Source organism: Polypterus senegalus, chromosome 7 (assembly GCF_016835505.1).
Source record: "Polypterus senegalus isolate Bchr_013 chromosome 7, ASM1683550v1, whole genome shotgun sequence".
Lineage (NCBI taxonomy): Eukaryota > Metazoa > Chordata > Cladistia > Polypteriformes > Polypteridae > Polypterus > Polypterus senegalus.
The window spans coordinates 143264230-144311340 of record NC_053160.1 but is presented as its reverse complement, the minus strand read 5'-3'; the positions used below and the strand labels follow the sequence as shown (position 1 = coordinate 144311340).

General features: G+C 38.3%; 3 protein-coding genes, 1 long non-coding RNA gene and 1 pseudogene across 11 annotated transcripts in view; 3 read left to right on the top strand and 2 right to left on the bottom strand.

Moving 5' to 3' along the window:
• ttc37 (tetratricopeptide repeat domain 37) overlaps positions 1-10563 on the top strand; it is a 197322-nt gene extending 186759 nt beyond the window's left edge. For both annotated transcript variants that reach the window (XM_039759363.1, XM_039759362.1), the window contains exons 40-41: positions 8761-8884; positions 9539-10563. In XM_039759363.1, the coding sequence (XP_039615297.1) occupies positions 8761-8884; positions 9539-9616 (202 nt within the window). In that variant the 3' untranslated portion in view covers positions 9617-10563. The remainder of the gene's footprint in view (positions 1-8760; positions 8885-9538) is intronic.
• Positions 10564-10991: 428 nt separating this feature from the next.
• fam81b (family with sequence similarity 81 member B) lies at positions 10992-56812 on the bottom strand. The gene is made up of 9 exons (XM_039759361.1): positions 56527-56812; positions 41413-41498; positions 37821-38064; positions 37388-37506; positions 28928-29057; positions 22133-22239; positions 19213-19348; positions 13582-13777; positions 10992-11591 (listed from the first exon to the last, which is right to left on the bottom strand). The coding sequence occupies exons 2-9, from the start codon at positions 41457-41459 to the stop codon at positions 11452-11454; spliced, it is 1119 nt and encodes a 372-aa protein (XP_039615295.1). The 5' UTR covers positions 41460-41498; positions 56527-56812; the 3' UTR covers positions 10992-11451.
• Positions 56813-97069: 40257 nt separating this feature from the next.
• mctp1a (multiple C2 domains, transmembrane 1a) lies at positions 97070-1031292 on the top strand. Of its 7 annotated transcripts, none has more exons than XM_039759355.1 (21): positions 97077-97915; positions 411688-411802; positions 504901-505043; positions 514449-514528; positions 532662-532773; positions 541288-541326; positions 577609-577779; positions 581707-581837; positions 593954-594140; positions 628382-628475; positions 685350-685452; positions 689089-689191; positions 689551-689652; positions 690081-690155; positions 692086-692205; positions 772855-772971; positions 861787-861843; positions 984890-984999; positions 990248-990357; positions 1001864-1001961; positions 1029566-1031292. In XM_039759355.1, exons 1-21 carry the CDS (start codon positions 97424-97426, stop codon positions 1029635-1029637), a joined length of 2631 nt encoding a protein of 876 aa, XP_039615289.1. In that variant the 5' UTR covers positions 97077-97423; the 3' UTR covers positions 1029638-1031292. The 7 variants fall into 7 exon arrangements, with proteins under 7 accessions (XP_039615291.1, XP_039615289.1, XP_039615288.1 ...); XM_039759354.1 differs by having other exon boundaries at positions 861784-861843; XM_039759358.1 differs by lacking the exon at positions 97077-97915 and adding an exon at positions 220962-221071 and having other exon boundaries at positions 861784-861843.
• Positions 416694-416938, top strand: LOC120532888 (annotated as a pseudogene).
• LOC120532889 lies at positions 662164-682298 on the bottom strand. The gene is made up of 2 exons (XR_005634402.1): positions 681793-682298; positions 662164-664834 (listed from the first exon to the last, which is right to left on the bottom strand). It is a non-coding gene; the product is annotated as an uncharacterized LOC120532889 (long non-coding RNA).
• Positions 1031293-1047111: the final 15819 nt, after the last annotated feature.

Here is a 1047111-nt window from a genome sequence, read left to right as displayed (position 1 = left end):
GAAGGCAAATGTCCCGTTACATCTGGCGTAAAAGGAACACAGCATTTCAGAAAAGAACATCATACCAACAGTAAAATATGGTGGTGGTAGTGTGATGGTCTGGGGTTGTTTTGCTGCTTCAGGACCTGGAAGGCTTGCTGTGATAGATGGAACCATGAATTCTACTGTCTACCAAAAAATCCTGAAGGAGAATGTCAGGCCATCTGTTCGTCAACTCAAGCTGAAGCGATCTGGGTGCTGCAACAGGACAATGACCCAAAACACACCAGCAAATCCACCTCTGAATGGCTGAAGAAAAACAAAATGAAGACTTTGGAGTGGCCTAGTCAAAGTCCTGACCTGAATCCAACTGAGATGCTATGGCATGACCTTAAAAAGGCGGTTCATGCTAGAAAACCCTCAAATAAAGCTGAATTACAACAATTCTGCAAAGATGAGTGGGCCAAAATTCCTCCAGAGTGCTGTAAAAGACTCATTGCAAGTTATCGCAAACGCTTGATTGCAGTTATTGCTGCTAAGGGTGGCCCAACCAGTTATTAGGTTCGGGGGGCAATTACATTTTCACACAGGGCCATGTAGGTTTGGATTTTTTTTTCTCCCTAAATAATAAAAAACATCATTTAAAAACTGCATTTTGTGTTTACTTGTGTTATATTTGACTAATGGTTAAATGTGTTTGATGATCAGCAACATTTTGTGTGACAAACATGCAAAAGAATAAGAAATCAGGAAGGGGGCAAATAGTTTTTCACACCACTGTACATATATATATATATATATATATATATATATATATATATATATATATACATATATGTGTATATATATATATATATACATATACACATATACTGTATATATATATATACCTATGTACATCATACATACACACACACAAATTATAGATATATTTATATAAATATATATATATATATATATATATATATATATATATATATATATATATATATACACATACATACAAACATACACACAGGTATATATATATGTGTATATACAGTATATGTGTGTGTATAGCTTTGGTCACTGAGTGCAAGGGAAAAATAATAAAATGTAGTCTCTAAGTTATTAAACAGTAAAATATTAACGTTTTTAAGAAGTAAAGCTACATTGAGCACTACTGGAGTGGTTTCGGGTAAACTACATTTTAAAGACAGTGTAACACAACAGGTAAGTAATACTAACAGCAGCTAAAACGTATATGGATCATCTGTCGGTAGTAGATCCCTTTTGAAAGGCGCTACACGATGGCTGTGGTATAGAAATTGCATTTTCTATGTGAACGTCCAAATTTCTGCCTCTTGTAATGTGCCTTACCGGCATTACCAGCAATTAAAGAAAATTAGTTTTGTGTCCTCTGCAGTGTTAAGAGAGAAAGATATTGGTTTGGGATAAAAGGAAAAAAAGGTGTAAAGAAAGGAAAGTTGCCTTTTTCTTTTATATAGTATAGAGATGTCTTCGCTGACGATATGAGCGCCTTTTGGGGACAGTCGCAGTGGGTCTTGTGTAGACTGGTGAGACGTCCTAGCCATTAATCGGCTGTGATGGCGCTGTCGGTCCTGCACTCCTGTGCGTGTCTTCATAATCCGAGCTGACGACCTCATAATCGTATACGTGCAAAAGAAATTGCGAAGCGTCTTAATATTATTTTGCCGTGGTGTAGAAAAGGGATGCCGTGTTTGCACTTGTCTGGGCTATAGCTCAGGGGGAGGATGAAAAAAATTTAAAATGCTCACTTTGACTTAAGGCAGAAGCGCAGTCAGCGTCTCAAAGGCCGGCACAGCTATGCGCGCGCGCCAGCTGCTCGAGTTTTGTAGGGCAGGAGACGCCACTTTATGCAGACACGTTCACGTGATCAAAAGTCTCAGCTCTCTTTGGAGGTCATTCATATATATATATATATATATATATATATATATATATATATATATATATATATATATATATGCTCAAAAGAATTAAAGGAACACTTTTAATCAGAGTATAGCATAAAGTCAATGAAACTTATGGGATATTAATCTGGTCAGTTAAGTAGCAGAGGGGTTGTTAATCAGTTTCAGCTGCTGTGGTGTTAATGAAATTAACAACAGATGCACTAGAGGGGCAACAATGAGATGACCCCCAAAACAGGAATGGTTTAACAGGTGGAGGCCACTGACATTTTCCCTCCTCATCTTTTCTGACTGTTTCTTCACTAGTTTTGCATTTGGCTACAGTCAGTGTCACTACTGGTAGCATGAGGCGATACCTGGACCCTACAGAGGTTGCACAGGTAGTCCAACTTCTCCAGGATGGCACATCAATACGTGTCATTGCCAGAAGGTTTGCTGTGTCTCCCTGCACAGTCTCAAGGGCATGGAGGAGATTCTAGGAGATAAGCAGTTACTCTAGGAGAGCTGGAGAGTGCCATAGAAGGTCCATAACCCATCAGCAGGACCAGTATCTGCTCCTTTGGGCAAGGAGGAACAGGATGAGCACTGCCAGAGCCCTACAAAATGACTTCCAGCAGGCCACTGGTGTGAATGTCTCTGACCAAACAACCAGAAAGACTTCATGAGGGGGACCCAAGGGCCCCATGTCTTCTAATGGGCCCTGAGCTCACTGCCCAGCAGCATGCAGCTCGATAGGCATTCGCCATAGAATACCAGAATTGGCAGATGCACTACTGGTGCCCTGTGCTTTTTACAGAGCAGGTTCACCCTGAGCACGTGACAGAAGTGAAAGGGTCTGGAGAAGCCATGGAGAACATTATGCTGCCTGTAACATCATTCAGCATGAGCAGTTTGGTAGTGGGTTAATGATTGTCTGGGGAGGCATATCCATGGAGGGTCACACAGACCGCTACAGGCTTGACAAAGGCACCTTGGCTGCCATTAGGTATCAGGATGAAATCCTTGGACCCATTGTCAGACCCTATGCTGGTACAGTGGCTCCTGGTGCACGACAATTCCTGGCCTCAAATGGTGAGAGTATGCAGGCAGTTCCTGGAGGATGAAGGAATTGATACCATTGACTGGCCACCACACTTTCCTGACCTAAATCCAATAGAACACTTCTGGGACATTATGTTTTGGTCCATCCAATGCTACCAGGTTGCACCTCAGACTGTCCAGGAGCTCAGTGATGCCCTGGTCCAGATCTGGGAGGAGATCCCCCACAACACCATCTGTCATCTCATTGGAAGCATGCCCGATGTTGTCAGGCATGTATACAAGAACACAGGGGCCATACAAAGTGCTGCATACAATTTTGAGTTGCTGCAATTAAATTTTGGCAAAATGGACTAGCCTGCCACATAATTTTTTCACTCTGATTTTTGGGGCGTCTTTGAATTCAGGGCTCTGTAGGTTGATCATTTTCATTTCCATCAAACAATGTGGCATCCTTTCGTTCCTAACACATTACCCAGTCTATATCAGTATATATATCCAGGAGGATTTCTTTTTCCCATTGAGATCTGATGTGTTTTCAAAGTGTTCCTTTAATTTTTTGAGCAGTATATATATATATATATATATATATAGCAAAATACCACCATGAGAGAAGTAGTGTGTTAAAGAAGTAATGAAAAAGCAAAGGAAACATTTTAATAATAACGTAACATGATTGTCATTGTCATGAGTGTTGCTGTCATATATATATATATATATATATATATATATATATATATATATATATATATATATATATATATATATATATATATATATAAACATATATATATATATACAGTATATATACATATACATCCACATATATATATATATATACAGTATATATACATATACATCCACATATATATACTTACAGTGAGATGCAAAAGTTTGGGCAACCTTGTTAATAGTCATTATTTTCCTGTATAAATCATTGGTTGTTTCGATAAAAAATGTCAGTTAAATATATCATATAGGAGACACACACAGTGATATTTGAGAAGTGAAATGAAGTTTATTGGATTTACAGAAAGTGTGCAATAATTGTTCAAACAAAATCAGGCAGGTGCATAAATTTGGGCACCGTTGTCATTTTATTGATTCCAAAACTTTTAGAACTAATTATTGGAACTCAAATTGGCTTGGTAAGCTCAGTGACCCCTGACCTACATACACAGGTGAATCCTATAATGAGAAAGAGTATTTAAGGGGGTCAATTGTAAGTTTCCCTCCTCCTTTAATTTTCTCTGAAGAGTAGCAACATGGGGGTCACAAAACAACTCTCAAATGACCTGAAGACAAAGATTGTTCACCATCATGGTTTAGGGAAGGATACAGAAAGCTGTCCCAGAGATTTAAGCTGTCTGTTTCCACAGTTAGGAACATATTGAGGAAATGGAAGACCACAGGCTCAGTTCAAGTTAAGGCTCAAGTGGCAGACCAAGAAAGATTTCGGATAGACAGAAGCGACGAATGGTGAGAACAGTCAGAGTCAACCCACAGACCAGCACCAAAGACCTACAACATCATCTTGCAGCAGATGGAGTCACTGTGCATCGTTCAACCATTCTGCGCACTTTACACAAGGAGATGCTGTATGCGAGAGTGATGCAGAGGAAGCCCACAGCACAAACAGAGCTGCTTGAGGTATGCTCAAGCACATTTGGACAAGCCAGCTTCATTTTGGAATAAGGTGCTGTGGACTGATGAAACTAAAATTGAGTTATTTGGGCATAACAAGGGGCATTATGCATGGAGGAAAAAGAACACAGCATTGCAAGAAAACACCTGCTACCTACAGTAAAATATGGTGGTGGTTCCATCATGCTGTGGGGCTGTGTGGCCAGTGCAGGGACTGGGAATCTTGTCAAAGTTGAGGGACGCATGGATTCCACTCAGTATCAGCAGATTCTGGAGACCAATGTCCAGGAATCAGTGACAAAGCTGAAGCTGCGCCGGGGCTGGATCTTTCAACAAGACAATGACCCGAAACACTGCTCAAAATCCACTAAGGCATTCATGCAGAGGAACAAGTACAACGTTCTGGAATGGCCATCTCAGTCCCCAGACCTGAATATAATTGAAAATCTGTGGTGTGAGTTAAAGAGAGCTGTCCATGCTTGGAAGCCATCAAACCTGAATGAACTAGAGATGTTTTGTAAAGAGGAATGGTCCAAAATACCTTCAACCACAATCCAGACTCTCATTGGAACCTACAGGAAGCGTTTAGAGGCTGTAATTTCTGCAAAAGGCGGATCTACTAAATATTGATTTAATTTCTTTTTTGTGGTGCCCAAATGTATGCACCTGCCTGATTTTGTTTGAACAATTATTGCACACTTTCTGTAAATCCAATAAACTTCATTTCACTTCTCAAATATCACTGTGTGTGTCTCCTATGTGATATATTTAACTGACATTTTTTATCATAACAACCAACGATTTATACAGGAAAATAATGACTATTAACAAGGTTGCCCAAACTTTTGCATCCCACTGTATATATATATGTGCACAAAACCATGCTTTTATCAAGGCTTCCGTCGGGTAGTCTTTTGAAATGAAATTTTCCTCCAATCAGTCGTAGCAACGCGCTTTCTTCCGACTGTTACCTTTTTGTAGCTCTGATGTGTACATCAATGTAATCGGTGTACCAGGAAATCATGCATTGCCAGAAGTTCCCCTTTTCTTGGAAAGAAAAGTGTGATTAAATGCGTTATTTTTTAACGCGTTATGGAGCACATGCATCAAAGCTTCTCAGCTGTGCTTGTGCTAAGAAAAGGAAACATTTTAAAAATAACGTAACACGATCGTCAATGTAACCTTTTGTAAGTAGTGCCTGGAGGATTTAGAGTGTGGAGAAACTGTAGAGACAGCGTGTGTATTAACTTGTGGATTTTTCTGTGAGTATTTGATGGCAGCGTCACAACGTTGGTTCCTGAAGACTGCGTTAGCTGCGGAGCTCAGCTCACAGCGAAATGAGGTGAATGAGAGGGGAGATGATGACGTGACTCTCCCACCCACTTCAACTGTCAATCCCCCCACAAAGACAGTCTCTCGAAATTTGCATAAGCACAGCCCATCACCAGTAATTTTAACTTAGTTACAAAGTGATCAAAACTCTCGTTTATATCCTACGTGCTCTCATTAAACTTGTATCCCGCATTAGCTGTGGGCATGACAAACGCCAGTGGCAGCCTGTCTATGAACTTAATTTAAGCTTTAGGTTTACAACGTGCTTTGTTTCCAAAGTAGCTGTACTCATGAATATTGTTATATGTGTGACTCGGTCGCTTCTTATTGTTTCGCTGCCTTCTCAATTGTATAATGCATGTTTTCTTCAGCGCTTTTTGGAGCTCTTCCTTGTTTTGTACGTATTGCGTTGAGTCAGTTCACGTGATTACGTGGGAGGCGTGATGATGTCACACAAAACTCCGCCCCCCACAACCATCGAGCTCAACTCCATTACATTATATGGAGAAAAGTAGGTTCCAGTTATGACCATTATGCGTAGAATTTCGAAATGAAACCTGCTCAACTTTTGTAAGTAAGCTGTAAGGAATGAGCCTGCCAAATTTCAGCCTTCTACCTACACGGGAAGTTGGAGAATTAGTGATGTCAGTCAGTCAGTCAGTGAGGGCTTTGCCTTTTATTAGTATAGATATAGATATACATATATATATATATATGTGTGTGTGTATATATGTATTTATGTATATATACAGTCCCCTCTACTATTTTTGGCACCCCTTGTAAGAATGGTTAGAAAAAAATCACTGTCTACTAAAGAACTGTCATTTTGCACTGAAAAAATGAAAAGCATCTGACTTTTAATTGAAACAAGGTCATTCAAATAAAAAAAGCCCTCATCAAGAAATAAATATTTTTAACAAAAACACACGTGCCACAAATGTTGGCACCCTTGGAAATGTATGTGAAACAATGTAACTGAAGCATGTTTCCCATTTAAATTGGACATTCTTAAGTTGATTGTAGTGTATACGAACTTTCCAGCTGAAATCAATGACTTCCTGATTAACTGGGATACAAATGTGAGGAGATACAGAACCAAATTTCCTTAGCCAACCATCATCTTGGCAAAGAAAAGAATACCCACAATCCATATGAGGGAGAAGTGGGTTACCCTTCATAATTCAGGGAATGGTTATAAAAAATAGCTACTCGCCTGAAACTACCTATTTCTACAGTTAGAGGAATAATAAGGAAGTGGTCATTAACTGGAATAGTGTCAGACGTGCTTGGACCCAAGTTTATTTCACCCACACGTACAGTAAGAAGGATGGTAAGAGAGGCAATAATATCACCAAGGATCACTGTTGGGAAGTTGCAAAAAAAAGTCTCCAAAACCACTATCAGCATCTCCATGCCAACAGATTATTTAGAAGGTATGCCAGAAAGAAGCCTTTTCTGTCATTTATCCACAAACACAAGTGCCTGGAGTTTGTAAAATGTTACTACATCTTTGACTGGAATCGTGTTCTATGGTCTGATGAAACATAAGTTGAACTTTTTGGCAATAAACCCACAGTGGTTTGGTGTAAAAAGAAGGATGGCTATAATGAAAAGAACCTTGTCCCAACTGTGAAATATGGTGGAGGTTCTATGATGTTGTAGGGCTGTTTTTCCTCCAAAGGCCCTGGAAACATTGTTAGGGTACATGACATCATGGATTCCATAAAATATAAGGAGATTTTAAATCAAAACCTGGCTGCAATCCGCCAGGAAACTAAAACTGGGTCGTCATTGGATCATCCAGCAGGATAATGATCTGAAACACATGTCCAAATCAGCCCTACAACAGTTAACTAACCACAAAATCAAAGTTCTGCCATGGCCATCTCAGTCCCCTAACCTGAAGCCTATTTAAAACCTTTGAAATGTGCTGAAGATGAGAGTACACAGGAGAGGGCCTAAGACCCTGGATGATCTGGAGATATTATGTAAAGAAGAATGGTCTCAGATGCCATGCTCTGTATTCTCCAACCTTATAAAAGGTTCAAAGAGAAGACTCTGTGCTGTTACATTGGCGAAGGGAGGTTATACAAAGTTATTAAATGCAGGGGTGGCAACAATTTTGACATGTATTTTTGTTAATATTTCTTGATGAGGTCTTTGTTTTTCTTTGAATGAACTTGTTTCAATTAAAAGTCAAATGTTTCTCATTTTTTAGTGGAATATGACGGTTCTTCACCACGCCAATTTTTTTCTAACCCTTCTAATTTGTACAACAGGTGCCAATAATAGTGGAGGGCACTTTATGTGTATTTGTATGTATATATATATATATATATATATATATATATATATATATATATAATATTTATTTATTTTTTATTTTTTTAAATCTTTTCATGGGACAACACTGCAGATATGACACTTTGATACAATGTAAAGTAGTCAGTGTACAGCTTGTATAACAGTGTAAATTTGCTGACCCCTCAAGATAACTCAACACACAGCCATTAATGTCTAAACCGCTCTCAACAAAGGTGAGTACACCCGTAAGTGAAAAATGTTCAAATTGTGCCCAAAAGTGTCAATATTTTTGTGAACACGTACTGCTAGTAGCAATATATTTATGAACACTTACTGCTAACAGCATTTGTGGAATTGTTTTTTTTTTTACTAATCAGTAAAGTGCTTGCTAAATATTTAAGGCTTTAGGAATCTTGTCATCTGAATGATTTGAAGAATAACTTAATATATGTGCTGTATATAATATTAAATACTTATTTTTATTTTTATGTTCAGTGAGAAATGCTTCTGACAAAGCTTCTGTTTTTAGGGAAACACGGCGACTTTTGGAAAGAGTGGTGTATCAGCCTGGGTGCCCCGATTCCATTGTTTCAGTTGCACGCTGGTATCTTCTTAGACATCTGCATGCTAAAAATGATGAGCAGCTCATTGATGTAAGAACCCCTTTGATTTCAAATGTAATTTTTATACTTGTGTCTCAATCATTTTTTTATGTTTTTGTTGTATATTGTACCTACATTTTTTAAGATCTTTAACTTGGCTGCCATATTGTGGGTGTGTTTAATAGCAAAATTATAATCACATTATGCAAAAAATATTTCCATTTGTCTATTTAAGCACCAAACCCGAATAAAGAATAAATATGTGACATCTTCTAGTGCAGTGGTTTTAATTGAAATTGCCAGTGCTCAGCTGACACTTGTTTATTAATTCAGTGAAGATCAAGCAATACACAATGCTACTAATTAGTTTACAAAATATAATGAATGCATACACTTGCCCTAAACAAAAATATGCTTGTTTGTATAGTATTCTTAGAGCAAATCTAGGTTAGAAATGTTTATGTACTTTGATAATAGTGCCAGCATTAAATAAAGCAAAAAGGAATTATTTGATTTTGACTGTTAGATTTGATAAAATATCTATGATAAATCATTTTTCATGTACAGTTAAAACATACAGTTAATTTAGTGTACAAGTAGAATTAAAGTCTTTTATTTAAGTTTGTGAAATAATATTTTGTTGCAAGCCCATTTTAAATGACCTCATTTTAGTAATAAAATAACTTTATTTCTACCCCATTTTAGACATTACTGGACCATGCAAGAGACCACAGTGACAGCCGATTGGATGCTTTCTATAAAAAACTTTGCTCTTCATCTTAGTCAGACTCCTTTGTATTGAGGAAATGAAATCACTCTTTCTTTAACTTAAATGTCATTGCTATATAGATTATCATATAGAAGATCTTCACAATTGCAATATGTGAGAAATGTGGTTGGGTGTTGTCCTATTACAACTGATTTACTCTCATAGCTGAAGAAGAGGATATTGACAAAAATTCTGACCTCATAATCTTCAAGTTTTAAAAAGAAGTTGAATTGTATCAGTACTGTAATAGAATATAATAATCTGAATACAGTATAGTGCAAGTCAAGGGAATGTTAATCTGTAACTTCCATTTTAAGAACTGTGTATACAATAATAATAATGATTTGCACTTTTCAGAGCTTTCTTTGCACAGCAATTAAGCTTTTTCATATTTACAAAGCACTTTTCAATCCAGAAACTGCCTACCTAAAATTGTACTGCTAATTGCATGTTCTGAAACCATTAATAGCAAGAATTATGTGTCAGATATAGAGCAAACAACTTATGTATCTGTATGCAAATTAAATATTGTCACACACATACAAGTGCAGAGAGTTTTAATAATGTCAAGGTGTGCAAATGTATTGAATATGACATGAAATCTATTTTGGACCTGGAAAAGATAAATATTGAAAATAGACAGATGCATTTTTTAGTAAGATATCTACCTGTGTACAATAAAAATGTTTTTTGTCTTGTGTATGTCTGTGTATATAGACTGGCTTTAATACCTCTGTAGAAAATTTAATGCAGTCTTTATGAAAAACAAGTTGTGTATACAAATTCTTTATTTTGGCACCTGAGATGTAAGAATACAAGAGATAATTACAGAAATGTTAAATTACAGGACTTATAATCACAAAGTTTTTATTATTATTTTATTATTTAAAACAGTGCATTTATTCCACACGTAACATTGCTGGGAGAATGTGATCATAAAACAGATTATTGATAAAGTGCATTTGAAGAGTGATTGTTTTAATTTCTTTGTATGTAAGAGATTGTTGTACAACATCACATATGTGTGTGGCCAAAGCAGAAATAGTGCATTTAAAACTGATTTAAAGATTAATCAGTAATCTTTTTTTACTTTATGTACAGGTAAAAGAATGGCAAAAAAACTGCTATACTCAGTGCATTAATACATTTTAATGAAAATTGTAATGTCCAAGAACAGAAGATTATTTATTTATTGCTGTGTTGTAAAGATTTTGAAAATTATATATAAATATTGTGGCACACATCAGACATCAAATTGTCAAGAGATTGAAGATACCAACTGTATTTCATTAAGAAAATTTCCTTGCCAATCTTGCCTTAGTTATGTACTGTATGTTTTCATATATGCCTTTAAATCTTGCATTGACAGAAAACAAATAGCAAATGTCATTTTTCTAGTTCTAGTTTCTAATTTGATATGTATCGTTTAACACTGTCACATTGTTTCAGTAGAGGAATTGATTGCACTGCTGCCATTCCTATACAAAGGCTTAGTAGAGTGCCTAATGAGCTATGTTTGAAAGTAGGGGGGGGATAAAACTTAGAAATGTAGCGAAAGTTCTTAACATTGACTAGAATAAAACACAGATATTTACATTGTATTATACATGCAAGATTGAAAAATGTTCTTTCATCCTAAGCCTTGCAACAAAATTACCAAATCTGAACAACTTTTTTGACTGGGGAATACAATATATTTTCCATCAAAACAGGAAGGTTTTGTAATCAAGATAAAAGAGTAAGCTATTTTTGATTATTGTAATTATTAATAATCACAGCTTCTGGCAACTTAACACTTAACAATGTTTTATTCAGATATCATATCTGAAATGTTAAAATTGCTTTTTGCCTAATCATTAGACAGTTTTAGGTCAGTGATCTTCCTTCTGATCTTCTTGATGTCTTTTTGAACTTTCTCCTTTTCCAGCTTGGCTGTGGTCACGTTTATTTGATGTAAAGAATCTATGGCATCATGGATTGATTGGAAACCTATAATCAAGTCAGAGAAATTAAGTTATTTTACTGCTTTTGTGAGATTTGCTGAAAATATGTTGACATAGCTATTTATTTAAATGAGATCACCCCTATAAAATTAGATTATAGGATTATACTTTATTCAATGTTTCCATATAACAAGTTAATAGATGAACTTTGTTTTTCACTAAATCACTTTAAAAAGAACATTTATAACTTGTTAACTTCTTTAATAGACTGACAACTATTTTTGATTTGTTTCATTAATAATTACTTTAGAAATCTGATTATGCAATTGAAAGCTGAAATTTAGGACACAAAAACTAGTCATTTAAAGCTGATATATTAAGGAGCAATTTTATTATATCCTAGTGTAAATGCATATTACGAAAAATCGTTATTAAGTTATGATTGCTCTGTCAGTATGTGGTATCTCCCCACACGTATCAATAGCTTTCTGAAATTTAGATAGGTGTAATGCTGATATATATTAATCATCATATCTCATAATTTGTTGCAATAAAAACATCAGGTGCATAGAATTTAATTTAGCAAGGATCATACACATCAACTGGTGGGACAGCGTGCATAAAGGTAATATTCTTTCTTATTAAACCACCAATAAGACTGTATAAAAAATAAATTCATAAAAATAGTGTCTTGCAAAAGCTTCAAAATTGAATATGCTGAGGTAATGTAAGACTGATTATGTTTAAAACAAGTCTGTCACTCCTGGTCTTGGTAAATATAAGCCATTCATTTGATGGAAAGAATGTGGACAGAGGAAAAGTGGAGTGTAACGAGATCTTTAAGGCACATGAACCCCGAGAAGGAGGAAGGCATCCTGTAATTTTGGAAAGGTGAGAATCACTGCCTCTGGTTTCCTGTTGTACTCATGTCAACAGAAATAATGTGATACCTTACAGTGATGTGGAAGGTTTTAAAACACTTTCAATAACAGACATGTAGAAAAGAGTTGCAGAGCAATATGAGTCAAGTCAAGTTGGGGAACATGCACTGGTACAGTGCGTTGTCGCACCCACTACACAATGAAACAACTTGTGATCCCGGTTTGCAACCCCCCAGGCAGACTCACGCTCCAGTCCCACCCTCAGGAAATGACCCTCTATCTGCCACAGCCACGTGTTATGTGGGCGACCCCTTGGCCTGGTCCAGCCACTCAGGTCCCCAACAATGAGGCTCTTACGAGCCAGATCACCCTCGGGGAAATGCGCCACATGGCCGTAGTGCCGTAACTGACAATCTCTCACAAAGGAAGTAATGTGCCTCATTCAGGACTCTATGAGCAACAACTCATTCGACATAAGGTCAAACCAATGGTATCCAAAGATTGTCCGGAGAGAGACCGTACCAAAGCAGTCCAGTCTTCATCTCAGGTCACTGGATAGCGCCATGGTGGCTTTAGGGACCACGGGAACAGAGCATAGAAGCTCAACCCTATAGGGGCCTGTGGTCACTGCCAGGGGATGCCTGAGGAGCATGTGGCGGGTGTGGTGGAAGTGCTGAGGGGAAGAAGACCAGGGACAACCGGAGTGCTTCTGGGTGCACAGCCGGTACTTCCTCCACACTGGGGAATGCCAGAGGAAGATTATCGGGATGCATCTGGAGCAAGTCCGGGTGGGGAAAAAAGGGGCCGCCTCTTCCCATACAATGGCTGGAGTCGGGTGGAAGAGGACAGAGCTCGGAGGAGAGGAGTGGAGGTGGGCCAGGTGAGAGAAAAGAGGCATCGTGTAAGGGCCTGGACTTGTGGGTGATTGGTGTTGTGGCACTGGGTTGTGTGTGTCACTTGTGTAAATAGCAGTTGCAAATAAACGTGTGTTGGGTCTGTTAACGATGTCTGCCTGTCTGTGTTCGGGCCACTTACCACACTTTCCATGTGTTGTGAAAAGTGATGAATAAAGGAAAATCTGAGGACATTCAATGTGTAGGGCTGGATTTTTAAACATTTACTCATGTTACCTTGCCCATTTGGTGTGGTTCTTACCAGACTTGTATTCAAGCCTCATGAATTCAAGTTCCTCCCACAGTTTCTTTTCCAGGCTGTTAATTCGTGCATTCAGTTTATCCTCAACATGTTTCACTCTGTTTGCTTTAATTTCCAGGTCCTGCTTCTCCTGTGCCTGGCTCAGCTTAGCAGTTAGTATATGTATGTGGTCCTGCATCCTCTTTTCTGTGTTTTCCTTGAAAGGTAGAAAAAAAAAAGTTCAATTTTTTGATATTTGTACCATATTTTTAAATTATCTGTAGACTCCAATACAAGCTATCAAACAAAAAAAATAGAATTCTATCTTACTTACTGTATAATAACTTTGATATTGAATAAAAGTACAAAATGCTAAACTGAAAACTGCTGAACTAAAGATGGAGCTTTAGAAGCAAGTGTTCTTAGATGTGAGCATGCAGATTTTTTTTAATATAAGGTGAATCTCTTTAATGTTAGAGCATGGGCTCACAACAGAAAAAGCACCCCTCACATCTGCATATTAAAATGCCAAGAGGTGTAAATTCAACTCCGAGTTTGCTTATTTAAATTCAGTCAGAGTTCAAGGTACTGTGGTTCTTGAAAACCTTAAAAAAAAAAACATGCAAAAAGTGTTAGAATTTGAATTTAAGTTGCATTAACGTTATTTGTTCAGTTGTTAAAATACAAATTCACTGCTAACTCTTGACACCAGTGCTCCTTCTACTGATGCCTATGAAAATTACAATACATATAACCAGCTTCTAACTGCCACAGCTTGTACCAAGTACTCTTCTGTATTGCATTTTGAGTTGCACAGAGTTCTCTGGTTGTATTTTTGTTGTTGGATGAAACTCGACCGCAGGTGTTGTGATACTGAAGAGGTGGTTGTGACAAAACAACTGAGATTTTGACTTAAGGACATCTGAAGAAAAACTGCTTTTGTATTAATTATTTTTTATAAAAAGTGGAAGATTGTACTAATCCTTTCCAATCCACCAGCATTCAAAATTGTTTAAAGGGTCTGAACACTTTTCTCAGGCTCAAGCTCAAATCCATTTACATCTTTCTAAACTCCAGAGTTGATTTGCTTCCTTTAATGAGCAAGTTCAGAAAAAGATGGATGAACTAGACTAGATAAGCTTTTCTAGATGAGCTATTTTGGCTTGTGAACACTTTCCACAAGAGTTACCCATAGTCATGTTCATGGGGTCTATTATAATAAAAAAAATCTTGGGTCGAGACGTGATCTTCTCAGAAGACACTTTAACGCCCCGCGAGACAAGTCAGTGAGACAAAAGGACAGCTGCTGTACAGGCTTTTAAATGACCATTGCGCAGCACCACAAGCAGAACACACAGCTCGGGAGCAGCAGCAGCAAGCCAGCAGTTGATCCAACCACATCTCCTTAGCATGCGTTCAGCCCCCTGCCTTCAGAACGCGAGTGGCAGGGTGCGAAATGTCTGGCGCTTTGTGCTCCTCGGGGAGGAAGGGGGAGGGCAAGCGAAGCAAGCAGGGGGCAAAGCCCCCTAGTCTTTACTAAATTTTCAACAAGGAAATATGGTTTAAATTGTAGCATTAAACATTTCAAATTTATACAGTTGTTCATATTGTTAATTTAGTAGATTTTCTTGAAAAATAGGCGTATGCAAAATCCACTTTCAGCTCTTAATATACTTTTGTATGTAAATACTGGAATTCAAAGAAAAACTACTAGTTTTGCACACAAGTATTATTTGTGTTAATCAATTAAAATTATTGCAGTTTTTAGGAATATCGCGGCCACAGTATACCTTACAGCCAGCGATCATGGATTTGAGCCCATTTGTTACTGCAAACACTAAGAGGCTCTCTCATCAGTCAGCTGTAGCATCACTGTTTTTGCATCTTCTCCAAATCCCTGCTGGCTTGATGGTCATAGTTTTTATAGGAACACTAAATGAGAAAGTTGTCATAGTAAAATGTATTAATTTACCAAATTATTTTTTTTAAATTACCAAATCTTGAATTTCCACTTCATATTTTTCCAGTATATTTTGTGAAATGACTTGTGCAAATTAAGGCTGATTTAAACAAGTATATAAAGCAATGACAATATGGCCTTTAATCCTCTCTGAACATTGAAAAAATGCTAAAGTGTTTCTTTATATTCAGATTCTTCATTGAAAACCTAGAGATCTACTGCTCGTTACTTAGCTCAGCCAGTCCACTGAGTAGGCTCTGCATACCATTTCCCAAATTACCAGGATTTGGCAAATACTTAGTATTTCTTTTGTTTATAAATAAGGGATACAGACAAAGAATAAATTCCTAAAGTATCACATGAAAAAATGAATGTACATCTTGATGACTCAATCAGTTTTTATTATTTTATAAAATAATTCAATAGAATATTTTATTGAACTGCTCACTGATTGTTTTTGTTTTTTTAAGCACTAAGATTTTTTTAACAAACATGGCATATTCGTTCTGAAATACAAAAAGCTCACAAAAAATTACTATGGAATAAAATACAAGCAATAAAGGATTGTTTTCACCAATACTTTCATCATAACTGGCAAAACAGGTATCTGACAAATACAATAAAACAAGTCTCATGACTTAACAGAATTTCTACATTTTCCGTTAGATGCTAAATGACAGGAAGACAAAAACATAGAATATCTGGAGGAAAATGATTCTAGACGGGCAAAACATCTTTCTTTCTGTATTTATTACAAATACAATTATTATTATTGTTATTTCTGTATTTATTACAAATTTAAATTTGTGCAAATCATTTATCTCATTGCAACTTATTAACATTTCCCTAACATGTAAAATAAGCTTTAATTTTTTTATGCCATTTTCTCACCTACATTTTTTTTTATTATTAAGACATGAGGCTGGTGCACCTTGTAGGCTTTAGTGCAAGTGAGGGGGGGAGATATGTGTCCTAGGATGGATTACAAATGAATACGGCGATGCATCAGTGTAATCACGGCCACAACTGATGCATTCCAACAGGGCACAAAAGTTTGTGGTTTAGGTCGCAGAGATGGGCAGCATTTTGTGTCATCACGAGACACACAGCATCAAGGAGTGGGCAGTCACATGACAGCCATGGGACAAATGCACTGATGGTGTCTCCCTATTACATTAGTAAAGTTGCTTGGTAATGTACAGCAAGGCTTCATGTCAAACCACTGCATTTTCACATGCATGTTGACCGTTCGGTAATCCAAGACCTTTGTAACAGTTAGGAATTAATTACAGATACTGTATTTGATTCAGTAGTGAAATTGACAGAAGAGCTGCACAGACAAAACCTCAGCATTTAACACATTAAGACTTGTGTGTAATCCTAGCTGTATTGACTGTGGCTACATCAGTGGACATGTTGCTGCACATGATACCGGCTTAACAGAGATGATAATTGAAAATCTTATCACAATTAAAACAAAGCAGTAAAATGATTTCTCATCCACATTTATTTAACACACCATAGTCTGCAAAAGAGTCTGTAGAAAATAAATTTATTTACTACTGGAAGTTAAGTGAACACAACTACTATTGAGATTATTCCATCCATTTGTAGTTAATTTTCTAGTACAGGGTTATATGGAATATTATTGTCATTTTCAACATTTACACAAGTGTCCATTGAAAATAAATAAGAGTTTGGCACAAATGGTGAAAAGCTAAAGTGTTCCATGTAGAAAATACTGTGCTGGATTGTATTGGTACAGGCTGACATTAGAAGGCCTACAGATGAGCAGCTGCACACAGGAACAGGCATAACTGAGGCCTTCACAGAGAACATAAGGGCGAGTCAAAAGAAAAGGGAAAATATTGAGAACCACAAACCCTTCATTTCTTTTACGAAACCACATCCACTTAAGTAAATTATGAAGTGGGACAGCCCCATCAGTGTGGCAGAAACGTCAGCTGTAAAAATGTGTAGACCACAATAAAATTAGCAGAATATGCTTGCAGAAGGATAAAGAAACTCAAATACATTTTATGTATTAATAGTAGACAATTCAGGATAACTGATAAAAGTCTGATTACTGTTTGATTTCCTATATTCAACTTGAAAATAGTTTCCTTTGCCTATGTTGTAAATCAGGCATAATTTAAAAAAAAAAAAAAAATACTTTTATCTCTTCTTTTTCTGAACCTACTTTTCCTCGGCACAGGATCATAAGGAGCTAGGTGTACATAAGAAGCACCAGGGGGAATGAAGCACACTACAGTTTTATATCCGATTTGAGTTTTTGTGTCAAGTGGTTGACATTGTAATGCAGTTTTTAGTTGCATTTTTGAGGAAATGGGCATGCGTAATGCGTTACTTCAAGGGTTGACTTGAAAGAAACTTGTTACCGTGATTTGAAATGTTTTCACAGAATCAAATATGGTACAGAAACAGTGATAAGGTGAACATAAAGTAGGTGTTTATTTTAAGTAAGACTTGTATTTCAATATTTCTTGTTTATCATTGCACTGGAGAGTTGAAACATGTTGCATGTTAGATAGACATACCAGAAAGAATTTCACTGTATGTGATAATACTACTATGACAAGTAATACTGTACAATACTTTCCTGAAATGAGCTGCTTTTCTTGAAGAGCTTCAAGCCAGACTACCACATAATGTTGTCGCTAAATTACAGACACAAGTACTTTAAAGAGTCTCAGCATGAGGAACACCGCTAGCCATAAGAAAAAGCCACAAGAGATGTGTGGCATCAGGCTGTACCAGCTGATTTAAAATTCTCATTATGATTCTGATGAGCTTGACTTCATTTCCCTTTCTTCTTTTGCTTATCACTGGTGTAAAACATAGTAATATTGCCAAGAGCATATTAAAATACTGGTGTAAATTTTTTGTGAGCTGGGCGCTATTGTAACTAGAACATTTTTAATGACAATATTCAGAGTCTTGCTTTTGTACAGCCCATCAGAAGAATGCAATGGCCACCGTTTCCATCTCACTTGGTATGTCTGCACTTCTGTCACATCAAATCTTCTTCTTAGTCTTCCTAAAGTATTGCACCTGTTTTACTTCTCTACCTACAATTAATTTGGTGAGTGTCTCTGAAAATAGCAACAAAGGAAATAATCTCTAACCCCCCACATTTGAATGAGCAGCTCATTTGCATTATTTCCCATACAAAGCAAACAAAGACCAAGAGTTTAAAGTAAACCCTTTCTCTTCACGTGGGATGTGTATGGCATTTGAGCTAATGATGTGTGCTTTGTAACAGCCTTCAATGTAAAAGATATTAATAAAAAGCGTTGTCATAGCAGCAAACATTTGCTTATGAGAAGAGCTCCAAACATTGTCTAGCTTGTGGAGATCATGCTGTAAAATAGATTTGTGTTCATGCTCATTTTTTGAAATCCAGTGATCTAATAGCTTATGTTCTGTTTTCAGTGCTGCCATGTCAGGCCTCAGTTATCACAGCACTGTACTGGATATGCAGATTTGTGAATGTTATGATAGTTGAGTCATTTTATGTAGTGACCAACCATGAAGTATCTTCCTTGAACAGTAATATCAGTAACTCCCAGTCTTGTAGTTTCATCAAGTGGAGCTTCCAGATTTCAAACTTTTTTTTTTTTTTCTGCTGCTTTGTTTTTCTGTGTTTTACCCTCTAACAGTAAGTGACTCACTATTTTCTCTTTAATCTGGCTGTGTAGCTGACTGCAGTTCTGTGTCTGGATTTGCTGAGTACGTGACAGCTGTCCCTCTGCCCACATTTTCTGGTTCTCGATCTGCTGACGCAAGTCCTCCAATACACTGCTGATCCTGCAAAATGAAGCATTTGGTGTAAACAAACATTCACAAAGAATAATAAACTCTCATTGGCTTAACTGAAAGAGTAACTATGCCCTCGATAAAGAAGAGAGGAAAGTTCTAAAGTTCAGGTAGTTGTTTGTGATGACATTTTGGGTTTTGTCTGTCCCATCTATTTTCTAACTTACTCTGCCATTTATGGTTATAGAGTGGTGCACTTGAACCTTTTAACAACTTTCGTTATTATATCATAATGATTACCATACTCTTAAACCTAGGTCACATTACATGACTTTTCTAGCAATTTCTAGTCATTGCCTTCAATTACATAGTCTTAGCAAGTTAAAGGCAGTTGATGGCGTGCTTCTGTGAAGCCAATCATCTGATGTGACATGGCCAGCGTCTCACTCCAAACAAATCAAACAAGTTTGATTTTGTCTTTAGTTGGAGGAGCTGGCTCTGTGTGCAGGAGAGCTAACAACCAATGAGTGCTCATCTGGAAGTACATTGCACTGAATGTAGCAACGGGGACTAGGGAACACGTGTTTTGAACCTCACAAATGGAAGAGAAGCTTGTCTGTCTGTTCTCTTGTGTTTTACATGCTAAAATAGAATAGAAAAAAGAAATAAAGGGCAGAGAGAGCTGAACTCGCCATAGCTATTAAGCCTTTGTACAGTGATGGCTCCATCAGATAGCATGTTATCGTGGTAATATAACCACACTGGAAGATTAGCACGCATATGGTAAATATGACATGGGCCACAATTTTCAGTCATGTTATGTGGCATTGTGCAGTGATGAGATACAAATCTGACATACCCTGTGGCAAACAGTTGTGTAATATGATGATGTTGGCATTAGTTATTTTATAATCCCTTTCATTAATATGCTATTAACAAAAATTTTATGCAATGCTTATTTACATGTTTGCACATAATTTATTCATTAGCTGTAGATGTTTTTGATCTGAAGGTAAAACTGTTCATCCATTGTAAGTATGTGTATGAGTGTACTAAAGAAAGTAAAGACCACTTTTGTGTTACTGGAGTTCCTATCCATTCTTGCTACAATGAGTACAAGGCCATCATCAGTCACACTTACACGGGCCATTTTAGTGTTACAATTACAACCTCAGCTCGGAAAAGTTGGGACAGTATGGAAAGTGCAAATGAAAACAGTGATTTAAAAATTCACTCTTGACTTGTGTTTCATCACAAACAGTATAAAGACACGGTTTTCAATATTTAGTCTGGTCAACTTCCATTTTTTTGGAAATATGCATCCATTCTTTGCCATTGAAGCCTGCAGCACATTCCACAAAAAAAAGTTTAGGGCCAATAATAACTTATAAGAAGAAATGAATGATGTGTGTAGAAACACAAGATGATCAACAGGAGATTGTAATCCTGCTTCATTATAAAACCTGCATTCTGTAAAGATCTAGTCTGTTAGGGGCAAAGATGGGAAGGGGAGCACCAACATTCTCATAACTGTGTGAGAAAAACATTCAAAAGTTTAAAAATAATGTTTCTCAAAAACAGATTGGAAGGAATTTGTGTATTTCACCCATAACAGTGCATAATATAATTAAAAGATTCAAGGAATCTAATGAAAATGTTGGTGTACCAAGTGCAAGGGTGCAAGCCTAAACTGCCTGTCCATGGTCTCCAATCCCTCAGACAGCACTGCATTAAGACCCTTCATTCATCAATTAGTGATATAACCACATAGGCTCAGGAGTACTTAGGCAAGTAACACAATACATACTGTACTTAAATCCAGAAATGCTGGTTTACTTCTGTACTGTGCAAAAAAGAAGCCATATGTTAAGTGTCTGAAAGCACCATTAACTTTTCTGGGCTCTAAGGCATCTGGGATGGGTCACACTGAAAATGTCTTCTGTGGACAAGTCAAACAGTATTTCAGGTCCTTTAATGGAAGAAATGCATCTTGTGTCCTCTGGACCACAGAAGACTGTTGCCAGCTACAAGTCCAGAAGCCAGTGTTGCTGATGGTATTGGGTTGTGTCAGTGCCGTGGTCAAGAGTAACTTGCACTGCTATGAAGGCACCATTAATTATGAAAATTACATGCAGATTTTGGAGCAACATGTAATGCATTTAAAATGATATCTCTTCCCCCTGCATATTTCATCAAGACAATGCGATACCCCATTGTGCGTGCATTACAAGGGCATAGCTGCACAGGAACAGGGTGCTTGACTGGCCTGCCTGTAGTCATGTCTGGTCAACAATTGAAAATGTGTGCCACATATCGAATCACAAATTGCACACCTTAAGATTTGTTTGCAGGAAAAATGGGACAAGATTACACCCAAGGCACTCCATAAATGAATGTCTTCAGTACTTAAATATTTATTAAGTGCTGTGAGAAGGAAAGGCAACTTTACAAAGTGGTTGATTCTTTACTGTCCAAGCTTTTTTTTAGAATATGTTACAAATATCCAAATCAAAATGTGTGTATTTTTGAGAAAAAAAATTAAAATTAATTGTATCAACAATGATTGTAAGAATTTTGTAAGGTCAAAGACCATTTCTCATCATTTCCTTATCACTGCTTTATATTTTTATTTTTCTGTTTTCTGAGTTGGGGTTGTAAATTAATCAAATGTACGGAAGGAAGAACCCACACAGATAAGGAGAGAATTTGAATCTGAGACAGGATCAGAAGGCACTCCATAGAGATATACCAATAATCATAAATGCAAAACCTCTGTAAATGTTTATTGGACAGCAGATATTCTTTATAAATCTTTAGCAAACAACAAATACTTACTTGACATCTAAAAGATTCAGTTCATGATGCTGCTCTCCGTGAGCCATTTTCAGGTTAGAGTTCTGCTCTGAGAGAGATGCCTCAAGCTTCACCAGCACCTGTGACATCTGCAGAAGAGTTCTGTTAGAAGGACTTCTATATTAATAATAAAAAGTGGTAAATATGCAGCCCACTGACATCATTTTATAGCAGTCTCCTTTCTCTATTAACTTCATGATGGTGCCGAAATTAATCCTGGCATCAATGGGTCAAAGGCAGGTGCCAGTTGGGTTAAGAGGGTGGTAACAAAACACATTTCCTTAAAGACACTAACAAACGCTATACTGTAATCCAATTTAGGTTTATGAGGGACTGGAGCCTGTCTTAGCAGCAGTGGATACAAGGCAGGAAACAGTCATGCACCAGTCTATCATACGCCCCCATACTCATAAGGCTAATTGAGAATCAAATATTATTGTAACCTGCAAATTTTTGGAGATTTGAGAGGAAAATTCTCACAGACATGGGGAGAATACTTGGTCATGAAATTTGAGGCCTGGACACTAAATCCATTAAGCAAAACTACTAACAAAACACTGTGCTGCTGTGTCAACCCAGGCAAACAAATTGACTTTTCATTTAATATAGGAGAAAGCCTTAAAAGTTACTTTCTGCCACACTTTTTAATGGTCGTCTGTACCTGACCAGAGAACCTGCATGGTTGGCATGTCTCCCATTCGCTGAGTTTCTGCCTCTCTGGACAGGCCAATATTGCACTATAAAACTCAACAAGGCTTCTGGTTGAAGAGTAGATCAAACGTAACAACTCCAACTTGTGGTTCTTGTTACCTCTATGGGTGTCACTGACTGGAAATTGCAGTTTCTTCACGACTTTTCATCAAATCTCATATTGTGCCGTTAATGCATGGTGAGTTTGGCTCATTTTGAATCAGTGTGACGTATATCAGAAAAAAAAGAGAACAAAAATGAATGATAGTAATCGAAGAATATGGAGAACAAGCAACCAATTGCCGCTTTCACTATAGCCTGTGCACGCCTGTTGTATGACAAACACACAACATCAAACCGAGATCTGTACTTACTCCAAAATTCAATGAACCATTGCTCCATCTGCACTGTCCAAAAACACTTGCTTTCCTTATTTCCTTACAGCTTCCATTGCTCTTCACTGTTTGTGGGTTATGTGCCTATCTTACTGTACATCCTGTCATGTACCCTTTAATCTGGTGGGTTTATAATAATAATCACCTCCAGGTCTTAATGAAGTCATTTCAATATTCTACTCACCATTCCCTGTAGATGTGCTCATGGTGTATTATGCCATCACTTGCCTACCACCTAATAGCGGAGAGTGTGTGTCAATGATGTGATGTGTGGTTGGAAACAATATTGTAGAAATCTAAAACATTGATTTTGATGTTTAGTACACTACTATTTCATTTTTGAAGCAAATCCAAACACAAGTTCTCACCCCTAGAACAACCTCCAGATGAAATCACCCACAGAGTTTCCCTTACTTCAAAATGGCAGAAGTTCTGGAGATTCTGTCTGTGGATCCCACTTATGCTTTGTGGTACCCTAGTTACCTTACTGACATAATGTAACCTAAAACAAAATTGGCAAAAAGAAAGTCAAATCCCAGTATCTGCACGTCCAACAATGAAAATGAACAATAATTATTTCACAAAAAAACAGAGAAAAAGCTTGTCTAATTTGCATACTGTGTCACCATTGGCTTTATGTCTCCATGCACAGCTCACATACATCCATATTAGGTAGCCATTTGAATGCCTTGGATTATCTTTAACAGAGTGAAGAATGGTAGCACAGTGCTTAGTGGGGTTACTTCCTGGATTTGATTTTCACATCCAGGCCTTGTTCTGCTGGATCAGAATCATTTTCCTTTCATCTTACCAATGTTTTGCAGATTTAGGCTTTTCCAAATTAGGGTTTTTGTATGTCATAGTGATTCTCTTTTCAAGGCTGTCCCTTATGCCCATTATAGCAGCACTACTTAAAATTGTCTACAACTTTCAGCGGCCCCAGCGACATTGCACCATTGGGTAGATTCGGAGAATATAGAGGTTGTTGGGAAGAAGGATGATTAAGCAGGCTGTTTTAAAGGTAGCTTAAGAAAACACCAAAAGGACCACGATCAACTGTCTGTAGTTGTTTCTACGCTTCACTCACACTACTGGATTACAACTAAAACCACCTAGCATTGCAGTTTCTTCTGGGTGTATGTATTGCCCTGTGCCTGCTTGTCTGAGTAATTTCATCTCGGTTGGATGTCTTCGTCAGAGGGGCACTCCCAATTACACTAAACCTTCATGCTATAGCTGGAACCTCATAGGAGAAAATTTTACATTTCACTCTGAGGGCTGTTCACAGGGTTTTACATTCCGCACATTGTCATCTGCACCGCACTGTGTTGGACTTTATTGTCAGCTAGTAGTGTCTGTTGTTTCATTCAGTTTCATGTATGTAATGTAAGTAACTATCTCCAGCGGGAGATTGCGGAGAGCTTTTGCATACATGTTTCTGTTTAATATTGTTTTTTCTCATCATTTGTTTGAATAATATATACTTTATTATTGATTGAGTCATTGAATCGCTTATTGATGTCTCTGTGTGTGAATGTAAGTGTGTGTGTGTGTGTGTGAGTGTGCTGAGTCAAGGCTTGGTGTGTTCCTGGGGTTCCTGTAATGAAATAAACAAATCACTATCTTTGTGCAGTGCAAATCTTAGCGTCCTCGTGACCACTGCACCAGGAACTGCCAGCATATGGTATGCACATCGTCCCTGGTGCACTTTTTGCCACCGATTCATTGTGGGCATGATATGCTAAGCCAGTGGTTCTCAAACTTCATCACCCCAAGGTCCCACCAGTGTACCAAGTGAATATGTGAGGGTCCACCTACATGATGATAGTTCCCCTCTTGTACTTTTGATGCAGCCTTGATAAAGGTGCTTGTTTTTGAACTTACATTTATATTATTTATATTATATTATTATACTGTGTATACAGATCATTTACCTACACCTGGGTTATATTTTGCTCTTTGTTTTCAGTATATTTTATGGTCTGTGTGCCTGCCTATGATCAATTATCTATCTATCTATCTATCTATCTATCTATCTATCTATCTATCTATCTATTATATAGTGCCTATCTATCTATCTATCTATCTATCTATCTATCTATCTATCTATCTATCTATTATATAGTGCCTTATCTATCTATCTATCTATCTATCTATCTATCTATCTATTATATAGTGCCTTATCTATCTATCTATCTATTTATCTATCTATTATATAGTGCCTTATCTATCTATCTATTATATAGTGCCTTATCTATCTATCTATCTATCTATTATATAGTGCCTTATCTATCTATCTATCTATCTATTTATCTATCTATCTATCTATCTATTATATAGTGCTCTATCTATCTATCTATCTATCTATCTATCTATCTATCTATCTATCTATCTATCTATCTATCTATTATATAGTGCCTTATCTATCTATCTATCTATCTATCTATCTATCTATCTATCTATCTATCTATCTATCTATCTATCTATCTATCACTACATAAATGTGATCATTAAAAACAAAATGGCTGTGACATATTTTAAACTTTTTTTCTCTTCTACTCTCTACTCCCTGATTTTTCATGTATTTTTAATGGATTTAGATAGTTATCTAAGAGAAATGTTTAAAGAAAAGAAATAGATAACATTTTCATTCATTCATTCATTCATATTATACAATTGTATTGTACTGATTTTATACCTCAAATAAACAATGACAAAGTAAACATTTATAATAGTGATAATAATAATCTCTCATTGCAGATGCACTTCTAACAGGGGTTTCTGAGCAATTCCTGGTCCTTTACAACAATTAACTCTTAAAAAAAAAAAAAACTTTGAAACATCCTGAAATCTGGAGCTGTGAGATATGTTTAATGCACTGATGCACAATTGGATTGGCTCCTGCAGGGCAGTCCTCAGATTGCCATCTAATTCTCTGTAAACGTTTCCAGGGAAAAATATATTGTGGCCTTAACTGATCTTTGAATTAGTGTGGCACATCCATCTTGTCACAGCCCCACTTTAGCTTTCCTATGAACTCAATGGTACCTTTACGACGGGCTTGTGATAATCAATATGGTTCAATTGTAGACAGCTTATTGGAAGCAGAAGATCATTCTGGCTTTTTAAGAACTGGCGGATTTATTTTTGTCATCATAGAAGATGGGGTGCAGGCCATGCTTAAAGAGTGGGATGGTGAGTTATGGTATGGTAAAGTGTGCTATTGGCTAAGATTTCTGGGTTAGGGTTCTGAATAACAAATGGATGCTGAGGCACTGAGGCATGAACAGCAAGTAAATGAAAACACAAGATATATGGAAGAATTAGGTCAATTCAATATGTAATTTGCTGCGTCATGTAGATCGCCTCAAGATTCAAGTCCCTTCCCTCTTCAGGCTGCTTAATTAAGCATCTTTGCCTCATACCCATATGTTCCAGTGCTGCATGTAAATATTGCCTTCTATCAAAAGAACCTGCCATGCAAAGTTTAGAAAATGAAGCTTAAAAAAGCCAGCTACACACAAAGGGAGGTTAACCCAGTTCTGGTGTTACTTAAAGCTTGTTCAGCCTCCATGCTGGCTTCCCTTATTTGCAATGTGAAGAAACTTGACATGAAATACTGTATTACGTGTAGAGTAGGAGGTAAGCAGTAACTATGTTGGATGTTGCAAGCTGAACTTGTGTAACGATGGTGCTGCCCCTCTAGATAACAACACTGCTAGCCAGGAAGGCAACATAAAGTTTTCTTAAGCTCAACTGGTTTATTTGTCGTGGTCAGCAATCTGTGGAGAGTGCAAGGGCCAGGGCTAACCTGATCTCAGTTACAAAACCTCAGCAGTGTGAGCTAAAACACTTTTAAGAAGGGCTCACATCTTTATCATTCAGTGTTTCCTAAAGAAATTTTGAAATATGCTGTAGGGGGGCAAGTGAGTGTGATTGACCTTGTGAGGGAAGAATGAACATTGAGCTTCTGGAATGTCCATAGCTATCAAGTATTGAGGACATAAATGTGAATATCGAAATTGGGGTAGACATCCCTTTCCAAATTTGCACCACTGAAATGACTTGGCCATTGACACAGTAACTTCACATATGTAGCGAAAATGATCAGTGACATGCTAATGAATGCATGTGGTGGAAACCCTGGGGTTTATTATTTGCTTTATAATTGTAAAGTATTATAACTAATTAATAGATTATTCAAGTTTCATGTTCATCTGTTGCAACACGCATGCGCATGGGTGACAGCTTAAGGGCTCATTTGACGGTAATCATCCTCCGGACCAGGGGTTGGCGCTGTTGTCTCTGCAGAACGGGATATTGTCAGCCACTCCACCTATGACATCACTTCAGTCAACCACCCTCCTGAACCCGCCCCTTCATGTCTGGCTGACTCAACCCCATCTTTGACAGTCCACAATACGACTCGCTCACATCCGAGAAGACGTGCTCATGTTTCTTTTTGTTATTTAAAAATTATCAGTTAATTCGGGGATCACTTCAGTGCATAAACTCTTAATGATCCTCTCTTGTCATTTGTTACACTGGAAATAGGCTAAAAAAATTGTGAGTAGTCTCCACTAAACTTTCTCCTATACTCAGATATGGGGATGGATATTTGAGGAGTAAACTGCAAGACAATGATTATATTTTATATGATGTACATTAAAGAACCATCAGCAACAAATCAAATCAAATTAATAATATATTGAACAATCATCATAACAAATAGAACGCTGCAGCTGCATGAATTAAAAAAGTACCACTTCCGGTTAGCGGAAATAGCTCAAAAGTTGATCAAAATCTACATTTTGTACCTAATACTAGTATGCAAAATGTGGTTGACCCAAGTGAAAGCGTACTCAAGTTGTCATGTTTATATACACAGACAGACACACAGACATAATTCCAAAAATGGTATTTCTAAAACGTCGAGATTCAATAAAATTTTGAACGATTACAATTCTTTCCCTGCGCCGCATATACGAGAGTAAAAAAAAGCAGAATTGCAGGAACACAGTAAACTCTAATCACTCAGCCTTCAATAAGAGTGTTTGCACTGCAGTTAACCATTTTTCACCCTTAGCCAGTGGATCAAATGCATCGTGTGGCCTAAGTTAACAGTTCAAGAGTCATGGACACACCAGTGAAGGCTTTAAAAGGAAGTCTGTGCTGCCAAACTGGTCACTGTCTGGGCTGAATTTTCACTTTTTAACCAGTTCATTTGGGATTTTCTCCAGTGATAGTGGTTTCCTCTCATATTCCAAAGATATGTAGTTTGGTAAATTATAAGCTGACCAAACTTTAAAGTAACATCTCATCAGGCTGGCTTTTGCTTTGCATCTAAAGGTGGCACCGCATTGTCCTGTAATTAATCAGGTTTAGGAAATTATTAATAGAGGAATGAGAATGCGACATCTGATCCAGAGCTGTTATTTCCAACATAAAGAAATGTTTGAAGAGTTTACAAAGTCAAACACGTAATGAATAGTTTTAGAAGGATAATGCAGTCTGTTATATTCAATGGGGTGTATTGAAAATGGCAGTCATTACAACTGACAACAGAGCGCAGTCATTACAACTGACAACAGAGCATGTTTTAGAATTAAAATGTATATTTGAAAAAACTGAAGTGTTGATGAATGTGACACTTAACTGAGTATGAGGGAGCAGTCAGTGGTCTGAACCTTACCTTCAGTTCCAGCTCCCTGATGTGTTTTTCCAGGGCTAACTGTACATCCTTAATTTCTTTCCCCAAATTCTGAACTTCCCGAGTGGCTGAGCTGATATCTCCAGAGAGTTTTGAAATACTGGCATCACACCTGGAACAGAAACATATTTCTTAATACTTAGTGGACATCCTGGGTGCAGTTATCCACTTTGAGCAGACATTTTGACTATGAGGAGTGCACCATCAGAGAGAGAGAAAGTAGGGAGCAGTGCAACTGAGACGCCATGCTCTCCTGACCCCAAGGAAAGGTAAGAGTCTGACGTGGGGAGTTTTGCCTCAGTAGAACTTCAATCAGCAGTCTCTCTGAGTAGGAAATGAAGCTAAGGGTTGAAGACATGAAGTTAAAGTTTGTCAGAATGGATAGCTTAAATGATTTAACACAATTTCAAACAATACTAGTTTTATGTTGACGTTTTTTTAATTTTTATTGTGTTTTTTGGCTTTTGCAATGTTCTGATATATTCACCCTTTCTGACATCGTGCACCACTGAGCTCCAAATCACAGACACAATGGCACCCAGCACAACTCCGATCTCAAACAAAGCACTTTATTTGTCACAAGCACCCTTCCAATTGAACACCAGCCAGATCAACACCAAAAATTCCTACAACTAATAATTCCTTCATCCAAGTGAGTTTTGCCCGCTGCCTCTCGACTTTGACTCCCTGAGGTTATGCGGAGGACCTCTTTTAAGCCGGACCTGAGAATGCTTTTGGTGTCACAGCAGTGGTCATCTTGAGCACTTGCAGGTCATACGGAAACCAGGGCAGTCCTCCCCTGGCAGCACCTTCTTGCGACGCCCGAAGACCCTTATAGGGCCACTCTTTTGCATTATTACTCCCAGGAGTCCTAACTGGGACCAGTTTGGATGGACACTGCCACCTATCATGTGAGGGAATGAACTGTCACTAGCATCCATGTTTGTACAGTTCATCCATTATCCTTCGTTCCATTCTGGGATGAAGATTGTAAGGCATTTTGGTCAGGTAACATCTCCACTCCTGCCATCCTTCCATTATGGCACCCTGGCCAGGCAAGAAATAACTCTCCGTCCTTTACAATACTTACAACATAAATTATTCCTTTAAGCGCTAAAAGCTTAATTGGATTTCACAAATGTCTAGACGTCAGTAATCTTTCATTTCCCAGACTCTTTTATCACTACACCAACAGAGTGAATCACACAAATGGTGAAGGTGAAGGACAGGATATGCACAAATATTCCTTTGAACTATTAGGCTCCAAATTCAATCTTCCAGTGACACAGTATTTCTTGTAAATGCATCATAGAAAGCTCTTCAAAAGCAGTGTACCCAGTTTCTCTCATCTTTCATCTATGTCCGTCCCTGAGGTGATACTGGCTAGTCTGGATGAGGAGGCAGATAGAACATATTTTTAGGAATATATCCACTTAGAGAATGATAGAGAAGGCATCTTTCAATTAAAACAAGTGGAGTTCAGCCCTTCATAAAACACATTCTAGTTCAATATGTCACAAGCATGCCATAATTCATCTAAAATTGTTTAGCATTCACATAAATCTCATCTAAGATTGACTGTGAGCCTGTGAGTGATGACAACAAGCACCTGCATCAGCATAGGTCTCGTGTTTTGAAAATGATCTACAGACAAATCATTATGGACAAAAAATGTACCGTAATATATTTCATGCACAGCATTACACCTAAAATCATTCCTAATACTTTAAAAGCAAATGGCTTATAGGGTCATTGCTGTCACATGCACAGAGTCCAGTGAAATTCTTACTTGCATATGCTAATCAACACGTCACAACCTTATGACCTGACACATTAAATAAGTACTACATATATGGAGTAATGCCAGCCTGGATAACATTGTGCTGTGAAACATGTGCTGATATTCCATGCTATATTGCTTGCATGTGGGCCTACTTTGCTCAGCTGAGAAAATCATAATCCACCTTCCATAACTCAGTGAGAAAGTAATTGTTCTGTTATGACAGATTGGAAAAAAAGATCAAATTCTCTCTGAGGGGATCTGTTCACAAATTTTTTTTAACCCTTCAAAAATTCATGAATGTAATTCTAAAGTAAGCAGGCCGGATTGCTGACCATCTTTATTTTATTAGTTGTTTTGTGTGACGAACCTCTTTGTGTGGGGGCTCTCTTGTTAAATGGCACTCTGAGTTTAGTGTTGATTCTTATGGTTTTTCTCTGAAATGTATTATTCTATTTGCTTTTTTATCGAATTGTATTTTCTTCTTTGAGACTGTTTTCAAACTACTTTAAGCTGATGATCTGTATTTGTTCTTTAGAGTAAGCACTCCTCAAGGATTCCTTCAGCAAGATTTGAGAAGTGTACAGTGATCCCTCGTTATATCGCGCTTCGACTTTCGCGGCTTCACTCCATCGCGGATTTTAAATGTAAGCATATCTAAATATATATCACATATTTTTCGCTGGTTCGCGGATTTCTGTGGACAATGGGTCTTTTAATTTATGGTACATGCTTCTTCAGTTTGTTTGCCCAGTTGATTTCATATAAGGGACGCTATTGGCGGATGGCTTAGAAGCTACCCAATCAGAGCATGTATTACGTATTAAATAAAACTCCTCAATGATATACGATATGTTTCCCGCGCGGTGCTTGATTGTCTGCTTTTCTCCGTCTCTCTCACTCTCTCTGACGTTCTCTGTAGTGATGGGAAGTTCGGATCATTTTACCGACTCAGACCTTTGAGTCTCGTTCAGCAAAATGAGCGAATCTTTTTTCGAGTCATTTCGTTCATTTCAGCAAAATATAATTAAAATGTTACCTGTTACATCCCTAACACATCTACTGCTTACACAAATGTTGATCACACTACAAACAAGACAAAACTATAATGCTATAAGAAACAGAAAATATGAATTCATTGTTTAACTGGGTATTTAGTCTCAGTATTTGACTGAGGTACTGAGTCGGTAAGTGGTCACGTGACAAAAGAATGAACAACTCGAAAGACTTGAGGAATGAACTAATCAATTCTGTTTCCGGCTCAGACTGCATAGGTTAAGCTTATGGGGCTGTCACGTGATGAACGAACGACTCAAACCCGAAGACTAAGAGATGAACTAATTAATTCTGTTTCCGGCTCAGACTGCATACTAGGTTAAGCTTATGGGGCTGTCACGTGATGAACGAACGACTTGAAAAACCCGAAGACTCGAAACAGGTGAATCAATAATTCCAATACAAAAACTATAGGGAGTTGTGCAAATACGCATGTGCGACTGAACGAATCACTCCCACGAGACGACTCATTCTTCCCGAGTCACATTAAAGATTCGTTCAAAATAAACAAATCGTTCAAGAATGACCCATCACTAGTTCTCTGCGCCTGACGGAGGGGGTGTGAGCAGAGGGGCTGTTTGCACAGAGGCGGTTTGCCTAGAGGATACGGACGCTCCTCTAAAAAATGCCGCTTTATCGCTGTGCTTCGGCATACTTAAAAGCCCAAAAGCACGTATTGATTTTTTGATTGTTTGCTTTTCTCTTGCTCTCTCTCTCTCTCTCTCTCTCTCTCTCTCTCTCTCTCTCTCTCTCTCTCTCTCTCTCTCTCTGACATTCTCTGCTCCTGACACGCATTCTTTGAAGAGGAAGATATGTTTGCATTCTTTTAATTGTGAGAAAAAACTTTTGACTAAAGGGTGTTATTTCATGTCTAGAGGGCACTAATAATGTTAACAGTGTGGGAGAGTTTATAAGGGCTTAAAATATATAAAAATAACCATACAAACATATGGTTTCTACTTCGCGGATTTTCACCTATCGCGGGGGGGTTCTGGAACGCAACCCCTGCGATCAAGGAGGGATTACTGTACTAATATAAGCATCAAGAAGCCACCAACACTGGTGACCTAAAAGCATAACATCACCATCATGACAGGAGACAGTGATGAGTCCTGAGACAGAAATTTTGATATCTACCAACTATGTGTGTGTGTGTGTGTCCCTTAAAAACTAATACAGTATTGTATTGCCTAAACTTTGAAATATGTACACTCAGTTAATTACAGAAATTGCTATACAGTCAGTGTATGAGTTCTAACACCAGGCTGATGACTTGTAGCAGACCTTTTTTACTGAATGCGAAATTATACCAGGGCTATTCAAAATGAAAGAGCAGATTTCCAAAAGTTATTTCAAACAAACAGTATAAGACAGAAACACATTCCATACATCACTTGATAAAGGAAAATTTAAAAGCCCACCTAAAAGTACCAGTGAATGCCACCAACTTCATTTTCATGCAAGATGGTACCCTGCCTCATTTCCACTTGGAGCTCCAGTGTTACCTGAACGACACCATTCCAGGATGATGGATTGGAAGAGGTGGACAACAAGATCTTGCTCATTGTCTATGGCCTCCCAGGTCTCCAAACCTTAGCCCCTGTGATTTTTATCTAATGGGGGTACATTAAAGAAAGAATGTTTGTTCCACATATGCCCACTAATCTTCAAGATTTGGGACATCGGATTGAGGAAGCTGTGAATTCAGTAACTAGGGACCAGTTGTCTCGTGTGGCAAGAAATGGCCTATCGTTTTGATGTATGTTGCACTACACATGGTGCTTATGTTGAGTGCGTGCAACCTCAAGGACCATAGGACCAAACTTTGAACTTTCCTCTATCCAGTGATGTGCAGAATGTGTTTCTGTCTTATACAGTTTGTTTGAAATGCATTTTTGAAATCTACTCTTTCATTTTGAATAGCCCTGTACTGTTGTGAATATGGCAATACACCTGGATATCCCTCAGTCTCATGGACGTAGACCACTTATTTGTCAGAAAATGATGAAAACTACCCAGACTTTTCAAGAGCAAATGGACAATTCATGGCACAAAACAAAGACAAATGGTTGACAACAACATCGAAGTTTCTGGTCAGAGCATACAGACCTATCAATAATCTTTGTTTTTTATAATGAAAAAAAATTCAGAGTCTGCCAATGACAACCAACCCAACACAGAGGCAAATGTTGTGATCCAGACTGACTGCTCTGATTATGGGACCCAACAAGCTTTTCCAGGATTGATGAAGTTTTCAGAGGAGAATATGTCACTTCAATTAAAATGAGGCGCGCCTCTGAAGGTAATCTCCAGGATTGAGCTGCTCCTCAGGCCAAAGCCATTCTGCCGTTGAATGAAATTGTTATTTTCTGTTGGAAAGAGGAATTCATTTACCTCCTCCTTTTCATCATTCTGTAATTATTTTGTGAACTTTTCACTGTATAAGGCATTGGGATGGTAAGTAATAGGTTGATTCTTCGATCTGATTCATGTTTGTTTGTTGGTGTATGCATTGTGATGCCAGTTTACATTATTTGTCTACTTTGTATAATACATTTTGATTCTTTGGTTGGTAGAGTCTTCTGTACTGTCTGTTGTGTATACAGTTAGTAATGTGGCCTCTGAGCTGCATAATCCTTTTCCGTTGCTCATGTCTTCTAAATTTATGGTCACATTTAATCATGCTGGTCTTGATTATATACACAGATGTCAGGGCCTGTGTGTATGGTGGTATATTCTAAGCGTTCACAGAGTACACAGTGCACAATAATAAAGCAGAATGACAATTGGAATATTCCTGTAACCCACGTAGCTACTGCCCCTCTTCAGTGTGAGCTGGTGATGCCATGACGCAACACAATGTGTCGAGTTCACTTCTTAAACATCTCAGACTGCCCTCATCTATCAATAGATTGTCATGCTATTAGTAAATAAGCCACTATTGACTTGCTAGCAGGACTTAAACCTTTGAATTTTGCACTGACCTGATCAGCCAAGCAGTGGAATAAAAGTGAAGATGCCAGCTGAGCAAGAGGGGCATTCTTGTAGCACTGGAGTTGACAAGTTCAGCCCTTCCTTCCTTATACATGCCGTACGTACACCATTAGACATCTTCAATCCAATGCTGTCACATTGCATTTGAACTCATGTCACCTTAAGAAGGAATGCATGATTGCAGAAGTTAAACTGTTTGTCACGCCTGAGCTATGAATGCTGCCAAGCACTCATAAACCACCTCGTTTTTTATGTCCCTTTTTATCTTTACTGTCAGAGTCTTTTTCCACTTATTTCCTCCATGCTTTTCTTTGGTTTTCATCTTTATATCTTCTGTAAATGCATTTTCATTTACCGCACTTCTGTTTTATCCGACGGTGTCTGTTGAGGACACAATTCTCATCGTTTGTGTTTGAGTAGTTTATTTTCTCACAGTTCTTACGTTTGTTTTAGCTCAATTAAGACGTGTTTATCTTTGTAACACTGAGATAAGATTATTTTCTTCAAACCATGTTAATCAACTTGTACAGTCTTCATTTAAAATCCAACACCCATTTTTTTTTTGTATTATTTTCCTTTTAGACCGTACTGTCCAAGATAGCAGGCAGCTGTAGCAGTCAGAATCTGCCGTGGTTCCATGGCTCACAATCACTCCATCTGGGCCAGTGTAGTGTCAACCTAACCCAGTGCTTTTCAAATAGTGGGGCGCGCCTCCCAGTGGCTCCGTCAAGGGGGGCTCATTTGACCTCGGGGAACATGCTTTTTTATTTTTCTTTTAAATTTTTTTTGAATTTAGAATGCACTTTAAATCTTTTCTGTTACATTTAATAAAGCTATTCTTTGTTGTAAATTGGTCCATATTTCTTTCTTTTTTTATTCTCTTATACGTTAATAAGGATACAGTGTTATGCAGAGGTGTACTTATAACAATTTTATAGACAAATGATACTATTTACTATTTTTGCCCAGAGTGGACTGGGCGGTCTCTTGGTCTGGAATCCCTACAGATTTTATTTTTTCTCCAGCCGTCTGGAGTTTTTTTGTTTTTTCTGTCCCCCCTGGCCATTGGACCTTACTCTTATTCGATGTTAATTAATGTTGATTTATTTTGTTTTATAATTGTGTCTTTCATTTTTCTATTCTTTAATATGTAAAGCACTTTGAGCTACTGTTTGTATGAAAATGTGCTATATAAATAAATGTTGTTGTTGTTGTTGTTGATGATGATGATTTATAGTTGCGCGAGATGTTTTCTTCTTCCTAGGGGGGGCATGACAGAAAATAATTGAGAAGCACTGACCTAACCTAACATGGATGTCTGTGCAATGTGCAAAGAAACCAAAGTACTTAAATAACTCTTACATGGAGAGAGAATGTGGCCAGTGCCTGGATTTATACATATTGCTCTGGAGCTCTTGGGCAGGAGAACTAACCACTGTGTCACTCCTCAAGAGCCAATGTCATCATATAAATGACTAAATTTAACTTCATTTGCTCTTCACATGTATCAACTTAAATGAAATAGGTGGGTAAAATTCTGGGAAAATGGTACAGCATCCTCTAGGTATTAAATCTGCCCAAGTTATCTGTGCTCATTGATCAGTACTCCGAGGCCTTTAGATTTACTAGTCTCTCTCACACACACACACACAGCTTGAGTGGCTCTCTTTCTCTCACTGACCTGTTTGATGTTTTGGAGGTCAATTGTGAGAGAAATGTGACAATAATAAAATATTGAAGTACGAGCAAGTCTAACTGTCCAGTGTGTGCAGTTTGCCAAAGCCGCTATTGTAAAGATGCAGCCTTGCCAGGTCTTGCATATTATGTCATATTTAATTTTTTTTTATTAAGATCTACTCCTAGATGCTGAATATCTTTAGTCACGTTGCCATTATGAGGTGACAGCTCAGTAATGACACCATTGTTTAGTAGCCATACCACTAACCACTTCCTCTTATGATGATTACATTTCTCAGACTTCTCCCTAACATTAAACTAAATGGGTTCATACCGTGATTTTCTACTTGTTTTGTCCAATTCCCTGTCTTGACGTTCTCTAATTGAAATGTGAATTTTCAAAACTCGCTCAGATCATGGAAGTGAACCAAGTGAAGGACTTTAAGCACTTTGGGGGTCTTGTTCACAGCTGTGGGTAGTGATGATCATGACATTGAGCAGCAGCAGTATTGAGGATTGTGGTGAAGAGGCAGGAACAACAGTGTTCGTGGTAACCTTTTGATTTACCAGTCTATCTACATCCCCATCTTTAACTGGTGACTACTAGTGTTCAAACTCTGGACCACCCTCTGATTTAAGTGGTGGTGTGGAATCTTTTTAGCAGTAGCTACTTAATCAATAAGTCAAAATTCATTTTACACAGCATTAACATCACCAGGTTCTTCGTACATTAAATAAGATTATACTGCCTTATCAGACACATAAAGTAAATGGTGCTATAAAATAATAAAACAACTAAAAGTAAAAATGAGAAATGCAGCCTAAACAGACACCAAGAGGAAGAACCTATGCCCAAAAATATTTAATAGCAAATACAATCACAGTATACATAAAGAAGAAAACACTGAGTCCACTATCAGAAGGTCACACTGTACCTGGCAACTCTACCCCGCAAATCTCCAATGCCAGCCAGGTGCTTTTGATCCAGGCTCTGGACAAAGAAGCTCGTCCCAGATGAAACATTATCTCTCTGGATAATCTGCTTTTCCAGAGTCTAAAAAGGTAAATTAAATCTATTACTTATTATAAACATTTAGAAATGCTTTCAGATCCTGATCTTGATTCATCCTGACTCATATAATATAAGCGGAAAGATCATGAAGTGGTAGCTTAGAACGAATTGGAGTAGAAATACACAACCCTAAACTTTTAAAATGTTCAACAAATTCACGTTTCCTAAAAGATTAGTATAAAGTCAGCTCAGACATTCTCTAGTAACTTAATTCATTATTGGCATTTGTCCTTGCAATTTCTATTCTGTATACATTATGAACAATTAACCCAAAGGGTGTTTGTCTCTGTCTTTACCTCTATGTCCTTACTGAGCTGCTTGACAATGTTGGTGATGGTCTGGATATGGTTCTCCAGAAGTTTGCGCGAGGTGTTCTCCACTTGAAATGTTCCCTGCTGTGTCCGTAGGTTTAAAATGATGTCCTCCTTGATCCTGAAGGCCTGCTCCAGTAACGTTCCAATGGTTTTCTCTTGGTGGGACAGTCGGTCCTCCACGACATTCACTCTGCTCCCGGAAATCATGGGGAGGAAGTGTTGCCCCCTGGGCAGTAAAATAAAAACATTACATTTAGCAGCTTAGTTTTGAACAAGTAATCAATGATATGACAAGCGACAGATATGAACAAGAGTTACACTTTTGGTGAGCTTCAGGGCTTTGTTTATTCCCACAAAGTTCCTAAACTGATGCTCCCATTTTTATGTCTTTAAATATCTGCAGTCCATTCATTTTTTCCAAAAAATGGGGCAGGTATATAGTTTTGGTTGTAGATAATATGAAATTGAACCTGAAATGTAATTTCAAAGGTTTAATCTTGCCATCTTTAAAATTCTGAACCAGAAACTAAACATGCTTTGTGGAGATTGGGAATTGTTTGAGTCTTTAAGTTTAAGCTAAGAAACATGAAAATGAACTTTCCGGCCTTTTTCCCCCAAGTGCCTGTGTCCCATATCTTCTTAAAATGTTGAGAAGAAAATAAGCACCATTGAAAGGGTTCACTATGCTTATCCTAATAATAATAACAGTAATAATTCTTTACATTTATATAGTGCATTAATCAGTACTCAAGGTGAGTGGCGAGGCACTTCAAGCACCTCTAATGTGTAACGTCCACCTGGAGTATGCAAAGGCAGCCATTTCTGTGCCAGTATGCTCACCAAACATTAGCTGAAAGAGATATCCAATTAGAGACTGGGGATGATTGCAGGACAAGAATGACTAGGCCATGGGTGGCAATTCAGCCTGGACATCACCCTACTCTTTACAAAGGATGCCCAAGGATCTTCTATGATCACAGAGAACCAGGACCCCAGTTTTATGTCTCATCCGAAAGTCAGCACTATATTTACTGCTTTGAGGCATTAGGATCAACATTCAGACCACAGGGCAAGCACCCCTCTGCTGCCCTCACCATCACCTCTTCCAGCAGCAACCCAAGCTTTCCCAAGATGGTCTCCCATCCAAGTATTGGCTGGGCCCAAACAATCTTAGCTTCAGATGGATGACCTCTTCTGAAGAACATGTGGTATGGCTGCTTATTACCTAAAAAATGTTCTTCTGAGGGTTTAACCATTGATTCTTGTTGTCCCTTCTACTAAGCAAGCATCCCAGCTGATTTTTGCATGTTTTGAGAGTGTCTTCTAGTATCTGCTTTTTGTTCTTCTATTACTAACTTTCTCTCTGCATAAGAACATAAGAAATGGGACAAATGTGAGGAGACCATTCAGTCTATGAGGCTTATTTATTTAGCCACTAGCTCAGCTGTCCCAGTAGCAAATCCAGATACTTTATAAAGGTTGCCAAGGTTTCTGCTTCAGCTACATACCTCAATAGTTTGTTCCAGTGTCCCACAACTCTTTGTGTAAAGTGCTTCTTGTCTCCAATCCTAAACGCACCATGTTCATACCTTATTGTTTTCAGCACCATTTGTGTGGAGATGGTATCTATCCCAACAGCATGATGTGTAGTATAGAAGCCAACCCTGGATGACTCCTAGTTTGATCCAGAGTCCCACAACTGTTTGTGTAAAGAAGTGTTTCCTGGTGTCACATGGGAGGCAGCTAAAGGGCCTGAATGAGAGTAATTCCATGCCAGACCAAGGGATGACGGAGTACACTAACTATTTCTCTCATCTCTCTGCAGACCAGTTATGGGAAATTCCATCTGGCCACTGATGACATCACTTCCGGCCTCAATGTTGCCACTTCCCAGTTCCACCCTATTGATGATGTCACTTCTGGACCTGGGCCCAGGCCCAATGATGACATCACTTCTTCCGTTCTCCTTTAAAGGTGCCATTCATTGTGTCAGCAAACCAGTTCTGTTGTGGACTCTAACCTGCACTACCATTATTCATCCAATTTTGCAGCTAGGAAAACAATACACGGATGGCTGCCCGAAACCTTTTTGTGTCTTTTTGTCAAGTTTATGACATTGGCTTCAGTCTTAAATATACTTCTGCTTAATTTCCGCTGGTGTCCTCAAGTATGTGATTCACCCCTAAAGTGAAAGAATTCTGCTAGATCTACCTTATCTACACCTGTGAGGATTTTGAAGACCTGGATTAGGCCCTGAGCTCGAGACTAAACAGGTTTAGCTCTCCGAGTCTGTTAGAGTAGGACACATCGTTAAGTCCTGAGATGGAGCTGGTTGCTCTCTTCTGCACAGTTTTAAGTGCTGTTATGTCTTTTTTGTAGCGTGGTGACCAGAAGTGCACACAGTACACACATGAGCATATTGTCACTTGATTTATATTTAACAGCTTTTATGATGTAACATTTTATTTGCCTTTGTGATAGCTTCTGTGTATTGCTTAGATGATGATCTACTCTACTATTTTTCACACTACCATTCTTTTCCCTCCCCATATTTTTCTCTTAGTGGACCTCTCTTCTCACTTTCTTGATCTGTCGTCCAGTAGGGATTGTTTTGTCCTGGTGCAACAGCTGTAAGAAGTGTTTCTAGTCTCTCATTGAAAACCTGATGTCTCTCTTCTTTAATATGTTGAGAAGCTTAATTGTTCAACATTATTCTTCTGGCACTTTCATGCTCTGGTGAAATGTCTGTGTGAGCTGGGTGGCCAGTGATGGCTGTCGTGCTCTCTGTCTCTCTCTATTTCCAATTTTTGTATTTATGGGTTGCATTTCCTTTTTTAATTTTGCTCAAACATTGCTTGTTTTTTTTTATTCACATTTATTCACACATTTTGTGTGTGGGGTGGGTTAGGACATTGGGGGAGATGGAGGGTTATTATTACTGATAATTACCATTGTTTCTTATTATTTATTTTTCATTTTATGGAAAATCTGTTGACTGCTGTGTTTTATACGTTGTTGTTATTAAGTCTTATAAACATGTGATAACAAAAGAAAAGCTATAAATTGGCATTTCCCTGTCTGGCCATACTGCACCAAGGAACTCATCCAGCCGTGCCAAGCCATAACAATCCAACTGCCTTTAGGGATGCTAGAGGGCTTGGAGAAAAACACACACACACAGTGAGCCATATTGAATTTAAAGCGAGGTACCTGGAACTGTGATCCAGCAGTGCTAAACCCTGGGCCGCCCTGTTAATTAACAAGTGAGGTTGAATTTATTTACCTTAACTCTATCATTTTTGTGGTGTCGTCTTTCTCCTGTAGAGTTTGTCCTTCTTCAATATTTTTACATCCTAGCTGAAACATTTCACATTGGAAAGAAAGCTATGGCCGCAGCACTTAAAAGGTTGGTTTTGAAATATTTTTCATATTTGGTTAAAAGACATTTTACAGTTTCCATACTTAATACACATACAGGATTTTGCCTTCTGTAGCATACTAAACTTTATTTTCTTGCCAGAGTTGTTTCCTATACCATGACACAGCCTGGTCAGACAGGTTCTCTCAGACTTACTTGTCTGGGCTTTGGTGGTACACCTGTAGCGACGTCTCCCTTGACATTCTTCTCCCAGTATGGTCAGGCTTCAGCCACTTCAATCACTACAAAAGAGAAAATTAGGGTTAGTCATATTCAAGGATGGTAGTTAGAGGAGGAGGAGGAGGAGGTTGGGCACATGTGCTGATTACAGCACGTTGCAGCACCCACCATACAGCAAACCACCCGGATTGAGATCCGAGTGCAGCCATGCAACGGGTGACACCTCACCAAACCTATTAATAAAGTATCTATCTATCTATCTATCTATCTATCTATCTATCTATCTATCTATCTATCTATCTATCTATCTATCTATCTATCTATCTATCTATCTATCTATCTATCTATCTATCTATCTATCTAAACACTGTGAGTTTTTTTTTATTTTACAGTGGCTGGAGCACCAATCCTGCCACCAACTCCTAAGTTGTCCCTGCAAGTCGGATGACCTGCTTGCAGAACTGCATGATGATTAAAGTCATACCCAGGATGGAGCAATTGCAGGTTAAGGGTCTTGCTCAGCGGCCCAACAGAGTAGAGTTACTTCCTGGCATTTATGGGATTCGAACCGGCACAGATCCCTAGCCTTAGAGCCACTCCATGGTAGTTAGTTTAACCCAAAAAGCAAAATATGCCAAAACCAAACGTAGAAGGGCAAAAATCAAAGTCCAAACAACAAGTAGGGGGGTCTTAGCCAACAGAAGGGGAAAAAATCAAACTAACAATCGAACTAAACATAAAATAACCACAAGAAAAATCCAAACTAATTAAGTTGGTTTGAATAACCAGCCACACTTACTGAATCAAGGTTTAAGCAACAAATACAAAAACACTCAAAATAACCAAATGTTGAATGGATAATGTCACATGTCTCAACTTTTGTTGGTAGCAACGGGGTACTGTCATTAACAATAATATGGCCAATACTCCATCTTCATAAACAATGCACAAGTGGTGGAACAATAAAGTTATAAAAATAAAAAATGTAAAATGAACACAAGTGCAATATATGTACAGAATTGGGTTTAAAAACCCCTCAATCAAAATGCCCATAGTGTAATTGCCTGCGTTAGGGCAACTCCATTGGTCTTTAATATTGATTTATGCCCCAAAGTGGTGGCACAAGCTTGTTTTTACAATCTCAAAGTCCCCAAACGGTTTCATGACTTTAACACATTGTAAAAAAACACCTCCTGCCATCCAGCTGTTCTACCACAACAGGGAAAATTTTAATTTAGGGTGTCAAACAAGCAAGCTTGGGACACGTCACGCGGGATTTACATCACCTTATCTTATGTGGTAGGATCTGAAGGTAACACAGCCAGTAACTCAATTTCTGTTTGCCCCTAAAGTGAAGGAATACAATCCGGAGAAACCGTGATGACGCTGCTGTCTGAGCTGACACCCCTTTCACTTCCACCTCACAAAAATAAGTGATTGTAATAAAACAATATGTGACAGGAGAATTTAAAGGTGAATGTTGTGATGAGTCGGCTAAAATGTATAGGATGCAGTGTCCAGGAAGCAAAATATTTTCTGTCCAGTGTTATGCACTTAAATAAGAGCTTGAAAACTCTCAAAGAGTACACTTGAGCCATAATTGTCCAACATATCATACACTAATTAGTGCCAAATAGAATATGCTTGAGGAAATTCCTTACAAGTGGCGCAGATTCAAGATTTACCTGGCCTGGTCTTTTTTGTTTTTCTGTTCTTCATTGTTAACTGGCCACATCTCAGTTATACAGGTATATTGTCATACTTTGGTAACGGCGCTTTTTAAAGAAACTACAAATCCCAGCAGAGCCGATAGTACTTCGCTTTGGTCAGCTTTGGGTGTTGCCACTGGGGTTGCTGGGGGAAAATAAGGCCTGCCATGGACTTTAAAGAAGGCAGAAGAAGCGCAATCGTCTGTCTTGTGTGTCTCCACACTTCACCCCAATATCAGATTACTACAGTTTACTGCAGGGTTACAGTCTCTGGATTTACGTTCGGGTCTCGTGCTTGATGCCCCTGTGGTCTGATCAGAGTTGGTAGAGGTCTTTGACTGTGGAGCGCAGCTCCCATCATAGCAAGACAAAACTTTACATATTAAACTGAAAGCTGTTCACTTGCCACTTCCGTTCATTCATCACCTCCAACCTGTACCTGCACCTTGGCTATGTTTGGACTTTGTATTGTGGTGTTTATCGTCGATCTTTTTGGACTTAATGCTATGTTCTTTGATTAATTAATTACTGCTGTTAGCACTATTGGGGAGCACTTTTGCATACAGATTAGTTGTTTATGAATTGTTTGTAATTAAAAGTGAACTTTTTCTGCTCACAACTTGCCTCACTGTAATTAAAACCTGGATGGAGAAGAACTCTTTAAAATTAAATTGCAACAAAACTGAACTCCTGCAAATTGGCACTAAAGCTCAACTTAAGAAAATGAGCTCCTTTTCGATGACTCTTGGTGATGATCGCATCAGACCTTCTTTTAATGTTAGGTATCTTGGTGTCATTTTTGATTCCTTCCTTTCTTATTCTGACCACGTAAAACACAATAAGAAACTTTCTTACTTCCACCTCCATAACATATCCCGTGTTCGCTCATTCCTCTCCTTTTCTAATGCCGAGAGACTTGTCCGTGCTATTATCACATCCCTACTGGCAGGTGCTCGCAGTTATTTCAAAACTCTGCTGCAAGAGTCCGCACACAGACCAGCAACAGCGAGCACATAACACACATCCTGCTTCGCCTTCACCTTCACCTACTCTCTGTGTCTTACAGGATCAAGTATAAAATTCGAAATGTGGAAGTCACTAGGCCTTGTGCTGTGGATTACAATGACACAAAGGGGTAATGGGGGGTGTCACTCCTGCAGATCAGACATTGACAATCAAACCTCTCGTGCTCAAGCAACAGATAAAATGGAAGCAAAGTGCACAAAGAAACACGCTTGTACTGTCCCAGTCGCAACATTGGTCTGCGCATTGGTGACTGTTTCAAAATATATCATATGAAGGACATGTACTAAATCTGCATTAGCACAGCAGTGGACACTAGGCATACTCTTCCTACTTTGTTTATGTAGACATTTTACTATTTACATGTTTGTTCTACATTGTTACATTATTTCCTGTTAAATAATTCAACATTTTTGGCTTGTTTTTCCATACTTAAACAAGACACTAAGGTGGCTACTCATACTGGTGCAACCTGCGTACCAACCATAAATGGAAAGATAACAATTATTCAAAGCCATTGTTTGTACTGCTTGGAGGATGGCCTTACATTTTCATAACTTTAAAGAGAGTAAAACTGAGGTCTTCATTTTTCAACGTAGTGGGACCAGTGTGACCGCCTATTTTAACCAAGGTACCTTGGAACCTTTTGTTAAGTCCTCCAAAAGGAATTTGGGTGTGATTACGGATGACGATGTTAAAATGGACAACCGAATTAGTTTGATGTTAAAGTCAAGCTTTTTCCAACTAATTATCCAAAGTCAAGCCCTTTTTATTATTTGATGGTTCTGAGAAAGTTATACATGCTTTTATCTTGTTGTGGCTCGATTACTGTAATGCCGTGTATTCTGGGGTTATTCGGGCTTCCCTCTGCCGCTTTCGGCAGGTACAAATTTGCTGCAGCACATCTCTTAACAGACACTAAGAAACGTGACCATGTCACCCCAATACTTGCATCCCTCCATTAGCTTCCAGTACAGTTTAGGATAAATTTTAAGGTTCTCATCTTTACTTTAAAACTAATTTAATGACCTGATTATTCCGTACATTCCAACAAGGTCTCTCAGGTCTGCTGATCAATCAATCAATCAACATTTATTTATATAGCACATATTCATACAAAAAAAATGTAGCTCAAAGTGCTTTACAAAATGAATAGAAAAATAGAAGACACAATAAAAAATAAACATAAGTCAACATTAATTAACATAGAATAAGAGTAAGGTCCGATGGCCAGGGTGGACAGAAAAAACAAAAAAAAAACTCCAAAGGCTGGAGAAAAAAATAAAATCTGTAGGGATTCCAGACCAAGAGACCGCCCAGTCCCCTCTGGGCAATCTACCTAACATAAATGAAACAGTCCTCTTTGTATTTAGGGTTTTCATCGAAGGACCTGATGATGATGGTCACGTAGACTTCTGGCTTTCAGTCCATCAATGTTGGTGCAACATGATGCTTTGAGTAAAAAGAAACAGAAGAGAGAGTAGGGGTCAGTAAGGATTTTAGCGCCACCATGAATAGTTATTGTGATGAACTGAACATATTGATACTGATCAGTTTTTGTTGACTGCTCAAAAGGCTAAGCTAACACAGGGAGGAGACTGGGCTTTCTCTGTCCTGGCTCTGAAACTGTGCAATGCTTTACCCCTGTATGGTAGGATGGCCCACTCACTGCCTGCTTATATATAGCGTCTTAAAACTTATTTTTATTCCCTCTTTTTTAAGTCAGTTTGAGAGTTGTTTGTTTACCCTTTGTCCTGATTTTAACTTTTTTTTTTAATTTTTGCTTTTTTGTGTTACCTGGTATATGGTTTGCACAGCACTTTGGGTTCACCTCCTGTTGTTTTAAAGTGCTTTTAAAATACATAGACAACGTCTTTGCATCCTATGAATAATTATACTCCAAATCTAACTTTCCAGCAACACATTTCTTTCACTACCTTCAAATTAGAAAGTTTGTCAAACAAAACCTGCCTAATTTTACTCACCTCCCACCTACCTCTATTCCAGAAAAAATATCAGACAGCATCTCCGTAATATATAAAACCATTTTAATGTCCCTCCCTTTCAAAGATCCCATATTTCAGAAAAGGAGTGGAAGGTAGCAATGCATAGTATTCACTCGTGCTTCTTATGTGCAAAGCATAGAATTACTCAACTTAACATTATCTATCGAGCGTATCTGTCTTGTTTAAAATTGTCCAAAATGTTTCCAGGGCAAGATCCAATCTGCGAATGTTGGAATAAGCAGTATATCAGAACATTCTAGTCTCACTGGGTCACATGTTTTGGGCCTGCACCAAATTAACATCATATTGGACCAAAATCTTTAAATGCCTTTCAGACAGCCTTGGTGTCACAGTCCCTCCTAATCCACTAACAGCTGTGTTTGGGGTACATCCAGGTGGGCTTAAAGTGGAGAAGGACAAACGAACTATAATGGCCTTTACTACACTATTGGCACACAGACTTATCTTAATCAACTGGAAGAATCCTAACTCACATCATTAAAATCATTGGGTAACTGATGTTACAGTGGTGTGAAAAACTATTTGCCCCCTTACTGATTTCTTATTCTTTTGCATGTTTGTCAGACAAAATGTTTCTGATCATCAAACACATTTAACCATTAGTCAAATATAACACAAGTAAACACAAAATGCAGTTTTTAAATGATGTTTTTTATTATTTAGGGAGAAAAAAAAATCCAAACCTACATGGCCCTGTGTGAAAAAGTAATTGCCCCCTTGTTAAAAATAACCTAACTGTGGTGTATCACACCTGAGTTCAATTTCCGTAGCCACCCCCAGGCCTGATTACTGCCACACCTGTTTCAATCAAGAAATCACTTAAATAGGAGCTGCCTGACACAGAAAAGTAGACCAAAAGCACCTCAAAAGCTAGACATCATGCCAAGATCCAAAGAAATTCAGGAACAAATGAGAACAGAAGTAATTGAGATCTATCAGTCTGGTAAAGGTTATAAAGCCATTTCTAAAGCTTTGGGACTCCAGCGAACCACAGTGAGAGCCATTATCCACAAATGGCAAAAACATGGAACAGTGGTGAACCTTCCCAGGAGTGGCCGGCCGACCGAAATTACCCCAAGAGCACAGAGACAACTCATCCGAGAGGTCACAAAAGACCCCAGGACAACGTCTAAAGAACTGCAGGCCTCACTTGCCTCAATTAAGGTCAGTGTTCACGACTCCACCATAAGAAAGAGACTGGGCAAAACGGCCTGCATGGCAGATTTCAAGGCGCAAACCACTGTTAAGCAAAAAGAACATCAGGGCTTGTCTCAATTTTACTAAGAAACATCTCAATGATTGCCAAGACTTTTGGGAAAATACCTTGTGGACTGATGAGACAAAAGTTGAACTTTTTGGAAGGCAAATGTCCCGTAAAAGGAACACAGCATTTCAGAAAAAGAATATCATACCAACAGTAAAATATGGTGGTGGTAGTGTGATGGTCTGGGGTTGTTTTGCTGCTTCAGGACCTGGAAGGCTTGTTGTGATAGATGGAACAATGAATTCTACTGTCTACCAAAAAATCCTGAAGGAGAATGTCCGGCCATCTGTTCGTCAACTCAAGCTGAAGCGATCTTGGGTGCTGCAACAGGACAATGACCCAAAACACACCAGCAAATCCACCTCTGAATGGCTGAAGAAAAACAAAATGAAGACTTTGGAGTGGCCTAGTCAAAGTCCTGACCTGAATCCAATTGAGATGCTATGGCATGACCTTAAAAAGGCGGTTCATGCTAGAAAACCCTCAAATAAAGCTGAATTACAACAATTCTGCGAATGGGCCAAAATTTCTCAAGAGCGCTGTAAAAGACTCATTGCAAGTTATCACAAACGTTTGATTTCAGTTATTGCTGCTAAGGGTGGCCCAACCAGTTATTAGGTTCAGGGGGATGTAGGTTTGGATTTTTTTTCTCCCTAAATAATAAAAACCATCATTTAAAAGCTGCATTTTGTGTTTACTTGTGTTATATTTGACTAATGGTTAAATGTGTTTGATGATCAGAAACATTTTGTGTGACAAACATGCAAAAGAATAAGAAATCAGGAAGGGGGCAAATAGTTTTTCACAGCACTGTATATATTGTTTAAATTGGAAAAAAACAAATTCTCACTTAGAGGATATGTACAAAACGTCTTCAAAACCTGGCAGGAACTAATTAATAACATTTTAGAATACTCATTTAAATTGAGGAAGTGGATTCTCTCCACTCTTTTTTATTCTATTTATTTTTATTCATTATTAATTTATCTATTTACTTATTTGTTCCTAGTTTAAAGTTTTATTCTGTTGGTCTAGTTCTCTTTCTCATGGGGTGGGGGTTTTCAAATGTAGTTTTGTTAAACTTGACTTGCTTCTATGGAATGATATTTGATTTCAATAAAATCAATAAAATGCTTACAAAGAAAAATAAACATGAAAATGAAATAAGAAAGATGTCCATAATCATGAAGAAAAACATACAAAATAATACCCAAATTAAGAACAGCACCCCCGAAATGATGATAGGAAGATATCAAGAACATAAAAGTTAAAATTAGGACAATAAGAAAAAAATAACACAACAGTAGAAGAAGAAATGTTAAGTGGCAGAAGTCACTAATTCATGACCGCCCAATTAAATGTCAGAAAGGGCTCCAAAATCTTTGTCTTGGTCAGTGCCCCAATAGCTGAAAAAGCAGTGTAGTCAACCCCACAGAAGATTACACGCCCCCTTTACTTAACTTGATGACCAATAGGAATGAATAACCAGACTAGCCGTACTGCGTAAGTGCACTTACCCTCCTTGAGGGTCTGCTTGATAAAGTTCATCATCCCTGGATTAGACAAAAGTGACTCATGTTCCTGCCTACTTCTTATGCCCTCAGCAATGTGAAATGATTCATTAAACACGTTGATTTCTATTTATTTCCCTGCAGTTTGATTTTGTCCCGAAATAGCGCAGTTGATCTGTTAGGTGCTAAGAAGAGCTAAGGTTAGGGCTGAGAAAATGAAGAGATTACAATAATCTGAAGGATTTCTTGAAAGACACAAATGACTCGCTGAGAGTGCTTAGGCCTCTGCACAGGCTGAATGAGAAAGACTCCTGTTAGTCAAGATGGATCAGTCACATGACACACAATGAATGATTTCTTAGTGCAACAGAAGAGCAGTGTGACAGAGTCCGTTTGTGGCACCATTAACTTGATTTGGAGAACAGGGCAGGCAAAGATTTATACATGTAATTAAAACAGTGTCAGGGATACCATCAGGTCACACAGCTCATTCTGTCATGAGACGGCCTCATTTGTTGCCCATATTTTGACTGACTGTTTATTTTGTAACTGCATACAGCAAGTCTGCAGAGTGATTTGAATGACCCAGCAGTACTTAAGATAATAGTCTGTGACTTGAATTCTTAATTGCACCATATTACAGCAATAACGGAAGGTCCTGCATCCACACTGAGGCCATCTGTGGTTTCCCCAAACAGGAAATCAGGAAGGATGAGGAGATCTGCTGGGCATAAATCCAAGTGGTCTGGCTCACCGCCCGGAGCATACACTGCTCTACAAATCAACAGAGCTTTATGAAGAATCATATGACATCACTTGCCCAAGTGTCTCAGTGACCTGCTTATGACTGTAAAGGTTTGGAGAACATTTCTAAGGACCTGGGGGGTGAGTGTCTGTTTGATATTAGGTTTCCAGCCATTTAAGTCTATTATATGAGCAGATTCAAATGTACACTTTTAACAGTGCTTCTCAACCCATATGTCCTGGACGCCCTAGATGGGTCTTCATCTTACGTTAAAAAACAACAGCAAAAGGAAATCAGATATCATTTTAATGCTTTGAAAGTCGAATGGATGCAGATTTCAGTTCTGCACCCATTTAAAGGCACGTTTTTCTACTGCAGACTGTGGAAATGAATTGACATAAGTAAATCCAGTTACAGTATAAGCAGATGGCAGCCTGTTATACACCACAAACTACATTAAGAGAGCAAAAGAACACAAACAACTTCCTCACATGCCACCTAACATCACCTACTCCAAACTCTTCACAAGATTCATTCCAAAAACCTGAGCCAAACCAAAATGATAAAAGAACAGATGTAGATTTACTCACATGCATGGCAAGCAACGGCATTATCTGTGGAGTGGTGCTACCAGGCAAAATCATTAAGCCTTCAGCTTTAAAGACATTTGAAGTCAGAGCACATGCTAAAGTAACTTGTTCAACTTTTTCAAATGAAAATCTTAACACTTCACAAATAACAATAATTTTTGTTGTGTTTATAGAACAAGCCAGTAGTCAGTCCGGGTATCATTTTGTTGCACATCACACACACGCCAAATATATGAAAGCTCACACTTTTGCAGCTCATCTTGTCTTGTGCAATAATTGTGCACACCAAAATTCCAGATGAGTCAGACGGCTTCAAGTTAAAACAGACTCCTCTCTGCACTCTTTTCATTTACCCCTGATTTCGACAAACTTGTGAAAGTAGGACAGTCCCAGGTCACCAATTAAAAAGACACTAAATGTGAAGAAATATGAAACACCCATGTGCTGGGTTATTTTTGAATGAATACTGTGTGTAGCTCACCTATTATGTGCACTGTTTTTAAATTCTCAGTATGTATTTACCATTATTTGGTAGTGTGTACCATTCAGAGGAAAATGTAGGCTAGATTACATTAAAATTATTGCTAGCAAATCGTCATCACCGAATACAAATAAACAAAATTGGCCCTTAAGGACAAATAACTTGAGAAGTACTGATATATAATACACAAAAGGTCTTCACAAAAGCTCATTTATAGTAACTTGTTCTATGGTGGGTTATAACAGCTTTAGTCATATCCAATGAAATAATGGATCTGTGTGTGTTAGTTCATATATGGACTGGCTGTCTGTGTCCACACCGATCTGAAGCATTTTATATCTTGTGTAACACTTTAGTTTATCTACTACAAAAATACATCCATTACACATTTACTAGTATGTGACAAGACCTTAACGTACACTACTTTGGGTCTTCATAATACAAAGCATCAGTAAAGGGTTACCATATCTTGTTTGCTACAGCACAGTACGCAGCATTACATTTTTACCATTTTCTCATTTCTGTAACATTTGAGAAAGACGTTTAGATGATCAAGTTTAATGTATCATCGTATTCTATCCATCTAATGTATATGTCTGTCTGACATTTTTACCATTTACTAATTAGTCTAACATTTGGGAAGGAAAGTTAGATGATCAACTTTGATTTATCTATCTATCTATCTATCTATCTATCTATCTATCTATCTATCTATCTATCTATCTATCTATCTATCTATCTATCTATCTATCTATCACTAACATTTGGCTGCGATGGCCTGGCGCCCTGTCCAAGGTTTATCTATCTAATATTGCTATGTTGCTGTTTCAGATTTTGATATTTTGCATGCCTTGAATTTTGTTTATGAAACTGAAGTGCGGGAATTGGTAACAAGTTACGTGAAACCCAGCATGAAAGTAATTTTTTCTGAAGCCATACAGAAGCTTATGCTGGTCTAAGTAGTCAATGTTAAAGAACTGTGAATTCTGTAATATACTTGCATAATATGAATATGAAAGATTGTCCAGAAAGAAGTTTAGATGGCCAAGTTTAATGTATCATCATATTCTATTAATCTATCTGTCTGTCTGACATTTTTACCATTTACTAATTATATTTGGAAAGTAAGTTTAGATGATCTATCTTTGATTTATCTATCTATCTATCTATCTATCTATCTATCTATCTATCTATCTATCTATCTATCTATCTATCTATCTATCTATCTATCTATCACTAATATTTGGCTGCAGTGGGCTGGCACCCTTCCCGGGGTTTATTCCTGCCTTGCACCCTGTGCTGGCTGGGATAGGCTCCAGCAGACTCCCATGACCCTTTTAGGATATAGCGGGTTGCAAAGTGACTGACTGACTGACTAACATTTGGGAAGGAAGTTTAGATGATCAAGTTTGATTTATCCTCATATTCTGTCTGTCTGTCTGTCTATAACAACAACAACAACATTTATTTATTTAGCACATTTTCATACAAAAAAATGTAGCTCAAAGTGCAAAATTTGCACTTCCAGGAAACTCGCAATGTAAAGAGCACTCTTCCTGTTTACTGCCAACAGCAATGGTTTGACAGATGGCTGAACAACAGATTTGTAAAGCTCATTCTATGCACCAAACTCATTTTTAAAACAAAGACTTGTTTGTTGAGTAAGTTTACTAAATTATCCTAAATTAAGCATGGCATTAAAATATGGACCAAAAGCCATTTGTTGTAAGACAAATGTTTTGTCTGTATTTTTTTTAACATAAGCATGCAGGTTAGGCATTTGCCAAAATAGCTGAGATATTATAGATTTATTAAGAGACTGGGATGGCAGAATGTCAGGCTAAGCCACCGATGCATTGACAGAAAAATGATTCCAAGGAATACGTCCACCCCAACCAGATAAAGCTGCAAAGCCATTTTGGCTATAAAATGTCAAGAGGAAATGTTTCTGTTAGATTGGCTAATACTTAAATTTAGTTTGAGTGTAGAAGGTCAACAGGGAACATCTGATAGGTTAGCAAGCAACTCACTGGAAAAATGACACTCGCGTTATAAGAAGTTAACATGGAACATCACAAGCAACCCTTATGAAAATTTTACTTGTTTTCATTGCAAAAATTCAAAAAGTGAATGTAAAGTAGCAGATAATGACTTTTAAAATGATGCTCAACTACACTGTAACAACTGTGAAAGGTATGCTCATCTACATGGTGAAATTGAAGGGGGAACACCTCTCCCACGTGTTTTGGAAATGACACTCATTTTCACTGTAACAAGTGACCAGTTATGAAAATTACGCTCATTTCTGGAAATTATATCATCACCTTAAAAAAAGCTGAGATTTTTTTTCTTTATTGTAAAAATACGTTTTTATCTACATATTACAAAATACCACTTTACCATATAACAAACACAGTTGTGTTCCATTTACGTCTCTTAACCAAAACCTTCATCCCTCTAAAACATTGGACCAAACATCCATACTATTCACACAAGTTTTTTTCCCATTAAAGCCTTATTCCTCATTTCCCACAATCCTTTTCATCTCCGTTTTGCAGCTGTAAACCCACTTCTCAATATCCCTCTTTATTTTTTTTTCAAGCTCCTTTTCCAAAATCGTTTTAGCCAGTGCACATCTCTGGCCACAGACCAGATACACCTGACCTCCCATATGTACTTCTTGGCTGGGCTAATAACAAGCCATAACTTAAAGGCCTCCCTTCAACCTCTGCCATTTCCAGCTAGACCTTCCCCTTTCCAAACGTAATCGGTTACAATTATCAAAAATCCTTTCACATTCTCCCACACTTCTTGTGTCCACCTGCACTTCCAAAACATGTCAGACTGTCTCCACCTAGCACAGTCTGCTTTTAGACATGTCCTTGTCTGGGTAAAACCTCACGTATGCATCCTCTCGCTCAAACATCCCCAGGCCATCATCCAGTTCAAGTCCTTTAAAGCATTGTCCAGCTGTTTCGGCTGTACCACTGTCCATATCCCCATTTCAGATTTTATTGTCAGACGCTCCCCCTACTCCATTGTATGCCTGACAGCCTTATATAAATCTTTCTGTTTTCAGCACAAAATAACATCTGCAAATTCCTTCTACTTTGTTTTCAATTTTGCTGCATATTCGTAGCCTCCTGGTCTCTGTTCTGCCTTTGGTGTCAAATTTGACCACACTGTCAGAGTCCTCATTGCTGATGTGAACCACAGAGCCACAAAATATTGAAATTTGTGTACAACGGCCAAATGCAAAGCCTTGCACAAAGATGGTAAAGAAACACAGTCAATCTTTAGTTGAATATCTGTGACATCCCTACCTCTAATTTTCTACACATCGTTCATTTTTCAAAACTTCTTATCCTCTGAGACCTGCATAGCCATACAAAAAGAAACACCACTGATTTAACTTTAAGCCCTAAATAACAGGGGAAAGGAATAAAATTCGAATGTGAGCATCGGTAGGCTTTGCACCCTAGGAACCAAGTTACTCAAACTATTCTATAACATTTCAGTAATTCAGTTTCAGATCATAATATATGTCATTACAATAGCAATTGATGAGAAGAATCCATAATTAATTGCAGAATTATGGTATTTGAGGGTTTCCCTAGATTGTCTCTTTCTCGTTCACGATTTGGCTCAAAAACTTTTCAGCACATCATCATCTCATAACAGATTTTAGTTTCGAGATTGGTATTTTTCCGTCCGCCGTATTAGCTCTAGACTTTCCTCAATAAACTGTGATACACACACACCCATCATTAAGATACATGTTTTCGGTATCAGGGGACCCTAAAACATCGATATCCATTGAAAACCGAAGATTGAAATGTTTGACAGACAATAGGTTATGGTGTGGGAGTACACAAAGGAAAAACCTTCCCAAATACACCCAGTACCTCCATTTTCACCACTAAGTCCTTACACTTTCCCCATATAAGGAAGCATTCAATGAACTGTAAAAATGATTTTCATTTTGACAAGCATAAGTTGAACAGGAACACGACTCCTATCTGGGAACGCAAATGTTGGATTGTGGAAAGTACACCGCTTTTGGCAGTCAAAAATCGACAAGGAGAGTCCATCAGATGGGACTGCAAGCAATCCGCTGTCAAAATTACCGTATATACTCGCGTTTAAGTTCTCCTGCGGATAAGTCAGGACTTGATTTTATCGTATAATTTCCGGTATTTTATAATGTCGGTCGTATAATATGAATGCAGAAAACACACACTATTGGTCCAAGAGATTATGATTTGCTAACGCCTGCCTGAGAGTAACCATGGAGCACACGGCCTTTTTTTATGTATTGTGCCTACGTGACCACACGGTAATACCCTGAACTATTCTCGAAGCGACGTTTGCACTGTTTTGTGTTTTTTTCATCTCAAACCCTCATACACCTTTATCGTAAGAGCATCCCTTATCTACAATGGAGAGTTCAATCAGAAGAAAACATGGAGCTGGTTTTAAATTAAAAGTCATTGAAGTGGCAAAAGAAATTGGTAACTGTGCTGCTGCAACAAAATTCGATTCGTCTGAGAAACTGGGGTGAGACTGGAGGAAGCAAGAAGATTTAAAAAAAAAAAAAAGTGTCACATATTTGAACATGTGTACAAGTCGGGGTCTGGTTTTATGATCGTTTTTTCAAGTTTCAAGACCTGACTTATACACGAGTATATATACGGTATGTTCATTTTGAGTTATGGGGCAGGTGGTGGCCACTTGTGAAAATAATACTCGTCACTACTGCAAGAAAACAGAACTCTGCCAATTTAACTTGTTTAATATTCAGAAGACGTTTGGATACGTCATGCATATTGTTCAGATCTCTAATTTTCTGACGTACATTCTGTAAATGAAAAAGTCCTAGACACACTGACCACGTGAAGCCTGATACAGCAGGGCACCTGAAGTCGATCCATTCAATTTTTGGTAAGTGAGCCTTCATCACAACAAGGTGATGAGGTTAAAGCAAACAAAAGATACGTTTCCAGCAGTGCATCACAAGAAACATTCCAACATTTAAAATTTCACCCAAAGTCACATCTGCTTTTCTCCAAAAATGCTCAAGGGGAGCCTGAAACAATATTGCGTTATACACATAATGAAAATTTGTGTTCAAAACATAATTAAATAAAGATTCCCCCATGTGCTCATATCAAGCTGTACCCCTGAGCTTCACTACCTACCTGTTTGCTGCAAAGGGAGTTTATCTTTAATTTATTTCAGCTTATACTTATTAATTACACTTGCACTTAAGCACACAGCTGAAAGACATGGAACACAAGTACAAAACACCTAAACAGAGAAACATCATATCATCTATGTAAAGAAGTGTTGTTTAAATCCAGGGGTAATTACGATTTTGCTACAAACTAGACACCGTTGAAGTAACATATTGATAAGTTAAAAGGTAGCTGGATATTGTTCTGGCTCAAGAAAAGAGCCACATTTAGACAGGATACCAGACTGTCAGTGAGCACAGCCATGGATACACCTGCCCTGCCTCATATTTTGGGCCAATGTAGTATCACTAATACATTCCTAACCTGCATGTTCTGGAGGGAGATAATAGAAGTACCTGAAAAAACACCCACATTCTCACATGGAGAACATGCAAACTTAACAAAGAAGGTGGCAGGACCAGGTGTCAAAGCTGGGCTGTATTACTAGCCACCAGGCCACTTTGTCGTCACATTTTACTTTCTTGCTTTCTTTCTCAAAAACTCACCAGGATGTTTGCTGTCAGCTGCTAAGTGGTACCAAATTCCCAGTCCTTCTATAGCTGTGACACCGGTGCTCCTCTATGTGCTCCAGCTGTCTCGCCGCCAGGCCATGCTAGAGTTAGTGGGGGGAGACCAGGTGGCCCTTCAGATCGCCTCCCTCTTAGTTTCACCACTAAATGCTCCCAGTGTAGATCCCCAGAGAGTTGCCCGCCGGCTTTAGGCCTCTGAATTGCTATTGTGTGCGTCGGTCTCCTGGTAACGCGTGTAACTCTTACCCCAGTAAGGTGTGGCCGTCTGACACCAGGAGCCGAGCAATAAGGAAGTGCTGCCAGCTTCTTTTGTCAGAGCTGTTTAGGGGTCGAGTGTCAGGTAAAAATAAATCCTGTAGGCTGCTTCCTTCTGGAGGCAGTTTTTTTTTTTTTTAAAAATCAAGAGAGTTTTATTATTAGAGATGATTTATTCTCCTTGAAGAAAGGAATGCATTAAGCCCTATAAGAGAAAGCAGCTCTGCTATTTGGAGGTGTTGCCACATTAAAGGTTTGAAAGCCCAAGGCACTATATCTTAAAAAAAAGAACAATCAGTCTGGAGAGGACTGACAAGCTCCGTGACAATATTAAAATGTGCAGTGCTTGTGTTTGAGTTAAGATTAAAATAAAAGCTGAACACATCTACACTGTAGGCCATAAAATATTTATAAAAGGAAAAACAAGTGCACTTATTCTGGAATTCACTCCCTCAAGTCTAACACGCCTTTTCTTTTGTCATACTTCATTTTTGTAAATGTTTAATTTAGAAAGTATGTTGTGTTAAAGGCTGGCATGATTGTATGAGCTGTGGACCTGAGTTCAAATCCTGGCTAGGATTTCAAACTATCCATAGTTGTGCAGATTATATCAATTGATAACTATCAATCCGCACAATAGGAATGTTTGTATGTTTCAATTCAATTTTATTGTTCCAAAAGGCCAGCTGGTATTACAGAGAACATTAAACTTGTCAACAAAATTATTACGAATAAATAGAATTGAGGTAAAACATTAGATCATACATATCTCTCTCTCTCTCTCTCTCTCTCTCTATATATATATATATATATATATATATATATATATATATATATATAAAATCCAACGTCTGTCTGTCCATTTTCCACGAGAAAACTATTTAACAGATTTAGATTGGGTTTTTTTCAATAATTTGCTTGAACATTCCAGTTGATTTTGCAACTTCTTTCATCACACTAAGAATCATAGTTCACTTGCGGTACTGACTTTTTCATGCAAATCTGAGGAGGGGGGCAGGACCTCAAGAGTAGGGAGCCAGACGGGTTCCTCCTCACTCACACGCCAGCCTCTGTTCAAGTCGCTCTACCTCTCACTGCGTGTTGGAGTACCTTGCCTCCACTTAGCTAGCGATACCTGTTTGTTCAGCAGACATTATCATCTAGAGATCACAGTTATGTGTGTTTTAGAGGGCTGCTGCTCATTGGCAGAGATATCACGGCCACAAATTCTTATCCCCACGCGATGGACACTCTCACATCAGAGCTAGACGTGATCACATACTGCGCCAACGTTTGACATTGGAGCGTACATACCTTCCGCTTGGCCAGAAATATCTTGCCAACTTTTACATTTCTGGTAAGAGATCACAGCTACATTCTCGCCCTGATAGCAAAACTAAAAATATTGTATATCAAGAGACCCTTGGATACGAAAGCCATCAATATAAAATTGTCTCAATACAAATTACATTTTTAAATTTTTTTTTTATTGATTTTTGAAGTTTGTCCAGTTTCACTACTAAGCAGGCTGAGCCGTGGGGGACAGCTAATTACACAATAAAAATTAAACCATCATTTAGACTTGACTCATGATTGGTGCAAATGTTAACTGTTCATCTCATGATTTAAGCCATGCCACATGCACTTCAGAAGAGGTCATCCACTTGAAGCTAAGCATTTTCAGCCCCCCGGTACTTGGATGGGAGACCATAGGAGAAGTTTGGGTCGTTGCTGGAAGAGGTGTTGGTGAAAAAAATTAAGTAATAAGTATTCAGATTCTCATTCAGGACTTGCTTGAAGCCCATATTGTCAGAAATCTCACCGTGAAGTCTCTTTGGGTATATTGTGACAAGTTCTACACACCTGGATTTGAGGATATTCTGCCGTTCTTCTCTGCAGACCCTCTCAAGCTCAGCCAGGAGTAGACAGCTATTTTCAGGTCTCTCTGGAGATGTTTGATTGGGGTCAAGTCTACATTTTCAGCTCAATGATATTCCCAGAGAAGACCCTAAGAAACTACTGTGTTGTCTTTTCTTTGTGCATAGGGTCATTGTCCTGTTAGAAGGTGAACCTTCTGCCCTTTTTGGTTGTCCAGAGCACCCTGGAGCAGGTTTTTATTTAGGATTTTTCTTTACTTTGCTGTGATCAACTTTCCCTCAGCCTTGACTAGTCTTCCAGTCCCTGCCACTGAAAAACAGCCCCACAGTATGATGCTCCCACCACCATGCCTCATCGTTGCAATGGTATTGCACAGATGAAGAGTGGTGCCTGTTGCTACCAGATGTCATTTGTAGACCTGAGGCTAAACAGTCTGGTTTTCATCTAACTGTAGAATCTTGTTTCTCATAGTCTGCAAGTCATTTAAGTGTCTTTTTGCAAACTTCTTTTAAGCTTTTTGTGTGTCGTCTGACCGCTCTGCCATAAAGCCCAGATAAGAGGAGCGTTGCAGAGGTGGTTGTCCTTCTAGAAGTTTTCCCCATTTCCAGTCAGGTTCTTTGTCACCTCTCTTACCAAGGCCATTATCCGTTGATTGCTCAGCTCTAGGAAGAGTCATTGTTGTTCCAAACTTATTCCATTGTAGAAGTATGGCTGCTGTGTTCTTGGGAACCTTCAATGCTGCAGATATTTTTCATAGCCTTCCCTAAACCTGTGTCTTGACACCATCCCGTCTCTAAGTTCTACAGGCAAGTCCTTTGATCTTATGGCTTGGTTTTTGCTCTGATACACATTGTCAACTGTGTACCTTGTGGTAGAAATTTAACATCTTATTAAAGAAAGAAACAAACTTCCACTAACAGGACAAATCAGTTATCAGGCAGGAGAAAAACTGTTCATTGTATCTTTTAATTGCTCTTCGGCAAAATGCCTTGGAGGGAGCATCCTTCAAAAAGCAGTCTGTTACAGCATGGTCAGAATAATCAGATAAACAAAGAATTAAGGTTCATTTTATAAACTATTGAATTTACATACAGTGTCAATCAATGTATACATTTTACTGTGGTTGGTTCATTAGTTTACAACCAAATGATTTATATAAAGTAAAAGTCTATTATAGTATATGCTGTTTCTTCTTATACCTTTCAGTTGTGCCACCACCCTTGAAATTTCTGTCCATATAACAACTATCCAGTCTCGTTTATAGGATATCTGCTGATTTATTAGTCATCCTTCAGTGTATTTTGTATATTACTTCAACCTTTCTTCTGGTACTTTATTTACTTGGCCATCTCAGTATTTTTCCTAAACCAATTCTTATATTTCAGTGTACATTTTGTTGTTCACCTGAACATGTTTCTGACATTTATTAACCCTTTATGCTATTTCTTTAAGATGAATACTATGTTGCCCTAAAAGTATTCTTCCACAACCTTTCCTAATAATGTTCAGTCAATTGAAATGGCCACAGATGGATTCCAAACATGATGTAGAAACATTTCAACGATGATCAAGATAATGGGATGCCCTTGAGCCAAATGGTAAGTGTCATAGCAAAGGGTCTGAATACATAAATTTAGGCAGATATTCCTGAAAATCCTTTTTTGCTTTGGCATACTGGGGTACTGAGTGTTGTTTGATGAGGAAAAAAAATAATTGAAATGATTTTAGCATAAGGCTGCAACATAACAAAATTAGATGCCAGCAAAACATATGTCCAGCAAGCTTTATCATTGCTATAAACAACATCACCATTACCATAAACGTCAAGTCCAAAAAGGCAGCATCTGTGATCAAAATAAGCACAAAGTGGCACTGCAATGATGCAATAAAAATAATTCTAATATTGATAATAAGAAGAAGTCAATACTAATAGTCAAAAAACAATACAAAATTAATCTTGAGGTTCCTGTGCGGATTCATATCAATGATGAGAAAATCAATTCTGGAAAATTCATAGATGGAGTTTTGTGTTAAATTAAGTAAGCAAAAATTGCTGTCTCTACTTATCCAATCATTTTGACTCTACTTATCTTAAATATCTTAAATGGGGTTGTAGGTCGAATGACTTCCAGTTGTTATGTGTTTTATAGCCATTCATTGAAGGCTCCATGAATCCACCTTGTTACGGACTTTGCTACTGCCCTAACCTGTATATAGAAGGGGGTGTGGACACTAGAGGGCACTGTTGCTTGTCAACCCCAACACAACAGACAAAGAGCACAAGTTGAAAGTACAAAGAGATTACTTATTTTTAGGAAACTCTTGCCAAAAGCATTTCCCACTGCCACAGCCACAAGTAAACAACAGCTTTGTCCATCTTCCACCGACTCTGGCTCGTCTCTGTGAGGTCGGTCAAGTCCTCTTATATTGGCCAACCCAGAAGTGCTTCTACTCTTCCAATAATGTGGTCTGCAAGGTGGAAACCTCATGCCACATGTCTCTTCCACTTTCACAGCACGCCCTGGCGGCACCCACAGTACCCAACAGGGCTGAGATATAGAAGTCCAAGTCCCATGGTGCCCTATGGGAATCTGGGGCACTGCTGCCATCTAGCATTTTGGGGGAGGCAGTGCGCTAAAGCAGCCACCTTCCCTCATCCTTCCATCTCTTGGGAGTCCCGGTCAGGTAGGTCTCCCAGCTATCTTTTACAGGGTATAAAGAAAAGTAGTCAAGCACAGGAAGATCTAACCAGCTGCCTGAAGAGACCACCCTCCTTAAAACACTAAAGGACAACAAATGATTCTTCAAGTTGGCTAAATTCAAGGTTGCCAACAAAGCCAAAGTTGTAACCAACAGAAGGTTTTAAACCATTAGTGTGATTGTTGGGAAGTCATTCAGTCAGTCAGTTTTGGGCCAAGTTTGGATTTGGTTTATGTAAGTGGCCAAATAATATAACATGGATATAATGATTCACTTGAGACAACCATCCCAATCAACTCACAAAATGGTGTTTCCCACAAAATCCTGAAGCACAAAAATAGTAGTGCCCATGAAACATTAATACATAAAATGCTTAGGAAATACCTTCATCTGAATAATTATGAAATATAAAGAATATAGAACAAAGCTAGAAAATTACTTATTCTAGCCCAAGTCTTGTAATAGCTATTTGATAAGCTTAGTTTGTATTAATAATTAATTGCGTCAATTACGTTTTACAGAAGATATGAGGCAACAGAATCTGTAATGAATCTGACAGATATAATGTGTCATATACAAAAAATAATATCACATTGAGCATCAGATGGTATAACAAGCGTCATGTTGTTCTAACTCAGCCAAGGTTCCTCCCTGGATGGGGTTCAAAGTCTTCTTTTCTGTCCTTTTTGGTCTTTGTTGAGCCATTCATTTGTGTTAATGTTAGTTTTATTCATTTTCTGCTGTATTTTCTTTGTTTGTGTTATTTTCCTCTAAATCCAGGTGGTCTCCCACAGTTCCTGGCAGTTCGTTGTGAATGCACTAGAGAGTCAGCGCGTTTACTTGTGTTTATTATTATTTAGTGATTTGTTTGATTTCTGGATACTTGACCTTCTGCTCTGTTTTTGACTTTTTACTTGCATTCTGTTTGGACTGTTTGTTTTGGATGCCCTTATTTTAGGCAACTCCTTTATGCCTTTTGGGATCTTTGAAACTTCACAGTATTTCTTGTGAAAAATAACATTTTTTATAAAGATTCTGTGTTTGCTTCTATATCTAGATGGGCATTTGTGGAAGTGCTTTTGGGATCTATGTGTTTTCATGATACGTCTCCAGTGCCTGGTTTCTTCATCCCCTGGAGGTCCTGACAGTTTGAAAGTTTAGAGTACTGTGGAGGAGTTGGCTATATTGCCATAGTTTATAGTCCATACATCTTTTCTCCAAACCCACTTTTTTCCCAGGCAGGGTTCCTGGAATTCGCAGATAAAACATGGAGCTGCTTTGGCTTTTATGTCCAGTTTCATTGTTTAAGGTTGGCTATTGCCTTGCACTCAATGCTTCTGGAATAGTCTGTGGCCTCTGTGAATCTGCTCCGGATTGCTGACGGCTGGATCGACGGGTTTATGGTTATCTAGCACCTCTCCCTTTGGCTGTACATATTTAAAGATGTAATAAAGCAAATCACCATCCAGTATATGCAGAATCATACATCCACCTGCTTGTGCACATTCCTGTAGTACCTGCTCACTTTTAGACCTTAATGGCCATCTATACATTTATTTTCTAAAATTCTCAATTGAGGGTCAGAAACCAAGCCTAGATGGAAAACAGCAGATCACTCATACACACGTCCAAGACACATTAAACCAAAACACCACAAAAAAAGTCTCAAGGATAATGTGAAGATTCCAAAAAGACAGTGAGTGATTAAGGATTTAATCCCAGGTTTCCGGTAAATGGTAATTTAATATAAAAGCCTTATCATAAAATTAGACCAGGAGGCAAAACAGAATCATTTAACTAAATGCCCATTAGCAGAGATCCTGCAATAAAATAAAATAAAATAAACCTCTGAATGCCTAGTGTGTGCTTGGTGTGTGCGTGTGCCCTCCGGTGGGCTAGTGCCCTGCCCAGGGTTTGTTTCCTGCCTTGCGCCCTGTGTTAGCTGGGATTGGCTCCAGCAGACCCCCGTGACCCAGTAGTTAGGATATAGCGGGTTGGATAGTGGATGGATGGATGGATGCCTATAGGTTTCGATAAATGGCAAAATAAATATTAAGGGTCCAAATCTTGATAGGGGATCTCAAACTCCAGTCCTGGAGGGCCGCAGTGGCTGCAGGGTTTCATTAAAACCCTTTTTTTAAATTAGTGACTTGTTTTTGCTGCTAATTAACTTCTTTTGAATTAATTGTAATTGACTTGTTTTGTAAGATTTGTTCCCCAGAATTTCTTCATCCTTCCTCTGAATTGCTTCATTTCTTTCCTTAAACAGAAATGAAATATGAAGTGAGTGAGCCAACGGAAGACCAACTAAGTCAGGGCCTCAAACACCAACCAATTTCACTCCAACCAGTTGCTTAATTAGGCTCTGATTCTTGTTGTTAATTAAACCTGTTTTTTAATCCAATGGCGTGTTGCTGCTCTCATTGTGCAATAGCAGACATTTCCAAAATTGTTGATTTTCTCTTTACTGTTGAAATGTTTTGGGGACCTGAGCAGACCAACATTCCTGAGACCTCCACCCTTTTTATTTTCAGGTATTGTATGATGGTCACGTCTTGGTTGATTTTGTATGTCATTATTATTTGGCTGCTAATTAAAGAAAAAGAAACAATTAAGAGGTCTGACTCTTCAAGAGCAAGTCAGGTAAAATTAATTCAAAAGACATTAATCAGCAGCAAAAACAGGTCACTAATTAAGAAAAGGGTTAGAATGAAAACCTGCAGCCACTGCGGCCCTCTAAGACTGGAGTTTGAGATCCCTGATCTAGATGGTCATCCAGATCTTCACCTGATATTCTAACAAACTTGAGAGAAGTTAGGAGGCAGTGTGGCGTCGTGGTTAAGGCTTTGGACTTCAAACGCTGAGGATGTGGGTTCAAATCCTACTCGCACTGAGTGTCCTGAGCAAGTCACTTGACCTGCCTGTGTTCCAATTGGAAAACCAAAAGAAATGTAAGCCGTTGTGTCATAAATGTTATTAGTCTCCTTCAATAAAAGTGTTAGCCAAATAACTAAGGATAAATTATTTTATGGTGGAAAGATACAATGAAATGATATCTTATACTCTCATTATGAGGCCATTTTAACAACTGAAAAACATGAGAAGAGTCAGCGGTGCTTTGAGAAAGGAAACACATGCCTATTGATAATTCAAACATAATTTTAAAAATGTTACCATTTTGTTAAATCAAAACATGATTTTGCATAGCTGAATGTAGACACAACATTGAATTAGGGCTAACCTCCCTCCATTGGGCCATTTTGTTCCCACTGCATGAGAAAGCTAAGCACTCGCATCTTCAGCAACAAAAAGGAACCAAATGTCAACAAGCATTCATTATTCTTACTGTACCCGTGAACTGTGGCTGGCAAATTTCGACATTAAGCCAACAAAGCAGAATTAGATTACCTCTCCAAATTGCACCCAAGGGCCAGCTCTGAAGAAATCAGTATTGACTTCTGGCTAGAAACCCTCCAGCCAGTTTTGATGACCCCTTTCCACAATTATCTTGAAGACTTTAACACCTACAGAGCTTTTATTATATTAACCTCTCAATGTGTGAGCTAAAAGCTCACTTCCAACATTCCTCTTCTATTCATCCTTAATGTTCATGTATTGCTGTTCAGATTGGTTTGTAAAATATGGATATACATTAAGATGTCCAACTGCCGAATATTCATAATCAAAAGTGCATCAAAAAGAGGCAGTAGGCATGTAACACATGCAGTACAGCAAATAAAGCAACATACAATCATATATAATAAAATGTGAAGGTATGTCCTTCTGTCAAATGATTACTCACAAACTGCTGGGGTCTATAATATTAATCTTGGTCTTAATCGAAAGTTAGGGACTTTATACAATCTTGAAATTCCAAAAGATTTTAGGTGTGGTAGTTTGGTCCTGTGTTTATTACAGCAAAATGAGCGTAAAACCAAGTGACATAGTGGAAAGGAAAAGAACAGCAGTGACAACTGCTAAGCGCCAAGCAAATAGCAAAGGCCATTTATCAACTTGTTCTCAATCCTATTTTTTGTAAAAATTGATCGATTTGTATGGAATGATTACAATATAAAATTAATAAAAAAGGCGATTTATGTGACTAACAACATCATAACAAGAAGAAAGAAAAGCGGCAACATCTGCTGAGCATCAAACACAACACAGAAAGTGATGAAGTGACACAGAATGAGAAAGAATAAGCAGACAAGACACTGAACTACACTGACACGTAAGAAGTAATCTGGAATAGATAAACAGATCTTTATTTGTTTCCTGACTCACTTCTGCTGAATAATTCATTAACTGAAAGTCCTCAGTGTTGGTGTGGCAGAGAGAGGATGTGCAGCATTGTTCATAATGACACTCCATTTTATTTTAATTTGCTCATTTTCTACGACCTCCAGGGGGTCCAGAATGCACCCTATAAATGAGCCCGCCCTTTTAATTAGCTTGTTGATTCAGTGGGCCTCTCTTGAAGTGATGTTACCAAACCAGCACACCACAGCATAGAAAAATCTCACTGGCAATCACAGAGCTGTAGAAGATGTGAAGGATGTCACTTCCCACATTAAAGGAACACAGCCTCCTAAGAAAAACAAGACAGTACAGTGCAATTCAGCAGCAGGCAGACGCAATGGCTCGTAGGCATGTTAAATAAAGTCCAGGATATGGAATGCAAGAACAGCGCAGAGACAGAACTGCATGGCGAAAATCGAGAAGATTGTCAAATAGTCGTAACTTCCAGCCATATGAAAGTACTTGCATCAATGTTTCTTTGAGGATAACTACTTAGCAAAATTACATTAGCAATCTGATCATCATCACGCTGTATATTTCATGTTGAAAACAAAAGTAAGTACCGGTATGTATTGTCAAAGTAGAAAAGTTTGATTCCCAAATACTCGAAGCTTCCAATCATATGCAAACATTGCTTTTTACTCCCTAAGATCAATGTTTGTTTGAAGAGCACATCTTAGGAAGTTTAGCAGCAAAGTTATCTGTGGTTGTGTTCATTATGGCAAATTAAGTGCAAAACCAAGTGACACGGCAGAAAGACAAAGAACAGCAGCAACATCTGCTGAGTGTCAAGCAAATCACAGAGACTGTTTACATGATGAAGATCACCATAATAGAAAGGAAGAAAGCATAAAGCAGTGACATCTGGTGACTGTCAAACCCATCACAGAAGGCAGTTAAGTGAATAGGTAGAGAAGACAACTAAACACATTGACATGCAAGAACTAATCGAGAAAATAGAGCAATTGGTCAGAAGACAAACACAATGGCTCATAAGCATACAAGACACAGAAATGCACGGCGTCAATAAAGAACATAGTAAGTACAAAACATAAGAAATAAAAAAACAGCTTCTGTTTCACTAGTAGGGAATAACAACATAATGTAACATTCTCAAACCTGCGTAATCCAACAGAGAATAACAATATAACACACATGAATGTTTAGGATAAGGAGCAAACTGTGTCATTGTGCAGTTATTTATTTTAATATTGATGTTTTGAGTTCAGAAAACCCAAAGGCACTAGTTGTATCTTTCAATACCATAATTCATTTGTCATCCTGAAAAAAATGTGGCCCACAGCTAAGCCAGGTGATGGAGGTCCTAGAGGAAGGTTTTAGAAGCTGATCAGTAGCAATTCATCCAACAAGCCTTGGTTAGCACCCACATCTTCGTCCTGAAGCCATCAGTAGAAATTTCACTTGCTTCTGCTAGATGTCTGTTAACAATGGAGACCAAAACAGTAGGAGGCCATTTCTTGTAATGTTGATCACAATGGGCCTCATTGATGGGGTTAAACAGGCTAGGCTTGACAGGTAAGGGTAAAATGATATTATTAGAATTTAATATACCAAATAATGCTGAGCTTACTTATATTTTTCTTTAGTTTTTTTTTCTTTTTTTATTGATATAACAACTCCAGATGCACAGAATGTGAACTGGTGAGTCATATACAAGTAAAACATTAATGGAAATACACAGCCTAAGAGCACAATGGAGTGGTGGTTAGCGCTACTCTCTCATAGTTCCAGCATCTAGGATCCCATTCCTGTTTTTCTCCTCTGGTACTCCATATTATCCTCCGACATCCCAAAGAAATTCAATTTCTGCTAACTTGTAGCTCTAAACTGTGACACCATGTGATTGTCTTTTATGTGAATCAGTGACAATTTCCAGGCTAGCCAGGTGCACCAGGGGTGTTACAACTGGACATCTTTTTGTTTTGCCCAGACGTAATGTCGGTGTGTAGCTGCACTCCTTGATTCTGAATCTTCCATTCAGGTCAGAATTTGTGCTTTCTCTTTCCATCATATTTTGCTTTGGTATCACTTTAGATTAGGTGTCCCTAATACACTGTGTTTACGATGTATTTGCCTGTATAATCACAGAGGAACTAGACATTATTAGCTAGTATTTACTGTGTAACACAATGTAATGCTGTGGTTAAGCACTCAGTTGTAACTGTTATACCACAATTTTCATAAGCATTCAATTGTAATGGTTATTCCACAATTTATATACAGTTAGGTCCATAAATATTTGGACAACTTTTTTCTAATTTTGGTTCTGTACAATACAACAATGAATTTTAAATGAAACAACTCAGATGCAGTTGAAGTGCAGACTTTCAGCTTTAATTCAGTGAGGTGAACAAAACGATTGAATAAAAATGTGAGGCAACTAAAGCATTTTTTTAACACAATCCCTTCATTTCAGGGGCTCAAAAGTAATTGGACAATTGACTCAAAGGCTATTTCATGGGCAGTTGTGGGCAAGTCCGTCGTTATGTCTTATCAATTAAGCAGATAAAAGGCCTGGAGTTGATTTGAGGTGTGGTGCTTGCATGTGGAAGATTTTGCTGTGAACAGACAACATGCGGTCAAAGGAGCTCTCCATGCAGGTGAAAGAAGCCATCCTTAAGCTGCGAAAACAGAAAAAACCCATCCAAGAAATTGCTACAATATTACGAGTGGCAAAATCTACAGGTTGGTACATCCTGAGAAAGAAAACAAGCACTGGTGAACTCAGCAACACAAAAAGACCTGGACGTCCACGGAAGACAACAGTGGTGGATGATCGCAGAATCATTTCTAAATGTTAATTCGGCTTGCCATATTTTTTGAGATATCCTAAAATAACTTCCCAATCATTTTAAGATATCTCAAATTTATTTTGAGATATCTGAAATGCATTTTCAGATATCTCAACATAACTTCCTGCACATTTTAAGATATCACAAATACATTTTCAGATATCTTAAAATAACTTCCAGTGTATTTTAAGATATCTCAAATTCATTTTGAGATATCTCGAAATAGACAGGAAGTCCCATTGAAAGAATAGGAAATGTTACAGGAAGTGATTTCGAGATATCTCAAAATGTATTTGCGATATCTCAAAATGCACAGGAACCTGTTTCAAGATATCTCAAATTGCATTTAAGATATCTTAAAACGCATTTCAGATATTTCAAAATGTACAGCATATCATTTCAAGATATCTTGACATCTATTTAAGATATTATAAAATGCTTTTTAGATATCTTAAAATAGATGCATTTTTAGATATCTGTAATTCAGTTTGAGATATCTAAAATGCATTTCCAGATATCTTAAAATCCATTTTGAGATATCTCTAAATGTTAATTCAGCTTGCTATACAAAAAATAATTAAGATATCTCAAAAAACATTTAAGATAACTTAAAATTCACTGTTGTTTGAGATATCTAAAATACATTTTTAAATATCTCAAATTAATTTCATGATATCTTAAAATGGGTCTCTGCTCCATTTCAGATATCTAACAATGTATTTCAAGATATCTCCAATTGTATTTCAAGATATCTAAAATGCATTTTAAGATATCTTTAAAAGGACACTCAATTATTTCAAGATATCTCAATACCATTTTCAGATATCTCAACATCACTTCCTGCTCATTTCAAGATATCTCAAATACATTTTAAGATATCTTGTAATAAACAAGAAGTCCCATTGAAATAATACGCAGTTTTACAGGAAATGATTTTAAGATATATTGAAATGCATTTCAGATATTTTAAAATGCATGAAAGGTCAATTTAAGATATCTGAAAATTCATTTTCATTTGAGATATCTTGAAATGCATCTGAGATATTTCAAAATGTATTGAAGATATCTTAAAATGTGTAGGAAATTATTTTAAGATATCTCAAAGCGAGTTTCAGATATCTTAACAAGTAAATTACATTTTAAGATAGCTCAAATTTATTTTGAGATATCTCTAAGTGTTAATTCGGCTTGCCATAACCTTCACAACAGCCAACCAAGTGAACAACACTCTCCAGGGCTTGGTAGGCATATTGATATCCAAGTCTACCATAAAGAGAAAACTGCATGAAAGTAAATACAGAGGGTGCACTGCAAGGTGCAAGCCACTCATAAGCCTCAAGAATAAAAAGGTTAGATTGGACTTTGCTAAAGAAAATCTAAAAAAGTCAGCACAGTTCTGGAAAAACATTCTCTGGACAGATGAAACCAAGATCAACCTCCACCAGAATGATGGCAAGAACAGCTGTTCACAGTGTGGAACAGCTCATTATCCAAAGCATACCACATCATCTGTAAAACACGGTGGAGGCAGTGTGATGGCTTGGGTGTGCATGGCTGCCAGTGGCACTGGGACACTAGTGTTTATTGATGATGTGACACAGGACAGAAGCAGCCGAATGAATTCTGAGGTGTTCAGAGACATACTGTCTAAGCTAAATGCAGTCAAATTGATTGGGCTGCGTTTCATGATACAGATGGACAATGACCCAAAACATACAGCCAAAGCAACACAGGAGTTTATTAAAGCAAAGAAGTGGAAAATTCTTGAATGGCCAAGTCAGTCACGTGATCTTAACCCAATTGAGCAGGCATTTCACTTGTTGAAGACTAAACTTCGGACAGCAAGGCCCACAAACAAACAGCAACTGAAAGCCGCTGCAGTAAAGGCCTGGCAGAGCATTAAAAAAAGAGGAAACCCAGCATCTGGTGATGTCCATGAGTTCAAGACTTCAGGCTGTCATTGCCAGCAAAGGGTTTTCAACCAAGTATTCGAAATGAAAAATTTTATTTCCAGTTATTTAATTTGTCCAATTACTTTTGAACCCCTGAAATAAAAGGATTGTGTTAAAAAATGCTATAGTTGCCTCACATTTTTATGCAATCTTTTTGTTCAACCCGCTAAAAGTCTGCACTCCAACTGTATCTGAGTTGTTTCATTTAAAATTCATTGTGGTAATGTACAGAACCAAAATTAGAAAAAAGTTGTCTCTGTCCAAATATTTATGGACCTAACTGTACATACTGTAAATACTTACTAAAATTGTGGTATAACAGTTACAATTGAATGCTTAATTGGAGCATTACGCTAAAACACCTAGTTCCTTGGTAATTATACTAGTAATTACATGGTAAGTACAGTGTATTAGGACACCTAATCTAAAGTGATACTGAAGCTTTCTCGTCATCGTGAATGGAAGCTGAGGCTTTTTGGGAACATCATCCTATTACACTGTCCATTACCTTGGAACTTATCTCTGAATATTGTATTGATCTGATCACTGGCACATCAGCTAGACTCTGTTCACTACTGACGCCATGTTCATTTTCCCAAAGCTTTGTAAGTACGGGGGATGGAGTAGGAGACACAATGATGGTTGGGTTCTTCGTCTGGATCATCAAATTCCCACCTTTAGAGTGAAGGCACAGACACACTTACGAGCTGCAGTGCAATTTCCAAATCCTTCTCCCTGTGTGCCTTTAAAATGGATCCCTGTAAGCTCTGTTGTATACTTGTGCATCTTAGACACATTCTTGCTTGCACACTCGAAGAGAGCTTTCCTGACATTACTAACTAGATCCATGCATCTTGTATGTGCTTTCTACTCCGGCACCTGCCATTAGGGTGTTCCTGTTGTCTGCTGCCTACTGAGGCACTTGACAAGGTGTTCTTGAATGTCTAGTGTTTCAATGGCAAGCTTTTTTAGTTATTAGGATCTCACACGAGTGCATAGGAGACAACGATAGGGCTCGTCTAATGGTAATCACACTCCAAGCAAGGGGTTGGCATAGTCACTTAGTTCCTTCCTCTGCAGAGTGTATGATTCACAGGCAGACCACCAACAATGTCACTTCCTTCTTCCCGCATCCTGAACCCACCTTGTCTTCCTAAAGGCCATCTCCACCGCCATCTTGAACTCAGTCTCAAAGTGACTCACGCCTGAACAAGACATTCTCTTATTTTCATTACTTTCATCTTTTTCAATTTTATGGGAATCACCTACAATAGGTGCCCCAACTTCTTATGATCTTTGTTGTCTCTGTATTCCACTGGATAACATAACCACAAGAGAATTCTCCTCCTTAAGTTACTGACTAATACAAATACTTTCCCAAGAGGATCACTTATGGGGAATTCATCAATTTGAAGTATCTGGGAGGCTGGACTCTGGAGTGTAGGGGAACATGGGGGGATATGGCCTGGCTTTTAGAAGCAGACAAATATGAATGGGTTTCATCTTTTCATGCCCAGTTTTGTAAGGATTGTTTGAAAATAGCAAATAAATTACCATTGATGGGCTGTGCTTAAGAAAAGCTACCATTTCAAGTTAAGTGCCATGAAGGACAAACAGGCATGACCGGTTGAATGAGAAAAGAACTTCTTGCCCAGCCTGAGGAAAATAAGGGATGGACCAGCAGAAGCCACAGTCCAGGAATAGTTTCATCCCCAATACAACATGTGGCAGTGGTCCTCTTGAGGAGTTGCAGTTTGGACACCTGCAGGGGAACATGGGAGTTGGAGTCTGGAAATGCAGCCCTTTTGGGGTCCCTGGGTGCCACTAGAGGGCACTGTTGAGGGGGGAGGACTTTCTTACCTGGAAGTGCTTCCAATAGGACACACTATGGTACTGGAAACATTCCTGGGTTCAGCTTAAAAGGAGCTGGTCGCCTCACCTCGGGGAGTCGGAGTCTCGAGGCAGCAGGCAGCACTCAACAGGAGAAGCTGGAGGAGAGAATGAAGATTCACTTGTTTTATAACTGTTGATTGTGCACATTTTATGAACTATTTTGGTGTAACAAAATCTTGAAATTGAACCTTCGACTGTGTTGCGTGACATCGTATCTGAGGTTTGGGGCTCAGTTTCGCCCACCTGTGGTTACACAAGTTATTGCCAGCAAGAACGGATACTCTGTGGAGTGGATGTGCCCCACAGGCGAGATCTGTAAAGCAGTCCCTAACTGTTAGGGTCCAGGAAATGTCACGGTTAAGTCTTAAGCCTTGTAGTTTGTATTGTTGTATTCTTAGGGAGTCAGGGCCAGGGCTGTCAAAGAAGGTACTCGTCATGTAATTTGGGGCTACAATTCATTGTTGTCATGGCTGATCTACAAACTCATAACGCCCCATGAAGAGTGCCCAAAGATCTTTCTGATGATTTCTTTCACATGATAGGCAATTTGGATGGATGCGATAGAATTAGTTGTTTATGAAGTGTTTGCATGGAGTTTGCATGTTCTCTCTGAGTCCATGTGGGCTTCCTCCATCATTCCAAAGATTTTCCCGATGTGTGTGTTCACCTTGTGATGGGCTGTCCAGGAATTTTTCTTGCCTTGTGCCCTGTGCTTGCTGGTATGGGCTCCTGTTTCCCTTCAACCCTGCTCAGGGTGAAGCGGGTTTGGATGATAGATAAATGGATGAAGTATGCTTTCATATTACCATAATCATTTTCATTTAACTTACAGGCTGTCGAGCAGACGTCTGGCTGTGTCAGACATTGTTTTTAAAACTTGTTAACTGCCCGTGGGTCTTCTTTAAGGAGACACCGATCACGAAATGGTGAGGGCCACTAACATGGCCTAACACATCCTGCACTGTCTAGAATCTAATAATAATTCCTTGTGAAATATTCTAATAAATGAATACCTAATTCTATTGCTGTGACACCGTCAATTCATTACAGAAAAAATGAATATATAAATGCATTACAGATTTTTAATAATCAAATTAACCCGGAGGCAAAGGCTCTAACTTTATTTACAAATGAGATTTGAAATGTACTTGCTAAACTATAGGGAAAGGGAAAACATTGCTTAACAGAGAATCCGTCGCCTCAGTGGGAGCCGAGCAGATTACCAAGGGGCAGGCAAAGAGTGGTGCCAAAAACTGGCTGATATAATGGATGTGTTCAGAGCAAACAGATTTTAATTATGCTTTGAAAAAAAATATTATTTTTTTCCCCTTTTCATATGTGCTACAGTGCATTTTTGTCTGGGCAATGTGCTAATGGCAAAAAAGATCAACAACTGTAACCCCCCCACCACCACCCCTCCAAAACTGTTCTAGTATGAAAATTTCACACAGACAAAAATGTGAGAACTTCAAATCCCAATTGCTCAGTTCCTCTATTTGTCAGTGCTGAGAGGCATTGCTGCCTACAGTGTCACACATGTGTGCATGGAGATCACGTTCCTGGTTCTGCTGAGGTGAGCAGTACCACGATGGCACCAAAGGGGGCATTCACATTAACGGCTTCTCCCTTTCCATCCACAGCTCTGAGAAACCACCACGAGAGGACAAGTGACCTGACTACGGCACCCAGAGCTGACTCCAATCTTCCAGGAAGACCTCAGAGAAAGTCTGTGCTCTTTAGACCTGAATTGAGCCTGAAGCAAACACCTGCAAGATCCCCAAACCTTCATTAGAAGATCATTTTACTGTTCGGCCGGCCAACATGCCATGATTTATGGTATTGATGCCATTGAACACAGTTTTGTTTACTATTTTATGTCTATTAAATGGAGACACCTGGTTAGTGCCCAACATCTTGAAGTGGCTCGAGCAATTCCGCCCACCCAGTCACAACACCAAGGACTTGACCTCACATTCCAGCTGTGTGCCCTTTGCATGGTCTTCTCGTATTCATGTACGTTTTCATAGGCTTCCTCTCACACCCAGTGTACCTAGTGACTAAAAACTGGTCCAACTGGAATGAGTCTAATTGTGTACCTGATTATAATGGACTCCAATATCATCCAAGGTTCTTTCCTACTTTGATGCAATCCAGACTGACTCTGGTCATCCATAACCCTACGTTACAATAAGCTCAGTGATATACTGGAACCACATCCAGGTTAGACACCTATCTGAAATCTAGTAGACTCCGAATCACATCAAAAAATTTTAAAAAATGGATGGAACAGCTATGAAAATGCTCATTAACTGATGCTGGTCTGCCACTAAAGTTATAGTTGGTTTGGGAAAACTTTAGAAGTTTTATTACTTTCCAAGGAATAATAGAATACATACTGAAAAAAGATCTACCAATGATAAATAAATACATTTAAAAAGTATAATGTAATGTTTGTGAATGACTAAGTCATGACATTATGTGTTACTAATATCTAAATATATACATAAAATGCTAAGGGCTGTCTGTCTGTCATGCAATTACTTGTAAACTAATGGAGCTAAAACTGTGATCTTCATATTAATCGAAAGCTTATGGCCTGATATGTCCTAGAAGTTCAAAAAATATGAGGTAGTAGCAACCTGAGTATGGTGACTTAGTTTTGTGTTTCTCACGGCAAAGTGATTGAGAAAAGTGACCTGGCAGAAAGAAAGAGAAGAGCAGCAAATCACAGAAGCTGATTACGTGATGAACGGCATAATAGAATGGAGAAGAATAAGAGCGACACTATGTGCTAAGCATCAAGCACATCACAGACCGTGACTAAGTGATAAAGACAAAAAAGGAAAGATACTGTGACACACAGAAAAGCAGGATGTAATGCTGAATATAGCCTGATATGTTCCGGAAATTCAAAAAAATTTAAGGTGCAACAACCTGGTAGCTATTTTATTATTGAACAATAATTAATTGTAATAAAGGTGTGGTTCCTGCAGGGCCATCCATTGATAAATCCCTAGGACACAGTTCATACATGTTGAGAATTCATAATCAAGTGTAAGTATTGTGCTTATTGATCATCAAACATGACAAAGAAATCTGTAATAGAAAGAAGAAAAAAGAAGATCTGCAACATGTTCTGAGCGTCAGGCACATCACAGAAGGTGCTTTAGAGAGAGTAGTTCAGCAGAAGGCAGACCCAAAGGCTCAAAGGCATGCAAGACAAATGCAGGATAGAGAAGACAAGAAGGAGAACAAGAGAGAAATGCAGACCAACAAGTGAGCACTTCTTAGGAAATTGTGATCACTGTCAAGCTTTAGTTTTTCATGGTGAAAACAAAAGAATTTCTTGACAAAATGGAAAAGCTTATTTTGCTGAACATGAACCTTCTTCTGCGATGGGTTGGCACCCTGCCCGGGATTGGTTCCTGCCTTGTGCCCTGTGTTGGCTGGGATTGGCTCCAGCAGACCCCCGTGACCCTGTGTTTGGATTCAGCGGGTTGGAAAATGGATGGATGGATGGATGGATGGATGAACCTTCTTTATTTTAGGACTTCATGTGTCACTAGTTATTTAGTAAAATCTGTAAGTATTTGAATATGCACAAACTAATAAGCATTAAGGGGTTGGCATAGTCACTTATTAAGCATTACATGTTTTTAAGACTTATTAAAGTTACTAGCTGTGCTGCACATCTAAGATGGGTTGCAATCATAAGTAATCACTGCAGACCTCAGCGTTAATGTTTGCAGTGCACCTTGCAATGGATATGTCTCTATTATATGCTATTTGGTATAGGATTTGTAAAAGCAGTGCTAATGTTTGTGATGTGCCATGTTTTGGAATGACACAGATATAGCAACTGGATGGACACACACGTATCCTCCTATTAAGGTTTCCTTTAGTATTTTGTGGAGTATCTTAAGTTAACAGTTAACAACTCATAAGAAATTCTTGTCACCATCTGTGATGTCCTGTGGTAGGGTTGATTCCATTCTTAAAGAATAAGTATTTTTGTTTTATGTCATCTTTGTTCATTTTTGATTCTTTTGTATGTTTTCATTTTATTTATGTCAATTTGCTATTGCTAGGTTTATGTTTCAATGCCCTGGTGATGTTCAATATATGTTGAAGTCAAGCCACCTGCCAAACACCGCCAGGAACTGCCCTCTGCCTATAAATTCGGAGGGTCTCCCACAGTTCCTGGAGGTCCATTGTGAATGCGCTCTGGAGTTGGTGAGTTTGTGTGTCTTTCACTGTGATTTTTCAACCTTCTGCTCCGTGTTTTGGCCTTGCTATTGGAATCTGTTTGGGGATTTGTTAGCTTTGGATTGCCTTTGTGTTACAGGCAATTCCATTTTGCCCTTTGTGCTCCACAGAGACTCTGGGTAGTTTGTGGAAATAAACATTTTATTTTATAAAGATTTTCCACAACTGTTTTGTATCTAGATTTTGATGGGATTTTCCCACTCTGGTGGGCATTTTGGAAGCGCCTTTGGGACTTACAGTAAGTGCTTTGGGACTCCTAGTTCATGACAACATATAAAATTGTGTCTTAAAGAGAAGCATTTTTTATATATTTTAAAATACAGATGGAAGTAAAGGGTACTGCGGTCCAAACATGAAAACAAAAGCCTTAAAACTTACCAGAATCATCCACTTTGAGGAAACAAAGGTTTCGATTTCTGTGTTTCTAAGGTATGCTTGTGACAACAAATTTAAACTGGAAACAAAACATTTTATCACAGATTCTTAGTACCATTTTCTTGAGATAAAGATATGTTTCCTATTTGCTTATCTGCTCAGAACAGGCATTATGGGGGAAGTTTTGACACCCCTAATGCTGGCATACTTACTACATCATACAGAAGCTCATTCCCAATACTCCAAAAATAATTTGCTTTATTTTGCAAGGATATTGCTTGCTTTTGACTTTACCATTGTGTATTCAAATACTTTGACAGTCTAGTGAGTTCATGAATAATGTGCAGTCCAGTGACAGCTTAACCAATGCCATGGACTACATTTAGTTTAAATCAGGTTCAAATTTAGTAGAGATGTTTTAGCATAAGCATCTAAATAAGCATAAGCGCAGAGCTGTCATTCCTGCCTCACAGCACCAGGCTTCGCATATACATTTCCCCGTGTATTTATGGTTCGCTTGGTATCAATCAGTGGGTTTCACTGTGCAAGATCACCATTTTTACACACATCCACCTTTTTCTGGTATATGGCCTGTTACTGTATGGCAGTATAAAAACTCTGAGTGATTGGTTGAAATTTTAACAGTTTAGTTAAAACAGGAATTCACACTTGTGTATGAACATTCAATATTGTCAATAACAGCACATGGACATGATTTTTCAAGGTGACAAGTATAGGCTGAAATGCTGCGACGGAGGAATATGAGCAGTAAAGTAAAGTGAACAGTCGGTGTCTACAAAATGGCTAAATCTCACAAAAATATTTCCCTTTTTTCCTTTCTAAAACAACATGGATACACCGTTTTGCAAAATGTGTTGTCACACACGTGCGCAAGGGAGGCAGCTAAAGGGCCTGAATGAGGGTAATTCCACACCAGACCAGGGGATGGCGGAGTGCACTGATCCTTCTTCACTTTCCACTGCAGACCAATTGTGTGAAATTCCACCTGGTCCTGATGATGTCAATTCTTTTCACACCCGATGACTTTACATCCTGTTTCTGCACCTGATGACCTCACGTCCGGTTTCTGCCCCTGATGACCTCACATCCGGTTTCTGCCCTTGATGACTTCACTTCTGGTTTCTGCCCCCGATGACCTCACTTCCTCTACTCTCCCTTAAAACCACCATCTTTGCCTCATCAAGTCAGTTCTGTTTTGGGACTCAAACCTGTACACAACTGTACACCATTTAACCATTTTGCAGCCAGGAAACATTATACGGGTGGCTGCCCTAAATCTTTGTCTTGGCTTTTTGTCTCGTCTTTGACAGTGTTCAATACTCAATAACACTTTTCTCCTGAAAAAGGGACATCTGGAAATTTTATGGCTTTTCTTTTCAATATCCGAACCCCAGCATCCTTCACTTCCATTTTAAAGTATAGATATTTTTTTAAATCTATAAAGAAAAATGCCTCATTTTTGGAACACAGTTACATGTGGCAGATTAATATATACCATGATTGTGAACAAATAACTTCAACTTGAAAATCACTGAACTTATCTCTTAATGCGAAGATGGACTCAAAGATCCTCATTTATAAATCTTGCATAAAAAAAGAGCCTCGAAATTTGCATATGCAGCTTAACTCGTAAATGATGGGATTTATAAAAGAAAACTTGACGGGGGAAAAGTGTATATTTATGGCCACTCTGATCCATCTGTAAAATCATTTTGGAGAAAGTGGCAAATGACAACACCCTTGATCAAGTTGGTTAATGCAGCCAAAACAGCTAAATGAAGACTCACATGTATTATAATTCATATAACCAAGCTGTTATTACTATTAATAAGTTTGCATTGCTGTGACAAACATATTACACCTCAAAAGTAATGAATATGATACACACACTGTATTTTAGTTCCGTTTTAAGAGGGCCAATGCTGCGTATTTGCACTGAAGAACTTTTTCGGTTTTTCATCAATTACTTGTGGTCACTTTTCTGGGAACTGGCCGGTAGGTCAGGGATATCTCAGCCAAGCTTCAGTCTGTCATGCCTGCTGTACTGGAAGCCATTATGTTGTGGGTGTATATACTGTGGCAGATGACCGGGGATCTTGCCCCAAAGGGACGCCTGGAGAAGGGGAGTACCAATAGAGAGGGGCAATATCTCCTCCAGGGCGCAAGAGGGCAGTCCCCTTGGACGATCTCAGAGCCCTGGATGGCAGTACTTCCACCACACCAGGAAGTTCATCAGAGTGCACTTGGAGCACATCCGGGTGCAACATAAAAGAGGCCACCTCACTCCATTCAGAGAGCCGGAATCAAGAGGCAGAGGACGGAGCTTGCGAGTGGAGGAATGAGGGCGGCATAAAAGAAGGAAAAGAAAAAAAAGAAAAGGACTGAGTTATTGTGGCTGTTTTGGTACAATGTGTTGTGAGTAGAAGAACAGAAATAAACGTGTGTGCTTTTGGACTTGGGTGTAACATATAACATTAATTCAGATTCAAGACTCATATTCCTTTTATTGTCATTGCACTTAGTACAATGAAATTGCAGCAGTCACATATAATGAATATAATTAAATTATAATACAGTACAATACAATAAATATTGCACTTAGGTATAATGCACATATGAATTGAGTGCAATAATAGAAATAGATAAATAATGTAACTGGCAAAGCATGTAAACATGTACTCATAGTGCAAGAGTGACTGTTGTCACATTGGTCATTGTCAGTCATTATAAGTGTTTAGTAATATTCCGTTCTTGTATGGCTCTGGGGTAGAAACTGTTCTTAAATCTGTTTGTCCGTGACTGAATGGACCTGAACGTCCTTCCAGAGGGCAGCAACTCAAACAAGTGATGTCCAGGGTGGGAAGGGTCTTTCATGTTGACTGCTCTGTTATGGCAGCGAGACCTGAAGAGTCCTCTTTTTCTGGGCAGAGTTTATGATCCTCTGAGCTGCTGGCATACCACGTAGAAATGCATTATGACAGCACTCTCTCAAAGGAGTAGCGGTAAAAGGACACCAGCAGCTTCTCCTTCAGGTTGTTTTTCTGAGGATCCTCAGGAAGGAGATTCACTGCTGTGCCTTCTTGACTTCCACTGGGGTGTTTGTGGACCAGGAGAGATCTTCTACAACGTGTATACCCAGAAACCCAAAGTAAGAATTCTTTCCACACATTCTCCATTGATGTATATTGGGTTGTGGTTTGTGTTATAAGTTATTTTGTTTTTGTAGAGTTCAGGGTAAGGTTGTTCTCAGAGCACCGTGCACTCAGTCTTTGGACCTCATCCCTATAGGCTGTCTCGTCTCTTCCTGAATTGAGGAGAATTGAAATTACCTGAAATTACCAAAATCAAAAGGCAATTGCACCAGTGTAGATTTTCCTAACGTAATCAGAGCACTTATATTGAAATAAGGGCACCTAAAGAGAATGAAGCTGCTTTTGTTACAGTCCATTAATGCATAATTCATCTGTGATGCCAAGATGAGACTGCCAATCGTCATGACTGCTCTGGCATAATGCCGCATTAAAATGCATCTCTAATTATAGATGAGCATGAATGAGGTTTTTTCCTCTTCCCGTTTTACACTCACTCTGCTGGTGACCATTGATCCTCTTCGTTCTCAGAGATCAAACCCTTTATTTTGTTTTATTTCAGTCATGGTGTGGCTGGACCTCACGGTATTCACAGCTGCAGTAACACGTTGCCATTCAGCATATTTGGGCTCGTAGCTGACAGACGTGCTTCGGCCACCAAATGAAGGTTCTTTGCATGCCTCTAATTCAGAGATGAGAACTTAAATCTCACTGCTACTAGATATGTCATGTAGGAAGCTGCTCTTCCAGCCAATGAAGGATTGCTGTATCTTGATTGCATATGTATGAGGTTGATTAGTGTTTGTGGTGTTAAATTTTGTATATAAGTTGCTAAATATATTGTACATCTTTATTTGTCACTTAGACAAAGCAATGTAATATTAGTGTTATATCATTGATGGGAACAGCAGTGGTTTGATATTTGACTAACCCTCCACCCCTTTTAGGACTGAGTCTTTGTAATTTTATGACAGGCACAGACAGTGCATAAACCAGTTTGGCAAGTGTTTCTCTACTGGACTCTCTCAATCAACCCCCACAGGAAAGCCAAATTACCTAGCTGGCAAGCATCAGCATCAACAAATGGTTTTGGGGGCAGGTGTGAAAGGTATTGTGTGCCCCCATTGGCTGTCTGGGATTGGTTTGAATTAGAGGCCGTTCTGTAGCACGACACCCTATTGGTGTAAGGATTTGGACGAAGAATGCTTTACCCCTCCCTATCTCTCTCACCTTCATGATGAAGGAGCATCTCACACACCATGAAATGAAATAAAGACAACACTGAGAAGCACAACTCAGCAGCCAAATTGAGAAAGCAATAAAATTATTACTACAGTAACAACAAGTCTGTGTGTCTCCTGAAACTACACATTGGCATTGTTCAAGTTGTATGGTTGCCAATATTCAAATGTACTTTGCTTATTATTATTTTATGAATATTATCGATAATACATTATTTAAGTTGTACAGTATTAAGTTGTAACTTAAATGCTTGCTTGAAGGTTGGGGAAAGCTATAAAGTACAATACCTTATAAACAGTGGTAAGTCTATGGGATTTGAAGCATTCTGACAAAGGCTATAGGTTAAAGAATACAAAAGGAGAAAGCAGAGTAATATGGAGCTCTAACGAGACAAAACAATTAGTAGGATTCATATATGGTTGTTTCAGCATGTAACTGGGCGATGTCACACATGTGCAAGTAGGAGGCAGCTAAAGGGTTTAGAGAAAAGTACTGACTCACCCGACCAGGGGGTGGTGGGATGCACTAAGTTTCTTTCTGAGTTCCCTGCAGACCTTTCCCGGGAAATCCAACCAGGTTCCAGTGCCTCAACTTTGAACAAGTCACTTCCTGTCCTTGCCCAGAGGACGACGTCACTTCCTGTCCTGGCCCCAAGGACGAAGTCACTTCCCCAAGACTCCCTATAAAACCTCACTCCTCTCTGCAGGAGGGCAGTTCTGTTTTGGACTCTGATCTGTGCACACCAGTGCTATCACTTGTTTTTTCAATTTTGCAGCCAGGATACACAATATACAGGTGGCTGCCCCAAACCTTGCTATGGCTCTTGTTCGAGTTTGTGACAACGGGTTTTGAGGAGCCTCCATGAATGCACATTTACAAGATGACTGTGACTTATAAAGGATAAATTGTATTGAAACGTTTGGCAGCGCTAGATGGTTGACACGCGATTGTTAAATGTGATTTTCAGTCGTCTATTTGACATGACCCAGCAGTGAGATCAGCAACAGCAGTCAGCAATACTGACACACCCTACGACAAGAAGTGGTCAGTCTCTTGTCCAAGAAGTCTTGTCTTGAACTGACACATTTACCTTGTGTCACCTCCACTGCTACCTGCACATATACTTCTGCCACTGTCTCTATTTATTCCAATCATGCTGGCTTTATTTATTTACTTATTTATATTCATTTATTTATTGTGTGTTTTTTGTCTATGTTCACTGTCTGCGGGGTCACATGCAAGCAAACATTTCATTATACATGGCACTTGTACACATGACAATAAAGAATTGAATTGAATTGAATTGACTGTGATAACTTTATTTAATCAAACTACAATATACTCCATTATCCATTAATAGTACATGCAAAATATATTACACACAAAGAATCAATGAAGACACTAAGTTGTGTGTATGTGTGCTTTCTTATTTATTTATCTTTTGTGGACAAATGTCTATCTATCTATCTGGCACATGGCACACTGCAGCACGCCTCACATCAGTCCTGGGCATGAGGTCTGGACGGCTCATACACCAATTTCTGTGCCAGTTGTAGCCTCTAGAGGCACTGTTGCCCCGTTGAACCCACCAGACAGATGTCCAAGACACACTTGTAAAAGCACAGGAAGATTCTTTAATAATAATTCTTCAAATAAAGTGCACAAAGCACCGCACTCTCCACAATTCTTCAATAAATACAATAACAATAATCAATAATAATAAACACAATCCTCCACTCCCAGCAGCTCCGTCCTCTACCACCCAACTCTGGCTCGATCTACTGGGGTTTCCCATAATCCTGTTAAAGTCTCTGACCCGGAAGTATTCCGTCTCCGGGTCAAACACCTTCTTCAGTTGTCCTGGAAGTACTGCGGGTTTCTGTCCTCCTGACTCCTAAGTACTTACAGGTTAACATCACCGTAATATCCCCCTGGTTCTTGGTGAGCTCCCCCTGGCGGCACCCACGGCACCCAACAGTGCTGAAGAACCGGACTCCATGTCCCATGCTTCCCTGTGGGAGTCCGGGGAACCATTTCCATCCAAAGAAGTTGCCATCTAGTGTCCTGGGGGATGTATTGTCCTGTAAAGGCTGCTGTCTTCATTTGAGGGACGTCCCGACCGGACTGAAATGCTGGCTGTCCATCACACAGTTTAAGGAGGCCTTAGTCACCTTAGGCGCAGGGTCACCATGTCAAAGCGTCTCTCCAGACAATCAGATTTTCAACTTGGATGTTAAGAAGCTTGTCATTCAAGTCAAGCCCAATGTCACAGACTTCACTGACCGGCCGGGCTCCATTCTGAGAATTGGCAGCTTAATAGATAAACAATTTGACATGGTGGGAAAAAATGAGCTCTACCAGGTATGTGTTAAAGTGACATTTTACAAATTTCTTAGAGACTTGTCAGACACACGGTGGAGACAAGAACTGTATGTTGGAGTGAATGAAACTCCAGTGTGGAGAACCTTTTACAAACAACCACTGCAAAAAAGAATTGCTGAATGCAATGGAGGATTCTTCATGCGGCTCTCGTCACCAGCTCCTTCTTATCGGCTATTTCACCGGGAACATCAGACTGTTGTCCTTTTTGTCAACAGCGAGAAACTCTTTCACCTTTATGTAAACTGCAAAAGACTTAAACTACTTTATATATTTCTCAAGACACTTTTTGATGGGACAGCACTGTCATGGTCAGCTGTTTGCTTTATTTTTGGGGTTAAGTATACTCTGAGACAGAGAAGCAAGTGTGTGCTTGGAAATGATCTTCTGGGCCAAGCAAAACTCTCAATCTTTAAAACCAGGAGGAAAAAAAAAAAAAACTCAAAGACCACCGATGTGCTCCTAATGTTTAAAATGCTGGTGAAGTGCCAATTGAAGCTGGAATTCACTTACCACCACCTTACTGGAGACATGCAGACCTTCTGCGATTTATGGGGGCTTGGGAGGGTTTCGTGTTCTGTTGAGAGGGGCAAGCTGGTGACTGGGTGGTGACTTCTTTAAATGTCATTCAAAATATTTAAATACAGGATGGTTGAAAGCGCTGCGGTGGGCTGGGTTTGTTTCCTCCCTTGCGCCCAGTGTTGACTGGGATTGGCTCCAGCAGACCCCTGTGACCCTGTAGTTAGGATATATAACGGGTTGGATAATGGATGGATGGATGGATGGCTGAAAGTGCAGAACAGGAGACGTCCTGGGGAATACAGTGCTGTGTGTATAATGGAGAGTGACGTACGGAGTATGAGACGAGTACAGGGGGAGTAGTGGAGAAGTAAACTGATTATGAAATGTGTATTTATTATGGACAATTATTTATATTTATGTGTGGATTAGGAGGCATGTACAGGGGAGTAGTGGTACAATTAACTAATTATAAATTACTTACTTATTATGGACAATTCTATAACTTATGTGCGGAGAAGGAGACGTGTACAGGACAATAGTAGTGGAGCAATGCAATCATTAGCTTTCTTGTGAAATTGTTACATATTTATTAACTGCATATTACTGCTTTGTTCATGTTTTTTATTATTATGCAAAATAAAGTTTATTTTAAAATTAATTATCTATTATATAGTGTATTTTCTATCTATCTATCTATCTATCTATCTATCTATCTAATATTACTATGTTGCTGTTTCAGTTTTTGATATTTTAAAAATTTTTTATGAAACTGAAGTGCAGGGATTGGTAATAAGTTACATGAAACCCAGCATGAAACTCTTTTTTTTCTGAAGTCAAAATAAAAGCTCATGCTGGTCTAAGTGGTCAATGTTGAAAAATGGCAAATTCTGTAATATATTTACATAATATGAATATGAAAGACTGCCATGTAAAATGAACAAAAATATAACACTTCAAAGCAAGAAAAGAGTGGCGACAAGTTACACTTAAGAACCGGAGCTACCCCTGTACATCTATTAGTCAGTTGACCTTTAGTTAAATTGACCTTTGTTAAAGTTTTACCACAACCAATCAAAGCTTTTAAAAAGCACTAAAGAACTTCACAGAGTGAGTCCATTAGCCTCTTACAACTGTGCGACCTCAACAAAGGCTTTGCTTCTGGTACAGTATGTAGTAATAAGTGACTAACAGATGCACTGTAGCAAGCCTTCTGTGGCTTATCTGAAGGCCAGAGGGGCGCAAGCCCACCAGATGTTGTGAAAGTTAAGTATAAGCTTCCCTCAGTAATTTAACTTATTTTAAAAATATTTATGACCACCCTGAAATTTTAAATCCTTTAAACATTTTTGAGTGTTAATAAGAATTACTTATGAATACTTTGCAATTACTTCCATTTTTTTGTCTTCTGGTGACTCTTGACTCACCACTCCTAGAAAACTCCCTGTATGGTACACCGTTACTCTCGTCTTGATGTTCAGTTATGCAAGACATTAGGTTTTTTGAGGATTTTCCCCATTTTTGGCCCTCTACACATAAAACACTGTCAATATTTTGTACAGGAAATTACACCCTTATTATAAAAAATAAGCCATTAAACGATCAGAAGGACTTGACAATTTGTCACTTTAGTTGAGCCACGTCAACTTAGCCCAGGGCTTCACCACCTTAGGGGATACGAGGAGTCGAAGTTACTCCTTTTCAAGAACTTTGAAGAAATGGGGATTAGTAATACAGGCATGTGCAGTGTCAGTTTATGCTACTTTAAGGTTGGTGATCACAAATATGGCAAATGTTTTGATATCTGATTATATTTGCTGGTGGTCCTAGCTCTCTAAGTGACACTCCATCCATCCATCCATCCATTTTCTAACCCACTGAATCCGAATAGGGTCACGGGGGTCTGCCGGAGCCAATCCCAGCCAACACAGGGCACAAGGCAGGAACCAGTCCTGGGCAGGGTGCCAACCCACCGCAGGACACACACAAACACACCCACACACCAAGCACACACTAGGGCCAATGTAGAATCGCCAATCCACCTAACCTGCATGTCTTTGGATTGTGGGAGGAAACCGGAGCGCCCGGAGGAAACCCATGCAGACATGGGGAGAACATGCAAACTCCACGCAGGGAGGACCTGGGAAGCGAACCCGGGTCTCCTAACTGCGAGGCAGCAGCGCTACCACTGCGCCACCGTGCCGCCCATAAGTGACACTCCTTAAGGTTAAAAATGACCTCTATCAGAGGGTGAAAAATTATAAATTTCTATTACAACTGAGAATATTTAAACATTTAAATATTTAAATGGAAGCATACATTTTAATATTTCAAATATTTGACACTGCAATTCTTGCTTGTTATGTACTTCTATCTCATGAAGTAAATCGTTACATTTCTTATGAGCACCCTAAATAAACTACAGTTATTAATAAACAGATCAATATCATGAATGCATGAAGCACACCATCTTACATTCAGCCCAGCAAAGGCCACCAGTCCTCTCACTTTAATTCCTTCAACGCTGAACAGTGTAGCGTGTAGCCGGGGACCGTGAGCAGAGGGAGCAAGCATGGCCAGAGCGTTACCTCCTCTGGGACGCTAGATGGCAACCCACCCTGGGTTGCAGCGGTGCCTCAGACTCCAGCAGGGCTTCATGGGAGTTGGAGTTTGGTGCAGCCCTGTTAGGATCTGCAGGCGCTGCGATGGGGTGCTGTAGCAGGAGCTGCTGAGCCCTTATGGACAGTGCATCTGCCACACCCAGATGTGCTGCTGGAAACGAGTAATCAAGCACCTGGAGCACCTCTGGGTGCCTTATAAAAGGAGCCAGCAGCCACTACTCAGGGAGCCAGAGTCAGAAGGAGGAAGACAAAGCTTGACCAGTAGAGGAAGAAAGAGGAAAAGAAGAAGAGGAAGAGAATTGTCTGTGCATTGCGCTTTGGACTGTGTTGTGCCTGTGGGAAATGGGAAAGGCATTTCCCACGAGGAAAAATAAAAAAAAATTAAAACGTGTCTTCCTTGGACTTGTGCCCCATGCCTGTCTGTGTCAGGTTAAGCTGGCAGTGCTAGCCTGGGTGGTCCACAACAGAATGGAGTGGGGGTGACATCTTGAACGACCCACTGCTGAGGAGGACCAGATGATGACGCTAAATTTAAGGGAGTCTTATGTGTGGTCCTTCTACTTTGTGCCAAAGAAGGCAGCAGTATGAGGCTCCTGTTTCAGGGAAGTGCAGAGTCCTGGTGCAGAAATATCAGGTACTGTATGTAGTAAATTGTGTGTTTGATTGTCAGCCTTGAGATCTCCAGCTAATACCTGGCCACATGGCGGTTAGCGCTGCTACAGAAAGCCTTGGAGTGTTGGGTTCAAGTCATTCAGTACAGTATGTGTAATGATTATATCTATTTCATATTATTATTGCTTGTCCATTTTCATGTGAAAGCCTTTTGAATCTAACCTTGAGTGTTGCTGTTTCATCATACTGCAAGTTATGAGCTTGAAAGTGGATTGCCACTTTAGGCACTTGACGCTTTTTTGTGTGGAGGAGTCTCTGCAGAATGTCAGCTCATCACTGATAAACACCTTCTGTTATCACCTCAAACTCAGAAAGGAAGCTGACCAAATGTTGGGAGCCCTTCAGTTTAGCCCTGTCATTGTATTGTTCACTGTGGAATGGAGGTTGCAGGGTTCATCTTTCTTTCTGCCTTCATGTAAACTCTTATAGCTAATATACTATGTTTTACTGGGCAGCAGGGTGATTGTGAGGCTCACTGTTTCCTTAACATTTACATTTTTATGGCTGTATTTTGTCAGATGATGACCGTGTCAAAGGACATCACGAAGATCTGATGACAAACAATACAGACCAGGCACCGATTGTTTGATTTTGTTGTGATGTGAGCCATGCATGGACTTGTACATCTCACTACTCATTAGAGGGCTAGATATCATCAATTACATACGTTATTGTTAATGTTAGCGAAGTCTGCACACATAAACAAAAATTCTATTATAGTCCAACCAGACTCTTCATGCCAAAAATGCCATTAGTATTGAACATTAGAACATCTGAACACTCTAGAGAAGAACAGGTCATTCAGTCCAACAAAGCTCGCCAGTCCTATCCACTTGTTTTCTCCAAGAAAACATCAAGTCGAGTTTTGAAAGTCCCTAACGTCTTACTGTCTACCACACTACTTGGTAGCTTATTCCAAGTGTCTATCGTTCTTTGTGTTAAGAAAAACTTCCTAATATTACCCTTAACAAGTTTCCAACTGTGTCACCGTGTTCTTGATGAACTCATTTTAAAATAATAGTCTCGATCCACTGTACTGATTCCCTTCATAATTTTAAACACTTTAATCATGTCACCTCTTAATCTTCTTTTGTTTAAACTCTATAGGCTCGGCTCTTTTAATCTCCTCATAATTCAACCCCTGTAGCCCCAGAATCAGCCTAGTCAGTCTTCTCTGGACCTTTTCTAGCTCTGCTATGTCCTTTTTGTAGCCTGGAGACCACAACTGCACACAGTACTCAAGATGAGGCCTCACCAGTGCATTATAAAGGTTGAGCATAACCTCCTTGGATTTGTGCTCCACACACCGTGCTATATAACCTAACATTCTGTTAGCCTTCTTAATGGCTTCTGAACACTTTCTGGAAGTCGATAGCTTAGTGTTCACTGTGACTCCTAAATCCTTCTCATAAGGTGTACTCTCAATTTTCCGACCGCCCATTGTGTATTCAAACCTAACATTTTTACTTCCTATGTGTAATACTTTACATTTACTGATATTAAATTTCATCTGCCCCAAATCTGTCCAAGCCTGTATGCTATCCAAGTCCTTCTGTAATGATATAACGGATTCCAAATTATCTGCTAATCCTCCTATCTTGGTATCATCTGCAAACTTTTTGGTGGTGGTTAGGCAGTGGCAGAAATGTTAAATGTTATCAAAAGCGTGTAGTGTGTCAGTCATAAGTAAGACGTGTAAAATCTGTGTGTCACAGAAAGAATGACGAGAAATGATGATTCTGGGATACTGGCCATAGCGTCAGAGTCTCAAAGAATGAGCCATACTTGAATCTGGCAAATAAAAAGAAAAGGTTACAGTGAGCAAAAGAACACAGATGTTGGACAGCAGATGACTGAAAAAGTGTTTTATGGTCAGGATCCTGGAGTCGGCTTTTCTATGTTGCAGTTGATACAGCTATTTGGTGGGTATTTAGTAAGAAAGTCAGCTGAGGACCTGTAAGGTATTTGTTTCTCACACTGCACACTTCAATGTCCTTATCCTCTTATGTACTGTAGTTGCGCATCTCGTCCTTCCCCTTGTTTTTCTATTTTAGTTAAATCCAGTTCACCCTCTTCTTGAACAGACAGCTTTATATAAAATCTTTACTTTCTTGGCAATCTGTGACATGAATCAATCCTCATCTGCAAAAAAAACAAACAAAAAGAAAACAATACACTGACATGTTTCTTCAGAAAGCTGTATCATTTTGGCCACTTTCAAACCCAGAGCTGAACTTTAGGAATGCCAGTACCTTGCAACCCAAGTAAACAAAACAGCAAGTTTCAGCGGTGCTATTACAGTTAGAAAGGTTCCCCTAATAACCCATTTGCACATAAACAGTAAAAGACCTTTTCCAGCTGGAGTTCGTCAACAGTAGAAAAGCACAAACGTGGTGCTTCAGCTCCTGTCTCCAGGTCAGAAAAACACAGTCCTTCTCATCAAGTGGGTTCAATGGCTCAGAAGCAGCAACTGGAGCAGACGCAGTCTGAGGGAGAGAGGACAGGAGAGTGAGCCGTTAGGTTGGCAGGGGTTCCATCTTTTAAATGTTCCAAACCTTGTGCAAGACGTACGTCGCGCAGAAAGCCTGCAAGCGTGCAGCTGATCCTGCAAAGGGGACAGGTAAGAGCCTGTTTAGGCTTCATGCTCAGAACGCATATGTGCACGCATCATGGCTGCCACGCGTTCCCAGCATTCATTTGATACTTCCTCTGAGCACATCCTCAGAACTTAACGCAACGCGTGCGAGAGTTGAAGTACCAGCAAAAACTCGGGGAGTGCAGTGTGATCAAGCTGGAATGTGACATCAGAGTCTCTGTTTAGTTTCCACATGTGACAGAAAGTCGCTTTGCAGATCCTACAGAATCGATGTGTGCGCTTAGATGTTTGATGAACGGTTCGATGTGGTGAAGCAAAATGCTGACATACAAGCGTCACATATTCCCCATCGTAATGACGCCATACATTTTAAAGGTCTCATATTCCATCTTCTGTGCTGTCTTTTTTTTGTACCTTCACAACAGCATCAGAATGTACGGTAGCGTATTTCAACTAAAGAGAAAAAAAAGTTAGGGATACAGTAAAAAGGTGTATTTTGTGATTGAAGTGGAAATTTCTGCTTAAGTCTCGAAATTTCCACTTTAATCTCATACTTCATTTTATCATTGAAGTAGACCATCATAAACGTGATCTTAAAAGCGACCCAATTCTTAATTGCTATGTGCTTCTGGGGCTTCCTCCTGCACTGACAGCAGCGGCAAGCAGCAATCGTTGCACAGAATACATTATGATATTCCGGCTCTCTGCACATTTACAATCCTTAGATTTATACTTGATTTTACTTTCATGATGAAATGCATTAAATCATGTATATTACATTTTACAGATAACTCATTAACTTCACTTAAATAATAAACACTGTTAATAATTACACATGTGGAGTGGCACGGTGGCAGAGCAGTAACGCTGCTGTCTCAAAGTAGGGAGTCACGTCCCTGGCGTTCCCTGGCTGAAGTTTGCATGTTTTCTTGGTAGGTTTCCACAGTGTGCTCCTGTTCCCTTGGTGATGCTAAAATGACACTAGTGTATGTGTGTGCTTGAATTCACCTTGCGATGAGCTGATGCCCCATCCAGGGATTGTTTCTGCCTCGCTCCCAATGCTAGCTGGAATGGACACATCCCTGGATTGATGAATGTAATCATTAAATATCCATCCACTTCAGAGATATTGTGGCAAGGTGTCCTGGGAATTTAATGGATGTTTCGGGCAATTCACAACACGGCAAAGCCGAACCTGTTCTCACCGTGATGATTTTTCACACAACCGCCTTGTGGAATCTTCCAGATTTACGTAAATACTCGTATTAACAGTACAATGCTTGCATAGCAGTAGCATCCACAGGCGCTTGCATCACGTCGTGTGAAGTATAAACTCGGCCTAAGAGTGTGTTTGTTTCCGACTGAAATACTGTTTAAGATGGAGTTTCTGAAGGGTAGCTGTGTTTCTTTGCCAAAGTTTTACTGTTAAGAGTGGCGACACCAGTCACAATATACAGACCTATATTGCTTGTTTTCATTTTTTCTGGACATGCTAGGCAACTTGTGAGAATCACTATGGAATTTTTAGTTAATGTATATAATATAAATTATTGCCCATGTATATATTTAAATGATGTTGTAGCAATGAATTACTAAAACATAAAGGACAAAAGGTAACTCAAGGGTTAATTAAATGTAGCCTAAAGCTTAGGTACGTGAGGTCTGCCTCACCTTACAGAAACCAGCAGCTTGATTTTCCAAGGTTAGAATGAGGTAAATGAGTAATGAACACTTCTCTAGAAAGCAAGGATAAACTAATGGGAAAGCCCAAAGACCCCTCCTATTAAGTGGTACTAAGACCAATAGTACATTCCTCAAATCACCCCTATTGCAAGCAAGCAACATTCAGGTAAATGGGAGAGTCGAAAGGAGTCAAAAAAATACTAGTGTCACCAGATGATTGGATGACATGATAAAGCTATGCATATTAAGAGTCAGATGATGTGATGTATTAAATGAGGTAATGGTAGTAAAAAAGCATAAAAGCAAGTGAATTGTATTAATGACTACTCAGACATTTGTGCATATCTGTGTGCAAATAAAGAATTGTTCTGCACTCTCGCCTGGTCACCGTGAATGACTACTTTGAAAACAGAGGAAAGTTTTTTCCACATCACATGCCATGTTAATGCTGGTTACTGAATGAGCAACAGTGTGCAGTACCATCCATTTTTTGAGCAACTCAGCTCATCTCACGTCTACCGTCCTTAGACATGGTAGCTACGTCTAATGCTTATTAGAGCTCAGGTTTTTCAGTTAGAAATTAGGTATTAATTATATGTAAGGGAGTCTGTTATAAAATTAAATAATTCAAACTCATTGGTAATTAGGTATCTCCGGTAACATGTGCCCATAATAATCAATAGGAAAACAGTCCTACCAGGCTCAAAACCCTGAGTGACACAAATTTAGTCCTACTCTTAGGAGTAAGTGTAATTGCATTTTACTAGTTTAGGAAACTACTCCAAACCTAACCAAGATTCAGGAGATCTCGTGAGCTGTCCTGACTCGCTAGCACCAGCCAGAAAATGGCATTCAAGCTGAGACTGGCACGCACATCCCGAGAAAGGCTTAAGGTTTTGGAAACGCTGGACAACAATGAACTCATAAAATTATCTCAATCTGACAGAGATGGAATGCTATTTGTAACAAATCTTGCAGATTCCATAATTGGTCTGTCTTCACATAGACGTCACGTGCTGTAAGCAAAAGTGGATGTTTTGACAATGTTGCACATTTTGGACACAGGGAAAAATGCAGCTTTATAATAACAAGGATTTGGGTATGTCACAACCATTTCTCTAATTTGGCAGTGAACTTTGCGTGCCCTTACAAAGCACAAGGTAGCATGCTGATTTGTTTTTTTCTCAAAGACTTCAGGTGAGGTAATGTTAATGCAAACTGCATTCTTGCAAATTGGTATGCCTATAAAGATGATTGCCCCAAAGGTGAATGAGCTTGCCTATGTGAATATCACAATACTGACACACAAGCGGCTGTGCATGCAAACTGTTTTGTAGCAAACATCACATTAAAGATAAACGGGTCAGATGGAACAGAGAAATGTCACACAGGTATGCTGAGCTCTGTATTCCACAAAACCCTGGAACATTCGCATTACACTTCACAAGCTCAGGAAGGTTCAAGAAGGCAGGAGGCGACTCCTGAGGTATTATAAAAATAGAACATCACAGAAGATAAGGAGGGATCATGGAGACAGACATGGCACACAACTCTGGAAGGCAATCAAGAACACAGGAAGAGTGAACGCCACTTCAGGAAGAGTACGGCTAATTTCAGCAACTGTGACTTTATGAGGTGTTTCTTGTGGCCATAACAGTGGGATGCTGATTCCTCTGGAAGTACATCTCAGCTGTGGATCAGTCATTGTTAAATAAACAAGCCTGTTATCAGGCTTAACTCTCATTCGGTGTGTGTGTGTCTCAGTCTTTCCATTTTGGTGCTCATTACAGTATTATTCATGAAGTTGTTGAGAAGTGCGTTGCAGCTTAGCGCAATATTCTACCTTATTATGTTTGCCTTCTTCTTCTCCTACTGTTAGATTGTTATTGCTATTATCTTTATGGTGAAGCCTTAGCATTTGTATCAGAAAACTACAAAGCATTATCATGAGTGCTATTTTGCAGCAAGGAGTACCATAAATGTGTGACATAATTTATTCTCAGATATGGCCTCCTACTCCAGGCTGGGACTTCGAGTAGGATGCTTTGTAACTACATCTCATGGCCTACTCAGAGGTAGGAGAAATTCTCATTCTAGTCAGACTTTCATTGCAATTCCTAGGAGATGCTTGATAAATATGGGCACTGATATGGATGAATTTACCATCAAACCCAATGTGAAATGTTGTTGAGATTGAAGAATACCTTTTTGCCTTCAGCTTTGATCTCCTGATGTATTATTATCTCACCACTGGTCAAATGGTGCATCTACCATCTTTTCTAGCTCCACTTATAAACTATACATTTTTCTTCATGCCATGTAGCCTCTTCAAAACTACACCCAACCTCTGCACCTAATTATATGTATTATTTCTGCATTTGTGTTGGCTTAATTTACTCAATAGACGTTTAGTTTTTAAGGAGAGATACCATACCATAATGAGACAGCTCACTTGATATTATTGTTATTAAGGACACTACTGTCTCCCTTTAGAAATCGGATGTTTTTAAACAAAACATACTGTTGTCCACCAGGGTGCTCGAGCCGGCCCAACCCCAACACAGACAGGCAGAGACACGAGTTCCAGCACAGCACACACTTTATTTCTATGGGGAAACGCTTTTGTCTCATCTCCCCAACAGCAACACAGTACGAAGACAGGACCAAAGCACAGTTCTCTACTTCCTCTTCTTACCCTCTCTCTCTCTCCACTCCTCCAGGTTTGCTTTGTCCACCTCATCCTGACTCTGGCTTCTGGAGTAATGGCTGCTGGCTCCTTTTATAGGGCACCTGGAAGTGCTCCAGGTGCTCAATGACTTTCTTACAGCAGCACTTCCGGATGTGGCGTAGGTGCTGCACCAAAGGGCTCAGAAATCATCCAGGTGCCCCCTGGCAGCGGCAACAAGCTCCAGTAGCATTGAGCTTCCATGCTCCAAACCCATGACCCCGCTGTAAGCCAGGGAGCTGCTCTCGCATTCTGGGGGAGGTAAAGCCTTAAATATACTCTCACCCCGGTCCTTGATTTGATTAGGTGGTGGTGGCACAGGTCTCCACCACAGAAAACCAGAAAAAGAACAGAAGAGAAAGTAGGGGATAATACGGATTACGGAGCCACCATGAGTAATAATGATAATTAAATGCATATACAGAATACCAGGATTACACTAAAATGAAGCTATGGGAGAGCAATGTTCAAATAATGGGTCTTTAGCAGTTTTTTTAAATTGCTCCACTGAATTAGCCTGGCAAACTTCTATCAGTAAATTATTCCAGATTTTAGGTGCATAACAGCAGAAGGCTGCGTTACAACTTCTTTTAAGTTTAGTTCTTGGAATTCTAAACAGACACTCAGTTGAAGATCTAAGGGTACGATTTGGAGTGTAAGGTGAGAGGCATTCTGAAATATAAGATGGAGTAAGATTATTTAAGGCTTTGTAAACCATAAGCAGTATTTTATAGTCAATTCTAAATGACACAGGTAATCAAAGTAGTGACATCAAAACTGGAGAGATGTGCTTGGATTTTTGTTTCCAAGTTAAGATTCTAGAAGCTGCATTCTGTACTGGTTGCAATCGATTGATGTCTTTTTTGGGTAGTCCGGGGAGTGGGTGGGGTAGGGGGTATCGTATGCAATACAGTAATCTAGTCGACTGAAAACAAAAGCGCGAACTAATCTCTCAGCATCTTGCAATGTCTAACTTTTGCTATATTTCTTAAGTGAAATATACTGTATATATATTATTATAAATAATTAATAGACTACATATAAAAGTGATAATTGCTACTTGAGGCACGTGTTTTTTTTTTTATTATTATTTTCTTGCCACTGTTAAGTCATATACCGAGTTGGCTGTTGACCTCGATCTTCTCACACTGAGAAAGCCTTGTGTACTGTTACTATTACGTCACGCACGCACGAACAGTGTCACGGGACGGTAGCGCAGTAATGAATGTCCTGTGTTATTTGGGGGTCCGTACTGCCCGGCGTGCTAAGGAGTGTGTGAAGGCACCTCAGTAAACTGTGATGCAAAGCAAGACAGTGGCCCGTAAAACCGAGGGACATTGTTTCGTGAGCGCGCACTACTATCCCGTGACACTTTTCGCGCGTGCGTGCAAGCCAGTGGACCTTATGTGCGTGATGCAGGTCCGGAAAACGCAACAGTACAGTACACTTACTATTCTAATTGCTCATGTACTGGTGGATGAATTAGTCTTTTAAAGAGGCAACAAGTACCCAGTTCACAGACCATGTGTTGCTAATTGAAATTATATATGCCTGTTTACCCATCCTACTTGTGGAAAATCGAGAAATCTTTAATGTACAAAGCAGACCACCTAGCAGAACACGAACAGATCAAGAAAGCCAGAACTTGTGAGTGTGTGCAGCGCGAATCCTTTTAAAATCAAGAAGCCACTGGGATTTCATGCATCTGTTATCATCCGTTCATGGCTATTTACGGAGCCTGTTACTGATCTATATAAATCAAGGTTCTGCCTGAAGCCTTCGTGTGGATGTTTTTTTGGGAATCTCAAACGGCACTTATGTGACCGCTTTGATGAACCACTCTGGCGCATTAAAAGTGCACCCTGAATCACTTTCAGGTCCGGGCCAAGGACATTATAATATGCATTTAATATCGCTATTTTTACTTGCTGTGTTTTGCGGTAGGTGAATTTATTCCGTGTGATTGAACAGAACAAGTAAAAAAAGGTGTGGCAACGACCATGAGCAGTGAAATCACACAGGCGCAGTGTGGATGTTCAAACTTCAGACAGACCACAGAGGGCGACTCAAGCCTCCGGGGTAGTCGGACAGCTGATCTGACCCTTCTACCCTCGAAAGAATTAACGTGTTCGTCGAACCATTTTAAACCCGCTCAGCTATTTATTTATTTTTTTTAAGGCCTTTATTAATGTAAGTGGAGTTTTTATAGAGATAATTGCTAAGTAATTAAAAATTAAGTTTGGGAAACTAATGTGAAGTTTCTTGAATGCGGGGCTCAAGAGAAACATGCGAATGACAGGCGGATATCAGACCTCAGGCCAGTTTTACTTCGAAGGGTGTCCGATCCTCATTTAGATACAAAAGTGAAATATTGACAAACATGAATTTATGAGGGCGTCCCACTGCCCACGCCCCTGTTAAGTAGTAACACTAATCAATAGTCCAGAGCCGCAGATGAAGCCCTGAATTTAGTCAATGGCACATCTGGACCGCTGCTCCTCCGCCTCTCCCCATCCTCTGTGCGCTCTGCCAATCGACGCGTGCCGTCTGCGCGAGCCAGCTGGTAAGGCGAGTCGTGTTAGGCACGTGCGTTCAAACTTTCCACTCCGCTGGTCGCTGGGTGAAATGGAGCGGCTCGAGCGTGTAAGCCACGCACGCTTCCTCTGAAATGTTGCCGCTTTACTGTACTTCAGTTTCGGTAAAGGTGGAAACCGGCAGGTGATCGCTCTCTGGTCGCTGCAGAGCACACGCCAACTTTATCAAGCCTGTAAAACCCCCGCTTTCCTTCCCCAGAGCAGCCATTGACAATTCAATCTGCCGCTCAGCTTGCAGAAACCGCGGGTCCCCTTGGTCCGAATAAGGCTGGCTGGCTGTTACTGCTCCTGCCTGCGAAGCATGGACGACAAGCCTCAGGATGACAACGCTGCCGGCACCGAGCAGGAGTCCCTGTCCTACCAGAAGAGAATCTGGAAAAACCTGCCTTTCTTGAGCCCAAAAATTAGCACCGATCGCCGCAGTGCGGAGCCCAAGAAAGAGGCAGGCAAATGGACCTTTAAGGTTAAAAGGAATAAAGTGCTCGATCGCGTCTTCTCGTCCTCTCAGCCCAATTTGTGCTGCTCGGTATCGGAGCCGCTGGACAACGAGCGCTTCTTCTGCAGTAAAGGAGAGGAGCCCGGGGCGCTCGTGCAAACCGAAAAGCTCTCCGGATCGCCGGGACTGGACGTCGGCAGCAAAGCTAAAATGCAGAAACACGGCAGTCCCAGCAAGCCCGTCGTGTCTCACTTAGTGCTGTCCCACCAGAAAAGCTCATCCTTGGGATCTGCTTCTTTCGAGAGGCTGGTGGAGCCCGCCGATCATGGTAGCCTGCGGAAGAACGCTAGCGATTCTGTAAGTCACACATCTCTTTTAATTAATAAACCTTAGTGTTGGAAGATGGGGTTTCTCTCGGGTCGATGAGAGATGCCTGTTCAGAGAACATACGGCATGTCTCGGTTTGAAAATAACAAAAACAATAATTAAAAACACACACGCACACTAGATTAATGCACGAATTCCTTCTGTATATGAAGCATGTTACAGAGAGGCCGAATCCGGGTTTGCTGCAGTGTCACGTCAGAGCTCAACATGCAGGGGGCTACAAGGTCAGGACACTGTCATCGCGACCCTCCGCTCCCACAAAGCCGTTTGTGTCGCTGTCTGAATCAACGATCCGCTAATCGCGCTGGACGAGCAAAGAAGCGGTTGCTCTTTCTGGGTTTTAAAGTGCAGCCAAAGTGTGAAATGCAATGCTAGCGAATGAAATATTTTTATTTTGGTGACTCGATCGGAGAAGTCTAACTCAGTCTTTAGCATGATTTTTTTTGTTTTAGTTTTTAGGTTTAAAAAGTTTGGCGTTTCCCAGTAATCCAAAGAACATTTTAGTAAGCCTTTCAAGGATTCTCAAAACGCAGGTTAGCCTTGCTGTGCAATTTGCATGTGGTCCGATTTGCGTATCCAGCAATATTCCATGACATAATATTTCCTGGCAGAAGCTTTAATTACGAAATGATAGTAAGACACCTGTGGAGTCATCACTTATCTCCATTTCAAGGCAGCAGAACTTCTGAAGTACTCTAATAATCCTGGTGGGCATGTATGTGGAAGAGAATTCTGGAGTAAAAAGCCCATGTGGAATTGTCAGTGTTGGAAGTGTTGTGGCCTAAACGTGCTTTCAAATAAGAACACAGTGCAGTGTTCCTAGAAATAATCAAAGTCATCTTTATTTCAATGCACAACTTTTTTTTTCAATTTACCTTCTTGAAAGTTAGCCCACAGGTATTTATTACCACAAGTCACATTTTTGACATGGAAGTATTGGGCATTCCAAGGGAGCGCGGGGTCAGAGCAAGTGGCAACAAATAGCGTTGTGTGACAGAGGAGCAGGACCAAGTGTGGTGCCATATTTAGCATTCTAAACTACCAAGCACGAATTTTGCCTTCAGTTTCCTTCCATTGGGTTTAACGTTTTCTTTAATTAAACATTTCTCTCAGGATTTTTGTCTTGGTCCCAAGCCATCGTAGATATTGTCTCTGAAGTTATTATTGCAATTTAGAGTTGCATGCATATTATCTCTTGCCTTTGAAATATGATCACAACCTGTCCTTATGTGTTATATCTGATGGGGCATAAGTCAGGTTCTTAACATGTGTCCTCATTGGGAAAAATTATTAGGGACACTTCTAATATAAAATGTGATCTCAACCATGGTATGATTGGTGGTGCCAGACAAGCAGGTTTAATTGATCTCCTGAGATTTTCACACACAAGTCTCTAGAGTGTTTTCAGAATGACACAAAAAATGAAAAATACATCCAGTGAGCTGCAGTCCAATGGGTAGAGGTCAGAGGAGAATGGCCAGAATGGTTTAAGCTGATAGAAAGGCTACATTAACTCAGATAACCTCTCAGTACAACTGCAGTGAGCACATGACATGTTGAACATTGAGGTGCATAGGCTACAACACCAGAAGACCACGATGAGTTCCAGTCCTCTCAGCCAAGAACAGAAAGCTAAGACTGTAGCGGGCACAGGCTCACCAAAACTGGACAGTTAAAAACGTAGCCTGATCTGATAAATCTCGATTTCTGCTGAAGCACACAGATGGCAGGGTCAGAACTTGGCACCAACAGCATGAATCCGTGCACCCGACCTGCCTTGTGTCAACAGACCTGGCTGGTGGTGGTGGTGCTGTAATGGTGTGGGGGATGCTTTCTTGGCCCACTTTGGTCCGGTTAATACAAATCAATCATTGCTTGAATGCCATGGAATATTTGGGTATTGTTGTTAAACATGTGCACTTCTACAGGGCCACAAATAGCCCATTTTGTAATGGCTGTGTGTTTTTAATACAGACAACCCCTGAAATTTGCAGGGGTTATGTTCCTAGAGCACCTTCGAATTGTGAAAAACCGCGAATTTTGGATGTGGTCAAAAAAATACCTATTAATGCCTATCGTTATAGTTTAAATCCTAAATATGCCCCCAAAATACTTTAATTTCATGTCAAACTCAACTTAATACATTATCCTTAAAAAAGAATGTAAAGTTAAACCCGTCTACTGTACAGTACTGTACTGCTTTGTCTCCCGCCGTGCTAGAATGTAAAATTCCAAATGTTACCCCTATATGTACTGTAATTCATGCAAGCGCGTTTTCGTTGGTATAAGTAGGGTAAGTACATAATAATTTAATTTAATAAAAATAAAGTAAAATGTATGGGTACTCACCAATAATGAATGATACTGATTGAAGAAGATGATGATGATGATGATGAATTAGCTGTACAGTACAATGAAGGTATGTAATGAAGATATTGACTGCACAGCAAAGCAGAGGATTTACAACTCCCCTGGTGGCTACTGTGGCCTAACTTTTTAGTTCCGGGAGTTCAACCTTCTCCTGCACTGTCTTAAATTTTTTTCTGGTGCTTTGGTTCATTGCCAGAAGTCTTAGAAGGTGCAGGGTGTTTGAGCGGCATCTTAGGGTTTTAAGAAGAACAAAACCAAAACCACGAGAACACTCAGCGATGCACTCGAGATAGCTACACGTGGTAAACTGTTATGATACGGGAATGCTGGGCTGAATCTGCCGGAGATATGTCACAGGGCAGCAGCCAATCAGCAGCAAGGAGAAATGAATAACGCTCTCGGATTGGCTACTTTCACCATCACAAGCCGCCTTTTCCTCCACGGTTGCTTTGTGTTCTATCTACAGTACATTATTACCACGAAAAAAGCCATAATAAAACTGAGGAAGATATTTGCGGTTTCCACAAACAATTATTAGTTAGGTTCTAAGGAAAAATCTGCAAATGACTGAGGCCGCGAACTCTGAACTGTGACTTCGATGGGGTTTTCTATATAGCCTTTTTTGTTTTTACGTGATGTCGTCTGTTCTATTTTTCGCCTTTTTAAATGTGATGTGACGTCTTGTTAAATAGCTCAGCAACAGATATAAGCTCACCAGTGCATGTGAATCACCCATCCATTTTCTGACCAGCGTATTCAGTTCAGAGTCACAGGTTGCCAGTGCTTATCCCAGCAGTACTAGGCACAGGGCGGTATGCCACCCATAATGGGACACCAAACATCACAGGGCACATTTGGACACAAACCCACCCTACGCATTACATTCACCTGCTAGCTTAACATGCATGTCTCTGGCATGCAGGCACAGGAAGACCATGCAGATTCTGCACAGACTTTGTCTTCAACTCATAATCCAAACCTAGGACTCTGAAGCTGTGTGGCATTCAGCAATTGCAAAAAAGATCATTTTTTGCAAATGAGAAATAAACCTACTAATTTTATTAACATCATGCTCTGAGCAATTGGATGTATTTTTCCATTTTCTGGTGTACTTACAGTTGCAGGATTGTCGGTGATCTGATGAGCAGGTTTCATAATAAACAGTATGGCTGTACTGAAAAATTGTACTCTTTGCCTATGTTTACAGTCACATTGGGCTGCTAGTCTTAAGAGCTGCAAGCATGTGAAAGATACTTTATATACAAAATAAACGGCAAGACTAGCGTGATCCTATTTGCTCATCTATGAATAATAAGTGTTTATAGGGCCTGTAAAAATATATGTGTATATATAAAAGCTGTGAATAGCACAGAAGCAAGCTGAGAATTTTTTCAGACAGTAAGTGGGAGCAAAACTTACAACATTTCTCCCATCCGCCTAATTTTATTCAGGATCACAACTGCCCTAATGTTGGACAGGGCCACCTTAACATATGGGCACTGGCCGTGGACCCCAGGAGCACAGGGTCTCACAATGTTTCTGATGCCTGTGAATGTTCCTGTTTTGCTATTAAAACTGGGGCCCCAGCACACTACTTTGCCTATGATGTTGTTAAGACTATGTTGGAGATAAGGCAGGGTCCGCACCCACATGGCCAGTTTAGAATCAACCTAAAGATAGGGCTGTGGGAGGAAACCTGATGTGTCTGTTGAAATTATCATGCAGATACAAAGAGATAGACAATGACTGGGCACAGGATTACAACAAAATCCGTGTAGCAGCAGTGCTTACTCCTGAGCAACCATGTTGTCCCATCATTGAAATAAAGGAATGGTTTCTAACCATAGCCATATTAAAAATGCACACATACACCAGCATTCAAAAGTTAAGGGTCATCCAGGAATTTATGTTTTTGATAGAAATTGATACTTTTATTATGAAGGTATTATTAAATTTATTTTAAAACTAGCCGTCTCTTATGGCTCCACCCGCATAGTAGTGAAACAGGACAAACTTAAAATTCAATAAACAAACAGGTATCACTAGCTAAGTGGAGGCAAGGTCCACTCCAAAACATGACCAGAGGTAGAGCAATTCGAACGGAGGCTGGCGTGTGAGTGAGGAGGGTCCTGCCCGGCTCCCCACTCCTAACATCACGCTGCCCCTCCCCTCGGCCCGCAGCCTTTCTCGCAGATTCACACAAATAAATCGCTGCCGTAAGTGAACTATGATATTAAGTGCGATCAGAGTAGTCGCAAAATCAACCGCAATCTTCAAGTAAATTATAGAAAAAGACCCGATCTAAATCTGTTAAGTAGCGGACAGACATACAGACAGACATTGGATTTTCTATATGTAGAGATATTACCAAGGTGTTAAGTGCCTTGAGCATGGGAAAGGCACTTGTGACGGTGTGGGTTTGCTCCACGCTACCTGTTCTTTCCAGGAGCCTGTTAGACCTTCAACCATCGATAACGTTACCAAGATGAGGAAATATACAACCAGGCAAGGGGTATGTGCAAAAAAGACAATGCTTTTATTTGAAAACCAAATAAGCAGCAAAAGTGTCCAACAGTACAGTGCATCCAAAATTCAATAAATAATCCATAAAACGGTGATAGTGGAGGTTAAAATCCTATGCAAAAATCCATAAAACACTGCAGGAATCTTCTCTAAAAATCTCAGTCCCCGATGCTTTTCTTTAAAACTGACGTCTCTCTTGCTTACCCTGCTCGGGTCTTACAGCACGGAGAGACGTCATCTAACAGGCGCAGACAATCTTCTGATCTGCTTATGTTTCCACCACCCGTCCCATGTCGATATACGGGGCACTGGCAAGCCATCACCCGTTCAACTCCCGTTGCCCTCGCCAGTCTTGCGGGGGAGTCTTCTGGAGTGTTGTTGTTGCTCTTGCTCCCATGTTCAACCCTCAACATGAGCAACGCTTAATTCCATGGAGCGCCAGCCACACACTCTTTTTCTAGGGCACCACTCCCATCCACCTGCTTCCTCTTGTTCACACCAGCTCTCGCTTGCTCCTGCCCTTCACTTCCATCGTTTAACCTCCAAAAGAACACAGGCAGATGATTGGAAAAGTGAATTATGGTCAGCATCCTGGAGGCGGCTTTCCCTGTTGCAGCTGACAGATTACTTACGGTAGTGTTATTAACCAACAAAAAGTAAGAAATTAAGCTCAAACACCTTCAGACCATCAAGATTAGTAAAATAACTGCAGTTAAAGTTTGCCCCACTTTAATTTGTAAATGTTACATATTTTCCTTACGCAATAACCTCCTTTAAAATTCACTTAAAATGGAAACATTCAGAGCATGCAAGTCTGCACAAGACTACAGATAGCAATGGAATTTCTTGTATGTGGGGTAACAGATGTGATAAATGAAAAGAGTTGAGCTTTGCTATAACATGTTTTTTAAAAACCCTAAAAAATGTTGTATAGATTTAATAAGGAATGTTTGTTTGGAATTGGGAAGTGAACTGGTATGAAGACTGATGTATAGAGAGGAGGAGATGTCAGAAAAGTAGAGAGCTTTAGCAGAGGTGTAAGAGAGGAATGATGTCAAACAATATCCCACAATGCATCATTATAGCATTGAAAATGAAATGCCACCTTGCATACTGTATGTTGTAGGCAGGTGCACAAGGAGGAAGAACAAGTCCAAAAAGAGTTAGGGTACCAACCGGGCAAACCTCCTTTTAATCTCAAACAAAGCAAGGATAGAACTTAACAGGCGCATGATGGTAAGAGGCAAACAGTACAGGCTGTGGCCTCTTATCTCCCTCTGGGGGTGTATTCGGCCAATTACGGTCTGGCTCTTGAGTCCAAATGAGATGCCACCTTTTGGGGGTGTCTCCGTTTTATATCGGCTGGACCAGAAATGGTGGGCCTCCATTGCCCCCAAGGGTTAGGGTTTCTCAGCACTGTGAGAGAAAATTGTTAGTGACAGTACCTCTCTCATTCTGGGGCGGTGCCACATTCCTTAGTTAAATCTGAAAGGCGAACCTCTGGCACGCATGCGTGACAATGTTTAATGACTCTGTGATCTGTAATAGCCCCTCATGTCAACCCACCTCACCCAGTATAAATGTCATGTAGGACTGTTTATTGGATCTAAGAGAAGGAATAAACATGGAAGGCCAACCATGAACCCTGTAAACAAAAGGAAAATAATAGCACTTCTCTCTCGCTGATCCTAACCCTACAGGTGTTGATCTACTGTAAAACCCACATCTTCCCACCTTAAAATAACAGTCAAGCGCTCTTCTCAAACTCTTGCTTACAGTCCTTCCCTCCATATATTCCTTACTCAACTCAACCCTTTTGTCTAAGCTCATAGGGCTAATGGGTTGAGTTGGCATTAAGCTCCCATTCTGGGTCCTCAAAGTGAGACCGCTCACATTTTCACAGTTCATTCAGGTATTTTCTAAGGTTGCCTCACCTATCGCTCCTTCCACTGTGGGATTTCGTACTGCCACTGAATTCAATGGAGGTTACAACTCTTAAAAGGGTATCATCGACCAGTTTGTTTTAACTTGGGGCCATGTGCTGCCCTCTATTGGGAAGGAGGTATTCTGCCATTCTATTGTACTATCTGTCTGTAGCCTGTCTTACATTATAGGCAGACAGACAGCAACCTGTTGGGTCTGAAAGTGCCTACGGTCCTGAGGGAACATTACCCATTCCTCTGTCTCGTAGTGCTACTGCTTCTCCTTATCCAGCACAAGCAGAGGGTTAACTGCACCCTGGCATTGCCCTGTTTGCCACACTGAAGTATTGGTTTGCACACAGGCTGGCAGTGTCGATATTCTTTTATTTCATGTAACCTTTGTGGCAGACAGCCAGAGCCATTAGCTAACTGCGACACCTTCTTAAAGGAAGGACTGGTGAGAGAACGTGCACAGGGCATTATCTCCCCCAGATTGCTAGGTGGCAACCCCCTTAAGTGGAGCATTACCACAGATTCCCGCAGGACATGTTGGGAGTCAGAGTTTGGTGGCTTATCCCAGTTGGGTTCCGAGGGTGACACCAGGGGGTGCTGCAGGGGTTTCAGAGCCCTATGTTGTTGGACTTCCACCTATGCTAACGGGCCAGCTGCCACTTCTCCAGGGCCAGAGTTTAGAGGAAAGTGACGAAACTTGCTAGAGCAGGAGTGAAGGCAGTTAGAGAGAAAGAGAGGAGAGACAGTCGGAGAAGAGAAAGGCATTGCTGTGAGCTGTATTGTGCTTTATATTGTGCTTGTGTGGGAAACGATTTAGAAGGAGTTTCCCACAGCCAAGTAAAAACTGTGTTGTGCTGGACTTGTGCCTTGTGTCTGTCTGTGTTGGGTTTGGGGCCACCTGCAGGCCAAACCTTGATGGGCCTCTGTCCCAGTGATGTGCCACCTTTGCTCACTGGGTAACCCATCACAATAGAAAATGGGAGTGCTAATGTTGGTCAGCAGAATCTAAATGAGTTCATTGCAGACTGTCTAAATGGGGCTTGTGTGGCCACCTGGCAAATGTTTGCATATTTCTAAAATCTAAAGCTGGGTATAAGGCAGTCTAGCACATAGAGAGGGAGGTCTGACGGAGCTGCACAACAGAGGAAACTTAGAGCAACTTCCTTTAATGGATGCCCAACGCTCAGTGGGGTTGTGACCCTTGGAGTAACAAGAAGGCCCTCTAGGCTGGTGTCCCTGGATTCAAAAGGAGAGTTCTGCAACAAGAGGGAGGCAGAAAGAAGGAGAGAGATCTAGGGAGTGAGGGACAAATGGGAGGTGAAGGCAACGTGAGTAAATGGGGAAGCTACCACACCTTGAAGACAAGGCGTCCAGTGCTGCCTTGTGATTTTTATTGATATATCTCTTTCCCTTTGTGATTTATTTACATAAAGGCCACTATTTTTGATATTTACAACAGGTTGATTTCATAAAACAAGGAAGGGAGAGTGAATTGTTTTAATCGTTTTAGCCTTGTTAGCAGCGACCCGTGTTGCTCAGGTTGGTGCAGGGGCATGCACATGCCAGCTTGTGTCTGTGTTAAATGATAATTGCCTGGCAGCAGCTGGTAGGAGACATCGGCTGAGCACCAAAGGGTGCATCAAAAGGGAGCAGGTTAGTGCAAAAAAATAAAAAGTAACTACGGATAGAAAGCGATTATTATTTTGGCAGTCTCAGGAGGACGAACTGAGCAGCACTGTACTACTGAAGAGTTTAAGGGGAGCTCTGAAGGGCGGTTGTGCTCTTGGCAGCTAACAAAGCTGAAAGGCGGAACAGGCAAGAGGGAGAGAGGGGGTCCATGGGAGCAGGAGGAAGAATAGGGTCCTAATGTGGTCTCATCTGAGAGAGGGCACGGTGCCATGGGAGCTGCTGTGACTGAAGGAGGTGACCTTTCTGATCTGGATTTTTATGTATTTATTGGATTTAGATTTTGAGCACCCCAGAAAACTTTATTTGTTCTTGATGCCACAATTTTATGGTTTTATTTATTTAATAACTTTTTTAACTGCACTGTTTGCACATTTATGAATGCATTTTAATTTGAATAAACTGTTACTGATTTTAACAAGTAAGTCTCACATTTGTTTACTGTCTTGCCTTGGCTCATTTTCACTTGCCTGGGAAGTAGGCAGTGCCAAAGCTGTGAGCATATAGTTGGTACCAGCCTTACAGTGCCGGGAAAAACTCAGGCCCCTCGATGACCATCACAGTATGTTCTTGTTTTTTTTACATACATATTGAAAGCTTTGCATTATTCTGGAATCAGAAGCCATCCTTCCATTTATAATGTGCACTTTCCCTGTCTTTCTTTGTATATATTTATGTGTATATTGCATAGTAATTGGGGTCTTTTGATAATCTGTTTGCATTTGAAAACCCATACAGTTCAGGAAGGCTGGCAAGTAGTGGGAATCGAGGCACAGAAGAACAGAGTTTCAGGGTGGCTGGGTTCAGATCCCAGCCTGGTCACCCATCTGTGCCAAGTTTGCATGTTCTCTTTGTGGATTCCCCCTTAGGTACTCTGCTTTTCCTTCCACCCCACATGAGATGTATGCATGTGTTAGATTAAGTCGTATTAAATTAGCTTACTTAATTAGCTAAATTAGCACTGAATTAGCTTGCTTTGAATGGGTGTCCCAAGTGTACTTGAGTGTTCCCTGTAATGGACTGGTGTCCCATCCTGTGCTGCTTTCTTCCTTGTGACTGATGCTACATGTGGAATAAGTGAGTTAGAACATGAATGGATGACTTTTATTGAATATTGATCCACTTTCTAATTCACTTAATGCACCCGAGATTCATACAGTATGTAGATGAATGAACTAAATATAAAGTGTTATAAAGGGAAGGACCCATGGACCCTTTGTAAGAAAATCTATGTTAAGAATTGACATGATATAAGAAAGACATCTTGTAGTGAAACAACATTAGAACTTTAATAAATATCTTGTCTATACCAGGTGCTACCATGGACAGGATGCAAATTCATTGTAATGCAGACTCAATCACTTTTTCATCCTCTTATCCTACCAGTTTCTGAGCCAGCTTAATCCATCGTAGGGTCATGGGAAGCGGACATCTTTAGCTACAATCCTGGATGGGGCACTTTACCAGCTCAGGGCCCACTCATACCTATACCCATAGTCAGTCTTACCAGGCCATTTTAAAGTCAGCTATTAATCTAGCATGTCCATGTTTGAGTAAATAAAAATGTGATATGAGGAGAACATGCAAACTCCAGACAGGCCAGGCTGAGAACCCAACCCACCTCTCTGGAGAGCTGAAAGAGAAGCATTAACCACTGTGCTGGCCGGCTGCCTACATTTCATAATATATAGTTGCATTTTTAATTTAAACATTTAACACTGTAAATTGTAGCAACACTATGGCACCTTCAACAATAGACTTTTACACTCCAGCCTGTTCACTGGCACCTGGCATTTTAAAGTGGCGACCACCACTTCCTGATTTTTTTCAAAAAAATTAATATTTTTTATCATAATTTCAAGTACACGGTCTTCTGGAACACCTAATTATAGCATCTCTGTTAAACTGAAGCACATTTTTTTCTTTGTTGGATTAAAAACATTTGAGAATGTTATGTTATATTCATGTATTGCAAAAAACATAAAAGAACTATTTAGAAAGGTCATCGTCTTTCTTCAAGCTGTGTTCATCAATATCGTCTGAGGTGTCAGCAAGTATGCGTTAAGTTATAGGAGAATTCTACAAAGAGGACTGTCATGTATTAACTGCACTGCTTTGTTGGCACTTATTTAGCCGTGGTTTATTTGCTTATATACTATTTGTAATGATCTTGCAGTCAATTTAGGAAGTCGAGCAGCAAAAAATGCATAACTAATAAAAAAAATACAATTTTAATAGACTGAGTAACCGGATGATTATAGCACTTGAACACAATCCATTGATGGAATCCCACTTCACAGAGGAAGACAGCTTCACATTATGGGCAGGGATATTGACCCATGAACAGAAGAGGCAGAATAAAGGAAATGAGAACACATGTGGATGAGCCTTCGTCTGTTTAAGTAGGTTGTGGTGCTAAACCCGTTGTACATAAGTGCTGGGATTTCAATTATGTGGTAAACTGAATTATCATTTAGAGAGATTTTTCATGTAATTTGAAAATATCTTTAATGCATTCCAGAGTAATTCAAAATTATACTCAAGTCATATTTGAGAAGTGCAATTTGAAATATTTCAAATGAAATAAATTCCTATCCATCCCGAGATATGTCAAATACGTTTCTTAAAATAATTGTGTGCATTTTAATATATCTGAAATGCAATTCAGTTTATCTTCTTATTCATTTTGAGGCACTGGATTCACAGCCAGGCTGCTGGATTTGTGAGGCTGTCATGGTTGATAATTGCTGTTTATATTTAAGGCTCTGTATTAAGACACAGGGATGCAGGATGAACTGGGGCTCATGGGGGAGCCACAAAACTTTAGAAAGATGTTCCAGACTTGGAAGCCATTCTGGAGAATACCAAACTCAAAAGCTACTCACTGAGCAGAGATTCCAAGCTTGAATTCAGGAGTGTAGCTTCATATAGGAAAAGGGGTTAGTCCTTGAGTTCTTAAGGCCTGTGTCACCCAACTTGTGGTGTCCTCTGTCACCTGTTCAGTCTGACCTTAAGGCTTCAGAAAGTGCCATTGTTCCTGTTCCAAAGAAGGAAGGCGCCTCTTCACCTAATGACTACAGACCAGGGACACTTACATCTTACATCATGAAGACGTTTGAGAGACTGGTGCTGGATTATACGAGTCCTCTTGTGGTAGACCATCTGGACCCATTTTCCTATTGTATAGAGACCAGAGTGGAGGATGCAATTATCTGTCTGCTCCACAAGGCTTATTCTCACCTGGACAAAACTGCCAGCACTGTGAGGATTATACAGCCATCCCTGTTAAGGAGTAAACTCAGAGATATGCAGGTGATTGAGCCTTTGGTGTCCTGGATAATGGACTATCGTTTGGGCAGACCGCAGTTTGTGTGACTGTTTCTGATGCGGATGTGAGCAACACTGGAACAGCACAAAGAATAGACCTGTATACTTTACGCTTCACTCACTACACCACATTAATGACAGGTTGGACTGGTCTTGTAACATTGAGGAACTTTATAAGAAAGAGCATAGCGGGCTCTTTTTCCTTAGGAGACCATGCTCCTTTAATGTGAGAAGTGACATCCTTTCACACTTCTACAATTCTGTGATGGCCAGTGCGATTTCCTATGCTGTGATGTGCTGGGTTGGTATCATAACTTCAAGAGAGGCCCACAGAATCAACAGGCTGATTGAAAGGACAAGCTCAGTTGTAGGACCCCCTGGAGGTCGAGGCGAAGGAGAGAATTAAAACAAAACTGAGTGCCATTATGAACAATGCTGCACATCCTCTCTGTGACACACTAACACTGAGGACTTCCATCCATTATCCAACCCGCTATATCCTAAATACAGGGTCACGAAACATTGCTGGTGCTCCTTTATACCAACAGCAATTCGCCTACATAATCTCCACTATGACTATGACTGCCAAATCAGAACTTTTCTGTTCTTTCGTTTTAATAAGTTCCTTCCTTTTTAGTCATCCTGGTGTGTGTTCAGACCATAGTATATGTGTGTATATTATCTATCTTGTTACGTATTTAAAGTGCTTTTGTAAAAAGCCAAATTTCCCCTGGGGACAAATAAAGTTCTATCTATCTACCTACCTACCTACCTACCTACCTAGCAGTCTGTTATGAATGTTTGGCCAATATATTTTAGATGCTGGCTTCATGGATCATCCTCATAACCATTGTAAAAGGCACTATATAGGCACCCAGACTGGACACGGAGACACATGTAAAATAAAACAACTTTCTATTTTTCTTCACCTGTGGGCGCACATCCTCCCCGTGTCCCACAGGCAGTACACAGTCCCAAGCACAGCACACACCAAAACACCAATAATTTAAAGTGTTGTCCTCCACTCCTCCTAGACAGCTTCGTCCTCCTCCTCTCGACTCCTTTTATTAGGCACCCAGAAGTGCTCCAGGTGCACACTTCCGTGTGTGGTGAAACTACTGCCCAGAAAGGCCCAGCAGCTCCCACTGCAGCACCCCCTGGCGGCACCTGCGCAACCCAACAGGGCTGTACCAAACTCCAACTCCCATGAAGCCCTGCAACCCAGGGAGGCTGCCATCTAGCATCCAGGGGGAGGTACTGGGTCTCCCATGTTTGCTCCCCTGGAACATATGATGCAGGGGCGTCCCGGCTGGGCATGGATCCAGGCCGTCTGCCACAACATATACTGTACTGTACATGTCATGATTCTCCATTATATTCATTGTATGTCTCTGTTAAGTATTTTTTGTTTTATGTTTAGTGTTGCACGGTGTCTTTTTGTATTCTTAAGAGTGCCACCATGGTATCTGCAGTTGCAGAGGTGGTTGTCTGTCATGTGACCCACAATGCCTGTCATCATTTCCTGTTGATATAAAAATGTTGCCAGGATAGACTCTGATTCCCTGTCACCCTTAATTGGGTTGGGTGGATTACTTTTACTTTACTTTGTAGTGCACTTAAAAGTGAAGTTCACAACATATTTCCGAGAAGCCATCCATTTGCACTTGTAATTGATGGCTGGTGCCATATTTTGCTGACTCCAGTGTAAATTTGTTTTTCTGCCTGAAAGGGTTCATTTCTCTCCAGCTGAGGCCCAAAGAGTCTTCTAAATAACACAGTGTGCTTTATTAATCAAGTTGTTGAAACCAAGAGCTGCACTGCTATGCTAGAATGCTCTGAGCACTAATTTGGCAGACAGCATTCACAACTAAAGAAAGTGCAGACATCTCTTTGACTTTGGGCATGCAACATGTAAAGAAGGTGTAAAGAACCAATCAGGAAAAGAACGTCCCATGACGTCTCTGCGTTGCTCATTTATATAGCGTGCTTGTTTGTGCAGATGTTGCTCGATGTCTCCAGCTGTTACAGTACTTCATTAAGGTTTACTAAACTTTGTGCTAATACATTTTACCTTCCTTTTTTCATACATGTGTTTAGTTTTTTATAACACATTTCATGGTACTCAGCATCCCAAAGGGGTTCCCACATTTTAAGAAGAACATTTAGCAGTCAGGAAGTCCTAAAACTGACCACCATGTGACTCTTGTATGGTTGCTATTGGCACTTCACCAGTAATGGTATAACATTTCTCTCTGTAGTGGTCAATATGCACTTACTGTAACATCTGAAGAATTTCAGTTGCTTATATACAGAAAAGCTAGCAAAACTGAATATTGGCTTATTGTTCGAACTAAATACAATGTCTTATAATATTCGGTTAAACTGTGCAATGTGCCACTCACACCTTCCTTTCAGCCTCAGTAAACAGTTTCTGGACATTTGTGAGTGAACAGACATGTAACACTAAAAATAGATAGAGCTTTTACATACAAAAAGGGCATCAAATGGCTATCGGTGCCAGAATGTATTAATTGTACCTTATCTAGTACCTTTATCCACTGGACCTAGGGACTTGTTCTGCATGTTCTTCTCTTGTGTACTGTGGGGGTTGTCTACATACTTCAGGTTCCTCCATCAGCTCAGAGATGGCCAGGTTATACTGTATGCGAGCAGAAATTAGTCTGATGTTTGGGTTTCTGTGCAGACCTGGTGACAGACTGGCATGCTGTCTAGGATTTGTTCTTGTCTTGCATGCAGCTGTCACACTCAAACTCATCTCAACCAAAAAAACAGGTCTGCCATCACCTTAAATGGAGAGCACAGGAGCACAGAAACACATGTATGGGATGAGGTTCTTGATTTGCTCAGACACTCATCACGAATCAGCAATACAGTTCACTGTTATCTGCCTGAACATAAAAAATTAAATATTACTGTACAATGAAGTGAATGTTATATATTAATGCATATCTCAACTATGCAACGATAAACACCCACTTACTTATATATTTACAATGTAGATTTATCCAAAGTTCAGTAAAACTCCATTAAAAAAAACATGCATTTGAATTTTATACCAAAAGTTCCTTGAAATCATCCATTCTATGATCAGGTTTGTTGCCACATATTCTGAAACAATAAAATTCCAATTCAATAGCTGATGCATTTTAGGACCCTTACAGTTAGGTCCATAGAACTTTGTTCTAATTTTGGTTCTGTACATTACCACAATGAATTTTAAATGAAACAACTCAGATGCAGTTGAAGTGCAGACTTTCAGCTTTAATTCAGTGGGTTGAGCAAAAAGATTGCATAAAAATGTGAGGCAATTGAAGCATTTTTTAACACAATTCCTTTATGAGTGGAAAAAACTACAGTTTGGTACATCCTGAGAAAGAAAGCAAGCACTGGTGAACTCAGCAACACAAAAAGACCTGGACGTCCACGAAAGACAACAGTGGTGGATGATCACAGAATCATTTCCATGGTGAAGAGAAACCCCTCCACAACAGCCAACCAAGTGAACAACACTCTCCAGGGTGTAGGCGTATCGATATCCAAGTCTACCATAAAGAGGAGACTGCATGAAAGTAAACACAGAGGGTGCACTGCAAGGTGCAAGCCACTCATAAGCCTCAAGAATAGAAAGGCTAGATTGGACTTTGCTAAAGAACATCTAAAAAAGTCAGCACAGTTCTGGAAAAACATTCTCTGGACGGATGAAACCAAGATCAACCTCTACCAGAATAATGGCAAGAAAAAGGTATGGAGAAGGCGTGGAACAGCTCATTATCCAAAGCATACCACATCACCTGTAAAACATGGTGGAGGCAGTGTGATGGCTGCCAGTGGCACTAGGACACTAGTGTTTACTGATGATGTGACACAGGACAGAAGCAGCCGAATGAATTCTGAGGTGTTCAGAGACATACTGTCTAAGCTAAATGCAGTCAAATTGATTGGGTGGCGTTTCATGATACAGATGGACAATGACCCAAAACATACAGCCAAAGCAACACAGGAGTTCATTAAAGCAAAGAATTGAAAAATTCTTGAATGGCCAAGTCAGTCACCTGATCGTAACCCAATTGAGCATGCATTTCACTTGTTGAAGACTAAACTTCGGACAGAAAGGCCCACAAACAAACACAACTGAAAGCCACTGCAGAAAAGGCCTGGCAGAGCATTAAAAAGGAGGAAACCTAGCATCTGGTGATGTCCATGAGTTCAAGACTTCAGGCTGTCATTGCCAGCAAAGGGTTTTCAACCAAGTATTAGAAATGAACATTTTTTTCCCAGTTATTTAATTTGTCCAATTACTTTTGAGCCCTTGAAAAAAGGGATTGTGTTAAAAAATGCTTTAGTTGCCTCACATTTTAATGAAATCTTTTTGCTTAACCCACTGAATTAAAGCTGAAAGTCTGCACTTCAACTGCATCTGAGCTGTTTCATTTAAAATTCATTGTGGTAATGTATAGAACCAAAATGAGAAAAAAGTTGTCTCTGTCCAAATATTTATGGACCTAACTGTAATTCCATTTCTTCGAGACCAGATTATGAGGACTATTACTATTACATGAAATGGTCTTCTTGAAAATCAATAAGCCAGTTTGTAACTTAGATACATACTGTTACATGATCCCACCACATTCAAGGCATGTTCCACTCAAAAAAAAATTGGCCATTAACGTCAGTAAGCTTTGCCTCATAAGAACCAAGTTACCCGAACTACTCAATAACATTTCAGTATTTATTTCTCTGATGCTGATTTTTCTGATCATAAAATAGGTCATAACAGTTAACATAAGAATTCATAATTAATTGCAGAATTACGATATTGGAGGGTTCCTATAAAGTGCCTCTTTATCTTGCAGGATTTGGCTCAAAAACTAATCAGCACATTGTCATATCATAACAGGTTTAAGTTTCAAGTTTGGTATTTTTCCATCTAGCTGTTTTAGCTCTAGTTCATTCTCAAGAAACCGTGACACACAGACACACATACAGACAAAAACATACCCATCATCGAGATATCGATGCTTTCAGTATCGGGTACCCTAAAACCCTGAGATCCATCGAAAACAAGAGATCAAAATTTTTGATGAATCTAAAGTTTTTGCTCCTCCCCTAAAGACGATAGGTTATGGTTTAGGGTGGGTGCAAAGCAAAAATATGTTTATATCTCTTATTTATCTCACCTAGTTTGTAATGATGCCTGAAAAACAATTTTAATCATATGTTTTTGTGCAAAACAACAATAAAAATAGTCATCCAGTCGCATGCTCAGAATGACTCAAACACATGTATTTTTACTAAAATAATGTTAAATAAATCACTTCCTGAAATCTCCCTTGTGAACTAAAATGAGAAAATGAACTATCACATTTAAACTGAAGCCCTGTTCCCATTCATTGGTCATATAACTAGCAAAGTAACAGCTTATTCATTGACTAGCATTGCTTGACAGGTGATATCAACAGGGCATAGTTCACTGAGAGTCATGTAAAACTAAAGAGAATAAAAGTTAAAGACATTCTCATTCTGAGATAATTCAATAAGCCTAATCCCAGTACACCAGAGCAGTACCCACAGCCTGCTGCTAAATAATCGCAAGGTAATCCAGTTGTGGCTATGAATGTAAATGTAGTTACGGTAGAAGGGACTACAATTCAAATGCTTGTTTGTTTCTGAGCACATTCGGCTTTATTTCATGAAAATGATTTCGGAAAGTGACTTAACTTTATATATAATACGCTAACTTGGCTGTCCGTTTGTCTGTCCAGGGTTTAAAATCACCTGTAGCTCGCAAACCGTTTGACCTATTGGCCTGAAATTTGGTACACATATATTACGTGAAGTGTACTATCCGCTTTTGGGGTGATGATTGACTTCCAAGGTTATTCCTCTTTTTATTTTTAGTTTATTTTATTGTAAAATCAACTCTCGGCAGCGGCCAGAGGGGCTGCCGTGAGGCACATGTGTACAGGCGCCACTGTCATCTCTACCACCTTCGCCATCACTTCTCCTACGTCTTCATATCTTAAATCATTCTTGAGGAAAATTGAAGACTTAAGTGCCAACTTATGTAAAAAAATTAAAGAAAACGTACTAAGTAATTGGAATACAAACATTGACTTAATCAGTTTTAACACGGAAAAATGCCGATGCAAGAAGAGAAGAAGCGGGCTGCTAGGGTGGAGAAAAGAAGAGCTGCTCAGGACAAGTGTGTCAACCTCTGAGCAAACGAATACTAAACGTACAGAGAAAGAGGATGAAAACTATGAATGCTAATGTCAAGTGTATGCACGGCACGTTATCGTCCAGTGCGCTGTTAGTGGTTTAGAAATATTTTGCTAAAAATAGTTGTGTTTGGGACATTGTGAACATACAACTGGGTGACTTCATGTGGATTATGCAGCACGAGTAACATGCATTTTTTTTCATAGAAATGTTAATGTTGTTTGCTGTAGCCCTTCGTTGGTCACCATAGACATATATTGTATCAAAAGCATTTTTTGTCTCAATTGTGAAGACATTTTTTTTTTCTTGCCCATCACTACATACTAGCTGTAAGTAACATATTAAACAATATCATTTTTCGGTTGAGTATTCCTTTAATACTCTGCTGACATCCCATTGATAGCAAGCTCTATTTAAAACCAACAATCTCAATTCATTCATTTTGCTAAAGTCACCAGGTGCCACTTATTTTCAATGTACAAATTCTAAAGGCTTCACAGTGCAGGAGGTGCTTGTTATAATCCACACTACAGAGTGAATGTCTGACAATTTATAATACTGAGTACTTAAATTGTTCCACAGTATGAGCCATCATTACAAGAGGAGTAGCTGCTGGATATTTAACAGAGGCCGCTTTAATGCTACTGTTAGGCTCATTAATTTGTGTGCATATTGTATGGGTCTTTTTCCCCACATTTGTTTTCCATTCCTGTACTCAATGTTTTAAACGTAGTCTCTGGCTCACTATGACCCTTTAATGAAAAAAAAATGATTATAAAGATCTCAATGCCGAGGTGCCTAACTGGTATTTGCTTTGTTACCTTCAATTGGAGCCCAGAGTGGTTTAGTGCCTTTGTGCCACAGTAAATCAATGGTGTGGTCTAATCCAGCACGCCTTCTGCTCTACTGTCCAATGTTATTTTGCCTCACTGTCTGTCCATATGAAAAAATCACATTTTTCCAAAAAAAAAAAAACAGTTTAAAGTCTTAAGCTTCCAAGCTGCTTTAATTGTGTCTGTTGTACTCATATTGTCTAGGTGAATAGCCTGACATAATTACAGAGTGCAAAATGTTTCTGTTAGGATGTGCTCAGCCATCTTTTAATATTTCTGAGCAATATTTTTCCTCCCTAGCTTTTTGAATGTGGAACTAGTCCAGTTTGACATGCCAGTCCATCACAGGGCAATCTCATGCATACAACCCTCCTTGACCATCTGCCTACAATTGTCAAGAAAACACATTAAACTCTTATGAATGAGGGGTCAACCAATAGACAGACTCCAAATAGGGAAACCGCCTTAAGATTCAAGTCCCTCAAACTATGAGGCAGCAGTATCCTCCTTGTCAAAATTTGATTAAAAAGAAAAAAAGAAACTGCCAGATTTGTGTAATTATGAAGTTTCCCCATTGTCCAGTTATTTAATTAGAAATGTTCATCTATCAGATATAACACATCATATGGATTGTTGTTATTAGTTGGTCATAGCAAAATCACCGTTCTTAAACTAAGTGTGAAAGCAACGTAAATTCAAGAGACACACAATTCCTGAGCAAATTTATCATTCCGTGGACACAATGGAAGTTGTTGTGAAAAAGATGGTGCTAGCAAAATTGGATGCCATCATGAAAGATCTTCAACATCCACTCCAGGAGGCGCTCTCTTGAAGCACTTTTAGCTGCAGGCTCATTCCACCATGGTGTTCTAAGGTCTGACCACTGCTATCAGGCAATTCAATGTTTCTTCCTGATGGCCAAACTAAATGCTGACACTCTTTAAATTAATTTAGCAATTTCTGCATGATACACATTTATTCATTATTACAGTATTTATTTATGTATTTGTCTATTGGTTGATTGTATTATTTGTCTTGTGAGTCTGTATCTTTGTTTTTTATGTGTCTTCTGTTGTATGCATCTAAATTTCCCCTTGGGTTTAATCTAATCTAATCTAATCTAATCTAATCTAATCTAAAGTAAACTGTAAAGGTATAAATATAAAAGGAGTTTCTATATACAGTATAGTGTTAATATACAGTGACATAAAAAAGTATGCAAACCCTTTGTAACTACCTGGTTTCCTGCATTAGTTGGTCATAAAATGTGATCTGGTCTTCATCTAGGTCACAAGTCAAACCCAATTTGCTTACACTGATAACATACAAGCAATTATAATGTTCATGTCTTTACTGAACGCATCCATCAAACACTCACAGTGTGCCGTGAAAAAGTTACCTTGGATTTAATATCTGATCATACCTCCTTTGACAGCAGTAACCTCTAAGACGTCCTTCCGGTAATTGAGGATCAGACCCACACAACGTTCACAATGAATTTTGGATCATTCTTCATTACAGAACTGCTACGGCTCAGTCATATTCTTAACATGTCTGATATGAACGGTTCTGTTGAGCTAGTTTCATAACATCTCTATTGGGTTAAAGCCTGGGCTCCTAGACTGCTCCAAAGGCAGGGTTATGTTTTATGAAGCCATTCTGTAGTAGATTTACTTTGTGTTTACAATAATGGTCGTGTTCCATCACCCAAATTCTGCTGAGCTTCTACCTGTGGACAGGCACCTTCACATTATACAGTATTGCAGGATACATAAACCCCTCAATGATGCAAATCTGTGCAGGCCCTTGAAGGCAGCAAAGCAGTCTAAAATCGTAATGTTCACTCCACTTTGCATCACCTTTGGGATAGTGTTTTCCATACTGGTATGTCGTGCTCCTGCGGTGGGCTGGCGCCCTTCCCAGGGTTTGTTTCCTGCCTTGTGCCCTGTGTTGGCTGGGATTTGCTCGAGCAGACCCCTGTGACCCTGTAGTTAGGATATAATGGGTTGGATAATGGATGGATGGATATGTGGTGCTCCTTTTGCACCATATGTATTGCTGCATATTTCTCCTGAACAATTCAACTTTAATTTCATCAGTTCACAAAACATTTTCCTAATGGCATTGTGGAGTGTCAAGATGGCAGATTTCAGGTGTGGAGTATTGTTTTGTTCCTCCTTGGTGTCCTGCCATGGACACTACAGTTGTGCTTGAAAGTTTGTGAACCCTTTAGAATTTTCTATATTTATGGATAACTATGACCTAAAACATCATCAGATTTTCACTCAAGTCCTAAAAGTAGATAAAGAGAAATCAGTTAAACAATGAGACAAAAATATTATACTTGGTCATTTATTTATTGAGGAAAATGATCGAATATTACATATTTCTGAGTGGCAAAAATATGTGAACCTCTAGGATTAGCAGTTAGTTTGAAGGTGAAATTAGAGTCGGGTGTTTTCAATCAATGGGGTGACAATCAGGTGTGTGGGAACCCTATGTTATTTAAAGATTTAAAGATCTATCAAAGTCTGCTCTTCACAACACATGTTTGTGGAAGTGTATCATGGCACTAACAAAGGAGATTTCTGAGGACCTCAGAAAAAGAGTTGTTGATGCTCATCATGCTGGAATAGGTTACAAAACCAAAAAGAGTTTGGACTCCACCAATCCACAGTCAGACAGATTGTGTACAAATGGAGGAAATTCAGGACCATTGTTACCCTCCCCAGGAGTGGTCGACCAACAAAGATCACTCCAAGAGCAAGGCGTGTAATAGTCGGCGAGGTCACAAAGGACCCCAGGGTAACTTCTAAGCAACTGAAGACCTCTCTCACATTGGCTAATGTTCATGTTCATGAGTCCACCATCAGGAGAACACTGAACAACTATGGTGTGCATGGCAGGGTTGCAAGGAGAAAGCCACTGCTCTCCAAAAAAACATTGCTGCTTGTCTGCAGTTTGCTAAAGATCACGTGGACAAACCAGAAGGTGATTGGAAGAACGTTTTGTGGACGGATGAGACCAAAATAGAACTTTTTGGTTTAAATGAAAAGGTTATGTTTGGAGAAAGGAAACACTGCATTCCAGCATAAGAACCTTATCCCATCTGTGAAACATGGTGGTGGTAGTATCATGGTTTGGGCCTGTTTTGCTGCATCTGGGCCAGGACTGCTTGCCTTCATTCATGGTACAATGAATTATGAATTATATCAGATAATTCTAAAGGCAAATGTCAAGACATCTGTCCATGAACTGAATCTCAAGAGATTGGAATGACCAAGTCCAAGTCCTGACCTTAATCCAATCGAAATGTTGTGGAAGGACCTGAAGCAAGCAGTTATGTGAGAAAACCCACCAACATCCCAGAGTTGAAGCTGTTCTGTACGGAGGAATTGGCTAAAATTCCTCCAAGCCGGTGTGCAGGAATGATGAAAAGTTACCGGAAACGTTTAGTTGCAGTTATTGCTGCAAAGGGGGGTCACACCAGATACTGAAAGCAAAGGTTCACATACTTTTGCCACTCACAAATATGTAATATTCGATCATTTTCCTTAATAAATAAATGACCAAGTATAATATTTTTGTCTCATTAGTTTAACTGGTTTCTCTTTATCTACTTTTAGGACTTGAGTGAAAATCTGATGATGTTTTAGGTCATATTTATGCAGAAATATAGAAAATTCTAAAGGGTTCACAAACTTTCAAGCACCACTGTATGCCTGCTCAAAGTTGTACATATGGTAGACTAATTAACAGAACCTGCTCCACTGATTCCCTCAGGCGTTTAGCTGTCACTCTTGCATTCTTTTTCTACCTTTGTGCCCACCTACAAAGAGAGTAACCACAGTACTAAATCATCTCCATCTATACACAGTGTGTCTAACTATGAAATGACAAATATCTCAACTCTTTGAAATTACATTGCAATCCGTTCTAGCTGTATGTAAATCGACAGCTTTTGACTGTTGATCTTCTGAGATCTGTTCTTTGTGAGGCATTCTTACATCAAATGAAGCTCCTTGTAAATAGCAAACTCAAAACAACTCTTTTTTATTGGTCAAATTAGCTCTAAGCCACACCTCCGATCTAATTTCATTGATTGGACTCCAGGTTGGCCAACTCCAGACTCCAGTTAGCTTTTGTTGAAGCCATCAGCTTAAGGGCCAGTATATACTTTATGCTCAGAATGCATCATGGCTGCCACACGTTCCCAGCACTATTTTGATGAGTCCTCTGAACACGTCATCACAAAATAAATGTGACATGTGTCCGAGTTGCAGTACCATTAAAAATTTGGGTGGCGTGTGTTTTCTGGTTTTTGTACATCAGCATTGTTGTTTACTATAAATATCTTCATAGTGACAATCATGCTTTTCAGAACAGCTGGCGTCAGATCACCAGCTTTGTGAAAGTGAATGTGGAAACATGCAAGATGAAATGGAAGCAAATCTGAGACAGATATGTCCGTGCAAAGTGGAAAGTTTCCGAGAAAAGAAGTAGGATTGGGTGATGACGGCAGCTCCAACAGGATGAATGTGTGTTCTTCGGTGTTTGATGAATGGTTCCATGTGGTGAAGCAAATCATCAACTTAAATACTGACATACGAAAGTATTCATGGTGCTTTTCTTCTGTGTTATATATGTACAAGAACAATACAAAAATGTGCGCATTGTTGTTTGAAACAAATTGAGTTTATTCACTACCATACCTTAGATGAAGAGCAGACATATTTTAAGGCAGATTTTTTACATAAACACGGTTGTTTCCAAAAGATGCACATGGTTTTTCTAACTATTGTATATAATCTTCATTGTTTAATGTTAATGCAACACTGGGGATTTTTCTATGCAGAAGATGAAGTCAAGTTTTTATTGAATGCACAATATTATCAAAGTAACTAAATGTCAACAGTTAAATAAAAATTGATTTGGCAGTTGTACAAACCTGAATAATTGAGTTGCCTGAATATTTTGTGCACCTGGACAGTTTGGGATTCTTGAGCCAATCCCAGCAGTAATGGATGCAAAGCAGAGGCCAGTGCAATCCAACTCTTCTTCTATTTATGAAGCAATTGCATTTAAAGAGGGATATTCTAAAAGGCCAGTGTAGTTTTAGGAGGGATTTTACATTTGACAGGTTCATTGTCTCTAAGTCATGTTTCTTTGCTATACTGAGCCCTAAAAAACAATTAATTACATTTTCAACAGATCCCTCTCAGAGCCCTTCATATATGAGCAGTGAAAAATGATACTAGAGGAGACATTTTAATTAACACTCTGTCTGCATCTTCTGAGTAGTTTAAGTGATAATTTAAAAATTTGGAATAGAAATGTTGTATAGTGAGGAAACAGCGTTCAGTCAGCTAACACATTGCTTATTACAATTAATTATGAGAAAGAAAACAGTATGAGTCTGAAACTTTAAATAAAAAGTCCTTGAAACTGGAGGGATTTACTAAATAAGGAAATTATTTGTGATTAGCCTGCAAGTATTAGATAAAGACTGGCAAAGCTGTGCAGTGGTTAGCACTGTTGCCTCATGGATCCATTGTCATGGGTTCATATAGTGGAACTAGGAGCTCCCTCCTTGTTGCACGTGTGTGACAATATATATATATATATATATATATATATATATATATATATATATATATATATATATATATATATATATATATATATATATAGATAGATAGATAGATACTTTATTCATCCCAAGGGGAAATTCACAAATGTATATATTCAAGGGGAGCAGCCCTGGACACTGCAATACCTCCCCCTGGATGCTAGATGGCCGCCCCCCTGGGTTGGAGCGGTGCCTCGGTTTCCCACAGGGCTCCATGGGAATTGGAGTTGGGTTCAGCCCTGTTGCGTCCTGCCGGCACCGCCAGGGGGTGCTGCGTTTGAGACTCCTGAGCCCAGCTGGACAGCATATACATCACACCCGGAAGTGCAGCCGGAACTCGTTGATCAAACACCTGGAGCACTTCCAGGAGGGTGGACTATAAGAGGAGCCAGCGACCATCACTCAGCGGCCAGAGTTGGGTGGAGGAGGACAAGGTTGCCTGGGAGGAGTGGTGGTGAAGAAAGAAGAAAGAGCTTGCTGTGATTTAGTGTGCTTGAGACTGTGTATTGCCTGTTGGACACAGGGAAGACGTGCGCCCACACATAGTTTATTTATTTTACATGTGCCTCCCGTGTCCAATCTGTGTCAGGTCAGGCGCTATGTAGCGTCATTCTTACTATATATATATATATATATATATATATATATATATATATATATATATATACAGTACAGGCCAAAAGTTTGGACGCACCTCCTCATTCAATGTGTTTTCTTTATTTTCATGACCATTTACAGCACTCCATCACTCTCCTTCTTGGTCAAATAGCCCTTACACAGCCTGGAGGTGTGTTTGGGGTCATTGTCCTGATGAAAAATAAATGATCGTCGAACTAACCTGACTTCTGCACAACACAACTGCTGGTCCCAACCCCATTGATGAAGCAAGAAATTCCACTAAATAACCCTGATAAGGCGCACCTGTGAAGTGAAAACCAGTTCAGGTGACTACCTGTTGAAGCTCATTGAGAGAATGCCAAGAGTGTGCAAAGCAGTAATGAGAGCAAAGGGTGACTATTTTGAAGAAACTAGAAAATAAAACATGTTTTCAGTTATTTCACCTTTTATTGTTAAGTACATAACTCCACATGTTTTCATTCATAGTTTTGATGCCTTCAGTGAGAATCTACCAATGTAAATGGTCATGGAAATAAAGAAAACACATTGAATGAGGAGGTGTCTTTTGGCCTGTACTGTATATATATATATATATCCTTCTATATTAAAGCAGTCAGGATTGTTCTTCCGTCCCATGGGTGCTACGCAGGCGCGGAGTTTCACACATGCCCCGTCCATTTTGCAATGCACGATGGGATTTGTAGTTTCGTTTTTCTAGGTAAAAGATGATTTTCTACTCCAGACTGTGCGATATCTTCTTCTTCTTTCTTACTATATAAAAGCATTCGGGATTGTCCTTCCGTCCCGTGAGTGGAAAGCGTAGCGGTATTCCGCTTATCACAGACTTACTGCTTGCAGCTTGCGGTACAAAGCGACATGATGTGAGCAGAGTTCTGGTGCTCTCATCGTTCTCTTGCTTTTGTGCGCAATGCGCTGGCAAAATAGACAAAATTATGTCTCTTGAAATAATTAATGTTGATGGAGTACAAATGCCTCACCGCGTAGTAAATATCAGGGGGGTTCAAAAGGGCAACCTCAATATAGAAAAAAAGTTTAAAGTTCATCACAAAAATAACAGAAACTATGAGTATTAAAGTAATACCGCTCAAATGCAATATAACCAAATTAATGAGTTTGTATAATATATCAAATTGATCTACATATTGAATTGCCTTAAGAAGTGGTCAACTTAAAAGTCGGTCGCCTGAAAAGGCGGTCAGCCTAGTATATATATATATATATATATATATATATATATATATTGTCATGGATGCCAGGGGCAACGACCTGGCGGGCCGTGAGGGACCGGAAGAGGGTCAAAGCCCACCCTGGATCACATGGGGGCCGCCTTCCTGGTTGTTCTGGGGGCCACGGGTTGAGGGGACTTGTGCCTTGGGGACCTGTTGCCCCAGCACTTCCGCCACACCAGGAAGTGCTGGGGGGAAGACTTTGGGAGACACCGGGAGCTGCGGGAGGACAGCCGGCACTTCCGCCACGCTGGGGCGTGGCCAAGGGAGGAATGCCGGGAACACCTGGTGCTCATCCGGGCACTGCATAAAAGGGGCCGTCTCCATTCATTCAGCGCTGGAGTCGGGTGGAAGCTGGACGAGGCAGAAGAGAGTGTGGAGGCGGCCCGAAGAAAGGCATTTTGTGGCCAGGACTGTGTGTGTTGGGGTTTGCGCACTATTTGGACTGTGTCTTAGTGACCTAATTATTGTAAATAAATACGTGTGGTGGTGATGAACAACATGTCCGCCTGTCTGTGTCCGGGTCGGCTCCACATCTGGCGTAGTCAGCAGGATGCTCAACCTGTTACAAGGCGGGGACCTGTAAACCAAAATTTTGTTGTGGACGGCCGGGCTCAGCAGGGGACCCCACCCACGTGCCACGGGTGCTGCGTGCACACAGCCCCGCGGGGTAAAGGAACCCCACGGACTGCCAGGGGTCCGCAGGAGAGCCGTCTTCCCCTGTCGCGGGCTGGTGGCGTGCATGGCATGACTGCAGCGGACTCCGACGAGCGTGCCGTTGTTGGAGGCGCCCGGGACGGCATTGCGTCCAGAGAGGCCACGCCGAGGACGTTTCCTCGGTTGGACGAGTCCGGGGAGGTGAGTGCCCTGCCTAACGGCAGCCGGCGCTTGGGGGCCGCGTGTGTTTTTGCTTTTCCAGGCAGGGACTTCCCGGATCCGTGTCAGTGGCGGGCACATGCCGGTCTGCGGGCTCCGGCAGCACGGCGGCAGCCACGAGGGCTGCGGAGAAGGAGACGCTGCAGCTTGAGGGGCGCCGGCAACAACAGGGCTGCCGGCAAGCATGTCGCCACCGCAGAAGCGGAGGCAAGATGGCCGCAGACCAGAGGTCCCTCCCCCGACAGGCACGCGATTGGACAGTGTATCTTGTGTACCCGCTGATGATGCAGAGAGGCGGGACCAAGGAATGTCCATCACGGGCAGGGGGGAGACCCGATTGGGCCGGAGGAGAAGGCCCACAGGAAGTGGCCTGCGTCGGAGGCTGACAGACAGGTAGGCTTCGCGTCGGTTAACTTCCTGTCTTTGCCGGCTGCTCTGGCGGAGCTGGAGGCGTGCCTTCAGCCCGCAGAGCAGCGTTTATTGCAGATGCTACGTGCCCTCCGGGCTGAAGTGCAGGTACTGGAGAGGAAGGCGCTTGTGGCGCTAAAGGCGTTTGCGACAACGAGACGGCGCGACGCTGGAATCTCCAGCCGGAGCGGTACGGCGGAGATGGTGAGTACAGCCGACTTCGTACAGCATGCAGGAGGGTCTGCTGAACATGGCTGTGATGCCAAAGATCAGCTTCAAGTAAGCAGCCCTCCGACAGGAGGTGCAGTGCCGCGGGCTGTATGCGCGGCGAGGGGGGTGTCTGTGAGGACGCTGAATGGACACGGGCTGCTAAGTGCCACGGGTCCTAGCGCCCTCCGCCCCGTGTCGGCTGCGGTCTCACACAGCACTGTAGGGACACAGACGGGAAAGAGGTGCTTTCTTTTTCATAAGGAGTCTCAAACCGTCATGGTGTCCCAGAGTGAAAGGAGGAATAAGATGCTGGGTGCCGATTCCTCCGATATATTAGGACGCGGTGCTGGGTGCACGCGTCCGGGTGCTGGCCGCCCTATGCGGGGGCAGAGGGAATCCCTGAGGCCGGTGGAGAGAGCACAGGCGGTACCGGCGGTTCCAACATCAAGAGGGACACAGAAGCCGCGGAGAGGGTGCCGAACAGGCAAGTGCCGGGGTGCCGAATGGAGGGGGGAACGCTGCCAGTGTGTGGCACAGGAAGGGTGCCTTGGCAGCGGTTCTGCCCCTGTGTTCTCTATTGCAGGGATGGACCGCGGGCGAGCAGTAGGACCCCCTTTGTTGGTGACCTGCCCTCAGATGTTGGACCGTCTGCTGAAGGATCTCTCTGCTGGTGTGCGGGTGCCACCACGGCTGGAGGAGGCTGCAGGGGCGCGGAGGCTTACCGGGTGCCGGTAAGAGGGGGGAGCACAACCTGTGCGAGGCGCAGGGGAGCACCAAGTGGTGGTGCTCAGGCCGCGTCTCTGCCCTTATCCCTGCTTGGAGAGCGGGACCGGACCCTGGCTGTCCTGGAGTAGGACCCGCTTCGGGGCTGTGCTGCCCTCGCAGGACGAGTTGCTCTTTCCCCCGAGTGGTCTTCGTTGGCTGTGGGGCACTGTCAGGGATGCCAGGGGCAATGACCCGGCCGGGACGCCGTGAGGGACCGGAAGAGGGTCAAAGCCCACCCTGGATCACGTGGGGGCTGCCTTGCTGGTTGTTCTGGGGGCCATGGGTTGAGGGCATGGAAGCCCTACCCTGTAGGGGCCCGTGGTCACCGCCAGGAGGCGCCCCAATGCCTGGTGTGGCGGAAGTGCTGGGGGGAAGACTTTGGGAGACACCCGGGGAGCTGCCGGAAGGACAGCCGGCACTTCCGCCACGCTGAGGCATGGCCAAGGGAGGAATGCCGGGAACACCTGGTGCTCATCCGGGCACTGCATAAAAGGGGCTGTCTCCATTCATTCAGCGCTGGAGTCAGGTGGAAGCTGGACGAGGCAGAAGAGAGTGTGGAGGCGGCCCAAAGAAAGGCATTTTGTGGCCAGGACTGTGTGTGTTGGGGTTTGTGCACTATTTGGACTGTATCTCAGTGACCTAATTATTGTAAATAATTGTAAATAAATACGTGTGGTGGTGATGAACAACATGTCCGCCTGTCTGTGTCCGGGTCGGCTCCACAATATATATATATGCTCAATTATTGTTTTTTTTTTTCATGTTATCAGATCACATAAGACATGCACTTAACACAAAAGGTACTAACTAACCACTTAGGTTCTTTTCTTAATGTATCCTCTTGCTTGTCTCTCTGTCCGTAGTGTACCCCGCATATTTAATCCCAGGGACCTCTGATGGCAGGCTGCTTGTGGACTGGGTCTGTCTTTACCTTCAAATTCTTACTGCAGTCCACTTTTACCATCAATAGAGGGCTTCATAAGAGCATAACCTTGTGTTCTTAAGTGGCTGCAGCAAGATAAGGAATGGACAATCTTGCTTCTCTGCTTGCTAGCATCAGTTGGACAGAGACATTGGTTGAAGCTTTTACTTAAAAATTACATTTATTTGCCTAAAAACCAATGGCAGCAAATATATCTAATACACAAAATTATACCACATGGTGGGTATAATCTTTTAAGTCTTATATAAGTATAATCTTATAAGTCTTTTATAAGTATATAAGTCTTCTTATCAACAAGACACTGGAGGTGGTCCAGTTCCTGAGTTACAAATTATATATCCTTAATTGAAAATGAAAAGAACATTTTTTTTTGCTTGAGGGACAACTTCATTAAAATGTCCGAAGGTAAAGTCGATGTACATTATATTTCCACCAGGGTCAAATCCGTGTTTTATGCCTTTTTTGGTTTTGCTTGAGCCATTAATTTATGTTAATGTTAGTTTTGTTAACTATCTGCTGTATTGTCTTTGCCTGTGTTATGTTCCATGTGTTTTGTGGGTGCCCTTTAAAACTGCACTGTCTCCCAAAGCTTCTGCCAGTTCATTTGAAAGCAGTAGGGTGTGCTGAGTTACTATGATTTTCTGTGTTTATTTTGTTTTTTCAGATTTTGACTTTGTTTTGGCTTTCCATATTGGAACTTGTTTGCATTGAATTCTCCTATTGTTTTGGCTTTGTGCTTCATTCTTATAGAAAAGTATTTTTGTGGAGAATAAATCTCTGATTTTTTGTGATGCATTTCTTTCTTTAGTAGGCATTTTTGGAAGTGTTTTTGTGACTTATGTGCTTTGGGACTCCTAGTCAAAACAGTATGTACAGTGTGTCACACTTGCTGACTGCAGTTGCAGATTTCGTCACTAGACCATGCCAGTGTAAATGTTTGCCTCAGTCTCTGGCCATTTTTTCTTTTTGCCATTCTGTCATTGTAGATAAAATACGAGACAGCAGAAAGAATAGTTTCTCTTCTGTTTGTGAAGTCCAAAATATCCACTTTTCTTTTCTCTCTTTGCTGTATTATACGTATTGTACTTCCAGATGATTGTTTGGAGAGGCGAGTCACAGACAAGTTGGAGAGAGTTGCTGAGTGTGTCAGACTAGATGAAAGGCCTTCATACTGTTGACTGCCTCAGACTTGCTAAGATTATGTAAATGAAAGCTATACTGTAAAATTCATCTGATGTGACATGGCCTTAAGTAGCAGAAGGTAGAAAACTCCATTTAATTTTCTGTTTCAACTGAGAGAAAGACTCCTCTGAAAACCTCCATTTTATTCTCCAAGGCAGTAACTGTACTGAGGTCTTTACAAAAGTGTCAGAAAAGTAGCAGCTGAGCTAAACTCTCCATTTTTTGCAAGGGGGCAACTGAACTAAACTCTTTATGAGAAAGTTTAATAAAAGGCGCTCAATCCCAGTGACATGCCTGACTTTCTTTCTGCTAGAGGGGCATCTGACATTTTTACAGTTTCTCAAAACTCAGAAATGTTACTAAATCATTATCACAAAGCTCAAGATCATTTTTTCCCGTGGGAGTCAAAAGCTACTTGAAGCTGCAAATAGATCGGGTACAAGAAACATTCTAAGGTCCTGCTTTATTTTGTAACTATGTTAAAAATTCTGGTTTGCTTTACCTTTAAGCTTTCCCAGAATACATTGCACTCCTGTATAGTTTCCTTTGAGGAACCCAAAAGTTTATTTTTGATTTTAAACAGCTTTGGTACAGAGGTTTTTAAATGTATGTTAGGAAGTCCAACACTGTTGTCATGAAAAGCTGAAAAATGTTCTTGCAGAAATCACTGCAAGGCTGTGACCTTGTACTGTATGCCAGTCCATCACAGGACAATTGTTCCCATGATAAACCGCTATTACCGACACTGTTTCTACTATGACTTTTTTCTAAATCAGGTCACTCCATTACTGAGTCACAAGGGGGGATAGTGTCTCCTTTCAACTTCAGGTACAACACATGAACCAAAACTAAATGGAATATCTGTCTGTTGGAGGTGCACACACTCACACACCCAGACGTGGTCAATGTTCTTGTTAACCTAACGTGCACATGTCTGGGACGTGTAAGAAAACTGCAGAAAGCATACATTTTAAAACCTGCAGACCGCATGTAAGTAGTGGTGAACCAGTAGCTCTAACTGTTGTGCCAGTATGCCACCCTTCGTTGGAAAAAGTGCATTTTTTCAAAGCAATTCTGTGTCTCCATTTCTTGTTCTTAAATGCCCACAAATATCATCTGCTTCTTTTATTTCTGAACCGAACTCAGTGCACATCCTACCTTCCAATTATCCAGATACTCCAGCCTTCAAGATGATATCCTACTTCCTGTCTTCTAGCATTACTCATTCATCATATACTTCTAGTGGGAGAATTTTTGTGTGTCCTTAGTATACATTTTGTTATGCTCAGTTTAAAAGCCTGTGTAGGTGGACATCTTTTTATAGGAGTTATTCTTAAAGCTGGAGGCTACAGTAAGACGAATCTTGCATTGCATTAAGATGTTGCACATGGAAACTAACTAGTATGTTTGCTCCAGATACTTTCCATGCAGAGCTTTGCAGATGCAATACTAAAATATCTGACAATATATCTTAAGGTGATTGAAGATGTCTAACAAAAATAAGTACTTTAAACATCAGAGGGGAGTTTAGATCCAAAACAATAGTGAATCAGGTTCTGGACCATTATAGGACTCACCCATATGTGCAGATAGTCAGTTTCAAAGCATCTGTACATTATGGGACCCACCTTGGCAGCACTGGGGACAGCCCTAGATTATTATTATTATTTACCTGATACCTTCACCCAGGCAGCTTCCAACATTTCAGATACAGTAGGTTGCAATTTTTGTTATTTTTTCAGATGGGGCTCATGCAGATGAAGTGACTTGCTCATTGTCACCCATTATCAGTAGAAGGATTTGAACCCACAACCTCACAATTTCGGGTTAGCTGCCTTAACCACTAGGCCATGCTTCTTGCCTGATGGGATGCCAGTCGTTATCTTCGAAAATCCTCACATTTGCACACTTACATTGGGCCATGACAGAGTCACCATTCTACCCAGTCTGTACACCTCTGAGATTTACTTATCTGCTTTCTAGGGTCATGTTGAGTCAGAGCCAATCTTGGTACTAGTGAGTACAAGGAAGGTACCAACCATGAGATATTAAAGGACACACTCATGTGCAAGCCCATTCAAACAGCCCAAACACAGAGTCAGTCAAGTTAGTCTGTTTTTATTTGGGGATGTGGGAAGAAAATGACACAAACCTGGGGAGAGGAGGGCGGCTGGAAGTTGAACCCAAGTACTTGAAGCTGTGAGGCAGCATCAATAAGTAATAAAATGGATCTGTCTAACAAACAAACACGTTTTTATGGTTCTGTTCATGATGAACGCCTCTCTAAAGCATCTTGCTAGAATACTTGGCATAGTATGGTTAAGTGAGTTGCTCAGGGTTACACAGGGAGTTAGCAGTGGGATTCAAACTGGGCTTTTGTTCTGCTGTACACTAACTCATTAGTCCCTCTGCCTCTTTAATCAGCTCTCATTTTTTATGTTCTGCTATGTAATGTATATTTTCTAAAGCCTATCTGCATGATTATATCATAAAATCTCCAGGGGATCCTGGCAAATCACAGTGTTTATGCTTCAACAATAAGACAACAAAATCAAGACATTTTACTGTTTAACTCAACTTTTCTAATGTATAATCCTAAGCATTTGATCAAAAGCTGAAGTTAATAATGTTTAGATTTTTTTTAAATTTACAGAGCTGTTTCTGGAGATTTCTGAGTTGAAATCCTGGCCTAGTCACTGCCCGTGTGAAGTTTTAATGGTATCACAGTGTCTACATGGTATTTTTTATAGGTGTTCTGGTTTTCCTCTAACATCTCAAAGACATGCATATTTAAGAACAAGTAATGGTGTGATATGCTTCAGCCCCCATGACACTGATGTGGATAAGGATTGGGATGTGTTAAGTTGTGGCCTAGTGGATAGGGCATTGGACTTAATATCACACTCATTCAGTGACCCTAAACTAATCAGTTATGCAGCCTGACGGTTTTGGCTCTGTGCGCAATGCCTGGCACCGTGGAGCTCAATTGGCATTTGCCATAGAATACCAGAATTGGCAGGTCCACCACTGGCGTCCAGTGCTTTTTTGACAGACGTGAAAGGGTCTGGAGAAGCCGTGGAGAATGTTATGCTGCCTGTAACATCATTCAGCATGATCAGTTTGGTGGTGGGTCAGCAATGATCTGGGGAGACATATCCATGGAGATACACACAGATCTCTACAGGCCAGACAACAGAACCCTGACTGCCATTTGGTATCAGGATGAAATCCTTGGACCCATTGTCAGATCCTATGCTGGTGCAGTGGGTCCTGGGTTCCTCCTGCTGCATGACAATGCCCGGCCTCATGTGGCGAGAGTATGCAGGCAGTACCTGGAGGATGAATAAATTGATACCATTGACTGGTCCTCCACGCTCACCTGACCTAAATCCAATAGAACACCTCTGGGACATTATGTTTCAGTCCATCCAACGCTGCCAGGTTGCACCTCAGACTGCTCAGGAGTTCAGTGATGCCCTGGTCCAGATCTGGGAGGAGATCTCTCAGGACACCATCTGTCGTCTCATTAGGAGCATACCCTGACATTGTCAGACATGCATACAAGCATATAGGGGCCATACAAACTACTGAGTATGATTCTTAGTTGCTGCAATGAAATTTTGTCAAAATGGACTACCCTGCCGCATCATTTTTTCGCTTTGATTTTCGGGATGTCTTTGAATTCAGCCATCTGTAGCTATAAAAGAGACCACCTCACTCCAATCCGGAAACCTGAAGTCGGGAGATGGTGGAAAGAGCTTGTGTGGAGGAGTGTAGGCAGTAAAGAAAAGAGAGAATAAAGAAAGAGAGAGAAAGAAGATAAAGTGACTGAGCAATACTGGTGATATGAGCACTGTGTTACAATGGAATAAGAAAGTAAAAGTGTGTTTTACACTTGTGTCTCTGTGCTGGTGTTGTGTGTCTGGGGCTGAACTTCCACACTGTATATACAGAGACAGAGAAAGAGTAACAACAAGGGGTGTCAAACCACTGACACAATGTCATCCAGCACAATGCCAGGTTCAAATTCACCCAACACTTTTCCAAATAAGCACCAACTTAAACTGACACGAGAATGTGACAATCAATTTATTCTTGCCATCCTTCCTCCAATCGAGTGTCGCCCGCTGCCTCACAGCTCTGAATATCCTTTTATCTCAGACACAGGAGTACTTCACATGCTAGCACATAGTCTGTTGGAAGCACTTCTGGGTCTGGTGGAAACCCCACAAAGCCAGGGTTGTAAACCCCCTGAAGCCCCCACTGCCGGTACCCACTTCTGATGATGATAAGTTCTAAATACAGTGTTGGTTCCTGTGTTGTCACCTTTTATAACACAAGCATTGACATGATGATGATGTTATTGTCAGGCACCCAAAAAACAAAATCGAGAGAATGGATGAGACTGAGATATTGGAGTGTGTAGTATAGGCACACTAAGAAATAAAAAGTGTCATGGCACAAGATTGTGAGTACAAAAGGCAATGTTTATCATATCATATATGGCAGGGGTTCTCAAAGTCGGTCCTGGGGGCCCACTGTGGCTGCAGGTTTTTGTTCCAACTAGCTTAAATTTTTAATTGGACTCCTGGGCTAATTAAGTGATGTGTTATTTGCCAGATTTTGTGTTTTGGGAAAAATGTAGAAATCAGAAAACTAAGGTTAAAAAAGCTATATATATAATATAAAAATGTACCAAGCAGATAAATGAGAATAATGTTTTTTTTTTTCTTTTTAACAATATTTTCATCTTGATCTTCATTCTGTTTTTTGCCGGGTGCTCTAATTGTTTAATTATTTCATTACTTTCTAATTGATGGGTCTAACGCTAAAGTAGTTGCAGCCTTTGATTATTCAGTGTTGTTTGCCTGCTGGTCTGCTCTGCTGGTTGTCATTATTTAGATACAACGAAGGGAGCAAACTTCCCAGAGAAAGGGCAAAATATAATGAAATCAACAAAAGGTAGTTAAGCATTTAAATAGAAATATTCCTAAATGTCTTATAAATATAAAAATCATGCTGTGGTGCTTTCCTAATGTAGAATAAGAGAAGAGGAAAAAGAAATACCGGGTAATTAATTGAGATCAGTGTTATCAGGTGTTGTCACTAATTATAAATCTGGTTGGAACAAAAACCTGAAGCCATCGTGGGCACCCAGGACCGACATTGAGAACCCTTAATATATAGCATTTCAATGAGTTCTTGCTGTTTTAACACTGACTGGTCATTTTATTCGATATACCTTGCTGGTACCGGTTTGGATGCCATTGTGCCTTCAGCAAGGTGCTGGAAACAATCCTCAGGGATTTTGGTCCATATTGACATGACAGCATCATACAATTGCTGCAGATTTGTCGGCTGTACATCCATGATGCGAATCTCCCACTCTGCCACATCCCAAAGGTGCTCTACTGGATTGAGATCTGGTGAATGTGGAGGCCATTTGAGTACAATGAACTCATTGTCATGCCCAAGAAAACAGTTTGAGATGATTTGAGCTTTCTGACGGTGTATTATCCTGCTGGAAGTAGCCATCAGAAGATGGATACACTACGGTCATCAAGGGTGGACATGGTCAGCAACAATGCTCTGGTAGGCTATGGTATTTAAACAATGCTCAGTTGGTACTAAGGGGCCCAAAGTGTGCCAAGAAAATATCTCCCCCACCATTTCACCACCATCACCAACCTGAACCATTGATACAAGGCAGGATGGATCCATGCTTTTATGTTGTTGACGCCAAATTCTGATCCTACCATCCGCATGTTGCAGTAGAAATAGAGACGCATCAGACCAGGCAACATTTTTTCAATCTTTTATTGTCCAATTGTAGCCTCAGTTGCCTGTTCTTAGCTGACAGGAATGGCACCTGGTGTGGTCTCCTGCTGCTGTAGCCCATCTGCTTTAAGGTTCAATGTTTTATGCATTCAGAGATGCTCTTCTGCATACCTCGGTTGTAATGAGTGGTTATTTGAGTTTCTGTTGCCTTTCTATCAGCTCAAACCAGTCTGGCCATTCTGCACTGACCTTTCACATCAACAAGGCATTTTTGCCCAGAGAACTGCTGCTCACTGGTTATTTTCCCTATTCCAGACCATTTCCTGTAAACCGTAGAGATAGTTGTACAAGAAATTCCTAGCAGATCAGCAGTTTCTGAAATAGTCAAACCAGTCCGTCTGGCACCAACAACCATGCCATGTTCAAAGTCACTTAACACTAGAATTACCAGAGCCTATGAGAAAACTCTTATATCCGGTCGACCTTAAATCCATTCGAACCTCTCCGCTAGCATCTTTTGTCCTGTAAATGTGCCGTTTAAGACAAGGAGCAAGCAGCCTGCTGTTCCATCTCCCACCGTTGCAGAGCGTTCACTAAGTTCTCCCAGTTCATGCCTTGCTTGATTATCTGGGAGTGAACTGCTGGAGTTTTAGAGTGGAAATAATAGGTCGTTATTTGGAACACATGCATTTCATGTGTGTTCCGTTTCTACAGTAATCTGTGTAAACACATTGTTAAAACAGAAACTTTTTTATATTTTAGTAACAAATGTTAGAAAATGTAGGCATAAACTATAGAATGTGTGAAGCCTGAAGTCCAAAGATCAAATAAACACTTTCACAAAAGGTTCAAGGACGATACAACAGCTTCCATGGCGTAGCAGTAAGATTTGCTTACTTGTAATCAAGGGGCTACCAGTTCGATCCCCACTGCCTCCTATATTTGCCGTTTTTGGTAAAGAGCTACTCTTATTGTTAATATTATACAGTACACACATACTTTTGGTTTGCGTCTGTAACAGACCGTGTACATGTATAGTACTGTACTTGTAAAAATTACCTTTTGCTTTCACTTTTATTCTGTCACTCACGATCACGATACATCGATACATACTACCGCCCTAGGGATCTGACGCTATTAGTTTTTATTTGAAACTGAGAATAACTGTAGATGTGAGTGGTGTTTTGAGGCAATGGAACTGAACATTCTCTGATCTGGAGGGATAAAAGCTGGCACACAAACACTGGTGAATCTGCCTTCTTCGTATCTCACCGTCACTTGAATTTTTTTATTCAGTTTTATTGAGTGTTCCTGCTCACACAGAATTAGTATGCACCTTATGGTGTATAATGTAAAAAAAAAAAACACAGAAGTAGGTATCTATGATATTTTGAAGAAACCATTTTATGACCTGAATAGCACCAATCAGAAAACATCATCGCACTAATGCAATATTATTTGAAAACGAACCGCGTCAGATTGGGTGTGAATGTACGCTGGCGCTGTTACTTAGAGTCAGATCAGGAGAGGTGGGAGTTACAGCGTGATCGTCATTGAGAGAATAGGAAAAAAGAAAGAGACAAATATATGGGACATTGGGTATAAATTTATGGTACTTGTAAAAGTTAGCTTTTTCAGTTTTATTCAGTTATATATATATATATATATATATATATATATATATATATATATATATATATATATATATATATATATATAATGTCGCAAAGATGAGACATACTCAAGATAAAGATTTGGGGCAGCCACCCGTATACTCTAGTATCCCGGCTGCAAAGTCGTTCTTTTATGAAAATACAGCACTGAAGTGCATACAAACAAGTCCAAGACAAGACTGAGGGAAAAAGGGCAGGCTTTTAAAGGAGAAGACAGGAAGTGAGGTCATAAGGATCGGGCACGTGTTCATCACTCATTGGGTCAAGCCCGGACGTGAATTCAGAGGGGCCGGAGCTGGTAAGGTCTGTTTCCATTGGTTCGGTCCTGGAAGTGATGTCAAGAGAGCCAGGTGGAAGCTCCCAGGAATGGTCTACAGGGAAGGGAGAAAAAAAGTCAGTGCACTCTGCCACATCCCGGCATCTCTCAGAACTGCCTTCACTCAAGCCCTTTAGCTGCCTCCCATGCGCACGTGTGTGACAATATATATATATATATATATATATATATATATATACACAGTGAATTTTGATATTATAAAGTGTTAAGTAACTGTATTCATATAGTTTTGTCATATTTTACTTGCATTATAAGTGTTGCTGTATTTGCTTTCTTGTGCTTGTATATCTTGTATGTTTCCATATCACTGTCTTCAAATCCATTATTTTTAGACTTTTAGGAAATGTATTTATTAGGAAATAAGTAAATTATTTTTATAACCACAAAGTTATAAACACATTTTTTGATGAATCCCATTTCTTGTGCAAATACTAAGATGTGATGAGAAATCGCTAAACATCTTATTTTAAGATGCAGGTTTTCCTCTGCCTCTTAAGTCCAGTGCTGAACTACCTTTCTTGGTGGTTCCTCCCACTTAAGTGTTTGCTTGTAAACAGGAGTACTGAGAAATGGTGTAACTGTCTGAACAGATAACAACGTAATAGGCACTAAGGTCTTTCATTAGATTTTTTTCACTGTCACATCCTAAAGATCAGGAGAATGAGGCATTAATTGATGATATGACCTTAATTCTACAGTCCGTAGTCCCCTCAATGTCTACAATTTCCTTGTCTTTAGTATTGCATAAGTGTGCTTCAACTATACTAAAACAGCACACACGTCTGTCAGAAAAGAAGTAATTAATATGCCAATAATTCTCCAGTATTTGTGTTTCACTCATTGTGTAAGACTTACTGTGCCAGGATATTATTTGAAATGATAATAATATGAAGAATGTAATTTTTGTTCTGTTTAGACTTTTCTATTAATTATGACTTTTCACTTAGCTGTCTGCTGAAGTAAGACATGAGAAACAGCATCAGGCAGGTTGCAATAGTGGAACATACTTGCCTCCCAAATGTTTGATCAGGGTCCCATAGCCTTTTTTCTAATCAAAGATATCCCAACCCACCCCCTCTACTCCCCCAGAGGACAGCATTGAGATGCCATTTCCTTATTTTTCAAGCTGAACTTTCCCAGAGTTATCTTCCATTTTTCATCAAAATATTTGTGACTGTTTTGAAATGAACCTGGAATAAAACACACAAAAATATAAACAGATCCCAACTTAGCATTACTCATAGTACACAGGTAGATTAAACATACAGTAAATAACAAATTAAAGTGTCATTTTTATTTCTAATTATTTTATACCCTTTTCACTCTAAGTGTGGTCCATTATTTGGCTTTAGTAAAGCAGAGTTGGTAAATGTTTGTTATCAAGCGGCTAGCATGACTGCCTCAAGTTAAACTGAGTTCAAATCTTATCCTCAGTTGCTAGTTCAGCTTTCCATGTTGTCCCGATGCCTGTGTGGTGGTTTTCTTCTGGTACTCTGATATCCACCACACATATTCCAAAAATCTGCCCATGAAGTTATTTGTCAGCTCTAAATTAAACACTTGTGACTGAATGTGTCTTCCAATGGTCTGGCATGCTGTTCTGGGTTAGTTGATATGTCTTGCACCTGATGCTTCTGGGATTGGCCATGATAAACCCTGAACTGAATGAGGTGGATGCAGAGAATCATGAAATGAATTAAAACGTGACAGACTGGCAGTCAAGCTTGGCTTTGCAAGGTGAGATATTTTCCATGACATTTGGATCCATCTGGCCTTTTCTCCTGGTAATAACTGACATTGCAACTGATAATATGAGGATATATTTTGGTTCCATATCACCCTGTTGCAAGTAGTGACGTCAGATAATGATTGAATGGAATTCTCATATGGACTGATGCTTGATACAGGATTTTTTCCTGCCTTGTTCCAAATGCAGTGGTGAACTGGATAAATCAGGATTGATAATAAATAACTGGAGGCATCTTCTTTCATAAAGGTGCTAATTAAAAAGTAACGGCACTGCAGTAGGCATGACAGAAGACATTGTTCAAGGCCATAAATGGCTGAGTAAACTTTCAGAACATTTACCAGGAGTCTGCTTCCTGTCTGGCGCCTGCTGCTGCTTCTACTTGACAGCAGGTAAGAAGATGGATGTCGACGGTGAAATGACTGCCACAGCACTGTGCACCAAGGAGGTGGGCTGATACAAAAATAAAAAAGGCAAAACTAAAAAAGTATCCAATCTCAATTTTGTTGCTCAACAAAAACATTACAGTTAAACTGATAGGTTTAAAGAGTACATTTTCTTTAATCTACTTGTTTAAATATATAGATCGATTAGCACCCCATGCTGTGCTTGCTCCGGTTTTGGTTGAAGAGCCGCTGACAGTAACACAATGGCAGTATTTTTAAAGCTTTTGGGTAGCAATTATGAAAGCCTGGAGTGCTTTTTGATGGTTTGTGATTCAAGCATTTTAATTTATTAAATAAATAGCAATCAAGCTTTGCCTTTTTTGTTGCACTTATAATTAGTTACAATGATGTAAAAAAAAAAAAGGCGAGGATAAATCCATCCATTTTCCATGTTCACTTTATCTCAGAAACCAGAAGCAAAATGCAGATGGCGCGGACTCCTACAGTGGTACCCATAAGAATAATCTTGATGATTCAGCAGGCAAGGATGACAGTTCAAGTGGAAATACAATAAGAGACCTCCTTTATTGGTTTACTAATGATAATGAGCAACAGAAAGGTTTGGGGCAACCACCCGTATATTGTTCCTGGCTGATAATGGATAAAAATGATGTACAGAACTGTACAGGTTGGAATCCAAAACAAAACTAATTTGATGAGGAAAAGATGGTGGTCTTAATAGGGAGTAGAGGAAATGACGTCAGCAGGGCCGGAAGTGACATCATCGGGGGGGCGGAACCTGAAAGTGATGTCATCAGGTGGAATTTCCCGTAACTAATCTGCAATGGAAAGTGAGAAAGGATCAGCACACTTTGCCACCCCCTGGTTTGGCATGGCATTGCCCCCATTCCGGCCCTTTAACTGCCTCTCATGCTCACGTGTGTGACACTATCCAAAATGTGCAGTGTCATGGTGGTATCGGCTAGAAGGCAGGATCTAAACCTGGATGTGATCTCTTGAGTTAAGATACATCATGGAGCTGGTGAAGTGCTGCATCATCGTGCAACCGCAAAAGAACAAAAAAGTTATTCCCTCACTGAAAAATGTAGAAAGGAAGGATGATGTTAGGATTTGACTTTATCAATGGCTTATTTGTTATTGATGTTAGTTGGTTGTTAATGATTTTCTTGTCGTTTAATGATGCCACTTGGTGTATGACTTATTATTCTTTACATTTTAAACAATGTGGAGTGGCAGGGACTCCTAATAATGTAAGTTATTCCTATTTAAGAAAATGTCCAATCCAATCTAATTGCTGGGACGTTAAGTTCTCTCCTTGACTGGAGCCCTTTAACTATGAAAATAAATCCTAAACAGGCATGTCTGTCAGAAATATAAAAAATGAATGGGTATTAACAGCTTGGCTTTGTGGGAATTTGCTTTCTTTGAAGGATTTGTTCTCTTTACTAAGTTATATTTTTGTAAGCTCTTAGCTGAAGCTCTCTAGGGTTTACTTTGGATTAAAGCTTTTTGGTGTAAACCTTTTGGGGTTTCTTCCTATTTATATTCCTAAATCTTGAAACTTTTACTCATCATTTCTTTAAATTGTGTGCCTTGCCAGTGTAATTTTTAAAAGCATTTTATATTATCATTTTTTCAGTTCATGTTTTTTTATATTAAGTATTTTGTTTATATGGTTTCAGGTTTATTTTGACTTGAATAGACAGTTTATTTTTATGCATGTCTTGTTTTTTTTATTCTTTTTCACAGTAGCGTCATGTGACTAATAAATATGGAGGTGTGCGTTTCTTTTGCTATCCCTCAATGAAAGCTCTTTACATATCTTGCAAAGAACTAAGTGATAGTTTCATTTCAAGTAGGCCTAAAATCTTCTTGACAAATCTGGTTTTCAGTCCCGTTATACCATAGAAGCTGCCTTGACTGGAGTAATTAGTGATCTACTATTCCGTGTTGACTCTGAATTAATGTCAGTGTTGTTGCTTCTTGATTTGAGTGCAGATTTTGACACCGTAGACTACGTCATATTTCTAAGCTGCTTCATATTGGCATTAAGTTGACAGAACTTTTTTGGTTTCACTTTTATTTACCAGATAGAACCCAATGTGTAAGTTACAACAATACAATTCCTGAATTTTCCAAAGTAAAGTTGGTGTATCCCAGGGATCAGTCCTTGGCCCTATTGCCTTTTTCCTATATTCCCATTGGTGACATCATTGGTAAATATGTTGTTAATTTTCAGTGTTATGCTCAGGATATGCAGCTTTATATACAGCTATTTGTACATCTATAAAGCCAAATGACCTTTCCCAATTCCTAAACAGGCATATCTGCCAGAAATGTAAAATATGAATGGGTATTAACAGCTTACTCTTAAATACAAATAAAACAGAGTTATTGGTTCTTAGACCAGCCAAATAGTGACACTTTTGTGAGAACTTGAGTGTTAATATTGATGGCTGTAGTATTTCTGTATGTTTCACACTCAAAAATCCTGGAATGATTTTTGATACTCATCTCACATTTCAGTCATATATCAAGACTGTTACAAAGACAGCATTTTTCTTCTTACTATTGCAAAAATTTGATCTATTCTGTCTTTGCATGATGCAGAAATGTTAATACATGCATTTGTTTCTTCTAGACTTGATTATTCTAATGTCCTTACTTATCTCTGGTCTTCCTAATTGTGCTACTAGAAGTCTTCAGCTTGTTCAGAATGCTGCAGCTAAAATTTTGACTTAAACAAAAAAATTGAGCACATAACACCCATTCTAGCTTCTCTTCACTGGTTACCAGTACAAGGTAGAGCTGATCTCTTCTTTTAGAATATAAGGCCTTGCAACTCCTTACTTAGGTAAGTCCGGTACGTCCTGTTCACTCTCTTAGTGCTGGTCTTTTGGTCATTCACACAGAGAAGAGCATTTGCCTCCCATGCATCTTATCTTAGGAATGGCCTTCTGTTATGTGTTAGAGAAGCACACTTGGTTGATATTTTTAAATCCATTCATCCATTTTCCAACCCGCTGAATCCGAACACAGGGTCACGGGGGTCTGCTGGAGCCAATCCCAGCCAACACAGGGCACAAGGCAGGAACCAATCCCAGACAGGGTGCCAACCCACCGTAGGACACACACCAAGCACACACTAGGGCCAATTTAGAATCACCAATCCACCTAACCTGCATGTCTTTGGACTGTGGGAGGAAACTGGAGTGCCCAGAGAAAACCCACGCAGACACAGGGAGAACATGCAAACTCCACGCAGGGAGGACCCGGGAAGCGAACCCGGGTCTCCTAACTGCAAGGCAGCAGCGCTACCCACTGCGCTGCCCTGATACTTTAAAATCAACACTAAAAACCTTCCTTTACTCCCTTCACTTCAACCTGCCCCAGAACACAGTCAGGTCTGTCATCTTTGAAAGATTACCTTAAATGCTTAAATTATTATTACTTTTACTTAAGTGTTGACTTACCTTAACTTGGTGCTTAAAATTTTATTTTTTTAATTTAATTTAATTATTAACTATTATTATTTAATTTAATAACTTTATTTCATTATTTATTATTCCATCAACATTGATGTTCTTTTAACTTAATATTATTTGATTACTTTATATCTTGTCCCATGTAGTCTTCATATTAGTACAGTGTATTGTAATTCTGCACTTTAAATAAAGTTGATTGATTAATTGTATTGTTATGTCTGTGAAATCCTTTTGGATCCTCGAGTTTGATTTTTGGTTTTGATATTTCTATCTCTTTGTCCTTACATTTCTGACCTCTGCTTGTTTTTGACCTAATTTCTGGTGCATATCTTGCACATTTGTCTTCACAACAATATTGAGATGGTTTCCTCATAATAGCTAGCAATTTTTCATTCCTGGGTATGTTTCCTGGAAGTTTCATAACGTTAAGAACTTTGTTATCTCGTACTTTGAATCAGTCGTTAATTAGTGAGTGTTTCCCGAAACGCTGTGTAACTAAAGTGGTATGGAATCTTGTTTATATGTTAACAAGTAAACCAACCCACCCATTATTTTCAATGCTGTTCTTTATTTGAACATTTGCCTATGATTCTGTCACAGAGAAACATACAATACGTCATCCCAAGTAGACCACATAACACACTGAAACTCTAATGAAATAATAATGATGATAATAACGATGATATTAATAGGTCAGTGTTACAATATAAGTATAAAACTATAATTTAGGCTATAGATTAGTACAAAAGGACTGTAATACATGTAGACAATTTGAGTACGTAATGAGTTAACCAATGAAACTCACTGTGTCACCAGTCACATCCTTTAAACTGGGAAGGCGAATCACACCTTAGTACCAGCAACAACAATATCTGCTATCTAGGGAGATCATAGATCATAGATTTTTTTTTCTTTCTTTCTGATAATATATGTATCATCCAAGTGATTTGAAATCTAAAATGGATGAGTAACTTTCAGTTCTTCAATTACTCTTCATTTTCCTTCTGAGTATGTAATTAAACCAAATAGTGAATGGTAATGGTAGAAATGAAGACAAGCTCAATGTAGAACTGCTGGTTCATTTGTCATTTGCATCTTATTGCTAAAAAGGAGCAGTTAAAACAATAATACAGCTGTTTAAGACTAAAATAAGCAATTAAGCATTCAAAATCTTAACAAGCGAGACAATTAAAATGAAGCAGAAAAATGTCACTTGAGCAATAAATGCTTCATCAGCAATGAATGATTTCTCATGAAGTAATTGGGGTTGGAACAAAAACCTGAAGCCACTACGTCCATCCAAGACTGATGTTGCTCTGCTCTGATTTAAGGGTTTCTGAGTCTGAAAAAAATTAAATGAAGTTAATTAGTAGCAAAAACTAGTCACTAATTAAGAAAATAGAATGAAAACCTGTAGCCACTGAGGCTCTCCAGGGTGGGAATTGCCGATAACAAAATCAGATGTCTTTTAAATGGCATTTTTCACTTCTGATAAAATGTTCTGTCCTCTGCAGATGCAGGTCTTAAAATGAATGAACATGTTTGGTTGTTAATGGACCCATATGGTAGTCTCCTGGAAGGGGCAGCATTTCCTGGAATGGAGAAAAAGTGAGGTCAGGCATCCCACTGAACCACAGATGCTAAAGGAGACTGCATTTGTGACAGCGCCCCTTCTCTGCTCGGGAAGGTATCACTTAGCCGGTCAGAGTCCTGAAGATGTCCTCTAAGCACAAGAGCTTAACATTGTGTATAGGCAATTGTGTGTTTTTTGTTCCGACTTCCACCTTTTCATGTAAAGCAAACTAATCCCAATGCAAATGATCCTTAAATAAAGTGTGTAGCGCTATCTACACTAGTAAAATGAAGTTATTAGATTATTTTCATGTTCTATATTGCATAACACACTTTTATTGAATTAATCTGTAGGTTGGTTGTGATTGGCTGCAGGAAATGATATTACTGGTGTGGTTGAGTTTTCTGCAGTCTTTTTATGTAGCAGTAAATAAATAAACGAATAAATACATTTTAAGTATCCTCAATTGTAAAACTGCTATTGGTGACTTAGAGCAGCAGCTATCTAACAGAAACACCTACAGTGTAGGTAGCTCCAATTCTCAAGTGTTACTGAGTAGTATGAAAGAGACAAGACCATTTATTAAAACAAACACCTTCCTTTGGAGTGTGGTTCTTTTAAGAGCTTTACTGTACGTACGCAAAGTGAATTTTGACCTTGAGACCGAGCAGAGGCTCACATGCTCCACAGGGATATCGCAGTAAACTTCAATTTGAGCCACGTGTTTTTTCAGTTACACATTTTGACTATTCTTCTTCGCTGTTTAGCTCATTATTAGCAAGGTGAGCACAGACTCATCTGTTTCTACAACACAACCTCCAGTTGAGACTGATTACTATTATCTTTCATCCTGTAATATTACAGAAGAAACCTAGTCATTTGCTTCTAATGATTTTCATTTAAGAGTCAGGGTTGCTCTGCTTAATGCACAAACAGCAGACATGATTAGGTAACCCAATTCACAGATTCAGCTGCATGTAAAGAAGTGCTCTCTGTCTCATTTCATGACCTTGACATCATGCAGAGATGCCAACTGCTTCATTTTCTATGTTTGTGTGAAAAACCCACAGGAAAATATTCATAATATACATTGAGGACTGCCAAGGCATTATCAAACGTTAGCTGGTGTGCGCTGAAGATTGTGAGGTTAGCTCTTTGAATTTCACGTTGGCCTGCGTGTATTATTAATGCAGACTTTTTAAAACTGTGTAATGTAGACTGAGGGGGATGTTCATGAGACAACTGCCAAACATTAAAAAAAAGCTGAAGAAGCAAAAGTAACTAAAAATAAGTCTTAGTAAAATACTTAACAAACATTAATAAGAAGTATATTGGGAATAAAACAAAAATTAATAACAAAACAGATTAAAAACAGCAACAAACCTAACCTCTGTGGACCTATCTATGAGTGTGTTTACATGTACACATAAAACCGGGAAAGGTTGAGTAACCCAGTTAAAGCAGAATTTACATGAGAAAGTCCACTTATGAAGTTCAAAATGCTCTGACATTCTTAAACTACACTAAAAAGAGTTAAACATCATTATTGGCCACTGTGAATCTAAAAACAAACATGATGCCTGTGTCTCCTGAGATAGTGCTGCTGAGCTTAGCAATGTATTTCCAGCTCATCATCATTGGAAATGTTTATGGCTATACAAGTCATGATTCAACTGGGTGAAGAGTAGAGGACTGAGGATGCAGCCCTGAGGAGCTCCAGTACTCAGCATGATAGAGCTAAGAGTGTTGAAGCCAATCCATCTGACTGGGGCCTCTCTCTCCAGAAATCCAAGAAACTAATTACAGAGTTAGATGTTCAGCCATAACCCACACAGTTTCACTTGGCTGTTCGGACCCTGAACTCTGATGCACCCTGCCTTCAAATCTCCTTATAGTAGCTCATTTACATGCAATATATTTGCTGCACTTTTTTACTATTATTTATTTTTTCATTACTGTCTATTTAAAGTTATTGCTGTGTATCTATTCACTTACCTATTATTTATTTATTAATTTATAGTATAGCATAGTTCTTTACCTGCCTTGCACTTGCCCTTTGTTTATGTATATGTTGCACCGCGGAACGTTATTTTCGTTCCACTGTATGCTGCAATATGGCATATATATGGTATGACAGTAAAGCAGCTAAACTTGACCTGATTCAACAATCATCTCCTAAAGAAAAAATTGTACTAAATGCTGAACTAAATTTTATGAACATAAGCATTTTGAAATCTCGTTTATCCAGATGTGTTATGGAGAGGTGGAATGCAGAAAATGTAGCATCCTTAGTAGACTTCTACTGCCAATATGCAAATTGCCAAGGATCTAAAGAACTATAAAGACTGGACTTTATATTTACCATGGCTATAGTTTCAAAGTACTTCATGATTAAAGAAGTAAGTGGGGTGGTAGTCATTCAGGCAAATCACTAATGGTTTCTTAGGTACTAGTCAGAGTGCCAGGGTTATATTCAAGCCAGTTCTTTAAAGTTAGCACCCTCGTGCTGACCATGAAAGATGATGGTACTGAGGATTCCTTCGACATATTTATTTGTAAAATAAACCATATTTACGATGATCCACCTTAATAAGAGGATAAATGTCTGTGTATGTGTCTGCATCCGTCCAGTTGCAATGTCTCTGTCATTCAAAAAGATTGTGTATCACAAACATTTTAGTAATAAACTGCATTGCATTTGGCATTCCAATAGATGGAGCATCACAAACATCAATTCCATGCTTTTATGAATCCTATAAAAGTAGGAAAAAGTGACATATGATAGAGACGTAGACATTGCATGATGCCCTGAAAACATTAATGCTGAGGTCTACGTTGATTACTTAGATTTGAAACCATCTTATACAGGTAGCATAGCTAGTAATGATATGACAGTATTTGCTATTAATATATAATAATATATTATATAGAGTGTAACAGTAGGGGTCGCTGTCGCTCCTCCAGACCCGCAGACAACACGTCCAGACACCAGGTAAAAGTCACAGAAATATTTTTAATTTCTTCTATAACGTGCACAAAGCACCTCCACCTCCACAATATACAACAATAAATCAATAATCAACAATCAATCAATCTACCTCTCCACCCAGCAGCTCCGTCACACTCCCTCCCAACTCCGGCTCAGTCTGCTGGGTTTCCCACAGTACTTTTTATAGTGCTCGACCCGGAAGTGTTTCTGTCCTTCAGTCCATGTGATTCCATAGCATTTCTGGGTCAGATGAAAACTCTTCTTTTTCTTCAGCCCAGAAGTACTTAATTTCTTCTGTCCCCGTGACTAGGGAGTATTTCTGGGCTATACGGAAAATATAAATCCCTGTGCCTTTCTGCAGCGTCCACTGGCGGCCCCCACGGTATCCAGCAGGACTGTGAAGCTGAACTCCATTGTCCATGATGCCCTGCGGGAATTCGGGGCACTTCCATGTTGCAGGGAGGACTCCATCTAGCGGCCTGGGGGTGTTGGCCGGAATAAACTGCCGGCCATTTCTCACAATAGATATTTGTATCTTGTTTTAAATGAAGATTGTGAACATTTATTTGCTTCCAAAATTACGTTACACTGGAGTTTTTGTTTACCTCACTAGATTTCTGCTAGAATCTATGCTTAATTCTGTACTTTACAATGAATAATTATTTTTTAACATCAAGTAGTTCATTGGAAGTATGTGTGTCTATGGGTCCGTCCCGGAAGTGCGAGACTACAGCATGAAGCTCAAAGAGCCTGTAAGACGGCCCCAAGTTAATGAGTTGCAGACAAACTCACATAGCCACTAATACACAAGCGAGCTGAGCACATCGGCAAAACGAAACCTCTGAGGAGAGAGAAACTCACTTAGCCACTGATAGATAAGGGGGGCGAGCATGTCCACAAATTGAAACCGCAGACTCTGTATTTAAATATTTTTTTGACAATTTCAATAGTTTCTAGGAGCCCGGGCTTACACAGATAATATAATATAATATAATATAATATAATATAATATAATATAATATAATATAATATAATATAATATACATACTTGTATCTTGTTTTAAATGAAGATTGTGAATATTTATTTGCTTCCAAAATTACGTTACACTGGAGTTTTTTGTTTACCTCTCTAGACTTTTACTTTGATCTATGCTTAGTTCTGTACTTTAAAATGAATAATTTTTGCCCTCTATTAGTTCATTGTATGCCTCTCTCGGCCACACTGGGAGAAGATCACAACTGATAGTGAAAGAGCTGCCAGTCTGTCACAGGAGATACTGATACACACACACACACATACCCACAAACACACTCTGGGCCAATTTAGAGACAACATTTTACTTAACCTGCTGTCTTTGGGGTGTGAATGTTAATTTAGGTTCTGTATTTGGAGAAAACCTCCGGAGACATAGGGAGTGTGCATAAACTTCATTCAGACACTGGTTGAACTGAAAATTGAACCCCGGCCCCTGGAGCCTGGAAGCTACAGCCAATGTAAACTCCTGCTTCCTTAATTTGTTGTCTTGATGCCAAGAATAATTATAAAAGATTAGCAGGCCAAATGGCATTGTGAGCTTTTTGTTTGTGAATGGCAGTAGGTCCTTCTTAGTTGTCAGTTTAGTCAATAACCATTGGAGCAAAACCACTTCTGAAAGGCTGATGATAACACGGCTGTGTGGGTGGGTGGTGGCACTTAAAGCGATTTTATGAGTGGGGAGCGGGGAGAGTCATTGTACAGGAGAAATTGACTATTGAGTGCTGTTGCCTGCTGTAATTATTAACCTAGAGTGAAACTATATAATTTGCCATGTTGCAGGTCTATGCCAAGTACTTTAACCAAAAATGCATGTTGTTTTAATGCTTTTGAAGCACAAAAATCAGCATTTCAAAGAGAGGTAAAGCATTCATAAACAGAAAAATATAACAGTAAAAAACAAGATTTATTATAATGGGTGATCTTTTAATCCTTGATGAGGCAGTCAATTTAGGCAGATAAAATTCACTTTGGCAAGTGTGGCCATAATTGACTGTTTGGTGAAATAGATGTTGTTCATAATTCATGAGCAAGATCATTATACTTGTGCTTAGCTAGACCTGGACACATGGAGGTGTTAGTGCTTAGCAGTGAACATTTGAATAGTAGTTTTATTTAATTAGAATACAATTGACAGATCAGGGTTATTTCTAATCATATTGGGTCCCTAATTGGTATATCTGTTTTGGGGCCCTCCACCTCTCTTCGCCCCTACACATTGTGTGGAACCAAGTCGGCTTATTACTGGAAATGTCCTTGTTAGAGGACACTAATGCCTCCTATGTAAAGGAAAGAAATGAGAGCTAGAGCTGTGTCATCAACTCAAAATGTTTTATGTTGTTCAAGTCAACATTTCAAATTGTGATCCTGTTAGGTTAAAGAATATCATACATTGTTCCCTAAACAAGGTTGGAAATGGAGTTTGGCAGACACAGCCTGTATCACTACAGCAGTTTAAATAATATAAGATAACGCTGTCAAACCCACATACTCCAGTTCTAGAAGGCCTTGGAGTGAGGTGGCAAAGCAAGAACACACTTTGGACAGGCTGCTAATACATTGCAAGACCAACAGCCAAACTCATACAGGGCTAATTTGGAATCATATATTAACCTAGCATGCACTTGTAGGTGTTGTGGTTGTAACCACTGTACTCTATATATATATATATATATGGCGCTCACGATCTCATGTGAAAGGTCTCAGTCATAGGAGCATGTACGATGACGTCAGGTGGCATACTGCTCATGTACATTAATTTCCAAGGTTGTCATCACTAACTCTGCTGAATACTAGTCTGTAGAAATGCAATCAAGAAGAGTCTTGCCATTCCTACTCATCTGTGGGTGAGTGACTATTTAGGCCTGTCGCTTCTTTTCTTGGGAGATCTCCATGTACAGTAGGTTTGTTTGGGAGGGTTCATCATCTGTATCATTTTTTTGACTGTTTAAAAATAATGTTGCAAATGATACAGGTCTAGTATGAATGTGTACAGATATCTATAATGAATGTGCCCTGCATGCACAAAATGAACAAAAACAGATTTGTCAGAAAGATGTGACCTAATAGACCACCATGAATGCCAACAGCATCCTGACTGCTGGTTTTCTTAATACTATTGTCTTTGTAGGATGTCTGGGAATTTTTTAGCTCATGATGGAACGCTAGGGCGGCACGGTGGCGCAGTGGTAGCGCTGCTGCCTCGCAGTTAGGAGACCTGGGTTCGCTTCCCGGGTCCTCCCTGCGTGGAGTTTGCATGTTCTCCCCGTGTCTGCGTGGGTTTCCTCCCACTATCCAAAGACGTGCAGGTTAGGTGGATTGGCGATTCCAAATTGGCCCTAGTGTGTGCTTGGTGTGTGGGTGGGTGTGTTTGTGTGTGTCCTGCGGTGGGTTGGCACCCTGCCCAGGATTGGTTCCTGCCCTGTGTTGGCTGGGATTGGCTCCAGCAGACCCCCGTGACCCTGTATTTGGATTCAGCGGGTTAATAAATGGATGGATGGATGGATGGATGGAAAGCTAGAGAGGTAAAAGGTAGCTGTTGCTTTGAGTGCTGTATCTGTATGTTGAAATGTGTGGATGCGAGTGGGAGAGTGAGATTTGGATGGTTTTGATAACTTAAAGTGGTTTAACAATTTGAGAATATGGGGAAGGAGTAGGGAAGGGGTGGTGGGGCTGGCATTTGATTGCTTATGTCAATGCCTGATTGCTTATGTCAATGCCTGAATGCAAGACTTTCTCACTGTGCTCACTAGAGATGTGCCATTTCCATCAGAAAACACATAGCAGTTTTTTATTAGGACTTTATTAGGTGCCATATTCTTATTAAAGTCCACTGCCTTCTTCTTTCCTTTGGCAAGCTGAATTGGTACACTCATCCATTTTGATTTTCAATGCAGAGATACCACAAAGGTCAAATAAACAGTGAAGTAAAATTAGTTGGCAAGTGTAAATGTCAGACCATTCCAATTCAAATTTTCAAATATAGGTCACTTTCAAGTTGTAATAACCTTTATTCGATTTAGTACCATGTATAAAACTGACCTAATTCCAATCGGAAAAATTCTGATTTCATATGTTGTTGTGATATTCACAATTGTCCAAAAAAGAAAACGTCAGAACTGAGCAAGTGAGTGAAGTCAGGGTGTTTCCAAGCCCATCTCACTCTCGTGTTCCTGCTGTTGCTGTGTCTTCTTTCCTCTGTAAATTATTTGTTAACAACACTGTATAGTTGAAAGATGAATTGGATATATTATATCTAGTAGAGTGTCTGATAAGAATATCTAGTCTTTGAATTTTACAGAAGCATTGTCGACTTAGACATTTATTGTCAGAGAGCTTGGTAGTAGTTGGGATTCAGAGAATTAATTTTCACTTGGCTGCAATAAAATAGAAGTGATGTACAAAGTACTTGTTACTAGGGTTGTGACCAGAAACACTACAAAAATTGATTACTAATGCCATCATGTTGGTTAATGGTTTGAGGAAAGACCACCAATGTAAACACTAAACATATTTAATTTTTTTTCAAAGGTTTATTGGGAGGAACGCAGATTTTGTTTCTTTCTTAGTAAACTCAGGAGCTATGCAGAGGTCACAAGATTGTAGTGTTGCACCTGTAAATTCATCGTATACATGACATTCAAGCAGCACTTTTAATGCTGTTTGGTAGTTTAGAATTCTGATAGATAGATAGATAGATAGATAGATAGATAGATAGATAGATAGATAGATAGATAGATAGATAGATAGATAGATAGTCCCCAGTGGAAAATTTGCCTTTTAACAAAAGCTCAATAAATAAATCTTATATTATGAAAAACAACAAACCTCCTCTCAAATACACACCAGAACGATAAGAAGAATGAAAATTAAAAGGAAGGAAAACTTCTGATTTGGCTAAAGAGAAAAAGAACAGTCACGGTGAAGCATTATGTAGGCATTTTGCTGTTGGTATAATGAAGCCCCAGTAGCGTTTCTTGACGCACTTCTTCTGAATAATTTATTGGCTGAAAGTCCTCAATGTTTGTGTGTCAGAGAGATGATGTGCAGCATTGTTCATAATGACACTCAGTTTTGTTTTAATTGTCTTCTCTGATACTACCTCCAGGGGTCCAGAGTGTATCCTATACCTGAGCTTGCCCTTTTAATTAGCTGGTTAATTTAGCGGGCATCTCTTGAAGTGATGTTACTGGCCCAGCACACCATCACAGAGTTGTAGAAGACGTGAAGAATTTTGCTACCCACATTAAAGAAGTGCAGTCTCTTAAGATAAAAAGAGTCTGTTGTCCTCTTATTTAATCCCTATAGTTATGTTTGTGAGGCTCAATGGCTGTGTATTTGATATGGATGTGAACAACACTGGAGAATCACAAGGAACAGTACTGTCTCCTTTTCTCTTCACTCTGTACACCTAAGACTATAAATACAGTATAACACCAGGCCATGTCATTTGCAGAAATTCTCAGATTATTCGGCACTTATGGGGTGTATTCATAGGGGGACAAAGTGTAGGAGTCAGGTGGAGAACTTTGCTTCTTGATACAAAGAGAATTATGTGCAACTTAACATCAGCTAAACCAAGGAAGTGGTTACTGACTTTATCTCCTTCTATGTCTAGTCACTATTCGGGGAGTGGATGAGGAGGTGGTGCACCACTTCAAATACTTGGTGGGTAGTTTAGAGCATTGATTCTCAACCAGTGGTATGTCAAGGCTTATGGGGTGGTACATGAGGGTGCAGCAAGCACAAGCGAAGGCAGAAAGAAGGAGGGCGGGAGAGAGAACCCACTGCACAGGAAAGATACACACGCTGTCACTGTTGTAATTAAACCTCAAGAAGTATAAAAGCCTGCTGCATTTTCAAGGCAAGAAAGGATTTCATTGTTAACACTTTTATCTGTTTATGGAATTGGTTCAGAAATGTAAAAATACCTGATTTGTACTTAGTTTGACAGTACGATGATGTGCACAATCAGCTGCAATCATTTTAACTTGTAGTGTTGAACATTTGAATGATGGGGTTGAAATGATGGCCATAATAATCACTTTTTAATACATTACCATTGTCCTGATACATTTGTATTCTTCCTTCTTATTGTAATGAACATTGCTTTAGTTGTGCATCCAGCCACCCATATTGGATACACGAGGTGCAAGGCAGGCACTGTTGGACACTTCAATCTGCAGTGGCGATGAAATGAATTGCTCCATATCTTCGTTTCAAGATAAATATGTATTGTTTAGTGTTTCAAAATGTCCACAATGCTCAGACATTAGTGTAGCTCAGCTCATAAAGCTTCAATGCACAAGGCAAATCTCTAAAGACACAACATGCAGTGCATTAATCCCATAATCTTGGAGACGTACAGTTAGCGAGGCTGCTAAAATAAGCTTAATTGAGGAAACTGAATCAGCAAATACTACTTTTGTGTCTTTCATTATGTTTTTGAAATCAAACTAATGTTCTTTAATGTAGCAAGTAAAATATGCCAAATGTGGTGAAAGTATAAATGACACACGTTTGGATAGTATGAGAGCAAATGGGACACAGCCTCCGGTTATGAGTAATTATTACTCTCCAATTCCGTGACCAATTTTGGATTAGTTCACAGTGTGTAACATGATTGCTTGAAGAGCATTTAAAATGATAAGAAATATGAGGAAAGAGAATGGTGTGACACCAGAGCTAACAGCCTTTCCTCTTCCGCCCTTAGAACGGAGAAAGAGACTCACAAGGAATCATCATGTCACTCAATGCTCACAGTCTCATCATTTTCCACTCCAGTTAAACCCAATAGTTTTCATTTACAAACCATCACCCGAATGTGTCATTTTAGAGCCCATAGAAGCGTTTTCTCAAGGCTGAAGAAGCCAGTGCCAAAACTTGAGGGTCTCATTTTTTTGTTGGTATTATAGAAGCTTGCCTATGGATCCCAGCCTTTTATATGCTCCTCTGGTTTCTATTTTCACAACAGGCTTACTGTATATAAAAGTCTGATCAGTTGTGTCATATTGCTTGAAAATAACAGAATAAAGTCTGATGTACTGGAATTCTGAAATAATCTTAAATCGACACGTTTGATTTAATAGTAGTAATACAATTCATTCACAAAGATAGCCTTAAAGTTGTGAAAATTGTAAAATAAGAACAGAAGGATCTGTAAAATGTAAGCATTTGAAATGTGAGGTAATTTGACTTGTCCATTAAATATAACACTTCTGTAAGTGTTATTAGCCACTGTCGCAAACCTGACAAAAAATTGATTTCCTGACAAAACCTGATTTGAAAAGTGTACAGTTTTAAAAGCAGAGATTGTCCAGATGAAAATATGCTGCTGTTTTGGCATTCACAAGTTCATATGACAATGAAATAATTACGTTTGAATTTTTAGGTATTGGCTATAAGCAGTATTTATTTTTCAGTTAATAGACATAAACTGTGAGTGAATACATTTAGTACTTGCACATAGTAAGATAAATGTTGTAGTCATATCATTGTCTAGAAACCCTGCACTGAAATCTACCAGGATTTACCCAGGATGGAAATCCCTGCCAAGTCACTCTGCATACTGTATTGCAATTGTATATTTTTTGTAAAATGAAAGTGTGAAGGTTTTAAGCTTTGTAATTTTTATTCTGCATCAAACCACACTATTGTTCATACATTAAAAATAGTTAATTAACAAAACATTAGATAGATAGATAGATAGATAGATAGATCTTTTTATGTCTCCCACTTTGTCTTTTTACAGAAACTAAATAAATAAATACATAAATAGATAAACTATGGTATGAATGCACACCAGAATGACTAAAAAGGAAGACTTTTAAAAAGAAAGGAAACATCTGACTTGTCAGTCCTAGTCACAGTGAGGCATCATGCAGATATTTTGCTGTTGACATAATGGAGCCCCAGTAGAGATTCTTGACACACTTCTGCTGAGTAATTCATTGGCTGAAACTCCTCAGTGTTAGTTTGTCCCAGAGAGAGGATGTGTGGCTTTGTTCATAATGGCACTCACTTTTGTTTTCATTCTCTTCTTTGCTACTACCTCCAGGGGGTCTAGAGTGTGTCCCAAAACTGAGCCCGGCCTTTAAATTTGCCTTATGATTCAGTGAGCCTCTCTTCAAGGGATATTACCAGCCCAGCATGCTGCCCATCATGAAGTTGTAGAATATGTGAAGGATGTCACTTCTCACATTAAAGGAACTCAGTCTCCTAAGTAAGAAGAGCCTGCTCTGCCCTTTCTCATATAGTTCCTTTGTGTTCTGAGACCAGTTCTACCTATCATCGATGTGGACCACCAAGTACTTGTAGTAGTGCACTATCTCTGCATCCATTTGTGATAAGTTGTCTGTGGTATCAGGCAACTTTAAATAAACAATTGTGTGCAGAGCTGCAATCTGGTGTACACGAGTGTGCTAATTGGGGTACTTGGCCGATCACACTGCATACACATGCAGAGGCGGGCAGATCAGTTGGGTGCCTTGGCGGTAGTGGCTTGTCACACCCGCACCCAATTAGAGAGGATAGTTTAAAAAAGCCTGCGTGAAAGGGGTGGGTACGAACGAAGTAAACAGACTGACCAAAGAAGGAAAAGAAAAAGATGAAGGGCGGAAGGATGAGAGGAGAAAAAGGAGGCTAAAAGGATAGAAGAAGAGAGAGAGATGGGGGAGAGAAAAAGAGAGAGAGAGTGTCCATGCTGCAAGGAGTGAGAGGCAGGAGATTGGGTGTGAGTCTCAGGGCTGCATAAACTGGAGGCTATGGAAGGGGCGCTCCTACTGAGTGCTTTCCTTGGTGTACTAGTGCCCTGAAAAGCTGTGTCACCCACAGACACCAAGGGACTGTGGGGGAATTTTGTGGCTCAGCATGAATGCAGAAGGCATGGAGATGGGGATCCGAGCCAGAAAATTGTGATTTACTGTACCTGTCGGCCTTCATCTCCTCCTTCTACGATGTCTGAATAGGATAAGGTGAGGAGATGTCTGATTTAGAGAGAAGCATTGTCTTTATGTCTTTATCATAGTCTATATGAATGGTCTCTGAATTTTAGTGGATTATTTATTGGAACTGTTCCAACCTTCACCCTCACTGTTGTTTGTATGGATTATGTATGTATTTATTGAAGATTGAAGCACTGCCCCATGAAATACTGGTTTTTGGAATTGTTTTTAATAAAAGCACTGAACGCTTTCACACCTACCTCTTGCTATAAGTGTGTGTCCTCATTTGCCTGGATCATCAGGGTCTATGAATATTGACGGTTGTGGGTTTAATAGGCCTCCTAATAGAATAGGGAGTGTGGAACCAACTCGGACTGTTACACCACTCTTTCACTGACTCTTTGATTCACCAAACATCAATAACCAGTTCCTTGGTTTTGCAGATGTTAAGATGCAGACATTTCTTTCTGCACCAAGAAACAAAGTTCTCCACCTGACTTCTATACTCTGTCTCATCCTCTTTATCAATACACTCCATAAGTGCAGAGTCATTTGAGAATTTCTTCAAGTGACATGACCTGCTGTTGTAATAATAGTCAGAGGTGTACAGAGTGAAGAGAAAAGCAGGCAGCACTGTTCCTAGTGGTGCTCCAGTGTTGCTCACATCCGTATCAGAAACAGTCCTTGAGTCTCACAAACTGTGGTGTACATCAGAAAAGAATACAACAGACAGACGCCTGGAAGAACTGTAATATCTTGTTAGTGCATAAGGAAATATTATTATCAATTTTACCTAATAAGAGTTCTGTACCTGACAATTTATGACTGAAAAAAATAGTGGTGGCTTCAAAACCTTTTCATTCCTGGGGTTGGTAAGAAGATGAAAAATTAAGAACCCCTGGTTTACTGCATTTTTCTCAGACATGTGGAGAATTCTTTGTTTTGTTGGGAATTGTATGTAAAAAACCCAATGAGATCTGTTTTAAAGTTAACTTCCTAATGGCTGTCACAGTGCCATGAAGTTTAACATTTCTGCCTTTTTGTCTTTATTTGCTTCTTCTGTCCATTTCAAAGTTTTCATTTTCATAGACTATTACCTTTTTGTCTTAATTTTTTTTAAACATGCATTATTGAAGAAGTGTTATAACATGACAAACATACATTTCAATGAATGAAATTAACAAAATGTAACATTTGTTCAATAAGAAATGTAATCAATCCCATATACCGCAGAAGCAATTAAGATTTTGAATCATAAGCCACACTAAAACCCCACCCTAGACCACAGGCTTTCTAATAACAGATGCCAGACTTCATCTGTTGCCGTACCTGAACAGCATTACCGCCACTTGGCTATCTGATCTCCTAATTGTTGATGCCAGAAAAGCTGCTGGAAGTGACATTTTGCTTTCTCCTTAAATCCCTTTGAATTCTGGCGTGTATCAATAATTGGGCTTCTATATCCAGTAAGCCAAGTGCCAATTACAGTAAGGAATGTCTGCAAGGAGCAGCATTTGAAACAAGAGATTTCTGTGGAGGCCCCTTGAGTGCTTCTTCATTTTGACTAAGATTGAGTTAATAATGAAAGTGGATAGTAGCTGTTGTGAGCATATGGAGCAATGCCAATAGAAAGTGGAACAGAGATTTGAGCAGTGATAGCCGACGGACAGTAAGAAGTGAAAAATTAAAGCATTTCATTTCTGAACTGCATGGCTACCTTTTATATAATAATGCATAAAATTTTGAAGCTTACAGTTTCATTTGATAATCAAATTTATGGCATTTCAGATAGCTTAAAAATACAGGAGGTAAGAGATTGCCAGGGTCAAGGACACCACCGTAAATGATTGTTTCCGATAGGGGGCGAAATAGCTTCCTAGTTGGAATAAGTTCTTTTATAATTGTGGCATTTGAAGTAACCGAAAACTATATAGATATGATATTAAAAGGTGATATCCCTCCCATAGTGATACAGCAGTAAAAATCACATAAGAGAAAATAACTTAGCTATCTTTAATGACAATTTACGCGGCATAACAGACGAGGAAGCCAAATAGCAAGACAATACTAAGGTGTGATCTTGATCTATACAGTCTGCCATTTTTCGTTGCTGCACTGAAAGGATTTTCAGGATGGATGATGATATCACCCATCCGTCCATCGGTTTCGAAGTATTTGGCTGCTGTCCAAGTCTTTATATACTCTTCTCCACGTGCAGGCCCTTACTTAGGTTCCAAACAAGGAAAGGAGAGGGTTTGATTTCAACTCTAACATACAGAAATAGTGCAATGCCCATTTTCGTAGTTGTACCTTCTCTCTTCAAATGCTTGCCTAGCAGTTCTAAATGCTGAGAGCCCCTGTGTGCTAACTTTGGCCTGACCTATACATGTGAGTGTATTTATAAAATATTTTTTGTACAGAGCACAGTGACATTAAACTTACATTCTTATTACAATGATACATTAGTGGGGGATATCTGTGGATGAGAACTCCTAAAGAGAGACAGACCTGTACTGGAAATGATGAAAGAGACTGGTACACCTTAAGACTTTTAGGGCTAAGAAAGAAAGAGAGGGAGGGCGTTGAGAGCTGGTAAGATGCCACAAGACAGCCTGGCCAGTAGGTGGCACTGAGGGATCACTAGCCAAAAAATGGAGGGACTTTGTTTCCAGCTTTGGGATGAAAGCATATCCTGGAGGTCTAAAAGGAGCCAAGAAGACCTTCTGTCCAATAGGTGACAGCACATGGCATCTCACCCGTGAAACTGGTACCATGTTGCCAATTAAACAAGTATGGGGTAGCTTTTTGAGAGAACCTTACTTTAGAGTTTTAAATTGGTTCTGGGGCCTACAGACCCCAGTAGTTTCTATTGGGAGTTCCCTGTAGCAAAAGCTGGATATCAGTGAAGTGACTATTTGGTGTGTGATGTGAAGATGAATTGGTGTTAGCTGAAAGGTAGAAAAGGTGGCAAGGAAGCACACCAGTCGATTGCAGAATTATAAAGTACATGGGAGGAACAATCAACTGGAGGGAGGAAGAGTGGCCAGGATCTGAAAAGTGTAGAATCATTGCAGGTGAAAACATGAAGACCTTGTCTGCAGTACTGTGGTGACCAAGTGGGAAAGCCACCTAGCTTTTGATAGACTGGAGCTTGAACCTGTTATATAAGGCTCAGAAGTAATGTGTTTATTTTTCTGTTCTTTTGTATGTTGTGTACCTCCTTTTGAGTCTACCTTGTTATCAGTCTGTGATCCTATTTTGTGTGCCCCACTCATAGCTTGTGAAATATCAGCCTTTGTGGTATCAGTGGTATAGTGGTTAAGGCTTTGGGCTTCACACCCTGAGGTTGTGGGTTCAAATCCCACTCCTGACAGTGTGTGACCATGAGCAAGGTCACTTGACCTGCCTGTGCTCCACTTGGATGAAATGTAACCAATTTCATCATAAATGTTGTAAATCGCCTTGGATATAGGCATCAGCCAAATAAGTAAATGGTATTAGTGCAAGTGTGGTATGATGACAGTTATACAAGCTGCTATAGATGACACTGTGGAAATTTGTATTTTGTTCTCGGATCCTTAATCTCTAAGAAGAAACTACTGCAGATACTCACAGATAAGCTCCCTAGGCAGACGAGCCAATCCTCAAATCTTTTAATAAAGTAACATGTAGAATGTGTCAGCTGCAGATAAGCCAAATGTGAAAATTTAAAACAAAACCAGTTCTTGGAAACAAAACATTCATTTTAAAGTAATAAGTAACTTAATGCAGTATGTATTTTATGGAAGTAAATTTCATATCTTATTAAGAAAAGAAAAAAAACAGATCTGTGTTACTCCATTAGAAGTATTGCATTTCTAAAAACTCTGTGCTGCTTTCATTATAACATGATGGACACGCATGTCCTCTGACTAGTTTGATGACAGCGCATGAGAAAGAAGTTAAGCATTTCCGTTGTGTGCAATCAAGTTAAAGGTACTGAATAAAAGTTATAGGTATGTATTTAATCCTGCATGTGCTAGTGGGTAAATTCAATCGGCCCAGTTTAGGGTCACAGGATGCAGTGATCATGGCAGCAGGACTGAGTGTAATGTGAGAAGCAAACGTGGTATGCCGGTTCTTTGCTGATTTCAGTTGCATCGCCAAGCAGAAAAGAGATTTAATTAAATTAAATTTAATTTAATTTAATTTAATTTAATTTTAATTAAATTAGTGGATTTAATTTATTTTTTTGTGCTGTATGCAATGCAGTAAAGCAAACCTATGAATAAAGTATCAGTGTAGTTTTAATCGAGCTATTTGATATTGACAGTGTGATCTGGTGGTGCAGTGGACAGTGTTCATACTGCAAATCTTTGGGTCAAAAAAGGTGATCGATTTTATTTACTTCATACTACAGGAAGGACTAAACATAATTATAAAAAACAAGAAAATCATCAAATGTGGCTGTGTTTCTGGTCAGTGTGATGAAGGTTTTCATATGGGCTTCTTATTCAGTAACAAATGCCGGCGATTGAAATGTGTAGTTTTTCATACGAAAGAAGAAAAATAATGCAAAAGTAACACATTGTTTGTAATACATTACATTTAAAATAAGTAACTATATCACCTATTTCATTACTTGTGTATAAATAATGAGAAATGTAACTAAGTTACTTTTAAAAGTAACATTTCCAACACTGTTGGCACATGACTGGTTTTAATGCTGCAGTAACGTGGCTATAACTACCATGCATGTGGTGGCACAACGCTGAGACAGGATAGGAAGGTGACAACACAAAGTGACTGTACAAATAAAGACCACCTGCAGGAGCGATGGACCAGGGTGTGAGCAGCCAGCATGAGCAGAGGGAGTAGGCCGCTTACAGAGGGAGGAGAGAGAAGGTTGTTGGTGTTGATCTTGAAGTAGGAGTGTGGTAGTACAGTCAAGTGTGGTTTTACCAAAAAGCTGATGAGAGAAACAGAAGGATAAGTGGTGTCTTCCTGAACAGAGAAAAGGCCAAGAGTGACATTGTGAGGGAGTTGGTTGGGCTTTGTCCATCGTGTAATAACAGTCCTTCTAACGGGAATCAGCCATATTATTTCAGTTTGTTTTGTTTTGTATTCTTCTTGTTTGATGTCCATTGCCGATGATGTGGCTGGCCAGCCTATGTTACTTCCTGTAGATATTTCTACATGTTGTGTGACATTTTAAAGTTTGGTAAAGCAGAGGTGTTAGCAAATCAAGGGAGCATCTGCTTTTGATCTTTGCCTGTTTAATGCCTTTTTTATTATTTGTTCCTTTTTTTACAATGCTCTTGCATTGTGCTCCTGATGACTTTCAATGTTATATCCCCCTTAAACTGCTACTAGTAAAATAAAAATAAAAACTTTACCTATATTTTATTCATTCATTTCTATAGAAAGAGTTAAATGGTTTTGAGTATGATTGGTCTGTAGCTTAAAATGATAAAGTAAAAAAATCTTTTTTCCCTTGTGGTATTTGGGAGATAAGCACTACAATGACCAATTGCTGAACACATGTCGTTTTTAGTCAAGAACGCAGCCTTCAGGAAAACATTTCCAGCACATGAACATGAAATTTATTATCTGTAAAATTATCTCCAATAGACTCTGCAGTTACTAGAAGTGTAATTTGTTTATGACTCCACGTTCTTTCTATTGTCTCCTGTCCTTCCCTTTTTTTCCTCTTTCTTCCACATTTTCTGTCTGTGCTCACTTTTACTCCCACTCATTGAATCTTTGTCTGCTTATCCAGGATTGCCAGATTTCCAAAATCACAGACTGGGACAGCCACCATTTCGAGCGACCAAAAAAAAAGATGTTAAGTATAAGGATGAAAAAGTTTTATATGTTAAAATATATATTTTTTTTTAAATCAAATTTTATATAAAAATGTACATATGAAATTAAAGAAATAATAATAAGCTATCAGTGTATCTTTGATCAATCAGTTTGTTTGGGCTGAGATGATGTGTTTTTTCTCAAGGAGCACATTGAGGAAACATAGTTTGAAACTGACAACCATCATTTCATTCTCATGTCTTTAGTTGTGTCTGTCTTCCACAGACTAAGGTGCACCATATTGCCAGACTGAATACTCCCAAATTACAGAGTGCCAACACACGGAAAAAGCTATGTAAGACAGTTCTGTTTCATGGATTTTAGAACCTATCCTGTATATACACATATGTATGTGTGTGTGTGTTTGTGTGTGTGTGAGAGAGAGAGACAGATTGAGAGAGGAATGAGTGAAATGTTTTCAGAAATTATTAAGCCAATTTGTATACAATAAAATTGTTTATTTTTGTCATTGAGTGTGTCATTTCACTGTTAAAAGAAAGACCAGAATGCCAGTTGCAGTCTTACTATTTTGACTTTCAGACATTGGTCAAGTTTACGTCACAATAATAATAATAATAATAATAGTAATAATACATTTTATTTAATAGGCACCTTTCTTAGCACTCAAGGTCACCTTACAATAAAATTAAACAACATTAGTAAAATTAAAACAAGAGAAAGATAAATCAAAAAGCAATAATTAGCAAACAAACAAAGATAACTGGCAGTAACAGTGCAAAATTCACAATTGGTATGCCAGTTTGAAAAGATAAGTTTTGAGGACAGTTTTAAAATGTGATATTGAATCAAGCTGACGAATATGAGAGGGAAGAGAATTCCAGAGTTGAGGCGCACTACGAGAGGACGCTCGAGCTCCCAGAGCACTGAGTCTGACTTGTGGTACAGAAAGTCGAGCTGCAGAGGAGGATCTAAATGAACGAGAGGGAGTGTAAGTCTGTAGGAGATCAGTGAGGTAGGGGGGAGCTTTGAATATTAAGAGCGGTATTTTGTATTGTATTCTGTAGGTAACAGGGAGCCAGTGAAGTTGAGAGAGAATAGGTGTAATATGTTCAGTGGATTTAAAACAGCAGGTTATTATCCTGGCAGCAGAATCTGGTTTGTACAATCCCAAGTAGCACATGCGTGAGGCATCTTTATCCATTACTTTACTCCACAGCAGTGCCACTCGCAATATGGCGGCGTTGACGTACGATACTGCTGGTCATGCGGCGTCTAGTAATTCTATGTCTATGAGTGGAATGGCTGTATTTGTAATGCGGGCCAATGGTTCATGGGGAAGGGAGTGCCTGGCTCGGTGGGCCAAATAAACTGTAAGGGGAGGGGCTGATCAGACTTAAAGCTGTGGCGGGAGAAACGCCAGACCAGAAGTAGAAGCCAGACGAAAAAGTCAGGCGAATCCAGGTTCATTTCAGTAAGAATCATTTTCCTTTTCTTCTGGATGTGGTGAAGTTATTCGGGAGAGGACCTGTCAGTGTAAGGGACTGTGTATGATTACGTTTGACATGACATATGGTGCATCCTTCAAAATAACCGATGGTATATGATCATGCATAACAATGGATATTTAAAGGATTCTGGTTTTCAGGAATTCTTTCTCACAGTTGTGTATTAGTGGTGTGTTTTGTTGAGTGTTTTGTTTTGTGGTTTATGTGGGAGTTGGAAGCGCTGCAGCGCGGTGCTATGTATACTGGGGGTTTGTTTGTTTTGTACACTTTCTTATTTACTGTATAATATCAATTCTTATTTATCTCAACATTTGCTTTCCCAGGTGTGCTTCTGTACTTGTGGTGGTCTAGTAGGGAAGTAGTGTTCATTTCTTTATTTTTTTCCTCTCTATTTGCTGCTGCTCTAGGACGGCTGTGTATATTATAATTGTGCAGGTTTGGGGAGCAGTAAAAAGCAATATTTAAATGAATACTGAACTAACATTAATATGAATATATGGTAAACATTTTGTGCAGTTTTGTATGTAACTTATTTCTTTTTCATTCAGAATTTAGGTATTTGGATATAACTTGTAACATGTTTTATGTTATACAACGCAATAATGTAACTACAAGCAGATATGCAGATACGACATACCAGTCAGTTGAAAAGTTTTTATCAGTATCACTTCGCTTTCAAAACGAAATACATACAAGCACGAGCAGCCATGATGTACACGAGACACGCATGACAACACGAGCACACGACATACATGAACACACATGATTCAAACACTCAAGATTCTAATTTTATTCATATAAGGTGGTACGCCAGGCTGTCTACAAAAAGTTAGCAAGCCTCTTTAGCTAGATATTCAATATACAAATTGAATTAAGATTTTTTTTTCTATTTACAATTTTTGTTCAATTGGGATTTTTAGAAGCAAAACCAAATGTAAGGCAAAAATGAAAGTAACAAAAGCAAAGATCAGAAACCGACGATGCTGTTAGAATTTATAAGATTCCTGCTTTTAGGGTTTATTCAACAATCTAGGATGATGCCGATATCTTGGCATCAACTTTTATACTGTTTTGCTAGTGACACAACCCTGAGCAACCTTAGAATCCATGGCCCTAACAAAGGACGACGGCATAGCTGCTGTGGAATGGTGGCACCTGTAGAAACCAAGATGCTGTCATGGTAAAACATAAATACTTTGTGACTTTTTAAAATAAGCTTCAGAGAAGGATTTTTAATGTGCTCCCTGAAACGACCTCCTACTACTACTACTGAATAATCCTCCTGGGTGCATTCATTATAGAGCTCCTGCCCCCAAGTAGTGCTTTATCCATCCATCCATTTTCTAACCCGCTGAATCCGAATATAGGGTCACGGGGGTCTGCTGGAGCCAATCCCAGCCAACACAGGGCACAAGGCAGGAACCAATCCTGGGCAGGGTGCCAACCCACCACAGGACACACACAAACACACCAAGCACACACTAGGGCCAATTTAGAATCGCCAATCCACCTAACCTGCATGTCTTTGGACTGTGGGAGGAAACCGGAGCGCCCGGAGGAAACCCACGCAGACACGGGGAGAACATGCAAACTCCACGCAGGGAGGACCCGGGAAGCGAACCCGGGTTTCCTAACTGCGAGGCAGCAGCGCTACCACTGCGCCACCGTGCCGCCAGTAGTGCTTTATCTCTGGCCTAAAACCACTTGAACTCTTCTTCCTCCTCCTAATCGGAAATCTGCTGTCTGAGTTCAGGTGGTACTTCTGGGATAGGTAGGCATATGACAATCATGATACTTGTCAGACTTCATTAAACCCTAGCTCTCTGAGTTTGTTTTCTAAATAATCCAAACATGTAAAGTAAGCTTTCTTTTACATAATTTTTGCACATAGTGATAACAATTTTTATACTTGTTCTGGAATGTAGAAAAAATGGATATGGGTAGGGCATGGGGTTAGTGTTTGCAGTGATTTGTGTTTGGGGACACAGCATGAGGCAGCACAAAACTATTTCTATATTTGAAATCCTCTTGGAATGAGAATGTGCCAGACAGCTGATTGAGCTGATTATTCATTAGAAATGTCTGTCTCTCTGGAAGATGCCTCAGTTTTGTTTTTTTTTTTTCTTTTTGCAGCAAAGTTCAGTGCTAAGCAGAGAACTGTGTGAGGAGCTGTCCATAGTGCTGAAGCAGTCTAGCTCTTGATCAGCATATTGTATCCAGGCGTGTCTATAATTTGGGATGTCTTGCATTGCGTATTGTTGGAGAGGCTGCAGTCTTCAACAGCCCTGAATTGGTTTAAGAAGCTTAGGGAATGTTATATGTTTCTAGAATTGGTTACCGAAAAAAGTTTGTATGATCACTTTGATAAAGTTCTCAGTAAGTGATTGCTGCTTGTTTGTGAGATGGATATTCACAATTGTAAGCTTAATAAATTAGATGGGAATTGAGAGTAATGTCAGGAAAGCTGTTTAGTTGGTGACATTCTGCTAAATTGCTAATACTTGTACCATTACTCAAGATTATCAGAAGGACATTAAAATGGTGACATGTGGAATTAATATTTTACATTTGCATTGAATGTTCATAATCAACACCAGAATGGGGAAAAATAAGATTGTTGGTGCCAGGCGGGCTGGTTTGAGTATTTCTGTAACTGCTGATGTCTTGTGATTTTCACACACAACAGTCTCTAGAGTTTACTCAGAATGGTGCGAAAAGCAAAAAACTTACAGCGAGTGGCAATTCTGTGGATTTAAATGCCCTCTTGTTTAGAGGTCAAAAGAGAATGGCGAGCCTGGGTTGAGATAAAAGAAAGGCAATGATAACTCAGATAACCACTCTGTACAACTATGGTGAGCAGAAAAGCATCTCAAAATGCCCCACATGTTCACTCTTGAGGTGGATAAGCAGCAACAGCAGAAGACCATGTTGGCTTCTACTCCGATTATCCAAGAACTGATAGCTTAGGCTGCAGTGTGCACAGGCTCACCAAAACTGGACAGTTGAAGACTGGATAAACATAGTCTGGTCTGGTAACTCTTGACTCTTGCTGAGACACAAAGTCAGTAGAGTCAGAACTTCGCACCGACAGCATGAATCCATGCCGCCAGTCTACCTGGTGTCAACAGTCCAGGCTGGTGGTGGTGGTGTAATGGTAGGGGGAAGGTTTTCTTGGCACACTTTTTGTCCATTAATACGAACAAATCATCACTTGAATGTCACAGCCTATTTGATTGGTATTGGTGACAATGTACATCCCTTCTTGACACAATTTACCTATCATTTAATGGCTACTTCTAGCATAATAATGCACCATGTCACAAAGCATTTCAATCTGGTCTTATGAACATGAAAATGAGTTCAGTAGCCTTCCCAGTCACGGGATCTCAATTCATGGTACACCTTTGGGATGTGGTGGAACAGGAGATATGTAGCATGATGGTGCAGATGACAAATCTGCAGAAATTGTGTGATGCACTCATGCCATGGGCCAGAATCTTAAAAGCAATTCCATGCCGCCAAGAACTGAGGCTGTCGTGAAAGCAAGTAGAGATCCGCACGTTGAATGGAAATGTAAAGATAGTCCTGCCCCTAGTTCCTGAAATGGTGAAGACGGGTGGACAGGTTCAGGAGTGCTCCTTTCTTTGTAGGATAGCCATGAATCCACTTACAGTCCAGGCAGTACACAGGCAGATGGCAGACAATCCAGATGCACAAAACGATTCTGGACAAAATGAATAAGTACAGATAACCCAACAGAAGGCAGACAGACAGGAACTTGTAACACAAATTACAAAAACTACTTTTTGCTTTTGGTCAAAGGCTGCGCTGACATCCTTTTACCCCAACAATCCCAGCAACCTCAGCAGAAGACCAATCAGAGCATTTGCAGGAACTGCTGGGACTTGCAGTTTCAAATTCTATTGGCTACTTTCACCATCCCAAGCCGCGTTTTCCTCTACAGTCGCTCCTGTTCGCTCTACAGTGCAGTATTGCCACAATTAAAGTCATAAAAATTGCAAAGGATATTTGTGGTTTCCACTAACAATTATTAGATAGGTTCTAAGGAAAAATCCGCGAATGAATGAGGCTGCGAACTCTAAACCGCAACTTCGTTGGGGTCTACTGTATTCACTTTTTCAAATAGGACACTTAATATACAAAGCAAAAAAAGGGGTCTAGAAATGCATACCTCAAAAACTCCCTCCCTAATTCATCATGTAATCTGCTAATACAGCCTTTTAAATTTAACTAGAGTTCTCATGGTCTCACAAGAATTTGATTATATGCATTTTGAACAAGTGCTGTAGGTAACTATTGTCCTTGGCTAGCATGTTTTCTTTTGAAAATGCATAAAGATTACACTTAATACTTTACCACTATGGTCTGTTAGTTTCTCCAACTTTAGTATTGTGACTGTAACACAATACTTTTACCCGCAGTGACGGGCACCCCACTGAATCCACAGTAGTGGAAATCTCAATTGCAGTGCAGCTCAGCAGATAGGCACAAAACTCATTTCACCATGAAAAATGGTTATTTTATCACTCTATATTAGTGAGGAATGCATGAAAACTGTAACAAGCAAGCTGAAAAAGTCACTTGCAACTACTATTAATGTCAAAATGTTGTACAAAATAACAAATATCATACAATATTTTATTGTAGATTTGTGAATAACTTAGTTTCCATTTGGGATAGTAAACAGTAGCCTGCTTTGCTTTAACAACTCATGTTGGTTAATCCTGCTTTTTTTCTTGTATCTCTACTAATAAAAGGCAAAGCCCTCACTGCCTGACTGACTGACAGACTGACTCACTCACTCACTCACTCACTCACTCACTCATCACTAATTCTCCAACTTCTCGTGTAGGTAGAAGGCTGAAATTTGGCAGGCTTATTCCTTACAGATCACTTACAAAAGTTAAGCAGGTTTCATTTCAAAATTCTACACATAATGGTCATAACGGTCAACAACGTCCGTCATGTTGAACTTTCTTATTCATGGCCCCATCCTCACGAAATTTGGTAGGGGGCTTACCTGTGCTAACTGAAACCAATTTACGTACTTATTTGACAGATGCCGAATGTCTCTTCAACACAAGTCCTACAAATACTGTCGTAATTGAAACAAACCATGAAACTCAAACCGATTATGACAGCAGCAATCCAAGCTGTGAGATTTGAAACAAGATTACTGTTCACATGGCCAACTGTACGTTGCATGCTCAAGAGTAATCTCAGCACACAGCACAGCTTGGTCATATTACAACTGGAAGGCCGAACTCACAATGTGGCATACAAAGAGATCCTTAACAAATAATTATTGGTATATTTTCCCTCAGTTTAAAAAGGTTTAATTTTCTTCTTAATAAAAATTTTAAGGCAGTACAGTAATCCCTCGCTATATCGCGCTTTGACTTTCGCGGTTTCGCTCTATCGCGGATTTTATATGAAAGCATAGCTAAATATATAGCGGATTTTTCGCTGCTTCGGGTTCTGCGGACAATGTGTCTTTTTACTTCCTGTACATGCTTCCTCAGTTGGTTTGCCCAGTTGATTTCATACAAGGGACGCTATTGGCGGATGACTGAGAAGCTAACCAATCAGAGCACGCAGTTAAGTTCCTGCCTGCTGAATTGCAGTGTTAACCAGGAAGTCTCGACTCGCTCATTCAGCATCAACGTGTTTCGCTGTGTAAAGAGTTGTGCTCTTTTGTGTTTATCTTTGTACATAGTCAAGCCCTTCATTATGGCTCCAAAACGATCTGCTCCTGCTACTGCTTCAGGGGCCGTGCCCAAGCGCAAACGGAAGATGTTAATGATTGCCGAAAAGGTAAACGTTTTGGATTTGTTGAAGGCTACGATTCTTTTTATTTAAAAAGTAGGAAAGGAATATAAGCTCTACGGCGTCCTTTTAACCAGGGTGCAAAACGAGTTGTAAGTGGATGTAATAAGGCAGTAGTCTGGATGGAATCTGCTTTAGGGATTTGCATTGAAGACTGCCAGAAGAAGAACAACGGCAGTGCTACACAATCGCCTGAAGTGGCTCCTTTAAGGGCTGTAACGCTCTCCTTTGTTGTGCAGTAAAATAAAACTCATTGTTATCGGACAAGTCATCGTGTCATTGTTGGTGAGTAACCATAATTAATTTTCTACTTACAGTACTTAGTACATGTACGTGCGTTTAGTGTCACTGTACACACATTTACTGTATACTATTTTTCTTGTATTGTACGTATTTATTGCTGGTGGCCTGTCTATCGTAATGGCTGTAACATATGTGCTATCGGAACCACTCAATATCTTTAAAATAATATTTAGGTTTTACTGTATATAAACAGTATGTTTATATACATAATTTCAATGAATCTTACCTAATATCTAAGAGAATACAAAGGGATTATACTGTATAACTCTGCGGGGAATATTTATAAACAGTGTGGGAGGGTTTATAAGGGCTTAAAATATATAAAAATAACCATAGAAACATATGGTTTCTACTTCGCGGATTTTCACCTATCGCGAAGGGTCTGGAATGCAACCCCCATGATCAGGGAGGGATTACTGTACTTCGCCGCTGCAAAGTGCGGGTATTTTGCTATATATATATATATATATATATATATATATATATATATATATATATATGCCAGCAACATTCATGACAATGACAAAACAGTTACATTGTCAATCATGTTACGTTATTATTTAAATGTTTCCTTTTCTTTTTCATTACTTCTTTAAGCGCGGGTATTTTGCTAGTCTTACAATAAGATGGTGGGCCCTTGTGCTTAGGTTGTTGTGGCAGAAACACGCTGCTCAAAGAAGGCACTTGGAGACCTCAGGTTGTGTGGGTAGAATCAAGCTTTATTGCATGATGTACACATGGTCTCAGTTCAAATTAAATTATCAATTAGCAACTCGGCTCCCTTTCATTTATTACGGTTCTTATCAAAAGTTTACCTTCCTCACTATCGGACTCCAACTTTCCATTGTCTTGGTCCTGCCTAAATAAATCCACCAATATTTCCCAGCCTAATGAGAATAGTACTCTTTCTTATCCATCATGGCCACCTGGCAGGCCCTCTCCCCACCTTGAACCCGTCCAATTCCTGCTACCATTATCTCTAGTCCTCAGCTCACCTTAACCACCTGGAGAGAAGGGTGGGTTCTGCCTGTCAGCCTCTCTCCAAATGCCTGACCTTTACTCATGAAATATCAGTGGTTTCCAGCTTGCTAAGAAAAAGAAAAATATCCAGGCACAGGCCTTTTTGTGATTTAACCCTTGCTATACTAACGTGCACTATGATATAATGCTTATTTTCGTATGTGCTCATGATTCTCTTTGAATATATGTAAATCATTAGCTTTAAGAATATACTTTTCTATAAGGTCACAATGGGAGAAAGTGACACTCGAGCCATTGTTGTCACTCCGTTGTGCATGTCCCCACTAACACCAGTGTGAAAGATTTCATTTGAATCCTGTTGTGGTCATCTTCTGTTTAGAGTTTATACATTACTCCATTGTCTGCAACAGGATAACAAAGTAGGCTGCCTATCACTATTTTAGAGTATGGTAACATTATTCTTCAAATACAGAGAAAGTATTGTATAATTTGACACCACTTTGGCCTTTTCTAATAAATCCTCATATAAGGCAGTCTGAGTCAGTCCTGTGCCATTACATTAATGCCTAATAGGGTGCTTGCTTGATCTCTTTTACATTGTCATATCATAATTAAGAAATGTATTGATTGATTTGGTTTGAACCTATTTTTGTTAAACTTGACTTGCTTGTATGAAATATTATTTGATTTTAATAAAATTAATAAAATATTTTAAAAAAATGTATTGATGTTGAAAGAATATGTAAACTTGTTTCTGTTGGCAAGTGGACTGTTACAGTAGCACAATTCTTTAAGTCAAACAGGAGAGGCAACAGGACAGACCCAGCCCTTGTCAATTATCATGACCTACATATTTGGGTTCTCTGATTTGTTTTGCATCATTTTTGGACGTTTTTTGATTTTTTTTTATTATTTATATTTATCTTTACGATGCTGTTGTTATCATGTTGCCATTCTGAAGATGCTACTGGCTTTTTATGACAATCCAGACATAAATTTGTAGCTTCCAGTTCCTAGGAATTGTGCTAGTGTGCAGAGATTTAAAAAAAAAATATGCATCAAGGGCTTATTTATGTACTCACTAGTCTTGCAGGGTCAGACGTGGGCCAGGCATACCCCTCGTAAAACACTTTTAAACCTGCTCATGTGTCCTCAACTGTCTCTACTTTAAAGCCTAATTTATCTTATTCAGACTTTGCTGCTTCTGCTCACAATGTGCCCTACTCAAATTAAACTTAACAGTTTTAAATTTTGATTTTGCACTCTGCTTAAAACACTGGGAAATGTATTATATTATGGTCACTAGGACCTAATGGCTCAATCACATCTACCCCTAAATCAGGGGTACTCAACTCTGGTCCTGGAGGTCCATAGAGGGTGCAAGTTTTCACTCCAACCAGTTTCATAATGAGAAGTTAGTGGATAATGAAACTTGGCATTTAATTGTACGGCTTCTTAGTGCTTTTATTCTTTCAAGACAAATATTTATCACTTTGTCGATTTTCTGTTTTCTGAGAACATTATCCATATGTTTTGTGGTCCAGATTATCCTCTTGGTGTTTGCATCCGCTCTTAATTTCTTCAAAACATCGTATTAGCACACATGCTTCATGATGCATTATACAGGTTTAAATGAAAGCATGTTAGCTAGAGAGCTGATGGTTCCTTTGTCATTTGCACCCCATCATTACCTGATGGATAGTTAAGAAAACAAGCAACAATTAAAATCTTAATGTAGCTGTTTTAAACAAAATTATTCAATTAAGGCACCTGAATTTTAACAAACAAGTTAACTAAAACTAAGCCCAAACAATAAATTGGTTTAGAATTAAATATAAGGGTTCTAATTACAAATTTGATTAAATCAAAAACCTGCAGCCACTATGAACCTCCAGGACTGGAGCTGAGTAACCCTGCCCTAAACCTTATCCTGATTATTGCAAAATACTAAATCTAAACAGTGTTTTCCCTTTCGTCAGTGCTTTAACGTACTTTGTTAAAAAATAGTTATTGTTTACATCTAAGAACTCCTGTTATTCTCCTGCATTATCTGTAAATATTCATACTTGGGCAATTAAAGTCCTCCATGATCCTAGTAAACCTTTCTAAATGTTACTTTTTAATGTTATTAAAAATGTCTGCATTTGGGGAGTCTATAACACAGTGCTCTACAATACTGATCTTCTGATGCTGGCCCGCTTGTAGACATATGCATCATATTTTGATTTTAAACCTCTTCATGTACTCACAGTAAAGTATAAAGAGAGATATAAATCATAATTATGACCTTTACTCCACCTCTGAATGTTGGTTTGGTTGTAATGCATCTGGACAATCTTTACAATCAGGAAAATATGCACATTCTTCACATATTGCTGTAAGCATACAGAAATTGGAGTTTCCACAACAGGAAATGCTCCAGGTTACACAGCTGTCATTTTTTGGCTTCATGTTCGTGTAGGCAAATGGCTACCTCATATGTGTTTTATTTAGTTTGGGCAGAGATACTTTTCATCAATTATGTGAAAATGCTAATGTGGAGAGAGATAATTTTCATTTAAAAACTCAGTAGTAATGTGGATGTAGCCAAAGAGTGTCCTAACTGCTGCAAATGCATTTACACTAAATTAGGGCTAGGGTTAGGGTTAAAAATTCCACACAGGGTTCCCTGGCAGAGCCTGATGTGGTGGTACACTGAATGATTACTTAATACAAGCTAAGCATAAAATTATTATTTGTGTTGTGATTGCCTTCCCATGGTATGCTCCCCAGAAGTGTACCTGTTCCATTCATGCTGCATTAGGACACTGAGACATATCCCAGCAGTACCAGAATCAAGCCAACTTACAGTTTATAGTTAACTATCAATTACAGCTCTCTAAGCCTGCACTTGGTGAAGAGTGCTATACAAAAGTTAATTGAATTGAATGCATTTGACTTTAATCTACTGCTACTGTTAGAAAACCGCATGCACCTAGGGTAGGAAATGATTATTTCTTTTTAAATGATTGAAATGCAGGAACATTTTAAAATTATCATTAGTAAATATAGAAAATTACATTTTTTACATCAGAAAAGATAATAATGACTTGTTTAGTGTGACCAATAGGTGAATAAAATAACAAATTAAACCGTGTGTATTTTCAATTACCTTTCTTTTCTAATAATATTTATTGATCCAATTAAAACATGTAAAGTGAAATGAGTGCATACTTCAATATGGGCAAGTCTGATGGAATTCTATACAAGAATAAGGAAAATATTACAAAATAGAAATACATGAGTAGAATACTGTAGTGGGCCTTTTAAAGACATTCCATAAGGACAAGTTCATCATTCAGTGTGTTTACATGTACACACATAATCACATAAGTGGGTTAGGGTGAATAACCTGGCTAAAGCTGAAAGCTGGTTTCTCAATAATCAGCGTTTACATGCACAAATAATCTTCTGCAATTCTCCTTTGTCTAAAAGCTCCAACGTCATTAAACTCCATAAAAAAGAGTGTGACGGGTGGCTTCGGCCATTACCCGGTTGAGACACCAGCTGGATTGAAGGACTGGAGGAGAGAGCATCTCCAAGGCACTACCTCCCCTGGGACACTATAGGGCAGCCCTCCTGAGCGGCTGTGGCACCATAGACTCCTGCAGAGCACGCTGGGACTTGGAGTTTGGCACAGCCCTGTTGAGTTCCATTGGGGCCTCCAGGGGGAGCTGCAGAGCCCTACAATGGACTTCCACCACACCTGGGAGTGATTCCAGGTAATACTGATGAGCCACTTGGAGCTTCCTCAGGAGCTGAATAAAAGGAGCCGCCTCACTCCATTCGAGGAGCCAGAGTTGGGAGGAGGTGGACGAAGCTTGCTGAGAGATGAGTGGAGGCGGAGAGAAGAGAAAAGGAAAAGACTGTACTGTTATTGTGGACATTATTTGTGTATTGCTGGGAATTGTCAGCTGAAAAATAAATGCAAGCTGTGTGACAATTTGTACCCTGCCTGCCTGTGTCGGTGTTAGGGTGGCTGTACGCTCCCTGGTGGTCCACAAGAGTTAAATGTCATCATTGGCAACCATGAATAAGAAAATAAGCATGACGCCTGTGACAATGTCCTTTCGTTTTATAAAATATATGCTTTATTTATAGACTCTTATAACCCAATTGCACTCTTTTGTGCTTGGATGTACAATTGAGCCCTGCAAAGGACCCACTAACTACGTGTGCTTCTTGTCTTACACACACTGTTGCTGGAATAATAATAGCACAGGTATTTTCACTTCAGTAAGGTAAGTATTACAATAGGTTTCTTGTTACTTTAAAAAGTAATTGGACTAGTTAACACATGCTACTTTTAATGTGATAACCTACTGCTCTTGAGATTGAGTTGCTGAGCATTGTACATTCAACTCATCAACACAAGTTTAGCAATTTATGAAATATTGACAGAGATTATTGCAGCCAGAAGGAGGAGTAATGTGAAAATTTGCCTAATTTGTGGACATTTCTACTTGTGGGTGCTGAAATCATGTAAGAAGCAAAGACATGTGCAGGCTGACAGACTGCAGGAACCAACAGCAGACAATAGTACCAGTAGTACTATTAGTGACATGGTGCATTATCCTGCTGGAAGTAGCCATCGGAGAATGGGTACATGGTGGTCATGAAGGGATGGACATGATCAGAAACAATGCTCAGGTAGCCCGTGGCATTTAAACGATGCCCAATTGGCACTAAGGTGCCTAAAGTGTGCCAAGAAAACATCCCCCACACCATTACACCACCACCACTACCAGCCTGCACAGTGGTAACAAGGCATGATGGATCCATGTTCTCATTCTGTTTATGCCAAATTCTGACTCTACCATTTGAATCTCAACAAAAATCAAGACTCATCAGACCAGGAAACATTTTTCCAGTCTTCAACTGTCCAGTTTTGGTGGGCTCGTGCAAATTGTAGCCTCTTTTTCCTATTTGTAGTGGAGATGAGTGGTACCCGGTGGGGTCTTCTGCTGTTGTAGCCCATCCGCCTCAAGGTTGTGCATGTTGTGGCTTCACAAATGCTTTGCTGCATACCTCGGTTGTAACGAGTGGTTATTTCAGTCAAAGTTGCTCTTCTATCAGCTTGAATCAGTCGGCCCATTCTCCTCTGACCTCTAGCATCAACAAGGCATTTTCGCTCACAGGACTGCCGCATACTGGATGTTTTTCCCTTTTCACTCCATTCTTTGTAAACCCTAGAAATGGTTGTGCGTGAAAATCCCAGTAACTGAGCAGATTGTGAAATACTCAGACCGGCCCGTCTGGCACCAACAACCATGCCACGCTCAAAATTGCTTAAATCACCTTTCTTTCCCATTCTGACACTCAGTTTGGAGTTCAGGAGATTGTCTTGACCAGGACCACACCCCTAAATGCATTGAAGCAACTGCCATGTGATTGGTTGATTAGATAATTGCATTAATGAGAAATTGAACAGGTGTTCCTAATAATCCTTTAGGTGAGTGTATGACATAGGTATTGCAGGCTGCTGTTAGACTCATCACAACAGTACCTGGTTATGGGTTTATCTGACCACATAATCAGATTTGTTGTGGAGAAACCTACTTCTGCTAATCAGGTTTCTCTGAGGCTTACATCCTGATATCTCTAATTGGAATGAGGGCATTTGAGAATCAGGTTCCTGTTAATAATGGGGTCATTGAAGCACATGTAAATACACTAAGTGTCAGCCATGCTGCTGTGATATTTTTGCTAACAGTTTGCCAGTCTGTTATCTAATTTAATTAACCCATTCATGAACTACCATCTCTCACTGTAGGGAGATGTGTAATGTTAGTTAATTGGCGTCACAAAGTAATGCATATTTTTATATTTTTATTACCCTTCACTGCGGTGGGTTGGCACCCTGCCCGGGATTGGTTCCTGCCTTGTGCCATGTGTTTTCTGGGATTGGCTCCAGCAGACCCCCGTGACCCTGTGTTCGGATTCAGCAGGTTGGGAAATGGATGGATGGATTACCCTTCACAAAGTCACTAACAGCATTGATGCATATGGCTGTTGTTCCAGCACTACTGGGAAGGACAGCCTGGCTAACTTTGCAACATAGTCAATGTACTTTATTACGCATTTCTATTTTGAGCCAATTTAACTTTAACTTCCCAAATTACTAAATAGTTAAGAGCTGTTGTGTTGGTGATGGCGTTGACTTTCATGTTTTGTGTTGCTGATATTACGTATGAGAGTATTTATACAATTTGTGTGGATCAAGAGACAGAAGCGGTAAAAAGCATAATAAAAAAACGCAATATTAGATGGAATCAAGAGCGTTTTAGTGCAGTAGTGAAAGTCATACTGTACATATGAAATTATTAGCAATAGGATGTGCAATTTTGGGAGCAATTTGTTGCCTCTTGTCCTTGTGTTTTAAAAAGGGAAAATTTTGCTCTTTACTCACAATTATTTCTGAGGCAATATGCTTGTTTATTGTACACTAACAGGGCAGGGACTTGAATCCGGTAAACTGGAACCAGCAGGGCTGAGAATTTAGTTTTAGCTTAAGTTTAATAAATATAATACAGTGAAATTTATTAGTCAACCTGAAATGTTTAGACTGTAACTTCAGTTACAAATATTCCTGTGAATGCGTTGCACAAAGAACAGCAGCTGAACACCTCAGTAATAAGAGAAATGTTTATTAAGCCTGGGAATTGTGTTTTGTTGTGAGGTGCAAAGAAACTCATGAGATGAATTGCCAGCGTAGTACTTACAATTATCCAGGGAGTATTCAGCCTAATGCAGCCCAGTAACTAGAAGCTGTTCAAGAAATAGTCAGAAGAGTTCTCCTTCATCCCTTAGTGGATATCAGTACTGGCGAGTATGTCTGTCTTAAGCTGAGTAGATCAACAGCAGTGTTTTAGCAGTATGGCTGAAACAGGATCAAGTTAATGGACTAATGACCTAAAAAAGCACTTGGTCAATAGCCTATAAGGTGCAGACACAGCTGTCGCGAAAATCTCAAATGCGTTTGTTGACACAGCAGGCTGTCTGCTCATTAACATTAATGTGGTATTTCTGCTCCTGTGCTCTTCTACTATTTCTCACTCTTCACAAACTCCTGTTTATTGCAAGGAGATAAAAATGAAAGAGGGATATATGAATAACTATTATATTTCTGATATTGGCACTCTTATTTTACAAATTTAGGTCACCTGGTGTTACAGAGAATAATACTGCTGTCTCATAGGTCCGGGTGGCCTGGTCAATTCACACTTTCGTGTACAGCAGTTTTCCTCCCCTATATTAACTGACCATTCTAATGTGGAGCTATATAAGTTAATATGGCATTTTCTTGAGATTTACTGAGGCCCTGGTATGCATAACTTGTCTCTAAACAGTAAAAATCTGGGGACTATAATCCATTTTTTGCATTACAAATATATGGCAAAGCTACCACAACACCAATTTAAACTGTGGGGTCCAAACTAAAGTCAGGGTGTTTTTAAATACAAGGTGAGACACAAAAATAACAGGATTGATAAAAAAAATATTTATTGATGAACTACAGCATTCTAAACATTGTCACCTTCTATAAACTGCCCCGCTCCATACGTATCTTCCATTGATTGAAACAGTGCTGGGAGCCTTCTTGCTTGAGGCTCTTCAACAGGCTTGCCGTTTTTGTCTTCACTTCATCCACTGAAGAAAAATGTGCTTCCTTCAGGTCACTTTTGATTTTCTGGGAACATGTAAAAAACACAGGGAGCTAAATCGGCAAATAGGGAAGATGATCGAGGACAGGAATGCTTTTGTCAGTCAAAAACTGCTTTACGGAAAAAGAGAAAATTGTGTGAGAAATCTGATGATAATTTGCTGTTCAATTTTTTTACCTGACATTATCATGGCAACTCATGTAGCGATAGTTGTGCAAATACTGACTGGGTTATTCACAGGATATACCTAGCCGGTCGGGGAGGACATGTAGGAGGGGATATAGTTCTATGATTCACGTCTGGCTGAAACTACAAACGGTTTTCCAGGAGAGCCCCAAGCCCAGTCTGGTTTTTTTGTGTGTGACCTCGCACCTTCCATTGTTTTAAAAGGTTTACTGCTTGGAAGCAGAAAAATAAATCTCTATTGAATGCATATGGTAGAGGACACCTTGCAGTGTTATTCAGTTGGGTCGTTATCCTGTAATATTTTGCTGATGCAATTTAATGTATTAGAGTATTTTTTATAATACAGTGGTACGTCGGTATGCATCCTTAATCCGTTCCAGATCCTTTGACTTATACCAGGGGTCCTCAATCCCAGTCCTGGAGAGCCGCAGTGGCTGCAGGTTTTTGTTCTGACCTGGTTGCTTAATTAAAAAGCAATTCTTGCCAATAAAGCACTAACAAGCTATGAAATTAAATTAACTCTGCTCTGTCAGGTCATTCTCATATCCTAGATTTTCTTTCCCTTTCTATCATGCAAATGATTTGAAGGCTAAAATGGACGAGTAATTCTCAGTCCTTCACTTTTTTCTCTTCATTTTTCTTCCAAGTATTTAATTAAACCCAATAGTGCAGATAAATACACACAGGTGTAAATGTAAATAAGCTAAATGGAGAAATGCTGCTCTCTCTTGTCATTTGCATGTTATTGATAATAAGGAGCAATTAAAATAGCTGTTTAAGACAAAATTAAGCAATAAGGGCTCAAAATCACTAAAGTGAAGCAGAAGTGTTACTTTAGCAATAAGTGCTTTTTATTAAGCAACTGGGTTGGAGCAAAAACCTGCAGCCACTGTGGCTCTCCAGGACCGTGATTGAGGATCCCTGACTTATACCAAACAGGACATATGCCAAACGAATTTTTCCCATAATAAATGAAGGAAAAATGATTAATCCGTTCCCATGAAAAAAAATCCTATTGTTATTGGCATATTATACATTGATGGGGTTGTATAAAATAATTTAAACACTGCTTAATACTAAAATACATGAATACAAAAGCAATTAGATGAAATAAGTGAAAATTTAACCTCACTTTACTTTTTAATAACAGCTTTGTTTTTCACAATCGTAGATACCGTCGTTCTTGGCATACGGTATGCAGCAGCCATGTTCCGGATACGCATGCCACCTTCATACTTTTCAACAATCAATTCAAATTTACATGAAAAAACACAAAATCACGTTCACAAATTCACAACTGAATGCTAACAACTGGTTACTGAGCGGGCAGTTGTGGCTTGTTAGAGAGGTAAACTGAATGCTAACAACTGGTGTACTGACGCTCATGGGCAGTCGTGGCTTTGTCTCAAGAGAGGTAAACAAGGGTATTGCGTGGTGTTCTAGCACGCGAGTCGTTGACCAAACAAAGGTTGTATACCAAGCAAAATTTTTCAGGACGTATACCAAGTTGGACTTATTCCAAAGCGGACATATACGAGGTACCACTGTATATACACTAGTGTGTGGCATTCATTTGTTCATATATTTTCCGTATCTGCTTATTTCATTCCAGTGTCATTTAGGAAGACCCCCTGTAAGGGGTACCAGTTGGTTGCTTTGATTGGGTTGCTGTTGCTCATGTGACTGTATCAAAGTTGTAATTTTAGGAGAGTCATTTCTCTTCAGCCAATCAGATGTAAAGTAAGACCCTGACATCATAAAGCAGAGATTGCATAAAGACAATCTGTTTAAAGAAAACATAAAAAAAAGAAAATGTATACATGATGTAACATCAAGGCATGTCAGGGGTTTAGTCTGAAATTGTTTTAGTTACTTTCTCAAAGAGTCAGTTAATCAAATTTTTTTTCACTAAATACTAGCACAGTGAAAAGCCCATTTAGTAAAATGGTCACAATAGCACAAAGGTAAGTCCATCTGTTTTGATCACTCTTTTCACCAGATATGCTAGTCTTATATTGCTCTTTCTTTGTGCGTTTTTGTTGCCTTTGTTCTTCAGACATGGTAGCCATCTTATAAACTCTGGATGACATTATGTCTTGGCATGGACAACGAATATTTTGTCATTTTTATATATATATATATATGCATTCTATAGATTTTTATAATAGTGCGTCTTACACCAAAATGACAGTGATAATAGAATGTCATTTCATGTACTGTATCATTTATCTACATTAAATAGATAGATAGATAGATAGATACTTTATTATATGCTTTTTAACAGTACTTTGCAATATCATGTAGTTAAAGCATGACCAAATAGGCTTGTAATGGCTCAACAGCTTTCATGGACAGCAATTCAGGGATGTAAAATCAATTGATGTGCTATGGTCAGTTGTTAGTTGTGGTCTATGACTATCTACAGTTCAAATTTCCAAAAGTTAATATACTTTAGAATCACCCAGTGGTGAGAAAAAATCACTCTTGAAGTCTCAAGGTAATTAATTGTTGGCTGCTTTGAACCACAATGGGGAGCAGGTCTGGAGGCTTGTTGATAAATTGTGATATCAGATAAATACTGAATCACTGGAATGTGCATATAATGCACCATTATGTTGTTTATAGTGGAATATAATTGCTGACTACATATTTGTTTCACTCTGTAGTTACAGAGCTTACATAATTCTTACATTCATCTCTTTTACCTTTTTATTTTATTGGTTAACTTGCCTGAAAGAGCTAGCATACAAGTTGTGTCCAGCAGAGAGGGCCTGTCCTGGGAACCTATTCAGTTAGTAATGCAGCTCACACTTGAACTTGTATATACAGTACTGTTGTATTAGTAAATACTAGAAAATATGCTACAAAAGAAAGGATATAATTAACTTGCTTTTAAATGTAGGTTTCGCTCCTAATATACATTGTAATATAATCATTTCTACATACAAATACAGCCAAAGAGAACTCATTGGAAGAGTAGAATTGTGGTTCAGGTCATCAATGGAAGTCACTGATGACTACAGTCCATTGGGTAGGATTGGAGACATGGTTCTCATCATAGGGTCATTGTTACACGTGTTGACAAGCTTCTAGCTTCAAGGTATCTTGAGAAGCTTTGTATAGGCCCACATTTCACTGACCATTACCATAAAGGGGGACTATCAAATAAGCACATTCATGCAGTGAGCTATCTGCATGTGCTGTGTATGGATTAGGCCTTCTAAGACCCCAATATAGCACATTTGTTCATTGTCTGTGAACAGTGCATCTGCTGTAATCCACTTAAGGTCAGAAAGAATTGTCCTTGTTTCAGCTAAAATGTAACGTACATGCTAAATATAATTAGGCTCACAAATCATTGTATCACAGTTCAATTCTGGCTACATAAGTGCACATTTGACTGACCTGTATTATTTATCGTTTTTGTCTTCAGAAACAGCTTTCAGATGTGTAAAAGAGGAGAATATACAAAATATATAAAAAATATGCAAAATATACAAGTTGAAACAACCTCATGTAAGGTAAATTTGAAAGTATAAACTAATCTATAATTGATGTTGCACAAAGTGTTTCTTTGTTTTAAGACTGACATGTTTGCAGATTTGTCAGTGCTTTTCAATGGGAGGTTTTCAATTCAGTTTAATTCGGTTTATTCTTGTATTGCAATCTTCAATGAGTGCAGGTGCAGAGGTCTGTGACAAATTCTTAGGTAAAATGGAAATACAAACTTTACAAATTAGTAATTACATAATAAGCATTAAGTACACATAAAGATGCAGATTTGTTTAAAAAGGAAAACAAATTGGTTCTAAATAACGTAATGGAGCCCAGCAATATTTTAATTAATTTTTTGTTGAACTGCAGCTTGTTGACAATGGAGTAGGTGCTTTTTGCATTATATGCAAATACACCTAAAAATGTTTCTTCCTTATTACTGAAAATGAACAAGCTTGGAAAGAAAAGATGTGATAGGATTTACATTTTTAGCCACTTTATGTTTGCCTCTGTAAAAATGAGGCAAAATTGTCGAGGTTTTTTTTTTTAACAAGTAAAAATGTTATTATGTAAAACAGAAAAATGTAAATTCTAAAAAGTCAACATAGGAAAGGTATGTTTAGTGTCCACTGCAGATTTAGTGCATGTTCTTCCTGTGATATATTTTTAAACATTCACCAATGAAGCAATCAGGGCAGTAAAGGCCTGTTCGTTTGTGCATTTTTTTTAATATTGTTTTTCTGTTGCTTACCCTTGAGAGGTTAGAATGACAATTCCTTATCCAGTATGATCGACACTGCCCCTTGATTTATTGTGTGGTTATCAAAGTGCTAGGCTTATAGACTTCCACATTTGTCTTGACACGAATATTAAAATTGCTGTATTGTAAATGGTGCTTAGTGGACTAACGTCTTTCTTGTCCTTGCACTTGATTGCAAACATTTTGCCTTTTTGCCACACAGACACTGCATTCCACAGCAGCTTTACGTGACATTAGTCACGCTGGTTCACCCGTACAGTGCCGTATGCATCACTTTCACTATCCATGTCAATGTTTGACCACATTGTCATCACTATTGCTTGGTTCAGCTAACAGTTCACTTTCAGTTTGTTCTAAAACTGACTTTATATGTTTTCATTTCACACCATTTTGTGTTTTGGTTGAAGATTCAGCCCCACTCTTGAATACTGATGAGTTAACATAGAGTGGCAAAATGTATGGTAAAATTCATGACCTTTTTACAGCATGATGTTACTTTATCCCCTAGATGGCAACAGAATACTGTCTTGTCATTACTCGGGTTTTAACACTTTATATCGCATCATAACAGCTTAACCCGAGAGATACTCAGGCTTAACCATTTTTATATAGAATTCCAAGGAGGTGAAGTAATCTTTTTATGCTATCATTAAAATAAGTGAAATTATATGTCAATGTGAATACAGTTCTCGCTATATAAAGTCAGAGGTTAAGTTTAAACCTAATTAGTTAAATGCAGATGACTGTCTTGAAAGTAGCTCCAGAAAAAACAAAAAAAACAAAAAGCCTTCAAAATAGTGAGTGTCTGTGTCAATCTATCAGTAGGTATATCGATTGAAATAGACACTCTCACTTATCAGTGCTAAATTTAAATCTAATAATCAACTTACTCTGCACAAATTTTGGGATGTGGGAGGAAACAATAACATACCAAAAATAACAAGTAGAATCAGTACAGACAGCTATGAAGCAGTAATATGACAAAGAGGGAGAAGGGGAAGATTCAGAGAAGGTGAGTAGAGTTAGACTATATACTGTATAAGCTTAGTGATAGACATTTTGGATAATTTTTGTATGGTGTCACGCACATGCGAGAAGGAGGATGTTGTATAGACCATGTGAAGGTAATTCCACGCCAGGTCAGGGGGTGGCAGGGTGCACTAAACCTTCTTCTGTTGTCTCTACGGACCAGATTTGGGAAAACCTGTCTGACTCGTCCCTGAAGATGTCACTTCCGGTTCTGGCAGCTGAAAGAATGTCACTTCCGGTTCTGGGGGCATAAGTCGATGTCACTTCCGGTTTCAGCGCCTAACACAACGTCACTTCCGGTTGTGACATCAGAAGAAGGTCACTTCCGGTTTCCACATGTCACTTCTGGTTGTGACACCAGAAGAAGGCCACTTCCGGTTCCCACATGTCACTTCCTGTCTTAGCATTTAAAGCCGCCATTTTTACAACACTTCTGTGCTGTTAGAAAACCCATTGCAGCCAGTGACAATACATGGGTGGCTGCCACAAACCTTTATGAGTGTGTCGAGTCTGTTTTCACAATGTATATTCTCATTTAGTGTTCGTAGAACAACTGAATACTTCTGGGAAAAAAATAAATTTATTGGGCATGTTTACCAAATTAAAAAAGCAGAGGGAGCAGTGATGTGCTAGGTAACAGTTCTCTCGTTGAAACTCCACTTTCTGTACAAGCATCTCTTTATGTGTGGTAGGTCTGTGCTACTGCATAAAAGTCCAGATCAGACTATGTAGCAACTTTAAAAAGTTTTCATTATCATCATCATCATCATTCATTTTCCTACCAAAGATCATGGTTTAACAAATCTGTTTTCAAATCCCTCCATTCTGGGAAAATCAAGGAATACTGTAAAAGAATGAATTATGTTTGACCTAAATCAGTAATTCTCATTTAATATTTTGTTGTTAGATGATATCCCTCTGATTGTATCAAAAACTGAAAAAAAAATCTTTTAGCAGAAGTTGTTAAGCCACAAAAGTTGTTTTTATTGCAAAGTTTGTTCCCTTGGTTCAGCAATGGTTGTGTGCCTGTTAGATGGCTGGTGGGTCTCTTCTGCTAGGTGGTGGATCTAGTGTGTTCTCCATAAATACTTACACAAGGTTGTAAATAGTGCTCTTTTAAAAATAAAACAGTGCCTTTATGATAACAGGTGGTAGCAGCTATATATTTGTTATCGAGACACAGTTAATCTTCTTTTGTGGAATGACAGTCAATAGTTTTTAAATCCCAGATGTAGAAAACCATGAAGAAATTTTTATTAAGTGAATGCCTAATTTGCCTTAATGATAGCACAGGGCCTGTATTTAATATATGGTGGCAGGATAGGACCACATTTTCAGCAAGCCTAACCTGGATAAATGGGTTAGAAAATGAATTGCTAAAGGGGTGGATAGATAATCTAGATGGCCATGGCAAAGTACTGAAGAGTGCAATTTGGTAAATGCTAAAACTGCAATAAGTTGTTCTCTTTTGTTGAATTCAGTTGAATTCTGTTGTATTCAGTTAGGCCTGTTAGGGCAAATGTCTGTAGATCATTTTCTTAAAAGTGCACTTTGCTTATTAAACTTTTTTTTTAAATCAGTTGATGCTCATGACCTTTTTGTCTAGTGGTTTTGAATATTTAAATTGTATGTGCTCAATGTAAATATTGCAGCTTGTGCAGGCTAATTTGATTTTCAATGTTATATACACCTGCGGTGGGTTGGCATCCTGCCCAGGATTGTTTCCTGCCTTGTGCCCTGTGTTGGCTGAGATTGGCTCCGGCAGAACCCCGTGACCCTGTATTCGGATTCAGCGGGTTAGAAAATGGATGGATGGATGGATGTTATATACACTCATTTGCATTCTGCCTAGAGATAGAAAAACTTGTGACTTTTCAATTGAATTTTCAAAGTACAGAGAAAAGAATTAGCAAAACGAAATAATAAAGAGGGCAATTTTTATGTTTTTTTAAATCTTGTAGTTATAAGCTGAACCAAGCATTGGAAAGTAATGTTTGTGATTACTAAGTTCATGATTGCCCATTATAAAAGGAAATTAAAAGAGATCAATGCTTTTCTTTCAATGCTTTAACTTCAAGAGCAAAGATTCTACCATATTTACATAAGAACATCTCTGACCGTTTTGTCCTAGTCAGTGTTTTCTCACGGATGGACTTGGCTTTTGTAACATGCATTTGTCTTTATAACACATTTTAGTGGAGGAAGAATCAGTATACAGTTAGGTCCATAATTATTTGGACAGAGTCAACTTTTTTCTAATTTTGGTTCTGTACATTACCACAATGAATTTTAAATGAAACAACTCAGATGCAGTTGAAGTGCAGACCTTCAGCTTTAATTCAGTGGGTTGAACAAAAAGATTGCATAAAAATGTGAGGCAACTAAAGCATTTTTTTAACACAATCCCTTCATTTCAGGGGCTCAAAAGTAATTGGACAGTTGACTCAAAGGCTATTTCATGGGCAGTTGAGGGCAAGTCCATCGTTATGTCATTATCAATTAAGCAGATAAAAGGCCTGGAGTTGATTTGAGGTGTGGTGCTTGCATGTGGAAGATTTTGCTGTGAACAGACAACATGCGGTCAAAGGAGCTCTCCATGCAGGTGAAAGAAGCCATCCTTAAGCTGAGAAAACAGAAAAAACCCATCTGAGAAATTGCTACAATATTAAGAGCGGCAAAATCTACAGTTTGGTACATCCTGAGAAAGAAAACAAGCACTGGTGAACTCAGCAACACAAAAAGACCTGGACGTCCATGGAAGACAACAGTGGTGGATAATTGCAAAATCATTTCCATGGTGAAGAGAAACCCCTTCACACCAGCCAACCAAGTGAACAACACTCTCCAGGGGGTATGCGTATCGATATCCAAGTCTACCATAAAGAGAAGACTGCATGAAAGTAAATACAGAGTGTGCACTGCAAGGTGCAAGGCACTCATAAGCCTCAATAATAGAAAGGCTAGATTGGACTTTGCTAAAGAACATCTAAAAAAGTCAGCACAGCTCTGGAAAAACATTCTTTGGACAGATGAAACCAAGATCAACCTCTACCAGAATAATGGCAAGAAAAAAGTATGGAGAAGGCGTGGAACAGCTCATACCACATCATCTGTAAAACACGGTGGAGGCAGTGTGATGGCTTGGGCGTGCTTGGCTGCCAGTGGCACTGGGACACTAGTGTTTATTGGTGATGTGACACAGGACAGAAACAGCCAAATGAATTCTGAGGTGTTCAGAGACATACTGTCTGCTCAAATCCAGCTAAATGCAGTCAAATTGATTGGGCGGCGTTTCATGATACAGATGGACAATGACTCAAAACATACAGAAAAAGCAACCCAGGAGTTTATTAAAGCAAAGAAGTGGAAAATTCTTGAATGGCCAAGTCAGTCACCTGATCTTAACCCTACTGAGCACACATTTCACGTGTTGAAGACTAAACTTCGGACAGAAAGGCCCACAAACAAACAGCAACTGAAAGCCGCTGCAGTAAAGGCCTGGCAGAGCATTAAAAAGGAGGAAACCCAGCATGTGGTGATGTCCATGAGTTCAGGCTGTCGTTGCCAGCAAAGGGTTTTCAACCAAGTATTAGAAATGAACATTTAATTTCCAGTTATTTAATTTGTCCAATTATTTTTGAGCCCCGGAAATAAAGGGATTATGTTAAAAAAATACTTTAGTTGCCTCACATTTTTATATAATCTTTTTGTTCAACCCACTGAATTAAAGCTGAAAGTCTGCACTTCAACTGCATCTGAGTTGTTTCATTTAAAATTCATTATGGTAATGTACAGAACCAAAATTAGAAAAAAGTTGTCTCTGTCCAAATAATTATGGACCTAACTGTATCTCATTCCCTTTTTGCATTTTCCAGACAGATTGACTAAAGTATCGCATATTTATAATACTCTGCAATAGCACAGTCCCACATGTGACAGTGCCTCTTGGAGGCATCATACAAATGTTCGCCATGTTTGTGACTCCAATTCCTGACAGGTGTCATAACATTCTGGTATTCCCAGTGCTTTAAAAAAAAAAACTAAACAGTGTTATACTGCTTACAGATCACTGCGCTTTGACCTACTTGGTGATGGAAAAGCATATTTTCTATTGAGGTACTATATTTGAATTTTGTATCTTCATAGAGTATCTTCATTACCTGCATCTGTTAGTTTTGATCCTCTAGTGGGCACACCTGTGATGACAAGGAGAATTCCCTATAGCAGGGGTCACCAGCTCCAGTCCTGGAGGACCACCGTGACTGCAGGTTTTCATTCTAACCCTTTTCTTAATGAGTGGCCTGTTTTTGATGCTAATTAACTTCTGTTAAACTAATTATATTTGACTTGCTCTTGAACACTCAGAGCCCTTGTTTCTTTTTCCTTAATTAGCAGCCAAACAATAATGAGATACAAAATGAACCAGAACAACTGGTGTCCATCATACAATATCTGAAAATAAAGAAAGATGAAGGTCTCAGGAATGTCGATCTACTCAGGTCCCCAAAACATTTTACCAGTGCTCTTGGAAAGAGAAAATCAACAGTTTGTCTGCTAATGCACCACGAGAGCAACAACAACATTAAAGAATTGGTTTAATTAACGACAAGAATTGGCACCTCATTAATGAGCTGGTTGGAGTGAACTTGTTTGGAGTTTGCGGCCCTCACTTAGTTGGTCTTCTGTTGGCTCCCTCACTTCACATTTCATTTCTGATTGGGTGCCATTTAAGGAAAGAAATGAAGCAATTCAGAGGAACAATGAAGAAATTCAGGGGAGCAAATCTTTTAAAAGCAATTCAATTAAAGTGAATTCACAAGAAGTTAATTAGCAGCACAAAAAGTGGACTAATTAAAAAAGGGTTAGAATGAAAACCTGCAGCCACAGTGGTCCTCCAGGACTGGACTTGGTGACCCCTGCCCGATAGCAGTTTTTCTTAAACTATTGGTCGCGAGCCATCTGTAATTGGATCTCACTGAGCCATGAACTACAATTGAATTAAATGAGAAAGTTTTGTGAATGGTTTGCATAAAGTCTTTTGATGGGTCGCCATCTACAAGGTGGAGGACAGTAAAGACACAATGATTGGTCACTGTTCTGCAGTGATTAAGGGTCGTGAAGACATTCAATAAGTTTAAGAACCACTGCAGTATAGGAAAACCCCACATGCATTCTTTTTCAGCTAATCACTTACTTTGTTAACACATTTAAATATTTTGTACTGAATTTGCTTTTTTTAATCTTATGAATCACATTACGATGAGTGAGACTCAGAATAAACAAGAATTCAAGCTATATCACTTTCCGTACATTTATGTTCCATACTGCAACAAATCAGTATCAGCATTCTTGCCCTTGTTATTGAAACAGATTTTCATTTGATTCTCAAATGGGATGTCTCCTGTTGAGGGCTTGAACATTGTCTTAATGTTTGTGCTTGTTTTCTCTTTGGAATACCCATGCTATATCTGTGAAGGTTGCATGTTTCTCTTTGTTGGGGAGTTCTGGTTTGTGACCATTTCAAAACATGCTGGCAGGCTGATTAATAACACTAAATGAGAGCCAGTATGAATGAGTATATGGATGTGTTCATTAGTTTACCTGTTTTCAAATGGTGTCTGTCTACTACGAGCAGGGGTCAAGTTGAAGGTAGAAAATGGAACGAAGCTTAACAAAACTGATAATATCATTTCTCAATGCAGTCTCCATCCTTCTCAATGCACTTGCACCACCTGCATGGAAGTACCTGGATTCTAGCAGAATTAAAGGTTTTTGTCTTGTCCTCGCAACCCCTCATGCACCACTTTCTTCACATCGTCACATATCTTGAATCAACAACCACTGAGATGTTTTTTTTAGTGGTACAAAAAGGTGGAAGTCACACAGTGCCAAATTTGGTCAATACGGAGGATGTGACAATACCTCAAACTTCAGTTTCTCCAGACAAGCCTTAGCAGTGTGTGGGCGGACGGGCATTGTCTTGCAGCAAAAGGACTCCTTGAGACAGCAGTCCCTGCAGCTTGGATCGAATAGCAGGCTTCACATTGGTCTCCAGCAAGTCACAGTAACTCGCACTAGTGACTGTAGTACCCCTCAAAACGTAGTGTTCGACAATAACTCGGGTGTACAATTGGTTGCGAGGACAAGACAAAACCCTTTATTCTGCTGGAATCTAGGCACTTGCAGGCAGGTGGCGCAAGTGCATTGAGAAGGGTGGAGACTACATTGAGAAATGACATTATCAGTTTTGTAAAGGTTCATTCCATTTTTTAATAAATCTAATTTTCTAACTTTAGCTTGACTCCCCGTCATACTTTATCATTTATGGAGAGGCCATGGCTCTGTGTGATCATGAACATAAGACTATTTACATAACAATCTTTAAAAAGTGTAACCATGAACTTCCTTAAATTAATTGGCTCTGTATTTAAATGGGAATTCTTATGTGCCTTATCTATGTATTCATTTTCAAGATGCATCTTATGCACAGCCAGTATCGTGGCCTAACCTATACAATGAAAGCAAAAACACACAGCATGCAACTCTGTGAAAAGGTTGCATGCAAGGTGATTGAAATGCTCAAGTCAGGGGATGGAGGCAAGAAAATATCCAAGTCACTAAATATAGTCCAGTTAAACCAATCATTAAGAAATGTAAAGATTATGGCACAGCTGTAAATCTGCCTATAGCAGGCCATCCAGAAAAAACTGAGTGATCATGTAAGAAGACAGCAAGTGAGGGAGACCACTAAGAGACCTCTGAAGGTGTAACACCCTCCGGTGGCTGAGACTGGAAAACTTGTACATACATTAATTATAGCCTAACTGCTGCACCAGTCACAGCTTTATGAGAGAGTGGCAAAGAGAAAGCCATTGTTGACATCTCACCTAGTGTTTGTCAGAAGGCACATGGGAGACTCTGAAGTGAGCTGGAAGAAGTTCCTAGTGGTCTGATGAGGCTAAAATTGAGCTTTTTAGTCATTAGGCTAAAAGTCACTTTTGACATAAGCTAAACACTGTACATTATCAAGAACATACAATCCCCACTGTGAAGCATGGTAGTGGGAGTATTGTGCTGTTAGGTTGGTTCTAAGGATGCAGTAGACCCTGAAGGGCTTGTGAGGTCTAAGGTTTAAAGTGAATACATCAAAATGCAGAGAAATCCTAGAACGATATCCAATGCTGTCTGAAACCTGTACCTTGGGAAAAGATTTGTTTACCTGGAAAACAACCCCAAACATTAAGCCCATCATAGGAATGTCTTAAAACAATGTCCTGGAGAGACAGAGTCAGGTTTCAGATCTTCAATCCAAATCAGAATTTGGGGCTGGAGAGGTTGTTCACTCATAATCCCTGTGCAACCTGACAAATCTTGAGCTGTTTAGCAAAGATAAATGGGAAAAACTGCAATGCTTATATGTGCAAAGATGATATACTCAGGGCTGTCATGGCTGGCAAAGGTGCATTTACTGAATACTGATATGAAGGGACTGAATACTTACTGTATGTGCTCAATTATTTGCGTTTTATATTTTTAATTAATTTAAATCACTGTTGATCAGTTTCAAAAAAGCCCAATTAAATGTATTATGATTCAATATTGTATAACAATTACATACTGTATGAAAGTTCCAAGGGGGTGAATACTTCTTATAGACACTGTGTAGTGGCTATGCATGAATATGGAATCAAATAAGGTCCGTGTCACCATAAAGGGACACCTTTGTGTTCTATTTCTTGGATTGTTGCATCATAAACAATGTACAACTCATGTTTCCTGCTGGAAAAGGTCACCTGCCTTTGTCCATTGCGTATTAAACATTGAAAATGACATGTAAGCCAGGCATTGCAGTGTATTTAAGGATTTTTCTGTATGTAATTCTAAGCACAAATCCAATTGTGCTCATGTCTCCATCTAAGCTAAAGTTTTAGTTCAAGGCAGTATGAGCAACAGTGCTGGCAGATTAACAGATTTTTTTCTTGAGTTGAAATGATGCCAAGTTCTAGAAGCAGAATGATAACACTTGGAGTGAGGAATCTGTGCTAATACTGCTATAATCTTACAGTCTGTGTGTCTTTTTTCAAAATGCCATTTCAAATTCTTTCCTGTTGTTCCGGCAATGCTCTTAATGAAAACTGTCATTTTGAAAAAACAATAAAAGCAAATAATAGCCTTCCTGTCATTGTTGACTGCTTTCTGAAAAGACCTAAGAGGACATGCACCATCATATTTTTGTGACCAACTATCTTATGACAAAAAGCAAAGGAAAAGCAAGGATTTAAATTAAAATTGCAGTACAACCATTATGTAAGTCAAACCATATAATGTCTGTATTTAGCTCATTCCATTAAATACAAACCGCAAAACCTTCAAGAGCCCAATACTTCCACAGCAGCCACAACTTCATGTAAGTTAAACTCAAGAACAAAATTAAAGAGTTGTTTAAAATGGGAGTATAGTGTATTTATAAACACTTAATGGGTACTTTATTATATGCATCTATCTTGTACCAGTAAAACCACCTGTTGCCTACAGCGCAGCTCGATTTCTTAGAGACATTGCTTCATCAAGGTCCTTAAACAATCTTTAGGGGTTTTGGTTCATGCTCAATAGCATCACCCAATTCATACAGATTTTTCACCCCCAAATTCATGCTACAAAACACTTGCTCCATGTCATTCCATAGATGCTTTATGAGTTTGGGTTGTGGGGACTCTGGAAGGCACTGTTGTGTTCATAGAACCAGCCTGAGATGATGCGTGCTTTGTAATTAGGTCCATTCTCCATTTAAAAAAGAGTGGATTGTTACTATAAAAGGGATGCACATGGTCAGCAACAACAATTAGGTACATTGTGGCAATCAAATGAGCTTGCTTGTTATTAAGTGGCTTAATATGTGCCAAGGAAACATTTGCGCATCATCACACTACCTGCATTTGCCTATAATGCTGACACGAGGCATGGAATATCTATGGGTTCATGCTGTTTATATCCAATTCTGGTCTAATTCTCTGGATGTCAGAATAGAAATCGAGATTCTTCAGACCAAGAGACATTTTTACAACTTTCAGTTTTCTAAGCTTTGTCATTATGTCTCCTCTGCAGCCTCATCTTCTTATTCTTATGTGACTCGAGAAGAACCCAGCAGGGTCTTATGAAGTAACCCATCAACTTCACGTTCATTGTTCATCCATTTATCAATTTTCTATACACCACTGTTGCCAGTTTTAAATTCAGGTTTTCAGGTCTTTCTGTTTAATTGAACAAGTGTGGCGCCTTTACACCCATAACTACTGATTGCTACATTTTCTTTTATCACACCAATCACTGCAAACTCTACAGGCTATAGTGCATGAAAATTCATTGAGGACAGCTGTTTAAGAGATGTTGGAAGCATCATGTCTGGCACCAACGATCATAACACGATTAAATTCACCAAACCCTCACATCTTGGCTATTCTTGTGTTTGGTCAGACATCAACTAAACCTCTTGACCGTGTCTGTATAATGGATTAAGATTTGTTTTTGCCACATGACTGGCAATATGGGTTAACAAGTAAACCTAATAAAGTGGTCAATGAATGTGCATGTGTGCATGTATACAGTGTATACAGCGTATATTTATATATATATTCTAGCAGTGTAAGCCTGCGATGTAAAAAGCCTGGGGTCCTAGAAATTATTGAAACTATTGAAATTGTCAGAAAAAAAATTGAAATGTTGAGATGTCAGGTAATTGAAAGGAACTAATCTGGGCATCTATCTCCTAGGAGGATTCGTTTTGTCGACATGCTCACCTCACTTGTGCATTAGCGACGGGAGGAAAAGTTAAAGGGATACTTTTTTGCCGATGTTTGCAGCTAAGCGACTTTGTGTTTCTTCTGAGGTTTCATTTTGCTGACTTGCTAGCCTTGCTTGTGTTATTAGCGGCTAAGCAAGTGTCTGTTTCCTCAGAGGTGGCCCTTACCCCGACTCCACCTCTCATTTCCGTGTCGGACAGAAAGGCACATTTCCACACATAGAAGTTTATATATATATATATATATATATATATATATATATATATATATATATATATATATATATATATATATATATATATATATACTGTATTTATTACAGATTTTTATATGTTTACTTCCATAAGGACCTTTCCTAATTTCACTGTTATGCACCCTCTTGGGTCAATAAATTGCAAGTTTCTTTTAGGATATTAATGGGACACTTTTACATTAACCTCCTTGATGTTAACCCCAAGCATGACTCAAGTTTGGAATTCTATGCAATTATGGCTAACTACGAGTCCCATTCAGAGTGATGTGTAATGATCTGTTTTACATTTTTAAGCTTGAATAACACTCAGGTCAGTATTTTGCTGCCATGGAATTGATGAAATAACATAATCCTGCAAAAAATAGTGAATCATTAATGTTTTACCACTCTAAGCTAACTCATCAATATTCATGAGTGGGCAGAGTCTCCAACTAAAAACACAATTGCAAACGATAAACCATAAAGGCAGTTTTAGAATGAACTGAAACAAAACCATTGCTTGAATTGAGTAACAGTGAGGATGATGTGAATTGGTCATCAGACATTGACATGGAAAGTGAAACTGACATGATGACCAAACCTCCATAATATGCCAAGTGAATTCGATTGTGTGAAGCTTCACCATGGTACAACAGTAGCTGAGTAACAAAAAGGAAAAATAATTGTGATCAAGTGCCACGACAAGCAAGATGTTAGCTCCCTAAGCAGTGTTCACAGTGAAGCAACTGTCAATGTTTGTGTCAGGAGAAATATGGAAGTCACTGAGTCTTGTGCTGTGGTAGCCAACAATAAGACAAGGAGCAACATTGATCGTACAGATGAAGCACTGACATTCTATCCTCTCTTGTGCAAACAAAAAAAATTGAAGAAGGGTTGAATTTTCTCTGATACTTCACCTTGGTGTTGTACTTTGTATTTAAAGTGGCTACACAGGGCAAATGCATGTTGGGGCTGAAGGTTGAGATAAAGGTTCACAAAAAGCAAAATCAATTAGCACAGGGCAGAGAGCCTAGAAATGGAATACATATGAGATATGCTTATTAATTTGGAGAATTAGAATGATGACCAGTGGGGAATCTATTCAATATCTATTTATTGAACTCATTGTTTCCATTAATGTGTGATGGATGGCCATAGTGGGAGCATCAGACGTAAGCAAGATCCAATCTTAAAGTTCATGCAGCCCTTCTCTGGGTACATACTGACTCAAAATGGGCTTCAAAATGTAAAAGACAGCTATAAGCCTCCTAATTGATCTTGTATTATTTTATTAAAATAAATAAATAAATGAAAGATTTCAGTCATGTGCTTTCTAAGAGTATGTTAACAAAGTAACTGTGCAAGGTCAGCACTCTTCCTCTTTCAAGAGGCATTTTAAGTAATCTCCAGAACGCTCACACTAATGTCATACCTAACTCTGTTCTTTCTTCAGACCTTACCAAGCCAGACTATTTTAGTCAACATCCAGAGCCACATTTCACCCCCCTTTACTTCCATCAGAATAGTTCACAAGTAAGCAAGTCCGCACTCTTTCACAGCAAGACACAGCAAATCCAGGGAGTGCTGTTTTCTTTCTATGTTAATTCTAGAGTAAGACTAATGCAAATTGCCTGATAGTAAATCCTGACAAATTAGGCTTGCTTGACACCTGCTCTAGTTTTGTAATGGGCCATGATGGCCAAAATCAGCAAACCCACATTTTATTGTGTTGAAATGCAAAACACCATTCACAGTCAAATCAATAGGTGCCTTTGTACACATTAAAACTAACAGGTGTTTTCATTCTGTTAATACAGGCCAAAGACTAAATTCAAACAAAATGTTTGTCTAATGATTGAACGGAAGCCTAGTAATCAAATGTTGAAGAGTTGAGTCATTCTGTTGTTTCGTGCTTAAAGGTTAGTTTTCCTATTTTAAAAAACACCTCTTCCTTTTTCTTTATTACTTTTACTTCTGCTAGACACTGCACTGCAGTTGTTAGGATTCAAAAGTAATCTGTATTTGTACATTTCCAGCCTCCCTCTTATTTCCCTCTTATTCTTCTTTTTCTTATTGTAAGAATACATTACCATGTCCAATTAATTAGCACCTCTCAATTATCCTGGCATGAGTGGGTGTGCACCGTAGTATGATCCACCACACTATCTTGGGCCTGATACTTTCTTACCACAGTTGCAATGCTTCAGTTTTCAACCTAGAGATGATCTAATAATTTTATGCCTAGTTTAATTTACCTTAATGTCCTATGACTTTATATTGTTTATCTGAAATACTGGCTAGTACAGTTCCTTTTAACAAATAAATAAGACAGGCCAGTGATTATTAACTTTTCAGTTTCCTCAGTATCTACGAGGATCTTCTTCATTTTGGATTCTTTGTTCAAGTAGCTCTCTAAATTAGGTAGGGAAGGTGTGTTGAGATCCATTTGATGTAAAACACACAATAAATATATGGGAAGAAGTTCTGATCATATCTTTAATCAAATTGCTCTCTGCTTTGGTTCAGCCAGGCCTATATCCCTGGCTTATGTTTTTTATGTTTTGGTCTTTTTGATTTAGAATGATGTTTACTTAATTACCTCTTTTGTAAGTTGCTTAGGATAAAAGAATTTGCTAGATGAATTAATGTATATGTTGTAATGGATGACAAGTGTGGGCTGGAATCCCGGCCAGGATGGTTTATGGTTCTTCACCCAGACTGGAGGTCACACCAGTGAAACAACAAGAAAAGATGCAGTGCATTCCCTGGCACAACCAGGTAGTTTGAAAATGGTGGCAACATTGCAGTGGATATGCTACCATCCCAGCCAAGAAGCCAATATCATGATAGGACGTTTGGGGGGACTTGGTTGGACTTACCAGATGGCAGCATTCCTGTCCAAAGCTACCAATGGGGCTTGCTGGGAGTTGTGGTCCTGTCGGACAGCGCTTTTGGGTTCCAGGTGTACCGCTGGAGGGTGATGCAGGGATTGACAGTCCCTCCTATTTTGGGGTTCATTCTGACCCAGAAGTCCTTTGGTCAGATCATGCTCTGACGTAAAAATGACACCTCACCTGTGTAAGTCGGGAGGCAGTGGGTGACACTCATCAAGAGGACAGAAGGAGCAGAAGGGTATTCTGATTGTAATTGTGTATTTATTGGCTGTGTTCACTTCAGCAGAATGGTGATGAAAAAAATAGTTCAGTGTTTTGGGTGACATTGTGGTCTGGGGCTTGGTGGAGCCCCCTTGTGGTTACAATGTAAATATAATAAGTGCATTGTGTTTTATGTTGGTGAATATTACTTGGTTTTATTTTTTTGTTTAATTTTTAATATATTGTCTTGAATATTAATCTTTATATACCTTTTGTTAATTCTGTAAGCTATTATATATGGGACATTTCTTGTCTTTTAAATGTTGAACCCAGACGGGTGGTGCCCCTTGACATTGTAGTGTGAGGACTACTCTTGGCCAGTATAAACTCTGAGGAGTCCTTTGTTCATTGCTTTCCTAATGTTCTTTTTTGGTTTTAGAATTTTGAACTAATTTAGATTTTGTAAGTGTTCTGACTAAAAGACAGTGGGACGAGAAAAACTGTTGAGTGAGGAACAGAGTCTAAAACCAAGCAAAGGTCACAATCATACTCCCTATAGCTGCATTCATCTAGTTTCCAAAAATTCTGCAGCTTCAAATTCTTTCTCATTGGGTGAAAAGAATCGAATCTTGGAAGACAAGAGATCTGGGGCCTCATGTATAAACGGTGCGTACGCACAGAAATGTTGCGTAAGAACTTTTCCACGTTCAAATTGCGATGTATAAAATCTACACTTGGCGTAAAGACATGCACTTTTCCACGGTACCTCATACCTTGTCGTACGCAAGTTCTCCGCTCGGTTTTGCAGATTGGCGGCACCCAGCGTCAAAGCACTGCTGTGTGGTTACTGTTTTATTTTCCTGGCGCAGCTTTATAAATACACTGAAATTAACCGCATATTGTTTATTAGTATAATGCATCTGATTGTAATTAACTTGTAACAATATAATGGTCCAGGGAATAGCCATAGTATTCCAAATACCATAACTGCTTTAGCGTTGTTACTCTCACTGCACCTTCTTCTTCTTTCAGCTGCTCCCGTTAGGAGTTGCCACAGCGGATCATCTTTTTCCATATTATTCTCACTGCACCACTCGGAGTATTTCTATCACTGTATCTGAGTGTGAATCACAGCAGCAGCTGATCGGAAAGAGAATTATCGGTATACAGCTTCAAGAACACACTGTCTCAGCCACGGCAAAACGTTTCAAAGCCTTTCCTGTACGGACCTCGAGGTTCAGAAACTTTAAACGCACTCAATCAAGAGTTCCTTGTAGAACTGTTTGTACTTATAAGTACAATTACCTCACTGTAAACTTGCACTACAGTTATAATATTACACAACCTGCGCCACTTTATAAAGCGCGTATTTAAATATGATGACGATATCATTTTGAAGATGAAATGCAGCAAAATATGTTTATTATATTATACAGATAAAACTTCAACTTCATTTAAATAATCTATATTCTTCACTGGGACTGGCGTGAAGGATAGAATAATTAAACATGTACTACGAAGATATTTCAATGTTCCTTAAACGTTTTGAAGAATCGGTGCTCTAAGCTTACAGATGGCTTAACGTTTATTACAGAGCTGATTGTGTGGCGATCCACCGTGCATAAGATAACATATTGACATTGAACTTTCTCTATTGGACATAGAGCCGCCCATGAGTACTGCTGCAATAAATAATTTCATCGAAGGTCGCACACAATCACTGCGCCGTGAAACCCATGTTTAATAACGTGCTTTAACTATCATCAGAAAATGATATCACGTATACATCTCAGTATTTTAGTTATTCAGAGAGCTGTAATATCACGAATGTAACGGATTCTGTGTCCAGTTGGAGGAAGAGAGCCGGTTTAAGATGCACGTAGTGATTCACACACATAGAGCACATAGAAGATCACATACAAAACAAAGCATTTAACATGCTATACTTTAATTACTATGTGATTTGAGAAACTGGTTAATTAAACAATTTTAAGATGAAGTTTATGATGTTCTACTTTAATGACAAAATAAACTGCGTGATTAAAGTGGAAATTTCGAGGCTGAAGTTGACATTTCGTGCTTTTTCCCCACGGTGTGCCTTTTTTTTCTCTGTACCCTAATAAGCTTTCATATGACGGTGGGCTACAACTCGTCTTTTCACGGCGACTTTGATATGTGACTTCTTTTTTATTTCCGGCACTGTGAGATTTTGTGAACGTGAGCTTTCAAATTTCTCCAACACGTTATGTCACTTGATCAATTTCCTTTTGTTGATTATACCACGGTTTAATTAAACAAATAGTATGTTTTTCCTTTGCCTCCACTTGGTATTCGCTGAAATTCTTATATTTCCCCCGTGCTTTTCCCATTGACTTTTCACAGAAGGCTGCGCTTAAGGGCGATTTATATTGATTTGCATATTCAAAGAGGCGTAATTCTGAGAGGAGTTGGGGCGTTACATAAAGAGCGTGTCATGAGCGTTACTTTTCACGCTGATTGGGATTTATGTAGCGGAAGAACGTGGAAGTTGGAGTACGCACAGATTCCTGCATCTGGATTTTTCTGTGCGTAGGCACATTTCAGCTTTTGTGCTTACGCCATGTTATAGTGCGAATTCAATGCACGCCGTTATACATGAGGCCCCAGGTGACTAAGCCGAAGTGAAAGGGAATCATGTAAATTGAAAAGAAAAAATTGCTCAAAGGTTTCTAAAGGTATCCACAAAGTCAGATAGTGAGAGTGTCACCTGGATGATATTTATAACATTGTGCAATTGTGACCTCTGTGTGGGTGTAACCCTGGCAACTGCCTAGTAACCAGGTACAATTCTAAAATTCTAACTACAGTATTAGACTTCTTGGGCATTTAAATCCCCAACACAACATCAAGATTAAAATTCAGTAAAACACAAAAAAATTAAAAAGAACTCCAGTCATAACAGTAAATACTTTTAAAAGTTTATTTTTGTTTGTTTTGAACTCTACATTGGACTCGGTGTTTTTTATCTTGCCCTTAAAGCAAACATTATGTACTCATTTTGTTATTTTTCTGCTCATTTTGAATATGTTTGTAATAAATACTTTAATATATAGTGTTTTAAGAACTCTGTTTTGTTTTAATGGTTCCCTTTTTCCTTTTTGCACCTGTAAGCTTGGCCTTGATTTAGTGTGCACAGGCTGCAGGCCTTCCTTGTTAGTTTCAGGGACAGATCTACGTTATGTTAAAAGATCTCAGAGTTTTGAGACCAGGTTTTTAACTGAAGACTTTTGTGAGTTTTGTGGAACTCCTATACATATGTATCCTTTATTGTAATGTGATTTAATAAGTTGTAAAATTAAAAAAAAAATAGTGAAATATTTATGTGTAAAAAAATAACAAATGCAAGTGAGTACAGATTTCAAACAATTATTCACCTAAATGACATCCTATTCATCATATACACATAACATTCTAAATTCAGTTCTTTACAATGGTTTGTAAAAACAGTGATAACAAGCAATGGAGTCAATAACTGTTCCTTTCCAAAACAAAATGTTATGTCTTACCAGTGCTTGTGACTCGAAACAAGATCCACTGCTTTTCTGTTTTGGATCTCCACCAGTGACAAAAGCTGAGAAAACCACCTCGTCAAAATACAACTTGTGTTCCCACATCAACACATTCCAAATCACAAGGATATTTTTTTTGCTGAAATTGGTTATTTTTTCCCATTTAGTGCCTCGTTTTCCCACTGACACCCCATTTCTACTGTCCTTTTCAATTACAGTAGACTTTTGAAATTCCTGCATTGTTTCCAGTATGACAGATCATCTATACATGCTTTGTTTGGACACAATTTTTGCAGGTCATCTTTTTTCCATCAAGGCGGCTTTCTTATTACATTTGATACAAAATGAATGTTAATTGGAAAGTAGTCACTTTAACATAATCAATTCACAAATACATTTTCTCTGGTTAAAACATACTGTATGTGGTTTATACAATATGCAAAATTGTAACAGTTAAGGCAGAAACAGTACTTTGAATCTCAACACTTGTTTTAAATTGTTTGCTGTGTCATTGCAATGTTTAAATGGTAAATATTTAACACTTCATTTAGCAATATGATTTGCATGTCATAGGAAATCATTGGTCTAGATTATTAGACAAAGACAAAGAGTTTTGGGGCACTTAAACACCATCAGTTCAAATATTGATAGCTGTTGGTATAAAGGAGCATTTCATGACACAATTTTGATGACTAATTTGTTGGCTGAAGGTAATCAGTATTAGTGTGTTAGAAAGAGAATGTGCGGAATTTTTCATAATGGTATTCAGTTTGATTTTAATTTTCTCCTTCACTACTACCTCCAGAGTGAATCCTGTAACTAAACCTGCCCATTTAATTAGCTTGTTGATTCAGTGAGCCCCTCTTGAAGTGATATTACCAGCCAAGCCCACCGCTGTGTAGAAAATTGCACTGGCAGTCACAGAGTGGTAGAAGATGTGAAATATGTCACTTCCCACATTAAAGAAATGCAGTCTCCTAAGAAAGAAGAGTCTGCTGTACCCTTTCTTATATAGTCATTAATGTGAACCCCCAAGTACAAGAGTCGACGACTTCTACATCCCTTCCCTGAATACTCACTGGACATAGAGGCTGTCTGGTGTGGCTAAAGTCAATATCCAGGTTCCTGGTGTTACTGATATTAAGATGCAGGCAATTCTCATTGCACCAAGAAACAAAGTTCTCCATCTGATTTCTGTCCCCCCATCATCAATACACCACATAAGTGCAGATTCATCTGAGAATTTCTGCAATTGGTGTTATATTTATAGTTGGAGTTGTACAGAGTGAAGAGAAAAGCAAACAGGACTGTTTATTATGGTGCTCCAGTGTTGCTGACATCTGTATCAGAAACACAGTCCTACAGTTTTACAAACTGTGGTCTGCCCCACAGATAGTCCATTATCCAGGACACCATAGGCTCATCCTCCTGCATAATTCTGAGTGTCCCTTTAACAGGGACACCATAGGCTCATCCTCCTGCATAATTCTGAGTGTCCCTTTAACAGGGATAGCTGTATGGTACTGAAGGCACTGGAGAAATCAAAAACTTAATCCTCATAGTGCTGTCAGCCTTGTCTTACCTCCCAGGTAAGAATGAGCCTTGTGGAGTAGATAAATAATTGCATCCTCCAGTTCAGTCTTTGCCCAATCGACAAACTGCAGTGGGTACAGGTAGTCTACCACAAGATGAATCATATAGTCTTGGACCAGTCTCATAAAGGTGTTCATGATGTGAGATGTAAGTGCCACTGGTGAACATTTGGTGAACAGGCACCTGCCTTCTTTGGAACAGGAACAACGCAAGATATTTTCCACAGCAGCAGCACTTTCTGAAGCCTTAGGAACAGACTGAACAGGTGGCAGAAGATACCACAAGTTGGTTGACATATCTCCTAAGAACTTGAGACTTTCTCAATACTGATGGTCAGAGATGAATTTATCACTGGCCATTTCAGGTGAAGTTGTAGGAGTTGTCAATGTCGTAGAGATACTGTGGGGGGACTGATCATTGGAAGAAGGTGGCAGTCGGATGAAAATCTATTAAACAATTGGTGCACTATGTTTGTTCATATTCCTTTCTTGCACATGGGTCCTGGATTGTCTGAGTCCAGTAATTCAACCTAGCCCACTCCAGACATCTCTCATGTTATTCTGAGTCAGTTTGTTTTCTATTTTAGTTTTATAAGCTTCCTTTCCTTTTCTCAGCTTTTTCTTTAGCACTCACTTTGCGTCTTTCAGAGCCTCTTTATTCCTGAATTTAAATGCTGTCTTTTTCTCATTCAGCAAACTTTTATTTCCTTAGTAATCCAGGGCTTGTTGTTTGGAATTAAACACACTATCTTCCTTCCTTCCAAAGTCACATGGCTGAAGTCGCTACGTATTATAACTGCAGGGTCAGGATGAGTCATCAATAAAGTGTTGGTGAGAAAATTATTTCTGTTGCTGAGTCCCCATTTACAGAGGGAGGAATAAAAACATTATTCAATATTATCTCCTTGGACAAATAATGTGGACAAATTCTGACCACCAGAATTGCAATTTCTGAATTACAAACTACAGTTTTAACTGTGATATGATCCATTTTACTCCATTCTGCACTCTCATAGGTAGTCTCTGTCTGCTTGAATAAGATTAAATCTGTCCAGCATTAAAAATGCTGCCAGGTATATCAGATTTAAGCCAGCTCTCAATAAAACAGAAAATGCCACTGTACCTGTATATGATATGACCCGTTATGAGAGCATAGAGTTCATCGTATTTGCACGTAATCAATCATTGCCTATTACAATGGAAGGCAGACCAGTTCTAAAACTTTTTTGCTTTGCATTTATTCTTGTCTCAGCACATCACCCTCTCCGTCCTCACATAGACAGCTTTTAGGTAAAGTGCAAATGAGCTGCTTAGGTGTTTCTGATCACAGAGAAATGAACAGATTAGATGAGTATTTAACACAACCGGCTTTTATTTTCTGTGTCTCTTGTGTTTCCAGGTGTTCACAGCCCATCCCAATTTTGCAGCCCATTTAAAGGACAGTTGAGACAAGGCAGCATCTGGGTTTAAGTTGAGTGCAAATTACTGGTAAATTTAAAATCTAATGAATCTGATTTCTTTCACTGACAAGCCACAAGCCAGATCAAATCTAATCTTAATCAAGACTAGTATCCAGTAGAACAAGTTCAGAAACAAAAGAAAAAAAAGGGGACAGGCTGCTCTTTGCACAGAAAGAAAAGTCTGCTCAGCATCTACCCAACTAGAAGCAAATGAAACGATTTCAATTGGTGGTCATCAGAACTGCATTTCACTCTATTGAAGACTCATTTTTGGCTGTGTGTGTAGTGAAAAGAGCAAAGTAACTGAACAGAACTGAATTGGGATGAGTATCCTTGAAGACATTTCAGCAGTTTTCTTGGCAACTTCTTTAGTTTAAATGAATGGTAAAGAAAATTCTAGAAAATGTTAAAGAATGATTGTATAACTATGCAAACTTCAGCATCACCTTTCAACTTTCCTAGAGTACGCTCTACTCTATTAAGATTGACCAAACTCAGGCTTAGCTTCCTATAGCAATAAAAAATCAAAAATGAAATCTCCTTAATTTTTTTTTTGGTTCTTCTAGATCAGAAAGAATTATTTTGTCTCATGCTTTACAGATTTCTGGAGGCAAAATACCCCAGTAGTCTCACCAGTGTCTCTTCTTGAGTTTCAGGAGAGATCTCCGTAAAGTCACAAAATGAGATTTTCCAAGTGGTGTGATGACATTTTTTTTTACAATTTGAAAGTTATTTGCATTGTGTATTTAGTAATATTAGGTGAAATGTATTGACAATTGTTTGTGGTAATAAAACACTTTGATTACAAAACTGTACTCCTTATGTCTGAATAATTTATATTGCAGTGCTCCAAATATAGCATGCTGATTCTAGAAGAAACAGCTTGCAGTGTGGTATGGTGGTTAAAATTTTAGACTTCAAACTCTGAGGCTGTGCATTTAAATCCCACTACTGACACCATGTGACTACGATTAAGTCACTTCTTCTGCCTGTGATCCAATGTGAAAAGGAAAAGAAATAGAAACAATCATATCTCAAATGCTGTTATGTCAACTTGGATACAGGCATCAGTTCAATAATAAAAGAAAAATATGAACTCTTGAAAGAAGTTAAAACAAATCTAGAGATCTCACAAAATATTGCACACATTTCAAACCAAATTCTCAATTTTGACTGCTTTTACCTCAGTTGAATCAAATGTCTCATTTTTGTCTAAAGCTATTTCTCCTAAGAAATTTTAGGAGAAACGTCTCTGACAAAGTTTATTCTTAAATGAAACATCCATGAGAATCTGTCTGATGAGCCATTAAAGGTCAATCTTTGAGTGGTACATTTGTCCTGTGGATTCTGTTAAAGTATCTTCTGTACGGGATCAATGTTTCAGTCTCCCTTTACACCTCATTTAAATTGGTCATCTTCTCAGTCCATGTGTATGTATTCCTAAGTAGATAGCTGTGCCTTGACCTTAAAATTTAGATCTCCTGAAATATGTTGGGTCAAGTATTTGTTTAGTGGTTGTTTAACTCCGCAATGTATAAATTGTTGCACACCTTACTTTATTTGACTGTGTATAAAATATTATTCTGCTTATGTTTGGGTGTTGAATCTTTTGGGTGTACCAGTTTCAGTTTAATTATGTTTATGATTCTTAAACGCACTGGGATGCAATGCAACTCCTTCTGAGTTTTTCAGATTCCCTAGCTACATATAGGATAACTATGGCAGTTCCTTTGCTGGTCACTTTGGTATTACTGCTGGATTTCCTTGCTGTTTTAGTAAAATCCCAGCCTCTGTAGTCACAAGCTTTCAAAGTTTCCGTGATGCATTTTGTTCCTTTTCTTTAGACTCATGTTAGCCTGGTAGTACAGAGTCTTAATAACCCCCAGCTTATATTGCAGTGTGTGGTGGGTGAATATCAAACAGCAGACATTAATCATTATGATAGAGTTTCCTGTACACTTCAACATCTAAAATTCTATTATCTTTCTGTATTAAAACAGTCCAGGATAGTTAGTTTGTTGTGCTGCAAATCTTTCTTGTGCAACCTTCATGTTTCTGTGCACTTAGTTCACATGCTCTGTGAACATTTGTACTGTTGTCTTTTGATTTTTACCCAGGTATCAACCACATACCTGAAACAAGTTGTCTCCTGGGATGTGTTCAGAGCTTCCCATACCTGAACCAAATCTGTCCCCTAGGACATGTTCAGAATGTCCGTTTTCGATTTCCTTTGCAACACCTCCAGTCATGTGATCAACTTAATACCAGTTTCCCACTACTGACACCATGTGGCCACGAGAAGGTTTTGATATCATGGTGATTGGATAATGGCAAATGGGTGGATTAACCAAATGCCAGAGAATTTTTACTGTTAACCAGAAGTAAAATGCAATTGAGGAATGCAGTAATCTTATTATAGTGTAGATGTCTAGATTGTTTAGTGTATATCTAGATTGCCAGAAATTTGGAGTAAGCATCAACTATGTAATTGCAGATGAACAAAGGTGCAGAGGAGATGTAGTTGTGGGTGCTGAGTACATTCCAGATCTTTTTTATGCTGATGACTTTGTCCTTGTCTGCTAAAGCGAGGTACTCAACCATTCTGAGAAAGACAAGCCTATCAATAAGTGTTGGTAAAACAAAATATCTAGTTACAAGTGAGAAAAACAACAACAACAATACTGGAGATAGAAATATCAAGTTGAAGTAAAACAGCAGCTCAAATGAGTGGTGAACGACTTAAAGAATACACAGTATGCTCTGTTTCTTTTGATCTATTAATAAATATGGCACAACTTTAATGACTGAAAGCCTTCACAGACAGACAGCCAATGATGTTCATTTTCATTATGTGAATTTAAAAAAATTAAATGATTAATTAGTTTGCACTAAAGCAAATACCATTAAACAAAATACCCTTACATGAAAACGACTCTCTGGTTGGAGCTGCTGCTTCCACGGCTGTGGGAAACTTGCACACTTTCCTCCACCCTGTCTTTGTTCTCTGCCTACTTCTGTATCCTTTCAGGGACATTTTGATTTGAAATCAGCCTGGTTTCTGTGGGTGTGGGTGTATGCATGAATGTGCTCTGTGATGGGCTGGTACCCTTTCCTAGGTGAGCTTCTGCTTTGCACGTAATGATGTTCAGATATGTTTCAGCTTTTCATGACAATGAAATAAAATAAGTTGGGTAATTTAACATTCAAAATAATTTTAAATAAGAACAAACTTGTTATTGAAATGCTCTGGTTGTTCTACTTCCTTCTTGAACCTTCTCTTTTCTTTTTCAAAACTTCGCCTTTTGTACTTTTTCTTATGCATTTAATTCTTACTTATATTCTTTACCTTTCATATGGTGTTGTTGTGCATATAAATCTGAACTCTAACCATTAGTGTCATTATAAGCAGAGTGATATAATTCATCCCTTGTCCTGCATGAATTCTAATGCAGTATTGTCAGTCTATGATTTTGCCCTCCATAAAATGTTCTGACAAATTAAATTACTTCATTAGTCTAACTGCCATAATATTACTGTATGTTAATATCCAAGTGACATCTACACTATAATAAGATTACTGCATCCCTCAATTGCCCTTCACTTCTGGTTATTATTCTACCCCACAACATCTCACTTTGTCTGACCGTCTCATACTTTGTTGATTTTTCGTGCATGATGATTAGAAACAGTATTTCAAATGTTGTTCAAGTCTGTTATACAATATAATTAGCTGTTTTACTTACTTTATTCACTACTGTTCTGAGTACAATAGAACATTAACTGAAGAAACATTATTAAAAGATCTGGATTTCCAGAAATTTGGATTAAGCATCAACCATGGCAGGTGTACAAATGCTCAGAGAAGATCTAGCTGAAGTTGTTGAGTACATTCTAGATCTTCTTTATGGTGCTGTCCTTGTCCCTCTCCTCCAGAGCATAGAGGCACTGAACAAGGAACTTAACGATTCTGAGAAAGGCAGGTCTATCAGTAAGTGTCAGAAAAACAAAATATCTAATCACTAGTGAGAAGAGTAATGACCAAACATTAACCGATGATAGAGATATCAAGATAAGGAGAAAATTTAAAGGTGGAAAGATGTTTTTGTCGGCAAACATGCCCATATTATAGCAAGAGCATACCGGGACAGTAGCTCAAGGCTCTGACCTGTAGGGGCCACCAGAAAGCCTTTGTTGCATTGGGTTTGACAGCAACATTTGCTTGCTGAATTATTTCTTGAAAATTCTCTATTCAACCAGCTTACACAAGCTTTCTTTTCTCCCAGTGTCCTATGATGCTTTGTGAGGCTAGCGTGACATGTGTCTGTGGTATAGCGGGTCCACGGCTCAGAAAAGCTGGCCACATTAATAAATAGATAATGAACTTGTTTGTGTTGAGGAGTGGAGCAGGTATGAGCGATCTGCTGTGAAGATTGTCAGCCGTCTGTGCGTTGCCTTGCCAGCACGTGCGGGCAGCCTTATCATTAGCCCGGGCAGCAATCAGGTGATCGCATCTGCAACAGCACCCCAGCATATTAAAGGGGAGTGCACGTTAAGAAAGAAAAAAGAAAGAAACAGAAGGGTCGAGTAGGAGGTTAAAGGACGGGTGAAGCAGGCAGGAGAGGGGGAAACAAGCTGGTGAACAGAATGGAAGTAAGTGGATGGGAGTGAGTGGTCATCGCTTAGGAGGGGGCCGTGTGTCACTCCTGTTGAGTGTCTTTGGGAGGGGGAGTGACCATTATGCTCTGGTGGTATTCTCGCTGGTAGGAGCCTTTGAGACGGCAGCCCTGGGTGGAGCCTGGAAGAACAACAGTTTGGGTGGAGCAAGGCTGAGTGGTTGCCCGCAGATGCCGTGGGATTGTCAATGGAGGACATGGGCCGGATGAGATGGGTGTCTGCACCTGCTAGTTGACGTCTCTCCGGGCTGCGAGGTCCAAATAAGATACGCTGGAGAGGTGTCAGTTTTAAAGGAAGGCACAAGGGCTTGTGGGATTTTTAATGAGTTCCCCACACTGTGTTGTTTTTAACCTCGTTTTTATCTGATTTTTCTATTTATTGATTTTAACCTCCACATGAACATTTTTTATAGATTATTTATTGATTTTTTTTGAGCACTGCACATTGGGACACTTGTTTTGTTGATTTTGTATAATAAAAGCACTTGCACTTTTCACCATCCCCTTGCTTGTTGTGTTTTGTCCTCATCTGCCCTGCTCATCCCAGTCATGACTATTGACAGTGTCTGGTTTAAAAGGCTCCCAAAAATGAAGAGGGAGCAAGGATCTGACCTGCACCTGGGTGGTTCTGCGATAGCTAAAATAATCAATCCAAACAACAAGCAAATATGGCTTTGTGGTACATTTTTTTCTACTTTTTCATTTCACTATATAATGACAAAATCATATTTTTAGATTCTTTGAAGTTCAAAATCTCTATTTGGATTCATATTTATTCAAAATCCATCCAGGAAAAGCTGCAAAAAATTAACAATGGGTACTAATCATAACAATGATGCTTATCCTTTGATTTACATAAAAGGAGACAGAGGGACTGTAGATTGGTATAAAGAAATCCAGAAAAATATAATTTTGCAAAGGAGGCATTTGTTCATTTGTTTTTGTTCGTGGGCATTTACAATAGGGTCTTATAGTTCAGTTTTCAAACTTTGGTTTGTGATGGTTACTTGTGATGGTTACTTTTCATCTATGCAATATATATATATATATATATATATATATATATATATTTATATATATATATATATATTTATATATATATATATATATACGTCCAGCAAGACACACTTTAATGTTACGTGAGACAAGGCAGTGAGACAGAAGGATAGCTGCTGTGTAGGCTTTTCAATGATAGACGTGCAGCACGACAAGCAGAACACACAGCTCGGCAGAAGCAGCACAAAGCCTGTAGCTGATCCGTCTGCTTCTCCTTAGTGTGTGTTCAGCTCCCCCCCTTCACAACGCGAGCGGGAGAGACGCGAAGTGGCAGGAGCGTAGCGTGTCTCCGGGGGTTTGAGCAAAGGCATCTCGGAGAGACACTTTGACGACACGCAAGACTAGACATTACAACCTTAGGAAGCAAAACCTGTGAGACGGGGACTTTTGCATGTCACACTGTACTTGCAAACAATTTAAAACAAGTTCACAGACATCTAACCTAGCAGTTGTTGGAATGCTGTGACAGCTCTTAAAACAACAACAAGCAGAACACGCAGCTCACCAGCAGCAGCTGCAGCAAGCCAGCATATGATCCTAGCACATCTCCTTAGCGTGTATTCAGCCCCCAGACCCCCCGTTCCACCCCGCCCTTCAGAACGCTAGCGGAGACGCGAAGTGGCAACAGGACAGCTGCTGTACAGTACAGTCTTAAATGATTGACACAATGCGCGACCAGCAGAACACACAGCTAGCCAGTAGCAAGACAGTAGCTGAGCCGACCGCATCTCTTTAGCGTGCGTTCAGCCCCCCATTTACAAAGGCCCGTGGCAGGAAATAAAGGATAAATATTGTTTTTGCAAAAGTTTAAAAGTAAAAGTTAAAATAATACATATGTATCAATTCCCATGAAAATAACAATCTCTTTAAATTGTTTATCCGAGGGGTCCCCAACTCCAGTCCTGGAGGCCCCCAGGACCGGAGTTGGGGACCCCTGGTTTATCCGGTATACCAAACCCGGAGGTGGGCAAGCGAATCACCAGTACAAGGTAACCCCCTCACTCTCCACATGATATACCATTCAGCTCATCTAGATGTCCAAGTTGATGAGCATCTTGGAGCTTCAGCCCTTATTTTTGGCCCTCTAGACCTGAAAACCCCTCATTTTTAGGCAATATTTACATCATATGTTGTGTAGGAAATGACACCCTTATGATAAAAAGTAAACCAATAGTTGTCTGGAGCAAAAATGATCAGAGGGACTTACCCCCTAATGGATTATGAGGGGTAAAATTTACTCCTTGTCACAAAACTTTAAAAAAAAAATTTGGATCGGTAGAGTAGGCATGCGGATTGTCATCTTATACTATTCTGAAGCTGCTGCTCATGAACATTATAATATATTTGATATTTGATTCTTTACTAGTGGTCCTAGCCCTCTTAAAGGCCTCTCCCAAATGGTTAAAAATGACAAATTGCTAACATAAGCAGGTTAGACTATTTCAAAGTCAGTGTTATGAGCGTGATGTTATTTTTGGTTTTATTACAATCTTGAATGTTTAGACTTTAAACAACTAAACTGAGGCACACATTTTTAGTATTTCAAACATTTGATTCAGCTATTTTTATTTGTTATGTACTTCTACCTCATGAAGTAAAGCACTGCCTTTCTTATGAACACCCAGAGTTTTTATTTTTATACATGTTGTATTCTTCGTGCATATTTGTGTATTTTTTTTTTGGTTTTATATCACTGACCCAATTGTGAAGAGACAATCAAGTAAGATGTTTCATTATATAACAATAATTAAACTTGGTATTTTTTTTACTACAGTTTTAGATACTTGCTTCATCGTAATGTGTTTTTATCCACTTGATTTAAGATAAGAGCATTTCCTATAAAAGTTTTGAGACAATTAAGTGTGTGGTAAATACAGTCTTTATTGAGGATGAATAGAAATATAATAATGATTAAATGATAAATTTAACAAGTGAACTGAGCCATTTTACCAAATTCTGGAAACATATCATTTCATGCATCCTCTTTTTATTCACATTAAATTTTTTATAGGTGCACTCATAGCATCCTCTCAACTAATACTGATGCACAGGAGTCTGAATTACCAAAAATCCTAGCAAGAATGGATGCAAAATACAGTACAAAATAACGAACATACATAATGGACACCTGGGCTTTCTGACATAAGCCTGGTGTTGTGGTAGTTCACTGACTTACCCTCATGTAAATGCCCCAAGCATATCCCTACCTCCTATTAACTCTTCTCTTAAAAAGTTTCTGACAGCTTCAAACACCTTTACAGAGTTACTTTCAGCCCCTGAATCTGATATGAGGTCAGGGTGGCTCTAATTTATTAAAGGGACAACAAGATAGAGCCTGGTGACACCAACCTGTCAGTATTCTGAATGCCTTAAAGATTTTAATGGCTACACCCATGCTGTCTGTTTTCTGAGAGGGACAGCAAGGTCCCATTATACTTCCTAGAAGGACCTTCTGTCAATCTGGAGGTTATTGTATCCCTGATGTTCCTTCCTTGACCTTACTATTCCTCTTAGATAAGTGTCATGCAACACCGACAGCGGCTAGTTTTGGGCATGGAAATGTTCTGGCATAAATGAGCTAAGCAACCTCAAGCAGCTACATGGCCAATGAAGTCCCCTCAACCCAGATAGGACAGTATTTCAGCACTATAGCCCCAACATAGCACCCACAAGTCAGCCTACTACATAAATACTGTGGTGTCAATCTTTTATGGTATACCACTTAGGATCCCAAAAGGAATAGGGAGGTCCTGCCGAGGAGGATTAACTGTTTCTATACAGGTAGCACTTCTCACCATATAAGGCTCTTGCTGCTGCATATCCCCCTTCTCTTAGCATCATAGATAAACAGATAGAACTTAATTTGTCCTCCAGGGGGATTTGTAACTTTTAGCAGAAGCTCAATAACAAATAAATATGAAATTTGAACAAACAAGGCATATTTCTGTAGGTATGAAGGAGCCCCAATAGTTTTTCTTGACACACATTTGCTGAATAAGTCATTGGCTGAAAGTACTCAGTTGTTAGTGCGTCAGAAGTGGATGTGCAGCATTGTTTATTATGGCACTCAGTTTTGTTTTTATTCTCTCCTTTGCGACGACCTCCAGGGGGTCCAGAGTGTGATTATAGAACCGACTCCCTTTTGAGTGCCACTTTGAGCAGGACAGAAGATTCTGATGCTTTAAACTACTCGTAACTTCTTCCATATGATTTAAAGAACATTATTACAAAACATAGGTAAATTGAAGAACATAATAAACTTATTATAGTTGGACTTACATATTTTCAAAGATGCTATTTCCTTTACTGTAATCATGTGTAATTATATACAACTAAAATGGTCAAAAAACTGTTGCTCCATGTTCTCAACAATCTGACTCAAACCACTTTACTGAATTGAAGCTAGAAGCAGGACAGACTAATGGAGCATCTACTTGCTGAACACAAAGGCATGGCTAATCAACTGATACAGTGCTTATACTTTAATACCGGCATTTACATATTATACAAATGGCCCATATCTGAGCCTGTCTTCTTATTTAGCTTGTTAATTCGGTGGGCCCCTCTTAAAGTGATATTACCAGCTAAGCATGCCAAAAGCATTGGCCACCACAAACTTTAACAACATGTAAAGGATGTCACTACCCACATTAAAGGATCATAGTTTCCTTAGAAAAAACAGACTGCTCTGACCTTTCTTTTGCATTTCTGTTGTGTTACTAGACCAGTCCAGTTTGTGTTTGATTTTGAACCTCAAAAGCACTTGTAGCAATGTATCCCTTCACATTCACTCCGTGAATAGTGACCAGACGTAGAAGCTGTTTAGTATGGCAAAAGTCAATTATCAGTTCCTTGGTTTTACTGATGTTAAGTTCTACACAGTTCGTTCTGGACCAAGAAACAAAGTTCTTTACCTGAGTCCCATACTGTGTCTCATTTCCCTTATCAATTCAGTTCATTAGTGCAGAATCATCTGTGAATTTCTGCAAGTGACTTAACCTGGTGTTATATTTATAATGTCAGCTGTACAGAATGAAGAGAAAAGCAGACGGGACTGTTCCTCGTGGTGCTCCAGTGTTGCTCACATCCATATCAGAAACACTGTCCTTGAGCTTTACAAACTGCAGTCTGCCCCTCAGATAGACCATCATTCAGGACACCATAGGCTCATCCACCTACATATCTCTGAGTTTGTCTCTTAACAGAGATGATTGGAAGATACTGAAGGCACTAGAGAAATCAAAGAACATAATCCTCTTACTGCTGCCAGCTTTGTCCAGATGTGAATAAGCCTTGTGGAGCGGACAGATAAGTGCATCTTCCAGTCCAATCTTTGTTCAATAGGCAACCTGCAGTGTGTCCAAGTGGTCTTTCACAAGAGGACTCATTAGTCCAGACGCAGTCTCTTAAAGGTTTTCATGATGTGGGATATAAGAGTGACTGGTCTGTAGTTGTTAAATGAAGAGGTTCCTGCCTTCTTTGGAAGGCAGAATGTTATCCATGGCAGTGACACTTTCATGCACACTTCACGCATACCAGCCAATGACAGCACCCAAACCATGGCATGTTCATGGAAATCTCAATTAGTATTACTACTGTATTTTTCTTCTATGTTCTTGAGACCTTTTGTGGCCCCATCCCATACCACTTTATATACTGCTTGCAGGCTTATTCCTCACTACATCAGTTTAACTTTTAAAATTTAGAGTTAACATGCACAAGAGACTTCCATCATTCTCTCAATCATCCTGTGTTACAGTCTGACATAATAGCTAAGGAACATAACTTTAAACCACAAAGCTGTTGTCTCTTGACCTGCCCCTGACTCCCTCTGTGACTCTGAACAAGTCATTTAACTGGCTTGTAGTAAATTCAAGTAAAGAGTTGTGTATCTTTCACTATACACAAGTACATCTTGCATCTGTGTATGAAGTGCCGCTCACAGAACACACAATCAAAAAGCACTTTTCAAAGCAAAGACGTAAAATTCAAAAGTAACCAAATAGAAGACCACTCAGTCTATGATCAAGTGCCAGAAAACAAATCCTGGAGAGACTTCATGAGAAAACATAAGTTGTAAATATGTGGAAGCAGATTGGCAAACTAGAATGACCATACAGCTGTTAAATTTGTATAATTTTTTAATGTTGTCATATAAACAAAACAAAAAATGTTTGATTTCAGGTGTATTACAATAATCTTGTGTTTTGAAGTAAATATCCAGGGTTCCAAGGTAAGCTATTTTTTTCAGTGCTTCTGGCATAAAAAAAGAAACATGCAGAAGAAGCTAAGAACAAGCATTCAATATACAGTAGTCTTTTTTTAAATTCTCACACACTTGGTATATATTCATTGAGCAAATCAAGTCCAAATTTACTGTTTTTAGCTGGAATCCTTTAAGAACAACCTCCATTTCTTAACATCTTTTGAGTAATCCACTTCTCTTGCATTTCTTTTAATGACCACAAGCTAAGTCTACTGTCTGAGAAAAAACTTCTGTCCTTTTTCTTGAGCCACAGACAGACGTAAGCAATCCCAAACTTTCATCTGAGTTGTCTCTATCACTGTCAACGAGAGCTGAAAGAGGAAGAGCTACTCGCAATTTTACTTTGACTTGTGTCTTCTGTCTGACCTATGATCTCGGGCAATGGGTTTCATTAACATATGCATATGTTGGTTTATATTTAAAGCAGTGATAAGTAAATGGCACTGTTCATCTGTTGGGTTACTGCAGCGTGTCCAGGTGGGCTTGGTTGGTTTTAGTCACAAACAAATCTCAGCAAATGTGCTTCGCTATGCTATCTCATTTTAAGTAGTGAGCACCCAGTTACAAAAGAGGGAAAATCTGTCATCTACTGAAAGTGAAGTGGTACATTTTCTTACATTTGTGTACTTTGTCTTTCCACTTACCTTATACTTGGATCCTGGAACCGGTGCCTGAAGGTCATAGGAGCTGTTATAAAATGAATTCAAATGAGTCTTAGAAACCAAATTATTGTTGTGTGTATTATGTAGTATTCACTACCTAGTAGCTAGCAACTAATATAATGAAGTTATTAGATTGTATTGGATGTCCTGTAAATACAAATATAGAATAATACACATTTATTTCAATGTGTTGGTTCTAGTTGGGGAGGCCCATGGCCTTTTGATTTGACCCTGTCTTAGCCCAACCTGCTGTGTCTCCCTCTAGTTGTTGTCTGGTTGTTTTGCTTTAATTCTTCTACGTGGAAACATTTTCAGAACATAAGTTTCTTTTTCGTAAATGAATTTTTATGTTCTGTATCCAATTCTTCAAGACACAAATATCTTTTAATGCTCATATTATGGATCTAACTACCTGTTTTGCCTGTGATATTAAGCTAAGCTTACGTTCATAAATCTAGCTGTAGGTTAACTTGTGACATGCAAGCATAGGTAACACTCTTCTTGCCTACCAACATGGACTCATTTGATTTTTTCGAAGTTACATTTTAATGTGTGTTTACACAGTTCTCACATGAGAGCAACTAGACCCAAATTTCTATTTTGCAATTTAAAAAATGAAAGAAGAAGCAAAGTCAAACATAATCTTTGGAACTGTGAGATTAATAAATTACCAATAATGATGTGGACAAAGGAAGAGGACCCCTCAACCCTAAACCTGTACTAGCTCTGTTTGACAATAGAATAGTTATTAGTGACTGAAAGAGAAAGGTAAAGAATCAGAACTGCAGATCCAAGCCTACTTCGATAGAAGAATAAAAAAGTGGATCAATGGCATGCATCAATTTGCCTTTTTTTTGTTTTAATGTAGCTTCCATAATCTTCAAAGCTTTTGCAATAAGAGGTACATCACATGTGTTTAGTATTTATTCTGTTCTTTACACATAATACCAAAAGCAAAACTAAGTGCAGTTTAGTATGTTTATTAACTTTTTATTTATACGATTTATAAACTTGCAACACTCTAGCATTAGGGTGATAATATGTGAGAAGCCTGGAAAGCAAGACTGCACACAACTATTTTTCTTCCACACGACAGACCATAGTTTTGATTTACCTTCCCTTTTTGCAGAGCAGGATGGAGTATAATTTTACCATGTGTCAGTTTGCTATACAAATAGCGGTGCAGCTTTTATGGTTTATTTCAAAATCTTCCTGAATAACATTAGTTGACATCTTTGTAACTATGCCATTTAAAAGTGTGAGTGACCACTTTATTAGGAGAAGCTTTCTAATAGCAAGCTGGTGTCCCATTTCTCCTCACAAGAGCCCAAATTCAGATGAATGCTAAAAGTTCACTCTGTGTTGACTCTAACATGTCATAAAACTTGTTCATTAGTGCATTGATCTGTTGTACATTTCCATCTCCTACAGAGGATCCACTGGATTGAATTGAGAGTTGGTATTTGAGGATGTCACTGCATTAAGATGAATTCACTGATATAAGCATGGTGGCATTAAGCATTGTACTGTTGAGCATTTTCCCACCATGAAGGAGTCACCAAACTGACAGTGATACTGAGATATCCTGCAGCTTTCAATCACTACTACTGCTCCACCTGTATTCATTGGCCCATTGTTAACAGCTTACTATAACACAACCACAATGATCTCACGTTATTGAGAATTGAAAAATCAAATCAAAGTTTTCCGTCCTGGTTAGACCTGTAGGAACTAGGATTCATAAGACCAAGTCATGTTTTTCCAGTCCTTCAGTATCCAGTACTGTGTACTGTAAGTCACAAAATAAGCAAACCACAAAACTGTGAATCTTTCTTATCTGTGGTTCCAGTGAAATGACTAAATAAAAAATCATTTAATATTCTGAACCAATGAAGATTCTCTCAAAGTTTTTAGGTTTTTTGGCCAATATTTGATAATCAGGAAGTGCATAACTTCTGACTTTTATACCATCTATACAGCAGACTCACAGACTGCAACCTTCATTTGTCTTATATAGCAATTAGGCAAACTACTGTACAAAAGCTAAGTTCAAAATGGCATTGTGATAAAGATGTTAAATGCTTTAAAATGTTAATGATTGGCTTTAGCACAAAATAAACATTTCAACATTTCAAAAAGATGAAAATAACATGAAATAAATGCTAAATAAATCCATAAAATATTAAACAGAAAACAGAATCATTTTTGCCATTTTTGGTTTATGATTTGCGGTCTTTTTGGCTTTTGACTCTTTGCTTGTTTTTGACTTCATTTATCTCTCATCTCGTGGGTTTTTTTTTTTTTCTTAATGAAGATTTTCCTATTTTCTGTCATGGCAGAGCAGTCACTCTACTGTGTACTGTGGAAGCAGACAATGCTAGAAATCATTGTGGATATGTGTGCATGATAGCCAGCATTTTCTCCCTGGCTTATCATTATTCATTGTTTCATTGTTATTTTTTTGTTATGTTTTTGTATTGTTTCTAAATATGTACTTTGTAAATATGTAATTTTATATATGCCTCCATAAACCTTTTTCTTTGTGGGTGGAGCCCCAGGAGGCGGGGTCACCTTGATGTCACTGCCCCTGGGTACTCCCTCTGGCTTGATAATTAGCCTGCAGGAAAAGACTCAGCAGAGGGCCATTGAACTGTAAACAAGTTTAGAGTAAGTCCTGATATTTTGACATCAAGCCATAAATATGCCATTGCACACTTTTCAAGGAATATTATTTTGCATAATCATTTTTTTAACAACTACTGTATGTATATATGTACTTGGATATTTATGCACATCCTTTGGACATTTTTGTTCCTCTGTGCTCTTTGTTCATTTACTGTCTGCTGTTCAGGAGTAACTTTTTCCTGAAGCTTTACATTAATGCAGTTAAAGTGGAATGAACACCTTTCCATTTGTATAAAATTGTTAAAATATTCTTCATTTGTGTGCTGTAGTATTTATACAGTAATGGTGGCATGGTTCTAAAGGAATTTTGAAATAATTACTTTTGATCCTCACATTAAACTGATCAACATCTTTGGAGATTTGTGTTTAAGCAATCTTTGTTTTGTAATAAGAGCTCTCCTCATAGGGAATAAGATGAATTATCACTATACATTATTTATAACTAGTGTAATAAACAAGCAGAAACAGTAAAAAGTGCTGGGGTACCTGTAGGCAAACCTCATGTACAGTAATTACAATCTCAAAAAGAAAAAAAAAAGGCAGATAAGAATGTTATGAGGTGTCTTTCCAGATGGGAGTCTGGTTTCGACTGCCAAAGACGGTGGTTCTTCTGGCTCTGAGGTTTTCTGGCAAGAAGAGATGGGTCCAGGGGGATGGACGCCAAAGGTGACTTCAGAGGTGGGAAAGCCATCAATCTTCTGGTCTTCAAAGGCTGGAAAAAAATGCCAACACCTGGAGTGGTGAAGTATTACTGTCACCAGAGCCCTTAAACTGTTCCCTATGCGCACATGCGTGACACTGGAAAGGTACAGTAGCTTGCAGTTGTATATTTTATATATGGATTGCTTCTATGTGTAGATTTAATACCTTTTTCTGATTATTATTGCTCTGTCTTTGTTTTTTTGAATACAGATATTTTGGAACTTATTTGCCTTGGATTGCCTTTAAAGGGCAAATCCTTCTTGCTATTTTGAACATTTTTGTTATTTCCTCTATTTTGGTGAATCTCAATTTATAAATAATATCATTTGGTATTTTCTTTACAAGCCAAAATTTTCACAGTTTACTTTCCCTTCTAAGGTATTTTTTTATATATTGGGATTCACAGTCTTTTTGACTTTAAGCCAGTTTCCTGTTTTGAGGCCTGCTCAGGCTGTAGCCTGCAGGTAGATTTCTGGGTGACCTGCCTTGTTTGGAAGTTTTTGAAGGTCCCTGCCATGTCTGGAACTCCACATCACAACAATATATCATAGCAGTGCTTCCTAGTAAGTTCAGAATATCCGTAACAATGAGCTCTACTAAACAAAAATTCAAAAACATGAATAAAAAATCAATCAACACTAGAATTACCAGAGCCACGAAAAAACTCATATATCCGTTCCACCTTAAATCGCTTCGCACCTCTCCATCAGCGTCTTTTGTCCTGTAAATGTGTCGATAAGCAGCAAGCAGCCAGCAGCCTACTATCACATCCCCCCACCGCCGCGCAGTTTTCTTAGCACAAGTCTGTTTACCTGCGTGTCAGTTGCTTAGAGTTGTATAGAGTGAGAAGTCAAGCAAAATGACACCTTTTATAAATACTATATCATTATTTGGAACACATGCATTTCATGTGTGTTCCGTGTCTACAACGATCTATGTAAATATATCGTTAAAACAGAAACGTTTTTCATGTTTTAGTAATAATTGATAAAATGTAGACATGAAGTGTGTAATGTGTGAAGCCTGAATTCCAAATATCAAATAAACACTTTCACAAAAGGTACAAATATAACAGAACAAATGCACTTCTTTTTAAGAATATAACTGCAGGAAAAGAACCCGCGTTAGGGTGCGACATTGACACGCATTTGCTACGACCATTTCGGTGGTGCAACTATATCAACTGTTGATTGATAATCAAAACTTCACAGGTTCGACCCTGGAAAAGTCCATTTTGAGAAGTGAGCTGCTCTTATTCCTACTATTTTAGAATAAAACCATACATTTGATTCCAGTCTGTAATAGCTGCAGTAAATTTATGATATGTGTAAAGGTAGTGTTTAGATCTATATAGCTTTGAAAAAATATATGTTAAAAATAGACAACTTTCTTTCCAACCGGCAATCATCTCATGACTCCTACCAGCTCTTTAAAAGGAAGAAGGGATGTGACCAGCTAGCCCTAAGAGTATGCAGCCATGCAGTGACTCCAGTGGTAAACCAAAAGAAAAGGAGCAATGTCTCTGATCAGTGGACATCCAGTCCACTAGGCCTTTCTTGAATGGATTCTGTTGTAGAACTAGCAGGTAAAATAGCACGGCCACTGAAGCATTTCAGATCACACTGCTGAGTAACATTCCTGCTGGCTTACCAGCCTGTCTGATTGTAATTCTGGCCTATCTGCTGCTCACTTTATGGTTTTAGGCTCACTGATTGATCAAGTACAGAGAGCAACCATATTTGTTTGTTCGGAACTGAATGCATATAAATGAAAGCTGGAAAGTCATAAAATATGAAAATATGTCAGTTGCTATGTGATTGTTCAGGGGGACATCAGGGGTCACATCACAGGTCAAAAGGTATAATGGTCAGCCCCTTGGACTTCCTGGTTTGTCCAAGTTTGTGGATATTTTAAATTATTTAATTCCTAGTTTCACTTAGCTTTAGATTCAAAGTAGGCCATAGGCCTCATTGGCTTTTATCTCACGTCTGTGTCTTGGCTTCATCTTTGCCTTTGCCTTTCATCTTCAGATTCCAATTAATAATCAGCTGCTGCTGTCCTGTGCACTCTGTGCAGTATCCTACCAGAACCATGTGGAAAACAGGATGTCATGTACTTCACAGGGCACTGTCAAGTGCACATTGGCTCAAATGTAATTAACAGAACAGTACGTCTAGCATGTGAAGGGAGAAGAGATTAACTGCAGAAAACACGTGAACACATGGAGAATGTCCCTTTCAGACCATTGCTAGCCTGGGTTTCAAAGCTGTTTTAATGGGGCTGTGAGGCATTATCAATTTAGGGCTTTTTACCTGTACCTGTCAGCTTAATGTACAGTATATCAGAAGATGCAAAGAAAACAAAGAGAGTAACAGGACTATAATTCAAATATGAATGCCTTAAGCTGTCAGGTAACACTGCTAACCACTGCACCACCATGCTACTACTGTTATATATTTATTTTTTCCCAGTTATATGTTATATATAACATAACATCATTTTCTAACTTCAGTAGGAATTCACTATTGAACCACTTAAATAGATTATATATATATATATATATATATATATATATATATATATATATATATATATATATTATGTTGTTCTTTAAACAAATCCTGAGTTTTAATGATGTGCTCTGTCCATCAATTTTTATTTTTTGCTAGTGTTTCTTGTCTAAGAGGATTATAAAAAAAGAAAGAGGCATCTACATCACTTATTGAAATTACAGGTTTATCAAGGCAACATTTGTCTTCTGGTGACGGTTGAGAAATTGGATGGGGGATGTGGGTAAGCGAAACTTCCTGTGGTTAATAGACAGCATGCATCGAAAACATTTCTGTTCAGTTAATGGGTTAGGAGCAGCCTTCATTCTTGTGCTATGGGAGGTGGTTTCATAAAATGTCTCATTTTAAATCTGTACGAAAATGTGCAAATTGGTCGATTGCATATGGAGAGTTGCTGTATCCTGTACATAAAAGGGTAAGAAAGTTGAATGTTATGTGACTTCGAACTTAAGGAAAAGAAAAGTAACTTTTTTTTGTAAAATATTGCTGTATAACTATAAGTAGTGTGCATCTGCAGGATTGTGGAAACATAAATTGCTAGCTCCTTAAAGCTTTGGTTTTACAGTTCTTATGATCATCAGAAAGAATTCTTTGGTGTATGCGTTGTGATTATACGAATGCTAATGATGTGTTATTTTTAAATGCTGGTCAGTACTCTTGGCTTTTACTTGAGGAGTTTTCTCTTTAATTTAAATCATTTCAAGACTGTAAGATAGTATCAACTATATAGTTTTATTTCTAAATAGGTTGAGCCTAGGAACTGTGCAAAGTTATTGTTGTGTATTTTGAAGTGTTATCACAATTTCAGAGCTGACTTGACACAATCCCGAAAACAACTTCAGCGTAAGAGGGAGAGAATAAAACGTCCATAAAACCCTTCGCGTTCTCTGTCTCATGTATACATCCATCTGAAAAATGTGATTGAAAGAAAAAATGTAAATTGAGCAATGAGAGCATTTTGATGGCATTTGCAAAGATTGGTCAAGATGGCTAAAGTCAAAACACTAAATCAAAGGTGCTTATCGTATTCTCCTATCTGCTAAAGCTTATCCTTTGTCCAGTTCTCTTAAGCCAGGGTCCACAGTGAATTGACATTCCGAAACTCAGTTTAAGCCATGTGGACTTACGCTGCAGTCACTTTTACATCAGACATGCTTCAATATACACAGACCAACCTACTGACATATATTTTGTTTATATATATATATATATATATATATATATATATATATATATATATATATATATATATAACAAAAAGTATGCATCAATACCTGGGATAATGATAAAAACTCACAAGTCTAAAAAATTATATGTTTGTAATTTAAAATAATAATGAGAGGACATAAAGTACAAAGGAAAACAAAAGATAAAACAAGACCTCACTTGGCAAAATGTTTAGCGAGTACGGTCTGCTGCACTTCTCTACTATGACCATAGCACTGTACCTTCTCACTTCTCACCTATATTTTTATCCTTTCTCTCCAAAATGTCCTAATATTATAAGTGAGCTTTATATCCAAACTGCTGATGTGGCATGTCATGGAGGTACATCTTGATTGTACTTTGTAGTTGGAGTTTCATCTTTGTGAAAATTGCATGTTGACTAGATGCCTGTGTTAGTGTCCTCTGGCCCTTTCGGCCTTCTCTTACTGTACAAATATGTGCTGTTAGGGTGACAGGGGACTCTCTATAGATGTGAATGTGTGCACCATGTGATGTTCTAGCATCCACTCTAGTTTTAGTTTAACGTTGTTGCTTGAATAGACCCTACATACTATTGACTTCTAGTTGACATTTCAGATAAATCGCTCTATCTATTGATTTTTGGTTAATATCCCTATCCCTGCAATCATAGGTGTATAAAGCAGGAACCAGCTCTGAATTGATGGACAGTCCTTCACAGGGCACACACACAGTCACAACACTTAAAATTTTTTGAGGGTGCGTATTTTACAGACACGCGTCCATAATAACTTACCTAAGCACAACTGAATAGCGCGTTGAATAGAGCCCAGTACAGAAGAACCGGAGATAATATTAACAGAAAGGTGTTGTCCTTCCAGGGAGTCAAGTTGGAAGGCTGTTTCAACTTTAAAGAAACAAAGCTTTTTTAAAAGTCAAGTAACAGTAAAACACAATTAATACATTTAGGCCGTGTGGTATATTTTAATGTTTTTATGTTAGAAACGGTGGGGTTGTTTGAGCTTCAGGTCACCCATGAAGGTGGCATCTACAGTATGGTCACACTTACACTGTTCATTCAGAATTGAATAAGTTACATGTGACAGATGTATTTTAATGGAGTGATGATTTAATCAGGCTGCTAGGAGAACAAAATGTAGAAGACTCAAACAAATAAAAAAAGGTACAGGGGTAGAGCACTTGTGTTGATAATCCCCCAAATAAGGGGCTTAGCCATAATGCGCAGCTCTGAGTTTTGACTCAAATTAATCATACTGTATACTGTATGTTTAGCTAGATTTCAGTGCAGTCTTTAAATCTTCATATTATCAGTTTACTGCTCTGTAAATCTATTTTTGATGTGTAGCATTTGAGGTTATAATTGCACAGGAGAATCGTAATGCTAGATATAGAAATGATATCTTCATATGCATGGTGTGAAGCAGTCCACTAATCTCTATTGTCATGAAAATGTGTCTTAATGCGTCACTCTTTTCAAAAGACATTTTAGATAATTAAAAAGGCAAATTATCAAGGTATGACTTTTACTTCACATCGTGTTTAAAAAAAGCAAGCTCTGGTGAGGTATTTTAATAGCTCTTTTATGTGAAAATTGTATTGCAGATCATTGAAGACTATTCAGCCAATTTTGAGCAATCAGCAAACCACAGACAATACTCGTAAAGAATGGGTACATTTTTAACACGTGTAACACTTCTGAATAAAAGAAAGCATCTTGTATAATTGAATTCAGTGATGGACACAATGCCTAAAGTTCAATCTTTTGTTATTTTTTTTGTGTGAAAAGATGCAACATTCCTTTCCATATCATTGTAGTTCCTCATTGTCAAGACAGAATTAAAATCAATTTGCCAAACAGCTTGTGTCTCACGGAATGGTTGAGTGAATAGTAACAGAACTGGACAAAATCAAGACATACTGGTTATTAGTAAAATATGTAACCTTTAATATGGAAGTAGCATTCCAACATTCACAAAGGAATGGATCCCCATTTCTTATTTATATCCTTTCCTGTTACTTTATACTGTTCAGTTACTTTCTTTGTCTGGCTGTCTGTGATAAAGCACAGCCATCTATTCAATTAGCGAAATAAATGGAAAAAAGTGGTGGGATAGGGAAATGAAATGGGGTTGACTGCTAATGTCCTGCTCTTTTGGGTGTGCAAGACTCCCTGCTGTATGTTTTTATTATTCATTAAAAGTAATTAATTCATGAATAAGTTATTTAAAACTTGCATGGCTATGACAAAATGTGATCTGTATATGCAAGCTATATAATTCTTAATTAAATAATTTTGTCATCCTTTTTGCCTGAGATTCATGTTTTGATTAAAGTAATGTCCTATATTTAGAGAGTAATCGATTTTTCAGATACACAAGCTTTTAAGTTAACAGACCTAATTTACAGTACATCACTTTGCCCGAGCAGTTAAGCAGAGTAATTAATATGAATGCTTAGCCAGATTTATTCCATTGCAACAATGATTTGTTTGTGATCGGTGCTCATCCCCTTCTAATGTAGTTCACTTGTCCTCAGGGGCCGGCTCCTGTGGATACTACAATGATCTGTTTACTTGTATAGATTGCACTTCAATTATCCGTGCGGCGAAGGTCAATAGACTGTGGCAGACCTCCGGCTTGTATTTCCATTGATGCCACACTGTTTAGTATCATTTTCTTTCCCCAGACATTTCTGAGGTCTTCAATAGCTAAGACCTGTTTAAATAATCATTTGAATCAAATATGTTTCTAGCCTGAAGAACCACCTTGCTGAAAGCTGAGGAAAGTAAACAGGCCACTTTCTTTATTGATTTTTTTTCTTCTACCATCATCCTCCACAAGCGCTGAGCTTTAGGCAGTAACTGTGGGACTACTTCATTGTGGCCAGCCCAGTCAGCCACATTTGAGTGATCAGCTGCCCAAATGTTAAGAATACATGTATGTTTTGGTGTATTGTTTAAGTAAGAGCAAAAAGTTACGTTAAGGTATGGAAACTTATATCCAATAGAAAGGCTATGGAGAACCAATCACAAAACCCTGACTTGAATGGAATGTCTTCTCAATCAATTTAGACTTGATAGTCAACCACATACTGTACATACTATACATAATATAATATAATATAACTAAGGGGGTGTGCCCCCGTGGCGACCTATAGCAGCCCAACCCCGCCTCGATAGCTCATTTAAGTCGCTTTTGGTCCACAGGTATATTCCAACATGGTCAAAACACTGGCCCTGAGATTTATTTATAGTTATAGCAAAACTATTGGAATTTGTCATCTATGTAAGATAAATAATAATCTACTTGCTGAAATATTGCCAGTATCTGACTTAATACATGGAAGGAGTATGATATCTCCTGCATGATCAGCAGTAATGATGTTGTTGGCAGTTGAATATTTATGCAGTTTTACAATTTGCGTGGCATTACATAGGCTTTATTTGTCAACTGCTAAAATCCATCTACTGCTGTTATTAGCAAAGTGGATGTATATAAAATATTTTGTTTGATGTATGTGTGCTAGATTGGTTGTATTGACATTGTTTTTTTTGTATTTTTATTGTATTCTGCTAATGAAGCTGAAAAAATTATATATAGATGTATACTATATGATGTACGGTTTTGCAAAAAATGTGCATTGCATGAAAACATCACATGGAAACATTGTACAATTTCACTAATCTTTTTATATACAGAAAGTACATTTATATACAGTATATATATATATATATCAAACAATACTCTATACTCAAACAATTGATTCAAAAAGTACAATTTTAAATTGATCAATTTTCCATTTTTGCCCATCAATATACATTTGATAACCCATAATTACAAAGTGAAAACATGTTTTCTGAAAAGTTTACAACTGAGCAGCGTTTGCCTGTGCCAGTTGAAAGTGCAATCATAATCACCTTATGTCTGTCAGTTGACTATATTAAAGGCCATGTGATAGAGAAAAATTAAATCTTGATCCCGGTTCTACTTCAGTATATACATTGTGGAGCCAACCCGGACACAGACAGGCGGACATGTTGTTTTTCACCACCACACGTTTTATTTACACAAACTATTTACAGATATGGTCACTCAGACCCAGTCCATTAGTGCACAAAACCCCAAACACTCTCAGTCCTGGCCACAAATGCCTTTCTTCGGGCCGCCTCCACACCTCTCCTGTGCTTCGTCCTTCTGCCTCCCGACTCCAGCGCTGAATGAATAGAGACGGCCCCTTTTATGCAGTCCCCGGATGAGCCCCAGGTGTTCCCGGCATTCCTCCCTTGACCACGCCACAGTGTGGCAGAAGTGCCGGCTGTCCTCCCGGCAGCTCTCCGGGTGCCGTCCTAAATCTTCCCCCCAGCACTTCCTGGTGTGGCGGAAGTGCTGAGGTAACAGGTCCCCAAGGCATTGGGGCGCCTCCTGGCGGTGACCACGGGCCCCTACAGGGTAGAGCTTCCATGCCCTGTACCCGTGGCCCCCAGAGCAACCAGGAAGGCGGCCCCCACGTGATCCAGAGTGGGCTTTGACCCTCTTCCGGTCCCTCACGGCGTCCCGGCCGGGTCGTTGCCCCTGGCATCCCTGACAATATATATATATAACAAAGACACCTCTGGAGCACACCATACAAGGTATGTCACCTGCATTGCAATAATGATTGTGCTGACAATCCTTTGTTAGACAAAGATTTTATAGAATATGAATATACAAGAGAATGTTTAGCATATAACTGATAACATGTTAGTCTGATATAAATAGGACCATGTATGTCATATTAGATCATCATGTATTAGGTTACATAGAGAGATACATGATACTTGACCTTGAGGGACTGCATGCTTGAATTAACTCATCCTACTTAAAGCAGTTAGACAAAAGGCAGTCAAGACTAAAATGTTATATAAAGGTTTTCCACATTAACCAACCTTTCTAGTGAATTCCACTCATGGTCTTCATTTACACAATCTTACTGAGTAGAAGGCAGTCTTGGCGCATTCCCATGAAGGTCAGTTATGTAGTGTGACAAACCCAGCAACTCAGTCCAATGAGTCCGCTACTTACCCTGACAAAATCCAACAGGGTGTCTTAAGTTGTAGCGTGGGGGCTCTGGAGGAATGAAAACTAACAGCCAATGACTACTCACCCTGATGTTCAATGGATATAATGTAGTAACAAAGAATAAGGAACACAGGTGTTTGGGACGTTACAAACAGTGGGCAGGCTTTATCTGTCTGATGTCTTGTGTTTTATGTACCACAATAGAATGGAAAAACCGACAAAAGGGACAAAATTGCAAGTGAACCATTTGCATGGAACCATCTCCATCCGACAGCATGATATTTGCTGTCAGCAAAAGAGGCAAGCTCATTATACTTTGAAAATGTGAAACTGTGCTGCAAAGTCATTACATATTCATCTAATCTGATGTACATTGTGGTATCTAGTCACGTAAATTGACAATGAAATCAGCAACAGCAGTTGTCAAGTTTGAAATCCCTTCCAACTAGAAGTTGTGTAATGTGACATTGGCCTACGAGTGATTAAAAAAACAGGGGCTCTATTGTAAAGCAGGAGGTAATGTTAGCATATCTTCTTTTGCGGGAGAACATGCTATCCAAGGAAGAGGCAGCGGAGAGCGGACAGTAACAGTAACAGGACATCTTCACAGGCACCGTCAGAGTAACATAAGATTTTTTTTTGCTTGATTTACTTCCACTCCAAGAGTCATCCTCACCCTTGTGTGAATAGTTTAATGGCTTTCACTTTTCTTGTTATGTCTATCATCATGGCACTCTAGAATGGCAGCGGGTAGTCCTGCGTCAAAAAGACACCCTCTTATTAGTCGAGAAAAAAATTAATGGGCTGTCTGTCTTGGATTGTCCTTATTTATAACCCTGGAAAAAGTGTCTATTTGTAAGGAAAATGAGCAGTTTTCTTGATTTTGAGAGAGTTTTTAATGTCAACTGACCTAACTTATTTTTAGCACCAAGCCTGTTTTATAAAATTGTTCTGCTCATTGCAGTGAGTGCAGTTATGATTTCTACTTTATTATAGAACATGTTCTGCAGTTACATTCTTCCTTATTTAGATATATTCAGGAAAGTTTAATCAAAAGTAAAATAAGGGACTTTCCTATTAGACTTTACAGTAAAACTTTATATGTGTAGATTACATAACTCTGTCAAGGAGGGGCCATTCTTTTTTTTTTTTTTTTCAGAAGTGAATAAGGAGAATAACCTGAGGTTTCTTTTCTTTACTTACATTTTTGTGCTTTATTTTATTAAAATAACAAGGCACAATAACAAAAGACAATGCAATCAAAAAAAAAACATAAATATAATAATATGTTTTAATGACAATACATAAAACTCGCCACTCATCCTCTACCCGTCAAGACAAGCCTCATTTAAAGTAGTTCTTCGTATACAATAAAACAGCAAATGAAATGAAAAGGCTGAGCACATGCCTGGCATGCTTACTTGTGCAATTACATTAAAGAATTCTTGCCAGATTCTGAAAAAAAATCTGAACAGGTTCTCATTAAGAAAATTTGATCTTTGTCCAATTTCAGATAACATAGAGCATCATTTTTCCACTGAGTCTTAGAAGATACATTAGGATATACAAAATGTTCTGCACTGAATGTGTCCCTTATTTAGATGTAATCGGGAGGTGTTAATCAGACTTTTCGATTAGAACTGAATGCAAGACTTTATATCTTTGTAGATTACATAACTCTTCCAAGCCAGCACAGATCTTCTTTCTTGAAAATCTAAACAGGAAAATTAATATGAGTTTTCTTAGCACCACTGTGACATGCTAAACAAAACAAGTTTTCACAGACTGGCAGAAATGAAATCAAATAAGTAGTATATTTTTGGATATCTACACATTACAAAGAGTGGCGCAGTGGTTAATACTGCTGCGTCTTACATCAGATTAAGTCTCTTGAGTTCAAATTGTCCACCTGATTGTGCTTTTTTTACTTAGTTTTTCCTGCCTTGTCCAAAAAGACATGCTGTTTAGGTTAATATGCTAATCTAAAAGAACTCAGTCTGGGAGAGTGTGTGTGTAAGAGACCTGCAGTGGACTGGCGTTCTATCGCGGGCTGTCTTTCCTGTATCATGCCCAGTGCTGCTGTGATAAACTGCAGCTTCTTGCAACCCTGAATTGGATTAAGCAGGTTGAGATTGTTAGGCTTTGAAATGTAAGTGCTTGATAAGGAACTCTGTAGTGTTTTTTGTCACATAGAACTCTTTATGTATTGCAGACTAAGATTATACTAACTATAGTAGTTACTATTGGTAGTTATTGTAGCATTGCATATACTCTGGATATGGTACATATTAAATTATTTACCGTATATACTCACGTATAAGTCAGGTCTTGAAACCCAAAAAAATCGATCATAGAATCAGACCCTGACTTATATGGCCATTCAAAACTGTGACACTTAATTTATTTTTTTAACATCTTCTTGCCTCCTCCAATCTCGCATTCGAATTTGGTTGCAGCAGCAGCGCAGTTACCAATTTCTTTTGCTACCTCAAAAACGTTTAATTTAAAACCAGCATCATATTTTCTTCTGATCGAACATCCATCGTAAATAAGCGATGCTCTTACGATAAAGGTGTATGAGGGTGTGAGATACAAAAAGCACAAATCAGTGCAAACGTCACTTCGGAATAGTTTGGGTATTACCGTGTGGTCACATAGGCACAATACATAGAAACAAAAAGGCAGTGTGCTCTGTGGTTACTCTGTCAGGTGGGCGTTAGCATATCATAATCTCTTGGACCAAAAGCATGTGTTTTCCGCATTCGACTTATATGACCGACATTATAAAATACCAGAAATTATACGGTAAAATCAAGTCCTGACTTTTCCGTGGTAGAACTTATCCGCGAGTATATAGGGTAACTTGTTAATTCATTTACTACATGAATATAAAAGGGTGCACAAAGAATGAATGACTGGGGTAGCAAATGTTAAACATCATATATAATCATTATCCATCCATCCATCCATTTTCCAACCCGCTGAATCTGAACAGAGTCACGGGGGTCTGCTGGAGCCAATCCCAGTCAACACAGGGCACGAACCAAATCCCAGGCAGGGTGCCAACCCACCGCAGGACACACACAAACACACACTAGGGCCAATTTAGAATCGCCAATCCACCTAACCAGCATGTCTTTGGACTGTGGGAGGAAACCGGAGCGCCCAGCGGAAACCCACGCAGACACGGGGAGAACATGCGGGAAGTGAACCCGGGTCTCCTAACTTTGAGGCAGCAGCGCCACCCTGCTGCCTATAATCATTATATATATCATATGTATAAATTTAAAAAGGTTTAAAAAAAAACAAGGTTGACAAAATAAGAGCCAGTGCTGTCTGGTGACATATTTTCAGACTTGAATCCAACTCATGACTGAGGAGTTATGCAGGTGACATCCTATTTAGAATTGCCCCCAGGGTGTTCAAAGTCACCGGAACTGGAAGTGACATCAGGAGTCCTCATGCCATTGACCTTCTGAAGTTAGGAGAAGAAGTGAGGCAGTAAGCAATAACTCTGGGTGTAAGCACCATTTGATAAGCCCTGAAGTTATCTCCTATTCCCGTGTGTGTGACAACTGGTATGTCCTGTAATGGACTGGCTCTCCATTTGCAGTTGATTCCTGTCTGATGCTGGCCATATAAGCTGGGGCCCCTGCAACTCTGAACTAGATTATGAGGGCTTGATAATGAATGACTGAATATCCTCTAGTAAATAGATAGATAGAAAATTTATTGAAAAACTCATAATAACTAAACCAACTTTGGGGAATAAAAAGTTAGCGAGTGGTAGAGTGGTGATCAAAAGTAGAGATGGAGAAAAAATTCAAAAGCTAGAAATGAAAAGTGAAGCTAAAGAGGGAGGGTGCAAAAGTGGCACTTAAAGGGTCTTTTGAAATGTGTGCTGTAGAAACAAGAAAAGAAAAAGAAGAAAAGGGACACAAGTGGTGGTGTCCCCAAAAGCATGCTAGTGAGACACCCGAAACCATAAGCAGTGTTAGTAACCATTGCATAGGCCAGTTCGCTAGCTATTTCATCGCCCTGCACCACTACATACAAGAATCCTAAAACATTCATTCCACAACAACTCTTAGAAATTACGGTCATTGCCTGGGGTGTGCTCACCCATTATGATGGCCACATGGATCAACAGCAACTTTAAAAGACCTGAGACACAGAACGAAGAGCCTGCTCTGCCCCTTTTTGTACAACATGTCTGTGTTATGCACTCAGTCCTCTTTACTTTCCAGATGAATCCCCATCTACATTTAAGCCTTTTCAATTTAACAAGATTAAAAAAAGTTAAAATCATGCACTGCAAGGTACTGGGCTTTAAATGCAATGGATGCCAGTTCAGTCTCTATCTCCGATATGCTGGGTTACCCAGAATTAACTTCTTAACAGATTTGTGCTACAGTTAGAAAAATGCAAACAATCATACTGTTGATCTTAACTTTTAACATCTTTTGAGGTAATATTCATGTTTAGAAAAACACCACCTTATTTCATCAGCCTCAGATTATAAGTTCTGCTACCGAAAATGGGCAAATGCACACATCTGTGGACTTTACTGAAAACAGTTTTTCAATACATGTAGTGAAGGATTACAGACACTCACCTCATCTGTGATCTAGATAAATGGCAGGGGCTGAACTTGCACATAGTCTCAGCTCACAGTGATGACACCTCTCTTATCTGCTCTGGCCATTTCATTATTGTGTCGGTTGTCTCGTCTGTTTTCTCCATCTCTCTTTTCCTGTTTTGTATGCATACCTGATGAAGGCCATTTTTTTAAATGTCATGCACTATGTGCCATGTAACTTTGGTTTTACACTGTAATATGTGATTAATCTAAAGCATAAAGTTTTATAACTTTTAGTTAAATATTCATGGGCCCATCCTTATTTCACTTATGTTCAACTTTATTGTCATGAGAACATTAAACATTTATGCGCTTACATCTTTAAGACAATGATAGTTACTACATTGACTGATTTGATGTATTAATAAAGCAGGTCAAATAGGTCTTGCAGAAATGAGGTAGTCTTTCTTTCTTTTTGTCAGTACATAGTTGGCATTGATACAGTAACCTCGAGGAATTGGCAGGCAAAACAGTAAGACAAAACAGGTCTGACAATATAACTGGAAAATCCATTCTCTCTGTAATAAGATGGAGGAGGATGGTCTTTGCTCTATTAGATAGATAGATAGATAGATAGATAGATAGATAGATAGATAGGACAACTATTGGACGACAGCAGACAAGTTTAACCATTTAATCTTTCTTTTTAAATTTTTAATCTCTCTCTGTCTTTCTAGAGGAATAGGGGAATTACTGATTTATGCACACTTTTGGCTTATGAATTTTGTGTTAAAATTTTCAATACTGTATTGAAGCAGCATATACTGTATATGAATCAAGCTCATTGTATCTATTTGCTTGGTAACTGACCTGTTTATCTTGAATAATAACAATTTGATCACTCAAAATAACTAGGTTGATGATGTACTAGGTAGGGTCAAAGACAAAAGTTGAAAAGCTAGTGATATCTGGCATCATAGCTTTCAAAATCCAAGATGAAAGAACATCATTATTAAAATGATAAAAAAAGTTAACACAAAACAAAAATTAAATTAAAGCAATAAAACATTTTACATTGTGAAAATTAGGATTTAGGATTAGATCTTCATTTTATCCTTTTTTATTTTTTTACTACTTTTTACATTTTCCCTCATTCACTTATTTGTTCTTCATTCACATTTTTATGTTACTTATAATTTTACCTTGGTCCCCGTCCTCAGCTCAGTGCAATTAGGGCCCTTGGGGACAACGTAAAGTGCCCCGTATATTCCTTTTGTCTTCCTCAGTTCTGCGCTGAGGCAGGAGCTCTCTTGCTTGTGTTGTTCTGCTGCTTTTCTTTGGAATTTGTAAGTTCTTTTTTAGATTGTTTGTTTTTTGAACTTTGTTTGAAATATTTGCTTTTTCATTTCTGATTTTTGATTTGGTTCTTATCTGAGTTATCTCTTTGATGCCACCTTTTATATTTTGCCTATTTTGAATCTTTTATTTGCAATTTAGGCAAGGGATTTTCACGGTTCACCTCTCCCTTTTTGAAAAATATAGTCATTTTAGGATCCAGGCTGAAAGCCTTATTTTAGTTGCAGGGCCAGGCCAACTTTAAAGCATTATTTGACTTTTGTAAGTGATACTTTATCCAAAAATAAAAAAACAAAAAAACTATAAAACAAAGATATAATCCTAAATTTTTTGTTTCTTTTTTTTTCAAGATTTTGAAAACACAGTGAGCCTTATGTAAAGCATAATTTATCAAAAATTAGCTTATTGAAATTAATCAGTTAATGAAGCAAAATGGAGTAATCAAGAATTAGAGGAGAGAAACATCAGTCTCTAAATAAAATACATTAATATTAATTAATATAGCGACAAAAACAGAGAAAATCGCCAAGTCAGGTCTCAGGTAAACAATATACCGTATATACTCGCTTATAAGTTCTCCTGTAGATAAGTTGGGACTTGATTTTACCGTATAATTTCTGGTATTTTATAATGTCGATCGTATAAGTCGAATGCGGAAAGCTGTCACTATTGGTCCAAGAGATTATGACATGCTAACGCCCACCTGAGAGAGTAACCACGGAGCACACTGCCTTTTTTTTCCATGTGGGTGCGGCAGTGCACTGTATAAGCGCGTGCTTCTAACCTCTCTCTCTCTCTCTCTCTCTCTATTGTGCCTACGTGACCACACGGTAATACCCAAACTATTCCAAAGCAACGTTTGCACTGATTTGTGTTTTTTGTATCTCACACCGTCATACACCTTTATCGTAAAAGCATCCCTTATCTACGATGGAGCATTCAATCAGAAGAAAATATGAAGCTGGTTTTAAATTAAACATCGTTGAAGTAGCGAAAGAAATTGATAACTGCACTGCTGCAACAAAATTCGATGCGTCTGAGAAACTGATGTGAGATTAGTGGAAGCAAGAAAGTGCAAAAAAAAAAGTTAAGTGTCACATTTTTGAACGGGCGTACAAGTCTGGGTTTGATTTTATGATCGTTTTTTCGAGTTTCAAGACCAGACTTATATGTGATTATATATGGTATTCAGCCTGAAGATAAAAGCCAATTCAAAAACAAGAAGAAAAAATTAAATCCAAAGATTCCTAAACAAGAAAAAACCCTAAATGAAGTGATTCAAATAAAAGAAAATCCTCCATAGTTTAAATGTAATTAAATAACAGAAAGCTTTTACCTTTAAATTTCTTTATAAATAGTTGAAAACCTTAGAGAATAGAGGCAAAGACAGACATTATGAAGCCCAATGCCCCAGCAGTGAGGCTGATGCCAAGTAAACCCTCATATAGGGCAGCCTCAGGTGACTGGCAGGTGGCACTGCTGCCCCATCACCTGGGGTGTACTCAAAGAAATACAAATAGAAAACAGTTAAACAAAATGAACTCATTAAACACTGGGGAAATACAATTGCAAAATAATTAACTAAAACAATAAAGTTAAAGAATAATAATTAAATGAACAAGAAGCAATAAACTCAACAGCAAACAGCATTAAACAGGTAGCAAAAGTACAAAGAAGCAATACTGAAAATAAAACAAGACACAAGAAGAACCCCAAAGTGGTGCTGGCACATTCACTCAATAAGCAACTATGCAGAATCTTTTTATTAATAATTTCACAATCTAATTTTTTTTAGAATCATGCAATATTTTGAAACTCTAGCTCATGTTTGACAATCACCTCCATCTGCTTAAATATCTTTGCTTTTGGGAAAGTAGTTAACTGTCTGCCTTTGTACACTCAACAGAGAAATGACCTCATCATTCTTCAGTGTCACAGCAGAGCTGGACTGACTCCATACTATAGGCTAGTGTTCGCGTTAAACATAAAACTTTTGTGGTGGATTTCTTACAAAAGGTCATTATAAGGTGATGTGATGCCCTCCCATTCTCATCTACTGTATGCTTTTTTTAGAAAATGTGGCCCTTGCTGTCACGTGCTATCCACCAAACATTGCTTTATTTACTTAAGCCCTTTCATAGTGCATTTCAGTCACCCATAACATGCATAATATGACAATATGGCAAAATCCTGCTTTTTACATTTGAGGCTTTAAGTGACTTAGAGCCTTTTTATTAAACAGAACTTAGTAAAACCTACAGAAACAAGATCATCTTATTGTATAACAGTTTTAGAGTTCAGCATGTGGCATATGAGAGTGTATTGGTGGTGGCCATCGGTCATTTTACCAAGGTCAGTTATTTTCAGACTTTTCCTATTTCCAAGAAGCATTTATCCCCTAGAGTTTAATTGTCTCCTTAAAAGCTGTTAACTGAAATTTTTGTTTTCAATTCCTCTTTAGTCAGTTGGTCATATCTTTTGTTACCACTATATCTGCTAACAGGACTTTGATATGCTTTTAAAGGTGAGTTTATACAACAAAACTGAGCAGATGCACTCAGCTGTGGATCCTGTCTAAGACAGAAGATGCATAGTCTATTCTTTGGTTTAGAAAATTAGAACCGCCTAGACAAGAACAGGCCATTCAGTCCAAAAAGGTCTCCAGTCTTATCCAGCTAAATCTCCCAAAATGACATCAAGTCTAGTTTTGAATGTCCCTTAAGTCCTACTGTCTCCTACACTACTTGGCAGCTTATTCCATGTGTCTTTGGTTCCCTGTGTAGGGGAAAACTTCCTAATATTTACCCATAACAAGTTTCCAGCTGTGTCACTGTGTTCTAGTTGAGCTCATTTTAAAATCACTGTCTTGATCCACTGTACTAATTGCTTTTATAATTTTAAACACTTCAATCATGTCTCCTCTTCATTGCCTTTTGCTTAAATGGAAAAGGTTTTAATCTTTCCTTATAACTCATCCCCTGTAGTCCTGGAATCAGACTAGTCGCTCTTCTCTGGACTTTTTCCAGCACTGCTATGTCTTTTTTGTAAAATGGAGACCAAACCTGCACAAAGAACTCAAGATGAGGCCTCACCAGTGTGTTATAACGCTTGAGCATAACCTCCTTGGACTTGTCCGCTACACATCATGCTATATAACCTAAAATTCTGTTAGCCTTCTTAATGGATTTTAATAGTACAATTGTGTGTGCAAGGCACTGCGCATAGCTGCTCTGTGAGTGTTTCCATGTTTTTGCTGTCTAGTGCATGCACAGTCACAATGTGCACGCATGTGACTGAGCGGACACAAATATCTGGAGGTACATGGTCATAGATGTGCGACATGACTGATGGCTACGCTGACGAGTATAAATTGACCCTACCCAAAGTATATTGACTTCAGTGTTACTGTGCTTACACATGTAAATAATGTATGTTTGTGTACCTTTTCTGTTGTCGTATTATATTTGCTAATCTATATACGCACGCCAAGCATGTCTTTATTAAAGAGAACTATATAAGAATGAACTGAATTGACTTGAGTTGAATCCAACTCTAATTAGGGGAAAATAAAACAGTATCAATAAATGAGATGGTTCTGAACGACTGAGTGCACAGTAAGAAACGTAAACCACTATTGATTCAGGCTGTTAGGATTTGGCAAGCTTCTTTCAAATCAACATGAAGCCATTAGAATTTTGAGAATATTTATAATAATTGAAGTAAGATAATTCACTTTTCAGAAGCGTCTTTATTTTGTAAGTATGCAATCAGCTTTGAAATTTTGTGTACCTGTTGAGTCTGTTTCTATTAACACAAAGGCAGTGACTCTTTTAGTTTAAACATTGGCCATCAATTCATATTTACTACAGGTGTACTACAGATGTAAATCTTTATGCTCATGTTTTTAAAATAGAATCATTATGCATATACATGTTGATTGAAGGTGCTTATGTACAATTCATTTATGTTTGTGGCTAAAAGACCATAGCAGAACAATCAGGAGATGCTCAGGCCTCCTTTACGCTTGGCATTAACACATAGTTTTATTGTCCTGATCACAATCAGATAGCACTGACCACTTTAAAAAGCAAGTGTAAACGTACTTGTGAATGGATGACCAATACCATAATTGGAGAAATGGATAGTGAATACAAGTGTAACTGCAGATGTGTTTTCTGCCATCACAGAATGCTTATGTAAGTGGAAGCAGAAGTAGATTTGAATTTTGTGTGGGAAGGTGACATTGTGTCTGGACATGAGATGGACGCTGAACACAAAATGTAATGCTAGATCAATTGCAGTATAGCCGTTTCCAATCCAGCTATAAAATACATACCAATGTTAGGTATTAAGGAGGCCTCAAACAGTAGAGCGATAGCATGGCCTACAAAAACAAAGAAGAAAATTTTGTCTGTTCATTCATTTATTCACTTTAGTGTTGCAAAGACATTACAAGTATAAGGAATTACACCATCCCGTCTAAGAAAACAGCAATGCATAAAGTAATATTCTCAAAATTACTTAATTCAAGTCAGAGTCTCAGCAGGAAACTGGAGCCTATCCCAGCATCATTAAGGGTAAGGCAGGACTTAAAGTCAGACACAGTAGTCCTTCGCAGGGCCCACTCATACACATACTTACATTCACACTCAGTGCCAGGTTAGAGCCATCAGTTATTCAAACATGCATTCTTTTGGGTAGAGCAAATATACCTTGTGGCAGACAACCGGGACGCCTGGAGAAGGGAAGGACCGGGAGAAGGGCAATATCTTCCCTGGGACACAAGAGGGCAGCCGCCCAGGATTGCATGGGGGACTCGGAGCTTGGAAGTTCATCCCTGTGGGGGACTGTGGCCGCCACCAGTGGGTGCCTGGATGGTTCCAGAGCCATTGACTGCAGCATTTCCACCACACCAGGAAGTGCTGCAGGAAGGCCATCAGTGAGCACCTGGAGCACATCTGGGTGCATTATAAAAGGTGCAGCCTCAATCCATTCGAGAAGCCGGAGTCAGGTGGAAGAGGATGGAGCTTGCGAGGAGTGGAGTGGAGGTGGCAATAGCGGGAGAAGAAGAGAAAGGACTGAGTTTATTCTGGTGGTTGATGCACTGTGCGTGTACAGAAGAAAGAAAATAAAAAGCATGAGTTTTATCAGAGTGCCTCTTATGTCTGTCTGTGTCAGGTTGAGTGGCTGCTACGCCCTCTATCATTGTCACAACCTTTATAGTATAACATATGTAGGTTTGCCAGACGTCTTTACTCAAGGTGATATGCAACATTGGCATGTATTATGATTGTTACTGTATTACCCAGCAAAAAATATGGTGACCTGAGTAGTCTGTGGAAGGAAACTGGATCCACCAGATGAATTCAGTACAAACAAATGCAAAACAAACTCTAGGCAGAAGATATCTATACAATAGAAAGCTCAGATTATTAGTAGTATTTTATTTTTAGAAGTCATCTCCACCCAGGGAAACATACGCAATCTGTTTACTGTACATTACAGTATAGTAGTTTACAAGTACACCATACTTGAGCAGAGGATCACACAACATGTTATAACGAATATGTGACCCCTTAGTTTAAGGTCTTAACCATTGGGCTACTCTACATACCAGTTAAGTGACATCTATCATCTGTAACAAGGCTGATTGTTTGTGCTTTTTTATAAATTTCTTTCACTCCTGGTTTTAGCTATTTTCTAATTTTTTACCCAGATGCTCATACAATTTTAGGGTGTACTAATTGTTAGAACTTTTGCAGCCTGGTTTGTTCTTGCTACCCTAAAATACAATTACGTGGCTCCATTAAATGGACAAACTGTTGCACATTGATTGAATTCATTCCGGCACATTATTTGCAGTAATCAGAAGCATGCTACCAAATTTTCAGTCATTATTGTCAGTTTTTGGAAATTAAGACCTTGTGTTGAAATACACAGATTTTTAAAATGTATGAAAGAGAAAGCAATATACATTTTAAAAGCATTTTCCAAGATTTATATTATACATTGCAATAATAAAAAAGGTTTTCTTCATGGGAGTTCATGTACTTTTAAGTAAAGTTGCTTCAGGGTGCATAAGCAGTTGCCTTAGTAACACATTTGGAGAAAGTTAGACACTTTCAGAAATAAATTTACATCCTTATTTTATTTTCTGAGGGCAGAGTGACCTGATTCCTAAATTACAAGTTCTTAGTGTTCAGTCTCCCATCATCCTCCTGTACACAATAAGCCCACCAAGACATTTATTACTGTAGAGTATAAGCCACATTTTTATGGAATTGGAACAAACAACAAGCGTGTCTTCATTTGGTGTTCTGTCACAGTCTAAGGACATTATTTGCACATCACTGACTGTACTGTGCAAGAACCAGTGACCAGCTATCTTAAGTCCTCCTGACCTGATTAAAATCTGAACTTTCCACAAGATCTCTGAAAATTAGTTTTATTCCAGAATTCTCACATTTTGCCACTGTCTGTTTTTTAGGTAGATAGAATGACTAAAAAAAGAAAGAAAACTTCTCCCTTGGCAGTCAGGGTCATGGTGAGGTATAATACAGACGTTTTGCTGTGATTACGAAGGAGGACCCCCAGCAGTGTTTCTTGACACACTTCTGCTGAGTAATTTGTTGGCTGAATGAACTCAGTGTCAGTGTGTCAGACAGAGGATGTGCAGCATTTTTCATAATGGCACACAGTTTTGGTTTCATTCTATCTTTCAATATTACATCTAGGGGGTCCAGAGTGTGTCCCATAACAGAACCTGCCCTTTTAATTAGACGTAGAAGCTCTTTGGTGTGGCAAAAGTCAATAACCAATACCACGGTTTTGTTGTTGTTATGTTGCGGATAATTGTTTCTGTACCAAGAAACAAAGTTTTCCACCTGACTCCTGTCTCACTCCCACGTTTCAATACAACCTATAAGTGCAGAGCCATTTCAGAATTTCTGCAAGTAACAGTTATGGGTTAGTGTGAGGTGAAGGGTAAATTGGTAATATTCCTATTTAGAGCCACTTTTCTGTAAGAGGGCATTCAAGTGTAGTGTCAGGAGGTGACCAATTACAAATAGTTGACTGCTGGGAGGATTAGAGGCCAGAGTGGTGGACACATACAGGCAGACCAGCAGACCTTTGTGTTGTACATTCCTTGCTGAGCAAGCTTAGTGCTGAGGCACCCAAACTAGCAGACAATGGTGGTAGTTTTACTATGTTTCTCGTGTATTTTTTACTTGATTGCACTTTGTTTACCCATTCCACTTCTTTTCTTTGTTTACAACAACAACAACAACATTTATTTATATAGCACATTTTCATACAAATAGTAGCTCAAAGTGCTTTACATAATGAAAAATAGAAAAGTAAAAGACACAGTACGAAAATACAATAAGTCAACATTAATTAACATAGAATAAGAGTATAAGAGAATAAGTCCAGATGAATGGAGAAAAAAATTAAATCTGCAGGGATTCCAGACCATGAGACCACCCAGTCCCCTCTGGGCAATCTACCTCACATAAATGAAACAGTCCTCTTTGTATTTAGGGTTCTCATGGAAGGACTTGCTAATGATGGTCATGTAGACTTCTGGCTTTTAGTCCATCAATGTTGGAGCATCATGATGCTTTGAGTAGGTGGTGGTGGTGCAGGCCACCACTACAAAGAAACCGGAAAAAGAAACAGAAAAGAGAGTAGGGGTCAGTACGGAATTTAGAGCCAACATGAATAGTTATTATAATGAATTGAATATACAGAGTATCAGGATTAAATTAAAATGAAGTTATGAGAAAGCCATGTTAAAGTAATGTGTTTTCAGCAGTGTTTTAAAGTGCTCTACTGTATAGGCCTGGCGAATTCCTATTGGCAGGCTATTCCAGATTTTAGGTGCATAACAGCAGAAGGCCGCCTCACCAATAAACACATTGGCCTAGATATATATGTATAGGGTGGTCCAGATCTAATTATGCAATTTTAATTACGCTATAACTTATTAAGTTTATTACATAGAGAATTCACAAAAAATTGGAGGACAAGTGGGACATTACATGGAAAATCAGTGAATTAATTCAATGTAAGTCCATTTTTGTTTGTTACAAGATATTTCAAACAATTCTTTTGTTTTGTATTCTTTTCCTGCATTACATTAAAAGTTGTATAATTAGATCTGGACCACCCTGTATATATATACTGTATGTATGTATATAGAGAGAGAGAGCATTATAAAGAAGGAGTTCAGCCAAACACGTACTAAGTGGATTCAGAAAGTGGAGGGATGAATAGAATATAGGCCTGGTGAGGTGACATTCTCAGTGTGACCCTACTATCTTGTGTTTTGAAATCTAACTCCTTATTCAATCTTACTACATTACTCACTAAGGTAGACTGTGAATATATTTTCAGTAGATAATCAATATGATTTTCAACAATGCTTATTTCTGTGTTTGAATGCTCTTTTTAGGGTTCAGATATTTTTTTTGTTTTATATTTGGACTTCCGTAGATATACAGTATATAGTTGAAGACTGCCCCAATGAATACATACTTCACCCATGAGGCCCCTAGGCTGTACTTTTATTATTCGTAAGCTCTGGAGACCTGCCAAATGCATTTAGTTAAAAATGATAACAGGGCATCTGCAAGCAGATCAATGCGGATACATTGTACAGGGCGTTTGGCAGCCGACTGAAGCATGGCCTGTTCTTAAGTAGTAATGTAACCACAAAAAGCATTTTATTATCTGCTATTCAGAAAACATCGATGCACATCAGTGTCATTTGCTAGAGACCTCATGGTAAATCAACCCCCTGGTAATGGCTGTGGGCAGTTATGAGGAACAGAACTGAAAAATGTAAAAAGGTTATCTTGTTAAATGTACTGTTTATATTTTTATACATTTACAGTGCCTTCATAAAGTGTTAAGACTCCATCATATTTTTTACATTTTGTTGCATTGCAGCCGTGCGCAGCAACCAATACCCCAGAATCACAAAGTGAAACAGGGTTTTAGAAATTTTTGCAAATTTATTGAAAATTAAAACCGGAAATCTCCTGTTGATGCAAGTACTTAGACCGTTTACTTTGTACTTCGTTGAAGCAATTTCAGTAGCCTCTACAGCCTGAAGTCTTCTTGGGTATGACGCAACAAGCTTTCCATATCTGAATGTGGGGATTTCTCTGCTGTTCTTCTCTGCAGATTCTCTTAAGATATGTCAGGTTGGACGGAGACTGTCATTGGACAACAATTTTCAGGTCTCTGCTGAAATGTTTGGTTGGGTTCAAGTTCGGGTTCATGTTGGGCCACTCAAGAACATACCTGGTGTTGTCCATAAGCCACTTTTGTGTTGTTTTTGCTTTCTGCTTAGGGCCATTATACTGTTGGAAGGTGAACCTGAGGTCCCAAGTGTTCTGGAGCAGGTTTTAATTAAGAGTATTTCTGTACTTTGGTCCATTCAGCTTTTTCTCCACACTGACTAGTCGCACAGTCTCTGACACTAAAAAACAACTCCCCAGCGTTATGCTGCCACCACCATGATAAATGCTGCCTGGTTTCCTCCAGACATGATGCTTCGAATTGAGGCAAAACAATTCATTCATGGTTTCATTAGACCAGATAATCTTTTTTCTCACAGTCTGAGAGTCCTTTAGGTGCTTTTCTTTTGCAAACGCCAAGTGGGCAGCAATGTGACTTTTACTGAAAAGGAGCTTGTGTCTGCTTCTTTGCGTTGCAGTGATCATTGTAACTATTTTGTTCTTATTCACCTCCCTTACCAAGGGCTTTTTCTCCCAAATTCTTCAGATTGTTTGTGAGGCCAGCTCCAGTAAAGGTTGTGGTTGTTCCAGACTACTTATATCTAAGAATTATTATATATAGGCCATGTTGCTGTAGGGAGCCTTTAATGCTGCAGAAAAGTTTTGTAGCCTTCCCCAAATCTGTGCCTCAACACAATCCTGTCTCTACATTTGGCAGGCTCTTCCTTCAACGTCATGGTTTGGATTTTGTTCTGATGCACATTGTCAGCTGTGAGACTTTATATAGACAGGAGTGTGCCTTTCTTTCTCATGTCTGATCAATTTAATCGATCACAGGTTCACTCCAAATATGATGTAGAAACATCTACGCGATGATTAGTAGAATGGGGGGCACATTTCAAGTGTCATAGAATAGGGTCCGAATATTCATGTCAATGTAATATTTCAGTATTTTACTTTTAATAAATTAGCAAAAATTTTAATATTCTGTTTAAAGTGTTTCTGGGTGAGGGAACAATTAATTTAAACAATGTTAGCAAAAGGTTGCAACATAAGAAAATGAAAAAAGTGAAGGGGTCAATGCACTGTATATTTATATACGAATATACTAGCTACATTACCTATTGAAGACGAGTAATAGAATAAATATTTAAAATATTTGATATCTTTTGCCTTTCGTGTAGCCTTAGTATTTGTCCTATGCCTTTTTTCAATATCATTGTATGGCTTAGCCTCTTGTGTCCAATGCTCCTTCTCCTTCTCTCGATCCCATTCCCAAAGAAGCCTGCTACTCAGACTCTGTCATTTTGAGCTGCGTTGCTCGCCTGCTGTGTGCTTTTGGATTACCACCAATGGGAGACAGTCTCCTATTACTCTCTGTGTAAAAATTGTGACTTCCACTTTTCCTCCAACACCTTTCCTTGGTATCCTCATTTGTGTCATACTCCATTTCTAGGTGCTTCCTTTCTCAGTCTTGTATGACTGACAGCCAAAGTGAAATTGATCGATAAGACCTAAAGCCAAACAGACCAATCAGATTGCCCAAGGATACCACACACACACAAGCACACACAGAGTAGCATTTTATTTTATTACAGATACTGCTTATTAAAAACATTCAAAAATAATCAGTTTTATTTTTTTACTGTGTAGTGTTTGGTTTATTAAATTCCCAAAAGTGTGATTACTGGTTTCCTGGAAAATGGGCAGCAGGAGGTGGACTGAACTATTGCTTCTAAAGCTAGGTTACATTTGCATGTATGGTGCTCCTGACACATTTTGCTCTCCATGAGAAAAGACTCAAACTTGAGACCTTCACTCTGCACTGATAGGAGAAAATGGCAGTCTTAAACAAGCCAACTAAAGGAGAATGTCAATGATTTATGTGTTTAATGAAGCTTTTGACAATGAGGCTGACTTTCTCAGCAACAGGCTCGCTAGCATTTAGTTCCACTATATTTACAAAGGGTTTATGTGTTAGTGCACCAGTAAAAACTAAAAATAAGAAAAAATGTTTTCTATTACAGTGTTGTATCTTAAGTTCAACAAGACTATATCGGAGCCAGGGAGATGCAGACTCTTGAAAAGGCTGGCAAAATGGAAATATATCACAAGTAAGCATGTGGAGCAGTGTTGCGAGAAAAGCTGAAATATGCTGTAGTTAATCCAGGGACAACTAATGCAAAAGTAATTTAAACATATCTCTGGTGTTTTCAAAATGTGTGTAACCTTTCATCGTAAGAATTTATTAGGATGAGTATGTAAAAGAGTAATTAAACCGACATCATCAGTGTGGAATCATTTCATAAATCCTTCATGCTAAAGCTTCAACCAGTACATTTAGAGGTGTTGAATTCACACATAAGTACAAGTTATTCTCTACATGCTGTAATTACATAATGTGAAGTTTTAATAATTGAATCTTATATTTTAAGTAACACATCATATATTACAGCAGACACATGTTATCTATACCAGGATCACCTTCTTTTTTCTGTCATCCCTTGTAAACAAGCCTTACTTAACATACAAAACTGAGTTCAGTCATAATGTGTCATTGTTGTATGGCTGTCTCCACAAGGGATGGCTTTTGTTTTAGTAAAGTATGAAATATACAGTAGATTCTGAATGCTCACAATAACCTCTGTGTATAACAGCTAGTAGGGTAAAATTTCATGCCTTTCATTGTCTTTTCAACCAAAAAATGATAGATAAGCAAAGAGTTTGAGTTGACTTGATTCACCTTATTCACCTTATTCCTTATACTTTGTATAATTCTAATGGGAGGTGGCCCTGAAGGAATCCTAATTTTATGTCAAGACCACCTCAACTGACTTTTCAATTGATCCAGAGATGCAGTGGTTGTATTATGAAGTCCTCAAATTATAATGAAGAGTGATCATAGCAGCCTTATGCAAGAATCTCATTTCAGTTGTTTGTAGTCATCATCTTATACATTTGGTAACAACCCAGAACTCATGATAATAGATAAGAATGGGAAATTAGACTGACTGATATATTGCAACATCATCACAAACCTACTGGTAGTACATTGGTTCATTGAACCACTACATGCCAGAGATCACAGTCTGATGAGGCCAAGATGATAACATAATTTATATGAACCTTTTGGTTTCCAAAGATAGTACTTGCCAGATTTCAACAGCACACAGAGTAGCCCTGAATGGCCTTGTTCTTGTAGAATGCTGCTTGAAAAGGTACTGGCAGTCTGTTTAATTCAAGAAGGTTAGGTGAAATGTAGTCTAAGCTGTTGTTAACAAGGGCGAGAAAATGCTGACCTACTCTTTGGATATTGTTTACATGTAGAAGGAGTATTTTAAGCAACTCCTAAACCTTGTGGATATGCCATTCTGGGTGAAGGAAATGGCAGAAGCACTGGTTGGAATTGGGCCTGTCTGCGATTGAGGTCACTGGGTTGATTAAAGACCCAGTAATGGTGTGGTTGAGATCCAACAGGATATACTGAAAGTGCTGGATATTGTACATTTCTTGTGGCACAACAACAACAACAACATTTATTTATATAGCCATTTTCATACAAAAAAATGTAGCTCAAAGTGCTTTACAAAATGAAGAATAGAAAAATAGAAGACATAATAAAAAGTAAAAATAAGTCAACATTAATAAACATAGAATAAGTAAGGTCCGATGGCCAGGGTGGACAGAAAAAACAAAAAAAAACTCCAGAGGCTGGAGAAAAAAAAATAAAATCTGTAGGGATTCCAGACCAAGAGAGACCGCCCAGTCCCCTCTGGGCAAAGGTCTTGAATACAAATGTCTTGAATACTAGTAATACACTAAAATGACATTTTTTTGTCAGAAGCTAAAGTAAAATTTTAGAAAACATTGTGCATTTATTTTTGTGCCATTGCATAAAGCCTTAATTAAATCAATTTCATTTTTGACGTATACTTTACAATGAAACTGAAGTGTAAAATTTCAAATTGATGAAAAGTTAGCTTGTTGGGGTACTTAGTTCACTAATTGGCTGACAGGTTGTGAAAATCCTTACAGATAAACTCAGCTTGTTTAAATAACATGTTTTTGCCTTCTGACTCCATTTGTCTTGTTATGATTCTTCTTCTCCCTTCCTTTAGTCCATTTCTTTAGATTTTGTAAAAACATCTGTAACCTGAATTTCTATGGAGTTTATGTCACAACAACTCTTTCGTTGCTGTAAACAAGCCAGTACAGTCTTCTGAAGATGTCGTCCATCCTCCATAATGCAATGTAGTGTATCACTAATAACTTATAAGGCAGGAAGTGCTGCTTTAAAGCATCATCCATAACTAGCACAGGAGAGTAGCAGAAACATCTTCACAAGTTCTGCAAAAAACATTAGCCATTTTTACTCTGTTGAAGTACCAAAATTACCATTTTTTAATTTTTGATCCAATAATTTCAATCGTCAAAATTCCAGGGTGTCCCTAGGGTTATTTATTCCCATTTAAAAAAAAAAAGGTGGGATGAGAGGGTGCTTTTCAGTTACACAGACATAATGTCTATTATGAATCCTTAACCCTAACTCTAAACCTCAGACATCTAGAAAAAGGTGTTTGTCTCAAGTACACTTTTTCTATTCATTTGTTGTGAATATTTTTAAAGCGTTGTTTTCGAAGAACATGACATATGTGTGTTTTGGATTGATTATTTATTTGAATAAGATAATATACCTAGTAGTGCATTACAGTGCCATTTTAGACTCTCAGCATTTTATTTGTGAGTTGCTAGGATACACTGCACCATTACTAAGAAACACATCCCAAAATCAAAGGCTAAAAGTCTAAAACTCAGTGCAACACTTTAGCTCTCTTTTCCAAGATTACGGATTTAAACATTGAACATTGTTAATCTTGAACTCATAGAGTTAGATTTTCTGGTTAACAAAGCTTTTCTTACCACATCTTAATTTAGTTCATAGTCTTAGCGTCTTGGTTCTGGTGATATAGTTTTGTTAGCAACTTTTAGAAATTATAGTTTTGTCTTTGCTTACAGTTTAATGCTATGGATTTTGTTCAAGCAATATGTCTGTAGTCTAAAAAACTTTTTTTAATTAATGTTTATCATGAACAAGCACATTTCCCTGCATGTCTTTAACAACATCTGGGTGACTGCTCACACACCACAGGTTCAGAAGATAATAAAAGAGGATGGATGGAATTAAAAAAGCAAACATAGCAAATTTGGACCATGGTCCAGCAAAAGCACTTTTGATATTCACATGCGCCATGACAACAACCCCTTCGCCTTTTTGGGTAAGCATGTGCCTAGGTACTGGAGCAGTAGGAACAATACAGATTCAGTCGTGACCTTAGAAAACCAAGTCAGGCCAAGTCTTTGTTGTTGCACAGATGCAGTATTTGAAGGTTAATGGGAGTTTCCTATTGGTGTCTCAGTGTGCTTTGGTGAGCTTGGAAAAGATATGCAGAAAAATGACCTTCCTTTTTGTTATTTTTATTTACAATTTTATTGTCATGAATATTTAAAGACATATAGTTGGTTTATATAGTATACTGTTAATTAGTATCTACTATAGAATAAAACACTTGAATCGGTCAGTTTGGCTTTGGTGATGCAATCAAAAGAGGTAGTGTGAGTTGGAGACACATTAAGAGGAGCAGAGCTGTAGGAGGCACGCTGAGAGTCACCTTCAAAGATTGGTAGTGTAAAAGCAGACAGAAGGTGAGCACAGCCCTTCAAAATAACAGAGTCAGAAGAAAGCTTTACAGGAATGTGACCAGCAGAGGGAGTGCAGGTCAGGAGAGGTTCAGACATGCGAGGATGTCACGGGAAAGTAGGGCAAGAGATATCAAATATTTTTAAATTTATTGCATTGCTTGTCTTCGATAGGTAACATGGCTAATATAGAATTATATTGTAACTGCTAGGGAGTATACCCACAATATTTAAGGGGTGTTATTGCTCAACTTACAAAGCAAACCAAAAAAACAGAGCTGCCATTACTTCCTAAACTCACCTTGTTCAGGCTTGGTTACCACCTTGTGCCCAGTGCTACCAGCTCCAAAAAAACCTTTGAGTTTGAAAAACAGGTTAGGACATTGATGAATGTATGAATAATCTCTTTTTGTTTCTCAAAATGAAGGGCATGGAAGGCAGAGGATTAGATAACAGATACATTTCATAAAACATTAAGCATATTTGCTTTGCACTAATTTGCATTACATACTTCATATATGTGTGCTGTACCCTGCATTTCTAGTCAATATGTCAATGAAAAGTAATGTTTAGTAGAAAATATCACTTTCTCTATAAAATGTGTAAAAATGCAGATGTTATTTATGGGCTGTCAGAATGCAGTTTTATTTCTTTTGCTTTTTTCGCCCACCTGTGAGCATTTTTTTCAAGAAAACCGTGACATTTAATAAAAATGAAAAAAATGCATAAATCCATACCACCCCTTCACGAAGCATATGCCTATTACCTGGATTTTGAATAATGGGATATCATCCATCCATTTTCTAACCCGCTGAATCCGAATAGGGTCACGGGGGTCTGCTGGAGCCTATCCCAGCCAACACAGAGCACAAGGCAGGAACCAATCCTGGGCAGGGTGCCAACCCACCGCAGATAATGGGATATCATTGCGGAAAAAACTGAAAAGCCTGTTCTTGAATAGCACACTCGGACAGACAAATGCAGAGGATGGATACTTGCAAGTTGTAGCCAGCTTTAATTGATTCTTGGCCACTGGTTGAATATTAAATAAAGTGGCATTACCAGTGGCACTACAACAATTTCTTGACTGAAATTAACAAGAAAAGTGTATTATCTGCTTTGTGTAATCTCATCACCATGGACATTACTATCATATGAAGCTTCTTACCATGCGCTGGGGCTGTCAGCAGTCGATCGCTATCATGGCCTCAGTTTTAACGGACTACATATGTCATGGGTGTTTCGTCTTACGCTTGTTCTCATCATTTCTTTTATTTATTTGACATTCTACTTAACTTTCAAATACCATGTTTTATTGCTTACTTCTGAGAATTTTGACTACCTTCTCAAGATTTGCCCTGAACCTGTGATTGATGTAATGCATATTAAACACACCTTTTCAAATTACAAAGCTGACTTCATTTGAAATAGCTTATTGTGGCAGTGCTCTCTCTTTAAAGAATGAACTGACTAAAAAAAAAAAAAATCTAGCTTCGGAATGCACATTATAAGCATGGAATATGTGAAGTGGACACTGCTTGTTTAATGTACAATATTTAAAAAAATGTTCACTCCATGTAACATTTGACTTTGTTGTTATACAACATTGAATCACAGTGAATTTAAATTTGCTTTTTTGACATTGATCAAAAGAAAAAGACTCTTTGATGTTAAAGTGAAAACAGTTCTGTGCTAAGGAGAAGCGGTCGGATCATTTGCTGGCTTCCTGCTGCTGCTGGCAAACTGTGTGTTCTGCTTGTCGTTGTTTTAAGAGCTGGGAGCACATGATGTCTGTCTGCCAAAAGCATTCCAACAACTGCTAGGTTAGATGTCCGTGAACTTGTTTTAAAAGTTGTATCACTGCCTTGTCTCATGTGGCGTTAAAGTGTTTCTCATGGGACGTCAGATTTTCTTCATAGAAGATCACATCTCGTTTCCTTAGTTTCCCTCCCAGGATTTTTTTTATAATAGAGAGAAAACAAGAATCATGTCAATGAATGAAACAATTCTGGCTTATACTTGAACGTCTTTTCGGAATTTTTAGAAAGCATTTTAAAAAGTTTTATGTACAAAGTTATACATCCATATGGTAATGAAAAGACAGGAAGGAGTGTAATTTGATTGTGTAGACAGAATTGCTGATAGCTGACAGCAAAAAGCTCATGGAAGTGTTGGCTGAGTGAACTTGTGTTCATTTGACACACACTATTCTAACAATTTTACTACTCTATAAAGGTAAACAAATATTTGAAAAAACATGGAAAACAGTCACACTTTTGTCTTCTTCCTTGCTACCCGCAATGTTTCACTCTGCAGAAGGCAGCATGTCAGTCTGTCCTCCTGACGATTTTACTCCATCTTTCAGACAGTCAATATGGATTTGGGTCCTGCAACTGGTTATTGTCCATGTGGAGTTTTTCTATTCTTATTGTATTTGTGAAGGTTTTCTTCCAGTTAATCTGGTTTTCCTCAGGCTTCCCCAAAAGACTAGCAGTTTAGGATAACTGATTTATTTAAATTGTATGTGACTGTAAATGTGGGTGTGTGCACAAGTTGGGCCTATGATGGACTTGCAGCCTATCCAGAGTGGTTTCCCACCTTCAGCCCCACAACCATTAGTTAGATGAAGTGAATTTGAGAATTTTATGTACAGTTTGTATGTACATTCAGTTCTGTAACGTTTTTGATTTGAGATGGCTTCCTTATCACGTAAGTGGAGCCTGTCTTAACAGGAATTGGCTGTGTTCAGCCCTGAATGGGACTTCAGCGCTTTTATAAATTGATAATTTAAAGCAAAAATTATAAACACTTCAGGGATTTACAATTTATTATTTTTTTTTGGATATGTTTTCTGGAGCAAGTACCTTTTTATTAACATCAAGTTTTGAATACCCCATGATGGCATTGTGTTTTCTACAAGCATTGTCATTTTGTTGCACCGTCTCCATAATGTGATGGACTGTTGCTTGGAGCAGGACTTACCGAAGTCACGCTCTATGCTTTATAGGCTGGTGCCTCGTGTTTGCAAACTCTAATAATGTGGATACTCATTCAAAGAATTATCCTCTTAATAATTAATGGCTTCTTGACCTCTGTCTACTTCACACTTGTGTCATGTTTTGGTATTTGTTTCTTTTGCTCACTTGAATGTTGCTTTTTAATATTTACCAACTAATCTGTTACTTCTACTGTTGTGACCTTCTGTCTGCTGACAGAACAAGTCTGTTGTAGGGCACATTGACTGACATGGCTCATTGACCAATGCAAGGGAATATTTCTTCCTATCACCCTGTATTGTAACACTGCAAATAAATGGCCATCCATTGAGGTAATCCACTGAAACACAGCATGGGACCTACACATATTTTACTGGAAAGACACCTCAATCTAGAGTCAAACTGGGTGACAACACTACTAGCTCTGCCTCCTTGTCAGCTTCCATAGTATCATATTTCTGTAGTATTTTTCTTGATATTTATATTTCTACTGTTCACATATATGTTCTTGATCTGGTTTGCTTTGAAAATTTCACTATATGCAGACGATATGGTACTATATACATCTGATATATTGGTCTTGGTGAAATTATGGCTTCATGCTCCTTGAGTTAAAGAATATGTGCGCAATGCCTAACTTGGCATTCTGGAAAGCTTTAACCATGGAGGAAATCCAATATGTGAGGTGACTTTCAGCCCTTGTTGGGTGCAGGCTGAGAACCTGTCCTGTGATTTTTAGTCATAGTGGTGAACTTTGAGGACCCATCTTTTCCAGTAAATGCTACTGAGATGTTAAAATGTTGTAAGCTATAGTTTGCATTACAAGTATTTTTTACATCCATCATTAGTCCTTCCCCTTGTCCTTTTACCATATTTTCTGTTGCTTAGTCGTCTTTTAGTATGCAGAAGGCGCATGATCAAGAGGCAAAGTGTTATGTTTGTGGAAAGGTAGGCCCAAACTCAGGGATCTCACAACTCTTGTCTTCCAGGTAAGTTATATGCAAGGGTGTTAGAGATAAGACTCCATTGGACGACTGAGCCAAACATACAGAATGAACAATGTGGATTACATCCTATTCCCAACCTGGCCATGTGGACTAGTATTTCTCCAAGGCTTAGTTGCTCGAGGGAATATGATAACCCAGTCTACATGTGCTTTGTAAAATTGGGAAAACTTATGACCATGTCTCTTGATGTGTCTTCTGGGAGGTACTGTAGGAATATGGGTTAACAGAACTACTCTTGCATGCTATTTGTTCCCTATATGAATGCAGTGAGAGTGGTGTCTGAATATTTGCCTTTAAGTTGAATTCATTCACTGTGGTTGTCAGGCTCCGTAAAGGCAATTTCTTGTCACAACTCCTGTTTGTGGTTTTCATGCATAGGGTGTCAAGGCACACCCAAGGATGTGAGGTTGTACAGTTAGGAAGGCTAGGGGTAGCATCTTTGCTTTATGCAGATGATGTTGTCCTCTTTGCCTCATCTGACTATGACCTTTGACATGCTCTTGAACGATTCAATGCCTAATGTGAAATGGGTGGGATGAGGATCAGCACCTCCAAGGTTCTCTCCCCATTTGAGGGGGAATAGCTGCCCTTAGTGAAAAAGTTCAAGTATCTCCGAATCTTGTGCATAAGTGATTGGAAAAAGAGAATTTGAAATTGAATAGCGTCAGCTTTTGTGAAGGCACTGTACTGCTCCATGGTTGTGAAGTAAAAGCTGAGCCTCAGTTTACTGGTTAATCTACATCGCTGTCCTCACTTACTTTCAGGAGCTGTGTGCAATGACCAACAGGGTGGCTCGGCTGACACTTCATAGTAGGGTGAAAAGTTTGGAGATTCAAGAGAGCCACATAAATGCTGCTCCTTCATATTAGGAGGAACCAGTTGAGGTGGTAAGGGCATTTCGTAAGACTGTCCCCTGAGTGGCTCCCCGGCAGCAGACACCCCATGGCAGATCCAAAATAGGCTGCAGGGATTATATCACTTGGATGGCTTGGAAACGCCTTGGATATTCTCAGGGAAGAGCGGGAATTTGTAGCTGGGAGCAGGGAAGTCTAGGCTAACCTGCTAGGCCTAATGCCATCATGACCCTCACCAGGAAAAGTGGTTTCTTAAAATGAGTTGAGATAAAGTTTAGTTGTTGGGGTTTTCAGAAAGAATGTTTTAAATTCAGGCAATGACTGTAGCACATAATCAGGACAATCTAAAACCAAAACCAAGATGTTAACTTATACTTGAACCAACTTTCAGAATACAGTTGATATCTGACTTAGTCCTTGTAATTTGTTTCTGATAATACATTAATATTTGACTATCTAGAGGGTTTCCTTTATTTTAATCCAAATTTCAGATTTCAATATGCTAGTTTTTATAATTCTGTATTGACGTAAAACATCCCGTTGCTGTCATCTCGTGTGACTAACAGTGAACATTGTTGCTATCAACAATATGGGGGCATTCATGTCAAACAACACATGGAAAGGAGATGGCAATTTAAAATCATTGCATTGCTGTTTTGATTAATGCTATCACAAAAATCATAAGATTTCAACAAAAATAAAAAACAAATAAGTGATACAGAAAAGTGAGATCCAGACACAAGAGACCTAAAAAGGGAGTCTCTCAGCATTTGCATTGTTCTTGAAATTGCCACTATACCGAGATACCTTTGATTTTATGATTTTCTTCCTAGTATTATAGTGTTTTTGACTTTTTGCCTTATTAAATTTTTTATTGCTTCTTGTTATTGTTGTAATTGGAATTCCTGTTTATTGACTTCTTGTAGGTTTTTGGATTCTGTTTCTGATTTTGCACTTTTTAGATTTGTTTACTGTATTTCTTTGCTTACTTTCTTGGAAATGATTCCTCAATTGTGGACCTTTTAGAATAAACATTCTTTGTGTTTATGAAATGGAGATTTCTCCAAAGAGTCATAAGGTGAAGAATCAAGAAAGCAGGCCAGTATCCTGTATGGTCTGCCTAGCAGAGGCTCACAAGATTTCTGCCAGGCCTTAAGACAACTTGCTGTCTCTAGCTGGAGCAGACCACAAAAAGGTAGAGCTGGCAAAACAACCGTACAAATTTCAAACATTATATCAAAAATCCCACAAAAGGAGGATATCCAAAACCTCGGCTGGTGCACAGAAGGGCAACAAAGAATTCTTACAATTGAAAGGGTTTATTTTCAAAAATACAAAGAAATGCTCACAAGAGATGAAAAGAGACACAAAGAAAATGCCTAAAGGCAATCCAAAGGCAAACAAGTCACAATATGCAAATCCAGTAATAGAATGCACTAAATGGAGACGGCCAAAAAAATCCAGGAGAAAATAACACAAAACATACTATGACTCCAACAAAGGACAATGGTTTTAGTAAATGGTTTATTTACTTAATATAAAGAGCCTGATGGAAGGTCCAGGCATTGTGTCATCTGCATGGTCCTACCTCTTAGGGGTCCATCCACAAAGAACAGGAACAACATCCATCCATTTAAAAGAACAGTAAACTATCACAAAAAATTACATGAAATCAGCATAAAAAACAAAGATGTGATACATAAATCACAATTAACAAACACCACAAACATCTAAACATATGTTAATACATAACAAGTTGTTATTTCCACTGTAAGAGTGGTGTGTTACACAGTGTCTCCCTCTGGTCTGGTCTCTCCTGCTGAAGAGCAGGCACTGGCAGGCTTCTGCCTCTGTGGGTGCTGCTACCTATTATAATCCTGGCACTGGTATATTTTACAAATTATCGATCTGCCTCTCCCTGCAACTGCTTGTCATTACATTGCCATTAATTAATTTGCCCATTAATTTATTTTCTTTTCCTTCTGACACAGTTTAGAATGAAAATTGGTAATTAAGAGCCATTGTACTGGTTTTAGAGCACACAAGGCATATAGTAGTATAGTAGTCCTCAGTCCTCAGTCTTGAAGCTATTATCAAATGTAGATGCATACTGTTTAAATACTAGTGTGTTTAAAACTTTAAAGAAGGTAATTAATAAAGTATAAAAAGTAAAGAAAACCAAACTTAAATGAAGAAATGGCCTTACATCTATTTACTGATGCTGCTTCTTATGTAGTCTATGAAGAAGAAGAACCTATCCAGGCATCCACAAATGCAATAAGGAAACTAACCATGTGGTATGCCTATCCTTCACTCATATGCAGTTCTGAAATGGTTCACATCAGGCAAATTTCCGTTTGCTAACTGGCTTTGTCTACAGGAAACTGTAGTAGTTTGCAGAAAACCTACATTGACACCACAAGGATAAAATAACTTCGCACCCACAGAAACAGGCCATGAACTGCACTCAAGTACCATACTTGGATCTGTGGGGCCACAGTCCAGCCAAATTGCCTGGGGCCACATATCCATGCTTCTATGCTTTTTTCTTTTTTAAATGATAATTTTTTTAAATGTATTACTTATCTTTTGCTATTCAGATGTAGAAAGTAACACTGTCTCTTCACTAGAACGTGTATTCTGCTTTTTACAGTTTATCACAGACTTTCTTCTCACAGTGATCAAAATGCTAGAAATCAAAATAGTTCTAAGTTTCATTATTAATTTACAGGGCAGCAGTTTTCTTTTAGATATGCACAATATATATCCATTTGTGAATGAGTAAAACTATTTTTTTCCCTTTGTGACTCATTTGCCAATTGATTATATGGAATTGGTGTTTTGAAAGTTCACACTAAACTCATTTATTTTTATGCATTACTGCATTATTGTTTTAAAATAATGTTGCAGGATTATACAGTATATCACAAATCATTCAGATTAAAAATCTGTATTTCGTTGCTCTGAGGGACTGAGATGTGCTGGCGTCATTCTTGCAAATGAAAGAGAAGTGGCCGAGAGTTTTTGTGTTTTCTGTGGTGTGAGAGTTAATTAAAAAATACATTTTGCTCGTAAAAACTTTGTGTTTTGGTTACCAGCACGGAGTCATACAGGAATTTTTAGTGCTTTTTTCCCCGTTTTGTTGGGTTTTGTAGCATTTGGAAAAGTTGCTTAAATGTGTACTCGTTCTTGGTAATGGTGGCGTTGGCGAGGCAGGGCAGTAAGCAGCAGTAGCTGATAACAACATCTCTGTAAGTAAAACTCTGGCATTGTAATGATGAAGAGTTATAAGTAACAGAAACAATGATTCCTTAGTGGTAAAAAAAGGCAGAAGCTGATTTAAAGTGATAAAAAGAAGGGCTTCACAATATGTAGGCAAGGGGCTAGCATTGAGCACAAGTGGCTGAAAGGGTACACAAGACAGTAAGAAATTAGCAGTGAAATTGGGTTTCGCCTGAACATTTGTGCATGGATCAAATTACTGTATACCAGCCCAGAAGCTTCAGTTTGTATTAACATTATTTCAGACTACCTCAAACTAGAGTGTGGTACTAGACATGGATCCCCCTTGTCACCACTACTTTTTGCAATCACCATTGAGCCACTGGCAGTTCACTGTCGAAATGCTTATGAGATAAAGGGGATTATCAGAGAAAGACTTCAACAGAAAATTTCACTATATGCAGACGATATGGTACTACTGTATATACATCTGATCCACAAAATACTGTGCCTGCAGTCCTAACCGCACTTGCAGAATTTCAAAAGATTTCTGGTCTCAGAATTGCTACAATTTGAATAAAAGTGTGCTCTTTTCAGTGAACTTTCAAGCACACAATATTAGATTGGACTCCTTCCCTTTTATCATTGGAGATCACTTTAAATATCATGAGGTAAACATCACAAGTAAACATAAAGCTCTTTATCAACAAAATGTTGCTCTCTGTATGGAAAAACTTAAGCAAGACTTGCATAGATGGTCTACCCTTCATCTCATTTTAGCTGGAAGAATTAACACTGTCAAGATGAATATCCTTCATGAGCTTCTTTTTCTATTTCAAAGTATTCCAATATACATCAGTAAATAATTTTTTAAGAAGTTGGATTCAATCATGACCTCATTTATTTGGAATTCAAAACATACTCGTATCCAAAGGGCAACCCTACAAAGACCAAAGGCAGAAGGTGGCATTGCTCTACCTAACTTTTGATTTTATTACTGGGCAGCAAACATACAAGCTACAAAAACCTGGACATGGACACAAATAGACGAACATACACAGGCATGGTCGGCAATAGAAATAAAATCCTGCAGAACTTCTTTATATTCCTTCCTGTGTACCCCAATAAATACAATGTATTGCCAATACCCTAAGAACCCAAATGTGCTTCATTCACTGAGAATATGGAACCAATGCAGGGAGTACTTTAAGATTGAGAAGCTTTTATCTTTGGCACATCTGCACTTACTCAATTTTTAATGTCTGGAAAACATTTGGGATTCAGTCACTTAAAGATCTGTACATAGACAATGTCTTTGCATCCTATGAACAATTACACTCTAAATTTAACTTTCCAGCAACACATCACTACCTCCAAAGTGGAAACTTAGCTAAACAAAATCTGCCCAATTTTCCTGACCTCCCACCAACCTCTATTCCAGAAAAAATATTGATTAGTCTAGAGGACTCGGACAGCATTTCTGTATTATATAAAAACATTGTAAAGTCTCTTCCTTTCAATGATCCCAGAGTACAGTGGGAAAAAGGATCTCTCACTCAACATTTCAGAAAAGGAATGGAAGGTAGCAATGCATAGAATTCACTCGAGCTCCATATGTGCAAAACATGCAATTATTCAACTTAGAATTATCTATTAAGCACATCTGTATCGTTTAAAATTGTCCCAAATTTTTCCAGGGCAAGATCCAACCTGTGATTGTTGCAATCAAGTTGCAGCCTCATTGGGTCACATGTTTTGGGCCTGCACCAAATTAACATCATTCTGGACCAAAATCTTTAAATGCCTTTCAGATAGCCTTGATGTCACAATCCCTCTTAACTCATTAACAGCTGTATTTGGGGTACTTCCAGATGTGCAGAAAGACAAGTGAACTGTAATTGCCTTTACTACACTATTGGCATGTAGACTTATCTTGCTTACCTCTTTTAAGCCAGTGGGTAACTGATGTTATACATTATTTAAATTGGAAAAAATCTAATTTTCACTTAGAGGATCTGTGCAAAACTTTTTCAAGACCTGGCAGGATTTAATCAATAACATTTTAGAATAAGCATTTAAATTGAGGAAGTGGTTTCTCTTACCTTTTTTTATTTTAATTATTTATTTTATTTATTTATTTACTTATTTTTCTTACTATTAAAGTTTTACTCTGTTGTCCTAGCTCTCTTTCGTATCTGTGGGGGTTGATTTGATTCTAACTAGTTTTGTAAAATTTGATTTGCTTGTATGGAATTTTTATTTGATTTTAATAAATCCAATAAAATGTTAAAAAAAAAAGAAATTAGTTAGCAGTGGCTATTCAGTAAGCGAGTTTTTCTAGATGGAACATTTCTTAGCGGACAAGAAAGAAAAGAAGTTAAGAGGGAACAGCAAAAACGTTTATTAACTCCTTCTGGGCTGATGTTGACTTTTGTCGAAATTCACGGGCAGAGTACGGCAATGGGCTGCAAACTGCGCCAAAATTCACACTTACTTTTTAATTCGACTCTTTTTGCTTGAAGGAAAGTTACATGGCTTTGTTGATTTGACCACGATTCCCTGCGTGTGCATGAGTAGTGAAGAGCAAACAGCCTCTAAAATGGCATCATCATCTGGAGAGACTAAAGCAAATGTGCAAAGCAAAATACCCCATGGACATTTTACGTATTATCGCTGAATCGGACTCTAACTTTGATGCAAGTAATCTGGAGATGGATATCGAAAATGAAAGTGAAGTACCAGCATCGGCCTATCGGTCAACTGCTGATCGTGATGCTGAACACGTTCATGTTGCTGATACGCTTACAGCAGCGATCGTCTAGGAGGACCACCACTTATGACAACATGAGGTGCAAACCATATTGCATCACACTGCCACCGTTGCCCACCTGCTGTACGAAGACGGAGAGGTAGTCGGCCCGCCGTGCATTCCTACTGGCCATCAAGCTGCCCCTGCGCAGCCACTGCTGCCAGACATGCCAAACAGGCGCTAACAGCAGCCACAGCACGCAGCAACAGACGATTTATGTTGATCTGTGTGACACCAGTGTATTGTGTGCTTTTCAGAAAACTGAGGTTTTTGGAAAAAATATTCAGCCCTGAAAGAGTTAATACGAAGGAATACAAACGATGCAAGCTGACAGCATTTAAGTAAGGAATAAAAGAAGAGCAAAATTACGAGGGTAGATAAAGGAAAGTAAAGTTAACCTTATAGAAGGACAAACAGCGGGCAATTGAGGGAGAACATATTATATGAGTTTAAGGGGGCAGGAGGTGTAGAATAATTGTAGCAATTCTTTAATTGTTTGGCTGACATTTTTTTAGTTTTACCATTTAAATAATTTAATGTTAATAAAAAAAGAACATTTGAGCAGTTTTAGTAATCCATAGTTATATTGCACTGGCCTCATTATTAAAATTTAAGTTCTGTTGGATGTTGGACTTTTTTAGAAGATGTCTTGCAGATACCAGTCTTCTATGAGGGCTACATCTGCAGGAGATGCCAGCTGATCCTGCACCTCGAGCTCAGGGTCACTGAACTGGAGAAGGAGTTGGCTGGCAGGTATTTTTAGTAGAGAACTGGCAGACTTGGCCAGGTGTCCATAACAGAGAATGTATGTACCACTAAGGTGACATGGAAAGAGATTCCAGACCAGAAAGGTAGAGAGAGGTTGGTCACAGTCACAAGGCTCTAGGTAAGGGGTACACACTGTCTGGGAGCATCAGCCATAGAAATGGAAGTGTCAAACTATTTTCAGGTCCTTGTGGAGCTGGACGGTGTCTATGAAGATACCACCTCAACAAGACACCTTGAAACTAGTTCCCATAAAGAGAGAGGTTGTGATAGTTGGGGACTCAATCATTAGGGGGATTGAAGCACAGGTTTCTTTAACAGATAAAGAGTCTCGCATGGTGTGTTGCCCTCTGGATACACAGGTGGGATACCTCCCAGGAAGGGTGGAATGGCTGTTGGCCATAGCGGGGTGGATCCAGTTGACATCACTCATGCTGGAACAAATGACATACATAAGGGTAGTCTGTCAGTTCTGCAATCCAAATTTAAAGAGTTAGACGCCAGGCTGAGGAGCAAAACTGAAAGGTAGTTCTGCCTGTGCCACACACCAGTCCAGGTAAGATTGAGATTAGGAGGCTTAACATATGGCACAAATCTTGGTTAGACATGTTCTGCAACATTGTGGTTACATCTGGACCAGAGGGGCACCAATGTGTTCAGGAGGCATATGAGTAAAGACTGTTTAAACTAAACATTTAAATTCAAAAGTTAAATGAGTAACACATTAAAAATAACTTAATACTAGAAGAATCAAAAATAAAACAAGTGAGTTGGAGTTGTATGTAGTGGAGTATAATTATGATAACACTATGGTAAATATCAAAGAATGTGATGAGTATAACAAAGAGGGATACATATTTTTATGAAGAATAGACAGAACAGAAAAGGAGGTGGGGTTGCTAGTTTATGTCAAACAGAATTTAAATGCAAATCCTCTCTTTGCTCAGAATAGTGATCAGGCACACTACTTTTTGTGTAAGAGTGTATTATGTACATTCATTTGTTAGATTAAATAAAGATCATTTAGATAGCAAAAAAAAAATCCAAAGATGCAAAAATTAAAGTTAAAAAAGTGTTAAATAAACTAAATAACAAACAAGAAAAAAATATATATCCAAAAGTAGGGAAAAAAAAGCTAATTCAAAAATAGAGAAAAGCCAAGTCAGTCAACCAAAAGCATAATCAAGAAAACCATAGGAAAAACAAAAGCATCCAAACAAAAATGGTCAAAAAGACCAACAAATATACACATCGATCAGGGAAGCACAAAAAAAGCCAAAAATCTGTTGTTAATAGCAGCTAATGCCTCAACACAGGACTGAGACAAAAAGATGAACTATATGGGGCTCCTCAGGTAACATCAAAAGACAATAAGTGCATTTAAGTAGGAAATGAAGCCAGGGCAAAACAATCAAAAGTTAAAAGAAACATACTGTAAACCGAGAACAAATAAGAAAGCAAGGGAAAACATACCAAGCACTAAAAAACAAAGACACAGTTATAAAGCGGAGTTCCTCCTATTTAAAAACATGTTTCTAATTAGTTTGTAACATCAGTCTTTTATTTTGACCTGGTATTAATGTTAATTTTTATCTGTTATTATTTCTATCATTGTGTATGTTCTTCCCATGTCCACTTGGCTTTCTTCCGGTTGGTCTGGTTTCTTCCCACAGTCCAAAGACTTGCAGCTTAGGAGGCTTGGCTTTGGAAAATTGGCCCCCAGTGTGTGTTTGTGTGGTTTTCTCCCTGCGATGGACTGGCACTCTGTCCTGAGATTATTCCTGCCTTGCGCCCCTTTGCTCACTGAAAAAAATGGCATGTCAAATTAAAATAAAAAAATATGTACATCGGTTGCACATAATAAAATTCTTTTTATCAAAAATAATTTAATATACTTAATGCACTTTAATGAATATATGCTGAAACAACAAATTTTCATATAAAATGAATTTAACTTTTTCATTCTTTGTTAAATTATGTTAAATGAACATGTCAATAGAGCATAATATTTTAACAATTGTTTTATAAACTTTTAAAAAAATGCACCTCACCGAGTTACTTAGCTATAACCTTTTTAGGTTGTCAATTATACTTGTTCCAGTTTACTTTATAGTTCATGTTCAAAGTTAATAATAAGAAATAAACAGGTTTGCTTATACCAAAACTAGTTTGATTTCGTAAAAACAATACAAACCAACAAAAATACAAATGATTAGTATTCAAAAGCTGAAAAGTACAGCAGTTGTACAAGAACAGTGCTTCTTTGGCTATGCCAGAATGCCATGACCAATGTATAACTAAATATAAACACGAAATGCACCTTGGGTAGAGTGTTATATTAAAAAACACATTTATTTACATTTATGTAAGTGTATATATTATAGAATAAATGTTAAATATTAGTAAAATATAAAATGCAAACATTTTTTCTTTTTTTTAATTTTTAATTTTTTTTATCTTCAAACGAGTAAATTTGGCAACTGCATTGTATTGTATTCGGGTGTATTATTGATTTGTCTGTATTAATAGTATTTATCTGGTTGAGCAATGTTATGATAATACTAATGAACAGCAATGCTGAAAGTAGTTAACCAGTAACGAAAATCAGAACTTTTTTTAAGTATGTAAAATGTACCTGTATTAAGCGAGTAAATCTAGACAACTTAGTAGTACATTTACTGACTTGTAATTAGTGGGTATAGTTTGATAAAACATTAAAAGAGAATACAAGGAAAAATGCAAAACGGAGTAACGTTAGACTGTGTGATTAAGTGTTTTAAATGAATATCTGAATATTTCTCGTGTGTGTGTTGTTTTTCTTCTTTTTTTAACTGTTACTTCAGTAACCTTTTGCTCTTAACCGGCGACAATAGCTCAAACCCACAAAATGTTGCTTCTTTGAAAGTCACTTGACTTTACCGCCAAGTTACCCAACCTCCACTGACAACGAATCTGCTTGGTGCATATTAAATTCCGGTGAGGACTAAATATAACTATTTTGATTTCTACCTAAGTGACTGAAATTAGTATATTGTACATCCCACAAGATTCAATAAATTAAACATGATCGAGTTATGTTCAAAAGTGGAACATAAACAGTACATGTAATATAAAGTCAATAATTTTTTGTAAATGTGACAACCTGCCATTTCCATTTTTTTCAGTTCTTGCTGTGGTCGGCTCCAGCTTCACCACAACTGTATTGCAGATAAATGGGCTTAAAAAATAAAGAGAGTGGTATGGGGGTGATTGGATAGATGTGTTCTTATTATTCTCCTGGTAAAGTAATTGTGGAACAATTTAGTGTATTTATTTTAGATGACTGCATTCATCAGATGTTTCTAGAGATAATGGTTGCCAGTATTTTTTGTGTCCAGTCATCATGATGCTTTGCAGTTGCTAGGCGCTTGATACCCATACTATAGTTTGTGACCTGTGACATGATGGTGACCATAATACATACTGTAAGTCAGTGTCTAAGCAGCATCCAAACTTAAATATATTAAAGGAATGGCTAGCAAAAATTTTGTGCTTGAATAAGTAAATTATTAAGGAAAGGATTTTTTTAAGTCTAGAGATTTTTCTTCCATTCAACTTTGTTTTGTACTTTCAGCTACCAAAATGGCTTTAGCTAATGTTGCAGACAATTCTTTACAAAATCCTTTAAAGGAAAGACCTTTTTCAATCTCTGATGCTTGCTTGAAACAAAATGTGTCCAATAGGATGTAATATTTGAACATTATACCTGGTTTTATTGTGCTATCAGATCACCTGTGACATGCACCCAACACTAAGGGTACTAACATTTAGGTTATTGTCTTAATGGAGGATTGGAAGAAATATCAAAACAAGTTATGTAACTGTTTTCTGTAACCTCTTACCTGTCTCACTGTCCTTTATTGTGCCCTGCGTATTCAACCCTAGGGATCTCCAGTGGAAGGCTGTTCGCTGACTGGAAAAGTCTTTTATTTACACTCCTTTATCTTAACCCAATTTACCATCAATAGAAGGCTTCACAAAATGCCCTTCTTCCCTTCAGGGACCACAGCTAAACGATGAATGTTCAATCTGGCACTCAGCAATGCTAGTAATCAATAATTGGACAGAGAAATTTAGTTTGGGCTTTTAATTAAAAATTATATTTATCTGCATAATAACCAATAGCAGAAGATATAAGCAGTATGATGAATTATACAAGATGGAGTCACGCAGTCTTCTTTCAGTCTCAGGTGACAGTTTCCAAATGGTCCAGTTCTTTAGTTACAGATTATATATCCTTAATTAAAAAGTGAAAAGAAATATTTCTTGCTGGAGAGAGAGGGCTCTTTGGAAAGTGTCCAACAGCTAAGCAGATTGCAAGCTCCATTTAAATGTCAATGGCTTCTCCCAGAGTGTGAGGGACAACAAAACACAAACTCAAGTCAAATTGTACTAAAAACTGAACTGAGCCTCTTTTTGAAGAAAGTTCTAATAAAAGGCAGCCAATTTGCGTGCCCCATTTCACATAAGTGAGCACGTAATGTTCTTATACTATAAGAGAAGGCAGATTATCAAAACACTAATGTTATTAAAACATTATCATGGGCAAGTTTGATTCCAGTGGAAACCAGAAGCTGTACTAAATTGCAAATGGACTGGCTATACTAAACCTTCTAAGGCCCTGCTTTGCCTTTCAACTTTCTCAGAATATACTTCACTCCTGTTCAGTTTGACAGTTCTTAAGGCCTTGACCATTTACCTGAAATCTGTCAACTGAAAAGCTTTACAATATCCCCCATACACACTTGTATTATGGGAAGGATTAGGCAAGAAAACTCTAAACATGCCATACCCTGTTTTAGACCTGTTCATGGGTTACAAATCTTACCAAGAGATGTTCAGTTTTTAAAAAGTAGCAATTCTTAATTAAGATTGTAAATTTAAAAATAAATGTCACAGCCAAAATTTGAAAACAAATAAATACACGCAGGCACGCACGCACACACCCACCCACAAACAAACATTCAATTTATATACTAAATTTTGGAATTGGTAATGAACACATATTACAAAAAAACTCATTTCCAGATAAATATCTTTTCATTTATAACTTTCCTCCTTGCTTTTGAAAAGATTACATCTTCAAATGTACTCAGGCAATATGGGATTGATCTGCTACTATTAATTCATTGAGATAATTAAAGTAAACAGAAACCCGTTGTATATGCTTCACGTCAGTCCTAACTATGATAAACTTTTATTTTAATCCAATTTTATTTTTGCTTGTTAGAGTCTAATTTTAGCTCCACATTGACACAGCAAATTGGCTGCAAACACTGCTAAGTTATGTGGTAAAATGTTGCTGGCAAATTTGGCTTCAGGAGCATTTTCAAATTGTTTTAAATTTTTGTGACTTTTCAGTGTTATTTGGCTTTTTTGTTTCTTTGCATATATTTCTGCTGGGGTGATATGCGTAACTGCAAAGTTTTGAGTAGCACAAGGGACCTATCCCATGAGGATTTTAACTGTTGTCACCATAATTTCTCCCAAATTGCCTTCTTCCAGATAATGTATTTTTTTACTTGTACAAGTACTTTTTGGTAATTTTGGAAGTAAAATAATGTGCATAAACCAAAAATGATCTGACATATAACTGAGAAAAAGTTTGAGTCATTTGTAAGGTGAGACTTGGGCACAAGGAAAACCAGGCAAATACAGATATTAATTATTTTAAGCTACTTATGGAATAATTGTTGCCAAACTAATCAGTATGTCTATTACTAAAAAGTTAGAAAATGTGTGGGAACTTGCCTAACTGTTTTGAAAGACGGAGTATTTTTAATTACTTTATCAAAGAGACAAATACAACATTCTTGTGTATTAAATATTTTTGTAGCAGTGAATCATATTCAAAATTAGGAGTAATAATAACATATAATTACACATATTACCAGACTACACAAGATGTATTGTTTTAAATAGCATTTTAGAAAACTGTATCATGTAATTAAAAACTGAAGCTTGTGTTGGATGAACTAGGTTTCCTGGAGACCAGATTTTAGTTCAAGTGATGTTAAAATTGCATTGGTTAACATATTTTAGTTATTTGGTTTTTGGTTTATTGTTGCTTTTATTTCTTAAATATTATATTATAAAAGAAATGCACAACTAAAAAAAATCTATGTTGACATTTCAAGCTAGATTTCTTGATTGCAACTGTTACGATTTATACATACCTTTGTATTGAAGAAGGTGCAGGGCTCCAAAAAAATCCACAAAAAAGGCCTATCCCTGGCAGCCTGACCCTAAAGTCCGCAGACTGCCTGTGGCTTTGCAGACTTAAAAGGGGCCTGACTTTCAAAGTTACAAATAGTTCTTTAATTTTCAAAAATATACCACCAAAATACAAAAAAAAAATGTCCTTCTGGGGAAAAGAATTGTAAGAACCTTTAGCTTGGAAGGACTAGGCCAATGAGATAGCTTTATAAATGCAAGAAGTTACTTAGAAATTCCAAAAAAAGGATGTAAAATGTAAAAAGGATTTACCTACAAAGGCAGTTTAAGTTCTTAGTACGTAACCCAAAGATCAAAACCCAAGAATATTAGCAAATAAATCCAATAAACCAAAAAATCCAATGCATAGAAATATTTACATACCACTGAAGGATCTGCTTTCAGCTTTGGAATATAAAAACTAAAGATGGTCACTCAGCAGTGTCATCAGGGTGGTCCCACCTCTTGGTAGGGATGGGCAATATGAAAAAAATTGTTTTCACAATACTTTTTTTCATATCAGTTGATATCGATATATATCACAATATAAATCAAATCACTATTTCTGTCAAGCTTAAAAGTTCCTTTTTACTCCTAAGTGAGATGTAAAGATATCCTAAGATTAATTTTGGTTTAAATACAATTTATTTTCTGTCATAAGTTGAAAATGACAAATGAACTGTAGAAGATTATACACCTGTATTTCAAAAAAAATAAAATTTGTATATATAATAAAATAAAATCTTAATTCTGACCAGGGAAAAGCTTCAAGTGTTAGAGGAGAACACAAACAAAATGCACAACTAAACGCTTTGGTCAATTCCAATGAAACAGAAAAGGTAATACAAAATAAAAAAGAAATCTCACCACTCAAAATCTTTACAGGAGAACACACTAAATTTGCTGGTCAACTCCAAATAAATAAGATAAAATCTTAATTCTAAAAATTCTAAAACCATAAATCTAAAAGTTAAATCTTAAAGCATTCAGGTTTTACAGGAGAACACAAAGTAAATTCTTTAGTCAATTCCAAATAAATAAAGTATGTATTAATACAAAATAAAATCTCAAAAAACTATCTCTTTACTCTATCCTTTTCTCTGTATAGATTCAGACTGTTTTAAATGGTTGGGAAACAAACTCACAAATAAATAGACAAAAAACATTCTGTATATATCCTCAGTACAGATTCAAGGAGCTTTGAAATGTAAATGAAGGAGAACATAAAAAAATTGACATTCACTCATTTGTGGTCAGCTTATGCTCCAAAGCAAAATAAGGCACAAGAAATCCCCATTAGTGTAGCACTAGCTTGGGTCTGGGACTGTAAAGTCTTGAATTGTGTCTGCTCTAAAGGATGGCATTGCTTCAGATGGTACAAAAGATTAGTGCTATTAACTGTCTTTGTGTGCACGCTACTCTGCTTCTTGTTGGACTTTAAATAGCCAAAATATCTCCACACTACCAAATTCTTCTGACACTTCTTTGCAACAATATCCTTGTCTTTTGAGCCACGGATTGTGTCTGTTGGGGAGTTTTCTTCAGTAAAACTGATTTTTTTTTTTGAGTTTTCATTAACATTTTCTGTCATCATTTTCTTTTTTATCCTACTCCTAATGTGTGCGTGGCTGCTGCAGCCCACACATTACCATGTGTGCTGTCGCCAGCTGCTACATACTATGTACTGTTAGCATGAATCTAACCTGACGTGGCTGGAACTCTATTCCAGCCACATGATTAGTTCGGTGCAGTGCTATTCTCATTATCATTGGCTTTTCATGTGGTCTGTCAAAACATGGATGGAATGAGTACTATCGACTTCTATGGACCATGTCTTACTTCTATCAAGGAAAATTTTTTTCACAATAATTACCTTTATCGTTTTATTGTCCAGCCCTACCTCTTGGGTTCTGCCCATAAAGTACAAGGTACTTAGTGGACCTGTATAAAATATGTGGAAACTAAATAATCAATACACTAGGCAATATTAACCAAAAATACATAATTACAAGAAACATAAACATACAAAAACTATAAAGCTTTAATGAAAAATAATACTTTAAAATAAACAGAAGTCAAAGAAAGGAAGATAAACAGAAGCTAGGGAACACACCTTGGATGAAACGTAACAGCAACAATGTTGACCATAATGGATGGGGGTTATTATGGTGCTTTTTGAACAACTTAACAGTGTCAGTTAAAAGCTGAATCATTATAATCTTCAGATAATAAGACTATGAGGTTGATTTTTAATGTAATGTAAATACTGAGTACTTGTTCAAACATTATATGCATAATAGCTTAGGAGCTTCTTTTCTCTTCCATTCATTTCTGTTTAAGCTAAGTGACTTGTTTGCATTTTTTACTTTTATGTCTACAAAGATCAGTTAGCTTAACTAGCATGACTTCAAGCAACAGGAGAAGTGAGTTTGTGTTGCCGAGGATTGTGCAGCCACTCATGAGATAGTGTATTATCACCCATGTATGTGACTTTCAATAATTTGTACTGGGGATCTGTTTTGGAGTCAGGGGTGGAAGATGAAGAAAAGATGAAAATATACAAGGCAAAATAAACCTCTCTAAAGGTAAGTTTTGAAAAAGTAAATGAATCAATAATTGAGGTTGCCCAGAATGTTTCTTTGTTTTGGGATAAACATTTTGCAAAATCAGATACTGCTTTTTAAACGGGGATTCTTCAAATTCCAAAATTGTGTACAGCAAAGTATCTCACAAAATAACTGAACCTTCCCAGTAAATTTCTTTAAAGAATAAGTGTACGAAATTTCAATGAAATGTGTCCATTAGGAGCCAAGATGTTTCACTTGGACAGAAAGAAAGAAGGACATAATTATGAAAAAAGGTGGAATTTTGGATTTTATATAAATGCACCTGAAAATAGCCTGTCAAATACGTTGATTCATTTTGTATGCAAACTTGTGTAACTTTCATAATTTTGATAGATCACTGTAAAATCTCTAAGCCATGGCCTATTGGAAGCTGTGTATATATGTATGTCAAAATTTAGCGTAATTTAATTTAACTTGGAAGTATAAGAAAATTGGTCCATGTTTATCTTTTGAAATATGAAGACTACAGTCACATTAATCATAAGTTCAGATTTCAGATTTTAATTTCTCCAGTTGGTCTGATGTATGTTCATAGTCTTTACACATCATGATTATTTAAGACATGATGTGTTTCAGTTCCTGGCTGCCAGGCATTGTACTGAAGTCCCAGAGCATCATGCATATAAAGTTTAATCTACAGTACAGGCATTTTCATACATTGTGTGATTCCAAAATTTGCACAGTCAAATCAGTTGTGCAATGGGTGCAGCATACTTTGTATAAAAGGCTCAACTTGTACTTGACAAATGCATTGTTAAAACTACAGTTTCATTATGTCTGTGTTATTGTTTGTTCCCTGGGGTTGCCCAGTGGTACAATGATTATAACCCTTAGTTCATCGATCCTGTGTTCAAGTCCCACTCCAGGTTGTTGTCAAAGTGGGGTCTTCATGTTTTCACTGTTTCTATGTAGGCTTTCCACTAAGTTTCTCTGTTTTAATCCCACTTCACCAAAGAATGTAGACTAGTTCAGCTGGTGATGCCAAACTGACCCCTGTCTCATTATAGGTGTGGATGAGTGGGCACAGTGATGGACTGGCTCCCTGTCAACTGCTATTTCCTGCCTTGTGCACAGAACTGGGTGTAAAGAGGCTTAGAAAAGCTCAACACCCTCCTACGACCCTGATTTGATTGTTTTGTAAGTTAATTAAGTTTAATACGGGAAAGTTTTCACATTTTTATGAGGAATTAGTTTGGTTTTTTGACACTAATTGACAGAAAAGGACTCTTTAATGTCAAAGGAGTAATGGAGCTCAGCAAAGTGCTCTAAATTAATTAAAATACAAAACACAAAATTAATTGAATAATTATTCACTCTCTTTAATATGACACACCTAAATTTTCAGTGGTGCAATAAATTGGTTTTACAAGTCATGTAATTAGTTCAGTGGAGACCACCTGTCATTAGTCAAGGGGCTTCACATGATAGGAACATGAGAGACTCGGACGACTGCTTGGAAGGTTCTGTTTTGTTGAGACCAAAATCAATCCGCTTTGGTCATGAGACTAAGCCCACTGGCAAAACAGATCTTCTCCCATGGTGCAAGTTTCTTGCAGACTGTAACAGGATTTCTTTCAGGATTTCCATCTGTTTTGTTGCATTCATTTTACCCTCTAACCTCACAAGCCTTCCAGGGAATGCTACGACAAGCTTCCCCACAGCACGATGCTGCTACTAGCAAGAAATGTCCAATCCAATTAACCAAAAAGCACACAAGGATAGATATCATTAAATGACGTTACCTTTGCATGACGTCAAGCAACAGAAGAAGTGAGTTTGTGTTGCAGAGGATTGTGCAGCCACTCATGAGATAGTTTATTATCACCATAATGGAAAGGGGGTTATTATGGTGCTTTTTGAACAACTTAACAGTGTCAGTTAAATACTGAATCATTATAATCTTCAGATAATAAGACTATGAGGTTGATTTTTAATGTAATGTAAATACTGAGTACTTGTTCAAACATTATATGCATAATAGCTTAGGAGCTTCTTTTCTCTTCCATTCATTTCTGTTTAAGCTAAGTGACTTGTTTGCATTTTTTACTTTGGCTACAAAGATCAGTTAGCTTAACTAGTATGACTTCAAGCAACAGGAAAAGTGAGTTTGTGTTGCCGAGGATTGTGCAGCCACTCATGAGATAGTGTATTATCACCCATGTATGTGACTTTCAATAATTTGTACTGGGGATCTGTTTTGGAGTCAGGAGTGTCAGATAAAGGAAAGATGAAAATATACAATGTAAAATAACCTCTCTAAAGGTAAATTTTTAAAGGAACAGGCAATACGGCAGAGGTTTAGTTATTGCCTTATGATTCATGAAACAATGTGTAAAGAATCACACTTCCTGGTTGCCATCTGTCTGTGTGGAGTGTTACCTATTGTCGTTCATTATCCTTCACTTATAAAATCTTCATAGGAATAGTTCTTGCAGAGACTGGATTATTATTTAATAATGTGGCCTTCCTGTGAGGACATGTGACTAACAATAATAGTGCTTAATAGTCAACTTTATGAATGATTTAATAACAGTACGTTTGGTAACTTCAGACCTCAATTCAATTCTATTTTGCAAAGTTAGGTGAATATGGATTTTTGAGCTTATCTATTTTCAAAATTCAAAATGATATTCTTAAGAGTGCAGTGTATCAGAACTTGTGTTCTGAAAGGTTTATTAAGTTTATATTAATTCATTTTTCTTTCTTTCTTTCTTTCTTTCTAAATATTCTAATACAGGAAGCTGGGTGTACATGTAAAAATTTAAAGAAGCTACACAAAAACACTTGGTTAAGTGTGTGATTATGGTATACTGCACAAGCTTTTCTTCTGGCGTCAAACTGAAACTGATCTATTCAACTAAACCTTTAGAATGTATTTTCCTGTGGAAAAAGTCAATAATTGATAGTAGGTGATAACTGTGGTTGGTCAAAGGCCCTGGTTTCTGTTTAAATGATTCATTCAGCTGCTCCCACTTTGTTGTCTATGAAGAGGCCCTCAATCTGTGAGAGAGCAATAAAGACAGGCCATCTAATAGGCAGTTTAGGGCCAGCTAGTAATTGGAATTTTTTTAAGAGAATCTGTGCCTACTCATTTTAAACAAACAAACAAAAAAAAACACGACTGTATGACTTGCTTAAAAGTTTCCATTCTTTCAGCTTTGAGGGGTTATTTTACTGAATGTAATTTTTGGCTGTATCATGCTTTTTAATTTATGCAGTCTTAATGAGTACACTATTCTTCTCATTAAATGCAGACTTTATTAAGCTATGCCTAGTAAGAGTTTAAGATGTTCATTATTGAAAAACCTCCTGATCACATCAGTATAAGTACGTCTTCACTTAATAGGTATTTTAATTAAAGTCTTGAAAAATGCTGAGATTTTACCATAAAGGAAAAGAAGTATTAATTGTCTTGTAAAGTACATGAATTTGTAATGGACATACAGTAAGTAATATTTGAACCTGGTCAGCTTAGAACTCCAAATGAGTTTCTGAGAAACTGAAAGGGTGGAACAGAGCAAGTATTGTTACTTAGCTTTGTCTGCTTGTTTTGCATTTCAATAATCAATAGTAAATGTATTTGTGATGTGTATCTTTTATATATAACTTTATTATGCCTTTTTGATGATATTTTAGTCACTCTATACAGTATATGGAATATGGGGTTTTGATATGCAAAGATTTTGAAAATTTGGTCAGAAATGATCTGCCTATTTTAGAAGCATTTTGTTTGTGATTTGCCTCAATGCCATTGTTTTTTCCTATGGATGCTGCTATTTTAGAGCCTTTTTTATCTGAAAATGCTTCCCAGAATACACTGCAGTGCACTTGCTTAAGACGTCAATAAAGCAAAGGTTTAAAGGTCATTCTTGCTAGTTCCAGGATTTCGAGTTTGAAGATAGACCCATGTTACACTGTGAATGTTCATTTTTGATGTCTTCGTTTCTGAATCTTTTTTTTTTTTTTACCATTTTTTTCATTTTTGGTTGTCATTTTGGTTTTGACACTCTGTTGTGTCTGACTCCCAGTTTTGACTTCTTCCCTGTTCACTAAGATTCTCTCAGTCATTTTTCAGATTTTCCTTTACTGTCTCTTGCATTTTAGTATGGTATTTCTGTCTAGTTGGTGTAGTAAATATGTAATCTGTTCTCTAGTGCTGTTTGTTTTATTCACAAAATGTTATTTTATTTATTGATCTAATTTTATTTTTATGTAGGATAAAGGAAAAATGAAACAAATAACACTACAACATTAACAGCCTGCCCCATTTCTGACTCTGCATGATCCAACCTTGGGTGATAAAACAAAAGCTGTCGGTAACAAGCAAGCAATTTCACAAGCTTACACCTTCTCAGGACCATTGGCACTTGTACTACTAGATTCAGGAAAAGTTTGTAATTCATATGCCATAGAGCTACTCAGCAGCTGTTTGTACTGGCAACTGTATGAATGGACCTCATGTTTGTTATCCTTTGATTAATGGAGTTTTAGCCATTGCCCGTTGTTCATATTATACAGTTGTCACTAGTCTGTGAAAGACATGCAAGTAAGAATTTTATCGTACTATGTACATGGTAATAAACCTAAATTTGAACTTATGGGCAAACATTTAACAGAATGTATTGGATTGTAAGAGGAAGTCATTCTGAATGCATTATGCATACTGCATACAGCATGTACTTTAGTAAGTGAATAAATCTTGGTTTCAAGTGCTACAAAGTATTCTGACATGTTGGCTATTCTTATCTAACTATTATAATAATATTTAAATCAAGATTAGCAAAGTAAAGATATTTACAGTATCTAAGTATATTGGTGGTGTGAGAATACTATACATGAGATTTATTAAATTCTGTCCCCCACTGGAGTGCATTTTCTCTGAATTCATCAAAATGATGTATTTCCTGAATAGCAATAAGGATTGCCTTTCCAGTGTTTACCCCATATTACTGTAGATTCTTCTTTGAAAAGCAGCTAATAAGTGGGGATTTAGCTCTCTGCAAAGTGATTCACCTGTTTTGGTGACTAATAGGATGTTTTATGTCCACATGGAGCTCTGTGTGGGCAGTCTGAATTTTTCATGTAGGCAGTTTTTCATTTAATATCAAAGGTTATTTGAGTAAAAAAAACCCTAGAGCTTATTATCAGACTTTGTGTTCAAACCATCCCTTGAGCATTTTTGAGCAACTTATTGAAAAATTAAATCCAACAGCTGAATCATACAACTTTTTTTTTATTGTACCATTAAATTTTCAAGCACCTTTATAAATGAATCTGTCATACTTCAATATTTGTAATGACTGAAGAAAAACATTAACATGATTATTTGAAAGTTGCTTTCAAGACTGGTAGATAGCGTTTTTAGAAAGTTGATAATGGATCATTTTCTAATGCGTGCAAAGTAGACAGAAGTGTACAACTGATCCTTGTTCCTTGTACTGTGTATAAAGAAATGATTTCTTCTGCTGTCAGCTATTTTAGGTCTGATAGGAAGGCACATTAGTATTCCTACTGGAAAAAAACGAATGTCAGTCTGTGTTTTCTGTACAGAACAGAAGTTGGTGTAACCCTTTTGTCATTTAATATAGACTTACTGGTAAGAAGGTGGAGATCTTCTGAAAAATTACCTTACTCATCTTAAGCATAAATTTGGCTTGAAGTCTGTTGAGCTATCGTTCAGCAAAAATACAGATGTGGTTAGCTTCTCTCATGGCAACAATATTTATCTCTCTCTTTCTCTCTCTCTCTCTCTCTCTCTCTCTCTCTATATATATATATATATATATATATATATATATATATATATATATATATATATATATATATATACTGTATATTGTGGCGAGTGGCTGGGGCTGCTACCCAGCCAGGACGCCCAGGAGAACCGGAGGAGGGCTTGCACGTCCTCCAGACCACGAGGGGGCGACCGCCCTGGTTGCTTTGGGGACCATGGGTAGAGAGCTTGAAAGCTCAACCCTGTAGGGGCCCGTGGTCGCCGCCAGGGGGCGCCCCAATGCCTAGAGAGCCCTGGACCTCAGCACTTCCACCACACCCAGAAGTGCTGGGGGGAAGAGGATCGGGGACACCAGGAGTGCTTCCGGGTACGCAGCCGGTGCTTCCGCCACACAGGGGTGTGTTGGCAGAATGTTACAGGAAGACACCTGAAGCACATCCGGGTGGTTATGAAAGGGCTCTCCCTTAATTCAAGGCTGGAGTCGGGTGAGGTGAAGGGCAAGTGCTTGAAGGAGAGGTAGCGGTCTGAAGAGTGAGGCAGAGTGTAAGAGGCCTGGATTTTGGGGAGTCTTGGGGGTTGGGTGGCACTTTATTGACTTGTAAATAGTTGTAAATAAACGTGTGGTTATGATTAAGAACATGTCTACCTGTCTATGTCTGGGGCTTAGTCCATAATATATATATATATAATTCAACATCTGTCTGTCTGACTGTCTGTTTGTCTGTCCGCTTTTCACGAGAGAACTACTTAACGGATTTAGATCTGGCTTTTTTGTATACAGTGAACCCTCATTTATCACGGTTAATCCTTTCCAGACTCTACCGTGATAAATGAATTTTCGCGAAGTAGGATTATTTATAAATTGAATATTTTCGCAGTTAGAGTATAGAAAACCTGTTTACGACCTTCTAAATATGTTTTTTAACATTATTAGAGCCCTCTAGACATGAAATAACACCCTTTAGTCACCATTACACTCGTATTACTCAATATATTAGACAAAATAAGAGAAAATAAGACATATTAGACGTTACAAATATCATATTACTAGGCGCACTCGCCTTTTAAGGCGACCGACTTTTATCCTCAATTTTTGTGCGCTCCATGTGTACATCAGGCATGTAACAGTAGGGGATGAAAACATCAAAGTGCCCATTCATAACATCTCCCGAAAACCGAGTTTTTTTTATCCCGTCAAGTGCCTGTCCAAAGTCGTACAATGTCAGCCCGAATCTGTACCGCTAAAGACGGAGTTTCATGCACTAAATAAGCTATAGATCAGAATAAGCAAGCACCATCTCCCCTGATATTTACTATGCGGTGAGGCATTTGTACTCCATCAACATTAATTATTTCCAGAGACATAATTTTGTCTATTTTTCCAGCGCATCGCGCACAAAAGCAAGAGAACGATGAGAGCACCAGAACTCTGCTCACATCGGCCGCTTACCTCAAGCCGCAAGTAGTAAGTCTGTAATAAGCGGAATACCGCTACGCTTTGCACTCACGGGACGGAAGGACAATCCCGAATGCTTTTATATAGTAGATTATTGTACTGTACATTTAATTACACACAACCACTAACCTATGAAGGCACGACCTCAGTAGGAGAGTCTTCAGAGGTGGTTCAGTATCTTCAGCAGGTGCATTGTTGTCTTCAGTGAAGAAGTACTAGGAGTAGGCAGTGGGTGTCTGGGTGCGCGGCTGAAGAACATCTTGATAGGCAGTTGCTGGCGCTCTCTTTTCATATGTGTGAGGAGGCTTTTGTAGGGTATTGCCATCTTTAATCATATCCAAGAGTTTCACCTTCTCCTGGATAGTGAGCATCTTCCTCCGGCGCTTAGTTTTATTGTCAGAAGGCTTAGAAAACGCAGCACGTTTAGGAGCCATCGTAGGGCTTAGATAAAAGTTCTCAGAAAGCGCATGCATAGTGACGTAAGCGTGTATGAGAAAAAAATTGCGATAGAGTGAAGCCGCGAAAGTCGAAACGTGATATAGCGAGGGATCACTGTAATTTGCTTGAACATTCCAGTTGATTTTGCAACATCTCTCATCGCGCTAAGTATTATAGTTCGCTTGTGGCACAAATTTATTTGTGCAAATCCAAGAGAAAGGCAGGCCAAGGGGCGGTTTAGGCAGGACCTCAGGAGTAGGGAACCAGGCTTGGCCATCCTCACTCACACACCATCCTCCGTTCAAGTCCTTCTACCTGTCGCCATGTGTTGGAGTGTTCCTTGCCTCTGCTCAGCTAACATTGCCTGTTTGTTAAGCAGACATTATCATCTAGAGATTGTTAAAGAGTAATGTTTGACTTTTTTGAGAGAGAGATCACAGCTATATGTGTTTTAGTGGTTACCTAGTCTTTGGCAGAGGTATTATAGCCACATGCTCTTCTCCCCACATGGGGGACACTCTCCTGTCAGAACTGAACATGATCAGATACAATGGCAACGTTTGACATTGAAGAGTACCTACCTTCCGCATGGCCAGAGATATCTTGCCAAATTTTTACATTTTTGGCAAAGAGATCAAAGCTACATTCTTGCCCCTGATAGCAAAACCAAAAATATTGTATATCAAGAGACTTTTGGATATGAAAACTTTCAATTTAAATTTTCCTCAATACAAATTATTACATTTTTTTAATTGATTTTTAAGGCTTGCCCTGTTTTTAGTAGTTGCATTGATGTGCACAGTTTGAGTTCTCAGTATGAACTGATTTCTTAAGACAAAATGGTGTCTTTATAGACCAGGTCCCAGAAGTGATGTCATCTTGGATGCTGGGATCGGAAGTGATGTTTCAAGATGGCCCTGAAACCGGAAGTGACATCTTTAGGGGCACCGGAACTGGAAGTGATGTCTTTCAGGGCTCTGGAACCGGATGTGACATCTTCCGGGGCGCTGGGACCGGAAGTGACATATTTGAAGGGAAATCAGGCAGATTTTCCTGTATTTGGTCTGTAGAGAAAACAGAGGAAGGCTTAGCGCACCCCCTGCCACACCTTGACCTGGCATGGAATACCTTCTTTCGGTCCACTCAGCTTCCTCTTATTCACTCATGTGTGACAATATATATTCAGTATCAGGAATATATAAGTGGAATATCTGAAGAGATCTAAATGTGTCTGCACCTTTGCTTTACTTTTAGCTTTGTTATACCTAGTAGTGTTGTTTACTGTGTGAGTGGGAGAGCAGGAACAAGAAGAACCACTATGCCCAGAAAGAGTGACAGAAATGTGCCTTACTTGATCCAGGAAAGAAAACTGTGATCAACATTCCACTTATTGGCCCTAAGAAAGTTTTCCTTCCTCCTCTTCATACCAAACTTGGACTATAAATAAACTTAAAAAATGGACCAACCAACTTGGCAAATGGTTTCATCAGGACACTTCCAACATGGAAAAGCATTACCAAAGCAAGTGGAGTAACAGTATGCTGGGTGACTGTTTGCTGGATTCTGAAGAGAGATGCTCTTGAAGTGAAGTACAGAAGAAAATCAACAATGGCATGACGTTCAGCATTCTAGTAAGCATGTAAATATACAATACTGTATTTTCATACTTAAGTTGCACATCATTCAGAAAACCTTGCCTAATAGAGAAATTCTAAAAACACTGGAATCAGCACACAAAATACTTTAAACACTCAGGTATTTTCATCCTTGGGACAAAACATTTTTTTTTTGCTGACCGGTGTTTTTAAGCCACAATAATCATGCAGCAGACACATAATGGTATATCAATGATCTAGCATTGTTCTGTGTTCACTTGTGTGAATGTCTCTTCTTTAGTGTAATGCTTTGTTTTATAGATAGTGTTCTGACTTATATAACTCTAGTCATGTTTTGAATTTTCTTATTAATATTTGTAATGCTCACTGTAGCTCATCTCTAAACTGGGATCAAAGATTGGTGGCTGTTTTCACGGCTCTGCTGTGAGTTGGGTTCCCAGCTGAAATAAAACAGAACTCCATTTGTATGAGCAGTTAGGTTCATTGTTATCTGTGGGCTTGGGGCTATCACGGCATCATAACAGGTTACACTTTACTCAAACTTTTTTTATAATTTAGTCTGTTGCTTTAGAAATGCCTTCAGGACATAAAATTGTCTTTTGCTCACAGTAAATGTGTTTTTCCCATATAATTAATTGACTCTTTTGAGAGAGCTCTTTTGGAATTATTTATTACACTGCTATGTGCTTATTGTTCACTTAATTTACTCTTAATTTAGCTGTATATTCAATTTTAGTTTTATGACCCCAATACCTTCAGGGATGCATTTGCTGTTTAACTAATGCACTTAATTCTGACCTTGCTACTTTTGCTGGCACTACTGGAAGACTTCATAGATCTAGCATTGCTTTTGATTTAGGTGTGTAAGCACTCGGTGTTGATGGCTACCTTGAACGGGTGGGGGGGTTTGGGACACTGAAATAAATAATAGATGATGATTGTAAAGCCCTGGGAGACAGAGATCGTACATGCAAGTTTCAGTCTGCATTGTCTTAACACAGATGGCTTTGCCAGCCATATTAAACGTGCTGAAAAGTCAAAGAGGAGCCCATCATTACTATTACCGATGATACCTTCTTCATATTTCAGTAAAGGAACAGCCTTGTGCTGCTTTTTATGCACTTATTTATTTAATTTTACAAACCAAGCCCAGGGAAGTAGCCAATTAATCTCCTTGCTGCTGAGTTAGCTGTGACAAAACACAGACACACTTAGGAACCTGTTACTGCAGCGGTGTGCTGTGCTGTTTTCTGATCACAACAAGCTGAAGAGCCTATTAAACTGCCTTTGTTTACTACTGCGCTTTTAGTATCCAGTTGGACTGAACACCACTGTGGTGTCAAACTACCTTTGGATTATTAAGAGTGCGATGCAGCAATGAAGAAGCAGCACTGGGCCTATCTTCTGTATGTCTCGTATCACATACACCCTTCAGTGAGGTATGTTCTTCACAACAGGTCAGGTTTCAGTTTGTTCTCATTTATTTGTTTGATGTAATGTTCCATCTAAAATCTTTCTGTGCTTGCATGATTTTTTTCTGCCTAACGTTAAATTTTTGCTGTGCGAAAGACAGCAAAGTATTTTATTTAAAAACTTAACATTAGCTGCTAATATGCAGCTAAATGTTGGGGGATGGGAGGAAGCTGCTTAAACTCTCCAATACAGAGGCAATTTTACGTAACCCATTAAGTAACCAGTATCAAGCGACTGGTGTAGAATATCCTATATGTATCCGAGGTTCAATCTGAATATTAATATGGAGTAGGTGGACAACTCTGACCTGATGTGCAAAGAGGGCCAGAGCAGGCTCTTCTTTTTGAGGAGGCACAACTTCTTCAATGTGTGTGACAAGCCACTAGGGATGTTCTTCCATTCTATAACTGTTAGTGGACTGAACTGCGCTGTGCTCTGCTGGGAGAGTAAGACCTGTTCATGAAGTGGCAAATGCATAAATATCCTGATCAGGAGTGGTATCTTCATTATAAGACTGACCCTTGATTCGCTAAAGGGGAGAAAAGAGGACAACTAATCTTGCTGAACAATGCCTTGATCTGAAGCACCTTTAGCCAATAGCTCTGTCCTCCATTGTGCACTATAAGGCACCACTGGGACTTCTTTATGTCTATAGCTATTAGACTGTATAATGACTTCTCGAATAATAACACATTTTAAATAGTTTGCTCGTTTTGACATAGCTCAGAATGATATATTTTTGCACAGAGACATGTACTCTAAATACTATCTCCTTTCTTACACCCCTCCATCTAGCACTTTGAAGGCAGAGGCTTCAGATTTTATAAAAAGCAGGCACTAGTAACCACATGTTTTCTGCTTAGTTTTCATATTGATCACTATTTTATGCTTGTAAAGTGGCTTGTGCACTGTGAAAAATAACAATTATTCAATCAGTTCATCCTCTAACAGCATTTAATCCAATTGGAGGGTCACAGGGAGCCTGTCTGGTTTTGGATCAGAGCCAAAGGCAGAAACCAGCCCTTTATGGAGTCCCAGTGCAATTCTCACTTGCACCTGTCCAAGAAAGAGTTTCCAATCAATCTAACAAGCATATTTTTTATTTAATTCATAAGATTTTTTGCGACAGGTGGTCAATAATGATGAGCTGACTCCATGGTGTTTGCTTCGTCTCATGTTTGGAGAAATCAAGTTTGGAGAGTCTTCAATGTGACTTCAGAAAGCAGAACAAGCCAGTGGCTTCAAACTTGACACGCCACTTTGAATATTCTGCCTTTAAAAGACCTACGTAGTTTTTCTGGCTTTTGATTACGATTTCGGCATTTCTGCTTTGTTTTGACGAATATATGATTAGGTGTCTCTGACTGTGTTCTTTCTGCTTTGATCTCACAGAGATGCGGTGGTGTAACAGTTGGCACTGCTGCCGCACAGCTCAGGTCACCATTTTGGCCAAACTAATCAGTCCAGATGTTTCCCTAGCCCTTTGGGACACTTTAGAGATGATTGCACCATTATAATCCAGTCAAATTTGGTTCATTTAGTCATTCCCCATTGACTTCACGATTTCTCTTGAGGTAAAACAAACACTGTGGATCACTACTTTGCTATTAATACTATTCTATACATGGCTGCCTTCCTCTAATTTTTTGAGATATTATGTGAAAGATACCCTGGGATCTTTGAAAGGAAGGGACTTTAAAATATTTTTTTATATATTACTGCGATGCTGTCTTCAATACTGATCAGTATTTCCTCTGGAATTCTAATCCTTTTAATTCTTCTTCTTTTGGCTGCTGCTGTCATTACGGATCAGCACAGCAGACCATTTGTTTCTATATCTTCCTTTCCTCTGCATCTTGCATTGTAACACCCACCACCTGCATGTCCACATCCATAAACCTCCTCTTAGGCCTTCCTCTTTTCCTCTTGCCTGGCAGCTCCATTGCTAGCATCCTTTTCTCAATATACCCTTCACATCCTCTGCATGTGTCCAAACCAACACAATCTTGCCTCTTTGGCTTTGTCTCCAAACCATCCAACCTGAGTTGACACTCTAATGTACTCATTCATAATCCAGTCTATCCTTATCACACACCCTTTCTTAATCAGTAACCAATTTTTGCTGTTAATTAACTTCTTTTTCCTTCATTTTGATGCTTAATTTTTCCTTAAATGGCACCTAAACAAGAATGAGTTGTGAAGTGAGCCAAGCTAACTTGGGACATCAAACTCCAATTTCACACCAACCAGTTTCTCAATTAGAAGTCGATTCTCGTTGGTAATTAAATCAGTTATTTAATTCCATGGCTTGTTAGTGCTCTCATTCTGCCATAGCAGACATTTCCAAAACTGTTCATTTTTTTTTTCTAACTGTACTATCAAAATATTTTGTGGACCCATGAAGATTTTCAAATATTGTGTGATGGCCACAAAATGCTGGCTCATTTTGTATCTGATTATTGTTTGGGTGCTAATTAAGAACAAAAAAAAGGGGTTTGGGTTTTAAATATTAAGTCAATTAGCAGCAAAAATTGGTCCGTAATTAAGAAAAGGTTTAGAATGAAAACCTGCAGCCACAGTAGTGCTCCAGGACCAGTTGGAGATGCCTGATTAATAAAGAATTTGAAAGCTCTAACAGATCACATTCAGTAAAAATTGTTAATGATGTCAAATACATTACACCAGGCCAGGAAAAATTTGCACAATTTGTACTACATAAAGAACATGCATGTTACAAGATAAAGCAGAGCAATTCTATCTATACTGTGATAAAAATTGTAATTGTGAGAAAGAACTGTCATCTCTGTCTTGTCATGGAGCACAGTTTAAACTTTTGACTAAAGGGTGTTCTTTCAAGTCTAGAGGGCTCTAATAATGGTAACAGTGTGGGAAAGTTTATAAGGGCTTAAAATATATAAAAATAACCATACAAACATATGGTTTCTACTTTGCGGATTTTCATCTATCGCGGGGGGTTCTGAAACGCAACCCCCACGATCGAGGAGGGATTACTGTATATATATATATATATTGTAAAAGAGATATGAGAAAGACACATAAAAGTTTGGGGTTTCCGGCCCCGTGTACTGTAAAATTATCCACAGTAGTCACAAAAAGAAGATCACGGTCAAAACAATACATGTACAGTATTTTCACTGACAACAACGATGGCGTCGAAGAGGTTTTTATGGAGGCGGGGCCGGAAGTGGAGGAATGCTGGGAAGGATGATGGGATTGCTGACGTCATGGGTGGCGGACAGAGGAAGGGCAGAAGTAGCGTCCTGCGGGAAGGAGGTAGGCTCATGACGGCGGTGCGTCTTTTTTTCTGTAAGAGAAGAGAGAAAGGTTAGTACCCCGCTACTCCCTCCTGGCGTATTGCTTCGCGATCGAATTAAGGCCCGTCCGCGGTCCCCTACTCGCACGTGCGTGACAATATATATATATACAGTGTATATATATATATATATATATATATATATATGTATTAGAGAATATGATTAAAAAAAAGGATAGTAAAAACTGACTGCTGGGAAAACTTTATTTTAATGCTGGTATTGTTTATAGGATCCTTTCTGAAATTTAATCTGAATACTTCTGTTATTATTTTATAATAAATTTAATGGTTTCATTCCAAAGAACTGATGCAATTTCACAAAATTCTAAATCAGTGTAAATTTAACGGTAGCTCCAATGGTTGATGATATATTTTTCAATAACAATCAACGCTTTTTATTTTAGGCATAAGGTACATTTTTAAAATAAAGCTGCGTAAATGAGCCTACCTCCTCCATAAAACAGATTGTATTCCTTTTGTGTGTGCCATGGTGCTCTGATGTGTTACTGGAGTCTTTTCAATGTACAACAGGGAGGAATAGTACATCTGCCAAGCAAAGGAATCCTATTTCCAGCAGCCTGTCAAATAAGTTAAGCTGTTGTGGGTGTAACCTTGATACGATTACATTTCCTGAGATTGAGTTCATGACACAAAGTTGCTTCATTTTAGAAAGATCACTGCAACTTTTTTAGTTGCACTAAACAGAAGTACTTGTACTAGTCAATACTACACAGATTTTCAAAAGTGAGTCTAGGTAATACAGAGCATGCACATATATTAAAATGTCAAAGAAAGAAAAGTGTGGCTAGAGTAACTCATCCAAGAAAGAAACAAAAGCAACTTTAATGTACTGCTAGAATGTCTCAAGAATTAAAATATAAAACAAACTACAAAGGTAAACTAGGAAATGGGATTAAAAAAACATAAATGGTTTATTATAATTATTTTGATGTATGTTGTAAGGGACGGCCGGCATTGTTACCTGGCTGGGACACCTCTTAAAGGAAGGACAGGCGGAGATGGCTTTTGCAGGGCGCTACCACTTCCAAACTGCTATTTGGCAGCCCCCCGGGTTCCATTGGTGCCTCAGATTCCCACAGGGCTGTGTGAGAATTACTATTTGTCCCTGTTGGGTTCTGTGGATACTGCTAGGGGGAGCTGTGGGTCATGCAAAGCCCTAATTTAGGCTTCTGCCACCCCTTAGTGTAATTCCAGACCTCCCTAACAAGACACATGGAATGCAACCAGATGTGGCGTAAAAAGGAGCTGACTGCCTCGCAAAGAGAGCCAGTGTCGGGAGGAAAGAGGATGAAGTTTGTCTGTGGAAACAGACAGACAGAAAAGTGCTATATTGTACAGTATATCGAGCTTCTTTACTGTGCTGCTGAGGGGAACGATTGGGGAAGCATTTCTCCGTCAAAATAAACGCGGGTGTTGCTGCACTTGTGTCTGTCATGTTGTGTGTTTCGGGAACTGTGCGCCCCCTGGTTGTTCACAATGTATACACTGATAAAGCAGGTCCTCCTGAAACACGTGACGGTTTCCCTTTCCAACTATGTCTTCTTCTGCTGCTATTAACCTGTCTGAAATGCTGCCATTCCAGTATTTGTCAGTATACCATTGACACTCAAGGGTGGTGGCTCTGAGGCTAAGGATCTGCGCTGGTATCCCAAAGGTTGCCGGTTCGAATCCCCATCACTGCCAAAAGAGATGCTACTCTGCTGAGCCCTTGAGCAAGGCCCTTAACCTTCATTTGCTCCAGGAATGCTGTACAATGGCTGACTCTGTGCTCTGACCTCAAAGGGTATGTGACAAACCAAGTAATTTCCTTCGGGATTAATAAAGTATAATAATAATAATTCCTCTAAGTCCCAATGTAGCCTTATAATTTTTCTCTGACTCGCGTCTTAGAGCTGGGGACACTGCATCAGGTTACTTGTCAGCCCACATTGTTCTGCACTTCTGTTTATACACTGTGAATGTATTTGATTTATTTGATCACTTTTTTGGTTTGGTGATTTCCTTTTTTCTTTAATAGATCTCTACCGATATGAATTTTTGAGGTTTGGTTTGTATTTTATGGAAAATAAACAATATACTGTATGCAGAAAACAAAAATATGATAGCTTTATGTATTATGAACAAGGAGAAAAGAAAAAATATGTAGTAAACTGCAATTTAATAAATAATAAATACAATGCAATGCAAAATACAGTAGCAGAAGCTATCATACAACAGATTCTGAAGTGTTGTAGCAATAGTTTATACCTGTGGAGAAAAAAAAAATAGGTGGAAAAGGGTTGTTTTAGAATGTGGTTTGTAGAGCTGTAATCCATATGAGCTCTCCAGTGTTCCCAACTGATTAAAAAGAAAAATGTGGCTGCATGGACTCCCAGTGGCTGCTTTGCTGACTTTCTCCACATGTATACGGGTTTCCTTTTAGATGACAAAATATGAACAATGCAATGTTATCAAGCAGTAGCAATTAAAATGTTAATGTAAAATATGAGCAGAGGTATAAACAATACACGTGTAACAAAGACTACAACACTAAAAAACCCACTGGTATCAAAGACACTACTTGGCTACTTGGATGAACCAATTAGGACCAATGAAGTTGTGCCAGCACTTTGAACACTTTCCAAAACTCCACAAGTCCGAATCATTGGATGATATTCTTCCGAATGATGATTGGGTATTTTCTGCCTCATTAAAAGTTTTGTAAGAGCTGCCTTGGGAAACATAATAAAAAGAAGTGACACTGAAGATAAATATTATTTCAAAGCTGTTCTACCAGGATTGGAAAAAACTGATAGGCCACAAAAGCTGATAAAAGGGGTAAAAGATGAACACATAGCTTTAAACTAGCAGAGATAAAAACCAGGAGGACAAATGATCACTTGTCCCTGTCCAATTGGTAATCCAAAAACAAGTCAGAAAAACCTAACCAAAAGATCTTCTTTAAATAGTCTAGTGCACTGTGATGCAAACTTAAATATTTTTGTGATTGTATCCACAAAGTTGGACTCCAGCAGACCTGTGCTGCTGACCTAAATTGTGTTGTGTTGTTGTGATGATGCCATGCATTGTGTGTGTAAGAACTACCGTATATACCCACGTATAAGTCAGGTCTTGAAACCCGAAAAATCGATCTTAAAATCAGACTCTGACTTTTATGTCCGTTCAAAAATGCTACACTTAAATTTTTTTTTTTTTTTACATCTTCCATCTTCTTGCCTCCTCCAATGTTACATCAGTTTCTCAGATGCATCGAATTTTGTGCCAGCAGCAGAGTTACAAATTTCATTCACCACTTCAACGATGTTTAATTTAAAACCAGCTTTATATTTTCTTCTGATTGAACGGTTCATCGTAGATAAGGGGTGCTCTTACGATAAAGGTGTATGAGGGTGTGAGATACAAAAAACACAAAACAGTGTAAACGCCGCTTCTGAATATTTCGGGTATTACCGTGTGATCACGTAAGCACAATGCATAGAAAAAAAAGCAGGTGTGCTCCATGGTTACTCTCTCATGTGGGCTTTATCATATCATAATCTCTTGGACCAATAGCGTGAGTTTTCCTCATTCGACTTATATGACCGACATTATAAAATACCAGAAATTATACGGTAAAATCAAGCCCTGTCTTATCCGCAGGAGAACTTATCTGCGAGTATATACGGTATGTGATAGCAATAGGAGCACAGTGATAGCAATGATGCAACAGTGACGATGAGGGCAATCTAAAATGTTCACTAAATCGAGCACAAAAGTGATGTTACTGTGACTTCACAGAAACAACATTAATAAACAATACCAATCAAAAATTAATATTAAAGTACCAAATAATAAAATGAATGAATGACATGACCTTAAACCTGCACAGTCATTGCAGAAGCTGTGCTAAATTTTTGCAGTTTGAACACTGGCTGGTTTCTAACCAGTTGATAAAGTAGACTCAGCACTGCTTTGACAAGGTAGTCATTAAATTCTTAAATATGAGAAATTAATAGGCACACATATAGGCTACCCTTATGTCATTTACACTGTTTTAATAAAAATGTGCACTTTTTGTTTCAATTTAAAATTGCACTGCTTTAACATGTTGACTTCCACAGTAAACAGGTAAAATTTGATCCTGACACTGTTATTTTAATATACTAATTAATTAATTAATATTATTAATAATAATAAAAAATAAAATTGAGTAACCTTGTAGTTGACCCATTTAATAGAAAATTTTTGCACATGCCAGGTGTGCAATAGCTTGGCCATGTCTAATATGTTAGATTTACACAATTCATTGCAATCATATATCTCAGTTTCCATATGAACCTTGTAGTGGTGAGAAGCTAATTGTTGAGAAATATTTAGATAGTTGTGGTTCTACATGGTATCCAAAATATGGCTAATGAGAAAAAAAACTAAATGAAACTGAAGTGTACTGAAAAGACCACACTCCTTTTTTTCATTCTTATTTCAGAAGCCCATTATTCTCAGTTTACAGCTGCTAATCACGAATATTCTTTTATTTGCTGCTATAACCCCAAAAACAGTTTACAAGATAATTCGTAGGTACAGTGGCGTTGCTAGGGGCTGGTGGAGGGGGCAGTCTGCCCCAGGCGGCACATTTTTGGGGGCGGCATTAATGGCCAAAAGGCTCAGTACAATTCATTTGTAAGTAAAAGGATTCGGAAAAATATCACTCATGAATGTAAATAGTAAACTTCTCTGATTTTTATTCACAAATGCTTCAAAAATAATTTTCAGACTGTCCTTCTGTGACAGCATCAGACACAGCAGTTGAATTTTATGAGGCAATAACAAAAATTAACATAAACATTACACTGATAATAATTTCTAGGAAGGTAACTAATTTATAATTTTGTTTCGTTATTAATCCCAATGCGTTCTTGCTCTACGCAGAAAACATCCCCACCTGTCACTTGTACACTACACTGGTTCTGGTTTTCGCAGTGTAATTATATTAAACTAATAATCAGGCCATTGATTATCAGTGCTTCTATACTATATTCTTGTCTAGTTGATACAATTGTATGTGAAAAATTATTGCTGTTTCTCTATATATGAATAAATCTATGCAAAATGTATCTCAATTTTTCTCTATACGTCATTTTCATTTTCTATTTAAATAGGTTAACATATTCTGATTATGTTGGAGGGCAGCAAATTGAAGCACCACCCTACCCTGCCACGCCCCGAACAGCACAGACTCTAGCTACGCCACTGCATAGGTGATGTCTCCCTTTAGGTCACCTGCTATGGCTTAACTTGTATATAGCAGTTAACATGTTTAAAATTGCATGTTAGATACTGTTTGTTTAAATTAAAAACAAAAAAAAATTGACCACAACAGTACCTTAAACAGAGAACACTGTTGGTTGTAGAAGAAACCCCCAGAGGAAGACAGTTCAATCAATTAGATTTTTATTGAGTCACAGATGAGTACATGGGTTCTATTTTGCAAAGCAGAAGAGCAAAGTTCCATTTTTCGATTGGCTTTTTCTAATCTGTCCTTCCTCCCTGTTTCCCTTATTTATCAAAAAAAAAAAACATTTTATTTTATTACGCTAATGGGCCATCTCTTCTTATTTTTTTTTTACTTGTCAGATAGACCCTAAAGAAGGAAAGGTTATCTTTTCTGTGTCAAATAGGCGCGTTCCTAAAGAAACTGGAAATTGTCCTCCGTCAGCTTACTGCACTCTGTCTTATGACAGATGCCTATTTGAATAACCTGCTGCTATAGCAAAATGGCTTTGTCAGCTAACCCTAAGTAGCTTCCATCCATCCATTATCCAACCCGCTATATCCTAACTACAGGGGTCCGCTGGAACTAATCCCAGCCAATCCACCTAACCTGAATGTCTTTGGACTATGGGAGGAAATCGGAGTACCCAGAGGAAACACACGCAGACCCGGGGAGAACATGGAAACTCCACGCATGGAGGACCTGGGAAGCGAACCCAGGTCTCCTAACTGCAGGGCAGCAGTGCTACCCACTGTGCCACCATGCTGCCCTCTAAGTAGCTTGCAAGTAGTTAATTTTTCTTTCACATGTTATAACTGTTTTTTTGCTAGTTATTTAAATAAGTTAAAGGGCATACTGGCACTCCCCTAGTTAACACTTCTAAATGATCCCACTGTGAGTGATTATGTCCTTTGGTTCACTGTCCTGGTTTGGTTCATGCTTTGCGCCTTATTTCCAGAATGGCTCCTCCATCACCACTTGCATTCTCACCAGTTTTAGACTAAAATTTGGCCTTTACCTTACACCTTCATTCACTCAGTTATTCGTCATCTTTCACTTCATCTGCCAAAACAATCTCACGTTGCCTCGATCTACTATATAACTAGTTGTGTTTAACCACATTTAACAAGCTACCCACTATATATATGATACAAAACGTCCATAAAACAGAAAACCATCTCTGATAATAAAGCTTACATTTTCTACATCAGCATCTGCCATCACTTTCACTTAGGTCAGCCAAAGGTCCTGTTCACCACCTGTATGTAAACAGCCCAGCACATTACTCCATGTTTTATGATCTCACTTTGCCTCTGCCAGCACCTTAACTATGCAGAACAAATGGTTGTGCATCCACTCATACTTCCACACTTGTGTCTTGACAGGCCACTTTCCTTTGGCTTTGCAATCCAGGTTTCCATTTTATAACTACAGTTAGGCACTATTATTATTTATTAGTACATCCATGTAAATATTTCAAAAGTAATGCACAGTCAGAAATGAATGTGTATGAAGTGCTAAATGCTTTAGTATAATAGAATCTGTGCTCTTTGCTTGTTAGGTTAATTGATAAGTGTTAATTTGTATTACTTGCTTACCGTTAATTGGCGCACTGCTAATTTGTGCTATTTGCTCGTTATGTTACGTGACGACTGTGAATTGACTCCACATGAGTGACTGTATGTGTGTGTGCGTGTGTGTCACAGTATATCCTGGCACCCAGACCAGGCTTGGTTATTGTCTTCAGGGCCTGCAAAAACCTTGAATGATGTGCATTCAGTAATTCATAGATGACTAAATAAATTCTAAAATAAAAGAAATGGATCAATGATAAATTAAGAAAATGTAGAACTAGGTTGTAGCATAAATTGATGCCACCATAGCTTCTATCTTGTATTAAATTAGTAAAGAGGTGTGCAATCTTTGGAGCAAACAAAAATGCACCTGTCGGTTGGTGATTCCAAGAATACTACAAATCCAGTCTTACTGTAAATCTCACTTCTTAATTCTGTAGAGAAAAAGGAATGATACATTTCTTAACTGGAGAAAAAAACAAGCTTAACAAAATGAAATCTTTATAGGATCCTAACTTTACTGAAGTGAGAAAACTAAATAAGGTGTTAGAGAAAACAAATTACAATGACATGTTTCATTGTTGGACTGTTTGTGCTCAGGAGATATGACTGGTGGTATTACATAGTGTGACTATGCTGAGAAAATGGCTTTCTGATTTTTGACATTGTAGAAGATGAGCACAGTGAAGATAATTAAATAAACAGCAGAGCTGTGTGAAAACAAATGTTAGGAGCAAATGGCTTACCATTGTGAAAATTGAATATATTAACTCCTTAAAGCATCCATTTTATTGCCTCTTTATGAGAGCTCTTTTTTCAGAAGTAGTAATGATTTAAATTAAAAGGATAGTGCCGAACATTTTTTGTAAAGCATTGCATTGAAAGCTACACATAACAACATATGCTATTTTTTTTAAAGTACCGTTATACCTAATAGAACTGAAAATTCCTCATAGTCAGTTTTGAGAGATAGTCATCAGCAACTCCAGAACTGTATGGAATAATCTCATTCGAAGAGTGGAGTACTGCGAGATTAAGTGACTATCGCAACATAAATCAGGCAAAGTGACAGTCTTGGTTGTGGTTCAGAAACTTTTTTTTTAATGCAGTACATATACCTCTAAACTGTGACTTATGGACTTGCTGATAAGATCCAAAAGATATATTTGAAGTATAACTTGAAAAAAACACTACTCCATGCATTATTCAGGATGCTAAGAAATGCAAAGTTAAACCACAATTTACAAACTGTGGGTGTTTATTTAACCATAAGAGACGCTCACAAATGAGGGAAAATGACGTGAATACAAAATAGTCAACACCTCTGCCATGCTTAGGCTTTATTATACAGAGGACATTTAACTTATAAGTTGATCAGATCTTTCTCAACCAATTAACCTCCTAAGTGTTCCCGTTTTCGTGTCTTTTCTATGTTATTGCCCTTTAACAGAACTCTTGCTTGCTCATTCCGGCCCTGTCTTCTGTGGCTATTGCCCATTATTGAATTGTGTAGGGATTTGGATGAGGCTCCACTCTAGCCCTTTGTTTTCCTTTGCCTGCAGTCACATCTTGGTAAAGTGGCGTTTCTCTTGTATTGATCACCATAATGCCTTTTCAAAAGCTGTCATTCAAACTTCTATAGCTCTTTAAGCGCATTGATTCTGTATTCCAGTTACATTTTGGTGTAGCTTTTTATTATTTTTGACAATTCAGTGTATGCATTTTGTCTGTCTTTGGGATCTGTCTATGTTTATATGTTTTTTAAGCACAATTTATTTGATTATTTTGCACAGTCTGTTTATGACCTTCTGAGAGATCACTAACTACATGGGATCTACCCTAACAGCAAGAAAAAAAAATAGAGGCTATCGTAATTAACAAAGATAATAGCAAAACTAATTTATAACAACAAAAGTAAATGTTAAAACAAAAAAATAATGAAAAACTCAGAATCTAGAGCTTAGGAAACCACCAAAACAAGTGTTCTACCGTCTACATTGAAGCAGAAAAACACATTTCTATTTATTTATGGATTTTTTGTATGGTGTTTCCTTCCTTGTGTTTTAACTTTGTTAGAAATTTCACCATTTTCATTCACAGCTTTTTTGGTTACAGTCCTTCTGATTCTTTCCTCTTGCTCACTTTATAGTTAACTGACTTTTTTTTTAATAATTATTGGATTACCTTTTGTTTTATTTCTTTCCATTTAGTATTTAAATATGGTATTTTTAATTATTTTACTATTTTATTTTGCTTTTTGGATTATTTTTCTTAATTATTTGGACTCTTGATTTTTTTTAGAATGTTTTTTAATAACTTTAAATATATTAGGATTTGCTTATTTGGGCCTGGGGATGTGGATGTTCCCTTCTCACTTTAAGAGATTTTGTAGGCTTTGGGACTTTAGAGAGTATAGGTCTCAGCTCTTTTTTGAATAATCCATGCATTTTTTTGGTAAAAGACAAGACAAAAAATATCCTCACAAATAGATTAAATAAGACTTTATTTTCTTTTTTTAAATTATGTTCAATAAATAAGTTATGTATGTCTACTGTCACAGGAGGCTGGGGGTCAGACCCAGCCGGGACGCCTGGAAGGACTGGGAGGTGGTCTATACGTCCCCCGAGCCACAAGGGGGCATCAACCCTGGATGTTGAGGGGACCACGGGGAAGGAGCAAGGAGGCTCAAGCCCAATGGGGCCTGTGGCCTCCACTAGGGGGTGCCCCAAGCGTCATGGAGCCCGGGAGATTGACACTTCCGCCACACCTGGATGGGTGGAGGAAGGACCTTCCAGGGACCCCCAGAGTGCTTCCAGGTGCAAGGGCTGCACTTCCGCCACACCAGGAAGTGCTGCCAGAAGAGTGTCAATCAGGTGAATAAAAGGGACCGCCTCACTCCAATCAGAGAGCTAGAGTCGGGAGTGGGAGCAGGATGAAGCTCCCATGAGAAGAGGAAAGGCGGCCCACGGACATTTGAGAGGAAAGCCCATGTTAAGGGTGATTGGTGCTGGGAGCACTGTGTGCTGTGTGGGACTTATTTGGTGAAAATAAATGTGTGTTCTGATAAAGTGCTGGTGTTAGTCTGATGGTGTTTGGACCCAAGTTCACACTACTTAGCTTTTTATTGCCTGCTAACTTTAAGCTTTGCTACTTTAACATGGAGTCCTGATAGAGTTGTATCCAGAAAATGAAAACCATGTTAAAGCTTTCTTTTGCTAAAACTAGTGTACAGTATTGGAAAGAGTCTCTGTGTTCAAACAGGCTTTTAGGGGTATTGTGTTGAACTGCCGTTTTCTCTGTCTCTGTTCTTTCTTCGTCAGTTAAGAATTCATTTTTCAGCATTGTTTAGTGTAAATGTTGATCAATCAACTCTGTGTTTATCTGCAGTGCAAAGTCTATATTATCCGAGCAATGAATAAAATTCTGCAAAGAAAACTCTCTACAAATTTCAGCATTAGTTAGGTACAAAGAATCTTAGTTAATAAAAGGACTTTTTCTTGGTTTTTGTTTAACTTCGACTTTTCTTTTGGGTGTTGAGCATTGATATTATTCTTTGCACTCTTATAGTTTACTGTCCTTAGCCTGATTATTTTCAGTGTCATTGCTTTTTCCACTTCACAATCTTATATGTAGCTTCTCAAAAGCTTAATTATCCCATCCCGATCCTTGTTTGGTATTTGTAACTGGGTCACAAATGCAACTACTTTTTAAAACACCTGCATTTAAATGTTAAGGGAGCTTTCCAACGAAGTCCAGCCAGAGCATATTTAATAACTGAGAGGGAGAAACTTTAGGCACATTAGTAAAGTCAGCCAGAGCCAAAGAATAGCTTGTTCGTCAAGATTTAAGAGAGTTCACAAAGTTCAAAGTCACTAACCACATGAAAGTCATAACCAGTGCATTCTGAACACAATGCGGCTTAAAATGTTTTTTTGCTAAGCCATGTTTTTACATTCTTTTCAGAGCCCAGCATTGTGAGCTCTTGAAGTGCAGATGCTTTTACTTAAAGCTAGGAGTTCCCAGGTTAATCTTTATCAGTGTTAACTGTTTCTTTTACCTACATTAAATGATGGAGGTGGCAAAGCAACATCAGAATTTGAATTTACAGTAGATGTTAGTTGGAATAATTGGTATTCTAAAAGTGATATATCTTTTGATTATTACTGTAGATAATTAAAAAAGGTAAAAGCTATTAGTGTTAAATGATATTCAGTAATGATAAATGAACTTGGTAAATCCTTGGAGGAAGATCTCAATTTACTAGACAGTCTACTTTCCCGTCCTGATATTTAGTCGTGAGATGTGAGTAGTGATAAAAAGAATGAGAATGCAAGTGCCTGATATGAGTAATGTCCATAACAATCCAGAAGGGCTTCATTTAATTCTGTTGTTGCTTCAGAGTGAGAAGAACCATTTGGAGTGGTTTGTGAATTCAGGGGGGTTGGTGTCCAGGTGCTTCAAAAGAGATTCAGCAGCTTAGAACCCATGGGATTACACCCTCAGCTTACCTTAGTGTTATAGGAAATACACATTCTAGCTGTACCTGCAGCCAGTTTGACCCATTCATGGACAAGCAGATAAGATGAGAATAATTATTTGGTGTAAACATCACCATTTGGACTTCTTTTCTCTGGATGACTGGTAAGGCATCAGTAATTTTGACTGGGGTATTCTTGATTTTTATATGCTTTATTAAAGAAGATTCTTTGGCACAGTAGTATTTTATAAACACAGTGCACATGAGTATATGAAATAGTGCACTCCACAAGGCACAGCAAACAAAACCAAGCCCACATAGTTTATAAATTATTTAGGACCTTTCATAGTGAGCATAACAATGAAGTTAAGAACAATAATACAAAATATATAACACCAAGTATCTAGAAACCAAAAACATCCACAGAATAACTTGAATAACAGAATAACTCAGCCAGCTTTAAACAGTGGCCACCCACACTGAGAAAACATGAATAACTGAAATGTGTAAAATACAGTATATGAGGTTTGTGAAAGTAGTTAGTATCTAATATATAAAGCAGAGTCGATGTATGCATGTTTGTGTGTATCTTTGTATGTTTGTTTGTCCGCAATAAAAATCTGCACCGGGCGTCCGATCGCCACCAACCTGGGGATGGGGCTCCTTTGTGACCAATAGGAGGTCATGGGGTATGTTTGGTTGGGAAAAATTTTCATAGTAAAGAGGAGGTCACCTTTTCACCGACACAACATTCGGCACATGTCCCCGTACTTATCATCGACAAGATGGCTGCACGTTGCAACAGACGTTTACGGCGGCGCCATCTAGCGGCACATTTGGTCCCTGTGCATCGCTCTTTACCCATGTTTCTTTAAATTGCCAAGAGATGGCGGAAGTGTCCAAGTATGAGAAGGCCGACTTCTTTCATCTGTTGAAGGGGAACTGCCGTATGGATGTAAAACGTGAACGACCCAGTGTGCGTGACCGGCTGACACACCTGTGTTTCCGCGGGTCACACTACCACACGCACTGATAGTGCTGTATTTCATTCGTCAATGTCCTTTATATTGCAGCACGTTTGAACAGAGACTCGCCTTAAATATAAAATAAGTAATCGTTTTTGCCATTTTCCCCACACGCAGCAGCAGTTGTATGTCACTTCTCTCTGTAGTTACCATCGCCAACGTCCGTTAGATGGCAGCACGGTTCAACACAGACGCTCCTTAGAAACAGAGCACTCCTCCCCACCATTTTTACCAGTACGGTTTCAGTGCCACTCTTTCTCACTGGCTTTCCGTATTTGTGGTGCTATTTGCTCGCTTTCACACTCACTGTACGATTTCAGTGTTGCTCTTTCTGACTGACTGCTGCTATTTGTTCGCTTTCCGACGTATTGTAAATAAGGTAAATTTATCTCACTGTGGTGCTTATTCTGTACATAATACCATGTAACACATTATAATCATCTTGCTTTTCACTAACATACCCATGCCACCAAAAAAAAAGACATAGAATTGGAAGGTCCACTTCAGATGCCAGAAGAAAGTCTATTTCAAGGGCGTCTGAAACGCCACAGCAGACACAATCCAGAGTGGAGGAACTTACAATAAAATGTGAATCAGAAAACTGTTTGTTCTATTTCTATGTTCTGTTTCTTTCATTTGGGAAATTCACCAGTTATAGACTGTACTCCTGCTAGTTAATAATAAAGCTGTAAAAGCTTGTTATGAGGGCAGCTACTGTTTGCTGTCATAAAATATCTCCTTAAATTCAAAAATTGATTTTGTCCATTTTTTGAATCCATTATTATATTATTTTGGATTATTTTTGCAACACTATTTTATTTATCACCCTTTTTACAAACCTTTTTTAGCACGGCTTTATCATGGCTTGTTTATACATGTTGAGTAAATGTAATCTGAAATTCTTGGTACCAAAAGTATTTTGAATACTTTTGGATTTTTCAATATTTACATAATGCAATATTATGGGGACACGCATATTGCAAAGAATAATTCATATCACTAAGTCATTGCTATAATGTGCATTGATGTGCAAAACATTTTAAGCCTCAAAAAGTGATGAATATGATGTACTGACACTTTTGTAGTTCCATTATAAGAAGGCCAATGCTGTGTATTTGCACTAAAGATCTTTAGTGGTTTTCCATCAGTTTATTTAGGTTGCCTGTTGTCACTTCTCAAGGAACTGGCCAACAGGTGAAGAATATCTCTACCAACCTTTATTGTGTCTGCAGTGCTGAAAGCCATTAACCAAATGACGAGGCACTACACTCAATCTTCTTACGGTGTGGGTGTACATACAGTACATAAAACGTAACATGTTTTTGCCAGCATAAAAAGGCAATTTGTAGCAGTGTCTGTTTTTTCTAATGTAATCACCTAGCGAGAATTAAGCTGCTTTTGTTAACTTTAAGTAGTGACATTCTATTAACACATAAGTGATCTGTGGTGACAATATGAATTTTGAGGATGGTTCATGTATGCACATTTATAAGATGATTGTGATTTATAAATGGTAAATTGCAAAGAAATGTGTATATGAAGTGAGAAAAGTGCTGTATAAGTGTAGAGAATTACTATTTTTACTACATGCCAAGTTTTATAAATGTAAAATAAATAATTGTTTTTGCCATTTGCACTTTCCATTTTTTGATGTACACACAATCTTTGTTTTACAAATGAGATTCCTGGTGCGAAATTTTCAACTTGCAAGGTACTTGTATATTTATTTTGCTGCACAGCATCTGTCTGGCTCTGTATAATGAGGAACTGATAGACGATTGAGTGAAGGAGCTTTATGGTACCCACTGCTTCACATAGGACCCTAATCATGGTTGTCAATCATGTGTCCAAGCCTTGTGTCAGAACAACAGTCTCCAACCTGGTTGATAATTGTGTGTTGTAGCTTCATGGCACTCAATTTACCTAAGCAGTAAAAATGTGGATTTTGGAGCATTTTGGATTTTGGAATTTAGGATTAGGGACTTAGTATGGCTGGTTGCTAGTCACATAATAACATTATTTTGCAGATAATATTTAAAATGGTGACACGCAACAAACATTCAAGTTTTGATTTTACAGTAAAAAAAAAAAAACAACCAGACAGGAGACTATGCCAAAAAATCACAGAAAAATTCTTGTTAATGGTGGTAAGGAAATGATGCTTTTGCTTTTTGGACCTCGACATTTGTCTCTTTTGTACTTTTAATTATTAGGATTCTCTTTGGCTTTGGTTAGCAGATTTGTGGTGGAATATATTGAAAATCCTTTCCAAGAATCCTTCTTAATCCCCCATTCTGTCTCTGTTATATCCCAAGTCTTTTAGGACACAGCATTTTTTCGTTTGGCCAGAATAGTTGAATAGCATCATTTGCTAATACAACATAATGAATGCAATTCCTTTGACTCTTAACAAATTTTAAGAGTCACAGGAAAAATTCAGCTTGATCTACTATTTTCAATCTTGAATGAAATTTCATACAAAGCCTTTATTTTGTAATAAGATCAACAAACAAACAGTGAAAGCATATGTTTCCTCCATCTTAAATGGCATTTAATGTGTCTGTTTAATGTGTGTGTCTGACAATACATAATTTTTACATGATCATGCATACAATGTACTAGAACACAGTAACACAAGCAATCTGACAGACAAGAGGAGACCATTCAGTCTGTCAGGCTTGTTTATCCAAAAATTAAGCTGTCCCATTGTCTCATTCAGATTCATCTTAAAGATGGTCACTGGTTCCTTTCTGCTTGTATACTTTTTATCATTAATTTTAGTTGTTTCTTCTGCTGTCTTTAAAACCAACTCCATCAAGGTGGCCTTCAAACATTTTAATGAATTTGAAGTGGTTGTTAGGTTCTCATAATTCAAGAATCCATTAATCTTACTTGCACAAATTTTTGCACTATATGAAGCATTCAGTGTGTAATTGCTTCTAGTCTGCATTAGCAAGACTTTCATTGGTAACTGTTAAAGTGAAGTAGTTGGGTGTTAGTACTTGTTACGAGGTGGGTGAAGTTCTGGCTGATGTAATTTACATGCCTTAAACTGCCTTTGTGCAGAAGTCAGCCCCTATACTAGTGCCTTAACTGTTGTCTTAAAGACAACTGGGGCCACTTTTTTGTAATTGTACCCATGAAGTTTAAACTTTTTTGACCTGTGATTTTCCTTATCAGATATTAAGTACACAACACTTTAGTCAAGGGTTGATTTGTAAGTGAGCTACATATAGAAGGGGACAATGCAGGCAATGAAAAAATGAAAAAGACAGGGAAACATCAAAAATGACTTTGGTCTCCAGATCGACTCCTACATTTGCCTAGTGGCAGTTGGTGTTCTTTCTGCATGTCTTCAGCTTTTTTAGAAGGTAGAAGGGTGCAATCCCCATTGTGGAATTAATGAAGACAATGACAAGGATGTGGCTGGTCTTGGAAGTAGGCATTGTGCACCTCTTTAATGTCATTGCATTCCTGGCTAGACGTGCTGCAGCGTTTTCACATTGACATCATCTCCCTGTTCCACATTACAATTGGTCTTGTAGCTGCGTTTTTCCAAAATTACCAAAGTTTAGCAGCTCTAATTCAAAAAATGGGATTCAACAAAAGCCTGACGAGCTGAAATGATTCCACAGACAAAATATCCGAATTTTTAAAAGTTTTAGTTTAAATAAAAAAAAAACAGTTCACACAAAAAAGGAAATTAAAATAGCAAAAAAAGGGAAAAATTCTTGTTAAGAAAGTTCTGTTCAAAGCTTAACTCTTGTTACATTTCAGATCGTTACTAATTACTTAACATTTCTGAACCATTTCAAAATGACGACGATGACGGTCAGAAAACTGTATGCCTATCCATCCCAGTTGAAAATGGGTCTTACAAGTCCCTGTTTACTGGGACCTGCTATAAACACAACTGACACAATTATCACACTGTATCTCAGTTATAGCAAGAAAGTTCTACCTCTAACTTATAGGGGGAAAAGACTATACCATTGTCTATGACTATGGAAGAAATTTCTATTCTATTCAAATTAGGAAAACATTAATATGAGTTCAACTCAAAACTTTAACTTTCTAAGATTGGCTCTTACAGGTCCTTTTAAGGTCCATGCATTGCTCGCATGTATGACAGAAAGTGATTTTTACTTTAGGACAATGTCTTCCCTCTGCTAGTCACTAAATAGCAGTGGCGTAGCGTAGTGGGGGCGGCACTTTTAGGGGGCAGCAAAGAATTACTCTATATTTTAGTCTTTTAAATTGAAATACCTAAATAATAGGGCGGCGAAATTTTCCTCCTGCCCGGGCGGCTGACACCCACGCTACACCACTGCTAAATAGACAGCAAGATAACACTTTATTCCTGTTATGAGGGAAATGTAGCTTTTTACAGATACTCAAGAATTATTATATAGTAGTAGACAAACCACAACAACCCCCCTTTAACACAAAAATAATGGTAGACCATTCACAGTGAGGCATTATAAAGGCGTATTTCCATAGGTTTGAAGGGAGTCCCAGTAGTATTTCTTGATAGACTTCTGATGAATTATTTGTTGGCTGAAAGTACTCAGTGTTAGTGTATCTGAGAGAGGATGTACGGCATTGTTCATAATGATCATCTGTTTTGTCTTCATTCTGTCCTACACAACTACCTCCAATGGGTTGAGAATCTATGCCATAACTAAGCCTGCCTTCTTAATCAGCTTCTTGATTTGGTTGGCTTCTCTTGAAGTGATGCTACCAGCCTAGCACATCGCAACACAGAAATTTGTTCTGGCCATCAAAGTGATAGAATATGTAAAGAATGTCACTACAGACATTAAAGGAGTGAGGTCTCCTGAGAAAAAAAAAGTCTGCTCTGCCCTTTCTTATATCCCTCCTCTGTGTTACAAAACCAGTCCAGTCTGTTATTGATATGGACAACCCATACAACCCCCCAGCCCACCATGCGTCTTGAATGCTTTGTTAGAAATGTCAGAGAGTTAAGATTCAAAGGAATCAACTCAGCCACTCTGAAGTTAAACGATTTTGGTTTGCCTAGTAATGCAAATGGTAACCTGCCAAACAACCTCCAAATATGTGTTTTGAGATCAGATGATAAAGTTTGCTGCGGTGGGTTGGCACCCTGCCCAGGATGGGTTCCTGCCTTGTGCCCTGTGTTGGCTGGGATTGGCTCCAGCAGACCCCCATGACCCTGTGTTCAGATTCAGTGGGTTGGAAAATGGATGGATGATAAAGTTTGCAAGATGTGTTTTTAAAATATGATATTAAATCACAGGTTGAATTAGAAAGCTGTGAAAATTATGCTTCCTTTGTCTGTGATATTTATATTGTTATCCTAAAATGATAATGCTATTTGATTTCTTGGCAGTTCAGATTTTTTTAAAACTTTTTGTTAGTAGTTTGAAATTATTAGTAAGAAAATAGCCAGTGTCCTCCATAAAGGAAAAACAAAATCTTATTATTTTTTCTGCCGTATCGGCTTTGGAATAATGGTTAGTACTGAAGCATCACATCCCCAAACTAAAGCACCACTATACTGTCCTTAATAAATCAGCAATGGTTACACGCTGATCAAGTGACTCACGTAGCAGTGTAATTCTCTAATTGCCTTACAGATGCGTCAGGCTTCAGTAAGAATTTAAATTCTTAGAACAAAGTACTCAGTAATGTGCAAAAGCATTTTTATGGAATGGAAATCTCAAAGCCAAATGAGTGTTGACATAGAATAATAGATCTAGATAGCCAGAGGGTTTAAAATCAGAGAAACTGCACTTACATGTGGTTTTATATCAGGTTAGTGGGGCTGTGATGATTATTGTGAAATGAACAGGCAGAATTTTTTCAGCTTCAGGTTAAAAGAAATGTGATTATATTTCATCAATACTTATTTCCCTGCCTTGGTCAAAAATTAAGTGTAGAGTATTGCTTCTGATTTATGAAGTTGTTTAAGGGTGATTTTGAACTTCTGAAAGCTCCTTAATCACTGGGGAAGTGTGAAGTGCATATCAAAGCTCTAGGTTTAGAACTAGTAGATGTAGCCCACCTGTGCTCACTTTTATTTAAAAGTTGAGTTTTATACAGTACTTGTTAAACTACAGTGCAGTTACATCGCATGCTCCTTTCATTTGCATTGTTCATGAAGACAATCCCAAAAAGAAGAAAACATAGTGTTGGGGTCAGGAATGGATGGCCACAGGTAAATAAAGTTTTTCAAATGCAGCACACACCAACTGAGCTAGCAAGTGAGCCTAAATGAAGTCTTCCCGGTGACTCTTGCTCAGATATCCATGTTCTTAGTTGTTTAAAGCTCCTCCAAACAGGAAAACTGGTGTAGGTCTTTATGAGACCTATCTGCATATTCATCATGGCTTGGGAAGCAGTTTCCATAACAATACTAATAAACATGCAAAGAACTATTGGTTTGAGCATGTATAGAAAACAAAAGTATGCATTCATTTTGAATGTCTGCATTGTGCTAATGTTTCAATTATTTATGCAAAAGTAAGTCTAAAGAACCAGCATGTTCCCGTCTTTGCTACATTTCTTAACTCCTTACTATTTTTTCCATGTAGCTTGGAGCAGGCAGGCTTATATAAAGTTAAAGCAGCCAGCATATTCCTCCCCTCCAAGAAGCCACACTCCTTGTCATTTTTTAAATTTTTCATTTATTTTTTTTAACTAGCTTGGTTCAGATCAGTTCCACGTAAAGTCTGAGCAACCAGTTACCTTTCAATTTCTTGTTTTTTCTTTTCTTTTCTTTTTATTTTAAAGTAACTTGAATCAGAATACTTCTGTTAATCTTAAATCAGGATTTTATGAGAATGAATGAGTCTAGGATGGACTTTCATGTTGCATTACTTTCTATTTTTAATTCAAGTAATTCCTATGTCTCCTTTGGGATCTCTACAGTTTCATGCTTGGACAAGTTGATCCTCCATTCTCTCTTGGTTCCTTCCTGTGAATGGAAAATGGAAAAGAACTGAACCAAACCAGGACGGAGATACTGTTATGCACACACCTACCCATACTCTCAACAGCCCCATTTGAAAATAAAATTCTGCTTTACTTTCATGGTTTTTCAAAAGACAGAGCAAGCAGGAATAGTCAGTATAAAGCAAACAAACATGGAGGGAACATGCAAACTTTAAAGAAATGGTGACATTGTCTGGGTTTAAACCCAGTTTCCTGAAACTGTTCTTTAAGAAACTCTTAACGCTGCCTTGTCATTCAGCTTGTGTATGTCATAAGAAGCGTGTTTCTCTTTGTATATCAGTTCTTTTATAATACTGTTTTACTACTTAAGTACAGTACTGTAGATAAAAATGTTTTCATAACTGTACTTTTGCCTATTGTTTTTATTTATTATGCTCTTCAAGAAAGTTGTGCATTTGAGGCTGTGAGGTGATCACTGTGCAAGGCCAAACTTTAGTCATCTTCAGAAGCCATGCTTTTACAATTTATACAATGTGCATGTTTTCTGATGTTCTAGAAGAAGGCTGCGCTGTCTGCATACACAACAGCAATGTTTAAATAGGCTGAAAATGTGCTGAGCAGCCATTCATATAACCTGAGGGCAATATTATATTTCTTTTTAGCAAAGCAACAGTAATTTGGAAAAGAGTAGTTTGTTGAAACCTTAGGCTCATATTTTGTATTGAATTATGCACATTGTAAACAACTTCTTACTAGAACAAAAATGTTATTTTCAGATCTTTATGCATTATTTATTATTTGAATGGTAAGTTTTGCAGACCTGGTTTACAAAAATTAAATGTTGTTTAACTACCAAAGTACCTTTCTGAATTTCTGTATTCTGGAGCATCGCCATTATAAGGTCATTGTAATTTAGGTATTAGTGTGATTTATGGTGAAAGACACAAAATAATATGCTACACAAAGACCAGGAAAACGTTAGAACAAATGTTCCAAAATAGTGAGACGTTCATGATACAAAACCACTCGTGCAGTAATAACAGACCTAAGCTTCCTTACCCTGGCGGCTTGCTGTACCAAGTGTGGAGGACCCCGGCTGGGACACTGCCACGTTGAAAGGACCGGGGGAGGGAGCATATCCAGAGCAGTACCTCCCCTAAAGCGCTAGGTGGCAGCCCCCATGGGTCGCAGTGGTGCCTCGGACTTCCGCAGGGATCCATGGGAATTGGAGTTGGATATAGCCCTGTTGGGACTACTGCTGAGCCCTGGAGTTCAGCTGTTCCGCCAAACTCGGAAGTGCTGCCAGAAATGCATCAACGCGCACTTGGAGCGTTATAAACGGAGCCAGCAGACACTACTCCAGGAGCCAGAGTCAGGAGGAGTGAGACGAAGCTTGCCAGGAGGAATGGAGGAGAAAAGAAAGAGAAAGAAGAGAAGTTCTGTTGTGCTGTGCTTTTGGGACTGTGTATGGCGTTATTTCAGTGCCACTATTCTGAGCGCACGTAAAAAAATATTGCAAGTGCAAGTGTTGCATTTTGAGGAGAAATTTATTTTGAGCGTACAAAAGCTGAATTTGAGTGAACAAAATTCATTGCTGCGTGCAAAAAATGTATTTCAGTGTTTGCACTTATCCATATACACACACACAATAGCACCCCCTCTCGCTCAGTTTTTTCATTTGCGCTTGCTCGCAATGTGTTGCTTGCGCTCACAACATTCTCTGCTGCAAGCGCTCAACTCTCTGTACACCGTTATAAGTGTGCCACAAAACCAACCAATCACAGACTTGGTTTCAAAAATTCTGATTGGCTCTTACGGTCTCCAATCAGCTCGCTAGCTGCTGCATTCATTGTGGCACATCTGCGAGATGCTTCTGGTGATTTTATACATTCTTGCCTATCAATTACCACTAATGTAAATCACAGTAAGAAGAACATGAAAACAAAGGCATTCTTTTTAAATTGTTGTATTTATTGGAAAAAACGCTTACACAAAATAACATTACTCCCAAAAGTACCTATTCTGGAATAATGACTATTATATATGTTTGTGGATTTGAAGGAGCTTCAGGATCCAGGCATTGACTGGGAGAGTACTACACCAACGATAGTCTTAACAAATAATATATTTTAAAATAAAATAATTAAAGATATTATCCGCAAATTGGGGTTTAATTGAGTTTAGCTGGATTTAGCTACATTTCGGACTGTTTCCGGAATGCAGCAGCTAGCGAGCTGATTGGAGACCGTAAGAGCCAATCAGAATTTTTGAAACCAAGTCTGTGATTGGTTGGTTTTGTGGCACACTTATAACGGTGTACAGAGAGTTGAGCGCTTGCAGCAGAGAATGTTGTGAGCGCAAGCAACACATTGCGAGCAAGCGCAAATGAAAAAACTGAGCGAGAGGGGGTGCTATTGTGTGTGTATATATGGATAAGTGCAAACACTGAAATACATTTTTTGCACGCAGCAATGAATTTTGTTCACTCAAATTCAGCTTTTGTACGCTCAAAATAAATTTCTCCTCAAAATGCAACACTTGCACTTGCAATATTTTTTTACATGTGCTCAGAATAGTGGCACTGAAATAACGCCATAACTGTGGGAAAAAGAAAAACTAAATGCGTGTGCTTGCACTTGTACCTCCTGTGTCTGTCTGTGTTCGATTGCAGCGGTGGTTACCCACCTTAGTGAGCCACACAAGCAATCTTTATTAAATTTGAATTTTTGATTTTGATATGGTATAAGTGTATGTTTTTTACCCAAAAACATCCTGAAATCTGCTATACTCGGTTTCCTTCACCTGATATTACTTAATGGAAGGGACATATTCATTAGTAGAGATATCTTCAGTTAATAAACTAAACAGCTGCAAATGGAAATATATACTTTTTTTTTTAATATCCATTTATCATTAGCTACGTTGCCGAGATGTGGTATAAATTGAATATCTCCAAAACTTTTATTTTTCATTTAGTACATAATTTTGTTAGGATTTAACAGATTCTTTGTATACAATATTCTTGTTTGTTTTTTCTGGTTCAAAGACAATATGGCCATAACCGGGTCAGATAAGGAGCCATGACAAAAAAAGTAAAACGCTTGATTAAATTAAAAAGGTAAAATGTACTAGGCAGGGTTTCTTGGTAGAAATTCAAGTGTACTAAGCATCACAATGTACATAATGTAATATTTATTTACTTTTTAATTTTGTCTGGTATGGGGTTTATAGATGAGTAGATTTTGTTTCTAACCTTAGTTTACATTTTTCTGTTTGTTTTAAGGGAATTTGTTGTTACTGTCTTTTTTTTTTTGTTTTTTTTACTTGATGCCATGTTGGCTGCACGTTGTCATGTTCCCAGTCTTGACACGATTAGTGATTTAACTGGAAATTCTAAAACAAATATGGCAGCATGCAGTAGCTTCAGTGTCTGTCAGTGGATTTTCCAAACAACTTAATCTTTTCTAATAGTAAGCTTTGGTTCTAAATAGGCCATTGCATTGCATTTCATTTTAGTCCACAGCTGACCATCTTCTTCCCTATCCTCCTGTCCTCTGCATCTTGCTTTTTGTCATCAGCTTTGCTTTGCTCTTTGGTCGTGTTTTCTTTGATCACTTGTCTCAATGTTTTTGACCTTTTTGCTCTTTTCTGACCACGTATTTGGGCTCCTGAATCATCTCCTGGTTATTTAAACTGCTCACAGCAATCCTTGGGCACAATTTTTAACATTAGAAGCACCATGGCCGAGTTCAATTGGCGTTGTTTTTTTTTTATCTGTAATTATTTTCTTGTTTTGTGTGTCCCACTCCTGTCCCTCCTTGAAATTGCCTAATTTGATACATTTCAAATACTCATGTTGTTTTAACTGTGAAATTCTTTTCAGAACACATGACTGATGATGTATTTCTTTGTTTTTTCTACGTGAAAGACCCCTATTACTGCCACAAGCGACACTATTGAACGTTGGCACCCAGGTGTAAATCACTGTCTTTCTCCTTTGGTTTGCACTTGACTGCATTTGCATGCATAACGCTGCCTTACAGCTAGAGGCTCCTTGAGGTTTAAAAGAAGGAGGTTAGTTGGGTCATGAACTCTACTGCTAGTAAGAATACAGGACAGGGTCAGGACAGAGGTAGCATCCTTCAGATAAACACCCTGAAGCTTTTGAGATATTTAATCAGGGCAAATGAGAGAATGCTATGAATCTATTTCCATATAATAAAACACACATGACCGTTTAAGAACAATGGTGTCATAAGTGTGTGAAACAAATGCTTTGGGGTAGGTAGCACATAAGACAGACTTGAAAAGATGATCTGTTGTTAAATTGTTATTTGATTACTACAGGAATGGGGCGTGTCTATCTCATAAAAAGAGTAAAAGGGAATTTGGTTTGTTATTTGGTGAGGAAAAGCATTTGAGCTACCTGTTGTAGAAGGTACCGTAGTTAAAAATCTCCATTATTGTGCTCACAGTGGGCTTCAGGTATTTAATACTGTTATTTTAGCCCAGAGATGTTTAGTATTGAGAGAGAGCAGAAAGTTATTTGGACATGTACTTTGATAATCTGCTCAACCAACATTAACTTGGAATGTTAAACCAAATAGGAGACAGACTGTAAAGATACAATTATTTTTAGTCTCTCTCTCTGTTCTTTGACTGTTTTACTTAATAAAAGCAGGCTTGTGCTGCCTCCAGCTTTCATTCTGGTCATTCAGTTAGATGCCATTTAGCTTTCAGCTACTGTAGATGCAGACAGGTTCCAGACAAAGTTACATCATTTTTATGTTATCTGTTCCTTAATTGCTTTATGGCTCTTAAATTAATTTGATTTATGTTCACATGTTGTTGGCATTTTTAATGACATCACCTTTTGTTATCAAAGTCACCTTTTTGTTAGGTATACTGCAGCAGTTATCCGGGCCATGCTGCCATCTTATAATAGAGCTGGAGGTGTATGTGACCTACTCTGAAATGAGAAAACTGTTGAAGTTTTTTTTTACTTCAATTTTAATGTTTTCAACTTTAGATCATCTTCACTATGAGCTGTTTTACCATGCTTAAGTTTGAAGACTGAAGCACATGTGCAATTATAGTAATATAGGATGTTCTCTGCTCTTACCATACCCTTATGAAAAAAAATTATTTTAGGAAAAAAACTGATGATGCATACACCATTATTTATGCCATTCACCCCACCTGTCACAACACAAATAAAATCAAAATAATTAAAACATACCATAAAGTATATATAAGGCAGTCCATGAAGTTTAGCCTTGGCACATTATTAATTACTAGCAGAATACCCGCGCTTCGCAGCGGAGAAGTAGTGTGTTAAAGAAGTTATGAAAAAAGAAAAGGAAACATTTTAAAAATAACGTAAGATGATTGTTAATGTAATTGTTTTGTCACTGATATGAGTGTTGCTGTCATATATATAGACACAGACACATACACAGACACACACACATACATATATACAGTATATATACATATACATATATATGCATATATATACATATACATATATATATACATATACACATATATACATATGCTTATATAGCAAAATACCCGCGCTTTGCAGCAGAGAAGTAGTGTGTTAAAGAAGTAATGAAAAAGAAAAGGAAACATTTTAATAATAATGTAACATGATTGACAATGTAATTGTTTTCTCATTGTCATGAGTGTTGCTGGCATATATATATATATATATATATATATATATATATACACAAGTCTACATATATACAGACACACATTTACATACACCTATATCTATCTATCTATATACGTTTTTTTTGCGTGGGTATTATGAACTATCGTATTTGTTCAAGTTCTATTTAAATTTTAAATATAAGTAATTTTTATTTGGTCGACAGAAATATCTTTGGTAGGAATGAAAGTTAAATTTAATCATCATTGCATAAATTTTTCTTCACCATAGAAATTTAAAGACTAAATCCAACTTCCATTCCTACCAAAGATATTTCTGGCGACTAAATAGAACCTACTGTAGTATATCCAAATTCGAGATATTGAGCTGTCGCCTGCCTGCCTGCATCACCCTCGCTTCGCTCTTACTTTTTTTCCGTTCATTTAATCTTGGCTAGTCGCGGAAATATTATAACATGGAAGGAGGATTACACCGACTATGGCTTTACCAAAACAATCATTGATGTCGAATAAAGTATCTATGATTCCTAAAGCTTAAATTGGTGATCTGGTTTTCTGCGTTAACCTCATATTTTATCATACTTCTTCCCAAACAGGGGTTGCGAGAGTAAAATGAATCATTAAGCGCTGATATATATATATTGAATATATTGAAATAGTTTTACTATCAAATAATGCAAACAGTACTTGCACGTGCTTCGCCTAATTCTGGGCTCATCAGGCAGTACACACGCACTGCACCCACTCTGAATCGAACCTAAGACGTCAGCGCTAAAGGTGAAGCCTCTCATGTTGCGCTATGGTGTGTGGGTCGTTTATTTGACAGTATTGTAGATCGGGTGTATATATATATATATATATATATATATATATATATATATATATATATATAACTTTTGAGAATGCAACGTATAGTTTTGTCCAGGAGGAAAGCAATGTTGCCTCAAATCAATGGCAACCTTTTGTAGGGTGTGTCCCTGAGACTTATTAATTGTCATCGCGAAGCAGAGCCTTACTGGAAATTTGAGGCATTTCAATTCAAATGGGAGATCAGAGGGTATAACGGTGATGCCAGCAATACATTCAGAGTGTGGCGCTCTGCTTTTTCTGTGTAGCTGCCTTCACACAGCCTCTCCGCTGCTTTATAAACGAACGCCATAGAAAGCCATCACCTTGTAAATTGTGTAATGCGTTTTTTGAACAGGTTTGATGCATGGAAGTGATCACTCGTACTGCGTTCAGTAAGTTCTCGTGAGCTGCTATCTTGTGTGATGTTGCGATGTCTACGGCTTAATTTAATGTTATCTAAGACCCGGTACTTAAAAGTTTCTGGCTGCACTCCGGTTGTAATATGACGAAGCTCGCGAGCTCACTTTTGAGAATCAAGTATAGTTGTCCAGGAGAAAAGCAATCTTGCCTGAAATCAATGGCATCGTTTTGTAGGGTCTGTCCTTGAGACTTATTACTTGTCATCGCGCAGCTGAGCCTTACAGGAAATTGGAGGTATCTGAATTGAAATGGGAGATTAGAGGGTATAAAGGGGCGAGGAATACATTGAGTGTGGAGAAACTCTAGAGACAGCGTGTGTATTAACTTGTGGATTTTTCTGTGAGTATTTGGTGGGAGTGTGATGAAGTTGCTTCGGAAGACGCCGTTATCCACGGAGCTCAGCTCAGAGCGAAATGAGGTAAATGAGAGGGATATGATGACGTGACTCCCCCAACCGCGTTAACTGTCAATCCCCCACAAACACAGTCTCTCGGAATTTGCATAAGCACACCCCTTCACCTGCAATTTTAACTTAGTTACAAAGTGATCAAAACTCTCGTTTATATCCTGCGTCTTCTCATTAAACTTGTATCCCGCATTACCCGTGGTCATGAGAAACACCAGCGGCACCCTGTCTATTAACTTAATTTAAAGTTTAGGTTTACACCTTTCTTTCCGAAGTAGCAGAACTCATGAATATGGTTGTATATGTCACTCGCTCGCTTCTTATTGTTTCGCTGCCTTCTCAATTATATAATGCATGTTTTTATAATGCATGTTTTCTTCAGCGCGTTTTGGAGCTCTTCCTGGTTTTCTACATAGTGTGTTGACAGTCAGTTCACATGATTACGTTGGAGGTGTGATGATGTCACACGAAACTCCGCCCCCCACGGAACTGGCTGAACTAAATGGAGAAAAATACCTTCCAGTTATGACCATTACGCGTAGAATTTCGAAATGAAACCTGCCCAACTTTTGTAAGGAAGCTGTAAGGAATGAGTCTGCCAAATTTCAGCCTTCCACCCACACGGGAAGTTGGAGAATTAGTGATGAGTCAGTCAGTAAGTCAGTCAGTCAGTGAGTGAGTCAGTGAGGGCTTTGCCTTTTATTAGTATAGATCAGTGTTCAATGTCCATGGAAAAATTGGAGCATTGGTCAAAAAGTGTTTTGTTTAGCAAAGTCATGTGTATATATGGTACAATAATATTAATGTTGTTTATCTAACATTTGCTATTTTCAATAATCCCTTTAAAGACTTTGAAACTTACTTCTGGGCAGTTGTTTCAAATTTAATAAAGAACTAGGTATAGAGTTATTATATTTAAAATGTGCTTTGGGCTAAAAAATATATGGGTCTAATATTCAGTCTTTTTACCTTGGTCTCATTTAAGCATTTAATACTTAGTGGCTGGGTGGTATTACACCCTTGCTTCACTCCCATTCTCCCACCATTTCTTAATTTTATAAATCTAGTCTGTTATAAAAACTTTTTCTGTTTCTATGCCCTCCTTACCTTTCATTTTAATCTTGCAAAAAAAAAAAAGGTCTTGCACCCACAGTGTTCTCCCTTCTCATTTTTAGGCCCCCTCACTTAATGAAAATATTGAGTATCACTCCATTACTCACAACCTATAACACTGGGTCCATATAAGGAACCAACATTAGAGCAGATGCCAACTTATCAATTCAATTCAGTTCCAGTGATACAATTAGGTTATTTTTTCATTGGCTTATATTTATTTTGTTTTTGTTAATTTTGGAATGATTATAAATAGTATTTTTTGATACTATTGGTTATTTATGTCTTTTTCCTTTAATTATGCTACCTTTCCCTGTTTTTTGTGGGTGGAGTCCCAGGAGGTGAGACTATTCTAACATCACTGTTGCTGGATCCTCCTTTTGGCTTTATGTTTTTAGTTAGAAGTGGGGCCCAGCAGTGGTGCATGGAGTTTGGAGCCTGTTTTGTAAGTATTGATGTTTGTTTAGATTTGCTATTTTTCTGACTCATTTTTGCTTACAGATTGCAGGATCTAGACTAGTTTGCCTTAGGACTGATTTTTATTTTGGCTCGTTTTTTGCTCTGTTGAGCATTTTGTTGTAATTTTTTCCTGTTTGGTAATAAATATTTTGATTTAATGAGATTCTTTGTTTAGATTTGTCTATACAAGCCAGAGTTTGAATGTTCTCTCCCTTGTGATGTATTTTTGATATTCCTTGTGACTCCTTTGCTATTTTGAACTTTTGAAGGCAGTTTCCCCATTTTGATGCTGCCAAGGCCAAAGTCTGGAGGTAGAAGTTAGGAGACTAGCTGGATTGGAGTGAGACTATTCTGGGTTGTCCAGTGATGGTTATAGCCTGCTTTTGTGATTATTAAACAATACCACTATGTAGATAAGCACAACAATTACAATAAATACACAGTAAAATAAAAGTAATCTAAATGATTAAAATACTAGTAAACAAATACCCTGTTGTCATTATAATTGGGATATGGCGAGTTGAAAATGGAGTAGAGGAAAACAAAAACTCCACTCAACAGGATACCTGGCGAAAATAAATTTTTATTGCAGCCAGAAACGTGTACACTTAACCTGTACTCGGGGTAGAGTGCTATATAGAAATAAATTAAATTGAATCCATTTATTCACTCCACTTTGGAATGAGTTTTATCCATTATTGTTTAGCAGAGTACCTTCTATTGTATTTCATCTAGAGTCCCTTCAAATGCAGTTTTTATGTCTTTAATTTTCATGATTGAATCTTTTGTTAATGTTGATGTCCTTAATTATGATAGAAATGTGATATTGATTATGTTTTTTTACTACTTTGGTGTATTGTTTGGTTTCTTTGTGTATGAGCTGCTTCTGTTATGTTCAGTGTATGTTGTGGATGGTTCCCCAAGAGTCAGGGCCCTCCATCCATTACTGCAGGGGCCTGCCCTATAAAGGCTAAGATAATCCCACAGTCTGTTGTGATTCATTTGAATGCGCTCATGGTGTGGTGAGCTGCATTTGTGATTTTTTGTGTGCTATTGTGATTTTATGGATTTTTCAACTCTGCACTCAGTATTATAACTTTTCTTTGGATTTGCGATTGGATTGCCTTTTCAGCATTACCTTTAGTGTCTTTTGTTCTCTTTGGAGCTTCACTGTTTAATAGAGCCATTTTTTTTAAATACATCTCTTATTTATAAAGATTCCAAGTTGCCCTCTGTGTTACTACGTGGGGTTTTGAGGATGTTTCCCTTGCTATTGGGCATTTTGATTTGGGGGATTTATAGGACTTAATGCTTTAGGACTTTCTAGGTCATAATATCATCAACCCTTTTTAACACCAAAAGGCTATTTTTATTTGTGACCAATGTGTTAAATGTGTTTTTTTTCCACATTAGTTGTGTCACATAATCCCCATGTTATGTCATCCAGTCATATGCTCACAATGGGACAAACACATGTACTGTATGCTAAAATGTTGTTAAATAAGTTCATAGTATATGTTATGCATCAAGCACTAGGGCTGAATTTATAAACTGTTACAGTGGAGATTGCACCTCCCTTAGGAATCAGTAAAGGGGAGGTGAAAACTTCATACTTCACAAATATAGGATGGGCAGCGTGCAGGAAAGAATATTATGTGTTGGTGTGTATCTGAGAGCAGTTTCTAATTTAACACTTTACTGATTTAATTTAGGCTGTATTACCATGTAAGCCATAAATCTAATAATGACTTACACATTTGCTATAACTCTGGTTTTAGCCAAAACAAACAATTTCATTTGTTCCATTTGGAGAAATTTTAAAAAACACAGCTAAGCTTTATGTTTGAGTCTGTGCCTTTGATATGATCATCAAAAGCCACAGCTGATGCAGAGTATAGTTTCAAGTACTGTATTTTTCTGGCCTTTACTGCTTGTCTTATCACAAACTCATAATGCATCTTTGTTATTTAGATGCTTACTTTATCAGTATGTGTGTATTATGCATGACTTAATGAGGTCTTTTGGAAATGAGCATCTAGAGACTTTGTTTCAGATATGAACTTACAGTATATAGGATTATATGAAAAAGCCCCCTATTTTGAATTCTCAACACCGACATATTACTTGATTGTCACCTCAAAACTATTTGTGGTACTCCTTTAATGCTAGGGTGAGTTTTAATGTGGGGTATCTTCTATTATCCAGATTAGGTTGCTTGGTGTTCTGAGAGTGCCAGAATTTAAAGTTTAGATATGCACAGAAATTAATGGGTGGGTGTTTCCTACCATACCTATATAACTTTAATTACTTGTCACAAAATAATGTAGGGATTGGTGTCCTGTCTAGGCTAGGTTCCTATTTTGTGTTCAGTGCTAAAGGAATGAGCTGTGGCTCTTGGCACTCTGAATTGGATTAGGAATGTTCAGAAATGAATGGATAGAAGATAGCAATTTGTCAGAAGCTACCCTATGGATTGAGATCACTGTCGAAAACTCGTAATAATGTATCACAAATTCACATTTCACATGTGTGAATTATGCTTGTGCTCCTCAAAATTCTACTTTCTTCTGAACATTACACTTGCATTCCTCAGAATTATGCACACTTCTGAAAATTCCGAGTACAATTCTCAACTGTTACGCTCCTTGGAGGGGCAGAGGTGGAGATCAGAAGGGTATGCACATAAATGGGGAGGGTTAGGATTTCAGACGTGCCTATGTAATGCCATCTGCATTTGCATAGTCAGAGTTTGTTGATCCATCCCATCCTGTTTTCCGCTGTGAGGAAATGCTGCCAGACCAGCTAAGTGACGATTCACATGTATATTAATTCATATCACTGAGCTGTTATTATCTTTTTTTCTTTTGGCTACTCCTGTTAGGGGCTACTACAGCGGATCATCTTCTTCCATTTCTTTCTGTCCTCTGCATTTTGCTCTGTTACACCCACCACCTGCTTGTCCTCTCTTACCAAAGCCATACACCTTCTGTTAGGCCTTCCTCTTTTCCTTTTTCCTGGCAGCTCTATCCTTAACATCCTTTTCCCGATATACCGAGTATCTCTCCTCTGCACATGTTCAAACCAACGCAATCTCACCTCTCTGACTTTGTCTCTCAACTGTCCAACTTCAGCTGTTATTATAATGTGACAAATATTACTGCTCAGAAGTGATGAAAATGATGTACAGACATAGCTGATGCTATGTATTTGCACTGAAATATTGTCACTTATCAGGGAACTGGTTGACAGGTCAAGAATATTTCCATTGAACCTCACTCCATCGTGCCTGCTGTGCTGGAAGCTATTAACCAGCTGGCGAGGCACTACATCCAGTTTTCATATAATATTAGTGTACATACATTAAACATGAAGGCAATTTGCTGGAGTGTCCAGTTTTCCTAGTCTAATTGGAGCAATTGAGTGCATTCATATTGCAATAAGGGCACCTAGCGAGAATGCAGCTGCATGTGTTAAACATAAGCTGTTACTTTCCATTAATGCACAATTCATCCAAGATGTGACTGGCAAACATTGTGTCTTGATTGCCTGGGCGAAATTGTGCTCTCTGTTGCGGAGCGTAACCAACTACTCTTGAATACGGGTGGCGGAATCTCAACATGTGAGGACAGAGAAGCTGCTCTACCAGATAGTGAAGCATTGTGAATGCATATGTATGAATCTGATTAGCATGATCCATATGTGGATGTTCGAGGGACATTCATTTGAGACATGCTCACGTATGCATATTTCCAAGTTGATTTTGATTTATAAAAAGTAAATTGGAGTGGTACACCAAGTTTTTGTTTTTGTCATATAAATTTTCATTCTGTAGTCCATGCAAAGTTTTATAAATGAGGCTCCAGGAATTCTTCTAAATGAAGCTTTTGCTTTCTTCTCCATTATTGTCAGGATGCCATATCTTCTTGGTTATTTTAATGGGAATTTATGTAGCATGATTATGATTACATTTAACCAACAATAGTGATTTGATTTGTGTTTTCCTGTTGCTTTATCTTAACATGTGTTTAAGTATGTGTAGAGTTTTTATTCTTTTGTTACAGTATTATTTTTTTTAAATCTGTGTAAGTGTTCTGAGGGTTTGCTCCATGAAGAAAGCTTCATTCAAGAAGAAAGGTCATTCTCCAACCTGTGTAATCCAATTTTTGGGTCACCGGTACTGGAGCCTACCCCTCAACAATGAGCACAAGACAAATTTCAACCCTAGATAGACCAGCAGTCCATTGGAGGACTCACGCAACCAGACAGAGAAAATATAGAATCACCAATAGCCCTAGAGGTATGAAAGCAGCTTCCCAGAACCTAACCCTAACTAAAAGCCTACAGGGCCAGGGAAGCCTGGACGATGAGGATCAAGCATCATGTCTGTTATGTATTGTATTAAACTACATGTTGCACAATGCCAATAGTAACCAGTAAGTGGCACCAAGCAATTGATAGGTGGTGCACACTAGAGAGTTTTTAATAATGCAATAAAGAAGTGAGTGGTCGGATACTCCACACCATTACGGAAAAAAATCAGTGTTGGTGTGACTTGGTGTGTGTTTGTGAAATTAAGTAGCATGCAACATAACAATGTGCCCATAGCCAAAGGCCACAAGGGAGGCAGGAGTACGACAGGACACAAGTGCACATCCTACCATCTCTAACCAGATATGGACCTCACAGCAATACCAAAAAACATCTGCTGGGATAAGGAGCAATGGCTCCAAGTTTGGATGGACATTGTCTTCTTCCTTCTCAACCACTCTCCTGTGAGAAAGAGAAAGGTTTGGAATCCAGGATCCAAAGGGACAGTCACAGTATAATATTTTATTTTTTTCTGTGTTCACCAACAGTTTGGCAGTTTGGTCTTGACAGTTTCTATGTGGTTATCAGGGGTGACGTTTATGTTTACAGATAGCGTGACGTCAATGGTCAAGGGGTAAAAAGGTGAGCCCCTTGAACTTCCTTGTTTTGACTCGCTAAAAAGTGCTGTGCTTGTTTGTTCATTTGAAAGGCTGTTTGATTTAGAAATTTTTTCTCTTCCTGACAATAATTTACTTCTCTCATCTTGGCCCAGTTATGCATATTCTGGCTCTTGATCTTGTCGCTGTAATGTTTCATCACAATTTTCACTGAAATTGCTCTGACAACGCGCTCCTGTTGTAGAATAGTAGTAGACTAATAGACAAGATAAATCTGTTTTGAATTGCAATAAAAAAAAAGAAAGAGAGAAAACCTAACATTTTTTAATAGGGCAGATGGCAGGGTAAACAAATCAGGTGATCCAATAATTTAAAATTTGTGCTCACAGTTGCCCCAGTTCCAGCTCTGGCACTACCACTTTACATCGATGTTTACATGATTCTGCCTTGTGATTGGCTGGTGTCCCATCCAGTGTTGAAGTCCCTATGTTTGTGTTTTATGCTTGTTCCTGCAAGAAATCACAATTAAGCCATTAGTGAAAATGAATGTATTTTAGCTAAGACTAATTTTCTACTTGTTCTTATTTTTGGCCCTTGTAAGGTACTGTATGTAAAGAATTTAAAAAGAAAAAAATCCAAGACATCTACCGTTATGTTTATAATGCTGATAATGATATTTCTCTCAGATTGCATCTGTGCTTAGCAAGTTGCCTGGCAAAGTCCTATACGGCTGCAGACAGGTACCATCTAGATAAAGGACTCGTAGGAGGCAAACTGTTGGTGTTTCTCATGGAACAGTGCCTTTTTGATTAAAGACAGGGATATTTAGGTTTGCCTACTGCTATGAATTCTTCCTACACTAATCCTGAGCTTGAGCTAAATGTTAGTCTTCTGCTGAATCGCATGGTTCACAGTGGCACTGATTTGCTGGCAGTTAAAACAACCCTTTAGTCTTTTGCCATGTGATGCGTAAATAAATGCGTGGTAATTCTATATCATTGGAAGCTGATGAGTATCTGAAAAGATTGAAAGCCTTTTGTGTTTTCTTGCCCATGGCGTTACAAAAATAACCTCTCATGCCTTTAAATATTGAGTCCTAATTCTAAAGCCTTTATTAGTTTAATGGTAGGTATTCTGTATGGATTTAATTGGAAATCAGATAATGATAGCTCTTCAAAGACACGCATTAGGTAGTGAGTTTATCCATTCATTATGAATTGATGATTTGTAACGGTATTACTGTTATTTCTCTAACAATTGCTACAATTTATATTTTTATTTTCACTGGCCTCACTTTTTCTTAGAGTTTCCTTCATATTAAAATTCTATTGTGGTTAGGGTGAAGTGTAATTTTACCTTCCATCAAACATCACACGGACATTTCAATAAGTTTGTTTGAAAAAACAGTTTCCTAGCACTACATTTTTTTCAAAACCCATCTATTTTCCGAATCAGCTTATTAAAAATTGGAGCCAAACCTGGCAACATCGAGTACATAGCCAAAATCTACACTAGATGAGGAACCAACATATTACAGGACTTAAACTCATGCACACACCCTTATCAGGCCAAATTCAGGTTATGAAACCGTTTAACCTGTGTGTGTTTGGGATGTGAGAGGAAAAGCGGAGTAATTAGAGAAAACTCACAGAGACATGGGAGAACATGCACATTCGGCACAATGACTCTGCCAAGTGTCAAAACCTGTTTCCTGAAGCTGACATTATTTTTTTCACAATGATAAATTTATATATTTTTTAAAATTTTTATTAAGGAGTATATACAGTATATCAAATTATTATTTTTTTTAGAATAATACATTTTTTGTTATTGAATGGCTCAGTCAAATTTTTTGAGCACATGCAATTCTGCACTGAAAGTTTAATTAATATTATAAATCACGGTGATGTAATATTTAATTTTGTGACAAAATTTATGTATAATTTTAAATTTTATTAAAATTGTTTCATAGATTAATCAAACTGCCTATGCTGAGGTAGGTCCCTAACACCTTATGCTTTTACAAACTAAAAATGGACCCAGAAAATGAATGGATGTTTAAGTTGCTTCATGTCCAGGTGACATATAGCTGTCTGTATGAACAATGCTGCAGCTATGGAATCTGCTGTGCCATGTTATGCAGTAGGATTATTGTTCCACACTAAGTCAGACATTTTCTTATAGCGAGTAAAGGCCATACAAAAACTATCCAGGATCAAGGTGCAGATTTAGACACTTCAGTAAACAGCTCCTCACAATACAATCAGGCATCGTAAGGTTTCCATATACTGTATAGCATAATTTATACTTTTTAAAGAAGTTTGCGTTGATAGCTGTTGTTGTGCATTATGTAGGTGAGAAGCTGAACCAGTGAGCAAATTGAGTTCACAGAATTCTCAGCCATATGTAAGAGATAAAGAGAGTCAATGATTATATGTTGCAGTGTACTCTAAATGGTGTGTTCGTTTTCAAAAGTATTACTGTATTACATGCAAAAAGAGCAGAAGTGGAAGTAAGCTTTGTCAGAATAATGTTGAAGTAGGGAAGATTATCCATGGAGAAGTGTCACTGAGTGAAACATTTTATTTAGTTATGATTTTGTCTGTTATCTTCTTATATAATACGCTACTGTGGCTGTTTGTTTGTCGGTCCAGGATTTTAAATCACCTGTAGCTCGCAAACCGTTTCACCTATTGACTTGAAATTTGGTACACATATACTACGTGACGTCTACTATCCGCTTTCAGGGTGATGATTTTTATTACTCTTTTTATTTTTATTTTATTTTATTGTAGAATCAACTCTCGGCAGTGCGCAGCAGGGCAGTCGTGCGCGCATGCGTATGGGCGCTGTTCTCACTCCCTACCACCTTCGCTAATCATTCCTGAGGCAGATTGAAGACTTAAGTGTCAGCTTAACACCAGAGCCTACAAAAAAACTCGTAGATCCGTCCCACCTTAAATCGCTTCTTAAAACCGTTCTCACCTCTCCGTCAGCGTCTTTTGTTAATCTAAATGTGCTGATAAAGAAAAGTTGCAAGTAGCCGGCTATTCCATCCCCCACCGACTTAGAACGTGCACAAACTTCTCCCAGCTCATGCCGTGATTGATTATCTGGGAGTGAAGTGGAGTTTTAGAGTGGAAATAATAGATCATTATTTGGAATACACGCATTTCACGTGTGTTCCGTTTCTACAGTAATCCGTGTAAACACATTTTTAAAACAGAAACTTTTTCATATTGTAGTAGTAAATGACAAAATGTAGGCATAAACTATATAATGCATGAAGCCTGAAATCCAAATATCAAATTAACAGCTTCACAAAAGGTACAAATATAACAGAACAAGTATGCTTTTATTCAAAAATATAATAAAGATAATCAATCAAGGCATGAGCTGAGAGATGTTTGTGCACGTTCTAAGTCGGTGGGGGATGGAATAGCCGGCTACTTGCAACTTTTCTTTATCAGCACATTTAGATTAACAAAAGACGCTGGCGGAGAGGTGAGAGCGGTTTTAAGAAGCGATTTAAGGTGGGACGGATCCACAAGTTTTTTCGTAGGCTCTGGTAATTCTAGTGTTAAGTGAAAAATTAAAGAACACGTACTAAGTAATTGCAACACAAAAACTAGCTTAATCAGTTTTCACGCGAAAAGATGCCGATGAAAGTAGAGAAGCAGCGGGCCGCTAGGGTGGAAAAAAGAAGAGCTGCTCAGGAAGCAGCAAGCGCATCAACCTCTGAGCAAATGAATGCTAAACAGAGACAGAGAAAGAGGATGAAAACTAAGAATGCTCAAGTGAAGTGTATTCACTGCACGTTATCGTGCAGTACGCTGTTACTGGTCACTAATAATTGTGCTGCTAGTTAAATAAGAACATTTTCAGGACTATGTATGAAGTGGATTTAGTGCTATCAGTCAGACATTTTCAAATATGGCAATGCCACGACTTATGGCTGCATTTGGCCATATGTCAAGTTTTCTGTATGTTGGACACAAAGTGTACAGGTCATTGCATTTGAGGCTATTTGGGTCTGGTATTAGTCAGTACAAAGTAACACAAATCAATCTGCCAGTCTTGGTAGACATGAGGATTAGCCATATGGATTAAAACAAAATGTAAAGTTCCCTCCAAAATTCAGAAAGTATATTTGCCCCAGTTGAATAATAATAATTCTAACAAAAAATGTATTGCTATTTACAAAGTGTTCCTATTTTCATGTTAAAAAAAAGAATGCCACAAACCATCTGCACAGTTTGGAAACAAAAAAGACGTGCTAGCTTTGTGAAGCGTAAATTCAAAAAACATGCTGTGTGGCATGGCCAATCAGTGCCCTGAAGATTGGAACTTTATGAGCACAATTTTGTTTTCTACTTATTACCGCTTTGTGACTATTTGTTGGCTACAGCATCAGTAGATGAAGAAACGCAGCCAAGAGCCTGCTACTTCTACAGCTCCAACACCTCCTCTCTCACTGCTTCTACGCACATTCTATGGCTGGCAGCTCTGCCACAAGTAGACTTAAGGCCTGTAGCAGCTGATTATTGGTAGTTTCTTGAACATTATTACCTTATTGTTTTCCTGTGGCCCTCAGCCATGAGTATAGATGGCCTCAATACTCAATATATTACTGTATATTCTGATAAGCACATTGAGCGTGGAATCACAAAAAGTAAATTCTGCTTGAGTTGGATCTACACACAAGACACAAAATGACTGGAAGTAATTCTGTATGTTCAAACTGGAGTGAGTTGAATGCTTATATAGTCATTTTCATTAAGTGAAAATAAATTGTAATAAACCTAATGGCTACATATAATATTGTGTTTGCCAGCTACATTTTGTTTTACATATAGCTTCGGAAACTTCGGGTTAAAGTTAATTTTACAAGCTCACTAATTTTTTTTTTTTTGGAGATTTTTAGACATTTGTTGTAGCATGTTCTCTGTAGGAAAACACAAGACACAGACCCCATGCTGTTACCTAGCTACTACTATTCCCTGTTTCTGAATTGCAGTAGATGAGGCCGAGGATATGCACACCTCAGGTGCCATGGGAATGTACCAAATATCTTTTCTGTCTCTAATGCATCTTTAGTATTGAAATAGCAAAGTCTGTTATCATAATTGGGAAAGCAGACATTTTACTACCAGAACAACCACAACACACATTTCACAGATTAGCAAATGTCTACACATCACAGGAGCTGAGCACATTAAACACTAGATGACATGTGGAATTAGGGCATCAAAATTCTCCACACTGGAACTAAATGCCTTTATTTCTGTGGTAATGTAAATTCAGTTGGTTGCAATACAACATATGTTTCCTGAAAGTTTTTGCAAAGTGGGGTTTACAGCAAATTAAAGTTTTGGTAAATCACTAGCCCAACATTAATGTTTACTGTAGTTTTTTATGTTTATCAGTGAGAACAAATCCCTATTAATCACATTTAAATTTTGTTTTGTGAAATAAAATATTTTAAAAAGTAAATAGGGTGAATACTTTTATAGGAACTGTTTTTCTGCTCTGGTAAATACTGTTTTAATCTTTTTATTAAATATTTTGCTACTAAATGTGTATTCTTGTTGAGCTTATTTCTCAGTAAAATAAACCTTTCTTCCTGTTGTGTTTACTTTTGAGAAAAAAATAGCTAAATAATATTGAAATATTGGAGATATGGATTAATGAAGTATAAAAACTAACTTGGTCATTTAAATATTAAACTACAGACAAACACTGTCATCACTCACACACTTCCACCCATCATGCAGAAACAGCTCATTAGATCAGGAAATCAATGTCACCCGTTGCCACTTCTCTGCTAAGTTTAGTATTGATACAGTATAATCTTGTGTAGCACAGTTCGGACTCCAAGGGTCCTGTTCATCTGTAACTAGGAAGGAGTTGAGAAATGAAGCTAATGACACACTTCTTTAATTGATAAGTGTATATAAGAAGTGTAACCAGCATCTTCATCCATCCATCCATCCATTTTCCAACCCGCTGAATCCGAATACAGGGTCACGGGGGTCTGCTGGAGCCAATCCCAGCCAACACAGGGCACAAGGCAGGAACCAATCCTGGGCAGGGTGCCAACCCACTGCAGGACACACACAAACACACCAAGCACACACTAGGGCCAATTGAGAATCACCAATCCACCTAACCTGCATGTCTTTGGATTGTGGAGCGCCCGGAGGAAACCCAGGCAGACACGGGGAGAACATGCAAACTCCACGCAGGGAGGACCTGGGAAGCAAACCCGGGTCTCCTAACTGCGAGGCAGCAGCGCTACCACTGCGCCACCGTGCCGACCTGTAACCAACATCTCTGAAAATTTATTGTTGTAACTAGGAAGCTCAATTCACCTGCTAAACTAAAATACAAGTTCAAAATGAAAATAAACTGGCCAGTAATCTAGTTAACCAAGTTACTATTACACAAACACTGAGTGTCGACAGAGTCAATGCTGTCATGCTTAGAAGGACCACTGGGGTTTTTGTGTATTTTATTTAAAGTTCAGAAGAAGCTGTGGAAAATCAAATAGAAGTGCTGAACCTAGCGATATGGCCTTTTTTGCATACCGATTTTTTTTTAAGTATTGAATTGAATTGAATGGTTAATACATTGCTCGGTTCTACTGGCAGATTAAAAAATTAAATTTTTTTATTGTTCTTCATAAAGTAAATTTAACTTTTTCCACTATTAAGATATTTTTTGCCCTTTAAGTTATCTTACATTGGTTTGGATTGTTCTAGCGGGGCAGAAGAAGCCAGTATGTGAGCTGTGTAGCATAGGCTACAGCAATAGGTTTTTCACTAAGCTGCAATGTCCTAGTAGGTATTATTTCACATTACAACAACAACAACATTTATTTATATAGCACATTTTCATACAAATAATGTAGCTCAAAGTGCTTTACATGATGAAGAAAAGAGAAATAAAAGACAAAGTAAGAATTAGAATAAGACAACACTAATTAACATAGAATAAGAGTAAGGTCCGATAGCCAGGGAGGACAGAAAAAACAAAAAAAAAAACAGGAGGAAAAAAAGAAAATCTGGAGGGGTTCCTGGCCACAAGACCGCCAAGACCCCTCTAGGCATTCTACCTAACATAAATGAAAGAGTCCTCTTTGTATTTAGGGTTCTCATGGAAGGACTTGATGATGATGGTCATGTAGACTTCTGGCTTTTACTCCATCAATGTAGGAACATCACGGTGCTTTGATTAGGTGGTGATGGCGCAGATCGCCAACACAGAAAACCAGGAAAAGAAACAGAAGAGAGAGTAGGGGTTACTACGGATTTTAGAGCCACCATGAATAGTTATTATAATGAATTGAATATACAGAGTATCAGGATTAGATTTGAAGATCTAAAGTTACGATTTAGAATATAGGGTGTCAGACATTCTGATATATAAGATGGGGTGAGATTATTTAAGGCTTTATAAACCATAAGCAGAATTTTAAAGTCAATTCTGAAAGACACAGGTAACCAGTGTAGTGACATCAAAACTGGAGAAATGTGCTCGGATTTTCTTTTCCTAGTTAGGATTCTAGCAGCTGCATTCTGCACTCGTTGCAAACGATTTATGTCTTTTTTGGGTAGTCGTAAGAGGAGTGAATTACAGTTATCTAGACGACAGAAAACAAAGTGTGAACATTATATAATTAGGGATTATGGTGATCCCAAGGCTGACTGAAAAATAATCAAACAGTCTAAGTAGCAGACGTTCCCAAAAAATTTGATCCAGCAAAGCAGGTGTCTGAAAACATTTCTCCAAGTTAGGCTTCTGACCAGGGTAGATTGTGGATGGTTGGAGTTGAGAGTAATGTACATCTTGCACAATTCTGAGCCGTTTGTCCAATTTGTGTGGATTATTTATGGACAGTCTGGTTCCTCTTACATTCCCAATGAACATGGTGAGTCTACATTTTCTTGGATCTGTGGTGAGAGGTAGGGCATGTGAATGTCCACTGCCAACAACTGTTTTCTTCATCAGGGCTGTTTTTTGCCCTTTGCTTAATCTCGCTAAATTCTGTTAAGAAAATGGATGAATGGAGAAATCTATATTGTGGCTTTTATATGGAATTATTATCTTAAACAAAAATATAATAATAAAAAAGTCGAGCAAAGTGACACCTTTTATTGGCTACCTGAACCAATTACAAATATGCAAGCTTTCAAGGCAACTGAGGCCCCTTCTTCAGGCAGGTTGTAAGCAATGTAATGCTTGACTTCTGATTGCATCCAGAAAGGCTAACACGGTACAACATCCCATTACTACAAGAATATAATAATAAATAATACATGCTGGATAGCATATTGGTTGCTTTTAAAGATCCTCATTGGCGTAGTTAGGCTTACTACTTCGGTCAATAGCCCATGCATTGACTGTGTGGAATCTGCTTGTTCTCCAGGGTCTTAATGAGTTTTACCCCCACCTACGAAAGATGTGCATTTCAAGTTACTTTGTTACTTTACACTGTCCAGTATGAGAGAATAGTTCTGTGATGGACTGAAACTCTTTACATTCCTGTTGCACGTTTTTAAGCGTCCTTGTTCTTCTTAGAATAAAGCAGTTCACAACCTTTTCATGGCTACTTTTTAACCAAAGACAATTTGATTATACTATTTAATATTGCTCTCAAAAGCTTTAACACTGAAAAAAAATCTATTTTAAATTCCCCTTTCACACTTTCAAGTATGTTGCTGTGTTACTCAATCTCTGCAACAGTAGTAAGTTGTATAACTAAACCAGAGGGAATGAATCAGATTCAGTAATGGGCTTCATAGCAGTGCATATGCTACAAAAAATTTAGACAAGCTGAATGTATATTAATTTACTTCAAATTGTAATGTAGCTGCTTACATTCTGAATTCTGGCATACCTTTATAACTGGATAACTAGACTGAATTGACAAGAAGTTTATTTTTATTATCCCTTTTCTTCGTGATTTTAAGAAGACTGATGTCAAAGTCTTTCAGTGGCAGCCTTCATAGATCTCGGAATGAATAAAAGTCAACTTGACTATTATTTGATGCATGGTGTAGATGGTGTCAGAATGATATCCCTTTCCACTGCAAATCATGGAGCTAAAAAAAAGCACACTGAAGGATTAATTAATCATGTGGACAGAGAACAGACTCAAAGCTACATGCAGGCGCAGGTTGGTGTTAACTTACTGATTATGATCTGACGGTATGAACTCCCAATCGCCAAGACCAGTGTTATTTTCCTCTGAGCTGGTCATTTGTAAAGAAGCTGATCCTTAATCTGCAAATTCTGTGGCGGTGTGTGTAGTCTTGTTTCTTCATAGTGGTGGGTTGATCTTGATCCTGTCAAGCCCCCACTCCCCTTGCATTGTTGCTGTGTGTCTCTTGCAGCACACAGGAAGGCAATCTGCCGAGCTGCACCTTGCTGGATGATCCTCCTCCAGTTTGTTCTATCAAAAGCCATTTCTTTACATTTTCTGGTGTTCCTACAGCATGTTGCTTGTGAACATATTCTAAATAAGGAGGGAAACCTCACTTTAATGGAAAAAGGAATTTGCTTTCTGTGTATACTGACTCTCAGAAAGACAAATGCTTATGCTTTTAATTCTGAAATAATCATTGTAGAAAAGTTTTGGAGGTGTTCCATGAAATTGCCAAAGAGGACAGATCAATGAAATAATACAAAAATGTGCCAAAGTGGTATAGGATTTAAGTTTGTTCATGATAGCGCATTGCAAATGCTCCTACCTGATAGGATCACATGCAAAATACAATAGAATGTGTCGAATAGAAACACCTGACAATAGAAGTGAGGTCAAGCAGAACATGAAAACTCATTCAAAGCACTGTAGGCTAAGAAGGATTAGTCTCCTTTACATCTGTATTAAGAAAGTGCATGGTGCTGTCCCTAAATACCATTGTGACAGTAATTACTTGTGCCACACGCTTCTGGTCGATTCTACCTAGCAACGCTGTGACAGCTATGTCTCAAAATGGTGCCACCCATGGAAAAGCAAACTGGCTACAAAAAGATCTAACAAATTTCCAACCCATTAAACATTTTTTCAAAACTAAAAATAATTGCCTAAAATGGATTCAGAATCAATAATTGCAAGTAGAAAATCTCAAATAAGACTTGAAATTTGTTTAAAAAATCAAAACAAAACAAATTCACAACATGAGGAACTACTTTTCTTGGGTCAGAAATAGCTTAGGAAACTCCAGGGCTCATTCTTCTCGAGCTCCCTGTAACTGCTGCAGGTGTCTCTGTCATCCTGGAACCCAGTCTCCCTTTAAAGGGCTAAGATTACCTGTCCAGTGTTATTGGCTGCAGAGAGCTATGTAAAGAATTAATAAAGCTCTTTGCTGCCTTCTTCGGACTATTACTTTACTGATTATTGACCCCTTAATTATAGTCCTCTTAATCTTTGTTGGTCTATACTTAAGTTATCATCCTGTTTTCAGTTGTATATACAGTTGTTTTTGAGTAAGGTCCGAACAACATACATATGTATGCAAATATAAACATATATCAAGTTAGCTTATTTACACAAGTGTAGGTGTATTTCATGGGTATGCTAGGGCTTTATTTCAAACATCTACATAAGTTTAAAGTGGGGAAAAGTATTGTGTTTAGACTAAATACAATAAGTGATCCCAAGTTCTCGATTTAGCTGTAGAATTTCCATGCTGCTTAGCAGCTTAAAATACAACAGAGAAACAGTGACGTGCAGGTTGCAGTAGTGGTGAAACGGTAAAGGATTACTCTTGTGACCCCGGTTTGAAGTGATACTACATTACTCCAGAGACAATATGACTACACCTAGAATAGGTTAGGGATAGGAAAAATATAATGGGGGAAATTCTTGATTAAGGAAAATGTAATGGGTGAGAACTGAACCCAGCTTCCAAATTTGAAAGTAAAACACAATTATGATCACATCACCCATGGTGCAGTTGATAGATTATGCTGTAGCAATGAACTTACCTGATGACTACTGCACTTCGCAAGTCTGATTAGTTTTTCTTTACTCTTTTCTTCATTATGTTTCTGAATTATATAAATGTAATGAATTATTAAATTCATGATTCCAAAAAGGCAGTCCACTACTTTGTGAAATTAACTTAGCAACTGTGGTAGCTAAACCAAAAATGTAGATCGGGGTGTTGAACTCTGGTCCTTGAGGGCCGCAGTGGCTGCAGGTTTTCATTCTAACCATCTCCTTAATTAGTGACCAATTTTTGCTGCTAATTAAATTATTTTGCCTTAGTTTTAATTAGCTTGGCTCAAACACAGTTGTTTCTTTTTCCTTAATTAGCAGCCAAACAATATAATGAGACACAAAACATGACCTGCTGACCTGTGCCCATCATGCAGTATCTTAAAATAAAGAAAGGTGATGGTCTCAGTAAGGCTGATCTCCTAGGTCACCAAAACGTTTTGATAATGTGTTCTCATAAAAAACAGAAAATCAACAGTTTTTCAAGTGTCTACTGTGGCAGAATGAGAGCAGCAACAAAGCATGAAATGAAATAACGGGTTTAATTAACGGCAAGAATCAACTTTTCATTAAGAAACTGGTTGGAGTTTGAAGCCCAAGTTTAGATGATCATCTGTCGGCTCGTTTCACGTCTCATTTCTGTTTGGCTGTCTTTAAATGAAGAAATTAATATATTCAAAGGACTGAATCCTTAAAAACAGGGCTATTAAAGAGAAGTGAAAATAAGTTAATTAGCAATGAAAACTGGTCACTGATTAGGAAAAGGGTTAGATTGGAAACCTGCAGCCACTGTGGCCCTCCAGGCCCAGAGTGCGACACCCCTTATGTAGATTATTGTATTTGGTAGAAAAATAAACAGCTACAGGTGGCATTACACAGTTTAACATCTTCAGATTATCAGAATGATTTTTTGAAAGATTTTCTGCTTGCTGTATTTCATAATCCTTGCTTTGGTGCCTTTTACTTTTTTCATAAACACAGACTTTCTGAAGGAGTCCCTAAACTGAACCTTTTGAATATCACATATTACTGTGTGAATTATGACTATAGTGTATAAGGCCAAAGGTTTTCCACCTATCTGCATCATAAATTAAGCCCTCTGCAGATTTGTTAGGTACACACAAGAACCTGAAATGAAATCAGAGCTAGGAAGTGTTTATTTGTGTAATATTCTCTAACCTGGTACATGGTTGAGTTTTAGCCACCAGTGTGTTTTCTTTGACTGTCCAATGAGTAGTACAGCCAGTGGCTACTTTATCAAGTACACCTGCTCATTAGCATAAATCACATCCTCCTCCAAACAGCTAATCATGTGGCTGTGACTCAATATATTGTATACAACACAATCCCAAATAGTTTAGTTGTTGTTCAACCAAATATTAGAATGGGCAAAATGTTCTAAGTGACTTTGACCCAGATTGTTGGTGTCAGGTATGGTGGTTCATCATCTGAGAAACAGCTATACTCCAGTATACAGTCACAACAGTCTCTAGAACTTACAGAGAATAGAGCGATAAACAAAAAACATTCAGTGAGTTCCAGTTCTGGTCTGTGTAAGAAGACCGTAATATGGGAGAGGTGAGGTGAGAATGCGAAGTTTTGTTGCAGCTAACAGAAAAGACACACATACTCAAATAACTGCTCTTTACAACTGTGGTGTGCAAAAGGGCACCTCAGAGTACATTGCACTTCGGTGTTATAAAGAGACATTTTTACTTTTGTTTTTTTCTTAAAATAAGTGTTTTTTCCCACCTTGTTGTGGCTTTTTGGAGGCTTTGAACATCAGGTGTTAATACATATTTGTCTTACATTAATAATTCTGCTGAAACTAAATATAATGTTATTATCTTTATTTTTTAGGACTGTCAAGTCACCATTTTTGGTTTTTCTTTTGTGAGGTCTGACCTTTAGTGGGCATATTGTCAGGACTTAACTACTAGAAGGTATGATGTGCTATGTCTCTGATGCTATGCTTTATTAATCAACACCACATTCAGTGCAGCATCCAATGTTACGGATTCAAACCTCAAACAACTACAGTCTGTGCTTCCATTAATAAGTGTCTTTTGGTTAGACTTCACCGTTTTCAAATTTGTTATCAGTTTATCATTTAGTTTTTGATAACCATGTATCTTTTGACTAATGACTTCTGGCAATTCTCCTTTTGGCAGCGTTCACAGTTTAGTGTTTTGGTCTCGGCAGCAGTTTTATTCCAATCTTGAAGGTGCTCACTAAAGTTTTCCAAGTAGTCTGATTACTCCTGTGGCTTACCACATTTCTCCTGACTGACAAAACAGTCAGATCTTGAAATGCATGATCTACAGCAGCAGAAAATCACAACAGGAAGGGTACGACAAAACAAAAATGATATGATTGAATACTGGAAAAATGTTGTCTGGTTTGAAGAGTCTTCATTTCTGATGGGATTAGAAAGTGGTGTAAATTGCATAGATTCATGTATCCATCCTGCTTCAACAACACTTTTGTAGTGGTGGTGGTTTAATGATGTTTGTAATACTTTCTTCACAAACATTAGATTGCTTAATAACAGGTTGAGCATCATCTGAAGTCTGCAATATCCCTAAACATTGTTGCTGAACTTATGCAACCATTTTTCAGATGAATGACATACGTAGGATAATGCATTGAGACACAAAGCATTCACCATTTTAAATTTGTTTCACAGACAGGACCATGTCTTTTCTCTCATGTCCAGCATAATTTCCCAGACCTCAATCCAACAAAGCACCTTTAGGATGAGGCAGTTTGCAGCACGAATTTGTCAAAGCAACAATGATTGATGATAGATAACTACTTTCTCTAGCTATTCCTTTTTATCCTTTTTTTACTTTTGTTTTGACATTTGCTTGTATTTGGCTGTAAATGTGATTTTGCACCATTGTTTTGGTTGGCAGTCTTTATGATTCACGTGTAGGTACTCTGCTCATTCCTGACTGCTCTTCCCCTACATCCTCGTTAAACTGCCACTTCATTCCAATATAAATATAGAAATAAAATCTGTCGACTTTTTCTAAATTTTAAATCAGTTACAACACATTGCCATCATACTGATTCCATGGTTATCAGATATATGGAAAAAAGGTACTTTTGTTATCTGCCCAGATATCTTTTACGGGTAACCCCCCAGCCATTCCATGTCAACAAAGGTATAAGGTACTCCTAAGACCATGCTACTAGAACTTCCCTTAGGAACTTCAGTTGCTCCTGCAATCCTGAATCCACTTAAAGGGTCAGGCACACCCAGAACCCTTGTCTATTATTGAAGGAAATAGAGAGTAACACTGGTAAAGTCACCCCCTGCCAGTTCACAATCTTCCCTCTCTTGTAGCCAAACTCCTGTGCTACTCTATAGAAAAGTTGTTGCAATTGCTGATCCTACCATGTTGTTCATCACATCGGTAAAGGAAAAGTTTAACTTCATGATTGCAGTATAATTTTGACGAGAAGGTATTCATTAATGTATGTTCTGCTGTAATGCTCCATTGTTTTGCCAACCCCTAAAATGAGCGGGCATCCCTTTGTGGTGGACAGCAGGGAACCTTGCCCAGCCGGGACGTCTCTTCTGTATATGGTCCAGGGGAACAGGCATGGACTGAACAGTACCTCCCCAGGGAAGCTAGATGGCAGCCCACCTGGGTGGCAGTGGTGCCTCGGATTCCCCCAGGCTCCATGGGAGGTGGAGTTCTCTACGACCCTGTTGAGATCCAGGGGTGCCACCAGGGGGCACTGCGCCCATGAGGGTGGTTCTCCCGCCACACCCAGAAGTGCAGCCAGAAATGGGTCATCAAACACCTGGAACACTTCCGGATGGGTTATAAAAGGAGCCAGCAGTCGGGAGGAGGGAGACAAAGCTTGCCGGAGAGGAGAGGCGGAGAAAGAATAAGAGAGAAGAAGAAAGTATTGTGTGGATTGCGCTTGCGTTAGGGTTAGGGTTAGGGACTGTGTTGTGCCTGTGGATACGGGGAAGGTGTTGTCCACGGGCAAAGAAAAGAAAAATAAAACATTTATTTGTTTTTATAAGTGTGCCTCCCGTGTTTGTCTGTGTTGGGTTGGGGGTCTGACATGCCCCCTAGTGGTTTTGTTACACTTGTTTGTTTGCACCAAGCAAACAGTGTTCTGACCTCCTGCTTGTTAAAGCAAGCTAGAAAATGTGATTCAGTTAAAAAGTTGCATGCTTTTTTGTGGGCATGCCTTTTTTGAATGTGAATTTAAAATTGTTTGTATGCCTTTTTATGGGTGCACTTTTATCAAAATTCAATAAAAAAATTACATGCCTTCCTTTTTTGTTATAAAGCTATATTTTATATTATCCATTGCTACTATACTGTTATTATTTTATTTATTGGTGACACTCTCCAATAGTTCTAGCCAATAATAATAAAAAGTAACTGCATTTAAATCGTGAATTACATATTAGATTATATTCAATAATTATTGTAATTATTGAATTAAACATAATTTCTGTTTATGCACTAAAGTGAAAACACAAAATGGAAGTATCATATAATACTTATTTATTTAAGTTCAGGGCAAGTACAATTTATTAGGTGGAGGATGTTTGTAAGCTTATACTATAACTATTATAGTATAGTAACTATTATAGTAAATATAACTAGCTGCACCCTCTTCTGCACTCTCCCCTACAACCTCTACAAAAAGTGTCACTGACACAATCTAATAATAAAATCTAAGAGAATATCTTGTGGGGAGACTGGCGTTCCAATGACTTACAGTCAGTCGTTATTTGCTTAATCCACCTTTGTCAATTTTGTCAATCGGTGTGTCTGCTGCCTGAATTAAATAGCTCATGCTGGTTCAGTAACACAGACACAGACTCCCATTGCTCAATCTGACATTGGTTTAAAGACAGCAAAGACCTCCTGAGAGGGTTAGAAATAGCGGATTTTTCTGGAAAAAGTCTACTGTAAATGAGCAAAGGTCAGTACTCGCCCACATTAATGGGTACCTTAAAGAATGTTTGAATCTTTAAAGATTAAAGCTAAAAATAAGGTTTAATGAAGTAGTGAAGGTAGGAGGACAATTTAATAAAATGATTCAGTAAGCACTACTGGTGATCCTGCTATCCATATTAGCTGTTGTGTCCCTTTTTGAGTTCTACAACCTTCATCCATCCATCCATTTTCTAACCCGCTGAATCCGAATACAGGGTCACGGGGGTCTGCTGGAGCCAATCCCAGCCAACACAGGGCACAAGGCAGGAACCAATCCTGGGCAGGGTGCCAACCCACGGCAGAATAATAATAATAATGCATTTTATTTAATAGGCGCCTTTCTTATCACTCAAGGTTACCTTACAATAGAGTTAAACAACAATTAATAAAATAAAAACAAGAAAATGATAAATCACAAAGCAATAATTAGTGAACAAACAAATATGACAGGCAGTAACAGTGTAGAATTCACAATTGATATGCCAGCTTGAAAAGAAAAGTTTTGAGGGTAGTTTTAAACTGTGCTATTGAATCAAGCTGATGAATATGAGAGGGAAGAGAATTCCAGAGTTGAGGAGCACTATGAGAGACGCTCAAGCTTCCATTGAACTGAGTTTGACGTGTGGTACAGAAAGTAGAGCTGCAGATGAAGATCTGAGTAAGTGAGAGGGAGTGTAATTCTGGAGGAGATCAGTGAGGTAGGGAGGAGCAAGACTGTGGAGAGCTTTAAATGTTAAGAGCGGTATTTTGTATTGTATTCTGTAGTTAACAGGGAGCCAGTGAAGTTGAGAGAGAATAGGTGTAATATGTTCAGTGGATTTAGAACAGCAGGTTATTATCCTGGCAACAGAATTTTGAATAAGCTGTAAGCGATGAATACGTTTTTGTGGAATGCCAGAAAGGATAGCGTTACAATAATCTAGACTAGGACATTAACCAATACTTCAGTATTGTTCTGGGTAAGAACAGGACGAAGTCTAGAAATGTTTCAGAGATGATAGAAGGCAGTCCGAGAAATGGTACTTATATGGGAAGAAAAAGAGAGAGTACTGTCAAGAATAATGCCCAGGCTCCTAACTTGGGAAGAAATATTTGTGTTAATATTGTTAATTAAAAGAGAAGAATGGTTAACCTTAGCAAGTGTAGATTTAGAGCCAATGAGGAGCACCTCAGTTTTATTGCTGTTTAGTTGGAGGAAATTGTGAGTCATCCATGTCTTTATGTTAACAAGTAAATAGACACCCAAGAATACCAGGTACATGCTGACACCTTGACTTTGAATCAATTATAGTGCTGGGAATTGGTCAGCTTATGATGGCAGGTGCTCATTGGTGCTTTGAGTGCAATAGTTTCTGCTGGACCTGTACATAAATGCTCTGGACATGAGGAGAGGAGCCACACTGCAAATCTGTCTCAGAAAAATACATTTCAGGAAACGTATAACAATTGGACAGTACTGGCATGCATTCTTTTTTTTCACATAAGGAGAAACAATGGCCTTTTGCAACAATATTAATAAGCTAATAAGAAGCAGCTGTGTTTTTTAGCCTATCAGCCTAACAGGTAGCTTACAGTGACGGTGACAGCTCAGTCATAGTGTTATCAAGAAATCCTTCATAAGCCATGCATATTTGATTTATTTTTTAATTTAGTAACTGTATTGGTCTGCTGAGTTTGTTTCACAGACCTAAATCTAAGTATAGGAGAACTTTTTTTTGGCATGCCAGGAGTGTGAATAGTATAATAAGAGTGATGTGAAGAGTATAATCTATGAGGGGTGATTCATGCCAAAATGAAGACTCACAAAGTGGGAATGCGCATTTGCTTGCAGAGTGTTAAGACTCATAATAATCAATCAAGTCATAGATGGTGGTGAACAATGGAGAACCATATTTGTGGAATTTTAAAGGCCTTAATGGAGATGCTTATACTTTGAATCAAATCAGCATTTAGCAATTGCATTTCAGTCCTGTTGCTGTCTTGATTATTTGATTTCATGTTCCTGCATTTGTTTCTCCTATGCTATACCAGTTTGAGGATCATAAAAAATAATTTTGTTGTTGCTTTTGTTGTTATTGTTTAATTATTCTATATTTCGTAGACTATAATTGTAGCAAGTTGGCATTCATGGGCCACATTCAGGCACATAACCTCTCTCAAGCAATTTAGTTTTTACAGTAAATGTAAGTGACATGTGTATCTGATCCAGGAGAAGCTACATGTGGATTGAGGAGGAATGAAAAACTTTCTGTGACAGGTACAAGAACCAATGCAGAGCCATGGAGAGAAAAGTAACATCTGAGCCATTCCATGGTTTACAAAAAAAAAGGTTTTATTGCTTTTGCCACGCCAGTCTGTTTTGGTGGGATCAACTCCTTCCGTATGATTTTTATTTAGATGTTCTGCTGAACCCTTCATCTCTACTACTTTAGAGAGACCCTGTGTGATGCTTCCTTACAATCTTTATAATATACAATGTACAGCCCTCTTCCTCTCTTAATAACTTAACTTGAACTCACTTGGGTGCTTCTGTTGTCCTGGTGAGGTCTGGAGTTGAGATAATATCTAGGAAGCGAAAAAGAAAGACACTGAGCGATTAGGAGTACCTTATCTGTTCCTCTGGGTTTCCCTGTGCACTTAGACCAAGCAACAAAATGAGGAGGAGCAGAACGTGACATTTTACAGTCAATGAATGAGTCATTAATCAGATTCATGACACCAATTAGTCTTTAAGGCTCATCTAGTCATCTGTATTTGTAGGGGCCAGGTGCCCAGAGCCTCTCTTAGTAACAGCAGAAACCATCCTTGAATAGGGTGCCAGTCTATTTAAGGCCACACTTATACAATTGACCACAATCTCTCAAACCAGCCCAATTTAGAGTCACCAATCCACATAAATTGTCTTTGGAATGCAGCAGGAAACCAAAGTGCCCAGAGAAAAACATTGTGAACGTGAACAATGGACAATTCAGCAGTCAAACCCAGATCTCTATGCCACTGTGCCCCCAAAAGACAGATGGAGTAAAAGAAAGCCAGCAAATGCTTACAGAGTAGAAAGCATTGAAGAAGCCAACAGACTAGGGAAGCACATCAACACTGATAAATCCTCAAGAGGCTAACCAGGATTATATCAACATGCTGCCCTGGAGGCTCTGACCTATATTGTTAAGAAGGTGGGAGCTGTAAGCGCAAAGTGAAACATAATAATGATTCTTTTTAAAAAATTAAAGAGTCCATAGTATAAAGCAAGGCTTTCTATAAATTTGTACTTCCATCATCATTATAACTTGATACTTTATATCCTTTTATAAAATATTAATAGCTACAACCATGATTTAAAGCTACCATTTAATAGAATTAGTCACATATTCAATTCCATTGTCCTTGTTACTGGAAACAAATCATTTTAGTCTAACATACAGTACTGGATGCTGTTTTGTTTTTTTCCAGTTGAGTTTCAGGCCCTTCTGATGTATTTGTCACTTCTGATGGTGTATCCCAGTTGTCAATGACCCCTCTATATGGTCCTGATTTCATCTATCCAGTGTACTCCTTATCTTCTGTATTACTTCATCCTGATTTTTTTTGCTCCTGGTGGTCACAGGCTAAGAGGGGTTATCCTAACCACTTTTACCCAAGTAATCATCTTGTGTGGAATTAAGAGGTGCTGCTTGCCTGTTCTGTGACATTCCCCCAGCAAGCCCTAGGTAATCCTTTGGATTACTCCTTTTTGGCTATGCCCAATGTAAATCTTATGTGAAGAGCTTATGTGGCATCCTTAATGGCTAAATCACCTGAACTGCAGCTCTATTTCATGGTCCTCCTAAATTATAATGTTTCTCATTCCATCATGGGAAGTAAGATCTGCAACCCTCCACATGAACCTTATTTGAACTATTTGTACCCACCATTGCATTATTTGAAACATGGCCCCATAGGCAGGGATGGGACACATAGGCTGACTGGACAAGAGCTTTGCATTTTGTTTGCTCACTTACTGAGTGGCAAGAAGCTGCAGCCTATCAAAGCAACAATGGGCACATACTCTAATCTAGTGTAGACAAGGTAACAGATCTTCACAAGGTGAAATTTCACACAACCATAGACTCTTGAAGTACAATAACAGGGGTATTGAAGAATGGTGATGTGGTGGATTCCTGCCACAATTCTACTGTACTCTGAACATGAACTTGAATTTGACAGCATGTTCGTGAGTGTGGAAAAAATCCAATAAGCATGAGGTGAGCAGTGAAACTCCATATGGTAAACTTATGGTTTGGATTCATATAAATATTAATGTTCTGGACATGCATTACAGAAACCACACTATAATCTGAAATTGAACATACCAAGAAATAGCACAGCAGAACAGTGAGGTGTATTAGTACTGCACAGTCCTAGGGTTCAGATCTTTAATCTTACACTAGTGATGTGGTGTTTGCATGCTTTCTCTGTGTCTGTGTGGAGTTTTCTTCAGTTTCCTTTCACATTCCAGTGATGTGCAGGTTAGAGTGGTGAGTGTCAGTGTATGTGTGAGTACATTTGTAGATGAACTGGCATCCCATCTAGGATTAGACAGATTTTGTTTTGAATTCTGCTTCTTTGCCTCCACGTTAGTTTGTTTCCATATTTTTTTTATATTTTGCCTTTATGGTTATTTCTGTTTCAAATTCTAAATTGATCTATTCTACGACTACAGCATTTAGTGGGTGAGTTAGGCCTACAGTATGTATTTATAGTACATGTTTACAATTCAGTTTCAGGCGATTTCCTTTTTCTGCAATGAAATAATGATAATTGTAATTCCATCATTATTTGTATAGTATGTGAAGGGTGAGAGATCTATATTTTAAGAAGTAGACCAAGGAAACAGTGTAAATATAGAAATACAGTACATATCTCCAAATACTGTTCTCCTCTTTTAGGGTTCTTTCCTCTATTTGTGTGGAATCCTGTGACCCTGGCCTTCAAGTTGCTATTTAAAATTGATAGATGAATGTATGGAAGAATGTAAAGATGGAATAAAGATAATACAAATTATTTATTGTAAATGCTCATGTACAGTATTTGTCAGGGGTGAGTGTTTAGGTGCTAGTAATCCATGAAACAGAGTCGCAAGTTAATTCTTAGCTCCATTTCTACCTATGCAGGGTTTGCATGTTTGCAATTAAGGGGCAGACACCACCGTACAATAAAGGAAATTAATAGAAAAATAACACAACAGAGTAAGGCTTTTAAAACTTTGGTAAAATGCAAATATTTTTAATTATTTTTAAGTAACTGTAAATTTGACACTATATCTGAATACAGAATAAGAAAAAAAGGCCACGTCTTTGAACAGTGAGATCAGGTATAAATGACTCACTAATTGTGAAATTGGTTGGAACAAAAACCTTCAGCCACTGGGACTCAAGACCGAACTTTGGAATGTTGGGTTAGTGATTCTCGGTGTTATGTGGAGAGCTTTGCATCAATATGTCACTGAAAAGCTGCCATCTTTCTACCTGTTTTCATTGTGGTAATGGTTGATGCTAAATAGGAGAACTGTGCAAACCATTATAATGCTTAATGAATTATTGATGAGCGTTTTAAAAGCAAATCTTAAATGGGAATGAAAATACATCTGGTTTTTTACTGCTTTCTAGCACACAGTGACTTTGGAAACAGGTGATGTCAGGCTTTTAGAGGATATACGTGAGGATTACAGAAGATTTGAGTATTCCCAAAGGAGAAAATTATAGCATGCAATCAGCGTTTTTTAAGGAAAAACAGGGACTGATTCTGCTTCTGACAAGAACCTAAAAACATGGCTCCTAAAACAATTATGTAAACATTTAATTAAATATTTAAACATAAATCAAATACCATTCTGTTTCCAAAGTGGCTACTTTTAAGAACACCAAGAGAAAGCAGATGCTCAGAGGGATTTTTTTATAAAGTAGAGGATACACTTGGAGATGGAAACCTCTGTGAGTGAGTGAAGCTAATTTGTAACTGGAAACAGGCTAGAGTACGTAAACTGGAAGGACAACAAGCCAGACCAAAACAAGAATGAGGTCATTGCTTTTACCTTGCATCCCAAAAACATTTTTCAAGGGGTGTATCAAAGGGCCCTTTATGATATTATCACTCTCTAAATGCCACGGGAGAGTTCCCTCATTTTTCAGAATGCCCTTCTGTTTCCTAGTTTTCTAATTCTCTTTCTTTGATACTCTCTACTGATGTTCCCTTCTCTCCCCTCTTTTCCGTCTTCTGTCTTGTCTGTCTCACTGTACCAGCGCTTCTTATATTGCACTGAACTCTTGCTGAAAGTCCAAAATCTCTTTCTGTTGATCTCTGAAAATTGTTATATTTCAGTCAGAAATCCTCTCTAGCAGAGGTCCAAATTTTTCTGTTATGTCTTTTTTTGTTCATACTTAATGTTTTTACTTGTAAAATTACTTTTATCAATCATGTGCATTATGTTCATTTTTGATTTTGACAATGTATGTAGGCTGCCTGTGTTAAGTTCCATGTCATTTGTTGGTAGTCCTCCAAGAGGCATCACCACCAGGAATTTTCCTCCACCCTATAAATCCAGAGGGTCTCACACGGTTCCTGGCAGTTAATTTCAAATGTGCTTATGAGTTTGGGGAGTGCATCTTTGCATAGTTCTGTGCTTTCGTGACTCTTTGGATTTTTGACCTTACTGCTCCATTTTTCACCATACTTTGAATATCTGGGTGTGGAGGCTGGCCCGGACACAGACAGGCAGACACGTTCAAGTCACCCACAAAACGTTTATTATACATTATTTACAGTGCACACAAACCTCAAAGTCCCCAAAGTCCTGGCCACAACTCAAATCCTTTTTCTTCAGGCTGCCTCTTTCTCTCCTCCAGAGCTCCATCCTACTCCACTCCCGACTCTTGCCATTGTCTGAAGGGAGGCGGCCCCTTTTATATTCCCGGCAATCTTCCACCGACACGCCCCAGTGTGGCAGAAGTGCCGGCTGTATCCCCGGAAGCACTCCAGGTGTCCCTGCTCCTCTCCCCCCCAGCACTTACGGGTGTGGTGGAAGTGCTGAGGTCCAGGGCTCTTTAGGCACAGGGGCGCCCCTTGGCGGTGACCATGGGTCCCTACAGGGTAGAGCTTCAAAGCTCTGTACCCGTGGACCCCAAAGGAACCAGGGTGGTTGCCCCCATGTGATCTGGGGAAGGCGCAAGCCCTCCTCCGGTCCTCCTGGGCGTCCTGGCTGGGTCGCCACCCCAGCCATCTCTGACAGGGACTTGTTTGCTTGAATTGCCTTTTGAGTTACAGGCAACTCTTTTTTTCCTTTTGTGCACCTACTGAGCTTCACCCTTTTGGAGAACCACTTGTTGTGAAGAATAAATCTTTTTGCTTTGTGCCGTCTCCAACCCAAAACCTATCGTCTATGGGGGTGGAGCGAAAGCTTTAGATTCATCAAAAATTTTGATCTCCAGCTTTTGACGGATCTCAAAAACATCGACATTTCAATGATATGTGTGTGTCTGTGTGTCACAGTTTCTTGAGGATGGTCGAGAGTTAAAATGACTGGACGAAAAAATACCAAACTTGAAACTTAAGCCTGTTATGAGATGACGATGTGCTGAATAGTTTTTGAGCCAAATCGTGCAAGATTATACTGTAATTCTGCAAATTATTATGTATTCTCCTTGTCAATTGTTATCGAAATGATCTATTTTATGATCAGAAAAATCAGCATCAGAGCTGCAAATTAATATAGATATGTTATAGAGTAGTTTGGGTAACTCGGTTCCTAGGGTGCAAAGCCTACTAATGCTCACGTCCAAATTTTTTATTTATAAAGACTCTGAGTTTGCACTTATTACTAGCCGGGGTTTGATTGTGATATTCTTCTTTAGTGGGCATTTTTTGGAAGTGTTTTTGGGATAATATATTTTGGGACTCCTAGCTCATAACAGAAATATTGATTTTACAATTTTTGTCATGATGTGGAAATTTTAAAAATGTATTTCTCTTCTGATAAGTTTCTCTGACAGTTTCAAAAGACATTTTTTGGGGTTTTTAAACATAGAGAATTAGGAAATATTGTTCTCCTTTTTTTAGAACGTGTTGGTAATAGACTTTCTTGTTTTCATCAAATATAGTTTTTTTCCACTGGAACATCATTTTGTTTTCTTCTGGACACTGCTGTTTTATGAAGCTTGTTATTGTTGGTTGTTGGGGATGTGTCCGGGGTAATTGCATGCTGATATGTTGTGCATGCGACAGTATTTAAAGAGGCATCACAAACATTACATTAACCCTAGTATTTGGACACTGAAAAATCTTTTTCAAAAGTAATGTTTCTGACCTCTTGGTTATTGAAATTTTGTTTAGTCTTAAACTTTACTGTTTGCTTAGTGGTTTTGTTTTGGTGCTAGTTCATTTGTCCTCCTGACTTTGACCTCAGGTTCCTGATTTGACCACATTTATCATCCTAGGGCCTCAAGCATAACGCTGTGCTTAGAATTCGAACTATAACATGACTTAAGCACAAAAGCCGAAATGTGCTTACGCACAGAAAAATCCAGATGCAGGAATCTGTGCGTTCGCCAACTTTCACGTTCTTCCACAACATAAATCCCGATCAGCATGAAAAGTAATGCACGTGCATGCGCCTGCTGTCCCGCCCCAACTCTTCCTAGAATTACTCCTCTTTGGATATGCAAATCAATATAAAGCTTAAGCTCAGCCTTCTGTGAAAAGACAATGGGAAAAACAAGAGGGAAAGTATAAGAATTTCAGCAAATACCAAGTGGGGGCAAGGAAAAACGTACTATTTGTTGGTTTAAATAGTGGTATAATCAACAAAAGGAAGTTGATCGAGTGACATAGCGTGTCTGAGAAACTCGAAAGTTCAAGTTCACAAAGTCGCACAATGCCAAAATAAAAAAGAAGTTGTCAGATATCAAAGTCGCCATGAAAAGGGAGTCGTAGCCCACCGTCTGAGCTTATTAGGGCACAGACAAAAAAAAAAATAGGCACACAGTGGGAAAAAAGCACGAAATGTCAACTTTAATCTTGAAATTTCCACTTCAGTCATGTAGTTTATTTTGTCGTTAAAGTAGAACATCATAAACTTCATCTTAAAATCATTTAATTTACTAGTTTCTCAAATCCCATCGTAACTAAAGTAGCAAGTTAAATGCTTTGTTTTGTACTTGATCTTCAATGTGCTCAATGTGTGTGAATCACTACGTGCTTCCATTCTTTCTCTTTCTCCGACAGGACACAGAATCAATTACATTCGTGATATTACAGCTCTCTGAATAATTAAAATACTGTGATGTATACTTTGTGAGACATGCCCGGACACCATCAGACAGACACCGCATCTTTATGAAAAGGTCTTTTATTTTCTCCTCCATAATTCACACAACTCAGTCCCGCCTTTCTCACTCTGTCTCTTGGACCACCTTTCCTCTGTCTCTCCGTGGGAGCCTTGTCCTGCTCCCACTCCCGACTCTAGCTCCCAGACTGTAGGAATGTGGCCCCTTTTATTTTCACCCGGATGTGCTCCAGGTGCTTCCTTTGACGTCACTTCCTGGTGTGGCAGAAGAGCACTTGGAAGCACTCCGGGCGTCCCTGGAGGGATTCTCCTCCATCTTCCCGGGTGTGGTGGAAGTAAATCAATTCCGGGCCCTCTGAGACTTGGGGCGCCCCCTGGCAGTGGCCACAGGTTCCAATAAGCATAAGCCTCCTTATTCCTCTCCTGTGGTCCTCCTCTGTTCCAGGGTGGTTGCCCCCTCGTGGCCCGGAGGACGTACATGCCACCTTCCAGTCCTTCCAGGCATCCTGGCCGGGTCGTAGCCCCAGCAACTCGCCACAACTTGATATCATTTTCATGATGATTGGAATGAAAGCATGTTATTAAACATGAGAACACGATGGCGCAGTGATTGTTCATGTCTCACACAAGATGCTGCTGTGACCTTCGATGAAATAATTTATTGTAGTATTGTCTCTTTCAAACATACTAACCTCAAATTCCTGTCCTTACTTTTCTTTCCCCAAATACCCAATCGCCACGCAATCAGCTCTGTAATAGATGTTAAACCATCTCTAAGCTTACAACGACGATTCTTCATAGTACGTGTTTAATTATTCTATCCTTCCAGTGTCGTGCCAGCCTCAGCAAATATACAGTGCAAGGCAGAAACAATGTGTGAACTTGCTAGCACTGCGGCACCGCATCCTCACATGTTTAATTATTAACAATACAGATTATTTAAATGAAGTTAAAGTTTTGTGCAATATTATAACTGTAGTGCAAGTTTACAGTGAGGTGATTGTACTTATAAGTACAAACAGTTCTACAAGGAGCAATTGATTGAGTACATTTAAAGTTCTTGGGATGAAACTGTTTCTGAACCGCGAGGTCCATACAGGAAAGGCTTTGAAACGTTTTGCCGTGGCTGAGGTAACGTGTGCTTGATGCTGTATACTGATAATTCTCTTTCCGATCAGCTGCTGCTGTGATTTCCCACTCAGATACAGTGATATAAATACTCCGAGTGGTGCAGTGAGAATTTTACGGAAAAAGATGATCCGATGTGGCAAACCCTAACGGGAGCAGCTAAAAGCGGAAAAAAAGGTGCAGTGAGAGTAACAACGCTAGTTATGGTATTTGGAATACTATGGCTATTCCTTGGACCATTATATTGTTACAGGTTAATTACAATCAGATGCATTACACTTATAAACAATATGTGGTTAGTTTCAGTGTATTTATAAAGCCGCGTAGTTTAATATTTTGTTTATTTTCTTTTTCTTTATTCTTTTTTTTTTTTACATTATGGTTGTAGGCTGCTCCCTAGCCTCTTTTGGTCAAGTTCCAAGATTCCAATTCTTTTCTATTTTGAAGTCTCACAAGGTTGGGTTTAGGGGAGTGGGTGTTGTTAAAATGGAATTGTCATTTTTTAGACTTTTTCTAGAAAGCTATTACAGTGTATATTATCGTAGTCTTTCCCTCTACTTACCCTTTACCTGTTTTCTCAAGCGTAAGTGTACTTGTCAAGTTTGTTATCGGGTTGGTCTACTGTTGCAGTTTAAGATGAACACACACATACATAGCTATACGCATACACACAGACCCTAACCACAACAGTGCCCCATGAATGACACACACACGCTGATTAACCTTTAGCACTTTAAACCACACAGGTGCTTTAGGAATAACACAGCCTGTCACTCTGCACTTCAAGAGACTTACTTATTATCGGCACGAACAACATACGATGTTTTAATGATATCTCAGACCTAAATATTACTTTTGGTCTACAACAATGCATTTAAACATACAAAGACTCAGCACTCTTGACTATAGGCCCTTTATCAGCCAAGAATACCTTCTTTACGTACTGTTCCCTACTATTGAGTGGAGCTCTAACTTGCAGCACAGAGGTAATAGCAAATCTTCGGCTGCACTAGATTTACAAGAAATCTAACTTATTATTTCAATCACACTATAGACATTAAGACAAAGCACAGAAAGTTTAAAGCAGCATGATATTTATTACAAGAATAATAATAATACCACTGGAACAAAGAATGATAGAAAATAGATACTGATAGTAAAGTCTAGATATATATAGTCTTTAGAAGAAGCTTACGCAAAAGTTACAGATGACAAGGATGAATGTCCCAGGGCGGCGTTTGATTTAGCAATCGATGTTCATGATGCTTTTCTGACGACCAGTGTCGTCTTCATCCATTCCTCTTCTTCTTCATCTTCTTCTGACGTTGCTTTCAAAATGAGGCATATTTATTATAAAGTTTCATGAGGTGGTTTCACAACACATGATAGTTGCATGCACCTGATTGGCTAGCTGTCAAATATCTTTTCCCAGTTAATAAAGTTTTTTGATATTGCCTCATGCCCTCCTTTCCCAGGCTGTAAACCAAATTGTTGTCCCAGATGTCCATCCATAAAGTAATCGATAGCCTGAGGCATGGCTCAGTCACCTTTCCCAGGCTGTAATATCAATTTAGCACTATGCTGTGAACAACTGTTATAAAAGTGAGGTGTAAGTAGGGAATCCATTGCCGGACGGGTTTATCCACTCCTGGGAATTCGGGAATCCCACATGTCATTCTTGGGAATCCCGGGCTCCCAGTGATGACACAGTGCACGGGCATGTCACATGTGAACGGTTTCAGAACGACCGACACTTATTTTTAATAAAACTACTGCAATATGTTGACACCAATAAAAGACTGACCTTATCTATAAGCAGTTCATGCTGTTATATAAGTACATGTATCTAGTTAGTTGCGGTAATAAGAGCGTAGAAAGCACAACGTGTCCAACGTATGGTCACCCAGGCGAGAGCGCACCTTCGTGCAGAGTACACCAGCTGCTGAGAAAGCACGCTCTGCCTCCACTGAAGTAAGCGACACAGTTATCAGATACTGATACACTTGTTCTAAACAACGCCTGCGCTTGCTGTTGCTCTGAAACACCACCTTTTCAGCTTTTACTGATGCATCCAGTTTCTTGTCATCATTCTGTGATGGCAAGTTTCTTGGCACAGATAATGCGGATGCAACAGACTGACGCATTGCAATTTCAAGTTTCTGTTCAAAACTGTTGTCTGATAGACATCAATGAAGTCTGCCCCATCCCGGCATTCTTGAGCTGCAGAGTGCAGACTTCTCCCAGTCCACTCTGCTCAGTCTTAGTGGGAGCCGCAAGACTGACTGCTGCTGGTCTGTTGTTGACTGAATTAATCGGCAACACACTACACCGTGGGCCAAAAAACTGTGCCACTTAATTATTTTCAAAAATAACTGTTATTTCTTGATCGATTTTTACACTTTTACACACTATATATGTGAGCTTGGCCGTTCCCGGTTTCCCAGGAATTACAGCAGTTTCATTCCCGCATTCCCGGGAATGAAAAATGTCCGGGATTCCCTAGGTGTAAGGGAAGAGGATATGCCTTTTTATTATAATGCCTCCTACATCTGAATTCATCTTGTTGGGATTGAGCAAAATATAATAATAAAAATATAGAGAATAATTTGTAGATTCTATACACCATAACACAGTGTGTTACTTTTTAATTTTTTGGTTGTGGTTTCTTTAATAAAAATCTGATCTCAAAAAAACAAACACGAATACCAGTCAAAAAAAAAAAAAAAAGCTGAGCAAAAGTTTGAAAATTCTATAACTGATTTAGTCTAACTTATCTAGTCTAGAGTTACTTACGCATCAAGAAACATGCCATTGCTATAAAACAACATGCTCATGGCTATCTGAAAATACAATAAAAGGGCAGCGTTTAAAGCAGAAAATCTTTCAAGATAGAGCTGAAGTGTCTCACTACCTCAGTGATAAAATGAGTTAGCAACTGCCAAAACTGTAAAATTTCCTAAACTTAATTCACAGCAACCAGACCTCAAAATTATTTCAGTTAAATTTTGAACCAGATAAAGATTAATAATTACGTAAAATAGCATTATCAAACTTGCTTAATCTTAAACATGGTAATGGGAGGCCAGAGCCTCCCATTAAAGCATTGGGGACATGGCATTAACCAACTCTGGACAATGTACCATCCCAGAACTGGGCTCGCTCACTCACACAGCAACAAGAATAATTTACAATCACCATTTAACTTCACGCATACATCTTTTGCATGTGGGAGAAAAATAGAAACAACCACACAGACTGAATGAATGTGTGGAGTCACCAGAGATAACTGTCTGTCATGGGAATCAAAGCAGGATGTGTTATCTGTAGGGTAGCAGCACTAGCCACAGCACCACAGTGCCATCCTAATGTATAATTATAAGCTGTAATTATGTAGTGAAAAGGTAATATTCATAAATCCGGTCAAATAATGCAAGATTAAAGCATCTCATTTTGTTATTTTTACAGCTGTGACTTACTTTTTCTTTCTGTCTCGTTTCACAGAAATGTATTACATTCTTCTAATTTGAAACTTTTACTGCTGAGTGGTTGTCGTGTTTGTTTTACATAATCATGTCATCCAGACTGCCGAAATTCATTATTTAAATGTTTAAAGGCAGTGGATTCTAAAACCAAGGTCTGCTGGAATGATGTTAAATGAGAATGATTAGTCAGAGAACAGCTGGTGACCTTTTATCAGTTTTTTTTTTATTTCAGATACTTTTCTGGGTTAGAATGGAATAAAATCACACAAATATTATAGGATAAGATACACAAATATAATGGTTACTTTATGTCATTATTTTTTTTTAAAGTTCAGAACTGAGTTACCATTAAAAAGCTTAGGGATATATAATCAGTACATTAAAAAATTGCATATTGTGACATACATTATACAGAATGCATTTCTCTTTTATATTACAGCATAGTATGTGCCCACTACCCATTTCAATCCTTTGCCATGTGTGCTGTTTGGTTTGAACATGAAATCTAGAAGAAATACGTTATCCTGTGGCTTCAAGCATCTATAAAGTAATATGGGACTCAAAAGCTTCTGTTAAAAAAAAAATAATGAGTAATCTAGCTTTTGTTGTATTCCAGTCAGCACACAGAGAAAGAAAGCGGAGTCTCTCTAGCATGATCACCTCCGGGGAAATCTTGCCTTGTGATTGTCTTGCTCATGTCTCCCTAGATTGTGTGTATTCACTGGGAGGTATAATTTCACTCACTCCTCCCACCTCTGTTTAATGTTGCAGTGGCGCACGGCTGGTGCTGCCAAACTTTGACTCATTGGAGTATTCCACTCTGCAGATTGTGTGAGAGAGTATGTGAGGGAGAGGAAAGGCTTTCCCTCTCACATCTATAAAACGTTCATGTCGAGCTTTGACTGCAGTGCCAGTGAACACAGATTCTCGGAGTCTGGCCAGGATTGCACCTGACAGTATGTATCATATTTCATGTTCAGTGTGAAATGCTAATAATAGTAATAATAATTATAAGAGTAATAATAATGATAATAATAATAAAAATTGATCTGATCACTGCTTTTGCCTGAATTGTGAATGGTATGGCTAACTGTAACATTACAAAACTATGTAGGACTACTTTGCTGATGGTTAACCTTATAAAACTTTATTTCTTGCAGCAAGCAGAAACAAAGATTACTAATGTATTTTTAAGGCAGTAAAAAGAAACGTGTTCTTTCATTTGTAAAATGAATTTTTGAGAGACTGAGTTTTAAAACTTAAAGAGAAACAACCTTACTGGTACTGATTTGGAAAACCAACGGTACCACTACTTGAAACGAACTTACTGTAATTTATCATTTTCAAGCAGACCATTATAACAAAGGGTGGCATTTAAATAACGCTGCAGATACATTATACTTTGGAGATCCCCACCAGCATTTGTCTGCCAAATGCACAAATGTAATTTCCTGGAAACAAAAGAAGTTGCTCTGTGGGAAAATTCCTGTGCATGTTTATAATATAAAACAATAGTCATACATTGAAATACTGTGTTATGCTGCTCTCAGGTGTTTAATCTTTCCTTTAGGTATGAATAAAAATAATTATGTCTAATTTGTTGAAATGCTGGCAGAAGTGCAGTTTCAGTGGGTATTCCACCTGTGGTCACTATCCAGAAACCCCTCGGAAGCTCGGTTTCTGATTCAATTGAGGTTTTGTCAGTTCAGATTCACATTTTTGTCAATCGCACAAAGATTCCACTGAAAATCTAAATGGGTGATAGCCAGGGTTTGAATCCTATGCCACTGAGTTTGACTGCCGGTGGTTACTCATGTTGTGTGTGGTGTTGGCTCTTTCTCCCCATGTCTTTGAATATTTCTTGGACAATTGTTTTCACCTCCCACATCTCAAAGATGTGTGTATTGGGTTGATTGTTAACTGTTTACTGGGTCTTTGTGTGGGTGAGTATGAGCTGGAGTGGGCACTGCACATCAAGGTTTGACTCCTGTCTTGCATTGATGTTTCTGTGATTGAGCTGAAGTCGACTCGGTGGTTTTCAGAATGCTTATTGTAAGTGGCACAGTGGTACGTCAGCTGCCTCATAACCTTAGATGGTTTAGTTGCCAGTCAGGTCAGTGTTTTGTTCTTGTTATCTTGTGGTTACTCTGATCTTCTCCCAAAGTCATTTTTACTAGATTATTTGACTATTCTGCGTTGATCTGGGTTGGTGGTGTGTGACCATACTCCTTTATGAATTGGCATCCCATTCAGGGTTGGTTCCCACTGAAAGAAGAAACTCTGTTCTCTGTGAAATCATTCATCTATTATCCAATCCGCTATATCCTAACTACAGGGTCATGGGGGTCTGCTGGAGCCAATCCTAGCCAACACAGGGCACAAGGCAGGAAACAAACTCGCCAGCTCACTGCAGGGCACACATACACACACACACACCAAGCACACACTAGGGACAATTTAGGAAATCCAATGCACCTAACCTGCATGTCTTTGGACTGTGGGAGGAAACTGGAGCACCCTGAGGAAACCCACGCAGACACGGGGAGAACATGCAAACTCCACGCAGGGAGTCTCCGCATTTGTTCAAAAAATAGATAGATGGGTGGATGAAAACTTTCCTTTTGTTTTACTCTTTCTCTGAATGCACATTGAGGCTGCATTAAGGTGGGTGTTTAATTGTGTGAAGAAGTGAAAAAATTGCAATCAATTTAATAATGCCTTTTAGTGTCCTTTTCATGTAGAAATGAATAGCAATACATAAAAAGAAAACCAGCAACATACTTTTATGAATGGAATTTTTTTTAGTTCCATTCTGTTCAAATAACTTTTTTAATTTGTTTTTTAATAGATTTTAGAGCAGCAGACACATGCCTCTTGTGGACAGCTTGAATTGTACAGTGTCCGTCTACTTTAAAATGAATGTAGGAATAAGTGAAACGTGTCACAAGCCATAGCTTATAATTGGAGAACTGTTGATAGCAAGCCGGGTTTATCCTCCTCTTGATTTTGTCTGTTTTTTGATGGCTGTAATTAGTAAATACAGATTTCATCAACGGATCAAAACATCCTTTCATAGGATATGTGCTGCACCCATTAGTGGAGTTTTCTGCATCTCACAGAGTGATGGATGGCCCAGGAGCAACTGAAGGTTTTGATTACATTTCTTCTGACTATTCCCAATGCTCTGATTATGACCGACACTACTCCTGTTTTAACATTCCACATCATGCTAATCTCAGTTTCCAGCCAGGTCCTTTTAGTTTCAGAGTTTCTCCATTTCACCATGCATACTATGTAAATAAATTAGGATGGCTATGTCTATCAGTGGTGACATGGTAGAGCAGTGGTAGCGCTGCTGTCTCGCAGTTAGGAGACCCGGGTTCGCTGTGGTCTGCGTGGGTTTCCTCCAGGTTCTCTGGTTTCCTCCCACAGTCCAAAGACATGCAGGTTAGGTGTATTGCCGATTCTAAATTGTCCCTGGTGTGTGTGTACCCTGTGGTGGGCTGGCCCTGCCCCGGGTTTGTTTCCTGCCTTGTGCACTGGGATTGGCTCCAGCAGACCCCTGTGACCCTGTAGTTAGGATATAGTGGGTTGGATAATGGATGGATGTCTATCAGTAGGCAGGTTTTTGCCTTTCATGTTAGGCCAAGGTGGTTTGTCTAAGATTGTCTTATCTGTGGCTATTGGCATGTTCCACAAAGTGTTGTTGATGTTGAAGTCATTTTCAGGCACAGTACATGTTCATAGTACTTGTAATGCACGTATACCCCTAGAGACTTGCACCTTATCCAGTACATGTGGTTCTGTAATTTATTGTGTCATTTGACAGAGTGAGATAGCAGTAGTGTTATACAGCCTCCAACAATATGGCTTATGTGTTCTGCCTTGTTGCACACCCTTTCTTTTGGGTGCTGACTGCCTTGTCCCTGGCTGCTAATATTAAGCCCTCTGTTTCTCCTTTAAGATAGGAGCTATGTGGACATTTCTTTATCAAACGATAGTCTGTCAATAGGAATTGTCTATGTAGTAGTTTTATGTCAAAGAGTTCTGATTTTTTTCTTCCCAAATGCTGGACTTGAGTTGATTATGTTCTGAACTGTTGTGAACTTTTCTTGCAAATGTATTTATTTTGGAGAGAGTATTTTGTTTTGTCGCTATCATGATCCTTCACTAGCCTGGTGACTTGTTGTTGTCTAGCTTGATATATTTGCTTAGACCATCAATGGCAGAGTTGTAAGCATACTGTATCTGAAGTTATCCATACTTACCATCTCATCTCCTGATATATAGTTGTTCGAGGCCTCATGTAATAAGAAACATTCTTGTCTTATGTCCTCTTCACATTCTGACCACTGGCGGTGTGCAATTTATGCATTCTCCCTGTGCTTGTGTGGATTTTTCTCCAGGTTTTCTTTTGTTCTTCACACAGCCAGTATGGTGTAGTGGTTAAGGGCATTGGGTTGCCAATTCAATTGCAGCCTCTATATGTGTGATTCAGAGGACGTCACTTGAGCTACTTGTGGAGCAGTTTATTTACGGATGGCAGATAAAGATAAAGACATCATCTAAATAAATAATAATACACATGTCATCATTGTCTTCTGCATTACATCCCATGTAGCACACAACTTGTCTTTGTTTTCTGTTATCACTCTCCCCCTCTGAAGCCTTATACCTCTTCTTTTTAGCTGTCTTTTCCACAGTCTTCCTCTACACAAACTTCCGCTACATTACAAATCTTCTACACAATCTTTCTCCAAACATCATTTGCCAATATCCTGCCCAACAAACTATTCCTCTTACATGAATTATTTCAGCGAATATTCCAGATTTTCCATTCAAATGCTCCAGTATCTCATTGGTTCTTATTTTCCTCACTATGTCTATATCCACAGCGTTTGCATTCTGGCTGTGAGAGTCCATGCTTCATGCCCATATGTCACAGTAGATCTTATTCCCATTTTTTAAATTCTAATGGTTGTTGTGCTCTGCTGTTAGATTTAAAATAAGTATGTGAGAGTTTAAGTGGTGATCCCATGTAAGAGTGTGTCTATGTGTCCTGTGATAGATGAACACCATCCAGGGTCGAGTCCAAAATAATGAAATAATGAGATAGACATTAGCTTCTACTCAGAACATGAACTAGGTAAGCAGATTTCAAAATCTATTATTATTATTATTATTATTATTATTATTATTATTATTATTATTATTATCACAGCAATGAGAAGTCAAGCAAAATTACATTTTTTATTGGCTAACTAAAAAGGTGTAATTTTGCTTGACTTCTCATTGCGTCCATAATGGCTAACAAGGTACAACACCGTAGTACTGTAATTTTTATATTAATGGTCATTCATGATGAACTCAGTTATAATCAGAAACTTTGCAACTGAGGTCTTGTTTTTCAAAAGAACATTATTGATACCTCGGTGGGCTGGCACCCTGCGCAGGGTTTGTTTCCTGCCTTGCGCCCTGTATTGGCTGGGATTGGCTCCAGCAGACCCCTATGACCCTTGTGTTAGGATATAGTGGGTTGAATAATGGATGGATGGATGGACATTATTGATAACTTAGTTACCTTTAAAAAAGTACTTAACATACCGGTAAAAAAGTGTGATTACACATATACAGTAATAGATCTCTTTATAAAACTAGAGCAAATATAATAGTCTCCTGGAAACAAGACCTTTTAGTAGAGTGAAGGAGGAACATCTGTTCAGAAGGTTGGGGTGTCCCATTTTGCTTTAGGCAAGTATGCTGAGATCTAATGAATAAGAAGGAACAGAGTGCTCAAAAGGCTATTGCAGTGACTTTCTAAAATCTGTAGTGATGTTTATTTAATATGTCACTTGTGTTAGTGTGTTACTGTTATGCTGGCAACAAATAAATGAAGTCCATGAAAGATAAAGGATAAACTCATATGAAGTCAACGTGTCATTTTGCTTTTTCAAGTTAAAATGTGAAAACAAATAGGGCTGTGATTACCTCTGGGAGGCATGTTCAGCTTAATCTGTTATTCAGGGCTTAAAAGCAGTACATTCTGGCTATAGTGTGTAATGGATGAAATCTGATTTAAAGGCAAGATTCTAGTTAGGCTTTCATATACAAGATGTAGGTACATTGTGACAGCAATACTTTGCAGTCTATTTCTTTATGTTGACTTTCTCAGCATGTATAACTTATCCTTATGTATAACTGACTTCATTAAATTATTTTACAATAGTCTCATAGTGCTTATTTAACAGTTTTCAAATAAAACACAGCTTCATTAATAATAAACCTCCTGCACCGGTCACTACACTTTCTGGATTGACCACCTTTCCATAATCAATTGAGCCGAATTAACTCAAGCAAACTCACAAAATAAAATACAGCTTTATGTTATATAGATGATGATTAAAGTATTTGTTTAAGGGCAGTTTGTTGAAATTTGACCCTGATGAGCATTTGACGAAGAAGAAAAAAAGAAGTCAAAGCCGATCATTATGAGTGAGGCTGGAATGCAAACAACCATTGAAGAGAAGAGGCTGATTTTCTGTATATTATGGTGCACTCAATTATTTTATCTCAACATTATAATAACTATAAATTGACCAAATCTGCGTTAGCTGTGGGAGGGAGACTAGAAATGAACAAGCACGATAGTCAAGATACAAGAACAAGGTAGTCCCATTCATTTAAGCAGTTTTAAATATGGATAAATGGATGACTGGTTGAATGGACAATTTACTGTTTGTAGTTATGCATTCATCTATCCATCTTTTTTGAGAAATGCGTTTATCTTGTTAATTGCTCCAGAGAGTTGATGATGCTCTGGCAGTAACAGGCTCAAGCCAAGAACTCGTCATACTTTCTCATTGTATAAGTGAGTCAATAGATCCATCATTTTTGAGCCTAGTTTTTGTAATTTCTATGTCACAGCAATATTTCAGAATCTTATTAAAAATTCAACTGAATATCTAATGATACTATTTGATCATTTTTTTTAGTTTGTTGTGAATGATGGGACTCAAACCTATAGAGACAGAGGTTTATGCCAGCCTTTTATAGAAAAATGTTTCAGTGTGATTCATTCTTGAAGAGTGCAGTTGAGAGTAATGTTCGTTTTCAAAATCTGACTGCTGCCAGGCAGCTATAACTTTTAGTAAACATTCATATTTAATGTTAGCTCCTATGAATGACTGCATAATGCACCTTTAAACCAATTGTTCATCCATTTTATGAATCCATTTTTTCCAATATACTGACATGGATGGGTTTGAACCTGTCATGGTAGGAAAAGTATAACCAACTAAGGGCACACAGAGTATATCTGCACATGAACACACACTCACTTTCATTCATACTGCAGTAATTTACAGTCACTAGTCTGCCTAATATGCATGGCTTTGGGGTACGTGGGGAAAATACCACAGAGACACAGGTAGGCCATTCAAACTGCAGCTAGAAGTTGAGCTGAAGCTACTGTGTCAGCACGACACCAACCTGTAAGTCATCAGTTTCTCGATATTATTCTTGCAAACTTCTTTAACTGTGAGAATCGCCTAGAAAATTTACCAGCACAAATCTTTTACCCTAATTAATTTAGAAATTTTTAAAACTCTCATAGGATTACAAGATGTATTTCCTACATTCCTTCATTTTTTCTTACTCTTGTTCACCTACAACCAACTTGCACCAGTGAAAATAAAGGTTTATATCCCTTCATATATCAGACTGAAAATCCTTCATTCTGAGCCACCCCTTCATTTCTACAATAACCTCGTCATCTTCTCATTGATGACATCGTTTTAGTCTTCAAAAAGGTGGAATAATTATGAAAAGCTGTGGAGCAGGCACCAAATTGATCGCCAGTATTCATGGTCTGTCCATGCCTATTTCTAGCTTATCTTTACCCCTCTTTCAAACCAAACATTAGGTATGCCACACAAAACTTAACCTTAAATAGAAGTTAATCTTAAATGTTTTATTCAGAGGAGAAGTTGGATGATTCCATTCCATTGATTGACTTTAGGGCTCCAGTTCAAAGTGAATAGTCTTGACAAACAACTTTCAGACCTCAGCAATCTTAAAGGGGAAGCAAATCTGATCACACCTCTTTCCGCACAGATTTGTTTTAGATGATTAGGTTTGATGTGACCCAATGTGCACACACTTTTCAATATGCAAAGGCATCAATGTAGTTCACACTTCTCATGGATCAGGGGAGAAACTGGGTCCTGGGGCCCCACTGTGCCTTCAGGTGTTTGTTTCAACCAGATTCACAATCAGTGACAACAACTGATAACACTGATCTCATTTAATTAGCTGGTATATTTTCTCTTCTCTTATTCTACATTCAGAAATGCACAGCAGCATGATTTTTACATTTATAAGGCATTCAGAAATATTTCTATGTTTGCTGTATATTTAAATGCTTAACTCTCTTTTACTGATTTCATTATACTTTGCCCTTTCTCTGTGCAGTTTGCTCCCTTCATTGTATCATAATAATGATAATTAAAAATGAGCAGAGCAGACAGCCAAGCAGACAACACTGATTTGTGAAAGGCTACAACTACTTTAGCATCAGACCAACTATTTAGTAAAAAACGGATCAATTAAACTATTAGAAAACCTGGAAAAGTAGAATGAAAGATGAAAACATTGTTAAAAAATGAACTATATTCTTATATAATACGCTACTGTGGCTGTCCGTGTGTCTGTCCAGGATTTTAAATCATCTGTAGCTCTCAAACCGTTATTGACCTGAAATTTGGTACACATACAGTATACTACGTGACATCTGCTATCTGCTTTTGGGGTGATGATTGACCTCCAAGGTTATTCCTCTTTTTATTTTTATTTTATTTTATTATAGAATCAACTCTAGGCAGCGGCCAGCAGGGTGGCACATGCTTACGGGTGCTGTTCTCATTCCTACCACCTTTGCCGTCACTTCCCCTACCTCTTCATATCTTAAATCATTCTTGAGGCAGATTGAAGACTTAAGTGCCAGCTTAACTGAAAAATGAAAGAAAACATACTAATTGCAACACAAACATTGACTTAATCAGTTTTAATACAAAAAGATGCCGACAAAAGAAAAAAAGAAGTGGGCTGCTAGGGTGGAGAAAAGAAGAGCTGCTCAGGAAGCAGCAAATGCATCAACTTCTGAGCAAAGAAATGCTAAACGTAGAGTGTACAAGAGTGTGAAAACTATGAATGCTCAAGTCAAGTGTATTCACTTATCGTGCAGTGTGCCGTTACTGGTTCATGTAAAATTGCTAAGTACATTTTAATAAAAAAATTTTATGACAAAATTTTGTTTTCTAATTTCTATATTGTTCCCAAAACACAGAATCTGGGAAATGACTGTTCACTTCAGCCCAGGAAAAATAGAAGCTGGTTGGAATAAAAACCTCTAGATACCATGAGGTTGCTGGAAAGGGGTGTGTGGCGCTCCTGATATCTATGCAAAAGGACGGAAGTCCAAGTCTTTAGAGTCCTGGTGCTTCCTGTCTTGCTATATGGTTGCAAGACATGGACGCTCCCCAGTGACCTGAGATGAAGACTGGACTCCTTTCGTACTGTGTCTCTCCGGAAAATTCTTGGGTACCGCTGGTTTGACTTTGTTTCAAATGAGCGGTTGCTCATGGAGTCCTGAACGAGTCACATTACCTGCATTGTGAGGAAGTGTCAGTTACGGCACTACGGCCATGTGGCGCGTTTCCCCGAGGGTGATCTGGCTAGTAAGATCCTCATTGTTGGGGACCTGAGTGGCTGGACCAGGCCAAGGGGTCACCCAGGTAACACCTGGCTGCGGCAGATAGAGGGTCATTTTCGGAGGGTGGGACTGGACTGCGTGTCTGCCTGGGAGGTTGCCAACTGGGATCCCGAGTTGTTTCATTGTGTAGTGGGTGCAGCAACTCACTGTACCAGTAAATACCATAAACCATAGATACTCACAGCTTAGTTGTAAGGAGTGACATGTGAAACAATATGTGCTAAACATAGAGTTTTGGTTTGCAAAAAAAAATTGCAGAACAAATTGTATTTTACCACAAGCAAAACTTTGTAGCACTTCTATTTTCATCTCATGTACAAACTTTTTTTCCCTGTTCAAAAGCATTGACATCATTTGTTCTGAAGCAGAAGATGGGAAGCATGGCATGGCTACAGAGTACTTACTTGCAAGCTCTTGTCTGCTGCTAAAATCCTCTCGCCTGGGTATGTGGCTACCAAAGAGCCTCTTGATTATATCGGCTTACAGAGTTGTGGAAAGTGAGCACAGACAAGAGTTATTTGATTCCAAATGAGTAGTGCGAGTTCCAAATGAGTTGTGTGAAACTGAATATGTGGGTAAGCAGTGCATGAAGCAGATAAGAACGTGTGAAGCCTCATGGAAGAAGTAATAGTAGATTTGGGTAGTGACAGAAACATCAGTTTCAGTTGTGGAATATCCTGAAGAGGGAAATATGTGCTGCATTCTACCCAAAAAACTGTTAAAACCCAATAATCTCACTTTAGTGAGTTGTGCTTTTTACAGATGTGATGAATTGGGCAAATTGGTGAAAATAGTCTGGTCATATGGGTCATCTTAAATTAGTTCATAGGCACTTCAAGGCAACACTGGAGTGACTTCTGTTGATGTCTGGCCAGAGTGAAGCATATCAATAAGCTTCAGTTAGCCTTTTTCAGAATCCACAGTTTGTTAAGCCGGGCATCTAACAAGGCTTTTATGAACAGCATTATCTCCATATTTATTTTTAACAGCCTGTTATTGTTTAGTACTGATTCCTTATCTCATGAAAGAAATTCAGTAATATTTAAAACACAAATTACTACATTACAACATTTTGAAGGCCAACTGTTCATACTGTAGGAAACAGATTGTTTCATAGCACTGTTGTAGCAGGAAGGATGTTTTCGATTTAAGGACAGAGTAATTTGCATATGTTTTCTGTAAATTTTTGCTAATGTACACAACATGTTGAATATTTTTGGACAAACCTCAGCTTTTTTTAAAATTTTACTTGCTTAATAAACATTTTTGAACTTATTGTCTCCTGGTATAAAAAACAAACTGCAATAACAAAAATAAGATTTTTCATCTCTGGAAATATATTTTTGATAAGACACTGCCAAAGACAGAAGCAGACATGCCTCCAGGACTTAAAAATGAGTTAATAAAATCTTTAAATAGAGAACTGAGGCCAGGCACATGAGAGGAGTCTCCTCTAAGAAAAGAAGTAAGCAGTTTTTTAAAAGTGCAATTACAGTAGAGCTGTGTTATTGTTATCTAGTATTATATTTCATATATAGGAGCTTTGGTTTATTACTACTTCTTTGGATTAGTTTGTAATGTTCTACTTGATTATATGCATGCTGCAGTGATCTGTAAAATAAAACATATCCATCTTTTGAGAATCCAGAGTACGTGTGTTACTTTTTGGAGTCTTTGGAATACGCCAAACGTTTTATATCCTGGAAGTTTCTACTGTGAACTCTGCTTTAAGACAGACAAAGGGTTTTTAAGTAATCAACAGAAATTGGGACACCTGTGCAAATTGTTTGCTTCAACTTGCAAAGCTTAATTTACTTTACTTGCTTCAGAACATCTGTAGGTTGTAACCTATTAGTTGTTCTCTGAAAAGGGTCCATTTTTAATATTCTGATATTTCTTTTTTTCAGTTTTTGCTAAACAAAATCTGTTCATTGCATTTCAACAGATTAAATTTGAAGAAAAACTGGAAAAGCGGGGGTTTTCTAAAACTTTTGACCGGTAGTGTATGTGTGAGTGTGTCCTGCTATGGACAATGTTTTATTGTGAAAAGGTGTTCATGAAAGGTATTTTAACCTCTATATTTGTGGATAAGTTAATACTGGAAATGCCTAAATTATGAACCTTGATTTACACATGCATCCTGAAATACTTAACTATTTAATATTCACTCATTTGTCATTCTCATCAAAGACACTGCCACGGTGCATGAAACCCAAAATCCACTGCACTATATGCTTGATGGTACATTATTCTCACTGACAGGTCGGCGACATATTAACAATGGCCTTGGCCAGCTACCTCAGGTTCAGTACCTTAGCTGGTGCCAGGAGCTGCTCCACTCATGAGTTGCACTCCTGCCAGGACACCTATGTCTTTCTGCTCACTAATTGTTACCTCTAAAAGGACTTTACTTTAGACTACCTTGGCAAAGACCAAGATCCCTTCAAAAGCTATGTGCCTGATGGGATTCACGAATGTGGTGCTCTGCTTCCAAAATGTTACCTGTAAAAGGACTGCACAAATACTCTAACAAAGGCCATAGGAACCTCCTAACAGGTTACATTTAGCCTTTTGCTCCAGGAATGCTACCTCTGAATGAACAGAACGGCCTGCTATGCTCTCAGATAATATCAATACATAGGGAAGCTTCAATGAGAATACTCAGACTTTCCTTCAATCGTTACTTATATTTATTTGCAGAGAAACCAAGCATCAAATACTAGAAGTCAGAGGTAGAAGAAAACATACAACCTGAACAATTCAAACCAATTGCAAAAGAGAGATGCCTGTGTACATTAAAAAGTACATTGTTCTTAATTCAACTAATTCATTTTTTAAACGTAGGAAATCTTTCTCCACTTCTCTGTTGAGGTGCATTTACATTTTGTAGGAGGCACTGTATTTGTGTCCTCTGACAGAATGATGTTTTGTTGTGTCTTTAAAACTGTCTATGTCCACTCTCTCATACCAACATTGCATTTCACTTCTCTCATATCAAAAGTCATATGTCATCTGCCTCTCTTAAAAGCTGCATAGTGTCTATATTAGCCAGTTAAGGTGTCTTCTCTTGTGCCATGGTTTGATGACTATTTTTGCTAAATAATAACAGCCAAAAATTGGACGACTGAGAATTTCCCCTGGTCTTGCTACCTGTCAACCTGAAGATATTTTAAAGCAATTATGTGATTAAAGTTAGCAACAAAGTTCACAAGTCACTGTTTCACGTCTTTTTAAAAGCATATACACATTGGTTACTTTATCTGAACCTAAACATATACAATGCATTTTAACAAAGAATAACACTTGTTTTAATTTGCTTACATTTTGTACATCTTTCACAGAATTCCCAGAAGTCTTTGTCATTTGTATAATGTCAACAAACATTGTTATTCCCATTAATTTGTTTAGCAGATGGTTCAAAAGCAGAACCTATCAAATGCCACCTTCCCCTCGACCAGTCTCAACTTTTGCCCACAATATCCTATAAAAAGTTGGCCTTTCTTGCCTGCTCTTGCCCCTTAGCCAATTCTCTATTTAATGTAGGTGTGGATGCTAGAGGCACTGTTGCCCCGTTGAACCCACCAGACAGGCACCCAAGACACACTTGTAAAAGCACAAAGAAGATTTTAATAATAATATTTTTCAATAAAGTGCTCCAAGCATCACACACTCCACAATTCTTCCAATAATTAATCAATACAATAATCATAAACAATAATCCACAATCCTCCACTCCCAGCATCTCAGTCACTCTACCACCCAACTCCGGATCAATCTGCTGGGGTTTCCCACAGTCCTTTTAAAGTCTATGACCTGGAAGTATTTCTTCTCTGGGTCAACACCACATCTTCCTTTATCAATTATCCCGGAAGTACTGTGGGCTTGCATCCTCACGACCCCGAAGTACTTCCGGGTTAACGTCCTCATAACATCCCCCTGGTTCTTGGTGATCTCCTCCTGGCGGCACCCACGGCTCCCAACAGGGCTGAGAATACGGACTTCATGTCTCATTCTGCCCTGCGGGAATACGAGGAACCATTTCCATCCAAGGGAGCTGCCATCTAGTGTTCCAGGGGATATAGTGCCCTGTGTTTTTCTTAGTCGAGGGACGTCCTGGCCACACTGAAACGCCGGCTTCCATCACATAGGAAATTAACCACTTCAGCTTCTCTCCCTGTCTTCTGACAGCATGATGTAATTGTCTGTCTGGACTTCCTGAAATGTGCCTACATTTTCTATTTCTCCAAACATTTTCTTTAAACTTCTGTTTAAATATGCACTATTAGGCAAGTAATGTTAGTTTTCCCTCTATGAGCTCTATAATATAGTTACAGGATAGTTCTGGTCACATAGTTTGTTCACTTAAAAACTACTTCTTATCTAAATGAACCTAAAATTAATACACACAAGTTAAATATTACAAGTCTTATTTTTCATCCTACTTATAGGGTTGCCTTCCCATGCAAAGTTTAGTTCCCACTTTGTGCCCAGTCAAATGGATTAGTGGGTTGACAATGAACGAATAGATAAATAGATGGATGAATTTAGCTAATATTAAAGCTGATTATTAGCACAGCTGCACTATATTCAGGGATTCCAGCAGAACTGATGTGAAATCCAGCATGGTCACCAATTTGGATGAGATTTTTCTCTGAATATTAATAATGACACATGTGTAAGTTGACGAGAGCTTCTGAATTGTCCCCATGTTAGTAAGTGTGAGAGTGTGCCCTGTGAAAGATGGGGATCACTCCCATAATTGGTTTCTGATTTCTGCCTGAAACTATAGTCTTAAGCTTGAGCTCTCCACTTCCCTACAATAAGCTCAGTAAATGAACATTACATAATTCATATTTCTTGATCATGAATTAACACCATTACTGATTGATTTATTCTGTGAATTTGTTAGATTAAACATATTAGGAACCACAGCTGTATACAGTGCAGGCCCTTTTGGAGCCTTCACATATGTAAATAATTCATGACATGCTGAACATAAAATTCACTTTCTTAAAACCAACAGAATATCATAATATACAGATGTGGTAGTAGCATTTTTATGATACTCATTCCTTAGTGTTATCCTGGATGATTAACAGAGTAGATGTGATGAGATGCATTGAGTAGCTTCATCTAAATTATTATTTTATGAGCTGTCTCTTATGATGAATATGTATTTCAACTATTCATCGATTATCATACATACCTAAATGTCAAAGCCTATCTCAGCAACATGGAAACCAATGTAGGAATCAGTCGTGGAAATGATGACAGTCCATTACACACTCCTTTTAGAGTTGTGAAAATGTAGCTTGTCTGAATAATAAGTTGAAAGTATCTGATTTCGAATACAATTTTGTTTTTATATTTTTAAACACATTGACAGATGCATTCAACATAGAGGTGGGACTACATCAGGGATCAGCTTTAAACCCATTCTTATTTGGAGTGGTGATGGACAGGTTGCCAGACGAGATTAGGCAGGAGTCCCTATGGACTATGATGTTTGCTGATGACATTGTGATCTGTAACAATAGTAGGGAGCAAGTTGAGGAGACTTTGAAGATGTGGAGATATGCTATGGAGTGAAGAGGAATGAAGGTCAGTAGGAACAAGACAGAATATGTGTGTAAATGAGAGGGAGGTCATTGGAATGGTGAGGATGCAGGGAGTAGAGTTGGTGAAGGGGAATGAGTTTAAATACTTGGGATCAACATTACAGAGTAATCGGGATTGTGGAAGAGAGGTGAAGAAGAGAGTGCAGGCAGGGTGGAATGGGTGGAGAAGAGTGTCAGGAGTAATTTGTGACAGACGGGTATCAGCAAGAGTGAAATGGAAGGTCTACAGGACAGTAGTGAGACCAGTTATGTTATATGGGTTGGAGACGGTGGCAATGACCAGAAGGCAGGAAACGGAGCTGGAGGTGGCAGAGTTAAAGATGCCAAGATTTGCATTGGGTGTGACAAGGGTGGACAGGATTAGGAATGAGTACATTAGAGGGTCAGCTCAGATTGGACGGTTGGCAAGCAAAGCCAGAGAGGCGAGATTGCGTTGGTTTGGACATGTGCAGAGGAGAGATGCTGAGTATATTGGGAGAAGGATGTTAAGGACAGAGCTGCCAGGGAAGAGAAAAAGAGGAAGACCTACGAAAAGGTTTATGGATCTGGTGAGAGAGGACATGCAGGTGATGGGGGTGACAGAGCAAAATGGAGAGGAGAGGAAGATACTGAAAAATATGATCCACTGTGGAAACCCCTAACAGGAGCAGCCAAAAGAAGAAAAAAAAAATGAATACACAGTATGCTAGATTTTTCCATTAACTGCATTAAAAGGAAATCTGACTTAGGGTCTGGCCAATGCTATGTTCATTTTTCTGTTTACTTAGATCCAAAGGCAATCTATGAATGTCATCTGCTTAAAAGACATCTTATAATTGAAACATATATACTGTAGTACTTAAGGGAGAATGCAGTTTTTATTTATTCATAAGATTTCAATTTTATCTTTCTGAGCCTATATGCAAGTGATTTAGACTACAACTGTGCAAGTCAATTGAAAAGTGAAAATTTAATGTTGAAGTCACCTTACAACAGCAATAAACCATGCTCACACAAACTAGACTGGTCCAGAGAATGACACATCTTAATAACGAATAAATTTTGTTATACTCACTGGAGAAGTACTGCAGAAACATGTTTCAAGGTAAAATAAGCTCTCCCTTTTAACACATTCATCATTACATTATGACACCAGTGATTTGGCTTATCCATTAATTTTAGTTCTACTCTATTCAGTGTAAAAATATTTTTGGTATGAATTTCTATGTAGCTTTTAGTTTTACCTATAACATATTTTCTGGTAAATGTATACATTTACTGTATAACTCTCCATTTATTTAATATGGAGTCCTTTCCTGGAAAGAAAACATCCAGCCATGGACCTTATCTGCTCATCCATGGCAGGATTGTAGGACTGCTGGAGCTTATATCAGCAAATATTGGGTGCAAGGCTGGAACAATCCTTGGACAGGACACTAGCCTATATTAGGGTGAACACACTCATACACCCTCTGGGGCCAATTTAGCCATGCCAGTTCACCCAACTTGCGTGTCTTTGGACTTAGGGCGAAATCCAGAGTATATCCAGTGTATATGGTAGAACGTGCAAACTGGACCTGAGGCCTCGAACCTCGATCTACTAGTTGTGAGGCAGCAGCACTATCACTGCACCATCATACCAACTCAAAATAATGTTTGTATATATATTTGGTTTATTGGTTCTTAAACAGTACAGTATATATAGGTTTACATACATTGGTGTAGATTTGTATCAATTGTCATAACGTTGACAAAAAGACACCAAAAAGGATTGGGGCAGCCACTCATATATTGTTTTCCTGGCTGCAAAATTGGTTAAATAGTGGTAGTATAGGTTGGAGTCCACAACAGAAATGATTTGTTGGCACAAAGATGCTGGCTTTAAAGGAGAGCGAAGGAAGTGATGTCATCACTGGGGCTGGAACCAGAAGTGGTGTCATTGGGCCCAGGACCAGAAGTGACACCATCAGTAGGGGCAGAACTGGAAGTGATGTTATTGGGCCCGGAACTGGAAGTGATATCATCAGGGCTCGGCAGAATTTCTTGTAACTGATCTGCAGAGAAGTGAGAGAAAGAATTAGTGCACTCCGCCACCCCCTGGTCTGGGATGGAATTACTCTCATTCAGCCCCTTTAGCTGCCTCCCATGCGCATGTGTGTGACACAGTGTATACAGTTAGGTCCGTAAATATTTGGACAGAGACAACTTTATTCTAATTTTGGTTCTGTACATTACCACAATGAATTTTAAATGAAACAACTCAGTGCAGACTTTCAGCTTTAATTCAGTGGGTTGAACAAAACAATTGCATAAAAATGTGAGTCAACTAAAGCATTTTTTTACACAATCCCTTCATTTCAGGGGCTCAAAAGTAATTGGACAATTGACTCAAAGGCTATTTCATGGGCAGTTGTGGGCAAGTCCGTCGTTATGTTATTATCAATTAAGCAGATAAAAGGCATGGAGTTGATTTGAGGTGTGGTGCTTGCATGTGGAAGATTTTGCTGTGAACAGACAACATGCGGTCAAAGGAGCTGTCCATGCAGGTGAAAGAAGCCATCCTTAAGCTGAGAAAACAGAAAAAACCCATCCGAGAAATTGCTACAATATTATGAGTAGTAAAATCTACAGTTTGGTACATCCTGAGAAAGAAAACAATCACTGGTGAACTCAGCAACACAAAAAGACCTGGACGTCCACGGAAGACAACAGTGGTGGATGATCGCAGAATCATTTCCATGGTGAAGAGAAACCCTTTCACACCAGCCAGCCAAGTGAACAACACTCTCCAGGGTGTAGGCGTATCGATATCCAAGTCTACCATAAAGAGAAGACTGCATGAAAGTAAATACAGAGGGTGCACTGCAAGGTGCAAGCCACTCATAAGCCTCAATAATAGAAAGGCTAGATTGGACTTTGCTAAAGAACATCTAAAAAAGCCAGCACAGTTCTGGAAAAACATTCTTTGGACAGATGAAACCAAGATCAACCTCTACCAGAATGACGGCAAGAAAAAAGTATGGAGAAGGCGTGGAACAGCTCATTATTCAAAGCATACGACATCATCTGTAAAACACGGTGGAGGCAGTGTGATGGCTTGGGCGTGCATGGCTGCCAGTGGCACTGGGACACTAGTGTTTATTGGTGATGTGACACAGAACAGAAGCAGCCGAATGAATTCTGAGGTGTTTAGAGACATACTGTCTGCTCAAATCCAGCTAAATGCAGTTAAATTGAATGGGCGGCGTTTCAGGATACAGATGGACAATGACCCAAAACATACAGCCAAAGCAACCCAGGAGTTTATTAAAGCAAAGAAGTGGAAATTCTTGTATAGCCAAGTCAGTCACCTGATCTTAACCCAATTGAGCATGCGTTTCAGTTGTTGAAGACTAAACTTCGGACAGAAAGGCCCACAAACAAACAGCAACTGAAAGCTGCTGCAGTAAAGGCCTGGCAGAGCATTAAAAAGGAGGAAACCCAGCATCTGGTGATGTCCATGAGTTCAGGCTGTCGTTGCCAGCAAAGGGTTTTCAACCAAGTATTAGAAATGAACATTTAATTTCCAGTTATTTAATTTGTCCAATTACTTTTGAGCCCCTGAAATAAAGGGATTGTGTTAAAAAACACTTTGGTTGCCTCACATTTTTATGCAATCTTTTTGTTCAACCCACTGAATTAAAGCTGAAAGTCTGCACTTCAACTGTATCTGAGTTGCTTTATTTAAAATTTATTCTGGTAATGTACAGAACCAAAATTAGAAAAAAGTTGCTTCTGTCCAAGTATTTATGGACCTAACTGTATATTTAGAAAATCAATGTATTTTAACCAAAATATATATATTCTAATATATTTGATCTCTAGGCCTGGATGAGCTTCACCTCTTTGCACTTGAATGCAAATACAGCTGAGAAATCTTAAAACTAATCATAATTCTGAATCTTTAACTTCAATCACAATCAGGACACACCAAGGAGATGATAACAGAATGCCATTAGAATTTACACTTGACAGCTTCTTTTGGTTTACATCTTCACTTTCAAAAATTGTTTGTAGTTTGCTGTATACATTTCACAAAATAGAATCACTGAATGCATATAAAGCTAGATCACTGTGGAAAAAAAAAAATAAAGTCAAAGAAATAAGCAGCTTTTGGTTGTTTTTACTTTAACCCAATGTAAAAGTTCACACAAGAGATTGTGCTTTGGCATATTGTTTTGTTAATTTAAGGTGACACAGTGAAATCCTTTTTGCACTTTTCCTCCGAGGTTGTTTTTTTACAACCAAGTGTCTATCAAGGCTGATCACATTCTTATTATATATATACTCAGCAAAAAAAGAAACGTCCTCTGACTTTCAACTGTTTTTACTTTCAGTAAACTTAATGTGTAAATATTTGTATGAACAGTAAAAGAGTCAACACCATAAGACAAACTAAAAATGTTTCACAATGTGTCCCTGAATGAAGGGAGGCTCAAAATCAAAAGTACCAGTCAGTATCTGGTGTGGCCACCAGCTGCTTGAAGTACTGCAGTGCATCTCCTCCTCATGAACTGGACCAGATTTGTCAGTTCTTGCTGTGAGATGTTACCCCACTCTTCCACCAAGGCACCTGCAAGTTCCTGGACATTTCTGGGGAATGGCTCTAGCCCTCACTCTGTGATCCAACAGGTCCCAGACGTGCTCAATGGGATTGAGATCCGGGCTCTTCCACTGCGAGGATGATCAGCTGTCCTTCCTGTCTCCCTGTAGCGCTGTCTTAGGCGTCTCACAGTGCGGACATGGCAATTTATTGCCTAGCCACATCAGCAGTCCTCATGCCTCCCTGCAGCATGCCTAATGCACGTTCACACAGATGAGCAGGGACCCTGGGCATCTTTCTTTGGGTGTTTTTCACAGTCGGTAGACAAGTCTCTTTAGTGTCCTGCGTTTTTAGAACTGTGACCTTAAATGCCTACTTTCTGTAAGCTGTTAAGGTCTTAACGACCATTCCACAGGTGCATGTTAATTAATTGATTATGGTTAATTGAACATGCATGGAAAACATTGTTTAAACCCTTTACAATGAAGATCTGTAAAGTTATTTGGATTTTAAAACATTATTGTTGAAATACACAGTCCTGGAAAAAGGAACGTTTCTTTTTTTGCTGAGTATATATATATATATATATATATATATATATATATATATATATATTCATTGTTTTTATTAATGAAATCCACATCGTGATTCCTGCTATTTCTTATTAGTGCTATTTCATATAAAGATGATTTTATAAACTGTCCACACAAACAAATCTTAGAGTGCTAAGAGTCTAGTCTTTGGTCAGCCCAAGAAAAAAGTAAACACTATTAATTTAGTATTGGAAGGTAAGAAAGCCATTTTTTGTATTTGAAGTTGGGACAAGTTTTAATCTGAAACAGGTTGCTGTGATTTCATTAAATTGAAATAAATGCTGTAAATTTACAAAGCATGTTATTGAGTGTAGTCTGATGGGCAAAAATGGTAAATTTCTCCATTTAAAGTAAAATGTACAGCACAGTGTGCAGAAATTAAAGTCGTCAGAATATTTTCTGAATTTACTGTAAATGTGTTTCACCAAGACAACAAGATAAAGAAGGTGATATGTCCTGGTAGGCTTGTTATCTTCTCTGCCAAAACCACTAAATAACTTAAGTGGCCGCCATACATTAAGAGTTAAGTAACCTTGAGCTCAATGCTTATGACGTCTTTCTCTGCTGGCTAACAAGAAATCAGAACATTGTATTCAATCATGGCATTCTTGAAATGCAATGAGTCAGGCATTTAAAAAATGAGCTAATAAACTGTCACGGTCAGGTTCAATTCTGTTAAATTCAATTTACTCTTTCAAATCACCCATACAATACAATACAATATAGTTTATTTTTGTATAGCCCAAAATCACACAGGAAGTACTGCAATGGGCTTTAACAGGCCCTGCCTCATGACAGCCCCCCAGTCTTGACTCTCTGAGAAGACAAGGAAAAACTCCCAAAAAAACCTCGTAGGGAAAAATGGAAGAAACCTTGGGAAAGGCAATTCAAAGAGAGACCCCTTTCCAGGTAGGTTGGGCGTGCAGTGGGTGTCAAAAAGAAGGGGGTCAATACAATACAATACACAGAATAGAACAAAATCTAAATATGGCATAAAAATAAAAATTTTAGAAGTACGGAGCAGAATTTAACAGTAGATGATATCACATAATAAGATTTGGATATTTTTAGAGTCCTGGAGACCTCACCCATCAAACTGCCTCCCCCATTTGGCCATTCCATGGCTGAAACAGTGCTGGGCCAGCCAATCTGATGAAAGGATCCCTCTTTCTCATGATTCCTGCGATCCTCCATCAGTGATGACTTTACCATAGGCAGGCAAACAACTTGGCAGGTGGGCCATGGCACCAAGTGCCACATTTGAGTATCGAGAAGAGAAACAGAATAGGTGAGGGTTAGAATTCAATTATTACTATCATGTTACTTATGTTTTAGTGCTAATGACTAACAACAGAGATGCAGTATGTACAGTTAATCAGCAGCTCTAGTCAGGATATGCTAAACTGAAGTAGTGAGTCTTCAGCCGGGATTTAAAGGCTGAGACCGAAGGGGCATCTCTTTTAGAAGCAGGAAGATCATTCCACAGTTTAGGGGCCCTGTAACTAAAAGCTCGACCTCCCACTGTTATTTTATTAATCCTTGGAATCATAAGCACACCGGCATCTTGAGATCTTAATGTGCACCCAGGTTTGTAAGTCATGATAAGTTCAGACAAGTATGCCAGACCTTGGCCATTTAATGCTTTATATGTTAAAAGGAGGATTTTGAAATCTGCCCTAAACTTAACCGGGAGCCAGTGTAATGATTTAAGAACTGGAGTTATGTGTTCATATTTTCCCATCTAAATGGAGTTTCTTAAAAATAATAATACAGTTACAGAAAACAAAATGAAAAATGAAAAGTGAATTTGTATACAAATGTAAACACAAACACTTATGCATTCAAGCTTTTCACAGTTTTGAGTGTTTTTACTTTGTGGGACTTCAGACTTGTATTGGTGGTTTTCTAAGGAAAGGTTACATTAAGATGAAATATGAGACGTTTGGCAAAGAGAAAAAGAAAACCAGGATTGAGTTTGTACTAATTCAGAAGAAAATAAAAACTCTGTCTATGTCAGACATATCTTAATAAAGACAAAATTCCTCTATCTAACTGTGACCCACTGACCACGCAGTCACTCACTAGGAATTCTGCACTTTACTACAGTTCAGACTTTTATTCATGTTAATAGAAAAATTATAAAATGTTCTATGGTGCAATACTTAGCTTTTATCTTTGAGTTTCCATTCCTAAGCCAATGAGATTACCATGACTAGACAGCAAGAAGAAACAAATTATGAAAACTACTTCCACTAATTTACCAGTCTCACAAATGTAAAATGAACAGCCATACGTATGGCTCTAACAAGTGTAAGCTATGCTAAATAACAGGTCAAAAGTCTTGATTTAAATACTAAGTACATCCATCCATCCATTATCCAACCCACTATATCCTAACTACAGGGTCACGGGGGTCTGCTGGAGCCAATCCCAGCCAACACAGGGCGCAAAGCAGGAAACAAACCCCGGGCAGGGCGCCAGCCCACTGCAGTTTGTGAGACATTTGCATTTATATTTTAAAATTAAACATGTTACAATATTTATTGTTATTTTAGTAATGTCATTACACTGACATTTTGTTGATCATTGTATTTTTTGACAATGTGGTTGTTAGTGTGACATGTGATGTCTTCATTCCACTGGTATTTAAGATTGTGATGTGGTATTGCTGGTATCTAAGTGTCTGCATTCTAAACAAAATTACTGCATATTGGCTAGTGTGGGTAAAACATATTTAGTGTGAGATGGAGCCTCGCACATTGAGAAAAGGACTAATGCCACCATAAAGGCCACCAATACCAGGCTAGCATCTTCATTGGCCAACCCAGAAGATGCTCATCCCCAGATCAGCTTATCTTCAACACCTACCTTCAGGCTTTAGCCTAACCAAACACCCAAAATGGGAAAACTAGAGGCCAAAATATGCTTTAAAGTCCCAAAATATCAAAAATGGCTCATTAGAGGGAGAAACTGTGAAAACTTCTGCTTAAAGAGACAATTGAAATTTTCCCTTAGAGGATCTAGGCAAAACATTTTTAAAACCTGGCAGGATCTAATTAACATTTTAGAATAAGCATTTATATTGAGGAAGCAGGTTCTCATCCCTTTTTTATCTATCTATCTATCTATCTATCTATCTATCTATCTATCTATCTATCTATCTATCTATTAAAGGTTTATTCTGTTTGCCTAGCTCTCTTTCACATCGATAGGGGTTGATTTGACTTTAACTTAGTTCTATAAAATTTGACTTGCTTGTATGGAATGTTATTTGCTTTTAGTAAATTCGATAAAATGGTAAAATGCTAAAAAAAAAAAGTAAAGAGAGAATTCAAAGCAAGGAATCTTTATCAAAGAATAATTTATTAATAAAAAACAAAGAATAACAAAAAGGGATCAAGAAGAGTAAAATGGCATTGCCTAAAATGCAGTCTAAGGTAACCAAGTCCCAATGCATAAACCAAGAGAATAATCCAATGACCAGATCAGGAAGTAGCTGGAAAAAATATTGAAAAATAAATGGTAATTTGAAAAGAAACCATAATACTCACAGAAAAATCATTGCAACTTCAGCTTCATTGCAGCAATCCTGACTTACTTTTTTCCTTGAATTAAAAAGCCAGAGGGAGGTCTCAGGAGTGGTGACAGGGTAGCCCCATCTCTTAGAGGGATGTATATGTACTTGCAGAAAAATTACCAAACCAACAGTAATCATAAAAGTAGAAAAACATAAAATATACATAAATTGTAGTTCATACATAGCAGTGGGCTTGAGGACTTTCTCACATGTTTTGCATTCATTTTGGCTTGACATTTTGATCCATTATGTTGATCTCCCATCGTCTTCTGTTCCTTTTTAAAATTGCATTCAAGTATGCCTTTTGTTCACAAAGACATAAGGATAGTGACTTGTAGATCTTGTCAGATTATTGGAGCACTGACACCTGCAGTAGTTTTACTTAAAATTATAAGAAGCCCTGCGTCTTGTGATTACAGTGACTGGTCTGGAGTTTACTGATTAATAAATTCTGTAATGTAAATGGGGAGGAGCTGTTCTCGACTTCGGCATACCTTTACATCATATAAGTGTATTGGCCATGCTTGAAAAGCAATATACGTTTATGGGTTTGTATAACATGTAGGTACAGAGTACAGTGAAATTCTTACTTGCATTTGATTTATTGCATGTGCTATTTAACGTGCTAGTCGTCACACTCTGACGCCATGATTAGTAAGTATAATTTGCCTTGCCTCCATAGTTTTGTCTTTCTTTCATGAAGAATCTCAAAAAATGTTTCTTATAAGAATATATATTTAGGGCTGTTATTACATTCCTTTGTCAGTGCCAATTAAATTAAGGTGGTTTCTTAATGATGTTTGATATTCTAATTATGCAGATTAGAGGATTAATTTTGATCTGCCAAATTGCTTTAGTACAATTTTGTTGTTCTGTTTACAAAAAAAAAAAAATCAATATTTGTTTCAGTACTGTTGGCCAACTTTGTCAATGCAGTATATTATATCTTGGAAATTTAAAAACTGTGCTGGTGTTAACACTGAAATAGTAGCACTGCTATAATCTTTAAATGTAGAACCAATTAAAAAATGTAATTGTAGATAATATGTTAACTAAAATATCTGATGGAACAAATAGATTTTAAAATATCAAAAAATGTGAATTTTAGCATTATAAGAATATTGAAGCAAATAGGTAATGCATGCTACATTGTCTGTGATGGACTGGCACCCTGCCCAGGTGTTATTTCTGCCTTGCTCCTTATTGTTAATGGCATTGGCTGTTGTTGCCCACAACCTTACCCAGGATAAGTTGGTTAGGAAGATGGATGGATGGCTATAACATTTCAGGGGAAATGATGTAAAAAGATATTTAGATCTGCTGCAAAACAGAAAGAAAAGGGTAATGAGAGTGCATGTAAAGTGGCTTCTGTAGTATAAACTTTTCTTAACTTAACTTTCCTTCTTAGGGTTTTCTAATATAAACAAGGTCTTGTCGACTGGCGTGTTTGAGTAAGCATTATGACTTGACATTTATGCCTTGAACTATTTATGACTCAAGTGGTGCTGAATAACTTTGATGGATAATAATAATAATAATTACATTTATATAGCTTTTCACATTTATATAGCTTTTTGTGGGTAGAGCCAAGGATCAAATGGTGGAATTTGAAAAAGGAAGACTGCAAGGTTGAGTTTAGGGAGAAGGCACTGGGTGGTAGTGAAGAATTACCAGACAGTTGAGAAACTACAGCAGATGTAGTAAGGATGACAGCAAGAAGAGTGCTTGGTGTGACATCTGGACAGAGGAAGGAGGAAAAGGAAACCTGGCGGTGGAATGAGGAAGTACAGGAGAGTATACAGAGGAAGAGGATGGCAAAGAAGAAATGGGATAGTCAGAGAGATGCAGAAAGTAGACAAGAGTACAAGAAGATAAGGCACAAGATGAAGAGAGAGGTGGCAAAGGCTAAAGAAAAGATGTATGGTGAGGTGTATGAGAGGCTGGACACTAAAGAGGGAGAAAAGGACCTGTACTGATTGGCTAGACAGAGGGACTGAGCTGGGAAAGATGTGCAGCAGGTTAGGGTAATAAAGGATAAAGATGGAAACGTACTCACAAGCGAGGAGAGTGTGTTGAGCAGATGGAAAGAGTACTTTGAGAGGCTGATGAATGAAGAGAACGAGAGAGAGAAGAGGTTGGATGATGTGGAGGTACTGAATCAGGAAGTGCAACAGATTAGCAAGGAGGAAGTAAGGACAGCTATGAAGAGAATGAAAAATGGAAGGCCGTTGGTCCAGATGACATACAGTACCTGTGGAAGCATGGAGACATTTAGGAGAGATGGCAGAGTTTTTAACCAGATTCTTCAATGGAAGCTTGGAAAGTGAGTTGATGCCTGAGGAGTGGAGAAGAAGTGAACTGGTTCCTATATTTAAGAATAAGGGGGATGTGCAGGACAGTAATAACTACAGGGGGATAAAATTGATAAGCCACAGCATGAAGTTATGGGAAAGAGTAGTGGAAGCTACTTTAAGACGTGAGGTGATGATTAGTGAGCCGGAAGTTTGGTTTCATGCCAAGAAAGAGCACCACAGATGCAATGTTTGCTCTGAGGATGTTGAAGGAGAAGTTTAGAGAAGGCCAGAAGGAGTTGCATTGCATCTTTGTGGGCCTGGAGAAAGCATATGATAGGGTGCCTCGAGAGGAGCTGTATTCTATAAGGAAGTCGGGAGTGGCAGAGAAGTACGTAAGAGTTGTACAGGATATGTACGAGGGAAGTGTGACAGTGGTGAGGTCTGCAGTAGGAGTGATGGATGCATTCAAGGTGGAGGTGGGATTTTATCTGCCCTTTCTTATTTGCAATGGTGATGGACAGGCTGACAGACGAGATTAGACAGGAGTCCCTGTGGACAGTGATGTTTGCTGATAACATTGTGATCTGTAGCGATAGTAGGGAGCAGGTTGAGGAGACCCTGCAGAGATGGAGATATGTTCTAGAGAGGAGAGTAATGAAGGTCAGTAGGAACAAAGCAGAATACATGTGTGTAAATGAGAGGGAGGTCAGTGGAATGATAAGGATGCAAGGTGTAGAATTGGCGAAGGTGGAGGAGTTTAAATACTTGGGATCAACATTACAGAGTAATGGGGATTGTGGAAGAGAGGTGAAAAAGATGCAGTCTTTGTGCAGGCAGAGTGGAATGGGTGGAGAAGAGTGAAAGGTGTAATTTGTGACAGACGGGGTATCAGCAAGAGTGAAAGGGAAGGTCTACAGGACAGTAGTGAGACCAGCTATGTTATATGGGTTGGAGACGGTGGCACTGACCAGAAAGCAGGAGACAGAGCTGGAGGTGGCAGAGTTAAAGATTCTAAGATTTGCACTGGGTGTGACAAGGATGGATAGGATTAGAAATGAGTACATTAGAGGGCCAACTCAAGTTGGACGTTTGGGAGACAAAATCAGAGAGGCGACATTGCGTTGGTTTGGACATGTGCAGAGGAGAGATGCTGAGTATTTTGGGAGAAGGATGCTAAGGATATAACTGCCAGGGAAGAGAAAAAGAGGAAGGCCTAAGAGAAGGTTTATAGATGTAGTGAGAGAGGACATGCAGGTGATGGGTGTAACAGAACAAGATGCAGAGGACAGGACAGAAAGATATGGAAGAAGATGATCTGCTGTGGCAACCCCTAATGGGAGCAGCTGAAAGAAGAAGAAGATATAGAGCTTCTCACTACTTCAAAGCACTTTACATCGAAAATGGGGAACCACTTTAACCACCATCAATGTGTAGCACCCATAGGGATGATGCAACAGTAGCCATTATTGTATCAGTACGCTCACCACATGTTAACTCTTAGGTGGTGAAGGGGTCAGAGAGATAGTTAGCCAGTAAGGGGCAAGGGATGATTAAGTGGCCCAAATGGATAAGATCGTGATGGCCAATTTAGCCAGGACATCAGGATACACCCTTCTCTTTCCAAAGGATGCCCAAGGATCTTTTATGACCACAGAGAGTAAGCACCTCAGTTTTATGTCACAATCGAAGGGCCGCATCATTTTTATAGAGCAGTGCCCTTGTTACTGCACTGGGATATTGGAAACCACACACAGACCACAGGATAAGCACCCCCTGCTGGCGTCACCAACACCTCTTCCAGTGGCAACCCAAACTTTTACTAGATAGTCTCCCATTCAAGTACTGGATGGGCCCACATATGTTTAGCTTCAGATGGAATGCACCTATTCTGAAGTGCATGCGGTATGATGTCAGAGGTTTATCATCCAAATGGCGCTGCATACTTTCCCAAACTCTGAACAGTTACTATAGCATGGGATAAATGTAAATTGTTATGGACCCCAGCGTTTGAATTTAAAAGTTCTAGTGTTTATATTTGAACAAAACAGAAAGGGTCGCTGAATGTAAAAGACAACAAAATGAAACCTGTGCAATGATGGGAAAAATAAAGTACACCCACTTTCAAATGTATGGTTTTGCCTACTTGGACATACTGTGACTAATGATCATCTAGCCTCTACCAAGTGATAAAATTCACTACACATAAATTAAGATGGTAGACACAAACCAGACTTTACACATTTTACAGTTTTTATTCAGCAATAAATAAACCAACATAAAGAACCTCTTTGTAAAAGAGTAAGTACACTCCATGCTTTAATATCTTATAGAAACACCTTTAGCAGCAGTGATTTGAAGGAGTCTTCTTCTGAATGGCTTTGTCAGTGTATTTCTTTTTTCACATCCCTGTGGCAATGGGAAACATTTACACACAAATATAAATTACACTGGATCTTTCTATACAGGACAATTTGGAAGTGTAGATCAAATGGCTCTTGGTCAACAAGAAGGGTAGTCAGAAGGGGGAGACTGGATTGAAAGAAAAGAAAAAAAGTAATGGAGGTGACAGCTGGAGGGAGTCTGCACCAGAACAAGCAGTGCAGCAACACTCTTCAACAGTTCTTTACAATAAGGAAATAAATATGACTGGATTTGTTCTGTGTGCTTGTTCTAGTCTTCCCATTGAGTGGCTGGTGCATTTTCAGACAAGTACTCATATTGGGTTATGGGTCAGACAGTATACACTATTAGTGATGAACTCTGTCCCTTCACCTTACATCTACTTCTTATCCTGTTGTTAGCTTTCATCTCATTCCTATTATTTATGACTGTCTACCCTTCCTTCCCTGCTGTAATTCGTTTAAAGGAACAGTAAGTGAATTAGAGGTTATTATAGCAGTTATTTTGACTTCTTGAACTCCATTATTCAAAAGAAAGATCTTACAGCGAATAAAGGTTGGTGAGCATATTCTTATGAATTATTTACGTGGGCATAGCTGCCCTCAACGTGACTGTTCTATGTCGCTAGAAGTTATGATTCAAATTGCTTTTCCCAGGTAATCTGTTCATTACTGTTTATGTATTCTTTTGAAAATGATGCATTATTTTGTATGTACTTATACCTGTGTATATATATATTGACATACTGCACAGCTGCTAGTGGGCTGCAAGAAGTTGAATGGAAATGGGCATGGCAGAGGGCAGAGCAATTATCTGAAGGAGCTAATCTGAAGAAAAGGCTCCAGTGGTAAATGAAGGGCCCCCACTGTGTGTCAGTGTGGTTAGACAGGTACTGCCAGGGTGCTAGCACATGGAAGTGAAGAAGGCACCCCTAAAGGATAACAAGTGAATGCAGCAAAGAGAGTATGAGAAAGACAAGTCAGTAAGGTCTGTCAAGAAGCCATTAAAATATATGCAGGTCAAAAGGCCTGTTACAAGGGCATATTGCCCAGATGCTGCTATTTGTATTTGTCCCAGTAGTAAAAGGATTGGGCTCAAGGGTGCAGTGCCTCTTGAGGCTAGCAAGTGTGCCTAGTGCCTGTGATAATTGCCCAGGCTGGGATTTAGAAAAGCTTGTCTGTGCTAAAGCTAGCTCTGAGTCTTAAGTCACAAGTTCGACTTAAGTAACTGGTGGTCTCCTAGCCAGGGGGTACAGACAGTATTTTTTCTTTTCTTTCATTATTTGATCATCCCTTCCTAGTTTTGGATGAACAAATACTTCATTTCTTCTTTGCTTAATTGGTATTTAGTTGAGGTTAAGATGGTACATGTAAGTGCACTTATTGTAATAGTTACAAAAAAGTATGTTTTATACAGTAGATGTATGTATAAATGGAGTTGCTAGCCATCCCAACTGCTCTTCAAGCTTTAGCAGAGCACAGCCATGCTGAAAATATGTGGCTTCAATTTGTTAAGTGGTTGAGTATATGTTTTTTAAAAGCTGCAGTTTTCAAATAATTTAAAATACGTGTCCTGTTTATTATTTAAGTACAATTTTGGATTTATTACAACAGGCCTTGAAAAGGAAATGAAGTGTGATGTTTTCAAAAATTGATTAATGTAACATCTGGCCTATCATATTCTCTTTTACATTCTGCATGCTTGTTGGCATCTTAAGTGTGACAAGTGAAGGACATTTTAAACAACTAAACTTTTTTTGAGGGAAAAACAAATATTCCTTCATTCATTTTCAGGGGGTTTGGGGTTGTCAGAGATTTTTCCCCAATAGCATTTGGTCCAAGGAAGTGTCCAAATCTGGGTATGTTCTCAAGCCACACTCTTAAAACATCTTGCATAGAGAGGAAAGTAAGTATCTGCCAAAAAGAAACGTGGACATGGGGTACAACAGACAAATACCATAAAGAACTGCCTAGCCTTGAAGTTGAACCCTTGACTTTGGAGCTATAAGGCAGCAATTCTGGCCACTGTGCTTTGAACATGAATGCATTATATGAAACAAATGTGCCACTGTATGAGCATGGCTGCTTAAACATAATACTTGTGAGTGCAAACTGTCAAAAACTCATTAGGTTGAGTATGCATCTACAGTATTTCCAAATTTCATGCTGTTTCATCTAAATGGTTAGAAGAAAAATGAGAGCCATTTAACAAGGGCTGTATCTTTTCATTAGGAAAGTGTAAGTGAAAAGAACACAACAGTGTTTCTTTCAAAAAATCCAGTAAAGGTTGCATATTTTTAATATTTTATTATGGTATTATGACTACTACTTGGTATATTACTCACTGTCATATTACATTGCTATGCATGGATCTTCATTTCGAATCTTTAATTACTTTCTGTGGTAGATCTTTTAATCAAAGGTAGTATTAATAAAGTTATTACTGTTTTTTAATATTTTTAATCCCCAAATCTCCAACTTTTTTCAAAAAGAAAAAGAGGAGCAGTTTCTGTCTTTAGAGTGTTGCCATCAGTTTTAAAGACATGAGGTGCAGTCGGCTGGCATTTAGCAAATGGTTTTGTGCAACTTTCTGTGCATGGAAATATGCTGTTATATCTTCTATAGTTGGAACGATCTACATACATGCCCTAATGTTGATGTATTTTATGATGTTGATATATTTTACTGAGGGTGGGTGCTTTTTGAATGCAAAATTCATAAATTGGCCTGCTGCACTTAACACATGATTTGTATGTGTAAGTCAAAGACTGCAGGGATGTGTTATTAAGAGAGGGCATATATCCATCCATCTATCCATCCATTTTCCAATTACTGCTTATGCATAGCAGGATCACAGGGAGGCTGAAGCCCATCCCAGCAAGCATCAGTCATAAGACACAAACAATCCATGGATAGGACGCCAGCCCCATCACAGGATGAACATACACACACACACACACACACACACACACACATCAGGGGTCAATTCACCATGACCAATCCTCCTAACATTCATGTCTTAGCACTTTGGGATAAAACCAGAGTACCCACAAGAAACCTACATGGACACAGGAAGAACATGCAAATTCCATGAAGGAAGCACTCAGGATGTGAACTCTAGTCTCCCTGTTATGACAGAGAAGTACTACCAATTTATCACGATGCAACCTGTCATATGTCCATTCCTAGAAAATGTAAGTATATTTAAATACACAGTATATAAATAACAATATATAAATATATTGTGACAGGCTCTTGAGCTGCCCATCAATGACTAGAGATAGAAGGGATAGGATATGAAGGGACAACAGAGGCAAGGTCAGTATTTTGTTTAAAGAAATCCCACGCTTAGAGTATTGTGGTTAAGAACACGCTTGATGGCCCTTGTAGGGTTATGGAGTAGCTGGATGTGATCACTTGAGAAACAAGAATGTTGTCAGAATGAGGAGAAGGCTTAGAGTTGCCCCAAACCAGTGGGTTGCATCAGAGAGCCCCTGCATGGAACAGGTGGAGTCCCTGCCACATGTTTTGAAAGACAGCTGGCACTTGTGCTACTGAGCATACTAGACTCTTAAGCAGTGTACTTTAGCTCTGGGATGCAGGAACACATGGAACTGCTGGAGGGTGCACTTGGAAGACAGCCTTGGGACTTTCAGAGGGCATTTGTGACTGCAGAAGTGGTCCCGACGAGTGACATGGCAGTAACACTAGGTTGGATTTTTAAAGGCTTTTATCTGCAAGTGGCTTATTAAACTTGAAGTTTGGAAGTGGTTTTGGGAAGTGTTTTGAGAGAGAAGGTGAACGTTTTGGGTGTGGTTGGGAGAGAAACATGGTGCTTATGGCACTTTATTCCACATAGTGGACAAGTATACAAGCCACTCCATGGGTAGGCAGGAAGTAATTAACTGTATCATAAGGCTCAGTAATGCTGTAAGGTTTTGTTTCCTGTCTGTTACATTGCATTGTCTGTTTGCATATTCCTTGTCTGTTTTCCTTTAATAAACACATTATTTGCATAAAGAACTTCTTTTGGCAATCTGTGGGCTCTTTTAGATGGCATATGTGTCCCAGTCACAATAATTTACTGTTTTGTTAATCAGATTCTTCACAATTAAGTACAAAACCAGTAAGAACGTATTTAACCAAGAAACAATATGAAATGCATTGCAACATAGGAGTAATTTTCTTTTTTATTCTGTTTTTTATGCTGCAGTTTATGCATCCTTTTAATAATAATATGTAAAAATCTTACTGGAGTTAGTCAAGGGCTATGTCAGCATGCTTCTGCAATGAAGAACAAAAACGTAAAGGTTATCCCTAGCTTGAAAAGAAATGAAGGTAGGAACTGCATAACAGCGTGTCTTCTTACTCATTTTTCTTTGTTGTGTGGGAATAACCTTTACCCTTTCTTTCTCTGTAAAACATTTTGTATTGCAATTAAAGAAAGGATCCAGATGTTCATCCTCAGTGAGATTTAATTTAATAATTGAAGCCCTTTTTATTGTCTTTTAGCACTTAACTTGAATTGTGTTCATAATGTCACTTTCAAGTCATTTTATTAAAATGAATAAATGGTTGGATAGAATTATGTGGGAAAGTATAACTGAAAGCACAATGGGTAGGCCTTTCCTAGGCTAGAATCCTATATCCAGATGTTGACTTTGTAGAGTTTGCTTGTTCATTGGCCATATCTTTGTGACATTCACACAGGATACTCAGATGTTCCTCCCACATCTCTAAAGAAGCGGCAGGTAGTTAGGTGAATTAATCCCTGTATGAGTGGGCCTGTCATGGTTTGGAGTTTATTTTTGATTTTTTACAGTTGTTCCTTGGCCTCTAAAAGTAACTAAAACTTCATTTTTGGAGTCTTAGAGATCAATGAATGATGGTTGTCATATTGTTTTTTTTTTTTTGCATCCTATACATTTTTATTGATATTTAAAAGTAAATACATTCTCGGGCAGTGCCAACCTCTTTTCATTATAGGCACCACTGTCTTGAACAGTCATAATTAGGGATATTTATACTGATCGCTGGATGACATCTTCTGAAGCAGTGCTGAATGACATCATGAGCATGACAGCTCATAAGCTGCAACATGGAGTGATGTTCATCCAAGTTTGTGGATACAACCTAATACCTCATGTTTTTTGCTTGAACATTTAAAATAATCTCTGGTTTTAAACTTGTTTTGGTCCCTTGACTTAGATTTATGTGTAATGCTTTGGTTTTGGTTGTATTCAATTGATTTGCTTTCTGACTTTCTCACTATGATTCTTTACCTTTTGTCTTATGCCGTAGCTGGGCGACTGAATCTTGTCTTACTGGTTTTGATCTTGACAATTATTTTTTTTCAATCCATCTAAGGATTTTATCTCTAGCCAAAAAGAGTTCTGCTCTGTGCAGTCAGTACAGGGCCCGGTGATAAACTGGTGCTCTGTCTACGGCTGTTTTCTTGCCTTGGGGCCCATGCTGCTAGGATAGGCTCCAATCCTCAGCGACCCTGAATTGAATTTGAGCAGGTCTGGGAATGAGATAAAATGAGATCATGTATTATTAAACAGTAAACTTTAGCTCTCTGCAATCCAGAAGTTGAATAAGTGAGTCCAGTAAATAGATGGATGGATATTAAGCAATGAGAAGCTTGTGCAGCACAGTGCATCTACAAGAAGAACTCGACAGATTTATATTTAGCAGGGCACTTGCAGCAGGAGCAACTGTCTTTAATTAATCAAACTTGTGGCTGCGTATGAGTTTATACCTTTTACTTTTCACAGATCAAATAAAATCCTGTTTATGTCTCCTATTTAAACAAACAGGTGACAATTATTCAAAACCAATTTGCTAAATATTTAAGCAGGATAAATGATTTTCAAGCACTGCAATGCTCTTATACTGTTTTAATGATTTTTTTTGTTTGTTGCCTGATGCATAGTAAATATACACTGAGCGATGTACCAGCATGTTGTCTGAAAATATCCATATACCATTGGTCTGTTTTGCAAAAGTACCCAAGGGCTGTCCATTTCTTATCCTGCACTTTGAAAAGGCTGTCAATAAGTGTTAAAAATACTGAGCTCAGGTACTTCACTCCTAACTTATTTCTATACTGAATAGCAAAGATGCAAGGACTGGTTTAAAAAAAGAGAAGGTGGAACAATGGTTTTTGGACCCTTTCTATAGACTGACTGATAGCTTTAGTTCTTCATCTTGTCCATGGCATTTTTTATTGCTGTATTGATTCTGTTTAATGATTGTGCTTTTATGAGTTTTTGAAAAATTGTCTGAGGAGCTGGAGCAGTTAGCAGTTATTGCAGCTATACAGTTTTGTAACAATTGCAATAAGAGAACTGAAGTAGAGATCTACAAAAATCATTTTGTAGGAATACCTACCAGTGATCAATACTTGAATTATCATGAAATGCAGGGCACCCTGAAGGGAGACCAAATTACACTTTCCTCACAGGAATACTTGAACAGGACAGCATGAACAAATTCCCTAGAATAACAATCACAGGGAATAACTAATAATTGAAGGATGTTGGGGAAACTGGACTAGAGATTACGCATTCCCTTTCTGTGTAGGTATGGTCAGGAGATGGCTGCCTATGGTATGGTCTGGCTGAACTTCCTAGCCTGTCTATTATAAATGAGACAAAAGTCTGGAAGAGATACAGTACTTGGAGCCACTAGGAGAAGCTCAGGGCAGATGACTCCACAAGTTTTATTTTGCTAGTTGTGGTCTGAAAGTGCTTTGCATGAGCCTGAAAATGGCTCTAGAAGTAAAAGAGATCACTTGTCAAAGCTCTGATGAGTTTGGAGTTAGTGGAGGAGTGAGAGGTAAGGCGTCCATCTGGTGGTGTCAAGAGAGAGGCAAGGAAGGTAAGAAGAAAGACGAGTGACATTCAAAAATTTTCTGCACTTTTTTTAAACAATTTATTAAGATTTTCAAAAAACAAATTACATCACTTTTCTACATAGTAACCTTCATTTGCGATGCAATTTTCCCAGAGTCGTACCAACTTTATAATGTCCAATTACTACTCCTCCCACCTTCACGTTTTTCAACAAAAATATAAAAGTGTGGAAACTTTTTGAACGTCCCTTGTATATTGTTTCATACTGAAAGAGAAGAAGCCATCTCAAGCTTTAGTCAGATAATGCATTAATGAAGCTTGAAAAGGTCTTAAGTTTTGTTATTTTGTTATTGCTGTAGGTCCTGACACCCCTGTGAGTGCACCTACCCTTGTGTATTTATTCCTCTTTATAGATTAATTTCCCTTAGGCTCGTTTGATGCCTCTCAGGGTTTAGACAGGTTCACGAGCACTCCAAAATATAATGTTTAAAGTGCTTATTTCTTCAAATGTTATTTCAGGGGGCTATATTCAGTGTGTTGTTTCATTCTATTGCCTTATAATTTCTGAAAATAATCTGGAATCCAAAAGAACATACAGTAAGTGTTGTCAAGTTCAAACTATTACCTTCATTGCTTATCTACGAGGTGTGGCAGAAAAGTAATGAAACTGATTTTTTATTTACCAAAGTTTTTATTTTTTTCAAACATCAATGTTATCCCCTTCAAAGTAGTTCCCTTGGGCAGCTACACACCGATGGAGACGTTGTTCCCACTGTTGGTAGTAGCGCTGCAAGTCTTCAACCAGTATGGTCTTCAGCATGTCCGTTACACTCTTTTGGATGTTTTCTAAAGTCCCAAAATGACGTCCTTTGAGGACATTTTTCAGTTTAGGAAAAAGGAAAAAGTCACACGGACTGAGGTCAGGTGAATAAGGGGGTTGGGGAACCACAGGAATGCGTTTTTTCGATTGTCCTTCTGCTCAATTGTGAGGTTTTTCGGCACCATTTTAGCACAGACCTTTCGCATGTGCAAATGTTCAGTCAAAATTTGATGAACGGTAAATCTGTTCAAATTTAATTGTTCACTCAACATTCTTAATGTTAAACGACAGTCTGATCTCACAAGAGTGTTCACACGTTCGATGTTTTCATTGGTTTTCGAAGTTGAAGGCCTCCCTGAACGATGTTCATCTTCAACGTGTTTTCTGCCTTCCAGAAATGATTTGTGCCAGCGAAAAACTTGAGCTTGGGATAAAGAATGTTCCCCATAGGCCTGTTTTAACTTTTCAAACGTCACACTTGCTGATTCTCCAAGCTTAACACAAAATTTAATGGCACAATGTTGCTCCAAATTCCGCTGTTCCATTTTGCGTGACGCACAACCAAAAACACAACTTCGCTAATAGCAGTCACAAAAATCACGTAGTTAACGGAAGGAGTTGAAACTCGCACTGAGCTATGGGAGGGTACTGATACACGTGCTCTATCAAGGACAACAGCGCAGCGTTGCCAGATCGCTTGCAGTGTTGCCAGTCTCATTACTTTTCTGCCACACCTCGTACATCTGCTGAACAGACACACTTTAAACTTTTTTCTTTAGAAATGGCTAGAGTGATGATCAAGGTTCCCAAGTTAAGTCCTGGTGGTCCCCAGTAGTTTTTCTTCCAGATCATTTTGGTAATTAGCTGTACTAAAATAATGTGATTATAAACATTTGCTACATACTGTACATGTGTAGGTAATCAGAATTATTTTTAAGCTACACCTTGCAGATTTAGTCAGTGTATAACAACATATCAGCCAGGGTGGACTCAGTTAGTCCACACCAACCCAAATACCGTACATTTAAAAATACGTCTTTTTTTACTCACTTTGGCCTTAAATTCACACTGAAATGGTGAAAACGATCACTAAAGTATTTTCTGAGTGCTGGATCTTGCATAGCAGTGTGGACAGGGAAAATGGAGCTTTTTGAAAACACTGACATGTTATTGTCATTTTTTTAGGTCCTGACATTTATTTTGTCATAATTGCTTTTTTCATCTCATCTTTACAGTGGCTTTGGCCCTCTCCTAACTTCTTAGTAGCATCTTGAAACACTGAAATATTTCACTGTATGAATTTTGTCAGGACTCCCAGTCCACACTGTCCATGCTTTGGCTACCTTTCAGTCATGGCCAAAGGTTTTGAGAATGAAACAAGTATTGGTTTTCACAAAGTTTGCTGCTTCTGTGTTTTTAGATCTTTTTGTCAGATGTTTCTATGGTATACTGAGATATAATTACAAGCATTTCATAAGTTTCAAAGGCTTTTATTGACAATTACATGAAGTTTATGCACAGAGTCAATATTTGCAGTGTTGGCCCTTCTTTTTCAAGACCTCTGCAATTCTCCCTGGCAGGCTGTCAGTCAACTTCTGGGCCAAATCCTGGCTGATGGCTTCCCATTCTTGCATAATCAATTCTTAGAGTTTGTCAGAATTTGTGGGTTTTTGTTTGTCCACCTACCTCTTGAGGATTGACCACAAGTTCTCAATGGGATTAAGGTCTGGGGAGTTTCCTGGCCATGGACCCAACATTTTGATGTTTTGCTCACCTAGCCACTTAGTTATCACTTTTGCCTTTCACAGTGCTTCATCATGCTGGAAAAAGCATTGTTCAAACTGTTCTTGGATGGTTGGGAGAAGTTGCTCTCGGAGGATGTTTTGGTAGTAGTTTGAAAGTATATTACCTGTCCAGACAAATGTCCAGTTTGATATTGGTTTTTTTTTTCAAAAAACTCTGCTATTTCTGTTACTTACTTGGTTATCTATCTTATCTATTTTACTTGGTTATCTATCTATGTAGCTTTTGAGCATACACTGACACAGCACTTTGGCACATGACAAACCACCTCAGGATCTCAAATTAGGACCCAAGCACAGCCATGCAACAGGTGATGCCTCAGCACCACTCTAGTTTGAATGAAATGGAACAGTGTGAGTTTTTTTTTACAGTGGCTGGAGTGTCAATCCTGCCAACAACCCCCGAGTTTTCCATGCAAGTTGGAGGACTTAAGTTTGCATTTATGTATTATTTATTTTGTACTAGCCATCCCTCACAGCTCTGCCCATGTAGAAGTAAAACAGGACAGCGAGGAGGGCCCTGCCTGGCTCCCTACTCCTGACGTCAAGCTTCCCCCACCACTCGGCCCGCAGCCTCTGTCTCGGATTAGCGCGAATATATCGCTCCTGTAAGCAAACTATGATTCTTAGCACGATGAGAGAAGTCACAAAATCAACTGGAATGTTCAAGCAAATTTTAGAAAAAAGGCCACTCTAAATCCGTTAAGTAGTTCTCTTGTTTCCTAGCTAAGTGGATGTAAGATATGCCCCGAGGCTGGCACGTGAGTGAGGAGAGCCCTGCCCCCTTGCCCTCCTCCCGCTGCGTCTGTCTGGGATTCACGCAAATACATTTTTACCGTAAGTGAACTATGATACTTAGTACGATGAGAGAGGTTGCAAAATCAACCAGAATGTTCAAACAAATTACAGAAAAAAACCCAATCTAAATACGTTAAGTAGTTCTCTCGTGAAAAGCGGACAAACATACAGACAGACAGACAGATGTTGGATTTTATATATTGTCACACACGTGCGACTAGGAGTGAGCTGAGTGGACCAAGTAGAGATGATTACCCGCCAGGCCAGGGGGAGGCAAGTGCTCTAAATCTTTCTCCCATCACGAAGGGGTTCAGTGGCTTACCCACACCTATCAGCGCCAGGTAGACACACGTTTATACATTCAGTGTAGCACACGTGCAGCACCGGACATCTAAGGCCATCACAGACCTGTTATTGCTCAATCTCACGTGGCTGACTAAGAAGTTGGACGCCGACTGCTCATGGGTCACATAACTATTTAGCAGGAGGGAGTCTCGTTCGTTATCAGAATTAACCAGACAAATCACTCCACCAACTAAGAATGGTCATGCACCACCACCCACAGAATCGAGAAAGAGCTATCAGTCTGTCAGTCCTCTCCGCTATCACACCTAGATCCAGCATTCGTTTGATCTCCAACTCCACTTCTGCCTTTTTTGCTTCGGGAATCCGATATGGGCGTTCTCTGACTATAACCCCTGGTTTTGTCACTGTGTCATGCGCAACAAGGTTTGGTTCGTCCAGGCTTTTTGCTCACTACCTCTGGGACAGACAGGATAACAACTTCGAGCTCCTGTTGCTGTAAATGAGTCAAATCATCACTGAAGTTAAGGTGCAATTTATGAGTGAAGAGTGAGCAGGGCTCTCCAGAGAAGGGATCGGGATTCCTTTCCTTCCACGGTTTCAGCAAATTGATGTGATAAATCTGCTCTCTAGGATGACGATTAGGTTGGATAACTAAATAATCAACCAGACCCTTCCTCTCCTTAGCTTCATATGGGCATTGCCAATGTGCCAACAATTTGGAGTGTGAGGTAGGAACCAATACCATGACTCGATCCCCCGGGACGTGCCACGGTTATAACAACAAGCCTGGGCTGTTTTCACCTTCTCCATGTGAGACTTTTGGATAGGTCTAATTTTTACAAATGTATCGTGTAATTGTGCGATATATTCAAGTATATTTACTGAGGAAAGGGCCTCCTCCTCCCAGCCTTCTTTTAAAATGTCCAATATACCTCAGGGTTGTCATCCATACAATAATTCAAAGGGTTTTATATGTTGTAGACCGGAAGTGATGTCAGTCTGGGCGCTGGAACAGGAAGTGATATCCGTCTGGGCACTGGAACAGGAAGTGATGTTAAACCAGGCAGGTTTTCCCATATTTGGTCTGCAAAGATAAGGTTTACAGCACCCCGCCATCCCATGGCCTGGCGGGTAATCATCTCTACTTGGTCCACTCAGCTCGCTCCTAGTCGCACGTGTGTGACAATATATAGAGATTGATTTCATTTATACTATGTAATTATAATCTTTTATAACTTTTTGTAAATCACTTGGAGCTAAATATCTTTTATAAAGACATGCTGTAGAAGTAAACACTGTTGGTGTTGTGTGTGGCGCTTCCGATATCTATGCAAAAGGATGAAGGTCCAATGCTTTAGAGTCGTGGTAGTGCCTGTCTTTCTATATGGTTGCAAGACATGGATGCTATCTAGTGATCTGAGATGTAGTCTGACTCCTTTGGTACTGTGTCTCTTTGGAGAATCCTTGGGTACCACTGATTTGACTTTGTGTATGATGAGTGGTTGCTCACAGAGTCCCGAATGAGGCAATTTATCTGCATTGTGAAGGAGTATCAGTTACGGCACTACAGCCATGTGGAGCGATTCCCCCAAGGGTGATCCACCTCGTAGGACCCACCTCATTGTTGTGGACCCTAGTGGTTGGTCAAGGCTAAGGGGACGCCCACATAACACCTGGCTATGACAGATAGATGGTCATTTCTGAAGGGTGGGACTGGACTGTATGCCTGCCTGGGGGGTTGCCAACCAGGATCCCAAGCTGTTTCGTCACGTGGTGTATGTGGCAACGTGCTGTACCAGTGCATGCTCCCCGACCTGACTTGATCTGACCTGGTGTTGTCTTAAGGTACTCATCTGTGCTAGTGTAGAATAAGCCTCAGATAGTAAGAAATATCAGCATCTATTGCAAACAGCAGGAGAAGTGGGCAAGCTCTCTTGTTGCTCTTTTGTGCCAATGTAAAGGCTTAGCATGTGATCTTATAAAACAAAAAGAGTGGTTCATGTTGTGTAAGATCATGCAGATGCTTCCTTTTGTAACTTCAGGGATGCACTCTTGTGCATACTGTCTAGTTCGTCATTCATAACTATCATAGGTCTAATGAGGGAATCATTTTCCAAGAAAAGTCCAGTTAACATGCAGTGATTGCATATTAAATATTTATCACAAGTCTGCACTCTTCTACAAAGAACTAGATGGAAAATTCAAACTATCATATTTTACAAAGTTTAGTGATTCAATAATGTAAGCAATCCTTCAATTTACACTTTAGATAATATGTAATGTCAGAAAGAGACATTTTATGCATAAAATATTGGCAGCAGAGTTTTTGTTCAGTTCCTTTACTCAGTGTTAATAAATCAACACATGACTGCCATAGGTAATTTCTGCCTGGAAGATGTATTAGGTGCTGCAGTGCGCAGCTCCATTAATGTTAAAATAATGGAACAATTAAATGCTGAGGAACTACAGTATTTTTGGCATACCATATAGACCAGCTAAGAAATGTAAAAACGCAAATAGTCTTATTTCTCGTACCTTTTAATTGTACACCAGAAAGCAGAGCACTCAAAAAAAAATTTAACTGAAGGATTATAATTCTCAAAATTATGTCAAAAAGGGAGAGGGAAAGCGTTAATACCTCTTGTCCAAAAACAAAGCAGAATGGTTTATTCAAACAGTATTCAAAATTGTAAACCAGAAGAGAATTCAAAAATGAAAAACTTCAAAATATAAAATGTTTTTTTTCAAAGAGACCATTCAAAAAGAAAAACAAATTCTAAATCTGAGAACCAGCATTCAAATCCATAAACAAGAGTAAAAGTCAGTAAACCTAAGCATCATAACATTTTACAAGACAATAATTCCTACACAGTTATCACCATTCGATAAGATATCTGAACCACAGAGGATTTAAGGAGGGCCAATCTTAATATATCACTCACAGAACAGAGCTGCAAAGTTAACTTGCAAACACAAGGTTGTGATCTGCTTATTTTTTTTAATTTCTACCATGCCACATGGAATTTAGCACAATATTTTTATTTTGTGAAAGTTAGTGTATTTTCTATCATTATTTTGCCAACAACATTTAGTTTTTTGCTTTGCTGTGGTTGTCGTCATTTTGTGTCACTCCTCATATAACTGTGGCCATGTTGTTTACTGTTGTAATGCTTATTGACAGTCACATGAAATGTTATATCTTCAAACATATCCTATATTAGATTGTGGATTGTGAATCTTGTTGCTAAACACAATTTTTGTCAGTGGTAACTAGGAGTAATTAACCCAATATATACAGTAGATTGGAGTTTTAGTGGTTTAGTGGACTCAGTGCATTTTGTTTTTATGATACTGTGGGATTCAAACAAGTAGTATTTCTGACCCATTGTTTGTTTTCAGACTTTTGACTGCTTACATTTTTTGTACTTTTGTATTATAACATCTTCTGTTATTTCTCTAATTTTTCAATTTTGCATTTGTGCATCTCTCCATGCTTCTCCATGCTCAAAACACATATCTTTGTGGAGCAGCCTAATCGAACAAATGAGTCACACACTGAGAACATTCCAAAGTAAAGGTTGCATTCACCGGGTCAAAGTAAGGATGGTCTCATACTTTTTATCACACAGGTTATAGCCATTTTCATTTGATCTGTAAGTATACACATTTTCTCTAGGTGCTATTTTCAATTACATCATTAGGCAGAATATATGGAACAAATTACAGAGCTATTTAATTGAAAGTGGGCCTTGGGGACCATCACCACTCCATTTGACAAGTTTTAGATAAATTAGACAAAAAGAATTGCTGAAATATGTTGGACTGACTGCCCTGTTCTCATCGTAACTTTAATCTGTTGATATTATTAAAGTATTTAATTATGAAATCAGCTATTTTGCTAACAGGTGAAAAATAAAAAATGCTAATAGTGTGAGAGAATTAGTGTAAAGATATGTCAGCAACCATGAGAAATTCCAGATTTTGGCAAAAAATATCTGTAAAGTTATTCTCAAATATATGGAGTATACTGTAGCATTATCATTACAGGAGTCCTTTATCTCAAAGTTTTCTGTCATGTCTCAGCCATTATGCCTGACCGCAACCTTACCACTTGCAAATGTTAAGACCACATGATGGTTCTACATTCTTCATTCAGTCTGCATCCAATGTGGATCTGTGGGTTACTTAGTTATATGTAAGCAACTTTCCTAAACCTGGCTGCAGGTGTAGATTTTGGTACCGCTGTTCTTAGTAATAAGCTCAGCAATATGGGAGAGTCTTAAAGCTTCATATTTATTGTGGGTATGTTATAAAGGTGTTCTCTGGTGTCATGATTTTGTTATGAATATACAGTCCCCTCCAAAAGTATTGGAACAGCAAGGCCAATTAATTTGTTTTAGCTGTGCAGATCAAAAAGATGAATATGAGAAGAGAGAGATCAGCTTTTATTCCCTGGAATTTAACCCTAACCCTAAGCCTAACCCTGGATGATCTAGATATGTTAAACAACATAGAAGATTTTATATCAGACCACCCAGTTTTTCAAGTGAGTAAAAATATGGTAAAAGAATGTTTTCAACTAAATTAAAGTCAATTATACTTAATATTTAGTTGTATATCCCTTACTCGCAATTAATTGCTGTTTAAATTCTTTTGGAGGGGACTCTACATTTTTGATTTTCTGTTTCTAATTTATTTTACATATTTCTTTTTTTTTTTTTTAACTGTTTATTTTATTATTGCAGTGACATCATTGTGTTGCCATTTTGTGTTGTGAGAACCGCTAGTTTACACGTGATTTTGACAACCACAGCCAATCTGGGTAAACTAATGGCATCTGTTATGTGCTGTTTTTATGCAATTGGCATTTAAGAGGGTGGCTAGGTAAGCCTGAAGTCATAGTTTATGGATATTTACATAACACTGTTATTTTTGTTGATAATTTATTTATGAAAAAGGTCTTTAAGTAGCTAGCACACCTTGGCTTCTTTTTTACCTAAGACTTTGCCTCTTGATTTTTGAACTGATGCTTGAGTTTTGATGCTTCTGGTATAGGCCCTATCCTTACATTTTGAGTAGCCTGACCTGTCCAATTTGTAATGTTGCAACATTACTCTCATTAGAATGAGAGAGTGAGTAATTTAAACAAGTTAGTTTGTGATGTGCTATTCTGTATACATAAAAGAAAAAGAGTCTTTTAATAAAATGTCATTATTTCATGAATATGCTAATAACTCTACTAGCTTGCTGATTACAGTATGTGTCAACATGTTTATAAAAATTATGCTGAAAATAGATAACACACTAATTAGACCACATCTTGAATAAAATGAACAGTTGGTGTATGTTTGATGAAAAGAATCTACATCAGGAAAGAAAAAATCCCGAAAAGACTTGCCAGACCAAATCTCAAACTTAGCAGTAGGGATTTTCTCAAGGTAAGGAGTTTTTATCAAAAGAAATTTGACTATATAAAATTATAAGGACAACAAATTAAAAGTTGAGTTAAATAAGATATTTAAATTTAATTTGCTGTTTATAAATAAAATCATCAGCAAAAGAAGACAAGCAGAAATTAACTTGGCTTAATGGTAGCTAAGTTCTGTCTCACCGGTTCAAAATACTGGGTACAAATCCACTGTTTTGTATGTCCTCCTTAGGTCTGTGTGTGTGTGTGTTTTCCTTGTAGTGCTCTGGTTTTCCCCCTAAAGCCATTAATCTTAGCGTATTTGGCAAGTCTAAATTGCCATAATGCCCTTGTATAAGAGAGGGTGTCGTCCTCAGCCAGGCTTCGTTCCTGCCTTGCATGTAATTCTGCTGGGTATCCTCCGGTTACTGTGATACCCGAGTACATTAAGTGGGTTTCATGAGGGAAGCCCCACCTGAAGCTTGGCTCTAGCAGTTGCAGACAGACTTACAGTTTAAGGAATGAGGGTTTTTTTTAGTTATGTTTGTGATTTTTATTGTTAGTTGAATCCTTATATATACAATATATGAAACAGGATAAAAGCCAGCATGTTTTAGAAAAACCCTATAAAAACATAAGCCACATTTAAGATCACTTCTAAATACTTTACTATTAGTGGTGCTGTATTTTAAGAAGGCATAACAGAGACTGTTGGAATAATTAGTGTGAGTCTTTGAAGCAGCACCCCTCCTTGACTTACTGAAGTTAAGCACTGTGCTTAATAATTATCTGTCATCAACTGAGAAGATTCTTTGCTCTTTTCCACGTTGCTCCTTGGCTCACGCTTACTAGATTGTCCACATTAAATCTAATAATTGTGCCTGCCTGTTTGGCAGCCTGCTAATGTTTCTTCACATTTTGATTAACCAGGCAGTAGAGATGAAGGTGATGACAGGACTGTGGTGCGCTAAAAGGAAAGTGTGGCTTTATGGCAGAGATGGAAGCAATGATTGCACTTAGGGGATGTAGTTTTAGTAAAGATATTTCAGTTAATAATCTGTGTATTTCCTGTTTATATTCATTAATATTACCACATCCTTGTCTAGTTTCCAAACTTCAAATAACATTTATTTTTCTTTTCGACATTCAGTGAATTGTGTTTTACATACCATTTCACTAAATTGTCCTTTTGTTTTATGATTTTCATCTCACAGATATCGCTATAGTGTCATCTACAAGTATGATAACTGAACAGTGATCGTTGCTCTTTCTCTCGTAATTGGTTTAGCAAAAGGTACAGACCACAATCTTGAGGAGGTCATGTGTTAGACCACCAAGAATGAAAGGAAGAGAATGTTAGAGTAATTAATGAATATTCATATCAATTTTTAATCTACATTTGAGGTTGGAGAGTATTAAAAGCTGACTAGGTGTGAAAGTTAGTGCTTGGACATATCTGATTGCTTAAAAAAAGAATAGCCATTTTACAAAAATATCTAGCCATGTCTCTTAAATGCTTCTGTTTTCACAGGAAGCAAACTGTTTGTTTTTTTAGAGAGGAGTTGGTGTGTCCTGGGTTCACTTCCCAGGTCCTCCCTGCATGGAGTTTGCATGTTCTCCCCGTGTCTGCGTGGGTTTCCTCTGGTTACTCTGGTTTCCTCCCACAGTCCAAAGACATGCAGGTTAGGTCAGTGTTTCTCAACCTTTAAGTATTTGCGACCCGAGTTTTCATAACAGTTTTAATCGCGCCCCCCCCTAGCATTATTTTGAAATGTAGATGCATGTTTTATTATACCTACTGTGGTCCCCGGCCGGGCTCCAGACAGCGAGGGGGCGTCCGCCCTGGTTATGTTGGGGGCCTCGGGTGAAGGGCTTGGAAGCCCAGCCCTGTAGGGACCCGTGGCCACCGCCAGGCGGGCGCCCCAGTGCCTGAATGTCCCGGGAACCCAGCACTTCCGCCACACCAGGAAGTGCTAGGGGGAAGACGACGGGGGACACCCGGACGGCCTCTGGGTGTGCAGCCGGCACTTCCGCCACACTGGGGTGTGGCTCCGGAGGAATGCCGGGAAGCAGCTGGAGCCCTTCCGGGTTCCCATTTAAGGGGCCGCCTCCCTCCAGTCATCGGCGGATGTCGGGTGGAAGAGGACGGAGCTAGAGTGAGGACGGGAGGCGGCCAAGAGAGAGGCACAGAGACTGAGAGGCCTGGACTTTGGGGAATCGGTGCAAGAGGCACTGGGGTTTGTGCATTGTAAATATTGACAAAAATAAACGTGTGTTGGGTGAACTTACGATGTCCGTCTGTGTGTGTCCGGGCCAGCGTCCACACTACTTAACTTTTATCAACATTTATCTAACTCTATATTTATTGTTCTAGTATCAGAATGTAGTTTAAGTTAATTTGTTTTGGTTTCAACAGATGTTTTTTTTCATATTTTTGATTCTTGTTTTCTTTTTTTCACATCTTCGCACCTCCCTTTTTGTTAGTTCGCACCCCCCAGGGGGGCCCGCCCACAGGTTGAGAACCACTGGGTTAGGTGCATTGCCTATTCTAAATTGTCCCTAGTGTGTGCTTGGTGTGTGTGTACGTCCTGCTTGGGCTGGCCTGGGGTTTGTTTCCTGCCTTGTGCCCTGTGTTGGCTGGGATTGGCTCCAGCAGACCCCCGTGAGATATAGCGGGTTGGATGATGGATGGATGGATGCAGATGGTGTGTGTCAATAATATTCAAAGTATTTCTTTGGAATGCACGTGAGTACCGCTGGCCTTTAGTCAGATGTTCAAGATAGCTACTATCGGAGATTTCAAGGATATGTACCAGGTGATTCAGCAGTTCCCCAGGTCAATAGTTTTCCTGTCCTAGATAAGGGAATGGTGCGTCTGAAAGGTGTGTATAAGACCAATGCCCACTGACTGCACAGTGAAATGTGTTAATAGTGCTGCGCTCATTTTAATTACTGTTATTTTGCATAATGAACCTGAATCACAAACATGCATTTAAAATATACATAGTACTATGGATGAGAAGCAGACATCCAAGAGAAATATGAAGCAGTAAGCCACTAAGAGTTCATGCTGATAAATATTTACTGTTCAGGTAAGGTGCATGGAGCTTATTTTTCACCAGCCTTATGGCACACTTATGCCGTTTTGAACCAGTAAAAAAGAAAGGGGAATTGTTGGATATTTGGTTAACCTGCAATTGCTTTGCCCTGGGTATGACGTTAATCTGCATCCAGCCCTGCAGGTAGGTCCTCTTACCAGCAGGGAAAAACCTGGGGGTTGGTGGCAGAATTGGCACTCCAGTCACCGTAAAAAAAAACCTCACACTGGTTCCATTCCATCTGAACTAGTGTGGTGCTGAGGTGTCACCCATTGCATGGCTGCACTCGGGTCCTAATCTGGGATCCTGAGTTGGTTTGTCATGTGGTGGGTGCGGCAATGCGCTGTATGTATCAGCGTGTGCTCCTAACCTCCTCTTCCTCCTCCATAGCTGTGAAGTGAATGGAACAAGCTTGCATCTAGTGGTAACTAGCGCAAATAATGTTTTCCTTCATTTGTATTAAGAGGACATTTAATGTTTTAAGTGTATATCTGGTTTCCAGATACATTTCAAATAACTAACTTTAGAAAATTAAAGTTAAAAAATGAAGTGAAATAATCAGGCTTTTATTGTTCTTCAACAGAGTTCCACTTATATGAATACCACCACCTCATACATTAAGATACATAAAATCATCCGCACTTTTCTCTGCAATTCCTCAGAACATGCTAGAGGTCTGTCTTATCCTGTTTGTTTAATTTTCCAAAGATTATTTTTTCTTTCTTTTTTGAAATTTTTTTTTGTTTTCTGTTTTTCATTGTGTGATGCCATTGCACACTTGTGTGGCACGGAATCTAATCATAATTGCCCTTTAAAAGAAGGTGGCACACACAGCAAATTGTCTATAATTTGAAATCTTCTTGTCAAGTAAGGTCAAGTCAAGTCAAACTGGAATGACCTAGAGTTGACTATTGTAGGCCAGTCTTTCTGGTACTGAATCTCATTTTGTTTTTTGGGTTTGTGTTCTAGTTGTCACAAAAAATCATTTGACTTGTAACAGACCCTGCTTATTCACTGGCGGTTCCTTTCTTTTTCCACTAAGAAAGATGTTAGCTGCTCTGTTCCGTACTGTAATAGAGTGATCCAATGTATACAATTTTATCTAAACAAATCGAACATATGACCAATTTTCTGGCAATTGTGTTTGACTTGGAGAGATGGAGTGATCCACACAGATAGAGTCTCAGATGCTTTAGTAAGCCTCCAGTGCTGACAAATGTCAGTTTTATAGTCGCAAACACACAAATGAGAGCACATCAGTATGCCAAATAAAAATGACCTTTGCTTCAGACTTCGCAAATATTGACAGCTGCACCAAGCTGGACTGCAACATGATTTAAGCTAAACAGCACAAGACATGCAAATAGTTATGGAGCCATCTTGAGTGACAGTGCAGCTAAAGGGTTTGCTAACAGTATTTTATACACACATTAGAGCTGATTTTTAATCTGATTCCCACAGCACCTCTGATTGCTCCCATCTAATGTACTAGTTTTTTAGTGTATTTGGTCCAATCCCCCTACATAAATACATAATAAAAGTTATTTAAAATGTGTTCACTGAGATTTTGTATTTTAATGAAAACAAATCTGCCATGACAATGAAGTAGTCAGCAAGCTGCACAAAGCCTTTACCTAACTACAGAATCACAGGCATGAATATCTTCACACTCAAGTCCTAAAATAATTTGCTATTTTTTTCTTGCTTAATGCTAGCAGGTAGTTGAGTTTGGCTTGGCTGCATATATGGTTTGGCCGCTTCACATTAAATGTACCTCTGCTGGTTCAGATCTGAATCTAACACCATTTTAATTACATAAACAGGACAGTTTTTATAATGTAATGCTTTTTGACCGGAGATGGTAAGAGTAACCATGCTGGCTGAGATGCCATTATATCCATGCCCTCCATTCCAATAGATATACATATGAACATACTGTACAGTATACTCTTTAAAAGTACTTAAAAAATATTGTTAAAATCTATGAGGTAAAATGCAATATATCCAACCTTTCTCTTAAGGGATAAAGCACTGGGAATCCATAGCTAATGGATCATACTTCCTGGAGGCATGTTATCAGCAATGGTATTACGATGACATGATAGAACTGGGGAGAAAAGGGGAAAGATAATTAGATAATGTCATTTAGTAAAAGAATTTAAATTAGCAGATGCTGTCAGTGACGTTTCATTTACTTTGGAGGCTTTGATGTTAGTCTCACAACCGTAAGTAATGTATGCATCATTGATCAAGCAATAAGTAATTTTATGTGGCCTTGAGGTTAGGGTGTCAGACTTAAGAGGAAGCTGGTTCATTTTTCACATCCAACTCATTATGTGATCTGCAGAATCTATTTGTATATATATTTGTAGTCAATTACAGGTTCATTATATAAAATTATTACATAACATAATACATTTTTGTTAGTACAGTGGTGCTTGAAATTTTGTGAACCCTTTAGAATTTTCTATATTTCTGCATAAATATGACCTAAAACATCATCAGATTTTCACTCAAGTCCTAAAAGTAGATAAAGAGAAACCAGTTAAACAAATGAGACAAAAATATTATACTTGGTCATTTATTTATTAAGGAAAATTATTGAATATAACATATTTATGAGTGTCAAAAGTATGTGAACCTTTGCTTTCAGTATCTGATGTGACCCTCCTTTGCTGCAATAACTGCAACTAAACGTTTCCGGTAACTTTTGATCATTCCTGCACACCGGCTTTGAGGAATTTTAGCCCATTCTTCCGTACAGAACAGCTTTAACTCTGGGATGTTGGTGGGTTTCCTCACATAACTGCTCGCTTCAGGTCCTTCCACAACATTTCGATTGGATTAAGGTCAGGACTTTGACTTGGCCATTCCAAAACATTAACTTTATTCTTCTTTAACCATTCTTTGGTAGAACGACTTGTGTGCTTAGGATCGTTGTCTTGCTGCATGACCCACCTTCTCTTGAGATTCAGTTCATGGACAGATGTCCTGACATTTTCATTTTGAATTCTCTTAAAATAATTCAGAATTCATTGTTCCATCAATGTAGGCAAGCCATCCTGGCCCAGATGCAGCAAAACAGGCCCAAACCATGATACTACCACCACCATGTTTCACAGATGGGATAAGGTTTTTATGCTGGAATGCAGTGTTTTCCTTTCTCCAAAAATAATGCTTTTCATTTAAACCAAAAAGTTCTATTTTGGTCTCATCTGTCCACAAAACATTCTTCCAACAGCCTTCTGGTTTGTCCTTGTGATCTTTAGAATACTGCAGACGAGCAGCAATTTTTTTGGAGAGCAGTGGCTTTCTCCTTGCAACCCTACCATGCACACCATTATTGTTCAGTGTTCTCCTGATGGTGGACTCATGAACATGAACATTAGCCAATGTGAGAGAGGCCTTCAGTTGCTTAGAGGTTACCCTGAGGTCCTTTGTGACCTCACCGACTATTACACGCCTTGCTCTTGGAGTGATCTTTGTTGGTCGACCACTCCTGGGGAGGGTAACAATGGTCTTGAATTTCCTCCATTTGTACACAATCTGTCTGACTGTGGATTGGTGGAGTCCAAACTCTTTAGAGATGGTTTTGTAACCTTTTCCAGCCTGATAAGCATCAACAACTCTTTTTCTGAGGTCCTCAGAAATCTCCTTTGTTTGTGCCATGATACACTTCCACAAACGTGTTGTGAAGAGCAGACTTTGATAGATCTTTAAATCTTTAAATAACACAGGGTTCCCACTCAGACCTGATTGTCATCCCATTGATTGAAAACACATGACTCTAATTTCACTTTCAAACTAACTGTTAATCCTAGAGGCTCACATACTTTTGCCTCTCACAAATATGTAATATTTGATCATTTTCCTTAATAAATAAATGACCAAGTATAATATTTTTGTCTCATTTGTTTAACTGGTTTCTCTTTATCTACTTTTAGGACTTGAGTGAAAATCTGATGATGTTTTAGGTCATATTTATGCAGAAATATAGAAAATTCTAAAGGGTTCACAAACTTTCAAGCACCACTGTATATAGCATTTTTATTTGCCATGGAAGTATTAAATTTATAGCATGTTTTTACTAACAGAAAATATCCTTTTTTGTATCTTAAAGTTTGTTTTGCTTATTTCAGATTTTGTTATTACCGGTTTATTTTAGATTATCTTTGTGTCTAACAGAGTATATTGACTTGCTGTAAGGATTATTTTGGGCCTTGAGTTTCATGATGCAAGTTTTTAAATATTAGTGAATAAGGAAGAAGTAAACTTGGATTATTATGGTTATGTACATTAGGTTTCAATTAAACTTGATTTATGTAAAATATGACATTACATTATTCACTTTGGAAAATATGTTTCTTTAATTGTATAGTGTTCATATGTCAACAGCAGCTGATGAGATATACTGTAAAAGAGCCTAGTGGGTACTTATACACATGTATTAAATTGCCACTGTTAGTAATGAACTCTTACATTCCTTTTTCATGCTTATTTAATAGAATAGAAGAAACATGACTAAGAAGAGGAGATCCTTTAGCGTCTTTAATCAGATCACAAGTCACTTTCCCAATGTTTCAACGAGCAATCCAGTTTCAGAACCCATGTATTTTCACATTAGAACTGTGGTTTTCTCTTGAATGTTATTTCAAATGATGATTTGCTGTCCGCTTCACTTAAAAGACTTGATAGTTTATACCTGAATCCCATGAACTGAAAATGAAGATAGTGCATCCTTTCAGTTTTTAATTTTTAAATATTTAACTATTTTTTCTGCTACCACCAGAAGTCAGAATCAGGCGAATATCCTTATTCTGGGTGTTTTAAATTATAGTATAAGGAACAGCACTAAAGCAGCGAGTACTTTGATTACATCAGACATAAGCGACAAGTATTTGTATACCTACTCTACCTAAGGATCATAAACTTGGACTGAAAATATGAAGAAAATGAACATGTAGCTTATTGTTCTTTGTATTTACATTTTTTTGTTTCAATCTTCATTTTGCATTCACCTATATATTTTCTCATTACAAGACATGGTTTTCAGATTACATTAAATACTATAATTATCACTAATGTCAAGAAGTTTTTGCCTTTCTTTTATGGGCCAGTGAGCTTGTGTCGTAATGTTGCACGAAACTAAAACCACCAACATTTGTGTCCAGAAGAATGATACTTTGATTACCATCTTGATGTCTGTATGAAAACACTGGCTGAAAACAATCCGCGACTGCAGTGTCATCATAGACGCATCAAAAGGCTGTAATGAGTTCCACACATTGCACCAAATTTCATATACTAAAATGGCCTTACCAGACTCTACTTCATTGTGGGCTGTAGTGGAGAAGCGGCAGTAATAAGCTCTAAAGTAAAGTATGCAACATAATTGTTGTCCTAAGATGCTATAAAAAGACAACGTATAAAGATGATGATTTGGGGCCCCACGGGTATCCCATATATTTCTCCAAGGATGCTGGGCAAAGATGGAAAGAAAAAAACGCAAGGTTTCGCAGTGACATCTGTAATGATGTTGGATTGGTTTAATTTCAGAGAGGTCCTCTCTTCATGAGTCCAAGGTCTGGTCTTACGGGGTTGGTAGGATCAGGTGACCTTATGTAGAGGCAGGAGTGAAGGGGGTATGCTCCTCCATTTTAGGGCAAATGGACATCAGGATAGTGCAGTGCTACATCTAAATCCTTTACTGTAAGGTAAGATGACCCAGGCCCCAAGTGATGCACCCCCAGCTTACGTGTTTGACACATTATTAGACACATTCAGAATTTGCATTGCTTTTGTGCTTAATATTATTAAGTATAAATAATATGAAAACGTTTTGTAATGTAATTATAGTTTTTCAGGGTTTATAGGGTTATTTCTGTTAAACATGTCTCAAAAAAATGAAGCTTGCCTTTTAAGGCTTGAGGGATAAACTGATTTATTTCTGTATTGATTATTTAATTACCCTTACTGAAATTATTGCAGATATTTGCAGAACCTAAAAAGGTCAACTATATTGTTCATTGGTCATGCTTTAGTTTTTTTTAATTAGACTGGAGAAAAATGGTGAATTACAGTTTAGGGAGTAAGAGTACTCTTTAAGGGAAAGCCTCTGGGAATCCTTGTCTAACACAGTGCCCTTCCTCCAGGCTACTAAGGAAGGCTGTCAGTCATTCTATTCCCAGAACATGGCAGAGGTGGATGAAATATAAGAAAAGGTATATATGAATAAATTTCAATTTAAGCTCCCTTCTAATAAATTAGAATTCAATTTTCCACATGCCTTTTGACAGCAATAATTTGACTACTTCTTTGGTTGGTTTTGTATGGTATATGAGTTGTACAGAACAAATAGTGCATCGGTTCTGTCTTTTAATGGTTGAGCCTCATTTCTTATATAGGGTTTATTTATTTATTTTCGTGTATATTTGTGTGTCTATTTTTGTTAGCTCCCATTTTTATCTGCATTTCAAAAACTTGCACCAAGGTCAAATGAATACCCTCATAATACTCCAATGTCTCCATTGTATATGTGTGTTACTGCTTCAGATCTTCTCAAGTTTTAATAAATTGAGACATTATTGGGTAGTGGCTTAAGTACCCAGTATCGCCCCCATATATTTGTATAATGGATTAACCAAATATGTGTGAGTTTTTTAAATTTTGAACTTTTTGCTATTTCTGGGTAAAATGCAAGTGTCTCGTCCATCATCTACACTACCTCTCTAACAACTATTACATTTTTTGCTCTCATTAATTAAGAATTTTTTCTTTGTGTGTAATTAGCATTAACTCCTTGCTGGTTAAGAAGCATTCATGTTAAGTTTATATTTTGTGGTTTACTGTGGTTTCGCAAAAATGTTTAATCCCACAATAACATACTGAATTGTTAAATTAATTAATCATTGATTTGGTATATGAACACTGCAAAACTACCATTTTTTGTGTTGTTTCCTCTACTGAACCACTATTCATGATTGGAATTGTGAAATTTTATTTACTCTGTAGGTTAAGTTGGTTTAACTGTAATATACATGCAACATTTTCTGAACACTTTTGGAGTAATGCATGGTTTTTGTGGTGTTGGCTCTCCCATTTTGAGTCACAGTGAAATTCTGGAAGCTCCGTGAAGCCTACATTTTAAGTTACATGAACAATAATGTAAATCCAAACTTTTGTGAAAGCAGACATAGACCTTTTGGAGTGATGTATGATTTTTTTGTTGTCTCTAATCACATTGTGTTGTAGAAAAAAACTTTCCTCTATATTCAAATAAATCACTCTCAGGGACCAGATGAAAATGCAGAATAATTCTTTATTTGATATAGATATAGATATATACAAATGTCTCAGTCCATGGAGTGAGCACTCAATCAAACAATTCATTCCTTTTTATATTTTCCAGTTGCCATTACCTTATCTAATACATCACGTGATTTAGAACTTTAATATGCAGAATTTTATCATCTTTGCCAATCGACTATAGCCACCAGTAACTTAGTATACATGTCAATTCATTCATCCATTATTCAAAACATCGCTTCATTAACAGTGGTGTCCTAGGAGTTTTCTCATTGATCTTATAACTGCTTCATAATAGGGGCATTTGTGCTTTCTCACTAGTTTATTCTTGCTTTTTAAAGGGCCGTTCATTACTGTTCAATAATCACTGAATCACTGTTGTGATCAGGTGACAATAGCTCACAATGAAGGACTGATTTCTAACTAAAATAACTGACGAAAATGGGCAAAAGTTGGAACCAAAAATGTTTAAAGACTATCAAGAACACTAAACCCCAATACACTAACTAAAATCGAAGTTGTTGAAGTCGCACAATGTTGTAAATGAGTAGTAAATTTTTTGACTAACTAAATGCACATCAGAACTTTATCCTCAAACTTAGGCACTAAGACAAGCCGCCATCTTATATAGGTCAGGAATTATGACATAAGTAGTCATGTGACATCAAACGTTGATGTTGGGATTTGCCAATTGACAAAACTCAATAAAGGGCTTCAGGTTTCTGTGGGAACTGACACAAGATGAGCAAGGCCCTAAACTTGGTCTTCATTCATTAATCTCATTTGAATAGTCACATGCATATATGATAAGAAAAATGAAATCCACCTGATATGCAAAAAATGTCTGGGCACCTAAGAGTCTTAGGCTAAGACTAACATGAAATGCCCATACGTTGCAAGAGTAATTGCTTCAGGAGACCATCGATGTAATTTATATTCTGCACCATGTACCACCATTTGCTGGACACTTGGTAACAGATGCAATAGTGAATTTGAAAACTCAGGCACTAAAATTTTACTTCTATATCTTAAATATGTGTGTTCGGTGGTAACTGGTAACACTAAATACGTAAGGTGTAAATGTGTCTGCGTGTGTATGCGTGTCCTCTGCAATGAATTGGTGCATTCCACCTCACACCCAATATTGCTTAGCTAAGAGATGAATGGATAGGTGGATATAGTAAAACTTTTTAATGACCAGTATATGTTTTCCCTGATTAACGTCTTAATCAATTTTATTCTTTCTTCACTTGCGCCTTGCTATTAAGATCAACTGGATTTTTTTATTGATTTAAGAAACCCTCACAACCACTCAGTTTAACAATCCTATTCTCATTTCCATTGACTTCTTCAGTCTGTATTTTGAGCACTTTCCTAAATTGTAGATATTTTTTGTAATTCATTGCAGTACATCAACAAATAATAAAATGCACAATAATACCACATCAATATGGTGCATCTAAAAATCTGAAGGTCCCATGCTAGGACTGAATGTTCACTATTGTAACTGATTATGTTTCATCCATTCACTTCTATTATAAAATTATTTCAGAGTAAATCTCAACCACACTACAGCATAGATTCAGTATACCATATTGTAACAACTATAAACTTTTCTTGTAAAGTGTCTGAGTGCTGGGTTTTGCACATTAAGAATACTGCAGAGAATTTCTCAGAATTTGTACTACGAGCAGTAAATCAAAGCGGTCCCAATAGACCGCCATGTTTAGTATATTTGGCTGCTTAGCAGATGTGCAATGTACTTAAAAAGCCAGGTCAACTAATACAGATCCAAATTTGCCAAGGGAGATTATTCATTCTTTCTTTCATTGCCAAATCCTTTTAATCCAGTTCAGGGGCATGGAGTAGCACTGAGGAAAAGGCAGGAAACAGTCCATTACAGGGCCTGTTCACAAACCCACCTATTTTTGGTCCCATTAATAACTGCCGATCAACCTGCACTGAATATCTTCTGGGAACGTGAAAGGAAAACCTACATAGACATGTAAAGAACTTGCAATGGTCCCATACAAAATTATTTGAACCCAGGGCATTAGACCTGTTAAGCAGCAACTAAGCACTGCACTACCATGCTACCTTGAGGCATGTTAGGCCAACTTAAATGATGCACTTTGAGCATTGTTTTTGATTTTTGTGTGGTTTCCTCTTTGAGAGAGGAATAAAACTCTACCAGTGATAATGACTTAAAATGCTCAGCCAGTAGATTATCAGATTGCAGATCAATGAGTTCAAGCTGGACATCACTAGGTGCATTATCCACACTGTAAGTAAAGGGAGAAGAAATTCTGTGCATTTCACTCTGAACTGTTTTGAAGTCTTCAAATCTTCTTGAAAACTCACCATGCAGTGCCCCTAACATGGATGAATACTTGTGGAGATGATCATCTGAAAGTGAGACTTCTTTCAGTGTTGGCATGTGAGAATGTTGCCCTCTAACTGACTTGAAAGAAACTTAAACTTTCTCATTAAAGCTGTCACCAAGCTGTACATTTCGTGTGCAAAGAGGTCCTTGCCTTGCAGCTTGGTATTTAGTTAATTCATTAGTGCAGTCACATCAACAGCAAAGGCCAGGGGCCTCATGTATAACGGAGTGCGTAGAACTCACACTATAACATGGCGTAAGCACAAAAGCAGTAATGTGCGTACACACAGAAAAATCCAGATGCCGGAATCTGTACGTACGCAAACTTCCAAGTTCTTCCGCTACATAAATCCTGATCAGCATGAAAAGTAACGCATGTGCACGCGTCTGCTGTCCCGCCCCATCTCCTCCCAGAATTACGCCTCTTTGAATATGTAAATCAATATTAATAGCCCTTAAGCTCAGCGTTCTGTGAAAAGACAATGGCAAAATCACAAGGAAAAATAGAACAATTTCAGCGCATATCAAGTGGAGGCAAGGAAAAACGTACTATTTGTTGGTTTAAACAGTGGTATGAACAAGAAAAGGAAGCTGATCGAGTGACATAGCGCGTCGGAGAAACTCGAAAGCTCAAGCTCACAATGTCGCACAGTGCCCGAAATAAAAAAGAAGTCACATATCAAAGTCGCCATGAAAAGGCGAGTCGTAGCCCACTGACCGAGTGTCATATGAAAGCTTATTAGGGTACAGAGAAAAAAAAAAAGGCACACAGTGGGGAAAAAGCGTGAAATGTCAACTTTAATCTTGAAATTTCCACTATAATAACGTAGTTTATTTTGTCATTAAACTAGAACATCATAAACTTAATCTTAAAATCATTTAATATACTAGTTTCTCAAATCTCATCATAACTAAAGTAGTACGTTAAATGCTTTGTTTTGTATTTGATCTTCTATGTGCTCTACAGTATGTGTGTGAACACTACGTGCTTCTTAAACAGGCTTGATCTACCTCTGACAGGACACAGAATCCATTACATTCATGATATTACAGCTCTCTGAATAACTAAAATACTGAGATGTATTCGTGATATCATTTTCATGATGATAGGAATTATTAAACATGGGAACACGGTGGCGCAGTGATTGTGTGCGACCTTCGATAAAATAGTTTATTGCAGCAGTACTGTCTCTTTCAAATGTACTAACCTCTAATTTCTGTCCTTTCTTTTCTTTCTCCAAATACCCAATTGCCACACAGTCAGCTCTGTAATAGACGTTAAGCCATCTGTAAGCTTATAACACCGATTCTTCAAAACTTTTAAGGTACATTGAAATTATTCTATCCTTCACGCCAGTCCCAGTGAAGCATACAGTGCGAGGCATTCAGGAACAATCTGTGAACGAAGCGCCAGATCCTTGCTAGCGTAGCGACACCGTATCATTTAATTATTAACAATATAGATTATTTATATAAAGTTAAAGTTTTATCTGTATAATATAATAAACATATTTTGCTACGTTTCATCTTAAAAATGATATCGTCATCATATGTAAATAAGCTCCTTATAAAGTGGCTCAGGTTGTGTAATATTATAACTATATCACAAGTTTACAGTGAGGTGATTGTACTTATAAGTACAAACAGTTCTACAAGGAGCAGTTGATGGAGTGATGGAGTGCGTTTAGAGCTCTTGGGATGAAACTCTTTCTGAACTGCAAGGTGCGTACAGGAAAGGTTTGAAGCGTTTGCCGTGTGAGAAGCAGTTCAAATAGGAAGCATGGCTGAGGCTGTGTGTGCTTCATGCTGTATACTGATAATTCTCTTTCCGATCAGCTGCTCCGAGTGGTGCAGTAAGAGTAATATGGAAAAAGATGATCTGCTGTGGCAACCCCTAACGGGAGCAGCTGAAAGAAGAAGAAGAAGGTGTAGTGAGAGTAACAACGCTAAAGCAGCTATGGTATTTAGAATAGTTTGACCATTCTGAGGACCATTATATTGTTACAAGGTAAATACAATCAGATGCATTAAACTAATAAACAATATGCGGTTAATTTCAGTGTATTTATAAAGCCGCGTCAGGAATGTAGATCTGAAAAAGAAAGATAAACCACACAGGAACAGTAGCACTGCTTTGACGCTGGGTGCCGCCAGTCTGCAAAACCGAGCGGAGAACTTGCGTATGACAGGGTATGAAGTACCGTGGAAATGTGCGTGGCTTTACGCCAAGTTTAGGTTTTATACATCACGATTTGAATGTGGAAACGGTCTTACACAACATTTCTATGTGTACGCACCGTTTATACATGAGGCCTCAGATCTGCAATCCAGTGTGTATCTGAGAGCTCTGGAATGTCTTTCTCTTTCTTTTCACAAAACTCCTGAATCTCTGCTCTCAGGTCCTATACTCTTTTAAGCACCTTGCCAAGGATGAGCCATCTCACAGCTGTCTGGTAGCCTACTGTATGTCACTATGTTCACTTTCATGCTCCTCTAACAGTGAAACAAACTGTATGTGATTTAGTGCTCTTGCCCTGATGAAATTAATTATTTTAGTTACAACATCAAAAACATGGACATTTTTTCGCACTGACTTACACAACATCTCCTGATGAATGATACAATGCAAAAATATCAATTTCTGTTCTGGGTTAATTTCAGTCACTTTATCTTTCATGTGCCTCAAAAGTCAAACATTTTTCCCTGTCAGATTTGGACAGCCATCGGTTGTAACACCTACCAGTTTGTCCCATTTTAGTCCCAGTGTGTCCATGGATGCATTTACCTCTGTGAACAAATCACTCTCCATTGTAGTTCCTTTCATTGGCTGCATAGCTGCCAGCTCCTCCATCATTTCAAAGTCTTTCGTTAATCCATGTACAAAGATAAGTAACTAGGCTGTATCACGGATGTCACAGCTGTCGTCCAGAGCCAAGGAAAACAAGACACAATTGTCCATTTTCTTTTGCAGCTGAAGCAACAAATTCCCGCGATGTTCACTACCTGCCTTGTTACGGTGCGCCTTGAGAGAGACATTTGCAAGCGCGACTTTTTTCTCAGGGCCTATTAGCGCTGAAGACTCCACCAGTCTTTGATAAACTCCCCATCAGAGAATGGCTTACTGTATCTTGCAATTTTGTGGGATATTACAAAGCTGGTCCTGACTGCTGCATCCCTGGATGAGTGGAGCTTTGTAAAAAAATCCTTGTTGCTTTTGCAGTTTAGCTAGCAAATCTTTTGATGCTCGTGCCTGCTCTGCATCAGTGAAATTGTTGTATTTTTCTCCTGTGTTTATTCTCGTAATGGTGATTCAAATTGTATTCCTTAAACACCAAACTTTACCTTTGATTTCAGCAAATAAATATTTAGAAGTCCACACCTTGTTAAAAACTCTACATTCTGCGTCAATTTTTCTTTTTTTAACGTTAGCTGACATATTTTAGGGCTAAGAGCTAATTTCTTGGAAGCTGTTCAACACATTCGCTGACATGCATAAGCACACTGATAATTAAGAAAAACAATAGTGGCCTTCAAAATAAAAGCCGTGTGATTGTATTTCGTGCACCTATCACAAAGTAATAGATGTCGCTACACTTTTACTACAAACTCACGCAGGCTGGTCAAAGGTAGTCAGCGGCCGTAAAATGCCCAGGTCTGCTATTGAGTATGACCCTAGCAGGCCTTACCTGGCACCGAGAGCATTGTTAAATACAGGCTTCCTCCCGTTTAGGAAAATGTGTGTATACAAAGAATCTAAAACAACTGTAAAATGTGAGCCATTTGTGCTAAACCCCAACTATAAATGTAGTTCTTCCAAGTACATCTCTCTATGGCCTTTGTAATGGGGCAGTCCTGAACATTTTTCTGTCTGAAATTCCACTCTGTTGCTGTGTTCAGATGGCATCCTCATTGCAGCCTAGAAATAAGGACAAGGCTGATCCATAGACTGAGATCCTGAAGTGAGGTGTACTTCTGTGTTCATGTGCTTGTGGTTCACTCTTTTGTCCTGTGAGTTGCTCATGTATCTTCTTCTCACAATAATAAACAAAAACAAAATACATTCCTTTGAATTTAAAGCTAGAGCTGATAGTCTAGATAAAGTAATTTATTAAACACCTTTAGGTTTTGTTTTGTAGACTAACATTATTAAGCTAATTCTCTCAATTTTTGTGTAGCTCTGTGTAATTTGAACAAAAATGGGGTGTTAGTTTTCTTTTCTATTTTCTAATATATTTATATTTAAATTACTTGTAATTTAGTGTTTGCATTGAGAAACTTTGCATTATGAAATGGTTTAACTTGTTCTTAAAAATGAAAGGAGCTTGCACACCTTACCTATTAATGCTTATCTCACTGAGTTAAGACAATGTCATTTAGATGTCCGCTCACACTGAATGTTGCTGCTTTGACTTGTAGTTACTTGGCTCATATGTTAGTGATTTTGATGCAAATCATATACAGAAGACGTCTAAATTATTTTACATTTGGCACAGTGGCATCAGTAGTAGTGCTACTGTCTTGCAACATGTAGACTGAAGTTCATGGTGGTTCCCTGCGTGGAGTTTGCTTGTTCTCTTTCCTCTGGTACACAGACATGTAAATTAGGTTAATTGGAGATGCTGTGTTGTCCCCTGGGGTGTGTGTGTGTGTGTGTTCACCCTGCATTGGACTGCCACCCTGCCCAGGTCTTGTTCCTGTCTTGCGCACAACACTTGCTGGGATAGGCTACAGCTTCTGAGAGACCTTGTTTGGTTTGGTAAGTTTGGTTTTGAAAATTAGTGGATGGATAGGTATAAAACATAGAGAGTACATTTACTTGTACTTAAGTATAATGTCAGATTATACTTAAGTATAATTAATGTCAGACTTTAAAAACTTCTATTTAGGTGATTTTTTTCATGGACAATTTTTACTTTTACTTGAATAATGTTTCAGAAAGGTACTGTATGTCTAATTTTACCCAGGTATGGCGTGTTGAGTACTTTAAACAGCATTGTTGAAGTATTGATATCTACTTACAGTAAGTGTAACCTGTGAAGAATAAATGCTGAATATTTTTCAAGTGTACAACAATTTGTCTCTTTTGATCTTTTGCCTTAGCTTATAATAGTTAATAGGGCAATAAGCTTTTGAAAGCTAAATAAAACTCATCTACAGTTGGCACCTATATTGTGCCTGTAAAATTGATCTAAACCCCCTCTCCATCACAGTGCAGTGTAAAGAAGAAGATTTGAAAAAGGTGTAGAAATAACACTCTTTGCCTATAGTTTAACATGCCTTTCAATTTTCTGCTGTCCACTTGGGCACCAGATTAGATTTAGAGTTGTGCTGTTCCTTTGTGGAGACTGCTTGTGCTTTTTGCCAATTTTTTGGTATCCTCCTACTATCCAAAGATTTACTAGCAGGTTAATTTGGATCGCTAAATTACTCCAGTGTAAATTCTTCTGTGGTTGAATTGCATGTGGACTGCTATGGCTGGATATGATTCGATTTCGATTTACAATGCCCGGATTCGATTCAATATTGATTTATCTTGACTCAATTAGCGTGCATTGATCTGTTTGATGTGGTGGGTTTTTTAGAGATTACTTAACCATGCATAGAGGACATTAATACTGTAAATTTGAGTAACACTTTATTTGAAGGATGTCTACGTAGTGACTTCCTAACATATGCCGAAGCATGGAATGAAATTTAAGAAAAAATACTTGATTTAGTAATGAACACTTAAAATCGGTATTTGGAAGACACATTCAGCATTCACCATAATTTAACTATCATATGTGTTGTCATATCAGAGTTCACACACATTATGGGGGGCTTCTTGTTTTAATACAATGCGATGGCATCTACTTTATAAAACATCCATATCATCTTATATTGTTTTAAAGTAATTAAATATTGCTTCTTAAATAATAAGCATGTTATGCAATAACCTATTCATGTGTTATGAATATCCATGTAGACACCCTTCAACTAAACTGGTAGCCAAATTTATTCCCCTGTTGGACATTTAAAATAATCTTGATGGGCAGAAATTCACGAGATCGATATTAAGACTTTAAACGAAAAATAATAATTGGAAAATTGATATTTTTCAGCCAGGCCTATGGACTGCAATAGACATTTGTCATGTCATGGGTCATAGGCAGCAATAATCATTTATGCTGCTCAATTCCTCTGCCAGCATCCTCCACGTGCTGACACATATTCAGAGAGCGTCAGGCACGGTTTGGTGTTATGAGTGAGATTGTAATGAGTACAACAGAGGCATTGTGTTGTAGTTTGCATAAATTTAGTTGCACATTACATTATCAATTGTCTTGTTGGTAGTTGCCTGAGAGTTGTCTATTTTTACCTCAACTTGTTAGAACAGCAGCTGTCTGATCCAGCAATCAGTGTTCGAATTCTGTAGCCGATATGATTTAAGGTGATTATGCAGCAGCCCAGAGAGAAAAGCAGGACTGGCATAACCTTAGCGAATTTCTTGTCAGTAAGACATTGCTTTTGGAAGGAATCTGTTTTAAAAAGAATGCCAACACTCTTGTTTTAAAAAGAAGATAAGAAAGACCACAAACCAAGGAAAAGTCCCAAAAGTAGAGACAGAAAGGCATAACAGAAAAAGCAAAAGTCATACTAGAAACGTGGGAATCAAGGAAACAAGTAAAAAGCATGTATCAAAAACCTGCAAAAATTCCAGTTATCACATTCTAAGTTGTGCAGGAGGTACGACACTGCGGTGGTGTTAGGTGGCAGGGAACAGCAGTGGTATACAGAGTACAACACAGATGGAAGAAAGAGAGAGAGAGAAGGTGGTCGCTGAGAGAAAAAAGAATTGTGTGTTTCTCCCAGATGATAAGCAGCGAGTATGTCACAGCTTGGGTTAGACCCTAAAGAAGATGGCCCTTTCCCTTATGTATGAGAATAGATACTTCTTCAGTATATGTATTGCTCCCTATCAGTATCGAGAAGGCAAGGTTAAATTGCTACTTATTCAAGCAGTTTGGATTTTAGGTTAAAGATAATGAGGCAAACGTACTAAATAGAAAGGAAATTTTACTTCTCAATTATATTCTACATATATCCTCCTATATCCTAAAAAGACAAATGTCTTTATGATTGTGAATCTGATTTGGTGTTGCCTGAGTGTGGGTATGTATGTGAGTGAATCCTGCAATGGACTTGTCTCCATTCAGAACTGGTTCCTGGTATTCTTGTGAAGATGATGGAATATGCTTCATCTTCTACCTTGAAAGGAAAGCAACATCATTCATTCAAGGGTGCTATAGTCTTTTTTACTGCTGTCTTACAGTTTCAGGAGCCTGAGTCTGAATACTGCCTCAGTGAGTATTTGTGTCTAGTTTGCATGTTTGTTCTATGCACATTTGAACATTTCTTCTAGTACTTTAGATTATAGTGGTATATTTCAAGTTTATTTGAAACTCAAAATTGGCCTTGGCTAAGTGAGTGTGGGTCTGAAGGTGAGAGTGCTTTGTGATCAAAGGCAGATTAAGACCCCGACAGGCCCCTGGGTGACTTGGATCCTTAACAGAGGGTTCATAATACTTTTAACAATGCAGTGAGCAGATTCTGAGTCATTTAATGCTGTGCAGTGTATCTCACTCTTGGTCATTGTCGCCAGGAGTGGTCCCTTTGGTCCTTTTGGTTCATAGATACTCCATTGTTTCAGTGAGCAGGGGGAGTTCCCCTTGTTCATTCCAACTCAAAGAAAAATGATTGTTTCATTGAACACTTTGGTAAAAATGCCCCTTGACATGACTGGTCCTTTGGCATGCAACCAGAATGCCCTAAAGGTAGATCCATCCATGCTTGGGGTACACTGGTGCCCTGTCCAAGCTTGGTTCCTGCCTTGCATCAGGTGCTGCTCACAAAGTTACCTGACCCAGAATTGAATTTAGCAGCCTCAGTAAATGGACAATAGAAAGCTTTAACTTTGTTCTGTGCCTAGAGTATGGTATTCTCATCATAAAGCATTAATAAAACAGAAATAGATTGTAACATTAATAAGAAAAGTATTATTAAAACGTAAGCACCCAATGGCCATTATGAATATTTCTAAAGAAATGCTGTTGGGTTTTGTCATCATGGTATAAATAAACGGAAAGTTACTTCATTGCATTTCTGTTCTGTTTCAGCTGTTCTTCTCTAACTGAAAATGTCTGACAAGGTCTGACAGAACCAAACAGCTGTCATTTCATGAATCTTGGCTTTGGGTATTAAAAGATGAAATACAGTATATTGTATTCATGTTGCCAACGTAGATGCTATTGTCAGTGCCTGACACTTATATGGCACTTACAATTAGTCACTCGCTAGGATGAGGTTTCCTGTAGCAACACCCACTGTCTTTATTTGCTCTCATGCTTCCTGGGCCTACAGCAGTCTTAACACAGACTCAGTCATGGGTTGCACTGAAACCTGGGGATATACAGCAATCTCTTTTTGAATTTCTAAGAGTTAGATCAACTAAAAAGGGAACATGGAAGATGCTGAAAAATTGCCGGTGACTATAATTAATTGATTTTTTGATCATGGAAAGTTTGCATGGACCCTGCTGTCCTGAATAACTCAGTGCTGCAACAAACTCACATAAACTTGTGTCTTTCACTGTAGCCTGACTCTCAAATGATGCATTTCATTTTTTTTTTTTGTTTGCCTCTTTAGGGTATAAATAAAGTTGGTCCAAGTAATGCAGAAACTTCAACATCTAATCCAGGAATGTTCCAGCTGGACATTGTATTGAAGAAAGGCCACAACTTAGCCATACGAGATAGAGGAGGTAATTTGATTTTATATCTTTAAGAACCTTACAGATGTTTTGCTATTTTCTTTCTTTATATTAGATTTTTGTTTTACAATTTTGTGACAAAGGAGGAAATCGCTTTCATCAATTTGTTTTACTGATTTTTAATCTGTCTTTGAGTTTGGTGAGCCAAAGCATTAATTTGATAAAGGATCCCGACAATAGTCAATTCATTATGTGCAGGGCTGCAGATTGTTTTCTTCTGACCACTCTCTTAATCAGAAGCTAATCTGGGCTCTTTGTTTGATTAGATATTATGCTTGGCAGGTATTGGATGGCCCTGCTCTGGGCACAGTCTTTGGCTAATTTATCTGAGACAAATTGTACTTTAGAGAACTCTAGTATGCCTCTCTTTATATGCCTGATATGAGTACCCTGCAGAGTCACTGACACTTGAGCTGTTTTATTGTAAAATGACTGCAGATTCAAATCCAATTTAGAAAAGGCAGTATAGTAAAAAAAAAAAAGAAATCAACACATATAATACAGAACTTTTCTGAGTTTAGCATTTGAGGTTAAATAATATGAAATTCTGTGAAAGAAAGTGAATGGATAATATGAAACTGTTTACTGCCAGTTATCCCCACAGATCATCCATGAACACTTCAGGCCAAACTGATCATTACTCACCATGCTATTACACACACAACTCCAATTGAGTGACCCTTGACCTCTGCCTACAAAATAACACCACTCTAAAGCCCTATGTCTTTTAAGACATTTTTTAGACCTACCTAATTCTTGCGTACTAACCAGACTGACCTGTACTTGTAGTGCAGGGATTCTTAAAATTTTTAATCTCAAAACTGAAATAAGAAAATCAATACCATACTGGGACCCAAGAAGTGTTATTATTATAATGACAGTAGAGTCACGCAAAAACAAATAACAATGGCCATGTAATAACCAGTAGACGTTTTGGTTTCCTTTAATGTGTCCCTCTCACATGAATATTACTAAATGTGTAAAATGATACAAAACATGGCACAGATTCCTAAGGGGTGACAATGTCAGCCTAAATGGTTTGTAAAGCTGACCAAAATAAATTCTTTGGGTGCAGCATGAGGATGTGATGTTTTCTGAAAGACATGTATGAATGATCGCTTAATTATTTTATTACTATTGTTCATATGTTCTGCGGTGGGTTGGCACCCTGCCCGGGATTGATTCCTGCCTTGCACCCTGTGTTGGCTGGGATTGGCTCCAGCAGACCCCCGTGACCCCGTGTTTGGATTCCACGGGTTGAAAATGCAGTGTCTTTCACTCACTCCTTGTCATATTTACTTTCCGACCTTCAATGGCTCCTTCCAATTGGCACCAGTTATCTTTTCTACCTTGTCCACTACCTGCACACTGTTCACTTGAGGTCAAAGGCAATGCCATCTAAATTTACTTATCCCAACTCTGTGAGTCATTTCAAGCCACGAAAGTTCTTAAGAATTGTTGGCAGGCACATAAACCAGTCTGATAGATTTAGGTAGAGTCTTTTAAGAGTCAAAAGTACTGCTGACTAATGAGGAGGGACTGTTAAAACCCATAAATGATAGGATAGTAATTAAATATTTGCTATACATTGTTATACTAAATACCAGTGTCATCTGCAGCAAAGATAAGAAGACTCCGGGGTGCTGAGCATAATAAACTTTTTCAGTCACCTTCTGTCCAACATTTGTGTCCTTTTGCCCATTTTAACCTTTTCTTTCTATTTGCCAGTTTCACATATGGCTTTTCCTTTGAAATTGTGCCTATAAGACCAGCATCCCAGAATCCTTTTTTCTCTGGTGTAGATGACACTTGTATTTGGCATATATTTAAAGTTGAAGTCAACTGGGGACCAGTACAGTGTTTGTTTCTCAAACTGATGTCCACATCATCTTATCCAGATGCCCACCTGGGCCTTCACCTTCTTTTTCTATCCTGATTAGATCCAGTTTGCCCTCTTCTCTCAAGACAGCTTTGTGAGAAATTTGCAGTTTCTTGGCAATCTATCATATGGGATAGCCTTCATTCTGAAAAAAAATATATATAATGACATGACATGTTTCTTGAGAAAGCTGTTTTAGTTTGGCCATTTATAAACACTGAGCTTAAGGAATGCCTGTACCTTGCAACCCAAGTGAATAGAATAACAGGTGCCAGTGTTGCTAATGCACTTGCAAACATTTCTGTAATAACCAATTCACATTTGAACAGGACTAATTAAGTATAAGTTTAGGGAGCTTACCATTAGCAGGAAATGGATGCTGATAATGGGGATTTGCAGTTATATGTGAAATACAGTCATTTAAAGCAGTAATAGCCATTATAAACACTAGTAATGCCTTGGCTATACTTTTATATAAATTTAGTCGGTATCAATTTCTAATGATAACATTTTTGAGTGACTCCAAAGTTTTGAATGGTAGTGGATTTTGGTGAGGCAAGAAACATGGAGAAATTGTTTATGTCAGTTGTACACACGAGGAGTGTTGACATTTTAAAAAGAACCTTATTTGGCACCCATCTTGTACCCCCATCAAGACTCTATTTACACATGGCACATGGAAGTTACATGATGTATGGTATCTTCATAGTGCTGCTATTAAACATGACAGAGCCCAAACACTATGTCTGAACTTTGACGTAATAACAAAGGATAATCCTTGCAAATGAGAGACTAATAGTGCTTCTAATATACATTTAATGTATGGGATTTGGGTTTTCATTTCCGTGTTCCTCTACTTTGTATATTTTATCCTTTGTCTTGATTTTCGTGTTTATTATCGTGCTTTGGCACTGGCTTGCTTTCTGACAATTCTTTTGAAAGTCACTTATTGAAAGAACTTTATTTACTGGTGGCAAATTTCTTCTCTCCTTCTTGAAATATCTGTAATTCAGTTTCTCCAAATATTATCATATTAATAAGCATTTTGAGCTAAAGAACCTGCTAACACATGCACACTGTTTTAAACGGTGCTAATTCAACTTGTGTTATCACTGACTAGGTGATCAGTTAAGCAGATTATTTTCAACCCTGCTGCTGCAGTGCTAGAGATGCAAATACTGCCTAATCAGATCCCTGTTCAGTTATTATCAAGCATTTTTTTTTTATTTCAGCTAATCCATCCAACCATTTGTGATGACTCAAGAAAAAAAACATTCTGCAATATATGACACAGACATCCTTTATTTTTCAGGAGCATTATATGCAAAGAAAATAGATCTTTGTTTTAAAGAGTATAAAGTAAGCACAAAACACAGATAAAGAGTTGGGGTATCCACACTGTGTACTTTGGGACAAAAAGCAGGTTGAAAAAAAAATGGTCTTTATAGACTGAGTTCAAAACGGAACTGAATACAATAGTTTCTATGGATAGCAGACAGAGAGAGGTGTGTCCGGAGGCACAGGAACCAGAAGTGATGTTAGTGGAGCTGGAAGTGATGGCAGAGGACTTGAGTTTAGTGTGCTGGTCTGCAGAGGGAAAGAGAGAGAAAGAATTAGTGGACAGCATCAACCCCTGGCTTGGCTGGTAAGCACAATTATTCAAACCCATTAAGAGAGTTCCATAAAAAGGATATGTTTTTTTTTTTTTCTAATTTGAGATACTATAGATTACCCACCGAGTTATAGATGGCGGTTTGGGGTTCTTCCAGTTGGTAACATAAGTCTAGTGCTAATAGTTGGATGTAGGCTATTTCAGTTGATTTACTGCTATGCACTTTAACCCCGTTCTGAAGTACATCAAATATCACTGTTAATGGATTAGGCGTGATTGTAATTCAGTGGCTGTTTGAGAAGTATGTATAGATTTTTGCCAAAAGTATGTTCATTCATTGCATTCCCAGAGCATATGGCTTAGTGAAACTGGAACTAGATGGCACCACTCACAGGTTGGGTCATGCCCTGGGTACATTTTGGACAACTTTGAACAAGATCAATGTGACCGATGGAAGACCTTTAGTTAAATTATGGAATGCATGGCGCATATAGAATTGGAATGTATTTTATGTATGGTTAAGTTCCACTCCTTTTATGAGTTGCCAATTGAAAGATCCCTTTTCTCACTGTTCCCTAGCATCTTTGAAGGGTAAATAGTTTGAAATATTTTTTTGATATTGTTGAACTTCTCTCTGAGTCTTCATCAAGATTAACCAAAGTGACCTTTGGTATTGATATTAGTGTGATATTTCTATAGTTTGGTAGGTTTTTTTAAAACAACATTTCTTATTTGTATATAGGAAAAATTGTGTGTCAGGAGAGATACTTTTGGAGCATAATTGTTCATAAGATGCAAATATGTTGTTTGTATAAAGATCTCTTAGTATCTTAATCCCTAGTGTTTTACATAATTTCTGAATGTTTGAGAAGGTGGAAAAAGGAGATTATATGTACAGCAAAAAGAGGTACAAGCTTTTATAGCTTAAAATTTGTTCTGCATTGGTTACATATTTTATATAATCGGTTGACAACTGGATTTTTCCTAGATTGACAATACAGTAGTTAGTATTGAGCAGAGCACAAAGCAGGGCCTGCAAGGAAGATTTAGAACGGGATTTGTTTTCCATTGCAAGCAACGCCAATGTGGATTTGTGTATTTCTGTCAATTTCCAAGATTCTGTTGTACGAGTATTTGCTGCCTAGTACTAAAGTATCACTTCGCTCACAAACCCCCGTGCTTGCGTTACACGCTAACCTCTGCGGTTCTGCCGTTCACATATGGGGACGCGGATGTACAATTTACTAGCTATTTCACATTACAGCAAGTAATTAACCATATTAAAAAATATTAAAACGTGACTTCTGCCTTCCTGGAAAGAGTTCAGTAAATACTGTGGATTTGTTAGTCACCTTGAGTAAGCAGAATTTATATCCTGGGAAGCAGGAAGAATGACAGACATCATTCAGGAAAAGCTGGCAAAGTACCGCATTGCTCCATTTGATGCAAGGTTCCCCAATACAAATCAGAACAGACATTGCTGGCAGAACTACCTCAATTATCACCGATGCCTAAAGGAGAGAAAGTCACACCCTGTGAGTGGTACTACCGGGTGTATAAGTCCATGTGTCCCATATCCTGGGTTACCAAGTGGGATGAACAGTGAGAGGCCGGAACATTCCCTGGGAATATATGAAATATGTGGCTGTTAACTAATGTATGGTCAACACAGAGGGTTTTGGGTTAAATACACAGATGTTTCAGAAATGTATCCCCCTTCATTCAGTTTTATTTCTTAAAGTTATTGTGAACCTTTCTTTAAAGTATGAGCTCAGCTTTTATGACTTGCTAACATTCTTTGGTAGTCCAAATCAATTCAGTTTAGTTATTATTATAATAATAATAATAATAATCATATATTTTATTTGTATAGTTAGCTTTGTTGTCCTACTATAACACAAACATAAGTTATTATTTACACTGGACCTCAAGAAGAAAGTAAACATATCTATCTACTGTATAATAGAACACTAAAGTCTAAAAAAATATATATATATTAAAACGTAATAATCTGAATGTAAATTATGTTTCATGTTGCGTTAAAGTGATTCATTGCGTTGCGAAATTAACACGCAAAACCTTTTTAAGCTTACACTTTTACTGTTAAACTTAAGTAAAAACAATTTTTTGAAATAACTTTTCATCAATATCACATTGAATCGTGATTCTGTGTTTTGGCTTTCATCGTGACAACGCCATGTATAACTGCACGTGATTGAAATTCGTTTCATTGTCGAATGTTTGGCTCTGAGATTTGTTAATTGTCTTTGCAAATGCTATTCTAACGGGAAACTGTTAACATTTTAATACAAATGGCATATCAAGATCTCCTTTGTTGTCTAATGTTATTCCCTGAAGATGTACTACATTACCTTTCTTGGATACATCCTTCTTTCTATAGTAATGCGTGTGGAGGAAGACCGGACGGTGTTAACAGTTGCAGATATTCTTCGGAATATTGTAAGTTGATATTTTCATCTTCCACACGATCACCGCCAACTGTTTCAGCATAGTCTATTGATACGCTTTTAACCAATTTGCAGACAACCTCGTTAATTAATTTAACTTCATCATTTCTCGGTGCTAGGATTGCCCGTGTACTCGTTTTTACTGTTGATAACCCTTCGTGATGAAATGTCTCGTCTCAATGGTACAAGAACTGTGTCTGTCAAAAGCATTCACACGAATGAGGGGTGAGAGTACCGTGCGCGTGGTTTTCTATGGTTAAGAGGAGGGCGTAACTTGAAATCATCTCATGGCCAAAGTATCTTCCAAAAAGTCTCGTCTCTTCATAATATTTATTATAATAGATATACTGCTCACAAAAATTAAAGGAACACTTTAAAGAAACACATTAGATACATCAGATCTCAATATGAAGTTGGATATCTATACAAATAACGACAGGGCAATGTCTTAGGAACAAAAGGATGCCAAGTCTTTTAATGGAAATAAAAGTTTTCTGCCTACAGAGGGCTCAATTGTGTAGACACCCTAAAATCAGAGTGAAATGAAGATGTGACAGGCTAGTCCATTTTTTCAAAAACTTAATTTCTGCTACTCAAAATGCTTTTCAGCATCTTGTGTGGCCCCACGATTGTATGCATGCTTGACAACGTCGGGGCATGCTCCTAATGAGACGACGGATGGTGTCTTGTGGCATTTCCTCCCAGATCTGTATGAGGGCATCCCTGAGCTGTTGTACAGTCTGAGGAGCAAGCTGGCGGCGCCTAATGGACCGAAACATAATGTCCCACAGATGTTCTATTGGGTTTAAGTCAGGGGATCGTGAAGGCCATTCAATTGTTTCAGTTCCTTCATCCTCCAGGTACTGCCTGCATACTCTTGCCACATGAGGCCGGGCATTGTCGTGCAATAGGAGGAAACCAGGACCTACTGCACCAGCGTAGGGTCTGACAATGGGTTCAAGGATTTCATCTCGATACCTTATGTATTTTTAGATTCTGGTGTTGTTGAGCAAATGCCAGTCAAGCTCCACGGTGCTGGGCAGTGAGCACAGGGCCCACTACAGGACGTCGGGCCCTCAGGCCATCTTCATGAAGTCTGTTCCTGATTGTTTGGGTAGAGACATTCACACCAGTGGCCCTCTGGAGGTCATTCTGTAGGGCACGAGCAGTGCTCAGCCTGTTCCGCCTTGCACAAAGGAGCAGGTATCGGTCCTGCTGATGGGTTGAGGACCTTCTACGGCCCTGTCCAGCTCTCCGAGAATAACAGCCAGTCTCCTGAAATCTCCTCCATGCTGGGAGACACATTAAACCTTCTTGCTGCAGCACGTGTGGATGTGCCATCCTGGAGAAGTTGGACAACCTGTGCAACTTCTGTAGGGTTAAGGAATCGCCTCATACTGCCAGTAGAGATAATTACTCAAGCCAAAACTAGCACGAGTGGAAAACCAGCCAAAAAAGATCAAGAGGGAGAAACTTGAAATGACCTCCACATGTAAAAACAGTCCTGTTTTGAGGGTTTTCTAATTGTTGCCACTTTAGTGCACCTGTCGTTAAGTCCATGAACACCAATACAGCTGAAAGTGATTAACAATGACCTCAGCTGCTTAACCAACCAGAAAATTATCAGACAGGTTTAATTGATTTCATGCCAGGCAAAATAAAAAAAGTGTTCCTTTAATTTTTGTGAGCAGTGTATATATATATATATATATATATATATATATATATATATATATATATATATATATATTTATATATATATATATACTGTATATAAAGATATATCGTGCTGAGAGGTGTTGTTCATTCACTGACAATTAAAACCAAACCTTTCCTTTCAGTGAATAAAGTTTAAAGACGTAATGCCTCTGCCAGACCTTCTTGAATTGCAAAAACTGATAATGTATCTGACATCCAACAAAGCTGATCAAGTGATCATCCACTGCTTAGACTTGGTTTACTGTTTTGTGATTGACAGGAATTGTTTAAAAATGTGCCTTCCTCTCATTTGATAAAGTTAAGAATATGTGAACCAACTCTGCACTACCTAACTAAATGATGATGTCACTGAAGAAAAAAAAAACAATTACTGTACATTTCTGATCTGGATAAGTGAAACTGTGAGAGGAACAGGTGAGCCATGCAGAGCTTGTTCCTGCCTTGCACTTGATGCTGCTAGCATAGAGTCTGGACCATCGAAATCTTAAACTAGTTTAAGTAGATCTGAGAATAGCATTTCATGTTATAAGTGAAAGTGCAATGCAATGTCTTAATTTTGACTAAACCGTTTTCAATTTTACAAAGACAAAGTCTAACTCATTTTTCATGAAGACAGTCCAACAGTCCATGTTTAGATGTCCATTATTCTAAGCCATTGTGCATTAATGGGAACAATGTTAAATTAACTGGTATGACTTTGGGGAATTTGTGGAAACCAAATTAATCAGTCTAAATTAAATAGATTAATCTGAAAGCAATTTGAAAAATTAGCAGGCAACCCAGGCACAATACAAATAACAAAATTCTGCATGATTTACACGAAAAGCACAAGAAAGGCAGAAAAATGTCTGACTCTATTAGCGATTCTTGAGAGTCTTGCGCTATAATGAGTTGCTTCATTGATAATGAGATACGTGTACACTCAAGGTGTGTGAGATAGGGGCCTCCAGTAAACAAATGAAAAAGGCAAACATATATGATCACAGGTTATTAAGCTTTGTAAATGCAGGAAGTGCCCTGGAGTGATTTAACATGCTTAAGGAAAAGGTGTAGCTAGTGTACGTGTAGGTTCCATCAAGACAGCAGGAGTGGAGTTTTTTAGAGGAATGTTAGTGTCCTGCTGATGATACCAGCAAATGTGCAAACTAGGAGGGAGTCTTTAAATAAAAGGCATGATTTGATGCACAGAAAACCTAGAGATGGCCAAATGGTAACATAGGCTGGTGGTCCAAGGACATCATAGGCTTGTATGTGACAGAGGTTTTACGTAGGTAGTGGAGTCAGGCTAATGCATGAATGGCTGCTTCCTACCCAGAGCACATTTAATGTCAAGTCTGGAGGTGAGCTGGCTGGAAGGCTCACTGGAAGTATAGCGTTACATTTATACACAGACCAGATTGAAAGTTAAGAGGAAATGTTTGGAGTGCTTTTTACAGGAGGGAAGCTGGCACTGCTTAATGTTTGTTATGACATTCAGCTGTGGCACTTAACTATTAAAAATGAGGTTCAATTACTGTGTAACCTTGAAGAATTCATTCACTCTGTCTGTGGTCAAATTTAAAAAATTCTAAATCTAAACAATTGCAATGTAACCCAATCTTTGGTAATGTCGTAAGCCAAATAAACAATACCAATACCGGTAAAACCAAAGGAAAGCCCAGAAAACACATAGACTTCAGAATTACGGTTTGTGTAAAATATGTACTGTATCTCCATTATCTGACTCTCAGCATAACTTTAAACAGTAATCTCAATCAATAAATAAACAAATATACAGTACCTCATAGACCAGTAATAACCTTAAATTCACATGCACATGTCTGCCTGTGAAGTATCATGTGACAGAAACAGTTTGTTATCTTATTTTTCCAATATAATGTCACTTTTGGATGGCTGCTACTTTGAATGTTATTTTTATATTCAGTTTCTGATCTGTTCTCTTTTTTTCCTTTTAGACTAACATCCACCATATTATTTATTTACAGCATTCTTCATTGCCTTATTTTATACCCCTGTTTCTTTCTGATTTCCTGTGTGTGTGTGTGTGTATATACTGTACATATATATGCATATGTTTGTATGTACATGCAGAGCAAATCAATTACAACAACAACAACAACATTTATTTATATAGCACATTTTCATACAAACAGTAGCTCAAAGTGCTTTACATATTAAAGAATAGAAAAATGAAAGACACAATTATAAAACAAAATAAATCAACATTAACATTGAATAAGAGTAAGGTTCAATGGCCAGGGGGGACAGACAAAACAAAAAAACTCCAGACGGCTGGAGAAAAAATAAAATCTGTAGGGATTTCAGACCATGAGACCGCCCAGTCCCCTCTGGGCATTCTACCTAACATACATGAAACAGTCCTCTTTGGATTTAGGATTCTCACGGAAGGGCTTGATGATAATGATGGTCACGTAGACTTCTTCCTTTTAATCCATCCATCATTGTTGGAGCATCATGAAGCTTTGAGTAGGTGGAGGTGGCGCAGGCCACCACCACAAAGAAACCGGAAAAAGAAACAGAAAAGAGAGTAGTGGTCAGTACCGATTTTAGAGCCACCATGAATAGTTATTATGATGAATTGAACATACAGAGTATCAGGATTAAGTTAAATTAAGATTAAAATGAAGTTATAAAAAGGCCATGTTAAAGTAATGTGTTTTCAGCAGTGTTTTAAAGTGCTCTACTGTATCAGCCTGGCGAATTCCTATTGGCAGGCTATTCCAGATTTTAGGTGCATAGCAGCAGAAGGCCGCCTCACCACTTCTTTTAAGTTTTGTTCTTGGAATTCTAAGGAGACACTCATTTGAGGATCTGAGGTTACGATTTGGAATATAAGGTGTCAGACATTCCGATATATAAGATAGGGCAAGATTATTTAAGGCTTTATAAACCATAAGCAGAATTTTAAAGTCAATTCTGAATGACACAGGTAACCAGTGTAGTGACGCTAAGACTGGTGTGATGTGTTCTGATTTTCTTTTCCTAGTTAGGATTCTAGCAGCTGCATTCTGCACTAGTTGCAAACGATTTATATCTTTTTGGGTAGTCCAGAGAGGAGTGCTACAGTAATCTAGTCGACTGAAAACAAACGCGTGAACTAATTTCTCAGCATCTTTCAGTGATATAAGAGGTCTAACTTTACTTATGTTTCTTAAGTGAAAAAATGCTGTCCTAATGATCTGATTAATATGTGATTTAAAGTTCAGATTACAGTCAACAATCACCCCTAAGCTTTTTACCTCAGTTTTCTCTTTATTTAACTTGAGAAAGTTACTATTCATCCATTCTGAGATACTAGTCAGACATTGTGTCAGTGAATCAATAGAATCAGGGTCATCAGGTGCTATTGATAAGTACAGCTGTGTGTCATCAGCATAGCTGTGGTAGCTCACGTTGTGCCCTGAGATAATCTGACCTAACGGAAGCATGTAGATTGAGAATAACAGCCGACCCAGGATAGAGCCTTGTGGAACACCATATTGGATATCATGTGTCTTCGAGTTGTAATTCCCACAACTAACAAAATATTTTCTCCCTGTCAGGTAGGATTCAAACCAATTTAAGACTGTGCCAGAGAGGCCCACCCATTGACTAAGGCGATTTCTAAGAATGTTGTGATCAATGGTGTCAAATGCAGCACTCAGATCTAAGAGGATGAGAACAGATAAATGGCCTCTGTCTGCATTCACTCACAAGTCATTTACTACTTTAACGAGTGCAGTTTCTGTGCTGTGATTTGTTCTAAAACCGACTGAAATTTATCAAGAATAGCATGTTTATTTAGGTGGTCATTTAACTGCATAATGACTGCCTTCTCCAGAACTTTACTTAAGAAAGGCAGGTTAGAGATGGGTCTAAAATTTTCAAGAGCTGAGGGGTCAAGATTATGTTTCTTAAGTAGGGGTTTAACTACAGCAGTCTTAAGACAGTCTGGGAAGACCCCAGTATCTAGTGACGAATTTACTATGTCAAGAACATTATCAATTAGCACTTACTTCTTTGAAAAACCTTGTTGGTATTGGGTCAAGGACGCAGGTGGAGGTTTTAATTGAGATTATTTTTTTAAATCAGGTAAATCTATCCTAGTGAAAGAGTTTAATTTGTTTATAACAGGATGCTGGGGTTTAGGAGGATCCTTAGTGTTGGGGAGATATACTATGTTATTTCTAATATCATTAATTTTTGATTGAAAATACAGCGACAGCCTCACAGGTTTCACTGGAAGCACTTAGGAGGCATTCCTTTGAGCTACCTGGGTTTAGTAGGCGATCAATTGTTGAAAATAAGACTCTAGGATTACTAGCATTGTTATTTATAATCTTGAGAAATAGCAGCGTCTCTCAAGACGGACAGTGTTATTGTATTCTGTTATTTTGACTTTTAATATTTCGTGGTGGATAGTAAGTTTAGTCTTCCTCCATTGACGCTCAGCTCTACGGCATGTTCTCTTTAAATCAGACACTCTTTGGGTCTTCCATGGTATACAATGCTAGAAGATTTTTTCACTGTCTTTTCAGGTGCAACTATGTCAACAGCAGCTCTCACTTTAGAATTAAATCTTTCCACCTTACTATTTACATTGTCCTCGCTATTATAGCTGGCACTATAAACGGACTGATTGCTTAAAATGTTTGTAAGTTTTAAAGCTGCTGCCGAATCAAAGAAGCGTTTTTTAACAATATGCTTCTCATGAGTGTTTTTTATCATTATTTCTATATTAAAAAGTAGAAGAAAATGGTCTGATACACCAATATCAATGATCTGTTTTATATCAACTTTCAGTCCTTTAGTAATCACTAAGTCTAATGTATGACCTGCTTTATGTGTAGGCTGATTTATGAGTTGTCTCAAATCAAAAGAATCCAGGAGGTTCATAAATTCTTTTACTTTTAGATCACACTGATTATCTATATGAAAATTAAAGTCGCCAACTATTAGGAGTGTGTCATAGTTAGTAATTAAAATTGACATTAAGTCAGAGAATTCCTCAAAAAACGACGCGTTATATTTAGGAGGTCTATACACGGATAGTACTAGAACTTGAGAATCTCCATGAATAACAACGGCGAGATACTCAAAGGACTTGAACTTACCAAAACTGACATCTTTACATTTTAATCGGCTCGAGTAAATTAGCCTCCCACCCACTCTCTGTTCACTCCCTGTTATGATGTAAACAAATACGCAATGCCTGTCTTGATCTATTGTGTATTACACACTGCTTTTACTTTGTAAAAAACAATATGTGGCTTGTATACCAGGGATGTAATATTTGTGTATTACAGTGTACACTTTTCTTACTGGATCACTCTAACTTTATTAACAAAGACATGGCTTCTATTTGTTTTGATTTTGCAATAAAATGCTTTGTGTTTGTATATAACTTTATGTGGATTATTCTCTGTTACGTTATACACAAAGACTGTAAACGCTGGTGCTGTACCATGTTTTTTCATTTTCTTGGACATTGCTATGACAATTGCTTACCTCCTGCACTCTGGGATCACCAGTATATAGGACAAGGAGCAGTGGAGCCACAAGGACTTTATTGTTGAATTAATGTGCCAGTTACTGTATGTATTGAGGAAAAAAATTGGATCTAATTGTACCAGGGACACCAGTCGTGTTTCTCTAGCCATTGCCATAATAAGTGATGTAAGATTAAAAAACTGTTACTGTTGCAAAAAAATAAATGTCACTCCATAGAAGTGCAGAGCCTGTAATATGCTACTCTGTCTGATTGCGGACAGATGTTGCTTTGTGGTGTGGCACAGATAACTTATCTGCATACATATGTGTTGATCTTACTTTGCTTATGTTGGCTAAATAAAAGAGCAAAACCTTTGAAGATTTTCTTTGGGCTTTGTATTCACCGTGGTCCAAAAATAGGCCTGTAAAGGTATGCAATGGCACACTTAGGCACTAAACATTGAGTGAAGGGCATTTTTTATTGTTTTGATTGACTTGACAGGTCTTTGACAGCCCTTTGTTTGGGAGCATTAACAAGGCCTGTCACCTTGGCTCTGGTGTGAAAGGGTGATTGGTGGATTTCAGTCCACCGTGAATATTTATTAGGGCAATTTAAATAGGCTTACAAAATTGCACCCATGCTGACTTTGTATCATTTTTTACTATGTCTGAGAGTTAAGTGAATAATTTTCCACCACTTATCCAAAAATAGTTCACCAGAGAATAGTCTTAGCAGTGAGGCCCATACGTTCCTTTCTCTAGCAGCACTTTCCAACTTATACTGTGGGATCCTAAGGTGTTCCAAGGCTATCTGAGAGATATAATCCTCCCAGCGAGTCCTGAGTCTTCCCCAGGGTCTCTTTAATGCTGGTCATGTCCATATAGCATCCAGAGGGCGATGTCTGCAAGGCATCCATATCATATGCCCGAACCACCTCAATTGGCTCCTCTTGACGTGGAGAGTCAACAGCTCTACTCTGAGCTTCTTCTGAATGTCTGTGCATCTCACCTTATCACTAAGGGAGAGTCAAGCCTCCCTGCAGAGAAAGCTCATTTCTGCCAATTGTACCTGTAATGTCATTCTTTCGGTCTTTACCCAGAGCTCATGACCATAGGCGAGGGAAAGGATGTAGATCAACTGATAAATCAAGAGCTTTGCCTTTTGACTCTGCTCCTTCTTCACCACTACAGATCGGTATAGCGACTGCACAGCCATGCTCGCCTCTCCCAACCGTCGATCTCACCATTCCTTTTCCCCACATGCAGAGGTGCTTATACTCCACTTAAGGTAGTAATTTATCTCGCATTCAGAGAGCCCAGTCCTCCTTTATCATATTGAGGATCATAGTCTCAAATTTGGTGGTGCTGATCCTCATCTTTGACGTTTCACAAAGTCAACAGGACCACATCGTCTGTAAAAAAACAGTGACACACTTCTAAGACCACGGAAGTGGACCTCCTCCTCGCCCTGGCTATGTCTTAATATGCTGTTCATGAAAATTGCAAACAAGGATAGGAGACAAAGTACAGCCCTGTCCATACCCACTGACAACAGTGCTGATGTTTGTGCAAGTATGTGGACACAGGCCTCACTGTGATTATTAAAGGCCTGAGAATCCCATACTCTCCCAGTAACCTCCATAGAATCCCTCGAGGAACACGGTCATGCACCTTCTCCAAGTCCCCAAAACATGCAGAATAATTAGCTGTACCCCCATGCCCCTCCTAGAATCCTCATGAGGGCAAAGAGTTGGTCCATTGTTCCATGACCTGGATGAAATCCACGTTGCTCCCTTTTGATCTGAGGTTTTTAATACCCTGGCATAAGCTTTTCCAGGGAGACTGAGGAGTGTAACACAATGTATGAGATAAATTGCTAAAATATATTTATATTTTTCAAATCCTAAGACTTTGAGGAATAGAATTTAAGAGCAAAAAGGTTGTATCCAAATGTATAATTAGTGTTTTGTCAAGGTATCATTACATTTTCAGAATAACTGATTATTGTTACTTTTATTTAAGAGTATTTTAATAAATTGTTGCCACCTTACATTTTATATAGTATATACGGGGAGATTCATTCGAAAGAGGCCCTGAATATTCTGTAATAAATCTCATTTGGGTGAAGCAATCTGAATGAAACCAATTGCAATTTGCTCCTCAGAATATGGAGTGTCGAACAAGCCGGGAGGTCCCTGTATCGGAGTGTCAGAGCAATGAGGTAGGCGCTGGACAGCCGTCACAATGTTTAACCTCCGTTTGCAACTTCTGGATGCATACCACCGGCACCCCATCACTCAGTCACTCAACTTCTCATCAGGATGGTGGTGTATAGTATTGAGCAGTGCGTCTTCAAGATGCGAACCTACTGGGTCACCAATTTGTTTAAGCGATGTCAGAATCAACTGGATGATCGTGAGTTAACGGAAGTTTACTTCCAGTAAGATGGAGCAACGTGTCACACACATCAGCTAGACGCATGGCAGAAATTGAGTCCTTCTTCGGCAACAGGGTAATTTCAAAAGGGGATCTGACACCACCAGACTACTTCCTTTGGGGTATGCTGAAAGGAAAAGTATATCGGAACAAGCCTCACACTGATTTGAAGAAAAAAATCAGTGAAATCGCTGCTGTTCCCCCTGAGACGCTTGCCGATACGTTCAGGAATATGGAACGCTATGTTGAAATGTGTCTGGCAGAAAATGGAAACCACTTCCAGTATCGCATGTAATGCAATCAATTACACATACGTCAAGGTATACTGTATAGCGTATTTTTTTAGTTCAGATTGCTTCATCTTAATGGGAGTTACAACAGAATATTCAGGGCCTCTTTTGAGTGAATATTCCTGTATTATCCATCTATCCATTCATTATCCAACCCACTATATCCTAACTACAGGGGGTCTGCCAGCCAACACAGGGCACAAGGTAGGAAAGAAACCCTGGGCAGGATGCCAGTCCACCGCAGTCTCTGTATTATATAATGTAGTTGAGTTTGTGTGGAGTATGAAATCATCAAAAACATAGAACGTTTGGGAACAGTGCTTGTAAAGGTGATGAAATATGAGAGCATGTCCCAACTTCCTGAATAGGTAACTTTCTTTCCACCCCAATATAAAGCTGAAGCTAAATGACCTCAAAACAGGTCATCTTAATTGACAACACCATTTACCTGAAAGAAAACGTACTTGTGACCTCTATTATTCACAATAAAACAGACGGACATACCTGACAGGTGATAGCTTCCACTTAAAACATGTAATATATAATTTTCAGCCAAGGAATATGTTACAATCGTTTTTGCTCAGACCCGACAGAACGCGATAAACAATTGCAGAAGCTCAGACAAGATTTCATTAGACAAGTATATACTCCCAAAACAATGGACACTCAAATAAGATGAGCTACTGCTATACCCAGAAACAACCTTCTGGCATATAAAAACAAAGACCATAAGAACTGCCTCCCCCTTGTTGTCGCCTATAAATCCACATCTTGTACTCAAGTACTTCTCAAAATTTTTAAAGAACTTCATCCAGTATTAAATAATGATTACACTCTGAGAGATGAACTCCTAGAACCTCACCTCCTGGCATACAGACAACCACCAAATCCACACTGCCAACAAGAGCATCACATAAAGGGATCATTCTCCTGCAGATTATCTAATGTGGTCTATTTCTATGTTTGAATTGTTCCAACATTGCACTCTATGTGGGAGAAACTGGACAAACACTCCACCAGAGATTGAATTTATATAGGTTCCACATTAAGCATGGCAAAAGAGATGTTCCTGTTGGAGCTCAATTTAGCAGCAATGGACACTGTGAGAAGAATTTTAGAGTCATAGTGCTTACAGGCAACTTCAAGACACAGCAGGACAGAAAGGAATGTGAATTTAAACTGTTGCTGAAATTTAATACATGGTTTAAATAGAGACAAGAGTTTTATGACCAGGACTTTTACATGTCTCTAACTGACCCAGTCAATTTGATTACAGATCCACATTGTAAGGAAAACTCTTCAAAAACTTCCAAAGACTTTGTTGGAAAGTTATTTTATCAAAAGATCTTGACTCTACATTGTTCTTCTATCCTGCTAAATGAATCTTAGGCTGGAGAGGTTTGTTAATTTTTGTCACTGAAGATGACCCACCTAAAGGCTTTTGAATGCCTTTTCTTACCTAGTGTATAAATAAACACAGGGAACTTCAGTTTCTGTAATACAACTTGCCTGAAGAAGGGGCCTGAGCTGCCTTGAAAGCTTGCATATTGTAATCTGTTCAGTTAACCAATGAAAGGTGTCATTTTGCTTCACTTCTCATTGCTCTCTACTGCTATAAGGCCACTACTATATGTATTATGTTCTATTGTGGGTATTGCTTTGCAATTTAGTATTTTGTCTCTTCAGCTATTTGTTTTAATTTTTTTCTGGTATTATTCTCTTTTAATTTCATTAAAATGTCATTCTGAACCCCCAAAAGGTTACGTGAAAAGGCAATTTCCCCTTGGTGATCAACTCAAACAAAGAATTAGTGTAAATCATTTTGTTTTATTGTTGAGTATTAAGTTAATGATGTTCTTTTGTTAATTGTAATCTTGTGTTTGATAGTATTGGATTGGGACCCTTAATTTGACCACCAGCCTCAGGTGCTGTGATTAGGTCTCTTAACAAAGCACCTGCGGTCAATTTTATTTTAGGAATCAATTTGGCCTTTGCAGAGGCACTGAATCTGAATCAGTTTCTGTGTTCTCTGCTCCCTCTTTAGTCAAGTTACATTATGCAGCCAAGTGTTTGTGGACACCTGACCATTAAACCTATATAGACCTTGTTGGACATCCTATTCTAAAACCATAGACATTAATAGGAAGTAAAAACCAGTCACACCCCCTCCTGGCATATAACAGCCTCCACTTTTCTGGGAAGGCTTTCCACAAGATTTTGGAGTGTGTCTGCGGGAATTTGTACCCATGCAGCCAAAAGAGCATTTGTGACGTCATCTAGTGATATTGGACAAAAGATCTCACTTACAATTGGTTTTCCAATCCATCCCAGAGCTGTTCAGTAAGGTTGAGGTCAGGGCTTTTTGCAGGCCAATTGAGTTCCTCTACACCAGGGGTCTCCATCTCTGGTCCTGGACAGCCCCAATAGCTGCAGGTTTTCATTCTAACCCTTTTCTTAATTAGTTCTCTCTTTTTGCTGCTAATTAACTTCTTTGAATTCATTTTAATTGACTTGTTCTTTAAGATTTGTTCCCCTGAATTTCTTCATCGTTCCGCTGAATTGCTTCATTTCTTTCCTTAAATGGCATCCAAACAGAAATTAAATGTGACGTGAGTGAGCCAACAGAAGACCAACTAAGTCAGAGCCTGAAACTCCAACCAGTTGCTTAATTAGGCTTAACTAATTAAACCTGTTCTTTAATTTCATGGCTCGTTGCTGCTCTCATTGCACAATAACATACATTTCTGAAATTGTTGATTTTCTCTTTTCTAAGAGCACTGTTAAAATGTTTTGTGGACCTGAGCAGATCAACATTCCTAAGACCTTCACCTTTCTTTATTTTCAGGTATTGTATGATCGACAATGTTGGTCATGTTTGGCTGGCCATGTTTTGGTTCATTTTGTATCTCATTATTGTTTGGCTGCTAATTAAGGAAAAAGAAACAATTAAGGTGTCTAAGTCTTCAAGAGCAAGTCAAATAAAATTAATTGAAAAGAAATTTATTAGCAGCACAAACAGGTCACTAATTAAGAAAATAGAATGAAAACCTGCAGCCACTGGTGCCCTGCAGGTCCGGATTTGGGGACCCCTGCTGTACACTAAACTCATCAAACCATGTCTTCATGGACCTGGCTTTGGGCACAGGGGCACAGTCATGCTGGGACAGAAAAGGACCTTCCCCAAACTGTTGCAGCAAAGTTGAAAGTGCACAATTATCTAAAACTTCTTTGTATGCAGTAGCATTAACAGTACTCTTAACTAAAACCAAGATGCCTACCCTAAACTCTATAAAACAGTGTCAGACCATTATCTTTCCTACACCAAAGTTTACAGTTGGCACTATGCAGTCCAGAAAGTAGTATTCCACTGGCATCCCTTAAACCCAGAAAGGAAGTGTGATTTATCACCCCAGAATACATTTCCACTACTTCAGAGTCCAATGGTGGCATACTTTACACCACTCCAGTGGATGTTTGACATTGTGGATAGTGATCTTAGGCTTGTGTGCAGCTGCTCAGCCATGGACACCCATTTCATGAAGCGCCCCCTGCACAGTTCTTGTGCTGATGTTGCTTCCAGAGGCAATTGTGTGCTTCAGCTCACTGAGAGTTTGTGTGGTCTATGACTTCGTGGTGGAGCTGTTGAGGCTCCGAGATGATTCCACTTCACAATCATTGCACTTACAGTTGACCAAGGCAAGTCTAGAGAACAGACATTTTAAACACTGACTTGTGGCAAAGGTGGCATTCTATGACAGTGACATGTTTTAAAGTTACTGAGCTCTTCAGTACGACTCACACTACTGCCAATGTTTGTCAACAGAGATTGCATGGCTATATTCTTGAAACAACAACAATATGTGTGGATAAAACTCAATAATTTAGAGGCTTGTCCACATTCTTTTGGCCAGATAGTATACCTTTATATGGAATCTTTGGCTTAGACCTTTTGTTCTGTTTTCTTAATTAATATTTTTTTTGGATTTGTGGTTTAGTTTTTGGGTTAGATTTTCCTTTTTCCTTCTTGTTATTTTTTTTTTTTTTGCATTTAGTAATCTTTCTTTGGAATTTGGTGTTTAATAATGTTTTTGAATTCTACATTTCTTGAATTTTGTTTATGAATTTTACATTTTGATTCTTTAGCACATTAGGTTAAATATTGAAGTTTTCATTCATTTGTTTTTGGCACTGCCTTTTCAGGCCTAAAACCTAAACCATCATACTAGGTTAGAACTCCAAATAGTGGATCTTAGTTTCCTTGTACCCTTGCACTTTGTTTAGATCTCCAGGACAGCCTAGGAGCTGTTGTCACTCTTTAATGGCCAATGCAATTTTTTCTTTCTGTCTTCTTCTGACATGAAACTTTGAAAGCTACAGATCTAGACAGCCACCTGCATCTATCCATTCAGCATGGCTGTTTCAGTATAATTATAAAGTAATGCTGCTGCTGAAAGCATGAGCAAAACATTACTTAAATGTGTTATTTAATGTTACATCTATCATTTATTAATCTCAATTCACTTAAAGCTCAATTTGTTCACTTTCATTTCCCTTTTAGAGGGAGGCCTCTCATTTCCGGTTACAGTATATGTACATGTGCTAATTCTCACTGGCAGAATTTAAATGAAGATGGAGTTTTTGTCAGCTTTTGAAAATGTTTCAGTGGTTATTTATAAATTAAGTGGTACAGACCCTGAATTCAGTGTCAACTTTGGTCAATGTCCATCAGGAGCTTTGATTTTATTCTTGTGAGTTTCCTGTCAAAGCCTAAAGATGTGTAGGTTTGGATACAAATCACCTCTAACCTGGTCTGGTGTAAGTCACTTTGTGTGTGCATTATAATCTATAATTAAATCATATCATGTCCAGTGCTGTTTTCTGATTTGCACCAAGGGCTGATGAATTGGATGGGCTCTGGACACTGAACTGGAAAAGCAAGTAAACAAAATGGATGGATACTTGAGAAAGTGAGCATGGTGGTGTCTGAGCAGCAGACATTAAGTCTGTTTTTTCAGGTTTCTGCAATTCTGCCGTATGCTGTCATAAGGCATATTTGATATTTTAATCATGTAATTTTTTTTATTCTCCTAATGGCATTATGTGCAGCCCTCCAACTATATATTTTAATATAGAGCTTTATGATGTACACTTTTTTTACCACCAATTGAGCACAAATTGCAAACATTACCATGTAATAATATAAAAGAAAGTGGAGCTGAAACCACACGACTGTTGGCTATGTTTTTACCAGTGGTTTTGAAGGTGACCCAGACCACATTATGTAGTTTTCTTGTGTCAGCTCTTGGAAATGTTTATCTTTGTAAAAATTAGGTTGTATTAGTAAAGTGCTTTGGGAATCACAATTATGTCTCACCTCATGGGACATAAACCAAAAAATAAATGTGCTCTTAAATTACTTAGATTTGTTAGTGATAGTGCAATTCAAGAAATGCAGAAATTAATGCAAAACACCATTTACAATCCTTTATGCTTATGTAAAAATGGAACAAGAGTGAGATCCTTATACTAGAGAATGCAAGAAGTTTCTTCATTCTCTTTCTTCATTCTCACGATAATGTGTGATCGGGGTGAGCGCTTGCCTGTGAAAACTAGCTACTAAAAGGCTCATTATTATCACAGTAGTAGATAAGAAAAAGTCAAATTAGCAATCTCAAATTGCCAAAAAAACACATCTTGCACAACCATAAGTAAAAAAAAAAAAAAGCGCATACCCGGTAAATAGCCATAACCAATAAATGAATGCATTAGACTAACAGAACTCTGTTTCTGTCCTGGACCCAAGAAACCAATGGGAGATGACGAGAAAAAGTACAGCTTGGAAAAATATATTTGGTCAAAGAAATGCAGTGCTAATAAATACACTGATAGTTATCAACTATTTATTAAGTGTATATATAGTGTATTAGTGTATTAAGTTTGTATATATATATATATATTATACACCTCCATAAGGGAAGGAGCTTGCACGGGGCAATACTTCCCCCAGGATGACAGAGGTCATCAGCCCACTTGGCTTGCTACACTACCACAGAGCAGGGAATCTCAATCCTGCTGAGGCTGATAGACACCGACAGGGGTCCTTATGTAGAATGACTGAGCCCTCCTGTGCAGGCTCCCGTTACACCCGGATGTTCAGCTGGAAGGTGATCATGGAACAGCTGGAGCGGAGAGGAGTGGAGGCAGCTAAGAAAGAGGAAGAAGGGACTGAGTATTGTGTGCTGCTGCTTCTGTAGTGTGCTGTGGGGAGCACCAGGTGAAACACTCCTCAATTGCAAATAAAAGGTGTGTTGTGTGGCAAAGTCATGGTGTCTGTCTGTGGTCCGGGCTTCTGTTACAAAATATATATATATAATATATATATATATATATATATATATATATATATATATATATATATATATATATATATATATATATATATATATATATATATATATATATATATATATATATATATATATATATATATATATATATATAGAGAGAGAGAGAGAGAGAGAGAAAATGTGCCACACATATTATAAACTGTTTACTGAATTGTGAAAAGTATCTTGTATTTTACTTTTCTGCAAATTGACTTAAAAGTAAAATTTGTCCATGAGAAGTACAGTATCATGTATTAACTGCACTTAAGTATCAAATGTATAAGTAACTGTCGGACCTTTCTTACAAACCTGCAATAATTCAGGCTACTTTAATTTTACATGTGAGTATTGATGCAATTACTAAGGTATAAGCCAAGTAACTCTAATCTGAATTAGTGACATTTGGCGTGAGCTTGACACTTTAATGATTGTAATTCATTTAAACAGAAAACAATTCTAAGCATTCCTTGGTCCCACATAACACCAAACCATACAAAATTGACAGAATTAGTTTATTAATAACATTACTCATCAAAAAAACACTAATAAGTCATTGCCATTTTTTCCAGTAAATAACGTTTATGAAGTTCTTTACCTAGATTTTATCACTTCTAATTTGACATTCTCTGTTTCATGATCTTTTTTGAACAACTGCAACACACATGACATAATGAGTGAACCACAGCATGTGAACACACAAGCCACCATCACTTTCAACCACTGTCGATCAGCTCTAAACTGTTTGGTTGGCTGCTGTAAAGGATTGGGTCTGAACACCATAGAATTACACATGGAAATAACAGAGACTGGAGATTGCCCATCACCGACCTTCAGTCCCACCCTCAAATATCCAGCACTGCCTTTTGCACAGGTAGCAGCAAGGTGTACTTGGAATGACTGAGTGCATGATTAGATGTTAGTGGCACACATTTGAAAAATATCACAGATTCTTTATATATGTTAATTTTTATAAATCTGTTGTCCCTAAAGAGAGAGAAACCCATATTTTAGATAATGGACTTTGTAAAGCTTTGTATGTAGTCCATTTGTTTTCTGGTTTAATAGTGTAGTAAGATATGCTTCTAGCAACATACATTGGAGTAAAAGTAGCTGTTTGCATTTGAAAATGTAGTGAAGTAAAAGTTAAGTAGACAAACAGTAACAACACCTTTATACTTTATTATTATACCGTCTGTTTATTGTTCAAACATTTTCATATTTGAAAGGGAGTTCTCCAAGTATTCTGTTTTTTTTTATTCTGTATGCATGAAACTACTACTACTGCTACAACTATAACATCATTCCAAAGATGCACAAGACAAATTGATTGTCAACTCTGCATTTTTCTGATATAAACAAGGATTACAATCCTGATGTTTTTTTTCAATACTGTTAGAATAGGCTGTAGTTTTCTGCATCTCAGTGTTTGAATAAGCATTCTTTGGGAAATGACTTAGTAAATCCTCTTTCCTTGACAAAGAACAGTCAGAATCTGATTTTAAGATTCCGTCACCTATAAGCTTTCATGGTATGCTACTATTTTGAAAAATGTAATTATGTTTGGAGAGTAATCAGGAAAACCAGCCAGGAGTACTTTGATTCTGTGTAGCAATAGATAGATAGATAGATAGATAGATAGATAGATAGATAGATAGATAGATAGATAGATAGTGTGGAGGACTGCTGGCTTCCCATGCCGGTCCGCACCCCCAGGCCACCAGGAGGAGCTCTCCCGACAGCAGGATCGTGCCCCGAGTTCCAGCAGGGCCTTATGGACTATGTAGTGTTTTTACACAGCCGTGCTGGATACCTTGGGGACCACCAGGAGTCGCTGTAGGGGGGCTCATTGGCTCCTGTGTGCCCTATAACCCGGGAGTACGTCACGTTCATGTGACAGGAAGGAACGACGTGCTCCTGGGTTGAAGAAAAGGACTGTTTGCCCTGACCCGGAAGGAATAAGGAACTGTGGACTGTTGGGACAGGAACACCTCCGGGTCAGGGGCTATAAAAGGACGGTGCCTCAGTCCAGACACTGAGCTGTGCTGGGTGGGAGAGGAGCAAAGTGTCTGGGCGAGGAGGAGTGGTTAGTGTTATCTGAGTAAAATAGTTGTGTATGAGTAGTGTGGAAGGTGCTTGGTGCACTGTGGAAAACAATAAAAAGTCTTGGACTTTTACCTGGTGTCTGAAGTTGTACCTGAGGGTTCAAGGGAGCACTAGCGCCCCCTACTGCCACAATAGATAGATAGATAGATAGATGTGGTATTGTTCATAGTAGGCATCAGTTTTGTCTTCATTCTCTTCTCCACTGTTACCTCCAGCAGGTTAAAAGTAGTGTTGATCGGTGACAAAAATGTTTTTGCAGTGAATTTGCTGGGTTTTCCCTGTAAAGTCACAGTGTGACTGTCTTAGATTATTTTTTTTTTTTGCCCCAGCACCACATTATGCTTTGCAAGGCCAGAATGTAGCAGCCAATGTTGGATGAGATGAGTATATTACGCTGATCACTTGCATGACAGACTCAGAGTCTGCTAGTGGAAGCCAGTCCTCAGCTGCAGAACAGAGCAGAGACTCACACTCAGGCAGCTGGTGTGCAGCTCTTCCTCCTTCCACGTCCTCTCCTACCACTCCTGTTAGAGTACAGCACCAGTCCTCCATCACCTAGATACTGCAGCATAAAAGCCACCACCAAACCCAGCATCCAAATGGGCACCTGGCAGAGATTTTGGTTCTGTAGCTCCTGTCCTATCAGCTTTTCGTCAGATGATGAGTGCAGCATCCCCACCTGGCAGATTGCCCTCTGGCATTACTTTCTGATTCTGTGGACAGACTGACATTCACAAAAATTGATCAGTCCTGGATCAGTGGAGTTTTCAGATCCCTACTGCTGACTCCAGGGACTAGATGGGTCCATTGTCTGTTATTTTCTAATTCTGTTCCTTTGGTTTTTTATAACTCTTATGTACACTGGGATTGTAGGGACCAAGCCTCATTGAATTTGTGATTCTTGCTCCTGTTGTTTTCAATAAATTATTCTGTTCTGATATTAAATTCTATCACTGTTATCTCAAATGTACTACTGTGGGGTCCAAGTCTCAGTGAATTCATGCTTGCTGCCACTATTTATTGCCAATGTGTGCAAAGATTTTACTATGCTGGTATTTAATTCTGCTAATTGCTGAGCATCACATCCAGAGTTGCACAAATAAAACTAAAACAGTGCTTTAAGTATTTCTGTTATTTCTTAAACTTAACCTTTCAAGACAAAAGCCTAATCTAGGTAATTTTTAAAGGAGTTCAGGTCCATTTGTGTCTTTCTGAAATTAAAAAGGCATTCTGTAGTGTGCTGTCCCCCCTGCAGAGGGGCAAGGATGCATGACGCGCAATGCAAGTACTTAGACAAGTTAAGCTGATTGTATCTCACAATCAATAACTACTGCCCCAGAGCTTTTGGCCACAATAATCAGTCCAGCATAGTTTGCAGACGTTTCCTTAGCTGTCAGGCAAACATTAAAGACAATTGCACCATTATAATCAACTCAAAACTAGTTTAGTTTCTTTCTCCGTCGATTTTAATACATTTCACAGAGTTTGCCGAAATTTCTGAACCTTTTGGGAACTGAAGAAAAGCAAATTTAGAGGGGTTTGCTCTTCATTAGACAAGACTCTATCCTATGACTTCCTTCTTAATTAGTCCATTGACTTGGAGGGTCTCCGTTGAAGTGACGTGATCAGCCCAGCACACCACAGTGTAGAAGATTACACTGGCTATCAAAAAGTTCAGGAATGTTTAAAGGATGTCATTACTCTTGTACATGTTTTCTGTATTTCTGAGTTATTTTGATCTTTTATATGTATAGAATTCAATTCTCATACTAGTTTTGTGTTTTCAGTTGAAAGTAAAAATGGAATATTTATTGTACAAAGATTAAAATTTTGCAAAATGTTTTGCAATGCCTCTTTATAAAACCTATGTGTGATGTAATGAAAGATTTTAACATCCTAAACAAACCCTAAGCAGTCCTAACCTTAACCGATTTTTCAAAAGCCAATTCTCTTCATTAAAATCGTATGTGAAGACGGAAATCTTGACAATATATTTGTTTGTTTTTTATTAAAGCTGTTGGTTACTGCCTTGATCACAGCACCACCAGGGATACTGGTCCTGCTGTAGGTTCAGAATATAATATGTAATGAAATCTTAGTTAACTCCTCTGTACACTGATGTTATTGATGGAAAGATTACATTTTTTCCTAAGCTAGCATCTGTGGTTTTTGAAGGTTTATAGAAAACACAGGCACATTTTTATCTTCATTCTGAAATGTCTTTATACTTATTTGAAGGTATGATTGTGTCCATTAAAAAATGCCAAACATTAATATAATAATACATCAATTTAAATTCTTGCACGCTGTTATCTTTTCTATTCAATTGGTGGCAGTGAACTGAATTTAACTGTGAAATTAAAGTTAGATATGCACTTATTTAAGTATCACTGTAGCAGGCCATAGATGTGCTTTTCATTGCTGTGCTTTGAATGAACTGTTTCTAATTTAAGCAATTAGGAGATAATTGGATTTGATCTTGGCTTCCCACAAAGTGCCCATTGATACAAGACTTGCATTTTATTTTATTGATATTAGAATGCTAAACTAAAGTGATGTACTTTTGAATGGTAAAGCATTTGCTTCAGCGTTTTACATTTCTTGCAATTAATACTGCAGAATTAGTGGATCTCTTCTATTTGCAGCAGTTCACGTTCGCCTAATTAATTTTAACTTTCTGTCATCACTTGTTCATCATGAATAAGAGACAATATTCTTTTCATATCACTTTACACAAACTCATTACCTATCTGTATAAGCTTTCATTAACCATTGTATCTCTTCAGGTCCGATTTCTGTACTTGTTGAAAAGATGCATCAAGTTGGATAGCAGGAAGCCATTATGTGGATTGGCTGTTTAAGACCCGAGGCACCAGACACTGGTGCAGCAGAAATTGTTTTGTTTTTCTTTAAAGTACTCTAAACAAAGCAGTTTAAATATATATATTTTTGAATTGGCGGTATAACATGGCTCATGCTAAGTTAGTTTGTTGCAAGTAGCATAACATTAACCTTGTCAAACCTACTTAATTCAGTTCAGGGTCACGGTGGCAACATGAGGTAAAAAGCTATGTCTTAAGTCCGGCTGGAAGAGAGTTTGATTTTCATGATCTCCACAGTGAACAAGATTTTAGAACATGTTTAGAACATTTGTGAACTACATAATGAAGCAACAGAGTAGTACAGCAGTGCTTCATAGTATCAAGAGACTGGATTTGAATCTGGCCCTTGTCGGCATCTGTGTGGACTCTGCACCATATCACTTGTGAGAAATTTCCCAGGATATTCAAATAATGTGCAGGTTAGGTTGAGTAAAGTCTCCCCGTTGGTCCTGAATGTGAGAGTGTAGATGTGTGTGTCAGTCAGTAATGAACTAGCATCTCATAAAATGGTACTGTAATATCTGCTAGAATGAATGGTGGCTCCACATCAAATCATATAATAGGCCAAATTTTGGAAAACAGAAATTCTTGATGGGTTTTGTGGTGGTACACTGGTTATTAGTGTTGCTTCTTGGTCTTACTGGTATTTGCATATTTTCACCATCCCAAAATGTTCTCTGGGTACTCCTTAGCTATTATAGAGAGAAAGCACAGATCTGAGATAAAGTGTGGATTACCCTGAATATAAATGAGAAACCTACTTCATCTTGAGGTTAGCAGGGTTATGAAGGACATGCTGCAACTGGGTCTTGAGAGTACTGGTGGAAAAATAAGAGCAAATGCATTGAACAGTTAAAGCTAGAAACCCTTAATTATGCAGATGGTAGTGGAAGTCTGGAAAAAACTGCCCAGTTATGCAGTGAAAGTGGAAGGTATCATTTGAGAATGGCCTAGATGAGTTATTTAGACATTAGCAAATTAAATGACTTGGTTGCCTCCTTTAGCTTTTAAATGGTCTTGTATTCTCATTTTGCTATTTGAATTATTTATTGCACTTTCTCAAGCAGACATTCAAGAGACATTTAAAATCACAAAATGTATTTGGGTTAAATGAGACTTTCATTAATTTATGAAAGCAGAAAAAAATTGAGTGTACCTTCTTCATTTAGCCTTATTTCTGGGTGTTTTATGCTACTGTAAAGTAATTGATCAACATTCTTTATAGTTGCATGTTGATTAGTACTTGCAATTAAGAATATCAGACTACTCAGTAAGCATGACAACAATGACCTTATGAACAACAAAAAAATGGATGTTCCCTATATCAAAGTAAACCTCAGATCTTTACATTTCAGAACACTGTATGTATATTTGGCAAATAACCCATGCTGTTTAAGTAAAATATAATCAAGTATACAGTATGTGCTACCAGATTTAGCCAAAATTAAGATCTCTAGGTACTTTGTACTGTCAGATGTTTTCTAGTATTAAGTGCAGTCCTTCAAATAAAACAACAACATGCAAGGCATATCTGAAAATATTGATTATGAACTGTCAATAATCATAATATGAATAAATAAACCTGCACATGGTAAGGAGCCCTGCACTGACTTTAGCAACAGCAAGCACAGTCAGGTGAAGGTAGCATGAAGTCCCCATGTGTGTTCTAGGGTGAAGACAAGTAGAAGGTGGACATCCCTTACAAGAAGTTCCAGAGAGAGACTTAAAATACCTTGCTGGCCATATGTTACTTAACTCTTTCAGGGCTGATGTTGACTTTTGTTGAAATTCAGGGGGAGAGGACGGTAGTCGAGTGAAAACTGTGACAAAAACCTCCCTTACGTTTTACTTTGACTCTCTTTACTAGAAGGAAAGTTGAGTAGCTTTGCTGATTTAAGCTCGATTTCCTGTGCGTGCATCAGTAGAGAAGGGCAAACAACCTCTAAAATGGCATCGACATCTGAGACTAAAGCGAATGTGCAAATTAAAATACTCCATGGATATTTTACGTATTATCGCTGAACCAGATTCTGACTTGTCGGACTTGGAGTTTGATGCAAGTAATCTAGAGATGGAGATCAAAAACGAAAGTGAGGTATGAGCATCGGCTGATCAGCCCCCAGCTGATCATGGTGCTGAACACATCTTTGTAGCTGATATGCTTACAGCAGCGTTCGCCTGGGAGGACCACCACTTATGATGACAAGAGTTACAAACCATATCGAGTCCCACTGTGACAGCCACTACTGCCCACCTGCTGTGCGAAGACAGCCAGGCAGCCGGCCTACCATGTATTTCTGCTGGCCATTGAGGCAGCCCTGCACGGCCACTGCTGCCAGAGATGCCAAACATGTGCCAACAGCAGCCACAGCATGTAGCAACAGATGTTTCATGTTGATTTATGTGTGAAACCATTGCTTTATGTGCTTTTCAGAAAACTGAGTGTTTTGGAAAAAATATTCAGCCCTCAAAGAGTTAAAGTTGAAATCACGTAATTAACAGAGATTTGAACGACAGGAGGAAAAGAGGCCAGAAATGGAGAAAAATTAGTGGAAGGAGACAAGAGAAGAGGGTAAAAGCACTAGGCCCCCCTGAGCACACTAAGGGTTCAAGCCCTATTTTAGATTGTCTTTAAAGGTCTTAGTCTTTCTTTCAGTATTGTTTATATACTGTATTAAATCTTGTAAACTCCTTACCTTCTGTTATCTTTTTTTTTTATTAATTCCTTTTTATTTTTAAATGATCTCCTTAACTAATTTTTGACTTGTGGCTGAATCTAGATTGCCTCCTACTAATCATATATATGTTATAGCTTCATTATATAAACTAGCACAATCAAAATTTCTTCATACTGTTTTCTGCAGGTTTATATAATTGATTGTATCTTCTGTGTGTTTCATTTGAAATACAAGAGAGGGATCAAAGCAAAAACATTACAACAGGAGATGTCGCCAGGACTAAAGGGCTTTCAAAGTAATCAAAACACACACACACACACACAAACACACACACATACTATGTGTATAGATATTATTATCACAGCAGTACAAGAGGAGCTTAATATTTTATTGGTACCTTCTCCCATTAACATTAATTTACATTTTGTATTCCCTTTTCACTGCTGGGCATTAAAAGTAATTACTTTAAGATTTGCCAGGGTTGTTGTATATTTTGCTGTCAACATCTGTGAGCAGGTTTTGTAAGCTTGTTACTGTAATTAATGCTAGACATTCAGCTTTACCTCAGGTAAAATTCTTAACATTGTAGTAGCTTGATTTTTTTTTTAATGTTACTTTTAGGTGTTGTTCTGTGATGCAGTTCACCCGGTCCAGAATTGGCCTCTGCCTTGTATTCCTTCCTGCTCAAGCCCCTAATATACATAAAGCATGCTGATTCTAGAGTCACTAATTACAGGGATGTCACTGGAATCCAAAGAATTACCAGAGCAAAGAACATGGACCTAAAGTAGTGGAAGTATTATTTTGGAAACACTATTGTTTCTTCAAGACTTTAATTTTGCAGTTTGATTGCAACTTCCTACTGACTGATTTACAGTATTTGGCTAATGTAGCCAGTGTTCTGTAGCTGACGTGACATCTTCATCATTATCATAACACATCTTACTGAGGTATCTCTTCAGACTGGAAAAGAGATGGTTGTAAGATGGGAACCTGCTTTGGAAATAGACTTGGCATCTTTTAAACTCCATAGTTTCATAGAGAAGCCTATCCAACTTGTGCATTGTGAGTAGGGGGATTGTTGTGAAGAAGAAGGGCTGATGGGCAACAGTTTTCTTCACCAAATCAGCATATTAATGGCTATGTGAGCTTTTGGAATTATATAATCAATATAGACTACCCCTACAACATCATAAAAATGATGCAAATAATTTTGCCAAAATTAGTTTGAAAATTAAATTTGTTCAGTGTTGGAGAATCACCATACTTTCATAGTTTTGATTATTGTTTGATGTGTTTTTAAATGTAACTCCCCAGCGTTTCTTAAATTTCTCCCATTCCAAATACATTAGCTTGAGATTCCCATACCTGTCAGTCTTATGAAGGTTGTTAGAATATCACAAAGGTAACCTTAAAATCGGGACAAATCTAAAAAAGAAAGGGTAGGGCTGTAAAACTAAAATTAAAGCATCAGGTGTGTGACATTTAGAATTTGAATCAATTTGACCTCTGGATTGGCTCTTACTCTTCACTAAGTGTTACTGCAGCTGTGCTTGAAAGTTTGTGAACCCTTTAGAATTTTCTATATTTCTGCATAAATATGACCTAAAACATTATCAGATTTTCACTCAAGTCCTAAAAGTAGATAAAGAGAAACCAGTTAAACAAATGAGACAAAAATATTATACTTGGTCATTTATTTATTGAGGAAAATTATCAAATATTACATATTTGTAAGTGGCAAAAATATGTGAACCTCTAGGATTAGCAGTTAGTTTGAAGGTGAAATTCGAGTCCGGTGTTTTCAATCAATGGGATGACAATCAGGTGTGAGTGGGCACCCTGTGTTATTCAAAGATTTAAAGATCTATCAAAGTCTGCTCTTAACAACACATGTTTGTGGAAGTGTATCATGGCACTAACAAAGGAGATTTCTGAGGACCTTAGAAAAAGAGTTGTTGATGCTTATCAGGCTGGAAAAGGTTACAAACCCATCTCTAAAGAGTTTGGGCTCCACCAATCCACAGTCAGACAGATTGTGTACAAATGGTGGAAATTCAAGACCATTGTTAGCCTCCCCAGGAGTGGTCGACCAACAAAGATCACTCCAAGAGCAAGGCGTGTAATAGTCGGCGAGGTCACAAAGGACCCCAGGGTAACTTCTAAGCAACTGAAGGCCTCTCTCACATTGGCTAATGTTCATGTTCATGAGTCCACCATCAGGAGAACACTGAACAACAATGCATGCCAGGGTTGCAAGGAGAAAGCCACTGCTCTCCAAAAAAACATTGCTGCTCGTCTGCAGTTTGCTAAAGATCACGTGGACAAACCAGAAGGCTATTGGAAGAATGTTTTGTGGACGAATGAGACCAAAATAGAAATTTTTGGTTTAAGGGAAAAGCGTTATGTTTGAAAAAATTAAAACACTGCATTCCAGCATAAGAACCTTATCCCATCTGTGAAACATGGTGGTGGTAGTATCATGGTTTGGGCCTGTTTTGCTGCATCTGGGCCAGGATGGCTTGCCTACATTGATGGAACAATGAATTCTGAATTATATCAGAGAATTTAAAGGAAAATGTCAGGACATCTGTCCATGAACTGAATCTCAAGAGAAGGTGGGTCATGCAGCAAGACAACGACCCTAAGCACGCAAGTCGTTTTACCAAAGAATGGTTAAAGAAGAATAAAGTTAATGTTTTGGAATGACCAAGTCGAAGTCCTGACCTTAATACAATCGAAATGTTGTGGAAGGACCTGAAGCGAGCAGTTATGTGAGGAAACCCACCAACATCCCAGAGTTAAAGCTGTTCTGTACGGAAGAATGGGCTAAAATTCCTCAAAGCCGGTGTGCAGGAATGATAAAAGGTTACCAGAAATGTTTAGTTGCAGTTATTGCTACAAAGGGGGGTCACATCAGATACTGAAAGCAAAGGTTCACATACTTTTGCCACTCACAAATATGTAATATTCGATCATTTTCCTTAATAAATAAATGACCAAGTATAATATTTTTGTCTCATTTGTTTAACTGGTTTCTCTTTATCTACTTTTAGGACTTGAGTGAAAATCTGATGATATTTATGCTGAAATATAGAAAATTCTAAAGGGTTCACAAACTTTCAAGCACAACTGTAAATGGCAAAAGTCTATACACTGATGCAGCCTAACAACAACAAGCGGCATAAGCCTGATCAGTGATTCTGACAAACATGCTTTGATAAAGTAATTATTTTTATATTTACTATTAAATGTTCATATTTTTAAAAAGTTCTTATTTTTCGGTTAATAGACAGCAACTGTGAAGGGAGTAAATTTAACATATGGACATGACAAAATAAATTAGGTGGTCCCTAAAAATAGTGTTGTTTATAAAGTCTACGCTGAAATCACCCAAAGTCAATAAGAAGACTCATTTATTGTTACTCTGAAGGGGAATTCCCCCCGTGCCACACTTGAAATGTGAATCTCAGAACTGTACTGTATATCTTTTATAAATTAAATGTATAGAATTTTAAGGCTTTTTTTAGAGCTTTAAGGCTATAGTTCCTACATTAAAAAAATGTATTAAAAAGTTAGGTGTCCATAAGAAATGTAAAAGACAGATAAGCAAGACTTTGTTAAAACTCAGAAGTACAATTTTCTCAGCATCTAAAGAAATATGGCCTTTAGTTTTACCTAATAAGAGTTTAGTAGGTAACAACTGAAGACTGAATAATTGCTGGTACTTCCTAATATTTTAAATTCCTGTGGGTGGTATAACACGACAAAAGGTTGAGAACCCATGCATCAGCCCATCCATTGACTGTGAAATGTTGACTAGGCAAAAATGAATCTCCAAAGGTATACTTTTCCCTAGAATGAAGTTATTGTATGATACTTGATTGTGCAGTTTTCGACATCCATGTTTTCTTGGTTCTATAACATGAAACGTACACTATAAACTAGTAAGGCTAGAGACTTTTATTTTATATGTTTCAGGAACTGGTTTTACAAAATTAGGACCACTGAATTTTCTGTTCAGGTCCAGGCTCAAAAGCTTTTTGTTTTTGTTTTTTAATGCTATCCTGGTACAAGTAAGTTAAGGATGATTAACAACTCCAGATTTGTTCAGGCGCAGTGAGTGTGCCTGTGGTGGAAAGAGATGATTATTTATTTGTTCATTTCTGACTTGTGCCCAATGCTGTTTGGACAGGTTTTAGTAACGCTGAATTAGAAAAAGTTGATTGTAAAGATGACTGAACAGATGATTTGTTTGATGCTGATTTAGACTAAACCAGGTTCCCTTGTGTTTTTTAAAAAAATATATATGCTATTCTGTTTTGTCTTGCGTTAGAACTTTGCTTATGTGAATTAGCTCTGTGTACTTGATATTGTCAAAAACCTGACTAGATAATTTCTCAAATGGGCACCAAAATGAAGACAAGTGACAGATGAAAAATATGCAAACCAGTATGTATTTCTAGATATTTTTATGCTGCGCTTTTATACATTTTTGCTAGGAACAACAAATTTCTTTTTGCTGTGTTTCAATCACAATCATTTCCTGATAATCATCTGAAGTGTAGAAAAGCATGTGACATTTGTAAAAAGCTGATGAATATCAGCCAGCTATGAAATTTTGCAACATTCACTTCTATACTCTAAGCTGTAATAAGAGAATGCAATGCAAAAAAAAGGTTTTTTTGTTGTATATTTTCAAATGTATTCAATTTATGATCAATACATGTAAACAGTGCAACTTTTATTTTATCTATTTTAAGGTAAAAGTATTGTGTGGCCACTAAAGTTCCAGACATTAAATCATTCCAGTAATAAAAAAGAATTAAAAACTGTTAACTGTTTGACTGTTATGGTGGACTGTGTGGTGGCATGGTGGGTAGTGGTGCTGCTTTTTGCTGTAGAGTCACTGGATCATATCTGTAGCCTACACTCTGTCTGTGTGGAGTTTGTATGTTCTCCCAATGCTCAGATAAATTTTTAATCAGGTGTGATAAACCCCAGGTGTCAGTGAGCCCCAAACCCCAACATGATCACCAAAACACAGTCCTTTATCAACAATAAACAAAGGTTTTATTTAAATACCTCTAAAATGTCACCAATACACACAAAACCCTGGTCTTTTTCTCTCACCATCGCACTGACCTCCTCCAGTCAAGCGTTGCCTCTCTACCACCCAGCTCCGACTGGCCTGAGTAAAGGAGTGTGATCCTTTTTATTACAGACCCGGGAGTACTTCAGGTGCCAGGGCGATTGCCCGATGGAAGATTTTCCAGGTCACACGGAAGTCCATTATTTGAGCAGGGAGCTTGTTTACCTGGAATGCCCTCTTGTGGCACCCAGTGACCCCAGCAGGGCTGCCCTGCCAGACTACATTGCCCGGCATGCCCTGCTGGCTTCCCACTGGGTAGGGATATCCGGGAAGCTGTTATCTAATGTGCTGGGGGAATAACAGTTCCCTAGCGATCTCTCTGCTTCTATAGGGGCTGTCCGTCCATTTCTTCCTTCCGGATCTGGATGTCCGTCCAGCCCGTGTGGCATCTACACAGGTTGTTCATAGTTTAAACCAGGTAATACATCAAATTCCACTCTATCATCCATTTTAACTATTACAATCAGAATTAAAAAATAATAATAAAACTTAAGTACTTTCAAAAATATATTTTTTATACATTTTAGAAAAATAAAATAAATTTAAACACATAGGAACTACATTATAAACAAAATAATCATAAAACACATAGTCTGGAAAATAATAAAAATAAACAATATTGAAATAAACAATGATAATCAAAACATCAAAAATGAACAGGATGGATATTAAAAGGAAATTTAAGCCATAAGCTAGAGGGTAAATAATGGATTTATGGGCCTTATGCATATCACATCAGGGCAATAATGACAATGATGGATGCAGGAAGGCTCTCATGCTAATCAAAAGTATGGGTGGAACAGGTAAACGTCACCATGCGCCAGCGATCAGACTGTGCAACAAGCCATCAGTTATTTCCATGATCAATTGAATTGGATCGTGGCATTATGGTTACCAAATAATCCAACCTGATGATAACAGATAATGTGCAAATGTGGTCAGTAGCGTCTATTCTGAGTCTATGTGTATGAATGCAAATTAGCATCAATACAACACATTTTAGATGTTTTGTAATTTAAAAAAATGAAAACATTAAAGTGATGTCAAAACATTGTTAAAATGAATGATGTGTGTAGGAGGTCACACTCTGAAACTCTCAAAAGTTAAAATCGATGTGTGCTTGTTCATATTTCCTGTCAAGTCACATATTTCAACATGGACAGGTACTTTAAACTTAGTAACCTTGTCTTGTTTTGTTATAAGTTATATATAGTGTGGCATAGAGAGGTGAATTATTAATATATAAAATGTTATTTTGGCTCTCTATGTTTTATCACAGTGACATACTCTTGAATTTCTTTGTGTTTTTCCAGCTAATGTACTTAGATCCTGCAGGTAAAGAAGGAGAGGCTAAATTTTCACTCTTGGGTTCCACCTTGTTACTAAAAATGAATGCGGAAGAGCTCAAGCCTGCTTCTGTTACAAATATTTGTTATTCTGTTTGTGGGTTGGACACAACATTGTGAATACACATAAGGTTAATTCGTAGCATCATCGAATCCAACAAAATTTTACTGGGGGCAGATGGGTTGTTTTTGAAAGTGGGATTGAAACTTTTTCTTGTTTATGAAAATGGGATCACAGTTTAAACAAAGAACCAATGATTTATACGGATGTAACAACCTCGATCACCATTCACACAATCCATAATAATATCAGCCATTTCTTGTGATAGCTGGTCGCTTCTACTTTTAGGGGCAGTATGAGAGTGTGACAGTATGTTAAGTATATCCTGTTACCAGTGGCGGCTGCTAGCTTTTGAAACAGGGGAAGATCATATTAGGCCTTCATCATAAAATTCATTATGTTATTTGTACGTAAATTCTGCCCTCCGTTCCTTTTGCAGAAAATGGTCTGTGACCCTGTCGTACCAATTGGGACTTAACCAGTTTCCTCTCAATGGCCAGGAGAGCAAGGTTGCTCAAACGATCTTGGCCCATCATGTTGCGGGTGTATGACTTGACCCATTTTAAACAGGAGAAGCTCCTCTCTACGCCTGCTGATGTAGCGCCAATTGTTGCCACTAACGACAACAGCTTGTATAGCTGAGGCATTGCACTATCCAGCTCCATGTCTTTAAAAAACACCAAGAAATTACACAGCTTACCCCTGCTCCCCTGTAAGTCATATAGTACTTGAAGTTCAGATCTCAGTCTCCCTGAGTCAAAGAAATGACCATAACTTTTCAGCACACTTTCAAATGCCTCCTCTGGAAACACTTGTCTCATTTCATCAAATTTCCCTGGATTGACTAATTCTAAGAAGCTCATGCTTTCCAAATTTGAAAAACGCTGAGAAATCTGCTCCATGAGATTGTCATTGCCATGTACAAATTTCTGTAGTGGTCCGGGGGATCCTGTAATTGTGACAGACAGCGCTTTCTAATAGGTTCATCTCGAGGGTCTGATGTGAGATTTGCTGCTTTTGCATAAACTGCTTGATAAGCCTCCTCTGACCTCTTCTCCTTGACAAAAGCAAGGAGAGACCCAATTCTTTTTTTGCAGTAAAGAACATCCATAGCCTTTTGCTGGACAATATCAAAGACAACATCTGTCTCAGAGAATATTTGTTCATACAGTATGTGTACAACATGAACTCAAACTCAAAATCCTCCAATTTCATTATGAAGCCTTTGGCAGCATCTAATGTGTCGTCATCCATGCTCACATCCTGGGTAATCTTGTCAAAAGTCTGCAGGAGGCCATCATAATTGTTTGCCACAGTGCTCACTATCCGTGATGTGAAATTCCATCGAGTAGGAGCATTTCTGGGCAATCTTGAAGACCCTGCAGACTCAAGAAAAGACATCCTTTTTGTGGACTTTGAAAAAAATGTGGTGATCCCAGAGAGAGATGCAAAAAATATTATTGACTCAGGTAAGCATTTAGCACCCTGGGACAACACCAGGTTCATTCTGTGTGCATAGCAATGCACAAACACTGCACTAGGGGCTATTACTTTAACTTTGGCCTGTAGGCCATTGAGAGATGAAGCAAAGACAGCAGCCCCATCGTAGGTTTGCGCCACAAGTTTTTCTCTAAAACTGTAGCCCTGCATGTTCTCGTTTAAAACTTCAAACACAGACTGAGCATCTCAACCCCCTGACACATCCAAAAATCCAATGAAGCACTCTTGAATTTTACCTGCACTATCCACATATCTAACAATGACAGACAGTTGGGCATGGCAAGTTATGTCAGTTGTTTCATCCACCTGCCATGCAAAAAAAGGAGCAGTCTGAATTTCACCTTTTATATGATCAGAAACAGTGGCTGCGAGAGCAGAGATCAAGTCATTTTGGATTGAGTGGGACATATCAGAAAACACAGCTGATGACTGAAATTGTGTGGCCAAGACAGAGTCATATTTAGCTAATGTTTCTGTAAATTCTGTGTAATTCCCCTTATTTGCTGATTCACTACTCTCATCATGCCCCCTGAATGCCAGCTCCTGATGGCCAAGCAAGGAAGTCACATCAATTAGATGGTTTAGGAAGGCCCTGTTTTTTTTTTACTGTTTCATTATGTTTTGCCACCTGAATGCGAAGACCTTCATTGATTGCATGTTCAACCCTGACCCTGCCCAGACAACTTAACTTGCACATGAACTCACATGTTCTTTGCACTTTTCATGCCTTTTGTGTGCTGTGTCAAAGTTAGTTACCCAGATCCCCAAAACCCATGTTTGACCAAACACATCCCATTACCTGAGAAGGTTTCATCAATAGGCATGTACATTTTCTTTGTCACAGCACTTCCAGTCAGCCAGTTCACCTTGTCATACCAGGAGAGCTGAAAAGACCTGTTAGTTTTTCCTTTTTTTGCACCAGATCAATCTTGGGCGTTTGTCTGCCCTGCCGTTTAATTCTGAGTCTCTCCTCCTAAGGAAGACTACTAAATGGTTTTGTCAAAAGCAGGTCAACAATATTAGCACCGTCTGCCATTATGCACAGCTTGCTAGCTGGCTAGCTTCCCCTTCCACGAGCAACTTTAATTATATGAACAAACTAACTTTACAATGCTGAAACACGGAGCAAAGTCAAGAACGCTATAATATGTTTTTTTTGTATTATTTAAAGAATGATTTGTACAAACAAAAAAGGTTTATATCACCAGCAAACAATACAGAGTGCAGCAGTTTGTCGTACGACTTCACCTGCAAATCCGCATGGGACTGAACTCGAATCTCTGTAGTGCTGATGTATACTTAAGACATGCTGTCAATCAAAAAAGGGGTTCCGCCCTTTAAACAGCTTCTCCAATCATCATGCAGCAGCCCAGCGTCCTGGCCCGCCCACTGCTCCATTCACTCCCACAGAAGCTGAGCTTCCCTGGAAGTGGCGAGTTTGGTGCATTTATCCAATTACCGTCCAGCTGTTCTGCAGTGAAAAAAGCTCCTCTGTGCTTGCCCATAGAGCTCCAGTGAAGCTGGGCTTCAGGAGGGTTTAATGCACTGTGCTGCACGGAAATGTATGACAAAAAAATTGCGTCAAACAATCTACAATAAATACCTGATTCTGAACGAGCTCGTCATGAAGTTGAACGCGTTCTAGCGCACTTTTATTAAAACCAATATAAATACGACAGTGCATATATGAGCATTTATTTTCTGACATGGTAGAGGAAGCGGAGCTTCCCTTGTAGTCTTAGAGCAGTCACCACGTTACCCATTGGAAAAACTTTACCTGCAGGCTTGACTTCACTCATTTTCCAATCCTAATATCACATGATTGCCTTTTAAAGGGAGTAACATGGCATCAGAATCCCTGACCAACAATGCTCCCAGATCTTTCTCTGTTAGAGCAAATGTGCTGTATTGCAATATGAAATACAGTAAAGGAAATTCTACACTTTCTTAAAACAAACAATTGTCTCAATGCTAGGAGCAGACACACAGCACCTGGATGAATGTACACTCCTGGGGCCTCATGTATAAATGGTGCGTATGCACAAAAATGTTGCGTATGCCCGTTTTTACGCTCACATCGCGATGTATAAAAACTAAACTTGTTGTAAAGCCACGCACATTCTCATGCCAGCTCAATCCATTGCATACTCAAGTTTTCGGCTTGGTTTAGTAAATGGCAGCACCCAGTGTGAAGGCAGTGCTACTGTTCCTTTGTGGTTTCCCTTTATTTTTTTTATCAAATACACTGAAATTAACTGCATATCATTTATAAATTTAAGGCACCTGATTGTAATCAATCTGTAACGATATAATGGTCGATGGAAAAGGTCAAACTATTCTACTGCCATGGCTGCTTTAGCATTCTTAGAAGACATTGCAAATGGAAGGATCAGAAGAGAACACATATTCTGAGATCATACTGATTTCTTGGCACATGATGATGACTGGCTTCTTAGTCATTTTAGATTTCCAAGGCCTATCCTTTTGGCGCTGTGTGCTGAACTGAGGCCGGCTTTACAAAGGCAGACTTTGAGGAATTGTGCTGTACCTGCTCCTTTGCAAGTTCTGTCCACTCTTGGGTTTTTAACCAACGGGAGCTTTTCATTGTGAACCTGCTGACCGATCGGTTATTTCTTTGTCATCACTGAGTCATGCCATGCCAGCTGTATTGGATGGTATTATCCGCTTCTCATCCAAATAGATAAGATTTCCTTACATTGCGGTTGAACTGGAAAACATAAAAGTGCAATTCGCAGCATGTCCGGTTTTCCGAATGTAATCTGAGCTGTCAACTGCACACTTACCTTGCTGTTGCAATGACAATGGACAAGTTGCATCAACCAGGAATGAATCACCAAAAGAATGAGCTGGCATTACATCATACAGTATATAGCTGGAGAGCCTATAAAAACAGCAGCTCCGCACAGTCGCAGGTGCTGTTTCCAACTAGTGTGGCAAAAGGCAAACAGTCCTTTTAAGGATAGAGAGTCACCAGAAAAGACTCATTTAAATAGCAGAGAATCGATCTGTTGTGGCGTTTGGCGCCAACGCTATATTGTAAAGGTGCCTTCAGAGAATGAATTTGGTTATGTAAATAGAAAGCATTTCCACTCTATTAATGTGCTGCTGTATAGAGCACAAAAAGTGTGTCGCATTGTGCATCATGAATTAGCAGAATGTAAAAACAGGTAATCAGATGCAGCATTTATTTTTTTAATCAATTCATTTAATTTGTTGTCAATATCACTTAGTACAGCTCTTATGTTCTAAGTTAATTGGCCTCATCTCTTATAGCATTCACTATTTCATTTAATGACTCCAGAACAACGTCTGTCATCACACAGCCAGAAGGTCTCCTGGCGGTTTCCAAAGCAGAGGTGTGTGTGCAGCACCACCATCACCTGGAGACCTCTTCTTTTTTATTTCGGGCACTGCACGACTTTCTAAACTTGAACTTTGGAGTGTCTCTGCCACACTGTATCACTCCATAACTTCCTTTTGTTGTTTATACCACTGCTTAAGCCAACAAATAGTACGTTTTTCCTCGCCTCCACCTTGTATTCGCTAAAATTCTTTTTTTCCACGTGCTTTTACCATTGTCTTTTAACAAAGCACTGAAAAAAGGGGCTATTTATATTGTTTTGCATATTAAAATCTGCACAATTCCGGGATGAGTCGGAGTGGGGCTGTAGGCACGTGCATGTGCGTACATTTCACGTTCGTTGGGATTTGTAAAGCGTGAGGAACTTGGTGTATGCACAGATTTAAGGACTTGGATTTTTGGTGTGTATGCACATTTCCACTTCTGTCCATATGCCATGTTTTAATGTAAATTCCACTCACAGTGTTATACATGAGGCCCCAGGTCTGCTAGTACAGACTGTCTCTGTAACTTGAACATCCTTACATTTTCTTGTAGTGCCTCCTAAATCCCAGCTGGTGACTCTAAATTCACCCTGGGTATGGGTGGAAGTGGGCCCTACAATGAACTGGCACACCATCCAGGTTTGTTTACAGCCTTACACCCTATGTTGCCATGAGAGTCTCCATTCCTGAGCCTGGAGTGTATTAAACAGGTTTAAGAATGTTGTTTTATTTTTTGATTTACTAACTAAAATCCCAGATCAGTTTGCTTTATTCTTTGGCTCAGAAAAGCACTCTTATTTTGTACCAGTGAAGTTTAATAATTGGGATAGGGTATCTGCTGAATATAACATACTGTATGTACAGGCTTACTTTAACAGTACAATGAGCATTCTGAGTGGGAATCTTCTAGCTGTTATTACAAGGTAGAAATTGTTGAGTACGGAGAAGAAGCAAACCAGAGAAGAGAAAATGAAAAGGGGGAAGAATAGCAAGTCTCTTAGAGAAGCCATGGAGCAGGGAACAGCACAGTGGTGCACAGAGCAAGTGAACGAGAACAGACAAAAGCACACAGCAGGTGGCTGGACAGATTTTATTTTCTGTACGACTGACTTTGGCACATTTCCTTTGGTTACACTGAGAAGCTTTCTTAAAAATGACACCTTACTCTGAAATACTGCAAGTAACTTCCTGAAACCGTTTTTCACTTTTTGCACCTTTTTTTTTGTTAAAAAGTTGAACACACATTGTAAAGTGTATGACATGGTATGTGTTGAAACTAGTTATCAAGAAGATGATTTTTTTTTTTGTTCAGTAAAAATGAAAATAGTTTAAAAAAATCAGAGAGAAGGTGCAAAATTTTAGATAGCTGAAAAATACATTCTGTATGATTGCCGTCCTTTTCTATTGTACAGGTCAAAAGTGGATCCTGAGGACATGTATAGTGCTAGAACAGACACAGGGTTTTTTACAGATATGTGAATAGATTCTATAATAAACTGACATTATATTGTAAACAGAGTTAAAAGATAAAGAGCCAAGTTAACTATTCATATGTGTTGTCACAAACTCCACAAAGATCCATAACAAGGTTTGGGGCAGCCACCTGTATATTTGGTTTCCTGGCTCCAAATTGCAATTAAATGACAGCACTGATATGCACAAACTGGAGTCCAAAACAGAACTGAGGGAATAGGGAAAAGGTGGAGGCTTTTTAAAGGCCAGGGCAGGAAGTGTCATCAAAGGGGCCAGGATTGGAAAGGTCATCAGCCATAGGCTCAAGCCCGGATATGACATCACGGGGGCTGGAGCTGGCAAGGCCTTCCTCTGTAGGTCTGGACCCGGAAGTGACATCAACAGGGCCAGGTGGAACTTCCCATGAACAGTCTGCAGGAAAGTGAGAAAAAGAGTCAGTGCACTCTGTCACATCCCGGTCTGATTCGGAATTGCCCTCACTCAAGCCCTTTAGCTGCCTCCCATGCACACGTGTGTGACAATGTACTATGGTGGTTTTGGTAGAGTAGTGGGAAACATGTCACAGAACCATTGATTATTTCAAGATGATCAGCCATATGTGACACATTTTCTGTAATGCAGAAATTGCTGCTTAGTAAACAATTGGCTTGTTAGTTTAACAGCAAAACGTATCTGTTTTACTTGTAAGATTGTTAAGCGTGTTAGCCTTGTATCTTCTTGATAAACATCTTATGAACACAAGTACTGCATAATTAAAATGGTAATCCATATTTATAATTACACCTCAAAATTTAGGAATGTCTTGCTGGTATAGTGAAATAAAACCTGTATATATATCTATACTAATAAAAGGCAAAGCCCTCACTCACTCACTCACTGACTCACTCACTCACTCACTGACTCATCACTAATTCTCCAACTTCCCCTGTGGGTGGAAGGCTGAAATTTGGCAGGTTCATTCCTTACAGCTTCCTTACAAAAGTTGGGCAGGTTTTATATCGAAATTCTACGCGTAATGGTCATAACTGGAAGCAGTTTTTCCATTTACTGTAATGGAGATGAGCTTCAACGCCGTGGGGGCGGAGTTTCGTGTGACATCATCACGCCTCCCACGTAATCACGCAGTACATAGAAAACCAGGAAGACCTCAAAAAAGCGCTGAAGAAAACATGCATTATATAATTGAGAAGGCAGCGAAACAATAAGAAGCGAGCGAGTGACATATACAACCATATTCATGAGTTCTGCTACTTCGGAAACAAAGCACGATGTAAACCTACGCTTTAAATTAAGTTCATAGACAGGCTGCCGCTGGCGTTTGTAATTTAGTGCCTGCCCATATAAGGCCGTCCGTCAGCGGCAATCCAATAGCAAACTGCCACGGGTAAATATTCACGGGTGAAGGACTGTGCTTATGGAGAGGAAGATGAGATGGTCAGGGTGGTGTTTGACACAAACTCAGCGAAACTGCGAGAGAAAGTTTTAAGTGCCAGGACTAAGGTAACATTAAATACAGCCATGGACATAGCACGAGATGGCACCAGCACAGCTGGGAACCTTCGATGCATGTACACCGAGTGGCTCACGTGAACTGACGCAGTGCCCAGATAAAAGCAACAGTTCCAAAGAGCGCTGAACAAAAACCGAATTATACAATTGAAAAGGCAGCAAAAAATATGAAGCGTCTGATACAAGCATATTCATAAATCCAGCTACTGCAGGCTGTTGTGCGCGTCAACTCTATCTGAATTGCGCGATCACATTTGAAAAAATATATCTTTTCAAGTTCTATTTAGTCCATATGTGTCAAACTCAAGGGCAGGGCCACATCCGCCCGGCGTAATTATATCCGCCCGCAAGATCATTTTATATACTGTATTATTGTTATTAATGGCCCGGGTATATGAAGAGCTGGTAACACAATAAACTACAGATCCCATAATGCAGCGCTTCAGCTGCCTTGCCGTAACACTTACCGCAAGTAATCAAGTCTACCTTATGATGCTGCAAGTTATTGCGGCTAGCCCACACGATGCCGAAGAGATAAGGTGATTCTGAAAATAGAGCCTTTAAAAACCGATGGGAGGCTGAGTATATGTTTACTGAACCCGTGTGTCTCATTTGTGGAGCTAATGTGGCTGTAATTACAGAATTTAATCTAAGACGGCACTATGAGACAAAACATTAGGGTAACCTGAATGCAATGCAGAAGATACAGAAAGCAGCATAATTAAATAAGAATCTGACACTTCAGCGGACGTTTTTACCGTGCACAATCACAAAGTGATTTCAAGTGAAGCTGCTTTTATGGGACACCTTGCCCCACTTTCCCTGTTGCCAAGTAATGTTAAACCAAGTCGTCACTACGGTGTTCCCAAATACGCACTTTGCTGATAAACTGAGCGCACTGCGCACTGAGTTTGCACGGCGCTTTGGTGACTTTGACGAACAAAAAGTCCGCTACATGCGGCTCGAACCTTGTGCATGTTTGGTAGCACATATCTGTGTGAGAAGCTCTTCTCAGTGATAAAGACTAACAAAACAGCACACAGGAGTCGCCTCACTGATGAGCACCTGCAATCCATCCTGAGAATCTCCACAACACAGAACCTCACACCAAACAGAAACGAACCTGTTGCCAAAAATAGATGCCAGGCGTCCAGCTCTAAAATGACATATGAGCAAAGACAACTGAATGATTTGATTTGTTATTGCTGAAAGGAACACATTTTATTTATATTTCCAGGTTTTGTTATGCAGCATGTTCATATTTGAATTTGTATAATTTTGACAGGATATATTTTTATGGAGAGCAAAATCTTTTGGGATATTTAAAATCTAACTTTATTTTTTATATAAAATTACATAAGAGTAAAGAAATTTGAATGTTTGTTCTTTTAACGTTTACTTTATTTCTAACTTGTATAATTTAGACAGGATATATTTTTATGGAGAGCAAAATATTATAAGTTGTTTAAGGTTTGAGTTGATTTATTCACGAATAATATTCCTGTCTTTTTTACCATTCCTACCAAAGATATTTCTGTCGACTAAATAAAAATTCCTTCTATTTAAAATTTAAATAGAACTTGAACAAATACGATAGTTCATAATATCCACGCAGACTTGCACGTAAGAGCGGGAGTCATCCGTTTTAACAAGCAGCGTATTGCACTGATACGAAATAGCTGTGTGTGTATATATGTAGATATGTATGTATATGTATATATATGTTTATATATCTGTGTGTATGTATATATATGTTTATATATGTGTGTGTATATATGTGTGTGTGTATATGTATGTGTATATATGTAGATATATATATGTATGTATATATGTGTATATGTATAGATATGTATATATATATATGTTTATGTGTGTGTGTGTAAATATATATATATATATGACAACAACAACAGTGACAAAACAATTACATTGACAATCATGTTACGTTATTTTCAAAATGTTTCCTTTTCTTTTTCATTGCTTCTTTAACACACTACTTTTCCGCTGCGAAGCGCGGGTATTTTGCTAGTATACTAATAAAAGGCAAAGCCCTCACTCATTCACTCACTCATCACTAATTCTCCAACTTCCCGTGTTGGTAGAAGGCTGAAATTTTGCAGGCTTATTCCTTACAAAAATTAAGCAGGTTTCATTTTGAAATTTTACACGTAACGGTCATAATGCTCAACAACGTCCGCCATGTTGAACTTTCTTATTTATGGCCCCATCTTCCCGAAATTTGGTAGGCGGCTTCCCTGCGGTGACCGAAAACCGATGTACGTACTTATTTTGATGGTATGACGCCACTGTCGGCCGCCATATTGAACTTTCCAACGTGACTAATTTTCCAACTTCCCATGTAGGTAGAAGGCTGACCCCATCTTCACGAAATTTGGTAGGTGGCTTCCCTGCACTAACCAAAACCAAAGTACTGTACGTACTTATTTTGGTGGTATGACGCCACTGTCGGCCGCCATATTAAACTTTCCAACGTTACTAATTCTCCAACTTCCCGTGTAGGTAGAAGGCTGAAATTTGGCAGGCTCATTCCTTACAGTTTACTTACAAAAGTTAAGCAGGTTTCATTTCGAAATTCTACGTGTAACGGTCATAATGGTCAACAACGTCCGCCATTTTGAACTTTCTTATTCATGGCCCCATCTTCACGAAATTTGGTAGGCGGCTTCCCTGCGCTAACCGAAACCAATGTACGTACTTATTTCGGTGGTATGACGCCACTGTCAGCTGCCATATTCAACTTTCCAACATCACTAATTCTCCAACTTCCTGTGTAGGTAGAAGGCTGAAATTTGGTACTTATTTTGGTGGTATGATGCCACTGTTGGCGCCATATTGAACTTTTCAACGGTCTTTGTTACTTATGGGCCCATCTTCGAGAAATTTGGTACACGGGTTCCCAACGCTAGCTGAATCCTACTTACGTACATATATATGTCCATAGCCTGCAGCTCGGTCACATTGTGAGGCGGCATTGGGTCCCCCATCCCAACGCTTCCCACGTTGTTGGCTGCCTGTCTATATAAGGCCGTCCGTCGCTCCAGTCTCTACATTCCCTTCCTTGCTTCACCACGGGATTCACGTCTCCCTGCTGATAACTACAGCCTTTTTATTTAATCCACAGCTTCTCCGCTGTTTTATTGTTCATTTATTATGATTATAGTTATTGTTTAGGTATTTTAAACTTACTTTACATTGTTCAGGTACCCATTTCCTTTATCATTCCAACCGTACCCCCATTAACATGTCTATCGAGGTGATCACCATCGATCAAAGAACTGTCACTTACCAAGTGGTTTCCATGCCCAGAGATGGCACCTGCCTTTTCCATTCTCTTTGTTATACTGTATATTGCATGGCCATATCAGGCTCACTCTTGATATCTGGAGGAACATTGTGTCTTATGTATTGAATGACTGGGACAGGTTCAAGGTGTGGACTGATGACGGTACAGGACATAATTATACTACACAGGAGCACTAGAAGAGTGAAATGTTTAAGCACTTCACCTATGCTTCTGCATGTGAGTTGATGGCTGCCGCTGAATTGTTCGGTTGTCGCTTTCAAGTGTACTGAAATGGCCAAATATTTTACACCTTTCGACAACCGCCAATGCCTCTTAAACATCTTAGACTCACAGGTGACGATTTCAGTAGTGGACACTTTGATGTTTATGAATGTTTAAACTCTCAAAAGCTGGATGTGAAGTTATCGATGAAACTGGTTGTATACTTACAACGCTTGACAGATGCCGAATGTCACTTCAACACAAGTCCTGCAAATACTGTCGTAATTGAAACAAACCATGAAACTCAAACCGATTATGACAGCAGCAATCCAAGCTGTGAGATTTGAAACAAGATTACTGTTCACATGGCCAACTGTACATTGCATGCTCAAGAGTAATCTCAGCACACAGCACAGCTTGGTCATATTACAACCGGAAGGCCGAACTCACAATGTGGTATACAAAGAGATCCTTAACAAATAATTATTGGTATATTTTCCCTCAGTTTAAAAAGGTTTAATTTTCTTCTTAATAAAATTATATATATATATATATATATATATATATATATATATATATATATATATATATATATATATATATATATATATATATATATACTGTATATATACTGTATATATACTGTATTAAATGTATATTTTACCAGCAATTAAAGCTGTAGTGCAGTTATTAAAGATTAAAAACTATAAGTGCTTGAATATTTAAGGAGTGTTTACCAATATCAATTAATTGAATTAATATATGAATATATATATATTTTTTGATGAGACATATGGTGAAAACTGCTTTTTTAAATTAGACTTTGTTTCATTTAGTACATTACAAAAGAAATTAAACCATATGATGGCTTGTAATTATGAGAAGTATATTGTTTTCTTTATTGCCATAGATATTATGTATAGATATTTTATCTACATTTTATCTACATATTATATTATTTAAAGCATTTTAAGGGAATTTTATTTATTTTAGTGTTTTTATGTTCACTGAACAAAAATTCTACAGAATTTCATTTTGTTAATAAAATGAACAGGTAATACATGAGGTCTATAGTTTAATTTTGAAACTGACTGTGCAGGAGCTTAGTGTAAAAGTTTTTTAAAGAGATAAAGAGAAAATTAAATTGGTATTGAAATCGGCTGATCCAGTAAACATGATATCCATGACTGTTAATATTGCTAAAAAAACAGTTCAGAGCAGGCCTATATTACTATAAATTTACTGTCAACATTTTGTTTTTTTTTCCTAGAATATTCTGAAAGTTAAGCATTTTCTTTGTGATGTTCAAGAGTGGGCCCAAAGATAGATAAGCCATACTTTTAAGGAGAAAGTTGCTTGTTTTCACAATAGAAATTTGCTTAAGCCGATCGCTCATTTGGAGCCTCTTTCTTTTTAGTTGACATATTTGTTTTTAGGTTTAGAGTAATACAAGGTGCTAAGTTGTCATTACGGTAACATCAGGCCTTTTTGGTTAAGTGTTACCAGGATGAGCTACAGCCACTCATGACCTTCACTTTGGATGCAGTGGGCTGGATAAATGAGTAAGCAGTTTCTTTTACAATATGGTTTTCTTAATGTACTGTAACAGTTAAAATTGTAGTTTGAATGAAAGGGACTTCTGAAAATCACTTTATTTTAATAACCATGAAATAAATTATGCAAAAGAAAAAAATGCAGCTTTTTATCTGCTCTTTCCAAAGGATTAATTCTTAATTCATGGTATAAAAAGGAAAAAGAAAGAAGATTCTAGTTTGTTAGTTACCGATTCCTGCCTATTTTTGATTCCTCTGAGAAACGATTCTAATTCTTGATTTTGAAGTATTTTTAACAAAATAAACTGAACTAGCACATGTTTTTCATATTATACTTTAAAATAATATAAAAATTGAAACAACTGTCATTTTTAGATTGTTGCATACTTTTACCATTTTAGATGCATACAGTATTGTTGGCGTGTTCATTTATTTTTCATCGCATTTGCCTGCCTCTTATTGTGTACATTAGCTCAGCTATACAGCCCAGATTTACCTTCTCCTAGAAACAGTGTCCAGCTTCTGTTTGTTATAAACTTGTGTCCAGGTTGAGAGTTTTAGTAGTTATTTTGTGGTCCAGAATTACCAGAAAATGAATATGGCACAAGAAGTTAACACATTTGTTAGTCTGTTAACAGGCTGGAGTTAGGAAACTTTCAGAAACAAACCAAAACCAATTGACAAAACATGAAACAAAAGTCAAATAAACAAGCAAGAGGTCCTGATGCAATTATTACTAACATTTGTTGTTCCTTGTAATATTTCGTAATTCCTTTAGCATGTCTTAGATCTGCTCTTGGTCGTATTTTAGTGGACCGATTGTGGTCTACTTAATGAAAGGTCCCAAAACACTTCAAGCTCAGAACTATCTCCTATCAATATGGATTACGTAGAAAATAAAGGTGGCAACGAGTGTTGATAGTACTGCATAGCTTATTGGCAGAGTGCAAAAAAATACAGCAAAGGTGAGAATTCTTCAGTGCAAGCCACAGTCCTTGCAAGAAAGTTAAAGGATGGCCATCAGCTGAGAGCTGTCGGCTGTAGCATTGCTCTAATTATAAGGAACAATGAGAGAAAAGATTAGAAATGCCAACAAAGGTATGGGTGGTGGAGTGTTGAATGGGTACGCGTGACTAGGGTTACCAGACATCCACCAAAAGAAGGACAAGTCCTTTTCGGTGTTGTGTCCCCCGATCAGCATGCATTGCCTAAAAAAGGTGAAAATGTCCGACTTACATCAATCACTGATTTGACAATTGGCTGAAATCACACACTATTGTCTCTATGCTTTACATAAATCAACTATGTTTTATCTAAAACAAAACATGACTACGCGAGTATGCCCACTTCACCATTTTGTGTTGTCCATATTTGTTATACAAATATGCTGTAGTCTTTTATCTAAAAATATCATCCATCAGTAACACTAAGAAGAGAAATGCAAATTCTCGGACCAGATGAAAACAAAGTATCCATGCTTTGGTGAAGGATGCACCGAAAATGAAGCAAAGTGTTTGGTTTGTGATTCTTACGTGTTCGTCGCAAACAAAGGTACCTTTTGTGACCTGTCATATTAGTCGTTTGTAAAGTTCTCATTGTAACACACAGTTCACACTATGTTTCGTGAACAGAACGGGATGCGTTTTCCTTTGTCCTCCTTTATCATAGTCTTGTCCTCCTTTGACATTGGCTTTAATGACTTCACTAATTGTATAGCACCTTTAACTGAAATTGTCTTTTTATGCTATATTGTGGCAGAGCCAAGGATAAGGATTTAGTTGGAAAAACAAACTAAGAACTGTGTTCCATATCGCCCACTTCACCACCTTACTAATCTGTTGGCCAGTCTACATGCACTCATATACAAGTCCCTATGATACTTAAACTTCTCCCCTTTGGATGCAAGTACTCATCCCACACCTATAGAATACAAATAACCTTTTCAGAAGAGAACCCAACCTTTGAGTGCAACTGCCATACTATATTGTAGTCTTTCCTAGGATGGCTAAAGAGTGTGATCCTAGAATAGGTAGTTTAAAATTGCCGGCCTGTTTTTTGAGAAGAGAACCTCCATATTTGTAAAGTGAAACACTTTATGGCCATCTTACCTAATTTTAAGTATTTATTAGCAAAATTGGGGAAAAAATCCAATATTCCAAAAAGCAGAAATGGATTATATGCAGGTTAGCATCATCAAATTTCTACTTACAAATTATCAGGCTTCTGTGTATTAGTCAGACATTCTTTGTGCTGTTGCATCCCTTTTTATGTGTGAACATGCAGAGACTTTGTGATTTTAGTTCTGTGTAAAATGTCCCATGAAGTTGGGCTTCTACTGAGCCTTCTAAAATGGATAAGCAGTATGAAAAGACTGCTTCAACCACATTGGGGTGTGCTGCTATAGATGAAATGTGTGTTTAATCATTATCAGAGTCTAATGGTCTGAGAGCTCATTTTGGCATCACATGCTCTATGGCAGTTTGTACTGTTGCTTTACAGCCAGAAGATGGATGACTTCATTTACTTGTATCTGACTCTGATGAATTTGACTTTCCATTTCTCAATGCTAAAAGCATACTTAAAACAGTCAGAGTGTAATGTCTGCCACTGTGACTGATTGTAGGCTATCTCTGCCAGCAGAATAGCTGCTCTTTTTTTCTCAGAATAAATTTTAAGTAAAATCTGCATGGCATTGCATGGGGAACAACAATGCAAACAGAAGTTGTTTTCCTCAAAGGGTATTTGGTCAGTATAATATTTAAAGCACTACTTTAAATATCACAGATACAAGGGACGTGAGTTCAGATCACTGCAGATAAGGTGGGCTGGTAATTATAAAAGTGGCCTGGTGTGAATGAGTCTGGGTGTCTGAGTAAATGTTTACTTGATTTAAAAAGCACATTTCAAACAACCAATGTTGACCAAAGTGCTGTACATTGGCATAAATAAGGTAAAAAGAACTACATTCTAGAATTGGACAAAATTAAACAAAAAGAATAACATAAAACATAGTAAAAATATTAAAGGAACAAATTCTAATTAAAATTCAAACAGAAAAGTTGCATTTTAAAATGGTTGCAGTTGTAGCAGACCTGACCTAAGCAGATAGATTAAAGTCAAGAAAATTTAATGACATGTTGACTTCAAAATAATTCAGTAATGATTTAAGGGAGTGACCCCCATTTCAGAGGTAAATAGATTTGTGTTTCATCAGCAAATGTGTCCTGTAATAGACTGGCGTCCATTCCAAAATTACTTCCTGCCTTGTAGATAATACTGTTAAAATAAGCACAGGCTCCATGTGATCCTATAAAGGAAACAGTAGGTACACAAATGGAATAGATGGACAATGATAGCATTATTAAATTTATATGCAATCTACTGCTATGTTGGTCATTTCTGTCAACAATTAGCTGCTATATTGTCCACCTCACTTGCATAATTAGTCAATTGTGTTTATTTTTGTATCATCCATACACAATATTTTGGCATACAGTGGCATGAAGTGATCTTTCCCAGGACTGTGGTGCTGCATATACATAAAAACAGGACAAGTGCAAGCAGAAGAACTATACAATAAAAAAATAAATAAATAAATGGAAAGTTAATAAATAGTTATAGCTTGAAATAGATAGTAATAAATAAAAATATCAATAACCAATAGTGAAAGACAGCAGTAGTAATAAGTGTAACAAATGTACTGTGTATAAATAAGCTACTTTTTTAGGTCGGGGGCAGCAGAGAGTTCAGAGTACAGACAGCAAAGTGGTTGCAGAACCTGTAAGAACTGGCTCAGATGCTGCAATACCTTCTTCCAGAATCTGAACAAAAAGACCATGGATAGGATGGGAGCAGCCCTTCACGATTTTATAGGCTTTGTGGATGCAACATAGTCTTTAACGGAGTTCAAAAAGAACCCAATGATCTTTTGTGCTGTGTGCAACTATTCGTTGTAGGACCTTATGGTCACAGACATTGCAGTTCCCAAACTAGTCAGTAATGCAGCTGGCCAGAATGCTCTTAAAGTATAATGTGGTGTGAATGGGGTAAGGTAGGTTAGTTAAATTGATGCTCCAGATTGTATAATTACACTCAAGCAATGGAAGAGTTTTATTCACAGTAATTAATTTATTCATCATTTTCCTCAACATGCTTATTCCAGTCCATCAATGTGAGGAGCCAAAGTTTTATCCAGCAATACTGAGGCCAAGGCAAAACCAATGTTGGAAGAGATGTCAATCGATCGTACTGTGTAACACACGCACACTTAGTCAGGAAGGGCCAATGAGTCTGATCATAGTACAAAAATCATGTTATTAATTATTAACAAAGCTATAGCACAGATATTAGGCACACGACTAATCAGGATCAGGTTGTTAGGGCCCTTTTATAATTCATGATCATCAAAGTGGACAACTGTTACTTTAATGTGTTCTGTACTATAATGTAATGTAACCTGAGATAAAGTTTTCAAAAACTGCACTCTGCAATGAAAATTTTGCTTATGGAAACTGTATCCTTCTGAAAATTAATTTTAGATAGTACTTTTTTAATTGTGCAGAGAAATTAGTGCTACCCTGGACTATATATTAACATTAGTCTTTTGTTCTTCAAAATTATACAGAATTAACACAAATAGAAAAATTAAAATAAAATAAATGCATTTTAATAATAATTTTAAAGGTTGCATTCCATTCCTTTCTGAGAAGGTGGGCACAAAATTTGCTCAAACACAGGAAGCAAAGGGAAAAGTTTTCAGAATTGTGTGATGTTAAAAGTGCTGTTCAAGGATCAGTGATGGGGCCTTTGGTTTTTTAATATACATAAACAAAGTGGATAGAAATGTAAATAGTAAGCTTGGTAAGTCTGTAAATGATGCTTAACACGTTGGAGAGTCATTGAGAGGAGTTGAAGCACATGTCTTGGCAACTGAGAAGGACAGATGAGGGCTATGAAGATGGATAGGGAGGAGTTTGCTAGAGGAATCTGTGAGCAAGTGGCACACCATCTACTGTATGGTCTAGTGATCCACATCCTGCTCACAGAGTAATTGAAGCATTACACATATCTGAATCTGTTCCTCGGAGAGTTGCAGTCAGGGCAGGTGATAGAACAGTCCTTACGAATGATGGTACAGTTGTGACCCAATGGGCTGGCTAATTTGAACAGCTGTTTAAAGCCGATCCTCTGGCTAGGATGTTGGATATGTCTGGGTCCACGGTTCTTAAGGCTGATCCTGCAATTAGCTGTGAACTACCCAGTCTCACTGAGATTGTATAGGTGGTGAACCAGCTGAGAGTAGAGAAGGCAGCAGGGATCTGTGGTATCCAGGATGAACTTCTCCACACTGGTGGTAAGGCTGACCTCCTTGAATTGCAAGCAATCTTTGATTCCATTTGCGAGACAGGAACTTATCATTCTTATCTGGAAAGGGAAGCGTGATTACATGGATTGCGGCAACTACAGGGGATAACACTGTTCTCAGTGCCAGGTATGGTCTAGTGACCAGAGCAGTCTGGTTTTACATCTAAGAGGTCTACCATCAGCTGCATCCTGGCATTAAGGGTTCTCATCAAGCACAAACATGAATATCAGCAGTTTCTTTCCTGTCTTTGTGAATTTTCATAAAGTAGTCGATTCAGTTAATTGAGCTGCCCTGTGGGACATCCTGAGAGTTTGTTGGATCCCCCAGAAGTTGCTGGAATTATGGTCGGCCTGTAGACTGGTACTGTGAATGCTGTCCAGAACCTCTGCATTTTTTCCAAATGATTCTGGGGTTAATCAGGGCTGTATTCTTGCTCCTACCCTGTTCAATGCTTGCATGGACTGGGTGTTGAGAAGGGTTGTGGGGTCCAGTGGCTGTGGGGCATCTGATGGTGAAGAAAGATTCACTGATCTTGACTTTGCTGATGATGCTGTGATCTTCTCAGAGTCAGTAAAGTCTCTGATTGGGGCTATCGAGAGACTGAGTGAGGAGTCTGAGTATCTGGGCTTTTCAGTGTCCTGGATAAAAACCAAGATCCTGGACTTTATTGACCTCATGGGCACAGCCATCAGCAGTAGGTCTGTCTGCAGAGAGAATGTCAACCTTGTTAAGAGGTTTACTTACTTCAGCAGTGGCATTTATTTCTCTGGTGATTCTTCCTATGAAGTCGATAGACAGATTGGGAGAGCATAAGGGGTCATGAGGTTGCTGGAAAGGGTTATATGGCACTCCCAGTATCTCTGCAAATGGATGAAGGTCCAAGTCTTTAGAGTACTGGTGCTTCCAGTTTTGCTACATGGTTGTGAGACATGGACACTGTTCAGTGACCTGAGATGAAGACTGGACTCGTTCAGTACTGTGTCTCTTTGGAGAATACTTGGCTACTACTCGTTTCACTTGTGTCAAACAAGGGGTTGCTCATGGAGTCCCAAATGAGGCATATTACCTGCATTGTGAGAAAGTCACTTACAGCACTACAGCCATGTGGGGTGATTCCTCGAGGGTGATCCAGCCCACAGGATCCTCATTGTTGAGTACCCAAGCAGCTGGACCGGGCAATGGGGACGCCTGCGTAACACCTGGCTACGGCAGATAGATGGTCATTTCCAAGGGGGTGAGACTGGACTGTGTGTCTGCTTGGGTGGTTGTCAACTGAGATCCTGAGCTGTTTCATCATGTGGTAGGTATGGTAACGCATTGTACCAGTGCATGCTCCATAACCCGACCTGACCTGACCTGTGGCCTAGAAGTCAAGGTATGTTATGCTTAAATTTTATAACACACTAGTGAGTCCTCACCTGGAGTACTGTGTGCAGTTTTGTTTTCTATATTACAATAAAGACAAAGGAATGCTAGATGAAGTGTAGAGAAGTGGAACTAGATGGATTCTGAGACTGAGCTAGGCAGGGAGATTGAAGTAGTTGAACCTTATCAGGTTAAGCAAACTGAGATTAAGAGATGACATGATTAAAATGTTTGAAATTATGAAAGGAATTAGCACAGGATTTCCAAGTTGTTGCTTAAAAGTAAACTCTGCAACAGGGACATAGGGACACGGTTTTAAACGTGTTATTAAATATTTCATAATGCAAAGAACCGTAGACTCGTGGACTTTTGGGACTTTCAGTTCTCATCTTGATGTTATTTTGGACAATCTAGGTGAATAAGTTAGACAAGCGTGTTAGGCTGATTAGCCTATTCTAGTTGTTCTAATATTCTAATGACCTAACCCTGGATGGGGCAGAAGTCTAATATAGATCATACTCTCTTACATACACATATTTCATCATTCACACCAAGCCAAATTAAAGTCAGCAATTAAACTAACATTTTTCACATTTTGTTCACATTTTTCAATGGCAGGCCATCAAGGGCTTGGTTCCTGCCTCATACCTGATGCAGCTGGAATAGACTCCAAACCTTAAGACCTCAAAGTGGATTAAGGAGGTTTGTTAATGGATGGTTGAATGAATGCACATCTATGAGTGGAAACCCAAGCCCCCAGAGAGACGCCTACACCTTCACAAAAAGGATGTGCCAACTCTATACAGAGAGTGAGTGGGTTGAGAATCAAGTCACATGGTGGAAATGACAACCAGTGTCCTACTATGCCATCTGTATATTATTATATTGGAGGAATGTTCATTATGGTTAAAAATAATTTAAAAAATGCTTGCTTTATAAATGAATGTGTTTGGTGAAGAGAGATGTAGCATTAAGTAGATTAGGAAGACAGAATGAGGAGGAAGAGGAAAATGTTACCTTAATTGTTTGTTGCTGTCTTAATCATCCCACTTGACACAGGAAGTTGCAGCGTGTTGGGCCAATGCTCAATATGAAAGACATTTTATACTGTACAATAGATACTAGTAGCTGACTATTGTATTACTGTATTAAACATGCATTTGTGGTTATTATGAGCTTGTCATGTGACAGTACAGTGGTTCAGCCCCCTAGCCTAACAGTAGTTAACTTTTTGTCCTGTTATTACAGATTTTTCATGGTTACAGGCTTCACTATGTGTCTACAGCTTATACTAGGATAGTTTTTTATGTCAATACTTTAACAAATTATGATGTTTCAGAGCTTGTGATCAAAAGCATTCTTACTACTGGAGCAGACTAATATCTCAATGTGAAGATAAGTCTTCAATCATATGTGGGCTGAATTATTAATGAATGCGGCATATTCTCTTTTAGAAGTAATCATCTAAGTGCATTTTGTCACTGCTTTCAACCATATTTTTCTATTTTATTCCCACCAATAGAGCATCACTGATACAAAGATTTTAACAAAGTACAACCATACCGTATTCTGTAATTTGAAGCATCACAGTATGGAATACCATTTATACTAAAACTGAAATAAATAAATTAGCAAATATGAAATAAATAATGAAATGAAAAAGTAGAGAGATATATAAATAAGTCAAAAATACTAAAAGAAAAAACCTCATAATTTAATGAAAGTCATCAAATTATTTTGAAATATAATTTCATTGTGTGATTTTGGTTCAATAGTGTGTTTTCCTTGCATTTAATTATTGCATGTTTTGTTTCAAAATTGGCTTATTTTTAAAGTTCACAGACTTTTCTGAAGAACATATCTGCAAATGATGGTTTCCATGCCCACACTATTTATTTCAGAATGGTGCTTTTCAAGATGATTTCATCTTGTCAAACAGGACCAATGGCCTGAACTTTTTTCTATGTTCCTGTCGATCACTTTCTCTGATAGTAGGTGGTAGGTAGACCTTTAGCGCTGCCTTTCTTGCAATTAAACTGGCAAAAACACCAAGTCATTAAAAGGTATGGTAGTTAGTTTTATAAAGTTTATACAGATAACTTAATACATGGCAACATGTTCCGAGTTATGTGCAAGTTTATTAAATGATAGCAAGGCCTAAAGACCTAGTTACACTTTTCCACCATTATAATCCATGAGAAATACCTCGTAAAACATCAGGTGCACCGAGGACGACTTGGTTATTTTGCTCTATTTCCGCTCCTTAATTTAATCCTGCCGTAATCTCTGATTGCCCATTGTCATTGTGTCTGTCTCTGTTTCATTCTTCACTCACCATCAAGAACAACCCACATCACTTGCATGGAGCTGCTATTTATCCTGTCTCAGAAAGTTTCTGCCTGACTTCTTCAATATTTTCAAGGTTGGCGGAATGCGATGTAATCATGGGCACCTTCTCTACAGTTCTCAATCAGTCTTAAACTACTAACAACTTCTTCATCAACAACATTTTGAAGAGCACTTTTCCATCTGAGCATTTCTAATATATTTTCAATTCTCATACCATACCATACCATATTTATTTGTTGAGCGCTTAAAAACGCAGCATTACAACTGACCAAAGCGCTGTACAGTTACAACAAGCAGGACTAAAAGCAAAATATTAAAAATAAACATTAAGAGAGAATTAAAACAGAGATACTAAAAACAGGTCAAGTGACCAAATAAAATAGAGAAAATAGCAAAAGGCAAGTGGAAAATGAAACAGGTTAAGAATTAAAAGCCAATGTGAAGAAGTGCGTTTTTAGGCGAGATTTGAATGTGGCGACTGAAGCGGCTTGCCTAACCACTAAGGGCAGGGAGTTCCAGAGCCTGGGTGCACAGACGGAGAAAGCCCTTTCACCACGAGCTTTAAAACGTGCCTTGGGAACGGTTAGGAGCAGCTGATCTGCGGATCTAAGAACACGAGGGGGATTGTGACAATGGAATTATCATAACACTGTTCTGTTCTGGCTTTAGCTGACTGACTGAATCCATCTGTCATCAATCCCACTTAAATAGGTGAATGCCCATCATAGCTGTTCCTCTACTGCAAGCTGTGCCAGCTTTCTTTGACTCCTTTCAGTAATGGTCTGTTTTGAGTACAGCAATGAAATTAGCTTTTTGTTTTTTGGATGATGATACACCCATGACTCTGTCAGCCTGAATGTTGTTCCTAATAATCCAATTCTGGCACCCAGTTCACGTAAATGATATTATACATTTGCGATTGCTTTAGTATGTCCCTCGGTGGATATGCTACATATTGATTCTCTTTAGTGTGGTTAACTTTTTATTCAAGTGGGCCCTAGGTTTGTTTTTCATGTTTTTGGCTTTATGTCTTTATCCCTTTGTTTCTTGGTTGCCTGTTTAGTTTTGATCTCTTGGTTTGTTATTCCTGGCAACAACTTTATCTAATCATTCATCTCCTGTTCTTATTGATTCTCACAATAATCTTTAGAAACTCAAAGTGTGTCTTAACAAACTCATTTACTGGTTGTTACAATCATGCTCATAGCAATAAACCAAAACGGCTCTACTTAAGATATTTTCAGTGCTGATATAACGTAAAGCACCACAGTAACATATAGATGAGCTGTTACTGGGTATGTCTCCTAATCAATGATTGAGAAGAGACGTGGCCTTTAATTCATGGAGAGCTTTTTTAAAGATGGACCCCACTTCAGAACTAACATCCTGTTATAGCAACAACTGATTCAAGCAAAGAAACTGGTCACATCATCAGAATAATGATACCCAACAAGAAAAAAAAATAGTAATAAAATGAATCTGTTCTTAGAGGTTACAGATCCTACAACAAAACTGAAATTCAAGCAAGTCTGGAGCCTGATGCCAGAATGTTACTGATATCTTAGTAAAATACACATTGACACTTTATGATGTTTCCTTATGTGAATATTTTTTTCACTCCTAATTTTTTTACTTGAATTAAAGTTTTATTAACTTTACCTTTCCTATTAAATTATTAAATATTTTTCAATTGCTACACTTTTAATATTACTACCATCAATTTAAAGCATAGGTTTGGTATTTTTCAAGTCAAATTTATTTCTACACAATCATGGCATGCATTAATTTGCCGCTGGAAAGTGTGCTCTAAAGTAAAATACGTTTTTATAAAATTTAAAAATACTTCTGTCTGTTCTTGCAGTTTACAATGGAGCTTTAGGATACCAGGAAAGGTGAAAGAAAAAGCCCTAAAACTTACCAAATATGTCCACTTTGAAGCAGCAAAGGTTTCAATTTAAGAAAACTTGCCTTATACATTTATGAGGCATCCTTGTGATAACAGAAGGAAACTTGAAAATATGTTCCTATTTTCCAGAAGTAAGGTTATATTTCTTGCTTGTTTGTCTGCTTGCATTGGCCGGCGTGGGAGAAATTATGACAGCCTAAAGTTGACAGCCCTTTACTTTCTTTGTTGCTACGTTAGATGCGTGTCGAGTGGGAGCAGAGTGAAAAGAGTACATTTGTGTTTCATTGTATTTTGCACATGTTATAATACATCTGAACCGATTATACTTTGTTTTTAATAAAAGCCTTAGATTTTTGAAAGATCTAAGACACCTTTACTGTAGGGTGTCCTGCATACAGAGCCTTGCACACGCACAAGAAATAAAAATTAAAAAAAAAAACTCAGAAAATGAAAGCTGAGTGTACTATCAAGCAGACTGAAGTACCACAAACCAATTATTGATTTTTTTTTTTTAAATCGCATGATCAGCTACTCTTTCTGAAGATATCATAAAAGAACTGAGGAAAATGCTTTTGAGTGAGTAAAACCACTGACACTGATGCCAACCAATCCATAAATACACAGGGAGAACATGTAGAACATGGCGGTGTGAGACAGGAATAAAGGTTTGCTCTGCCTATGTTAAAACATACATAGTTTTATATAGTTAGTTTCACATAGAAGAACTTATTAAACTTTAACCTGATTAAGTTTGGATGAGTGGCATTGGCCATATAGTTTGTGTGTGTGTGTGTGTTCATCCTACGACAGACTGGTGCTCTGTAAGGGTGTTGTTCCTGCCTTGCATCCATCCAGTGATTGCTGGGATAGGCTCCAGCTGTACCGTGACACTGCCCACTGCCTGTGACATCTGTTTAGGTCTTGTCACTTGATTACATGCAATGTGCTGTGCTTGAACTGGAAATAAATAATTGTAGGTATTCTCTGTTTTTGTAGGCTGCTTGGTATTCCTTGCAATGCATTCAGAATGAGATACAATCAAGTGGATGTGGTGGTCGACTTTGGAGTTTTCAGCACACTGTTAGAAGTATATTATATCAAAGAGTGGGTGGTGTGTGGGTATGTGGGTGTTTTCAGTCAGAGCGCAAGGCGCCGCAACCATTTACATCTGCTACCCTGATGCAGTAACAAAAAAATGATCTACTGTACTTCTAGCCCTAACTATGTTCCTGCTCTATATTCAGTTTCACTGAAGCAGATGCCTGCTTTAAAAATGTAGCAGCAGCAGGCACGATTTTTGTGAAGTAAAGAAAAAAAAAAAACTTCTGTTTAGTGAAAAAATATACAATAAGTGATAATGTGACTTTTTCAGTTATTATTGTCTAACTGTCTACAGAACAGAGACAGCAATTCACATCTGGGTATCCACATTCAAAGTCAATAAGAGTGCTTGGAGATGTCTTTCTGAGATGAATCTACTCCCCTGACCCTGAAGAGAGCCACACTGCCATGGAGGAAGTCTAGTTTAGCAAAGTTAAGATAGCTTGGCTCTATCTCATAACAATGGTTTGTGTTAAAGTGACATCTCAAGACACATGTCAGTACTCAAACTTTTTGGCTGGAAAAATGAATATATTCAGTAGGTTTTAAGGCTTTTCATCACAGTGGGACTCCAGTTCCCTCTTAGCTCCATTATAAATCCCAATAACGTGTGTGACAGGGGCTTGGCGTCGTTACCCAGCCGGGACGCCCCTGCACACTATATTCAGGGGGAGCAGCCATGGACATTACAATTCCTCCCCCTGAACGCTAGTTGGCCGCCTCCCTGGGGTGGAACAGTGCCTCGGGTTCTCGCAGGGCATCCTGGGAATTGGAGTTGGGTGCAGCCCTGTTGGGTCCCACAGGTACTGCCAGAGGGCGCTGTATTTGAGACTCCTGAGCCTGTGTGGGCAACCATTTTGTTACACCCGGAAATGCAGCCGGATATCGGGGATCAAGTACCTGGAGCACTTCCGGGTGAACTATAAAGGGAGCCAGCTACCACCACTCAGGGGCCAGAGTTGGGTGGAGGAGGACACGGTTGCTGTGAAGGAGAGGTGCTGCCAAAAAGGAGTAAATAATTGTGTTTATTGTGTGCTTGGGACTGTGTTGTGTCTGTGGGTACGAGGAAGGCGTAGCCCACAGACGAAAAAAAAATAAAAGTTTATTTAATTTTACACGTGCCTCCCGTGTCTAATCTGTGTTGTGTCAGATGCTATATAGCGCCTATCTTACACATGCTAGTTACTTTTTAAAGTTTATACAAATAACTTCACTTTAAAACACTATTTTATGTGGCAAATTAATGTACATAATCCCTCGCTATATCGCGCTTCGACTTTCACGGCTTCACTCCATCTCGGATTTTAAATGTAAGCATATCTAGATATACAGTATATCACAGATTTTTCGCTGGTTCGTGGATTTCTGTGGACAATGGGTCTTTTAATTTATGGTACATGCTTCCTCAGTTTGTTTGCCCAGTTGATTTCATACAAGGGACGCTATTGGCGGATGGCTTAGAAGCTACCCAATCAGAGCATGTATTACGTATTAAATAAAACTCCTCAATGATATACGATATGCTTCCCGCGCGGTGCTTGATTGTTTGCTTTTCTCTGTCTCTCTCACTCTCTCTGCGCCTGACGGAGGGGGTGTGAGCAGAGGGGCTATTTGCACAGAGGCTGTTTGCTTAGAAGATACGAACGCTCCTCTAAAAAATGCTGAAAGGCTACCTTCACATTGATCCCTTCATTGCGCCGCTTTATCGCGGTGCTTGCATACTTAAAAGCGCAACAGCCCTACTGATTTTTGATTGTTTACTTTACTCTCTCTCTGACATTCTCCGCTCCTGACGCACCTTGAAGAGGAAGATATGTTTGCATTCTTTTAATTGTGAGAAAGAACTGTCATCTCTGTCTTGTCATGGAGCACAGTTTAAACGTTTGACTAAAGGGTGTTATTTCATGTCTAGAGGGCTCTAATAATGTTAGCAGTGTGAGAGAGTTTATAAGGGCTTAAAATATATAAAAATAACCATACAAACATATGGTTTCTACTTCGCGGATTTTCATCTATCGCGGGGGGTTCTGGAACGCAACCCCCGCAATCGAGGAGGGATTATTGTATACCATGATTGTGAGGAAATAACTTTGATTTGAAAAATACCAAAGTTGGTTTGCTCAATTACCTTATTTTTTTTAGATGTTTTACGCCATTCTTTTAATAATTACTTTTTATTGTTGCTCTTTACAGATTACCCATTGATGTCTACAAGTTCTGTTGCTCTTTCTACTTTATTATGTTACATTGTATGTATGTACTTTTTTGCTTCACATCCATCCTAAAATATAGAACTTTATTCTAGTCTTTTTCTTTATGCGTTTACAAAGCTGCTTTTCCAAACTTAAATGTAATGTGCCACGGGTGTTTATTAGGGTAAATTATGCTCACATCTTATGCCGGGTCATTGTTCAGTTGGAGTTTATATGTTCTCACTTTGTCTGTATAAGTTCGTTTTTGGGTACTTTGGTTTTCCTTACACATCCCTAAAGGCATGCTGGTTAATTGGGATTGGCTCTGTGCAATTGTGTGCCTGAGTGGGCCCTCCAATAGAATGGTACCCCTTCCAGAGCCATTTCCTACATTGCACCCAGTGCTGCTGGGATTGGCCCCACCCCCTTTTGACCCTGAACTGCATTAAGCCAGTTTGAGAGTATTTTGTTAGTGGTGTATTGGTTTGAAGTGCTGCTTCAGCGCTTCATCTCCTGTCACCTGAATGTCAGTGTGGAGTTTGCGTGGTGTCCTTGTATTTTTATGAGTTTTCTCTGGGTACTCCAATTTGCACACATCACACATCACAAAGACAAATATATTTGTGTTGTTTGGTAACTCTGTACTAGTGCAGAGTTTGACTAGTGGAGATTTTTACTACCTTTTATCAACCATAAATTTTGGTAATGTTAAAAATAATCACAGAAACCTAACAGCTCAATCACTTTTATACTGAGGCTGGGAAGAAGCAGTGCAATGTACCAGTTGGCATGAAAGACACCACATTATTATTTTTGCACTGAATATAATTTATAGTCTTTGTCTTTCTTTGTTCTGTTATTCCTGTAATGAAGTTACTATGTTTATAATGAGAACAGGTGGTCGAGTTTCCTCCTTCCATCTAAAAACATGTAGGTTAGACGAAGTAGTGAAGCTAAACTGGCCCCACTGTGTGCTTGGTGTGTGTGTGTTCGCCCTGTGATGGCTTGGTTCCCTATCCACAGTTTGTTCCTGCCTTGCTTACTATGCCATCTGGACTAGGCTCCGGCACCCCCACCCATGACCCTGATCTGGATTAAGAAGGTTAGCAAAGACGTGACAATGAGAACACAGGTGGCCATTGTAAATGTAGCCTGTGTGCAGTAATTAAAATTAAGTCATTTACTTTTCTAGCAGAAACAGATATTACTGTGGGAAAAGAAAATAAGTTTATTCATTTTTCATTTACCATAATTTGAAAGGTTAAATAAAAATTTTATATGCAATATTACATTATACCTTTAAATGCGAAAAGTTTAATTTACTATTTAGGAGTTCTATATAATTATGAAGAAAATAAAATACAGATGATTAATAATTTATAATTCTTTTTTAAGTTAACTATGTTCTATTCCAGGCAGGACAGATGCATTGTCTCTGGCAAATTAATGGTTTTAAAGAAATGAGTGCAAGATTAAGGAATTCTGTTAGCACAATAGTATCCTCCAAGGTGTTTGTCTAATGAATGCCCGTGACTTGCTCTGCTCATCTTCCTTTATATTGTGACGCAAGAATGGCTGGAGCTGTGAGCAGAGTGGTGGTGACGCTATGGGACCTTCTCCAGGACATTCTCCTTCATTCTGAGAACAAAAACAGAAGTGTGACAAGAGAAAAAGTGTCATTCTTGGCCTTTCCCCCTAAATTGGTCCCCATAAGACACTCGTACGGTTTGCCTGTTTGAAAAGAAAATTCCACAATTAGTAAAGTCAAAAGCTAGATAAACAAAAAAAAAATAAATTATACTTTATTTAAAATTTTCTGGAATTGGATATGCAAGGTGAAACTTGATTCCTGAATGGATAACTATTTACATATAGTATTTGCATTTTTATAAACACAGAATTACATAATTATGTTCAATTGAACTGGCATGCTGTGCAGTGCTGGATTCTACTTTGTGCCCAGCGCTGCCAGGATAAACTCTGCAATGACCCTGAATTGGATTGAGCAGTTTGAAGAATTTTATGGCATTTTTAATCTGTTTGTGAGCATTAAATAACATTATTGCAATACTATCTGTTACATCTATTGAAATGATTACTGCTTCCATTTTTCTAAACTAATTTTGAAATTAAGTAATCATTAAGCTTTGAACAATAGAGTATTATTATACATTATTTATTTAATCTGTGATCTGGAAATCGGAATTAATGGTTTTAGAGACAAGCGGCAGGAGGCTTTGTGTACTGAATGTCCTGCAAAGCAAGAGGTTTAAGAAAATGTTTTGGTGTATAGTCTTCTTTTAGAATCTGTACTCACTTTGACTGGATTTAATGTGCACTTAGCGCAATCCTTGATCTCTTATTGTGAAAGGACATTCATTTGTTTTTTTAAGAATGCATTAGAAGAAGAATCAAGTGGCCTTAGCAATTTAAAATATCTCAAGGCAGGTTAACGGAGGTGCTTTTTCATTAAAAGTGTTACCAACTAATGGAAAAGTTTGCAGGAGCCGAAACGCTGGAGACTTCTGCAAACTGCTAGACACTGTTTAGTGCAGGAAGGGCCTAATTAAACTTGAAGACAAGCGGCCTTGTGCCTAGAATAATTTTTCATTAAACATACATTTTTAAAAGCGAGATCTTTTTATTTTTTACATTTTTTTTCTTTCTAGCCTGGGGAAAAAATCATGTTCCTCTTCTTAATACCATCTCTATAACAGCATAAAAGCAGGTATGATATTAAAAAAACATAATGGGTTTTCGATTACCTTTCATTTATTATTTCATGTCCCACTATAGTAACATTTTACAAAGAAAAAAATAAATAATTGTAAACATCATCTGGAAAGTTCTGAAATATAGTTTGAATGATAATAATGCCTTATGTGTGTTATATGTTCTCTGGGTCCTGAATAATGTCCTCTGTCACCTTTTATTCATTAAATGGGGTATAAAGAAGGCCCAACACCAGCCAGGCATATCTTGGAATGGTGAGAAAGTGTCATTCCAGCTATCAAAGATTTAATCTAATTAAAGTGACTTCAATGGCTGATTGGTTGTGTTCCGTCACAGATGGACCCCTCTTGCAATACTTTGAAATATCTCCATTATCTGCCTTTTTAGGTAATAATTATGAAGTAAAATGAGGTAACCAGTCAGGGTACGTGCAAGACCTCTGTTGTGGTGGAGCATTTTAAGGTCACTGAATGCTTTTGCCTTTTCTCACATTTTGTGTCTGTGTCCCCAGCTTTGATTAAAGCTGCACTGAAAAGGAACGGCAATTTATGGCACAATGTAGGCTATGAAACATAATGGAAGGATCGAGACATGCACAGGGGACTACTTCGGCAGAATCGCTCTGGTTGCAGCGGTGCCTCGGAACCTAACAGGGCTGTGCCAAACTACCATGGAGCCCTGTGTGAATCCAAGGTACCGCTGAAACCCTGGGGGGTTGCCATCTAGTGATCAGGGGGAGTTAATATCCTTTTCATACTCTCTCCCCTGGTCCTTCATTTAAGAAGGTATCCCGGCCAGGAAAAGGCCCTGCCCAACCTACCATACATGATAATAACAAGAAGCATTGCAATCCATATTTTACAGTATCATAGCATTATATCTTACAGTATCATGCATAATATCTTGGGATAACGTCCAATAAAATGTTTTGTTTTTGCATATTAACCATAAATTTTAAGAATTATTGTGTAGTTGAGAGGATCATGATATTAGATGTCAACCATTTTGTTTTTCATTTTCAGCCAAGAAAGCTGTTACTGTTGAAAACTAAATGTACGATACATGGCAAGAGTCCTTAACTAAAATGGGGTGGTATGGCGGTATAGTAGTTGGCAACTGCTGCTGTTCAAACTCCACATGTCAGTTGTAGTAGATGTAGAGATCTTGCACATTCTTCTCATGTATGCGTGGGCTTTCCTCCAACATCCATACCTAAAGATGTACAGTAATCCCTCGCTATATCGCGCTTTGACTTTCGCGGTTTCACTCTATCGCGGATTTTAAATGTAAGCATATCTAAATGTATATCATGGATTTTTCGCTGGTTCGCGCTTTCATGGACAATGGGTATTTTAATTTAGGTTACATGCTTCCTCAGTTTGATTGCAAGGTTGATTTCATACAAGGGACGCTATTGGCGGATGGCTTAGAAGCTACCCAATCAGAGCATGTATTACATATTAACTAAAACTCCTCAATGATATAAGATATGCTTCCGCTGTGCTTGTTTGCTTCTCTCTATCTTTCTCACTCTCTCTGCCTGACAGAGGGTGTGAGCAGAGGGCTGTTTGTACAGAGGACACGGACGCTCCTCTACAAAAATGCCGCTTTATCGCGTGCTTCCGTATACTTAAAAGCACGTATTGATTTTTGATTGTTTGCTTTTCTTAGCGGCGGTGACTGTCGTCTCTGTCTTGTCATGGAGCACAGTTTAAACGTTTGACTAAAGGGTGTTATTTCATGTTGAGAGGGCTCTAATAATGTTAACAGTGTGGGAGATTTTATAAGGGCTTAAAATATATAAAAATAACCATACAAACATATGGTTTCTACTTCGTGGATTTTCACCTATCGCGGGGGGGTCTGGAACGCAACCCCCGCGATCGAGGAGGGATTACTGTATATGTTATGTCATTTGGTGATTTGGAATTTGTCTTATGCTATTGTCATATTGGCTGCCAGATTTGGACAGATTCATTATGCCGATGGGATAGACTCCACAAACCTGAGTTAAGTTAAATGAATTTGAAAAGGTTATAATACAGTTTGTTTGTTTTTTTTTTTTTTTTGGCTAATGGCAACACTGGCACCTTGTTCACAATTTACTCCTGCATTAAAATGTCTCTAATTAAGCACATGTCCTTCTTGTGTTTTTTGTCATGAATAAAGAAATGATGTTACTATTACTATGCAAAAACTATTATTATTTATTTTATGCCTAACATTTTTGCTCAGTTGTACAATCTGAATTGTATCAGATAAACAAAATAATACCTGCAAGCAGAAAAATGTACTGTAAAATTAAACAAATAGAGCTGTCCAACTAGCAGACCCTAAGCCTAATCAGGTCTTGAACAGTTTAATGAATCTGGGGATTGAACAGGTTTGAGGGTTCAGCATTTTGAACTGAGCATCAGGAACTAGTGTTAATAAATTAGATATTCTTTTAGAGTCCATGTTGTCTTTTTATATGATCTGAGAATTGTAAAGGTATTTCTAAGCAAAGCAAGTCAAATTTTCACATTTTAAGCCAGATGAAAATAATGACCTCACTCTGTCTATTTTTGGACCTGCTTTATCCATTTTTTCAGAGCTGCTTTATCGAATACTAGACAATGAAAGTACTATCTCTAGAGAATACTGAGCCAAAGGTAGGTCCCATACTGAAATGGGGCACTGGGTCATCACATGGCTTATTTCTTAACACCATGCCTTGGGAAGGGAACAGGATACCCCTACAATGTAGATGAGTTTCCTTACTTAATAGCTTATGCTTAAGTTGAAAATGACATCAATAAGCCACCATGGGTGAAAGATTTTGACACAAAGAGCATCATTTTCAGTAGGATAGCCAAGATAAACTACAGACAGTGAATCATATTGGCAAAAAAAAGTGAATGGCAATTGCACCATGAAAAAATAAAAATACAAATAAAAACACATTTTTATCAAGTGGAATTCATGTTGTTTCTTCCTTTTGGCAATTGCATGCAGGCTCAACATAATATTAACATTTGCTTAAAAAAAATAAACACTCATCATGTTAATCTCAGTTTTATTATCTATAATATAAAATGTTTACATTAGATGACATGATTGGCACAAAGTGGCATCCTATAGATAACAGTGATAAAAATATCCTAAAAACAGGTTACTTTTTTATATACTTAGTTCATTCTGACTCACTGCTTGCAGATTCATGTGTGCAGTGGAAATGGAAAGGGAGCCAAAACGATTCACTGCTCCACATCTTCAGCCAAAGCTCACACCCCCAATAGGAGGTCTTGTCTTATTTAATGCCATTCTCAAAAGTGTGGGTGGCTAAAGCTTATTCGGGCAGTGCTGGATGCAAGGCAAAAAATGGTCCTGGGAAATACACCAGTGCATTACATTGTCCATTCACACACGCTCAGGCCAATTTGCAATCACAACTAAACCTAACATGCACATGTTTGGGAATGTAGGGGGGAAACCGGAGTACAATTCATGCAGACATGGAGAGAAACATGCAGATTACACACTTTTGGTTGCAGGATTCAAACCCAGGACAATACATCCATGTGGAGACAGTGCTGTCCACTAGGAACTCACTTTGGAACAACATTTGTACTGCTCTTATGACAATTGTATTTCCTCTGCTCAGAACAAAAGACATGCATGTTAGGTTAATTGGCTATTTTCGGCTGGACAAGTGTGAGGGAGTAGCGGTGTCTATGAATATGGAGTTGTTCCATTCTTGCAGCCTGGGATGGCATTAGCTACCATTTATGTGGCTTTTTTTTTTTTTTTTGAAAAAGACACAAGACCACCAAGTAATAACACTTTTTCACTTTGCCCTCAAGACTTTCTTCTGCCTGTACTTCTGTTTGTGGAATTACATAAAAAAACATTATATTACATAATATTAGCGATCTGACATGAAGGAGTAGTATGATAAATGTACATTAAAAAGAAATTTGTGTAATTGGCTACAAACATCCATCCATCCATTATCCAACCCGCTATATCCTAACACAGGATCATGGGGGTCTGCTGGAGCCAATCCCAACCAACACAGGGCGCAAGGCGGGAAACAAGCCCCAGGCAGGGCGCCAGCCCATCGCAGGGCATGCACACACACACCCACATACCAAGCACACACACTAGGGACAATTTTAGAATCGCCAATGCACTTACCCTACATGTCTTTGGACTGTGGGAGGACATCAGAGCACCCGGAGGAAACCCATGCAGACACGGCGAAAACATGCAAACTCCACGCAGGGAGGACCCGGGAAGCGAACGCGGGTCTCCTAACTGCAAGGCAGCAGCGCTACCCACTGTGCCACCGTGCCACCTGCTACAAATATTTTCAGCAAATTGTTACAGCATATTGACATCTGTGACATTAAAAAAATCATTAAATTAAGCCTGCTGCAGAATCATTTAACTGTTAATTTTCAACAAAACAAGTTAACCTCAATAAAGTCTACGATTTACACACATTATAAACAAATCCGGAAGTGAACGTGACCAGCATGGTTCCTACTTTTAATTCCTGGCCTACCAGTAATAAAAGTGACATTTTTATAACCCTTGATCAATTAGTCCAAATTAACGTCACCATTCTCAGTACTGTAGGCACTGGTGTTAGAATTATAGTGTACTTTCCTTTGAAAAGACTAACGTGCTGTACACCTGCAGAAATATCCCTTCGTTTTCTGAGTCTTCATCTTCTAAAACCACTTTGAAGGAAGTGGTAGTCATCCTGCCTATTCTGCGACCATCAAGGTGCAGAGGGAAAACAATAAAAAAAAAAAAAATCAAAGTCAAAAAGAAGGCAAGGTCATTTCTCAGAAAAAAAAACACTAAAAAATATTTCACTAGACCAGGGGTTTAATCTAAACACCCAAATTAGCAAATTGATACCATTCTAGGACCCAAGTTAAAAATTATTATGATAATGATAGCAGAGCCATACAAATAACAATCACCATATATTAAAAAATGGTAAAGGTTTTTGTTTCCATTGAATCATATTTCTTATATTAATATTAAAAATTTAGATGTGCGCATCAGTAGGCTGCCCAAGGAACCAAGTTACCCAAACTATTCTATAACATTTCATTAATTATTTACTGCCCTCATGCTGATCTTTATGATCATAAAATAGGTCATTACAATAGCAATTGATGAGATGAATTCATAATTAATTGCAGAATTATAGTGTTTGAGGGTTTCTCTAGAGTACCTCTTTCTCTTTCACGGTTTAGCTTAAAAAACCAATCAGCACATCGTCATCTTATAACAGGCTTAAGTTTCAAGAAACTCAAACACACAGACACACACCCGTCATCAAGATATCAATGTTTTTGGTATCAGGGGAACCTAAAACGTCGAGATCTGTCAAAAATCGGAGATCGAAATTTTTGACGAATCTAAAGCTTTCACTCCTCCCAAATACATGAAAGATTATGTTGTGCCAGGTAAAAAATGTGAAACTTGGAAAGCAAACATTAGAATTATCATTCAAAACAGAATTGATTTCTGAGGTATATCACTGCTAATGTAATTGCTTTGAGTGAGGTTTAATTAAGTTATGAAAAATACATTTTCCTTTGAAGCAAGGTTATGATGATTTTTGAAAGGATGGTATGAATGGCCATTTAACTTAGTCACTTTGACTTGTGGCAGCAGATACAGAATATAGTAGTCAAAAAGCAATTAATCAGAACTATTTTTATTAAACTTGTTTTTTTAATGACATTTTTGTAACATTAATATATAATTCTAAACAGCTTCACAAATTGTCCAGTATATTCCAGTTTCCAATTATCACTTCAATAAACTGAGTACTAAAGGTTAAGTTGTGTAGCTAAATTATTCCTAAAAATGTACTGTATACAGTATTTGTACATAGTATTGTAGTATTTTATAAGGGTGATTGGGATAATCTTTATGAAGGATTTGGCAAACAGTCCAGTCTGAAGTATTTAATCTTTCTGACTGACGCTGTGTTAAACGGTAAAATCCGCTGTACAGCCGGTTTCACCCTTTTGATATTCTCTTGTGTTCTTACAGTTCTCAGTGGTCCAAAAACACATCCTTCAGATAATCAGCAGATTAAAATGTATCAAATCACTTTAAAATAGTGTTAAGATAAGAAATTTGCTGTTGTTGAGGCATGCTAAATCTAATACTTTATTATCTTTGCACCAATTTTAGTTTTACTGGATATTAAAATTATGTCCTAATGGCAAACAAACAATGAGGCTCAGACCAGTTGTACATGACCACTTAACTACATTTAGCATAAAATACTGCCAGAGCACTATATAAACCCTCACCCATATAGTCTAACTCCCAGTGGCACCCACGAAAATGAAATGAAAAAAACTGTTGAGGCTCAAGGATGATTTCAACGGATCACACTGGCACTACTGTCCCTTCACTACTCAACTCACAAGCATGTCCTTGTTATTCCTTCTTATCTCCTCCTTTCTTCTTTGCTGGCACTCAGTTTGACCATTTCACAGGTTGGTGTCATGAGGATTGGGTTGGCTCTACCATGTGGATGGTTGTCTAAAGTTGAGATGCAGTTCGTGGATTGAATATACGTACATCCAGGAGGACTACCCACCAGTCCTAAATTTCATAAACATGTAACCATGCCTGTAAAAACATGATATGCAATATATGTATGAAGATTTAAAAGATTGAGGCATGACTTTTATAGCTTTTCCTAGGGTTAGCAAAAATGCTAGTGCTGGCTCTTCATGAGGAATATTTATTATATTTTAGTGCAATTAAAACAAAAGCTCACTGTGATACATCAACTATGTTGTGTATAGGATACATCTTAGATCATGTACTACCGCAATAAATAGTAGCCTAAATAGAGGGTGGTATATCACTTTCAACTGAATTTTTAGTTTTTTTAGTACTTTTACTACACAATAATGCGGCAACCCATCACAAACATTTCTGCAGCCCAATTAGTTTCAGAAACACTTTACTAGAGTTTTAGAAGGTATCCACAAACTTGGACAATGAGGGAGACATAACACTGGTTTAAATAGTGTCGATTTGGATGGCATCGCTGGATTGACATCTCATTATGCAACTTCCTGGACAGGCCTGTTGTGTCCATTGCTAAAAATAGTGGTTTCCATCAAAATAATACAGTTGTGGTAAAATAATAAAAAAGACTAATGTTAATAACATGGCAAAAATCCTTTATATTCAAAGCATCATAATAAACCCAAATTGGAGACACTGAAAAATTTCCAAGGTGAAGAAAAACCAACGCTGGGAAGTGTGTTGGTTCATCAATCGATGCACATTCACACATACAACTACCCACTTTAATGATAGGTCAGTTACTAACTCATAACACTATGGAATGTGAGAAGAAAGCCATAGATGGGCAAGAAAACCCATACGTATGCCAGATAAATGGGTGAAATCCACACAAAAGGTTTAGACTTTTTAACTCAGTCTCATTGATCTGTGAGTCAACAGTCCCAACCATTTTACCACCCAGTTATAGTCTTATTCTAATAAAATCATAGTGAGATTCTAAAGTATATCTTGTCACTTTAACTTTGGAAATGCTTTTTCCATTTCATATTTTTCCCATAAACACTAGCAAGCTCAGATCATTTTCAAAAACAGTGAAATGACAAAATCACATAAATCCTTCTTATTGACTGATGCTTGTTTATGCAGCAAACATAAAGTAAAAGCAAAGTAACTGCTGAAAGCATTATTAAAACAGAGCATCTAAGAAAAATGTCAGACCTGTTTGCTTTTTACTGGTTACAAATATAAGATAACCAAAGCTATGGAAAATACAGACTGGTAATGCTTTCAAATTAAATAATGACAAGATATTTGAGTGTTTCAAGTCACAGTAGTTAGAAAAGGACTATCCCCACAGTAACCATGAGATCACAGAAGAAATTATCACAGCAAAACTGAAGTCGGTGCCTGATCACATGAAAATCGGATGTTGAAGTTTTTGAAAAGTTCTGTTTTCCCTATTAATATGCAAAACTTGCTATTTTTTTAAATGTATACAATTAGGGTAGAATTTTTAAAAAAGATACTCGGTTGCTCAACTGGACACAGCGCGGATGCTGTCTGGCTGTATTTAATTTGTATTTGCCCTCTTGGAATAGCCTGCTAACCAAACAAGAGGGAGCAACTACTAGATGTTATTAGCAATGGACCAGGAGTTGTGTGTGGTTTTCAAGACAGTCGGTGAATTTGTCCAAAGACAGTTCCGTAGGACATGCGATATGCTGACCATCTGATTGCAACTGAAGACTGAGGCACTAAACTACAGGAAAGGTTGAACCAATGGCAAAAGGCATTAGAAAGTAAAGGACGTAAGATGAATGCCAGTAAGTCTGAAACACTGGTATGCTGAAAAACAGATGAGCTCCTAAGAATCGCTGATTGCAGAAGAAATACACTGAAATAGGTGGAAACCTTTAAATATCTAGGATCAGTGATTAGTGTTAAAGGAGGATTTAAGGTGGAGGTAAGACATAAAAATAATGCTGCTTGGCAGAAGTGAAAAGATCTGACTGGAGTTCTGTTTGATAAGAAAATGCCAATTAGAGTTAAAGGGCAGATGTTCAAAACAATGATTAGATCACTGCTGACTTATGGAACAGAAACATGGACACTGAGAAGCAAAGAGGAGGCGCTCCTAGAATAAATTGAAATATGGATGCTGATATGGATTCTAGGATTCTTGCTGAAGGATATTACAGACAAGGTGCAAAAAGCATATATGAGGTGGTTTGATCTTGTGCAGTGAACAAAAATGACTGTCAAAAGGATTATGAAGGCAAAAGTATACACAGCCATGCAAGACAGAAGATGAGATAGAAGGATACAGTAAACTAAGATCTGAAGATGCTCTAGCTCACAGAAAACGTTTTGGCAGACGGAGAGTGGAGAGGGAGAACCTGTGTGGCTGAACCCTCCTCATGTAAGGAATTTAACAGGCTAAAGGAGAGAAGGAGAAGAAGAAGATTAACAAGAGCGTGCTAATTCAATTTGACCTAAAACATTAAGACTGAGTATCAGATCGAGTTGTGGAAAATTATGGGTCATTACTAGAAAATCAGAGCCTAAAGCACTAAACTAACACTTGTTCATAGTTCAAATCCATAATCTAAGGCAAAGAACTAAAGGTGTTGACTGAAATTTATAGGCAAGGCCTTGTTTCCAGAAGATAGTGACTATTGACCATGCAATGCTTCCCACCAACCCATTAACTACCCTCAGAATTTCTAAAATGGTGGTGTGACGCAATTAAGAATAAACAAAAAAAAAATCTAACTCTTTCTCAAGCATCCATCCATCCATCTATTATCCAACCCGCTATATCCTAACTACAGGGTCACGGGGGTCTTCTAGAGCCAATCCCAGCCAACACAGGGCGCAAGGCAGGAAACAAACCCCAGGAAGGGCACCAGCCCACTGCAGGACACACACACACACACACCAAGCACACACTAGGGATAATTTAGAATCGCCAATGCACCCAACTTGCATGTCTTTGGACTGTGGGAGGAAACTGGAGTACCCGGAGGAAAACCACGCAGACACGGGCAGAACATGCAAGCTCCACACAGGGAGGACCCGGGAAGCGAACCCGGGTCTCCTAACTGCGAGGCAGCAGTGCTACCTGGGTCTCCTATCTTTCTCAAGCAAAGATGTTAAATAAATGCACAAACATGAGAAGGAAGTTTATTAATGTGGCTTTCAAAATATCAAAGTCCCACAATCAGAAAAAAATGCATAAGGTAAAAAAGTATCAATGAGAACACAGAGATTTTCCAATTTTTAACAATTATTTTTTGGTAAACGAATTTGCCATTTCAATTATTTTGTTTTAATGGTTATCTTCCTTTTATGCCCCTTACTAAACACTCTCAAAACCTCTGGGCTGTTGGACAAGGTCATTTTTATTTTGGCTATGTTTCACTAAAGCAGCGTAATACTCATACCTTTGATTTAAAACATACTACTTATTTATGCATTATAGCATTAGTTGAATTGCTTGTTTGTTTCTTTATGCAAATTGTAACTTTGCATGATATAACTAAAAAAAAAACAAACATAATTGAGTATGCTTGAATGTGGAAGTGTGTTCTCTAGGGACTGACTTACAGTAGAAATGTGTGAAATGTGTGAAACACTCCTTGCTCTGCTTTTTCGATTCCTTTATTTTCACAGCGTACCAGTTTCATAAAACTGACTTGGCACAGACAACTACTATCCAAAGTCATATGCTGTGCATTTTTATATATTGTATGTTTTATTTTGCTTTTTAATTTAAAAAGAATTCCAAGCTGTGTGTGTCAGTGTGCCTGTCCCAAAGCTAGAATCTGCCTTGCACTCTGTCCTACCAGGATAGGCTTTGGTCCCCGTGACCCTGCAATAAATTGAGCAGGGTCAACAATAAATGATTGAACACATAAATTCCTGCATTGGTAAGTCAATAATGTTATCATTAACACATTAACAAGTCAAAGAGCTGAAAATGGAAATTGACGACAAGCTGAATTTAAATGGCACAGTATAATTTTGACAAAACATATTAATGCAAATAAATGCTGCATTGGAAGGGTGGCCCTCGCTTTCACGCTTATCTCATAGGTTATTGTAGGCAATTTCTAATTAACTTTTCTTAATATTGCTTATTGATAATTCTAATAAATATTTCATTAATTAGATTTATGTGTCCCATGCATATGTGTGTTGTAGATACTAGAGATAGAGGTTTCATTTTCATTCTGATTTTAAGACAAATTTCCCATCACAGAAACACTTTTGAATTTACTATATGAACACTTGGGAAGATCAAAAAACATGGAAGTTTGCTGTTTATAGATTTCTTGTCAGCTTTTAATAAATCCAGCCCCAAATTTTAGTTAACAGACTGATTGATCAATTCTGTTTGGACCCTCATTTGGTGGGGTGGATTCTGGACTTTTAAGAAACAGAACACATAGAGTGAGTGTTAATGGCTCTTTTTCAGAGAGCCTAAGTATATCTTTTCATCCCAAGGTTGATGTTTATCACCTCTTTTGGTTATCTTATATCCAGATGACTGTAGAATTATACACAGGGACAGACATATCCTGAAATGTACAGACAACTCATTGGGAGTCTTTTACAAGATTCAGCCAATGCTAAACAACAACCAAACACTGAAAATGTATTTCCTGATCCTCCCCTCCTGGCATTCAGACAACCACCAAACCTTCAGCAGCTAATTGTCCGAAGCTCCCTAAGTGAACCAAAGGAAAATGGTACATCTCCCTGCCTACAGAAAAGATGTAAAACTTGTGCCCACATCTACAATACAGACCGTATAGTTATACCACACTGCCAACTTGAACGTCACATAAAGGCATCATTTTCCTGCAGATCATCTAATGTTGTCTACCTAATTCTCTGCATGAAATGTCCTGACACTGCACTCTATGTGGCAGAAACTGGACAAACACTCCGCCAGAGAATGAATTTACACAGATTTCACATTAAACATGGCAACACAGATGTTCCTGTAGCGGCCCACTTCAACAGCCATGGACACTGTGAGAGGGACTTTAAAGTCACAGTGCTTATGGGCAACTTCAAAACACAGCAAGAGAGAAAAGAATGGGAAGTTAAACTCGTGTTAAAATTTAATACATTACAACATGGCTTGAATAAAAACAAGAGTTTTATAGCCAGGTATGAGGACTGTTTGCATCTCTCAGACTGACACAGACAACCTGTCTACAGATCCACATTGTTTTGAAAAATTCATCACAAACTTCAAAAGACTTTGTTGGACAGTTATCTTATCCAAAGATCTTGACCATACATTGGTCTTCTCTCTCTTGTTATGTTAACCCTAGCCTGAATGAATCTATTAATTTTTTACATTTAAGATTCCTCATTTAACGGTTTTCCAATGTTGTATCTGTCCTGGTGTGTATATAAACACAGGGAATTCCAGTTTCTGTATTACATCTTGCCTGAAGAAGGGGCCTGAGTTGCCTTGAAAGCTTGCATATTGTAATCTTTTTAGTTAGCCAATAAAAGGTGTCATTTTGCTTGGCTTTTCCCTACATTCATAATGGCTAACATGGTACAACGCCCTAGTACTACAGAAAAGATAAGGAAGACAGCCTTTGGATCTACCGTTGATGAGTTGGTACAATGATGTGATCATTCCCTTTTACAGATAAATATTTCTAAAATAAAAGATATGGTTGTATATCTTGGGAGCTCCCTTCCTTCCACTGGCTCAAATGTAATTAAAGGAGAGACAGTGGAGACGGTAGAGCACTACAAATATCTGAGGACTATCATTGATAACAGACTAAACTTTGATCTTAACACTGAACAAATTTGTAGGAAGGGGCAGACACGGCTTTTCTTAATTAGGAAACTCAACTGTTTTAAAATGAACAAAACCATAATCACAATGTTTTATAAATCTTTTACTGAATCTTTTATTACATTTGCCGTTATATGTTGGGTTGGCAGCCTCTGCATTAATAAAATAAACCATTAGCAGTAATTTAGCTTTAAAAGTATTGGTGCACAGACCCTTGTCATTGAATTGTATTACAAACAGGTTTGGAAGAAGGCCAGCTCAATCCTGTGAGACAGTAGCCATCCTCTTTTTCCTGAATTTCAGCTGTTGTCTTCACGCTGCAGATTTATGATTCCAAGGATAAAGAGAAACTGATTTAAAAACTCTTATTTCCCAGGGCTATACTTTTTACCTTATACTTTTTACTTTTTGTGTACTTTCGAAGAAAACTCTTCTTGCATATACAAGAACACTGGTCAGTTGTTGTATCTTTGCTTCTCTTACTGGATCTGTGTAGCAGTTCCTTATGTTTTTGTAATTTCCAACTGAAAGCAAATTTCCCTTTGGGATAACAGTCTACCTAACCTAGCCTAATCATTTCCAAAAGTGCTGCTGCCTCGCACTATGGAGAGTATAAGTTCACGACTTGGATCTTCCCTGTGCAGAGACCACTTTGAGTAGTGAGAAAAGCGCTATATAAATGTAAAGAATTATTATTATTAATAAATATACAGAAACTAGTAACAATGTTCTTTGGTATAGCAGACATAATTCATATGAAAATATAGTCCTACCTCTCGCATACCACATTCTCCTTTTCTTTCCAACCAAACAGCAGTCCATAACCGTGGAAGATCAGAAGAAATCCCTGGCTATGACCCTTTCCTGATAAGATGATGACTCACTCATTTTTTGGAAAGCAGGATTTTTTTTTCTGTTCATTTGTCAGACATGACTCCACTAATACATGATAAAAATGAAAAAAAGACAGCATAAATTATCACTTTCACATCTTCTGCTCTAAGCATATTTGGCCAGGCTGTCCAATTTTTCTGATAGCTACATTTGAGACTAGTAGCTGAATGTGCATTTTAAGCTGGCTAGTAGTAAAAGCTGCTTTTCCAGGAAATGCCATCTTTGGAGAACTTTAAGTATATGCATGCCTTTAACATATAAAAAACTAAATTCAATAATATGTACGTTAGGTTAATTAGTGACTTTAAATTTGAACTGTATGACTGTGTGTATGGGTGTGACCTGCATCTGAGTAGTTCACCATGTACTGTACGTCTGGTTCCTGTATTGCACCTAATGCGGCCAAGATTGGCTCAGGCCCCCACAAATACAGGCAAGTTTAAAAGTCAAAGGATGGACAATGAAGATGTTTCTTCCTGAACACTTTTGGGTGTATCTTATAGATTTTTGGCCTCCTGATCTCAAAAACTACATATTAAATTTTCTTATCACAAGCTGTTTTATCGCAATCGCCTATTCTTGTGATTTCCTCTCTGAAACATCTGTGGTGATCTAAAAATAGTGACATTGCTGCTAGGAGTGCAGTTAATATACACAAAGTATTTTTGTTTTCATTTGCGAATGGTGCAGCCATGCTGAAGACTCTCATTACATTAAAAAGAGCAGGGTGCTCCATAAATGTTTGGTTCAAGGGCAGAAATGTATAACGCATAAACCACTTGTCAACCCAATCAAGATATTTGCCTCTTCAAATAAAATTGGACTGCTGAAGAAGTTTGTGTGAACAATTTCAATATTTGATCACTCTATTTCCACAAATAACTGATGCCAAGATTAAGGAAGGCACTTTTGTTTGTCCATAAATCAAGGATCTGCTAGTGGGACCAGAGAGACCCACAAGTAAGGCATAGAAGGATGTTGTTAAAAAAAATTCTTGACAGCTGCAGAAAACCAAACTACATCCTGGTGGTTGACAAACATGCTTCAAGGATACGAAACCATAAGATGCAACATGTCACTAAACATTCATTTCCTGCATTCACACTTGAACTTCCCTGCTGGTCTTGGTGTATAGGCAGTGAAAAAACATGGTGAAAGGTTTCACCAGGACATTGCAACAATGGAAAAGTGATATCAGGGCAAGTGGAATCCATCAACACTGGCCAACAATTGTTGGACACTGAAATGAGACGCATCATCTGCTGAATATGAAGGAAAATCGGCAGCAAAATATTTTTAGCTTAATTGAACTAAAGTTATGTGTCAAAATCATTAAGCAACTAAACACACTAAATTCAATAAAAATTTATTTCATGTTTATCCAAATTCTTAATGATGCCGTCAGTATGAAATTATAGGTGTGTTCAGCTTGAAGATGGTCTATCATAATCACCAAAAAACTAAAGCAAATTGCTTTCCAGTGTAATTTATCCACTATATTTTAAAAAGTACAGCATCTAAAAAACTAACGATTGATTTGTCTAGACAAAAAGGTTTACAAATTGTTTTAATCCTCTACAGTTAAAATATTTTTTTATGTTTTGAATTTAGTGCATTTTGCCTTTCGAGTGGATATTTACATCAAATGTTTTTTATAAACTGTTGTGGAAAATACTAAATAAAAAAAGAGCCTTGAGCCATCATTATCATGGACATCCTTTATTTACACCAACTGGTCGAGTCCCATAAGCTCTTGTCAATGCAACATGGCCGACTGAAGAAATCCAACGGAAAGCTTCCTTTAATCAGCTAAATTCATTTACATTTAATGACTGAAACATTTCATCCATTTTCTAACACGCTGAATCCGAAGACAGGGTCACGGGGGTCCGCTGGAGCCAATCCCAGCCAACACAGGGCACAAGGCAGGAACCAATCCTGGGCATGGTGCCAACCCACCGCAGGACACACACAAACACCAAGCACACACTAGGGCCAATTTAGAATCACCAATCCACCTAACCCGCATGTCTTTGGATTGTGGGAGGAAACCGGAGCGCCCGGAGGAAACCCACGCAGACACGGGAGAACATGCAAACTCCACGCAGGGAGGACCCGGGAAGCGAACCCGGGTCTCCTAACTGTGAGGCAGCAGCGCTACCACTGTGCCACCGTGCCGCCCTGAAACATTTCAGCATACCGATAATTCGCACGGTTCAGAAGCACCCCTTTGCATTAAGTTTTAAGTAAAATCTCAAAATAGTTAATTATTAAGAGTCATAGGTGAATCTGGTTAAAGAAGTAAGACTTCTTATATACTCAAACTATCACCAGAGAGCAAAATATGAAGTTAATTGTTACAGTATATATGATCTCATTTCCTAATTTAAATGTACTGGTACAAATTAAGTCAGGATGTCATAGTTTAGCAGGCAGACAGTTTCAATCACTTACTTTCTTTTCTCTTACAATAAACACTTGATATTTTCCCATCATGAGCTTATTTTCCCATTATAGGTTAGACTCATTTTCATATACACTTCTGAGTAACAGTTTCTGCTTTATAATCTTTAGTTATACAGTATTATCTGCAAGCCTTATTAATAGCATTTATTCTTAATTATGGCAGTTTCATACTGGGTCCATTTATCTTATTCTTTTATCTATCATAAAATTGACAAAGCACTTTAAGGAAGATGCATCAGCAGTTTGTGTAGAACAGCTTACACATATAAAATACAGCTGAGCCTTTTATAGCATATGCAAAAAAGATGTTCGATACAAATGTTTTGCCAATTTCAGATAAGCTCCAGTTTTTACATTATTTTTGTGTATTAGACCCAAGTAAAACTAAATATATCTCTGTTTTTCCTGTGTATTGTAATATTATTGTACTTTTTTTTTTTAGAAACTGGTTCTTTTGATTTTTAGTAATGACTTTGTTTTTTGGGTGGCACAGTGCCTTGCAGTTAGGAGACCTGGGTTCGCTTCCCAGGTCCTCCCTGCGTGGAGTTTGTATGTTCTCCCCGTATCTGCGTCAGTTTCCTCCCACAGTCCAAAGACATGCAGGTTAGGTGTACTGGCGATCCTAAATTGTCCCTAGTGTGTGCTTGGTGTGTGTGTGTGTGTGTGTGCCCTGTGGTGGGTTGGTGCCCTGCCCGGGGTTTGTTTCCTGGCTTGTGCCCTGTGTTGGCTGGGATTGGCTCCAGCAGACCCCCGTGACCCTGTAGTTAGGATATAGCGGGTTGGATAATGGATGGACTTTGTTTTTTTAAGTTATCTTCAAATCTTTTTATTTTGTTTTTGTTATTTGTTACCTATTCCACCTTCTGTATATTGAGCCCAAGTTGGTGGGGGGCTCCTAATGCTGAAACTAAGTCAGCAGCCTGTGTAGACCAATATAAGGGTCTTGGATGTTTCAGACCTGTGTTGACTCATTAGCATTTCTGCTTGTGCTGCCCTTTCATTTTCAAATTTCTAGAGCTTCAGTTGGTCTTCTAACATTTTTGTTTTCATCTCTCTGGTTTTAGCAATTGTGCTTTGTTACATGGAATTTGTTTCTTGGTTTAAATTTTCTAGTTTGGTTCATTTGTAAAACTTTGTAATTTTTGTTTCAAATCATTATTCTTTGATGCTTTGCTATTTTGTACTTTGCACGTTTAATATTCTTTTATTAAAAAATGATAGTTTTCATTGTCATCTGAGTTATTTTATCATTGCCTTTTTGGGCGCTGTTTTTCTAAGCAGTTCTATTTAAGTGCATTCCTAGGTTTTTTACCATTCAGAATTAACATTTATCATTTTCAAATACATTTGAGCTTGTTTTAATATACTTGTAATGTTTTGTATCTCTGCGATGACATTTTGTTTTTCCTTTGGTATGCTAACATTTTTGGACAGTTGACCGAATGTGTACAACACATGACATCACCATTATGACAGTATAAAAGTTGGCCTTGTGCACTTCTTCGTTGTTCAGAATTACAGATATCTCAACATTACACATGCAGTTTGTAGTGATTTAGTGTTTCTGGCTTCTTATCTCCCAATACTGTGTGTTGCCTGGTTTTTAACAGATCCCTTCTCCATTAAGTGATTTTTGTAGGCTTTAGGCTTTTTGTGGGTATAGATCTTGAGGCCTACCTGAAGTATTCAGGCCTCTTTGGGCTTTGTGGCCTGGAATTAGAACTTAACCCATATCTTTAAATAGTTAAATACTGTAAATAATACTGTAAATAAACCAATGTCTGTGGGTGCATTTAAATGAAAGATTTGCTAATAAAGACACGTCATTGAGTTAATGAGACAGATGGGCCTGATGTGTTCTGAAATTCATTTCTAGTTGGGTTTGTAGGAATACAGCGAAACATGCATATCATGTTAAGAGTTCTGTTGATCTTTCTCAATTTTGTTAAAATTTAATTCCAACTTAATATGTGAATGTTATTGTGAAGGACAATAGAAATAATGATTTTACTCAGTACTATGTCCTTGATGTCCTAGAGCGGAGTGGTGGCTCTGAGGCTAGTGATATGCACTGCCAATGGGATGGTTGCAGGTTTGAATCCTGTAAACGCCAAAAGTGACTGTAATTTGTCGGGTCTTTGAGCAAGGTCCTTAACTTGCAATTCTTCTGTCCTGGGTATGATTTTAATCTGCATGTAGGCCCTCCAACCTTCAGGGAAAAACCTGGTGGCAGAATTAGCACTCCAGCCACCATAAAAAACCTTACATTGGTTCCATTCCATCTGAACTACTGGTGCTGAGGTATCACCTGTTGCATGGCAGCACTTTAGTCCTGAGTTTGTTTGTCATGTGGTGGGTGTGGCAATGTGCTTGTATCAGCACATACTCCTAACCTCTCTGTCTTGATGTCCTTGATGAAAAGGCTGATCCAGAAGGTGGACATCTTCTTATTCTTATGGCTTGTCTTCACAGTGAGGTCTACTCCTTACTTGGAGTTGAGTTTGAATGTATTATGGATTCTGCTCGTTTAAACTTAAATTGAATTCTCACCCATCCCTTGCAAAAGACTAAACTCCAGAAAGTAGTGTATGACGTTTGTCATCGGTGCACTGAAATGTGTACAAGGCACACTAGCCATCGTTTTCTTAGCTGCACAATCTTTAAGAATAGTGGGAAATATATAGTAGCTGTTTCAGTACAGTCTCATTTGTCATAGTTTCAGCAACATTTGGAAGGGAACTGCTTGTTCATAGTGTCTTAAAAAACTGGCATCTCTTCCTTGTAGATTCAAGTTGAATTTGTTTGGAGAAACAAAAATGTCAGAATCATACAGGAGACTTAACAACAACATTTATTTATATATCACATTTTCATACAAATAATGTAGCTCAAAGTGCTTTACTTGATGAAGAAAATGAAAAAAGACAAAATAAATAAGAAAACAGAAATAGGGAACGCTAACTAACATAGAGTAAATGTAAGGTCCGATGGCCAGGGATGACAGAAAAAACACAAAAAACTCCAGACGGTTGGAGGAAAAAAATAAAATCTGCAGGGGTTCCAATGCCACGGCACCTCCCAGCCCCCTCTAGGCATTCTACCTAACATAAATGACCTCACAATCAGTCCTCATTGTATTCAGGGTTCACATGGAAGAACTTGATGATGACGGTCATATGGACTTCTGGCCTTTAAGATAATAGAGACTGACTGTGTAAAACAAACCACTTCACTCAAGTTAAAAATGAGCCGGCCAAAGACTATTCATTATTTTTTCACAGGACAAAGGGATCCCCAGAGATTGACAAGCAACCAAAACAATGGATCATACTGAGTGTGCTAGGCTTACCTACCAAAAAAAATTAAATCCCGGAGGAGTTAACAAAAGCTATTATTATTTTTTATTATTCACATGCAAATTAGGATGCACTGCCTATATGTGTTTTATGTGCCGAATGACTAAACTGCAAAGACATTTATTGATTTGTTATGCTGATCTCAAAGACATGCCTATGCTATTTTATTTCCAAAGGGATGGAAAAGACATGAAAAGGTCAGATTAGGAATTCAACAGAAATCTTGCCTCCTATAGCACACCACACTTAGCCTCCTACACGGTATGATGTGACATAGACAAGGAGGAAAGCTATACACAGTGTAGTAGACATTTTAATTTTACCTTCAGAGAAAGTTATGGTTGAAACAATCAAAGACAAAAAGCCAGCAGAAAAACATCATGCCACTCAGCAGTAACACAGCGTCTCATCAGAGTAGTGACTTTGCAATTTGGAAGAACATCTGTTATTTCAGCTGAAAGTAGTGGGATTTTTTTTGCAATATTACTATATGAATGCACAAACAGCACATTGTGTATGCCTTTACTGGCAAATTATTAGTCTGTTTGTTAACCATCTTCTGTGTTACTTTACATTACCTACCAGTATAACAGAAGCACAGATTGTTGAGGAATTAAAGAGATATGTCACAAAATGCATATTGGATAGGTATAAGTGCAAAGAAACAACTATAGTAACAGCATCATCAAAGGGATTAAGGAGGCAGCTAGTCGGGATGAACTACTGTTTGTACTCATCATTAAACCCTGACCTCAAAAGGCACGGAACCAGAGCTTGAGGTACTAAACCCACAAAAAAATGACTTTTGTAACAAAAAGCGTTTGAAATACACACACATGCTTTTTCATTCTAATGTATGGTGGCTATCAAATTGGAGGGTTAAAGCCGAGTGCATAAAGTGAGAAATGAAGTATATGCATTCCCTTAAAAGAAAAAAGTTAATCTGGCTAAATTATTCAGAGAAATAACAGATGTTCCTTCCAATTTGCAAACTCACTACTCCGATGAGACGCTGTGTTACTGCTCAGTGGCACAATGTTTTTCTGCTGGCTTTTTGTCTTTGATTGTTTCAACCATAACTTTCTCTGAAGGTAAAATTAAAATGTCTACTACACTGTGTATAGCTTTCCTCCTTGTCTATGTCACATCATACCGTGTAGGAGGCTAAGTGTGGTGTGCTATAGGAGGCAAGATTTCTGTTGAATTCCTAATCTGACCTTTTCATGTCTTTTCCATCCCTTTGGAAAAAAATAGCATAGGCATGTCTTTGAGATCAGCATAACAAATCAATAAATGTCTTTGCAGTTTAGTCATTCGGCACATAAAACACATATAGGCAGTGCATCCTAATTTGCATGTGAATAACTTACTAAGCCACATTAAAACAAAAAATAATAATAGTTTCTGTGAACTCCTCCGGGATTTAATTTTTTCTTGGTAGGTAGGCCTAGCACACTCAGTATGATCCGTTGTTGTGGTTGCTTGTCTATCTCTGGGGATCCCTTTGTCCTGTGAAAAAATAATGAATAGTCTTTGGCCGGCTCATTTTTAACTTGAGTGAAGTGGTTTGTTTTACACAGTCAGTCTCTATTATCTTTCATCTTTTTGCTTTCTTCTGCAGTAGCTGGCTCTCAGTTGCATTTGGTGTTAAAAAAGGATTGCATAATTTGTAGGATAAAAGCATAATGAAGTATGCTTACATGAAACATATTTATATATTCTTGTTTGTGCAAGGCCAGTAATACACTGGATCAAATTTATGGGAAAGACACATCAAGCTGCCTATGAGTATATATAGTAAACATTTATATTCTTTACCCTTGTTTAAAGTTTGTGCTTTGCACGTGAATGATTGTAACCTTAGGTTTGAAAATCAACCTCCATTATGCCAGAAATTCAAAGAGTATTAGCCTAGGCCAGTGGTTCTTAAGTTTGGTGTCACCAAAAGACCCGGTGCCAGTGACGCCAGATCATTTGTGATGCACTCAGTAGCATCATTCTATGTTTAAGTGTGCGTTTTGCTTTAATATTATATACATGTTAGATGCAAATGTTTATATACCTCCTTAGCGTTATATTTACCTTTAATTTACAAGAAAAATGTTATTATGTGTAGCAGAGACATGTACTGTAAATACCAAAATGTCAAAATAAACGCAGTGCAAAAGGCATGTCTAGCGTCCATTACTGTACTGATGCATATTTTGTGAACATCCTTCATGCGATGATATGTTTTGAAATATTCATTGTGAGATGTCAGGAATTTGTGCAACTGATCACATCTCACATGTCTAGGCTGAGTGCTGAACAATTGGGGTTTATACCGGTAGATGAGATAGTTGTCTGCTTCAACTTACAAGGATTTAAAATTTGGTAATCCAGTGGTAAACAGTCTTTACTGTACTGTAATAGTCACACTCTTTGTGAAGTGAGCATTACTTATCCTAACACCCACACCTAGAAGGTAACTGAAGGATGAGACTGGGAAGTACAGCTTGCCAAAAATCAACAAAAGAGGTGTCTTCATTGTAGAAAATAGGAGAACAAAAGTACAAAAAAAAAATAACATAGTCAAACTGCAGCTCCTTCTCTGGGCCTAATTAAACATTCTTGATATCTTTGGGTTGCACTTCCACTTAAGCACAACTCCAGTCATGGGTTTGTCTTCTGTCTTTATTTACTCTGGCATCCCACTAGTCAAGTGGTTGCCTGCACTATAGTTCCCAGTTGTACCCTCAACTGGCTTCTAACTTGTTAAACCCCTTGCTGGGATCACATCCAATAATTTGTCAAAATAACATCTCAGTCAAGGCACCTCTGTAACTGCATAAGAAATATCGGACCAGAGGTGTCGTAGTCCTGATAGAGCCCCTCACTACTCTACTGCTACTGTACATTCAGTGTCATAGAAGCTTTTGACGTAACGTGGGGTGCCAACCCTAGATAGGATGCCAATTTAATGAAGAGCATACCCATACACACACACACAGAGGACCAATATAAAGTTTATCAATCAATTTATTATGAACGTCTTTAAAGTTTGGGAGAAATGTTTGGGTATTCAAAGATACTAGGACAATGTACATAAACTACACAGACTGTGACCAGAGGGAGATTTGAATTGAGTTCTGGTGTTTGGCAGTAGTTCAAGCCACTAGCTACAAATACTGTCTCATACCATACTTTTGTACAAAGTAGTTTTGTCAGTCATCCAAGTCTGTCTTAAAAATATCAATGAGGAAATACATGTGATTATGGGGGAAACATGCAATGGCCACACAATTCAAACCAGGGTCTGATGTTGTGATGTGTCAGCTCTATCCTTTGCTGTAAGGTGAGGCTTTTAATTCAAGAAAGCCATTGTTAAACTTTAAGATGTCATCGTTTTTATCAAACCATAGGGACTGAACTCCATGACCATCATTCTGATTAGTTTCTTTATTGCTGATAACAGAAGGCAAATCTGCACAGAAAAGTCAACACACAAGGAGGCAGAAATCCTGTACGGATCTTTGGTTGTTTTACATTTTTCCTTAATTGTTGAATAAAAACAGCTTCAGGTCATGTGAACATTTATGCATCAGCTTTATTAAAATTCAGAGTAAAATTTTGTAATTTTGAAGTTTACTTTCAGTCATGACCAGGGTCCGTTTCCCGGGTCCTCCCTGTGTGGAGTTTGCATGTTCTCCCCGTGTCTGCGTGGGTTTCCTCCGGGTACTCGGGTTTCCTCCCACAGTCCAAAGACATGCAGGTTAGGTGGATTGGCGATTCTAAATTGGCCCTAGTGTGTGCTTGGTGTGTGGCTGTGTTTGTGTGTGTCCTGCGGTGGGTTGGCACCCTGCCCAGGATTGCTTCCTGCCTTGTGCCCTGGGATTGGCTCCAGCAGACCCCTGTGACCCTGTATTCGGATTCAGCGGGTTGTAAAATGGATGGATGGATGGATATTTTGGCAAGCAAAAAAAATTAAATAAATAAATAAAATAAAATAAACATATTTAAATAAGAGAGAGCTAAATGAACTTTATAAATATCACTGAGAACTGCTCACTTGCACTTTCACACTTCTCAAAAATATATAATTTAGGTTCGGACAGTAGTCCAGAATAAATGAAAAAAATGTAAAAATTAGTGAGCTTGTTTTTCATTCTATAGGGTGGTCCAGATCTAATTATGCAATTTTCATTACGCTATAACTTATTAAGTTTACTACATAGACAATCATCCGAAAAATCCTGGACTATCGAGAAGTGTGCGAACTGATGACATGAAGAATGCATTCCAGACCCCCCCACAATAGGTGCAAATCCGCGAAGTAGAAACCATATGTTTGTATGCTTATTTTTATATATTTTAAGCCCTTATAAACTCTCCCACACTGTTTATAAATATTCCCTGCACAGTTATACAGCATAAACCCTTTGTATTCTCTTAGATATTAGGTAAGATTCATTGAAATTATGTATATAAACACACTGTTTATATACAGTAAAACCTAAATATTATTTTAAAGATATCGAGTGTCTCCGATATCACATATGTTACAGCCATTATGATAGACAGGCCACCAGCAATAAATATGTACAATGCAAGAAAAATTGTATACAGTAAATGTGTGTACAGTGACACTAAACGTACGTACATGTACTAAGTAGTGTAAGTAGAAAATTAATTATGGTTACTCACCAACAATGACACGATGACTTGTCTGATAGTGATGAGTTTAATTTTACTGCACAACAAAGGAGAGCGTTACAGCCCTTCTAAAGGAGCCACTTCAGGCGACTGTGTAGCACCGCCGTTATTCTTCTTCAATCCAAATCCCTAAAGCAGATTCCATCCAGACTACTGCCTTATTACATCCACTTACAACTCGTTTTGCACCCTGGTTAAAAGGACACTGCGGCTGTAGATCTTATATTCCTTTCCTACTTTTTAAATAAAAAGAATCGTAGCCTCATTGATGCTGTAATGGCATCCTACAGCGGTGTAGCTTTTCCCTTCCTTCAACAAATCCAAAACGTTTAACTTTCGGCAATAGTTATCATCTTCCATTGGCGCTTGGGCACGACCCCTGAAGCAGTAGCAGGAGCAGATCGTTTTGGAGCCATAATGAAGGGCTTGACTATGCACAAAGATGAACACAAAAGAGCACAAAAGTTAACTCTTTACACAGCGAAACACGTTGATGCTGAATGAGCGAGACGAGACTTCCTGGTTAACACCGCATTCAGCACACAGGAACTTAACTGCGTGCTCTGATTGTTTTGCTTCTCAGCCATCCGCCAATAGCGTCCCTTGTATGAAATCAACTGGGCAAACCAACTGAGGAAGCATGTACAGGAAGTAAAAAGACCCATTGTCCGCAGAACCCGCGAAGCAGCGAAAAATCTGTGTTATATATTAGGTTATGCTTACATATAAAATCCACGATAGAGTGAAGCCGCGAAAGTCAAAGCGCGATATAGCGAGGAATTACTGTACATTTAAATATGTAAATATACTAGGCTGCACCCATGTAGTAGTGAAACAGGACAAATCTTAAAAATCAATAGACGTTGGCACTGTATCTGATCTTGTTCAGGTCTGATGGCAGGGCATCCCCTGCGTATGGAGAAAAGCACGTGGCCTTGATATCTCTGGTATTCAGCAGATCCCCTCTAAAACACATGTAGCTCTGATCTCTCTCTCAAAAACGTCAAACATTACTCCTTAACAATCTGTAGATGATAATGTCTGATGAACAGACAGGTATCTCTAGCTAAGTGGAGGCAAGGTACACTCCAACATGTGGTGAGAGGTAGACCGACTCAAATGGAGGCCGGCACGTGAGTGAGAAGGGCCCCGCCCCCCTTTGGCCTGCAGCCTCTCTATTAGATTCATGCAAATAAATTGGTACTGTAAGCTAACTGTGATACTTGGCGTAATGAGAGAATTTGCAAAATCAACTGAAATGTTCAAGCAAATTATTGAAAAAAATCTGATCTAAATCTTATGAAAAGTGGACAGACAGACGTTGAATTATATATATATATATATATATATATATATATATATATATATATATAAAATTTGTGAATTAGATGAATTAAGAATCAATAGGTCTGCTGCCCAAAGATAGATAGAGAGCCCTATACAGTGCACCAATTCAGCACAAGGTCCCAGTCTCACACACACGCACATACACACACACTCACAGTGCGGTCAATTCATAGTTTCCAATTAACCCAACCTACATATATTGAGTATATGGGAGGAGACCCCACACAGGGAGAACATGCGAACTGGCGTTGACAACAACCAGGGCCAGGATTCAAACTCAGAGCACAGGATTCATGAACAGCATTTACCATTGCACTACTTGCCAAGTACAGTACCTATCTGCAGTATCAGGCATTATATTTGTATGATGGGTCAAGGTAAGAAAGCAAAATATGGGTCTTTTCTGAAATTCAGCATTACAAAACACAGCTTACCTTGAGAGAAAAATACATACTCTTAGACAAAAGCTGTAATCAAGTTAGGCAATTAAATTTTATCTAGATTAGATTGTGGTCTTAGTTGAGATTGTGCTTTGACAAAAATTAGTTCTCTCTGGTAACGCTATCCTCCCATCTTCCTCCTACTGACTGATGGGAACTGTAGTCCCCAAATCAGTGCTAGTTTTTGGATTGCTCCCCTCCCATTACAGCCTTTCTTTCTTTTGCAATATTTTGTGACAATAGTTCAACCGTTTCTGTATGATTGGTGACAGACTAACAGGTAAATATCTTTCAATTTTATTAAAGGTATAGTATAATTCATATACATATAAATTATATTGTATATATTACATGGTCATATGACAAGTGACCTCATTTATTCATCATATTTGTAAAGCCTCATTCTAGTTATAGGGTCATGAGGACAAGATAAGCATAGGTCATAAAGCAGGGAATAACCTTAGAAATGCAGCTGATCCATTTTATAATATGCCCATACAATTACTTAAGTTTTCTCAGTTTTTACTCTATGCTTTAAGAATATTAAAGGTTTTGCATTATCACTGTTCATTTTCAAACTTACCTTTTACAGTATAGGGTTTTGGAGAGCTTGAGTCTACATTAGCAGTTTTATTTGGAGGATATAAATGAATGCCATATCAGATTACTGTATATTACATTAGAGATTAAATTATAGATCTTTATTCTCAGGAGCATAGTGAAAATCTTGTGCCAAAGTTGCAATGAAGTATAAGAAAACTCAGTAAATAGGATACAAGTTCATCACAAAGCTCACTCTCATAAATGTCCACACTCATTTGTACGAGGCCAAATTTGAAATCCTAATTAACCCACTAGCATGCCCTTTTGAATGTGGTTGAAAACCTGAAAACCCAATGAAAGAGCATGCAAACTCCACATAGACTACAATGACGATCAAATCCCCATCTCACTTGACCAGTAACCTAGTAGCACTAATTGCCTTGCCACCCTCTGGTCCAGTAAGTCTAGCCTGCTCCTGGTTTATGCCTCTCACTTAACATTTTTTTTATTGTGTTTACAGGGACAAGTGACCCCTACGTTAAGTTTAAGATAGCTGGAAAGGAAGTTTTTAGAAGTAGGATAATACACAAGAACCTCAATCCTGTATGGGACGAGAAAGTTAGCCTTCTAATTGAAAACCTCAAGGAGCCTCTCTATGTGAAGGTATGTATGACTTAAAAGTTAATTTGTGGTCTTTATTATATCTGGACTTACACTGAAAGAGCTGGTCCCCTCTTCTTTTTACAGTGTTTTATATGATTTATTTTGATTCTTCCTCTATCTTCATTAGAATATAGAAATTGATGATCACAATCTGTCTGAAAAAATATAATTTTCTGTGTTGTTTGAAATTGTTTTAATAACCTGCATCATTCACCTACAGTTTATTATTCGATGTCTGATGTTGATTCATTTAAATCAAGTAATCCTAGTATGTCATTAAATGGTGCCACATAAATAAGAGATCCTGTAGTCAAGAATACTCTCTTATGGCAGGTATGTCTCTGTTCACGATGGGGTCATAGTGATTTTAACTAATACACTTCCAGATAGTCGGACTTCCAAGGTAAGCTTTGCCAAAGATAAGGAATGTATCAGAAAACCAAAATTAAAAGTTGTCAAACATAAATGTTTTAAGTGCAGTAAATGAAGTAATATATTTTTAACATCAGTGGTTTCTGATTATAGGTAGTACAAGAAAGAATCTGCAAAAGCAAAAGAGGAAAGGTTTAGCGTACCAGTAGGGATGATGTTTACAGGCGGGATGTCTTTTACGGAATAAATGTACAATGACATTGTTAACTGACACTACTGTACACACCTGTCTGTATTCTCTCAGTTATTAATCAGATAACTATTTTGGCCTGCAGAGGAGTTCTATAGGTGGACTAGTGAACTACAGCATGAAGGTTAACCATCTCTTGTGACACTGTCAATTTGTTTGATGACCCTGCTCTTGGCATCAGTATTAAAGATTAATATGGTGTGGAGGCAGAATGTTTGAATACATATAAAGAGTTACGGATTAATTGACATGTTTCATATGGTAGTGCAACAGTTAACGCTAATACCTCATTGTATTAGAGCGCAGAGCTCACGACTGGGTTTAAGAGACTAGTGTGATTTAATAAAATAGCAGTGTTTCTTTTCTGAATCTTGTTTGCTGATTAATAATAAATACACATTGATATGTTTGGACTTGGACACTTATTCTAAATAAATCATTTGGCCCTAATCTCATTGCTAAAACGCATTGCTTGCTGTTCCTATTTCATCTCCACCTCTATGACGCTATTGTTAGAAAAGAAGTTTTAAAAAAGTGTGTAGAAATTCTGTGTCTATTGTGCTCATATCTTTAATAATACTGGGCAACAGATTTATCATTGAAATTATCAATAACCAAAATTCCCAAGCTGTCAAGTTCAAAAGATTAAAAAGTCAAATGTTTTACATCTGCTGAATAGAATTATGTAAGATGGAGAGATAACAATCATTAGGTGTCACTGAACCGCACAATGAAGGCTTGCTTTGGTGGTCAAGCAGTTAATAAAAGTTGGTAGTACTTGGTCTAGTATGTTTTCAGTCCTGCTGTTAACAGTATTATATTTTATTTTAAAATTTGTGCTTGGCTTAATAAAATTGATTTCAAAAGGTCATCAGATCGATTCACTCATATTTCTGAAGCCTCAAATACAGTGTTATTCCCATTAATATTGATTGGATTAATCAGGTCAAAGTATGAGTGGATGGATGAATGGATATACAGTATATATATATGTTGATTCCAAGAGAAACACACTGAATTATTTATCTATCTATCTATCTTTATATATATATAAATATATATATATATTTATAAACTGCTCAAAAAAATTAAAGGAATATTTTGAAAACATGTCAGATCTCAATGGGAAAAAAATCATGCCGGATATCTATACTGCTATGGACTGGGTAATGTGTTAGGAATGAAAGGATGCCACATCGTTTGATGAAGATGAAAATTATCAACCTAAAGAGGGCAGAATTCAAAAACATAATGAAAATCAAAGTGAAAAAATGATGCGGTAGGCTAGTTCATTTTGCCGAAATTTCATTGCAGCAACTAAAAATCTTACTCAGTAGTTTGGACCCCACATGCTTGTATACATGCCTAACAATGTTGTGGCATGCCCCTAATGAGAGGACGGATGGTATCCTGGGGGATCTCGTCCCAGATCTGGGCCATCATTGAGATCCTGGACAGTCTGAGGTGCAACGTGATGGCGTCCGATGGACCGAAACATAATGTCCCAGAGGTGTTCTATTGGATTTAAGTCAGGCGAGCCTGGGGGGGCCAGTCAGTGGTATCAATACCTTCATTCTCCAGGAACTGCCTGCATACTCTCGCCACATAAGGCTGGGCATTGTCATGCACCAGGAGGATCCCAGGACCCACTGCACCAGCATAGGGTTTGACAATGGGTCCAAGATTTTCATCCTGATACCTAATGGCAGTCAAGGTGCCGTTGTCTAACTCGTAGAGGTCTGTGCGTCCCTCCATGGATATGCCTTCCCAGACCATCACTGACCCACCACCAAACCAGTAATGCTGAATGATGTTACAGGCAGTATAATGTTCTCCATGGCTTCTCCAGACCCTTTCACGTCTGTCATATTTGCTCAGGGTGAACCTGCTCTCATCTGTACAGGGCAGTGAGCAGAGGGCCTACTAGAGGACGTCGGGCCCTCAGGCCACCCTCATGAAGTCTGTTTCTGATTGTTTGGTCAGAAACATTCACACCAGTGGTCTGCTGCAGGTCATTTCGTAGGACTCTGGCAGTTCTCATCCTGTTACTCCTTGCCCAAAGGAGCAGATATCAGTCAGTCTTGCTGATGGGCTAAGGGCCTTCTACCACCCTGTCCAGCTCTCCTAGAGTAACTGCCTGTCTCCTGGAGTCTCCTCCATGCTCTTGAGACTGTGCTGGGAGACACAGCAAACCTTCTGGCAATGTCCCGTATTGATGTGCCATCTTGGAGAATTTGGACTACCTGTGCAGCCGCTGTAGCATCCAGGTATCGCCTCATACTACCAGTAGTGACACTGACCGTAGCCAAATGCAAAACTAGTGAAAAAACCATCAGAAAAGATGAGAAGGGAAAAATGTCAGTGGCCTCCACCTGTTAAACCATTCCTGTTTTGGGGGTCATCTCATTGTTGACCCTCTAGTGCATCTGTTGTTAATTTCATTAACACCACAGCAGCTGAAACTGATTAACAACCCCCTCTGCTACTTAACTGACCAGATTAATATCCCATAAGTTTCATTGACTTTATGCTATACTCTGATTAAAAAGTGTTCCTTTAATTCTTTTGAGCAGTATATAAACTGTATATTTATAGATGTATAAATAATTCTAGATAGATAGATAGATATAGACGGATAAATAATTCAGTGTGTTTGTCTTGGAGACAGCTTTTTGAGAGGCAATGCCCTCATAAAAAAAAATATCACATACTTTTGTCTCCTGTATTGTTCTCTTATTCAACATTTACTTATCATTTAAAGGCTTACAGAATTGTGAGCTTTTACCACCACCATGTGGTTACTTATGGCAAAGCAATATATGCTGGGATTTAGTTACATTTATAGATAAGATGTGGAATGTATATAACAGATTTTATGAACAGAATTTTATGTATGCCATAACATAGATAGATAGATAGATAGATAGATAGATAGCAATTTTTCTTTTAGTCTCTCTCTCTTTCTAAATTAATTTTTGTAATGACGTTTTGGAGAACATAAATGTTTATATTCTGATTGTACAGTACTTATTATAAAATAATCTATAAAAATACAATGCAAAAATTTCTAAAGTTTTAGATGCCTGCTGGGAACTTTGCTAAAATTCTAATTTTAGTACTATCAGATCATGTTCAGTAATTGAAATTAAGTAGTTACTGTAGCTGCGATTTCTCAAAATTACCAAAGTTCAACAGCTTCAACTCAAAAAAATGGGATGCAACAAAAGCTTGATGTGCAGAAATGATTCCACAGACAAAATATCTTCGTTTTGAAAAGTTTAGTTAAGTTTCAAAGTAAAACAGTTCACACAAAAAAGAAAATTAAAATAGCAACAAAAAGAAAAATTAATGTTAAGAAAAGTTCAGTTCTAGGCTTAATCTTCTTACATCTCAAATCATTACCATTTCAAAATGTTTCAGAAACATTTCTAAACAGTCAGAAAACTGTATGCTTATTCCATTTCTAACTTGAAAATGGGTCTTTCAAGTCCCTCTTTACTGGGACTCTTACCACAACTAAGCTTATTATCACACTGTGTCTCAATTCTAGTAAGAAGGTTCTATCTCTTGCTAACTTATAGGGGGAAAAGACTATACCATAAGTTATGACTATTAAAGAAATTTATGTTATTTCAAATTAAGCAAACATTAATATGAGTTTAACTCAAAACTTCAAATTTCTAAGATGGGCTCTTACAGTTACTTATGATAACCTTTCAGTGTAGGATCAACTATATATATCTGCTTAAATATACAGCAGGGAAAGCCGCAGTGGCTTCAAAGTTTTTACTATTTGGAAACCAAGAATGCTGATACCAAAAAGTGTTAGTAATTTTATGGCTTACTGTTGCTGTAATTCTGCCACATTAGGTCATTCGTATATTGTAAATTTATCTATCTATCTATCTATCTATCTATCTATCTATCTATCTATCTATCTATCTATCTATCTATCTATCTATCTATCTATTTTATTTAACTTATTGTTTTTTTAGCAGACAATATCATTCAAATGATTTTGTAACCCAGGGCAGATTAATGGTCCTCAGTCTTTCACTTTTTTTCTCTGTTTTTCTCTGATTTCTTTCCAAATATTTTATTAAATCAGATTTTACTTCATGGTGAACACTCATGGTTGTAATTGAGACCAAGTTGAGGGCGAATTGCTTAGTCCTTTGCCGTTTATATCTTTGCTATTTAGCGGATGGTTAAGAACAGAAAAATAACAATTAAAATAGAGAATGCACCTCTTTAAGACTAAAATGAGTGTTTAAGGGCTGGGCATTTTAACAAGAACGTTAACTAAAATAAAGTGCAAAAAATGTTGCCTGAGGAACAATTGGCTTCTTATTAAGATCTTGGATTGGAACAAAACCTGCAGTTACTGTGACCATTAAGGACTTAACTCAAGGAGCGCAATATACAGATATTTGCTGGCCCAGTCCACCTTAAATCATGGACTGATGGTCCAGACTGTAATCGTCATATGTAAATATAGGCAGTCCCCGGGTTACGTACGAGTTAGGGACTGTAGGTTTGTACTTAAGTTGAATTTGTATGTAAGTCAGAACAGGTACATTATTTTAATAAATGCTATTGTTGACCAACTGTAACCAAGTGCTCTGCCAATGAATGATGGAGTTTCACCTCTTTCTGACCTTTTTATTATTTCTACTTTATTTTCAATAGTAATGGTTTTTCTCTTCTTTACTGTATCACCAACACTTGCATCAGATTTGTGTTTCAGAGATATTCTTGAAGGGTGAAGAAAAAAAATTAAGATGAGCTCTTCTGCACAGCACTGTGCACGTTATCACAGCAGGAAGTAGGGTGGTCCAGATCAAATTATGCAATTTTCATTACGCTATAACTTATTCAGTTTATTACGTAGAAAATCACCTGAAAAATCCCGGTCCATCGAGAAGTATGCGAACTGGCGACATGAAGAATCATCTTCGCGCCGAACTGCAATCGTCCTTGCATAAATCAAAGTCATCCAGACAATCTGGATCTGCATAATTAGATCTGGGCCACCCTATACTGACAAGAGACAACTTCCTGCTATGCGCTTAAAAGTACAAGCAGGCTTGCTATTGAGAATGAATTGGGGCAGCGAGGAGCGGTTCACCAGCCCACCTCACAGTCACCTCCACTACATTATGCTGCCTGCAATGCCCACTGCACCTCCGCCCCTATTTAACACGCAGCCATCCGAGGCACACTGCAATGCTACCCCGCGCCACCCCGTTCACCCTAAATGGCCTCCGTTCAGCCACAACCAGGTCACCGCTTACACCATTACCAGCCGCCCACCTAGAATGAACAGGCAGCCATGTGTGGTAGGCGGGCAGTGAAACAGCTTCCCGCTGGGAGCCTCCCGAGGTGACACTACACTGCGTGAGCAGCAAAATCGCCCCACTCCAGCCTCCGTCCACCCACCGCTTGCAGCGTCCCCAGGCAGAAGATGACGGAGCGAAAGTTACTGAGGCGCATGCATCGCAGCTGCGGCCCCGTTTGTATGTCATAGGTCGGATGTCTGTAACCTGGGGACTACCAGTATGCGCTTTATAAAGTGGCTCAGGTTGTGCAATATTATAACTGTAGTGCAAGTTTACAGTGAGGTGATTGTACTAATAAGTACAAACACTACAAGGAGCACTTGATGGACCTATTGAATGCGTTTATAGTTCTTGGGATGAAACTGTTTCTGAACTGCGAGGTCAGTACAGGAAAGGCTCTGAAGCGTTTGTCATATGAGAGCAGTTCAATAGACAGCATGGCTGAGGCAGCATATGCTTGATGCTGTATACCTATAATTCTCTTTCCGATCAGCTGCTGTACAGCTGTGATTCACACTCAGATACAGTGATATAAACACTCTGAGTGGTGCAGTGAGAGTAATATGGAAAAAGATGATCTGATGTGGGATCTGAGGTGCAGTGAGAGTACAGCTATGGTATTTGGAATAGTTTGACCATTCTGTGGACCATTATATTGTTGCAAGTTAATTACAATCAGATGCATTTAACTAATAACAATATGTGGTTAATTACAGTGTATTTATAAAGCTGCGTTAGGGATGTGGATCTAAAAAAGAAAGGATAACCACACAGGAACAGTAGCACTGCTTTGACGCTGATTGCCGCCAGTCTGCAAAACCGAGCGCAGAACTTGCGTACGACAGGGTATGAGTTACCGTGGAAATGTGCGTGGCTTTACGCCAAGTTTATGTTTTATACATTGCAATTTGAACGTGGAAACGTTCTTACGCAACATTTTTGGGCGTACGCACTGTTTATACATGAGGCCCCAGGTGAAGGAGCAGGTTCATTGTAGTATTTCCTTCATTTAGCTTTTTCTCTCAAAGTCCGATTTCTTGTATAAACAGACAAACTTTATCTGGCAAATTAAGTATGCTGTGATCACAGCCCTGCATGCTCTGATTCAAGGTATTTAAAAATTGAAATATGTTGGCCAAATACACAAGCTTCAGAACCCATGAATGGTAGTCAAAACAGCTGGAAAACTGAGAGAAATTTATGCAGTTGTGTGCAGAGATAAAACACTCGTCATAAGCCAACATGTTTCCTAACATCAGCTGGATGCTTTTGTTCTAGATGTCTTTTCAAGTTAGACATTTGCTTGACAGAATTTCCTGACAAAGAATGCATTTAGCGTAATCAGGTCTGTCTTTTTCCTTAGCCAGCACCAATCAAAATTCGATGCATGGAGCTTTATACTTCCTAGATTTAGATTTTGCTGTAGAATATGACTCATATAATAAATTTAAAGCAGAACTACAAGATGGGTTTTCTTCAGAATGTTTCCTTTTTAAAAAATGGTCCATCGTTACATATGTTTTAGCATTTGACACACTATGCCTAGCTTGTGGTGAACCTCTTTAACTCCATAATGTAATGTGTGTACGTCTACAATAGCCTTCAGCTAACATTTGAAAAACATGTTTAATAATAGACATAATTGGCAAGCACACTAATTGAGTGATGATGATATTAAAATACAAGGTACAACTTTTTCAATAATACAATTGTATGACTGTTATTTTCCCCATTTTGCCGCAGACCCCCTGACATATCACTGCGGACCCCCAGGGGCCCGCTGACCCCAGGTTGGTAACCACTTGTTTAAAACAAAAGAGAAACCAACATTCTTAGGCCACACAATTTTCTTGAACACATAGAGAGAAAGCTGATAAATTTATAGCTCAACATATACTGTATATGAAGGAAGTTTAGAACACAACTGCACAAATTACAGTAATAATGCAGCTGAAACTAAAGTTACTGAACACAAAGCACCATGTTTAAGAGCTACTTAAAAACTATATTGAACCATCAGAGTGTAATAAGAGAGATGTTCATGCAGATGATATATGGGATAAAACAGAAACTCTGTATCTTGATTCACACCACTTAGAGGTGTTGGATAAACCACTGAGGTGCTCTGAAATCTAAGATTTTATTAATTACTTACATAATTACAGCATAAATAACAAAAAAACTTAAATGATCTCTTTTAGTGTAAGCTATGTTTAAGAATACTAGTGAAAATAACATTCTACCAAAACTCTTAGCTATATGTCACTTACTGTGTTTCCAAAGAAGAACAACCTGAGTCCAATATCTCTGTTAAGCAATGATGCCAGCAATCTTGTGAAAGTTTTAACAAAAACAATAGCAAAGGTGCTGCCTTCTGTAATATCACAAGATCAAACTTCAGTTTGCTAAAAGTAGACATCTGTTATCTAATCTTTAACTATTGTTTAGTGTAATGTATCCATATGCAGTACCCAAAGGCCTTGCTATCTCTGAATGATTAAAAAGCTTTTGAGAAAGATGGATGGGGACATCTGTTCTCTGTGCTACTCAACATGTAATACTGTATGTGCATGGGTTAAATTATTATTATCTGTTTTCTGAATTAAAGTGAATACTGATGTACTGTTTAAAATGCCTTAAGTTTAAACTTGGTCACTTTCTTCTAGCTGTATGAAATATATAGGAGATATTGTCAGATTTAATTTTTGCAATCTGATAGAGAGCATCAAAGAAGACGTTAAAAGATGTTTTTGTGGTTTGTGGTAGGTCCTGACCTGGGGTGGGGGGTCTTGTTGTTTTTTTGCACCTTTTATACTTTGATTCTTCAGAATTTTCTAGGATATTATAGTATATCTTTATTTGTGTTAATTATCCTGTAGGATTATCTTTGATGGTAGAGGGGTAAGATCTTTGATTTGGTAACACGTCCTAGTTTTTTTAAGTTAATTTTTAAGTAGCCTCTGGGTACTATATAAGGTTCATTCAGCTACCGCATTCTTGCAGTGACATTAAGGCTCCGTAACCTTCAGGTGTTTCATTTTTGGCTTTGCTTTTTACTGATTTATTTTTTTGGAAGTAATTGCATTGCACTGGCTACTGAAGCACTTAAACACTGCATTACAGCTCCTTTGACCTGGGTATCTGGCTTAATGTTTTGATGAAGTTACATGTTCTTTCAATGTACTCATGAATGCTTTCTCCAGCTTCTTTCTACATCCCTAAGATATGAAGGTTTGATTTAATTGACATCTCTACAGAGCCTCAAGTTTGCTGTGTGAGAAATGTATCCTTGCTTTCTGACAGGGTGTGATCCCTGCCTTCCAGCACATGATTCTTAGAAGCATTCTTCATAAAAAGTGGTTTTGTAAAATGGATGAATGAATTGCATATATCCAGGTCATATTTCTTGAATATTACTAGTAATCCTTTTCTTTGGTGTGACAGGTTTATGATTATGACTTTGGACTGCAAGATGATTTTATGGGATCAGCATACCTGCGACTTGAGTCTTTGGAGCAGAAAAGGTAAAATGCATTTATGTTTTCTGTTTTGTCATTTTTGTTACTCAGAATTCTTTTTGGTTAAAATGAGACAACTGGAATTTACACTGTATTCAGAAGTACATCAATGTGCCCAACCTTAATATTCTGGATAATAGTCTAGAAGAGCCTTCATTTTTTCAGTTATAAACTTATGGGTGCACTCTGAGTAATCATTCTTAATAATAATAGTAATAATAGTAATTCTTTGCATTTATATAGCGGTTTTCTCACTACTCAAAGCGCTCATTCTTTATCTTTATAAAGTATATTCTTGGTAGGAATTTGCTTACTTACAAACTTACTCACTCACTTGATTTTACTTGATTATTGCTTGTAAAGTTTCTATATTCAAATCTTTCAATTTTCATTTATAATGATCTAGTACAGTATAATAAATTATGCTAACTGAGTATGGTAAAGAAATGTTTGGTGACACCGTGGATAGCATAGCTTCGATGTTCTTGGTTTCTTCTCCTACTAGGTTACCCTGAGACTTGTCACATCTTTATACACATTTTCATGAGTTTTCTTGCAGTTACTCTGGTTTTTTACTCAAATCCCAAACACAGGTCTGTTTTAGGTTATCTGGACACTCTAAATTGACCACAGCAGTGGGTATGTGTGCATAGACATGCTGTATGATATATTGACACCCTGCCCAACAGACACTTCAGGATAGTCTGCATTTAATTTTCTGAAATTTCACACTTGATTGTGATTCTCTAAATTACTTTCTGCAATAATGCTTCATCTGTTTAGTTTGACTCCTGCTTGGTTGGACATTGGACCAACATCTTTCAAGGAGTTTTAGTAAAAGCAAATTCTAATGAAACCCACAAAAATAAATAAATAAATAAAAACAAAGTTTTTAAATATTATGAAAAAAAAGTAGTAATTTAAAAAAAAAATTTTTTATCTCCCCTTTTAAATTAGGGAGAAACAGGAGCTATTGCTGAGAGTCAAGGATTTGAATCATAGCCTGAGCATTATCTGTATTGGCTTTGCATGTTCTCTTCATGCCCATATGTTGCTTCCTCCCAATAAACTGATTTTCCTTGAACAACTTAGGGAGAAGTCAAGCAAAATGACACCTTTTATTGGCTAACTAAAAAGATTACAATATGCAAGCTCAGACCCCTTCTTCAGGCAAAGATGCGTATTGTAATCTTTTTAGTTAGCCACTACATTCATAATGGCTAACATGGTACAACACCGTAGTACTATTCGAGCAACCTGGAAAGAGATGGCTAATTTAATTGGTGACTATACACTGAATTGACATTTAACTTGGTACATCCCTCTAAGTTTCATACATGCGTATTTGTTACTCCACTACCATTCATTTACTCATTTACAGTTCTAAACCTGGCCTGTCCTAAACTTCCTGCCCCTCATTTTCTAGTTTAAACAGTCCTGAACTAACTAATCTCACATGCGTTCCAAGAAGATTGGTGCCCCTCGGATTCAAATCAGATTCCATCTGTTCCAAAATGAGTCCCAGTGCCCCATAAACCTTTAACCTTCTACCCTAGACCATGATCTGAGCCATGACACTTCCTCCTCCTGTGACTCTGAACTCATGGCGCTGGATTAGCTGGCATCTCCTGCAGACATTTCATTAAATGGAGGCCTGGCACTTCTAAGCCACCCTTCATAAAGGTGAACATCAAACAGGACTTGCCTTGTACAGGCTTCATTTAAAAAATAATACATTTGGATTATTTAACTGCTCGGCCCTTCTTCTTTTTCATTATTTACAATATTTAACTTAATATTGGATTAAAGAACTGCTGCTGTTATTTAACACCCTTAAGTCAATACTTTCCCTCTTGACTGTCTTTCTTTGGAGTTACTAAACTTTGCTTTTCCCATACTTGCTCCCCCTGTCTGTTTTCCTAACTCTGGGCCCCTCCTATTACTTCCTTACTTTCAAACTCTGCGACTCTGACTACACCATTTGTGCTCCTTCCCATAAATGAACACTTACACTTGTCACCCAGTTACTTGTGCTAGCTTTCCCTAAGATGAGCACTAAGGACCTTTTATGAAGTACAGTACACCCTTTTTTCCACCCTAATTTCTTCTAGCTAAAAAAACATACTCACTGAACATTACCTGCTGTGTTACTGGTTATTTAATTATTCACTTGCCGGTGTCTACCACTGCTCTGCTCTCTTCTCTGGAATGACTGTTTAAATGCCGCAGAGCCCCTCTCTTTTACTCCTTTACTTTCAAGCCTACTGCCAACCCTATACTTAGAATACATGCTTTATTCCTTAGGAATGAACTCTTATGCCCTCTTATGCTCTTATAGTGCTATGTACTGCTCTCTCCAATAATTTTTCATATACCACAATTTCTGTCCAATAAAGAATCAGTTGCACTTAACTATTTGTCACTACAACGCACTGGCTTAATGGCTTCTGCACTTGCTTTCTCTTCTTTCTGCCATACAGATTTTACAGATTTGAATGCAAGTAACTTTTTGAAATACTCCTATACAGACAAAAAAAAAAATGAGAAAAAAAGCTTATAATGGGGAGAAAAGCTATAAAAATTCCTGCACTGCTCCTTAATGGCAACCAATAAAACTACAATTTTAGGAACAAATGTATTTTAATTAACTCTCATACTGAACAGCGCTTAACACTCAATACTTCTTCCACTTCAATATGGAATGGTGATGTCAACACATCAGTATATTAGTCCCAGTCTCATCTTTCCAAATTACATGAAAATCATATCCCAGATGATACAAAAAAGATTAGTCTCACCTCATAGGTTGCCCAGGACCATGGAAAGTGGAGTAAAATATTTGGGGAGACAACTGGCTATCCTGGGTAAACCCAGAAAATGGATATTAAACTGGTGAAGACAATCATGCAATACCACCTGCCAGATGATGTATTGTACTATATAACTATTTTCACCATCATTGATTCAGGTTTTGCTGTATGTTGAAGGAGTTTGTGGACTGCTTTTTGCCATTGTCAAAAAAGCACCCTCAGAGGTTGATCAATATTTGGGAAACCGCAAGGCTCCTTGTTGAATATGAAGGGTGGTGAGAGAATAATATCCTGATTTGAGAAACTTCATTGGTTAACCTACTAAAATGTTTCCCATTTGTCCAAACAATTTTATTCCGTAATTTATTTTCCATTCATACTCTCTGTTCTCTTTCTTGGTATATTCTCTTGATAACAATTTGGCACCACATTGAGATGTCCAATTGTGCCTCTGTGGTATAGCGGGTCCACAGCTCACGTCAAAAAGGGCAGTTTTAAATAAATAATCGCCACACTCGTGGCTTGGCGAGGGAGCATGGTTTTGTGTGGCTGAAGTGGTTCCTGGGGTGATTTGATGTGGGCGTTTCTTGCCTAAGTGCACAGGTGAGAAACTGTCCACATCTGTAATTGTTCCCGGGAGCTCTTGATTGCCACAGCTGCCACGTCCTCATCATAAATAGAAGCGTGCGGCGGCTAGTGAGAGGAGAGAAAATCAAAGTGAAAAAGAAAAAGAAAGACGGAGGTTGCAGAAAAGAAGGCAGGAAGCAGGAGGAAGAAAGCCGGTAGAGAGAAAGAAGGAGAGCAAACAAGCGCAGTGAGGTGTTTGGCCGGCACCTGAGCAGGAGTGACCGGGAGAAGGTTGGCTTCCCACAGCGAAGGCAGGCAGCGGGAGTCAGAGATTGGGAAGAGAAGCCCCAGTGTGAGCGTCCTGGTCTCTGGGAGCCCAAATCTCGGTCTAGGTGAGCTGAACCGGGGCCAGGGATCGGAAATCCACCAGATCAGTTGTGTAGGAGAAGATCAGCTGCAGGTATGGCGACTCTCCTGTTGCGGGGCCCAGATGGGAGAAGCAGGGGAGCCGCCAGGTAAAAGAAGACACCGGGCTTTTGTGTTTTATTGGACTGCTTTAGGCATTGCTTGAACCTCATCATTTTAAAGGATTTTTCTGTTTTTTTTTACCTCCACCTTTCACCTTTTATTGGATTATTTTTTTGAGGATTTTTAAATCACTGCACTATTTATTTGAACATTGATTTTGATTGTTGTTTTAATGAATGCACTTGGCATTTTTGAACAATCCCCTTGCTCCATTTGATGTGCCTCACTGCCAAGCTCATCGGTGACATTACCGGCGGTGTCTGGTTCAGGGCTCCCGGAAGCGAGATGGGAGCATGGAGTGAACCCGCATCGTCACAGCCTCACTTTAATGTTTCCCTGCAATTCAACTCTGGTGATTACACGTATGTTTGTGTGGAATATGTTATGTGCCTGTAGTATGCCATCTTTAGATGACATAGCATCTATATGTAACTCTACATGTTTGACAAAATAAGAATTAGAAACGGAGATTGACTGTTGCCTTAATGAGACTGAACTTTGAATTCTTTTAATGTTTTGGTGGGATCAAATTTATTGATAATTTTGTGCAATCAGAGTACATATGGGTCAGAGTTGTGAGGGATAAGTGAAAATATATGACATGTCTTTAAATAATTTAATTTCAAAAGTATGCTTTTTACACATTCCTGTTAAAATGGATAGAGAAATGGACAGAAGAATAGACACGCTGCAGTTACAGTGTAATAATTGGGTCAAAACTAAGCTTAGTTGTAATACCTTGTGGACGTCACTTTAAGAAGAGCAGCTGACATACTTTTGTCCAGTCACATCTTACAGACATTATATGTCTACTCAGGAGAATAGAAAAAAAGAAAGAGGGAGAGAACAAGGAACCACACACATCAAATTGGCATTTTTCCTCAACAATGGAGCAAATATTAATTTGAAAACAGGTTACCTTTCAAACTGGATGCTTACTTCACCATAGTGTTAGTTATCAGCTGCCAAACAATACCACTGGACTGAGAGGAGAGTTAGGGTGATGCCTTCATTTTCTTTACATTATACACATTTATTTATTTATTTATTTATTTTTTACAGATTTTTAAATGTGTGCCTTAAATGAATGCATTTCATGTGCTAATAGCCTATCTGAACAGAGGTGCTGACAGATGGAAATCTAGGCTAGGTATTTTCCTGTCAAGCATGTACAGTAACTGCTATAAGGATCCTGTCCCCCTAACTTAAGTGTGGTTTTAAACTAATGAATTCCTGATGCTTTAATGTTTCCTGGGAAACTGAGCAGAGTAAATGTCGCTGCTGTGAGGGACTCAATGACTTCATCAATAAAGAAGCTGTGATATAAAATCTCACAAAAGCAATCAGTGATTCTTCTTGCATGAGGTAATAATAGTGCAGCTCACAAATAGAGGAACAAAAATTTTAGTGTTTTTAAAATCACTTGCTTTCTCATTTTCTGAAACCATTTATTACAATCAGAGTACCATACCATACATTGAATCAATGCTCATATTGCTTACTACATGTCATATTGCTGCTACTTCTTTGTCTTGTCTTCACACAATGTCTTGTCTTGTTTGTGTTTTAATTTTAATTTTACATTTAATTTTTCATTTTTATTTGCACTTCATGTTGTTACACTGTGGAACCTGAGCTTCACAATTTCATCTATTTGTATACAGTACTTGTATATGGTTGAGATGACGGTAAAGTTCACTTTGACTTTGACTTTGAATAATCAGGGCCAGTATTAAGAATAAGGCAGGGACCAAACTTCCCAAACTTGATCTCAAGGCCAGACTTTCATAAGACATTTTTACACATTGCCCACACTCACTTGTCCATTTGTGCCTTTACTGAAGCTGCTGTACTTAATAGTGTCTCAGCACAACTGGGCATAAGGCAGGAACTAACCATGGGACAGATGCAAGCCCATTGTGGACACCCACTGTCAAATAAACCTGATACTGTATGCATATCATCAGGATGCACAAGGCAAAGCAGAACACTTGGAGAAAAACCCTTGCAGACACAGGAAGAATGCACTAACACAAAGAGTGACTATAAAAGCAATGCAAACCCTGGATGGTGGACGTATGTATGAGGCAGCAGCACAAGCATGTGAGCCAAAGTGCCACATACAAAATTATTTCCTGCGTATCTTATAATTGATTTTGAAAAGGGTGTTTTCAGATATATTTTAAATATACATCATTATGATTTGAGAATAATACTTTAGATACAATGCCATAATTGCATTTTAAGACACCTTAACCTGTGCCAGAAGTTACTGTTAGATGTCAAAGCAATTTTCTTTTATTTTAAACTGCTATATAACAGAATGAAAATGGAACTCAAAAGACAGCAAATTATTTAAATGGCATGTTTTGAATTGAAAGTTTTTTTTTATTATCCTCTTCTTTAATTCATCCATTCTTTACTGAGCTGCTATTTCTAGTACACAGCTGCAGGAAAATAGACGAATTAGTCTGCCATACACACTTATTATAGACTAATGCTGCCACCTGGTGACCATTTTTAGGAATTGTTAGGAAATTTGTATTTCTTTAGAAAGTCATTGATATACAGTATATTTAATGCCTGTTTGTTTTATTAATATTTAGGCTAAGGTTCCCAGATTAGAAAATTTGAAATATGGGACACTTATAAATCTCTCTCTATATTACTATATATATAAATTTATACATGCCTCCTAAACCCCCAGACCAATAGATTATTTAAAAGTAGAGACATAAGTCTCATTAAGCAAGGATTTTTAATGGGTTATGAGGAAAACAAAAGTAAAATCATTTGAAAATTATTTACTGAAAGTGCAATTATATACACCACAGTTTGCTTTAAAACAGCTTCTGCCTTATTTGATAAATGTCCATTCACTGTAATATTCATCATGAAATTTACACTTACGTTTTGGCATCTTGGGCTGGATGGATTAGTTTTTAAGTTAGAAAAAAGTGGTCCGTGACAAGTAGTAACAACACACTGTATGTCTCAATGCTGATTCAGAACTGCATAGCAGCACTGCTGGAGAACAAAACGGTAAGAGTGTCGCTGTCCTCCGCCAACCAAATCAATTGAACAAGTTTCAAACAGACAGCAAACTGTTTCCTCATTATATTTGGGTTATGTTCATCAAGAGAATCTGAGAAAAGAAAGTATAATTACTTATAAAGTTACAACTAAGTACCATAAGAAGGTAGTACAAATATATTTTTATTACAAAATTTGAAAATGAACAAAATACGGGACATTTAGGTGTCCCTGAAAGGTCAGTACAGGACAGGGGACAAAATTTTCAAATATGGGACATGTTCCGTATATAAGGGACCTCTGGCAACCCTAATTTAGGCCAAAGTATAGAATTTAAGGAGAAAACAACACATTTAGTAGTTACTGTAGATATGATGATATTGATGTCAAATGTAACCACATTATTGTCTTTTGTGGAGTTTTCATGTTAATGTTTTTTTTCTGAATGCTCTTGGTTTCACAATCCGTACACATTCACAGCAACATTACATTTACTTATTTGGCTGACTCCTTTATCCAAGTTGACTTACAACAATTTATATTGCTTTTGGTTTTCCAATTGGAGCACAGGGCAGGTCAAGTGACTTGCTCAGGGTCACATAATGTCAGTAGCGGGATCTGAACCCATAATCACTGGGTTTAAAGTCCAAAGCCTTAACCACTATGCAACACTGACTGCATTATCTTGCTATGTTGTAATTTATTCTTTAAAACTGTTTTATCTTCTTCTAACTTTCTTTTTGTCATCTTGTAAAGCACTTTGGGCTACATTGCTGTACGAAAATGTGCTATATCCAATAAATAAATGTTGTTGTTGTTTCCTCTCACATCCACAAGATCAGTTATGGCACATCTTAGGTTACAAGTGAGTGTGACTAAATTAATGGATACACCTTGTGATGGTTATAGTGTTTGAAGGTATCCATAAGGTGTGGTGTGGTGTGGAAGGGAGGCGTGATCTGGACCATCTACTGCGTGGCAGGCTTGTCTAGTAGAAGTACCTTATTGCTTAGTAATGCAAATGATTAAAGAGATGTAGCAGTTGAACAGGCAGAGGTGAGAAGCTCTGGCCCCATAACCCTAAATTGAATTAAGTGTGTATGAGACAGTTTTGTTATATTTTAATTTTTATTTTCTCTTGCAAAATACTCTTTTTGGCTCTTTCATAATCCACGGTAATTGACCTGAGATGTTATTGTATATATTGGAATCCTGTTTTCCAATACATACCTCGCTGAACAAGTCCCAGGATTTTACTTCCACACCATCTTGGAATCAACCTGATGCTGCAGCTGAATTGACATTTCAGTGAATCAGAAAAAAACTAGTATTGTCTGTTCAGTCATTGGAATGGCATAATAAGTCTTATTCATAGCTTTATAGTAGTGTATTAAACCTTCCATAAATTCCATACTAATATTTTGCTTCTGCTCAAAAGGAAAAAATAGTGTACGCATACAAAAATCGAATTTATAAAACGGTACACATACCACATGAAGTTTCTTTATAAATCTCAAATCAACTTAAAACTGCACTTGTGTATGAGCTGTAAGGCACTCCCAGTCAATGCTTGTCAGTAACCATACTTGGTGTAAAAATATCTTTTTTAAATATTAAAGATCTATAAGGTGGTCCAGATCTAATTATGCAACTTTTAATGCAATGCAGGAAAACAATAAAAGACAAAAGAATTCTTCAAAATATCTTTTAATAATTGAAAATGGACTTACATTGAATTAATTCACAGATTTTCCATGTAATGTCCCACTTGTCCTCCATTGAATTGGAAATAGGCTCGGAGTAATAAACTTAATAAATTATAGCGTAATGAAAATTGCATAATTAGATCTGGACCACCCTGTAGTCAACATATACATTTGGCTATTTTTCTTTGTAACCTCTTTAATACAACCACAGGAGAACACAGAAAACAAAACTTCAGGAAATGTGAACCTGAGTTATTACTGCCTGAACTAGAGAACAGCAAAGACATCCTTTTTGCTGGTCTCTCCACAGGAGTCACAAATAATAGAAAAAAACAAGAGTGGGAACAATGTGACAGGAGCTGAATGGAGAGAGCAATAGCAATGTGCCATCATTCAGTGCCCAGACCACCATCAGCACACTGTGTGAATTGACACAAGCTTTATGTGCATAACTACAAGGTATTAAGAACATCCTTGTTGAACTTGTAGAAAATAAAATAACTGTGACAAGTACAACATCCATATGTCTTTGTTGCCATTGTGCTGATGTCCTGAGGGACAGGGCCTGGGTCATCAATGTGTTCATCTTGGCCTATCTCAGGTGGTAGAAATGGTCCATATTTCTGTGCTCTGTTCTGCAGTACTGACATCACAATGCAGTAAACTTTTCTAGGATTTGCACAACATGTCCAAACACTGCCATCTACCACTAAATGAATCAATTGTCAATTCTATCACCGACTGTGCACATTAGTACCTTTAATTTCACCTTCTCTCTTGTGGTGTTCTTACTATTTCCTGAAAGAACGATTACAGAAGTTGTCAAATGTATTAAAGTTAATTGCAATTCTATTAATTAGGCTTACTTACTTACTCAGTATGTGCGTCTCGGGAACTGCAGGTCTAACATTGTGGTCAGCAACACAGGAGCGCCGCAGGGGACTGTACTTTCACCAGTCCTGTTCAGCCTATATACATCAGACTTCCAATATGATTCGGAGTCCTGCCACATGCAAAAGTTCGCTGACAAGATTATTGTGGGCTGCATCAGGAGTGGGCAGGAAGAGGAGTATAGGAACCTAATCAAGGACTTTATTAAATGGTGCGACCACTTACACCTGAACACCAGCAAGACCAAGGAACTGGTGGTGGATTTTAGGAGGCCCAGGCCACTCATGGACCCCATGATCATCAGAGGAGACTGTGTGCAGAGGGTACAAACCTATAAATAACTGGGAGTGCAGCTGGATGATAAGTTGGACTGGACTGCCAATACTGATGCTCTGTGTAAGAAAGGTCAGAGCTGACTATACTTCCTTAGAAGGTTGGCATCCTTCAACATCTGCAATAAGGCTGCTGATGTTCTACCAGACGGTTTTGGCGAGTGACCTCTTCTATGCTGTGGTGTGCTAGGGAGGCAGCATAAAGAAGAAGGACGCCTCACACCTGGACAAACTTGTGAGGAAGGCAAGCTCTATTGTAGGCACGGAGCTTGACAGTTTGACATCTGTGGCAGAGCGACGAGTGTGGAGCAGGCTCCTGTCAATCATCGAGAATCTACTGCATCCACTGAACAGTGTCATCTCCAGGCAGAAGAGCAGCTTCAGCGACAGACTGCTGTCACTGTCCTTCTCCCCTGACAGACTGAGGAGATTGTTCCTCCCCCACACTATGCGACTCTTCAATTCCACCCGGGGGGGTAAACGCTAACATTATTCAAAGTTATTGTCTGTTTTTACCTGCATTTTTATTACTCTTTAATTTAATATTGTTTTTTGTATCAGTATACTGCTGCTGGATTATGTGAATTTCCCCTTGGGATTAATAAAGTATCTATCTATCTATCTATCTATCTACCAACCAAGAAACCAGTCATTATCTACAGCATGACCCTGAAGTCTGCTTCCCACACTACTATTTAATAAAATAAAGGAATTATGGGTTCATCCGGCCCACCTTTCAAAAACTTAAGTCATAAGATTTGAGCATCACATATTAGTTGTATAATAATTGAATGAAAGTGGTTTCTGTTTAAAGAAACAAATTTATTCTGTGATGTTGCTTTTATAGGGTGACACAGTGATGCAGTGGTAAGCACTGCTTCCTCGCAGTTAGGAGACCTGGGTTCGCTTCCTGGGTCCTCCCTGCGTGGAGTTTGCATGTTCTCTCCCTGTCTGCGTGGGTTTCCTCTGGGTGCCTTCCACAGTCCAAAGACATGCAGGTTAGGTGCATTAGCGATCCTAAGTGTGTTCTTGGTGTGTGTGTGTGTGTGTGTGCCCTGCCCGGGGTTTGCTCCAGCCTTGCGCCCTGGGATTGGCTCCAGCAGGCCCCTGTGTTAGGATTCAACGGGTTGGATAATGGATGAAAGTTGCCTTTATTGCAACATGTGGGCAGTTAATCACACCGATTACATTAGGAAAATCAGCAGTCACTGCAAATTGCCTTTTCAAGTAAAGTGGTGTTATTGTCATATCATCCTTACACAGTATTGCAATATACAGTGGCATGAAATAACATCTCTATATAAATAAAATCCAACGTCTATCTGTCTGTCTGTATGTCTGTCTGCTTTTCACGAGGGAGCTACTTAATGGATTTAGATCGGGTTTTATTCTATAATTTGCTTGAACATTCCAGTTGATTTTGCGACTTCTCTCATTGTGCTAAGAATCATACTTCGCTTGCAGGAGCAATATATTCGCGCTAATCCGAGACAGAGGCTGCTTGCCGAGGGTAGGGGGAACCGTGACGTCAGGAGTTGAAAGCCGGGTAGGGCCCTCCTCACTCACACGACAGCCTCCGTTGGAATCGGTCTACCTTTGACTACGTTTTGGAGAAAACGTCATGAAAACGTCACATGAAAACATCACATGAAAACACATTTTAATGTAACACTTTTATTTTTCTTCAAAATTGTACATCATATTGTATACATCTATTTATCATTTTATTCATCTTCATTAGGAGAATGCAACAGAGATATTCTCATGTAAATATAACCAATTTAACATGCCTACATCAAACAAAATACTTTATATGCATCTGCTCTGCTAAGAACAGTAGTAGTTCAGGTATGTGTTAGCAGTCGACAAATAAAGCCTATACAATGGCACACACTTATAAACTGTAAACAACAACAACAACAACAACATTTATTTATATAGCACATTTTCATACAAAAAAGTAGCTCAAAGTGCTTTACATAATGAAGAAAAATAAAAGACAAAATAAGAAATTAAAATAAGACAAAATTAGTTAACATAGAAAAAGAGTAAGGTTCGATGGCCAGGGAGGACAGAAAAAAAAAAAAAACTCCAGACAGCTGGAGAAATAAAAAATAAAATCTGCAGGAGTTCCAGACCACGAGACTGCCCAGTCCCCTCTGGGCATTCTACCTAACATAAATGAAACAGTCCTCTTTGTATTTAGGGTTTTCACGGACGCTCTTGATGATGATGGTCATGCAGACTTCTGGCTTTTAATCCGTCACTGTTGGAACATCACGGTGTTGTGCCACCACCAAAAACACACCGGAAAAAGAAACAGAAGAGATAGTAGGGGTTAGTACAGATTTGCCTAAACTAAACTGCCTAAACATTAAATTGCAGATAAAATCATGACTGGTGATCAAGCAGGAGAAGTCATATTCCTTCCACGCATTAAGTTAGATACTGGTGATACTTCAGCAGGTAGATTACAATTCATCTTGCATTGATGACAATTTCCAATAGTTTTAGCATTTGCTATAACTTTAAATAAATCTCAGGGCCAGAGTTCAGACCATGTTGGAATATACCTGTAGACCGATAGCGAGCGAAGGAGGTTATTAAGGGCAGCTTAGGCCATCATAGGCGGCCAGGGGAGCACACCCCCACTAGTATTATAATAAAAGCACAGAAAGGGTTGGGGCACCTTGAAGGCAAACCTCTTATATTTGACGGTCAAAAATAAATAAAGAGCAAAAAGATTTGAGGGTCTATTCAGAAGGCAGCCAAAACATTGACTGACTCAAAGGTAGCAGTGTTGCCCCTTGAGAGGAAGCCAGACTGGAAGGGGCGGGGCCAGGAGATGACAACACAGAAGTGACGTTGCGGAGACTGATGGTCGTCCAATCTGAATGAACAAAAGGAGAAGAAGTATTAGTTACCAGTGCCAAACCTCGGCTCAGGGTTCAATTACAACTAGATGAGTCCTCACGTTGTCTCCCAAGTGCATGTACAGTTTATCCATCCATCCATTATCCAACCTGCTATATCCTAACTACAGGGTCACGGGGGTCTGCTGCAGCCAATCCCAGTCAACACAGGGTGCAAGGCAGGAACAAACCCTGGGCAGGGCGCGAGCCCACCACAGATGTACAGTTTATATGTATATATAAACTATATATAAGGTACTCATAGAAGATATGAGGGCAATGGGAGCAGCACAGAGTTCAGAGTCTGGACAACCAAGAAGTAGAAGATGCTGCAGAACTGGTTTGGATGCTACAGAACCTTCTGCCAAATGGAACTGGGACAAAGAAACCGTGGGAGGTTTGGGAGCCGTCCTTCATAACTGCTCTAGGATCTACAAATGCACTGCTTTAGAAAGAAGACTTTCATGGAAAGCAGAGAGGTCCCAATGATCTTTTCTTTTTCAGAGACAGAGTTTCACCTTGGTAGAGTGAATTTTGACCGAATGTGGCAAAGTCTAAAGAGGATAGACTAGGTTAAGCTATTAAGTGTGGAGACAGTCGAGGAGCAGTAGAACAGGTTTAAAAATGTTCTACATATAATGCAGGATAGATACATACCTAAATTTGGAATTAGTAGGGAATTAAAAACAACTCTAACGTGGGTTAAGAAAGCATTAAAATAGAAGCTGCAATAGAAATAAAATAGACAAATAAGGATTATAAGACTAATGAATCGTAGGGCATATGAGAACATGAGGGCAACCATTAAGAAGGATATTAGAGAGGCTAAAAGGCAGAGAGGAATATAATAGATAAGGTGAAAGATGACCTCATAAAGATTCTTTCAGTTTTTCAGTAGTAAAAGAACAGTCAAAAAGTAGGTGAAGTACATCAGGAATAGCAACAGGGAATTAAAAAATGCAGACTGTGAAACAGCAGATACTCTAAACTCACATTTTCCTGAGGTCTTCACATGTGAGGAAGTAGACAACCTCCCACAGATAAAAGGGATCACTAAGGAGGTACTGAGCGATTTGGAAATTGTAGGGGGAGAAGTGTTGCTAAGATTACATAGGCTAAAGTCACCAGGATAATATTTACCCTCACGTTTTTACATATGTACATAAACCCTTCACACATATTTTTAGGAAGTCACTGCACACTGGGGAAATGGACTGGAAAATGGCAAATATTAACCTGTTATTTAAAAAGAGTGACTGGGCACATTTAAGCAACTATAGGCCAGTAAGCTTAACGTACATCACAGGTAAATTAATGAAAGGAATTATTAAGAATAAGATTTAGCAACACATGGTAAGAACAGGAGATTTTAGTGAACAATCCGCATGGGTTCAGAAGAGGGAGATTATGTTTTACCAACATGCTGGAATTCTATGAGGAGGCAACAAAAGCATATGATTAAAGTGGCACATATGATATTTATCTGGACTTTCAGAAAGCATTTGATAAGGTGTCACATGAGAGGTCGGGCATCATTCTAGAAGAAGTAGAAGGTCAGGGTGTTGTTTGTAGATGTATGCAAAATTGTCTCAGACACAGGATTCAGAGGGTTATGGTGCGAGAAACCCTATCAGAATTGGCTGACATTAAGAGTGGTGTTCAACAGGGGTCAGTGTTAGGGCCACTACTAGTTTTAATATTTATAAATGATTGGATAGTAATATAATTAACACGCTTTCTAAGTCTCCAGATGATACCAAGATAGGTGGATTTGCAGATAATCTAGAACCTGTTGAATAATTACAGAGGGACTTGGAAAGCACACAGGCTTGGGCAGATTTGTGTCAGATGAAATTTAATAAGAAAATGTAAAGAATTACATATAGGAAGTAAAAATGTTAGGTTTGAATAAACGACAGGAGGAAAATTGAAAGTTCACCTTATGAAAGGGATTTAGGAGTCACAATGGACATGGTCACTATCAGCTTACAGACATTAAGAAGGCTAAGAGAATGTTAGGTTATACAGCACAATGTGTCGAGTACAAGTCAAAGGAGGTTATGTTCAAGTGTTTTAACATATTGGGTAGAACTCATCTGGAGTACTGGGTCCAGTTTTGGTCTCCAGTGGTACAAAAAAGACATTGGACTTTTTGCAGTGTTCCTGAGAAGAGCAGCTAGGCAGATTCCAGGAGTACAGAGGATGCATTATGAGGAAAGATTAAAAGAGCTAAGGCTTTACAGTTTAAGCAAAAGGAGATTAAAAGATGACATGAATGAAGTGTTTAAAATTATGAAGAGAATAAGTACGGTGGATCAACATTTATTACTTTAAAATGAGTCCAACAAGAACACAGAGACACAGGTGGAAACTTGTTATGGGTAAATTGTAGGAAGGTTTTCTTCACACAGAGAACCACAGACACAAGGAATAATTTAGCAAGGTAGTTTAGAAAAATTAAGTTCTTTTCTGGGTTGAATGGCCTGTTCTCATCAAAAAATTTTCTAATGTTCTAATTTAGGATACTATAACCTAACAGTAATGTTCTAATAATCTGTATTTTTAAAAAAGTTAAAGTAATCTGTATTTATATTGGGCCATACTTAAATAAATAAATTGCAATAATTGTACAGTAGTCTGTTGAAATGAATGTGCAGTGAAGGACTGGCATAAAGCTTGCTGAAAAAACTTAAACCTTAGGGCTGCCCAGATAAACATTTGGCTAAGCTTGTTTTACATGACTATGTGTTTCAGCTTTTATAAAAATTAGGTTTTGTCTGGTAGATAAGGTGAAAAGCTTAATTTAGACTGAGAAGAATATAATATAGATTATTGTTTATTATTAAGTGACAGTTAAGTTTTTATGATAGTTCTTTTAGTTTAGTTTCATAGTAGGGAGGATGGCAGCTTGTAGTGGTTTAATGCAAGGGTCAGTTGAAATGAGCATTATAAATCACCACCATAGGGTCTGTGTGAAGTACGATGTACTTCATTTTGATACTTTAACAGATGATGAAACAAAAAATAAAATATTGTTCCAAGTGACTCCTTAATATAATCTTACTGAATAATATCCCATGGCTGTGAGGTCTAATATCAAAAGAAAATGTCTAGCTGTACCCGTGTTTCTCACTTTGAATAGCATGCCTACTTTGACCCATTTTGACCCGAAAATACTTGGTTGAAATAATTTCACCGAAAATTGATGCACTAGGACATGCATTATAAAAAAAACATCCCAGGTCTTTTTTTCAGTGTGATTCATGCCTTAATTAATTTATCACTGTCAATTGTTGTTAGTTATATGGATCAAGACCCTAGGGATAAATCAGTAGTATTAAAATTTAATTAAGGCAAAACCAGTTGTAATTATTGCTTTTAGAATGTTTTTTCTTAAGTCTGCTTTCAATACCTTTCAGTCTTCTCATTTTATTTTGACCTGAAACAATTTCTATTAGTAGTTGTAGTGTATACAATGTTTACTTGCATTTTCAACCAACGTTTAATACATCACTATTATCTGGTGTAGGACTTACTGGCATTATGCATTTTGTCAGGTGTAATGGACTGAAGAATTTTACCTGGCTGGGAGACCAACATAAAAATGAGGCAGGGGGAAATAACCTGTGTGGACTGTTTACTCCCCCAACACAATAGATGGCAGCACCCGTTATTGGGATACCACATGGATACCCTCAGGACATGCTGGGTGCTGTTGGGTTCCATGGGTACTGCCCAGGGGGTGCTGCAGAGATTAGCAATCCCTATTTTGTCAGACTTCAGCATGTACTGGAAGTGCTTACTACAGGCAGTGCTATGGCACAGGAAGTATACCCAGGTCTTAGATAAAAGGAGCCCACTCTGCCTTACCCAATGAAATTTGGAATCAGGTGGAATAGGATGAAGCTTGTCTGGGAGGAGTGGAGGAAAAGAGAAGGAGAAGAGGAGTACTTGTACTTATTACAAAGTAGCCTTTATCAAGGCAGTTAATTGCAACAAACATTTTGTTTAAACCAGAGACTCATGTCTGTGCAATTGTGGCTAGGCTTGGGAATTTGTTTATGCCACATACAGGTCATTCAAGCTGGACCCCAAGAACTGGCATAGCAAACCAGAACCAGACAATCTTATTGTCAGCTATAAAGTCTCAGTCTCTGTGGCAGAGCCCCTCACCAGAATCCACCTTTGTGCCTTATCTGTTAAGATGATCGATACCAGACTTTACAACATCAGCAGAGACATGTCACAGAGGTATAAGCTGGGCACCCAAGTTCTAAACAAAGGGCCATACATCAAGGATGATCAAATTTGCAAGCAAGAAGCCAATGGCAAGACCTCTATTCCTCCCTTTAAAAGCCCTTGTAAGACCCTAACTAATTGCTCTTCTCATCAAAGTACAGCACAACCTGGGTTTTAACATTGGCTGCCCATAACTGAACCCATATCTTACATGTTGTGGCCCCAGCAGAGGTGGAAGCAATCCCTTTACTCCAAAAGGCAACTGTGTTGGACTGCAAGGATGGAATACTTGTCTGTGTTGGAGTTTGTTGATGCTGCTATCAGTCCAACCTTTTTGTGGAATATCAAGCAAGAAAGATAGAGACCTGTGTAAAACCATGCGCTCGCCTTGCTAATGAAGGGTACTGACTGATCACCAGAAAACCCTGCAGGCTTAACTTTGTTAACAACTGAGGAAACTGTGTGAGTATTAAAGAAGAGAAACTGCAGTGTTGCCTGCAGCCAGAAGGTGCGATCAAAGGCAAAGAAGTAGACAAGTTCCTGAACAAAGAAAGAAAACATGTTGAAGATTTATACACATCTTAACCATAAATACTACTTTGATTCTAAGAACAAAAAAATGTAATTTATTAGATAAGACAAAGCCAGCTAATGTATTATGGTACTTGTGTCACTGTAACTGTAAAATGATACCCTTGTGAAGGATATGTTTTGGCTATTATGAGTTTCTCATTCTAAATCCAGTCAGAAAGTTTACTGTTTTGTGTTTCTGCATTTCATGGGCACCACCATTTAGTGTATTTGTTTGTATACATTCTTTCATTTTCTGTTTTTTGTTTTCATGTGTGTCACCATTTTTTATGTTTGCTTGCTACATGTTATTTAGGAATGTGATGCATGCGCCACATGATTAGTGACATCATAGCAGCCATATTGTAAAAGATGGGTATACACACTAAAACGTGCACAAACTTCATATTAGTGTTAGTAGAAAGCATTCAATTCAGAATCTGTTTTTTCTTATGTTGCTGATGTAAGACTTCATGACTTCTGTTTGCATATTTTGTTTGTATATTGCATTTGATAACATACTGATCCTATTTTTTGTTTGGTCATTGCAGGCCCATGGAGGTGACGTTAACTCTGACGGATGCCCGTTACCCAGCACACAATCTGGGCTCTCTGCTACTGTCTGTTTCTATATACCCTAAAGAGGGCATCACTAGAGAAGCTGTAAGCCTCCTTTTATTTTTAAAATTCCATTCATTTTTTGTATTTTATTTACAAATAAAATATTTTACTGAAGAAATATAATAAAATATTTAGTAGTAGGGTGCACATACTGTATAAATGAACTGCAGTGTTGAAAAAAATATTGTTTCATAGGCAGAGTTTTTATATATGTTCAAAGCGTATTGAATGCACATACCACAGTGAAGCACTGATTATTGGTTTTCACTTCTGCCTACATCTAGACATGTTTTTCAGAACCTTTAGGTTGAAAAATAATGGTATCCCCAGTGTAGGCCAAAGTACATTTATTTTCGATTGGACATTAAAACGTATTATGCATGACGATATACTGACATTAAATTAAGTTTCGGTTTTCTACAAAAACAGTGCATCTGGTCAGCACTTGTGTTGACAATGGCTGGTAGAGATGAGAAATTCAGTATTATTATTGTTCTTATTAATTTAGCAGGATTATTATTTTCAATGTAAGTGGATGTTTAGTTGTCTCAAACCATGAACATGTCTTACAGATAAACTTCTCAGTTGTATCTATCAAATGTCAGTTTTATCGTACTTAAAATTTGAAGGGAATTTTTTAAATGACCGTTGTGAATATATGAATGGGAATGTTTGTCATATCTTGAATCTGCAACCACAGCACCACAACATCTTATACGAATTTTACTTCACTATCATTTTTTTATTTTTTTTTTATTTCATTATGTATAACAGTATTCCAGGTTTCACTGTCCCTCTGTGCTCCACCACCACATACCTATTACTGTTACCTATAAAGATGCAGAGGTTTGACTACTTTACAAAAATGCTTGAAAAATATCTGTAAAATGTAGGGAAGTCTTTACATTATTTGAAAATTTGGTTTTCAGAAAGATGATTCATTAACATGATTTGGACATATTCAGAAATGGTTCCACATACTGTTTGAACAATGAAATTCTCTTTCACTGACTTTTACACAGAGAGATAAAGTGGCTATCAAACCTTTGACCTTTTTTTTTAAATTTATTAAAAACAAGACGTGGCCCACAAGTCTTTATACTCCTACCAAATCTCATGAAAACAGGACTACATCTGTACCTCATTTTGTTTACTTAATATTTTGTGATTTTTTCTTCCCCTCGGTATGCTAATTTAGTGATTGTTTTCGATTTTGTTCTGGTGCTGCAGGTGTGATGTCACACACTAAATTTGGACTCTCAGTTGTTGTTGTCATTAGGACCACAGTCACCTGAGACGACTATAAAAGACTCCAGCTTAACAGAAATATTTGCTTTGACATTGACATCAGGTTATTGCTGTACTGACTGATACAAACCTGAATATTTTTTATGAGTAAGGACTGGAAGATTAAACATGGACAACAAACAAGGCAAAGGTCAAGAAAATGATTGTCAAGCCCATTAATGTTAAGCAAAAAATCGAAGTCTTAATTTTAAGCAGAATTCTTATCCTCGGAGCCACTAAGACAGTCACATGTAATTTTTTATTTAATTCAATTCTGATGATTCGGGAATGGGGTGACACGGTGGCGCAGTGGTAGTGCTCCTGCCTCGCAGTTAGGAGACCTGGGTTCGCTTCACAGGTCCATCCTTCGTGGAGTTTGCATGTTCTCCCCTTGTCTGCGTGGGTTTCCTCCGGGTGCTCCGGTTTCCTCCCGCAGTCCAAAGACATGCAGGTTAGGTGGAATGGCAATTCTAAATTGGCCCTAGTGTGTGCTTGGTTTGTGTGTGTCCTGCGGTGACCCTGCCCGGGGTTGGTTTCTGCCTTGTGCCCTGTGTTGGCCGGGATTGGCTCCAGCAGACCCCCATGACCCTGTGTTCGGATTCAGCGGGTTGGAAAATGGATGGATGATTCAGGAATGCACACATTGACCTTTATATGATCACAACAATTATGTCATCTGTTAAGCACTCCTAATGAATCATCAGAAATATTGCCATAGCAACAAAACACACACAAAAAAACAAAGTTTTGGATTATCTCCAGGCACGGGAAGGCTGTAAGCAGAGCACTTATTATTGATGTCAGCTGGGCTGTCTCTCTCACTCTAATGCACAGCCTCACACTGACGCCACACTCCACCCTCCCCACCACAGTGCAAAGCCTGCTGACTATGCAGAGTAGTCTGTCATGGTCTCTCACACATTATGAGCCTTCTCAGTTCACGAATTTGCAGTATCAAAACTTCCAGCAGCCAGCCACAAACGTGCGACCTGTGGATTCTAATAACCCTCAAAATCAGTCTCCTTGTCCATTTGAGCTCCATGCTGTAAACAGAGCACTTCCTGGTGATGGTAGCCTCACCTATCTCTCACCTAGCCAGGGATTATTAACAAGAACACTGGAACCAAAACGCAAAGACAGCGGATAGAATCAAGACTTTGAAAGCTATGAGTTGTTATCAAGAATTTGGCACCTAAAACATTAAACATACTTGTTCATAGTTCAAATCCATAATAGGACAAATACTGCTGTGTTAGACAGTATAAGCAAGTCTTGGTGACACAAATCATGGCACCTCCTGGGAGGTGCTCCCTAGCAACCCATTAACTACTTGCTGAAATATTAAATTGCAGTATGACAAACTTAAGAATAAACCAAAAAAATCATTCTTAAATGAAGTTAAGTAAAACACACATGAAAATGAAGCTTCTAAGATTCGTTTTTGAAAGTCCCATGAGCAGAAAAGATATATTTAAGGCAAAAATAAAATGTACCATTGAGAACATAAGGGATTTCCAATTCTTAAAATGCTTGACGCCACATATTTTGTGAAGGCTGCTCATAAGAACTGGGGTGACTACTGCTAGGTTAATCAATATGAAATGTTACATCTGTAGGACACCTCATGCCAAAGTTGAAGACATAAAGTTGCCGATAGAGGAGTGATTGCGCAAACAAGGTGACATGTTTTACTGAAGCACCACAGAGAGGGTTCATGAACATTACAACAAATTTCTTTATGCCTGTTAACAGATTTTAAGTTGGTTTTGATGGTGTTTTTCATAATAGGCCAGGCTCAAAACATTTAGGTCATACCTCGTACATATAGTCACATTAACCAGAGTATGCAGAGGAATATCCACTCAGATACTTGGAGAATACGCAACGACACACAGACAATGTCCAGGCAAAGGATTCAAACCATTGAGATTGGCAGCACCAACATTCTTTATTAAAGCTTGAACTCCTCCACGCACTTATCTTCAGTTTCAGTATACTATCTAGTATACTACTATACATAGACTGCAAGAACAATGAAAAATACATTTTATATCAGTACTGTATTTATGGGAAACAATTTGTCATAAAGATTTACAGGTTACAGTAACAACAATGACAATAATAATAATAACAATAATAATAATAATGAGATTGCAAAATAAGATTATAATTCTGTTGTCATTATTGCCATAATGTACATTTTAGGTTGGCAGGTTAAACAGAAAGCTACCATTTTAAAAGCAGAAATTGTTTACACTGCCATTATATACTAATTTCTTTTTCAACTCATGTGAGAAAACTTCAGTCTTTTTAGAGAAATGTGAAATGCAAAACTGAAAGAAATGTGTGTGTTTTTCCAAGCCTCGCCAAGAGTTTCCTTTTTCGTGTTTCGCTTTCCACGTGCAGATCTGGCAGTGGTGATTCCATTCAACAGTAAATAATTTGCAGTCTCTGTGTAGCAGATAGTCATAGCTTTCTCTTCAAATGCATCTATCTGATGAATTGGTTTTTATTAATTTTGCTGATTCAGGGTAGTTATCAGTACACAGTTATGTTGGATTAATTTGAAAAATCGAACAAAAAAATTGGATATAAGGCAAATAGGTCACTTTTACCTGCAGTCTGAATGTAGTTTTAATATAGACTCATACACAGCTTGTTTGGAATTTTCAGTTTATTATCATTGTACTTTTCCTAAAGGATTATTCTGAGATTTGGTGGTTAGAGGCAGGTTTTGAAGGGGCAGACTATTATTAATTTCACATAGTATATAAGGCTGGATGAGACCCAAAAACTGAATAAGTGAAATCAAATGGATTGATTTGTTAAACTTTAACTTTTTATATAGCTATCATCTGCCTGTTTAGCAAAAACTATATATCAAACTGTTTAGTAGAGTTCTATAAAAAATTGTAGTTTGTCTTCGTCTTATAAGTCTTCTTGGAAGAATGCAAAATGAATATACATTAATAATAATAAAAAATATCAATTTTAACCACCGTATTCAGTTGCTGACAATGTCTTATATTCTGATCCCTTAATTTTTTTGTATTTAATTAATCTTATGTAACTATTTTTTTTTGCTTTGTGAAAGTAAACATCTGTATAGACTATAAGTCATTTTTTTCATATATTCTAGGATTGTTCTCCAGTTTTTGCTTTTTGGTCTAATGTCTCATACTTTCTGTCTTCTACTTTCCTTGTTAATTGTCCTTTTTACCTTATAAATTCCATTTCTTGGACATCTCTGCTCTTACTCTTGCTTTTATCCAGCAGATTCTATTTTTCCTGGGTTTAATTACTGCTGAAGTACCCGTAGCATTTCATGAAAAATCTGCTGATGCTCTTCCTCCATACTTTTCTGGAAATCCTCTTTCTTTAACTAGTTTTACTTGAACCTTTAGCAGTGTGGATCAATGGCCCATCTGTGTGGTTGGCATCACATGGTCTCTTTTGCTGTACAGTATTTCTTGTTTGCTTTTAGGCTTGCTCTATGCATTGTGTTTCTCTATATGGGCATCAAAGACTTTTGATCTTTTAGGGACTTGTTACATTGTAACTGGAATTCCATAAATCTACAAGCATTAAAGCCACAGAGTTATGGTTACAGACTGACAAAACTGTGAATATGCCATGACGTTGAGGAACCATAAATGCTTCTGTTAACTGTGTGTAACTTTGTTTTGCTCGTATCAGTGAAGGTCTTTAGTCTCAGTTGTTATTGTGCTTGCTCTTCTTCTGCTTTACCTCACCTGCTCAAAAGAAACACCTTTTTCTTTGCATTCTTGAGGCGACATTAAAGGTCAAAGTCAGGTACAGGCTCAGCCAGCAGATAAAGAAATAGGCTTGCTGCTTGTCTGCAGAATTAAGATTATTGTGATGTCTGGACACTTTCCTGATGTCATTATATTTTTCCTCCTCATTTTTTAATTATTTTCACAGCAATCTTTTTGGTTTTTTATTTCTGATTGTTATTAATCTAGCACTTGTGGTATTTACTAGTATTGAAAAACATTTCCTTTTATTTGAAAGAGTCAATTAATTATATTATAGCACTAGAACAGTTTTGAGACCAGGTTAGATTGTCTGTGGCAACTGGCGTAAGGATGGACTGATCAAAGAGTCACTAGCAACATCTTCTGTCATGCCATGTGGTGTTGCTGAGATGATTTCTGCTCTGGGGAAACGACATGGAGCATTTATTTTTCCAACTGTATTTTTACTTCATGTGATGACTCCATTTTACTTTTAACTGATTCCAGCACAGTGACACTCATTTGTAAGTAAATGTTCACTTTTTGCACTTTTGTTCACTTTTCTTGTTGTCTGTATACTAACCTGTCCTACTCCATCCTAGTCCATGGAAATGGTGCCCATGGCTGTGGATGTACGGGCATCACAATAGGCAACAATTAAAGGGCCTTCTTCTGTTAATCAGTGTCAAAAATCCAAATAAATCCACTGTGATGCAATCATCCATCCATCCATCCATCCTCTTCTGCTTATCCGAGGTCGGGTCGCGGGGGCAGCAGCTTGAGCAGAGATGCCCAGATTTCACTCTCCCTGGCCACTTCTACTAGCTCTTCCCATGCCAGCTGAGAGAGATAGTCCGTCCAGCATGTCCTGGGTCATCCCCGGGGTCTCCTCCCAGTTAGAAGTGCCCGGAACATCTCACCAGGTAGGTGTCCAGGCTGCACCCTGATCAGATGCCCGAGCCACCTAATCTAACACCCGATGCGGAGGAGCATTGGCTCTACTCTGAGCTCCTCTTGGATGACAGACACCCTGTGAAGGAAACTCATTTCAGCTGCTTGTATTCGCAATCTCGTTCTTTCGGTCACTACCCATAGCTCATGACCTTAAGTGAGGGTAGGAACGTAGATCAACCAGTAAATTGAGAGCTTTGCCTTTCGGCTAAGCTCCTTTTTCATCATGACAGACTGAAGCAGAGCCCGCATCACTGCAGACGCACACCGATCCGCCTGTTGATCTCCAGCTCCATTCTTCCCTCACTCGTGAACAAGACCCCGAGATACTTGAACTCCTCCACTTGGTGCAGGATCTCATTCCCAACCCCAAGAGGGCACCCCACCCTTTTCCAGCTGAGGACCATGGTCTGGGATTTGGAGGTGCTGATTCCCATCCCAGACACTTCACATTCAGCTGCGAACCGATCCAGAGAGAGCTGAAGATCACGGCCTGATGAAGCAAACAGGACAACGTCATCTGCAAAAAGCAGTGACTCAGTCCTGAGCCCACCACACCAGACCCCCTCAATGCCCTGGCTGCGCCTAGAAACTCTGTCCATAAAAGTTATGAATAGAATCAGAGACAAAGGGCAGCCCTGGCGGAGTCCAACTCTCACCGGAAACGGGTTCGACTTACTGCCGGCAAATGCAATAATGTATAACAATACAATGTGAAAAGTTTCAATTGGTGAATACTTTACAAAGGCACTCTAAACATTAGGCCAGCCTTCAGAAGCCATTCTTAGAGTTCTCATTGTTGAAAAATAATAATAAAAATATTTGTGGCACAAGGTGCATTGGTACTTATGCTACGTAGCCCCAGAATATTGCATTTAAATTTCTTTCCTGGTCACTGTCTGTGTGGAGTTTGCACATTCTCCTTAGATCTGTGCGTGTTTTCCTCCATCATCTTAAAGATATTTAAAGTAGGTTAATTGGTGACTCATATGGGCGAGTACACATGAGAAGCACCCTTCCCTGGTTTGGTGCCTTTAGCTCCTCACAACCCAGAATTGTTGGTTAGGGAATGGAGGGATGCAGCTCGCTTTCAGTTTTAGTTAATAAAGAAGGCATTTTTTTTGGATTATTGTAGGACTCAAGAGGCAGAAAGGACCAATGTGATGGTTAAGGTAAACAAGTTGAAATTTGAACTGATTCAGTCAGGATTGAGACCAGGAATAATAATTCCAATGGAAGAAACTCAGCAATAATCACATAGGCAATAAACCAAAATGTTGCTTGTTCATTCCCCACCACTGATTAACTGTGTGAATTTGAGCAAATAGTTTACTTTGCCTGTAGTCCAGATGTACAAACTATACTTATTAACAATTATACAGTCTCTCAGTACTTGTAAAGTTCCTTGAGATAGTGTTCACTATACAAAGGTACTTTTTGAAATTAAGCATGTTTATTTGTGTGTTCATCATTACGTACCTTGTAGGGATCAGAATCTCTTTCCAGTTTCAGCTCATTTGCTTTTTTGCAGTCTCTCAATATAAAGGTGTTTCCTGAGTTTTTCTTTTGCTAAATGCTTTCTTCTCATAAGTCCTTCTAATTTTGTTTTTCAGGCTGTCTTAGCCTTAGCTAAGACTTGCCTATCTGTTATAGGTGGCATCCTTTTTTACTTGATCTTTAGGAGCACTTGATCCTAAACAGCAGTCACCCTAATACCCTAAAATTAAGATTTAACATAGTCCTCTTTAACTTACTGTCAAAAGCTGTTATATTCTTAAACCTGCCCATTTCTCAGAGCAGGTTGCAGAACCTGCAGCTTATCCTGACTGCAATGGACACAACGCAGGCCATTACAAGGGTCCTGTCACATCCACATTCTCACACTAGCACACAATTTAGTATTACATATCTTGATATTTAATATTAAAAATTCTGCACATTAAAGCTAAAATGATAGCATTATGTTTATGCTCCATCATAAAGCTAATTTCTGATAAAATATCAAGGCTAAATCTCCCTGGATCAGTTCAACAGATTAATTGAATGATAAAGCCCTTTATTTAGGTCAATAATAATTAATTGTATCCTTGCCTTTGTTTAACAAAATGAATGATTTGATTTATTGTATGTGTGAGTGTATGTGAAAATGCATGTCTAGCAAGCAATTTGATTTGACCTAATAATTCTTAAATATTTTTGTATAACAATGTGTACAGCAGTGTTTAAAAAATTGTTTTATCTGTACCTGATACATGTCACATGCAGTACAAATGAAACTACTAACTTTGTTCTGTTTCTTGTCTTTTCCTAATGAAAATAATATATATATGCATATATATATATATATATATATATATATATATATATATATATATATATATATATATATATATACTTATAGGAGTTTATGTGTGTTTAAGTGTGCTGTTCTAATTTTCCTAATATGTTTTAATATTTATCATTCCGTTTTCTAAATATGTGGCAAGTTTTGGTGTTCGAATGTCTAACCCATTTCTGCTTGACTTCATTTAAGGTTAAACAAAGTGCTTTATTTTATTTTCAGACTATGCATTTGAGAAGGAGTTGGAAAAGATCAAGTAAGGTAATTACTAGCATGTACAGCATGTAGTCATCAAAGTCATATTTTTCACAAATAAACTGGATTTCATCTCTGCTTCCAAGCTTTATAATTTTGCTTTATTTCTTTATTTCACAAACTGCATTATATGTTGTTCTGGTGAGGCAAAATGATTAACACTTTTCAACAAATTTCAAGCCAATTCAGCTCTTATGAAAGTTACTTTAATTAAATACATTTTTGCAAGAAAGCTAATAATTTTAACTTCAGGCTTTGAAGTTAGCATGTTGTGTGCTGAACAGACTCCCAGAACTCTGGAAATGGTGAAAGATTAAATATGAAATAACATTCCTATGTAAACAAAAGAAAATGTAAGAGTTGTGAGAAGAATTAAGCCAACAACTGCTCATTTCTTAGTCAACTTGTAGTCTGAACTTGTAATACTGACATTAGCTGCTTAGTAACAAATCAATTAAATGACAACCAATCAATACATGCATTTTTATAATTAATTTTTGCAGCAACTTTGCATAATACTGTAAATGCTTTCCCAAACACTTGACTAATACTGTACCTCTTAGAGAAATGCAATGCAATTTTAACTTGTGATCCAACTCATTAGATAACAAAGTATGCTTTTGCCACTTGGAAAAAAACAAAACTTTATCAAATGAAAGATGGAACTAGAAGTTTTGATGGATATTGTATCTTGAAAACTTTCACTTTCATCATTTCCATTGAGAGAAGTTTTTCTTGCTGCGCTGATCCCATGGTAAATGCATGTAGAAACATCACCAACAGAGGACAACCTTCAGCGTTTTTTGTCCAGTTCCATACACTATTTCACATGTTTGGGTTTGTTGATGCCAGATAACAGTATTCATCATTCTTACAGTTAAATATGGACACAAAATACATCACTATGCTAGGAATTGTATTTGCCCTAACCTACAGCTAGCCTAAATCAGTTTCAAAGGCTTGAATGAGATGGATGAGTTGTATGACTTTCTCTGATCTCTTTTATTAATGTATACAGCACATCTACTCTGTATTTATACTTAAGATCAGGGTACACAGAAGTATAATACCACTAAACTAGTACATAAAACCTTTCTTCTTCTTAAAAGTAAATAGCAGTCCTGAGAACTTCATCTGTAAACTTTTTTTTAATAATCTTGACAAATATTAGAAGACAAGCTTTGTAATCATGTAATTATTAGTAAAAAACAGTATATAGATAGATAGATAGATAGATATTAATACCAAGGGAAAATTTACATACTCCAGCAGCACCATACTGATAAAAACAATATTAAATTAAAGATTGATAACGATGAAAGTATAACAGACAGACAATAACTTTGTATAATGTTAACGTTTACACCCCCACGGGTGGAATTGAAGAGTTGCATAGTGTGGGGGAGGAACGATCTCCTCAGTCTGTCAGTGGAGCAGGACAGTGACAGCAATCTGTCGCTGAAGCTGCTCCTCTGTCTGGAGATGATCCTGTTCAGTGGATGCAGTGGATTCTCCATGATTGACAGGAGCCTGCTCAGTGCCGTCACTCTGCCACGGATGTCAAACTGTCCAGCTCTGTGCCTACAATAGAGCCTGCCTTCCTCACCAGTATGTCCAGGAGTGAGGTGTCCTTCTTCTTTATGCTGCCTCCCCAGCACACCACCGCGTAGAAGAGGGCGCTCGCCACAACTGCCTGATAGAACATCTGCAGCATCTTATTGCAGATGTTGAAAGACGCCAGCCTTCTAAGGAAGTATAGTCAGCTCTGTCCTTTCTTGCACAGAGCATCAGTATTGGCAGTCCAGTCCAATTTATCATCCAGCTGCACTCCCAGGTATTTATAGGTCTGCACCCTCTGCACACAGTCACCTCTGATGATCACGGAGTCCATGAGGGGCCTGGTCCTCCTAAAATCAACCACCAGCTCCTTGGTTTTGCTGGTGTTTAGTTGTAGGTGGTTTGAGTTGCACCATTTAACAAATTCTTTGATTAGTTTCCTATACTCCTCCTCCTACCCACTCCTGATGCAGCCCACGATAGCAGTGTCTTTTGCACGTGGCAGGACTGCGAGTTGTATTGGAAGTCCGATGTATATAGGCTGAACAGGACCGGAGAAAGTACAGTCCCCTGTGGCGCTCCTGTGTTGCTGACCACAATGTCAGACCTGCAGTTCTTGAGACGCACATACTGAGGTCTGTCTTTAAGATAGTCCACGATCCATGCCACCAGGTATGAATCTACTTCCATCTCTGCCAGCTTATCCCTGAGGAGCAGAGGTTAGATGGTGTTAAAAGAGCTAGAGAAGTCCAGAAACATAATTCTTACAGCACCACTGCCTCTGTCCAAGTGGGAGAGGGATCTGTGTAACATGTAGATGATGGCATCCTCCACTCCCACCTTCTCCTGGTATGTGAACTGCAGAGAGTCAAGGGCGTGGCGGACCTGTGGCCTCAGGTGGTGAAGCAGCAGCCTCTCCATGGTCTTCATCACATGTGACGTCAGAGCGACAGGCGGAAGTCATTCAGCTCACTAGGACGTGATACCTTTGGGACTGGGGTGATGCAAGATGTTTTCCAAAGCCTCGGGACTCTCCCCTGTTCCAGGCTCAGGTTGAAGATGTGCTGTAGAGGACTCCCCAGCTCCAACGCACAGGCCTTCAGCAGTCATGGCGATACTCCATCTGGACCCACTGCTTTGATGGCACAAAGTTTCCTCAGCTCTCTGCTTATCTGGGCTGCTGTAATTGTGGGTTGGGGGAAACTCTGTCCTATGCTGGTATCAGCAGAAGAATGGGTGGAGGGTGCAGTACTCTGAGGTGAAAGTGGGTTAGGGTGGTCAAACCTGTTAAATAAGTTGTTCATTTGGTTTGCTCTCTCCACGTCTCCCTCAATTGTGGCACCCCGCTTCGAGCTGCAGCCAGTGATGATCTTCTTCCCGTCCCACACTTCCTTCATGCTATTATTCTGCAACTTGTGCTCCAGCTTTCTCCTGTACTGCTCCTTCGCCGCCCTGAGCTGGACTCAGAGTTCCTTCAGCACGCACTTGAGCTCATGCTGATCACCGCCTTTAAAAGCCCTTTTCTTCTGGTTCAAAAGGCCCTTGATGTCACTTGTAATCCATGGCTTATTGTTAGCATAGCAATGTACAGTTCTTACTGGAACTACGATGTCCATACAGAATTTGATGTAATCAGTTGTGCAGTCAACAGCCTCTTCGATATTCTCACTATGTGACCCCTGCAGGATATCCCAGTCCATAGTTCCAAAGCAGTCTCTCAGAGCCTACTCTGCCTCAGGGGACCACTTCCTGAATGAGCGTGTGGTTCTCGGTAGCTCCCTCACTCTTGGTTTGTAGTGAGGCTGAAGCAGAACCAGGTTATGATCTGCTTTCCCAAACGCAGGCAGTGGGGTGGCGCCATATGCGTCTTTAACGTTTGCATAAAGTGGGTTGATAGTCCTATTTCCCCGGGTGTTACAATCCACATGCTAGGAGAAGGCAGGTAATGTTTTGTCCAGCGTCACATTGTTAAAGTTTACAGCGATTAGCACAAGCGCCTCAGGGTGCTGCATTTGTAACTTAGCAACAGCGGAATGGATGACGTCACTCGTTATCTCCGCATTTGCCTGAGGAGGGAAGTAAACAATAACAATGACGTGTCCAAACTCTCTGGGCAAGTAATAGGGATGCAAACTTAAAACCAACAGTTCGATGTCCCTGCAGCAAGTGGAGATTTTAATGTTTACATGTCCTGAGTTGCACCACCTTGTATTGACATAGAGAGCGACACCCTCTCCTTTCTGCTTCCCGCAGGAATTTACGTCTCTGTCCGCTCTAACTGTGTTAACCTAGGTAGCTCCACGTTAGCATCTGGGATTATAGTTGTTGCTGCTGGAATGGCTTTCACTCGTGGCGGCGCTGGATGTATATATGCTGCAAGGTGAATGAAAAGAAGACAAATCTAACTCAAATCAACATTTGGTGTTCCACGCTAGCAGCTCCACGTTAGCATCTGGGATTATAGTTGTTGCTGCTGGAATGGCTTTCACTCGTGGCGGCGCTGGATGTATATATGCTGCAAGGTGAATGAAAAGAAGACAAATCTAACTCAAATCAACATTTGGTGTGACCACCCTTGGCCTTCAGAACAGCATCAATTCTTCTAGGTACACCTGTACACAGTTTTTGAAGGAACTCAGCAGGTAGGTTGTTCTAAACATTTTGGAGAACTAACCATAGATCTTCTGTGGATGTAGGCTGCCTTAAATCCTTCTGTCTCTTCCAGACACACTTGATGATGTTGAGGTCAGGGCTCTGTGCAGGCCATACCATCACTTCCCGGTCTCCTTATTATTCTTTATGCTGAAGATAGTTCTTAATGACATGTGCTATATGTTTGGGGTCATTGTCATGCTGCAGGATACATTTGGGGCCAATTAGACGTCTCCTTGATGATATTGTGTGATGGATAAGTATCTGCTTGTATTTCTCAGCATTGAGGGCACCATTAATCCTGACCAAATCCCCAACTGCATTTGAAGAACTGTAGCCCCAAACTTGCAAGGAACCTCCACAATGCTTCACTTTTCCCTACAGACACTCATTATTGTTCCCCTCTCTAGCCGTTCAATGAACAAACTGCCTTCTGCTACAGCCAAATATTTCAAATTTTATATATACTGTATATATACAGCAGTAAAACAATTGTGAAAGGCTACTGTACTTTGATAAAAGGTTGGTTTGTAGGTCTTTACAATGTGAGCTCAAAACAGAACTGAGGAGAAAGGAAAGAATGGCTGCCATATATAGCTGGTAGACGGGAGGTGATGTAATGGGATGGTGTGATTCTGGGAACCAGAAATGACATCAGATGTAGGTGGGATCTTAGGGACCAGAAGAGGAAGTGGTGTTGGCTGTCTTCTGAGGACCGGAAGTAGCTTTAGGGTTGAGTGTTCGTCAGCTGGTCTGTAAAGAAAGAGAAGAAAAAGTTATAGAGCAGCTCCATATCCTGGTCTGGACATACAGCTATTTAAGCCCATAAACTGTCTCCCATGAGCACATGTGTGACAATATATCACATATCTTAAAATACTTTTTTATTTAAGTCTTCAACATCCTACCAGACATCATCATCAGAGTAAAATGATTAGAAATATAGGAATCAAAGGCAATATATAGCAAGTGAGAGGTGGGGGTGGACGGGGAGGTGGATTAATAAGGTGGGGTTCGGAAGTTGTTGGTCATAAAGTCTCTTTTATTATTTGAATATTCTTCTTTTAAAGCATGCATACATATGCTGGGTTCAGTTCAGTTCCAAGTGTCTGTTATTGGCATTTTCATTAGAGAGCCATTATTTAGCCAGCTCTCTGACACTCTTATTATTGTCCCTGAATTTTACTCTCCCAGTGTCAGAGACCGTGGGCCTTTCCTGCATACATGTTACAAGTCTTTTAGATGCTTGTCCCACTTATTCCGTGGGACATGCATTGCATGGAATGCTGTAAACTGTGTTTCTTGTCTCTGTGGTGGATTTTTTGCTTTGGCATTGAAAGGACAATTTGTAAAGTGTTTGCTGGTTTGCTTGATCCCAGATTTGGACAGGACACATGCTGTAATTTCTGACACAACACAATGATAAGGGGGGGTGTGTGGTATGTGCAGTGAGGGAACAAGAGCCGACTATTTGATGATGTCTGGGGTGTTTGCTATATAAGCATTGTTTAATAAATGTCTTGGGTTAGCTGTTTGATGTGAACAGAAGAAAAAGATAATGTTTTTCATCCTTTTTTGTGTTTATTGTGTTACAATGGGTGTTAATCCTTTCAAGCAAAGTCCTAACACATCTCTGCTCATGCAGTGAAGGGTGGTTGCTCGAAAAGTGTAGTATTTTCTCTACATAACATTCCTTGCAATAAACACTTGTAATTAAACTGGCCTGATTACCTCATTCAATGGAAATGTCAAGGAAATTGATGCATCCAGTCATTTCTTTTTTCTTTTTTCATTGTGAATTGTATTGCGGAGAATGTGGCTGTAGAATTCATTCAGCTAGTTTAATGTGACTCATTTGTCGTCAGTGTGGTGTCTCCAGAGTTTAAATTGCTGCATCACTAGCTCAGTTAAGAGTCCTGATAATGGTGATTCCATTGGCATGCCTTCTTTCTGTCAATAGTATTTTCCATTAAAATGGAAGTGGGTTTTTTGGCAAAGTTATATTAGATGAATTATGTCCTTAGTGGTCAGCTTAATTCATGCCACTATGGTGGGGTCATTGTTTAGTTTTGTCAGTAAAGTCTCTGTGGCCAGATGAATTGGGATCGTAGTATAAAACGACACAACATCAAAAGAGACCATGATCTCATCTCAGCAATGGATACATTCTTCAGGTGCTGTAATGGCATCTCAGCGCTATTAACAGAATAATCTGAGTCATATGTTAAATTTTTGAGCATATGAAAAAGTCTTTTAGATAAGTTGTAAGCTGGTCCACCTGTAACACTCACCACAGGTCTAAATTTTAAAGGGGTCTTGTGGATTTTTGGGAGGCCATGGAATTCTGGGCAGATTGCATCATTCGATTTCATGTTATAGTAATCTTGTAAGTTTAAACAGTTGTTATTTCAGGGTTTACCAAAGGTTGTGTTGTATTTAGGGTGGTTTTGTAGGATCACTGGTTAATTGCTCATAGGTATTAGTGTCAGAGAGCATTTACTTTACTGCAGTGACATATTACTTTGTCCACTACGAGTGTTGTGCCTCCTTTGTCTGCTGGTGTAATAACAATGCTGCTGTCATATATATTACTAGGCGGCTATGCCCCCTGCTCGCTTCGCTCACTAACCCCCAGGTTTGGTTAACCAGATATACAATTTAAAGAGATTGTTATTTTCATGGGAATTGTTACATATGCATTATTTTCACTTTTATTTTAAACATTCAGTTAAAACAATATTTGGAATTAACTTGTTTTAACTAATTAACTAATTTTGATTCCGTGTTTGGATTTATATTGTGACAATGCAACGTATAACTGCCCATGAATGAATATCGTTTCTTTCTCTCTAATAAATAAAAGAACTTTTTCAAATGTTTGTCCCTGTGATTTGTTAAATGTAATAGCAAAAGCTATTCTCACGAGAAACTGTAAAGGTTTTAATACGAATGGCATATCCAGATCTCCTCTTGTGTCTTATGTTATTTATGGAATATGTACTACATTACCTTTCTTGTCGCCTGTTAAAATTTTACAAGTTAGAATTGTTCAACTAATTTTTAATACAACTAATCTTGTTCCATTGCATAGTCCATCACTCATACATAAATTATGCAATAACATTACTATACATCCTTCTTTCAACAGTAATTCGGCCGTTGGAAGACTGGACGGTGTTAATACTTGTAGATATTCTATGGGATATTGTAAATTGATGTTTTCATCTTCCGCATGATCACCACCAACTGCTTCAGCATTGGTACGCATTTAATCAATTTGCTGTGTAATCGATCGACAATTTTCGCATTAATTCATTTGACTTCATCGTTTCTCGCTGCCATATTTAGATGAATGGTTGATTCTAAACTGGATCTTCTTAAGTGTGTGTGTGTGTGTTCATAAGTAACCCCTTTAATAGATTTGTGTCTGTTCAGGTTTAGTGCCGGAATGCACCTGATGACCGTGGTCTTGGTTGAAAATAGTTGTAAATAGGGCGTGACTTGAAAGAATCTCATGGTAAAAGTCTCCACCTCACGGGACTTCCTTCCAAAAAGTCTCTTCAAAAAGTCATGTCTCTTCTCGTCCCAAGATTTCTCTCAATTATAACAACAACAACAACAACATTTATTTATATAGCACATTTTCATACAAACAGTAGCTCAAAGTGCTTTACATATTAAAGAATAGAAAAATGAAAGACACAATTATAAAACAAAATAAATCAACATTAACATCGAATAAGAGTAAGGTTCAATGGGCAGGGGGGACAGAAAAAACAAAAAAACTCCAGACGGCTAGAGAAAAAATAAAATCTGTAGGGATTCCAGACCATGAGACCGCCCAGTCCTCTCTGGGCATTCTACCTAACATAAATGAAACAGTCCTCTTTGGATTTAGGATTCTCACGGAAGGGCTTGATGATGATGATGGTCATGTAGACTTCTGCCTTTTAATCCGTCCATCATTGTTGGTGCATCATGAAGCTTTGAGTAGGTGGAGGTGGCGCAGGCCACCACCACAAAGAAACCGGAAAAAGAAACAGAAAAGAGAGTAGGGGTCAGGAGCGATTTTAGAGCCAACATGAATAGTTATTTTGAGGAAATTGAACATATAGAGTATCAGGATTAAGTTAAATTAAGATTAAAATGAAGTTATAAAAAGGCCATGTTAAAGTAATGTGTTTTCAGCAGTGTTTTAAAGTGCTCTACTGTATCAGCCTGGCGAATTCCTATTGGCAGGCTATTCCAGATTTTAGGTGCATAACAGCAGAAGGCAGCCTCACCACTTCTTTTAAGTTTTGTTCTTGGAATTCTAAGGAGACACTCATTTGAGGATCTGAGGTTACGATTTGGAATATAAGGTGTCAGACATTCCGATATATACGATGGGGCGAGATTATTTAAGGCTTTATAAACCATAAGCAGAATTTTAAAGTCAATCCTGAATGACACAGGTAACCAGTGTAGTGACATTAAAACTGGAGAAATGTGTTCGGATTTTCTTTTCCTAGTTAGGATTCTAGCAGCTGCATTCTGCACTCGTTGCAAACGATTTATATCTTTTTTGGGTAGTCCTGAGAGGAGTGCATTACAGTAATCTAGTCGACTGAAAACAAACGCGTGAACTAATTTCTCAGCATCTTTCAGTGATATAAGCGGTCTAACTTTACTTATGTTTCTTAAGTGAAAAAATGCTGTCCTAATGATCTGATTAATATGTGATTTAAAATTCAGATTACAGTCAACAATCACCCCTAAGCTTTTTACCTTTTTATAAAAAGAAAATCTTGGAAGGAGACGATACATGATTTTCTCGGAGACACTTTAACGTCCCGCGAAAAACACTTTAACGTCCCGCAAGTCAAGGCAGTGAGACAAAAGGACAGCTGCTGTACAGGCTTTTAAATGATCAATGTACAGCTCGACAGCAGCCGCAGCAAGCCAGCAGCTGATCCGACCTTATCTCCTTAACGTGTGTTCAGCCCCCCCTTCACAACATGAGTGGCAGAGACACGAAGTGGCTGGCGTGTGGCGCGCCCCATGGATGGGGGTGACGGAGGGGTGTTGGGAAGGGTTTGGGCGAACGAAGCGAGCATGGGGCAAAGAGCCCTAGTTTTTATTATAATAGAGAGATATATAGATATTCAATAGAACAGAAGTTTAAATTCCTGTTGAAAAGCATTATTGGTGACTTTTATATTTTCAGTTCATAGGCAACATTTGTGCTATTTGGAATAACAAGATCAATGTAAATTCTTTGCTTAAATGTTGTACAAACATATTTGCTGTGTTTCATTTTTCATTAAACGACAACAACCAAAACAACAACAAAAGATAATAATCCTCTAACTGGAGTAGTATATGAGACATTAAACGATCAACGTGAGAATATTAATTGTAACTGTATTGTTGTAATACACTGCTAAAAACAAATTTAATTCAAAGTCAAAATATAAGTCCTCTCAAATCAGTGTACAATAATGTACATTAATAATTGGCAACTGTTAGACATTTCACATTTGCTGCTCACATGCTAAAAAAAATTATCTGTAGTTGTTTTATTTTTTGAAAACCATCTGACACTGTGCAGTGAGTGAATGGCGCATTCTCTGCATGCATTGGCATGGAATAAATACAGTAAGCAGGATTTTACTTCATTCAGGTTCCTTGAATTTTGTCATTATATTTGGTTAGTTAGTTTATTTCAGGGACCTAAATTAAATTCTATGTTTATTGTTATTAGTGCTTTTCTGGTAATATCTGGATTTTCCTGTCACTATAGGTTATCCATTAAGCTGACTAGTTGATTACAGATCTGTCTTTTTACAGCTAAATAGTGCACCTCAAAAGTACATTTTTCACATACATCTCACATAAATAAATTTTTTTTGAGAAATGTGAACAACAAAGCACATATGAAATCACAAATTTTTCAGATCAGATGTAGACCACTATTGAACGCAGTACTAAATCAATGCCAGACATGTGACTTGAATTCCTGAATTGAAAGCGTCTGGATGTTTTGACTTTCCAATTTTACACCCCAATGGAGCACTTTGTGTGACACTGCACTTATCACTATTGTGCATTAAAACAGAAGGCATGAATTTTTTTCAGGCTCAAGCCATTGCAGCTGGATGATGCACATTCACAAAATGCCAACAACCTGCAACAACAAGATACAGTCATAAAATAAGTGAAAATAAAAATATTTTTAATCTACAGAAATAAATCAAGAATGCTTCAAAACCCTTGCAACACAAAGTAAATAAAAAAAAATATGCATAATGAGGTCAGAAAATTTAAAGTTTTAAAAAGAAGCCATATCATAACCATCAACAGCCAATACAACACAATTTCTATATGTTTTCTGATGGAAATGGCATAACACAAATGTGTATTTTTCCAAGAGAGTCTTATGGACAGCTGTTGACATAAGTAGTTTAATATTCCCTGCAAAATTCTGGAATTGTCAAACCATGGAATAGCATTGTGTTACGTATGTTGCACCCACAAGTCCTTACCCCGCTCCTGTTTATACAAGTGTCTATATATAGAATTGGCAGTGATTATTGCCCTGAAGGCCAAAGCTGTAATTTTTCAGTTTATATTTCTCTTCCTTGCCATCATGGGTTGAGACATTTGTTGGTGACCCGCAGTAATAGCAACATGAAGCAGTGCAGCATGCTGTTGATGTTCATTGTGGTCTATTAGGTCGTATCTGTCTGATGAATTTCTTTTTATGAATTTTACACTTGCAGTGTGTTCTGTCAGTGAACGGGCAGATAAACTTATTGAGGAAAAACTAGGAGATACATCCATCCATCCATTTTCTAACCCGCTGAATCCGAATACAGGGTCACGGGGGTCTGTTGGAGGAGATACATGTAAAAACAAAGCAAAACAAAAACGAAAGTGAAACAAAACCAAAACCCACGGTGATCATGGTCGAGAGAACAAGAGGGCCAAAACTGAAAGTACACATAAGAAAGGAGCACAATAATAAACTTTGAGTACTTCAGGGATTTGGTATTCGCATCCTTTTATCCCATCATGTTAATTATGCATGGGTCCCTAGCAATGGTGGAAGTGGACCTAATGGTGGAAATTGAACATTGACAGCCTTTGATGATCCAAAATCATACCAAAGCATGACACAAGGAACATTAAGGATAGATATTTCTACACAATTATATTGCATTTAGATCTCTCACAAAATTAATTTATGTTGTCAAAAAATATTATAAGATCCAAAAATCTGTAAATAAGACACTTTGTCTGTAAGCATAGTAGCCAGTAGAAGCATGTAGATTCAAACACATCCTATATGGACGTTTCAAATCAATTTTACCTTTACAGCTTTTCTCTTGCATCTCTCTGGTATCCAAACTTTAAGATTGATGGTATGGGTGACCGAATGCCCTTCCATAAACTGAGCCTAGGTGAACAGTGTTAATATTTGCCTCAAACCAGATGATGAACTGACCTAGAGGAAATGTGTTTAGGAAAAACACACACATGTGTGCCCTGCAGTGGGTGGGCGCCCTGCCCGAGGTTTGTTTCCTGCCTTGTGCCCTGTGTTGGCTGGGATTGGCTCCAGCAGACCCCCGTGACCCTGTAGTTAGGATATAGCGGGTTGGATAATGGATGGAAAAACACACACATTCTCCAATAGGGTTAGGGTTATTGGGTGCCGGGCCCATTGTAGCAGTTCAACACAACAACAAAACAACCCTGGGCAGGCAGCAGTTCACCACCGGGCACACATGTGCAAACCCACACCCAATGTACAAACCTATATTTACTCATATTGTTCCAATTCAGAGCCAAACTAATATAACAAATCATGAGTGACAAAAAGTGAGCATTATAGGTATTTTCCTTAATGTACTGTAGTCATCCTCCAGTGAAGGTTCAACTGAGTCTGTATTTGAAAATGCATGTTTAAAAATCATTTCATTTTCAGCATTTATCACCATAACCATTCAATATATAATGTACTAGTGCTTGGTTAAGAAATTGGCTGCCTGAGAATATTCAAAGCAACACTAATACTTGCGTGAGCCTCATAACAAAATGGATGTTAAGCTATGAACGTGAGAGTGACTTTATATTCGATGACACATGTCACTTGTCTAAATGAAATGGGAATATGATTTGAAAAGGGATAACGGAAAAGTGAAGGAGAAAATAAAAAGTGTTCTAAACAAAGACCTTGCTGTCACTCAAGGGTCTTATAACTTCCATCATGCTCACAGGGAATAACATTAAACAAAATAAGTTGTAATACAAGATTCAGGGAACAGACATTTTGCAAGAGCTTCATGTAAAACAAATTTTAATAACATGTCAATTCAAAGGATGGGGTCACGTAATAGTACAGTTTGAAGCCTGATCTGTTTGAATCTGTTTGTCTGTGTAAACAACATGGACACTGCTTTTCCTGAATACATCATGGTGTTTAGATTAATCTTTTTGACAAAATTTATCTTTTAAATGATGTTTCATTAAGATTAGTTTTTCTAAAAGACATCTTTACATATATTGTAAGCTATTATGAAGTAACGCCACTGCTCAGACTAGAAAATCATTTGCAAGTTGTCAAAGCTCCATTCGTCAATCTATAAATTTCCGTACTCATTTAATCTAATTCAGGGTCACAATTGGGTTGGAACCTACCTTGGCAGGACTGAGCAGAAGACTGGCAGACACTCTGAAAGTGACACCAACTGTCCATTGTGGGATATGGCCGGCCTTTCATCTTGGCCAATACCCCCAAGCCACCAGGTGGAGCCCTCCTTGCAGCATGGAGGAGCCCCGAATGCCAGCAGGGAATTATGGACATTGGAGTTTTTTATCCACAGCCCTGCTGGATACCACAGGGGCCCCTAGAAGGCGCTGCAGGGAGGAGCAGCGAGACTTTCGCATACAACCCGGAAGTGCATCATAGTAACATGAACAAAAAGTCTGACGTACTTCCGGGATGAAAAGAAGACTTTTGGATCTGACCCGGAAGGGCGAAGAAGTCACATGGACAGGGGTTCAGGAGCACTGGGTATATACGTCACGGGCTATATAAGGACTGTGGGAGATCCCAGAGTTGAGCTGAGCTGGGTGGAAGGGTGGCAACGCATCTGGGAGAGGAGGATTGGTTTATTGATTGTATTGTGGAGTATTTAATGAGTATTGTGGAGAGGAGGGTGCTTGTGCACTGTTTATTAATAATAAAGTCATTATTTTGGACTTTTACCTGGTGTCTGACGTATTGTCCGAGGGTTCAAGAGGACGATAGCGACCTCTAACTGTCACACCATCCCTCTATCCATTATCCAACCCGCTATATCCTAACTACAGGGTCACAGGGGTCTGCTGAAAACAATCCCAGCCAACACAGGGCGCAAGGCAGGAAAAAACCCCGGGCAGGGTGCCAGCCCACCGCAGTGACACAAACTAATTTCAGGTTTTCTTAATTTACTTCAGTATGGGACTGAGTGGAAGGTGCAAGACGAGAGCCCACCTCAGATGGTATACCAATAGTTTACTGCTATCAATTAGCTAGACTTCATGTCTTTAGATTTCCTGTTTTTCTCTCATATTCTGGTCTATCCTCATAAACATTTTTTCTGCCATCATTTATTTCTGGCAGAACACATGTGCCATTTGGATACAAAACTGAACTTTCCCATGGAGGATGTTGATATGAAGATTTTGAACTTACAGTATGGGGGTCCCATGTCAGATCTGCACCCTTAGCTGGCATGACTGACGACTACAACCAGTGGTCCTAGGGGAAAATAAATGTTCCAAACGTAATCTACGCCAGTCCAGATTTAAAAACCATCTTGGCTTCATGAAAAGGGCCAGTAACACATCTGTGTGATATTTTATCGGTCTTAAGACATTCTATGTATCTATACTCTTCAAATAATTATTCTGTGAATCACAGCCATAGCATTATTCCTTTACAATTTTCTTTTACTGGTGTGTGTTTTCAAGTGTCTGCTTCCTTTACTGAGAGATTTATTTGGAATCCAACTTTATATGGGATATATTCCCATCACAAGGTACACACATCCACACACACACAAGGTTTCCAGCAGCCATTCAACCTAACTAAAATATAAATGGGATATGGGAGAAAAATCGAAATCAACATTGGCATTGTAAAAACCTGCTTTGATTGTTTTTCTTTTTTTTTTGCTTGTGAGATTAAACTTTAGAATAATTTTGCTTACTTGTGATTGGTTCCTGCCTTGCACCCTGTGTTGGCTGGGATTGGCTCCAGCAGACCCCTGTGACCCTGTTTTTGGATTCAGTGGGTTGGAAAATGGATGGATGGATAATTTTGCTTATTTTCAAATTAACATCTGTGGCACCTTCATTGTTGTGTTTATTGATGTACTAGTTCTCTTTGTCCAAGTTTCTGGATAAAAACGAAACTCCAGTTGCTGGTGTCTGAGTGCTCTGAAGTTTTACTTGATTTTTCAAGTTATTATTCTGGTTACTGTTTTGGGCATCGGTGTTTTGATTCTGACTTTCTGGCTTTAGACCTTTATCATTTTTTTTTTCTCATCCCCTAGTCCATTCACTTAAACAAATATTTTTTTTTCTGCCATTATCTTTTTTTGACACATTTAGATGACCTTCAAAGCTGAATTTTTTCATGCATGGACATGAAGATTCTGAATTTATTTGAGCCCTGTATCACATTTGCTCCCTTACTATTTTTCTAAAGTTTGTCTCGGATCAAACTTGTATGGCATTTGGATAGCAAGGTGGATGATAAAGTATCCAATTGCCCACATTCATGTTAGTTGTAGCTTCAAAGTCAACAGAACATTTTAAATAAAAACAGATGTCAGTGCTGCATCAGTGTCTTGCCCTAGTTATATTACATTTTGTATTTTTGTTTTCCCTTAACCCTTAATATAATCCAATTGACATCTTTTGTTATATGTTCTGGTTTTTCCTGTTTCTTTATTTCCAAAATTGTCCTGAATTTGTGTGGGCAGGGTCAGAAGTTTGTTAGTCCTGTCTGGTGCTAACACTCTCCCAAGAGAACCATGAAAGTCTGTTGCTTGCGGCAGAGTTGTGCTGTCACATTTGTAAGCAGTTAGTAGCTGCTTTGTTTTTGGTCCTCCTGTTCTTTGAATGTGGAACAGGTTAAATGCTTTGCTTTGGTCTGGTCTTTATTTTTTTTTATTAAATTAAAATCACATAACATTCCATACAAATAAATCAAGTTTTACAAAAATAGATTCGAAACAAATCAACCTTTACCCCTGAGAAAGAGAGCTAGGCCAGCAGAGTAAAACTTTAAGCTAGTGAAAATAAGTAAATAGATAAATTAATAAATGAATAAAGATAAAAGGACTTTAAGAGGGGAGAGAACCTGCTTCCACAATTTAAATGCTTATTCTAAAATATTATTGATTAGATCCTGCCAGGTTTTGAAAAAGTTCTGTACATATCCTCTAAGAGAGAATTAGATTTTTTGAATTTCAAATAACATATAACATCAGTTACTTAACTAACTGATACTACTAACTGACTTAAAAGAGGAGAGTTAGGATTCTTCCAGTTGAGCAAGATAAGTCTACGTGCCAATAGTATAGTACAACAACATTTATTTATGTAGCACATTTTCATACAAAAAATGTAGCTCAAAGTGCTTTACATAATGAAGTACAGAAAAATAAAAGACACAGTAAGCAAATAAAATAAGTCAACATTAATTAACATAGAATAAGAGTAAGGTCCGATGGCCAGGGTGGACAGAAAAAACAAAAAAAAACTCCAGACGGCTGGTAAAAAAAATAAAATCTGCAGGGATTCCAGACCAAGAGACTGCCCAGTCCCCTCTGGGCAATCTACCTAACATAAATCAAACAGTCCTCTTTGTATTTAGGGTTCTCACCGAAGGACTTGATGATGATGGTCATGTAGACTTCTGCCTTTTAGTCCATCAATGTTGGAGCATCATGATGCTTTAATTAGGTGGTGGTGGTGCAGGCCGCCACCACAAAGAACCAGAAAAAGAAATAGAAGAGAGAGTTGAGGTTAGTACGGATTTTAGAGCCACCATGAATAGTTATTACGATGAATTGAACATACAGAGTATCAGGATTAAATTAAGGTGAAGTTATGAGAAGGCCATGTTAAAGTAATGTGTTTTCAGCAGTGTTTTAAAGTGCTCTGTTGTATTAGCCTGGTGAATTCCTGTTGGCAGGCTATTCCAGATTTTATGTGCATAACAGCAGAAGGCCGCCTCACCACTTCTTTTAAGTTTTGCTTTTGGAATTGTAAGGAGACACTCATTTGAGGATCTAAGGTTACGATTTGGAATATAGGGTGTCAGACATTCCGATATATAAGATGGAGCGAGATTATTTAAGGCTTTATAAACCATTAGCAGAATTTTAAAGTCAATCCTGAATGACACAGGTAACCAGTGTAGTGACATCAAAACTGGAGAAATGCGTTCGGATTTTCTTTTCCTAGTTAGGATTCTAGCAGCTGCATTCTGCACTCGTTGCAAACGATTGATGTCTTTTTTGGGTAGTCCTGAGAGGAGTGCGTTACAGTAATCTAGTCGACTGAAAACAAAAGCGTAATTAATTTCTCAGCATCTTTCAATGATATAAGAGGTCTAACTTTTGCTATGTTTGTTAAGTGATCAAATGCTGTCCTAGTGGTCTGATGAATATGTGATTTAAAATTCAGGTTACAGTCAACAGTTACCCCTAAGTTTTTTACTTCCGTCTTAACTTTTAATCCTAATGCATCAAGTTTATTTCTGATAACCTCACTGAATCCATTATTGCCAATCACTAAAATTTCAGTTTTCTCTTTATTTAGCTTGAGAAACTATTCATCCATTCAGAAATACCAGTAAGACATTGTGTTAGTGTATCGAAAGAGTCGGAGTCATCAGGTGCTATTGATAAGTACAGCTGTGTGTCATCAGCATAGCTGTGGTAGTTCACGTTGTAACCTGAGATAATCTAACCTAACGGAAGCATGTAGATTGAGAAGAGCAGCGGACCCAGGATAGAGCCTTGTGGAACACCATATCGGATATCATGTGTCTTTGAGATGTGATTACCACAACTCACAAAGAATTTTCTTCCTGCCAGGTAGGATTCAAACCAATTTAAGACACTGCCAGAGAGGCCCACCCATTGACTAAGGCGATTTCTAAGAATATTCTGATCAATGGTGTCAAATGTGGCACTGAGATGGAGGAGGATGAGAACAGATAAATGTCCTCTGTCTGCATTTGCCCGCAAGTCATTTACTACTTTAACGAGTGCAGTTTCTGTGTTGTGATTTGTTCTAAAACCCGACTAAAATTTATCAAGAGTAGCATGTTTATTGAGGTGGCCATTTAACTGCATAATGACTGCCTTCTCTAGAATTTTACTTAAGAAGGACAGGTTAGAGATGGATTTAAAATTTTCAAAAGCAGAGGGGTCAAGGTTATTTTTCTTGAGCAGGGGTACAGCAGTTTTAAGCCAGTCTGGGAAGACCCCCGTATTTAATAGTAAAGGCAATTACAGTTTGTTTGTCCTTCTCCACTTTACACCCATCTGGGAGTCCACCAAATACAGCTGTTAATGGTTAGGAGGGATTGTGACACCAAGGCTGTTTGAAAGGAATTTAAAGATTTTGGTCCAGAATGATGTTAATTTGTTGCAGGCCCAAAACATGTGGCCCAGTGAGGCTGGGACTTGATTGCAGCGTTTGCAAGTTGGATCTTGCCCTGAAAACATTTTGGACAATTTTAAACAAGAGAGATGCGCTCGCTATATAATTTTGAGTTGAATAATTCTATGCTTTGCACATATGGAGCTCAAGTGAATTCTGTACATTGCTGCCTTCCACTCCTTTCCTGAGATGTTGAGTGAGAGATCCTTTTCCCACTGTATTCTTGGATCTTTGAAAGGAAGGGACTGTAAAATGGTTTTATATATTACAGAGATGCTGTCTAAATCCTCAAGACTAATCAATATTTTTTCCGGCATAGAGGTAGGTAAGAGGTGAGGAAAATTTGGCAGGTTCTGTTTAACAAAGTTTCTAATTTGAAGGTAGTGAAAGAAGTGTGTTGCTGGAAGGTTAAATTTGGAGTGTAGTTGTTCATAGGATGCAAAGACGTTGTCTATGTACAGATCTCTAAGTGATTTAATCCCGAATGTTTTCCAGACATTAAAAACTGTGTACGTTTGAGTGGGTGGAAAAGGTGGTTTTCGTGCAGAGTCTGGTCTGGTCTGTATTGAGACTTTTTGTTTAAAGATATTGTAGTTCCTGCGGTGGGCTGGCGCCCTGCCTGGGGTTTGTTTCCTGCCTTGCACCTTGTGTTGGCTGGGATTGGCTCTGGCAGACCCCCGTGACCCTGTAGTTAGGATGTAACAGGTTAGATAATGGATGGATGGATGGATGGATATTGTAGTTCAGGGGTGGGCAATGTTAGTCCTGGAGGGCCGCAGTGACTGGCAAGTTTTTGTTCCAATCCAGTTTCTTAATGAGACATCAATTATTGCTAATAAAACACTTATTCCTCAAGTGATATCTTGATGCTTCATTTTAGTGCTTTCACTTGTTAAGGTTACACCACCCTTAATTGCTTATTTTAGCTTTGAACAGCTGCATTTGCTGTTTTTAATGGCTCCTTATTAACTATAAGATGCAAATGACAAAGGAGCCAGTAGTTCTCCTTCTGACTTGTTTCCATTCACACCAGTGTGGATTCATCACACACTATTTGGTTTAATAAAACGCTTAAGAGAAAAATGTGACAGGCTGAAAGTGATCCATTTTAGATTTGAAATCATTTGAATGATATCCTTGTAAAGGTAAAAATCTAAGATATAAGAACCTAAGATTGCAGACTAGCAAGTCATAAAATTAACTAAGGTCCGAGAGTGGCAAGGATTGGTTTCTAATTAAGCAATTGGGTGGGAACGAAAACCTGCAGTTTAAAAACTTTTATTTTTTCTTTCATTTTAATTTGAGAAGTTTTCAAGTTGTTTTTATTCTTAATTAAAGAATTCATTTTTTTTTTTTTTATTAAAAGATGATTTTAGTGGCTTTATAAAGTGTTTGGAAAATTTTTTGCAGCTTTGGCTCTTTTGACTTCTAACTACTGACAGTTGTAATATTGTCTTTCTAAATTTAGAGAAAAATAAAAAGTAAAAATCTCTTCCTATTTTGGAAGAATGCAACTGAAAAAGACCCCTTTATACAGCACATTTCAGATTAAAGCACAAATCTGATTTGGGTCCCGAGTGAATTGATTGTAGCACATTTTTAGCTGCTGTTATGGAAGGTTTGTGACTGTTTAGCACTGACTGAAATGTTAACTCAAAATATACTTGAGATTTTGAAAAGGGTAATTGAGTGGTATGCTTCAAATGATGTGACCTTTGTTTTGCCTCATCTTGATTTGTGTTATGTTTTTTTCTGTATCAAACATCTTGTGCTTTGACAATGAAGCATGATGGTTGTGGCCTTGAGGGAGCCCGCTCTGCCTTTTCTTTACATATGTCAGAACTTAACACAGAAATAATCTGTGCTTTTCTTCTTGGTCTTTCTTGGGGAGACAGTTTGAAACTTTGAAAATAAAAAGTTTGGAAAGAATGCTTTTTCAGTGCATGATCATTCCCCAAAAATAAATATATAGTCTAAATCAATAAATAAATAAACAGGTTGCTGACTTTGTTAGTCTTTTATGTTGCTTCCAGTGCCTGAAGCTTTCGTTAGTTTTCTTTTTTAAGGTAGATATGTCAAAAGTTAGGCTTCTCTGTTCAGAAGTTTTTTCAGAATTGCTCTTCCTAGAGAAGAAAATATCTAAATAAGAATAATTCATTCTGGAATTCATAGAAAAATAACAGTTTACAAGCCATTCTGGATATTATGCGTACATAGAGAAGCCCACATCAGTCTGTCTGTTTGTCAGTAACACTGTACTTGCATTAATAGACATTAAAAGGCATGAGAATTTTCCATGTAGCTTAGCACGAGATTATGATTGCTTAAGAAAGACTTAATAACAGTTGTGTATATGAAAAGTTGAGATCATTTAATTGCAGTATGTCTATAAGCAACTAGCTTTCACACCATTGGTGTGGCAATCCTCAAGTCTTTCTATTGGCATAGTAGGATTTGTAGCAGGTGAGCCAAAGTTAAGCTTCCTAAAATTACATTGCACTGCTCGAAAATACTGAGCAGATATCTGAATGAGTTATTGCTATCTGTCATCCACTTCTTTATTTCTCTATTTATAACTGTACGGTTTTCCTTAGTGAAGGAATGTCTGATTCACCTTTGGTAATGACCTGTAAGTCCATAAGCATATTCAGAAACATGGGCAAATTAACAAAGGATGCGCTAGCTGGCTGTTAGGTTTCAGTAAGGGTTTATTCCTATGTCCATAACACTATTTTGTTAATTTTTTAAATTTTTTTAATATTTTCCTGTTTCTGTATCTTTTGTTGTGTTTAATAACAGTAATTATTTGGGTTCAATATCTTTAAATGGCCAACCATTGTTTATGTCTTTTGGGCGAAACCACATGAGGCAGGGTTGTCTTGACATCACTGCTGCCAGGTCCTCCTCCTTCCTTCAAAATGAGGCAAAAGAGAAGGACTCAGCATTGGTCCATTGATTGTCTGACCTTCTAGAGTACATTTATGAATACCGATTTCCTGTTTTTCTTGGATTTTTGCTTCTCTCTTTGTGTATTCTGTTTATTGGTTTATATAATGACCCTTGGTTGCTCTGGCACATCCTTTTTGTTGTCTTTTGCCATTTTTGTGGTTCTTGCATTAATAGAGGCCTGGGGATTTTACAGTTCATTTCCATAGAGGGGCATTTATGTTCATTTTTGGTATGTTTTTGGGACACAAAAGATATTCTGAACTTTTGAAACGAGAATCCTTTTTAGGCCAATGTAGGCCAAAGTAGGTCTGTAGAGTACTGGGTCAGGTTGCCTTAGGTAAGGTGTTTTCTTGGCAGGTTCTATGGGTATTTTAGAGGCTTCATGCCATTTTTACTTTCTCGTATATGAAGTATAGGGAAGGTATTGTAATCATCCAAAAGTCCAATGTCAAGATTTTGATGAATCTTGACGTTTTAGACATCCGAGTCCGAAAATACCATTTTTGGAATTATGTTTGTGTGTCTGTCTGTGTGTTTGTGTGTGTGTGTGCGTGTGTGTGTGCGTGTGTGTGTGTGTGTGTATGTGTGTGTGTGTACACGATAACTTGAGCAGGCTTTCACTTAGTATTAAGTATTAGGTACAAAGCGTAGATTTCTATCAAGTTTTGAGCTAATTCCGCTAACCAGAAGTAGTATTTTACATGAACACATACTTGATTTTTTTTTTTTTTATTCAGGCTGCTGCACAATCTGATTTATTCAACTTTACTTTTATAATAATTGTTCAATATATTATTCATTTGTTATTGATGGTTCTTTAATATACATAATATAAAAATATAATCATTGTCTTGCGGTTTACTCCTCAAATATCCTTTCCCATATCTGAGTATACGAGAAAGTGTAGGGGAGACCACTCTCGATTTTTCCTTTGGGAGTGCACTTTACAACAATGACGACTCTGAGCAAAGCCAAAGTTGTAATCTTGGCAGTTAATCTTCCCTTTCACAAATTCACTCTGAATTAGTTTTTTTTCCTTAGCATACCTGTACACATTTTCTGCCTTTCTGAAAAGATGGGAGGATGAGATTCACGTAGATTATTTCTGAGCCACCTAGGGTAAGACTTTTTGGCACATTGCAGGAAATGCTTTCTCACACTCGACCAGTTTAAAGTCAACATTTACTATAAGACACATGTGTTTAATATCTGCCATTGAAACTGAAATAGAATTGTGAGGAGGATTTGTTTAGAGTGGTAACACATATCTTATTAGAACTGATTTCTCTTTCTCTTCGCAGTACATAGAGGACAAAAAAATAAAAAGTATCCATTGGAAATCAACTGATAATGTTCCAAAGGCAGCGTAGGAACATTTGACAATAGGACAACCGTGTCATTTATCATCTCTATGTGAAAGTAGCTAAAATGAAACTGCTCTTGAGAGGGGGCAATGGTTGTTTCAGAAGTTAGCATTTATTAAAACTGAAGCTAAATTTAATGGAGCAAATCTGATATTTTAGGCTTTTTCTGTCATTAAGCATAAATGAACAACAAGAAGAACAAGCTACTGGGCCCCTGTGATGTAGCCCCCTTAAGGACTTGTTTTGTCTGTTAAGGACTATGAGACTGAAGAAGCTGTAATCTAAATAACCAAAAAACTCATCATGAAAGCAGAGGTGCAAAAAATTAATTACAAGCAAAAGGAATGAGCTCTTCTGAGAATTAACTCAAAACAGTACAGCCATAAAATCAAAACAATAGCAGACTTTCTAAGAACAAAGAGAAACATCACAAAGATAGCTCGAAGGTGATTAGCCTAAGGTGAAATATGACAGGCATCTTGGACTGAGTGCATGGACCAGGAGATTCCAGGGAGTACAGGGACCAGGATCAAAAAGGAAACATTATGAAGATGGCTTGAGGCTGTTTAACCTAAGGTGAAATATGGCAGGACACTTGGGCTAAGTTCAGGGAGCAGGAGATGAAACTGGGTCACACACTGGGTTAAAAGTCACTCAAGCTAACCAAGAGTACCAAATCCTAAACGTTAACCATAGTTGTATTCAAGGTAAAGGAACCACAAAGTTGACATCATAAATAAATATGCAAAAAGAAATGCCAGACAAATTTGTTAATGAGTATCCATAATCACGAATGTTGGGATGCACACAGTACCAGTTTATTAATCATCATGTTGATAACATTACTATGCAAGACTTTAGGAGCTGTGCCCATAGCAATGGATAGTTGCATAATGGCAAAAACTTTGGAAAACAAAATGGCAAGCCTGGAATTCCCAACACATAACAATAAAAATTAAAAAAATGATTCCAATCAAAAAATGGGCAGCACGGTCCCGGGTCCTCCCTGCGTGAAGTTTGCATGTTCTCCCCGTGTCTGCGTGGGTTTTCTCCGGGTGCTCCGGTTTCCTCCCACAGTCCAAAGACATGCAGGTTATGTGCATTGGCGATCCTAAATTGTCCCTGGTGTGTGTGTCCCATGGTGGGCTGGTGCTCTGCCCGGGGTTTGTTTCCTGCCTTGTGCCCTGTGTTGGTTGGGATTGGCTCCAGCAGACCCCCGTGACCCTGTGTTAGGAAATAGCGGGTTGGAGAAAGAATGACTGACTGACAATCAAAAAAAAAAATTTAAGCAGTAATAAATTTGAATTCCTTCATGTTCAGAATCTCCATTTAAAATATATTTGAAGGCAAGAAAAAATTTTTACACTGAGGAAAAAATTCAAAAACATCTACAATGTCTTAATACAAGCTAGTTGGGGACAAAAAAGATGGCATCTTAGTGACACTTAACAAGTGCATGAATACAAAAAGAATTTCGTAATGATTCATAGACAAATACTCATACGAAGTAAGCATAAATATCATGAATCTGAGGGACATTACAATCATAGTCATGCAGCGAACAAAACCAACATATGGAACAATAGAAAGGTTATAGTTACAACCTACAGAGATAATAAAACTAAAAACCATAAATATGAATAGATTTTTTTGCAAAGGTAACCACACTTTTATATACTGAATTTTGTGCCTACATTATGTATCTGTTAAACATAACAAAGCAAGTTCCATGGGCCACGCTGGGAATTGAGCGAACTGTTAAGAAATCAAGCATTTCATCTTTTTTTTGTTCTTAACGTCTAATTGCCTAAATAATATGCTAAATAAACTTTTATGGTTGATCTGTGTTGAATTAAGCACAGTTCAATCAAAACTTCATTTTTTTAATATTTTGGTTTCTTAGGGACTGTATTTTTCAGGACAAAAACAAGCTGCCTTCATTTCACTTGAACTGTACTACATTCATAAGATTAATAAATACAAGTTATAAAATGATTGGTGGTCTAAACTGGAATTGAATAATGAAATATTTCGTCTTTGGGAAGGTATATGTATGGAGTTAAATACAGAAAGTGACGAAGTTATAACTAGAGCTCATATTTTTGCTGTGTTGGATTATATACAATTTACAAGTAATGTTAAGAGCATCATTTCAATCATTATTGCAGCAAAAGGGCAAAGTTAGATATGTTTGTTTAATTGTTACAGTAACATATGGGAGACACCCTGCCATAGAGAAAAATCTTTGAATAACAAATGCTTTGAAGTTGTAAACTGGGTCAAGAAGAATGCAATGAGGGAATTGCCTGAGCTATTAATTACATCATACCCACTTCTTTTAAGTTTGGCATTTCGTGTTCTTCTGTTCTTAATGCCTAATTGACTAAATAATTGCTAAATAAAGCTTACATGCTTGAACGAAAATGTGAATTTCTCACACAGTGATCTTAGAACCAGCCAGATGGGTAAGCACAATAAAGAGAAAGAATAATTAAAGGCCATTTTTAAAACTCTAATCATGGAAACAATATGCTGAACACATGCAGTACTGTCACAGTGTGACTGGGTTCAATACAAAACATTGAATAATGTGTAATCAGTTGAAGTAGTGGTATTTTTTTGTTTAAGCATTATGTTTGTTAATGGAGTATGTAATTTTGATGAATCTGTTCCAAAGTTTGTCATTTGACATTTTTATGTCCATGTGAGTCACAGATGATATTTCCTTGTTGATTAAAAGGAAGAAAAACATTTTTCTCTGAAAAGAGTACCTTACCTCAAGTTCTATAAAGAGGTGCCAGTGCTGCCCAAAACACATGTAGTGTAGAACAACTAATATTTTGTTGCTTTACTTCATTATGGGTCTGGTGTTTGTCAAACTGTACAAAAGAAAATTTAGTAGTGTTTCCAGACAGCATGTGCCGCAAGCATTCGCACCCTCATTGCCAATTGATGACATTAGAAGATTCTGATATAGTAAGTATACCTCTCTTCATGTAAGCATTTACCAGACATGCCCCTTTTTAATCTACTTATATTTTATTAACAATTAGGAATAGCTTCAATTAATTCTTGATTTTATATTACTTACAGTATTTTATGAGCATCTAAATGGTTATTGATGTTCATGGAAAAAGTTTTGGATGTTTTATAAAAATAACAAAGCAAGTTATTGGTCAGAGAACAAGCAAGGTTTCTTAAGCCAGAAACAAGAATGCAAAACAGAAATCAAATTTAAAATGTAGGTAAAAAAATTTGACACTGCCTTGAATTATTTACTACTCACCGTTCCCCATGGCTTCACCCACGTAGTAGTGAAACAGGACAAACTTTAAAAATCGATAAACAAAAAGGTATCACTAGCTAAGCGGAAGCAAATTATTCTCCTGACGTCACGCTTCCTCCTCCCCTTGGCCTGCAACCTCTGTCTTGGATTAGTGTGAATATAGCAGGAGCTATTCCTGCAAGCGAACTCTGATTATTAACTCGATGAGTGAAGTCACCAAATCAACCGGAATGTTCCGACAAATTCTTGTAAAAAACACAATCTAAACCCGTTAAGTAGTTCTCTCGTTCGCTATCTAAGCAGACGTAAGATACGCCACAAAGCTGGCATGTGAATGAGGAGGCCCCCACCCCCGGCCCGCTGTGTCTCTTTTGGATTCGCACATATAAATGAGTACCGCAAGTGAACTATTATACTTAGAGCGACAAAAGAGGTTGCAAAATTAACCAGAATGTTCAAGAAATTATAGAAAAAACCTGATCTAAATCCATTAAGTAGTTCTCATGTGAAAAAGCGGACAGATGTACAGACAGACATTGGATTTGATATATATAGCAATAACATGAAATTTAATTTTTCAAAATTGATCCAACACAAGGAAACAGAAACTTATGTGTTGTTATCTTTTATAGGCCAAGGAAAATGACAGACACTTTTATGTAAACTACACCTCGCATGACTGAGAACATAGCCATTGCAATGCAAATAAGAAAATAGTGGCAATCGCAGTAAAACACAATCCCATCACATCACGAGGAAATTCATAAGCAGTGGAAAAAACATACATACTGTAAAAATTTCTAAAATAATGCAAAACGATTTGCAGATCCAAAGCCCACAAAAGACTCCCGAAATGGTGATACAGGTGGCATTATTGCCACATCACAGCATTTTGACTTTGTTTCTAATTTCCAAATTGGTATTGTTTCTATGGAATTACATTTTAACTGTGTGTTTGCATGAAGTTCCTCCTATAAGTCTAAAGAAATGCAGTTAAGTTCATTTGTAATTTACAAATTAGCTTCTGTAGGTACAGTATGTCCTATCTGTATTCTCATACCAAACGTTTTGACCCACCCTTCCTTTGAACACTTCTTCAATTAATTCATGTTTGAAAGCATTCATATGATGTTATACCAAGAACAGAATAAGCTGAAAAGGGAACAGTAAAAAAGGACCAGGATATAAACATTACCCAAATAACATGCCAATGTCAAGTAACTGGGAAGTCAAATGAACAACTGCCAAAATCAAGTCCAAGACAAGAAGGAAGTGGAAAGAGCTTAGCTGGTAAACTCAGTCTTTAATGAGAAACCCACTGATGATTTTTGTTTTTGGAATCCACAATATCAGGTGTGACATAGATAATGTCACTGGATTAAGTGTTGTGGTTGTGATATCATGGTGTGACACACTAATGTGTTTTTTTCTGACTGCAGAATAAAATTAGATCAGTTAGCCTATCTGACTGTGAAACTTTTTTGGATGAATAACCGGCAGCCACAGGGGTCACCAGGACTGGACTTGAAAACCAGTCTCACACATTTAAGAGATTCTCCACCTATATAAACAGTTTTCAAGATTTTACGTCCATGTAAATAGAAATTTGGTGATGTGATCAAAAAAATCACTGTCCAGTTTTTGATTCTCTGATGTTCAAAATGTCAAGAAAAGCTGGTTTTAGTATGGTGTCTGTACATTTGTTTTTGTGTGTGTTTCTGTGAAAATATATGTACAATTATAACTTTGGAAAAAGTTGACCCATCATTTCCAAAAAAGTTGTATAGTGTTTGTCTTGTTACAGGCTCCAGGCCGATTGTTTTTGGACCTTTTTGGTCCAGTATGTAATTCTAAATCCTTCAAAAATGGTTTGACCTATTTCCAATGACAACTGCCATAGAAATTGTTTAATTCAAGTAGGATTTTTGCAGTCTGCTCCATTTAGTCATAGAGCTAGGCATAACGATTTGCAAACATTTCACTCGATTAGTGTTTGAAATACTTAAATTCATGCACACACAAGTGCACAAACACACACACATTCAAAGAAATTTATAAATGACTAGCTGTGTTAGCCTGTGCTGTAAAAAGCCTGGGTTCCTAGAAACTATGGATTCTGGCTCTTAAATTAATCAATCGCATTGGTTGTGCATTAGCAGCTAAGTGAGTTTCTCTATCATCTGAGATTTCGTTTTGCCGATGTGCTCGCCTCACTTGTGTATTAGCAGCAGTTTTACTTTGGCGACAGAGTCACTTTCTTTGAGCGTCATGCTGTAGCCTCGCACTTCCAGGCTAGACAGACAGACACACACACTTTCACACGTATACATTTATACGTATAGATGATAGCTGAGGACTCCTTTGTTGTGCCACAACATATGTTGAATGGCCAAAAGAAATAAATGAACGTGCACAGACACAACACACACCTGTGTGAAGGCCGATGTGCACAGAGATATTAAGCCACCCCTGTACCAATCTATCAATCTGTGCACGTTGTTAACATCATTTGACCCAATTTGTTTAATTTCAAATTAAATTTGATTTAAGTTGGTCACTTCATTTTAATTCCTGTTCATTTTACTCTGCATTTATTTATCTATATAATACATACAAGTTAATGTACTTGATTATATATTATTGTACAGTGCAATTGATTGTGTTATATTCTAAAATCTTCTACTAAGTGATTTCTTGCAGTATCTCTAAAATGAAATTTAATAGAAGTTTTGTAATGGTCCATGCCATACTGACTTTTTTGTTCATTTGCTGTTTAAAAAATGCCTCTTCATTCATTATGGAGAGGTTTTGTAGCACCCTTAATGTGATAAATATCTGCATTTCTGTTTGGTAAATATTGGTAGATGATATTGTTGACTTTGAAAGTATGTAATATAATGCAAAAATTTTAAGTAACATTTAATAATTTGATTTATTCCTTTTCAGAACCTAGTTATTTCAGTCCAGGGTCATGGATCCAGAGCTCATGCTGTTGTTTCTAACCATGTCATCTTTATTACAATAAATAAATTTGAGAAATGAATGTGTTAGTAAATGTAATAATAGAAATGGAAATCATTTACTGAGTGATAAGCTGTGTCTAATATAATATGATTTAAAATGATTTCTTAAGCTATGTGTCCTCAAGACTAGGTAATATTTAATATATTTTTGGTACTATACTATCTGGGGTTTAGTGTTTTCTCAGTCCTCAGATTATTTAAACGTCTTTTGCCAGTATGGCGCTCTTCAGCTCCCCAAACACCCAAAAAAAACAGGCAGTGACACAAGGTAAAAACACAGAGTCTTTTATTGAGGAAAACTTTTCTCCACAAACGTTTCCCACCAACACAGCCACAAGTATATGCAATAAGCACCGTATAGCACAATAAACACATCCTTTATCTTTCTTCTCTTGGTTTCTCACTGGCTCCTCCACTCCTCCTTGCAAGATTTGTCCACCTTCCACGAGACTCTGGCTCCCTGAAGTGAGGTAGGCAGTTCCGTATATTCTAGCTGCTCTGGAAGCACTCCTGATCTTCGGCATACGTGATCTGTCAACACTACGGGGTGAGGCAGAAACCCCATAACATAGGGACTGCCCAGTCCTTCAGCATCCCCCTGACGGCCATCACAGGACCCAACAGAGCTGTCCCTTGGGATTATAATACCTAGCAGCCATGCAGACACCCATGTGGGAATCTGAACCCAGGCTCACTGCTTTCTAGCACCTTGGGGTGACTAAGCCCTGTGTAAGCTGTCTCCCCCTGTACTTCCATCTTAAAGGCATCCAGCTGGGTAAGGACGCTGGCTGTCCCTCACAGGTCACTATTACCAACATCATCCATTAGGTTATTCATAACTACAGGGTGTATATGATTGAAAAGGCGTTACTGTCAGGAAGCTACCAATGTTATTATCAAGTAACATAATGGAAAATGAACATTAAGAACCTTAAATGTTTATTCATCCCCTGTTCTCAATGACGTGGTCCACCAATGCACCATCTAGATCGATACATGCCTGAAGACGAAGAGCAACGTTGTCACAGACAGCTTTGCACATCTGTACTGATATCCTCTGAAATTCCTCTGTGATAGCTGCACGTAGCTCATCCACATTGTTATGTGATGTTGATGCACCTTGTCTTTTAGTTAACCCTGCAGGAAAAAGTCTGGTGGGGTCAAATCAGGAGATCAAGCTGGCCATTCCACAGGCCTGCTTGGCCAATCCAGTGTTGCGGGAATGTTTCATTCAAACACTTTCGCACTGGTACAGCGTAGTGTGGCGGTGCCACATGTTGTTGCCACCACAGATCATCAATGTCCGGTTATTGTTACTCCCATTCTCAGGCTACATTGTGATGCCATTTTCTATACTTTTTGCACAATAGTTTAGATGCTACAACCTGTGAAACATCATGTACATAAATATGGGCCACCCTGTAATAAAGTAATCCCTCCTCGATCACGGGGGTTGCGTTCCAGAACCCCCCGCGATAGGTGAAAATCCGCGAAGTAGAAACCATATGTTTGTATAATTATTTTTATATATTTTAAGCCCTTAGAAACACTCCCACACTGTTTAGAAATATTCTCAGCACAGTTATACAGTAAACCCTTGTTTATCGTGGTTAATCCGCTCCAGACAGATGAATGAATTTCAACGAAGTAGGATTCTTTATTTATAAATCTAATTTTTTCGCAGTTAGAGCATAGAAAACCTGTTTACAACCTTCTAAATAGGTTGTTTAACATTATTAGAGCCCTCTAGACATGAAATGACACCCTTTAGTCAAAAGTTTAAACGGTGCTCCATGACAAGACAGAGACGACAGTTCTTTCTCACAATTAAAAGAATGTAAACATATCTTCCTCATCAAAGGAGTGCGAGAAATATCAGAGAGAGAGAGAAAAGTAAACAATCAAAAATCAATAGGGCTGTTGGGCTTTTAAGTATGCGTAGCACCACAATAAAGCGGCCGCAATGAAGGGATCAATGTGAAGGTAGCCTTTCAGCATTTTTTAGAGGAGCGTCAATATCTTCTAAGCAAACAGCCTCTGTGCAAACAGCCCCTCTGCTCACACCACCTCCATCAGGAGCAGAGAATGTCAGAGAGAGTGAGAGAGACAGAGAAAAGCAAACAATCAAAAATCAATACGGGCTGTTAGAGCTTTTAAGTGTGTGAAGCACCGTGTGGGAAGCCTATCATATATCATTAAGGAGTTTTATTTAATACGTGCTCTGATTAGGTAGCTTCTCAGCCATCCACCAGTAGTGTCCCTTGTATGAAATCAACTGGGCAAACAAACTGAGGAAGCATGTACCATTAATTAAAAGACCCATTGTCCGCAGAAATCCGTGAACCAGCGAAAAATCCATGATATATATTCAGATAAGCATTTATTAAAAATCCGGGATGGAGTGAAGCTGCGAAAGTCGAAGCGCGATATAGCGAGGGATCACTGTATAATATGGTCCCTAAATAATACCTTGTCTGCCCTAAGAAAAAAAATGCACTTTATTGCTGTATGTGATCTTGGAGAGTTCAGTATTGCTTTTAACCATTGATATGTGTTGCATTATGTTTTGCATACTATATATTATAAATAATAGTTAAACTATACAGTTAGTCGATTAAACCATATACTATAGTTAGTTTAGCAGCACAGAAATTGCCTTAGGTAATCATCACAGCCAGCATTTATCATATATTCTGCAGAGTCGTTGATTGTGCTATGTTGGAATGTCACAAATGCCCCATGTAATCCAAATGGAAGCATGTAATACAGCAGCTGCTAAATGAATTACTTTTCTTTATCTTTTTATGTTTGTTAAGTTGTTCATGTACACCTCTAACCTTCTTGATATATGTAACTGCCCTAAAAACAGAGTAGATTTCAGAATGAAAAACTTACTTGTGAAGGTAATTACTGAATAACCATGAACAGTGAAGTTTGAAAACAGTGTACAGTTGAAAATGTACCAAGAGATCTTTCTTTTTTTCATTTCTTGTAATTCTGTCTTTTGCAACTTGGGATTGTAATGGGGTGCACCACCAGCACTATACCTCAAGCATTGTGTCTATTGTATATTCTACACAATGGTACTGATTAAAACTACAGAAGCTTGTCATCCACAATATATGCAATCTGATTTTATATTCATAGAGAATTCTTGTTTGGGGACATCATTAGAGTTTCCACACCTGGAAATTTGTTGAGAGCTATGCAGTTAATGAAGATCAGCCTCTGATGTCTTAATCTATTGGAGTTCAGGAGCATAATAGATTGACACGATAAAGCTGTTCCTTTTTGCATACATCATTTTGCACTGCAGTTGACCTTCCCTTTCTTCTCTTTAATTTCATAGGGCCCTTCCCAACATGCCAGTAATTCATATGAGATTGGAAATGTGAAATAAGATAATTACTTGATCACCTGAATGAAATTAAATCCTTTTTGCAGTACAAGTGTAGAGCCATTCATACTTTGACTGGCCAGTTTTTTTTTTCTTTCTAACCTGTCTGGCAGCTGAAACACAAGGTCACTTGCATGTCTCTGCCAGTCAGCCTTCTCTTGCCAGATACTTTATATCATACCTTACATTGTTTACAGTACCTTTCACATACATGTAGTGTACCTCCATTGCTGCAGCTGAGATGAATAAAGTCAATGCTAAATTTGTAACCAGTTCAATGTATTGATTTATAATGTGTTCTAAAGTAACCAAACTATTTATCTGGGACAATTATTTTAAAATATCAAATGGTTCATTGCTAGTAGTTTACTTTAGTTTTTTTAACCATTTACATACACAGATCATGTGCAACAGTAAAATCACTGTGAGGTGAAGGGAATAACATTGATTATCTTGTTATAATAGCCCCTATCATGGGGTGGGATATATTAGGCAGCAAGTGAACAATATGCTGTTGTAGGTGATGTTTTGAAAGCAGTAAAGAAAGGGCAAGTGTAAGGATCTGAGTGACTTTGACAAAGGCCCAATTGTGATGGCTAGACTCAGAGACTGGCACAGAGCCTCTCCAAAACAGCAGGTCTTGTGAGGTGTTCCCAGTATTCAGTGGTTAGTGTCTACCAAAAGTGGTCCAAGGAAGGACAACCAATGAACTGGTAACAGCATCATGGCTGCCCAAGGCTAATTGATGTGCATGGCTAGCAAAGTCTACCCCGTCTTGTTCGATCCCACAGAACAGCTACTGCAGCAAAAATTGATCAAAGAGAGAAAGGTGTCAGAACACACAGGGCATGGTAGCTTCAAGTGTATGAGGCTGCATAGATGCAGACCAGTTAGATTGCCTGTGCTGGCCCCGGTCTACTGCTAAAAGTATCTACAAGGGGCATGTGAGTGTCAAAACTAGGCTGAAGAATCACATTTTTGTTCAGATCATGTGGACAGCATTGTCTACCTGGGGAACAGATGGCAGCAGATTGCCCTTTTGGAGAAAGGCAAGCCAGCAGAGACAGTGTGATGCTGTGGGCAATGATTTCCTAGGAAACCTTGGGTCCTGGAATTCATGTGGATGTTACTTTGACACATACCCCTTTCACTGACAGCAGTGGCATCTTTTAGCCAGTTAATGTGCCTTGCCACACTGATAAAATTGTTCAGTAAGGATTTGAGGAACATGAAAAAGATAATTACCACTTACACCTGAACACCAGCAAAACCAAGGAGCTGGTGGTGGATTTTAGGAGGACCAGTACCCCCTGGACCCCGTAATTATCAGAGGAGACTGTGTGCAGAGGGTGCAGACATATAAATACCTGGGAGTTCAGCTGGATGATAAATTGGACTGGACTGCCAATACTGATGCTCTGTGCAAGAAAGGACAGAGCCGACTATACTTCCTTAGAAGACTGGTGTCCTTCAACATCTACAATAAGATGCTGCAGATGTTCTATCAGATGGTTGTGGCAAGTGCCCTCATCTACAAGGTGGTGTGCTGGGGAGGCAGCATAAAAAAGAAGGACGCCTCACGCCTGGACAAACTGGTGAGGAAGGCAGGCTCTATTGTAGGCATGGAGCTGGACAGTTTGACATCTGTGGCAGAGCAACGGGTGTTGAGCAGGCTCTTGTCAATCATGAAGAATCCACTGCGTACACTGAACAGTATCATCTCCAGACAGAGGAGCAGCTTCAGCGACAGACTGCTGTCACCGTCCTGCTCCACTGACAGACTGAGGAGATTGTTCCTCCCCCACACTATGCGACTCTTCAATTCCACCAGGGGGGGATTAACATTAACATTATACAAAGTTATTGTCTGTTTTACATGCATTTTATCACTCTTTAATTTAATATTGTTTTTTATCAGTATGCTGCTGCTGGAGTATGTGAATTTCCCCTTGGGATTAATAAAGTATCTATCTATCTATCTATCTATCTATCTATCTATCTATCTATCTATCTATCTATCTATCTATCTATCTATCTATCTATCTATCTAAGAGTTCAAGTTGTTGACTTGGCCTCTAAATTCCCATGATCTCAGGCTGATCAAGCATCTGTGGGAAGTGTTAGAAAAACAAATTCTGACCTATGGAGACCCCTACCTCACAACTTATAAGACTTAAAGGATCTAATTCTAATGTCTAGGTGCCAGAGACCAAAGGCCTTAGAGGTCTTGTGGAGTCCATGTCTTGATGGTTCACAAAGCTGTTTTGGTGGCACGAAGGGGACCAACACAATATTAGGCAGGTGGTTTTAATGTTGGGACTGACCAGTGTATAAACAGCATATCTTGATTTGTGTGTATTTCTTTGGAAAGGCAGTATTTTAAGCAATACTTTTCTCTGCAGCTCATGTAGATCGGAAAGATTCATGGTATCTTGTTCAATACTCAACACAGAACTAATATGTACTTGTAATATTTACCATATTTTTTGAGGACAAAGAATAGGCAATTGCTAGACTAAGCACCTGAAATTAACTGCAAGAACACTAACTCGAAACCAGAGGACTCTGGGTACTCAGGGGCAGATCTTCCATAAGGGTGTTCTAGGTGTGTGCTCAGGGGTCCCTCAAACAAGAAGCCTTTGCACCAAACTTCCTCTCCACCCAGCTTGATGAAATGATCTAGGTTTTACATGACCATATCACCAAAGAGATGTGCTCAATGGCATAATCGAATATACACACTCAAAAGCAAGAGTGGGAATTATCGTGCTGCATTATTAATAGTATTATCAACTGTGTATTAAAGAGCTCTATTCATTAAGTCACCTGTGGCCTGTGGGAGTCTTAATCTCGGATGGGGGGTACCATATTTTGAGAGAGTACATTAAGACCTTTTTGATAATTAACCCCTTTTAGTAATGCATTTCATGCAGAGAAGGGTGATGTTTCGAGTTGGATGCATTCTTGGACTGCAGTCTCATAGGGTTCCAGTAAAACTGATGATAATCAAATCATGTAAATTAAATAACTACATATTGCTTTAGTATTCACACATTTTCTGATGATTTGACATTGTTGCCAATCTTTGTTCATTGTTTAATACAATGTAAAGTATATCAGCCAGTTAATCAGCTAGTACCTTACTAAGAATTCTTAATAATTGCGAACACTCAACTGAGTACACGTTTGATAAGTATTATAGTGTTTATTAGTTAATGTTTAATTTAACCTCTGTAAAAGAGAATTAAACCCAAAATATATTATTTCATTGTGAATTAATAAGTACTGTTGTGTGTTTAGTTTAAATATAGTATAATTATACACTTTGAAAGACCTTTGTATTGTGCCTTAGAACATAATGTGTTACCTTTATTTTGCAGTGAACACTTCTTTGATTGATATACATACGGCAGGCATTTAGTAGCTAAGTGGCTTTTGAATCAATCAATCAATCAATCAACATTTATTTATATAGCACATATTCATACAAAAAAATGTAGCTCAAAGTGCTTTACAAAATGAATAGAAAAATAGAAGACACAATAAAAAATAAACATAAGTCAACATTAATTAACATAGAATAAGTAAGGTCCGATGGCCAGGGTGGACAGAAAAAAACAAAAAAAAACTCCAAAGGCTGGAGAAAAAAATAAAATCTGTAGGGGTTCCAGAACAAGAGACCGCCCAGTCCCCTCTGGGCAATCACAAGGTTTCAGTCCCTTATCTCTGAAAAACACTGTGACCATGAACATCAATTAATTTGTGTGTGCTCTGAAACAATATTTGTGTGAACAGTTGTGTTATTGCTTTCTAATTGGGATATAGTAACAACAACATTTATTTATATAGCACATTTTCATACAAATAATATAGCTCAAAGTGCTTTCTTTACATGATGAAGATAGAGAAAAAAGACAAAATAAATAAAAATTAAAATAAGGAAACGCTAATTAACAGAATAAAAGTAAAGTCCAATGACCAGGGAGGACAGAAAAAACAAACAAAAAAAAAAAAACTCCATGCGGCTAGAGAAAAAAATAAAATCTGCAGGGGTTCCAGGCCACGAGACCACCCAGCTCCCTCTAGGCATTCTACCCAACATAAATGATCTCAATCAGTCCTCATGGTATTCAGAGTTCTCATGGAAGAACCTGATGACGGTCATGTGGACTTCTGGCCTTTAATCCATCAATGTGGGGACATCACTGTGCTTTGATCAGGTGGTGGTGGCGCAGGTCTTGGTGGTAGTACAGTACTTTATAGAAAAACACTATTTAATATAATGGTTGTTTGACTTTATTGACCAAAATTGTGATCCACTTTGTAAATGCTGTGGTTTTTCTTTTTTTGAAGCACCAGTGCCAGAGCTTGCGATTATCAGAGATGCACAGAAAATCCCAGCTGTGGAGGGGAATTGTTAGCATCAGCCTCATAGAAGGTCGCAATCTGAAGCCTATGGATAACAATGGCTTTAGTGATCCTTATGTTAAATTTAGACTTGGACATCAAAAATACAGAAGCAAGGTAGGTACATTTGAGTAGATAAATTAATAACTATAATGGGGCAATAGTGCAATATGCTTGGAGAGTGTGCAATATATTTATATTGTGTAGTACACTTCCATGTTTATTGTACATTCTGGTTTATTCTTTGCATACTGTACTGTACATTGTGCAATTTATGTTTTTATTGTGATAATGTATGTAGTGTTGATTTTTCTAGTTGCACTGCAATTTCCCTCAAGAAATAAAGTACTATTTGCTTTTTACTCTTGTTCCCTCATGGAAACAATAAACTCCTATTTTATCTTTATATTTTACCCCTTACAATCACTTCTTAAAGTTGAAGGATCTTCTTGGAAAGAGTTTGAGTAGAGTGGGAGATATTTATTTTTTCTGTCTTTATAGACAAAGAGAGGGAAGTCTGGGCATCTGTGCTCAAGCTGCTGCCCCTGCGACCCGACCTCGGATAAACGGAAGAGGATGGATGGATGGATAGATTAATTTATAGACAAACCTACTGATTTTTAAATAACGAGCTGAGTTGTTTCTCATCAATGGCCAAAACCAAAAGGACAAAATAAACATACGGGTAGAAAAAAGACAAGAAACAAAACAGTATTGAATCAAAAAGTTAAAAGTTCTCAAGAATATAGAATTCTTGCTCTAGGTTGCTCTTTTTTTGAAAAACTAAGGTAGAATGACATGAGAGGTATATGACCATAACCCAAGTATACCTCTATACACACCTTCCTATACTCCTAGCAATACATGGCCTCAGAGCAATAAACTAAATATTTTGAAAAAAGCAGATCATAAATATAAAAAGTGCTTCTGTCCTTCCATCCACATGACTTGCCAGCACTTCCGGGTAAGATGGAGGACTTGAATTTTCTTCAGCCTGGAAGTACTTCGGAGCTTCCATCCTTGTTACTTGGGAGTACTTCCGGGCTATGGATGAGACATGACTCCTCCGGTTCTCTTGCAGCATCCCCTGGCGGCACCCATGGTACCCAGCAGGGCTGTGGTATTAAACTACATGTCCCATAGTGCCCTGCAGGAGTCCGGGGCACCACTGTAGTCCAGGGGAGCTGCCATCTAGCATTTTGGGGGAGGCAGTGTCCTTGAAAAACTGCCTTCCCCCATCCTTCCATCTCAGGGGTGTCCCGGTCGGGTTGAGCTGCCAGCCGTCTCTTACAGTGTGCATGGAGAGTGCAATTGATGCATAGGACACTGTACCCATTGTACCAACGCGATATGCCTGGGAACTTTGGTCACGTAAAGATTCACTGTGATGCAAGTGTAGTTGTGCGATAAAAAGACAAAATAATTGCAATCAAGTGCAAGGACAAGAAAGATGTTAGCCCCCTAAGCACTGTTCACAATCCAGCAACTGTCAATGTTCATGTCAGGAGAAATGTGGAATTCACTAGCCTTGCACTGAAGCAGCCTACAGTGACACAATGGACGTGTCAATCGTGAGGAACAGGCACTGACATGCTACCAGCTCATGTGCAAGTAACGGAAAAAATATTAAAAGTGCACAAAAACATGCTTCTACTGTCCCAGTTGATGTTGGACTGTACAGTGGTGACTGTTTTAAAACATTTCACACAAAGGATATGTACTAAATCTGCATCAGTACTGCAGTGGATACTAGACATACAACAACAGTGATGTATTCCTTGTATAGCCCAAAATCACACAAGGAATGCCCCAAAAGACTTTAACAGGCCCTGTTTTTGACAGCAGAGCCCTTGACTCCCTAAGGAGACAAGAAAAAAATTCCAAAAAAACCAAACCCTCGAATGGAAAAAACAAAGGAAGAAATATTGGGAAAGGCAATTCAAAGAAAGATCCCCTTTTTGGTAGCTTTGGTGTGCAATGAGTGACAAAAAATGGCTTAAATACAACACACAAAACAGAACACAAGTAATCATCTTCACAGAGCTAGATAGTTAATCTATCATTGCCGCCTCAGAATTACATTACAGCAGTACAAACTACTTTATTCTTGCACAGCGCTCCTCACCAAGTGCAGGCACAGAGTGTTGCGTCACCTCTCAACATATACTTTTCTTACTGTTACACGTAATAACATTTTTTCTTGTTGAAAAAAAATCAATGTTTTGACTCATTTTTCTAGGTGTAAACATGCTAAGGAGGTTAAGTAGAACAGTCATGCCAAAGTAAAGCAAACTAGGCATTGTCAGTGTTTCCTACCGGAGGAAAGTTGCATATGATGAAATTGAATAGCCACATGCTAAATGCAACATGCAAAACGTACCTAGGAATAATCCAATAAAACATGTAAATCCACAGTTAGATATTGATCTGTAGTCACCAGTTAGGAAAACATATCTATGGAAGCAGTTGTGGTGTATCTTGAGCTTATTCAGTACTTTAAGCTCAAGAAAGGCATTCTTTAAATAAAATGGGTTATTATCAAGATCTTTTAGAACTAGAGGTGAATAGCGATTAGTCACTTTAGAGGTTAGAAGTTGTAAATTATTTTCATTGTTTCATTAAACACTAGAATTACCAGAGCCCTGCGGTGGGCTGGCACCCTGCCCGGGGTTTGTTTCCTGCCTTGCTCCCTGTGTTGGCTAGGATTGGCTCCAGCAGACCCCCGTGACCCTGTAGTTAGGATATAGCGGGTTGGATAATGGATGGATGGATTACCAGAGCCAATGAAAAAACTTGTAAATCCGGCCCACCTTAAATCCCTTCACACCTCTTCGTCAGCCTCTTTTGTCTTCTAAATGTGTCGATAAGCCCAAGGAGCAAGCAGCCTGCTATACCATCCCCCTACCGCCTCAGAACGGGTAAGAAGTTCTTCCAGTTCCTACCTTGATTGATTATGTGGGAGTGAGCTACCCAGAATTGTAAGGGGAAATAATTTGATGTGTGTTTTGTGTCTACAACAATCTATGTAAACACATTGCTAAAACAGAAATATTTTTCATGTTTTAGTAATAAATAACAATACAACAGTTTCTGTGGTGTAGTGGTAAGATCCACTGACTTATGATCTGGAGGTCATGAGTTTGAAATCAGCTCCCTGGTAAATTTACCGTTTTGAACAGTGAGCTGCTCTTATTGTTAATATTATACAATAAAAAGAAGACATTTGATTTGTGTCTGTAAAAGCCAGTCTAAATTTATAGTACTTGTTCGTGCTTTTTTTTTTCACTTTTATTCTTTCAGTCACGATCATGATACAAGAAAGATGTAACGCAGTTACTTTTTATCTGAAACTGGGAATAACTGTAGATGTGAGTGGTGTTTTGAGACAATGGAAGTGGAAATTCTCTGATCTGGAGAGATAAAAGCTGACACACAAACGCTGGTGAATCTGCTTTCTTCGTATCTCACCGTCACTTGAATTTTTTTTTATTCAGTTTTATTGAGTGTTCCTGCTCACACATTATATAGTTTATGCCTACATTTTGTCATTTATTACTAAAATATGAAAAATGTTTCTGGTTTAACAATGTGTTTACACATTTTATTGTAGAAACGGAACACACATGAAATGCATGTGTTCCAAATAGTGATCTATTATTTCCACTTTAAAACTCCAGCACTTCACTCCCAGATAATCAAGGCATGAGCTGGTAGAACTTTGTACATGTTCTGCGGCTGTGGGGGATGGAATAGCAGGCTGCTTGCTGCTTGTCTTTATCGGCACATTTACAGGACAAAAGACACTGATGGAGAGGTGCGAAGGGATTTAAGGTGGACCGGATTTACAAGTTTTTTTGTAGGCTTTGGTAACTCTAGGGGTAATGAATATGGAGCTTCACTTTCTCCTTTCATGTGTCCACCATGTCAGAGGCAGAAATTATAGCCTGTCTGTAGCTAGTCCAAACTAAACTTTCTGATACTATTTTGATTTAGTCTAAAATTTTATTGCTTATAGATTACTGTTATTTGTTTTTCTATTTGCAGACAATGCCTAAAACTTTGAACCCCCAGTGGAGAGAGCAGTTTGATTTCCATTTGTATGATGAAGAAGGGGGTGTGATTGATATCACTGTGTGGGATAAGGATGCTGGAAAGAGGGATGACTTTATGGGCAGGTTAGTTGTCTCTTTAGAAAACCTATAGTGTATTAACGTTCATTGTAATAAGGTTAATGTGGGTGTATTTGCAGCAAGAAACTTTGACCCTAACTTTAAGTTGCTTTTGAATGACTCAAACTTGAATATTCCATGATACCACTAAGGTTTTCCTTAATTTATCATCAAAAATATTGTCTTCCCTAAATTGAGAAACTGTTCTTTTATTTAATCGTTTTTTGTTTTTTGCTTAACTGATAAACTATTACTAATCTCATGTTTTTCAACTCTATCATATATATCTATGCATACTTCTGTTGAAATGAGTATAATGGATCTTTGAACATCGTCATTGCACAATGGATTATTTCCTCCAATTGTTTGCTCCCCAGTCCTCTTCTGTCTATTAATGCTTTGTGGAAGATTCTTGTTCCAAGTGTTTTTGGCGTAGTCCAATGGGAACTTCAATTTCATCACATTATTCATGATATGTTACCGAGTTTGCTGGTGTTGTTTGGTTACCACACCCCTATACAGTGTATGGCAGGGTCTATATATTTTTCATTAAATAGACCAACTGTGCTGGAGTTTTTCTCAGGGTTTTTTTCCCCACGATTTTAGGTAATGTAAGCATAGACCCATTAGTAAAGAGTACATCTGAAATCATATTTGTGTTTTCTCTTAACTACAATGAAGTTCTTTATTTTAATACGTTCTTATTTGTCACAGCATTGAAGAGCTGTGATGTGCTACAGGTTGGTCAGACATGAAAGGAAGAACTTTGCTGTACTTTGTACACGGGGTAATGCTATGAGTACTACTAATACTATTTTTACAACATGATTGGTGGTTTTCCTAGAAAGCAGTCAAATTTGGAAAATGAATGAATAAATATGTTATACATTTCAGTGATGCATGTTATTCTGTCCCAGATTAAAGAGTAAGCCATTTCTGGTTGTCTTGGAAATCTTTTTTGTTTTTTTTCTTCCTCTCTCTCTGCCTCGCCTCAGTGGCCTTTGAGATTACATTTTCAAGTCACCACCTACACATACAGAACTGACCACCCCCTTATTTTCACACTTGCATCTTTTTACTTTCCCTTTACCAGTATGAGTGTTCTTTTCAGTCAGTCAGTCATTTTCCAACCCGCTAAATCCTAATACAGGGTCACGGGAGTCCGCTGGAGCCAATCACAGCCAACATAGGGCGCAAGGCAGGAACAAATCCCGAGCAGAACGCCAGCCTACTGCAGGGCACACGCACACACACCAAGCACACACTAGGGACAATTTAGGATCGCCAGTACACCTAACCTGCATGTCTTTGGACTGTGGGAGGAAACCAGAGCACCCAGAGGAAATCCACGCAGACAAGGGGAGAACATGCAAACTCCACGCAGGGAGGACAAGGGAAGTGAACCCAGGTTTCCTTACTGCGAAGCAGCAGCGCTACCACTGTGCCACCCTATGCGTGTTCTTTTATTGTCAGACCCTGTCTCTTTCATGTCTCACTTTGTTGCCAGTTTTCTTCCTGAGATTCTTTTGACAACCTAAAGTGTTCAGCCCTGTATTTAATTGTTATAGTCCAAAAATATAAACTTTGTAACAGATGTTCATTGTTTATGTATACAACAGTAGCATTAAAAAAGATTTTTGCCAAAAGCATAATCTAATCTAAACATATAAATTTACAAAATAAATGAAAAATACACATAAGATTTGCCCTGTCATTATTTCCTTGCATTAGCACGTCAGTGCAGCTACTTTGCCATTTAGGAATTCACTCAAAATAATGAACCTAAATGCTGTAAATCTATGAAATTATATTACAGAATCTTATACATGTAAGTTTGTATTTTATAAAGAACCAGCCCTTGCACTTTGAACTCCACTATTAACTTAACATGCAGGATCTTCTTGAACAAGCTGGCCTGACTTCATCGATGTCTCCTTTAGCTATGCTGTTGCTATATCTTAACAGGTTTAGGAGTTGAACACTGTCACAAAATCTAAAACAGACGTGTCTAAATAATTATAGCAGCACTCCTACATACAGTTCACAAGCAATCTAAACTGCACCCTCCTTATTACTCAGTTTTAAAGGATGTATCATTAGGAATAGTGTATAAGCTCTGACCTTGTACTATTCCAAAATAGATGTTCTGAAAAGCAATACAGGTGGCTGTTTCAAATAGTATTTACAGGTTTAGTTAATTATTATACAAATTATTGGATGTTTTACATTTTGAACTGAAGAACACCAAATTGTTAAGAAGTATAACATGCACTATTTTGGTTATCTCTTGGCATACACTAAATTTCTCATTTAATATATTACTTGGTTTTCTAAACTGTTGCTATAATGTAACTGTTAAAGATTAATCTAGTGATATATTTTAAAATATGCTACAAAAGAACAACTAAAAGTATGCTAAGTTCAACAAGAACATATACTTATAGGACAATGATAGTTATATTTAGAAAGAAAGATGTGGGAGAACATACCCTGAGTAATTATTGACTTAGAGAAAGAGATTATATTAAGAGTAAATTGTGATAATGCTGAAGAAATACACTAAATACTGAGCAAGCCTTAAATTTATGACTAATATTATCATTAGGTTAAGGCTGTGTAGAACAATGTGGATATTGCACATTCTGCTAGACTTTAGTGGCACACCAGGCCAGTTAAAGCAGCAGATATAACAAAAATCCACCTACAAAAAAACACCACTTACATTCCAAACTAAGTGATTAAACTCTAGCATGTACCAGAATCTCCATGTACGTCATCTAATAACAAAGATGTAAATCAGGGAAGAACTGACATCTTTCCAGAGGTCCTCTGCAAACCTCTTGAGCCAGAAGGCACAAAATGGACTCAAGAAAGAACAAAAAGCTGTAAATCAATGAATGAGAACTCTCGGCAGAAGAACTCGCCTATGAGGAGACACCAATTTTCTAATTGAAAGTAACTTTCTAATTGAAATAAACGTTAATCCGATCCGAAAATTTTATGCCAGCAGTTTGAAAAGGCTGAGAAGTAGTCATTACTTCAAGATGAAAACTTCAACTTCTAAACTCTTGTGCCAGAAAGAGAAATGCTTTTCCCTATAAAATTGCAGATGATAGAGCTAAGGGCCTATCTGAGGAAAGCACTGGACACACAGATAAAGTATCACACAGCAAAGAGAAAGAGTGCACTCCAATGAAAGAAAAATCCTCTACTTGATCATGGAGAAACAACAAGGCAACAATTCTACACAACATCGGGCATCATTGTTAAAGACCAGATATCACAAAACTATCTGTGGAAAATTAAATTGTAACTACTAAATAGCATTTTTGTCTGTCTACTGTGTCTGGCAACTGACTTATAGATCAATTTATCTAAGTATATGCAGTTATCATATATCAATATTCCTTGTATTATCAATATTTTGTATTACTCTGTTCTTAAAACGAGTGTGCTTCCGTCTAAAGGCTGGATACCTGCTTCTTACAACAGAGAAAGGAAAGGAAAATAATGTAGAAGCCTTATCAAATTATTTAATCAATTAACAGCATTGCTGAAGACTAGACCAATAATTGATTAACCGAGTTAAATCTTTTCTTCTTTCCATATTATTAACGGCTCTCCCTGGGTGAGCAAGTTAGAATTCGGTTTCCTTTCCTACAGCTGTACTGTGTAGCATGTGACATTTCCCTTGATTTTAGTGAATTAATCTCCTTGAAAAATATATATATATGAAACTTTATTAATCCAGACCCCTATTTTGAGATCCCACCTCTCTCTTTCATGAAGTTAAAGCCTATCACTGCAGAGTTAAGAGAAAGTAAATGGGTAAACCTGTACTTAACTCTAGTTAAAACTTACATAAATAAGATGATTATAATGGCCCTGCCCGGGGTTTGTTTCCTGCCTTGCACCCTGTGTTGGCTGGGATTGGCTCCAGCAGACCCTCGTGACCCTGTAGATAGGATATAGCGGGTTGGATAATTGATGGATGGATGACGATTGTAATAACAATGGTGTGCATTCCAGTCTTGTACCTGATGCTGCTGGAACGGCCTCTTTCTTCTGTCAACCTTGTAAAGAAAAAAGAAGTTTCAGAAAATATACAAACAAATACATTTTATTGTAACAATAACATAAATTATTCTTCTAATGTATATAAAGGACAACTGAAAATAAAATTTTAATCTGACGTTTTTAATAATTAACATGATTGCTGTGCAGGCAAAAGACTTGAGATGACACTTTTGTTCTGTTTGTTTTTAGATTTCGGTAGACAGATGAAGCTAAATCAATACAACTCACACCTGTCCAGAACAAATCAAGATAGCTCACATTGTCTCTTTTCTGTTGCTGCTACAATTTCATAAATGGAAGTGAAAGCTGTCATATTTTTATGAACATGTAACAAAAAAGTTACCAGCAAACAGGTGGAATTGTCAAATGGTTAAAAAACTGAAAGACAGAAGTCATAGGTTGTCCTCCATGAGTAGCATATGGAGAGTGTATACTTGGGTTGGGCATAGCTAGCCATTCAGGAGAGTGTTAAATTGTGCATATGGCTATGACCCCATGCCAAGGGAAACCCAGTTATACACCCAATGCCCTCCACTTTTCAGAAGTTGTTAGTTGTATCCTCAGTGATAATTTAATAAAGAAGAATAAGGAGAGAAAACATTTGTCTTCATTCTATGCCGCCTCCTCCTCAATGATCAAACACCAGCCGTAAAACGATTCTACCAATAATATGTAGTAGGATGCGAGAGGATGATGCAAATGAAATCATGCAGTTAACTTGAGGAATAGGCTAGGCCTCTAAAGGTGAATCTGTAAGGATTTATGCAGTAAGAAGGTTTCAATTATCTTCTCATTTTCAAAACGCAAACAAGATATTTAACTTTTTGAAACATTGTATTCATAAACTTTGTGTCAGAAAAACAAGTAGTTGATAAGTCTCCAATGATTCTCTAGCTCACAGCTGTAGTGAAAGTCAAAGTGACCTTTTTCTTTTGTGGTAATGCTAGTATTTACACTGGAACATATGTTGTACAGTGTGTCGACAACTTAGATTCAGACATTGGGATGTGACCGTCTGAGCTCTGCTGTGGTGTCCATTAGAATTTGCATTTCTTTTTCCAATTTAGATGCCTAATGGGGTACTCAGATGCATTTTGCACAAATGTTCTTGTCACAAATCCATGTAATTCTCCCTGAATACCAGATGGCATGAACTCAGCATCCTCTGTGTTTTTTTCTATTTTATTATTGCCAAATGTTTTTTCAGTTTCACTTTCAAAACTGAGAGTTTACAGGGTAGAATTTTTCTTGTCACTGACATATTTTATTGTATATTCTTACAATGTTTAAATTACAGATCAATAAGAAAGACCGTGCTACATTTTATTCAGAACAGATATCCTCCCATGCCCTTCAACATAGCAGAGAATTAACATTTATCCAATTTTATGTATTTGATTAGTTCACCTCAAGGGCTGGAGCTCATCCTAGCAATACCAAGTGCATGGCAGGAACCAATCCTGCATACTCAAAGACACGTAAAGCATCACTTATGTGGAGCAGTTTAGAGTCATCAATTAAACTAACATATACATCTTTGGGACGGGGGTACCTAGAAAAAAAGGTATATGGGCATAAAAAAGTATGTGAAATCCCAGATTCAAACCCAGTCTTCATTCACTGACAAGCAGTAGTACACCACCATGCTACTATTTTTCTGTACTAGTTTTAATATTTAATTTAATATGAGATACAGAGAATAAATCTGCACTGTATTCTTCCTACATCCTTTCCATCCCATGGAACATTGATTTGTAATAAATTTGTCCTGTATTTGTGAGTGTGGCTATTTGCACGAACATAAACTCTCTTCAGGGATGTCTCCTTCCTTACCTCAAATGCTGCATGGTAGGTTTAAATCCTCCCCTTTAAAAAAATAGTGTTCAGAAAATGAATGAATGAATCTAAAGACTACATAAAGTAAGACTTACTTATCATGAGGTTCAAGAGGAGGACTTAACCAGAACCAAACAAATGGATTTCCATTTTTAAGAAAAGTGACCAGATCACCCATCAAAGGACATATGGTGACATGGTGCCTCGTAACGTGACAGTTCTTAGGCTAAATGTGAAAGGAAGCCACTAGTGCCTTCTAAGATTTCTATTCCAGCACATCTTTCATAGCTGCTGTGGTGGCTTCTGCCTATACTGATGGAATGTATTTCAGTTATATTTGAAATATATTATATTAACTGTATCTACAGTATACTGTAAATATGAATTATGATGTTGTTCACATATATTGTATGGTCACAATAGTTAGAAGTTGGGCATAGCCTTGTGACTTATGCCACTGTAAAGAACACCGTATGATAATAGTTTGAGACAAACTGAAATTGATATTTCAGATATTCTCAACAAGCATGGGGATGGCGTTCTAAATATATGAAGCATAAGGCCAGGGATATTTTACTATTGTAAATTTTGTATTCCAGTCTTCTTTTCTGAGGTGTCTCAGTATCTGCTGGTTTGTGGCCTAACCTGTTTTCCAATCTAACGACAAAGTTTGGTGCAAACTAAATTCATTATTTTTAATTTTTTGCCTTCTTATTACTTTTATTCTACCAATTCAGATGTGTCTAATATTTTTGATTTTCCTATCTTGAGGACATCATCAAAAATGAACTCTGTGACCTTGGGTTATAATAAAGTCACCATCCTCTTGCCATGTAGTAAAAAACAATTAAAAGAGGGAATCTGGCCGCGGACATTTCTGTTCCAATGGGGCAGTTGGGGACAGTCAGCCAACCTTGGTGAACCGGTATAATTATAGTTAAATCAGCAGAGTGAGAAATGTGCTGTGGAATGGCACGCTTCTTAATTCTTCATTTGTTTCTCTAGTTTAAGATAAACATATATTGTACCTGGATGGTACTGTCATGCAGTGGTCAGCACTGCAACTTCTTAGATTCAGTGTGCCATGTCCTTTCATGTAAATGTGGGTAGGTTCTACAATGGATGGGTGTCCATCCAACCTGAATCCTGTCTTGCACCTCATGTTGCTAGCATAGTTTATAGCTACATGCAATCCTGAACTGGATTAAGTGACTAACCATTCTGTTTTATCACATTTTAGTTTTAGAATATTATGTTAAAAACGGATCCTGTTTCTTACTTCTATTTCATTAACCTTTTTAATCCCATATAGGGTCACCACCCTTGGGTACGATGTAAGAATTGACCCCAATAGTTACACAGGCCACACTGACACACAACCCTACCCATTTACAGTTACAAGTGAACCTTATTTGTGTCTCTCAGGAATGTGGGAAGAAAATTGAGAATCTTGACAAAGTCCTCACTTACATAGGGGGAGCATTTAAACTCCACATAAAGAGATGCTGGGCTGAAAACCACACCCAAGTTTCTGGACCTGAGAGGCAGTAGACCCTGTGCCATTCATTACTGTAAACAAAAAAGTTAAAAATTAAACTTTACAAGTATGAAATTAGTATTTTTTTGCCTAAAAAGTCCACAATTTATATTGAAGAGCATCAATAAAAGGTGAGCAGAAATCTATTATCTTTGTTTTTCAATGCATTCTCACCGTCAATCATACACTCTGCCACCAGTGAAAGGGGGATAATAAATTGTCATAATTATTATGCTTCCATTCAGAAATCTAATGCGTTTCAACCAGGCATTTGGCAGTGACAATACATTGTCATGACTGAGTGCTATTTGACACCTCCTTGTTCCTTGGTGCTTAAAAGACAAATGGTACACTTTGTCAAGTAATCTCGCCTTTTTATAGGTTTTTCACAGTCTATTGCAGAAAAAATTATTGCTAGAACTTTCTGAAGCCCACTAGGAAATCAGCAATTATTTGACCTCCCAAAAAGGACCTACTTTTAAAAGTGAGTGAGGTAATCTGCCTATTAGAATCAGATGCTTATGGATATTAGCAGAGACATACCGTTCACTATGCACAAATATAAGAAGAGCTGCTTTACACTTTTGCATGTGAGTGGGTGAGAAAATGGACTTGGTGCTGTGCTGTAAATCAAATGAACACATTTTATTTTAATGTGTCCTTGAATGGTTTTGCCTAATGCTTTCCACATGTAAAAAAATATATTTACTACATGACCTGACATTGCTAAATAAGGTATATTGTTTGTCAGTGCAGCTGAGATATGCTCTGGCCTCATGACCCTCAACTTGAATAGCTAGGCTTAATGAGAGAGACCAATGTCTGTTATTTTTTACATTGTTATTGTGTTTTTGTCTATTTCATACTCTGCTTGTTGTTATGGTTTAATTTTAGTTTTATAATGTAATTCTAACAATTCATGTTCTGAACATGAATTTTTAAAGGGTGTTGATGAGGGGCTTAATAAGCAACTAATGAATGGAATGCTGGTGGCATAATTTCAACAAGTGATGTACAAAGAAGGTTATTTTACAATTCTGTGAAATGTATTCTTATAAAGTTGCACAGTTCCAGAGAGCTATGTCTCTTCATTTTCTTAAGCATATTAGTTGTAGTTTCAGATTCTACAATTTTAGAACCATGGAACATAACACATCCCACCAAGATTGGGCACAAGTTAGGAAATTATCATGGATGGGATGCATTATATTGCAGGTGTTATGATGGATGTTTTTTTGTTTAAATTTGTATGTGTTTTCTGAATCTTGTGGGAACAAACTTTTTGTCCTTTTTTTAGGGTTTTTTAAAATTTTTGCCACTAGTTTTGTGTTTAAAGCCAACTAAGAAAAGGTGGAATTTGTTTATCATTATTTTGTGATACCACATTCAGTGACACCATTTTTTGTTATTCAATTTACAATACGGATTTTACCCAAAAGGCATTGCGAGATGCACTGTATATGACTTCACTAGAGCGACCATTTATAGTTTGGCATGCACATACATTAATTACAGTATCTAAGATCTGCATATTGAGACTTTTCAGTGCATTATTCTTACTGAAATAATTTTGTTGGTAAAAAGACTGCTTTTGTTTAATTATTTCAATTATGTTCTCACTTTTAGGGTTCGTTTGAAGATCTCTTTGACCTCTTGGTTACAAGCTTGACATATTTTCTTACCACATCTTTTCTCCTAGACCTTTTCATTTAAAAGCTACTCTGTCCCCTGCAGACTAAACAGCATTGTCCATTCAATCATGCAAGGCTTGTTTAGGGTCTCCAGTTAAGCTAACCTCAGTGTTTAAGTTGGGTTACCAAAAAGGACATACAGAGCAGTAATGAAAAGACTGCTGTTTAAGTTCTTCTTGTAAAACTGTTCTACAAATAGACAAATTAATTAATAGTTGCTGCCTTTGGCAACCGGTTTTAGTATGATGTGAAGGAACAACAAAGAGAGAGATTCAAATCTAAAAGTCCTACAGTCACCTGGGTACTGGGAGCACAAGATATTCTGACTGGTGGGTAACTAGAGCCAGTGGCACAAAAGCTAAGTGTAGCGACTGCACTGGGTGATGTCAGTATAGAATTTTAATTAGAACCAGGAGATAGTACAATGTCAAAAAACTAATTAGAGTCATAATTATCCATCCATCAATTATCCAAACCGCAATATCCTAACTATAGGGTCACGGGGGTCTGCTAGAGCCAATCCCAGCACACATAGGGCGCAAGGCAGGAAACAAACCCCGGGCAGGGCACCAGCCCACCACAGAGGGTCATAATTATGAAGTTTAAAAATAAAACTAAGGATGTGCACTAGTCAAGGTAACAGTGTTTCACATAGACAAAGCTAAAACAAAAGGGATCAAAACCAGAATGATGAAAAGAACACTAACAAAAAGAGTGCTAGTTGTTTCATTTGCTATGCGCAGACTTGGAGCCAACATGGAAGTGTACCTGGCTGGCCTTTATACCTTTGACCAAATGATGTTACATGTTACCTTTACCTACAAACTACTCAGCGACTACACCAAAAAAAGTGTCAAGACCCACGTCAAAAACAAAATGGTAACAGACCTTGTTTTTCAAAATTGTTAAGAATGTGTCTAGAAACTGCGGTGGGTTGGCACCCTGCCCAGGATTGGTTCCTGCCTTGTGCCCTGTGTTGGCTGGGATTGGCTCCAACAGACCCCCGAGACCCAGTGTTCGATTTCAGAGGGTTGGAAAATGGTTGGATGGATGTGTCTAGAAAAAAAAATAAATGTCATTGTGGTCCTTGGTCTCTCTTTGTCTCTTTCGTCAAAAACAGGGAATCAAAAAATCTTATTGAAAAACTAGAACTAAAGTATAGCATGCTAAATCAACTGCACTTTCACAAAAGTATTCTTAACAGTCTGTTTAATGTTAAGTGAAAGATGTCAGCATAGAACAAACATCATTGTACATAAATATGGGCTATGACCGCAGGTTACATGTTTCATACACACACATACACAGACACAATTTATTTAGTAAGGTGTGTCCTTAAATGAGTACAGCAAATTGCAATATTGTTTCATAGATGTACTACTGCATCCACAGGCTTGTTCTCAAATCAAACTCTATTGGGACCACCAGAGAACGAATATCGAATTGGAATAGTTCTCATTATATACTCAGACACTACTGGGAGTAGCAAGCTGCAGTTACTACAGCTGTCAAAAGATATGGATACAAGAATGCATGTGCAAATTCCACTGATACTGAGTCAGTAATAGGTATAGATTACAGTGAGGAGGAATTATACAGCAGTGGATCTTGCATTGCGGGTGGCACGGTGGCGCAGTGGTAGCGCTGCTGCCTCGCAGTTAGGAGACCTGGGTTCGCTTCACCGGTCCTCCCTGCGTGGAGTTTGCATGCTCTCCCCGTGTCTGCGTGGGTTTCCTCCGGGCACTCCGGTTTCCTCCCACAGTCCAAAGACATGCAGGTTAGGTGGATTGGAGATTCTAAATTGGCCCTAGTGTGTGCTTGGTGTGTGGGTGTGTTTGTGTGTGTGTGTCCTACGGTGGGTTGGCACCCTGCCCAGGATTGGTTCCTGCCTTGTGCCCTGTGTTGGCTGGGATTGGCTCCGGCAGCCCCCCGTGACCCTGTATTCGGATTCAGCAGGTTAGAAAATGGATGGATGGATCTTGCATTGCATTTTAACAGCAGTCCTCGAGAAAGGTGGCGAGAGAAAGCCCCGTGTTTGCTTTTCTGGCCAAATTATACCTAGTGAGTAAGTGTTTTGAACTACAGGGGATAGTTCCAGAACGGAGAGGCCTTAGCGTCAAGCAGAGTGTTGGCATTCGGTCAATAAAGCTTTCAAAAAATCACTAAAAAGACAGCGATTCCTGGAGCAAATTTAACTTAGAAAGCAAAAAAGGTAAATATAAATTTGGATGGTTCTGCATTGCAGTAACTTTTAGATTCGTAGGGTCATTATTATCACATGCACAGAGCACAATGAAATTCTTATTTGCATGTGCTGATCAACGTGTAATACGTCTTCTGTTGCTACAGTGCAAATATTTAATGTTAATATTTAAGATTTTTTTTTTCATAAAATAGAAAATCTTATGTTAAAAATTGTGCATTTCCACACTGATTTGAATTTTGGCAGTGCTTTAATTTAGAAATGTCTGATAATAAGTAACACTGAACTTACAGTTTATTTCTTTTATGAAAATTTCATGTTGTGGGAATATTGTGTGAATATTGCCTGAATTGCAATATGATTTGCATTTTGTCCCACGCCAAACTGGTAGCATTGAAATTTTGACATATTAAAAAATATGATTGTTTTCATAGGTCACTTGCTTTTTCATGGTACTCTGTATTTAAAATGCAAATAATATGTTATTCTATTAGTTTAATCATGTGTTTTTAAATAACACTGTATCTCCTTAGATAAGCTCAAATTGATAAAGTTGATAAATTTGTTGATGTGATAATAGTGCTGCAAGTATGTTTGGTTTAATTCACCACATTTGATCTCCTCTTTAATGAAGATGAGATTTTTTTTTGATTGTTAGCAACCTGAAAGCATTTTTTAAACAATATATAAATAGGTCTGAGTGTATATAGGCCAACAGGCAATCATGCTTTTCTTACTGTGGATAGAATTTTAATGTGAAAATTTGTGTTCTTTGCAGGTGTCAAATTGACCTTTCCAGCTTGATTAAAGAACACACACACAAACTGGAATCAGACCTTGAGGGGGGCGAGGGAACACTGGTCATGTTGGTCACCTTAACTGCCTCTACTGCTGTTAGTATCTCTGACATGTCTGTTAACATCCTTGATGACCCCAAAGAACGCCAGGCAATTGTCACGAGATATGTAAGTCATTATCTTACTAAAATACATAAATCATTATTAAGAATATTTTTTATCTAATACGGCATATTTTTACACAGTTAACATTCATTATTCTATATATAACACTTTGAAAAAAAAAACATTTTTTATTTTGCTGTTCTAATGTAAGGTATTTAATTTTAACTTATATATGCCAGATTCCTTTTTGATACGGTATAACGTTCAGCTGATCCTGTGTTGTGGCCAACCTAAAAGAGTTAAATGAGTTACGTCATCTGAAAAGAAACTTTTTTGTGATTAATTTTTAAATGTAATATTGTTGCTATATTTATCATCTTATTTTCTCTATCAATTATAGTGAGGCAAGTGTAATTCAGTTCAGCTTGTTTTTGTATAGCACACATAACATTTACAGCTCAGACAAATATATACATTTTAAAATATTGTATAATTTAGTTAAAATTGAATATAAAAATATTTAATTATGAAAACATCATTTGATACATTAAAATATACATACAGTACCTAGTTGCCACTTTATGAGTTACCCCTAATCATAACATACTGTACATTAGAACACCCTGAACTTAAAGGGCTGTAGACTAATTGAGATGCAGGGCTGGGATGTCAGTTAATTTCACTTTAAGGTAACTCACAGTTGTTGCAAATTAGACATTGGTGGACTTCTTTTCCCATTACATGGTTTCATCATCCTACAGATGTTCAATTCATTAATCTGATTACTGAATCAACATTTACCAGGACTCTCCCAGCCTTGTGGTGTGGAGCATTGCCTTGCTGAAAAATATATTTGGAAGTGAATATATGTTTACCATAACAGGTAACACCTGATTGGCATAGATGTTCCAGTACAGTATGCTGGGGTTTACATATTAAGTAACCAAAATGTTTACCGTAAAAGCATACTCTACACGTTGCACGCCACAACCAGCCAGGACTGTTGACACTCAATGGGATGAATCAGTGCAGTTATGATACCTTAATGTGGCCCTCCAATTAGCATGAATCAGCATAAACTGGAAATCGTCAGACTAGCTACATTTTTTCAATCCTCCACTGTGTATGTTTGGTATTTATTGACCTACTGCTGTCATGAATCTCTGTTAAGTAAGTAGGTGCATTGATTTTTCTTGTATTTGTACGTGTTACTTGCTTTTTTAATATTAACATTTTTTTCATAATATGCTGATGAGCTTTTCTTGTTTTGGCACTTCCATTTTGTAGCACGGATGCAGAATTTCTCCTATTGCTGATCATGTGATACGTGACCTGTGATGTCATAGCCCCCCCAACCATAAATAATGGTGATCCATATAACCTTGTGTTCTAGTTTTAAAATTCTCTTACTTAAAAACAACATCTTTTGTAAAGATAGTTAAGAGCAAAGTAAACGAGCTAGTTCTAGGACATTTGTTTCCTGTCTTTGTTTTCTGGTTTGTGCCTTTTGGTTTTGGTATATTCATTTTTGACTCCTTTCTGGTATTTTACACTTTTGCCTTCTCCTTGCTGCACAAGAAAATGCTGCATTGAAAAGAATGAAATTGGAATTGGGAGATATCATATAGGCTGTTCACACCTGAAGGTTTTTCTAGTGTTTTAATGCTAGACCAGAATGCTCCTACACCTCTTGTAAAGTTATTTGTCATTATTTTCAATGACAGTATTCATAGATAGCAGGGAGTTTATAAAACTGTCTAAAACAGTCTTAGAGTGGTTTTATCTAAATCCCTTTTCCAGTGAAATGAATGTTAACATTCATAAATATGTTCATTTATATTTGAAAAGAAAAAGAGTGCTTCTGCAGCATTTGTACAGTGTTTTCACTGGAAGTCGCTGCCTGTTTCTGTGGGATGAGCAAAGTGGGAAGCAGCTCATCAAAACAAACAAACAAACAAAAATGAAATAGAGTAGTACATACAGTACTTCCATGTAAGTTATTCTACAAGAATGCTCTCACCTGAAGATTTTACAATACAATAAATGTTCTATCTTTCCTGGGATGTAGTCATCTCAGAGCGCTACACAACTCAAAAGCATGCATAATTTTCTGACAAAAACTGTAATTTTACGACGTGAAAATCAATTTTGATTTTCCACAGACACCATGCTAAAATTGGCTTTTCTCAATATTTTATATGTTGTAGAATCAGAATCTGAACTCTACATTGATTTTTACCCCATCACAAAATTTCCCTTTACATGGAAGTAAAAATGCAGGTGTCATCATGCACAAGTATGCTTCCGTCATGACAGCTGCACACACTTCCGGGTGTGGCAGAAATGTTGCAACAAAGGACTCATTTGGTCCTGCAGCACCCCTGGTGGCACCCATGGAACCCAACAGGGCTGCGCTCCAGGGGAGTTATTGCCTTGAGTATGCTGTCTCCCCTGGTCCTCTGTATTCTTGGCCATCCGTGACAGGGCCCCTCCCTCAGCTGAGCCTTATGGAGTGAAGCCTCTGCCCCCCGATGGCTGTCTTCCTCCAGTAGGGACTCCTCCAGTCCATGACTCTGCCCTGAAACATAAAAACATAAAAACATGACAGTGATAGGGAGACTCAAATATATATATATATATATATATATATATATATATATATATATATATATATATATATATAGAGTAATCCCTCGCTATATCGCGCTTCGACTTTCGCGGCTTCACTCTATCGGAGATTTTAAATGTAAGCACATCTAAATATATATCATGGATTTTTCGCTGGTTCGCGGGTTTCTGCAGACAATGGGTCTTTTAATTTATGCTACACGCTTCCTCAGTTTGTTTGCCCAGTTGATTTCATACAAGGGACACTACTGGTGGATGGCTGAGAAGCTACCCAATCAGAGCACGTATTAAATAAAACTCCTCAATGATATATGATATGGCTTCCCGTGCGGTGCTCGATTGTTTGCTTGTCTCTGCCTCTATCTCACCCTCTCTGACATTCTCTGCGCCTGACGGAGGGAGTGTGAGCAGAGGGGCTGTTTGCACAGAAGCTGTTTGCCTAGTGGATACGGATGCTCCTCTAAGAAATGCCGCTTTATCGCGGTGCTTCCTAAAGCACACATATTGATTTTTTGATTGTTTGCTTTAATCTCTCTCTCTCTCTCTTTGACGTTCTCAGCGCTTGATGGAGGAGATGTGAGCAGTGGGGCTGTTTGCACAGAGGCTGTTTGCTTAGAAGATACTGACGCTCCTCTAAAAATGCGCGGCAAACTTAAAAGCACACGTATTGATTTTTGATTGTTTGCTTTTCTTTGCGAGCGCTCTCTCTCTCTCTCTGAAATTCTCTGCTCCTGAAGAGAAGAAGATCTATTTGCATTCTTTTAATTGTGAGAAAGAACTGTCATCTCTGTCTTGTCATGGAGCACAGTTTAAACTTTTGACTAAAGGGTGTTATTTCATGTCTAGAGGGCTCTAATAATGTTAACAGTGTGGGAGAGTTTATAAGGGCTTAAAATATATAAAAATAACCATACAAACATATGGTTTCTACTTCGCGGATTTTCATCTATCGCGGGGGGTTCTGGAACGCAACCCCTGTGATCGAGGAGGGATTACTGTATATATATATATATATATATATATATATATATATATATATATATATATATATATATATATATATTCAGAAGAAAAAATGAAATGCTAAAAAAAGCAGTTGTTAGAGTGTAAAAAGCCAAGAAAGAGATTGGGGGTTTGCAAGTGAGCTGTAAAATGGGGAAGGATGAAAGAACGGAAAGAAGAATGTAGGACTGCAAAGCAGATGACCAAGGGCACAGGATATAGTAGGTGTAAATTGCTTAAAAATGTTGTAGGGGACATCATGTTTGATGGTTAAAGGATTAAGGATATCTGGAAGAAGTATGTGGAGAATTTGCTGAATTAGAAAAAGAAATTGGATAGTGATGTTTCCTTTGAGAAAATAGAAGGATTGTGAAAATAGAGAAAATAGAAGGACTGAGCTGTAGGTTTTTAAAAGAAGTGGTTGTGAAAGCTCTAAAAATGATGAAGACAAATATGATAGCAGGCCTAACTAGAGCAGTTTTGGGGATACTTGAAGACAGTAAGGGAGATTAACAGACCTGTGCTACACAATTGTATGAAGGGAGGATTGCTGGACATTAACAAAAATTGTGCTTATTACAGTCCACAAAGGAAAGGATCATCCATTGGAGTGTGGGTGATATTAACTTGTATGGTTTTCAGAAAAGGAGTGCTAGAGGAAAAAATCAGGAATCAGGTGAAAGTTAGTGGAATATAGTTTGGTTTCATGCCTAGATAGGGAACAACACATGCAATAGTTATTGTCAATAAAATGCAGGAGAAGCATTTGGCATAAGGGAAAGAAGATACATCCTGTATTTATTGATCTGGAAGAATCTTTTGATAGGGTAACATGAAAGGTGAGGAAGTGGGTACTGAGAAAATTAGATGTGGAAGAATGCTTGAGGTTTACAGTGATGTCAGTGGTGTTCAGGGAAGCATATGCAAATAGGGAACTTTTGAGGTGAAGTTGAGGTTGCACTAGGCATCTGAGTCCATTACTTTTTGTGATAGTGATGGAACTAGTGTGAAGGATTTTCTTCAGAGCACTTGATCGTGTTCTGATGAAGAAAGTGAAGTGATATTGAAAGAAAAAATTCTGAAATGGAAAGCTAGGTTTGAAGAAAAATACCCAAAGGTTAATGTAGGAAAGACAAAGGTGATCTTTGGAGGTGAAAGGGCAGAAAGCGTGAAACAGATGAGTGTATTATAGTGTGTCATGTCATGTCTGATAAAAGTGTTGAGAGAAGTCCAACACATGGATTGTTGGAACTGGACACATAAAAGATGTAGTGGTATGAATGGTAGTCTGTTAGTGGCAGATGCAACCTTTGTAGAGAGAGTGTGAGTGGGGTGAAGAATGCTGATGAATGTATATGTATTTAGATGTCAGAAGTGGAGCTGTTTTAGAGAAAGTAGGGAAATTCTGCTATTTAGGTCACATGTTCAGTACAGGTTGAGGTACAGATACAGCAGTGGTAGCGCAAAGAAAATCTGTTGAGATTTCCCCATTTGAGACTTTTAAAGGAGCTTATAAGCTGTTTGAGGAATGGTATAGGAGAATGAGACATGGTCGCTGAAAGTACAACGTGAAACAAAGCTAAAATGAACAGAGGTTAGAATGGTCAGGAGGATGTGTGGAGTGTCATGAAGTGAGAGGAGAATGAATGGCTCTCAGTACATTATTAAATATGTTTCCTAATGATCCTACATGCTAACAAAGTGATAAAATACGAATATACTATTGTTAAACTAATGCTAGTTAGGAAACTGAGAAAATTAAATCTTCAGTTTAAAATAATTAAAAAAGTAAATAAACTTTTTTAAGTCCCATCATCACCAATAAAAGGCAGATCTGTCCTCAGCCCGTACTCCAACATTCTGTACTATGCTATAGAGCGAGCTGTTGTTTGTGATTTTGGTGCAATATAATGAAAGGCAAATGTTTTATTTTTTATTTGTGATGACACACTTATTCTAAGGTCTTATTCCAAAAACAAGAAGGATAATTTGATCAACAGAGCAATTTAGCCATTTGTTTTAAATAACTTTCATCCTGTATTTGAAGTAGAAATTAAAGTGGGTCTCGCAGAGTACTTTCTTGTTATGTTTAAACAATTCATCTATTAAACTTGAAACTTTCCTGTTCTCAATTACTGTTTAAGTGGGTGTGTGGTATGACTAGGCAATATCAAATCCCTTTTCAGCTTAATTACCTTTGTTTAGAGAGTCACTGCTTTATTTAAATCATTTTCACATTTGAGATACACTATATTTATTTGTAAGATGATCTACTTTAAACTCCTGTCTTTAATTAAAGGTTCTCAGAATATCAATAAATCTTGAAGTACGGTTATTATTTTAGTGAGTCACAGTTTGGGTTCTTGTCTGTGCAATTATTGGCAAGGGCAAGAGCTGATCAAAAGCAATTATATCATGATCTGAACTGGTTTGATTAACAGCACAGGTAATTTGGTTCTGAAGGTTAATACTTGAGTGATAATTAAATCCAAAGTATGATTATAAGAGTCTGTATGACCTTTACCAATTTGTTGAGGGTGTGCATTTCCATGTGTATGTGAATATAAAAGTCACCCGTCATAATTACTTTATCTTAATTTGCCTTCAATTCTGAAAGGAGGTTGCTAAAACTAGTAAACATGAAGAATATGAATGAGAGCAACATTAAAAATCACTTCCAACTTTGTCTTTTTGTACTGCAATGCACGATTTACAAAAAAGAATGAAATTGTTAAGCAAGCCCTCAACTAAGAGAATGGCATTTATATGGTTAGGCCAAGTCTTTGTAAGATTTGAAGCTTAAAATAGTGCCCAGAATAAGGATTGTTTTATTTTTTTAGAAATTAGGGTTAGGGTTAAATGTTAAATATAAATCTTTTGCATGGTGAGATGTAAATAAAATACATTTCTGTGAGACATTTATAGGTAACAGGTTTAAAATCTGATATTAGTTTAGATAGTAAATATGATCTTTTTCTAATCAGCAGTATTTGAATCTGAAGTATAAAGTAATTTTTGAAATGCTCCTTTGTTAGAATTATAGATTCCAGAAGGCAGTTTAAAATCAAAGAGCTTTTGGTTTGGTTTGTACTGTTGACTAGACAGATCACCTGCAATTAGAATGAAATGAACATTTTTCTTTAAATTTCTGGGCTTTTGCCAAAAAGTATTTGTGTTTTTCTCACTGGTGATGCTTTTAAATCATTTTCCAAGTCTTGAAAAAATTGCAGCCTTTGGTAAGTTAGATTTCCTCTTAGTTTTCAGCTTTTTTTTTTAATACATTGTAAGAGGGGAACCTGAATGTAGAGTGGATTGCAGTATGTTGTATTTTCCCATTCTAGACTGGATGCAAATAGAATTGCTACATGGCCAGGAGGTCAGTACTATAGAGGTTATTGGGGGAGACAGTAAGACTACATTTCAGGCCTCCACACTGACTGATGGCTGTTACCTTCATTCAAGCAGGGTTACAATTAGGCATTCAACATGGCAGATTTCTGGAAGGTCTTTGTTCAGGTCTGCACAGTATAGGGGCAAGGTGGAAAAGGATGAAGGCACTGAGCCTAATGGAAAAAGACAAGGAAGCTTGGAAGTATAGAAAGGTGATTAGCATTTTGTCTAAAATTGGAATCACATAGGTCCACTGAGGATGCTTCCCCTATTTAAGCAGGTCCTCAGTCTTTGTTATTATGGTAAGATTGTTACGATTTAAATGTTTTTTCTTATTTTCTTCATGCCTTTCCCTGAATCTATTAAAGTCCTACTTACTTCCTTTGCTTTTTTTCTTTTTTTGACTTGGAGAATTAATTTTCATCAAGTAGAAATGTATTCAAATCCTATTTAAAAATATGGCATATGTTTTTCATGACTGTCACAATTAAGTAACCTGTTTTTTTAAGGTTACTGTGGTTTTGTTTCCCAAAGTTGACTGAGAGTGAGTGGTGTGCAGACGTCATCAACACAATGCTTTAAAAAGTCAGCACCATACATTTCATGATCATCTCAGTTTGCAGAAAAACATCCTTTATTTTAGCGTGCTTCTAAATTGAGAATTCTGCAATTAGACTGTTCAACTTTGATTTCTGGTTAGCAATTCCACTACAGACAAGAGGAGGGCTGAACCCCTAGTTCTGACATTTTGGCTTGGTTTTATGTCCATCTAATATGTCTGCCTTCAGACAGCAGAACAGAAACACATTTGGCAAATAAGTATCCACTGGATAAGGAGTGGAAAGGAGACCTGATGATGAGATGGTCAAGAGGAACAAGGCAGAATCAAAGTCAGAGGAACAGTCTAGGGTCCAAAATATCTGGAGAGGCAAAAGTCACAGTTGACTAAACCAGAACAAAACACACAAATCAAAGTCAAAATGTAGAGAAATAGTCAATACTAAACTAGAATCTTTGCTCCAACCGAAAATAGTAAGCACGAGCACTCCAAGTTGTTTCAAAATACAAAAAGCTAGGGTAGCTCTTCCAAGTTCAACACCATCATATACTGTATAGGCAGGCTGTGATGTCGAGGTGTTTCACTTGATTTGTGTATCTCATGACTGGCAAAACACTCTAGTAAACAATGTGCTTGCGCCCATGGAAAAGAATACAAAATAGTGAACAAAACCCTGAACTAAACTAGATCAAAATTATTCAGAGCTAAGAAGTAATAATGTACATAAACGTATAGAAATGGTGACGTAGAAGTTATTTTATTGTCATAATTTGGTGTTTCTCCTTTAAGCTTTTTTGTTTACTATTTTTGGTAGTAACCTTTTTCTAGCTTCTGGGCATCTGGGCTATTTTTGGCCATTATAGGGACTGGGGTCTAACTTACTGCACCCCAAAAGACCACAGCACATTAATATGAAGTTCTTTTTTTAATAACTCTAATATTCATGATGGAATTTCAGTAATACAGACATGAAATGTTATGTTAGAAAATTCATTATTGACACAATTGCCCAATTCATTTTCAATATCAGACATTCCATCTCCAAGAAACATTTTAGTTCCAGTGCCTGTTTAGTTAGGAATTAAGGTGGGTCCAGAGCATTAAGTCAAATGTGTAGCAAACAAAAAATCGTCTAACGAAGTTACAGTAATTTTAAAAAATGTATTGAAAAGTCAAAAATAAAACAATAAAGAAAAAAATCAGGAAAAAAATGATCTCACACAAAAGAAATTAATTGAAAAAGGTTACTAAAAGGTACAATATTATTTTTCTCATGGTCGAGTTCAGATACATTTTTATTTTTAAAGTGGTGTTACTGTTTTATAATATATTTAATTTATAGCAACTGGGTGCAGAACAGAATACGCCTCTGCTCTGAATGACAAGAAAATAAGTTAGAATATTCTGTTGACAAGTTATCAATTTCCATTATCTTTTTAATTACTGTTTGCATTCTATATAGTATTAAAAAGGCTAACAGTTTAACATAGGTAAATACATAGGTATAAAATATAGGCTGAATATCTTATTGACTAGAATGGCTCCTACATTATGGAATTGCCAAAAATGCGCTCTATATTTTCAGCATCACACACATGCTGCAGAGTAGTAAACCTAAGACTATACATGTAATTTTAGTTTTTGTTTTTAATTTTTGTATTTATATTCTTTTTTATATTTTAATTAAGCTGTTGGGGTCAATTTTTTATATTCTTGTATTCTTCTTTTGGCTATTAATGCTTGTCCATTGCAAACAACAGAGGTAAAATAGATAATAGATCTTTCTTTATTCTTACTTGCTGATATCTCTTAAGTTTTCTTAAGCTCATCCAGGTCTGCTCTGCTCCCCCACATTGGCTCGCTTAGTCAGTCAAACATGATGAGACATATCCTTGCTCCCAGCACAGTTTCATCTCCTGGAAAGCTGCAGCTGGAGTGTCACGCTGAGAGAGTGACCACCTCTAAAGGTGAGGTCAAACTGTCTGCCTGACAGGTGCAAGTTGAGCTCATACATATGTAATTAAGTTTATTATTTGGGAAATAAAGTTACTTACACATTCCTTATGGTGCAGAGCACGTCACCTTAAAGCAACATTTTAATGTCTCACACACTTTCCTTCCTTCCAGAGACCTTAATTTCCTTAATGTCACCACATTGCATACCCTTGCAGTACTATGAAATGTGTGCTATTGTAAAGGCTGTGTTTAATCTGACCACACTGTGTAATTCTAAAATACAACTAAGTAGTCACTTCTGTGCCACTCTGCGACCTTTCATATAGTAGTTAATTAGAATCATTCAGACAGTCTCAAAGATTACAAAGCACTCATTGATCATCCCTGATTAATAGATCTAGGTATGCCATTAGTATGTAACTTACTTACCGGGAGTATGGGGTACCGGACCCCCTGATAAGAGCTGTTCGGTCCCTGTACAACCAGTGTCAGAGCTTGGTCCGCATTGCCAGCAGTAAGTGAGCCCGTCACCGATTCTGTTCATAACTTTTATGGACAGAATTTCTAGGCGCAGCCAGGGTGTTGAGGGGGTCTGATTTGGTGGACACAGGATTGGGTCACTGCTTTTTGCAGATGATGTTGTCCTGTTTGCTTCATCAGGCCGTGATCTTCAGCTCTCTCTGGAGTGGTTCACAGCTGAGTGTGAAGCGGCTGGGATGAGAATCAGCACCTCCAAATCCGAGAGCATGGTCCTCAGCCGGAAAAGGGTGGAGTGCCCTCTCAGGGTTGGGGGAGAGATCCTGCCCCAAGTGGAGGAGTTCAAGTAACTCGGGGTCTTGTTCATGAGTGATGGAAGAATGGAGCGTGAGGTTGACAGGCGGATCGGTGCGGCATCTGCAGTGATGAGGGCTCTGCATCGGTCTGTTGTGGTGAAAAAGGAGCTGAGCCGTAAGGCAAAGCTCTCAATTTACTAGTTAATCTACGTTCCTACCCTCACCTATGGTCATGAGCTATGGGTAGTGACCGAAAGAACGAGATCGCGAATACAAGCAGCTGAAATGAGTTTCCTCCGCAGGGTGTCTGGGCTTTCCCTTAAAGATAGGGTGAGAAGCTCAGTCATCCAGGAGGGGCTCAGAGTAGAGCTGCTGCTCCTCCGCATCGAGAGGAGTCAGATGAGGTAGCTTTGGCATCTGATCAGGATGCCTCCTGGACGCCTCCCTGGTGAGGTGTTCTGGGCACGTCCAACCGGGAGAAGCCCACAGGGAAAACCCAGGACATGCTGGAGGGACTATGTCTCCTGGCTGGCCTGGGAACACCTTGGGATTCTCCCGGAAGAGCTAGAAGAAGTGGCCCGGGAGAGGGAAGTCTGGGCCTCTCTGCTCAAGCTGCTGCCCCCGCAACCCGACCTCAGATAAGTGGAAGAGGATGGATGGATGGATGGATGGATGGAGGTATGCCATTACAAATGTGTGAAACATGCAATTTTGGTTAAGTGCCCATAGGGTTCCAATGCTGGCTAAATATCATTCGGGCTCTGGTGCTACAGGGTTCTTCACGTCATGGGCACGGGCTGGGCTCATCCTGTCTCTTATCTTTGTAGGACTCTATAATGAATGCTTTTATAAAAACTGCTTCCACTTGACAAACCTGTGCCACCCTTCCACGCTCAATCTATAAAAAAGGAAAACTTTGGAATGCAATATGATACCTAGTTCACGGTGGCACACAGAAAATAATATTTTGAATTTATGCTTTTACAAGGACATGGCATTTATTTAAACATTGCCAAGTTGCCTTTCCACCGTGTCTAGATGAAAAGTGACTTGCTGAGTTTAAGAGTGGACCATTGCAATCAATTACATCCTCTGAAAATAATTTATCCTTATGAAAAAAGAATAAAAGTATTGCTATTTACTTTTACAGAGGTGGAGAATGAAGCTGTCACTAAGCTGTTTGTTTTAAAGTTTAAATATGACTGAGAAGGGTAAGCTTGAGGAATTGTGTTGTGCCTGTAGGTAGCTAGTAAAGCATATAGGGGAAGCTAGAAAAGCACATATGGGGTCTCGAGAAGACATTGCTGGTATTAGGAAGGTGGAGCTGCAACAAGATGAATTGAATTGTTTGTGTATTATTTTTTTTTCTGATATATTGATCAGACACCTTTATCTGTCTATTTTGGCAGACAGCTCCCCATGTTTTGGTAATAATATGGCATAAGGTTTAATAGGTACTGAGTGCAATGTTATCTATGTGAGATTAAATCTGATGTAGTTTCTTAGAAGATATAATGGTACAGATTTATTTAGTCACAGCCAAAAGTGGGAATTACAGTACAGCATTGATGGTCTCTATAATGTGAGGCATTTCTAATTTGTAAAATCAAAAATGTCGAGAAATGGAAATAATCTGGATGACCCCTTGAATTTTGTTGTACTGGAGCTCACCTGAATTGAGTATCAAAGGAACTGAAAAAAATCAGAAAGAACTTCATTGTTGTTTCATTAACCTCAGAAAGAGTAATCAGGCAGGACATTAGTACACCTTGAATGGCTGTGCCATAAATGCAGTGCCTGCATTGCCCTTTTCTGAGCAGTTCTCTTTTGTCGATCTTTAGCTCATCATGTACTGAGAGCGTCAGGCTCTCCTAATGAAAACCAAGTGCATTTTATCAAAGACTAGCTTGGCTTAAGTAGCACAGACCACCTTTAATTAGTCATGATCAAAATGTGGCTAATGATAGTTCAGCTGTACAGCAGTAAGCACAATTAAGAAGTCTGAAACCACTGAGGTGATGCCATTATCTTTTCATTAACCTAAAAAAAAATAAGCAAGCACAATTTTAACACCGACTGTACAAATTATTTTGATCCTAATTAGGGCTTAAAGATATCTGCAAATGCATGTAGCAAATTTGGCATCATACATTCAGTTTGAAAGGCAGAAGCCTATATAAGAGACAGTTGTCAGTAAAAGGTCATAGTCACTCAGAAACCTCAGTCAGTCATATGGAGCAAGTCTAAAGTCACTGATAAGACTAGCATGCTTTGGGGAAGTGTGGAAGAACCTATATACCTGTGAAATGTGGACTCCAAGCAAAGAGTGGCCTTTCAGGGGTTTAGACTTCAGAGTTTTGAGGAAGCATCACTTGTCACTATACCTTAGGAATCCCTATTGTGAATACAGTTTTAACAGTGGTCGGAATATAATGTTTATATGGCTTCTTAATAGAAATATAGATTGGCGTTTGTCATTATTCTAAAGTTTACTGGATTCAGATGCCTGAAATGTCAAGTGAAAACACAGCTATTGCTCTTAGTATACCAGTGGCTATGAAACCGATTTGCACCAGAAAATAGGCAAGAATGATAGCCTATACCATTCAGGAATGATTTATGGAAGTCAACGTTTATTGTGTTAGGGCGGCAAGGACCCCCCTGGTAACCCCTTTTTATCAAAACTAAAAAAACAGCTGGTAAATAGCTCAGACAAAAGAAAAACAATATTCAAAGGCTTTAGCACTTGGGTAGGTGTTCAGGAGCTCTGTCCTTCACTACTGTCACTTCTGGGAATGATCCGGCTTTGTAGAGTTGAGATTGGAAGTGGTGGAGCTTTCTCTGGGTGGTGGGGCGAGGTCAGTCATCTTGCTTGAGTGATTTTCCTTGGCTGCAGTGGAGGAAAGAGAAGACATTATTAGTGTCAGCACCTCGTCTGGTCCCTGGGTGGAATTGCTTACCTCACCAGAGCTAGGAATGTGGTCCCAAGATTCCCATGTGTGACAGTTGCTAGTTTTCCTATGACTGTAAAAAAAGAAAGAGTTACTATGTTAAGGAAAGACTCAATTTGCTGCTCAGCTTTCAGCCTGGGGTGGGGCAACCAAACAATCGGCTGAATGACAAAGTGTTAGGATTGGCAGTGAAGACAAAGTGAAATAGAGGACAGGTGGGATAAACTGGTGTCATATCAACACTGGTGAACACATCTGAAGGGAGAAAACCTATGCTTGCTGCTGGAAAACATTAGGCCTTTTAAAGGCATACAGTGTTCTAGGCACATCTGCAAGAGAAACAGTAGTCATTGTTTCCCATGATTCTGGCAAATGGCAGATGGTGGCATAAAATTTTGAAATCTCCATGGGTGTAAAGGACACATGATTCTTCAGCAGGGCTTGAATCACAGCGTTCGCGTGACTTTTATTTTGATAAGTTATTGGGTGTCTTTGGTTTACATAATTAATTGTGCAGTTTTTTGCCGGGAATAGGAAAGGAAAATGGCGACATATGGGGTTAACAAACAAGCACCTCGCTGAAAAGTGAACAAGGTCTTAATTTCTCTGTGTTATATGTAAAACAAAAGTTGCAAATGTTTATGTTAAGTTATTTAAATGCTTTTTATTTTGCACTTTACCTTTATAGCTTTTACGGTGTTTTTATGAAACAAGGTCACGGAAACGGTAATAAAAATTCAGAAACCTTCAGTCTGAGAGTTGACCATCATTCAACCAGGGTCACTACAATGGGTACTTTGTCAGTTGACTAAAAGGGTATAGATTATCCGGGGACCACACAGGGGTAACAGGGGTAACAGTGGACTATTGGCATGGATTTTTAGAAGATATTCTTGACCCTAGTAATGATTTTAGTAAAGGCTTAGGAAATTAACTCTACTAAGGATTAAACAGGTGAGAGAACTGGACATGAAAGGACATTGTTTGGAGATGGGAAAGTTGGAAAGACACCACACCTGACACACAAGGGAAAAACCTGGACTAGATAAACACAGGACTCTGTTTGTATTTTGGTTCTGTGATTGCAGCCTACTCTGCTTAATTATGGTGGTGTACAGTGAGTGGTGTTCATCGTTCATAATAGATAGCAGTTTGCATAGTGTCCTCCTCTCTGGCCTTTCACCATAGAGTCAATTTCCATGCCAACCACAGATCTTGCTCACCTGATCAGCTTGTCAATGCAATCAGCAACTCAAGCTATCACCCCAGCACACCACAGCATAGAACAGAGTACTGACAACCACCGGCTAATAGAATATCTGCAGGAGATTCTTACATACAGTATGTTAAAGGAATCCAGCTTCCTCAGAAAGAAGAGTCAGCTTTGCCCTTCCTGAAGAGAGCCTTTGTGTTCTCTGACCAATCCAGCCTGCCATCCAACTGCATTCCAAGGTATTTATAGATTTTGACCCACTGCACATCAACCCCTTCAATGGATACAGGTATCAGTGGTGGTCTAGACTTATGGTAGTCCATATCCATCTCCTTGGTTTTGGAAGTATTCAACAGCAGTTGGTTTGACTGACACCATCCCAAAATGTTATTCACCAGCTCCCTGTACTCTTCCTCCTGTCCATCCCTGACACACACCACAATGGCTGTGTCATCTAAGAACTACTGCATGGGACATGTCCCTGAGTTGTAGCTAAAGTCCAATGTGTACAGGGTGAAGAGGAAGTGGGAAGAAACGGTCCCCTGTGGAGCTCCTGTGCTGCTGATTACAGTCTGTGATGTGCAGTTCCCCAGTCTGACAAACTGAGGTCTGCCAACGAGGTAATCTGTAATTCAGTTGTAAGTCCACTCCAATCCTATACAGCTTGTCCCTCAGTAGGAGGGGGCTAGATAGTGGTGAAGGTGCTGGAAAAGTCAAAGAACATGATCCTCACAGCACTACATCTTTTGTATAGATACGAGTAGGTCCACTGGAACATGTAGAGAATGGCATCATACATGCCCACCTTCTCTCAATAGGCAAACTGCAGGGGATCTAGTGTCTGATTCATCTGTGGTCTGAGGGAGTGAAGAAGTGGCCACTCTAGGGTCTTCACAGGCCTGAATTCATTGAGTTCACTAGATGTGCCTTTCTTGGGAACCAGGATGAGTCATGAGGTCTTCCACAGTGTGGGGACCCTCCTCAGTCACAGGCTTAGGTTGAAGATGCGTTGAAGTGGTTCTGCCAGATCGGCAGCACAAGGCCTTAGAAGTCTTGGGCACTCCTTATCTTGACCAGCTAACTTCCTAGGGTGCAGCCTCCTCAGTTTTCCCCTAACCTGGTATGCAGTGATGGTGTGAGAAACAGGGGGGATAGGGCTGCATGATCTATGCTAGCAGCTTGGACAAAGGGTGGATGAGCAGCTGTAAGGGATGGGGTGATGGCCAGTGAGTTTGTGGAAGTTAAAGCAGGAACAGGGTAGTCAACCCAGTTGTAGAAGAGATTGAAGTCATTCACTCTCTCCACATGCTCTTCTGCTGTACAGGTGTTACTTTGCTTATAGCCTGTGAGGGTCTTCATACCATCCCACACCTCCCTGATGTTATTTTGCTGCAACTTCTACACTACCTTCTTACTGTAAGACTCCTTAACCTCTCTTAGTCTAACCTTCTGTACACTTCATGGTTCTGCCTGGTCCTTTTTTTTGAATGCTCGCCTCTTCTTGTTAAGAAGGCCCTTAACATCAGTGATAATCCAGGGCTTATTATTAACAAAGCAGCGTACAGTTTTAAAAGGAACAACAGTGTCCATTGTAATAAGTGGAGACCAGAGACGCGGAAAGGTTTGGGGCAGCCACCCGTTTATTACGGTTTCCCGGCTGCAAAAGTCGTTGAGGCATTGCAATAGTAGTTTACACAACAGAGTCCAAAACAGAACTGCCTGCCTAAGCCAAGGCAGTGAGCTTTATAGCACAGAGGGCGGAAATGATGTCGTCCTCTGGGCCGGAACTGGAAGTGACATCATCCTTGGGGCCGGAACCGGAAGTGACCTCATTCTTGGGGCCGGAACCGGAAGTGATGTGTCCTTCCTGGAAATGGCGGTTCCTGGTGGGATTTCCCGGGTAAGACCTGCAGAGAACTCAGAAAGAGCGTCAGTGCACCCCGCCCCCCCCTGGGCAGATGTATAAACAATATTTCCTAAGCCCTTCAGCTGCTTCCCATGCACACGTGTGTGACACCATATAGATGTTCAGATAGTCTGTAACACTCCATGCAGTAGACTCAAAACAATCCCTAAGGGCATTTTCAGCTTCAGGAGACCATTTCCCATAGGAGTGTGTAGTTGTGGGTTGTCTTTGAACTGCAGGTTTGTGCTGAGGCTGTAATTAAACAAGATTATGGTCAGATTTACCGAGTTTGTGGCATGGTAAGCATCCCTCACATTCACATAAATAATGTCAATTGTCCTGTTCTTTCCAATGGGATAATCAACAAACTAAAAGAAGGAAGTCAGGGCCGAGTCCAGTGTAGTATGATTGCAATATCCATAAATGACTAGTTTGTTCCTTGCACCTAGTGCTGCTGAAACCTAAAATGGATTCAGCTGTTTTGGTGGTGAATAGATGAATAAACTGAGAGAACTTTCAGGTTAAGTGATATGCGCATTGTCTGTGTCATTTCTCTTGTCCATTTTGTGCTTGATTTTTGCACAATGTTTGGATGTTTAGGGCCAGCTGCTTTAAGAAGAACAAAAATTCATATTAGTCCATCAAAGTTTCACTTTTCAGAACTTATTCATTCACCATTTTCAAAGCCTCCCAAACCTAGCTCATTGTGGGAAGCAACAACAACAATTTATATGGCACATTTTCATACAGATGATGTAGCTCAAAGTATAAATATGCTGGGAGCGTTGGGTGCAGGACCCTACCTTGGATGACATGCCCTAGTCCATTACTCTGTAACTTATAATGTATTAATTTACTGTTGGTAATAAAGCGGAGGTGGGCTCTCCCATCTCTGGGACTGAGGTCACCGAGGTGGTCAAAAAACTCCTTGGTCGCAGGGCCCCGGGTGTGGATGAGATATGCCGGAGTTCCTCAAGGCTCTGGATGTTATAGGACTGTCTTGGTTGACACATCTCTGCAACATCGCATGGCCATCGGGGACAGTGCCTCTGGATTGGCAGACCAGGGTGGTGGTACCCCTCTTTAAGACGGGGGACCGGAGGGTGTGTTCCAACTACAGAGGGATCACACTCCTCAGCCTCCCTGGAAAAGTCTATTCAGGGGTTCTGGAGAGGAGGGTCCGTCGGATAGTCAAACCTCAGATTCAGGAGGAACAGTGTGGTTCCCGGTCGCGGAACAGTAGACCAGCTCTACACCCTTAGCAGAGTCCTGGAGGGTGCATGGGAGTTTGCCCAACCAGTCTACATGTGTTTTGTGAACTTGGAAAAGGTGTTTGACCGTGTCCCTCGGGGAATCCTGTGGGGGGTGCTTCGGGAGTATGGGGTACCGGACCCCTGATAAGGACTGTTCGGTCCCTGTACAACCGGTGTCAGAGCTTGGTCTGCATTGCCGGCAGTAAGTCGAGCCCGTTTCCAGTGAGAGTTGGACTCCGCCAGGGCTGCCCTTTGTCACCGATTCTGTTCATAACTTTTATGGACAGAATTTCTAGGCGCAGCCAGGGCGTTGAGGGGGTCCGGTTTGGTGGACTTAGGATTGGGTCACTGCTTTTTGCAAATGACGTTGTCCTGTTTGCATCATCAGGCAATCTTCAACTCTCTCTGAATCGGTTCACAGCTGAGTGTGAAGTGGCTGGGATGGGAATCAGCACCTCCAAATCCGAGACCATGGTCCTCAGCCGGAAAAGGGAGGGCTTCCCTTTCAGGGTTGGAGGCGAGATCCTGCCCCAAGTGGAGGAGTTTAAGTATCTCTGGGTTGTTAACAAGTGAGGGAAGAATGGAGCATGAGATCGACAGGTGGATCGGTGTGGCATCCGCAGTGATGAGGGCTCTGCATTGGTCTGTCATGGTCTAAAAAAGAGCTGAGCTGTAAGGCAAAGCTCTCAATATGCCAGTCAATATACGTTCCTACACTCACCTATGGTCATGAGCTGTGGGTAGTGACCAAAAGAACAAGATCGCGAATACAAGCGGCTGAAATGAGTTTCCTCCGCAGGGTGTCTGGGCTTTCCCTTAAAGATAGGGTGAGAAGCTCAGTCATCCGGGAGGGGCTCAGAGTAGAGCCGTTGCACCTCCGCATCAAGAGGAGTCAGATGAGGTAGCTCAGGCATCTGATCAGGATGCCTCTTGGACGCCTCCCTGGTGAGGTGTTCCGGGCACGTCCAACTGGGAGGAGGCCCCAGGGAAGACCCAGGACATGCTGGAGGGACTATGTCTCCCGGCTGGCCTGGGAACGCCTTGGGATTCTCCCGGAAGAGCTAGAAGAATTGGCCGGGAGAGGGAAGTCTGGCCTCTCTGCTCAAGCTGCTGCCCCTGCGACCCGACCTTAGATAAGTGGAAGAGGATAGATGGATGGATGGTAATAAAGCTAAAAGGCACACCTTTGGACTGAAGGCAGGAGTACCTGAATAAAGCCCATACAAACTCGGGAGAACATGCAAATGGGACTCAAAAAGCAAAGAGACTGAGATATGAATGCCAGGATGTGAAGCAACTGAGGTACCGCTGCACCACCATATCGCCAGTATTTAACAGTAATAATAATACATATGAGAAGTGCATGTAGTTTTACTACAGGATTTCAATGGATTCTTATGTCAATTGATAAACAATGTAATTTGTGTTAGTTTCTGGTTATGCTATTCCTTGCAAAGAAAAACAAAAGCACAAAAAAAAACCCAATTTTCTTTTAACCTATCAGACGTTCCTTTTGGACCCTATAATGGACTAGTACTCGTTTGGGGTTAATTCCTGCCTTGTGCCTATTGCTACCAGGAAAGGCTCAAGCCATATGCAATTCAGAATTGGTTTACTATGAGTTTAAAAAAGTTATGTCATGAAGTTCATGTTTTCTAGAATGACTGATAGCCAGTGTAAAATTCCACTAGAAAATATGTAAGTTGTCCATCCATCCATTTTCTGTTGCCACTTTTTCAGACTGAATTTTTAAATTTAAGATAAGCCCAAATGCTCAAATTTTTTAATGCACTATATATTTTTAGAGGAAAAGGGGATGGAGTTTGAAAGGCGTTCCCTCTAGCACCCTCTAGTAGCTGGAGTGATATAGTAGATTAGTTTAACTTTTCTTTTAAAGTGACTGCTATTGTAGGCAAGCCTGCAATGATTTCTAAAGAGGCTGCATCCTTGTAGGCCACTGAAAATTCGGGGACGCTGAATGGATGAACTGCTAGGAAAAAAAAAAAATGGCCCACCCAAGCGATCGAGGATGTCTGTTGTATTTGCCTGGCAACGGAGTTTGCTTTTCTTGACAGGCAGGCTGCCATTTGTGATGTGACCTCTCTTTAAAGTCACCCTAGACCTTGTGTTTCTGGATCGGCTGAATGCATTGGCGAGTTCAGAATTCAGGAGGCAGGGGTTGAAGGGAGAAAGCTGACAGATTCTTTTGAGCAGTATCTAGGACTGAAGAACTCCTGGCTTGTGAAATGTCTGTAGTCTTAACTAGGAGCAGACCTTTTGGCCCATTTTGCCTTCTTGTCTTTTCATGTCCATAGTGCCTATAGCAGAGTCACCACAATAAGTCTACAAAAAGCCTGCTGATCTGAGCTGGGAGTCTACTTTTTTGTTGTTTTCTCTACTTCTGGCAACTGCTGCACTGGCTTTTAGGACAATTATCCAAGCCATACAAATACCCTAAAGCTATACAAAGTGTATGTACCCTCAGGTTCAGTGCTTTTGACTCCATGCCCCATTGATCTATAGATGCCTACCTCAAAGTGTACCCAGAGCATCAGAAGGTACTTCATGCATTTGATTTTGTTTCAGTCTTCTGGATTTAGGGCATCTATCCATAATGTGACTTCTTTACAGTTTTCAATGTCAAAGGCACATTCCGTAGCCTTTTTGTGTATGAACGCAGCCCTAATTTAAGTTAAAAGTCATGCTGGGAAATCTGTTTGATCTTGCATCTAGCAACAGTGCAAAATACTCCACAGGCCAAATATTGGATGCGTGACCTACATAACCGAGTTAAAGCCTCATTTGCTTGCAGTGTGGCATTGGAGTTTCTGCACAATGCAGTTTGGTGGAAAATTCAGAGAGGGGAGCTCTTACACCAGGACACGGCGGAGATGAAGTTTTCTCAGCAGACCTGTAACATAGGGGAATGAAAAGAAGGCTATTTCACCTTACACAGCTCCCATCATTTCTTTGCATCCAGTATACAGCAATTTTTTTTTTCCAAAGGCAGAGGGGTTTTTTATTATTATTCTCAACAGTAAGCCATTAGAGGTGGCTTTCTGACTTGCCGAAAGACTAATTCTTTTTTCTCTATTAGCATGTTCCTTTCCCTGACTGACATCCTTTCAATAAATGAATTTAATAAAGATGTACCTTATCAGCCATTGCAGATAACATGAAGTGCTGTTACTAATGCTGTACAATGCTCCTCAAATAGATTAGCAGGATGTGTGCTTCAGCAAATTTCTTTCTGCTATCTTTACTGAATCAGCTGTCTTTGGGCGCTTGTACAACTCATACACGAATGGAGTTATCACACTTGAAATTTAATAGAAGACATTTTTTGAAAAATAAAAAAAAAACAATAATAAAATGTATTTGTTTTGTTCTTTTAGGGTTCAACCAGCTTGACTTATTTTCAGTAGTACAGTTATTTATTCCATTACATCTCTAGGCCTGGCCACAATTAACAATGAATGACTTTGATTAAATAACATCTAATTATCATCCACCCACTTGTGAACCCACTCCTTACGTTACAGAGCCATAATGCCTATCTTCCCAGCAATAACAGAAAGGTAAAAACATTTTATTGCAGGCCATACCAATGCATACACCCACACACACTCATACTGTGCCAGACATGTTTTGTCTTTTGGAATATGAGTGTAAACAGGGATGCCAAAACCTGCACAGGGCAACCATTCAGTCTCCCCTGAGACAGTGATTTGAACCTTATGAGTGTAGTTCTACAAGCTGTAATGCTATACCACCCTAAACACAAAGAAAAATTAAATGATAAAGTTTATTTTCAAGTTGAAAATTTCGAACAGAAAGTCTGAGTCACAAAATAATGGCCATACAGCCTACTGTACAACTATACAGTAGTTGCAGGCAATTTATTCATTTCTTTCCAGTGGATTGGAATCTCATCCAAGCTTAGTATTCCTTAAAGAATAATGAAGTTTTTGAAAAAAAAAATTTTTTATGCATTTCACAATTTTCATTGTTTTTGCTGTTAAGTTTAGTGAGAAATATTAAAAAAAAAGGCAAGAGCCAACCTGCCAGAACATCAAGCATTCATTCGATAAGTGTGGAAATATCTTTCTTCAGCACTTCCCACTGGTAAACCTTATATTAAGTAAATTATTTGGCAGTGTTGATGTGTTCTCCAGGAGGCATCCTGATCACCATGATCTGATCAGGATGCCTCCTGGACGCCTCCCAGGTGAGGTCCAACCGGGAGAAGGCCCCGGGGAAGACCCAGGACACGCTGGAGAGACTATGTCTCCCGGGTGGCCTGGGAACGCCTCGGTAATTCCCGCAGAAGAGCTAGAAGAAGTGGCCGGAGAGAGGGAAGTCTGGGCATCTCTGCTCAAGCTGCTGCCCCCGCGACCCAACCACGGATAAGCGGACGAGGATGGATGGATGGATGATGTGTTGTGTGGCTGAGAAGTAGAAAAACCCGGGTTCAAAAGAAATGTTGGGGCACCAACCTGGTTGTTGCTTTTAATTCTTTCAACAAAAAGTAACCCACAATGGCTCTTCAAAATGGAACCACGACCTTAGCCTTCTCTTAAAATCAAAACTGCTGCTGCTTGGTTGAGCGGGTCTTGTCTCTGCTGGGAGCTCTTTCTTTTGGTCTGCTTCAACCCAAAGTGAGACATCTCTTTCCAGGTGTGCCAGGCTTTATAGGACTTGGCCAGGAAGGGGTGTGGTCAGTTGCCCTCACTGGACATCTTCTTAAAGCTGTGGAGGTAGAAACAGGTGACAAAGTTAGTAGCAGTACCACCTCTCATTTTGGGATGGTATTGCATATTTTAGCTGAGCCTGGAAGGTAACTCTATGGCACGCATGCGTGACAGTAGATGTCAGTCAAATCGTCCATGCCATTTATACACTTAACACAGATTGTTGCTCGTGCAAATCCTGATTAGAAATATCCTGGGAATTTTACTCTCAAGACTCTACATTTATGTTAACTGAAACTTAGTTGTAGTTACAGTACATAGCATCAGCCTTTAAATTACATTATGACATATATAAATATGTAGTCTGTGTGTCCTTAATGTTACAATTTCACTGTATGCTGGACTAAAGAAAATTAAAACACTATTATGATTTTATTCTCCTTACACATAACAGGTATATTGTATACATATACAGAGCTGCAGAATGACGAAAAGCTTGTGGTATAGCAAAAGAGTCGAAGGGTGTTGAAATTTAAACCCACATCAGTTTTACATATCTTAATGGGGTATGACTGTCAGAAACTTCTACAAAGTCACAAAACATGAGGGTTTAGGTGCAGATGGAATGCGTTTTATACATTTTACAGCAAAACTGGATGTGCTTGATGGCAGTTATGGGTAGCTGTCATGCCCACTACGCACACCCACCTGGTGCTTGTACACATAAATGTTATAGTGGATTTAAATATTGTTAGCATGGCAAGGAAACATTAAAATGCCATTCTGAGCTCATGAGATTATATTTAAAGTGCATACATATACTGATCTAAAGAATGAAAAAGAGCACACAACCCAGTACAAAAGATTGTGAGGAAAGGAGGGTTTAACCCCTTAATAATATTTGTGACTTAATGGAATATAGCAGACAATAAAAGTCACAAAACATTTCAGTCTCGCCGTGGGTGTGGTTCAGCTCCAAAATTTTACAACAAACAAACTGCTGACAGCTGCTTGTGGTATGATTAGCTATCAGCCCTTCTGCTGTCTTCCATCTTTACATTATCTGTAACCTATATACTTATTATGAATAAAAATACAATTACTCCTAATGCATATGTGGAAATATGCCAGATGATTTTGATTCTGTTAATTCATTACTTCCATTATTTTCTGAACACACTCATTCCAGTACAGGGTTCTAAAAAGCTAGAGCTTAATCGAGATTTATTGGACACAAAGAACTCTGCTTTTGGAGTCAGCGCATCACTAGTTCCTTTGCATATACCAGGGCATTTTAGAGTCACCAGTCTACCTAACTGGTATTTATTTGGGATGTGAGACAAAATAGATTGCCCAGAAGAAATCCATGCAAATAATGGGAGAATGTGTAAACTGCATGCGGGCAGTGGCCAGGCTAGGGTCTGAACCCAGGTCTCTGGCGCTGTTAGGCAACAATTTTGATCATTGAAAGCATTTGGTTTTATTTTACACTAAATATGACTAAATGTAAGTGAATAAGTGCGTTAATGTGGCATTTGTGGATTGATGTTGTGGCTGCAACTGTTATTGCTTGGAAAGGTTTGGGTTCCTATCAAGGATTTAGTGTTTAGCATGTAACATTTTTGTCAACTTTACTTATTGTGGGTTTTAAATAATCTCTGGAGGAAGGGATATAAATAACAGATTTTTGCAAACTATACACAAACTATTAAAATGCTTTTTCAGTCTTTATTTTGAATATTTAAATATATCCTTAAAAATGTATATCTCTGATTATTACATTTCTGATTCATTATCTATCTGGCCTAATCTAGTGTAGGGTCAAGTAGATGACACTAATTCCACTTTTGAAAATACGTATAGCAATTAAAGGCATTCTTTAGTTTTTTTTACTTTTTACTTGCCTTTATTTGTCTTTTATGTGAATTCTTTAATGCTTATAAACCAATTTGTTTGTAAATTATAATACATATTTTAAACACATGTTTGCCGTACTCTAACAGTAATAATAATTGTTTGAGTTGCTTTCTGAGGCAAAGAATCCGTATTTACAAGAGTGTTTGTTTTTTACTCTAGCCACCTGTCTTTTTTTTTCTCTCCTCCTAATTTCATGCACATACGCTGAAAGCCTGCGTCAGTACAAGACTTGAGTTTTGTTTAATGGACATTAATGGACGCTAGGCCCACTGACCCCTGGTGAAGTGTTGGCACCCAACCCCTGCTCTGCTTGTCACTTGCCTAAAAACCAGTGAAGCTCGCTAGAGAAAAGAAGCTGTTAGCATTCCATTTTCATTATGACATTTCACAGTCATCCGATTTAATGTCCCCTGACCGGATTGTCCACTATGAGACGATGGGCTTGAAATGTTATTTAGAGCACTGATAAAAGGTGAGCAGTTCTAAGATGACAGCGAGTCATAAGGCTGGTGCTGTGACATTAATTTTCTCCATAACAGAGATGGAATAAGACGTCATGGTGACAAGCTGTCAATCAGCCGCTGGCCCCTCTGTGTATCTCTGTGCCATAGGATGGGGTATTGCTTCTCCTATAATAGAGCTGAACGGAACCGCTTTCTGTGACAGCTGCTGCAGCCGAACAGCAAAAAATATATTATACAGCCTTTCATTAAAAAAATAAAGAGGACTCATCTCCAGAGCATTTCAATCTCTTTCCCTGTCTATTGAGAGGTCTGAAAGGGATTCGCAGCAAATCAGAAATTCCTCTGCTATGGAAATTTTCAGGCTTCAGAAATCATCCAGGTTTTGAGGCCATTCCCAATAATCATAAATAACAAGCCAGTGTATCTACTGATAAATCATGTATTAACGTTATATTCAGCAGGACTTTTTTCAAGGGTCCCTACAATAATATCACATGTAACAGGCTTGAGCTGTCAGAGTTTATAATAAATTAAGTCTGTAACCTAGCTCTGACTTGAAAATTCAAATGATAATTACTCCTCCGAGTATCTAAGAGGGTTATTGCAGGAAGAGGAAAAAAATAAATTGAAGAATTCTTCTTCCATTTCTTTGAAGCCTTTTCATTTTAGCCTGCTTTCTTCTTCTTCTTGCTCAAAAATTAAGACTCATGTTTTCAAGTGCCAGGATTCTTAATGTAGACAAATAAACTTGCATATTTTTCTTACACAGTCATTTCATTTTTTACTGTTGACAGATACTGTTGCAGTGAATGAATATTCTGAACTCATTCATCTTGTATTTTTGGTTTGCAGCGATATCCTAATTATCCTAAATAGCTCTTATCAGTTTAAAAGATGGATATTTAAACATACAGTACCATATTAATAATTCTGTGCAGCCTATCATTATTAATAGTGTTATGTAAGGATTTGGGAATTATGTTTACACTAGAGACTTGTTAAACTTCTGTGAGGTCCTGATTACGTTCAGTTCAATTAAAATCAGTTTACTCTTTTGCCGGGGTGAAAGAAATATCCAGCCAAACTAGTTAAGTTTATTTAGAAACAAATCAGCTTTAACCAAAAAGTTAAAGGCTGAAGTTTAAGTCCAGAGTATCCTGCTACCTATCAATTCCGAATGTCCATAGCAGTCTTGGGATCAGAGTTCCTTTCCCAAACAGTCAACTGCCACCTCTTCCTTCTTCACTCCTTTAGCACTCATGGGTAGTGTGACAAGTGAAGAGGTAGTCTTTTTGGATCATTTTCCAGCTCATGGTTTTTAACCTTCTAATGTGGTTACTCTGTGGTATGTTCTAGACTTTTAACTTCCAGCTTCTGCCTAAGGACAAAGGCTGGGGTATATCAAGTTGTTTATCCATTCTCATGTTTTTTGTCTTCTTCTGGAACAGGTGGGGTGATTTGTGACATTTTAATACAGACAGCCTCAAAGTGCTTGAACAATTTTACAAATATTAAACACTAACATAACCATGATCTATCTATCTATCTATCTATCTATCTATCTATCTATCTATCTATCTATCTATCTATCTATCTATCTATCTATCTATCTATCTATCTATCTATCTATCTATCTATCTATCTTCTTCTGAATAAATACAATTTTTACTGAATTAAGGGTCCTTTGAGTATCATGTTCAAGTAAGGTGTTTTAGAAAATGTTTATGAAGGGTGCCCCTGATTTTTTGTGGTGACTTACAGATCATCATTAATATTTATGAGTGATAGTTTTTATATGTTGTAATGGTGACCAGAACAGCAGACAAATTGAAATACAGTACAATCCCTCTTAACCGGCCACATCGGGACTGGACCCATGGCCGGTTGCCGTTTTGGTCGTTAAATCTGACGCATACCTATTTTCAGGTAGAAAAATATTTCTAAGGTTTGTACTGTACCTTCTCTGACACTCCTGAAGAAACCATATCCACAAGACTTCATCCACGATTTCGCACACAGATTTTTTTTCTCGTACAACGACTGGACAGTGTGGTGTAGCGGGTTCACAGCTCAAGTCAAAAAGGCCACTTTTTAAATAAGTAATCGCTGCACTCACAGCTTAGCGAGGGGGCATGGTATGTGTGGCCGATCGGTTCCTGGGGAATTCATGATGCAGGCGATCCTAGCTTAAGTGCACAAGTGAGGAGTCTTCCACATCCGTAATTGTTCCCAGGAACTGCTAATTGCCACATCTGATCCACATCCCCGTGATAAGTAGAAGCGTGAGGCGGCTATGGTGAGAACAAGAAAGAATGGGCGGTTAATGGAGAAGGAAGCAGGTAGAGGAAAGCCAGTGCAGGTGAGCGAGCAAGAGAGAGCAGATTCGATGGAGCAAAGGCAGGCAGCTGAGCGGTGAATGGTGCTTTCAGTTTGCATATCACCTTCATCATCTACTGGGATCAAGAAACTAGCAAAGGACGATTGCTAGGTAATAAGAGGGGACTTTCCATGTAGTGAGTTTTCCTGTGAAAAAAAACACAGTAATATGCACAGTGGGGCATTTTGGTATGTCTTTGTGTAGAAAATATGTAGTGTGGCAGGTTTTTAACACGTGCGCTACACTCCTCCAAGAACAAGTGGCACACATAGAACTTATTTTACTTTTATGTTAAAGACTATCTTCATTATGCAGCTGTTGAAAAAAAGGACAGGTAAACATGGAAGTATGGACAAGGCTTTACCGAGCAATATTCCATGTCTTCCATCTAAAAAAAATTACAATCCCCAAAAACTATTTTAGTAAGTTTTACACTTGCAAAACCACCAGCATAATACATTTTAGTGTCAGTTTCTTGAGACTTTATGCAAATCAAAACTTTGTTGTTTCGCTCAGCGCTTCAAATAGCTTATTCCTCATAGTCCTGGAATCAGCTTTTTTGGACTTTTCTATTGCTACTATGATTTTTTTTTAAATATGGAAATCAAAATAATACAGACTTCTCTAGATGAGACCTTTTTAACAGGTTATATAGCTTAAGCATAATTTCCCTTGGCTTATACTCTACATATTATTCTATATAACCTAACATTCAATTTGCCTTTTTAATGGCTCCTATACACTGTGTGATGTATATACTGTAGTGATGAGTCCACTGTGACTTTCTCATAAATTAAACTTTCAAATTTCAGACCTCCCATTGTGTTTTCAAGTAAAACATTTTTACTTACTATGTATAAAATCTTATATTTACATAAAATTTCATCTGTCACAAATCTGCCCAAGCCTGTATTCTGTCCAAGTCTGTTTCTATTGATTGGGTTGTTACTGCATTATTTGCCTTTCCATCTAGTCTAATCTTATCTGAAAAATTAAGCAATTTTTTTTTTTATCCAGTTCACTTATATATAGTAAAAACAGCAATGGGCCTAGGACATATCCCTGAGGAGCACCACTTTTAACATCAAGACCACTTTTAACATTACTGAAAACTATCAGCATTTGTGCCAACAAGCACCAATAGAATGGAAATGCCTGGCTCCAGAGAGGCATATTACTTTTACTGTTTCGCTTACATTGCCAGGAATTCTGACCTTCCAAACTATGGAATCCCCAATAATGAGCACTAAAGTGAGACATAATAAGTTTTTCATCTTATGTAATTAATCAAAAAGGTTGAGGGTACATATCACTTTCAATGCATGTAAAAGACACACATGACCATTTGGACTGGCTTGTTTAAATTTTTCACAGTGGTGGTAAAATGTTTTTTCACATAAATAAAGTACCTCAGAATGCCAACCTGGGACCTCCAGTTCTCTTCTTTAAAAATTTTGAACCCATAATCTCAATAGGACTGTATAACCTACAGTGTTTCTGTCATTTTTTTCTTGAGTAATTCTAACATTATCAATCCTGCTTAAACCAGTACAGGGTTGAAGAAGGCTGAGGCCTACAATAGGCAACACTAAGCACAAGATAGAAACAGCCCTGGATTGTGGGGCAGTCCATTGCAGAATCACTCACATACATCAGGTCAGTTTTAAATAGTCAGTTAGCCAAACCTGCATACCAACATTCAGAGAAAGTGCAAACCGCACTCAAACAATGACCAGACACAGGATGCTGCATACATGAGGCAGCGATGCTAAACACTCCACCAAGCTCTTAAGTACCTATCTTTAAATTGAATCAGATATATCCCAAAGTACCAATTAAGGGTGTATTTCAAATTAATAAAAAGAAAATAAAAATATTCCTGAGCTGATTCACAGTGATTGGTACAATACAAATTTCAATATGAATCCTGTTTGTCTACAATAATGCAAAGTATATGCCATATGCTGGTGGCCCCTGAATTCCCTATAATAATGTAGCTTACCCATTACTTCCAGATATCTGCTTTATGTAGAAAAAAAAATCCATGTAAAATACCCAGAGACCACCAAGGCACACACCACAAACCACAGAAGCTCCCCAGACATATGCACTTGCCACTGTGGGGTACGATCAGTACTACTTGTGCATGGTGATTTTCATTTATGTCTGGTTCTGCTTTTGCTGTCGCTATTACTATTGAACCAACACATTTTCCAACCTCTGTGCCTCACATAAAAAGAAGGATCTTCTTAGAGTTTGCAAGCAAAAGTGGAAATAATAGGGCAAGCTTTCAAACTGAATGAGTGTACTATATCTGAAATAGACAAGGATGTTAGTAACATTCACAATACTTGGATGCATTGTACGTCTCTTTCTGCCGAGGCAACCTAACAGATTAGAAATCCACCTATGGATGTACTTACTACATACAGTACAGAGCAGCAGAAGAAAACGAGACTGAGTATTCTAGGACTCCACATTTAAAAATCCCAAACTAGTTGAACATATTAGAAGTCCTAAGTATAAGAAATAAAACTTCTCATATGTACACCGTTATCAGAGAACAAAACACAAAGTTAAATGTTATATATGTTCTCACTTTCTAATCTAAAATATGCTGGGAAAAGTGAAGTCAGGATGTCCTAGTTATGCAGGCGGACAGTTTCAAGTACATTTTTCTCTTCCAGGAGGTATTCATCTTGCTGTTTTATGCTGACCGGAGCGCTTAGCTCTTCTTCAAAGAAGCATCCCATAATACAAGTATGATCCTGCCACCAGCCTACTTTACAGTGGCTAGCTACTTTTTTCCTTGTGTTATGAGCTGTGTTGGCTTTATGCAAATATATCTTTGTAAGTTAAAGCTAAAACTTTACACCTTTCAGACCACAAGACATTTTCTCATATAGTTTGAGACATTAATTATGTATTATTGCAAAATGTATATAGGCTTTGATGCTGTTTTGTGAAAATTGGCTACTATCTTGCCGTTCTACCTCAAAGCTCATATTTGAGAAGAATGCTCAGAATGTGCATATTGCAATAAATTCCTGCGTCTCCTTTACGTTTCCCATTGCCCACTTGGTATCCTCACTTTCTTCTTGCCCAGAGAAATATTCAGTAATGGCTGGTGCCTTCATTTTCATATTAGGTGTGACATTCTATAGTAAATTGTACTCACAGCTTGGTTACAAGATAAAGAAATAATACACAATATATTTCTTTGTGTGGCCCCAAACAGTTTTGTTTGAAGTTTGAACCTTGGTAATGTCTCTTAACGTGGCAACTTTATCCTTTTTAGAAATCATTTTGTGATCGGTCAAATGCTTTTCATTGTAGTGTAAGTAAAGTTTTGCCTTGGTGCATGTAATCTACAAAGAAAAATCCTTCTGATGGACCCCAGGCTACTGAAAAGTGCAAATTTTTCAACAGACGATGATTCCTTAAGGTTTGATTGCTTAAAGGCTTATTACCATCTTTAGTTGGAAATCTTTAATTGAAAACTCATAATTTTAAGACAAGGATCAACAACCTGGCCATCCACTAATCCATCTATCATCAAACTCCCTTAATCCAGTTCAAAACCTCTGATGTCAAATCCTATTGCAGAATGATCCAACACAAGTCAGGAATAAGTAATGGGTAGGACAAAAGCCTATCACAAGCCATTGCCATTCATGAACCAACAACAGGGTAGGAAATTGTTTAGGGACAATTTATGCCTCCATCAACTGAAAATCCAGGAGTATTTTATAAGCAAATAGGGTCATTTTACAAAACATAATACCCTGGCATCTACTTTGCTTGCATTATTAGGAAACAATTAAGGGAGCAAACTCAGCAGGTAGTGGTGAATTAAAAGGAAAATGACAAGAGAAAGTTAAGAGCATAAAACTATGGCCAAATCTAAATATTTCTAAACTTCTGATAAATTTTAAATAATGTACCACTGTTCTTTTCTAAAAGCAGAATAAGTGAAAGTGTCTATTTAACTAAACAAAGAGATTAATTAAATTAAAAATGACTGATTTTGAAACTCGTTGGAACAAAACCTTCTGTCGCCGGAACCACCTGGATTGAATTCAGAAACTGTGGCCTTAAGACATGTGACGTCCTGCTGTCTTCTCTTCTTTTGTTTCCAAGTAGGCTTTGCCTACCAGGTTTGTGAGCTCTATATGGGAACAGGAAAGGAAAATGCTAGACACTGTAACACCACTCCAATTCCCTACTAGGCTCCTGTACCCACCATAGTATTTTGTTTACCACCAGGAAAATATGTCAGAAACCTTATTATGTCTGACAGTAACATGTAAACACTAAAACATCATCATAAATACAATAAAATCAGTTTCAGTTTGTCCTAAAATTAGCTTACAGCTTATCATTTACACACCATTGTGTTTTTGGATGAAGGTACCACCCCCTCATGAATATTGATGAGTTCCCTTAGAGTAGCAAAACATTCAGAAATATTCGTAGCAGCATAATGCTATTTAATCCAGTAGATGGCAGCAGAATACTGTCCTGAGCATTATTCAGGCTTAACACTGTAAAGAGGTTCATTACTCATCACTTTCTCAAGTCTGAAACGGACTTAACCGTAGTTACATGGAATTCTGAGCCTGAGTTATGCTCATAGTTACGCCAAAGAGGTTAACATGGTCCCCTTAAGACACTGATAATACCCGCATGTTTGACATCTCTTTGGATATTGTTGTGACCAATAAGCACTTACTGGAAGTGAGGCTTTATAAGTCTCTGCCTTTTAATATTTTTGTATAGCTGGTTTTTTTTTCAGACCCTATATGTTGTAAATCAATGCATGACTCATATCCAGTATTAATAAGTGTATATCAGTTGCTCAGCTAGTTTGGCGCTAGATTGTTTTAAAGGATGATTTTGATGATCTTTCAAATCTTTTACTTTGCTTCTCGGTATTTTTGGTTTCTAGCGTAGTTGTAAGCTTGCTGTTCACCCTCATGAATAACCTACCACCTTCAATATTTTTCTTCACCATTTATAACAGGGTTGGCGTAGGAACTGAGAATTGTAGAAGACACCCAGTATTTTATTAATTTGCTTAAAATCCAGTTATTTCACTTCTCATATATATATATATATATATATATTGAAATCCAACTTAATGAAAAATACTTTTAAACATTTTAGTATGTTTAGTATGAATTAGAAAAATTTAAACACAAATTAGTAACACTCTTTTAGAAAAGTTTTCAGTTTAATTCAAACAGTTTCCACAACACCCCACAAACGCTGACAATTTCTGCTCTTAGTCAATCACTGATGATATTTCTTTTTCTGTTATAACTTTATTTCTTTTGTCACCTTTACATAAGTGATACCTAGATTTTTCTATCATTTTCCTCATTTAGTCCTCAAGCTTTGACCTAGATCTTCAGCTCCCACTCTGTCACCTCTTCATGGATGATTAACCATCATCTTAAACTGAACATCTTTACTTATTTTTCTGCCTCTCAATCGACAGTTCCTTCTTTCTCAGTATATTTTTCTAGACAGGATCACTCTCAGGGATATTGGTTTCACCTAAAAGGACTCCTACACTCAGCACTCCTCCTTGTTGACTTCTCAGTGCTCACAGTACCTATGTGACTGAAGATCTTCTTCAGACTTTTGTTGTTTCCAAGCTGAGTCAGTGCAACCCTCATTTTGAAAAAACAAAGTACATCCTCAATCCAATCCTTCTGTCTTATCCAGAGGTTTACTGTCCAAATGATGTATTGTCTCTCATGGTACATTCATATCACTTCTCTATCTCTTATCTCTTGCTCTCTCTCTCTCTCTTCTGCTTGCTGCTAGTATCCAGAGATAATTGTTGCCCTGCCTGACCAACATCTCTGTGTAGATCTGCTGTTCTCACTGCCTGTTCTCTAATTATGTTTCTTCAAAAAGCCTCCTTCCTGTTTCCTTTGCATTCTCTCTCCAGGTCCATTAAAATTTTAAAAACCGTTCCAGCTCTCAGTTCTTCTTGTTGTGGTACAAGTCCCTCATTTCATTGTTCATTGTTTCACTTTTTGTAGTCTACTGAGTTTCAGGTGCTTCTTGAAAACTCACCTCTTCTCACAATGCCTAGGGACAGTTTACGTTTTTCTCCCACTCTGTTAAGGAACAGGAAAAACCCACAAATTGAAACACATTGTGTGTTTCCTGATGTTTGTTTTGTTATTAGGTTTGGATTTCTGGTTTGATATTTGCTTGTTTTACTATTTTAAGCTAAATACTAAAAATTATAATTCGTCTGGTTTTGCCATTTAAGTCTGTATGTTGGATTTGTAGATATTTTGTTTGTTTTTGTGAAGAAAGGATTTTTCTCAAGTTTCCTTTTTCCTTAGACTGGTTAATAGTTATTTGTCCATTTTTAAATATGTTTACTCAACGTTTCTTTTTGTGTAAATTTGTTACTACAAAGGGGTCTTTCTGTGGTTTCCATATTCCTTAGTTTAGTTAATAATTTCACTAATAAAATTATTCAACTGAATATCATTAGTTGCTTTTGTTTAGGATATTTGGCTTTCCCATTTGGGGAAAAACAATTTGGTGTATCATAAATGTTTTTAAAATGCCTTGTGCAAAGGTTTCTGCCTAATTAATTAAATGCATGGCTTCTCTTAAAATGCAGTTTTTTCCCATTAATCTTAACAAAACAGCTCATGTGAGTATATGTATTCACCATTGTCAGTAAACATTAATGTTTTTATGCAAATGAAATGCAATTTAAATTTTGTTACTAAAGTAAGAACTGCACCTTGTGTATGTTTTATGTAACACAGCATGACAAAGTGGCTTTTAAAACAAAAAAAGTCAGTGTAATGTAATCTCTTCCTACTTTTCCATTTATAGTTTTAAGATTAGGATATTATACTCACTAATAATGGCACCACTGAGTGACGACATTTTGCGTGTTGATTAGTTTATACAAGTAAGAATTAGACAAATGTGACTATAATGGCACCATAAACATATTATGTAAATCAATTATACCAGCTGATCCAATGTAAAAGATTAGATTTCTATGTTATAAGCAACACCTTTTCCTATTAAAGACGGCATTAACCTGAAAAATTAACAAGAATTAAACAACTTCGATTTAGAAAAGAATAATGTAGTTATGTGAGATTCTCAAAGCTGTGATAGAAAATTGTTCAGTTATTGTATATCTTTACTGAGAATTTGCTTTTTTTTTCATTCTAGAGCTTCAAGAAGTCTTTTCACAATCTTAAGGATGTGGGAGTAATCCAGGTGAAAGTAATCCGTGCTGAAGGTTTAATGGTGGCCGATGTTACAGGTATGGCAATCTCTGCTAGGTCTCCCCATCTTCAAGTTGATCTAACAGTATCATCTTAATTATTTTTCTTTTCTCTAACTGATTGATGCTACTGGAAGAGAGGTCTTACAAATATGTGTACTGGTGCAGGGTATGTGATTTTTTTTTTATTTTTATACAGTAGGTCATAGGTGAGCGGGCCTTTGTTACAAAGTAAAGGTGATCCTGTAATCATATGAACTAGAGGAGCACTTCTTTAGTTCATTTACCTGAAATACTTTTTTGTTATAATTGATCAAAATTCATTAGTTCCTTAGCAGTGGACTGCTTGGCTTTAATAGAAAAATTTGAAGCTTAGCAGAAGCCAGTATGTCAATACTTAGATATACAATATGACTCTTGTCAATGTTAAATGTGTGATTTGAAATGGCTGAAGGGCCCAGCCCTTAGAACACAGACCTTGGGACTGCAGGGGCAGGAGGTTTTGTATGGGAGCAGCTTCCACCAAAATACTTTCTCCTCCCTCTTCCTCCACTACTATCTTTTGTTCAGTTACTCAGAGAGTCATTCCTTCTCGGAATGAAGTGATGTTTGATATTTCATGTAGCACCATAGGAGGCTTTCTTTGAATAGTGTATCCCAGTTAGTGATGTTGGTCTGAACTTTTTAAGGTAGGTCTTGAGGGTGTCTTTCAATAACTTCTTCTAGCCAATCTATGTTTTTGGACCTTAGCTCTGCTGGGAGCAGATGATTTGCTTAAGGAAATGGGAGGCTCAGGTGGTGGTCTAAAGTACACAAAGTCCCAAAAATACTGAAAAAGCCCATTACATTGTCAAAACCTGACTCGCCACACAAAGGGCAATGAAGAATCTTTATAAATAAATTTATTTTAAAAAAGATGATCTATAACACTGCAGGGTTTGTTTCCTGCCTTGCGCCCTGTTTTGTCTGGTATTGGCTCCAGCGGACCCCCATGAACCTGTAGTTAGGATATAGCAGGTTGGATAATGGATGGATGGATGGACGATCTATAACAAGAAGCCCGGGAGAGTAGAAAAGCACAGAATACAATGCCTTCAAAATAGATAATCCCAATAGTAAACATACTGTAGTCCCAAATCCAAGTAGTACTCAAAATACAGAGCAAAAGGGGTCAAAAAATTCTGTAACTCACAATAAGCGCAGTAATCACATGAAACACTCACTAGCGTCAGCACATTCACAATGAACTGCAAGAGACTCTGAGTCATCCTCAGCCTTTATAGGGCTGGCAGCAGTCCCTTGACAATGACCCCTCTTCTTAAGGACCACCCAGAAAGCGTATGGTACATAGTAAAAGATACTTAGACATAATTAAACTAAAGAATCAACAATATTAACATAAAAAAGAGAAACAAATAGACATATAAGACACATTTGAACCCCAGGTAGCAGAGGAACATTGGGTTGTGGTGTTATGGGTCCACAGCTCGTTTAGTAAAGGCCATTTTTTAAATAAATAATCACCGGTCTCGCGGTGGCTTAGCGAGGGGGCGTTGAGCCATAGCAAGTCACGGGGCAATCTGTGGTGTGGGCGTTTGTCACCGCATGCACAGGTGAGGGACTGTCGACATCCATGATTGTTCCTGTGGCTAATGTCCTGCAGCTGCTATGGCCCCTCGCAGTATAAAAAGAAGCACCGAGCTTGGCATTGTTGTTTGTTTTTAAAGATTGCTTTCCTGGATGTTTAAAAGGATTGCTTTTCTATTGGTTTTAATCTCCACCTTTGTTTTATGGATTATTTATTGAACTTGAAAGCACTGCACTATTTATTGAACACTGTTTTTGTTTTCATACTTTTAATAAAAGCACTATACACCTTTTTTGAACCATCCCCTTGCTCAAATGTTGTTTCACTGTTTAGCTCACTCCGTGACATTATCGACGGTGTTGGGTTCAAGGGCTTCCAAATATCAGATGGGAGCGTGGAGCCAGAACTCGCATCATCACATGGCTGAAATATAACAGGTGTATAAACCTGTCTTTAACATTACAGCCCTTGAAGTTCACAAACTTGAGTAGTCATTAAAACTAGGGAGTAATCATTTAGTTGCACTGGCTAGGAAGCTTGGGAAAGCAGGACTCAAGTTTGTATTCCTGTGTCACACTTAGTGTGAAAGGTCATCTGTTACATTTAGCGCTAGGAACCACAATGTGCAGCTATCTTTAAAAACCACAACTCATTCCATGATTTCCAAATTTCACTCTGGGGACAAATAAAGTTCTATCTGTCTATCTATGAACTGTCCTGTCTTATATGATGCCAATGAATGGCAGAAATGTGAGTTGAATCACAGGGCAGGCTCATAGTTAGACTTGGAGAGGGGGAAGTAAATTTGCTGATGTTGTAAACAGGAATCTAAAACACAGAAAAATGGTATAAGACCTAAATGGCAGACATGCACAGTTTTGGCCTTAACCCAGGCTCCATCCTGGCTGGCTTTTGGCCTAGCAGGTCCAGAAATGGGAGTTCAAAGCACTTCAAACAGTTCCAAAATATATAAAAACACCCCTCAAAACAAGGGATTACCATAAAGCCCTTGGCTTGAATAGACAAATGAAAACAGGGTATCTTTGTAAATGAAGAGTTTACTAATAAAATTAGGAAGCTGTAACAGAATGTTCCAAAGAGCAGGATTTGCCTAAAATGGCAATCCAAGGCAAGAAATTCCCAATAGATAGATAGATAGATAGATAGATAGATAGATAGATAGATACTTTATTAATCCCAAGGGGAAATTCACATAATCCAGTAGCAGCATACTGATACAAAAAACAATATTAAATTAAAGAGTAATAAAAATGCATGTAAAAACAAACAATAACTTTGAAAAATGTTAGCGTTTACTCCCCGGGTGGAACTGAAGAGTCTCATAGTGTGGGGGAGGAACGATCTCAGTCTGTCAGTGGAGCAAGACAGTGACAAAAGTCTGTCACTGAAGCCTGGAGATGACACTGTTCAGTGGATGCAGTGAATTCTCCATGATTGACAGGACCTTGCTAAGTGCCCGTCGCTCTGCCACAGATGTTAAACTGTCTAGCTTCATTCCTACAATAGAGCCTGCCTTCCTAACAAGTTTGTCCAAGTGTGAGGCGTCCTTCTTCTTTATGCTGCCCCCCCAGCACACCACCACGTAGAAGAGGGCACTCGCCACAACTGTCTGATAGAACATCTGCAGCATCTTATTGCAGATGTTTAAGGACGCCAACCTTCTAAGGAAGTATAGTCGGTTCTGACCTTTCCTACACAGAGCATCATTATTGGCAGTCCAGTCCAATTTATCATCCAGCTGCACTCCCAGGTATTTATAGGTCTGCACCCTCTGCACACAGTCTCCTTTGATGATCACAGGGTCCATGAGGGGCCTGGGCCTCCTAAAATCCACCACCAGCTCCTTGGTCTTGCTGGTGTTCAGGAGTAAGTGGTTTGAGTTGCACCATTTAACAAAGTCTTTGATTAGCTTCCTATACTCCTCCTCCTGCCCACTCCTGATGCAGCCCACAATAGCAGTGTCATCAGCGAACTTTTGCACGTGGCAGGACTCTGAGTCATATTGGGAGTCTGATGTATATAGGCTGAACAGGACCGGAGAAAGTACAGTCCCCTGCGGCGCTTCTGTGTTGCTGACCACAATGTCAGACCTGCAGTTCCCAAGACGCACATACTGAGGTCTGTCTGTAAGATAGTCTACGATCCATGCCACCAGGTGTGAATCTACTACCATCTCTGTCAGCTTGTCCCTAAGGAGCAGAGGTTGGATGGTGTTGAAGGCGCTAGAGAAGTCCAAAAGCATAATTTTACAGCACCACTGCCTCTGTCCAAGTGGGAGAGGGATCGGTGTAGCATATAGATGATGACATCCTCCACTCACACCTTCTCCTAGTATGCGAACTGCAGAGGGTCAAGGGAGTGGCGGACCTGTGGCCTCAGGTGGTGAAGCAGCAGCTGCTCCATGGTCTTCATTACATGTGACGTTGGAGCAACAAGCCGGAAGTCATTCAGCTCACTAGGACGTGATACCTTTGGGACTGGGGTGATACAAGATGTTTTCCAAAGCCTCGGGACTCTCCCCTGTTCCACGCTCAGGTTGAAGATGCACTGTAGAGGACTCACCAGTTCCAGTGCACAGGCCTTCAGCAGTCATGGCGATACACCATCTGGACCAGGGCTTTACTGGCACGAAGTCTCCTCAGCTCTCTGCTCACCTGCGCTGCTGTAATTGTGGGTGGGGATGTCTCTCCTATGCTGGTATCAGTAGAAGGATGGTTGGAGGATGCAGTACTCCGAGGTGAGAGTGGGTTAGGGTGGTCAAACCTGTTAAAGGAGTTGTTCATTTGGTTTGCTCTCTCCACGTCTCTCTCGATGGTGGCACCCCGCTTCGAGCTGCAGCCAGTGATGGTCTTCATCCCATCCCACACTTCCTTCATGCTGTTATTCTGCAACTTCTGCTCCAGCTTTCTCCTGTACTGCTCCTTCGCCGCACTGAGCTGGACTCGGAGTTCCTTCTGCACGCGCTTGAGCTCATGCTGATCACCCCCTTTAAAAGCCCTTTTCTTCTGGTTCAAAAGGCCCTTGATGTCACTTGTAATCCATGGCTTGTTGTTAGCATAGCAGCGTACAGTTCTTACTGGAACTACAATGTCCATACAGAAGTTGATGTAATCAGTTTTGCAGTTAACAGCCTCTTCAATATTCTCACTATGTGATCCCTGCAGAATATCCCAGTTTGTAGTTCCAAAGCAGCCTCTCAGAGCCTGCTCTGCCTCAGGGGACCACTTCCTGAATGATCGTGTGGTTGTAGGTAGCGCCTTCACTCTTGGTTTGTAGTGAGGCTGAGGCAGAACCAGGTTGTGATCTGCTTTCCCAAGCACAGGCAGCGGGGTGACGCTTAATGCGTCTTTAACATTTGCATACAGTAGGTCGATAGTCCTATTTTCCTGGGTGTTACAATCCACATACTGGGAGAAGGCAGGTAATGTTTTGTCCAGCGTCACATGGTTAAAGTCTCCAGCGATTAGCACAAGCGCCTCGGGTGCTGCGTTTGTAACTTAGCAACTGCGGAATGGATGACGTCACCCGGAAGGATGTAAACAATAACAACAATGGCGTGTCCAGACTCTCTGGGCAAGTAATAGGGATGCAGACATACGGCCAACAGTTCGATGTCCCTGCAGCAAGTGGAGATTTTAATGTTTACATGTATTCATTCACCTTGTATTCACTTAGAGAGTGAGTCCTCCTCCTTTCTTCTTCCCGCAGGTATTTGCATCTCTATCCACTCTAACTGTGTTAAACCCGGGTAGCTCCACGTTAGCATCTGGGATGGTAGTTGTTAGCCACTTTTCACTAAAACACAGCAAGCTGCATTCTCTGTAGGTTCTGACATTTTTCACCAGCACAGCCAGTTCGTCGATCTTATTTTGTAGTGAGTTCACATTTCCCAGGATCACAGAAGGCACCGAAGGTTTTATAGCGCCACTTTCTCGCAAGCCGCTCGGCTTTTATCTTAGCATCGGCTCTGCTGCCCCGATACTGCCTTCTTACCTTGTCAGGTAAATAGGGAACCACACCGGCACGGGCATTTCTTCTCAGTGCTTGAAGTTGACTACTTGAATAGGCGAGTCTCCATGTCAAGTAGTAAAAATAGTAAAGAGTGTCCAGAGGGCGATTCCACATAAAAGAAAGTGGTAGAAGTGATCAGTGAAATAGAGAAAAATAGAGAAAAAAAAAAAGGTAAAAAGATAAAGTCATACACGGTGCTGCTGGAATGGCTGCCACTCACAGCGGCACCTGATGTAAATATTGAAATATATAAATATTTCATATACATAAATGACATATATATGTCCCAATATATATATATAAATATTTCTGAAATATATAAATATAATTTAAATAAATAAACTGAAGAGGAGAAACCCTGAGATAGAAGCAATATAATAACAATAAACAATAAATCAGAACGAAGCAGCATTACTTAGAATAAAGTCCTTACAACACTCAATGTCAACCTGAGGTAAGCTGTCTTATCCACCAAACGTAAAGGTGGAAGGTGGTCATGCTTCTTGGGATTCCACCCACAGAACACATGGCACAAATATAAACTTACAGTACATAGTACATACATACTAAGTAATGAATATACATGACAGAAATTTCATGAAAAACATACAAAATAATAATTGAAATGTAACACAAACAATAATAAGGCAGAATAAAACACATACATCCAGGGTATAACATAACATTTGAAGTTAATTAACATACAGTATAAGGGCAAAACCAAAACTAGCAGAGAGCTACACAGAAGACAAAAGAGGATGCAGTATATTTTAAGCGATATGAATGTGCATCACATAAAATACAGATACAGACACATTTATTTAGGAACATGCAGTTGGTTTTCAGGTATTTGTAGGATTATTCCATAGCCAGGTTTTATGACAAGCTTTCAGTAGTTTATAATGAGATATTTGTGTTGTAGATGGAGGATATGGTCAGGACTGGAATAGGAGGCAGATTTACAAGATTCAGATCAAGGTTGTTTGCTAGTGTGTGCATTAAATATGAACTTGTTTTGTTATGATTGTACAATTGCCTTTCATTACTAGAGGGTGTCAAACTTAGTAGTTAAAAGTTTGCTGGTAGGGACACAAGTAGGGAACACAGGTGAAAAAGAAGGAAGGAGTGCATACTGGGAAGAGAACTGCTTCTTTTTTTCCCCCACGACATTAGAGGGCAGTTGATCTAGTATTTGATAAAGTTCTCTCCAGGAAGCACTGGCCAAGGGTTCCAGAGCTAAATGCTTTTAGAACATACTGTAGGTTAAAATAAAGGACTAGACAATACTCAGGCCTATAGGTGGCAGCATTGAGTGCCATTATGTTATAAAGTCTGTGGTAACATGGTACACATGATAGTGGGCAGGCTACCCATCTCAACAAGAGAACAAGTACCCCTACTAGGCAAATGAGGCCCAAAACGTGTGTTAGAAAGGTCAAAGGTGTTTCTAAGGTTTTGTTTATTGCTTTTCTGTCACCTAAATCTCCAAATACCCTGTAGCCCATGGTGTACTATTATTATTTTTATTTGCCTACTTTAGAATGGTTTTGGATTCAGGGGTGGCTCATGAATGCCCCCAGTATTCAAGTTGTATAGTAACTTGGTGTGCAAATAAAACAAAGGTGTTCAGACATTGATAATGTATCTGCAGCAGCAACATGTAAATTCTTTTTCTGGACATTTTTGGGGCATTCATTGCCCAAGATTCAGACAGCGACATAACAGATTTTATGTGCAAGGTCAATCACAGTTCAGCTGTGTGAATAATAATAGCTTAATGTCACCTGGGAATGTGTTGCAGGTGTCTGAAAATGAGTGCACAGAGAGGATTCATTTGATTCTCTGCTTCAAATCTCTCCCTGTCAAATGCTATTGGGGGTTTGTGGGGGTCAGAACTGTACGTGTGTGTGTTGCTCAGAATGTTTCTTTTTGATGTGTCTGTACAGTCTTTGAAGATGTTGTGTTGCTTCGGCAGTAATTCAGAGTTTGCCGGCTGACAGGGGACTTCTTTGTGCTCGACAGGCTGATTAGCACTTAATGCACTGAACAAAAACAAGGCAATAAGGTGGATGATTCCCAGTCAAGATGAAAGAAAAATAAAAAATGAGCAAAACCATGTGCTTGGTCACCATATCAGTTCATGGATGCTTACATGACAATAATGTCCCACACCACTGCAATGTTAACATTTAAAACAACTCTACTAAATTGGGAATCACATTTATAAAGGGGGATTAGGACAGTTAACCTTCAACACTGTACTTTGCAGAGTTGAACCTATGCAGTGTAAAGGAGGAATCTGTGGAGAACAGCATTGGAATCTCAATGAGAGGATGCCGGGCAAGAGTAAAGTCATAAGATGCCCTGGTGGCTTTAGCAGACCACCATAAAGAAGCACTATACCCTAACTGTGGGAGTTGGTAGAAACTCAACATGGGGTTGGCTTGGTCCCTTAAGTAAGGTTTGGCTACAGATCTGCAGATACACATGGGATTGCTAGATGGAGCTCTGACCTGATGCCTTACACGTTCTCTGAGACCCTCTTGAGCCTTGATGTGGTATCGGAATCTGCCCTGGAGGGATTGATAGAAGGGGATATAGATTTCAAAGGCTCTTCCAGTACCAATACAAGAGTGCTTAGGTGGAATGAAGGTAGAGTTGGAAGACCAAGAGGCAAAAGGAAAGGTTAGGAAGGGAGACAGGAAGAAGGTCAGAGGAGTATGAAAAAGGCAAGCAAGTGGGACAAACGTTTAAGCCCAGAGAAGCAGCAGACTTGTTGCACCCCCTTATAGTGAGTGCTGTGTCTGTTTTCTGTCTGTGGTCTTTTCTGGAGCACCTCCTCCAGGGGGTAGTGGTTATACCACCTCCAGGCATTGGTAGCTGGAAGGTATCTGGATTGTATTTTCTTTGCGGCCAGCTTTTAAGAACCTTTAAACCCACTTATGCAAGGTGGGGGGTGTAAAGAACACTTTATAAAAAAGAATGAAACAACTCTTGCTTATTCCTAATGCAATAAGTTGCAGGCTAATTCCTGGAGAGGTGGAGATATGCTCTAGAAAGAAGAGGAATGAAGGTTAGTAGGAACAAGGCAGAATACATGTGTGTAAATGAGAGGGGAGGTCAGTGGAATGGTGAGGATGCAGGGAGTAGAGTTGGCGAAGTTGGAGGAGTTTTAATACTTGGGATCAACAGTACAGAGTAATGGGGTTTGTGGAAGAGAGGTGAAAAAGAGAGTGCATACAGAGCAGAATGGGTGGAGAAGACTGTCAGGAGTGATCTGTGACAGACAAATATCAGCAAGAGTGAAAGGTAAGGTCTACAGGACGGTAGTGAGACCAGCTATGTTATATGGATTTGAGATGGTGGCACTGACCAGAAAGCAGGAGACAGAGCTGGAGGTGGCAGTTAAAGATGCTAAGATTTACATTGGGTGTGACGAGGATGGATAGGATTAAAGATTAGCCCAGGTTGGATGGTTGGGAGACAAAGTCAGAGAGGTGAGATTGGGTTGGTTTGGACATGTGCAGAGGAGAGATGTTGAGTATATTGGGAGAAGGATGCTAAGGATAGAGCTGTCAGGGAAGAGGAAAAGAGGAAGGCCTAAGTGAAGGTTTATGGATGTGGTGAGAGAGGACATGCAGGTGATGGGTGTAACAGAACAAGATGCAGAGGACAGAAAGATATGGAAGAAGATGATCCGCTGTGGCAACCCCTAATGGGAGCAGCCAAAAGAAGAAGAAGAAGAAGAAGAATGTGCTTTTAAAATTGTGGGAGGGGCCAGTAGTTGGTGGGAGCCTCATCTCTTTCGGTGTAAAAACTGCCTGCTGGGTCATGGTTTCCCTAAAAAGTTACCATGTGTTATCTTTCCTTTAAACTTTAAATAAGAATTATACCATTAAACTGATGAAGGCAGTCTGTCATGTTCAGATGGCATTGCTATAGTTGTGCAGTGTATGGCAAGCCAAATTAACATTTAGAGATATCTCAAAATGAATTTTGGATGTCTTAAAATGTAATTTACTTTTTAAGATATCTGAAACTCGCTTTGAGATATCTTAAAACAATTTCCTTTACATTTTAAGATATCTGCAATACATTTTGAGATATCTCAAATGTATTTCAAGATATCTCAAATACAGTTTCAGATATCTCAAAATAATTGTGTCTGCATTTCAAGATATCTCAAATGAATTTTCAGATATCTTAAATTGACCTTTCATGCATTTTAAGATATCTTAAATGCATTTCAAGATATCTCAAAATCATTTCCTGTAAAATTGCCTATTATTTCAATGGGACTACTTGTTTATTATAAGATATCTTAAAATGTATTTGAGATATCTTGAAATGTGCAGGAAGTCATTTTAAGATATCTTGAAATGTATTTGAGATATCTGAAAATGGACAGGAAGCTGTTTTAAGATATCTGGAAATGTATTTGAGATATCTTAAATTGTATTGTAGATATCTGAAAATGCTATTGAGATATCTTGAAATAATTGAGTGTCCTTTTAAAGATATCTTAAAATGCATTTTAGATATCTTGAAATACAATTTGAGATATCTTGAAATACATTGTTAGATATCTGAAATGGAGCAGAGACCCATTTTAAGATATCATGAAATTAATTTTAGATATCTAAAATGTATTTCAGATATCTGAAAAAATGAATTTCAAGATATCTTGAATGCTTTTTAAGATATCTAAATTATATTTCGAGATATCTCAAAATAACTTCCTTCTCATTTTAAGATATCCCAAATTCATTTTGAGATATCTGAAATGCATTTTCAGATATCTTAAAATGACTTCCTGCACATTTCAAGATATCTCAAATACATTTCAAGATATCTTAAAATAACTTCTGTGTATTTCAAGATATCTCAAATTCATTTTGGGATATCTCGAAATAGACAGGAAGTCCCATTGAAAGAATAGGAAATGTTACAGGAAGTGATTTTGAGATATCTCAAAATGTATTTGAGATATCTTGAAATGCACAGGAAGTTATTTTAAGATATCTCGAAATGTATTTGCGATATCTCAAAATGCACAGGAACGTATTTCAAGATATCTCGAATTGCATTAAAGATATCTTAAAATGCATTTCAGATATTTCAAAATCTACAGCATATCATTTCAAGATATCTTGAAATCTATCTAAGATATCATAAAATGCTTTTTAGATATCTTAAAATAGATGCATTTTTAGATATCTGTAAGTCAATTTGAGATATCTAAAATGCATTTCCAGATATCTTAAAATCCATTTTGAGATATCTCTAAATGTTAATTCGGCTTGCCATAGCAGTGGGCATTTTAGTAATTAGCCACACTGTCCTTTACTGCTATAACAACATGACCCAAGGCGTGTGTGTAGGATGAATATTAAAAAAAAAAAAACACTGTAAGAAGTCTGTCACTTTTATTTTTGCATTCTGGGTTGACTTTATTAGTAGACAAAATTAAAATAAATTTGATTGCATGATGTTTCTAAGCATACCACCTAAACCAAACCTTTTTTAAGGTTATGGAATATGTTTTGAAGTGAATACCATTCTAAGTAAGTTCTGAAAGCATAACTTTAGTTTTTTTACTTATAAGTTTAAAAGCTGCACATAGAGGTATCAGGATTGGATCATGGGGGACCTGCAGGATGTGCAGAACAAATGTAAAAATTAAAAACATAGATCATATTCAATGAAACCCCAAGAAAAAAAATTCTTTGAATCTGATCAAAACAGTTAAAACACCAAACTTCTTTGAGGTTTACATACAGTATTAAAAATCCATTGGTAATGCCGTTATTTTATTGATGCTATTTCTGATCGCAAGGTGCTTAAAGTGCTATATATTGGGAAAATGGGAATTTGAATAGGTTTTACTTTGTTTTAGATTTAGATTGAATGAAGCTAAACTATCTGAGTTGTGTCTCTGTATTCTTGTTGAATTTATTTAAACATAATGGTTGGATCCACCATACAGTACACATGGGTTATTTTTTAGTCTGCCTACTCTGTACAAGGAAAGACTTGGCAGCATCTGTCCTTTCCCATGACTGTGTGTCCTGTAGTTGTCAGGAGGTGTTGGTACTTTTGGCATTTCTTGCTTTGGCATCTTTAACTTCCTCCCCAACTTTGAAATTTGGAGACTAAATGTCATGATTTTTCATCCTGCGCAATTCAATTTCTGCTTATTTTTATTATTGCGTAACATTTAAGAACATTAACTTTTTAAACATTTTTATAACATTAGTGAATCACCATTTTGTATTTTCATGGCTGCTTCCATTTTGTGTGTTGTTTGCAGTCAGCATGCCCCATACTGACCATGAAACGTGTGGAAGCTCAGTTAGAGGTCATCTGACATATTATGTCACTGCTCCCTGTCTTTATAATGCAACAACAACATAGCACTCTCAGTGTTCAAGTTTCTGGATAGTCACAAATAGGATTTTGTGTGTTAGATCAATTCTTTCATGGAGTAAGGACATTTAACTTTTTTTTGTACTTTAAATCTGGTTTATGTATTGGTCTGTGGTGTTTGGTTTCATTTTTGGCTTTCTGGCTTTTGTCCCATGCTTTGTTTTTGAACTTGTTTTCTCTCGTATCTCCTGGTCCTTGTGCTAAACATGTTTTCTCTGCCTTTTTCTTCTATAGTAGAACACTAAAGATCACGGACACTAGTATGTTCAGTTGCCTTCCCATGTTGACTGCTCTTGTGTCACACACTAGCTCTTTTATCATGGCTAGTCGTGAATATCCATAACATATGGAAAAAGGGCCTCCCTCTGGTGTTACCTGTTGATGCCCATACAGCCTGTGTTCTAAAACATATTCACCACAATATACTTTATACTATAAGCATGAACCATGAATTTGAAGTTTAGTGCTGATTATTTTGTCCATGTCTTATAGATTATGAGTACAAGTGAATTGAAGGAGATGTTTAAACAATCCACCTATCTTCAAATTAGTCTATGTCACAAGTGACTGGAGCCCGTTTTGGCTGTGTAAGGCCCAAGGCAGAAACCAAACCTGCATTGGGCACTAGTAGTAGTGATAACTATAAGCACAATTTACATCACATATTGTGTGGCATTCTCATGCTCTCAATGTGTTTGCATATATTATTCTCCAGGTGGTCCAGTCCCTACCCTACCCATTCTTAGAACAGGCATTTTTGGTTAATTGTTCACTCGAAAGTTGGCCAGGTGAATAAGTGTAGGTGTATGTGTGTATGAGACAGCTTGCCTTGTGATGATATGGCATACTGTCCTGGGCTGATTCCCATGTTAAGTCCAATACTTCTCAGTTGATGCATCCCATAAACCTCAACACAAATATACCAAAAGAATGAACTAACTGTACATCTTTTGATTTATAAATGTCCTGAATGAGCAATACATTGAACTCTTACATTTTGACAGTTTAGCAGTATACTTTAGTTACATGTCACATTGTGAGTATTCCATTGGGGTCCATTGAATGGATCTTGGGTACTAGGAAGGAGAACATGAGCTTGGAATTTAGGTGCATGGCAGACATAAAAAATAAAAATGTAATGCTTATGTAACTTTTTAATAGACTTACATTTCTATATTAAGTTTCACTTCTGACTACTAATTTGTAGGAACATATCGGCACGATGGCGCAGTGAGTAGCACTGCTGCCTCGCAGTTAGGAGGCCCGGGTTCGCTTCCTGGGTCCTCCCTGTGTGGAGTTTGCATGTTCTCCCCTTGTCGGCGTGGGTTTCCTCCCACAGTCCAAAGACATGCAGGTTAGGTGCATTGGCGATCCTAAATTGTCCCTAGTGTGTGCTTGGTGTGTGTGTCCCTGCCCAGGGTTTGTTTCTGCCTTGCACCCTGTGTCAGCTGGGATTGGCTCCAGCAGACCCCCATGACCCTGTAGTTAGGGTAAAGCGGGTTGGATAATGGATGGATATTCAAAAGGTTGCATTTTTCCTGTGACTTTTGACATATCAATGACAAATGGAGTTTAGGCATTAACAGTATATTTGTGTTATTAATATCAAAAGCCTGCTATTTTTTTATAGAAATCAGTTTTTAACATTCACTTGAACATGCAACCTGACTGACTGAAAGAAAACTGTCTTCATTCAACTGAACTAATACTTCAGTGAGTTCAGTCAAGTAGATATTAACTAGATTTTTCAGCTATTAACAGAAAGTTAAATTATATTACTTACTTACATTCTCCTTGCTGTTGAAATAATAAACCAGCGCAGTTAATTCAGTTACTCTTGCTTAAGTTAGTGCTCCAATCACTGGTGCTTTAAGTGGCTGTCAGTGCTTCTGAAGAGTCCATAGAGGGCATGCAGCTGATTTGTTTCTCTGTTTGCTGTCTAACTGACAGGATGCATTTTGCCAAGATACCATGTTGCTGTCTTGAGATCTGATTAATGTAAATAGATTTCACAATTTTCTAGCTACTATGGTTGAAGTAAATTGTTATTGCTTTAAAAAAATTCTCATTATGATGGCATCTTCTTGATTTTTTGAATGAACGTGCTTCATCAGTTTGAAATCTACCCATCATTTTTAATAAACCTGATTTGTTTGTGTGCACTACGGTGAAGTCTGTTCGGATGCCCTTAAGACCTGTACATAATAAACCTTGCAATCTTGCTGTGTCAACACAGTGAATGAAGCATAATAGGACTGGAATCTTCTGGAGTTTCCATGTGAGTGTGTGTGTGTGTGTGTGTGTTTATGTGTGTGTGTACCTCCCAAGTATAACTGCTGAGTGAAAATGGAAAATGCACTTTGCTTGCTTACTTAAGACTCACTATATTCTCATTTCCAATAGTTCCATGACAAAATGTCATAGTTGAGGACATAATTATATCTCAGTTAAAGTGTTTCTTCCACTATATGCAAGTCAGAAATTTCAGTAAAAGGAACTTACTTCATTTTTGTATGCTTCCTCATTAATTCATTTTCGATGTTTAACAATGTGGTACTAGTACTGATAATGAAATAACCTGATGACTGGAACGTTACTTCCATAATAATAATGTGTCACTAAATAATTTGAAACTGCACTGCACACAGAAGCTTACAATTAGATTTTCTACAATAAATGAAGTCGGCCAGAGATAGAATATATGTTACCTCAGTCTGCAGAAGGTATGGTCAAATGCAGCTATGGGGTTATAAAACTTTCTTGACATATATTCTATATTAGACCCTGCTATAGAGCAATTCCTTTATCCACCCACTTCCCTCAGTCTTATGCTTTGTAAATGCCCTGTGTTCGAACCCAACTGGATTCTAGTTTTTACCTTCTTGTCAAACAGCCTCTGGATTATCATAATTTCTAATTATTAATACCATATTTCGACTCACCCCATGTGGAGCACCATTTCTTAATGAACACTCTGTTGTGATCGCGCCTCTTTTATTCAGCAGTAGTTTTCTTATTCAAGCCAGTTTTTATGTGTGGATATTTTCTATAATATTTATATTTCTTGAACTTGCGTAACTAAGTATTTCACCTCAGTTTACACAATGTGTATCATTGTATGTGACAAATAAAATTTAATTTGATTCCTGTGTCACACTTGTCTATCTGTCACCAATGAAAACAACTCAAACATATAATGTGAGACCGAGATGTTTTTAGACAACTGTTATAAAACACAGATAACTTCTTATATTGACATAATTTATTTTTATTCCTCCTTGATCAATACACTTGTTTGCATGGTCCTTCCAGTTCTTCATGATTTCCAGCAAAGCAGTTTTTGAAATGTTAAGGGAGCTTATCACTGCACACTGAATTTCCTCAAGTGTTTGAAAATGCTGCCCCTTTAAGGGAAATTTTAACTTCGGGAATTGAAAGTAGTTGGCACCAAGATCTGGCAAGTAAAGTGGGTGGTGAAGAACAGCAACATTTCTGTTGGCTAGAAACTTCCTTTACAATCACAGCGTTATGAGATGGCGCACTATCGTGAAGAAGGAACCACTCACTTGATTAGAATTTGGCTGTTCTAACTCGTCAGATTCTCTTTTGTAGCCGATCTAAAACACCCACTTAGTATTCTGCATTAACTTTCTTCCCTTCAGGGGCAAACTATCGATGAATTACACCTTCTGCGTCAAAAAAAAAAACAACATCGCAATTTTTTAAATCACATTTTCCTTGGTTTTGGAGAGTTTTGCCCCACCCACTCTGCACTCAGTCATTTGGTGGCCTGATTGTAGCTAAACACCATGTTTTGCCACCGGTAATGATATTTCCCCAAAAACGTTCATTTTCTCCCATTAAAAGAAGATACTGGCAGTAAAAACACGTTCTTGTTTTAAGGCGTGAGGAACAAATCTCGCACAGATCTTTCTTTTTCCCATGTTTTCAATTACAGTCCAGCAAACTCTCTCCTTACTAATATTCTAACCATCAGCAGTCATTTGGAGAGTGTTACGAAGGTACATAAAGCATAGTTATTATAGTTTCCTAGTTATTGTGTCGGCTGCTAGATGTAATGCACAGTACTCTTTGCACCTTGTATGGTTGCTTTATTTTTCTGAATGGAAATGCAGACTAGAAACTGAAAATTTAACACCCGATGGTATTGATCAATTGGTGAAGCAAAATTTGAATTGTAATCAATAGAATCAGGAACCTAAAATTCTTAATCAAATGAAATCTTTTATGTTTTTATAGGAGACAGAGAGAGACTTAAGTTTTTAGGTTTCATAGAGGAAGTTGCTCTTTGTTCCTAATTAGCAATTCTTATAATATGTATCCAAACTAATGCATGCTGTTTAGAAGCTATGTATTGGAGAGGCATCCAATGCAAGGGGCACAACATCATCAGATGTGTCCAAAAATGGTTAGAAATATGTATAATATGTACAAAATGAATGTAAAAATATATATAAAAATGGCACTTCACAAATGATAAAAAAAATTAGAGATCATTAAAAGATACCATTTTGTCTTTACTGACAGAATCTTAGTGTTTTAGGTTATCTTCGCTTAGTTGCTTTAATGTCATTTGTCACAAAGACAACCAAATTCTTTTTTTTTTCACCTGTTCTTGGTAAATCAAGCAAACATGCAATAGATATAATAAATCCCATAACATAATATATAATAGATTCAGTAACAAAATAAAACATTCAACATAAATGACTCAATGTGATAATTAATTAAATGTGTGTTGTTTATTAGTCCCTTGGTTATTAACTTTATTTTTAGTGTCAGTTAAAATTTATGAATAAATCAAAGGCTCACATAAAACAGTTTGATTATCAGAGCTCATCCAAACATGGAGTCCAAAAGCAGCCAGTAATCTTGACAGTCAAGATCATCACATTATTCACAAGGATCCAGTAGAAGTTATGCACCATTTGCCAGCTGCCTGAACAACATGACTGGTCAGACAAGGGTGATAGGCAGAGCTAGACACACGTTGAAGCTGGGGCCATTCACAGGAGGACAGTGCCAGGAGTATATTCAGCAAAGTCTTCTACCCACTCAAGTACAGCAGAAAGTAACAAAACCTGTCTTACCTGATCTGGCCAGACAGTTATATTGATGTCTGAAACAAGCAATGATTCATATGTCTTCACCAGTTTAATATTATACTGCAGTAGTGCCCACTCCATGCACCCTAGCTGATGATGTTCAAGGTCAGGATGGGTAGGATTTAAAGACTTCCAAATAGATCAACTCATATTTGAGTAATCATAAACTAAACAAAGATAAGTGACCCCTGACACTGCTTTAGATATATATACACAATGAAACAAAAACAAGCAATACTGAGGGTGTAAGGCACAAGATAGCACTGTTTTGCATCATCTAAACCCGCCGCCTGTGGTTCAATAGATACGTTATGACCTTTATTCCTTAAATTTAAATCTAAGCTGCAAAGAATCTATCTATCTATCTATCTATCTATCTATCTATCTATCTATCTATCTATCTATCTATCTATCTATCTATTATGGCAGATGACTAGGGACCTTGCCCCTTAGGGATGCCTGGAACAAGGACGGACCAGGAGAGGGACAATATATTCCCCTGGACGCAAGAGGGCAGCCACTCTGGATTCCATCAGGGCCCTGTGGGGGTCCGTGGCCGCCACCAGGGGGCGCCTGGATGGTTCCTGAGTCATGGACTGCAGCACTTCTGCCACACCAGGAAGTGCTACCGGAAAATCATCAGGGAGCACCTGGAGCATATCCGGGTGTCCCATAAAAGGGGCCGCCTCACTCCATTCAGGGAGCCAGAGCCAGGTGGAAAAAGGACGGAGCTTGCAACAGGAGGAGTAGAGGCGGCAGAAGAAAAAAAATACAAAAGGGACTGTGAGCTATGTTGTGGTGTTTTGTGCACTGTGCAGGTTGTGTGCAATAAACGGGTGTGCTTTTGACATCTGTAATCCATGTCTGTCTGTGTCGAGGCTGATCTTTCACACTATCTATCTATCTATCTATCTATCTATCTATCTATCTATCTATCTATCTATCTATCTATCTATCTATCTATCTATCTATCTATCTATCTATCTATCTATCTATCCTTCTAATGTTAATACAAAAATAATAAAAAAAAAAAATAAAATCCTAAAAATTATAACCTATTGCCATGTGATTTGTATTATTGAAGCATGTATTTTGTTTTTCGAGATGTAATGATACGACCTTCTGTAAAACAGGAGCTATGCTCCTTTATGATGCATGAATCACTCCAATATTTGAAAATTTTGAGCTTCTAAAACTTGAACAAAAGTACACAAAGCAGGAGAATATGTACAAACCTGATGTTAGTATTGCATTTAGTTATACTTATGGTTTTTAATAAAATGAAAAAGATCTTTTACTGACTTTTGAAAACCAGGCCTCTGGTATTGTATGTGTATTGCTTTTAAGTTTCCTTGTGTTTTATTTTAGCTGATTGTTTCCATTTATCTCAATTCATATTGTTGTGGTTCAGCTGCTTTGGCTAAAGCAGTATCTTGGCAGACTCTGGCAATCGGCTCGTTTATCACGCTAAGTACATTGCCGTTTAAATGAGTTGGCAAGCTACTGTCTCAGGTTGCCTTTGGGAATCAGTAGTCTGTTTTGAATGAATACTACAATAATTTCTGCTTTCTGGATTTTCCTATTATATGAAGTGTCCTTAGAGATGGTGCACCAAAGCTGGGCTCAATTCTTATTCCCCATGTTGGCACTCTTGCAGTAAACCTCCGCAGAGGTTTTCAATGAATTCACTTCTGTTTTCTTATCTGGAAAATGAACTGTAATTTATGGGAAATTGCATTGTACCCTTCAGCGACTAAAAGACCTGCAGCACATGTTCAATGTCATATTCGTGTGATTTTTTTCAAATGGAGACTGTTACGCCTGGTCTGGCCATGCAGATCATCCAAAACCATTCCATGACAATAATGCATACCTTACAGCACATTTCTACCTTTAAAGGAAAGCTTTGAAAGTGGTTGAGGATCTTCAGTGATTTTTGTTTCTTGTGTCATTTTGATACTTTGTGGGCATTTTTATTTCTGCTAAAGATGATGCATTTCTTCATTTGTTTTTTTTTTCAAATGATTGTGCAGCAGCTTATTTATTGTTGTTCCAAATAATGTTATTTGCAATCTTTAATTGATTAATCACATTCATTTTAATTTTGACAGCCCTTTACTGTGGCCTATGCAGTTACAGAATTTAGTATGACTTTTTATGACATAAGTCCAAGTCTTTAAGATGCTAGATTTATTTTTATCTATCCTTCCAATTTCAGCTTAATGTGCTGTGGAATTTGTCACCAATAGTGTAGTCCTAACAGGTTACTTTACTTGATATAAGTGACTTTTTGGGATGTTCACAAGAAAGGCCAGTCATAGCTAAGACCCAAACATGAACAGACAAAATGTTGATAATTAAGTTAAAGGTAAAATGATAAATTTCAAATAATAACACAATAAGCCAAAACCAGGTTTTTGTCATTAATAACATGGGTGCTCAAAACATTTTCATGTTATTTCCTTTATATCACTATAAAGTTCATATGCGGTTTAATGTTTACTTCCATCTTTTATAACGTGACTGTGATGAAGTTTGCATGTCAAGCAACGGAAATGTCCTGAAATGGTAGCAGTCATGGAAAACAAACCCACACAATGGAAACCAAATAATTTCATCAGAATAACTGCAAAAGTAAAAAAGAATAAAGCAAAAATAACATATTATTTTTCAAGTGAGCCTGACAAAGGCAAACCAAGGCTCGTCAAGCATAGCAGTGGACTCTGGATAGTAACCAGACCTGGACAAGAGCCCAGTCCATCAAAGGAGACACTCACATCCACATTCATTCATTCCATTCCAAATCAAAAGATGCCAGTTAACCTAGGACATGAATTTATAGGAGCTGGAAGGGAACCAAAATACCTAGAGAAACCCAAGCAGACAAGGGAGAAAATGCAATCTCCATAGAGACAGTAGCCATGCCTAGAATCATACTTAGGCCTCTGGGGCTGTAAGGCAGCAGTGCTAACCAATATGCTGCCAACACGCTTACATTTTGTTTAAAGTGAGTTTAAACTTGACTCTTTTGTGATTTAGTCATTGTGAATTCTACCTGATATTAAGTACACAATGAAACACTTCTTCACCTATTCCTACTACATATATGTTCAATTGATAAATCGCAATTCTTAGGAAAGCAAAAGATCCTTTTTTTCTTTTGGATTTGGAGGCAGAAACATGTAATGTTTTGTTACACCTAAGAAAGTCTATTTTAAATACATTTAAATATGAGTATGTTACTGGAAGAACTAGAATTGGAACAGAATTAATTAGGATGAGAAAAGACTAAAGGATGTACCAGGTGTAAGAGTGAGTGTGCATGTGGGAGAGACCTACAATGGACTGACACTCCATCCATGGATAGACTTGGACATCCTGTGACCCTAAATTGGATTAAGTGGGTTTTACAATGTTATGTTATATTAGTTAAGACTATTTCAATTTCAGTGGGAGTAGAAATAGCCATAACCAATTACACAAAGCCCTGGCTGTTACAGCCTGCCATCAAATTGATTCAGTTATAAATTGTAAGGCATATGTACCTTACGCGTTAAGTATACATTCTAACTCTCTACATGGAGATTGTGAATGAAGGGGCTGATGTAAGGAGAAAAAACAGAAGTTACAATCGAAATGAAATAGAAAACACTAGCCAAAATTTCTGTGCTAATGCTCAAGCATGGCATGCTTTTACATTAGAGTTATTTTGCGTTTAAAGACATATATTTCCCAAATTTTAAAACAGGTATGAAAATTCACTAACCTAGTGTAAACAAAATGTAATTTTCTGTTTGCTGACACTGTATGTGTCTTCTTCTCCCATATGCTGGTCAGATTGAAACTGCCAACTTCTCAAAGACAGACTTTTTATGCCATCAGATCTCAGAATTGCAATGGATGAGGGAGTGAAGCAGATATTGAAACTTCATATGCAATATAATTATATTTGTTTCACAAGATTATGTTTTTAACATTAGACTGGGGGGCTCTGCCCCCTGCTTACTTCACTTGCCAACCCCTGGGAGCAGGCGTTGGGTGTCCACTATCTCGTGGTTGAACCACTCGAAGGGCATTGGGGTGCCCTTCTGTTAGAGAAAGCAAATGTATTTAAAGAGTTGGTATCTAAAAGAGTATGCGGGGCATAAGAGGAAGACAGTTTGCTCCTTAGCTATAAATAGAAAATCAGTTACTTGAATATTTCACTACAACTATTTTAAATATCAATAAATTATAAAATCAAGTAGAAAGTAAAAAAGTAAAATGTAATGAAAAGTAAATAAAGAATTAAATTACCTTAACGGCTTGTCAGAATCAATATTATGAATTACTTTATACTCTAACTTACATTCTATGAAGATTGCTTTTTTGCATTTCTGTTCGCATGTTGTTTGGGTTATTTTCACTTTCTCGTTTATTGGACGATTCTCTTTGTTCTTGATTTTTATTATATGCAGCTCATTTTGTTCATTTTCTTTTTTTCAACGTTCATTATCAACTCTTGCTGCTGTTTTTCTATCACAATCTGAAATTCAAAGTTTTTGAATAGATAATTTGCATTGCTGCCTTGCCATTATAACCGACTGCATTGAAGTGCGAGTTAGCAGCACTAAGTGTGTCACGAGGTGGTACGGAGACAGAAATGTGTGAAGTAGGAGTAATGATTGGCGAGCGGTGTGGAGGGGAGTGGTCAAGGCTGAATAACTCAGACACAACGGAATTTTTTTTTTAATATTTTTTAATATAAAAGAGAGAAATTACTCAGTCAGTATCCAACCCGCTATATCCTAGCACAGGGTCACGGGGGTTTGCTGGAGCCAATTCCAGCCAACACAGGGCGCAAGGCAGGAAAAAATCCTGGGCAGGGCACCAGCACACCGCAGGGCACACACACTCACACACCAAGCACAATTTAGCATCGCCAATGCACCTAACCTGCATGTCTCTGGACTGTGGGAGGAAACCCACGCAGACACGGGGAGGACGTGCAAACTCCACGCAGGGAGGACCTGAGAAGTGAACCCGGGTCTCCTAACTGCAAGGCAGCAGCGCTATCACTTCGCCCCTGTGCTGCCTGAGAGAAATTATACTTTGTAAATTTTCTTTTTCATTGTTTACTATTATTATGTGTCACTTGTAAGGCGATCCTACCAGTTCCTAATCTAATTCATTCAACTCTTTCCAACAAAACTGATTGGAATCAAGATGAAGTGTTGCTTTTCCAGTGACTAAAATGTGTTTTTAAAAATTAAAAACTTGATATAGAATTTGTTTGTACCAGAAATGCACATTTACTGAAATACATGCTCAAACTGTAATGTAAATAAGCAGTGTTGTCTATTAAATAGACAAAGAAAGTAGAACTCATACATTTCTACATATGTTTATGACCGTTGTTTAAAGAAATAGTAGTAAACTTAATTTTAAAAACCATTTGTGCATATTACCTGATATTGAGGCATTGGCTTCCAGCCCTCTTTAAAGAGATCAAAAAAGAAAAACTTTGATTCTAATTGACCAGCTACATTGCATATTATGGTTTTCCCTTTGCTCCCAACTTGGCTTTTGCACAAGATGGGGGTTTGCAATGTGATCAATATTTACATTTAGACTGTTTTAAAACACTCATTTTGTACATCTAGAGCCCATCCTAGTATAATCATCCGTAAGGCAAATCCAGTTAAACTGCCGTAACTCCAAGTGAATGTACTTGGTTTATTGAACTAGGGCAGCATGGTACAGGGAGTGAGATTCTGACTTCTTCAAGTTAATAGTTTAAGTGAATAGGAAAAACTGGTAAGAAACTCGGTGCTCTTTTAAAAGTAACTTCGTGAAAAATAAACTGCAAAAATTAATTAAACAACCTGATGCAGCAAGATTAAACATATAAATACACCTTGTATGTAAAGGTTACACTATAACTTACAAAGAAAGCAAAAGGAAAATAAAAAAAAATATCTGTTGAAATGGAATTCCATTGCAACAAAGCACTGTTGATATGTAAATAATAAAGGTTCAATACGAATAAATATATATCCTGTTTTCAAGACAACATCACTGATATGAATATTCTGAGCCTTAAGTACACTCTAAAAAATAAAATGTTACATTTACAGTAAAATACATTTTTCAATAGAAGCATCTTACACTAACAATAATATTAATTTTTCAGTGATATTTTTACATGTTTACTATGTTTCTGCTCTTTAATGTAATTCAGTTCTACTTCATATTTGTTTCTAATCTGGAGTAGGTGTGGTGTTGTTGGGGTGCTGTTGGCCATTGTGGCCTTATTGAGCACTTGAGCCAACTTAGATAAGGAACAAATGAGAGACTCCAGTTAACCTGGCTTTCATGTCTTTGGCATATAGGAGAAAAATAAGACTACCTGGAGCAAAAAACGGGAAGAGAGTGGAAGAATGATCTAACTTCACAGAGAGAGCAGCTAGGCGCAAGTTACAAATCCATGATGCTGGATATGTGAGGCATCAACATAAGCATTGCACCACCCAATACACAAATGAAGTGAAAATAAAACTGAAGGTGGAGATTACAGCATTTAATACTATTCAAACCTTTTTAACGAATAGCTGTGCAAATTTTATTTACATTGAGTTTTTATTTTTATGCACTTGGATGTTGCTTCTATTGCAGATTGTGCTCAGGCCGAGATCTGAACCCAGAAATCTAAAACTAAGCATTGCACAAGAGTGCTGTCCATTAGATAGTTAGATAGATAGACAGATAGATAGATAGATATTATTATTAAAGTTCTATGCAGAATCCAAATTTGACGGCCTTACTTCACATAGTATATCACAGATGAGATTTCCAGAGAGGTTTGGAATTATTCTGCCATTGTAAATGGGTTAATTTGATATATATATATATATATATTAGGATAGGAGGCTTTACATATTTTTTAGCTGCTTTAAACCTCTGTGTAAACATTTAATACAATTCCAAAACTTGTTAAATTATTTAAGTAGTTTTCTTTGTGTTATGTTGCCTTTTAATCTTTTCCTAGGACTGCAAAACACTTCTGCTAAATTATCGATGTTAAACTGCAGTAGCAGACATCTTAGGATCCTTGTGGTTTTGTACTTGGCTCTAGTAATTTTTTTTTATTTTCTATCCCTAGAACATTTCTTGATTGATAGTAAAAATAACAAATGTACAGTATTTAATTTTTGCTGCTTGATATAAAAATAAATTCAAATAAAATATAAATAAAAATATAATTGAAATAAAACGTTGTCATTGATGGTCACCTGTCTTGCTTTTCCTAGCCGGAGACATTTATGAATGAATGCTACATTACCTGTGAATTGTTAGCTGACCAACAAATCTCAAGAAATGTGTGGCACAACAACCTGGCAGTTTCCAGGTGGTATGTGCACAAGGGCTAATGCAACTCTTTGCTGTCTTTTTCAGCTTTGAAGTGTAGCAGTTTTGGGTAATTTCTCCAAAGCTATAGAATATAGTAGTTATAGAGATCCTGCTGAATTATGTAATTCTATATTATAATTGTGTACTTTTCAAGTTAATTATTTTTATTTGTTAAAATCTTATAGGTGTGTGTAATGACATTTGCACTGACATTGGTTGTCATATATTGTCTATTGGATTATTTTCTTGTATTTTTCTAGCAATAACATATATTTTGCACGTTTCTGCTGCCAACAAATTCATTTCTGGGATAATAAAAGTCAACCTTAAAATTCTACCTATATTATTTCAATTATTAGGTTTTATTTACTTCTAGATAAACCAAACAGAATGGTCATGATGATTTCTCACATCCTTTAGGTCCTTTAGATTAATCAGTACCTCTTTGACAAATGCAGTAAAATATATTAACAATTAAAGTATTTCTATTAAGCATTTAGAAATTAACTAATCTTTATACACTGTGCTTTCAAAAAATTTTAAGTAGTGATTTAAGAAAGAAATATATGCCAATAAAAATACAACAAATGCAGGAAGACAGTAAAATAAGGCACAGTGGCAGAGACTGACGCAGCACACTGGCACAGTAATTCTTTATGTGTTCCAAGAAGCCTAGATTTTGATTTCCAGTGACCTCACGGTCCATGTGGAGTTTGTGTGTTTTCCTATTAGGTATTCCCAGAATACTATTTTTCTTTGCCAGATCTCAAGAACAATATGTGCATATTAGGTTAACTAATTTTTTATGCTTAATTGGCCTGGTATAAGTTATTGTGAATTGTGTGTGTGAAACTTGGATACAGAGTTCAGGAGATTGATGGCTGGGTTCAATGTAACAACAGTTTCTGAGTTTAACAGTTTGATTAAAAAGAAATAAGTAACATCTCCACAACAACAATCTAAAACTTTAGTCATTTCTAAAAAAAAATATAAAAAGCAAAACTCTTTTTAAAAGCTATAATCATGTTGTTAATGTAGAATTTAGGGATGTAGTCACTGTTAAGCTTTTCTAATTTTTTTTCTTTTACTAAAATATAATACAGTCAATAAACAACATATTCAGTAATCTTCACTGAAACAGATAGTTTGTATTATGACAGCCTTCAGTCTGTTTAATAAGGGGTACCATATAAGGGTTTGTTATGATTTATTTCCCAAATGTGAAGACCAAAACCAAAAAAAATCCTTCCCAAAATTATAAAAAAATATGTATAATACTTTAATTTATTTAATTATAATTTTAATTAAGAATTCAGAAGAAAATGAATCAATCACACAAAAGAAGAACTTAATCACAAATTAACAAATAAACTAATTAAACTGAAATAAAAGAAAATAGACCAAAAGTAGATACACAAAAGATTCATAACTAAGTAAAATGGAAATAACCACACAAAAAATAAAAATATAAAATAACTCAAAAATGATTATTTTGAAATGAGGAGCATTAAAAGCAAAATACGTAAATGAATACACAAAGTCTAATAGTAATCCAAAAATTAAAGCCCATGTAGGCAGCAGCTGTTCAAAACTGAGAATTTTATATGAAAAGTCTCAAAGGAGGCACACCGAACAATCCTAAATTTAAATGTCTTTAAAGACTATAGTGAGGTCAGACAACTTCCAAAATTAGCAACAAAGGAATGAGCACAAAGCAGGGCCAAAGAACATACGTAGCAGCTAAAGCTCGCTAATGCCACAGCCCTAAGGATGCAGTCTACTGTATGTAGGCCTGCTCACTTGATGCCACACCTAAGAGTACCATGCTCTTTAGCAGCCCGACAAAATCAAGGCGACATTGGCAGTGAAGGATGGGGAAAATAAAGGGCACAGAACGAATTTCTTCAATGGTAAGGGCTCGTGAGAAACATAAGGGAAATTAACATGGGTTGAGGCACTGTCTTATTCTGTTATGTTTCAAAGAAAGTAAAGGAGTTTAAGAAAGCTTTTAATTTGATTTCTAATTATCACTCAGATATAATAAAATATTCACAAGGCTGGAGTTTGTTTAAAATGCTTAATTAAATACATTGTAAGATATTTCAGTTAAGGAAGAATGAAGGTTCGCAAGGTAGTTATGCTCACTAATCTTGGCCTGGAGAGTGGCAACGTGTTGCATGTTGATTAGCACATGAAAGTAAGAAGTTTACTGTACTCTGCACATGTGACAGTAACAACCCCATAAACCGCCAAACCTATATAAAACATATAAAATTGTGCTGTGAGTTATTGTGTCTTCCAGACTGGACAAGCTAAAGTACCAATAGTTTATGTGCGTTCTGGCTTGGTCATTGTCTCTGCAGAGTGTTTGACATGCTAGTTTGTGTGAGGTTTACTCTGGTTACTCCAAATCCCAGCACTCTCCTAAACAAGTTACTTTAGTGCTCTGAACTTGTCTAGTGTGAGTGAGGGTCTGTGAATGTCCCTTCTTTGTATTTCAGCCAGGATTCCTCCCCCAGGCTAGGGATCAAATACTGTTTTTATCTCTTTCCTGTTTCGGATTTTATTCCTTATTTTACACTAATATTGTTAGTCATTTAGTTTCTTTGTATGTGTGTATCTACTGTATATCTGGCCATCACTGTCAATGGAATGCCCTATAATGGCAGAGCAAAGTTGCTTGTGATTCATTGTGAATGTGTTTGAGGTGTGGTGAGTCCTCTTGAGTTTATTCTCTGCTTTTGTTGATTACCAGATATTCTGTAACCTTTCTCTCTTTTTTGACTTCACCTTTTTAACTGGTTATTTTTTGCCCTGGATTGCCTTTATAGGAATTCCCTGTTTTGCTTTTTGGAGCTTAATTTTTTAACCGAGATTTTTTGAAAATAAATCTTTTTATTTATAAAGATTTTACATGTCATTTTTCCAGACTAGCCAGAGTTTGGTTGTATTTCCCTCTCAAGTGGGCATTTTGAGGAATTATTAGGAGTTTCATGCTTAGGAATTTCTGAGATAACCTTCTCGTCCATCCAGGGTTAGTTGCTGCCCAACACCAGGGCCAGATCCCTGTGATTCTGAACTGGGTTCGAAAACATATGGGTTTAAATTTTTGCATTACAATATTTGAAATGTCTTAAGATGCACCAGGGACCATTTGACACTTCCAATGGAATTTTCAAGTTCTGAAGAAAAGACTAACCACAATCAACAATTTAGAAAACGGTGAAGAGCATGATTGAGTACTGCTTGCAGAGAGCAAAGGAAGAGCTGATGCAGTTACACCAGGAATTACTTGCCAATATCACTGAAATAAATTAACAGGGATCGTTTACATAAAATAAATGAGGCTCATGTTTTAAATAGTCAGAGAGCGACACAATGACTGGATTGCCACTCAACTTAAAAACTTTTCTTTTTCTGACCCACATTTCTTATTACACAACTTGGAAATCAAACTCTTTGCATTGTGTAAAGGTAATAATATAATCCTCTCAGGAAGTACAGTATGTTTAAAGCACGTTTTATATTAAAAAATAAAATACATTATGCAGCGTAAACATTCTAAAATTCACATACTGTATTCAGTTAAAGGAAATATACTTATTACTTAGTGCAAATTCTTTTCACAGTATTTAAAGTTATAGTGTCTGTAATATGACACTAATGGTCTGAAAGTAGCATCTTTAAGAAGCTGAAGTTTTTTAAATTACGTATTCCTTCCTTCAACTAATCAAACTGAGAGCTGCTGCTGTGGTTACTATTTTTGCATGAGGCAACTGTCATTTTCTTCTGCACTGCTTTATCTATGCTATTTTTACTTTGTCCTCTAGGCTGTTTCAGACCTTCTTTTACTAGCTATATTCAGAAAATAAAGTCCCAATGTGGTGCTCTAATGGTTCTCTGCTAATTTTGCTCAATAACGGCACTACATTTGAATAACTAGTCCCTGGTAAATTAACTCTTTGTTAAGTAAAGGGTAGCTGAGAATGAGAATGTCTTTGAGTGAACTGGAAAAAAAAATAGAAATAAAGAAATAGCACAAATTGCTATTTAATGAAACGCTCATTCCTTTCAATTTGTATTGACGCTTGGTGCTTTGTCCCACTGAATACCACCACAGTGGTTTGCCTCACTGAAGCCATTAAAACACTGTTAATTATGGAGTGGGTTGCTTTAATTCCATTTTTTTTTTTTTTGGATGAACTGTTAAAGGTCCAGTGTTGGGCCGCACATTTCAAACTATGGAGAGGTTAAGAAAGAGAAAAGAGATTGTTGCAGCCTGACTGCCTCAATTTATATCTACTCCACCTACTCTGGCATTCAGTCTAGAAACAAGTGAGGTTTTCTTGTGTAAAATGGATCATAACCGATCTACTCAGAGAGCAGCAAATAAGCCTCATTTTTATGTGTTTATGTTTATGTAGAAAATTCTGATACTGACATTCCATTCCATATTTATAGGCAAATTGCCTTTTGTAAATGTAGGAACTAAAATCATTATTATCATTAACTAAAGCTATAAAGTGTAAGGTTGTGGGTGGTCAAGCAGATCCTGATAGCACAGAACTTTAAGTGGGTACATTAGAGTGTTGTCCTTTTCCTTTTGCATTACAGTTTGTTCAGATTTTTCTTTATTATTATTTTTATTTACTTTCATCCAAATGAAATAAACAAGTAGTCGGACAGGACTGTCTTTGCTTTAGTCCTGAGCTGCTCATCTCACTCCAAGGAGGGCCTCAGTAGGTGTGGATTTTTATTCCACACAAGATTTGCTTTTAAATGGAACTGTTTGTCTTTATTAACCATATTCTTATTTACTGCATTAGGTCTTGTATCATTATAGAAGACACAATACTATTTACCTTCTATAGGAATTAAAAAATATGATCACATTTTCCAGATCCTGAGATTTTGCTGTTATTTATTTTGAAATGCTAAAAGTTTACCTGCCAATGATTTCACAAGTGTACATTTTGTTGAAATAACTGCTTCTCTTTAAAATTTAGTGCCTGGATTCTTTCGTTTTCAGGTGTCAGCATGGATTTAATTTAGAGTTCAAGCTCCACAACAAAAAAAAAAAAAAGTGAAAAAAACTGAAGAAACAAAAAAATAGACTTCTGCCTTTTGAAATTTATGGAAAAAATTCACATTGAATTATCTTTCTGACTGCAAACTGTGAGTTGGAAAAGGCCAGTTAATTAAATGAGGAGTTTAATTACAAGCAGTAATCATTTTTTCAAACTGTGTCACTTAACAGGGAGTAGACACAGGTGCAAATGACAGGAGGAGTTACTTCATTGTCATTTCTTCTTCTTTGATAATTAGCAAGCAACTGATTAAAAAAACAAGAATTTTTAATAGAGATTGAACAGCCAAATCTTGAAAAGAGAGATCGGTATTGCTTAGGCGTACTTGTTAAATTCCTTCAAAAAACAAATCAACCCTGTTGTGTATTTCTTGATTGACACCATAAAGGTTGAAATTGGCAAAAAGTAGCATATTTAATTAAGGCAGGGGTCTAATTAACTTCAAGAATTGGTTGGAACAAAAACCTGCACCCACTGCGACCCTCTGTGGGCTGCGTTAAGTAGAAAGGCTTTAGACAAATTGTTCTAAAACATTAATTTGTTTTAAGGCGCTATTGATGTTATTAAGCCAAACAGTTATATGGTCCTTTAAAATGGCTCAGTATGAGTGCACGTGCTTGTATGTCTGAGTGTGCTCTATAATGCTCTGTCAGTCTGTCCAGACAGCAGCCCTTCTCTGACACTGAATTGACTAAGAAGGTTTGCAAATGTAAAGTTAAAGTGTATAAATGGATATCGTATCTGAGTCCTTTATGACTATACCAGTTTCGATAATTAATATTACATATGAAGCCAGGATATGTTTGTCTATAGCCTGGTGTTCACATGGCTTTCAGATCATAAAGTAACCATTGAAGACATTTAAGTCGATGCACCTAATTTTTTTTCACCAATTCAGCTTTAAAATGTCTTTTAAGACATTCTTCAATTTATAAAAGAGTTGATTCTGTGCTCTTTTTCTTCTTCTTGATACATTTCTACTGATACTGGTGAAAAATCAGCTAAACACATCAAAATTGTATCACTACGTTTATAATGGAAATAGGCCAGTGGGTTTCATGTCAGAAAACCAGAACAAAGAAAAGGTCTTGCAGACTGGTGGGAAGAATTCTTAAAGTACAAGGGAGAAATATAAATGTGAGATAAAGATTATGCAAAAACACAGTTGACACTGGATGTGAATAGACAGTGCTTCAGAATTTGTAATCCATAAGTATCTAGAGTATATGCCTTGCCACTATACTGTAGTTTTCCAACAAGATTTTATTAACTTGGGGCCTTCCTGAACAATTAGCATGGAGACAGGGGGTAAGGAGCACATCAGGTAAGCTGATTTGTGTTTACATTTAAATAAAATGAAGTTATGTAATGTTCTAAATTATTGTTATGGCACTGCAGTGTGTGGAAGATTAGACTTGGGAACCCTGCAAAAGGATTAGACCAAAAGAAGTGACAGTCTGTTGCAAAATTTCTGGTCTCGGTCAGTCTTGGCCAGAGTGAAGAAGCGACATCATACACGTTGCCGAATTCTGAGTTATTGCTCTACCAATTATTTGAGTGTGCGGAAACTGTACTGTTCCGTATTCATACCTGTATTTCTTAAAAAAAAACTTACATCTTACATGTAATTTTCAATTTGAATTCATACCAGCATTTCTATAAGAAAAGTTACATCTAATGCCTCACTTTCAAATAAAATATGTTTTGCAGTTTAAGAAGCACTGTTTTTTATGCAGGTATTGTCAATCTTGGGTCACAGAGTTGCATGACAGAGGAAGATGAGTCTAGGTTTTCGTAATGTAGTAGTCTAGGAAAATACAGGTACTTTATTACTGTATAGAGAAGGCAGGTACAGTCTCAACTTTGTTCAAAATAGGATCTGTTACTTCAGCTCTCAAACACACGAGATAGGTGCCACGACGCATGCAATCTTCGCACTTTACCTCTTATCTTCAGAACAGAAGAACACCAGCTGTTCGGAGTCATGGCTGTGGTAGATGAGGAGATTGCGAGGAAGAATAGGTCAAAGCCTGATGTTAAATGTTCTAAACATCATGCAACAAGTATGGTACGCAGTAAGCCTGATCCTGCAGAGAGCAACCAATTACTTTGCTCTTGGCTTACTGTTTACCAGACGCAGCAGAGCAGCTATGTGGCTGTGTTTTCGCAGCTGTTTTAGAGATGGCGAATCGCCAGCAACCTCGGTCACATATGGAGGAAATAAATAATTTGTTACAATGAAATTTCCATTATAATGAAATATTTTGATGGTCCCATGAATTACGTTACAATGGGATTCCACCTGTGTATGTATATAGTGTATACACAGTGTATAAATATACAGTATATATATGTATATATATTAGTGCTCTGGTGTGGTTATTTTGAGTTGTTTTATGACAGTCCAACTGGATGATGATCTTATACTGTTTGTAACATGTTTTGTGCTACACAACTGGATGTTTTATTGTCAGCTAGATTTTTTAAAATTGATTTTAATTACAAATTTTATAAAATCTTATTGCTTATTGGAAAGAAGTCTGAACTGATAAAAATCTGTATCTTGTTTTAGTCTATTAGTCTATTAGTAAAATTCAAATGTCAAATATTTATTTTTGGCAAAAAAAATCCCTTTAAATAAATTATAATGTGTTTGCTAGAGCTTTCTCTTTGAAATATTATTCTTAAGTTTGTCCATGGGATTCTGTGATCCTAACGTTCAAATACAAGTGAACGGCCCGTCTTTTTCTAATTAAACAATGGCGTTCCATTCACTCCATCTGTTGTATCCATGCTTTTTTGGGTTGTGCTTTTGATTTTACTCTGTGATACATCTGTATCAAACTGTTAAGTGAAGTCAGCATGGCATTTGATTAATCATCTTCTGTAAGATTATTTCTTTATGAAATGTTTCATTGATTGACTCTGGATCATAGGAAGAGAGTTTGCTTATGGCAAAAAAGCAACAGGTTATAGTTGCATTAATCTATTTCACACATATGCAAATGTAAATCAATCAATTGTGCTGTCACATTGTCTTTGAACTGAAATAACAGAAGCGACCATAGCTGTGTTGTGCTTCAGTAATGTTAAGAAGAAAAAGTGTGTGCCAATATAAACTATAGAGATTACTCTTATCACCATCTACCTTTAATAAACATTTTCTGGTTTACCCAAGTTAGCCAGTTACCTCTCAAATCTTCTTTCTCCAATTTCCACCTTCCTTCAGTGTGAGACACAATCTTTTCATATCTTCTGACTCAAAGCACCTCCAACCACATGTTCTGGGCCTGCCTCTGGGCCTCACCTCATCCACCACCAACCTTGGTGCTCCTCTTCACCCAAACACCCCTTACCTTTTCCTCCACATGCCCAAACCAAATTCATTTATTTATCCTCAGCACAATGCCTACCAAGTCTTTGTTTTAACTCTTCATTCATTTTGAGCTCATTATGTAACACTCATTTAATCATTTGCTTCTCCATTCTTTCCATCTCTTTTGATGTTCTGCTTCAGTCTGCCATGTCTTACTATCATAGAATATACTATTCCTCAAACATCTTTTGTAAGAACTACCCTTGTGTATTTGTGAAAGACAGCTGCTTTTGCTAAAAAGAAAGACATGTAATTTCAAAAACATAAACCTGTCAATAAGCATGTCACAGTAATGTTACGTTATCTTGCCACCATTGCTGGCTTTAACATCTTATCCAGTATTTTTAGAATTAGCTAACCATCAATAAGCTACTGTAGTGTGTTCAGTGCTCTGCGATCAGCTCTGCAGAAGGCGTACAGCAGTCTCCTATGAGGGACGTGACTCTGTGAAATTGCAGATGGCTTTGAAAATAGATGAGTCTTTCCTCAATGTGACAGTGCAACCAATGGGTCACACATCCCCATCAGTACCCCAAAGGAATTTGACATGGATTATTAAAACTGAATGGGATTTCACTCCATTTTACTACAGGCTATAACCGATGAACACCTGCAGTGGTAAGTTTGTCGTTTCAGTTAAATTGAAGGCTGACATTTGTGGGAAAAAAATATCATGCTGTAAAATGACACTTTAAGGAAGATGCATAAAGCAAACATACTTTATTAACATTTATTGACTTAAATGTGAACAGAATGGCATAGTTAAAGTGCTCCACACATGTCACACTGTCCGGCTTCTAAATCCAAAGATACCAATAATCGTGGGGTTAGTGAGATGAGCCTTTAGTGCTTCTGCTAGCAGCTAACATTGTATAGTCTGCAGGTTGGTGTAAGTGCAAGTAATTAGGCGAGTTTGTCATTTGTGAGTCTTTTGCAACAACAACCTTCCAGCTTAGTTGACAAATAACAGCTAAATAATTTGGCTCACCATGCTCATATCCTTTGAAGCCATATAACTGCCAAATATACAAGGACTGTTTCTTCTTAGCCACACATTTGTGCATCTGTGCTTTTGTACATTAACCAAAGTATTTTTGTTACAATGTACAGCTATTAACAATGATGACTTCCTGCATCCAAAATGAACAGGAACTGCAGAAAAGCAATGTTGACTTATTCAGGTAAAAATTGTGATGCTCAACACCTGGTAATAACCCTGTTTACCGGTAATGTTTAAAGAAACGTAAGAATTTTACATATTGCCAAAACCTATGGGGGCAAGTAATAATTCAAACCAAAGAGACCTGCCAATTAACAGCATCCATGTGCCTGTATTTCTTTCCTGAACTTCTAGTTATAAATAAAAATGAACTTCGTATGGGAGAGTACTTTGCTAGCGCAAATTTATAGAGCCAGATATAGAAGGCTTTTCCTATGTAGTATCCTTCATATATGAAGCCATGCTTAATGTCTGAAATGGCATCCACATCCTCCTTAGCTGTGAGTTAATGTATGTACCTAATAAAATATTGCCATCTATGTACACATTGACAAGATGTACATCTAAGCAGGCAACGTCTATCAACAGTTATATCCACATCAATGCCCATGTACAGTTAAATCCACAATAAATATATTAAATATATGCAAGTTAATGGAAAAAAAGAAACATTGGTCAGTGTCAATGAAAGTCCTGAAATCCCTCTGAAAATCTCAAACAAACTTTGGCATAAATTGAGTGATATTTTTTCAGGTGAAAGTAGCAGAATGTCAATGTTTAATGCATAACAAAGTTTATCGTCAGACAGTGACATACTTTCTATATTTTGTGTAGGCTTCCAAGAGTCTGAACTTTATCCCACATGTGGAGGTTAAGGTCACTCAAGAAAAATCTGTCATATCTGTTAAAAGCATTAACATCTCAAGCCATTCCACATCAATTGAGATTTATATTTACATTTTTATATTTATTTGCTTAACAGATGCTTTTATCCAAAGCGACTTACTAAAGAGGTAAACATAATCGAGTAATATTAGACTAGGGCCTGTTTGTTCAACAAGTATAGTAGGACTGGTAACAAAACTTGATTGGCACAAGTAAAAAGATGTAGTAACTAATACAATTTCAGTCATAGACTAATAAAGCAATTTAACTTAATGTAACAACAAATCAACCAACAATATGAAAGATCAATTCGACAGATATTCACAGAACAGATGGGTTTTCAATTGCTTCTTAAGTACATTGAGGAAGTCAGCAGTTCAAATGGAGATGGGCAACTCGTTCTACTAAGTAGGAACTACACAGGAAAAGAGTCTGGATTGAGACTTGATACCATGTAGCATCATCAGACTCTGCATCATCAGACTGTCTTCCCTGGCAGATCTGAGTAGGTGAGAAGGGGCATAGCACCTCACCTGTGTCTCCATATTTGCATGTGCTGTCGGCAAACATCAGGGATTTGAACTTAATGCATGCTGCTACATGGAGCCAATGTAGTGACTTGAAGAGAGGAGTGAAATGTGCCCATCTCAGCTGGTTAAATACAAAGTAGGCTGCTGTATTCTGGACCATCTGCAGTGGTTTGATAGCACATGTGGGTGCTCCTGCCAGAAGTGAGATACAGTAATCCAGACATAACAAGACCAAAGCCTGCACCTGAAGTTGTGCTGCATATTCCATTAGATAAGGTCTGATCTTGCGGATGTTTTAGAGCATGAATCTGCATTAATGAGAAACAGTAGAAATGTGGTCAGAAAGAGATAGCTGCTCATCAATCACCACCCCAAGGTTGCATACTCATGTGGCAGGGGTTAGTGATAATGAGCCAATTTGTACAGAGGTAGTGAGCTGAATAGACTGGCTGGCCACAATCACAAGAATCTCATTTTTTGCCAGGCTGAGCTGTAGATGGTGGTCCTTCATCCAGGTAGAGATATATAATGTGTTATCCGCAGGAGATAACGACAGGTACAACTGTGTATAGCACTGATAAGAGAAACCATGGGATTGATGACAGAGCCCAGCAAGGTGGTAAACAGAGAAAAAGGAGGAGGACCCAGCACCATTCTTGGGGCATCCTTGTCCATGTCTGGTGCACCCTTGACAACTCTCCTTGCCAGGACACACTGTAGAATCTTCCCAAGACTCAAACCATTTTATAGCAGTCCCAGTGGTACCCATGGTCAGAGAGGGTGGTAAGAAGGAGTTCCTGGTGGACCATGTTGAAGGTGGATGAGAGATTTAGAAGGATCAGGACCGATGATGTGTTTGTTGCTCTAACAAATCGTAGCTGGTTGCCCACAGTCAGTTGAGCCGTCTCAGTCAAGTGGTTCCTCTTAAAGGTGGAATGGTTGGTATCAAGATATCCATTCTGTACAAGGAAGGAAGAGACCTGAACTGAAACATCACATTCAAATGTTTTGGAAAGGAAGGAAAGGAGAAAGACAGACCTGTAATTGTTAACTTTGGATGGATCGAATATTGGTCTTTTGAGAAGTGGGGTTATCAGAGTATGTTTGAAGATGATAGGAAATTTGCCTGAGCTGTGTGAGGTGTTAATGATATGTGTAATTGCAGGAATGAGCAAAGGGGAGATTTCCTGAACGAGATGTTAGAGGATAGGGTCAAGTGGACAGGTAGTAGGGAGATTGGAAAGAAAGTCAGAAACATCAGGGGCAGAGCATGGAGAGAATGTGGAGAATGTTGGGTGATGCTTGGGAGGAGGTATTGATGACAAGGTTTTTGATAGCATCAATAATGTTCATAAACTGTTCCAACATGTTCATACAGTGTCTGAGTATTCACTACTGTGCTTTTCTCTTTGAAAAATGTTTCATACAGACAGATCAAGGATTCACTCAAGCAATTTTTAATACACCTGACATTACAAAATTTGCTTTAGAATTTAACATTTTGGCAGAAAGATTTTCCTAAGGGTTGGTTCTTGTCTTTTAAGTAATTTTCATAGTGAGAAAAGCACTATATGCATATTATTATTATTATTATTATTATTATTATTATTATTATTATTTCAAATTTTGTCATAACTGGAACACCCCCAGTAGTGACTAAAAGCATTTTACTGATGCAGACTCCTGGCTGTTCAAAGGGTTTTGGCCACATTATTTTGGGGTATGTAAGGCTTTTAACCCAAAAGCTCTTCTTCATCCACACATGATTAAAAAAAAAAGCAGCAGCTTCTCATAAATTATTAAGATTCACATTCTTACCGAGAGTGTCATTGAGTGTTAAACTTTGTTCAGCAGTTCTCAATGATACAGGCACACAGTTAATCCTCATTGTGAGTGTTTCTTTGTTCATTAAACCATCAAAAACATTTCCTACTTCCCAAATAAATAATTCCCTGGTCACTGAAAAGCTTGACATATTTAGGCAACTTCATTATTTGCTTCTATTTCATAACTCTTATCAGATACTTAAGATGGTGTGTTTCTTATTTAGTATCTCATATGATTGCCAGTGCTATTGGTCTTGTCTTTGAAGGTTGGAAGTAAGATGTTAGATGATCTGAGACAGCATTAGGAAAGAGACCTTTCAATCAAATGTACAGGTAAAGAATTGGAATCATTCATTCACAAAATGTCATTCTGTGCTAAGCAGGAAACAATTCATCTCAACATTGTGCACTATCTGCACTTATCTCGATGTAGGTGATCTGAAGTGTACCCTACCCAGACCAAGACCCCAACTTTCAGCAATGTTGTCAGCATGTGCCTCGCTCACTTATATATTTTGGGATTGTCTCACACTCAGACATATTTGGGTAAAAACATATGCCTACCATTTAGATACTTTCAGAGCCACTATTGCCTCCGTTATACTTATACCAGTGCTTAGAAAATTACTGGAATGGCATAGTATAATAAAGTGAAAAATCAATTATGATATCTTATACTACATTGCTCATTCCTTGCCTCAGGAATAATCTCAATCCAATTATTATAAAACATATGGAAAAGGGGCTCCAGTTACTAATTTGAATTCAGAAAAATAAATAAATAAATGAATGAATAAATAAACAAATCCATTCTTAGAACCATACAAAACTTTTTTTTTAGAATTTGGTAGGAATTTACTACAGTAATGTTGGCCTTAAGTGAGAATGCTGAATTGCTGTTGATCATGTGGTCGCTTAAATGGGTTGTCTGCTTTTATTTCATAGATATCCAGATGGGATGGGTGTTGTTTTGAATTTGAATTTAATGTAAAATTGGGTCATTCATTTTATGTCTAATTATTTGGCAGATTACTTATTATAATGTATTTTTATAAAATTAATAAAGGTAGAAAGAACCATGCAAACCAACAGGCATAAACATATCAGCCTTTGCATTTTTACCTTGCCATTTAGAACTAGTGGTAATTAATTAAATGCAATCAGCAGTCCTACCTTCATAGTCTGTGTTGTGGTGAAAATGTGTCTCACTGTGTGTCCAGTCTGTCACAAAACATTAGTGTTAACATCATCTCAAAGAACACAAGCACCTGGTCGATTTTATTCATAAATGATTTTACTGTGCACTTTTAAAACATATTTAACTCAGATTAGTTTTGTTTAATAGCAAATGCTCCCAAAACATAACATGGCCAGGTAGACTGTGTCATCCCAGAGGGAAATTTATATATAACCGTGAAGTGTACATACACCCGCTTTAAATGTCACACATCCCATCTATAATAAACAGTGACTCCCACAGCAGTACATACTATATCAAAAATAAATACCAAATATCAAATTAATCATAGTTTCTCATAATCGGTAGTATGTTGTATCTTTTACATTTTTATATTTGTGTGAAGCCATTTTGTGTCATTGCTTTCCTTTGCCATTTTGTATTGTATTGACATGGGCACTGCTATGTTGGCAGTGTTGTAACCATAGTATGGGTATGCGATGATTTGCTTTTCTTATACATTTTTTACAGCTTTGCTTTTCATTTTTCCTTGGAATTTTTAGTTCATTTAAGGGCTTTAAAGGTTGCTCTATCTTAGGTTGCCATCAGTTTTTTGGGAAAAAAAATAGTTTAAGGATGTTCAAAACTAAAATATTTTGTTTTTCTGTGGCACTACCATTTCAGCTTGGTTATGTACTCTAGCTAGTAAAATTGCTGTCTGAACAGCCAGAGGTCAGGTGCCATAATGTCACAACTTAGATTGCATATACAGTAGGTTAGCTCAATAACTTCATCATTATTCAAGTTTGCAGATAGAAACCCTAATTGCTGCTAGCTAATTTTTGCTTGTTATTTTCCTGGTGAAGGTTGTGTGCTTTGATTCTTTTGACTTTGAATTTTTGGAACTACTTTTAGTTTTCGACTTGGATTTTTGGTTAAAAAAACTTATCACAACTTTTGACATTTCTTCTCTCGATCCTGCTTCATAAAAATCTTTTTCAGTTCTTTCTGTTGTAGATTATGTAGGCACTGCCATTTTGTCTTTATTTTATTGGCTGCTGCCATATTGTTTTGGTTACCTTTTCCATTGCTGATCATGTGTTTAGATGTCAATGTATGGCATCATAGCTAATTTCCTATTGAAGTTGCTGGCTTGCAGCTCTCTGTATCCAAGGCTTTTGAATTTATATAAAAATAAGCAATAGTTAGGACAAGCTTGTTCAAGTCAAAACTCAAAACAACCCTTACTGTCAGAATTTAAAGAGAGATTGAACAGGCTAAGCAATACTTACAAAAAACAGGGAACTGAAAAATGAACAAGCAAGAGGTTAATGTCTAATCAGTGGTGTTGAGGCAACACAGGCCTTATAAATGCTGAGCCAGGGTGCCCACTTCTTTGTGGTCAACATTATGAAGACAAGTAAAATAATTTGCAGAATTGCCATAAAACACAAAATGATTAAAAGACAGCACAAGGCTATAAAAAACATGCAATATATAAAGAAAGAAATTAAAACATATTCAAGAAAACGAAACAGTAAATAATTCATATAAAACCATAATTGTCTTAAACAGTAAAGAAAATAAATTCAGGGACTGGCCCTAGGTCAAGCCTGACACAGACTTTTTTAGGATCAATGTTTACTGGAACAGACAACAACAAGAAACAAATCATAAATATTAATGAACAAAGGAGGATTTTAAAATAAGATAAAAGAAACCTTCTTTTGCCAACAAGCCCCCTTCCATTTCCACCCATGTCCCATCCAGCCCCTTATAGGAATGACCAAGAACCACTGATAATGATGCTGGAGCAAGCCAGTGAGAGAGGGGCACAACCCACATGACCTTCCCTGATGCACGGAAATGAGTGGGTAAGTGAGTGACGGTGATTACAAGCCATCCGGCAGTAGACCTGCCACACCACAGAGTGCCATTTAGCTACGACTTTTACTGATTTAGCCGTCTTCTGTACAAATTTCAACATTTTAGTATATTATGAGGATCGCTGTTGATGATCTTGTTCACTATATAAGATAATAGGCTACGTAAAACATATCTACTTATGGAATGTATTTTCTTAGCTGTACTTTACATCTTGTAAGTTATACACTTTCTTTATTGAAATATGGGAACAGCTTTTGTAAATGATTAAAACAACGAAAAAATACATTGCCAACCTAAGATGCATAATATACTACTTCAATTTTAAAAGACAGAAAACAGAAAATGACCATTCCGTAACTGTCAGAAAAGTAAATATAATTGATTCACCCTATAAATCATTTATGATTGGCAAAAAGGTTGTCAGTCATAGGCTGAGGTCAGTGATGAAATATTTTGATTCTCAGAAATTCAGTTTATTAGTTCATTTCACATATTTGCCTAGTGAAGGGTGGTGTCTGCATTTTCAATGTTAGATCAGTAATGACTGTCTTTACTTGCTGTTCATTTATCATGTGATTGCATCCAGGCAGTCAAAGCATGTTTTTACCTACTCATAACGCTTTACATTGATTGTGGGGAGCCTCTTTAACTACCACCAATGTGAAGCATCCACCGGATGATGTGATGAAAGCCATTATTGCACTGGTATACTCCTCACGTATCAAATATTAGGTGGTGAAAGGGTTAGGGAGATAGTTAGCTAGTCAGAGACAGGGGGTGGCAAAGGAGGCCAAAGAGCAGAGGACTCTGGGGCAGGGTTAGAACATGTTCATCATGTTCATCAGATGCATTTGAATATGATACTGCCAGTTGTATCCAGATGGGACTGATAAGCCAAAAAATGCCAGCTCTCTTTCATTTACAGTATTTACATCCTCCAGTAATGTTGCACTATGCCTTATTTTTCATTAGTAATATGAAAGGGCTAAGAATACACTGTTTAGTCAGCCTACCTAAAAAGGGAAAGGAATTTCAGCTTCTGTAAGGACCTTATTATTGTGCTTTTTGACCCCTGAATTTCAATGAACCTCTTGCTTTTTGTCAGCTGGTTTAGACTTTTTAGCTCTCATTTTTCTTTTGCTTTACCGATTGTCTCTTTGATTCCTTGCTTCATTTTAGTATTACTTTGGACTGGTGTTTTTGCAATATTGGCTGTAATATTGCTAAGCAATAAGTTTGTCAGAATTGTGTGTGTGTGTTTGTCTTCCTCTCTTGTGCATTTTGTTGTAATTTAATGAGTATTTTGTGTGTTGATTTTTGTGCAGCAATCAAGAATTACAAGTTGATTATTCTGTTTGTTGTTTTTGTTGGTGTAAAGGGGTCTCAACATAAACACGTACCACTAAAGCTGTGGGACTGTCCCCAGGACTGTGTAAGTTTTAGGAAGGTTCAGTACCGTTCTGTTATACATCTCTTGTTTGAATTTTGGATTTTGTCTCTTGTGTGTCGTTTTTTTCACTTATTGGCTTGATTTTGAAATATGATTGCTGGATCATGGACTGGATTTATTTGCCATTTGGCATAATATTTAGCTCTTGTTTTTAAGGCTTTGATCAATAAATCTTTAAATTTAATAGAACACTGTTTACTTGAGCCAGGGATGTTTCATAGTTCCTCTGTCCCTTTGTCAGGTTTTTCATCCTTGACCTTGTTTTTGGCCTATGCCACATAGCCAACATAAATAATTCACATGGAGTGACATTATGTGTTGCATCAGTGCTGATCATATTGCAACCAGCATAGCAAGTGGGACACAACAAACCCAGAAATACTGGAAAGAAATGCAAATTGGCACCCTAAGCAGTAAACCATGAACACAAAATGTTGCTGACGTGGCATCATTGTCATAATGATTAAAATGAGATTATTACACAGTCTAGTTACTATAAATAAATGATATGTGTAACACCAAACTCTAAAATGTCTCAAATATATGGCATGGTAGAAGTCTTAATCACAGAAAATACAAAGTTTACAGCAACAAGGCAGGCATCCACTCTGAATAGGATACCATCTTTTGGTGGGGCACATTCACAGTGCAAAGTATGTGAGCAATCTAACCTGTATAATTATGAGGCGTGGAAGGAAAAATGATGTAAACAGAGGAAATCCCATGTTTGATGTAGGGAGGATGTGCAAACTCCACACATACATTGATCCAGCTGTCTAGTGAACCAATAAGACTGGTGCTGTGGAGCAGCAGCAATCACCAGTTAGCCATCTTTTGTGCAATATTTAATTTCATTGTCATTATTTTCATAATCTTTTCTTTTTTGTTTTATCATATAAAATCTGTAAATCAGCTAGCATTCAATTAGTAACATCCATCCTTCTATCCATTTTTTCGTCTGGAAGTAGGGAGAGCAAGGAAGGAGATAGCCCTGGACTTAAAGGCAGTGCATCCCACGACATATCCAGGTGCATACATATACAGGGCCAATTAACCTAACATGCACGTATTTGGGATTTGAGATGAAAATGGAGTCCCTGAAGATAATCCACGTCAACACAGCAGGAAACGTGCAATCTCCACATAGACAGTGACTAAACTGGGAATCGAGTCCAGGTCCCAAGAGCTGGTAGACAGCAGCACACCACTAGCCACTGCTATACCCTCCATTTACAAAGTACTAAATGAAATTGAAACTACTGCTTCAGTCCTAGTGCAAAGGACTGAGCTTAATAAAAAGTAATTTCTTCAAACCCCTAGCATCCATTCCTAATGTGTTAAATGTCAGTTATTTTAATTTGCATTATATGTTAATTGTATACAATGCTGTTGTAACATAGCACGCGCCTCATAAATATTTTGCAGAACTTTTTTGGTTATTTACTTTATAGTCATTTTAAAAATGTTTTTGTGGTATTGTGGTGAGTTTTGATTGCACTCAGATATTTGTTAAAAGTTTAGGATTATTTTTGAAGGCACCTGCGTTGTTAAGACCCGTTGCATTACATTCTTTTGCACTGAACTAAAAGTGTGTCTGTCTTCGGAAGGGAAAATCCTGAAATGTAAGCTGCTGACACTTGCTAATTTTACCACTGACCTATTTGCAGACATCTTTTTTCAAAAATCTTGCTGAAGAACCTGGCATTCTTGCATCAGTAATTGGAGTACAGTAGCAACAACGGGATGGTAAAAGCTGTTCTCTGCAGTTGACCTCTTTGGTGCTGGTTCCCGTTTTCAGTCTTTACTCTTTATTTTCACATTTTGTAATGGACAGTGCATTTTCTCACTTAGTCAAACTAGCTAAATCTTGGAGAAACCCTTAATTCTTATTTGGCACCTGCAATGTAAATTACATTTCCCTCCATTTTGCTACATTTTACTCATTTATCATTTATTTAAGTAGATGTCAGATTTTGTTATAAGGTGGAGGCTCTAATGAATTAGGATATGCAGTTTTGTGTCACATTTAACACTTCCTAAGGTGCAAACCACCTCCTTAAATTTGTTTTAGCACTTTTTCAATAGCAAATTGTCTGCATGTAGAAGCCTTTTTAAATGTGTCAAATCAGTGCTTCCTATATAGACTATTTTGCAGACAAATGTGTAATTTTTTTTTTTTTTTGCTGCATCCCCTCTCCCAACATAGATTGTGATTAAGAAAGCCAGGTGTATGTATCTACTGATATAATAATGTTAAGGGCTGATGAAAGATCAAGTAAATCACATTATTTTTTAAATGTTTGTCTAAGTCTGCGGTGGGCTGGCACCCTGCCCAGGGTTTGTTTCCTGCCTTGTGCCTTGTGTTGGCTGGGATTGGCTCCGGCATACCCCCGTGACCCTGTAGTTAGGATATAGCGGGTTGGATAATGGATGGATGGATGTTTGTCTAAGTGAAATTTGTATATTTTCCCTATGTCTGTGTGGCTTTTACCCTAGGTCTTTGATTTTCTTCCCATTTCTCAAAAATGTGCGGGTTAGATAGTAACTCTAAAATGGACCCATAGCTGTGATTAGGGGCATATGCACAAATGTACCCTGCAATGGTTTGGGAACCCATAAAGGACACTTTTTCAGCCTTGCCTTCTACCTTCCATGCTGCCAGGGTAGATGGCAGCAAAGACAACCCTGTACTGGATTGACAGGTTTCTTAATGGATGGATATATGGATAATTAGAAAAATGACAAATGGATTCTCAAATACTGTATACACTGATGTACTACAACTGTATATGATTACAGAATGTCAAGCAGTCACTAGTAAGTTTGATTTCTTAAAAAACCTGAAAGCGCGATAAGTATCTCATGGTGAGTAAACAAATAAAGTTAACACCTGTGTGAAAAATATAAAATACCTAATACATGTCATATGAAAAGAATTTAAAAAATTGACCTGTGCATTAAACGTAACAGAGTAACTAGATATTTAGGCTTAGATAAGAGATTTGTAAACAAGTCTGATATGTAGGTTTAAATTAGAGATTTGAAAACAGAACCATCTGTCTATTTTCTGAATTTACAGGCAACCTAAACATGGCGAGTTTAAAACCCATTTGTATAACTTCTTGCTTAATCCAGTTCAGTATTGAAGGGAATCAAAGTCTTTTCAGAATCATTGTACAAAATTAATCATATCATATACTGTTTAGTCTATCTATCTATCTATCTATCTATCTATCTATCTATCTATCTATCTATCTATCTATCTATCTATCTATCTATCTATCTATCTATCTATACCCTTCAACTTCCTGGACTGTCTGTCCCTGTTAATCAAATGAGGAGAGAAAATGCAAATCTCTGCATGAACAAGGTTGCAGTGCCAAATGGAATCAGCCCTGGGGTACTGAAAACATGTGATAGCCAGGTCTATGGGGTCCTTCAGTACCTGTTCCCCATTTCCCTGAGTTTGTAGAAGGTTTTCCAGCCCTGGTAAACATCCTCTATAGTCTTACTGCCAAAGAAAGGATGCTCCAGTGATCCAAAGGACTTCAGACCAGGTTCCCTTACTTCATACATCAGGAAGACATTTGGGAGTCTGGTCCTGAAACAGTTCCAACTACTGCTTTCAAAACATGTGAATCCTCTGCATTTTACCTATCAGATACAGATAGGCATGGAGGATGCTCTTATCTGCATGCTCCATAGAGCCTACTTCTACCTGGACAAAGCCAACACCACAGTCAGGATAACATTCTTTGATTTTTCCAGTACCTTTAACACCATTCTGCCTCATTGACTGGGGGACAAAGCTCAAGGCTTTTTATCTTGATGCCCCCAAAATCATCTGGATCATAGACTACCCAACCAACAGACAACAGTGAGGCTGATGAACTGGTGGTGTTTAATACTGGAGCACCTTTGTTTTACCCTCTACACTACAGACTTCCAGTACAATTCCACTGCATGCCACCTACAGAAATTTTCAAATGATTCCTCCATTACAGACCGTATTAATAATGGTGACGAATCAGAATACAGGAAGGTTTGTCTATGGCTCCACCTTGTGCAACCACCTGCAACTCAAGATCAGCAAGACAAAAGAGCTGGTGGTCGACTTCCAGCTTGCCAAAGAGCCTCTAAGACCAGTCACCATTTAAAGGGAGGATTTGGAAGTGGTGCCGAGTTACAAATAACTGGGTGTTCATATAAACTGCAAACTGGACTGGTGGTCTGACAATACAGTGACATTGTACAAGAAGGACCAGAGCAGACTGTAATTCATGTGGAGACTAAGATCTTTTCATGTATGCAGCAAGTTGCTGAAAATGATCTATCATTCAAAAGTAGCCAGTGTATTGTCCTATGCTGCAGTCTCCTGGGGAACAACTTGAGCTCAAAAGACCCACAATGCCTGAATAAACTTATGAGGAAAAAAGCTCCATCACAAGACTAACCTTGAACATACTGGAAGCTGTGGAGGGGGTGTTAAAATTGATGCCATTATGAAAAATTCTCACCATCTCCTCCAGAAGGCACTCATTCCACCATTTCTGGAAATCATTTTTGCCTGTTTGTTTCAGGCAATTAAATGCTTCCTCCCGATGCCCCAAACTAAATGCTGCTTATTTTGCAATTTCTGCACAGTTATTTGTTATTGATTGAATGACTGCATTGTGTTATTTGTCCTGTGAGTCTGGAGCTTTGTTTTTTTATGTTTCTGCTGCTGTTTGCATCTAAATTTCCCCTTGGGTTTAATTAAGCTTATCTCATCTAACCTAATGTATCATAGCACCACAGAGTGGTGATGTGTTGCATATTGATTAGCACATCCAAGTAAGAAGAGAAATTTCACTGTACTTCATACATGTGACAAGAATGACCCTGTCAACTTGTAAAGAGAATGAAAGTTAGAAGACCAATTCCCATAGTAACATCAACCGAAACAAATGTGCAGTGGTTGGAAGACAATGCATTTAATTCTAAACCCTAAAAAAGGAAGACAAAACAGAGGCTAGAAATTATGGAGCACTCAATCTTTAACAGAACAGAAGCCTTACTCATAAATGTCACAGAAGACTACTTTTTTGACAGCTACCCAACAGCCAGCTTGACATTAATTTTAGTTCCACACAGAAGAAAAGTTCTGACGCTGGAAGCCATCAGCATTACCAACATTTTGTGAAACTCCCCAGAAACCTGTTTCATGTTAGTAACAGAGAAAGATGTAGAGAGAAATTAAATTCACAGTTCACTTGAAAGCTGGAAGGACATCCAGCTGTCAACATGCAAGAAAAACAATTCCGAAAGACCAAACTTCACAACTTAGAAAACACAAAAAAATGCAGTTCAATATACACGAGTAAAATACATACTTACTGTAGATAAAAGATAGTTGGTGATGCTGACTAAATGAAGCACATTCTGAAAAGACTTTAGGAGTTCGCTAACCCAACAGTCTCAACCTCTAAGTGAGATGACTATTACTTTTTTCAGATGTCTAATTAATTGTTGAGATGGACTGCTGATGAATTCATTTTTTGCTCTTAAATCTTAAAAGTATTAATTTAGATCACTCATTCATTCTCAAGCCCACACAAATTTAGGGTCATGGTAGACTAGAGTACAGTGCACAAGGCAGCAGACGGCTCTAGACATGGTGCTAGTTCGTTGCAGGTTGACGTTAGACCAGATCTGTATTATTTTGTGTACCCAAGCCTCACCACCACTTATCTCGTATAAACAGCAGCCATATGATAGAAAATGAAGCATTAAGTATTGCGTGTGTAATTGTGCAAATGTAAAGTAAGAACATGTGAGTGAAATGAATTTGAAATTACCTTTAAATAGGCAGGAAGTGATTGGAGTTATCATTAAATAATACAACAATTTATTTCTAGAGCTATTTAAATGATTTAAAGTTACCTAAATAATATTTCTAGATATATGTAAATCATTTATAGGCTTCTTGAAATGCATTAAAGATGTCTTACTTAGGAGATAAATTAAACAAGATATATCTTTAGAGATTTAAAGAAATCAATAAATATTTAAACAAGCTTTTAAAAATTTAGAGATATCTCAGATTCATTAACAGATATCTTTAAATATTTCAAGATGTGTTAAATCATTAGAGATATATCTAAATGATAATTTGGATTCCCACAGACTTGGATAAGCCGGTTAGACAAGGAACTGACATAAACACTATTTGAATAACCTTTTTTATTCCAGATTGAATCTTATTATTAATATCCTTTATGATACTGAGCATTGTTACATATATAGGGCGGCACGGTGGCGCAGTGGTAGCGCTGCTGCTTCACAGTTAGGAGATCCGGGTTCGCTTCCTGGGTCCTCCCTGCGTGGAGTTTGCATGTTCTCCCCGTGTCTGCGTGGGTTTCCTCCGGGCGCTCTGGTTTCTTCCCACAGTCCAAAGACATGCTGGTTAGGTGGACTGGTGATTCTAAATTGTCCTGTGGTGGGTTGGCACCCTGCCCAGGATTGGTTCCTGCCTTGTGCCCTGTGTTGGCTGGGACTGGCTCCAGCAGACGCCTGTGTTTGGATTCAGCAGGTTGGAAAATGGATGGATGGATTATATATATAATAATATATACACTACCAGTCAAAAGTTTGGGGATGCCAGAAATTTCCATGTTTTTGATAGAAAATTATACCTTTTTTATCAAGATCCCATTAAAACAATTTTAAAATATAGCCAAGGCATTACTAGTGTTTATAATGGCTATTCCTGTTTGAAAAGACTGATTTTTAAATAATTATTCACAAATGTCGGCAAAGCTCCCTTTTCATCAGCGGTTCATTCAGTGTATTAATGGTTAACTCCCTTAATGGTTAATGGTTAACTCCCTTAGTTTATCCTTAATTAATCCTGTTTAAATGTAAATGGATTATTAGAGAAACCTTTGCAACTGCATTAGCACCTCTGAAACCTGATCTTCTGTTCACTTGTGCTGCGCGGTAATGGCGTTTCTAAAGTTCAGTTCTGGGTTCAAAAGTGGCCAAAATGAAACTGCTTTCTCAAGAAACATGTCAGATGACGTTTTTTATTTTTTTGTGATGAAACTGAAGATTTTATACAAATGTGTCTATTACTGTCTTAGGAGAAGAAGAGGTCTTACCAAAATAGAATAAGAAAGGAAAAGTCCAGATTTAAATATAAGAGCATGAGACCTGAGGGTGTTTAGTTAGAGAAACAAACATCTTTCAGGTCCTCAGGTGTCTTCTTCACTAAATACACACCAAATGCCAGCAACAGAGAAAAGATGGCTCCAGGATGCTGAGCATAATATGCTTTTCCAGTCTTCTTCTGTCCAGTGTCTGTGTTCTTTTGCCCATTTTAATCTTTTGTTTTTTATTTGCCAGTTTCACATATGGCTTTTTCTTTTTCTTTAAAACTGTGCCTCTTGACTAGCATTTTAGAATCATCTGCTGCATTTTGGATTAGGCTTTTTGTTTCTTATAAAGTCTTAAACTATTGTGTTTACTGACACTGGCTCCATGGTCTCATTTATTGAGTCATATTTTCAATCACTCCTCAGAATTAGCACTTTCTTTTTACTTTTTTTTTCTTGTTTTGCTCATTGTGAAGTCATGTTGGATGATACTTTTAATCTTTTACTTCTGTGAAATATATTCAGATTATATTGCATTTGAAATTATTGCAATTTGAAATTATTCAATTATACTGCACTAGCCATGCTACAGGTAAAGGAATAATTTAAAAATATTTGCTATTCCTTGCCCTATGTGTACTTTAAGCTCTTTTCCTCTGTCTCCTCGTGCATCTCTTGACTGTCAAGCATGTTCCCATAAAGCCTGCTTCTCAGACTCCGTCATTATTTTTGAGGTGCCTTCTTCGCCTGCTGTATATTTTATACTGTCTTTCTTTGAAAGCGACTCTCTCAGTGTGCCATCTCTGCCTTTTCTCCTCCTTGTGTGTATCACACTTACATCATCACCAAAGCCAAACTGACCAGTCACACCAAATACAAACTCACACATCAGATTGCTCTCTGGGACTGGGCAAATATACATACTTTAGTGTTTTATTTTACAGTAGATATTTTTGTGTTATATAGGTAAAGTGTTCAGTGCCTATTGACTTCAATTTGTAACTATCCTTTTTGAATTTTTGAAAGTTTTATTTTTTCCAGTACAGGATTACAGGAGATCAGAGACAAATTGGCAGCTTTGCGTTTATTGCAAAAAAAACAGACAACTGCAGAACATACTTATACAAAAAAAAAATACAAATGGCAAGTTTATAAGTGCTTATTAGTCTAGACTACATTACCATTGGGATGCAACAAATTCCAGAATGCTTCGAGAAAACATGCAGATTATGACCAGCGTGTGGTTTGAAAACAGGACTCTTGTGCTTAGAGGCAAAGGAGCTAACCACTGCACCGCCGTGCCATATCGTTTATTTTACAAACCTGCCACACACTCTATGCATAACATGTAAGACTGCAGATGTAGAGTCACATTATGGCAGGGGAGTTTACAAATTTTCTTTCCTTCCTCTATCCAGTAGCAGAAGTTTTGCCCTGTAGTGTTCCCTCACTCTCATTAACTTTGTGAACAGAAAGCATACTCTATAGACTTTTAATAGTAAATAAACAGAGTTTGCAGTCATTTATTTATTTACTGCTCCATTCTCATTCATTCCATACTGGATTAACAGAATGTCAACTGTTTAAAACAGCTAATTTTATCATTTTAGTTACTTGCATAGTCTTACTGAAAATATATTTGTAGGTGGATTTTTACTGCCAGAGTTTAGACATTCCATTGTAGTGTTAAAAGATGATGCCTGCAATCAGCGGGTAAAACTTTAAAAAAAGAGCAGATGAAACCTATCTTTTCTTTTTTGTATTATCAGCCAGTACTCTTACATTCACAGCAGCAGTCTTCATCTTCACAGAATCATTAGGAATGTAAAATCTGGGCCTCTGTTTTGATGTCTTCCCCTTGCAAACAGTCTGTTTGGCTGTCTGTGAGCTTTAATTAAGACATGTTCAATGGCAGGCCTCCCCTGCTGTGTCACAGACCAGCGATCAGACACTTTCAGATGGTCCAGCCCATGACTTTGACCTTCTGCGCAGTCCAGTGTTCCCAGGGGAACCGTTCAGCTCATGAGCTCTGATTTCACACTTCTCGCCTCTCTTAACAATGACAGGGAGACAAAGCCCTTTAGAGCAGGCAGCGTGGGGACTTGTTTAAATTGGAAACTAGAGAGGTGTCAAGGAACAAGGTTATGGGCTACAGAACATTGCTTTTAATAAAGAGCTCACAGCTCCGGTTCAGCACGAAGAGGTCTCTCCCCCAGTACAATTAATTGAGGCATTTATCTGGAGTACCACTGGCATGTCTCACAGAAAATATGATAAATATCCACTAAACAAATACTAAGCTGGGGAAGAAGACTTCATCTCTTCAACTGCCCATGATTTTTACATTCTCCAATTACCATCTGCCTACAATTTATAATGCATAATGTCTAATTGTTGGCAACCTTTGAATTAAAACTGTATTTGCCTTCAATTTAATTTTTAATGGCCTGTAGCATTTCATTACTCACAGTAGTTCAGAATGATTTTGCCCCATCAGTTCAGTTAAAAATGGTGTAGATAAATTCCTGTTCGCAACAGAAGCAGGATGGCATATACTACAGTGATCAAAGTAGATATCTTTTTACACTTGTGGCATATTTTTGTACAGCAACTATTTGAGGGCACACTATTTGAGCTTGCAGTATGTATTTAAAATGATATGATTTGTGAGCTTCCACACACCTATCAAGAGTAGCACACACACAATTTATGTAATAATGGAGTAGATGTTACCTTTTTCCATCCTTTATCAATTCTATACAATCCAGTTCAGTGTTGATGGGTTGCAGCTTAAAGCAGCTACAGTGGGTACAGGGTAGGAATGAACTGTGGACAAAGAGCCATATTTGTAGTTTCTTTTAATTAACATACACCTAACGTGAACTTTTAATTGCAGATTCAATAGAAATAGAATCACACAGCACCCTTTTTTATCAGATAACCTACAAGATTTCAACATTCTTTCAGTGTTCAAATCGAAGCTAAAAACATGTCTGTTTAGTCAGACCTGTAAGTAAACATTCAGAATTTACAATGAAATCTACACGTCTGTTTGTCTTTTGTCTCTTCTTTAAAATCATTGTTTTGCTTCATGATTCAATCATGCTTCAGCTTCAGCTCATGGACAGATGATGTGACATTCTACTTAAGTAATTTCTGATAAAGATCTGAATTTGTTGTTCCTTCACTTATGGAAAGTTGTGCAAGTGCTGAGACAGCAAAGCATCCGCCATATCATCATTCTGCCAGCGCCATGTGTGATTATTGTTATGATGTTCTTACTGTGAAATACTATGTTTGCCTTATAGCAGACATAATGGAACCCATATTGTCCAAGAAACAAAACCTTTGTCCCATCTGTAGTTCCAAAAGGGTCTGGAGGTCATTCAGGTGCTTCCTAGCAAATGAGACAAGCATTTATGCCTTTTTTTCATTAGCAGTGTTTTCTGCGTTATCACAGTACAACGTCTTTCAGTTTCTGGTTCTCTGAACACTAAAAAAACATGCCGTTTTTAATTACATTTTTGCATTTTTTTAAAGTATGTGTTTTCAAGACTTTTACATGCACAGTATATGAATGAAATTTAAAAATGAGTATACAACTGCAACATCTTCTTATATAATATACTGCTGTGGCTGTTTGTCTGTCCAGGATTTTAAATCACATGTAACTCGCAAACCGTTTGACCTATTGACCTAAAATTTGGTACCCATATACTACGTGACGTCTGCTATTCGCTTTTGGGGTGATAATTGACCTCCACGGTTATTCCTCTTTTTATTTTTATTTTAACTTATTGTAAAATCAACTCTCAGCAGCGGCCGGCAGGGCGGCCATGCAGCGCATGCATACGGGCACCATTCTCACCCGTACCACCTTCGCCGTCACTTCCCCAGCCTCTTCATATCTTAAATCATTTTTGAGGCAGATTGAAGACTCATGCCAGCTTAAGTGAAAAATTAAAGAAAATGCACTAAGTAAGTGCAACACAAAAATTAACTTGATCAGTTTTAACGGGAAAAGATGCTGACAAAAGAAGAGAAGAAGCGGGTCGCTAGGGTGGAGAAAAGAAGAGCTGTTCAGGAAGCAGCAAGCACATCAACCTCTGAGCAAACGAATGCTAAATGTACAGAGAAAGAGGATGAAAACTAGGAATGCTGAAGTGTATTAATTGCATGTTATCGTGCAGTGCGCCGTTACTGTTTTATTAATATAGCATGTTTTCATACAAATGATGTTGCTCAAAGTGATTTGCAAGGTGAATAAAGAAAAATATAACAATAAGATTAGGCAATACTAAGTAACAAAGAATAAAATAAGGTCCAATGGCCAGGAGGACAGAAAAAAAAAACTCCAGAGGGTTGGAGAAAAAAAACAAAATCTGCAGGGGTTCCGAGGCCACAAGACCGCCCAGCTCCCACTGAAGTTACCTTCTCAACACACCTATCTGTTATGATAAATGCCACACCATGTTATGAGGACTTCTTTCCATACAATCCGTAGTATTGATGGCATCCTGTAAGGAAACACATGGAAGGTTTTCTTGGTGTGGTACAATTCTTGGTACATTGCTCACAGAAGCAGTAGCACACCGCTCTCTCTCTGACTTCTGAGCTGTACATTTTCAGGAGCACTCGCAGCATTACAGATACAATACTATTCCATGAATTCATCAAATGTCAGGTTAAAGACGCCTACACCAACACAGAGTTTCATAATCCAAAAGTGCCATCTAAATCGTCTTTCTCCCACATTCCGATGCTTGCTTTGAACTTCAGCAGGTCATCTTCACAATGTCTATATGCCTAAATGCATTGAGTTGCTGCCAAGTGATCGGCCGATAACAGGCAACTGAACGGGTGTACCTAATAAAGCGGCCAGTGAATGTATATTGCATGTTTTCTCTCAGGCAAACACACATACCAGAACTAATAATAAAAAAAAATGTACATGGGGTATATCCTACTAGCTTTACCTGATTACATTTGCCACTGCTAAAACCAGTGCTGGACTCCTTATCATGCGCCACGCTGTTTGTATATGCACACACATGCAAACAAACACACAAACATATATATAAAAACAAGAATTGTACATGTCGAGAATGTAAAAGGCTAGTAAGAATGGTGTTTTGAGTTTTTGAGTACATTACAATTCAAAATGCACCTAAAATAGGCTTCATTTTTGATCTAGTGTAATTCTCCTCTCAGGAAACACAGATAACGTCAGCGTTATATTCAATGAATTTTATATTTGATTCCCTTCAGTACTTTCCATTGATCTCCCATTCTTTGCTAATTTCTGTTGTACCACAGTACACTCAAGGTTTCAGCTATTAATTCAAAAATATAACGACACAAACAAAAAGCCACAACTTGATGCCTCTTTAACTGCCTGATTTTAGAAACAGAATTGTCAAAAGCAGACTAGCGTAGGAGCTAATGTAATCCTTTTGCCAGTTTTACATAAGTACTTTTATTTGCATTCTTCTTTATGCCGAGTTCTGAAAAGCATTAAGGAGAATCAAACGTAATTTGTAGTACAAAAGAATAAGAAACTGTTTGATGAGAATGGGCCTGTTACACGACCAATTAGCCTGTATTAGCTACTACAGTTGGATCAGAATTCCCCAGTATTTTGTATGAAAGTAACTATTTTTAATGCAAAACAAAATATTGTGTCTGAGTTAGTTGTATCAGGTATTCAAATTGCATTGTTGCAAAAATAGTTTTCTGTATTCATTTCCTTATTGTTCCATTCTCACTTGTTTTATCATTCACTGTGAAAATCACTATTTAGAATTGATTATGTAAAATTTGTTCATTTTTTACAGTATTTCATTCTGAACCTAATTTTATTATATACAGTGTACAATGCATATACGCAATTTCAAACCCGCTTCATCCAAATCAAGGACCCCTGACAGGTTTATAGCCCATTTCTGGACAGTTTAGAGTCAACAATCCATCCACAGATTTAGGTACGCACTATTTTTTTTTGGTCTATGTTCCTGTCCTGTTGTGTTAAACCATTTATGTGTGTTGTGTACAGGAGCTCCTTTTGTTTTGTTTACTCAAATATTTTTCAATTAAATTATTTAGCTTAGCGTAAGTATCGGTCTTCTAGGACTGGAGTTACAGGTATGTGAAATTATGTTAAAAATAATTTCAAATGCATATAAAGGTCCAAAAGACCAAAATATACTTTTAACAGAATGAAACAAAAATCACTAACTTATTAAAAATAAACAGATAACAAACTACTTGGTATTTTTATTTTTCCTTAATTTGTAATGAGTTTAAATTACAATGTGTTTGTCATAATATCCATTTTCCTTTATAATTGTATTTTTGCTGTACTTTGATTTCATGCAAGGACTAATATAGGCGTACCTAATAAATGGTAATCAAAGAAATAACTCATCGAGCAATTTAAAGTGTTAGTGAGATGGTGTTATTATTCAAAAAGACATATTCCCATGAACAAGTTTTTTGGAAAGCATTGTTTCACAAAAACAAACCTCTCTATATTATAGGTTAGCAGTCATTTAAATACAGATGTAGATTTCATTCATCTTAAATGCATGTGAATGTGCGTCATTGATATTTGCTGTCATGATTTTTGCAGGCAGTGCATTGTGGGGCTGCTGAGAGGAACGCTTTTTTTTTCAGAACTGTGAATTCAAGGCATCTTAGATTTCAAATTATGTAACAGCTACCACATACAGATATTTAAGTAACTGACTCAGTCCATTTTGTTTATTTTGAATGTGATAGTTGTACTTGGAATATATTTATATTGCATTAAACAGGACTAGGAGTCACTAAATCCATATATATGTATGTGTGTGTGTGTGTGTGTGTATGGATGGGTGGGTGCATGCAGGAGTATCTGTATTTTTTTATTAAATTTTTTTTAATTATACCCTATGAATTAAATAATAAAAAGTATGAATAAAACATTATAGTCTATGTTTTCTTAAGCTGCACATTGTCTACATGGAACAAACTAATTGTCAGCAATGTAATTTATGCAGCATACTTTTATAATCATTGTGTACCATTTAAGTTAATATGCACATTAACCTCTCACATAGTAATGGATCGATATGTTAGTTTGGTGGCCATGCCTTGTGGGCAGAAATTGCTTTCTATTGATTGCAGTGACATTTATTCAGTATTTCATATAAATGACCTGCTTTTGTAATAACATTAAGATAAACTTGGAGGAGTCCATCTGAATATATTAGACTATACATACAGTAAACTACAGAAGACCATTTTTTGCTAAAATATTTAAACCTTTTGACATCATCTATTATGTTTAACGAAGAAGAAACAAAAGGTTTGGCAATACGGAGTTGCAGCTCAGCCTTTTAACATAACACACTTCTTTGGAATGTATTTTGGAGGATGTTATTATCATATGAAAACACTGAAACTTGTTAATCTTTCCAGAAGTAAAGGATATTATTACATTCACAGACAGTGTTGTTTCTTCCATGCTTTTTTTTTTGTTTTTGTTTTTTAAGTGTTGTTTAGCTTTGGTCAGACTATAACACAATATAAAGAAGAACAATGCATTTTCACTTTCATCTGAAACTCCCATTATGCTGAAATGCATTCAGAAGGCATATAAAAATATAACTATTATGCAGTTCTTTAATAAGTGAATTATAATCTGAATGTTCATCTAGACAGTAGTGCTATAAGGCATTTCATTTTTGTTTAGAATCATTATCTTTTCTGTTTCTGCCTATACAAACATACAGTATAATGCTTATTTGAAAAAAAAAAGTGCCAAGCTTAACCTGCTGTTTTTTTCAAGGTTACAAAAGGTGGTAACTATCTCCCTTGCAGCGATTTCTAGCATGTTTATCAGTAAATACTCGCCTGCTGCCTCCTGTTCTTGGTTACTGGATTAATAGACGTATGAATACAAGAAGTCTGCGATAAAGTTAATGTATCCCCCTTTATCTTTCCTCTGTTTTCCCCTCGTAGGCAAAAGTGACCCATTCTGCGTTGTTGAGTTAGGCAATGACAGACTGCAGACGCACACTGTCTACAAGAATCTAAACCCGGAGTGGAACAAGGTTTTTACTTTGTAAGTCCTGCACCATAACCCCTTTGTTAATCAGCCTTTTGGCTTCTCTGCACCATTGAGTCTCATTCTGTTCAGAGATTGCATTTACTTCTGAGTGTGTAGCCTCCTCTTGCCAAGCAAACACAATTAAGGGAAGAAGAGCGTCAGAAATAAGCGCTCATTTAGCATCTGCAGCATTCTCACTGAACTTAAAAAATGAAATGCTGAGCTCTTAGTCAGCCTCAGATTTAGTATTTTGATAATAATTTATATATGTTTTATATAAGTTTTTTTTCATAGAAGTGATCTCAGGAATCCAAGATTTTGAATGAAATACATAATCCCCCCTAAAAGGGGTAAACCCTCTCTCTGTTTCTCACTCTCTCTCCCTCACTGTGTTTAAAGCGTATGCATAAGAGAGACGGAGACAGAGAGATCCAGCACACTGACACATTCCAAACGGACTTCTCAAATGCTGCAAATTTAAACTTTTTTTTTCTTTTGAGGTCATAAATATTTGTCACAAATCCCTGCCTCCTCTTCAACATCTTTTATTTTATAACTATAAAATGTCAGATGTAGATACAGTATGTGTGCAATTTTACTGTGTACCATTGAAAGTGTTGTTAATCTAAATAATGTTTTATTTGGCTGAAATCATTCTACACCTACCTTTTGAGCTTTTAACTGCTAATTTTAAATGCCATCTTATTTAACTTATGATATATTTTGCTTTTTAGATGCTTGTTTTGTAATTGAAATGGCACAAAAATACCCAGTTGCCCATCACTGAACCTTCTTAATCCAGTTTAGGGCCATGAGGTGGAGAGAAAACAGTTGTAGAAATTGGACTTAACAATTGCATGCAAATATCTAAATGTATTTCTAAATCTTTGAAAATTGCATAAAAATACAAATTCTACAAATATAGATTCAATAACTCATAGGTTTCTGTGAACAATATGAAAATATGAAAATCACTGTTTTCTGTAATACATTTTAAACTTTATTTTTTAATGACATTTACACCCAAATATAATAATTATGGCAACTGATTCATTTATGCAAATCATTTTTGATATTTAAATTCCACTTATTAAACAAACACCATTGTAAATGTACAATTTTTTAAACACTGAAATTGTATTTTATTCTGGAAATATGGCTTACCTTATGTGTGTATTTTTTATGTAAGGTCATTTCAAATGTGGGCGATTCCTCTTTTATAGGTAGTGGATTAACTTACTTAATACATTTTTTTGGGTAATATCATATATCTAATCCAGTGTGTTAGTTTGTATAAAGTAGGTCTATTGATAACAATACATAAATAAAACACAAAAATGTTGATTGAAACAAAGTTAAAAATATAAGTGACATGAAGATGTGAATTTATATTAGTGTAATCCATGACAGTCCTATTCAAAGTATTTAAGACTCCTGTTAAAGATCTGACCACAGCTACATCAGAATCTTTAGGTACTTTTGAGGACAGGCAAAGTTAAAATAAATTGCATAAATTGTAAAAGAGATTATATTAGTGTGAGATGCCGTCTGTCCTACTGACTAGTTTTATGGCCATTTTTTCCACACTACGACCAGACAACAATACTTTTGCATTTTACAGATTGACATCTTTACAAAGACCCCCCACATAAGAGAGGGCAGAACTAATTGACCACTGCACAGTTTGTAGCCTGCAGGTCCTCATACTTTCCTAAAGACTGCTGTCAAAAGGGACATTTATACTGTGCATTTTGTTTGAGATCTGAGGGTTGCAAAAGTACCCTTATGTAAATTTAAAGGATTTAAAAGGCTACCCCCCAGCCCTGCCGAAGATGTCCAGACTACACACTTTCAGCAATATATGTTGTGAAATATGCCCTAATGTTAAACTCAAGGCAGTATGGCTAAAAATACTGTTCTGGGAGAGGGTATAAACGTATAAGCGCTTACAGACATATGCATACGGTACGTAAAGCAGAGGTAGGTGTCAGAGGGCTGCATCAGTGTCTATCCAGCCATCAAATTTCAAGACCTAATTATTTCATATTAGGGTCATAATTGAAAATGTAATTCACCCATATGGAATTAAAAGAGGTTTAAAAAGACAATATTGGCTGTTGTGATAAAGAAATCTCAAACGCCAAAATTTCTTGTTATTTGTATGTGAATTTGAGTACACTTATACATAAATTTACTAGCATGTATCAAGTGAGAAGTCAAGCAAAATGACACCTTTTATTGGCTAACTAAATAAATTACAATGTGCAAGCTTTCGAGGCAACTCAGGCCCCTAAATTTCCCTCCGCATTTTGCTTACATTACTGTGCATATAATTTTATCATAGCAAAATATGTAACATGGCGCCTTTTCAGCTTAGCAGGGGGTTTACATTATAGTTTTGGTTTTGCTTGCAAACACTATCTCTTAATTATGCCTTTAAGCAGAACGTAATTTTATAGAAGCATCTTTAAATGATTTGGAGTAACTTGCTTCAAAGTTTTGAAATTCTTGATTTGTTAGACTTGTGCTGATTGCCTGAGTTTAACTTTTTAATATGCGTTAATAATCAGTAGTTATTTTACATGAAAAAGTACATAATCATCCAACATTACATTTTTGCTCTGCATTGTAAAGAGGATTATGGGATGTAAATCCTGTAAATGCTGTCAGCATAGCTAAGTGAGCTTCAGCTTCATAGAAAGTGTGCAGCTTGGACAGTTTCATTACGATGATGTCAGCCAAACATGAAGGAAAATAATGGGCACAAAAAAAAATAAAATTGGAAAGAGAAGTTGAGTTTAGCACACTGCTTGGAAGAGTATAAGCTACCATATAAAGTATAAGGCCCATTGGACGACACCGAGTAAAAGTAATTAAAAACAAAAAGAACTTACACTTGCTGCCATGGCGGTGTCCATTGAAACAAGACTGTTTTTCAGAAATTAAAATGTTTGACGTGTTGTGCAAATTTCCTTGTATAAACTCCAGAAGACAATATGCATGAAAGCTGTGTTCGTGACTTATATTTGACAGAAAAAAGGCCTTTATTTTAAAATGTTAAATTTAAGGAATCTGTTGGAAATTGATGGACAAATATAAATTAATACGTAAGAAAACAGTGTTTTCTCTAGTATTAGAAAGCCTTATTTTGCAGTTAGTTAAATGTTCTCACTTATTTACATAAATCTACGTTGCTTAGGGTTATTATCACCTCTTTACATTCCTATATGCCAGAATTCTGTCTGTGAAAGAAAACAATTTCACAGTTTGAACTAGATAGTCATTATTGTAGAGGATATAATGCATGTCTTAAATTAAAAAAGCAGTTTTCCAAAATTCAGTAGTAGCATACTTGCGATAAAAAGCAAACAATTTTTTGGTTGCAATTTTGGTAACTAATGTTTGTATTAGCTTAAATCAGTTTGAAATCCTGATGTCTAGTCTCAATTACAAACATACATTTTCTTTGATAATACAAATTTTTCATTAGATGCCCCTTTGTGCCCTGCACACAATAACCATGGCTATATAATGGTCAACATTATTATTAATAGTCCCCATATTCTTCTTTTGTTTGCTTTTGCTTTAGTCGCTACAGCCACTACTATCCTGAGATGCTGTTTTTTTCTGTTTGCTATCTTAATTCTTCAGCAATGTTAAAGATATCCACAGTGTCCTCGAGGTGACGGTTTATGATGAAGACAGAGATCGGAGTGCAGACTTTTTGGGCAAGGTTGCCATCCCTCTGCTCTCGGTAAGTTTTGCAGTCTGCTGCAACTTATTTTATCAGTTTCTTCTGTTATACCAAACAAATAAAAGCCCTGATTGTCTGTCATTTCTCAATGAAGGTTTATAATAATAGCTCAATAAGAAAAAAAAAATAAGAAAAAAAAAACTTAATGTACAATGTACCAACTCGCGGCAATGTTGAGTCCCAGGATGGTTAATTTCTCTTTGACAGACTTGCTCCTGGTAATGAACAGGTACTTGTCAGAGTTGCCACAGTTGTTTTGGGCTCTCTGTCAGTTTCAGCAGCTCAGGGTCAGAGTTCATAGAGGGAGTGTATTCAGTTGAGACTGCGAGACAGACGGCTGTCATGTCCTTTTCCCTCAGATTCAAAATGGTGAGCAGAAAGCCTACGTCTTGAAAAACAAGCAGCTGACAGGGCCAACAAAGGGGGTCATCTATCTCGAAATAGATGTGATTTTTAACGCTGTAAGTCATAACTTTAGCTTTTTTATTTTCTATTTGTTTTTAATGTTGATAAAGACTTGCATTCTAATCTTTCTATTAAGAACTTCAAAGAATGTGTGTCCTCAATTTTAACAATATTTTTTTATCATTTCTGTGTGCGTGTGTGTGTGTGTGTGTGTGTTTCAGAGAGAGAGAGAGAGAGAGAGAGAGAGAGATGAGTAGAAGAGGGTGAAACAAGCTTTGCTCTCCCCGCACACTGCATATTCTGCATACTGCTGTCACAAAGGCTGACAGGCTATCAGCATGGTTTAGATCTGAGTTTATGCATTTTTGTCTCCTGCATCTTTCCCTTTGTATAAATATATCTTACTATTCACTATTAGCATACCATAATATTGAATCTTCTGTTTATGTTTACTCTAAATGACAACAGAATTTGCACTTTATAGGTGAAGGCTGGCATTAGAACATTAACTCCCATTGAGCAGAAGTATATAGAGGAGGAACCAAGGGTTTCCAAGCAGGTATTGTGTTTTTATTCCTGAAAAAAAGAATTACATTTAGTGTGAATTGAAGCCAATCTCCTATAAGCTGGATGCAAGAAAAGCAGTCACAAAAAAAAAGCCACAGTGGAAAAAAAAGGGCAGAGAGATGAGGCAAGCGAATGGCCGTGACAGAAGGTCAGAAATATACTTTTGAAGAAGCACTGCTCCCATCTAGAGGGACTGTCAGTAATCCAGGCCATTGTCACTGCTGTGTATGTAGTTTAGAGAGTTTAACACTTCAGAACTGGATTGAGGTGGGGGTTGGGCGGAAGTGAGTCCAAAAGAGTTGCATCACAAAAAATGTGGAGCTGATATTTTGCCCTGCTGTCCTGGGACATCTTTGTGTTCAGAGACACTCGGTCCTTTGGATTTAGCGAGCTTCAGTTCAGGGTTGTTTGAATGCAAAAGCTACAGTTTCTGAGGATGATGCATTTGAACAATTTAAGGTATTATTTAATCTTCGTTTTAATGAAACACAGTAAATATGATATGGAAGAGAAAGAACTAAGTAAAACCATTAGAAAAGAAATTTGGTTTTGTTTGTTTTTTTGTTTTATTCTAATTATTAAATTACTAATATAGGCTTATAGGTTGCCATTCTTAGTGAATATAATAGCCTTACCTGCCTGTCTCTCTTCCTTACCTGAAAAATCTTAATAGAAGAAGACGATGGTTTTGTTAAGTAACCAAACCACCAGAAATCAAATGTAAACATGTTTATCTATCTATCTATCTATCTATCTATCTATCTATCTATCTATCTATCTATCTATCTATCTATCTATCTATCTATCTATCTATCTATCTATCTATCTATCTATTTTGTATACTAGCTTTAAAGCTAATTATTGGCAGGCCCCTATTTTTAATTAACCTTCATCTTTAAAAAAAAAATATTTGAAGATAAAATTTAAAACAAATGTGTGATTCCAGATAGTAATATTAACAATTGTTATAACTGTAAAAAAAAAATGAAAAAGTGCATGAAGAATACATACCTTAATTTGTGCACTTTAGTCTTTTGTTAATTGGCACAATACGCAAAAGCAAAACGATTTCATTGTCTACATTAAATTATCTGAATAACCTACTAATGAATATTTATTTTTAGTTGTCAAGTATGTTTGTTTAATAAAAAAATAATTTCTCACATATATAGGTTTGTTTAAAATATCTCTGTATATAGTTTTTATTGATACAATTCAAGTTAAAATGCTAACATATAGTAATATTGTATTGATTATTACACTTTTTCTATCATTAAAGGCAGAAATCAGCTTTTACATGTTTTTTTTTTTTTAAAACAAACAAAGTACAATAACTGCATACATGCTATATGTAAATGAAATATGCGTCTTGACCCCTGCCAATTTCTGCCATTTTCAGGGTACCGATTCCCGTATCTTTTTATGGCTTTATCTGTGCTGCCTCTAAATTGCTCAAAGACTAAAACTGGATTAAAATAGGTTGCCTTGCCAAGAATGTGACAGATTGCTTCCAATCTTATATTGCCTCACGTCTGTCAGCTATTCTCAGAGTATTAAAGTGTGTCACAGGAATGAGTGTTCCAGGTCACAAATTGCTGCACAAAGTTAGATCTTGTTGAACAATTCGAATAACTAAAAGTGTCCCTTTTTTAAGTGAAGTGGTCAAAGCAAATTGTAAATATTAGACATTAGCCTTTCTGAGCTTCTCGTTTCATGATTTTCCAAAAAAAGAAGTTAACATTTGATAAAATATGCCACATTTCTGGTCAATCTTCCTGTAATCCCCAGTTTGTAATGCTGCGTCCTTGCTGAAGTGAGATCATGTGGGGATAGGTACTAATTTCCATTATAAAGCCTAGAGTTAAATACAAATGTGACAGAAACTAACACATCTCTCTCCATGATGTTCTATCCTTTTACAGCTGCTGCTAAGGAATTTCAATCGTGTAAAACGCTGTATCATGGCTCTTATCAACGCTGGATACTACATTAACAGCTGTTTAGAATGGGAATCACCACAGAGGAGTCTGGCGGCCTTTGTGGTAGGCTGAAAATCTGCTGCAGCAGCTTACTTTTTTTTTCTTTTCTGAATGCCAGCTGAAATACAGTCAGTATCTTGTCTGAGCAATACCATGAGAGGTCATTTAATGTTAAGGATGCTTTTTAGAGTAAACTTTGACTTAGAAGCCTGTCAGCTCAAGTGCAAATATAAGTGCTACTGTGTACTTACAGGGCAAAAAAAATGGAAATGGGTTATTATTATCCTTTTACAGTAATCTTTTAATTAGCTCACCACTAATTTTTTGTGAAAGATTTTGCTTGTTGTATTATTTAAAAAAAAAAAATTATCCATGTCTATTTATACTACGTACGTTTCATTAGTATGCTGGTCAGTAAGTATGCAGAAATAACTCACGATCCTTAAAACAGTGATCAGGCAGTCATGTTCAGAACTTTTTTCTTTTTTTTAATCAAATCATATCATAACATTTTCAAATCTCTTTAATCATAGGGAGTCAAAGCCTGTGCCAGTGGCACTGGGCATAAAACAGAAAATGGCCCTCAGCCAGAGTGCCTGTCCATTACAGGGCCCTTGATTTTTTAAGATATCCTAAAACTTTCAAAAACTAAATTTAAAATAGGTTGATGCTTGTAGCCTCTAGTCACAGGTACGTTTTTTAAACCCACTTTTTCCATTGCAGGGTCATGGGGAGCCGCAGTTTATAGAAACAACATTATTTCCCAGGCAGGAATCAGTCGGGGATAGGACTTCAGTACATTCACACACACCCACACTCACTCATCCGAAGCAAATTTACAGTTGCTACATGTCCTTGGGTTGTGGAAGGAAGCCAGGATCCCCCGAGAAAATCTACAAGGCAGCATGCAACCTCCTCTCAGCAAACAGATCAAGAATCAAATTGACATCTGTAGCGCTGTTAGGCAGCAACACTGTGCACTGTGCTACCATGTCTTATATCTAATAACAGAAAAGGTTTAGGAAGTCTTACCAATAACTGATCCTGAGTTGTCTCTGTATCTGTGTTCCTTCAACCCAAGATAACTTATTAGCTCTTGTATAACTTATTATGCCTTTCTATTTGCAAAGGTAATACAGGTCAAACATTCTGGTTTGTGCCAGCCAGGGGCACGACGATTAGATCTACCACCTCATGAGTCCAGCGTCCTGCACACCCCAAATATGTTATGTTAGATTATTAGGTGATTATAAATGGCTCCAGTATGAGTGGCAATGTTTATTTGAGTTTGCCCTGAGATGAACTACACAGTATCTAGGGTTAGTTCCAGACTTGTATTCATGCTGCCATGATAGATTATACCCCCTTCAAACATGTGGACAGGTGACTTTGGGAATGTAATGCATGTAATTATGGTTGGGTGTCAGATTGGTTACATACTGTATGTTCTAAATGTAATTCTAGCATAGCTAAGATACTGGGAAGTAATGTGTGTTGTATACATGGAAGTCAAGCCTATAGACTTCCACTAATTCACATTTCTTGTGCCTCTATAAAATAAAGGCATATTTATAATAAAGCATTCTTGTCTAAGTCAAGTGTGCCATACAGAAGACACATTTCCTCAAATTAAACCCTTTCATGTGTTCATTGGCTGTCCAATCAATATGGGAAAGCAAAGCAGTTCAAATTAGCCCCTCAGAACAGATTAAATAAGGCTTCCTTACCAGAGTTTACATAAGTGCACAACATACCGAATTTCTACCTGAGCTTTGACAGCTTTCCAATGAAGGTGCATATGATATAACAGTTTCAGGTTTAATGAACATAGACGGCCAGGTGGGGCCTGGCTTCTTATTAACTTAACTGTTTCAAGTTACATGTTTTCTTTGGTTCTCTTTGTGCTCTCAACGATCTTTGTTGAGCGTTGTGGACTTTTTCCGTCCAAACGCATTTAGTAGTGTTGAATGTCAGATCTAAATTGGCACAGCAGCAGTGATGCCATGCACTTTCCTTACCAAGGTTGGTTCCTGTCCCCACTGGTTGTTGCTGGCGTAGGCTCTGACTCTCCATTACACTATGCTGGCTCACAAAATAGAAAGGGTGAATGGAGTTTAGGTGAGCTGCTACACTGCCTTGAAAATAATACTATTAGATGAAGATTCTATACAGCATTTATGTGTCAAGATGAGAGCAGAATTGCATGTCATTTCTACAATCTTTCAACTAAGCTGTCAAATCTCTTAAGGATGCATTAGAAAATGGTTCAGATATGAGCCATCACAAAAGCTTTAAAAGTTTCTGCACATGTCTATAGTTTAATTTCTTGTCATAAAACTAATGAAGGTCATATAATATTAAGGTAATGAAAGGTAAACTGAGTCAATGTAGGCTTCCTGTAACCATTGAACAGAAAATGTGATAAAGATGGCAAAACCCAGCAATTTTAATGTGCTTTCCTGTGTATCATTTTTCAACAGGAATTTCACATGCTGTATTTTTATAAGAGGACTAGCATTTGAAAACATTTTATGCACAGCAGTTGATATCATATTTGCAGTTTACATATTGAATATGGTAAACAGTGAAGCCTGCGTTTTTATCCAGAAAACTGCAAGAAATAAGCACTGCTCTTTCATTCTTCCAAAGGCAAATTAAGTGCTGGCACATTAGTTTTTGTATTATTGAGTTTGAACATAAATATTTGAACTGCTCATGCACTGTTTTATCAGGATTTCCCTTCAAAATTAAATCTGCTATATTATTCCAAAAAAATTTGTACTCTATCACGTTGCATGGGTGGATATGATTTTTTGTTACTTATTTCTGGAACACCAAAGGAAAATTTCAAATCAAAATTAATTTAAACTGGTTACAGTTATAGACTTTAGGGGGACTGATAACTTATCAGATGTCAGCTATTATCAAGTAATTGCAGTATAAAAAAACAATATAATTTGTCTTTAACAGTGGTAGAACTTTTAGTTTTGCAAGGTCATATACTGGTTTACTAGAATTTAAAACTTAAAAGGTTATTGAATAGCTTGACACTGTGGCCCAGCATAGTGGTTTTGCTGAGGTTGCACTGATAAACGTGACTCTTGTCTAGACTCACAGCTGCATTTGATAAGTAGTTGGTGAATACTCACAGCACTGTTGCAGGTGTCTGATCGTAATCAAATGCAACCGAGTCATCAAGAATAAAGTCGGATGTCAGCTATGCATGAGTAATCAGCCATTTTTCACTTTCAATTCTCTAAAAGTTGAAAGGGATTTTTCCTTATTGTGGAAGACTCTTGCATTGATGTGATATGGGATATTGACACATTTATTTTGGTGAGAGAGTATAAAGGCATACTACTCATCTATGCCCACTATTGGCAATGTAATGTTAAGGATAAACTACCTCGTCACATGTCAGTTTGCCCCATTTTCAGCTTAATGCATGGTTTGTGAGTTTTAATTTTTTTTTTAATTTCAGTTTCTCACCTTCATCCCTTCTCATATTTGGTATGAATGTAATATTGTTGAATACTTGATTTTCCTCTCCTTTGTTGTAAAATTGCCATGTTTCCTGTGAGGTGGAGCATGACTTGGAACTTGGATTCATTGAAAAAACATTAACATTAATGTTATTTCATGTTAGTATTTTACAGTATATATTAAATGAATTATAATCCATTTAACTACAAATTTGTGGTTATTTATGCAAATATGCTTTACTGTTGTCATATTATAAAGTATAAGAAAGGGTCCTCTATTGTACAAAAATAAATTGAGTTTAATTCAGCATTAATATCCGCTGCTCAAATCTAAACCACTGCTAAAAATGTAACTGAAATTGGAAATTGGACTGCTTGTCATTTAATTTGGCCAGACTTTCTCCTAAGCACTTCCCCAACAATAATTGGACATATAGTAATTAAGGAATGCGGTTAGACGCCTTTGTGCACTCTTAATGTGCTGCTGGTAAAATGGCTAGATATGCTCAACTTTGGAAATGGATACCCTCATAAGAAGCTCCTATTGAAATGGATGGAGACCTCCATAGGTGAAGAAAGGTATTATTTTAATATAATGGTCTGGTCATATTACAAACACACTATTCACAACAGTTGTGTGCCAGTTTTTATTCTGCTTCTAATTTTACCACTACACACACCTACATTGTAAAAGAAACCCAAATTCTAAACCAGGCTGGCAATGTGACTTGGCACTTTCTTACTGAGGCTCAAGTATAAAGACTAATCTTGTCTATAACCAAAAGAGCATTCAGTTATTAAAGAATTGCTATACAAAAAGTAAAAGATATAAAATTGAAAAACCTATTCAGTCTTCATTGTGTACGTTAGCCCCAAAACTCTTAAAAATAATCAAGTTCTATAAAATATTTAATGTATGCTGTATATTGTTATGATTCTGGGGTTTAAAACTATGCAGATTTCACTTTTCCTTTGAAATAATTTCCATGTTTCAAGATGTGACAAAATTTGTATTTAATTTTTTGACACCATTTTGAGGAGGTGATTTTTGTTTCAGTTGCCATTTTGTTTATGTATCATGTGAACCCAAGTCTCATGACTTGTGATGTCATAGCCCAGAGAGTATTTAAGATGGCTGTTCCCTGTGTACAAGATTCTGATAACTCAAAGAAAGCTAAAAGCTTTCATGGCAGTAGGAGTTCATCTTTAAGTACATTAGAGCTAAGAGTTTTGCATTGTAGTTTGACTCGGCTTTTTTCAATGTATTGAGTTGGTAATTTCGTTTTTGTTTTGATCTTGCAATTTCTTGATCCTTGCGTGTTTACTTTCATCCTTCATGTTGTCATTTTCATCTCATGGTCGTCCATAACCCTTTTTATGCTTTTCCGTTTCTTTTCCAGCCAAATATACATATTGTGACTGAGTGCAGCTACTCCACCAATGCACACTCCCTGAATACTTTTTCATTTGCTAAACAAGCAAATATTTTTAATAAGGAATTAAAGTTCAGGTGAAATCGATAATCAGAACAAGTAAAAAATCTTTGTCGTACATTTTTCAGAACCTGTGCCTTTTCCATAGTTGGCAGACTCTTACAATGACATCAATATTCGTTTAGTAAAGCACCAGTGTTTATTTAGTCAAAGTCCAAGTTTTCAGATTTTTGGTCCAACTGTATCTCTTTGAGTAGCCTCTGGTAGACCTTCTCTTTGTGTCACAGCCAGAAGTGAACAGAGAACCTGGCCTCTTCTGCTTTTTTTCAAACTATTCAGGAGTCATCTGACTTGAGGGGACAGTCTACACTGTCTAGTTATTGGGCTTTCCATTGTCCAGACAGCATGTGCAATGATAGCATGACCAAGACAGGGCCCTGATGGGAGCAGCCATTTGCACTGATAACACATAACCATGGAAATGTATTTAATATTACTGTGCACATACCCTGCTGTTTTCTGTTGTTTTATCTCGTGGTACAATGGCTTTAATAACTAGAGAAATGCGACTTTCTACATCTACCTTACTGGTTGGCAATTCTTTTTCTAAACTGAAGAATAAATTAATAGGGGATAAATTGCCACTATAGGACTACGAGTAGTGTGTTTTATTTTACTACTTATCCCAGTTTTAGGTCCAATATTCTTGACTCCTGCCCTTTAGTGAAATGGTAGTTCCTGCAGTGGTGGTCTGTTGTAGCCATTCCTTTCATTATCCAAAATGTTCTGCATGGTGGTATTGCAGCCTTCAGAATCATGCTGACTATGCCATTTGTGACCATGTGGGAACATTCAACCAAGCGTGACAAAAACACTTCATATAAGTTTTTCATTCCCAAACAAGTGAAAATGCAATACGAATGTATTAAAGGTCAGAAAAAGCTAGCAATCAGAGCAAATACAAAGGCTCTGAATTGAAGTTCTTGGAGTATGGTGATGTGAAATGCACAAGATAAATCACCTGTTTTTATTGTTAAAGACTAGTTTGTAGTGATTATGGACCTTCTGTTTATCAGTAAGCCTTGTGACAGCCTCAAAAGAGTTCCTTTTCCTATTATAGCTGGAACTGGACCAAAGGTTTAACCTCTTCTGGATCCTTTTACTCAGTCTTGAGTCACCCACCCATTCTGTCTGGTTGACATCACTTGGCTGGGCAATTATCAGACAGTTCTCTTTCTGATCCCAGCTGATGCAGGGCAAATAGATATATGTATAGTGTGACCTAGTTTAATTGCTATGTAATTGCAGCAGCAATTATTTTCTTACTATACTTACCAATTATTGTAATTGTGCTTTTATCGTAATAATTAATTATTGCAATGTTATACAGTCCTTTTATTTCAGATGCATTCTTGCATCTTTTCTAATGTGATGTCTGTCAGTATATTGGTTACGAATTTTCAATGTTTTCAATAGTCTTATTAATTTCATGACAGAACTTGTATACATAGAATTGCCTAATTAAACTGTTTCTGAAAAAAATGAAAATTAACTTTGTTTCTACCAGTATAGAGTGTGGCTTCCCATGAACCTGAGATTGGGTTAATCTTGTACAGCAAACAAATCAATGCCAAGATAGATTCATTATTATAGAGTTTAATACCTAAACTATCATGAGTTCATTGTAATGAAGGCTCGTGCATATCTTAACTTTATTTCTTACTTCGGAAGATTGTTTAGTTTTGGAGGATTGAAAGAGCAGCTAGTTTCAAATATAAATTGCATCATGTTTTATGGTATAAAGGTGGATTAAAGTATAATTAAAATGAAATGCTTAAAAAAGAACAATTTCAAACTTTAAATTAGCAGCTGCAAACCATGTTACTTACTAAATTTAGCAAAGAAATCTTATAACAATGCAATACAATTATTTCTTTTGTTTACAATATATAATTTAAAGCATCAATTTAGACTTTATTAGTGACAATAACATTGTGCTGTTGATTGTGTACATATATAGATTTGTCCACGTACTGTACGTTTGCCATCGTGTACTGTACTTGTACAGCAGTTAAACTTCGGAAGATACATCTCTTGGAATATGATATTATTTATTATGTCTGTTAGTGTTATATAGGTGGCAAAAACAGGCAGTTGTTTTTTACATGATTTCATCAAAAAATTCTAATAAAAAAAAGTGTTATTAATAAATTATGTACTGTGGTCTGTTTTAACAATGTGGATTGTTGCTGCTGATCTTTGTTGAAGCTGCATACTTTCAAATTAAGCAAAATATTTGATTACATCAGAAATTTGATATCAGACTACATGTTGAGGATCGTAGTAATTATCCACAGTATATTGTCAATTCAGTATAAGGGCAGCTGTGAAATATGGTGCCAAGCCACTGTAACACACTGTTTTAGATAGCCCTCAAAAATGAGATGAACACTCAGTAGCATTTGGAAGCCTAATAATATCTGGAACATTAACAATCTTGGGAATTGTTGTTGACAATTCATGAAAACATACTGTAAATATATTATTTTAAATATTGTTATTTTTTGAGAGATACAATATACAAAATCTTTATTACCTGATTGCCTGGTGAAGAATGGGTATTCTGTCCCATTCTTTTACTGGACCAACCATGTTCTGTTTGTTATAAAGTAAGTTGCTACAATGGATGTTTGTTTTAACAGATGAACTGAATTGCTTTAAATATTCTCACCAAAGACTTGTCTCTATACCTACATTATACACTGGACGTCCCCAACAAGAGTGTCTGGTCTAAAACTGAGGCAGAAAAGAAGGACTTGTTTGGTGTGAAATCATAGGTCTACATAAGCAATGATAGTTCAGAAGAGCTTCAGCATTTACATTTATTTTCCATTTGCAGAAGCACATTTTAATGAATATTAAAACATGTAGAGATAGAACTAATCTTATATAATATATCTTATTCTTCATAATAACATTTACAACTATCTATTATTAAAATATAAGTATAAAATGAGGAAAAGTAGTGTTTTAATATAGTCTCTGAACAAACACCTAAACATAAAAGCAAACTCCATTATCCTTTTAATCTGTCATCCCTTCTGTGAAGAAGTATGTGCATTTTCTATGTATTTACCATTTTTATCCGTGTTTGTTGAAGTCATTTGTTCATCAACACCCAGTCCTGCCTTCTCTGCTGTCTTTTGATTGATTTGTGCAGTGAGGTTGGAAAATCCCCTACCAGTGACCAGCATGGTCATTCTATTGCCAATCGATGCAGTGGTCTGTACAACCTACATGCCTGTCAATATATCCTGAAATGAACTCGTTTGTGAGAAGTTATTTTTATTTACTAAACCTTGAAATGTATAATGGTAGTGATTAATTTCATTGTTTATGAGTCAATGCATCTGTTAACCTTTTACATATTCTGCAAGCTTTTTGTAAATATATTTGTAATTTAAAAAAAAATAGTATATGTCTTTTGCATTTTGTTCTATAAATATTGTCAAATGCCTAATAATTCATATATGTAAAAATGTATTTAAGCTTTTTTTAATCATTCAATATTGTCAAATCCCTATACCAGGGTTAGTCCATCACGGTCCTGGAGGTCCTCTGTGACTGCAGGTTTTTGTTCCAAACCAGTTTCATAATTAAAAGCCAGGCCTAACAGATAATGGGACTTGGTATTTAATTATATGGCTTGCTAGTGCTTCCATTCTTCCAAACTAAACATTGTATATTTTTGTTTTCTGAGACCTTTATCCATATTTTCTGTGGTCCTTCCCTTCTCTTTCATTTATTTCAAAACATTTTATTAACACATGTACTTCATGATGCATGTATAAAGGTTTAAATGGAAGCATGTTTGCTGGTGGTTCATTTGTCATTTGCACCTCATTATTTACTGATAGCTGGTTAAGAAAACAGGCAACTACAGGTATTAAAACCTTCATGCAGCTGTTTAAATTAGGCAATTAAGTTAGATAACTAAAACTAAGCCCACAAATATGGATTTATTATTAAATAAATGGGTCCTATTCAAGTAACTGAATGATGCAAAAACCTGCAGCCATTGGAGACGCACAGTACCCATTGATACCAAGGTTTTACAAACAAAAAAATACATTTTAAATCTTCCAAATGCAAACTTTTTCATTAAAATAATGAAAAGAGAATACTTTAGCAAACTTAAAGTGTTGAACAATTACATTAAAAAAACTTTTCTTTACGATATTCATTGCTACATCTGTCAAAAAAAATGTATTATTTTACTTCAATGCCTTTTTTATTTTACCAAAAAAAGCTTTCCAGACCCACCAAATTCGGTATCAGTGGCAGATCAAATACATTATTACGATAATGTTAGGAACATGTCTGAGATATATTTAACTTTATATATTTATTTATTTGTATATACGCTTTATCTTTGTGTGTGTGTGTATATCTATGCACACACACACACACACACACACACTTTTTAGCATAGATATATGCAGTAGCTCTATAATTTTAAATGTTGAATTCAAGCCATTCTAACTTAATTTTACTTAAAATAAAATTAAGCAAAGGTAAACTAAGAACTATTTTTGACAATGAAAAAAAAACACATACTGTAACAATAAAACAGGTATGATCTATAATGCATTATTTACTGGTTTATTTACAGTGTAATTAATAATTAATCACAGTCTTTAGATTTACTACTCTAGTAAACTTTTTGACATATAAACGTAAGCATTTAACAAAGTGTAAGGATGTAATGTTAACTGTTATACTCTTCTATTGACATTAGAACATTATATTTATAAAATAACTAAAAAATGATTCCTCCTCTTTCATTTAGCCCTAAAAGAATGCAAGTTTTTGCACCTAATTTCCATTTTGCTGTTGCCCCTTGTAAGCACTAATTCCATCCTAGCAAGTTACAAAACCTTCTTTAGCACTCCCAGGTGGCTGCTGTCATTCACATTTCTGACACGAGTCTTCCAAATGCTGTGACGCTGTTTGTTTTTGTAGGACGCAGGTAAATGCACATTGCTAAAACGACTGATTTTCTTTGCATTGTTTGCTCACTACATAGCAAAAGGGTAAATTGAATAAACAAGTGTGTCAAAATAAGTGTGCTATTTACATATCGCCTACATTAATATACCGGTGGGTTTTTAATCTTTTGATAGAAAACTGTAATAGTCAGTTTTCAAGAAATAGGGAAAAAAAGCAACAAGCTGTTTTATTAATATATCATCTGCCACTACACAACAGTGTGTGCCAGCAATTTTATGTTTTTTATTTTTAACTTACTCTAAACATTTAATAACTGTATTTTCAAGTTAAAAAGTGTAATAAGCAGTATGCATGGTGGTTAGAAGTGTATTCTGATTATCATTAGAATGGATTAATTAAATACAGAAAATAATTTGCATATAATCATTTAGTGAAAGATGGAAGCAATGGTGTAATATTAAAAGTACCAATTGCTGGACAGTGCTTGCAGTTTTCAGAGTGATCAGAATCTGATTAATTAGTAATCACAGCTCGTACTCATCGTATTGCGTTACTGATAAAAACACATCCCATGAATAGAACATGGTGTACATCAAAATAACAAGTGTTAAGTTAAGAATCAAGGAAATGATAACATTTCTTCAATTTCTATACTTTTACAGGTTACTTTAATATTCTAAGAGTTTACTTAACATAGATGACTTTGGTGTGTATGCAGATACTGTATGCACAAAACACTTAAAGGATTTTGCAGTATGCAAGGTGATCAGAAACTCATTCTTTAAAATGTGCAGTGTCCGGGGTTGGTTCCTGCCTTGTGCACTCTTACTGCTGGCATTGGCATCAGCTCTCTGTGACACCGAACAGGCTAAGTGGCTGGAAAGATGGAGGCGCATTCCTTATAATAAAACAGATGTACACATAAAAGCTGAAAGAATCACATGTCCATAATGCAACATGTTCACATTTTGTTTCCTAAATACACAAATACTGAATCTTTTTTCTGCTTCGGCCCATATTAAAATTTGCATATTTAGTAGTACATCTGTTTTAAAATTTCTGCTTTGTATGGAGAAACATTTTTCTTCAGTTAATGCTAAAACTACTGAATAGATGAAAACTATTAATATATTTAGTACAAGGTGGGCGCATGCTAAGAGGTACACTCTTAATTGTAAAATATAATGCACTCTCTAGATGTTTTTCATTTGTTTTTTAATTAGTAAAAAAAGGAATCTAAAGACCATGCAGAAAGCTCAACTTGTTCAGCTGTGAACATACAGTACCTACAATAGAATGGTCCTAATCTGTTATTAGACAGAGCTACTGTAATGCTTTGTATTCTAAGAAATACAATTCATGTGTAACAGATTATGGCGTGGAAACACGAAGGGGAGCTTCAGAAGTTTTTGGCTTTGTCAATTTTTGTATAGCTGCAGCAAGAACTCCGAATCAGCAGGCTACTGTTTTACAGGACACCCCACACAGTCGGAGTGCTGTTATTAGCACATGATCTCTAAAGCTGATCTCTTCAAACCTTTATATATTAAAATCGCTGCAAAGCGTGTTTTTATTATTTAACACGCTGTTTCTAAAAAGAAAATGTCAATGCCGATTGGTTGGATGTTTTATACTTTTCTTTGTACATTAAAGGTGATGCTAAAAAAGAAAACAAGGATTTAATAATAATATTTTAAAGCAAAGAATACGAATTGTTCTGCCATTATTACAATACAGAATTGCTAGACAATAAGTGAAAAGAGTAAGTTTACAAATTATGCATTCTTTATCTAAAAATGCATTTGTGTAAATTTTTATTCACTGTTCTCTTTTTTCCATTTTATTGAGAATCACATACCATTCACTACTGAATTCCAGTTGTTTATAAAATAAAACATTAACGAATGAAATGATCCCTGTAATTTTATGCTTGTTTTATGATTTTTGTTTTATCTTTAGTCTTAAATTGCTCAAATATATATATAATTTGACACAATAAGACACAGAAGGCATTAGAATCCTGGCTGGGAAAGCCCATTTAGTTTGAATCCTTTGAAAGAATAAAGAAAACAAAGAGGTCAGGTGTGCAGACCGCACCGCTGGTAGCCACTGTTGTACTCTGATGCTCGCTGTGCAAGGAGTCCATCTCTTCTCCCACCAGGTCACAAGACTGCCGGTTGTTAACACAAGGAGACCTTTTATAGGTGGGCTGGTCAGCTGAATCAGGTCTTAGGTTAATGTGCCAATTAGGGGATTGTGACGTCAGAGCCAAGGAAGAGTATTGTTCTGGTTTTGCACACCACCCTTTTCTGTTTGTCCCATAACTTATCAATTAAAGATTGATGTCCGATTGCATTCATGAATATATGGTATATTTATTGCCAGCAGAAAATATCTAGTACTATCTGTGACTGTCTGTTTATGCCATGTTCTCCTCCACTGTTAACTGGAAATATGTTGAAGTTAATTTAAGAGAGGTCCCCTCTGTAAAATTGTTCCCTCTTGCTCCTTTAATCCTGAGTTTCTAATCTGGTCACCTGTCATATCCTATTAAACTTTTGCTCACAAAATTTCTAATTTGAAAATATTGCTGATTTTGCTAATACTGAGGAGAAATCCTTGTATATTTTTAGGTAACAGATGGTGGAAAAGGTAGTTCTGAATGAGTACTGTTGTGTCTTACTGAGAGGATCCGTCATAAAATCTGTGTTTCTTCTTTAAGGAAAAATGTGAGCACAGCACTAAAGCTTTCTGCATCTGCGCTTTTCTAAGCACGATCAAGAGATGTAAAGACATGATCTCGTCTTGTATTAGAGTATACTTAATGTGTGAATGATATTCTGTGGACAGGCTGGCATTATCATTGCTTATGAATGCATTGAGTCCTTTAGCCATTTGGTGCCTGGCCTGCAGATCTCCAGCATTCTCATTAAACGGCCAGTGTTACCAACAGCATTAGGCTACAACTTTCAAACAGACTGATTCAAGGAATTCCTTCCACTCTTTCCCAGATAGTTGTCAGCTCCCTGATTTCCATAAATGTTAATTGCAGCATCAGCTGTTAATTCCAGGTGCTTTGAATTTTCAAACTTCAGACCTTAGTGATAGAAAGCAAACACAAATCAGTTTACTCAGCCATTGATTTCTCTCTGTGTTTAGTCACTAGAATAAAATTATGCTTATCTATTAGCTCTTGATTGTAGCCCACGTGCCTGGCATTCTATCTTCTTGTTTATTATTTTTGGCTTGGAATTCAATCTATTTAGTATTTTTAGTTTACTGCCAGTTCAAAAGTTATTGTTAAGCATTCAGAGGTTCAAATTTAAATAATCTCAAATAAAACTGTCTTTTTTGCGCTTGCCCTTTCCTGTTGCTGTTGGTGGGGCGCTTTTTTCAGAATCACATACATCATAGGGAAGAAAGAAAATTCAGAAAAGAAAAAAAAAAAGTTAAAGACATAATCACATATTAATAAATAGACCAAAAATGACAATGATCACTACTATTTGTTATGAATATAACAGAATTATAATTACATTATCAAACAGCAATGTAAGTTCCTACTTGGTTAATTAAATAAAAGTTATATCTCTGACAGCAAATTAAGTATTATCTGTAAACAAATGAATTATTGCGTAAACTGGATTGTTGGATATTACAAACTTAACGTGGTAAAAATAAATACTAAATGCTACAAGTAATAGAATGTTAAAATGAAGTGAATTTTTACATTATTATGTTATTACAGAAATTGATTGATTTCTGTCTCATAACATCTTGTAGTCAAATCCCGTTCCCCGATCCTTGTCTGCATGTGGTTTTTTCTCCGGTTACTTTGGTTTTCCACCCACACTCCAAAGATGTGCATATTAGACTGTTTGGCAATTCAAAATTAAATGTACGCATGAATGTAGGTGTGTGTGAGTGGGCCCTGCAATGATCTGCCATCCATCCCAATCATATAATACTGCATATGCCAACTACCCCAACCCCTTAGGTGGATACAATAAATGAATTGCAATCAGAAAATATGACAGTTATAGTGAAATGAAAATTAATAAATACACTTAGAAATATTGAAGGAAGCAATGGATTTTGTTTAGAAAGTTATAGTTATTCCAATATCCCAAAGAAAATTTGTATTTCTGTTTCTTGGAAAATTCCACTAGAGAGCACTACAGTTTTACAAATAATCTCCCTGCTTCCTGAGCAGAAAAAGAAATTGGAGCAAATCAGTAATAACTTTTTTTCCTTAATGACCTGGCTGAGTAAATGCATTTGCTAAAAACGTTTAATTTCCTAGGCCAACTGATTAGAATTTAACTTCATAGAATGCAAGAATTTTGATGTCACCTTGTGAAATAGTGCTTATGTGCTCTGAAACGTTGGGGATGATTGAAAGAGCACGCTGTACTGTTGCTGTGGTGTTAAGCGAGAGTCTCAGTTTCCGTGTTTTATTTGGAGGCACGAATAGCAGTACCAAATTCTGCATTGGCTTTAATGGGTATTGCAGAGATCTACTGCTTTATTTCTGTTCCAGCTCTTGTCATAACTAAAGGGATGTAGCAGGAGAAATTCAAGAGATCTACAAAAATAAATACTTACTTTATTGTCCCTTTTGAGAAAGTTAAATAAACACAAGCACGAAATGAGAAATTCAAACTTATTATAGTTTGTATTTTTTTGTAATTCTGTGCATTGCAAAAATGTTAGAAGAAATGGAGAAATTATGAAAAGATATATATATATATATGTGTGTGTGTGTGTGCGTGTGTGTGTGTGCATGTGCATGTACTGGTATATATATCATGGCAGAATTAATATCCTTTAGGGAAATCTGTACAAACATAGACAGAAATTTACTATGCAGAAGACACTCAGCTCAGAGCCTTATTCCAATCAATGTGTGGAGCATATAATGTAGATTATAAACTATTTCTTTTTTATAAAAGTCATGATTTACACACTGACTCTCCAGACCCCTTTATAGCACAAAGGTGGTTAAGATAGTGGATGCATGGATGGCTTAAGCAAGTCGTCATTCTTTAAGACAGTATATACTGTAAATATATATATATATATCTGTGTGTGTGTGTAACTAATACTATTAATATTAATTCCATTTGATTGGCCTTTTGAATCTTTAAACATGATTTTTTTGTGACCTCTCAGCTTCACCATAGGAAGTAAGATTTATGTGGCCGTTAAGACGGACATTGCTCAAGAAGGTCCTGTGTTTAGCTGATGGTTTCTAAAGTGTTGTCTGGTTATTTGTAGTAAATTTTTGGCTCATTATGTTTAAACAGTAAATTTATATATGTTGGATTTTTTTCTTATAAGTAGATAGAGTTAAACTAAAGTCTATCTATCTATCTATCTATCTATCTATCTATCTATCTATCTATCTATCTATCTATCTATGTGTCAACTTACTAGTTTGATGTACTGTAAGACATATAATTTGAAACTCATAGAAAATTGTCATCTCTCACATTCATACTGATTCTAACTCCAGCTCTTTAGAGCTTTTCTTCTGTTGACATCCTAGCAACATTTTAAAAGTCCCTTTCCTGCAGTGCTGTCATTCCTCCTTTGTAATAAGCAGAAATGCATAATTGGACAACTGAGCTATCATCAAAAGGACACACTTTTGCTTATAAGTCAGTAAATTATATTACAAGACAGACTTATAATCCTTAATGTGATTGTGCATAATTTTCTGCAGAACCTGTCCATTAGACTGGATCTAGCCTTTTCAGCTGTTTTAAGTGCTGCAGCATTTAGCATTAACATTTGATATTTTACACGTTTAATTTCTATATGGTGCCGCACAGTCCCTTGGGAGCAATGCCCCTCTGCTACATGAGAGAGAAATGGTATTGATCAGTTAACATTTCAGTTCCCTTTTCCTTATGTCGCAAAAATTAATGAAAATGCCAGGCAAAAATGTCAGGTGAGTCACAAAAAAGAAATGATCTACATTCAGTTTAATTCATCCACTTAAAAAAACACATTTATTTCTGCATATTTTTTGGTAATAAAACAGTGAAATTATAGTGACAACAGATTTTTTTTTTACTGGGGTAGTGGATTATGGCTAATAACTGTCCAGAAGAGTGTGATCTCGATTTAAGAGGAGTTGTTTCCAGTAGGGGTACCAACAATTTTGACATTCCAGGTCACGCAGATTTGTCCTTACGCTGTTGTTAAATGAATGTGCCATATTTATGCAAAGAAGTTTTTGTACAGTGGCATAAGAATAAAATCATTTACATATCAAATGTAACAAACAAAGTGCAAATTTTTTAAAATATCATTTCATAACTGCAAATTTAAAAACCCAGTTAACACTAATATGTATTTTTTTTGTTGCAAAACAAGTAAAAGTATTAAAGAAGCAAAACTGTAATTTGTATTTCTAAGTAATGAATGAAAAAGTTTGCTAATGTGTTTCATTTGAAATATACCTGAGATGTTATATCTTCATTAAATATGGCTCTGATTTTGTCTCGTGTGCAGCAATCAGTTCATTTGTGCTGATTAGGTTTGTAGGCAGCCAGTATGAATCCTAGCACAAGGCCAAAACCAGCCATGAATAGTCCAGTTATTGATTACTTGACAAACAGCAGCAGACCTACTCACCACATGTACTCGTCTGACATGACAGTCTGACTTTGGAGTCTACGAGAAAGCTGGAGATTTGGTAGAACACAGTGAAATTATACCAGCCTCTTAGTGAAACAGATGCCCAAGTAAATGTGCCTTAATTTTTATTTTCCTTGCTTTAGCCTAACATGTTTTTGTCTATCTGCTTTAAATATGTGTTTTCCATATTTTAGGTGACACATCAAGTTAGCATTACCTTTCTTAACATTTTAGACTGTCCCGATTTTAAATTCAAAAGCCATGATTTCTCAAAATCAATCAAAGCGTTTTAAGCATGATGGTAAACTTAAACAGTGATGGTTAAATGGTTCTCAATTTCAAAATGTTGCAGACAAGAAGTGCAATACAATATAATAATAAAATTGTCATGTGTTAATAGAAATCCTCATCTGTAAACCACAAATAAACAAATTAGGAGTAGGAATTAATTATTTTTATTATAGGTGTATTGTTTGGTCATAATTTTATCATTATGACAGTGATATCATCATCAGTACCATTTTTGTTAAAATACTTTTTCTAGGGAACTGTAATTTTGTATATTTCTTGATATAAACTCCATCATTTTGTGTTTATGGGTTTCATGGGTGCCACCATTTTGTGTGTCTGGTTATTACAAAGCTCCGTAGTTGCTGGGCATGCGATGTGTGATCCCATGATGGCCATGCAAAATATAAGATGGCCCTGTGGTTAAAGAAGTACTTTGAAAAATCGATGAACGGTTTGTTGACATTTTTAACAATGTTAAAACATGCAAAAGCAGATGCCTTTTCTCAGACTGATGTAAATTTAAGTGAAATTTAGAAAAAAATGGTATGGCAATATTATTGATAATTCCTATTGACATTCAGGATCCAGTGATAAAAGCTTCAGAAAAAAATTCTATCAAAGTCAAGTCAAAGTGAACTTTATTGTCATCTCAACCATATACAAGTATACAGATAGACGAACTTGCGAAGCACAGGTTCCACAGCCTAACAACTTGAATAGCAAATAATAAATTAAAAATAGAATTAAAATTAAAATTTTAATTTAAAATTAAAACACAAACAAGACATTCTGCAAAGAGAACACAAAGTAGCACCAATATTAATGTGTAGTTAGCTATATGAACATTGATGCAATGTATGGTATTTGCAATCTACATACATAAATATAGTCAATAGATATGTAATATAATAAATAATAGATATAGATAATACAGAAATTATCAGTGTATGATTCCTTAAAGGGTTCCAGATAAGCCATTATGTGGTCCAAGCCTTGAACCTCAAAAAGATATTTTGTCATTGCTGTCATGATTCTCTGCATTCTGAGCACCAGGGAATTTTGATATGTAAAAATTGCATAAACCAATATGGAAAACTATTTGATACTAAAAGTAATCAAACAAAATCTTTAAATAGTTATCCAGAGGGTTTCCTCCAACCTTTACCTATTTTACGTGGAAGTACATCTTATGAATTTTATTTCAGACCTTCCTCTATCTGGAGGTTATGCTACTGTTTTGTTAATGTTTGACATACATTTTGCGTTCCATTTTGTGCACTTGAAGAAGTTTCTGTCTATACGAGATTTGGCTTTCATAAAAGAAATCTTTTTCACATCATGGTTTCTTGAGTTACATTATGTCAAGTTATAATCCTAGTCCACAGTTTGTTGTTTCCCATTTTATTCAAAATTAAATCAAACTGGAGAGTGATTTAACGCTTGGAAGAGTTCTTCAGGAACATACATAAATTTTAGGCCACAAGTGGTCAATGGCCAAATTAAGCAAGTGTGACTTTCAACTATGGAGAAAGCCTTTGAGCTACAGACTTGTGAGGTCAAGTGGCAGTAAGAAAGCCATTCCTAAACTAAAACATTAAGAAAAAGAAGCTTACCTAGGCCAAGATTTGTACTTATTTTAAAATGAAAGCCAAAAAAACACTCAAAACCTGAGATCAAAGAGGCAAATAATAAAACCAGAAACACTAACTCAAAAATCAATGTGAAAGTACAGAGAAAAAGTCTAATCCTAAAACTTTATAAAAGGAAGCACATACTGTAGCTCGCAAATATGTTTAATTTCAGATAAACTAGAGCTATGAGAGATGACATTTATTAGTCACAATGATGATGACATTATTGCACCACCCCAGTGAATTGTGGAATTTATAATCATGAGATTGCACGATGCAAACGTCTGAAAATGGCTGTAAAAATAATGTTAAAAAGGATAAACTTTTAACTATGGGTTCCAAATGAAAAACAGACATCAGAAATAGATCCTCTGAGTCAGCAAAACCTGGAAAAAATGTATAACTTTTTTTCATTTGTCAACTGGACATGGTTCAACACTCAATTAATGCACAGACATTGTTGGTTTCCATTTCTACTTTGTCTTCTGTGTGTTTAAAGAAATATGTGTCTCTACATGTATAACTCTGTATTTAGTAATTTGTAAAATCTGTACTTGCATTTTACCTGAGAACCTTTTATAGCACTTTGTGCATGCACTCAGTGAAGAGAAGTACACCGAAATAAACTGAATTGAATTTGATTTGAATGTTTAAACCTTCTAAAAGCTCAAACACAAAAAATATACACATGAATTACAACGGGAGCCTCTACAAGTCTTTAACTCTGAAGTTAAAGCAGAGAACAGATAAACAATTGAAGGTATGGATACTGCACAGTTGTTGTCCTGTGAGGTATATATCACATAAGCCATTGACTCTCAGAAACATGTCTTCTGATTCTGTTGAGGCGTTGCATCTACCAGACCTGTTCCTTTAAACGTTTCTTCCAGTTTCCAAGTTCATTTTCAATGGAGTAGGTAACTGTAGTTACAGACACATTGGCTTTCTTTGCAATTTCTCTAATGGTCAGACCTAAACTTTTAAGTATTATGATGGTCTGTCTGTCTTTTTTTGTTAATTACATTTTTCTTGTCATAATTATAGCAGTGTACAATGCAATATTGTTCAAATAGTGTCTCAGCGTAGCAACACTGCTTTTATACAGACAGAGGGTTTGTAAGTAATCAGCAAAAGTTGGAACATCAGTAGAAATTGTATCAGCTTTCAAGGCTTAATTAGCTTCCATTACTGCAGAAAAGATGTAAGCTGTAAGCCCATTATTTTTCCCTAAATACTGTAAGGCCTTTTTTGTATATTTGGAAAATTACAGCTAACATTGTATGCAAAACAGGAAAAAAAACCCTGGATAGGATGCCAGTCCATCACATCCAAATAATTTGATCTTTTTAAAATTAGTAAAGGCATTGAACCAGCTACATAAAGAGTATGTCCTCTTAAACCTTTTCATTCAAGTCCTTATTGATTGCCTTCCCTTGTAATCACTGACAGGGGGAACCAAAAATAAAAAAAGTTCCAATTTCCGTTACCCGGGTTTTCACATCCACAGTTTTGATGGAGCATTCCTGGGTTTCCAGCCAGGGATGTTCATATACCCCTCACAGCTTCATCTGAGACAACCAACTGGTCTAGAATATCCACACTGATGTTCTTTTTTTCCTACTTGATTAACTAAGTTATTTGCAGAGGAATAATTCTTAGAAGTGATTACTATAATTAATTCTAGGTCATGTACAAATGAAATAAATGCAAAAATACAAAGTGTAATTTTGTATTTTTTTTTATATTATTATTGGTAAATAATAAGTTTTCCCTTTTAAAAACCAGCTCTGTCAATGCAAAAACATATTTTTCAAGGTTTTCTAAGTTTCCTTTTTGCAAAGTTAAAAATTACAAATGCACTCAAATGCAGTACATCAAACAATCAAATACCCAAAGCACTCATTTAATAATTTGTTTATTTAGTTTTTTCTAAGAGCTTATAGATAAAAAACAGGAATGCACTTTGGACAGGACCCCAGCATGCATTAACTAAACCAGACTGAACCACAAGAGCTGCAATCTGAGAATTTTTCAGTTACTGTAACATATTGTTATATTCCTATATCGTTCTAGAACCTACAAGGCTTTAGGTTCAAGTGGCACCTACATTACTTACACACACACACATATATATATATATATTTATATATAAATACATATATGATACAGTACTTGCCAAATGATACAAAGAGTACACAACAGATATTTCGCCCTAATTGGGTCTCATCAGGTGTATGCACCTTTGCTTTCCTTTACGGGGATCAAACCTCGGACATCGGCTGGCTCACTTACTTGACATGCGTAGGTCTGAACTGCAATCTAATTATATATGTACAATAGTTGACCTAGTTCATAGTAAATGTAGAACTATTCATCTAGTGGGCTTTTCATCGTAGTCACAACAGAGATCCATGGCACCACAGTTACAAGTATGCTTTATTTGTTCATACAAATTCTGACAGATTTTTCAGTGCCTCTAAACTTTGTTGAAGGAGATTTGTGTTTTCAAATGACAATTGCAAACCATTTACCTTTGAAATCTTTCCAAATTCTAGATTTTTAATGCCCTTTTGTTTTTTTTTTGTTTTGTTTTTTTTTTTGTAACATCTGCCTCACTTCTAGGAATTTAACCTCTTCAGATTTATTAGCACATTATACTTTATATGCTGGTGTTCCAAACCCTAGTTCTTTCTTCATTGGTTACATTTCTTCTTCTTATACGCATGGTTGCAGCTTCTCTTTCTAACTTTTCCTGTCACTGTTTAGATGAGCTTATTATATGACATTAGTTAGAGGATTCTTAACAGCAGTACTAATGTTTGCAATACGCCATCTGTCGGAAGGAGAAATTGAGTGAGGCAGAATATTTGGTATGGGGCCAGAAGACAAGATGTGGACAAGAAAACAGGCAAAGATTCGTACCTCGGAAATTGAATTGTCAAGCCAAAAACATAAAGTTTAACGAGAACATAATCAAAAGTACAATGCATCAATCTATTAGTTTTCACTCTTTCTACTCAAAGGAATAAGAAATGTTTATTGTGACCTTTATACCCCCAGTGATGTCACAGCTACTAAATTTCCATGTTGTTTATCTAGTGGTGGTAGCAACTTCTCCAAAAAGTCGTGACGCCCACACAAAACAAAATGGCATCGGATAAGATGCAAAAATAATTAAAAAATATTAAATAAATTCCAGCTAGAAAACCTTATTAGAACTGTAACCTCAGTGTTCCCAAACCTAACATAATTTGGAAATAAATCTCAACCAAGTATCATAAAAAAGTAAAAAGAAAAAAAAAACATAACACAATATACATTACAGAGTGCATTTTAGTAAATGTTAATGTTGAATACACTTAACAACTATAAGTGTCATATAGACAGAAATCAGCTCATATTAGGTAGATATTTCATTATGCATGTGTAGTAATATTTTGTAGTAGTTTGTGTTCTTATTTGCATTGAAAGGCCCTATTCCATACTCAAAAAAACTTTAATTGTTTTCTTCATGAGAGTTCATCTTTCCTCTTTGGTATACAAATGCAGTAATAGTTAGAAAACTTATGTCAGGATTATTGCATCTTACTTGTTTTTAGCTCTGCTTAGAAATCACAAAAACATAATGTAGTTTATTATATTGCTTGAGTCCCAAAATGAGCCTGCAACTTATTAATTTAATACAATCTTACCATTCGCAAATTGAAGATTATTTTTACATTCAAGGCTGGGAGGTTGCCACCTGGAGACCATGAAAGGAAAGGTTATGTTTTAAAGGCTATCGATTACAGTGGGTGATACATCGAAAATAACTGCGGCCCACCGAAGTATAAGAGCATTGTATAAAACCAGCACAGCTGTATCCATTTGGCATGGCTTTCTGACATACGCCGTCCATTATATTCTTCCTCTTATCATCATCTTTCCAAAGGATGTGTTTTCTCCATTAGAGTGCATGAGATAAAATCTATATAAATAATTAATTCCCTTAAGCTTGCTTTGCTAATACAAAATTAGTAACTGTGGCCATGCTGATGGTGGCCGCGATATAAGACAAACACGACTGAAGTTACCTACCACATCAAGAGAACCAGCAGGGTCAAATACTCTCTTTACCTTTATACCTGAACACCTGCAAATTGAGACCTGTTGCCATTCACTTTGCTAAGAAGAGATCCATTGTGACAGGAAGTGGTGTTTGTTTCGGAGAGAAAATTATGCCAGTTCTAGATGTGAATGGGAGACAATGTTGTTATTACTCTTGGGATCTCAGGCCTCGCTGCTTTTTTTAGAAAACAAATTTGCTGTAACTTTATCTGTAATTTAGTCCTGAATGGGTGCAAATAGACCGCACATTGTGTGGCTCAGGAAGAGAGGAGGAAGGGAAAGACGTTTGCTTAGGCTAAAAAAAGGGATACGTGGCCTTTATTTTTTCAAAGGAGATTTCTTATCTATAGTACAGGTAAGAATATCGCAAGGTACTTTGACTTTAAGTACAGCAAGATTCTCTGGTTTCATATTTAAGTTAAAAGGGTTATTGTAACAAAAGTGCATAAAGATTAGAAGTCTGACACATATCAGATTTATCAACTGAAATTTTACATAAAGCTCAATGCCAGACCTGTCTAAGCTTTTTTTTTTTCTCCTTCCATATACCTTGTTAAGGGGTATTTCAAAAATATTTACCTGCTCTTAGCTTGTGTTTTTGAGATAAGGGTAAGGTTTCTCGTACTAAGCAGTATGTATCATTTTGAGGAAGAACAAGTTTTTAAATAAGCATTTCTTAATGTTATCCATGTTTGGAAGAGGGGCATTGATTGTTTAACCCTGTTTGCCCATGTTGCCCTACTTCAGACCTTTTACAGTGTTAATCGCATTGGGCTTGTCATTAACGATGTGGCTCCAGCTATTAATAGTTCTACTGTACGTGTATAAAAAGGGAACAGCTTAGAGACAAATCTTAAGAGAAAGGAATAGTAAAGGAAAATTTAAAATAATCCACCTGGTGATAGAATAAGAATGAGGATAGGTTACTTTTGTGCAACACAGACTAACTCTTATGTGTATGCCTTATGCACATTAAAAGCATGTAAGAGATGCCCACAACAGCTGTAGAAAACACTGCATTTTAAAGACTGAAAAAAGACAACTGTGTGTTGAAGAGAAAATGCACAGAATCAGTGAAGGTTCAGAAAAGAACCTTGTTTGTAACTGAGTAAGACCAAGCGCTGTCTGGAGTTAGGTCTAGACACCTGCCTGAACTAACTCTGAATGGATCAGAAGTCCCTCACACGGCATACGCACACCGACGTTCACTTAAACATATTCATTTTAAGGTCAACGGTCGTTGTATGTGGTGAATGTTTGGGATGTGGGAGAAAACTAGAATAACCCACGCAGGCATAGTGAGAATTTACAAATTCTACACAGGCTGCATTTAGGATAGAATTTAAAACCTGGCCTCTGGAGATGTGAGGAAGCAGCACTAACCACTGTCCCACTGTGGCACACGCCGCATTGAATAGCAATCGAAAAAATTAATAAGCTGCACTAGCCTGTTGTTGATAAGACATTTATGTTGTGATTTTTTGACGGCAATCTCTACATTTAATCTAGCGGATATTGTGTTTTTTCCTCAAATTGACATTGCATTAAAAGTTTTTCCTCCATTGTTTAAAATCAATTGGAAATTGTTCCTATTCATTTTCTTTTAGGTTAACTATGATCAATTTACATTAATAGAATATGTTCTTAAAGATTTAATACTAATACTAACATCTCTGATCTCTTTTCTATGTTCTGTTTACATTTCTCACTCAGTTGCACAAAGCGCCATATAATTTTAAAAAATATTTTGTTTCATTCTTTTCATCCCATCTCTCTGCCATCCTTTCTTAATGCTAAAAAATACACCTGATCCCTTTTTACCTTTTCAGGTGTTAAACACTATTCCCATTTGAACAATCTGGAATTCATCTTAGGGATCATGTGTTTCCATAATATTTTTCAAGAAAGCCAGAAAATGTTTATCCTTTACATAAACCAAATATCGATTGGGGTATAATCAGCATGTTGAATTGAACGGGATTTTCATTGTTCATCAACCTCTCAAGAATGAATCAGGTTCAAGTAACAAAAGTATCAGTTAAATTAAATACGTTATACAAATGTAGTGGGAAGTTAAGCAAAATGATGCCTTTTATTGGCTAACTAGAAAGATTACAATATGTGAGCTTTCGAGGCAACTCAGGCCCCTTCTTTGTTACATCTTACCTGAAGAAGGGGCCTGAGTTGCCTCGAAAGCTTGCATTTTGTAATCTTTCTAGTTAGCCAATAAAAGGCGTCATTTTGCTTAACTTCTCACTTCATCCATAATCGCTAAAACGCTACAACACCCTAGTACTATATGTTATACGGGAAATACTTAATGACTGCAGAAATTTTACACATAAAGCTGTAAATAACAGTAATATATAATTTATTACGTTATTAAAGTTTTTTTATTCTTTTATGATTTATAAGTAGCTTCTCATAAAATAGATGTTTAAGCTTTGCAGTTAAGCATTAGAAGCTACAAGACTGCTGGTTCAGTTCCTGCTTCCAGATCATTCTTTGTCCCAGAGAATACAGTTAATAAATAAATAATATATATTTTATATGTATTTATAATGTTTAAAAGTATATATATATATAAAATTTTCATTTAGTCACCTTGGCTATAAGCATTTGCCAAACAAAAAGTTGTTTTTTTTTTTGTTTAATTATGTAACTTGACTTACAGAATAAAAAAAAAAAAACACTGTAAATTTCATTTTCACATGCTGAGTATTCATAGAGTAGCCATCTTTGCTTTCAAAACTGCCTGATGTTCAGTGCAGGACTATCTTCCCTGTACCGGTAAACGAGCACTGACAACATATAGTAGCAGTCTTTGCAGTTGTTTCCTGGTGCTGTTTGCTGTCCTTCTCCAACCTGAAGCTGTGTTGCCATAGGTGGGGCATCAGTGGTAAGCCTTCAGGATCATCGTGGTGAACAGAGAGAGCAATCCCTGCTGGCATCTTCATGCTTCTTCCAATGGGCCTGGCCATGATAATTTACACCCAGGGCCTCTTCAGACTTTAGCACCAACCCTGCAGTGCTACACGTGCACAATGCCACATCCAGTTAAGCAGCAGGACATACTGGCTAGAATTATATTATTATTGTTGTTATTGTTATTAATAATAATTTCCAGATTAAACAGAAACACAATCTCTAGTACAAAGCTGGTTCTGTTGGCTTCTTATTTATACCAATAATTCAAACATTTGAAATATTTTCACAGTTCCAATGTACAAAAAGGAAAATGTAACATGCAAGCACAGGGGGATAAAGTAATTTAGCATAAAAAATAATTAGGCTAAATAGAAGGCAGTGTTAACCATTCAGTAAATCCTCCCTCTTTTGCCTTTGAAATAACCGAGATGATTGCACTGCTACTAAAGCATTTGTATACTGAAGCTGGTATTATCTCCTCTGCTTTCACAGACACAATCAAACTTCCTGCAATGTTATTTTCATTTAATTTTTTAACTAATTGATTGAAATCTCTGTTTGTGCACTGTGTTTACGCAAGTTTCTTTTCAGTCTTTCTTAATTATTTGTATCTTCACCACACAGCAGCTTTTCTCCTGGCATTTAAAAGGAGTCAAGTCTAATGCATTTATTTCTTAATGTTTCACATAATTACAGTCTGGAGAGTATCAAAAAAGGTAAAATATAAAGGATATTGTTTGCTTTAAAATAATAAAGCATTGTGCTTATGCTTTCTGTTTTGCTTTATAGCTAATCACTAATGCTTCTTTGAATCTTTGCACCAATGTTTATTTTTAATACCCCTTTTTAAATATTCTCTAGGGGGAAAAAAGCATTTAAGATTCAAATGAAAAAGAAAATGATATATGTAATTTAGCTTTTATCAGTATTTATATGAACCCTTACAAGAGTCCAAAAATAAGAACGAAACCAGTTTCCCTGTGCAGAGGGAATTTATTGAAAGGACATCTGTCCAATGTCAGCATCATGGATTCAGTTATCAGTGCACTCCAAGGCATTCCTATGGACGTGTTACAGCTTACAAAATGTGTCTCCTCTTTCTTTGTGTTTCTACTGCCTGGAGGGCTTAGAGTTGGGGGAGACTCGTTCATTTCTTGTTTCAAACAGAAAGAAAAAAGGTCTGTCCCTGCATACAAAGGATTTCGCTTTTGAAGCAGGGTGCTAACCTTCAGTGTCTACATCTCAGGCTCTTCATATTTCAGATTCACCGAAAATACTTGAGGCAAACAATAGAAGGCGAGGAGGAATGTCCGAATGCTGTTGTGCACTAACATGGCGGGGACTGCTGTTGTCGATTCTGTGATCGAGGCAATAATATTTGATTAGACATTTCATCCTCTAAGCATTTAATTGCACAAAATGATCTGAGTTTATCTATCTACCTATCTATCATATATTTATATACATTGTGTGCATATATTATATTATATTATATATATACATATATGCATGTATATATATGTGTGTGTATATGTATATGTATATATATATATATATATATATATATATATATATATATATATATATATATATATATAATATAGTAGCTTTTCATTGTTTGCCATGGCAAGGCTCTACATTTTGTTTGCCAAAACGATTTTCGCATTTTTGGTTTTTTTTTTTCTCATAGCAAGCTGATGATTTCTCTTATTAAGTTGCAATCCAAATGCACCTGACTTTGGCTGCCTTCATCCTGTAACAAAATCCACCCCTCCAGAAGTAAATGGCTGCCTTTCAGAAAGCAAGTCTGTCCCACATTTTTCTCTCTCTCGTTCTCCCTCTTCCTCTCTTTATTGAATGTACAATCGCTAAAATGCAAAATCTCGTACAATTTCTGGTTGTTTGCTCTGAGTGCTGTCCAGAAATAAAACGAGTAAGTGATTCCCAAAATGAAACGAAGCCATGATTTGAATAATTACTGTGCACAATATGTAAATAACAGTTGACGAATACTACCCATCAACATCAATATTTATCTTTTATCACAAATTGTACTGGGCAGAATTGTAACCAGTGGCAAGTGTAATAGTGGTTTTCCTAGTTGCAATAGCAAATGACTCAAATTTTGGAATTGTTTTTATTTTTCAACTGAATTCAACATGATATTTGTTATAACAGGTTGAATTCTTTAACAAAATATTATCCTTAAAAATGCACTACATACTCTTAGCGCTCGTATGGGATAGAATCCTTGTATAGTACAATTGGCTGCCCATCTCCACGACCCTGGTCTCAATTTGTGGATAAAAATGCATGCATGAATGAATTCTGACTTTTATTCATAAAAGTTAAAAATAGTCATTTTTTTGTTTTAGTGCATTTTAAAAAGGATGTAATACATTTAAATTTCATATTTCAAATAAGCTACTTTTGAAACATATGACCCCTTTTCCTCATTTTTCTAATATGTACATTTTGCTCTAAAGCACTGTATTTTCTACAGTAGTAGTAAAAACTTTATGTGAAACAACATGTATTTTTAAATATGGACTTTAAGAGTGCCTTTAAAAGTGAACTGTTTTTATTGACAACCCATCTATCATTTTAAAAAAAAAATCTTTTATCAAATAAGACTCATATGGTAAAAAGAAATGTTGCTTTTTCAGTGATATACATTTCTCCTATTCTGAACCAAATGTATTTGCAGGATTCATTTAGTTTGTCTTTGTTAATCTTTAAGTACTTGCTGGTTCATATATGAGAAACTCCTGGACCCTGGAATAAGATTAAGACTTTCTGAAAAGGTTTCTGTTGTTACTGTATGCCTCATAATACCTGATAATAATTAATTGTGCTTCTATAACTGAATTATTTTCTGTAAAATCTGTCATCAATTATTATGCTGAAAACTTGAGTATAGAAGGGCCTTGTTTTATTACATTAAACCAACTGAATACTTTCTCAGTATTGCACCATTGTTTGGCACCACCACAGTATTTCATCTACCATATAATGGTGAAATATCATTTTTAGATAAGAAGCTGTCTTGAGACTCCCAGCACTAATTTAAAACTTTCCAGTTAATTTAAATCTTCTGTGAGATGCTCCGGTGGAAAGCAGCCCATACTTCTCTCAAAGCTGAACTGTTCAAATACTTTTACAAATGCCATTGTCGTACATTCAAGCTGCAGTTGCTCAGACGAGCCAGCAGGTAGCACTGTTGGATCATGTAATGTGTAGGACTTTCAAAAGTTTCGGGTTTTAAAGGTAAAGGAAATCCTGCAGAGCAGAGGACATGGAGGGCTTGTGCTATTATCATTTTCAAACAATCCACCCGGGTTTATGCCATGGAGTCTACGTGTGTGCTTATCTTATCACGGCATGCACTACCCCAGTGATATGCACTCACTCTTTGCAGGTTCACTTTTTTGTAACAGTTAAGTGTTAGGTAGGTTATGAAAATGGATGGAGAGGCGGGTACAACTAAAGTGATATGTTGAGGTTTGGCCTTCATCTTAACATTAAAGTAGACGTTAACAGTTAGGTTCATTTTGTTAGAGCTAACTGCTGTTTCCATCATGATCAGTTCCATTTTTCAATTTTGGCATTTAAGATTTTTTCAACATTTCTTTCTTTTCTCTCCCTGTATTGTGTTAAGGGTGCCTTCCTAACAAAAGAGTACCGTTAACAAAAATTCCAATGAAAATACAGTAGGTCTATTTGTGTGCAATTAAAGAGTGCTTTAAATTTTAAATAAGTTGTTAAAAATCACAGTATAAATGTATAGAGCAGCTTTTAAGAGTATAAAAGTGACATAAAATTTTGCATATCCCTTTTAAATCAGACATTTTCAGGAACAGCTTGAATGTTTTTAAATGTTCTTAGTCAAAAGCAAAAATAAGAACTAAAACAAAGCCATTAATAAATTAATGACCCTGATAATGAGTATAATTATTAGTATGATTATTATTAACAGTAATACTACTAATATTACTCATTTTTTGAAAAACGTTATAGATGAGTATTTATTGGTTTGTTGCAAGGTTATTATAGTTAACGAAAACTAAAATCAAAACTAAAACTATGATTAAAAAAACATTTTCGTAAACTGAAATAAAATAATTAACAAAACCGAAATGAAAAACTAAAACTAAACGAAACTATTAAAGTAGCTGGAAAGACTAACTGAAATAAAATAATAATTTACTAAAATATTTTTAGTTTTCGTTTTTGAATGAATATTCTTGCCGTTAGTCTTTAACCCTTGTACGTTTTTAAAACCGAAAGTCATCTACCATGAGCCATCCGCACATATTTATCCAGTGATCAGCGGCTCGTGACGGAGGGTGGCTGTTCACACAGCATTTGCAGTGACAGAGCAAACTGAGTGCGGGTGCGTAAAGCGTGAGAAATAGAAAGTGATTTGCGTGCTTGTTGTATATCAAGATGTAATTTAAACGGCTGAAATCAGAATGTGCTGGTCAACAGAAAAATCACGAATGAGTAACGTTTCAGTTTATTTCTTAGGTGTTTGCTTTTTGTTGATAGCAATTCACCTGCCACTTCGCACAGAAGAAATCGTATACGAAGTATAGAGAAAGTATAGTAATCATGAAAAAATTCGACCTTGATATTTTGATGAATCTTGACGTTATAGACCTCCCAGAGTCCAACAATACTGTTTTTTGGAATTTTGTGTGTACGCGCGTGCGTGTGTGTGTGTGTGTATAAACATGATACAACTAGATAGATGGATGGATTTTGACATGTGGTTTTTACACCACAATTGTAGTTCTGTATTAACTTTTGGGCCAAATTCATCACCTGGAAGTGGTACTTTACCTAAACACATACTCGATTTTTTTTTTTTTTATGCAGCTGCAGAGTCCGATTTATTCAACTTTACTTTTATAATAATTGTTCAATATATTATTAATTTGATTTGTTGTTGATGGTTCCTTAATGTACATAATATAAAAATATAATCATTGTCTTGCGGTTTACTCCTTTAAATATCCATCCCCATATCTGAGTATACAAAAAAGTCGAGGGGAGACCACTCCCAGTTTTAGAAAATAAAACAGCACTGATCGAGAGACTGACTAGGTAATCATACAAGATCAGCATATTGTTGCTGACCAATCACTTTTTCTTTAAAACCATCTTTTAACAACGAAGCGATACAAACAAAGGTAGAGAGTCTGCCAAGTGATAAAAAACTAAACATACTAATGGGTTTTTGTATTTATTCCATATTTATTAATTTATCTTTTTTAGTTCATATTCACACCTCAAAATACCTGATATTATGAAAGTAATCCATTAGCAGAATTATATTTTAAAATATTTGTCTCCCTTTTTTCAATGTTTTTCTCTCTCTCTCTCAAAATATAGTTGAAATATCATATTCTTTTTGTTCTTAACATCAGCCTTATCACATATATTGCATACCAGGTATTTTTCCTGCCTTACATCCAAACCTGCTGCGGTAGGCTCCAGGTTTTCTGCAAACCTACTCTGGATAAACAGGTTTAGATAATGTATATTTTGTTCTTAATCTCAGATGCTGTCTCTGTTGTTTTATGCCTGTCCATACTCTTATTACCTGCTCTTGCCCTGCTCATTATGGGTTTACTGTTCTTATGGTGGGCTATTCAAGTCTCACTGCCCCTAACCTTGACACTACATGCTTGTTGTTCTTTGTTTTCCTCAATACAGCTAGGTGGGGTTTGCACAATGATTCAAGCCTAAGAGCCCTGTTCTTCCTAAGCCCCTGTGATTTTCATGAGAAATTTTTTTCAAAATTATAAAATTGTGTGAAATTGTTCATATTCAGTATCTAGTTTTAATTATGCTTGTTTTTATCAGAGAAAACCAAAACCAGATAGTAAATCAGGCAGTGTACTAAGCTTCCACTAACATTAAACTCATATCCAAATCTGTTAAGTGTATAGTTCTGTCTGATTGTGACACAAAGCTAACTTTGTAGGTGCTCCATGTTATAATTACTAAAACTAAAACTGAAACTAATATATATAAAAATAAAATAGAAATGTCTTTGTGAAATAAAAACTAAACTAAAACTAAAAATACACGATGAAGGAAAACTAAAACTAAACTGAATTTCCAAGTAAGGTCAGAAAAAATATAGAAATAAAAACTAATATAAAAAGGCAAAACTATAATAACCTTGGTTTGTTGGTAATGTCTGCTTTTGCCGGTTTGTGTATATATACGGTTTACTATTTCGTCTAAAATCTGCATCAACACATATACATTCAGTTTTGTGTTTCTATAACATGACTTATTAAAAGATTTATTATTTTTATTTACTAATCACAAAGTTTTTTTTCCCTTTTATAATTTTTTATTGAAAAACTATAACATTCCTTAACATGAATCAAACGTGGTGTCATTATAAAGAATTAAAGAGAACACTAGGAACAGCCTTTTGTGCTCTATCTATTATTGATAATCTGTTTTAATGTCTATAACTAATATTTTGATTTAATTATCTTACCATAAAGCATGCTGTACGATTCATAATAATGAAATATTATTAAAAATTAATAATGAAATGATTTTTAAATATTATTTATTACTTTTATTGTATAAATGTAGTGTGTCAATACATAACATTTTTAAAATATACTAGAAATATGCTTATAATAAGACACGTTTAACAGGATTAACATTATGAAAAACACATTTAAAATGTATATATGGAGGTATATATGTATATATAAAAAAAATGTAGTTTAAAAAAGGTTAACATCATGAAAGTGAAAATACAGCGAGGCCTAATTCCAACACACTTACATTTTTATAAGCTGATAATTTTATAGCCACATTCATCTTCCAGTATATATAATGCAAAAACATAAAATCTTGTGTAATGTTACAGATACATTTGTTTCTTCTTTTTAATTCCTAACAAATTACACATACACCTACATTAGTTACATTTATTTATTGATTTTTTTTATTAAGTGTTACAGTTCTAAGAGCATATACCACTAAACCAGCGTAACATAACAGCCGTTTTATTAGACATGTTAACTGACATGTGCGAATACCTGGGAAATATCCATGGATGTGAAGGAGTGTGTGCAATGAATTATATTGGCTGCAACAGCACAATAGTGAAAAATAAATTAGCCAGGATATATTTGTCACATTTTCCCCATTTCACCTTATTAAGTCTTCTACTGAGTGCAGATTCAAAGGTTTAACAAGCATAATTGCAGCGGTAATGTCGTTCCTAAAACGCAGGCAGGGAGGGGTGGCTGTTGATATTCTCTAGTAAAAGAGTAATTTAGGCTGACAATTGTACAAGCTCTGTTGTTTGCATTAGTATTGTAACTACCTGGCTGCTCGCTAACAATGATCCTGCATTATTAAAAAGTCTTTTTTGTTTCTTCCTGTCACATAACTTCATATCTTTCTCTTCTCATGCAGACTTTTTCCCTTTTTCTTTGTCTTTATGAAGTCATTTTATTTTCAGAGATGTATATGATATGCTTCTGTGAACCTAGAGAATAGCTTGAGCTGTTTGAGCCACGGTGCCTTACATACTTATTTTAGGCTTTGGTGCTTGTGAATGAGAGCAAAGTTCACTTCTGGTGGGTCGAGATCTCTGGTTTCAGTCCCGTCAATCTGCCATAGCCTGGAGCTATATGTAAAATAACCAAATCTAAACGAATTAATCTGCTGACAGTTAAAACAAAATCTGCAAGCTGAAGGCCTTCAGCCCCCCCTGCATTAGCCATTAGGAGCTGTCCTTCTTAAGAATGAAGAAACAAGATGCATATGAAAGAATTTTCCAAACAAGAATAGGCAAATTAAACATTCAAAAGGCTCTATTGTGTTTTTTTTTCCTGGCATTGATATAGTTCTCAAAATGCCTTAATTCTCTACAGATCTTTTGTTAAGTCATTGTTTTCATTCTAATTTTTGCAAAATAAAATAGTTTCAAAATGAGTTATTGCAAAGTTTTCATATTAAGGATTTTTTCAGTGATTTTAAAAAGTAGCTAAGCAAAAGCAGAGTTATTCAAATTCTGCATTATGGAGGTCCTGGGGTGGGGAGCCATGTGGGAAAGAAGCGGCTGTCCTGCTGGGGATTTGATGGCATTCGGTGTTCCTGTTACCTCACCCACAGCTGACAGCACTGGGCTTGGACAGAGGTCATCGAGGGGAGGCACCCAGCTGCCCGCCAAAGAGCACTGTTTTAAAAGAAAGAAAGAAAGAAAGAAAGAAAGAAAGAAAGAAAGAAAGAAAGAAAGAAAGAAATGGCACCATACTTTGTGAAAAGTGTTGATCTGTTTTAAATCAAAAATGGTAATATTGAAAATATCTGTTCTGTGTCATGAAGTGGCCAGTGCTGGGTGACAGCTGGGCTGTGCAGTAAGAAAGCCATTGCCAAAAAGTATCAGATAAATTAATGTAGAATAAATAAATTTAAAAAAATACACACACTCAAAATACATATTCTATTACAATTTAACTGAATCATCAATTGAGTAAACTGAGCAATAATCCATAAAATACACACTAATATATAATTTTGCAAAGTAAAATGTATTATTATTGTTATTATTATTGTTGTGGTTGTTTTTTTTTTTTGTTAATGTTAGTTACACTTTTTCATATTTATGAATTCTTATAATTTTGTAAAATTCATTCAGTATAGTCAACATACAGCATAACAATAGTTCAAATGCAAATAATAATAAATAAAAACAATGATAACATAGGTTGCTTGATGAAAATGTTATTTTTTTAGTATAAAAAAGCAAAATTATTGTTAAGAATCATATTTCTCATACTTCTTAATTTGTTGAGAGGAAGCATTAGCAATTCAACCCTTAGTTCTGCAATAATAAAATTGTGTTTTTGAATTTATTTCCCCATTTTGATTTTTTGTGCTGTTAAAATGCATTGTTTGCTTTCCAAATAATAGTTATTCTTTTTTAGTATGAAATATAACACAATTAAATAATATACTATTAACACATTTCTTATTACTGACACATTTTAGTTACTAATTCTCTTCAAAAAACTCTACTATCATTGGAGCTGTTTATTACTCATATTTGTAGCACCATAAAATCAATAAGTATGTCAGGATTATTTCTTACAGAAAACAATAATGTTATTATTTCTTGAAAATGGTCCTATACCTAAACATGCTTTCAATTTTAAAATATAGACTTATTAAAATACGTGCATTATTGCACACAAGAACATTTTTCTTTGGATGACGCATTGAGCATTAAACGGTTTTAAATGTTTCTGCCAAAAGCTTGAGGTGAGTGAAAGATCTTTACAGAAAATATGATTAAACCTTCTTCTTCTTAAATAAAGTCACTCTGACTATAACTAAAACAGTGACTGATATTAAAATTATGGCATCATATCTTGCCAGTGAATAAATAGAAAAAACACAGTTCAAATGTGTTTGTTTGAAAATAAAATATGTATATAGAATATTATTTAATTTTTTGCATGTGAATTCCTTCATTAATAAAAGAGTGAAAATATTCAGCAAACAGAATATAAAATGCTTCAGTGCTGGGTGACATTTATTTTATACATTTGAATGTATTCTTTGCACTTTTTTTTGTATGTGCATAATGATTCAGATCAGGGTTCCTGATATTTGTCCTGACTTACTGTTTGGGTTTTTTTTTTTATACTAATTTGAAGAAATGAAAAATACTTTTATCAGCTCCACAAAAGATGTTTACCAGTTAACATTCTTCAAAATAATACAGTTGACACAAAACTACCAATTAGAAACAAAATAATCTTCCTTCTGTAGCCCGACAGGTAGGCGTTTGTCTTGTTAGGCAGGTCCATTATATATATCTGATAAATTATTGAAAGTTATAACATAAAACCCCAAAGAAGTCTGTATTAAAAATCTTATCATTCCACCTTTCACAACATTAGTTTTTTCCTCTCCTGGCAATATTAGCTGAAATTCAGTACTGGACATCCCTGCTAAACGAAAATATTTTGCTTGGAGCCATATGCAAATGCAGTGCCCAGTTCATTTCTAATGTATTATTGATGTCTTTGTTACAGAGTTTTTTTTTTTTTTCTTTTGATCGGCATATGTCATACTGCATCTGGATACTGTTCAGGGGAAAAAAAAAACACTTTTACATTCTGTGTCATGTGAAAAATCATACCATATTTGTGTAGATTGGACACTGCACTGCTCATTTTTCAGCTAATCGAGCAAAAAAGAGATAAGTGTAAGACTGATGCAGTTGGATCTATCAGGAGACTGAAGATATGTGTGGAGCATTACAGTTATCTGATCATTTAACTTAGTTCTCCTGTTTGCTATTAGTAATGTGCTAATAGAGATGAATTTGTGAGCAATGTAAAGAAATGGAAGCAATCCCCTTCAGAGCAAAAGCCTCTTTTCCAGTTTTAGTATGCTTATACTTCAGAAATCTTCTCAAACTATTATGAAAAGGAAACAATGTTATTCGTTACAGCACTGCCGAACACACTGTGTTATAGGCATATTTTTGTAATTAGGAAAATTGCAACATTTTTCTTCCACAATAAACCATCATGTTTTACCATATGGAAATATTTAATACTGTATATTAAAAATAAGAAACTTGCCAGAATTTTATTATATTAGTTTTCATTGGTATTTGCTTGTATGTGATATTTTTATTAGTGATGAATAATTTATATTAGAATGTGAAGTATTAGGGCTGGAAAATGTGTACTGGGAAGCATTACATACAACCTGATCCAATTCTGAGTTGTTTTTAAAGAAACTTTGCTTTATACGAAGAACCTCCATCAGCCCCCACCTCCACCACCAGCACTAAGGTGCTTTACAACTACAGAACTACAGTGCAGTCATTTTATGATTTAACAGGTTAAGTGAACTGCTGAGTTAAGAACCTGGGATCAAATGAGTGCAATTCTGTAGTCACTGAGCCTAATTGCCGTTCACAATGTAGCTGGCCAGGTGGAGGTGTCAAGTTGATTTAACAGGGTTTGAGGTCAAGACTAATTAAGATGGCGACATCCCCTGATTCTTGGCAATAGCATAAGAAAGTATCCGCTTGACTTAAAACCAGGTTGATACAAGTATGAGTGTCAGAGGAGGAGCAGTAGCATGTGGTGCTGCAAGTAGACACCACTAACTAGTGCTAGTTTTGACTTGAAGTTGTATAAAAAGCTTCTTAAGCTTTCTTCTGAGGCACTATAATAGTTATGATTATATCTTCTTCTTCTTCTTCTTCAGTTAGCTCTGTTAAATCCTTCTGTGCCTAATCCATGAAACCTGAAGTGGCCCATTTAATAGCCGAATTATAGCAGAATTAACCATTAACTTTCCAAAGAAGACTTTAGAGGCATATCTGTTAAAAAGAACTAAAAATTGCATTAGAAACATAAAAAAGATAAAATGACATTGGTTTATTAAAGTAAGGAATTCTTTTATGGATGTATATAAAACATACATTCTATTTACATCCATACATATATAGATAGAATTAAAAAACAACATGTCTGACTTGGCTAATAATAAGAGAGCAACTTCCCCGAGGCATTATACAGGTGTATTGCTGTAGGTATGAAGCAGCTCCAGTAGCATGTCTTGACACTTTTCCTGAATAGTGTATTGACTAAATGTACTTAAAGATAGTGTGTCGCCATCCGTGTGTCTTTATACTCCCCTCTACTGCTACAGTCGTTGGGTCCAAAGTGCATCACGTAACTGAATCTGACTTCTTAATTAGCTTCTTGATTCCCTCCATATACTAATGCAGAACAATGCTGAGAAGAGCCAAACCATAAATTCTTTAAAGTAATAAATAAAAAAATAAATAAATAAGTAATAGAAAAATATTTTTCAGAAGTGCTCAAATATAACAAATCAAGTTACTGAAGATCATCTTCTTGTAGGAATACAGAACTCAAATGATTAGAGAAATGTTTTACAACTTTTTCTTAAATCAAGATTTCGAGTGACAATGAGCCGATCATTTAAATTGTCAGTGAAGTATATTCAGGTTCACAGCAATTGATGTTGTATGTCTATTAAGAACAAAAACTATTTTAAAGAATTAAGTGTATATTCTTTATCATATTGTTTAATAATCTTTGTTTCATTAAGTTTCATTTGTTGCATTATTTAGGCTCCTAACAAAGTACAAATATAAAAAACACATGCAGTACCTATATAATGTGTGTGTGTGTGTGCCTATCATAGATCACAGCAATGAGCCTATAAACCTATACAGTATATAGATAGATATATAAGGAATATATACAGCATTTATAATAACAAAATCATCTCAATGGAATAGCATCTATATACGTATCTACTGCATGTACTGTATTTGTGCAGACTGTACACTGCATTAGGGCACGGAGAAAATCTTTGTGTGTGACTGTATATTCTGCATATGTATACATATATATGTAAATAAATTTAAAAAAATATATATATATATGATATATATATCACTCTCAATTACTCAATCCATTCATTTTCAAACTTACCTACCTACTTTAGGGGTCCAAAGCCTATTCATTACTGCAAATACAGTACTTACACACATGGTGATTCCTTTGAATGTCCTCTAACAAAAGGAGTCGTAATAAGTTATATGCATCAAGATGTTTATGTGCTCTGCAGCCATTCTTGTTTATATTTGATGTTATCATGGTCTTAAAAATCCACAGTCGAAAATCTATTGCAAATCCTTGCCAGTGAGGTTAATCTTGGATAATACACCAAACTGAAAAAATTGCACGTTAGAAATATTTCCATTTCATTCTATACACAAACACAATTTCACTTAGTTTTCAAATTTAAGAAATAAAGAGATCAGAGAAGAAAGTTAAAAAAATTAAAATAAAAAGGAGATGCTATTTGTTTGCTGGCCATACCGTTCTTTTTCATTTAAAATCAGTAAAGAGATCATAGGTAGTGGTGTTTTTAAGGACCATACAGAATGGAAGGCTTGATAAAACTTTTAACAGTATTTTTCTCAAAGTGAGAATCGATAGCCTATTCATAAAGAGTCTAACATTTCCCTTTTAAGTAGGTGTAAAATCTACACCGCCAACACATTGCATGCTTAGGGAAAAAAAAATATATATATGTATTGCTAATTTACTTGTTTGCTTAAAGTGCTTTACCCAAATTATTAACGGAGTGGTCGTAGTCTTTCTGCATTTAATTAAACCACCACTACTATTCCCACATTGGTACAGAATGTTAAGGAAGGTTTGTCGGTCTAAAATATAACTTTGTATCAGACAAAAAGGGAGTTCATATATTTATGCATTGTAAATGTTTATTTTTTGGTTTTTTTCTTTTCTTTTCAGTAACTTAACCCAAAAAGGAATCACTTTTTATAGTGAAGTTTGAATTCAGTTTTCACTCTGTAATGTTTATGAGCTACTTACAGTATGAAAGAACAGACGTTTGCTCTTACTTAGGCAAGGCCAGTTGGAGTCACCAGTTAACCTAACATGTGCATCTTGGGGATGTGTGGCAAAGAAATCATGCAAATTCCACGCAGACAGTGAGCAGGCTGAGATCTGAACCTGGTGTACTGGAGCTCTGTGACTCTATTCCTTTAACTTAATAGCAAAAAGTAGAATTTCAGCGATTTTACCAACAATGTTAATCTGTGTACATATATTAAAATGAAAGGCACTTTAACAATTAGGAGAAATGATTTCTTATGCTATTCATTTTTAATACTGACATTGCGTAGTTTTCTTCACTGTGCATGCTTCATAATTTGTTATCTTTGCTGTCTATTTTTACCTGATTGTATTGTGGTTTGGGCTAATCTACTGAGAAGCATAAACAGGATTAGATGGTAAAAGAGAATGAGGGTAAAATACAGTGTACAGTCGCTGTAAATTGATTGTTAATCTTGTTAAGTATTCCCGCAGCAAATATCAGATGAACATTTTTTTCTCAGTTAACATGAAAATAAATAGAATGCAAAACGCAACCTCTGTGTCTTTGCTGCCTGTTTTATTTAATAGTCGGATATTTGTTTTGTATGGCAAAAAGACCCTTTGTCTTCAAAACAGCAGTTTAGTTGCCTAATACAATTTTCAGTTTCAACTTGTTAATGCAAAAGAGTAGTTTACTATATTAGAGCTAGTGTGCTGTTCTTTTTAACGATTTATTAGTCTTGTAATGATTTAAATAATACATTAGCAGTAAAAAAATAAAGGTAGTGCAATTTTTCATTTAGTTCATTTAAGTAAAGTTGACGAATAAGGTCAAAGTATTGCTGCTTACTGCAGAATAAAAGAATGTCTGGTACAGTGTGTTTATATGATATGTGGACAACAAGTCGTCATTTTGCTAATCCATTGTTATTTTGGTATTAATGTATCGAAATATGTTGTGAATGCTCCTTAATTGTTTAAAACTAGTTTGTTTACCAAACTTCATGATAGATGGTGTTTTATACTTTCCAAAATGCATTTGTCACCTTCTGACGCTGGCATTGATCACATTAAAACACTCTTCTGCTTAAGCATTTAATTACTACTTAACAAATCACTTAATTAATTATTTTATCGATTGATTGCACAGAAGCAATAATACATGATCTACTTTAGCTTTTTAAATGGGCTCCAGTGCTTCCTGGGACATGCTTGGTAATGGGATGGTGGGCACCGCCGCCTCCAAATACGTTGTGTAATTGATGCAGTGGAGCTGTTGCTATTAATTGATGTCAGCTACAACTGATAAATTCTTGCAGGAGAAATCATGCCACCTGTAAAGCAAGTGTTTCCTGCTTTCAGGATTTGCACACATTAATATATAAAATCATAGTTGTGTAATTCAGGAGGCAGTAATCATATTTCACTCATATGCAGTATTTGACCGCCACTAAATGGGTTAAGAGTGAAGCCTTTTGGCATTACAGAATAATTAAGGAATGATCAATAAAAAAGAAAGTGAATTATGCATGATTTTATACTATATAGTAAGTATTTGTGTCCCACTGGTCTGATTTACTGCAATTATGTATATTCTTAAATATGAGTACTTTGGCACTTACGGTAAGCATTGCAGTCCCACAGCTGTGGAGTTGCGGTTTCTGAATCCTGGCCGGGTCTCCATTCCCCAGGATTTTGTGTGTCTGTTTTCTCAGGATACAACAGCATTCCTCAAAGAAGTGCTCCGTGTGAGACAGCCTTTCCTGCAGCCCTGTTCTGTATTAAATGAATCCAATAATGGATGAAAAGATAAATACAATTACATACTAGCTTTTACTATTTTCTTAATTTTTATACTTTTTAATTTGTGATTATGAGGGACTATAAAGAAAAGCCAAGCAAAATGACACCTTTTATTGGCTAACTAAAAAGAGCTTTCGAGGCAACTCAGGTCCCTTCTTCAGGCAAGATGAGTTGCCTCGAAAGCTTGCATACTGTAATCTTTTTAGTTAGCCAATAAAAGGTGTCATTTTGCTTGGCTTTTCTCTACATTCATAATGGCTAACACGGTACAACAACCTAGTACTGAGGGACTATAAGTAATGCAAATAATATTGGCTAAAAACTGATTTTGGCAATATGATATTCAAGTCAACAAAATCTAAGGCCAAGTTTTGTATTTTTTTAGCCTTGCAGCAAAGAAAAAAAGATCTGAAATCCACCAAGGATGGACGCAAGCACAAAAGAATGGGTGGTGTGCATTTCTTAAGAAATAAGTGGAAAGTCTTTTTTAAATGATTGGAGAAGAATCATACATTTACTTTGACCCACTTAAACAAAATCTAAAAGTAATGCTTGTGGTACATCACTGTTTTTGAATAATGTGTAAAGCGAGCAGGAAGCGTGGCCTTATAGCTTAGGACACTTGACTTCCAACTGCAGCTTTGCTGGTTTAGCTCTCACCTTCATTCAATGTTGGGAACTTACGTAAACAGCTTAACTCTAAATGTAAACCAACACAGCAGAAATAATAATAATAATTATAATAATTGTAATGTGTCCTAATGTTGAAAACTGCAGTTAAAAGCAGTAGTAGTAACTTATGTCAGAACCACTATAGACACCTCAGCCTTGACTATTAGAGCTTTCAATTCTCAACTATGGGAAAAAGAAGTCTTTTATTTTATTTTAATGATACAAGTTCCCAAGAAACATACAGAAATTAGTAAATCTACTTTGTAACCTTTTTTCTTAGTTTATAATAGCATGTATTCCAGTTAGAGCCTTGTGTTATCCAGACTGTCCTCTTACATTTTCCTTGTCATAGAATAGCTACATTAAAAAGTGAAATATGCCCCTATAAGCACATTAACGTCATACCGGTCACCTCAATGCTAACCAGTCAACCAACTGCTTAATTGCCAGATGTCAACCAAAGAGTTTTAAATGATTACATTATCAAAGTAAGATAAAGAATATTATACATATTGCAACTACTTAAATTTGGGGGGGCAGTGGCTTTCTACGTTTAAAGTAGCAAAGGCGTTATAGTCAAGTTGACTGGTGACAGTACATCTGAGCCAGAAGATTTACATTAGTCATATGAAAGCTATATCAGAAGCTAATCCAGCTCATGGCTGAGTACAAATGTACACAAATGTAAGTCTATTCAAACACTGGCTGTGCTTTGGCACACAAAACCTGAATTTTGGCCCAGCAACACGTTTCTATCATTACAGAACACAACCTGCTATATTGCATAAATTATTTCTCTGTGTTCATTATCAGTTTATGCTCATACTATTTAGCTCTGACCATTACATACCATCCCTGTATTCACCTTCACTGATGCTTTCTTCCAAAAAAATGAGAGATGTGTAAGCACTTTAGTTAAAATTGTGTACAGTAATTTTTAATACAGTAGAGAGTCGTTCATTGTAATTTCAACTAATATAGACATCTAAGTCCTTTGTGTAACTGATAATTCATCTGTTCCTTCTAGTGATAGTGGACACATTGAATTAGTGTTTGAAAATTTTGCAATTTTTAGTGGTTTATCTTATTTTATTCTATTTTATATCTTATTGTATTTCTTTATTCATATTCTTCCGCCATCCTTAAAATATGATTTCTTCATAACTGGAGGGCATAGACAGCAAAAATGGGTCAGAAAATCAAAATTTTCTCAGGCTATTAATTCTTTTTGCAATTTATTCCTAAATTAGATAGCTCACTTTTTATTCATTTCGAAGACTGCATGGTATTTGACTATAGGGTGTCATGCAGTTCCACAATGTTTCCATAGATGGTGCTGTATAAATACATTGCTAAAGTCATGCTTGCACTTGTACACTGGCCACTAATTGCTAAGCAATTGAATGAGACAAAGAAAGTATTTATTCTAATCTCGAATGCAGTTTCTTAACTTGGAGCAAAAAAGGCACAGACCACTAATGTTGCGGTGCATATCTGATTTTTCATATTAGTCAGTGTTTAGCTTGCATTGTCACTACCTTCTTTCATAAGAGCCAGTCTTCTTACATAAAAAGGGCCTTCCAGCACACAGGATATTTATTAATTGGTGACAATGCAGAAGAAGGAAGGATGCTTGCTTTCAAAATGCAGTGCTTTTCTGATTTGCTTTGTTATGAAAAAGGGCAGGTGCTAAAAATGAATGTACAGTATGTGGGAAAAACAGAAGGCTGTGGGCTTTATTTGTTTGATTTTTATCAAACATTTGTATAAGTTGCAGAATACAGTCGCAGTTGCAGTGAGAGGTAGTCTTTCTGGGCCAAAACCTATTTCTCTTCTTATATTAATGCTTGCCTGATTGTTCACTTTTTGGTTGCATAACATAACATAACATAACAAAACTCTTAAACCTGCTAAATCCAATTTGCTGTCATGGAAGAGCCAAGGCAGCACTGAATACAAGGCTGGAAACAGTTATAGAGAGGCCACCTGTTCATCACAAGGCCCACTCACACACGCACCCACACTCACACTCGCACAGGGCCAATTTGGAATCATGAATTCACCCAACCAGCACATCTTAGAGGATATGTGAGAAAAAATAAAGTTCCCAGAGGAAAACCCACACAGAAGAACATGCAAACTCCACATGGACAATATCTAAACATGGAATTCAAACTCAAGATCCTGAACTCATGAACGAGACACCTCTATCCATTGTGCTTCAACGTAGTAACATCTAGAAGTCATAGTCGTGTCACATGTACAGAATATGGTGAATTGTGTGCATGTCCATGTAACATACTCTCCTATACGCTGAAACCTCTTTTTATTTATAATAGTTTATAATAGCATTTATTCCAGTTGGAGCCTTATATAAGTGTGTTATCCAGGCATTCCCCTCGCATTTTCCTTGTCATAGAATAGCTACATTCAAAAGTAGAGTATGACCTTATAAGTACGTTAACATCATACCAGTCACCTTAAGGCTAACCAATCAACCAACTGCTTAATTGCCAGATGTCAACCAACAAGTTTTAAATAATTACATTATCAAAGTAAAATAAAGAATACTACCTACTATTACTGATCTGGCCTTGCAACTAATTAAATTGGGGGTTTCAGTGGCTTTCTGCGTTTAAAGTAGCAAAGACGTTATAGTCAAGTTGACTGGTGACAGAAGATTTACATTAGTCATATCAAAGCTATATCAGAAGCTCTACTTCTGCTTTACCTCTTTGTCCATAGCACTTACTATATTCAGTGACACTCCCTGGAAAAAAAAATCATGTACAGTAAATGCAAAAAGTCATTTTAGATTCTCAAAAATGATTAAACTTGTTATTTTATTTATTTAAATTGTATTCTTACGTTTGTAGTAAGTCTTATAAGGATGTGCCTATTGAAAGGTGCTGTGTAAAAAAAGTATGAATTTTTGCATTTACTGGGTATATTATTACAGTGATCCCATCGCGGATTTTAAATGTAAGCATATCTAAATATATATCACAGATTTTTCGCTGGTTCACGGATTTCTGCAGACAATGGGTCTTTCAATTTATGGTACATGCTTCCTCAGTTTGTTTGCCCAGTTGATTTCATACAAGGGACACTATTGGCGGATGGCTGAGAAGCTACCCAATCAGAGCACGTATTACGTATTAAATAAAACTCCTCAATGATATACGATACGCTTCCCGCGCAGTGCTTTGCACACTTAAAAGCTCAAACAGCACGTATTGATTTTTGATTGTTTGCTTTTTTCTGTCTCTCTCATTCTGTCTGACATTCTCTGCTCCTGATGGAGGGGGTGTGAGCAGAGGGGCTGTTTGCACAGAGGCTGTTTGCTTAGAAGATACGAACGCTCCTCTAAAAAATGCTGAAAGGCTACCTTTACATTGATCCCTTCATTGCGGCGCTTTATCGCGGTGCTTGCATACTTAAAAGCCCAACAGCCCTACTGATTTTTGATTGTTTAATTTACTCTCTCTCTCTGACATTCTCCGCTCCTGACGTGCACCTTGAAGAGGAAGACATGTTTGCATTCTTTTTATTGTGAGAAAGAACTGTCATCTCTGTCTTGTCATGGATCACAGTTTAAACTTTTGACTAAAGGGTGTTATTTCATGTCTAGAGGGCTCTAATAATGTTAACGTATTTAGAAGGTCGTAAACATGTTTTCAGTGCTCTAACTGCAAAAATATTAGATTTATAAATAAAGAATCCTACTTCATGGAAATTCATTTATCTGTCTGGAGCGGATTAACCGTGATAAACGAGGGTTCACTGTATAACTGTGCGGACTATATTTATAAACAGTGTGGGAGAGTTTCTAAGGGCGTAAAATATATAAAAATAACCATACAAACATATGGTTTCTACTTCGTGGATTTTCACCTAGCGCGGGGGGTTCTGGAATGCAACCCCTCGATCGAGGAGGGATTACTATATAATAGGTTAAGGTGAGAAAGCAAATATTTATGTGTTTTTTAAATGTTGGCCCATTTGTTATTGCTGAGTGAAATGCAAATGTCCCATCCATCATCTATGCTACCCCTCTGATAAATATCAATTTCATTACTCTCACGAGTCAGGAATTCCTGGTTTACTGTGGTTTCAGTAATAAACTTTCAATCCCTTAATAATAAACTGGATGGCTAAACTCTCTATGTTAAATTTAATTAACTGTAATATACTGCAAAATGTCACGAATATCCACTCAACTGTTTTGGAATCATCTGTGGTTTTCGTGGTGTTGACACTGCTATTATGACTCCCTAGTGAAGTTCTTGAAACTCCATGAAGTCTGTATTTTGAACTGCATGAACAGTAACATAAGTACAAAATTTAAAGAAAGTAGACATGGCCATTTTTGAGTGATGTGGGATTGTTGTGTTGGGTCCCCCATCACGCCATAATATCGTTTTCCATTGATGAGAAATGTAGCAACGAGTATAGGTATTGCCAAACCTAATTAATATGTCAAATCAAGCTGAACTGCTTTTCTGTGATAATGTGGTTTTGGTGTTGTACCACTGCCACCCTATTACAAGCCTGGTTTCTTGATTGAACTTTTGAAAGGCCTTGATGTCGAGATTTTAAGTTGTATCAACAGTAATATGCATGCAAAATTTCAAGAACGTTGGAGTGATGCATTCCCTTAAACCCCACATGCATAACTCTCCCACCTTACAACCTAAAACATTCAAAAGACCGCCAGAGGGTATTATGATTTTATCAACATTATATAGAATATTGTTATTGTTGTAGGGTACACTGCAGTGTAGGGGTTAGTTCTCTTGACTCACTAATCCACTGTTCTGGATTCAAATCCTATGCTGTGATGATCTCTGTATTAAGTCTATATAGTACATTCTCCTCCTCTCCACTAGATGCTCATGTTGGGAGAATTGGTCCTGCATGATCGTGTTTTATGGTATGCAAGAGTGAGCCTATGATGGGCTTGTGTCCAATCCAGGGTTGGTTCCTGACTGTTACCTGATGCTGCCTGGAAAGGACCCTGGGCCAGGTAACTTGAAAATCGAGCAAGATGGATTGTGAATGTTCAGTTGTAGTTGATTTAATACTAGAAGATAGTCACAAATGGAGGACCAGGTGGTTGCCTTGTGATAGCTTCTCTTTGCATGCAGTATTTTAACTGAAGACTTTCTTGTATTCTCGCACAGTTCAAAAATTCATCAGGTTGCCTGGAAATTCTAAATTCAGCTGACTGGGGTTGGTGTTGATTTATACTGAAGCGTCTCAGAGATGAGTGCCATCCCTTAAAGGGCTGTGTTCTGCATTTTCAGACAGCTGCTGTACTCCACAACAATTTTATGTAAAAAAAAGGGTGCTAAATATCAAAAGATGTTTGTCAAAAAAACAGAAACAGTTTGATTAATTGATTTTCATAAAGTGTTTTGATGTGTGGTAAAGTTTTCAGTGAAGAACTATTCTGAGCAGATGTACACTCCTGTTTTTCCAATCAGTGCATCATCGATTGTTCTCTTCTTAACTTGTCTAGATATCTGAAGTCTTTTATTCTCCAAATCCCTTCATCTTCTTTCCTGTTGCCTTGAAAAGTATTCTTATGGGCTTTAAAGAAGTGCTTAGTGAAGGTGTGCTTTTCATTTCTCATTTTTCTTATATTTGTAATAGCATCTGTGCTTTTGTGTTGCACCTTCACATTGTAGGTGTTGGTTTCTGAGCACTTCGATTGCCATGCTAACTTAAATATCCAGTATTACATTAAGGACAATTCACAAATGCATCATAATTTTCTTATCATTTCTTATTTAATTTGCAATGGAAGTCATGATGAGTTCCCCACGTCTAAGTTGTCAGGCTGTTAGTATGATGGTAGCAGATTTTTTTGAAGACAGAACAGAGGATAGAGTTTCCAGGTGAGCCTAGACATCCAGGTCCTTTGAAAAGGTGGCTAAGACATCACTGGATAAGCAAGGTGGAAATTATTTATACTTCCAGAACAAGACCTCACCCCTACCTGTTGTCCCTTGGAAACATTCCTCCAGTAAAAGTCATTATTGATTCCACCTTCAAAATAGTGTGATGCTACTCACACTGGGTGACATAAGGAAAGAAGGCTATGTTCACATTATATTCTGTATAGCAAAATACCCGCGCTTCGCAGTGGAGAAATAGTGTGTTAAAGAAGTAATGAAAAAGAAAAGGAAACATTTTGAAAATAACGTAACATGATTGTCAATGTAATTGTTTTGTCACTGGTATGAGTGTTGCTGTGATATATCTATACTAATAAAAGGCAAAGCCCTCACTCACTCACTCACTCACTGACTCATCACTAATTCTCCAACTTCCCGTGTGGGTGGAAGGCTGAAATTTGGCAGGTTGATTCCTTACAGCTTCCTTACAAAAGTTGGACAGGTTTTATATCGAAATTCTACGCGTAATGGTCATAACTGGAAGCAGTTTTTCTCCATTTACTGTAATGGAGATGAGCTTCAACGCCGTGGGGGCGGAGTTTCGTGTGACATCATCACGCCTCCCACGTAATCACGCAGTACATAGAAAACCAGGAAGACCTCAAAAAAGCGCTGAAGAAAACATGCATTATATAATTGAGAAGGCAGCGAAACAATAAGAAGCGAGTTCTGCTACTTCGGAAACAAAGCACGATGTAAACCTACACTTTAAATTAAGTTCATAGACAGGCTGCCGCTGGCGTTTGTAATTTAGTGCCTGCCCATATAAGGCCATCCGTCAGCGGCAATCCAATAGCAAACTGCCACGGGTAAATATTCACGGGTGAAGGACTGTGCTTATGGAGAGGAAGATGAGATGGTCAGGGTGGTGTTTGACACAAACTCAGCGAAACTGCCAGAGAAAGTTTTAAGTGCCAGGACTAAGGTAACATTAAATAAAGCTATGGACATAGCACGAGATGGCACCAGCACAGCTGGGAACCTTCGATGCAAGTACACCGAGTGGCTCACGTGAACTGATGCAGTGCACAGATAAAAGCAACAGTTCCAAAGAGCTGAACAAAACCGAATTACACAATTGAAAAGGCAGCAAAAATATGAAGCGTCTGATAAGCATATTCATAAATGCAGCTACTGTGGAAACAAAGCACACGGTGGAAAAAGTCAATGTCCGCTAAAGGAAGACAGCGTAAAAAAAACCCGTGCATGCAGTTTGTCACATCACAGATTAAAAGGAAGACGAGCTGTTTATTGATGCAGTAAGGAACTAATCGATGAATGAAACCTCTTATCTTTACAACGATTGACAAACACGGAATGTAACTTGAACACATCGTACAAATACGAGCCTGATTGAAAGAAATAATGATAATCAAATCCTTGATGACAGCAACATTCAATAACACTCACAAAACAATTACTGTATATTGACAATCATATTACGTTATTTTTAAAATGTTCCCTTTTCTTTTTCATAACTTCTACTTCTCCACTGCGATACGGGTATATATATAAATGTATATCTATATCCCGATCTACAATACATACTTTAGCATAGACAAGCGGTGGCGCAATTGTAGAGTCTTCGCCTCTAACGCCGACATTGAGGTTCGATTCGAGAGGGATGTACTGACTATGTACGCGCTACCGATTCATTTTACCTTCCCATCTCCTTGGTTTGGGACGTATGAAAAATATTAGGTTAACGCAGAATCATGTTACGTTATTTTTAAAATTTTCCCTTTCTTAGCACAAGCACAGTTGAGAAGCTTGATGCATGTACTCCATAACGCGTTAAAAATAACGCATTTAATCACACTTTCAATTCCAAGCAAGCGGGAACTTTTGTCAATGCATGATTTCCTGGTACATCCATTACACTGATGCACACATCACAGCTACAAAAATGTTAGAGTCGGAATAAAGCGCGTTCCTACGACTGATCATTTCGACTACCCGAGCGAAGCCTTGATAAAAGCATGGTTTTGTGCACACTGAAAAGCAAGCAAAATTAGATGCATTACAGAAAGCGGACTTTGTGGCTCTTACTGGGGATCATTGGACTTCCGTGACCGTTAGTAATTCTAAATACATCTAATTACAAAATGTTCAATGATCACACTGTTTTAGCCTAATGTACAAAATAATTTTGGCTAATGTTACTCAGAGTTTAAAGAGTAAGCTGGTCAAATTACCTTTTATGTTTCTGACTTATTTTTTAAGAAGAAAAACTGCACTTTATGGTGAAATTTTGGTTATTATTATTTAAAGACAATACTATTCTGAAAATGTACTTAAAGTACTTAAACTACCACTTTATTTTTAAGTCTGCCCAATTTTAACCAGGGATGATATTTTTGTTTCTGTTTTGAATTCAAATGCAGTTTAAAAGCTTTTTTTTCAGAAATTAAAACAGCTTCAGTTTACAATATTCATGTCCATGTCTATTATTTGATTCTGTAAGCCCACTAAAACCGTTTTAAATAAAAAAAAAAACATTTGCGATTTGGGGCAAATTTACGTGTCGATTACATACGATTAATCAAGATTAATTCTTACACAGCCTCTAATTAATTGGATTAATTTTTTAATCGAGTCCCACCTAATATATATATGTAGATATATATATGTAGATTTGTATATATATGTGTATATACAGTATATATGTAGATATGTATATGTTGTATATACAGTATGTATATATGTGTGTGTGTGTATATATACAGTATGTGTATATATATGTACAGTGGTGTGAAAAACTATTTGCCCCCTTCCTGATTTCTTATTCTTTTGCATGTTTGTCACACAAAATGTTTCTGATCATCAAACACATTTAACCATTAGTCAAATATAACACAAGTAAACACAAAATGCAGTTTTTAAATGATGGTTTTATTATTTAGGAGAAAAAAATCCAAACCTACATGGCCCTGTGTGAAAAAGTAATTGCCCCTTGTTAAAAATCACCTAACTGTGGTGTATCACACCTGAGTTCAATTTCCGTAGCCACCCCAGGCCTGATTACTGCCACACCTGTTTCAATTAAGAAATCACTTCAATAGGAGCTGCCTGACACAGAGAAGTAGACCAAAAGCACCTCAAAAGCTAGACACCATGCCAAGATCCAAAGAAATTCAGGAACAAATGAGAACAGAAGTCATTGAGATCTATCAGTCTGGTAAAAGTTATAAAGCCATTTCTAAAGCTTTGGGACTCCAGCGAACCACAGTGAGAGCCATTATCCATAAATGGCAAAACATGGAACAGTGGTGAACCTTCCCAGGAGTGGCGGCCGACCAAAATTACCCCAAGAGCGCAGAGGCGACTCATTCGAGAGGTCACAAAGACCCCAGGACAACATCTAAAGAACTGCAGGCCTCACTTGCCTCAATTAAGGTCAGTGTTCACAACTCCACCATAAGAAAGAGACTGGGCAAAATGGCCTGCATGGCAGATTTCAAGACGCAAACCACTGTTAAGCAAAAAGAACATTAGGGCTCGTCTCAATTTTGCTAAGAAACATCTCAATGATTGCCAAGACTTTTGGGAAAATACCTTGTGGACTGATGAGACAAAAGTTAAACTTTTTGGAAGGCAAATGTCCCGTTACATCTGGCGTAAAAGGAACACAGCATTTCATAAAAGAACATCATACCAACAGTAAAATATGGTGGTGGTAGTGTGATGGTCTGGGGTTGTTTTGCTGCTTCAGGACCTGGAAGGCTTGCTGTGATAGATGGAACCATGAATTCTACTGTCTACCAAAAATCCTGAAGGAGAATGTCCGCCATCTGTTCGTCAACTCAAGCTGAAGCGATCTTGGGTGCTGCAACAGGACAATGACCCAAAACACACCAGCAAATCCACCTCTGAATGGCTGAAGAAAAACAAAATGAAGACTTTGGAGTGGCCTAGTCAAAGTCCTGACCTGAATCCAATTGAGATGCTATGGCATGACCTTAAAAAGGCGGTTCATGCTAGAAAACCCTCAAATAAAGCTGAATTACAACAATTATGCAAAGATGAGTGGGCCAAAATTCCTCCAGAGCGCTGTAAAAGACTCATTGCAAGTTATCGCAAACCCTTGATTGCAGTTATTGCTGCTAAGGGTGGCCCAACCAGTTATTAGGTTCAGGGGCAATTACTTTTCACACAGGGCCATGTAGGTTTGGATTTTTTCTCCTAAATAATAAAACCATCATTTAAAAACTGCATTTTGTGTTTACTTGTGTTATATTTGACTAATGGTTAAATGTGTTTGATGATCAGAAACATTTTGTGTGACAAACATGCAAAAGAATAAGAAATCAGGAAGGGGGCAAATAGTTTTTCACACCACTGTATATGTATATATATATGTATGTGTGTATATGTATATATATATAACTGTATATATATGTGTATAGATGTGTATATATATATATATATATATATATGTTTATATGTATATATATGTTTATATATGTGTCTGTGTGTGTGTGTGTATATATATATATATATATATATATATATATATATATATATATATATAGCAACACTCATGACAATTACAAAACAATTACATTGTCAATCATGTTACGTTATTATTAAAATGTTTCCTTTTCTTTTTACTTCTCAGCTGCCAATGCAGCTATTTTGCTATATATATATATATATATATATATATATATATATATATATATATATATATAAATAGATAGATATGACAACAACACTCATATCAATGACAAAACAATTACATTAACAATCATCTTATGTTATTTTTAAAATGTTTGCTTTTCTTTTCATAACTTCTTTAACACACTACTTCTCCGCTGCGAAGCGCGGGTATTCTGCTAGTATATATATATATATACAGTATATATATACACGCACACACATATACATACATATCTACAAATATGCACACATATATATATATATATATCCTTTGGGGTGCGAGCAGCTGTTGCTGGGGGTGCCAGAATTCATCGAGAAAGAAAAATGAAAAACATTTGTACAAAATCTTAATTTACCTATCCATTCCTAAATAATTAAATGGGCAGGCTACTTCGTATCAGTGCAATGCGCTGCTTGTTAAAACGGATGACTCCTGCTCTTACGTGCACTTAGTGCTGCGTGGGTATTATGAACTATCGTATCTGTTCAAGTTCTATTTAAATTTTAAATATAAGTAATTTGTATTTAATCGACAGAAATATGTTTGGTAGGAATGTAAGTTAAATTTAGTCATCATTGCATACATTTTTCTTCACCATAGAAATTTAAAGACTAAATTCAACTTACATTAATACCAAAGATATTTCTGTCGACTAAATGGAACCTACTTATATCCAAATAGAACTTGAAAAGATATATTTTTTTGACTCTGATCTCGTATTTTCGATTGACTTGACGCACACTACATCGAGCCTGTGAGCTATTGAGTTGTCACATGCCTGCCTCAATAAGTGACCCCCGCTTTGCTCTTACTTTTTTACCATTCATTTAGTCATGGCTACTTGCGAAAAAATTAGAAAATGGATGGAGGATTATACTGAGTAAATAAAGTATCCATTATTCATAAAGCTTCAATTGGTGATCTGTTTTTCTGCGTTAACCTCATATTTTTTCATACTTCTTCTTAAACCAAGGTGGTGCGAGGGTAAAATGAATCGCGAAGTGCTGATATATATATATTGAAATAGTTTTACTGTGAAATAATGCAAATAGTACGTGGCACGTGTTTCGCCCTAATTCTGGGCTCATCAGGAGTACACACTCACTGCACCCCCTCTCGGGAATCGAACCTTGGATGTCAGCGCTAGCCTTTCGTGTTGCACCATGGCGTGTGGTTCGTTTATTTGACAGTATGTAGATCGGGGTATAGATATATATATGATAACTCCTGCAGCCACAGCCGCGACACACATAAAAAACCTTCAATAATAACTCATAAACTTTCAATATTATTTAGGAAAATCGAAACACTTTACTCACCAAAAATTCGGATTATTTGTAAACAAAATCCATCCTCCTCTCTTTCCTCAAAAACAGTTCAATTACTCTGTTGTACGGATTATCCATGAGCTTCAGTTCCATCAAAACCTCACTTTCTATCGCCATCGAAGCTAATGCTGAAAGGTGAACCCACCCTATGGTATTTCTGGCATAAGTTTGAATTCGCTTTAGGGCTGGAAATGTCCACTCGACAGAAGCAGTGTACACGGGAATGCTCACCGCCAAATATACCAATGTGAACAGCTGCCCCATGCTCTCATTCAGATTTTTCTGATGAAGGAAGTCAAGGAGATCAGTGGGAGATTTTCCTGTAAAATCATCCATGGCATACATTACAGTCAGTTTTGTTTTTAGCCGAGACAGATCAAAAAGCGCTCCGTGGCTCTTGTGTTAAACTGGAGAAGGCTGCATGCGTGAAATTTTTCTTGTATTCCCGAAACTTCTGGGGCTGAAGGAGAGTGACAAACATCAGGTTTTCGTGGTCTTGAAATCTGGTCAGTGTCTGGCAAATAATATTGTCCAGAATCCTGCCATGGAGTTGGCCGTAGTGCGCGCGACGATCTTTCGCTCGGAGCGTTTGCGGTGCGTTCAGTGGCCTCGTACAGTTCCTCATATCGGCTTCTATCCAATCAATGGGTCTGGATACGGTGACGTTGCCGTAAGCCTGCTAGAGGGCCCTACTGACACCAACTCAAAATCTGATTGGTTGAAGCAACAGGTTAATCGACATTTATTCTGTGTTTATTCTGTGTTAGAGTGCCTGGCAACAAATAATGGCTGAAATGTGATTGGTTAAATGCTTTAATACGAAACACCGCCTCCCACGGCTATCGAGCTGCAGTCTATTACAGTATATGGATGAAAATACATTCCAGTTATGACCATTACATGTAGAATTTTGAAATGAAACCTGCCCAGCTTTTGTAAGTAAGCTGTAAGGAATGAGCCTGCCAAATTTCAGCCTTCTACCTACATGGGAAGTTGGAGAATTAGTGATGAGTGAGTGAGTGAGTGAGTGAGTCAGTCAGTCAGTCAGTCAGTCAGTCAGTCAGTCAGTGAGGGCTTTGTCTTTTATTAGTATAGATTGAATGCACACATTTTCATTTTCAATAATAATATGAATGTTACTGGATTGTTTCTCCAGAAGGTATATAAGGCCGGGCAGTAACTCCACTTTAGAGCACCTCTACTTAAAGCATGCATCTACTAATTCTGTCAGAAACAGAAACTCGTCAGACAAATGCAGAATCATGACATCAGTATCAACTCAATAACTTCATACATATTTGCCTCAAAGCTAATATATACAGCAAAGACGTGTCATAGACTGGCCTGTCATATTATTTAACACAAACAATGAATGACAAATAAAAACAGGGGCGAGGAACCACATAGTATTTGGCAGAGTAGGTGCTGTGATATCTGGAGGAATTATAAAACGATCTGACAGCCAGTATTGATGCAATTACTGATGCCACATACTATGGTTATCACAATGGTATAAACAAACAGATCAATCAAAACATTTGAAAAAACTGAGAAATGAAGAACAAGTATAAACATTATGAAACATTATGAGAGCTGAGTATGGCTTCATATCTAGGTACAAAAAAATAATAAAAGGAGGATTGTGTTTATTTGTCACATATGACTGTTGTAAAATAAAAACAATATGTAAAAGAAAACAACATGATCATAACATTACTTTGTGTACACAGCATTCCTCTTTTCTTTCTTTTTTCTTGAAAGTTGACCCAAAGCTGAATGAAGTGTTTCGAAAATTGGAGAGCCAGGGTTAAAATAAAATTCACATGTGTGCTCAAAAATGAATATGTTGTGCATATGTTTTGAGTTAGCCTCATAAATACTGCACAATATACATATTTACAGTTATCAGGTGTATACAGAAATATACATCAGCTAAAACCTTTGAAAAATATCAAAGCAATGATACTCCTTCTCAAGGTGACTGTTTCTTGATTTTAATTATTTGCGACAGGCCATATTTGCTGAAATGAAACAAAGTAAAACTAGAAAAGTGCAAGCAACTTTGAATGAAGATCATGCAGCTTGAGAAAATATTGATTATTCATTACAAATGATAGTACAGTGCAGCTGACATGATTATGTGCTCCATCCATCTGTTATCAAACCCACTAACACCAAGTCAGGACTGCAGAGAAAGGGAGTCTATCCTGATATCATCAAGTACAATAGGAAACCAGAAATGGTAAGGATAAGTCCAAGCAATTTAAACGTGTGATCCAGCAAATCCAGAAATCATTTAAAAATGAAATTTTATAATTATAAAATGTTATCATTTTATAATTAAAATATTTGTGATAACCACTGAAAGACATGTAAACATGGAGTTAGTAAATGGTAGAATTATGCATGGTGACCTGCAGACAAGAGCACGCATTTGATTCAGTGGGGTGAATACTGTGTAACAAATGCACCTGTGTCTCTCTTTGTGATGGTTGAGGGTTCACAGAGAATGGTCCATAAAAGGGAAAATATCCAATGAGCAGGTTCTCTAGGCGAAAATGCCTTGTTGATACCAAAGGTCAGAGGCAAATGTCCAGACTAATTCAAACTGATAGAAAAGGCAACAGTAACTCAAAACACCACTTATTACAATCAAGGTATGCAGAAGAGCATCTCTGAATGCACAACACATCAAACCTTGAAGCAGATGGGCTACAGCAGAAAGAGACCACACCGGGTGTCACTCCTGTAGGCTAAGAACAGGCAACTGAAGCTACAATTCACACAGAATCACCAAAATTGGACAATAGAAGATTGATAAAACTTTGCCTGGTCGGATGAGTCTCAGTTTCTGCAGTGACATTCAAATAGTAGGGTCAAGGGTGAATTTGGTGTCAACAACCTGAAAGCATGGATCCACCCTGCCTTGTTTCAATGGTTCAGGTTGGTGGTGGTGGCTGACCATGTACATCCATTTATAACTGTATTGTACTGGTGGCTACTTCCAGCAGGATAACACAGAATGTCACAAAGCTGACATCATCTCAAACTGGTTTCTTGAACATGACAAGGAGTTTGCTGTACTCAAATGGCCTCTACAGTCACCAAATTTCAATCCAATAACGGACCTTTGATATGTGGTGGAATGGGAGATTTACATGATGGATGTACAGCCAACAAATCTGCAACAACTGGAATGTTTCCAGCACGTTGTTGAATCTATGCCACAAAAAATTTCTGAAGGCAAAAAGGGGTCCAACCCGGTACTCGTAAGGTGCCCCTAATAAAGTGGCCAGTGAGTGTATTTTTAATGCAAAGTTGACTAACCGACTAACCAACAGAAACACTATTTCTTGTTACACAATTTCATTACTACAAAATATACTTAGATCACAGTTATGCATTACTTTGTATTGTGTTAACCCAACTGCTATAGTAAATTTGTTGTGTAACAGAATGAGAGTAGGAGAAGGACATTTAAGTAAATGACAAGCTTAAGAACTAAAATCAAAATCAGCAGACACTGACACCCATCAGTGAAATCCAGGCTAAACACCAAAGTTTTTAAAGAGTTCTCACTCTGATGGCACAGTCTGGTGCAAACTTCACACATTCATAAATCTCATGATGGGCATATCTTAGAGGTGGGAGTGGGTTTGAGAAATCCTTTCTGAGCACAGGTAGAATGTACAGGCTAAATGCAGATAGTGACTGGAACAGAAACTGACCCTCAATCACTGCCGCATTTCAAAGTAGACTTTTGATTTTTTTTTTGGATCTTTAATTTAATTTATTAAAAACATGTAACATTCCATACAATAAAGACAAACTTAACAAAACTAAATTCAAATCAGCCCTCACCTGTAAGAAAGAGAGGAAGGCCAAAAGCCAGAGCAAAATTGTTGAGAGTAGTAAAGCGAGAAAAGAGTCTTTTACCCCAATATAAATGCTTAATCTAAAATGTTATTGAATAGTTCCTGCCAGGTTTTAAAAAAGTTTTGAAGAGATCCTCTAAGTGAGAATTAGATTTTTTCCAATTTCAAATAATATATAAGATCAGTTACCCACTAACATAAAAGAGGTTGTGCAAGATAATTCTACGTGCTAATAGTGAATTAAAGGCCATTACAGTTCGTTTGTCCTTCTCCACTTTAAGCCCATCTCGTGGTACCCCAAACACAGCTGTTAGTGGATTAGGAGGGATTGTGACATCAAGGCTGTCTGATAGGCATTTAAAGATTTTGGTCCAGAATGATGTTAATTTGGTGCAGGCCCAAAACATGTGGCCCAATGAGGCTGGAGCTCGATTGCAACGTTTGCAGATTGGATCTTTCCCTGGAAACATTTTGGACAATTTGAAATGAGACAGCTGTGCTCAAAAGATGATTTTAGGTCAAATAATTGAATGTTTTGCACATATGGAGCTATAGTGAATTCTGTGCATGGCAGCCTTCCACTCCGTTTCTGAAATGTTGTATAAGAGATCCTTTTCCCACTGTACTCTGGGATCTTTTAAAGAAGGGGACTTTAAAATGTTTTTTTATATATTATAGAAATGATGTCAGAGTTCCCATCTGTTCTGGAATAGAATTAGGTGGGAGGCGAGGAAAACTGGGCAGATTTCGTGTAGCAAAGTTTGTAATTTGGAATAGTGGAAAAATTGTATTGATGGGATATTAAATTTGGAGTGTAATGCAAAGACATTATTTATATACAAATCTCTAAATGATTTGATCGCATATGTTTTCCAAGCATTAAAAACTGTGTAAGTTCGAGAGGGTGGAAAAAGGTGGTTATCATGTAGAGGTGCCACAGATAAAACAGACATTTGATGTATCATTCAACTTCTTTATTTGTGTTTATCTTTCCTGTATAATGTATTGTTTAATTGAATTTGCAGAACAACATAAATCTGTACTACTTACACAGTATGTACACTATGACCTTTTATGAAATATTTCATGTTGAAATGTTAGAAAATGCACTGTTAAAGGCTTTGTGAAAAGGTACACTTTAGAAGGATCTACATAAAAGAAAGGCTCACTCACATTTCCAATCCATTGCCATTTTTTATTATTAAAAATATTTATGCTCACCTCAGATTTCAAACACCATAGCACTTGATTTCTGGAAGCACTGTGCAGTGCAATAAATCCTTACAGAAACTTCATTTAAGCTACTCCACCATCTTACTTATGGATATAGCAGTCACTTTCTTCACAGTAACTACAGGTGGAGCAAGAATGAAATATTTGACTCTGCAGCTGCTTTTATTATTCTCTCCATGTGGTCACCTCCTACAACCCTACAGAGAGTTCAGTGTTGTCTAAGTCTTTGCTGTTTTCATTTTGGCAACCATGCCCAGATGTTCTGTGTCTGGAGTAACGGAAACGACTACAGAACTAGAAAAATCTATTTCAAAGTGTACTTAATGACCACAAATGTTCTGTTTGTCAAATCGATATTGTCATACCATGATATGATTAAGGGTGTGTTTTGGAATTTTAAATTTATCTGAATTTTGATTTAAATCTAATGTAGCAGCTAGCTATTCAGCCGTATCCCTACAATCATATCTGTTTCTTTATCTATATTTCCTTTTCTCTCCTTATGTAAGCACATATAGATACATTTACACAGACTGAGGTACTTGTGAATCAACCACTGATTCTGGAATTGAAGTGATGACAAAAATAAATATAAAGATGGTTTATTAAAGGAATTAATAATGCAAAGGAAAACAAAGAGACTACAGTACCCACATAATAAACATAATAATAAATAACTAAATGCCCCATAAATCTAACTAAGCAGCAACTAGTCTTTTGATTATAGAGTAGAGTGCTTATCACACTTAGCCACCAGCGTTTTTTAAATGAACATCTTCCGCACCTCTAAGCTCTGGCGTAACTACCTCCCTTCAGTTGAGCACTTGCCAAAATGTTCCTCCCATCTCCACACTTCATGGCCTAATGACCAAAAGGAGCATTTACTGTACATCTCAATCAGCACTTCTCGGAGGACACCCTGATTAATAACTCCATGATCAGAAATAGACTATAGAACTCTTGGGGTCGAGCTGCTACTGTACAATTCCTCATAGGGGTCTCATATATTTTAAAAATCGATTTCCCCTTTAAATGGCCAGGCAGGCCACATGTACCCTCAACAAGTATCAAAAAATACTAAATAAGCAGGATTATTTAGGGCAGTAACTGCAGATAGTAAACTATGCAAATATTTGATGAATAAATGGGAAAAAAATAAACGTTCATACCAGAAAATATAATACAAGGCAGAAACCATAAATAATTAGCAAATACTTAATTATTCTATATATATAAAAGTCAATGTATGGTTTTGTGTATGTATGCATGTTCCAGCATCTTTTATGAATGGCTGGAGTGGTTTTCATGAAATTTGGTACACATGTTTTTCATTGGTCGACTAAAAAATACTGTACGGTGACATCAACCCTATCCCTCCCCAACCACCAGGAAGTGCAATGGATTAGCAAGGAGGAAGTAAGGACAGCTATGAAGAGGATGAAAAATAGAAGGCCGTTGGTCCAGATGACGTACCTGTGGAAGCATGGAGGTGTTTAGGAGAGATGGCAGTGGAGTTTTTAACCAGGTTGTTTAATGGAATCTTGGAAAGTGAGAGGATGCCTGAGGAGTGGAGAAGAAGTGTACTGATGCCGATATTTAAGAATAAGGGGGATGTGCAGGACAGCAGTAACTACAGGGGAATAAAATTGATGAGCCACAGCATGAAGTTATGGGAAAAAGTAGTGAAAGCTAGGTTAAGAAGTGAGGTGATGATTAGTGAGCAGCAGTATGGTTTCATGCCAAGAAAGAGCACCACAGATGCAATGTTTGCTCTGAGGATGTTGATGGAGAAGTTTAGAGAAGGCAAGAAGGAGTTGCATGGCATCTTTGTGGACCTGGAGAAAGCATATGACAAGGTGCCTCGAGAGGAGATGTGGCATTGTATGAGAAAGTCGGGAGTGGCAGAGAAGTATGTAAGAGTTGTACAGGACATGTACGAGGGAAGTGTGACAGTGGTGAGGTCTGCGGTAGGAGTGACGGATGCATTCAAGTTGGAGGTGGGATTACATCAGGGATCGGCTCTGAGCCCTTTCTTATTTGCAATGTTGATGGACAGGTTGACAGATGAGATTAGGCAGGAGTCCCCATGGACTATGATGTTTGCTGATGACATTGTGATCTGTAGGGAGCAGGTTGAGGAGACCCTGGAGAGGTGGAGATATGCTCTAGAGAGGAGAGGAATGAAGGTCAGTAGGAATAAGACAGAATACATGTGTGAATGAGAGAGAGGTCAGTGGAATGGTGAGGATGCAGGGAGTAGAGTTGGCGAAGGTGAATGAGTTTAAATACTTGGGATCAATAGTACAGAGTAATTGGGATTGTGGAAGAGAGGTGAAAAAGAGTGCAGACAGGGTGGAATGGGTGAAGAAGAGTGTCAGGAGTGATTTGTGACAGACGGGTATCAGCAAGAGTGAAAGGGAAGGTCTACAGGACGGTAGTGAGACCAGCTATGTTATATGGGTTGGAGACGGTGGCACTGACCAGAAAGCAGGAGACAGAGCTGAAGTTAAAGATGCTAAGATTTGCACTGGGTATGACGAGAATGGATAGGATTAGAAATGAGTACATTAGAGGGTCAGTTCAAGTTGGACAGTTGGGAGAGACACATCAGTAAGGCGAGATTGCATTGATTTGACATGTGCAGAGGAGAGATGATGGGTATATTGGGAGAAGGATGCTAAGGATAGAGCTGCCAGGGAAGAGGAAAAGAAGAAGACCTAAGAGAAGGTTTATGGATGTGGTGAGAGAGGACATGCAGGTGATGGGTGTAACAGAACAAGATGCAGAGGACAGAAAGATATGGAAGAAGATGACCTGCTGCGGCAACCACTAATGGGAGCAGCCGAAAGAAAAAGAAGAAGGAAATAGATTCCCCCAGCCCAGTTACAGTCTATGATGAGGCATTGTGTTCTTTTTGTGTCAATGTAGGACTCAAAACTGGCCTAGAAGGAGAGAGTGTTGGGCAGTAAATGTGTGCCATATGTCCAGGGCTGACTTCATCCATGATGCTGCACTTCAGTAAATGAAATCAAAAACTGAATGCACAAATTTTTCAAGCACAGATTTCAAAGTATCTTTATTTTGTAAATTACACTTTGTTTCTCCTAAGGTAATTACAGTGCTATTCAGTCACAGTGATAGTTTCTGTTGGGGGCAAATTCCAAATAAGGCAAGTCACATCCCTGCACTTGATTGTTATTGTTAAATACAAGTGATGGATGCTCTGTTATGGACTTGTGTCCTGTCCAGGTATTATTCTGGCCTGGCACCCAATGCTTGCTGAGATAAGCACCATCTTTCCCGTGACCCTGCTCTGGACAAGCAGGTTTAGAAAATAGATGAATGGATGGGTGGAAACAGATGAATGAACCAATGATCCATTAACTTGCCAAGGCTAGATCTCTTTTTGGTTTACCTACCTAATGTGCACTTGAATATCACTTTAGCATTATGTTACAGGCTTTAAATCTTTGGGAAATGTTTTGCAAATTCAAGTTCATGTTGACTAGCATATGCAAGTTAGAATTTCACTGTACTCTGTACATGTGACACAATGTTAACCCAATGTACTTATGAAAACACACCTCTTTGTAATGGCCTGGACTTTGTTTTATATTGAAGCAATCAAGAAGCTAAATTGTCAGATGTTTTTAAATTATAAGCCTATAAACGCTTTTGTGCTGTTGCTTGGGCAGCAGTTCCTCAGCTAATGACCCTCAAAGTGATTTTTTTTTAAACAGTTCATACATTCGATGTCGAAGTTATGAGGAGAAAGACCCTGTCCCGGTAATACCGGTGCTGTGCTAAGAATGATAAATTGGCCGTTGATGGTTTTGTTGGTTTGGCTGCCCATCAGATCAGATTTTTGAGAATGTATGGCTGGAACGGCTGCATGTTCTTCACTTCTTTTTATCCATCTTGTTTGGTTTTTGTTAGTTGAATGCTTTTTTTCTTGTAAAATATGGCGATTTGTGCTTGAGTGTCTACTTTATGAATCACCTAGTACAACAACAACATTTATTTATATAGCACATTTTCATACAAAAAGTAGCTCAAAGTGCTTTACATACTGAAGACAAGAAAAATAAGGCAAAATAAGAAATTAAAATAAGACAACATTAGTTAACATAGAAAAGGAGTAAGGTCCGATGGCCAGGGTGGACAGAAAAGTAGCAGTAACTGAATCCTTGTGAAGGACAAATACAGAGCATTGCATTCTTTTTTTCATTTTTAACCATTATTATACAGATAATAGTAGGCATAAAGTATTTAAAATAAATATTTCAGTAGAATGTATTCTGTTATAATAGCAAATCTCATTTGTGCACTTTTGCTGCTTAACAACTGTGAGCACAATAATCCCATTGCAGCTCATCCCAAGGAGAAACGAGATTAGTGTTAGAGTAGAAAGGCCTGCATTCCAGATAATACATTCATTAACTGACCAAAACACTGTAAAAAATAAATTGCTTCTGTAAGATCATGAAGTCAATTGTGGGAGCCGCCATCATAAAGACGAAGAGACTCATGAGGATTATGGTACAGATGTGGCCCCTTAGACTAGATAAAGATTTTTTTTTTTGCATCATAGTCATATAGTTATTCTTCTTCTTAACTGTGGCAGGGTAGGGTGGCAGTGGTAATGTTAATTTCTTCTTGATAACTGTTTCCATTTAGTACATATTGTTAGGTTTTCACTATATGTTTTGCACTACAAAAAATTATATTTAAGCAAAGAAAATGTTTTATATCAAGCTGTTAAATCTTGTTTTCCTTAGTGTAAGGTTTACTGACTTATTTAGCTTATTCTCACGCAAGTTTTGCTTGTCCTGTTGGTAGATTTTTTATTAAATTAAAGTAAAACAACTCCTTTTTTTTTTTTTTTTGCTAGTTTTGCCACGTGGTTTCTGTTTTTTTTATCTTTCCTTTCATCATTTAGCAAATACTTTCTTTGTATTCTTAACAAAGGTTTTGGTTTTAAAATATTTAAAGTAAAACAGTTATTTCTGTAAGTAAGTGGGTCCTGTAATGTTCAGGATTAGTTCCAACACCTTGAACTATGTGTTTAACAATGGATAGATGGATGTCAGTGATTTCAAGTTTCGTATTTCACCACAGTCCTTTGTGTAGTTATGGAGCATCAAAGCAAATGATCTGTTCCTCTGACTTGCTAAATATTACAATACTTCTAGTAAATAAGGTGGGAGCCATCATTTCATGATGATAGTCTCATCGGTGTGCAAACCCGATACACAAACATAGAACATTGGATCCACAAAGACTCAGCGCCACCTACTGAGCCATTGTGACACCACTAAGGATTTGTCAAGAGTAAGCCATTTAATCAAATACAGTTAGGCTGCTCTTTATCACTTAATTTGTTCTAAATAATGCTAAATTAAGATCCAAAAGTCTCAGATGTGTTTATTGCAACCACTCTGTTTTGTTCCATGTATATACATTTCTCTCAGCTAATCAAATACGTTCTAACATGTATGCAAAATTCACACTGCCTCTGTGGTTTCCACGTTCTTCCTGAAGAAATTATTCTTTTGTAACATCAGATCCTTTTCTCTTAACATCCATTTACTTAAGCTGTGAGAAATTCAAATAATGATGAAATATACAAGGCCTATTTTAATAAATCATGTTGGATAATATGGCACCAGAGAGCGGTGCTGTATTGCATGTTGATTAGCACATACCTGTACTGTATACTATAAGTAAAAATTTCACTGCACTCTGTATATGTGACACAATGTTAAACCTGTGAAAAGACTCAACTCCTTCAGTCGTTCTTTATATTTCCTGTCCTGTAGCCACTGGATTGGTTTGTGATGCCTTCTCTGCATTTTCTCTTGCACTCTTTGCAAGACCAAATTTGGGCTTACAGTTGTATATCATGATGGATTTATACTGGTCAAGTAGAATAACCTTTTGTTATGATCTGAACCTCATTTTATATTTTTTCAGCCTTGCATGTAAAAGTAATAGAGATATAGTATCTTACTCTGAGTTGTAGAGTTCAAGTGATTAAATTTTTTTTGAAGACGTTATTTTTGTCACCACTTTGTTTTATTATCAGTGCTGCCATTGTTTGCTCTTTGGATTTCTAGGCAGTTGCTAGGCAAGACGATTAAGAGTGAGCAACACATCACGTACTGTATTTACTGCGATGGCATTAGAATCAGCATCATACATTTCCCAATTGTCCGAGTTTGTGGATAAATCAAAGCAAAAAAAACCTCTTGCATTATTACTTTTAAGATATCTCTGGCTACAAATTCTTTTATATGATTTACTTATCGTGATTTTCTATATATTAACTCTCTTGTTGCATTTCTCATTCTATGATTTTTTTGTCACAGATCCTGCCCTTTGTTTATTTAATTTCTGCCCCCTGACTACTACCATTGCTTGTTATTACTCTCTATTCTGTCCTACCCTACACTGCTGCTGTGCGCTGTTGACTTATGCTCTACCCAGTGTGCTCTACTGCAGGTCTGATATCATTTTAGCCTTTCTGACTGGCTGCAGACAGATACATCCCCAAATGGTTTTCATAAGGCATCCTGGCTACTATTTTAAAGCGAGTTTTCCAACTATAACAAAGTGGCACAGAAAGAGACTTAACAGAATTTACAGTAACGTTAAAAAAAAATTTTCACGTAGAGAACCACAGACACATGACATAAGTGACTGAATAGTGGAGTTGACAATCAGACTCTGTGGACCTTTAAAATTAATCTTAGTGTCAATTTGGAGAAATTAGATGAATTAGATTGGCGAGCTTGCTAGGCTAAATAGCCTCTTCTCTTCACATTTGTTCTAATGCTTTAATAAAGTATAATTTGTAGTGCCTAAACCCCATTGTGTAATTGCACCTTGATTTTTCACTTCCTATGTTTACATTATATTGAGAACATTAGAATACATTTGCCCCATTATCAAGTGAAATCTAAATTCTGTCAATATTCATCTGTGAGATTTTCAGGCTATTGGCTATCAGACACATAACCGAACATTTTGATACACTATTGTACAGAATATCAGGCACCAAGTCCAAGGTGGATTACCCTTAGTTCTGTCACGAGCTTCCTTTGGAATAAATGGGTTTATAAAATTAACAAATCAATTGAATATTAATGTAAAGTATTTAAATAAATTATAGCAAGCCAAAGCCTTAACTTTAATAGCTCCAGAACCTTATTTATGTCATCTCTTAATTAATAAGATCCATAGAGCCTAGCCACCTGTTTTTCTGTAGACCTAAAATTCAGTTTTTACTCCTTTTTGGTTCTGTGTTCAGACTCTTTAGAAAATCAATGGAAGATCATGTCTTCTGCTGTTGAATGCTTGTTTTGTCCTTGAGATATCATGCTATTTTAATAAAATTGTGACTGTCCTTTTACCACCAATTCTGTAGATTCACCAAAAATTATTTGGTCAGCTTTCTGAGGTTGTACAGAGGCTTCCTAAAAGAAACATGGACTGTAAATGTTTTGAACGTCATCTCACTAAAGTCGACATTTAAGTAGAAGTTGAAGAAGTCATTCTTAAAGTTTACTATAGGAATTGTCATAAAGGAAGAAGTAACAGCTGGATTGTTACCTTGGCTTTCTCTTTCTACATATATTATTTGAACATGTGGGCATTTGAAAGGATCTTACCAGTTTTTTCACAAGCTAACAAAGTGCAGAGAATGAGTCATGGGGACAGTGATATGCTAACAATCTGGAGTGGGAGGAAGCATATGCAAAAAGAAGAAAATGAACTACAGAAACCAAAGAAGATGAATCACGGAGGAGGATGAGATGGAAAATTCTCGATAAAGGGCGTAAGACGTGGGCATTGTTAATGACTCCAAGTTGCAATTTTTGAAGCTGTATGTTGAGGACTTTATTTGGATGAATATATATGGTGGAACAATTAGTACCCAATTAAGCTAATGAGCTGTCAGGAACCCATTAAATTTGATGCATGTATTTCTGTATGTAAGAAGAGCTCTCGACCTACTGTACTTACAAACCCACTGCATTTAGTTCAGGCTAACAGCAACAGTGGACGCAAGCCAGGAACTATCACTGGGCATACCACCAGTCCATCTCAGGGCAAACATAAATGTGTGCCTACTTTCTGGCATACTGTACTCATGCCTGTTTAAAGTTACATCTAAGTCACAAGTCTTGGATGTAGATTAAAATCTGAGTATCAGGAGAACAAATCACGTAAAAACAAGATGAATATGCCAACTCAAACACAGGATTCTGAAGCTGGTCGGGTGGCAGTGCTGACCACTAGGCCACATGTGTGAGAATAATATTAGGAAAGAGACACAATTCTTAGCTGAAATATAGTGACTGTGGGTAAATGAAGAATCCAATGTATTTGAACCCCAGAATATCTCCTCAGCTTTGTGACTGAACCAAGCTGCTATTCACAACACATTACCAGTCAAGGATATTGTATACTGCATATATCATTTATACGCATGTATTAGCGCATAATCATAATCCATGACATAACTGGTTTAGATTCATTGTTTGGACCACTTATTTGTATGTGCTGGAGTTTTTGGTACATACAGGGCATTTTTGGAACTGGGAAGAGAGCTGACTTCTGTAATCGGTTGGTAACAGAAATCTCTCTTTCTTCATATGTTTCTTTTATGTAGCTTCAAGTTAACAAGCACCATCCATTTAAAGACAGAATCTTCTCCTATTAACCATAAGTGAGCATGAGACTTACAGCAGTGGCCATGTGTGGTGTGATTTGGTACTGTGAAACGACATGCCACAGGTAACTCAGAAACAATCAATACATTGTCGACAAAGGCAGAGACTTTTAAACAAAACGAAACAGGAGTACAGTCACAACAATATCAAATCTACATAAAAAGTACATGTTACAAAAGGGAGTTAAATAAGAATACAAAATCAAGAAGAAAGAAAGCATGGAGTTTAGACCCTGAACTGACAAAGAGCTGAAGGAGAGAGAAGTTTTGAGTCTGATTGAGCAGAGAATATGTGCTATAAGCAGTATTTTTAAGTTACAAATGAGTCTCGTGTGCGTCATAAAAGTACTGCCTAGAAATGGGGTATGCTGTCATTTAGTCAAAACAGACTTTGACGAAGACACTTTAATGAAGAACTTAAGCTGCATGTGTGACAAAAAAGTAGATTCATGAATTATTAGTCAAGTTGAGCCAAGTCAAGTTGGGGAGCACGCACTACACTGCGAAACAACTCGGGATCCTGGCTGGCAACCCCCCAGGCAGACACAAAGTCCAGTCCTACCCTCCAGAAATGACTCTCTATCTGCCGCAGCCAGGTGTTATGTGGGCGACTCCTTGGCCTGGTCCAGCCACTCGGGTCCCCAACAATGAGGATCTTACGAGCCGGATCACCCTCAGGGAAACGTGCCACATGGCCGTAGTGCCATTACTGACACTCCCTCACAATGCAGGTAATGTGCCTAATTCAAGACTCCATGAGCAACCGCTCATTCGACACAAAGTCAAACCAAAGGTACCCAAGGATTTTCCAGAAAGACACAGTACCAAAGGAGTCCAGTCCATCTCAGGTCACTGGATAGCGTCCATGTCTCGCAACCAAATAGCAAGACATTAAGCACCAGGACTTTAAAGACTTGGACCTTTGTCCTTTTGCATAGATATCGGGAGTGCCACACACCCCTTTCCAGCAACCTCATGACCCCCCATGCTCTCCCAATCCATCTATTGAGTTCACAAGAAGAGTCACCAGAGACATGAATGTCAATGCCAAGGTAAGTAAACCTCTCAACAAGGTCAACACTCTCTCCGCAAACAGACACACTGCTTATGGCTGTGCCCAAGAGGTCATTAAAGGCCTGGATATTGTTTTTTACCCAGGACACTCGCAAGCTCAGACACTCAGACTCCTCACTCAGTCTCTTGAGTGCCCCGATCAGAGCCTCCATTGACTTTGTGATGATCACAGCATCATCAGCAAAGTCTGGCTGGCCTGTACAATGGTACTGTGAGTGCTGTGCGGAGTGGAGGCAGGACCTCTGCGTTCTTCCCAGTTGATGCTGGGGTTCGTCAGCGGTGTGTTCTTGCTCCTACTCTGTTCAATGCTTGTATGGACTGGGTGTTGGGCAAGGTCGTGGGGTCCAGCGGCTGTGGGTCATCTGTTGGTGAAGAAAGATTCACAGATCTTGACTTTGCTGACTATGCTGTGATCTTCGCGGAGTCAATTATTACTAAAGAAGAAAAATATTAAAGTGATAAAGGAAACTGCGTTTACTCTAATATAATTATTTCAAAGCAAATATTTTTATATATTTAAAAATTATATGTATATATATAATTATATATAATAATTTAAAAACGTATTTTCAAATATCCCAAAATACAACCATGGTTGTCAGAATATTTACCCCCAGTAGGTTTAAAGAAAATAAATTAAAATATATCTTCAATGAGATTCTTCTTCAAAATAACTCATCCTAAATAGCATGTTTTGCACTTTTGTTTTACCTGGGCTTAATAAACAGGTAAGGTGTACAAAAGAATATTTAGTCATCCATCCAGCAGACCCTCATGACCCTGTAGTTAGGATATAGCGGGTTGGATAATGGATGGATGTATAGATTGAAAAAAAAAGATAAATCAAAAGAGACATATGTTCATCTTCACAAATCAGATAGATGCGTACAAGTTAAATAGACAGCTTAGCCTTTTTTGGGGCAAAAATGAAATGATTTAACAGCACTTAACTAAAGGGAATGTTCAGGATTGGCTCCTGCTCTTACAAGTTCCTGTATATTTGTGAATATATGTATATACACAAAGCCTAGAGCACATGACCAGCTCTTATTCATTACATCTACTATTAGCAGCTATTATAAGTCATTCTTATTTAAATGTGTACTTCTTAATTGCAATAATGGCATTGCCCTTTCTGCATTTATCAGTATTGTTGATGTCTTTGTATAGGTTTTCTCTAGTTTTAAATAAAATCTGAATAAAAACAGCTACAGGCAGCTTTTCTTGAATTGTGAAAGAATATTTAAAGATGGTGCATTGCATAACTTAAAACAAAGCTTGATAAGTTATTTATGTGGAAATGTTTTGATGTCAAACAGTGAACATCTATTACCATATCACTTCTTGGTGCTTGGGAATTTTAGATTTCAACATATTTACATTCTACTTTTGTTTTCCTTGACTGCTAGATTCTCTGTGGATTATAGAAAAAATGTGCGCGTGCACACACACACACATATATTTATATAAATATATATATATATATATATATATATATATATATATATATATATATATATATATATATATATACACACAGTATATACACACATACACACACAGACACATGCAAATAAGTAAATAAAACCAGTGAGAAATACTGAGCTTCTGTTAAAGGCTACTTCTTGATCAATTCATTTCTGTTTCTGACTTCTAAGAATTGTTCCAGTCATACCATAAGATATTAAGGGGTGTTAATGTCTACTGTCTAATAGCAAGCAGTTCATTTGTTTTATTTCTTGAAGTCACCTACAGTGTGTGATATGCAGATCCCCCGTCTCAGGGAAATCACAGGTAAATTCTTGATGGCAGTGAATGGCGTGTCTTTTCAGTACATCGCAGATCCACTACTGTCCAAAACACAGAGTGGACAAATAAAACAACTTATTTCGCACATTGATAATTCAGTATTTTCTAAGACAGTTTGTTAAATGTCTGAATAGACGAATAGGGAATGAAGGTATTTTTTTAATTTGTTAAAAAAAATGTGTGTCTTTATGAAACATTATTGTCTTTTATAGCATGCAATATGGGATTTCATAAGCTAGCTGCAATTTATTTCTCAAATAATACCTATTTTTAACATCTTATAACATTTTCAATACATAAATAACTTTTGGGGTTTTTTTTCGCTAATAAAAATAAGTATCTTGCATCTTAAGCATGGTTAAACTCTGCACATCATCTATCCTTGCCAAGTGCTTTTTCAAAACTGGGAGCTGGACACCTACCCCAGCATCAATGGCCGCAAGGCAAGAAGTGCCGATACACAAAGAGTTCCCAACATGTATCTTTGGGAAGAGCGAGGAAAGTCAAAGTGTCAAAAGATAACACACAGACAGACAAACATGGAAGGACATATAAAGTGACTGTGCTTTGAAAGAGCAGTGCTAAACCCTACAGTTTTTAAAATTCTTAACTTTAATTCCTTTATCATTTTAAGTTGATATGTGCATGTTATTATTAATATGTGGAACTTCTGTTAACCTCAGTAAAGTGTTCTTACTTTGAGGTTCACCACATTCTTGATAAATGAAAGATATTTTACACATGACGGGAGACTTTTTATTGGTTCATTTAGTTATCTAATAGCTAAGCTGTTCCAGTATCACATACAACAATTTTTTTCAGACCTCTCCAAGTTCTACTTCAATTGCATGACTTTCTTCTTGAGTGAGGGGTTGGGAGAATCCGCTGATTACTGCGCGTTGCCATACCCACCACGGGACAAACACCCGGATTGGAATGTGAGTACAGCAATGCAACGCATGACACCTTAGCGCCACACTGAGACAGGAGGAGGTTTTTTACAGTGACAGGAGTGCCAGTCCTGCCACCAACCCCCGAGTTTCCCCATCAAGTGGAGGGCCTGCTTACAGGGCATCTTGAGTGAACTTTCCTTTAGAGTACACAACTCACTTCTTAACACTCAGTTTCTTTATAATTTTCCATCATTCTAAAGGTGTTCCGGTTCATAAATTGGTCATTATAATCCTGAGAGAAGATTGCAAATAAGAGTGCTACCTAGTTCACAATTTGTTGAGCCCCCCAAAAAAAGAATTATATATTCAATAAAACAGTTGCCATCCATCCAGTCTTGTAGAAATCATTCAGCAAGACCTAAGAATATTAAGGTTTGCATAAAATGCAGTTAGGAGACCCCCGGTTTGCTTCCCGGGTCCTCCCTGCGTGGAGTTTGCATGTTCTCCCTGTGTCTGCATGGGTTCCTCTGGGTGCTCCAGTTTCCTCCCACAGTCCAAAGACATGCAGGTTAGGTGCATTGGCGATCCTAAATGGTCCCAAGTGTGTGGGGTGTGTGTGTGTGTGTGCATCCCCTGTGGTGGGCTGGCGCCCTGCCCTGGGTTTGTTTCCTGCCTTGCGCTCTGTGTTGGCTAGGATAGGCTCCAGCAGACCCCTGTGACCCTGTAGTTAGGATTTAGTAGGTTGGATGGATGGGTAAAATAAGTACATTTTCAGTAAGATGTCAATAAAGGAAAGTACATGTAATATTATGTCATACCGAATATCTTATGATCTAAATATATATTTGAAATGGTGCCTTTTATAGTGTGTTACATTGTAAAGGATTTATCAGAACAGATGAAAATATTACCTTATTAAATGTGTTTTCAACACCAACTTATAACGTAGCTCCTTGTTCTATACCCCACATCATTTTATGAAAGTTTTTGATTGTATTGTTATTATTACATAACAAAAGTGATCACTCTGTTTTGGATTTATTTTCGTCTGTATATATTTTCTTTACTAAGTTGCTGCTTTTATTAATATATTTTAACAGGTTAGGAAATGTTCGCATGGCATAACATTCAGGTGTGTTTGAGCGCTTTGAAGGCCCAGTATCCCTCGATGGGCTGAGTACAGTGGGTGGGTTCAAGAACCTTTTTAATCCATTCCTGGGTTGCACGGGCCACTGGCTATCCCTCCAGGATTTAGAAAATGACTGAAAACAGGCCCAGGAGGGGTCCATCACAAGGACTACTCTCACGTAAAACACACACAACCCCATATTCACACATAGTGACAATTTGTAATTGCCAATTGCAAACCCAATTATCCAATAAATAAACAAAATAAAAAAAAAAGTTTGTAATTAATTCCCGCTTTGCTTCAACATGCAGGTCTGTGGTGATTTTCATGAAATGGGACTTACAAAGCTATACAGTTATGACAAACTGGCAATAACAGAAGTGAAAGGCAAACAGCGAATGACCAATATGGATACCAGATGAATGTGGCACTGTGATGGTAAATTATAAGGTGACCAAGTCCTAAATAAGGACACTTGTATAGCTTGTATACCCACGCATAAAGTCACACATAAATAAATAATAATAAAAAAAAACTTTCACAAATGAACACATTGGCACACACACACTGTTTGAACAAATAAATGAAGGTAATCTCTGCTTCTGTGTGCTTCTTGTTCCTCCTCATGATACTGTTATATAACACAAGTAAGTTAATCTAGCATGGTTCCCTCTTGGAGATTTGTGTTTACTATTGTAATTGTATTGTGAGGATGTCTGAAGATGATCATCTTCCTGTGCTGTCGGAGGAGTTGTGTAAACTCCGCATTTCAGTGGCAGCACTCTCTGAGGTGCAAAGACCAGGGACTGGCCAGATCTCTGTAGGTGGATACACCTTTTATTGGTCTGGTCGGTCTGATGGCTGTCATACTCGGGGAGTAGCTGTTGCTGTAGCTGATTGGCTTCTTCCGATGGTGTCCGATGTCACTCCTTTCAACGAGCGCATTATGAGACTCAGATTATGGCACTCCCTGGGTGCCTTGTCTGTTGTCTCAGTGTATGCTCCGACCACGGTGAGTGATGTCTCGGCGAGGGAGACATTTTATTCGCAGCTTCGCTTGGTGGTTAATGGGTGCCCACGAGGTGACACTCCTGTGGTCATGGGTGACTTCAATGCAGCCACTGGCACTGACAGGGCTGGCTATGAGGATTGTCTTGGTCCCCATGGGTCTGGTGACCGTGGTGAAAGTGGCTTCGTGTTCCTTGACTTTGCAAAAGGTTAGGGGCTGCGAATCACTGGATCCTGGTTCCAACGCCCTGAATTGCATTGTTGAACTTGGTACTCCAATACTGGTGGTGCAGTGAAGGAGATCGATCAATCCTTGTGGGCAGACGCTGGAGGCTCTTGCAAAACTGCAGGGTCTACAGAAGTGCTCAGTTTGTGAATTCTGACCACAGACTTGTTGTTGCTATTCTTAGGATCCAGCTTCACCAGACTCCAAGACCAGTCTGTTTCTAATGAGTTTGCTGAGGAACTTTCAGATTTGGGTATGACTGCCAATCTTAATGTGATATGGGAGACCTTCCGTGACAAGACCCTGAAGGTTGCTGAGGGTTGTGTTGGTGTTACTGGTGTTCCCACAAGGAGGTGTTTCATCTCGCAGGGCACCCTGGATATCATCGAAAGAAGTTGCAGTGCACAGCTCAATGGCAACTCTGGTCTGTTCCGGGAACTGAGAAGGACGGCTGCAAGGGCTCTGAGGGCAGATAAAGAGACATTTGTTAGAGGAATCTGTGAGCAAGTGACACACCATCTGTGATCTAGTGACCCACGTCATGCTTGCAGAGGAATCGAAGCATTACGCATATCTGAATCTGTTCCTCGGAGAGTCACAGTCAGGGCAGCTGATGGAATGGTCCTTACGGATTATACTGCAGTTGTGACCCGCAGGGCTGGCTACTTTGAGCAGTTGTTGATCCTAGGACGTTGGATATCTCTTGGTCCATGGTTCATGAGGCTGATCCTCCAATTAGCTGTGAACCACCCAATCTCACTGAGATTGCACAGGTGGTGAACCAGCGCAGGCTGCAGGTTTCTGTAGTATCTGGGGTGAACTTCTCCAGGCTGGTGGTAAGAATGTCCTTCTGGCATTGCAAGCCATCTTTGCTTCCATTTGAGAGACTGGCATCATCCCAACTGACTGGAAAACGGGACTTGTCGTCCCTATCTGGAAAGGGAAGAATGATCGCCTGGATTGCAGCAACTACAGGAGGATAACACTGCCCTTGGTACCGGATAAGGTCCTTCCTAGGGTCATCCTCGATAGGATCCGCGATCACTTGCTCACCTACCAGCGACCAGAACAGTCTGGTTTTACGCCTAAGAAGTCTACCATCAACCGCATCCTGGCACTGAGGGTTCTGATGGAGCGCAAACATGAATATCGGCAGAGTTTCTTTGCAGCCTTTGTTGATTTTCGCAAAGCATTCGACTCAGTTGATCGAGCTGCCCTGTGGGACATACTGAGGGTTCGCGGGATCCCCTCAAGGTTGCAAGATATCATGGCTGGCCTGTACACTGGTACTGTGAGTGCTGTGCAGAGTGGAGGCAGGACCTCTGTGTTTTTCCCAGTTGATTCTGGGATTCATCAGGGGTGTGTTCTTGCTCCTACACTGTTCAATGTTTGTATGGACTGGGTGTTGGGCAAGGTCGTGGGTTCCAGTGGCTGTGGGGCACCTGTTGGTGAAGAAAGATTCATGGATCTTGACTTTGCTGATGAGGCTGTGATCTTTGCGAAGTCAATGGAGGCTCTGATCGGGGCTCTCGAGAGACTGAGTGAGGAGTCTGAGTGTCTGGGCTTGCGAATGTCCTGGATAAAAACCAAGATCCTGCCCTTTAATGACATCTTGGGCACAGCCATCAGCATTCTGTCTGTTTGCGGAGAGAGTTTTGATCTTGTTGAAAGGTTTACTTACCTTGGCAGTGACATTCATGTCTGAAAAGCCAAATTAAATCCTTTGTTATTCAATTGTGTATAACATCCATCCATCCATTACCCAACCCGTTATATCCTAAATGCAGGGTCACGGGGGTCTGCTCGAGCCCATCCCAGCCAACACAGGGCGCAAGGCAGGAAACAAACCCTGGGCAGGGCGCCAGCCCACCGCAGTATGTATAACAATAAAATGTGCCTTGCCTAGGCTGTGTTAAACTGTTGTTGGACAAATTACCAAATGATGTAAGGAATACTTTGAGGATCCCCTCAACCTGATAAACATGCCCTCTTATTGGGAGGCAATGCTGATCATGTCAGGTTTGTGAGATCCTTTCAGTGTTGCTACAGTCAATATCATGGTTCAAGGACTCAGTAGTGGCAAGGCTGTAGGGGTGGATGAAATCCAACTGGAAATGTTGAAAATGCGTAACATTGTGTGGTTAATGCATCTATTCAATGTCACATGGAAGGTGGGTAAGATACCCTTGGATTGGCTGACTGGTGTGGTGGTCCTCATATTTAAGAAAGGTGACAAGACGGTGTGTTTCAACTACAGAGGTATCACACACCTCAGCCCTCCAGGCAAAGCATATCCTGGGTTCTGGAGGGGAGACTCCATCTGATGATTGAGTCTAAGATACAGGAGCAAAAATGTGGATTTTGTCTAGCTGTGGAACAGTAAACTAGCACTTCTTTTTGGCACAGTTGCTGGAGGGTGTGTGGAAGTATGATTACCTAGTCAACATGTGTTTTGTAGATTTGAAAAAAGTATAACCGTGTCCCTCAACATGTGTTGTAAGAGGTGCTGTAGGAATATTGGGTAATAGCGCTGCTCTTCTGTGGTGTTCATTCTCTGTATGAATGCAGTGAGAGCTGTGTCTGAAAACTTGCCATTACATTGAATTCAATAAAACCACATCAAGGCTATGTCATGTCACCAGTTCTATTTGTGGCTTTTATGGATAGGCTATGAAAGTGCAGCTTATGATATGAGGGTGTCCAGTTGGGGAAGACAGAGTCAGAATTGCTCCTTTTTGCAGATGACATTGTCCTCTTTGCTGCATCTGGTCTTCAGCATGCAACTGGGCAGTTTTCTGCTGGGTGTAAAGCGACAGGGATGAGGATCAGCCAGTATGAGGTCGTAGTTCCTTCTGAGAAAGATAGGATTACTCTCTGTAGGTGAGAGGGAGGGATCGACAAGCGAATTGTAATTGTGGCAGCTGTTTTCCATGCTTTGTACCAATCCATGGTGGTGGTGAAGCGGGAGCTGAGTCTAAGGTTTAAACTCTCCGTTTACCGGCTCACTCTTTTCACCAGTGGTCATGAATTGTTATGACCAAAAGAATGAGATAGTGAGTACACCACTGGGCCAACACTGTATGATAAGCTGAAATGTCTGGCAATTTGGGAGAGCCTCAGAATACAGTCACTGCTCCTCTGCATCAAGTGGTAACAGTTGAGGTAGTTTCGGGATGTCATAAGGATATTCCTTGGAGTGGATTTCCCTGAAGCTGTTTGTGGCACATCCCACAGGGCAGAGATCTTGCAGCAGAACCAGGACATGCTAGAGGGATTATACAGTATCTCTAATCTGGCTTGTGAACACCTGGGAATTCTCCAGGAAGAGCTGGAATCTGTAGCTGGGAACAGGGATGTCTGGGCCGACCTACTTGACTTTCTGTCTTGACTCTCACCAGAAGAAGCAATTTTAGATGATGAGATAAAATGAGAAACTTCCAATGGGATGAATACTATTTATAAGCCCTGTGTAGCCAGGCAAAAAATTCTGACATGGCAGAATGATAAATGGTGCAAGGATAAGAAAATCGAATTAAATGGCTTCTTCTATAAACCAAAAGAATTGCTTCGTAATGAAGAGATTCAATGAAAAAAAAAGTTAGAGGCACTGTGACCCTTAGGGACCAAGATCAAATATAGCTGATATAGACACATGTTGGGAAAATAACAAGTTCATATTCACATATATCCTAAACTGAAGCATGTCTGAATGGTTTTGGCTGATGCCACCTATATATCTAAGTAAAACATCTGGCAATAATTGCATATGGTGGGGTAAATCCAGGGGTGGAGTGGCCAACTGAAATATTGGGAGAAATTTCCCAATGGGCCAATCTAAGCTGCCATGCACACCTTTTCAAATTCACATAAATAAAATTCACACATTTAGCATAACCAAGCTTTACATGCAGGTACCCATTATAAGGAAATGAGGCAACCCCTCCCCAACTAGTACAATCCCACATAAATAAAACTAACACCATCCATCCATCCATCCAAACCTGCTCACTCACATTTTAGAATGGACTCCAAGGGTATAAGAAAAAGGATGGTGGTGCTGAAAAAGCAAGGATTAAGAAAAAAAGGTACTGGAGGAGTATGTAGCATAATGTACAAAATTATCTTTATTTAGAGTAGGTGACAAAAGTTGTCACTCATTAACTTTACAACACTGCATTGCTTCACAACCTCAGTAGCATTAGGAGACAAGAAAGTAGCAAATGCAATCGGCCCTACAGTCAGTCATATTGTCATATAAGTGTTTAGTGTAATTATCACACTGTGTCTGGCTTACATTAAGGTAAGTGCTTCACATGGCAACATTGAGAACATAAAATTACCAAATAACTTAGCGGCCAACAAATGTACTTGTAACTTAGCGTCACTACCTAGCTTTTGAAGGTAGCTTTAGAATTTAGACTATGTGTAGCCTATTAAGAAAGGGAAAATGTTTAATGAATGTATGATGTAAGTACAGGGTGAGGCAGAAAGGATGGACGTTTTTTACAAAATCACAAAATTGTTAATTTTTTCTTACAAAGAAATTTATTGCAAGATTTGAGTTTATATTGAAATAGCATTTGACAATTTGTAGGGATGGAAATGCAGGTCTAAATGCAAAACATGCCTTACCGAACGATTACTGTGACCAAGTTCAGAAGAATGCTTCCGAGCAGATCGACTTGGACTGCGCAGCAGGGCTAGTCGTACGCTTTCCACATTTTCAGGGGTTCATGTACCCCCCGGCGGTCTTTTGTTTATTAGTGTACCTCGTGTATGAAGTGCTTTAACCCAACGTAGGATAGTGTTACGAGCGAGTGGGAACAGCTTTATTTCTGTGGATATTGAAATGGCAACGAAACTCACTCAATAGATTGGTTGTTCTTGACAAAAAAGTCGTACGCAAAAATGCGGTGTTCTATCGTCCACGGCTCCATGACTTCAACTAAAAAGAAAATAAAAAAAAGCTAAGACTCCGCGAACCTAATGCCACCTACTGCACATCTGTCACTCCACCTAGTGGTGAGTTCTAGCCATTTCAAAGACGTCTCTCCTTTCTGCCTCACCCTGTATTATGCAACTGAAATGATACAAAAATGCTGCCTTTGCTTCTCAGTTCTACTTCACCTATCAGCCGTAGAGAGTCCATCCAGTGATGCTGATGAGGCAGGGACAGGAGGAGGTAGCAAAGAAACAGCAGCAGTGGCAGGGCTGTCTTAATGCATGGGCACGCTGGACAGTTGCCCAGTGGCTCCACGAGCATAGGGGCCCCATGCTGTCTATGTATGTTTTGACTTGCTGAGTGGTTTTGTAGTTGGGGGCCCCAGTGCTCTGCTTTGCCCGGAGGCCTATAATGCTGTTAAGATGGCTCTGAGCAGCAGATATGTGTGACATGGGAGTGCTGTGCTGTGATGATAGAATGTAGATTTGCGAGTACATTTCAGTATTACAGAAAATTATATAACCAATGTGAAATATTATTATGACTGCAGGATATGAAGAAATTATCTATGGAAGGATATGCAAATAATATAATATAGTTATATAGGCATCATGTACTTTGTAATGCAAAGATATAAATAGCCATTGTAAATAGTAGTACACGCTACATACTATTAGTAATAATCCTATTGATTCCTTAATTTATTTTTATTAAAGAAGGGAAAGGGAATGGAAAAAGACTGTTCGACTTTAGAATCCATGCCAGAGGTAACAGAGTGTTGCATGCCTGTGTAAATGACAGAGGCAACAAAAGTTCAGAAGGATAAAGAAAGATAAACTCAGACAGATAAAAGGAATGTACAGAAGGCTTCTACAAGCTTTGATTACTTTGCACATCCACAATCTAGAGATCTCAATCCATTTTACTGCTATCACCTCCAAAAATACTCGAGACAAAATGTGTTGTGAATGTTGTAAAAGTGATTGGAAAGTCTGGCCTTAATGTGCAAGGACACAAAGCTGAAGCTACCTGTACTTTACAGGACAAAACTCTCGACCATGGCGATGTGAGTGTATTGAAATGAGCAAGATAACTGATGTAGGAGTTGTATGTCTCTTTTCTTTTGTTAGCAGTTACCATGTGGTCTAGTAATGATGCCCACCCAGAGTGGTGGTGGGCCAGTCTATGCCATGTCACCCCATGGCTGAAAGGCAGCTCCACTACATCCCTGGGTGAATCCATGCTAAACAACCAGCACTATTGATAAAGAGTTTTGAATACCTCACAGCTGCAGCATTCTGCATGTAAATCCCAGCCTGGTCGCTGAAAATGCAAACTTTTCACATTAGTCCAGTTTTCCACTCAAAAATGCACAAATTTGTTTAATTGTTTTAAAAAGGCCTGGTGTGAGTGTGCCCTGTGATGGACTGGCTTCTACTCCCATCTTGATTTCTAGCTTACCAGTTCGTTACAGCCTCTTGATTACAGCAATGGATATATTAAATACAAGCTTTGTTAATGTTCCTTGGTGCTACAGTAATTCTGCTATTTGTACCAGTACAAAACGGCAATGAATCCAACCACCTGAATGCGTCTTTCATTTGTTATTAATTTAAACCTTGAGAAGGAGATTTAACACTTGTTTTAGTAAATTTCATTGATATTTCTTTAGATGTGACCATCAATTATACTTGAGATGTGTGTTTGTTTTTATTTATATACATATTTTCAATTTGTTATATTTTTAGAGCCATCAACTTCAAAAAATATGAAAACTCAATTTAATTTAATGAACTAAAATTCATTCATAATAAACCTTAGAAAGTAGCCTCCACACCTCAGAGTGCACCTGCCTACACAACATCAGTGCACATGCTTGGCAGCCTAGTCTGCATTATCACCAAAAAGAAGTAAATTCGCATGGCAGTGTTTAAAGCAACGTCTACTGACTCTACTGACTTGAGCTGGTAATTAATTCCTGGAAAGTGCAGCAACAGCAACATGAGGGATGGACCTTGTGCTGTGACCCGGTGGTAACCCCAAGCATCGTTAAAAAAAAAAGAAACTCCGCTCTTTGGTTTCATGAGACATACTCGTCGTTTTCCTTTAATAATTGATTAGCAAGCTGTGGAGCATTAAGTCCATGAACAAGTTCAAAATCAAAACTCAGCAGGTCTGCCTCTCCCCTAGCACTGCCTAATAGGCTGCATATTTAAATATGTTAATATGGCTGATAAGCATCTGAATTCCCACTTTTATCTGTCTTAATTTCATTATTTAAGATCTTTTTTTTTATCTACACTTTACTGCTGAAACATATTAGCAAATTTGTGATGACATTAGTTTGATACACATTTCTCTTGCTTTTCCCTCCCTCAGCTCTTTCTTCTTGTGGTTTGGAATTTCGAGTTCTACATGATTCCACTGGCATTACTGCTGACCTTGGCCTGGAACTACATTCTCATTATATCAGGAAAGGACACTAGAAGTGATATGGTAAGTTGTTAATCAGATTCATGTGTACTCCTCCACTTCCACCTTTACTTAGAATTTAGCTTGGAAACTAGGCTACTACCCTAAGGGGCTTTATTACTTAGATTTAAGCAAAAGTTGTGAAATGTCAAGCCTGCCCCTTTGTGATAGCTGCCATTTCTCTTGATACTTGGGTACAGTAGTGGTGTCACATAATGTTCTTTGTGGTAGATTATCTTTTTTTTTCTTTTTTTTTCCTACATTTTACCTTTGGATTTCTTATTTCTTACTTTAAGTTCAAGTTTATTGTCACATGTACATTCATAGTACAATGAAATTATTACTTCAATCTCTATCTTAAAGTACTAGCTGTCTATATATATAAAGTATCTATCTATCTATCTATCTATCTATCTATATATATATATATATATATATAGCGAAAGAGAAAGAGAGGAGAGGTTAGGAGCACATGCCGATTCAGCACATTGCCATACCCACCACATGACAAACCAACTCAGGACCCCAGATTAGGACCCGAGGGCAGCCATGCAACGGGTGACACCTCAGCATCACACTAGTTCAGATGTAATGGAACCAGTGTGATGTTTTTTTATGGTGGCTGGAGTGCCAGTTCTGCCACCAACCCCCAGGTTTTTCCCTGCAGTGCTGGATGCAGATTAACATCATACCCAGGACGGAGCAATTGCAGGTAAGGGTTTTGCTCAAGGTCCCAATAAAGTAGTGTCACTTTTGGCGTTTACGAGATTCAAACTTACCGATTGCCAGTAAAGATCCCTACCTCAGAGCCACCACTCCGACTTATATATATATATATATATATATATATATATATATATATATATATATATATATATATATATATATATATATATATTGTGGATGTTCACCCGGACATAGGAAGGCAGACACGTTCATGTCACCCACAAACACGTTTATTTACAATATTTACAAAATATATGGTCACCAAGACCCACAGTCCACAAGTGCACAAACCCCAAAGTCACAGTCCTGGCCACAATGCCTTTCTTTGGGCCGCCTCCACTCTCCTCTCTTGCCTCGTCCTCCTTCCACCCGACTCTAGCCTCGAATGAATGGAGACGGCCCCTTTTATATGGTTCCCGGATGAGCACCAGGTGTTCCCGGCATTCCTCCTCTGGCCACGCCCCAGCGTGAAGGAAGTGCCGGCTGTCCTCCCGGCTGCTTTCCGGGCGCCGTCCTAAATCTTCCTAACAGGTCCCCAAGGCATTGGGGCGCCTCCTGGCGGTGACCACGGGCCCCTAATGGGTGGAGCTTCCATGCCCTGTACCCGTGGCCCCCAGAGCAACCCGGAAGGCAACCCCCACATGATCCAGGTTGGGCACAGACCCACATCCGGTCCCTCATGACGTCCCGGCCGGGTTATGGCCCCTGGCATCCCTGACAATATAAACTGTTCAAAAAAATTAAAGGAACACTTTGAAAACACATCAGATCTCAATGGGAAAAAGAAATCCTCCTGGATATCTATACTGATATAGACTGGGTAATGTGTTAGGAACAAAAGGATGCCACATCATTTGATGGAAATGAAAATGATCAACCTACAGAGCCCTGAATTCAAAAACGCCCCAAAAATCAGAGTGAAAAATTATGTGGCAGGCTAGTCCATTTTGCCAAAATTTAATTGCAGCAACTCAAAATTGTACGCAGCACTTTGTATGGCCCCTGTGTTCTTGTATACATGCCTGACAACATCGGTGCATGCTTCTAATGAGATGACAGATGGTGTTGTGGGGATCTCCTCCCAGATCTGGACCAGGGCATCACTGAGCTCCTGGACAGTCTGAGGTGCAACCTGGTGGCATTGGATGGACCAAAACATAATGTCCCAGAGGTGTTCTATTGGATTTAGGTCAGGAAAGTGTGGTGGCCAGTCAATGGTATCAATTCCTTCATCCTCCAGGAACTGCCTGCATACTCTCACCACATGAGGCCAGGAATTGTCGTGCACCAGGAGCCACTGTACCAGCATAGGGTCTGACAATGGGTCCAAGGATTTCATCCTGATACCTAATGGCAGCCAAGGTGCCTTTGTCAAGCCTGTAGCGGTCTGTGTGACCCTCCATGGATATGCCTCCCCAGACAATCATTAACCCACCACCAAACTGCTCATGCTGAATGATGTTACAGGCAGCATAATGTTCTCAATGGCTTCTCCAGACCCTTTCACTTCTGTCACGTGCTCAGGGTGAACCTGCTCTCATCTGTAAAAAGCACAGGGCACCAGTGGTGCATCTGCCAATTCTGGTATTCTATGGCGAATGCCAATCAAGCTGCATGCTGCTGGGCAGTGAGCTCAGGGCCCATTAGAGGACATGGGGCCCTTGGGTCACCCTCATGAAGTCTTTCTGGTTGTTTGGTCAGAGACATTCACACCAGTGGCCTGCTGGAGGTCATTTTGTAGGGCTCTGGCAGTGCTCATCCTGTTCCTCCTTGCCCAAAGGAGCAGATACTGGTCCTGCTGATGGGTTATGGACCTTCTATGGCCCTCTCCAGCTCTCCTAGAGTAACTGCTTGTCTCCTAGAATCTCCTCCATGCCCTTGAGACTGTGCAGGGAGACACAGCAAACCTTCTGGCAATGACACGTATTGATGTGCCATCCTGGAGAAGTTGGACTACCTGTGCAACCTCTGTAGGGTCCAGGTATCGCCTCATGCTACCAGTAGTGACACTGACTGTAGCCAAATGCAAAACTAGTGAAGAAACAGTCAGAGAAGATGAGGAGGGAAAATGTCAGTGGCCTCCACCTGTTAAACCATTCCTGTTTTGGGGGTCATCTCATTGTTGCCCCTCTAGTGCATCTGTTGTTAATTTCATTAACACCACAGCAGCTGAAACTGATTAACAACCCCTCTGCTACTTAACTGACCAGATTAATATCCCATAAGTTTCATTGACTTTATGCTATACTCTGATTAAAAAGTGTTCCTTTAATTCTTTTGAGCAGTATATACTGTATATATATATATATATATATATATAGTAGTCTGAGTCTCAATTTGATTTTATGGGTGGTTCCCTACCAGGTAACGCATGAGGTTGGTCTGCCAGTCTGCAAACATCCGCCATGGGCCCTCAGTTGCAAGAAGCAGATCATAGAATGTTACATAGTTTACTGTCAAATAATGCAAATAGTGTGCAACACGTGTTTCGCCCTTATTTGGGCTCATCAGCCATACACACTCCACATCACCCCTCACGGGGATCAAACCTCGGATATCAGCGTCAGAGACAAAGTTGCTTTACGCTGCGCCACGACGTGTGATTTGTTTGTTTGACAGCCTGGAAATCGGAGTAATTACGTTCATAGCATCCGTAGTCTGAGTCTTGATCTGATTGAATGGTTGGTTACCTACCAGGTAACACATGTGGCTGGTCTGCAGTCTGCAAACATCCGCCACGGGCCCTCAGTTGCGAGAAGCAGATCATAGAATGTTACATAGTTTACTGTCAGTGGAGTATGTACGCCTGATGAGCCCAAAATAAGGGTGAAACACATGTTGCGTACTCTGCATTATTTGAAAGTAAACTATATATATATAGTTTCTATGTAAAGCACATTAAACATAAGCTGTATATAAGAACAGCTATTTGTCAATATCAATGACCGTTGAGTAGCCTTATGGGCTGTGGATAAAAAACTGTCTGTGAATCTAGTGATGCTAGTGGTGCTGCTCCTGGACATTTCTCCAGAATGGAGGTCTGTAGCCTCCTTAGAGTTACATTTTTTTCTCAAAAAAACATGCATATTTTGGCTTGAAAAATTACATTTTTAGTAAATCTCATCTTTCTACTGTAAAAAATCGAAAACATTAAAGTGCAAAGTCAGAAGTGTAGAAAAAATAATAATGATACAAATAATAATAATAATGATAAGTAATAATAATAATAATAATAATAATAATATGAGCAGCACACTGCACATGTTCGAGTGATGCAAGTGTCACTTTCAGATTCCCAGAATCTCTTTCACTTTCACTATTTTAGTTTCACATTTCTGCCAATGAGAGGCCTTTCTTAGAAGACGCCATTATGATGCCAGGAGAAGTTATGTCTACACCGTTGCCCAGGTAATGCTCGGACCTGACGTTGACATAAGACACATCTATACAGTTGCCCGAGTAACACTAGGGACTAACGCTTTTAGCACTTGATGCCGAATGACGCTCAATTCTAATGCTAAGGAGATTAATAATACCATTTGTCTTTCAAAGACTGTGTGCATTATAAATGTCCTTAACAACAGGAAGAATATGTTTACTAGTGATATCCTGTGAAACATAACCCTATATTGCTTTGTGGTCCGGAGCTACGCCATAGCTGTATCACACTGCCATGCAGCCAATGACAATGGACACTGCTGTACACCTGTGGAAACGGATGAGCACAGATGAAGACAGCCAATCATTCGTCAAATGTCTGAGGCAGTAATGGCTTAGGTGGGCTTTCTTGATTTTCCAGTCCAGGCAGAAGACCAGATGTTTATTTGATGTTGATTATTTCATATACCTCTTCTGTCATCAGTTTGTAGTGGATGCCACATGTGCTATTATTCCGTGGGCAGTTTGTTGCGTCTTTGGGTGCGTTTCAGGGAAGAAGGACGCTGTAAATACACCTTTAAAGGGGAGGTCATACTGTAACTCAGTCAGGGCGGTTGGTGCTGAAGACTTAAAAACCAGAAAAGAAGGGAAGAAAGAGAGACATCTTGTGGTGGAGCAAAGAGAAGAGACGAGTTAGCACCAAGTAAAGTATCTGCTGGAAAATGTTCTTTTTTGAAGACCCAGCGACACAAGGGATACGTGTCTCTGAAGATGGATTCTTTTTTCTTTGATTTTGCTGATGAATACTTGGTCCTGTAGGATTAAACTTTGTTATCGGCTTGACGGCTGGCGTATTCTGGTAGGGTTTCTCTTTGCCCTGAACAATAAGGACAATAAACCTATTTGGACAAACTGGTTTCTCTTATTCATGAACATCGTGTGCTTAAACCAGGAAGGGGGGTTTCGGTAGCTATTTATTTGTTTGTTTGTTTTTTTATATGTAAAATATATATGTGTTATTCTTTTGCTTCTTCTTTATTTTGTGATATGGCTTGTTGTTAATGCTGAGCTGGGACTCAATAAAAGGACGAACGTTGGTCAGGTTGCCCGATAGATTTTTGATATTGAACTGCTTTGCTCCAGCAGTTTTCTAATTGTGCGGTAACCCGGTGTTTAGTTGTTCTCCTGGGGCATCTGGACATGTCGACTCAAAGTTTGTTTTTTGTATAACATATTAGTTTGTGTCATATGTTCATTGGAAATCATGGACACAAAATTAAAATATAAAGGAATCAGTTCAGTCCTGTAAGTGGTGAATACTCCAGGAATGTTGGCGATTGCAGAAATCTTTGATAAGTTGACACTTATATATATATATATATGGTTAGGATTTTGATAAAAAGTGATATTTTATGCAGGCTGTTACATGGTTTGAGAAAATGGTCACTAAATCAACATATGTAGTCAGAATAAATAAAGGCTGATCTTTATGTTTCAACCATTAAAACACTTTATATGAACTGAAAATGCATCTTAGAAATTAGGTATTGTTTTATTTGAATTGAAATATGTTTAATCACTGGTTGAATTCCAACTTACCACCTTCTGGCTCCGCTTCTATCCCTCTGTTTATTTAATAATCCCTCAGTATCCATTACAGGGTTGCTGAGAGCTCATGCCTGCATCCACTCTTCTTCAAAGAGCACCAAGTTGCCGTTCCAGATTTTTCTTTCCTTCTTTTATTATGCTGAGTCAGGCACACAATGAATCCACTATGGCCCACTGCTTCAATTTATTCTGATAGAAAATTAAATACAGCCAACAAAAGCAAAGCTCCTGCTTGCTTACACTTCTTTGGGCTCTGTGACAACTTAATAATGAAATTACTGAAACTATATGTAAGTTGTATATACATAGCCTGAAGTCCACTACATAATGTGCCAAATAATGGCTGCACACTTGTGAACCAAAAAATCTTGTGTAGCCCATTGCCATAAATACAGGACTATATAACTGTAATACTGTAACATAAAACAGATCATTTCTAGTTTTCATTCCAGTTAAAATAGAGTAGTGCAAAATATAACAATTAGCTCAACAGAGCGTATCTTTCTTTAAGTAGTCTGAAAATGGGCCTGCTGGAGACAGAAATGAGCTCCCCAACATATGTGGTGGGTAAGACGCTTGTAACATAAAATCATGAGAACACAGTGAATAAAAAATGAGATTTTATGTTTATCCATACAATTATGTGAAAATACATGTATACAGAACAACATTTTTAATTAGGGGGGTATCGCTGCTGCGTCGCAGAAGGGAAGACTAAGGTTTGTCTCTCCAATTCTCCTTGTGTGGAGTTTACATGTTCTCCCCGTGTCTGCGTTGGTTTCCTCTGTCCAAAGACATGTGTGATAGATGAGTTGGTGACGCTAAATTGGCCATGATGACAGTGACAGAATTTGAACCTGGGTCTCAGGAGCTATAGGCAGCAGTGCTAATTAATGTCAGTAAATGTAAAGGATTGCACTTAGGAAGTAAAAATGTTAGGCTTGAATACACAATGGAGCGGTCAGAAAATCGAGAGTACACCTTATGAGAAGGATTTAGGAATCGTGGTGGACTCAGAAGCCATTAAGAAGGCAAACAGAATGTTAGGTTATATAACACGATGTGTGGAGTACAAGCCAAGGAGGTTCTGCTCAAGCTTTATAATGCACTGGTGAGGCCTCATCTGGAGTACTGTGTGCAGTTTTGGTCCCCAGGCTACAAAAAGAACATAGCAGCACTAGAAAAGGTCCAGAGAAGAGTGACTAGGCTCTTTCCAGGGCTACAGGGGAAGAATTATGAAGAAAGATTTAAAGAGCTGAGCCTTTTCAGTCTAAGCAAAAGAAGATTCAGAAGAGAAATAATCGAAGTGTTTAAAATTATGAAGGGAATTAGTACAGTGGATCAAGAATGTTAATGTAAAATGAGTTCACCAAGAACACGGGGGCACAGTTGGAAAATTGTTAAGGGATAACACTAGGAAGTTTTTCTTTACACAGAGAATGAGCTGCCAAGTAATGTGGTAGACAGTAAGACTTTAGGGACTTTTAAAACTAGACTTGATGTTTTTTTAGAAGAATTAAGTGGATAGGAATGGCAAGTTTTGTTGGGCTTAATGTCCTGTTCTTGTTTCGATTGTTCTCATTTTCTAATGTTCTAAAAGAAACTCCACACATAAGGCACTCCAACAGGGAGATTAACCGGGGCCCAAGTGTTCTAAGGTGGCACCATTACCCAAAGTTAGAATTTTTCAAAGAGCAAAGATTGGCAAACATATATGTATGTAGGCATACAATGGACTAAGAAAGTATTCACACCCTTTCATGTTGCAGATTTCATTTTAAATAAACTCATTTTCCATTTTGCCCATCAATCTACACCAATTGAAAATGTGCTTTCAGAAAGATTTGCAAGTTTATTATAAGTATCAAGACTTTTTTGTCTGTACACCAAATTGTGGTCATGTGCCTCTTGCTTGCTCTAAATATCCTTGAGATGTGTGTAGAGCTTGATTGAAGTCCATTTGTGGCAAACTGAATTACTTGGACATATTTCAGAAAGTCACTCACATATGCATGTACAGTCCAACAATTCACACTATTTATCAGGGCAAAAACCAAGCCATGAAGTTAGTGGAAGTCTTTGTAGAAGTTCTGTGATGAAATTATGGTGAGGCATAGAGCAGGTCAAGGGTATAAAACCATTTTTAAAGACTTGAGTGTTCCAGCAGCACAGTGGCCTCAATAACTGTGAAATGAAAGATGTCTGGAGTCACCAAAAATCTTCCTAGAGTTGACTGTCTGGCCAAGTTGAATAACCAGACAAGATGTGACCAAGAACCCAATGGCAATTCTAAAAGAACTTCAAAAGTCCTCTACTGAGATTGAAGAACCTGTTAGAAGGACAATCATCTCAGCAGCACTGCATCAATCTGGCATTTATGGGAGAGCGGTTAACTCCTGCTTGGAGTTTGGCAGATGCCATTTTAAGGAGTCTTAGAGCATGAGGAGAAAGATTCTTTGGTCTGATGAGAAAAAAAAAAAACATTTGGGGCAGAAATTCAAGTACCATGCATAGCGAAGACCATGTTCTTCTCAACCCCTGCCTAATGCCATCAGTATGGTGAAGCGTGTTCATGCAGTGGCAGTGACAGGGAGAGTGCTCGGAATTGAGAGATGGAAGTTGAGGACAATTAAATACAGAAAGGTCCATGAAATAACCTACTCCAGAGTGCACACAGCATCAGACTAGGGAGAAGGTTCACCTTTGTGCGTAATATTGACCATGAAACATACCATCAAGACAATGCTGGAGTTGCTTTAGGGTAAGTCTCTGGTTGTCCTTGAGTGGCCCAAAGCCCTGACTTAAATTCTTTGAAAATGTGAGGCGAGACCTGAAGATGTCAGCTTACAGATGCTAGAGGGAATCTGCCAAGAAAAATGGGATAAACTGCCCAAATAGCAGGTGTTCAAAGCTTGTAGTGATTTTCCTAAGATGAACTGAAGATGTAATTGTTGCCAGCAAGACTTTTACAAAGTACTGAATTAAGGGTCTGAATACATATATAAATGAGAGATTTCAGATTAGATTTTTAATAAATTTGAAAATGTTTCTGAAACATGTTTTCACTTTGATATTATGGGTTTTTGAAAGCTGAAGCTCCATAACACTTTAAATTGGTAAGAAAGTGAAGGAGTCAGAAAACTTTCTGAATCCACTGTAAATTGAAAGTGTTAAATCTTCTCTAATAAACAAAATACAGAGAGTTACTAAAGTGTATTGTCACAATAAATTCAATTTTTATGCTTCATGTTTTACCTAATGTGTATTACCACACAAGATTGTGATTTATAATCCTAAAGGGCATATGGAAATGGGATGGAAAGACTAAATGAAGCTGAAACATACTGTATATTTACTGTATATGTACACCTCAAACAACCTCCAACAGTTTTACAAATGACTGTTCTCAATTAGACCTTGTGTTATCCGAGGATACACCTGGGTGGGGTATGTTCCCCGGAATTTCTATAACACGCATTAGCTGTTGATAAAGCCTTTATAAGTCACCCTGCATATGCTGTATCACACCGCCAAGGAAGTGCATAATGGCTTCCCAGCAAGACAATTACATTGAAGCTGAAATGTTTTTATCCTCCTCCAAACTGCTTAATACTGATTGGACTCACATAGCATGATAGCCAGTGATTAGTAGTAAATGATCAATTCACAAGACACTTCTTGCTGTATACAGACACTCTTTTAGGATATTCGTGGAAGTCAGACTAGTCAGAGAAAACTCAGCCATTGGCTGTCATTTATTTTGAATTTGTTGCAACAAGTAAATAAAAAAAACAAAATGAAAAAATAAGTTGTTAAATTCTGAGTGCAATAGTAATTTTTCTACATTATTCACATAAGATACATACAGTACACAGCTATTGAGCACTGCAAGGCGTACTATGAACGTTATAATGATGACTTAGGACAGATCATCCTTAAACTCAATAATACAACATGGGAGGAGGATCACAAAGACATTTCTTTCCAATTCGGTTCAGACTTAGATTAATATAATTTGTAACCGTACACTGTTTTCACCTCTCTAAAATCAGGCACAGTGGATAAAGCTTTGGACTTCAAACCCTGAGGTTGTGGGCTCAGTTCCCACTACTGATACTCTGTGATCCTGACCAAGTCACTTCCACTGCCTATACTCCAATTAGAAAAAAGAAAGGAAATGTAGCCAATTGCATCTCAAGTGTTGTAAGTCGCTTTGGATAAAGGTGTTGGCCAATGAATAAATGTAAATCCTGTCGACTAGATGTGCTGTCTGACCTCAGCCTCACACTGCCATTATTTTGCTCTTGTCCTTAACTCAGACTCTAGTGGAGGTGTATTTTTACTTGCTGTCCTTTGGAAGAGCAGTGCACCCACTTCCACTTACTACCTCTGCTAAGTTTCACAGCTTCAATATGTGGCTTAAAAAAACGCATGATACTGTTGCGCCAGTATTTTATCATACTAGAAAAATCAAATATCCTGTTTGATGTGCCAAATGTTTTTTGCACTACAAAATCAAATGAACCTTCTTGCTCTATACCCTGCTCACAGCTCCAAATAATTCATTGCAGGAAAGGCTTTTGGGGACCCAGGGATTAACCCTGTTTCAAATTCACAGATTTCTTACCTGCAGACCCACAATTATATGTTGCTACTTCCATTTGCCTACTCTTACACTTACCAACCTTTACCGATATACAGATCAGCATTCCACTCAAGTCTATGTAGCTGTCAGTAGCTCTCACAAACTTCACCCAGGTATAACTGTCACTCTAGCATATTCCTTAAGAGTGTTCACTCTTGCTTACCCTTAATTGACCTACCACATGTGCTCACGTATAAGTCGGGTCTTGAAACCCGAAAAATCAATCATAAAATGAGACCCAGACTTATACGCCTGTTCAAAAATGCAACACTTTTTTTTTTTACATCTTCTTGCTTCCTCCAATCTTACACCAGTTTCCCAGACACATTGAAGTTTGTTACCAATTTCTTTTGCTACTTCAACAACGTTTAATTTAAAACCAGCTTCATATTTTCTTCTGATCGAACACTCCATTGTAGATAAGGGATGCTCTTACGATAAAGGTGTATGAGGGTGTGAGATACAAAATACACAAATCAGTGCAAACATTGGTCAAGTAGGCACAATAGATAGAGAGAGAGAGAGGTTAGGAGCATGCGCTGATACAGCGCATTGTCGTACCCACATAGAAAAAAAGGCAGTGTGTTCCGTGGTTACTCTCTCAGGTGGGTGTTAGCATATCATAATCCCTTGTACCAATAGCGCGAGTTTTCCGCATTCGACTTATATAATCGACATTATAAACTTATATGGTAAAATCAAGTCCCAGCTTATCCATGGGAGAACTTATCCATGAGTATATATGGTAGTCACATTCCCAGCCCCAGGAAAACAGGCTTAATGAGTTTTAATCTTTAAGCTTTATCATCAAACCTGTAACGGCGTACTGCACGATAACATGCAGTGAATACACTTGACTTGAGCATTCATAGTTTTCATTACTTAGTATGTTTTTTGTAATTTTTCACTTAACTCTTCAATCTACCTCAAGAATGATTTAAGATATGAAGAGGTAGGGGAAGTGACGGCAAAGGTGGTAGGGAATGAGAACGATGCACGTACACATGCGCCGCACGGCTACCCTGCTATTTGCTGCCGTGAGTTGATTCTACAATAAAATAAAAATAAAAAGAGTGATAAAAATCATCAGCCCGAAAGCGGACAGTAGAGGTCACATAGTATATGTGTACCAAATATCAGGTCAACAGGTGAAACGATTTGCGACCTATAGGTGATTTAAAATCCTGGACAGACAAATGAACAGTCATGGTAGCATATTATATAAGAAGATAATTTGTACCATAAATGAAAGCAAACAGAATGTGGCAATGTAAGCCATACAACCTAACAGTGCTTAGTCGTGTACTTACACAAAGTCTACATTTGATTTCCCCTTCTCGCTGTGACTTCTTTCTAGTCAGCTCCTTTGTCTAACCTTATGTAGCTGTACTCGGTGGCCCTGCCTAATTTGTGAGAACTTACAAATCTAAAATCTGTCTGTCATCCCCCTGGCTTTCTTCCCAGGAGAGAGGGCACATATATCTATAATCATGTCTCCAGAAAAGCTGGGTTTTGGCTTTTATTCTGTTGCCTCCGCGTTACTGAAGTGTACTTGTGTCGCTTCACACTTAGAAGAGGTGCTTGTAAAATGTAATTGAAAAGTAGAGGACACTCAGTATGTGAAGGTTTGAAGCACTCTTCTGAAGCCACATCAGAGGCAGAACACACTCAGAAGTCGCACTTCTAAAACCAGATAGATTCAGTTCGTATAACCTGGCACCCAAAAACAGATATTGTCAAACCCTAAACTGTCAGTAAGCCGTGTCCTTCCTTTGAAGACATTCAACAGACAATTTTCACAGAATGCCAGATGTTACAAATACACAAAAATAAAGTGAAGCAAGCGCAAAAGAACATTAAAAAAGAAGCTACAGAAAATTAATGCAGTTTGTGCAGTTGTTAACTCATTTCATCTCTCTCCATTCCTGAGTTTGATTTTAATTCCTGATTACAGAGAGCATTGACCAAAAATGCTAAGGTACATTTGCAGCACCTTGATGATTGCATATCTGAAAGAATTCTGGCTCTTCTTTCAGCAATGCGTCATTTTACTTAGCATAGGTGTGCCTAATAAAGCGGCCACTGAGTACATGCTCCCCTTTTGCCCTTCTGCATGGGAAACTCTCAAACACCTTTCTTTTCTTTGTTTACATATGCCATTGCTCCTTTTGTAAAACCCTTATAAGAACTGTCTTTTGTGTCAGTGCTGGTTTTGAATTTCATGCTGAAAAAGCCATAAAAATTACCCAAAAATTAGTTACATGGGGCAGTTCATACTTTGAAAAAAAAAGCCTTTACCTCCATGAAATAAAGCACACCCCACAAATCTAAAATATGCCTAATTTGATCATGAGTTAATTGAACAAGCTTTTTATTTCCACCTCCAGTACTCTCTGTCCCATCTCTATCTTGCTAGGTGATACACCAGAGAATTGTTCTTGTGCCAGTATCACACTGCCATGTGCTATCACCCAGAAAAGTTCTGATTATCTGAGAAGCTTTCAAAATGGCCGCAATAATTAGGCCCATGGGTCCAGGATGAAGAAGATGGCCTATCTGCATCATAAAAACCCACATGTCAGATCTTCCAAGTATTTCTTTAACTCTTTCACACTTTGTCTTCAGGTTAGTCTTCACCAGTACATGACAGTATAAAGAATTCTCAGTGCAGAAAAGTAAACGTCACCTAGTGTTTTATCTTAAAAGGTGGTTTTAAGAGCATAGTGGGGAGTAAAATCACAGTGCAGAACACAGTCAGAATATGAGCATAACGAAAGTAAGAGCAAATGCTGTAGGCCAAGGTATGAGATAATCAGAAAATGAACAAAAAAAGAACAAAGTGCCCAGAGCTTGAAACTCAACCAGGATTTAGTGATGGAAATGTAGATAGGACACCACAAACAATTTAATAAAATTAGAGAAATGATTCAGTCTATGAAGTTTGCTTAAGCATACCACTAAATGAAATTCTGCATATTTGAGATCACAATTGATACCATTACCAATAAGTCAGAAATGCTGTAGGTATGGGCAGGAAGACATAGCCTTGAGAAAAAAAACGGAGAGCTTTACAATCTGAAGAATGCCCAGTGGTGGTTGGTCGGTGTTTTGGCCTTGGAACCCTCTGCAGATTTTGTTTTCTATCTCCAGCTTAAATGGAGTTTTTTTCCTGACCTTATCATGAAATGAGTGCATTAGAGGGTCAGCTCAAGTTGGACAGTTGGGAGACAAAGTCAGAGAGGCGAGATTGAGTTGGTTTGGACATGTGCAGAGGAGAGGTGCTGGGTATATTGGGAGAAGGATGCTAAGGATAGAGCTGCCAGGGAAGACGAAAAGAGGAAGGCCTAAGTGAAGGTTTATGGATGTGGTGAGAGAGGACATGCAGGTGATGGGTGTAACAGAACAAGATGCAGGGGACAGAAAGATATGGAAGAAAATGATCCGCTGTGGCAACCCCTAACGGGAGCAGCTGAAAGAAGAAGAAGATGACAGGACAATATTATACAGTGTTTAAGGATTCTGCTTTTCCACTAATTTTACAGATATGTTATTTAAGACTGTATTGACTTATTCTTTGTTGCTTATTCATTATTAGTCATCAGTCAGTTATCTTCCAACCCGCTATATCCTAACACAGTATCATGGGGGTGTGCTGGAGCCAATCCCAGCCAACACATGGCGCAAGGCAGGAACAAATCCCTGGGCAGGGCACCAGCCCACCACAGTTATTCATTATTATTCGTACATAAATTAATTTGTTTTTCTTTTCTTGTAACAATTTCTTTAACATCTTGTAAGGAACTTTGAGCTAAATCCTGTGTTTGAAAATGTGCTACAGAAGTAAATGTTGTTGTTGTTGATGATGAAGATTAGAGCTCACATAAAACAAACAATGGCAATTCAAAGTGCCTAATATGGCACGGTTATACATCTTATTTTGGTTCAGATTATCAACAAAAGCTTGTCAGTAGCATCCCTAAAATAAGAACGGTATATGAAGTGCTGTAAAATGACAAATTAAGTGAGATTTACAGTATAACTTGTTGATTTTACACAGTGTATTGTTTAGGAAGTGCCTTTCTTCTCACTTATAGTGTGCAGCTCTATGTGTTCTTAGATAGATAGATAGATAGATAGATAGATAGATAGATAGATAGATAGATAGATAGATAGATAGATAGATAGATAGATAGATAGATAGATAGATAGATACATTATCCCAAGGGAAATTCACATAATCCAGCAGCAGTATACTGATACAAAGAAACAATATTAAATTAAATAGTAATAAAAATGAAAAAAATTAAAATAAAATTAATGTTAGCATTTCCTCCCGGGTGGAATTGAAGAGTGCGCATAGTGTGGGGAGGAACGATCTCCTCAGTCTGTCAGTGGAGCAGGACAGTGACAAAAGTCCGTCACTGAAGCTACTCCTCTGTCTGGAGATGACACTGTTAAGTGGATGCAGTGGATTATTCATGATTGACAGGAGTTTGCTTAGTGCCCGTTGCTCTGCCACAGATGTTAAACTGTCCAACTTTAATCCTACAATGAGCCTGCCTTCTTAACAAGTTTGTCCAGGCGTGAGGCGTCTTTCATCTTTATGCTGCCACCCCAGCACACCACCGCGTAGAAGAGGGCACTCGCCACAACCGTCTGGTAGAACATCTGCAGCATCTTACTGCAGATGTTGAAGGATGCCAACCTTCTCAGAAAGTATAGTCTGCTCTGACCTTTCTTACATAGAGCATCAGTATTGGCAGTCCAGTCCAATTTGTCATCCAGCTGCACTCCCAGATATTTATAGGTCTGCACCCTCTGCACACAGTCACCTCTGATGATCACAGGGTCCATGAGGGGCCTGGGCCTCCTAAAATCCACCACCAGCTCCTTGGTCTTGCTGGTGTTAAGGTGTAAGTGGTTTGAGTCGCACCATTTAACAAAGTCTTTGATTAACTTTCTGTACTCCTCCTCCTGCCCACTCCTGATGCAGCCCACAATAGCAGTGTCATCAGCGAACTTTTGCACTGGCAGGACTCAGTCATATTGGAAGTCTGATGTATATAGATTGAACAGGACCGGAGAAAGTACAGTCCCCTCGGCGCCCTGTATTGCTGCACACAATGTCAGACCTGCAGTTCCCAAGACGCACATATTGAGGTCTGTCTGTAAGATAGTCCACAATCCATGCCACCAGGTGTGAGTCTACTCCCATCTCAGTCAGCTTGTCTCTAAGGAGCAGAGGTTGGATGGTGTTGAAGGCGCTAGAGAAGTCCAAAACATAATTCTTACAGCACCACTGCCTCTGTCCAGGTGGGAGAGGGATCGGTGAGCATATAGATGATGGCATCCTCCGCCTCCCACCTTCTCCTGGTATCGAACTGCAGAGGGTCGAGGCGTGGCGGACCTGTGGCCTCAGGTGGTGAAGCAGCAGCCGCTCCATGGTCTTCATCAGATGTGACGTCAGAGCAACAGGCGGAAGTCATTCAGCTCACTAGGACGTGATACCTTTGGGACAGGGTGATACAAGATGTTTTCCAAAGCCTTGGGACTCTCCCTGTTCCAGGCTCAGGTTGAAGATGCTGTAGAGGACTCCCCAGTTCCAAGCGCACAGGCCTTCAGCAATGTGGCGATACACCATCTGGACCCGCTGCTTTGCTGGCACAAAGTCTTTTCAGCTCTCTGCTCACCTGGGCTGCTGTAATTGTGGGTGGGGATGTCTCACCTATGCTGGTATCAGCAGAAGGATGGTTGGAGGATGCAGTACTCGAGGTGAGAGTGGGTTACTGTGATCAAACCTATTAAAGAAGTTGTTCATTTGGTTTGCTCTCTCCACGTCTGTCTCGATGGCGGCACCCTTAGCTGCAGCCAGTGATAATCTTCATCCCATCCCACACTTCCTTCATGCTGTTGTTCTGCAACTTCTGCTCCAGCTTTCTCCTGTACTGCTCTTTCGCCGCCCTGAGCTGGACTCGGGTTCCTTCTGCACGCTTGTGCTCATGCTGATCACCACCTTTAAAAGCCCTTTTCTTCTGGTTCAAAAGGCCCTTGATGTCACTTGTAACCAATGGCTTGTTGTTAGCATAGCAGCATACTGTTCTTACTGGAACTACAATGTCCATACAGAAGTTGATGTAATCAGTTGTGCATTCAACAGCCTCTTCAATGTTCTCACTATGTGACCCAAGCAATATATCCCAGTCTGTAGTTCCAAAGCAGTCTCTCAGAGCCTGCTCTGCCTCAGGGAACCACTTCCTGAATGAGCGTGTGGTTGTAGGTAGCCCTCACTCTTGGTTTGTATTGAGGCTGAAGCAGAACCAGGTTATGATCTGCTTTCCCAAGCGCAGGCAGCGGGGTGGCGCTGTATGCGTCTTTAACGCTTTGCATACAGTAGGTCGATAGTCCTGTTTCCCAGTGTTACAATCCACATACTGGGAGAAGGCAGGTAATGTTTTGTCCAGCGTTACATGGTTAAAGTCTCCAGCGATTAGCACAAGTGCCTCAGGGTGCTGCGTTTGTAACTTAGCAACTGCGGAATGGATGATGTCACTCGCCATCTCGCGTTACGAGGGGATGTAAACAATAACAGCAATCACGTGTCCAAACTCTCTGGGCAAGTAATAGGGGTGCAGACTTACGGCCAACAGTTCGATGTCCCTGCAGCAAGTGGAGATTTTAACGTTTACATGTCCTGAGTTGCACCACTTTGTATTGACATAGAGAGTGAGTCCTCCTCCTTTCTTCTTTCCAGGTACTTGCGTCTCTGTCGCTCTAACTGTGCTAAACCGTGGTAGCTCCACGTTAGCATCTGGGATGGTAGACGTTAGCCACGTTTCACTAAAACACAGCAAGCTGCATTCTCTGTAGGTTCTGACATTTTTCACCAGCACAGCCAGTTCGTCGATCTTATTTGGTAGTGAGTTTACATTTCCCAGAATCACAGAAGGCACTGATGGTTTGTAACGCCATTTTCTCTCAAGTTGTCTCGATTTAATCTTATCTTTTATCTTTGCCGCTCGGCTGCCCGATATCGTCTTCTTACCTCGTCAGGTAAATAAGGAACCACACCGGCATAAGCATCTCTTCTCAGTGCTTTAAGCTGACTACTTGAATGGGCGATTCTCGGAGTGTAAAAATCCATGTCAAATAGTAAAATAGTAAAAAGTGTCCAGGGAGCAATTCCACATAAAAGAAAGTGGTAGAAGTGATCAGTGAAATAGTGAAATAGAGAAAAATAGAGATTAAAAGTAAAAAGATAAAGTCATATACGGAGCTGCTGGAAAGGCTGCCACTCGGATGTGGCGCCGGAAGTTGACTCTATCATCTTCCAGTAGCCTTTTTAGGTTTAAGGTTAATTTGTCTTATAATTTTATAAATATATATTTATATCATTGCCTGCGTAAAATAAGCCTAATATTGATATTCTTTGTCACCACTGCTTGACATCTCTGGTGCACAAAATCAATGAGCCTCTGAATCTGTAATTCTGGGATTTTAAATCCATTCTAGAAGAATGGTGAGACAAATATGCTGGCCATTGGCAGGCAGAGGGTAATGTCTCTGGATTTTGTGATCCTGGGCATTCCAGAGATGCTGTATGGGGTTATAGTCAGGAAAGAAGGCTAGACCAGGGCAGCACACCAGTATTTCTCTAAATATTGAAGTTTTCCTTCCACATTCCCCAGGTTTTGTGTATTAGGTTAACTATAAATTTAGCCTATCTGGAGGCTGGTGTGTGGTTTATTGGGCCCTGTTATAGACCGATGTCCCATCCAGCACACACACATGCCCTGTTATATTAGACCGATGTCCCATCAGCACACACATGCATCAGCACAAATGTATATATTAGTACCTGCCAAACAATATAAAGAGTACACAACATCGTGTTTCACCCGATTTGGGGCTCATCAGGTGTAAACACTGAGCACCTGAGGCGATAATATTGTGCCACGGCTGACTGGTTTTGCTTATTTGACAGGAGATCAGTCGGAGTGTGGTCTGATCACAATCTGTTTTGGGAGGTTACTTATCTTGTTCGTTTCTGGCTGGTGGTCGCAGCAAACATTTTCAAGTCCTCTCAGTTGCAAGAACCAGATCATTAAATTGCTACACAGTACCTGTCAAACAGTACAAAAGTACACAACGTGTTTCACCCCTAATTTAGGGCTCATCAGGTGTTCTCACATTTGCTTCCCCATGCAGGATCAAACCTCAAGCGTCAGTGCCTGAGGCAGAGCCTCAGACGCTGCACCACGGTGGCTGGTTAATTTGTTTCACAGAGTTGAAGTCTGGAGTACGTCCGTGAGTCTGATCTGATTATTTAGGTGGTTACCTACCATGTATTATTAAATTTTTAAAGATTATATTAGAGAATTTTATGGTCTCAAACAGTTTGTTTGGCCACAGACCTGTTCTGTGGTTAAATTCACTGTTTATGATTTATCAGACCTGTTAAGTGCGGTCTGTGAAATGACACTAGTTGGTTTATCTACCCATGAATCCACTGTTGTCTCAACAGTCGGTCCAAGAATTCTGATGTTTAGGTACATCTGATGTTAGGACCAAGGTTTTCTTATCTGACTCGCCGATAATTTATAAATCTTCTGTTTCTTGTGTTTATGCTCAACATCTTAAGTTTCTGCTGTATTGTCAACATTAATTCTATCTACTGTTCTGCCTGCCATTGGATGTACAACCTCTTTACCTTGTGTCTTTTCTCTTTCTACCTGACAGACTCCATTCTGTTTTCCTTCCTACCATTTCACATGCTTACCTTCATCTCCCTCTGACTGTACTTTGTGAGAATGGAGTGTAGCATTTATGTATATATTGAAAAGAACAAACATTAGACCAGGAACAATTTGGGGCAGCTCAGTGATCCTGTATTTTGTTGGGAAAAATAGCATTTAGTTTTAGTTAATAATAAAGGAAGAAGTATTTTCAGGAGAATCATAGATGACTGACTTCATGTTTATTTTCAAAGGAGGTTTATGTATAGGCTTTGACGGATAAGGACTGATCAGAGGCAAAACTGGAAGGGACATCTGTAATAAGACAAAAAACACATGAAAGAGAGTTGGGCATAGTAGTGATTCCTGTATCTTGATGGCACAAAAACAAAGAAAAGATAGGCATAGGTAATCCCTCTACTCGATGGCAGGGTTGCGGATGAAAATCAGCAAGTAGAATCCATATGTTTGTATGGTTATTTTATATATTTAAGCCTTATAAACTCTCTCACGGTTTATAATATTTCCTAGAGCTATACAGTCATAATCCCTTTGTATTCTCTTAGATATTAGGTGAGATTCATTGAAATTATGTATAAAAAACACACTGTTTATATACAGTAAAACCTAAATATTATTTTAAAGATATTAAGTGTCTCCGATATCACATATGTTACAGCCATTACGATAGACAGGCCACCAGCAATAAATACTCAATGCAAGAAAAATAGTATACAGTAAATGTGTGTACAGTGACACTAAAGCGTACGTACATGTACTAAGTATGTAAGTTGAAAATTAATTATGTTACTCACCAACAATGACACGATGACTTGTCCGATAACAATGAGTTTAATTTTACTGCACAACAAAGGAGAGCGTTACACCTCTTCCAAAGGAGCCTCTTCAGGCAAATGTGAAGCACTGCTGTTGTTCTTCTTCTGGCAGTCTTCAATCCAAATCCCTAAAGCAGATTCCATCAGACTACCGCCTTATTACATCCACTTACAACTCGTTTTGCACCCTGGTTAAAAGGACACTGCGGCGTAGATCTTATATTCCTTTCCTACTTTTTAAATAAAAAGAATCGTAGCCTTCAACAAATCCAAAGCGTTTACCTTTTGCCAATCGTTAACATCTTCCTTTATGCTTGGGCACGGCCCCTGAAGCAGTAGCAGATCGTTTTGGAGCCATAATGAAGTGCTTGACTATGCACAAAGATAAACACAAAAGAGCACAACTCTTTACACAGCGAAACACGTGATGCTGAATGAGCGAGACGAGACTTCCTGGTTAACACTGCATTCAGCATGCAGGAACTTAACCGCGTGCTCTGATTGGTTAGCTTCTCAGTCAGAAGAACTTAACTCGTGCTCTGATTGGTTAGCTTCTCAGTCATCCTCATTCGTCCCTTGTATGAAATCAACTGGGCAAACCAACTGAGGAAGCATGTACAGGAAGTAAAAGGCACACTGCCCGCAGAACCCGCGAAGCAGCGAAAAATCTTCGTTATATATTTAGTTATGCTTTCATAAAAAATCTGCGATAGAGTGAAGCCGCGAAAGTTGAAGCGCGATATAGCGAGGGATTACTGTATTCAAAAAACTGTCTTATTCATACGAGAGGCTGCTTCAGACTGCATCAAGATGACGTTTAAGCCTATTATGACGTCTGCGAGCCGGACGTGATGGGTTCAGGAGGATGAAAATTGATGTCAGAGATGAAAGAACTGTAAATCAACCTTTCAGTAGAGTGGGAAAGAGAAAAGGCACTAGCGAACAGGCCACAATCTGACTTCGGATTGTCATAGTTATTTAATAAGCCAAGAGGTTGTCTCCCAAATGCACAAGTGTGACACATCACAGATCCTTGACATTTGGAGGTTCTGGTCTGTACATGAAGAACAGTATGTAAAAAACAATGCCCCCTCTTTGCTTGGGGTGGAATTATCGACAATGCACGCTCTTTGAATGGCTCCTATTCACACATGCTTGACAGTATATAAGCAGATAAAAAGGTAGATATTGAGGTAGATAGAAATTAATAGATTTTTAATGTATAATGCTATGTGTATACATTTCCATCACAAATATAAAATGATCATTCAGTGCTACTAGGTTTTAATTGGACTACTATCTAAAAACAAGAAACATTTCATAATATTTCTTATAAAAGATACCCAAGAATGACAGTGCATATTTCTGCGATACAGCTGTATTGAACCTCCATACTTTCTACTGTAGCTGGCACTGGTGCCCATGTTATAAGTAGGGCACACTTGAAATTCTAGGTGAAATGCAGCAAATGGATTACTTTTCTTAGGTTAGTGTGAACATAAGGAACACTTTTTCCATTCCCAAAATATAACAAAGGTTATAAAAAAGGCAGGAATTGTTCTTTTCTATAATATTTAGTGCTGAAATTGTTTTTGTTCCATAAAGACACCAAAAAATGATCTATCTAGCATCAAACCTTAACTTATCAAAGAGCTCTTTATTGTAGAAAAAATATTAGTTTAATGTTTTTGTATATTGTGAAATATATGGGATTATATATACAACCTCTGACAGTGAAACAGAAAGTCAAATGACACAAATGTCATATATTAAATTGTTATTGCTCAGAGAGATGTATCTATAAATTTAGCCTATCTGGAGGCTGGTGTGTGGTTTATTGGGCCCTGTTATAGACCGATGTCCCATCCAGCACACACACATGCGCACAAATGTATATATTAGTACCTGCCAAACAATATAAAGAGTACACAACACGTGTTTCACCCGATTTGGGGCTCATCAGGTGTAAACACTTTTGCTTCCCCTTGTGGGGATCAAAGCTCAGACATCAGCACCTCAGGTGAACCTTCTGACATTGGGCCATGGCTGCTGGTATGTTTATTTGACAGGGTGTTGATCGAAGTATTACATGTATAGGTCTGATCACAATCTGATATTTGGGTGGTTACCTGCCAGATGATGCATTTGGCTGGTTGGCCAGTCAGCAAACATCCACCACGTGCTGTCAGTTGCAAAAACCAGATCATTGGCATGTCATGTAGTACCTGCCAAACAAAACAAAGAGTGCACAACATGTGTTTCACCCTATTTTCAGGTGTACATGATCGAAGCTCGGACATGAGCACCTGAGGCGATAATATTGTGCCACGGCGACTGGTTTGCTTATTTGACAGGAGATCGGATCGGAGTATTACAGGTCTGATCACAATCTGTTTTTTGGGAGGTTACTTATCTTGTTACGTTTCTGGCTGGTCGGCCAGTCAGCAAACATTTTCCAAGTCCTCTCAGTTGCAAGAACCAGATCATTAAATTGCTACACAGTACCTGTCAAACAGTACAAAAGTACACAGCACGTGTTTCACCCTAATTTAGGGCTCATCAGGTGTTCTCACATTTGCTTCCCCATGCAGGGATCAAACCTCAAACGTCAGTGCCTGAGGCAGAGCCTCAGACGCTGCACCACGGTGGCTGGTTAATTTGTTTCACAGAGTTGAAGTCTGGAGTATTACGTCCGTAGGTCTGATCTGATTATTTAGGTGGTTACCTACCATGTAACGCTTGTGGTTGGTTAGCCAGTCAGCAAGCATCTGCTAACTAAAGATAAATTCAGCAGATCAAAGTAAAAAATAAAAGATTATAAAAGATTATATTATAAAAGATTATATTAGAGAATATATTTTGGATTGGGTAAAACCAGCAAAAATGAGGTTGTGGGTGTTAGAGACCAGACAGTAATGCCTGTTACTTGAATTAGGGGGATTTAAATTCAAGGATTCTGTTTATGTCATTTTTTACTCAGAAGGCATCATGGTTTAAGTGCTGTGTTTTGCTTCTGCAACATCTTACACACCATTTTGGGTCCTTATCACCACCATTTTGAATTCCCTTTGTTAGGTCTGCATCCCCATGTTTCTGGGGGTGTGGCCTCAGAGGTCCTGACCTGTTCGTAATCGATCTGATAGGATAAAAGGACAGCTAAAGGTTTGTTTCCTTATCTGACCTGCGGATACCAAAACTCAATGCAAAAGTCAGGCTCAAGATATTCTTGAGTGTTTTATGTGGCTTCAACATCTTGATTGTTTTGCTGACCTCAAGGTTTGTCTAACATCTTGGCTTCGTGCTCTAATTGTGATTTTTTGGCTTATCTTTTTTTTGTTTTCTTACGTGCATCCCCTGGTACTACTCAAAAGGTTTACGTGTCTGCTCATTGTCCAGACACTTAATTCTGGTCTACTGTTCCGGCCTGGCCATGGGATGGCACAACCTCTTTACCTTGTGTCTTTTCTCTCTTTCTACCTGACAGACTCCATTCTGTTTTCCTTCCTACCATTCACATGCTTACCTTCATCTCCCTCTGACTGTACTTTGTGAGAATGGAGTGTAGCATTTATGTATATATTGAAAAAGAACAAACAATAGACAGGAAAAATTTGGGGCAGCAGCCAGTGATGCCTGTATATTGTTGGGAAAAATAACAAATTAGTTTTAGTTAATAATAAAGGAAGAAGTATTTTCAGAAGAGAATTCATAAGATGACTGACTTCATGTTTATTTTCAAAGGAGGAGTTTACTGTATATGGCTTCCATGACTGGATGAGGCTTGACTAAGAGGCAAAACTGGAAGGGACATCTGTAATAAGACAAAAGAACACATGAAAAAGAGTTGGGCATAGTAGTGATTCCTGTATACTGTGATGGCCAAAAACAAAAGAAAAGATAGCAATACAGTAATCCCTCCTCGATCGCAGGGGTTGTGGGTGAAAATCCGCGAAGTAGAAACCATATGTTTGTAAGGTTATTTTTATATATTTTAAGCCCTTATAAACTCTCCCACACTGTTTATAAATATTCCCTGCAGAGCTATACAGCATAATCCCTTTGTATTCTCTTAGATATTAGGTGAGATTCATTGAAATTATGTATATAAACACACTGTTTATATACAGTAAAACCTAAATATTATTTTAAAGACATTAAGTGTCTCCGATATCACATGTTACAGCCATTACGATAGACAGGCCACCAGCAATAAATACGTACAATGCAAGAAAAATAGTATACAGTAAATGTGTGTACAGTGACACTAAACGTACGTACATGTACTAAGTACTGTAAGTTGAAAATTAATTATGGTTACTCACCAACAATGACACGATGACTTGTCCGATAACAATGAGTTTAATTTTACTGCACAACAAAGGAGAGCGTTACACCTCTTCCAAAGGAGCCTCTTCAGGCAAATGTGAAGCACTGCTGTTGTTCTTCTTCTGGCAGTCTTCAATCCAAATCCCTAAAGCAGATTCCATCCAGACTACCGCCTTATTACATCCACTTACAACTCGTTTTGCACCCTGGTTAAAAGGACACTGCGGCCGTAGATCTTATATTCCTTTCCTACTTTTTAAATAAAAAGAATCGTAGCCTTCAACAAATCCAAAACGTTTACCTTTTCGCCAATCGTTAACATCTTCCATTTGCGCTTGGGCACGGCCCCTGAAGCAGTAGCAGATCGTTTTGGAGCCATAATGAAGTGCTTGACTATGCACAAAGATAAACACAAAAGAGCACAACTCTTTACACAGCGAAACACGTGATGCTGAATGAGCGAGACGAGACTTCCTGGTTAACACTGCATTCAGCATGCAGGAACTTAACCGCGTGCTCTGATTGGTTAGCTTCTCAGTCAGAAGAACTTAACTGCGTGCTCTGATTGGTTAGCTTCTCAGTCATCCGCCAGTTGCGTCCCTTGTATGAAATCAACTGGGCAAACCAACTGAGGAAGCATTTACAGGAAGTAAAAAGGCACACTGCCCGCAGAACCCGCGAAGCAGCGAAAAATCTTCGTTATATATTTAGTTATGCTTTCATAAAAAATCTGCGATAGAGTGAAGCCGCGAAAGTTGAAGCGCGATATAGCGAGGGATTACTGTATTCAAAAAACTGTCTTATTCATACGAGGCTGCTTCAGACTGCATCAAGATAGACTGAATGTGAATCAGGGCCAGAGTACCGTCTGTGTGAAGTTTGCATGTTCTCCCATATCTCCATGTAGTTCAAGTTCAAGGCAAAGCAAAGTAGGTTGATATATGACCGTAGTCCACATGAGTGTGCCTGCAATGAAATAAGTGAACCATGTGAGGTTGTTTTTTTGTGTAATGCTGCCAAATGAGCTCCTGCTCCCTTAAATTTTAAATATCTGTAAACTGAATGATAAGATTCTTTGCTAAAAAACTATTTCTAAAAACACTCATATCCTATTCCAAGACTCTCATAACGTAGTGTGGTAGACAGCCAGGGACCTTGCCTGCCCGGTACGCCCCTATGATGGAAGGGCCGGGGGAGAGGACAAATTCTGGGGCAATACCTCCCCCGGAGCACGAGGGGGCAACCCACCTGGGTTACAGCAGGGTCCATAGGCTTGGAGCTTCGAAGCTCAACCCTGTTGGGGCAATGGAGCACCTGGACAGTTGGGCCAGGGGGCACCTGGACTGCAGCACTTCCGCCACACTCAGAAGTGCTGCAAGAAGAGTATCCAGGTGCACCTGGAGTACTTCTGGGTGCCATGCAGCACTTCCGCCATATCCAGAAGTGCTGCTGGATGACTGAAGAGCACGGGTGTAGTACAGAAGAGGCTGTCTCATTCCGTTTAAGGGCGAGTCAGGAGAAGGAGGACAAAGCTCGTGAAGGGAGTTTAGGGCAGAAGAAGAGTAAGAAATAAAGAAAAAGAGAGGAAAAGTAAGAGAAAGGAAGAAGGGACTAAGCAATATTGGTTTGGTGATTTATGCATTGTGCTGAACGTTATGAAAAGAGAAAGAAATAAAACGTTCTTTTAGGCTTGAGTCACTGTGTCTGTCTGTGTCACGATTGACTTCAACAGTAGTTAATATCAGTTCCTATAAAAAAATAAATAAAGATTCTTAATTTTTCTGATTAAGTTAAGTTTCTACATAATATGGGTGATATTAAGGCATTAATGAGGTAAAAACTATACAAAAAGCATAATTGTTGCCGCAAAAAAACATACAAGAAGTTTACACAACAACCATAGAAAATAATATAAATTAAGACAAGTGCAACAAAGTGCTATTGCCACTCAGAGTCTTAATAGACTATTCAGGCTATGTAAGCTACCAGGCAGATAACTAGTCCACACCTAACTTCTGTACTTTATGAAGTGATCCTTGCTAAAACTTCCTAAAAACTCCAACATCAAACCTCTCCTCCTCTCACCTTTGCGTCCATGCCAGTATCTGTTCTCCTGACTCAATCTCTCAGAGGTGGCTTTACTTCCATCTTCAGATTCACTTCTGGTCCCCCATTCAGAATAAGGAAAGATGTTCATTTGAACCAAGGACAGAAGCTGTAACCCCACCAAGTGGTTGCACCCCTATATCTACTATAGGAGTTAAAGACCTAGGATTTCATGGCTGCTGTTCTACCTGCCTACATCTAAAGAATGGCTTGGTCACATATGATCACATTTGACCTATGTGTTTTACCTATTTCCATTATACTTTCTGTTTCTATTGATTCCATCCTGTAGAAGATAAGATCACCTGGCCCTGTTAAGCTCCCTGGTGAAACCTTAGATATTTCCTCACAGTCTGACCTTTGTTAGTGTGCCTGGACTCATAAATCACTAGGACATTTAGAAACCACACCAGACCCCTGGCAGAGTATTACACTGGGCAGTAACCTATGTAGTCTATGCCAGTGCTTCCTTACTTTGGCTTGGCAGGGCTGCAGCACCCCTGACACCTGCATAACTGGCTGATCTGCAACACAACTGACACTGCTGTATGTGTCATGGATGTCCTTTTGCAAGGAAAAGATGTATAAACACAAACTATAAATATGAACAAGTTCTGTGACATATGAGTGTACATATTATATCTACTTCTATGAAAGTGAAAGCCTTGTATAATTATAGTTATCGTCAGTGCCACAGCATTAAAGCACTAGTGGTCTGACTTTGACTCCTAGCCTGGTCACTGCAAGTGTGATGGCGTTTAAGCCTATTATGACGTCTGCGAGCCGGACGTGATGGGTTCAGGAGGATGAAAATTGATGTCAGAGATGAAAGAACTGTAAATCAACCTTTCAGTAGAGTGGGAAAGAGAAAAGGCACTAGCGAAAAGCGCCACCATCTGACTCGGATTGTCATAGTTATTTAATAAGCCAAGAGGTTGTCTCCCAAATGCACAAGTGTGACACATCACAGATCCTTGACATTTGGAGGTTCTGGTCTGTACATGAAGAACAGTATGTAAAAAACAATGCCCCCTCTTTGCTTGGGGTGGAATTATCGACAATGCACACGCTCTTTGAATGGCTCCTATTCACACATGCTTGACAGTATATAAGCAGATAAAAAGGTAGATATTGAGGTAGATAGAAATTAATAGATTTTTAATGTATAATGCTATGTGTATACATTTCCATCACAAATATAAAATGATCATTCAGTGCTACTAGGTTTTAATTGGACTACTATCTAAAAACAAGAAACATTTCATAATATTTCTTATAAAAGATACCCAAGAATGACAGTGCATATTTCTGCGATACAGCTGTATTGAACCTCCATACTTTCTACTGTAGCTGGCACTGGTGCCCATGTTATAAGTAGGGCACACTTGAAATTCTAGGTGAAATGCAGCAAATGGATTACTTTTCTTAGGTTAGTGTGAACATAAGGAACACTTTTTCCATTCCCAAAATATAACAAAGGTTATAAAAAAGGCAGGAATTGTTCTTTTCTATAATATTTAGTGCTGAAATTGTTTTTGTTCCATAAAGACACCAAAAAAATGATCTATCTAGCATCAAACCTTAACTTATCAAAGAGCCTTTACTTTAATTAATGTAGAAAGAAAAGAAATATTGAGTGTTTTCAAATGCCTTAATTATTGTTATATTGCTGAAATGCTATCATGGGCATTTTATATATTACAAGCCTCTGACAGTGGAAACAGAAAGTCAAAATGACACAAAATGTCATATATTCAGCAAAGACTGTCCTGCTGTCTGTTTGCTGTCACGGGATGAAAGGAAGAAATGGCAGTGAGTTGCAGGACAATGCGGGCACATCTGGATCTGCTAACCCTAACTCTTGATACAATGTGGTTTTTGAAAACTGGTTCACGTAGTATCTTTACCACATGGCTGATCTCAGCTGTGTCTGTGTCACTTGCAAGAGTCATTGTCTTTCATGTCACAGTCTTGTCTTTTATACTTTAAGTAGTCAGTCCTCTCTTCATAAAAGACTGACCTACTTCCACATTCCCACGCTTTCTTATGGCTCTGTTGATTTTTCTTTTGCCCTTTCTCTTCCCAGTTGTCAATCCCTGAAAAAGGTTCCTTATAAGGTTGATACAGATTTATCTACAGTTATGTTAAGTTAAGTTGTGTCCTATCATTCCTTATTATTATTTTGTTATTACTGCTCACTTATATTTGCATAAAATAATATTTTCAAGTTTCTCAACAAGTATCTAAAAAGAAATATATATTTGGGATAATGTTATACTGATAATGATTTTTATTTACATTTTTATTTTTTAGTATTGTTTGTAAATGCAATATTAAAAAATTGATATTCCAACCAAACAATAACCAGTAAATTCATTACAATTTTCTAATTGTTTATCTCTCAGTTCATTAAACTGATTATTTATATAATTTTCACTATGCTTATGCATTTCTGCTTATAAATTTGTTTAAACAGACTGCACTTAAAGTTTGTGCCCAGTGTTCCAGGAGCTCTCCATTAGTACTGAGCTCCTGGTGTTCCTCTTTTAAACAGCTGAAGAATTTCATTTTTTGGTCCTCTGCTCATGTGGTCATTAACATAACAATTTTTTAAAACTGTGGTGCTTCATTTTTTGTCTCAGTGTGATGTTCTGGTCTCTTTTGATGTACTGTAATGCTGCTGCTGTACATGCAATGTATTGTAGTACTTTAGAATAAAGTCTGACTCATAAAGTGCGTTCTGATGGTTGTCATCTTAAAATGTGCATTTTTATTACTTTTTAGTATCCTCTGTTGGATAAATATATCTTTTCTTCATTGAAATGATGATTAAGCAGCGCTGCCACTGAGGTAGTATAGACTGAATGTGAATCAGGGCCAGAGTACCGTCTGTGTGAAGTTTGCATGTTCTCCCATATCTCCATGTAGTTCAAGTTCAAGGCAAAGCAAAGTAGGTTGATAGATGACCGTAGTCCACATGAGTGTGCCCTGCAATGAAATAAGTGAACCATGTGAGGTTGTTTTTTTGTGTAATGCTGCCAAATGAGCTCCTGCTCCCTTAAATTTTAAATATCTGTAAACTGAATGATAAGATTCTTTGCTAAAAAACTATTTCTAAAAACACTCATATCCTATTCCAAGACTCTCATAACGTAGTGTGGTAGACAGCCAGGGACCTTGCCTGCCCGGTACGCCCCTATGATGGAAGGGCCGGGGGAGAGGACAAATTCTGGGGCAATACCTCCCCCGGAGCACGAGGGGGCAACCCACCTGGGTTACAGCAGGGTCCATAGGCTTGGAGCTTCGAAGCTCAACCCTGTTGGGGCAATGGAGCACCTGGACAGTTGGGCCAGGGGGCACCTGGACTGCAGCACTTCCGCCACACTCAGAAGTGCTGCAAGAAGAGTATCCAGGTGCACCTGGAGTACTTCTGGGTGCCCATGCAGCACTTCCGCCATATCCAGAAGTGCTGCTGGATGACTGAAGAGCACCGGGTGTAGTACAGAAGAGGCTGTCTCATTCCGTTTAAGGAGCCGGAGTCAGGAGAAGGAGGACAAAGCTCGTGAAGGGGAGTTTAGGCGGCAGAAGAAGAGTAAGAAATAAAGAAAAAGAGAGGAAAAGTAAGAGAAAGGAAGAAGGGACTAAGCAATATTGGTTTGGTGATTTATGCATTGTGCTGAACGTTATGAAAAGAGAAAGAAATAAAACGTTCTTTTAGGCTTGAGTCACTGTGTCTGTCTGTGTCACGATTGACTTCAACAGTAGTTAATATCAGTTCCTATAAAAAAATAAATAAAGATTCTTAATTTTTCTGATTAAGTTAAGTTTCTACATAATATGGGTGATATTAAGGCATTAATGAGGTAAAAACTATACAAAAAGCATAATTGTTGCACGCAAAAAATCATACAAGAAGTTTTACACAACAACCATAGAAAATAATATAAATTAAGACAAGTGCAACAAAGTGCTATTGCCACTCAGAGTCTTAATAGACTATTCAGGCTATGTCGCTTACCAGGCAGATAACTAGTCCACACCTAACTTCTGTACTTTATGAAGTGATCCTTGCTAAAACTTCCTAAAAACTCCAACATCAAACCTCTCCTCCTCTCACCTGTTGCGTCCATGCCAGTATCTGTTCTCCTGACTCCAATCTCTCAGAGGTGGCTTTACTTCCATCTTCAGATTCACTTCTGGTCCCCCATTCAGAATAAGGAAAGATGTTCATTTGAACCAAGGACAGAAGCTGTAACCCCACCAAGTGGTTGCACCCCTATATCTACTATAGGAGTTAAAGACCTAGGATTTCATGGCTGCTGTTCTACCTGCCTACATCTAAAGAATGGCTTGGTCACATATGATCACATTTGACCTATGTGTCACCATTTATACTTTCTGTTTCTATTGATTCCATCCTGTAGAAGATAAGATCACCTGGCCCTGTTAAGCTCCCTGGTGAAACCTTAGATATTTCCTCACAGTCTGACCTTTGTTAGTGTGCCTGGACTCATAAATCACTAGGACATTTAGAAACCACACCAGACCCCTGGCAGAGTATTACACTGGCGCAGTAACCTATGTAGTCTATGCCAGTGCTTCCTTACTTTGGCTTGGCAGGAGCTGCAGCACCCCCTGACACCTGCATAACTGGCGCTGATCTGCAACACAACTGACACTGCTGTATGTGTCATGGATGTCCTTTTGCAAGGAAAAGATGTATAAACACAAACTATAAATATGAACAAGTTCTGTGACATATGCAGTGTACATATTATATCTACTTCTATGAAAGTGAAAGCCTTGTATAATTATAGTTATCGTCAGTGCCACAGCATTAAAGCACTAGTGGTCTGACTTTGACTCCTAGCCTGGTCACTGCAAGTGTGAAGTTTTTGTGTTCTCTCCACATCCACACCGGTGTCTTAAAGACCTGCATGTTGTGTTGTTAACTGGAGTCCATAAATTGACTTATTGTTAATGCGACTGATTCTAAAGCAGTGTTACCAAGTGAGCATATAATGAAACAAGAAAGTTCAGAAAGTGGATGGATGGTAAACAGGTGGAAGATGCTGTTTTCTCCCACGATCCAACTATTGCAAGTTTTATTCTATTATTTTTTTCTTTAGTAATTTTCAATATTTGTTATCTAGTATGCAGCTTCTGATTACCTTAACAAATGTGCTGGCACATACTAGGGTGAACTAATGCAAAATTCCACAAACAAACTTGTGAGACCTTACTCTTTTTTTCATTCCTGTAGGACAGATTGTTGTTTAAAACGTAAAATGTGTTTAGTAATAATATTAACATTTATATAATATCATTTCTTCCATCCCCTAGTATTTACAGAAACGAGCGTGTGAATTATGCATCAACACCTGCCGCAGAGTCACTTACAACTGGTGTTGTAGCCTTCATATCTCATCCAAAAGCTGTACAGTACTGTAGCACATGGGGGATTGGGGATGCAGTCAAGGTCATGGAGAGAACATTTGCTCTGGTGGGAGATGAACAGAGATGCCTTTTTGTGTGAAACATTTTTCTATAATATTTTTGCCATACAGCATTTTTACTAACAAATCCTTGTAGTTTTGTTCTTTTATAACTACTGTATGCATTATGCATAATAGTAAATTAGGGAAAAATCATCATTAAGGAAAGTATGAAATAAAAATGTCACAAAGTTACCTTTGGCAAACTTGATTTTTAAAACATTACCACATTTCTGGCTCATCACAATAAACTACATGTTAATAAGGCAACAGAGACAAAGGTGGAAAGTTGAACTAGCACAGTATCCCTTACAAATTTTAGCAACTGGAAAGAGGGGACAGAGCAACATTTCAGTTTAGCTGAATTATGTTTACTACATTTTAGATAACAAGTTGAGGGAGCTTAGGCAAGCCAGACAGAGTTGTTTGATTCACTGTGATATCATTCAATGATAAATCAAATTAAAAATCAGGAATTAATGTAATACAGTATGTAATGTCAGATTAGGCCATTAAACAAACATATTAATACAAAATCAGTGTACCTATTAGTCTGTTACTTCCATGCAAGCAGACTTGGTCACAGCATTAAAAATCTATGCTAAGCAGATCAGATTTCTTTAATCCCAGCATTATCATCCATCTTTTCCTATGAAATTTTCATGTGTCCCATATCAGTCGACAAATACAATCCTCTGCACATGCCCTGAGCCTAGCAAGGATGAACAAGAAGAATCCCAACTACATATCAAAAAGCCCCTCAATTTATTCCACTAGATTCGTTTCTTATGGTACCCCCTGATTTTTGAGCTCCTTGACATATCACCATCAATCCATCCATCGTCCAAGCCGCTGAATCTGAACACAGGGGTCTGCTGGAGCCAATCCCAGCCAACACAGGGCACAAGGCAGAAACCAATCCCGGGCAGGGTGCCAACCCACCACAGGACACACACTAACCCACCAAGCGCCAATTTAGAATTGCCAATCTACATGTCTTTGGACCGTGGGAGGAAACCAGAGCGCCCGGAGGAAACCCATGCAGACACGGAGAGAACATGCAAATTCCACGCAGGGAGGACCTGGGAAGCAAACCCAGGTCTCCTTACTGCGAGGCAGCAGTGCTACCACTGTGCCACCGTGCCGCCCCTTGCCATATCACCCCGTTGTCATAATCTGGTTTATGATTTTGACTTTTTCCATCGGTTTCTTGGCCTCTAAAAATGTTGAGTATGCTTTTTGGGGTTTCGGAGGTTAAGGAATCTAGTGGTTATATTCAATTTTTCTTACTTTGCGTTTTTAACTTTTTTTCCTGGTTCCTGGCTGTTGCGTGTTATGATGTAATTAATGGAATGTTTTAAAAGCTGGCGCCACACATTCCTGGCTGTCCAAGATTGGATTAATCTAAAAGTGAATCTTTGCAAAGTTTTTCATTAATGAACCAATCTGATATTCTATCCTACAATCCAAATACGTAAGATCCTGAGATAAGTAAGCTTCTCCGTTTGAGATATCAGCTACCCTCTCTGTTGGACAAATGTTGTGATTATGTTCTGTTTTTAATTATTCCTTGATATCAGTACTGGTTTCTGCAAATGATTTAATGGCTGTTATTTTTTAGGTTATTAAATCCATTCCTAATTTTATTTTTTGATGTAATTAAAAACATATTGGTTTTCACAGGTGCCACCATTTTGTGCTGTGGATGCCACCAAATAAAAGTTTTTTTATGGTATTGTGCAATTCATGGCATCACAATTGCAACAACTGTAAACCTCAATTGCTTCGTGGTTATCTGAGACTTGATAAAGACAGAGGATTTGGTTTTATGTTTTCTGGTATTAAGACTTTTCTGATTTAAACTTAGACCGCGATGTGATTAAGGTTTTTTTTTTAGTTTGGTAAAAGAGCGTGATTGTGAACTTGGTTTGTCATTCACTGGTTCTTCTGGATGATATTTTAATCCACTTGCTTAGCAGAACACAAAGAGATCTAACACGATTTGGAAGTGTTCATTTTCACTCCCTCCTCTCCAGTACAACGTACGCTGGATATCACAGCCATATGAAAGTAACAGAAAAATGTTGTCCACAAACGGCAAGAGGCACAACCCCTAGGCTTCGAAATCCAACACTCTCAAACCTTCATCCGTGTCTTGATAGTCTGCCATGAAAATTGTGTACAGGATGGCAAACTGTTTCTACAATCCTGCACCCAAACAAATTCAGATTTACAGCAAAAATGGGTAAATAGTATAAAATCTGTCTCTGGGTCCCTGTGCATACAACATTTCTCATAATATTCATTTGTTAATGATCTTTTCTGGGTCGACAAAGCACATGTAGTTATGATTCCCAAACCTTCACAGGCTCTCATATATCTGTTTTTGGTGAAAAGGTACACTGTTTTACTGGAAAGAATCCACACTGACCCTTAATCCAAGGGACAACCTCCTTTTCAGCGCAATGATATGAGGTGTGATCTAAAAATACGGTGAATGCTTTAAAAATAAACTTTATTGCAGTAAAATATTTACAACTACTAGTCACCCTCAAAATACTCTTATCCCAGCACTCCTTCCACTTTGAGAAGCAGTTCTGGAAGTTTTCTTTCGAGATTGTCTTTAGTTGGGCTGTCGTGGCTGCCTGGATGTTGCCACTGGATTGAAATTGTTTGCCTTTTATTGTCATTTTCAATTTAGGGAATAGCCAGAAGTCACATGCTGCTAGATCTGGCGAATAAGGTGGATACGGACACAGAGTAAAGTTTTTATTCAACAGAAATTGTCACACTAGAAGGGATGTGTGACAAGGAGCATTGTCATGATGAAGAATGAAACCGTTTCAACATTCTCCTTGGTTATTGATGTCGAAAGATGTCCTGATCTTTTCTCATCTTCAATCGAGTCAAATCCATTACGAAATCGATCAAACTACTTGTAAACAGTATTAATTGTCGGTGCAGTGTCACCATAAACTGATTTTAACATCTGATGGGCTTCCTGAGCTTTTTGCAGTTTGAAACAAAATTTCACGTTAACGTGTTGCTCGATATCCATTATTAACAACAAACTTGAAAAACACACTTGAACTCAACAGTGGCTCACAAACGACTGACAGTATCAAGCAGGTTGAAACTTGTCACAAACGAGGCTTTAGGATGGACATGTCAGAACCTGCATTGAATTGTTTTGTGTTGCTCTTGGATGGTGCTCAGCATCAACATTCACCGTACATTTTTATCATACCTCGTATATGATTTCTCAAGGGAAATATAAGCAATGATCCCATAGAAAATGAAACACAGTGTCTGGATACTTTTTTAAAAAGATTAACACCAATCCAGAAGTACTGTATCTACTTTCTATGCAACATTAAAGTGATGAATTTACCAAAAATATCAAACAGCATTAGCGTTTATGACAGATTCCCATCCTAGGTGCCTCCATTTTGTGCTGTGGTTGCCACTACGTCAAATCATTAATGAGACTTTAGACTGAATTTTTTCAGACTGCATATCCCTGACCTGTTATATATCAAGATGCAAAATCAGCTTTTCAGTCAGAGGTGAAGTTCCACATCTCTTGAGCCGAATTTCATTGCCAGTGTCCCTACATAATCCCTACATACTTGTCATGTGATTTTGGCTGTGGATGTCTACCCTTCACCTTGATGATGGCTAGAACCCAATGTCACTCCATATGATGTCTTTGGATAGTTTTACCAACCTTCACCCTTGAAATGTCTTCTAGGCACTTGACTAAAACGTCACTTACCAGGCTTACTCCAGAACAGTGTGTCATAGTATTCCCATTCTGGGCACACTTATCTTGGTTTTGGTGAGAATCATGGGAGTTTAATTTTAAATTGTTGGTCCCCTCTTAAACCAGGATGATTGTACCAAATGTTCAAGGCTTCACTGTCAACATACCACCAAGGACTCTGGGCATGTGTATCTCTCCATGGTAGTCATTTTTTTTACTGCCAATCAAAAATGCTTTTTTTTTTTATTAAACTATAATCTGAATAAAAATTGTCTCAAGAAACAAAAGTAACTTTTGCTGATTTAGTTTTAGCATTTGTTGTCCAGTACAAGTATATGAATGAGATTCACGATCATGTTATGCTAACACACCCTTTTTTACAATACGTCCAGTTGCCACACTTTATAGCTGAAGAAAATCACAGTTTACTTCAATCATGCATAAAAAATGTAAAATGAGCAAGCAGTATAATATTATGTTACTCCTTTTCATTACACAAGTCTAAGTCTTTTTAATTGACTGGTGCTGCAATCTGATAATAACACGCATTTGCAAAGAAGTTTCCAGCCAATCAAGCTAAATGGATATTTCTTTTAATGATTTTACCAGAATGAACCTTGGTGATGTTTATGACAACTTTGGGCTTTGAAGTGTTTCCGTTACCGTGGTCTATGTTTTTCTGTTGCTTCTTTTTTTCTATTTTTATATCTCCCATTCCCAAAGGTAAATATTTTCTTCCCACTCTCTTTATAATTTTTTGTGTTTGTGATCTTAAGGTGTAAAGCCTTTTATACAACTAAACACGAGATGGCTTGTAGACCCTTAATAATGCATTTAGTCTTACAATGTGACCCTCCTGCTTACCCCACCTCACAAACGTTATACTACGCACATGGCTGTTGAACCATAGCGTCATTTAATTTCCTTAAATACAGATGGGTATCGGGTGTGTCTGACTCTCTTTTTCCCCCTTTGCTCCCTTTTTTACTGTATTTTTTGGCAAAATCATTTGATCATTTAATTTTCAAAACTTTTGATCACAAAAATGTTATGTCCAGAGTGTACTTCAGTGTATCTCTGTGTTTGTGCTTCCTTATCAGTTGTTCAAAGTCATTTGCAAAATGCTATTTCCAGAAATTCTTCACAATAAAAGTTTAAAAGACAGACAGACAGACAGACAGATAGATAGATAGATAGATAGATAGATAGATAGATAGATAGATAGATAGATAGATAGATAGATAGATAGAGTCAGTGTCATGATACAAAGTAGCCTACAAGATGGCAGAGGTAGTTTGTTCCCCAGTTTACACTCTACCAAGGTCAGTCTGACATTCTCCCAGGCCCTGATGAGACCTCACCTAGAACACTGTGCTCAATTTTGCCTTCATACTATAAGAAGCTCACTGTGGCTCTAGAGAATGTTCAAAGAAAGAACAGCTAGTGCAGAAAACAGTCAAGCAATGAAAGTAACACAAGGGAAGCACATATGCTATTCAATAAAACCAGAAAGAAACTGAAGATGGACTGAAGCTGAAGGAGAGTTATGCTTTAATGTTAAAGGCCTATAAAAGGAGTAGAGAATTATTAAGAAGTATTTGCCTCTAATGTTCTTTACAAACTAAGGCATTGTACAGTCTACCCCAGTTCAATCCCCACATCTGGAACACTGTGTGACTGAATAAGTAGTATTACCTGTCTGTTCTCCAATTGTAATTAATAAATGCAAACATTTCTATTTTACGTCTTTGTAAACCACCACTAGATAGTGTGCAATATAAGTATTTTTTGTTATATAAATAAGTATCCATGTTATCCAAAGCAACTTACAGATCTATAGTAGTTTTCACAACAGGATAAGTAACAGTTCAGAGTGAGCATAATCAAGTGTAATTCTGCATCGCATTAGAGGAGGAAGGAGCTCCAAGGGATCTGAGGAACTCAAAAGTAAGTAAGTTAAGTAAATCCACAAATTACAGAACCCCTTCGGTAGAGGAGATGTACGAAGAAGAGACACACACCCTTACATTACTGTATATAGTGCATCTCATATAAAGAGAAGCAGTATTTTTTCCCTCTATTTACAATCTGGTGCATTATAAAATAGAAGTTAGTCCAGAAATTATATGTGATCAGCCTCTTAAAGGTGGAACTTATCATATACTCATATATCTTATTTTGATACATAAGCTGTTTTAATGCCCAGAATTTATTTGAAACACTGGTGATCTTCAATAATTTATTCTTTGACTATATTTATTTTTGGTGCCTTGTTCATTGGATCATTTGGCGTGTTTTTGGCCAAGTAACACAGTAGCTACCACTATTGTCTCAAGGACAGAGCTTCCTTGTTTTGATTCACTCACTTTCTGCCTAAATAGAGGTGTGCCAAAATCTTTATGGGCTTTATCCCAAAGAAGTGTTGTTAGGTTAATTGACAATTTTTGTCCTGTGATTTCCTGGTGCCCATCCAGCTATGGTTTCAGACTTGCACATAATTGTTCTGGGACAAGCTCTGCCCCCCACAACCCTGAATTGATGGATTAGACAATTTAAAAGTTCTTCTTATTTGTGGTTTTACTTACAAATTCCTCTTAGTTATCTCAATACCTTGGAAAATGCCATATCAGTGGTCGAGGGTGCAGGGTTTACAGGTTATCCTTGTCAATGCTGTGGTTTTCAAGGATGCATACTGATAAATGCCCCTTTTAAAATAATAAAACATCTAGGCTTTAATGACTTTCTGAGGTTCCTGTTTCATTGAAAGCCAGGGTTCAACTGTAGAAATCATTTTTCTCCTAACCAGCAGTGAGTAATTCACTGCTGTGAAGTCCAATTCCAATGTTAGTTCCTGGTTTGCTCTGGGCCTCTGTCTCCCTGGGACCCTGTAATGGAATAAGGAGTAAGTTTAACCAATAATAACACTTAAAACTTCAACTGTAAATGTCTCTCTGTTAGATGCTCAAAGCTGATAATTGGGTACGCACTAAATAATCTACTAGCCTGAGATTTGTTGTAAGAAATCTTCCTTTTTTCTTTATAAAGCAAGCTTAATTCATAATTAACATTTCTGACTAGTCAGTCCAGTGAAAACAACTTGTGTTAGGGCCCAGTGCCTAAGAAACGTGTTTTTTGCTCTTTGCATGGAGGGCATGTGTTTTGAGGAGAATGGTGATGGTGCTTACTGTACTGGACTGGCCGCTTGCTTTTTGAATGTTTTTTTTTTTTCAAACCTAGTTTAATTCTTTCAGGAGGTTTATATTTCTAAAAATCTCAGTAACTTACTAAGTTAATGGAAATGTTCTTAAAATTTAAAAGGTAATGTAAAATATAGTTAGATTTGGGCCAATCCTTTAGTGCATTTAAAAAGGTGGCTGTGATGCCTGGGATGCCTTTAGTTGGCATAGTCGTCCTTGAACCCAGGATATCCATAGTCGTGAAACTGAGGATGGACACACACACAGCAAGAGGTGAGGTGTTGCAAACAATGCATTGTGTATTTTATTTAAACTAAGTGTTCAAAGTGTACAGTGCATGTCTACTTTAAATAAACAAATATTCTGAAAAGACATTGTCCATTGGAGGCTGAAAACTTATAATAAAGGATCCAATAAGTAGGTTAAAATCCATAGGTTAAAAACTTAGGATCTGCCATTTAAAAAGCCCACGTGGGCCTCTGTGCTTTCTACAACAAACTGATGTCTCCTCCTCTAACCCATTATGGTCTGTTCAGCCGGGGGAGGCATTTTCTGACAGGTGTAGTTAACCCTTTAAATCCAACTCATGTTCACACCATCATCTCATAGCATTCAGCAGGATCCTCGCAAATCTGTCAGTCTTCAGCAGGAGCTCACTCAGAGTGGTTGGTTGCCCCTGCTGTTTAAGCCCTCAGCATGAGTGAGCCATCCCAATGAGGACCTTCACCTCGCTCCTTTTGGGGCCACTTCCTGAGCACCTGCCTCATTATTACCACATTGGCTCAATCATGATCCTCCCTCTTACTTTTTTTTTTAACTTTCTTTCCTTTAGCCTCTGTCTTTCTTTCTTTTCATCCTTTTATCCCCATGAGCACAAGTACATTAATTGCAAACCCCAGAGCGCTAACAAGGACATTGAGTGAACCACATGTGTCTGCACGTGAATGCAGGTCCAGCCAATCGGGGCCGATGGTCTATGCTACTCTGTTCACCAAGCCCGCCCACAGCCCAAGCCCAATCTAAAACCTACAAGCTCCATGGACCCCTATTGTACTTTTCATAAAATGTTTTTCATTAGAAAATGTCACAGACTTATAACAAAAGTAAGCGATCACAGTTTCCCCTGTCTTTCCCAATATTGCATGAACTAAGTGCTGTAATTCATCACAGAAGAACACTAGACAGGTGAAAGTAGCTGTGCTTAGAAAACTGGGTAACACTTTAGGAGCTACCATTAGTAACTTATTAGATTACAGTATATAGGATAGCTTTGACAAATACTTTGTTTTTAATAAGACATACAGAGCACCAGTGACTTTTTAGAATAGGAACTACCTTACTGTTACCTAACAAGAGTTATTAAAAGCTTTGTCTTACAGTATTATCAAGTCTCAAATAAATACCAAATAGCATAATATTAAAATCTTTTTTTTTCTAAAGTGTTACCAGAATTATGTTGTTATCTTTTAAATTGCTCTTTTTTTTCTCTAAAACAATTGGGGCCCTAGGATTGACCTCCAGTAAGCCTGTGAATGAGCACATTACTGGACAGAGATTCAAGACCCATACAGTACAAGTGATGTGCCATTAAATTGTATTATGTGTCTTTGATTTTTTTTTATCCTTACATCATGTAGTGTAGTTCATTAAACCATTTTTTATCTATTTTGTTTTTTTCGCCATTAATGTGAGTACAGAGGGGCACCACAATAGCACCCTCTTTTGTTACAGTGTGTACTTATACAGTATACTGTATAACTCCTTTTAGTTTACTTTACATTTGGTGTACAGTGATCCCTCACTATATCGCGCTTCGACTTTCACAGCTTCGCTCCATCACGGATATTAAATGTAAGAATATCTAAATATATTTCACAGATTTTTCGCTGGTTCGCGGATTTCTGCGGACAATGGGTCTTTTAATTTATGGTACATGCTTCCTCAGTTGGTTTGCACAGTTGATTTCATACAAGGGACGTTATTGGCAGATGGCTGAGAAGCTTCCCAATCAGAGCACGTATTACATATTAAATAAAACTCCTCAATGATATACGATATGCTTCCTGCACAGTGCTTCGCATACTTGAAAGTCTGAACAGCACGTATTGATTTTTGATTGTTTGCTTTTCTCTGTCTCTCTCACTCTCTCTGACATTCTCTGTTCATGACGCGCACTCCTTTGAAGAGGAAGATATGTTTGCATTCTTTTAATTGTGAGACGGAATTGTCATCTCTGTCTTGTCATGGAGCACAGTTTAAACTTTTGACTAAAGGGTGTTATTTCATGTCTAGAGAGTTCTAATAATGTTAAAAAACGTATTTAGAAGATCGTAAACAGGATTTCTATGCTCTAAGTGCAAAAATATTCGATTTATAAATAAAGAATCCTACTTCGAGGAAATTCATTTATCGCGGTAGAGTCTGGAATGGATTAACCACGACAAACGAGGGTTTACTGTATTCATTTTTTTAAATATTTTTTCTAAATAAAATGCAAACATGAGTTGTGAATTGTTAGTTTGGTATAATTGCTCTTATAACTTAAAACAAAATTTGTTGGAGAGTTTTACTTATTTTTTACTTGTCTATGCCTTTCAACCAGCTGAAATCAACCAAAGCGTTATATGGTATGTACAGTAGTTATATATAGTGATGACACTGTCATTTTTTTGCTTGGAGATATAAAAGTAAGTGTTGGAGTTTTTTTGTGTTGCATTTACGTTTTCTTGCAGAATGTCTGCTAGTTGCCATATCCATCCATCTATCTATCCTTCCTAGGGCAACCAGATTCTCCCTAAAGCAGGGGTGTCGAACTCCAGGCCTGGAGGGCCACAGTGGCTGCAGGTTTTCATTCTAACCCTTAACCTAATCAGTTTTCACTCCTAATTAACTCCTGTTCCCTTCATTTTAATAGCCCTGTTTTTAAGGATTCATTCCTCTAAACTAATTCATTTCTTCATTAAATGGCAGCCAAATAGAAATGAGGCATGAAACGAGCCAACAGATGACCAGTTAAATTGGGGCTTTAAACTCCAACCAGTTTCACAATGAGAAGCAGATTCTTGCTGTTAATTAAACTCATTATTTAATTCCATGGCTTGTTGGTGCTCTCGTTCTGCCACAGCCGACATTTCCGGAACTGTTGATTTTTCTGTTTTTTCTAAGGCCAACATCACAATGTTTTGGTAAGCTGAGAGATCAGCCTTCCTGAGACCCCACCTTTCTTTATTTTCACATATTATGTGATGGGCACAGGTGAGCTGGTCATATGGATTCTTGTTTTGTGTCTCGTTATTGTTTGGCTGCTAATTAAGAAAAAGGAAACAACTAAGGGGCCTGAGTCAAGGTAATTATAATTAAGGCAAAAGAAGGAGGTAATTACCAGCAAAAACTGGTCACTAATGAAGAAGATGGTTAGAATGAAAACCTGTAGCCACTGAGGCCCTCCAGGACTGGAGTTTGACACCCGTGCCCTAAAGGAACACAGGGCAGCCCCTCCGGGAAAGCAGGCGTTATTGGAGAATGAGGACTGATGGTATTGTGGGTTCGCAATGCCTTATACAAGCTTCTTCACATTGCACATACACATGACAATAAAACCTTACAAATACAGCCTTCAAAGCCACTTCATTACCTGTGTACTTCAAACAGCCCCTTATGCATTTGCAGCTGGCATATTGCTGTAGTAAAATTCTATCTACTGTACTATTACTTTGATACTGTTTGTACATGCAATAACTCAATTGAATTAGAAAACCGCATACAGCCACTCACATCATATTACATGTATGCTACTGAAAATCTGTGAACAGTTCCATGCTTGGATGAATTGTATCTGCTTGAAGTCCTAGCTTATTTGGTACACTTACTCTTTTCGGCATCTCTATGTTTTTTTGGTATTGATACACTGAGCAGTATCTGTGCATCCTCCACGGGAAATAAAACATCTACCTTCATCTACCTTGTTGTTCTCTGAACCAAATACATCTTTATTCAGTAGTTTACATTCTCTCTGCAGTTCATTGTTAAGGGAGTACAAATGTATAGTCAGATTGATGGATTAAGCACATGGCTAAAGAAAGCGTCTCAGAACTAAGCACCTTGATATTGTGCTTGTGCAGTCCCCAGTCCGTAAGCTTCACTTGATAAACACAGAATATCTCATTGGTCTGATACGGCCTGTTTTGATTTTTAATGCAATGAATGATATACACACTCCAGTCTATAAGGGCTCTTTCTACAACAAATGGCATACTCCTCTATCAATGAAATGAGAAATAAGTCATGTTTAAAATATGGGACAAATGAGGATAAAATAAATAAATTGGGACACCAAAATTGGGCAAGAAATATATAACTCCACTGGAAAATATGCACTGTCTGGTAACCTTAATCCATCCATCCATCCATGCTATCCTTAAGCCCTTTTTTCGTTACACGTTTTCAGGGGTACTCAGTATTTACGGGGCAGCAAGGACAGTGCCAGCCCTGAACTCTACTATACACCAGTTTTATTACAATGTGTGCTGTCAGTTTCTTAATTCTAGAAAAGAACACCTTTTGATTGCACAATGATAAGTTTTTCAGATGAAGCAGATTGGCCCGTCAAGGTTTATGAGTCAAATAAAAATGCGTGCCTTTAAATCAAAGATTTTTTGGAATTTATTAAAAATAAACAACTGCGCAGATCCTTTTTCTTACTGTGATTTCAAGCCCATATCTTTAGATACTAAGAAGTACCAACTCTTTTTCATTACCCTTTTCTCTTGTGATCTGCTGCAGTCAAGAAAGTTCCTTCATTTCTGTTTTTTAAACATGCCTCCAAACTTTCCACCATTCACTTCAACACCTTCATTTCAAAGTAACAATATGCTCACTGAACAGTGCTGCACTAATCATTTCCCTTCACTTCTTGTCAGCTTTTGAATTTTTTATGGAATGTGCTCTCATTGCCATCACATAGAAAATTCAGTAAAAAGTAGACCAGCATTTAACTTTTTTCTCTTTATTTATTGCCTTCAAATATCCTTACAGTGTATATATTACAGATCAGTGGTCTTAGAAAACTAAAAATTCACAGTTATGTTAATTTAAATTCTAACATTCAATGTCTTATTTTACACATGAACAGTTCCCTGGTGACTCCCTGTATGTAGCTGGGATGCCGAGGTCTCCAATAGCCAGACGTCTGAAATGCAACCAACACAAAGCTCTTTTATGAAGGCTTTGGGAGAGGGGAAGAGTAAACCAAAAGTGTCATCTATCCCAAGAAGAAAGTCCAGTGCTGAGTTCCTGCCTTCAATAGTCTTCTAAATACAAACTGTGCTAATGGAAACACTGAATGCGGGTTGCAAAGCTAGAGAAACCTGTTTAGTGGATGGGAGCTGTTGGGGGGTGTCTACTCTGTATAAGCGTGTCCCATAAATACACACTTAGTGGACTCCTCTAAACAGCCAATCACATGGCTATGACTCAGATAAAAGTGCAGTAAATGAAGGCATTCAGTGAATAGCAGTTCTGTGGGTGAAAACCCCATGTTAATGAGGCAGGTCAGAGGAGTATGGCCAGACCCAAATAACATCTCTTTAAAATAGTCATGTGCAGATGGACATATCTGAATGCTCAGCAAATTGGAATTTGAGCTGAAGCAGAACACCAGCAAAAAAGAAAGAAAAGAAAAAGCATATATCACCAAAAGTAAGTCAAGATTTATTTTTAGTTTATTTAGATCACACACACTGCTGTCAAGGGAAAATGGGAAATGTAGACAAGGGCAAGAGCAGGGCTCACTAAGGCTCTAGAACAGGAGTGTCGAGCTCCAGTCCTGGAGGGCCACAGTGGCTGCAGGTTTTCATTCTAACCATCTTCTTAATTAGTAACCAGTTTTTGATGCTAATTAACTTCGTTAACCTTAGCTTTAATTAGCTTGACTCAGGCCCCTTAGTTGTTTTTTCCTTAATTAGCAGCCGGACAGTAATGAGACACAAAACAAGCAGGACATGACCAGCTCACCTGTACCCATCAAACAAAATCTGAAAATAAAGATGAAGGTCTCAGTAAGCTTGATCCCTCAGGTTACCAACAACAGTTTTGGAAATGTCTGCCGTGGCAGAAAGAGAGCAGCAACAAGCCATGGAATTGAATAACAGGTTTAATTAACAGCAAGAATCAGCTTCTCATTAATGAACTGGTTGGAGCCTAAAGCCCCAATTTAGCTGGTCATCTTTTGGCTCGTTTCATGTCTCATTTCTGTTTGGCTGTCATTTAATGAAGAAAAGAATCAATTCAGAAGACTTAATCCTTAAAAACAGGGCTATTAAAATAGAGGGAAAAGAAGTTAATTAGCAGTGAAAACTGGACACTGATTAGGAAAAGGATTAGAAAGAAAACCTGCACCCACTGCGGCCCTCCAGGCCTGGTGTTTGACACCTGTGCCCTAGAAGATGAACTCAAGTAGGCACTATAAATGATGATGGGTAATCGTCTCAGTGTTGATCGATGGACACTGTTGGGGGAGTGGTATGCCTTGTTTATGTGCTTTGTGCCCTGAAAGGGAAATGCCAACGTGCACAAGGAAAAGTGAGAAAGTGTAACCGCCGAAGCATGCAATGCTTCATCAGAGTACAGGAGTGTAGGCTTCTTATTTATCATTTTATCAGAACATCTGTGAAGAGCACCAAAATCCAAAGGTACCAATATAACTTCTTAGATCCTTTTCTTGATGGGCAATAGGAATAAATGTCCAAACAAGCTACAGTATATTTTTGTTATCTGTAGCCTCTAACCTGTCAGACTGTCCTTGCTGTACTCCGCATATTTAATTCTGAAGACCTCTAATGGCAGACAGATGGCCAACTGGGACTGTCTTTTATTTTTATTCCTTTACTTCAACTCAGTTTACCACTAATGGAAGATTACACAAAGCATCCTCCGTGCCTTAAGGGACAGCGGCTAGACAAGGAATGATCAATCAGCATTCAACTATACTAGTTGGCAGAGTTGAACAGAGTTGGACAGAGATATTGAGTTCAAGCTTTTTCTTAAAATTATATTTATTTGCATAACAACCAATAGCGGCAAATATAAGTATACAATTAATTATAAAACCCTAGTGGGTTTATTTGGTCTTCATTTAGCACTCCCAGATGGCCCAGTTCATTAGTTTTTGATTAAATATCCTTAATTGAAAACTTAAAAGAAAGATTTCTTGTCAGAGAGTAAGCTCCTTGGAAAGTGTCCAGCAGCTAAGCAGAGAGCAATTCTGTTTAAATGTCTGTGGCTTCTTTCAAATTGTTCAGATTCAGGGTAGCTGCAACTGAACTAAACACTCAGTTCTTGCAACCAAGCGCCAACTGAAATACATAAAAACAGAACTGACAATCTTATTGAAAATGTTCTAATAAAAGGCAGCCATTTTCTCTCCCCCCTGGTTGCCCAAAGTGAACACACCTGGCTTACTGTCTGCTAGCAAAGAACCTAACACTTTTACAGTTTCGCAAAACACAGGAAAGTTAGCACACAAATTCACGGCCCACTCCCATGGGAATGAAAAGCTACACTAAGCTGCAAATAGAATGGCTATGCAAACATTCTAAGGTCCCGCTTTGTCTTTCAGATTTCCCAGAAGTCAAGCAAAGTGACACCTTTTATTGGCTAATTTAAAAGATTACAGTATGCAAGCTTTTGAGGCAATTCAGGCCCCTTCTTCAGGCAAGATGTAATGACATCACTACGTTCATAATGGCTAACACAGTACAACACCCAGAATTATTTCCCAGAATATATTTTGACTCCTGTTCAGTTTGACAATTCTTTTAGGCCTTGTGTTTTTACCTGAAATATCTTAAATGAAAAGGGCAAAAAGGAATGAGTGCAAAGATGAAGGAAAAGAGGCATAAAAACTGCCTGAGAAATAACTAAAGGCTTGTGGGTAGAGAAACACCAGATGCCAGTAGAGGAAGTTCTAACCTAGTGTATCTGCAGAAAATGTAAGGCCACCATGTGAACATGTGTAGAATTTGCACATTCTGCCCATGACTGAATGTTTTCTGTAGGTACTCCAATTTTCCTTGTACATTCCAAAGCTGTATGTGTTTGGCCACCTGGCGGCTCAAAATTGGCATAGTGTGGCTCTGTGAGTGTATCCTGTTATACACTGCAGAACGGTCCCCGTGTGGCACACGAACCTTTCATTATATAGTAGAGTAAACTGGTTTGAAAATAGGTGGATGACTGTGTACGATATAAACTTGTTCAAGTTTGGATCATATTGATGCATGGAAATGTCAAGTTAAATCTACCTGAAGAGCGGGATGCTGTCTTCAGCAGTTTGCCAGCCTGTTGAACCTCAGCACAATGGGTAATTTTAATGGGTCCTGTGACCTTTTCGACCTTAACATAGTATTTGAAATTCTGTCACCCACTGCTGTAATTATGCCCCCTCTCCTTATTGAGGAATGGATGAAAAGGGAAGTAAGATAAACAAGTAATGTGTGTATGGAGCCTTGGGAACATGGCAGATCTAGTGCGTTGGCTATAAAGAGTGTACTCACTCATGTCAGGTTATCTTACCCATCATTCAAAAGCTTCAAAAGAGTTAAAACACTTTTCTCTAGATAGGGGGAATAGGCAAGAACAGTAGAAGGAGTGATCTGTAGAGGTTAGGGTGACTAAAAAATGCTGTTATGATGCAGAAGTTAATTAAGTATTGGGATTTATTGGAATGGAGGCAAAGTCTTTACCATTTCAAAAATGTTTGTGATTTTCATTGACAATAAAGGAGGCAGTGTGACCTAGTGTTTAAGATCTGAAGCTGATTTAACTTGTTGCATTACCCTAAAAAAGTCCTCTTACCTGCCTGTGCGCATGTTGTAAAAAAATATGCAAACATATACAGTATGTAATCTGTACCATGTCTTGGGATGGTGTTTGCTATGAAAAGTTCTCTGCTTGATTCTTTTTTCATTCTGGGGGGCTGTAACGATTAAAGAAGCAAAAAGATCTGTTCTTACCTTGCTGTCTGCTGGGAGTGGCAGCAAGGAGAAGGAATGACAACTGAGGAGTTAAATACACATGCAGTGCCTATAAAAAGTATTTACTATTTGATAATTTTTATATTTTATTACTATTCAACTTTAAATCACATTGGATTATATTTGGTTTTTCTGACACTGATCAACAGAAAAATATTCTTTATTGTCAAAGTGAAAACATCTCTCTGCAAAATGATCTAAATTAATTACAAGTATAACAATTAATGTCAAATATTCACCTCTTCATTTAGTAGATACACTTTTGGCAGCCATGGCAGCCTTGAGTGTATGTGCACTGCTCTGTGTCTGCTTTGCTCTACAATTTCTCCCCATTCCTCTTTGCAGAACTGCTCAAGCTCTTTCAGGTTGCAAGAGGATCCTGAGTGAACAGCCTCTTTCAAGTCCAGCCACAAATTTTCTGATCTAGACTCAGACTTGGCTACTCTAGGATGTTAACGCTGTTGGTTTTAAGCTATTCTGGAGTAGTTTTGGCTTTCTGTTAGAGGTTTTTGTCTTGCTTTAAAGCAAATCTTCTGCCAAGGTGCGGGTTTCTTACAGAGTGAATCAGGTTTTCCTCCAGGACTTCATTTTCCCACTGATCCTCACATGCCTTCCATGGCCTGCTGCAGAGAAGCATTCCCATAGCATGATGCTGCCACCTCAATGATTTTGATAATGTGCAGTATTTGACTAATGCCAAATATAGCATTTAGTTTGGTGGTCAAAAACCTCAGTTTTGGTCTCATCAATCAACATAACCATCTTCCGACCAAATTCAGTCTGCAACATGCCTTCTGACAAATTCTGGCTGAGATGGTAAGCGTATGTGTGTTTTTTTTAAACAGCAGCTTTCTCTTTGCCACTCTCCCGCAAAGCTGCAATTGGTGAGGCACCTCAGCAACAGTCTCCAATTTTAGTCACTGTAGCTCCTAACTCCTTCAGAGTTCTCACTGGACACTTGGCGTCCATCCTCATTCATCTTCTTCTTGCTCATTCACTCAGATTTTGCAGACGGCCTGCTCTAGGCAGATTTGCAGCTTTACCATACTCTTTCCATTTCTTAATGATTGATTTAAAAGGACTTCGATATTTTCTTGTCTCTATTCCCTGACTTGTACTTTTCATTCAACTTTTCACTGAGGTGCTTGCAGAGTTGTTTTGTATTCATTGTGTAAGTTAGGCCACCATACTGACTTACCAGGCTTTGAGCTACCATACAGACCTTCCAGATAAGGGGTATTTATACGACAATGAACTGAAATTCCCTGACTACTGTACATACAGATGATCTCCATTTAATTAATTAAGCAACTTCTAAAATCAAGTGGCTGGTAACACATCAAATGTATTACATTTTAAAATAAGAACTTGATAAAAAAAGCCTTTGAACTTAAAAATCTAACTGGTATCCTTAAAGCCTGCAACAATACAAGGAGTATTGTCTGAGATGATTCTGTTCAATGAATGAAAACCGCATTAGAAAAAAGCCTTTGTCTCAGATCATCATCTGCAGTCTTAGGACAACAATAAGATCATTTACCTAGAGTTCTGAGGAAAAACTCAATTGAGAGTATGAGCATTTTCCATCAATGTTCTCATTTTGTACTGCTGTATGTCTGATGCTCTGACATACTTCAGCTGTCGCTTTGTAGCTAATTTTTGGCTATTTAATAAGCATCTATTGAATTTTTGAGTTTTTTTGTTAGAAGTTGATGTTATCTTGGATACTCAATAAATGGAAAAGCATGAAATATGCTTAATAATTGTTGTCTTCTATGACAACATGTTAGTTAATAATTGCTTGCATTAACATACTGGGATGGACTGGCTTCCTTTCCACAGGTGGTTCCTGGTTTGCACCTAAAATGCTGCAGGGGTGAGCTTTGGCTCCTCACAACCCACCTCTGGATTATGTGTGCTTGAGAATGTATTATATGTGTATTGTAAAGGCACTGACAGACTGCATCAGCCAGGGAGAAGACACCAATAGTATGAGCTGCCATTCTATCACCAGCGGCAGGCCTGCCTATAAAAACCTCAAGCCTGCCATGTCTCAAACTAGTGCAGCAAAGATGATCGTCCCTTTAAGGATAGCAAACCACCTAAAAGAGCCATATAAAGAGCAGCAAATCCCTTCTGGCATTCTGCACCAGTGCAACTTTAGTATCAGAAGCAGGAAGAGGATAAGACCTACCATTCAGTTTAGCAAATTGACTTGTTTGGCTCTCCTGAGGAGTTTCTGGAGAGTCTTAAGGGTGAGATCAGGGAACTGGAGTGTCATTTGTAGCTGCAGTTTGGAAGGAAGACAGCTGAGAGACTGTCACCTCTGCAATTTCATCAATGCTCCTACATCTGCCAAGGTCCATTGATGAAACTTCTGGCTCATGGAGCTGGGAAAAATTGTAATGGATTGAGTTGCCATTGACCCCCAGGTGAGCCTTGTGAAGCAGGGCCAGTGGTAAAACTGTGAAGGCAAAGGTAAAGGCAGGTCACAGAGGCATTATTGGGCAGCCATGGAGGAAGAGTCTCAAAGCCTAGATTCAGACCAGGAATGTTGTTTACAGTGTCAATTTAGTGAAGAACAACCCAGAGACTGGAACACTGATAGCTCCCCATAAGGAGGTTTGCCTGCTCACTTACAATCGACAGATCACCACACAGAAGTACAGCACTTAAAATCGCTGCTGCTCCACCTGACAACAAAGCACTCATGAACCCACTAATGTGCCCTCATCACTGGCTTCAAGGCTGCAGTAGAAGAAGTCACCCTGCCATTTTGAAGAGTTGTTGGTCGTTTCAAGGAGGTGGAACTGATCTCTGGGTACAGCAACCTCAAAGGATGAGCTATTTAACAGCACTGACATGTTTTGTCAGCCAGGGATGAGTCACCCACCCATAGTATGAGCTGGCATTCTAGATAGATTAGGTTAGATTAGATTAGATTAGATTAGATTAGATTAGATTAGATTAGATAGATAGATAGATAGATAGATAGATAGATAGATAGATAGATAGATAGATAGATAGATAGATAGATAGATAGATAGATAGATAGATAGATACTTTATTAATCCCAAGGGAAAATTCCATCACCAGTGGCAGGTGCACCTATGAAAAGGCATCCTGCAATGTTGCAATCAGAATCTCATCTAGTGTGGCAATGGTGAGCGGTCCTTTTAAGGATAGCAAGCCACCTAAAAGAGTCGTTGAAGGAAGGAGAAAATCCATTCCGGCACTTGGCTCCAGCAATGCAGAAATTATATTTATTGATATAGCTCATCCTGATGTAACTATGTTCTCATACAGTATAGTTTAGTAGCAGCAGCAGCAGCACTATCATAAGTATGAGTATTATAATGAGAGAAATTTGGGGAAGTAAATTTGCAGAATCCATCCCGTACAGTGTAAAACTCTGAACAAAAAGAATTTAAAAGAGGAGTCATCAAAGACTGAGTAAAGGAGAAGAATGGTTAGGTTTTATAGGTGGAGGGCAGGAAGAGGTGGGTCTTCAGGCGGAAATGTAGTCAGGAGGGTGTGGACTGGAGCCAGAAGTGGGAGGGGTTTTAGACAGGCATTCCATCTGGTGATCTGTGGAAGAGGGAGAAAAGGCATTAGTGCAAGTAGCCAACCCCAGAGTCTTCATCTTACTTCCACCTAAGTCCTTAGGCTGCCTCCCATGCACATGTGTGTGACAGTATAGCAAAATTCTTGGATGCCCAACCAACATGCAGCTTGTCACCACTCTCCAACATTATTGTTTTTAAATGTGGTTACAAATTAATTTACATAACCAAAGCAGATTTCATTGCCAAGATTAACTGTGCATTTTTAAAGAGCAACATTATAAGTAGCGTCACAGGCAGTAAGGAGTACAAAGCAACCCAGGAAATGATAGGAGACTTGAAAATCACACATCACCCTTGCACTCCCAGCCAGTTTAGAGTCACCAGTCTTCAATTATATGTAGAATGAATATCTTTGGGACGAGAACAGAAACCACAGTTCCTGGAGGAAGTACAAATTCCACAAAGAAAGCGATGAGGCCAGGAAATGAACAGCAAATGTAACCTGATTAAGCTTAAAAATTAAACTTTAAGGTGAATTCTCCCTCTTTCTAAACTATGAAGTAGAGCAGGTCTTTAAATTAAGGATGGTAATGAGGCACCAAGTGCTGATTATATGTGTCTTTCCTTAATTTGTTTTTTTAGCACAGTGTAAGTGAAGCAAACGATCCCTTTTATTCTTAGTGGTGTACAGCTGGCATTAACATTGCGGCCTGGCTAATCATCCTGATGTATGAATGGTTGCAATATGTCACAAGCGAGTGCCTTTCTTAACAGCATTGGGAACAATGTTGGAATCATTCTTGAACAGTACACCAATACATCGCCCATCCCAGCTGCACACATCCACACTTACTTCTGGGAGGAAAACCAGAGAACCTGAAGAAAAACCTAGACAGTCCTGGGAAGAAGATGCAAACTCCTGGGTAGCAACTCCAGTGAGATCCAAGCCCAGGACTCAGCAGTTTTGAACATACTTTTCTAAACTGCAGGCAGTTTTTACTGAGTGGCTGTGAATGAACAGTTCGTATGTAGGACTTGCTACTTACTGCCTTATCTAATTGTTAGGACTGACATTTAATTTTTATAGCTATCCTTGCAAACAGTGGTGTAACAGTAAAAAATAATCATTCAAATATTGCAGAAAAGCAAAGTACTACATATGGCATAATTCAAAATTCCCAAGTAATGAGTCCAAAAAGACACCCAAATTAGCCTTAAAGATTAAAGGGATTGTGAAGCTGAATGCCCACTGCAGCCCTTCATGGACTGAACTGAGAAAGCCAGGCTCTCAAATTAGAGGCCTTGTTTAAAGAAGTCTATCTTGGTTAACATTACAATGATAACTATTTTAAAGTTCATCTATTTCACACCAAAAAAATGTAATTTGCATTATGAAACTGGAATTTAGAAAATTTAAAAATATGCTGCCTAGCAAGTTAAGGAGGATGGATGGATGGATGGTAGAATGTCTTGTCACACAATCTGCATTGGCACCTTGTCAAATGCAGGTTGATTTTTTAAGGACAGGCTCAGGCCCTGATAATCTTGAAACATGAGAATGGTCTCTTATGTTTAGTAACATTATGCTACATCAGATCAAAGGCAGTATTTTAAAACTGTTCACAGTGTTTCTACCAACTGTAGAAATTTTTAATAGGTGTAAATCACGGATGAAGCTGGAGCTCATAGATCACTTAAAAAGGTGAAACATTACGGAATAGATAGAGGAAATGCATTTGTGGATATTTATGATGTTTTAGAATGACAGATCCCATTGATTTCATGTCTAGTATTTTAAGTTCAAACCAATATTCTAAATTTAGAAAATATATTATTAAATAAAGAGAAAAACTGCGAAGAGTCAATGGTAAAACAAGTTAACAATGTGCAAACTCCTTTGTCTTAGTTTTCTAGTTGTAGTACACAAGTGAACCTGTAGGTGGAGATATTGCTTGACAAAATGATTTTTCATTAGCTGGCTTTGTCAGAGAAATTGTTTCTTTCTTCAGTGAAATTTTATTTTTTTTAACAATGTCTATAAACTAATTAATGCAACACCTTTCCAGTGCTTTACCAACATACGTCTGAAACACTTCAGTCTGGCTCGTATCTGTAAGCCATTTTTTTGTATTGTAAAAGCAAAAGAGCCTATAAAAATGAGAACACAACTATAGCTGTGGTTTATAGGATTATTTATTTTTAATGTCTGCAATATACAAAAAATGAAACAATGAGTCAATTGAAATGTCATTTTTTTGAGGATCTGAATTTGGGCAACTGTAACCACAACAGTCCAGAATGTTCTGGGCCTTTTTTTAAGAATTATTAAGGGTTCAGTGTGCACTACACAAATAATGAAATATGATTCTGATTAACGTGTGAACGAGTGAGAAAACACAAGTTGTTAAATTGTATTTTAGAATTAGCATTTAGGCTAACCTTTTGGTGCATGATCAAGCATGCTTCATCCAAAAGACAAATCAAATTAAGTGAACTCATTTTCAATATGATAACCTCTGCCATTCTAAAAAATATGCCTCAGTGGTTGATCTTTGACTCTCCTTTGGTCCATAATGAGTGACTGTAGACAAGTGCTTATAAGTATGACTAGTGCTCAATCTTCAGTTGGTTCCCACACTGTTTCTAAGCTGCTGGGATAGATTTGAGGCTCTCGCCATCCTATAATGGATTACATGTACCCAAAAATAAATGGAAGGATGGAACAAATCACTCATTCATACTCAGTGTGCTGGAGGTTATCCTAACAGCATTGGGCACAAGGCAGAAGCAACCACTGGACACAATGTACATTCATTACTACTAAAAAAAATTGGAAACGTAACAAAGAGATAGTCAAAGGGTCAAAATAATGTAATTTTTAGTCATAAATGAAATAATAATCCAGATTAAACATTATCATCTATTTACATGATAAGCCCCAGTTAAAACCAAACCTGGTCACTTTCTGGATGTATTTTGTACATTCGTCTTCTTCTTAAAATATAAGAACAAAAGAAACTTGACAAATGAGAAAAGATCATCAAGCTCACTTGTTTAGTTATTAGCTAAGATGTCCCAATACCTCACCTAGGTTCTTTTTAAAGGTTGTCGGGGTTTCTTCTACAACTGCCTCACTAGTTGGTTCCAGATTCCCACATCTCTTTGTGCAAAGAAGTGCTTCTTGGCATCAGTCTTAAATTTCCACTGGTGGCCTTGAGTACATCATTCACCCATAAACTCAAAGAATTCAGATGGATCTACTTTATCAATGCCTGTGAGGATTTTGAAGGTCTGGATTAGGTCCCCACGCAGTCTGCTCTGATAAACAGGATTAATTCTCTTGAGTCCATCTGACTAAAACATGTCCTTAAATCCTGGGATGTTCTCCTCTGCACAGCTTCAAGTGCTGCTATGTCATTTTTGAACTGTGGTGGCCAGAACTGCATACAATACTCCAGATGAGCTCTCAAAAGAGCAGTGACTCTTAACGTTTTTTTTGAGTCATGGACCCCTTCCCCAGAAATATTCACATAAACACAACTTTGCATGCAATGAATATAATGTACAGTGAAACCTCAGTTTGCGAGCATAATTCGTTCCTGGAAACGTTCTCGCAATCCAAAGCACTCATATATCAAAGCAAATTTCCCCATAAGAAATAATGGAAACTCAGATGATTCGTTCCACAACCCAAAACTATTCATATAAAAATTATTAATACAAAATATAAAGTAAAAATACATAAAACAAATTAACCTGCACTTTACCTTTAAAAAAAATTATGGCTGGTGTGAGTGAGTTTCTAAACTCATGTGGGATTCCACCCAACGGGACGACACACGGAAGAGTGTCCCAAAGGAATCGCAGTCTCCCAGCGCTGTAGCAGTTCGCCGTATAAGCGCATCCAAAAAGATCGCAGACATGCTATAAGCGCCTGCCATCAATGGGTGATACAAGGAACATTATAAAGATCCCGCTACAATAAATAACAGCGCTGTTGCACACAGTCACAATGCTGCAGTAAACAGAATATGCTCGTACGGATGTTGACTATATGAGTGAGGCACACAGACTCAGACGGAGAATAGGAGATGATTGCCCTCAAGAGGGAGAGAGAGAGAGAGAGAGACGGGCGAGCAAGAGAGATAAGGAGAAAGAGAGAGAGAGATGCGCTGCGCAGGAGCGAGAGATAAGGGGAGAGAGAGAGAGAGGAAGGCACGTGCGAGCGAGATAAGGAGAGAGATAAGGAAAGAGACACGCTGATGAGAGAGAGAGAGAGAGACACACACACACACGAGAGAGAAGAACCATCAGCTCAGTTGTGATCACATGACGCTCAGCAGACAAAGTGTATCCATACTACTCGTATTGCAAGACATCGCTCGTTTATCAAGTCAAAATTTATTAAAAAATTTTGCTCGTCTTGCAAAACACTCGTAAACCAAGTTACTTGTAAACCGAGGTTCCACTGTACTTTATTTGTCGAGATTTAATTGTCTCATACATATACAGTATGACATACACAAAGTATTATTAAACTTCAAAGTAAACAATCTAAAAAAAAACACTCCTTTTTTATGCAAAATGTAATGGCCACTCATTATAATTATGGAATACAATCCTCAATGCAAATTAAAACAGATCTACTACTACTATTACATTTTCTATTGCCATTACTACTACTACATCTATTCGAAATCAACAGTACCAGGGTGTATAGTGAATATATATGTACATTTTTTTTCTGACCCTCACAGACCCCCCAAAACCCTCTAGGGGTCCTCAGACCTCAGGTTAAGAACCCCTGCACTAGTACATTATATAGTCAAAGCATAATTAATGATCCATGACTTAGGTTATACGATATTACCTAACATTTTATTTGCCTTTTTATTTGATTCTGCGCATTGCTCAGGCGATGAAAACGTGTCAACATAAACCATTAAATCCTTTTCCAGAGGTTGTTTCCTGGATGACAATGTTTCCCGTCTTATATTTATAATTGACATTCTTAGCACTTTCTATATTAAACTTCTTCTTGAGCTTCTCCCATTTTCATGTGGGGTTCATGCATTGGACCAGCTTCCAACTCTCTTGTCTGCTGTATGCTTCTTCGGCTGATTTTGTACTTTTCCCTCTTGTGCCTATATAGATTTTCTTCCACATTCAAAAGACATGCAATACTGGTGATTCTAAATTGGGTCCATATTGAGTATGTTTAGGCATGTGTGTGTGCATTTGCACTATAATGGACTGGCACGCCATCTAGAGCTGGCTCCTGCCAAACGCTGAATGATGCTGGGATAGGCCCCAGTCTCTTGTGATCCTACAATTGAATGACTGGTATAGAAGAATAATAAAGTCATGAATTAAATGAATGTATGAAATATTGTATTGCCAAAGGATCAAATCTTGACCCAGTCACCATTTGCATAGAGTCTGCATGTTCTTTCAGATATGCCTGTTTTTCTCCATGTCAAATAGACATAACTGTTAGGTTAAGTTATAAACCTAAACTGGCCCTGAATTAATAAGTGGGTGTATGCATGAGGGTGCACTGCCATGCACTGGTGCCCCGTCCATCTTTGGTTCCTTGATTGTGACTGATGCTTCTGGGATATGTTATGACTACCTGCTACTCTGAGCTAGATTAGTCAGGTCTGACAACATGGATGGACACCAATAAAATAAAGGAGTTCACAAGAGAGAGAGAACTTTCAAGGCACTATATCTATGAAAGTTAGAGTTCAGCGTGTTGGGTTTTCTCCTTAATAACATGCAGAACGTGTACTTGTAGTTTGATGAGAAAAACAGGCATGGCAGTAGTCACTAAGCTCAGTCTTTAAGCTGTCGGCCAGCCCAGTTGACTTTGCTTTTTGGCGAGCCCGAGGTAACTTTGAAGCAAATACTAACAGACATCAGTTGACGTTAATATACAGCAGTGCAAATCTTCTGACACAAATGCACGCCATGGTTACCTGATGTGAAGTGAAATTCACCAAATGAACTCCAGACCATTTAAAGAGAGCGCCGTTCCAAAAAAAATGAAATTCCTCCAAATCCCTGAGGGTGCAAATGTTCATTTGGCTTGTACGCCATCCAAATATTAGCATCTGCACAAATTTTGGAGAGCGGGGGAGACATAAATTACATTATGAAATGTCTTTTATTCAGAATCCTTTCTCTGTTTATTTTTTGTAAACATTTCCATTGTAAGGCACATGTGGTGGGAAGTGGTTTACATTGCTCTTTGAGAAATACATTTCCTTAAATTCTACATAAAGAGACGGAGAAAAAAGCAAGAGAGAAAGAGAGGCAGGGCTTTTTTTCCCTTGCCTGGAAAACACTGCTGCTAATTATTTTCAACGCTATATTAAACTAAACCATTCTGTTTCATAAAAGGTCAGTACCCGGAAAGTTGTGGCTTGATAATCTCCAAGGAGAATGTACCAAAAGAATCCCTCTAAAACCATAAAGGAGCCTTTTAAATCTGTGATTCAGAATGAAAACCGTCTTTTCCCTTTTGACGACTTCTGTCTGCTGCTTTTGTATGCATCGCGGCCGCAGAGTCTATCTACATACAATGAAAAAATAAATCGAATCTCTGGGATGCTTAATTTTGCAGGCATCTGGGGGTCCAGGGACTGTAAGCGCTCAGCCCAGATCCCTAAGCATTCCGCTGTTTTATGTCCGCTCTCCCATAAGTGGTGATGTAAGTACGCGGGAACATTTCTGCATGGCTTTTTTCTATAGCTGGTAATTGAATTTGACAATTGTTTTATATTAAATGCCTCAAGTCTAAATCTTTTGTTTAGTGAAATAACAAAAAAATGCCCCACAAATAAATAAAATTATAATCAGATTATGTGGTTGTTCAGTGTAGCTTTTTATGGAGGCGTTCAAACTCAACAAACAAATAGGCTCCATGACATTTTTTTAAAAAGATTCAGTTATAGTGTCTAGCAGTGGAACACACTAGAAAAAAAAATGATAAGGGAAAACAAAAGGAGTCTGGCATTACCATTCCATTACAAGAAGTCATTGTGTGTAGGATTAACTGTTACTGACCAAGCACCGCTCTTTCCATTTTTGTACCCTCTTTGTCAATTTCGAGCAGAAATCGGCTTGGTTTCCATTTTCTGAGACTTCGTTTCAGGATTTTTGGGTTGGCAGCAGCATTTGCAAGGCAGGAACTAACCTCTGGATGGGCTGCCAGTTCTTGATAGGGCATGCCAATTTAAGTCTTCATCTGCTAAATAATTAACCACTTAATGAGAGAAAATAACAAACTGCATGAAGCTCTGCAATGAGTACTGTGAAAGCTATCAGTTCATCCATCCTGAGGCCCACTTAACCCAGCTCAGGGTTTTAGGGAACGTGTGCCCATACTGGTATTACTGGGTGCAAGACAGCAATCAGGTGCCAGATCATTATAGGCCAGTCCAGAGTTCCCAGTGATCTTAACCTCTTTAGGTTGTGGAAGAAAGGTGCAGTACCCAGCGAAAAAACAAACACAGAAATGAGAAGCACATCATTACAGTTAAGGATTTGAACCCAAGACTCCGGAGCTGTAAGGCTACAGCAGTTACCATCGATAATTTAATTCCCTTTGTATTTATAGAAAACATTTCATATGAGGGTGGCACAGTGGTGTAGTGTTTAGGGCTGCTGTCTCACACATTCAGTGTCCTGAGTTCACATCCTGCATCCAGTCGATTTCCTATGTGCACTTTGTATACCTGCGATGGGCTGGCGCCCTGCCCGGGGTTTGTTTCCTGCCTTGCGCCCTGTGTTGGCTGGGATTGGCTCCAGCAGACCCCCGTGACCCTGTAGTTAGGATATAGCGGGTTGGAAAATGACTGACCACTGCCTGACTTTGTATAATATCCCTCTGCCTGTGTGGGTTTTCCTCCCACATCCTTAAATACGTCTGTCTTATATTAATTGGCAATTCCAGAGTGCTTGTCTGTTTGTGAATCCTGCAGCGGATTAGCAGCCTGTCCAGGGCTGTTCCCAACTCCCAACAAATCTGAATTGGATTATATAAGATCTATAGATGGATAGTACTTTATTTGTTAGTATATTACAGAAGCACTAGAATTATTATAACAGACAGCAGCAACTTCCCCTCAAATACACACCAAGAATTATAAAAGAGAGGAAGTCTTGTCACTTAGCTAAAGGTAAGTGAGCAGTCACAGTGAAACACCATAAAGGCCGATTGCTGTAAGTTCATCCTTTAAATGAGATGTAAAACCGAGTTCCTGACTCTCTGTGGTCATAACAGATCCCTGGGCATCTTTCAAAAAGAGTAATATCCTGGCTAAATTGCCCATCACAGCCTGGTCATTCGGGCCTCCTAATCATCCCCCGTCTCTAGCTGGCTCTCTCACCACCTAATAACTAATTTATGGTGAGCATACTGGTGCAAAATGGCTGCCGTCCCATCATCGAGGTGGATGTTGCATATTGGTGGTGGTTGAAGTGGCTCCCCCCTCTCTATGTAAAGCATTTTGTGTGACTTAAAAAGCGCCATCTAAATACAAATTCTTCTAGAAATGTTACAGTGGTTACACTGCTGCCTCACAGCCCCAGACTTCAAATCTCAGGCCCATGTGGAGTTTGCAGGTTTCTGTCTGTGTGGGTGCTTTCCAGATAGTCTAGTTTTATTCCAACATCCCAAAGACCACTGTGTTATTTGAACTGATGACTCTACAAATGCCTCATATCAGTGACAATGGATGAGTGGATGAGTGGGACCCTGTGACGGTCACCCATTCCTGGGTTGGCTCCTGCCTTGTGTTCACTGATATGCAGAGAGGCTCTCGCTCTGCTTGCCCAAGAGAATGAATGAATTAATTAATATTTTATTCCTTCAACATAATCCTGACTGTCATGTGTTCTGCAAACCCTTGCAGACACTGATTTGTCTTGAAATTGGCCATGATAAGAGGACTGGGTGGTCTGGATCATTCAAGGTGACGCTAAATTGTGTGAAGGCCTGACATCCTACACAGGGCAGGTTCTCATCTAACATCAGATGCTGCCAAGCCATGAAATAGTGAATGTGGCTGAGTAAAAGTGGATGAGTGGAATCGTCCGACTATACTGCGCCTTGGATGATATCTAGGTGTGTGTGTGTGTGTGAGAGAGAGAGTTTTGTTAGAATCAATTGCCACCATTTTCCAAAGGTGTGTACAGTGAGCGTGTGTGCTTCTCAGCTGTTAAAGTGTCATCTTGCCTATTCCCATCAGGGCTCGCGGCAGACATTTCAGCCTTACAGGTGGGATGCCAGTTTACATCTCAGTAGCCAAACAAATCAAGAAAGGCGACTGCCCTGATCACTCAGCTGCGAAATGCACCTAGACAGCAACCAAAAGCCCCTCTGCAATCCCTGTTTACCGCAGACTTTTTTTTTATCCTTTGCATTGCACTGAAATCTCTCTTGCTTGCTTTTCCTTACAAAAGTGACACCGTCTTCCATATTGTGCTTACAAATAGAAGAGTCCTTTAATCTGGAAATAATGTGCTGTCTTTGCCTGGTTGTGGCAGCACTTTGTTTAGGTAATAATGCACTAGCGACTCGCGTTCAGCAGATGCGTTTCAGCTTGTGACATCTGAGCCAGTGACAGGTGACAATACAAAAAGGTCATGTCACTTTTAACTGGGTACATTAGATCATGCTGATTTCCCCTGTGCCTTAGCACAGTTTAATTCGCACTCTAAATTTAAAGCTGCAGCTTCACAATTGTTTCTTCTTCTGCTTCTGAACTTCATGCCTCCTTTGCTTAACTATGTTTTGCAGTTTTTTTTTTTTTTTAATTTCTGACTTTGTGCCAGCCAGTAACCCCTAAGTACCATCTTAGCAGCAAGCCTTTTATTCCACAATAATTCTAAATAAGCCAAGGCAACTTCTTTTCAGTTAATCCCAGTTCTATTAAAAATTGCAGTTTTACATTCCCTTAAGTGGTGTGGTGTTCAGCTCCTCAAGTGTCGCATGACTTTAGTTGTCTTTCCACATCAATCATCTGTCTATCAAATCAGCAAATCATTTCAAAAATGGGAAAGCTCAGAGTTATGATGGGACACAAGTCCAGTGCAGAGCATGCTGGGTCTTACATCCATGCCAGGCCAGACTCAACTACATGAGTCTATAAGATTACTGGACTGTGGAACACATACACAAAAAATGACAGATGGAAAATTTGGGAGCCCACCTTCACACTCACATGCATTTGGGAATTCACCTCATATACATGTCTTTGAGATGAACTTGTAAAAATCGATAAATGAGAGAGTAAATTATCTGGAGAATAATCCATTCAGGCACATGGAGAACATGCAAACTTCATCCTGACCATATCAGGGTTCAGATCCGTGACTCTGAGGCTGTGTGGCGGAAGGGTTAACCACTGTGCCACCATACAGCCCCAATGAAGTCATTCAATTTAAATTTGACGACTCTGCCTTAAGGAAAAAATTCTCGGGCCGCAATTTAATGTTTGTTTTTTATTGCAGAGATCATCTCTAGCATCTCACCTCACTTGCCTTATTCCTCCTTTGTGATTCCCTTCTCAGGTTCCTATTACTGACTTCTTATCTAATGTAAACCGTAGGGTAGCTTGCAACACCCATACTGATACCATTATGTAAGGCCACTGAAAAACGGCGATTAATCGAAAATAAAGTAACAAATTAACAAAAGATTAACTGTTGCTGTCAGTTCAGTTGATTAGTGGCAAATGAACAAGTGCATATTTTTTAAGTTAACGATCTTCAATACACTTTATTGGTGGGCACCATGTCTGGATTATCTTGTTGCCACACATGAGGACAATGTCATGCTTTTTAATGGACAATTGTCCTTCTCTGCAGACCAAGTTTCTTCTCTGGGCATCCAGGCTTTGCTCCCACAAAGTCTCAAAGACATTAGTTAGCTGGAGACCCAAAGTGGGCTGTGTATGAGCTGGGTGGGGGCATGGGACTGAATGGCACCCACACCTGGATTGATTCCTGGTGGGATGGATGGCTAGCGACCATGAGTTAACACTTTCTGAGGAGATTAATGGAGCTCTAAGTGATATGCCTTTGTAAAGTATCATGTGAATAATGGGGCTTCCGTTTATTGAACTCTTACACACATCAATGCCCAGGAGTCCCTGTTTTTTTCACAAAATATATAAAGTTCATTGTTTCCAACAACACTGTGAAGGAAAACAACACCAGAGCCTCTTTTTTTTTTTTGCCAGTCGAGACAGTCACAACAAGAGGAAAAGAATAAATGGGACTTAGTCTTCTTAAGGGCACTCAAGTTCATAAGAAGGGAAAAAAAATAATGATTGTTAAGGCAGGAACCACAGAAACAAGGCAGGCACTGAAGTCTGGCTTTCTGTTTCATTTTTTTTTATTTCAAACTGTATTGACTTAAAGCCATTTTTCCCATCCAGAAGAAAAAAAAATATTACAGCAAAGCTCTTTTACGTCTTTTCTTTGTGAAAAGAGGCAATTACAAACTCCGAACTTCACTCTTCAGACTAAATCGCCTTTCCTCCTTTTGTCATCTAGCGCTTCCATTTTATATCATTAAAAGAATTAAAAAGACAACCTTTATCACAAGACATTTTGCACCTTACGGTATATTCAATTAACTATATATACAATAGAAACTTAAGAGAAATTGGACGCCACTAGATGGGTATCCTACATTGCAGCTTGGCACTGCTGTCCTCACCATCCTCGGCTGTGTATGTTTTCAATTGTAATAAAAATTGAAAGTGAGTGCGGTGAAAAACTGGTGGTCACTCTTGTGAAAACAAAAGAGTTTTACTTTTTATCTTTCGTTTTATGTGAGCTCATATGATGCAGATCAATATTTTCCTATGCATAGGACATAGAAGTCCTCTGTCCTTTTGCTTCCTAACCCAGCCTTGATGAAAATGTATTATGCATGTATAGTAATTCAGCTGAATTCAGCTGTTTTGTTTAAGGTTACAGTTGCTTTTAATCATCCTCTGAGTTTTTTTTGAGTTGGAGTAAAGCTTGGGATAGGAAATGAGAGGGTCTTATGTGACACCTTTCAATAAACAATGGATGAAAATGTTATTCTTTAAAGTTTTACAGGGTCATCATTGTCATCTGTACAGAGTACTTTATACCGAATTTCTGTTTAATAAAACATTTGGGATGGTTCTGTTGTAAGGACTTAGGGTTTCCCACCTTATCTATCTATCTATCTATCTATCTATCTATCTATCTATCTATCTATCTATTCTTTGATAATCATTCTTATTTCAGTACTGGCCTGTGACTAACTTGTGCTGCTCAAGCAAACCTCAGTTTCGTGCCAGTTATTATTTAATTGGCAGTTCTTAATGAGCAGGTCATTTGACAGTCATTAAAAATATAGATCAATCTTCATGATAAAAGCAAAAGTCAAGAATGTAGCCTTGATTCTTTATTGGTGACTATTGTAGATATTTCTTCTACATAATCTGTTGAGTAGGATGGCCCAGATGTTGGCAACCTCTTGTCTCCTTTCTTCATTGCTTCCTAAGGGTACCATCTTTTCATTTTCCTTATAGCATTGTTGAGGGTACCACCATTTATGTATCTCTCTCACGAGAATATCTCCTAGTATGGGAGGTATTTTCTACATAAAAGGAAATAAAAATTTATAATATGAAAATGCAGTCTCACTTTTGCAATTTCATTTTTAAAGTCTACACAGAAAAATGATGCAAAAATTTAAAATAAAATGAAATAACAGTATGTATATATATATATATATATATATATATATATATATATATATATATATATATTTGCAGGCTGAACAGCAAAGGAGCTGCAAAAATTAAAATGCAAATAAGCACTGGCACCACCTTCTGCTCATTGAATTTTTATTTTTTCATTTTATATTTTCATTTTCCATTCATTTTCATTTTCAATGGGTGGAGCTTTGCACCTAGATTTCCCACAATTCTTTGTCCTTCAAGATTCAGGTAAATGTCACACAAAATCCAAAGACCATGCATAATTGTTCTTAAGTAATTAATGCAGTATTTAAATACAATATTTAACATAAAAATTGGCCTTTATTATGTCATAATGTACATTTATTTACACTGAAGTGGAAATGGGACACTTTGTATTTTTGTTTTTTTGTAGTATTATATAATGTACCCCTGTATACTTTTTACCATCTTGTCCTCCATCCCGTTCTCCTGTGGTTGATCAATGACTTGATTGTACTCTTTATCTTTATCGATGATTATTTGCATCTTGAGAATTTGAAAATGAAAATGCAAAATGAAAATTCAACAAGAAGCCGTTGGTGCCAGAGACTTTGAAAATGAAATTACAAATGGTATTGTTTCATTTAATTGTTTAATTTCTGCAGCATTTTTGTGTGTAGACTTTGAAAATGAAATTGCAAAACTGAGATTGCATTTACATTTTTTAATTTTAATTTTTGTTGCCTTTTTTGCAGAAAACACCTCCCATACTGCTAGATGCTTCATTTTTTTGTCTAAAGTGATGTTTAAAATCTTTCCATCGTCAGTACGATTCATTAGACATATTCATCCATCATACCATTTTTTTGCATTTCATTTCAAATACCTTTAAACTGCGTTGCTCTACCCTTTGCAATATCCATGTGTCTCAGTTATATTACAGTATATACTGCTTCCTTAATAAAAATATTAACATTGCTATGTATGCAATAAATTACCAGTTATTATTTTAGGTCAGTGAAGGTCTGGCCATAATTTTATCTTCTAACTGCCTGAAATGTGAGATGGCGTTACCTTCTTAACCATCACTACATTTATTGAGTCATTTAGTTTATTTTGTTGTTCTCATTTCCACTATGTTTATTCTCTTACATGACTTTTCTCCTTTCCCCAATGATGTACAGTATGATACATGATTCATGATTCACGTCAACAAAACTTACTACATTTATTTTTTTCTGCATTCTTGCTCAACAGTCCACCTAGAATTTTCTGTAGGTCTGTATCACACCTATGATTGTCAAGTTCTTTTCCACATCCTACGTTACCACAGTCATGGGTACTTCTATGCACAGTATATAGAAACAAGAAATGATGAAAACAACTGCATTTTCATACCTCATGTTCAATTTCACCTCAGTGATCATTCTTTCTAAGTAAAGAACAGAGAACAGAAATGGAGAAATTATTGATTCTTGTCTCACACCATGTCCTTTCTCATTTACATTCTGGTACTTCTTCTGTCCCCATATTATTGTCTGTAACTTGCCTATCATTGAAATGAACTTTCCTTTACTCTACGGCTATTTTTTCAAAATTTGTATTAGTCTCTGTTACTTTAGACTGCTAAAGCTTTCTCAGCATTCCAGTAACCCCTTATTGAACTCTATTAATCCCTCAGCCCAAATCCTGACAAAGACATTTTTTGAATGCACAATGATTTTTACAGATTAAATAATGTGTCCTCTTTACTTTTTTTTAAAGTGTTGATCTGAATGATTTTGGTTATATGTATGAAATTCAAATACACAAATAAATGGTTTTATGAACTGCATATTATAAACTACTTATCTTGGTCCCATTTTCTTTCTTTTTTTTTGAGATGCTTTTTCTTCATCCAACATACCAATTCTTATATTTTCTTTATGCCATCAGACTTGGCTTGTATGGGCTGTAATCTATATTGTTTAGTTTTAATGCTTTGTTTTTTTTTATTTTCAAATTCATTGTTGAAAATTGGGAAGCTTGTGATGTCTAATTTTCTTTTTTTTTTTTTTGATGCTCTGGATGATATGTTTAGTTTCAGATAGTTTTATTTTTGAAAAGTTGAATTTTCTAAATTTAATTTCACATATAAGTTTGAATTTTATTTATTAATGTTTATGTGCTGTTTAAATGGGGACCTGTTGTTACCGCTAGCTGTTCCATCCACACTGCCTTTCTATCAATGACTCTGTTCTCGTCAGTCAAGAATTTGTTCATTTTGGGTCCAACTGGATTCCAGTATTACAAGAACTCTTTGCTGGGTTGTAACTATGAACATTGTTATGTCTGACTTGTCCTCTTGTGGACAGTTCATAAGGATTAAATTATGAAGAAAAGCAGTCAAGGCAGGAGTTAAACAACAACTCTTTGATTCTCCTTTGTGTTGCACTGCACTTCCACTCTTAATCAAGAGTCAATCAACATTCCCTTGTAAAAGCGCAGAGTGCTCATTACTATATTACAGTAGATAGAAACAGCATGTGGCATTACCCAGGTAAGGAATGTGTAAACATCAACTGTTTGATTTTACCTTGGGTTGCACTGTACTTCCACTCTCGATCAAGCCTCACCCAACACCCCACTGCAAAAGGACAAAGTAGTCCTTTTTATATTACAGCAGATAGAAGCAACACAAGGTGTTGCCCAGGTAAGTAACATTAAGCTCTGGCCATTTTGTCTGTTACTCTGGCTTCAGCCTATTTTGATGTTTCACTTGCTCTGGCGTGCAAAACATTGGCATGTGGAAAAAAAATTGACCCCCAGAGTTGGAAATTTTATGTTCCAAAGTAGTCTGTCTTATCTGTATGGTCCTAGAGAGCAACTATGCCAAATTTGGACCAGATCAGTCAAAGGGTGTAGAAATGTATAGGGAACAGACAGACCAACATTTTATTATATTATTTATATATATATACTAGGGGGCTTTGCCCCCTGCTCGCTTTGTTTACCATCTCTCCTAGCCTGCTTCTTGCGCCAGCCACTTCACATCTCTGCCGCTCGTGTATGTGGATTTCACTTTCACTAAACAACCAATCTTTTAATTCTCGTGGATACGCCTCTTCATTGGGAAGAAACATTACTTTTCCCTGATGGCAACACCAATTAGATGATCTACAAGTCTCCGACTTAAAGTTTAAATCTGAACATTATATTCAATCTCTTATCGCTGTTCTGTTATTTCACCGAGTAATAATTTCCGTTTGTTTGCGCTAATGTGCTCTTTACTATCATTTTTTTGAGGTTTTCGAATTTTAGTACTTTCATTTTCTCTAACCTGCTCTGCATGTGTATCGTGCCAACGTTTTTGAATTCTTTACGACGTTCTACTTTGTCATCTACTCTTTGTCTTTTATTTCTGGCCCCGGGCGTGGTTAGGTCTCTTGGCACAAAGTCTCGTCTCGCGGGACTTGAAATTATCTCTGTGAAAAAGTCACATCTTGTTCCAGGCTTAAAAGTCTCGTCTCATCCCAGGATTTTTTTCATTATATAATAGAGAGATGGATTTTACAATGTTTTTGATTATTTTTAGCTTTATTTGTAACTACATTACATTGAAAGCCACTGCAAGCAGGCAATGAGTTGCCATAGGACCTTGCACAGTTGCTATAGGACCCTGCCCTCTTGGTAGAAACCACCCTCCTGATATGAGCTGATAGATTAAGATGCAGAATTATGATGTTCTGGTTTTAACTCTACTCCTTTGTCTTAATTCATGTTAGTGTTTTTTTTAGTTATTATTTAGGGTTTACTTGGTACAGTGGCATAGTGTGGGTGTCAGCCGCCTGGGGCGGAGGAAAATTTCGCCGCCCCCTTATTTGGGTATTTCAATTTAAAAGACTAAAATATACAGTAATTCTTTGCCGGCCCCTAAAAGTGCCGCCCCCACTACGCTACGCCACTGACTTGGTAAACAACTTTTGCAGTTCTAATATATCTTAAATCACAATTAAGCCCTCTGGTTAGAAAGACTAGCTTTCATTCACTGAAGTTTTATTTTATTTTGAAATAGCGGGTTGGATAATGGATGGATGGAATTTACTTCTCAGTCTTAGAGAAAAGTTCATCTTTCTGTTTTGTTTCTGAAGTAAATGCGTATCAGATTCATAAAACTTAATGCCAGTGAAAAAGATGGGGCGAATGGTTTGGAAAAGATGATGAGCATGTTTTTGAACCATTGCATGTTCTTCACGATTGGAATAACATTCATCTGCTTTATATATATATAATACTCGTGTATCACATATTTCAGATATTTACATTTTTATCAGCAAACACGTAATTCCCCTTATCTCACTAGGATTTGAAGTGCTTTGGATTATTTACTGAATGTACTGTCTGGGAACATGACGCAAAGGATAGAAATCAAGCCTGGCTGAAAGGCAGTCACAGAAGGACAGACTCAAACAAACATCCAAACTCACTCATTCCAAGCTAAATTAGAGTCACTAATCAAATGAACACACACATATTGAGCCAAGCCGGCTCAAGCATTTCTGCTGTCCTGGGTGAAGCCTTTAAAGGAGTCCCACAACTCCCCCAGGGATAATAGTATGACCCTTTTATGAAATTCTAAAGTAATGGAATGGAGGATTATTGCTGGTTTTACCTATTGATGTAGGATTACCTACAGAATATAACATTATTTTTCTAATCTGGTAGTTTAAATGGATTATGAACTGATTTATATATGGTATTCACATGCATTTGTGAATTTGATGTGGACTACAGATGAATATTTATTTTAAGGAATTTCACACTTCCTGGTAAAGGATGCCAAAGAAAACTTTCAGTTTATTATAGATATAAGGTAAATGAAACAAGTACATTTTATTTAAAAAATGTGTAATTGCAAATAATACATACTGCTCACAAAAATTAAAGGAGCACCCTTGAATGTTTTTAGGTATTGGGATGAAATCCTTGGACCCATTGTCAGACCCTGTGCTGGTGCAGTGGGTCCTGGATTCCTCCAGGTGCATGGCAATGTGCGGCCTCATTTGGGGAGAGTATTCAGGCAGTTCCAGGAGGATGAAGGAATTTTTACCATTGACTGGCCCCCCATGCTCGCCTGACCTAAATCCAATAGAACATCTCTCGGACATTATGTTTTGGCCCATCCGACACCGCCATGTTGCACCTCAGACTGTCCAGGAGCTCAGTGATGCCCTGGTCCAGATCTAGGAGGAAATCCCCCAGGACTCATTAGGAGCATGTGCCAATGTTGTCAGGCATGCAAACAAGCACGTGGGGGCCATACAAACTACTGAGTACGATTTTGAGTTGCTGCAATGAAATTTCGGCAAAATGGACTCGCCTGCCGCATCATTTTTTCACTTTGATTTTCGGAGTTTCTTTGAATTCAGCCCTCTGTAGGTTGATCATTTTCATTTCCATCAAACGATGTGGCATCCTTTCGTTCTTAACACATTACCCAGTTTATCAGTATAGATATCCAGCAGGATTTTTTTCCTATTGAGATCTGTTGTGATTTCAAAGTGTTCCTTTAATTTTTTTGAGCAGTTTATAAATATAACAATATAAAATAATAATAAATAAGTTAATTTCTTGATGGTAGTTACATTTTATGAACACAATACTAGTCTTAAAAACTAAATAATACCTTGTGGACTAAGCCCCAGACACAGACAGGCAGACATGTTAAATTCACCACCACACGTTTATTGATACAATATTTACAATAGTCCAAGTGCCACATAACCCACTTTACCCCAAAGTCCAGGCCTCACACTCAATGCCTGCCTTTCTTTCAGGCTGCCTCCACTCTCTTCTCCAGACCTCATCCTTCTTCTCACCCGACTCCAGCCCTGAATGAAGGGAGGCGGCCCCTTTATAGTTACCCAGATGTCCTCCAGGTGCTTCCCGGCAACCTTCCACCGGCACTCCCCAGTGTGGCGGAAGTGCCGGCCGTGCACCCAGAAGCACTCCAGGTGTCCCCGAATGTCTTTCCCCCAGCACTTCCGGGTGTGGCGGAAGTGCTGAGGTCCAGGGCTCTGTAGGCATTAGGGTGCCCCAACCCTGTGACCACGGGCCCCTACAGGGTTGAGCTTCCAAGCTCCCAACCCATGGTCCCCAAAGCAACCAGGGCAGCCGCCCCGTCGTGGTCTGGAGGAGGCGCAAGCCCTCCTCTGGTCCTCTTGGGCGTCCCGGCTGGGTACCACCCCCAGGCACTCGCCAAAACCTTTATGAACACAATAGCAGTTTTAAAAAGTAAATAATAGTTTTATAAAAGTAAATTGAAAGTCCTTAAAAATATAAATCATAGAAATTCAAAACTGCTCTTTGTGTGGTTAGCAACAATTTCTTTTAAATCAATTACTTGGTCTACTTTACTCTCCACTGCTATGTGCTATGTTTTTTTTCTAGAATTTTAAGTAATTTCTTAAATCTTCATGTTAATACTATTAATGAAAACTAATAATAAGTGTAATAATTAAAAACAAGGACAAAATACATATTAAATATGCAATTCAGATAAAAGCAATCGCAAGTACAATATGACTTATTATTCAATAGCTTGACAAATATTTACTCAAAGCTTTTTTGCCCATCAGAGTACCCATTTGCTTAATTTCTGGACATAGTTTCAAAAACATCATGGAGTGGATTATTTTAACTGCACAGTATTTGGAGCAGTGGCACACTTTTATTGCTAATTTTATTGCGATCAAATTAGTTGTTTTGTTTAAAATGTCAGCTGCCTAAAATAAACATTACTGTGGACACATGTTTCAGTTTACATTCACTATGAGCCCACATTAAACTGTTTGGTGGTAACCGAAAACTGGCACTTGTCTGCATGGACATATGTGTAAGAAGCAGCAATGAAGAATCCCCACATTTAGTGAGGTGGGTCTGCTGGATAACAAGACACAAAAAATAGGAACACAAAGAATTGACTGATGTCTAAATAATATTTCCAGGAGAATATGGGCTCTTAACTCCACACCAGTATTTCATAAAAGAGCGAGTCTCCACTAATGCCCCATCAGAAGTAGAACTCCGGACTTCGCACTCTGACATTGGCTGAAGATCATCTTTATGGTAGTAGACGTTTTATTGGTTCCATGGACAATAAAATCAAATCTTACAAAAATGTAGAAAATGTGCTTAAAGCAATGTATTTATTAAGTCTGTTTATTTAAAGCAAGGAACGCGTTTAATTTCCTTTTTTCTATTGCTAGGTAATTACATGTTGAGATTGTGAAAGCCTACTTCAGAAGGGAATTTGTGCAGCAGATTGCAAATATTTATTGCATATAATGTGTTTTACTAATTGAACTGGTTTAATTACATTCCATATATATCTAGCATTCGCTTACCTCAAAACATCTGTTGAGCAGTTTCCTTACAGCGTTGTAAAAAAGTAAAATAAATAAATAAATAAATAAAAATTGCAAGCAGTATGTGCTACTGGAAAAACAAACTGTTTTCTTTGCAGGCAGCATGTTGAGAAATAATTGGTAAACAGATGCAAAATTCTAGCAAACATGTCTGTTGGTGTGTATGAAGGTATTAATGCAACAAAGGTGTTCTAGCTGCTTGACGGGATTCAGCTGCATCTGGAGCAGACACCTGGAAATGTGTCATTATGGTGCATAATATGTTTAACAGCCGCAACTTGTGTTCATGTGGATGTTTGTGTCGAAGCTCCTTAGAAGGTAACGATGAACAAGCCAGAAAATGTAAATGAAATCATTTCTTCCAAACCTAGCCACTTTAAGGTCATGTTCAGCATCGAGCATAAAGCTGGGTCCCATACTGGATGGGCGTCATCTCACACTTGTACACAAACAGCCATTTGGCTGATAGCATGCATGTCTTTAGAGTGCAGGTGAAAACCCACAATCCCTCATGGAGAAGAAGAAAAACGTACGGAGGAAGTGAACCAGATCATGGGGGCTGTGAAGTAGCAGCACTTGTCGCACCATCACTGAAACATCAGATGTGCTCTCTATAAATATTTATTTCAAAAACAGCTCTAGATTAGTTTAATTGTGAGTGCTGTTATGTCCTTCAGTGGATTGCCTTTCTGTCCGGGGTTTGTTCTTGCCTTTCTCCCATTGCTCCAGCACCCCATGAACTTTTACTAGGAAATGTTCAATCAGAAAATGGGTGGACATTTGAATGAACATCTTAAAATATCTTCTTTAGTATTGCTAAGGGGTATTGCCAGCAGAATGAAATATTGGTGATATCATGTTACACACCTAATGATAAATTTAAAAAACTTCCAAAATGTTTCCTTCAAAAAGTGGCAATTTCTGATTGTAGTTCTGGTGATGCTGAAAGTGGTAGGCTGTTGTGCCATATCTTGCCATGACTAGTAGTAGCAGAAAACAGGGTACTGTCAAATTCTTATTTAAATGTGCAAACGACATTCAACACGATGACACTCTATGATACCATTAGAAGAAGAATCTATACTAATAAAAGGCAAAGCCCTCACTAACTGACTGACTCACTGACTCACTCATCACTAATTCTCCAACTTCCTGTGTAGGTAGAAGGCTGAAATTTAGCAGGCTCATTCCTTACAGCTTACTTACAAAAGTTAAGCAGGTTTCATTTCGAAATTCTACGAGTAACGGTCATAACTGAATCCTACTTACGTACATATATACGGCCATAGCCTGCAGCTCGGTCGCCGTGTGAAGCGGAGTTGCGTCACTCATCACCACGCCTCCCACGTAGTTGGCTGCCCGCCTATATTGCATCCCCCTTACCCACGCCTCCCACGTAATTGAGTGCCTGCCCATATAAGGCCGTCCGTCAGCAGCAATCCAATAGACACTCTGCCGCTACGAGGCGTTTGTCATGCCTAAGACAAATACGATATTCACGAGATAGAAGTTTAGTGAGAAGACGCAAGGTATAAACGAGACTTTTGATCACTTTGTAACAGAGTTAAAATTGCTGGTGCTTATGCAAACGAAGATGAGACGGTCAGGGATAGAATAGTGTTTGGCACAAACTCAGCGAAAGTGCAAGAGAAACTTTTAAGTGACGGGTCTGAGCTAACATTAAATAAAGCCGTGGACATCGCAAGATCGCACGAGATAGCACAAGCACAGCTGAGAAAAAAATATGAACTCATCCAAAAAGGCACTGAAAGAGAAGGAAAGGTCTAAGACGACAAGGAATCGATTCTCATCCATGATAATGGTGGGATAGGCTGAATTATAATTGTCAGTAGAGCCTGAGAGGTTTACAGTATCTTCTCCAGGAATATAAATTACAACTTCTCTGGTTTACTGTGTGTTAATATTCATGGAAATTTGCTGTTTGTTCATTGTTGTTGTGGATTTGTGTGTGCATTTTGAGCCTGTACTCAGTGAAGAGTGCTGTGCAGAAATGATTTGAATTAAATTGACACTTTGGCAGATGGATGGGTGATGCCAGCATTATGATAAGTGGATGAATTATGATGGCATTAGGGATGTCTTATGACAACATTATGACACAGGTATGGGTGGACGGCATTGCATATTTAGAGAGGCAATAAACACTGAGACACTGCAAAATCTCATATTATATTTCAATTTTTGACAAAACCTTTTTTTTAAAAAGGTAAAAATCTCAACACGGCTTTGATCTTATTCAACCATGGACAAATTTACACTGTATAAAGTATAAATATGAATATGTATTTGGCATTATTGACTTATGTTCCCCAGGCCCTTTAATGCCATTCTCTGTTTGGAGAGAGAGGAGCCTGCTGTGGGACTTGAACTGTAGGTAATTTTAGATAATTATATATGATCTCCTACAATGTTCAAGAAATAAGCTTCAAAGTAAACCAGTGAACCTTTCTGTGCTATCGATTAAGTCTTTCTCTGTTATCACAACATGATTTCTCTGTTTTTAAGTATAGGACAGTCATTAAATGTTTAATACAAGGAATTAAATATGTATTGTGAATGAAATGATTACTATTTTGCTTTTCATTAGTAGTTAAATTCCTTTTAATTTATTTATGAAATTAAAACAAGCAAGACTTGTATGTTCTTTACCCCACTTTCCCTAATTAAAAAGTCAGAGTCTGCTTTTGTGGAAAAGAGAACAACAGAAAAGCTAACACTAGATGAGACACGGGGCCAGAACACAGCACGCTGAGCCCTGCAGACGTGAGCACACGCAAACACCAGGGCAGTGCGTAGAATGAGCTTGACAATCAGACTGAACCCACCTCTCTGGAAGAAACACACGGTGAGCCACACAATTCTCGCAACCGGCAGACCTGCCTGAGAACTGATCCCAGTCGATTCTCTCCTTCAAGTAGGCTTTGGCTTTTTCTAAATAATACAACCGTGTTTGTTAGAGCAAACTCAATTAATTTTGTTGAATCAAAAAGGAGGCGGTGTGTTTCACTGACACATGGCATAATTACGTCAGAGGTAGGAAATCTCACGTCAATATTGTATTTCATTCCAAGAAAGTGTGTTAATGTGCCCCTTTGAAAAGATTAATGCATTATGTAGTGAAAGATAATAATTTTATCTACTAACACTAGCACAGTCGTAACCTTAACCACTTATGAAAAGGCAGCATGTTTAATAATGGCATGTTTGTCAAAAGACAGAATAGTGTGATATTTACTTATATTTAGTTTTTATTAAATGCTTATATAAGCAGCATCCTTTGCTACATTAAGCCGTTTCCACCTTTCTTTATTTTAAAACCTCCCAATTGACCTCTTTCTTTCTTTTTATTTTTCAAACATGGTCTCATCTTCAGTAATGATGTCACATATTTTCTAAACACTTGAGGACATCAATCCTCAAGACCGCCATCTGCTAGAAGATACAGTAGTTACAATGGAAGGGCTGAGTGTAACAATGTAGGCAAATATTAAGCCTTTCACCTTCCTTTCACCTTAAAGTTTTATGGTCAATTTTTAATTCTTGTAAAAGAACAAGAAAAATATTTAAATCCTCTTTTTCCATATTTTATTTGGTTAAGTAGTGTGGGAAGCAGCCCAGACACAGACAGGTAGACATGATTTTAAAGCACCACAACACATTTATTTACTCTATTTACAATGTAAAGTGAAAACACACACAACCCACTTCACCCCAAAGTCCAGGCCTCTTTCCAATGCCTCTCCTTCAGGTCCGCCTCCACTCCACTCCTCCAAGCTCTGTCCAGCTACGTTCCCAACTCCAGCCATTGAATGGAGGGCGGCGGCCCCTTTTATCCTCACCCGGACGAGCTCCACGTGCCTCCCGATAACCTTACGCCGGCCCTCCCAGGTGTGGCGGAAGTGCCGGCTGTGCACCCGGAAGCACTCCGGGGTGTCCCTGGTCTTCTTCAGGCATTTGGGCGCCCCCTGACGTGGGACCACGGGCCCCTATAGGGTTGAGCTTCTAAGCTCTGTTCCTGTGGTCCCCAAAGCCACCAGGGCGGTCACCACTTTGTGGTCTGGAGGAGACGTAAGCCCTCCTCTGGTCCTTCCGGGCATCCCGGCTAGGTACCATCCCCAGCCGCTTGCTACAGTAGTTGGATTGTAATACCAAAGGCTTTCAGTTCGATCCCCACTATTGACTTATTATGTACAAATATATGAATAAATGTAAACACAAGAAATGTAAACTTCACCTTTTCTTAACGTTCTGGCAGCAAAAGGAGCAAGGCAGACTTACAGATTTTGAATAAGGACACGGAGATAAAATGAGGTCAAAACAAGGCCAAAGTTGAAAAACTGGGATAGGGACCGAAATACTAAACTATATTTGTGGTCAACAATGGTTAAAAAATCGAGAGATCCAAAAAACAAAGTAATTTACATGCTAAAGTTTGTTATGGTGAATCTGGGATCATGCCTTTCAAAAATGGCTTAAATCTGTGCTTCACACTGGTCAAAAGATTAGGCCTAACCACTCTCCAGAAACCTGATCCTAAATTCTAGTTACAGACTTACCGCCTGCACTACCAATAAAACAGGCCAAAGGCATTACAATCAAAAAGAAGGGATATCCAGTAAGTACCCTCTACCTTCACAAGCCTTCCATGGCATGCTGCAGAGAGGCATCCCCATAGCATGATGCTGCCACCATCTTGTTTCATGGTGAGGGGGGTGTGTTTTGATAATGTGCACCAATTGTGTTATGACAAACATGGTGTTTAGTCTGACTGACAAAAAAGCTCAATTTTGATCTCTCATATCTCTTTTGACAAACTTTAGCTGAGATGTCATGTGGCTTTGTCTTTGCCATTTTCTCATAAGGCTGCGACTGGTGAAGCACCTGCAGCAGTTGTTGTAGGCACAGTATCTTCAGTCTTACCCACTGTTCTGATAACTCTGAAGGATTTGCAAGCTAGTCTTTTGGTGACCCCCACCGCAGTTACTCAGTTTTATTGGACAGCTTGCTCTTGGCAAACCTACCTGTCACACTCTTTTCATATCTTAATGATTGATTTAACTGCACTGTAAGGGATATTCAGTGACGTGGATATTTTCTTGTCTCCATACCCTGATTTTTGCTTACAATAGGGATGGGATGTGAGACACCAAGGATTTGAAGTTTGTATCAGTTTTAATGGAGCATTGTATTGAAGCATTTCAAACACATAATTGATGGCATTCAAAGCTTTAAATGTCACTAAAGCACCGGTAACCTTCTCACTGCTTCAAAGCTTTGCATTGCTCCACATGCTATGAAAGGGGATGTGAAACCACCACTGCTATCTTTTGCACAGAAGATGCTGAATTAAATTAACAGTTCAGAAAGGCTGAATCCATTACCCGGCAATAAAGTAGATGCCATGCTATATTATTCTTCTGGACTGGACCTTGTAACGTGTTGTCACACACGGCAGCTAGAGGGACTGAATAATAGTAGTACCACGCCAGACCTGGGGGTGGCGAGCTGCACTGACTTTCCCTCTCAATCCTCTGCAGACCATCCATGGGAAATCCCACTAGGTCCCGACACCTTTGATGACATTACTTATGGTATTGGCGCCATTGATAACGTCGCTTTCCAGTATTGGCTCCATTGTTGACGTCACTTCTGGTCTCGATGACATCACTTCCGGTTCCAGTCCAGATGACGTCAGTTTCTGTCCTGGCCTTTAAAGCCGCCATATTTTCCGTCTCAATTCAATTCTGTTTTGGACTCAAAACTGTAAACATCTCTTCAAAATTACCCAATTGCAGCCAGGGCACATTATATGTGTGGCTGCCCCAAACCTTTTCAATGTCTTCGATCTGTTATTGTGACAGTGTCATTAATACTCTAGTCTACTGCAGGCACATACTCTCAGTTTTCTTATATGTGCCCAGCTCCACAAGCACATTCCCTAAACCCAAGTACAAATGGAAAATATTAATGCTTTTCATTGTTGTACAGAAAAAAACCTTGATATGATAAAGTTGTCATATAATTATGAATCAGTGTTGGCTTATAATGTATGGTAGCTTCTCACTAGTGCTCAGCGGCTCTGAGCGCCTATGCATTTTTGTTGTTTACAGCACTAAAGTAATGGATGTCTTAAGCTGCATCAGCCTGAGAATGAGTTGCCAGCAGTATTAGTTGGCATTCCTTCATACAAATGAGCAGTTTAGTGCCAGCTGCAGGGGAGCTTGCCAATGTCTCTATTAATGCGGAAGCAGCAAGTGCTCCTCCGAAGAAGAGTGATCTACCTAAGAGATGGAAGTCAAGGGCACTTGGTACAGGTAAACACTGGTGAACTGCTACAAGTACAGTATTCATAATGGCAGCAAATTATACTTTTGGGACTAAGGATAACATCATTGTCATGAGATCAAAATAAACACACAAAGTGTTCTTGGGTTTTTAGCGTTTTGGTCCGATAGTAACTATGCGATCACCAAGAGTGAGGACTACTTGGGCTGTGTCAAGCTGATGGCTGCAATGATTTCTGTAACCTGCCACATGTCACAATTTTCAAAGCTTTGAAGCGTCAGATCCTTTTTCTAGCACAATCAGGAAGACACTTCAAAGCTTCACCTTTTCAAAGAGCTGCTTGGAGAGTTCATTTGTCTTCATTGTGTAGGTCAGGCCACCAAACTGAATCACCACAAGCTGGACCTTCTAAATGATGGACATTAATACGTCAGTCATCTGAAAGCCTAGACAGGTGATCTCCTTTGAACTAATTGTGTAACTTCTTAAACCAATCGACTTCACCAGTCATGACTTAGGGGCCAAATGCTTCTAAAAAGTACTAAATTACAAGTCTGAATACTTTATAAATAAAATATTTCTGCTTTGGATTTTTAATACATTTGCAAACATTTCTGAAAAAATGTCTTCACATTGTGATTATGGGTTATTGAATGTAGATTATTGGGCAAAAATGACAAACGTATCCAGTTAAAATTAAATCTACAACACAGTAAAGTGTGCATAAAGTGAAGAGGTCTGAAAACTTTCTGAATCTGCTATAAATAGAGAGATAAAGAGTGAAGGAATTCTGACAGAAACCATTTTTTGTAGAGAATGTTATGCAGTGATGTATTGGACATACCAGACTTTTTTAGTCATTAAAACCTTGCTTGCACACATGTAAGATGTGTTACTTCTGCAGAAACAAAATTATTCAACACTGTATTAAGGTGTTAAAAATCTATTGACATTTCTATTGCAGTTCCAGCAAGCAATTAATAAAATGAACTTGGGGAGGAGTGACAGTGAGAGAGAAATGTGGGTGGGGTTGTTAACAGTCCCTGCAGTTTCTTTGACAGGCAGCTGCCAAGTGATTCCCACAAAATTCTAAATTGTCAGTTAATAGAGTGATAGAGAGACCTGTTATAAAAACATGGTTGGTAGAGTAATTGCTATTCTTCACAACTGAATTCATCTGCTGCCTCCTCATCTGCAGATGAACACTTAGCAGTTAGTGTTATAATGATTAATGCAGTGCTCTACTCAATGAAGCCATTTCCGTTGTCACTCAGAAAGCTCTGATGAATGATTTACAAGTCCTTTTATTCAACCATACATTCCATTTATTTTGCTTTATTTCTGTAATGCCTCAAGGTTGGTTCATTTTGCTTTCTACTAAGTCTCCCACACTTTCCCTGTTGCTCTTCCTAACTTAACATTCAGGGAAAGGTGCTGGGTTTTGTTTTCTTTGTTTCATTCTTTCTTAAATTTTCCATACTGTCTCCTGCCTTCTGTCTTTTTTTATTCTGATTCCTTTCCCATTTCCTAGACATGTGAACACACATAACTTTCAACTCACTCTTTCTCTGTTTCCCTTTTTCTGCTCAGCTACACAGTCTCTTCTCTATTTTTCTGTTGGTTCTTTGTCAAAAACTACACGTTTTTGCATTTTCCTCACTTTGACCCATTTAATCTTTTATACCTTTAGCACTGCCTGAATCAGTTTCAAGTTATGATCTGATCTCACATGAACTGCATGGTCACCAAAATGACTTTGTGCTGTTTTTGTAGCTTTGGTGAACTGTAATGAGCTGGTATATCCACCTTCTAAAATGTACAGCACATTTGTTTTTTTATTTTTCTGATTGATAATTTCTGTTTGATGTCAATCACTGATTTTGGCTTTTGGAAGTTGACCAGTCTTTGTCTGTAGAGTGGGCAGTGTGGTACAGTGGCCAATAAACAAGAATCGAAAATAGAAGACTGTGTGTGCAATTCTGCCCCAACTCACTTAGTGGCCCTGAACAGGATGTTACAGTTTTGTCTACACCACCATCAGATGCAGGGCACTCAGCACTCAATTGCTTTTTCTGTTGGCCATAAAGACGGAAGTTGCTTGCTGCAAGGTCCAGGCTGTGAGGTAGTTGTACCATATAAACTGACAACACAGGAGTATTATAGTGTAGCAAGTTGTCTCCTAGGTGGAGCAGTTTAGAGACCAACAACTGGCACAACAACTCATCTTCAAAGTCATTTACTCAGTAGTAGTAGTAATCGTATTATCAAATGTGCAAAATACAATGACTCCTCTCTTCTTTTTTCGGCTGCTCCTATTAGGAGTTGCCACAGCAGATCATCTTTTTCCATATCTTTCTGTCCTCTACGTCTTGCTCTGTGACACCCAGCACCTGCATGTCCTATCTCACCACATCCATAAACCTCCTCTTAGGTCTTCTTCTTTGCCTATAGCTCTGCCACCTCCAGCTCTGTCTCCTGCTTTCTGGTCAGTGCCACCTTCTCCAGTCCATATAACATAGCTGGTTTCACTATCGTCCTGTAGACCTTCCCTTTCACTCTTGCTTATACCAGTCTGTCACAAATTACTCCTGACATTCTTCTCCACCCATAGTCTTTTTCACCTCTCTTCCACAATCCCCATTACTCTGTACTGTTGATCCCAAGTATTTAAACTCATCTACCTTCACCAAATCTACTCCTTGCATCCTCACCATTCCACTGACCTCCCTCTCATTTACACACATGAATTCTGTCTTGTTCCTACTGACCTTCATTCCTCTCCTCTTTAGAGCATATCTCCACCTCTGCAGAGTCCCCTCAACCTGGTCCTTACTATCACTACAGATCACAATGTCATCAGCAAAAATCATAGTCCATTGGGACTCCTGTCTAATCTCGTCTGTCAACCTGTCCATCACCATTTCAAATAAGAAAGTGCTCAGAGCTGATCCCACCTCCAACTTGAATGAATTCGTCACTCCTACCACAGACCTCACCACTGTAACACTTCCCTTGTACATATCCTGTACAACTCTTACGTACTTCTCTGCCACTTCCGACTTCATCATACAATACCATAGCTCCTCTCGAGGCACCCTGTCATATGCATTCTCCAGGTCCACAAAGACCCAATGCAACTCCTTCTGGCCTTCTCTATACTTCTGCATCAACATCCTCAGAGCAAACATTGCATCTGTGCACCACAATAAACAACTCATTTAATTTAAAATCCAAATCAGCTTACCTGATGTGCAGCTATCCTCCCAGTTTCTGAAGCCTTGCATAAGGAATCCTGAAGAAAACTCCAGTCTAGTCAGTAGACATTCAGCCACACCATGCTCTTGGAATCCTGGGATAAAGTCATGGCTTAAGGCCATATTGTTTACAGAAGCAGTGCCCATTGCCAGTATCGTGACATGACAGTCATGTGTCATTTTGTCCAACCAATTTAAGATAATGGCAAGCTATACATGACATCCAAGTACTGGATCAAAGACATAGTTTTGCATTTTTCAATCAAGTAGTTTTTTGTATTTACTAGGAAAAGAAGACTAGGAAGTGAGTATTTTTGACTATAACTTTTTGAATAATCTTTTCTTTTTTTTGCTTTCTGCAGTTGGTGTTTCTAGTCGGTTTTCATTTTATTATTTGACACTTGCCCTTTTTAATGAGTATTCTTGGTCCCTCCCTTTCAATCAATCAATGCCCCCTGATCCATTTAATCTAATCGTCTTCTGACTGTTCTTCTTCTATAACCAAATATAACAACATAACATGTACTGCATTAACCACTATGTTTGTTCAGCCAATTCATACACACACAGTTTAATGTGAGTGGACTTACTAAAGAGGAGCTAGGACAGCCGGGATGAGCCCTGTGCCCTTACCTGGCAAGGAAGACATGATAGAATATGCATACAGGGGGAGACAGCCCCTCAAGAGTGCATTGTTCCCTGGGTCGGTGTCCCCATTCATATGACTTCTGGGTACACTGAGAGTTGCAGTGCAGTGTGAATGTCCCATGGGGGCCATAGAGGGACTACAGGAAGTAGCTGTTCCTGCTTTTCACAGCTCCAGTCTGACCCAGGAGTGCATCCTACTTGTGATATCCTGACACAGGAAGTACTCCTGGGTCCAGCATAAAAGGGCCGCCTCCACTTACACAATGGGGTCAGCGCTGAAAGAGGAGTCAAGTGAGGCTCCTCTGTTAGAAGAGGAGAAAAGGTGGAGAAATGAAGTGTGCTTTAGTTGTGGACATTTAACCCGTGAAAGGTATTTGTGAATAAAATGTTTGTGTTTGCACCAGAACTGTGTTGGTAAATTCGTGTCAAGTGTTTGGGGATTGTGAGACCCCTACAGGCCACACCTTACTTTCTGAAACACTCTCACAGTAATGTGTCATGGTGCTGCTACAGTATATGCTTATCACTGTACTATTATTTAGGCTTTTTATACGATACATGTAATTTTAGTCAGAATATGTTTTTTATGTTAAGGATTATTTGTTTTTTGTTTCACCCTAAACTGAAAAATTTGTATTTTATTAACATCTTGTTTTTGTTGTTTACATGATGCTGCAAGTAGTCTGTTGGGGCCAGGTTCCAATTCAGCCACGATTTTGTTGGCACAGGATATAATGACATAAATGTTCATTTTACTATCTATCCCTTGGTAGATTTATGTAGTGAAACTTTTAAAAATTTTAGCAATAGTTAGATTATTTTCAAGTAGTTCCTTTTTGTCCTCGACTTTGATTTTTTTCCTTGTCCCTCTGGTTTTGCTGTTTCAATTCTTTTGTTCTAACAGTTATAACCTGAGCCTTCCTTTTTTGTCCATGATCCTTGACATGTTTTTCATTTCCTGATTTTGTTTCTCCTCACAATAATTCAGAGACAGAGTATCTTATAACAATCATTGTCTTTGCCATTTGTAAACCACTTGTTCCAACTTTTTCCACTCGGCTTATCTCAGTTCAATTGTGTTCTTACTATATATTTTCTTTTCTTTGGAATAATTTGTTTTCTTTAGACGTTCCTTTGTTCCCATTCCTTTCATGTTTCATGTTCTGATTCAGATGTGCATCTCCTTGTGAAGATTTTGTCTGATGGTGACTTTGGAGGCTTTGCCTAGAAGAGAAGAAGTTAGGCAGATGACAGAAAACCATTTAGTCCAAAACACTTCCTCTATTATGTAATGAGACATCTGTAATGTCTGTAAGGCATACCACTTCAATGATAGCATTACTTTACTCATGTGGTTCAAGCATTTTGTTATTAGCCGAAGTAGTATCCATTAGTTTTTCCTGACAAATGTGCCAGACCTTTGTTGGGTGTATCTGATGGCAGGATGCCATTGGCACACTTGTTTTCCCTTTGCCTTGTGGATATATAATTACACGTGTTAGGCTGTCTGTCAGGTCTTCGGCTCATTATCAGCATTTTCACCTCCCAGGTCACAAGGGCCATTTCTGCTAATAGCATTATCTAGTACTATGCTACCTGCCTTCTTGACAGAGACGAGTAATAGAGTACATGTAAAGTATTTGATATCCTTTGCCTTATGTGTACCCTCAGCATTCCTCCTACAACCTTTCCTCTGTATGTTTGTGTGTCTCATCCTTTCTTGCGCAGCTCTGCCTTTCTGGATTGTGTTTCCCCAAGTCTGCTGTCATGTCAAGGCACCTTACTCAGCTTCTGTCCACTTTCTGACTACCATCAATGGTAGACAAGCTCCCATAACTCGTTGTGAAAACATCACTCCTATTCTTTGAATGCAAATCTCAGCATTCCTCCTGCGTCTTTCCTCAGTATTGTCACACTTGGGTGACAAAGTTGCACTGGAACACTCAGGGATTTCCAATAGACAGAAACTTTATTCCAGTACAGGCAGAACAAAAACACGACACTTTCAGGGGCAATCTGGCCGCACAAGGGACAACTATCAAACCGGCTACCTCGGCTCCGTCTCTTGGTCAAAAGAACACAAAATTTACCTCCTCAAAGGGGTGCGGCGGCACAGGAGCCCCGACTGGAGCAGAGGGTGTCTTGGGGAAGAGAGACAAGGCAGTGAGACACTAGGACAGCACGTGGTCTTTTAAATGTTCGAAGCATCTCGTGCAGCATGGCAGCAAGCAGCAGGCTAGTTGCTGATCCCGCAAAGAAGAGATGAAAAGCTGTGTTTGTTTCCCATTGAATCACTGTTTAAGAGGGGGTTTCAGAGAAGTGGCCGCATTCACCACATTTACAATATCCTAGTGGGTCTCAACCTCGCAGTGATAGCACTGCGTTCGCTTCCCAGGTCCTCCCTGCATGAAGTTTGCATGTTCTCCCTGTGTTTGCTTGGGTTTCCTCTGGGTGCTCCGGTTTTCTACCACAGTCCAAAGACATGCAGGTTAGCTGCATTGGCGATTTTAAATTGTCCCTAGTGTATGCTTGTTGTGTGTGTGTGTGCGCTTGGTATGTGGGTGTGTGTGTGTCCTGCAGTGGGCTGGCACCCTGCTCGGGATTTGTTTCTGCCTTGTGCCCTGTGCTGGCTGAGATTGGCTCCAGCAGACCCCTGTGCCCCAGTGTTAGGATAATAGCGGGTTGGAGAATGACTGACTGACTGACCAAATGAAAACCAGACAGACCAAAGACAGACCGATCAACCAGATTGCTCGGAGTGACCGAACATGCACACACACACACACACACACACAGTTCCATTTTATTATTTATTACATTTTTATGGTGGAATTTCAAAAGGCCATCAAGTATTTCTTCATAGTGTAATGTCTATATCAGTGGTTTTTATACTCCGGTCCAAGAGGGTTGCAGTGGCTGCAGGTTTTCATTCTAACCATTTTCTTAATTAGTGAACTGTTTTTGCTTCTAACTAACTTCTTTTGAATTTATTTTAATTGGTTTGTTCTTGAATGCCCACACTCCTTAATTGTTTCTTTTTTCTTAATTAGCTGCCAAACAACTGTGAGATACAAAATGAGGCAAAACGTGACCAGCAAACTGCGTCCATCATACAATATCTGAAAATAAAGAAAGATGAAGGTCTCAGGAATGTTGGTCTGCTCACAAACATTTTAACAGAGTTCTTAGAAAAGAGAAAATTAACAATTTCAGAAATGTCTGCTATTGCACAAATAGAGCAGCAACAAGCCATGGAATTAAAGAATGGGTTTAATTAACAACAAGAATCAATGCCTAATTAAGTAACTGGTTGGAGTGAAATTGGCTGGAGTTTGAGGCCCTGACGTAGTTGGTCTTCTGTTGGCTCACTCACTTCACATTTCATTTCTGTTTGGGTGTCATTTAAGGAAAGAAATGAAGCAATTCAGAGGAAAGATGAAGAAATTTAGGGGAACAAATCTTAAAAAACTAGTCAAATAAAATTAATTCAAAAGAAGTTACAGTGGTACCACGGTATACATCCTTAATGCGTTCCAGGGGCTTCATGCATAATGCCGGGCGTGGAATTCGCATTATAACATGATGTAAGCACAAATGCTGAAATGTGCTTACGCACAAAAAAATCCAAATGCAGGAATCTGTGCATACTCCAGCTTCCGCGTTCTTCCGCTCCATAAATTCCGGTCAGCGTGAAAAGTAACGTTCGTGCATGCACCTTCTGTCCCGCCCCATCTCCTCCCAGAATTATGCCTCTATGAATATGCAAATCAATATAAATCGCCCTTAAGCTCAGCGTTCTGTGAAAAGGCAACACCAAAAGCACGGGGGAAAATATAAGAATTTCAGTGAATACCAAGTGGAGGCAAAGGAAAAACGTACTATTTGTTGATTTAAACAGCGGTATAATCAACAAATGGAAGTTGATCGAGTGACATAGCGTGTTGGAGAAACTTCAAAGCTCAAGTTCACAGAGTCACACAGTGCCAAAATAAAAAAGAAGTTGTCAGATATCAAAGTCGAAATGTCAACTTTAATCTCGAAATTTCCACTTTAATCACATAGTTTATTTTGTCGTTAAAGTAGAACATCATAAACGTCATCTTAAATTCATTTAATTTACTAGTTTTTCAAATCCCATCGTAACTAAAGTAGCACGTTAAATGCTTTGTTTTGTATTTGATCTTCAATGTGCTCTATGTGTGTGAACACTACGTGCTTCCGTTCTTTCTCTTTCTCCGACAGGACACAGAATCCATTACATTCGTGATATTACAGCTCTCTGAGTAATTAAAATTCTGAGATGTATACGTGATATCATTTTCATGATGATTGGAATGAAAGCATGTTATTAAACATGGGAACACGATGGTGCCGTGATTGTTCATGTTTCACACAAGATGCTGCTGCGCCCTTCGATGAAATAATTTATTGCAGGAGTACTGTCTCTTTCAAACGTACTAACCTGCAATTCCTGTCCTTAATTTTATTTCCCCAAATACCCAATCGCCACACAATCAGCTCTGTAATAGACGTTAAGTCATCTATAACCTTACAATGACAATTCTTCAAAACTTTTAAGGAACATTGAAATATCTTCATAGTACGTGTTTAATTATTCTATCCATCTATCCTTCCAATGTCACGCCAGCCTCAGCAAATATACAGCGCAATGCAAGAACAATACATGAACTAGCTAGCGCTGTGGCATCGTGTCCTCACATGTTTAATTATTAACAATACAGATTTACTTAAATGAAGTTAAAGTTTTTTCCTGTATAATATAATCAACATATTTATCTGCATTTCATCTTAAAAATTATATCATCATCATATGTAAATGCGCGCTATATAAAGTGGTGCAAGTTGTGTAATATTATAACTGTAGTGCAAGTTTACAGTGGGGTGATTGTACTTATAAGTATAAGAAGTTCTACAAGGAGAAATTAATTCAGTGCGTTTATAGTTCTTGGGATGAAACTGTTTCTGAACCGCGAAGTCCGTACAGGAAAGGCTTTGAAAAGTTTTGCCGTGGCAGAGGCAGCATGTGCTTGATGCTGTATACCAATAATTCTCTTTCCGATCAGCTGCTGCTGTGATTCCCCACTCAGATACAGTGATATAAATACTCCGAGTGGTGCAGTGAGAGTAATATGGAAAAAGATGATCCTCTGTGGCAACCCTTAAAGGGAGCAGCTGAAAGAAGAAAAAGAAAAAGATGGTGCAGTGAGAGTAACAACGCTAAAGCAGTTATGGTATTCGGAATACTGTGGCTATTCCCTGGGCCATTATATTGTTACAGGTAATCTACAATCAGATGCATTACACTAATAAACAATATGCGGTTAGTTTCAGTGTATTTATAAAGCTGCATCAGAAATGTGGTTCTAAGCAATAAAGGGTAACCACACAGGAACAGTAGCACTACTTTGACGCTGGGTGCTGCCAGTCTGCAAAACCGAGCGGAGAACTTGCGTACGACAGGGTATGAAGTACCGTGGATAAGTGCATGGCTTTACGCCAAGTGTAGGTTTTATACATCGTGATTTGAATGTGGAAACTTTCTTACGCAACATTTCTGTGCATACGCACCGTTTATGCATGAAGCCCCAGATCCTTTAACTTATACCAAACAGGATGTATACCAAACTAATTTTTCCCATAAGAAATAAAAGGAAAATGATTAATCCGTTCCCATGAAAAAAAATCCTATTGTTATTGGCATATTATATATTGATGGGGTTTTATAAAATAATTTAAACACTGCTTAATACTAAAATACATAAATACAAAAGCAATTAGATGAAATAAATGAAAATTTAACCTCACTTTATTTTTTGATAACGTCTTGGTTTTTCACAATTATAGATACCGTCGTTCTCGGCATACTGTATGCAGCAGCCAAGTCCCAGATACGCATGCCACCTTCATACTTTTCAACAATCAATTCAGATTTACGCAAAAAAACACAAAATCACGTGAAAATTCACAGAGAGTTATAGTGCGGGTTGTTCACTGAATGCTAGCAACTGGCGTACTAACGCTCGTGGGCAGTCGTGGCTTTGTCTCGAGAGAGGTAAACAAGGTTAGCACGCGAGTCGTATTCCAAACAAAGGTCGTATGCCAAGCAAAAATTTTCATGTCCAAACAGGACGTATACCAAGTTGGGCTTATTCCAAAGCAGACGTATACCAAGGTACCACTATAATTAGGAGCAAAAACAGGTCACTAATTAAGAAAAGAGTTAGAATGAAAACCTGCAGCCACTGCGGCCCTCCAGGACCGGAGTTTGAGAACTAACCAACCAACCATTATCCAACCCGCTTATCCTAACTGCAGGGTCACGGGGGTCCGCTGGCGCCAATTCCAGCCAGCTCAGGGCGCATGGCAGGAAACAAACCACAGAGTGCACACACACACCCCAAGCACACACTAGGGACAATTTAAAATCGCCAATGCAGCTAACCTGTATGTCTTTGGACCCACTGCACCACCATGCTGCCCAGTTTGAGAACCCTGGTTTACATATTGTATATTACAGTATATTACATATTGGTAACCATTTATGAGATGTTAGGGCAGTACTGTATATCAGCTATTAAATGTGGTTTCATTTGTTTTGTTGTTCTGCTTGTTGAGGCAGGATCATGGATGTTGAATAAACTGGCCTTATTAAATTGGGGTTCAAAAAAGCTGCATCTGAAAGCCAAAATGTGTACAAGTCTTTGAATCCCAGTTTAAGAAACATTATTTAAGACATACCTCCATGCACTGTTATATCCCTTTCTTTTGTATTTAGGGATTTTTTTATGATTTTTTATTATGTTTTAATTTGGTAAAACCATTAACTTTCCATGCAGTAAAAAAAAAAAATGTATTTGAGGTCTGTGCCGGGTTCAGATGTTTGGTACCCTTCTTAAGTGTTAGTGTATTTGAGTGAAGGGAGTAGCTGGCAGTATGTGGTATGGAGGCAAAATGTTTTACATCTGTTGACAACAGAGGGGAATAATACCTTCTCTATTTTAATCCTAGCAATTGGTTTTCATTTATCTATTTTTTTTTTTTTTTTTTTTGCTTCCAGCAGCAGGCAGTGGAGGACATGTTAGAGGACGAAGAAGAAGAATACGACAAAGATGACAAGGTAATTATCTTCTGTAACATCCTACTACCTTGGGACAGGCATTTTTAGAAATGACACTGTTTTTACAGGCAGTTAAAAAAGAGAGCAAGAGAAGTAGGAATCCTTAATCCCCCACCTATCAAAAAAAGACAGAAATGAATAGAGTTGTTTATCATTCTCAGAACAGTCAGCGTGCTTTGTAAGGTGGAATGAGGACCGGATGATTGTAAATCCTTTTTGGGGTCATTCTTTTTCCACCTGAAACTGAAATAGCTCAGCCTGTCGCTAATGTGATCGCTTTGCCTTGGGGAAGCTGGGAAGTTATCTACTCATGAGGCGCACAGGAGAGTACACAAGTGTGCGCTTTGCTAAGGTTTCAGGTAAACAGCTATTGATTGTAAAGCCTCTGGACTCGAGCCATTTGTGTGTGAGTAAAACTTCCAGGGTGCATGTCTTCTGCATTTCCTTTTACATCTGATTTCAAAGCATCAAATAACAAATTGTCCTTTCAGGCTGCCAAAATAGGAGGATCATCTTGTAATTTAACTATGCATTGTCAGTCCTTGAACTGAAAGACAAAGAAATCTATTATTTGTTTTACAAAAAATGAAATCAATGGTTTTTAAGTTAAGCCATAATTCTTTCGTGTTTATGAAAGGTGCTTTCTTGTAAACGTGTCTATGCACTTTTTCTACAGCATCCAAACTTAGGTAATGCAGAAACGGTCCCCAATAACATTGGATGCAAGGCATATGCTGTTGCAAATGCCACACATGCACGATCACACATGGGCACAATTTCAGAATTACCCTTTCACTCTGACAATCTTTTTTAATGTTTGAGACAACCCATTACAGCTTGCAGGGTGCTTGTGAACTTAATATAGAGATCATAATAATTGAGACTTCAAACGCAGTTCCATGAGGTCACTCTGTTGTCCCTATCAACATAGTCTCAAATTAGGACCTTCTATTGGATGAAATATTTTATGTCATCTCCTACAATTCATACTCATTACTGGCATTTTATATTCATATTAATCTAAAATGAAATGCCAGTATTTGGTCTCTTTGTCCATCAAACTGAAATAATCTTTATGAAGACATGTTTGCTGGATTTAAATCCAATAAAAAAGATCAGCGCTATCCCTTCAGTTTCTGGGCTAACCTTATATATTTCAAGGTTTTGGGGAGGCTCACCCAGTTCTGTTGGCACTGGGTACGGAACAAGAATGAGCCCAGGACTGGATTTTGATCAATCATAGGACACTTGATACCAAGTCAGTGGAAACTAACTGCGTATGCTAGGTAGGCTATGCAGATGTGACTGTGGCTTCTGTTATTTTGCACTGATATACTACAGGGTCTGAATCCATGAATCCTTACAATGTGCCAAAAATATTGGTGTGAGTTTAACTGGAAGTTCTGAATTGATCCTACGTGTGGGTTGAAAGGGGGAGCTCTGTGATGGGTTAGCACCACATGTAGTGTTGTTTCCTGCCTTGTTCCTAGTGCTTCTAGTATAAGCACCAGCCCCCATGACATTTTGTGAATATTATGTTATATTCTGGCTAATGTAAGTTCTCTAAGAATTTCAGGAAGTGATTTTTCGCATTTTATCATAAATGACAATATTATATTAGAGTGACCAGTAGGGGCATTCATTGTGATGTTTGAGTAAATCTTTTAGACCAGGCCTCCTGACATGTTTATTAGTCAACTAAACCACAGAGTCATCTTTGTCCTGCTGGACTGTTTTTGCTTTCCCTTTGGATTCCTGGAGAAACCTCTCAGGCAGTGCTACTTCTTGACAAGATTAACAAACTGCAGTCTATTTTGGCCTCTTTATATCTCCAACAAGAGTTGAAATCATAAAGAGAGGACCCAATTTCCCTTCTTGGATTTGTCCAGGACTACACACTTCAGGTTTCTTCCTTTCTTTTTGGGTTGTCTGGACAGTCCTTAGTATCCACCTGCTTTCACTGGGTGTGTCTTGGTACTTGAATTTCCAGTAACTTCAAGCAATAAGAAATTCTAAAATATCTTTTTAGTGTTTTTCCTTGTGATTTCGAGGTGATCACTGCATGGAGGAATGGGAAACTGAGGTATGATATATAAGTACATTGTTTGCAGTTCATCCCACTCTTTACTCCCATGATTACTGAGCAGAACTACCCTACCTTGAAATGTCTGCCTTCCTTTCCAACACTAGCTACCATTAGGAGAAATATAAATTTAGCTGATTTTGGAAAATGATCATAAAATTGATAGTAATAAAGGAAAGTATGCTTGATAGTCTATTTAATAGTAATGGCAATAACTTTATGAATTTCTTGAATAATAAATTAAATAACATAAGATACAGAATGAGCAATCAGTGTTATTTTTAGTGAGTGTACAATATATTGTTTTTAAGTTATCTTGGGTAATAATAATGTATGTTTGTATTGTATGTATTTTTTATTTATTATGATTCAGACTCCAGCCCATTGCAGAAAACACACAAAACCACCAGATCAGTGCTTGAATGTTACAAAAAACAGACCTGTTACAAGTTTAAACCTGCTGCTATTGTTATGTCCAGCTTTGGAGACATCCTTAATATAAACTCAGGTTTGCCTTTATTATTTTGGCTTCAGTTAAATTAATTTATATAAAATCGTGATAGCTTGTCATTGTTTGTTCTTACTGTATCCAGGGCTGTAACCATTAAGCAAAATAAGCATGCGCTTAGGGCATCAAGGGGGGCACCACAGAAATTTTCCACTGTCGGATTTACCATGGACTATAAAATGCAAAACTGTCAAATGGTGCAGCTGAAATATTTTCCACAAAAAGTGAAACCCACATTAAATGAAAAAAATCATATATATATATATATATCTTATATATATATTTCTCTTATATATAAATGTCTACACATAGAAGTGTGTGTGTCTGTCTGTCCGGCCCAGAAGTGAGACGTGGAGTCAGGGTAAGGGCTCTTCCTCCAAGGAATTAGAAAACTTGCTTAGCTGCTAATAACACAAGCAGGACGAGCATGTTGGCAAAACAAAGCCTCCTAAGAGAGAGATGATTTCGATGGTTTCTGGGGCACCAGGCCTTTTACAGCACAGGCTTACACAGCTAGTATATACATATATATAAATATATATTTCAGAGTTTACTGTCAAATAATGCAAAGAGTACACAACACGTGTTTCACCATTATTTGGGCTTGTCAGGTGTACACACAGTGTGTAGTTCGTATATTTGACAGCCTGTAGACCGGAGTAATTACCTTCATTGTATTCGTAGTGTGAGTCCGGACCTGATTGTATGGGTGGTTACCTACCAGACTACGAATGCAATGAATATAAATATATATATAAAAATCTGATTGTAATTCAGACTACAAATGCCATGAATATATATATATATGTGTGTGTGTGTGTGTGTTGCATAGTTTACTGTCAAATAATGCAAAGAGTACGTGACGTGTTTCGCCCTCATTTGGGCTCATCTGGCGTACACACTCTACTGCTCCACTCTCATGGATTGAACCTCAGACGTCAGCATCAGAGACGAAGCCCCTTTACGCTGTGCCACAGAGTGTGGTTCGTTTATTTGACGCAAGCGTTACCTGGTAGGTAACCACGCACACAATTCAGGTTGGGACTCAGACTACGAATGCAATGAATATAGATAGATAGATAGATAGATAGATAGATAGATACTGTATATATATATATAATAATAAAATGAGGTTAATAATATATATTAATCTTAGGAATGCAATAAAATTATAATCGGTTAGCTTCCACAAGGTCCACCAAGGCTCACATGATTGTTCTTGTCATGGACATGTCAGCTGTCCCATTCATTCATCCACTGAGAGTGAGTGCGGCTCATATACATGGTGGCACCAAAATCTTTTATGTTGTTAGGGCCTCTAAAGGTCTTAATCTGGCCCTGGCTGCACCTCTTCATCTTAGATTCAAAAGACCTCTCATAAATCTATGACTGCATATTTGTGTTTATAACACCTTTCGAGACCTACTGTAGCTACTGTTTTATAAGAACTTAAAACAAAACATCCTAGAAATCCAATCTTTTATTTTTATCTGTATGAAGAAGTTCAACATCTGAAATCACTTTGGTCATCATACTTTTCCCTAACCTTGCAGGTACATATTCAGTTTTGTATTGGCAGCTCCCTAACAACTGTACTGCTCTACCACCATTTAATTCCAAGCCTAATGCCCACTACATATCCATTTTGCTTAATTTAAAAAAATCATATTTCATCTTTAACTGAACTAGATATTTTAAATATTGCCACTGGGTCTTTCTTAAGAAAAAACTCCAAAGATACATAAAACGGTGTTGTTCTCCATCGTTTACTTTGAGAGTCATTTTTTGAAATACATGCAGCTCTTGGTTAACGGCAGATTGAATTGCACCAAAACATTTTTCAGTTTCTCTGAACCTTAATCTAATGTTAATGCTTTGATAACTGAATTGCTACACAATTCCAAGGCCAGACCTTCTGTATCCACTAAATAAATACATTCAAGTTATTTATTGGTTAAGTTGTAAAATGGCTTAGACTTAGTAAGAGCCATATTTGGTTTGTCTTTCCATATGGTATCAATCAATGTAGGGATGGCACTGTACTAATAAAATATGTTTTCTGTTGCCATGAAAATGTACCAATGAGTCACTTGAATTTATACTATGACAGGGAGGCCACAAAAAATGAAACTAAAGCACAGCCAACCTGTTTCATTCTCTGGTTCTGAGTGCAGCCAACATGGGCACCTGACTGTTATGTCCCTCTTGGATCACCACAGTGCTGAAAGCAAAGCAAACAAAGAGAGTAGAAAACAGACGAAAATAAAAAAAATAACCATGAGAAAAAAAGAAAACAAACGATTTTTGATGCCAAGTACAAATGGGCTAGTCACACTCTCAGAGACAGGAGTGGGTGCAGTGTGACTGCCAGATACCTGCTCTTCAACCTGCAAGAGTGGACTGGAAGACTACAATGCAGCCTGGCACTCACCTAGCCATAAGTAGCCATATGCACAGAAGTAATTTTGAAGTTCTGGCTGAGACGCCAAAGACAGCAGCTTGGTGGTAAAATAAATGGATGTCTAAGATTTATTAGTAATATCAAAAAAAAAAACTGACAGAGAAACATTAGATTGTTCTGAGCAAATTCAAAACCTAACTTCAAATAATATTTCTATGGAAATGACTAGGAAGTGAGGGCGGCACGGTGGCGCAGTGGTAGTGCTGCTGCCTCGCAGTTAGGAGACCCGGGTTCGCTTCCCGGATCCTCCCTGCGTGGAATTTGCATGTCCTCCCCGTGTCTGCGTGGGTTTCCTCCGGGCGCTCCGGTTTCCTCCCACAGTCCAAAGACATGCTGGTTAGGTGGATTGGTGATTCTAAATTGGCCCTAGTGTTTGCTTGGTGTATTTGTGTTTGTCCTGCAGTGGGTTGGCACCCTGCCCGGGATTGGTTCGTGCCCTGTGTTGGCTGGGATTGGCTCCAGCAGATCCCCGTGACCCTGTGTTCGGATTCAGCGGGTTGGAAAATGGATGGATGGATGACTAGGAAGTAAAGAAATGTTTTTAGGAGACAACCAAATGGACAGCCACAGGTGAAATCAAGGAAAAGAAGTGCCAATACTCAAAACTAAAACAGACAAACAGCTGAAGTCGAAAAAAGAAGCAAACATCCTGTTCATCTAAATAAATATCCTTTAATAATTTACCTGAAGCTCAAAGTTCAAAAATAATTATTTTTAAGCTTTTATCAGTAAATTTTAATACTAAAATACCCACAATATTTTAAACAGATGCATGTAAAGACATAATCACATTACAAACCATGTGACTGGTGATAAACATCAGTGTCAACATGAAATGACCATAACCTTAAGAAAAGGTCTTAAAATTGAAAACCGGTGCCGCGATGACATCCTGTCTAAGACAATAAAATACCAAAGCAAAATTAAGCCATCATAGTGAACGAAAAATAGACAAAAGCGAACCCAAGAGTAATAAAACCAATATGCATAACACAGATGACGATTCCAAATCCTAAATGGGTAAATTCTTAAACAAGCAGATCATTACTAGGAATACAAATCAAGAACCAAATCACTAAACAAAACTTGTAAATCAATTAATGAGGCCAAAGATCAAAAAGTGGAAAAGAAATCATTAAACCCAGGGGAACAGGAGACAACGCTTGTTGGAAAAGGAAAGAATCCAAATGCCCAAGCACTGCCACTAATGGAGCTTCTTCTTTTTTATATCCCCTGCTCTTCCAATATATGAACTCTAAAACAGAAAAATGGCAGACAAAAATGGGTGGAATGTGTGCTGGCAAGAGGAGAGACTGCGGCAAACCAGCCCAATAACAACACAGTCAGTCCGAACCTGGACCTTTGCATTGTGGTAAATGCTGATTGTTAGCTGTAATCCTATAACATCTAGATGACAAAGGCCCTCAAAAGCAGCTCCTTTACGCCATGCAAGGCAATGTGTGGACTGGGAGAGAGTTTGTGGTGGGATTCCACGTCAAAACACTTGGTGTAGTCAGCAGTATTTGTAGGGTAGACAGGTGGAGAGTAGTGGTGGTGTTGCACATAAAGGTGGGGGCAAATAAGAAGGGGCTCAGGTACCATCACCAGGAAAAGTGCCCATGTAGTGCTTAGAGGCAGGTCTGCTCACTGGAATTAGTATTCTTCTATTTCTCATGAATGGGGCCTTTGCAGTCCAGATGTTGTGGGCTTAGGTCTGGCCACTGGAATTTACCATACTGCTAATATCCAGATTAGAACAGATTTTGGTGTCAAAGCAAATGCTAGTGAAAAGGGTTCTTTTACAAGCACTGATGAAGCTATTAAGAAAAAGCTTCGTTATCTGAGGCACCATTCTCTCACCTTAGTAGTAGTGGCTCAGTGACCTCACAGGTAGGCATAATGCCAGTCATCTCCTTTTTTTTCAGTACAAATAAACAATTTGAACAAATGTACCTGGTTAGCCGCCATCCATTCTACTGGGGTTCAATTAAAAAAAACTGTTCCAGTTTGAATTATATCTGTCTTTCATTATTTGTAATATAGTTGCTAATCCACTGTTAAAGCAAGTACTGAGCTACTAGAAATGTAAAAGACAACATATTTCTTGAGGAAACCATTTCACACTCTTATTCTGTTATTTAGTTTTTGCCAGCCACGAGTAATTTGAATTGGCCACAATGCTGACAACACCCTTATCTTGCAGTTAAAAATTCATGGGAAGATGTGCTTATCCCTGTGCTACTCATCACTGATTTTAAAGAGACTGAGATCTCTCTGGTTTTGTGTTTGGAGATTCTTTTTAATATCTGGGTTTCCAATCTTGTTGACTTAAATAATTCACTGTGTTATAACTTAATCTTTGCTCTTACATTTTGCAATTTTGCAAAAGATGCTGACTCCAAGTTTCTTCTTGCTTTTCTTCTTAAAAAGTAGTTGCCTCTTCACTGTTTCTCTTTTTCCTGTAGTTGTGCTAACTATAGAAATAGAAATCGATTTTTACTTTTACATTTTTAATGATTTCTTTTTAATTTAGCAAGTTTTAGAACTTGTTAAGGAGGTCTATCAATTCCTGTTGTCTTTTTTCATGGTTGAAAAATGGTGATGTCCTAAAATGGACACCATAGTTTAGAACTGTACTAATACTCAGTCACATTTGTCAGTTACACCCTTCTACAACAAAATGTTTGTTTCCTAACTGAAATATCCAATCTTTATCTTGTGGTATGAATAAGGTATGGAGATACTGAGAGACACAGCAGAGCTCTCTGAGATAAATAATTGGATACAGAAATATTTTTGTTCCGTGTGACATGGGGATTTTGTTGTTAAAACTCATTTTCCACAACATGCCCATTCGTCAACTGCAAGGAGACTGTGTTATAATCTGAGTTTGGTGATTCTTGTTTCCCATTTTTTCACTTTCTGCAGATGTGTGGATTGTTTTTGCACCCTTCAGTGTATTTTATCATTTTGACAGTGACATTGCTGTGGCACCATCTGTTTGTTTTTCTTGTGGACACCACAGTTTTGTTCTTGCTTTCATGGGTGCTGACATTTTGTTTACGCTAATGACTTCTCTTGCTAATCTCATGATTGAACATTGTTGTTACACATGCAGCGACATTCATGTCTCTCGTGACTATTCCTATTAAGTCAGTAGACAGATAGGGAGAGCTTGGGGGTCATGTGTGGTGTTCGTGATATCTTTACAAAAGGATGAATGTCGAAGTCTTTAGAGTCCTGGTGCTTCCTGTCTTGCTATATGGTTGCGAGATATGGATGTTATCTAGTGACCTGAGATGAAGACTGGACTCCTTTGATACTGTGTCTCTTTGGAGAATCCTTGTGTACTGCTGGTTTGATTTTGTGTCTAATGAGTGGTTGATCACGGACTCCCAAATGAGACACATGATCTGCATTTTGAGGAGGTGTCAGTTGCAGCACTACGGCCATGTGACGTGATTCCCCGAGGGTGATCCTGCTCGCAGCATCCTCATTGTTGAGCAGCTGGACCAGCCCAAGGGGACGCCCATGTAACACCTGGCTGCATTAGGTGGATAGTAATTTCCATGGGGGTGGAACTGGACCGCGTGTCTGCCTGGAGGGTTGCCAACCAAGACTCCAAGTTTTTTTTTGTGTGGTGGGTGACCTGACCTGTCCAGTTATACATGACTTTAGCACACACTTCCTATGTAAGACAACGACATGGAAAGGACTTGTCCTGTATTGAATCCTCTCAAAAAAAATAGACATGTTTTGTATATCAGTATGGCTTGCTCTCTTTCAACTTGGAATTTAGATTTTGTTGGTTGGGCTTTGAACAATCAGTACTTTACAAATTTCCCTGGTGTTCTAATGCTTGGGCCTGTCCCTAATGATGTCTCTACAGTGCTCTTCCTGTTGAAGAATATATTAATGCTAGGACCCTTACCTGTTACATTCACTCTGACTTTGGTGCATGATATCCTGTCTCCCAGTTAAAGACCCCCGTCTGCTTCTTAGACTTTGATTGTTGCCTATTCCTGATTGCACCACCTCCTTCAATCTCCCTGAGGTCTAGGGCTGCAACTAATGACTATTTTCAATTAACAATTAATTGCTTCATAAGTATTTTGATTAATCAGTTTTAAAAAATGATTGTGGAAAAGTGCAAATATGTTATTCAAACATAAACACAAATTTTATTGTTTGCACAGTGCTCTCCTTCATAAAGATAGAATAAGTATGCTCTAAAATTATATTTGCCAAAAAAAGTGCATAGCAACATGTCTACTAACTCTAAAATTTAGCCTTACACTTTCAAAGCCGATGTCAACAAAATTTGACATCAAGAAGTAGAAGGCTGAAACAATCATTAGGTGCCAACAAAAGTAGCCCAGACGGTATTGTATTTATCAGCTAGATGGCAGCAAAGACCACGAGATGAACTGAGTCTGGCGCACTTCAAACCTGCTTCTCCTTACAGTATGGCTTCAAATACAGGAGGTCACTATCCTCAGAAGAATTGATCTGCTCAAGATGTTTTTGCATACTGCTGATTACTTGGACTCTGCCAGACGAAACAGAATAAGGTGACCCTGGAAGTGCTGCTGGATTATCCCTAAGTGTGAGTTAGAGGTATCACCATTACTCCGATGTGTGTTCTTTCTGATATTCCCACATCACAGCTGAGCTCCCATTCCAAGATCTTGTTAAGCGCACACTTCTTGCTAGATGTGAAGTTCAAATGACTCCACACTTTTGACTTACTTGGTTTTGCACCCTTCACTGTATTTATCTCCGATTTCCACCAAATCTCAAAATGTGATTAATCTTTCATTTGGTTAACAAAGTGACATACACTTTGTTATATGTAACAAGGCAACATGTCAATAACAAAATTTGTTGGCAGCTATTTTTATTACAGCTTGTTACTGTGCTACAGAGATCATAACACTCTCAAATTAATCAGCCCTACCGGTAAAGGAGAACTCTTTCAATCATGTCAACATCTACAAAACAACTAACTCCTTAAAATAACACAGTGTGGAAGACCTCAGTTATAAAGTCACGGGTAGTTGAATGGACAGACACTTTTTAAAGAATAAACCTCTACACCATTTATGAGGAACAAGGATCATTATAATTTAAAACACTGTACATTACCTTTCTAAACTCAGACCTTACACAGAATTAGATCTTACCTGTGACAGAGCTCAGACCCCAGCCTCTCTTACCCTTAAATCTTAATGAACTGGACCCCTGTTTTTATTGTGCTTTAGGAGGCCACAGGATTTTCAATAGACTTTCATTCCACTTGATTTCTTGTTCAGGATTTATCTTGGATGGGCCATACATTATAAATGATTTAATGTTTGTGCCATTATTACATTCTGTGTTTAATGAGCTCAAAAGGCTTGTCACAGTACCATCCTCTACTTTTCAACGACTCCTCTTTGGATTATTATTGTCTGCTTTGCTGTAGTCTTTATCCAAAGTTAGTTATAAGATCAATATATAGTCAAATTGTTTAACATGCATTTTTTACAGTGGGAGCAAAGACTTTTTCAGAACCACACAGCGAATCAAAGGGAAAACCTGAACCAGCAGTCTCAGGGTTTAACGTCCAGTGCTTTAGCCACTGTAGTCCACTGCTTACCTTTAGCTTGTCCTTTTTCAATCCTGAAGAGCAATATTAACAACAGTGACCTTTGTGTTCTACATCCTGCTCCCAAATATGCTACCTTTCTGTTCTTGGCTGACAGGAGTGGAACCTAGCATGGTCTTCTGCAGTTGTAGCCCATCCGCCTCAAGGTTCAACGTGTTGTCCATTCTGACAGAGTGTACAGAGTGGCTATCTGAGTTACCAGTCTGGTCATTCTCCTCTGACCTGTCATCAACAAGATATTGCCATTCACAGAATTGCAGTTCACTGAATGTTTTTTTGTTTTTTGCACCATTCCGAGTAAACTCTTGAGACTGTGTTGTGTAAAAATCCCAGGAGATCAGCAGTTAAAGAAATACTCAAACCAACCCGCCTGGTACCAGCAATCATGCCATGGCCGTAATCGCTGAGATTACATTTTTTCCCCCATTCTCCTAACCTGTATCTGCATGGTTATATGCGTTACACTGCTGCCACCTGATTGGCTGGTTAGATATCTGCATGGTTAAGCAGGTGTTTCTAATAATTTGCTCAGTGTGTGTACTGTATTTCCAGTTCACCTGCAGCTTAGCACACTTTCAGAGTTTCAGTTTTTCCACTGTGATAACACATGTGTAAGCACAGAGGCTTGCCATCATTATTGCAGAGCCAGTTACTGCACAATGTTGAATGAACATCGGTAGTATTGTGTTTATAAAATGACCACCCATGATGCATTATTCAATGGTTCTTTCCAGAAAATTTGAAATTATTTCATTATTTTCATAGAGGCCAATTATAGCAATGGGAATACATTAATTTAAGTATTTTCTTTGGGAATGATATTCAAAATTCAGTATAATACAGAAACATACAAAAGTATAGCATAAATAACACATTCATTTAGTATATATAATTATTTAATTATTTAAAAATGAAACAGTATGTCAGCGTAACAAAATGGAGAATGGAGGATAGCCCAACAAGTAAAATAATTACAAATATATTTTAAAGATTCAGTCTTTGCAAAATGCTCCTTATAACTGAAAAAGCTAACAGCACGTTAAACTGCACGTTAGATGTGTGGGTGTGCTGTCTAAACATGTAGCTCTTGTGATTGCATTCTGATGTCAACAGTCCTTCTAAGCGTTATGAAATCTTTATGTTTTAATAAAATTATATTGTATATATGCCAACCATACTATTACACTGACTTCATCCCTGAAAGGCTTCAATTTGGATCGACTCACTGTTCAAATTATTATTGACTTCCACCAATCTGATTTAGTTTGATTTCAAAAAATTGCAATACACTTTGCAGATGACATAATTTAGACAGGTTCAATGTAAGATTTGCAGGAAATACTATAAGGCAATGTTGGAGTTCAGTCTTGAATATAACGTTAATGGAGGTGATTGATTAGATTAGAGGGCTAGTGAAAGATAAATGCAACACTGAGGGCTCAGCTCTACCATTTCCCCTACATGAAGTGCAGCACGGGGCTACAAACAGGGGCGCTGCACTTGCTTTATAAGCAGCACATTTCTGAGTCATGACCTACCCAGCCTGCAGCCATTCCTGTATAAAGGATGTAAGGATCACCACAGAATAGTTTAGTTCATCTAGAATTTTATCAAAAGCTCTTATAAGCACACTTGAGTTACTGTACTAAGGTGTAGAAACAATGGCTTAGTTGTCTACGGATTATTTTTTAAGTGTTTTAAGGTTATTTCATTGCATTTTTTCCACATAACTACAGTGAGCGCTACCAGCAGTCTTTTATATATCAGCTGCCATCAGGCTTTGCAACAGTTCTCTGGTTAGACAAATTTTTTCTGCCATTTAAATAGGTTAATTTCAGATAGATTGTAATCATATTTATTTAGTTTTTTATCTAATTTAGTATTTAACTTTGAAGCCACTATGCTTGTAGAATTAATAAAGTATCTCTATCTATCTATCTATCTATCTATCTATCTATCTATCTATCTATCTATCTATCTATCTTTTGAAAGGACATTCAGTAAGTTTGTCAGCTGTATGTATTTGTTTTGAGGCTTCTTTTACTTACAATTTCATTTTAATCAGACTACCTTACTGTACTGTATATGTTCTGTGAGCACTGAAAATAGTTACAAAGTAAACAGCATTGCTCGAGATGATTTGCTTGACAAATCTGACCATTGTTTCTTTTTGCATGTTTTTTTTAAGATGGTTGTGGCGATTTTTAATGGGGCTAATTTTCTTCGACTGACAGCATTTGGAGCTTTAAATCATGGCTTTTTTGTATTCATACAACTTTAATTAGCTTATTGTGACTCTGATTTAGAATTAATGTTTGTTTTTCTGTTAATTTTACTAATGATGTGTGCAGTCCATGCGTCTAAGCTCAAGTCACTTTGTCTTTTATAAATGCTGGCACACCTGTCTTTCTTCATAAAAGGAATTTCCTCAAAAATCCAGACAGGTTAGCTGTCATAGCAGGTCTGACGTTAAATGAATTGCAGGAGGTTTAACTTGCATTTGCATAGATCATGACATATGCCTAGGCAGCAGATGGCAAAAGACATCTGCATGTCACAAGAATTATATCTCATTCTCATCATGAGGGACTATGGGGCTATTTCTTGTAAAAGTTTTTAATTTGGCACATAATGCCCATATATTCAAATTTACTGCATTGGGCCAAATATTCTATGGAATTCTAAATGCACAGATTATACACTAATAAATATAATACAATGTTCTTTCATTAATGCCTTTTCATTTTTTTTTTATTTTAATCGTCTGAAATCTAAATGTGTTATTTTGCTTCATTTAATAATAATAACCTGTTTTGCTGCTCTTCCCAGCTCTAAGGGCAGAGGCTTCCATTCTGGCCCAGTCTCTATTTTTGTGGGGTTTTCCCATCCTTTCTGCACTTCTGACAATTTTCTCCAACTATTTATTTTTTCTTTCATCTCACAAAGATGTTATGTGCTAGATTTGTTTGTGACCTAAAAGTCTCTCTGTCGAAGCAAGAATCTAATCCGGCATGACTCCTGACTTGCTGCCAGGGCTACTTGGCTCCCTGTGACCCAATGATGGAATAAGTGGGTACATAAAATTACTTAAAAAATCGAGTGATTGATACAGGAATTTTGTGGTGCTATTTATATATCCCTCTATTATGATAAAAAAATCTTGGGGCGATATGTGATCTTCTTGGAAGACACTTTGACATCCCACGAGACACTTTAACGTCACGTGAGACAAAACAACAGCTGCTGTACAGGCTTTTAAATGATCGACGCACAGCACAACAAGTCGAGCACACAGCTTGGGAGCAGCAGAGACGCAAATTATGCTGGAGTGTAGCGCTCCCCTGGGGAGGAAGGGGTGGACGAGCGAAGCGTGCAGGGGACAAAGCCCCCTAGTACAGTATATATATATTTTTACACATTGTCCCAGAGGGGTCGAGCTATTATAGATACCCTCTAACTCAGAATAACTCAATTACTCTACTCTGTTTTAATAAATATCAGGTTTGGTCAGGTGAGGTGGGGGTGCATGTACTGGTACAGTACATTGCCGCACCCACCCCACAACGAAACAGCCCGGGATCCTGGCTGGCAACCTCCCAGGCTGAAATAACCATCTATCTGCCACAGATAGGTGTTATGTGGGTGTCTCCCCTTGGATTGGTTCAGCCACTCAGGTCCTCAACAATAAGGATCCTATGAGCCGGATCACCCTCAGGGTAATGTGCCACATGGCCATAGTGTCGTAACCGACGCTCCCTCACAATGCAGGTAATGTGCCTCATTTGTGAATTTGTGAGCAACCGCTCATTCGTCACAAAGTCAAACCAGCGGTACCCAAAGATTCTCCAAGGAAACGCAGTACCAAAGGAATCCAGCTTTCATCTCAGGTCACTGAATAGTGTTCATGTCTCACAAAAAAAAAGAAAAAGGAAATCAATGAATAAGCCGACCAAACTGGCAAAGTCAATGGCCCTTGTCTATCAAGTAGAGCAGTTCATCATGGATATTTAAAATCTTTTATTGTTATGATCACTGCCATTGTTATGTTTTCTCTCCTCATGTGGTCATTTTAAAAGATGGTGGCAGGGTAACACCTGTTTTACTAGAGAAAAAAACTAGCAGAGAAGAAAGGATAAGGATCACAAGAAAACACGTTTGACGATTAAACAAAATGGAAACCAAGAGTTCAGAATGATCTGCTGCCAGGCCCTAAATGATAACTTAACCATAGCTCGAACACGAAGAAATGTAGCCTAAGTTCTTTTTCCAGGAAGCACTAAACAAAGAATATTTTGCACAGACTCCCCCGTAATCTCGGATGATTAGAAAGTGCTAACCTTTACACTGTTGTGGCGCTGACTTCACGCCCTGCGCAATTCTGGTAATTCCCCTAACAACATCATGACAACTCACCCAAAATGGTGGAACCCATAAAAAAAACAAAATGGGCTGTTACTGTTGCCTAGGGAGGTGGGCTCACTGTATACTGTTGAGACTCTGAAAGTGTGCTGGTGCTCCTGTGAATCACCCCAGCTGCAGCACATATCTGGTTGGGTCTCACCACATTTCTTACTAGTCTCTTCATTTTTGAACATGACTAGCTTAATGGAAAAAGACTCATTCATGTTTTTGCTGTTTTACATATTTTTATTCACTTACTGTTAGTAATATTTGAATTCTTCATACTCAAAAATCCAAAATATGTATAAAAATAATAAGAAAACACAGAAGATTTAAAGCTGGCTTTCTTCATAATAACACGGTGTGGAGGACTGCCGGCTTCCCATGCCGGTCCGCACCCTCAGGCCGCCAGGAGGAGCTCTCCCGACAGAAGGATCGTGCCCCGAGGTCCAGCAGGGCCTTATGGACTCTGTAGTGTTTATGCACAGTCCTGATGGATACCTTGGGGACCACCAGGAGTCGCTGTGAGGGGACTTATGGGCTCTATTGTGCCTTATGACCCGGGAGTACGTCACGGTCACGTGACGGGAAGGAATGACGTGCTCCCGGGGTGAAATAAAAGACTGATTGCCCTGACCCAGAAGGAATAAGGAACTGTGGACTGCTGGGACAGGAATACCTCCGGGTCAGGGGCTATAAAAGGACGGTGCCTCAGTCCAGACACTGAGCTGAGCTGGGAGGTAGAGGAGCAAGTGTCTGGGTGAGGTGGAGAGTTTTGTTATTGTGTTTATTAATAGTGATTTAATAACGTATGAGTAGTGTGGAAGGTGCTTGGTGCACTTTGAGTGAAAATAAAGAGTCTTGGACTTTTACCTGGTGTTTGAAGTCATCCCTGAGGGTTCAAGGGAGCACTAGCGCCCCCTACTGCCACAACGGGCATCCATGCTTTGGATTCTCTCCGTATAAAATAATGTCTTTCATAGCTAGATATGGATCACTTTTCAGGTAACGGTATGACTTATCAGCAATTTAGCATCTCTAGTTTTCTATCTGAGTATTTGACCCCTGCTCGTTCCTAAATATATGTTAGCCTGTTTCCTTTTGGGCTTTGATTGCATTCCTTCATGACTGACTTTGGGTGATTTGGGTGATCCCTTTAATAGAACAACAGTGGACAGCTGAATCAGTTCCAGCTGATCCCCAAGATGGCCCTAATTTTTTAAAAGTACATTAGACAATTTATTCACCCAGTGGCTTCTATTGTTCCTGTGTCCTCGTGTCTCTAATTCATCTATGAGTGTCATGTCCCCGGAGCAGCCCTTTTTCTGTCTGACTTTTTAAAGAGGCGTCCTTGCCCTTGCTATCCCAGCCTGGTACTATGAGGTTCTTCTCTCTTCCAGCCTAAAGGTCTTTTCTCCTCTCTTCCTCGCTGCACAAGGCCTCACTCTCTGTCTCCAGGGACGGTCAGATATCCTGGCATCTTTTTGCTGTAGCATCCTGAGCAAGTCGTGTATATTTCTTCCCAGGTTATACTTCCCTCTCTTTTTTTCTTTTCAGGGTTATCTTGTGTACATACGGTGCCCTTCTTTCTCTACACATTATAATTTTGTTCTACTAATTAGAAAGTTGCAGGTAACTTAAAAAAGGAGACAATGCAGTGTAGTTGTATAAGATGAAAAAATGCAACGGAATTAAGATATTATTATTACTTTTAGTGTACCAACAACCCTACCATGTGTATGATATCTGGCAGTCCCTTCTAATATTTTATGAAAGCATTAAATGAATGTCACATGCAGCAGTCTGGTGAGTGATCTGCATTCATAGAACATACAGTTATTGAAGTGTAAAAGTTCAAAGAATATGCTTAAATGTGCTACATGCTTTTCTTTCTCACTATCAACAGTGTGTTTAGAGTGATAACAAATAATATGCTTGTCCTTAAAGAATTGAATTCACCCCAAAACATTAGCAACATGTAGCTTACACAGTTCATTGTGACTGCTGGTGCTGTTTCCAGAATGTCTGGAATTTTGGATGTTGCCAATATGAGTCAAAATATTGAGCCTCAGGGAAGTGCTGTAAAACAGCTCAAAATCTGGACTGAGAACGGCAAGGAACTAAAATATGGTGTTATAGCAATTCTATATACAAGACTATGTTTTAATATCCAACGTAAAGACTGGATTAGATAAATTAATATTAACCCCAAGGTGAAATTTAGTAAAGTGTTTTCTTTATTGAAGACACAATTTAGTAAACTATGATTTTGTTTTCTTTATTGAGGACTGTGGGGTACAGCCCGGACACAGACAGGTAGACATGCTGGTTTCACCACACACACGTTTATTTACACTATTTATATACAACAGAGTGCACAAAACCCAGTGCCGCAGCACCAATCACCGCTTTAAGTCCAGGCCTCACAGTCCAATGCCTTTCTCTCTGGTCCGCCTCCACTCCTCTCCTCCAAGACTTTGTCCTTCTTCCACCCGACTCGAGCCATCAAATGGAGGGAGGCGGCCCCTTATATCCACACCCGGACGAACTCCAGGTGCTTCCCGACACTCCCCTGTGTGGCGGAAGTGCCGGCTGTGCACCCGGAAGCACTCCGGGTGTCCCCATTCCTCTTCCCCCCAGCACTTCCGGGTGTGGCCGAAGTGCTGAGGTCCAGGGTTCCGAAGGCAGCGGGGTGACCATGGGCCCCTGCAGGGTTGAGCTTCCAAGCTCCCTACCTGTGGTCCCCAAAGCAACCAGGGCAGTCGCCCCCACATGGTCTGGGGAAGACGCAAGCCCTTCTCCGGTCCTCCTGGACGTCCCGGCCAGGTCGCCACCCCAGCCATCTCTGACAGGACACAATTTAGTAAAGTATGATTTTGTTTTCTTTATTGAGGACACCACCTAAGATGGCAGCATTTTGTGTCTTGTATCGTCAGTATTGTTTGTTTTTATTTGGTGTTTTGTTTTATTTCAAATGTATTTTAATGTCCAAAATGTATGGGCTGCTTGCTGAGCAGTCACTGCAGCATTGCCTGCCATGACGTAACTTTTTCCTGCTTATTGGTAAGGCCAGTTTCAATATGTTTTGTTTGAACTGGAAGACTGATCCAGCCCGGAACACCAACAAGTTAAAAGGCTCTTTGTGGAAGCGACACGTAGATACACGATCATTGAAAAGGGACGTATCTATAGATTTTTAGGCTTCAGTCGAACATCTATACCAAGTAAGATTTGATCAATTTTTGCCGCTGCCTGTGGCTGTTGCCTTGGGAGGTGGGCCCACTCGATATACTGCAGTGACTCTGAAAAGAGTGCTGGTTCTCCTGTGAATCACCCCAGCTGCAGCACATATCTGACCACATTTCTCTCCTAGTCTCTTCATTTCTGAATGTAACTAGCTTAACATTCTCAAACCCACACAATCCAATTCCGGGTCACTAGGGGGGCCTTGCTTAGCTTCCATAAAACTTGGTGCATAATTTTCCCTGTCTCCTTGTGAATGATATGATGATTTTCATTCTAAAAGAACAGCTGGCCACATTTGGACTCCCCATTTACATGAGATTTAATAACCGAGGTGTCACTTGTCAGCCTATCCTCATCTATTGGACTTTGCTTGACAGTAATATCGACATCAGCACTGAAGGACTGCAGAATAATGTACATGTCATTCAATAACGTAATATGTTATATTTGTTTAAATGTATAATGGTTACCCACAAAGCTTTGCAGCAACTATTTTTGCTGTTAATTTATTAAACATATAAGCTAAGTAAATGTAGTTTAGAGGTGATTCTAGATAATTTGCCTCAACCTCAACAGCAATGCACCATCGATAAGTAAAAATGTGAATCAGCCTGAACCCTGTACTTTCAGTCACATTATGTACAAAAGAAATATTCTCTGCTAAGAGCATGTTTGCGTTTACTTTCTTTAATGTTTGTTATTGATTAGACCTGACAATCCTTTTGTCTCCTTGATTAGTATGCCATTCTTAACTTTATTATCATGAATTTAGACTTTTTTTTGCCCAGCTTTCCAGTCAGCGGTTTGAAAACCAGTAGCACATACAGGCATCCTACAGATATGTGACAGAAATCCAAGCTTTAGAGGGAAGGGGCACTAAAAAATGAATGAAAGTTATGGATTGACATAATTGCCTAGGAACTTGCAGGTTTAAATGAGGTAGTTGAATTCTGAATGGGCCTTCTGCACTTTGTTTCTAAGCAGAGGTTATAATTCTACATAAGAGGAATCAATGATTACTGTGCGGATTTAGCAGAAAAACAACAAAGTCTGTGATTTACCAGCTCACTTTATTCATTTGGATTGACCACACTGTCAGCTGTCAGCATTTTATTGCATCTGCTGGTAATGTAAAAGGTATATATCTATTTTTTTTAACTTTTTTATTTTGATCTATGTCTCTCATAACCCCCCACCCGCTACCCCTTGTAGTGATAGCTATTGTTTGATTTTCAGTTAAGTGTGCAACAAATGGAGTTTTGGGGCTGAACAAATTTGTCTTCCCCATTCACTTGCAGGTAGTGACCTCTAGCTCTCATTACCTTTTCTGTTTGCTCAAATTGTAAAATATTAAGGTCAGGTCAGGAGAGGCCTTTTACAGGATGAAAGTAAAGAGATTAATAAATGTGCCAAGGCCTCATTTTAATTGAACCTGAAGCATGTGTTGCAAGTATGTGAAATATGTCCCAGATGGCTAACCTTGGCCAATGTTTCAGCTTTTCTTGTGCATCACAAGGCAGCTATTAGCTTACTAACCTTTGGTCTAGGGGCTAAATGGGGTATTACATGGCACAAAAGTGAAGCACCTGTTTTCCATTCGCCCAAGACCCCTTGCAGGCTTTTGCTAAGCCTCGACATGTGTTTTCACTTAGCAAATTGTTGTGAGCTTGTGAAGTATCTTTCTTAAAGCCAATATGAATATTAGGGAGTTGGATCCAATGAAAAGGTAAGTTATCGGCTAATTGAGGACTCGATTTCGCTGTTCAGCAGAAGCAGTTACCTTCAGGGCGATGACAAAAAAAGAGACTTCTAATGTGTACGTGCTGTATATTTATCTTGAATTGCAGGTGTTTATTTAATAATTCTAAAATACTGAATTTATCCACCTTTTAGCTTAATTTGTCATTTGGTTTGAATTTCTATTTCTATTTCAGTAGTTATAGGTCAATTAGTTTCTCCCAGATTTAAAATGACAACCGGACCAGGGGATGGGGTGTGTGGAAGAGAACAGGGGGTGCGTTTTGTGCTCCCTTCAGAGGTTTGGTGGGGTGGAGGTTTGTAGTTGGTGGGATTGGTTATAATGATTCATTTTTACATTTAATGGAAAGAGCACCTACTGTGATATCCAAGTCTGTCAATCAGTCTTTCAGCATGTAACAGTGTGGCTCCAAGTGGACTGATTTTATTGAAACTTGGTACCCTTATTTTTAAGGAAATTTGTTTTGGACAGTTTCAATTTTGTTGAGATATCTCCAATACAGCGAGCGGTACATATTTTTGAAATATGAAAATCTATTGAGAAGCATTGATGAATTTTTGAACTCATCTATTTAAAAACAGAGAACCATTCTCTGTGACTGTAACTGCAATTTCCATCCATCATCCAACCCGCCATATCCCAACTACAGGGTCACGGGGGTCTGCTGGAGCCAATCCCAGATAACACAGGGCGCAAGACAGGAAACAAACAACGGGCAGGGCGCTAGCCCACCGTAGGGTGCACACACACACATACCAATCACAAACTAGGGACAATTTAGGATCGCTAATGCACCTAACCTGCATGTCTTTGGACCGTGGGAGGAAACCGGAGTACCCGGGGAAAACCCACGCAGACACGGGGAGAGCATGCAAACTTCACACAGGGAGGACCCAGGAAGCGAGCCCAGGTCTCCTAACTGCGAGGCAGCAGCGCTACCCACTGCTCCACCGTACCACCCCCTAACTGCAATTTAGTTTACGGTTTTAATTATACCTTGAAAGGTGGTTGGATATTTTGTGTATTTTTTTCCTTGACTTGTTCGACAGATGCTCTTGATGGCAAACCTGTGAAACACAAGCAGTAAGTAGTGTGCACTGAAGCAAGTACTGGATGGGGCGGGGTCAGATGTGGGCGGGGTTGGGTGGCCAAGTATTACCAAATAAGGAAGCTATGATGTTGGATGTGTGTGCATTTATTCAATTCACTAGTAATGATATTCTTTATTTATTAAGTATGGTAATAATGGTATTGTTTACTTATTCATCATTCTATGAAGTGTACCAGAATGCAGGGATAGGAACTTGTTATATGTTAACAGTCTGGCTTCTGCCTTCGCTGTATCCCGAGCTCATCTCAGTGGCTGCATAGCGTTTTGCACAAACCTCAGTCATGGCAGCTCCCTCCTGCTCCTCCTTGTAATCAAAGCAGGTAAGTGGCTTGATGTTCATGTTTGTAAAAGAAGAAAATAAAATCAACTTAATTAATGCAGTAATGATGACTTGGTGACATTTTATGCTACAGAGACTAAACCTGCACTCAGTATTTCATCATTTAAAAGATTACAATAATTCAATATTTCTCTTAATTTATCGACAAAGCACCACTATGATCTCCTATCTAAAATGCTCGGATGCCAACAATTTTAGGTTGAGACTTCAGGTATGTTTTTGAAAACAAGTGTGTTTAAAAACTTGAACTCGCCACAGATCCTCTATATCTAACAACTAGTAATAGCACATGGATCTTTTCATCACTTGAGTTATAATCCACTGTCTTTGAAAGCCACATGATTTTGTAAAATTTTATTTAAAACCATTTTATGTATGGTCCTAATGCATGTAATTACATTCTGTTATACTATGACTATGACTTACTGTTACAAATAGTATATCATCAACAAAATTATTGCAGCAGTTTGATGAAATGACTGGGAAATTTCAAAATCCTGCAATTTTTAAACCAGCTAACCAAGTCTCAGTACATACATAGATGTAATATCATGCTCTGATTTTCTTACATGTTTTATATTTTAAAGTTCTCTGATAAAATTAAAATGTACGCTTTCCCCTGCGCACACACGTAAGCCCCACAGAACAAGAAGAAGACCCCACATAACCACACAAATCACACAGAATACATTATTAGTGCACTGCTGAAATATAACATACCAGTAACGGCGTACAGCACAGTAATGTGCAGTGAATACACTTGACTTGAGCATTCGTAGTTTTCATCCTCTTTCTCTGTACCTTTAGCATTCGTTTGCTCAGAGGTTGATGCGATTGCTGCTTCCTAAGCAACTCTTCTTTTCTCCACCCTAGAGGCCCACTTCTCTTCTTTCATTGGCATCTTTTTGCTTTAAAACTGATTAGGTCAGTGTTTGTGTTGCAATTCCTTAGTTGTTTATATTAAATTTTTCACTTAAGCTGGGACTTAAGCCTTCAATCTGCCAGAAGAATGATTTAAAATATGAAGAGCTAGAGGAAGTGACGGCGAAGGTGGTAGGGATGAGAACGACACCCGTACGCATGCGCTGCGCGACCGCCCTGTTTGCCACTGCTGAGAGTTGATTCTACAGTAAAATAAAATAAAAATAAGGAATAACCTTAGAGGTCATTCATGACCCCGAAAGCAGATAGTAGACATCACATAGTATATGTGTACCAAATTTCAGGTCAATAGGTCAAACGGTTTGCGAGCTACAGGTGATTTAAAATCCTGGACAGACTAACAAACAGCCACGGTAACGTATTATATATAAAGATGAAACAAAAAAAGATTTAACTTTTCTTATATATAGTAAATCGGGACACATAAATTGGAATTGCTTTGGGAAATAAAGACTCATCCTAACTAGCTAAACTTCATAGAACAATGCTGCATTTTGTGCAGGCATATAATAATTGTTGTATCTTTTTAGAGCCGCTACTCTTTAATAGTGGCACAGTACATAAAGTGGTCCAGAAAGTGGATTCACTATCTGTACATTTTTTTTGTTGAAGATTTAATTTGGAATTGGATAAATTTGCCATTTTTGCTCATCAATCTACACTGAATAACCCATAATGACAAAGTGAAAACATGTTTTCAGAAAGATTCGTAAAATTTGTTAATAAGTAGAAACTGAAATCTGTCATTCATGTAAGTATTCAGACCCTTAACTGGCAAGACAAAAAGAGTAATCAGTAAAGAGGCCAAGCTGAAAACCGCAAAAACAACAAAAATCTTGTGACCAAAATCCCAAAAAAGCAAGACTTGTGAGTCAAAAGTGCATGGATTAGGGCCATTAGAGTGTGCCCAAGACTGCTGTGTGAATCTAAAAACGTGGAGGTAATAAGGAGCCCGAGAGACATGGTCAGGGAAAGTGATAGGTCAGTACTGGCAGGGCAATCAATACTGAGTATCAGAAACTGGAAGACAAATGCTAAGGTCAAAGTCAGAAAAGCAGTCAAAATCAAGCAAAGAATCCTAACGTTAGGACAACCATGGAATAAAGCTAACTACTGCAGAAAGTTTTATCCACCAAGGAATAAAGCGATCTGTGATTGCAGCTACTTTGTATTTATACTGTATAGTCACCTGCAGTTATGTCATCAGTGGCAACAACTGTAGTCATATGACAGGAACCAAGGTGGCACTGCAAAATCAAAGAAGATAAAATGGTAAGAAAAAACAGCTTTGCAAACACAAACCAACTAATGTCAGAAATAAAGCAGACAGAAAGCACTTTATTTGTCCAAAGAGGGAAACCCCAATTTGTAAAAAACCCAAAACAGACCAAAACAAGCTGAAGAGAAGAACAAAGCAAAATGGAAACAAAGGAACTAGAGGCCCAACCCTAAACAGTAAAAGTTTCATTTGCCTTGTTTTGTATTCAAAACAAAATCATAGTGTTCCATCCATCCATCCATCCTCTTCCGCTTATCCGAGGTCGGGTCGCAGGGGCAGCAGCTTAAGCAGAGAGGCCCAGACTTCCCTCTCCCCGGCCACTTCTTCCAGCTCTTCCGGGAGAATCCCAAGGCGTTCCCAGGCCAGCCGGGAGACATAGTCCCTCCAGCGTGTCCTGGGTCTTCCCCAGGGCCTCCTCCCGGTTGGACGTGCCCGGAACACCTCACCAGGGAGGCGTCCAGGACGCATCCTGATCAGATGCCCGAGCCACCTCATCTGACTCCTCTCGATGCGGAGGAGCAGCGGCTCTACTCTGAGCCCCTCCCGGATGACTGCCCAGACACGCTGCGGAGGAAACTCATTTCAGCCGCTTGTATTCGCGATCTCGTTCTTTCGGTCACTACCCATAGCTCATGACCATAGGTGAGGGTAGGAGCGTAGATCGACTGGTAAATTGAGAGCTTTGCCTTACGGCTCAGCTCCTTTTCACCACGACAGACCGATGCAGAGCCCGCATCACTGCGGATGCCGCACCGATCCGCCTGTCGATCTCACGCTCCATTCTTCCCTCACTCGTGAACAAGACCCGAGATACTTGAACTCCTCCACTTGGGGCAGGATCTCTTCCCCAACCCTGAGAGGGCACTCCACCCTTTTCCGGCTGAGGACCATGCTCTCGGATTTGGAGGTGCTGATTCTCATCCCAGCCGCTTCACACTCAGCTGCGAACTGATCCAGAGAGAGCTGAAGATCACGGCCTGATGAAGCAAACAGGACAACATCATCTGCAAAAAGCAGTGACCCAATCCTGAGTCCACCAAACCGGACCCCTTCAACACCCTGGCTGCGCCTAGAAATTCTGTCCATAAAAGTTATGAACAGAATCTGTGACAAAGGGCAGCCCTGGCGGAGCTCTTCAAAGCTCTGTACCTGTGGCCCCCAAAGGAACCAGGGTGGTCGCCCCCACGTGGTCTGAGGTGAGTGTAAGCCCTCTTCTGGTCTTCCTAGGTGTCCCAGCCGGGTCGCCACACCAGGCATCTTCGACAGCCCTCAAAAGTGAAGATAACCAAAAACAGAGGACGGGGTGCAAACACAAGCCTAAAGCCCCCGATATCCTAACAGCTTTTACATTTTTTTTCTTTCTGAAAAACTTATGCTGCAATTATTATTTTACTGTATTGTGTAATTGTGCACATTTTATTGTTTTTCTCAAGATTATCAATCCAGTCGGCACTTTTTGGGGACTTTTACATTATTACCGACCTTCACCTCATACCAGGGTGTCTCATCCATTCTCTATCCTGTGTAGTACAGATCTGGATATTTTTGCTTTATTTATTTGGTTGCACGATATTAAACAAGTGCATGACTAATAGGAACAAGCTGCTTTAGATTACTTTGCCATGTTTTAATATGTGCAACTTTGCTTTGCTGCACAATTGTTATTTTTTCCCTATTAAGTAATAATGATGTACTAGTGAATTGTAAAGCTTCTCTTATTCCCATCTAACCACGGCTAAGCTTGTCCAAGCAGCTGCTGTGCATTTAGGTGGCAGATTAATTGCAACATGAGGCAATAAACCAGTAATTGCCCCCCTCCCAGTTATTAATTTTAGCCACCAGGAAAACACAGCATTTGTTATAAAATGTTTACTCATTACATAGCCTTCAATTTTATGATATTTCAATGGACATTAAAACATACTATTTTTATTTTGGTCATTATTTTTTAGTAATGTTCACGTTCCAAACACCTGCTGTTGTTCTTTGGCTTGATGATACATAAGCACAATGAGTATTTCTTCTTTCAATTTTTAGACTAAATTACAAAGAACATTTTTTAAAACCCTGTTGAGCCGATTTATTGATTTATATTAATTCATTTCATAGACTAAACAACTTTGAATTGGGTTAAATGGGTTTCAAAATGGATGAATGTGTGCACGACTTGTCCTTCACTGCACATACCCACTGCTTAATGAGGGAGGCAGTGTAAAAATACTGATGTGGAATCTGTGGAGTAAACCGACATGAGAACAAGGAGAACGTGCCAATCCATACTGAAGGCTGCCCAATCCCAAACTGAAGACTTGACTGTGCAACATGAAGCAGACGTTCTGCCTGAATCTCCACACTCAGTTTCTTATTAATATTAGTAAGATGCACTGAGCTTTTTATTGTGTTGTGTGCTAGCTGAAGTTTTCACCTCCTCAGCTTTGCTTTCTACAAGGGGGGTTAAATATAACATATCATTATTCAATGCTAATAAATTTTAAATGATGCATAATAAAATGGTATTCTGATGTACAGTAAAGTTTAATGTGTTCACTAAGTTGGTGGACTGGGCCTCCTGCTTTCAGTGTTTTAACATAATGAGTTAATTTTTTTTGAAATAGTTGATTATATGATCAAAAAAGTTGTAAGACCATAAACCTTTGTTTCTTGGTGCAGAATAAATTGTCTGCAACTTAAAGCAAGGAACTGTGGTAAAGCAAGGTCCACGGCTGTTTGCCATTTTAAATAAATAGTTGCGGCTTAAGGAAGGGGCATGGTAATGTGGCTGGAGCGGTTCCTGGGCACGATACGGGCATGGGCATTTCTGCACTAAAGTGCACAGGTGCATGATCACCCATGTCCATAATTGATGCCGGGGCTGCTAATCGGTACACTTGTGCCCCGTCCCCATTATAAGTAGGCCTCACAGTGATTGGGACTAACAAGGCAAAGGTTTTCTTTCTTTTTAAATTCTTTTCAGTCATTCTGGTGTTTGCACCAGACCACCTCGCTTGAACATCTGAACATCTCACCCAAAAGCTGCTCAATGTTACTGACACGCAATTACAAATCATTTGCCTTGGTCACTTTTCCGCATGTTTATGTTTAACAGATGTTTAACATCCAATTATATGAACAGTCTCGTAATCTTGTTTTAATTTGGGTCCATCAGATTAGTCCATTTTATCATTTTACAATTCTTTATGAGTTCTTGTAATTGGGTTTATTTTTCGTCTTACATGCCATAACCAGGAAAAGCAAAGTGGCAGACAATTAAGAGGAAGAGCGTGCAAAAGAGGAGGCTGTAAATCTTAGAGTCAGAAAATTAAAGATATAAGGTATAAGATACCAGTGTCTGACGTGATTACTGTGACAATGAATAGTGCAGGCCATGTGAAAAACTGAGGGGTTTAGCCAATAACCTTAGCAACGAACCAGTCATACAGTACATCACATCTGCCAAAACTACTTTGCCACGGGCTGACCCAGACCACTGAAGTACAATGTTTGCGAGTCACATTTTGGTATCACAGGTGACTTGTGTATTAATGGAATGTAACTACTTATGATTAACAAAAGCAGCTTCATTCTCGCTAGATGCTCTCTTTGCAATGTGAGTTCAGTAAAGTGATCCAAATACGTTAGGAGAACTGGACACTGCTGCAAATTGCCGTTTTATGTTGGCAAAAACATATTTTGTTTTATGTGTGTACACCCAAACCATTTGAAAAATGAATATAATGTTTCGCTGGTCGGTTAATGGCTGCCAGCACAGTGGGCATGATGGAGTGAAGCTTGGCTGAGATATTCTTGACCTGTAAGCCAGTTCCCATTAGAAGTGACCACAAGTAGTTGATATAAACTGACAAAAAAACAATAAAGTTGTTCATTGCATATACGCAGCATTGGCCCTCTTAAAACAGAACTACATACATCCTGTGCATCATATTCATTGTTTTTGAGGAGTAATATGTATGTCACGTCAATGTACATTCTAATAATGGCTTGTTGATATAAATTGATATTGATATTGATGTTGATAATATACACATGATTCATCATGTAGTTGGTATGGCTGCATTTCCCTTTTTGATCAAGGGCGTCATCATTTCCCAGTTTCTCAGAAATGTTTCATATGCATGGGTCAGAGTTACTGTAAATATACACATGTTCTCCTGCCTAGTTTTCTTTTTTAAACACTTGTGTGTGTTTTGGAAGTTGCATATACGGACATTTCATGACTGTTTTTGTGCATTTTGGTGACTTTATGGCACTCTCTCTAGATACTCTCGAGTTCCTCGTATATCTCAAAGACACAAGATTGTTTACTCTAAACTCTCACTTTAGAAATGTGAATAGGCGAGATTGTACCGTGATGAACTGGCAACCTGTGCAGAATCCTGCATAGAAATGAATGAAAGCAATTCAGATAATTGATGCACTGCATGTCAAAATATGATTTTAATGAAGTTATCTTAAACCAAATTAACCATGATGCCTGATTTATTCTTCAGGTTGGGCCATATTCTACAATACCTAACTGATCGAACAAGTACTCCTCCAACTTAAAGAAATCTCACATACATGTTCTAAACCCACAATGACATGCCCTCCTTGTGGCACTTGATAGCAATTTCTGATTAGTTCGTTCAGATGTCTCTCTACAATACTTCTGTCTTGAAGCCGATAATATCCTGTTCATGAATGTGCATTTACCCGCCTCCTGTAATGCAGGTGACATTTTCTGCAAGTGAAAAACAATCCATGCAGCAAGTATAGGTTGCTAATATAAACAAATTACGCTAAAGTACCATGCAGAGTGATCCCAGCAAACTGTCCTTTGGAGCGTCTATTACTACAACCATAAAGCCAGTGTTTTAGAATGGGAACACCACTCACATGTGATCTTCTTATTGTCATCTTTCAATTGAAAGTTGCTCCTATTTTATTGTTACTTGTCAGGCAGTGGATAGCACCATGGGAAGCTCCATAGTCTTATATTTATAGTAATATTATTATTATTATTATTATTATTATTATTATTAGCCCTGCTCCCTGACTGTCTGAATACAGTTTATAGATTCTTTCCATTTGTGTCTGAATTCTGTCCAAGTCAGTTCAGTTTATTGGCTAGTTTCCAGGATAACCCATTTTGGCCATTTTACCCTAAATTCTTCTTCTCCATGTGTACTGTTGATATTCATGATGATTAATAAACTATTATTACATTACATTACAATACATTATGAAGCTCTTTTCTCATATTCTCATTCTTCAATTTCCATATCTTTATCTTTGGAACAAAATTGACTTTGTGGTGTTTGACTTTATTCCTCATTATGACGTTTTCTAGTAGGAGGCTGTGCTGTTGAGCACAAACCTCTCCTTGTACTGAATTGATGTTCCTTACCATGCTGCAGCTCCTTCCATCCCACCAGAATATAATTGATTGTGGTTCTTGCTTCTCCGGATCTGTAGGTGAACAACGTCTTTTCCTTTTTGAACATTGTGTTACATAACACCAATTCCAAAAATTTCAAAATCTGTAAACCTTCATTTCTACAGCCATGGCTGAACCCACTGTTCACAACAGAGCCAAACCCGCTGTGCCCACCATAATAGCCATCACTTGATGCGTCAACATGTCCACTTAGATCTCTACCGATTAATATCAACTCTTCATTTGGTGTTTGACAAGCTATTATAATTAGCTTATCCTAAAGTTCATCCTTCACTTCTGCAGTAAGTCCCACTTGTGGAGTATAATTGGAGATAATGTTTGCAATATGATCTCTCAGTATGAGTTGAATTATAATACTGTAATCCAAACTCCTATTCTGTTTACTCTGACCACCTTGTCTATCCACACTTTGGGCACAAGTATATGTAAACCTGCCATCATTTCACAGTTTTCTTGCCAGAACAGAAAAAATCTGCACAAATGCCCGTCCATTCCTAAAATTCTAGTACTTCTGCTTTACCATTGCACAACAGAGATTGATTAACAAATTTACCAATCATAGTCCACAAATCGTATCTGCTGGCGAGTTTCAACCTTGGTGCTTTTGCTTGCTGATCCAGTGGATTTATCTTTTGAAGCAACCCATGTTTCCCAAGGCTGTAATTCCTCTCCAGCTTCTCTTCACGCCCGATGTTGCATATGTTAGATTAACTAGCAACTCTGAATTAGAGGGTATAAATAAGGGTGGGTGTGAGAATAACTGAGTGTGCTTACCATGGAGTGATCTTTTGTCCAGAGTTGATTCCTGGTTGTACCTGATCTCTGAATCCATGAAACCCTGAAATGAAAAAAACAAATTTAACAACTGAAAAAGTGGACTTTGAGAGTGTAAATCCTAACTGTGCTAGTGCCCTCCGCCCAATGACTCTCTGTGTGACAACTGCATTTTACTGCAGTCTGTACACATGACGGTACTGCTGCTACTAATTGGCTGAGACATCAGTTATAGAAGGTGGTGCCTGTAAAGCACTTATAGAATGGAGCTTCTTAATTGAAAGAATATACATTGATTTTAGGTAGTCGTAGCTCGTACGTATTAACGTACTTAATATCTGAATGAAAAGCAAAGACTTATGGCATGCACATATATGGTGTTATTAAAATGTATAATTAGAATTAATAACACAATACTATTTCCTTATATTTCAATTGTGAAAATAATAAACTCATCTGTGACAATGTACTGTAATGTGCATCTTAAAAGTAACATCTTAAATGGAAACATAATTAAGAAAGAAAGAAGTGCTTCCCTGTGTGTTCACAGTGATATCTTGAATGCACTTCACTTAACATATTCTCTTTCCGTAGGTGAGAGGTTATGATAAGACAGAATGTGCATAATTGAACTTCAAAGATACGTATTGCCCTTTAAATTATCACGTAGCTTTTCAGTTTTAACAGCATGAGGGGATAATTTCCAATCCCTCTGGCAATGGTAATTTGGGTGAAAGCTGCATGGTGATAAAGCAGATACTTGCAGTTGGATGTTTATGAGTTTGGGTTTATTTCAAGCCTAGGGTTAAAAATTAATGTTATATGGAATTTTGAGCCCTGATTGTAAACTTTCATAATCAACAACAAAAAGAAAGCCCGTTTACTGATGATGAAATTGTTAAGAAGTATAATTAGCCAAATAACTGCTTTTTGTGGATTGTTTTTAAAAACAAATTATGGAAGGAATTATTCAAATTGACTTTACCATAGTGATTACGAAGAAGCCCAAAGCTTGGCACATACAGTATTCACTTTGGTCCTTACAGCCAATCAGATTTCAAAGAAATGCATTAAAAGTTTGGAAGAAGACAACCGTTTGAAATACTTTGAAGTGAAATCCAGAGTTAGTTTTAGAAAGGATTATTATTAAACTGGGTATTAATTTTTATTAACAAAGAAATCTCTTTGCATTATCCATCCATCCATTATCCAACCCGCTATATTCTAACTACACGGTCACGGGGGTCTGCTAGAGCCAATCCCAGCCAACACAGGGCACAAAGCAGGAAACAAACCCCAGGCAGGGCCAAGCCCACCGCAGTATTGTAAAATAGGGTAAAGAATATAATGTTGTAGAAAAACTGGGAACACTCCCGAGCCATTTCCCAAATGCAAAATAACTCCAAGGAGGCCAAAAATTGCAAATTAAAATATTTATGCAACAGATTAATGAGTGGAAGTGATAAAGCCAAGGAATAAACACAAAGTAAAGCAAACTAAAGTAAAATTAAAATGCCCCTGTCTACTTATTGTCTATCCAGTTGTGTATGCACTCATCCTCACTATCACCTCCTTCTCTTTCTCTTCAGATGCAGGTTTTCTCTTCCTTCCATTCATTCGAGCCCTTTCCTTGCTCCATGGTCACTTAGTGTCTGACCAGACCTTTACGCCTCAGGCAGGGGCTGTGGCCTGAATCAGCAACACCCTCTGGAGCACTGACAGCCTTCCTTGTAGAGCTCTCTCTAGCGGCTCCAGGTGTTTCTACAGTTCATTCATTCATTCATTCATTTACATATTTTGCTGATGCTTTTATCCGAGGTGATTTACAACATTTATGATATAATTGGTTACATTTTGTTTGGTTTTCTAAGTCTCAGTTTCCATTTGAAATGTCAGGCAACCCTCCCTCAGGTCATCTGTTTACCATGACCTAACCATGATGTCTGATGATAAAGCCAAAACATTGTGTCCATCACCTCCTTTCCCTTTCACTGTATCTTTGGTTTTCCTGTGAAGGTGCCTTCACTAACTCCAATATCAGCTATAAACATACAAAATATATTAGACTGAACTCTTAGCAGTTAGACAGTACATTTGACTTAATGGTAGAGCATGGTGGAGACTTGGTCAGAGGTCAAGCAGATGATGACGTCACAACTGTGTCACATGTCAACAGCTGGACTACATGCCACAGCACAACAAGCAGCGAGTGTAAAAAGTAATCAAAAACAAAAGTGACTTTCAGTAATTCATAGTAATGTGTGTCAACTGTCCACATGCTGCTATTTGGCACACTCGATCCTGACATGCAGGCTTCATTCTGCCATCTGCTGCTTCCTTCTATGATGCCCAACATACCTTCAGCATGTGGGAATTAAGAGACCCATTAGAATCATTTTAGCCAAAGCAGCAGGTTTCTTCTAGTGCTTTAATTGTGCTTCCACCTCATTTTCCATCGTTGTCCTTGAGAGTGTGTGTGAGTTTTTTTTTCACTTTTTAAATGAAACAACCTTCTTGATTCCCTTTCTCACTGGTCATATCTGAATAAGAGATGTTATCCCCACAGATTCGGGAGATGATATTGTATTTTTATAGCATGCTCATCAGAAAACAGTTGCTTCGTGTAACATTATTTGTGGTGTTTTGTGGAAGTGACTTCACTGATCTGTGATTGCGACTGCAAAGAGAAATTAGAATCTCAAGTGATTAACTTTTAAACAAGTATCACCCTCTGAACAGAGAAAGGCTATACAAAACTTAACATAGCAACTAGTACATTTCTCAACTCATATAAAGCAAGGTACATACAAAACACAATAAATTAATAATCCTCTCTGTTTTACTACTTTGGCCTGTAAAGATACCCTCAATCATCTCCACCAAGAGGCTCATTTTAGTTCTATTTTTGGTTGTTTTTGATGCAATGCTCATAAAAGTCTCAAGTCAACGTAATCGAAATTCTTTTATTTTTATTCCCACATTTTGTTTTTCCTACCCTGGCAAAAACATAAGACGGCCCAGCACCCATCCTGTATTTTTTTCTTGCCAAACTGAGGCCACACTTACATATAGCAACACTTTTTGCCACAGAGTGAATTGACCTCACAGGTTTTATTTGGATAGTGGGACGCCTTGAAAGAAATCTGAACGAACACACAGACGGCTCCCTAACCTGGCAGTTGAGCCTTTATCCCGTTCACACGGAGCTTCCACTTTTACGTACAATACTCCTGAGGTCTGTTTTGATCATTTGTCAGCGTAATGTGCGTCCACTTGCTTCATTCGTTTGAGTTTCAAGGTCATCTGGACCCTATCTCAGCAGCTTTGGGCTCAAGGCAGATACCGACTCTAACATACACAAGTTAATATTTCTTTTAATGAATGGAGCCATATTATTCAAATCTATATTCATGAACTTTTAAAATAACAATATGCTTATCGCAGCTGTAGTATCACTATTCCGAGCTGAGCATGCTATATGTTGTATCATCTAGATAGATAGATAGATAGATAGATAGATAGATAGATAGATAGATAGATAGATAGATAGATAGATAGATAGATAGATAGATAGATACTTTATTAATCCCAAGGGGAAATTCACATAATCCAGCAGCAGTATACAGATACAAAAAACAATATTAAATTAAATAGTAATAAAAATGCACGTAAAAGCAGACAATAACTTTGAGTAATGTTAGCATTTACTTCCCCGGGTAAATTCCAGGTGGAATTGAAGAGTCGCATAGTGTGGGGGAGGAACGATCTCCTCAGTCTGTCAGTGGAGCAGGACAGTGACAGCAGTCTGTCGCTGAAGCTGCTCCTCTGTCTGGAGATGACACTGTTCAGTGGATGCAGTGGATTATTCATGATTGACAGGAGTTTGCTTAGTGCCTGTCGCTCTGCCACAGATGTTAAATTGTCCAACTTTACTCCTACAATAGAGCCTGCCTTCTTAACCAGTTTGTCCAGGCGTGAGGCGTCTTTCATCTTTATGCTGTCTTCCCAGCACATCACCGCGTAGAAGAGGGCACTCGCTACAACTGTCTGGTAGAACATCTGCAACATCTTATTGCAGATGTTGAAGGACGCCAACCTTCTAAGAAAGTATAGTCTGCTCTTACCTTTCTTACACAGAGCATCAGTATTGGCAGTGCAGTCCAATTTGTCATCCAGCTGCACTCCCAGGTATTTATAGGTCTGCACCCTCTGCACACAGTCTCCTCCAATGATCACAGGGTCCATGATGGGCCTGGGCCTCCTAAAATCCACCACCAGCTCCTTGGTCTTGCTGGTGTTCAGGTGTAAGTGGTTTGAGTCGCACCATTTAACAAAGTCTTTGATTAGCTTCCTAAATGAATCTAATGATTTGTTCAAAGTGTGGTTGCCTGTAAGTGGTTTGTCAGCACTGGAGTGAAGACGCATTTAAAGAAGGAAGAATTCAAAGTGTTGAATGTCTTTGGGCTGGTAGAAAAATTGCTATTTTGTTTATCATGATAATTGATATCTTTCAAAAGACATTTATGGTTTAAATTAAAAAGAGCGTAATGTTGCTTTTAGTTTGCATTGTTATATTTTCTAAATCAACAAGGTAATATATTCCAAAAGCATTTGTTGTTAGTGTTCTAAGGCGTGAAGCAAGATATTATCATAAAGAAGAAAAAAAAAATCAGTAATCGTGTTGTTATTAACATTTGGAGACAGTAATGGTAATCTAATAGACTAACAAAACAGCTGTAGCAGACTGATAATGTAAAATGTTTATCGATTGTCCAGGAGTTACCCCACTGTGTATTAGACGCTTCGGTATCGCAGCGTCAGCGCCTAGGGTGTCGCAGCCAAGCAGCCTTCCATCACAATGACCTCTGGGCTCAAGCTTTCTTAATCAGAGGCTTCAGATTTCATTTCCTCCTTTCTAATGGTTTGCATTAGTGAAATGTGTCACCTTTTAGCACCGTATAATGTAAAATCTGATCAGAATTCATGCACAATTATGTCAGTGGGAATCTCAAATTACTGCACAGCTTATCTGTAGATAACATATGGAAAAATAAACTTGCAAGATTGACAGATTTCCCCTGATTGCCCAGATAGCTCTGTTGTAGTATGTAATTGGACTAAAGAGTGCTCTGGGATTATTTTAATACTTTAAAAACTGTGACTGGAAACTTGTTTTCAGGCTATTGAGTTTGTGATTTTTCACGCATGTCCTTAGGTAACAAGATTTTTGAGTACTAAGGAAAAAGAAAAAAAAAGTTTGGAAAGCTTCTCTATTGAGAAGAAATAGCCATTTTGAGGGGGAGAAATATGTCCTTTCTAATCCTTCTGTTGTACAAAGTAATCAATGTGAGGTTTTATTTTGGAGTTGGAGTAACCAAGAAGATGAAGATTTAAGAACAGCATGTTCACAATGCAGCCCTTTGACTACTGCTTTTCATTTAACTCAAATATGAAAGTTCTTCTGATCAGTCAAGCCCTGCTTACTCCGTGCTTAAAGCTCCTGCTTGTGTTCAAACTTCGGCCACCTGGGTAAATAATGAAATAAACAGTTCTCATTTAAGAAGATGTTTTGGCTACACACAGCATGTCAGTGAGCATTAATGACTCCTAGTAATTTAGTGCTTTTTTGTCTTGTGTTTGCATGAAATTGCATGACATTCAAAATCCCGTTCAGCACTAATTATGAAATAAATGGCATTATGTCCAGGAAACTCCTACATGCATTATCGTCTTTGGGTGCTGTGCCAACACAAGCTGCCAGAACAGTTCCATTTGCCTTTGCATGGATTCTGCATTTGTTTGGAACTAAAATGAAGGAAGATCATTTGCTATTCTTCCATAATAAATTCAACTATTTAGATTGATGACACCCTGTCTGGAGTTTTGTTACTGCCTTGTGCACTAACCTAGCTGGAATCGACTCCAGCCACAATTAAGCGGGTTTGAAAATGACATGACATGACATTAGTGGTCAAACACTGTTACATGCATATCTGCAGAATCCCCCATAAGTGCTCAACTAGCTTATGATCTAAAACTGGGTAGGCCGTATACTCTCGTGTCTCGCTTATATCATTATCAACCTTTTCAGACAGTTTGTTCAACTACTGTGACTTGGAGACGAGAGCATTGTCATACTGAAGAATCCTGCTTACATAAGGGTAGAAGAGCTTTGCCATAGGTTGACTACATTTACTTAGAACTTCTGGTAACCTTTGGTATTTACTTTGTTTTTTAAGGTAATCAGAGAACATAAACCATTCCAGGAAATTGCATATGCAGTAACAGCCGTGTAAACCATTCACTGTCTGATGCTTATAGACTTCTTTGGGTATGAGCCATGCATGTAAGTGTCCTCTTGCTGAAAACACACTGCAGCAGGATTCATCTGATGTGATGACTTTTTCACTCATTTTAAATGCAACAGTATTTATCTACATGTTATTAGGCGATGTGCAGCACAACCAGCTCTTAGATTCCCTTTCACTGTAACTCCAGACAGATTGTTAATTACAAAACATCTGCTTCTGCTTTACATGCATATTTACCATCAAATTGTTTTTTCTTGGCTCTCGAATGAAGACATGGATGCTATGTGAAGGACATTTTCGCTGAGGACAAGAAACATCTAGGTCTGAGCAGTTTCTAGAATTATTGGTCGGCTCCTTGCCACTGTGAAGTTACTCATCTATTGCAGACTGACGCATAAAGCCATTAAGATCTTTTCTGACATCTTACAACCTGCTTGTCCCCTATGCACTCTCTTTCCATCTCATAAACAGCTCAGGTCAATCAAGACCAGGACTACCACACTTGCTAAAAGTACTTATCCATAAACTGTTAGATGCTTGAAATTAACACTTTGACCATATAGATCATCTAGAATAATTTTCAGGAATACATCCAAGTACGTTTGTGGTTTATTTACTTACTAGCTATCTCAGTCAGACTATTGGTCTAACACTTAAATCTAAGTACCACATCATCATCTACAGTACATGAAATGAATTCAATAGTGCATAACTGCAGTCCACATCACATATGACATCACTTGTGACACAAACAAACACACACAGACTAGGGTGTTATTCTTGATACACTCATTCCAAGGCATTAATTGTGTTTACTAATGAAAAGAACTCAGCTTTCATTCCAACAGATGCCGCATACAGCAAATAATTTAACGTAACAAAAGAAAAAAGATATATTAAAAGGCTGATGGAGGAAATACTAATCTTAATGGAGCCCATTCACTGTCACACAGAGGGAAAGAGCCGATGGCATCACCATAAGGGCCTCACACTTCTAGCACTCCCTCTTTTTCACTCTTAATGGAATTTGCTACTTATTGGCACAATTAATTCCTGTTGTCATTTTGCACTATTAACAAGGGCAGAACACCATGTGAGTACTAATGTTGAGTGAGAAACATTTTAAAAATAACGTAACATTTGCTTTCTATTCGTTTGCATAAGCACAGTCCTTCACCAGCAATTATTTAATGTTAGCTCAGACCCGGCACTTAAAAGTTTCTATTGCACTTTTGCTGAGTTTGTGCCAAACATTATTCAATCCCTGACCATCTCTTCTTCGTTTGCATAAGCACAGTCCTTCACCAGCAATTTTAACTTAGTTACAAAGTGATCAAAAGTCTTGTTTATACCCTGCGTCCTCTCATTAAACTTGTATATCGCGAATATCGTATTTGTCTTAGGCATGACAAACGCCAGCGGCAGCGTGTCTATGAACTTAATTTAAAGTTAAGCTTTACACCTTGCTTTCCTATTCATTTGCATAAGCACAGTGCTTCACCAGCAATTATTTAATGTTAGCTCAGACCAGGCACTTAAAAGTTTCTCTCGCACTTTAGATTAGTTTGTGCCAAACACTATTCTATTCCTGACCATCTCATCTTTGTTTGCATAAGCACAGTTCTTCACCCGCGAATATATATCGGCAGAGTGTCTATTGGATTGCCGCTGACGGATGGCCTTATATGGGCAGGCACTCAATTACGTGGGAGGCGTGACGATGAGGGACGCAACTCCGCCTCACATGGCGACCGAGCTGCAGGCTATGGCCGTATATATGTATGTAAGTAGGTTACAGTTATGACCGTTACGCGTAGAATTTCGAAAGGAAACCTGCCTAACTTTTGTAAGTAAGCTGTAAGGAATGAGCCTGCCAAATTTCAGCCTTCTACCTATACGGGAAGTTGGAGAATTAGTAATAAATCAGTCAGTCAGTCAGTCAGTGAGTCAGTCAGTCAGTCAGTGGGGGCTTTGCCTTTTATTAGTATAGATAGATACATTATAAAATATTCCCAATAGAATGAGAAGGGTCTTACTGCAGCCTGCATCCACCACCATCAGTCTTGAAATATCTATTAATGTCAAATGGCAACCTGCCCCATGACGTCAGTCATGTCACACTAGTCTTTATTGCGAATAGAACTAAAATGAATTTTTGTGAACTTATTGATTGAGGATAAACATTGCAGACTTACTACCCTACCACAAGCGTAACTGTAACCAAAATTACGTAACTGCATTCTTATAACAAGCACAGGAGTTTTTATGAACATGTCATGTGAGGTATGTCTAAGAATGGCTGTGTCAAGAAAAACGCAAATGACTGGGCGTGATGGAGTAATATTTGTTGGTGTAATGCAAGTGAAATCCAAGGTTGTAGGTATAACATTATGAATGACCCTTCTATGGAATAGAGAGTAACTGATAGATGAGCAGAAACCAGCTCATACTATATAGACTTGGGAGTTAGTTTTGTAATGAAGATTAGTTTTGTCCTTAAGTCTTATATATGTATTGATGTTTTATTTGTACAAGCTTCACCAAATCTATTTCTATTGTGAGGTTTCCAAACTCTTTTGGGACTCCCCCCAATGGGACGACATGCCAAAGAGCGTCCAGAAGCAAAATTGCCACATCTGTGGAAGACAGCTTATCTGTTGCCAGGTCAGCCACAGGCTCCCAGCGCTGCAGTGGCTCGCTGCACTATAAGCAAGTGCACTATAAGCACTTGTCATCCATGGGTGATGCAAGAAACATTATAACTGCAGGGAACAATATTACTTGGCCACTAACCTGGCCATGACTCTTCCTGATTGCTGTGTATCGAAGAGTGGTAGGTCTCCCCACAATAATTATTGTTCCTGGTTCAAGCTGAATTAAGTTGGTTTTGCTAAAGCACTGAGACTCAGCCTCGCGTTTTGGGGTTCAAGACAACGACTCACACATCACATCTATGTAACTAACATTGTTACAGAAATAGTGTTTACATACCTCATCTGTAATTGGCCCCTAGCTGTGGACATATTTTCCTCTATTTCCATGCTACCATCACCGTAGCCACTGTTTCTCACCAAACATTAGCAAGCTGAGCGGTGTTCACCAACGAGGCTTCTGCTAAAAGAGTTGATCACTCAGCCCTCTTTGAAAGTCACTGAGATCTTCTCTTTAAGACATTGGTAAGTCATATACTGTAGTAAGCCTTCACGTCTGCCTAATACAGTACACGTTACCTTAAGCATGATGAGATGTCAAATGCTGCATATTCTCAGTGACTACACCCATGTATTGCAGAAGCACTTGTTTTTTTAATATACTGTAATTTGTATCTCTCATATACTCACGTGTCTCATTTGTCAGTTACTTCCTAATGTGTTTCTTTGTTAAAATAGAGAGCAAAATTTAACAAAAGATCAGGTTGTCCTGAATCCATCTCCCCCAAAACTGAAGAGACTGTTGCTGAAGAGGTAGTTGCCACTAGTGTTACATTAGGTAGCGTTACATTGATGGTGGGCATTTTCAGCAGGCTATCCTTCTCAGGAACAGTCCTAAAAAAGGGGCAGAAATTTGTCTCAGTGATGTAGGAAAAACTCAGAGCAGAACTGCTGTTTCTCCAGTTTGAAAAGTACCAGCTGAAATGGTTTATGCGTGTGCTCTGGGGGTATGCCAGGCATGCCCCCTTGGGAGAAGAATCAGGGTTAGACTCAGGACATGCTGGAGGAACTGTTTCTTTAGACTGGCCTGAGGTCATCTGAGATGGAACCTGAAAATGCTGCTGAGAATAGGGTGGCCTGGTCTCTCCTGTTTGGCATGATGCCACCTGGACCCTTTCCAAGCTAAGCAAATCAAGAATGTAGTGAAGCAAAGGGCATGGATAGAAACTACTGCTGGCATTGATTTATGTACATTTTATTTAAATGTCAGTTTTTAAGAAACTGATGTTATATATTGTTTAAAATTGGAAAAAATGTAATTCTCACTTAGAGGATCTGTATGAAACCTTTTCAAAACTCGGCAGGATCTGAACCATAACATTTTAGAATAAGCACTCAAATTGAGGAAGCAGATTCTCTCTCCTCTTTTTTATTCCATTTATTTTTATTCATTCATTTATTTACATATTTTTATTATTATTACAGTTTTACTCTGCTGGCCTAGGTGCCTTTTTTCATGGGGGTAATTTTTTCCAAACCTAGTTTTGTTATATTTGACTTGCTTGTATGGAATGTTATTTGATTTAAAAAATAATTAATAAAATGTTAAAAAAAATGCCTTTAGTTTTTTTAAAGTATTCATCCAACCTGCTATATCCTAACTACAGGGTCACTGGGGTCTGCTGGAGCCAATCCCAGCCAACAGAGGGCACAAGGCAGGAAACAAACCCCGAGCAGGGTGCCAGCCCACCGCAGGGCGCGCACACACACACACACACACCCACCCACACCAAGCACACACTAGGGCCAGTTTAGAATCGCCAATGCACCTAACCTGCATGTCTTTGGACTGTGGGAGGAAACCGGAGCACCCAGAGGAAACCCACGCAGACATGGGGAGAACATGCAAACTCCACGCAGGGAGGACCCGGGTCTCCTTACTGGTATACTCATTTCTTGTATATTTTTTTTTCAATGATGTACCAGAGTTTACTCCACGTCATGACATTAATATTAATGTTGATAGTAATAAATTCAGTTAAGTGAACTATTTAAAAAGCAGATAAATGTCTTTCACTCACTTGAACAAATATTGGATACAGAAGCATTGGTCAAAAGCAAAACTAAAAAAAAAAATCAACACTAGGATTAAAGCGCACCAGAAAGAAAAAAAAATGGCATCTAGAGTTGTGTAAAGCTGAATGACAACTCACATGCTTGTTTTAACGTGATAGACACCTGATCTCAGAATTAAAGAGAAAGCCTCCATGGCTCTACAGTGGACCTGCTTATGTGATTTGCCCAGTGTAGCCTTTTCTGAAATATTCAACCTTGGCTGTAATGTTTGAGCATATTACACACTTTGGGACTTTAACTCTTCAGTTCAGTTCCTGGTTTGGCATCTCTCTCGTCCTCTTTCATTCTGAGCATTTTATTTTCTCTCACAGAATTTCGCAAAAGATAAGTGAATAGGTGTCTCTTATTTAGTCGTGCATGAATGAGCATAGGGCTCTGTGTAGGTGTACCCTGTGGTGGAGTGGCATCCCACCCGGTGTGGATTCCAGTCTTATACCCAAATTAGGATTTCACACTCCATAACCTTAAACTGAATAAGCAATTTCAGACTATAGTTGGAGGATCAAAAATCTCTCCAGCTGGGATACATTAAATAGACAAAACTATTGGGACACACCACTTAATTATTGAAATCAGGTGTTCCAATCAGACCCATTGCCACGGGTATATAAAATCAAGCACCTAACCATGTGGTCTCCATTTATAACCCTTTGTGAAACAAAATGGGTCATTCTGAAGCGTGGTACTGTGATAGGATGCCACTTTCAAAATAAGACGGTTTGTAAAAGTTCATCCCTGCTGGATATTCCACAGTCAACTGTGACTGGTATTATTGGAAAGTGAAAACATTTAGGAACAAAAGCAAGTCAGCCACGAAGTGGAAGAGCATCTAAAGTCACACAGCGGGGTCAACGAGTGCTAAGGTGTATGATAGGTAAACGTGGCCAATGCTCTGCTGATTCCATAGCTGAAGAGTTCCAAACTTCCACTGGCATTAGTGTAAGCACGAAAACTTCATGGAATGGGTTCTATGGTCAAGCAGCTGCATTCAATTGTCACCTCACCAAGTTTAATGCCACGTTTCGGATGGAGAGGTGTAAAGCACACCACCACTGGACTGTGGAGCAATGGAAATGTGTTCTATGGAGTGACAAATCACGCCTCTCTGTTTGGTAGTCAAATGGGCGAGTCTGTGTCACGCGGGGCTTGGTGAGGAGGTATAATGGTGTGGGACTGTTTATCAGGGTTTGGCCTAGGCCCCTTACTTCTAGTGAAGGGCAATCTTAATGCTTCAGAATACCAAGACATTTTGGACAACATTATGCTTACAACTTTGTGTAATGGGGAAGGCCCTTTTCTATTCCAGCATGACTGTGCCTGAGTGCACAAAGCAAGGTCCATAAAGACATAGCTGGATGAGTTTGCTGTGGAAGAACTTGACTGGCCTGCATAGAGCCCTGATCTCAACCCCATTGAACACCTTTGGGATGAGCCAGGCCTTCTCGTCCAACATCAGTGCTTGGCTTCATAAGTGCTCTACAGAATGATTAGGCACAAATTCCCAAAGAAATACTCCAAAGGCTGGTGGAAAGCCTTCTAAGAAGAGTGGAAGCTGTTATAACTCCAAAGGGGGGACCAACCCCTTATTAAAAATCTATACAGTATATTTGATTGCAATATCATTGAAGTTTCTTCTGGTGTAATGATCAGGTGTCCATTATTTTAATAGTTTTTATTGATCTCTATTAGTAATTGTGCTTTTCTTTTTGTGTTATTTGTAATATTTCTTGTAAAATCATAATTGTTTATGTTTAAATTTAGACATGCGAGTTATTCTGTATTATTGAATACAGCTGATTTATTTAACCCCATTTCAAACAAACAGAAACACATTCTCTTTTTGTGTTTTTTTTTCACTGGAATTCTGAGGTTTGAAGCCAGTTCAGTAATTAGTCAAGCTATTCTGGTTTTTGACCGTGGAATGCACTTCTTGGCAAACCTTGTGCTGCACATCATAGTGGTCACTGGATGAACAAGCATCTATATGACTGAAGCGATGCGATACATCTTACAATTCTCAATGCTTCATGGTAGAATGGCTCGAGGGCTTCCTGACTTCTTCATAATTGTCCGTTGTCCTTTAAAACCCCATAATTTGGGTTTCTGAATTATTCCAGAGGTTTTCATAGTTTTATTTATTAAATGTGCCAAATGTATAATACAAGACACACTGGCACACATTTCCAGTTCTTCTACGACTGTAAATGAAATAAATTTTATTTTTTTATCATTTCCACTTTGCTGATGCTTTTATGTATTTTTCTTATCATTTTTATTAGGTTGATTTTTCATTTTCATTTTTCTATGAAGTTTTGTAGAAAGTCTGCTTCAACCACACATGGTGTAAGGCAGGAGCCAACAGGTCACACTCATGCACACACATCTGCACTGCTTCACACTGGGCCAGTAAATGTTTGGCTATACAATACTGTATATACTGTATATATGTTTGTGTGCGTACATACAGTATGTAGAATTATATTTTATAGTCTCTGGACCGGAAAAGGCACACTCAGTTGCTGTTAAAAGGTAGTTTCTCTGGGCTGTGTTACAAAAAAGAGTGTCCTGCAGTAGTAGTGCTTACCTCTGGTAAGCCCTAAAGGTGACCCTGTGATACACATGTATTATATATATACTGGAGGGCTATGTCCCCCTCACCACCTGTGGTGGCCCAACCTCCCTCAATAGTTCGAGTCACATGCTATTGATCCATAGGTATATTCCGACACAATCAAAATTCAGGCCCTGAGATTTATAGTTATAGCAAATGCTAAAATGGTTGAAAATTGTGGTTGTCTATGAAAGAAATGTGAATCTACTTGTTGAAGTATTGCCAGTATCTAACTTAATACGCCAAAGGAGTACGTCTTCTCCTGCACGATCACCGCTCGTGATTTTGTTGAAAAATTTATGTTTATGCACTTTTACAATTTATAAGCATGCACCATTACCTAGGCTTTATTTATCGACTGCTAACATACTACTATTCTTAGCAGAGTGAATGTATATAAGGTATTTTGTTTGACATCTTCTTTTTCTTCTTTCGGCTGCTCCCATTAGGGGTCGCCATAGCAGATCATCTTCTTCCATATCTTTCTGTCCTCTGCATCTTGTTCTGTTACACCCATCACCTGCATGTCCTTTCTCACCACATCCGACTGCAAGCGCCTGCAAAGGATAGTGAAGACAGCAGAGAACATTATTGGGGTGCCTCTCCCTTCACTACAGGACATATTTTACAAACGCAGTGTCCTCAAGGCCTGCAGCATTGTGCAGGACCCCTTACACCCCTCACATGGACTTTTCACACTTCTGCCATCCAAGAGAAGATACTGCAGCATCAAAGCCAAATCTGCCAGGCTGCAGGAGAGTTTTTACCCCCAAGCTGTTAGACTCCTTAACACCAGGCTGCCTCCTTGGGACCTTCCACACGGCCTCAACCACCACTAAAAACAGAACTTTTATACATGAAAACCACTATCCTGCAAAGATGAGTGTGCATGTAGAAAAGAACTGAAAATCTCATACTGACCTTTAAGGATTTTGACACTCTTGATATCCTTCTGCTATGAAACATTCTGACCTGTCATTGTTTACACACGACTTAAACAACTATTATCATACACTGATAATTTCTGTATTATCTATATCTATTATTTATTTATTATTCATTTATTTATTATATTACATATCTTACACATCAATATTGCTGCTGCTTCTTTGTCCTATCTTTGCACAATGGCTTGTCTTGTTTGTGTTTTAATTTTTAATTTTTAAATTTTTATTCTATTTTTAATTTACTATTTGCACATCATGTTGTTACACTGTGGACCCTGAGCTTCGCAATTTCGTCTGTCTGTATACTTGTATATGGTTGAGATGACAATAAAGTTCACTTTGACTTTGACTTTGATAAACATTCTCTTAGGCCTTCCTCTTTTCCTCTTCCCTGGCAGCTCTATCCTTAGCATCCTTCTCCCAATATGCTCATCATGTCTCCTCTGCACATGTCCAAACCAACGCAATCTCGCCTCTCTGACTTTATCTCCCAACCATCCAGTTGGGAGCTGACCCTCTAATGTCATCATTTCTAATCCTATCCATATGCAGGTTAAATTGCTTGTATTGACATGAGAGTATCATTATTGTATTCTCTAAATGAAGATGAATAAAATGATATATAGATGTATACAATGTGGCGTACAGTTTTGAAGAAAATGTTTTTTATTCCTGAGCTTTCGACAGCCTACCAGGTGTCTCATCAGAGAAAAATGATTAGACATACAGGAGTCAAAGGCAATGTATACCAGGTGAAGGGTGGGGGTGGAGGGGGGTTAATAAGGTGGGGTTCCGAGGGTGGTGGTCATAAAGTCTTATTTAATATGTGGATGTTCTTCTTTTGAAGCCTTCCTATGCTAGGTTGAGGTCCAAGTGTCTGTTAATGGCGTTTTCATTAGAGAGCCACGATTCAGCCATGTCTCTCTGGCACTCTTGGTATTGGCCCTAATTTTTACTCTCACAGTGTCCCATTTAAATGTGTGTCTGGTGGAGCTTGTATTTGTGTAAGCCAGAGACCGTGGGTCTTTTCTTCTAACGGCATTGTGATGTTCCTGTACACGTGTTGCGAGACTTTTAGATGTTTGTCCCACTGCTGGGCATGCATTGCATGGAATGCTGTAAACTGCATTTCTTGTCTCTGTGCTCGATTTTTCACTTTTAGCATTGAAAAGCACAGTCCATTAAAGTATTTGCCGGTTTGTGTGATATCTTGATCCCAGATCTGGACAGGACGCATGCTACAGGTAAGTAGTATTTTCTAACTTATTCTCAAACCCGCTTGATCCAATGAATATTTTTTTTGAAGTTCTCCCTGTTAACAACAATTACATTTCATATTTACATAGTAAGTGAGTCACACATGCCATTCGTCAAGATACCTTGGACTGCGGTGTTCTTTCTTTACTATGGTAGCGCCTGACAAGTCATATCAATAGGATGGACGAATGTGTTACTGCAGCTCAAGCCACACTTACTGACCCGAATGTGCCCATATCACACATAACAAAAAAGCACAATCAAAAATGTTTCTGCATTTTCATCAAAATCTATTGTTCCTAAAGGAAAACATGTAACATTAGCTTTTCTTATTTGTAATTACAGTACCTTATATTATGTTTAATGTGTCAACCCCTGCACTTATCCTACTGAAGATCCAAATGCATTCTCAGTGAATACCAAAAAATTCTGTGCACGATTCTAAAAGCACTTCCAGAATTGTATATATTTTAAACCACCTATTATGGCAGAATCCTATTCTAGCTAAAAATCTAATTTAATTTCATTCAAGCACTGACTCGTTTGTTTTATATGGGCAAGCTTTATGTTTTACTTTGAAATTGGCCATTTAATTCGCACAGTGTAGAAATGAGAACACTCTATAGAATATACGTATGTTATAATTTTGTTCAGCGCTTATCTTAAAATACATCTTAACCATTGCACAGTTTGGTTAATGCCAAGTCAATCTGATGATCAGTTTCAAGCATAAGCTTTGAAATAAATGCAAAACATCATTTCTGAGGGAGCCAGCGAGAGGCATAATTGCTTGAAGGAGAGTTTCCACCCTTTGAATCTGCCTGTTATTAGCTGCATTTTAAAAATGAGCGACTGCAACTAACACCCTGCAAAACAGAAATTAGGAGCCCTGGAGCAAAGTGATTTATGGAAAATTTTTATTAGCCTTTTTCATTTGGTGTAATGGAACAAATGTGCTTTAAAGTCAGTGTCGCTTAATGTACACTTTATGCTATATTTAGATTTATTTTTTATTTGTTTAGCAGGTGTTTTTTCTCCTAAACTAGTTTATAAATCCCAAGTGGAAAAGGTACAGATAGGCTCAGAGCATCCGAGTGCAGCTTACTTACAGTATGAAGTATGCCGGCCTATCGTACAAGTACATTATATGTTAAGTATGCTAACACTACTGTACTGAAACTATACAGAATGGCCGTTTATATAAGGAGATAGAATCAGAAAGGAGACAGAATAAAGTCAGAATAAACAAGCCAAGGTCATAACTAGCAGTCAAAGTGACTAACGAACAACACCGAGCACATAAAACAATAATGGTGGTCCAAGGAACAGAGCGAGAGGATCAGAAACCAAAAGCTCACATAATCAGCATCAAGATGTAAGACAAACATCAGTCAGGATTAGAAAAGAAATTGTGATCAGGGCACCAATAACGAGCAATAATTTCACTAGAGTTTTAGGTAGAATCTACTAAGTATGACAAACTCGAACGTGCAAGGAGCCGAACTTCATACCCCATGACCTGCGATGTCATACTGTCTGTGACCACTGATGTCACATACAGTAGCATCCGTTAACACTAAAATCCCAAAATGGTGATGTCCACGGAAAAAAACAAAAGGATAATGTGAAAGCAAAGTAAAGATGCATTGATTGGATTTCTGGGTCTCTGAAACTCCCAAAACAACATTTATAAATTAGTTTTAGATCTGCAGGAACCATTTAGAAAAATTACTAATGAGTCAAATCATGTCAGCTGCAGGTAAAAATGTATTTATTTATTTATTCTTTAATAAGCTTTCTTAATCCAACTCAGGGTCTCTATAACTGTGTTCACATTACCAGCCTGCTGTTACTCAAATCTGATTTTTGCCTTAATGTGGCACAAATCTGATGTTTTCAGGGCTGGGTGGACACAGAAATCTGATCTTTCCAAACCAGAAAGATTGAATATGTATCTAATTTGTAGCCATGCAACTTGAATGAGTGCAATCCGATCACAATTCATGTGTCTTTTTTCCCTGTACTCTTGGGCATTGGCAGCCCGGCAAAACAACAATGAAGGAGAGCTACAGTTGTGAGAACACCATTGCCAGCTCCTTTCTCATACCCACACATCTCTTGGTGTGGCAGTGGCAGTAATAGCTGCAAAAATGGAAAAAGCTAACCGTCTGGCTTTTTTCGCCTTCTTGACCTAATCATGTACATCTGATGAACTGTTTGCCGTCTACAATGCATAGACTAGCTACTTGTGTGTCCATTTGGTCAATCTTAATACCATGAGTCATTTCACAAATAAGGCATTTGTTGTCACTGATGTAGATGACTCCTGCACCAACGTATTGATGTGTGCATGTGTGCCATTTCAGAGGCCAGACGCGTTCACTTTGCAGTTAAATTCAGGTCACTTGCACATACAGTATGAATGTGAACCATCAAGACGGGCAAATCCGATCTGTGCAAAAAATTGGAATTGAGTCTTGTTATGTGAATGTAGCATTAGTGGTATCACTGGGTGCAGAGAAGGAACATCCCTTGAAAGCACACCTTGTCATGTAATAACCTTGGATGGAAATGAGGGGATGGACAATTTCAAAAGCAAAACCAAAAGATAGTGCAGTGGCCTGGCACCCTGCCCGAGGTTTGTTTCCTGCCTTTGCGCCCTGTGTTGGCTGGGATGACTCCAGCAGACCACCGTGACCCTGTAGTTAGGATATAGCGGGTTGGATAATGGATGGATGGAAAACCAAAAGATAGTCAGTAAGATAAAATGCCAGTGAAAGAAACTGAAGATGGAAGGTAATTAAAAGATTACATTTTCAAGTAGAGCTTTGTGTTTTTATCCAAAAGTGTGGATTCTGACATGCAGGTGACATCCTCTGTCCAAGTCACCATCAAGAGACATCACTAGCATGTGGCTTCCTCAATGCATAACATCCACAAAATGGCATTGAGATGATTTTAAAGAAATAACAAAACATAATATGTAAATACACAAAACATCATAATTCTAATGATCAAAAAACATATCCTGAGCCTTGAAAATTGCAATGTTAGGAAAATTCTTAAACTATAATGGGTTTTACTTTTTGTTTTTGGATTACTTTATGTTACCAAATTGGCAACATCTGACGATTGTTATGCTTTGGCTAGATAGTATCTTTGCTGCTCAAAACTAAATTACAATAAAGAAAGTGAAAGTACTCCAAGAGGGTTCCAAAACTGCTGAAAAACCAAAAAGTCAAAAGATCAGAAACCCACAAAATGGGGGAAGCTCAAAGAAGCTGCTGCGAGGGGCTACAACACATCCATCCATCCATCCATTTTCCAACCCGCTGAATCCAAATACAGGGTCACGGGGGTCTGCTGGAGCCAATCCCAGCCAACACAGGGCACAAGGCAGGAACCAATCCTGGGCAGGGTGCCAACAGGACACACCACAGGACACACACAAAGCACACACTAGGGCCAATATAGAATTGCCAATCCACCTAACTTGCATGTCTTTGGATTGTGGGAGGAAACCGGAGCGCCCGGAGGAAACCCACGCAGACACGGGGAGAACATGCAAACTCCACGCAGGGAGGACCCGGGAAGTGAACCCAGGTCTCCTTACAGCGAGGCAGCAGCGCTACCACTGCGCCACCGTTCTGCCCGGCTACAACACAGTGTTTCATTAAAAGGACTGTCCAGGTTCCTCCAATTGTCCCTTTGTCACGTGGCTGCCGCTCAATAAGTTTTGTATAGAGACAGAAATAAAACAGAGAGGGGATAAAGACAAATGACGTACAGAAGGGAGGCCTGAGAAGGGAGTCTCCTGAAAAGAATCAGCTCAGGATGGCACAGTTACACTCATCACAGGTCCATATAAAACCACCAGTTAATCTGAATGTGCACGTCTTTGAGTGATGGGAGGAACCCAGTGAATCTGGATTACCTGGACATCTTTCTGAACACTTGGAGAATATGTAGACTCCAGAGAGGTAGTTAAAAATGGCATCTTGTCTGCGAGACTTGTTGTGTTCATGATAAAAATGGTGAAATTCAACTTCAAGATGTGCCACTTGTTCTTTGGAAGTGTTTATCACCAATATCTTCCTTAAGAGAAAAGAAATAACTACATGAACATCAATTAAGGCCACAGTTCATCTGCAGGTGACATTACATAAATCCACAGCCAGTAAACCAGACGGAGAACAGTAGAACATGGACAGGTTACTTAGGCAGATGTGTACTTCCTGTCTATTGATGATGGGACGATTGGGTCCTGATGTTGCCTGAGAGTTTTGTTGTGACAACTTTTCATGTGAATGTCCTTGGTCGATGACAGGTCCACTCAGGCTGTGCGATGTGCACAATGTGTGTTAATGGCTTTGGGACTATGGACTGAGGTGCTGCCATACCACACCGTGACACATTCATTAATTATACTCTCAGAGGTGCAGCAATAGAAAAAGGGCTCATTGCTGGGTATGGGAGAATATCTGTTAAGGTCCTAATGCAGGCAGTGTGCTTGTACTGGAAATTCAAATTAAAAAGCCAAGTCATGCATTACATAGCACTTATATAAATAATTCTGGCCAAATAAAAAGCAGGTAATTCACATAATTCTTTTAAGTGGCTGAATGCAGCTGCCAAAGCATTTAAGACCACATAAACTCTTTGACATAATGTTTTGGTTCTCACACTCCAATAAAATGTTGAATAAAGAAGCAAGTTCCAATTAAACATAACTGCTGCAAGAAATTACCAAAGTAATTTCACTTAAAAATATTTTGTACTTATTTTTTCTGACTCAAGGCACAATAATTGTTTTCCTTATAAAGACAGAAGTATATTATGCGTGAAACAGAATGTCAAAACTTAATTATCTGGTTTAAGGTCCTGATCTACTTAATTTATTTAATCATGTTGAACAAACTTAATATTAAAAATGAGTGTACTATGTAAATGTATTCTGGAGTGCCACAGTGGTTAGTGCAGTCACTGCCTCATGTGTTTTAACCTTAGACACCCACAACACAGGCACACACATACACACGCATGGTCTGCATGGACTTTGCACCTTCTACCCATGCCTGCGTGGATTTTCCTCTGACTTAACCCTTTTCCCCAAAGGATGTGCAAATCTGATTAATTATCAAATCCAAATTAGCCTTGAGAGGAGTGGACTCTGCAAAGAGCTGCTGACCTGCCTAAGGCTGCTCCTTGTCTTCTGCCAGTGCTGCTCCGTGATTATCATCTGGATTTGGTGAGTCTGAAAATATTAAGTTATATTAAATTAGGGTTCTACTCAAAAACAAACTCAATTACACAGATGACACAGAATTACCAGATAGATAGATAGATAGATAGATAGATAGATAGTAGTTTGTTTGTCCCCAGTGAAAATTAGCTCAATAAATATTATAGCAGACAACAGTAGCAGCTCTTATCTAACACACAAAAAAGAAGAAAAAATGTCTGACTTGGCTAAAGACAGGAGAGCAGACACGGGGGTTACTTTAAAGGTGCATTGCTGTAGCTATGAAGGAGCACCAGTAGCGTTTCTGGACACCTTTCTTTCCAGAGTGTCCCAGGGTGGATGTGCAGCATTGTTCATAATGGCCATCCGTTTTCTTTTCATTCTCTCCTCCTGTACCTCTGGGGAGTCGAGATTGCATCCCATAACTGCGCCTGCCTTCTTAATAAGCCAACTGCAGCATAGAAAATCTCAAGGATGTGCAGCCAGCTATGATGTTTGAATGAACGCGGGTACCCCAACTTGCTACAAGACCCACTGTGTCAAATCCTCTAAGAAAACGGCTAAAAAAAACAATAAGGAATGAGTTAAACTATTTATGTTAGGAGGATGTTATGTTATGTTAATAATGACTGGGGGTCTTTTGGGCTTGGAACCCCTGCAGATTTTTTTTTTTTTTTATTCTGTCCTCCCCTGTTATCTAACCATATCATCAGACTCATCTTTAGAGACTTAAAAAACAATTCTATACATAAGGGCTCTACTTCTTTTATTTATTACTGTAGCTATCAATCTTATGTAAGTCTGTATTATTTACTTTATGTATGTTATTTATTTGTTATTGTTCCTACCTAATTTAAATTTGTTCACTTTGCTCGTTACTATTTCTTTGACATCTTAGCACTTTCAGCTACTGTACATCCTGAGTATGAAAATGTGCCATAGAAACAAATGTTGTTGTTGTTGTTGTCACTTCCCACATTAAAGGAACGCAGGCTTCTTGCTCTGCCCTTTCTTGTGTAATTGATTTGTGTTACAAGACCAGCCCAGCCGGTCATTGTACTTGAAGCTTCTCCCTAAATAATGTAACCAGTTCCTTGATTTTGCTGATGATGAGCTGCAGGCAGTTCTCAAAGTTCCTGACCTGACTCCAATATTCTGCCACATCCACCTTGTCAATACATCACATAGAATTATCTGAGAATTTCTACAAATTGTTGTTTTTATCATCGGAGGTGTACAGGATGAAGAGAAAAGGAGACAGGACTGTTTCATGTGGTGCTACAGTGTTGCTGACAGAGATACCTTCCCTGAGCCTCATAAACTGTGGCATGTTGGACTGATATTCCATTATACAAAACACCTCATGTCCCTGAGTTTACTCCTTAGCAAGGATGGCAGGGTGGTAGTGGAGAAATCAAGAAACAATCCTCAAAGTGTGGCCAGCTTTGTCCGGCCTTGTGAAGCAGATAGATGATTGTGTCTTGTACTCCGATTTGACCCATAGGCAAGCTCTAGGTGGTCCAAGTGGTCTTTCATAAGACAAGAAGACTCATATAGTCCAGGACCTGACTTTTGGAGATCTTCATGATGTGGGATGTAATGGTGACTGATCTGAAGTCATTAGTAGAAGAAATGCCTTCCTCCTTCTTGAACTGGAATATTGCAGGAAGTTCTGTACTGTATATACGGAACATACAAATATAAACTCATTCCATTCACCCATTTTCAGTCCCACTTTATGCAATGTGAGGATCAAGCCAATGCATGCAGCATCAAGAATCAATCCTGCAGGGGGCAGAAGTTAGTGAAAGGTCATGGCAACACATTCATATGCCCCCATAGTCATCCTCCAACTCGAAGTTCAACCATTGACCCATATACAGTAAATTCTTAATTATAATCAGGAAAAAACATTAACTAAAAATTAACATTGAGGTGAACTTATGAATATTTAGATACCATATGGCATGTACTATGCACACTATCTTCTAAATCTGGCCCAGTGGGTTTCCATAGCCCACCTACTCCCGAAGATAGGAGGTCAGATAAGCCGTGACTGGCCACCTGTATCAACTGATTTTTTTCCCCCTTAGCTAAATAAAACAGTTTACTGCAGCAATGCTTGGCACTTGTGACTTCAAGTAGTCGTACTGGAACCTGGCAGATTACTCAGATTGCTTAACATTCTACCTCAGAAGCAAATTGGGCACGATTATTAAGAGCAAAATTTGCTTGGTGATTTGGGATTTTTAGCTTACTGTTTTTTAATTAATGGAACTTTATGATGAAAGTAAATGTAGGTATTATGAGAAATGATAGTCTGTGGTGTTTAGATTCAGTTTAATTAGGAAATGCCATTATTATACTTTAAATATTCCTTTAAAGATAATGTGCTTTTATTAATTTTAAATGTACTTTATGGTTTAAAATAGCATAATGTAAAACTAACATTGTACAAGAACCAAGTACAATTTGCATGTGCATGTTTTGCCTTATGGTTATGGCGTGGCACAGTGGGTAATGTCAAGGGCAGAAGTAAAGTGGGAGAGGCCTAATTAACCCTTTGGACCTCCAGTAAGTCACAATTGTGGGCCTGCTTAAAAATTAATTTTAAAAATACACTCTTAGAAATCACTCCTGACCCAATACAAGGTTTTGCGAGAAAGTCTGCAGCTTGAAGCTACTCATTGGCTGGATGGGGAAGGTGACTTGAGTGGCAAGGAAAGGGGAGCACATCTTTCGACAAGCCTTGGGAGGGATGAAAAGGAAGGTGTAGACTTTCAGAGGAAAGAAGTTAATAGGAAGCCCACACAAATAATAGGATTTGAGTGTGAGGGTGGATAGCAAAGGTCAAGGTAATTGCTGATACCGAGATACCATCGGTGTTCATGGTGGTAGGGGAATGGCATATGGTTAGCTGCATTTTGTTCCCAGTATGCATTTGTTGTTTTAGAAGTACTGTATTTCCCCATGGTCGATAACAAAGGGAAGGTGGAGAAATGAGTGTCATTAGGATCTTAGGTTATGGTGTTGATGTTTATTACTGTTCAATAGAGGAGTCCATTATTGGAATAAACCATTATTCTGTGTAAGTCTCAGTCCTTACATCTCAGTGCTCACTACAATATGTTCAAATATGAATTAAAAAAAGGTTTTTGTTAGCTTGTTTTCATTTATTTTTGTCCAATTTACTCTTGGATTGGTTTGCTTCCATCCATGCATCTAGCTAATAACATATGCAGCAAATTGGTTCATGGCTTGAATTTATCTTGATCCACACAATGAACTAGCCATTGTAGTGTTGCACATGCAGCGGATAAGTGCGTTTGCGTCATTAAAAGTGGCCATTCTGTGTCGTGCTGGTCAAAATTACAAGGTGGAGTGGCTTTTATTTGCAGATGGCATATCATGTATGATAAGATATGCAAATCCTAACTAATTGCATTCTCCCCAATTAATTTATGATGTACTATATAGCACCAGGAAAACATTTGAGTGTTCAGCAAGCACTGGAGCAATAATGGGACCCCCTGATTTCCAGGGGGTATTTAGCACACTGGTTAACATCACTGCTGCTGAGTTCCATCAGTCTTTGTTTCATTTACAGCATAGTCACTGTCTGTATAAATCACAGAAACAAGAAGGATAGATAGATAGATAGATAGATAGATAGATAGATAGATAGATAGATAGATAGATAGATAGATAGATAGATAGATAGATAGATAGATAGATAGATAGATAGATAGGGTTAGGGTTGAATGCTCTCCCACTGCCTCCACAGACTCCAGGTGAGTCCTGAGAAATGGCATTCATAGAAAGTAACAACAAAGCAGCCATCCTGATTAAATTGTTAAGCCTGTTGGCATCTCCAGTTCTCGTGCTTCTGCCCCAACAACCCACTTCATAAAAAACATAAATGCAATCTCAGCTTGATCTCTTGACAGCAGTGTCTGCCATGACTCTGATTTTTCAGTATCAATGTCACATACCCTTTTGTGTTAGTGCTTAGCTCAGTTGTGCCGATAAAAGCATTCGGCTCCCTGCATGCAGCTCATGTAATAACAACGCTTTCCAGAACGCCCAAAACTGAACAGCTTTTCTTAGTTAAAACAAACTGATGTCTTCTAATTTTTCAATCTGCTCATGTATTATTGTTACTAATTAAATTTGGCTCCAAATTCAACGTGGTACAAAATGAATATTTCAATTTCCAAATCAAGCACTGTGTGAAAGCATTTAAATACAGTGTTATGTAAATGAGACAATAAAGCAGACAGCAAAAGCCATTTTGAGTTTAAGGATAAATCTGTAAAACAGATCATTTTTTGATGACCTTGAAAATGAACATGTTAGGGTGAAAGGGTTAGCTTATCCAATGTGAATTTTTAATTTATTTTTAGATTCTTCAGGCATTGTATGGTATGTTACGAGCCCCCTTGAGAGCTATATTGCTGATGGGTACAGGATAACCCCAAGACTTTTTATTTTTATAGCTTCATGTTTTTTAATTCACACTTGACACTGAAAAATATGAAGAAAAAAACTTACTGAAATATGTGTACTTATCCTGGTAGCTCAGTGGTTAATGTAAAAGACTTAGATTTCCAGAGACCCTCATTTGATTTATGACATGACCACCATCTCTGTGGAATTTGTGCATCTCCACCATGTCTGAGCATTCAGGTTTTCTCCTGGAGACCTCCACGTGTGGTTTACTGGTAGGTGTGAACGTAGCTGTGCATCTTGTGATGGACTCGTCTCGAGAAGCTTAGGACCCTGATGATCCATTGTGAATTCAGGGTATTGATGGATGAGGGGCATACCTTGGTGACTAATAAACAGTTAACAATGTAAAACGTCACGAGGATGAGAGGTGACAGACACATCACCATTTAAGAGGAAAGAAACTTGTCGTGATAAATAATACAAAGGCAAGATGAATAGAAAGGTTGTCAGGCAAAGTTAACATGAATAAGCTAATTGCTGCAATACTTCTTTAATGATTTACATATTTCAATTTAGAACAATAAAAGATCTGTTAAACTGTGTAAATATGCAGCACTGTAATTAGCACTGATGTCTCAGAGCTCCAGAGTCCTGGGTGCAAATCCCAGCCGGGGAATTGCCTCCAGTTCCTATAAAAGTGTTCAGCTCCTTGGAAGTTTTAACAGTTTGTCACAGTGGATTTCATTTTGCTTTTTTTGACACGTATCAACTGTTTTTTCTTGGTAGAATAATATATTACTCCGCTTTCCCCTTTTGTATTATTAATGTGTAGCCTTTGTCAGAGACTTACCACTGTTTATAAGATATTGTAGTATATAACTTCTCCCCACCGTCCCTTCTACATTTATAACCTCAGGCAATTAGGTGTAGTAAAAGACAAGCAGGAGTTCAGTTACAATTTAAATAATGTATTATTCATAATATTCATAAATAATAACAATATGCAAAGTACATTTGAATATTGGCAACTAAACAACCTGATAAATGGTGATGTGTAGTTTTCAGGCGGTACACAGACTTGTTAGTTACTTACAATGTCTCTAGTTAAGGCATCATTTGTGGTCAGCTTTCTTCAGAACAGGCCGCATGCCTGTCTCAATATGGCTGCGAGCTGTGCTCTTCATTGTGTTGTCCTTTTCAGTTCATGGTGTGTGAGATGCTCTTTCATCAGATGTTTGTAAGAGAGAGAGAGAGAGAGAGCTAGGGAGGGGAAAGCAAGCAAATTTTTAGATTCTCTGTCCACATCCTACAGCCAATAGGGTGTCATGGTACTTAAAGGCTTCTGATACAAGCCAGTACCAAACAGCCATACTTCAGACCAATAGGGGGACAGAATACCTTTACACCTGCCCCCAAAACCATGTGTTGAGCTGAAGCTTGCCAGCTAGGCTTTCCTGTGGGGGTTGACGAAGAGAGTCCTGCAGAGAAACACTTGCCAAACTTGTTTTAGGCACTTCTCCCAACCCTGTCATAAAATTCACTATCCTGACTTAGTCCTAGTTGAGTGGTGGTCAACATGAATGCTTCTCACTAATGTAACACTAATATTACATTGCTTTGCCTAAGTTACAAATAAAGACATTTAAAATATTTATCAACTTGTATGCAAAATTTCACACCACAACATCAACAGAAAAAGACTCTTTAATGTCAAAGTGAAAAAAGATCTCTTTAAGTGGTCTGAATTAATTAGAAGTATAAAACATAAAATAACAAATCATATAAGTATTCACCTGCTTTAATATAATACACCTAAATCCTTACTGTTTCTAAAAGTCACAGATATTTCTCAATGGAGATCACCTATCTGGGGTTCAGGTGATTGAACTACAAAGTCCCAATTATGGTAAGTCAGTATGACGGCCTAACCTACATAATAAAGCCAGAAGGACACCCCAGGCAACTCTGTGAAAAGGTGACTGAAAAGTCCAAGTCAGGGGATGGAGACAAGAAATTATCCAAATTAACGAGTATCATTTGGAGTTCAGTTAAATCAGTCATTTAGAAATGGAAAGAGCGTGGCACAGCCATCCACAAAAAACTGAGGAAGAAAACAAGTGACTGAGGCTACCAAGAAACCTATGAGAACTCTGAAGAAGGTCCGACCGACCTACAGTGGCTGAGATTAGAGAGACACTTCATGCACAAATTTTTGCCCTGGTGTTGCACTATTCACAGCATTATTGGAGAGTAGCAAAAAGAAAAAACTTACATGATATCTCCACTAGAATTTTCTAGAAGACACATGAGAGACCCTGATGTCATTTGGAAGAAGACAAAATACTGGGGTTTCTGGCCTTCAGCCCAAACAACACGCTCAGTGTAAGTCAGGCTCTGCACATCATCACATCACACCATCACCACCGTGAAGCGTATTGGTGGTGGCAACTCTATGCTGTGGGGATGCTTCTCTGCAGTGAGCCCTGGAAGCCTTGTGAAGGTAGAGAGCAAAATGTAAGCAGCCAAATCCTGGAGGAAAACTTGACGCAGTCTGTAAGAAACCTGCACTTTGGGAGAAGATTTGTTTTCCAGCAAGATAATGACCCCAAGCTACACAGGAGTGGCTTAAAAAAAAAAAATCAATGTTAATGTCCTGGAGTGGCCGAGTCAGAGTGCAGGTCTCAATCCACTTGAGAAATAACGGCTGGGCTTGCAAAAGGCATTGCCCTCACAATACCCATGCAACCTGATGGAGCCTAAGCAGAATGGGGAAAATTTACAGTGTATTACAAAGCTGAACACAAACTCAAGGCTGTCATCGCTGACAAAGGTGCAATGACTGAGCAATGGGGGTGAATACTTATACGTTTTATATTTCTAATCAGTATAAACCACATTGCAGGGAACTGTTTTCACTTTGACATTAAAGAGTAATTTCTGCTGATCAGCGTCAAAATTGTCCCAGTACATTCAATGTGATTCAGTGTTGTGTAACAATAAAAAGTGAAAACTTCAAAGGGGATAAATACTTTCTATAAGCACTATGTATGGAGTCTTTATGGATTTTCTACAAGTAAATACGTGATGTGGGCGGCACAGTGGCACAGTGGGTGGCGCTGCTGCCTCGCAGTTAGGCGACCCGGGTTCGCCTCCCAAGTCCTCCCTGCGTGGAGTTTGCATGTTCTCCCCGTGTCTGCGTGGGTTTCCTCCCACAGCCCAGAGACATGCAGGTTAGGTGCATTGGCGATTCTAAATTGTGTGTGTGTGCGTGTCATGTGGTGGATTTGTTTCCTGCCTTGCACCCTGTGTTGGCTGGGATTGGCTCCAGCAGTCTCCCATGACCCTGTAGTTAGGATATAGCAGGTTGGATAATGGATGGATAGATGATTACGTGATGTGCCTTTTAGTTTGCTGTGTTGTGCTATGTGATTGGATGTTTCTTCAGTGCCTTGTTGCTAATGCTTCTGGGTTAGGCTCAATCAGGTACAATAATGGATGAATGGGTGGATCATGAAAACCATGGTTAGCCATATGCACTGTTTGAGTATTTTGTAAGAGAAATGCGTTACAACATATGAGTTGCTGTTTGAATCCTGTATTCGGTTGGAGGCGCTCGGTTTGCTAGCTCTGCCTGACTACACCCTGCTGTGACATGGTGGGATTATTAGATATTCCTTCTGCACGAGGACAGTGCTAGATGGCAGTGGAGTCAATTCTAGCTGCTTATTACCTGACTAGCTCTGTTACGGATTTAAAGGTATGGAATAAAGGAATGCTAATTGGGTAGACAAAGAATGACAAAACAAACCTCCAAACACTGATAATACCCTAAAGAACCACAGTAAAGATGACTGGCTCAGTCTTCATTGTGTGTATTTAATAATCTTTTTAGAAATATATCTTTATCTTTGAGCAACTAAATCAGTTAATAAATGCTTACCTTAATTGATGAAAAAGCCCTCACCTCAGACAGCCAAAAATATATCTTGTTTCATCTGAGACCAAAGTAGGAAGTCTGTGTTTGGAGTCCCTAGTGTGTGAATTAATTATTATGGTCTCTTTTGCCTTTCGTTAAAGCACAGAAAGCTCTCTGCTCTCTCTCTCTACGGAGCTAGCTGCAAGCTTTTAAAAGCACCCTACAGAGAAAGTTAGGAAAGTAAAATTTATGTATAAGAACTGTTTTTTTTCAAAGTAAAACGCTTTGAAATGCTGAAAACATATGCAACATCTATTCAATAAAAAAAAGAATATTTTCTCATGTCTATGTTTTAAAGCCCAGAAACCCATGTGTCTGCTATTTGACAATTACAGTGAAGCCAATGCTTCGGGAGCATTTTATTGCATTGTGGTATCTCCACAGATGTGCTATGGTCATCTGAGTCGTAATGTGTTCCCGTATTTTCAGTTGCTTCCATTTTGGGGGCAGATATTAGTTGTCCGCTATAATTATATGCTTATTCATTATTGGTCTTTTTTGCAGGCCAGTGACACTTGTTATTTGGACATGATCAAGCCATGCCACCCAATTTAGTATAAATGACTAGCATGTTGTATTAGCGTTATCACTACATTAATGAGTTTGACAAATGCTACTTTGGTAGAGCAGTCTTTTGGGAGTGATGTCCTCAAAGCAGCAGCACAGTCATGACAGTAAAAGGTGTCCTTAAAATGACAGCCGGGTGTGAAGGAGTCGGGGTATGACTGCATTAGTGAGTGTGAGCCAGGATTTTATTTAAGTGTCTTGTTACACTATAATGGCTGACTATTACAATGCGCAGAATACTGATGGGATATGCCTTGGCACCCTATGACTCTGAAAATAGATTGAATAGGTCAAGAAAAGGTACAGATGGATGGATGAAAAACAGAAAAAGGATGATGTTACCATATTTAAACATAAAGTAAAGTTTAACTGTGTTCCCCTCTTAAGGTCTGGCACTGTTACATCCATCCATTTTCCAACCCGCTATATCCAAACTACAGGGTCACGGGGGTCTGCTGGAACCGATCCCAGCCAACAGAGGGCACAAGGCAGGAAACAAACCCTGGGCAGGGCGCCAGCTCACCGCAGGGCGCACACACACACACTAGGGACAATTTAGAATCGCCAATGCACCTAACCTGCATGTCTTTGGACTGTGGGAGGAAACCCACGCAGACACGGAGAGAACATGCAAACTCCACGCAGGGAGGACCTGGGTCTCCTAACTGCAAGGCAGCAGCGCTACCCACTGCACCATTGTGGCGCCCGGCACTGTTACATCTGCAATAAAATGCAAAGAATGTTCTTTACCACAACACTTTATAACTCAGTGAAGAGTGTTTGTTACTAATCCTGCTAGTGCAGACTTGTCAAACAAGGAGCTCTAATACAGAATATGATATGACAACTTGGTGCTGCCTGCACAGAAACTGTGACCACCAAGGTATAGTACCAAAGTGCGGCTATGCAGCGTATATTTAGAGCTTTCAGAAATGGTGTTCAATACAATACAAACTCTAGGGGTTTTGCTCTTATTTAACCCCTTGGATTGCCCAGTCCAATAAGGAACTGTTCCATCTCTCCTCTTTCCTTTCTTATAGCTCCATTCATGGGGAAACCAAAAGGGTTACTTTGCCTGTCTTGGGTATGGTTGAGTTGTATGGCATTTTGGTGGCATTGTCATGATATGGTGTTTATTTTTCATTTTTTACAGTTTCTCCTATACCTCTAAAATAATGTAGACTGAGTTCTGGATGTTTAGAAGCCATGGAATTTTTTGAATCGATGAATTTTTAAAAATGCCGAAAATGAAATAGTTCTTCAATGGCGTCACCTTGTTTTCATTATGGACACTGTTATTTTGAGCTCCCATAGCTAGGGACGCGTTTATTGTTAAGCCAGTTGACAGCTTGCTGAAGTTACGCAGAGTGACACCATCAGCATGTCGGCTGGTAAGCTAGGAGTACAGAGTATTTGTTGTCCACGTTTGTGGATACAATCCTGTGTTATTGTTTGCAGGGCCGTCTTAACACATGGGCACGCTGGGCAGTTGCCCATGAGCCCCATGCTAATCTACTGTATGTATGTTGTGACTTGCTAAGTGGTCATGTAGGTAAGGGCCCCAGTGCACTGCTTTGCCCGGGGGCCTATAATGCTGTTAAGACAGCCCTGATTGTTTGAACATTTAAGAGTTTCTGGTTGTAAACCCTTTTCCAACCCTTAACTGTGATGTATCTCTAAAATTTTGCCTTTTTATTTTTAAACTATTCTGTCTTCTGATTTTCTCAATAGAGTTCTGTACTTACCATTTTTGTTTTACCGGTTTGGGCCTAGTTTAGTTATATTTTAGTAATCCTTTAGTGATTCCGTCTTCATTCGATATGACTGCTGTCCTGTGAAGTCAGCACAGGCATGTCTTAGGGTCCTGGGGCCTCATGTATAACGTTGTGCGTAGAATTCGCACTATAGCATGGCGTAAGCACAAAAGCCGAAATGTGCTTACGCACAGAAAAATCCAGATGCAGGAATCTGTGCGTACTCCAACTTCCATGTTCTTCCGCTACATAAATCCCGGTCAGCGTGAAAAGTAACGCTCGTGCACACCCTTTATGTAACGCCCCAACTCTTCCCAGAATTACGCCTCTTTGAATATGCAAATCAATCTAAATCACCCTTAAGCGCAGCCTTCTGTGAAAAGACAATGGGAAAAGCACGGGGGGAAATATAAGAATTTCAGCGAATACCAAGTGGAGGCAAAGGAAAAACATACTATTTGTTTAATTAAACCGTGGTATAATCAACAAAAGGAAGTTGATCGAGTGACATAGCGTGTTGGAGAAACTTGAAAGCTCACGTTCACAAAGTCGCACAGTGCCGGAAATAAAAAAGAAGTCACATATCAAAGTCGCCGTGAAAAGGTGAGTTGTAGCCCACTGTCTGAGTGTCATATGAAAGCTTATTAGGGTACAGAGAAAAAAAGGCACACAGTGGGGAAAAAGCTTCAATCTCGAAATTTCCACTTTAATCACATAGTTTATTTTGTCATTAAAATAGAACATCATAAACTTCATCTTAAAATTGTTTAATTAACCAGTTTCTCAAATCACATAGTAATTAAAGTATAGCATGTTAAATGCTTTGTTTTGTATTTGATTTTCTATGTGATCTATGTGTGTGAATCACTACTTGCTTCTTAAACCGGCTCTCTTCCTCCAACTGGACACAGAATCCATTACATTCGTGATATTACAGCTCTCTGAATAACTAAAATACTGAGATGTATACGTGATATAATTTTCATGATGATAGTTAAAGCACGTTATTAAACATGGGTTTCACGGCGCAGTGATTGTGTGCGACCTTCGATGAAATTATTTATTGCAGCAGTACTCATGGGCGGCTCTGTGTCCAATAGAGAAAGTCCAATGTCAATATGTTATCTTATGCATGGTGGATCGCCACACAATCAGCTCTGTAATAGACGTTAAGCCATCTGTAAGCTTAGAGCGCTGATTCTTCAAAATGTTTAAGGAACATTGAAATATCTTTGTAGTACATGTTTAATTATTCTATCCTTCACGCCAGTCCCAGTGAAGAATATAGATTATTTAAATGAAGTTAAAGTTTTACCTGTATAATATAATAAACATATTTTGCTGCATTTCATCTTAAAGAAGGTATCGTCATCATATGTAAATATGAGCTTTATAAAGTGGTTCAGGTTGTGTAATATTATAACTGTAGTGCAAGTTTACAGTGAGGTAATTGTACTTATAACTTGATTGAGTGCGTTTAAAGTTTCTGAACCGCAAGGTCCGTACAGGAAAGGCTTTGAAACGTTTTGCCGTTGCTAAGGTAGCGTGTTCTTGAAGCTGTATCCCGATAATTCTCTTTCCGATCAGCTGCTGTTGTGATTCACACTCAGATACAGTGATAGAAATACTCCGAATGGTTCAGTGAGAGTAATATGGAAAAAGATGATCCGCTGTGGCAACTCCTATAATGGGAGCAGCTGAAAGAAGAAGAAGGTGCAGTAAAAGAAACAATGCTAAAGCAGTTATGGTATTTGGAATACTATGGCTGTTCCCTGGACCATTATATTGTTACAAGTTAATTACAATAAGATGCATTACACTAATAAACAATATGCTGTTAGTTTCTGTGTATTTATAAAGCCGCGTCAGGAAAATAATGAGTAACCACACAGGAACAGTAGCACTGCTTTGACGCTGAGTGCCGCCAGTCTGCAAAACCAAGCAGAGAACTTGCGTACGACAAGGTATGAGGTACCGTGGAAAAGTGCGTGGCTTTATGCCAAGTGTTGGTTTTATACATCGCGATTTGAACATGGAAAAGTTCTTATGCAACATTTCTGTGCGTACACACCGTTTATACATGAGGCCCCTGGTTTGTTGCTATTTTCTGAACCGAGAAATAAACACCCTGCAAGGCATCTAGATTCTTTTATTTTCTTCTGGGTTGTTTCCTCTTATAGACATTATGGACAGCTTTATACATCTGTCGGACATATTTATAAAGGGTTGTGACTTGTTACCTGATGATCCCTAGGTCCTTGTCTACATGTAGTATATGTAATGTTCCTTTCTACAATTAAACATTTACTTTTACATTTTTTTAAAGTAGTCATCTTTTGGTGCATATCTGATATGGTCAAAGTTCCTTCTCTGGAGATTTATCTGAAATAAACTTATCTACACATCATGGTGACACACTGGTTGTGCATGTTCTCTCATATCAGCTTGGGCACTCTGGTTTTTTCATACATCCCAGTGAGACACACGTGGATTTACATGCGGGTTAAGCGAGTGTGTGCTTCCTGTGATAGACTAATACCCTGCAGAAGGTTTCTTCCTGCTTTGCATATGGTGCCACAGGTATGGGCTTCACCTGTGATACAAAGGCAGTGATGGATGCTTCTTACAAGAACCAATCATTTAAATTAAATGCAAGTGAACTTCTTGTGCAAGTACAGATTACCTTAGTTTATGACAAAAGTATTATTCAGTCAGAACTGATTATTGTCATCTAACATAATAGGTGTGCAATCATCAATCAGAAAGGAGATTTCACGGGACATCAGGAAGAGTGTAGTGAGCATACGCCAGTCTGAGAAAGGCTATCAGATCATCTCAAAAAGATCTGAGCTCCATCAGTTCACTGACAGACAAATACTTTTCAAATGGAATATATTTAACATGATAGCAATCCTGCCTAGAAGTGGACGTCCTGCCAAAATTCACAAGAAAAACAACGAATCAGGTAAAAGCCAACCTAACTATATCATAAGGAGAATTGCAGACCTCCCATGCTGCACCTCAGTAACTGCATGCTTTTTCAATGAGAAGAACACAGAATCTAAGTCATCTCAATGGGAGAGTTGCCAGGAAGGAACCTCCTCTGCCAAAAATGAGCCAAATTGCCTGTCTTAAGTTTGCCTGAAGGCAACTGGACCAACCTGACAGATCCTAGAGGTCCATTTTCTGGACAGATTAATTAACATTGACCTTTTACTTACAGTCAAATCCGCTGTGTTTGAAATATATAACAGCTAGATTTAGCCTTATTCCAACAATCAAACATGGTGATGGGGATTTCAAGATCTAGGGCTGCTTTTCCTCCCCTGGATCAGGAAGACTACACATTTTTAAAGGTGCCATGAATTGTGATTTATCTCGGGTACTTCTTGAACATTATGCCATGCCATTAGTCAGAAAGTTAAAACTGGGCAGAAAGTAGATCTTCCAACATGACAACAACCCAAAGCAGGCAAAACTACTGAAGAATTTCTCCACAGAAAAAGGATTTATTCTGACGTAAATTCAATCATGAGGCTATGACAGGACTTGAAGAAGATTATTCATGCCAGACACCCATCAAATCTTGCCCAACTGGCAGAGTATTATCAGAAGAAGCATAAAGATGTACTGCTATCTGACGTCCTTGCTATCGCCGTCATCCTCGTGAAGCAGTTACCTACCCTGCCTAAACCTTTACTGACTGTCCTTGAACATTTTTGTGTTGGGCAGCTGCTTTTCATCTTTCCACAACGTTCTCATTACATACTCTTAAAAATACCTCTAACCCTATGTCATGCTGAAATGAAACATGAGTTTGATATTCTTCATCCCTAATATCAATGCTACTGTGCTTTCTGACTGTTAAGAAGGAGAGATGGAGAGAATAAAAGGCCAAGAAATGAAGCATGAAGCACAGCAGATAGAGCCAATACCGAGGACTGAAAACAGGCTGGAGTTGAAAGGCCAGATCAAGTTAGTGAAAATCGAAATGCAAAAGTAAAATCAGCAAAAGGAGGATTGAAAATACAAAATCCTAACACTAACTTGGATATCTTTTCTTCTAATTAAATCTACAAACAATGCTCAGTTCCACAAAGGAGTAATGACATCAATGTCAAGTGACTCACAGTGGGTATAGTGACCAAAAGCAACTGAAACTTTCACAAAATGGTGGCAACCACCTAAAAAAACAGAATACAGAATGGCATTATCAGGATAAAGCTAAACATTTTTAATCCACCTTAATTAAAGGACAAGTGTCTGAGCGTCCACCCGGGCGTTATGTGTCAGTTATATGCCGTTTGGTATAGGATTCATAGAAGTGGTGCTAATATTTAGATGCACCATCTGTTGAAATGAAAAATACGATGTATTCTATTACCACATACATTGCAAAATACATTCCAACAGATGGTGCATTCCAAACGATAATGCTGAAAACGCTAAGGTTAATGTTGATTACTTAGATTTCAACCCATCTTAAACTGGCACCACAGCTAGCAAGTTTAAAACAATTAAGCAGGTCAATAACAGATCACAATACTGACATTAGATTGGCACTTTGAGATCTAAAATTTAATCACTTTTCAACTTTTTGTAACTTTATGCAATTATATCTTCAAATCATTTTATAAACAAAACTGCAGCACATTAACCAACATACATAAAGCATAACATTACTGAGAATGAAGCCAAATAAAATAATAGCAAGATTTGATAAGGCAAAGCCAGGAAAACTTTACTGATGAATCATAAAAATACATAAAACACTATTTGAGGGCAAACAGTTTGTGAAAATAATTTTAAGTGATTTCTGGTAATACCCCGGAGATTGCTTGAACCTTGTAAAACATGGTAAATTGCAAATTACTTTTCTCACTTACCTCTCAGTTCAGAGAATAAATAAGAAATGAGCTGCATTATCTTGAGAGTGTGAACACATGTGCCTGTTTAAGGAGCTCTCTGGCAGCCATTGCCGAAGGAGCAGAGGCTGATGGTGTAGGGAGCCGGCTGGAATCTCATTACGGACCGACCTCCGGGAGCTGCTCGTTTGCTTTTCGCTCCCCTTTTGTTTCTCATAGTTAATGCTTGCTTTTTAATTTTATGATAGGTGATTTACTTTTAATTGAAATACTTTCTCCTAATCTGCTAAATTTATGACAAGTGATTTATGTTTAATTTAAACACTTACTTTTAATTTGCAACTACATCAAAACTCAACTTACATTTATCTGGAGAGTACTAACCGGTTTGTGGATTAACTGCAGTGAATAGTAATTAAATAATAATGGTTTTCAACAATATAGTACAGCATCTTTAATTGTTTTGCATTCCGTATCTGTCTTTTAAATTGTAATGTTATCAGATGAGGTGCAAAACTACAGAATATGACTGCTTTTCCAAAACAAACAACGTCCTTGCTATGCAGAGATTGGATTCCACTCCATTGGTCACCTTGCCAGCCAATTAAAGTCAAACTACGCCCTTTTCAATCCCAGTAACAGTCCTTACCCACCGCGCCAACCATCAATTGTGCCGCATCACACATGGAGGCTGGTCGGACTACAACGTTTCAATTACTTGATATTTTTATGTTCCTAAATCACTGACCATTTGTAAAGCAATGTGTTTGTAAGACATGGAATCAGTTTCAACTTTAAGCTATTCTAAATCTCAGCTGTAACCATTATTATTGCTCATCTGTTTCCACATTCCCTATATTCTTATATTACTTTCGAAATAATTACCGTATATTTACCGTATATAAAGTGCCTATAAAACGTAAACATATAAAATGGTGCAGTGGTGGCTCTGAGGCTAGGGATCTGCACTGGCAGTCTGAAGGTTGCCGGTTTGAATCCGCTAAAATGCCAAAAGGGTCTCTGCTCTGTTGGGCCCTTGAGCAGGGCCCTTAACCTGCAATTGCTCCGCCCTGGGTATGACGTTAATCTGCATCCGTCCCTGCATGTAGGCCCTCCAACCTGCAGGGAAAAACTTGGGGGTTGGTGGCAGATTTGGCACTCCAGCCACCATAAGAAAAGCTCACACTGTTCCACTCCATCTAAACTAGTGTGGTGCTGAGGTGTCACCCGCTGCATGGCTGCACTCGGGTCCTAATCTGGGGTCCTGAGTTGGTTTCTTGTGTGGTGGGTGCGGCAATGCGCCGTATCAGTACGTGCTCCTAATCTTTCTCTCTGTTTCCACATTCCCTATATTCTTATATTACTTTCAAAACAATTACCGTATATTTACCGCATATAAAGTGCCTATAAAACGTATAGGAAGTTTCCATACTTTGTTATGATATAACATTGAAACACTGTGGAATTAATTTTGCTATTTTGACATTGATCAACAGTAAAGGACTCTTTAATGCCTACAGTAATTGAATACAGATCTCTGCAAAGTGATCTAAATTAACTACAAATATAAAACACAAAAGTATTGATTGCTTAAGTATTAACCCCCTCGAAGTCAATGTTGAATCTTAGGCCGAGGATATGCTTAACGTTTACGTGACACATGAGCTTGAGGACACTGCTGTTATGTAAGCAGCCTACTGTCTATACTTGCGCTCGTACTTTAAGTAAATCTGGAGGATTCTACCAAGGATAATGAGAAATGGATGAAGAAAAGTACCATGAAGACATTTGCATGTCAGCATTTAAGTCTGATGATTTGCTTCACCGCATCAAACCATTGATCAAACATCAAACCACGTACATTAGTCCCGTTGGAGCTGCAAGTCTGACATCACATGTTGATAATAAGCAATGATGCTGACGTCATGTACCAAAACTTTAACACCCATGCCACCCATATTTTTGCTGGTACTGCAACTCACACACATGTCTCGTAAATTTCTGAGGACATTCTCAGAAAACGCATTAAAAGAACGCTGGGAATGCATGGCAGCCATGATGCGTGTGAGTACGTGTTCTGAGCGTGAAGTATAAATCAGCCCTAACAGGTGCACGGGTCTTTATCAACACTGCAGTTCTTACCCATTCTTCTTTGTCAAACTTCTCAAGCTCTGTCAAGTGGCATGGAGATCCTGAATAAACAGCCTTTTTCAAGGCCAGCCACAAATTCTCAGTTGAATTGAGACCTGGACTCTGATTTGGCCACTCCAGGACATTAACATTGTTATTTTTGTATACCCAACAGGGTTGTTTTCTTGCCGGAAAACAAATCTTCTCCCAAGGCACATGTTTCTTGCAGACTGCATCAGGTTTTCCACCAGGATTTTGCTTCATTTTACCTTTTCCCTTCACAAGCTTTCCAGAACCTGCTGAAAAGAAGCATCCACACGGCATGAACCTGCCACCACCGTATTTCACAGTGGGGGATGGTGTGTTGTTCATAATGTGCAGTGTTCAAACATGACATTTAATGTGATGGACAGAAAGCTCAAGTTTGGTCTCATCAGACCATTGAACCTGAAGATTTCAGAGTATCCTGTGTGCCTTCTGGTAAACTCTGGCTGAAGTGGCAAGTGTGTTTTGTTTTTTTTTAAGTTGTTTCTCTCTGCCATTCTCCCATAAAGCCATACCCGATGAACAGTTGTTGTATGTATGGTCTTTTCAATAGTAGCCTCTGTAGCTTGCAATTCCTTCAGATTTATCTGTGGTCTCCCTCAGTAGTCTTTCTCCTTTCATCTTTTATGGAAAGTCTGCTCTAGGCAGACTTACACTCTCCTTCCATTCCTTAATCACCGGCTTAACTGGACTCCAGGGGATAGTGACTTGCATATTTTCTTGTCTCCAACTTCTGACATGTGCTGTTCAATCACCATTTAATGGAGTTGCTTAGAGTGTTCTGTTGTCTTCATTGTGTAGATTAGGCTGACTCATCACACCTTCCAGATGAGGGGCATTTATACTGAATAACTGAAAAAGGTGATCCCAATTGAACTAATTCTGTTACTTCTAAAACTAACTGTCTACACTATTGAAGATTTAGATGTGTCAAATTGAAGGGGGAGAATACTTAACACGATCAGTCATTTTTGTATGGTAGATTTGTTATTAATTTAGACCACTTTGCAGAAATGTGTTTTGACTTTGACATTAAAGAGTCTTTTTCGGTTGATCAGTGTCAAAAAATCCAATGTAAATCCACAGGGAGTCAATGTTATATCACAACATCCTCCATTCTTTTGTCACCTCCTGTAGTTTAGTTGCCAGATCTGTCTCTGCCTTGGTGGAGTTTACATGTACTCCACATTTCTTTATTGCAATGAGATAGAATCTTTAAGAATCACTGTGAGAAAAAAAAAGAAAAAATGACCAGGAGAATAAATGCATAATGAAAGTTATAGTTGGGGCAAACCAAGTAAGGGGCGGCACGGTGGCGCAGTGGTAGCGCTGCTGCCTCGCAGTTAGGAGACCCGGTTCGCTTCCGGGTCCTCCCTGCGTGGAGTTTGCATGTTCTCCCGTGTCTCGTGGGTTTCCTCCGGCGCCCGGTTTCCTCCCACAATCCAAAGACATGCAGGTTAGGTGGATTGGCGATTCTAAATTGGCCCTAGTGTGTGCTTGGTGTGTGGGTGTGTTTGTGTGTGTCCTGCGGTGGGATGGCACCCTGCCCAGGATTGGTTCCTGCCTTGTGCCCTGTGTTGGCTGGGATTGGCTCCAGCAGACCCCCGTGACCCTGTATTCGGATTCAGCAGGTTAGAAAATGGATGGATGGATGGAAACCAAGTAAGATCTGGGAAGAGCAAACAAAACAGACAACCAAGACACGAGAAACAAAACGAGAATCGAAGTCAGAGGCAAAAAGTTCAAAGTTCAAAACTGAAACAGGACCTAGCACTGGGCCCACTTAAAAGAGGAAACTAACTGGGCTGACAATGTTTGTGTTCATTTTTGAATCCAACAGAGAGATAACACAGGCTGGGACTGTAGCTCTAGTCATAGTTTGCCACCACTGACGTCAGAGTCACACCAAACAGATCATGTGATGCAAATCCCAAGACAAATTATAAAATATAAATATAAAAAAAGAAAATATAAAAGAAACCCTCATCAATCACTTCTTTGTGATAAAAAAAAAACATACACGGACACAAGCTAACAAGAGGCTTCTAATCTGGCTACTCTGGTTTGCTCTCATATTCCAAAGACTTGCTTAAATGGTGAATCTAAATTGGCCCAGTATGGCTGTGGCACATGTGAGTGTAATTCCATTTTGTAACCCTGCAGGAAAATGGGGGCAGAAAATGGTGGGCTGGAGGCATGCATGAGTGAATAGAAGGCTTAAGAAAATGAAATGACGAATAGAAATATTATTCAGGCAGTGCGCGGGTTAGAGCTAATGATATCTCTTGTCAATCACACAATCTGGTTGACAACCACTTAACTTAAATTCAGACTGCAGAAGCTTGTGTTAATTTCCCATTAAAACAGAACGTCTAATAAAACAGCATAAAACAGCAAGCGTAAGAGTTGCCAACCTGAGCATGACTGTAACTTAAAGTAGATCCTAATAGAAGGCCATTAAAAGAAATCTTTTAATGAAAATACCAGGTGGTGGATAGGAACAAGCAAAATGCTGGTAAGGTCTGTGAGCAAGACAGGAACTGTAAGTGTGTTAGGGAATCATGTTTTCATACGCAATTAATTAGTCAATCTCTATTTTATACAGTGCCTTTCATGATACGTTAGCAATCTGCAGGTCAATCCACATTACTGACCGAAAAGAAACTGGGCAATGTATGTATTGTTGAAGATGAAAACTGCAAGAATGCACAAGATTTCACTTTCAAGAAAAAGACAAAGGGATTCAATCAAGTGTCATAGTGTAATAACAAAATCATGTAAAGAAGGCAATAAGTGAGCCTTTAGCCTTGGCTGCTGTGTGCTTTTGCATTGCACGTCTATTGCACCGACTGAAGACAGAAAGTAAATGAGCTGCCATGCTGAAGAACGTTATCACCTTGTCAATAAGCAGCAGAGTGCAGTGCAGCTTTTTGAAATATGGGAAAGTGAAAATAGATTATGCATTCAAAGAAGAAATATAGATTTCTGAAGTGGGAAGTTCTGTGTCTCCATTGTTTATAATAAAAGAGCCTATTGCTATAGAGAAGCAAACTTCAGCTATGAAAACCAAAGTGCAGACAGATGGAGGAGCTGGACCAAGCTGACCAGCCCCTGTGCTGGCCACAGAGCACCACATTCGGATGTTGAAGGCGATTTTAAATGTGTCAAAGAGGATAGCAGGGATATGTGACTGATCATCAGCAAGACTTTTCAATTAGAAGCCCTTTGGAAATGTTTTCTTACCCTTCTATAATCCCAGATCTTTCTGAAACTTCCTTTGTATTCCTTTGTCCGTTCAGGGCTGTTTGCTTGTGCTGCTGGAATCAAATTCCAGCCTTTGAAATTAGTTTTCTTATTCTCCCCAAATCTGAACAAGTTTATCTTTATATAGTTCAGTTTCCTCCCACAGTTCAAAAATGTAGTTTTTGCTTTCAGCTGTAATTAAAAAACAATCTGATCGTTCACAATTACAATTTATATTTGGCTGCTTTCAATTAGCCCAGAGTGAGTATAGTGTAGGTGTAGGGATGAGTGACCCCTGGGTTGTTCTGGTGTCCCATCCTTTCCACACACACCGCTCTTGAAATTAGGTTGGTTCTTTGTGTCCTTGTAGTGAATTGGAAGGGATAATTTAGTTATGTCACCTCAGAGGGTGCTCCCACCTGAGGCATCACCTGTTAGGTATTAAGTATTATTCATTCATTTTCTAGCCTTCGTATTTCAGCTCGGGACTGTGGTGTTAAGGGTCCACAGCTCACTGAGCACAGGCCATTTTTAATAAATAATCGATGTGCTCGCTGCTTAGCGAGGGACGCATAGTGGGCCACGGACGATCCGTAGGGTGTGGGCGTTTCTCACCTAGTGCACAGGTGAGGAACTGCCCACATTCATGATTGTCCCGTGGCTAATGCTGCAGCTGCTGTGGCCCTCGTCATTTTAAAAAGAAGCGCGAGTCGGTTTTAGGGAAGAAACGATCGGAGAGTAAAAGGAAAGGAGAGGACGGAGGTTATCGGGAGCAGTAGAGGAAGCAGGTCGGTGAGAGAGAGCCGCGAAGAGCGAGCGGACGGGCGAGCGAATGAGCGCTCGTGGACAGCTGCGTGGAAGCTGGGTGTTAGGCCGACACCCACGTGTTTGTGTTGATGTCGCTCCCGCTGAGCGATCAGGTAGCGGGAGTGACCAGGGAAGGTGACTGGCCGCAGAGAGGCCATGGAAAGGCAGCGGAAGTCGGGAGACTTGGTGCTGGAATCCCCAACGTGGGCGACCTGGCCGTGGTTGGAAACAAGTTCTCCGAGACTGGGATGAGTGCCATACCGAAGCCAGGGTTCGGGAGGTCTCCAGTCTCGTGCGTGTGTTGTAGGAGGGCAGCTGCAGAGAGCATCTTGCCTGCTGCTTGGCCCAAACGGGATTAGCAGGTGAGACGCTAACAGAAGAGCACCGGATTTGTTTGTTGTTTTAAAGACTGCTCCCAAAGAAACATTTTACCTCTCGTTTTAAAGGATTGTTTTTCTATTGATTTTAACCTCCTCGTTTTCATTTAATGGATTATTTATTTATTTATTGAAGAACTTGGAGTACTGCACTATTTATGAACACTGTTTTTGTTTTGTTGATTTTTAATAAAAGCACTGTTGCACTTTTTGCACCACCCCTTGCTCAAGTGTTTATTTGCCTCCACTGACTAGCTCACTCGGTAACATTATCGACGGTGTTGGGTTCATGTGCTTCCAACAGCAAAGGGAGTGTGGAGCCAGAACCCACATCGTCACAGGGACCATGGGGCAGAGAGCTTATCTCATCGGTGTCAGTTGATAAGCAGGGTCCAGTCGTCGGCAGGGCATTGGGTACATATACACTCCCACCAGGGACCATGGAAAGCATCTGAAGCAGGAGAGTAACGGGAAGAATTAGGGCCCACATCGGTACACAGAGATTGCTGAAAGACTCCATATTACAGGAGACAGCATCTCTAGTAGTATTCAGTAATGTTATGATTAAAAAATCATTCAATTGATTCAAACAATTTTTGAAACTTGTTTACCATGGTGGGGAATTACAATGTTGTTGTTTTTTATATTTTATGTTGAAAGTAGCTATTCCATGAATTGATTGGATTAATTAATTTATGTGTGCCCCAAAATTTTATTTAGTCAGTAGCGACTGGGAGCCCGATTGAATTGGGCTACAAATTCTACGTTTGTGAAATCCATACTTTCTCTGCAAAGTATTATTTGTTTTTTTAAGTCCTTGAAATGATTTTGTTATTATGGCACTGATTTGTGCTTAAAATAGACCTTTTCAGCTGATGTAATGAAGAGTTTCCTGTTTAAACGGGGCTGCGAGACATGAACTCAGCTCTTCGGCGCACCTCATTTGATTTTTTCCGGCAAACAAATTTTCAAAACAAACCATATTTTATGACTCTAATCAGAGTCGGAGTAATAATTATAATGCTATGGTCATTTTAGATCTGAGATCGGCTAAAATTTAAACAATAACCATTGTTAATACCCAGCCGTCATTACTCAGTTTGCCAAAAGATGTCAGAAGGACGGATGCCAAAACTGAACTGCCCAAAGATAGATTTTGACATACCAAGCAAATGGCGATACGTTCTAAATTACTTACGGTTCCGGAGCTCTCGAAGGGTTTAAATCAGTTGACGATGTTAGTCCTGGAAAGTACGTCCCACCAAACCAACGTTCCAAAAACCAACCGAACTTACTTTTATCTGCTCAAACCAACACCGACTTACTATACTCGGCTATCCAGCGGCGTCACTGAAGCATTCGAACATTCTTAGCCAATCATGCAATACTACATCCGCGTTTGCCACGTTATGTTCTAACTACAGAGGCTGAGTCCCATTGCATGGTTCTAACTTGTATTGAGTCGAGGTATTGATACGAACATCATACTGTACATACGGATAGTATCAAATTATATATAAGGATATATAACTGTGAAAATTGTAGTTAAAGAAAATTTTATTTTTTGCTTTTTAGTGCATTTATAACTAAAGTAAATAACATTGTTTTAATAACAATTTTTTTTTTATATACAGTATTTTAATTTTTACTTTTTAGTTTTTGAGTATTTTGCTGATGATTTTTCTTTAATTATTTTTCATGAACGGAAAGCTTCTTTAAAAGTATTACATAATATATCTTCTTTGCAGAATTATTTGTATATTAAAAAGAATTATATTTTGGTCTCTATTTTTCTGTTCAGGCTCTTATTTGATTACTGCTCGGTCGCTGCAAAAAAAAAATATTGAGAACATAATGGCAAGCTTACGGGAATACTTCCTCACTGTGATCATCAAGGCTGCTCCTTCGCAAGAATAAGTAAAGAATAAGTAAAGTCGGCACACATATTTACCCACTCCGCTCACTGGAAGAGGCAAGTGGTGGATATCTGATGCGTCTTTCATTTGTATGCTCCTATATATCACTATATTCTCTCTCTGTCATTGTTCTGTGTGCGCTAATTGGAATCTCATAACCATTGATTACAGTGAAATTTGTTACGTAATTGCATCGGTTTTGACAGTTAACTGTAATGTCATCGATACTGAACACGCATGCAAAATGTGAAGAAATTCACTTTGCCAAAAGTGAGTTTAAAATCAGTTGCAAGATTTGACCCAGACAAACAAATAGACAGAGGAGTCAAGTTAAATAAAATCGTTTGATAAACAGGAATTGGTTTGTGATGGTTCATTCTATCTCATTGTGGCTTAGCCTAATTGCATAATCTTTTTTTTTATGGTGCAGGCACACAACATGCCATGGAAAGCGTGTAATGATGAGTGCTGATTGGTTTTGCAAACCACCTGGACAAGAGCATTGGCTCTTTGAAATATCAGAGGTGTTGCTTTGATTACAAAATGTCATGTAATGTAATCAGTGCAGTTGAATGAACTGTTACACATCATGGCCAGGAACAGCAAGTTCAGGTACCGTGGTATTTTGGGCCTAGTCGTCTTATTTCAGAGGCCTTTTAATGCTGGGCGTGTTTCATCTGAAATGACCAGATGGAGTGGTAAAGGCAGGATTGGCACTGGACATCTATGTAAATGAGCAATTGTAAAAAAGCAAGCACATTACAATTAAACCTAAAATGTATATAATAATATCACAGCATAAAGTGTAGGAGAAAGTAGCCTGGGCCATGTTAAATGAATGATAGCCTCGTCAACCTTCTACACACATCTTGGGAATGTGGAATAAAAACTGGAGCACTTGCTGTATCAGACATCACAGAGACACAGTAGCAATATGTAAACTCCCTCTGCCCAGACAGTCACCAGACTGAGGTTCTTTTCACTTGTGCATTTACAGGTTGCCCCCAACTCAAGTGCCTACCTCACACACAGTATCTCTCAGCCAGTCGATCTAAAGGGTGAACTCCTTTGACTGAAGCAACGAATTGAGCTTCTGGCTTCAAGGGATCCCTTCTTTACAGTAGACTCGTCCCAATTTCAGTTCTGCTACACACTGTTCTTTCAGAATCTCTCCCCGTGACGGTGCGGGTCCTGCTCTGTGCTCCCTCTTCCAGCTTTGGGAGCTTCTTAACCCCAACACCATCAGTAACGTAACCGAATAAGCTGGCAGATGAGGACAAATCACACATGGAGCAAGGGGAAAGTGTAAAGTGTGCAGTGCTTTTATTAAAACAAACCAAAACAAGTGTATTGGAGTTCTCCATAGTTCCATAAATGCATAATCCATAAAAACCACAAGTGACAAGTGGAGGTTAAAATCCATGATAAATAAATCCTTTAAAACGAGATTAAAATCAACAGGTTGGATGTAGTACCTTTTTTTAAAACCCCGTTCCTTCTCCTTCTCCTGGCGGCTCCCCTGTTCATCCTATCAGGGTCTTGCAACAGGGGAGTCGCCCCTTTCAGTAGGTGTAGCTGCCTTCCAAACTGGTCTGGTAGCCATCCATCTTCTGGCTACATACAGCTCCATCACCGGACTAAGACTCAGGTCCCCAGCGACCAGGGTGCCCACACTGGGGCTCTCCATTCCAAGCCTTCTCAACTCCCACTGCCTTCTAAGCCTTATGTGGCAAGCCATCCATACTCCCGTTCACTCCAACTCCAGCTCCCAAGTGTTGGCCAAACACTCCTCCTAAGAGGCTGTCCTTCCAGCTGCTTTCAATCCAGCAAGCCTACTCTCGCTTGCTTGCTTCTTTCTGCACCAGAGCTTAATGCCTCGTGCCTTCTGCTCTCTTTGACATCCCTCCTTGTTTCTGTCTCTCTTTTCTTTTTCCCTTTCCTCCTATGCCGGCCTCTACTTATACGGCTCTGTGGGTGCAGCGTCTCAATTATGCACCACAGGAAGCCGATGAAGCAACTGAGAAAGATCTCACCTTCACATGCAGGTGCATCTCGCCCCAATTACCTCATCAACTCCCCACGGATACACAAGCACATGCACGGAAACTGACACAGCCAATGGATTATTTAAAAACCCGGCCATTCTTTCAGAGCTGCGGACCCGCTATACCACACTCCCTCCACTACAAGGTGCTTCTCATGTAGTCTCTCGTGCAGAATCCTGGTTATGGCACCATTGTAATCAGTAGTAATGTGTGAAACAGCAGAGTTTTGTTTCATAGGTTTATCAAAATTGACCCTAAAATCTATTTTGCAATTGTGAAACGCGCAACTCAGTCACATTCATTTTCTGAGGGGTTTCAAAGTTGTTTTTAAGTGGAAAAGAAGGAATATTACTGTTTAAAATGTATTTTGTATTCAAAACTATTCTTTTATTCCTTGGCCATCCTCCAGTGCTGTTACCACCACCCTGATCTCCCATGGCTCTACACGTAGTCTCATGTACTGCCTGCCTGTACATACACAGAGCCACTCATTGGATAATACCATTTTCACTCATTTCCTCCCAAATCTGTAAGCTGATCCAATCCAGGATCCTTTATTAGACTTGGCCACCACATGCCCAAGCCAATGGATTTTAGCAGTGGAGAATCACCCCTGAAGAGCTTGCAAGTAAGTAATCTCTGTCTACACCCCTCTTTGCACGCTCTGTACCAAAATACATTTTCCCATACTCTTGTACAGGGAGAAGACAACTGCAAATGAGTTGAAAATATGTGTGTTAATGGCCAGAGTTTTGCCAGTTTTAAAACACCATTTGTTTTTGTCTTGTACAGAACATTTTGCTCATCGCTAGTAACCAGGTTCTCATTCTCACCTTATTCCAGGGATGTGACCTCAATTTTGTATTCCGTCTAGAGTGCTGAAAGCAACCATCTTAGCCAGTGGAGCTAAACTGACTTAAAGGGCTTCTGACTGCAAGTGTGTCTCTTCTTTGCAGTCTGAGCCCTGCTACAAGACTAAGACTAATTGTTGTGAATCACTAGCCCTAAACACTGTACCACCCTTTATGTTATCTCTCTATATATAATCTCTGTATGTCTGCCCGCTTTTCACAAGAGAACTACTTAATGGATTTAGATTGGTTTTTTCTATAATTTGCTTGAACATTCCGGTTGATTTTGCGACTTCTCTCATTGTGCTATGTATCATAGTTCACTTGCAGTACTGAGTTATTTGTACGAATCTGAGAGACACGCAGCGGGCCAAGGGGAGGGGGGTGGTGAATCAGGGTGTACCTTACCTCCGCTTAGCTAGCGAACAAAACAACAACTTAATGGATTTAGATCGGGTTTTTTTCTAGAGTTTGCTTGAACATTCCAGTTGATTTCTTGACTTCTGTCATCGTGCTAAGAATCATAGCTTGCTTGCAGGAGCGGTATATTTGCACTAATCTGAGGCAGAGGCTGCGGGCCGATGGGTGGAGGAAGCATGACATCAGGAGTGGGGAGCCGGGCGGGGGCCTCCACACTGTCCTGTTTCACTACAACATAGGCGGAGCCCCGGGGGACGGCTAATATCATATAAAATCAAGTATGGTGCATAGCTGTGCATTATGGTGATGTCCTTATTCTCAGTAGTTACTGCATCTAAACCAAGGTCTTCCCAGATCCAACAAGCAAATTAGATAGTTTTATTTCTCAAAGCCCAATGTTTGCTTTTCGTTGAGATTAAAAAGTAATCTGATTATTCACAACTAAAATCTACTTTCAAGAATTCTGAAGTTTACCATCTGACAAAATTCATTATAATGGAAAATCACAATCATTCTCCATCATAGATAATAATGCCAAAGCGGCACCTGCATGAAGTAAAACATGAAGTAAAGTTTTCCATGCCCTTCATTCAGATTCTGTAAAGAAATTCCTCCCTCCCTGAGCCCCCTGACATCTTCTTTGCTGTTTATTAAGCTGTCAGTGGCCAGTCTTGTTAGCTGATTTGATTTCATGACAGCCACTGAAGCCCTTAGGAGTTGAGTAGTGCAGGGAAACTCGGTTATTGTCACAATGTCTGTTCTCCCACTGTTTGATTCTTTTATGAAGAAAATTATTACCAATAATTCATTTACTTAAGAATAGTATGCATGGACTAGACGAGCCAGGTGAGCTTTAATTTAAAGAGAGACTTTTATTACAAAGTGTGCAAGCTTAATAGCTGACTTGTTATTCATAATGCCAGATGATCTTTATAGCAAATACTTGAAATAGCAGCCAAAGTGAAAGCATCAGAAGCGCGTCCATTCATCGTGTGGGGCTGGTAAATATAAAGCAGTGCTTTAGGAAGAGCTTGTTGTCACTCTGGAAAGCTATTTTGCATTTTATAATTTAATGCTCAAGCAGAAAAAAAAATTGATGCTGGTAGCCTGTGCTCCCAGTTTTAAGGCCAGACCGTGTAATTGAAGATGCAGTTCCACAGGGGCTGGCGGCACTTGTCCAGGCCTACAAAGCCACCATGCTGTTCGTCAGCAAATTTCTCATTTCATTTCTACTCTTTAATAATAACCTAATTATTGACCACGCTTGATGTTATTTATGTGAATATAGATTTCCTGACGGTGTGCTGAAGTGAAAATAGCTTTCTTCTCTAGCAAGGCTGGGGTGCTGCTTTTGCTTGTCTTGACTCGCCTGCCACACACCAAAAAAGAGCAAGCTGGGTGCTTAGCACAGATTCCACGTTTTTTAGCACTGCTTAATCAGATCAAGATTGTGTGACTTCCGCTGTTAAGCAATTTGCAGTAAACTGCAAGGCCAGTAAAATGTGTTACAGTGAAATTTCTGACAAAAAAAAAAGGAGAATGGAGCTGCTTACACTCTTGCAAGAGGCAACTCTTCTGTCCAAACTTCTGGAATATTGAATATTTAAAAATGTATAGCAAGTGCATAATACAAGAAGAGAACAAGTGTGCCCGTGAGTGGAATCAGAAAATGTAAAGGTTTCCTAGATGATTGAATGGATTATATTTGTATTTTGTACGCATTATTTACAGAGGTTTCATTTTATAGCATCTGGTAAATAAGTTTATTTGGAAGTGTTCCTACTCAGTTACTCTTCCTTTTCTAACACCCGCTTTTGGGCCATTATGGAGTTGTGGGGAGCCAGAGCCTATACCAGAAGCACCTTTCCTGTGTGCCAGTCTACTTCAGGGCACACACAATCACTCAGGCCCAACCACTCGGAGTCACCATTTGACTGCCTTGTACGTCATGCTGAGGGAAACTCAGCACTCGCAATAAAATGAGCCGGGCTCCCTAGAGATGTGAGCAGCAGCACTAACCACTGTCCTGCCATGCTACCCTTCTGCTTTTCAAGTCGGCTTTGCCTTTAGTTTACTAATACAACATTCATAGGAAATGAGCGCCTCTCTGGTGTAGGCACCACCTCAGAACACCCCTCAACTGGATTAACTGGGTTATAAAATGATCAATGGATGGCTAGCCTAATGAACAGTTTGGGATTTTGAGAACAAGAAGCAGTTTTCCATTAAACAATGTGAATAAACATAAACATTTTACTAATGCCCTGCAGTGGGCTGGCGCCCTGCCCAGCGTTTGTTTCCTGCCTTGCGCCCTGTGTTGGCTGGAATTGGCTGCAGCAGACCCCCATGACCCTCTAGTTAGGATATAGCGGGTTAGATAATGGATGGATGGATTTTACGAATGACTAGGGCTCTAGGTGATTCTTTTGGTTTTGTTTGGTTCTTTTCTTTCCTTACTAAACTGTTGGTTCCTTTTCCTGTGACCTGCTTGGGGTGCATGGGGGCAACTGCTCCCCCAATCCTAAAGCAAGGCTAGAGGATACTTGTGAGGCTAAAAGTGACTTGAAATGTCCAATCCGGCTACACCGGAGTTTGTATCCTACATGTACACTGCAGTTAGAAGGGACTCCATTTCAATGCTTGATTCATATCAGATTTTGATTTTGCTTGTTGAAATTAATTTTGTAAGTAATTCATATCCAGTATTACTGCATTCAGATATCTATGCTGCATCAACAAAATTAATAAAAATTAATTCAACAGACAGATGCTCTTAAAGACAAAAAAAAATTTGAGCTACATGCTGTCTGCTGCCAAGCTGATTTCAAAATGTTTGCCATGCAGGACATCTGCAGATTCGTCAGCTCATGATGGCAGCTGCTCCAAGAAGCTTTAAGTGCGATCATCACTGCTGGAGCAGTACAGAGGAACGTGTGGACATGAGAGAGAAGACAGGACTGGTGGGAACAAGTTGTGAAGTGACTGACAAACAGCAGTTTGATAATCTTCGAAAGTCAAGTGGGGCATTTCATTAGTTATGGCCATGTCTGTCTGCCAGATGGCCTCAGAAGAAAAAAAATAGACATGTAAAGCAGTCTATAATAAATACATCTGTAAATGAGTATATATTAGGGAGATTAATAGATTTGTGAAACTGTCTGTAATTGATAGATCTCTAAAGCAGTCTATAAACAAAAACAATTGGGTTGAATTGGCAGAATTATTATTTTTTACATTTGACATTTCTCCAGAAAGATCATGTTTGTGTCACATGCATGAAAAGTCACCATTAAGGAGCAGTAGAAAGTTTTTCTTAGCCTAACAGGTAGCTTGTGCTGATGGTGACACCACAATCATATTCTTACTATGCAGCTCCATAAACCATGAGCATATAAATTAAATTTACTTCTCTAGAATTAACTGACTACCCTGGAATCATCTCAAAAATTCAACAAAACAAAAGTCTAATTATCTTTAAACATTTACCCATGATTTCTGTGTACTTTTACAAAAAAAAAAACCTTGCATGAGTCGAGTCCTGGCATGAAGAAAGTGAGGAGGAACTGGGTGGAGAGGAGATTACAGATTTGAGGTAAAGTCTATGACGATGTGGGTCCCATCTCGTTCCCTAGAGCCCTTAAACCCGTCACTGTCGGTACTGTTACCGATGAGCACGACAGTGAGGCACTACAATGGAGCAATCGGATGGTGCAAAAAGTGCCAAGTGCTTTTATTAAAATCAACAAAACAACAATCAAAAACAAAGTCCAAATTAAATAAAGTGCAGTGCTTTCAGAATCCTTCAATAAAGAAATAATCCCATAAAAACAGAAGTGAAGTGGAGGTTAAAATCCAATAGAAAAAAGTCTTCATTAAATACAATGAGATTAAAACAATGCTCGAAGCAGTCTCTTTAAAAACAAGCCCGGTGCATTCTTTTAACTGCCTTCTTGTGCTCTCTCTCTCTCTCTCTCACATTCGCTCTCTCGCATTCTCTCTATCTCTCATTCGCTCTCTCGCATTCTCTCTGTATCTCGCTCGCTGCACAGGGAAAGCACAGGGAGAGACTGAACACATGCGGAAATCAAACCGGAAGGGAAACTGGCTTGTTCATCACCCGAGTGTGTGTTTGTGAACAGATGCAAAAGTTTGGCAAACTTTTTGGTTGTAACCCGATTTGTACGTGGTCCGAGACGTTCGTGACCCGAGGTCCCACTGTTTGTCTATATCAGCCTTTAGTAATGCATTCAAAGCCTAGCGTTGTTGTGTTGATCATCTGATTTTATTTTGCTGAGTCTGTGACTCCTATGCTGTACCACTTTAAAGATTATTATTGCTATTATTATCCATCCATCCATTTTCCAACCCGCTGAATCCAAACACAGGGTCATGTGGGTCTGCTGGAGCCAATCCCAGCCAACACAGGGCACAAGGCAGGAACCAATCCTGGGCAGGGTGCCAACCCACTGCAGGACACACACAAACACACTCACACACCAAGCACACACTAGGGCCAATTTAGAATCGCCAAGCCACCTGACCGGCATGTCTTTGGACTGTGGGAGGAAACCCACGCAGACACGGGTAGCTGTGTCACTGTGCACCTATCACCACTTTCAACATGGTGCCCATCTGCTTATGCATGTGTCTCATCATTCTGTGTTTTCATTTATGTCCATGACTAATTTGTGATATGCCAGTAAAATGTGAATAATATTTTAGAAGAAATAACAATCTCATTGATTACAGTATTTCCAATGCATGAGATGGAGAAAGAAAAATTATAAAGCTTATTAATTCCATTGTATGCATGTGCACATCATTCACTTGTGAGTCACCCTGTCATCATACAGATTTACAGTATGTGCTGAGTGCTGAATGCAAATGACGTTAATTCTTATTTCCCAGTAGGTGGGGCCTCAAAACACTGGAACACATGTGCCCCCATGCTTCATAATATTGATGTTTGCTTTCTTTCTTCCTCCTCATCCTTCTTGTTCACTGCCTATCTGTTTACCAAATATAGGATCCATGAGCTTAAAGGTGCACAGTCAACAAGTCTGTAACATTCTCCTTTAGTAGTAGTCCTGTCGGTCGTGTGAACTCCTACCAGCACAAAACTTCAAAACTGTATCATTAATGTTTTCAAATGTGTTTAACCATATTGTCCTGTAATAGCAGGAGCTTTATGTCAGATATTGCCTCTAACACGCTATGGTATGGTTTTGGAAACATTAATGTGTTACAAAATGAATAAATAAAAGAACATGTATATATGTATGGTATTAATAGTAGCTTAAAATAATAGAAAACAACATGAAATTGTGTTAGGCTGAACTATGACTCCAATATGCAAACACCCTTTTGAGTATTACAAACTATAAATGTACCAAAGTTTTATCCATTATCTATCACTGCTAGTCTTGGGATAACAAGCTAAGTAGGGCAGCTTCTCCAAGAGCAGCTTTCATGGCCGACTAGAGGATTTGCAGAAGCTCCTAGAGAAATATTTATGTCTGTTGGATGCCTCCTTCACAAAACATTATTATATCTATAATACAATTTGGTTTGTTTTCATATAATTAACAAAATACAGAAGATCATTGTGAATTTGCATCTTATGGCAGCTGTCTATACAGGTCAAATTTAAATTAATTAAAAAAATTAATTGGAAGTGCATCTGAAACACCTTCTATTATGCCCTGTCTTGTCACAGTAAACATATAAAATACATGAACTCTATTAGTGAAAGTCTACTGTCATTGAAGAACAAGTGTATCAGCTATTGTTCGAAACTGGGAAAGCCACGGGGCTTCTTCTTGAACAGTCAAGGCAATGAATGGCTGAAGTAAATAGCAGCTAAAGGTGATATCCATCTGTTACTCTAAAACAAGGCCATCAATGCGAATACCACGGGCTGCCATGACTGCACTACCACAAGCTGAGAGTAATAAAGTTGCACATGTTTACAAGCAGTGAGTAAAGTAAAATGAATTTTCTGGACTTTCTAAAAGTGTGATTCATTTCTGTCCTAGGAAGAGTAAGTGAACAGGAAACAGATGAGCTTTGATCTGTTGAATTTACAAATTTATTTAGATTATATTAATAGCCAGATGTACTGCAAGTACTAGGCAATCTGAACTTGCTGAATAAATGATTATTTTATAATAAGGCTTTAAATCAAAAAGTCATCTCTAAGCACTTCTCATGATGTGTCTGTGGTACGTTTAAACTGAATCTTCACATTGAGCTGCTTCAGTCACTTGGCCACCATGGGGATTTATCCAGTTGTCCTCTAATAGTTAGGATTGGCTAGCAGAGCAGTACATCTCCACGCTTCTTTGTCTTCTGCTTCCCTCACCATTGAATTTAAAATAAGATCATTGGAGTGGAGATATCATGACATACAGTATGATGTACCCATTTTCAGGGGAAATGACTGTATTTTTAATTATTATATAGCAGGCTGGTCTCAGGGTTGAAAGTGTGTCTAATAAGAGTAAATTAAGAAACATTCAAGTAATATATATGCTAGAGGAACGATAGACGCTGGGTGTTTACTAGCCAATCCATCTGTTCCCTTGTTCTAATATAAAATTTAATACAAAGCCAACAGTGTGGTAGACGGGCAGTTTATTTGTTTGCCTAAACATTGCCTACCCTTTTAAAATCCTAAATGACTATTCACTATAGGGGTGTTTTGTTCAAAATCATAAAGGCTAATTTCTTCAAAGCGTCTATCACAGTTTAACACAATGTATTATGTTCCATGCATTATTCCAAGCATTCAAAATGCTCAGGATCAGTGGCTGTTAAGTTTATGTATTTTCTGGATCATGCATTCTACAATAAAATAATTATCACAGTAAAAGCTGCAGCATTGCTAACTGGTGATTTCTATGATGGTGTATTAAATGGCACATTTATAATGCGGAAACAGTTCACCCGTCTGCGACATCCTCTGTAGGTGTTAAAACTGGAAACCATTGTGCTCTTTGTTAATTGGCTTTTGTTTTTTTGCCTCCAACATTTTCTCCAAATAGGGCTTTCATATTCCAAAAGCCAGGTTTATAATTTTAATTTTCATATGTGTGTTTTTTACTTAACATCTTTGTTTAAAAACGATTTTGACTTTTCTGTTTAATCATAAGGGTGTCCCATTGCCATTTTTAAAATGTCAGTGCATGGTTAATGGGTAGCTAGTAAGCATTGCATGGAGGTACCACAGTTCGCGACAGGAGGACTTACTCACAAATTCCATTTGTCTTTTGTCCGAGATTACGGATTTGAACTGTGAATAAGTTTTGAGTTTAGTGCTGTAAGTTTTGATTTTCTGGTAATGATTCATAGCATCCTATGTCTCGATTTGATTCTCAGCCTTAGCATTTTGGCTCTGGTTGAATTACTGTGTTCTTGGTAATGACTCTTGGAAATTCTTTTTTGACTACAATAAGAGATAAGGCCTTTGGTTTTTCACAGCAATCCACTGTCTATTTAGAATCTGTGTGTTCTTGTCTCTATCTTGTAAACCATGTGCATTTCCTGGTCTATACCATATAACATCTAACAGCTGCTCTCTCTAATTTGAGGAGGGTGGATGGAAATGAAAAGGTAGGCCGTCTAGTCCAGATTGCTTTAAGTACTCACATCTGGCATAACACAATGAATGCTTGTGTTTCCATCTGAGCTCTGCTGAGTTTAAGCCTGTGCTCCATTTCTTTCAACATTTAATCTTCAAGTCTTCTTCTAGGTGATCATTTTGCCATTTGTATGTTTTATTTCTGTATCGACTTGCACATATGCTGGCTATGCTTGTGCATTTCCTAAATAAACAACTGTCCATCTGTATCTTCCTTTACCATTTGCAAATGTTATCTTTCCATCCTTATGCCAAAGAGCAGTATTTCCACAATGATATTCCAGCAATTTCCAGGTAAAAAAAAAGTTTGTACTAGAGCATAATTTTTTTAAAATTTGAATCATTTTGTCCAAACAGCCCCATTTTAGTACCATACAGATGCATTCACCAGACCTGTAGAGTAGATTTTTCTGTGGTTGCAAGTAACCTGTGTGAGACAGTAAAATACTCAATTGTTTCATTAGAACATTAGAAGAATCTAGATGAAAAGAGGCCATTCACTCCTACAAAGCTTGCCAGTCCTATCCACTTAATTCTTCCAAGTAAAATAACATCATGTCTAGTTTTGAAAGTCCCTGAAGTCCTACTGTCTACCACACTTCTTGTTAGCTTTTTCCAAGTGTCTATAGTTCTCTGTGTTAAGAAAAAGTTCTAATATTTATGCATCTTTTACAAGTTCCTAACTGTGTCCTGGTGTTCTTGTTGAGCTCATTTCAAAATAACAGTCTTGGTCTATTGTACTCATTTCCTTCATGATTTTAAAACTTCAATCGTGTCTCCTCTTAATCTTCTTTTGCTTAAACTGTATAGGCTCAGCTCTTTTCACCTTTCTTCAAAATTCTTCCCCTGTAGCCCTGGAATCAGCCTAGTCGCTCTTCTCTGGACCTTTTCTAGTGCTGCTATGTCCTTTTTGTAGCCTGGAGACTGAAACTGCACACAGTACTCAAAATGAGGCCTCACCAGTGCATTATAAAGGTTGAGCATAACCTCCTTGGACTTGTACTCCACACATCGTGCTATATAACCTAACATTCTGTTAGCCTTCTTAATGGCTTCTGAACACTGTTGGGAAGTTGATAGCTTAGAGTCCACTATGACTCCTAAATCCTTCTCATAAGATGTACTCTTGATTTTCTGACTGCCCATTGTGTATTCAAACCTAACATTTTTTTTCCTATGTATAATACTTTACATTTACTGACATTAAATTTCATCTGCCACAAATCTGCCCAAGCCTGTATGCTATCCAAGTCCTTCTGTAATGATATAACGGATTCCAGATTATCTGTCAATCCACCTATCTTGGTATCATCTGCAAACTTAACTAGCTTGTTATTTATATTCCTATCCAAATCACTATTCTTAATGCACTTCACCTCCTCACTTGATCTTTTATTAATAAAATACTGATAGAATCTCTTTGGGTCATGTTTGGCCTTATTTGCTGTATTCTTCTCTAACTGCCTCTACCTCTAACTGTCTCTCTAATATCATTCTTAATGGTTGTCCTTGTGTTCCCTTACTCTCTATGATTCATATCCTTGTTTGTCTGTTTTTTTCCTTTGCAGCTTCTTTTTCAAATCTTTATTTTCTCACTACAGAGTTTTTTAAGTTTCATACTAATTCCAAATACTGTATAGGTGTGTACCTGTGCTGTATTATATGTAAAACATGTTTAAATCTGTTCCAATGCTCCTCGATTGTCTCCACCTTTAAAACCTTATCCCAGTCTATCCTTCTTAAACTTTGCCGCATCTGCTCAAAATTTGCCCTACCAAAGTTAAACTTAACAGTCTTTGCACCCGCATTCTTCAAAAACACTGAGCATTGTATTATATTATGGTCACTTGACCCTAGTGGTGCAATCACCTGTACACCCTCAATTCTACGCTGATTATTACTAAAACCAGACAGGCTTCATGCCGCGTTGGTGCTTTATCATACTTGGTTAAAAAAAGGTCACTGATTACTTCTAAAAACTGCTGCTCTTGTGCTACACTATTTGCAAGCTTATCCCATTTACAAAGTAATACTTGGGTAGTTAAAGTCCCCCATGACTATAATATCCCCTGTAAACTTGCCTTTTTAATATTAAAACAAGGATGTGCACTGATTTACCAAAAAATGTTTCAATTACAGTAGGAACTTTAAAGTACAAATTTGAGAAATATGAACTGCCAGGAGAATGGGGGTTTTGGCTTCAGGCTATAGACTTTATGTTTCTGTAAATGGCAAGTTCTCACGTAATATCCTGAAAATTATATATGCATGAAATCACATGTGTGCCACATCATACATCATCAAATAAAATGAAAACCAGCCTAGTCATTTTTTTGTACAAAGGAATACTCAAGTGTTATATATATATATATATATATATATATATATATATATATATATATATATATATATATATATATATATATATGTATATCAATGGATGCCTTGAACTCTCGCTAAGACAAAGCAAACAGCAAACAAATGCCAAAAAACAGAAAAACCGTTACACCTCTTCCCTGCATTTTCGCATGCTCTCGCATTTAACTTCACAAAACAACAACAAAAATTTACAAGTGACATATCAACACTTACAGTAGGTTCTCCTGAGCAAAATGAGCAATGAAGGATTCTCGAGAAAAACATCATATTAGCAGCTGTTATGGGCTTGAAGTACCTGGTGAGTCTCTTAGGTCTTGCCGAGTGGGTCACACCATCACAAAACTCACACCATTGGATAGCTGAGAGTGTGACATTGATAACGACACCAAATATGTTTGAACAATGGGCTTGCTCCGACTTTGCGTAATGACTCACTGAGCCCGAAGATTGAACGTGAATTTTCGTGTGTTGTTGGGTATGACATCAGAAAGCAACAGAGAATACAGAAATGTGATATATCAAAATTTACAGCTGCCTCTGATGAATAAAACTAATAACACTTGTGACTGTAGGATGAAGCGTCAGTGAGATATTCGCAGTTAAAGAGCAGGTGGATATGCCAGACTGGCACCAGCAATCTGCCGGTTCCAGTCGGGTGTCTCTCGCCCACTGGGTTTCAAGTTTTATACCATTTTACAGCTGAGGCGGAGGCATTTCCGATGATATATAACAGGAACACGTTTGAAAAAACAATACTGCCAAAGATGAGAAAAATAAACAAGAATGTGACCTTTTTTTATGTGTGTGTTTACATATACAATAAATACGTGTGTGTGTGTGTGCGTGTATAAGAAATTATTTATATTTTACATAAATAATTTGGGCATCCTGGCTTGGAAAGGTTCTGGAGGTGAGAGGGGTGCCCATGGTGCCAAATTCTGTAACTGCTTATTTCTTTGTGTTATCCACATGAAACCTTTTATGCCAGGGTACACCTCAGAGGTGAACAAACTGACCTGGCATTACTTGAACTTGAAATATACAACATTTTATAACAAAAATTTGGAAAGTGTCCGCCTATGGTTTTTTGCTATTTTGGCATCAATTTTTGAGTAAAGAGAATTTGACACAACACAACTTCTGTCACATTTGAGAAGTTATTTGTCAATTTTCAGTGAAAAAAATGATCGTCCTTCCCTTATTTATTGCATAATAAGGCTTTATTAGGTGTTCTCCCCTTAGGTGGAAATTGCTAAAAAAATGTCTTCAGGGTGGAAGAAGTTTAATTAACTGGAGAATTGTGTTTCTTCTGTCTTCCTGACCATCTGACTTATCATCACACTCATCTGTGCAGACATGCAATATGATACGGTATAAAGGGACCAGATCTGTATTTCATAAGAATTGTACGGGTTTATTCATTTTATTTATTTATTTTCTTCGTTGCTTATTCATTATTATACTTTGTCTTTCTTTTGTTGTACCTTTCTCTTTGACATCCTGTAGAAGCACTTTGAGTGACATTCTTGTTATCAAAACGTGCTACAGAAGTAAATGTTGTTGTAATCCTAGTGCCCTCTGTGGCTTACTATCCATATGGCATTAAATCATGGCCTTTGGCACATAAACTGGACAAAGAAGCACCCTAACCAGTCAGTCAGTCATTATCCCACCTGCTATATCCTAACTAAAGGGTCACAGGGGTCTGCTGGAGCCAATCCCAGCCAACAAACCCTGGGCAGGGCACCAGTCCGCCACAGGGACAATTTAGGATCGCCAATGCACCTAACCTGCATGTCTTTGGACTGTGGGAGGAAACCTATGCAGACACGGAGAGAACATGCAAACTCCACGCAGGGAGGACCTGGGAAGCGAACCCATGTCTCCTTACTGCGAGGCAGCAGCGCTACCCACTGCGCCACCGTGCCGCCCACAACCTAACCAAATGATCTAAAAAAGAACACTTTAGACGTAACATTAATCGTATTCTCGCCTCCCTCACTCCCCACACCTCTGCTATCCCTGTTCATAGCCTTGTCATTTCTCGTATGGATTATTGTAATTCCCTTTTCTTTGGTCTTTCTCGCAAATCTCTTTATAAGCTTTAACTGGTCCAGAATTCAGCTGCCCGCATCATTACTAGAACCCCCTCTATTCGCCATATCACTCCCGTTTTGCAGCATCTTCATTGGCTTCCAGTTCAGTTCTGAATTCAATTAAAAATTCTCCTACTAACTTTTAAGACTATCCACAACCTTGCCCCTCCGTATCTGTCTGACCTCCTCCATGTTGCCATTCCCTCCCGCACCCTCAGATCCTCTTCCTCCATCCACTTGACTGTCCCCTTCGTCCGTCTTACCACAATGCAGAGCACAGCATTCAGCTCCCCAGCTTTGGAACTCACTACCAGCTGAGCTCAGAAATATTGAATCACTTTTGAAATCTAAACTTAAAACTCATTTCTTTAAGACTGCTTTTTCTCTTTGATTACAATTGCTCTGTCTGATTTTAACTTCTGTATTTTACTTTTGTTTATAATCTGTGTTTTGTCTATTGTTCGGTGTCCTTGAGTGTTTAGAAAGGCACCTACAAACAAATAAAATGTATTATTATTATTAGTCATTTCTGTTATGTCATAAGGTGCCACAGAATCACAATCCAAGGTTTATTTTAAAATACTCCCATGGCTGGAGCTCCTAGAATATGGAAGTTGTCAGCAGAGCATAGTAAGTCATTTCATTTCTGTAGAATGCTTGACAATCAAACAGCTTTGGATGCTTTCTTTAATCTTCAATATAACTTTAGAAATGAAGCAAAACACAATAAAATGAATGTGAAAACGAAATACAATTCTACTTCGCCTTTCTTTCTCTCTCTGAAAAATTATTAAAGACTTCAAACTGCAGCCAGGTTTGCCAGCATTGAGTCTAAACACGCAGAGCTCCAAGCCCACCTATGACAACAAGTGAAGGGTCACACGTGTTTTATTAAAGCAGGAACACGCTACTTTTTGTGTAATTAATAAGAAATGACAGTATCATTAATTAGTTTGTAAAAGATAATGGATAACTTATCTGATTATGATTTATCACTTTTTTTTTTTAACAATGGTCACTAATTGGCTAATTGAAGGGTTTTTTTAGTTGCTCTTATTTCCTGCTTGCCCATTGGTGCACTTGGAGTTGTGAACCTTTGCTATCAGTGACCTCGATTTGTTTTTCATTGTAGCAGAATTCTCAGTAGCCAGAACTTTTAGTGTTTTTTCAACAGTTAAAAAAAAAAGAAAAAGAAAAAGAAAAAAAAAAACCCCAGAAAGGCCTGTTTAAGCAAGTGAAAGTGATAATTAAGCCTCTGAGAGCTCAGCTGTGAGGAACACCAAAAAACAGCTGGGTCCTCCAAAACCTGGGTAGAAGTTCCCGACCCTGAATAATAAGAAAACGTTAACAATTAAGCTTTAAAGAGAATCTATTTTGTGCCTGGTTTTGCAGTGGAATAAAATGGGTTAGTTGCTGTAATCGCTGTTCTTTCAGTTTTTCAAAAGATATTTAAGTGCACTTTCAGTGCAAAATCGTCAGAGTGGTAAACGACTGTAAATGTCAAAGAATTTTCCATTATCACACAGAATGTAAGGCAGCACCGTATTCAGAACAGCTGAAAAAATGTGAGCGTAAACCTAAAGACATCGAGGATATGCCTGAATGCAACTGCTAATTTGGGTTTTCCACACTAGCAGGCTGCACGTACACAGACATTTATTTTATTTGCCCAGATTTTCAATGAGGCCACTTTGTTAAGAACTTCAGCATTTATCTTTCAGTTAGAAACAGTTTTATTTATGTCAGTGATTTTCTATAGGAACAGTCAATAATACTAGTTCCAATGAAATTTCAAAAACTTAGCCAAAATTATATCTCTATATTTTGATTCTTTTTTTTGTTTAATTTTAGCATAGTTCTGAATGAGAAATGTGATTATATTAGCTGTCTATGTATGTCGTATACTGATATTTTTATTACATCTATATATTTATGATCTCTGGCTAAACCTCTTCATTTAGAACAAAGGTTACAAAGCCAGAATTATTAGCTGGTTAAATGAAATGTGTTTAAAACAAAGTATTGTGTAAGTGACAAAGGAGTTTAGTGTGAGAGTGGGTGGCCCACAGTCTGTCTTCTCCTTCTTTTGTCGACACACACACCTATGTAATGCAAGACACACAGCCCACCATCGATTATTGTTTTAGTGAAATGTGGTATTTATTATGGCGTTCACTACAATCTACTGAACTCAGATCAGCGCCACGGCTGCCTAACCCAGCAGCACCCACTACAAGACAGGAACCAATGCTGCATGCGGCAGAACCCCTCACGGGGCCTAATCACTCACACAGGACCAGGGTGGCATTTTTATTTAATTTAACACCATCATGTTTGGGATGTGGGGGTGAAATGAAGTATCTGCTGAAAAAGCCATGCAGATATGATGGCAGCACACAGACGGTGACAAAGTCGGGATTCTGGATCAACTGGGCAATCACTGCATCATTGTGCTGCCCCACTAAAATTGTGTTATAAAAAAAGAAAAAAGGTGGCTCTACTGATCAGCATACATAGCAAATGGCAAAGCCCCGCAGGCACATTGGTTTATTTCAAAGCATTTTGGTTTTCTTCTCATATTCCAAAGAAGTGTGTGTTCGATTACCTAGCCAGGAGTAAACGGGCTTGACATAAATTATTGTGAGTTTGTGTGTGAATGCGCCCTTCAATGGATGGGCACCCCTTAGCCCAGGCAGGGTGGCATAGTGGTTAAGGTTTTAGACTTCAAATTTTGAGGTTGTGGGTTCAAATCCCACTCTCGACGCTGTCACTATAAACAAGTCACTTGACCTGTCTGTGCTTCAAATGGAAAACTAAAAGAAATGTAACCAGTTGTATCATAAATGTTGTAAGTCACTGTGGCAGCCAAATAAGCAAATGCTCTTTATTTTTAATAATTTGGTTCATTCATCTGTTTCCCACATCTGCTTTACCCATTTATAAGCTTATCAGAGCAGCATCAGGCAGCACGGGCAAATATTGTAATGTTTCATATACTTCAAGCAGAAGTAACAAAAAATGTCTGCCAAATACTCTTTAATTCATTTGAAATGTCAAACCTATTACTGCAGCACCACAAAACAATCTACTTTCATGCACACATTCAGCTGGATCTCAAAATGGCAAAATGTGTGTTGTAAACAGGAGCTGTTATTTCATTTCTCGAGTCTGTAAGGAACCCCCCCAGGTGGTTAATGTCTATACAATACAATACGATACAATTTATTTTTGTATTGCCCAAAATCACACAAGAAGTGCCGCCTCTTGACAGCCCCCCAGCCTTGACTCTCTTAAGAAGACAAGAAAAAAAACTCCCAAAAAAACCCTTGTAGGGAAAAATGGAAGAAACCTTGGAAAAGGCAGTTCAAAGAGAGACCCCTTTCCAGGTAGGTTGGGCGTGCAGTGGGTGTCAAAAAGAAGAGGGTCAATACAATACACAGAACAGAACAAATCCTCAATACAGTATAAAAATAAAAATATTACAAGAATGGAGCAGAAAGCAACAGTAGATGATATCACATAATATGATTTGGATTTGTTTAGAGTCCTGGAGACCTTGGCCATCAAGCTGCCTCCCTCTATTGGCCATTCCACAGCTGAAACAGCGCTGGGCCAACCAATCTGATGAAAGGACCCCTCTAACCCACAATTCCTGTGATCCTCCATCAGAGATGACTTTACCGTAGGCAGGCAAAACAACTTGGCTTTAGGGCAGAGGCACCAAGTGCCACATTTGAGTACCGAGAAGAGAAACAGAATAGGTGTGGGTTAGTAACAAATTAGAACAATCATGTTACTTATGTTTTAGTGTTAATGACTAACAACAGAGATGCAGTCTGTACAGTTAATCAGCAGCTCTAGTCAGGATATGCTAAACTGAAGTAGTGAGACTTCAGCCGGGATTTGAAAGCTGAGACCGAAGGGGCATCTCTTATAGTAGCAGGCAGACCATTCCACTGTAACTAAAAGCTCGACCTCCCACTGTTAGTTTGTATATATTTTATATATATGGATTCAAGAGAAAGCAGGTTCACAAAAGGGTTAAAAAGTTTGAAAAGTAAAGGCTAACTTATCAGGCCATTCACCCATCCATCCATCGATCCATCCATCCATTTCCTAGGTCTGTCAAAGTCTACTGAGGCAGCACTGGGCTGAGGGCAGCAACCAAACGATCCATTGCAAGGCCCAGATCAGCCTGAGAGGACTTGAAGGAAACCTGCACAGGCACAGCGAGAGCAGGCAGACGCCACCTGCGAGACTCTTCACATGTATCGGGCCAATTGACCTTGAATCCTTTACCATTAGACACTCTTAAATTAGAGAAAGACATTAAAATGGGTATTTACAATTCTGGTGCTGCTAACGATGCGACATTCCAAGATGAGTACTGCAAATTGTTTCTCGTTATGGGAGGGAGAATGTAATTCAGGCTTCCTTTCTATTGCACTGCAACTTTTGTGAATTTTTTCAAAAATTCCTTCTAGTCTGGAATGTACTGTAACTGGCGACGGGCATGAATGGCTTTCAGTTGACTTTGGTCAACGTCTGTATTTCTGTTAAAGTGCTCTAAAAACACATCTTCATTCTTTTCTTGCTAGTACACCTTGTATGTCACCCTGACACTGTAAACTCACACCTACGCATCACAAATAGAATTTTTTCATCGAGCCGAGCGAGCTGATAATCTCTCACTTCACAGAACATTGGAATTGCCATCACGTCACGGTGCACACCTCGTACCGGTAACTTTGAGAGTCACACCTTTGCTTAGAAACAGCTCACAATCTTTAACTGCAGGCAAGAATAATAAAAACAGCTTCATGTTGCTGGATTTTTTAACTACACTAGACAATTACTTCAAAATTTAAATAAAAATAATGCCTTTCAACCCCTAAATGTGTTGGTGGGCTAACAAACTGTTATTGGTTGTATAGCTCTTGTCTGACTTTCACTGCGTTAAACTTTGGCTGCTCAAAAAGAAACAATTTTCTCAAATTGGCTGGCTTAAATTCATAACAATCTGATTTCCTTGCATGCCATTGTTTCCATTTGTTCCTCCAGCTACTCCGCCGTTGATTCTTTTCTGGCTTTTTATCCATTTTCACTATTGTTCTTATGCCCTAACGGTCACCTTTCCCTCCTTGCCTAGATGAGACTTCCTCCTTGTTTTAGTAGTAAGGCAGACCAAAATACCTTATCAAATCCTTCTCTTCCACTCAGGCTGTATCATTTTTCATTGGCAGCTATTTCAAAGTTCTGAACATTAAGGCAGACTAATTGCATCTCCTCTATAAAAGATGGTGGTGTGCAGTAAAATTGTATCCAAGTGAATACAAATGGCCATTTCACATTGTTTGACTTTTCCACAGATTTTCAGTTGTAGCTTTCGCTTACGTAATCTTAGGGAGTTGGAGGCAGTTGGCAGTGTGACTTAATAATGTGACGTAATTCAACTAGACTGTGACTCACTCAGACAAAACAGGTTTCATTTTGTCTTTAGTTGTAGGGACGGGGTCTGTGAGCATAAGAGCTGACAATCAATGAATGCTCATCCAGAAGTACAATGCATACAGTGCAGTCATGAGGAATAAGGAAAGCCCGTATTCTGGACCTCACAAACAGAAGAGAAGCTCTTCTGTCTGATGTCTCATGTTTTACATATCGCGACATAATGGGGAAAAAAAGGGCAGAGATTGCTCTGTAGCTGTTAACACTTTGTGCAGCACCGGCACTGTCAGGCAGCACATTATTGACTGTCACAAATAGAGGTGAGCATGACTGTGCTGGAAGGTCGACATTCAGTCAGTAAATATGACATGGGTAGGATTTTCAGTCGTTTAAATTGACACAGACCAGGGACGAGATCAGCCACTGCAGACAGCAAGTGTGACATGCTACATGGCTAAAAGCTGTGCAACGTGACGTTGGCTTTTGGCAGGACAGGGACAGGACTTCTGATGGGTTTGAGACTTATCCTTTGTTCATTTTAACTCAGACGTTTTTGTTTGTGATTAGAATTTTAACAATCAGTCTTCACTGAACTCTGACAGTACTTCTGGGTCTCCCTTAAACAGCAACTTTTCATTTCCTCTTATGGATTAGCCATTTTTCTCCTTGGCATCAACAAAACTGCAAATTGGCAAACTAATCACATCAAGGTTTAGGATATCTGTATGCTGTGGTTGTCTCGAATGTTCATTTGACTCTCTGTAATACAGTACATCACATTAGAAAAAATAAAACAGCACAGATACATTTGGACTTACAATGTCCCCTAAGCTGATGGAATCTGGTGGGCTGTTGTTTGTGTTCAAGGCAAGATTGTGGAGAAGCTTTCTTCAAATTTAAAAAGCTACTCAATTGTCTTTTTAGACATTAATCTTTGAAGTGACTTTTATATTAGGTAATTTGATTTTCTCAGATAATTCTACACATTTTAAGGTGTTTATACTATTGACAACCCTCAATTTCAATATGATGTTAAACATAACAGTTCACTATAACATTGTACAGTGGAACCTCAGTTCACGACCATAATTCATTCCAAAACTCTGGTCGTAAACCGATTTGGTCGTGAACCGAAGCAATTTCCCCCATAGGATTGTATATAAATACAATTAATCCGTTCCAGACCGTACGAACTGTATGTAAATATATATTTTTTTAGTTGTTAAGCATAAATATAGTTAATCATACCATAGAATGCACAGCTTAATAGTAAACTACACTAAATGTAAAAACATTGAATAACACTGAGAAAACCTTGAACAACAGAGAAAACTAACACTGCAATAGTTTGCGCTATAATACTAGGTACCACTCGCTAAAAACACTTTTTTTAATGAGTTTTAAGCACAGGGAAAAAATTGAATATTTGAAAAATCCATAATTTAATAAACCACCAAGAAAAGTAATATTTCCACAATGCACGCTATGAACCGATCGCTGTAAACAGAACTGAAAACAAAAACAAACCTTTTCTACCTTATGCGTCCAGCCTTCCCTCTCTTTCTCGCTCGCTTGCTCTCTCTTTTCTGTGTGCGTCTCTCTCTCTCCCGTGCCTGTGTGTGTCTCACGCGCGCCTGTGTGTGTGTGTGTGTCTCTTTCTCCCACGCCTGTGTGTGTGTGTCGCTCTCTCTCTTTGCTCGCACACAGGAAATGCACAGGGAGAGACTGAACATGTACAAACCGAAAGGGAAAATGGCTTGTTCGTATACCGAGTGTATGTTCGTGAACCAAGGCGAACGTTTGGCGAACTTTTTGGTCGTAAACCGATTTGTACGTGTACCGAGACGTTCGTGAACTGAGGTTCCACTGTATGTGTGTAAATGAAATATGAATATGGTACTGAAATTATTGGAGTTCAAAGAAATACATTTTACATTCATAACAACAAATAAGCCTGTAAGTAATAGGGGAACATAAAAATATGAGAAATTTGGTAAATGAGAGGTACTCTTTGTCTGTCACGCTTACTTAGTTAATGGCTAAATTGTCTGGATATCTAGTCCAGATACTTTTGAGCTAAGTGACTGAATAGTTTGTTCCGGGTTTCTGCACATTCTATGCTGGGCCGGTAACATCCCTTCATGAGAGGTAGACCGAATCGACAATTAAGAACTAATTAAGAAATGGTAGTAGTGAGGGAGAAACTGAGTGCCATTATGAACAACGCTGCATGTTCTCTCTCTGACATAGTAACACTGTGGACTTTCAGCCAACAAATTATTTAGCAGAAGTGTGTTAGGAAACGCTCATGAGGCTCCATCATACCAACAGCAGTGAATATTTATAATGTCTCTCTAACTGCTCTTATATCTCTTGCAAAATCGGTGTGGTAAAGTGAGGTCCATGGCTTCGCGTCTTCAGGAGGGGGTGTAGTAGGCTGTTGAGTGCAGTTCATGGGAGTGGGCGGCCCTGCACTTAGTGCACAGGTGCAGGATCAGCCGCACCCCTAATTGATGGCAGGAGCTGCTGATTGCCGCAGCTGTGCCACGTCCCCATTTAAAAAGGGAAGTGCGTTTGCAAGAGAGGGAGAATCGAGTAAGAAAAAACAAGAAGAGAACAGAGGGTAAAGGAAGAGAGAGAAGAAGGCAGGAGGCAGGATGAGGTGTATGTGAGTGAATTCAAGAGTGGGTGGAGGCAGACAGCTGGGAAGGAGAGCCCTTTAAGCAGAGCAAGTGGCTGACGCCCAGGGGTTGAAGTAGAGATCGCTGTGGCTGAGCAACTCAGGGAGACAGAGAGGCATGTAATGAAAGGAGTGACTAGAAGAGGCTTGGAAGGAGAGCTCCATTGTGAGTGCCATGGCCGTTAGGGACCCAAGCCTAGATCTGGAGAGGGAGCCTTATACTGTAGCTATGAGATGGCAGCGACCCGGACTTGTGGAAGGTCAGCTGTATCCGTCAGTAGGGCAACTCCATGGCTGCAAGGCCAGTATGGGATAAGCAGGGGAACTGCCAATGAGAAAGAATGCACCAGGCTTTTTTTAAGCTTGTTTTAATTGATTTATTTATTCTGCTTTTATCCTCCATACGAACATTTTTGTATGGATCATTTATTATTAACTTTTTGAAGTACTGCACTTTGGGACACTTGTTTTGACTTTTTTTTAATAAAACCACTTGCACTTTTCACCACCCGCTTGCTTGGTGTGTTTGTCTTCATCTGCTCAGCTCATCCTAAAGCTCCCATAATAGAAGAGAGAGCAAGGACGCAACCCACACCATCACAATCAAAATTTTTTCTTCTTCTGGTTTCTGTAAAAATTGCTAACTAACTAACTAACTAACATAGGTAAAACCAAGCTACATATAGAGATGGGTAAACTGGGAATAGAACCAGGCAAGATGAAAGCCAAGACAAGATGTGAAAAGCTACCATCAGAGAACATGTTAGCAGAAGTTAGTAAGTCATTAACACTAGAATCCCTGAAGCCTATGAAAAAAACTCGCAATACTGGGCCAACTTAAATTCCCTCTCAACTCCTCATCAATGTCTTTTGTTGCAAATTTGTCGATCAGCACAGGCAGCAGGCAGCCTGCTATCCCATCCTCCACAGATTCAGCTTTAGTCGTACAGCAAGTTCTCCCAGCACAAGTTTGTTAATCTGGCAGTGAGGTGCCTGGAGTGATATAGGGTAAATAATGTATTGTCATTTGGAACACTTGCATTTCATGTGTGTTCCATGTCTACAATGATCTGTGTAAATGTAGGATGAAAGAAAATAAGAGGCAAGAAATGTTGAACACAACTAGAACAGAAACTTTTTTCATGTTCTGCTAATTGGCAAAATGCTGATGTGAAGTGTATACTGTGTGAAGACTGAAGTCCAAATATCAAATAAACACTTTCACAAAAAACAAGTGGTTATATTCTTGAAAAAAAACACACTTGTTTTCTTATATGTGTTGTGGTCGCTGAAGTCAGAAACACGGGAGACAAACGTCAATTTAAAGTAAAAAACAATTTCTTTATTCCTAGTGAGCAGAGAGACTGCATGACCCCATACCCAAACCCACCCCCAAAAGCTCAGTGCCACTGACTGGTCAGATCAGGCAGCCTGTCCAAAAAAGGGAGTTAGCTCAGTTTTATACCATTTTGTTTACTAAACAAAAAGAGGAAGTATGGCAGTTCAATTTGAGTTTTCAAGTAGCTTAAGATGACACAATAAATCATTATGTGCAGAAGTACACGGTAGTCTTTATGGCTAATTTTGCAAGACAGTTACAGAGACAGCACTTTGCAAAACATCTACTTCCCTGTTCTTCTGCACCATCAAGGTTACAACACTTCAACGGCTGTGTGGCAGTTACAATTTAAGAATCTTATTATAGCTTACATTTTGCACATAATGATTATCACACGTAATAATTGGTTATACAATATCAAAAGCTACCTTAAAAGTTAGTTTAATACATTAGTCTTACAGGAATACACTCTTACAGCTTAGTGTCTGTATTAGATTACATTTGCTCAGTTAGCTTAATACATCTTTATTTATTAATACATAAGTGACATGTTTCTTATAGTTCTATTAGCACCATACTTTATTATTTGGAAAGACTGAAGCACCTTAATTCTACATTTCTCTTCCTCAGTGTCTTCACGTCTGCATTTTCATTACGTCATCAATCATATTCTTTAAGTAGGCACAATACAATTTAACACTTTGCTCACTGAACAAAAATTGTAAATTTATGAATATTCATTTACATTTCAGCTTTTGGTGTTTATCTTCGAAAACAGTCTTTTGGCTGGTGTGCTGTATGACAGAATATTGCTAGGTCTTCATTTTTTGTGATTGTTTTAGAACATTTTATTATCACTCATGTTGGCAGTCAAATTTATTGTGAAGTGCAATGTCTTACCCTTACTACCTCACTCTGGGTTCCTCCTATGCAGCTCCAAATCAACCCCCCAACTCCATCTGCACTCACTTTCACCAACTCTAAGAGATGATTTGATCCAATCCAGGATCCTTTCCAAGATCACCGGCAGCCACATACCTAGCCAGTGGATTTAGGCTGGGAAATAAGTTGAGAATGTTTGTTCTTTAAGTTCTTGACTGTCTCTCGCGGTCTTTCTTTCGGTCTCTTTCACATACTCACTTATTGACACACAGCTTCTCAGGATGGCTGTACCCTTTCTTCCAGCAGCTCTCTCCCAGGTCTGTGTAGCTCCACCACATGCCCAAAATGCCATTATTAGCATCCCACTAGAAATTATTTTCACTGAAACATCAAATAGCCTGTATGTCGTAGTAGCCCCAGCAGTTGCCATACCTGGTAGAGGGCATCACAAGAAGTGGTGCTCAGGTTTGGAGAGCTATATGGAAACAGATAAAATAGCTTTCTGAATCCTTGCTTGTAGGCACACCAAAGTTATTGGAATGAGTAAGTCTCCAAACTTCATCTCCTTGTGTTCTGTTTCATTGCTTTTTGAATGTGCATTTTCTCATTTTTTTGTCATTAGCATTTTGTTTCCAACCATGGATGGCACTTGTATACCAATGTCCAGTAACTTGAGGGCTATACAGAAATTAAATCCCCAATTCAGTTCTATAAAAATACATGCAAATTCGTTGAGGTAGTTTGAATCCCCTTCCAAATGTAAAGAAATTAATTTATCCTAATTAAAACACTTGATTTGAATCTTGGCACACACTGCGTGTGTGCTTGTGGTTAGGTGTAACTGCAGTTTGAATGTTTTGTGTAAGTCAAAATCCATATATTTAAAAATGTGTTAGAGCTAGGAAACATATTGAGATATTCGATCGTGTAGTTGATATTTCAAAAAAAGAAACATTTTTCCCTGGCATTGAGGACCGTGTAAAACTCAAGTCAAGATGGCTGTTCAATGTTCAGTGCCCAGAAACTGAAAACAGACTTGAAGCCTTCTAAACTGTGCATTTGTCATGCATTTTTATTTCATTCTGGGGACTTTACCCACTGGCTACATTCTGTCTTGTTACCATGTGCACATTCACTTCATGTTTAATGTCTCTTTATTTTTAAAGGTCTTGTTCTAATGCTCTTTCCACATAATGTTACTTTACAGAGGACGGAAGCTTCCTTTAATATCTCTGCCCAGGTAGCGATGCTTTCATGGCCTGTACTCCTCTGCATTGATCCTTTTCACATCATTTCTTCTAAGGGCCTGTTGCTTTGGTAACATCGCCAAGCCATTGTACCTTCCATTCTTCCCTGCTGTTACTGGAAGCTCATGAGATCCAATTATTGTGCAGTAATGTTCTCGCTTATTTTCTAATGAAGTCATTATACCCATGCACTGTTTGGTAATTTGTACAATTATTTAAAGAAAGCAGCACTGAAAATCTATGGATATTTTACATCCCTTTAATACCATTAAATCAATCTTTGCTGTATCCTTCAGGTACTAACAGTAAGTAAAGATGTTCTATATCTCTCTTAACCCTCATGGTTATAAACCCTGCTGCCCCTTCCTTATTTGTTCATAAGCTGACCCTCAGAACAATGGCAGGATGTTCTGGCAACTGTATAAATAGGAAAGGAGCCCATTTTGCCAGCTACTTTTGCCAGTGAAGTTGTGCCAGCGAAGGATTTGTGGTCCGAATCCTCAGTAACTTGCCTAATTTAAAGTAATGTAGTGTCGGACGAGTTGGAACAGGCCAGTAATGGAGGCTGAACTCAAAATCAGCAGCCCCAGAAATGGTCTTCAATAAAAGAGGTTCACAAGAAATTAAAGGCACAGAAACAAAGGCAATTCTGGTAAACCTGGGCCTTGATTTTTGTCTGCAGCTCCTGGTAGGGTAAACACCTCAATATAAACTCTGATCGAAAACTATGGGCAGCCAGAACCCTTATTTTCAACAGACAGCACTGGCACTATGGTTTTGTTTTAAACCGAGTATAACGTGCCCCTGTGCAATGAACGGGAAATGGTGGATGGTCAGAAGTAGAATGGGCAAACCACACCGTCACAAGCCTGGAGGGACTGGCCAAGCATGTGCTTCTACAAGAAAGTAAAGTCATTGGCCACGTGTAAGCACTTCAAATTTGATTTGACTTTGGCAGTCTTACAAAAATGGCCACACATATTGCCATCGTTTCCCAAGCAGACTCAAAATTGTTCGACATCCCACACTGCGCTGAACCATGAAGTTGAAATTTGAAGAATATGTCACATGTTGTACTTTGAGAAGGCATCGAATGTGTTATGGAGTGGGGCATTCTGTCAGAGTACAGCCTCTGGCTCAGATGTATTTTCCTTTGTTGATTTTTAAATATTATTTTGTAAATATTGTTATAAATTATGTTCATGTTACAAACTATTAATTAATGAACATTTTATTTAAATATTGTTTTATATTTATTTAGGGTCAGTGTGTTCAACAATGCCACTTGAGGCAAGGCACATAGTTATCGCTCCTGCCCATGTACTCTATATGGACGTTACTAATCATGAGTCAATACGCTTAATCCACATGCCTTACATACTGTGATAAAGGGTGCATAATACTCCCACAATACAGTACATTCTTGGAAAAAATAGGCAAAATAATAAACAAAGAATATTCTTTTTGGAAAAAATGTGAAAGATATGTTAAGGATTAGCTTAAAATCAATAAAACACAAAAAGTAAGCTTTAACAGGTGTATTAATTCTTCACTGCTTCTATTTGACCCTAGTATATATTTTTAATTGAGTTTTGCGATAGCAAGAATAAATGTGAGATGAAACTCAGTGGTGTCGCTCATTCCGCATGCTTTTGTAAAAACCTGAGCAGTTTCAAAACTCTGACCTGCACAGTAAAGGCACCTGTCCTGTCCAACTAAACATCCGCGTAACAGTCCAGAAATTCACAACATTTAGCAAAATGGCAATCAATAAGAAATGATAGGATATATGAAAATCAGGAAGATGAATGGCAAAATCAGTTACTGACATTCAACTTTGGAATGCGCATGCACTGTTTTGATCCTCAGGCATTGGCAGTACATCAAAGTGGTGAGAATTGCAAATCCTTTAAAATGAAAACATCTCTTACAGTTTTAAAAGACAATAAATTAGCCACTTAATATGTATTAAAGCTGTACAGTTCATAGTTAACTCTCATTTTTTGCATTATTATTTCATAATGTAAGAAAACACACAACAACTCACAAATGAAAATGCTGCCTTGATGAAACTGCCACCTGAGGCGCTGCCTCACCCTACACACCGGTGCTAATGTTAATATCTGTTCTTTAAGTTATGTACTTTTTCCACTTGATAATCAGCCTCAGAGGTCGAGGCCACCTGACTTTGCAGCTGAAGGACCACCTAGTGGACTTTTTATTGGGCTGTACATGGCCACTTCTTCTCTGGCACATTAGGTACTAACACCTTGTTGTATGAGTCTCTCTTGCTTTTAGATTGTGGATTATTATAAGCACCTTTTTTTTGATCTTCTGTTTCTTTGGATTTTTGCTCATGCTTAAGGATTTGAATTTTGTTTCATTTTTTTGAGTTGCCTGATTTAGATTTTCTGATTTTTTTTTTTGATTTTCTGCAGTTTGATTATTTTTTGACTATATTGTAAGTCTTCTTCTTCCTCTTTCGGCTGCTCCTGTTAGGGGTCGCCACAGCGGATCATCCGTTTCCATATCTGCCTATCCTCTGCATCTTGCTCTGTCACACCCACCACCTGCATAAAACCTTTAAATATCAAAGATCATTGTTTTGGTTATTGTTGGCCAGGGGTTTCACAGTTCTCCTCCCCTTCTACAGTGTTATTTTGTCGGGCTGTTCCAATTTGGCTGCTGTAGGCCATGAACCTTGCTTCTTGGGTTTACGGTCAGGTCAGGCTAATTCTTGCTTTAAGCAGGTCTGCATTGCAGTGAACTTGACTTTCATTATTCCGCAGTTTCTGTCTTTTCCATGTTATTAAATCAGAGGAGAGCCCAACTCTAAAAGACAAGGAAAGTGTAATAGCACATTACAACTTAATGGTAATCCTGTTGTTTTAACATGAAAGGGATTCAGAAACTCTTCTTTCACACTTTTAGTGTTTCCCATTTTTTCAGGAAACAACAAGAAAAAATAAAATATCACAACAGAACCGGTTTAATTTTTTATAGCCTGTCATAAGTAAGGGATGAAACAGGGAGTACTAGAATTCTACTATTTCTTAAAATATACAATGTCTGATATTAGTATTAAAGTGCATTTCATTATTTAGTCATTGTTGGTGCAATCTGAATAATTTAAATCAGAGTTTTGATTTTCTTCACTCAAAATTTCATAGGAGGGGGCTCCACACAGAGATCAAGCAGATCAAACCATGCATATTTCAGCAAAACACAGAAGGGAGGAATAAACAAAGGGAGCATACAAAGTATATTGTAAAACTGGGAACCCCATAAACTCTGCTGTGTCTCCAGATCTGCTTTCATTGGTGTTTGAAGGAATGGCCAGCCTGTCCATTTCAGCATAGCACTTCAGCAGTAGCCCACCTCCTGATTCTAAGCTCACTATTCTTATAGTCTCTGGCAGCTTTAAGCCCAGTCTGGGGTCCTTTCAGTTTATCCTCACTTTATAAAGTTTTTAGATTTGCCCTGTGTGGGTGTTTCTAACATTTCTAACAGGCCAGGTCTCTTACATAATTATCTTCCAGCATGGTTTGAAGTGCCACATATTTCCACACTAATACGATACCCCATGCTGCCACCTATCAAGCTGTCCTTCTGTCAGTCCTCCCCTACAATGCCTTTATTGCATGATGACCTTTCTCAGACAGGACTTGTTTCAAGTATTTCACTCTCCTTAACCGCGCTGTGCAACTCAGTGCCGGACCTCTCTTTCCTGTCTCAGCATCCCTTCCCAATGGGCAATCCGGGCAGTAAATTTTCAATATGAAACTTCATCTGAAATATATAGCACTCCATTATATTTAAGTGTTTGTTCTTAAAACTCATTTTGGATTATTGTCAGGCAGGAATGATTGCAAATTATTTTATTTTCAGCACAGCAGGGTGGTGCAAAAGAACACTTTTGCCTCATGGCTCCCATGTTTCCGTTTACTATATGTGTGCATATCTGGATGTCCTCCTCCTATTTTTATGGACTTTTCTTCACTTAATCCAGTTTTGCTTTCATGTCTCAAAGACACGTATGTATGTTCATTTAACTCTAAATTGGCCCAGAATAAGTGCCCTGTCTAGTGTTGGTTCCTCTTTTTATGATAGTAGCACCAAAGACAACAGGATTGATCAGATTAAGTACATGGACATCTCTCAAAACAAAAGGGGTCAGACGGAGAAGGCTTTACTCCTAAAGCAAACTCTGAAGCACACAATGGGTAAGATTCCTCTTGTGTCAGCTGACTGCCATATAGTTCCATTCTTTTGGCTCATGTGTTGTATTGGTTAGATTCCATTCCATTGCATTTATTTGTAACAGCAGGCCCAAACGTCTGGACCAGCAACTACACCACCAAGACCTGTGACCTGTCAACCTGAGGGGCGTTAGACTTACAGTAGACAAACCGTACTTCTTCCAATTACTTCCCCAATCTGCAATCAAATAGGCAAGGTAAACAGTAAGTAATTTAATAAAGTGAATATATATATATATTACTGAAAAAAAAGTGAGACATGATGCCAAACAGTATAAATATCTCACCTGTCCCCTCCACTAACACCCACAACCCCACAAGTGAACGGCGGAATATTTTAATAAACGATGCAGCACAATGCAAACCCTCCCTTGACCCTACACTGAACATAAAACAGATAGGACACACAAGAAACACATACCACACGTAAAGTCCAAGAAATTGTCCAGAGAATGATTTATGGAAATAACCTTGAACCGGTTAGAAACTGTCCAGCGGTAACTGCAATATGGAAGCACTTAATTGTTCGCTCATTTCCAGAAATAAAAATGAAACGGTCTCACCATATGGTCCTTAGCTTGTCCTGATACTACTGAACCCCGGGATTTTCTGAGAATGGCGAGATCGTTACAGGTCCGGCATTGAGAGCAGCAAGCTGTGGATATGTATGTGACAACCCAGACTGGCATTTCTCTGTCTCTTGTGATGCATTTTGGGGTTTTGTTCTTTTTTTATTTCCCTTCTCCTTCTCACCTCCTTCTTTTCTTATTTCCATCTTCTCATTTAAATAGAAAATAACCCAGATGGACTTGATGGGTGGACAGGAAAATTATCTTGAGGGGTCATGGTCCTGCAGCGGACAACATTTACACAGACACACCATAGACTACATAAACAGGACAATGCCATGAAAGACGCAGCTTGGCACAAGACACATTAAGACGTCCCCATTCATGTAGAGCGGCTACATATTATTCACCCTGCCTCTGCTCACAAACGTAGGAATGTTTTAACAAGAGCAGGCCATGCAATCAAGCTTGCCCACCAATTTCTACTCACTTCTGTCCAAAAGCCATCAGTTCAAGGTTCCCAAAGTGCCACTGCCTTCTACATGCTTGGTATCTACTGTCATCAGTCCATTGTTCTCCTTGTGAAGAGATACTTTCTAAAATTGGTGGAAATCTGGCCCTTTGATAACTTCTATCTGCGTCCACCATTTATTTTAAAGTAGCACAGGGCAACCTCCCATACTAATTCACTTCATAATTTTAAACCCCCCTCTTCATGTCACCTTTTAAATCTCCGTTTGCTTAAATTGGGAAACTCAACTTCTTCAATCACTTGTCTTACCCCATACTCCCCAGTCTGAGAATCAGTCCAGTTGCTCATCTCTGGTCTTTCTTTAATTAAAGCAAAAATGTGACATTCACATGAGTGACATTCCAGGTTCATAAACTGTGCAAGGTGGCTTGTAAAGTTGTTTCCTCATTTTCATTCTAACAAAATTTTGCTCATAGATTTGAAAATTCAGATCCAACTTTTGTTTTTAAGTCAGTGCCTACTCTGTTCCTCCAGAGCAGCCCATTGCTTACTTCATTTCCTTTTTTCTAACACCTGCAACTAAAAGAATCTACCAGTAGTTTGGTGTTCTCAAAAATGTGAGGGCAGATTTTCATAATTTGTGAGATAACTGAAGTGGATTTTACATCATTGACTTAATTTTGCCAAAAGAGTTTAAATACAAGGCAACCAGTTCATGAAGAGCAGAGAGCGGATAAAACTCATTGCAAAGTATGAAAGGAATAGGATGAAATTGTCTGAAAGAATGGAAAAGATGGTCAATACTTTGTATGCATTCAGAATTAAAGAAAAAGGAATCAGTGGTGTGACTTTTTAAAAATGTAATTTTTATTAGGTGTGTTTGCATATAATGCGAAAGCACCTATTGTCACTGCATGTATCAGTCAAAGGACTGATTTCAGTAAAATTTGTTCTGCGTATTCTTCAAGGAAATTTGGATGGAAAATTTCTTTTTGCATTGCAATATGTCAAGCATTGGTGAAGTTTCAGAATCATCTATCTCAGTGATGGCTCTGAGGCTAGGGATCTGTGCTGGTAATCTGCTTGAATCTTGTAAATGCCGGAAGTTACTCTAGTCCATTGGGCCCTTGAGCAAAGCCCTTAACCTGCAGTTGCTTCATCCTGGGCAGGTCCTCCAACTTGCAACTCCAGCTTGGGGGTTGCTGGCAGGATTGGCACTCCAGCCACCATAAAATAACCTTGCATTGTTCCTGTGTAGTGCTGAGATGTCACCTATTGCATTAGTGCACTTGGGTCCCAATCCAGGTGGTTCGTTTTTTCTTGGGTACAGCAACACACTATCAGCACCTGCTCCCAACCTCTCTCTATTTTAAAACTGAGAAACAATCCGTGCAAGCCTCAAATACTGACAATTTGAGAGAATGTTGTTTTCCAACTTGTATATTTTCCACAATTACATGTTTGATAGCTGTACCGTACGGAAAAGCAAATCCTCAAATTGAAACACTACTAGAGTTGCTTGTGCAGTCAGACTTCAAGTCTGCATAAAGTATTATCTCTTTATTATAAAAGAAAATCTAGAGACAAGACTATTGCCAAGAGATTTTTTCAAGTCCCGCTCTCCTTTCAACCATTTCAGGTTAACGGTCAATGCCCACAGTCCTCTCACCTCTCATTCATGTGAATGCTTTTGTCAGGCACAGTTCCTGAGCTCTCAGCTCTTATAAATTTTTACATTCTCCTTATTTTAAGTTCCCAATAAAAGATGACTTATTATGTCCAAATCTTATTGATGAATTTCTTCCTAAAGGGTTATCAACAGAAGAAATAAGTACACAGGCAATCCTAGCACTGAGAAATGATGAAGTCAGACAAATTAACTCGAAAACTGTTGACCAGTTACACGGCAATGACATGTAAAATTCTAACAGGCGACAAGAAAGGTAATGTAGCACCATCTTCCATGGATAACATTAAATTGTATTAAAATGTTTACAGTTTCCCGTTACAATAGCTTTTGCTATGACAATTACCAAATCACAGAAACAAACATTCGAAAAAGTCGGTTTATTTATTAGAGAAAGAAACGATATTCACTCACAGGCAGTTATACGTTGCGTTGTCACGATGTAAGTCCAAACATGGAATCAAAATTCAATGCGATATTGACGAAAAGTTAATTCAAAAAATTGTTTTATCTGAAGTTTTACAGTAAAAGTGCAAGTTTAAAAAGTATTTGCGTGTTAATTTCAAAGCCAAACAGAATGAAAACGTATAATGCAACGAATACCTCTAACGCAACATGAAACATAATTTTCTTTCAATTTATTACATTTTACTGTTTTTTACTATGGTTAATTACTTGCTATAATGTAAAATAGTTAGTTCTATTATGCATATGTAACAATTCCCATGAAAATAACAATCTGTTTAAATTATACATCCGCTTCCCCATATGTGAGCAGCAGAACCGCAAAGTGGCTAGCATGTAGCGCCTGCATGGGGGTTAGCGAACAAAGTGACCCGGGGGGCTTAGAGCCCCTTAGTTTTAAAAATTGTATTTTATGAAATACAAACTATATTTAGCCAAAGACTATAGACTTTCTACAGCCAACAATTAACAATGGGGCACCGGTGAATGCAATTTTCATATCACTTGAATGGGAATCTGCTGTCTGTGAAAGCTATTTGGGCTCAGTTTATAACTACATGATGTTGTAAAATACTGTCACAGAGGTATTTTATGTACTCTACTAATACATGTAATTACATTCTTGCCATTATTTTTGAATATGACTTATTGTTACAGAAATATGTCATAAACAAAACTGAGATATCTCTATCTATGATGCAATAAATATACCAAAACTGAAACTACTTCAATGTTCAAAGCAGCTAACTAAGTCATTGAGTGCACCTGGAAACTCACCCTTTGATCCCCTTGGATGGTGAATCCTTGACATCTTCATCGAGAAGCACACAGTACTCTCAGTCATATAATTTATTTTAATATGTGAGATGAACAAATACAGTAGTTGTTTGTTTTCAGCTCACAGGGTCCCTTGCACAGGTGAGAGGTCAGAAAACACTGAAGACATCAGCTAACGGATAATTCTTGTAGATTTAAAAAAAAAAATCCCCATATAAAAACTGGCCATTACAGTTCTGGGGTAATTCCAAATGAGGAGTGGAAATTGGCTGCACACAATCCTAAAAAGAAAGATAACAGTGAAGTGAGAGTTCTCCCCACTGGTCAATTATGCCAGCAATGATGGAATGAATGATAAGATTTCAAATGGAAACATACAAACATTATTAAAGTTTTATATTTGATGAAAAAAATCAATTTGACTTTCTCACAGTTTAAATACACATATAAATAAATAAATAAGTAGAGGCTTAGGAAGAGACAGTATAGTCAGAGAAAATCAGTGAAGAAGTGTTTTTACTGTAGGCGCTTAGTGGTTTAGTATTAACAATGCATGCCTGTCTGGAGTTCTATAATTTAAACGCAATTTCGGCAGGAGTCTTCAGTGCAAGTTTGCTGGTCAAAAGTTAACATTGTTATTGCCTTACAGGCTGAAATGAGAGGCGAAGAAATCACCACTTTGACAGAACAGAGACCTGCCATGCTAACCTCGCTTTCTCCCAGGAATCTGCTTGGCCAGCTTCCATACGAGAACAAGAACATTTGTCTCAGTAATAGGATCTGAGGATGTTTGCCAGTCCATGTTAAGGTCTAACGTTAGAAGAACTGCATTCTTATAACAGTGGAGTACCATTGAGCAAACACTGCGGTGTTTGATATTTTAAGGCAAAAAGTCTTACTCTTTCAATATTATTTTTAATTTACTAGATTTTTTTTTTTGCAGTTTAACAGCAAGAAGGTACGACTGTTGAAGCCTCATACATATCTGGGCAATGGCAAAAGGCCAGGATATACAAAAAAAATATATATATTTTAGTCAAATGAGCTGCTTTTAAAACACATAAGTGATACATTGAACACTACAGTAGATGTGTTACAAATACAATGAATGTGTTACAGGGGATAAGTATAATATTAATGGGTGTATGTTATTTAGAAAAGATGAATAAAATCCAAAAGGTGGGGATGACCTTTTAGACCAAAGACAATTTAAATACTTGTCCACTGGAAATTGGTGATTAGCCATCTCAAAGAGTATGTTTGGATTAAATTAAAAGCTGCATGGAATAAAGGGAACATTGACAGCCTGTTATATGACCCCAAAAGAGATAACAGTGTCAATGTATAACTTTTAACAATATCAAGAAAGCAAGTTTTTATTTAAATTACTTAAGTATTAACTGAGAAAATTCTACCAAAAGTGGAGCACCGCAGCAGGAATCCATAAATGTAATCAGTGACATTTTTAAAAAGAAATGAGAAGATAAGTCTCTGTAGATTTATAATTCAGTAATAATGAGGATAGACTTCAGAGGTAGAGGCAATCAAACCATTAGGATGGAGCAATCACAATCTTATAGGTGTTACAGTGTGTGTGCAAAAATTAAAAGTTCAACATGGCTGAAACAAACTTCAGTGAGATGCAGCAAAGTCAAAAATGGAAAAGTGGTACAAACGTTTAAGTATGGAGCTGTTCAAAGAGCAACGGGTCAGCATTGAAAGCTTACAACATACAGCACAGGACAACAGAACATAACAGACCATTGACATACCTGCTCAATCTGAGGGTCTCATGTGCCTGGAGGGCAGAAGGCAGGAAACAGCTCTGAAGAGAGCATCACTCCATGACAGGGCACACCCAGGCATACAGTACACTCACAGCAATCTGGAGTTGTCAATCCACTTAACACACATGTCAATAGGAATGTGAGAGGAAGGCACACACACACGTGGAGAACATTCAAGTCTGAACACAGGGTTCAAACCCATCAGATGGCACCAGCGTGCCACCCCACAATAGGAATCACTGTGGAAGAGTAAGGAGATAAAAAAAAAAGCAAAAATAAAGACCTGCATAACACGTCCAAGACAAGTACTGAGACTGCAGCATTAGGCTTATGAGGACATGAGAGCAGTGCTGTCAGGAGTGCTGAAAGGCAGTTAGGAATACTTCAGTAAAAAGTCAAATTAGACCTAAAGAGGTTCATTTAATCTTTTCTTAGTAAAAGAACAGTCATCAAGATGGGGGAAAGATGTTAGGAATTGAAAAGGTGAAATAAAATGTGCAGAAAAGGAAACAGCATATTTTCTCAGTTTATATTTTTCCAAAGTTTCCTATTGTGAGTAATTTTATAACCTCCCAATAAATATAAAAACAACAAAGGAATTGATCAGAATGCTATCACCAAAGCCTTAAACCACAACTCAAATCTTTCTCAAAAAGAATATTGTAAGAAGGCCTACTGCAAGCTAAAAATGATTAATTCTTGCTGCAATTTCAAGAAAAAAAAATCAGTAGTGAAAATCGTGCTTGGTTGGTAAAGTACATTGCGCTGCCATCTTGAGTGGGGTCTGCCCGTTGACATTACACTTTGTGACGACACCCGATCATGTGACTGGCAAGGGTCTCGTCACGGTAACATATGTAAGATGTACAAGTATATGGCTGCAGCCATTAAAAACCAATAAATAGCCATCTAAAGGTTACTTTTTAAAATAATTTCATTCTAGTTTTGACACATTGTGTATGATTTTTATTTAGATTTATATAAATTTATATAATATATATTATATGAAGTTATTTATTTTTTTATGATTGTTACAATGATATCTTTGCACCACTAATTTTGAACATTTTCATTTTATTACAGTCATTGCATTTTTCTGCACATCAGTCTGGGAACAGCCATTGTCAGTCACATGTCTGGCTTCATGAATGTAACATAGTTAGTTTTGGGATTAAAACATTGAAAAGATAAGCCTGAATTAGCAATTTCATTTCTGTTCCATGTGATTTTAGTTTCCTGACTTCCTCATTTCCATTTTGACTAAACTTTTTCACGATCGCTTTTCTGAATGACGATTAGTGCTTCAAACATCTTCGGGTTTGGATTTTTTTTGCCTGCCTCTGCCTTGTGCTGATTGCATTTGTTTGGTGAAGGTTTTTGATTCCAATAAAATGTTAAGTTCTAGGTTTTGAATTTGTACAGCTGTCTTCAACTGAGTAAAGGTTTAGAGCGTTAAACAAGCTTTAAGTATTAGCTTCAATATCTAGGTTGCCCACCATGGTCCCTGATGACAGAAAAACATGCCAGAAAAGGAACCAAAGAGTGTCAAAAGAGGTGAACACCTGGATGTATCACAGCAGAACTGGGAAACATTAAATACTAAAATGGTTCTTAAACCATTGATCAAAAATCAAATAAATCACCAAGACTTGACATCATTTATTCTCGAGTGCTTAAGGAAGTTAGTGAATGCATATTCACCGTTCAGTCACTTTAAAACACCTGCCTAATATTGTGCAGGTCCCCCTCAGGCTGCCAAAACAGCTCTGACATGGACTCCACAAGACCTCCTGTGCTATCTAGCAGCTGATCTTTTAATTCCTGTAAGTGGCAATGTGGGACCTCCATGGATCACACATGTTTTTCCAGTACATTCCACACATGCTCAATCAGACTGAGATTTGAATGCCAAGTCAAAACCTTTAACTATTTGCCATGTTCCCCAAATCATTCCTGAACAATTTGTTGCATTGTGGCAGGGCGCATTATCCTGCTGAAAGGGGGCACTGCTACCAGGGAATACTGTTGCCATGATATATGTGGTCTGCAACAATCTTTAGGTCGCTGGTGCGTGTCAAAGTATCATCCACATGAATGCCCGGACCCAAGCTTTCACAGCAGAACATTGTCCAGAGCATCACACTGCCTCTACCAGCTTGCCTTACTCCCATAGTGCATCAGGCTACCATCACTTCTTCAGATAAATGACGCACACGCACCCAGCCGTTCACGTGATCTGAAAGGAAATGTGATTTGTCAAACCAGGCCGCCTTCTTTCATTACTCCATGGTTCTGACACTCGTGTGCCCATTGTAGGCACTTTCTGCGGTGGGGTCAGCATGGGCATTCTGACCAATGTTCGGCTACCATCGTGTGTTCTGACACGTGTTCTGCCCAGCATTAAGTTGAAAAAAAAAATGAACTTTTGACAAAATACGTGTGGAGGGAGAACTTTCCATTGCTGTCTCATTGAAAAACATTGCATTTCCAGATTGCCACAAACTACACAACACTAACATGTGAATGCAGTATAAATGTTTATATAAAAGTACTTGAAGTACCTGGGGCCTCATGTATAAACGGTGCGTACGCACAGAAATGTTGCGTAAGGACTTTTCCACGTTCAAATCGCAATGTATAAAACCTACACTTGGCGTAAAGCCACGCACTTTTCCACGGTACCTCATGGCTTGTCGTACGCAAGTTCTCTGCTCGGTTTTGCAGACTGGCGGCACCCAGCGTCAAAGCAATGGTACTGTTCCTGTGTGATTACTCATTATTTTCATGACGCGGCTTTATAAATACACAGAAACTAACCGCATATTGTTTATTAGTGTAATGCATCTGATTGTAATTAACTCGTAACAATATAATGGTCCAGGGAACAGCCATAGTATTCCAAATACCATAACTGCTTTAGCGTTGTTACTCTCACTGCACCTTCCTCTTCTTCTTATTTTTCTTCTTCTTCTTTCAGCTCCTCCCGTTAGGAGTTGCCACAGCGGATCATCTTTTTCCATATTACTCTCACTGCACGACTCGGAGTATTTATATCACTGTATCTGAGTGTGAATCGCAGCAGCAGCTGATTGGAAAGAGAATTATCGGTATACAGTTTCATGGACACGCTGTCTCAGCCACTGCAAAACGAGACAGACATGGCAGTGGATGCGGAGAAATGGATCTGTATGATGAAGATCTTATAGAACTTATATGATTACAACTAAGAATCGATTGAAATGTCTATATTTAAACTTTAATCATATTTTATTCTTCCTATAGATAGTTAGTTGAGATATACGTTGGCATTTCCCTTTTTTAAAATCTTTGCCACATTTCTTCACACTTCGGCTCATTTCTCTAATAAGCATTTTGTGAGCACATTCTCAGAGTAACAATTTCACTTCCTAATTAATCAATCTTTATAGTATTGTGCCCTTCATAATAATTTCCACAAAGCACTTTGCAAAACTGTTCACATACTTTCAGTAATTAGGGGAAGATGTCTTTTGCAAAAACAAATTGTCAACAAAATGTTCTTGTTTATGTTTTCCAGAAACGTGAATGTGCCAATCTACAGAATTCTTTTAATCCACAGCAAACAAAACAATTCATTGAATTTGTACTGCAATAAAAGCAGCTGCTGGCCACATCTACTACATGAGGTCTAGTAATAATGCAATGATTATTTCCAGAAATATAGTGATTACAACTATAAAAAAAAGACCTTAAAATTTTCTAAATTGATTCCAGTTGTCTACACATTTTGGTAAAGAAAGGAAATGACACAGTTTCTTGAAAATGAATTATTAAACACCTCATCTCTCCAACGGTAGTTTTGATAGACTGTTTTCTGCATCGCGTTTGTTGCTGCAGTAGAAGCAGCTTGCATCTTCCCCAGAGGAGCGTCTCCTTCAAACAGAAACTATTCAATGGTTCATGAGACATATGGATGTGATTTAGACAGAGTCGAACCCTGATCCAGGATTGTTTTGTCTGAGCTTTTTTTTGTCACATGTTTGTATAGCACAGAAAAGGAGTTGAAATTTGCGTTTTTTTTATGTCTGATTCAGAACAGATGGGCCAGGGAAAAAAATAACGTCTTGTAATAGATTTGTAATGAAAGATAACCTCAGGACATTTACATTTACCCCATTAATCATAAAATGTGTCACAAAGGGCATTTCATTTTTTTTTCTTTTAACTTCTCACATTATTTGATATTGATTTAACATAAGAAAAAAAGGGCAGCATAATAGAAAACCGGGGCAGGCAAATAGACAGGAGAAAGAGGAACTGTTTCTGAAGCCATGTCTGCCTTTAACACACTTGAACTGTGGCTGCAATAAATAGATGCGGCTAACTTCTCACCATTCCAAGAGTTTATTAAGGTTTTTATATTGTGTTTCATTTTCAGTTTCATTCAAGAACAGCAAATCATTTTTTGCAGTTCTTCTATTATCTTGTCAAGATTCCTTAACATGCATACTTCCAGATGAAAAGCTTTGGGAAAATTGCGTGTTTATGGACCTGCAGGTTATATCACACACGCACACCTAATTTCCTCATATATGGGTATCCAGCATATGTGGAGGTCTATGACATATTTATCACTAATTTAGATTTTTCCCTTTTTTTTTAGATCATCTTGAGCTAAAATGTGCTCCAGTTTTTGTTACTGAACTACCCACTATATTATCTTATATGAATATTTTTCACAAGCATTACATTCAGTGCTACATAAGATAGAGCTAAAATTTAAAAAAAGAAAAGTATCCTAACAATTATTTTTACATTTTACAGTGGGGGAAATAAGTATTTGAACCCCTGCTGAATTTGTAAGTTTGCTCACTTACAAAGAAACAAACAGTCTCTAAATATTTTGGTAGGTTCATTTAAAAAGAGAGAGACAGAATATCAACCAAAAATCCAGAAAAAAACACAATACATAAAAGTTACAAATTGATTTGCCTGTCATTGAGTGAAATAAGTATTTGATCCTCTACAGCCCAGCCAGAATTCTGGCTCCCACAGACTGGCTGTGTGCCCATGTGCCCAATTACAGATACTCTGTTCTCAACTCATTATGAGAATCAATTTCTTCCATTCTAACCTCTCCACCAGGGATAAGAGTGTAGACCTGCACAAGTCTGAAAGGGGCTACAAGACCATCAGTAAGAGGCTTGGTGAGAAGGTGACAACTGTTGGTGCAATTATTTGGAAATGGAAGAAATATAAAATGACCGTCAATCTTCCTTGGTCTGGAGATCCAAGTAAGATATTGCCTCATGGGGTGAGGATGACCAAGAGAAAGGTGAGGGATCTGGTGAGCTTGTTAATGATCTGAAGGCAGTTGGGACCACAGTCACTAAGAATACCATTGGTAACACACTACGCCATAATGGATTGACATTTTGCAGCGCCCGCAAGGTCCTTCTGCACAAGAAGGCACAGGTCCATCTTAAGTTTACCAGTGAACATCCGGGCCTGTACAGCATCCCATGAGGCAATATCTTACATGGAGCTCCAGACCAAGGGCGATTAATGGTCATTTTATATTTCTTCCATTTATGAATAATCACACCAACAGTTGTCACCTTCTCACCAAGCTTCTTGCTGATGGTCTTGTAACCCTTTCCAGCCTTGTGAAGGTCTACAATATTGTCACTGACGTCCTTTGATAGCTTTTTGGTGTCGCCCATGGTGGTGGAGAGGTTGGAATGGAAAAAATTGATTCTGTGGACAGGTGTGCTTTATACACATAATGAGTTGAGAACAGGAGTATCTGTAATTGATTGACTGATTGTAATCTGTGTGCCATGTGGACATACAGCCAATTGGTGGGAGTGAGAATTCTGGCTGGGTTGTAGCGGACCAAATACGTATTTTTCTCAATGATAAGCAAATCAATTTATAACTTTTATGTTTTTTCTTCATCTTTGGTTGATATTCTTTCTCTCTCCATTAAAATGAAACTACCATAAAAATTAGAGGCTGTTCGTTTCTTTGTAAGTGAGCAAGCTAACAAATTCGGTAGGGGATCAAATACTAGATTTTGAATGTGATGTAAAGTTCACTGAGATGTATCCATTTGTTATATTAATTAATGAGGAGAAGAAGGTCAAATATGAAGCAATGAGAAACATTCCAAATAGATTAATACCTATTAAGAAAAATAGAAACTGGAAAAAAAAAAATTACAGCAACTTCTTTCCTAAAATATTTCAGTTCAGGGCATTTCAGTTTAGCCTTCTTAAAATTCAGAAGAGGGGACAGTAAGCTCCCATTATTAATAAAATACATTTTTAAAGGCCTTGCTTGGACAATATAAAGCTGCACATTTTCTCCCATTAAGCTGGTCCCTTTAGTGAGTTATTATAAGGAGAATGTTAAGCAGTGCCTTCCTGTGTTTGGGCCTCTTTTAAACTCTTAGTCACAGCTGGCCAGTAAAGTTGATGATTTTGTGCCAAACGTAAAGAGTACGAGTAAATGTACTGTTAGCTTCAATGAATCCCACTGAGCGCGAAAAGAAGTAGTGGTTTGTTTTTGATCAGTATCAGAATATGACAACAGTTAGTTATTCTAGTAATTACAGAGCCCTGATTAAAATGCATGCAATATTTCTGAATCATATGGTGGGCATAGTAGGTGGGTTATCATAATGAATGGCTAGTTGAAAACAAAGGTAAAAATTGGTGAAGTGAATAAAATAATCACTGAGTGTTGAGAATTGGGATGCCTTGCTAGAAATGTATGTTGCTTCAGGTAAATGTTTTCCCATCTTTTGTTATGAATATTTTAAAAGCTCATGGAATATAACCATTGTGAAGAAAGCACAAAGAACAAGTATAAAGGTTTGGGGAGTCCACCCCATATACTGTGGGAAAATAGCAAAAAAAACAAGTAATGATACAAGACTGAGTCATAACAAGACTGACTAGGAGAGGGAAGGCTCTGGTTTTATAGGTGGAGGACAGGAAGGGGTGGGATCTAATGCGGAAGTGAGGTCTGCATGAGGGCATGTTGTAGTAGCGTAAGTAGGCGCAGTCTTAGTTAGGCTTCTGGTGTTCTGTAGAAGAGGGAGAAAAGTCATTAGTACCGTTCATCAACCCCTGGCTCTGCAACGTACTCCCAGTTAAGCCCTTAGACTGCTTCCCATGTACATGTGTGTAATACCATATTTGTGTGTAGTAGAACTAATTAAGGAAAATCTAAATATTTTTGTTGTCTAGTTTTATATGTGCAACTCCTGCATTTTGTAGGTAATGAGTGCATCTCTCTGTCCGGTTTTACACACCCATCAAGTTGTCCACAATCTACCTTGCCGGCTAGAACTAAACAGTAGGTGGATACAGTCTGCTTTGGATACTCATAACTGGAATACAGACTCAGAGAAGGCAACTCAGGAAGAGTACATGAATTAAAAAAATAAAATTATAGGAACACATGAATTACAGTGAAGCAGAGGAAAATATGAGCAATGAGGTTGAGACAACACAACAAGCCAAAGAAATAGGGGTGTAATAGGGACTGTGTTCAGGACTGAGACAGTCAGGATGTAATAAGCTTCAAATGCTAATGGGGGCATCGTGATCTGTGATATGCAGATCTAGAACTTTGGGAGCAAGTATTTTAAAAAGTTTGGTGGATGAGAAAGTAAAATCTAGCTATAGGCCCATGAAAAAGGAAGTTTCAGAGGCATTGGTAACAAACAGAGGCTGAGCAGTGAGTTCAAATGGACTGGTTTGAGTGGTTATAACTTGATTGTTGAGGAAAAGAGGGGGCTCAAACATTTAAACAAATGGAATGCACTAAACGAGCATATAAGCAAAAATGGCGTGTGGGGCTTATAAAGCAATCAAGTTTTCAAAAATGAAATTGAAGATGAAGCGTTAATGTAAAGAACTGGGTAGGGCAATAAAATGGCAGTTTGTTTTCTTACCTAAAAAGGCAATAATAAGCACAGCCTTTGTGTTAAAGAAAATGCAAAAAAACAAAACCAAGAAGTCAGGGATGAGTGGAAATAACTCATGTTATGTATTTGTCTGTCTGGGGGTGTTTGACAGGGCAGTACAAAGAAATGAGTGGTCAGCATCGGCAGTGAAGCGATGCCATCAGGGCAGATAGAATATTGGCGTCACAGCAATGCTGTATGTTAGCTCTTGGCTGTCTCACGTTAGAAGTTGTTATTGTACACATTACGCTTCTGCTGTAATACTTAAAAAAAAAAAAAAAAAAATTTTTAAATATTACAAGACAAGACTTTTTGTAACCCTTAATGCACTTTAGCCAACAGTTACAGGAAACATCTGCAACTTATTGTGTGATTAATACGAAATATCCCATTTGCCTTTGGATATTAAAAAGTGTGTCACTATTGGGTTCCATGAGGCCTAAATATTGATCACAAAATGAAGAGCCAACAGGTGTGGTCCAATTTGCTTTCCCATTATGAGATTGAAGGTAAAGATGTTTAGTCATGGATCATCACTGGGGACGCTATACAGATTTATCATTTTGATCCACAGACCAAAACAGTGTCGATGGAGTGGCATCCTTAGTGAAGAAGTGGACATGACTGGACGATTCACATTGGTACAAGCTCTTTATCTTTACCGTTCATGGTTATTGAAGTTGACGGACGTTTCGCACAACAACATTCACTCCCTGAGAAAGTCAAACAGGATTATTAAAGACCCAAGCTTACCGGCATTGTTGCTTTTCTAACTCCGTCCATCTGGGAAATGCCTCAAGGCCACTGAATCTACTGGTGCATGTGCTAAGGGCAATTTCTGTTCACACATCATAACGTTACTGAATGTAATAATCATAATAACAAATATCATTGTTGAAAAACTGTTTATGCTTTTTTGTGTGTCTTTCTTGGGATTATTCTAAGGAGACATACAAGAAAGGAGTGGGTATGATAATAAGCTTGAACCTGACAATGTAGAGTTTAGCAAATACAGTGCATCCAATTATCCTAGGAGTGTATTCAATCATTTCTATAATAAATTTCTACCAATTGTGGATTTAAGGCCAAAGGCATCTATTTTTGTATTTTTTAGCTGATTGGAGCCGAATGAGCTAATCTGGTTCACGAGTGTCACACGTGTGCAAAATGTATAAATGTACAAGCCGAGAATGATGTACTGTATATGTGTGTAAAACAGCACAGACTGAGATCAGAGCTCCGATTGAGCTGATTATGATGTACAATATACATCTTTTGAAATTATAGCATACCAGTCTTTTACTCAAGTGAAATTGCCCCTAAATTAAATGCAGATCTCTACGCATTCTCACCCAAACTTACTATATAACTACTTCAGATTTCAAAGATATTTGGGAAATCAGAGGCAAAAACATACACAGCCCTTGGAACTAAACTTAAGCGAAGCTTGCTCAAGTGAGGTTAGACTGAGCCAGCATACTCAAATCATAAATGAATAGCCTCAGGTAGACCGCCACAGCATACGGCTAAAGAAGTGATGTCCACAAGCCTCACTACTACTTATTTTATTGGTCATTTTTTAAGAGATGTTTATCAAATGTAAAGTGTGGTGACATACAGTACAATATCTTAACACCCTAGAATTGTTGTCATAATGATATTTTAGGAAAACATTGAAATTTACCTGACAAGGTGTCCTAGAACAAAGCTACACTGTTTTCAGCAGCGGAAGCCATCTGTTTCTTACCCTTAGATGGCAGACTTTGATTGTTGCCCAAGGCGTATTCAAATATGTGTGAATGTGACCAGATTGTCTTTTGTTGGTTTCTATAACAATAAGCTATACTTTAACGTAAATGAATCTTTATCTTTAGTGCCAGTCAATGTACTAAGAAATTATTGAAATTTATTTAAGCAACATCCTCATCTCCTAGTTCTGTGCCACCCAAACAATCTTCAGTGAGAGTCAGACTCTCATGCTTCTTGTTACTGTCCTCAGCTAAAAAAAAAATACTTTTCCATATTTTCCAACTCTGCTGAGTTGTTATTTCTTCTGACACTATTTTTAAAACATCAAGTGCAGATGAATGCTGTAGACCCACCACAGAGACACAGAATAGCTGCAAAATCCTCCTCCTCTTGCAACATTTGACTTATGTCATGATGAATACATTTAAAAACAGTCAAAATAGAAATTGCTGCCAAATGTGAGAAAGCTGCACACTTCTCAGAAGCGAATGCTGTTTTACAAAGCGTGTTGAGAGCGAGCAGTGACAATCTATGACTATAATGGACCGTGAAACGTCCCCACTTTAAGTGACATATTTTCAGTAAACAGACAACAGGAAAGGATTAGCAGGTGTGGTGCCTCTGCTTATAGCAATCACATAACTCAATATCCCTGTGATTATTAATAAAGTACCACACAGTCGTGAGCAGTTACTGCTGGCATTATGGCTTAAGCATTTGGTTTGTTATTTGATTTCATATTTATCCTTCCATTAGCAGGAACTGTTTTTGTCTAATTCAGGAACTGCCTGTTTATGGAAACTGAGAATCTGCATGTGTTTCACAAATTGAATAAATGAACACACAATTGCCTTGCAGTGATTACGGAGTACTTTAAAAATGATTATTTAGCAGGTAGTTTAATCTAAAGCAGGAACCAACTCTAGGTGGGAAGCCTGTCATTCTCAGTTTATCTCATATACAGCCATAAATAACTAATGAATCTCTTTCTCTCCTTTTCTCTTCCTTTAGGATTCAGAGAGAAAAGGATTCATGAATAAACTTTTTGCCATACAGGAGGTCTGCATCAGCGTACAGAATGCCTTGGATGAGGTTGCCTCTTATGCCGAAAGGATAAAAAAGTCAGTGACACCATTTCTCTCCCAGTAACAGTCTCTTCATGTGTTTTGTGTAGGCTGCAGGGGTAGACAAACTGATCTCATTTCTAAGAGCAAATTGTAATATTCCAGATAATAAATAGCCACCCCATATTGCGAGTCCCTTTACTGCTAGGGAGCAGTGAACTTTTAAATTCACAATCCATCTTCCTAAGCTCTTCCTCCACATTTGCTGACATGCTAGCTCAGTTTTTATTTGCTCCAGTATAATAAAGTGGGATTTAGATTCCTTTCAGCAAGGCAGAATTGAAGGGGGAATTTGTCAAAGGTGTTCCTAGTCCCTTTGAAAGTGTGTTTACTGTAAGAAAAAAAAGGAGTTCAAAAAATATGATGGAACTTTGATATACCTCATGGGTGCAAGTCGGGTCTATTCATTTTAAGAAACTTGGTGAAGTTAGTATACTTCCAATAACAGAAACACTGATTGTGCAAGCAGTGGTGGCAAAAGTAGTACAAGATATCACGTGCGTATGGACAGGGAAATTCTTCCTTGCATGTCTGAGCAACCTGCAACACCGAAGTATATTTGTGATGAAAGATCTTATGAGGTAATTTAAGTAGAAATGTAATAAACACTCTTTATCTTATTTAACACAAAATAAGGGTTTGAGTAGTAAAGGCAGGAGAAACACCAAATACATGCACTCCAAATGCTCTCCTCTGTGCTAATGGCCAGTGAGCCCTCACCACACTCTACCTTCCTGACATCAAGATTCAAATGAAACTGCTGGAATTTCTTAATGTATAGGTCACTCTTCATAAGTATTTCCAGATTACCTGCTGCCCATTTGAAGCTCTAGGGGGACCAGTTGATATTCATTCATGTTCCCTATGCCACTGAGGAATATACTGGGTTAGGGTTTGTTCCACATTCTGTATTCTCTCCAGTAACCTTGTAGGTTTGGCAAATACTCAAAAAGCAGTGATTAGCAACACAATTTTCCCAAAATTGAATTTGCAGCCAAAAAAAAAAATGTTGTGCTGTTAACAAATATATTTTCATCTTATCTGCCAAATTTTTGTATCCATATGCAAAAGTATGGAAGAATTTATTCTGGTGCACAGCATACCTGCAAGCACTTCAGAGGAGTTTTGCCCCGCTAAAATATATTCCACTGGGTACGTGACCACCAGTGAGCCTCTGGAAAAATTCTGGCTTGGAGTTGGGAAAGATCAGAGCGGCGCTGGAGCTTGGCCAAGCAAAGAGACAATGATTCTGGCTGCAGAATAATCCTTAGAGAGCAACACACATCTAAAAACTTCTTTTTAGTGAGTTGTGTGTCTCAAGATTGATTTTTAAAGTATTGTTTCACTCATCACTTATAACAGCATTGGCGTTCTACCCGACTCAGGTCTGACCTCACAGGACGCTATCTGTAATACTGCTTCTTAATAATATCTGCCTACCAGGCACTTTAAACAAAGCTTTATCAAAGACCATCTACCCATCCATCTTCAACATACTCATCCAGGTCAGGACCGCCATAAGCCAGTGCCTGCTGGCCGCGTTAGATACAAGGTGAAAGCAACCCTAGGGTACCAGTACATTACACGCTAGAAACACAATGATGTCCATGATCATGCATCTGAATTTTTTAAGACCAACTCTGTGAAGATTATTCTTATTTTCAAACGTAGTCCTTAGAAAGCTCTGTTCAGCCGGGATTAGTTTTACATCAGGAGATGGTTAATTATGACCAGAGTACCTCTGTAATGTAAATCCTCTCTGAATGTCAGTAACTTTTTATGGACTGTATGTTCACATTTCAGTGAAGACTATGGAGCCTTTTACCTTCTATAAAAAAATCCATAAAAAATAACCCCAGGTTAAACTATTCCCGTGCGAAGCGACATGTCAATAAAATTCCATCATTTGAGCAATTCGGATGGGACTAACATTACAAAGATGTTCTGGTAGTAAGTACTTTACCCAGTACCTGAAGTGGGAAAAAATATCTGCCCCTAAACCTTGTTGCACACATGCTGAGTAATAAGGTGATGTTGATGGTTTCCCCTTGGAGGTTATAAGGTGTGCTGATATAATCAATTTGCATGGAAAAACAGATGGGGTCCCCATTGGAGGTGCAAAAAGACACATTGTTGTTATAAATAGGAATTGCTAATGTGCTTTAAATTGATGGTATGCACCAGTACACATACATTATCTACAGGTAGAATGGAAATGCCAGTATGGTGCCAGTGTATACCAGGCCACTTCAATCACTGACATTAATCCACCTCCTGATGCGAAACTAAACCTGTCTGAATAGCTCTTAAGAGTAAAAATAAGGCATTTCCTTTGTTTAGCAAAGACTGTATTGTTTAGTTTGAAACCAACATCTTAATATTATTTTTTAACATTAAGAAACTTTTAGTACTTCAACAGCCTTTTTTATTACTTTGATCGAATATCGGGCCAGTAAGAATAACAAAAATAAATATGTGTAATGATATCAAATGCCTCAGGAAAAACATTTAACACATTGACCAAATGATTACAGAAGTGGGGGCTGCAATTAAAACGGAAAGTAGGCAGCATTTCCTCACATTAAAAAAATATATCTAATCATACTGATAAATAGGACTTTATTTATCCCCAGGGAGACATTTGTTTTTTACAGAAACTCAAAAAAGAAATAAATAAACATATGATAGATGGATATAGACAAACTATACATCAGAATCACTAAAAAGGAAGAAAATTAAAAAGAAAGAAAACTTCTGCCTTAGCAGTCACAGTCATAGGGAGGCATTATGCAGACATTGGTATAAAGGATCCCCAGTAGTGTTTTTTTGACACACTTGTGACTAAGTGGAATCCTTTATTTAAGTGGCACTTTACCATGGCCAAAGCTGGAAAAAGACCTGGCCAGAATAGACAGAGCATAGAGTTAGGAGCTTAAGATAAAGAGCTAATTGGGGATATTGGTGGGGCATGGGGGAACTGTAGAAAAAACAAGAATGGGTCTGTGCCAAAAAGAAAGATTGAGCTGCAAACAAAACTAGAATGTTAATTAGAAATCTGAAGACAAAAGTCTTTACCGAAATTAAATTTCCCTATCTTAACTATTATAAAGCTTAGCATAGCTGTGTCATTGTTTTAAGCTGATCCAAAAGCGTAGATGTACAACAATTCATGCCACCATCTTATATAGTGGAGACGTGGTAATATTACACATTACGTGACTTCTATTTCATGAGCAACTGTAAAAAAAAAAATAACCGTCTGAAGAGGAGTCCAAAAATGAAAATAAATGAGAGCAAACACAAAAGGAAAATTGTGCATTCAAGCTATGTGTGTTTAACATGTGGGAGGAAAATGGAGCACACAGAAAAAATTCATGTGGACACAAGGAAACATTGAGATAGTACTTGAACCCGGTTTCCTGTTTCTTCAGGACAGCAGCACTAAGCACTGTGTCACACATTTATTATAGTGCACTGTGTCATTCAGTGCACCCCTTAGGCTCAGTGACAGACTTGGGTGTAAACTTTTTTCCCATTTGATGACATTTATCCCCCTCAGTATTATCATAATGAGTAAAGCTGGAGAGAGGCACATTTGAAATGTGGACACATGTCACATCACTGGGGACTGAAAAAGGGAAAGAACATCAAAGAATGTAACTCTGAAAAGGTCACATATGCTTTAATTTTTTTGGTTCACTCAAATGTATACTTGCAAGTAGACCTCCTGTACAAATACGGCACAGACTTCTCACCAGATATAAAAAGAAAGAGAATCCAATTTTGCAGCTACAGCAGGCTGGCTAGAGCTCCTCAGTACGCAAATGCCAGCATCCTGCTGCTGTTCAGAGCAGCAAAAAAAAATTCTGAATCCAATGCCAGTCAATCTGCTTTAAAAAGTCAACTCCATGTGACTCCGTCCTTGCTGGATTTTAAACAATCAGACTGAATTCATTTTCATAATCCTAGTTTTGTTTTTGTTTGCTATAATCACACAACTGTTTTTACTTTATGAATGGTTAGACACTAATGAAGGCTAACACAAGTAAATGCCCATCAGAAATTGGCCACCTGAAAGGTCTGTCAGTAAAAGAAAATCATCCGACTCCAACTGGACAGTCCAAAAACAGAGCAGTAATCTCCATCCATCCATTTTCATTGAATTTTGAATTGTGGGGTGTTGGATCCATTGATGTCTGCTTAGGCAGCATTGAGATGTGGATGTGGCACCACTGGTCTCAATGAGAAAAATCTGTGCAAGTCTTAGTTACAACACTACACTAGGAGTCCAGCTGAACAAGTTGTGTATTTATCAGGAGTAACATAGATAGTGATCAGTGGACCGCAGCACACCAGGATTAGCTTTGTGCAAAGTGACATGATGATTTGCATGAGAGTCTTTCCACTCCATTCCAAACTCACAGCATCAGCCCTAAGATATAACACAATAGATGACCTTGAGAGCTCTTATACTGGCTGTCATCTTTTGTGGTCTTGTGACACAAAACAACAGGAAGTGTGTCCCTTGGTAATACTCTTTATATCTGGACATTGTGTATCAATTTGACTTCCCTATCCTGAAGTTGCTGCCTGTCTTTGGGTGTTGACCATTGCCTTTAGCATCTGAGGTACACCTTAAAAGACACATCCTATTACATTATACATATTATACATAATCATGTCAAAAAATATCACAAAATATGCAAGACAAAAGAAATGCACCATTGGGCATGTTTTTATTTGGTGAGGTCCCCCTTTCAGTTTGTTCAAGTGCCGAGTTCACCAAACATTGTTTAACCATTGAAAGAAGAGCAATTTGTGTTGTGACCGAGTTCCTGGTTGAGGTTGACCCCAGTCCCTATCTTCTCAGCAATATGGACACGGATATACTGGTCAAGTGCAGCTGATAAAAGAGAGCAACGTACTGTGTTTATAGAGGACATGGTAATGGGATAAATGACATAACCAATTTGTGATGAATACCACCACCATTGCATATTATTGGTACAATTCATTTTAAAAAACAATTGTGTGTGAGTATATAAATATATATTATCAGCTTCAAGATCAATATCCAGAATTTGTTGTTTTTCTGGCTAAATGAACTCATATTAAAATGTTTTTGAGAATTTGTAACTTTAAAATAAGTCTTAGAAATGTTCTTCATGGAATGACTTCATCTCTCATGTGCTGGTGATCCAACGCCCAGTTTGTCACATGATCTTTACTGTGTTTTCATTTTCAGTACCTTTAACTGGACAGTGCCTTTCCTGAGTTGGCTCGCCATTGTTGCACTTTGTGTCGCCACAGTTATTCTCTACTTCATTCCCTTAAGATATATTGTACTCATCTGGGGTAAGTTCATATGCTCTGTTATGTCAACGAAAAAAAATCTTGAAAGGAAAATTTATTTTAAACAAAAACAACTAAATATAAGCATATGTTATTTATTTGCCAATGCTGGTGCTTTTTTTGCTAGCAATAATTATTTAATTTGTTTTCCACACTTTGCAGAGTTTATCCATAGCTGTGATGTTTATAAAACTGGAAGAGCCTTTTGGCGTTTTAATATTGTAGAGGGGGTCTGAAGTGGAAGCAATTCAGAAGAAAAAAAAAAAAGAAAAAGCGAAAAGTAAAGAAAAGAAATCACAAATTAGCTGAACTGTAGGGAGGAGACACAGTTTAAAAAGTGGACATTAATGCTTTGGGAGCCAGTATGTGTGTCGTTCACATGACAGATGACCCAAGCTAAAACAGACTAAACTAAAACTGCCATTTGTATTTGCTATATATTGTTAATTTCCCTGTAACCCTCATATCTTGCATCTTCAGAAGTAGAAAAGAAGACGATGCTGCTGGCTGGCATACGCAATTTAGGATCACAAATAAAAACTTAAAATATCAATTCAAAATCTGCATTTCTGCCAGTAGCTTCCCTACAAATACAAGAAGAAATCAGCAGCAAATGTGAATATTTAACACTAGAAAAACACCACATTGCCTTTTTAGTAGTCACTCAGGTTATCTAGCTAATTTTTGAGATGATGTTTGATGATGCCAGACTTGCCTACAGCTGTCATTACCTCCTTGAAACTAGGACATCGATAGCCATGAACAGTAATGGACTACAGCAAATAAGGACACATGAACAACAAAATAAGGCTACATGTGAATTGTACAGATTTATTCAAATCAAAGTCCAAACAATCAGCAGTCCTGTCTTCTTCAATAAATATATGTATACTTAACTAATAAAAGGCAAAGCCCTCACTGACTGAATGACTGACTGACTCACTCACTCACTGGCTGACTCATCACTAATTCTCCAACTTTACGTGTAGGTGGAAGGCTGCAATTTGGCAGGCTCATTCCTTACAGCTTACTTACAGAAGTTAAGCAGGTTTCATTTCAAAATTCTATGCATAACGGTCATAACTGGAACCTACTTTCGTCCATATATACGGCCATAGCCTGCAGCTCGGTCGCCGTGTGAGGCGGAGTTGCGTCCCACATCATCACGCTTCCCACATAATTGAGTGCCTGCCCATATAAGGTAAATATTCGCAGGTGAAGGACTGTGCTTATGCAAACAAAGATGAGATGGTGAGGGAGACACGCTTCCGCTACATATTCACGGGTGAAGGACTGTGCTTAGCATATTCGTAAGTGCAGCTACTGCAGAAACCCTCGGACGCTGAACAAGCCTTTGTACACATAACAGTAGGAAAACAAGGTGTAAAGCTTAAGTTTAAATTACGTTCATAGACACGGTGCCACTAAATATTCGCAGGCAAATCTACAACTTAATACCGGGAATGCCTGTTAAACATCTTAGATTCACGAGTACCGATTTGGGTAGTGATCACTTCGATGAATGAAACCTGTTCAAAAAACGCATTACGCAATTGAGAAGGCAGCAAAAGAATATGAAGCGAGTGAAGCATACCAGCATATTCATAAGTGCAGCTACTTCGGAAACAAAACACAGTGTAAACCTTAAGTTTAAATTCATTTCATAGACAGGCTGCCGCTGGCGTTTGTCATGACCACGACGAATACGATATTCGCGAGATACAAGTTTAATGAGAAGACGCAGGGTATAAACGAGACTTTTGATCACTTTGTAACAGAGTTAAAATTGCTGTAACGGAGTTTAAATTGCTGGTGAAGGACTGTGCTTATGCAAACGAATAGGAAAGCAGGGTATAAAGCTTAACTTTAAATTAGGTTCATAGATACGCTGCCGCTGGCGTTTGTCATGCCTAAGACGAATACGATATTCGCGAGATAAACTTTTAAGTGCCAGGTCTAAGCTAACATTAAATAAAGCTGTGGACATCACAAGATCGCACGAGATAGCACAAGCACAGCTGAGCTGAGAAACTTCGATGCATGTACTCCGAGCAGCTCACGTGAACTGACTTTGCAGGACTGGGAAAGGTTAAATTAAGCTCATAGACACGCTACCGCTAAATATTCACAGGCAAATCCACAACTTAATACCGGGAATGCCTGTTAAACATTTTAGATGCATGAGTACCGGTTTGGGCAGTGAACACTTCGATGAATGAAACCTGCTATATTTACAATGGTTGACAAACACGGAATATAATACAACACATCCTCCAAATACGAACCTGATTGAAAGAAATAATGATAATCAAATCCTTGATGACAACAACACTCATACCAGTGACAAAACTATTACATTGATAATCATGTTACGTTATTTTTAAAATGTTTCCTTTTCTTTTTCATAACTTCTTTAACACACTACTTCTCCGCTGCGAAGCGCGGGTATTTTGCTAGTATTTAATAAAATCCAGTGCATTCAGGTAAATCCAATAAATAAATGCTAATAAATCAGTCATTTACTAAGCTGCTTAGTCAAGAACAGGGTTGCGGGGGTCTGCTAGAGGCTATCCCAGCTAGCATAGGGTGCAAGGCAGGAGAAAACCCTGGACAGGGTGCCAGTACATCATAGGGTGAACACACACACACCCACCCCAACCTCACAGTCAGGATCATCTCAATTCTTTGCCTCTTCCCCAGTGCACTCTTTCTCACTCTTGTCCCGGCTTACCCTTTCTATGGTTTTGCTACAGGGCAGAGACACCGGCAAACGCAGTCAACTATCAGGCTTCCTGTCATCCCAGCCACCTCAGTCAGTGCTCGCTGGGAATTTACTGCCACTATTCTTTGGAACCAGCTTGCTTTTGCTTCTCAACTCTGCAGGGGGCAATCCAATTTAGGAGTTCCATACACCATCACTCTGCTGTTGGGTATTCCGACCACTTTACCTCCTGCACGATGATGTACTCCCTTTCTTGCGGATGTATCTGCTTTTCTTCCTTTCTCTCTCTTTGTTTCTCTTTCACTTCCCAGGTTCTTTTCACATTATGGGTGCAGATGCCTTGATGATGGCCTGCAGAGCATTAATAACAAAACCGTCCAAACTGACTATGTCTGCACATGAATGCAGGATCAGTCAAAATTCCATTCAACCCCCCAGGGCTGCCTGGCATTGCTGCAGCATGCATCCACCAATTTTGAGGGGTTCAGTTTTCATTACTAACAACCACACACCACCATAGACCCCAACATGTTTCACCACAGTTAGATACCCATGGTTGAAATGTTTTTATATCAAATAAAGCAGAACATTAATTGTATGTTTACTAGAGTTTACAAAAAATGTGCAACAAGAAAAGAAAAGCAATTTCATTTAAGTGAACTTGAAAAACTAAATGAGGTTTAGACATTTCCTCTTGCACTTAAACATTGCAAGTGTGACTACAAAAGGTACAGTGTATAGGATCAGGGACAATTCTCAGTAAATAAAGTACAGTCATGACTCAACTTTACAAACTAAAATTTAAGAATGATGTCCGTTATTACGGAGCCTAACTGAGGTCTCCATGGTAAGACTAAAGGAATCTAAGAGAACTGCTTTAGTTAACTTAGTTAGTTTAGTCAGTTAGGTTTATTTACATAACATACTTATTTACAGCGTTGCCGGGAAGAAAATAAAGTGTTGTTTGAGAAAAATATAATTTAAAAAAAAAAAAACAACTTTAAAAATAGAAATAAATTAACAAACAATGAAGACTCACTAACGTGCTTGTCTTGTGGTCTTGTATGTATGCTATCATCCAGCTGACGCTTGGAACCGGCCAACTCTATTTAATTTCAGAAGCAACAGGGTCGTGGTGGTGCTCAAACATACAGAATGCTGGCAGTCACCTCCATTTCATCCTCTAGTGGTCATTCCAAGTGTCAACTGGATGATAACATGCATACAAGACCGCAAGATCACCCCCTCACCCTACCCAGAAGGGGGCGGGTTACGGTTGATGTCACCCTATAGTATTTTTAGTTGACCATTGAGAAACACGTGTACCAAGTTTCATGAAAATCACTTCAGCCGTTTGGAAGTGATGCTGGGACATACATACATACACATACATTGTTCATTGTCAGCCGGCACATATCTGGAATTTGGACTTACGACTCTACAGCTGTACCAAAAGGCTCAAACATAAAATTGTGTTGTGCTGTTTATGCTTTCTCTCCATCTACACGTTCATTTTCTACATTCTGATTTAGAAGCCTGTGTGCTGTTGTTAGTCTATGTTGCACTGCATTTTATTTTCCCCAGTTTTGAGCAGAACCATTCTTTCTATCTAAAGCCTGTTTCACTGCCAAGTTATAGTCAGGGGTTAAGTAATTTATATGGATCCCAAGAATAAGGTTTGGATTTGTCTGAATGACTTTTCATTTATTGAATCATTTAATTAACTAGACATTCTGTTTCTCTTGGTTTTACCCACACTTCATCTAGCAGAGACACAAGAAGGTTAAATGTATTGTAGGTTAGCTCTGACTTTTGGTGAAAGTCACCTAGGAGTCATTTGGTCATGTCAGTTTCTGAGATTCCCCTATCAGGAGAGTATGAGTGGCGGCCAGTTTAGAGCTATCAGTGGAATGAAATGTAGCCTAATGATTAAGTCATTCAGGTACTTTTACTGACATATTTTGGGATAAAATGTTAGTGCCTCTCTACAGTTAATATGTGTTCCTGTCCAAATGTCTGGCCTATCATTTATTAAGGCTCTGTTTTTGTGTTTTACTGCACAACAGGGGCCTCATGTATACATGGTTCATACTCACAAAAATGTTGCATTTGCCCATTTCCATGCCCACTTCGAGATGCATAAAAACGAAACTTGCATAAAACCAAGCCACTCACATTTTTATGGCAGCCTCAGATCTCACGTTTCTGTTCGGTTTTGCAAACTCGTGGCATCATGCGTCAAAGCAGTGCTACTCAAAAAACATCTAATAATCAACTAGGCTGGATCAATATGCATTACACTTCCAGCTGAGCACAGACTTGCTGATAACTCTCATTGACGCAAGAGCCCACCCCAATGACTGGCAACTCACTGCAATAAAATCAAACCAGCTTGACTTTATCTTAGTTAATCAAAGTGCACAATGACCGAGTCGTTGGGATGTCACACTACACATCTATTGGTAATAGGCATGTGCTGAGGCTGTCTACAGGTCACTGGGAGTCTCTTAAAATTCTGTAAATGAAAGTTTTGACTGACTTAGAAAATGTATGTGGTGTGACTCTGAGTTTAAGTGTGAAGCAACCTGGCTGCTGAAGGTCCAAGTTTTGACTTCTAAGTTTTCTGTTGGATTTTAACTGAATGGGGCTTATAATTGTGTTTCCTAACTAATCACAGTAAGAGCAAACCAAAGGCAGTCAAACTAACTAAAGTAACAGAGTCAATCAAATTTCTTTTTGCCTGATGCTTATCAGGTACATAATGTTTGCCTCAGAGTTAATTAAATAGGTAGTACAAGTGAAGCCAAGGTATCTATGATGAAGAAATGGAAGAAAATGAGATTGCATTGAAGATTTGGTCTATTATATACTGTGTGGCAGAGCTGAAATTATTTTTCAGATTCAGGTTGTCATTTCTGTAATTTGTTTACTTTCTGGGCAGCGGAGTGCTGCCAGCTTAAAGATCTATAGCTCAGACTCTGAGAAAACTTTGAAGCCTTTTAACAAAACCCTACTTGGCTGACCGAGGAGACACTGAGTAGTTACAGCTTATGTCTTCAAAATGGTTCACTGAGCCGCAGTTTATTTAAGACCTGTGAATGCTGAGGGCTGAAGCATTCACTTGTGCTCCATGTAGTAGTTAGCAATATTGTCACATGAACAGAGTACAGTGAATGTCCAGCCAACGTGGAACACATCACCAGTCTCGGATACCATGATACTTGTTTCTTTGCTTGCTTTGTTGTTTGGTTTTGCTGTTTGCTATGGACAAAGCCAAACTGGCAGAAATGGGTGTTAGGCAGGGACTAACAGTGAATGAGTCACAAACACTAAAAATATGGGCAATCATAGTTTGATAATAGGTATAAAGGTCAATGCTGAGACCTGGGTTAAAACACCAGTCTCTGAATTTCTCTACTACTCCATAAGCTGTACAGTCTTGTAACGGCCGACTCACTCTCCCAAACCGGCAGCTACACCACCAAGACCGTTTCCTGGCAAGTTGAGGACGTTAGACCCAACAAGCCGTACTTCATCCAAATAAACATCCCCCAATCAACAACCAAAAATAAGCCAAAAAACAAACAGTATGTAAAATAATAAAGTGAGTGAGTATATACTGATAAAGAAAGAAATGAACAAACTCAAACAAAATATATATATATATATATATATATATATATATATATATATATATATATCATACCCCAACAAATCCCAACATAACATTCAACCCCAAAAGTGTCCGGCGGAAAGTATTAATAAAAAGAAAAAGAGCAGCACAAAGTTAATATACAATACAAACCCTCACTTGACCCCACACTGAACACGAACTCACTAAGACACACAGAAAGCACGAAACGCACATAAAAGTCCAGAAGATTTAGCGGAAAATGGATAATGTTTGTGAACCTGGTTCAGCTGGAAAAATAGTCCTACAGAAATTACAGATAATGATGGTTTGCTCCTCTCCCAGAACAACAAAAAACAGTCTCACCGTGCTTGTCCTCGGTACGTGGCGTAATCCACAGCCCTGGGGTTTTGTTGAGCAAAGCTGTTGTTGTCGGGCGTTGCAAATGGCAGGTTGACAAATGTGTGAATGATTTGAATCGGTGCCTTCTCCTGTTTCTGTAGTCTAGTAGAACGAGATTTTTTTTTTTCTATCTGTCCTTCCGTTTAAATAGCAAATGATCAGATGCAGGTGATATTGTGAGGGGCCACAGAGTTATCCCCCCGCCCCCATTGTTTCCAGGGGAGCATATTTACATAGAGACACACACACCATGTAAACAGGACAACGCTACGAAAGACGGGACTCAGCACAAATTACATTTACAATGTCATTAATCACGTAGCACTGCTACAGTCCTACACAAGCTTGATGATCGTGTTTTTAAGTTCAAATCTTGACCCTAGTGTTTCTCTATGTGGACTTTGCACATATTCCTAGTATTTTTCTGTGAGTTTTTCTAGTAGGTGCCTTGGCTTCCTGTCGCCCTCTAAACCTGCACAGTTCAGATTTTTTGTCGCCTTGTAGTTGGCATATTATGGATGTATGTTTCAGTACACACTACAATAGAATGGCATCCCATTCAGGGTTGGTTCTTGCCTAGCATCTAATCTTGCTGGAAAGGCTTAAGCCTTAAGGTAATCTTCAATGAAGTGGCAAGAAGTTCTAAGTTTGTCCTTGCCTCATGCCCACTGACACTTGAAAGTTTATGGATTCTTATACCACTGCACTGAAAAAAAGCCATCTCTGAAAACATTTGAATGAGTCTAAGTCATTCATAATGCAAACTTTTTGCAATCATAAGGCAGTTTCCAGTAGGATGGAGACCTTTTTCAAGACTTTTTATGGGAGCACTGAGCGTCAGCAAATCTTGATTTGTTTGAGTGTTCACCTAAAAATCTTATAGCAACAAAGCCCTTTAATTTTCATAGCTAATGCCATCATGTCTTCAAAATCTTTAAGATGCTCTGAGGCAGACATCAATTGTAAAGTTTATTTCAAAAACACACTTCGGCTAACTCAGGAGTTTCATCCCTTGCCTCTCAAGTTCCCCTCTAGCTTTTGACTGTTCTGTCAAGTAGTTGTGCTGTCAGTGGGACACGGTTCCTGTTACATGGACTTATAGGCCACAATTCCAGTGGCACCAGGTGGTTGTTGTTTTATGATGCACATATGGAATTTCACCATTTACTTGGTTATTGCTTTATATGCAACGTCCATGCTAATGAGAATACCCTTAGTAAGGTCTTCTGCCTGTGTTGTCCTACAGAGCGAATGTTTCTCTCAGTGACATTTTTGTATATTCAGTTTGGTGGTGTAAATCAGTTTTATTTTATATAATATTTGATTGTTTCTGCAAAATGGAGTCACAAGTGCACTGAATGACACAAAAAGTGCAAACACTTATTGAAGCTTTGGCTGATCATAAAGTTCAAAGAGAATTGGAAACTTTGATCCTTAACGTAAAAGGATATAGATGAATATTAAAGAAGCTGGAGGAAACAGGCACCGTGCTCAGCATAAAACCGATAAAGCAACTAACACAAGTCTATAAAAAAAAATAAAAATAAAAACGGCAAAACGTGTGATTAGCACCACGGTAGTTTACTACATGGTGTATATTACTTGTTGGTAAGAACACACATATCTGTTACTTTCATTTGATTCACTTATTGAACAAGTAACGCTGCTTGAGAGTTTCCTTTCTAAAGTGTGTGAAATCAGGAGTCAGTCTCATTCTGGTTCCCAGTTGTGGATTCTGGGGTGAGTAAAAAAAGGGGTTAATTTAACAATAAATAGACCAAATATAAAGTGTATACTATTATATTGCCTTTTAGAAGTAGCTCATTCTGTTTTTGTATAATTTGTTTTGTCATGAAATATTTTTATACCACTATACCTCAATTTGGAGTTACCAAGCTGCATGTAATGTCACATGAACTTTCAAAAATCAGTTTTTCACTGAAGGCTTGTTGAAGTAAAAATGTAATAGAAGACATACATTTATTAAACTAAAGTAAAATTGTAACACATGCTGCATTACCATTCATATTCCACGTATAAACAGATAGTCTGTTTTGGATGTATATTTCAGGATGTTTTGGACCTATTTTTATAATAAAAGCTACTGTACCTCAGCATACTTTCACAACTTGATTAATTTACGTCTGTTTCACTGACAATAAAATCTTTTTACATAAATTATGTATGGGTGATTCTGTTTCTGAATCTGTGTTGTTTTAATATCAGTGAGCTTACCCTTATTGCCACAGTTGCAATCTTTGTGATGAATAACAATCATAGTGATAAATCATCTTCATCTTTAATTACTGTGACAGTAGGGGGCGCTATCACCCCCTTGAACCCTCAGGTACCACGCCAAACACCAGGTAAAAGTACAATAATTCTTCTTTGTATTATAATAATTATGTGCACCAAGCACCCTCCACTCCACACTACTCATTAATAACCAAATAATAATAATAATCAATCCTCCGACTCCCAGACGTGTTGCTCTCCTACCACCCAGCTCAGCTCGTCGTCTGGGAGTTCCCATGGCCCTTTTATACCTCCTGACCCGGAAGTGCTTCCACCATACAGTCCATGAGATTTCCTATCACTTCCAGGTCAGCTACAAAGTCTTTTTCTTCATCCCGGAAGCACATCATTCCTACTGTTCACGTGACCAGGACGTACTTCCGGGTTATAGGGCACGTAGCACTCCCCAAGCCTCCCTATAGGGGCTCCTGGTGGCCCCCATGGTATCCAGCAGGGCTGTTTATAAAAACTACAAGGTCCATGAGACTCTGCTGGAATTCGGGGAACCTCTATGCCGCTGGGAGGGCTCCATCTAGTGGCTTGGAGGTGTGGTCCGGAATATATGGCCGGCCATCCTTCACACTACCCACATTACAACCCTAATACTTTTCCTTTCAGCTATTTTGGGGGGTCTGATTTAGGTGGTTGGATGCCACCTAGACAAAGTACAATACATAAAGCAGGTATACTAAAATCACCTCAAATGCTGCATGTTCATGTACTGTTTAACCTGCCTTATTCACAGCTGCCAAGAAAAACAGCCTAATGTGACATTTGTACAACCACATACATAAACCAGAACACTGCAAAGACCCCAATTGACTTGACAGCATGACCCTGGATTGTGAGAGAGAAAAGGGCAGTAACTTAGGGAAAGCATGACAGCAGATCTGAACCAAAAACACAAGTGCTATGGAGCAGCGGTGATGCCTGCATTAAAGGTTTGCTCAGTGTAGGCTGTTTGAGGAGTATACAGTCCCTGAACTAAAATAAATGGGCTTAAGTGAAGAATAAATATTTTAAAACTATCACTTTCACTAAAAGAAAAAAAAATGATGAAAATACTTCTGATTAGCCGTCTCTCTTTCAAAGTTCCTACTTTGTGCCGTTCGATTTTAGGATCGACACTGACTGCAATGTCACCCCAAATGGCTTAAGGTAGTTCTATTAATAATAATAATAATAATAATACATTTTATTTATATAGCGCTTTTCCCATGCTATTCATTTTGTGAAGGACAGATCAGAATAGACCTTACCTATAAACAAACTAAAATGAAGACAAAGTTTTTATTTTATCAAATTAAATATAATCATGTTTTCTTGGGAAGGAAAGAACAGCTGAGAATTTTTTTGACTTCAGCATCGATGATTCAGTGAATTTCCCTTTACTGTGGATGACATAGATCTGCGGTGGGCTGGCACCCTGCCCGGGCTTTGTTTCCTGCCTTGCGCCCGTGTTGGCTGGGATTGGCTCCAGCAGACCCTCGTGACCCTGTAGTTAGGATATGGCAAGTTGGATAATGGATGGATGGATGGATGACATAGATTTAAGCAATGCCTCCACACTTATGAGAGAAACCAATCTGATCTCAAAACCTTTCACACTTATCTTATAAACACACAGCACCCTGTTTCTGGCTGCCGCATTACCCCTCATAAAATTCAGCACCAGTTCAGTTTTTCAAAATTAGATATATTTTTCAATGTACATTTGGCAACTTCCAAAGTTAGCAAACTAACTTAATTAGGGATTCTGCCTTTTATTTCCACTTTTGAAGACCACTCATAAAAGTAAAAGCTGCTTCATTTTGCCACATGTGAGTAAGAAATTAAATGACCAAAGAACATATGACAGCCTCATAATCTCAAGAAGTAGGTCTTTGTGTTACTTTTTTTTTTAAACCGTTCACATTTAAAAATATTTTATTGAAAATGCAATGTCAACATCTCATACTCTGATAGACTTTTAATAGCATGCTAAATTAACAAGTTTTAGATCATTTCAGTTTTTTCAAATGTTACAACTAAAATATAAATTATTTCAACTTAAATCAGATATATTACAATGCTTGGGGTATAGTAACCATAGTTTTAAAAATAAAAATGGACCAGATGTGCTGCAGCAGCCATACCTAACAAAAAGTCAAGCACGTGATGTTGCATATTTATTTTGCATTTGTTGAATTGTATTTCTTATTTGTAATCTAATGATCCTAAATGTAATTGTCTTGCATGCTGTTATTTAAACACAGAAAGTAAAGTTGTGCTGGCACATGGCGCACTGGCTAAACTTACTTTTACTGGTTTCATATTTGTGACATCTGGCAATGGTTTAAAAGCACCCTTTGCACTGTGCTAATTTGAGCTCTTATGTTCAATGTAGCACTTTCCAAAAATTCACATGTGAAATGAACTTGTTTATACACTCAAGGTGTTAACGAAGCCTTTTCCCTCAGGTGTTAATAAATTCACAAAGAAACTTCGTGACCCATATACAATTGACAACAACGAGCTGCTGGACTTCCTCTCTCGAGTTCCTTCAGATGTACAAGTGGTAAGTGCTTTTATCTGTCTTTCATGTGCTGTAACAAAGACTCGGAGCATTCAGAAAGGTCATGAGATGGTTTTTCTAATGCTCTATTATTTATACATTTTTTCCTGTTATCTGTGCATCAGTATTCTTTATGGTATAATAGCCAGGAAATTATGCAAAGTGCATTTCACTCTCAAAATCTAACTGTTTATTACTGCTGGCAGGAAATAAGTAGTTGACTGACTTAGCTGTCTACACCAGATTCCAATACCAGAATAGATGCCTCAGAGAGTGACCTTGTAAAACGATTTTTTTTTTTCTTTTCGTTTTTTTGTTTAAAGATTACTCTCATAGTTCACACAAAGGTCATCAAATAAGAAGTTAAAGAACTAGGCCTAATAAGTTAAACAGTCACATAACGGGTGACATTATCATTATTGTCCCCCTCAAAAAAAAACCTGCTTTAGCAATATTCTCGGTATTATGAATGGAAAGAAATGTGGACATATTCTAATAAGAGGAATGGGCTTGTGTAATGTGAATCTCACAGTGAAGGGTTACATATTATATGATAGAGTTATCTGAAGAAAGGTTTAACAGTCAATTCTGAAAATCCTGTTCCTGCTACACATGTACAGTAAGTGAAGTGGGTCCTATTGCCTCAGCTTTGCCAGAATATAAACTTTTTCTAAGATCGATTTCTCCACACTACATTTAAACACATCCTTTATTCACCTTTTCCTTTCAACCTATTATGGAACAGCATTTTTTTCTTGATTTTTTTGCAATAGTAGAGTGAAATTGAGTGCCAAACCACAAGGGCATCTTAACCTCAAACTAGAGTGCCAAACCAACAAAACGAGAACTTATATTAACACAAATGAGTAACAGTTAACAAAAGAGAGTCCAATGATCAGAACAGCTGGTAGTCCTACCAGACCTAAAGCCACAGATGTAGGGTGACCTCGTCCGCATTGCCCATACTGCCTCTCACCTCTCTGTTGAGTTTCTCGTTTCAAATTACAGTTTTATCTAAGCAGTAAACTCCTGCCTTGCCCTCCCACACTAAGGCCATACCCACTGCAACACCCTTAATAAATCTTGTAGTTTGTCTCCAATATTTAGGTACACAACTGCTACACTTTTGTGATTTTAGTTATTTGTTGGTATATTTAACTCCTTCTTATCTTCACTCTCAAGTCAGTAATTAAAACTATTTTGAGTGTCACTGGTTCTCCACTTAAAATGAGTATATGTGGAGACTATGAAGTGAAGAAAAGGACCAAGAGATGAATAGGATTATAAGGATTATATCAGGATCATATTCACCAGTACTTAATGTACAGGAATTTGATTTGGTAGATTTGGAGCTGCTTATCACAGAACACAACATCATATACAAATAATATAAATAGGATAAGTTAAAAAGAAAAACTTGAAACAAAGTTGCAGAATGGTATACTTATAAAGGAGATGTGCAAGTGAAAGTGTGAATGCATGTGAACACTGTGGTATAGCGGGTCACAGCTCGTATCAAAGGGCCATTTTTAAAATAAATAATCACCACACTCGCGGCTTAGCAAGATGGCATGGTGATGTGTGGCTGAAGTGGTTCCTGGGGTGATTTGCAGTGCGGGCGAGTCTCACTTAAGTGCACAGGTGAGGAGTCGTCCGTATCCGTGATTGTTCCCGGGAGCCGCTGATTGCCACAGGTGAATCATGTCCCCGGCATAAACAGAAGCTCGAGGCGGCTAGGAGGGAAGAAAAAGGAAAGAAAGAAAAGAGCCGGAGGTTGCAGAAAAGCGGGAAGCAGTGAGGAGGAGGAGAGAGAACCGGTGCAAGTGAGCAGACGAGCAAAGGCTTGCAGGCAGGCAGCTGGACAGTTGAGCCCTAGTAGGGGTGTTTGGCCAGCACCTATGGCAGTTGGAAGTGGTCGCTCCGGGTGTGCATTTTATGGAGGCACGGGAGTGACTGGCAGTAGGACGGCTGGCCGTGTAAGGCAGAGAAGGCGGCAGTAGTTTGGAGGCTTGGGCGGTGAATTCCCTCACGTTAGCGTCCGGGTCATTAGGGAACCTAAGTCTCGGTCTGGAGGAGTGCAACTAAAGTCAGGGATTGGGAAGCCTCCATACCAGTAGAGTGGAGAGAAGGCCAGCTGCTGGTAGGGCGACTCACCTGTTGTTGGGCCCAGATGGGAGAAGCAGGGGAGCCGCCAGGTAAAAGACACTGGGCTTTGTTGCTTTTAAAGGACTGCTTCCAGCGTTGTTTTAACCTTATCGTCGTTTTAAAGGATTGTTTTTTTTTCTGTGTTTTTTTAACCTCCACTTCACAACTGTTTTTATGGATTATTTATTTTTGGAAACTGATACACTGCACTTTGTTTGGACACTGTTTTGTTGTTGTTTTTAATGAGAGCACTTTTGTACATTTTGCACCATCCCCTTGCTCTATTTGTTGTGCCTCACTGCCGAGCTCATCGGTAACATTACCAACGGTGACGGGTTCAAGGGCTTCCAGAAGCAAGATGGGAGCACGGAGTGAACCCGCATTGTCACAAACACACATACATGTACATATACTGTATACACCCACATCATACAGTATATGACAGAACGCATGTTTATACAAAGAAGACAGGCTACACTACTGGTTGAGGTGTCTGTTAGTTCATTTTAATTGACCTGAAGGTGTTTACCAGAAGGGAGTTTTTGAAATACTGTAAGTTATGAGCTGGGTGAGATGAGTCCATGGTGATCCTTATGACAGGGATAGTGACATGAAATGTATACAGGTCTGCCACAGATGGAAGAGCACAGCCAATTATTTTCTCAGTAGACCTCACAGCACCCTGTAATTTAGATTTGGACTGTGCCATTGCCGAGCCAAACCAGACAACAATGGAGAATGTGATTACACTTTCAGTTACGGCTTTGTAAAATTGAACTAGGATTGGCTAAGAAATATTTAATTTCTTTTGTTGATGTATGAAGTACAATTGCTGCTGTTCCTTTTTAGTGATGGAAGTGGTGTTAATGTCCCAGCTTAGAGTGTTTGTGATACTTGTGCCCCAAAATTTGAAGGATTCGACCATATTGATGGCAGAATAATTAATTTCTAGTGGAAGAGGTTGTAACTGCTGTTTTAGAAAGGACTCAATTAAAGTCAAAAAGGCAGACAAACTGTCAGTAATCATAATCAAAATGAAGGACAGACATCAGAGTTTGAAATACCGGAGGATAAGTCAGTTAACAGCACTAACAAGAAATGATTCATAAACAAATATCTAAAAATGAACCACACTAGAAGGTTTTTTTTTATAATTTTTTTATCCAAAGGTTTGGATACTGAGAATGCTACGATTATACAGTAAGTACGGTTTGTCTAATGATGTCATGTGTTACATGTTGAACAACCCATATTGTCATTGTAAATATTATTGCTGCGGAAATCAAAACAATCATCAAATAGTGGTGCTTGCAATTAATACACCATCAAAAATGGGGCTGAGACAATGGCACGGTCATAGTGACAAAAATAAATCACTAACAGAAGAACACTATTTTTATATACCAGTTGTAAAAACTGATAGTAGAAACAAGTTAAAAATCATAACAATTGCCTTTTTATAGGTTTTGTGCATTTTCACTATTCCTACCATTTTATTTTTATTGTCAGTAAGTCAGTCAGTGTCCAACCCACTATATCCTAACAGAGGGTCATGGGGGTCTGCTGGAGTCAATCCCAGCCAACACAGGGAGCAAGGCAGGAACAAATCCCAGGCATTGTGCCAGCCCACCGCAGTGCTTTTTTATTGTGCCTTCTCAAAAAATGTGCTTATCCAACAGTGACTTTTTTCTTTAGCTAAGATCAGGGGCCTGGACGGCTACAGTTCCTGCAGGTTTCTGTTCCAACCTGACTGTGTAATCATTGCCAGTTACAGAGCTTATTAAATGTTATGGCTTGTTAGTGTCTTCATTCTGCCATATCCGGTTACTCATATATCTTAGTATCCTTCCAACGATATCATCAACATGATTTGTAGCCTGAAGTATCTGAGGAATTCTTTGCTTTTCTTTCTCCAGTTTCCATCCAAATATGTTATTTAACCAAATAGTTCACCATGAGCACACACAGGAGTAAATGGAAACAAATTAAATGGAGAACTGCTGCTTGATTTGCATCTTATTGCTAATAAGGAGACAATTAAAACAGTAAATGCAGCGGTTTAAGAATAAAGTGAGAAAAATACTGCTTGAGCAAAAGGTGTGTCCACAGCAATAATGGACATCTAATTAAGAAATTGGGTTGGAAAAACTGGTTTGTGACCTTTGCTGTTCTAGACCAATGTCTCCTCCATCTTGTGGCTGCTGAGTCAATCCATTATGAAATGATTTTGTTAACCTATGTATTCCTGCAATATTTGGTGAGGCACAGTTTCACCCTACATTGGGACCAAATGTTAACAAAGGACTTTGAACAATCAACAAAAGGCCAAATCATTTCTCTCTATTTTATTTCTCTATTATATAAAAAAATCCTGGGATGATACAAGACTTTTTAGCCTGGGATGAGACGTGACTTTTTCAGAGAAACACTTTCAAGACCCGCAAGACGAAACTTTGTGCCAAGAGATTTAACCATGCCCAGGGCCGGAAATAAAAGACAAAGAGTAGATGAGAAAGTAGAACATCGTAAAGAGGCTCCAAAAAGTTGGTGCAATACACATGCAGAGCAGGTTAGAGATAATGAAAGTACTAAAATTCTTTAGTCTCAAATAAATGATAGTAAAACAAACGGAAATTATTATTCGGAGAAATAACGGAACAGCGAAGAGAGATCGAATATATTGTTCGGATTTAAACTTTTAAGTCAAAAACTTGTAGATTGTCTGATTCGTTTTGCCATTAGGGAAAAGTAGTGTTTCTTCCCAATGAAGAGCCATATCTGTGAGAATTAAAAGATTTGTTGTTTGATGAAAGTGAAATCCACATACGTGAGCGTCAGAGTCGCGAAGTGGCTGGCACGTAGCGCAGGTCAAGGGGTTGCTGAGCGAAGCGAGCAGGGGGCAAAGCGCCCTAGTATTATCAGAAGAAAAAAAAACTATTGGACATGACTTTGAACACTAAACATTCCACATAAGCTTCTCAAGCAAGGGACTAAAATATGACTGGCCTTTGTCTCACTTGTCTGAAGTGATGACCTGCACTGGCTGTGGCTCTTATTGGTGAGGCAAGAGCTTTAACTAAAATGCCACCCTAGAACTACATCTTTTTATTAAAAAATAAAAAGTAAACCTTTTAAGATGTTAAATGGCAAGAATGGTAAGTCAAAACACAATTGAAAAAGAAAAAAAACAAAGGAAACTGAAAGCTAAGACAGAACCAGCAATCACTAATGGTACCCAAAAAATATATGCAAAGTTGAGTTAACAAAAACCCATTCTTTTGAAGTTCAATATTATGAAGAGAACAGTAGCCGGTATAAATAGAATTAAATAATAATATAATTGTACATTTTGAAAGAAAAGATAACAAAGACAAATTAAAAGGAGGATCAAAAAGAAAATGTGCTGAAATTCAAGTGGCAAGAGAATACACAATGGGGATATTAAAATCTCAAGTAGAGAAGCTAAGGAGCTGACATAGCAGATCTAGAGAGTGGAAGATTTAACCACTGATTACTTTTTTGTGTGTTAACTGATGCTGGCAGTTGATTATGATGGACACAAGTGAAATCCTCTCAATATGTCAGAATGCAGTGAATCAGCCATTTTCTTGTTTTCCCTTTGATCATGGCAAACAGTTTTTTTTTTAAAGAACGGTAAAGATTAAGGTGACAAAAGCACGAAGTGCTGGATAGGCACAATAAGCGATGTGTAGTGCGCCTAATGTGCAGGATGCTGTAAACTATGGGTGCATGTTTTCATTTTTTTAATTTGCCCATTTACAGTTGTTTAAAATGCACATTGTGAACAGCAGTGGGAACAGTTAAACAAGAAGCTTATACAAAGCATACAGCATATACAAAGTGGACTGTTTAGAATGTTACTACAGTAGTTGCGTTGAAAGATGATTGCGATAAGGAGAAGGTTTGTGTAAACACTACAGCTATAGACGGGAAGAGCATCTCATCCAGTTTCCCACACTTGGTCAGTGAGCCTCTCGGGGCTGCCGATTCCCATTTCTACCTATTTTTTAAATTTAAGACTAATTCCTGCCTTGAAATGAACTGTTTCATTAATAGCTGGTGTTTTTCTACTGTTGTCTTGTACAATAAGAGCTATAGCAAAGCATGAAATGGAACATAAAAGTTTTGAAAGGTGAAAACTTTATCATTGTTTTTAATAGATCAGAATAAGTGTGTTCTCCATTTTAATTCATTGTTAAGTTTACTTTCTGAACTGTTTTCACCTACTGTAGTTTCATTGAAATGGTATAAACTAGCCACAAATTCATCTTTAAAGAATTTAAAGAAACTTTAAACACTGAGCAGCATGTCCTGTGTGATTTGACCATATGTGTTTCTGTTTAAACAAATATATGTTGTGAGTAATAAGAGATAATGTGCCTTGCACCCAGTGTTATCAGGATCGATTCCACAGTACTGTAATTGATAAAACGGGCTCTAAAATGGATGAAAGTAAAAACAGAACAAAATCTTAAAATATGCTTTAAGCATCTATATCAATTTCTGTCTTTAAAACAAGCAAATCATTTCTCAATTAATTTCACTTTGATAAATGTGTACTTACTATGTATTTTCAAATAGTAACCTGTAGAATCAGCTAATTTCTTTACTTCTCATTTGTAATCTGCTTTAACTTTAATCACTTTGTTTGAACTAGCATTGGTTAGTAAATTATTTATATGTAAATTGTTACCTGTTCAACTAACTAAGTGCAATCAAACAAAAGTACAGCTTTTTTTGGATTCTTCGTACAACTAAAGAAGCTTTACTTACTTGGAAGTAACATGAACTTGTTTTGGGTTCTGGTGTCCACTCATCAGTACACCATCAGCAGTCTACAACTGATTACACCTTGAAAAAGGGAGCGATAAAGATCAGGAGATGACCCATCTCCAATAGAGCAGACTAAACTGTGGTCGGAGGTCAAGCAAAACTCAAAAACCTGAAAATCAAGGTTGAGAAATTAATATTGCAAAAAGGTCCTAACCCTAATAAGACAACTCAAATCCCAAACCAAATAATGTAAAAAGTAAAACAGAGAGCAAAACTGGTTTAATAAAAAACTTGGAGGCTTTTATTACTGACCGCCATCTTAGAGAGCAACAGGTGCTGTTGTGATAAACAGTTCAGCTGCGGCCGTGAGCAATCAAGTGTGGCACTCAAGATAAAAATCAAATGCATGTTAATGCCATGTGTAATGAGGGGATCTAAAGGAGATTATTGATTAGTTTACTATACTCCAGTTAAGAATTAACCATTGTGTAGCTTTTGATGCATTGGTTTCCTATCCAGCAAAGGCTTCTGCTCCTCTGTTTCCCAGATTCAGAAAATGAGTGGGTAGATGGATGCCGCCATATGTCAGTAGTACAACTGCTTGTGCAGTTTTTGAAAGTCTTTTGCCAAAACCAAATATAAGAAGCCATTCTTGCTACCTCCAGAGGAAAGCTGGATACTACAGTGGGTCCTCTTATTCTCAAAATACAGAAAGCATATTATATATGATTTGAACACATTTGGCGTCACTTTGTGAATGTGATACAACATTAGGAGATGACATGCAAAATTACAAATTATATTTAGACTTTGTACGAATTATAGCACCACTCAGTGTGAAGCCATTTGGATCATCAGACCATGTGAACTTCAAAATGCTGTATTGGAAGAAATGTTGTAAAAATGCATTAAAGAAAATAAAGATACATTTAAGAAACAATTCAATATTCCACAAGTGTGAACCAAATGTAACAGCAGGATGGTTTACTGTTCACTGCATATCAATAAAATAGCCAGGAGACGCCGGATGATCAAGATTCCCTTGGTTACAATGAATAGTAACAGGCGGCCATTTATAAGACATTTGAGGAAGAGGGGCCATTTTGCAACCTGCTGTCAGAAATTCCCACTGGGCTGTTTAAAAATCACTCACCCCTAAGGTTGACTGGGCACAGACATTTACAGATTTTCCTGGTATTCATTTTTTTGGCAGACGATGCTACAACTTGAATGGCTCAATTTAAGATGGAGTATTTTTTAAATGCTCTTAGCGACTTTCAATGAAAGTTACCTTACATTTTTGGTGTTAAATTATATACCAGATCTTTTGAGGCATTTGGCAGCAATAAATCATCTAAGTCTATACAGTAACTCCAATATGTAATTGAGGTTAGAGGAGATTGTCCAGAATTTGTCAGGATCTGAGTTCAGCTAAGCTTATATGGGGTATTCCTGTCTCCCGAAGAAGACAAGGAGGCTGGCTGTCTGGTTAAGATTAATTGACATTACCTGATAGACAAGTGCATATATGATCTATACTAATTTGTTTTCCATTTCTCTTTTAATGAATGAAAATTTCTTTTAAATAGGAAGTCAATGTGTCGAACAATTGAAAAGATCTCCAACAAGACCACAAATAATACTGAAAAAAGCACATTTTTTTTATAAATCTTGTTGTAAATCAAAATCACCTTGCAACTGGTAGTATGTGAACACTCCTTGAACCCCATTCAGTTGCCACCCTGTTAACAACCATATAAGGAATATGCTAATGAACCTCATCCATACGCTAACTCGATGCTGCAGAACTTCATTGACTGGTAGAGCAGCCTCCCACTTGATGCATGGAGACATCGCCACCTGCATTTGACAACTCCTATGTTGTGCTCCACATGGCATTGAAGCGCCTCTTCTCTGCACTTTGGGGTTAGATAAAGGTGCAAGGCCCCAGCATCTGGAAGGGTAGGCACTATCACATGGCACATGTAATTACATGATTGCTGTTCCAGTGAATAGTACAGGCCATATGAAGGTGCAGCCAGCTAACTTACTAACACACTAGCCAGCCTAATGGTACCATCACATCTGCCAAAGCTACTTTAATGAATCCTGAGTTAACCCATGACACCAGGCCACAGTGATGACCAGTCTCACCTCAGCATCACTGATGACTTGTGCGTTAAAGGAATGTTACTCATTATGGTTAACAAAATCAGCTTCATTCTCACCATGTGTCCTTATTGCAATGTGAGTGTAGTGAATTTGTTCCAATTATGTTAGCAAAATTGGACACTGCTGCATATTGCTTTTTTATGTTGACAGTTTTTATGTTAAAAAAAAAAAACACTTAAGGTTATTTCACGCACACTATGCAGAAACAATATGGCACCATGTCAGTCAGTTAATGGCTTCCAGTAAAGCTTAAGTGAAATATAATGGGCCTGTCAGACAGTTGCCTGAGAAATGACATCAGGTGGCCCACGTGAACTGATGAAAACCAAGAAAGTGCTTTAGTACAAATACTGTATGTAGCATATTATAATAACCCTATTGACGGCGCAGTGCACGGTAACATGCAGTGAATACATTTGACTTGATTCATTCCTAGTTTTCATCCTCTTTCTCTGTATGTTTAGCATTCATTTGCTCAGAGGTTGATGCACTTGCTGCTTCCTGAGCAGTTCTTCTTTTCACCACCCTAGGGGCCCGCTTCTATTCTTCTTTCATCGGCATCTTTTCACATTAAAACTGATTAAGTCAGTGTTTGTGTTGCAATTACTTAGTACGTTTTTAATTTTTCATTGAAGCTGGCACTTAAGTCAATCTGCCTCAAGAATGATTTAAGATATGAAGAGGTAGGGTAAGTGACGGCGAAGTTGGTAGGGATGAGAATGGCACCCGTACACATGCGCCGCACGACCGCCCTGCTGGCCGCTTCTGAGAGTTGATTCTACAATAAAACAAAATAAAAATAAAAAGAGGAATAACCTTGGAGGTCAATCATCACCCTGAAAGTGGACAGTAGACCTCACGTAGTTTATGTGTACCAAATTTCAGGTCTAAAGTTTGCGAGCTACAGGTGATTTAAAATCCTGGAGAGACAAACGAACAGCCACGGTAGCGTATTATATATAAAGATTTGGCGACATAAATTGTTGTGGGTGTGAGCTGTTGTCATTTCCCACTTTCTCAAAAATGTTAAAAATGTGTGTACAGATGGGTCAGAGTTGCTATAAATATACACATGTTCTCCCATCTGATTTTCTTTTATAAATCATGGCTTTTGTATGGAAAGTTGCACACGTACATTTCAAGCCTCTTTATTTTAATAAATACAGTACTCCCCCAAAATTCGCAGGGGTTATGTTCCTAGAGCACCCGTGAACTGTGAAAACCGTGACTTTTGGATGTGGTTAAAAAATGCCTTTTAAATGTCTATTTTTATAGTTTAAACCCTAAATACAGTATGCCCCAAAGCACTTTAATTTTGCTACAAATTCAGCTTAATACTTTATCTAAAAACAGAATGTAAAGGTAAACCCGTCTACTGTACAGTACTGTACTACTGCTATGACTACCGCAGTGCTAAAATGTAAAATACCGATGTTACCGCTATACATACTGTAATTCATGCAAGTGAGTTTTCTTTGGTATGTACTGTCGTTTTCTTTGTTATAAGAAGAGTAAATACATAATGATTTCATTTAATTAAAATACACTAAAATGTATGGGTACTCACCAATGATTATTGATATTGATGATGATGATGTAGTAACTGTCCAGTACGATGCAGAGGATTTAAAACTCCTCGGGAGACGCCTCATTCTTCAGGGGCTTCAGGAGGAGTCGTATCTTTGGACGGGTCTTCTTCTGGTGGGGTTTCGTGCTGGCTTTTCTTTATAGGTTTCAGGAATATTGTGACGGGAAGTTGCTACATTGTCTCCTGTAGCGAACTGCTGGTACAATTTCCGTGCTTTCTCATGGATGATGTTACCGTCCAAGGGGATGTTCTTCTTCCTGCAGTCGGTGATCCACAACGCCAAGGCAGATTCCATCCTGACAATATTTTTATTCCTTACAGTCGTTACCTTTTTGGCACTATCACAGAAACTTACAGATATGATACTCCAGATCGCTGCTTCGTTCATTGTGGCGCGCTACTGCAGCATAACTTTTTAGTTCCCGGAGCAAATCCAGTAGTTCAGCCATCTCCTGGAGTGTTTTAAACTTCTTCTGGTGCTTAAGCTCAGTGCTAGAAGCCTTAGAAGGTGCAGAGAGTTTAGGCGACATCTTGTGCTTTTGAGAATAACAAAATGGAAAACATGAGGACACTCAGCTGGAGACACGTCATAGGGCAGCAGTCAATCAGCAGCAAGGAGAAATAACGCTCTCGGATTGGCTACTTTCACCATCCCAAACCGCGTTTCCCTCAGAGATTGCTTCCTGTTCTCTCTACAGCACAGTATTGCCACGAAAAAAGCCATAAAAAAACTGCAGAGGATATTTGCGCTTTCCGCTAACAATTAATAGTTAGGTTCTAAGGAAAAATCTGTGAACGACTTGAGTCCACGAACCCTGAACCGCGACTTTGTGAGGGTCTACTGTACACTGCATCTTTTCCCCATTCTTCACTGTGCAACTTTTCAATCTCTGTCAGGTTGCAAGGGGACCCTAAAGAACAGCCTTTTTCTAGGTCTGATCACAAATTCTCAGTTAGACTGGGATCTGGACCCAGAACTGGCAGCTCCTGTTCTTTTGAAACTATTCGGGCATAGCTTTGGCTTTCTGCTTGGGGTCATTGTTGTGCTAATAAACAAATCAACTCATAAGGTGCAGGTTTCTTGTAGGCTGCGTCTGGTTTTCCTTCTGGATTTCCTTTTATTTTGCTGCTTTCAGTTTCCCCTCAATCCTCACAAGCCTTTTAGGGCCCCACATCATCATGGTACCACCATCATGCTTCATGGTTAAACTAGTGTGTTGATATTGTGCAATGTTGAGCTAATGCCAAAAACGGTGGTGAAAAAGAGCTGGCAAACTCTAGCTGATATGGCATGTGCGTTTTTATTCTCTTTGTCACTTTCCCATAAAGCTGGGACTAGTGAGGCAGCCGGGCAGCAGTTGTTGCCTGCACAGTCTCTCCATTACCTGCTGTAACTTGTAACTCCTTCAGTGGTCTTATAGGTTTCTTGGTGGCATCACTCACTAGACTTCATGCACAATTACTCAGTTTGAGAATGGTATGCTTTAGATTTACAGCTGTGCCATACTCTTCCATTTCTATGGATTTAAATACACTCTAAGGGATATTCAGTGTCTTGGATATTTTCTTGTTTCTGACATGTCCTTGCCTGGAGTGATCTTGTGTTGTTATTGTTCAATTTACGCCATGATAGTGACTCACTGCATGACAAGTTGGACCTTCCAAATAAGGTCTTATGATTATGATGGACACAAGTTAAATACTCACAATATGTTAGAATGCAGTGAATTGGCCGTTTTCTTGTTTTCCCTTTGATCTTGCAAACATTTGTTTTTTGTAATTAAGGTGACAAAAGCACAAAGTGTTGGATAGGCACAATAAGTGATGTGTGCTGCGCCTAATGTGGGCTACTATGGCTACATGTTTGACGCAACTCTATTTTTTTTTTAATTTGGCCTTTTACAAAGTCAGAGAAGGTGCATTTATACTACAAGACAGGTGATCTCCATTAAATCTTAGATCTCCATTAAACTAATTCTTCTAAAACCAACTGGCTGCACTAGTGAGGATTTAGGGGTGCCTTTGGTGAATGCATATGCATTTACTTACTTTGTGTTTTATATTTAAAATTAATTTAGATCACTTTGCAGAGATCTATTTTCACTTTGACTTTAGTCAGACAGCATTTTTCTGTCGATGTGTCAAAAAAGCCAACTTAAATTCTTGTTGATTCAATGTTCAATAATAATAAAATGAAAAAGATTCTAAGGGGTGAATATTTCTATAGGCACTGTAGATAGTATACGCTACCAGACTGCTAGTTATTGACCTCCCCGAACATTTGGAAGCATCCATCTGTCCTTTTCCGATGATTGTGTAATGGGGAGACATAGCCTATATTCTGTTACCATAAGGCTATGGCAGCCCGCCGATATTTAAAGGCATGAAAGTGCTTAATTGTATAATTGATGTGGACAAGCTGCTGTTTCATGAAGAAATGAGCCGCCCCAGCTGCTTAACTAGGATTCAAGAACCGCAGTACATAATGGGCTACAATATTAACTGTAAGTAGGGAGGGTCTTTTGGATAGCTGATGGTTTGACTACCTGAGCTCAAGGTGGAAAGGGGTGCCTGCACTTAAATGCCTCTGCTCTGCCTGTCAAATGAGGCATGCTGCCCTGTTCTGCATATGCTGTGGACTGTGACACTGCCTATTGACAGTGGAAGGAGATCATAAGCGTAATGCTTCTTGTTTGGCACATTACAAGAGACAGCGAGCAATGACTGTAAAGTTGATATGGCCTTGGACAGAACAGCTGAGAGGATTCCCATTGTGTTGAATTTTAATGCAGGTGTGATGGATCGTGGCATTGAGACATTGCATTTCATGTAATTGTTGGTAATAGAAAAAGATACATTTGGGTGGGGGATGAGTGCCAATTTTCTTGGAAAGTCTTTGGAACATATGGTTATTTTTTCACTTGATTGGCTTGTGATTTATTATTACATTTTCTTTGTTAAGTAAAGAGTTTAAGATATGCTTGAATATTTGCAAAATGTATGTCTTTGTCTGATACTTTCTAAAGTGGGCTTTGGAAAAATTTCACATATACATGAAGAAAATGTTTAAAATCCATATGTGCAAGTAACCTGACCTTGGACTCAACGTCTTGTCTCTGGAGTTGTAAGGCAGCAGCACTAACTACTGAGCCCCTGTGCCTAACTTTGTTTTAATATATTTATGTGGCAAGGTGGGTCAGTGAAGTCTCTCGCTTCCTCAAATGATCCCGTATCCTGAAATCGAATCCCACTTCTGGTCATTGACTGTGTGTAGTTTTAAAGCCCCCCCCCCCATGTTCATACGAGTTTTCTTCCAGGTACTCACAAAAATGGTGAATAAGTGTGGACACATGTGAGAGTGGACCCTGACGTACTGCACACGATTTTTTCCACCAACCTCCCAGTGCTGTTTGTATAAGCTAGGGTTCCCCGTGATGCTGAATTAGAGTAAGTGGGTTTTTAAATGTGTGTAGTTATTTTGGGCATTACGTTGGTAGCTACACATCGTTAATTTGTTCCAGAAGGCAAAATGAGTGGCAAAAAACAATGAGGACCAAACAATTATTTTCCATTAAGGAATAATGTAAATGGAATGAAGCCGTTCCAGACTCCCAGAAATTCCACATTTTAGAAGGCATTATATGCATTGATGGAGTTGCACTTTACTAATAAACAGTATACATTCATATACATAAATCAATAATAATGTTAAATAAAATCAATTTAACTTTACACGTACTGAGAGGAGTCGATGGCCTAAAGGGATGGTGTTGTGGAAGGATTTGTGGAGGAGAGATGTTAATGTTTGGAAGGCAAGTCTCCTTTCATAAAATATTTGGGCAACTGCACTTCAGGGGGTCTTTCTCTTTCTCTTTTCTGTCTCATCACCCTTGAACCCTGCTTGAGACTCACCAGGTTCAATTTTAACTAGAAACATATCCAATAATGCTTCTTTTTGCCTGGTTTTCAAGATGTATCTAAAGTAGGAAATTGTTTTGTCCCAGGACTCAGGCACTTTAGGCGCTTTTCCACTGCATAGTACGGCACAGCACGGTTCAGTACAGCTCACCTTGGTTCGGCTCAGTTCGCGTTTCGACTGCAGTTTGGTACTGCTTTAGAGTGGGCGGGATTATTCACTTGTCGTTATAGTTGCGCCGCCTCTATTGCCGTGACACCGTGGAACTTTTACAACAACACGCAGACAACGACAACACTTTAGCTCGACGACGCGCAAGGTTAAGCATCTAAAAAAAGCACATCACTAGCTAACTTTTATCACTGTTGCAAAGCATAAAATGAACTTAACTGCCAGTGTAACATTAAAATGCTGATTCTGTATATTACAGATCTTCCACATTTTGCAAAAAAGTCGCCGCAACAGACCATCCTTTTGGACATTTAACCGTGCTTCAGAGTGGTGGGATGTGATTGTTCCCGGTTTTACAAACACTCAGTGGCTGGAGAACTTTCGAATGTCTGAAGAAACATTCATCCACTTATGCAACAAACTGCGTCCAGTGATGGAGAGACGGGACACAAACTTCCGCGTGTGTGTACCTTTGAAGAAAAGAATAGCCAATGACGCAGTAATGACGATTTTCTCCGGCCAATCAGTGACCAGCAGAGTTTACACGTCACGTTTTGGTAACGGTTCGGCACGCTTGGAACCTCGGCTGAGGTGGTACTAAAAAAAAGGACCAGGTCCCAGTGGAAAACCCCCCAAAAGTGAGCTGAACTGAACCGTGTCGTGCCGTACTATGCAGTGGAAAAGCGCCAAAAGTTAATGACTGATCTAAGTACTGTGCAGGATGCACTTCGTAAATACTTATTTTAATATATTTATTTTTTGTTTATCACAGTACTGGAGCATGGTGACAAGTTGGTCAGACATGCAAGTAAGAATTTCACTGTAATCTTTAAACACGATTCACTGCTTTTATTCTGGCAATCTCCCTAAAAAAGCTCTTCACTGTCTTAGACCTTCACAACTCCCTCATGATCCAAAGCCCCTCATTAGATGAATTTCTTATGGCATTAATATTAACAGCCAAGCACAAACTATGCTTTATCTCTCAACCTACAGCATAAGCGTATGCACTGTGGTTTCCAAGCTATGCTGCAAATAATCCAAATGCAACGCAGCGTACTTTGCTTCCTTTTTAGAACTGCAGTTGTCCCCACACAAGTACATTAGTGAGACTGACCCTGAATGAGCTTTAGCAATAATTGCACATTTTATTTTTCTTGACTGGCAAAATCTAAGCACATTTCTAGCTTGGCAATTTAAAAACATATCCAAAAAAAAAAGTTTGAATAAATAAATAATTGAGTCAGACAAATAATTAGTCAAAATCCTGGGGCCAACATGAGCCGTGAGCAGTTACTTTGAAAGTACAACTTTCTCCATGACACATATTTGCAGTCTCTCCCTTTACAATCGATTTCAAAGCTGCAGTCTCCTGTCGAGGAAGCCTTAGCAATCACAACGTTTAATTCCATAATTCTAGGCCAGGCGTCAGAAGAGATGAAGCTGGCGGCTTGTTGTATAAACAGCATATTCTAGTATCATTAAAAATGTTCTGCTCTTCTTCTTCTTCTTGCTGATGTAGCTTTAAACCAAAATCCCCTCTTAACAATACGAAGACAGGAACGCTTCTCACATCGAGTCCTGGGATGTCGTCTGACACCACTAAACGAGAAAGCTCGCCTCGAATGAGCCCCACTAGAGCACACACTTCAAACGCTGTTTTGTAGTTCAACTGTCAACATGGGGAAATTAAGGTGGAGCAGCTTTTGTGCTGCTGTGGGTTTTTACTTAATGTCTCTGGTGACTGTTCATTTTATCGTCAACTTTTCCAAATTGCTAACGCACTGCAGCTGCAGGTTTATTTATTTTATTCTTGTTTAACTAGCTTACTGTGTTATCATCCGCAGAACAGCTCTCTGTATAATGTAAGGGCGCGCTGATCTGAAGGCTTGCCTTTAGAAAGCACCTGCCACCAGGAAGGCCTCTTTTATCGGTTTGTTTTTGTCAAGAAATCTTTCATAAGCCTTGTTGTCTGGAAGCTTCAGGGTTTATTTTTTAATGATACAGTTTGGAAAGAATTGTTCTAGGTGACCTAAGGGGCTAGGATGTTTGTAATGAGCTAACATAAAAAAGGCAGCATTGCCTTTATGACAGTTTCTGCCGAATTAAATTGTGTTTATTCAACTGTCTATATTCAGTACCCACATTTTCAGGTGTAGTAAAAATCAGTGTTTATCCAAACTGCAGGTAGAAGCTAACTCCATGATGGCACATCAGTCCATCACAGAGCATACAATTATATACACACCCAGTCTTAAATTAAACTCTGAAAGGGACGCCAAGATTTATTAAGGATTCCCTGCTGCCTCCAGATCCAGTCATCCAGGTTTGAACCCTGCGTCAAGGTTTTGTTACTGTGGATTTCTCGTAGAATATTCCAGTTTTCCTCCCACACAACCAAAAATATGTTGTGTCATGTTAGCAGCTCTAAATTGCCTCTATAAGGGTGTGTGCAAGAGCAGGCCATGTGGCAAGATGGTATTTAACCAATAGTTATGCCTTGTACTGCTTGGAAGGACATTCCTCTGTTGTGACCCTGAATTATAATAAACAGGTTTGAGAACATTGTTCTATTTATTCCATTCCATGCATCACAGCTACTGGAGAGAACGCTGAACTCCCAGTGGAGTTTGTAGATTCTTTTCATGCCCAAATAGATTTTTCGTCATGGAGTTTGGTTCTCCTTACACATTCCTTACAAGACACTTACCTACCCATCTTCTAACTCACATTTTCAGTTCATTGGTAAGTGTTTACCTTGGCAACATTGAGCACGGGGAGGAGAAACAATCCTGGGCTTGATGCCAGTCCACTGCATGGCACACTTACACACACACACACACACACCTACTTTACAACCATGTGTGAATGTGACTTGTGATGAAATGGTGTTTTGTTCAAGCTCAGTTACTGCCTTGCCCTTGATGTTTCTTGAATAGACATTAGCCCTGGAACTGTATTAAGCAGGTTTAAAAGGGATGGGTACCCCTTCCTGGCTAAAAAGAAGATACTCATTCATTTTGGAAACATCCTGTTCAAATAAAGGTCTGCAGTAGTCAAATCCTATCCTGCCATTTTAGGTGAAATTATGGTTTTGGAAACATCTGTAAAAATTTAATTTGCTGATTGTTTTGGTACTGATTACAGTAGTACTAGTAGTAGTAGGAATACAGTGAAATGCTTAGTTGTATATCTGACCAACATGTCACTAAGTGCTACATCATTATAAACAAAAATGTATCAAAACATGTAGGTTAATTGTATTAAATAAAAAGCACAAATCAACTTACCTAATATGCTCCTTACGCTTTTCTCTGTGTTCCCAGTACCTGAACGAGTTCCTTTAGCTGCAGTAACTCCCTACCAACTAAGAAAGTGGGAGCCACCACAGCTCTTCAGGACCTGAACCCAAGATTCCCACTATAAATGATGACATGACGAGGTCATTAGTTTATCATTTCACAATAACGATTACCAGGCAGCAACAGAAGAGAGAAAAACAAAAATTCAAGGAAGCCAACCCTTGTAAAAAATTTTAGATGAGTGACATGTTAAACAAAACACATCCTAAAGCTAGTATTCAGAGGTTTGCCTTGTGATGTTGCCCCTCCTAATTTGTGTTAAGTGTATAATTCTTAAAAGTGCAGAAGACATCATTACAGCAGCAAGGAAAAAACAAAGCATATTGCCAAAATAAAGAAGACTCACAGCAGACTAAATTCTGGGCTGGCATGTTTCAAGTCACTGAAGGCTGATCTTCATTACCTGGCCTGCATATGCAGAAAAAAAAGAACTCAGGTGACGTGATGGCACTAAACACTGGGTTACACCACTGGAATGTTGTACAGTTGCTGCAGTTTATGGTAGTTGATTTTGCTCAACAGATTGCACCTGGTTACTTGCAAAAGTAAATGTTGTAGTGTTCATTCTGGGTAACTGGACTGTTAAAATTTAAGCAGTGTATATGGCTATATGGATACAAGGGGCCACTGTGAGATGTTGTGTTCTGATGGCGCTAATATGCCGTAGGGTTGTTTATAGTTCCAGTGGGATGCCAAGAGGTATATCTAGAATAGGCTTTAAATAACCACACCTTAGCAGAATAATACGAGTCTTTAGCAGAGAAAAAAGAGTAGCCAGCTTCAAAAGGATGAGCTCCAGATCTCACAGTTTCAAACTACATGAAGTGATCCCATTAATGGCTGGATGGAGTCCAGTACCATATAAAACAATTTTGTTTGGCCTCTCATCTTGTTGTCTTCTGTTTTTAAGCTTTCTGGTCCTTTATACTTTAAATCTACATGAACTGAACGCATCAGAGGACATTCTCAAAATACATTTGTTCTCTAGGACTTCCAGCCTGTTCAACTAAATATATTTTGTACCCCTTCAAGGACTAAAGTAACTCACACTACGCACATTTGTTCGGCACTGTGGCCAAGCACAACTGTCCCTACTCTGCGCTTAACATACAGGGCCCGGGCACGCTTTCGTGATGACCATGCGACTTTGTGTAAAGCCAAAACAAGATCTGAACATGAAGTGACAGCATGCATGTCAAAATGATTTTACTTATTTTGTGGATGTTTTGGAGTAGTACAGATAACGCTCTACCCTTTTACAGATTTAGTGAGTGTGCAGCAAAGCGTTTAGCTGTTAATCGTGCTGCACCTGCACGTACAGGGCCGGATTAAGATGAAATTGGGCCTGATGCTGCAGCGCAAAAAAGGCCTATTTTTTCTCGACATTCGACACTCACCATACATGCGCACTTCAGACTGACCAAGGAGCCTTAATTGCTTGCGACGCAACCAGCCAGACTTCATTGAACATGAATAATAATAACAACATAGTATCGTAACAACTCGAGATTAACATCAAATTATGTAACATCAACATTCAATAGCAATTGTCTGAAAAGTGCACTTAATGCAGAAAACCTAACAATGAAATACACAAAATTTCGCAATTCCCTTACGAAACAGAGTAAGAAAAAATGAATTTTCAGAGACATTAGGTCAAAGTGATTCAGTTCAGGCTCTTGAGGGTAAAAATTTGCCCACGATTTAAATTTCATAATAGACCAGAATCCTGTTGTGGATTTTAAAAATTCTAAACATCCATTCTGGGCTCGTGGGCCGGCTTTTAGTTTTACCTTTACAGATAACCATTTAAATAGCCATCAATTTTTACTGTACAACTAACTTTCAAGGCGAAAAATTTACTACGTGGCACTTACAGAACAATAATAAAGTGGCAAGAATCCCCAAGATATTGCAAAAAACGCAGCTAAATTACTAGTAAACTATTTAATGTAAAATTGATAGCATTAACTTGAAATCTTCGGTTAACAATAAACACGACGTTATAATTATGTCACAGCGCAAAGAACAATAGTAACTGTATAATAAGTAATGCTGTGTCTAGGCGTCCGAAAGTTGGACTCCAAATTTCATTTTAATAATTATTTTGAGGTTAATATAGCAAAGGAAAACTGTTCAGCTTCCAGAAATTTCTCGTCTGTTTTCATCTGGGCCTATTTCAGGAATGGGCCTAATGCTGCAGCATCAATAGCACCCACCTTAATCTGGCCCTGTGCACGTACAGTGACAAATGATGGTAAGGGAAGAATTTGCAGCTTTTCTTGCCAACAATTCACTTTCATGTGTAAGGTGAGAATAAACACCTGTTTTTAACTCAAAAGATATTGAATGAAATGAGAATTGCACTATCTGACTTGTCGCATCATTGACATCATGTCTGTTTTCTGTGCTCAGGCTCAGTGATCACACTGTTCCTGAATGCTACTGAACCGTGCTCGGGTCCACCTCTTCCAAGCGGGCCAGGGCACAGTACGGTTGAAGCGATCACACTAGTCAAACAAAGTATACTTTGCGGGGTTACATGCAAACAGACATGCTAACGAACAGAACGAATTGCCAGTGTGAGTACACCCTTAGTGAACTATTGGTGACATCTTCACTGGGCAGAAAAAAATAAATAAATAAATAAAAATTTTGGGCAAGAGGAACTGTCTTTAAATTACAAGGCTGCAGGTCGACTCTTTGAATACACAGATGGAAGCTATTTAAAAATATTCATTTTGATTCTGCTTATTTAATTAAGCACACACTCTAGTAGTTGGAGGCAAGAATTGTGAAACCTAAACATCTGGCTCTGTCTCCATTTTGGTGGTTCACAAGTATAAGGCCTAGGAGTGAATGTGCTCCAGTATGGCATACTGAGCCTAGTAAATGCAGCGTTGAGGACATGACCTGATTAGCTTGTAACTGATTTTAATAGATCAGATGTTTGAACAAAAACACTTTAGTCTTGGAATTTGGCAGGCCCTTTATGCATTTTCGTAAGTTCTTAATTAACAGCAGTTAAATGCCTGCTCCATATAAAAGGAAATTACTTTGATGAGCACACCCCTTCAGCAGAGACTCATCACTTTGACACAGACACCAGACTGATGCTTTTATGAGTGAGCTTCTGGCACACCAGAACATTTTTTAACATGAAAATGTGTAATCAGAATTGACCACAAACATCCCAGATTAAAGTCATTTGCCAAATTGGATGCGAGGACTTAAATGCACTTTGGCATCATTATGATAAGCGCCAAGCACATGTGCCAGCATGTGATATGCTACATGATGTGTTTACTGAACCTCTTTGGTTCTTTTATGCCAATATAATATAAGCTTTTAACTAGTGCCACAAAACATTAAAGAAATGTAATGTCATATTCTCAAACATGCTTTACACAATTCAGGGTTGCAGGGGTCTTGGCCTTATCCAGGTAAAACTAGTGCAAGGCAGCAGTCAGCCCTGAACTGGATGCTAGTCCTTAACAGAGCCCATACACTCACAGGAGCCAATGTGGAATCATTAATCAATCTAACCAGAACAGCATTCGTGATGTACTGTAAGAGGAAAAAACACACAAACACAAAGAGAATGTGCAGTTTCCACCCAGACAGTGACATTGCATGGTATTCAAGCCCAGGGCGCTGGATCTGTGAAGCACCAGCACTAACCACATTCAAGAAATGTGGTGTATGAGCCTAAGGGCAAAGAAGAGAGTTACAATATTTAAACATTTTTTATATTTATCTTAACATGCACCGGATAAATTTCAGAAGCACTTGAGTATACAAGGTGTACAAATTATATAGAAACAGGAGCTTCAATGCAGATGTGATCAATGAGATACGTAAGCGATTAACATCCCAGGTGACTTACATATAAAAATGCTCAAAAAACCCAGTGTCTCATTAGGAAATCTACCACGGCTTGTGAAAGAGATCTCTGTGATTTGGAGAGAAGAGGGGACTCATTTGGCAGGACTGTTGGTGACAATGGCTACTTAGTTTACAGATGTTTTTATGAGTAACAGTGTGTTAAGACAATCTAATCAGAAGTGAATGACACCATCAACTAACAACTGTAAACCAATGCACAGTCTCTCCTCCACATGATGGAAATTCACTGATTCAAGATGCTAGGAAAATAGTTGACAAGAGTATTTGACTGCACATTTATTGTGAGAGCAGTACATTATTCCAATAAGTCCATGAAAACACTCACTCTGGATGAAATGTCAAGTATAAATCTCTTAATAAACCTATAAATAGGCTCTTGTAAGTAAACTGATGCAAAATACAGCTCAGGGAAAAAATCTTTTTGGTCAGATAGGACCCCCATTACCTCAAATGCAACAAGCACAGGCATACATGAGTGGCACACGCCAAAAAAGTTCAAGTGGCACAAATGATTTTCATTCTCATAGTAATGGATCCTAGTGGCTGTCTTATATTGTCTGGTATATTTTCCTGGTACAGGTCCACGGAGTCCTTTAAAGGGTAATCAAAATGCACATCTGTTCTCTGTGTTACTTATTTTACTATTAAGCATTTGTGGTGGTAGTGGAAGCTTCACAGATCACGGTGCCTCCATCAACAGGCCAGAAGTGGTCAATAAATGGTTTGAAGAGCATGATAACAATGTATACCCTAAATCAGTATTTCTTATACTCTCCACCATGTTTTGCTGTCATGATTAAGTAGTAAAATTATCTGAGTTCACCCAAGCACCTCTGTTTGGTGTAATATTTATTGCGGTAGTATGCAATATACAGTAAATGACACAGATGACACATCACAGAGAGTTTTCTTTTCTATTGTACAAAAATAATACATATTCCTCACAATATCACCAACCCTCTCACAACCTGTGAAACAATCAAACTGAGATAAGAAAAGGGAAGAGAGGAAAGAATGACACTGATAATCTTATGAGATGCAGTGCTACTGTAAAATGTCAAAATGAAAATAACAGGTGTGGCACGAGTGCGATGTCCCGTGTTTGCAGCACTGGGCACCAGCCTCCTCCTGGGACATCAGACAGACCAGAGCGATCGAGGAGACATGAGATTTTTGTTCAAAAGTTAAGCACAGGTTATTAAACAATAAGAATTAAAGTGTTCAAAAAGTGAATGGGTGCATTCAATAAATAAATCACGTTTTCATTAAAACTGTGATATAAAACAAAAACCTATCCTCTGGTGCTCCAATAAATTAAATGAATAAATATTACTAAAACTGAAATACTCCTGGTATGACAATTCCATCTTGTAAACCTATTTTGAAGTGTTTTTATATTTCATTCTACTAGTATTAGCATGAAGGTAATGTTTGTTAGAGTATTGACAACTGTAAGAACACCAGAAAATATTGGAACAGTGGGACAGGCTGTATAGTGGAGCCCTCGGTATTCAACATAATGTCAGTCACTAGCATTAAATATTTTGAACTGGACTGTCCGTCAATTTCTTCATGAAGGTTTATCCTATCATCCACATAAAACACAAATATCTCATTTGTTAGGAATAATTTAGCTCTGTGACTCCCTGAACTGTAAAATGAAAACCAAAATTTCCAAAGCCTCCTTTAGAACAATGCATTGTTAATAGTGGAGCTCATTTGATAATATGTTATTTTGGAGAAATTAGGTGGATAAAATTGGCAAAATTGTTGGGCTAAAAGGGCTGGCCTTGCCCAAATAATGGCACTATTCAATTTAAAATTGTCAAAATTGGATAGACATCCAATGGATGGGAAGGTAGCCCAGAGCAAATGAAGAAAACCTATGTAGACAGGGTAAGAATGTGCATAGAGACCCTGGTACAGGCTAGGATTTGTACCCAAGACCCTAGAGCTTTTGACCAAGCAATGCTAAACACCTTGCCAGCCCAATAAATACTGTATAATTGTTATATAGTAATACATTTAAAAAACTGATTTGAGTGCTTTGTTACAATGCACAGATTTTAATAATGGTAAAACCAACTGTAAACAAATTTTAAGAGATGGCATTCTTTTTTTCAATATACACACACATACAAATACACAGTGGCATGCAAAAGATTGGGCGATTGGGCACCCTTGCCTAAAATGTCTGAATAGTTAAGTGAGCAAAAAATAAACTGATCACAAAAATGCAAAAAGTTAAAGATGACACTTTTCTTTACTTTAAAATTACATTTTTATTTCCATCATTCACACCACAAAATACCAAAAAAATTAAAATGTCCTGAAGTTTTGAGCACCCGACATGGTCATTATTTAGCAAGTATCACTGCTTGTAACCGCTTTTTGTAGCCAGATAAGTCTTCCAGTTCTTACTTGCGATATTTTTGCCTATTCGTCATTCCAAAAGGCTTCAAGTTCTGCTCTTTTGTGATCTATTCACAGATTTTCATTGATGTTTAGGTCAGGGGATAGTGAGGGCCATTGTAAAATGGACAGCTTGTGCCTCTTGAGGTATTCCATTGTAGGCTTTGAGGTGTGTTTCTGATCATTATCTTGTTGTTGGACCCATCCTCCTTTTAACTTCAACTTTTTAAAATGTGTGGTGTAATGTTTGATTCCAGAATTTGCTTTTAGTTATGTTTCCCTGTGCATGATCAATCCACCCCATGCTTTACAGTTGGAGAGGTGTTCTTTTCCTGGAATTCTGTGTCCTTTTTTCTCCAAACATACCTTTGCACATTGTGGCCAAACTATTCTATTATCACTTCATGAGTCCACAGGACTTGTTTCCAAAATGCATCAGTCTTGTTTATGCACTGAATTTTGTGGATAGGAGGCAGGAAGGGTTTTTTTTTCCTGTTGACTCTACCATGAAGGTTATTTATTTCAGGTGTCACTACACAGTAGAACAGTGCACCATCACTCCAGAGACTGCTAACTGTGAACAAGCCATAGTCCATAGCTCTAATTAAAAGAGCTTGGGAAATGTAATCCGAGACCTAAGATATCTTAGGGTGCCCAAACCTTTGTATGGTGCTCCTTTGCTTTTTTCACTGTAGAATTGTACAAAACAAAAACAATACACTAATCTTGCATAAAATGCTGAAAAGAAATGTGTCATCTTTAATTTTATGCATATTGGTGAGCCATTCATCTTCTGCTTGCTTAACTATTTACAGTAACAGACATTTTAAGCAAGGGTGCCCAAACTTTTGCATGTCACTGTATATATGATAATGAATGCAGACTTTTGCTACCTAAACTTCCACTCTAGGCCATGGTAACCTACACGGGCTGATGTAGCGCTCTAGTTTATTTGTTTTGCCTGTGCCATCAGGTTGAATGCTCCGGTGTGGATGTGGGCTTCTGTGTGCTCTATGATGGATTAATACCAAGGCACTCATTTCTTAAGACCAAGGTCCACAAAGAAAATTTGCTCTTCCCCTTACACCATTTTTTTTTAAATAAAAACCTTTTTAAGCCAATCAAAGAAAGGAGAAATTCTTTTGCCCAATTACTTTTTTGAGGTTTCACTGGGAGTGCTTATCTTGATCACTTCACTTGAAACCACTCACACAAGTGTCCAAGATGGACCCCATTTATGTCTTGTCAGCAGTGCTGCTGTGTAGACTCTGACCCTATGTGGCCTGGACTAGATGAGAATATAGTCAGGTAATGGATTTTTTTTAGTCTGTTTAGTGCAAAAAGAGGAACAACATTTCACAGAATTTAACTGGCTTTGTCACAAATGCAACCAAGAGTCATTTAAAAAAATATATGACAGTAAATTTGATATGTTTGTCATGATTGTACCTAATGAATAGTTTAGCTCAAAATGAATGTCAGGAGAGCCTTAAATATATGGTAATGTATTTAACATAAATTATACATATTTTCTAGTGAGTACTTACTGTTATCTGAAGTCAAAATAGAACAGTACGGCTGCTACCTTTTTATTGGATAAAAACTGGATATATTTTGTTCTTAGCTGACAACGACTATGAGTGTTTGATTACAAGATGGTAAATGTGATGGAATTTCACGAAGATGATGTTATTAGGAAAATGAATGAGAGTGGATATGGGGACAGACTTTACAAGGCAGTGATGCTCAGAATTACTCTAGATGGCATGGCTGATTATGGAAAATGTTTCATAGTACAAGATAGTGTCAGAGGTGGCTAGGGTAGCGACTCGGCCGGGACGTCCAGGAGGACCTTAGGAGGGCTTGCACCTTCCCCAGACCATCTGGGGTCAACCGCCCTGGTTCCTTTGGGGGCCACGGGTACAGAGCTTTGAAGCTCCACCCTGTAGGGGTCCGTGGTCACTGCCAGGGGGTGCCCCCATGCCTTTGGAGCCCTGGACCTCAGCACTTCCGCCACACCAGGAAGTGCTGGGGGGGAAGAGGAGCAAGGACACCCGGAGTGCTTCTGGGGATATAGCCAGCACTTCCGCCACACTGGGTCGTGTCCGCAGAAGATTGCCGGGAAGCACCTGGAGCACATCAAGGGTGTGGATAAAAGGGGCCGCCTCCCTTCATTCGGGGCGAGAGTTGGGAGTGGAGTGGACTGAGCTTGCTGGAGGAGGCAAGGAGGTAGCCTGAATAAAGTAAGGCATTGTGTGGCTAGGAATTTGGGGACTTGTGGGGTTTTGTGGTGCACTTGACTTTTGACTGTGTAAATAAATGTGTTTCGGGGTGACATGATTGTGTCTGCCTGTCCATGTCCCGGCCAGCCGCCACAATAGTAAAAGTGTGCTGAAGAACTTTTACAGGCACATGTATAGATTTCCTAAGATTATCTCAAATAGAGAATGATTGTTATTTTATGCTGTCACAGGAAAAAGATCAAATGCTACCACACAGAAAATCTGCATTAAAACAATAGCTTGATAAGATAAACATCTACCAAGCAAAACCCTGGTCTTCTACTCTATGCTACAGGAAGTATGAGACAATCAAAGCTTCCTACTGGGGAATTTCAAATGGCAGCTCCTCCAAGTGATAACTTCCACTGAGCGAATTTGGAAATAGCTTTGTTATCTGAATCTCCTGAGTTGGGATGCAATGCTGACCTTTCAGTTCATTTCATTATATAAAATAAAAATAATAATCATCTCAGCTAGAAATGGCATTTGCCAGTTGCCATCTATCTGCAGAAATATAATACTTGCTTAATATTTTTCCTTTGCTGTTATTTTCACAAAGAAATGGTAACCACTCTTATGGTTTAAGAGTTATGTCTTATTTCTCTAAAAACTTTGACTTCAAACAAACGTGAACAGAATTAAATGAAATGCTATGACAGTTATAATTTCACCTAATCAGGGTGCTTAGCTTTGCTGTTTATGTGCACTGTGCTTTAATTGTCTATGTTCAAATGGTTGATTCCTCTTTTTTTTTTTTTTTTTTTAATTTATTGGGGTATTCCACACCCCTGATAACATGGTGTGTAATTCGATAACTCTTACCTGACCACAGCCTGTCTTTCTGTGTCTTTTTAAACAGGTGCAGAACCAAGAACTGAAACACGATTCCAGTCACAGTCCAAATAAAAGAAAGAAAAACAACCCAGGATAGCCAGCATGCCATCCTCAAAAGGCTTCAGCTCTTCACGACTCTCTTTAACTATGAAAGGATGGGCCTTAACCAGCACACCACCTTTGTTATTTTACTTTTTTCCTTTACTTGCTATTTATTATTTTTTGTATATAATGTACAGATTGAAAAGATGCAAATATAAATATAGTTCTGTATAATTTACATTGTACAATGCACTTTTAATTTTACCTAGATTGAGGTAGAGGTGTCTGTTTTGGTTGCTTAACATAAGAGGGTATGAGTGTCTGTTTCTGTAATTCAGCCTTGCACACATGTTGAAAGGAGTATAGCAACAACCAAAAAGTAAAATTCCAAAAAATAGCCAATCAGAAATGAGAAATATTTTCTGAAAGACTAATTATCTGTCACTATTATTTACAATGCAGAATGTGTTATAAGAACATAAGAAATGTTTGGACGTGAACAGGCCATTAAGTACAATATACCCAATCGATCCCCAGCCAGAGTTATGAGGACAACTGTCCCCTTCTGAATGTTCAACAGGAGTATTTGAGAACATTCACAACAGCCTTCATGGCACGGCTATTTACAAGTCAAATCAGAACTTTTTACACAAACAACCCCCTAAGCACAGCAAAGAACAGAGACACTGGCCACAGAAACACTCCTTCATGGTTTTGTATAAGAAGCAATAAAAAGTGTACCATCACAACTGTTGGCGCTACCTTAGTAGTGTTACTGCCGTATAGGCAGATGAGTAATGAAATGAAACAATGTGGGCAATGAGGGTACACATCTCTCACAACACAAGGGCTGCTGGGACTGCTACACATTTGCCTAATATGCGATGTGGAGATATGAGGACAAAAGGTAGAGTAGTAAAGAATAAAACTTTTTTTTCCCTGTCAGCTTACAATCTCACATAAAAACAACTGAAGGAAGCCCAAGGAAGAGCACAACGTTTTCGCAAAGTCTGGGGCGTTCGTTTTTTTTTTTTTGAAAAGGTGAGCAATAACACATTTTCAAGAATCCCATGACTAAATTTGTCTTCCTTTTCTTTATTGCTATCCAATCCATTCCCTCTTTAAGCTCATATCATGAAGCATTAGGTACATTTTTGGTGTAAAATAACTTCTTTTTTTAAATGTAATGCATCTTCTTTTTGTTCTTAGTGGTTAACCTCAGGCCCTTATCCAGTAGCATCTCTGCATTAAGTGCAGGTTGGGCACTGTCCCCAAAGCAGATGTCATACGTTTATCAGAAATGAAGTAATATGGATACTCCGTTTAACAACTTATATATTGTTAAAATGTTTAAAGCAAATGTAACTTAGACGTCAAAATAATTTTTTCCAACTTTCCTGCTTAATACAATTTCTTATTTAGAAAAATATTTCTTTTTGGACTATGTGAAACTTTCATTGTGCCTGGGCACCTTCAGCCTATTTCTGGGTTTCTCAGACGGGCCTTTGACCCAGCAGTGCTCTAGGCAGACCGTTGTTGTGAACGCATGTGAAGCTTACAGCTCCTTTAAATGACTGAATGATTTTTTGGTGTAATTTTAAACGTGTCTAAACTTGCTCATCTCACTATCCTGGAGTAATCATAATCATTGTAATCAGCTACATTTGTATATTTAATACAATTTAGCATTAAACAAAAATAATGTATGTATATTAATCTGCTTTTGGTGTTTAGTTTTGAAACTGAAGTGGAGATATTTTTTAACACTGTCCTCTATTGGTTGCAGTGTAAGACAAAATAATATATTGATAGATCTGAATTATGTGTGATTTTTTTAGTGGGATTATATAGCTGACATTTTATCATCACAGCTACCAGCACCCTAATGTTTCACGGTGCCCTCCGTGTGGCTTCAACAGTCTTTTCTCAGCCACGGCAAATCCTGCACATTCACTCCACCAGCTCCACCTCACACCACTCGTGTAAGGTCAAAGATAACATAATCTGCGCTAACTTTCGCTAACTCTATGAGCAGATCCAATCCAGGATCCTTCAAGAAACTCACCAGTAGCCATGCACCTAGGCCGAAGAGTGTAAACAGAGGAGCGGATCTCCTAAATGCTGCTCTTTATGTGCTTGATCATCTCCATCTCCTTTTCCTACTCTTTATCTCACACACGCAAACATAAACACACCACCCTCTGCATAGGCTCCTTGCTTCTCAGGATAAGTTCTGACAGTCCAAGACAAGGACACCTTTATAGGGTCTCCTTTCAAAGTGTTTGTGGCCCTAATCACTTCCCAGAATTTTAAAGCCAAAAATGCACACATATACAGTATATAAAGGTGTTACCATAGACTGATGTTGAAAGAATTAGTCAAGAACAAACAATAGACCCTGAAGAGATGCAACAAAAGGTAAGACTGCATTCAGGGTCCATTTTCATGCTATTATTTCTAAAATTATAACAAAAGAGAAACATGATTGTTTTAAATTTTACTGAAATTAACACGACCAAAGCTGCACATACTGTACTAGACATTAAAATATAGCTCCCTTGTGGTCAGTTTATACAATAAAGACAACACTAGAAGTATAATTGGTCAATGATTTAAATCAGTTAGTAAAAACTGCCTATAATTTGATAGAATTCTGAAGAGAATGTTTATCTGGGGGTGGCACGGTGGTGCAGTGGTAGCGCTGCTGCCTCGCAGTTAGGAGACCTGGGTTCCCTTCCCAGGTCCTCCCTGTGTGGAGTTTACATGTTCTCCCCGTGTCTACATGGGTTTCCTCCCACAGTCCAAAGACATGCAGGTTAGGTGGATTGTGATTCTAAATTGGCCCTTGTGTGTGTGGGTGTTGTTTGTGTGTCCTGCGGTGGGTTGGCACCCTGCCCGGGATTGGTTCCTGCCTTGTGCCCTGTGTTGGCTGGGATTGGCTCCAGTAGACCCCCGTGACCCTGTGTTCGGATTCAGCGGGTTGGAAAATGGATGGATGGATGGATGTTTATTTGGAGTGCATTAGATGTACTGCCAGAAGAACACAAACACTCCAGCACTGGACTCAATATTCAATCGTTTAAATCCAATGTTGTGGACTTTAGTTATAGGAGGAGTCTGTTGGTTTTTAAAATCAAACAACTGCGTTCAGCTACATACTTTTGCTGACCTCACTGACAGGACAATGACATATTTCACAAACATTTCATTACTGAAGTAGGTCATTTCTAAATCAACATTCCAGAAATCTTCCAGTGTTTTTCATACAATGGAATATTATGGGTGGCTTTGGACATGTTGGTTGAATAGGAATTGGGTAATGTTGGTCTGACTGGCTTGTTCTCATCCAATCTTTTATACTCTTACAATGTGGATGTGGTCCAAACTACACCCAGTGGGTACTTATTGCATGTATTACTTTGGTTGTGCTGCCACAGTCATCATAACAGGATGTTAAGGCTCTGGTTACTTGACCTAAATGCATCCGAATAGTGCCAAGCTCAACGATAAAGGGGAGAGTGAGACATTTTGCTCTTTAAGCAGCTCTGCCTTAACTGAACCAAGACAGATCATCTTTAATGTTTCATTAGTGTCCAAAGACAGCTGGAGAAATTTGACTTTTCTTACTGTATGTGTTACAAAATGATAGTCAGAATCTTAGAAACTCTTTTCAGAGTGCTCTGGATATTCTGCCCTTCAAATGCAAGACGGAATCAAGAAAGACAACAAACAACAAACATGATTCTCTCGTCAACACATCCAGGCTAAATGAACTGGTTTGCACTGCCTTTTCCTCTTACACCTCTGAACTCAAGACCTGCCTTGAGAACTCAAATGTCTAAACTTTGAACTGTTGCTAAAGAGCCTTTCATCTTTTCTCTTGGTCGTGGCTTGAGCTCAGATGAGAAACGATCTTTCTTAAGAGGCAATGTTTTAAAAATAAACATGTCAACACTAACTCTCCCACTGCAATTTGCAGTTGTAGCTTTTCTCCCGAGTGGTGATGTTGTGCTGGCTTTGTTGACATTACTGAAAGAAGGTGAGAATAGGCGTTAAAATTGGAAAAAAAAAAAAAAAAGAAGCAAGGCACATGCACTTACTGTAAGCCATTCTAAAGTTGGTGAAAACCGATGCCAGATGAATCCGGCAAATCTGACATACATGCTGGATCTCAGAGTTGAATGTGACAGAACAAAAACGTGCACTGTGTGCATCAGTTTGTTCCTGTGACTTTAGAGGGATGGTAGGTTTCATTTGTGCAATGTCTTGGGAGTCTTCTGTTACTATCCATGAAACAAAGGATATCAGTATACAATCTGTATGTATTTTGCCTTCTTCCTCTTAGCAATGCCGCTTCTTAGCCAGCTTTGGCCAGTCACTGCTGCAGACCTCTTGTATCGGCATGCTACATGTCCAGTCTTCGCATTGATGTCTGTGCTACTGTCATCTTAGCTTGCTGGTGAACCGTTCACTGGAAAGAAAATGATTTAAAAAAAAAAAGTCAGCTAGGATAACTAAATGCAGCTATTGTATGGAATTTTGGAAAACATCAAATCTTTTTTATTTATCTGAATGACTGTGTGTTGACAATTAAATTTGCAAAAATATAAACAAACTAAAGCTTTTGGACTCTTTTATACAGTCTACAGTGTTCCCTTTTTCTGGATTACCTGTTAAAATTATTTACAGTGTCCACTTTAAAACCTTGCAGGAGGTAGCCAAATGAATGACTGTATGCTAAATCAGGACGGTGATTTCAGTAAGGGTTTGTCTTTTTTGGACAGATTCACCATTACACCATCTTACTCTGCCTAACTTTATTTATCTAATTCAGGGTCACATGGACCACGGCCTATCACATCTGTGTTATGCACAAGACATTAAGCCTGGAGATGGAAAGACAAGTTTAAACGGAACAAAAAGACAAAAGGGATGTCCAAGTCAGAAATGGACAGGATTACCTTACCAAGACTTCAAGAAGCTCAAAATAACCACAACCCAAAATGTTCCCTAAAAATCAAAAGTTGTAAAATGAAAAACAGAATCCTGGATATCTGAAATTATTTACTCTCATTACACTAACAGACATTCATTTTTGTTATGACCAGTGATGGTGTGCTGCCATCTTAAATATCAGCAGCAAAATGAAATCCATCCTGAGGTAGAAAATGAGAGCCATTGTAAACCACAGTATTGGTACAGTCATAGAAATATACAGAAAATGATGGCAAATTCAATTGAAAACAATAAACAAAATGCCAACATGAACACATTACAAAAATGACAAAAGTCATAAAAGTCAAAATAACATGTGAAAAAAAATGATGTGCAGATTTGAATTCAGCATACAGTGATCCCTCGCTATATCACGCTTTGACTTTCGCGGCTTCACTCCATCGCGGATATTATATGTAAGCATATCTAAATATATATCACAGGTTTTTTGCTGGTTCACGGATTTCTGCAGACAATGGGTCTTTTAATTTCTGGTACATGCTTCCTCAGTTGGTTTGCGCAGTTGATTTCATACAAGGGACGCTATTGGCGGATGGCTGAGAAGCTACCCAATCAGAGCAAGTATTACATATTAAATAAAACTCCTCAAAGATATAGGATTCCCGCACGGTGTTTCACATACTTAAAAGCCCAATCAGCACGTATTGATTTTTGATTGTTTGCTTTTCTCTCCGTGTCTCTCTCTCTCTCTCTAACATTCTCTGCTCCTGACACGCACTCCTTTGAAGAAGAACATATGTTTGAATTCTTTTAATTGTGAGACAGAACTGTCATCTCTGTCTTGTCATTTAGCACAGTTTAAACTTTTGAAAAAGAGACAAATGTTTGTTTGCAATGTTTTAAAGTCCCTGTCTCTACAACCTCCTGTGTTTCTGTGCAAATCTGTGACCCAAGTGTGACAATATAAAAATAACAATATAAACATATGGTTTTTACTTTGCGGATTTTCACCTTTAGCGGGGGGTTCTGGAATGCAACCCCGGCAATTGAGGAGGGATCACTGTATTCTAAAAGCCCCAAATCATGACACCATGAAGGAAGTCCATCACACAGTCTGCTCCTGCACATATCTAAAGTCACTCATACACCAAGTAGCTTAACATGCACCTACAAGGGATTCAGACCCCTTCACTTCTGCACACTTTTGTTATGAAGTGGGGAGACTCTACTCCACATTCTTTACAAGGGCCTCCAAACTAGCTGGGGTGCAAGCAAGGAGAAGCACACTTAACCGGCCTGGTCCCAAAGCAACCTGTTGGCTTCCTAGGGGAGCAGACCCATGAAATGGGACAATTGTCACAAAACTATAAAGTCCCAAACTTTGACTTGGTATACTTTGTTAATGCCAGATGGGAAATTGTCTCTTCACATGACCTTTTGGGGTCAGAGCACAGGGATTGCCTTTTGACTACATAAATAAAAAAGAGTTTATATTTTCTAGAAACTCCTCATTACACAAGTTGCTCGAAAGAGGACAAAAAGGTGAAATGGATGTGTCTGAAGGCAATCCAACAGCAACCAAAGCCCCAATACAGAATCTGATAAGAATTGACAAAATAGAGAAGAGGTGAGAAATCCAAAGAATCGAATAATTACTGAAATTTCAAAAAATTCACAGGGAACTCACTGAAACCAAGAGAACAGGAATGAACTGCATTTGACCAGTCAATCTAATCAGCTTTTACAGGGCTAGGGGTGGTTCAACACAAAGACAGACAGGTGGCCACCCACAAAGCACAAGAGGTAGAATAGAGAATGAATACACACAGTGAAAATAAATGTGAGGCTGAAAAATTATACCCATTACATAAATAAATAAACATATACAAAACAAGTGAAATTAAACAGACATAAAAAAGGAAATTAAACCGTGAATACAAAATATAAACTATTGTTGTAGATATAATTTTAAATGGATACATTTATCATTTTTACCCAACAATCTTCACTCAATAACCCATAATGACAAACAGAAAACATGTCTTCATAAATGTTATTAAAAATCAAAAACTGAAATTTTTCATTTAAGCATTTAAGTATTCAGGCAATTGCTGTGGCACTCCAAATTGTGATCAAGTGCATCCTGTTTGCTCTGATTTTCAGTGAGATATGTCAGAACTTAATTGGGGTCCACCTGGTGCAAACAGAATTTATTAGACATCATTTAGAAAGGCGTACACCAGTGTTTATAAGGTTTTAAAATTCACACTGCATGTCAAGTTAAAAACAAAGCCATGTGGTTCGTAGATCTCTCTGTAGATCTCCAGATTCAAGTTGTGATGAGGCATAGATCAGAAGAAGGGGATAAAACCATTTCTAAAATTTCTTTCAGTGTTCCCAGGAGCACAGTGGCCTCAGTAATTGTGAAATGGAAGAAGCCTGGAAACATTAGGACTCTTCCAAGAATCGGCTGTTCAGCCAATTTGAGAAACTGGGCAAGAAAGGCCTTGGGGATGCTTTGGTGAACAATCACCCTAATAGAGTTTCAGAATTCCTCTGCAGAGATGGGAGAACCTGTTGGTGCGACAACCAGTTAAGCAGCACTCCATCAATCAGATGTTTATAGCAGGATAGTTAAACAAGAGCAACTCTTGAGTAAAAGCCCCATGATGGCATTTAACAGACCCAGAGAACATGATAAGAAAAATTCTCTCGTCTGATGAGCCAAAAACTGAACTCTTTGGGGAGAAATCCAAGCACGATGTCTGGCAAAGGCAAATCACTGTTTATCACCTTCCTAACACCAATCCTATGGTGAAGCATGGTGATGGCAATTATGGTATGGGCGTGAGACTGATCAGGATTGAAGGAAGGATGATTTTAACCAAATACAGACAGGTCCTGAAGAAAACCGGTACCAGAATGCATATAATCTCAGACTGGGGCAACGACTCTCCTTTCAGCATGATAATGACCTGAAGCATACAGCCAAGTCAAAACTGGAGTGGGTTTGGGTCAAGTCTCTGACTGCCGCTCTTGAGTGGCCCAACCAAAGCCCAAACTTTAATCACATAGACCATATGTGGATAGAACTGAAGATAGCAGTTTATTGACACTTCCTATCCCATCTGATGGAGCTTGAGAGGATCTACCAGGAAAAATGGGATGAACTGCCCAAATCCAGGCATGCAATGTTTGTAGAGACTAACTCAAGAAGGCTTAAAGCTGTTTATTCCAGGGAAAGGATAAGCAATTAGAAATAACCAGCTAGCTATAGATGGCGGTGAAACAGTTGTGTTAGTTTCTTCTAACCCCAAGCTGGAAAAGAAAGGAAAAGAATTCTGAAACTTGATGTATTCAATGGTCCCCTTTGTGAATAAAAATAGATATACTTGAACTGCTGCTTTAGCACATAAAGTTAGGGTGCAGCTATCTGAAAGCTCTTCTTAAATCCTTAATGGCCTTTAAGGACCACCAAGGACTTGATTTGACTTTGTAAGTTTTATAAAAACAATTATGAGGCAAAAATGAACCTTTACTTGTACTAAACTGACTGCATAGTACCATAAAATAGAATTGCACAATTTTATTTTACAGTATATATTGTACAGAGGCCCCACCCTAAATTAAAACTTCCATGTCTCTTTCAACAAATCACTCTGCACCTATTCATTCAAAGCAGCTTAAGTGTAAAAGTGATGCTCCATTGGACTGTAAAACACTAAAACAGAATCCCATGCTTCTTTTAACTTGTTGAGACAGAAAACAAATGATTGAAGAGAGTTTATCTCAATTCTACGAAGATAGTGATTCTTGGACCATTTATCCATGTTTTACAGGACCTTGGGCTGTTTACAGCTGTGGAAAATAAAGGCTGTGGAGGCTGGCCCGGACACAGACAGGCAGACACGTTCATGTCACCCACAAACATGTTTATTTACACTATTTACAATTCAAGGTGCACCACAAAGCCCCAAAGTCCTGGCCACACAATGCCTTTCTTCAGACCGCCTCCTTCTCTCTTCTCCAGCTCAGTCCACTCCACTCCACTCCCGACTCTCGCCTCGAATGAAGGGAGGCGGCCCCTTTTATTATCACCTGGATGTGCTCCAGGTGGGTTCCGGCAATCTTCCACAGACACACCCCGGTGTGGCGGAAGTGCCGGCTGCATCCCCGGAAGCACTCCGGGTGTCCCTGCTCCTCCTCCCCCCAGCACTTCCTGGTGTGGCGGAAGTGCTAAGGTCCAGGGCTCCAAAGGCATGGGGGCGCCCCCGGTTGCCAAAGGAACCAGGGCGGTCGCCCCCAGATGGTCTGGGGAAGGTGCACGCCCTCCTCCGGTCCTCCTGGCCATCCCGGCCGGGTTGCCACCCCAGCCACCTCTGACAAGGCACAGAACATGTCATTGCATTGGGGCTTGAGCTAGAGGCCTGATTTAACTGACAAAGACAAAATGTAAATCATCATGATTTATTTTGGTTACAGCACTTACTATAGTTGCATTATCTTTGAGGTTTCCTCTTGTTGAGGTGGTCAAATGAATGATGTCCCACTCCCAGTGATGTGCCATCCTTTTTGTCTTGACTGACTGGAAGGGCAGGGCTGGTGGTCGGGCAAAACTAATATCGATCATTGTCAGTCACCTTCATGTCCATTCTAGAAAAAAAAGAAAAAAAAAAAAGAATTAAAACAGAAGGAGGAGCAGAGCAAGGCGAGAGAGTGACAGAGATAGCCTGGTGTTGGGTAAAAGGCACACTTGCAGATTGGCTGTTTGGGACAACAAATTTCTTGTTTACCTCTATTCTACAATCTGAATTCTGAGTCCCAGTACTGTTATCTTGGTTGCCCTGAATAGAAACAATCTGGTGACTTGTATCAAATACTGCATGATAAATAAAAAGGGGGACACACTGTGCTTAATTTCCCGTACATTTTTAAATTTATTTGGGCTATTTGGAGCTTAACACAACGAGGAATTCAGCAAAATGATCTAAAATTATTCATCAAACACACCACTGCCACAATAATTTTATTCAATGAACGTGAGGATTAAATCTTCACATTCTGGTACAAATATCATTTGCACATGCCTTGAACACGCTGATACATTTAGCTCTCAAATAACTGCTATTTCTCATTTGTATAACACAAGCTAATTCCAATAGCATTGGTCTCAAGGTCAGAGGATGTGCTAGTCCATAGCAGGGCATGTTCGTTCATTCACATGTGCCTACTTCATAGTTGCAAACTAACCTGACATGCTACGTATGTGGCACATAAGGGGAAAATGTGAGTTCCTTAAAAAAAATGTGTGAGCTGACTGGGATTCAAACCAGTTTCCCAGTGCTGTGTTCTTCCAGAGTGATAAATGTTGTTCTAAATGCAACTTCAGTATGTCCACTAGATGTAATGGTTTGGTGGTGATGATAGTAGTTTTATCACAGAATATAGCTAAATTATTGTTGGGTTTTACAGTTAAGTAAATAAAATGATTCAATTAATTTTGTCTTAAACCCCTAATTATCTGATAACCCTGACTCTCAAAAATAGGGTGTATTTTACAGCGGGATTTATGGATTATCTGACTATTGGTGCAGATCAACTTCCCTAATTGTGTGATGGTGACAGGCAATGAAGGAAAGACTACTCTGACCGAAATGGTTTTCAGTCCACGTGCACTTGGAAAACTGTCATGCAGAAAAAAAAACAGTTAATATCAATATATCAAAAATCTTCCCTCTACCTGGCAATAATGGATTCAGCGAGGTTATCAGAAATAAACTTGATGCACTAGGATTAAAAGTTAAGACGGAAGTAAAAAATTTAGGGGTAACCGTTGACTGTAATCTGAATTTTAAATCACATATTCATCAGACCACTAGGACAGCATTTTTTCACTTAAGAAACATAGCAAAAGTTAGACCTCTTATATCATTGAAAGATGCGGAGAAATTAATTCACGCTTTTGTTTTCAGTAGACTAGATTACTGTAACGCACTCCTCTCAGGACTACCCAAAAAAGACATAAATCATTTGCAACGAGTGCAGAATGCAGCTGCTAGAATCCTAACTAGGAAAAGAAAATCCGAACACATTTCTCCAGTTTTGATGTCACTACACTGGTTGCCTGTGTCATTCAGGATTGACTTTAAAATACTGCTTATGGTTTATAAAGCCTTAAATAATCTCGCTCCATCTTATATATCGGAATGCCTGACGCGTTATATTCCAAATCGTAACCTTAGATCTTCAAATGAGTGTCTCCTTATAATTCTAAAAGCTAAACTTAAAAGAAGTGGTGAGGCGGCCTTCTGCTGTTATGCACCCAAAATCTGGAATAGCCCGCCAATAGGAATTCGCCAGGCAAAAACAGTAGAGCACTTTAAAACACTGCTAAAAACACATTACTTTAACATGGCCTTTTTATAACTTCACTTTAACTTAATCCTGATACTCTGTATGTTCAATTCTTCATAATAACTATTTACAGTGGCTCCAAAATCCGTACTGACCCCTACTCTCTCTTCTGTTTCTTTTTCCGGTTTCTTTGTGGTGGCGGCCTGCGCCACCTCCACCTACTCAAAGCATCATGATGCACCAACATTGATGGACTGAAAGCCAGAAGTCTACGTGACCATCATCATCATCATCATCAAGTCCTTCCGTGAGAACCGTAAATACAAAGAGGACTGTTTCATTTATGTTAGGTAGATTGCCCAGAGGGGACTGGGCGGTCTCTTGGTCTGGAACCCCTACAGATTTTATTTTTTTTCTCCAGCCTTTGGAGTTTTTTTGTTTTCTGTCCACCCTGGCCATCGGACCTTACTCTTATTCTATGTTAATTAATGTTGACTTATGTTTATCTTTTATTGTGTCTTCTATTTCTCTATTCATTTTGTAAAGCACTTTGAGCTACTTTTTTTTTGTATGAATATGTGCTATATAAATAAATGTTGATTGATTGATTGATACCTCCTAATCTGATAAACCAGACTCACATAGATAGTGTGTATCTTACAGATAGATGTATGGATTATCTAACTAGTGGTGCAGACACACCTCTAAAACTGTCTAATGGTGACAGGTATAGCAGAGGAGACTACTCTATTAGCAACTGTTTGTAGACCATGCTCTCTAAAAATATTATCGTGCAATTGAGAGAAACCAGTTTACATGAACGATACAAAAAAAAATGTGTTAGTGCTGGCCTCTCCATTTAAATAACATATCTGAATACTCACTTCGACATCAACCTGCTGAATAAAAAAAAAAAACACTTTAATGCAAAATTAATTTTCTTTAACACTCCTATAAATGGTTTGAAAGAAGAATAAATAAAGTCTCTTTTCTAAAAATATTATTCCAAATTTTAATAAAAGCAATAAGATTCCACTGTTACATTCAGTCAAATGGCTGTAGTGTGCTGACCTTCTTTTACTTAATGCAGATTTTATACCATTAGTTTGAAACATGGGACTAATCACTTACCTTGCCTCCTCCCATCTAGAGTGTTTCATCTGCTTTAAATGTGTGATACAAGGGATTACTTCCATGTAGTTTTTGATCCAAGGAGGATTAGCAATAGATTTATTCACTCTGCCAAAAGAAATCAAGCAAATAACCAAAATTTACAAAGAAATGACACAGATGTACAAGACACAGTGGTAACTGATGATGTTCAGAATGACTGGCCATACACATCTGTTTCTAAACACCACAAATACTGAGTAATGGGAATGAGTACAATCTCTGATCAGAAATTATGTACCCACCTCCTTAGCAGCTATGCAAAATCTAGGGAGCAAAAATGTATGAGTGGAGAAAAAAAAATATAATTTACTATTTATGTTTTCTGTATTGTTTATTTTTTGTATACTGACTCAGTTTATTTTTTCCCCTCTATCTCTTAAGAATTTCACATGACATACAGAAAGAGAGTGTTGCCTTAATGACATTTTTATTCCAACAGTAATTATACAAACAAAAATATAACTTAGTGGGCCAATTTACAGTCACCGAATCCCATAGCAGATCACAACACTTTTCGACTTGTATTAATGAATGAATTAGCAAGTTACAAAATACATAATGTCAAATAAAACACAGTTACTCTCGTCATACCAAAGAGACACACTGATCTTATAATAGCCTTCATATATGTATCACAATCATCCCGTTTTCACATTTCAGTTGTATAAATGTTAACAGATCTTTCAAATCAATCTTCATTCAATGCTGACTTTTTTCGAAATGTCTATAGTGAGATGTCAAGCAAAATGATTACCTTTTATTGGCTATCTAAAATAAAATAAATATGCAAGCTTTCGAGGCAACTCAGGCCCCTTCTTCAAGCAAGATGTAATATATTACAAATTGCATAATAAATGAAATTAGAAAATGATATAACAAAACAAATTGGGTTCTGATAATAATCAGAAACATAAAAGTCAGTTTCTGGCAGGTGGTGGATAGTGCAGCCACTTCAAAAGATGATTTTGGATATTGGTTGTGTCTGTGTATGTGTTATGTGGCATCTGCCATTCCACTATTACAGTATCATCTGCAAACATAACTAGCTTGTTATTCAGATTATTATCATGATCATTATTTTTCTGATCAAATTGTTATTGAAATACAAAACAAACACTTTAAAGGAGAACATAAGCCTTTCTGAAGGGAATGGCACTAAAATAAAACATCATACTTGGGTAGCTACTCCCCCATCCTAACACCCGATAGCACAACCCAACCCTGCTACATTAAAATTGAAAATGACAACAAAAGGATAAAGGAGGCAATTACAAACAGCAAAAAAGGGAACAGCACAGCATCAACACCATTAAAGACAATAAGAGCTAAAAGTTAGGGTTGCAGCCAGTATGTGGGTCCATGCATGGACCAGCTATACCACATCTATACATTTGTCAAGATAACAGCCAGATGCCCCATTGATCAGATTAAAAAAGGTAGACGTCCAGACAGAAAAAGAATCAGGAGATTTCCAAAGAGAGCATCTCCAAACTCAGATGAAATACTTCACAACATGACCTTTTACTTCCTGCATATTCCAGATATTGTACACATCTACATACCGCATCTTAATGTCTCACTTCAAGTTCAATCCCGAGTTTTCAAATGGGACCTTATTGAAAGCTTTTGTTGCTTCCTTATAGGATTCCAACATACTGTACAGGTAAAATTCCGTACAATGAACTCCCAGGGACCTAAAAAATATTTTGTTGTAATGCAATTCTGTATTTGTCACTATAGTGCTTTCTTTAACTTTCGTCCAGGCGTTTGCAATCATTTCAATTGCATCTTTCGTGTTAATTTTAATCTCCTCCTGCCTACAAGTTATGCTGACGAGAAATTTTCTCAGCATCTCCTTGCTGAAATACAATTTCAGAGTGTGAATGATGCCCAAATCCCGTGGCTGAAGCACTGCCGTGCAATTGGGTGGGAGTAATTCAACGCGTACATTATCTAAATGTGGAAGCATGTTGTGTGCAGCACAGTTATCAATCAGAAGCTGATTCATCCTTTTCTTCTTCATATTGTGAGGTTTCTGAACACTTTTGGGATCCCCTCACTCCCCACCCAACAGTAACAACACGCTGAAGTGCGTCCCGAAGCGCGATTGCAGTGTCTATGGAAGATTATTTGTCCGTTGCTGGGGCAGGGCAACAGCAGGCTCACAGCGCTTCAGTGAAGCAACACAGAAATGAATCATAAGAGATCGGGGTTGTGCTAAGTCCATGTCTTGCACTCCAAATCATGAGGCTTAGTCTCAGTATTTTAGCCAAACAAGCTTTATTCAGCTTGAAAGAGGAACGACACAGTTATTTATTGTAGTGGGGTCTGCCACTCAGCTATTCACAGACACAGCAGTCAGGCAGGGTCATGGCCAGGTCAGTGACCAAGTAATCCTATTATCTGCATTTACAATGTACCCTGCACCACCCATCAAGATCTTTTCTTTTTGCTTTGCTGGAGAGACGCAGCATAGGTGTGAGCCTGCTGTTTGCCTCGGCAACTGATAAACTGTGTTTCACAGACTCAGTGATCGCACTTTGGGATGCTCTTCGGCATGTTGTCCAGTTGGGGGAGGTCCCAAGAGAGTTTACAAACCTCACATTTTCTTGAATGAGTGCCGGATTAATAGGAATGTTACTTGAATGAGCATCAATGAACCACATAAAAACTGCTTCAACATCTTCAAATGCAGCCGTTCACATACGTTTGCAACCAGAGATTTTTCTACTTTTTTTACTCAATCTTTCAAGAAAGTTGACAGTATCGATGGTAAAATTCCAAATTAATTGGCAACATCTTTTTTCTTTGTGCCGCAATTGAGAGATGCAAAAAAGTTGTTTTTTTTTCTAATATGAACTGTTATTTTTTCGTGTCTGCCATTTCTATAGTAGGGTGACAATGAGTTAAATTCCAATGGATGTTTATCAAATGTTGACGAGCAATAAGCAAAAGATATCACTGAAAACTGCAGGAAACAAAAAAGGCAAAAAAAAAAAAAAAAACAGTACAAGGAAAGTTCAAAGAAAGAAAAAAAAAATACACTTTTTCTGTTTGGGGATTGTTGTGCACAACTGAGCTGTGGCCACAGAACTAACTGCTCTGTGGATGATTCATTCAGGCATTTCAAGGTCTTTTAGGCACTTCGTTGTAATTAAAGTATCTGCTGAATGTACTTCGTAGTAACGAGATTTCTATAGACTTGTGTCATATGGGGAAGCTGTCGGGACCATAAAAATACTTAGTTGTAATGAAAATTTCATTGAAACGGAATTTTACCTGTATTAGTGAAACAATCTCCCCCATCTAAACCTATGCTAACAGTTCACAAGTACATCTGTTCTTGTCATGTGTTGCTAAGCTTTTATTTAATAATTGCTTCCAATACTTTATTCATGATGCATGTTAAGAGTACTGGTCTATAGTTACATGGATCAATGTAATCTCAAGCTTTATATAATGGAATAACATTTGCTAACATCAAATCCACTTTCCACTGTATTCTGTGATCTTTGAAAAAATGCATGTCAAGGGTTTATAGGCTGTATGTACTCATTAACCACCTTAAGCACACTAGGATACACATTATCTCATCCTTGTGATTTGATTTCAGCCCTTTCAATTCAAGCAGCACTTCTCTCTCTAATATCAAAATCTAGCAGTTCCTGAATAGTACATGAAACTGCAGGCAGATTATAGATTTCATATGGAAATTTTAAAGAAGTTTGAATGTAAATAATACTGTATTGTCTGATTCATCTTGCACATATTGTGCAATTGTTCTCTCCAGATACCTTTCAGCCTTCCGAATATCCTTTTTAACTGTTGTCATCATAAACCTTGTACATCTCCAGCTATGTAGTTAGTTGTCTTGTTCTCATTTCTGTTTTTTCATCTATAGCTTCTTTTTAAACTAAACTATTTATTTACCCAATGTGGAGCTTACTTTAGTTTCTTTGTACTAAATTTTTTTGAAAATGTCTCACTGAATCGAATAATACGTATAAAGTGAACATTACTTGAATGAAAATTAGTTTTTTAAAAGGATACAATACAAATATCAATAGTACACATTGTCAAATGTATAAAATATTGAGAATTTAAATCTCAACATTCTCTTTTGAGAACTCAAAGTGCAGAGTTTTTTAAAACATCATTTTAGTTGACAGGATTCTTTCCATAGTGTTGTACTTGAATACATTAAACAATAGACTGGTAGGGTTCAGGTAACAACTACAGGACAATAACACATGTATTTTATCTCTCTGCATACAATCAGTAAAGATTCTATTCACTAAAACATGCCCATATGAACAATCAAACAACAAGCTTTTCTGGTTACTGCCTTGTGTCCAGTGTTGCCTGAATGGGCTCTTGCCTCCCACATCATGTGACTAGGTTACACAAGTTGCATAAAGTTGGATGGACAAACTGAATAACAGCAGTAATAAAATGTTTCATTTATACTATGCTTACACAGTGTTTGGATAACTTCACTATTATAATGAAATAATCATAGCAATAAAAATGAAGTACACTGCTAAGATAAACAGGGCTGGGTGCTGGGTAGGCCACCAAGAAGGCCCATTCATATTAAGTTCAAAAGCTTTTTATTATTAACCTTTCGAGAATGTTGACAAGTACTGAATTATGGACGCAGGAACAGTTCCTTTTTAAGGTCTAATTTTTTCCATTTACTTAAATAAAACATAAGCTTTTACAGGAAACAAGTGATTCCTCAATGATGCTTTAGTAAGATCTTTGGGCCTGGTGAGCTATCAGGAAGTTTTGATGGAAGAGGTTTTATTACTAAACTCACATGGTAACCAGATGACAATGCTCCATCTCAGTCAGTAGGAGCAGCAGCCTAGATGGATGGGCCTCCTGCACATACACACAGAAAGAGACAGGTACGCTTAAAAAGAAATGTATGATCTTGAAAAGATCAAGATCATCAGTCCAAACACAGCAAGAAGAGAGAAATTATTAAAATGAAGGGTTGTGCTGCATCAGATGTGCTCAGCAATTTTTAAACTACATTCACAG

What these genes read in the sequence shown, in the direction of transcription:
- fam81b (XM_039759361.1), bottom strand. Translation starts at nt 41,459, where the DNA reads ATGTCAAGGGAGACGTCGCTACAGGTGTACCACCAAAGCCCAGACAA. An exon ending in TACCACCAAAGCCCAGACAA is followed by an intron (nt 38,065 to 41,412) that starts GTAAGTCTGAGA and finishes TTTACTGCCCAG; the next exon opens with GGGGCAACACTTCCTCCCCA. An exon ending in GCCAGATTAAAGAGAAAATA is followed by an intron (nt 13,778 to 19,212) that starts GTGAGTCACTTA and finishes CTACCTTTCAAG; the next exon opens with GAAAACACAGAAAAGAGGAT.
- mctp1a (XM_039759354.1), top strand. Translation starts at nt 97,424, where the DNA reads ATGGACGACAAGCCTCAGGATGACAACGCTGCCGGCACCGAGCAGGAG. An exon ending in AATGGTGGCCGATGTTACAG is followed by an intron (nt 628,476 to 685,349) that starts GTATGGCAATCT and finishes TTCCCCTCGTAG; the next exon opens with GCAAAAGTGACCCATTCTGC. An exon ending in AACCAAGGGTTTCCAAGCAG is followed by an intron (nt 690,156 to 692,085) that starts GTATTGTGTTTT and finishes ATCCTTTTACAG; the next exon opens with CTGCTGCTAAGGAATTTCAA.